The sequence below is a fragment of the Megachile rotundata genome, chromosome 15 (genome assembly GCF_050947335.1).
Source record: "Megachile rotundata isolate GNS110a chromosome 15, iyMegRotu1, whole genome shotgun sequence".
Lineage (NCBI taxonomy): Eukaryota > Metazoa > Arthropoda > Insecta > Hymenoptera > Megachilidae > Megachile > Megachile rotundata.
The window spans coordinates 11895433-12926312 of NC_134997.1; the positions used below are offsets into that span (position 1 = coordinate 11895433).

Below are 1030880 nucleotides of genomic sequence, written 5' to 3' on the forward strand. Positions count from 1 at the left end.
AGGAAAAAAACTGAATTATATATTAAATGCTAACACGTTTGTATTGACTGTCTTTATAAAATGACCTTATTTTCTTAACGTTAATGAGTCATTGCTAACACGTGCCAGATAAAGTTTGTTTTTTAAATAAAGTTGGAGTAAACAGGTCAAATGTTATGCACAAGTAGTAGATACGATTAAAGATATCGAAGAGAGATTGAGGGTGGAGGAAACGCGGTGAAATGAGTGATTGAAAAGGGTGGCGGTTAGCGTGACCGCAAAAATCGAAGCACGAAAAGATAATAAGTGGAAGCATTTGATAATAAGCGTGTCAGACATCATAGGTGAAAGGCTGATGTTATAGTTAATCATTTGATGGAGGCCAATTACGGCGATAAATTTGGAATTGGAGGTGGTGAAACTGGACGTGCCCTAAAAATATGGTACTTTGTTATTTATTGGTAGGTGGAGGCCTTGAGTTTGTGCTGTTTTGCTGTAGCAGGTTTCGAGGTTTTAAATTATTGAGTTATTAAGGTTTTATGTTATCGGGGTTTTAAGTTATCAAGGTTTTACGTTATCAAGGTTTCAAGTTATCAAGGTTTCAAGTTACCAAATTACCAAATTTTCAACTCTCTAAATCCCCGAATTCGGGGCTCTCCAAATTCTGAAATTTCCAACTCCTTAAATCCCCGAATTCGGGGCGCCCCAAATTCCCAAATTTCCAACTCCATACATTACCGAATTCGGGGCGCCCCAAATTTCCAAATTTCCAACTCCCTAAATCCCTAAATTCGGGGCGCCCCAAATTCCCAAATTTCCAACTCCCTAAATTCCCGAATTCGGGGCTTCCCAAATTCCCAAATTTCCAACTCCCCAATTCCCCGAATTCGGGGCATCCCAAATTCCCAAATTTCCAACTCCCTAAATCCTCGAATTCGGGGCGCCCCAAATTCCCAAGTTTCCAACTCCATAAATCCCCGAATTCGGGGCGCCCCAAATTCCCAAATTTCCAACTCCCTAAATCCCCGAATTCGGGGCGCCCCAAATTCCCAAATTTCCATCCCCCCATTCCCCGAATTCGGGCCTCCCCGAATTCCAAAACTTCCAACTCCCTAAATCCCCGAATTCGGTGCTCCCCAAATTTCCCAATTGAAACAAAATTGAAATACATTTTTCAAAACTAAAAATGTAAATTCAAATTAAATTTTTTAAAATTAAAATACATTTCATTATTCTTCCTGTATGTTGTGCATTATGATGTTTAACCACTATCAACTTAAAATAAATCAAATATAATTAAACAAAAAAATGTGACCTAAGTTCATAAAAATCCAAACAAACAAAAAGCTTCGAAGAAGTATCTGTAATTTCGATACATTGTAGCGAAAGATTTGTGGGTTGTGTAATTTCAGGGCGAAGAAACCTTGGAAGGGCAAGGGTGTGTTAAGTAGAAAGGTTAGCCCCAGGAGTCTCAGGGCAAGAAAGGCGGAGTGAAAGAGCGCAGGCCTCGACCTCCACCGCGTCGTTTCGAAGTTGCCGAGGGTGGTCGACTGTAGGAGTCACGCAAGGGCGAAACGAGACCCGAGTGGCCAGCTTGGGGAACCGATTGTTTCCTTGGCAAATCAGTCAGTCTGCAGAATGAAGTGTCCCGCGTGGCTGCTTTTCGCGTTGTTCCCGCTGTTGTTTGCCGGAATACCGGTGTCCAGCTCGCAGAGGACCCACGCGAGGCAGGGCCTGGGTCGTGAGCAACCCCTTGTCAAGATTTCTGATCAGGGAACTGTCGCTGGCAAGGAGGTGAGGCTTCCTTTTATTTACTAGCTTCCTTTTATTGACCAGCTTCTTTTTATTTACTAGCTTCTTTTGTTATTTACTGAGATTTCGATCAGAACTATTCGAATCAATTCATCATAGTTCACAATTCTTCATAGTTCACAATTTATTACAATTCATAATTCATCATACTTCACCGCAGTTACCATAGGCATCATATTTGTGATCATATGAGGGCCTTTAAATTACAGTATCGAACCCATAACCTTTCGTCAAACCCATAACAATGTTTGTCATTCAACACTCGACAATTCAAGTTTCAATTTATGTCACAAGGTGCAATAGGAATTTAATTGTGAGCTTATATAAATAATCGCATTGTCATAACCTTTCGTCAAACCCATAACAATGTTTGTCATTCAACACTCGACAATTCAGGTTTCAATTTATGTCACAAGGTGCAATAAGAATTTAATTGTGAGCTTATATAAATAATCGCATTGCATAAGCATGTTATGTGAACAGATCACTAGTTAAGATATGATTTTTATTCGTTTGATTGCATAACTGGAGATCTTGATTTTGTACGTACGTGGCAATAATTCTTCATGGTTTTCATAGTCACCGTTTCAAAGGGGTTGTTACCTGCCATCAGTGCGGTTGCTATGCAATTAAATAAAATGTTGCTTGACTCGTATTGGAGACTGTCTTCCAGAGGTCCTTCGATTCTTAAATTTACTGTTGTTTCGTTAAAATGGAGACGTTGTAGTGATGTCTTTGAACACTTTATTGTTGTAATATTCTCGGGTGATTAAATTTGCTTGGTGAGAGTAAAGCTTGATGAGATTGTGAAATAATAACGATAACAAGTGGGAAGGTAGTAGAATATTGTAGTTTAATAAAATAATGGAAAAGTCGAATAATAAAATAGTTAAAATTTTAAAATAATAGAGTAGAGTAGCAAACTTGTAGTGGAGTACTATAGTTGTATAAGAACAGTACAGTGAAAGAGTGAGATAATAATTTAATTTAATATCGCCGTGAAATCGCAGTAAAAAGAAACTCGGTAACCTACTGTCCCGTCAAAATTATATTCCTTTTAATACGCAAATCCTGACGCACATGACGCACGTGACGCACTAACTGTCGAAACCCAACAAATCTCCCATTTTCACCACGATTCAATTTCGCATTAAACTTGCATTTCTTCGAATGAAATTTGTTATAAAAACTATAATAAGAAAGTATAGTACCGTTGCACAAAGGTTTTACTGCGCGAGAACAAAATGTGCTTGAAATTTTACGTTTAATTCAACGCGTCGATTTTTGTACCGTGAAATCGCAGTAAAAGAAACTCGGTTCTGTAACCTACTGTCCCTTCAAAATTATATTGCTTTAATACGCAAATCCTTGCCTTACATCTGACGCACATGACGCACTAACTCTCGAAACCCAACAAATCTCCCCACGATTCAATTTCGCCTCCAAAATTAAACATTTCAACGACCCCTCAAAAGCAATTACAGTACAAAACTCTTAAGCACGAAGAACGTTATTCCCTTAATGTCACATTAGCATAAGCAGCAAGCCTCAGTAACCGAAACCTACATTTGCACCGAGAAGTAACAACGAAACGTAGAAAAGCTGCGCAAACATAATGTAATTCGACATTTTAACCGCACAGCCAACAATAACATGAAAGCACCGTAAGTTTCAATTGTACGAATTAAACGTATGCAGATAATATGCAACAGAGACGTAACTGGGCCGCCACTTATGAATTTTAATTTTATAGATTATTTTTTTACACCCTTTCGTTTCTGCTAATATTCGAACAACGATCAATTTCCGTCAGACCGAAATATGTTTTCATACTGTGGTATAATTCTCTACTTTGCATACATTTGCGTTTCACTTCTTTTTCAGCTAATCTTATTCTCCATTAGGTATACATTCTTGGAAAATGGCGATGTACGAAATAGGAATCGTAGAGCGAGGAAAGACGGAAGTGTTAACCTCTTGCTTTGAAGAGTCTCGCTCGACGCACTTACTGCTCGAATGTGAGGAACCTCACTCAAATTTTGGGTACTCTACTTGAAATTTGGGTCCAAGTTGCAGTATCAAGGATTCCTGAATATAAAATACTCGGAACATTTTTATTTTTTTTGTTCGTTTTAATGTTATAGTCCTGTTTAGTCTTGACTGACGCATCTGATAAATAAATTGCATAGAAAGAGGTTAAGTCGTCCTGACGCTGTATCAAGGATTCTTAAATATAAAATACTCAGAACATTTTAATATAATATTTAATGTAATATAATATAACGTGTTATAGTCCTAAATATTCTTTACTGACGTATCTAATAAATGGGAAGAAGCTAAAACAGTTTTAACCTAAGCAGCCCTTAAGTACCCTCAACATAAAAAATTAATAACCTATCATAATTTAAAAGTCGTTCAAACGAATAACGTCACCGAATAATTACCATACATTAAATCATATCATTTCAATATTTAAATGTCAATGGTTCGCGTGATCAATTAAACGGTAATGAACAAATTGCGAAAGCAATTAACGGAAGTTAAATTAAAACGCGTTTCAAATCGCGTTCCACATTTCGCGGGTTTTACGGCCGCGATAAGCCAATGTAGTTTAGATGAAATCACGAATTGCAAACTATGAGTAACGTAATTTAAATCGCTAGAAGTAAAGCGATTGTATTACGATGAACTCGAACCCGGGTTTAAGCTTAAACGCCTGAGAGATGATTGCAGGTCGTCGAGATTACGTGGCCACGATTTGTCACGTGTAATTTTCCAGTTCCCCTAGAAACCTCTTTCAGTTTACCTTTTCACCTAGAAAATCAGGTTCTAAACGTCCTCGCCCTTTCTCCACTTAACGTGCAAAGACTTGATATGTTTTGTACCCTTTATCGATGTTGCATATCGAATAGTTTATATCTTAACACCTTCGTTTCAGTCATTTTAATAGGCAGTATTTTAGTAGCATTTATTTAAGATATATTCACGTTATTATATGTGTTGGAGTTTTGAATTTACGCGCTTTTAGAAATTCGCGGTCCTTCGTTTTCTGTTTTTCGTTGCCGTGCAGCGTTTTGTGTTTTGAGAACCGTTAGTGACCACGTTTTACGATGCCCGGCGACTTTTATTCTGCGTGTTTTAATAAAAATAACTGTGTTCACGATTCACGTTATTTAAGATAATTCGTTGTTTCACAGGTGTTCCTAAGTCCGACGCAGAAAGTTGTACAGTATTTGGGAATACCGTACGCACAACCACCCGTCGGTAAACTACGCTTCTCCAACCCCGTTACCGATCCTCTTCCATCATGGAGCGGTGTACGAAACGCTACTCAGTTTGCACCGTCTTGCCAGCAATTGACGAATCGATTGAAACTTCACGAGCAACATTACAAAGGATTGCTACCACCTGATCAACCTGATCCTGGGGTCAGCGAGGACTGTCTTTATTTGAACATTTTCGCTCCGGATGGTAAGTCTTCGGGAGCCATTTTGTTTTTCAAATGTTGCCTTATATAGAATAATTCTGTCGAACATTGAAATTAACATTGAAATCATATCATGATTGAAATCATATCGAGACTGAAATTATATCACGATTGAAATAATATGATTGAAACCATGTCATGATACAATGAATATATCATCCCTTACAAAAAAGACAAAAGAGTAACTGAGCAGACAGAACGCGAATTAACAAAGAAAATGTATATGATTGAAATCATATCATGATTGAAACCATATCATGATTGAAACCATATCATGGTACAATGAACATATCATCCCTTACAAAAAAGACAAAAGAGTAATTGAACAGACAGAATGCGAATTGACAAAGAAAATGTATATGATTGAAATCATATCATGATTGAAATAATATTGTGATTGAAACCATATCATGGTACAATAAATATATCATCCCTTACAAAAAAGACAAAAGAGTAACTGAACAGACAGAATGCGAATTAACAAAGAAAATGTATATGATTGAAATCATATCATGACTGAAATTATATCATGATTGAAACCATATCATGGTACAATGAACATATCATCCCTTACAAAAAAGACAAAAGAGTAATTGAACAGACAGAACGCGAATTAACAAAGAAAATGTATATGATTGAAATCATATCATGATTGAAATTATATCATGATTGAAATAATATGATTGAAACCATGTCATGATACAATAAATATATCATCCCTTACAAAAGAAAGTCAAAAGAGTAACTGAACAGACAGAACGCGAATTAACAAAGAAAATGTATATGATTGAAATCCTATCATGATTGAAATAATATCATGATTGAAACCATATCATGATACAATAAATATATCATCCCTTACAAAAAAGACAAAAGATTAACCGAACAGACAGAACGCGAATTAAAGAAAATGTGCACCCATTGTGCAAACCATTGAATATACCCTCAGTTAACATCTACCTCACATAATAAAATTAAAGAACTCATCATTAATAATTAAAAAAGAGCTTAACAACGAGTTACCAGTGTACAATCTCACCGTGACCGATAACTCGATGTAATCCAAATAATCGACACGACAGCTTCAAATAACATTTGACTGGCAACACGCGAGTCACGCGAGTAATGATGATCATAGTCCCTCGTTTCTCCTTGGCGATATGTCACCTTAGTTCGATCGCTATCTTGTTGCTAAAGAAAAGCCTGTGATTATAATGTCGTCGCGTTGCTTCGAGAAAAGTTCCTAATCTTCGTCGAATGGCTCGCGTGGGAAACTTAATAACGTCTGAACTTTGCACGATAGTTCGATCGGAGATTAAAACATTGTAAATTGTATGGAATTACGGTGGTTAGATATTTATACTTAGTATTAGACTCGTGCATTTGTTAATAGTTTAAAGGTAGCGGTTATGTGTTGATTGTGCCTCGTATTTTTTGTTTGATGGGAAGGTTTTAGACTTCGAGGTTCTTAGAGCGTTCTTGGAGGGTTCTTGGAGGGTTCTTTTAAATTTGATAGTCTTAGGAAGTTTAAAATTTTGAAAATTAAAGGACTGGGAGGTTTAGAGATACTGGGAGACTCAGAGATTTAGACTTCGAGGTTCTTAGAGCGTTCTTGGAGGGTTCTTTCAAACTTGATAGTCTTAGGAAGTCTAAAATCTTGAAAATTAAAGGACTGGGAGGTTTAAAGATACTGGGAGACTTAGAGACACAAGGAGAAATATAAAGAAGGAACATAGTGGAAGATCTAGAGACGTGAGGAGATTTAGAAGAACTTTGGATGAGTTACTTAAAGAGTTACTTAGAGTTTGAGGAACCTGGGAACCATTGTGAAGTTTGAGGAACGTGGAGAATCTAAACATCCTAAGAACTCTATGATCATATTCCTACATCTTACAATTAGTAATCATCTATTAAATATTTCACTAAATTCATAAACCTTGAAGAACCAAAAGTCCTAGCTACCCCAAAACACCTGAAGAACCCACAGCCTTCGAAGTCCTCAGAAACTCATGAAACCTTGTGAACTTGAGGAACTTGGAGAACCTAAACGTCCTAAGAACTCTGTGATCATATGACTAGGACCTAGTAAATATCCATTAGACATTCCACTGAATCCAGAAACCTTGAGGAACTTAGAACCTAAACCTAGAACCTAGAAATCCTAGCTACCCCAACTCACCTAAAGAACCCACAGCCTCTAAAGTCCTCAGAAACTCACAAAACCTTGAAAGTCCCAAGAACCTAAAAATTGTAAGAACCTAAGAACCTCAACGAGAGATAAATTTTGTCTACTTATCGTATTAAATGATCAACCAGCACTGTAGTTCCGTAAAACCTTGTACTGCAGCTAATGCAAAATAGATGTGTTACAACAGTATTCGTGAAGCGTCATAAAGAAAGCCATAATTTTTATTATGATGATGACTCGAGCTATTTGCCGTTCCAATTTCTCGATTGACAATAAATGCGACTCCCTGCGTGCTGAACGTACGTTAATCTCGTTGTTTGAGGATGTCGGTTAAGGACTAAGCTAATAGCGGCATTACGAGCATCATTTCCAGCTAATTTCGGATGTCTCGTGAGCTCTCGAGCTCGTAAATCGAAAGAAAGCTTATGAAGGTTGCGATGAGAGTTTCTCAAATCGATACGCTAAAATGTGACGTTCTTGGGATCTTTGCTATCTCATTTTTGACTTCACAATATTTAAATTTTGCAATATTCATCTTTGAATAATTGTGGAGATGAGACGGTCTCGAATTCAAAATTTGAACTTCATATCCACATCTATTAGTACCAATCATACATTTGCAACTTGACCACTAATTTACCCTTATAAATTCTAAATTTACCTACTAATTTACCCTTCTAAATTCTAAATTTACCCACTAATTTACTCTTCTAAATTCTAAATTTACCCACTAATTTACCCTTCTAAATTCTAAATTTACCCACTAATTTACCCTTCTAAATTCTAAATTTACCTACTAATTTACTCTTCTAAATTCTAAATTTACCTACTAATTTACCTTTCTAAATTCTAAATTTACCCACTAATTTACCCTTCTAAATTCTAAATTTACCCACTAATTTACCCTTCTAAATTCTAAATTTACCTACTAATTTACCCTTCTAAATTCTAAATTTACCCACTAATTTACTCTTCTAAATTCTAAATTTACCCACTAATTTACCCTTCTAAATTCTAAATTTACCCACTAATTTACCCTTCTAAATTCTAAATTTACCCACTAATTTACCCTTCTAAATTCTAAATTTACCCACTAATTTACCCTTCTAAATTCTAAATTTACCTACTAATTTACCCTTCTAAATTCTAAATTTACCCACTAATTTACCCTTCTAAATTCTAAATTTACCCACTAATTTACCCTTCTAAATTCTAAATGTACCCACTAATTTGCCCTTCGAATTCTAACACTCCGCAAAAATAAATTACATCTCCAAAATTTGTATACAAAAATTTTTGCAAGAATTTCAAACAATCGTCAAGTATAATAATTGCAAGGAACAGACTTGATGTGACAAGCCAAATTTAGGTTCCTCCACGATACCAATGATTACCCACCATAGTACAGTTATTAATGATACACCTCGAATACGACTTTCTACGCGTACCTTGCACGCGTGTCACGGTGGAACAGGGACAAGAAGGGGTTAGAAAATAGGAAAGGGGACACGTGAATCTGGAAATCGTGCCGATCCCGCAACCCACCCTCGGTCGATATAGAAACAGCAAAAGGTAAGAGTAAGAGAGTAACTGGTGCACACCGTTGCACGCGATCTCTTTTAGGGTTGCTCGAGATGTTAAGATACCGAGGAGGTCACGAAACACCCCTTTCTCTTACTTTCTTTGTCGCTTTCAGATCATTTCGGAATCGTACCTGGAATCGACAGAATTTCATGTTCTTCTAGAATTTCATGTCATAGTTCTTCAGATTTCATACGGTTCGGAAGAGAAGAAAGGAAATTTTGGGTCAAACTTGCAGGGATGTTGGATCAAATGTTTCATAAATTTTTAAAATGGCAAATTGTACAATTTCACAGTTCTAAACTTTCAAATTAATGTACCTTCAGTGCCATTATGGGACATCATCCGCCATTTTGTGATGTCCCCAGGCAAATTTTGGATCAATCTTTGTAACAATGTTACATCAAACGTTCCACATTCACAAATTCTTAAAATCTCAAACTAACCAATTTTCACAGCCCTAAACTTCCAAATCAATGTACCTTTAGTTCCATTTTGTGACATTCTCCGCCATTTTGTTTTATCCCTATGCAAATTTTAAATGAACCTTTACAGCAATATTACATCAAACGTTCTACATCAACAAATTCTTAAAACCTCAAACTAACCAACTTTCACAGCCCTAAACTTCTAAATCACTGTACCTTTAGTTCCATTTTGAGACATCCTCCGCCATTTTGTTTTATCCCTATGCAAATTTTAAATGAACCTTTACAGCAATATTACATCAAACGTTCTACATCCACAAATTTTTAAAACCTCAAACTAACCAATTTTCACAGCCCTAAACTTCTAAATCACTGTACCTTTAGTTCCATTTTGAGACATCCTCCGCCATTTTGTTTTATCCCTATGCAAATTTTAAATCAACCTTTGCAGCAATATTACATCAAACGTTCTACATCCACAAATTCTTAAAACCTCAAACTAACCAACTTTCACAGCCCTAAACTTCCAAATCAATGTACCTTTAGTTCCATTTTGTGACATCCTCCGCCATTTTGTTTTATCCCCAGTCAAATTTTAAATCAACCTTTGCAGCAATATTACATCAAACGTTCTACATCCACAAATTCTTAAAACCTCAAACTACTCCATTTTCACAGCCCTAAACTTCCAAATCAATGTACCTTCAGTGCCATTTTGTGACATCCGCCATTTTGTGAATCCCCAAACACCAAAATCCTTCCCAAAAGTTATGAAGCCTTAAAACTTGATTTACCTCCACAAGTGGAGAATACGAAGATGGTTAGAATCAATTGGATAAGCCTCGAGATCGCGATAAGCGTCTAATGAATCCTCGTGACGGGGACTGATATCTCAGAGAAGAAGAGGCTATTCCTGGCCGCCACAGACCGATAACTATATCGTTTCTTCCATCGCGTTATCGTGAAATGTCCTACCGTGCAATGGCCTGAATTCCTGCGACCTTGGCACGCTTGAAAAAATTGACCGACACGCCGCGAGGAAATCGCCGAAATTAATTATTCAAACGGTCGGATAGGGTTCGTTTGGGTGGAAAGAATTCATGAAACTTTTAATGATTCACCATTCGACGGTTGTGTACTTGGAAATCTAGGTGTTCTAGGATTTTAAGGATACCTAGTATTTTACATAGTTTTTTGCAACGTATTGAACGTATTCACGTTGATAAGGTTTCAAAGAATTTTTTACGAGTTCCAAGGTCTACGACTCATCGATGCTATGCAAATTCTGTCACGATCGATTCACCGGTTTAACCGGAAACGTAGATGCATACCTGGGAGCACGCACGTCTTCCTCACGATCTCTGGAATTCGCCAAGTCTCGCTTAGCTCGTTAATTTGTCGAAACCGTCTGGCGAAACCTTAAGGAAATACAATAATTAAATAGAATGTATTGAAAAATGCCGGATGTATTTGAATAAAAAATGAGAAAGAAACAATTGAATTTTGAGCTACGAGAAATACAAAAGTTTACCTTTTAAAAACCGAAGTATATTACAACATAAATGTACAACAATAATTTGAAATACATGTAGGAAATAAACCGGACGAAGGATGGCCGGTGATGGTGTGGTTCCACGGCGGTGACTTCAACACCGGAACACCAGCGATCTGGGACGCGTCTATTTTCGTCAACAAACACAAAGTAAGTCGTCATTAATCTCTCTCTATATATATATTAAATTACAAACAATGTTACACCAAAAAATACAATCTTCACAAAATTCTAAAATAAATTCTTCCCACTGAGAACTACTTACAAACATATCTCGAATGTATCAAAGCTAAAAGTATCTGAATTTCAACGTTCTCGCTAAAACTATTACCATTGGCGTTTTGACCTTATAACCTATACACGTGTAACCCTGGAAAAGAATCCGATCGCGAATCAATCGGTTCGAACGTTAAAAATGGACAGAAAATCGAAGGAAATTAAGGTGTTGATTGCGTGCAACTTTCATCCTAGATAAATTCAACCTTTGGAATCGTAAGGTTCATCCATGATGCATGTATGCCTCAAGTTATCGCTGTAAATGCTAATTCGAAACATTCATGAGGAACAATCGTTGCTAGAAGATTATTAAACGTTATGGGAGTTATATTAATCGACTACGAAGAAAAAAAGATCGATTAAAATAAATTGAGGCAAAGATTACAATAGACTTTCGTCACCATCGTACGAGAATCTGTTGTAATTTTTCTCTTTAACACGTCGACTGCCAATAGAACTAAAGCTAAATTAGAAAAGTAGAGAAAGAATTCTTAATGCCCCTAAAATTCTAACGATACAAAATAGCGAATAGATTACCGTGTGCCTGTACTAGGCGTGTCTAATTATCTACTGTGCCAGTCACACGTGTTAAACGCGTTATTTGGAGAAACCGTTCGACGAGGTTAACGATCGTCGCAAATTTTTAACAATATACTGTATCATATACGAAGGGAAGGATCTCGTTCTCTAATTTCTTTTCTACGCGATCATCTAACGCTCTGTTCATTATTCGACAGGGTTTACAAAACAATGTAAAAACGCTTAAATTGCAATATCAATTAGTTTCGTAAACGTTCGTATTTAATTTAACGCTAGCGTACGAAATGATTAATTACGTGATAACTGTTGATTGAACGTTTCACATCTATTGGTTTGAGAACACTTATACATTCCTAAACTCGTGAACTCTGCCCTTACGTTCCTACAGGGTGATTATAAGAAGACGTTCAGAAATTTCTAGCCTTGTAATGTCTCTCCATTTTCTACTCATTGTTACTTCATAATTACTTTCTTATTCTGACAAGATTCTCTGTATGACAAAACTCTCATATGACAAAAAAAATAACTCCACAATGATTCTACACAAAACATTACAAGTCTATCAATTACTGAACCACCAACAACCGCGACAGAAAAATATTAACAAACTCTCCATTAAAAACCATTCTACTCCCCATTGAAATTAACACACGAAACGAGTCATTCTATCTTACAACGATACAACTCAGCCTAAATCTAACGCACGATTAATGGTAACAATGGTCTTCGTGTCCAGGTGATAGTAGTCACGGTGGCGTATCGTTTGAACATCCTCGGCTTCTTCACCACAACGGACGCGGAGGCGCCGGGTAATTACGGTATGTTCGATCAGATCGCATCCCTGGACTGGGTCCAGAAGAAGATCCATCACTTCGGTGGTACCTCCTCCAACGTGGTGATCTACGGCCACGACTCGGGCGCAATCAGCGTGGGTCTTCACCTGATCAGTCCTCTGAGCAAAGGCAAGTTCTCCAAAGCGATCGCGATGAGCGGCGACGCGTTGAGCTCCGTGGGTACTCTTCAAAGGGAGCTGTCCGTGGTGGACATAGTCGCCGAGAAGTTCGGCTGCTATCGTCGTCCAACGTCAGCGCTGATGGAGTGCCTTCGTCGGGTACCCGTGAAGCTTCTGGTCCACCAATCGTCGGACATAGAGTCCTGGGGTCCCATCACCGACTTCGAGACCAACAACTCCACCGAGCCGTTTCTTCCGGATCATGCCATAAACATGTTAGAGAGCGGCAACTTCTACTCCGTCCCTCTGCTAGCTGGCTACACGAACAACGAGTACGCGTTGACCTACATCGAAGGCCTGGATAAAGAGAACGCCGAGGGCAAGATGTCCTACGACACCTTCCAGATGATGATTACGGACTGGTTCTCGGCGCTGGTCCAGGGCCCAGAAGACAACAGCACCTGCGAGCTGAAGCCAGAGATGGTCGCAGAGGCGGTGCTGTTCTTCTACAAACCCCATCCGCCGACCAAGGACCAGGGCGCACTGCGTGACAGATACCTGGACCTGCAAATCGATAGGAATATCGCGGCTGGAATGACTCTGCTGGCTGGCAAGGTGGCCAAGGAGAAGCGGGCGTTCGTTTACAGGTTCGACTACCGACCCAAGACTCAGTCAGTCATCAAAGACGTACCGGAATGGGCCGGCGTGCCTCACATGTTCGAGTTACCCTTCGTCTGGGGGCTTCCTTTGCAGGCTGGCAGTCCTATCCAGTGGAACTTCAACGATAAGAAGATGGCCGAAGTGGTGATGGCGATGATAGCCGGGTTCGTGAAGACGGGCAATCCCTCGCTGAACAACGTCAAGTGGGAACCGTACACCGAAGACGAGCCTGGGATCCTCATCATCGACAGGAACATCGACATGGCTCAAGCTAACACCGTCGACTACAAAGCGCTCGCTTTCTGGAACGAATACTATCCGATGATTCTGGAAGAGGCCACCAATAACTGTTGTAACGTAACCGGTAGTGGCGCCGCGTGGAGACGAAGTTCTTACAACGTTGTTTTTAGCGGATTGTTTTGGGTAATGGTGACGTCTGGGTTCCTTGAACTGTAGTCCGTTTTGGGAGGTTGTTCTTTGGATCTGCTCAAAAAGTATGCTTGAATGTATCGGTGATCGAGAGACTTTTGGGTAGACTTCCTTTAGGTTCTGATCACGCAGTAGGCTAGCCACGTGTACAGAGTACAAACGAGCGTCTCTTATTTAAGTTGTCACTGGTCGCAGCCTCGTTAGATTTAGGACTCGGTTCTGATGTTTAGAAACGTGCACCAGAGTGGACCACCTTTTGACAACACACGTAATGTTTTGAAAGAGGTTTAAAAAACGTGTCGATGCACCGGCATCGTTCACGGCGTAGTCTATGTGGAAAAGAAAAGTAAGATATTCGATTAGTCGCGAAGATTGGAACGCTTAGAGAGATAATGAACATTGTAAGTCCAGGAAATTTGAATTAATTTCTAGATGTAAAGTATCTAAAGATGTTATCAAAGATAAAAGTAATTAATTCGCTTTGACAAAGTTCGATTTCGACTAGAACTTACATCGCTCGTTATCTTTCGGATCGAATCGAGAAAAGGGAGAAAAGTTGGGCGTCTAGGTGTGAGTGAATATCAAAGGAGGAGAACCAGAGCCTGGGCTTATTTTTTTCTTTGTTCATTTTTTCTTTTTTCTTAACATTCACTGAGAGATTTTTTATTATTTGCTTTAATACGGAGAGATATAGAAAAAACATATATTGTTCGAGAAACAAACGGCTGATATAACTTATGAATATTTTGATGCTTCGATAATAATTAATAATAATAATAATAGTAATTAATAATCATTCGTGTGTGTACGTGTGTCCTGTTCGTGTGTATTCGTGTACGAATGTGTGGATGTGGTGTACGTGTGTGTTTGTGTGTCTGTACGTGTACCGTCTATGTATAATTATTATATTATATATAAGAGAGAGGTGCGCGGCGGGCAATGCATGGGGGCTGGTGGCCTGCGCACGCGCACATCCAAACATTTTTTCTTTTTTCTTTTTCATCCTTTTCTCCTAATACATATACATATACATATAAATACATATATATATGTATATATATTTATATATTTATATATATTTATATACTATCATTAATTAATCATATTTTTTCTTCTTTCTCGTTTCTACCACCTCCTCTTCTCTGTTTCCTCTTTAATGCAAAACTCCTACTACAATGATAACTGACAGCCACGGGGTCTCTCGTTAACACTAAAAACTCCTCTTCAGCTTCGTCTTCGTCCTCTTTGTGCGCCTATATTTGCGCGTGCACACGAGCCACCCCGGGACCAACCTATGTACAACATTATTAGTGTTTTTTTCCTCGCTGTTTCTATCCCCCTTCCTCTCCCTTGCTCTCTCCCTTGTCTTCTCCGTACCCTCTCTCCGTCCCTTTCTCTCACATGTCCCTGAATATTTCTTTCATCGCGCCGTGTCTTCTTTCTCACCTTCTTCATGGTGTTCTACGACCTTGTGCACTTCTGCCCACTGTGTTTTTGCCTCTGTTTACTTGTGATTTCCCCTCAGCCCCCTCCTTTTGTCACTAGTAGGTTTATTCGCTTTGAACCCCTGTCCTCCACTGGTGTATCCGGATTTCTTGCTTTTTTTATGTATATTTATATATCCTTCCTTTTTTTGTTCTTTTTATTCACGCAGGAGAGCATGGGCTTCTGCTGGATCTAACTTACAGAAGTAGGCACAGCGATTTCTTTTTCTGTTTCATCTTCTTCTCTGGCGACTTTTTGTTGATTTGTCGCACCAGGTCGTAGAAAATCTGCAATCACACGTACCATATTAGTGATGCTGTTTGGATTATTCGTTTACTATTGAACACAATTTGCTGAAGACAATTTTATCCTTAAGACTAGCTCACATCACTCAATTATACTTTCTACTCTTTTCAAGGACATACTTAGTCATACATTCCACGTCTACTTAACTATTCTACTTACATTCTATTCTAACTGCATTATTTACAATATGAGACTAAGAATCCTAACAGCATAACTTCATACATGAAAGAATGAAAAGCAGGCACACGAATGCAGAATGGTATAATTGTTTTGTCTCCGTAACGCTTTATAATTAAAAAATAAATATCAAACATGGAGGTAGAATTTTCTTATCGCCGTTTTAGCTGTGATAGTAAAGGGTTAGACTTTCCACGAGTTTGTAAAGAAAAGTTAGAAATGTTTCTCGGTGAACAATCCTCTACCAAAGTTGATACATGAACGCAAATAAAATTTATTTCAAATAATCGCTTGTACGTTGTATACCCTGTCCCTAAAAAATCGATTCCACTCAATAGATGCATTTCAATTGCTTCAAATAATTGCTCTCTGATGTTTCGAACATCGCATTCAGAGATTCGCAGAAAAAACGTGCTCCAATTATGCAACTGAATTGTAATGGCGCACCGGCGAAATAACAAAAGTAATCAAACGCAGAAACGCCAGATGAATTCCCCGGAGAGGAGAAGTTATTCAGAACTGTCTGAAGTACGATTCACGGTAGAATCTTTAGAAACGTCTCGTCAGAGAGACAGCCTTTCACGGGAAAGCGAAGGGAAACATACTCGTGGAGAAAAACAATCATCGCTGTCACCGAATGTCGCTGTTCTCCGGGCTTTTACGGAGAAACAATAAAAAGAAAAGATGACAATAAGTTAATTTTCGAGATGAAAATTCGGCAGTTCTTTCAGTTACATGCATGGAGCTAAGTAAAATTAGCGTCATTTCATCATTGACGCAACTAGGATCTCTGCATAAAAGAGTGAAGTCTCTAGCTTTCTTTTACTTTCAGAAATTTTAAAATTAGGACACTGGTACTTTAAAGATTCGCAAACTTAGAAATGTACAACTTAAAATTTCTAAATTTCCATTACAACAATTCATCTTACATATATCTAAATTTCTTCGGTCCAAATTTGAGAGTTGTTAAGCCTACTTCAAACCTAGTCAATGAATTCATCTTACAACTTGTTTCAGTAGCCACAATTTGTCAACCGGAAATTTTACAAGATTAATTCTCAAATAAAGTTAGACTTTACTCTCAACGTGCCACGAAAATGAATCCGTGGGCAGGTTTATTTTTCTTACACAGAGAGATGTATGGATTGCAGACGGTAATTTAACGAGTTGCAAATTGCTGGCTGAGTGGTACAGTTATAATGTTGCGAGGGTCGCAAGTGGCGAATAGAGATGCGAGAGTCGCACTCCCACACTTGGCGATTGCATTCCCACATTTAAATTACAATATCTCAAAGCCTTCGTAACGGTCTTGAACTCCCACGCGTCGCACTAATTAAACAACAACAATGGTATCTTTGGATAACTACTGTTATTCTCTTACAATCGTTCGATGGGATATTCTTTCTTTCCTAATGCAGAGACAAACTTTTATTTGCGTTCAATTCGTGCTTCGAGTTAACTTCTACTGTGTTCTACGTACTTCTACTTCATTCACTTGTTCTATATTTTGTTTTACTCGGCTTAACTAGGTTTTACTTAGCTCAATTTGACTTTAGTCTTATATTCTACTTAATAGTTCTACTTCAGTTGGCACTATTGCATCTTACATTTAATTCTACTTATTTCTACTTGACTTAATTGTACAGGCATTCATATTATCTTATTCTAGTTCACATTACCAACAGAGTACACACAATCTCTCATTCATATTGTTACATAGTTTACATAAAATCGAGGTGACACGCTAACGCACGCTAACACACACTAACGCACGCTAACACACGCTAACGCACACTAACGTCAATAAGCGTACAATACAGCCGACAAAGTACAAAAGACAAAGGAAACGATGAAAGGGTCGCTACTACTCACATCGTAAACATTAATTTTGGCTTTGGCAGAGGTCTCCATGAAGGCGCAGTTAAATTGCCGGGCAAGGTTGACGCCCTGGTCTTTGCCCACTACCCTTTCGTCCTCCAGGTCGCACTTGTTACCCACGAGGACCATCGGCACGTCATCTGTGTCCTTTACCCGCAGGATTTGTTCCCTGAGGTCTTGCAGGTCGTTGAACGTTGACTGTGCCGTTATCGAGTATACTAACACGAATCCTTGTCCGTTCTTCATGTAAAGGTCCCTCATGGCTGTGAATTGTTCCTACAAAAGGAAACACGCTATAAATTTACACATTCCACAAAATTACCTACACAGTTATCCTCTTATTAAAAATTATTTCTCTTTTACAAACGAGGATCTGTTGCGTCAAAAGGTTAAAGAGAAAAAGAAACTCACCGTTCCGGCTGTGTCTAGGATTTCTAACATACATTGTTGACCGTCGACCTCGACCTGTTTGCGGTAGCTGTCCTCGATCGTTGGATCGTACTTCTCCACGAAGATACCCTGCACGAACTGGACAGTGAGGGCGGACTTGCCTACACCTCCACTGCCCAACACTACTATTTTATATTCACGCATTTCCTTGCCCTAATTCTCTGTGCGCCTGTGGTCACAGCCCAGGGGTCACCGAATCCGCCACGTTTTGCTCCTCTTTGCTTTCAGTTAGAACGGACCTGAACAAACAACCCATCAAACCTTTACTTTCCTTTTCTCGCATGTGTTGGGGTGGAAAATACTGGGAGTACAAATTTTAGGATCTGCAAATTTAAACTCAGTGGGCAAAATTTGAAAAATTTTAACTTTGACTATTTTCTTTGACTCAGTTGAACCCACAATTTTATATAATAAATTGTGAAACGAAAAGTGAAAGGAAATGTCCAACGAATTAAAATTAAACGGTACGCTAAATCCGCGAGGTATGGAATTACAGAAATTCATTTATGACGAACGATGTGCAGAGAGATAGAAGAGATTCGAGGATCTAGAGCAGTTTTTCCACTTTCCATTGTCTTCGCTTCGAAAAACTTTTCCCCGAACCTTTGTTTGTAAATGAAGGATCGCCTGCCCGGGGGTTCACCCACATTTTCAGGTCACTACGGAACAATATAACGCCGCATTTCCGGTTCTCTGGTTCGCCACATTCGTGATAATACTTATTTTAAATCATGTCGGATTAGTTCTCTTCGTGCAATTAATTACAACAATCAAGAATTACTGTTCCCCTTTCATTTTATATTTTTTCTCTCTGCGTTTTCAACATATTTTCTTTCGCAAACGTTGGGCTTTTTTTATTTACCGTGCCGTTTCCGATGGACCGGGCTCGTAAAAATACAGAGAACTTGTAAAAATAAATTTTACTAGCTTTTATTTCCCGCGGGAGCGGAGCAACTTGATTTTTCATGATAAAAAATATGGTCGACGGAAAAGCGGAACGTTAATAAATATTTGACGCGTGTCCACACGTCTTTTTCCCATGTTCGATATAAAATAAAGAAATGTAAAGTAATTGGAGTAAAAATAAAACAAAGGCAATGTAAAAACGTGTATATAGTTTTAATATACAATATCTTTTTCTGAATTATTCCATCAAGAAAATCGTGATCTAAAACAAAGGAGCAAACGGAAGATTTCGAGATAAAACAGTAAAGAGGGACAAATTCGTCGAAGAAACGCGAGAGAGAGAAACCGGAAGAAAAACAAAGAGTCAGAGAGAGCAAAATAGTAAAAGCAAAAGTTAGACAAAGAAGGAGCGAGAGGTTAGAGAACGCGTTAGAGAGAGACAGCTAGACATTGGCCACGAGTAGACGAACGTAGTGGAAAACGAAAGGGCTACGCGCATTGGCCAACGATGCCATCATGGCGACGAAACCCGACCAATCACAGGCCTCGAATTTCTTTCTACCAATCCGTCATTGATTTTAGGTTTATGAATGGGACCCGCTTACGCTACAGCGTCTCTTTCAAGATACTACGAGACGACGCGACGCGGAGAATCTCGTCTTAAAGAGAATCTTACGTTACGACATTCGCACCAATTCACACCCTTTTATGACCACCGATCAAACCGATAATTCTTCTTTTTTTTGAAGTAGTATACAATTTTATGTGACCAGTATTATTCGAGCATTTTAACGCGGTTATGACGTATTTTTTGTTGGGGAGAGTTCGCTTTACGAAGTTAATGAAAGTATAATTAAAGGAAGAATAATTGTAATTTGGGTTATTAGGTGTAATTTTGGTGTTTTATGGCCAAGTGTTGTATTATGGCGAGTTACATGTTGGGTCACAAGGAGTATGTTCCACATGTGATGTTCTACACGTGTTAAATTGCTACGCACGGTAGTCGCGTGATATCTTCCACGCGTTATATTACCACGCACAGTAATCGCGTTATATCGCCATGCATGATATTCTACACGTGTAATATTACTGTGTGTAGTAATCACCACGCGTTATAATTACCACGCACGGTAATTACCACGCTTGATATTTTCCATGCGTTATATCGCCACGCATTGTATTACCTCGCGTTATATCGCCGCGCAGGATATTTTCCACGCATTATTTTACTACGCACAGTAATCTCAATGTGTAATATTCTCCGTGCGTTATATTGCCACGAATTATGTTGCCTCGCGTTATATCGCCGCGCACGATATTTTCACGCATTATTTTACTACGCACAGTAAACTCCACGTGTGGTATCCTCCCATGCGTTATATCGCCACGAATTATATCGTCTCGCGTTATATCGCCGTGAATGATATTTCCTCGCGTTATATCGCCACGGGTGATATTTTTTACGTATTATTTTGCTACGGACGGTAATCTCAATGCGTAATATCCTCCATGCGTTATATCGCCACGAATTATATCTTCTCGCGTTATATCGCCATGAATTATATCTTCTCGCGTTATATTGCCACGCGTGACATTTTCTACGTATTATTTTACTACGCACAGTAATCTCAATGTGTAGTGTCCTCCACGCGTTATATCGCCACGAATTATGTTACCTCGCGTTATATCGCCACAAACTATATCTCCTCGCGTTATATCGCCACGTGTGATATTTTTCACGCATTATACTACTTCGTACAGTAATCTCTTCATGTAATATCCTCCACGCGTTATATCGCCATGCATTCTACCACCTCGCGTTATATCGCCACGCCTGATATTTTCCACGGATTATATTACTATGTACAGTAATTATCACGTGTAGTACCTTCCACGAGTTATATTATCATGCACAGTAACCTCGCGTTATATCACCGCATCCTCCATGCATTACATCGCGGTTACCCACTGACTGAAATGAGATTAATCCACAGCAAAGTTTCAGTATCGAAAGAAAGTGTGACTCGCGAGATTCTGACGAAATGAATCTTTGATATCAGAAGTGACACAGAGAGCACATCTCCCGATAAGCATTATATCGTTGACGGTATATGTTAACGCCACACGAAACAGGGTTAATTGCAGTCCGCGAGCTATCAAGTATACAGTCATGAAATTCTTGACCTGCATGCATAAAATCGCTTTGATCAGGAATTCGAAGAAGCTGGACATTCCGCTCGTTGATTACGAGCTTTCAACGTAGTTTCTCGAGCATGTCGCTCTTCGTCCCAAAGTTTCTAACCGATTGTTAGAATTAATCGTAATATCTTCCAACTATGCAATCGAATGTTTCTTAATTGATCAACTTCGCGGTGACTGACAAATCGATAAAATTTCATCCCCGTCTGATACCTTCCAAGTCAATTTAAATAAAAGATTGGAAGCATCAGTCGATGTAAAACGATTCGAAATAATATTCCAGCCGGCACGAAACGTTCGAATATTAAATTATCCGAATGGGTCTTTCCCGGTCGATTCTCGTTGTCACCCTACCAACCCTCATAGATCGCGTCCATGTGTTGGTGCGTGCAAATAGAATCGTTCAGCTCGTAGAGCGTCTTCCTTCCGGGAAAGGGAGCAACGATTCTAACACTCCAGCTTCAAACCCCAGCCGCGAGTCTCGAAACGCTTAATCCCTCTTCAGAGCTGCGTGTTTTCGCCGAGAGAGCTCGGGTTAAACTGTAAACAGATTATATTTTTCCCGGGCAAATTTTCCTCTTAGATCCCTTCAGGTCTAAATATTTTTACGTCCTTATAATTCATTTGTGAAATAAAATTGTCAGCGTTGGTGATACAACGAATGACACAACTCACAAATCCCAAAAGTTTGAATCAGAACGCGAATTTAGAAGTATCGATCGCAGGGGCTAATTGGATCGACATCGGTGTCGTGTATCAGCAACAAGTCCACCCGGTTTAGAGCTGGCGATCGAACCCGTTGGCCAACGTCCAAAAAACTTTTTACCACCGACTGGAAAAACATATCGGTATCCGCATACGTCCGCAGAGGGAGCGAGAGAGGAAATGTTCGACCGGTGACCCAGTTATCACGGCCATCCGCAACCCGATGCACCCCTTTCCTTCTCCCTGGCCGAATTTCTAGCCGCGACAATTAAAACGTCCCTGCCGACGTTTCTAGGCCTCCAAGATTCGGACCTTTCGAAACTCGATAAAGATTTTAGGTCCACATCTTAGTGACCTAACAGGTGTACCTCTGATATCACATTTGTAACCTTAATAAAAATAATGAACTGTAAAGAAACCTCGATAAACAAATACGGACGGTCATTTAACGAGTTGTAAACTGCCGGCTGAATGACCTAATTGATTGAGTTATCGGAGCGCAAGCCCTGGAGATTGTCCAAAAGTAAATCGAGAATATTGAATCTGTGGAAGAATCGGGGTGGAGTTTGTTGGGCAAACGTTAACCCACTTGCATCGAAAAGTAGAATATTTAGTGGCGGAGATAGTTCGATTTAAGGGAGTACAAGGTTTGATTCTTCGTCGAGATTTTTCTGAGAAATTTCTGGGGATAAATGTCATCGTGCAAGGTGAACCATTATTCAACGAGACGGGAACTCGCGTGGTCGCGCATTTAAAGGGCGCAATTGTCTCGAGCGGACATCTTGACACTGATGCGTTTAATTAAACGCGATGAAGGTTGATCAGGGTTCATCAGAGGCGGGTGACGAAGTACTCGCTCGAAGTGTGTCGAATCCACTTCCGGATACCGGAGAGGCGAAGATGGAATTATTAATTTATGTATAATTTATATTATGTACTGGTAATTTTACATAAATTGGTAAAATTGGTAATTTATGTAAAATTTTCGCATGGTATTTAAAAATACAACACTGAATTACAATCTTAAGTTACCACATCAGACTTCAATATTGAGACATCGAATCGCACGAAGTGCCAGAATTACTCGCGTTAAACCTTAACATTAAGGTAATTAGGTTTATAATGGTAAGTTAAGAACATATGCCTGTTCATCTTCGATTAAACATCGCCACCAAAAAACTGTCTTAAGAGAAACGTAATCACTCACGCGACGAGTACTCGTTAAGTATGCCAGGATTTTTTTCCGCGATAATAACCGCTCCAGAACAAGGGCGAAGCCGCAATTTTAACTTGATCGAGAGTATCGGCCAGCACTCGAAGCTTCATCGGATTTTCGATGCTCATAATACGTAGTTCCCGAACCAACGGCCCGTTAATTGGTTCCGCGAATAATACGAAGAAAAAGGCGGCCGTTAATTGCGCGGCGAGCTATTGTATTTTTTTTTCTTCCTCTCTCTCTCTCTCTCTCTCGAAAAACCTCACTAAAAACACCACAATATCGTGGCACACATTTCTTGGCACATTCATGGTGTTAATTACACGTGAAATTATGCAATCAAGATTTTTCAAGCTTTCCCTTTGTTGCATTAACGTTGCTCGAGTCAAGTACAAAATTGCATGCCAATTGACTTCTTTAATTAACGCAACCATAGCCATTGCGTATTCAGTGACGCACCCGGTGTGTCACTACGTTATATTGGAGGACGCACCAGGTGTGTCACACTGCTTTATATTGGAGGACGCACCAGGTGTGTCATACTACGTTATATTGGAGGACGCACCAGCTGTGTCATAAGGTGACACATTGAAGGACGCACCCGGTGTGTCACACTACGTTATATTGGAGGACGCACCAGGTGTGTCACACTACGTTATATTGGAGGACGCACCAGGTGTGTCACACTACATTATATTGGAGGACGCACCAGGTGTGTCATAAGGTGATACATTGAAGGACGCACCCGGTGTGTCATAAGATGACATACATTGGAAGACGCACCCGGTGTATCATAAGATGATCTACATTAAAGGACGCACACGATGTGTCATAGGATGGTGCACATTAGAAGACGCACCTCTTGCGTCATAATATGATACATACTAAAGGACGCACCTTGTGCGTCATAATAAGATAATACATATCGAAGGACATAAAGATGTGTCATCCTATATTTCTTTTAATAGTCAAATGATTCATCAGTGCATCACAGTTCAGGATGACTCCTGAGTAACTCAGATGAGTAACGCCTCGAATTAGGAAAGTTCTATCATCCAACAACCCAGAATAAGAAGGAGAATATTTAAAAAATTAAGAGTTCGTAAGAAAGAACTCGACATAGATGGGGAAACATTGGCGCGAAGACGAGGTGCATCAATAGCCCGAAGTTCGCAACAGGAAAGATTCCTCTCGCTGGAGGCGGTGGATCTCCTTTTCGTCGGGCACAAGTATTTCATGCACAACGATACCACGCAGAAATCATTCGGAGATGAAAAATGGACGGCGAGAGAGCTCTTCACTTTGCTCTTAGCTCGGCGAACACGGCGAGTCCCTGTGACACAGTTTCGCACAATAGAGAGCAGTCCAACCCGCTTTTACCTCGAGCTTCTCGCCGCCATTCTTTCTCGTTCTTAAAGCCGTCACCCCTCCCCCTTTTCTATCTACCCTTCGTTTTAATCGTTGCCCGCGAAACGATCTCATCGTCGATATCTGAACTCAGACATCGATCGAACACCTAATTGCAACCCGACTTTAGGCGAGTTTCCGGTCCTCGTGGATTTCGACGAAATTTACGGTCCCTCGTGTGAAATAATTTCAACCCGCAATTACGAGAAAAATGTATTTAAAATTAGATTAGATTATTTAACCAAAATTTGTTACGTCTCTGAATTAATTATTTGAGTTATTGCATGCCTATTTGCGAAATTATTTTTTATTAAAGCGATACAAAGTTCGACGAGAAAAATCACCGGGGTGAAAAAGGGTCTGTTAAAATCGTATAATCTTCAAAGTAATTTCTGTTACACCAAGGAAATCGAATTACCATCGCGTTACAGGCAGAGCGACTTTTATTCGCTTAACCGGGAGATCTAACATTTTCTTCTCTTTTTTTCTCCACTCGCGTCACTGAAATAAATTGCACTTACTAAGTGCTCGCGGAAGTAATCTTTGCGCGGCGATATTGCGCACCTTATCCACTTACAACTTTTTTTCATGAAACATCGAAACGTTGGTTTAATACAGGTTCTCGTAAAAATTGGTCAAAAAGTTTTCTCTTTATGAATGCATGGCGATATAACGCGAGGTGTCTTTCAAAATGTCCTCAATGTCTTTATCCTTCAGTCATGTGTAAATACATTTAATATTAGAATAAGTTTAAGACATTTCCGTAAGAAAAACAAGGAGCTAGGTTTAGAAGCAAGATAGGTTTTAATTGAAGTTGGCAGTCATTTAACAGGTGCGAACGGCTGTAACGCGTCTAGAGACGAGACAAGGTTTGTCCCCGGTGTAAAAGGATACGAAAGTTGCGAAAAGCCGATAGTTTCGTCGTTAATTCTGCTTCGTTAGGGGTTCGAGTACGCTTCACGCGTCTAACCGAGAGAACGAACTCGAATTAATTCTGTTCCGCGGGGAAGAGTGCTGCAGTGCAGCCAATTGCATCTTCGAGTGTCCCTGAACCGTGTTACGCCTTGTTCCATCCTTTGTAATTAACACGAAACAATGAAGGATGGGTTCGGCCAAGTACACAGTGACGCGACGAATTTACCTCGCACGAATTTCTTACGTGCCGCGGCAATGAAAGAACACAATTTCATGCCAATTGTGACTACCAAACAACTGTGTTTTAAGGTCTGTAACTTACCGTGATGAAATCCAAGTGAACGCAATCGATGATCCGTAAAATTTGAGCTGCTTCGCTCAACCTTGCACCCCTTTCTTTTCTCTGTTAATTCAAGCAACTGGAAGCAGAACAATAGGAACGTGTGAGAACAAAGCTACTACAAAGGAAATGGAATTATGGCACTCGATCATCTTGATATAACGAAGCTAAGACATTCGATACTCTTGGTTCTCATAATCAATAGTGTGGATGTACAGGGTGTCTCACAATTGTAATGGTGGGTAGCTGACGTGATTTTGAATGAAATTTTCCTTTGCGAAAGTGAGGTAGCAAGCTTCGTTTTTGAGCTATTAAGGAAAAACGGGGACTGATCAGAACGAGAGGATTGCGCATGCGCAGAACGCTGTTTGGAGCTCTTCTCGCGTCTGCGCATGCGTACTCAAGCTCGGGTTGGTCTGCGTTTTTGCTTAATAGTTCAGAAATGAAGCTTCAAATCACATTTTTGTGAAGGGAAATTTTATACAGAATTACGTCAGCTACCATTTCTGAGACATACAATAGTTGTAAGATACTCTTATTATATTATTAAATCAAGTTCCTATATCCCAAATTTTCATATGCCTAAATCTTGATATTTTCAAGTTCTTCTACCCTCAAATACTCATATCCCTATATTCCAAAATTCATGTGTCCCCAACTCCCTATATCCCCAACTTGCTATATCCCCCACTCGCTATATCCCCGACTCCCTATATCCCAACTCGCTAAATACCCAATTCGCTAAATTCCAACTCGCTAAATTCCAACTCTCTAAATCCCAAACTCTCTAAATTCCCAATTCTCTAAATCCCAAACTCTCTAAATTCCCAACTCTCTAAATCCCAAACTTGCTAAATCCCCAACTCTCTAAATTCCAAACTTGCTAAATCCCCATCTCGCAAAATCCCCAACTCTCTAAGTCCCCAATTCGCTAAATCCCCACCTCTCTAAATCCCCAACTCTCTAAGTCCCCAACTCGCTAAATCCCCAACTCGCTATATCCTAACTCGCTAAATCCCCAACTCTCTAAATTCCAAACTTGCTAAATCCCCATCTCGCTAAATCCCCAACTCTCTAAGTCCCCAATTCGCTAAATCCCCAACTCTCTAAATCCCCAACTCTCTAAGTCCCCAACTCGCTAAATCCCCAACTCGCTATATCCTAACTCGCTAAATCCCCAACTCGCTATATCCTAACTCGCTAAATCCCCAACTCGCTAAATCCCCAACTCGCTAAGTCCCTAACTGACTAAATCCCCAACTCGCTAAATCCCCATCACCCCGAATCGCAATTTCCACGTCTAAAAAAGTACAAAATCCCTCTTTTGTATACAACAATCTTTTCCTCCAACTAAATAAACAAGTTGAAATTCATCGCAACAGTAATTATATCAGAAAGTTTGTCGTGTGCAGTTTTACCAGAGCGTTCAAGGATTACCACGTATCTGAGGAACACGTTATTCTACGTAACGCAACGCGACGTCAGTAGTAAGCTGATTCTCCTGTCGCTTAATCATTACTGAATAAGCTGCGGATTCCATGTACAGTCGCTTGTATCCTTACAATTATTATACCGTGAGAATACCTCTGATATTCCATTTAACGCGTTACGTGTCGCGTTAAATTCAAGGTTCTCATTGAAATTACCGCCGTTTGCAGTATCAATACGTTGCACACCGTGTAAACGCCATTCAAAATTCTCTTAAACTTCTTGTTCAATTGCCGGTGTCGCAGGTGACCCCTATAAACCGACGTGTTAAGCTATCCAGGCCACCGACGAATATTCACTCCCTCTTAAGCCTAGTTTACATTAACGAGTAAATGATAGAGTGCCGCGGTAACTTTTCTACCCTACTGTCCTATTTTTGCTTTGGTACGACGTTTCTATCCCTCGAATATAGTTTCACTGGGTAGAGACTTTAGAACGTTTAGCAATGGACGTTACGTAGACTCAGGACGCTATAACTTAGACTTTGTTATCTGTACTCTAATATAAGGTGCTCTAATACGGAGTCTAAGCCTCTAATATAGGGTTGCTCTAACTCAGATTTTGGAATACAACTCGGACTACGTAGCACTGATCTAATCGAGTGGAGAACTTAGCACGTGATACTCTAACCAAAAGTGTGCCATAACAGATTTTGAAGCACATAGTCCGACTTTATGGCAGGTCTAAGGCTCTAACTCAGATTCTGGAGTGCATACTCCAACCTGGGCTACGGAACACGTACTGATCTAATCGAGTGAGGAGTACCATAACTTAGGAGCACTCCGGAGAAGATTTTGAAGCACACAGCATAACTTAGACTTTATGGCAGGTCTAAGACTGCTCTAACTTAGATGCTGGAGTGCATAATCCAACTTGGGCTACGTACTGATCTGAGAGTGCACTATAACTCAGATTCTGGAAGTAGAACTTAGGCTTCAGAGTCTAAGAGTCGAGGTGTAGTTAAATTTAGACTGTTACTCTATAGCATATATTCCAATTTAAAGTTTGAAGCATACAGTACTGACTTAGTGGAGATAGAAGAATGTGGACTACCATAACTCTGACTGCACATGTAGCTACTCTAACTCAGATTTTATGACACATGGTACTTTAACATAGGGTTTGAGGTACATAGTACTTCAAGCTAAGGTTTGAAGCACTTACTGTTCTAACAGAGAGTAGATGTGTTACCTCACTTAGATTTTATTACCCTAACTTAGATATAGAATGTTACTCCAACTTAGACTTTGCGTTTGTAGCACACATTCCAAGCTAAAGTTTGAAGCATACAGTACTGACTTAGTGGAGATAGAAGAATGTGGACTACCATAACTCTGACTGCACATGTAGCTACTCTAACTCAAATTTTATGGCACATGGTACATTAACATAGACTGTGGCGTGCATAATACTTCAAGTTAAAGTTTGAAGCACTTACTGTTCTAACAGAGAGTAGATGTGTTACCTCACTTAGATTTTATTACCCTAACTTGGATATAGAATGTTACTCTAACTTAGACTTTATGTTTGGAGCACATATTCCAGGCTGGTACCTCACTATCAATTTTGTGGTACTTAGCTTAACCTGAGCTAATTTAGACTTCGAAGTACACTGTTGTAACCACAATAATTAGCACCACACAGTAATTTGTAACTCCACCCCAAGATTTCGTCCACACCCATATTCTCCCAGTTACCAATCAAAGCTACCTTCCCGATTAGGTAATTTCGAAACGTTCATTTTGACGAAGCAGAAGATAGCGTAATCGGACGTTTCGTAGCCATTCCAGTGGAAGACCGGTTACTATTATTGACTTTTTCGTCTTGCCGGTAATTAAGAACGCTGTCACCGGGTCCATTAAAGCATTACGAGCCGCTTCAACGATGTTTAAGGGGCAAGTTTCAGGTTGGATCGCAGCCTCTAAAGCTTCCGAAGACTTTTAACAACCACGACAGGACCCCGTGTCTCGGCCATTCAGCCACGTTACAATGGATTATCAAGGGGGAACGAAGCTCACGGCTATGGAAAAATGCTCAAACGAGATATTAATTAAGCTCCGACTTTGTCGTCTTTCGTCGTTCAATGAACTTGTTGTGGGAAGCTGCCTACATTTGTTTCAATCACGCTGCTTTCTTTTCTATATTTTTGCCATTTATTTTTGTTCGACTTCTTCTTTTATTCACCTTGTGTTATAACGAGTTTATATAATTTTAGTGACGTGATATGAATTCATGTTATCGGATATTCCTGAGGTAATAAGATGTAATATAAATTTATGTTAAATTAAATAACATAAATATAAAGCCTATAAAATTTTAAATAATTCATTAAAAATACTGAAATAAAATTGAAATCATCCCATAAAATTTGCATGAGCAGAAATCAGAATGTAATAACTGGAAACCGCGCAGCAATAAAAATATTGATATGATGCTGATTTTAACCCGGTTTCTCTCGTCCATTTCGCGCAGTTATTTTGAGAAGATACGAATTAGATCGTGTCAGTTGTGTCTGCGCAAAATGTCCGTCCCGCGGAACCGAGACGAAAAACATTTTTCTAACACTTTTTGCTCTTGCAACGAATCACCGGAAAAAATAGTTTCGGTGGGTGGATATAAAAAATATGTTACACGAAATCGATTCGCGTAGACGCTCAGTTTTATTTTCAGTCCGAAGACGTCATCCTGTCTTTTCTAACTTACATTTGCATCGAATGAAAATATCGTGGAATCATGCTTCCTCTACAAAATATTTTATTTGCTAAGGAGGACGAAATTTGCAAACAATGCTCCAGATATGTGTTATAAAATTATCTTTCAGAAATTATAATTTTTAATTTGCGAGGTTCGCTTCAAAAATATTGTAGCTATTTTCAGAGAACTACCATTTGTGCAAAAATAAAATTTGTTAACATTTTTTAAGAAACTTTGTAAGAAAATTTATTAAGAAAATCTGTTATGGAAATTTGTTAAGAAAATTTGTTAAGAAAATTTATTAAGAAACTTTGTTAAGAAAATTTGTCAAGAAAATTTGTTAAGAAAATTTATTAAGAAAATTTATTAAGAAACTTTGTTAAGAAACTTTGTCAAGAAAATTTGTTAAGAAAATTTATTAAGAAACTTTGTTAAGAAAATTTGTTAAGAAAATATGTTAAGAAAATTTATTAAGAAACTTTGTTAAGAAAATTTCTTAAGAAAATTTGTAAGAAAATTTGTTAAGAAAATTTATTAAGAAACTATGTTAAAAAAATTTGTCAAGAAAATTTGTTAAGAAAATTTATTAAGAAAATTTGTTAAGAAAACTTGTTAAGAAAATTTCTTAAGAAACTTTGTTAAGAAAATTTGTCAAGAAAATTTATTAAAAAAATTTGTTAAACACTTCTATTAAGATCACAACCCATATATTACATCTATTATGAAATTACAAAACGATTCACAGTACAAACGATAAATTACAATTCCCAAATGATAAATTATAAAATGCCCTATAAAATGACAAATTACAAAATGATTAATTACCACAAGATAAATTATAAAATGATTATACAAAATTATGAGATGTGAAACATTCTGTGAATAGTTAGGTATAAAAGAGGAAATATGTCGAAGGTGTTAAGGAGAGGGTTAAACCGGGAAGACAAAAGGCAAGTATCCATAAAAGATAAGAGCGAAATGAAATAGGAGATTGAATTTTTCTAAGAGAGTTTTAAAGAACGCGTTAATCGTTGATGGACGTTCATTGCGGCTACTGAATAAGAAGGCATTCAAGCATTAATTGATCGGACCTGATTGCAGAGGAAGTGAGTCGCCTCCGTGAGGCCAGCCTCGCGCATCTAGGGCACACGCATTACACGTCCCTGTCGACGTGAACGATGATTTGAAAGCGCGTCCAACCACGGTTGTACAGCTCCTTTCAAAACTGATACACGGTCCAAAAATTAGTGTGCAATTTTACGTACATTTTTGGTACTTTCATACTTGGCGATTTTTGTATGATGTTTTTTTTGGGTTGATAATTGGAGATGTTGGGACTTTGGGGTTTTGGGACTTGGGAGTGTTGGGACTTGGGAGTGTTGGGACTTTGGAGTGTTGGGACTTTGGGAGTGTTGGGACTTTGGAGTGTTGGGACCTTGGAGTGTTGGAACTTGGGAGTGTTGGGACTTTGGAGTGTTGGGACTCTGGAGTGTTGAGATTCTGGAGTGTTGGGACTTTGGGGTTTTGGGACTTTGGAGTGTTGGGACTTGGGAGTGTTGGGACTTTGGAGTGTTGGGACCTTGGAGTGTTAGAATCTTGGAGTGTTGGGACTTTGGAGTGTTGGGACACTGGAGTGTTGGGATTTTGGAGTGTTGGGACCTTGGAGTGTTGGGACTCTGGAGTGTTGGAACCTTGGGGTGTTGGGACCTTGGAGTGTTGGGACTTTGGAGTGTTGGGACCTTGGAGTGTTGGAATCTTGGAGTGTTGGGACCTTGGAGAGCTGGAATCTTGGAGTGTTGGGACTTTGGAGTGTTGGGACACTGGAGTGTTGGGATTTTGGAGTGTTGAGACCTTGAAGTGTTGGAATCTTGGGGTGTTGGGACTCTGGAGTGTTGGAACCTTGGTGTGTTGGAACCTTGGAGTGTTGGAACCTTGGAGTGTTGGATTTTGAAGTGTTGGGACTTGAGGACCCCAAAACTGCATAAGTTTGAGTCCTCAAAACGTTCAAACCTTGCAATTTTTTAATTTTAAGAATTTTTAACTTAAGTTTTCTAGCTACATTTTGATTCCGTCCAAATGTTTATAGAACTTCGTTGAACAGTACTTTTGAACCACCCTATAGACACTGATTTTCTTTTCTCTTCTCGTAAAACACGTTCACGCTTGGCTAATTAACGCGGGAGAATTATCGAAGCAATCGAAACTGCACTGTAATTTCTTGGAAACATAATTGGAACTTTTAACGATTTTCTGAAATTTTCTTCGACTTTATACTTGCAACAAGGACACTACTTTTTCTTTTTATTCCGTGTTATAATTAAAATCCAATAAACAGGTGATTTCTAACTCATTGACCCGTGCAATTATCATCGATGTAATATGTAATTATCTGAAAGAAATTAATCCTCTAAAAATCTTCATAAGAATAAACGAGAGACGATAAAGCTTTCAGCAACGAAGGATACAGTGTCTATCAAACGTGTTTCCGCATAATTTAGAGTATTACGAGGAAAATGGAGATTTCTTGGGTGGATTCATATCTTAAGATGCCGTGCACTGTCCCCTGGGATAAGAACACTATTTACATAATGGATTTAAACCATTTCATCTAGTAGAACACTGCTGGTACGGTTTATGGCACTCCTGCTACTTTTTGGAACTGCAATCTCGGTTATGTTCATACTTATCCTATAAATGATTCTCGTCATTTTGTCGGCTGGGAAATGTACAATGTTGCAGGGAGTCATTAAGCTTTTTTGTCTAATTATTTACTGAGGAGACTGTTTGTGCATCTGTTAACATATCCACATATGTGATATTAATATGTACATTAATATGTGGATATATACATGCGTGTTTTAATATGTACATTAATATATGTATGTGTACATATGTGTATTAGTATGTACATTAATATATGTATGTATACATATGTGTATGAATATGTACATTAACATGTGTGTGTAATACATATGTGTTTTAACATGTATATTAATATATGTATGTACACATATGTGTATTAGTATGTACATTAATATATGTATGTATACATATGTGTATGAATATGTACATTAACATGTGTGTGTAATACATATGTGTTTTAACATGTATATTAATATATGTATGTACACATATGTGTATTAGTATGTACATTAATATATGTATGTATACATATGTGTATGAATATGTACATTAATATGTGTATGTAATACATATGTGTTTTAACATGTATATTAATATATGTATGTAGACATATGTGCATTAATATGTATATTAATATGTGGATGTATACATATGTGTACGAATATGTACATTAACATGTGTGTGTAATACATATGTGTTTTAACATGTATATTAATATATGTATGTAGACATATGTGTAGTAATATGTATATTAATATGTGGATGTATGCATATGTGTATTAATATTGGCATTAATATGTGTATGTATACGTATGTGTATTCATATGTACATGTATACATACGTATATTAATATGTACATGTATACATATGTGTATTAATATGTACATGTATACATATGTGTAATATTATGTACATGTATACATATGTATATTAATATGTTCATGTATACATGTGTATATTAATATGTTCATGTATACATATGTATATTAATATGTACATGTATACATACGTATATTAATATGTGCATACGTGATGTATAAACATATGTGACACAATATTTAGATCAAACATTATATTGACTTGAAAATATATAACAATTACATTGAATAATTAATTCGTCTCAAACCCCACGAATTGTCCTACAGTCAATAATTAATTAACAATTATTACTTGTGAATTATATAATAACCCAAATTCCGAATGGTATACCCACAAATTAATTCCGAGTCTTGAATTTCCCTACACTGTATCAACGAGTCAATTAACACCTAATTAACATTGCAATGTAATTGTTCAACCGTAGGCGGACCAGAATAATCTTAATTACAAATTCGGTGTACACAAACGACCGTATTCAATGAAAGGTAAATTATCAATATTTGCATTGGACGAAATATTTTGACGACAGAAGAAAAAGGGCGGGAATTGGAGATCATAAGGTGACACGTTCGATGGTCGATTAAAATTTTCTCTCTGTCAAGAGGCATGTTTAACCCCTAATAATTTCTAATTCAGCCAATCAAGCCAGCTGCAATATATTGGATCTAACGTCTACCAGAATATACGATACCAATATGCTGTTTGATTTATTGCAGCAAAATTGATGATTTATTCCTGGAGCAATCTTGCTTTGGATGTACTCTGTGCTCTTGCTGTTTTAGACTTCAAACGCTTTTATTAATAATGATTGTATCCAGTAAAAATTGTTACAAAAATTGTGATGTTTTTCCTTCGTTTTGATTATAAAATTAAAAATTTGTTTTTTAAGAAAGGACGTAATAATCAAATAAATAATTACTACAAAAATTATGAAGCTTTTCCTTCATTTTGGTTATAAAATTAAACATTCATTTTTTAACAATGAACGTAATAATCGAATAAATAATTATTACAAACATTGTGAAGCTTCTTCTTCATTTGAAATAACTTTTTTTAATAATGAACGCAACAATGAAATAAATAATTACTACAAAAATCACACATCTTTGTCTTTCATTTCAAAAATAAAATAAAAAAAAATTCTTCAACAATAAACATAGCAATCAAATAAATAATTATTACAAAACATAATTAATCTCCCTCACTCCCACAATAAAATTAAAGATAATTCTAACTATATTTTATACCTCTACTAAAATTATTATTTTTATATATAATCTTCAATAAAAATAATAGTACCGTTACTTCAGTATAATCGCGCACAACAAACTCCTCTTCCATACCGAAAGCAAAAAAGAACGCTTTTGGTATAATTCTCCTTTACGACTCGTAAAAGAACATAAAAGAATCTCGCTAGGATATCCTTCTTCAAGAACTTTATATTTCGCGAAGTTGAAAAAAGAGAAGCAACGAGTCTTCCTCTTCTAGCATTTCATTTCGTAACAAATGAGGTATAACGTAACTGGTATCCCGACACGAAGTCCAATATTTTGTTACATAAAACATCACTTATACCGATCCTTGTGATAATAACGTGAATTTTCCTTCGGTATTTTCTTTTGGTGATGATGCTTCAGTATACAACCTTGAAGTTTCATAAAATCCTTCTCTGCGATGGGTAAGAAAAGTACTTGGAGAAATGTAGAAACTTAAAATTGGGGAGTTGGTATTTTGGGAGGGTTGGGTTGTAGGGAATTGGGGTAGAGGAGTTGGGGATTTAGAGATATGGGATTTAGCGAGTTGGGGATTTAGAGAGTTGGGATATAGGGAGTTGGGAATTTAGAGAGCTGGGATATAGGGAGTTGGGAATTTAGAGAGTTGGGGATTTAGACAGTTGAGATATAGCGAGATGGGGATTTAGAGAGTTGGGATATAGCGAGATGGGGATTTAGAGAGTTGGAGATTTAGAGAGTTGGGGATTTAGAGAGTTGGGATATAGGGAATTGGGAATTTAGAGAGTTGGGATATAGGGAGTTGGGAATATAGAGAGTTGGGATATAGCGAGATGGGGATTTAGAGAGTTGGGATTTAGAGAGTTGGGGATTTAGAGAGTTGGGATTTAGAGAGTTGGGGATTTAGAGAGTTGGGATATAGGGAGTTGGGGATTTAGAGAGTTGGGGATTTAGCTAATTGGGATATAGCGGGATGGGGATTTAGAGAGTTGGGGATTTAGCGAATTGGGGACATAACAAGTTGGGAATATAGCAATTTGGGGACATAGGAATATAAAGACTAGTACCTATAGAAACTTCAGACATTAGAATTCTGACATACAGAAATCCAGGAACAGTGAAACCTAAAGACACACAGAAGTCAACCAACTTGAACTTACAAAGATTTATAAACAAACTTAAGAACACAGAAACACAGAAATAATAGGAACAAAGAAACTTAAAAATGCAGTAATATACCTAAGAGAAGCTTACATAGAATAAATGAAACTTATTCCACATTAACTTTTCTTCAATCCAACAATATGTTCTCCAGTATCTCCAAATTACATCGCATTGTTACTGAACCACACAGAATACGATAAAACATTCATTTACAAAGATCGATGTTATCGCCGCCGGTAATTAAGCCATTGTACCCGAGTGATTTCGTGTAATTAACAAAAGAAAAACGAAATACGAGGAAGAAGATCGAAACGAGATAATTAGATTAATGAAACGTGAGCTTGGTCGCATGATTGCTTTACGGCGATAGCTTCTGTGATACAAAATCGATAGGAACCACTACTAACCGCATTAAGCTTTGCATTATCAAAATTACCGTCCCTGTACTTCGCTTAATATTGTCATAGTACAACGAACAGCCATTCTCGATGATATACAGGGTGTCTGAAACTTCGCTGATTAATCTGTGACACCGTGAACGAGCCGAAGTTTAGGAAACGCTCGTTAGAGGAACGGAAATACACGATTTCCGTGATCGATCATTTTGATATACAGGATCCTATCTGTATCTGTCAAATTTTTTAAACTTGGTTTTAACAAATTATCAAATTGTGCACTGAAGTAGTTGTTTATTATTACCGCATATATTTCTATGTTTTCAAGTTTCTATATCCTCAAGTTTTGATAAATTTCCGTATTCCTAACTTCATATATCCCAACTCGATATGTCCCCAACTAGCTATATTCCCAACTCGCTAAGTCCCCAACTCGTTATGTCCCAAACTCGCTAAGTTCCTAACTTGCTAAGTAACCAACTCGCTAAGTTTCCAACTTGCTAAGTCCCCAACTCGCTAAATCCCAAATTCGCTAAGTAACCAACTCGCTAAGTTCCCAACTCGCTAAGTCCCCAACTCGTCAAGTAACCAACTCGCTAAGTTTCCAACTCGCTAAGTTCCCAACTTGCTAAGTCCCCAACTCGCTAAATCCCAAATTCGCTAAGTAACCAACTCGCTAAGTTCCCAACTCGCTAAGTCCCCAACTCGCCAAGTAACCAACTCGCTAAATTCCCAACTCGTTAAATCCCAAATTCGCTAAGTAACCAACTCGCTATATTCCCACCTCGCTATATTCCCAACTCGCTAAATCCCCAACTCGCTAAATCCCCAACTCTCTAAATCCCCAACTCTCTAAGTCCCCAACTCTCTAAGTCCCCAACTCTCTAAATCCCCAACTCCCTAAATCCCCAACTCTCTAAGTCCCCAACTCTCTAAGTCCCCAACTCGCTATATCCCATCTCCCTAAATCCCCAACTCCCTACATCCCCAACTTTGCACTAAAATTTCAACAAATCTTCCTCGAATTTTTAATCCAGTCTTCAACCATAATTTACTCATCAAGTCTTACACAAAACTGACTCACATCCTTCCTCCATTTTAATACCACATCTGAGTACTCAGTTCTGACGCACCGTACAAACAGGGCAAGGGTTAATGAATCCAATAAAAAGAACACACGACACAGGTAAAACGTGTGAAAACAAGTGAAAAATCATGAATGAGAAGCCATGAATGACGAGGCCCAGACAAATGTACGCGTCAAGAGGCTTCATAAATCAGTATATGGTCAACGATCACCTTACGCTTCGAAAAGGAAGAACGTTCAAGGCGAAACAACGAAGCGAACACGTTCGACGACAAAGTCGAAGGATGAGTTATCGAGAGAGGGTGTACACAGGAGCTCGCCATAAGGTTCACGAACCCCATGACTCATTTCGCGTCACGCAATGTAGCGTATGTAAGCCCCACAATTTTCTTGGTTGTAACGCATCGTACAACGGACACGATATCATTAGCTTTTCTCGACCAATGTTTTCCGTCTTCAAACGATAACCCCTCGATCTATAGTAACTCAATTTATTTTATCGTGCATCATTTTTTGTTGGGTGTACGAAAGTTTCCATGGACGAATATGTGAATAGTTTGATTAAAATTGTTTTTTAGGATTTGATTAATAGGCTGTTAATGGGTGGAAGGTTAACAGGTGTTTGCAAATGTAAGAATATCTCGTTAGATATCAATTTTATGGCAAGAATGGTGATTACAAGATTTGTAGCTTAGGAAATTCTCTACAAAAATGGTCGTATGAGTCTTTTTCGTTAGAGCGACCATTTTCAGATAAATAAGATTATAAGTCTTCATGCTCCTATTGAGTTTGCAACTTTACAAAGCTAAGAGACAGAATATCTCGTTAGATATCAATTTTATGGCAAAAATGGTAATTACAAAATTTGTAGCTTAGGAAATTCTCTACAAAAATGGTCTTATGAGTCTTTTTCGTAAAAGTAACCATTTTTAGGTAAATGGTTCATACCTGCTTCACACGAGTCTTCATGCTTCTGAGATTGCAACTTTACAGAGCTAAGAGACAGAATATCTCGTAACCTATCAATTTTATGACAAAAATAGTAATAACAAGATTTGTAGCTTAGGAAATTCTCTAAAAAAATGGTCCTATAAGTCCTTTTCGTAGGAGTAACCATTCCCAGCTACATAAGTTCGCAAGTTCATAATCACGTTCAACTTCACTCCTAACGAGTTTAAAACTTTGCAATGGTAAGAGAATATCTCATTATCCATCAATTTCACGACAAAAATACTAATTACAACATTTGTAGCTTAGAAAATTCTCTACAAAAACGATCCTACAAGTTTTTTTCGTAGAAGCAACCATTTCCATTGTTCGGCAATGAAAAGGTAAAATTGTCGATTAACTTTCTTTACACGTTAATCACCGGATCTCTCGATAACCTTGCGATGACTCACTATTTTCTCGGCGCTCGAACAGGAAACAGCCGGACGTAGCTTGTATATAAAAAAAATTCTGCAAGCAAAATTTTCTCACTGGTTTCGATCGACAAAACCGAGGACTCAATTACACGGTGTAATTAATAATTAACATAGCATTCCATAAAAATTCAATTGTTTGTTCCCTTGTGAATCGATCGGGTTATCCTTGATCTTTCCACGCCTTGGTCGAATTCTTTTCATGGAAAATGATGATGAATTTAGAGCGGTGACTGGGTTAAGAATCGCCATTGTATGTTCTACGGTCTTTCATACCTCTCTTTTAATGTACACTCATTACTATGGTATTTGAACGTTTCATTCACTGGTTCATTCATTTATTACGATACTACTGGGTTTACTATCTGCTGTTTACAAGTGTTTTGGTAGATGGACTGTTTAATTATTTTGGTGACGATTTTTATTGTTAAAATTTGTAGTGAGCTTGATTATTATAGATTACTACTGCTGCTCTTATAGCCATCACTACTTCACTGTGCTGTTATAGCCATCACTACCAGTACAAGTACTGTTACTGTCTTGATTCATTGACTGCTTAACTATTACCTTGATGATGATTTTTATTGCAAGAATTTTGATCTCAATTATTATAGATTGCTACTGCTGCTGCTCTTATAGCCATCACTACTTCACTGTGTTATTATAGCCATCACTACCGGTACAAGTACTGTTACTGTCTTGATTCATTGACTGCTTGACTATTACCTTGATGACGATTTTTATTGCAAGAATTGTGATCTCGATTATTATAGATTGCTACTGCTGCTGCTCTTATAGCCATCACTACTTTACTGTGCTGTTATAGCTATCACTACCAATACAGTTACTGTTACTGTCTTGATTGACTGTTTAACTACTAACTGATCCTCCTCACTGTTAAAAATGTTACTCTTAGTGATCTCGATAATTGCACACATGTTTTCACTGTCACACCAATATAATAATTATTGTCATTAATAATTACCCCTGTTATTGTGAATGCACTATCACAAACACGGTCATTGCCGTTATTAGCATAATCATTATTGTTATTTATAAAACATCATTACTAACTCCACCGCAAAAATTGTTTACAATATAATTGTTAATTTTATTGTAAACGTTACCGATATCACTATCGTTGCCATTGACATTGTTATTGTTATTGCTACTGCCACGGTCACTGTTATCATATCACTGCCGCCACCGCTATTATTACTACCGTCAGCAGTGACATCGGCGATATCGAACAAGATCGTCGCGTAATGCGATATCAGATTTCGTAGCCGCGACAAATCGATAGTCGCCGCATCAACCGGGAATCGTATATTATCCATTTTAACCCGTAGTCTGCGGTATACGTTTCAAAATCGTGCATATCGTTTACAAAATTACCTTGCAAAATCACTCGATTCTTTCCCGTGCTTCTAAACGCGTTAATCGTTGGAACAGTTCATGGATTACCAGGTTGAAGTCGAACAACGGCATAATCGAGCAGGTTAGTCGTAACTAGTAGGAAACTATCGATTACGGGAAGCACAACGCGTACATCTAGCATCAAACCCTTTTAGCAGTAAGCGACGATGTATCACGCTTTCAAATATATCCAGAACTGCTGCTGACAGATATATGCATATCCTGGCTTCCGTGACCGGCTTCGCCTCAATGGTGATACATCGACCATTCTTTCAGGGATTTCGACAGGTGTTTAATACGGGAACACGGTTCGGTTTTTTTAAAATTTTAGAGATTTGACTTTTCTTTCAATTTTTGGAATATTGGGACGAGTTAGGTTTCAATGATATTGCGTTTCAATGCAGAATTGCAGTGCGATGTGATTTGTATATGACTGAATTGCAGTACTGAATTTTGCAAACAGAGAAATTGTAATAAATCAAATTTAAGTGCACTCAGATTGCAAGCAGATTGGAATTGAATACTACTGAATTGCAGTGCACTGTAACTTGAATGCAACTGAATTGCAGTGCGCTGCAACTTGTACACGACTGAACTGCAGTGTTGAATTTTCCAACAAAAAAATTGCAATAAATCAAATTTAAGTGAATTCAGAGTGCAAGGAGTTAATTTTAGATGAACTCAAATTGCAATTGTATACGACTGAATTGCAGTACACTGCAACTTGAATGCAACTGAATTGCAGTGCGCTGCAACTTGTACAAGACTGAACTGCAGTGTTGAATTTTCCAACAAAGAAATTGCAGTGAGTCGAATTTAAGTGAATTCAGAGTGCAAGGAGTAAATTTTAGATGCACTCAAATTGCAATAGTATACGACTGAATTGCAGTGCACTGCAACTTGAATGCAACTGAATTGCAGTGCACTGTAACTTGTACACAACTGAACTGCAGTATTGAATTTTCCAACAAAGAAGTTCCAACGAGTCGAATTTAAGTGAATTCAGAGTGCAAGGAGTAAATTTTAGATGCACTCAAATTGCAATTGTATACGACTGAATTGCAGTGCACTGCAACTTGAATGCAACTGAATTGCAGTGCGCTGCAACTTGTACACGACTAAACTGCAGTGTTGAATTTTCCAACAAAGAAATTGCAGTGAGTCGAATTTAAGTGAATTCAGAGTGCAAGAAGTAAATTTTAGATGCACTAAGATTGCAATTGTATACGACTAAATTGTAGTACAGTGCAACTTGAATGCAACTGAATTGCAATACAGAATTTTACAACATAGAAACTGCAACAAGTTAAATTTAAATGCATGCAGAATGCAAGGAGTCAACTATGGATGCACTCAGATTGCAATACGTTGAACCAGAATTTGCATAATTGCAGTACATAAAGTTTGAGTGCTTAGTAAATGCATTTAAATGCACTCAAAATGTAATAAGACAAATTCACATATGCATAATTGCAGTGCATAAAATTTTAGTGCATAGTAGATGCTAGGAGCATTTGAATGCACTTGAAATGCAATTCGTCGAATTTGGGTGCATGCAAACTGCAAGGCGGCAGATTTGGGTGTGTAGGAATTGCAACGCGTAGCATGTGGGTGCATAGCAATTGTAGTACGTAGAATTTGGATGCATTGGAATTGTAATGCACTGAATTCGATATTACCCAAATTGCAATGCGTTAAATTGGAATGCACCGAAATTGCAGCGCATCGAATTCGAATGCACCCAAATTGCAACGCGTAGAATTCAAATGCACCCATATTGCAATGCATCGAATTTGAATGCACCCAAATTGCAACGCGTCGAATTCGAATGCACCCAAATTGCAACGCGTCGAATTCCATTTTACCCAAATTGCAACGCGTAGAATTCGAATGCACTGAAATTGCAGCGCGCCAAATTCCATTTTACCCAAATTGCAACGCGTCGAATTTGAATGCACCCAAATTGCAACGCGTCGAATTCGAATGCACCCAAATTGCAACGCGTCGAATTCGAATGCACCCAAATTGCAGTGCGCCAAATTCCATTTTACCCAAATTGCAACGCGTAGAATTCGAATGCACTGAAATTGCAGCGCGCCAAATTCCATTTTACCCAAATTGCAACGCGTCGAATTCCATTTTACCCAAATTGCAACGCGTCGAATTCGAATGCACCCAAATTGCAACGCGCCAAATTCCATTTTACCCAAATTGCAGCGCGCCAAATTCAATTTTACCCAAATTGCAACGCGTCAAATTCGAATGCACCGAAATTGCAGCGCGCCAAATTCAATTTTACCCAAATTGCCACGCGTCAAATTCGAATGCACCTAAATTGCAACGCGTCAAATTCAAATGCACCCATATTGCAATGCATCAAATTCTATTGCATCCAAATTGCAATGCGTCAATTTCGAATGCATCCAAATTGCAACGCATCGAATACGATACATGGGATCACAGCGCGCCAACTTTGAATTCACATGTAATAGAAAGATTCTCTACCAAAGTACTTTGGCAAGAATCTCGGTGTCAAGTATTTCTACTCCCCTCAAGAGATTTCTTTGTCGATCGGTACACTGATCTTCACGAGACAAAATAGCACTTATTCATAAACACACGTGACTTTGCTGTGCTATAAATGAATAACCAATAAGTTATAAATACACGATTGTGGAGAGGCGAATTGGAGGGAACGCTCCGGAGAAATCGCAAATATGTATTCCATAAAAATTTACGTACCTAAGCTTCCAAATCTATTTTGAACTACTTTATCGTTTGTATTTATTTGGAACTGTTTTATAATTAGTATATATAAAATACCTCAGTGTTTATAAGTCTGAGACAAATAGAGAATAGTCAGTTATAATTAATTATTAAATTATGTACTGAAAGTCTCAAATTTTTTGTTTTATAATAAAAAGTATTTAAAAGTATTATGGACCTAAAAACAATATTTAGCCTAATATTAAACAATATTTAACCTAAATTATAAGATACGAGATTTGTATCTTGGACCTAAACACAGTATTTAGGTGCATAGTGATTTTGAGTCTGCAATAAGAATAATTTAATAATAAGAGTAATTAAGTAAAAGAAATAACGCAACAAAGAATGCAATACACATAAGATGAAATCGACAAGAGCGAACACGATGAAATATAGAAAAATATCGTGGAGAACAACGCGGATATGACGCGATACGCTTTCGTTACGTCATTTCTCACACCGTGAGCGTTACAAATGATTGCATTAGATCGTGAGTCACTCTTGCCTCGCAAAGTGAACGTAATAGCAATTTTGCACGAAACTATCAGCATTGTGCCACCACTTTGAAACTGGGTCTATCCTACTTGCGCCTAAAATAGTTACCATCAAATCCACGAATCATTTGTCCGTGTCTTATTTAAAAATTTATTTCTGCACTGAAATATCGCGCAACTTCTGACTTCTTAATTCCTATCCATTGTTACTAAAAATCACCAAGTGATATATCGAATTATAATTGCAACTTGATAAGTTTTTGCAACAGAATTGAAAATATTACAATTTTCACGATCTCGAAAATATTAAATATCGGGAAATTTGACGAGCTTTTTAATCTTCCACCAGTTTCCATCTGGTGCGTTTTATCTTTTCGCGCAGTCAGCGATCTTGTCTAAGGACAATACGGTGTTTGAGTCGACGAGTTCCGCGTTCGCATAACGAGAGGCTTTTCGCGAAATAAAAACGACGGAGATGATTTCATCGTATGCTCACTGATCCAGATAAATATCGACCTTAGCCTCTATAAATACCGCGCTTTTACCTAGGCTGATTTTTTGCCAACATTTTCGGACTCCATTTTTAACGCTTTTCCTTCGATTTATTTAACTACTCATAAATTCGGCATAGAATTACTATACATCGTACAGCGAATACAAATTGCAACGTCGAATATGTATCTCCAGAAATAAGGCGCCAAACCCTCGGAAATTGCAGCGCGCCAAATTCAAATGCCCTTAGCGCGCCAAATTCAAATGCCCTCAACGCGTGAAATGCAGACGCATAGAAAACCCCGCCCAGCGAATTTGCATCGAGCGTCGAGTTTGAATTGTCGAAAATTGCAACGCGAGAAATCGAGGAATTTTTCATACTATCAAAAATAAATTCCGACATTCTCCACGATGTTTATAAAACAACGTCTGCTCCATTTTTCTGCGCACGTATACACGTAGATATGGTTACCGTTTTTTCACAAGATTCGTTGTTGAAATTTTTTCTCCCCCGTACAACGGTACTCGTTATCTCGTATCTGAACATTGCGTCACGTCTGAAGATATGCGTAAAATTTCCAACACTTCGAAAGTTAGTCGTGCCTGGATCGGAATTCGTTTTTTTTTATCGACACGAGAGAGAAAGAGAAAGAAGAGGAAAAAAACTATACCAATATCGTTCGAAGCGTCATCTTTATTCATGTTATAATTTAAAACGAACCACGCGCTCAATAAAACGTTACCTTTTTTGTGTTTCTTTTTTATTTATTTGTTCCTGTTCCTGTGAAGTTAATAAATTCGTGAACTGTTCTTTATACCGTTCGATTGATTTATCGTTCTATTGTGCGAAATTTGGTAAAAACAAAATTCGCTTTAAAAAATTTCTTTGATTAAAATTTACTGGAAATATATAGCGGTGGATGAAAACGTATTAATTTTGAAAAAATATTTTCACCGTTAATAACTTTCAAAAACTACGTGGTAATTTGTTTTAAGAGGATTAAATGTAACAGGGAATTAATATGATCTTTTATCGAAAAGTAACATGGAAACAAATATGGTTTTGATTTTTAACTGAAGGTAAAATAAAGTTAGTTAAAAATCAACATTAACATTGTTCGCACAGATTGACCTCGATATTTTACCGTCTATTTTCTCGGTGACTATATATTAACCTGTGTATCGAATTTAAAAAAAAGACAAGGACTGAAAATAAAGTACGTTAAATTAGCCACGCGACAGCTTTCAAACTTGTTATCTCCTTTGTTTCTGATAACTTGTCACCTTCACCATTCCCGTTTATATTGCTACAACAAGTTTCGTTGTTCCACGATTTTATTTCATTAACTTTTAAAATACGCTCCACTGGAATCAATATTTAACAGTCATAAATTACCCGTCAATGTTTCACTAATCTTAACACTTTAAATATCTCGATAATTGCCAACGTAATTTATTCAGACGATTAGCTTGAATCGCTATAAATCGATTTTTAGCGCCATCTTGAAAATTAACCCATCAAACAATTACACAAGTTTATTCGTTACAATTTTATTCATAAATTTTCGATAAAGTTTAATCGGAGTTGAGGTTAAGATATTTGACACATGTAAAACTATTCCATATCGACATGGCAAGAGGTTAACACTCGATCGATCGTAGCACTCGACTTTCGATCGTTCGAAATCACTGTGCAGCTATCAGAATACCACGAAAACAGAATTCACGGGTCACGTGACAGTACGCTGCATTCTACGCCGCACCGATTCAACGAAGCCAATAATTAGCCACGCTTCCAGCTCCGTCGTCGATCCGTGTCAACAATAACTTCGAATAGCAGAGATTATCCGAGCATTTCAACGACCGAGGAGGTCATATGCACACCCGTGACAAAAATCGTACAGGCTAAATGAATAAAGTAGAACGATAAAAAGATGACATGAACCTTCCGGCGACACGCGCGTGATACATTGTTTTCGTACGTCGTAAAATTCATTAGAACCGGTGCACGAGTTTGACTCGAGTTAATGTTCAATCTCGAACGAAGAATAGCAGTGAGTGTGACGAGGCCTCTATAAACACGAGGAACAAATGTTCGAGACACGAGCAGCGTTGTTGCACGTTGCCGGGTTTCTTTCTTCTCGAGTCACTTCCTGCGCCGCCAAGTGACTCACGTGAATCACCAAGCAGTCAAGAAGACGACGAACAGGCGAAAGTATTCGAGGAGGCTACACGCTTCGTCCTTGCCGGTATGTTCGAACGTTTCTACTTCCTTTCCGGTCAAACTTGAATGATAAAGTTTATCGCGAAACTGATAAATCGCGCGGTTTAGATGTGCTGATATCGAGAACGTTGTATCGATAATATCGTCGGAGCTAATGAGAGTAACCGAAATAGCATGTAACGTGCAATTTTATCATTCATATTTATTTAATATAACCTAGCGTAATATGATAGGCAAATTATTCTTGTTAAGATCTTTAGCATTCGTTTGGATATGACTGAAACGTGTGTGTACGTTATATTGAGATATCGAGGTTAGGTTAGTTTGAATGAAAGGTGGTTATATAGGGGTTGGGTTAGGTCGTGGATAAGTTAGGCTAATATATTCAATTGATAAGATTATGTGTCAAGTTGTCGATGTGTTAAGTATCAATAAATTTCGATAATCAATACACCATTAAAATAGTTACGATCGGAACGAGATAGATCGTCGCACCTACCCTACGCGAAAAACTTGGACTGGAAACAACAGACACTATTTGACACGAGAAAAACCGGCACGGACACGAGCGATCGTCACGGCGCGAACAACGCCAGCGATAATTAGATGACGTAGGATCGTGGAACGTGATACGCGAGAAAATGGACGGAACGTAAACGAGAATTGTGGAGATCTTTAAAAATCAACGAAAGATCGAGTATCGGACTAAGAAAACGCGCGAGCGGCCACCGCGTATGATTTCCGGCGGCGTTTGCCTAGCGTGCCACGCCACGACCTCACGGGGGGGTTGGACGCTGTTCTTTTTTTAGAAACTATGTATCCCTATAGAGACATCGGTTTTCCCCTTACCTTTGCGTCTTCGAAATATTCGTTGAATACACTTGGTACTGTGTACTGGTTGTACCCGTACCCCTCGAATCTAATGGCCCCTCTGTCGCACTCTATCCGTCCCTTTCTTTCTTTCTTCCTCGCACACTCCTTCGTTCACTGTCTCTTTCCCTCTCGTTCTCCGTCCTTGTTCACGGCCCACTATATCCCAATCTACAGAGATTCTCCGGCGATTACTCGTTTCCTACTACTCCTGTGCTCGGTTCGTCGTCCCGTCGGCGTAGCGGACACATCGAAGGCAAGGGGAGGATCCGTGGACTGGTGCCGGTACGACGAGGCCACGGAACAAAGTAAAAAAGAAACCGAACGTGTCACTGGCTCAGATATTCCGCACTGGTCGAAAGTCTCGCGCGGCGCGGGTGCACCAAAGCTCCTCGGGGCACGGTCCTCCTTTGCTCGCCTCTCAGAACCGAATACGCACTGACTCTCGACGCGGTCGTTCACGCACCACGAAAATAACCTCTGTCCAAACGACGATCTAGCCGATCGAGAACGGTTCCTACGATTCTCTCGGTTTTCAGCACTTTCGCGAGAAGCAGCACGACACCAGCCCACGATTCTACCGTTATCTAGGGCGATGCCTCTCTGCTGCTCGCTGCTTTGCCCTCTGCCTGCGACTATGTAATCACCAGCTGACAAGATGGCGTACTCGGTGCCACGAACGCGACACGCGCCTGCGTTACCGACCGACCAATCCACTACCGCCATATATCGGTAATTCTCGAAATTCGAATTTCAAAGTATAATAAAATTATAATTAATGTTCTTCAAGCTTTAAACAAACTTAATAACTGTGTATCTAGTCAGCAATATAATTCTTTCGTTTTGTTTTTTATCTACACGCGAAGTCACGATTTATCAATCCTGATATTTATTTTTGTATTTTTATTATTAATATCTTAGGCAAACGAACGTATCTATTTGCTATTTATTTTTCCCTACAATATCTAACGTTAATTTTTTGTACTCAAACCTGCTTTGAAAACTGCATTGGAAACTTGTTTTATAATTATCGTGTACGTCACGAGAACTGTTTTTCTTACAGCTATATGTGATGCAATTTTGGCGGCATACTTTGATCCTTATTAAAGATTTACATGTTTTTATATCAATTTTTTGTATTTACTGATAAGTCAATACTCACTGACTTGCTGTAATTGCAAGAGTACATAGTTGATAAAGCAGGAAAAATGTAACAACATCAGTTTTAATGTTTGAGGTTATGTTTGTATTACGATGAGTATATTTTTCTTATTAATATCTATTACGTTGCATTTTTAAACATGAATATTTTTGTTTATAATCGCGAGTTTACTTTTTGTTATTAATTTGCTGAAAAAAATTAGATGTTACATGTTGTGTCATAAAAATTAAGACGTTGTTTTAAATTTTAAAATCAAAATGGAAAGAAAGAAAAAATATCGACAATTAATGAGTGCGACTCAAGCTGAAATTTTACGGTCGCATCAGAGGGATGACGATTTCATCAAACATTTAAGAGACAAACTTGTAGATTTTTTACAAATATTTGGAAGACAAGGAAGTTTAGTACCCTTTATTCATTCTGATATTCCGTTCAAATTAATTTATTTCTTTTTTACAACTGGAATGGGCAATCAAACATTGGGAGAAGAATACACTGGAATTGTACAAGCAAATTTAAAAGTTTCTAAAGTTCCATCATTGTTTGTACGTATTCAAAGTATTATGGGATCTGTATGTTAAAATGATTCATTAATACAGTACATTCATGCACTTAGGCAAGGGTTTTGGCAGTGATTTTGGAATGTTTTGGAGAAAAAGGATTATTAAAATTATTGAAAAGATTAGAATTATCGATTAATCATCCTTCCTCACAATTAAGACCTAATGTTGTAATGTTTTTAAACTCTGTTATACCAAAACTATATAGCTTGATACCTATTTTTATTGTTGTACATAAAGGATTATTTTATTTATTTGGTCAATATTATAGTCTAGGTAAAAGAATAGCAGGTATAGATTATGCAAAGGTAATATTGGTGTGATGTATTTATTTTTTAATATCAATTAATGCAGTTTGTACGAGTTCATTTTTTAAATTTGAAGGTGTATGGTCGGCGACCAACTGATAGTATAAGTTGGGGATTAAGATTATTAGGAGTTGCTACCATTGCACAGTGCATATTAAAAATCTGGCAAAGTAGTAACAGTGCAAATGATGTTGACAGATATATAGCAACTGATGATAAACATAGTAACTCATTATGTCAATTGTGTCTTGAAAAAATACCAACAACTACTACACCATGTGGTCATTTGTTTTGTTGGTTTTGTCTTACCGATTGGTTGAATTCTAAACCCCAGTGTCCTCTGTGCAGAGAACATGTTGTACCTTCAAGAATTGTATATGTAATGAATTTGTAACTTTCTCAATGTTTAAAAACTATTAAATGAAGAAATTATAAAAAATACATGCAAATATTTGTTCTTCTTTTGAATAATCAGTGAGTTAAGGGTAAATGATCCACTAGAGTTATTGTATAAGTTTTAACACTCTATAATTTGTTTAAATACTACTATTCATCTGTGCTAATAATTTTATACAGATGGTAGTAATAAATACACATACATGTACGTGATAAATGTAAAGCAAACGAGTAGACACACACATATTTACATATATATATACATATAAATATTTATATATATATATATACAAAAATATCAAGTTTTTATTCATGTCACGCGTATACACGCAGTTCTCTTGTATAACAATGCGTTATTCACATAAACGATAATGTACAATTATTTTATTTTCATTGTATAGCGTTTTATAAAATTCTCAATCGAATCAAGGAATCAATAACAATAAACTCATAATTGTGGGAAGTTAATGACGTTATAGTCACAAGGATGTGCGTTGAACAGAAAGAATGCCTACTTTTTCGGCAAAATTACCGAGTAACTGGCCGAAGCCGCTCGACTCGGAATTGTCTTTCATTCGAAATCCAACAGTGTGACTATAAGCGTTATAAAATATTCTTCTTAAACATTGCAACTTTTCCTTGCGGGATCTAGAACAAATATAAAGGTACATAGAATTTGAAACTTTTACCTCGTTCGCTGCGCGTTTATTATGATACCTACTGCGCTAACGATGCACACGCTTCATCTTCAATGATCGTTGTGCTTGATTCTTGAGACGCGTGTCCAGTGCAAGTCTCACAAAGGGGTTTGCAAACTAAACTAGATGTTAACCCATCTGTGAGAGGAGCATTGGCAGTCGTAGAACCACGTAAACTTCCGGTTCCCGATATCATTTGCCAAGAACCTCCAGATGACGAGGACTCGTTTCGTTGTCGCAATCGTCCGGGTACAGGAACCGCGACAGGGGAAGTCCGGTTAGGAGGCAGAGGTGATCGTGATCCATGAGAAATACCTTCTTTATTCGGAGAAGGATAGAATGACCATGGTACAACGTTTCTAGAATATTCATTAAAATTATATACCGTGTGTCTGTTCCACGCAATTGTTACAATAAAAAATATATTTGATTGAAAGAAGTATATGTACCCATTGCTATGAGAGTCATCCTGACTCTCTGTGGAAGCACAGTGAAACACAGTCGGTGGATTATTATCTTGACTATCCCTACTATTTTGACTAACAGAACTACACCAACTATTCAGACTTAAGTTGGAGCTGACTGAACTCAACGTAACTACCGATTCGCTATCAAACATTACGTTATCTAATTGCGAGTCACTGTCATTCCGTAGAACTGTATGCCTAGATCTGTTATGACGTAGGTGGATGCTGAATTCTTCGTCGTGAATATGCTTCAGAAAATAAAAGCAGAAAAAAAATATTTCTTCTCCTTTGCTTAATCTGTCCTCCAAATCGTGTCCAAATAGCATCCAGTCATATGCTATGGTGTAGTAAAGGATTTGATAGGCATTTAATGAAGTATGAATTGCACCATCAGCCCATAAACTGATCCTCAATAATGAAATAAATAACGGTGTGCGATCCCAACCTGTAAATTATAATTAGTGCTAATTGTATCTATCAAATTAAAAATTATATTGCATGAAAAGAATAATACCTACCTGAGATACAATGTATTAATATCCCACTACTACTATCACTCAAATATCTCAATATGAGTTTTAAATAATTTTGAGTAAGTTTGACTAGATCCCAGACTTGATATTGATCCCAATTGATTCGTAATTGAGTAGAAATCGAGTCTTCTGGCACACCAATTTGTGCATCTACGTGAGTCTGAGACCAATCAAATACCAAACCTTTAGCTAGGTAGTCGTTTTCTCTAAACTCCCTAAAGAATTCACATCCAGGATATGGCAGTGAAATTAGGGTGAAGTCGGAGTACCTCTTCTCTTTGTCTACTTTCTCCGAGGATGTCACGCTGAGTACCGAACAAAAGAGCTCTGTTTAAGGTCCTCTAAAAGTGGATTCATAGAATAAAAAAAACTGATCATGCTATTAACTGCTATGAAATTTCACTGAATCTGTGAAGAATTGTTTTCATAGTTACTTATGGTTTAAATCCTTTTCCCACAGAATTACATATTTAAATAAATTAATAAAAATTCACAAAATAAAATACTGATATTGATTGTTTAAAAAATTTCAATAAATAAAATGAATAATATATAACTGCATGCTAGTTGTATATTTATTTCTATATTGTTCAATAGCACTTTCATTAATACAAGATGACTTTCAAAAATAATGGAAATGACACTCATTAGAACCACTCCTTTCTGCAAATGAAGCATGCATAAAAATTTGCTGTTTCAGTTTATTTACTTACTTCATTCCAAATTTGACCTTCTTCTTCTCAACCATAAAATCAATTATAGTTCCTACATTAAGCGTTTTCAGAAGCTTGATGTCTTGATGTCTAACTTTATCAAACAATTGCCAGTCACTAAGTACAGAATCACCCCCACGAGCTTCATCTACTTGTTGTATTGAAACTATTCCTTCGCTACCAGCAAATAAATAATCTAGCCCAGATCTACCATAAATTTCTGGTCCTCCAGATAGAGTGGCTGATCTGCACACATGTCTACCCTTATACAATATTACTGGCAGTGGAAATCTTGAACGACACCTAGCAAATCTAGCACTTTTGATCAATTCCTTCAATTTATTAGGGTCATACATGCTTTCATATATAGTCTCTGTTGTGCGTGGCAGTGGTGGTGGTGTATCACACATATTTGGATTTCTATACTTCTCATATTCTAAAATGATAAGATGGCTAGGATAGTGCGCGCTGAGATCACCTCCATTATTATTTATTATAGAGTGAGTATAATCTAAATCAGTGAGCAGCAGACATCTTTGCATGACTGCTTGACTCTAAAAAAAAAACATATTTTACAATTATAAAATCTGAAATTTGTACCATACATATGTGCATGTAAGAATATTACCGTGCTATCTGCATCCTTAGCTCGATAAGTATTTTTTGAGAAGTATATAAGAAGCTTCTGTAGATCTTGAATAGTGATTTCTGTCATGATCGGAGTAACTTTATCCAGAATTTTTCATACAAATTTTAACAAAAAGATGATTTGTTTTTTAAGGTGGTCCTAAATTTCTATAATTCTCATAAGGATGTTCGTGAAACATTAACTGTGGCCAGTGTCTTATACATGAAAGGAATGGCACAAGCACTATATTTAAAATACACCACATCACAATTTAACATTTGTTATGCTCTAATTGTCATGATTTCTTCTTAAGATTAAACTATATTACTTCTCATATAAACATAACATTATAAATTTATAAAAACATAACATTATTTGTCAAATACATACAGTTTTAAGTCTACAGGATATCAATGATTTTATTAATTGAATCTTTATAAAACAAATCCATGCTTAGAAAATAAAAATAATAATAATTAAAAATTACAGCAGAAAGTAAAAATTTCACTTCACTGTTTTAATTTCCAATACAATTTTTCAAAATAAATATATATGTATAATTATGTAAAATATTATTGAACAAATATTATACATTCATATATTACATTAATAGCACCATATGTGGAAGATTAAACTTATATTGCTTTTATTATTTAGAAAAAAAGTACTTCTCATTTTTGTCAATGTTTCACAATAAAATTTGTTTAAACTTATAAACTGGTGTTAAAAGTGTTGCAACTTCACAAAGTAAGTATTAACAAGCATTATTCTTCAAATATAAATAATAGTACTGGTGAAACAATCACTCGTGTCTTTAATATTTACATCCAAAAATTAACAGAATATATTTCATTTACTTTTTCCAGTTTCACAACGTGCAATAAATCGTTTGACTTGATTTTGCTTCTTCTTTATGTGCAGTCACAAATCAAATCCGAACGTCCTTCCTTGACAGTGTAAATTTTTTGTTTGACAATGCAGCCGAAGTAAGATGAACAATTGTTCGTTTACAATTTCCTTTTCCACAAATTTGAGCAACAATTTTGTCGTAACAATGTAGACAACGCGTTGTAGTAACTTAACCTGATTGAAGCCATGCACACCGCTTTCATCACAACGAACGTATTAATTAATGTTTAAAAAAGTTCACGAAAAGGTTCATTGAATAATAACCGAATGTGAAACTGGACAGTTTGTCACGGGAAATATCCATGGTATTTCATCGTGTTCCAATTTCGATGAACATCCGACGAGATAACCTAAACATCACTCGTAAAAGAATGCGTTGCACGTTACTCGCAATTATTTGAATTCGTCCCAAGCACAATGTCATCCTTTTTCTTTTTGTTTACAGTGAATCCCCTCGTATCTACACTAACAAATCTGTTTTCTTATCACGTTCACGCGTCGCATTTAAAGGTCGCTCTTATTAAAGGACAGTCGTGTTTCTCCTCTCCGCTGTCGATTTCGTATCACTAACACGGTACGTCGACCTTGATTTCTGTCCTTTCACCCACGCAGCAACAAACACGGAAAAATAATCTCGATTTACAACAAATAACGATATTTTTTTCCTCTCCGTTAATCCGCAAGCAAAGCAAAAACCAGTTGTCTGGCAGGATGAAAGTGTGAAGTGAAACGCGGCGTACGGAGATAACCTATTTCTGCAATGTGGAGAACGCGTGCTTTGCTCCGAAGGTGTCGCGAATTTTCGCAAATTTAATAAACACGTGTAATATTCTTTCGTAAAGAATGTAACGTAATTATAAAGGATTTCTTAAACTTGATTATTATAATTTTTCACTATTTCAGTAACATCAAAAAATTATCAACCTACTCAATGAATTATGTATTTCTATACATTCATTTATACAAATTAAACGATGCTAATTATATTTTATCCTTACTGCGATTACTTTTGAAAATATGATTACAGCGTTAAAAAATATCCATTTACTATTTTACCAATAATGAAATTATTATTTATATATTTATATACAGTTTCTTTTTATAGGGTTATAGCAGCGTATCGATAATTATAAATTACTGACTCAACAGGAAACGATGTTTCCAAGTTCGACGTAATTACGCATTTGTACATTTACGAATGTACTAATATGGATGCATTTTAAATTAATTAGGTTTCTAATTTCAAATAATACCGCGCTTTAAAACCATATCTGTAAGCGCCATTCATTAGTATCAACATTCCAACGCTAGATGACTACACCATTTCCATGTCCGATCTATTCAACTTTTTAAATTATCGATCTTAAAGTTTTGAGTGATCTGCAAAGTCATTGTACAGATTCAAGTGAAGTCGTATAATGATCTGCTGCACTAATTAAAGCGTAAGACCTATTTACATAACAAAAACAGGCAATTTTTTATTTTGTTAGTATCATGACTTATCGGTAGATGACACCAGTGTCGCCGTTTTTAAAGTTCAGATGTAAAATTGAAAATCATTTAAAAATAAAATTTGTATAATGCGTTTAGTTTGTCAAATTCGTTCTTTTTTATGTATAAGTCAAATTCTACTCCCTAGGTAACCTATATAGATATCGATGTGTACATCATTCGATATTCAAAATGATCAGTCGTTAGTATGGAATACGCAACAAAAGCATTGACAGAGTCAAGGTTCCGAGCAACATTTGTATTTCATATTGTGTGACACGAACTTTTATAAGATGGTTAATGTATTGTGTACTTTGTCCGCGATACGTGCAAACAAAACATTTGACTTTCATTCTACGAATTATTGACACAAGAAGAATTAAAACCTGACACGTTTTATCGTTTCAGTTCGAGATGGCGGGGTTCTGCGCAGCTAAAAGGCCACTCCAGTTCCAGCGCGGTGCGCATGCGCGAACGGTCGAGTGTATTTCTGGACAAACGATCCAGTGGAATTGGAACAGGAACGGTCGTGAATCAGGACTGGCACGAGCTAGAGGTGGCAATAAACGCAAGATGGCGGGTACGCGATGAAACGGTGTTACGCCGTGGATGGATCATTGTCAATTTTTCACGGACAGCGCGTCCGTTCTGTGTGATATTCGCGTTGGTATGGGGCCGGGGGCGTTTCTACATGTGCCGCGTGCTGATAAACGACGCGCGTGCCTTTCGTGATTCCGCGAATCGCTGAGGAGAAACATTCGCGAGCAAGCACCGAACGCGAGACAGGACGAAACGTGTGTGCGCGCTCAGTGAAAGTAAACAAACGGTATGAGTGCTGTACTGGGTAGTGTCGGTGACCCGGGCGGTCTCTTGGACCCCGACGTTGAGAGCATCCTCGAGGAGAAGAATCAATTGATCAGCCGGCAATATGCAGAGATCGAGCGGTTGCAACGTGAGCTCACGGAGGTCATCGGTGAACGGGACGCCCTGCTCTGCGAGGTGTCAAAATTCAAGTTTGAGCGCGAGATGACCGACCTGACGCGTCTACTCGATGACAGGTATTTGCAACTTTCTTTTATTTTCATTGTTCGATTTATCGATAATCGTTCGAACGGTTTCTACGCGTTTCGCTCGTCGCGATCGGAACAATGACACGAGTCTCGGCTGCGAAAAGACGTTGACGCCGGTTGTGTTGACGCGGTTACGTAGATACCTGGCATAGGTGAAGGTTTCGTTCCACGATTCGAGTAGGCGTTCGCAACTATGCGTATTAGCCAAACGTGGAAAGGCTGTATTAATAAGTAATCAGCGGCTTTTCATTCGTATCTTTCACTAGACACGCATGCATACCTCGATTCATTAATACAGTTGCCGCCACAATAGCCATACGTATTAAGGCACAAAACGATTTTATGATTTTAAGAGCAATCGTTTTCATTTCTTTATTATATAAATCATAGTACGATCTAACGCGTAGTTGTGCAATTTATAGCGATATAATGCGTGGCAATCTAAAGCTGGCCTCTTAGACAAAGATTAAAAATATTATCTACTAATATCTATACTTTATCATTTATTCACTCAAAATAACATCATCGATAAATAACAAGTTTCAGGCGATAATTCTTTCATAAAGATTCGCTTCGGCTTTTAATTATCTTTCGTGCAAAAATATGCATATATAAAAATGTATGAATAAGGTTTACATAAAAGAATGATTCGGTTTTGTTTATCAGCGATTCGACGAGTCTGCAGATTGCAAATGGAATTTTCCAAAGCCCCGAGCAAGTCAAAAGTTCATAATCGCGTACAAGTTGGTTAATTATTTTAATCGAATATCGTGCGTTATTTTCTTCCTCATTTTAGTAATACTGTATGCATCTGTGTACTTTGAACAAGATTAATGTTCAATATTATATGCATGGGAACATCAGGAAAGTTTGAAGGGAAAAAATTCCTTCATTGCACAACGTAATTGGTAAAAGTTCTCGTTATGCACCAGTTTGCTCGATGAATTTTGTCGTAACAATCATTACGTTAAGTAATTATTCATTTCCGAAGAATTCTGTCGTTCGTTAATTTCTGTTTCCATATTACGTAAACATTATAATGGTTCATATGGATGAATATTTCAATTAAATTGAAAATCCAGTTCTCCATAATTAACCCTAAATATTTTACGCCAAAAATTGTGCAATAAATTCATTGATAATAAAAAACATTGTTATTGCGACCTATGGCGGAAGTTAACAATAAACAGTACTATCTAAGCAGTCCGATGATAAAGAAAGAAAAAGAAAAAAAAAGATAACACCGTATTTTTGACGTCTAACGGTGACTAATAAGCAGACAATTAACCTTGATGCAGTCGGTCGTTTCTATCGATTATCGCGACATGAGAACATAGGAAACCTCTCTTCATACTACATTGTGTGTTGTTCGTCCAGAAATTGGGTCGATCATTAAATCGCGCGTTGCGTTATCTAAAATCGATGCGCCGTAATAACTTCAGTAAAACTAACTGTATCGTCGTCTTGCATTCAATCGATTTAATACGCGTGCGAAACTTTGTCCGAACCGTGATATGATCGTCTTGTAATTGTAAGCCGGCGTCTTCGATCTTCTTTCCAGACGGTCGCTCACTCCTCTAATATCACCTTATAACAACTTTTAATACAATATACTTGTCCAGACAGATTATTATAGATCTGGTATCTGGAACATTTTCTGTAATTTTTATATTAAATCAAATTCAATTTTCATGTTTAGGAATTTACCAGATGTTTCCGTGCATTTTACCCCTAGATGCTGCATCGCGCGTTTTATTACTCGCGCATTATATTATTCGTGCGTTTTATTGCCTACGTGCTGTATTACATGCGCGTTGTATCGCTGCGCGTTTTATCCATCACGCATTGTATTATCCACGCGTTTTATCACCGCGCGTTTTATTGCCTACGCCTTGTATTACCTATATATTACATTTACGTTATATTACAGCGCGTTTTATGCGTCACGCGTTGTATTACTACGCGTTGCAGTATCCACGAATTTATCACCTCGCGTTATATCGCCGACACGTTGTTTTATCTATATGATATATTACCTTCATGTTATATTGCAGCGCGTTTTATGCGAAATGCGTTGTATTATTACGCGTTGCAATATTCACGAATTTTATCACCTCGCGTTATATTGCCGATGCGTTATATTAGCTATACGATGCATTACCTTCACGTTGTGTCATTGCGTGTTATATCCACGATGCATTGAATTACTACGCGTTGCAATATTCACGAATTTTATCACCTCGCGTTATATTGCCGATGCGTTATATTAGCTATACGATGCATTACCTTCACGTTGTATCATTGCGCGTTTTATCCACAATGCATTGTATTACTACGCGTTGCAATATTCACGAATTTTATCACCTCGCGTTATATTGCCGACGCGTTATATCGCCACGTGTTATATTACCAATGCGTTCTGTTACCTACGCGTTTTATCCACAATGCATTGTATTACTACGCATTGCAATATCCACGCGTTTCATCACCTCGCGTTATATTGCCGATGCGTTATATCGCCACGCGTTATATTACCAATGCGTTCTGTTACCTACGTAATATATTACCCTTGCATTGTATCACTGTGTTTTATCCACCACGCGTTGCGTACCTCGCGTTATATCACCGCTTATGTACCTCGCGTTATATCACCACGCGTTACACAATTTGAATTAAATTCAGTGCAATCACATAGCAACTGAAACACGGTATCTTTACGATGCTCGTGTAATATAGTTAGCTTGAAAAATAAACATTTGTATATCTCGAACGAGTAGTTTGCAGAGCTAAGTGTATTAGTACTTCGTTTATTTTTCATGAGTTCCACTAGCCACTTACGCTGTAACCATCGGGTCATTAGCACCTTGCATTTATAGCGTATCTCAAGTTTTTCCATACCGTATCTTACGATTGCGAAATAGATAAAAACAGAAAAGCAAACAAGAGCATGAATAATAATGAAACGGTAAAAATAGAACGCATCTGGTTTACAAACAAATACGTAAATAAACAGATTGCCAGGTGATGGTATCTGGCTTGAAAAGAGCCTGGCACTTCCTAAATAAGGCCTGTTCGCAATTGTGCACGTTCGCGAGCGCGCACCGTGTTGGCGATTTCTCACAAAGCACAAAGCAGGCGTGGATACGCGAACCGGCAAGGTTAAGCCTGCTTCGGGCGTATCGTTCATCTCGAAAGAGAAAAATAGCAGAAGTAAATCGTTCCCACAGGTTGAGTCAGACGTAATTCGTGTCCCTACTTGTAACCGCTATTACGAAACTAATTAATCGTCTATCGTTGACCGTAAACATTCGTTCGGAGAACGAATCATTTCGACCCGAGCGAATTGAAAATTCTATGCAATTTTAATATGGTGTGATATGAGCTTTAATGGTTTTCAATGATTTACTAAGTCTCTAAATCCTTGAATTCGGAATCCCAAAATTTGCAAATTTTAAGTTTCCAAATCCCCGAATTCGGGGCTCTGAAATTCCCAAATTTCCAACTCCATAAATCCCCGAATTCGGGGCTCCCCAAATTCTCAAATTTCCAATTCCATAAATTCCCGAATTCGGGGCTTCCCAAATTCTGAAATTTCCAATTCCATAAATTCCCGAATTCGGGGCTCCCCAAATTCTCAAATTTCCAATTCCATAAATCCCCGAATTCGGGGCTTCCCAAATTCTCAAATTTCCAATTCCATAAATCCCCGAATTCGGGGCTTCCCAAATTCTGAAATTTCCAATTCCATAAATCCCCGAATTCGGGGCTCCCCAAATTCTCAAATTTCCAACTCCCTAAATCACCGAATTCGGGCGCCCCAAATTCCCAAATTTTCAACTCCCTAATTCCCCGAATTCGGTACTCCCCAAATTCCCAAACCTCCAACTCCCTAAATCCCCGAATTAGGGGCTCTGAAATTCCCAAATTTCCAACCCCCTAATTCCCCGAATTCGGGGCTCCTCAAATTCCCAAATTTCCAACTCCCTAAATCCCCAAATTCAGCGCTCCCAAATTTTCAAACTTCTAAAATTGTCCAATCTTACCATTGTAAACTCATAAAAAATTGACTCAAGAATAGTAAAATAATTATTATGGTTTTCAAAGAAAATTTCAATTTAAGTTCCCTGCAGGAGGATAAGAATTATAAGCGCGTAGATCGTAATGAAATTTCTGAAACAAAAGGAGGGTAGAAGTTAGATTGAAACTTATAGAAAATTGTCAAGCAATAGAACAGACAGGATGACAAAGTTAGGTCGAACGAAATTGGATACATACAAAGACCAGTAGCGTCTCGAGAATGAGTATCGATTTTAGCCCGGAGACTCGCACGTGGAAGGAAAGAATTGCACGCTTTTGGTCGCAATATTGTGCAAGTACGTCCGAGGTTAACCGGTCATGCCAAATATATCCAGCAGCTCGTAATTGGCCGACCGCTATTGGAAACTGTTGGAGAAATTTGACACAGATTCCCTTGTTTGCGTGCAGTTTTCCACCATTTTATTCTCTGATTTACGTTAGCCCTTCGTAACCTGAATTTACTTATAATATATTGATTAGAGGTCTGTTTTAATTCTGTAAGCGATTCTGTAAGGTTTTGGTGTGGTTGTTAGAAGAGTTGTAATATTTGTACAGAAGAGTCGTAAGCACGTTTGTAAGATAACTAAATTACGTGCAAACGGAAGTTTATCATGTTGCGTCAAAGAGACACAAATTCACTGAAGATAAACGACAAAGGGTTGCCAAAAGTTTGGATGCTGCATTGAATGCACGCATAGCCTAGTTCTTCGATGACCTTCCGAAGAAAGATGTACACTTCTAAGGTTTTGGAGCCCTGCCACATTGATCCTTCGATCGAGAAAGGTCACGGTACGAGGTCAACCTGTCTAAAGGGAAGGAATACACCTCTTTATCGTCTCTCATTTTACTCGTAAACATCTACATATAATGTAATACATCTGCATATAAATATCCAAAAATTTGCAATAACATTTTCAACAAAGAGGCACAAAAAGTATGTTACTTGTTTTCGAACATTTGGATAAAAGATTCATGGCTGTACAATTATTGTTTGCGTCTGTAAATTACTCGCGCTAAATGGCAATTCTGTTTAGCCATTCGTCGCAGTCACGCGAACTGACGAGGACATAACACACGACACATTCTCTCCAGATGTAGCTGCACACTTGTGGAAAATATGTAGGACACGGTGTCTACGAGTTCTTAGAACCGTAAATCTCTTTTTGGCCACGTGGGTCACGGGATATTGCTGCTTTGTTTCGGCGATTACCGCTTTCCTTTTCGAGAGGGAAACCGGAGGGTAGCCTACACGTGGTGTGCATTTTAGACCCTGAATTTTAGATGTTTGACTCGAATTTCAAATACATGTGTTGCAAAAATAGCATTTCAATGGGACGAATGTCACGGTTGAACACGAAGGTTACAATTGACTCAAATTTGTTACCAGATGATTTTCATGTGTTGCTAAAATAAAATTTCAATCGAACATGAATGTTACAGTTGAACACGAAAGTTGTAATTGACTCAAATTTGCAATCAGAAGACTTTCATGTGTTGTAAAAATAAAATTTCAGTCGGACATCAATGTTACAATTGAACACAAAAATTACAATTAACTCAAATTTGCAACCAGAAGACTTCCATGCATTCCAAAAATAAAATTTCAGTCCAAAGCTTGAGCACTAAATTTACAAACCTAATAGAAATATCAGTTCTTCGCAAAAATAGCAAAAATCGATAGAAACTTTCTAGAATTACAGAGATGTAAGATGAAATTCTGTAAGAAAGCACAGAGCCAGAAGCAGATCTCTCCCGTAAGCTCCTTTCGTAAGAGGAGCTAAGATCCAACGTTTGAAGCGGCTCCAAGCCGACGAAGCGTTTCGAAATTAATTAGAAACGACGTCTGAAGTAATTTTCGTTGCGGCATTCCTCTTTTTCATTTTCTTTCCTCGCGTTGTGGTCTCCGGTGGCCGGGGATAAAAATAGTTCGTTTCTCCGGTGGGCCACTGCAAAGAGAAGTTTGGATTTTTCAGCCGGAGTGCTCCTTCCGTTTCTCTGTTTCTTTTCTCTCTCGGCTTTGTGCTCTTTCCACTCTTCATCTTCTCGAACTCTTTCGATCTCTTCCCTGTTACACTCCTTCGTTTTTGGAATAATTTCTGTCGGATGTTTGTGGGATTTTTGCTTGTAGGATAATTTGCTTTTATGGGATGGTTCATTTATGGGATGCTTCATGATTTGTTTTTGTTTGTTGAGCTTTGTGAAGATTTTGGTGAAAAGATACGTGTAGGTTAATTCATCTATGTAGGACATTTAGAGAGTATCTTATTTTTTATTTTAGTGGGATAGTGAGATTGGAAATTTGGGAACTTGGGGAGCCCCGAATTCAGGGATTTATGGAGTTGGAAATTTGAGAATTTGGGGAGCCCCGAATTTGGGGATTTATGGAGTTGGAAATTTGAGAATTTGGAGATTTGGAAATTAGGGAATTTAGGGAGTTGGAAATTTGAGAATTTGGAGAGCCCCGAATTCGGAGAATTAAGGAGTTGGAAATTTGGGAATTTAGGGAGTTGGAAATTTGAGAATTTGGAGAGCCCCGAATTCGGAGAATTAAGGAGTTGGAAATTTGGGAATTTGGGGAGCCCCGAATTCGGGGATTTAGGGAGTTGGAAATTTCAGAATTTGGGGAGCCCCGGATTTGGGGAACAAAGGAGTTGGAAATTTGGGAATTTGGGGAGCCCCGAATTCGGGGAACTAAGGAGTTGGAAATTTGGGAATTTGGGGAGCTCCGAATTCAGGGATTTAGGGAGTTGGAAATTTGATAATTTGGGGACTCCCTAATTCGGGGAATTAGGGAGTTGGAAATTTAAGAATTTAGGGAATTATGGAGTTGGAAATTTGGGAATTAGGGGAGCTCCGAATTCGGGGAATTAAGGAGTTGAAAATTTCTAAATTTGAGAGTCCCGAATTCGGGGATTTATCGAGTCGAAAATTTGTAAATTTCTCAAACTATTATACTTAAACTTTATATTAAACTCCTTATTTTTCATAACAATTATGAACAATCATCGAGTCGATTAAAATTTGAAGAAGTACAACTGTTAAACATCTTTACTTTAAACTACCTATATTCAAAGGTGTTCATCTAGAATCAGAATTGCGCGTCACTGACTGATATACCACAGAACACGAACATACAATTATTGATCAGTCGACTCGGCAGATAACGATAAGATATATTTTTCCCCGATAACAGTGACGTTAAAGCGATTGAGATCGGTAGCTTCTAAGTAACCAGTCCGTGTTTCATCGATCAACATCGCGCAGCATTTTTATGACGGTCTGTCGAGTACAGTTCGTGGAAACTGCTTGATTGTTGAACGCTTTTGGGTCAGAGTGGCCCACTTGTTCGCTTCTAAAGTTAGATGGAAGATTAGACGGCAAGAAAAAGGATGTAAGGGTCGTGCTACCCAGTTTTCATGTTGACCCAAGTATAACCTGGGATCCCTCGAGGACATTCCTTGCTCTCTTAACGAGTACAATTTTTATTACATAGTACGTAACAAGCGGAGTAATCTTCAAGAACAACTCTATTATGAACATACAAGACTTTGAGTAAAAAAGTAACGCGTTATTCAGGTTATGTAACAGTTCATCATGAAGTCTCGTTCTAACGAATAAAAAAATAAATGAAAATTTATGTGTATGAAAATATTTAATGAAAATTCATTGCACATAAAATTTGTATTAATTATACAGTTTAATATACATTACGTTTTCATTTATATTCCACTGCGTTGATAATTATTGAGTACGTAAAGAATATTCTAAAAATTATTGCTAACAAGCAAATTTGCCTTTGACCATCTTTAAACGAATTACCATACAAAATGTGTATGTACTAATTTCACCCCAAACGAATTTCAAAGCGTCGTTAATTCGTTTGGGCATCAAAAAGCCCATTAACAGGCTTTCAGTCGATAAAGTGTTAACTAGCACAATAAGCCCCCTGGTAGAGTAACGCATGAAACCACCCTTAACGCCAGGTGTGCAAAGAAATCAGCTCGTTCGATCGAAAGAATAACGGAAACAGAGCGTAAATCGAGCGAAAAGTATTCAAGGGTCGACCCATTGACCGACAAAGTGTTAAATCAGGGCCAAGAATATCGATCGTCGTCGATGATTTCACCATCGGTAGCGTCATTATGCGTTCATTAACGAACGCGTGCGCGCACGAACACGTGGCGCAGGTGAAAGAGAGCTACAGCTTTAACGAGCGCCACGAGTGCACTCCGTTCTTTTTTTCACCGGGGGTCGCGACTAATCCTGAAACCGGATAATCCGTATAGGAATAATCAGATTGGTCAGGACGAGATTGCTCGGCCAACGGCGAGCCCTATTTACGAGCAATCTCTGGCTCTCGGGAAAAAAATATTCGATTAAACGGAAGAAACGAGGGTCTACATCGAACGGGCTTAATTTTTGATGCACACTTTAGTTTAGGCAGGTATTTGGAGAATGTGGAAATTCGAGGTTTGGGAATTGAGAGGTGGAAATTTGGGGATTTGGGAGCCCCGATTTCGGGGAATTAGAGAGTTGGAAATTTGAGGATTTGGAGATTTGGAAATTAGGGGATTTAGAGAGGTGGAAATTTGAGGATTTGGAGATTTGGAAATTAGGGTATTTAGGGAGGTGGGAATTTGAGAATTTTGGAGCCCCGAATTCGGGGAATTAGAGAGTTGGAAATTTTTGAGGATTTGGAGATTTGGAAATTAGGGTATTTAGAGAGGTGGAAATTTGAGGATTTGGAGATTTGGAAATTAGGGTATTTAGGGAGGTGGGAATTTGAGAATTTTGGAGCCCCGAATTCGGGGAATTAGAGAGTTAGAAATTTGAGGATTTAGAGACTTGGAAATTTGGAAATTTAGAGAGGTGGAAATTTGAGGATTTGGAGATTTGGAAATTAGGGTATTTAGGGAGGTGGGAATTTGAGAATTTGGAAGCCCCGAATTCGGGGAATTAGAGAGTTGGAAATTTGAGGATTTGGAGATTTGGAAATCAGGGAATTTAGAGAGTTGGAAATTTGAGGATTTGGAGATTTGGAAATTAGGGTATTTAGGGAGGTGGGAATTTGAGAATTTTGGAGCCCCGAATTCGGGGAATTAGAGAGTTAGAAATTTGAGGATTTAGAGACTTGGAAATTTGGAAATTTAGAGAGGTGGAAATTTGAGGATTTGGAGATTTGGAAATTAGGGTATTTAGGGAGGTGGGAATTTGAGAATTTGGAAGCCCCGAATTCGGGGAATTAGAGAGTTGGAAATTTGAGGATTTGGAGATTTGGAAATCAGGGAATTTAGAGAGTTGGAAATTTGAGGATTTGGAGATTTGGAAATTAGGGTATTTAGTGAGGTGGGAATTTGAGAATTTGGGAGCCCCGAATTCGGGGAATTAGAGAGTTGGAAATTTGAGGATTTGGAGATTTGGAAATCAGGGAATTTAGGGAGTAGGAAATTTGAGAATTTGGGAGCCCCGAATTCGGGGAATTAGAGAGTTGGAAATTTGAGGATTTGGAGATTTGGAAATCAGGGAATTTAGAGAGTTGGAAATTTGAGTACTTGGAGATTTGGAAATTAGGGGATTTAGAGAGGTGGAAATTAGAGAGTTCCCTAAATTCCCTAATTTCCAAATCTCCAAATCCTCAAATTTCCAACTCCCTAAATCCCCAAATTTCCAACTCCCTAAATCCCCAAATTTGCGGCTCCCAAATTTCCAACTCCCTAAATCCCCAAATTTCCAACTCCCTAAATCCCCAAATTTCCAACTCCCTAAATCCCCAAATTTCCAACTCCCTAAATCCCCAAATTTCCATCTCCCTAAATCCCCCAATTTCAACAGTTGTACTCTAAATTTTAATCAATGCAACAATTGTTCCCAAATTCCCCCAATTGTCTCCAAAATTAAGTCTACCATAAACATCAATTACAGTAAAAATTTTAATTGAACCACGAGGATCAAATTGTTGGTCAATACGCATTTTATGATTCGTCCAAGCAATCGAGCGAGAGGCACAATGAAAGCCGGCGTTTGCGATGGCGTTACAATAAATAAGAACAGAAAGAGAGGGCATAGAAAAAAAAAAGAAAAGGGGGTCGGTGACCCCGTCGACTCGCGTGCCCAAAGGCATTTAAGTGCACGCGTAATTACGTACCGCGACACAGGGTGCACTTCACTTTTCTCACGACCTTTCCCACCCCTTTGGACCTCGCACCCCAGCCGACAACCTTCGAATTCGTGGTTGAGTGCGTCACGTTCCTCGAACTCGACCGTGCAGTCTACCACCTGCGTGGGTAACACGGCACTCGCGTGTGCTACCCCCTGCTTCTTTCGATCGGAACATGCGAGGGCGGTAAAGTGAGTTCTGTGCATCGATCTAGAATATCTTGCATTTATGTCGTATTTTATTTCTACTATTTTCATTCTACGCGTTGTTAATTCCACGCGGTGTAATTCCACGCGTTATTAATTCTACGCGTTGTAATTCCATGCGTTGCTAATTCCACGCGTTGTACTTCCATGTGTTATTAATTCCACGCGTTGAGGCTCCACGCGTCGTAATTCCAAGCGCCATAATTCCATGCGTTGTAGTTCTACGCGTCGTAATTCCACGCATCGTAACTCCACGTGTCGTAATTCCACGCGTCGTCGTTCCATGCGTTATTAATTCCACGCGTCGTAGTTCCACGCGCCGTAATTCCATGCGCCGTAATTCCACGCGTTGTTAATTCCTCGCGGTGTAGTTCCACGCGTGGAATTAACAACGCGTGAAATTAACAACGCGTGGAATTACACCGCGTGGAATTAACAACGCGTAGAATTGAGACGCGTGGAATTAATAACGCGTAGAATTTCGACGCGTGGAATTACACCGCGTGGAATTAACAACGCACAGAATTGCGACGCGTGGAATTACACCGCGTGGAATTAACGACGCGTAGAATTGAGACGCATGGTATTACACCGCGTGGAATTAACAACGCGTAGAATTGCGACGCGTGGAATTACACCGCGTAGAATTAACAACGCGTAGAATTGCGACGCGTGGAAGTACACCGCGTGGAATTACGGCGCGTGGAATTACGAAACCCAACCCAAAAATCACCCATTTTGTATCGCCTTCAAGAATCAACAAAAAGACGATATCCCGAAAGCGCAATAAAGTAAAACACGTAAAGGGACCTCGAATTCCACGTCGAACTGTTATTATCACAGCCTTGCATAACAGATTCCGTGCAAAGTTCAGTGCAAAGTTGGCCTCGTTTGATCGAAAGGCAAGACGCGTATCTCTACGCTCGCACATTTGCTCTCCCTTGTTCGCGAAGCAATTCCCGCCGGAGCAATCGCAAATATTTACGCTGGCTCGTGTACACGTCGGCTTTAACCCTTTTATTCGAGTGCATCGGCTGAAAGGGTTCGACGCGTGCTCGATATTGGCCTGTGCCGCTCGTGTATGTTTCGAGATTGTTGAAAAAAAGAAAGATTTTCGAGAAGAACGACGTTAAAATCCCACGTGTGCCAGAGAGAAGCTTTTACTCTGCTCGTTCGTGAATCTTTGAAAATCCTCGTCTCTGTACTGTAAAGCTCTGCTCGTCGGATCAAAGCTAACGTGCCCGTGACTTTTTCATCTTTTAAATGTTTCAAGAGTCCTCTTCCTTAACCGGAGAACCAGCATTCAAGCTATTCGAAGTTTGTTGCAAACCTGAATGTTCTTCAGGGAAAACTGATTAACACCTCGTACCTCGAATTTTACGGTTTCTTTCGAAACTGGGTCATTTTGACCGGAGTTTTTCGAAACTTCGGTTTCCTTGTGGACGCTGAAACTTGCAGGTCTCTGAAGCTTGCATGTTTGTGACTCTCTTAAGCTAGACCAGAAGAATGATAAAGTAATCATAATAGCTGGTATGCTTAATATTGAGACTAGTGAAATTCTGATTCTTAGAAACAACATGACTGTTAACTATGGTCCGAAAAATGTGGTGCCCTAAAACAGTTTCTCGTGTCATCTGTTCTATAAACGGGGTCCTAATTCGATACCAACGCTACAGTGGCGTTAATGAGATCTCCATACGAGTTTCATTGGCGATGAGACTTATGCAGTGATCGAAGCAAGAACTGTACGAGCAAACCCAGAGAGTCCAGTCCATTGAAACTTCCTCTCGAACATAAAGACATCTGCCAACAATATAACCTCCGTATCCAGACAACGTAACAAGAACTTTTGGAGTAGTCCGCGGGAACCTTGGTCGTTCCAGATGGCGTGGAGGGCTACAAAGAGTTCGCGTTGAATTACAGTGGCAACGAAAAAGCTCTTCGTCGGCATTTTCCCGGGAGCGTCCCGGTTTCTCCAAGAGAAGTCTATGGAACAAAGGGAAAAGCGAGAGGAGAAACGATGCGTGGACGCCATGGACAGCCAGAAAAGGGGGAGAGAAATTCGTAGGGGACAAAGGGACGTCGCGACGGCGCAGACTCGGGGTATGGGCGTCGCGACGCTTCCTCGTCTCCCCTTCGTTGCAGCCAGTGCTGCTCTAACGATTCACGAGTCGCGCTTTTGCCATTCACGCGCACCGCGAAAAACTGGCATCTATATCTTACACTCTTCTTCTTCCTCTTCTCTCTCTTCTTCACACACACATACATGTACACGTGTGTCACACGTTGATCTACGAACTCCGAGGCACACCTGTGCATACACGGAGCACACCTGCAAAGCGTGTGCCGCTCACGAATGTGCACATGCAGCGTGGGCGTGTGTAGGCTGTTCTTCGGGCGAGATCCCTTGTCCCTGTTCTTCCCGGTAAGAATCTGTGTGTGTTCGGAACTGTGTCGAAATCCTTCTGTGTTTGTATCTTAGCTCGGAGCGTGTTTTGCCTGCAGGGCGAGCCGAACTCTCGGAACGCTCCGGGTTGTTCTGTGTTTGGTGTGAACGCACCTTTACGCTTTGCATGTTGTTGTCTCCGGAGCGTCTGGATGCACCCGTTCATTGATTCTACGGGCACGTTTTCACGTGACAGTAGATATTTAATGACGTGATTTCCTCGATGCGGAGTCCTCCTTGATGTTGTGAGTCTGTGTTTCGTTCTTGCCACGAAATGTCATGGGTTTCGTGTCACGATGTTGTAACTACTTTATATATACTTTAATAGTGTCATGATCAATTTATATGTATTGTAACAGTGTCACGATCAATTTATATGTATTGTAACGGTGTCATGATCAATTATAAATCAGACCAAAGTTATAAATAAATCAACAAGCTTAAAAATTCTGAAATTTGTCATCAGCTGACTCATTTTGATAAATGAAAGTGATGTTAAAATCTCGTTAACAAAATGATAAGCCTGTCCCAGTTAATTAAAGATAAATTAGTTGATTTGTGTAATTGAACGTAATATCAACACGGATTGAAAGAGAATCGAAGCGTCATTAGGTTTGTCATAGTAATGTTATATTTGTCAGCTACACCACGAAATATATAGAGGGACGTGGTTAAAAGCAAATTAGACTGCGCCTGTTTATTATTCCCAGAAAAAGCGTGGACAATGGCCGAACGATAGCTTTGTACAGAGACAGGATGCAGGAAATGAAGCGATCGATCATCGGGAACCAACAGCGTGTCCTGTGCCGAGGGAAAAATAATTGTTCTCATGAATTCAATGAAAGCGAGCCTTAAGAACATCCATGAAACCAAAGGACGCTGTAGTATTACGAAATGAAGCTTTTGAAACGTTTAATAAAGGATTTGCGAACAAAAAATGTGCAAGCGTCATCAGAAATATGCGTATAGAGTATTGTCGAATGATCGAACAGTCAGCAAATGGTAGTCGCGTTCTTTCGATCGCTGTGAAACCAGTGGCGTAACTGTCTGGGGATCGCTGGACGACTGGTTTCTCATAGAATTTATGTTTGGGTTGTTCGTTATTGGGATTTGTGCAAGTTTTATAAATCCACGCGGTGTAATTTCTCGCTCTGTAATTCCATGCGGTGTAATTTCGCGCTGCGTAATTCCACGCGTTGTTAATTCTACGCGTTGTTATTTCCATGAGTTATTAATTCCACGCGTCGTAATTCCAGGCGTTGTTAATTCCACGCGTTGTTAATTTCATGCGTTGCTAATTCCACGCGTTGCTAATTCTACGCGTTGTTAATTCCACGAGTTATTAATTCCACGCGTTGTTAACTCCATGCGTTGTTAACTCCACGCGTTATTAACTCCACGCGTTGTTAATTCCACGCGTTGTTAATTCCACGTGTTGTTAATTCCATGCGTTGTAGTTCCACGAGTTATTAATTCCACGCGTAGAAGTTCCACGCATTAATAATTCCACGCGTAGTAGTTCCACGCGTAGTAGTTCCACACGTTATTAATTCCACGCGTCGTAGTTCCACACATTAATAACTCCATGCGTCGTAGTTCCACGCGTAGTAGTTCCACACGTTATTAATTCCACGCGTCGTAGTTTCACGCTGTATTAATTCCACGCGCCGTAATTCCACGCGTAGTAGTTCCATACGTTGTTAATTCTACGCATCATAGTTCCACGCGTCGTAATTCCACGCGCCGTAATTCAACGTGCAGTATCTCCACGCGCCAGATTACCACGCGTCATAATTCTATGCGTTGTAAATGTTCGCGTAGTAGGTCCACACGTTGTAAATGTACGCGTAGTAGTTCCACACGTTGTAAATGTACGCGTAGTAGTCCGCACATTGTTAATTCTACGCATCATAGTTCCCCGCGTCGTAATTCCACGCGCCGTAATACTGCGCTCCATAATTCCACGCGCCGTAATTCAATGTGCAGTGTCTCCACGCGCCAGAATACCACGCGTCATAATTCCATGCGTTGTAAATGCACGCGCCATAATTCCACGCGCCGCAATATCATGCGCTGCAATACTACGCCTTACAATTCCACACGCTGTAATTCTGCGCGCCCTAATTCCAAGCTTGCAATTTCTTGCTCCCAACTTTTACGCGTCGTAATTCCATTCATCGAAACTGTTGAAATAAATCAGTGAAAAAATTCATGCCTAAAAATGGTAAGGTCCTGACCATTACTGTGGTTATATGTCCGGAAAAACGCAAGGTCAAACGTGCAGTTACATTTTACTGCTGTTCTGCTTAGAAAGTTTGTTTTCAGTCAGTTCGACAAGAATGTAAAGGCAGGACATACCTGGTCATAGACTGTTTCCTACATTTAGTATTAAAGTTTATACATTTTTTAAACTGTTTTTTTCTTTATAAATAGTCTCACTTTCGTCATAACCTCAACAGTACTCCACGCGCCGCAATTTCACGCGCCATAACTCTACGCTCAGTAATTCCCCGCACCGTCGCCAAGAATCCTCAGCAACGAAAAGCAAATGAAGATAGTAAAAAGTTACGCCAATGGAAAGCAGCGATCCTTTTACCTGTCGCAGCCACGTCCCACGGACAGATTAAATGGCAGTTGGTGTAATCACACGAATAAACTAGTTTCCCTATAGTGTTGGGTCGGCGTTCGTAGCGCGTGCCTAGATAGCGTGCTAATACGTGCCATTGGGATTAGAGAGGCAGTCTCGTCGATTAGGGAGCGAATGAAATTTAATTTGGTCGTGTTCGACAGATCCTATGGGATTTTACAGACACCGTTTACATGGATTTAATAACGTCCAATCAAGGAGACCGATTAACCCCTTCATTTTTGATCGTGGACGTGTTAGGGTTGCATCAACTCAATGTCACTGCTATTCGGGTCACGCACGAATTTGTACTTGAGCCACTTACCTAATTTATCAGCGTCACTGACAAATAATCCTACGGAATATCTGGAAATATATTTAGAAAATAAAATTGAATTATTATTTGTTATCGACTATTTATTTTTTGTCGACTCTCTCAAACACCGTCAGTAAATAATTTTATATCGATAAGATGTACAAAGTAGTCCAATGATCTACAAATTAATTTATCAGCAAGTATTGTAATGATACGCGACCGCAAAGTACACGAAAGCCACAGTTGGTTATACGATGATACTCTTTTTTATTGCTCACGGTACAAGTGGCGAAGCAGAAATAACGGGAAACAGTCGAGCTCTTTTTACCCGATACACATCCAAGGGAGAAACAAGCAGCAGCCATACCACACGCGTGCTTAGACACACGCGTTGCGGAGGCCTGTGGTTTTAGAATGACCGAAGAAGGCTCGTTCACGTGGGTTGAACCGTCACCCACTAACGCTCGAACGAGCACGTCGACTTCTTTGCTCGCGTGGTCGTTTCGCTTCGATCAAACAGCTTTACCAAGCTTCTACTCGTTTCGTTATTGGAACTTGCTACACCTGCCGCCGCGTTACACATTCATTGTAACAATTCGTAAAACACAGAATTCGGGGAGTTAGGGAGTTGGAAATTTGAGGATTCGGGAGCCCTGAATTTAGGGATTTAGGGAGTGGGAAATTTGGGGATTTGGGAGCTCTGAATTTGGGGATTTAGGGAGTGGGAAATTTGGGGATTTGGGAGCTCTGAATGGGGGGGGTTAGGGAGTTGGAAATTTGAGGATTCGGGAGCCCCGAATTTGGGGATTTAGGGAGTGGGAAATTTGGGGATTTGGGAGCTCTGAATTGGGGGAGTTAGGGAGTTGGGGATTTAGGGAGTGGGAAATTTGGGGATTTGGGAGCTCTGAATTTGGGGAGTTAGGGAGTTGGAAATTTGGGGATTTGGGGCGCCCCGAATTTGGGGATTTAGGGAGTTGGAAATTTAGGGATTTGGGGCGCCCCGAATTTGGGGATTTAGGGTGTGGGAAATTTGGGGATTTGGGAGCTCTGAATTGGGGGAGTTAGGGAGTTGGAAATTTGAGGATTCGGGAGCCCTGAATTTGGGGATTTAGGGAGTGAGAAATTTGAGAATTTGGGAGCTCTGAATTGGGGGAGTTAGGGAGTTGGAAATTTGAGAATTTGGGGCGCCCCGAATTTGGGGATTTAGGGAGTGGGAAATTTGAGAATTTGAGAGCTCTGAATTGGGGGAGTTAGGGAATTGGAAATTTGAGAATTTGGGACGCCCCAAATTCGGAAAATTAGGGAGTTGAAAATTTGAGAATTTGGGAGCCCCGAATTCAGGAAATTAGGGAGTTGAAAATTTGGGAATTTTGGACGCCCCAAATTCGGAAAATTAGGGAGTTGAAAATTTGAGAATTTAGGAGCCCCGAATTCAGGAAATTAGGAACCTAAGAACTCATAACTTCATTTGCAAACGTAAAAGTTATGAAAACTGACTCGAGAACGTCCAGTATACCAATAACCCGTGATTGACTCACACAGGACAAGGTTATCGCGTAGGCTTGCATCGAACCCACGCTTTATCAATCACGTGGCAGTGATATTTCAGGTATAACGATTCCCAGGTATTCAGAAGAAAAAAGCGCGGTGGATCAACTTCTGTCGTTCAAGTATGCAAAACACGAGACGGAGGTCCGAATTCCACGGTCGACCTTCCTTTTGAACCGGTGGAGCCAACACATAGGCCGTAACGATCACACGTGCGCAACCACTATTGATTGCCAGCGTTCTCTCGTATTGTCGTCAGCCCTTGTCGACCCTCTTCTTCGACTCGCTTACACTCGCTACAAGTTCACGAAAATAGCACGTTGCATGCCACGAAAATAGTACGAGCGGAGAAAACGATCTACGTGGCTGACGACGCAACCCTTGCAACGATCCTGACACGACCCTTTATGCTTGACTGTGAGTTAGGTATGCTGAGGAGAAAGTACCGTAGCCTCATTAGAATTTCGCAGCCTCTTGTTCTCCTATCTTTATTATATTTGACGGCTGCATATTAAATGTGTTTTGTAAGGTACTGATCCGATTACGTGTCAGCAGGTGGCATTTGTGATACGTGAATTTAAAGCTTGATAAAAATACGTAAGCACATCCATGTACTCGATATAAAACTGCTTACTATCTTAAATGATTACTGGTTTCATAATGTACAGCCTCTGCCTTGAAGTCATGACATAAGTGTCATGAAATGCCACATGTGGCACAGCGATTTAAAGTTTGAAGCTTCAGAAAAATGCTGTATGAACGCGTCATACATATTCTTCAAGAAGAGATTACGGCGCGTGGGATTGCAGCGCGGGAAATTACGGTGCGTGGAATTACGACACGTGGAATTACAACGCGTGGAATTGCGACGCGTAGAATTGCGAAGCGTGGAATTAATAACGCGAGGAATTACGAAGCGTGGAATTAATAACGCGAGGAATTACGAAGCGTGGAATTAATAACGCGAGGAATTACGAAGCGTGGAATTAATAACGCGAGGAATTACGAAGCGTGGAATTAATAACGCGAGGAATTACAAAGCATGTCATAACTAACAATTAAAAATGTAACGCAGTGTAAAGTTCTAAAAATACGACTCTACACATGACACACAAACAACCGTATCGTTAACAAAATTTAGTTCGAACGCAGAACTTACGTGACAACCCAACAATACATAGCTTTCGCAAGCTGGAAACAGAGACACGTTCGATTGTATCGTATTTCGAAGGGTGAAAAACGTGTGGAACGTGGCTGAATGAGCCCACGCGCATTCCGTTTCCCCAAGATATTGACATTGGCCCTTTTCCACCGGATCCAATTGTTTTATTATGCAGTGACGGAACTCGGTTTCGAGGATTGGCACAGTTTCAAGCATCGAGCCGACGTCTACGACGCTCTGGAGACGCTTGTCGACGGTTACAGACGCCTCAAGCCGCGACGATATCGAACCGTTCTAAATCACGTAAAATACGTCTCGGAAAAGTTCGCAAACTTTGTTGGAAATTTCTACGTTTATGAATTTTGTGGATTTCAAGAGTTTTAGAGTAGGGAATTTAGGTGGGGAGATTTGGAAATTGGGGGATTTAGAGAGTTGGAAATTTCAGAATTTGGGATTTTATTAATTTCACGCGTTGCTAATTCCACGTGGCGTAATTTCACGCGCTCTAATTCCACGCGTAGTAATTACACACGTTATCAATTCTACTCGTTGTAATTCCACGCGCTATAATTCCACGCGTTGTTAATTCTACGTGGCGTAACTCCACGCGTTGTTAGTTCCACGTGGCGTAATTTCACGCGCCGTAATTCCACGCGTTACAATACCCCACGCGTCGTAATCCCACGTGCTCTAATTCCAAGCTTGTAATTTCTTTTTTCACCTGTCTTTTACGCGTCATAATTCCACGCATCGGAATTTCACGCGCCATAATTCCACGCTCTGTAATTCCACACGTTATCAATTCTACTCGTTGTAATTCCATGCGCTATAATTCCACGCGTTGTTAATTCTACGTGGCGTAACTCCACGCGTTGTTAATTCCACGCGTTGTTAGTTCCACGCGTTGTTAATTTCACGCGCCGTAATTCCACGCGTAGTAATTCCACACGTTATCAATTCTACGCGCTGTAATTCCACGCGCCGTAATTCCACGCGTTACAATACTCCACGCGTCGTAATCCCACGCGCCCTAATTCCAAGCTTGTAATTTCTTTTTTCACCTGTCTTTTACGCGTCATAATTCCACGCATCGGAATTTCACGCGCCATAATTCCACGCTCTGTAATTCCACGTGCTGTATCACACACAAGAACCCGCAGTAACGGAAAATAATTGTAGATCCTAAAATGTTACGCTAATAGAATGAATTTTAACTACGTTATAGTTTGAATTTTTAACTAAAATTGTGAATATTAAAAAAAATTTCTTCTCAGTTACGAGGTAATGTTTCAAAAGCTTGTTAATTGGATCAGTTTCAGTTTTCAAATTCAACAGTATTCTACCTCGTTTAATTGTTCGATTACGTTATATTTGATGCGTGGTCACTGACGATACCCATGGTAATCAACGTGCTAAGCGGAAGAGACTGTTAAGTCCGCGAAAAATTAATGTAACAATTTAAAGCGTGAGAAATGTCGAAACTAAAATACAGTCTAGACAGTTTCAATTCTACTAGATATAGGGACAAAAACTTCTCTCTATTTATATGACAAATATCTAATAAACAAAGCGAGATTTCATTTAAGTTTCCTTGGCTTGAATAGTTACGATTTTCCCCGACTCCGCACTTTCAATGACACTTTTAAATAAATAAAACCGTCTCTAAAATACGAAAGAAACAGATATTTCAACGTTGTCTGAACGAGAATACGTATATAAAGAGAATATCGTAGCGTTTCACGATCGAGATGGTAGAAAACGTGCCGAGAGGTTTCAGGAATGGTACTATTGATTTTTGGCTGCTCCTTTTTCGACCCCATCCGTCTGCGATTCTGTCCCCTCGAATCATTCGCCATTACTTCCCGTGCACCCTTCTCGATACGTGCATTTTATATACCACCATGTGTTCCTTCGTCACGTTTGCCGAATGCTGGTGAAATAAGTGGCTTGGAAAGAACCATCGTATCTTTAATTACACTCTCTTCCTCCTCTCTGCTCGCCAGTTTTTAATCTGCTTCTTAATGCTCTACTGGCTTAAAAACTTTAATTAATTCAATTCAATTTCTATTCTCGTTACAGTCGTTGCATAGTAACAGTTTATGTATCGACTTTGAATGTCTTTTTTTCTCCTGCATGTTTGTTTCATTGCACGTTTTATAGAATGTTCGTAAAATATAGGATGTTACTTTTGTTTATAGAATGTATCGATGTCGACAACGTTGTTGAGGTTTTCAATTAAAAACGCGTTCGAAAACACAATCACTGTCGTGTCATTTTTCCGATACTTTCCGTGTTACGTTGAAATTGAAATTTCTACTCAAACTCACGGGTTAAAGTTTTAAATTTGCAAATGAAGTTATGAGGTTCTCAAGGTTTTCGTGGGTTTTTAATTTTGTAGGATGTTAAATTACTCAAATTCGCAAATTTTCAAGTTCCTAATTCCCTGAATTTGGGGCTCTCAGATTCTCAAATTTCTAACTTTCGAAATTCCCGAATTTCCAAATTTCCAACTCACTGAATCCCCGAATTCGGGGCTCTCCAATTTCCCAAATTTCTAACTCCATAAATTCCCGCATTCGGGGCTCCCCAAATTCCCAAATTTCCAATTCCATAAATCCCCGTATTCGGGGCTTCCCAAATTCTGAAATTTCCAATTCCATAAATCCCCGAATTCGGGGCTCTCCAAATTCTCAAATTTCCAATTCCATAAATCCCCGAATTCGGGGCTTCCCAAATTCTGAAATTTCCAATTCCATAAATCCCCGAATTCGGAGCTCCCCAATTTCCCAAATTTCCAATTCCATAAATCCCCGAATTCGGAGCTCCCCAATTTCCCAAATTTCCAATTCCCTAAATCCCCGAATTCGGGGCTCCCCAAATTCCCAAATTTCCCACTCTCTATATCCCCAAATTCGGGGCTCCCCAAATTCCCAAATTTCCAACTCCCTAACTCCCCAAATTCGGTGCTCTTAATTTCTCAAATTTCCAACTCCCTAAATCCCCGTATTCGGAGCTCCCCAAATTCCCAAATTTCCAACTCCCTAAATCCCCGAATTCGGGGCTCCCCAAATTCCCAAATTTCCAACTCCCTAACTCCCCAAATTCGGTGCTCTTAATTTCTCAAATTTCCAACTCCCTAACTCCCCGAATTCGGGGCTCCCCAAATTCCCAAATTTCCAACTCCCTAACTCCCCGAATTCCTGCGTTGAAAAGTCAAAAAATAATACAAGTTTTCCTTAATTAACATACTGTTAATAATTTGTCTAACGCTACTTGTATAATTTCTGTAACAAAACGTAGTATATAAAACGTAAGATATGAGATTGGGAGAAAAAGGCACCCAAGAGCATCATAAAGCGAACAGAGTTCATGGGAAACAAATCGACAGACGTACGAACACCATGGTGGCACATATTGATCGACGAAGGCTTTATAACGCGTGGCTACCACCCTCGCACCAGTGGGGTGCAACATATAATTTTCATGAGACTGCTACACAACGTGTTTCCTGTCAAACGCATAAAGTTATCTCGCCCTGCAGTTGTTGCTGCCTCTGTTGGTACTCGCCAATTATTCACGGCCATTGCTGTTTGCCATCCCTTACTTTCCAATTTCGATAATGTAACCGAAGGTTATTTGTATTAATTCTTTACTGACGGTTTCGACGGGAAACTTGAGATATTTATTCTACTTTTACCTCGCTTTGAATTTTCACGGTGGCTATTCTCGTCGATAATGCACTTCACGAAATATTCGGATGGTAATTTTCCTTTGGTACTTTTAGTAATTTTACTTTAAATTATTTACACTTTTTCTTTATGATTTTTTAGTAATTTTACTTTAGATCCTTTACACTTTTTCTTTATGATTTCTTTTTAATTCAGGCACTTTTTAGTGTCGAAGTTGAAAATGGTTTTTACATCAGAATTTTCTTCATAAGTTCGACAAATTTTAAATGGGATTTGGAATTTTATTTAATACAGCTCAATTAATTGATAAGATACAATAAATCGGTGTGAAAGTTTCCTGCACTTATCACTCCTCTTGAAAATTGAATAATGTACAGTAAAGTGATTGATATAGGTGGGCGTAATTACTTCGTTATCAGTAATAACATTACAAATGATTCAGAACAATCGTGGGTCAATGACGAACCGTAGGAGGCGTTCCGAATCGATTAGTTATCTAATTGTACATTAAAATTCTTTGAAATACGTCCAGCAGAAATAGCTACGGAATTACGTATCATACTTGGTAAATACAGAGTGGAATTTCACTGTCAAGAATAAATCTATATGCAATCTGCATTGTTATTCTTTATTATCATTCTACACACAATCCTGTTTATTTACCTGAGAGAAGATTTAAGTCATCTCTTAAATCGACACGATTCTTTTTTATTTAATAGTAGTTTGAATTTCGCGGTTAATGCGACTGTATTTACCGACTGTGATCGAACGCTTCCGATCGGGGACGATTCGGATCGAGGCTCGCCGATCGGGACCGATTCGAATCGAGTCTTACCGATTAGGACCGAGTCTCACCGAACCGACACGACTCGATTCGAACGTCCCCGAATAGTTTCAGCTATAATTTTCCCGAGCTAATGCAAATGAATTTAAATTTTCCCAATTGTTAAATAAAATTCTGACCCATGAAAGACCTATTTTTTCACCGAAAATTGATTTAAAAAAAAAAAAGAAAAGGGACGAAGTATTAGTTTCGTAGCGCGGAAGTAAAAGACGATTTTCCCAATAGAATTCGCCCGGCGAGGACAATATATATCGTCGCGATAGAGCAGATAAGATAATGGAGCGCGGTTTCTTTCTTTTCCTCCAATTTTTTTTATATTGTTTCCGAACACGCGTCGTTCTCGAGAGAGTGTGTAACGATCTTTGCGTCGCGACGTGGCGCGTCCCGCCGCTCCACATGTCGAGTTTCCGTTCCCAAGACGGATTTCCGTGTGCAGGCTGGCTTCTCGGTGTCATGTGCTTCCTGGACGTGTTCCAGAGGAAATGCAGCTACAGGTAAAACCGTCTCGCGCTTTTCTTTCGTACCCAGCTTTCTAAACAATGTTATCTTCATCCTTGAACGATCGCCTCTTTCTACGTTACTCTTTTTTCTCTTCCTGTCTTTCGAGATTAATTGCTGATAAACGGAATAGTTTGATACTCGTGCATATTAGGAAAAATACGATCGATTAAAAATACAACTAGGATTATATTTAATTATATTAGACTGCATGATAACAAATGATAAGTTACAATAAAAAATAAGTTTTGTATTTCTATGTTACAGGTAAGCCGACTCGCAGTAATATTTGAACAACGTGTAAAGTGAGTAAAGATCTGATTTCATCGAGTGTAACATTAATACTCGAGCTTGTTAATCGTCTCGCTAAACAACTGATTTATCACAACCTTCAAGTATTCGGTTGAGATATATCTCGATATGTACTCGATACTCAATTCCCGATATAGAATTATGCCGAGGAATGTTTATTTTTTAAATTCAATTACAAACTGCATACTTTCTATTTGTAGAAAGTTTTTAATACTTGAGACACTAACAAATTCAAGTACACGTTTCAACATTACAAGAATTCATTTAAAGAATGCAAAAAAAATTCATGAATGTGCATGGACTGCAATGCGCTGAATGACTATATGGGAATTGTGAAGCGCAATATTTAAATGTATTCAAACTGCAGTCCGTAAAAATTTGGGTGCGTAAAAATTGTATTAAATCAAAGTTTAATGAGTGTGGATTGCAAGGTTTCATGTTTGAGCGTCCTCGAATTGCGGCGCGGCAAATTTAAATGTGGAGAATTAGGATGAGTTACGTTCGGGAGTCCCGAATTGAGGCGCGCCAAATTCAAATTTGTAGAAATACAGTGCGTTGAATTCGAACGCTCCTGAATTGCGGCGCGCCAAATTTGAATCTTCCCCAACTTCCACGCGTCAAATTGAAATATATAGAATTACAGTGTGTGAAGTTTGAACGCTCCCGAATTGTTACGCGCCAAATTTGAATCTCCCCAACTTCAACGCGTTAAAGTGAAATATATGGAATTATAACGCGTTGAATTTGAATGTCCCCGAATTGCGACGCGCCAAATTTGAATCTTCCTCAACCTCCACGCGTCAAATTGAAATATATAGAATTGCAGTGCGTGAAATTCGAACGCTCCCGAATTGCTACGCGCCAAATTTGAATTTTCCCAAATCTCAACGCACCAAATTTGAATTTCCCCAAATCTCAACGCACCAAATTTGAATTTCCCGAAATCTCAACGCGCCAAATTTGAATTTCCCGAAATCTCAACGCGCCAAATTTGAATTTCCCCAAACCTCAACGCGCCAAATTGAAATTCAAAGAATACCAACTTACTAAAAAATTCTCCTCAATATTCCTCCCGAATTTCAGCTCCGATAGAAATAATTTTCCGCACCTGACCATGATGCTGGAACATAAGTAATCGTATCGGTGAATGGTTCAACTAGGTCACTCTTATAGTCGTTTTATTATAGACAAGGTCGCTTTATCAACTTCGTATTTATCTGCCTGTGATCCGTTTCTTTTCTCCCATCTACTCAAGTTTTTTTTCTAAACTCTTTTTCTATTTATCTATTATTTGTATTAGTAATTCTTAAACATCTCTTAACGTAGTTATATTTAATCATCTATAAAGAAAAGTATCGAGATGTGCTCTTATGATTGCCCCATGATTTTATGATCAATTACATCCCAGTTTTTCACGCTTGAAACTGATCACCGTTCACATCACGTCGCAAAGTATAAAAAGGTATAAAACGTGCAATTTTAATCTTTATGTGGAACAGGAAGTGAAAGTGCTTTTACGCTGTTACGTTTCACTAAATCCTCGAGATACTTGAGTACTTATGATTCTACTTGTCTTATGAAATAGTCGATCAAAAACGTACGATCATCGTGATTTAGCAGTAAATTATAAGCAGTTAAATCTTGATGTCAAATTATAAATTATACGCGGAGATCAAAATATTATTATGAGATTGTAGAGTATGGTTAAAAAATTACGGAGAGGAGTAACATTTTACTGGGGGCTGTAAATCTGGATTATGGGAATTTTTTGCGAGTGACCTGGTTAAATATTTAAATAAAATAAATAGGGGTATAAATCGTATAAAGTGAATCAGTCTTTTTTTACTGGAAGTCAAGTTAAGAAGATAAGTCGTAAATCCACGCTTCGTAATTCCACGCGTTGTAATTCCATGCGTCGTAGTTCCACTCACCGTAATTCCATGCGTTGCAATTCTATGTGTTCTTAATTCCACGCGCCGTAATTCCACGCATCGTAGTTCCACGCGCTGTAATTCCACGCAGCGTAATTCCATGCGCCGCAATACCCCACGCGCCGTAGTTACACGCGTAGTAATTCCACACATTATTAATTCTACGCGTTGTAATTCCACGCGCCGTAATTCCACGCGCCGCAATACCACGCGCCTTAATTCCACACGTTATTAATTCCACGCGTCGTAGTTCCACGCGTTAGTATTTCCATGCGCCGCAATACCACGCGCCTTAATTTCGCACGTTATTAATTCCACGCGTCGTAATTCCATGCGCTGCAATTCCACGCACTGTACTTCTACGCACCGTACTTCTACGCGCTGTAATTCCACGCGTCGTAGTTCCACGCGTCGTAAGTCCATGCGTCGTAATTCTACGCGTCATAATTCCACGCATCGTACTTCTATACGCTGCATTCCATATGTCGTAATTCGCCAGTCGACAATAAATCTAGATCACAAGAATTTTTTGCGAATAACCCCGTTAAAATTTAACGGGGTTAATATTTAATATGTAAATAAAATAGTGGTATAAACTCCATAAAATAAATCTGTCTTTTTTACCTGGAAGTAAAATTAAAAACGGGGTTAAAGTAGATAGCGATCCTCCACTAATTTTGATAGAAAATTTAGAAGAGAAGGATCACAACAGAGAAATTTCTGTTTATCGAAATCAATCGATTAGAATGATCGCGTTTCTCCATGTAATAAAAACTTAGCGCAACGAGAAATTTCGTCGCGTTTTTCATCGCTGTCGGCAGAAAGAGCGACCTACAAAGGGTCCAGTAAACAGATGTATTATGCATAACACGAAACGTTACTTCATTGCAATTTTTCTTTTCTTATCGGCGCGTGCGAGCGAATTCCCAGACACGAAAGTCTCAGCGAGATCGCGATTAGTATCTCGTTCGCATTCGCTGATGCAAATTGGATCCTCATGGATGGTCATTGTTGACGTGGAAGAGGGGACCGCTCTATTTTAATATGAAAAGAGAATATGGGAAGAAACCGTGGCTGGAACCGCGGCTAAAATTGTCGAAAGTTGACTGCGGGCCAAGTTTAACGAATACTTGCACAGTTTAGTGTTTCTGCTTGAAATTTCGATATCGAACTATTGTTGCATCTTCCAATATTTTTTACAAGCGAATATTACAATTTTTTTGCTGTTGGGTACAGAAAATTCGAGTCAAGAAGAGTAAATTTATTAGAAAGATAAAATAATAAACTATTGTTACATCTTTCACATTGTTTAGGGTCATTTTTTTATTCTTTGTGGGTAAAGAAAATTCTGAAATGAAGATCGAAGAGTAAAAAAGTGCAACACAAAGATAAAATGATAAATTAAAACAATACAGTGTAATAAAAAAAAATACATGTTAAAATAAGTTGAAAATACAGATTGTTGGTTATTTGCAGTCAGTGAAAGGCTATAAATAGAGTTGTATGTTTGAGAACACCGTTATTATAAATTGGGGGCGTTTCTAATAGGGAGAGACTTTCGTTGGGAAAACACTGGATCGTAGGAGGCCCGGAAATTGCGTCCATTATTGTCATTAGAGTTTTCCATGTTCGTCTAACTTTCACTCGTCGCACGTGACGTTGAAACAGTAGGTTTGCGTGTGATAACGATGCGTTTTCTTTGAACGGAGAAACAAACTCTTTTCGATCAGAAAAACAGATGATTTCTCCGCTACAAAACAACCCGTCTAATCCTGCATTTATTCAGATGTTTTATGCATGGTTTTAGACTATGTACTTCATTCGTATAGTATACATAGAATTATAAAATTAAATCATTATAAATTAATTCCTTGCTAGACTGCTTGGAAACATTGTCTAAAACATATGTATCAAATACGAGAAATTTATTGTTGGAGGCATAGAAGATTAACCGCTCGCTAATTCCCTGCTACAGGGGCTCTATAAGGACTTTACAATAATTGCAAAATTATCGAACAGTCCGTCTCTTCTTAAGAAATAGAATACACCTTATTATTAAAGGCACAGAAGCCTAATCACTCGTTAATTTCCTGCTACAGGGGCTCCACTGAGACTTCACAAGCTTTAGGAAATTATCTAACCGTCGCGTTTACTTGCGAAATAAAATATACATAACTCCATCAAATTACAATCTACATGCGTAACACGAAACGTACCATTATACAATATGAAAATATAATTATACATGATAGAGAACTAAATTGCAGTATAAATGCATACAAATTGCAGCGTTTCAAACCCAAATGCATAACAGTCGCAACAAGTTGAATTCGAATGCAGAGAAATTGCAATGCGTGAAATTTGCGGGCATAAAAATTGCAACACTAAATACGAGTGCATAGGAATTTTGTATAATAGTATATTAAACTTAGATGCATTCCAATTGCAGTAGGTTAAATTTGAGTGAGTGCGATTTATAATACGTCACCATATACGAAATTGCAATGAAGCGTTGAAATAGGATACATGATTATTGTGATGAGTAGCATTTGGTTGCATAGAAGTGCAATGCGTTGGATTCGGGTGCATTGGAGCTGCAACGCGTTGGATTTGGGTGCATAGGAGTTGCATAGCGCCGAAATCGAGTGTATAGAAATTGCAACGCGTCGAATTCGAGTGCATAGGAGTTCCATCGTGTCGAATTCGAGTGCATGGAAATTGCAACGCGTTGAATTCGAGTGCGTGGGAATGCAATGCGTTGAATTCGAGTGCATAGAAATTGCAATGAGTCGAATTCGAGTGCATAGAAATTGCAATGAGTCGAATTCGAGTGCATAGAAATTGCAATGCGTTGAATTCGAGTGCATAGAAATTGCAACCCGTCGAATTCGAGTGCATAGAAATTGCAACGCGTCGAATTCGAGTCCCTAGAAATTGCAACGCGCCTAATTCAAATGCATACAAATTCCAACGCGCCAAATTTGAATGCATCGGAATGCAACACGTATTATCATTCCTCAAAATCGAACATATTGCAACCCATTCAATCCCATCCCAATTTTTAAAGCGTTCTCCATAATATATTCACATGATACAACGGTTAAACATTGTAAAGATAAAATGGAAACAACAGCGAAATTGAACGTTTCAGCCCAGTTCGTGCCCAGATCGAAAGGATAGCATGGAGTTCCGTTTTCTGCCTCGATCCATTAACCTCCACGAATGCAAATGGTCGTCGAGCAAAGGCCAAGCTCTCCTGTTCTTCGAGACATTCTAATTCGAGGCGAAAGTCGACTCGTCGAGGTTTACCACGTGAATTACGCTTTATGAATCTTGCCCATTTATTCTTTCCTCTCTTTCAGAATTCCTACAGTCTTTTCTGATTTGTAGACTTATACCTGACCCAAAATCTTACACTTTCTAATTTGAACTCTTCTGAATTCCTTCGAAAGTCCTCAAAAAATTCTGTAATAATTAAACACTTTTAACTTTAAATTTAGTCAGCTTCATAATTTGCTTTGTGAACGTTCGAAACTTTTATCGTTGAAATTTTCCAGCAAGAAACTTCGATGATCTGCAAGCAAAGTTACCGAACTTCAAAGTACCTCCGTTCAATTTTACGATCAGTAGGCGAAACTTGACGAGAGATCAAATGCGTGTTCCTGGCTCCTTGATCTACTCTTTCTTGCTCCTTTTTACTCTCCTTATGGCTGGCATCCGCGAGCGTCCTCGAACGCAGTTTGCAAACCGTTCCTTGGCATTTCTTCTGCAACGACAGACCGTCTCCGCCTGGTACGAGCTAATCAGAACTCGTTACGTAAAGACACGCGGACACGGCCGACGGCATGCTTGATTTTCCATTCGCCGCAACAAACCTTTTCAGTCGAGTTTCGGTGACCGACTGCTAAATTATTATACCTCTTGAATTTCATTCACAAAATTACTGTCTTTCTATTTATTTATCACGCTGTATAATTATTTTTTTGTTAAACGCATACATGAATTTCAGTATCGTACAAATATAAAGTGTATCGTTAATAAAATTGCGAACTTTCTGCCAGCTGTGATAATACGATTAATAATTGTGAAACGAACAGATAATGAGGGATCAAAATAAGGCGATCGAAATGATCATGAGGTGATCAAAATAGGGTGATCAAAATGATCATAAGGTGATCAAAATGATTATGAGGTGATCATATCTTCTGTTCAAGTCTTCACATATACTCTTGCTTTTATGTCGTTTTGTGGAGTCGCTTCAAACACCCTTGAGATTGCAGCTGCTTGGACTTCTATTCCTACGAAGAGATTACGGAGCGTGGTATTACAACGCGGGGAATTATGGTGCCTGGAAGTAAGACGCGTGGAACTACGACACGTGGAATTAATAACGCGTGGAACTACAATGCGTAGACTTCCAGTGCGTAGGAGTACGGCGTGTACAAGTACGGCGTGTGGTATTGTAGCGCGGGGAATTACAACGCATGGAATTACGACGCGTGGAATCATTGACGTGTGGTACTACTACGCGTGGAATTAATAACGCGTAGAACTACAATGCGTAGAATTAACAACGCGTGGAACTATGATGCGTGGAATTACGATGCGTGGAATTAACAACGAGTAGAACTACAATGCGTGGGACTACGATGCGTGGAATTAACAACGCGTAGAACTACAATGCGTGGAGTTAACAACGCGTGGAGTTGCGGTGCGTGGAATTAACAACGCGTGGAACTACCTTGCGTGGAATTACGACGCGTGGAACTACAATGCGTGAAGTTACGGCGCGTGGAATTAACAACGCGTGGAACTACCTTGTGTGGAATTACGGCGCGTGGAATTACAGCGCATGGAATTAACAACGCGTGGAACTACCTTGTTTGGAATTACGGCGCGTGGAATTACAGCGCATGGAATTAATAACGCGTGGAATTACGACGCGTGGTGTCATAAAAAGTTCCTTCCATAATTAATCACAGACTTATTTTTTCACCAAAAATTCACGAACATTCAAAGTTCCATGCCGATCAAAGTCGCTCGAATAAAGTATCGCGCACTCGAATAAACGCGATATTATTAACCGGTACCCAGTACCAGCGCAATTTCACAGAATTGCGAGGCACGGGTGTAGAAATGATCGATGCTATCCAGGATCTGTTGCGAAACGCTTTTCAACGCACGATTGTCCGACGGAACGGTTGAATCGAGATCGAACGAGATGTCCACACAATGAATTCGGGCGTGAACCTAGTAACAATGAGTGAAAGTTGCACCCGGCGAAAGCAAATGGGAAACAAGTGGTGTCGTCGCTGTCTACACATCTAAATGCCAACATTTCGTGTGTACAATACTTATCTTCGATCGTGCCTTCCTATCACCCTCCACTTCCGTTTGCTTCGTGACAAACGCTATCTCCCGATCCACCGTTCACGCTTCCCCTTTCGGAGTCAATTCGTTTAGAATTCTTTCGACAAGCATAGAGCACAAAATGTACTCTGACACAATGGTTCTCAACCTTCTCACTGCGTACGAATTAAAGTATCATCGAGTTAAGTGCTCTTTCGACTATTGTAACTCGACTTCGATGCACTGAATTTACCTGTAACGTTTCAGTGCAAATCCAGACTGAAAATTGTAGTTCATTGAATTTGGTTGTGAAATTGCAATTTTAGGTTTGAGGTTGGATTGCATTGTACTGAGTCAAGATTGTGGAATTGGAACTCAGTCAAGTGTGTAGACATTGCAGTCTTAGAATTCGTATTGATACTTGTTAGATTTGATCGTTTGAATTCAAGTATAACGTGCTAATTCAAGTATAAATTCAAGTACAGAGTACTCAAGGTTCCTCCATTTCTAGTACAAGGTACTCATGCTTCCTCCATTTTGAGTACACAGTATACTTGCTTTTCCTGTTTCTAGTATAAAGTACTTAAGGTTGCCTCCTTTTGAGTACATACTATTCATGGTTCCTCTACTTTGAGTACACAGTATTAGTGCTTTCTCTAGTACCAGTACAGAGTACTCAAGGTTCCTCCACATCTAGTGCAAGATACTCATGCTTCTCCCATTTTGTGCACACAGTATACTTGCTTCTTCTATTTCTAGTATAAAGTACTCAAGGTTCCCTCATTTTGAGTACATAATATTCATGGTTCCTCTACTTTGAGTGCACAGTATTAGTGCTTTCTCTAGTACCAGTACAGAGTACTCAAGGTTCCTCCACATCTAGTGCAAGATACTCATGCTTCTCCCATTTTGAGTACACAGTATACTTGCTTTTCCTATTTCTAGTATAAAGTACTCAAGGTTCCCTCATTTTAAATACATAGTATTCATGGTTCCTCTACTTTGAGTACACAGTATTAGTGCTTTCTCTAGTACCAATACAGAGTACTCAAGGTTCCTCCACATCTAGTACAAGGTATCATGCTTCTCCCATTTTGTGCACACAGTATACTTGACTCTCCTATTTCTAGTATAAAGTACTCAAGGTTCCCTCCTTTTAAATACATAGTATTCATGGTTCCTCTACTTTGAGTACACAATAAACTTGCTCTTCCTATTCCTAGTACAAAGTACTCATGTTTCCCTCATCTTAACTACACATTCCTCCATTTCGACTGCAAAGTTCCATTTCAGTAACCAAAATTCCTCTTCAAATTCATCTTCGCCACAGTTCCGTTACTCGAATTCGGTCACAAGAAGAATCGGAGCAAATCCCCTCTAGACCCCATAAAATCAACCTTCTATCTTGAATTCCCCAGTACGATTCCATTAGCGGCTCATCTATCCGCGAAAACGGCATGATCGAAAGCAGAAGGCCGTATAATACTCGACTAGAGTCGGTAGAGCGGCGCGAGTCCACAAGTCCCACGTCACGTCGTGTCCATCGAGAAGAGGAGGTGGGGTTAGCCGTTCGTCGGTTTCGCAGCGAGTAATCCGAGCGAACGAGCGAGTCAGCCAGTCAACCTGAAACCGCGAACAACCGCGACACCGTGTGTTTCGTCCGTGCGCTGCCGATGGCGCCGGGCCTTTCTGTCACCTCGCAAACAAACACCAGCTTCGATTTCGACCGCGGACATCGAAGCGGATTTTACGCGGACTAGCGACCGACTTGCGGTATCACACCTGTCAGTGTCGCGGCTCGAGAAAGCAGGGAGTTGCGTTAGAGCGTAGGTGAGAATCGAAATCGGATCAACGAGTGGGTTCCTTCAAGGGAATTGCGGGGTACTTCGTTAACTTCCAAGCTTAGTTGGAAAGAGTCTGTCCGCACGCCTGTTCAAAGTAGTGGTACTTCCATAGGTACTTTTGTAGAAATCAGTGTTTTGAATCACAGTGTTGAGTTTATGTGGAGCTGCAAGGTTGCTGTGCAGAGTGCTGGAGTTTGCTTTGGGGTCCTCAGAATTTCGAGGGATTCAAGCGAGTGTCGAGCCTCACATGGATGTCCCACATCGAATTTGAGTGCGTATCGATTTCGAGTGGAAATTGGAACACGTCGGAATTACCGTACTTTCAGTCCGTACGATATGGAACTGCACATGAACTAGCAACACAAAGAAGTTGCAGCACAATATATTTGCAGCTTAAGAAAATTGTGGCACTCAACTTAAAGAACAACTGTCATTTGAACGTCCTCCAAATAAAGTTTGAGAACTTTCCAAAAGCAATCAGATCCAGATCGTCCCAAATTCTAAATAGCCTATCACTTCGATAAGAAGGCTACGGGTTCGATTTCCCGGGACTGCAGGAACCGTGGAAGCATAATCGCATCGTGACCGAAATCTCGCCTAAAATCCTCCAGAAACCGCTGAGTGGTGTTCTGGCTGGAAAGCGAGGCGTTGAAACCGCGACAGAGGGGATACGTTGGTCGAACGGTGAAATCGAAGATGCAGCGAGAGCTCGATACGAAGTTCAAAGGATATAGCCGTGTCTATTAAGCGTTTTGCTCTCGCGTTACGCCCGTGGAAAGTCAAACAGGAGAGGTGGAGAGAAGGGAACGTTGTTCACCGCGACTTTCACGTCGAGCCGTTTCTTGTCGATCGCGTTGCGAAAATCCAGCCTTACTCTGCCCGCGTTGACGAAAAGTTCCGTCTGTCGAACCCTAAACAATGGACACGCAGCTTGCAATCGTTAGATCAGAAAGTTTGGTGTAATTAAATCGTTCTCAGGGATCGGTGATTTTTTCAGTGAGAAGTGAGCAGAATTTTTTCAGTGAAATCGTCGCGTTTTTCGAGTCTGCTCTCGATTTTGAGAAAGCGATCGATGGACGAAGATTGTGCAACGAGATCGTTAGCTGAAAGTAATGGAACGAGCGCAAAACACGAGTGATACAAGAACGAGACAATGATCGGTGTAATTGCATGCTTATTATAGCAAGCAAAAACAAGATCGTTATGGTTTGGTAATAAAGCGAGCAAATGCCTGCAATTTAACGGCCTCGCTGGTTCGAGTGTTAACGAATTATCGAAAGGAAACGTTTGAAAGCGAGTCGAACGTTTGAAGACATCGATTATCGATGGGAATATAATTCCAAGATATTTCCTCGAGGTCTTTAGGTTCTGACAGCGAATTATTCATTGAAGTATATTCATTATACTACAACGAAATTGTGGACTGCAATTGTATATTTATAAGCTTTGGAACATCAAGTTTGGATAGAATACTTTGTATAATTATACTTTATACAATTTCAACGTGTTGAAGTTCAAAGGAACTGTGAAACATTAAATTCAAATGCACTGTAATGCATTTATAGAAATTGTCGAATTAAAATACTGAGTTTGCAAGAAACGAATTTACAAACTAAGTTTGAGTTCCCAAGAACTAGAATTTCAAATTAAATCGATAAGAAGACTACAACGTGTCAAATTTTATCGTCAGAACGCGTTAATTTGAATGTCGAAAGCGACCGAGTCCCAGCGCGCCAAATTTGAATTCCAAGAGCGCCCGCTCCCAGCGCGCCAAATTCGAATGCATAGAAATTGCAGTGCTTCAGTTCCAGCACTCTAAATTCGAGAATAAATAGTTTCTGACTGAATAGAACTCCATCGAAACTCGAAGAAACAACGCGAAATTTGAATTTCGAGAGCGCGGACTCCCAGCGCGCCAAATTTGAATTTCAACAACACCCAGCGCGTGAAATTCGAACGCACAGAAACCGCAGCTCCCAGCAGCAATTCTCATTGAATTAAACTCTCTGAAACTCGAAGAAACAGCACATCAAATTTGAATTTCAAGAGCGTCGGCTTCCAGCGCGCCAAATTTGAATTTCAACACCGAGCGCGCGAAATTCGAATGCACAGAAACCGCAGCTCCCAGCAGCAGTCTCATCGAATTAAACTTTCCGAAACTCGAAGAAGTCTTGCAGAATTGAAAAATTAGGCAAGTTGGACTTTTATTGGCCCTGGCAGCCATAAAGTTATGATAATGGCGCGCAATATGGTCATGGCTCGTGCGTCATAAGGCTTCGGCTGTCGGAACGGTGACATCAATTTAGAAAACTGTCGACCGCGGGTAAATCTAATTATTTAACGAGCGAGTGGGCGTAATGCGTCTCCGAGTGGCGACGCGAAATCGTGCGGAAGACCGACGTGTACCCTTCGTTTCCCTGAAAACGGATTCCCAGTTGTTTCGCTGGCGAACAAACGGGATTTTAGTGCGGACGGTGTGTCGTGCTGGTGTTCCGTGTTGTGTTTAACTTCAAGAAATAGCAAGGATTTTTGGAAGGTACAAGGAAACGAAATGTCCTGCATTTTTTTATCGATATTTCCTTTACTTCAATGATATATTCATTTTTTTTAATTCGATAATAGATTCATTTTTTTAGTTCGGGAGAAAGTTTTAAGTTAAAATTTAAATTTCAAAATTTGCATCGGGTAAATTTATATAAATCGAGAAAGCTGCAACCGGAGAAAGTTTTACATAATTTTGTAGAAAAATTCGAGTTTAAATTCTTCAGCTCTTTTAAGTACGTAAAATACATCGGTCTTTAGGTTTCAAATTTAATCAAAGAGGAGTACAAATGTCTATAAACTTGCGATTATAGGAACTAATTGGGGAGATACAATCGAGGAGAAATTCTAGATTTTAATCGACATTGAATGGAAATTTTATTCAGCGATATTGGGATTAATGTTTGGCTATATTTACCTTTTGAGATACTCATCATATCAGTACTTATTCCGAAGTTAATTGGCATGATCGATAGGATCACACTTTCAGAATGTCAGTTTCATCATTTGTTGACTTTTGGTCTCAAAATGTACCACAGTTACGTGCTGAACCATCGCTTTTTTCGTTGTTACGCAAATCTTTAACATTTCGCGTTGTCATCGCAGGCACGTAATTAAACTTTAATTGCAACACGAAACACAGACTATTTTCGTAATCATTCTCTGACATCCTAAAAATTCCCATGTCGTCTCTTTCTACATCGATTTGCAGGTTCGTGTCAGTCAATTCTATTCTAAAGTAATCACGATAAAAGTTCCGTTAGAAATCATTGCTCTAATAATCCTGTCACGTTCGAAATTTCGACAACCATTTTTGGTTCAATTTTAATACAAAGAAGTACTGTAAAAAGTAGTACAATTCTTCCACAATAATCGCGAACATTACGGTTTAACTTGGATCTTCAAGTTATAATCTATTCGGTGCTCATTAACCTTCTTTCTTATACCACTAATACGGTACCCGCGTTAAATTACTTCGAAATGAATTGCAAAAGAGTTGTCTTAAGTTTCTACACTGTATACTCTTCGTAAAATTTGCGGTGCTACTTCAAAGTTAAATTCGGTCTGAAAAGTGTTCTAATGGTGTATTTGGAGTGAAGTTGAACCTTGTTGCATAGCAATTGCAATGCGTCAAATTTGGTTTATAGTAACTGTAAGGAATTTTGTGCATAGTCGAATTTTGGTATATAGTCGAATTTTGGTGCATAGATATCAAATTTTAATCCATAAATATATAGAAATTAATTTCTATATATAGAAATTAATATAGAATTTAATATAGAATTTTAATATAGAATTTAAATATATAGAAATTGCAATGATCCACATTTGGTTGCATAGAAATTGCAGTGAGTTGAATTTGGTTGCATAGAAATTGCAGTGAGTTGAATTTGGTTGCATAGAAATTGCAGTGAGTTGAATTTGGTTGCATAGAAATTGCAGTGAGTTGAATTTGGTTGCATAGAAATTGCAACGCGTCAAATTCGGTTGCATAAAAATTTCAATGCGTCAAATTTATTTACATTGAAATTGTTGTGATCCGAATTCGATTGCATAGAAATTGCAACGCATTGAAAGCGAGTGCATAGGAGGGCAACGCGCGGAATTCGGGTGCATAGGAGTTCCATCGCGTCGAGTTCGAGTGCATAGAAATTGCAACGCGTCGAATTCGAGTGCATAGGAGTTCCATCGCGTCGAATTCGAGTGCACAGGAATTGCAACGCGTCGATTTCCAGTGCATAGAAATTGCAATGCGTTGAATTTGGGTGCATGGGAATTGCAACGCGTCGAATTCGAGTGCATAGAAATTGCAACGCGTCGAATTCGAGTGCATAGGAGTTCCATCGCGTCGAATTCGAGTGCACAGGAATTGCAACGCGTCGATTTCCAGTGCATAGAAATTGCAATGCATTGAATTTGGGTGCATAGGAGTTCCATCGCGTCGAATTCGAGTGCATAGAAGTTGCAACGCGTCGAATACGAGTGCATAGAAATTGCAACGCGCTGAATTCGAGTGCATAGGAATTGCATAGCATTAAACTTTATTGCATAGAAATTGCAACGCGTGAAATTTGATTGCATAGAAATTGCAGTGGGTTGAATTTGGTTGCATAGAAATTGCATCGCGTCAAACTTGTTCCTATAAAAATTGCAACACGTCAAATTTATTTATACAGAAATTGCAATGATCCAAATTTGCTTGCATAAAAATTGCAACGCGTCAAATTTTTACATAGAAGTCAAATTTTAATCCATTGAAGTTTCAGTGTCCCAAATTCACCTGCACAGCAATTACATCGTAATCAAACATGGTTGCATAGTAATTCCAATCCCGAATTTCAGTGCATAGAAATTGCAACGCCTCGAATTTCGGTATTATACACAGCAACTGTAACGCATTAAATTTACACAGTACAACATATCGTGATTGCACAGTAATTTCTATTCACATCAAATTTCAATCGATGAAAATTTCAATCAAATGAAATCTTATAGAACTTAAGGCAAATTAATTCTTGCATCAATTATAATTTAAACCTTTTCAACTAAACGCTACCCTAAACGTTATATCAAGAGCAATCCTGTAACCCATCTAATAGCGTTCCATCTAAGAAAAGAGAAAAGCAGAATATTTTGATGTACCTAGTGAAACCACGTATCAAGTAAATGCAGTACCGTGGTGTATCACACAAACGGTACTGTAACGAGATGCGTGCGTGTTAACGGTACCAGCAATGCTATCGGTACTACCACTACCACGTTTGTTCCCCACGTGTTCGATGCGTGAGTAGAACCGTCTGTTAACATAGTTATCGTGTTCGGTTATCGATAACGCGACGTCCTCGAGAGTCCGTGTTGGCCAGACGATCGGTTAACGAAGATATCGGAGGAACCGTGTTCGATATTTTTTACTCGACAACACTTTTCCAGGCGACCTGAACGTGTCGTATCGAGGGCAACCATTTCGGCAATTTCGCGCGTTGACGATCTCAGATGAGACTCCTCGGCAATTTTGGGAGATTACGTTCGCTTCGCTGTTTTTAGATCGATTTTCCGGAATTTCGACGGATACGCTATTTTAACTCGGTTTTAGAGAAGTGGAGTTCTGGGAAATTGTAGTTAAATTTTATTTTCAATTCGGGAAGGTTTGAATGACAATTTGATTTTTTATTAGATCTTTGAGTTCGTATTTTAATATTTTAATTCGTCGTGTTTTAATATTATTTTTAGTTCCAAGGAAATGTGATTCGTTACATTTTAAAGCACTAACACTGAGTTTCGATACATTGGAATTGCAATGTGTACTATTTGAATGTACAAGATTGCGCGCCAAATTTGAATGCATACAGTGCACCAAATTTAAATGCATCAAAATTGTAACTCTCTGAATTTGACTGCAAGCTATTGAATTTCAATAGAACCAGTCGTATATATTTAATAAATAGAAAGCTACTGAATTTCAATAGACTAATCATATATATTTAATAAATAGAAACACATCGTGTACATTTAACAAGAATTAAACTGAACAATAATCCTCTCACGCTTAAAATAAACTCACAAAATCCTCGACTACCAAACTGTTAATCCCTAAACGATTAACTCGGTAGACATCTATCAAATTGTACAGTAAATCCTCTTGTACTCTCATTTTAAACCTTCTGTAAACGATAACGAAAGCAGCCTCTCACTTTCCGAACAGCAGTCTAATAACATCTTGTCATCCTCCAATGCGAGTGACACGACTATCAATTTCAAACCGGGTCGATATAACCAGGTATAATCGATACCTACAGGTATAATTATTGAAAAGATGTCTAGAACAGAGACCTTTTTACAGCGCGTAGAATTAATAACGCGTAGGACTACGATGCGTGGAATTACGGTGCGTGGAGTTACAGTGCGTAGAAGTACGGCGCGTGGTATTGCAGCGCGGGAAATTATAACGCATGGAATTACAACGCGTGGAATTAATAACGCGTGAAAGTAGGACGAGTGGAATTACGACGCGTAGAATTGCGACGCGTGGAATCATTAACGCGTGGTACTACTACGCGTGGAATTACGACGCGTGAAATTAGGATGCGTGGAGTTAATAACGCGTAGAACGACAATGCGTGGAATTAACAACGCGTAGAACTATGATGCGTGGAATTAACAACGCGTGGAACTACGATGCGGGGAATTATTACGCGTGGAATTACGACGCGTGAAATTAGGATGCGTGGAGTTAATAACGCGTAGAACGACAATGCGTGGAATTAACAACGCGTAGAACTATGATGCGTGGAATTAACAACGCGTGGAACTACGATGCGGGGAATTATTACGCGTGGAATTACGACGCGTGAAATTAGGATGCGTGGAGTTAATAACGCGTAGAACGACAATGCGTGGAATTAACAACGCGTAGAACTATGATGCGTGGAATTAACAACGCGTGGAACTACGATGCGGGCAATTATTACGCGTGGAATTACGACGCGTGAAATTAGAATGCGTGGAGTTAATAACGCGTAGAACGACAATGCGTGGAATTAACAACGCGTAGAACTATGATGCGTGGAATTAACAACGCGTGGAACTACGATGCGGGGAATTATTACGCGTGGAATTACGACGCGTGGAATTAATAACGCATGGAAAAACGACGCGTGGAATTACGACGCATGGAATTACAAAACGTGGGATTAATAACGCGTAGGCCTTCGTAAAAATATCTCTGGAAAACAAAATTTCTTTCCGAAAAAGCTATTTCTAAAAATTTGTTTATATTTAAAGAAGCATACGAACAAAGCGGTACAGCAGTTGCGCATACGATGCTCGCATCGATGACGCGATCTCCACCTCCATTTTCCTTGAGAACAACCTCGGACACAATACACGACCGAACAATCGGGCTCGTACTTTCGTTTTAAACGTTATTGCGCACGAACGTTTACTACCAAAACTAAGACTCTACCTAAACCAATTACATCGCGTGTGAACCTCGGTGAAATTCACCTAAATCCGAAAGTTTTACTTGGACAACGCGGTAACACACAGTTTCGAATGGTCTATCGTTTTAGAATCTTGTTGCAGAAGCGTTTAAACTAATGAGCCGATGACTCATGCACACTTTCGCAACGCGATGGAAAACTGATGGGAAAGACAGGTTCAGACGCAGACGTTAAAATGCCTAAGCATCCTGCAATTAACGCGAGACGGTTGCGAGAAAATTTTTCTCTTGACGTATTGTTTTTTGTACTAGGTGATCGAATGAGTAATCAAAATTAGGTGATCAAAATGATCATGAGGGAATTAAAGTAAGGTGATCAAAAGTTCTGTTTAAATATTCACATCTACTCTTGCTGGAATTTGGATGTACACAGCATGTCGGAAAAATGACGGAACTTTTTAAATAAAATTTCACGACGCGTGGAATTATGGTGCGTGGAATTACAGCGCGTGGATGTAGGGCGCGTGGAATTACATGAAAGTACGGTGCGTGGTATTACAGCGCGGAGAATTACGGCGCACAGAATTATCACGCGTGGAATTACGACGCGTGGAACTACGGCGCATGGAACTACTGCGCGTGGAATTACGGTGCGTGGAATTATTACGCGTAGAATTAATAACGTGTGGAACTATGACACGTGGAATTACGACGCATGGAACTACGGCGCGTGGAACTCCGGTGCGTGGAGTTACAACGCGTGGAATTGCGGTGCGTGGAATTATTACGCGTGGAATTAATAACGTGTGGAACTACGACACGCGGAATTACGACGCATGGAACTACGGCGCGTGGAACTCCGGTGCGTGGAGTTACAACGCGTGGAATTGCGGTGCGTGGAATTATTACGCGTGGAATTAATAACGCATAGGATTAATAACGTGTGGAACTACGGCGCATGGAATTACGACGCGTGGAACTACGACGCGTTACATATAATTTTTCATAGACGACGCTAAATTTCCTTAAATTTAAAAAGTTCTGTACTTTTCCGACATACTGCATATGCAAAATTATCGACTTTGAAATAGCTATTAATGCAAATATCCATCACTATTGTTTCAGGATCATTAGTCATCAAAGTCGCTGCTCTTTTTCAATATTGAAACGCCTTTTCCTAAATACAGTATTCATCATTGTAATGCGATGGGTGACGATAGTAACCGCGTTAAAAGAGGTGCCGTCTCCTTTTTCTGCGGCTCGCTTTCCATGTATCTGGCACGTCGAACGGGAACGTATGTAGAAATTCTGAGTACCGCAGAAACATTCTTTTTCTGATACCAACGTTTCATTGCTCGAAAATGAAATCGATCGCTCGATGAGCAGACGTTACCTGCAAAACTTTCAGTTTTCTCACAGTCACAGTTCATCAAGTTTAACTATCACTTTTGTTATTTCCATTTAGAAATACTTAAATGACCATAATATTCTTTTGGAGCTATGTTGATTCACAAATCAATCAGACTCACAATAAGTACAACTATAAATTTACTTCAAAGTAAATCAAAGACTATCATCTTTGTGACATGACATTATAAATTTACTTCAAAGTAAATCAAAGACTCTATCAGCTTTGTGACACGACATTATTTGAAAATCGAGTCAAATGAAAAGAACGATGCAGCAATAAACTTGATTTACACCTCAAATGATCCGTAATCTACCTGATTATACCTCAGTTATTCGACTCGTAGTTTAGGTATATTAATTTTGAACAGTTTATACAGTTCGAAGTAATTCTAGAAATCGTGGGCGGTAACGATCGACCAAGTCGAAACGAGCAAAGAGAAAAAAGAAGAAAAGCCACGGAGCTAGGCTTTCTTGGTTCGCGTGTTGTTTTCTTGTTAGCCTACATCGAGGCGGCTTCGACTTCTTATTAGAGTGTGACGTATTCGAGTCCAAGTGAAGTTGAACGATCATTCATCGCCTCGAACGAGGCAGACGAACATCGAGAAGCGGCCCATTTTCATGGATTTCTTTTAATGTGAACTGCTCTGCTGCGAATTGAGGTTCTACACGAAACCTTTGCGCTGCAAATTCATTCTGAATAATATAATTATACTTGATTGATTTTTTGATGATTAATTACAATTTGACTGTTGTTGTTCATATTTGAAATGATGTTATTAACTCCACGTGTGATAATTCCACGCGTCGTAATTCCACGTGTCGTAATTCCACGCATTGTTAATTCTACGCATCGTAGTTCAATGCGTTATTAATTCTACGCGTCGTAGTTCAATGCGTTATTAATTTTACGCGTCGTAGTTCAATGCGTTATCAATTCCACGCATCGTAATTCCACGCGTCGTAATTCCACGCGTCGTAATTCCACGCATTGTTAATTCTACGCGTCGTAGTTCAATGCGTTATTAATTCTACGCGTCGTAGTTCAATGCGTTATTAATTCTACGCGTCGTAGTTCAATGCGTTATCAATTCCACGCATCGTAATTCCACGCGTCGTAATTCCATGCGTCGTAATTCCACGCGTCGTAATTCCACGCGTTATTATTTCTACGCGTCGTATTTCAATGCGTTATTAATTCTACGCGTCGTAGTTCAATGCGTTATTAATTTTACGCGTCGTAGTTCAATGCGTTATCAATTCCACGCATCGTAAATCCACGCGTCGTAATTCCACGCGTAGTAGTTCCACGCGTAATAATTCCACGCGCCGTACTTCCACGCACCGTAATTCCACGCGCCGTACTTCTACCCGCTGTAATTCCACGCGACATGGAACTTTATTTAAAAAGTTCCGTAATTTTCCGACATGCTGTGTATATTTGTAAGAAGGTACCAAACTTGTTCCTAAAAAACCTCGTTCCCAAGAAACCTTCCTAAAATGTTTCACATGTTTCCATGTTTCACATATAAAGCATCGAAACAAAGTGTTAAAAATATTCAAAAACACCGCACACAAATGCACTCAAGTTCAAGAGTAAGATATGATATCACCGTCACTCATAGAACGTTCAAAGTAGAATTTAATAGCCGTTTTAAAAGCACAAACGTCTGAGTCACTGTAAAACAATACACAGCTGGCTGAACAAACTACAGGGACACGGTGTGCACGTCATTTCCAGTTCTAGCGTAAAAGCAATCATGTACACGGAACATTATTCAAAAATAACTTGATTAGTTGACGTCTACCGTTCGTTACGGAACCTTGATTAATTGAAATTCGATAAATTTAAAGAGTATAGGGCATTGGTCGAGACTTTGTAGCCTATGAAAACTTCGTCGTTCTATAGGTAGATGAGGACTGACAAGTTTCTGAGGACTTTTAGAGGAATTTTGAGGTGGAATGAGATGGATGCATTTGGCGGAATAATTTTCGATTATTGAATTATGTTTGTGTATGTTCGTAATTGGATAATCGATATAGTGAGCTAATTCGTGGAGGTTCCAGTGGATTATTGTATGAAATATGTGGAGAGTGAATGTGGTGGACATTGGTAGGGGTTTTAGTTAGGATAGGTGGATTAAGTGGATGTTGCAGAGTTAGGGATTTGGAAGTTCACTGATTTGGAAATTTGCGGATTTGGGGATTTGGTGATTTGGGAATTTTGGAATTGCGGAATTTGGGAATTGGGGGGTTTGGAAATTGGGGGATTTAGAAATTGGGAGCTCCGAATTCGGGGATTTATGGAGTTGGAAATTTGGGAATTTGGGGAGTTCCGAATTTGGGGATTTATAGAATTGGAAATTTGGGAATTTGGGAGCGCCGAATTCGGGGATTTATGGAATTGGAAATTTCAGAATTTGGGGAGCCCCGAATTCGGGAATTTATGGAGTTGGAAATTTGGGAATTTGGGGAACCCCGAATTCGGGGATTTATGGAATTAGAAATTTGGGAATTTGGGGAGCCCCGAATTCGGGAATTTATGGAGTTGGAAATTTGGGAATTTGGGCGCCCCGAATTCGGGGATTTATGGAGTTGGAAATTTGGGAATTTGGGGAGCCCCGATTTCGGTCATTTAGGGAGTTAGAAATTTTGGAATTTGGGAGTCCCGAATTCGGGGATTTATGGAATTTGGAAGTTTGGAAATTTGAGAGCCCCTCAAATCAAGCCCCGAATTTGAATTCGGAGATTTATGGAGTTGGAAATTTGAGAATTTAAAGATCCTAAATTTAAGAATCTATAAACTTAAAATCTTGCCTACTAAAAATCCCCAACTTGTAATACGAGTTACCCATCCTACATTCCTATGGGTTGGGTCGATCCATATTTTGGGGGTGCCCCACCCCGATTTCTATCCAGTTACGCCAATGATCGCAATTACAATGACGAGGTTAATCGAGATGACCGTCTAAATATCACGGTGGGAACGTTCTGATGGCTTCTCTGATTGATTGTCTATAATTGGTATCATTACACTAAAGAGAAAGCATTATTAAATACTACGAACACTAAGTATCCTATAAAACGTAGTACATATTAAAAATATCCGAACGCGTTTGTTTGATGTCTCCTGACTTTTTTTAGACTCGTAGGCTGCCAGAATGACGTAGCAAGTTCTTTGTTAAATTTACATGACTGTTCAGAAGACTGAGGTGAAGCGTTTAAAACATCAGCTAAGTTTTGTTCACATTTTGCATGAAATTTGCAAGGTCTACTTCCTTTCCTTAACCTCTAGCTATCATCCCGTCGCAATTAGGATGTCTAGGTCGTAGCGAAACAAGAGGCTTTCTCCCAATGGCAGACTTTTACTTTTGCCATCGGCATATTGAACATCGGCTATCTGCAACGATCGTGCATCGCAGTATGTAATTCTGATGTACTCGAATTCGTGACTGCGCATTGAACTTAGCGTGACGCGTTTCTATGAACGATCAGAAACGCTGTTATTTCGGTGTCGACGGGTGAAATTTATCGAAGCCCTTTCGCGAAACTCCCTTATCACGGTGCATTAGCATACGTGAAAGTTTTCTAGCGACACCGGTTACTGGAACACGCTTATTTTTCTAGCCACAGTTCAGTTGCGATCGCGCTCGCCTGCGTACGTTCTCTGTCGAATTTTGTGCGCGAACCTTCGAAATTCTATCGATTATCACGAGTGAATTCGTAATTAAATCGTATGTAGATTAACTGTGATTCGAATTAGGTTACAGTACGGTTTCGACGCTTTTACAGTGAAATTTTGATGTAATTGCATTCACGTAGTTAGTTACATCACTCAGAATTTGATAGTAGTCGAATTATAACGTGATGATCAGGTTATTGGGGAATTATAATACCCTAATTTAATGGAAGTGCAATTTTAATACGCAAAAGTTGGGTATATATGCATTGCAATAGTCGAAAAAATTCGTATTCAAATTCCGGCGCGTCAAAGTCGGATGCGCAGAACCACTGCGCAGCGAGGTGCGGTGCGCAGACAGTGCGCGGAATTTAAATTCATAAAAGTTACAACTCTTTCAACATCTAGATTGGAACACATCGAATACATAATTATAATGAATTCTAATACAGATACGTAAGCTTCATATTCTATACTTGTAAACTTCAAATTACTGCGCGCGAAATTCAAATGCACCAAAACTTCTATATTGTGTTGAAGACTTGTAGAATTATGAAACTTTGAATTCGGTCGATATAATTTCTAGTCCATACTGTATAACTAATCTAGTCATATAATTAACTAAAATAATAATAATGCCAGTTATTATTTTAGTGAAAAGAGTTCTGGTATTTCCAAAGTAGAATTTTTAAAACGTTTCCGTGTAGGTGCAAATTGACCTCTATTCAGAAACGGTAGAACGCCGGTAGGAAGGCCGATACACGCGTTGAAATCTCCAAGCCGGTGGGAGGTGTACTGCTCCACCTTTCATTTGACTTTGACAGTTCCATTATGGTATCGAAGCTAACGGCAAACAGTACCGTACTTGACGCTAGTGAATCAACGTGTGCGCCGATATGTCGAGGTATATTCCTCGCTGTTTCCTTACCATGGATATCATCTCTATAAACGTCATTGAACTGTCAACGTTCGACAACTTTATGTTTCCTCGCGGATTTCTCTTTGATTCTCGTCGCTTGCTTTTAAGATACGGTGCAGTGTGCAGTGACAATTCTCAGCTTTAATACGTTTCGCTTAAAATCTTAAGGAACCAATGTGAAGTGTAAAAATTCTGGATTTGCAGTGTCTAGCGTAAAGAATTCTAACAAATTTTTCCACAGCCACTTTTTCATCCCTGAATTTTTAGTAATTAAATTAAATTCGCAAGAACCGGTTAGGATTTATGGGCAAAGGAATCCCCGAGAGCATTTGGACAATGCTTTTAGCGTAACATCGGTTGCACGCGAATCTGCAATCAGCCTAATGGCGAATGATTAATCGGACGAATTCCGACAAAAGGACGGGTTGAAGAACTCTGTCCTATGTCGCTCGGTTCGACCGGAAGGGAGATATTCAACGATCCTTAACAACTCGTTAAAGGTTTCGTCTAAATCGCGGTTTTCGAGATGCAACCTAATTCTTTTTCACCGACGAAATCGCGCAACCGTTTACTCGGTTGCCTTCGACGGTCAGCGCTCTTTAATGAGGACGCTTAATTATTTCGTAACGATTTCTGGTTCATGCCGCTCTCTTATGATATTTTTACTGGAACTCTTAATATTCCGAACGGGAATATGGAGATTTGGAGAATGGGGATTTGGAGATGTGATGATTTAGGTCATTTAAGAATATGGTGATGCAGGAGTATAGGGGTTGATGAGGACGGGTCCTTTTGTGATTCAGACATTATAGATAATAGTATTTAACTGTTCTAAGTTGTAGAAATTGTAATATAGTTATTTTGTCATCTGGAGATTCTGGAAGAGAAATTTTAGGACATCAAAATTTTAAGATGTGAAGACTTGTGAGATGTTATAAGACTTTATGATATTTAAGATATTTTAGGCTCTAAAGACTTTATGATATTTAAAAAGATATTGAGATAATATTTAAGGTATTTTAGATTTCAAAGACTTTATAATATTTAATAAAATATTAAGATGATATCTGAGGTATTTTAGGCTCCAAAGACTTTCTAATATTTAAAAAAATATTAAGATATCTGAGATATTTTAAGCTTCAAAGAATGTATGATATTTGAGAAGATATTGAGATAATATTTAAGATATTTTAGACTTCAAAGACTTATAATATTTAATAAAATATGAAGATGATATTTAAGATACTTTAGGCTCCAAAGACTTTATGATATTTAATAAAATATTAAAATAATATTTAAGATTTTTAAGCTTCAAAGAATTTATGATATTTAAGAAGATGTTAAGATGATATTTAAAATATAGTCTCCAAAGAATTTATAACATTTAAGAATTCGTTGATTCTAGTAACATATTTTTTCCTCATTAGATAGTCCTGAAAATATACATATTTTTTTCCTTATTTGTATAACATAATGAGACCTCTATCATTACAAAAATAATATATCTTCTAAATGAACATATATCGAACTTCCCCCCGATAATTGATATCCGATAATGACTTTTTAAAACACTTCGCCTTCTTAACTTTCCCGCAAGGTTCGTTATCTTCGTTAACGGATGCGCAAGTTTCTTCCAGCGGAAGACACTTCGCTAAACGAGAAGTGAATTTAGATAACACTTAAATGAAAGATAAGGGGAAATTGCAAGAATTAATTTAAACCAATACGTTTCTGAGTTTCTCCACAATTTCCCGTTTATGGAAAATAGAATTTTATCGCGTGTTTTTTAGTACTATCGAAAGAGTGAGAATCGTTCGCATGTAATTAGTCGATCGTGTAACTAGAACGTGTCAGTGGATACCGTTTGTTCTTGTTCGGTATATCGAGGCCTCACGTACGAAAAAAGGTGTTGAATAACGATGAGTGACGATACTAAAAATTTCTGAAGGATTTCATTCTGGTTTCTGCAAAAAAAAATGTTGGAAATTGTGTACAAGGAAATTTCGCAACGAAGAGTTAATTAAGAGGTTTCTAACCGGAAGAGTAACAGTATCTTGTCGAATCTTGCTCGAAATGATTCAAAGACAATCGGAATTTCATTTCCGATGATGTCGCACGTGTACGAGCTTCCTCCTCTGCATATTAATCGCGCGTCATTAGAAAGTCGTGATTGTCAATTAACCGGAAAGGAACGAGTGAAAACGTCATGATAACTTGTCCATATCAAACAGATCGGGGTTGAAAAATCCGAGCAATAAATCAGAGGTTGCTTATTTATCGGTGTAGGAATTAGAAATCTATAGGACTTACAGAAATTACATATAGGACTTATATATAACTTGTAGAGATTTATAGGACTTATATAAATTTATAGAACAATGCAAATTTTGACAATGAAAATTTTAGCAGCGCAAATTTAATTTTCACCTCTCTCGTCTTCACACGCCATTTTAACGCCTGTAATATAATTTATTTCATTCCTAAAAAAATCGCTGGACATTTCGTTTCCCCCTCCTAAAAATAGCAAACCCCATACCTCTAAAACCGAAACCTTCTCAGGTCTATTGGGTACCGCAATGTATCTTGGATAAGTAAGACGCTTCCGACATCGGCTGATAAACCAAAGAGCACTGTGATAGCAAACTAAAGATGAACCACGAAATTGTGAGTGAAAACAGTGAAACTACCGCATCGGTTCGACGTTGATCAGTGAAAACGATCATGTTCACGATGATCGAGCCGAGAAACGACAGGGTGTCCAACACCCAGACAAAACACCATTGTTACCAGGTGATAAGAACCACCAGGGTGCACCAGAGTTCAAGGAGCTCGAGGATGGTTACCGTTCAGGAGAAGGTCATCAGATCGCGGCTGCAGTTGGGATATTCGACTCCTACCAACTTCATTAATCGGTATTTATTATTATTTTGTTACAAGGGAAATTCGGAAACTTACTACATTTTTAATATTATGGATATATCTTGTTAGATACTGTAGATATATTGTTAGATGTATAGATATGTAATAGGAGCTTGTTAAATAATACTGTAGGTATATCTTGTTAAATAATACTGCAGATATATCTTGTTAAATAATACTGCAGATATATCTTGTTAAATAATACTACAGGGTCTCACAACTAGTGTAAGTCTCTATAATGGTAGCTGACGTGATTCTGAACAACTTTTCCCTTTGCAAAAATTGGATTCGAAGCTCCGTTTTTGAATTATTAAGGAAAAACCAATCAGAGCGATTACGCATGCGCAGACGAACCAATCAGAGCGACTACGCATGCGCAGACGCGAGAGCTTCGAACCTAGCGTCTGCGCATGTGCAGTTCTTGCGCTCCGAATGGTCCGCGTTTTTCCTTAATAATTCGAAAACGAAGCTTCATATCGCATTTTTGTAAAGGGAAATTTTGTTCAGAATCACGTCAACTACCATTAGAGAGGCCTACACTAGTTGTGAGACACCCTGTTACATACTGTGGGTCTTGTTAAATAGTACAATAGATATATCTTGTTAAATAATGCTACATATATACGTTATCATGTCAGGTAGATTTTGAAGTGTAAGTCTGACGTGATTTCATGACATAAAAGTATTACGAAATAACATGTAAAGCTTGAAACACTATTGAGACACTGTAAAATAACTATTGAAACATTTCGTTAACGTTGTTAATATAAAATAGACAAATACCGTAGTCAAGTACCACACTTGAACCCTCTCAAGTTGACTAAGGTCTCTCTTCCTGAAAGTATCTTAAAATAGCAGTCCTGAAGTACAAAAATAGTCCTAAAAATAGTACCTCAGCATACCCACAGTTTAAATTTCGATAAAACTGCCTCTGTAAACATTTCATTGCGGCATCGTCGAGAAAAAAAAAGAAAAGAATACTTTTCATTGGCAAACGAACCGCCCGATTTAACGTTTTGATATTTGGGTCGTTCTTTCATTTCTACCAGTCACAATGATCCTCCCCGGTGGAAAAGATAAAATTTCACGGAGTTTCGAGAGAAGATTTACACCGACAGCCGCGTGGGAATCGCGATCCGACTGCTCGAAAGATACTCTGCTCCCTTTTATGCATCTAATTAACGCGAATAACTTACACTCTAGCCGTTCTACGAGGGTTATACGGATTAAAAATTTCCATAAAATAGCCGGAAACCGTTTGCGCAACGCGAGCGGCATGCAGTGAGAGCTCGAAACACTGGCCATCATCCGGAAGCGAGCTACGAATTAGGACACGTTACAAGGCATGAAAGGTAATCACGAATTCGACGGTTCGTGTGTACGTTTTTATCTGTCGGTTTAACGCGAGATTCGGACTATTAGAATATTCATTTACCTGTTACTTGTCACGATCTAATAAGCTGCGCTCGAGATTCAGCAAATATTTGTTTTGATTTGAGTGCATTTATATTAGAATAATCTTTTCTATTCTTTAAACGTTTATCAGTGACCCAATCTCTAGTTTCTGGTTAAAAATAGTTTTAACTCTATTCATCACTTTTCGACACTTCTGCAATTAAATTTTGATGTACTGATTTAAATAATGTAACTAGAGGTTACAGAATTTGATAATAATCGAATTATAACGTGATAATCAGGTTACTGTGGAATTACTATACTCAGAATTTAATGAAAGCTAAATTTTAATAAGCAAGAGTTGAGTATACACAAATTATAGCACTCTGGAAACAGATTCGTATTCAAATTCCGGCGCGTCAAAGTAGGATGCGCAGAACCAGTGCACAGCGAGGTGCGGTGCGCAGACAGTGCGCGAAGTTTGAAGTCCTATCATTATCACCTTTGCAACATTTTAATAAAACATTCCTACAGTAATTTTTATTGAATCAAGCTTGCTATACGTTATTTTATAACACTTTTATGTCATGAAATAATGCCACGTTTTATATTACGAAATATTTCTATCAGTGCACTTAATCTTGCAAATCCTCTGTACTTATTATTTATACATTTGTATATGTTTTCATACATTTTCTATGATAATCCGTAAGTAGTTTTCGAGCACAAACGCGCTTGTTTATTCACACATCGATGTCGAAGGAAGGAACGGTGGTTCGTTGGCTTCTATCGGGCGGAAGAAGCCGCGCACGGTGTCTCGAATTCATTAAAGGAATTATTAAGGCGTGATGCATTACCGTGCGAGGCCGCTTCTCCGTCTCGACTAATTATCATCGACCAATTAACAACCGTTGATTGCCGTTAACGGCGCGTATGTGCTTCGCAGATTCGAAGCTCCGTGAAATAATTTCCTCCTGCAACGCCGACTATTGCTGTTATTCTTCCAACGACACCGAAAACTCTGCTACAAAACTCCTCAATAGGACAATTTTGACTTCACTAATTTTACAAGTGTTAATGTTAATACATCTAACATTATCTATAAATAATTAAGAATCAACTTCGATTTAATAAAAGATATTTCCTGACTTTACAATTGCAAAAGTACACGAGGAAAAAGATAACACATGTGGTCACGTTCAATGAAAACTTCACATGTACATACCACACATACAACCTTGAAGTCAACAGACACAATCGATAATTAATTGCAAACCAGTCGAAGGCCAATTTATAAAATTGTTCAAAGAAACAATACGAAAAAATCTCTCAGTCAAAAAAAGTAAAACCACTCTAAATAAAGATCAATGCGTATCTAAATAAAAATCAAGTTCAAAATAAATCCAACAACTGTCCATTAATAACAGCTTGAAGCAAGGTGTTCGCAAGCGAGAAAACTGGCTAGAAGCATGAAAGTAGGAAGGAAAAAAAAGTAGGAAACACAGTAGAGGCTTCTATGGCGCGTGTCCAAGTGGCAGCTGATGCTCTTCACCTGAAGCCTACGCGTCTGAGGGTTTTGTCTTGGTAGAAACGCACGAGTGGCCCCTGCTAGACTATCTCTTTCAACCCTCTTTCCTATCTTCATTGTCCTTCCCTCGTCGTGGACGTCCAAGTCAAACGGCGCTCTAAGACAATGGAAGTCTACGAGGATTTATCGAGGGCGCGAACTGCGAACTCGATGAAAGAGCATTTGTTTCCAGCAACTCTGGAGACGCGTCAGGTGGAGTTTTCATCTCGACAGTTCGCGTATCTTTTGCGTTTCTAGATTTGTGTAGAGTGGGAGGAAATATTTGGGGGGGTTTTAAGAATTTTGCAATTTGGAAGTTTGGAGATTTGGGGGTTTGAGGATTTGAGGGTTTGAGGGTTTGAGGATTTAGAGTTTTAGGACGCTAGGCAATTGGGGATGGAGGATTTGGGGATTTAGGAATTTGGAGACCTGAGAATTTGGCAAATTAGGGATTTGGGGACGTAGGAATTTGGAAATTTAGCTATTTGGGGGCGTGCAAATTTGGGGACGTAGGAATTTGGAAAATTAGCTATTTAGGGCGTTGCAAATTTCAAAGTGTAAGAATTTAGAGAACTGAGAATTTGGGAAATTAGGGATTTGGGGACTTAGGAATTTGGAAATTTAGCTATTTGGGGGCGTGCAAATTTGGGAACGTAGGAATTTGAAAAGTTAGCTATTTGGAGGCTTCTAAATTTCAAAGCTTAATTTAGGGACCTTCATCCAAATTTGCTAAATTGCAATGCGAATAATTCCACAGCACTAAATCAGCGATTCGCTCCATTCGGAGTTAATCAACGTCGACTGCCGCCACGTGGAACATGCATAATGAAATCGATATCCCGGCAATAAGCTGCAAGAGTAAGCATGATCGAGCGGCCCTCTGTCAGCGAGCACGTGAAATACCGTCGAACAATATCTTGGCTGAAGGTGGTATCCACGAGATACGGGAAATTCAAGGTGCACAAAGGGAGCACTCCAGCCTGTTCGAAATACGAACGCGTTAGAGGGCGGTCGATGATCCGCAGGAAGAGAAATAAATTGGAGGCAGGACGGCATTAAAGCCTCCCAAGAGGCGAAACATCTGCCTGTCGGCTGTTACGAGCTCGTGCCATGGTGCACGCGTGCTGTTGCCACATACACACTGTTAGAGTGTATGAAACTGCACCTGGCTTTGGCTTTTTATTTTAAACGTGGACGGACACTTATACTCTTTCAATTCTTACGAAGCTCTTTTACCAATTAACTTCTTGAGTAACTCAGTAATTCAGTAACTAAGTAATTCGACAACAGATCGCTTCATCTCTCCGCCATTTTGTATGAACAAAATTTACTGATCTTCTTCGTGTAAATCGATCACATTATTTTAACGGTGTTCAAGTACTTTTATCGCAAATGAAAGGCATAGGTAGCGATGAACCTTCTTGATTCATTGTTTTTGTACATCGATTCAGCCGATGAACTTTGGGAAAATACTTTCGAAGCTCTTTTACCAATTAACTTCCTAAATAAATCAGTAATTCAGTAACTAAGTAATTCGACAACAGATCGCTTCATCTCTCCGCCATTTTGTATGAACAAAATTTACTGATTTTCTTCGTGTAAATCAATCACATTATTTTAACGGGTTTCAAGTACTTTTATCGCAAATGAAAGGCATAGGTAGCGATGAACTTTCTTGATTCATTGTTTTTGTACATCGATGAACAGTTTCTCATTGAAATACAAAGACGCGGCTTTCTCAGGATTCGTGCACTTGGCAGGCGTGCGTTTTAAATACAATTCCGTTGCGGGAAACTTTTCCTGCAATTACGTTTCGTTTAAGACGATCGCGGGTGGAACGGCTGAAAAGAAAAATGTGATTCCGTCCGACGGGAAGAATAGTGTGAAAGTGACGCGGGAAGTATTTTTCTTTCTAAATAAATCTACGTTTCGGGTAAATTTAGTTGGTTGTGAAATTGAAAAATGTTAGAATGCTATGGGAGAGATTTTTGGGAATTTAGGGATGTGGAGGATTGAATGTGGAGGAGTTTGGTATTGGAGTTTGCGAACGTAAAGTTCTGAGGATGTAGATGTAGAGAATCTGTGGATTTGAAGATACAAGTTTGCAATATAGGGATTTAGAGATACAGAAATGTTAGGATGAGGATATAATCGTCTAAAGATAAAAAATGTGAAGACTCAATGTCTTGAGACATTGTTGTACAGATTTGTACAGAAAATTAACTTCACACAAAAATATAAAATTAATTAACTTTATAAGAAATGTCTCAATGTCTCGAATGTCTCAAAATCTCAATATCTTGAAACATTGTTGTGCAGATTTATGCAGAAATGGCATTTCAATGCCTTGAGACATTGTTGTGCAGATTTGTACAGAAAATTAGCTTCATACAGAAATATAAGGTTAATTAGCTTCATAAGAAATGTACTCCCATATTATGTATAAAAGTAGAACATGAAATAGTTCATTACGATCGTCATGAAAACTTGACCCACCACATTGAGTCTACTACAAATCCAATCAAGAGAACTTTTGAGGTCTCCGATCGCAAAGTACGCAAGCCGTAAACACACTCTCTTATCCGGTACATCTTGGACCCTTACGTAAGGACGCTTAATGGCCGAGAATTGCATAAGGTGTAGAAGGTTGAGTGTCACGGTCATCGTCGTCGATAGCCGCCATATACCTGCTGACACACATGTGAAAGCCGAGACACGTTTTCGAGGGCTGCTCGACAATCTGCCCCTTCCCTTTCCTCAAATAACGAACCACACCTGGATATATACACACCATTTATCTTCAAGTATCTCCTTAACCCAGTTCCAACCCTTTGAGAGGTAGACCAAATATGTCTAGGGTTCTGCGTAATACCTGAGGATATATTGGAGGAGCCTGAGGGGAATCTAAGAGGAACAACTATTGGAATAATCATGAAGTGTAGGTTTATAAGATTGTGGGGTATAAAACATCGTATAATATGAGAACTTGTAACCTGGGGGGACAAACAATCTGGTGGTTGTAGAACTTAAATGGTCGGAAACGTAGATATTATAGAAGACAGTTGATCAAAGAAGCTAGATACTTGTACAACCTAGGTGCTCAAGTAATTTAGGAGGACTTAAATGAACAGAAACGTAGATGATCAAAGAAGACAGTTGATCAAAGAAGTTAGATAAATGAACAATCTAGATGCTCAAGTAATTTAGGAGGACTTAAATGGTCAGATACGTAGGTGATCATAGAACTCAGTTGATCAAAGTACCTAGATACTTGTAGAACTTAGGTGGTCAAGCAATCTAGAGGCTCATATAATCTAAATGATGAGAAACATAGTTGATCATAGAACCTACTTGATGAAACTAACTAGGCACTCATCAAATCTAGTTGACTAAAGAACCTAGATACTGGTAGAACCTAGGTGGTCAAGTAATCTAGAGGCTCATAGAACATAAATGATAAAAAACCTAGGTAATCATAGAACCTAGTTGATCATACTACCTAGGTGTTCATTAAATCTAGATGACCAAAGAACCTAGATACTGGTAGAACCTAGGTGGTCAAGTAATCTAGAGGCTCATAGAACCTAAATGATCAGAAACCTAGATGATCATAGAACCCTCTTGACCAAACTACCTAAGTGCTCATTGACTCTAGTTGATCAAAGAACCTAGCTATATTCCTGTTATATTCTGAAGAACCTAATAAGTGGAACCTAAATGATCAGAATCCTAGATGATCATAGAACCCTTTTGATCAAGCTACCTAAGTGCTGATTAACTCTAGTTGATCAAAGAACCTAGCTATATCCCTGCTATATTCTGAAGCTACCTACTAGGTGGAACCCAAACGATCAGAAACCTAGCTGATCACAGAACTCCCTTAACCAAACTACCTAAGTGCCCATTAACTCTAGACACTCATTAAACCTAATTAACCAAAGAACCTAGCTACAGTCCCTATATTCCCTATATTCTAAAGAACCCGATAGAACCTAATCTAGAAAGAGCCAAAGCCTGAACCAAAGACATTGTCCGTTTATTCTACCATCGTTTTGAGGTCTAGGTCAGATGCAGTCGTGAAAAGAACGGTTGTACAGCGTCAGTGAAATTGTATCATGAAGAGAGGGATTAAATCGATCCTCGAGCAGAAGGTTGCTCACCACTGCCGAGGCCGGTGTGCACGTGCTCTTCTCGTACCCCTCGTCCCTCTAGCTGTCGTGTTCACTGATTTCCGATCCTCGTGTCGAGGACGAAGAATGCCTCTGGCTGCCAGCTGCTCGTGATCCTCCTCCTCCTTGATCTCCCAGTCTATCCTTGCGATCAGACTATCATGATCCTTCCTACCGTCCGCATCCAAAGCTTCCAACTACCTTGGAACTTCCCTCCAAATTTAGTTGTCCAACTTTCGTGGTGTTTGACTACTTTGTCTTAGACTTTGTCTACTTTGTCTTGAAGAAGTTTTGGAGTCTTCTGGTGAAGTCCTTCTGACAATCTTGAAGGGTTCTCAAGATTTGTAATTGAGTTTGTGGTGAAATTTAATACTTTATCCAAGACTTGCTTGGGACTTTTGAAGTCTTTGATGTTCATGGTGAAATAAAGTCCTTTTTACAATCTCGACAATCTTGAAGGGTTCTCAAGATTAGTAACTGAGTTTGTGATGAAATTTAATACTTTATCCTAGACTTGCTTGGGACTTTTGAAGTTTTTGGTGTTCACGGTGAAATAAAGTCCTTTTTACAATCTTGACAATCTTGAAGGGTTCTCAAGATTAGTAACTGAGTTTGTGGTGAAATATTTTAATCCAGGTCCTTGCTTAGAACCCTTTGGTGTTCATGGTGAAATAAAAATCCTTCATCCAACCTGACAATCTTAAAGATCTCTCAAGTTCAGTAACTGAGTTTGTGAAGCATCTAAATACTTAAGTTTGTGAATTTTCTAAATACTTAAGTTTGTGAAATATCTAAATATCCAAGTCCTCGAGATCTTTGAGTGACTGTGATTATTGAACGTGCAGAATGTGCTGTTAAGAGAAGAAGTTTATACAAAGTCGAAGTGAAATAGTTTGAACGAAACGACAAACATGGTGATCTGCGTCCTTGGCTTTCTCACGGGGTAAGTTGCTCTGCATTTGTAAGGGGGTGAATTTCGATGATTCATCGCATGATTCATAAACGTAAAACGATTCTACGAAATGGTAATTGCTGACAGCTGGCGCAGGGTGCTTACGATGCGTTATCGAGTTTACAATATTTCAGTTCTAATATTCTGGAATTCATTCCACAATTTTGCAGTTAAACAATTTCACACTTTTAATACGCAATGTAGACCTTCCCACCGTTATACAGTTTTATGGTTCGAAGGTTTATAACTCTGTTGTTCCACATTTTTGCAATTCTACGACTATTCTGCAATTCTATCGTTCGCGGTTCAATAGCTGACATTCTACCAACCCAGTTTCACCCCAATATTCTCTAAATACACATTTGACATTTCTAATTAAACAGTTCTGTAATTCCAAGATTCTACGAAAATGTAATTAACAGCAGTGACTAAATAGTTACTCGGCGTATAGAAGCTCGTTTCGGTGGAAACCGTGTGGGCCTATCTGTACGTACGATAAGTGAAATCTCCGGAAATCACGTTTGGCAATCACGTAGCGAGCGGATATTGAATAAACCAGCGACGGTACCCATATATGAATATATACGACGAAAAACAAGATCAGTCGATAAGATTAACTTGCAAATTGCGTGCGAGTTGAACTGCGATACTTTTTCACTCTTGTACCTAAGCAATTGAATTTTACGCGATTTTATAAGTTTTAAAAATAGTGCAAGGTGAAATTCGAGTGAAATTCTTTTGAATTTCAAGTGAAATTTTGACGAGAAACCTTATCGTGTATTCGAATAAGTTACGAATGCAGATATCACAGAATATATTTGTGTGAAACAATTGCAGTGCTGCGAATCTTTGTGGAATAAACGCTGAAGGATAACCACTTTTCATTCCCTTGAAAAAGTGATTAATCGCACCATGAAATTCGAGGGAAATACAAAATATTATTCTACGATATCATTACCGTATTCCTTCAAGGGGTATGTCTGTGTGCGTTCGAGTGTGCAGCTGCTGATACGTTCTTGCACCGAACGTAAGTTAATCAAGGTAGAATGTCATTACGCAATTATATCTTCTACCGTTTCTCCTTTTACCGTTCTTAACGGTATGTAGAATTTTACTCATGCATCCCTTTCGGCTCTGTAATTTCGATGCCCTGAAATTTTCATAATTCGCAGATTCTACTTTTGAAGTATCAGAAGACTGTAGAATTCTTAACTCTCAAGATTAAAAAATTGTAAAATCTCAGGGTTAAAAAATTGCAAAGTCTCAACCTTGAAAAATTGCAGTCTCAGGGTGAAAAAATTGCAAAGCCCCAACTTTGAAAAATTGCAAAGTCTCAGGGTGAAAAAATTACAAAGCCCCAACTTTGAAAAATTGCAAAGTCTCAGGGTGAAAAAATTGCAAAGTCTCAACCTTGAAAAATTGCAAAGTCTCAGGGTTAAAAAATTGCAAAGCCCCAACTTTGAAAAATTGCAAAGTCTCAGGGTGAAAAAATTGCAAAGCCCCAACTTTGAAAAATTGCAAAGTCTCAGGGTGAAAAAATTGCAGTCTCAACCTTGAAAAATTGCAGTCTCAGGGTTAAAAAATTGCAAAGCCCCAACTTTGAAAAATTGCAAAGTCTCAGGGTGAAAAAATTGCAAAGTCCCAACTTTGAAAAATTGCAGACTTAAGGTTAAAAAATTGCAAAGTCTCCACATTGAAAACTTGCAAAGTCTCAACAATAAAAAATTGTAAACTCTCACCATTAAAAAATTCTAAACTCTCAAAATTAAAAACTTGCAAACTCTCAACATTACAAAATTCTAAACTCTCCATTAAAAAATTATAAACACAAAATTAAAATATACCAAACTCTCACCATTAAAAAATAGTAAACTCTCACAACAAATAAATTTCAGAGCCTCCAAAAATTTCCACAGTGATTACATAATTCAATCGATGTACCCTCGTCCCGTTCCACATTCCATATGTCGGAACCTCCGCTCCAACTGGGGTATCGAATCCCCTATCTCTCCCAAAATATTCATGAATATCCCGTTTCTGTTGCAGCTTCCCTCAGAAAATGGAGAGGCCATCGCAGCATGCCGCGAACGTGAACCAGGTGCACAGCAGCGGCATGCACGGGGTGTACTCGTCCGGCAGCCAAACATCCCTGACGACGTCGTACATCACGGGCCAGTCATATGTTCAGAATCAGAATTACGCCCACGGTCCGTACAACTCGTCGTCCAATGTGCGGGTGTACGCTCATGCGGGGTACAATCAGCCCCAAAGCTACGGCACCATGGTGCAGGGCTACGGCGGTCAACCTCAGGCAACAGGGTATCAACAAAATCACCTTAAAAAAGGACCTGTACGTAACGGAGACGTGCTGAAGAGATGTCGCCTTCAGACTGCGTAAGACTTCGTTGTTTTAATTCTTGCTTTCACTTGTGAAACATCAAGACTTCGATCAGACTCAAATTTTTCTAAATGCCTTCGAATTTCATTCTTTTCAATATACTCTGACTACGAGGTGACTCTGTGTCCTCACAGTCTGAACTTGATTGCAAAGTAGAGAGCTTCAGAAAGTTTGCGCGTCTTCGTTGCCAGTTTAGTTTCCAAGCTTCGCCTGCTTGACATTGTCCTCCATCTTATGTCTTTCTTTGCAAAACAGGTACGAGCTGTCTCAGGACCTCCTAGACAAGCAGATCGAGATGTTAGAGCGAAAATACGGCGGTGTGAAGGCCAGGAACGCGGCGCTGACCATCCAACGCGCGTTCCGAAGATACACACTGCTGAAGAAGTTCGCGGCGATCACCGCGATGGCAAAGGCGGAGAAGAGGCTCAGCAGGAAGCTGCAGGAGACGGATCGAGCGACGGGCATGAACGAGCACGAGAAGATGGCCTACCACAGTCAGATTTATATCCAGCAGCCTCAGACCGCGAACAGACCCATGCCCATCAGGAGCATGTCCCTCAGAGAGAGGAGGCACGCGGAGAACTCGCAGTCGCCGATACCCAGAAGTCAGAGCGGCAGGTGCGAGGTTCAGGTCACGGGTCATCAGCACGCGAATCATAATATTCATCAGAGCGGCAGACACACGCCCTCCTTGGCGCCCAGTCCTTGCAACAGACATCAGCAGCTTCCTCCCAGTCCGTGCTGGGAGTCCAGCTCCCAGGAAAGCGGCTCTAGCATCCATTATTACAACCCACAGGTGATCTAGAGTTCCTTTAATAGGGTCAGTGATCTTGCAGAAGATGTTCGACCTTTTGTGTGAATGCTTGAATCTTTGATCTCCGAAAAACGAAAGCCCTTTAATTCCATTTGAAACGATCGTTTTAGGAAGCCCTTTGTGGCATCAGACAAGAGACACCTCCGCGGGACTTGCTTCGAACGCCGTGCACGTCGCCGTCGACGCCTCACAATCTCCAAACACCGATCCCTCAAAACTGGAGCAATACCAGTCATCTGGGCTCCGCCGGGCGAACGAGAGGATCCGCGAAAAAGGTCCCGCCGGAAGTGCCAAAAAGAACGTCTTCCATTACGTCCAGGTCCATGGAACCGCGTCACAATGGTTTGAGCAAGAGCGTCGAGAACGGTAGCCTGAGCTCGGTCCAGAGCTCTGGCAGCGATTCCACTAATTGCGAGAGCTCAGAGGGAGACGCTCAAAGAGGATCACCTGTGTGGAAGCATAAAGGAATCGTAAGTTCTGCCCGTTTTCCTTTGTGTCCCCTTTGCCTTTTGTCTTCATCGGCTTTCACACTTTAGGCTAGACTACATTCAACCTTGATGTCTGTTTTTTTGTTACTCGACTTCAAAGTAACTGTACCTTGCTGTTATTTGCGCAGCAAGAATTTCCATTGGCGTAAAGCGTCCGCGAAAATGTATCTGTGCATCACTGACCCTTTTAAACTGAAACTATATAAAATTTCAATTAAAATGTACTAAAGTAATTACGTGTTTTGCAGTCAAGCTCGCCGGAACATCAGGAATGCGCGAATCACGCGACAGACTCAGCCACCATGATGAACAGCGTAAAAGATATGGGTCATTCACACGCCAGCTCCGGTTACCAGCTTCCATTGATGGACCATCAAGAGAGTATACCACAAACGAGCTACAAAGTATCGGAGACCGTCAGAAAACGTCAATACAGAGTAGGCCTAAATCTGTTCAACAAGAAGCCCGAACGGGGAATCAGTTATCTGATCAGACGAGGATTCTTGGAGAACAGTCCGCAGGGTGTAGCCAGATTCTTGATCAGCAGAAAAGGATTGTCCAAGCAGATGATAGGAGAGTACCTTGGGAACTTGCAGAACCCCTTCAACATGGCTGTGCTTGAGTAAGTCTGATCGCTTGGAAAGGGAATTGAATAGTTAAAGGACGCAATGGTGCATTCGGTGAAAGTTTGATCGTTTATCACTGTGATCGGTGATCGACGTAGCGGAAACTAGTAGCTTCGTTCGCTATTATTTATTATAGAAAGTCGTTTTCACTTGTCGTTATCTTTTTCACAATGCGATTGTTTCGATCGAGTAGCTGTTTGGCATTGATACCGATTTCACAGTGAAAAAAGATCTATAAAAACATTTAGGTCAAGATTGTTATGGTCAAATGTAAAAGAGAAAAATACCTTGCGGTTATAGAGATCTATTCTGTAAAGTCTATAATGAGCAAATATTACGGAGTATGTCATCCATTCCAGATGCTTCTCCCACGAGCTGGATCTGTCTGGAATGCAAGTGGACGTAGCCCTAAGGAAATTCCAAGCATACTTCCGGATGCCTGGCGAAGCCCAGAAGATAGAACGACTGATGGAGATCTTCAGTCAACGTTATTGCCAATGCAATCCAGACGTGGTGTCCAGGCTACGTTCAGCAGACACCGTCTTCGTCTTGGCGTTTGCTATAATCATGCTGAACACAGATTTACATACTCCAAACCTGAAGCCGGAACGCAGGATGAGGTTGGAAGACTTCATCAAGAATCTCAGAGGCATAGACGACTGCGGGGATATTGACAGAGACATATTAATGGGCATCTACGAGAGAGTGAAGGAGAACGAATTTAAGCCTGGATCTGATCACGTTTCCCAAGTGATGAAGGTTCAAGCGACGATAGTGGGCAAGAAGCCTAACATGGCGTTGCCGCACAGAAGATTAGTCTGCTATTGCAGGCTGTACGAGATCCCAGATATACACAAAAAGGAGAGACCAGGTGTTCATCAACGAGAAGTGTTCCTCTTTAATGATCTTCTCGTTGTGACCAAGATCTTGAGCAAGAAGAAGAACAGTGTCACCTATACCTTCAGACAGAGCTTCCCACTTTGCGGAATGGTCGTCACCCTGTTTGAAGTTCCACGTAAGTTGTTAATAGTAATCTAATATACTTTATGCTTCTGCAAACTCGTGTTTAATATAAATTTTACCTCCATCCAGATTATCCGTACGGAATTAGACTCTCCCAACGCGTGGATGGAAAGGTTTTGGTCACATTCAACGCGAGGAACGCGCACGACAGGTGCAAGTTCGTGGAGGATCTCAGGGAATCTATCAGCGAAATGGACGAAATGGAGACCTTACGGATTGAGACAGAATTAGAACGACAGAAGAGCAGTAGAAGCGCCAGAGGAGGCGCAGAGAACCGGGATTCTGGAGTAGCGGATGTGGAGATATGTCCTTGCCCAGGTCCCTGCTCGGAGAGGTCAGAAACCACCGACACGGACACGCAATTGAAACGCTCTGCTCTTAGTAACTCGCTCCTGGATATACATGAGCAGTGTAAGTAGAATTACTTGACGGTATATAGCAAACCTTTTCATGAGTCCTTCGAGGACAGAGAAATAAATCTTCAAAGAAACTGCAAGCATATTACAATAGAAATAAAAGATGATAGTTTTAAGTTTGCGATAAACAATTGAGCATCCTCTAACACCAAACCAACCTACATGCAGAAGATCTGTCTTTGGCTTCCAGAGCCGCTCTTGGAAAGGTCTGCTTTATAGAGTCTATTTCTATCTTAAATATATATAAACTTAACATTTAACTTTGGTATCCTATTATACAGTTGCCGGTGAGAAACCACAACGACGTGGAAGCGTGGGCTCCCTAGATAGCGGTATGTCGATTTCTTTTCAATCTACATCTGCCAGCTCAATGAGCCAAGGCATTAAACATCCTGGACATCCTATACATCCAGGGGCTACGATCCCTGGTGGTGCTAAGGGACTGGCTCAGCAGCCATCTTTTTTAGGGGGTCTCTTCGCCAAACGGGAACGAAAGCTTTCGCAATCGGAGGAATCAGGCCCCTACAGTCGCACCACGGAAGTATAATATATCCTTCCGGTGCTATTTAACTGATAACAGACCAAATCGGATTCCTACAAGGGGACGAGCACTGATTAATTATCTATCGAACGCGTAACTCAGAACTTCTTGAAAAGTGTATACCATTGGCGTAGCTAAAGGCGGACCTGGCCTTCCATAGGTCCTCTTTCCAATCCCTAAATTCCCAAATTTAAAAATTGATCATAGTGGATATAAAGCGTTAATAATAGAGAACCCAAAGATCTCATTAACCCCGAGAATAGTCACGCCACTGACCTGTACTTGTACCATTCTTTATTTCAGACTTTGGTGTTATGGTATGAAAAAATTGATAGTAGTAGTTTGAAAAGTAGTAGTAAAATTTGAAGCCAATGGTTCGTGCAGTCCCTTTGTTGGATAAGACTCCTCTTGCTTTCCTCGACTTCTGAGAAAGCGAAGCACATTTAACATTGCACACGAACAGAAAGTACAACGCAGTTTGAAACTGGAAGGAAGAGCGAAAGTTACCCTAGGTTAAAAATGAAACATAGAAAGAAGTGCTTCGAGAAATGAGCGAAGAAAGTTGGAAGGTAACAAGATGTAAATTTATGAGATTGGGCAGGATCCAATCGCTATCAGTCCAAGAAGAGGATTTGGCAAGACCCTGCTGGCACATGTATAATATTTATTCATCCAAAAAAGAAGTCGGATACGTTTTCTTTCGTATGGTATTTATATATTATAATTTCTAATGGTGGGTCAAACTCGCGCCGATCTGCGTTGTGTATGTAGATAATAATCGTTTTGTTCGCCGCTAAGAATGAACCGGTTTTTAAGCAGGTTATGTTAAGAAAGGATATTCTTAACGTAACGTGAGACAAAAAAATGGATAAAGCGGTTCATGGAGAGTGGCTCTCGAGTAATGTCGTGTTTTTTGCAAGTGTCGTCGACGTAGTTATACTTGAACGATTGTACATAATAGGTATATAACGATAATTGTATGATTACAATAACTCTGTAACAAAACGTAGCCTAAGGAAACGATAAGCAATCCCTTTCAATGTTAGGTGCATGTTGATGTCTAACAAACTTTTTAGTATCACAGCAATGGAAATTTGAATGTAGCAGTCTTGTAAGTATTAACATTTCGAAGGAAAGAGGAAAAGAAAGAAATGTTTTTTTCATTGTTGCGGTACATTTGTAATCATCTGCAAGTTCTGGTAGTTCTGCTTGTGTGTTTGAAGTTGAACAGTTTCTTCATTTCCTGTTTCCAAAACAGCGTATTAAACGAAAAGTGATAGGAATTAGTTGGTTTCTCGTCTCGTAGCATGTAGACAACTTTCAAGATCACTTTAATAATGTTATAAGGATGAACGCGGGTGAACCGTAAGACAACTTGTATGCCTTATATACTGCCACAATTTTATCATTCGGGGATGAGAAACTAATTAATCACTTTGCGAATTAGATAGTAGAGAATTTTCAAACGCTGCGGAATTACATCGGAAAATTTGGATATCTTGTATATATCAGCGGTCGCAATACGAAGTAATAGTAATAAAAATATATATATATATATATACATATATATATATTCATTAATTTCAATTCAAAGTGACTAATCAACGGAGTTTCATACACTGTACATTACAATTCATTTCGGACCTTGGGAGTTTCTTTGTACCCTCATAACGTTTTATATAAACAAATTTATTTTCATAGTTCTTGAAATTCACTTTTTTGCACTGCTGTCGAGCACTCTAACATCTGTTTCCAAATTGTATTCTCTTAACCAATTATTTAACCCTTCGGCTGCTGTGAACAACTGCTTATTTAACAGAAGTCTTCAAAGAATACTCATTCTTAAAATAAATAGAATAGGGCAGCTAAGAATTTATACATTTTATCTTCCACGTTAACTCTTGGCTATTCGTTGTCCTATAAATGAAAAGTCACTGTGCGTAGAGTTCAATTGTTATAAAATTGTAAAAATATTTGATTGTATTCTTGAGGACAAATCTTGCAAGGACTACACATGTCTTTGGCAGCTGAGGGATAACTTGAATAACTGTTGGCAAAGTGTTTGCCATGGACGTACATATGCTCCCATTGATCCGTAACAATCTGTAGTCTTCAGCGTTATTAATTCTAGTCTTTCTCATCAGGAGAATTCTCCAGTATGCTGTAATATCGCGAAAGAAACAATTCCATAAAACGTCAGGACAAACCTTGATGTAGCTCGTAAGGATGTGGATACAATAAAGAATGTGAGATCAACCATAACTTAGGATCGCGTCAATTTGTGTGACGAATAAGTGAATTGCTCGTTCGGATTACCGGAATATATGTCAACTTATGGAAATGCTTCTGTGATAATCTTCTTACGAATGAAAAATAAGAAAAGACTGATTAAGAAGACCATGTTCTAAGTCGCCTGTTTACAGAGAAGTTCACGAGAAAGTAAAATCCATGTTCGTAGACACTCTCGCGACTCGTCCTTCCCTTCTGATTCCTATATCGTACATTCTATGAAGATTTTTATAAAAGTCGATCGGTTTCCAATTTTTGGACGAGGACGATAAGAAACACCAAACCCTTTTTAATCAAACACTCATGAATCCACGTTTTCCAAAATTGAACACACTTTTCTTACCCTTTAAATAAATTCAATCCTTAGAATTCCTTGCACTCTTATATATAATAAATAAAATTTTCATTGGATATTGCAAGAATATAAAATACATTTTATCAGTACAAAAATAGAGATGTAAATTCGACAATTATTCGAAAATAACGAGAAGAAGAACAGAAAAACTGATTGTACGACATCGAAGCAATACAACGTTGTGAAACATAATTACATACAGTTCGATTTGACGCGATCTTCGAAAATGAATTGCGACACGCGTACCAATCGTGTCGATAAAACTTGGCGCATTCGATAAAAATTTGATGAGAAAGTAAATCACTACGTTATTATTAAGAGATAACAATCGCTCCCCTTTGTTAATCTAACGAAAGCTGTATGCACATTGTGTTAATAAAGAACTATGAGTCTGAAACGAGTAAACTAATCAGTCTCTTTTAACTCTTAACATGTTACTAAAGGGAACATTGTTTTATATTAAGAACAATGGTTTTTATTTCACTTAGTTATTAACATTTAACTCAGCCCTAATTCCTATTCAAACACTAAACAATTAATGACCTTTTTAAGAACATTTATTTCTGAATAGAGCTTTAGTGAAATATATACAATAAATGTAAATAGCACACTATACAGTGTACAAAGGATTACATATAATTAAGTATGAAGATACATTCATACCCAGTTTCTTAATACATAATTCAAGCAACGTATGCTTGTGTAGAGAAAAAAATATCGGAATTTGTTCTAAAATAATAAGAACATTTAATCAAAGTTAATGTTTCCTTCGTTTGTCACGATCGTCTCTTCGCTGTTCATCCTTGCGTTTTGTGGTAGTGGTAGTCGAACTGCTGGCACGCTTAGCTTGTTTCAAGAACTGATCCAAACCGAAAGGATCCTCTTCATCTTTCTCGAACTGTACTGGTCCAGAACGTGTGGTTGATCTGTCAGTTCCACTAAATTCTTTGTCCGGAACAAATCTAATAGAACAGAAAACATCACTGAACTAATTTTGGGAAATCATAGAATATGAAACTGTTATACAATTAAAATAAATTGCAAGTTAAAAATTCAAAAAAAAAATTATACAGACCTATTTGTTTTAACAAGTTTCTCCAAATCGTCTCCGTAAGTGTCTTTATCGATATTTTTGCTAGGACGGTATATGTGAGAGCCAATGGAGTTGGAATCTTTCCATGGTTTGTCGTAAACGTTGTATTCGTCGTCGTGACCATAACCACTATCCATTCCTTTGCTGGTATTAAACAGACGCTGATCAAACTGTGCTTCTCCGGTGTTCGCAATACTTTTCGCTGGCAAACCAAGCGCTATTTGTTCACTAATGTCTCTTTCACGTTCGCGTTGTAATCTGGAACGTTTGTCGGGTGCAGCACGTGCCAAATTGCGTTCGCGAGCACGATCCTTGTGTCTTTCTTGTCTGAGTTGATCTCTTTCACGCGAATCCTCTGATTTTTCTATTACAAACATAATATTATTAAAACACATCTTAATAAATATGTATGCAATTTCTGTACGAACCTAATGCAGCAGACTTCAAACCAGCACGCTCCTCCCTGGCTTTCTGTGCAAGTTGTCTTAAATGGTCTTCCTTCTTTTCTTTTTCTTTTTGTGCTAATTTCTTTTCAAGCTGTGCTCGCATCTCTACCGCCTCACGAGCTTTTCTGTCGGCTATGTAAAGAGCTTCGGCTAATTTGGCGAAATTTTCGTTAATGTGAACTTGTTGCAATCCTCGGCCATCTGCGGCTAAACGTTTGTCGAGAGGAATCGTGTATCCCTAAAAACATTGTTCCCTCAGAATTTTATTCGTTTATGATTAGATTAAACAATACACATACCTTTGCATTTTTCCAGTTACTGATACATGGTGGTATTTTCCATTCTTTCTGTTCTTTGACCGTGACCTTTCTGGTAGGTGAATGCATAACCGGTGCTGGAGGTGAAGGAGGTCCTCTCGGTATTTTCTTATTAATTCTAAAATTAGAAATTACTATATTATTCACAGTGCAGTCAATATTTGTTAGAATACAGCTTGCTTTATTTTCTTTTAATAAATATCTTTCATCTTTATGAAACTTACTTGAATTTTGGTGGTTCTAATGGATCTACCTGTGCTTCTACCATTCTAATAACCCTTTGTTTAGCTCCAGAATTGAATGATTGTCCTTGCTGTGAAGGTGTATATCGAATATATTGTGCTGGTGCTTGTTTTTCAGCACATCTGACCGGCATGGCTGCAGCTATTTTTGATCTTGTAATTTTCTCTAAAGCTTTTCTCGTTTTTTCTGTAAGTTCATCAGTTTCTTCGCTTGATGGACGTTGCAAACTAGGATCCTCCTCACTTGTTATCTCTGAAGGTAATAAATCACTCAGTTTGCTATAAACAATCTGCAACACAACAAAACAAAAATATTCTGTGTAATAGATATTAATATTTATATTTATTAAAGTTTGTCAAATTACCTTATCCTTGGAGTGGCCTTGTCTAGCAATTACATCATATTTTACTTTTCCTTGAGCATCAAGTTGAACTGCCACAGCATTACTGGTAGACTCCTTTCCCTTCATTCCCATACCCAGTGGATATTGGGCCACATGGATTTCTGGAAATGCTCCACCATCTCCAAAATCCTAAATGCAATAATAAAATGAGATGATTGCGTGTATACTGGGTCAACTTCAAACTTTGTTTATTGAAATTTATTTACCTCTGGATTCCTGGGTACCCATCCTTTACGCTGTCCATATGGTGGTGCAGTAACAACAGCTTTAACCAATGCTGACACAGGTCTTTGCCGTAATTTCTGTTCTCGTGCCTCATCTTCTCTGTCCCACACCACTTGTGATGGTGCAGGCAACAAGCTATACAAAAAGTTACATAAATATTAGCTTAAAGCAATGTAGGAGAAACATGGAACAATTATTAAAGTAAATAATATATTTGTAAGTAAATTAACAGCCTAAATATTAGGATTAATGCATTGTTAAATTTTTGGTTTTGGTTAACAAGTACGCGTCAACTTTACGATATCAAATATAACGTATCCCATAAGGAAAAATAATGTTACATTATTGTTGTCGATAGTAGAAACAACATTTTGTAACATGAAAATGTAAAAACTCACAATTTTCTATACAACAAAAAGATAAATAACAAATAATTCTTATAAACACTAACCTTGTTAACGACATTTTGTTAATCTTCAAGCAGTGGTACCAATGATAGACATGCGTCAAAGATACATAAATCCCTAGTAAAGTTTGTAACTAGTCTCTTTGATTGAAGCGTTCCGCGCCTAACCTAACAATGTGAGTGAGCGAATAAATTTCACGCTAAAGTAAAAATAGTCAGCTGTGTCACTTTTATTATAAAAGAATGTTCAGTGATCCCTCAGCTACTTTCTCGTATCATATTTGTTCAGATTTTTAATGAAATTAATTAGATATTAACTAATAACCTAAGGCCAGTCACGGTGACAAGCAGTATATACGAGGTCATTTTGAATAATTAATTACATGTTTTGTGGATATATTTTGTGCACTTTTATGATTGAAGAGTGGTTAGCAATGCATTATTTACATGGTTCAATCATAAAAGTTCATAAATAATGTTCGGGTAATGAGTAATTAATTATTTTGTGTCAGCGTTCCGATACGTACATGAGCTGCCTATGGCAATTCTATTGCGCAAATAAAGTGCAATATTTTGGCACTTTGACGACGCAGTATGGTTCCTGAGGCATTTAGAAACAAATTTCTATTAGGGTTTAATGCGTTTTGATGCCTAATAAAGCCAGAAAATGAATTTTTGTCGAAATCGGTCCAAAACGGTACAGGTGGCGCCATCTAGCGGCGAGCGGCGGAACTACGAAAAACTAAAATTTCGATTTTCTCGAAAACTAGGGACTTTTCCGAAATTCTGAGATATACAAATTGTTCCTTGTCGCCTACGGAATCGAACGAATGTAATTACAGCCTGCTAGGACCATTATTAAGGAAAATAGAAAAATAGTCCATTTCATGGACTAAAAAATTGCCGTCCATCTAGCGGTGAAAGTTGGAACTACAAAAATAGAAAATCTCGATTTTCTCGAAAACTAGGGACTTTTCCGAAATTCTGAGATATACAAATTGTTCCTTGTCGCCTACGGAATCGAACGAATCTAATTATAGCCTGCTAGGACCATTATTAAAGAAAATAGAAAAATAGCCCATTTCATGGACTAAAAAATTGCCGTCCATCTAGCGGTGAAAGTTGGAACTACAAAAATAGAAAATCTCGATTTTCTCGAAAACTAGGGACTTTTCCGAAATTCTGAGATATACAAATTGTTCCTTGTCGCCTTCGGAATCGAACGAACCTAATTATAGCCTGCTAGGACCATTATTAAAGAAAATAGAAAAATAGCCCATTTCATGGACTAAAAAATTGCCGTCCATCTAGCGGTGAAAGTTGGAACTACAAAAATAGAAAATCTCGATTTTCTCGAAAACTAGGGACTTTTCCGAAATTCTGAGATATACAAATTGTTCCTTGTCGCCTACGGAATCGAACGAATCTAATTATAGCCAGCTAGGACCATTATTAAAGAAAATAGAAAAAATGTCATTTTATGGAGAAAATTTGTGGCGCCATCTAGCGGCGAAACTGCGAAATAAACTGAAAAAATGTATGTCCAAATACGCAGTAAAAGGGTAAAAAAAAATTGATTTTCTGGGCTTACTAGGTAAAAGAATGAATAGCCTATTAAACAAAAATTGCTTTAAAATATCTAAAGATACATACTAGGCCGTCAAAGTTGCGAAACATTGCGTTTTCTATTTTTTCTTAACGCCTGTTCGGACATATATTTTTTCAGTTTATTTCGCAGTTTCGCCGCTAGATGGCGCCACAAATTTTCTCCATAAAATGACATTTTTTCTATTTTCCTTAATAATGGTCCTAGCAGGCTGTAATTACATTCGTTCGATTCCGTAGGCGACAAGGAACAATTTGTATATCTCAGAATTTCGGAAAAGTCCCTAGTTTTCGAGAAAATCGAGATTTTCTATTTTTGTAGTTCCAACTTTCACCGCTAGATGGACGGCAATTTTTTAGTCCATGAAATGGGCTATTTTTCTATTTTCTTTAATAATGGTCCTAGCAGGCTATAATTACATTCGTTCGATTCCGTAGGCGACAAGGAACAATTTGTATATCTCAGAATTTCGGAAAAGTCCCTAGTTTTCGAGAAAATCGAGATTTTCTATTTTTGTAGTTCCAACTTTCACCGCTAGATGGACGGCAATTTTTTAGTCCATGAAATGGACTATTTTTCTATTTTCCTTAATAATGGTCCTAGCAGGCTGTAATTACATTCGTTCGATTCCGTAGGCGACAAGGAACAATTTGTATATCTCAGAATTTCGGAAAAGTCCCTAGTTTTCGAGAAAATCGAGATTTTCTATTTTTGTAGTTCCAACTTTCACCGCTAGATGGACGGCAATTTTTTAGTCCATGAAATGGGCTATTTTTCTATTTTCTTTAATAATGGTCCTAGCAGGCTATAATTAGATTCGTTCGATTCCGTAGGCGACAAGGAACAATTTGTATATCTCAGAATTTCGGAAAAGTCCCTAGTTTTCGAGAAAATCGAAATTTTTGTTTTTCGTAGTTCCGCCGCTCGCCGCTAGATGGCGTCACCTGTACCGTTTTGGACCGAATTCGACAAAAATTCATTTTCTGGCTTTATTAGGCATCAAAACGCATCAAACCCTAATAGAAATTTGTTTCTAAATGCCTCAGGAACCATACTGCGTCGTCAAAGTGCCGAAATATTCATTTTTTTATTTTCCTGATGTGCATATTCGGACCCTCATTTTTTAGGTTTAGTTCACCCGTTTTGCCGCCTGCACTATTTATATATGCAATACTTTGTAGTTTTATATCTTTTGTTATTCTGTCAATAGAATTTTATATTTGTGTTTAATAAAAACAACACATATAGGTCTAAAATTGACATTCAATATAGGAATAAAAGAGATATTCTGTGACATTTAATTAATTTATATCGTACGTATTTATTAATCAATTATTAAAGATTTATTTAACACTATTCAATATAATTTTTGCATTCTTAGAAACAGATTGTTAACAATTACTGGTCCTCTCTGACTTTTCATCAGAATGATTATTCATCATGCAAATTCTTGAAAGAACATCGCCACATCTACCTTCTATTTTAATGTCTGCAAAATCGTCTGCTCTAGTCTTGCCAATATTTACTATGGCTATAGGTAATCCAGCATTGTTAGCTTGCAATATTATTCGATAACCAGAAAATGTGGTTAATGAGGTTCCTAGCACCAGTAAGGAATCTGAATGCTCTACATTATATTTCACACTTTCTACTGTTGTACGTGGTACATTATCTCCAAAAAATACGATATCTGGTTTGAGAACCCCATTACAATTCTCACATGATGGAACAATAAATCCATCCACTTGTTCCTAATAAAATTTACATCTGATTGTTTTAAATTCAAGCAACTTTTTAAACTTAGTACATTTGTATATCACTTACTTGTGATAAATCTACATCTCCATCAGGTCTTATCATTTGAGCACTTGCTGTCATATTTGGATTTAGTCTATCTAAAATATCTTGTAAATGATATCTACATATTCTTTGATCGCATTTAAGACACATTACTTTGAATGCTGTTCCATGTAATTCAATGACTCTCCTACTACCTGCTTTTGTATGTAAATTATCCACATTTTGAGTAACAATGCACCTTATTTTTTTTCTATCTTCTAATTTTTTTAATATTTCATGAGTAACATTTGGTTTAACAGAAGAGAACCTATATTAACATTTTCAGAAATAATGATATTTGTAAATTTATAGTTATTTTTATGAAGGCAAATTACAACCTTGGCCACCCAACATAATTTCTAGCCCAATATCGTCGTCGAAGAACAGCACTATTACAAAAATCTTGATACAATATGGGTCTACGACTACTTCTTGCATAAAGTCCAACACCTTCAGATCTATAATCAGGAATTCCACTTTCTGTGGAAACTCCAGCCCCTGTTAAAATACATATCTCATTGTGGCTATCAATAAATTCTTTTAACTTTAATATATCTGAATCTTTCACTGTTTCACATTTTGGTACGAATGTAAGATCTGACAGTGATGACTTAGCTGTAAAATGATTTATTTACATTTTCAATATTACAATATAATACTATAAAAATAACAATTAATTACGCAGACTACTTACATAATAACGTTTTAATTTTATTTACAAATTTATGCTGCTTTGTACAAATAAAACTCATTTTTAAATTAAGTATAACATTATTCGCACTAATTAAAAAATTCTATGTATGAAAAATACATAAAATTTACAGTCAATTTATTATTAATTCTAAATTCTAAAATACCATATTGGGTTCATAATACTGAACAATATCAGTAACTAATATTAAAAACAATGCATATCAACATTTTGACATGGTACTTAGAGCCACCTTACCACAGAACGCAGAACTACAATTAAGTTATAAGGTAAGATCAAAGAAGTGCCAATCTATATTGGTATTCGCATAAGTTTTCGAACACGATAGGGTGAAAGAATTGGCTACAAAACATTCTGAAGTTAATTAGTCTTGCATATTGTTCTAATTTGATGCATATTATAGTAAATTAAGCCAAAAATGGGGTTTTTTCGAAAATGGAACAAGTGGTGCCATCTCTCCGGCGAACAGGGTGAACTACACACTTTTGAAACTGTACTTTAATTAGTTCACATTTTCTACACTAGAGGGGGTACACGTGCGCCCCCTAGCGTGGAAAATGAGAACTAATTAAAGTACTGTTTCAAAAGTGTGTAGTTCACCCCGTTCGCCGGAGAGATGGCGCCACTCATTAAATTTTAGTGGAAATAAAAAAAAATAACTAGAATGTGAACTTAGTCACTTCTAGACTAGTGATATATTTCTAGATCCTAGATTGTTCTAGAAATACAACAATATATCATTAGGAAAAATAAATTATTTATCACAAAGTATTCTATGTAACTAAATATCAAAGATCCTTTTATTTGTTTCATTTTATAAAAAGTACCTGTAGAATGGAAAATCCCTAGATTATTAAATGCGAACATCACCCATTCGATACTAGGCACTATTCAGCCCTATTGTAATTACCGAAAGAAAGCGACGGAAGGAAAATAATTTTGTGACATTTTGCGAATTGTGACAAGTACTTGATAAAATGGCTGCAATTAGTTTATTGAATCCAAAAGCTGAATTTGCCAGAGCTGCCCAGGCGTTAGCTATCAATATATCAGCTGCGAAAGGAATTCAAGATGTGATGAAGACAAATCTTGGTCCCAAAGGGACCATGAAAATGTACGTTCAATCATTTTCACGTGCTAAATTTTTTGAGGATTAATTTTGTTTTTTGAATAATATAAAATGAAATGAAATACACAGAACTATATAAAACGTTTTGCGTTATATATTTTCTGTTAGAGGAAATTAGATCACGTGTAAGATGTTGCTATTACTTTATTATCCTTATTAGGATATGATTGATACTTCGAGAAGTACCGGTAGCACGATGTGGAGAGGGAATTAATTTCATTGACTATTCAGTTTGATTTTTAAATTCAAAATTACATTTAATAGATCAGATATAGCATGCATAAATACGTATATTTATATTTTATATATATATAATTGCTAATCGTTTTATTATTTATTTTAAAGGTTAGTGTCTGGAGCAGGTGACATTAAAATCACAAAAGATGGAAACGTATTACTTCATGAAATGCAAATACAGCACCCAACAGCTTCTTTGATTGCTAGAGCATCCACTGCTCAAGATGACATTACTGGGGATGGTACAACTAGTACTATATTAGTCATTGGAGAATTTTTAAAACAAGCAGATATTTATATATCAGAAGGCCTTCACCCTAGAATGCTTACAGAAGGTTTTGATCTAGCTAGGGCCAAAACATTAGAAGTATTAGATTCAATGAAAATTCCACTTGATCCAGAGAAAGGGTTATTAGATGTTGCAAAAACCTCATTGAGAACTAAAATACATCCTACCATAGCTGATAAATTGGCTGAAATTTGTGTAGAGGCAGTTTTAGCTATCAGGCAAAAAGATCAAGAAATTGATTTGCATATGGTTGAACTGATGGAAATGCAACATAGAACTGCAGCAGACACTTCTTTGGTTCGTGGTATTGTAACAGATCATGGATCCAGACATCCAGACATGCCTAAAAGAGTAGAGAATGCTTATATATTAACTTGTAATGTTAGTTTGGAGTATGAAAAGAGTGAGGTAATTAAATTGAATTACAAACAATGCAAATATATTATTTTCTTATGTAAAATAAAACTATTTAATTATACAGGTAAATAGTGGTTTCTTCTATAAAACTGCAGAAGAGCGTGAAAAACTTGTAGCAGCTGAACGTGAATTTATTGATAATAGAGTAAAGAAAATAATTGAACTGAAAAAGAAATTGTGTGATGGAACAAATAAATCATTTGTTGTTGTAAATCAAAAAGGCATTGATCCCCAATCTTTAGACATGCTTGCCAAAGAAAACATTTTAGCTTTACGTAGAGCAAAACGCAGGAATATGGAACGTTTAGCATTAGCCTGTGGTGGAATGGCTATGAATTCAGTTGATGATTTGAAAGAAGAACATTTGGGATGGGCTGGTCTTGTATATGAACATGTATTGGTAAATATTTTGCAAATCATTTAAGTATCTAAATTATTTGCATATAAAATAATAAATATAAATATTATGCAATTACAGGGAGAAACAAAATACACATTTATAGAAGAATGCAAGAAACCAAATTCAGTCACGATTTTGTTAAAGGTAAGCTTTTGAATTAATGTGTTATTTTATAATCTCTAATATAAAAACTTATTTTAGGGGCCAAATAAATACACCTTGGAACAATTAAAAGACGCTGTAAGAGATGGCTTGAGAGCTATCAAGAATGCTATTGATGATGGTGCTGTAGTTCCTGGTGCTGGTGCTTTTGAAGTAGCTGCTAATCAAGCACTCCATCAATACAAAGAAAAAGTTAAAGGAAAACAGCGCCTTGGTGTACAAGCTTATGCAGAAGCTTTACTAATAATTCCAAAAATTCTTGGTAAGTAAGATACTCTAAATTGTTGTACCTTTGAAATTGTTATTCACGTCAGTATTATTTTTTATTTAGCTGTAAACAGTGGATTTGATGCGCAAGATACGATTGTAAAGTTATTAGAAGAAGCATCTTCATTGGGTGAACCTGTTGGGCTGGATATTTCAACGGGTGAAGCGTTAAAACCCGCAGATGCTGGAATTTTTGATAATTATAATGTAAAAAAGCAGATTATCAATTCGTCGTAAGTATTTATGAGGATTCAACCAGATATCGAGAATAAAATCTAAGTTGCACCGAGTTAAAATATGTTTGTATTTTTTTATTTCAGCACGATCATCGCAAGCAACCTACTTTTGGTTGATGAAATAATGAGAGCAGGAATGTCATCTTTGAAGGGTTAAATCATGAATGATAATTCCTTTAATTTTAAAAGTATTCAAAAAAAAAGAAGATTCTTTAACTTAACTTAAATAATTACATTTGTATGATTTCTTGAATGTTTTGCTTACTTTCTACATTTTTATAAAGCTTTCACTTAATAAAAAATACATGCACACAATAACAAATAAAATGCTACTTTTGAATTAAAAAGAAAAAGAAAATACAAGATGTTTGTTGTTCATTAATTTCCCATTCATGATTAATTAATAATTTAAATAAACTAAAATAATCGTTTGTACAGATGTCTCCTTTGATGAAATCAACGTAAAAAGAAGTTTGAAGTTTGATGTATCGTGTTATAAAAATTCAACTAGAAATGATAACCACTTTTATTATAAAAATCAAAAATATTTATGTGAAATTTTTATATTACACGATATTTACAATCATTTATAAACTAGATTATTACTTCACAGGACACTCAGTCTTTTCATACAATTCGTTCATCTACTATGTTAATTTCGATGTTAAACGGATCAATTTAAACATACACATAAGAATTGAAAAGAATACAACAAAGTATTAATTTTACACACGCGTACACTATTTCGGGGTAATATGTATTGTGTATAATATAATACGCAAAATTTATTTTCACTGATGCTCATAACTAAACGGTGATACTTGTACTCGTGTATTATTATTTTTAAAACTTAGTATTATCGATTCGGAATAAAACAACGCAATAATATCATTAATGTTAACAATAGTTAACATTTACAAGAACTGGATAATGCACATACACATTGTATGTATCTATACATCATCCTTAACAATTGATTATTGATAATTATATACGTCTTCAATTTTGTTAGACGTTTTGAAAGATTTCGTGTTAAAATTTGAAAACCAATGATCAATAAAATAAAAGTGCTGTATCATCAAACATTATATAGTAAAAAATAAATACCCCTAATATTTCTTTTCTCAAAACACATAGCTGATGAATATTGATATACTCAAGATAATTATGCTATAATACTGCATTTTGATTTTAAAAAATGTTTTCTCTCAGCATATAGCGTTGCATGGTAGGTTATCTGTTTTAACAATCTTAATCAAAATTCTTTATACGCTGGCAACATTTCATATACAACATTGACATTGTTGTATAACATACGATGTATAACCTTTAATAATAATGTACAATTATACATAAATCAGTGATACACTGTTAAAATATCAACGTGAAAACAAGAACTGTCCACTTTTTTATCCAATTAAAATAACTCCAATTTTCCAGTAAGTCAATACGTAAAAGGACAATGCAATTTTATGACAATTATAAATTACTTCTCTTTTGTATTTAAAAATTTCTAAATATACACTAGAAGAATATAGGCACAATGTACGATCATTGAACAATCAATTATGATGCCTTTTCTTATATGTACGCCTTGCATTACAATACAAAAAGAAACAATGAATTTTATAAAAATTCATTAATACGTCTTCTACATATAATGTTACAGAAAAGCACATAATACCACATATGCTTTGGTTAATGTGAACCATTATATCAGTGATTGTGTACAATAAATATTTATACATCATAATGTCAAATTAAATCCTAAGTGTAAATTATTTGCTTTCAACAGTAAATAACGTTTTCCTTCGCATCTCCAAAAACTATTTCAACTTTTTAATGGTTGCCATATTTTTGATATCATACTTAACATCTTGTAGTATTATTTTTGGGTTGATGTTGATTAACTGTGCCAGAGTAGTACAATTCACTTTCATCCGATGGCCTCCAACTACCATGTACGTATTTAACTTTGCTAAATTAACAGGTATTCTAGGAAGGCCATAATATGAAAATCCTTTACATTGTACCGACTGTTGCTGATCGTTCATTTTATTATTAAAAAGATATCTCGAATGTGGATTAGTCGATTTTCGAGCGACTGCCTTTATCTTGTACGATATAAGATTGGGTCGAATAGAATTTTTAGTCGTAGACTTTCTAGCCACCGCATGACTCTTCGCTGGTTCGATCGAAACTTCAACCTGATCTTGTGAACTCGATTTCTGCCATTTAACTTTAGCCATAATACTTTCCAACTGTGCCTCATAATTCTGTATACTTTCTATCTTTAATTCCATGTCTGGATGTTCCTCAGCATTATGCGAAGACACTTGAGAAGCAGAACTGAAGGTTTTATCACAATATTTACATTTCAGAAGATTGATATGCTTGGATACATGGCTTTTCATCACGTTTATAAACGTTGTCGTGAATGAGCACTCAGGACACGTGTATCCCTTAAGCATCCTAGTCCTATCTTGTTTTTTAAAGTTCAACGGCAAATGCGAATGGAACATACTGTGATGTGTTTTTATCTTAACTTCAGAATCGCACAGTTCGTTACACCACTGACAAATCCAACCGTCCTTCGTTCCCGACGCTTCTATTATTTGTACATCATCGTGCGATTGTTGCAAATACAGTTCATATGGAGTTTCCGTTTCCGTTTTAGAACACTGAGCTTTCACAATTGGCTTCTCTGATAACAAATGTATTTTTTTGTACCTAAATGGACAATTTGACTTCAATTTTAAACTGTCATTTTCTAATTTCGATTCACTGTGCACCAAAGTCCAGTGATTTTGAACCATATCCAAAGATCTGCTACGGAAGCTGCAATAGAAACAACAGTAGCCTATCTCATCGTCCGTTGAATCAGAAATCTGTTCCTCCTCTATGTCATCGTTATAGTCATCAGAGAAAGATTTATTATCCTCTTTAACATTTTCGGAATCTCCTAATGATTCAGAAGTCGGTATGTCCTCGGATTTGAACGGTGAAAACGGATGGTTTTGTTTCCAATGTTCCCAAAGATCTGTCTTTGTCGATGCAGCAAACGTGCAATACGAACACTTCAACGTGTTCTTTGGCGAGTGTATTCGCATGTGTGCTCTCAAACCTGTTAAATTCATCGCGGTAAAACTGCATATATTACATTTCTCCTGTGTCTCGGAATTGTTAGCCTGTTCTTGAGTCGCATCGTGATCGGGAACTTTCTCGTCACTTATTTTCCTCTTACGTTTTTTGGATCTTTTTGGAAACCCGTATTCGGTCTCGGATAGATTTTGAATCAGTTTCTCGGGACAGTTGCGGTGTTTCAGACGCATATGTTGCAGCATTAACTTTTCACACTTTGTGGTGCGATCACAGTAAGGACATTTGAATCCAAGTCGCTTTAAATGGGCGTATTGAACGTGTAAGTTATAGCCTTGCCACCGAGTGAATGTCATCTTACAGTATTTACAGACGTACGTTTTTTCTCGCTCGTCCTCTGCTCCAGCTACCATAAATATAATTAATTTTTATCATATTTTACTTTTTAGAAATTTGAAAATTACGTCAAAGGTTAGGAGTTACTTACCTTTATCGGATTCAGTTGTTTTTTCCGTTTTCTCTTTGTCGTCTCCCATATCGATGATGAGACTGTCGTTATCTTTAACATTATCATCTTGTACATTTAAATTGACTTCAACATTTTGAACTTTGCTGTCTTTTGTATTTGGAGATTTACCAGCAAGATTTGTGTTCTTTGAAGTTTTAGTTACAGTATTTTGAGTAATTTTATTGGGGGGTGATTTATTATCACTTCCAGAAGTGTTTACGACTACAGGTGTGTCTGTATTATTTGCATTTTGCTTAGATAAAAATTCTTTTATCATAAGTGTTTGTCTCTTCAATAGTGTGCCAACCTATGGGAAGAGAAATATTGACAAACACGTTTAAAAAAAATGAAAATTTGATTATTTATAAAATTACCCATTCTTCGATATCATCGTCCGGTGATAATGGCTCGTGATTAGGACGTTCTCCATTATGGTGTTTAGCAAAATGTTTAAACAACGCATTACGATTGACGGATAAATATCCACATTCTTGACAGTGCCACCTACAATATTGTTACAATGTTATATATCTAACCTAAATAAAAATTCTAGTAGACTATAAGAATATTTACCTCGCATAATTTAACTCCCTAAAAAGATGATCTCTCATATCATGTTTGTATTTGGATTTAAACTGCGTGCACAAAGTGCAAACGTACATGTTACCATCAGATTTTCCATAAGGGCCAAATCTACCAACATCCGAATCATTGGAGTCATTATCTTCAATCAATTTAGTTTTCGCTTCTTTATTTTTATCACTTGCTGCAGAAGTGTCTTTCACATTTTCTGCATCTGCCTTATCACCGAAAAGTGTCCGTTTACATTTGTCCTTCAATTGTTTCGAATCATCTAGGGAACTCGACTTTCCTGGTTTTATCTTAGCCGGCTTAACGGCTGCCAAATCTGAATCGCTCTTTCGTTTTCCTGCTTTTAACGAAGACTCCGTTGATCCTTCATCTTCCTCTTCCAAAAGAATTCCACGTATGTGTCTAATACGAGGCATGTCTCTTCTCCACAGAGGAGTAGTGTCAAACGGTTCATCTTGTCCACCTTGCTCAATGTTATCTGCACTTTTCTTATTAACACCTTTTATCCTCTGGTACATCAGAATATAGTCTACGTTCGCATCGTTAGGGTGTTTGCTATTGATATGTTGGTCGAACATAATTTTTCCACTGGTTTTAAATGAACACAAATTGCACTTGTACTGACATTTTTCATCATGCGTTACAGTAGCATGATTAACCATTTCTGCCTTGTAGACGCATTTATAGTCGCAGATATTACATTTCCAGTGATTTCCATCTGGATCAGGTGCTTGTTCTTCGACCTCTTCTTGCACAGACTGCTGATTATTCTCTGTGTTTTCCAACTCTCTGATTACCTTGACAAAGGGTCTTTTCTCAGGGTGCTTGTCAGAAAGATGTCTCTCCACAACGTGCCTGATAAATGATTTATTACTATTAGAAAGCATAGAAAATGATCTAGGAAGAATTTAAATTACTAAAAACATTTGATAAGCATACTTCATATTATCTGTTTGCAAAATTAAGATACAATAAAAATATTACAGATTAATTTTTTCTGCTTTTCAAATGTTTAGTAAATATATCAAGTTATTTGGAAATTAGTAATTTGCATGATTCATAGATCAATCAGTGCATCCTATCACTGTGTACCTATGATAATGGTGGTGATTGCAGTGAGAACATTTGTAAAGTCTTGTATCATGCATTTTCAAATGAACAGCCATTTTATCGATCGCTATGTTTAATCCTTCTTGACCTGGAGGAGGTTGCGGACAATGAGGACATCGAAAATATTGTTCTTCAGAGTGCAAAGCCTTTAAATGGCACCTTAACATCGCTTCATCGACCGTTAAATAATTACATTCAGCTACACCGCACACGTATCTATTATGAGTAAATATTATATCGTTATGTTTCTACATTTATTTTTAACACTTATCAAATTGGCAGAATAACATTCAAAACCTTTACATTGGCGTAACTAGGATTTTAGGGATTTGAAAATTTAGGAATATTACAATATTGGAAGATTAAGAGATTAGGGTCAACGTATTTAGTTATGCCAATGTACGTAGCAGAAGTCATTTACTTGCCTCTTATGTTCTGGTACAAATTTTGGAATGAATTCATCGTCGTTATCTTTAACAGGTTCCTTTGGTTTCCCTCCCATCCGGCCATTCTGATGAGAGCTACTTGCCAAATTCACCATTTTATCAAACATTCGTTCTTTCTTATCTAAACAAGGCACAGGATTAACAGGGCCGCTCTCTGGTACGCTTTCGTCTATCGCGTGCAATCGCAAATGTCTTATAATATTCGTCCGAACTTTTGTCGTGTATGGACATACGGCACATTGTACTGCACGAATGTATATGGCTTGCAGAGGTAGAGAGTCTATTTCGTCAGGACCGAAAGAAAATTTCTCCAGATCTGTAGATACCTTTTCACCTTCTTTGTCCGCAGACTTTGTACTTTTACGTTTCTTTCCCTTTCGTTCGCCACTTTGAAACTGTATAGAAATAGCAATCGTTAAAATATAATTAAATAGTAATTAGTGCTCCTTACAGTATAATTAAATAATATACACTTACAACGGGTTGTACAATAAAAAGACCATCTACAGATGGATTCTTTGGATCAGCTGGAACCAATTTACTGTAAGCATATTTATGTTTCATTTTCATGTGTGCTATCGCTTGGTAACCAACTGTGCATCTCATCTTACACAGTGAGCAACCAAATCGTTTCAACCCATGAGACTTCAAGTGCTCCAGTAGAAATCCAACTTTGATGAAACGTTTATTGCAGTGAACACAATTCAAGCATTTATTAGGACCGCGCGATGCGCATTCTTTTATATGCACCCTTAAAGTACTTGCAGTCTGTGCACCATAATCACATGATTCATAACCACATCTGTACAACTTTGTCCCTATGAAGCCAGTATCTTTGATATCTTCTAGTGTCATTGGCTTATCTGATTTTTTAACGGGGCTATTATTACTAGAATTTTTAGTAACATCGGTAGATGCGTTTACATTTTCAACGTTGCTGTCCAACTGCTCCTTCTTGTCATTTTCTTGTGGGTCTACCTTTGCTTTTTCCTCGAAGTTATCTATTTTCTTTAAATCAGATTTATCATCCTTCGTTAGAACTGTCCCTGCGTCATCAATATCTACAATTTCAATATCACTGTCTTCTGCTTTACTTTCATTTACAGTTGTGTTATTTGTAACATCGCTTGAACAACTATTAACGTTCTTGAGGAAATCGGGATTGTCAAGTAAATTGATATTCACGAACTCGTCAGTGGAGTCAAATGTTCCAGTCGAAGGTTCTAAAGGTTCGATAGCACTGTCAGAGACAATGCTAGCATCTTCGTTCTTATCTAACAAAATTTTATTTGCAGCGTCACTGTTAGAAACAGCCATTACTGACACGTCGACGTCGTCCAAGTTGCCAAATAACATTGTGCTTGCATTATCATTACAACTATCGCTTAAAGATAATTTTCCACTTTGAGAAACGTCGGAGTTGATGGAGTTATTCGAGTTGCTGCCCATTCCAAATAAATTATATATTGATTTATTCAGTATCTCGTTTTCATCTTTATTCACCATGTTTAGGTCTTTAGTCAAATTCAAAGAAGATTTAGGAGATGTCGGGGTGTTAACGATGTCTACTACAATTGGATCTTTAGTATCTTTTCCTTCGTTTTCTAAATCAATTACTTCTTCAGTAAATTTAATATTATCGTCGAACGTTCTTACCACTAGCTGATCTATTACATCTTTATTTCGTACTGGCTGAAATGTGTAATGTAAAATTACAATTACAATTCATACTATTTAGAAATCCAACTTAGAATATATTTCTTACCTGAGGAGGAAGAGATCTTTCAAGAATGTGTGGCAATCGATTGCAATGGAATATACTTAAATGATTGTGCATTTCATTAATGGTATCCGAACCGTTCAAACAATAAAGGCATTGATACTTGTAAAATCCATGCATCTTATAATGCTGAAATTTGCCATAAAAAAGTCAGTAAACCAAACATTTCAGAATTCAATCAAGTTATCAATAGAACTAACCATCATCAACTGTTCAACTTTTAGACACGTAACACGGCACACATGGCACTTAAATGTGGAGAGAACCGATGCATGCTTATTTTTTAAGTGCGCCATAAAAGACTCAGGAACATAAAAAAACTTGCTGCAATCTGTAAAAAATATTTCTATAAATTTAACTCCTTATTTCAAAGTGATACCAAAGTAATTAAGATAGCAATTATACCATGCTGGCACATATAAGGATGTATAAAGTCATGTCGATTGACCTCTTCTCTCGTTGGCAATTCCTTTAATAACTTGCCAAGTAAAATTCCATGTTTACCAGGATGAGCTGTTAACTATAAACGAAGGAATGTTATATACAAATTAAACAAAATATGTTGTGTTACAAAGTTTCTTTTCTTGTACCTGATGTACTTGCACGTAAGAAGGAACGATAGCTCGATAAAAACAAAAGCTACATTGGTAACGACAGTGAGCATGTTTGTCCTCCATATGCACTTTCATCTGATTCCAATTCTCCAGTACCATATAACAATAAGCACATTTCTGATAATCAGGTTGTGACCCCTTTTTCTTTTCAGCCTCATTAGTATGCTGAAGATAATGTTGTTGATATTGTGCCAACACATCAGTCGTAAAGCGACAATCACGTTCCATGCATTTGTATAACTGAGCTAATTTAGTCCTTTTCAACATTGCGTTATAAGCGTCTACGGATTTTAATTTAACTACGGTAGTACTTGAAACGGTGGACTCAGCCGATTTCAGTACCGTGGGTGTTCGAACTACTTTGACAATTTTATAGTTCAAATTCGGTGACTGTGGAGATCCTCCAACAGTCACAGTGCGCGTAGTAGTTGGCGTCATGACTGTGGTCTTATTTCCAGAGAGAGGGAAAGGTAACTTGTTGTTTACTGCAATGATTTTCTTTGTCTTTGGAGCAATAGGAATGAAAGTAGCACCACGATGAGCAGCTGTGACAGAAACCGGAGTCGGAGACAAACTTTTTACTGGAATTAATTTCACGGTTTCTGTTGTAGCAGGCATATTTAAAGGTTGTGTAATGGCTACTGCGTTAAGTCTCTTTAAAATAAAAGGTGAATTGGACTTTTTCAGTACAGATACACCTTGACTTTTTATTGGCGAGATTTCAACTGCTTTCCTTATATCATTTATCTGTAACAAAACAAAATAAACATCTACCTTTATGCCAGCTTAATTTATAAAAGAGATTTTTAAAAATATCTCAACTTACAATAGGATTTTCATCGTTATCAGCTCTTGGTGCAAGACTAACTACATTTTCAATTTTCAAAAATGAACACTCCTCTTCTTTCTCTGGATTTAATATACTTTCTGTAGTAACTGGAGTACTCGATTGACTTCCATCTATTACAAAAAATAATTGGTTTTTCGTTTGTCTTTTTTATATCATTACTTAAGTAACCATAATTTTTATACATACTGCTTTGTGAAGTAGACACATCTTCTTGGGTACCTGGAGACTGTGTAGGTATTGACAACATATCTCCACTCAAACGTCTCAATCTAATAAAGTTCTTAGGTTGATTGCTATCACCTTGCGTTTCTCGCGAAATTTCATGGAATTTATTTTCTAATTTTCCAACAAACTTTTTGATGCTAGCAATAGGCACCACATCTGGTGGTTTGGGAATAGAAACAATTGAAAATGCTCTTTTAGGTTCTTCAGATTGTGACTTCTCTTTGTTAGCATCAAGTGGTTTTGTAGCCTGTAGCTGAGCAGCAAGCCTCTGAATAGTTGTTAGCATTGGATCCTTGGAGGATGCACCAATGCTAGAAGTTTCTTTCAGGATCATATTTACATCTGTGGATGGTTCGCTGTCAGACTGTTCGCTGCTTGAGTCAGACTCATAAATAGGAGCTGAACTCCTGTTTTCATTATCACTGGTTTCTACATCACTTTCATCATTCTTTTTCTGACCTAATCCTGTTGAAGGATCTGTAGCTTTGGAATCAGTTTGTGCTGCTTCAGATGTGGGCTGAGAATCTTCAGTATTTGGTACACTTGTCTTCAAAACAGAATTCTCAGCCTGCACATCAGTGCAAGTTTCTTGAGGCACTGAATTTATTTCTGAATTCTCTGAGGAAGTTTCTAATATTTTGGAGGTAGGAAGCAATTCAGTGCTACTTTTTTCACACTGGATTGGTGAATTCAGAAAAGTGATAGGAGTTTTACTAGAAGATTCTGGACTTTCACTACTAACAATCTCATTATTTTCAGCTAGTAAATTAGTTTTCATTTTATCTTTCAATTTGTCTATAATGGAAAGACCTTTCTTGGATGCATCCTTCTGCAATTTGATACCAATATTCTGAATGATCTCCTGCATTTTCCTCTTCCGTTCCAATTGAATCTCCACTTCTTTCTTTTCCAACTCTGGTGGACAAACGAAAACGCTTAGATTTCCAGTTGATAAGCTTGAATCTGCATCTTCTTGAGTTGTTTTCTTCTTTTTACCATCATCAACTTCAGAGTTGTCTTCCTCCTTTTGTGATTTCATTTCTGCTTCATCCTTTTTCTTTTCTGCAGGAGCAGCTTTATCATCTTTCACTGTTTCTATCTTATTTGCAACGTCGTTTTCATCAACAGAAGATACAGGATCATTCACAGGCTCTTCCAACTTCTCCAAACTCGGTTGATGTACTTCTTCTTTTATTTTTCCAGCCGCTACGTCTATTTTACTACTAGGTTCTTCCTGAACTGTATCCAAAGACATGTTAATCATTATAATATCTACATATGGAACGTCTTTGTGCCAAAATTTGGCATGCTCCTCTACATTAAACCGTTTCAATTGAATGAAATTACACTTTGAACACAAGTAACCATAAATCCCATTCTTCTCAGGTATATCATCTTCAGTTATTGCTTCAGCGAACGTGTCCTTAAATCGTCGACACACCTTGTAGTAATGAGTTCTCATAGAAGACTTGGCTACTGCCTGATAAGGACAACTGTTGCAGCGAAATCTGTACTCTCCAGTGTGAGTAGTGCAGTGCTCATAAAATGCTTCCATAGCAACCTTTGCAGCACCTTCAGTTAAAAAAGAACAAATCCTGCAACGAAATTTGTAAATTTCTTCAGTCAAAGGTTTTGAGGACTTTGCCTCCATATTAGTATCTTTAGCTTCTTGAATGGCTACCCGAGCATCTGATGTTTGCAATCTAGAGATCAGAATTTCTTTCCCAGGATGACTCAACTTGTAATGATGAACTATATTCTTCCCAGTGAAAAAACAAAGCAAACATTTGTACCGTTCTTTCCCTGACCACGCATAATATATCAACTTATTCACATCTAAATCTAGAAGTGACCTATCCAACTCTTTAGCTTTCTCTTTCACATCTTTCTTTTCTGGTTCCTTCACATTGGTAGGTTTGAGAGCTTTCTTTTTCTCTGTTAAGTCCACTGATACAGGAGGCTGTTCCACTTTTTGATCTTTCACATCATCATCAGAAATCTGACTGGTATTCTCAAGCTTCTCAGAGTTACCCTGAGTATCATTCAACGAACTGACCTCACTAACCTTGTCTTCTGATGGTGAAGAAGCATCTGCTTTTATTGAACCTAACTCACTACTACTATTGAGATCAGTGTCAGCTTTGTTAGAAGCTGCAGGCGTCCTCTTCCTCTTTTTCTTCGACAAAATCCCCATCCGCCAATTGCATTTCTTTTTCTTCTTCTTCGCATAAACCTTCTTGGTAATCATATCAGGCGACAATCCAGCTGGCAAGTCATCAAGGTCTACGTCGCTTCCTTTGCTTGCCACGGATGTATCCTTATCCGTATCGCTCTTTGAAGGTACTAGCCCCACCAGAATATTACTCAGCAACTCCTCATTAGCGTTAGATTCTATCTGCGCTGCATCGTTCGCTTTCTTTCCTGAAGCCACACTGCTAGACATGGAAATATCAGAAACAATACTTTCCTCGTCACTAAACTGATCATCCACCTTGCTTTCAGTAACTGATTCATTTCCCTTCTTCTTTGCGGCCTTCTTAGACGCACTCTGATTAGATTTTTTCTTCTCAGTTGTCTCTGGCGTTTCCGACTCTACTTGTTTATCAGGATGAAGGGAGATGTCTACAGCTGCAGCTAACTCTGAAACATCTATGCCAAAACTCTCATCAGACGAGCTGTCGAACATTACTTTAGAGTTATCCAGCTTGGATATATCTGTTTTTTCGACGACCACGCGTGGTTCTTTAATCGTTTCCTTGTTAACAATTCGTTTACTTCTTCGCAACATGTCGGAGTCGTCGCTACGCGAGTCCTGGTTGGACAACATGTTCACATTTTGAATAAGTTCCGTTCTAAAAGCAAGTGGCTGATCCTCCTCGCTGTCCGAGCTCGGATACTGTTTGATACACTGTCGAGTGACTCTCTTCGTGTCTTTCTTAGATTTGCTCTTTGACTTATTTAATTCCTCCGACGTACGAGACTTCTTCTTTTGCTTGGACGCATCCAATGCTTCCTCAGTATCTGACTCTGCGTCCGGTTTACTTGACTCATCTTTCTTTGTGGTTGGCGTACTTGGACTGGAAGTGGATGGAACAGAGTTAGGCTGAGTTTGCTCTTTCTGCGTTCGACAGAGTCGATGACCGGTTGCAGCCACAACGCCATCGCAAATGAACATCTCCCTTATATCCTCCTGTAACATTTCCAGAGAATTTCTCCTCTTTGCTTTCGCTTTGGGTGTTTTGGGTCTATCTTTGTCCTCCAACGATTCATCTTTAACGGAGTCCTTAGTATCTAGTGTATCGTCCACTTTTTCTGCGCTTACCGTGTTCTCTTTGGTTTCGTCTTTCACTTGAACCTCATCTTTAACTACCGCCTGTTCCACGATTTCGCTTTTAGGCTGAACATCAGAGGATTCGGTAGATATTTTCTCAGGCTTTTTATCCACTTCCTCTTTCTGATCATCAACACTCTCATTCTCTTTACTCTTCGCCTTCAAGATATCCAATCTTTCAGCAAGGGACTCTTCGTCCGAGCTATCCGAAACGATCACTCGTCGTTTCTTCTTCGTCAACACCTTTTTCGTGTCAGGAGCATCGTCCTTGTCGGAACTACTACTCTCCGATTCGGACTCGATAATTTTTTTAATCTTCTTCAGCTTCTTCGCCTGCAGTACTTCTCCCAGTTTCTGCATGAACTTCGCTTGCTCCACGAACTTCTTTCCCTCGCCAAATTCGAAGGACTTTCTGATCAAAGCCTCGATCCATTCTTGCGTCACTTCATCCTTCGATTTCGGCCCCTCCGATTCCGCGTCCTCCTTCTTTTTCTCTGCGCTCTCAGCAGTTTTCGGACACGTTGTACTAATGGAATCTGACTCTGCGATATTTGAATCGCTCTTATCTTCCACGGTCGCAGAAGACTCCTCCTTTGGATCCTCCTTCTTGTCACTGATATCGCTACTGTCGTTCCAGTTCTCCGATTGTATGTTTCCATCGCTGCTGCTGCTCACTTCCGCCGTAGCGTCATCCTTATCCCTCTTGATCGCTTTGCTTTCTTTATCGCACTCGCTCTTCGCCTCTTCAGAAACATGACTCGACGTCGGCGACTCCAGCGACTCGTTACGTTTAATTTTCGGGATTTTGAAGTTCTGCAAACAGTAACCTTGCGCGGACTTCGCTTTCGTGTCGATAACTCCGTACAGGGTCTCCAAGGGCGACTGCATTTTCTCTTTACTCGATTTGTCCTGTTTTCCAGAATTCTCTGCATCCGTTCGCCTGTGGCCCTCGACCGGTTTCGGAGGGGACTTCAATTTCTCCTTCGATTTCCGGAACGAGGATGTCGGGAACACCGGCGCAGTCGGACGTTTCCGCGAGTTCCTTTCGTTAAAAGTACTGTCCTTATTCTTGGCTGGTGGGAAGTGTTTGTCCTTCGCCAATCGAGGGTCCCTCACCGAAGTAACATTGTCCCTCGGCTGGTTGGGGCTCTGGTTCATTGTATTGTGCTCCGCACGAACCCTTGGGTCGCGGTCGGATATATTTCTAGCGTCCCTACCGAAACGGTTACTATTATCCCACTCGTTGTGATTGTCCCTGGCCCACTCAGGCCTACGAGAATCGCGGTTAAAATTGTTCCTCGGTTCCGCTCTACTCCTATCGTTATAATAGTTGCGACCTCTGCCACCACCCCGGTCTCTGTCCCTGTTCCAGGGACACGGCGTACTGGGCCTCGGAAACGGTCCTGTAGGACCGTCCGTTGGGCCTATCACGTTACAAGGAACTTCGTTTTCCTGTCTATAGGGCACTTCGTTCGGTCGATTAGCTGGGGAGTCCCAGGACTGCCTCGGATGGCCTCTGTCGAAAGACGGGTCGTACGGTCTGTTTTCACCAGGGAAATTTCTATACTGCGGGCCAACGGGGAACCTCGTGGGTGATATTAAAGGCTGTATGTTTGGCACATTAGGTACGTCGACGGGGGGCAGATCTTCGGGTCGTGGAATGTGGTTCATATCCTGAGGACGAGTAGTCGGACTCATCAGTGGCCTAATTCCTGTGTTCATGTTGGAAGGAAACTGATTAGGCCTGAGTTGACCTTCGTTCATTTGGTGAGGATCTATGTGAATCGCGGCGCTGCCTGCGCCCACGTTCCACATCTCTTGATGCATTCCCATTGGGTGCTGGTACGACTGCGCGGGAGAGTTTGGCATACCGCTGAAGTTTGAGGTCTGGGGCCACTGGTTGTTGCAGAACTCGTTCGTGTTCACGGGAGGGTGCATGGGAGGCCAGTGGCCGGGGTTCGGTACTTGTCTGTTGAAGTACTCGGGACCTTCTGTCCTGAACTCCGTCTCTATCCTAGGCGGCACCATTTCGGGGCCAACGTTTCCCTGACGCCTTTGGTATAACAGACTGTTATCCGACTTGGCGGTGTTCGCGGGGTGTAATGGATTAGGTATATCGTCGTCGATCAGTCGACGAGGATGTCGTTCGTAATTGTCCGCGAAACGGGGCTCGACTTTAGATCCAGGCGACGAAGGCCGGTTTCTACTATCTAAGGATCCTGTGTTATGTCCTAAACTAACTGGCGATGGTCCCTTGATTTCGTTCAACTTTAAAGTCTCGCCTTTCGCCGGGACACCGGTGGATAGACATTTTCTACTAGTCAGTTTGACTATATGTTTATCGATCTCCTCCCAACGCCTCTCGCTCTCGCTATCGATATCCTCCTGCGATAACAGGAAAGGTTTCGACTGCTTTGAGTCCTTGTTTAAGGCATTTAATTCTGACTTGTCCTTTTTCAATTTGACCGCGTCTCCCTTTTTCTCTAACTTGTTATCGTCTTCCTCGTTCAACAACTCCGCCAAGTCTTCCATGGACAACGGAGGCTCCGTGGAAACCGGAGGCGGGGAGAGCAACAACGGTACCGAAGGCTTAGAAGGTCTTGCCTCCTTCAACCTTGGAGACGTGTTCTTACCGTGCTTCGAATACAAAATCTCCGAGTCTGGAGACTTGAGTCTAGTATCCGACACGCTCATCGGTGACTCTGGCCTCGACTCCGACTCCAAATTCCCTCCTGCTAACCTGGTCTTCTCCAGTATGGACGACAACCTTCTGGAACCACCCAAAGAAGGAACCGGTATCGTTGGTATGTGCCGAGTAGAATGCATCGATATCGGTACATGGGGTCTCCCGTCGCTACTCCCTAATTTCATCCCTGAAGCTACATCGTGGCCGGAAGTAACGATACCCTGCCAATTTTTAGTTCTCCCGATCTGACTTTCGTTCCCTTCGAGCATGTCCCATTCGACGAACGAAACGTCGTCCACATTTTTGCTCGAACGCTGGGAACTGGGGGAGAGGCTGAGATCGTTACTGGTCCGTTCGGTTGGTATGATAATCGGCGCTTTAGTTGGCAATGTCTCTATCGGGTCAGGGGAGGCAGGTTTGTCGAACTCCACCTTGCGCTCGGTGGGTATTATTATCGGCTCTACTTGAGAACCCGAGTCGGGGCTAACTGGGGGACTTGGGCTAGCAGGTGTCTCGTGGATCTCCTTGTCTTCCATTGTCTCCTCCACAGGCTGAGACTTTCCTTCCATTGCACTGAAAGGTGTTGAGGCGACATTTTACATGGGATATTTCTGAACTGTTTAACTGTATTAAGTCGCACTTTTCAAATTTCGGAGAACTAATCAAAGGTGCCCTGGATATAGGTCTATACATGTTAAGATAAATGTTATTGTTTAAAAGCAAAGGCACTTGCTTTTTGATAGTAACTTAACTGGGTCTAATACTTTTTAACTGATATCTTATCTGATTTAATCTTAAACATACTGTTATATAAGTCTTCTGAAGTAGGTAATAAGTCCAGAATTATTTTAAGCTAATGGACTTAATACCATACACAGTTCATAATCGCAGGGCTAAAGAGCTTCTACCATGTAGATAGTCTTTTTTCAAAATGAACTCAACGTGGAACTTTTTTTATAGGAATGCTGTTCAAGCAGAGTTTCTTTGCTTATGAGCTCTTGAACAGTATTGCTTTACAAAGTTGACTTATTTTAAAAATACAATGATGTATACAATAATTTTTTAAACGGATTCAGACGGGTGTACAGTAGTTCTTAAAAAAAAAAATCCGATCCACAAATACTCACGTTGAGGTCTGCGCTGAGTTCGCTTCATTTTTCTTATTCGGAAAATGTAATCCAGGTGTATTTCCCTGAAACTCGTGTCAGATTAGAATAATTAAAATTAAACAAAAAATACATGCACTACGAAAGCCTGAAAATATACAAAAATAAATAGAATGAAGAATAAGGAGAAAGGCTACTACGTCCATTTCAGAAAAAAAGAGAGGTAATTGTAACAGAAAATTTCATTTAACTACTGTGCTACAAACATTCACTTATTCTGAAATTATTTCAAAGAACATTAAGGTGCAAGTGTATTATACAAATGTATTGTGTAATTCCTTAGAAATAAAAGGTAAATGTAACAGCAATTTAAACCACCCCATAATATAAGGATGCAAGATATCTACAAAATAAAATATGAAGTAAATAATGCAATCTTTGCTCTATAAAAGCATGGTGGTGCCTCGTGAAACGATATAAAAGAGTTGGTACAAGTAGGATAAATGTTTAAATAATTTTCTTAATGAAATTTTATTATTTAAACACTCTCTCGTTTATATGTTTCGTTCACAGTGCGATCTAATGTGATACACCAAGAACATTTTAGTTCACTGAATTTATAAATTTAATATCTTGTTTATAAATTTATTATTTATAAAAAAAATTCAGTGAACTATAAATGTACAACGTAGAGCGTAAATCAGCATATGTAACTACCTTTTCTACTTTGTTGTGCAACTTCTGGAGTACATCTTCGCATCGCTGCAACGTCTCGATCTTCAGCCTATTTTACCGATAATATCGTGATTAAAAGTTCTTGCAACCTTTTGTACTGTATTTTTCTAATTATAAGCACTTCTTTGCGATAACATTTTCGGAAAAACTTGACAAAAATATGTTCTCTATTGAAAGTTTGAAAATTTAAGAATTCGACAAATTTTTGGCGCGAAAAAATTTTGAATTGTTATCGTCAAGCGGCGCGATAAAAAGTGTAGGATTGTTTGCATATCAATTTCGAAACGTACTTTCTCTTACTGTTCGACAGAATCCCGTGAAGGCTTTGCATTTTTTGCAGTTGTACTTCCCGCGATTTGTCCTTAACGTTTTTTAATCGTTCTATCATCGCTTCCAAAAACGGAATGTACTTTTGCATCTCAGCGAATTTCTTGTCGTACTCGTCCATCTTGTTCGTTGTATATCAAATACCTGGACCGGCAAAAGAAAATCTTTATATTTTCACGTTTCTCAATAAAAATATTTATAATTTACTGGACGGTCTTATTTCAGATTAAATAATAAAATAGTGTAGGGTACATGGAAATTGCCATTTTGTTTATGTTATAAAGCGATACAATAAAAATTTAACATCTAATATTTATTGTGCCGTGCATAGATAACACCCGTAGAATTTTATCGAAGTCGATAAGATACTTATCTAGCTAAAACAAAAAACAAGTCTTATGCGCCTGTCGAATAATTATCTCTAAGACCTTAAAAAAACACCAGTGACTCGAAACCCTTTAGGGAGTCTCTGGTTATTAAAACTTCTAACCGAAACAAAACAGATCCAGATATCACAAGTGTCGCAACATTCATATTTGTCACGATTCAATTTTTATTTCGTCCGTCATCTGTCACGGCATAAATTCAACACGAGTATTATAACAAAGTATTACATTCAATGTTTTAAAAGTAAACCGCCATCTTTTTTCCGTTCAATATTTCCATTTGTAATTTACCAATTCATAAACTCATTAAGATTCGTAAATTCATACGAGCAATCAATAACAGGAATAATAAATAGCACGGTTATATGCGAATATATAACGAGTATGGCAATTTATGTATATAGCCATTTTATTCTTATACATTACATACAATCGCACTGATTTTCCATTCATAATTCTATTAATAATTTCTGGGAGAAATATTAAATGGGTTTGGATATACCTTTGACAACGTTATAATACACGATGAAAGAGAATTAATTTGTATCACATCGATGCTTCATGGGCTTCACAGTTGCTGAACTCCTCTTGAAGTGTTCACAACTTCACTTGCGATCACTTTTTAAACTAAGAATCGCTGCAAACGCGCCTCTATTTTTCATTAATAAAAAAACATCTCTCAAAATATGACCGCGTGATCCAGACAGAAAATTGACGATTAATTAAAACGAACGTCAGTTATTAACTTTATAATGTTTCCACGTGTACAAACTGTAATGCGTATGCGCAGTGAACATCATCGATGAACTTACACGATCGAGTTACATTATTCAACCGAAAGAACCTTTTCTTTTATAACAATGTTCTTTTAAAGACACGATTCTCGGTAATAACGATAACATTCGAGCAATCGAAGGTTATTTAGCACTCTAATATACACTAACCGAGAAATAAGTCTAAGGTAAAAATCACAGGCGACAACACAGCCAACAAGTAAACATGTCCGCGATCTTTTAAGTCCACAGTTTCTCACTAAATTCGAGGTACGCAACGATATGAATGTACCGCACGTTGCAAGGATTCACAGTGAAATATCCAATTAACTCTCCTTGAACACGTGGTTCTTGCACCATTAAACTTGTTCAGTGCCCGTACATTCCGGATCCTATAAACGTGTTTCGCTAATTCCTGAACGCATTACTTGCGAACGGTTCAGTAGAATGGACAAGAAACGTCCTCAAAAGACATTTCTCTTGTCACATTTTACTGCGTGAACAACCGTACGTGGTTTCATGATTCCTAGGGAAAGGAAGTAGATGGCGCCACAAGCGTGATGCTCAAAATCATCGGCAGATAGCAGCACGTAATAAACATGGCGGCCGAATAATATTGCACAAAAATATCCGACGTAATTTTCGCTTTTGCATTTCGATAATCATGAATTTGTGAGTCGTATTATCTTTCAGAATGGAAAGATGCTCACATGATTAGGAAGCTAGTAACTTTTGTATGGTATATATCGGCTCTCTGTATCGGTAACTTAACATAACGTACACTGACAGAAATGACTTCCAGATGCACTGAATCATGATCCTAATTTTAACTATAATATTTAATTCTAATAAAATAATAGGATTGTTACTGTATGTTAATGTATCTGCAGTATTTGAATAAAGAAGTAATTACGTGATTAAGTGACCGAATATTATATGATCCTTAAGTTTCCGGTTTAGTTTGAGTTTACCGGAAATGAAGAATTACAGAATGTAGACGTCAAATATGTAATGATATATGTATGCAATAAGAATCAATTATGTCATTACATAATAAATGTAGAGACAGAATCTTAATTATTATATCATAAATAATGGCAAACATAAATAAAATTATAATGTATTAAAAGGACATGTCAAATTTTCAAAAACTGCTTTTATAATTTAACAAAATCCAAAGAAAAATTATATGTATAATTGCTACGCGCGTAAGAAGTAAAACTCATGTGTTATAATTTAAAATTTAAGATTTATTAACTTGAGAATTTTGTTTTTTTTAGAAATTTTGGGATTTAGAAATTTAAGAATTCATTTTCAATTTGCGCAACGCTCGAGTCTGACGATCAGCCATCACATCTCCATAGCAATTTCATTTTGATAAATCTATATGATTCTATAAAATATCACGTAATTCACATGAGATACTATTTAAAGTCCATATAGCATTTACATACTCAACAATGGACTATAATTTGCAAACAGCAATGTCCTTTCTCTTTTCTATTACTTCTCTATCTACGTACTTTACGTCTCCATATTTATTTTCCTCTCTCCTTCGTATTTCGTCGATATTGACTACGTGACAAACAATGCTCCGCTTCGGAGCGCAGTAAACGCTGTTTCATATCATTTTACTATATAGTTATTTTTTACTTTGCAACAATTATAATTTACAAAACTTAAAAATTCAAAATTAATGAACTTTTCGCACTAAAAAGTTTTATACCTTGTATAAAACATTTATTTTATCCACCCATTAATGATCATCGAGTAGCGGTCAAAAACGTGTAACGTCTATTATAACGAAAATAATAGATATATCACCGATTTCTTACCAAAGAACAGATTCTTTGTCTGCGACGGCACATCTGATAAAACATTACACAGCAGAATATAGCCGTAAGCATTGATCCCCTGTTGCCGTTCGCGTTCGATCCTGCGTTCCGTGACTTAAAACACAGTGGCCGGACAACGAAACTGCGATATGCCGTGTTTTCGTTGTCAATGCATGGCTACGAGTTCGCACTGCGTAGAAATCGCTCGACTTTCTCACAATGTCGCAGTTACGTCGGAACTGACACTTTTCTTTTTTTTTCTAAGTTTTGCAGCGCGCTCTATAATTCTGCATCACCGGCTACAGAACTAGACCCGTCGCAATGAGTATTTGAGCATCAAAAATACCGATTCTGCATTTTTCAGCACGGAACGTCACTTCCTACTACGCACGCACGACACAAGGTTTCAGTTCGTAACTGTTCAGCATCCTGTAAAGGTGTATCCAGATCAACTGGCGGAATCGTGTATACGGATAATTTGAAACGATGACACTCTCCTGACAGACGCCGTTTCGACAAATTTTGGTAGATTACGAAGTTCCTATATGTCCTTACTGTTGGTTTTCGCAGGCACACTGTGAGTCTACATGTTGGGATTAATTCGCTAGCACCGCACGTGTACACTGGCGAGCATGATAGATTTCCCTAGGGAAAATGGTGACATAGGGAAAAGAGGCCCCACCACTAGTTGGTTTTTGGTTGGTCCATTTTGAAATTTGTTAATGTCCGAAATGTGTATTTTAGAAATTTGGAGAGTTAAAAAGTAAAAATTTGCTAATCGGAAAATTTATTTACAAATTTTTAAATTCGGGTATTTTTAAATTTGATAATTTGGAAACTTAGAAATTTATATATTTCCTAAAGTCGAAGTTAAGTAATAAAAAACTCTTCGTCTTACAATTATTCTTATCCAAAAGAAGTCTACATTGTCAGTTTGATTTTTGTATCTTGATGCACTTGGAAGTCCTATAATCAAAACTTCGGATAGACACTAGTTTGGTCCACAATAATTCATTATGGTGGTGAATCGTTATTACTTTTCAACTATATTTGCACATTGTAAAGATGGATAGTTATATGATAGGATACGATGCGATACGTAAAATTACTTTCCTAGGTTCACAACTCAATCATACGAAAGAGAATCACTCTTGAATAGATCACGATATTTCCGATATAATACTTAAGAACAGATTACTTCTCTTAACAGGTACACCTTCTGTAAATACAATCGTACTACATATGAAATAACGAACGAAATGGCAACCCTGAAGGGCGTATGTTATTAATGGCTGCCATCAATGGCGCTAGGCTAAATAATTTCACGTGGATATCCCAATACACCTTCCACCATATGCTGCTTACCTGTTATTTTGTTGGTGCAACTATAAGATCACATTAAATAATATTTTTCTTATTAATTATTTATGCAGATGGAATAAATGATTGTTTTAATCGAGTAACAAATCAACTTTTATCGTCATGTCGATTCGATCTTGAATGAGTCCCAACACGAAAATATAAATACAAATTGTATTACAATGAGCTTTCTACATTGTAAGAGCCAATAAATAGAAGAATGTTGCACAAGAATACATATCATGAATCACTAATGAATGTTATGTAAATAATAAAATGAAGAAAAGTAAAAATGTACATACACAATATTTATTATAACAATATTGTTCCTAACGTAGGATTCGTGGAGTCAGGAATGCAGATGGTATTGTAATTCCAACAAAATTTAGGATCTGGTAATTATTGTAGTAATTCTTGTAGTTAGATTAATTATAACCAATATTTAACACTTTAAATATACTCGAAATCATTAGCTGATTCGAGTTTCATGTGTTTAAATACTGATTTACGTGAACGACAATATTACATTTTAAAATACGAGGAGTCCACCTTTCTTCAACTTACGCAGATCCGCCATTTGCAACTTCTGTTCTACACTTCTGTTCGGGAACTTGCGTAAACGAAAAACGAGTCTAAGCGGAAACACCCGAAGTACTGATCCATAAATATATACATATACTATACACTGTATACTATATATAGGATGCAAAACTAGAGTTTGAAAATATTGACAATAAAATTATTTTATAATTTTGAAAACTTCAGGCAATTATATTATCAATATTTTAGGATTTTTACAATCAATATATATATCGTCAACAAAATATTGTCAACAGATATTGACCTTGAAATATTGATAATATACATATGTATTATATTGATCAACTGAAGTATTCATTGTACAACACTAAACAAGAATAAAATGTAGTTTGATAACAAAATGTAATGAAGGTTTAAAATCAATTTGTAATAATTATGAAAATAGCAAAGACTAGCAAATATTTTTCTTAAGAGTCTAAAATAAAGATATCAATGGACTTATATTGTCGTTCGTCTTACTATTGAACAATCATAAAAATAAGATTTAAATAAATTAAATTGAACATATAGAAATTATATCACAATTTAACAAAGGTTCAAATTAATATTTTATAATGCGCAAGAAATATTGGTTTGTGATTATTACTATATTAACTTTAATTCGTTTCAGTAAATAAATGGAACAACTAAAGTTACAATTACAGTTCTTTGTATTTATTTGTGACGTTTCCCTCGATTTCACATAATGTAATATTTAGTAACTTTATTTACAAATTACTGGCTCAATACATGAACCAATAAACTTTAGTTTGCTTAGAATTTGAGTTATTTACAAAAATTTTTGAATTATGAAACAATCCTTGAAGTCCAGAAATTTACCGCAGACAGATCAATTTGCTGTCTACGATCAATTAAGCAGAAAACCACTGTTACCATCTTTTTATTCTTAAAAAAGTGAATTAAAATCTTTTTACAATTTTGTAAGAAACACTTTCCACCAAATATTGGTCAAGCATTACTATCCTTAAAAATGAGTCTAACGTAAATGCAATTTTCTTCGCGAAGAACATCATTTTGTTTATACCGTTTTCATTATATTTTACATAAATTTCAATCGTAATAGCCTCTTTTAAAGCAATAACGTTGTCTGAAAGTGATATTTGAGAACAAATATCACCGTTGTCTATTCTTTTGGTAATTAATAACACCGATACATTTGTTGTTGGCAGTGCTTTTAGTAATTACATTCTTGGCAAGTAACTTCCAACGTGTTTGTCTTTTACATAGCAGGATTTATACAATTATAGACGAATTGTAAACGTCTGAAGGTAAACAGAAACTTATTGGATAATCAAAACTATTATCTGAACATTACACCTTTGACGTGTCAAGAAATATTTGAACAATGAAAATGTTGAAACTGAGACTTCTAATTTTTATTATTAACTAAGTAGATGTTGTGTACCTGAATAACTTCCAAAACAATTTATCGCACTCCTCATTGATTACATTGAATCTGCAGCACGGCTGCAGTACTTCGTTTACTAGGCTTGAATTTGCTGTAACTTGAACTAATTTAATACAAAACTGTCGTTTGCATTGTACAAAGTTCGAGAATTTGTGATAATGAATACATAAGACATTTTGTACTTGCAATTTTTGTAATCAACACTTAATGTACAATTACATAAACTGCATAATAAATTTCAACGAATACATTTATGATATTTTTTAGAATGAAATAATCAACCTTTAGCAACAGAATCCAAGTGTCCATAATTTTAGAATATTTCATAGTAATTTTGCGCAAATCATAAATAAATTTTGGATAAGTAAAAATACGTGTCAAGTACTTCCGAATATGAAAATCAGTTTTATTAAATAGAGTATTATTGTAAAATAAGATGCAGATTTGACAATAGTCCATGAATTCCAAATTCAATAAAACTATTTAGGTGTCACTTCATACACATTAACAAAATACAAATATACAAAAATATGTGTTATCAATTTTCAATATTCTGTTAGATTTTTAAATGTTTAGTAAATATTAGGACGTATTAAATAATCTCATACTTTTTAAATTAGGAAAAAAATATAATTTGGTACAGTTGACGCGACACTTTAATATAGATCAATTATAAACCATGTAACGAATTAAAAAAAAGTGAAATAAAAGGAAAACGAGTATCTGTATTATTATTATTCGTGCTATAGATCGAATATAATTATTATGATTGTACGAAAAATGTAATCACAAAAATAACAAGTTAATTGTAAAGTAAACACATATTGACAGCAATGTTGACATTAAATTTGTTTCAATTTGTAAACGTGTTTTATTTTCCTTCGTCCCTCTATAATCGGTGGAATGTTCTTTCTTTCTTTCTTTCTTTCTTCCATGAATGATTTAGTCATTATACATTTCTTCCTTTTAATAAATTCTCCAAATGCTTTCTCTAACTATCTGCCAAGGTTGCATTGGAATTGTTTTACTCTAACTTTCAGTTTCGAACATGATAATAACACTGTACCCTCACATTTCTACAAAGTATATATTATATTTATTTTCTTAATATATGCAAGACTTGATGAGTACTCGCTTTCATTATTTCATTTCGTATGTCCATTTTTCTTCATGCGACTTGCATTATTCATAATAATATAAGTAGAATATAATATATGACATTTTTTTCTCTGTATATGCAACTGTACTCGTGGGTGCTGCAATTTGCAACTTTTTTGAAGGTTTTGACAATATTATTTACCTAAAGGACTTTGCAAGCTTTATAACATGACAAATAAACGGTCAGAAAACATTATCTAATTAATTAATTATATTACTATTTATTAATACATGGTAAGCTATATACTGAAAATTCAATAAATTTGAATAATTGTAATTATTGAAATAGAACCGTAAGGATACTGTAATTTATACATAAGAACTTGCTGTCCAGACTTAGGCAAATAATTTACGCTTTACTACCGTTTAGAAACTATGCATAGTAAAATAGTACTTTGCTTCCTCATAGTCAATAGTAAGAATCTTCACGTTCTTCAGTCTTATAAGCAATAATTTTTTTTAATAGAAAGCTGTTCGTTTCTTGTCGGTAAATGGCTCATTTTGTTGTAATTATTTTCAATCTTATACCATATTCCATATCCTCTGTACATTTATCGCTTTTAGTTAACATATCTTGTAAAATTTGTTACAAACAAGTCGTGAGAGATACTCAAAAATGATATTTCCACACAAAGGAAATACTACTCAACGGATCTATATTGTGTCCAAAAATGTTTCTGACCAAACTGAATGTTATTTCACTAAACCTTCCATCCGCTAAGGTTCATTACCTAAATGACTCGTTGCAAGCCGGATTTTTATGTTCTTTTAATCAGTAGTAGATCTTCATACCATTTAATATGAAAAGCCATCTAATTTAAAACGTATAGTTCGTTAGAGCAATAATTTCCAATGGGATCCTGTGCTTGCAATTGAACATATGAAAAGATATAATGTTAATCTAATTATGCACTGTAGTCGATGCATGTTGAAGTCTTTCTAATTCTTCCAACGATAATACATTTGTCTGGACAAGCTCAGGAAGCTTACCAGCCCGAGCCTGAGCGAGAAGTTCTGGACTAAACCATCGTGCTAACTGATTTGAAGTGTGTGAAAGATCTCCACCATTACGTGGAGGCGATGTTTGACGACCTATGGGCATGTTCAATTGCTGCGACCGCATTACTCGCCCATCTGTGAAAAACATTTATTACATTTATCTTTAATATTTATTGTATTGTAAGTAAATTCATCGCATAAATAAAAAATATAATGAGATGTTTTTATATAAAGAAATGTGTAGAAAAGAAACAGAATAGTAAGGAAACATAAATATTATTGAATAAAGAAATGTTATGGTATAGCCAAGTTATGTTATAAGGTGGAGCACAGCCTAAATGATTATTAACTCATTACTTTAAGTTCGATCCAAAGATAAATGCTGTTTAGACTTGGTTTAAATAAGAAGAACAGCTAAAATGTGAGATCTAATTATTCCAATTTCTGAACACCATTGCATGCGATTTGATTAGGCAAGAGGAAGACACCTGAAAATGTTTTAGAATAACAAAGTTAATGCAACAGTGTAATGAACATATTGTAATGTAATTATTACAACAAAAATTTGTTAATGCTCAAATTAATGCAATGTATACAAAAACATTAAATTAGTAATACTTTAATTTATAGATTACATACATGAAACCATTTTAAATGATGAAACAACATGAATTTAATAAAACAATTAATAAATGTTGTTTAAACACATGCAGAATATTATGCACTTAAAATGTGTTCAGAATTTAATATGATTTTATAATTTACAGCTTAAGTTGTCTTCATCTAGAAAACGTTTATCAATTAGTAAATTTTTAAGCAATTTGTCAAGTGGTTAATTTTCAGCAGAACACGTTTATCTTCTTTTTTATAGTATTTAAATATAATTACCTGCTCGACTGGAATTGTAGTTTTGATTCAAAACCATTTGCATTTGTGAATTAAGGGTCCGGTGTTGTTGTTGCTGTTGCGGTGGAGGTTGATGTTGCATATTAGCAAGATGAGACTGAGCCTGTTGTACCTTCATTTGGTTATTTATGGTATTTGACCTCTGATTTATCATAGGATTCTGAGCAACATTGTATTGCGGAACATTGTGATGCGATATAGAACTTGTCATAGTATGTTTGGAGCGTGCGGGGTTACCATACACGCTTGAAACTGTCCTGTGTTGTTGTTGTTGCTGCTGCTGCTGAGGTTGCTGCTGCTGGTAATCTGCATTTCCACTGTACTGAAAGTGATTACCGCCATTTCCGTCACCACCTTTTACTATTGGTCGTCCTGTAATAAATTATGTATACATATATTTTATTATATCTGTAGGAAGCAATACAGAAGATGTAACATATACCAAATATAAAATACCTGGATGTTGTTTAATAGTTGGATTTGACCATGTTGATTGAACGGACTGTGGCCGTAATGTATTATGTCGAGAAAGCACTGCTTGTGTTAATAATTGAACTGCAGATTGCATTTGTTGCATTTGTGATGACTGAGACTGAACTCCCATCTTTGATGGATCATTAGTATTACCTACATAAAAATAAAAAAGTCATTAAGTAAAATCACATAAACCATACATTTAACTTTCTATTTTTGGAAAACAGCACAATAATTCTGATATAGTACACAAATTTGATGTAAGCAAATATTTTAATTTGAATTTTTAACAAAGATATTCTATAAATCAAAAAAATATAATAGACTTTCTAATATTTTGTTTCTAATTCAATAAAACATAGAACATAAAACGACAAATTTAAATTGTTTCAATTTGTACATGTACCTATAACTTCAAAAACACAATAATAGTTGGTAGGAATACTATGTAATTTATAATACATGCAATTTATTTGTACACATCAAGCCATAAAAATAAAAGCTGCAAAGCACGTGCAACAAAATACAAATTGTACCAAAGCATTCCAACAAAGGAAAATGAAAATGTGTAAAGGTAAACTTAAAGTGTAAAATGTATTTATTAATCTTTCTTTTTTATTTTAAAAAACTGTTTTAACATATTGTTATTTTGTAATATGTTCATATATTAATTAATGTAGAAAATATAATTTATAATATAAGTTTTCAATGAGATCAGTATTTGCTTTTGGAAACCAAAAAACTTTTATTTCGATTTATCTAATTTGCCAAAATATAGACAAATTGATCTTGCAACATCTTAAAGGTGTCAAGCAAAGAAAAAAAGAAAAGAGAACAAAATTATCATTCCTCATTTTAATACAAAAATAAAAAATAATTTTACATTAGATAATAGTCACAAATTTACGAGTATTTTTATGCAGTTTGTGAAACATTTATAATATTTTAAATAACAACATCATTCTGCGAATTTAATATTTTATTTTCTTTTATCTTTTCTAATGTTTTATTATTATCGACTATTATCGTTTCAATTTCAAATTGTTCAGTTAATAGTTTGTCAAGAATAAGAGGACTATTATTATTATTAGTATCACTTATATTCAATACAGTTGATTCTTTATCTTTATCCTCGTTAGTAACTTTATTTTCCTCTGTCATATTCAAACTCAAATTATTATTTGAATCTGACTGCTGCTGAAAAGAAGAGAAATACTTGTCTTTCAACGCAGACTCTTCTACTTCTATGTTGCCGTTTTTATTTAATTCGTATGCACTGTCCGATGTGTTAATCTTCAACATACTAACATGCCGTTTAGCGTTATGATTAGTAAGCTGAATTGCACCGTCAGAAGAAGCAAATGTTTGTGTGTCAGTATTTTCTTTGTAATGAAATGTGTTGCGATATTTGTTACGATTATCATTGAGTATAGGTGAAAATAAGAAAGTCGAGTCTAATTGATGATTGGACTGATTCGCACCCTCAGGTTCCTTATCAGCAGTCATTTTACGCAACACCGATGTTGGGGTAAAAGCGAGCGGTGTTGGGCTCATGGTCTGCTTCGCCGGAGAGTTAACAGGGCTTGACGATCTTTGAGTTTGTTGTTGTTGCTGTTGCTGCTGCTGTTGATCCTGCCGCTTACGGAAATTCTCACGTTGCTCCTCCAATTTTTTCTTAATTAAAGCACTTTGCATTATAGATTGAGTATGCATAACAATCTCCCGCGGTGAGAGAACTCTATGCTGCATCACTGTTAAAACAGCAAAAGATCAAATATATTTTGCGTAGGTAATTATCATCATACAACTTCATTAAAATCTTCCTACAAATTTTATAAGATATAAAAACAGTAACTTTCAGTGCAAACTGTAATTATATATTGTTGTAATATTTAGCCAATACTCAATTAATAAGAATCGTAATTACTACTTATTTTATTGATTTAAATATATCTTTTATATTGTATTTAATTAATTAACTGATTTTATATACATTGTAATAATGCCACGCAGTAAAAGTATTATTATCTTGGGAATTCTACCTGGATGCTGTACTGTTAAAGTACTGGGACTAGCAGTCAAATTCGGAGATATTACTGAAGATGGACAATAAGCTGCATTCCAAACATCATATATACTTGAATCAGTATTCTTAAGAAAACTACTAAATGTTTAAAAACCAGAATAGTTCACAAGAGAGTACAAAATAGTTTGATGGTACTATATCAAAAATGAATTGAAAGAGAAAAAATATCAAGACTACATTGGCAGTAATAAAGCAAATATAAAAGCATGAAAAATAGATTTCTTTACTATACTTTCTATTGAATTCAATACCAACGATGCACTTACCATTATTCATAGGGGATGGAATTCTTTGTTGTAACTGCTGATACAACATCTGTTGCAAGATGTGATCTTGAGGAGTAGGTGCACTAGGATGCGGACTTACTGTACGAGAAGTAGTACCACCATACATCTTTAAAATATTTACTAGAACTTCCCTGTGACGGTGTTGCATTGCTGGATTCTGTGGCATACATTAATGTAAGGGCAAGTTATTAAAAGGGTGATATATTGGAAGAACTGAAGTAAACTAAGACTTTTTTTTAGTTAAATAAGCCAACCTGCAGCTGTTGTATAAGATGCTGTCTTGTTATTTCTCCTTGCTGAAGACCTTGAATAATGGCTTGAGCTTCAGGTCTTTGTAACAATTCTTGACTGGTAGGAGCATTGTTAAGCATCATTTGCATTTCTGGAGGTACAGGGCTCATTCCTAACATTCGCTGACCACTCATTATCATTGGTAACATATCAGAATGTTGCTGCTGTTGTTGGTGTCGTTGTTTCTGTTGTTGTTGTTGCTGCTGCTGTTGCTGCTGCTGCTGTTGTTGTTGCTGCTATGAGAGAAATGAAAATTGTTCATGCAATATATTATTTCTTTATCTTTTTACGAAACAACAATTTACCAACCTGTTGAATTTGTAACACTTTCATTAGATTTTCATGTTGCACTTGTGCTTGGTGCGGATGTTGAGTTGGTCCAAGAGAACCAATATGATTGAATGTCGTAGCATGCATTGGTTCTGGGACCGATTGCTGGGGGGCAATTGGTTGAGTTTTCAGTTGTGAATTAAGCAACTACAGAAAATTACATATTATCTTCTATAGAATAAAGTATCGTGCAATTTCGATTATTAACAAATTAAAAACAAAATGATACAATCACCCTACCTGTATTAATGTCACAGGTTGTTTTTGAGAAATAGGACCGTTTGCTGCTGGTATAGCTTGTCCTCCAGTTACTTGAGCAAGCTGCATCCAAAGCAATATTTTATTAGTAATATATTAATGTAAGACATACACAAATGTAACTATGTTTAAGATTACCAATTTCTTAAAAGCAGAGAGATCTTCTTCAGTCTTATTTACACGAGGTTGATCAGTCGAAGATGTGGGTAGGGGAGCACCACCTCGCATACGTGCTTCTAATTCTTCCAAACTATGCACAACCTTTCCACCAACTTCTATAAAAAATATTCAACATAATACAATACTCTATTCACATAACGTATAGATTGAAATATAAGTTATACAACTACAAAGTAACATAAATAGCTCAAGTTCTCACCCATATCCTTAATGGATGTATTCTTTATCAATGGTATGACAGTACTAGCAGCATCTCCTTGTCCATTTTGTGTTGATTTGTTTCCACGTTGCAGCATTTCCAACAGTTTTACTCCAGTAGTGGATGTAGTATTATTTGTTGTTGTTGTATTGGCAGGGGAAATAGGAGTAAAATAGGTATTGGACTCTGTCACTGATGGAATTTGAATATTTGGCTCAGTAATATCATTCAGAAGATTATTTAGTATATCATCTTGTATAGAAGTCCTGCGACTATCGAGTTGTTGAACTGGACTTTCTCTTTTAAACCATTGACTAAATCGAGAACAGGAACCACCATTTGAACCGACTCCATTCTACATAAATAAAACATACTTTAATACATGATTACATCATTGATTCTACGTGAATCAAAGATAATTTACTTCACTCACAGTTAAAAGCCCAGGAACACCAGGCAACGTATCTGATTTTAAGAACTCGTCAAGGTTGAAATCAGGATGACTGTCTTCTTGATTTTGATTAACAGTACTAGAGTTATCTATACCCGCGGTTTCGCAACTTTGTTCTGCTACAGTGCTTTCGCTGGAATCGTGATTCGCTTTCTGTGTAACTGAAGACGACTCGTGTTGTTCTGAAATGGGTGAATGTGGCGCAGCTACAACATTTATAGGTTGGTCCATCGTTGTCGGTGTGCTACGACCCTTCGGACCGGCTGAATTTTCGGTTTGCTTTTCATCCTTCTCTGACGAATTCTTCTTACCACGCTTTTTCTGGACTGCTGGTTGTTTTTTATTTTTGGTGCTACCATTGTTATTGTTTACTACTTTTTCCTCGGGAATATCTTCAAATCCTCTTAATTCGATGGTATCATGCTGAGACGTTGGTCCAGAAATAAACCATTCTGGTTCATCCGCATCGTTACGATTTTCGCTGTAAGTTCGCCTGCGATCATTACTAAATCTTCGCTCTCGTCCACGATCTTTATCACGGTCTGATCGATGATTACGATCATTACGTTCAACTCCTCTGTCCCGATCCCGTTCTCTTTCCCTATCTCTATAGTCGCGACCAAATGATCTCCGTTCAAAGCGTTCATTCCGATCATCCCGATCACGTAAGTTGTCGCGTTCACGATCTCTGTCCCTCACATTCTCTCGATCCTTTCCATCACGCGTATCTCTATTATCACGATCACGAATGGAGGCTCCACCACTGGGCCCAGATCGAAAAGCAGGTTCGAGCTTCTCATTTTCAGGTCTAAAGTCCCATATATCTCGAGTTAAAATTCTACCGCTTCCGATTCGTCGAACAGATTCTCTATGGCTGACCTATAACAATTAATGATAATCTACACATTGTGGTATTAAGAACATCAGAATTGATTCCACAAAATATATTGATGATACCTCCGTTTTTCCTATCGGACTTTCAGGACGTCTATTCGACGGTTGATTTACGTTAACAAAGCAACCTGAATTAAAACTTCTTCGCTGAGGGCTCAAAACTATACCATCTTGCTCTTTACGAATTCGTTCTCGAGGATCCCCATTCCGACGCTTAGTATGGTTTTCAGTAACTTGATCAGTACGGCCAGTTCTTTCATCTTTTGGAAGAGTGTCACTACGCTTCCTACCTGAATGCCAACGTTCAGGATCCCATACACCACGTGAGCTTAGTGCAAAGAAATTATTATAATTAATAAGCAGTAACCATAAATGTCTTCCAATATTATACCATAATAGAGTAAATATTTAATGTACAAAATATATAACATACTTATTATATGAGGTATCTAAGAAGTCAGGTCTCCGCTTAGATAATGGCAAACTCTTTATCACCATTAATTCTTCCTAAAATGAATTGATGCAGCATTATTTTGTTGCAGTAATTTCAAATAATGTCTGCTTATAAATATTTTACAAGAAATATTTTCTGAATGAACAATAAAGTTATAACAAATATTATACCCGGGAATATTGGAATTGAGGTCTTGAACGGCCCATTTCCATAATTGAAGTGTCGGTTACCTCCCCAGCCACCGACATAGATATAATTGCTTCATCTCCTACAAAGTAACAAGAACCAAAAATATAAATTTATAATCTGTTGCATTATTTTACAAAGACAGCTTTGTAGTAAATATAATACTGGGTAAAACTATTTTTCAATATTTTCTTAATCAGAATTATAAACTTGTACTAATTAATAAGTACAACAAGATCCTTGTTAAGAAAAGAATAACTCATATGTTCTGTTAATTGTGGACGCCCCAACGCTATCGCCGGCTTCACCGGCGACTTTTCTCTATTATTATGCACATGTACCTTCATATTAAAATTCTCGGTAAGAATAAATAATATAAGTATTAAGTGGACAAGTTTTCAAGAAAATTCAAATCTGCTGTTAAAAACATAGTTACTTCGCTTTGTGTACAAACTTTCGTAAGTGATAACGAACTCTCGATATCGGTACAGGATTCGACGAAGATTTGAATGCGTGGCTTGTATTGTTCTCTTCGAAATTAAGTACCGTATATTACGAATGTACTTACGAAAGGTCACTCGCTTTATCGCATTCATAGATTTATTTTTGCGAAACCATCGGCAAGCCTTGGTTTGCATAACCAAAGTTGCATCTAGAAAAGGAGATCCCGTGGGTCCTACCAGCGGACGTTTTCGTGGTCGCCGGTACCAATTTGAACCGGAGATGCTATGAGACTCTAATTTCATCTTAACAAAATTTCAATACTTTTACCGCGTGCTTTAACAAATGTTCGTTGTTTTTACGTTCAACTGCCCTAGACAGTCCAACAAATATTTATCATCGAAGGACAAGACGGACGAACCACCGTTCGAATTGGTTAATACAAATACAGCAACAAATAAAATACAATAAAATATGTCGAAATGTACAACTTAATAAAAAATATGTATATGTGATATCTCTTAAAGATTATTCACTTAATAGAAACTTAATATATTCGAAATAACGAACAGTATTTATATGCGTCGTAAACACATGTGATATTTGTACGAAATTATTTCGAAAATTTATGCAAAATGGAATTTCTTTGTCCATATAACGCGTCTATAAGAAATTGAATTCTTAATTATAATAGATACTACACGTTGTACAGCACGATACAAACTGACTAAATACCGGCGGTTTTTAGACGAACTGTTTGTCCACAATCCAATCAAGTGTGTCCCTGAGAACGTTATTGTCAACTTTATGTCTCATTGGTTCTCTTTGTAATACATTTGAACGAAATTTATAACTGATATCTCTCAAACGAATAAACGTTTATACATAATATCAAATAAATTATTTTTGTAATATAATTATTTACAAAAATCAAAATATTTGTTTTTAAGTGTGAAGATTTTTCGTGTAAAGTCTTCAACATGTAAACACTTAATCTTTACACCTTTAATATGTAAAGATTTTACTAAACTATTAAATGTATGCAGTTTAAAAAATGTATTTATTTCAATGTACATTGTAAATATTTTATTATATTATTGATTGACTTTTTCAAGAATATAAATCATAACAGAAAATGAAAATTTTAATTTGCTGTTCATTGGCAATGCAGACTATTATATAATTTTTGTAATGCTTACCATGTTATTTATTTAGACATGCAACTAATAAAAACATAAAAGATTATGAGCATTAGTAGTATAAAAATAGCTATGTGACTAATATAAATTTAAAGTTTGTATATAAATTTATTACTTGCCTTTCTTTTATTGTGAATGAATTTTCATTGGTAAACTTACATTTCAAGATAAATAAATAATAACTTAATGAGAATTTTGTTATCTCATATACATATGTTGTTAGTATTGTTATCTTATTTGTATCAAATTTAGTTAATACGTTTTATACAAATAAACTGAATACACTGATTGTGAATTTGGATGTTTTAAGTTATACTGTATAGCCTATATGATGATAGTGTTAAAGTCTGTACCTTTGTAGAATATGATATTCAATACTGTCTTTGTTACTGATACAATTTAACTCTAAAAATTAAGGAATATATACAATGCAATACCTCCAAGTAATAAATTTTGTATCATCCAAAGTAATAATGATTTTCATTATTCAAATATTAATATATTTATTAATACTTACATGTTAAAAATAATTTTATATCGTTTTGATACACAACATACATAAATATATAAATATATCAAATACAAAAAATGAATGATATGTATTACAGTATAGGTAAATATTATGACACAGATAACTTTATTATGCCTTGAGTCTTTTATATTTAATTTTTCATTAATGATTTGAATGTTTACAGCAAAATATTATTTTAACCCTTTAGGTACAAGAATCTCTTTAAATGGTAAAGATGTAGCAATGGATATAAAAACCAAAACTGGTGCTTATTGCGTTCCTCTGTCATCCATCATTAATTTTTTTCCTTCGCCTATGCTTTTTATTTAATATTTTTTGGATATTATTTTATTAACTAACTGCTTAAATAAAAGTAAAATTCTGCATCATACCTGAAGGGTTAATAAAGAAATAATCATTATGTTACAGCATGACAATCTATACAAACCTTTATGAAGCTACGAACAAGATAAATAATGCAGCTTATCTTAATGTATAAAAATAAACAATCTGAGTAAACTGAAATGAAATGTTGTATCAAAATTCAAAATGAAAGTATACTGACAGAATATTGTATATATAAATGATAGATCTAAATATAAAGGAAACTAGTGAATCTCCTACCTTCATCTTTTGGAGTTGGTAGTTGCTTGTCAATTGTCACAGATTCTTGAGACATTCTGCTCTCTATCACCTTTATTCTTCGAATAAGGTAAATTCACAGCACTCACTGTACAGACTTAATTTTTTTTCTAGATCTTTTATGTGATCTATCTACGTCTCATATGCCATACATACATATATCTAATTGTAGAGTTTATATCTAGCTATATACCTTAGTACTGTTTAGTATCACAGACTGGTTTTCCCTTCTATATTTTAGTTTATCTTTAAGCGAGGAAAAATTTCAATAGGACAAACGATCGTTTATTAACTGCCTGTAAAGTTCTAATATAGACAGCTCGGCCACTCTCACTCGTTGAAAAGAGAAATGAAGAAAAAGTGTTTACGTGCTACGAGTTTATAAGTTTACACACGGTAATACAGAAGACAAACGCAAACGAAAAAATTAATTGCACGAGTTTCGAAGCACGTGTTTCCCAAAATCATTTCATTACTTCAACACGTCCTCTTCCAATTACTATTAATCCATCGATTTATCACACAAAATGTACACACACAACACTAATTCACTGCTATGCAAAAATAGAAAATGGCGCACGATCCCCACTTCCGCCGTTGTTTCTCACTGCTTCCTCGATCTACAACGTACAGCGTTCTAAGCTTACTACGATCTTATAGATACCACTACGTCATCTGTCTGTACAAGCATTATTCTTTATTCCCCGAAAGAACCGTAATGTCGAATAACGAGTTTTCATTTGTGCTGCGCAGATCTTCTGTCGTTGTTTCGAATACAATTTGTAATGCGCATGTACTTTCACGATAGCTATTCTGATCATGAATATCCAGTGATCTCTTAATTAAGTATACCTGCATATATTATCATTTCTTTCCAATGAATCTACAAATATAGAGACACTATATATCTTTAAAAAAGAAGGAATGGTTGGCTGCTGTTTAGTACAATTATAAATTAAATACTTGAAATCTTTTAATTTCAGTTTTCTAAATCCTTTCTTTCGTCCATAAATTTTTGTTCACTGTATATATGATCATGGAGTAAGAAGGAAGCAGTAGATTGGCATCACGCTAATAATAAAATGTGTGTGAACTCAGCCAAGATGCGCGAACCACTACCTTTCTTTCCTGAAATAAAATACAATATGGCATCAGCATGTAAAAGCAATACTGTGAGCCAAAAAGTTCCTAAATTTAATGACTTTAGTTGGTACTTCTAGAAAGCTGATATTCAAAACAGTATACTCTAAATTATAATAGTTGGAAAAAATATAAAATCAACATCCAGTCCTTTCTTTTTATTGGATGTAATCAGCTGTAATATACAACAAAAAGTAAAAAAAAAGCGATGTGAATCTATGTATTATTGTTTTTTTACCAAATTCTTGGTACAGACAAAGAGTAGAGAACTCTGTGGTACAGTTTCTAAAAGGAAATCGATACGCATTGCGAGATATCGATTGTGACAACCATTGCACTATTCGAGTGCCATCTTAAAAATTTCTTACAAATGAGTACCGCCAAAATTTATAGCACTTATACAGTGATCTATAAAAAAAGTAGTTTGCAAAACGAAGGGTATATCAATTTTATTACAACAGTCAATCTTTAATACATACATTTATAATAAGGTAGAAAAAGAAAATCAATACTGGATTTTAATACAATATAACATGTTTTTAATTTTATGTAATAATGATAAGTATTAGTCAATTACAGTCATTAACAAAAATAACTATTTTTTTTCACAAATGTATCGTCTGCCTGTTAGACAACATAAATATGAATATTTGTATCCACTGTGCATAAATATATGTATGTATAAACGGTATACGTATACTTATACATACAAATTTTATACATATTATCATCAAACTAGATACATTAACTATGAAATACAAAATAATGTAGAATAAAAAATATCATACTTTTGTCAAACATTAAAAATACATAATTTTTAAATCAAAACTGCTCAAAAAGTAAAAAGAAATCATTGCTAATTAATATGAATGTAACTATTTATTAGAACTTGAAATAATTCAATATAAAAGTGAGCTTACTCATTTTTTTGTTATTTTTAAACATTTCGTGGATTTGACTATAAAGTACTCAACTAACAATCGTATGTTCATATAAATGTAATAAAATATTACAAGTAATGGTAATATTAATTTTAGAATGACAGTGTAAGTCAGTTTAATATATTATGTAATATTAAAAAATATATTTTATTGATAATGTTGTTTGTATTAAAAATATTGTAACAGTTCTTGAAAAATTAAATGAAACATAAACATAAGATACGTGTATTTTAATACAACATTGAAAAACACTGGCATTCTAGTGTTAAAAATGATTGAAACTTTTGAAGATTGATGGAATGCTCAATGTGGTTCACCTTACCCTAGTCATGTTCTCTTACCTGAAATTCAAGATAAATAAACTATTTTAATTGTATTAGACTAATAAATATTATGAAGTATTTTATAGGAAATACAAACAAATGTTTTTGAAATGGCAATTAAATGTTTAAAGAAACATGTTAAATCAAAATGGGACATTCACCATTAGTTTTCTTTTTCGTCTATTGATGTACTCATTGAATTATTTTCAGGTTCTTCATTTTTAATTGTAACAGTTTCATCTACATTTTTTGCTATTCCTGAAGTTTCTTCTTCCTCAGAACTTTGTTCTCTGTCATCATCTTCTAATGATTTTTGTACATTGTTATTGCTTACTAAAGTATCAGATGAATTTTCCTCTGCAGTGGAATTTTCTGAACTCTTTATTCCATTTTCGTTTTTTGCTGTTGTAGCTGCTTTCCTTCCTCGTCCTTTCCTTACAACTGGTTCTTTATTTGTCTTCTTTTGGGCATTCGTAACTGGCTTTGTTGTATCAACATCTTCTTCATTTACAGTATCATCATCTTTTTTTAAGGCAGCATTGCGACCAGCACCTTTACCTCTAGTTTTGTTAGTTCTCTTTTGTGGTTCAACTTGCTCTTTCTTTTTTGTATTTCTTCCTTTCTTTGATACTGGAACTGATTCTGTCTCTTCTGGATTATCATTCTGAGATTCTTGATTTTCATTATCACTAGTATTTAATGCTTCTGAAGATGATGATCCTTCATCATCTTGTGATGCATCTTCTACAACAGCATCATTTTTACGACCCCTTGTACTCCTGGTAACTGTTTTTGTAACTTTATCATCTTTTTTAGCTGCTTTTGCAGTAGTGTTTGATCCTTCTTTATTTTTAGTCTTACTAGTAACAGTGGTTTTAGTCTTACTCTTTGAATCAACATCTGCATTATTTTTCTTTTTTGTTGTTCTTGTTTTTGATTTTTCTTTTGTTTCTGAATCAGCATTTGCTGCCTTTGTGTTTTTTTTATTTGATACTTTCAAGCTCTCTGTAGTTTCACTGGCAGCAACTTTCTTAGACCTTCCTGTTGATTTTTCTTCAGCTATAATGAACAAATAATTATAATCAATATAATAAGTACTAATATCAACAAAATATTTTAATAATCTATAAAGTAGATATAACATATTTTTTACGATATTTTTGTGTTAAAAAAATAAGAGTCAATTTGATAGAATTTAAGATATCTTAAATCTTAAATTCTGAATGCACATGTTGACTGAGCAACAGAAAATTTTGTATTACGAAATTATAACGCTACAGTGAAATCAAATAATTAATAATCAGGAACTAGATTAATAATCCTATGATATTTATGCAATATTGTTCCTTTAAAATATATAATATTACTGATGTTTTGAAAAGAATCTCAAAGAACATACGCTCTACGACCACATCCGTTCCCGCCTTTTTTGCCGCAGGTTTCGTACGTGTCTTCTTCGTTTCTGTTTTTTCAGCATTCGTTTCACCATTTTTTAAATTTTCGTCACTTTTTTCTTCAGTTTCTTTATTTTTTTTCGCTGCAGATTTACTTTTCGAGTTTGCTTTTGGAGGTGCCGGAGCATTTTTAGCAGACACCGATATCTTATCCTTTGTTTTCGCGACTGAATCTATGACTTCGGTTTGTTCGTTTTTGGCCGACTTCGCAGCTCTTGGTAATCTAATTTGCTTTTCTTCATTTTCCCCATTTTTAACTGCACTTTTCACAACAGTTTTCTTTCTTTTTGGTGGTGATACATCGCCGATTTCCGCGGTTTGGGCAACTTCTGAACCGGGATGTTTCGCAGCTTTACGGGGTGCCATTTCGCTGTCCAACGTGTTGTACTTTCCGTTACGAGTGTTCGCACGTTACATGACTAACATAGCGGCAGATCGGCAGCTTCAGGTTTGAAATTGGTTTGATAATCGACATTCGATTTTTGGATCGAAAAATGGCGTCGAGATATTGGTTTATAAAATTATACGATAATTAAATTACTTTTCTTGAATTAATTATCTAAATTAACATTTATTAAATCCTTATATCACGATACGCCTAAAGTTTCGTAATTTTTGTACCTTTTATAATTAATTCGATTGTATTTCATTTTTGCGCCAAAGCGATTTCAACTTTTTATCGATACATTCCTTTTAACATATCGAATATATATTTCTTTAAATTGGTTATTTGTAAATGCTTCATTCATAAATATTTAGATATCCAATATTATAAATTATCGTTCAATCGTCTATTTTTTTATTTACTGACATATGTAAAAGAAAATGAAATGTTATATATATGTCATTTTTAATTAATATTAGTTTTACTAATTTAATTATTTTATACATTAAATTATACCTAATTATTATGAAAATTGTAAAATATATACTTTCTTAATGATTGCAAATACATATATTTAAATTTATATGTAGTAATTGTTTTTCGTGTAGTACAGTATATAATATTGAAAATAATATACTTAGAAAATATATAAATATATTGTTTACTGTTTAAATAAAAACACACACCCGACGCAGATGCGTATTTGACAGCCCCCCCACGGATCATTATCAGTCAGTATACATCAGTACGCGACGCTCTCTGAAAGAGTCGCTTGTTTATGTTGAATTACGAATATAAAAAAATGTTTATTACCAAATATTTTAGTTAGATACGATTGAAAATAAAACTGAGAAAGGTATTTTATTGTATTTTACAATTTGCTCTTACCAAATCCTGTTCTTCAAATACCATTCAACAAATATTAAAATTAATACAGTTATAACCTCAATATTTCTTTGTCATATTATTGTTTGTTCACAGGAAAATTTTGTTATTGAACAATGAATACTACTAAAAAAATTAACGTAAATTTTTCATCATTAGTGGGTTTAAAAACAGAGCTTTTAAGAAAGCAACATGAAGTGAATGAGGCAAAATTAAAATCAGAAATTAATCATGTTGACCTAAAACTAAAGAAAAAGCCTAAAAAGTTAAAAAAAGAGAGTACTAATAAAAATGAAGAAAAATCTGTATATATTGAAGATGTTAATACACATAAAAAATCAAAATTGATGCTAGAAGCAAAAGCAAGATTATATGAACGATTAAAAAAATCTAGAACTAATAATGATAATTTTCTTGTTGATTTCAAAAACAAATCAGATGAATCTGATGAAGAAGCATTGCAGAAAGATGAAGAACCTGAAAATGACACAATATATGAAAATGAAGATGATTGGGTAGAATATGAAGATTGCTTTGGTCGTACAAGAAAATGTTTACGTGAAGATCTACTTCTTATGCAAGAAAAAGATAAATTAATAAAACAACAAATTATAAGCGAAAAAGGCATTGATCCAAAAACTAAAAATACTGTTGAACAAAGTATTGTGGAAGATGAAAAAGAACCAGAAATAGAAATTATGAGAAGAAAATGGGAAGAACAAACAAAGAAATTGGCTGACAAACCAAACATACATTATCAAGATGTTTTATTCGATGAGGCTAGGACTCATGGTGTTGGTTACTATGCATTTTCACAAAGTGAAGAAGAAAGAATGAAACAACAAGAGAATTTATTCAAGTTAAGGAAGGAAACAGAACAGAAACAGAAGGAAATAAAAGAATTGAAAGAATTGCGGGAAAAAATTGAATATAACAGGTTAAAGGCAGCTAGAATTAGACAACGTATTAGAGCAGGGTTACCAATAGATACAATAGAAGAAGAATTTAAGCAGAAGAATGATGATGAATCCAGCCAAAATAAAGTAGAAAGTATATCCAATCAAGATGCTGTAAAAGAGAAGCCAAATGAGGTGAAAGATAATAATACAGAAGAAGACATAAAAGAAGAACAAAGTGAAGAAGATAGGGAAGATAAAATAAAAGCTCTAGGAGAACTGTTAGGTAAAAGAACTCATTGGTATGAAATGTCACAAGAAGAATGGGTTCATAAATGTAGAAAAATAAGAGATAATGAATTTGGGCCAGTGTATGATAATTTTAAGAGTGGTGGTTATTTAAATTCTAAAAATATTATTGAATCATCAACTAATCAAGAGCCTATAAACTCTGATTCAAATCAAATACACACTCAGAATAATGAAATTGATATAGATTCTTATGATATACCACTCCCTCCTCCATTAGTAACAAATGATTCTGATACTAAATGTGATCAAAATAATTTGATTGGAGAAAAACATAATGATAGTAATTTGTCTATAGTAACTGATACCACACAATATAAATCGAATAGTACAGTCCAAAAGCATATAAAGCCTACTCCAAACATAGATGAAGAGAGTATAGCAGCTGGTTTACGATATTTAAGAGAAAAATTTGAAGAAAGTCAGAACAGCTGAAGTATTATATAAAATGACTACACATTATTATGTATTTTATTGTATATATTTGTAAATATTAAAATATTAAAATTTATAATATTGTGAAATATTATATATTACATTTTTATTTTGTACTTCGTTTTTATTTATACCTTAATTTAACCTAAATCTTAATCTATTATGAATTATGAAATTAATACTTTAAGGTAGTAAACAAAATTATTATCAAATTATTCATCATCTGGAAGAACAATATTACAAGTAGGACATTTCATTGGGTTGTGTATCATAGCATATCTTTGTAAGCAAAATAAGTGTAGTAAACTCTCACAATTACCACACTTTTTCCCCTAGTTAACAAATATAAATATTACTTCCTAATGCAATTATATAATAAAACATTTTAATACAAACTTACATAAAAAATAACTTGTTTACAAAGGCAACAAGTACTTAAATTATCTTCATAAGTAGCTCTAAAATATGGCATTAATTCTGTTATACTTCTTGGACCTATAAAATAGAACCCATCCTGTAAATAATACAGAAAAATAATTTTACTAATACAATAAAATTTTACTCTCTATATTACAACTTTTTTTATATTATTACCCGTACCTTATAAACCAACCATTTTCTTGTAACTATGTCACCTAAAAATTCTTCAGCTTCTGTTTTTGATAATTTTACATCTGCAGAAGAACATAAGTTTAAACATACGGTACTTTGTATACATCTATTATTTGATGTTATAATTTCAGAAAACACATGTCTGAGTAATGCCAATTGTGCTTTTGAAAATTCAGTCTGGAATCTATAAAATATTGGTAATTTTAATATATATCATATTGATTATACAAATGTAATATTTTAAATTGATTACAATCATATACCTAGTTACTTCATCAAGCACAGTACTTATTACAACCCAATAAACTTGACTTGTAATTTCACATTGTACTTTTTTAATTAACATATTTAAAACCTGTAATTGTTCATTTATTTGATTTACTATTACCGACACATTATCATTACCTGAAAATATTAAATTCTTTGTAAAACATGACAAAAATATATAAAACAAATAATATGTATAAAAAATCAAATTGAAAGTTAAATAAAAATTTGTGTACCAAATAATTGAATAACCAAATCTTTTGCTTTATTTTCGTCTAAAAGACCTTCATGCATAAAAGTTTGAAGGAGTATCTTATGTTTTTGACCATAAACCATGTTGTCATTAAAAAATGAATGAATGTTATTGAAATACTGCAATTATACGTGTGTGGTATGTAAACAAGGAATGTGATGATTGCTTTCTGGTTTACGTAATTTCATAGAATTCAATTTAATATTCAAAAAGTGATCATTTCGTCAAGAAACTATGAAGTAAACACGTGTAAATCAAACACGCTGTAAAATACACTTAACCAATAAAAATTACAACCAAGTTTGAAAAGTATCTTTAATTTATTGTTTCCCAATTTATAAAAGCAAAAAATAACATGTATTTATAGCTGCTTTATGAAAAAGATTAATTGTTGTTTTGGTCATTACTTTTTATAAAACGAAGTAAAAAATTGCGAGTTATACTATAATTTCTAAATATATAACTTCAACTTGACAATACTGAAAATTGCTACCAGTGTACATTCTTTCTTTTTTATGATCGTGATACATGTAAAGGTGTGTTTGTAAATGAACACGAATATAAGCACGAAAAGAGCAAGAGCATTCGCTCGTGCTCGTGTAATGTAAACGACTCTCTACTCGATCACACATAGAATCGAATCGTTTCGATTTAAATCGCGTCGAATTGAATCACTTCAAATTGAAATGCGTCAAGTCTAATTACATCGAATTGAAATTCATCGAATCGAATCTAATCTCTCGAGTCAAATTGACTCGACGAGCGAGCATTCGTTCATGCTGTATTGAGCTTACAGCAGCTGAGCAACCAAAAAATGCTCGTTTATATCGGAATTTTGTTGAAGTGGGGGAAGAATTCGCATCGCTTGCCTAGTTTAAACACACCCTAATGAGCATTCAATAATTATATTATTGCAAAAAAGAAAAATAATATGCAAGAAATGGCAAATTAAAAATAAAAAATAGTAGCTTGCTTTAATTTCTTAAAATGCACTTATCACAAGGAATAGAAGAAAATATCGCAATACGATAAAGTGGGGTGGCTAGTGGGGCCTAGACATACGCATCGCAGCTATCTGCTGCATAGTACGAGCTGTATCGTGAGGGCGCGAGGCCGCGACCCTGAGCCCGATACGCGGAATAGAACGTTTCGGTAGCAGAATAGTGTGCGGAACGAATACGTGTCAAACTCTCGCGGTCCACGGATAAGCGCAAAGTGGAGCATCGTAGTGCACGGGTATCTGCTATCGTTTACGTGTAGAAAGGTCGAGAGTTCATGATCATTCACTGCTTTGAAACGATGATTTTACGAAGCGTTTGACGACGATCTTTTCTTTACTATCACTGCCGAATGATCAAAATCTGCGAACAATTTTCGTTTCTTTCACGGTTTTCTTTCCCGAACGTATAACCTGTTTAGAATCATTGTTCGCTATAAGTCAGAAATTTCAATTTTGAATTTAAAGAGTTCAATAACTGTGCGTGCCATTGCATCGTAATACGAGAACCCGAAGATGCCGCTCTTCGGTAAAAAAGATTCGAATAAGAAGATCAAAAAGGATGGGAAAGATGATAAATCACCGTCTGTCGAGGATAAATACGTCCTCAAGGAGTTACTTGGAACGTATGTATCATGCTTTGTTACAAAAGTAACGGAATGAATTCAGTTGAGATTTTTTTAATTCTCTTCCATTATGCATTTCAAATGAAATAAGTAAAAACTTTAAACAGATGATTAAAGTTAATACTTCTGTAATTATGATTATTTACTATTATTTATTTGTATTTTTATGTTCAAGATCATGGAAATAGCATTCCCTTTTAACTACCAGATACCAGTGGAAATTATATGACTGATTTATTTTTGTTGCTTATTGGCATCAATTTAATTATTTCTATATATACAATGACTTTTGAATAGATTTGCTTACACATATTATTAGAAAGTTTAAATTAAAAGCATTAATTATATGACATATAATTTATATCTCTTAAATTGCATGTGCATTGAAACATCCTTATTTTAGTCATTTCAATTATTCTCTTATGTAAAACAGAATGTTCAATATGTTGAGTATTGTATTGCTTTGTTAGAGAAATATAAAATACAATAAAGTCAATTACATATGGTTCATCATTATGTTGAAAGTCTGGAGTCTGAAGGACATGTTGCAATAATGAATATGAAAAGATGCACAAGTCTTAGAGTATTGTTATGTATATTACAATGATATATAACTAATAACTTTTTATCTGCTTACTTAGAAATGTATCTTTAACTTTGTATATTAAATATATGTTTGATTTATTTATATTCATATTTCTTTAGTGGTGCTTTCTCTGAAGTACGTTTAGCAGAAAGTAAAGAGAAGCCTGGACAAATGTTTGCTGTGAAAATCATTGATAAGAAAGCGTTAAAGGGAAAGGAAGACTCTTTAGAAAATGAAATTAGAGTATTACGAAGGTAAAAATGTCATAATTTATGCCTGATGTAATTTCTTTTTCAATTAGATAATATTACATAGTTTTTTACATATTAACAGTTTTATGGCCTAATCATAAATATTCTAATTATAGGTTAACGCATCCAAATATTGTTCAATTATTGGAAACATTTGAAGATAAACATAAGGTTTATTTAGTTATGGAGTTGTGAGTATTTGTGTTTATATGCAAATTACCATATAATGAGCATATATTGTGAGAGCTCAATTTTATCTTTTGTATTAGGGTTACTGGTGGAGAACTGTTTGATAGAATTGTAGAAAAAGGTTCTTACACAGAGAAAGATGCATCGGGTTTAATAAGACAGGTTCTTGAAGCTGTGGATTATATGCATGATCAGGGTGTCGTGCATAGGGATTTAAAACCTGAAAACCTTTTATATTATAGTCCTGATGAAGATAGTAAGATCATGATTAGTGATTTTGGTTTATCGAAAATGGAAGATTCTGGTATTATGGCAACTGCTTGTGGTACTCCTGGATACGTTGGTACATAATTTTATTAAGTTACATATACAAATTTATCTTTTGCATATATCTCAAAGCATATACTGTTTATGCATGCAGCACCGGAGGTGTTAGCACAAAAACCATATGGGAAAGCTGTTGATGTATGGAGCATAGGAGTTATTTCTTATATTTTGTTGTGTGGATATCCACCGTTTTATGATGAAAATGATGTTAACCTGTTTGCACAAATTTTGAAAGGTAATAAAATTATTCTTGGGTACATATTTTTGGCATTTGGAAGGACTATACTATCACTTCAATTTAGGTACTACGTTTAGGATCGACAAGCACATGCAGCTGTTCATTAACTTGAAATTTTCATTTTTAAGGTACTATTCTAGTTTTTGTATGCTGCTATGTACATGCTAGTGTAGTAAGTAAATGACATTTGTGTGCGTCCGCGTTTTTTGTGACAGTCATTAATTGTTAATTCTCAGAAACTAGCATTAAAAATCTAGTCATAGTATAATCATTCTGTAATACAAACCAGAAATTCTTGAAAGGGGTTTTATAATGAATTATGTGAAATGAATTCACAGTACAAAGTGTGAAATTAACAGTACTTCTTCCAAATAAAATACTTCATATAAATGATATAATTCATAATAAAATCGTCTACTCTATAGCAAGAAGCTAACCAGACTGTTATAGGTGAATTTGAATTTGATTCACCGTACTGGGACGATATCAGCGACTCTGCGAAGGATTTCATTCACAAGTTGATGTGCGTCAACGTTGAAGAGCGTTTCACTTGCAAACAGGCCCTTGCACATCCTTGGTAAGATCATTACTACACTCGAATATCGCATACCAATTATATTACTCGAAATTACATTGTTTTTATAACAATATATATTTAATGAGAAAATTACATTGAAAATTAGACGGTATTCGTGGGTTTACAACTTTTGAGAAATCGTATTTTAAAATTGAAGCAAAAAAAGGACAAAATGGCCTTTAATAATATGATAAATATGGAATAAGTAAGTAAAAGAATTATACATATCTCGTCATCCACTAATGTAACTTATGAAATTACTCGCAGCAAATTAAAAATTCTTAATAATTTTCATAAATAAATATTTCAATGTTCTAACACAATATGTATCACTAAATTTGTCATTGTCCAAATATTATTAATAAATGATCATAGGTGTTTCATTTATTCAGACATATTGCACTTCCAACATAGTATCGTGTACCTGATTTTTTTCCAGGATTTCCGGCAACGCAGCCAGCAATAAAAATATCCACGGTACTGTATCGGAACAACTTAGAAAGAACTTCGCCAAATCAAGGTGGAAGGTTAGTACGATCCAATGATTATTGAAGGTCTGATTGTATGTGTTTGCTCGCCAGGCTCCGTAGGAAAGTCTTCCTCTTCTCTCATGGTTGCAGCAAGCCTACCACGCAGCCACGGTCATACGTCAAATGCAACGACTGGCGCTCAGCAGCGGCCAGCAGCAGCAGGGCCCAGGATCAACAGGCCCCTCCAGCGGCAACCCTACGCCATACCCCGATCAATCGCAATCCAACCCCAGTCATCAACCCAGATCAGTGGAGCCTCAGATCAATCTCAATTGAAGCAAACATGCGAGCCACCAATGCCCGTGTCAAGCTTGGTGGCTTCAAATCCTCCTCCCATTCCGATCAGTCCAAATTCACCGTTATACTTACGCAACAAACGCTTCAAGCTGTGGGGTAGCACACACACTGCTCTGTCTACACTTTTTCAAACGAACGTATCGTATCTTAGAAAGCAAAGAAAGTATAAGAAAAGCTGAGTTGCGCCGCTAAACTTTCTTCTATGAAACGTATAAAGGGTTGCCGGGTTGCAACTATACCCTTGCCGAATATTATTTAACTTGACAAGGGTTTGTATAGATTCCAGGCTAATCTGTTCTGTTGTGGTTCCCTGTGACACGGTTACCACTGATTATGTACATTACCAACTTCGTATATGTATAAACAGCCCGCACGATATAAGGCGATTTTCCGAATTTTTTCGTTTATCGCCTCCCACCTTGTTTTGCAAGCTTTATTCGAACAAAGTTATAAATAGATCTTCACTGTGTTGGTACATATTCACGATAGAATCTAATCTGTAGTCGTTAATAGAAGTTTACGACGATGCGTTAACGATATTGATTTGATCAAGTAAGATGTAACTGAATTTATTGAAATTAAACAATTTCATTGTACGAGAAAAATCTTGCTGGATCAAATCTGTTAATGTGTAAAGAAAAAAAATGTGACCAGTACAACGACAAGTTTTTATCTTTTATAAAGTTTGGTGTAACGAATAGTGGTTGTTTAGATGATTCTTTTCTTTCGATGTAAAAAATCTGACTGTATTCTGAGAAATATGTTTCAAATTCCATAAATTGCTATACTACTATTTGCCCGGTACTTTTCAAAAATAATACAATGGACATTTTGAAGTAGTGTGTTTGGAAAAGTATAAAACAAAAGACAAACAAGCTTTTATAAAAGAGATTACTCTTGATAAGGAACAAAGATCTTGCCATGATGAATTTTGTTGTGAGACTGCTGCTCTTTACGTTCACCGTTAACTAAAATTTATTTTATTTTATAAAATAACTGAATGTAACATGTTTATAGCAAGTCATGTACAGTGCACTGTATTACAAAATGTACATTGTGTATACAGATACTCCTTCTGTTACATAGTGATATTAATACATTCTAAGAACTTCAAATCAGAATTCTACTGTCTAGATCTAATCGTATGTATACATATATATTACTCAGCAGATATTTTTATCAATATGTTGCATTGAAATTTTATGAAAAAGGTACATAATTTGTACACGGTTTTCCATTTGTCTGTTTGTAAGATGCAAATATGAAAAGCCACTTTCATAACATTTTTAAAGACAGCTATATCTGTTGCTCTTGTTTCAATATTGAATTTCAAATTTGTATAGACCTATCATGTATATTCATACACATGAATGTACAAATTGTTTTTATTAATTATGTTTTTTAATATAAGGTCTAATTAAGTACTATCAATTTGATACAAAGATGTTTGTATTTAATATTTTGTTGTAAGAAATGGCAATTATATATTGTTGTGTAAGTTGCAAGCAGTGGGAATAACTAAATAATACAGCTATTTGTATTTGTATCTTATAATATGAAGAAAAATGGTTAATTATATACAGTACTTAGTATTTGAATTGTAACAAATACTTCAACGAAAAGAATTCGAAAATACTTTTAGTACTCGGTGGTATTACTTTATTTTTTTACGAACGATTGCAAACAAGTGCAATAATACTATGATCTTGTGATAACGATATTACTGTGGTCTCTTACTCAATGATAAGTCGATATAACTATCACTAATGAATGTTAATTTTAAACTGGAAATAGAATTAAAAAAACACTTAATTGGATTGTATAAATAATTTTTTCACGATAATTATTTTTAGTGTTTTGGAATGTTTTACTTAAAATATCTGGTTTTATAGTGTAGGGTAAAAAACCATTGTGTAGCGATGCGCAAAATTGTATCAACAAAATTTGATGTTTTTCGTGTCTTTTTAAACGTGCTTTTAAATAAATCTAAATTACATTCAATGGATCTAAATATAATGTGTTATGTACTCAGATAGAGAAAATTATTGCTATTTATCGAGCGGGCACTCCTTTTATTATAAACTACTATCTTTCTCTTAAACTTTAAACATGATAATCACTTTGAACTATGACGTTAGACATCCGTCCGTGTACCGGGCACTATTCGTGTAGTAAATATGTATTGAACAAAAAGAAGACCATTAAGGGATTCATAGGATGTTACCTAATAATTTTTGAAATTGATAATAATTATATTAATTATAAGATAGATATTATTGTTCTTCAAAAAATAATTTAGAACAGAAGCACATACAAAGGATGCTACGATACTTGTAACGATCATTTATTTTTATTTAAACATTGTAGTATCAAAATTTAAATTGATCAAAGGTCTTTCATTGCGCAAAATAATATACCATTCTAAAGTGCCTCGGATGATACGATGATGGGATTATATAAGTATAAATATTTGCAAAAAGTTTTGTTTCCATAAGATTCACATAATTTTAAGTGTGCAAATATTAATTTTCTATGATCAATCATTATTTAGTATCATTTCTTTTTATTCGAAAAACAAGATTTATTTTTTTCTTGTATTTATATTGTTATATTGAAAGAATTCTACTAATATTTTACTGCCAACATCGTGTCATCTAATAAGGAGCGTTCGCTAAAAAAGCATTTTTTTATGCTAAATATTTGTGCGTTGTCGATGAGCTTGTAATTTAAAAGTTCTAGACTCTGGACAAAAGTAAAAGAAGCTTAGCTTGTACTTAGAAACGAAAGAAGATGAAAAAACAAAAAAACCGTGCCACATGAATAAACATATCGGCAGGAATATTACAAATGTGATTGTAAAAATAAGCTGATTTTAAAATAGCAATGAAAAGAACTTGTTACTGCAGTTTTATTGAAGAAAACAATATAACATCAGACTGATAGAGTGTGTATGGAATGAAAGCGAAGAAAGAGTGAAAGAAAGAAAGAAAGCTAGGAAGGGAGAATGCGCTGTTGATTAAAATATTTTAATTGTTGCCTACTAAACGTACTGCTCCTATATATTTATTAATCAATTACAAGAATAACTACTTCCTATTGTAATTTCCTCATTGCACAAACCGTGCTACTGCTATGCTTGAATTTGTGCATGTGGGGATTAAATATCAAGATATCTCGTTACTAAATTATATATCATGCGGCAAATCAGTGCTACTAGACGTTAACAATGAATTTATTACATTTATGCGGAAGGTCTTAGTGATGAGATTATATTGAACTAGTTTGAAGTGCCAATGTTATTCATAATATTCATTCCTTAAAAAGAAACAAATTGAAATTGCTTATTTCTTTGAAATATGATCAATATTTTGGAAAGTAGGAACAGTTCAATTTATAAGATGCATCGCTTCACAACAATTATTTTATTTAAGTGAACTGGCTTGTAATTAAGAGAAGTATAGCAAACAGATAGCTGAGAACTTTCTAATTTAATAGGTTTTTCAATTTCATGATTATGGTGCTAAACAACAAATGTTCGATATTACTATTTCATGGAATGTTAACGAATAAAAAGATATATATAGCTGATCCAACTTTTAAATTAATCGTATCGTAGTATAGTTACTTCTTATTAAAAACTTTAAAAATTAATTTCGGTTGAACGATCATTGAAAATAATAGAGGTATTAAATCGCTTATGCATATACAGTGTAAATGAAATAATAATTGTGCTTTAATTTGATATACGTTTAATGAAATTCCCTTTCAAACGTAAAAGGAAAAAACACTGATAATGAAAATTATAACAATAATAATGATTATGATAACATTTATAAAATTACGTTTGTGCTTAAAAGTAAGCTATTCTTTTATACAAATTATTTTAAATGCATTAACAATTATATGCCTTATTTTACAATTTGTTAACTAATAATACATAACAGTTTTAGTTTTCATACAATAGACTAAACAGAAAATTTACATAATTGTTATATTTTATATCAATGATTTATCAATAAACAGCGGCTGCCTTTGTAAATATTAAATTATGGATCAATAATATACAAATCATGTTAAATAATTTATCTTTGCGTATTAAACAAAAGTTACTCTGAAAAATTACATATGACAACTTCATAAGGACAATTTAGATTACATTGTATAAAAAATAACATACAATGTTTGCAATGATATATATATATATGTGTACATATATATTTTTTTTCTACCAATCTTTAAAATTTGTCTAAATTGTAGCTTATATCATAAAATTTTATTGATATATTTATATATAAATATAAATGATTGAATTTATATTCGTAATTAAAAAATCTCTATTAAATATAAATTACAAAATTATTTTTTATTTAAAAATGTAGCAGCCATAAATGATTGACATTAATATAGACATTCAATATATTACTATGCATTATTAATAATACAGTTTAGTCGATGTTATCTGGTTTTTGAAAGTTGCATTTCATTGTTATTTCATTTTGACCATAACTTTTTCTTGTTTGATTAACTGCTTCAATAATACATGATTGTATAATTTAAAAAATACATAAAATATTATAAATAGGAAGTGTAGTCATAGGAAATATATTCACATTTTTATGTATACGCATGATTCTAGGTAATATCTCAGAACAAATTATTGGCCCCATTTTATAACTCATATATACTTCTTCTGTGATTAACGCTTATTGTTATTAAAAACATAATACATCTGAAATTGTGTAATCGTATTTGTGATTTAAATACGAATACATACCATATAATTTTAATGCACAGATTCTTTCTATCGTTTCATATAGTTTATACATTTGAAACTAAACATCGCGTTTTAATATCATACTTTGCATTAAATGATACTGTAAATGAAGCATTTTTACATTACATTACACACAATTTTAGCTTTCATAAGCATTTAATGCTTCTCGCAATCTATCTACAATCTTTTGATAGAACATAATTTGCTCTGCAAGATGATTTTTCATGGCTTGAGTTAAATGAATTTCTTTTTCTGTTTGAAAATGCGTTTCTTCAGCAAGGACAGTCCGCGCTATTATATCTGTTCGATGAGAAAGGTCTCGTAATTGTTGCGGTTCCATTTTGTGTTCACTTACTAATCTTTCGCAATCTTTTCGTTTTTGCACAGCAGTCTAGATATATCAAAAATAAAATATTAAAAAATATTTTTACAAAATTACATCAACTAGAAACTAATTACAAACTGAAGTTGTCTAGCAATTACCTTGTGTATATTTATCACATCTGGGAAACTACTGATAATCCCTCTATAAATATGGAACTTATCAGAAAGAGGTTCCCAATCGAACTTAGGTTGCTCTTCATATAATCTACCTATATCATTATAAGCATCTCCTGTTACTTTTAGGGCATAAGTTAATTTCCCCCGACTACTATCGTCGCTTTCTAATGCGTGACTTAACGCACTAAAGCTCTGACCAATTTTTTGAAATTCCCTTTTATAGAGAACTTGATGTTTTTTCGTTTGGTCAACTGCCATAGCCATAAAATTCTTAACTACCGGGTCTAACCCACTTATGAATCTACTGAAAGCATCCGTCTGAATTTCTACTTTTATAACATCCAAATTTGTTTCAGGACATTGAACAGCATTAAAATAATTTACACCTAATAGTTCATCCTTTTCGGCTTGCCTTTTTCCAGCTTTCCATTTTTTCTCATCTGTACAAGTTATAAAATGTTCCCAGACGCGACTACGTGCTAGTATAGGATGCCTACAAACATAATCAACAAACTCTTGGAGTTGCGTACGTCGATGTTCAATAAATTGTTCTTCATATCTCCCTGATATTTGCTTATCTGGCAAAGGTGGAATAGGAATAAAGCAATATTTCTCTTCCAAACGTTCGTGTAACCAATCAAAATGTTTGTATCTTCTTGAAACTTGAATATTGTTAAACTGCAATAGAAAATTAATATTAATTTTACCTTCTATTAATATAAGCATAAAATAGGCAAACTAAGCAGTTCATAAATACCGTAGGTGTAAGTTGATAAACTGTGAAACTTTTAAGACCCTTTAGTTTGGATTCCTTTTTGGGAGACGTTACTGCACAATTATAAGATTCCCCTCTTGGAACCCATCTACAATGTCCTCCATCAATTTCCTCAATAAATATTTTTTCACTTTCAGGAACATTTGGTACCCTCATTCCTAATAAAAAGCTATCTTCACCAGACTTTATTAACGTAGAAAATTTATTATTTTTCTTTGGTATATTAGGTATAGGCCTTTCAGGTATCACGGAATGAATAATTTGTGAAGAAACTGTATCTCCATAATCAATACTATGTTGCTGAGATAGTTGTATCATGTGCGATTGTTGCTGTTGTTGTGGAGGAACATACGCCTGTGTCTGACCAACTTCAGAATCGTCATCCCAATCATCGTCCCAATAATCTCCAGAACTCTGTTGAGATGTTGTCATAGTATCTAGTGTTTATAAAAATATGAATGCCAGAATTATTTGAATCATTACAATTAATTAAAATTTATGTTTCTGTACATAATGAAGTACTCAATATACTTGAAGCTGTTGTTGCAGATTCATAAATCTGAACGTATGCTGCTGGAAATAACCCAGATTTTCCACTCTGATTAAAACCTTCACACCATCCATCACCCACATTATCTCTCATGACAGTTAATACTTCTCCTGCTGTAATAGACAACTCTGATGTTCCAGCCTCTCCTGTAAAGTCATACAGCGCTATTACCTGAAAAAAAATCAAACGTTAAATTACAAGAAATTTAATTGAAACATTGCAGAAGTATCAATAACTGCAACATAAAAGAATGAGTCATAACGTAAAGCTTAACGATAGTTAACAATGATACAACGATAGCATTTGTTTTTTCAGTTGTCTGCATACCTGGTGACCCTCCATTGTTATTATTCACTATAATAGTAATTTGAAATTTTGACTATTGGTAAGGCAGATTTTCGTTTCTACTTCAACTTGTTTGATTGCACCCGGTCACATACCTATACCGATTCGCCTTACCGAATGACTGACATTTACGTATTTGCTCTTTAACATGTGTGCGATTCTCTGCCACATAAATGTAAAATTCAAACTAATAATGGCTGCGAAACATAACACGCTTTCATGATTTCAGGAAAGTACATTTCCTATATGATAAGTATTTTAATATAAGAATTAAAATAGATGTGGTTCATACTTATAATACTATATTAAAATAACAACACTTTATAAAGAGAATTTAAAGACATTTTTATTAGTTTAAGGTTATACGGGAAGGACAGGGCACTTGAAGTTATGATCCGCACCTGAATTTTGAATCCGCCTCCATAAATTAACTTGTATTACTCGTTTAACGTTTATTCGAGAGTGTATGTACAATATTAACGAAATTAGCAATATCGCTTACATAATTTAAAAAGATACATATTGCAGTAAACGAAAATAAATTATTTTAAGTTATACATTAATTGTTACATACCTTGCAAAAAACAAATGATTTTTTCTTTTGAAAAATTATATTTTTATTACAATAAAAAAAATTACGGGTAAAATACAAATACAAAACATTTGATAAGATTTGGATTTTAATATTATTTTTCAGTTTTTAATATTACAAATATTAAAATTGAAATAAAATTATTTTAATGAGATGATTTTAATTCTTTTGCATTTTGGAGACTTTGTGTGATATATAGTTTTGCTAAACTTTGAGCACAGAATTGTGAAATATGTTCACTGTATGTATTAATTTGTCCAGCTACAATCATTGGATTCAACCTAGATGGAACTGGTAATGGCCTTATAAGTTTATTAATATCATCATCAGGTAGTGGAGGCTCATCCTTTGCAGCTCTGGCAGCATTTTCTTGAGCTCTCTTAGTTAGAAGTCTGTTCTTTTCTTGTTGTTGACGAACCACTAGCTGTTGATACCTATTAAACTTCATTGCTTCCTGATTCAATTCATCTACACGGTCCATCAAACAACGTAACTGATTTTCTAATACTGTAGCTGTTCCAAGGTCCAAATATTTGGTGCCTTCTTCCTCAGGAATCATTTCCTCAAGTTCAGACATCATTATATTAGTTAAATTACTATTTTTTATTACAACTGGAATCTCAATAAATAAAGTTTCATAACCAATCTTCAAAGTACGTAATGTTTCTGGTGTGAATTCACCTTCCTTGTACATCTGTATAGCTTGTGGGGTAAGTCTATAAGCTTTCAATGTAAGAAAACCTCTAGCTGATTTAGCTGTATCATATATCAGTACTACTGATTCTTCAATAGAAGTTTGATAATGATATTGTGATTCTAATAATGATACATTTAAGAAATTTCCAACATCTGCACTTTGATACCATCCAACATGGAAATGATCAACGTTAACCCTGCAAAAATATTGAAATATAATTATTTACATTGTTAAATTTAAAAGTAATTAGTATTTACCATCTAAGACGACGCATCATAGCAAGTTGATATTCTTCCTCATCCATGATTTCATCATTTTTAGGGAAAGGAAAACAGTTTGTAATTTCCAGACGGTTTTGAACGACTAAACCAAGAAGAGCACCTTGAGCAACATCCATATTACTCATAGATTCTTCATGACAATGTTTCACCATTTTCATAACTACTAGTCCATCGCATTGGACATAATCTATACGCGGTTCCGCTTCGGGAATTCTTCTTGTTTGAGTCCTTGAATTCATTTTTAATTAAAAGTCGATATTGATTTAAAACAACTTATTAACATATGCTCTTAGGCTCTTGTCACTCTGGCCTAGGTTAGAAAGAACCTCTTATACACAAGAAAGCATAGAATAGCCAAAGATATACAGATATGTTGAAGGGCTAAGTCTACCTTTATGACTCTATTGAAGTTTGCTGCGCTTCACGAACTGGGTATAATCTTCTATTCAAAAAATAGTGATCAAAATGCTTTAGATTTAAATATTGTTTCAATAGAAACTTTAGAAATAATTATTTTATAAATAAAATTTTGTATTGAAGCCCTAATAAATAAATAAAACACGATTTATTGTATTTTCATAGTAAGTACAATGCACAGTGATATACTCTTATTTTATGACATGTTTACAGCGCGTGAATGTGAAATGATCTATTTACGCTTTTCAAAAGAGCTTTATTGGGTATGTACATAATCCGTTAAAAAGTTAAATATTCCCCAAAAATGAATAATATAGAGGGAAAAATAAAAAGATGGATAGAATTAATTCAAAAAGAACAATTAAAAAGTGTAACAGAAGATATTCAGGTTAGTAATATGTTTGATATTAAATATGTATTTGTATTTATTCTACTTCAGTTTTAAAATCCATGGATGTTGCACTTATATATTAACTTTAGTAATTGTATTTAAATTTTTCAGGCTGTTGTTTGTACAAGTTTAAGTGAAAAAATAAACAAACATATTTTCAAACTTTTATTATATTTGTCACATACTGCAGACAAGTGTGATAAAGAAAATAAAGTTATAGGAAGAGAGCTTTATGAATTGACTTGTCTATTGTGTTCAATTTTAATTGAAGTACCAGATAGTAATAAGTATGTCTCTAGTTTGTTCCATATAATTAGGTGTTTACTGACTATGTATATGTTTAAAGAAGCATCTGATATATGTTTGTATTTAAAAGTGGAATGTTATTCCCATGATAGTATGAATGATGTATTGATAAAAATAGCTCATTTATGGTATAACTCTGTTAACAATACATTTTGTGCTCTACAAAAAAGTCCAACAGTCTCTAAACATTATTATGATTTAAAAAACATTATAAGGTATGAACTGGAAATGATACAAATAGCGCACAAAAATTTCACAAAATATTTGCTTATGAAGATAAGTTCATATTTGGATAAAATTTTAGCTATAAAAAGGGAGCCAAATGCATACTTTGTTGATTTTTATACATTTATAATTGAATATATGAATCAGATAGAACTGGTTTTAGATATGAATGAAAAATATATTATATGTCGTCATGTGTTTCATATAATAAGCAGAATTATATGTGAGAATATTAATGAAAAATGCTTAAAGTCTGTAACAAAACTTCTCAATACTATAAACAATAATTTTAAAACATTGTTAATGGAAGATGAAGAATGTCATCAATGTTTTCTACTATTTGAATCTATGTGCCTTATACTCCTCAGACCAGTTGAATATTTAAAAGAATGTACTGCTAAAAATGTTCAAGATTTCAGTGATAATTATATGACAATTGTTAAAAAATATGGATACCAAAGATCTATTAAATGGACCACATTTAGCATTGTTCAGATATTAGAAACACTTTTTATGTACTGGGAAAAATGTATAAAAACAGAGAAAAAGATGTTTCTTAAAAATGATATATTAGTGCAAATGATGAATCTGATTGCTTGCATAAGTGTATGTTTTACTGAACAAATATCAGAGAAGTGCAAGAGCTGTCAAAGTGAAAATTGCCTGATCAAGAGAGACATATATAATGCAGTAGTAATTAAAATACGATGCATTAATGTAATCAGCAAACTCTCAGCAAGCGATTTATCAAAAGATATCTGCATGTTTGTTCAAAGATTTTTAGAAGAGAATGTAGCAGCTATTTATGAAATGATGAAGAATAACTGTAAATGTTGGTCACAATTATGGAGCACATGTAGTGCTTTAATTTATAATTTAGGCATAATGTTTGACTGTTTTTATGAAGAAAGTGTATCATTATTTTCATTACTATGTTCTTCTATCATACGGTTTGAAGGCATACATTCAAAATCTCACTATATTAATCTTCAGAATCCTATATGCTTTACATTGCACAGATTAAGTTCTGTGCATTATAATCACGGCATGTATAGAGAAGCGATGACATCGACAGCATTAAATGCTTTATTGAGTTATGATGATCCAGATTCAAAAGCATTTCGTATGTGGGCAAATATAAAACATAAATCTATAACTTCCAAAGAAATAGTAGAAATGACTATAATAACTTGTTTAAAGAATGATAAAACGAAAATGGAAGAACTAGGATTATCCATTGAATTATCAAAATATGATCTTGTTGAAATATGTTTAAGAGAAGTAGGAGGTTTACAAGAAGCGAAAATTAATCTTTCATGTGCCATATATCAAGTTCTTAATGAAATGGAAGTATTAAAAGCAACTCCAATTCAGTATGCCCGTGCTGTGCAAATGTTAGCATATCATTTATTACATTTTGATCATAATGAGGATATTTCAGAATGTCTTGAACAAGTTATTTCAAGATTGAAACAAATTAAATCAAATACTTATGTTTTGAGTTTACTAGCTAATTTAGAATTTTATATTTTTATAACTCAATTGAACACTATGAACAAACAAACTCAAATAGAAATGGAAAATACAAAATTTGCATTATATGCTCCAAAAATGTCAGAAATTGGAGAAAACGAATCTCGGGATGTAGTACCAGTTTATACAAAGATAAATATTAGAGAGGATTCTAAACTCTTGTTGTATTTGCAAAAACCATTAAAAAAATGGAACAAATGTTTTCAGAAAAATATTGTAAGTTTAATGACTTGTTACTGATATAGTTTTCAATGCCTGTATGAGTAAATTATGTACTATATAATATTCTTTTATTAATAGAAAGAAATTGCAAGTAATTACGAATCAATGATAACACTGAAGACATTGATAATAGCTGGCGAATATGCCCGTTTACATCGATATCAAGAATGTGAAATAAACTTATGGAATCTTGCGTATGCATTAGCTTCTGAGCTAAAAAATAATTATGCAATTATTTATGGTATGAATACTGAAATATTATTACTTAAAATTTCTAGATAATCATTAAAGTAAAAACTAATTTTTATTGTTAGTTGTTGGGCGTAGTATATCAGTAAGGCACATTAATCAGGAATGGATTTCTATTGGTAAGAAACTTGCAAATGAATTGAAAGATTCCCAGGATGAAGATATAATTTATGCAGTAGCTATTTTTTGGATAAGTTTATCAGACTTTTACTTTGAATGTAACATGGTAAGTTTTTAATACGTATATTATTTTAATTTTTATGGAAATTTTATATAAATATGTTTTATTGTAGTATACTGAAGCCAGAACATTACTTAATGAATCTAGAAAACTTCCAGGAATTTCCTTCTTCCGTAACATAGCTGTATATTTGTACATTTTAGATAGAATTTTGTACAATTGTTATTTATACCAACAAAGTATTAAACATGAAGAATACACACGATATATTGTTGAAACTTTATATACTCTGGTCAATTTGAATGAGGAACTTTCTACAAAAAAATGTAATTTGCAACATACATATTGATGTAACTAAAATTTTTTAAATTTGATACCATGAAATATCTTTTACAGGGAGACATCAAGACAAACATTTATTCGGCTTTGACATATTATTATCTTCAACTATTAATTTATCTCTACGAATGAACAGTTTGCTGTCTTTTCGAGAGATCGGTGCACATTTAGTTCGACGATTGAAAACAGCACAAACTTTGGGCGCAATAGCTAGAGTTGCAGAAATATTAAAAGCACTTTGCTACATTGATTTATCACGTTCACAGTTAAGTGACTGCGAAGTTAAACTTCAAGGATTAGAACATATGTTAAATATTGAAACATTCAAAGTATCAATGAATACTAAATCTACGAAGATGGTGTCAGAAAATGTTTTGTTAACACCAGTTCAAGTGATAGATCCTATTAGAGACATTCCTCAAAATGATGCTTCGCCAATTCTTAGGAACAAAGTATTCGACTTACCTGAATTTATGCGCCATAAAGGGTGTGATTGTTACATTTGTAAAAACATATCCTATCAGTATTTAGTTTTTTCAAGCACGCACATTCGAGCTCAGTTGTATGCGTTACAAAAGAATACTACAGCATCATTACAACACTTTCACGGTGCGTTTAAAATAAAAGAGAATTTAATGAAGCTAGAGAAACGCACTTCAAAAAATGAAAACCAATACATCTCCTGGCAGGAACGCTTTTATAGCGTGGATTATGTACTTCTGCTAATCAATTTTACTTATTTTTTGAAAAATTATTTACACTCGAAACAAGAAAAAATATTAAATATTATCTCGATAGCGATTCAAATATGTGATATGTACAAACTGATAGGACATCCAATTTATATGACTGTTAAAGAACTATTGATTGATCATCGTTTCCTGCAATCAGTCAACAGCTCTGTCTCTTCAAGTAAGTATTGACAGTAGAAAGAAGAAATGATAATAATTATTTTTGTGAACTGTAAGTTCTATAATCTGCATTTTATTTATTACAGCATTCACTGTTCCTGATTTGGCTGATATTGATATAAGTGCATTTGTACACAAATCAACAAAGGAAGAGAATATTTGTGTCACGCCAATTAATAGTAATATTCGAATTAAAAAACCTATTACTCTTCAACGTAATCGAACTCCTCCACTTTTAAAATTAACTAAAGTCAGCATGAACTTTAGCGACGATGAAGATAATAATTCTTCACCACCGCCAACTGAATTAAGAAGAACAAGATCACGCAGTAAATTGATAAGAAGAAAAATTTTAGATGAGGAATATTTAGACCCTGCTGAGAATGCAAAAGAACCACAAAGTAATTTATCGTTAAAAGAACATAAGATCAATAACGTTTCTATACGAGATATCGTTATAAAAGTTACATCAGTAATACCAGATATTTCAGAATATTTACATAAAACAGTGAACGAGATGGATGAACCAGTAACAGAGAAAAGTATACAAAAATTAATTGACGTAATAGAAAATTATAAAATGAACATCATTTCACAAAGATGTACTAGAAGAGTGCGACATTCGAAGCAGTTAACTTCGAGCGATTATAATAAAATTAATCAAGCAATTGCGCTGTTTAAAGATTTAGCTATTAATGACAAACAAGATAATGTTAATTTGTCAAATAAGAATAATGTAACATCAGCATCTATTTCGTGCCAAAAGCAGTGCAGAATCACAGAAGAAAGCAGCACAGAAAAGTTCGGCCAATCTAATAAAATAGATAAAATAGATAATTTAAAAAAAGCACCAGTGAATGAAATTACGAGATTAAAAATTATAAGGAATTCAACAAAAAATAATATTAAAAATATGGAGATGCATACTATGAGAACCAGAAAGTCTAAAGAGACATGATAATATTATAACAAACATTGCTCACATTGTATATTAAAGATTTAAAAATTGTAGTATTTATATTTTACAAACTACCAGAATTAATTTATAATAAAAATAATGAAAGTTATTAAAAAGGCACTTTATTATTTTAATTGTAATACGAATATGTCATTAAACCTTAATAATACTGACAATATAAAATAAAAAAATAGTTTTACAGAAAAAACAAGGTAATTTTGTATTAAAAATCCAAGATCTCAAATTTTAGAAAATATTTATTAAAATATTTCACATATGTACACATCTAGTAAAAAATAGTAAGATTTAAAATCACTTAATGATATTACAAACGAAAATTTATATTTTTATTCTACCCATTTTCAGTTTTCTTTTTTTATAGCTATAACACAGTATAAATACATCTATATCCGTTCCAATTAAATAATTTACAAAATTCATTAAATGTTTTCGAAACAAAGTTTTCTCGAATCTTTTAAATTCCTAAATATCACACAATTTTTATCATTATCTAGTATGGCCGACAATAAATAAATTTTCACTTTTCCATCTCAAAGAAAAAAAAATTATTTCACAGTATGGAAAATAAGAACTATTAAGATTACATTGAAAAATGGCGTTTGTAAGCTGCAGAATTAACAGTTATTATGTGAAATTGTCTCAATTATATTTAATATGCGAGATGAATATTCAAAAATAAAACATAAGAAGAAAATAATACTTAAAACATTTGGCAAAAAGATAAATGAACTTATCAAATTTCTTACACATAAATTAATTCATGATCTATCGTATACAGATTTGAAATCAAAAGTATAAAATAAAATTTATATTGTAAATCAATACAATACTTTAAAACATTGACGTCACTAAACATGAAAGTGAAGATGCAGACAAAGATTTATATTACAAATATTATTTGTGTTGCTGCAAATATAAAGTACAATAAGTACATGTTTATTATTTTGTGGAATATGTTTCATAGAAACACAGATAATATTTATAACTTACACTGTACATATACACATAATGTTTGATTTTTTATATAAATTAATAATTTGCTATTTAATTTTGTCCCTTTCATCGGCTCAAAAAGTAAAATTCAAACAAATATACATAGAACAATACTACATGTTTATATTTTACGAGTTTGTTATACATTTGCAAATTCTTTTTGTTCGTATAAATAAAGAAAATACCTTCTTTGTATTAAACAATAATGAAAATAGAAAAGATAAGTTAAAACCAAAGCTCTTATCACTCTTAACATTCATAACAACAAAATTGTAATGTGCAGCATTAAAGCAAGATTCTAACAAATGATCATTGAAACAAATTGTAACATAATGATATGAACACGAAAATACAAAAAAGTGAGATTGTAAAATATAGGTATTACTTGATTATGTGATGAAAAAAAGCAAATATAATTTTAACCGACAAATGTTTTATGTGTATACAGATTCAAATATCAACTGCAGCATGGTAAGAAAATGCATTTTTACTTTTGTTCTTCTATTTCGCCATACAAAAATGGTACAAAACTACAGTAATTAACAATCACAGTCTATAAGTGGGTATAATTTAACTCAGAATTTAAAGGACATTCATCTTTATTCTGTTTGAGACTAAAACTCTTTCCTGCTTCTTCTTGATTTTTAGCTAATTCCATCAATGCTAAAGCACCTAACCACTTTTGACTATCTTCTGGAAGCGGTAACTTCATAGTGTTATTTTCTTGCTTAACAACAACCACTTTTAAACCGGATACAGAATCCATTGATGGTAATTTTGACGAGCTCTCTTTATTATTGTTGTTATTATTATTGTTATTGTTGTTATTATTATTAAAACTACCAGCTAACATCAGAACAGTTGGTCTTGTTACATTTTCGGTATGAGAATTTATAAATGTAGATTGTTTAGTTAATTCATTTTGAGCAAAGTCAATGATTTTTACATTAGTTTGATTTAGCAAAGGCTTAGATGTATCTTTTACTGAATTATTATTCCAATACCCATGACTTGGGTACTCAGTAGAATCAAATTTAGATGAGTGATTAATTCTATTTTTCATCCTGTATGCATGATTTGAAAAATCATTTGTATTATGCTGGGAAGCATCCCAGATATTATGAGATAATGTATTCGATGTCTCGAATGTATACTTTTGATCTTCATTCGTCGATGTTTCTAAACATTCGCTATCAGGAGGTGTATCCCAAGATAGCTGTGTAGACGAATAAGAAGAATCTAATTCTGGCTTTGCGAGTTCGATTACTTTACATTCATTTAAACACGACGTAGCTAATAAAACAGACGAATTATCGGTAGGTGGGCTCCACTGTATTTGATTACTATTAATTTTAAATGAAGTGGTTGTAGGTACATTAGTAGTTTTATTGTCCCAATTTAAAGGTTTAGCTAACTGCTGTTCTAAGCAAGCTTCGCGTAGCCACCTTTTCTTTGGTTGAAGTCTGTCCAGTGGTCTTCTCAGAGGAGTACTTGCCAATTTTGTTGATACTTCCTCATCTTCAGACGTTTGTAATGCAGTACATGTTTCCACTGGATCTTCATCCTGACTCTCTTCTTGGCTGTCTTGACTCTCTCCACAATACAACCGCTGATTGGTTGGTTTACAGTCTAAATTTTCTTGTTCTCCTGCCGCATCCATCATTAGACCTTTTCTCGATTTAACTCTTTTGTGATTCTCAGAACTACTTTTCCATGTTTTCTTCTTGCGTTCATTTTTCCCTGTTGGTGTCCTGTCTTCTCGTTCTCTTAACATTTTATAACGCTCTAACCACCTAGTAACATCGTGAGGTAACTCAGTATTTTCTGATACTGGTTTCAATACAAAGTCATCAGAACGTGTGAGAGTAGCATATGGATGATCTGGACAATGTCTGTTTGCATGTGTAAATCTCATTTCACAGCCAGGTTCAGTGCATAGAAAAGGTTTCTCTCCTGTATGCAATCTTTGATGAGTCTTTAATTGTCCTGATTGTGTGAAAGCTTTTGTGCATCCAGGATAATCACATGGGTATGGTCGTTCTCCTAAAATAATAATTAGTATATTAACAACAAATTCAATTTTTAACTGAAATCATTTTAATAACTATGAATTTATTGGAACATTGTATATTCATTTTTAGTGATTAGAAACAAAGTAACTTTAAAGATACAATGGCATTTTATATTAGATGAAATAAATATATTGTATATTGCATTTTATTATCTTATATATGTAATACAATGATAAGTATTAAGTTACAATATAAATAATCTATAAGATTACATTACATAAATATTTGGAGGCATACTATAAACAAAAGTATTAATTTTAACAAATTTGTAAAGTAGCAATAAATTTAATTTTTATGTGGCATGAAAAAACATAGAAGAGTCAATTATTGAATATGAAAATGTAAATTTTATAAAAAGTGGACAATATTTGTATAGTAAACCAGAAAAATATAGACCATAGACAATCAATATATATTGTTAATATTCCAGTTATTAAATCTCAAAATTAAAAAATTGCAGAATAAAATTTCTAAAATCAATTATTTAAATAAATAATCTTCATTTATTATAAATTACGATAAATAATACCATGAGTAAGTATATATAAAAGGTTTTGCGTCGTTCTTCTACAAACGTAATAACATATTACGCAAAAAAAACAATTTATTCCATTAAATAAATATTATTTGAATAACAATTCATTCAATGCAACAAGAAATTTAACGTCTACGTTTAATGATATAAGTTCTTTTTATTCACACAAAGGCATTGCCACAAAACAAGCCATTTAATTATTTAAAGCACGCATGATGGCGATTGGCGGGACGATGTGACTGCACGGAATAGAGCCGTTAAAATCATACGGCTCTACAAACTACAAATAAAACGTGCGTCAACTTTTCTCACAGAAACTTCTATTAAATTAATATGTTCATTACGTAGAAAGCATCAAATGTTGAAGTATCAACTTAAATAAAGCGTACCTGTATGAGTACGTAAGTGTGCTTGAAGGCTTTTTTCTCGAGGAAAGACACGACTGCAAAAAGTACATTTTATACTGCTTGGGGAAGTGCTTCCTTGCATCATAAGATTCGAAAGAGCATCTGCTCTTGGCCGTCCACGACGATGACTCTCAGAACCTCCAGAACGTGAACGAGATCCAGCTCGCGTGGCCACGCTATGATCCCTGTACTCTGGCGAGGAGCACGAACTTCCCGGGCTAAGATTTACGTTTCTCGTTTCTTCGCCCCAATTCCACGGGTAAAGCATACTATCGCACATTGGTGGACTACATGGCAACGACTCCGTCAAAGGACGCAATTCACGTTTTGGTGTATGCAATTCCATTTCACGTTTTTCACTTCACTTTGTACCTTGCCGGCAAGCTTAAAAACCGACGTTGGGTACTTACTAGCTCCGTCTGCCGCGTGCAACTAGTGAACCGCCAAAACGAGTGTACCCGGTACAATGTATATGTATGTGTATGAATATATGACGCGTTCAAACAATCTTCACGTAAAGTTATTTAAAATTGGTCTAGGTGAAAATAAACAATTATAAGATGAATTTTTATTTGTTGAAATGCGTGAAAAATAGAGTTGTTTGTCTTACGTCTCGTACCGTTAGCATCGTTTTACCGACTGTTTTTACACGCGGCTTGGGCTCGTGCGCGCGCATCCTTTTCTTTGTATTAACATAACCAATCAGAGATGTGCGAGGAGGGAAACGCGTAATTTGATTATTTTATAAAAAATAATGCAAGTAATAAAATGTAGAAATAAACTTATAGTATAATTCAAATAAATAATTATAATAGAAATCCTGTATTATAAATACGAATAAAAGCAAAGGTATACTCTGTTCCACTAGAGAATGGGGTAATTAGACTCGTTTTTTCTGCGCATCTTTACATTTTTTATTCTATGCATTTTATAATCTCTGCCAACGTGCATGCATTAATTTGATGATTGTAATGCCAAAAATCAGTGTATTTCTTTAATCATAGCTCATTGTCACACCATTACTGGTTCTTACTGTTCTTTTATTTTGCTCTACCGTGTATATAACCACGAAAGTAGAAGCAGACTATAGAGGATCAGTTTAGTCGTGTTTAAGTATTCCCCTAGGCTGGCGACCTGTGAGATTCTCCAATTTTATATTCTACATGAAAATGCCACATAATGATATTAAAAGGTCTATAATCAATTGAAAAGCTTCTGATTTTTAAATAGAAAAAATATGTTTTTAATGTTATGTTGAATGAATTTATTATTAATATATTAACAGCTTGAATATGTGATATATATACATTATACATATACATTAGTTATAAAAGAAGGTATTAGAAATCAGTAATTAAAAAGAAATTGATATAATTTTATGAGATTTAAAAATATTGTTTATTTACATTATACATATATATATGTATATATATAAAAGAAACGTGATACTTTTTATTCCGACGTATTACAATATACATATATATATGATATGATATAATATATACTGTAAATGAAATACAATAGCGGTAATTTTCATTTAAAATCAAAGAGCTATGAAATATGATATACGATAAAAATAGCGCAATCGCATATGAATATTATTACAAACCAATAAGATAAAACATATAAGATAAGAAAATCTCTTCGGTTAACGTTAAGTAATTCATGGAAATAATGCCGATTTCTTTGGGTACGACAACCGTGAATATGTGGTCCCTTTATCACGGTATATTTGTTATTTTAAAAATGCAACGTGATCAAAATTAAAAATTCGAATTTAGACGGCAATTTTCAGCTTGAAACTGTATAAAATTGGTCATATAAATAATATTGGTGGGGAGGTGGCGCGCTGGGTGCAAGACAATTATGCGGTCCCTCCCTGAGCACAGACCTCGTGGTGAACTATCTCCGACTCAGCCATATTGAAATATTGAATGTCTCTGTTACACAAGGGCTCAAGAGTAGCCGTGAAATTTTCGCGTGATCCTCGTCGAATAGAGGATAAGAGACATCATGGAAAATATGTACAGCATTACTGTCACCAACAAATTCTCGTTAGCATTGGGTGATGACGAAGATCCACTTGAGAAATTGAGAGAAGAGGAACTAAAGAAAGAAGCTAGGAAAAAGGAGAAGCTCTCGGAGAAGGAGAATAAGAGTAAGCAGCCGGATGCGCAAAAGGGAACCGGTAATAAAACACAAAAAACCCGCGTGATAAAAGATGCCCAGCAACAACCGTCTAAGGTGCAAGACTCGAAGAAAGATCAAGGTTAGTAATTTTTCGTTGCAATCTCGCCTCGTGCGCGGTATTATGGCCGTCGCTCTGTACTCCTCGTGGGTCCATGTGCTTTTGATATTTTGCCGCACGTTGAGCGAGTTTTCGCTTCAATCAATTATCATATCAACGAATTTATTTGTTTAAACGATGATATTTGTACAAAGTAAACTATTTATACAGAAATTATCGCTTTAATGGCCATATCTTTTTGTATTTTTTATCTTCGTTATTTTTTATGCTTATAGGTATTCTTTTCGTATTTTAAAAATAGAATTTATCGATGGTGGCCTGACGTGTCATTTAATAAGGAATCACAGTAAAATTTTACTTGATAATTCGCTAAAATTGTTTGTAATTATACATAAACTTAGTAATCATTCAGTAATGGAAAGATCCTACATTTTGTTTAATCATATATATACATACATATATACACACATATATCAACATTTTTATTTTATTTTTTATGGAAATAATCAACATGTTGCCTTAAAATTATGTTTATAATGAATATGTCTAATACATGTGTAAATAAAATTTAAAGTAAGTTAAGAACATAATATTTTTATGTTTCACTTACAATTATGTATTATATACTTACAGTACACAAAAAAATGTAATATATTATTTTTAAGTTAGCTGACATTAGCGATTTTTTCTCTGTTCTATTATAGCTGAGAAGAAGCCACCACAAGCGAGAACTGGAGGTGGAGATCGTAATGTGAAATTTTCTGCAGAAAGCAGAGAGGAACGTAACAACAGACGTAATCGTGAAGATGGTGAAAGAACACCTCGGGGTCAGGGAGAATTAAGACGAGGACCTCCTGGGTTTGTATAAAAAGATGTGCAAATTATTTAAGCTTTTATAATATGATTTTTTTCAATTTTGTAAAATGAGTATTTTTAAACTTTTATAATTATATAGTATCTAATTATACTAATAACAATAAACAAATATTTTTATATAGCATCAGTGGTACAATCATGTACCACTTTGCATAAACATCTGCAACTGTTTTATAAGTGAACAATATAATTTGCTGCAAATTTTAGCGAGGGACGTGAAACACGTGAATTTCGAAATTCTAATGACACTCAACGTGGAGAATATGGAGAACGCAGAAACCGTGGCGGAATGCGTGGAATGGCACGAACACGTGGAGGTCCACGTGGTCGCGGAGGATATGATTATCGCGGAAAACGTGAATTTGATCGGCAGTCTGGTTCAGATAAAACGTAGTTTTCAATTACCTAATTTGACTTGTAATTTTAATATGTTACGAATATACCCATTGTTAAACTTAACATTGTTTAAACAGCGGAATTAAACCCGTGGACAAAAAGGATGGTGCTGGTAGCCATAATTGGGGTACCCACAATGATGAAATTGAGTAAGTAGTTCTCACAATGAAAGTGGAATAACGGGGATCAATGAAAAGAACTAAAAAAATTAATATTTTAATCTATGTTTAGGGAGGGTCTGAATCAAGAGAATCAAGATTGGGCTACTGAGAAACCTGACGCAGATACTACTCAAACATCTACAGAAGCAAAGGAAGGTGAGACCACTGCAGATGCAACAGAAGAAAAGCCGGTTGAGGAAGAATCACGTGAAATAACATTAGACGAATGGAAAGCACTACGTAATAACAGAGTAAAGCCTCAATACAATTTACGCAAGGCCGGAGAAGGTGAAGATTTGTCTCGCTGGAAGAAAATGTACGCGCTTGAAAGAAAGAAAGAAGGAGCCGAAGAGGAGGAAGAAGAAGAGGAAGAATATGATGCTGCAGCAGAATATCCTCAGCGCGTTGGAAGGCAGAAACACGTAATAGGCATTGAGATTCAGTTCAGTGATTACCGGCGCGGTTCTGGTGGACGTGGTCGAGGACGAGGTCGTGGGGATCGTGCTAATGGACGTGGATTTGGAAATCGTGGTGCTCCTCGAGATGGAGACACACGTGGTCCGGTAAGCATTTATAAACTACAACGTGTTTGTAAATTCTTATGTTTGCATTTTTGTGGTACAATAAAATTAATTAATATATTTTTGAACTGCAGGCTATACAGTCTGAGCAAAGGTCACCCCGAGGACGCCAGAACGCTCCCAAAGTAGATGATGAAAACGACTTCCCTTCATTGGGATAGGTGATTTCGCTCATCGTCTACACAGTATCCCACCATTACCACCACAATCAGTACTGCTACCACAGATAAAATTACAATACTAAAAATATTACTATCGATATTTTTGCGTCAGTGACAACGTTATTAATGCATAATACAGTAAACCCTTGCAAAATGAGATACGTAATTTATCTAAGTAAATTGTAGCGCTCGCACGCGCTCCTACATCGGCACATTAATACACAGGATGTCTATGCTAAGTTGTTACAGTTCCGTTATTTCTTAAGAACCGAAGATACAAACAATTGTTTATATGAAAGCTGTATGGTAAAAAGGGGCAAATATATTGACGGAAACAAATTTTTTTATGTTGTTAGAACTATATATTTTTTCCAGTTCAAAGTGCTTGAAGATGAATTTAATCATGTATGATATATTGATACTGTGCTTACAAGTTTATTGATTTACAGCGGAAGAAGATCCGTACGAATAGAAAGTACCGATGGCGGTCAACGTTTGGGTCTGCCATTCCTGGCGCAGACTCATATTTGGTTGAAGAGACAATATATAACACATGGTACTTAGGTAAAAATAAGACCACCATTGATAATTTCAAAATAATAAACTTGTAAGTTTCAGGAACTATTTAAGAAAAAATATACCAAATGCTTGTCAAATATATATACATAATTCCATTTCAAAAAATGAATTTATTTTTAATATTTCATAAGATAAAGAATAGATATCTTTCGTGAATATATTTGCCTCATCACACATCTTCTATACGAATAATTATTTTGCATTTTTATTGCGTAAAAAATGACAAGACTGTAACAACTTAACGCGGACGCCCTATTAACATAAGAAATCGCATGGTATAAAAATGTAGATCATGGTCCTTTTTTGTACTTTTAATAACTCAGTTTGCCCGTAACTAGTTCATAAATTGACAGTAATAAGAACGATGCTGGATATTAATGGACTTGTTAAATAATTGTGAACTTTGATATAGAAAGTGGCTGACGTTAAGCGGACCAGCAGGAATGTAATATCAAAAATTCATTTAACACGAGGTAGTTCCAAGTTGAAATCTGAGTGATACACCCTTACGAATGGAAATAAAAATTCCACTTATGCAAAGAACAATGAAGAGGCTATTCGCCTCGATTTTAATTTTGATGTCGTATATTGAAGGCCTAAGGAGGCTGACCATAGCACCGACTCTTATAAACACACGTGTATAATAACTTGTTAGATGGTAAATTTTAAACATTCTTTCTGTTTTATAATTTTTATACGGTGTTTGGAGAAGCCTTCCTTGTAATCGACAAATTGTTGCCTGTCGAACATAAAACGTAAGAGACTTTTAAAAAAGCGTGTATTTCTATCCAAGAAAAAAATATCTCTGATATTATAAAGTGTCTACTTAGGAATGCTAAGTTTGGCTTATATAGAAGTACGTAGAGATTTTTCCTTTCAAAGATGTAACCGGTCTGTAAGAAGTTAACATTTAAGTGAATATTAGAAATATTGATATACAGCTTTACATATATATTGTATAACAAGTTTAAGAGAGCGATTGAGACACGTTGAGAGGGTAGATAGGATGATTCCAGTCTTGCGTAGTTACGTTGTACGTCGAGCATCATGTTCTTAATTATGACCCACTATATTACTTACCTATTGTATTTGTTACATGTAAAATGAAAGATACTTCAGCCAAAAATTCAAGCCCTCTCTATAAATATTAAAAGAAAAAAAAAACAAAAAAGAACGTTATAAAGCTGTTTTCAAACCTAGGTATATGTGTAAATAACATGATATTTACAATAATAAATTGTGACACATAAGAGTCACTTTGGACTTGACTACTTAACCAGTCGATTTGCAAAGAAATAATCAAGAAAGGGTTTTTATTTGTGCAGTATATAAAAAAAATGTGAGTACAAAAGAGAAGAAAAGAAAACAAAAATATGTACCATCTACATCGAAGCTTGTAAGGTGTAACGAGAATTAAGCGTCACTGAAAGCTATGAGAAGAAATGAAAAACGTCGGAGGTGCTGTACCCAATAAAGTTATGAGTCAAATTTCACTGTAAGCATCTTGTTATTATTAAAATAATACCAATCATATCAAAGTAAAACCTGTCGATTTGACGAGTGTGCATTTGTTCACATTTAATATTTGATATATTGAATAATTTCAAAGTTTCGAAACGAATCAGAATAAATGTTAGTTCGCTCAATCTATACCTAAATATATTGTTGCATATATATGTAAATACATATATATTGCATATATATGTACATATTTTCCTCTGTTCAAACTAAGCCATTTCAATAAGTTCCGAGTCCCAGCAGATACTTTCGCATTTTGCTATTGAAGAAGTATTAGTATTTAGCCGCAGGAGGACGCACCATTCGTGGTTTCTAAGTATATCTATATATCAGGGAGAAAGAAAAGGAAAGTTAGGAGGTAAGAGTGATAGAACTAGTCAAGGAGAGACACTGAACCGTGGGAAAAGTACGGTTGAGAGCAAGAGAGAGAAAAAGATAATGAACAAGCGGCGCATGCCGTAGCCACGGCCCCCAACTTGCTCTAAACTCGTGCAGCCTGTCGCTGTCGGTCGAATTTTAATGGCGGCTCATTCCGATTCCTCCTCGTTTAATGTTATTGTAAAGTGACGGACAGTATTTTCTATTCTTTACACGTTATCCAAGGGAACAATATCAAGCTTTAGCGAATCTCGAGCGTTGTATAGTTGAGTGTTCCATCGTCTGAAGACTGTATCGAAGCTCGTATCAAGGACATAGTGCATATATCCGCGATGTGTCGTAGCGACTCTCGCGTACGAACATTCCATCGTGAAGTCGTGTTTTATGCTTTGGCTCCTTTGTGAAAACAGCAATTGTAAGTGACAAATCAAAGTGTTCGTATTTTTATTTTAATTAAAAAATATGCAGCAACGTACATGAAAAAAGCGAAAGTTATACGAGTTGACTAATGATCATATTGGAACGAGTGAATCAAATACGAGTTTTTTCATCTCGAAAGATAATTCTTTCTCTTTTTAATTAATTGCCCGTAAATACGTTATCGCGAAGGGAGCATCTATGAATCGAGGAGTATTTTATGAAAACGATTTAAGTTATTGGTCGGACGTGTTTTGTTGAACAATTATTAGTAAGGAGTTAAATATCTTTGCCTTTGTACGAAGACTCAGATCGTAGCTGTCAAGTGCAGCTATGCTGCTCACACTAATGAAGGGCGGTGCGTGCAACGGCGTTACTCAAAAAGTGTGGAGCCATCTGCCCTAGCCTGACATCGTCGACGAGATGTTTTAGTAATGAAATCGGTCAGTGATACATTATTTACATTTTCACATTTTCCTCTAACACTGTTGAAACTGTTTATCTGTATTTAATTATTTGCGTTCTGTTTAATGAAAAAAAGCATGCGGTAGACAGCAGATGTATTTATATACTCATATAAATCATAAATAAGTATTAATAAATGCTGTTTATATTTGCCTACATACAATTCTGATAAAGTACATTGTGAGGCATAACTGCAGAACATTTTTCGTAAAAATATTTTTCATTACAGGTCTTGCATTTTGTTGTTTGAACTACTCATTTGCTAAAGTAATCAAGTCCATAAAACAAAACTGTTTTTCACATTGTTTTTTTACTGATATACTTGTTATCAAATACTTGACATTGACTTGACTTGACAAAGTATAAAAAGAATTGAAAAACACTAGTTAATCACTTTAGTCAGTGAATAGATATAGTTCCATAAATACTTCATTACATCAGCATGTAGATAAATAAAAACAGCATTTATTAATATTAAAAATTTTTACGGATATATGGTTACTTTTTTCTTTTGTTTCTTTTTATAATTTTTTATCTTATGATACAGTGGTACATTCTTCTAAATTAAATTGTTATACTTAAAAAATAACAAAAGTTCTATAGACAAAATAAAATTTAAGAAACTTTTGAATTTTTAAGTTTTAATCTTATAAGTGAAGTCATGTTTCTTATGCTTATGGTAAAACATTTTTTCTAAATCTGTATTTGTTTGAATATTTATTTATATGTTGTTTTTATATGTTTCAGAGGTACCAGACAATGAGCATCATGTCGGTGCCTGGATACACATATAGCTGGTAGTACTGTGTCAACACTAGCCTTCTACCAGTGGGATTCGTACCCTTATTATACTTTCTACGCTTCCTACCCTAGACTTACGCACGCACAAACGCGCACACATAGTGTGTGTGCATGTGCTTTGTCAACTATTGTCTACACATCATGAGATTCTTGGGACTATTATCATTTCCCACTTCACCTACTGTGTCATTTCCTAAACTGCTGCTACCACTCCATCAATTATCCTTTTCATCCATGTCTATTGCCACCTGGTTTCTGGTGGTACTAGTAACTGCAGCAATAGATACACCTGCTAGTACTACTCCACCTGTACAAGAGAACAAATCTCTGCACATTGTGACACAATTTCCTGCAGGAGATAGTCAACGATATGGATTTTATCCTTTAGATCCAAATACAACGAGAGAAGGTGCTCTCCGATTTAATCACCTTACCATAGATCCTGCCACAGGACGGTTGTATGCAGGTGCCATCAACAGACTTTTACAATTAGATTCCAATCTTAAACTGGAGGAATATGTTTCCACGGGTTAGTAATGTTTTATAAATTTACATTGTATTTCTTAAAAATCTTTTAAAAATAATTATTCATCATAATTTTAGGGCCAAGACTGGATAATCCTCAGTGTCATGCAACAGGCTGCCCTTCTAGAGAAATAACTACATCTTTAATGGATAATGTCAACAAATTGTTAATAGCTGATCTTGAATCACAAACGCTAATTGCATGTGGTTCTCTTCTTCAAGGTGCTTGTGAAAAGTACAAAATGTCAAACATATCTATTAAACCAGAATTCATTCCTCATAGTGTAGCAGCAAATGATGAAAATTCCTCTACATATGCTTTTATTGGACCTGAAAAATATAATGCATGGGGACAAACTAACATCCTTTATGTTGGTACTACATTTACTAATAGAGGAGACTATAGGCATGATGTGCCTGCCATTTCCAGTAGAAATCTTCACAATTTAGAGTTTGCAGAATATACTTTTAACAAACAACCAATTGTGTACATTGATGTTAAATACAGAGACCATTTTTTAGTTAAATATGTATATGGTTTTAATGCCAGTGATTATGCATATTTTGTATTGGTACAAAAACAATCTTATCTTCCTGAACAAGAGGAACTGGGTTATATCTCTAGATTGGCTCGAAGCTGCATAAGTGACGCAAATTATGATAGTTATACTGAAGTTACATTACAATGTACTGTTGACTTAGGTGATGGAAAAACACAGTTTTATAATTTGGTGCAAGATGCAAAAGTAGCACCAGCTGGTAGTGATTTGGCCATGCAACTGGGTATTTCTGTTGGTGATCCTGTATTTGTCTCTGTATTTTCACCAAGTAGAGGTATCACGAACGAACCAGCATCTCGTTCGGCACTTTGTGTATACAGTTTGCAAGAGATTGAAACGAAATTTAATGAAAATATCCATATGTGTTTTAATGGTAGTACCAAATATAGAAACATGGGTTATGTCAGTGGTCCTATACAAGATGGGAAATGTCCAACAGCAGGAGTAAGTATAAAAAGATTATTATTTTTTGTGATAATTTATATTTCTTATGATGTATTTCTTTAATTCTGTTCTTATTTTTAAATCAGACAACAGGCAATATTTTAAACTTCTGCGAAGTGGGTTTGAAAATCTCTGGAATGTCACCAATTGTTGGACAAGCAATTTTACATTTTCCTGACGAATTTGTTACTTCTGTAACAATAGCTAATACAGAAGGCCATACAGTAGCATTTTTGGGCACTAATGATGGAGTTCTTAAAAAAGTTTTACTTTCTGGAACTGAAGCATTTGTTTATGAAAGCATTGTAATTGATAAAGGAAATAAATTGATGCCTGACAGTTTAATTTCACCAGATGGAGAATATATTTATGTTTTGTCAACTTCTAAAATTTCAAAGGTTCAAGTTGAACATTGTAGCAGTTATACCAACTGTAGCAGTTGTCTTGATGCAAAAGATCCTTATTGTGGATGGTGTTCATTAGAGAAAAGGTAAATAAATATCTTGTATTTTTTTCAGTACATATAACTGTTAGAAATCATTTTTCATTTACAATTCAAATATGTATTTTCAGATGTACTGTTAGAGGAGATTGTCAGAAAGCAAGTCACAGTAGTCCACGATGGTTATCTTTAGGCACAGGACAACAGTGTATTGACTTTGAACAGGTGCTTCCTGATCGTATGCCTATCAACCAAATGACAACTGTTCATTTAACGATCAGAACTCTACCTGAATTACCAGCAGGTGCCAATTATAAATGCGTCTTTGGAAGTGCAGAACCTATAGACGCATTAATGACTGGATTTGGATTATCATGTCCTACACCCCCTGTTATTGAAAGACCAAGTATACCAGATGGGGCTGATCACGTTTTAGTACCACTATCTGTACGTTCCAGTGAAACAAACAAAGATTTCGTTTCGCGCAACTTTGCATTTTTTGATTGCTCCAGACATACTGTGTGCACAGAATGTGTTAAGTCACAATGGGCATGTAGTTGGTGTGTGTACGACAACAAATGTACACATAATGCAAGCTGTCAGGGTATTATTTCGGGAGAAAATGTAAGTGTTCTAATAATCTTAAGCTTGAAGCTTATGTTTGTAAATGTTAAACAAAATTTTTCAATTCACAGAATCAAGCAACTCTTGCTGCACACGGAGCACAATACTGTCCAAGATTCGTACAACGTAAGGAACCCCTGATGTTGCCCAATAGTGTACCTAAAGAAATAGTGCTTGAAGTTGAAAATCTGCCGCATCCACAAGTGGGACACAGTGGTTTTCAATGTATCGTTTCGATCGAGGGTGCAAATTTGAAAGTACAAGCTCGTGTCGACAGCAGTCGCTTCATAGTTTGTGATAAAACTGTTTATTCGTATGAAGCAATTACCGGTGAATACGAAGCAGAGGTAACGGTTGTGTGGAACATCAATCATCACGTAGATAAAACAACAATTATGCTTTACAAGTGCGAAGTACTAGGCTCACATCGTGAACACGCAGATTGTTCTCTTTGTGTGACAAGAGACGCCCGATTCGAATGTACTTGGTGTGGCAACAGTTGCGTATACCGACATTCTTGCTTGCATTCACCATTTACAGAATGTCCAAAACCAAGAATAGATATGATAAAACCTCTCAGTGGACCAATTGAAGGTGGTACATTGGTAACCATCGAAGGCAGTAACTTAGGCTTGAAGGAGAGCGACGTGGAAGGAAAGATACACATTGGTAACACTCCGTGCACTTTGGTAGACTACGAAGTATCTGTTCGCATAGTTTGTCGCACTGGGCGGCACGAGGCTACCGACACTGCCTCTGTCGTGGTTGGCAACGATGCTGGCTACACAGAAAGTGCTGTATTATTCAATTACAAAGACATACGACTGGCCGGTGTTTACCCGTCGGTTGGACCTCAAAGTGGTGGTACACAACTTGCTATTACTGGAATGTACTTGAACATTGGTAGTACCATCTCAGCTTATCTGGATGAATTGCCATGTCACGTAAATGCAACGCAAGCAAGCAGCACCAGACTGACCTGCGTGACCAGTAAATCCGATCGAGTGAGAAAAATCGAGAGACTGACTCTCAGCATTGACGGTGCAAACCGTACTTTAGAGGGTAATCCTTACAATTACACCCACGATCCTACCATTATGGAGATTAAACCACTAACAAGCTTCGCTTCTGGTGGCCGCATGATCACCGTCCATGGTACCAACTTAGACACCATTCAGAAACCTGAGATGGAAGTTTATTTTGATAACGAACCATTACCAGTAAATCGGACTGTTTGCACCGTATTGAATCCAACACAGATGGAATGTCCAAGTCCTAGCATCGCTAAACGTTTCATGACTCTTCGACGCAGCGAGCGTGCCATTGTTAGTGGTCAGACTAATTTGCCACAGTCATTGAAGTTAAAAGAATCCAAATTATCTTTAAAGATCGCGTTCATCATGGACAACGTGGAAAGCGTTCGAGACTTGGAGAAGCATTTTCAGAATCTTAGATACCGATTACTCTACGTCGAGGATCCAAAATTCTTTGCATTTCCACGAAACGTAAAATTGTATAAAGGTGATACTTTAGTTATCGAGGGAGAAAATTTGATTTTTGCCAGCGATGAGTCTGACGTCAACGTCACGGTCGGCGCGATGCCCTGTAACGTAACTTCTCTTGCTTCGACCCAGCTAGTTTGTATACCTCCGGATCAACAACCAGCTGATACGGATGAACTTGGAATCAAAACTGAGAATGGTTTGCCACTGGTAGTTGTTCGAGTAGGAAGAAGTTTAAGATTTCCCATTGGTTATTTGCGTTACGATGTGATTAAGTCTTATCCGATACCACCGGAAGCAATCGCTGGAATCGCCGCTGGAACATTTGGTCTGGTATTTCTGTTCGTTTTGGTATTAATAATATATAGAAGAAAAAGCACGCAAGCGGAAAGAGAGTACAAACGAATACAAATACAAATGGATACGCTTGAAAGCAACGTTAGGATGGAATGCAAACAGGCATTCGCCGAGTTACAGACTGACATGACTGATCTAACCGCGGATTTGGAATCGTCCGGTATTCCGACTCTCGACCACAAAAACTACATTATGAAAGTATTTTTTCCTGGTGTAACGCATCATCCGATATTAAACGATCCCAGATCGCGCAGTAACGTGTCTCGAACGAATTATGACGCAGCCATGATCCAGTTCGAACAACTTATTAACAATAAGTACTTCGTATTAACATTTATCGAAACTTTAGAGGCTCAAAAAGACTTTAACATTAGAGATAAAGTAAACGTTGCATCTTTACTCATGGTTGTTTTGATGGGTAAGATGGAATACGCGACTGATATACTCATGAACCTTTTACTCAGACTAATTGAAAAGGCGGTGAACACTAAACACCCTCAGCTGATGCTGAGGAGAACAGAGTCTGTAGTGGAAAAGATGTTAACAAATTGGATGGCACTTTGTATGTACAATTATCTGAAAGACTACGCAGGTTCCTCTCTGTTTTTATTGTTCAAGGCAATAAAGCATCAAATAGAAAAAGGCCCTGTGGACGTGATAACGCACGACGCGAGATACTCGTTGTCTGAGGAGAGACTGCTCCGAGAACAGATCGAACACAGTGTCGTCACTTTACACGTCGTCCAGGATGATCTTGACGAGAAGATACAATGCAAAGTGTTAGATTGTGATACTATTAATCAAGTCAAGTCCAAAATCTTGGACGCACTTTACAAAAATACTCCTTTCTCACTAAGGCCGTCCGTTCATGACGTAGACTTGGAATGGAGACACGGTAGAGGTGGTCACCTGACACTTCAAGATGAAGATCTCACAACCAAATGTAGCGGTGAATGGAAAAAAATCAATACTTTAGCGCATTATGGTGTTAAGGAATCAGCGGTGATGTCGTTGATTCCTAGACAGAACGATGGGTTCTCTGTCGCTTGTAAACCACCGTGTCACAACTGCAAGCCGTCACACTACCATCATCAGCAACAGTCAATTCATCATCATCCTCATCACCATCATTTGCATCGACACGCGAATCACTGTTCGTCCACGCATCTTCCATCCACGCCTAATCACAATCTAATAAGTCCTGTAATGTACAATCATCCTGTCAGTGGTTTGTATTTTGAATCTCAACACTCGCCACCGATTATAACAGCTAATGGTGACGTTGAGAGTGGCCATGGAGGTAATCAACGACTATATCATTTAGTAAGGCCTATAGAAGATAGCCATTACCCACCAGGAATGGGTTTCACTGGTAGCAAGCATCATCATCCAGAACGAACGCATAAAGCCATTCCTGAAATATTTTTGACAAGATTATTATCAACAAAGGGTACAGTTCAAAAGTTTGTTGATGATTTCTTGAACACGATATTAACTGCGAACGAAGCATTACCCAGTGCTGTAAAATGGTTATTCGATCTTCTTGACGATGCTGCCAAGCAACATGGCATCGTAGACCCTGAAGTGCCCCACGCCTGGAAGTCAAATAGTTTACCGCTTAGATTTTGGGTGAATTTTATTAAGAATCCGGACTTCATGTTTGATATTAATAAATCTACAACGGTTGATTCGAGTTTATCCGTGATAGCACAAACCTTTATGGACTCTTGTTCAATGACAGAGCATAGGCTAGGGAAAGATTCACCCTCTAACAAGTTACTGTTTGCCAAGGACATACCGCACTATCGGGAGAAAGTGGGTCGTTTTTACACGGATGTACAAAGACTGCCACAAATCACTGATCAAGAAATGTCTAGTGCCATGCAACAACTAAGTGCGTCGCACGCAAATGAGTTTGATGTGATCGCAGCACTAAAAGAACTTTACATCTATGTCAGCAAGTATTATGAACAAGTAAGTTTACAATATGAAAGTCATTTTTTATTGACAATTTTTTTCTCATAACGTTACAATTATTTCTTTTGGATAATAGGATAATGATGAGCAACTGCATTATACTTTCTAGGCTTTTTCCAATCCCAGATTTCCAAATTCCTAGATTCCTAAGTTTTTAAATTCTAAGCTCTAGACGTGCACGCCAGTACTCATGAGCTCTTTGGTGAGCTACCTATCACTAGTGAACTATATACAATGATTGGCACTTTAATCTATTTCATAGTCTCAATGAATGTTTTTAGTGAGTTTATTAATTGAGTTAATGAATATTTTCAGATCCTAGAGGCCTTGGAGACAGACGCAGGCTGTCGCAAATTACATCTAGCACATAGGCTAGAAAATGTAGCGTGCACGCTCGAAGGAGAAGAAACTAGTGCCTGCTGACACAACCTTCTCATTGCCATCCCAGGACCCGTCAATCTCTCCAGAAACACAGACTAGTGCCTCCATTTCATGCATCAGATACACCTCGTTACATATGTACAAATCTACACACCATGTGAATAATAATGCCGTAAATACGTGCGATTTCGTTAAGGCTAGTCAGGCGATAGTTTTTTCAGGATAAGTTAGTCCTGGTGTAGTTTTTTGCGTCTATATGTCATGGCCGTATCGAAATACGCTCGTGCACACGTACAGATATTAGCAAATTGATAAAATGCGACTCTAACCCTTAAACTTGATCTGTGTTTTCTTTTGGTAATATATTTCGTTCATTTTATGTATATATACGTATATACATTTAATGTGTACATATACGTATATATGTGTGGGGAATGAAATGTAAATTATAGTAAAATATAAGAAAAAGATAATAAGAATCTCATTGGTAGAATCTCGTCGACGAGTGATTATTTATTATTACAAAAGTTAAATATTTATCACATACATGTTTAAGGATTTGAGATGCAACGTTTATGCAAAATACTTACTACAAAAAAAATTTAACAATTTCATTTCTTTGTTGACCGAATGTCTATACGTGTATACGTAAATACGGAACACATATATAACACGAAAGAAATAATGTGTGTAAAATTTAAGTGAGAAGAAGCCATAGTGTCCATCAGACTGTCTGTACAAAAGAAAGTACGACAGCGAGTAGTCTGTGATCCGAGCACGAGTGGCTATGCCTACTATCTTCATTACGATATATAATTATTAATATGTTATATATTATATATATATATACATAAAAATATATAAAGCAAAGATCACACAACATACACCTCCACGGACTGTAGTGAGCTAGTTAGAGAGGGTCTGTATATGTAATATAAGTTGAGGGGTAGAAAAACCTTTCAGAGAGAGAGAGAGAGAGAGTTATAGCTAAAGCGCGTGTGTGTGCGTGTGTGTAAAAGCAAGAAAGAAAAAGATGATAATATTAAATTAAGGTAATTAAAATAAAAATGTTACAAAAGAAAAGAAATGAAGAATTAAAGATTACGAGAGCAGCTCGGACTACTCTAGGCCTATCTATGTATGTTCAGTACATAAAGAAAATTTCTTTTTTTCATATTTTTTCATTGAATTTTTTAGTCTGTTTCTATTTACACATTTATTCGTGTATAAGTATGACTGTTGCTATAATTTTTAAAGGCCACTACGTGAATCATATAATGATTTTACAACTATTTTACAAACTATATTATTGCTCTTATTATTGCTAAGTTGTATTATTGTCCATAGAGATATGATTATCAATTAATTGCTCGTTCAATAATAGTTATTATCGTATATTGTTAAGCATAAAACACACATGATAGATGCAAAAGTAACAAAGATCTTTTATATTATACATGGACAAAAAAAGGTTTTGGAAAATTGTCTTGATTGTTAGGAAAAGTGAATCGATAAAAACGTGTAAAAAGTTTTGTATGCATCTAAATAATATTTGGCGGAGGGTTTTGTCAATTGGTCAACACCATGGTTAAACGCATCGAAAGACATTTTGCAAGACACAACGACAAGCAGTATTTTCTTGGGATTACATTTTAGTTTGTGTAAGACTGTCTGATTTTTAAAGTTGCATTTTTACAAGAGCATTTACTTTTTTTTATACATACATTGTCCGGATTATGTGTTTAAACTGTTCAATTCACTGCCCACTGTACACTGCCAAGTTTTTTCATGTGCTTTAGCAAACTGTTATTACGTAACATTCAATTTGACGACAGAGAAAATTATTTAATAATTTTGTCGACGTATAAGTCTGGAAAGACTGGGGTCACGCTCACTCTTGTACTTAATTAACACTCTTGTGTATTTCAGCTACTTTACCATGTCCCCAGATTTCTTTTTTTATGATCAACAACCTATGTATCTTTCTATTATACATATATACATATTATATATTTATTTATATACCGACAAACAAATTATATATACGAAAGGTCGTACGTCAATCTGTTCTATGTGATTTAGCGCATTTTTCCCATATATGTTATATGAAAAATTGTGTGCATATTTATGTTTACTTTGTATACTACGTGCTTACAATTTTCCAGAAACATTATATTTTTTATTCAGTTTCCTGTCCACGTAGAACAAAGGAAAATGTAACGTTACATTTTCACAAACTAAATAATGATAGCTTAATTTTACACACACCACACCGTTCCAAAATGCAAAATGTTAGTTGTGAATATGGAACGAATGGCAACAGAATGAACAAGTGACTTCATTTAAGCATCCATGAGATCTGACTATTTTATATCTTTATTCTGTTGTCATTTTTTATTTTCTGAAATGTTCTAGACACTTATTTAATATGCGTTTACTATCTTGTACATTGAATTAAAACGTGCGTACTGTAAGTGACAGAAGATTATTTTGTCAAGTATTCTTATTTGTTGAATATTTTTATTTATCATAAAAATATAGGAATCATTTTGCTTTATAATTTAAGCGACATATGACAAAATTCTTAAAATAATTTTCTGAAAATTTCTACAGAAGATTAATACTTCACATTGAAACATGACATGCAAGATACTCATTGTTGTATAAAAACTGAATATAAAAATAGTAATCATATTTCCAATTATATTATATATTCTTCCTCTACTTTATATTGTAGAGTGCGATACAACTATTAGAAACAATTGTTTATGCAAGTAGTACATTTTCTTTTTTAAATAAATATATGAAGTAGAACATTCTTGTAGATAGTATTCACATTAAGCTTACATTCATTTTCATTGTATAGATGTAGTCTTCCAAAATGTAATTATAAAAATAATTTTGTATTCAAATCTTATTAATTGACATTATAACAAACCTACTTTTATAAGTCTGATACTTTGAATCTCATTTTGCACAAACATTCGTGTTATATTAAAGTAATTTAGTTGTAATGATATTAAACGTATTTTTATCAACTTCATCATTAAGTTACTGTCACGCTTTGTCGTCCGTAGAATATAATTAAAATAATTTATAGCAAAGCAAAGTGAAACGTTAAAAATATTGAACATTGTTACTGCTGCTACTAAAAGGGAACCATAACATTATTTTTCATGTATTCTTAAATTACATTTGTCGGTCATCAGTGTTAATACATAAATAAATAGTGAAGTAATAGTGCAATTTTTGTTAATTATAAATTGAAATTACTTTTATTTTTATATTTTGTCGAGTTAGCAATCAAAATAAAATAGATAAATGGTATATAAAAGTTTTACTTAAAAAGAAAATATTTTTTTATTTGTACACGTGCTACTTTTTTCCAGATATATTTTTAGATTGCTTTATATTGTATTATTGTATAAAATGTACAACAAAAATTTGGCGATAAAGAGCGATGGTTTTAATTGTAGCGAATTAGTTGTTAAAAATATATATGTGTGTATATTTGAACAGATATATACTGCAGGCCCTTAAATTATGGATGTTAATTGTATATACTCCATAAGATATTATTTATATTATATTAATTGAATATTAATATCCGTATTTTTGTATTATTGGAATGTATGGAAAATAGTGAAAACGTAGTTGATAACGAAGCTCTTGGAATTGCGAAATTAACTTGTATTTTTTATAAACAAACGTTTTTATTCGATAATTTGTCGCATAACAGACAAATGATAATCTCTTTATACAACGTCCATAATGTAAGAATTAATTTGTTGAAGGGCATACAAAACTTTTTAATTTATAATGTATATATAGCACAGATTGACGTATGCTAACATAGTTGCACACACAACATATATGAATATAACATATGTCTTGTCTCTATTGTCTGATGATAAATTCTTGATAAATATGTGGTACATCTTCGATAATCGTTTATTTTCAGAATTTCACGTAGAATATCTTATATGGTATGTAAGTGATACCATAATACGTTCGAGCACAATTCGATGGCATATGTGCACATACAAATTCCGACGGAATTCTGCTGTTTTCCTTACGTACTTATAAATTTTTGTACCAAAACATTTTAGGAAAAAAATATGTATCCTTGAATCAATTTATATTTAATTACGCCAATGATTAAAACTAAGTTTGTTTGTTGTATTTGTAATGTAATACAATAGGAAAAACATATTATTTATTATTTAAAATTATCAACAATGTTACCTAATTTGAATCTGAAATTTAAATATGTTGCAAAGGCAAAGTATGTTAAATTTTATGTATGGTATTAAGGAATATGCTACAGCGGAATTTCTCGATACTTTGTACGCTCGACAGTTGACTCCATCCATCTGAAATGCTTGTCAATTCTGCATTCAACGTATGTATTGTATTGTAATTAACTGAGGAATGTTTAACGGTTTACGAGTCGATTAGTAATGTCATGCTTCGTAGTATAGACAAATCCGAACATCATGTCGAATTAAGATTATTCTTTGTTAAGCTTCGGAAAAAAACGATGGGGGGATGATTGTTCCCTGCAAGAACATCTTGACTATAATACAATCTTGGGAACCCTGTATGAAAATGTCAAATGGGCTCATTTTCACTCCTAATGGATTTTGAATGTATCTTTTCTCGTTATATAGCTTACACGTAATATGTGTGTATGTAATAACGAATGAAAAGTGTGCGAAATGCTGCTTTACATGTGTTATTAGGGTGAGTGTGTATCTATCAACGTAAGCGTGTAGATGTAACCAAAAGCCCTGTGTAAATAGAATTCAACCCCCCATCTCGCATATAAGTAGATTTTAAGTAACACTTGAGAACGAAATGACTCTTGCCAAATTTTCAATGGGACGTAGGGACAAACAAATAAGCATTTGAAAAATTGCAAAAATATATTGGTATTATAAATGAACTGGATATTGCAATATTTGTTCCAAAAATCTATGATAGTCATGATCCTCTCATAATGATCTTCCTATTTTAGTTATATTTACATTCAATAAGTTATTTAGTTTTGAAATTTTTAAGAGAAATTTAATTATATATTTGTACAAATTAAAATTACAATATCAAATTACATCGCATATTTTTTATATCTCGTAACAAATTAAATTAAAAAATTGTTTGACTGTAATTAAATTACAGCAATGTAAAAAGTAAAAATATTAGATTTAAGGTAAATACTCAAAACTTTGTGAGGTATATAATTAAGATTGTTCGGAGATCATTCGTGTTAGCTTCAATTAAATATTGATTCTGCTAATAGAAGTTAATAACATTAATTGTGATTATATTTTTTAGGTGGATAATCTTTTTATGAAGTTAACGTCGTAAAATTTGTTCGAATCTTGTCTCTAGTATAAATGTAAGATAATATTTTGATATTTGTATAGATAAAACTTTCATTCTACACCTGATTTAATTTTGTACAGTAATGATTTTTCCTGAGATTTGGTTGAAGACAATGATGGTGAATTGGATGAAGAATTCTTTGCATTGGGGGTAGCATTTGTATTTCGTTTGTCTTGTTTAGCTTTCTTCATCATATCTTTTAATCTTCTGTCTGCACTTATAATATGAATATTTGGTGTCACTTTATTTCCCCCACCTGTATAAACATAATTATTTTAATCAGATTAGAAACAATTTATGTTTTAAATGTAGAGAACTTACCAGAGTTAGATTTCTTTTGTTCTTTGGATTTGCTTTCTATCACTGTTTTTGGTGAGCTCCTTTCTTTTGAGGCCTACAATTTTAATAATTAATAAAATATACCTATATTGAGTAACTTATATTTTTAAAAATTTTTTAATAAAACAAAAAACTAATGACATAAAATAATAAAATAAATTATGATGTGGGTGAATACACACACCTGAGATTTAGAACAATTTGAACAGTACCACACCAATCCTGGAATGTCTATTTGTGAATCTAAAATATGTGGCACATGACATTCTTGATGATACAAAGAATGACATTCTAAACATTCAACAAGTCTGTTTCTTGCTCCAACATCCATTCCTTTACATATTACACATGTAAGATCATCTTCTAATATTTCTAATGCTAGAGTATTATCGGTTTGTATAATATCAGGTGGTGTGTCACGTGTAGGCAAATTCACAGGTGAACTGTTTTTACTTGATTTACTCGAATGTTTGGAAGAAGAAGAGCTTTTACTTTTTTTACTACTACTGTTGCTGCTGTGATCGCTTAATACTGGTTCCTCCATCATATACTAAAAAACAGAAAATTCAAGAAATACAGGTTCAGAAATTGAGTAACAACAGTAGTGCATACAGAGAGGGATCAAGTACTGGACATTTTTTACGTGAATGAAATCTCCTATGCTTCATGAATGCCCTGATATCAGAACTAACTCTGTAAGTATAATATCTTAGTTAATATAAGGTCACTTGAACTCAAATGCTATTTCTTGGTTACCCTGTGTACTGTATTGAAATTAATCACAGTATGATTACCTTTTTTTGTAATACATTTGATAACATCTTTGATGGCCCATATTTCTGTTTAATTGCTTCATCTAAAAGTGCTCGTAGTTGTTCTGCAGAATCTTTATTAGTGGAATGCAAAAGGTGTAAACTTTGCGTAAATTGAGGATCTAACTCCAAGTGTGACATTTTTGTATATATTTATTTTAACCTGTAAGACATCAAATATATGTGCAATATATTTTTAATAATATAAATACCTTAGGTTATATTTTATTATACTGAGGAAGTTTATATAAAACGTGTATATTTAATAATTTATAAGTATATACGATCTGCCAAAAAATAGTATATCAATTCTGTTTACTACATTTCATTACCTTGAGTTATTTAAAAATATCAAAATTGATTATATTCATAAAAATTTTTGCAAGCCGTAAAGATTTTAAAAGCGCACAGTGCACTGCAATGCACATCCATAGGGTATGAAATTTTTAATAAACGTATAACGTACACCCTAGTGCAACGTAGGTAAACGTAGGCTTCCTTTAGTTAAGGACGATTGTAGGGGAAAGAACCTCCCACTACTTGTATTCGATTTTGGGAATCAAGTATGTGAACATCGCAATTTTCAAGTCTCTAAATTTCCAAAGCTCCAAGTTAAATTTTTAAATTTCTAAATCTCAAAATTTTCAAATTTCCAAGTTCCCAAATTTTCAAATCTTCAAATTTGTAACTCTCTCGAAATTTTCAAATTTTTAAAATTCCCAATTTCTAAATTCCAAAACTTTGAAAACATTCAAATTCTCAAATCTCTAAATTTATAATTTCTAAAGATGTAATATGAACATTTTTCAATTTCAAAAATCAACGAGTGGTGGGGCCTTATTCCCCTACAAAATCATTTTCCCTAGGAAAGTCTGCGATGCTCCTCTGAACACATATACGACGCATTTATATTTAATTTCTTCAAGATTCATCTATTTACGTAATTCGAATTTTTATATAAGAAGTTATATACGTTATTATTATCCCTGACGAACAATTATTTTCTCTGTAACATTATTTTATATTTTAAAGTACCGGTCGAAAAGTATATCCATATATGGGAATCGCAAATTATATACAGAAAAAGTAACGAAAGTCAAAGAACTCAGGCACTGTGATCATTTGATTCGTCCCTGATCTCGCGTATTCCAAATTTAATTTCACAGAGTTTTGATTCTGTGTTAAATAAATGAAGTCTCTTCGTCTAGGGAGATACCGCCGCGAATAAAAGTTCGCCTCACCGAAGGTATACAATACGCGAACGGATTATGAATACTCACGGCAAAAGCTGCGAAAAAAACAGTGAAAATATAAGTAAAGAAAGACCAAAATAGTAACCCTGCAGGCAATCGAGTGTGCAGGAACGAGTCAAGTACGGCTGGTGTCGCTCTTTCTGTCTTTTTCTATTTATCGGAAAATCATGAACGCTTCCTTTTCGAGGCGCGTTAAAACGATGTCTAACTTTCGACGGGCAGTTGGCAGCCATGCGTAAAAGAAATAAATAATCAAAGCGACCATGAAGTGACAAATAAAGTTGGAGAACAATGCTCGCGAATGGCAAGGAAATTTGAGTGCAGCGTGCATTGGCCCCCATTCTATGTTTTGGATACGTCTTACGCGGGTACAACGTGGTGTTCTGTACGACATTATTGCCGGAGGTACGCTATGCGTTCGCTGCAGAAACGAGGGTGACATTTAGATATTTTCTTCGTTCCGATACCGTCGTGTTGTCGGTCTCACTTTCATATTCTCGTATCAGTTGGCCGCTGACAACCGAGATTCCTCCATGCGTGGGAATCCGATTCCGCGGTTAGCTAATTAAATGACTGAAAACGTGTTGAATCGTCGGTCACCAGAGAACTTTTACCAACAGAAAAATAACAGATCTACGGACATGCCATCCCCAACAGTGCTGCTACACAACGTTTCTTAAGGACACATTTGTTCGGTACCGGTCAACGATATCTCGTTGTTAACCTCTACATGCATTGTTACTCCGCATTGTGCGGATGATAGTGGCCATGTGTTTGATTTTTATCCAGCTGACCAAGGTCTGACAGAATTATCACTCAAACATGAAAACAGAAAAGAAGCCTAGCGAACCAAGTTGCGTACCTACCACCGTTGTCAAAGAGGAGCCTGATACAGATCCAGTTAAGATCAAGGAAGAGGGTACTGGGGGTAATAACGATGATACGACCGGAGAAGACACAACGGAATGTTCTAGAGATCCTTGTTTGGATCCTTCGAATGGTGAGAGTACGATAGCAGGTGAAAATCAAAACAATAGTGCGAATCAACCAATTTTAAATTCAGTGAAACAAGAAGGTGATCATAATAATGCTACGGATGATATACCTGGTATGATTTCTTTGATATTGCAATATATAGTATTTATTGTTGTTTTTTGATGTTAATATTATTTATATACACATAGATTGTAGTGGCAATGTGATCACTGCGGATGGTATTCAACCACTGGTTAGTAATGTTCTTGGAAAACAGATGGGAACTAGTACAGGAAGTGGTGAAGCTCAATATATGCAACAACAAAGTCAAATTTTTGTATTTTCTACGACATTAGCAAATAAAGGTGCAGATGCAGTATTGCAAGGGCAATATCCATCGATAATTGCTTATCATTGTGCACAACCAGGCACTAAAAAATATTTAGAGGTATATATTAGATACCCATGAAAGTTACTTGATGTAAATATTTTGTAAAACTTGCATTAACATTTACTGATATAAACATGTGATATTTCAGAAACATCCGAATAAAGTTAATCAGTTTCGTCAGAATCCTGCACAATGGTTGAACAATCTTGCAATGATGAAACAGAAAGGTCATCAAGGAGCTGCAAATAATACTTTTCAAAATGAACAACCTCCTGACCTACCAGCTCTTGACCCTAATGCTCCCCCATTCTGGAATGAACAACCTAATTTAAGGAACCTGAATGGTGGTAATTCTGAACCATCACTGGATGATGCAAATATTGATGTGCCTTGTCTTGTACCAAATTCACCTGGAAATTCAGGTAATATATTTTATATATACGCTTGGATTTGTAGTTGAAAGTGTTTCTAATTCTTTTTGCAAACACGTTCTTTATACACTCTGTGCCACTAGAAGCATACCTTTCATTACAGCCAATCCACAACCTCCTAATAGTACTACGATGGGCCACAGTCCCAATTTACTAGGAGGTACTACAAGTCCAGGCCCAGGTAGTTTGCAACCATCGCTGCAAGGTGTTAAAGTTCCAGACGAAAATTTAACTCCGCAACAAAGACAACATCGAGAAGTTCAGTTAGAAACTATCAGAAAAATGCAAATGATGTTGTTTCCTGAACACAAAGAAGAATCTGCTAATGCATTAGATGCAACGCGAGGAACAGCAGTATCGTCGTGTCCTCCTACAAATGTTCCTCCGGTACCAACTCAGTGTCCTCCAACTATGGATTGGCATAAATTACAACATCAATTTCTTGATGGGAAAAATAAGGTAAGATGGTGTGAAATACAATGAAATGGTTAACCATTTTATTTTAAATTATAAGTTGTAATTATTATTTATAGGCCAGTGTTGGAAGTCCTGGAACCGGAGTTCCATTACGTGGTGCTAATATGGTAGGAGTTCCACGTAGCCAAGGACCACCGCCTCCATATCATCAAACAACCCGGTCTGCGAGCGTGCCAATTGCGATACAAAGTCCAAATCCTTCCTCACCTAATAATCCAACAAGCAACCTATCGTTACCGTCACCTCGCGCGAGCTCAGCTTTAAATTCGCCGGCAGATTGCAATAGACAGTTTCAACTTAGTAATCAAAGAACAAGCCATTTACCAGGACAAAGTCCCACCAGTCAAGATTCTCCAAATCCAACTGTTGGGAATTCAACAGCGGTATCAACGACGAGGCTTAATCACAGCAATCCAGGGACGCCCGTTTCTCATTCACATATTTCAACACTTAGTCCCAGTGGATCGACTGCTCAAAAAGATTCATCTCTAGACTTCCCGACCAGTCAACCTCCAAATGGTAAGACCTAAAATAAAATAATTATTTCATTAACATGATCGATTTGTATTTTTGTAATATTATTTCACACACTAAATAACATTTTGCACTAAATTGCATTCAAAGGATTCTAATAGAAGAACTAAGTAACGATAATCATACTAACATTATATGAAATATTTTAAAAGTTCACTGCTCAAATCCTACGCAGTGATTTGATCATGTTATGTGTTACAACATAGTGGATGGTATGTTTTGCCGCACGCTGCAATCCTTAGCCCAGCAAAAGCAACAACATGCTGGAGGAGTGAATACTGCAGGAGTCAAGGAGGCGAATCTAATGCCGGTTCCAAGCCCTCAACAAATTCAGTATCTTAATACTTTCGAAGGACAGGAATTAACTATACAGAAGCAACCGAACACAAGTCTAAAGGATGGAAATTTATCTACGTAAGTTGATTTAATAGCGGTTATTGCGTATTTTTAAATGGTAGGTATATAATTTTATTATTCTATGTTTTCAGAAACACGACTAGCAATACAGAGATGTCGAACAGGATTTTGCCGGGAAATCTAGACAACAGCAATCAGTTCCCTGCTAGATCAGAAGGCGCAAGTCCAGTTCAGATGGATAGTATGAATCGTGGCTTCACAGGTTCTTTACATAGTCCACACACACCACACACTCCACACACGCCTGGCAACGGTGCTCCGCATACTCCAGCTGATCCTGGAAAACCTGGAAACAAATCCAGTGCAAGTGCACAAAGTAGTCCAGCACACAACACAAACATAACCGACAGTATGGGTCCTCCCAGAACAGTACCAGCATCGCCTACTACGAAACCCGACACATCTCCGCCTTCGACAAAGGATAATTCACAGCAGCCAACACAGTCTCAGCAACAGCAACAGCAGTCACAACAACAACAACAACAGCAGCAGCCTCAACAACAATCACAGCAACAACAATCCACGGTTGCGAATCCAAGCAATTCTGCGAATACAACAGTGGTACCTCCATTAGGTGGTCCAACTGCTGCCTTCCCGTGTGGAAGACCGTCTATAAGCGTGAGTCAACCTTCAGACAATGTGCCTCTTAATCCAAACAATATCGGAGGGCGACTCGGCAACTTAACAGCTATGAGTACAAATCATTTCGACCCCATAACTTCCTTGGCGCAAATGAGTCAGCAACTAACGAATACGGCAACTAGTAATTCATTGGGTAACGAAGGTCCCATTCATTCAGGCAATACTGGAATGATGCAATTTGGCAATCCACACGGTATGCACATGATGCAAATGGGTAGCGAAATAAATGGAAGTTGTCACATGGGTGGTTCAACCAGTGAACCAGGTGAAGTAGGGGGAATGTGCATGGGTCTCGCAGGACCACCAACTAGTTATAGTCCAACAACTTCGCATACAGGGAGCCCAGGTGTACCCAGTAAAATGGGACATCCCATAATGGGCCACGGTATGATGAGTAGTCATTCGGGTAATACGGGTGGTGCTTACCCGGGTGGCGATCCCCACGCACCACCACCACGATTAATGACGGGGCACGTTACTGGTCCCAGTCCCTACAATGGAGCTAACGTTCAAGTGAAACCCAGCGCTCCAAACACGATACAGTACTTGCCAGCAAGGCCCAACGTTGGTCATACTCCCAGAGGGCCACCTAGTTTGGACTTCCTTCAACGATTCACAAATCCATTATCTAATTTAGAGTCGAAGATGGGTGCACCGTCTGTAAATCTTCAGTACTTCCCGAACGGTTGTGTACCGAACAGCATGGGTCCACATAGTGGCATGCCATCAACCATGAGCGGTGGACTTCCTGGCATGGGAGGATCTCCGAGGATGGATGGACAATCAATGAACACATCGGTTGGCGTACATCCTTCCATGCGACCCGTTGGAAATATGAGACCCCAGCCTAATTTGATGCGAATGCAACACATGGTTGGTGGAGGTGTCTTTCCAGGCGGTTCAATGGATCCAGATAAAGTCTTCCCACCTGACATGGTGTCCCAAGTTCCCAGTCAGCCTAACCCCGGCATGTACGTGTCGGGTAGCAAAGGTAGCCCCATGGGATTAGGACCTCCTCCCGACGCGACTCAGCCATTACCGCCAAGTATGGGTGGTGCTACTAGTAATTTTAAAAACAGCCCATTTGTTGGTAGTGGACCTAGTATGTCGGATCCAAATTATGCTCAACAATTTCATAACTTCCAACAACAGCTTTACGCGACTGGTACCAGGGGTAGCGGACCACCACATCCTAATTTACATCCGCCGCCGAACTCGCATTCACATCAGCAGTTTTTCATGCCCAAATAAAACTTGTCCGATCGGTATCGTAATAACGGTGATGATTACAATTGTGGTGGCCTTTCTGTGTCCTTTTTTTGACAAATTGCGTTTACCAGAGACAAGAACGAAAAGATGTTTCAGAGAAAATGTAAAAACTTTATAAATAACGCGATCATGTAAAGGACAAAGAAGTCAAATTTGTTAAGGTTCTAATGTTGATGTGATGATAATTATTGAAAGATGACCATTTTAGACGATGGTTGTCGCGACTGGCGTGTAACGAGATTCGCTCGTTCAATTCTTTATTTACGGTGTTGTTTATGTATGTGTTATAATCAATAAGCGTTTTATTCTTAAATCTCATGACATTGAAGAGAGCCTTTTTAATGTCTCGCGTCTTCACAAAATCTGTTCCATCGTCTTAGAGATATCGTTTTTTGTATCACACTTATCTCTGTAAATTGGAAACATATTATGAGAGTCGCGTAAATCTTACGCGACCGTGTAAATACTAATGTAAAATCTAATTTCTTTGTAGTAATCGTTATTTCGTCGATCGGAATATACGGTGATCGTTGCTAGAGACTTTCGTGGATCAGGAAAAAAGAAAAGGTCGAGTTGCGTCTCTTCTTCCTTCATTTGAACAATTGCTCGTGATAAAGTAATTGTGCGAGAATTAATGAAAAATATTCGGAGAAACGACAAGATATGCCGGTGAAATAATTCATCCTTCCTTCATCACTAAATACTTAAACGCAGTCAAGCAAGCTCAAATTCATAATTGTACATATATACGATATATATATATTATATATATACCTGTTGCAACATACTCCTTGCAGTATCGCCCGTCCCTTTATTCCCTTCACCGATCCCTCGTGACCAACACTGTGCATAATCATGACCCCACGTAGTTTAACGATATAAGAGAAAGAATAATTGACTAAGAACAATTATGTTGTTGATGAATGATTTTTATTATAAATGAAAAATAAAGATATTTACAAGAAGTCAGTATCTAGAATTGATCGACAAATGATTTTGTAGTTATCTCAGAGCGAGCGTCAGAGTTTTTTGATATTTTACTTTTTTTGGCCTGTCGATAAACGTACGGGCTTTAGACATAGTAACTTCATGTCATGATTTCAATTAAAGCAGGCTGCTTCCAGCTTACTCGGATCTGTGATAGTCAAAGCAAGAAAATGTATCCTTTTTCTCTTCATTCCGAAGACATCAATACATATCTATATTCATTAGGGAATGATTCTTTAATACTACATTTACGTTTATTTTAAATGTTAAGTGGTACGGATGAAAAGGAAGAGAAATAGTGAACGAGGTGAGGAAAAACTGTAAAAAAAAAAAGAGAATCTTTTCTGAAGCAGCAATATTTAAGTGAATCGTGACGTGGCTTCAAGAACGTCGGACGTTTTGTGATAACGTAACAGTACTTCTAAAAGTGTAACATGATAGAGAGCTTTCGCAAGATTTTATATTTTCAGTTAGAAATAAGATTCTTTTTACGAATTCGTAATTCAACTTTTACAACGAGTCGTGTAACGCGTTATTCATCGAATTACACATTTCATTCGTTTCTTTGTTTTCTTTTTACTAGCGAAATATTTTATCTATGCCAAGTGTTTTATGAATTTTCGCATTACTACGCAATATTATGACAAATATTGCGTGAACAAATAACCTACATTTCACTCTCCATCCATACAGCCAACAAAGCTATGAGTTCAGTCACAAAATGTAAAGCTTATCGTTAATCGATTCCCTTTGCAATAAGTCGTACATTGTTCATCACTTTATCCAAAGGTGCTCACTAAATCACTAAATTTGTTGCGTTGTGTATCTCTTAATTGTCGAGCAAATGTCGCTCTCGGGATTTTCTCTCACCTGTAAAAAGCCATTTATTTAACAAGCATTATATTGTAATTTCTTTAGATTTGCTTAACACTACATCTTCCTTTTTGACCATGTTATAATCTAACATCTACTAAACTATGATAGAATATGATAATACACTTTTTAAAGGGATACAGCGAAAAGTAACAACAATTTAAAATAATTAAAATCATATTTCACTGTCATAATCAATTTTATACCCGAAACCCAAGTCAAACCTTTCCTTCTGTGCAGATTCTCATTGACTGGATGTTCCCGAATCACGCCAGTCATCTCTGTCTCTGTAAAAATATTATAATTACATCAAAATATTTGTCAATTTTTCTCAAATCATTTAATAATAATCAAATTATTATTGATTATATTAATAAATTTTTCTGTGATAGTTTTTTCGTATCAGTTTATTATTACCTTGATTGTTGCTCTTCCGAAGAAGCAGTGCTCCCATTTGTACTGAAAATCAAGAAACTGTAATATTCTGGTCATAAACATCAATACTGTACAAACACTTACTTTTTTTTAACTGCAAAATCATCCCATTCACTAAGATCATATTTGGACAGATCACCGTCCTCTTCATCATCTTCTTCCTCTTCATCTTCATCCTATAATTAAAACCACATGTAATTAACAATATATGAATATATCGAATGTTATAAATGAAATATGTTAGTTACGTTTTCTTCATTTTGGTCTTCATCATTCTGTACTTCATTTCTTTCATCCTCATCTTTAGATTTGTTACGGGGTGGACTGCTATACCTAGAATCTTTGGAATCATCGTCTGAACGATTCTCAATCCTCCGTTTCTTCCTACGCCGTCCAAATTCGTCATATTCGTCATCGTCATCTCTTCTTTCTTTATATTCAACAACTCCTCGGTCATTATACCCCCCACCATACCCTGTACGTTCTTCAATTTCTCCAAATTTTGGTGCATTACACATGTTGCACTGCTGCCGTCGCGCCCAATTTACATTTCCACATTTACTGCATTGCCAATCATCAGCACTAAAACATTAATTGACATAAACATGAAAACAAAGTATGGGTTGCAATGAGAATGTAAAAAATATGTATTATATGTTGTACAATTTTGAACATTAAAATATTTACCTGAATAGCCCTCTACTTTTCTCAGCAGCTGCTTTCCCAATTTCTTGTCCCAACTTTTTTTTCTTTGGGCATTCTCCTCTGTCTGCATGAAAATATTTTTCATTAACAAATACATACAAGATACATACAAGATTATGTATCTTAACATTATTAAAGTAGCACTAAAATTATAATTGCAATTAACTATCAATAAAACAATATAATTAAGAAGATTATTAGAAAACTGTTTCATACATTACCATATTGAACATTATATACCTTTTCCGCATCGATTACAAGAATTTCGTCTTGCAAAATTTACATTGGCACATCTGAAATGTTCAATATCACTGGCTTCTTAACAAGTATACTTCAGTTTTCGAGATACAAGTAATCATGATTGTTTACTACTATTAGATATAGACTATAATAATGTTTTATTACGATATAATTGAAAATGAAAGTTATATTTGTTAAACAGATATCAGTAATGATACATAGTCTTCTTACAAATACAATACTATAATAATATTACTGTTATAGAACAAGTGTACTCTAGCAGATTTATTTAACAAGTGACACTGTTATAATGTAAATAAGATTTTGACATTCAATGATTTGTTGAAAACTCAATAACATTTGTGTTTAGTTATATTGCCAGTTATTATATCTAACCAGATTTTAATAAAGCTAACAATAAATGTCGTAATTGGGTAAAAAACTCGATTGACAGTTTAATTTGTGTAACATGTATCGTTTTTATAAAATTACGTACTGAGAATCAGGACAAATCCAATCTCCATCATTAATACTACGTTGATTTTCCTCATCCACTTTACTACTCTCCATTTTGCGTTAACTTTTATTACCTGCAAGTAAACTTGATAACTGTTTTATTGCACTTGCATTGAATTTTACCTCGACGGCACTTCTTCGATATATCTAACCTTTATAATACTCTTTTTGTTGTACCGTTAAAATCATACAAGAAAAGAATTATTTCTAAAAAATTTTTTTAATATGTGACTTATTGCAACACGTTCTACGTGCTACTAATTAATACATTGTATCACTGATACAAATTAATGTTTGGAACTATGAATAACTACTAACGGAATAATCGCGCTGCTTACAAAGTGATAAACTAACGTAGCAGATCGAAAGTATTAACTCTTCAAACACCTTTTAAAAGTGATTTAACAAAAATATGATTCTATTTGAAAGTAATGGGTACTAAATGTTAATGATTTTATTTTGTTCTAAATAATTGTAATAATAAATTCAACAGAATAATATTTAGTATTCATTATGTTAAAATATTTACTATATAAAAATGATGGTACCTTAGTTTATCATATAAAATAAATTTAAAAAATGTTTTGATTGAAAAGTGATTTAAACTATATACAGTGTATTATAAATATATATGCAAGGTGTGTGTGTAAATTGAATATATATTTAGATAAAAATGATATATGTGTTTCGTATGAAGGCGCATGTTATGAATTTCAAAATGTTGAAATAAATTGTACAATAATTAAAATTTTTCATATTTAATTTTTCAGTAACACCGTAATATTGTCTGTTCTTTAAAAGAATGTATAACTTTATATGCATTCATACAAGATGCAGTATATGAAATGAGCATTTCATAAATGTAACTGATAAGAAAATTTGTAGTAGTTTTATTAAGTAAAATATATATTAAAGTAATCACGTTTCCACATAAAGTTTATATAATTTTACTTTTTAATTAGAATATTATTAGATTTATAATAAAATAGATCATTTAAGTATGTCTTCCATTTACATAGTGCGTGCGCATAGATGCACTTTCCATTCTATACCATTCCACACCTGAACGTCCTGTATATGTCCAACTGTATAGATTATAATTGAGGTTAACTTTTCCTTCAGAGTGAGTCGTTCATTGACAACTCATATTTTTTGATAAAACAATATATACCAATTATGACGTACGTATTTTAGATATTACCATTTTTTTAAAATTAATAAAAACTGACATTTAAGTCAATACCTAATTTTAAATATGTATACATGTCAAACATATGTTTTAAGAATACTCAGTTGTTTGAAACTGCTATCTATAATAATGTTAATTTGTTGCAGGTCTAAAGTTACTTTTAAGATAACTCTTACTTCTGATCCAAAACTTCCATTTAAAGTGTAAGTATATTTATTAATGTATACAGGGCTGCATTAATCATTAGACAAAATAAGCATGTTGAAAGTCTTAATTCAGCCCTGAATATAAAGTATATTTTATCATTACATTTAAAAATTTTGTATACATATGTACTTTACAGTTAATACAGACATGTCAGAAGTAGATTTTCTTGAAATACAAAAAATGTTTGACACATTTTTAGTACTTTTAGAGAATCCAGCTGTCTATGAAGAAATAAGCATTCAGGATACTGTTAAAGCTTTTCAGTGTGCTCAATTTATTGAAACTACAATTGCTAAAGCACAAGAAGTAGGCAAAGAAGAAATTCTTGAGAATAATCTTCATAATTATTGGTCAAGCAAAGGCAGATTAAATTTGTATAAGTGTTCTGAACTGAAGAATGCCTGTGATAAATTGCTAGAAGTCTATTTAAAAGACAGCACTATTTCAGTTGATATTGTGGACGAATTTTTAAAATTATACATTGAATATTGTGGTATTAGTAGACTGAATGATACTCTTAAACACATATTAATTAATGGTGTATGTACAAATATAATTATTGAATCATTAATAGAATTAGGTGTATCTACCTGTAACATGCAGGATGAAGCTTTAGTTATGTCATGGGAATTATTAATCAGTAATAATAATGAGCATCAAGTTCTAGAATGTATTCATAAAATGTTTAATGATGGTCTATATTCAAAACTTACCGAATTTGCTGTTAATTTATATGATAATAGTAAAGTCAAACAAATAATAGTTCAACTATTATCAGACAAACTTATGCAGAATGATGTGAATGTTTGTCTAGCTCTTGCAAATATAAGCGATAAATCGCTTCGGAAATTAATGCAAAAAAATTTAGAACTTTATACAAATTTCCTTGATACTATATTTTATTTTGCACGCCATATGATACAAGATCAGAATCATTGGGTATCGGACTGTGAATTTAAGTATGATCATCTTGTCAAAGTAGTGAAAATATTGTTAAATGGTCCAGACGAAATTTCAAAAATAATATATAAAAGAGTGCAGTTAGTTAAAGCACAACCTAATGGAACAGTATGGTGTAAAATTGAAAAAGATATTGGATGGTAATAATATAATCTTTGTGTAATAAATATAAGGAGAAAGAGAGAGTTTATATAAGTTCAATTAGATTTATCATTATGTCACAGTTTATATTTATTTTTTGTTTGCTTTAATATTTGTATTTTATTTCTATATAAGCTCTCATTTTTTAAGTCTGTGATTCAAAATTAATTACATATTGCATGAAATTTCATGAGTAGTTATAGACATTATGAATTTGTAATTACAGACTCAGTGTACCAGATAACACACCTTTCACTGCTGTGCTAAAATTTGCTGCTGAAGAGTTCAAAGTATCACCATCTACATCTGCAATAATTACAGATGATGGAATAGGTATCAATCCACAGCAGACAGCAGGTGAGTCAGGCTACTGCTAATAGATTAAGAAATTTTTAAAGCAATTCATGTATAATTTGATTAATTTCAGGCAATGTATTCCTTAAACATGGTTCTGAACTCAGATTGATTCCTAGGGATCGAGTTGGATGCAGCAGATGATGTGTAAAAATTTTAATAAAAGTACATTTTAAGATGTTTCATGTATAAATTATTTTCTAAGGTGTTATAGTTCTCATTAATAACTGTATGAAACAACTACTTTTTTGTATAAAATTTGTTGCCTATACTAGGTAGTAAAATCAAATAAAACATTCCTAAAAATCTAATGTAAATTTTTATAAACAATGCTGTTTGTATACTAAAGAATGCTGTCATATAGCACGTTGTATTTTAATGAATATATGTGTAATAAATACATTAAAAAATTTCATATATATATAATAATTTATAATATATGATAAACTATAAATAAAATTATAAGTATGAAGTAAGCATAAATTATGGGAAAAATTATACAACTACACTGAATATGTCTTTGATAAAAAGATTTATAAGTGAAATACATGTAAAAGGTATAAGGGCGATACAAAGGTTTATTACTACATGATAAAGTTATTTAGCAATCAGTCATAGTGCAATATTGAACACTAAGAAACTTCTTGTTGCAATTAAAGTAATTCTTATGAATAAATTTTGTTAATTATACATTAATTATACATTATGAAAATAATTAGAAATCTATTGCTTTAATGTTTTGGAGTATTATGTTTTAAAATTAATTTTTTTTTTATTTTAAAATAAACTTTTGGATATTTAACCAATCTTACTATCATGTACTTTAATAAGAGATTAATAGAATAAACGAATCTTTTTCAATCTATAATTTTTGATAGTATTATTGCGAAAGTTGTGGGAAACTACAGAAATATACAATCTTCTCATAAGCAAAGACGAATAGCATATGCAACAATGATGTTTCTCAGTTGTAAAATATCCGACGGATGATTATTTAGACATACAAATGTGACTCATAGTACGGACGATTAAATGGCAGTAATATTTTCTTTTTATAGCGAAGTATTACCTTGTTCCTCTTTGTTTCAGTTCTTTACTCCTGATGTATATGTATAAAAGTTTTGTCATTACTTCTGTTCTATTAGAAACCTTATATTTCTAAAACATCATAAAAAAACTGTGATCAATATTGAGAAAAATATATAGCTTTATAAGTGTAAAGCTTTTAGATGTTAAGCCCATTGTATAAAAAAGTTTAATTTATGAACATCTCCATTTTATTCTTTAATTATCGTATGAAATTTTTGGCACCTCCTTAATCTCTTGTAGGATAAGATCTTATGTTCGTGACATAGCAAGATAGAAAAGTGGAATGTTACTTTAACTTGTTGAGTAAACTGAGCAATAATCATACATAATGTACTTTCATCAGTAACTATGGGGAATTAGGATCTGTCAAAAGAGTGATAGCACCATAAGATTCATTTTTACATATGATTAATTAATCGACATTTAAATATAAAAGTATAAAGTGTGCGTGATTTACAGATTAAAATGTAAATTCCATGTTTATTTATTATATGTTTTATACTAAAGTGAAAGGATTTGTGGTCGTATAAAATTGTGGTTAATCACACAAATAGGAACCTCAGCATATTCTGAGTTATTACAAAAACTATTATTACGAACAATATTTTACTGCATTCAAAAATGTTCTATCTAACGAGAGATTATATTTATATAAAATTGTAAATGAATATATTTTATAAAAACAATAAATTATTATATAAAATAGTAAACCATTTCTATGATATTAATCTTAACTTCTATTAGATTACTGAAAGTATAAATTTATTCTATGTTACAGCTTTCTATATGTAATCTGAAATGCTTCTCTTGTTTCTAAACAATCATTCCTTTCTTAGTCACTGATGAACGTGGAATTTACACTTTAACGTTTCAATGACACATGAATTAAGAAACTTGTTTTACATTTATAGTATAATCAATGGGTCTTTAGCTGTTCGTTTCTACAAATATTTTGGCGCAATTGGAAAAGTATGAAAATTGATTTATTCACTACACTTGAGACAATCGTTGCATTATCATTTAGGTTTCTGAAAAGCGTTGAACATGTGATAAGTTATGATCTGTATACTTCGCCGTACAATTTAATGCATGTAATTTTCATTTATCATTCGTCCCAGATAACATGTGCGTGTAAATATTATAATGAATCGTAAAAATTTCTATTCTTGATTCGTGAAAAAGGTATCGTTTACTAATATCACACGTATGATGATTACATTACAATGATGTATACGCTGAGATTATCATTGATAATGCTCTGTTAAATAAAGAATGTTATGTGGTTTCAATAGATACGTGTTGTAAAAATCACATATTTTGTCGAGACTAATATTTGTAGATTATAGATACTGTCACTGCAATAGAAAAGAGCAATGCTTGTTGAGCAATATTAACAACTATTAAATTCGTCTTTTTTTTTTAAATCAAAAAAATGAAAGGAAACTAGTACAAAAAATTGTAAACACACATATTCAAACAGTGCCCATTTCTAATAAACAACCTCATATTTTCTAATTATGAATGGTATACCTTAAAAATAAGGAGATAAAGTTGTTGAAGAAATTGGTGTTCATTCAGTATTAGAAACATATTTAAATAGCACGAATAATTTCAAAGTTACTTAGTGTAATCAAAACTATTGTCAAATTCTGATAGTTTGAGAATATTTGTAAATCTAAATCTCTACTACAGTTCTTACAATAATTATTCTACATAATTAATATCAACACCAAGTAAGTCATAAGATGGCAGCTAATAAAAATCATTTACGATGATATCTGCAATCATATCTTTTTTTACAAGAACATTATAAGAATTTTGTTATGAAATTTAAAGGTTTCGGTATTCACTCTTTGCTACATTTTCAGATTTAATTTGGTACGATAATGCGACTGATTACATCTATGTAAAAAAATTACCCACAATTTAAAAAATTACACGTATATTGTTAGCGTTTTTGAATTAAACATTTTTGGAAGTATTATTTCAATTATAAATATCTTTTACCACGTACACATTAATATCGAAATATTTTCGCTTATGATGTGGCCTTTAACTTAAAAATAAGTTACGTTTTGAACAACTACATTTAAATTTATTTTATCTTACCAGTTTATTTAAATGACCTACTAATGCTGCTCAATTTTCACTCATCCTGTAATTGAAATAACAACAATTATTTTATATCTTTATGTACAAATTACATTATTCGCAATAATACAACATTACCCACCCATTCGTGCTCTTCTACACCTTCCATGTGATCCTGTTCCAAGGAGCATTGTATTACATCTCCCACAAAGTTACTCATAGTTTTCTGGATCTAGCATACACGTTCACACATTAAATAATACATTCTTAAAAACTTAAACAAATACCTTTACCACAGTTTTTATATACAGAGAATTCATACTAAATTACGTTGCAATATCTACTCACCTCTTCTTGTTTAGCTTTTACATCAGAATTCCATCCAAGTCTGCTGAAAGGTGGCGCGGATCCAGAATATGGAGCTGTAGATTGTTGTTTCGCTGCAACGGGTGCGGTAACAACCCCTTGGCCCTGATTTTCAGTTACTATAAATGATACATAAACAATAAACGTCTGAACAAATGAATCGATCAATAATTTTTTTTCAGATGACAATACGATTCTTACAGTTATCCATGCCAGGTGGTTTTAGGCTTATTCTATATGCTTGCTTATTTGCACCACTAAACCATTCGGTGGCGGTCATAGTTGGCTTCCATGTAACTTTTGTCGGTGGAAATAGATCGTCTTGGAAAAGTTCACTCTAAAATAAATATCGTTAATTTTTTTTGTATGTACATACACGTATGCATAACTGCACCAGGCATACCTTTATACGTGGGACTGTAAAACTCAAAGGTTCAATCGTATTATTAGTTAATCTTAAAGCTGATGCGAATTCTACACTAGCAACGTCGCATTTGTTTTTGGGAAGAAATGATAAACCTTGATGTAAACTGCTACATCGGTGGTGACTGAGTGGGCAACAGTATGGTGGTTCTTCTGTTACCTCGAAAGCATATATCGTTGAGTCACCCTGAAAATATATTTTTTATAAAAACACGAAGCAACTTTCATTTATTCCATCTTAAATATCTGATGTAAAAAACATCTTACACGCCCTGTTAAAAATAAAGTTGAACTATCTTCGTCGTAATAAGGCATCAAAATTGCAGGTGACACATCTAACCCAACTGTAGTTAAAGGGTTATTAAGATTGTCCGTTTTAAATACGTATATCTGTCTCTCTGAAACTCTAAGAACATAAATGAAATGAGTTTTACACTCTGTCTTTAATACGTGGGTAATAATTAAGAAACACAACTATTATTCAATTTCACATACTTGTCGAAACCCATTACAACGAGAAATTGACCCTTCAATGCCCAAATAACTCGTGCACCTCTCGTACCAACGGGTCCTTTTCCTGACTTTATTGGTACATCACTGGATCTTGGTTTATAAATTCGTAATTTTCCATCTTTACATGTACTCGCCAGATACTGGCCACAAGGTGACCATGCTAGACTGAATATTTGATCAGTGTGTCCTGTCAACGTTATTTTTGGGACTACCAATTCGCAGGATGACAAAAGCGTTAGGTCCCAGATTTTTACGGTCATATCATAAGAGGCTGATGCCAGAACATCCGATGCCAAGGGATGGAATTTAATTAGATATATTTTATCCGTGTGAGCTTTTATAATGTGCTTTGGTTCATTCGTTGGTTCTGATAATCCAGATTCTGGTATTTCCCATAATCGAATCATTCCGTCGTCGCATGCTATTGATTGAGTATAATATAAATTTAGTATGTAGCATTAATGTCATATAAATTCGCTTACTTACCAACAGCTAATCGTTGATTATCGAATGGATTCCATTGGAAATCCATGACAGTCGCACCGTGCACTAATGCTGGCATTACACCGTCTGGTAGTCTTCCAGTCTTTTTCAATTCCAATACTGCTATTTTACCACCCGGTCCACTTAATGGTACAGCGACACGATCAGGATTAGCTGCAATTATGTTAATGAAATGAGCCAATTAAATTCAGTACTCGTACACATACTATACAACGCATATATTACCATGAAATCCGTCACATTCTCCAGATATTTGTCGACTGATATTCCGTATATTTTCAATATGCGTAGATTTATGACCAGGTGTTCCTTTCAAGTGTCGAAATTTTGATACTCTACCTGTATGCAATAAAGAATATTGTTAATATACTTTTTAGTTTAAAAATATTTTCTATAAATATTTCTTACCAAACACAGTCGATGTTCTTTTAGGCGTCGGTGTTACAGTGTTATCTACTTTTTCTAAACGTGGATCCATACTTTGTTGGCGCAGCATAGAGATTACTTTTTTCACCTCGTCTTCTTTAATCACCTCACTCTTTGTTTTGAACGAGTCTCTGCGTCTCAACATGGTTGGCGATCCCATCGCTTTTTCCGCCAAATTTCCATCGGTCACAGATACAGAACGGCTTTCGTAAAGTCGTCGTCTTTCAGCAATAGAATTTCTGTTCGCATTACCCCGCTCGAAATTACCAAGCTCTTCATTTTCTGGAGATTCGTCTTTAACTTTTATCTCAAAGACTTTACGTCTCTCTGCCGTGCTCGGCGTCTTTGGTTTGTAACCGGAGTCGCTGGAATTTGCATCCTCCTCCAATGAACTGGAATCGCTCTTTCCATTCTCCGCTTCTTTAATACGATCATTGTTGAAAGACGGTGATTTTTCAGGTTCTGTGTTATTTTCAATTTGATTGTTCAAATCATTTTGATAGCCGTTAGTGTCAGAGTTCGGCGCAATGGGGACAGAAAAGATTTTATCGAATGAAAAGTCCTGGCTTCCAGATTTTGCTTGAAACGGTTTTGGTCCCAACCGAGGCTAAAAGCAAGAGAGAAATTAAACTTTAGCTTTACTGAATAAAATTTAATTTTTTATAAAACAGAGATTCCCAAAGTGTGCACTTCCCGTAACATTTTGGGAAATCCTGCTTTAAATTATAATGGTTGATTTACTATCTATAATGATATATACAATTATGATTGAAATATGTAAAATGGAATATTGCTGCACACAATATCATCACGCATACAGAAGTAGAACATTTTTTTTAATAACGCTATTATTTTTTGATAATCAGATTACAACCTTATATCCCCCAACCGCATTAGGATTTACGGATGTAACTACAGAGCCCACGTTTGGTGAAGTACGAGGACGCGCAACTGGCTTTGGTTCATCCTCGGAAATACTATTGGTTCTTGACGTTCTTGGTAGAGGCTTCGGTGGAATTGTTTGTCCTCCATTTTGAACTTTATTCTTGTCTTCTTCAACATCTATCTTCTTCGGTTCGTCTATCTTCTCGAAGTCGTTTTCAGATACTGATTCTTTTTCGTTGACTTCTTGAGCCTTCGTGTAATTCTTTGGTGTAGCAATGGATATAGGTTTTTGCTGTTTTTGTTCCACCTTAATCTCTCGTTCGTTCTCTTTAAGCGTTGTTAAATTTCCCTTGTGTACCTAAAGGTACGGTAAACTCCTTAATGACGCAATTTAAACTAAACTATGAAGCCCAAATTTCACTCTCAAAAATCTTTTTCACGTAATTAAATCGATGCTTTATAATTTCTACAGGTTTTATACTTGTACGTACGCATTATTTTCACGTTTACACTTGAAGAAATCTAATGAAACAATGCAACTACACTATCGAAAACTTATTTTTACATAATCATAAGAACTCCAAAAATATGTACAAAAAAAGTATCAAAGCGCTTGCCTAGGAACATAAAAATAGCTATGTATCGCATTTCGTACTTTAAATTACTTACGCTGACAGAATAAGCTACAGAACATCAATTGCCATTTAAATTACACGTGCCAGGAATAACGCTTTGAATGGTGCTAATGTATAAACTATAAAACATACATTGGATATCTGAAACGTGAAAAAATATACACAAAACATAAAAAAAAAGAAACGAAATGAAATACTAGAAAATAAAATTTATCAATCAAAACAATTGTTGCAAAATGCATGAAACTCAAATAAATGAGATGTTTAAATAATGTTCTACTTCTATATTACTTTTTTATGTACACAATATCACACAGCCAGCAATATGCGAGAAAACATAAATAAATCTTTAAACGTATTGTTTGAAATTAATTTCTAATAAAAACTAATTATAAATATATGGTACAACATCACACAGCATATTTAAAATATATGGAAACTTATATTGAGACAAAAAAGTGAATACCAAAAATAATGAAATGAAATAATGATGGTGATAAGCATGCAATTACAAAAGACGCAAATTCATATTTAAAAAATAAAATTTTATCATAATACAGTTTGGGTTCTTATAAATACTATTATGTAATGTGAGTTGTAAAGCACAAAAAGGCAAACAACTATAGAACCATTTACTTACAGTGATGGGTTCTTCTCCTTTATTCCTTTTAGCAGGATCTAATGATATTTTAGGAACCGGCATATTATGCCCTTTAATCCATGCTGCTGCATTATTTTGGGCAATATAACCTACTGTATCAGGGTATATATCTGCGTGGAAATCTCTGTATGTCTATAATAAATATTACATTTTTATTTGGAATAATAGCAAGTAACTGAATAAATGAATATGTACAGTATGTTATAAACGGCATTTTGTATTATTATATGCTTACCTTTCTTGGTACTTGATACATAATAGGTATCACCATGTTGGAAGTAAGTTGCAGTAATCTATTAACTTCTGCTTGCATGACATTTAATGCCCGTTTCGGTACCAGACATACACCCTTTGTTTGTTCTCCGCTATGCCGAATCCCTTCCACTAAAAACGGATCCTTGTCCATAACTTCCATATACATAATAGTAGTGTCTCCTTTTCCAGCCAGGAAAAGCATATTTGTATCAGGATCAAAGAGAGGCATTAAAATTCTATGAAATACAATTTACAATTATAGTTATGATACAATGACCATAATAAATACTTTGTTAAGTGATTTTTACCCTGTGCTGCAATCTAATTCCAATGTTTTCACAGGTTCATTTAAGTGCCTCAAATCCCTAATGTAAATCTGCCGCAATCTTGCTGCATCAAATCCTGTTGTAAGTATCTTATCACTGTTATTTAACCAAACAATTCTGGAGTCTTTAATGCTTTGATGGCTTGAACAAGAATTAACAATACAAGTGGGAGCTCGAGGATCTATAATTCTCACTTGTTTATCTTTGCAAGATGTTGCTAAAAGCACACCATCTTGTTTCCAACTTAGAGACTGGATAACATCTGCATGTTCATTGTTAGCTATAATACAGAGAAATAAAATTGTAAATGTTATCAACAAATATATCATTTAGAAGAAGATATGTTATATCAATTACAAAATAATTCTTGTTGCGAAATCACATCCCACAAGGATAGGTTTGTATATGATACTGTTGTAAGGAGATGTTCAGCTGAAGGATGCCAACATACTACTTCCACTCTTCTTTGACGATGGGAAAATGTACATTCAGGATTACATAATGATTCTTCTAAACCACTTTCTGGAATATGCCATAATTTGACCTATAATAATAAACATTATAATTAACAAAAAAAAATGAATCAAAAGATACATAGGTATCAAGCATTCTTAGACAGTTTGTAGTTAGTAAAATAATTGTGATTTACAAGACAATCTTGTGAGCCAGTAGCTAATAATCCATCATGAAAGGGAGAAAAGTCCATGTCTGTGACTGTATCCGCATGAGCATGCAGTAATGGCATAGTTTTACTTTTTCTACCGTAATCTTCTAACGGTAATACTGCAAGACTAGAACCTAATAAAAATATATGAAAAGTAAAAGATGTGATCACAAATATATGACATATATATATATATACACATATATTAAGACAGAAATATACCATTATGGTCTACATTAAATGCCATAAATGCAGCAGATGCTGCTATGTTATTGCCATAAGTCTGATATGAACCAACTGAAATGTCTCGGATACAGGCCTCTGGTTTAGGAACAATGGGAGCTGCATTTTTATATTTGGACGCTTTAAAACGCCAAGCCATTCTGATGTCAGTGATACAGCTTCTAAATTGGCTTCTTTTTAAATCATGTAATCTAACAAAACAATGTATTTTTCATTTTCACTATTCACAACATTTTTAACAATCAAAATGTAAATTAAAATATATTCAATTAATTTGCAATTGTTAATAAAATTTCGGTGATAACGTAAGTTATTAACTAGATAAAGAATATAACGCTACCGGAAGATTTCGACACTAGCTCAAAGCTGTGTATGACTAATAATTTGGGGGGGTGAGAACCACCCCACCCTTAATCGTTCTACCTTCGCAAGGAATAACAATGACAACTCGATACAATTTTTTACAAAAGAAAAATTAGAAGGACCGATTGATTAACTTACGGGTCGCTTTATGGCGTGGCTTTGCACGCTTTGCAGAAAATATTAGTATACAATTAGATTGAACAGACAGCTATCTACTATAAACACAACGAGGATGGCAAGTAGGCGTCTCTGATCTCGACGGCTGACAGGCGGAAACAGGAAAGTCCCCCTCCAAGAAGCTTTTCTATCTCTGTCGATCATAGGTTGCATCATACAACGTGTTTCAAAGAGATAAGAAATTCTGCTATAATATAAAATAAAAAAAGTCAAGCTCAGCCTAAAAGTTTAGTAACGTAAAATCTTAAACATTTACTTTATTTGTCACTTCTTGTGATACTACAAACAATTAAAAAATAACAATTTCTAGATTCTGTACAACATTGAATAATTTTAATAAAGTGTTAATATTCAAAAATAAAAGATAGCATATGTTAAATCTAAAACGTATGGTGCAATAAAAAAAATTTATTTTAAATTATATCTTTAGATTTATTTATTTTCAAAAGAACCATTGTACTTGATTATAAAATACAAACATGATTACAAATTTTGCTATTTATAAAGATGATTATAGCTGTTGTAGAATATTTTTATTGGATAATGTTTTCCAGCGAACATTGTACATTCGTGTTTTTAAAACACCCTGTACATGTATGGTTGCGTTCCGAAATCAGCTGCAAGTTGGTCTTCCTTCTTAGTTATATGCGTAAAAAACTGTGATTAATTTAGCGTTTGAAATGTTTATAATGTTACTAATTGTATATCATTTTTAAATCAAACATCTTTTACCACTTTCACAAATTGCATTTGAGACTTTCACTGCAATCTATGAATCATAAAACGATTCACTAAAAAGTGGATTCAGTCAGAACAACCATAAACCGAACAATACCAGCCTTTTGAATTTAAACTTCAAAGGTATTTAATTACATTGCAGAACCACGTGGTAAATCTTGTTTTATAAAATTGAAAAATTTACTCTCTTAACAGAGCCAATTGTAATAGCGGTATAATTTTTAGGGAAGATAAATCTGCTAAGACCGCCTGAAAATATACAATATGTACAAGACAACAAATGATGTTTCTAAAGAATAAAATGTTACCTCCACGCTTTGTTGATTATTAACTTGCAATAAATTTTCTTTTCGGAAGCTTAGTATAGTAACTGCGAGTAGTGAGATAATTTCTAAAGAATCATAACCCAAAATTAAGTCCCAAAGGTACAACAATTGTTCGGGTGGCAAATGTCCACTGAAACCTCTCATAATCCACTTAAAAACAACTTTGACTCTGCAAGGGTTAAAATTCTATAATTTAATTAATCACAAGATTGAAAAGATAAAAAATAAAACTTACGGTTGTATATGAATGTTTCTGAAATGAAACCAGAGCTGAGGTTCGTGGCATTGCAACAATCGTTCGAAAAGCAAACACAATGCTACGATACCTTGTTCGTGACTGGATACGGTATGCAATCGAAACCAATATCTCAAATAAAAAGCACGAAATGTGTAATATGTCGCGCAAGAATCGTCGTATAGATAACAGAACGGGGTAGCTATAAATATTTCCATCGTATTATATTTGTTATGTCAAATTAATCGATGTGCAAGAATATTTGACAGTACCATACATGGTAAAACCGTGAAATGGAATTACACCACTTGGTGGAAATACGAGCGTATTTTCCAACGTAGCTGGTTTCCCTTGCAATACCGCATGAATTACTTGGCCGCCTGCACTTTTGTCAGTCGTAACTGGCGCTAATACTTCTGAGTCGCGAGAGAAGCATAACATTGTTTTATATAAGACGTCTTCGAATACAAAATATTGATCATCGTTTCGTGCCGTTAATTGTACATCCTAAAAGAAAAAGTGAGAATATATTGAAAGAAATTTCATAGTGTCTTAATACCTTTATTATTAATTTATCTATAACGATGTCATATTGCAGCACCATGTTCTTTAATTCCTCGTAATATTCCACGTCCTAAGAAGATACGAGGGAAATCAAATATCATTTGAATGAGGGAGAAAATAATATAAGTAAATAAATCATTACGTTCTCTTTTACTACAGTTCCCAAAACGAGAGACCAAAGACGTCCTCGGAGACCTCTAGGCGCTCCACGTTTCAAAAATTCTTGCGCGATCGGAGCATGATTGGTTTTTAATACTTTCTCACCGAGATGGATTCTCTCCTCCTCTAGATTTGCAAAATTTTCCGAACTTGGCATATCAGGATTGACTCCCAACAATGGCATTCCACTAGCCAGTTCTACATATAGCCGTCTCTGTTAAATAAAGAAATTAATAATAATTTTTGACCGTCTCCTATAAAAGAAAAGTTTGTACCAATTGAGTAAGCGTTTTCACACGGATTTGTATGTGACTGAATTCCCAATTCAATTCGTCTCTGTAACATTATTAATATTTATTGTTAATGTTAATAAAAAAAAATTATAAATAATTTTTTATACGGTTGTTTCTTGAAAGACGGATTCCTTATAGCAAGTAGAACATCCAAAAAGTCTTTTGGCGCATAAAGAGGTCTATATTGAGACAAATCTGAAAATTGTATATGCATCTTTTAATATTTATAGGTTTTTAAATTTTATTCCACCACTACATTGCAAGAAATTACCGATATCGTAAGTGCTTAATTCGTTCCATTTTTCAGTAAGTTCGTCTCGATCAATGCTGGGTCTTATACGCGCTAAAGGTACGTTTAATTCGTTGCACGTCGAATTTAATGATTTTTGTATTCTGCGCTCCCATTGTATTTGAGCTTTTTTCAGGTAACTCAAATCAACTTCCTCAGTAGATGGTACGGATGTAATTAAAGAACCCTGAACAAAATATTTTATTCAAAATTAATAAATGAATTTTATTATTTAATTATTCCATTTTAAAAAATCAGCGTATTACAGTATTCTTATATATCGCCACGTGCTATAGTGCCTACTCAAATTACGAACCTGTGATCTTGCCCAATGAAATACCGTATTCCTTATTTCCGTTTCCAAACTATTATTTTTTAACGCGTCTATCAATGTATTTTTGAAATCTTCTCGTTTTACTGCTGTTGAGGCGACGAGTTTCTAAAGAAGTGCAAAAATAATTTATTAATCGTGTTCTTTATTTTGTGAACACCCTATATTATTGGTTTCCAAAATAATGAATGTAAATCTTAACAATTTTACATAATTCTTCTACTTATCTCATTATGGCTTAATATTAATTACGCCATTTTTGTTCAAAATAAAAACTTTGTTTAAAATTCAGAAACCACTTTGCACTTGCCTGAATTTCACTATAAAGGTTTTTATAATTAACCATGTTTTGTATTTCCTCTGTTAACTTTTCTGCAGATTTTTTTAATTGTGATTCGTGAACTTCCTCTATATTGCCAGCCATCGTATTGTTTTAAAACTTTCTAGTTAGTTCAAAGCATTTTACAGCCAATTCTAAAAAATAGTCGCCATTTGTAAATAAATTCTTTCCCGCAGTCGCGGAGATGGAGCATTTCCGGTTGCGCGACAGATATTTAAACTTATTACAGCATTTAAACCTAATATTGTAATCTTCGTTTGCGCTCCGAAAAACTTTTACGAATTATATGTTTTGCAGCCTAAAAAACTTTAAGAATATATATTTTTGGAAAGGGATTGATAGAAGTTGTCATTCTTTACAAAATGTATTATTAACAATTTCGTGGTTTCTTTAAATTTATTTGTTTATTTAATATTTGAATATGTAGCGAACAGATTTTTCTTGACGCATATTCTTTCGAACGTCAGAAGGATTTTTCCCCCGAAATTTCAGGCCGGTGCAATCACATGAAAATGGCGGTGCGATAACCTGTGTTTTGAAACCTTATATTGAACGTAATTGTATTCAAGAACGTAATCATGATGGACATTTCGAGTATGCTTGAAGTCCAAGTGGACGAAGTAAAAGAAGTGGACATCAAAGAGAATGGTGTGATCGAAGAATTTCACAAGACAGTTTTATGTGAATCGTTGTAAGACACCGTGTCTAACCTACTTTGTATTTCAGTAACACCCAGAGAGATGCTTCCAAGCACCACAAATGTTCCATCACCTATTTCCCAGGAGGAATACAGTTTTTACAAGCTTATGTTCGGCAGCGGTGAGCTCCTCGCGTTTCATTAATTCGTTTTTATCATTCATTCTTCCTTGATGAGCCAGTTCTTAACATTTTCTGATATGCTGTGTGACACATTTCCTCTGTATCATTCTTTTGTCGCGAAAAAAAACTATGTGAGCTTGCAGAGCAACGAAAAAACAATAAAAAAGAAATTATACTATAGACTATATTTATGAAAATCTTGGATATATAAGAGATAAGTATTTATTGATCTAATCAGATGTGTTGCTTTTCAATCGATCATACAAATTTTGATTTTTTATCTTTTTACAACATTTTAATAGAGCTAAGGATATATATTATTTAATATTAACAAGTAGATTGTGCATGTTTATGCATTTATAATACATTAAAGTCTGTAAAATGTAGAGAAATGAGAAACTAACCAACATCTATACAGTTTTGAAATTGTTATCAATGAAATATGGAGTATTCTTTAAACTTATTTTTATACCAAATGAAAAAACTGCAGAAATATTGTAGTATATTTATTTGAGTTTTAGTAATTAGACAAGATAAGTTGTGGTAATATTAAAAATGTATTGGAGTTGTATTGCAGAACTTTATAAAAAGACTTATAGTAAACTCTTGTAATCAATAGATGTCACTACATTTTCTGCATATTATACATTTAAAAAGTTTGAATGTATTAGCATGTTTAAGTCAGTTATTTTAAAAATGTTGGTTGATTTTTATTTGCAGAGATGGGTCTAAGTTATATAATCTATGGACTGTTGATCTGTACATTTTGCAGACAAATGTATACTTAATAAACTGCGATATGTCATAAATGTATAAACATTTACAGTTTATTAGTAACTAATTCTTTAAATTCGCATATATTTCTCAGATGTATCAGCAGTACGGTTTAAAAGATTGCATTGCACAGCATGCGATGTTCATATTGGATCTGCACCATCAGAATCTTATAACATGTTTGAACATCCTATTTTGCACACATTATTGTGTGCTAAATGTAGAGACTTTTATGGAGATGGCACCTTTGAGCAAGGTACTCCAATTATTAAGATATATATAAAAAAAAGTGCTTTCACTACTTATGAAATATGATGTGTATTTTACAGGTGATGATGCCACAGACATGTTTTGTAGATGGTGTGCAAATGGTGGCAATTTATATTGCTGTTCATTTTGTAGTAATACTTTTTGTAACAAATGCATTAGAAGAAACTTTGATCCAATTTTAAGGAAAAAGATAGAGGCAGATGAAAAGTGGAGATGTTTTGTTTGTGATCCTAGAGATTTGTATACTGCCAGAGCAACTTGTTGGGCTCTGCTTCAGCATATTCAGACAATGAATAGGTAATCAATTGCTTTCAAAAATGAAAACTTACTGTTTTAATAAAGTTTATACCTAAACTTAATAATGTAACGTTTCAGGTTACTACAAAATAATTGCAACTTAACCCAGAACGAAATAGACGACAAAATGAATTTGGACGAATCAAAATGTTGTCCGCGTAAAAAGAAAAGAAAACGTCGAAGAACCATGTCTAATTCGGAGGAAGAGGACGAAACTTATATACCAAAAGTAATAGACTCGGCCATGATGTCAAAACGTAGGCGGAGGGGTCGCGGAAGAGGAAGACTTCCTAATGGCAGCAACGTATCGGTACCTGATAGGTCACATGGTACATCATCAGACGATAGTTATTTACATCACAGTGAAATACTACCGTCCTTACTTTCATGTGAACAAACATTGATTGAAGGCGATGATGCTACTACAGTTAACACAAGCAATTCAATTACCTCACATCAAACAACTGCATTGCTTCACAAAGTGAAGTCCACTATTGTTCAACATCCAACAATGTACAATGCAACTGTTATGAATGTTGTGGCAGCACCAAACTTTTTACATCCTACATCTTCGGTCGTACCTATTTCGCACGTCACTGGTCAGATAAATCAAATGAATCAGATGAATCAAATAAATCAAATTAATCAAATGAATCAGATAAATCAAATGAATCTGTATCAGGCAATGCCTTACACACCAGTCCCAATGGTTACCATACCTAATCAAAGTGTGAACATATTGAATCGATCACATTTCACCTTACCAGAGGTACAAACGTCGCTTTTAAAACCGAGACCCAGTGTTATAGAAATTGAAAGTGATCCAGAAGATGTAGCAGTCGTTGATCCAGCGCCACAGAATTCATCTGCTTCTCGAAATCAAGTTGAAAAAAATATTGTAGTACCCGTTGCTCTTGTGAGTTCGAAAGATGATCATAATATGAGAAAGCGACAGATCTCGGATAAGTTTAAAGAAAAAACATTAAATCAAAGAATACTTCCACATGGGCAAGAAGTTGATAATGTTTTAGCAAGTCTACAAACTGATCTTCAACATTTGTTTAAGGCGTCGAAACGAGAAGAATTTAAAAAGCATAAATTAATCGATGCTCGTACTATGATTAAACAATTTCATCGTAAAATATGTGATGCTGTTACTCAATTGGAATGTATAAATGATAGAATAGTGCGTGAGTATAGCAGGTGGAAAACGCATCATTTAAAAGCCTGTGCTGCTAAATCGGCAAATAGTAATACCTCTAATGAAAACAGACAAGAGGATAGATGCAAAGACTTACCTTTAGATATGACTTGTACTAATGAATCAGATTCAGATTCAGACACAGATACACAAGATGACACGAACCCGTCTGAATTCGTTAGCACAAATATAGTAAAAGAAATGCAGTTTTTTAAGAAAAAAGATACTGTAGAACGAGCTGTCGGTGACAATTCGATTTTATTATCAGACAAATCAATGCAAATATATGATGTTGAATTACAAGATTATGATAGATGTATAAGAAATTCTACATTGCGTAAAGTGGATGAAAAAAGGAATAGCAGTTCGAAGAAGCCATCCAGAAATTATGAAGAATACTTTATTCAATTTTTAGAACAGGAAAATACAGAGGAAGATGAAGATGTGCAGGATCCAAAAAACTTACCTGATCCAAATGAGACTCCGTTGAAGGATCTAATAGAGGCCAACTCTCCATTTATTTCTGAAATGCTAGAAACCATGGACAAATCAGACGTTCCAAGTACTAGTAATTTAGATTCTTCTACTATAAAGGATAGTAACACTGAATCTTCTGAAATTCGGCCAATGAATTCAATCACGTGCAAAGCAGTAGATGATCTTGTAAAAATGGTTAGTAGCATGAACGATAATTTAGATGGAACAAAGACTATTGAAAATAAACCTACACCCATTGGCGAATTTGAAAAACATTCTTCAGCTAGTGATGAAATTTCTGTGCTAAATATAACGGAAAACAACGAACGGAGTCCGAGTAAGACTAATAGCAGTTCAGTAGAAATTGAAAGCAGTAACGAAGATGATTGTACCATTCTTGAAGATTAATTAAATGATAGTTATTAAATAATTTTTTTAAGTTTAATTAGAGTTTTGATTTTTCGTTAACATTCGTATATCTTATTATATACTTTTAATCAGATATGCGAGTATTGGTTTAGAAATTTATTTAGGAAAGAAATTAACATCAGTAAATGTTGATTTTAATAATGTTTGGAATTCTCCATTGCATATGTTTCTGTTTGTATTTAGTCATAGGTTATAATATTATTCCATATTAAAAATTCTTTTTCTTGCATTTTTATATACATACGAGATGAATCTCCTGAAAATGAAGTTATTGTCGTACATGAATTCCTAATGATAGCATTGCCTACTGATGTCTCAAATTTACTGATGTAATTCTTATATAATTGATCATTCTAAAAAGATTCCTACCTAAATATTTAATATTTTTAAGTATCTAAAATAGATATACATTTCATAAAAATTGGAACGTATTTTGTTAACTTATTAAATATTACTTATTGGGAATAAATAAAACATATACACGTTTCGATAGCGATACGAAAAATATAGTTGAAAGTAACAATTATTTGATATATACAATGTATTGTATAACACAAGTTATGTACAAAGTTTTATTAGTTTCTTTAATAATATTTAATATTTCCGCGCTTGTTAGTGATCATTTATTGTAGAAATTTTCCATCTGACATTTATTTATAATGACATTTTATATTTCATTTGTCACTAATATTAATTTCTAAGACTGTGAACATAGAAGAAAACTTTTGTTCGAAAAAATTTTATCGCTATACTTATATGTAAACACGATTGACGTTTGCATAAATATGTTTTATAAAAAATACTTAATATTGTATCTACATTCATATAGATAATAGACGTATGATAGATGTGAATAAATAAACATTCAAAATTGATGAAAAAGAAAACCATAAAAAATGTTGATGGTTATTGTTTTATACGTCCCAAGTCTAATACTACAATTTTAAATCGAGGTAAATAAAAGTTTGTATGATAATTGTAAATTTATCTGATGATTGAACATAGTTTTAAGTCTAGAAAATAAATTTACTACAAATAGTTGAGTATCGTTATCTTTACGTAGATTCTGTAAAAGTGTCCAACTCTGTAATCCTTCTTAATTTTCAAGTAATCTGTCCTCTATATTTTTTCGTTAATATCATTGGAGAAATAAAGCTGCAAGAGAAAGGCACTTTTAGAATCATAGTTTTTTAAATATAAAAGTAATACCCAGTGTAAAATGAAATTTATTGATATGCTTTCTTGTTTATTTCAATTGGGATATTAAATTCAAAAATTCATATTTTTTTCAGTTTCATTTATTTTTTCTTTTCTTTGTATACACACACACTGACCCCAGAAATCAATATATTACTTCCTTTTATCTTTCAAGTAAAGTCTTATCCTACATAGAGAGACGAACATTTCTCAGTATTTAGATAGGTACAACAGGTCCGTAGAAATTTTCTTCTTAAAAACACACTTCAAACACGTAACACTTACGTGGTTGCAGTCGAGATATACAAAAGATCAAAAACAAAAGTTACGAAACGATTTCGTAGCTTTTCGCGACGTTATGAACCGCATACGTGTACTTGTAAAAAATACAAAGATTGTGAGAATAAAAAAGTATTATAAAATGTATTATAATTAGTAGCCGCTATAGTGACTGATTGGTATACATTATATTTTTAGGCAGAAGTACTCGGAATAAAATGTATAATACTAAAAAAAAAAACAATCTGATTTGGTTTCATTTAATTTATAAATATAATTGTAGAACTATTTACAATAATTAATGTTTTTATTCGATGACCATTGGCATAATTAAGTCCCCAAAATTCCAAATTCTAAATTTCTAAGAGCTCAAATTTACAAAGGGCACCTAACTTATCCCAATTAGTCACTGCTGATGAACTAAACACTTAAGTATAAAAAGAAAAAAGTACATAAAAAGTATGAGTTGATTTGAGTACTTCCATTTACTCAATTCTTCAATTTCCTTTCAGCACCAATAAATAGGAAAGCTAGTATCTAAAGTACACTTGAGTAAATTAATTTTTGAAAATTGTATAAAAGGAAATCAATGATAGTATCAAAGAGTGACAATTTTCCGATAAAATGGTGGAGAAACGCTAAAGCTGCACATTGGAGACGTACTTTCATACACGTGTCGCATAACAATGATGACTTTCTTTTTTTAATCGCAATAACAATGATAGTCTAATCACTAGCACCGTAACGTAACATTTATAGTGTCGTTAACACTTCCTTTTTTCCTAAATCTTCAATAACGAAATTGACCTTTTCTGCCCATGCCGTTGTGGTAGACCCTGAGCGGCGTGTAACTCCCATTTCCGTTCATTGCTGTGTGCAAAATCAAAAGTAACAGGTTATAAGATATTCAGGGAATAAGATCAAAGTTAACTTCATAATACAGAACTTTAAGAAATCATTCATACACTTGGTACTTACTCAATTCATATTCCTTAATGGCAGCTTGTATGATAAAATATTTATTATTCTCTTGTATTAATATATTAGCAAATTTATTTACCTTGTACAACAGTAGGCGGTTGTCGAGGGCCTTGTATGTTGTGTGCATGACACCGTGGTTTCAATAGGCCATGATACAAGATGAAGTACAGTGCAGAGACAGCAGCTGCTGCGGCTGCCATGCAACGATAAACGAATCTAAGCGAGGCAACGATATTAGAGTCATCGACATTGATGTAAGCACCAATCACAGCTCCAATGCATCGACCTGTATCAGATTCGAAGTACTTGCTATAATAATGTACAAACTTAACAGGGTGGACAATTGTATGAGAATGCGTACCAACGCAGAAATGTGCAATCACAGGTAGTGCTTGAGCAGTCACGGTTAAATGACGCGGGACAAGATGTCTAAGATACAGAATGGCAGTAATCCACATAATACCTAGAGTAAAAACCTCAAAGGCCTCCGAGATTAGAGACCACCAGGGTTCTGCGATCAGACTTAGACCAGTAAACCTGAAAATTTTAAATGAACTTTATTATGGTTCATAAAAAATCATGTTATATAACTAATTATTAGTGTAACCAGGTAGGAACCAGGGTATTCAAAGTAGGACCATCTAGGTAACCTGTCTCGTATATCCTAGTTACGCCAATGGGTACAATAATGTTATGCATAAAACTTACCTACCTAATAATGTACACGGTAAAGGCAGTGATAAGAAGATTACTATGACCACAATAATCAACGAGATGCTCAGACTTCCAGAGGAATAGGAATGCAGGTACTGCTCCTACGGTCATTGCTACTCCAATGGGCAGTTCGTCACCTCCTAATTTTTGCAAATGTCTGAAGGAAACAGTACATATGTAAACTCCACAAATACATAAAGAAACATAACCAAAAGAAAACATTCTTACAGAGGTAGATAACTGTCCATAGCACTCCAAAATGTTCCCATAACAATTAGCACTATCACCAGAGCGGCAGTCTCGCTACCGTATCTCTTAATAGCGCTCATGGGAAGCGCAAGCATGCCACTTCTAGTGTGCCACCACCATTCTGGTGGACTGAGAGGCATGCCGTTCGCGCAAAGTGCTACCACAGCAGTTAACAGCATCATTATAGCGTGCATACAGATCGGCAGATAGCAGAAAGAGGTCAAATTTTCGATCAAAGTGCTCAGGTAGCCGGTTAAGGAGCCGAAGATAGCAAAACCGAGGGAACCAAACGCCAACTGACGACCCACATCGCCGCGTCCACAAGATGTTTCTCTGGTAGCTATCACGACGGCAGCATCGATTAGAGCTACTGCTGTTGTTGGGAAAATGTCAGCCGTTGATCGAATGGCCAGATAGGTCCAGAACACTAACTGAGACCAATTCTCATTCTGTTGACACATGTACTCCACGAGAACGCTGTCTGAAAGTGAAATTATTAAATTATCTTATCTTGCATGATACCTAGTTAAGCAGACATTCTTTTTATATTACCTGGAAGAGTGTAAGGATCAACTAAGTCACATTCGATAGAACAACTCTGAGAGACCTCCGCCATTTTAACTTCCAAGTCCGGAGGTATACGGCAAGCAAAGTACTCAGCCAAGGGATAGGCACACCACCCTTGTTCGCCTTCGCTGCTGAGCGCTTGCTTCAGTGTCGCATTCAGAGCCAAATTACCTGAGTATTCGGTGTAAACGTGGCAAATAACGTTGCCAGCTTCTTTAAAGCACAAGTGAGGAGGCTCACTATCGAGTGTCACAAATCTCTTAATCTTTTTCAACTCTTCTTGTTCCTATAACACATTTTCTTTTCTAAGTTTGTACATTGTGAATTTAGTTTGTACACAATACAATTTTAAAGTCAGCATTCAGATATTCACCTGAGCGTACATTTCGCTTTCAAGAGGGATCACACTAGTGTCCCCGCTACCATCGAGAACTCCCAAAACGGAATCGGTGGTCCCATAAATGGACTCGTCGTTTTCGTCGGAGTACCATCGTTTCGATCCAATGGGATAACAAGCATAGTTACAGCTTTGAAGGAGCAACGGGCCAGTTCTGCTCTCGTCAGACCATCTATGACAAGTCTGATCTTTGCATCTTTTCTGAAGCACCAACGCCCCTTTTTGATCACAATTAAACTTCAACGCTGGTCTCTTCTCTCTTGATGGTTCGTTGAGATTCGCAGACGGTATGACCAGTAGAAAAACGTAGAAAATGCCAGACAGAATGCAGGCAATGGCGATCATCACTCTGAGATAACGACCGGTCGATGATTTATCGTTTCTTCCTTGATGACCGGCCAACTTGTCTGCAATTGGGGCGGCGATCAGAGGTCCCAGTATCGCTATCGCTGGAGAGATCATTGAAACCATTCGTATTTGCTCGATGCTCAGTCCCATTTCTGTCATGTGAAGAGGGAGAAAGGGGAAGAGGCAACCCATTCCTGGAACATACGTGAGCAGCGAGAATTAATCACTGTTTTGTAGGCAAAATACCAGGCTTAATCGGTAGATTAACTTTTAAACTAAGTGTTTTTCAAAGAAATTTCTAAACTTCTGACTTGCAAGAAAGGAATTCTAAGCTCTCGTGCAACATCTCTTGTTTGCGCGTTAAAGTCTTCGAGTGCTCAGATATTCGACTGCTTACTGATTCGTCGCTTGATCAAAACTTACCACCGAAAAAGAGGAATAGTAAAAGCTTCAGAGATAAAAGATTGATGTTGATGAACTTTTTTTTCGGAAGATCCTTCGTCGTGTCCATCCTCTCCGTGGACGCCGTTATCGTCATCGTGAATGTATTGTATTTCTCTCAGAATCAGGTACAAATGATTCAAAAACATTGGACAACTCCTGTGTCTATTACGCCGATGGATCTCCTGTTGCCTCCATTCTTTTACATATATCTAAACAGAATAAAAATAACTTCATTAATAAAATTTATATAGTCGATTTAAAAACATAAAATATAGTTAAAGCTTGTGAAGTCATAATTCTTCAGAGGAGTTCAAAAATATAAATTAATATTATTATCGTTATAGGCACTTAAACACGAAAAATGACAATGTGATCAAAGCTACTTCATTCCATTCACGCAGACCAATCATCCGGATTTCTCTTTTCAGACGGGAGCCGACAATAGTCGCTTATCATCAGTCGAACGAATTCGTATGCTCGCTGTTCCGGAAGCGTTCCCCGACTCGCAAATCACTACTCCTACCAAAGATGGTGATGGCCAGCGCTTGTTGTACATACAAATTTAACCCTATGATTTTACGTCGAATTATTCAGCAGTCTTTGCCGAAAAATAATTGTATTGTTCAAAAGTTTGAATGTTCTAAAACCTACATCGCATTTAAATCAATATCATTAACCACTCCTTAAGTGAAGTGAACAAGTTCTTCCCACCGCCAGTCATTAAAGAATCATCAACAATAGAGTCGAGTTAACATGTTGGTGTTAACAGGTGTGCTTTCAATCAAGTTCATTGACTCAAACTCTACGTGAGGTTCAAGACTATTACACAATTTCTAATGCTTCTGCAAAACTAATCTGTGTTACAAAACGTTAACCTACTTATCTCGTAATATATATCATTCGAGACTACGCGTCATCTAATCGCGACTTCCTCATTTTCATTTCAAGATCTTCGTGTTGATGTAGTCTTCTGTGTAACAAAAGCTCATGTACCGTTCAATATGTCGTGCAGATATTATGGGTTCATCACGTGAATGGAGGAATGTACATCTTCGCAACCGAGATCAATGCAACGCACTCCAGAGATATATTCGATGCAGCTGCACATCAATTTGTCATAGGGATCTGCGCAGGACGGTGTTACAATTGAGTTGATTTATTTACAGTACGCAATATATCGAGATACTTGTGGTTAGCCACTTTAAGGATGCAAGTGTGACTTCAAGGCTTTAGAATTTGGGACTTACGTGGGGCTTAAACTTTGATATTTTTGAAAACAGATCTCAGAGTATAAAAGTCTGTAAAGCTATCATGGTTCTGATGCTTCAAATTATCTTCTGGTCTAATCTGTTGCCTTCGGATCTTACAGCTGCAAATAAAAATCACTATAGTCAGCAAGTTGTTCACACAGGGCTCGTCTTTCTCCGTTCCGTTGAACTGATTACGTGACGACGTAATTGTCGCGAAGGAATCACGAGATGACGGCATTCTCGGTCACCTAGCTCACGCTTATTCCACTGCTCCTCCTACGCGGCTGTTCATAATTAAATGTCCGCCCGTTTCGTTCAATCGTCCTCCTCTGTCGCGGATGTAACGAGAGACCGGCAGCCGTCTTAATGCCTTCAAGAAGGAAACGTGAATTATCGTGATACTTGTACAAGCTTTAACGATTCGGTTCTCATTGCTACGACCCTTCACTACCCCTATAATTCTCTTCCCCTTCTTTGTAATCCAGAATCGAATCCAGCGAAGTTCAACTTCAGATACTTTCATTAATGATTCGAGTACGAGACATTTTTATAGTTTGTTTATTCAAGTTTGTCTACTGAAGTTTCGTAAAGTTCAGTGAATCTCAATGGAAACCAATAGATCTTTTTTGTGATAGTCTTCTTTCAATCCATAGAAATTTGAATGAAAACCGACACCATTGCTGACGCGACAGATAAAGGATTATTCATTGTAAAGCTTTAGAGATTTTTTCAAATCTAGTTCCTGGGATATTGATTTATAACGCCAGATTAGCTGACTCACCCCGTATGACCCAGAAAATCAGGAAGTTGGCCGATTAGTGAGCGTTTAATGCGTGTTAATCAATGCAAGCTTTCCAACGAATATTAATGTGTTAATCCAATCAATTCGATATCTTTTGGAACTTAAGACATCGTTGAGCGTGCAGTTCTATCGACAACGTTTGGATAGCAATAAATTCTCCAGTGGCCATTGATGAACAATAACAATGTTGTATTTCGGGAACCGAACACGTATCTATTTTTATGCGAATAGATGTGTGGTTTGCTTCAGATGCCAATCTGACGTCGAATTATATTTTTGAGTAGCGAAAAATTTATTCGATCTCAATCGATGGAATATCAAAAATTTATACTATAAAGAGTTCATAAGCTCGAGGACCACACTTCTGAGAGAATCCACATTGCATTTAACTCCAATCAGAAATCATTGACTATGATATTGCATCATGTCTCCTTCGTTCCAATTCGGTCCATTGCGATTCCATGAAGCAAAGTTGCTCTTCGATTATCTTGCAATCAGACTTCGAGTAAGGAATAAATGCGGTGGAGCCTGTAACGAGTGCGTGCACTAGAATGGCAAGACTAACTGGGTTAACGACGACAGGTCACGGGGAAGCCTCGAATGTTTTCACCAGAGTTAGGAGGATCTGCTACATACCAATCGTGTTCTTCTCTGGCTGTCAGAAAATGCGACATGAAATTCGCGGTACGACAAAATCCGATACACGAATAAATTGCTGCAGCTTTCGAAGGATATAAGATACTGATATCTTGTTAAAGAAAAGATACTTGTATAAATCTAGAAATGAAAAGAAAAAATTATTCATGCATCATGTAAAATTAAATAATTATTCATGTATGACATATCGTATGTATGAATAAACACAAGCCTTCACAGTCTGGTAATCATTTGTTCACTTTAACAAGCATTTAGAAAACAATTTGTAACAAGGGAAGAAAGAGGAGCGCAAGTTCAGCGAATCCGATAAGGAGTTTCTAGGGGAAAGCTTTATGGGGATCACAAAGGCTGTCGCACGTGCAAATTGTTCGCGCTGTAAATCGCACCGTGTTCTTTTCAATTGCAAATACATTCAGCCGACTATAAATAGTTACGTGCGAACATTGCCATTTTAGCAGACGAGATTCATTTAATGGTTTGTCAGGTCGCATTACCGGGAACGGAAGCGGTGATCGTGATTATGCAGCTATAATGAATATGGCCACAATTGAAATATCGTAGACCATAGAGTTCCTGTCCAGTTTTCAATTCGACAAACGTCCTGGGATACCATTCATAATTCCTTTCTGCTGTAATTCATCATTTTAGTCCAGCTACAAAAGTGTTCAATGTTAGTCCAGCTACAAAAGTGTTCAAAATGTTCGAACTTGATTAAATGGAGGAACGTGTAAAAATGCGAAAAAATAGAGTCGAAAGGATCACTATTTTTATCCGAAATGGATACAGAGATAAACATTTTTCTCCAGTTACGGTGTCTGGGTGTCCTCCGTCCAACTAGTTCCTTACGTCATCGAGAACAGGTTGTCGATTACGTCAACCTTCTCACCGTATACCTTGATATCTACCCGTTTTGATGATACCGCAATTAACGTGGCCGTATCTCGTGAGACCTTGTTACGAATACCTAAATAATTGCTTCTTTAATGAGTTCTGAGTGAATGTCTTCCGTCAGAAAGTATATTTAAATCTCACCATGTGATTTATGCTAACTTAAGACAATAACTGGGAATCATTACATCATTGCCACGTGTTATAACTCCTACGTGTTATATGACATTTCTCAGGATTAAAATTTGTACTAGTGAAATATCTGCAGACATTTGTTTTCCCTTCCAAACTCTTCAACGATGTTGTTTTGAACTTTTGAATGCAGTTCCCAAGTAAAATTTTGAACAATTGCAGAACGGACAATTATTGTTTCGGGGTAAGCTTCTCGCATTGTTTTCTTAATTGCGTCGGCCACGTCGCGTTTCTGGTGCTCTTTTAAAGCTTCTTTCCATGTCTGGAATTGATTAAATTTTGATGAATATTTTACGAACAAGAAATCTGTTTTTAACAAAAATTCATTGAAAGAATGAAAAATTCGATTCTTATTAATTTCTGACGATATTAAAAAGAAAGTACTTCCTGTGTGGAACAGGAAACCACCGTTTACTCGTGCTCTACGTTCGAACCATTATCCCTACAAGGTAGCACGCGATAGATATTCATATTCATCCGCGTCTGTCTCTTGTTCAATCTCGTAATGGCGTGTCTTAGCAGTATAAGAATACCAGCAAGGAAAATGACTTTTTCACTTGGAATATCGTGTCGAACTTGTAGGATTTTAATGGAACTCTGTTACTCTGTCTGCCTATGATAGAACAATATCACTAAAAGTAAGTGATACAACGCGTGGTAATCGCGTGCCGATACAGCACGTGAAAATACCAACACGTGACAAACGCGTGGAAATAATAGCACGTAACAATCTAACGTGTTGATAATTAGAATTTGTTTAACACGAAAATCCCTGGGGACAAACACGCGTGGAACTACTGGGTCTTCTTTTCCATGATTTCATTAACCCAATTCTAGAGACTGTTGTGTTAGAGCAATGCCTGGTAGGCACACGTGATATTTTTCACACGGGGGTTGTTGTCGCGTGCAGACACCCTCCACTTGCTTCGTAGTATTTAATTCACTTTTTTAGTTGATAACATCCACGTTTTGATGCCTGATAAAAATTATCTTCTCAAGGGTCCTAGTTTATAGCCTGAAATATTATCAAAGGTTGTAGAAACTTCAAAGTATAAATTTGAAAGAGAATAGTAATTATTTTGGATTGAAAATCTATTGTGCAAAGAATCTTAACACTGACTTTATCTGCAGCTAGCAATGTAGAATCCTTTATAATTATAGGTAACCTATAACTAAGGTTACTGATCGCAGAACAATTACTACTTTTCGTTAACCTGTTATTAACAATGTACGTTCAATGTGTCGGACGAACACGAAGCATAAGACCTCGAGATAACGAGAGAAGAAGCATGGAACTTGCTTCCACCGGAAATTCTAATGGTTTCACATTTTCTGTTCTCATCGAAGGGGAAGAAATGCAGCAGACGCGAATCATGAAACTCCAGTTTAAGCAGATGTTTTAAAATCCCGAGGTGTTAACTGTAGCCTGCAGAAGTGAATTGCAATTAAAAGTCTGCCACTTTTTATCGGTATTAAAATAAAGTTACCTATTTTTAAAAAATAACAATGCTTAAAATATCCGAAACTGCGTCATTCATGAACTTCAAATGATCTCAACTGATAAATATTGATTTAGAAGATTGAAATAACTGTTTGAGAAATGTTTTGAATCACCGACCACGTTCGTGCAGTTGCCTCAAACAACGGTTACGAGACCTGAAATTTGCCAGTATACAGTACACTGCAACCGCAAATGGCGCATATCTCTTTAACTGAAATAGTTAAACGCATATCCTTGAGGGCGTTTAGACTGAAACTCGTAGATGTTAGACGAAGAGCTGTATGGATTATCTGTCTATTCCAACAAGGGTCCAGAATGTATAGCAGCTTCCAAACTTTCTTGAATCGAACATTCTATAATGCAATATTATTCAAAGTCCACAAATCCCATATTTTAAAATTTCGAAGTTAGAGATTCAAAGACCGTCGTAAATTCCGAAGTCTCGAAGTTCCAAAAGTCCTAGTTTTCAAAGTTTCAAGGTCACTGGATTCTGAAGTTCCAATATCTTCAAGTTCTAAACCTCGCTTTGAGGACGTCTGATTTCTAACAAAGAGCGCATGCTCTCTTTTCAATTTGCACGGCTAGACCTACGCAGCGAAAGAAGCACAAAATCGAGACAGATTTCACGATCGATTCGAATTATTCCTTCGTGGCTTAACGTCTAATTCAACCCCATCAACCCTATCCCTCAACCCCTGGATTGATGGTTTTCTCTGCCCCTCGACGGTGTTGCACACCCCTCTCGACGGTGCAAGAAGCTGCGAGCGGGTTTTCGAGAGCATATTATGCAGATATGACTGAAATACAACGCGACTGCGACACCGTCTCCCCGTGTACACGGTGATTACACATTTGATGCTCCTAGTTTTTGACGCAGATGTTACGTGGTGGCTGGTTTTTCCAGGCTATATGTGTCTTAATTGTTCGAAAAATTCCCGTCGAGTTTCTGCTAGGTTATTTCTTAAATCCACGATGGTTTGGATGTCTCAAGGGGAGAACCTGTTCTGCAGACAAAATGTCTCCATATTACAAAATCAATAAATTTTTGGTTACATTTCATTTCGTCTTATTTTGTAAAATACTTGATACAACAGTCGGAAATGTTATGCTTGAAAACGTACTTCCGTTGTTCGCTGAACTTCGAGGGTCGTTATGAAACTACAGCAAACACCGCCTTTTTCGAATATGTGCATCAGCCACTCGATTGATTCCACGAACTTCTGCAATATAACCATCTACTTGAGACTTTTACAGTCTAACTAAAAATGAATAGATATTAAATGATTTCTTAGAAATCGGTTCAAATATAGAATACAAATAACCGATATTCTTTACACTTACGGGTCTACATTGTGAAACTGATACTAAGGTGTCATGTGACATCGAAAAAAAGTATCGAAACATTTATCTACCTGCGTCAAAAATATCAGTAACACCATTTTGTATTAAAAGTATCGAATTGTTTGACTATCACAATTGTTTCAATACGTATGAGTGTTTGTCGAATCACTATAATCCATTATCGAAAGTACTCCTCTTTTTGTTCCGCATCCTGAGTAAAAATCTTGAGCGCCATTCTAACCTGACATCAATCATCGATAAAGTGACAAGTATATACACAGTCGGTAAATAGCGCGGCAAAAGTTATACGGGATACTTCCAGGTAAAGTAGAGACAAAATCAAGCAGTATTTTCGAGAACACAGAGCATCAGATCGGTAACGTAAGTACATACTTCGCCATGTATATGTATAATATTGTTTATTTTCACCGGGAGCAAAACGTACAGGATGCGCGGCATGTATTTACCACGGATAACGGAACCATGCCGATGCTCGAGCGTTCCTTATTGCGCGCGCGAACGAGAAAACGGGACGGAGACACGCAACGTTGAAAAAAGAAACGAGGAAGAACTCGTACGGTATCGTCATCCGCTTGAACGAACTCTCAAAGAATTTCTGTGGGTCGAAGATTACGGCATCGACGGTAAAAGTAAAATCGCATTCGCTGACAGCATCGAATAATAACGAATTTTCGTTGTACTGTACCGGTCGATTGTTTTCGACGGGTAACGGTAATCGATAAGAAGCTACTCATTCGAGTTGATCTATCTGGAAAATTGCACCGTCGAGAGCCTGCACGATATCTCGATATCTCGAACGGTTTTGGAGGCAATCAGATCCGAGCCCTTTACTCGAGTCGTGTAATTAGCAAGGTTATGATACAATGCATTTTGTATTTCCTGTTTTCTTTTTTTTAAAGCTCTGTCTGAACGCTGTAATTGAATAATCAAAAGTTTGTTTTTGAATTTCCTGTCTGTTTCAGCGTAATTTAATGCGTGAAGTTTAAATTGAAGTTTTGAGATCGCCCTTCCGGAAGCGTGGACAAACAAGGAAGAAGTACAAAGAGGTTCAAAGAAACATTTAAAGTGTCCAACTATACGGCTCACGCTTTCAACGACTATGAAAGTTTTTTAAATTAAAAATTGTCTGGTACTTGGAATATGAACTGGTATAAACAAGTCTTCAAGTTTCAATGATTTAAAAATTGTTTATTAATCGCGTCAGAATATTTAAGGAAATATTTACATTTATTTTATGTAAAGGTCGACAGCCATGTTTCAAAATGAAAAGCAATATGTAAAAGAAGGAATCTCATTAAAACGTTAAGTATTAAGTGTTTGTAATATTTTCTTGTAATTCTACGCATTAATGTGACATATAATAATGTTTTGTAATAATTCAGTTGTTACAGATGAATATAACTGCGTTGCAACTTTTAACCGCGGACGCTTGTATAATTCATTCTTTCACATAAATCACAGCCTGTTTTCGAGCAATGTTACCGTAACTGCATACAAAACGATAACACAGTTACCTTCGCTCGCGTTTCAAGGTATAAAATTTCCATAAATTTAACCAGTCGCGATTTAACGCTGGCTAGCGAAACTTTAAAGTCCGTTGAGAAAGTATAAGGTTACCGCGAATTCAACGATATCCGTCTTCTTCATAGTGCGAAGGGGCAAGAATAGAATTGCAAACACCAGTCCGGTAATTAACGGCAAAAGTATTGACAAAAAAAGAAGGAAAGTTCAACGCCGTGAGTTAGATTTAATTAATAACCATCGAACGTAACCCGTCGTGGTAGTCTACCAGTCGTCGGGGAACTGCATTTTCTAAATTAATTTCCGCCCGACTCGAAACCATGTTTTCTGTCCTTGATATTTCCAACGATTTCCGGCGACGAGGAAACTTGATGACCCTTCATGCGCTCCTAAAGCGATTTTTATCGTTGGAACCGAATGGTACCGGGTCGATACGAAATCACAAAGGTCAGACGGAATTTCTAGACAAAGAGTGACACAAGTATACCTAGCAGTTTTTTAACTTTGTTTCAGATTTCAGCTGTTGATAAAAATGTATGTGCCAGTTTCAGAAAAGAACATTCCTTTAAACCGTCTATGACAAAGTTTTGCGAACACCTTTAAGCAGATACTTGGTGAAGACCCAAATTATTTTCATTTATATTTATTAATAATTAATACCACATATAGTAATGTGTCGTTCTTATACTGGTGCTATAATTTTTGCAGTGTCAGAATTCAATTAGAACGAGCAAAATCGATTCCGATATCATCTTTATAAAAAGAACGAAACCGGTTTCTGCAAATTCTGTTAGACGGTGCGTAGTGTATTTCGTGCTCACAATCACAGAAACAGTTTACACCCGTTGGTCGATTTGCACGGAAAGAGAATGATTCGAGTCAAAAGAAGGTATGGGTGACCACAAATGTACTTTCAAGGTTTTCTTACCGCCCTAATACTGTCATAAACCTTATTGATATCAAATGATGTTTACGACGTAATTCAGTTTTTATTAGGTTGAAAAATGTTCATGTTTATTATCAGCAGTTCACATCACCATAACTAAGGATCATTAAGCAAATGTGGAGGATGATGTATTCACAAGATCATTTGTATAGTCGTTGTATATTACGCATGACGCCACTTCACTTTCAATTGTATTTTTGCAAGTTAGAAACTGGTATACCAACTTTCCTCTTGACTACAGCATGTTCAATAATTGAATCATGAAATTAATTAAATTATACTTTATGCCACTTATAGGCGTAAAGTGATCATAATAAATTGTGGCATCCTCACGACGAAGCGTTACCATCATAGAAATTTCGATCGATGACAATCATCCATTCATAACCCATCTCTCGGGGACAGCAAGACGCTTGAGGGAGAAAGAGGAACAATTATAAACACGAGGAATGATGTGTTAGGCACGCTAATACAAATCGTCTTATAACCCAATTAAACTCATTCGTACGATTTCCCAGTACGTTTGTAACTGAGAATCACACTCAGATTCAATTAAGTTATAACGAATCGATTAGAGCTACATTGTAACAGGGGACAATATAATCGTGAATAATTAAACGCTAGCTTTCTAGGTGTACGCGCGTGAAACCAGGTTTCACGTAAATCATGGATCCCGCTTTCTGTCAATTAAAATGAAACCCGTTGCGCAATTAATCGAAAGAAGAGCACGCACAAAAAACCCTCCACCGTGGGCCACCGGTTGCGCAAAAAGTTCACTATGGAGGATGTCGTCCGTTAAAAACAATTGGCTATGATTTAAGACGAAAACGGGGTCACGTAGATCTGAGTGGAACGGGAGAATCGACGGTACATGGTACGCGTGTACCCAGATAGTTCGATCGGTGTATTGAAAGGGTTGCTGTCCAGGTCACTGCGATTTATGATTGATAATGAAAGGAAATATGACTGAAAACACTTACCCCAGGTTACTGGACTTCACCACGCTGCTTCTGGGCTGCCGTTTGTAACAGGTATCCCGGGTCGAAGTCACGAAATGTCACGGAGGCGCGAAACCATACCTCCTACGATCCTTCCAGCACAAAGTCTGGTGAGCGACTGTTGCGTCCCGGTTTGTTCACGACTCCCCTGCACGCCGGCTCGCGCTTCTCCGCGCGTAAACGTCAATGCGAGTGCTCTCTAGCATCAACCCATCTTTGCAACACCTTCGTGCACCTTTAATACCCCAGGCTATGTCGCTCTAGGTAGCATTCGTTTGTAAAGGAAGACGCTCCGCGGACGACGTTTTGCTACGGTCCCTGCTACGACAACTGTTCTTTTGTCACGAATATTTTGAACGGCAGATGATTTTGTGTGATAGAAAACTATTGTATTAAAAATTTTTTAATAGGAGGAAGTTCAGCTGATGAACGCACAACTATTTTAAAATATGATAAACCTTTTAGTGCTACTGTTACAGAATTCATTACAGAATTTGAACATCATTTGAACAACTGCTAGAATTCAGTAAAATTTTTCTAATTTGTACACCATTATCTGTTATAAACAAACTATGATCTAATTTAATTCTGACTTCCATAATAATATGATTATATATTTACTTTATGGTTACGTTAGGACAATAAAACAATAGTATGTCATATATATAATAATTTATTAAAGTATACATAATAAGATTATCATAAACGCGCCAAAATTTGCCGCTCATATTGCATTTCCTGTATCTCTTTTTTGCCACTTCCGGTTTGCTAACTATACTCGATGGAAGCGCTACGATAAATATTGTGAACCAATGGCGTTTCTGCGCAAGGCAACCTAAGATCGACGCGCCACGATAGTCGTAACAATTTCAGACAGTTTGTTCCTCGTTTTTACGCCATTATGGATTCTTTAGCGAATTACGCTAGTGACGGGGACAATAGTAATAATTCGGAAGATTCTAAGGTGGGTACGATGTTCGCTGCTCATTATTCAGATACTCAGAACCATCTTGCCAATGACCCATTTTCACTTTAGCAACCATGACGCCCGAGAAATATTTTAATGTACACATTCGACATGGCCACTGGGATAGATTTTTGTCATTGAATAGTTTTTCGTTCATTAATTATTTTGTATTAAGTACATTATCTTAGTAATTGATTGAATTATTTATAATTTTGAATGTCTACTAGGTACCAGACTTATATTAATTTATAAAACAAATGTACTTTTAATTAATACATAAATGTTATTATTTATTGTGTACTCGAATTTATAATTGATTTCTTAAAATTATCAACTTAATGCTAATCTTATATTTTAAATAACATTCTAAGTCGTAAGCAATTTAAACATTTAACATTTGTATCAGTGTAATATTAATAGCAAGTATTTAATGATAGTACTTTATTTATGAGAAATTGATGATTTAAAGTTTTATCCTCAAATTATATTTCAAAGGTACCGTATGGGATGCACAGTGACACCGACAAAAGGGCCAGCGATGCTAATTATGACCCAGTACAAATGGATATGAGTGAGGTACAGTGAAATTGAATGTTTGCAATTGCTTGTTTATAGCATTAAGTATGAAAGGTTACAACGATTACTAGGAAGATGTGGTGACTTTATGGGGGCTGTATGTACATGTAGGGTCACATATTTAATATGTAAAAGAAGATTTAATATTTGGTTTTTAGAGGTCATGTCCATATTGCATAAGTAAAATATAATTTCACAGTAGCACATTGATTGCACTTATTCCATATTCATTATTCAAATCTACAGGTTGTTAATGCATCCATATAACATAGTTGTAACATAATGTACATGAAACAATGATAATATAATTTTTAATGTATGCATTATTGTATTATTTATGTTACATCACTATGATGCAATACATTCCTGCTTTTTTTATTTTATATTTTAATACATTATTATAGTATTATCAAAATATGACATGACCCTAAAGCCTGAATTGTCGCGTGACAGAAGCAATGAGGGGTAGAGATTGAAATATTTAAAATTTAAATAATAAGTAAATGGGAATAGTGCCATTTCGTGAGAAAATATTAACACGTAGCTCTGTTGGTAATACATGATACAATATCTACGCACCTCGGCAAGGTCTATGCTGTGTGAGGGTCTTTCAAGACTACCCCAAGTCCTATTAAGAAGACAGAGGTGAGTAGAGGAAGCTGGAAGAAGGTAACACTAACAAAAAATCAACCATCCAAGAAACCACATGTACAAACATATTCCGGTAATATAACTAACTGCTAAAGCAGATAAATATGAAGGGCCCTCATATTTCTACTTCTCTTTAATTCTATTTATCTACTGGATATTAACTGGAAAAAAGATCTAGAACGAAATTTGCAGTGAATACAAATTTCTGCATTACAAACCTTTTGTATCAAGTACAACCAAGGATGTGAGAATACCAAGTTTATCTTTGTAAAAATTATTAGCATTAAGAATGTTCTTCTTATATATATCAAATATTAGGATTTAATCATTTTTATCTGGTAATTACAAATGTTGCAAAACTCAATTTCTACATACACTGAAATTTTATAAACCATTTTATTATAAACATTTTAATTTTAAAATGTACATACATTTATTATAATTAGAAGGTGCAAAATCACAGTGGGTGAAAAATTGATTTTTGCTAAATTGAGGGTACTAAAAAAGATATCTATAATTCATAATATAGTTCCAACAATTTAAATTAAGATTTATGTTTCATTTTATGAAACGTGTGTAAAGCCTGTAATAACGTGAACCGTTTTTCTTTCTTTAGGAAAGCAACAACAACAATTCATCCAGGGAATCCAGTAGTGAAAGAGCAAATAGTCCGACGACACAATCAAAAACAGATTCATCCCATGCATTACCTTCCCCCTCAGACCAGAGGTAAGCTGGTTTGTTTATAAGCTTACACTCCTTTGAAGTATAAACAACGTTCACTTTGTTCAGAATATTCTTTTTTCTCTGAATTTTATAAGAGAAACTTGTAACAATACTTACCAATAATATCTCCCTTACATGCAGAATAATAATACGAATCTGTGTGGTATATCCTGCAGAACGTAATCGTTTTACAGGCGATCTGATCATGAAAATCATACAGCAAACACAAAAGATGAACATAAACGAGGAGATAGATCTGACCGTAACAGACATACGAATGACAAGGGACGGCGATCATCGTACGATGATAGAAGGCAACGGGAAAGTAGTCATAGAGACAGAGATGTAAAAAGAAGTCGAGACGATGACAGGAAATCTCGCGATGACGATAAGAAGAAGGAAAAGAGTTCCCTAGGATCCAGCAGGGACGAGAAAAATGATGAGAAAGAAAAGAACGATAAAGACCATCATTATCGTGATGATAGGAGGGATCGTAATCGCGACAGAAACGACAGAGATAGGCGTAGAGACAGAGACCGAGACCGGGATCGAGATCGTCGACACTCTAGGGATGATAGATCGAAAGATCGATACCGTGATGACCGTTCCAGTTACCATAAAGAAAAAGATCGTACACGATCAAGATCGAGGTCTCGAGACCGTGCGTTACCGCCTTTCAGAACGATGAGTTACAGAGAAGAAAAAGGTAGAAATAAATTAGCTCAATTGGAAAAATTAGGAATCGAATTGAAAGCTCCAGAAGGAGATACCGCGACACCGAATGTTCAGAACGAACAAAATTATTACAATCCTTTGGCTACGGCTACACAAGGAAAGTACGCAGAACAAATACAAAAGAGAAAACTTCTGTGGGCAAACAAGGTAAGAACTTTTTTCATACTCATATAGTTAGATTTGTATAAATTGCGTTTATTATCAAATTCTTGTTCATAGTCAAAACAAGATGAAGGTAAAACATCCACGGCAGCTTCAACTGCAAATACGTGGGTGGGAACGACGTTCACCCATGACCAAGATGGAAAAGTAACGGCAAAATTTAAAAGATTAATGGGGATTAAAGACGATTTGCCCACTACTCCTACTGCAGGTGCGAAACCAGACATTTTAAAGAAGCAAGAAGAGATGTTTAATAATATGGAACAACAGTATGAAGTTGCACGTGCTACTACGCACACACAGCGTGGAGTTGGTCTTGGTTATGCAACTGGTGGTTACCAATTTCCACGATAAAATACTATGAGAATTATCGAAGAAGAATTTATGATTAATAATCGCCAGCACAGGCATAATACCATTTCTGTCCATTGTTTTTGTGATCTTGTCAGGTCGATCGCAAAACGGAGTTTTTGTTTCAAAGTCGTTATCAATAGTAACTAGAAGTTAATCGCTAAGCTTATGAATCGAGGGGATCCGAAAGATCTTGTTAAAGTTATGTAATTATATTGTAAACATTAAAAATAAATTTATTAAGACTATGGAAAAGGCTCTGTGCTTTCGGCTTGACGATGATTATCTTCGATCGATTTCTGTTCATGGAAAAAGTAAAGGAGACGAAGTATCTTTTTATGCTAAGAACATGCTTTACAAAGTATCATTTACAATAATAATTTCTTTGTATCTATACGTTGTATGTAAAAATACATAGAAGATACTCTCATACGAATGATATTTTTTTTTCTTAAATAAATGTTCTCAAACGAATTATAAAATATTTTTACCCCTTTCACGATAGAATTAACTTATTTTAAAAATGCTATGGATTTTTTTTTAAATATAAATAATTAAATATGAGTTTGATAGTCACAATGAACATCCGCTTTTCGTCCCGTATTGGTTATTCAATTAAATGTTTCCCGCGTTAATTTGAACTTATATCATATTTTATGATGCGTTAGACAGATGGATCAAATAAGTTTACAAAAATTGATTTCATTAACTGAGTCTTGAACTATTATTTCTAACAATATGTTAAGGTTTGTTTTATTACTTAAAAATATGATTTTTACGTCAGAAAGAAAAAAAACGCGGGCTGATAAACATCATCTGTGTTCCGGTGTTTGTTCCGGTATTTGGATTGGTCAAGCCAAGGCCGACTGCTCACGGAATGATCCGAACACTGAACTTTCAAACGTGTTTATCAATATGGCGTGCCGATGTTTGAATTTGATCGTTACTTGTTAGCACATTAGAAAAGTTTGAGAAACACTTGTAAAGTTTTATTATTTACAGACAAAATTGATTGCTACTGTTTCAAAGAAAATATTGACTAAGGTAGTTTTTACGACGTGTAGTTAATATGGAGAATTTCGTGAAGATTGAGAAGATCGGCGAAGGTGAATGATGTTGGATAATACTTTGCAAATTATATTTCTCTAATTAATATCCATTTGGTCATATTTTTTGCGATCAGTTGCTCGTAGTTCTAGAACCTTTTGATTCTATTTTAGTTAGGGTTGATCAGTTAATCTTTAACTTATGTTAGTTAATAGAAGAATTTAAATTTTTCTTTTTTTCAATGGAGGTTATTAGAAAAGTATTTCAGAAGTGGTAGATTGAAACTAAGCGCTTATGATTGTAAATGGAATTTTTCATTATGTTGAAAGATATCATTGTTAATATTGGTCTATGCATAATAACAAATGTAAAGGAATAGTATTATAGTTTGAAGTTTTCACAGGTACTTATGGAGTGGTGTATAAAGGAAAGCATAAGAAAACAGGAGAAATTGTAGCTATGAAAAAGATTCGTTTAGAAAGCGATGAAGAAGGTATGCCATCAACAGCAATTCGTGAGATTTCATTGCTTAAAGAACTACCACATCCAAATATTGTTAGGCTGATGGATGTATTAATGGAAGAAACTAGATTGTATCTTATTTTTGAGTATCTCACTATGGATTTAAAAAAATATATGGATAGTTTAGAGAGTGGCAAATTAATGGAACCAAAAATGGTTAAATCTTACTTATATCAGGTTTGGAAATATAATAATACATGTAATTACACTATGAAGGTTTATGTATTCATAATAATTTGCAGAGATTTATTATAAATTGCATTTGATTTAATTTTAGATCACAAGTGCTATTCTTTTCTGTCATAAACGAAGAATCTTGCATCGTGATTTGAAACCTCAAAATTTATTGATTGATAAATCAGGGGTGATAAAAGTAGCTGATTTTGGTCTTGGCAGAGCTTTTGGTATCCCAGTCAGGGTCTATACACATGAAGTAGTTACTTTGTGGTATAGAGCTCCAGAAATCCTTCTTGGTGCCAGTAGATATTCGTGCGCTATTGATATCTGGAGTATAGGTTGCATATTTGCAGAAATGGCAACAAAGAAACCACTATTTCAAGGAGATAGTGAAATTGATCAATTATTCAGAATATTTCGGTATGAACTGTACAATGTATTATTGTAGGAAAAATAAAAGTACATAGTGGTAATGAGTATGTATTGTAGGATACTAAGGACACCCACTGAAGAAATATGGCCTGGTGTGTCACAGTTATCTGATTATAAGGCCACCTTTCCAAATTGGATTACTAATAATTTGGAATCACAAGTTAAAACATTAGATACAGATGGGCTTGATCTTTTGCAAGCAATGCTTGTCTATGATCCAGTACACAGAATATCAGCACGAGCCGCTTTAAAACATCCTTATTTTAATGATTTAGATACCTCGAAATTACCGCCAGCATAAAGTGAAAAAACTACTGAAAATGGTAAATGTATGTTTCTCAGAAACTTGTGGCGTTTTAATTGTGTGAACATATAGAGAGTATGTCTTAGTGTGTATCAGAAAACTAATTTATTTATATGTAAGAACTCATTTAAGTTTCTCTTTTATGACATTACTCATTTCATGTTAGAAAGTTGCATATTGTAATGATATTTAATTTTGACATTACATATAAAGTTTGTTAACTGAACTATGTTATAAAACTTACACTAACATGTTTGAGCAAAAAATGTGCTGTAGTAGATGGATACTTCAGCAATTTATCTTTGCAACATAAAAAAAGCAAATTGATGAATAAGGTAGTATAACAATATTATGTACTCCTTAGTATTTAGTTTAACTTACTCTTTATGGTTATGATATACCAATTTAAATCAAAATGTGAAATTATAAATATCTTTAGTTGTCTTGCTACGGATGAAATAAAAAAAATTATATTTTTATTATTTATAATGTATTATTAGAGCTGCGTTTTTGACAAAGGCAGCATATTTGGAAATATTAATAATTCAGCTTTGGCTACACCGTTACTGCCATGTGTACATATCATTGAAAAATTCACACGCTTACTAAAATATATATATCTTTTGTATTTTTATTATCAAATAAACGATGATATCATTTAAAAGTTCAGTACTTTCACTAGGACTTTAATAACATTAGACAGTACACATTTGTACCGCTGTTTTTCCGCAGTGTGACGTCGTCTTTTATCTTGTAACGTGTAAATTAAGTTACATTACTACGGAGAAACGAAAAGAAACGAAACCGTACGTGGTATTACAGCGATTCTCAGAATGATCAACTTGATTCACTTATGGATGACTCATGTACAGCGATGTAACGACATTGTGTGGTACCCGCATCTTTCAAAAAAACACAAGAAATAGTTTTAGTGAAAATACTTGTACAAAATTTAGAAAATAATGCGTTTCACATACTGCACGGCTAACAAGGTATTATTAGAATAATTAAAAAATTCAGTATTGTAACATATCACGATATCACGGTTTATAATGTTTCATATTTTAATAAACAATATTCATAAAAAATGATGTTTATTTATTTGTTTTTATTTGTGTACAGAATGAAGTGCAATTATAATGGAAGAATAAAATTGGAGAACTTAAAATAAATTATCATTGTAACAAAAGAATCAATATTCTAATTATAGTGCAACACAGAAAATTATTTTGTACATAAGTAAAGAATTTCTTTTAATTTTTGAGGAGAACATGTTGGATCACCGCACGTAGTCCATTCAAAGCGTGCGTGACCTATAATTGGATTCAGAGTGGGGTATGTCTCATAAAATCCTTCTCCATTGAATCCACTGTTTACAGTACCAGTTAAGAGACTGACAACATCACTTCACGGTGAGTATGAAAATTGAATATCAAACTGGTTTTCTTCATCCAGTTTTACGTCGTCAATTATTCATTCCTCATTAACTGATAATTTTTTAACATAAAATTTTAGACCTAAGGACTTCAGAATGTTGAAATTATAGGATTTCAAACTTCAAGAGTGAAGAATTTCAAAACTTTGGAATTTCGGAATTCAAAATTATTCATTCATCAGCCTTTTTAAAGGTGATTTATGCAGCAAAATAATTCCCATATTCAGTGTAGAATATTTTAAAACGAATAGGATTAAACTACCTGCGTGAATAGATGTTAAGCTTATTTTTTCGTTAGCAGTTTATGAAAGAAACTTTTTAGTTCCGTGTGCGGGAGATCTCGACTAAACAAAGTCGAGCTCTCGGCTCATTATTTCGTTGCATAAATGTATCTTGCTTGTACATTCGAGCCTGAGTGGCTCTTTCTTCTTCCCCTGCGTTAATTAGCGGCTCAGAGACACAAAGTACACCGTTCGCTCGTTGTCCATGTTAAATACGAGAAATCTGAGTATTTCTCGATAAATCTGGCTACAGAGATCACCAAACTTGATCTTAATCTTGCATTAAAATGTCTCCGTTTCTTCTGAAGCTGAACAACGTTTTGTAAACGTACATAAAGGATTCTTTGTTTCAGACAAGGGTGATTCATGCTATTGATTAAACTACTTGTAAAAAAAATTTACTTTCAAGACATACTTTTTTACTATGCAAATATTACGTTGTTAACAGAAAAGCTATAAAACTGCTTCGTAAATCGCTATCTCCATTCATAATTTATAAACAGAAAGATAAAGAATTATAAATATAGAATTACTCATCTTAGTATTCTGTAGTTTGTCAGTTTACATTTGTCATTTCTAGGTAATTAGAATTTTATATTTTTCTAGTTGTAATGTAAATTGTATTTTTGTTTTAGATGAAGATGCTGTATTGTTTGGTGTTCCTAGCAGGATGCTTTATTTTTGCAAAAGCACACACTTATCACATGGGCGCTTGTCCCATTGTGGAACCAATGCAAGGCTTCCAAATGAACAAAGTGAGTACAACCAAATTTATCTGACTTGGTACATAATTTCACTTTTAATGAAATTTCATTGAAATTCCAGTTTTTAGGAATATGGTACGTGATCCAGAAGACGACGACTGCCAGCAAGTGCATCACTTACAATTACACTCGTGGCGAGGAGCCCGGCGAATATATTATAACGCAGGATTCTGATCATCCAGTATTGGGTAAAACATAAATTTCATGTACAGCATGAAAAATAATTAAAAGAAAGTCTATGGCCAGTATAAAATATAGGGCAGGTCCTTCAGTTTTATCTATGTCAAAATTTGAAAATGTTGGGTATTTGGAAGTCAGAGCTCTGTAATTATCTCAATAGAACTGTAACTATTCAGCAACATATCTTCAGTTAAAGAATTTGTGGAACACCCCGTACATATGGCGGTAGCTTTTGAATTAATGAAAGAGGGGAATGTTGGATCCCATCCGGGACTCATAAAAGCATGTCAATAGGATAACTGTCTGGCAAGTGGGATGAATTATCCATAATGAAGTGATGTCTCTATACGCAGGTCTAACGCCATTGAAGCACGAGTACCATTATACCGGCAAATTGACTGTTTTGGATCCGAGTACAGCCGCTCGAATGCAAGTACATTTTCCTCTTAGTAAGTATCCACCTACTATTTCTCATTTAAATAACTTTTGGGAATACTAATTGACTCATATATTTCATTCGCAGGTATAGCTGGATCTGCATCCCATGTAGTATTCCTGACGGACTATGAAAACTACGCGGGCATCTTCACTTGCCAGAAACTGGCGTTCGCCCATCGTCAAAGCGCTACGATCCTCTCCAGACGTCGTGAACTGGACAAGAGTTACGTAGACAAAATACGCGAGAGATTGAGCTACTACGGAGTGGATCCTTTCGACTTGAGCATTATCTCTCAAACCGGTTGTCCACGGGGCAATAACACGTTGGACATCAATATTGACCCCAATACATTTACCGCTGAGAATTTCGGCAACGCAGTTCGTAAAGCTGGCGAGAAACTGGGAGATGGTGTTCAATGGGTCGCCAGTGCGGGAAGCAAAGTATACCATAAACTAGCTGGAAGCGAGGAGAAAAGTACCACTAAGCCGGAAGAGAACACGAGAGCCGCCATTAACAAGGATTATGAGACGAACGAGGTCGAATGGATCCCTTAAACATTAAGATAAATGTTTTAGCTGATCTGGTACTGATGGACCATGTCCTATTGCAAATATTTTACCACCGAGAACATATTCCTTTTAGATAGTTATTTTAAGGTTGACGAATTTTTTAAATTAATTCACATTTGTATTCTGGATTATGATGATGATAATGAATTGTTAAGAAGGTGGAAATGAAAGAATATCTGATGAATAAAATGTATATTGTTAAGAGAGGCGACTGTTAGAACGAAATTAAAATTCTGAGAACTGTGTGAACTTCTTCTTTGACGTATATTAATAAATTAGAATTGTAATGGTAGGAAATGACTAGTCTTGGAACTGAATGGGAGAGAATCTCTTTGCAATGTTATATGTATACTGTAGAATTTATAAGAAAATATATGTAAATATAAGATAACAATAACAAAATTTGTTCTCTTTCTTTTCCTTCCTTTCAAAAAGTATAAAATAACTTAATTATTGAGCGAGCGAGCCGAAGGCGAGCGAAGCTCTTATACCTGACTTTGCAACTTCTTTGTCCGCGTTTTTCTTTTGCACCACTCAACCAATTCTCGTCAAATTTTGCATGCACATGCGTATGTACATCCAGATGGACATAGAAAAAAAAAATTTTAATCGGACTTGCCACGAACGAATAATCACCGAAAAAACTGATCCTAAAAAGTGAGGGTTCGAACACGAATATAAGGAAAATAAAAAAATGAATATTTCGGCACTTTGACGACGTAGTATGGTTCCTGAGGCATTTAGAAACAAATTTCTATTAGGGTTTGATGCGTTTTGATGCCTAATAAAGCCAGAAAATCAATTTTTGTCGAATTCGGTCCAAAACGGTACAGGTGGCGCCATCTAGCGGCGAGCGGCGGAACTACGAAAAACTAAAATTTCGATTTTCTCGAAAACTAGGGACTTTTCCGAAATTCTGAGATATACAAATTGTTCCTTGTCGCATACGGAATCGAACGAATCTAATTATAGCCTGCTAGGACCATTATTAAAGAAAATAGAAAAATAGCCCATTTCATGGACTAAAAAATTGCCGTCCATCTAGCGGTGAAAGTTGGAACTACAAAAATAGAAAATCTCGATTTTCTCGAAAACTAGGAACTTTTCCGAAATTCTGAGATATACAAATTGTTCCTTGTCACCTACGGAATCGAACGAATGTAATTATAGCCTGCTAAGACCATTATTAAAGAAAATAAAAAAAATGTCATTTTATGGAGAAAATTTGTGGCGCCATCTAGCGGCGAAACTGCGAATTAAACTGAAAAAACGTTTGTCCAAACACGCGTTAAGGAAAAATATAAAAAGTAATATTTCGCAACTTTGACGACGTAGCATGCTTCTTTAGACATTTTAAAGCAATTTTTGTTGAATAAGTTAATCATTTTTTTGCCTATTAAGCCCAGAAAATCAATTTTATTTGACTCCAATATTTTTGTAGTTCCAACTTTCACCGCTAGATGGACGGCAATTTTTTAGTCCATGAAATGGGCTATTTTTCTATTTTCTTTAATAATGGTCCTAGCAGGCTATAATTAGGTTCGTTCGATTCCGTAGGCGACAAGGAACAATTTGTATATCTCAGAATTTCGGAAAAGTCCCTAGTTTTCGAGAAAATCGAAATTTTCTATTATTGTAGTTCCAACTTTCACCGCTAGATGGACGCGAATTTTTTAGTCCATGAAATGGGCTATTTTTCTATTTTCTTTAATAATGGTCCTAGCAGGCTATAATTAGATTCGTTCGATTCCGTATGCGACAAGGAACAATTTGTATGTCTCAGAATTTCGGAAAAGTCCCTAGTTTTCGAGAAAATCGAGATTTTAGTTTTTCGTAGTTCCGCCGCTCGCCGCTAGATGGCGCCACCTGTACCGTTTTGGACCGAATTCGACAAAAATTGATTTTCTGGCTTTATTAGGCATCAAAACGCATCAAACCCTAATAGAAATTTGTTTCTAAATGCCTCAGGAACCATACTGCGTCGTCGAAGTGCCGAAATATTGCACTTTGCATGTGCAGTAGAATTGACATAGGCGGCTCATGTACCTATCGCAATGCTGACACAATATAATTAATTACTCATTACCTGAACATTATTTATGAACTTAAACCTCCTGATTTAGCGATTACCTCTTTGCTTTCCTGTGATCCTGCTACCAGGAGTAGTTCAAAAATGCCGTCCGCTAGATGGCGCTGATTAATCTTTAATTTTACCGACAGATTTTTCATGAATGAAAAGTTAATTTTAAAATATATATGTAGCATACGAGTAAATATTTCAGATTTTGGACTCTTGTCTCCCACATGCAGTTATTATATTGAGTCGGAAAATTAAGATTGATTTAAGAATTCTCCATTTTTGAATTGTATAGCTTTGCGCGTCGGTATTTCAGATTTTAGGACATGAATTTCCGTAAGGTGATTAGTCTATTCTATATCTTGTTTGTGGTGTCAGTATTGTAGTTGTGGAGTGTTGGGTGTTGTCTTTTATATTGATGATTCCGTAAAGCGTTTTAAAAATGTTATTCAAAAGTTTTATAAACGTGCTTCTAATATTCTTTAGTACATTATCTCACGTATATGGTATGCAAAATATTTCTGCGTTCATAATTATTATTAAGCGTTACATTACTTTTCTCATTGATAAATTTAAAAAATTTTAAAAATCATAACTTTCAATTTCTAAATAGTACTTAATGTGGTGATAATAATTATTAAAATTTATTTATAGGACAAAACTTCACACTTACATGGTGTACAATATCAGAAGCTGAGCAAGATAAATGCAATGCATTTTCCAGAGCAGTTGATCGCGAAATAGTTTTCTTTGAACGTAGTTATATTAAATTACAATGTAAACAAGCATCAACTAAAGAAGAATGTATGACTATGTTGGATCAAGAGATAGCTCAAATAACTACATTAGATGCAGGCGAAATTTTTATAGCTGGTCGATATCACAGTTTAATACCAATAATGCAAGAAATATATGAAAGCGGAGTGAATTATCAGTACGCAGTAGCTGTTATTAAAAAAGGCTCTTTACCAGATGTTCAGAGCTTACAAGATTTAAGAGGGAAAAAAGCTTGTTTTCCTGGTCTTGGAATGTTAGCTGGCTGGATTATTCCTATTTATACTGTACATATAACTTCCATTTATTATATCATTGAATTAATATATTTTACTAACTAATTATTTTACTTTATATTGTACATAGCTAATGAAACAAGGTGGACTAGAAATAATTGACTGCAATAATCATGTGAAATCTGCCATTAAATTCTTTGGACCTAGCTGTGCTGTAAACTCATTGATCGATAAATACAATCCATTAGGTATACTTGATATTTAATTTAATGTTACATGCATTGTGTAAATATTTGATAATAATAATGTTAATAATTTATAATTTAAGGTGATAATTCTGATCAATTATGTAAACTGTGTATCGGAAAAATACCTGGAGGAAGGTGTACCACTTCGGATCCTTATGCAGGATACGAAGGAGCATTTAGGTGTCTAGTAGAGGCAGGAGAAATTGCCTTTTTAGTACATACAACAGTGAATGAAATGACATTAACAAGTTTTGACTATAGTAAGTTCCCCAGTTCAACATTCCTCTGATGTTATATGCAGTAATAAAATACTAACAATTTTTCTTTCAATAGCCTCTGTAAAGAAAGAGCAATTTGAATTGCTCTGTCGCGATGGCACGCGCAAACCCATTGACGATTACAAACTTTGCAATTGGGGTACTGTTCCTTCACGTGCTGTAGTCACATCGTCTGCTACGCAACTCGAACACCGTCGAGCCTATCAACGATTTTTAGAAAGAGCAGTTAGAGTGTTGAGCAAACACAGCACAAGAAATTCGACTGATTTTTATGATAATCGCTTCGAAAATCGAGCAGGTTTGAACAATCGATTTGACGAAAATAATTTTACCAGAAATGGATTTGCTAATCCTAATGAATATAACACAGAAGATTCTGAAAATCGTAATGGATTCGAAAGAAATTTGAACGGGAATGAATTAAATCCATGGGATAAAACTGAAGCAACGAATGTACAGCCAATAGAAACATTCGATTTATTTGAATCCGCACCAAGATATGGAATGCATCACAACTTATTGTTCTCTGTAAGTGAAATATTACTGGAATATCATTGTTTTATAATCTTATATTTCCTATACGATTTTAGGATTCAGCACGGGACTTTGTCCAGTTGCCAGAAAAGATTCAGACATATAGTGGTTATTTGGGCAGATCCTTAGATCCAATTTTAGAAGTACGTCGTTGTACTGTTAACAGAATGACTTTGTGCGTCACATCCGATCCAGAAATGGAAAAGTGTATAAAGATGAAGGTAGAGACAAATATGTATTTAACTTACTATTGTTTCGCGAAACTTTGTGTTACATCTCATAAATTATAAGTTTATTAATATCAATCCTGTGCTATTTCAGATAGCATTAAAAGCGCAGTTACTGAAGCCAGAATTAAACTGTTATAAAGGTCACAGTCAAATTCATTGCATGCAGGCTATACAGAATGGGTAGGTATTAAATAATAAACTAAGAGTACAAATTTTACTGCAACATTGATTATTGTTTCAGAATCGCCGATGTAGCGGTGCTAGATACCAGCGATGTATACACCGCTGGCTTACGTTACGATTTGGTTCCGTTTATCTCTGAAATGTATAATTTGCCTACTCCAGAATACTACGTAGTCGCAGTGGCGAAAGAGGAGGATGATAATACCGACTTGACATACTTAAAAAATAAGTATACTTGTCACACGGGAATTAATACGGCTGCAGGTTGGGTGTATCCACTAGCATATCTTATTTCCAATACTTGGATTAGAGGCTACGGTTGCGACTCCGTTCGTGCAGCCGCAGAATACTTCAGTAAATCTTGCGTTCCGGGTGCGCTTAGCACCGAATATAATATTGGTAATCATCCGTTTGTCTCGGAATTGACAATTTTATTGGCAGCGACTGACGTTTTGTACATTACAGGTGTGCCTTACGATAACATGTGTGACTTGTGTCACGGTGCAAGCTTTCGCTACTGTCGCAGAGACGCATCCGAAGATTACTTTGGATACACCGGTGCTTTCAGATGTTTAGTCGAAGGAGGAGGAGACGTGGCCTTCGTGAAGCACACGACGGTCGCCGAAAATACAGACGGAAAACGAAGAGAGACATGGGCGCGTAATACCTTCACGAAAGATTTCGAATTGCTTTGTCCAGATGGCACTCGTCGACCAACTACCGACTACATGCACTGTAATTTGGGGAAGGTCGCAGCCAACGCTATAGTCACGCGCGGCGGCTATTACGGATACAACGAGACACAAATAAACGCATACATAAATTTATTTATATATGCCCAGCAATTTTATGGCAGAAAGGAACAGGACGAATTCAGTTTCAGCATGTTTTACAGTACACCGCCTTACAGCGATCTGATCTTTCAAGATGCCACACAACAACTGGTGGTAATACCGCCTGAAAAAAGGGAGTACAGTACCTATTTAGGTCCAGACTTTCTGAGAGCTAGGAGAATCGTGGACTGTAACGCTGGAGCATCAGCCATTGAACATTCGATACTAGCCACGATAGCTATGATTATACTTACTTGCATGTTTAGCAGATAAAATTTAGATCTCTTTTGCAACCAATGAATCTTAAACATGTACATTGAACAAAAATATTCGACGCTTATCGTACTAATCGTACACATTTAGATAGAATGACACACAGATTTTATAATCTTTGTATGAAATATCAAACACTGATTATAAATATTTTATATATTGATACATTACAAACAAATCTTTTTAAGATATTTGTATTAATTTGTAAATTCTAGACTTAAGCTTAACTCCGTCCGTTTTAAAGACTTTACAAGATCTGATAAGTTTTATTACACATACCGTCCATTAATATTTTTATATATACAGAATAAAGTTTTATAATAACTTTTTAATCTCGTAGACTTTATACTATTGTTACATCTTTTACCTTCATTTTTCCTGGAAAAATCCATGTTAATCATTCTTATATATTTTTGGAGTCTGTTAATTCCTTCAGCTTCTTTTGTACTGTTAAAAACAAATTACACATTGAATTAATTAGTTATTAATAGAAGTCAAAGTATAGAATAAGGACCTAAGGAGAATAATCGAAGACCTATTTTCTTCGGCAGTACGATAGGCAAAGACTTCTTTTTCTTCGATTTTATCATTAAATTTCTTGACACATTTTTCGTCGATTTCAGTTTCTTCGGCTTCAAAGTTTTGCGAGGAGAAATATTATTTGGAGACACTGTGACTTTATGTCTTGTAGGAAACCGAACCATTTTAATGTGCTAAAGTTGAAGTATTAATTATTTAAGCAGCTGATCTAACATAATATGTTTAAGAAATGACTTACATTGGAAGACTTGTGTTCTGACTGAGTTTTTGTCGATTTAGGCTGAGCTAAGATATCGATACGTTTTTTAACATTTTTCCTTAATTTCTTACGACGTTTCTATAAAATAAATAATGTATTATCTAATCAAAATTTTTTATCTTATGATTTTACTTTTTTTGGTTTTCCATCTAGTGTTATCATATTGTCAAACTTTATTACTTCGGCGGTGCTCTTTACTTTCCTAGGAGCACACCAATAATTTTTATTTTTAGTTTGCTTTTTTCTTGTAGGCTCCGGTGTAATTTGTTCGCTGCGCAAAAATTTATTTAATGAAAAATTGAGAAGTAGATCTACGAGAAATATTTACACTAACTTGATCATTTTGAAGACAAATAATTTTGTGATTAGAAATTAGAAATTTAGTGATTGAAGAACTTGAAATTTTACAATTGTAAAACTTGAAATTTTATGATTGAAAAACTTGAAATTTTATGATTGAAAAACTTGAAATTTTGTGATTGAAAAACTTGAAATTTTGTAAGAAATATTGATCGTCGAATGTATTGACAGAAACAAATTGAAGTTTCTAAACGATCCTCTGCGATCCTTAACTACCGTCGTTGTCAAACATCAAAATTTAACCCTACAGTAAACATCTCAAAATCCTCAGTTCAACTAAACTCACAATCCACAAACTCCGAAGACCATAAAAGAACCTACAGAAACTCGATTAAGGCATTAATAAACGATATGAACACTGATGCTATACCTGCAAACGTACCAAGATACGAAAAGTTATCAAAACCGAAGGAAAGAATCGATCGAACGAGTAATTACAATGCTTTTAATGTAAGTATCTCTCGGAAAGAAGAAGAAAACAGATTAACATAATTTGTTCTGTGTTTCAGGTAAAGCCAGAGGCATTATCTTATCAGATTACAGACTCCATAAACAAACTGGCTCAACCGAAACGAAAACAGGTCGCTAATATATCAAACGTAACCAACTTAAGAACCTCCGCAAATAATGGTACTTCTCATTTGTAAAACCTTGAATCATAATTGCAAATATGTTTAACTTTGCTTTCTGTTAGGGAAAGAACGCTACAAGTTGATAAACAGCAACGAGCAATCAAAGGACGCGCAAGAGTCGAAGAAGAAGAAATTTTTGCTGGACACGTATGCTCGCATAGTTGCAGCCAGAAATAAGCGATGCTCGAAACGTCTGCACGAACTTGCGAAGCCGAAGAATCCTGTTAGAAACGATGCGTACGATAATTATGATTACTTTCAAACGATGAAGAAGTACGATGCGAAACCTCCGGCGCTGAAGAAAAAATAAACAGAATAATAAGTGTAATGTGTAACGGAAATATAATTGAACTGCAAAATTGAATCTCGTTGCTTTTAATTATGAGACGGTGCTAGGCTTTAAATTAAACATATGTTATTGTCATATGAAGCATCGGGTATGAAAGAGAATGAAGGAGATCGCCAAATGTGACAGATAAAACAAACGAAGATCAAGGTCTGGGTTTCTTACCCGTATCCGATTATCTCAATCGGTGCACCAAAAATGGATAAATTTAAAATAATCATGACATGAATAAGTCTAATAAAATACCGGAACATGTCATCAATTTGTGCGGTGAAAGTCACCACTTTCTTCGCTACACTCAGAACACTAACCTAAGATGCAATCGAATTCCGAACATTTGATTTGAATTACTCATTAGAAACTCATTAGACAGTTACAATGGCCCCCAGAGTTAAACCCGCTGCCCGTAGAAGGGAGACGAAGAGTGAAAAGGAATTAAGCAGAAGGGATAAGCAAGGACGAGGTAAACCAGAACCACGTAAACCACCAGCAGCTAGACCTGGAAGGGGTAGAAGAAGAATAGACAGGAGGGGCAGAGGAAGGTACTTTGGAATAATTGTCTAATAAAATTAAGTTTGAGAATATATGAAGCTTGTTCTTTTAGATTGGGAAGAGGTGCACAGGAGAAGGTGAGAGGATGGCTGGCCACGCCGGCCGATTGGGCACGTTTCAATGCCTGGGCCAAAATCAATGCTCAACCGAAGAAGATACCGGAGCCAGAACCCATTGTTAGTTCAAAATTAAAGGATTGAGTAGTTGGTGTTAAGTTTTTGTTCAAGAGTTGTGCTGGTTGTTGTATTTTCATAGATAGTTAGTTTTGTAGATAGTTATCTTCATAGGTAGTTGTTTTGATAGATTGTTATCTTCATAGATAGTTATTTGCATAGATAGTTATCTTCATAGACAGTTATTTTGATAGATTGTTATCTTCATAAATAGTTATTTGCATAGATAGTTATTTTCACAGATAGTTATCTTCATAAACAGTTATTTTCATAGATAGTTATCTTCATAAACAGTTATTTTCATAGATAGTTATCTTCATAGGTAGTTATTTTGATAGATAGTTATCTTCATAGATAGTTATTTGCATAGATAGTTATCTTCATAAATAGTTGTCTTCATAGATAGTTATTTTTGCAGATAGTTATTTTCATAGATAGTTATCTTCATAAATAGTTGTCTTCATAGATAGTTATCTACATGGAGAGTTATTTTTATAGACAGTTATCTTCATAGATAGTTATCTTCATAAATAGTTGTCTTCATAGGTAGTTATCTTCATAAACAATTATTTTCATAGATAGTTATCTTCATAGACAGTTACCTTTATAGACAGTTATCTTCACAGACAGTTATCTTTGTAGACAGTTATCTTCATAGACAGTTCTTTTATTCCACTCAATACTAACTGCAAAATTTTCCAGGTCCGACCAGCAAAGCCACTATCAAAGCTAAGAAAAAGAATGAACCTCTTATCCGAACCACGAAAAGCAGTAGATCCCAGCATCCACTGCAAGCTGGACACAAGTGTCTCAAGAGCAGCCTTACAAGCGGTTGCATCAATGCGAACGAACCTACTCGCCCTGCCAAATATAAGATTGATGGACTACGGACGAGTTTTCTATCAAATCTCCCCGACAGCGTTGACCTACGAGGCATCGCCGAGGATACTCGCACTAAGTCAGCCCCGTAAAATCCTCCCCGAGGAATGTCAGCCTCCCGCAATAAGCGAGTGCCGTCCACCATTGGACCAAGATAGGTTGAAGGAGTTAGCTATGCAGAAGAAGTTGCTTCACTGTCCTGAACAGCTCACCAAGGAAGAAATGGAAGAACTGTTTACTCCGTTAGGGACACGGAGGACGGCGCTGAAGTATCGGGTAATATTCCTCCTCTCGTTTAGTAGGAGTTATGATTAAACTAGTCCTTCGTAACAGATTACGCCGTGGGTAGAGTTTCTGGCTTTGCCGTCGTACAAGACGATCAAGGAAAGGAAAGACGAACAGGCGAGAATCATGAAGAAAACGATAATCAAGGACGGAGAACAGAGAGCGAAGGAGGCTTGGGTGGAGTACAAAAAGAGAAGAGCAGAAGAGATAAAAGAAGAAAGAAGGATGAGACGGTTGAGAAAGAAATTGTGCGAAGAGGAGAAGAAGAAGGAGGAGCAAAGAAAGTTAGAGGAAGAAAGGAAGAAAAAGGGCGGTGAAGAACAGGAGTGTGACGATTTAGAGTATCTAGCAGAGGAGCCTGAAGAAAAGAAAGTGCGCGAAGAGAAATCGAAAGTTAAGAAAAGGGAGAGGTTGAAGAGGAAAAGACGGACTCGAGATCGCGGTGATGCGAAGGGAGAAGGTGAAGAGGGTGAATTGACGAAGGAAGAAGAAGAGAAAAGGAGAAAAGAAAAAGAGAGGAAAGAGAGACTGAGGAAGAAGAGAAAACACGCATGGAGATTTGCGCCGCTTCCTTGTAAAGAGGATCCGTTTGGCGGAGTTGATGAGTCGACTCTGAAGTATGAAGGTTTGTTGTGAAGTTAAATTACATTACTACATTACTACATTTAATGGATTAAAACATTAAAACATTACTACATTAATACATTTAATTCATTAAATGTAATGTAGTAATGTAATAATATATTAATGTAATAATGTATTAATGTATTAATGTAATAATGTATTAATGTATTAATGTAACAATGGATTAATGTATTAATGGATACATATGTTTTGTTCATTACAGCAACTCCTCGCATGACAGAACTCTCCAAACCGATAATCCGTAAAAACAGAGCTATTAAGACCCACCCTTTCGTCGTCAAAAAATCTGCCTTATCCGCGTCTGCCTCCGGCAGGGTGCAAGACTTAGCAAAACCACCAAGACCCCGAAGTCCCGTCGAAAGAAGACCACCTCGCGAGAAGGACGCCTATGGAAAACCAATATTCAAGCTACCTGTAAGACACTCTTTCAATCATCAAATTCTTATTGTACAGCTAATTTGTTGTTTCAGCCTTACGGAAAGAAATTGCCCAAAACGAAACCCTATAAAATGGGCGAGTGCCCGAAGGAGGACAAGGAAAAGAAAAAGAAAATCAGAAAGCGTCCGATTGATCCGATTGCCTACGAACCAACCGTCGATCCTTGTATATATCCAGACTTAGCGAAGAAACAGAAAAAAGAGAGGAAACGAGCCGCGAAGCTGCCTTCGGCGAAGAGGAAAAATAAGAGGAGGGGTAGGAGAAGAGAAGCGAGTCAGATGAAGGGACCTTCAAGAGTGACTATAGCCGAAGTTGAAGAAGAAGAAGAGGAGGAGGCGGCAGAGGAAGCGGAGGTGAAGATAGAGGAGGAATAAATACAAATGAAAATCAATATAATAGATATTAAGATTTTTAAGGGACAATAAAAAGAAACCTGTGACTTTGATCTTAAAAAGTTGTTCAACACCTTACACGTTTTGGAATGAGTAACTGTTTGCACGTGCAAATATATCAATGTTATCGTACGAATAGATAATAAGATTGCCTTATTCTGGATATTCTGCATATTGACAGTAATACGAACACGTGGCTCATATGTTTGATTTTCTAAGAATTTCCGCAGCGATTACATAAACCGGTGTAACAACGTGCATGTAAAAGACGCTTGAACGTAAACAAGGAAAATGCATTATAAATATCGTGTAATCTAGTTCAGGGAACAGATTACACTAATCATACCAATTTCCTAATCGCATCGCCTTTACAACGATAAAACACAATTACCAATTTTATCATTTGGAAATTCGACAGGAAATGAGGTCAATGTTAAGCGTAATATCGCGCAATAATCGACGCACGATCTACATTATAATTCCATCCGGAGCTTACAAATTGTACATTCTTGGTCAGGGTATAAAATACATCTTTGTGTTGATTGTCGTCTCAGTTCTGTTCAGACGGCGGTGAGTCAACGGTCTTAATCGAGGACTTTCCACATGTTTAAAATTCGAGACACGTAGAATTATCATCAAACATGAAGCTATTTGAAGTACTCTTGTTTCTCGTTATCGGTTATGCGCACTGTTGTGCACATCATCCGGAAGTGGGAGCACCAACCGGAAGAATTCGTGGCTCTATTTTGAATTCAAGGCTCGGGAAAAAGATTTATACCTTCCGTGGTGTGAGATACGCCGAGCCACCTACGGGAAATCGACGCTTTCAGGTAAATTCGTTTCTCAACAATTTTATTAATCCTGGAAACGTTCGTAAACGTTTGTCAAACTTATCCTTCAACCGTGAGAGAAGATTCTTTGTGTTTCCTTTTATTTATGGGTTACCAGAATAAGGCAATCTTTTGTAATTTTCTCACGTTGCAGATTGCCATTCCAGCAGCAGATTGGAATCATGTTTTCGATGCCACTGAAGAAGGTCCTTCATGCCCAAATTTGGACGTTAACATATCAATGTCGGAAGATTGCCTGCGTTTAAATGTCTACACTACAAAAGTATGATTCATCACTGTAACCTTGATATGGAATTACACAAAGTATAAAACATTATTGTTTAAATATTACAGTTATCTTCGGAGACTGAAAAAGTAGGAAGACCAGTATTAGTCTTCTTTCATCCGGGAGGATTTTACTCTTTCTCCGGACAGAGCTTTTACTTTGGTCCCCAATATCTGATGGACAAAGACATCGTTCTAGTCACCGTTAACTATCGACTGGGGACATTAGGTAATTTAATATATTGTTCATATATTGCTAACAAGAATAATTCGTTATCTAATCTTGTTCCTCCATTTCGCAGGTTTCTTAAGTACAGGTGACAGGTGGGCACCAGGAAATTTGGGACTAAAAGACCAGGTGATCGCGCTCCGTTGGGTCAGTAGAAACATCGGTGCCTTTGGAGGCGATCCAAATTCCGTGACAATCAGCGGTTGCAGCGTAGGAGGCCTCAGCACGGCCTTGCACCTGGTGTCCCCAATGTCAAAATATCTGTTTCACAGAGCGATCGTGATGAGTGGATCGCTCATGAACGCGGAACCTTATCCTACCGAGCAAAAAACCCTCGCAAAGAAACAAGCGGAGCTTCTGGGTTGTCCGTCTAACGACAGCGCGGCTATGTTAGCTTGTTTCAAGTCGAAGCCAGTTCAGAACTTCACGGATACTATGTCTAGCCTTTTCGTTAGTTTAATGACTCGTTACAGAATATTTAAGAATAAGAATGAATCTTATGAATTAAGTTTACATTTATGGATTGCTTTAGGAATGGTACGGAGATCCGATTCTGGTATGGAAACCGGTGGTAGAGCCAGGAGTCCCAGGCGTAGAACGCTTCCTCCCAGCGCAACCCTATGATCTGATCAGACAGAAAAAGTTTAAGCAAGTCCCTATCATGTTTGGAGTGACCAAAGACGAGTTTGGTGGAGTAGTTGTAGGTGCGTTGGGATTTAATAGAAATCTTGCGGAATGGGTTTTACCATTTTATTTTTAGCGTTCGAGAATTCAACCAAACAAGGCAATGATGTTTATCGCGAGATGAACGACAACTGGGACAGAATAGCGCCTATCAGTTTTATGTACGAACGTGACACACCGCGGTCGGCGAATATCACCAAAGAATTGCGGCGATTTTATTTCAATAACAAACCGATTGATTCAGCTAATAGAGACGGTTTAGCTCATGTACGTTATGAACAAGTTTTTCTCTGTTTTCTGATATGAAGATCATCACAAGATCATCTGATGGAAATTATATTAACAATTTATGGATTTGCAGATTTATGCGGACAGTGTAATTATATTTCCAATGTACCGCGGTGCAAAATGGATTGCTGAAAATTCTAGGGAACCCGTCTATTTTTATGAGTCTACGTATCAAGGACGTTATAGTTTTACTATGTGGAATGCCACTACGCCATACGGTAAATCAAGTATTTAATGTTTAATTTATCTCTCAATTAACTTTATGTTTCTATTCCAGGCGTCGTGCACCAAGACGATCTGCAGTACTTGTTCTTTATGAAGGCTCTTTTCCCATTTATCGATAAAACTGCACCCGAAGATCCGATAGTGGAATTATACACGACTCTATGGTCCAGTTTCGTTAAGAGCGGCGAGCCCGTTCCCAAGAGTGGCGCATTTAAGAAGATAAAGTGGGACAGGTTTGTTCCTAAACAAGATAACTACTTGGAAATTAACGCGAATCCTACCATGAAGACTGGTCTTTATCTTGATAGAATGCAGGAATGGGAAAGACTGTTCCCTTTACCCTCAACGGCGTAAATTGCGAAAAATGTTTTATGTAGAAATAAAATGAATAAAATATTCTAATCTACTTTCTTGACTTTCCTCGTTCCTTAGTTGTTAAAAATTAGAAGTGACTTGTATGTTTTGCATATATGTTTTGTATGTATTGTATGTATTGTGTGTATCAATATCGCTATCACCGGCTTATTAATTTTTACGTAATCAATCTTGAGGTCATAACACTTGCAATATAAATATATGATAATGGAAATAATACAAGTATTACCAAATACATTGACATATTACCATAATATTTCTCCGATAATCAATGTCCAGAATTTTTTTCGCGTAACCTTTAACCTTCCGATAAAATTATAATTGCAAGTATAACAAATTTGGAGGTCTTTACATAAGCGTTTATAAGATACCATTGTTCTGGCTGTGGTAATTGGATTTTCCCACTCGTTTTCCTCTTAGCGATCATATAAATTGTTCCGTTTTGCTCCTGACTTCTTCAGTACAGCACCGGTTACGCCGGTGCATTGAAACCAGTTGCCTCCAAGTTCATCTAGATCTTGTTCCCCTTCAACGGGAACATTTTTACGAAACGAGAACCAAGTTTTCAAGATGAAGGGTATTTTTATACTGTTTGGTATCTTTGTAGCTATCAACGCTCAACATACTAAGGGAATCTCGAAAGCCAATGAGAATCCCATAGTAGCGGCACCGATTGGAAAGATTCGGGGCTCGATTTTGACTTCAAGACTTGGGAAGCAGATTTATTCGTTTCGAGGTGTGAGGTATGGCGAACCACCCACTGGGCAGCAACGTTTTAAGGTAAACTTGGCAATTAAATAGCAGCAATTAATTTGCAATTAAATGCAATTTATAACAATTTGAATTTCAATGCGAGAATGAAAGATTCGATTATTTACTGTGGACGCGTGACAAAAGTAAATTACAGTCACTCGATCAGCGAGATTTTATGCTTTCACAAGTGGTGAATCATTGTTACAATGTCAATGTACAGATTATCATATTCGAGATAATATCGCAATCACGCAGAAAGAATTAAAGATTGTACTGAAAATTACAACAAATGTTTTTAGCCTCCAACCCCATCGGCAGACTGGAAGAATGTCTTCGACGCAACTGAAGAAGGACCCAGTTGTCCTCACCCGGACGGAAAAATACAATCTGAGGACTGCTTGCGACTAAACGTTTACACCACAAAAGTAAGCGACATTCAACAACAAACATTTGACACAAGCAACACTTGAAATTAAACTTCAAATGTAATTAAACTTCTATTTAAATTTCCCACTAATTTCAGCTACCATGTAAAAACGAAAATGTGAGCCGACCAGTTATGATATTCATACATCCAGGCGGCTTTTACGGATTTTCCGGACAAAGTGTAAACTTCGGACCGCAATATCTGCTCGATCACGACATCGTCTTAGTTACAATTAATTACCGTCTCGGAACGTTAGGTAATTTTGAAGAAAATTGTTAATGTAAGATTGCCAGTGTTATTGATTTTAATTTAAATGCAGGCTTCTTCAGCACGGGCGACAGTTTGGCACCAGGTAATATGGGCATGAAAGATCAGGTTGTAGCACTTCGTTGGGTTCAGAGGAATATCGCTGCTTTCGGCGGTAATCCAAATGATGTCACTTTGTGCGGCTACAGTGCCGGAAGTTTCAGTATTATGTTACACATGGTGTCCCCGCTGTCTCAGGGATTATTCCACAAAGCTATCTCGATGAGCTCTTCGGCCATAGGAAATGACGTCTACGGCTCTATTTCGCAGAATGGACAGAAAGAGCTCTCTAGAAAGCAAGCTAGATTGATGAATTGTTCTACTGAGACAACCGCTGCGATGTTGTCTTGTCTCAGAGAAAAACCGGTGGAAGACTTTCTGAGTACCTTTAACGACATGTTTGTGAGTAATTTTATACTGTTATGTAGACCAGCAAAAAATGTTCTTACGATCTAATAATCATTGTTTGTGATAGGACTGGCACGGTAATCCGATTTTGCTGTGGAAACCCGCCGTGGAACCCGAAGGTGTTCCAGACAGATTCTTAACTGCACAGCCGTACGATTTGATCAAGAAAGGAAAGTTCCAACAGGTCCCTTACATTCTTGGAGTAACAGAGGATGAATTTGGAGGAATAGCTTCCTGTAAGTGCTTCAACTATGACGTTGGTATCCACAGGCAGTCAATTTTACAATTATTTTTCAGTATACGAACACACTGATAATGGATCGTTCTATCGTATTCTGGACGAAAATTGGAACAGGCTTGCGCCTATTATATTCATGTACGAACGCGACACACCACGATCAAACTACATCAGCAGAGAGTTGAAGAAATTTTACTTCAAGGGTCAGCCACTTGGCTCGGCGACCTACGAGAACCTTAAACAGGTTCGTACGAAATTTATTAGACCGAACCTTGATGATCGTATTAATTATTAATAAATATCTTGCAGATATTAGGCGATGCTGTGCCTACATTCGCCATGTTCCGAGCAGGCAAGTTGTTTGCTTCGATGTCAAAGCAACCAGTGTACTTTTATAAATTTACCTTCCAAGGACGATATAGCTTCCGAATGTGGAACGAAACCACGCCATCTGGTAAAGTTTCTTGTATCTCTGTTATTTATTTAAAGGCGCTATATCCTTCTGAACTTATTCGAACTTTAATGTTAAAGGTGTGACTCATCATGACGATCTGATGTATCTCTTCTTCATGAAGCAATTCTTCCCGTACTTCGAAAGCGGCGACCCTGAAACGCCTATGGTGGACATTTATACAGCCATGTGGGCGAATTTCGTGAAAACTGGTGAACCCATTCCTAAAGACCACGATAAACTTAAGAACGTGAGGTGGACTACGTTCGATCCCCAACAGACCAATTTCTTGGATATCAATCTTCATCCGACCATGAGAACTGATTTCTTCCCTGAAAGAATGCGAGTGTGGGAAAGACTTTTCCCTGAACCATCGAGTGGAGTGAAACACTGAACGTATTATATTTTACAGTAGATCCTGTTCGATAAACCATTACCACAAACAGGAATTTCTTATCTGCTTCTTGTGTATTGAGCTTAAAATAAAATATTATAAATTTATAAAAATATTTATTACTGTCACAGTTGATATAGTCGGTATAAATTATAAAGAGCAAAAAGGATAACTAGGAATTAAATGGTCAATACTTGAATACTCAATAAAACATTTCTATATCTTTGGATCCGTCGGTTGAAGTTTCACCATGGCTTCGCTGAGCTCCCAAAACTTTTTACCTTTCGCTGCGTCCGTTACTTCACCAGAAAGTTCTTGTATCTGAAATTATCATCCACATTGTACCGAATTTCAACGAACAATTTTACAAATTGTATTTACAATGTTACAAACTTACGCGACAATCCGAAAAGTATTTGCCAGAAATTCCGTTCACTTCGTCCGAAACAGCAAGGTGCACAGAGGTCTGAGCGCCCTGTGCAGGCGTTCTGAAGAAAGTGTTCAGTATAAACCGCAATATCCACGATACTGGAGGCGGCACCTTACTCCAAATGCCAGTATTTATCAGTCCAGGATGAAGGCAATTAGCTGTGACCCCGGAACCTTCGAGACGTCTTGCCAGCTCGAACGTGAACACAATATTCGCGTACTTAGAGACGTAATACAAGTATGCAGGAAACGTTGTCGTTGGATTCATATTATCCAGATTTAACCGCGCCAGAAAGTACAGGCTCGATGCGACGACCACTATTCGGCTTGGTTTCGAACGTTTCAGCAAATCTGTTAAAAAGGAATACAAATGTTATGAACTGAAATTTTTTGTGTTGTTGTAAAACATTTATTTTACCGATCAAAAGATGTGTTAGCAAAAATGGTCCATAATGATTTGTCGCCATAGTTATTTCTAAGCCATCCTCTGACACCTTCTTCTCGAACACCTCTGCAGTTCCTGCGTTGTGAATTAACACGTCCAACCGGTCCTCCTCGCGATTTATTTGTTCCGCGAACTGTCTGATCGAAGAGAAGGATGACAGGTCGAGCTTTCGCACAACTATGTTTGTATTGCCGGTTTCCTTGACTAACTCCTCTGTGGAAAGAATTTATATTCTGATAACTATTTGAAAGAATTCTTAATACAAAAATTTAAAGTATATATTTGAAAAATAAACTTGAAGTTATAACGAAGCAATTAATCGTTCTAAAGACCTTTGAATTTTTCTGCAGTTTCCACATTTCGACAGGCCATAATTAATCTGGCGCCCCTCTTCGCGATATCTTTCGCAGTCTCCTTCCCGATTCCAGAAGTGCATCCAGTTATCAATACCGTCTTCCCGTCCATTTTGTTCTTGCTCGTGCACTTTCCTATCCTGTACTGTAAGTACATGTACAGAACTGATAGGAGTAGAAGCGCGCCGAATAACAGGACTGCGACTAAGTAACACAGCGTCGTGCACGATACGATCTTCAGTAACATGATCTAAATGAATGACGTATGACAGGTGACACTCTGCATTTTACGAGATGAAAGTATGTTAAGAAAGTGTCGTAGAGCGCGTGCATATTAATGAGTTAAGTAACAGTATGAAGATGAAGCCTGAAGTACTTTTCAATGAAATCTTTCGCCGCGCAGCAGGCGACCTTGAAGTTTCTCGTTTGCAGGAATGTTAGCCAAAGGTCGATGACCAACATGAATCGTTGGAGATGTCGGACACTGACGTTCTACTTGACAGAATAGCTAGTCGTACAAAGCGGATCTCCGATGCGAGTCACATTTTTATGAGACTTCCATATAAATCTATACTTTCAACAGCGTTCATTAATATTGATGTGTTAGGTGTATTTTGGATTTAGCTAGCTAATTATAGAAACTGCAATTGGACTCAAAACTGGATCCCTATGCACATTAATTTTTTTCACATTTGAATTGTAATGTTACGACTCGTAATTATAGGCGGAGGAATTAAATTGTCCGAATAAGAGATATTTGAATAATGATGCATTGTCTATTCCACGTGGTCTTAGATAATTAAAATGTACAGTAGCATTTCGTGGAACAAGTTTCATAATCTTTACCGAAATCAAGATAAACCGGTTTCTACCCGTAGTTTACGAGTTTGTTTCGATGTGATAATAAAAAAGAAACAAAAGAAACGTCTAAACATAGCAGTTGCGAATGACACAAAGATGCGATGAATACAATTATAATTTACGCTAATGAAATTGCAACGTTAATAATAATTTGATGCGATCAATGGTGCGTATAATTGAACTATTAACTCGTTAGCGAGTGTAGAAAGTCTTTCACAAGTCCAAACAATAGCGTTGCGACAGAATTTCGAAAGAAAGTAACAAGCAGGAAAAGCGAGTGTAGAAATAATATTAATTTAACGTTGAATTATACTCACATCGATCGTTACTAGATTCTCATTCAGACTGGCTCGAGAATTCAAGTATTACTTACACACCTTGCCTACCTGAGTCTTGTTTCTACACTGACATCGTGATTCGTAAAAGCGTACGCTCTTCAACCACCTCCCCACCTTTTCAGCTACAGAGCAACGAAAGAGTGGTTTTTAATGAACTTCCACGTCAAATTGTTCTATTTTATCCTGGAAAAAAGGTGTCCTTCAATACGCTGAACTTTTATACTGATATTTAAATGATTGGTCTGCAAACATTTTTTACTTACAAAGTTCACCTGATTCCGTTTCATAATTAATTACCTATTTTCGAATGCGCTATTAAAAATGAACGGATCATCTCATCACGTTCTAAAATCTCGTAACGAGGAAGTGGATTCTAATTAAGGCGATTATAATCGCTACGAGTAATTGGACCGTCCGACAAAGTTGCTGTCTAGTTTAATTATTTATATACTAATATACTTTTCTTAATGTCTATTGTTTCTCTCCAAGAAATAAAACAAAAAAGCAGCGACAATCGAGGATTTATTTAAGTTCACGGACATTATACTTCGATTTTCACTTTTTCCCGAATGATTTGTGATCGGAGCCGGGACTTGGCTTGCTGGTCGTTGCTCGCCTGCATTTTTCCGAGCTGCTCGAATTCCACGGCGTTTTGCAAGATTTGCGATGTCAGGTTGGATATACGCAGATCTTGAAGCTTCATTGCGCTCTCGAGGTATGCAAGTTTGTGATTTAAGGTGCAAATAACGTCATCCTTCTCGCGTAGTTCTTGTCTTAATTGCGCGCAAACTTGACGAGAAATAGTCTCTCTCCCGTCGTCGTTCGCTAATATTTTTTCAGGTTTAAATGACTCGACATTTTTATTTCCTTGAAAGATCGGGAAAAGAAACATTAATTTTGCATGTTCAAGGACGTATCTTACGCATACGAAATTTATTAGTCTTTGTATTCTCTTTTCTTTCACGTCACTTACTTGAACTTCGGAAATAAAATTTTAACGATGGAAGTTTGATTCTCGAAAAGTAATTCCAAACGAAGAACCAACCGATCAACCACCGCAGAATGACAAGAAATTTTTCCCTGACGCGAGCGAGTGTCGATTTTGTCGACTCGATATTTAAAGTTAATTGATCAGCACAACACGGTAATTTTTCTGACGTAATGATCTTTGCACTGTTCTCGTTTTTGCCTGAAGAAAATACGATTGTTTGTCATTATAATTTCACTTTTTATTATACGCTATTAAAGTACCTGCATCAGCTAGATCTTTTTCCTTATCATCGCCGGAAGTATTCGAAGAATTCTGATACTCGGAATTCTTCAACACCTTATTTCGTAATTCTAATAACACGTTTTCGATGGCTCCTGACTGACAATTTGCAATATGATGAATTGTATCTTTGTTTAATTTCATGTCAATTTTACTGAGTACTTTTCGGTTCAGTAAACTCCAATTTTCTTTCTTCGTGCTTAGACAGTTAGCTGGTGCGTAATTGTGAAGGTCAACGTAACGGGGATAATATACTTTGAGAATTTCCGCCATCATAACTAAAGAGTATATTTATTAGTCATTTTAATTACATGAATAAAAATATTGAAAGAAATTTACGAGGTACCGGCATCTGAAAAGTCTCTGTTTAAATTTTTTGCTGGCTTTGAAAATGGTATCGTTGAAATCCACGCATATAACTCTTCGTCTGCTTTTCTCCCGTTCTCGTCGGCCATTTCTCTTCTTCGATGGATTATCAAATCGTTTTATTAAACGTCACGAAGAAAGATTCCTGTTAAACGGATTTTTCCCGCATTATCGTACAAATTTTGCACCATGCGTTGATGCCAGGAAAAGTCTATTCATACGACGGAATCTACTTTCGAGTGGTTAGTCAAAATATTTAATCGCGAATCCGTCATTAGATTGACATTTTTGTTTTATCGGAAGTTGGACATTGCACTTGTCTAACGACGGTTAATGATCGTTAACCCTACACACGTTAATATCTAAAGTATTTGTACTCGTTTATTTCTACTAAACAAGTATTTTGATATTCTCAAATGTTCATATATAAAGCATGTTGCTTTCCTGCAAGATTTAGAAGCTTAGCCAATAATTGTACACAGTATTTTGAATAAACGATGATTTGAAAGTCACCACTATATAAAACCGAAATAAAAGTCCTAGTATCATTCAGCGCATTGTTCATTTTGCTTTCGTATGTTGTCTACCCTTGCAACACATATTCATAGTATTTAGTGTCGTGTATTGTTGCAAAGTAATTGTCATGGCTTCGGAACGTTATAGTTTTTCGTTAACTACTTTCAGGTAAATATTATTTTCCTATTAAAACTCCTAATTCGAAGAGATCAAATTTAATACATCATACTTTGTGTCATATAATTTCATGGAGCATTCAGTTTTCACTAACATAACCTAGCTTCGAGTTATCCGAATTTACAAACTTTATCGTTGAATTTACATTAAGAAAACGATAAGTCTTTCTCACACAATATTGTTAATTTAACATTAAACACTATATAATACTATTTATCATAATTTACTATATTACTTATGGAAAACACACAAGTTGAAAAGTAACACATAATGACTCGTCAAATATCTGTGTCACATTATTGTCAAACAATAAGCAATTTACTTTGTTATTTAGTCCATCTGGGAAACTAGTGCAGATAGAATATGCTCTAGCTGCTGTTGCTGCTGGAGCAGCAAGTGTCGGTATTAAAGCCTCCAATGGAGTCGTACTTGCGACAGAAAACAAACACAAGTCTATATTATATGATGAACATAGCGTTAAAAAGGTGGAAACGATTACAAAGCATATTGGAATGATATACAGTGGCATGGGTCCAGACTACAGATTGTTAGTAAAGCAAGCCCGTAAAATGGCACAGCAGTATCAACTTATTTATCAGGAACCAATACCAACTGCACAGTTGGTACAAAGAGTTGCAATGCTAATGCAGGAATACACGCAGTCAGGGTAGGTAACAACAATTATATTTTAATTCATCTAATGTTGAATATAACTAATTTATTGTACAATGAATGTTACAGAGGAGTTAGACCCTTTGGAGTGTCTCTGCTAATTTGTGGTTGGGACAATGGCAAACCGTGTCTGTACCAATGCGATCCTTCTGGTGCATATTTTGCATGGAAAGCTACAGCAATGGGCAAAAATTTTGTAAATGGCAAGGTGTTCCTTGAAAAGCGATACAGCGAAGATTTAGAACTGGACGACGCTGTTCACACTGCTATTTTAACTTTAAAAGAAGGATTTGAGGGTCAAATGACTGCAGATAACATAGAAGTCGGTATTTGCAATGCAAGTGGTTTCAGAAGATTGGACCCCTCCAATGTTAAGGACTACCTTGCCAATATTCCTTAATTTCTACTTATTTTTGTGATCTTCAAACGCTTTAAGGCAAGCAATCTAGATTCTTATAATAAAACATTTTGTTAAAAGTGAAAGCCGTTATTTATTTATCTGTTATATCCATAAAATAGAATTACGTATTGCTGCACTGTCTCGTCGCATGAGAACAAGAAAGGACGACGCATTTTCTATATTTTGTAATTATCACTACTAAATTAATAAATATAATATTTCTCTGTATATATATGATTGTAAATTCTTTGAACAAGATTAATTTTGTTATCAAATTTGAATTTTCGTGCGCAAAGTGTTTCGTATTAGTTCCGCTAGAGAGCAGCACGGACACTCGAGTCGGTTGGGCGCAATCGTGCGCGAACACGAACGAGTTTTCGTAGTTGGTGCGCGGCCGGCCGGCTGGTTTGTTTCGCGTGTTACGTTCAGCTGTCACTCTTTGGTGGTTATTAGCGTTGATAAAAATCAACGGGAACACGTGTTGGCCTCGTCGGGCTGTCTGTCAACGGATGTACGGAGGTAAGTGTAGTTGATAAATTTCCAAACGCATTTCTGTTTCGCAAATATTCTCCCGTCGATGCACACACCAAACTAACTCAACCGCGGTATCGATGCGTTGGTTTTCGGCGTTGTACTTGTTTTCGATGTCGAAACTAGTATCATCGAGATTCAATTCTTGCGTTTGTTATTGTTTATTCCCGTATTATTGCAGTTTGAATTCGTAACGAAACATTTTTCGAATAACAGCCGCCTGTTGAGTCCTTTATCTCGCGTTGCGTCGCGTCGCCGGTTGTTTGTTTATGTCCGCCATAAGTACTCGGTCAAAAAAGTATTTGTTTATCGAGTAAGTGTCCTCGAGGTCTCGATTACGTACTATTTCAAACAGATTCTACGCATTTTTCTAACGTTCACAATTATCCGAAAGATTTTGACAAAACAGCCAAGAGCAAATATAAACATACGTTATCGATAAAGTCGTAAGATTAATTTTGAGCGTTGCTGGGAAACATCGCGGCACTGTTAACAGTCGACCAAAATATTTCACGAATATTGGTTAATCTTCGATCATTTCTTGATGCGTATTCTCGTTTTTTTTTCCCTGTTTCCCCCGTTTCTCTCGCTTTCCCGACACGGCGTCGGGGAAACGACCGCATCGGGGACGAACAATGCTGGATTTTAATATGACGCATCCGCAACTGTAGCCACAGCCGTTTTCATGACTAACGCCGGTTTTCATTTACCGTTTCCACGTTGCTACTCGAAGATCCCCGGACAATCATAGCCGTCGAGGGTTTGAGGGAAAAGGGTTGGAGGGAAACAGAATCGCGAAGACGGAGGCTTCGACAAACCCGTTGCACGGTTTGCAATTTTAATGCCGGCATTACGAGAGGCCAGTCCTCCCCTTCCGGTCGACGAAAGCGCTGAATTTGCATTTCCGCTTTTTGCGGGGAATCGCGAGCGTGCCGGTGTCGCTTATTAAAAATTCTAAAAAGCTATCGGGGCTTCATGTACCAGAGTCGATTCTCTTTGTCGTTCTCTTGTTTCTTTTTGCTTCCATTTTGTTTTGTACCTTTGAGAGTACACACCACCGGATTTACTTTAGTCGTTTAACACGCTTGACCGCAACAATTAATTCGAAAGAAAAACACGCGAGTCAAACGAATCTGGAGACACGAAGACTAATGTGTTAACGACTCGCGTCTTGACATTTTGTCTCGTAGGACGCGACGCATCTGTCGACAGTCTAATTACAGGCGTACCCTTCGTTTTATTTCCTCTTTATCGCACCACCGGCTGGACTTTACGCGATCCAGGGTTAAATTACATGTTGGCTAATTGCGTGGTACGTGCTAACACCTTCGAATGCGAAACGTTTTTTTACTATGCGTCCTCGTTAGATTCAAAATATCTTACAACTTTCGTAGTTTTCGAAAGACGTTAAACTTTCTTTTAGTATAAACGTATCCATCTTGTAGAGCAAGTTCTTAAACTATGTCAATGCTGTTCGTGTCCGAGGAGCTTCGGCTTAAATGATCGTGCGGTTAGTTCGATAACGATCGTTCGAACTCCTCTCGTTACGGTACGCTTATAGTTCGATATCAGGTATTCGCTGTTTATTTGACACGCGGCTTGCATCGATATCGAATAAACGCACACGTAAGAGGTTAGTTACAACGCGAAATGGAACATAAGACCACCGTGACGAAGACATTCGTTTGATCGGTGTTCGAAATCGATAATCTTTACCTCGAAAATTAATTTCCTCTCCGGGACTCGTACTCGCTGTTGCAGTTGTGCGACTTCGGTTCGCTATATTTCGACACGGTTGTGAGATGGTTGATAATTTGATATAAATATTTTTTAACTGAGTATAATATTATATATGTAGTATTTTTTATAGTACTGTATATAGTATTTTATATAATAGTTTATACAGGGTGTCTCATAAGTAGCGCAGCTCCCCGAAATGGGACGTAGCTGGCGTGATGCGCGCGCAGCCAGCCGCCATGTTTGAAGCTGTCGCTCTCGCGTCTGCGCATGCGTAATCCTCGCGCTTTGATTTTCCTTAATAATTCAAAAACGAAGCTTCATATCCAATTTTTGCAAAGGGAAATTTTATTCAGAATCACGTCAGCTACCATTTCAGGGACCTACACTAATTGTGAGACACCCTGTATACTATATATGTATAGTATAGTATCTAATTCATATACAAATATGAACATAGTAAAGCAGACGATAACAGCAATTAATAATAGAGAAATAACTTCAAATAAATTCAGCAGAATAACTAAAAAATTTTAACATCGATATCAATGTTATCCTTGAAAAGGACTAATGATTTATTATTTCGCTAACAACGAACGAGTTATTATTCGCTGCGAAATTGTAATCAATTGTAAGAATGAAAGGGTAATTAAGCTTGAAGATAAAAAAATGTACGAGTGATTTAGCGAGAAAGTCGGAAGTTTTTCCGGCGTTAAACGAAAACGAAGGAGTTTTCAGTTCATCGACTCAATCTCGGGTTGCCTCCTATCTGCGGTCCCCTTAATCGTTTATCCCCGCAAAAAAGACGCAAAGTCACGGCAAGCCATCCGTTGGAAGGGTGACAGGAAAGGAAGGAAGGACATAAGACAAGCAATTTAGTCCGACTATTTCACTACGTCCGCAGACGTAAAATTCGATTGTTTCGCATCTGTAGTTTTTTGATAAATCATTCTATTTCGATAAATATATCATAGGAAAGGTCGTTTGGGTAATCTGCCGTAAAGATTAATCGTTACATGGCACTATGGCATTCTAAGCGTCAGCGATCCTTACAGCGGTTCGATTAGGTGGAACCGGTGGTCCATATATTTTCGCCGAAGCTGGAGCAAAATATAATAGATAGAAGATGTCCTTCTTGGTTGCAAGCGGTGGTCTTTGTCTCTGTTTGACGAGAAACGGCATCCGGCCGAGCGATCAAAGCTTCCAGAAGCCCGAGCCTCGAATGACGTCGATAGCTTCGGTTTCCCGTCGTCGCAAGCTCCGATGAACAGCTTTTTTCATCCCGTGCAGGCCACCCTGCAAAAGCTCGTTTTCCCTTTTCACCGTGTGGGAGCACCTCCCTCTCTGGCCACGGATAAAATTAGATCGTTGGCCGATCTATCTTCTCCCCGCATTTTTCTAGTTCCCTCGAATCTGCTGAAATGTAACTTAACTAATGTTGAGACGGGTCCGTTTTACAGTCAGTCCCTTTTCGAGACGTCTTTGTGCCTGTTCTGGGAAACATAACTCTGTCGGCGAATACAATGAGTGAGCATCGTGGAATGTAATTAAGCCAGAGTTACTGACGGAACAGGACTGATGTCAAATTATGGGCTAGTCCCGTCTTTCCCTCTCGGTTCGTCATACTGATTTATTTCCTGCCAACCAATAGCTTCCGTCGTTTTGCGGCCGGCATTCCGTTCGATATTCCAACGGAACAGGAATTCCAAAGATTCGTCATTTTTGTCGACTTCGAAATTCGAACGCTCATAAAACGAGATACAAGACTCCTAGGCCACGGAATTAGATTTCTCCGCTCGCGTTTAGACGGGTTAATACCGAAACCGTACCGTAACCGAGCTGCAATCGATACCGTCGAACGTTATTTCATAGCACGTTAATAGTCGAGATATTCTCGTCGTATCTTCGGGTCGAAATTGTCCCGAAGGAAAAGCGTCGAGTAAATCGTCCGGTTTTCGCGCGCCATCCGGCAGCAGCAATTTAGTCATTTTTCTCGTCGATCCCTTTCCGTTTTAAAAACGCATTACCGTCCACCGTCGAAGCTTTTTTAATTATGAAATAAAATTGCTCGATAATTCGAGCGTCGATGACGTGGGTTGATCCGATTTCCGTTCTACTCTATTATCCATAGAACCGTTATTCCCTCGTTCCCTTTGTTCTCCGCGAATTTTTCTTCGGCAAATCCTTCTCGATCCGAAATCTGTCGTTCTCCATAATGGAGCGAAATTCCCCTCGTTTCATCCACGGTCCAGGTTAGATGTAAACGCCGGCAAAAAGTCGTGCTTTTAATTGCACCCTCCCCGCCGTTTTCTGAATTATAGCAGTTTCGCTGGGGAAAGTTCTGAAACAACGTGCCGCTCGTTGGAGTATGTGTTCCCGGTGTTCATATATGAACGAACAGAGCCAGTTGCCGGATTTCGGCGGGGCGCGATTCAACCGACACGGGAGAGGACTATTGCCAAAGTTTTGAGATATAGGAATACTTGTTTTTGCAAAAGCGAGCCCGAATACGGCTTCGCCGTTGCTTCGGCAAAATTTCGAACAATGCGCTTGTAATTCGTGAATCCACTGTCTGATCGGTTAAATACACGATCCCGTGCGATTTTTACTTTCCGATTTCGCTCGACCGTCGTTTGCGTAACGTTTATCGAGAATTCTAACGAGGAAGTCGTAGCAGCACGGTGAAACGAGGTGAAACCAGGTAAAAGTCGATTTTGATACGTTTTAGCGTTAGGTAACGAGTAGAGCTGAAATTTGAGAAATTACGAGGAGGGAGTTTTTTCCCCAGTAATTCACCGCGAATCGATTTCTCCTAAAATATTACCTCAGGATGTCTCTTCCTAACTCCGTCTAATTGATAACGGACATAAAATTATCGATTGAGAGAGGGGACCTGCGCAGAGAATGGCACATTCCTGAAAATAGTGAGACAGAAACACCGATTCACGATTTTTGTCTCGGTACAAACGTATCGGATATTAAAAAGATTTGTTTACACAAAATACTCTTATATTCAAAGTTTCGCAGGGAAACAAGAATTTATACGACACGTATTGTAACGCAAAACGTACTGGCACTCTGGAAGTTGCAAACTATGAGTTACGGTACTTCCGCTCCGGGAAGACTTATGGCTGATAAATTTATTAAACTTCGAAATATAATTTGCAAAAAAGAAGAAAAAAGAAAATTCGGAATATTCACAGATAGACCCATAAAACCGTAGCTGCAAAGCCAGTAAATAAGGATCGTACGAAGCGAGTTTATCGGCAGATATCGATGATAGGCGAGTTTGTACGGGGTTTTACGGGGGATGTTGGGCTGCGGTTAGCCCCGTGCATCCTGCGGCGTCGGTCCATTATCTCCTTTCCTCCCTGTATGGCAACAGGCTCGCGTACCACCGATTAGTTTGCCACTTTATCGTTTAAAGCCGAACCGATCGCGAGCCGTCGCGATCAACGGGACGAAAGGCGAACCTTTCGGTAACCGGAGCCGTCGTTAGAACCACCGGTTGCCAGCTCTGGAGATCACTCGAATGCTTTGCTGCCTTTAATGCGACCCAACACCAAATATCCCGGTACCTTTACCCTCGGATACGTCGTACGTCGTGCCGCATTCTCGATTAAGCCAATTACCTGGCCCGGAGGGCTTCTATCGATTACCTTGCATTCCTATCTTTCTCTAAGGACGCACAGAATTCAATGTTTATATTCTTCAAAATATGTTTGTCTCTTGCGGTTAGGTTAGGTCTTTGTGTGGTTGCTGAACAGGTCACCTGAGTCTACAAGTTTATGAAGAGTGAGTCTCTTGGAGACTGGTGACCAAATATGGGCTTCATGAGACCCCTTTTACTATAGCATGTGGTTGTCATCTTGGTCAGACTTTCTTTGCAAGCCTCAGTGAGTTTCTTGAAGACTGGTGACCAGACTATGGGCTTCATGAGCCTCCTTTTACTATAGCATGTGGTTGTCATCTTGGTTAGACTTTCTTTGCAAGCCTTAGTGAGTTTCTTGAAGACTGGTCACCAGACTATGGGCTTCATGAGCCTCCTTTTACTATAGCTCCATGTGGTTGTCATTTTGGTCAGACTTTCTTTGCAAACCTAAGTGAGTCTCTTGAAGACTGGTCACCAGACTGTGAGCTTCATGAGCCTCCTTTTACTATAACTCCATGTGGTTGCCATCTTGGTCAGACTTTCTTTGCAAGCCTAAGTGAGTCTCTTGAAGACTGGTGACCAGACTATGGGCTTCATAAGCTTCATTTCTCTGTACCTCCATGTGGTTTCCATACTTGTCAGACTTTCTTTGCAAACCTAAGTGAGTCTCTTGAAGACTGGTGACCAGACTATGGGCTTCATGAGCCCCATTTTCCTATAGCTCCATGTGGTTCCCATCCTGGTCAGACTTTCTTTGCAAGCCTAAGTGAGTCTCTTGAAGACTATGGTCACCAGACTATGTCCTTCATAAGCCCCATTTCTGTACACCATCTCTCAACTTCATATTTCGTTTGAACCACAACCAGAAGATTCCACCCTCCGCCTTTGTTTACGATATTAAAACGAGACCTCTCGAGCGAGAAGTTTAACCAGGTTGCTAAGAGGCACCTTACGTGTTCGACGTAGCAAACGATCAGGTTCTAGACAACGGATCTCTGAATTCAGACTCGCGTCAGAAAGGGGTTTCAAGCTCGAATAAAACAATGGAGATCCGAGACGAAGACAATGCGGGCTGTTTCACTGGCGTATCAGGCAAGCTGCTCGTTCTGTTCATCTACGTGTATCTAAGATGGTTGTAGCCTTCTCTCGCGTTCCTCTCGTCTTATAATCGCGCACGAAACAACGTAGAACGGTTCTCTTCTAATTTATCCTTCGATTTAACAACGAGTCGGATATAGAAGAAAGCGACAGGGAAAAAGGTGACGAAGGGATTCAATCGGGGGATACAATTTGCAGGCGTGTCCGATCGTGACACTCACCGTTCGATCATTCTTTATGGGGTCGACCCTCGTAATTGACCAAAGTTCTACCTTCTTCACACCCGCACAAGATTAATACTTCGCCCTCGAGATTGGCGCTCTTTAATCGGCATCGATTCCTTTTTACAGAGATCACTGTTCAATATCTCTCGTATTGCGAGTTTGAGGAAATTGTGAGGGAGATTCACTGTTTAACACATTGACTGTTACTTTGAAGCAATTGAAAATTCTATCTAGTAGTGTTCTTGCTCTTAATAAATTTTACTAAATATTTTCACAGTGGGTTGTTATAATTATTTTCATATTTAATTATTATAATTATTTTCACAGTGGGCTGTTATAATTATTTTCATATTTAATTATTATAATAGATCCATCCAAGTGAACAAATGTTTAATGATACACATGTTAGATCAGTATATCTTAAGTGCCACATATGAGTGCCACATGTGTCATATACGAGCGATGGCTATCAACGTTTAAAGCCTTTCTAATCAGTCTCCCTCGATCCTCGATTTTTTACCTATCACTGCAAATTGCAACATGGCAACAAAACTTTTTCCCCGGAAATTAAGATTCGTTTTCTGCGTCCTGGTTCCGTGTGGGATCCGCCAAGATCGATACCGTATCCTCGCGTAATCGTGAGTTACGATTCTCGTATCGCGGGTGGAGTGTACTTCGGTCGTTATTTCGGTCCTCGAAACGAAAACATTCGCGGACACGTTCGCGGAAATAACGGCGGGTAACGGAACTTACAGCCCCGCCGAATAGAGACGGTGAATAGGAAACGTTAATTCGTTCTAGTGGGTTTTTAATTAAAGCTGGTCGTAATTGCTCGCCGCTTGAAGATATTCTGCGGAGACTTTGTGACCTTCCGAAACGGTCGAGAACGAAATGGAAATGAAATTTTAATAATCCTTCGTCGAATCGAGCAGGGGACACGGATTTTCTGACTGAACTACAAGCTGGATACGGTAATTCTCGCGAAACAACCGGATAAGTCTCCCACATTCTAGAGCCGCGGTGAATCATTCATGCCAGTGGGAAAAAAAAGTTTTCCACTTTGTATTCGTTTCGCGGACACTTTGTACACTTACCGGAATATTATGCGACTCGATTGTTTTCTCCGGGAGATGAAACGAAGTTTCCGGGAGCGTACCCAGGTGTGCCTCGGCTGCTCGCAGCAGTCTCTAAGCCTCGTAAATTACAAATTGCCAAGTTTTTTCGCCGATAACGTTCTTTCATTTTTAATTCGGTGAAAAATTAACCGTTCGCGAAGGTAATTCGTTTAAAAATTCAAGCATCGAAAGCGTTTAGGTGGAAAGTCGTTTGATTCGCGTTACGAAGTCGGCCCTGGCCCGAGTTGATTAGATCAACGATGGTAGTTTGAATAAACGCATCGTTGTTTAACGTTGTTAGTGGCCCTTGTACGCGGGCGCACGCAAAGACGCGTACGACGTTTGTTGGGACGCGAATTATGATCATATCGTGGTTAACGAGTGCCGGCACGCGTCCAAATAATCACATTATTTTCTATACAGTCGCTTAACTCGATTATTTTAACGCGACGGGACTCGTTGACGGTCAAAATACGCCTCTGACGAATCGATCGGGTTAAAAACCGTTTCGGTAATAAAACGTTGTACAGCGATTGCCTGTTACCGAATTATCGTGCAATTAATTTCGTTTTATTTCGTATAAAGCTTGGTTAATATTTTTAACCGTATTCGTTAATCGCTCGATCCGTGAAATTAATTTGATTTCATTTTCAGAGAAATATTCGAAGCGAAATTTTATCGTTGAAAATCTTGGGAAAAGATATTTTTCAATAACTGGCAGTGATTTTTTCTCTCTCGCGCGACGAATTGCCGATATTTTTCATCGGATTCGCGTTAAATGCCGTGACGCGATTAAAATTTGTTATCGTCGTATCTGAAACACTTTTAAAGAGCTTCTAAAGCTTTTAACGGAGGGGCGAGACCGTGTGCCGAAGGGCGGATATTTTATAATTAACGTAATAATTTATCGAGCTGCCGGGCACAAGAGCGCGACTTACTTTCATAAAAATTCCGGGGCCAATGGAAAAAAAATATAACTGAAAAAGAGGGAGCGAAAAATCGTGGGGAAAAAAATATGTTATTAAAAAGAGCGATACGTTCCACGCACGGTTTGTTTTCTCGTCAAGACACGGGATCGTGACTCGAACTCGAGGTATTTTCTACAAAAAACTCGGTATTCGGGTTGAGAGTAAATTCCTAGAGAAAATATTTAGAAAGACTTTGATTTTACAAATTTTTATTTAGGGAGCAACTGATAGCAATAAGTTATAAAGCATTGAGTTTAAAATCTACCTTTTGGATCTTTGATATAGGGATTATAATTAGAATTGAGGCAAAAGTTTTCTGTGAAAAAATGAGGTAGGTTTATAACATTACAAACGTAGTATGCGTCACAAGTGCGTCGTGAGTGCGTCATGAGATCAAGATGAAGAAAGTTGCAGTGTTATATAAATTTCGTATTATATAATCGTTAATTATGCATACAGAGTGTCTTACAACTAGTGTAAGTCTCTGAAATTATAGCTGACGTGATTCTGAATAAAATTTCCCTTTGCAAAAATTGGATACGAAGCTTCGTTTTAGAGTTATTAAGGAAAAACGTTGAGCAATCAGAGCGCGAGGACTGCGCATGCGCGAGAGCCTCGAACCTAGCGTCTGCGCATGCGCGACAGCGTCGAACCTAGCGTCCGCGCATGCGCAGTCCTCAAGGCAGTCGCTCTTGCGTCTGCGCATAATCACGCTCTGATTACCCCGCGTTTTTGCTTAATAATTCAAAAACGAAGCTTCGCACCGCATTTCTGCAAAGGGAAATTTTATTCAGAATCACGAACCCCATTTCAGGAACCCAGAGACACCCTGTATAAATACCTTGATGAACTTTTCTGCGGTAAACAAAGGGTCACCCATCGACATCCTAACATGGAAAACTTTCCCCCACTTGCAGAAGCAATTTCCACAAAGTATCGTGCAATTTTAATCCGCAAATGCGATAACGGAATATTGCATCACGGTGGCTTTGATAATTTTTAATCTCGATAGTCGGTCGTTGAAAAGGCGAAAAAAAACACGGCCGGCGTCGCTGTGAATCGAAAAACAATATTGATCGCGTTCGAGTGTCTTTAACGGTGACGCTCTCGACCAAGATGGTGGCATTTGTTTATACAATAGACTCTTCGTCGTTGGCAACGATGAAACAGCTAGTGAGGCAGGGATTTTTTCCTTGGAACTTACGAGCATTGTATTGATAAGGATAATAAAGCTGCGGGGCTTCTGCGGAGAATAGCCGGCTTTAATATTTCGGAATAATACGCCTATCCGAGTTCTATGACAAACGATTTCTGCGTGCGAAGTTTATCGCCGCCCTTTTCGTGTCCACCGTCTCGATGACAGAAAAACTAGCGGAAAGTGAATTTACGAGCCTCTCTCCTAAGATTTACCCTGTTTTACTTCGACGACGACGGTGACAATTAAGTCGATATTTGGAAAAACGTATGGCAACGTTGCAACAAATTGCTTCGGTTTAATTAACGTAAAGGATATCGGAAGAAGCTGTCGCGATGCTTGGTCGCAACGTCGAGGAGGATTTTCCTCGTTTCCCTTCGCTTTCTGAGGCTTCTGCAAGCCCGCTTGAAGTTTAGTAAATCCAAGATACAATAGGCTGTGCAGTTTAATCCAGCTCATGACTAATCCAGCCGGGAAACTTGGCTCCGCGGAAACTTCATCTTCTCCGCTCGGAAAGATGAATGAACGAATGGTTAGCGATCGCGTTTAAACTCCCGTCTGCATTCCTCCGCTTAATCGTTTCTCGCTCGATTTAAGGATATTATTTCGATGAATTGTAAAAAATTTCGGAGTAACTCGAGGTTAAACACGGCTGAGCCAGACAGAGAGGAAGACTCGAGGATGCATTTAATCGCGTCCTTTGTTATCCGCAGAATTTTTCCAGCCACTCCAGGTAATTTGAGCAATTATGTAATTGCTACTTTTAGTAATTGTGTCCCAAGGAAATTTCGAACTAAACTCGAGCTTCGACGGCTATTACGGTTTTATGAAATTCCTGCTCGCGTTCCATCGGAACATTTTTTACGGGATAACGCAAAAAAAGCGAGAAGGAAAACAGCGGTCTGTCAAATTACAATGCGACGAAACGAAGGAAAAATCACGACGATGAATTCGCCGGTGAGCTGACGCACACGTTCTTCCGTCCTTAAACGTTCAAGAGTCCTTCAGTTCCCGTGAAAATAACGCGATAGTGGCAGAAATGCTGAGCCCTAGTTCCTTTGAGTGCCAAGCGCATTTTAGGGGGTCTAAAGCACTCGAGGATCCGAAGGGTTCTTCCGCACCCTTGTCCTCCGCGTTTTCTACCACGGCTTCCGAAGAATGAAATCGTCACGGACAGATTGTCTCCGCAAGCCGCGGATAATGAAATCTGCTTCGTGCTCGACCAGAAAACACTCTAACGCGTTCAACGATACACTTGTTGCGACTCATCCTTTTTTATTCCGTAAAGGTGGATTCTTTCTCTAAAAGGTGGACAATAGCAAACGTGGAATATTGTAATTTATGTTGTGCTAAATGGGAAGCTTACGAAGCTTAATCAATCGTGTGGATTATAATTGCGATAGTCCGGTTTCAGGCTATTAAAGGAGCAATATACTCCCTTTGGTTTACAGAAATATAGGGTGTCTAATTAGTGTAATTCTTAGATAGGGTGATGGGGTTCGAGATTCTAAACAACTTTTCCCTTTGCGAAAATAAGGTGTGAAGCTTCGTTTTTGAATTATTTAGAAAAAACCACGGACCAATCAGAGCGTGATGCGCGCGCAGGCGCGAGAACAGCTTTAAAGCTAGCGACTGCGCGCGCATCGCGCCAGTACCTCCTTGGCCTTACAGGGACCTACACTGTTGCAACACCCTGTATATCGTTCTGAGTAGTTATAAAGTTACAAAAGTGCAGTAGCAAATATGTAAATATATTAAATTCTAAAAAATCTGCAAGAGATTGTCATAATTTTTATAAGGTAGCATTGTGTCCATTGGCCATAATGGCGAATAGGCATAATACGGCTAACTAAGGGAATTAAGTATCAATTATTCAAAACCGATACTCCAGCCATTTTGAATTATTGGTCGAAATTCAGGCTTCGCTCTCTGCACGTTAATTATTCGAGGCATCGGTCAGTCATGTTTGATGAAAAGAATCGCGACAGTAAAAATAAAAGAGTTAGAGATTTTTATAACGATTATCGGTTTCTTTCGTACGGTAACAAAGCCGAACAAATTTTACGGCTTCGTTGTTGTCGAGAGCTCACATCGTTGGCTTCTGCTTTCAACGACACGAACGTAACGATCGAACGTTCCTAATCATCGAGCACTTTGGTAAGCTCTCGAGTCGCTGAGTGCAAGCACTAGGCGATGCACTAGGCAAACCTTTGCATAGGACAGAGCAGGAAAGGGCTGGGAAAGAGAGGGAGATAAAGGGAGCAGCGGAGAGGAAGGTAAAGGGAGAAGGACCCGTACCAAATACGCTAGTATGCGTAAACTAGCATTCGATCAAACAATTCTGCACAATGGACGCAGACACTTGTCCTACGTATCTGACTCGTGCATAATTCCTTTGGCAGTCACCCCTGTTTGCTGACTTTGTCAGCCATTCCTTAAGCTGACTGCAGACTTTTCGATCCCTGGAATTCATTGGTCGTCCGTTTTCTGGAGTTCGAGCGCGATTTTAAGGGTCGAATTTAAAATGCTGCGATAACGACTCGGACAAAGTATTTTCTGCGCGAGCAACAAAGCGAAAGAAACATCGGAGTTTCAATTACAAGCGGAGGACTTTACGAGCAAGCTCGCTCGCACGGAATCTTAACGTCCGAAAGTTTAATGGACATCGTGTTTCCATAAAATTTAAGGGGACACGATCTCGTTGCCTCTCTTCCACGTCGCGCAGTTAATCAAGCTCCGGGTCACACAGCCCGCACGAAACGTACGTTGCTTTTGCATTCAACTTCGTGCGCTGTCTTTTCAGGGTTGAAATTTTCACAGAGAGCCGGAATCGGGGACAACTTCCTTTATACTGAACGTAACGCGTCGTGCAAAATGTTTTAAACGGTCGAGTATTAATTAAACATTTCTCGGAAAGAGGACGTTCCATTTACCGGCGCGTGCATCTTTAAACGCGCGAATCTTCTAGGAGCGAATTAATCCCTCGTCGCATCCGGCGTGCTCGATTATTTATCAACGAGCAGTCCGTAAATCGGAATATAATGCGACGGGTGTTTCGGCGCAAAGAAAACCGGCTATCTTTCCGCTCGAACGAGCCCGAGGAAAAGCTAAGGGACCGCCACTTAGGCTAACGAGAATATAATCGATGATATACTACCGCGTGGCTTAATCACGCGCGAAGATAAAACCGTCCTCTTTATCTCTGCTCCAAGTCTAACCCTCCCTTCTGCCTCTTCTTTTCCTCGCGAAAGGGAGAACGCTCATTATACGTCGGCGGACATGGAAGGATTTCATTACGTCGGCTCGGAAGACTTTTTCACGAGGCGCAGACAGATATTTTGCGCACGGAATTTTGAGAGGACTCCCAACTTGAATAGGTTCGTTACCCTGTTCTCAGACGCTCGAATTTTCCACCCAAGATCGAACTTTAATAATCTGTGTCTTGAAGATACCTCAAACCGCAGGTATACCTTTTATGAAAGTTCTTTTAACGCGTCATACTCGTAAAAATACAACGGTGTATCCGTGCATAAATTTCGCCATCGTAGACGATTTTTACGAGCGATTTTACGAAGGTTTTCAATACGAGATGCTTCCCTCGCCTTTCTTCTCGGTTTTCCTCATTGTCTGCGAGTAATACTTCCGGTGCAACGGTGCTTGTTTGCACTTCGTGAGCTTCGGGGGTAGTTTCTCGGCTTGTGCGCCTTCGCCCAAGATTAGGCACGACCTCACGTAACAAGGAGCTTTCGCTCAAGAAAACCGATACCGAAACGTTTCGATTAACATCTTTCCTCTTACAGCGTAGGCAGAATTATTCATTTTTTAATTACATGATTATTGTGTTTTATAGGAGAGGTTTTCAGATAACATTGTTTTGGATGGTGCTACTTTTACTTCAATTTTAAAAGTTACTTACTGTAAGAGTATGTCAAAGTTACTTACTGTAAGAGTATGTAAAAGTTACTAACTGTAAGAGTATGTAAAAGTTACATACTGTGTAGGATTGCTCCTTGAGTACTAGCGAGAAAGTCAAGTCTCCTGCGCCGTCTAGTGACGAGCGTACGAACCACAATTTTAATTCGTGTTAGAATAACATTCTGTAAATCTATTCATTCTTACAATAATGATTGTCGTGTTTTATAGGGGAGGTTTTCAGATAACATTGTTTTAGATGGTGCTACTTTTCCTTCAATTTATAAGTTACTTACTGTAAGAGTATGTCAAAGTTACTTACTGTGAGAGTGTGTAAAAGTTACTTAGTGTAAGAGTATGTAAAAGTTACTTAGTGTAAGAGTGTGACAAAGTTACTTACTGTAAGAGTATGTCAAAGTTACTTACTGTAAGAGTATGTCAAAGTTACTTACTGTAAGAGTATGTCAAAGTTACTTACTGTAAGAGTATATAAAAGTTACTTAGTGTAAGAGTATGCAAAAGTTACATACTGTAAGAGTGTGTAAAAGTTACTAACAGTAAGAGCATGTAAAAGTTACATACTGTGTAGCATTGCTCCTTGAGTACTAGCGAGAAAGTCAAGTCTCCTGCGCCGTCTAGTGACGAGCATACGAACCACAACTTTGATTAATGTTAGAGTACCGTTCTGTAAATTTATTCATTTTCACAATAACACTATTGTGTTTTATAATGAAGGTTCTCAGATAAAATATTGTTTCAACAGATTTTCCTTAAATTTGAAAAGTTCCGACATACAGTGTATAACTGGTTATCAACCAGACATCCAAGTAGGACTAAATTACCGGCCAGTTCTATCCGATTCACCCAGTTTTCGAAACACCGACTGACATGCACGCGTCTCTGCATACTCATTCTACCGGTAATTCACAGGCTATCTACTTGCTGCGGGATCTATTAGGTATTAGGTAGTCAAGTGGATATAGGCATCGCCTGATTATGGATTACCTTCCTGTCGGATGACATTCACTGGCAGAGATAACTGCAAGTAGATATGTGCTCATGTAATATCTATGGGGAAGTGGAGTGTAGTCGACGTTGTATGCCGCGATTGGTCGCTAGCGATAGCTTCGAACCGCTTCCGTGCACTCTCGATCGAACTCGTTACGACTTCACCGCCTTAATGTACCTTTCGAAAAAGCGTTACATTGGCAATTGTTCCGCGGTGATTAGCGATTCTAAGCGACTATGTGTACCGTGCTATCGGTAGCGTCATTTCGAAATTGATTAATCGATAGCGTAATTGTTAGAACGTAGTTAATGTTCGTGCCGAGCGAATTACAATGCAAAGGTTGTGCAAATACTTCGCTAATCAACATTATGCTCGACAGATTGGCTCTGATTTTGCACGTGACGCGTTAGCGATTGTTTCGCGCGATAATTGTATTGATATACCGGCTTCAATTCGTGTATCGATTATTTTGAAACAATGATATACGCGCTGCCGACACGATCAGCAAATATTCAGTTCGCGAAATTGTCTGTATCGGTATTAACGCTCGTATTAGAAAGAAACTATGCGACGTCGTAACGAGCGTTTCCCGGGAAATCATTTTCCGCTCAATTTGATAAAAAACTCGGAAAAGCTGGCCGAAAATGCGTCAAACCGTCCGAACGAGTTTAAAAACGCGTTCCCTCCTCGGCTCACGTTCTTAATTAAACCTGTGCGAGCGAAATCGATACGCGCTTAAAAAGACTTCCATGCTTTTTTTTCCTCGCGTTGAATAATCGCTGGCATTCTTTTTTAATTCAATTACATCGATCGCGTGCGCGATAACGAACCGTATTTTAAAAAAAAAAACACCAAGAAAGAACTCTGAATAATTCAGAACCGGCCTCGTTTGCGGAATTACGATTGATAACAAAATTTTATACACTTCTTCCGACATGTATAAAATAGAGGAAAAGTAGTTTTCGAAACATTAGCCAATTTGCGATTTTTAAACTTATGGAAGTCTTGAAACCTTTTCCCGATAAACGTTTTCTTAGAGTTTAGTGACACGAAAAGCCTCCCGTGATTCGGCAACGATTTCACTCGATACGTTCGGATATCGAGTTAATCATCCATGCGGCCTGGCCGTCTCGAACACTCATTTTTTTCTTGGCGAAGAAGAAAAGCCAAGAAGTATCGTGGAAGAAATCGCCGGTCTGCCGTTGACTTTTCGAATAGAAATACGGGTCAGCGGGTATTTCGTTCGGATGCTCGGTAAATTGCGCGAATTCAGCAGAAAATTAAGTTCATAAATACGTTGATCACCGGTTAATTCGATTAAACCGATAAGAACGTGGAAGTTATTTTTTGGAAAAGCTTAGTTACGGTCGCGTGAAAGCCGCAGGTGTTCGTTTCGACGAAATGGACCGTACTTCACGACTTATATCAAGTTCGCGAGCAAACCGTTCGCGAGTTCCGGCAACTTTTCGCTAGATTAATTTCAGAGGTTGGTCAACGTTCTTATCGATATTAGAATAGCGTAGAGCATTTTCGAAACAGAACTTTCTGCCGGTTCGATAAACCGAGAGACCCCGTGCTTCTTGGATTTTTTACGCCGAGGGAAACACGACTTTTTTTCCACGACGATGATTTTTCGTGGTAGGCGAATTACACGCCTGTCGGGCGCAGCTCTGACTCGCCAGAGACTCGTCGCTTAATACAGAAACGGCGAAATCGAGCGTAATAATCCGTTTGTATCATTCCGCCATAATTGAGCCACCCTTCCCTTGACACTCGTTCTTCTCACGAAGGAAATCGAATTTATAAAAATATTAACTGTAAAATTAACTAAATATTCACTAAAACATATTATAATTATAATAGAATGTAATTATATTTGTATTGTTAACTCTTTATTCGTAAAAATTTATTGTATATTCAAATTTATATGAACGAGCGCGAAAGGCAGCGGCGGAAATCGCCGAGCGTCCCCGAACCCTTCCGATCGACTCCATCTTCCTCACGAAGGAAATTGTTCTCGAATTTATAAAATATTAACTCTAAAGTTACCTAAATATTCACTAAAATAGTCTGTTATAATTATAATAGTATATAATTACATTTATATCTCTTTATTCGTAAAAATACGTCTTGTATATTCAAATTTATATGAACGAGCGCGTAGCGCGAAAGGCAGCGGCGGAAACCGCCGAGCGTCCCCGAACCCTTCCGATCGACGCCATCTTATGGTAGACGTGCAGTTCTAGCTTTCTTCTTTAACATAATTTGTTAACACATTATTTCACAATTTAATATTAATTTATAAAAAAGTAAAAGTCTGAAGGTTTCCACTTGAATTTCTAGAGTTGTCTGGCGATTAAGGGAGCATTTAAAGAATTTTTTCTTGGAGAAGTTCGAGGGGTGCATTGCGAGATTAAAGATGTCTAAAGACAATCTTTTAAGATATCGCATACGGTGCGGAAGAGCTGTCGGCTTTGGTAAAAATTGCAGAAATTGTAGTCGAAAAAAGCGAATAATTGTGGAGAATAAAAAACATTCTGTGTAAAAGTACGACAGAACTGCAACGGTGTCACGAGCAAAATTTGTTTCGTATATTTTTTCGAAAATGTTTGCATTCAGGTAGGAAGTAATGCGCAACGTTCGATTCCGATATTACGTTCCCATTGAAGGTAGATCGATGAAATACAAAAAGCTTCACGCGGTCTGGCGGTTATTACTTATGTCTGACGTTGCAGAATTTCTTCGATAATGAAAAATTTAATCGTTGGTCGTAATGAACCGCTTATCTCTTTTGTTCCAAAAATCGCTGAAGCCTCTCCAGCGAATCGACGTTGTATAATTATATCAATTTCGAAGGAATTTCGAAACAATTTTCGACTGAAATATTTTTATTTCCCCGGTTTTCAATTAAACGGGAGAGAAAAAACGAGCGGATAGATTACAGTGCGAATTTGGTTCTAAAAATTTCAACGCTAGCAGGAATGAAAAAAAAAAATATGAAACGAGCCCTTCGCAACGCAACCTATTTTTCGTAGCGACGTTGTGTCTTTCCTCTTCTTTGTCGAGCAGCTGGCTATTCAAAAAATCGAAATGGGAGCGAGGAGTAATTAAGTTCGTACTTGTATTGTGCCTCGCGTACGCGTGCTATGAGATGGAACAAAAATACTGCTGGGTAAATTTATTTTCGTTATTAATATTGAAATAGACTTCTAATGAACTAACCGGGTATCCATTATTCGCTGACCCAAATGAGGCTAAGTATTGTTTACAAGAGCTCGCGTTACTTCGATCATTTCTTCACCAAACTTGCACGCACGAAATTTAATTATCAGTCCGAAACGTTCGCTCGATTTTTAATACAATTGTTACAATTATTTTACGAAGCAGCCACTCGACGCTTTGTTCTTTTTGATACCACTATCCAGGCCGTAAACTGGTGGTGAACAGTACTTCAAAGAGCACCTGGCAACCACTTCGCTCAACGTAAGCTCTTTTTATGATGACGCAAACACCGCTTTGACCCATTGTAAACTATTTTGTAGCTTTCTGCTGCGGATTTTCTATACCTGCGATAAAGCAGACTCGCTATAACAAACCTTCCATATTTCACGATTAATACAAAATCTGCAGCGAGAAAATTTGTATAATCTTCAAAACTTTCTCCTTTATGACGGTGTTTTCGTCTGGATCCAGATGCATGTTTATTGCTGCATTACCGCCGGTAGGATTCGGTTGGTTTACTGGAGGATTTCCCGCAAAATATCCTTCCCGAAGGATCTGCTCTTTTCACATTACTGGAAACAGAAACTTCTTATGGTGATCTATCGCGAAGTAAAACATTTAATAATTTAACCCTTTGCACTCGAAGGTAATTTGTTTGCAGCTTTAAAACTTAGTTAAAAAGTTTAATGAATTTTTGTTAAGGTTATTATTTCTCTACTAATAATTTTTACTATTGTCTGTTTCATTATGTTTAGTGTCATATTACAGAATCAGTTAAAAAATGCATATTTCAAATTATTGACTGAGAGTCACCTCTCAAGGGTTAACTCGTTACATCTGTGTGGAGGTTAACTCTAAACCTACCGACATATGTGTACTCAATTTGAAATTAAAAATAAATAAACAAACCACGAAACAATTAGTACACACATTTATTCTTTACCTCGATGAAAATCAATACTGATTTCAAGGAATGTACCAAAATGTGTACCTTATAATAAGAAACTTGTGGAGCGGTCATTTGACCAGTTTGGTAGTGTTAAATAAATATCGAGACATCAACAGGGTTTTAGGCACAAAGACAACTCGTAGAAACGTACAAACAAAACGAGCTTCGACCACCGTGGGTATATTAATCCGTAATGGCGGAACGATTAGTCAGGCTTCCCCACGTACTCGCTGACACTCGCACGCGCAACCTGCACATGATTAATAATCATAGCTGACCGTCGTTATTGGCGCGGACGTTATCGTTATCTTCCGCCTATTTGCTCGCACTTTTGATAAAGGACCAGTTGTGACGAACGTCAGGAATTAATCTGTCCACAGAAAAATGATCATCGCGCTCGGACAGAAAATGGGACTGGTAGAGTTTGAGATAAATCTACTCAGGATCGAACTTGAGTCTTTCCTTATTTAAACAAGAGTGTTTGGCTTATCAGAGAGAGAGGTATTGTCTGTAGCGATGTGAAGGTTTAAAAAAAGCGTTTATATCGGGTGAAAGAATGACCACACGGTTGGAGGAGCATGTTTCGCGAGTCGACTGCAACACGCGGGTGATATTCAGTGCAGCGACGACATGTGCGACGCATTTCTGCCGAGGGCTCGGCAGAAAGGGATGAATTATTCGTTGTCTCCTGCACTCTGCACCCCCCGACACTGACACCGCGTTGTCCTGTCTGCCGACCCTCTGTCGCTGACACTGTCATCCATAACGTTCGCGAGCCTCCGACGTACAAGCACCGCTCTTTTTTCCCTGCCAAGGAAATATCAACGTTCTTGCCCTTTGTAAAAAAAGCACGCGCTAAACCCTTGCAAGCCGTTTTTGTCGAAAACTCTGAAAGCCTCTGCGAGAGAAAGCGTTAGACGCACTTTGCACACCGATGAAGTACGAGCTCGCTAAAAGGGTGGATTAAATGGTCCTGTGTTTTCAATTGAAACGGCAGAAACCCTTTAACTTTCGCGAAACGTGTCACGAACGGAAAAATTGCCGTGTTTTCCTTCGCCTGGAAAGTGAATTAAAACTTTATCGCGAAACGTTGCGTTTTTATTTCACTGATACGGAGAAGTTGGACAGATCCTTTCAGGGGTTAACGAGCAGAAGCCGAGGGTAAAGGGCGATTCCGAATATCCGTCGCTAATTAATCGGACCGTAAATTAGCGGGACAATGCTTCGAGCGTCGTGTAACCACGGCGAATCACGGAATTGCCGGCACGCGCGAACGTAAGAATACGCGTGATCTATGCGGTATTCTGACCACCCTCGTATTCCCTCGAACCCTCAGATTCTTCCCTATACGTGGACTCGATAATCTATTCCATGAAGATTGTAGCGTGCCGTCTCCGGTAATTTAGGGGAATAGTGGTTCTTGGAAGAACGCGATGTAGCTTTGTAGTAACATTGTAACATTCTTTGTCACAGGTCTTTCAGGGTTGTAAAACACAATTGTACCTTTCAGGAAAGCATTACGTAGTCCACAATTATTTAATTAGGGTTTGGGACCTGCACAGGTATTGTGTTTTGTACAGGGTGTCTCACAGCTAAGTTCCTGAGGCTACTCAGCCACTCGAAGCTGTCGCTCTCGCGTCTGCGCATGCGTCTGCGCATGTGTCTGCGCATCTGCGCACCCGCCATTTCAGGGACCTACACTAACTGTGAGACATCTTGTATTATTTAATACATTAGTACATTAAGTACATTGATTTATTTAATACATTACTACATTAAGCACATTAGGTTATTTAATACATTATTACATTAAGTACATGAATTTATTTAATACATTACTACATTAAGCATATTAGATTATTTAATACATTATTGCATTAAGTACATTAGTTCATTTAATACATTAGTACATTAAGTACATTAGTTCATTGAATACATTAGTACATTAAGTACATTAGTCTACTTAATACATTAGTACATACATAAATACATTAGTACATTAAGTACACAAGTTCATTTAATACAGTAGTACATACATAAATACATTAGTACATTAAGTACACAAGTTCATTTAATACATTAGTACATACATAAATACATCAGTACATTATTTTATTTCGCGCAACCCCTCGAACAACAATATTTCAAATAACATACCAAGGTAGAATCTCCCAAATATATTTTCCCAGAATTAAAAGATTAAATCCGTCGTTTCACCGTTCTAACCAGAATTTAGAAAAATCGCGAAAGGCAGGCATTTGTCGCGAAACCGAGAGAATTTCGCCGAAAGTTCGCCAGGAAATCGTAGTTAGAAATTAAATGAAAGGCGAATCGCAACAAAACGGGCAACTGTAAATAAACCGAGGAACCGGAGTAATTTTCCACTTCGCTTAGAGAATACATAGCCGAACATCCCCGAAAAATATACTTTGAAAAGAACAGACCGGGAAGAGTATACCCGTAGACACGCGCATCAACCGTGAGGAAAAAAGCGGGTATATGCTTTTCATAAGATCTTCCGTCGCAGTTTTCGGTCGTTTGCCGCCGCGTATCTATGTATACCTGCAGCCAGGTCGTAAAAGGTCGCGAATCGAGTGCACCTGTTGCGACTTCCTACGGACAGGCCACAATGCGAAACACCGAAACGTTGTTTAGACAGAAAACTTGCGAGATCTGTGCGTTTCATCTTGTGAAACGGGGGTTAAACATCCCCCGGCGACAAAAGGGTGATTTTTCGATTTATAAGTTCAGTCATCGAACAGCCAGATAAGCCTTTTAGCGCGGACAGAAGCGTGGAGGAGAAACGTTTTGTCAGGATTCAAAGCGTTATTGAGTGGAAGCGCGATAAGCGAGATGTCCTGGTTGCTCCGCATCGCGAAAATGTATCGGCGATAAAAACTTAATCGTGGTTAACCGGGAAATCGTAAATCGCCGGCCGGTGGTGAACGGAAGAAAAATATTGCCCAGCGAATTGCTCCATCGAGTTTGATTTCACAACCAAAATGGTGTCCATCGAACTTTGAAAAATCCTCGGGTTCGCTGTCTCGCGAGATTGTCAGAATGATATTGAAGACTGTATAGCAATTCTACAGGGTGTCTCACAACTAGTTGGTCTCTGAAATGATAGTTGATGTGATTCTGAATAAGATTTACTTTGCAGAAATGGGGTTTGAAGCTTCGTTTTTAAATTATAATTAATATAAATATATTTTAACAGTGTCTATAGTATTATACATGTAGTACTGTATATAGTATTGAATATAACATTGTATACAGGTTGTCTCACAACTAGTAGGTCCCTGAAGTGGGAGGTGACTGGCGCGATGCGCGCGCAGCCATGTCACGCCTGCGCAGCCATGTTGGCGTCTGCGCGCGCATCACTTTCTGATTACTCCGCCTTTCTCCTTAATAATTCAAAAACGAAGCTTCAAAACGCATTTCCGCAAAGGAAAATCTTATTCAAAATCACGTCAGCTATCTCCCACTGATCCTACATTAATGAGACACCCTGTATCTTCGAATATCCTTTCGATTTCATGTCTGAGCACAGTCTGGCCATTAGCGAGACTTCTCCTTTTTGCCGCCTCCGTTTTTGCGCGATTCGCTAACTCGAAAGCTCATTGGATTTCTTGCTCGTCGACGCAGCTAACGATTTCTGACGGATGCGCGATTCTTACGACGACCGAAATAATGGCTGGTCATCCATCGAACATTTTGTCGAAATCTTGGCTCGTGCCGATGTCGTTAGCTTTCTGGGAATGGGATCATTCTACGGAATTGAAAGCTACTTCGAATAGGAAATATTCGGTGTTCAAAAATCGCTATAAATCGTGGCGCGAAATTAGATTACGAGCGGAAAAATTGGCCCGAATTTCGGGGCAGATTCGATTCGAGGAGCGTGACAAATGACTTTCGACCGGGATGAGAATCGAAGAATTTTTTGATGGTTATCGATTAGTCCTTGATTTATTAATCCAATAGCGTTGTATAATCGCGATTTTCCGTCATTAATTTTTCTGTGTTTTCACCTTACTATAATTGAAAAGAATGATCTTGATAAACGAGAACATCGGCTTAGGCAACCGATTCGCGAAATATCTTTTAACGTTGAACGTTTATCGCATGCCAGATTCCTCTTAGCATATAGTGGTTTATTGATCGGTTATCGAATGTCAATAAGTAGACCGATTGGCACACGAGCGTGGAATAATATTTGCGATTGCGTTTGCATCGTTTCTGGCAAGATTAAATGGAAATACGCAACTTATTAGCTCGATCGATTAATTCAATTTCACGCTCGAACTTTCTGTCGACTTAAAGCGTTCGAATAAAAAGTTCCCTTTCGTGCTCGTTTATCGTCCGCGATTTCGCAAAACGTGAACTCGTAAGTTTTCCTCGTGGGTCTCCTTGTTTCTCCGTGAGATGTTCTGGAACTATAACGAATCAATACCAACGGAATGTTCCACCCACGTTCAAGCAGCGCGCGCTGGAATGCAATATCTCGCTGTTACGTTATATTAAATAAGTTAAATTGTACGCGTTAACGAGCCTATCTCGTCGATTAGCGTTCGGCCCGGAGCGCACGCTTTTTCGTTTTGTCTTCCATCGAGGACAACTTTTACAGAGTTTAATTTTGTAGGATTTCAAGTTTGTTGTTGTCAGGATAAAATTTATGTAAGATGAGATACGAGGAACAAGTTTTCCTCGGTCGACTTTCAGAAAGGAAAATTCCTCAGTTGAGGATGAGCTCAATGGAGGCTCCAGAGAGGTCACGCTAATAAAGTCATCAGGTCCCACCTCTTACAAGAGTTGTTAGACCCTAAATAAAATTGCCAGCAGGACCCACCTGCAATCACAAAGACAAAGACAAATTTTACTTTCACATGACTTGTCCATCTATTCACGAATCGACATCTCGAACTATTGCCTTCGTTTTCAATTACATTCGTTTAGAATTTCCAACCTTCTCCATTTCGTTTATGGAGTACAGTGTCTGTCGAAAAACTCAGCTGTGCCCGAAAACATTAACCGCCAGCGCATTATTCGCCGAGCAAAGACTGGTGTATCGACTTGCGGTATGGTTCGATTAACGTGACGGTGCATCCTTTCCATAAATACACATCGACGCGAGAATGGTTAGCGAGACGCCAATGCAGTCGCCTTAAATTTGTGGGTTAACGTTACCTTAAATTTCCCCGTCCCTAGGGAGCTTAAAGTGCTGTACTACGTCGTGTTTCTTGTTTATCGAGTGCTCTCGGTTGGTTGCGACGATTAATTCGTTTGGCTCGTGTCGCGGTTTTCTTCCCCGGCGTTGCCCGATTAATGGTACATCCCTTACACGGTTATCGAAATTTTGCGAAATTTTTCTTTGCGTAATCGATTCGCACGTATGACGCACTCGTGATGCATATATGACGCACTCGTGACTTACATATGACGCACCCATGACGCACTCGTGATTTAATTGTGAGTAAGGAGGGAATACATGTGACGCAATCATGACGCACTCGTGACTTATCTGTGAGTAAGGAGGGAAGACCCGTGACGCAATCATGACGCACTCGTGACTTACCTGTGACGCACTCGAAACTTACATATGACGCATCCATGACGCACTCGTGATTTAGTTGAGAGTGAGAGAGAAGACCCGCGACGCACCCATGACGCACTCGTGACTTACCTGTGACGCACTCGAGACTTACATATGACGCACCGATGACGCACTCGTGATTTAGTTGAGAGTGAGAGAGAAGACCCGTGACGCAATCATGACGCACTCGTGACTTACCTGTGACGCACTCGAGACTTACCTATAACGCACCCATGACGCACTCATTACACACAAGTGCAATAAGACTCGTATCATTAGATTCAATGCTCTAAGTCTTGATACTAAGTTTAAGATACTAAGATTCAATTCTGACTATGATCTGATCTTAATTATCATCGAGAGTCACTGAAAAAATGCTCAACATCTGAGCTTTCTTTAGTTGCCTCAATGTTGTAGCAATAATTAGCTAGCCATGATACACTCGTGATTTATCTATGACGCACTCGTGACGCACTCATGACACACAGATGCAATAAGACTCGTATCATTAGATTCAATGCTTTAAGTCTTGATACTAATTTTAAGAAACTAAGACTCAATTCTGACTATGATCTGATCTTAATTATCATCGAGAGTCACTGAAAAAATGCTCAACATCTGAGCTTTCTTTAGTTGCTTCAATGTTGTAGCAATAATTAGCTAGCTGTGATGCACTCTTGACTTACCTATGACGCACTCGTGACGCACTCATGACACACAGATGCAAGAAGACTCGTATTATTAAATTCAATGCTCTAAGTCTTGATACTAATTTTAAGAAACTAAGACTCAATTCTGACTATGATCTGACCTTAATTATCATTAAGAATCACTAAAAAAATGCGTAACATCTGAACTTCCTTCAGTCGCCTCAACGTTGTATCAATAATTACTTGTGACGCAACAGCCTAGAAAATTGTAGGTTAAGGGGAACATGTGTAGCTGCGATTAGTTCTGACGCACCTGACAAATCATAGTGCAAGGAGTTAGCTCGTAAGAACAGGATCCCGGTTTAATCGGAATCCGAGTTAATCCGCGTTACAGCGCGGCCGTGATCCACGGTAAACCCGAGTACAAGCGGTTAGAAGGGAGAAGAAAATCCGTCAATATCAGGTTCGACATATTTTTCCGCGGATGTTTATAACCCGAGGAAGTTGGCGTTAAAGAGGGTGGCTCGGTGCATCGTCCTCGAGGATGCGTGTCAGAAGCCGATGGTGCGAGCGTGACAAGGTGCATCGTCTGCGTAAATAGACGTCGAGGAGGCCATGCCAGGCCAGGCGAGGAGCCGGCTCGCCGGTGTCGGGCCGGTGCCACCGGTTGCCACTTTGCGGGCAAAAGCGTGCACACGCTCCCGTCGAACGCACGCGCACTCGCCTCGTGTCGCTTTATAGACACCGGAGAGAAGAGCACCCTCTCGCCCCCGTCTCTAGCGGAGTGGGGGCTTCTCCTCCACGGCCTACCCTCCGAGAGGATATCAAACTCAGTCGCCGAGCGTACGTTGTCGCGTGTGTTGGTTCGCGCGTACCCTCGCTCGCCGACACGAGTTTCACCGTTGCTCGCGTGACGATCACCCTCGATCGAGATCGCTCCACCTGTCGCTCGTTTTCTGCGTACCCGCCCACGACGATCGAACTCGTGACAGTGACTTGTTGAACGCACGCCGACACGAGGTGATTATCGAAGGACGGATCCCTCCGAGACCGATCTTCGGGCTTCGTCCTTCACCCGGAAAAGGAAATCGAAGACCATCGCGTGCCAGAATCAATAATTTCGCCGGCAGACGAAAACGAAACCGTCTCGCCAGATCGGAAGCCGCGAATCAACCGTCGCGCGTGTATCAGCCGACCCAAATCCCCGCAAATTAGTCCCCTCGGATATCGGAAGTCGCGAATCGTTCGAGCGAGTACCCGATCGATGAACCGACGCAACTCGGCCGAGGAAACTTTTCCTGCCGGGAAAAAAACCGATACGAGACGTTTCCCTACATGCTTTCTGCGCCTCCTTTACGCGATCGTTTAAAGTGGCCAAGTTTTCTCCAGTGGATTGCGTCAAATTAATTGAATCACGGAAACGTCGTTTATACCGATTAATCCATTTACGATTATTAATTCCATGTTAATCGCGTGCTACGGATTTTGCACACTTGGTATGTATCGAATAAAAATCTGCTTTATGTACCCGAATCGGAAGATTTATTAATTGGAAGACGGTTGAAAATCGCAGTAATCGTTACGTTAACGGAAACGAACAATTCGGCTTATGAAAAACGCGGTTATCGTTAACGACGTTATCCGATCGGCGCACGGCTGCACAGATTTTCGCGCGGTATCGTTGGTCTTCAATTTCTAGTTGTTTCCGCGTACCGTTTATCTGCTCGTTCTCCATTCTCCGTTGTTTCTGGCGCTCGTTCCGCGACAGAGAAAAAAACGCGAATTCCCGCGGAACAATGGGCGAATTTTATCTCCGAGCTGGACGAAAAGTTGGTTTTGTTTGCCTCCTTTCCCAGCCAGTAGCCGGTAATCCGGCCGGGTAATTTGCAATTATCGATTGCGCCGGTATTCGTCGAGATTCGAAAAGCTTGCAAAGCTTCACCGTACGAATCGGGGTCACATCCCCGAATCGTTTCATTCTCGATATTACAAAATGTCGTGAGAACGAGTGACTGTGGAACGTCGGAAAATTTGCGTGCAAATTCCCCAGGAATTTCCTTCACCCAGGATGAGCGCATTCGACGAGGGAAGCCTTGAACTTGGATCATCGAACACCGTAGACGTCTCGCGGTCTTAACGTCCTGCTGTAAGTTCATTCGGGTTTATAAATCTCCGGTTCGCTTTTTACTTCGGTCCCGTATGTTTTCGCTAACGTTTATTCCCGCGATTATTCACGGCAATTAATGCAGGCGCGTTTCGAAGATAAACGTTACGACCGTGCGAGAAGTTTGAAAAGCATGCGCGGGTATTGTGTTTTACTCGTCGCGTTATGATCCAATTAGAATTTACGAGGACGGACCTAAGCCGCGTGGCGGTTCAAACAGCTAAAGCAATTTGCCACGGTGAAATAGCGTTGCTCGCGCGTATGGCTTCGCCGCGACACGCTTCTACCTTTGTTCTGTTACGTAAACATTGGATCACGTTCATACCGTTTTAATACTGTATAGGGTGTCTTGCAATTTTTTCACCAAATGCAATACACCTCTCGTTAAACATCCACATATGACTTCTTTGGTGGTCCCATTGCTTCAATGTTATAAGGAAAGTTGAACCATCAATACTCAGTATGTAGGGGACCTTAACTATGCAAATTATAATTCATACTAAACTGCAAATCTTGTTGCAAATATGTTGTGTCATGACGCACATAATGTCACGAGTTTGACATGCATAAGTCAAAGATTTTTCCGCTATTTCATTTATAAGAAAAGATCAAATCTTGCTGTAAATTTGGTATGTTGTATTGTGACGCACACAGTGCGTCACGAGTATGACACATATGTCAATGATTTTTTCCACTGTTCGATTTATAAGAAAATCTCAAATCCTGCTGCAAATTTGATACGTTGTATCATGACGCACATAGTGTGTCACGAGTATGACACACATGTCAATGATTTTTTCCACTGTTCGATTTATAAGAAAATCTCAAATTCTGCTGCAAATTTGATATGTTACATCATGACGCACACAGTGCGTCACGAGTGTGACACGCGTGTCAAAGCTATTTTGTCTATTAATCAATTTATGAGAAAAATCTAAATCCTCCTGCAAATTTGATATCTTGTATCATGACGCACATAGTGTGTCACGAGTACGACACACATGTCAATGATTTTTTCCACTGTTCGATTTATAAGAAAATCTCAAATCCTGCTGCAAATTTGATATGTTACATCATGACGCACACAGTGCGTCACGAGTATGACACGCGTGTCAAAGCTATTTTGTCTATTAATCAATTTGTGAGAAAAGTCTAAATCCTGCTGCAAATTTGATATGTTGTATCATGACGCACATAGTGTGTCACGAGTGTGATACGTTTAAGTCAAAGCTATTTGTTCTGTCATTCGATTTACAAGAAAAGTCCAGAACCTACTGCAAGTTTGATATGTTGTGACGCACACAGTGTGTCAGGAGTGTGATGCATATAAGTCAGAGCTATTTGTTCTGTCATTCGATTCACAAGAAAAGTTCAGATCCTCTTGCAAATTTGATATGTTGTGACGCACATAGTGCGTCACGAGTGTGATGCATATAAGTCAAAGCAATTTTTCTGCTATTCGATTTTTGTGAGCAAAGTGCAAATCCTCCTACAAATTTGATATGTTATGACGCATATAGTGCGTCACGAGTGACATGCACGCCAAAGGTATTTCTGCTACGAGAAGCGTTTCGTGTAAGAATGTTTTTCAGCAGCGAAATATCGAGAAGTTATTTAGAAACCGATCGGGTCGTTGAGCGAACTAGAGACCGGTCCAGATGTTGGCTAAATCTGTAACTATTTGCCAACTTTGGCCGCGGCTCTTGTTCTCTAGGTTCTTCGTAAACGTCGTCTAGCGCCTTGTTCCCCGTTTAAACAGAACTTTATGCTCGGGTCTCGAGAGTACCTCGAGCGCAAATACGAAACGTCGACCGGTATCCCTTTATCGATATCGTTCGAGGAAATGAAGAGGGTTAAAAGAGAAAAAATATGACGGCGCACGAGATTTATTCGATCGCTCCGCCGTTTATTTCCGGCGTCATCTTAAACAGCCAAGCAATGATTCGATCAAGCGCGAACGAGCTTACCGCGCCAATCCGACGGTTTTATTGTCCTGGGGCGAAGGTGGCAGAACAAGAAACTTAATGGTTGCGCTGTTCTTGGCGGGATTCTCTTGCCAAGACTCGCGTTGATTAACGACCGGGTGCTGCCATAAACGCTGACAGATTCCTCGTTGCAAGCCTCGTTTCCGCGGAACCTTTACTAAGTTTCTCCAAGGTGTCACACCTTGTTGCGGGCCAAGATCAACCGTCGATTTCGTTGCACGATGGAGTTGATTTTTCCTCTTCAACGCGGCCGGGTCTTTTCCTAAAATGAGCATCACTCGCCACGCTATGTTTAGTATTATACATACCAGCTTCTAACCGCGTCATCTGGCTAAACTTGGAACTTACTTTCGTCTGGCCTGCGACTATTCTACCTTTCTTTAGTCTTCGTTTATATAATGCTTCATGTATTTTTAGCACGGTCCTTTATCGTTCACACTTTGTCAAGGTTCCTCGATTAGGTCCATCTACTTCTTCATCCTTCAGAACCTTCTGCTACTGTTCAAAAAATCTCTTCCAACACCTTTCACATATTCGTGGACAGAGCGTCTGCATTCGCTAAGCTATTCCTCTTCTGTTACATCCAGTATTTAGACTGTTGCACCCAGACTAGGTATTAACCCCTTAGCATACTTCAAATCTGACTCAAGATTCAAATGAGATAAAGTGTCTCATATTTTTATCAGTTCCACCTCGGTTAGCTGGTCCATCTGCTTCTTCATCAATCTTTAAAACCTGCTACCCTTCGAGAAATTCTTCAAACTCACGTATTCGTTGACAGACCGTCTGCATTCGCTAAGCTATTCCTCTTCTGTTGCATTCAGACTAGGTATTAACCCTTTAGGATACTTCAAATCTGACTCAAGGTTCAAATGAGATAAGGTGTCTCATATTTTTATCAGTTCCACCTCGGTTAACTGGTCCATCTGCTTCTTCATCAACCTTTAAAACCTGCTACCCTTCGAAAAATTCTTCAAATTCACGTATTCGTTGACAGACCGTCTGCATTCGCTAAGCTATTCTTCTGTTGCATCCAGACTAGGTATTAACCCTTTAGGACACTTCAAATCTGACTCAAGGTTCAAATGAGATAAAGTGTCCCTCATATTTTTATCAGTTCAATAGACGTCAAACCCAGAATTGACGCAACATTTCAGACATCTCATCTCAGCCGCTTAACAAAGGGTTACATCGAAGATAGATCAATCGTAGGCTAAAATTAGAGCGTCTTCGAGGCCATAGATATCCGAGATTAAAGAAAGGACAGTCTGCTGGAAGACTAGGATGAAGGACTCCGCTAGCAGCAGAGAGTTTTCGGCTGCGTAGCTTTCTCATTATTCCGATTGTTCCACGATGGGTACCGGTCGACAATGGACGACACAGTTTTTTCGTGGAAGGAAGAATCTACCGTCTCCCCTTTTATTTCCCCGTCTTTCTCTCCTTCTAGGTTCGTTTTGAGTTGCTACCTTTTCCATTGTGCACGTAGCTGAAACAGGCCTGCAGCGTCAATAGTAGGTCATCGGCTGCTACACGCGTTGATTCGACTTCCATGTATCTTTGTTTACGTTTATTTTACTCCGTCTCGGTCCAGCAACCTCGTTAACAACATTTCGACCACAGCTTCTGTCGCTGAGCTTTCGAACGCGGATTCATGAAAAATCTCTCGGATCTAGAATCTCAAATAAATTAATTTCATCGAGATATTTTTTGTTACGAAGGTTATTGAAGCGGACAGCGGAATAATTTGCAATTGTACAACTCGCGAGCGAACTCTTTTACAGCGGAACTTTTATATCTCGGAGAATTCGCCAGGATTCCAGCACGCGCGAGGAAACAGAAAAAGGAACATAATTTGGTGCGGGCGTGATAAAAGTACGACGTGTTCTCGACGGTGGGTCTCGACCTTCTCATTCTCATTTCGCTGGCTCAGCGATGCGAAGATCAACGTGGTTGTAATTGCGACTCGCGAAATTGCGACGGAATCGACGACTGTTTGAACGCCTCTACTAGGAAACGTTCCGCTTTCAAAAAAAAAAACTGTTCCGCGTTTTACCGGCTTTCGTTGCTCTAATCGGCGTAACCGATTACGTTCCCTTTACGTAAGAAACACTCTGTAATCTTGGTACGAGGTATATCACTCGGCGATGTTTTCATCTCGCGGAGCTTTTTTCACAGGCTGGCGTGCTTCCACTTTTCGATCTCCACCCTTTTCCGCGTCCTCGGCCGCAGCCTCGGTCGCATCCCCTTGAAGACAGCGAATGGCACACGGCGCATGCAACGCGATCTCTTTGTTGGCGAAGAATGAAAAAGTCTGGAGCGTGTATTGCTCCACTGAGCGGTCCGCGATTACGCAGGGTACATTAAAAGATTTTCATCGGGGATTTCTTCGCCGCCGTGCGCATCCGTCGGCAAAAAAGGGAGAATATCTGGATTCTTGTGTGCCGGCCTCATCAGCGCGGAAAAAAGCAAAGTAATTACATCTTCCGACGATCGAGATTTTTTCCGATCCATCTCCCTCGGTAAATAATTTCGCTCGTAATCGATTTCGTGGATGTTTGGCCAACGTTCAAATCGCTGGATCTAATTTGGCCTCGCGACATTTTCTTCCGTATTATTTACAAGTTCGATAAATTATCTGGAACTTCGCTCGGGGACTCGAAATCTCGCGAGCGAAAATCGATACGCTACTTTTCAAGCGATGGAATTCCGCGAGGAAAATCCGGAAGGAAATTCCTTCGTTTCGGGAAAAAATGGAAGGACTCGTTGACACGATTCAAAGACGTGCAGGAAATTAAGTGGCGCGGAGGCATTCCGTTGCTTGGATGTCGGGGTCAAGAGGTTAAAGCTCGCGTTACCCGAGTACGATGCGTGTTCGGCTAAGTCGCGACTAATTTAGATCCTCGCGTGTCACCGATCATGAAATTATAAACTTATCGATCTATCAATTCATAGCTTCGCAGCGTTTCATTTTACATACTGTTCGTATTTCTTACAATATTCAGCGTCGTGTCATTCACGGTCCTGCAACTTCGAGACAATGGAAAGACGTTAAAATGTGCTTCATACATTCAGCGGTCTCACTGCAGATTACAATGTTCGAACATTTTCTTTTACGAGTGTACTATTTGCCACGTGTGTCGGAATCGCAGCTATTAACTTCTTGACCTACAATTTTTTAGATAGTTCAGGCAATTGAGGAACGTTAGAGTATTAAGCAATCTTTTTTCAGCAGTCCTTGACTGTGCAGATTATAATTAGAGTCGAATCAAAATTGCAATTACAATGCAAGACTATCACATTTGGACTATAGTGTGCGTCATGAGTGCGTCATAAGTGTCATGGCTGCGTCATAATTGTGTCATGAGTGCGTCACGACTGCATCATGAGTGTGTCATGATTGCGTCACCAGTGCGTCATGATTATGTCTTGAGTGCCTTATTAGTGCGTCATGAATGCGTCATAAGTGTTGTGACTGCGTCATGAATGCATCACGAGTGCGTCATGATTGCGTCATGAATGCGTCATGATTGTGTTACAACTGCATCATGAGTGTGTCATGATTGTGTCACCAGTGCGTCATGATTGTGTCTTGAGTGCCTCATTAGTGCGTCATGAATGCGTCATAAGTGTCGTGACTGCGTCATGAATGCATTACGAGTGCGTCATGAGTGTGTCACGAATGAATCACGAGTGCGTCATGACTGCGTCGTGAATGTATCACGAGTGCGTCATGATTGCGTCATGAATGCGTCACAATTGTGTTACAACTGCATCATGAGCGTGTAATGATTGCGTCACCAGTGCGTCATGATTGTGTCATGAATGCCTCGTTAGTGTGTCATAAATGCGTCATGAATGCATCACGAGTGCGTCATAATTGTGTCATGAATGCATCACGAGTGCGTCATGATTGTGTCATGAGTGCGTCACGAGTAAGTCATGAGTGCATCACGAGTGCGTCACAAGTGCGTCACATCATTGTAGGACGAAAATGAATTTTTACTTCTACATACAAAAAACTATACGTAATCCAAACTATATCATCTGTATCAAACTGTATCACAATTAAACTATAACGTGCGTCATGAGTGCGTCACCTCATCGTAGAACAAAATCGAATTTTCAGTTCTACATACACAATAAATATAACGTAAAGTGTCAAGCATATTCGAAACTACGCTGATGTATTCGATTTCGACTTCTTTCCGTCTCGATACACCGTAGAGACCGAACAATCAACGTCCTGCACTAATTGTTCCCACGACGCATCGCTGATCGAGGACAGATCGATACACGATCGATGACTACGCGTACTCTCGTGACTTCCCGTGATTAGACTCGAATATATAATTAATCGTCTCGAGAGCGTTGTTCGACGACGTTGGACTTAATCTACGTGGAAACCCATCAATTTGCAGTTGTTGAGAACAGTCTGTTAAACATCGCAATTGCCACCAGTCGAAACGGGGACACGTAAAAGAGCAACAAATTGGCTGCGAAGTCCCCGACGTGGGCTACGTTTTTCGACACCGTTCGAAAACCGCGGTGTCTCGGGTAATTATCGGGTAGGAGAAGAGGATAAATGGACGTCGTAAAGAATTGCCAGCAACCAAGGCGTATCGAACACCGAAATAGCCGCATCGTCGTCCATAAAAGTCGACGTCGGCCTTCGATCCGACGGAATCACCGATAACGTTCTTAGCCTCGACGTAAACGCCACGTCAATTATCGGCGAGCGGATAATACATCCGACAAAAGTTAACCGGGACGTTATTCGTTCCCTGGCGTTTATCCGACATCGAGCTTTAATCGCTCGGTTTTAGCTCGTCATCGAAGATCGCCATCTCTCGAGCCCTTGTTTCAAGATACCGCGACAGGTTCGATTCTCTTGGAAACGTGAAAACACCGTTTGTAGAAAATTCATCGGGTTAGCTGAAGCGTTTTGCGGAACGAGACGGCTGGCGACGGCAATCGAGCAACCAAGCCCATTCTGGTTCGCCCACGTGTTCGTCTCGATTTTTCGAAAAAAATACGACCACGTACCGCCTCTGCTATGAATCGATGCATTACGCTTAACGAGTTTGTACCTGGCGCTTTTTAACCTAGAACGGTCCTATTTCCAGCGGAAGATGTCAAAGCGTTACGCGTACGTTGCATAAAACATCGAGTTGCGTCGTCTCGATACGGTGATGTAAACGGTAAAGGGGATTTACGACTTCCTAGTCTAGAAACGGATGGAGAAAGTGGACGCGATTCGCCTTTACCGTTTACGGTTCTCGTCGACCCCCTCCACCGCTTTTCCGACATCACGCTTTCGTTGCACAAATTGATTTCAACGGTTCTCGGAGAAAACGATTCTTCAAGTTGTCTATGGTCAACGTTTCAACGAGAAAATTAGCCGATGATGAGAAACTTCGAAATGAGACTAGTTTCGACCTAATCCCGAAAGTTGGCTTCCCGTTCGACACCGAGATTAGCAAGGCTATTTGAAACGCGCGTCTGTCGCCGTTCAAGGGCGCGTCTTACCGTTTTGTCTCGCGAAGGGGTGTTTCTGAAAATATTTGTAATCCTTTGAAAACACGGTTGGAAGCGCGCCAAGCATTCCGGGCAAAAGCGGATTGTTCGCGAACCCGCTCGATGAATATTCGATCGAGAGGGAAGAAATGCAAGTTTAATGAATGTCCTACGCACGTTGCCTTCCGTGGCAAACGATGCTCCTCGTTAAGGTTGCGTTTCGAGCACAACAAAATTGATCTGCCACAAAGGGGGAAAGAAAAACAGGCCACTCGACGATGTAACCCAGATTTCGAGTGGACCACGCGAACCGAAAGACGAGCACTCGCGAGATTCCAACGCGCGAATACGATCGCGAGATCCTTTCCGCCTTTTCTCACTCGCTTTTGACCTTTTTCCGTGGCCGCGCCATGGAGTCTCCGATGTTTCGCTGGACCGATAATTCAAACTCCTTTTTCTCTTGCTCCAAGGAGATTCGGAAAGACGCTCTTTCGAAACGCCATCGCAACCTCGTAACGATCGAACAGTTTCAGAGACTCCGCGGAGCCAGGAATCGTAAATTTCCTTTTTCAGTTTCGAAATTTCTGCAGCGCAAAGGAAAATAAGGACATTCTCTTTGCACTGTTTGTCAGAATCTGCTACAATATCAACCTGCAGTTTCTAGGTTGCGTCATTCGCAGCTAATTATTGCTACGTTAAGGCAGTTACAGAAAGTTCAAATGTTAAGCGCGTTCTGATATGCGGTTTATAATTAGAATTGAGACAAAGATTGCTGGTTTGTAACATTATAATTGCGTCACGAGTGCGTCATATATGCGTCGTGAGTGCGTCATGAGTGCGTCATGAAGGCAAGGTGTTGAAACAGATAAAGAAAATTGAAGTGTTATATTAATTTGGTACATTATGCAATGTTTAACTATACAAGGGTGTCTAACTAGTATAAGTATCGGACCAGAGTGATAGAGTTCGAGATTCTGAACAACTTTTCCCTTTGCAAAAATGCGATATGAAGCTTCGTTTTTGAGTTATTAAGAAAAAACACGGACCAATCAGCGCGAGGACTGCGCATGCGCGAGAACCGCTTCGAGCCTGGCTGCGCGCGCATTAGCCAGTCGCCTCCCACTCCAGGGACCTGCTAGATGTACAACCCTGTATATCGTTCCGAGTAATTATGTACGAAGCTACAGAAGTGCAAATTTTGTTAATAAATATGTGAAATATTTTTCTGAATCGTATCACTAATAATATACGTATTGAAATCAAGTTTCAACTGCAAGTGGACCTGTATATTTGAACTCCACATAAAGTATTGCGTCACAATATTCATCAAAATAGTGTAAAGGCTTTGGGAAACCAAGAGGTCATCGTAAAGAGACCGTTTCGTTAATCAACGTCTAGTATCTTTGAAAACAATAATCGTGAGAGCCTAAGGGACTCCCCGGAGAGCCACGGACTCGTTTCCTTTGTTTCGGTGAAAATGAAAAGCGACCAATAAAACGCAGAAATCCGAGGGTGTGATAAAAATTCATTCGGATGGAAGCAGCCTCTTGGAGCACGCTTTCGAATCGAGAAACTCGAGCGATAACGAAGAACCGTTGGATAAGCGTGGAAATGGAAATCGGCCACGGATTTTATTAATTCTTAGCTTTCCTAATTGGATTACTCTCGAATTAATTGGCGCGATTAAAGAGTCGCCGTCCGAGACTCGATTAAACGAAGTGCTATGCTTTCGGAAGAAATTTGCGCTTATGTCGAAACTTTCGCCGAAATCGCATATTTTATTTCGTTAAAGACGTGGACGTTGAGGATCGGCCAAGGGGCCGGAAGTTGTCTTGGATGCTTACCAAAAGGCGGGGAACGAGGGGAGAGACAGTCGTCGTGGCGCCCTGCGAAAAGAGAAAATAAAGGGCCATCGCGAATTTCCATCGTAAAAGATTTTTTCGCCTTTCGAACTGCTCCATTCTCTTCTCTTACAAGATCTACTTTGTTAAACTGTAAATAAAGGATAAGAGACGTCGCGTCGGTGTAGCATAAATAAGGCATTTTTCTAAAAGCGTAAGATCGATACGCTTTAATCGTCCCGGAGAGATCTACTTTTGTCACAGCTTCGTAAACAGATACCATGAATATTTATTCCAATCGGTGCAAACTCGATTATGTAAATATTAACCACTACGCGTTGTTAATCACGTTGACTTCCTTTTGAAATCGACAATTAAGAATTTCTAAGAGGAGGAAACTCGAGAAATTCGTTGAAATTTCTGTTAAACAGAACAGCCGATTATGGCAATCGATAGAAAATTTCAGTCAACTAGCTCGTCGAGCTGGCTCGTAAAGAGAGACGTATTATGCCTCCAACGACGTATCCAGTAACCGGTCTCTCTAAACGCACTACGCTTGAAAAATAATCGAACCGTTGCGTTGCAAAAATAAACCATCGCCTCGGTGAAAGGCTGCTGAACTGCCAGTGGAAATACCGGTAGAGTTACTGCAAAATCGCCGCGATATTCTTTCCTGCATCATTCAAAACAAACATCGCGAAATTTTTCTGTATTTTACGGTTATTTACGGATTATTCACTCTGTTCGCTAATATGGAGTTCTTCGAGATACTCTTTCAAGACCTTTTACTTATACAGAGTGTCACACAATTAGTAGCTTCAATGAGTAGGTAGTTGACGTGATTTTGAATAAAATTTCCCTTTGCGAAAATTGGATATGAAGCTCCGTTTCTGAATTATTGAGGAAAAACAGTCAGAGCGCGAGTACGCATGCGCAGCTTCGAACTTACCGACTGCGCAGACGCGTACGCTTCGAACCTAGCGGCTGCGCATGCGCAATCGCGCTCTGATTGGTCCGTGTTTTTGCTTAATAATTCGAAAACGGTGCTTCATATCCAATTTTTGTAAAGGGAAATTTTATTCAGAATCGCATTAGCTACCATTTTATGGACTTACATTAATTGTGAGACGCTCTGTAGAGGCAATCTACTTAGTTTGAAAGCAACACTGTAGTTCCTTGCACTATGATTCCGCATATGTATTAATCAGAACATAGCTGAAATATTACAACAGAAGAAAGAAACTTGAAATGTTATATGACTATAATATTATACAATCGACTCTACAAATTAAATTCCAAATTAAAACTAAATTGATCATAAATATAAAATTGACCACATCAGTCAAGCACGTCAAATCGGAAAACAATAAAATTCGTGCAAAATTAAGATTCCGCTATTTGAACACCCGAGAGTATCGATCGCCCCGTGTTTAGCTGAGTTACCGCGATTACCAGTCTAGGAAAATTGAACGGTGAAGATTGAAAACAAACAGCGGTCTCGAGTGGCTGGCGATATTCGTATAAAACACTCCTTGTTTCTAACGAGGCACAAATTGAAACAGTCTGGGTAGTTCGTCATGGGGGGGACTCTTGGTGAGACTCGATACGGGAATATTTGCTGGAGGTAATTGTCGGTCGGTTTAGAACGTTATCGATCAGGAAATAATTCGTAGTTCTTATCTAAAATTTGTTGGAGCCGGGAATCAAGAAATTTGTAAGTTTAAACACTTTCATTTAGCTATTTTCACCTCGGGATCTATTTCGAACTGGGCCGATCACGGATGCATCATTTGGCGAAGTGCCAGTTCCTCTACGCCGGTATGTCTATAATAAGAATGGGATTATCAAGATGTTGCGATACATTAATTTCCGAGATCGCGGGCCATTATTCCGTGCCATCTTTATGTAATTCGACCCATTTCGATCGTCGAGAGATTATCGACAGCGTGTTGGGCGAAAAACCGATAGTCCGAACGGTCGATGTTCCCCAATTAATTCCGGAAGTCGAATGGTCGCGTTTGAAAGCGATCGATGAATCGCGATGGGAACAAAGAATCTTTCGCCGTTTCAGCGAGCATGCTCCAAAGATAATGCCGCGAATCGCGAGTCGCGAATGCGGAATCCGGAATCGCAGCCCTTATCGGTGACGCGCGAACCGACAAACAATGGCGGCGGACAATGCCGGCGATCGATGACAACGGATTTCGGTGGCTGTCGCTTTCTCCGAGCAAACCAGTCTGCCCCGTTTCTCGCGTTCCCGGCGTTCCCCGATGTACCCGCTAATTAGCGCCATCCCGCACACCCTCCGCGACCGAATACACCTGAACGCGACTCTTTCCCGTGCGATTCGTTTGATCAGCGATCGATGCCCCTCCTTTAATCGTACGCGCGAAAATAACGAGCACTAGCATTGTGATTTCGCAGAAGCTACAGGAATAATTCCGCGATAACTGGGTCAGGGATCATCCCTCGAAGACGATGAAATTTCCCGGAGAAACTCGGCCCGTTTTCGCGGAATAATCCGGCAAATAATTTCCCCATTAGCCGGTTAATTCGGAGTCCGAGCGGAATTTGCATACTACCGCGATATCCGAGTTCCTTCGATCCGCGAATAACTACGTTGAAAAACAACGTATCTTCCGTCGGCAAAAACACGCTCGAAACGCCCGCGGGTTGTCTACCGTATCGATTCGCCAGCGATCATTGTCGTTTCGGAATGGAATTCCGTTACAGTTTTAACGCGATATCGTCCGAACGAGACAATGAACCGAGATCAGCCCCGGAGCGTTGCCTAGCGAGCAGTTCCTCCCGATAACGATTCCCGGTTTTTTCCACCGCTATCGATCTTTCGTTTTGCCTCTCTCGAAACTCGCTAACGATTTCTGTCTTTTCGTCGGCCCATTTTTCGACTAATCGAAGCTGGGAGTAACGAGCAGGTACGCAAAGGAAAAAGTTTACGCGCGTCGGCTAGCTGCGGACGAGTAGGATGAAAGGTACGCGGAGAAAAGAAGCGGGCTTGAAAGCGCGACGACCGGCCGGGGAAGAAGCGGGCGAAACGCGGCGGAAAGGAGAGATAGGGGGCAGAAAAGAACGATGCGGAAGAAAGAAAAGGGGGGACGGAGAGAGAGAAACAAACCGATAGGGAAGGGTAGAAACAGGGTGAAAGAGTCTGGGAGTCCATTAACGAGTGCCGTTTTCATACCTCTTCTATGCCACCCACCTCTCTTTCTCTTCCTTTTCTCGCTCTTCTCCCCGCGTCTCGCCGTTTGAAAGAGCACCTACCAGCACAATAGATCGTTCATTACCGATACACCGGCTGCCGTGGCCGTTGAGACGCGAACCGCGCCGAAAGTAGAAAGATAATAACGCGAGAAAGGAGCGTCGAGGTTTTTCCGCGCGAAAAACGTATCTCGCGACGATTCGGGTTACGGGGTTTTCGATAGTTTAACGGGGGCAATACATTATAACCTGATATTTCTGAATTTTTTTTGATAGGACATTTTCGAAATTTCAGGTATAATTTATTATGACTATTGCCTATTACAGAATATTTTACAGAAGATTCTAAAGGTATTGCCTCCCTTAAGTCACGCAAGATTATTACTGAACCATAGGTGCGTCATATGTGAACTGTAGGCGCGTCAAGTCTGAACTATAGATGCGTTACATATGCACCATAGGTGCGTCATGTGTGAACTATAGGTGCGTCAAGTCTGAACTATAGATGCGTCATATATGCAACATAGGTGCGTCACATATGAAATGGCAGTCCGTCACATATAAACCGTAGGTGCATCATATGTGAACTATAGGTGTGTCATATGTGAACTGTAAGTGCATTACGTCTCAACTATAGATACGTCACATATGAACCATAGGTGTGTCATATGTGAACTGTAAGTTCGTCCCGCCTGAACCATAGATGCGTCATATGTGAACTATAGGTGTGTCATGTGTGAACTGTAGGTGCGTCAAGTCTGAACTATAGATGCGTCATATATGCAACATAGGTGCGTCACATATGAAATGGCAGTCCGTCACATATTAACCGTAGGTGCATCATATGTGAATCATAGGTGTGTCATATGTGAACTGTAAGTGTATTACGTCTGAACCATAGGTGCGTCATATGTGAACCATAGGTGTGTCATGTGTGAACTGTAGGTACGTCAGGTTTGAACTATAGATACGTCACATATGAACCATAGGTGTGTCATATGTGAACTGTAAGTGCATTACGTCTGAACCATAGGTGCGTCATATGTGAACCACAGGTGTGTCATATGTGAACTGTAGGTACGTTAGGTTTGAACTATAGATACGTCACATATGAACCATAGGTGTGTCATATGTGAACTGTAAGTGCATTACGTCTGAACCATAGGTGCGTCATATGTGAACCATAGGTGTGTCATGTGTGAACTGTAGGTACGTCAGGTTTGAACTATAGATACGTCACATATGAACCATAGGTGTGTCATATGTGAACTGTAAGTGCATTACGTCTGAACCATAGGTGCGTCATATGTGAACCACAGGTGTGTCATATGTGAACTGTAGGTACGTTAGGTTTGAACTATAGATACGTCACATATGAACCATAGGTGTGTCATATGTGAACTGTAAGTGCATTACGTCTGAACCATAGGTGCGTCATATGTGAACCATAGGTGCGTCATATGTGAACTGTAGGTGCGTCAAGTCTGAACTATAGATACGTCACATATGAACCATAGGTGTGTCATATGTGAACTGTAAGTGCATTACGTCTGAACCATAGGTGCATCATATGTGAACCATAGGTGTGTCATATGTGAACTGTAGTTACGTCAGGTTTGAACTATAGATACGTCACATATGAACCATACGTGCGTCATATGTGCACCGTATCATATGTGAACTGTAGATATGTAATAATTAATTCAGATAAAAAACAATATTTTATCTGAAAACCTCCCCTATAAAACACGTCAATCATTACTGTGAGAACGAATGGATTTACAGAACGTTCTAACACCGATTAAAGTTGTGGTTCGTACGCTCGTCACTAGACGGCGCACGAGACTTGACTCTCTCGCTAGTACTCGAGGAGGAACTCTACACAATACGTAACTTTTGCATCCTCCTACAGTAACTTTTTAAATTTAAAGAAAACTAGCACCATCTATTAAAACAATGTTGTCTGCAAACCTCTCGAAACACGACAATCATTATTACGAGAAGGAATAGATTACTCTAACACTTTAAAATTTTGAGACAATATTTGTAAGATGTTACACTAACATTTTATAGAAGAAAGAATTGTGTAATTTGTTAAGATTCTAAAGGTATTGCCCCCGTTAACGACGCCTCTCGTTTCAGTGGCGCGTCACGGCTACGAAGAGTACCGGAAGTGACAGGATAGGACAAAGGCTGTCGTGACCATCATCGATGGCAGCCGCGAGCTTTCCTCCAAACTTTTCGAACGTCGGCATCCTGGAGAACTGGTAAGCGATCCTGTCGTAGCTTGTATCTGTCACGCCTTGGAATTAAGTATTACTAGAAGCCTCTTATAAAAGTCTCGACGGCGGTCGAGTGGCAGCCTAATGGAAATCCGTGCACTCGCCATGGTTCCAAAATCGCGAAAAACAACGAAGATCTACGGAAGCGTACGCCGCGTATTTCTACGTTAGCCAACGGTGATAGGGGAAGGGTAACGGTGACGGATAACCGAGGCGATTGCACGCTCCGACGTACGAGCGAACCCGTAGTCTCCCGTTGGAAGCTTCGTTCCGGATTGTTTAGAATCGAAACTCTAGATATATATATACGTACTCTCTCTCTACGTACGTAGTTGCATGCTGTCCGTGTGTACGTATCGCCAGAGAACGCAAATATCGCCCAAAGGAATCTCGATCCGCGGATTCGAAGTCGCCATTGTCGAGGCGAACGCTCGCGAACTTTCAATCCGTAAAGTCTCCTACGGAAAGGACGTCACCGTGCGAATAATGGCCCAAAGAAAGCGGCCACGAGGCATTGTTGCCTTCAAAGAAGACGAAATACGGTCGCACCGTAATTGGCGCCACGAATTTTGGCCCGCGAGTCTTTTATCCTGGATCCCGCGAAGATGCCGCCATTTATACACCATCGCTTCAAATACTCGAGAGTCTCGGACAACAGAATTTACAACCCGATGCGTATAAAATCTTGCGAGAAAAAGTAGGTCTCTAGGTTTTGATTAAAACACCCCTTTCAGGACGGTCGCAATTTTGCAAACACCGTGTCTTTTCTTTTATTTTTTTTCTGTTACGATCTTTGTTCGCGACTGCACATACCATGGATGCTTCGGAAGATGCTTTAGAAGATCTCGTGTATACCTATTAGGGAGAAATCACTATCGGTCTGATTCACACTAGTCTTCCTTTGGAAGATTTCGCGTATACACATTTGGATGAGGTCATATATGGGTCTTTAGAGTCACATATCCTCACACTAGTCCGGTAACGAAAAAGTTTGAGGAATTTGAGGAAATTAGGAAATTATGAAGTGGGAAATTGGGAAATTGGGAATTAGGGAGATTTGGAATTGGAGAAATTGGGAATTGGGGAGATTTGGAATTGGAGAAATTGGGAATTGGAGAAATTGGGAATTGGAGAAATTGGGAATTGGAGGAATTGGGAATTGGGGAATGTGGGAATTGGGGAATGTGGGAATTGGGGAATGTGGGAATTGGGGAATGTGGGAATTGGGGAATGTGGGAATTGGGGAATGTGGGAATTGGGGAATGAGGGAATTGGGGAAATTGAGAATTGGGGAAATTGGAAATTGGGGAAAGTGGAAATTGGGGAAATTGGAAATTGGGGAAATGTGGAATTGGGGAAATTGGGAATTGGGAAATTAGGAATTGGGAAAATTTGGAATTGGGGAAATTGGAAATTGGGGAAATTGGGAACTGGGGAAATTGGGAACTGGGGAAATTGGGAACTGGGGAAATGTGGAATTGGGGAAATTGGGAAGTGGGAAATTAGGAATTGGGAAAATTTGGAATTGGGGAAATTGGGAATTGGGGAAATTGGGAATTGGGGAAATTTGGAATTGGGGCAATTGGGAATTGGGGAAATTTGGAATTGGGGAAATTGGGAATTGGGAAATTAGGAATTGGGAAAATTTGGAATTGGGGAAATTGGAAATTGGGGAAATTGGGAATTGGGGAAATTGGGAATTGGGGAAATTTGGAATTGGGGCAATTGGGAATTGGGGAAATTTGGAATTGGGGAAATTGGGAATTGGGAAATTAGGAATTGGAAAAATTGTGAATTGGAAAAATTGTGAATTGGGAAAATTTGGAATTGGGGAAATTGTGAAACTGTTATTTCCCCAATTGTGTAACATTTTGGGGAAATTGTTAAATTCTGGAGCTATTCCGTAACAGAGAATCGCCGACATCGATTCCTAAGGGGCGACGGTAATTTATGGCGTTCGAGCCTGTGACTCGTAGCAGACTCCGCACAACGATACATCATCCACCCGGGTTTTCGGGGAAAGTATCGTCCCATATCGTGGATTACCTTTGCTAGACTTGGACATTCTCGGGTAAACAGTATGTCGAGCATCGATCATTCGAAAAGAGATAAGCAGTAATTCGATTGCGGCTACTCCGCTAAACGGATCCGATAATAGCCCAATTAGCCGTTGCTAAACGCGCGGTGGTCAACGACATCGATACTCGTCGTTTTACAAAGTTGGCACCTGTTTATGGGAGGTTCATTGAGGACAACAGGAAGACGGCTCGCCAAACTTGTTCGTACACCGTTAATCTATTTTATGAGAGAAACCGGCAGGTGCATCGCCCACGCGACTAAATTCGGACGCTGGAGTACGCGTGGGAGGTGCTTTGAATTAGATCATTTGAACCTGAATGACATTCTACGTTTACATTTTATTTCTTGCTTCTTTGCGTCGTCCTCTTTTTTCTACCGCGGAAAATCAATAGAATCGGAGTCGTAAAATTTACGCGTTCGTGGGAAGAAATTAAAGTTCATAACGTGGGATATTGCTTACTCTTTCAACCGAATTAGAGATAAAACTTTTACCTATTAACCCCTTGTGCTATTTCGCGCAAGAATTTTAGTCGATGTGATCGATTACTTCAATTTGGAGCTCTAGTATTTGTAGAGGAGACTGCTTTTTACTTTTCTTGTAAACGATTGTTTAGAACATTTTTTTGTTTTAATAGTTGAGGTGTGATTAGTTCTGACGCATGTGGGAAATGGTGGGCGGTTTGTCTATGTAGGAGGTTTATAGAGGGTTGCACCATAGAGTGCAACTATTTTAAGCAATAGATGTGAACAATAATTGTGATGAATAATTATGATCGTAAGACAATAATTGTGGTTAATAATTGTCATCATAAAGCAATAGTTGTGATCAATAATTGTGATCAATAATTCTGATCAATTATTATGATCATAAAGTAATAGTTGTCATCAATAATTGTCATCATACAGCAACAGTTGAGATCAATAATTGTGATCAATAATTCTGATCAATGATTATAATCATAAAGTAATAGTTGTCATCAATAATTGTCATCATACAGCAATAGTTGTGATCAATAATTATGATCAATAATTGTGATCAATAATTATGATCATAAAGTAATAGTTCTCATCAATAATTGTCATCATACAGCAATAGTTGAGATCAATAATTGTGATCAATAATTATAATCATAAAGTAATAGTTGTCATCAATAATTGTCATCATAAAGCAATAGTTGTGATCAATAATTGTGATCAATAATTCTGATCAATAATTATAATCATAAAGTAATAGTTGTCATCAATAATTGTCATCATAAAGCAACAGTTGAGATCAATAATTATGGTCAATAATTCTGATCAATAATTATGATCATAAAGTAATAGTTGTCATCAATAATTGTCATCATAAAGCAATAGTTGTGATCAATAATTATGATCAATAATTCTGATCAATAATTGTGATCAATAATTATAATCATAAAGTAATAGTTGTCATCAATAATTGTCATCATACAGCAATAGTTGAGATCAATATTTGAGATCAATAATTGTGATCAATAATTATAATCATAAAGTAATAGTTGTCATCAATAATTGTCATCATAAAGCAACAGTTGAGATCAATAATTATGATCAATAATTCTGATCAATAATTATGATCATAAAGTAATAGTTGTCATAAATAATTGTCATCATAAAGCAATAGTAGTTTTTCCTCCCACAACAATAAATGTCCCGTGATTTTAAAGATTTCAATCGATTAAAAGTCGTTCGAAGCCGGCGGAAAAACGACGTATGGAAGCTGCTCGAGTATTCTATTTGCACGCGATACGATCCATATACTCGGCAATGTTTCTACGTCACGTTGCCATTATCGTGAATATTGCACGGGAGGATGCGCGCGCGCGCGACCGTAATCCTTCGGAAGCGGCTCAACGTTCGCAAATCGAGCGAACGGTCGCTATAATGATAGGCTCTCGATGCTTTCGAAGATGTGGGACGCACCTTCTTTCCTCGACTTTGGTAAATACGGAATATAATGGCCGAAAAAGTCGCGTTTAAATATTTCAATCGCTACGAAACCGCATTTCGAACGATCGAATTACACTGCAAGTCATTTTCCTGTAAATACTATTATTTATACGAACACTTTACATAAATATCACCCGAATTTTGATCACGCTTCTGATAATTATTGTTTTAATTAAGAATTGAAGAACAGCTCTCCATCACCCTTTTCTCATAAGTAAACTAATAAAATAAATAAACTAATAGTGTTCGTTAATTAATAGCTCTGTGACAGAAAAGAAAGAGAGAAACTTACCTTTAATTACGAATTTCAAAACAGTAGATTTTTGCGAACAGTAAGAAATAAAATGGAAGGCGGAAACAGAGACCCGTTGACCTAAAATATGTGCCGATAGCGCGGTAAATGCGCCGAGAAGATTCCTCGATAAACCCCGTAACGCGTATCGAACTGTGTATTTCGTGTTACTTGTATCGTAACTAATACCGCATGGGGTTGGCTGCAAATTGCGAAAAATTCCTCCTTGTCTAACCGTGCTTTTTCCCGAAGACAACAATAGCGTATCCATTAAAATTTCTTGTAATTTTAATTAATAACAGAAAACCTGTGTCGTTTCAATTACGTTCGATGTAACGAAGCGCTTGCAACGAACGAGTGTTCGGAATATCGACGTTAATTACATCGTAATTGCGTCGATAATTAGCGCGGAGTCGATAACTTTTGCCGCGCGATAACCAAGCGTGGTTACGATTTACCAGTTTTATATTATTTATAAAAAACGTTGTGCAATTATTTAATTCCGTACAATTTATTTGTCAGATGCGTCAGAAATATTCACATTATACTTAACTAAACGTAGGTGTACACATTATACTTAATTATACGTAGGTGTAATATTTAAACAAACAATAAAAATTAAAATGTGACTATTTTATATTCAGCGATCTTCGATAATGAAAATTATAGTTGGACCTAAATTTTAAGAGTATTAACTCTTGAAAAGTATCAACTCTTGAAGAGTATTAACCCTTTGCACTCGAAGGTAATTTGTCTATTTGCAAACAGCAACTTTAAAACTTATTAGGTAAAAAGTTAAATGAATTCTTTCGAGGTTATTTCTCTACTAATAATTTCCACTATTTGTTTCACTATGTTTATACAGTATATCTCACAATTAGAGTAGGTCCCTGAAATAGGGGGTAGCTAACGCGATTCTGAACAACTTTTCCCTCTGCAAAAATGGGATTCGAAGCTCCGTTTCTGAATTATTAAGAAAAAACCAAACAGAGCGACTGCGCCTGCGCAGACGACAGCTTCGAACCTAGCGTCTACGCATGCGCGAGAGCGACAGCTTCGAACTTACCGTCCGCGCATGCGCAATCCTTGAGTCTGTCGCTCTCGCGTCTGCGCACGTCGCGCTCTGATTACTCCGTTTTTTCTTAATAATTCAGAAACGAAGCTTCGAACCCCATTTCTGCAAAGGAAAATCTCATTCAGAATCACGTCAGCCATTTCAGGGCACTGTTTGTGAGCTACCCTGTATACGCATGTAACCCAATGAAGGCGGGAATTCGTCGTAGCGAAATGGGCCACTGTTTACGAAACCATGATTCTTCCGGCCTCGAGGGAGTTGTAAAAGCAGTTCGTAGTCTCGTAAGAGCGGCTCTTCTCGTTCGTTGAAACGCGTTGCTTAGTACGCTGTGATTTCGCTCGAGTAAATAGGCGACGTTGAATTATAAAAGGCACCTGTCTCGTATGGTCGCCGTTCGATTCGAATATCCCCTAGAAAACCGTCCCGAAAATTACGTGCCGAAGTTGTTCGATCGATCTTCTCGGAAACAAACGGAAAATTTACGACGTCTCGTGAAATTAGGCAATTTGTCCGGCACGCGACGGGGTCGAAAGATGTTCGACCGCCTCGAATGTATAATACGTTCGAGCGAAAACAGCGTGAGGGGAAACTCAATTTCGCATAGTGAATTTTCCGCGAAAACCGCGGTTGAACTTTGTCAGCAACTGACGCAAAATCGAGGATGTAAAACCGGGTGTTTTTAACGGGGCGGAACGCGCGTCTTGCCGAACGCGCTAAAAATTTGGAAGGATAGAGGCGAAATTCAGTCGCTGGAATATTTCCTCAGACCTGGCGACACGCTCGAATTAACGTCTACACGGATGGCCTCCTTTCTCTGCGTGATCCTCGTTCCTCTCCGTTTGCCGCGGAAATGCGAGTTTAAAGAGTGCATTCGTCCCATCGAGTTGACTATAAATAGGCGGACGTTTCACCGATAATGCGTTCCCCTGGACGTCTTCGTCGAAACCGTAATACGTTCGCGAATAAATCGTCGGGAATTGAATCGTTGCTCGATCTAATCGATTTATTTATTCATTTAATCGTTTGACCACCTTTCGATTTTTTCGAGACTTCGAGACCTCGACTCCGATCGGAATGACCCCGAGGCTGTCGATACTGGTTCCGGTGTCCGATAAGGGTAACGAAGACCCGTACTTTTGTCGTGCGAGGAGAATGCTACCTTTTCTCTCTCTCTATCTCCTTTTCCTTTGCTCGGCCTATTCTTTCTTCTATGCCTATTTCCTCCCTTGCCCCGATAACCTGTCTCTCTCGAACCGTCTTTCGAACCCCCTTTTTCTCCACCCCCCGTTTCTACGTCTCTATGCCTTCTCGAATCGATACGGTATCAAGCTCGAAACGAGGCTGGAGTCGATGGTACGACAGGGTTTTGGTAACGATCTCGTCGCGCGATATACCTGCCAGGATATCCGGGGTCGACACCGCCTATCCGCCTTCTTACATCCACCTATGCGATTCTTCCGTCATTCGATCCCGGCTTATTTATGGAGACGAACCCCAACGACGTAAAAGCCAGAATATTAGGTGCGAATACCCAACGTTTAGCATCCAATGCCCCAGAGCGTATTTTCCGTTGAAATTTACGAGTTCAGGAGTCTGGATTTCGGGGATTTTTCGGATTTCTGCGGACTATGGAACGCGGAACGGATTTTGCGAGAATGCGAGACCGTGAGAGCACAATTAAGAGCAGATGCAGTTTGGCGAGGGCCTTTCAAGAATTTTTACATTTCGAGAACACTTGAGTTTGAGAGACAGTTTGAGATTCAGGAATTTAAACTGGTACGAATTTGACGTGTGATAGCTGCAGCTGGAGGGTTCACGTGACATGTGAACATATGTGGAGCTGTTAGTATCCACACATGTGATATCTGGAGCTGGAGGGTTCATATAACATGTGAACATATGTGGAGCTGTTAGTGTCCACACAACATTTGATATCTGGAGGGTTCACATAACATGTGAACATATGTGGAGCTGTTAGTATCCACACATGTGATATCTGGAGGGTTCACATAACATGTGAACATATGTGGAGCTGTTAGTGTCCACACAACATGTGATATCTGGAGGGTTCACATAACATGTGAACATATGTGGAGCTGTTAGTATCCACACATGTGATATCTGGAGGGTTCACATAACATGTGAACATATGTGGAGCTGTTAGTGTCCACACAACATGTGATATCTGGAGGGTTCACATAACATGTGAACATATGTGGAGCTGTTAGTGTCCACACATGTGATATCTGGAGCTGGAGGGTTCACATAACATGTGAACATATGTGGAGCTGTTAGTGTCCACACAATATGTGATATCTGAAGCTATTAATGTCCACACATGTGATATCTGAAGCTGTTAGTGCTCACACATGTGATGCCAGTTATTTATCCAACCTGATGAATTCTGATGATTGAACATAGCTGATTGCTCTGATCATTTAAAGTATAAGTATTAATTTTGCTGTCATAGTTGTTTTCATTTGACTATGTATGTTTGCACATGTGGAATTTCGTCCTGAATTAACATCAAATTTTGTTTAAATTACTCCTTCAAAAACTTTACCCCTGTTGCTATTTGATGACCATTAAAATTAACAATAAGTTTGAAGATTCAAAGACTTGTACATCCACAAATTTTTCTTCCTCAATGAACATACATTTTTTTTTAAATTAATTCAACAACTTTGCTGCTATTAAACTTGACAGTAAGTTTGAAGATCGAAAGACTTGTACAACCACAAATTTTTCTCCCTGAACAAACATAAAATTTTTTTTAAATTAATTCAAGAACTGCTGCTATTAAACTCAACATTAAGTTTGAAGATCCAAAGACTTGAACAAGCAAAAAATTACTAAAAATGAAATTTAGTAAGGTTAAAAACTTAAAAGCTTATCTAAAGTCTACGTTAGAGGGTAAATGGCGAAACGTGGAGATAGAAATCGTTTTCTCGCACGCATTCTCGTCACGACGTGCACCGGCTGGCACGGCGCGCCAGACACAAGCCGTACTTTACTACTTACGACCCAACCCTACGCTTCATCCACTTCCTTCGGCCTCATGCTTAACCCATTTATGCGTCGAATGCCGACGGAATCAAGACTTTCCGTTTTTCCCCTTTTTACGTTGTTCTCCCGCTGCAAATTATTCTCTCCGATACCGTTTTCTGCATTTCCGATTATTTCTTTTTGAATTTTGTTGTAATTTTACACTTACAATTCTAGGATTGATAACGGATTGATATGCAAAGACAAGGTTTTTGATTCCTTGAGGCAATGGTTTTTGTATTAGAATTAAATTCGTGACAGCAAATGCAAACAAAGTATTTCGGTTTCCTTTTTCTGACGCCTTCCGGCGATAACGCGGATTAAGTTGGGAGCGTAATTGCACTTTCCACGATTGTTACCGTTATGGGACTCGCGGAACGAACCTTGAGTTTACGGAAAATTCGCCTAATTTGATACAACTCTTGAAATTTTAAGATAACATGTTTCAGTCCTATAAGGGGTAGTAAAAGAAGAAATTCAAATTCTGGTTGTTTGATAATTTTTCCTATTTAATTTCGTTCAGAAATTTTGAAGCAAGCCCCACCATATATGAGAGAATTTTTCAGCAAAAAGAAAAACCTAATTTGATACAACTCTTGAAATTTTAAGATACCAGGTTTGAATCCTATGAGGGTAGTAAAAGAAGAAATTCAAATTCTGGTTCTTTGTCAATTTTCCTATTTAATTTCGTTCAGAAATTTTGAAGCAAGCTCCACCATGTATGAGAGAATTTTTCAGACTTTTTTATCGCAAAAAAGAACCTAATTTGATACAACTCTTGAAATTTTAAGATACCAGGTTTGAATCCTATGAGGGTAGTAAAAGAAGAAATTCAAATTCTGGTTCTTTGTCAATTTTGCTATTTAATTTCGTTCAGAAATTTTGAAGCAAGCTCCACCATGTATGAGAGAATTTTTCAGACTTTTTTATCGCAAAGAAAAACCAAATTTGATACAACTCTTGAAATTTTAAGATACCAGGTTTGAATCCTATAAGGGGTAGTAAAAGAAGAAATTCAAATTCTGGTTCTTTGTCAATTTTGCTATTTAATTTCGTTCAGAAATTTTGAAGCAAGCTCCACCATGTATGAGAGAATTTTTCAGCAAAAAAAAAACAAAATTGCAGCTTTTACTAGAGGGTTGAAATTTTTTTGCTATCCGCTCAAGGGCAGAGCCTTTGATAGCAGCACAAAAACGCGGCGTAATCGTATACGGTCTTTCTCGATATTTTTTCTCAAGATGCCTGGTGATTGTATCGCGCACAATGCCTTTTTCTTTCTATTCCCGGAGGTTTCGAGTCTAAAGCAGGTCTACGGTCCATCACGCGTCGAAAGTCGTACAAGATGCAACGCGATATTCTCCTTTTACGAGGTGGTCTCATAATCCTGTGTCGTGTTTCATGCGCGAGTTCCTAAGGAAATTGGGCCACCTTCGAACTAAAAAAACCTTTCATTCGACGTGTCCGCGCAATTTATAGCAGCGCACAATTTATAGCTTCAATTTCCGTGATATTTAAACGGGTCGCGCTTAGAATTCGCGAACGGTTAATCGTTTCGTTGCTCATTCGACCGAAGAAACTCCACGACTTTCTCGCTCTTTAAGTTCCGCCGTTAACTCTTTCGATAATTAAGATTTCTTTATTTTCACTGTCGTTTATCACAATAATGGGCTCCGCTCGGTTTTTCGCGCGATGTAACGACCGTCGAAAGGAAACAAGAAAAGAGAGGCGTTAATTGGCCGGAGTATCGACGCGACGATCTCGTTGTCGTAACGCGCCACTTCAAATTATAATATTCACGGTTTGCCTGGCACGTGCTGTTCCGGGTACGCTCGCCTGTCTATTAATGTCGTAAGGGAATATCGCCGGAGTTAATTAGCGAGCTTGAATTATTCATTCGCCGTGCCGTTCGATTAGGAGCGAGTCGATAGGGACAATCTTTCTTTTCTCCTTACATTTTCGGTTGAACTTCGAATTCGATTTAGAAAAATTCGGGGTTATTTATCGTCGACAAGTATACAGTCACCTCAAACATTTTTGCTTAAAGATGTCTTCAAATTGAATTTACAAAAATTCTCGTTTATTTATCGTTGTCAACTGTCCAGACATCTTATTCATTTTTTGTTAAAGACGTCTTTAAAATGAATTTGGATATGTCGCAAAAACTGTCGTTTATTTATCGTCGCGAACTATCCAGTCACCTTAACAATTTTTGCTTAAAGATGTCTTCAAATTGAATTTACAAAAATTCTCGTTTATTTATCGTTGTCAACTGTCCAGACATCTTATTCATTCTTGGTTAAAGACGTCTTTAAAATGAATTTGGATAGGTGGCAAAAAATTGTCGTTTATTTATCCTCGTCAACTCTTCAGTCACTTTAACAATTTTTGGTTTTAAACGTCTTCAAATTGAATTTACAAAAATTCATGTTTATTTATCGTCATGAACTGTCCAGACATCTTAACCAGTCTTGGTTAAAGACGTCTTCAAATTGAATTTGGATAGGTCGGAAAAAATTGTAGTTTATTTAACGTCGCCAACTCTCCAGTCACTTTAACCATTCTTGGTCAAAAAGGTCTTCAAATTGAATTTACAAAAATTCATGTTTATTTATCGTCATGAACTGTCCAGACATCTTAATCATTCTTGGTTAAAGACGTCTTCAAATTGAATTTGGATAGGTCGGAAAAAATTGTAGTTTATTTAATGTCGTCAACTGTCCAGTCACCTTAACAATTTTTAGTTAAAAACATCTTCAAATTGAATTTATAAAAATTCATGTTTATTTATCCTCGTCAACTCTTCAGTCATCTTAACAATTTTTGGTTAAAAACGTCTTTAAATTGAATTTATAAAAATTCATGTTTATTTATCCTCGTCAACTCTTCAGTCATCTTAACAATTTTTAGTTAAAAACATCTTCAAATTGAATTTACAAAAATTCTCGTTTATTTATCGTCATCAACTCTTCAATCACCTCAACAATTTTTCCTTAACTCTTTAACGTACTAGTTTTTCGCGCACGTCAGTCAGAGCTGTCTAATCATTACTGCAGTGTTATAATCAATAAAGAACATTGATGCATTAGGTACATCTTGTATTTAGCTATCTTTAATTATACAAACTAGTATCATACTCAAAACTCAATCTTCAAATAATTTAATTTTGTCACATTTGAACTGTGACACAAGTCTGACTCATAGTTGTAAACCAAGGGGTTAAAGACGTCTTCAAATTGAATTTAGATAGGTCGGAAAAATTGTTCATTTATCGTCGCGAACTGTCCAGTCACCTCAATAATTTTTCTTTTAAAATGTCTGTAAATTGAATTTGAATAGATCTGAAAAATTGTCATTTATTTATCGACAGGAGAGTTGGATCCTTCGGGTATTTGTTAGAGAGCGAATCGATTAGGGCACACCTCGTTACTTTGATTCGCGACGCCGTGTCCCGAAGGAGGTGCACGAAAACCGGGTGTACGAGTCGCGTCACGCAAACTCGATTTACGTAATAAAATCGTGCGTTCGAAGGGACGGAAAGAAACCGAAGGAGATAGGTTTCAAGCGGCGACGATAGAAGCACCACGAGTGTCGCTCACCCCATTCTTTCCCTACGAAGGTTCGTGTTACCCGGACGAGGAAGTCCCGGGAAGCACGTACTTCCTGCGTTTTATCCCTGACGATCCACCTGGAAATTGTTCGCTTCTGCTGCTATGACTTCTTTTTTTAATTTTTGTTAATTTAGGAAAATTGCTGCGGTCAGTTTGTAGGAAGACACTTTCTATTTTTTTAAATTGAGGAGGAGTCAGTCGACTGTGTAAGATATTCACTGTGTAATTATATAAAATATTCACTGTGTAATTATGAGAAATTTAACTGTGTAATTATGTAATGTGTTAACTACGTAATTATGTAATATGTTAACTGTGTAATTATATAAAATATTGACTGTGTAACTATGTAAGATGTAAGTATACAGGGTGTCTCGCGGGTGATGCGCGCGCAGCCAGTAGGTTGTCGCTCTCTGCGCATGCGCAATCTCGCGCTCTTATTAGTCCGCGTTTTTCCTTAATAACTCAAAAACGAAGCTTCATATCCCATTTTTGTAAAGGGAAATCTTATTCAGAATCACGTCAGCTACCATTTCAGAGACTTATACTAAATTTGAGACACCTTGTAGTCTTTTTAAAACCATTTAAAATTCGTAAAAGTATATCGAACTCCAGAATGAAATAGTCTTTGTCTACGGTCCGCGAAAGTTTATCAAACAGCTCAAGTAACCATGTAACTATGTAAAATACAACCTTGTAGAATATAACCATTTACTATAGTCTTTCTAAGACTACAATTCGTAAAAGTATATCGAGCTCAACGAATAAAATCTACCCACGATCCATAAAAGTTTGTCGAACTCGAAGCGCGTAAAGTATTACCGAACAAAAGAGTTGTTTAAGTAATTATACTAGTAGAAGTAAACGAGTCCGAATAGAAATGGCATCTACTTCGCGAGATTAAAGTCGCGACTCGCACCATTTAGATATTGCTTGGTTAGTACGCGTATTCGTAATACCCGGATTGTATCGATATTCGTAATATTCAGCCGGCTTCGATACTCGCGAATCAAATGAAAAATACCAACGACGCGAACAATACCCTCGTTCGATCTATCCGCACCGCGCGAGTACGGAGCTTCGAAATAATCTGGGTACGCGGTAACGCATTTCTATAGAATAATTACGTTCGACACAGTGGGAGGCTCCATATTCTTCGAACTTCTAATATCGTCCATCTTAAAACTTACAGGCTTTGTCATAAATAGGTGCTTTATAATTGTTGGTTTGGTGAAGACATTTCGTTGAAGACAGTTCGTTCTTTGTAGTTTGATGACGCACTATTCTGTGACGCACTTGTACTTTTCTGTGCCGATCTCTTGTACTACAAGGGTTTCTATGGCGATCTCTCGTCTTTTAGGACCTCCTGTACTTCCTATGCCTACTGGGCTGATCTCTGGTCCTCCAGGGCCTCCTATGCTGATCTCGCATTATTCTAATAGCTCCTGTGCCGATCTCTCGTTCTTCTAACACCTTCTGTGCCGATCTCTCGTCCTCCAGGGCCTCCTATGCCTTCTATGTCTTCTGAGCCGATCTCTCGTCCTCCTATACCTCCTGTGCCGATCTCTCGTCCTCCTATACCTCCTGTGCCGATCTCTCGTCCTCCTAATACCTTCTGTGCCGATCTCTCATCCTCCTAATACCTTCTGTGCCGATCTCTCATCCTCCTAATACCTTCTGTGCCGATCTCTCGTCCTCCAGAGAGTCTCCTGTGCCTCCTGTGCCTCCTATGCCTCCTGTGCCGATCTCTCGTTCTCCTATACCTCATGTGCCGATCTCTTGTACTCCTAATACCTTCTGTGCCGATCTCTCATCCTCCTAATACCTTCTGAGCCGATCTCTCGTCCTCCAGAGAGTCTCCTGTGCCTCCTGTGCCTCCTATGCCTCCTGTGCCGATCTCTCGTTCTCCTATACCTCATGTGCCGATCTCTTGTACTCCTAATACCTTCTGTGCCGATCTCTCATCCTCCTAATACCTTCTGAGCCGATCTCTCGTCGTCCAGGGCCTCCTGTGCCGATCTCTCATCGTCCAGGGCCTCCTGTGCCAATCTCTCGTCCTCCAGAGAGCCTCCTGTGCCTCCTATGCCTCCTGTGCCGATCTCTCGTCCTCTTATACCTCCTGTGCCGATCTCTCATGCTCCTAATACCTCCTGTGTCGATCTCTCATGCTCCTAATACCTCCTGTGCCGATCTCTCATCCTTCCATACCTCCTCTACCGATCTCTCATCCTTCCATACCTCCTGCACCGATCTCTCATCCTCCCATACCTCCTCTACCGATCTCTCATCCTTCCATACCTCCTCTACCATCCTCCCATCACCTCCCATCCTCCCAAACTCCCTCCACCTCTCCACAACTACCACAAATTCCACCATCTCTCCCATAACACTCAAACATTATACCCACCATGAATGATCATATCAAAACCCACCTTTTTGTTTCGATCCCAACGCACCGCTCGCCGACACATTTACCTTGGGTCGAGACACGCGCGTCCAGAATCTACCCAACGATTTGGAGGTCGGCCAGCTAGTCTCGATCCTGACCTGCCCTCCTGACGTTCCTCCGTGCAATTCTCGGCCGGCAACCGTGCGGTACGGGGGATTAGGACCCGGGAAAAATGCAACCGCAATTACACCGGCAATTTAGGTCCATTCCTGGTACGGCCTCCCTTTTGTCGCGAACGCGCTTAGCGAGAACTTCGGGTACATTTTACGCGGAACCTCCGCCCCTATATCTTGCCACCGACCTGGCTAATTCAATGGTCGCTTTTGAATTTAATTTACGGATCACAAATGGCAATGTACAAATAACCGTTACAATGCCTATGTACGGTGCTATTTGTACGCCCACGGGCTGTTGCATTATTTGTTAAATTGATTAACTGCGCTGTTTGCTGGCGATTTTTTGATTTGGGTGGTGATTTACCGTTTTTAGAAAGACCTGCTCGGATTATAACCGGGCTAGCTTCGCTGAGAATATTTAAACCTTATTTTGACGGTTAGTTAGGTTAAATTTGACGAGTTTAAATAATTCTGATAAATAGGGATTTTCATGTATTTACTAATGAGTGCAAAATTAGTTAGGGTAGGTTAGATCATATATACTACGAATAAATATATTTTGACGAGTTTAAATAATTCTGATAAATACGGATATATTTTCATTTATTTACAAATGAGTGTAAAATTAGTTAGGTTAGGTTAGGTCACTTTTCGACGATATTGCAATACATTTTGAGATTTATTCTGTACACTAACAATTTTGTATAGGATTATAGTATTATGTACAGGACTAAACCTACCATATGTGTATTTAGTTTGAAAATAAAAATTAAGTTAAAACAAAACAAGCGACAAAATAAATCTTCATCTCGATGAAAAATTAAGACAAGAGCAGTAGACTTCAAGAAGAGCCTTCTACCAAATTATGTAACTTATAATAAGAAACTTGTGTTCATAAATTTGGTAGTTGTTAATGATTTACAAGGACACAGATGTTTAAGAAGAGTTCATCAATTTTTTCATAAAATAGAGCGATTCCCACTGGAATCTCGGAGTCTAGAAAAACAGAGCGTCAATTAGATCCTTTCCGTAGAGGGTCCTCGAAGAGGTACAAGGGCTGTAAAGCGCGATTCTCAGGCACTTTTCGATTCGTCTTATCGATAGATAAGAATAGGAAGACCAGTGAGGCGTTACGCTGAGCACCACTGCAAAGACCGGACTACGAGGCGTGTTCGGTTTTAGCGAAGGGCAGCGGAATCGCGAACCGGCGCGTTGGTGGTGGCGTTAGCAGCAGACATTCTCCGTGTGCGTGCGCCTGTTTCGTAGTACGCGCCACGGCCGCGCTTGCATAGGGGTGCGCTCGCTTCTCCCTCCAGGTGTCCCAACCTAACCTACCCCTACTCGTATCCCTTGGCCAATCTGCTCTCCCCTCTGTCTCCGGTCCGGTTCTTCTCGGCGTTCCCCTCGTCCATCCCCTCTTAGACTCTTCCCCCACCGTTGACCGACGAGCGCACAGCTGCCACACCGCCAAGCGCGACGACTGGAGAGACGCGCAGCGACGCCGTTACCGTTCAGCCGGTTGTTTGGACTAACCTAGAAAAGTGTCGGGGAAAGAGCGAAAGGAAAACAGTGGGTGCGCGTATCTCGCGTTTTCTCCCGGTTCGCGGTTCCTCTCGTTCGGTGTCATAGAGCCGTATGCGGAGGATAATTTCGCTCGCCGAGGACCGGCCCTTTGTCCGGAACGCACCGATCTCGGCGATCGGTCCTTTTCGACAGGATACTCGACCTTGAACTTGTGTGACTGTGCGTGGTTCGTTTAACCTGTGACCTCGATCGAAGGTGAGACAAGGAGAAAGAAAAGCGGTCCTGGAAGCGAGAATGTTCCCATACACGACCTTCCCGGCAGTAGGGTAAGCGAGTCCCTTTTGTTTCGCGGTCGTTCGACGATTTCGGCTTTTTAGCGAATGTAACGTCCTGCATCTTCCTGTACGTCCTGCGTTAATCCGTGTTGGATCGTTTCTTTTCGATGTGCCTGTCATGCTCGAAAATCGCTTCGCTCGGGCTGCGTATTTGATTTTTGCTTTATTCGGCGTAGAAAACCGGTCGGGGGAAAAACGCGTGCAACTGACGCGCGCGTGTGCGAGTTGCGCGCATTTTACGATAAGAAAGAGACGGAACGCACGGTGTGCACGCCGAGCAACGGAAAGGGAAAGGGAAGAGAGGGACGCATGTTTCTACGGGATAGGTACGCCCGAACTTCGAACGCGTCGACGCTTTGTCCTTTTCCCCTTTGTCTCCTTCTCCCGTCGTCCCTTCCGTCTCTTTCGGTGCCCCGCCGCGTGCAAACGTGTAGGTACGCGCGTGTGTACCTACGAGGATCGCGCAGAGCCCTTGCTTGCGAGCGAGCTTGCTTGTTGGCTGGTTTCAGAGAAATCAATCGCGCGCAAACGAGAATGGCTGCCGATTTCGAAGTTGACGGAAAAGTTCGCGCTACGACGCCATGCTGTCTCCGCTGAAAATCGAGAATAGTTTCCCTTGTCAACGCGGTTGCTACGGGAAAAACAAACGACTGTTCCGAGATCGCGGAACCAACGACCTCCGAGTGCTTTCGAACTGTGTTTCTTTTATTTCGCGCGAAATGTAATTCCGCGAGGTTACTCTTTTATTTTACGACGTATTGTCGACACGATGATTTCGACGACGAAAATGTTGCTCGGTGCTTTGTGCCGCGGTGACGTCAACGGTGAATGCAATTGAATCTGTGCGTATCACGTGTTTCTGAACGGTGGCGGTTTTATCGGAGAAACGAGGATAATTTACGAACGCGGGTTTTAAGCGCACCGTAATTAAACCTCGATACAAACGATACTGCTTCGTTGGCTCGTTTGTTCACGACTATGTTGCCTGCAGATACTTGTTTCGTTAGGTTACAATTTTTTCTTGTTCGGTGTCGCCATTTTCTTCGTTGACCCGTTTTGATGAGGTTTTGGGATCGATTGGATTTCAATTTTAGGAGATTGTAATTTGGGGTTTGAGGCAAAGAGTTAAGTCTACTTGTATACTCAATTTATATACTCTACTTGTATTACTCAATTTATATACTCAACTTGTATTACTCAACTTATACTACTCAACTTGTATTACTCAACTTCTACTACTCAACTTGTACTATTCAACTGCTACTACTCAACTTGTACTACTCGTGCACTCAACTTGTTGTTTAGGTTCAATTTGTGTAGCCAATACTGGCTGAATATAAAATACTTGCCTTAATATTAAGCTTCATTTTGAAGTTTGAGTCAAATAGTCAAGTCAACTTGTATACTTTACTTCTACTACTCAACTTGTATTATTCAACTTCTAGTATTCAATTTGTACTACTCAACTTGTATTATTCGACTTCTAGTACTCAATTTGTACTACTCAACTTGTACTATTCAACTTGTACTACTCAACTTGTATACTGAACCTCTACTACTCAACTTGTACTACTCAACTTACATCCTCAACTTCTACTACTCAATTTGTATTACTCAACTTGTATACTCAACCTCTACTACTCAACTTATATTACTCAATTTGTACTATTTAACTGCTACTACTTAACTTGTATTACTCAACTTGTATATTCAACTTGTTTAGATTCAATTTGTGTAGCCATCACTGAATATAAAATACATCTTGTCTTAATATTAACCTTCATTTTAGAGTTCGAGTCAAATACTCAAGTCAGCTTGTTCTACTCAACAAGTATATTCAACCTGCATACTCTACTTGTAGTTTAGGTTCAGTTTGAGTAGTCAATAATCACTGAATATAAAATACTTCTTGTCTTAATATTAACTTTCATTTTGAAGTTTGAGTCAAATAGTCGAGTCAACTTGTATACTTTACTTGTACTACTCAACTTGTATTATTCAACTTCTAATACTCAATTTGTACTACTCAACTTGTACTATTCAACTTGTATACTCAACTTCTACTACTCAACTTTTACTACTCAATTTGTACTACTCAACTTGTATTACTCAACTTGTATATTCAACTTCTTTAGATTCAATTTGTGTAGCCATAGCTGAATATAAAATACTTCTTGTCTTAATATTAACCTTCCTTTCGAAGTTCGAGTCAAATACTCAAGTCAACTTGTTCTAGTCAACAAGTATACTCAACCTGCATACTCTACTTGTACTTCAGGCCCAATTTATATATTCAATAATTGCCACACATAAAATACTCCGTGTCTCAACATCAATTTCAATTTACATCCTCTTAATACTAAAACTGTGAACAGTTTAACAAACGTATCTAACAAATAAATTATAAGACAAGTCTTACTTTAGTTATGATTAGTTTTGACGCACCTGATGGGGTCGCGTTTCTTTCAACGGACCAAGACAATTGTCTCTATGTTCCAAGTATATAAATAAAAGGTTCTCGAAGATCAAGTCGCCTTAAAGAACTCGGTTTTATCGGTTTATTGAACCGTCCGAGTGAATAATTCGAAGTTAATAACCGTGCAAAGTACAGGTACATAAATTGTCGCGAAAAATTTCGCAGAGAAATGGTCGACTGATTGAAGGAAAGAATATCAGGGCGATTTTGTAACTCTACTGGTAACTCAGCGGCTGTATACCCTATAATTTGCATATTTAAGAATTGATATCAAGTTCACATTTCTTTGTTTTAATATTTTGCTTTGATATTCTGTGAAATTTTAGTTCTGACACACCTGACAATTGTACAAGGTGCAAATATAAATCATAGTGCAAGGATTTGAAATTCAGAAGGATTTAAAATTCAGAAGTCATAACACGTTAGAAGCAATAACACGTTAACTAAAACATCAAATAATTAATAGCAAGAATGTCCTACATATCACAAGTCTCATCACAAGTTAAAGCTCCCAACGATTACACTACAAGGTGTTAGTACAACATCCACTACAAAATCGTATTCGAAGGAAGCTCGACCGGAATCCAAATGCTCCTACTAGCCTCTCCCATTCTCGCGTACCGAGAACGCGTAAAACCGAGAGTTGGTCATTGTTCGTCCTTTCGATTCTAGTCGCGTTTCTCTTTTTCCCGCAAGACCGCAACGTAAAAATGAAGTTCGTGGAAATTTATCTCTCTTCTATCGTTCGATTCCTGTTTATTCCTTTCGCGAAACACCGGACGTTCAATAGTAGCGAATTTATTCGAGGACCACCCCGGCAGGTCGAAAACTTTTAATTCGCCCGAAAGAAACAGAAAGGAATCGAGCAGACCTTTGCTCAGACCAAACTTTTAATTGAAAGCCACGCTTTTTATCAAGTCACAACCATTCCTGCAAAAACACATGTAACGTTTCGATTCATATTAGCTTCATCGAGTCTAAACTACAGGTGCGTCACGACTGAACTGCAGATGCAACATATGTGAACCATAGGTGCGTCACATATGAACCATAGGTGCGTCAGGTCTGAACTATAGGTGCGTCATATGTGAACCATAGGTGCGTCACATATGAACCATAGGTGCGTCAGGTTTGAACTACAGGTGCGTCACATATCAACCATAAGTGCGTCATATGTGAACTGTAGGTGCGTCAAGTCTAAACTGCAGGTGCGTCATATGTGAACCATAGGTGCGTCATATGTGAACCATAGGTACGTCAGGTCTGAACTATAGATGCGTCACATATGAACCATAAGTGCGTCATGTGAACTATAGGTGCGTCAAGTTTGAACTATACATGCGTCATATGTGAACCATAGGTGCGTCACATATGAACCATAGGTGCGTCAGGTCTGAACTATAAGTGCGTCACATATGGACCATAGGTGCGTCATATGAGAACTATAGGTGCGTCAAGTCTAAACTGCAGGTGCGTCATATGTGAACCATAGGTGCGTCATATGTGAACTATAGGTGCGTCAAGTTTGAACTATACATGCGTCATATGTGAACCATGGGTGCGTCACATATGAACCATAGGTGCGTCAGGTCTGAACTACAGGTGCGTCACATATAAACTATAAGTGCGTCATATGCGAACTATAGGTGCGTCAAGTTTGAACTATACATGCGTCATATGTGAACCATAGGTGCGTCACATATGAACCATAGGTGCGTCAGGTATGAACTGTAGGTGCGTCATATGTGAACCATAGGTGCGTCGCATGTAAACCATAGGTGCGTCAGGTCTGAACTATAGATGCGTCATATGTGAACCATAGGTGCGTCACATATGAACCATAGGTGAGTCAGGTTTGAACTACAGGTGCGTCACATATGAACCATAAGTGCGTCATATGTGAACTATAGGTGCGTCAAGTCTAAACTGCAGGTGCGTCATATGTGAACCATAGGTGCGTCACATATGAACCATAGGTACGTCAGGTCTGAACTATAGATGCGTCACATATGAACCATAAGTGCGTCATATGTGAACTATAGGTGCGTCAAGTTTGAACTATACATGCGTCATATGTGAACCATGGGTGCGTCACATATGAACCATAGGTGCGTCAGGTCTGAACTATAAGTGCGTCACATATGAACCATAGGTGCGTCATATGAGAACTATAGGTGCGTCAAGTCTAAACTGCAGGTGCGTCATATGTGAACCATAGGTGCGTCATGTGTGAACTATAGGTGCGTCAAGTTTGAACTATACATGCGTCATATGTGAACCATGGGTGCGTCACATATGAACCATAGGTGCGTCAGGTCTGAACTACAGGTGCGTCACATATAAACTATAAGTGCGTCATATGCGAACTATAGATGCGTCAAGTTTGAACTATACATGCGTCATATGTGAACCATAGGTGCGTCACATATGAACCATAGGTGCGTCAGGTCTGAACTATAGATGCGTCATATGTGAACCATAGGTGCGTCACATATAAACCATAGGTGCGTCAGGTCTGAACTATAAGTGCGTCATATGTGAACCATAGGTGCGTCACATATGAACCATAGGTGCGTCAGGTTTGAACTACAGGTGCGTCACATATGAACCATAAGTGCGTCATATGTGAACTGTAGGTGCGTCAGGTATGAACTGTAGGTGCGTCAGATTTCAACTATGGGTGCGTCACATATAAACCATAGGTGCATCATATGTGAACTGTAGGTACGTCAGGTCTGAAGCATATGTGCATCACATATGAATAATAGGTGCGTCACATGTAAAGTATAGGTGCGTCATATGTAAACTGTAGGTACATCAGATCTGAACTATAGATATATGATACATGAACCATAGATACATCATATGTGAACTGTAGGTGCATCACACATGGTTGTCACATATGCTTGTCACATATGCATGTCTTTTGACTTGGTTTTCTATTCTTTGATTTAATCTCTCAACTTTTTGCGTTCAACTAGAGCTTGATAGATTCTGCTTCCAGAAAACAAGTACATTATACACGCAAGTCCCGAAAGATCCCAAGCAGAGCATTTTTAACTTCCCCGTTTTCGACCGATTTCGAACCGCGTGATAAACGCGCGGAACAACGAGCGAACGTTTGTTTCCCGGTGGATAGCAGGGCTCGTAATTAGTTTGGACGATGGATCGACCGGTCACCGAGAAGTACGAAATTGGTTTTGCTCTCCCGTAGAAGCGACATCGCCAGAGGATATCGAGCCACGTTTTCTTCGATCAGCGAATATGGCGGTAATCGGCACGGTGTTATCCAACGTTGCGTCGATAAACGTCGGTCATCGGCTTTTAGGTAAAACGGCTATCAACTGCTCGATTATTTGCCTGTGGAGGATCGAGCTGTCGAGGCGCTCGAGATGTCATTTGTTGTTCACTTCCACCCTCACGGTTCACCAGATAAATATCGGAAAATTCTTGCTTCGATTATTGCTCTTATGCCTTTTTTTTCGAGTTCTCTGGTGTCTTGCATTTGGAGATTCGCTAATCTTTGCGAGGCTTTTGGAGATCGAGTTCTTTCGAGTGTTCTAATGAAGGAGATTCGTGAGTCTACATTTAACACCTCCGGCTTGAATAAAATTCTGAACCTAGCTCATAGTCTTTTAGACACTTCACGAATGTTAAACAGTGCTTTTCCTACTGACTGAGTCAATAATCGAATATTTTCAAAATCTTGTGATTTCCTGAATTATTCTGTGGTTCATATGCGTTTCGAATCAAGTGCTTAGGATCCAGATCATAGATCGAGGCTTTCGAATACAGCGGCGCAAAAAGTAGCCAACGAACTCGGAGAAAATCGACCACCGTGGTATCCAGTGACAAAGACCTCGGTCGATGCACGTGGTGGAACTGTCAGGTTCTTTCTCTCTCGTCTGGCTTCTCTGCCAACCCCCTTCCCTCTGCCTCCCTTTTCTATCCTTCCGTCTGGTCCGCCGTCCTTTCTTTACTCCCGTAATTCTCTTCTGATCTACAACCTCCGACTCGGAACTTCCCTCTCTCCGCGACGGTACCCCCGCTCTACCGGGTGTGTCCACCATTTGGCACGATCGCAAAACGGTACATCAACGTCCGCTCCCTAGAATTTCCAGGGTGCAAACCTTTGCTCCCAGAAAATAACCCTTAACATTATTTCGGATACTGCGGTATTGCCACGTTTTAACTGCTGCAATTACTGCTTCTAAATATACTGACGCGAACTTTCAGAAACGCAGTTACATGAACCGGTTACAAAGTTCATGACTGTACTTTAGTTAAAATAAATTTGTATTTTCAAATTACGAATCGTTCAGTAAAATTGCTGAATTATTATTATTTTTACGTATTGCTCAGTAAAATTGTTGAATTATTATTATTTTTACGTATTGCTCAGTAAAATTGCTGAATTGTCAGTTTTAATGTAATGAATCTATATTTTCTCATTGGCATTGCTTTTAATTTTTTCAAAATAAATGAAGCATATTTTTAGTAGACTTAGCTGTTAGAACCACCTTAATGTACTATACATTGCTTTAATTAAAATAAATTTGTATTTTCAAATTACGAATTGTTCAGTAAAATTGCTGAATTATTATTATTTTTACGTATTGCTCAGTAAAATTGCTGAATTGTCAGTTTTAATACAATGAATCTATATTTTCTCATTGGCATTGCTTTTAATTTTTTCAAAATAAATTAACCATATTTTTAGTAGAGTTAGCTGTTGGAACCACCTTAATGTACTATACATTGCTTTAATTAAAATAAATTTGTATTTTCAAATTACGAATTGTTCAGTAAAATTGCTGAATTATTATTATTTTTACGTATTGCTCAGTAAAATTGCTGAATTGTCAGTTTTAATACAATGAATCTATATTTTCTCATTGGCATTGCTTTTAATTTTCTCAAAATAAATGAACCATATTTTTAGTAGAGTTAGCTGTTGGAACCACCTTAATGTACTATACATTGCTTTAGTTAAAATAAATTTGTATTTTCAAATTACGTATTGATCAGTAAAATTGCTGAATTGTCAGTTTTAATGTAATGAATCTATATTTTCTCATTGGCATTGCTTTTAATTTTTTCAAAATAAATGAACCATATTTTTAGTAGAGTTAGCTGTTGGAACCACCTTAATGTACTATACATTGCTTTAATTAAAATAAATTTGTATTTTCAAATTACGAATTGCTCAGTAAAATTGCTGAATTGTCAGTTTTAATACAATGAATCTATATTTTCTTATTGACATTGCTTTTAATTTTCTCAAAATAAATGAACCATATTTTTAGTAGACTTAGCTGTCAGAACCACCTTAATGTACTATACATTGCTTTAATTAAAATAAATTTGTATTTTCAAATTACGTATTGATCAGTAAAATTGCTGAATTGTCAGTTTTAATACAATGAATCTATATTTTCTCATTGGCATTGCTTTTAATTTTTTCAAAATAAATTAACCATATTTTTAGTAGAGTTAGTTGTTAGAACCACCTTAATGTACTATACATTGCTTTAATTAAAATAAATTTGTATTTTCAAATTACGAATCGTTCAGTAAAATTGCTGAATTATTATTATTTTTACATATTGCTCAGTAAAATTGCTGAATTGTCAGTTTTAATACAATGAATCTATATTTTCTCATTGGCATTGCTTTTAATTTTTTCAAAATAAATGAACCATATTTTTAGTAGACTTAGCTGTTAGAACCACCTTAATGTACTTTGATTATACTTGATATATGAGCCGTCAGTGCACACATTGATTAACTTCATTTTTTGAAACGTCTTAAATTTAAGTGTTAAAGCATTTGGTGTAGTCATAACTTTTTCTGTTTATAATAATTTAATATTTTTCAAAAAATGGAGTGCACTGAACGGCTCATATAGAGCAAATTTTTTGTTGTATCTGAGCTGTGTTTCATCCAAAGACGTAGCAGAGTAAAAAAGCACCCCAGTTTTCCCCGCAAAGGATCGATAAAACTTGGAATTATCCGCTCTCGCTCGTAATTCGCGCGTTATCGGGATTCGTAAATCGTAGGATCTAAACGGATGGATATCGGGAAATCGCGAATTGTGACGGATGGCGGTCTTTGTCTTCGTGGCCTCAGTCGTCCATTCGACCGAGACGACTTTTCTTTTTTACGGTCGAAGCACCGTTCTGTTCGATTTCTCCGATTCGTAGCTACAGAAAGTGGACATTTTTCTTAGGAATTACCGTTTGCTCTGTTTACGACGCGTTTGCGCCAAATTTTGAATCGAAAATAAAGCAACCTTGGTCGGAAATTAATTTCCCGACCTGAATTTAACCGCGCACGGCTTTGCGGTGAATAACGAGGATCGCGATTCCGTGAACCGCTGGGTCCGCTAACGATTTGATCGTGTCACGGCGCTTCTACGGTCAGCCTCATCGATTTCCTCGGTTTTTTGGCACCGGCCTGGCTTTTTCACGGTCTCGTTGGCAAAGATCGCGGCGAAAGTACCGATGTTGCCGTTTAGAACAGGAGTTACGATCAATTTCGTGGCTCTCCGCGCAATGATCGTGAAAGTAGTCCACCGGCAGAAAATAATCTTTGCTAAAGTTTGCGACTTTCCAAGAATTCTTTCGAGGAAATGAAAAGTTCTTACGGTGTTGCAACGTCAAGATTTATCTGCTCGATGTAAATGGCGTGTCGATGCGATTTAAGAACGCTGTCTCGGATATCTCCGTCGAATCGAACTCATCACTCAGGCTGACGCAACGCTGGTAACGTAGCTAGGTCCGAATTCTTTTCGAGAATTAACTGACTTGAAGCAGTTCGTAAAAGGAGTGCAAAGGAATTACTTCTTATTTTACAATCTTCTATAGTTGTGTCATACACAAATAATTATTGCTATCATGTGAAGAGTAATGAAACTTAAAAAGCTTCAGTTATAATGAAAGCACAAGACTGGTGCGTCATATGTGAACTGTAAATGCGTCAGGTCTGAACTATAGATGCATTACATATGGACCATAGGTGCGTCATATGTGAACTGCATGTGCGTCAGGTTTGAATTATAGATGCATTACATATGGACCATAGGTGCGTCATATGTGAACTGCATGTGCGTCAGGTCTGAATTATAGATGCATTACATATGGACCATAGGTGCGTCATATGTGAACTGTAGTTGCGTCATATGTGAACTGTAGCTGCGTCATATATGAGCCATAGATGCGTCACATATGAACCGTAGGTGCGTCAGGTCTGAATTATAGATGCATTACATATGGACCATAGGTGCGTCATATGTGAACTGCATGTGTGTCAGGTTTGAACTATAGATGTGTCATATGTGAACTATAGGTGCGTCATAAGTGAACTGTAGTTGCGTCATGTCTGAACTGTAGCTACGTCATATATGAACCATAGATGCGTCACATATGAACCGTAGGTGCGTCAGATCTGAACTGTGGTTGTGTCACATATGAACCGTAGGTGCGTCATATGTGAATTGTAACTGCGTCACATGTGAACCATAGGTGCGTCATATATGAACAGTCAGTGCATCACATAAAATCCGTAGGTCCATCATATGTGAATTGCATTTGCGTCATATACGAACCATAGGTGCGTCACATATGAACCATTGTTCTGTCATATGTGAACTGTAGTTGCGTCATATAAGAACCATAGATGTGTCGCGTATGAATCGTAGGTGCGTCATATGTGAACTATAGTTGCGTCACATATGAACCGCATGTGTAGCACATATGAACTGTCTATGCATCCTACACGAACTGTAAGTGCGTCACATGTGAACTATCAGTGCGTCCCACAAGAATCGTAAATGCGTCACTTATGAACCATAGATGCGTCATATGTGAACTGTAGTTGCGTCATATATGAACTGTCGGTGGGTCACATATGAATCGTAGGCGCGTCATATGTGAACTATAGTTGCGTCACATATGAACCGTATGTGTATCACATATGAACTGTCTATGCATCCCACACGAACCGTAAGTGCGTCACATATGAACTATCAGTGCGTCCCACACGAACCGTAATTGCGTCACATATGAACTATCAGTGCATCCCACACGAATCATAAGTGTGTCACACATGAACCGATAGGTGCGTCACATATGAACCATAAGTACATCACGAATGTGACCCAATATTATAAAGAGAATAGCATAACTTCGATTATTTTTGAAGAATAATTATCCGCGAATATTTTCACTCGAAAAGACATTCTATTATTGCCCAGCAGTTTCAACACCTTAATTCATAGTACCGTTGGAAATATTTCAAGTTACATTGAATGCAGTGGCGAGCGTGAGTCGCCTATATTAGAGGGTTAATTTATCGCCGATTATAACCACCAATTACCTCTCGATCCGAAACGATACGTATTATCCGCGGCTAAATCGCTCGCACGATCGATTATACGTAAGCGTCGCTCCCGACCGAGGTCTTCTTTCCGGTATCGACATTTCGATACGCGTCTTTTCATCGTCGAAAATCACGGTCACAAAAAGCGTCGACGTTTGATACGAGAGTCGTCGAAAAAGCCCACGCTTTTTGACTCGAAAAAACGCCAGCTATTTCATCGTGCTTGATGGATTTCGATGAAACTTCCTCGAAAGCTTAAAGTAATGCTTTTTAGAGCCTTTTTTTTTCCCGCCCTCTCTCTTTGTTAACCGTGTCACGACCATTTGCGTCTCTACCTGCAATCGAGCATCGAAACTGGGTGAACGCGAGACGCTTTTCGCGAAACCCTTTCTTTCAAAGCGAGAAGAGATTCACGCGATTCTGGCGCGACGTTCACCGACAATTTGGAACGCGAATTCGTCACGAATGTTATACACGCGTTACTCTCGCGTATCAAATTAGAGTAATGCACGTTGTTAAAGTAAACTCCTGGAAATTTCCTACTTCGATCTGTGTATCTTCACCTTAAACAAATTAGTACAAACTTCTACGAATAGCTGCATAACTTCTACATCTACCTGCCCATCAAATTAGGACCATTAATTCGCGTTGGAATTTCACTTTTATAACACGGAAAATTGTCTTAAGTCATGCAAAATTATTACTGAACCATAGGTACGTCAGGTCTGAACTATGAATGCGTCACATATGTACCATAGGTGCGTCATATGTGAACTGTAGGTACGTCGAGTCTAAACTGCAGGTGTGTCATATGTGAACCATAGGTGCGTCACATATGAACCATAGGTACGTCAGGTCTGAACTATAGGTGCGTCATATGTGAACCATAATTGCGTCACATATGAACCATAGGTGCGTCGGGTCTGAACTACAGGTGCGTCACATATGAACCATAGGTGCGTCATATGTGAACTATAAGTGCGTCGGGTCTGAACTATAGGTGCGTCACAGGTGCGTCATATATGAGCCACAGGTGCGTCAGGTCTGAACTATAAATGCGTCACATGTAAACTATTGGTGCATCATATGTGAACTGTAAGTACGTCAGGTCTGAACTATAGATGCGTCACGTATGCATCATAGGTGCGTCACATATGAACTGTCAGTGCGTTACATATGAACCGTAGGTGCATCATGTGTGAACCATAGGTGTGTCATATGTGAACTGTAAGTGCATCAGGTCTGAACTATAGATGCGTCACATATGCATCATAGGTGCGTCACATATGAACTGTCAGTGCGTCAAATATGAACCATAGGTGTGTCATATGTGAACTGTAGGTGCGTCGAGTCTGAACTATAGATACATTACATATGCACCATAAATGCGTCACATATGAACTGTCAGTGCGTCACATATGAATCGTAGGTGCATCATACGTGAATCATAGGTGCGTCATATGTGAACTGTAGGTGTGTCAGGTCTGAACTATAGATGCGTCACATATGCACCATAGGTGCGTCACATATGAACTATCAGCACGTCACATATGAACCGTAGGTGCACCATATGTGAACCATAGGTGTGTCATATGTGAACTGAAGGAGTGTCAGGTCTGAGCTATAGATGCGTCACATATGCACCATAGATGCGTCACATATGAACTGTCAGTGCGTCACATATGAACCGTAGGTGCATCATACGTGAATCATAGGTGCGTCATATGTGAACTGTAGGTGTGTCAGGTCTGAACTATAGCTACGTCACATATGTACCATAGGTGCGTCACACATGAACTATCAGTGCGTCACATATGAACCGTAGGTGCACCATATGTGAACCATAGGTGTGTCATATGTGAACTGTAAGTACGTCAGATCTGAACTATAGATGCGTCACATATGAACTGTCATTGCGTCACATATGAACCGTAGATGCATCATATGTGAACCATAGGTGCGTCATATGTGAACTGTAGATGCGTATGAATTATAGATGCGTCACATATGTATCATAGGTGCGTCACATATGAACTGTCAGCACGTCACATATGAACCGTAGGTGCATCATATGTGAACCATAAGTGTGTCATATGTGAACTGTAATTGTGTCAAGTCTGAATTATAGATGCGTCACATATGCACCATATAAATTATTATTACACACAAAATTATAAACGCAAGAGATACTGAAAATGGTCTTCGATAGACTTGATATTCGTACACGAAGCAACCGAAAGTTTCGCAAGGAGAAAAAGCGATGATCGAGCGTGAACATTTACTGAATTATGACGGCGAAGCGACGTTTAGAAAGCATCGGTTTACTCGGAGGCTTAGGTAATCGGTTTAATACGATTTCGTATAATCCGTGACCGCGAGTTGAAAAGCGTTTATCGTTAACTTTTCAGCGAGGTTGACCGTTCTTTCGGTTTAAACTCGTACCGTTTTGCTACGTTATCATACAAACGAAGCTCGTAAAAATGAAAATCCAATTCGTCGCTCCCGGTAAAAGCACTCTTTCACCTTGATAATTCGAAAAAGGAATTTCTTTATAACAATTTTACTTTTGTCGTTTCGAAAACCACCGTTTCCGCGTTTGCACCGCTCGATTTAAATTCATCGCGCAGTCGCTTGGGCGTTATTAAAGCTGTCAGAATAAATTTCAGCAGAATTGGCAGTAGAATCTAATAAACGTCAAACGGTTATCGGACCATCGAGATATTCGATCAAATTCTTTGCTTATACTCGCTCGCAATTAACGAACATCGAGATGACGCTCGATGCACAAATAGCTGATTTACAAAACCAGACACCGTTTCGTTCCATTAAAATATCACAAACTCTCTCACTTTTAGGGAGGTTCTTTTTCAAAAATTTAAACATTCAAAATGTGGAAGATTAACCTCTTCAAGGTACGATAAAGTGGATAGATATGGGGATGACGTGTGTACTTCTTCAAAATTTATTTATAGATGTATTAGAAGAAGACTATTATATAGGATACATAGTTTTTAAAGTTAGAAAAATTCTGCAAGAGTAAGAATTTTGAGATTCACAGATTGAGGCAATTTGAGACATGGAACATTTTATAGACTTGGGACAATGTAGCAATTTATGGACTTCGAAATTTGTTCCAAAAATTTGATATGGTGTATGAATTTAATTATGTAGAAATACTCCTTTGTTCCTGAAGGTTTGATTATCAAGTGTTTGTAAATTTAAAGTTATAAAAATTCTACAAGAAGTTAAGAATTTGTAGATTCAGAGATTGGAGACATTTTACAGACATGTGACATTGTAGCAATACATCACTGTAATAATACATCAATGTATCAATTTGTCTTCGAAATTTGTTCCAAGAATTTGTTCTAAAAACTTGTTCTATGGCGTATAAATTTGATTATGTAGAAATACTTCTCTGTTCCTGAAAGTTTGATGAACAAGTGTTTGTAAATTTAAGGTTATAAAAATTCTACAAGAATTTAAGAATTTATAGATTCAGTGAATGTGGACATTTTACAGACATGTGCCATTGTAGCAACATATCACTGTAATAATACATCAATGTATCAATTTGTCTTCGAAATTTGTTCCAAGAATTTGTTCTAAAAACTTGTTCTATGGTGTATAAATTTAATTATGCACAAATGCTCCTGGAAGTCTGATTATCAAATGTGTAATTATAAAAATTTGGAAATTGAAAAATGAAGAAGAGGCTATTCAATGCAACCGAGTACACTGGAGATCTCTGTCCCATTCGCGATTTCTTAGCCTTCTCATTGAGAGTCGAGCTAGAGTCTCGGACGAGGCAGCCAACAGGCACCAAGGTCGAGCATTCCTTCACCTCGCTCAATTTTTGCTCCTTTCTTTATTTCTTCTCGTCGCTCGACTCTCGCCGAGCGTGTTCCTCGCGTCTTTTCGCATCCTCTCTCCAACCTGCTATTCTCTGCTTTCCTACCGATATCGAAAAAGCGGTTTCGCGTGCCACCTTTCGTTTTCAACCCTCGAATGTTCGAGGCGTCTAGTTGCCAAAAATGCCAGGTGCACCATCGCAGCTGTTCACTGCATATCCACGAAATCCTATCGCCATTTTGTGCGATTCGTTGGCTCGTTTCGCGAACATTTAATTTCTCCATTAATCAACTTGTCGTTGATTTATTTTGTGAGCGCGATGTGGACTTAATCGCGGTTTTATGTTGTGAAGATCGACAAAAAGCGAATCGAATTTCGGATCGTGGGAGATCAGGGAACTCGAAGGAGGTCGATAGTTAGCGGTTGAACACCGATCTGCCTCGTTCACCAGCTGGCGACCGCCGCTTCCGGTCGTCCAGGAGCCGTTATTACGGAAAGTGCCTAATCGTGTCGTAGATACGATCTTATCGACGTTCCGTTACGGAATTTTCAAAAAATGATGTAGTCTTTCAGGTAGACAGAAAAGTAGAACTGCAACTCGGTTTATAGATAGTCTGAGACATGTTGCTGACGCCTGCCAAACCATAAACAAAAAACTGTGATCTGCTTGGTCATAGCAAGATAGCTTTGATTTTTTGTTAAGGAGTGGTTTTGAGAGAAATGAAACATTCCAGTTTGTTGAAGACAACAAAAAGCAGTTCTAACAGTCTAAAGTTATGATATTAACGCTAAACCTTCGTTAGCTTTTCAATAGTTTCACATAAAATATTTGTTCAAATCTTGCGTTAGTTTATACCCATCACTCACTCTCTCAAATACCTAATTTCCTAATAGTAGCACCCAAAAATATGAAAATTAGCGAATCTAGGAAGTTAATAAGTGAAACTAATTTGTCGAAGACACCATACAGCAGTTCTATTCTAAAATTTCCTTATGACCATCTTCCTTATGATTAAACCTTCATTAAACCATTTCGTTAGCTTTTCAATAGTTTCACATATTCGTTCATTGTCGTAAAATATTTGTTCGAATCTTGCGTTAGTTTATAGCCATCACTACTTCACTCGAATACCCGATTTCCTAATACCACCACCCAAAAATATGAAAATTAGCGAATCCAGAAAGTTAGAACCCTTTGTCCGTGTTAGTAGAGAATTCCGTGAAAGCCAGAGGCGTTGCCGAATCGAGAGAAGCCGCGAAACTATCTCCAGTTCGGAAAAGCTTTCCGCAAAGGAACCACAAATTTCGTGGTGAACGATTCCGAGGAAGATGCTTTATTTCCTCGGCCTTTTTTTCGCCCGCGTTTCATGCATCCTGAATACACGTGTATTCTCGGAGAATACGAAGAAACGCACCACACCCTTTCGAGTGGCCTGCCACTTCTTTTGCCAGACGCGATATAAACTCCCGGTTCTTTTTCTCCTTTTTCGAATGCGGGGAGAGATGCGCGCTGCGAAAGTTTCTTTGGAACAACGGGGAAAACGGGGAACGCGTCGTAATGGGCGCATCGACGACCGCCTTTGCAACGTTTCTCGAGAAAGGGAACCACCGATACAATAGCGAACGGAACGTTAAAACGTTTGTTTTCGAGATTGATCGCTCGGGTTCTCTCTGCAACTTTCAACCGAAGATTCACGTTTCACGTAAATTGTCAGACACAAAATTTGAGAAATCAACCCCTTGCACTGCTTTCTCATCATGCAATTTAATTTTGAATTAATTGTAGAGTTCTACTTGCTTATTATTAAATTCACGACACAACTTTCTTTCTTTCAATATTGCTGACACATGTCACTAATCATAGTGCAAGGTGTTAACATGTTACTTATTACTGTCACCGATGACATTGAATTTTCCTTTCAAGTTGTGTCAGTGGCTGACAAAATAAAATATATAATTAGAATTGTATCATTAATGCATTTAAATATTTCTTTTCATAAAACTCTATTGAATTGTATCTGATTGATATTTCCTCATAAATGTATAGCTAACGCGTTTCATTCGATAAATAAACTCAGCTGATCCGTTCGGTGAAGTTCGGTGAAGTTCGGTGACGCTCGGTGACGCTCGGTGAAGTTCGGCGATGATCGGTGAAGTTCGATGACGCTTGATGAAGCTCGAAGACGATCGGTGAAGCTCGGTGATGATCGGTGAAGCTCGGTGACGTTTGATGAAGCTCGATGACGATCGGTGAAGTTCGGTGACGATCGGTGAAGCTCGGTAACGATCGGTGAAGTTCGCTGACGAGCGATGAAGCTCTTTGACGAGCGATGAAGTTCGCTGACGATCGACAAAGTTCGCTGACGAGCGATGAAGCTCGCTGACAACCGGTAAAGTTCGGTAAAGATCGTTGAAGTTCGTAGACTCCGCGGTAAAATCAAGCAAAGTTTCAAAGAGCGTTCGTGGGCGAGGAAAGTTGCAGGCGATCCGCCGCGACCGTGAGAGCCCAGCCAAGATAAAAAAAGGAGAAAGAACGCGCAGCATGATCAGTTCGCTTTCTCGCTGTCTTTTCGCTCTCGTTTTCGAGCACCGTCATTTACGCCCAAAGAAAACCGAAGCAGCAAATTAGCGGCTAATGGCCTTTCGAAAGAGCCCTTTCTATTTTATTCACCGCGAAACTTTATCGGCTTTCGATTCTAACGCCGGAACTCGTTTACCGATTGAACTTTGTGTATTAAAATCCGGGGGAAAAGAAAGCGAATGCAACGTAATTCCTTTCTAGATTTACATCACGGTCAAGCGAACTAGCAGAAAATAGTTTCTGTCAAGAACTCGTTTATTTAAAAAGAATTTACGAAACGTAGAATTAAATTAACCGTCAGAATAAATTGCCTGACGTAAGCGTTTCTCGATCATTGCAAAGGCTTAATCCCCGTCCCGTTAATCGCAACGAATGGATTAAACGCTAGAACAGGCCGTACTAATTAACCGATGACCGATGCTCGTTGCGTTTAGCTCGCAGAAAAAAAGGTCTCGTGAAAGCACGATTCCAGCCAGAGCAACGCGTGCCTCGTAGCTGCCTATCCCCGGGGCCATTGTCCGTGGCTGAATGAGCTCTTTGTCCGGACACATGCTGCCCCGACGACGATGTCGAACCTGGTCCAGGTCTAAGCTCGAGGAACCTCGTTGAACATATCTCCGATGTACGGCTGATGCATGGTGGCGGGCAACAGCTGTCGCCTACCTATCTATTCATCTATCCCATCGGAGACCCGATTCTCCTAGTTCGATCTTTCGTTACGGACACATTTCGAAAATATCGAGAGCACTTGGCGAATACTCGATACTAGGGCTCTCCACGCTTCCTCGAATTCTCGTTTCGAATTCGTTAGGGCGGAATCGTGTCACGGTTCGAATGATCAGAATGCCACATATGAAGCTTATTCTTCGTATTAATTATTTGAAACTGATTAATGAATGTAGTTTTAACTTTATTGTGTTAGAATTTTTGGTAAGGTTTGTTGGGAAGAAAGATAGTATGTGATAGAATTTTTGTGTGGCAGTCAATGTGATATACAGTATGTCGGAAAAGGAACTTTTCAAATTTAAGGAGCTTTTCAAAAGGTTTATTAAAACAATATGTTATCTGAAAACAGTGTATCTTCCCTACAAAACACAGCAATTATTACTGTGAGATAGAACGAATAGATTTGCAGAATGTTACTCTAACAGCGATTAAAGTTGTGGTTCGTACGCTCGCCACTAGGCGGTGCATGAGACCTGACTTTCTCGCTAGTACTCAAACAGCTTTCCTACACAGTATGTCGGAAAAGTAGCGATTTTTTAAGTTTAAAGAAAACTAGCGATATCTATTATAACAATATGTTATCTGAACCCTTCCAAAAGACAATAATCAACGATAACATTTAACCACAATGATAATTTAACAAGTAAACTTATAGACAAGAGTTTGAATCTGCAAAACAACAAAAATATGTGTCTTAACGTTGTGTGAGCCCAGCAGTGTATTTTGAATAAAAAAGTGAATTCTAGCAAAGTAACTAATTCTTCCTATTTAAAAAGTTCTGTTATTTTTCCAACACACTGTGTAATTACCTTTTCGCGTGGAATAAAGTCGACCAAACCGCGTTGGAGTTTATCCAAATCGCGTGCTCGAGCAAACCGATCGACCGCTGGAGATTATCCAGAACTAATTCAGAGTTATCCGGTTTGGAGACGATTGTTTATCGCCGATCGCAAAATTACCTGGTTATTACGAGCGTTGTGTCCGCGCGATTTACCCTGTCCATATCGAAGATAGACGACCGCGTTGCGTAATTTCGATAGAAATCGCTGATTCCCCTCGAAATACCTAAATCCCGAAAAAGATACTTGTTGCAGCTCCTCCGCAGTCAATACTTTGAACCCAAAACTACGCGTTAATAGAAATTTCAGGAACGAAAAACGCCCGTGTACCACAAAGAGTTTTCATTGAACCGCTTCACGGTGCAGCTTTATAATCTCGTAGCGAAACGTGCAACAGCTGCCTACCTACTGTACCATCGGACATCAAAAGAGGGTTGTTTGCCACTCGTTTTATAGCGTCAACCAGCTGGCGTGGCAGACGTCTTCTCGCAACATTTTACTTCGCTGAAAAAGCTGGCCTACATCGAGAAAATTATTCCCTCGATCACTTAACGTCTGTTTCTTTTTCAAAGATCTAGAACAGCTTTTATTTTCTTTTAACGGTGATTCTCCTTCTCTGAACGGTGATTTTAAAGCTTTGTCGAAATGCGCGAGTTACAAGCGCTGGATGAGACCGTAGGGACTCTTTCGAATTTCCTTGTACGCCTCTTCCATGTCGGGAGCGTAGGCGCCGTCGTCGCCGATCTCGCTCGTCTCGTTTCCGTTCGCGTCCAACATCGGCTCGCCCCTCATCAGACGGTAACGGTTGTCCAAGTGGATCGCGGGTTGCAGGTTGCGATCCTTGATCAGCTGGAACAGGGAAATTTGGGTTAAGCACTTAGGTAAAATTAGGGAGTAATGGCTGACGTTCATATGTGGACTGTGGAGTTGGTATTGAGTGTTTTTATGGACGCTGGATAGGATACCAAGTAGAGTGGGTATCCTTGATCAGCTGAAAAGGGAAATTTGAGTTAAGTTTGCATTTAGGTAAAATTAGGGAGTAATGGCTGACGTTCACATATGTACATCCACATATGTAATCGGTACTGAGTGTTTTTATGGACGCTGGATAGAATACCAAGTAGAGTGGGTAACTTTGATCAGTAGGAGCAGGGAAATTTGAGTTAAGTTTGCACTTAAGTAAAATTAGGGAGTAATGGCTGACATCCACATATGTACGTCCACATATGTAATCGGTACTGAGTGTTTTTATAGACGCTGGATAGAATACCAAGTAGGGTGGGGGTAACTTTGATCAGCTGGAAAGGGAAATTTGAGTTAAGTTTGCACTCAGGTAAAATTAGGGAGTAATGCCCGACATCCACATATGTACGTCCACATGTGTAATCGGTACTGAGTGTTTTTATGGACGCTGGATAGAATACCAAGTAGGGTGGGTAACTTTGATCAGATAAAACAGGGAAATTTGGGTTAAGTTTGCACTTAGGTAAAATTAGGGAGTAATGTCTGACATCCACATATGTACATCCACATGTGTAATCGGTACTGATTGTGAGTATTTTTATGGACGCTGGATATCAAGTAGGGTACACTTTAATTCTTTGCACTCGAAGATATTTTTGCTGTAAGCATCTCAAATTTTCATATCAAATAATCAAGTAGGGTACACTTTAATTCTTTGCACTCGAAGATATTTTTGCTGTAAGCATCTCAAATTTTCATATCAAATAATCAAGTAGGGTACACTTTAGTTCTTTGCACTCGAAGATATTTTTGCTGTAAGCATCTCAAATTTTCGTATCAAATAATCAAGTAGGGTACACTTTAATTCTTTGCACTCGAAGATATTTTTGCTGTAAGCATCTCAAATTTTCATATCAAATAATCAAGTAGGGTACACTTTAATTCTTTGCATTAGAAGATATTTTTGCTGTAAGCATCTCAAATTTTCATATCAAATAATCAAGTAGGGTACACTTTAATTCTTTGCACTCGAAGATATTTTTGCTGTAAGCATCTCAAATTTTATAGTTCACCAGATTAACAAATTTCTTAGACATATTCTCCTATCATTAATTTTCACTGCGTTCACATATCATATAACGCAAGATTGATTCAGTGAAATATTTAAGTAAAATTGTTGTATTAAATCCTTGTACTATTCTGAGGAATTTTATTCATGACACTTGTGCTTCGGCTGTGATGAATTTTACTAAAATTTTAATAGACTTGAGTCTGGAGTTCAAGTCTGACTACAATGAGTGACTACAATGAGTGACTACAATAAGTGGCTACAAAAAGTACCTACTTCTCACTGATTGTATATTAGATTGCATACTAGATTGACATGACATTGCAACTTTGTCTGCCTCAATATTGTACCTATAATTAATTCTAAACACATGAGAAATACATAAGAACCGATATAAATCATGCAAGGCTTTAAATAATGACCTTCCAAATGCAAACCTAACCGCGACAAAGAGTTCTCTCAAGAACAGTTACTAGTGAAAAATGTCGAAGCAACAGCCTCGGTTATCCAAACATCCGAGTTCTTCCGTAAGTTGAAAGAAGCTTTGTGCCAACCTCTGTAAGATGCCTCGTCCAGTTGCTGAAAATCCCGGCACCGATAAGCTGCTTACCTGTAAACCCTTCACTCACGAATTTTTCACGGATCATCGTTTCGCGAGTGAACCAGTTTTCCATGAACTCTAATTCTACGAAACACTCGGTTTAATTATCCCGTAGGCTAGATGACAGTCGATTCACGGATCTAATGATCGTAGATCTCTCGAAACCGCTGGCATATAGCTGCAATTATAATTACGAGTGCGCCTCCCGAGTCTTAATTAATTTCACTCTTATCCTCGTTTCCCTAAAACCTAGATTCTCAACAGTCTGTCTGGATGGCGGGAGCTAGATAGACTTTTTACGGGATCGTTGTTCCGTAAACAGAGAGATCTTGTGGTAGGTTCTTTACAAATTTTAGTTCTCAAATTTTTGAAGAGGAGCAAGGATTACTTAGATAAAAGTGCAATTTTTGGTATCATTTATAGCAAATGTAATGTCGTCGATTTTGCTTCAATTCACCCTTCACCAGATGTATAAAAGAAATCATTGTTCTTTAGAGGGCGATCTTGTCTGAGGACTTCAAAAATTTTCTTTCTATCAAAGCTACTATTTTTGAAAAGTAAATGAGGAGCAATGGTTACCCAGATAAAAGTGCAATTTTTGGTATTATTTGTAGTAAATGTAACGTCGTCGATTTTGCTTCAATTCACCCTTCACCAGATGTAATAAGAATTCATTGTTCTTTAAAGAGGGCGATCTTGTCTGAGGACTTCAAAAATTTTCTTTCTATCAAAGCTACTATTTTTGAAAGGTAAATGAGGAGCAATGGTTACCCAGATAAGAATGCAATTTTTGGTATTATTTGTAGTAAATGTAACGTTGTCGATTTTGCTTCAATTCACCCTTCAGCAGACATAATACAAGATGTTCCATAAACAGGACAATCTTGTATTAGGACATCAAAATTTTCTTTCTATCAAAACTACTATTCTTGAAAGATAAATTAGTAATGATTGCCTAGACAACAATATAATTTTTGATATTATTTTAAATTCTAAAAGTAACGTTGTCGATTTTCTTTTTAATTCACCCTTCACCAGATATACTGCAAGATGTTCCATAAACAGTTCCATCTTGTTAGGACATCAAAATTTTCTTTCTATCAAAACTACTATTTTTGAAAGATAAATTAGTAATGATTGCCCAGACAGCAATATAATTTTTGATATTATTTTAAGTCCTAAGAGTAACATTATCAATTTTGTTTCAAGTCATTGTCCACCAAGATATAATACAAGGAATTCCATAAACAGTTCCATCTTGTTAGGACATCAAAAATTTTCTTTCTATCAAAATTACTATTTTTGAGAGATAAATTAGTAATGATTGCCCAGACAGCAATATAATTTTTGATATTATTTGAAGTCCTAAAAGTAACATTATCGAAATTTCATAAACAGTTCCATCTTGTAAGGACATCAAAAATGTCCTTTCTATCAAAATTGTCGGAAGAACAACGCTAACCCAGACAACAATTTTGGTATTATTTTAAGTCGTACACCGTTATCGATTTTCCTTCAATTCAGACGTCCGAAGCAAGCCCACTATCGCAGCTTAAGAAAGCAAACTGCAATTCGGTTTGATGGTTATATCCGTGCAAACGTTAAGCTGTTAGAGTTTGTACGAAAACGCGTAACAACCAAAGCGGAGATAGAAGAGCTTGTTCGGTGCGGTCTAGAAATCAAATTATCTCGTTAGAAGCCGCAAAGCAGACGCACCAAAGAGAAAGGAAACCTTTTGAAAGAACCCTCGTAAGCTAAATGCTTGACCCGAATTCAAGGGTCTTCTTTGCTCGTTTACCGATGGACTCCTCTTTTTCCTATGGTTTCTAAAACGCGTGATATCCCTAAATCAGCTGGGCCGAATTCGTCCGTAAACAAAGAAACCTTGTTTGCAGACACTGATCTCTTCACCTGCGAAATCTCGAAGGAAACAAATCTCTAGTGAGACAAATTTCTAACAAAATAAATCTCTAGCGAGACAAATTTCTAACAAAACAAATCTCTAGCGAGACAAATCTCTAACAAAACAAATCTCTAATAAATCTCCGGTAGCGAAAGAAATTTTGAGTATCAAAATCTCGCGTATCGAATGCACAAAATGTCGACACCGCATCTCGCGTCTCGATCGATAAACATCGTCGGAATTAAAATATGCCTCTTGGAAGCATTCTGCTCTTTCGTAGACGTTACTGTCTGCACGGCGTATTGATCTTAGGGGGGATGATTTTTAAGACGAGTTTCTCGACAGCTGGCACAGATGGCGTCACCTTACGGGGGTGGCATCCTTCGCAGAAAATGTTTTCGAGATCCGTTTACATCGATTCGATCGCGTTTATTTCTTGTCATCGGAGGGATAATTTTTCTCTGCTTTATTTGGGGGACAAAATCTCAGTTTCATCGCTATTTTGTAAAGCAATCTTGGACGAACTACTGTAAATTAGTGGAACACGTTAACGATCGACTCGTTCGATCAATAAGCAAGAATAGCAAGAGAATGGCTTCCATAAATGCGTGGCACCACGAAAACAAACTAAGACTACCACAAAGTCCATCAGCTTCCACTCGCAGAAAAGGGCGAATCAAAGCACCCTCGAATCTGCATCTCAAAGATCGAGTCCTCCTCAACACTCCTTTCCTTCGAACACCTTTCTTCCGAATTAATCGAATCCTAAGAACAGTAGAAGTTCGCGTGAGAAGGTGTCCGAAAGTGACAGAGGGTCAATAAATAGGGGCACGTGTGCCGTCGCAACACGCGTTGATTCGAATCGCGACGGTTGCCGATTATGCCAACACAGTGTACACGCTACGTACACTCGGCAAGTGCGCGTGTATACATATATATCGGAGAGTACACGGCACACAGAGGTTATTGACCAGGAAGATAGGTTCGTCGGGGGTGGCCAGGAAGGGGAAGTGTTGGCGGCAATGGCGGTGGAAGCGACGCTGCCTCGAACAGGGGAGTTTGCTGGCTGCTCTCAAGAGCAAGGGTGGGTGAAAGGAGAGTTTCGCTACGGATTTACGATAACCGAATGCAGTCCTTTCGCATACTGAGGCCTTAGCTTTTGTCTTACAAGGAATTAAGTATTGGTTAGGTTCGGATGCAACTTTTGGATGAAACAGGTAGATGAACATGTTTAGATGAGACAGTTAGATGAACCTCTTTAAATGAAACAGATAGATGAACCTGTTAGATGAACATGTTTAGATGAGACAGTTAGATGAACCTGTTTAAATGAAACAGTTAGATGAACATGTTTGGATGAAACATTTGGATGAACTTGTTTTGATGAAACAGTTAGATGAACTTGTTTATATGAAACATCTAGATGAACTTGTTTAGATGAGACTGTTAGATGAACTTGTTTGGATGAACTTCTTTAGATGAGACAGTTAGATGAACTTGTTTGGATGAACTTGTTTAGATGAGACAGTTAGATGAACTTGTTTATATGAAACATCTAGATGAACTTGTTTAGACGAGACAGTTAGATGAACTTGTTTGGATGAACTTGTTTAGATGAGACAGTTAGATGAACTTGTTTGGATGAACTTGTTTAGATGAGACAGTTAGATGAACTTGTTTGGATGAACTTCTTTAGATGAGACAGTTAGATGAACTTGTTTATATGAAACATCTAGATGAACTTGTTTAGATGAAACCTTTGGATGAACTTGTTTAGATGAGACAGTTAGATGAACTTGTTTGGATGAAGCATTTAGATGAACTTGTTCTTTGGATGAAGCATTTATATGAACATGTTTGGATGAAACAGTTAGATGAACTTGTTTGGATGAAACCTTTAGATGAACTTGTTTGGATGAAACCTTTGGATGAACTCGTTTAGATGAGACAGTTAAATGAACTTGTTGGGATGAAGCATTTAGATGAACTTGTTTAAATGAAACAGTTAGATGAACTTGTCCTTTAGATGAAGCATTTATATGAACATGTTTGGATGAAACATTTAGATGAACTTGTTTAAATGAAACAGTTAGATGAACTTGTCCTTTAGATGAAGCATTTATATGAACATGTTTGGATGAAACAGTTAGATGAACTTGTCCTTTAGATGAAGCATTTATATGAACATGTTTGGATGAAGCATTTATATGAACATGTTTGGATGAAACAGTTAGATGAACTTGTTTGAATGAACCAGTTAGATGAACTTGTCCTTTGGATGAAGCATTTATATGAACATGTTTGGACGAAGTATTTATATGAACATGTTTGGATGAAACATTTGAATGAACATGTCATTTATCAGAAACGTCGAATCCGAAAACGTGAGACGATGCGAGAGGCACGCCTAGATCGTATCCTCGTTTAGCGCAAGAAAGAAATCGACGCGATATGAAGTTGGCAGGTTCGAAACGGTGCTCATTAATTCGCAACGCGCGCTTACGGAGAGCTCGTTAAGACGATGCAACCGTCGCGCGATGCACGCTCGTTAGTTCGCGACAGAAGGAACGAGTTCCTTTTTCTCTCTCCCCCTTTTTTTTCTCCCGTTTCTTGGTAGTCGAGTCACGGGGCAGACCGCGTGGTTTTCAGCATTTCTTCGCGATCAGCAATTAGCTTGGTTCGCCTTCGCAAAGATTCCCTTGCGATTAATTGGTCCTTCACTCGATTAATTCGTTCTATTATCTCGCACCTTGCGATTTCGTCTTCTTATGACTTCTTGTTCTTACGATTTACTTGTTCTTGCAACTTTGTGGACTTATGACTTCTTGTTCTTACAATTTACTTGTTCTTGCAACTTTGTGTTCTTACAACTTTGTGGTCTTATGACTTCTTGTTCTTACAATTTACTTGTTCTTATAACTTTGTGTTCTTACAACTTTGTGTTCTTATAGCTTCGTGTTCTTACAATTTCGTGTTCTTACAACTTTGTGTTCTTACAACTTTGTGTTCTTATAGTTTCGTGTTCTTACAATTTCGTGTTCTTACAACTTTGTGTTCTTACAACTTTGTGGTCTTATGACTTTTTATTCTTACAACTTCACGTTCCTATAATTTCGTGTTCCTACAATGTTGAGTCCTTACAACTTCATCTTCTATTATTCTCAAAAATATTTCACCCTCTCAAAATATCTGAACATCTTCCTAACTCTACAAAAACGATATCCTCGATTTTAGTACTTTGATTTAATCAGTCAAAACTTGACATAACATCGACTGATCTCCACGAGTTGCATCTGCACCCACGAATTCATGTAGGCCGAGAACTTCGGTTCTACAGAGTACTTCGTTTCTATCCACGCAGAGAAAGGGTCAAGAGAATAATTCGTTTAACCTTGAAGTTTTCTGTTTTACGCACACACGGTACGATCGACGACACCTTTGAGCAAGTGGCACGTCACCCTTAATCCGCCTTAACGTCGCTTCTTTTTTACGTCTCCGATCTTTCGTGTACACGTACACGGAAGACGGTTTTCAAGAGACATCACTCGTGCCTTTCTAGCAACCCTCAACCTTGGAGCAACAGGGTTATTCAGTCTCTCGTTTTCCACTTTTCCTCGCTTTTTCGACCTTCTAACCCTCGTACGGTAAATCGGAGTCAGACGAAAATCGACTAATTATCGTCAGGGAATTTGGGATGCTTCTCCTAAGGGATGAAATCTTTGGAATCGTGGAATTTTTGAAATCATGAAATCTTTGAAATCGTGGAATCTTTGAAATCATGAAAATCGTTGAAACCATGAAAATCATTGAAATGATGAAAACATTGCAATCATGAAGTCTGTGAAATTAAGAAATCTTTGAAATCATGAAATCTTTGAAATTAAGAAATCTTTGAAATTAAGAAATCTTCGAAATCTTGAAATCCCTGAAATCACGAAATCTTTGAAATTAAGAAATCTTTGAAATCATGAAATCCTTGAAATCATGAAATGTTTGAAATCCTGAAATCTTTGAAATCATGAAATCTTTGGAATCATGAAATCCTTAAAATCACGAAATCCTTGAAATCACAAAATCCTTGAAATCACGAAATCTTTGAAATCACGAAATCTTTAAAATCCTGAAATCCTTGAAATCACGAAATCCTTGAAATCACGAAATCCTTAAAATCACGAAATCCTTGAAATCACGAAATCCTTGAAATCACGAAATCCTTGAAATCACAAAATCCTTAAAATCACGAAATCCTTGAAATCACAAAATCTTTAAAATCCTGAAATCCTTGAAATCACGAAATCCTTGAAATCCCGAAATCCTTGAAATCACAAAATACTTGAAATCGCGAAATCCTTGAAATCACGAAATCTTTGAAATCACAAAATCCTTGAAATCACGAAATCCTTGAAATCACAAAATCCTTGAAATCACAAAATCCTTGAAATCACGAAATCTTTGAAACGATGAGATTGTATAGAATAAGTAAGAGTTTAGTGGAAGCTGGCCGTTGTAAATATTCGATCAAAGCGATCGATTAGCAGAAGAGCGTTTGTTTTGTATGGCAATAGCGACCCAAGCGACGCGACGACGCGTCACGATTTATAAATCGTTCGTAGACGATGCGTAACACACAGACACGCATACACACACACACGCCCGCACACACACACGACACATCTAAATATCGCTTGTAGTTGAAATATTCGTTCTGATCTTTGCGAGTCTTTATTGGTAATTTAGTGTGACGAACACCGTGTTTGGTAGTGTGGCAAATATATCATAGAGAATATTCTGTCGCTTCTATTTTATATCTATTCGTAGAATACGTGTATTCGATATTTATACATCTATGTTTATCATAAATCACATAAATTAGATATATATATTTTTTTTTTCAATTTTATCCAGCGTCGTATCAAGTAGTGTTTTAGTATTTACCTATCTATATTATACATATATACATATTCTTGTTATTGTTATTAACGTTATTGGTCTTAGATATTGTCCACCACTTTGTAACACCGCTCCACCAAAGGAATGTTTGTCTTATAATTTGTATTGCCGTGCTACCGTTTACTCGTAGTCGATCAAAAATCTGATCGCTTTTCCTGATCAAAAATCTGATCGACCCAATTCCTTCGTTAGAAGCATACTTTTAGCGGTCGAACGATCTTTTCCAACGGTTCGAGAGAGAAATCCAATCGAGAGACCTTTATCACCGCGCGTTAAAGTTTCCCTTAGCACAGACCCTTCTCTCGAGCCCTCTTTTTTCTGCCTTATTTTTTGTTGTTGTTGTTGTTGTTTCTTTCGGAACGAAAACACAAGCATCGACGATTTTCACAGGCTTAACACGAGTTTTCTCGACGAAGAGGAGCGGAGGGAAATGAATTAGAGAGAGACCGCAGGTGGACCGAGGGATACCGTTCTCGGCCGAGAACCCCGGTGTTCTCTGTCTCTTTGTTTTTCTCAACGATGCAGGTACGAATCCTGGTTGCCGCTGGCCCTGGTGAACCGACGCTGCTGGACCACCACCAGCTGCTGCGAGCACAAACGATGGAGCAACGGTGACCGGGGCACGGTGGTGTCTATTGTCTCTCGTGAGTCCTTCAAATCATTGCGCCCTTCGAGGAGCCATAGAGAGAAAGGCATCGGAAAGGAACCTCTTCGATGGATGTCGTTTTCAAAAACCTTGTCGTGGATCTTCTTCAAACCAGGACCACGTTAACACTAAAACTACCAAACCAATGACTTACACAAGATCCTTATTATAAATTACATTATTTGTTCAACTGATTCTTCTGATATCTGCATTGACCATCAAGATGAAGAGTTAATGTGTGCACAAACTTATGTTCTGTCATTTGCTTATTTATTTTTTCACTTCATTTTTTATCTCAAATTAAGTACACACACGTCTTATTATAAATTACATAATTTATTCAACTGATTCTTCTCATATCTGCATCAAGATGAAGAATTAACGTGTACACAAGTATATATTTTCTCACTTGCCTATTTATTTTTTGACTTCATTTTTTATCTCAAATTAAGTACACACACGTCTTATTATAAATTACATAATTTGTTGAACTGATTCTTCTGAGAACTTCATTGACGATCAAGATGAAGAGTGCATGCACAAATTTATGTTTTGTCATTTGCTTATTTATTTTTTATCTCAATTTAAGTACACATTATACGCCTTATTATAAATTACATAATTTGTTCAACTGATTCTTCTCATATCTGCATTGACCATCAAGATGAATTTAGGGAGGCATACCTTTAGAATCTTAAAAAAATTTCTTTTTTCTATGAAACGTTAGTGTAACATCTAAAAATTTTCAAGCGAAATACGAAGCCCTTTTGAAGTTGTGACCGATTAACCCCGCGGGTATTCACAGTGGGTGACAAATTTATGTTTTCTCATTTGCTGATTTATTTTTTCACTTCATTTCTTATCTCAAATTATACGGTAGGTTTAGTGTTAACCCTTCCACGACAATCGAGTCTGTTTCAGTCCCTCTTTCTTTGCCTTTCTCTCCTCGTTAATTCTCTTCGCCCGAAAAGTAGCTTTAGAACTAAAGGCAGAGCGAAAAATGAAAATATCCTTGCGACTAGGCTCCTTTCTACCATTTCCACGCCCACTGCACACTAAACAAAACAAAACTTCCGATTGCTCCGAGAGAAAACTCGAGGCCGACTGGCACGAGCGATAGAAGCGGAATTAAGACTAAATCGGCCGAACAACCGGTAAGCTTGTCTGATAGAACCGGTCTGCTTATCGCGATCGACGGACGATTAGTGTACAGCGTTCTAATTTCTTTCAATTAAGGTCAACTACGATCACGAAAAATCTCGCGAAATACTTTCCCAGAATTTTGTGTTTGAATTTTTATAAGTTATTAATTTTGATGGGTTAAGTTGTGAATTTTGATGGGTTAAGTTGTGAATTTTGATGCGTTGTGCAACGGAGAAATATCGTTGCAGCGGAATCTAATTACCGTTCGAGGTTTTCGATCGAGGGTGGTTTTTAATAGGGAGTCTACGCGACTTTCGTGTCGATTAGCGAGGGTGCGTTTTTATCGCGAACGCCAATTAACGTGGGGCATTGTGTGTGATCTTTTGTCTTCTAACACTTTTAACGCTAAAATGCAACTTGGACTTGTTTATTAAATTTTTGTAAAAATGTTAACATTGTTGGGAATTTAACCCTTTGCGCTCAAGAAGTGACTATCACTCACCATTTTATTTAATACAATAATTTGAAATAAGCATTTTTAACTGACTCTATAATATGACACGTGTGATGTATAAACACAGTGAAACAAATAATAGTGGAAATTATTAGTAGAGAAATAATAACCTCGAAAGAATTCATTTAACTTTAAAAATTAATTAAAAAGTTGCTGTTTGCAAACAGTCAAATTACCTTCGAGTGCAAAGTGTTAAACTTGATTACCAAATTTTTGTGAAGGTGTTAACATTGCTGGCTATTTAAACTTGATCACTAAATTTTCATAAAAATGTTATCATTGCTAGCAATTTATTTTTGATACACTAAACTTTGTATAAATTTTGACACTGCTAACAATTTACTCTTGATTACTAAATTTTTGTATAAATTATAACATTGCTGGCAATTTAGACTTGATCACTAAATTTTCATAAAAATATTAACATTGCCAGCAATTTATTTTTGATACACTAAACTTTGTATAAATTTTAACACTGCTGACAATTTACTCTTAATTACTAAATTTTTATGTAAATTTTAACATATTTCTAGCAATTTAAATGTGATCACTAAATTTTCATAAAAATGTTAACATTGCCAGCAATTTATTTTTGATACACTAAATTTCTGCATAAATTTTAACACTGCTAACAATTTACTCTTGATTACTAAATTTTTGTATAAATTATAACATTGCTGGCAATTTAAACTTGATTACTAAATTTTCGTAAATGTAAAAATGTTAACATTGACGATTTTTGGAAGGCTAATTCGAGAGCCTCCTCTCAGAAGATTCGTAGGACCGTACCTTAAACGCGTGGAATTTGCAGGGTGAAAAGGGGATGAATTCGAAGGGAGATCGAGGCGATAGAACCGCGTGGTACGTGATCGAGAGCCGGTTTAGCTCGAGATTCACGATCGAGCAGCGTCGAAAGCAAATCCTTTTTCCGATCTGCGTGAGATAACGAGCGAAATCCTGTGGCGTTACGCGGTCCAGTTTATGCAGACTCTTGTACATAGAGAAATGCGTGAAAACCGCAATAGAAAGTTGGTGGAATGATAAGAACATTTTATGTGTCAAATACTTTCGAGAGAATTATTTTAATTAGCTCTCTTGAAATTATTGATATTGGTACGTTCTTGAAATTATTAAAATTATTATGTTTTTGAAATTATTAAAATTGGTACATTGTTGAAATTATTAAAATTATTATGTTTTTGAAATTATTAGAATTGGTACATTGTTGAAATTATTAAAATTAGTACTTTCTTGAAATTATTAAAATTATTATGTTTTTGAAATTATTCAAATTAGTACGTTGTTGAAATTATTAAAATTAGTACATTTTTGAAATTATTAAAATTATTATGTTTTTGAAATTATTAAAATTAGTACGTTTTTGAAATTATTAAAATTATTACATTTTTGAAATTATTAAAATCTGCAACATTCTTGAAATTATTCAAATTTGCTACATTCTTGAAATTATTAAAATTTACTACATTCTTGAAATTATTAAAATTTGCTACATTCTTGAAATAATTAAAATCTACTACATTCTTGAAATTATTAAAATTTGCTACATTCTTGAAATAATTAAAATCTACTACATTCTTGAAATTATTAAAATCTGCTACATTCTTGAAATTATTAAAATTTGCTACATTCTTGAAATTATTAAAATATGCTACATTCTTGAAATTATTAAAATTTGCTACATTCTTGAAATTATTAAAATCTGCTACATTCTTGAAATTATTAAAATTAGCCACATTCTTGAAATTATTAAAATCTGCTACATTCTAGAAATTATTAAAATTACTACATCCTTGAAATTATTAAAATTGCTATACAATTTGAATTTCATTTAAGACTCTTGCTATTCAATCTGCATTTGATACAAAAATTTTCTAGACAAAAAATATATTTCTTTCAAAAGAAAAGACTTGAAGACTCTTTTCAAGTTAAACATAGTTAAACATTGTTAAACATTGTACAATTAAATAAACTTAAAATTGTACGATTAAATGCAGTCAAAATTTTGCAATGAAACATAGTCAGAATCATACAATTAAATATAACTAGTATTCACAATGAATTTAGTTCGTATTACACCTTCTTTGAAGAACCTACCCTTACGCGCTGCGGAGCAAAGTTGAAACTACTCGCGTTTCGCGCCACAGCCAGCACAGTCGGTAACACAGATCCTCGGCACCGTAGGAACTCAACTTACCGGCCATTAGCAAATCTCTCTTTCCGGTTTACCGTTCGCCACGCATTTACCGATTACCCAAAATCGATTTCCCATTTTCTCTCGCAAACTTGCTATTTAATTCCCGAGCCACATGTTCCACTAACTTTATACTTTACATCAGTTACAAACTACAGAGTACTGTTGTACATTTTTAATTACACAACTATAGCTCGAACTATAAAATTTTTACTAAAAATTTTCTCCCATAGAATTTTCTCAACTTCAATATTTTGTCTCAGTTTCGAAATTTGATATTTTCGCAAGGAACCTCTGTTTACTTCCACGTAAATGATTTACAAGTAGACATTCCATTACAAAGCGATAATTTGAACCACCCTCAGACCACAGGTTCACCGATGAGAAAGAAAACAAGAGTTTTCGCGACACGGTGCCAGGGTGATTAATTAAATGCAAACACGACCACGCCCGTTTGAAAGAGAAACGCGATAGCGTGACTACAGAAGGGTCGAGTTCGCTCCTTTCTTCCTGTTTCTTCCGTGCCACGTTTTACCGATATCGCCGTCAATAACTTTCGAAATTACACGTTGCTCCATAATCGAGTAACCCGATTTCAAATTAAATTCGTCACGAGATTCCGAAAAACTCGAGCGAGCTTTGTTACTCTTTGTTGTACTCTTTGTTACCTAGACAAAGCGAACCGAATAACGAGATTACGGGTCACAAAATTTATCGTCCGTAGTGAAAAATCGGTTTAATTGAACAATTTTAATTCGAGAGGTTTCTCTTTGAGTCGCGGAAGCCCCTCGTTAACCAAAACCGATACGGCCTACAAACTTCCTTATTTTCGACGAAATTATTTGTCTACAATTAGAAAAAGATTGCTTGTAGATTTTGTGATCGAAAGAATTTGAAAGGTGGAAGATAGTTGCGGTTAACGTGGGAGGGTATGATGTTTTCCATAGACCATCTGTCGAGGCACCCCCCGTGGATTAATTGGGACCCCGTGTATTGATCCAATAACATGGGCGCTGAATACGCAAACCGAGGGAGAGAAAACTCCCCGGTGAGGGATATCAGAAACCAAAGAAAAAGCGCAGAATTAACGACTTCTCTAAACTCCGGTTTCCCAAAATACAACATTCGAAAGCGACCTACTGGTGCACGAGATTCGATTGCAACTTCCCGGCGTTAATTGTACGTCTTAATTAAAACTAATCCCGTCGAAATGAAAATAAATTGAGGTAGCGAAGAAAAAAGAAACGCGTCTTGAAACCGGGGGGTTCCGTGACGCGTGACGTTTAATCCCTTCGATCGCGGCACCGGTGTAATTATTTTAATGGACGTTTACGCGTGTAGCTCGCAAATGAGTCACCGTGGCTTCTGCTCCGACGAACTTTAACTTCGTAACTTACCCTCGTTACTTTCGAGGAAATTAAACGCGCTGGACGATTCAAAGGGGACGATCTCTCTTTTGGATCGGGAAGGCAACGAAGGTAGATCGATTCATCATTTCTCAATTTATTGAAAGCCGATATTGCGATATTTACATACTGAGAAGTTTTTGTCGCATTTTGCAATTTTTCCGAAGTGAGATTAGGTCTACGTGTGCATCTATGATACGCAATGGGCAGTGCTTAACATATATAAAATTATGACCTATGCATGCAGTTACTTTGGCGCGTACAGATCTTCCATATCGCTTATAGTACCCTTTCGTAAAAAAACATATAAATATACACATAGTATATCTAAGGCGAAGTCTAATCTATAACATTGTTCTACACAACAACGACATCTGCGCGCGACGGTGTGTACTCTAAGCTCTACACATCTATGGGGTTCTCTTGTCTAAGGTGTCTCACGATGAACATGGCGGAGTTTTTCGTTTCTTCCCGCTGGTCCTCGTGCTGGTTCGGTAATCCGCATGTGGTTTTAGAAAACCGGGTATCGGGATAGTCCTTTACGGGGACTTCCCCTCTTTCATCCCTTCTCTTCCCGTTGCGAACGCCACCTGGCGGCCGTACCCTCTACCAGCCGACAGGAAGGTTAGACAACCCACCCCATCCACCCGGCACAACCATCATCACCGTCATCACCATCACCGGCACCAACACTAGCATCAACCACCACCTCCACGTGCACCTACGAGACCACCGTCTTCTCCACCTACGCCCGCTACTAACCCAGACCCATGAAATCCGAGCTTCGATTCGTGCCGCGCCCGTTAATCCAACGGCTAATCAATTTTCATCTAACCCTCTTTTTCCTGCTCTTCCTTTCGAAACAAGAATTTCTTGATTATTAATAGAGGGTAACTCCGGAGTGTCGCGTGTCGGTAATTAGAGATTCGTGTCTTCCCGCCCTTTTGCCCCTAATCTTTCATCCCCGGATCGCGAAGCAACGTGTTCGATTATCGGCTCGAAAGGGATCGCGAACGCATGGCCGCGGTACGTCATTCGGACACGCCGATCGAACTCCGCTGCTAGAAACTCTGATCGAAACTGGGGAAAGCAGGCAAGCTAGAGGGGAGTCGACTCGAGGAAAAGGGGGAGAGGCGGTCGGAGAGAAAGAGACGGAAGGCCCACGATCGACCTAAACCCGGCGTTAACCTTTTCATCGACCCCGTTCGAGTTCTCCGCTAGCCCGTCGTGGCGCCGCTCTAATTCGGTACACCGAGTCGCGCACGGAAACAAGGCTGATTCATTATTCAGTAAACGACCGTAGATATTTCGGGGTTGAAACGACGGAAAGGAAGTTTGCTCGGAATTGGGCCACGCGACTTCCTTTCGTCGTTCGATCGCCCCGGCTAATCCTGTTCGATCGGGCAGTTCGACCGCGAAACCGATCGAAACACCGAGAATAACGAGATCGAACGGATGCTACGGCCATCTTGCGAATCAGCATTCCGTTCAGAATCCGTGATCCAGCGTTACCAACCGCGGCCTTTCTCCTCAAACTTCCGGCGAGCCAGGGATTAATCGAACGGGACCGAAAAGGAAAACTCGGAACGGCCGCACCTTCCGGAAGCTGCCTTATCGACCGGAAACGCTCGTGGCATCCACGTTGGCGAGAATCGAGAGGCACCTCGTCGAGGGCTTTCACCTCGTGGCCATCTTTCCGGTCTGAACGTATCGCGGAAACGGGATCTCGGTGCAACCTTCGAGTTTGACCAGCTAGACATCCGATAAGCGCTCCCTCCCCTTCAACTCCGGCGTGTTTTGTTTCGTCGAGCTATTGACCGAAGCGTCACGAGGCACGAAACAACACTGTGTCCCTCAGTTTCTTCCACTTTGCCAGTTACCGAGAACACACTGAAAGCGGTCCGGCTTCGAGGAGAGCCACGAGACGAGGACAATGTCCCATCACACCAGTAACTCTTTAAAGGCGTACTGCTGTGACAGGACAATATCCCCGGCAAGCAGACTTTGCGTTGTTGGCGGAACTTCGTGGGGCACTTATCGCGCTACACCTTCGCCGTTGGTCCGTTTAATAGTTCGCGGCGCGAAATCGCAGGGCAGAGCCAAGGGCGACGATGACAGCCTCGCCGCCGCTGGCGGCGTCGAGCTGACTCCTGCGGAGGCGGTATCGTTCGGTCGAACGTCCCGACGGCACTGCGTCGCTCGCTGGCGACGGCGCCTCCGCACCCTGTCTCTCCCCCACCCGGGGGTGCTTCTCCTCCAGCCGAGAGCCCCACCAGCCTCGAAAACGCACCCTCTCCTCGTCGATCCCTCGATGGCCCGCCGAGGGTGGAACGATAGAGGGTGGTTGGTGCGCGTGTCCGCTCGCGCATATTCCGCGTGCGAACGAGCACGGGCTCGGGGGAGAGACTCCGCGTAGAGACGAAGCCGGAGAGGGTGCGCGGCCAGCCCGTAGAAGGGCGGCAGAGAATGGGAGAAAAGTAACCCTCGACGTTGCCGAGGGTCACGAGGGAACTACGCTAGCACACAGGATGTCTACCGATACTGGAAACACTAGAGTTCTTCTCGCGCGTATCAAACCCTCTTTCTTGCTTTCCTTTCGTCGTCCGGTTTCGATCGCTTATCGATCGGAAGTCTCTCACCGAAAATTAATTCCGAAGGGTCACGGTTAAGCTGATCCATCACGCGATCGCGGAATAAAAACGGAGCAGTCGCGCGTCGAAAGTCCATTGCCCCTGTTACCAAATTATCGACGTTTAATTCGGTCGCGAATGCCTTATTGTGGTTCGAATAGAATAGGGAGAAGTAATTACGCAACGTTGATATAATCGGATCGTTTCACAACATCCAGAGAATCGAGGGAAGTTTAACGTAGCTGAAATACGTTCCGTGGAAAGAGGCAAATTTATCCGGCGATTCGAATCGATCAGAGCTTCTCTCTCGGAGTTTCTTGCCCGATCGTTTCCGCAATTTCTCTTTCGCCCTACCGGAAAGATTAGCACAGTTCCGAAAATCCGAAATTTCGAAAGATCCGCGGCTACGCAGGATCGTCGCGGAGGAAATGAGCGTAGAAAGAGGCGGAAGAAAAGTCAGCTAACGGTGAATGGCAACGAGAGAGGCGAGTTTACGTGGAAATTAGGCGACGAAAGAGAAAAAGAGCGACGCATTTCGATAGACGTTCCGCCAGGGGTGGTTGCAAAAGGGAGCGCGACAACTCGAAGAGGGAAGAACGGAGGGGAGTATTGATCCACCAGCTGCGCGTTCTCTCACCCTCCACCCCCGCTGTTCACCCTCTCGCCCCTTATCCCAGCCACCACCTCCCACATCCCACTGGACGACTCCCTCGAATGGCTCGCCCTGTTTCGCTTTACTTCGTTCCTTCTCTCCTTCTCTGCAACCCTCCCTCTTCACCCTCGTTCTCTCTGACCCGTCGTAGCAATGGAAGCGATGCTTTCGCGAGCACCGATATTCTGTTTTATGTTGCCTTCCGCTCGTTACGAACGTCCAAAGTATTCCTGCATCTCCAGACTGCGAGTTTCCCTTTCGGATCCGTTTTTCGCGGAAACGAGTCGGACCCATCGCTAGCGTCCTCGTTTCCTCCTTTGATCCTTCGTCTTGTCGCACACGCGTTAAAGCATTACGAGGCCTCTCTTTCTCTCCCGGCTTACGTCTCTCTCTCCCTCGAGGGTACGCGCGCACGCGAACACCCTTTCTTCCCCTCTGCGAAATCCCCTCCGAGAGACTCACTCCAGGCTGCGTCACGCTCCCTCGACCTCTGCACCTCCGACATCATCCTCCGCGGCTATACGGAGTAACGTGCACCGCTTTTACTCTCCCGTCCTTCGACCTCCGACTCCCTTTCTTTTTGGTGAACTCGAGGATCCCGGGAAACGCTTTCCGATCGATTCGTTCATTGATCGACGCGGATCCAACAAGAGTGTTTGTCTGAATAGAAAGGTTTTGCGGAGATAACGAGGATCCCGTGATGGACGCGGAAGATGGACGGATACATCGAGTTCGATCCCCGCGGGACTATCGATGTCGTTGTAACTCTCGCGGAGACGGCGAGCGTAGATGGCGGTTAAGGGTAACGAAGGGTGACAGCGGAGAGAAAATAAAATATCGCTCGCCGACTCACCCCCATCGATTCGCCATAGCGTACTCTCCGGAAGCCCCCGTTTTTCTTCGCGTTTCAGGGCCGATCGCGTCACCGACGACTTTATCGTGCCACGCGGAAACGGCGTTATCTTTTCCAATTATTCGCCGGTGATCGGTGGAACGGTGGCGGAGCACGAACGCGTTCTTATCGGTTCGATGAAATCTTACGGAAGACAGAGAAAAATAGCGGTCGAAGGGCGTCCGTTTCGTGCTCGAAATAATTTGCTTATTCGAAAACGATACCTTCGGATCACCGAAACTTTTAAACTCACCTTCAGAGAACGAGGATTCCGCAGATCGAAGAACCGGGGAACGGACGGAATCTCGAAGCGATGATACCCGCAGACTCTGCGAAACGTTCGATTACATATCTGCGATACGAGATTTTATTAAGTTACTCACTGAACGTCGATCGTCGTGAGAAAGAAACGGTGAGCGGTTATGATAGGCAGGCTGAGTAACACCAGACCCTTGACGATGACCAGCGGCACCATCTGAAAAAGAGATGAAAGTAGATTAATAAAATTGCGCGGAAAAGAGAGATTCGACTTCCGACGCGCTTCAAGTATTCAAAGGGTTGGTTAACATAAACAACGTGGAAACGAGAGAGGCCCGGACAATAAATTGCCGGTGAAAACACCCTCTGGCTGGGAAAACATTTTTCCGTTACTCGGCCAGACGGTAATTAAAATGTAGTCTATCGTTAATTATACAGCGATACGAAAACCAACCGCGGTTCTTATCGATTCGTTAAAACGAAGAGTCACTATTCGATAAATTTTGCGAATGGTACCGAGGCGCTGCGGATCCGGCTATTTATGCAGTCCGTTCGATCGGTTAGTCTATTTGTATTATACAACGATCGTCAAAATGTCTGGAATTGTCATAGAATCACCGGAAAATATTTTTCTATGTTTTCTATAAAAGCCCGAATGAAAACGCTGACTCACTTTGCACCGAAGAAAGATATTTCGATACGATTGACCCTAATTCGGAAACACCGGATGTTGCGTAAGATTGTACCGAAACTCTTTGTCTCGGTTGTACTGAGATGCTTTGTTCTGTATTTTTCCATGAGTCATGCGACGTTCTTTTGGGCTGGGAATTTTCCCAAAAACCGTTACGCCAGGATGTGCAGTTTTATAGGGGTGCGTGGCATTCGGGATTGCGTCTCCTTAGCGAACACACGTGCAGTAAAGAACTACTATCAATAAATTGTTGAACTGTTAACAAAGCTTTATTTCACTCCACTAAAAGATCTTCGGCTAAAATTTGATTAGACTAATAAATTAGCGTATTTGTACGAGATATAGATGCAGTCCGAGAGGTTAATGTTGAGTTTGTGTGTTTCAGCGCCGGCATGGAGGCAGCAAATGGCACGATCGAGCACGATTTTCACAATGCCCTGGTGCCCATAAACGGTAGCCATTCCGGCAGCTCCGGCAGGAGTACACCGAATGGCGGCGACCCCGCACCGGGGAAATTGTTCGTCGGTGGTTTGTCCTGGCAGACGAGCAGCGAAAAACTCAGGGAGTACTTTGGCATGTTCGGCACCGTCACCGACGTCCTCATCATGAAGGATCCGGTCACACAGGTTGGTGCGATGGAAGCTCTCGTGGCTTATCCATTCTAACCGGTAGCCTGCCTCGAGCTTGTTCCAAAGATCTCGATTTTAACCTTAAACGCGTTTTGGATTTCTAGTAGTTTCTCGATCGAGATCTGTTTCGGAAGAAACTCGCGGGCTATCGAGACGGGAGAATATTTTCGGTTAATTTCCTCCTCGATAGGTCAAATCGTTCGGGGCCAAAAGGGGTGGTTTAGGGCGAGAGAGGGTGAATCGGGGGAACAAGAGAAAAGATCGAAACGCGATTCGTCTCGAGGAGATTCGATGCACCAGTTTCTTCCTTCCACTTTTGCACGAGATTTCACACAGTAGACCGTAGAAGAGAAGTTGTACTAATCGATGTAACTAATTTGCTGAGACAGTGTAAAGGAAGTAGAAACGTATCTTTTGGTATCTTTACTGTATCAAAACTTGTATTTAAAACGTAAAAGGTGGAAAAGAGGCAGAGGCTCGTTTCTAAAGATGCGTTCGCACACGGGATAAACGGATGACAACGTAATAGTAATCACGTACGAGGACTGTGGGCATATAGATTATCGTAATTCGGTAGCGATGCAATTAACGATCGTAACTTCATTTGAGTCTTATATCATTTATTCGAAGTCCTTGTCTCTCACGTAATCCTAGAATGTTTGTCTTACATTGGCTTGGACAGTCTTGCATGTATACGGTAGTTTGGTAGTATTTAGTTTAATTGTACATAAGAGAAGATATCGTGGTACCTTTTTTTACATACAGTGTACGATAGAGAAACCTTTTCGACGAACGCGAAAAGTTCGGATTCGTAACCGCGAGATTTAGGCGTCGATTGATCCGCCGGGAAAATCGGATAGGCGAATGCGGCCAGCGGAGAAAAGCATCGCGACAGTGGCTCGTCGAAGAGCCAAGGGACACGGAGATAGGCGTGCGAAAGCGAGATAGTACGCGGGCTATTATAGGGCGAGGAAAGCGAGAAAAAGAGAACGAACGAGTGAGAGAGAGAGAGAGAGAGAGAAAGAAACGGAAATATAAAGAAAAAAAAAAAATAAATGAAAGGGACAAAGAGAAGGAAGGGACAGAAAGAAAAGAGGATAAAAGAGACGGTCGTTGTGCATCGTGGCCGTTCTGGCTTGTTCGGTTACAGCGTAGTCGCGGCTTCGGTTTCATCACGTTCGCGGAGCCGGGTAGCGTGGACAAGGTGCTGAAGTGTCCGATTCATACGTTGGACGGGAAGAAGATCGACCCGAAACACGCGACGCCAAAGAATCGCGCGAAACAGGCGAACCGCACGAAGAAGATCTTCGTTGGCGGCGTGAGTCAGGACACGAGCAGCGAGGAAGTGAAGGCCTACTTCAACCAGTTCGGCAAAGTCGAGGAGACGGTGATGCTGATGGACCAACAGACGAAACGGCACCGTGGCTTCGGTTTCGTTACGTTCGAGAACGAGGACGTGGTGGATCGCGTGTGCGAGATTCACTTTCACACGATCAAGAACAAGAAAGTGGAGTGCAAGAAGGCTCAGCCGAAGGAGGCGGTTCAACAGGGCGCGTTGGCCCTCGGCAAGAGGGTGGTGTTGGGCGCCCTGGGCGTCAGGCTGGCGCCCCAACCGCCCTTACCGGTCGCCGCGGCGTCCCAGATCGTCGCCGCACAGGCGCAGGCGCAAGTACAAGCGGCCGCGGCCGCGGCTGCGGCTGCTCAAGTTCAAAACGCCGTCGCCGGCTACGGCAAACTGTTCGCCAGCAGTTATCCGGCCCTCTCCGCCTACCGATACGCGCCGTATCCGATCCCTGCAGCGGCGGTGGCCGCGGCCGCGGCTGCGGCTGCACCGACCCCGGCCCCGGCCCCGCCATCCGCGGCCGCAGCCGCGGCAGCAGCGGCCGCCGCGACGCCAGCCGCCGCAGCCGCGGCCGCGCCCGCCAATCCCTACCAGGGATACTCGCTCACCAACGTCGACATGTCCAGCTTCCAGGGCGTCGATTGGGGCTCCATGTACGGTATGGGAATGTACGTCTAAGCAGGCTTTTTTCTATTCGCGCGTTCGCGGATTCACCGATCGAACCGGACACTCTTCTCTTCGATTCACGCCGCTCGCACTCTTCCCGTCCGCTCCTCTTCGACGCGCTTCCGTCTCCCGTCTTCCTTCCCTGCCCCTTCCGGGGCGTTCTTTCCAACCGTAGAACAGAGTAGTAGTCTTCCTCGGATAAGTCTTCTGCTGTTCACCTTTTCTCCGAAACTATGCCTAACCGAGCGGAAGGAGAAGAACGGGATCTCGAAAGCAGCGAGGAGAGAAGAGGAACGAGAGGATCTTGGCGGGCGAAAAAGCGCGTCGGAGTCGGAGCAGCGCGTCCTCGAGCAGGACACGAGGACTTTCCTGGCCGGAAATCGTTCTTCTCGCGTTTACTGTCGTTATCGATTAATTTATTAGCGCGAGCGAGCGATTAGAGAGGGATCGAAGACAAGAAGAAGAAAATGAAACGAAAATGAGAAAAAAAAAAGCGAGAAAAAGAGGGAGAGAGTGCGTGCGTGCCTGGACGAGAACGAAAGAGAGAGAGAGAGAGCGAACGAACGAAATTGCTGTATCTTTTTAACCTTGGCCTGCGCGAGGCTCGTTCGTGTTCTTTTTGTCCACGCGATTATTCCACGCATTTTGTGTTTGCGCCACACTCGTTAGGTTCCTAGTTAGATCATAGCATGCTCCTAAACGCGAGGCGCGGCGCGGCGTCGCGCCGTCGTCGTCCGCGTTGTTTCCCGGCTTCCCGTCGCGCCCAACCGTACGATAACTAACTAATTACTTAATTACTTAATCGATTAAGCGATATATATCGGCGGCCGTGAACGGCCGCCCCACTCTCAAGGATCTCGACCACGAAGCAATAAAACAGGGGAGGTAGAGAGAGAACGGAAGAGCAAACTTTGGACGTTGTGAACGAGCTTTCGAACCAAACCGCGGAACGAGCTCTCTTCCGTTTCGAGAATTCCCGAGGACCGAGCACTCGGACGAAGCGGAAGCACGCGGATAAACGGGGCGTTTATTTCTTTTCTTCCATTCCAGAGAACGTTCTCTCCTGGTTGTCGCGCGACGCTCAGCCTCGATCAAAGTGCCAAAAGCCTCGTCGACGTTCTTTCGAGCAATCATCCTCGATACTCTTAATACTCTGTCAAGTTCCGTGGGTAACGCGCGATCCTTTCCTCGATCGTTTCGCCGCGTGCTTCCGTTCGAGTCGTCCGCAGGAGACGAAGGTACGCGTACGCGGAGGAAAACGAATCGGGCGTACACGTACAAGGAACGCGTCTACGTAGAATAACGGATAGGTATACATATATTTTTCTTCGAGTAATGGAAGACAATATTTCTCCATCGCGCGAACCGAAGTGGCGACCACGCGATTTTCGAGCGCGCGAAACGGGAGACGCGTTTCGAGGGAACTCGCGTTCCCGGGTATAACTAATTGTAAGATTCGCGAACGAGCGACTTTTTGCTAACGGCAAACCGAGATTGAGATTAGCTCAGTGTAAGTTAAGCGACCCTAACTCGTAAGTTTCAACTAGGTTAAGCTTAGACACTTAAGGCGTTCGTAAACGAGTCGATACTTAATTTATATACGTATCTGCCTACGCGTGCCGCGCCCTTCTCGCTCGCGACCGTTCGATCGAGACGGCTGCACCCCGCGACACTCGATCTACCGCCGCTTTCGATCTTTCCAACGATTCCGAAAAACTTCTAAAAACAATCCATTCGCTTATTTATTTATTTATCGAGCCTTTTGGCTGCTAATTTCCGAAAGCGACAGATCGACGACGCAGTCGTACGCGCAGTCGTCGCGATTCGACGCCGGAAAAAAAAGGGACGAGAAAAGAAATGAAAATAGTCGAGGGCGAGAAAAGCGCGACGCGTCGAAACGCGTGTGACAACTTTCGAGCAATAAGCGATTGACACTTTGAGTATCGTTTGAACGATAACCGTTGGTTCGCCAGCGTAGGAGGTAGGGACAAGAACGTAGAAAAAGAAAAAAAAAGGAAGGAGCAAAAGGAAGTTCGAGGGTCCTCCTCGAACGACGAATAATATTCTATAGTGATATACACACCTTAACATATACTTAACATGTACCGTAATATTAACGACGACAAAGCTCGCGAGTGATATTTATTACTTATAAGATGCTTAGAACGATAAGCAGATAAGCGAGTTAAAACGGACGCGTGCGTTATAAGCGAGAGTCGAGAGAACGAATCACGCCTTACGAAATCGCGAAAAGCAAATATACGCGCGCGTAATCAACGAGAGAACATATTTTATTTTACATTTTTTTTTTTTTTCGTTAGTTTTTGTTATCCAGGGTCTACGCGTATTTCGTCGATTCGCCGTTTCGAGAACATGGGTGCGTACTTAAACTCGAGGACACCCTTCTCTCTTTCTTTTGGTAGAGTCGTAAAGGGAGAAGAGTCGATTAAATTTCAATTTCGGGGTGTCCTCTTTTTTCCCCGTGTCGCATTTTTTCTGTTTTTTTTTTTTTATTAATGAAAAAGTCGATGCAGAAATTCGAATCGAATTTTGATTCGGGATGCATCGACGCCATCCATCGTTGACAGCTAGCCTGCCCTCTCCTTCGCGAACGCTTCCTTTTTTTCCTACGGCCCTTTTTCAACCCCTTTGATAACACCTGCCGGTGATATCATGTATTGTACATGCTAACATCTCGCGCATACACACACACACGCTCACACGTACATTTTTTACTTGATTTCACGCATACACAACGTATAGACAGACACGGTTACACGTATTGCGAATGTCGAAAGTAATTTTTAGCGTAGTTAGTATTTTGATGAAAGCTAACCACCCATTAGTTGAGAATGATTAGTAGGTAAAGCATGCTGGTTGAAAAATATCTTTAGATTTCTGGATCCTGTTGTTCCTTCACCGCCCTCGTCGTGACGTACGTTTTTTTAATGCCGACGATCGCGAGCGAGCGCCAACGTCTAAATCTAATCAATTTTTCCTTGTTTATTTTCCGTTTCGTTCACTGTTTTTCCTTTCTTTTCTTTTCGATCGCGTTTCTTTTGTTTTTCGAGCTCTAAAAAGGCACCCATCGACGAACGCGTTGCTCATCAACTTTCGAGTACTCTAAGATAAGCTGTAATCGAAACATTGCCTACTGAATGTCAATCGTTAGGGACACGTCCCTTAAACTCTCGGTGAGTCAACTCGATTTTTTATCATTTTTTGCAATAAATTTTTCTCGTGTTTTCTATAGCAACGACTAGATCGGGCAACGAAAGACCTTCCCAATCCTCTCCGAATACCTCGGCGATGTGCCTCCACTATTGTTATCGTCGTTGTTGTCATTCACAGTTGCGATGATCGTTGCGCATCGCCGTTGATCGTCGCCGTCGAAAGATTCTCGAAGCGCGCTCGAGATTCGTTGCCGATCTTCGTCTTCATTTCGTTTTTGTGCCATAAACACGGAGCGACCGTGCAACGAGACGCGAGCGCGTAACATCCAAACGAAGTCCGAGGCTGATCCGTCGAACCGAAGGAAAAATTTCATTTTCTTTCGGATCAGCCTTATTCCCGATCGCGAAACGAGACGGCAGAGAGAGAGAAAGAGAGAGAGTGAGAGCGAAAGAGAGCACGTAGGGCGGCGAACGCGAAGAACAACAAAAACGACGGATTATTTAGTTTAGTTCGATGCCTAGATGAGTTGCCAATAAAGTAGTTCGTTTCAAACTTGTAGCTAACCTGTATTGTGTGTACCCTACCCTTCCTATTTTCTGTTCCTTAATCGACCTTTAATCTTTCATCTGTTTTTTTTTTGGTGCTGTGTAATACCTTTCGCATACTCACGTTCGTGTCTCTTTGTGTAATTTAACCCTGAACTAGCGTCTATCCACGTTTATTTGTCCCGATTTCCCTTCGATCGGACTCCCGGTGGCGTCGAAACCGTCGACGTGCCGGAGGCGTAGAGCGCATCGCTAATTGGCTAATTAATATTAAGCCGTAACTAGCCTCGTTAACCCCGCTGGGCGCTCGTTTCGCGGCGCTCTCTGGTTGGTCGGAACGCAACGGGGAGAAAACGCGTTCTTTCTCCGTAATCGAAGCATTCGAACAAATTTTCGAGTCGTTTATGACAAAGCCTCCGGTACCGAGACAACGACGTTGCTTCCCTCCTCGTGTTGCTTACGCTGTTCGAGACAGCCGGCGAAATTGTTGTAGCGCATGCATTTTAGCTAGATCATCCTTGGCGCTCTAACCAACAAGTAAGAGTAAATAAAACCGCGAGGTTCTCCGGCGATCTCGCATCGACGGAGAACCGTCTCTCCCTCAGTTTCCGTTTTCATCGCAGCTCTTTGCGTTTCGACTCAAAGAGTTAATCGAGAAGTTTTGCCGCTGGAAGCCTTGGAAAGTGAGAGATCCATCCCGATCCCACGTACGCTCGATCAAACGTTTCAATTCGATTTTACTCTAAATTTTCTGGTCCTTTGCTCGAGCGTACCTCCGACACCCCCGGCACGGAGAAAGTCCCGGTGGGAACCTGGTCGTTGAAACGATATCTGTACATATCGTCGAGTTAGTTTAGTACGAACGTTAGATCGTAGTTCGTTTTATACGTACATGCTGTGATTTCTCGCGAGAGCGGACTTCCCGAACGAGACACCCCGAATTCCGATCGATCTTTCAAACGCACCGTTTGTACCGAATGGACCAATTCGAACCGTGTTCCCGGTGTTTCGACTTCGTGCGAGGCGCGTTACATATCGACGCACGCGACATATCATTTTACTCGACAATTCGGCCGTAATTCCTTAGTCGAAGCTAGATTTGAAGACTACCGTTCCCTTTCTCCGTGCACTCGTCGATCGTTCTTCCCCTTGTTTTACGATCGTCGATGGAACCCTTCGAGTGCCTTAACCCCACGATCTCTCTGTAAACTCGAACAAAAACGAAGATATATGTGTGTATATATATAGAGAGAGAAAGGGAGAGAGAGAATGTAAGGTGACGAAACAAGAGAGACGGAGAGAAGAACCAGGAACGATTTAGACGCATATTAATTCCCATAGGCAGAGTAGAATTGAGTGATCGCTAGAGAGAGAACCACTTCCATGGATTCGGATTCGAGAGGCGACCACGGCGGCTGAATAAACCAGGTAAGACTTTCCCCTCTTTTTTCTATTTTCGACTCCCGTTGGCTCGCACTACGAGCATCCTTTCTAGCGTAGACATAGTGCGAAGTGTAGCGAGTATTTATCGTCGATAATAAAGACTAAATCCCTTTAGCGAGCTAGCGTAACATAAATGTTGGTAGAGTAACGGTTGACGTCGTGCATAATTCGAACGTCTTCTTTCCTTTTTGTGCGATTCGTTCCGCAGAATTGAACTTCGAGAATTGCCCGATTATCGAACAAAGTGGGAAAGATCACGGTCGCCGATGAATTTTCTACGTGGAAACGTTTCGATATACCCGCCGAGTTTTTCCAAACTTTTCTCGTTAACTCGCCGACGTGACTCCTTTACAGAACCTTTTCGATTCGTTTCCACTAGCATCGAAGCAAAGAGTGTTTCGTGCATGCGTTTGTACATAACGTCTCGTAGGAATGAGACGACGAGGGCAAAATCGAAGCCTCAGCATGATTCGAGGTGACGAGCTCCTCGGTTTTAGAGACCATTTTCGGAAAACTGTACCGAGGAACTCCGTCGCTCGTGCTTCGTAACGCGTGGTCACAAAATTCACGCGTTACGGAACACTCTACACCGGTTCACTGCTGCCATAATCCAACCCCGTCATCTCCTACCGCCATCGCCTTCATCGACAAGAGAAATATACGAGTCTAAAGACGCGCGGTGCACTCGAAAGTCCACTTTTACGACCAAGCTAATAAATTCTTAAACACGATAATAAATTAATTTGGAGCTTGGTGCGATAAAAGGAGACGCTCGATGTAACATCGAGTTGCTCGTCGCGATCGGAACTCGTATAGAAATAGGCGAGTCAATAATGGCTGGCCTTTTTCCTTCGTTTTCGAGGCACTCTTTCGAAATGGGACCCGCGCGTTTTTCGTAGCGCTCTTTTGAAGCCGGCAAAACTGTTTGGCGTCTTGTTCTTCCAGTATATGTATACATTCGTACATATTACGCGTACGAGATTAATAAATAAATTATATATATATACATACAGATAGATTATATATATGTACAAACATGCGTATATACGACGATAGGACGAGGAAATTTTTTGCAAACGTTCGTCGGATTCGAGTCAAATTTGCCTTCGCGAAAAGTGATCGATATAAGACTTTTTCACTCGCGTTTCTGAAGAAATTTCATTCAAACGGTGTCCAACTTTCGGTACCGGTTGTCTAAAAAATTTTCAAACTATTATTTCTCCGGTCTGTAAATATTCGTTGAATCAAACTTTGTACATAAACACAGGGTTTTCACGAACTGTATTTAACGAACTATTGTTCGAAGTCTCTGGGCTTGAAACCCGGAGGAGCAAAAGAGAAGCGTTAACGAGAGGATCTTTTAATTTGCCCGCGATTTCTTTTCACACACCCCGTGTATCGACAAAGGCGAGGAAGATCGTTTTTGCAAGGCGTAACGTTATTATCGACTCGAAAAGTAGACCAGACTTTCTCTCTATGTTCAGCGAGCGCGTTTGATATTGCTAGCGAATATCGTTTCCACGGGTCGCTATACACCGTGCGACAAAAGTAACGGCAGGACTCGAGTCGACGCGGAAAGGCGTCGACATTCGAGCGGTGACAATTAGGGGAAACTTTCTCGAGGATGTTGAAAAAGTACAAACCGGGATAAACGCGTAGCCGGCTCGATCGTAGCCCAGAAGGGACAGATCGATACGTGCTCGCGTGACTGAGCAGAAAATCGAGAACGAGCCTCGTTTTCGCGGCTCCTCGATCGGCGAGATTCAAAGGCTGACGAGAACGGGTAGAGATATTCTTCGAGGACATTTTTCCTGGTCGACGGCAGCCGCCGATCCGAGGCTTTTCTCTTATTTAGAGCGTAATCAGTAGCAATATATCTCGCGTGATAATTGCAGGTATTCAATATCATTAGAAGTATCATTATCATCGTTATCCTTTTAGTAGTCTCGATATGTTTTGTCCAACGTGCCATTTTGTCGTCATCGTTTCCACTTTGTTATCCTCGCTCGATTATTCGAAATCATTGTTTCGGCTGAGCGGAAAATAGAGGCATTGACGCGGTGATCGATGCTACGAATTTGGTCGAAAATAACATTCGTTACATCCTTGATTATAATTAGAATTAAGGCAGAAAGTTGCTGTGGAAATACGAGTCTTATATTACAACCGTAGTGTGCGTCACGAGTGTATTGAAACAGATAAAGTTGAAATGTTGCATCAATTTGGTGTTACTCATTCGTTAACGCATACAGAATGTCTCAAAATTAATGTAAGTCCACTAGGAGGTAGCTGACTTGATTCTGAACAAAATTTTCCTTTGCAAAAATTGGATTTGAAGCTTCGTTTTTGAATTATTAAGAAAAAACACGGAGCAGTCAGAACGCGATGCGCGCGCAGATATAGGAGCGCCATCTTTGAACGTCTGCGCATGCGCAACCCTCGCGGTCTGATTACCCCGCGTTTTTCCTTAATAATTCAAAAACGAAGCTTCAAACTTTATTCTTGCAAAGGGAAATTTTATTCAGAATCACGTCAGCTACCAACTTAGTGTCATAGATTGTTGAATTTTAATTTTTGTAACATACAAAAGTATTTAACTTGCTCTACAATTCGATGCGGTCAATCAAAACTACTTGTTTATAAGTATAATATAAACAAGTTCGTTCTATTAAAATAGAACGAATATGTATTTTATATTCAACGATATATTATCGAATCTTTATTATAATTGAACCTTAAAAATTATAATCCTAAATTTTTGCCTAAGCTTGAAGTATAGAAAATTTGAGTGTGAATTAAATTCGTAGCGTCGATGAAATCCCCGTAGCATCGAAAGGAAAAGTTTTTAAATAATCCTTTGAATTCCACTAAAAAGTCGCCCCAAATAAGTTATTCCTTAGAGAGTTGACGTGTATACGATTCTTAAGATATTTTTCCGTGTGTTCTGTGGACGAAGCTTCGACGTAGCGCAATTTCTCACCCCGCAAGCATTCCCGGCGGGCGACGATCCACTGACTTTCCAATAAGAGCATCGAATTACCTTCGATTCAAATTTCGTTTTATTCCATCTTTCTTTTCTCCTGTGTCGGTTCGTCACGAGACTCGCTTCTCGGAACAATAATCCGAGATCAATGCATATAGAACACGCGATCCAGTTTATTGGAAAGATCACGAAATCGTAGCCAGTAGGTTAACCCGAAATCCGTAACGTAACTAGTATAGTCAGCTAGCTAGACAGCCGAATAGTTAACACGATGTGTAGCGAACTTATATAATTAATTACTTACTCCGTTTAATGGGTAAGAGGCAAAAAGACAGTAATAAGGATTTGGTAGTCGGGTACGAAGACAAAAGAAAGGAACTGCGAGAGAACGCGTGCGTGGGTTGGGTGCGTGTCTGGTGTACATGTGAGTGGCTGCGAGAACGAAAGGATGCGCGTGAAAGAAACGGAAAGAATTACCAACGTACTTACTGCAGGTAGACTGGTTACTGTACCTGTTGTTGTTGAAAACATTAAAAACACTCTTATTCCATGCTAATATGGCTTAGTGATATCTCTTATTTTTCACCCCTATCCATCGGGTTCTTAAAATATGAAAAACTTGTCCCGAGGTAGAAAAACTGCCCTGAGTTTCGATCTACGAGGGGTGAAATACCTCGAATATTTATCGGCAAGAATTTTTTTTTCGAGGAAGAAATCTTCGAGATGCGGACCTGATCCACCGAACTAAACATTTCCACCGTATTTACAGTGTAAATGAAGCGCCGTATCGATTGCGGCGCGTGTGTATGTACATATTTATAAATATTAGTATTTCCAGTAGCTAATTGATCCCTTTACGCTATTGGCCGTTTGTCAACGTTTTCGAATTTCCCCGACGGCTGATAGCGTACCCTCGTAGCTCCCTTGGTTCCTTTATTTCCCGAGAGCTCCGCGACTTTGTAATTAACAGAGCATGAGTGCGTGTAATTGACTTTCGATCATAGGGGTGAGCGATAGAATATTTGCGTTTACGCAAAACGAACGGATTGAGACTACAGGTGAGTGACAATAAAGGGGGATTATTTTTGCACGCGTTTAGTGAAAATTACTCATCCCTCGGTCTAGCGTTTAAAAGAAGAACCGAAGATTCGCGCGATCCTGTATTCGTCGACTTTCGAAATATAACGAAGTTCTGTGAACTACCCTCTCCGTTTGTATTCAACGTCTCCCTTTGTGTTTAACATAAACGAGTAGTTTGTTGAAGTATGCAAAGAAAGTAGGTTTCACTTCCCGAACCGACAAGAGCGAAGCGTTTCTTTGGGCTGACTTGTTTAATGGTTGATGCAAGAGTAGTGAGATTTTTTGTTCATGGTTTTTGTACGATCAACGATTCCCGTTGATTAGACGAACTTTTTTATGTGAGATCATAGAAGGAAACGCGTGTGCATGGAGCAACCTCCATGGACGCGCGAACGAACGAACGGTTGATTTCACCTCCTTGAATGATTTTGCAACATCGTAGACAAGTAGCATCCTTTAATAATTGAATCGACACATTTAGTCAATAGTTGCAGCTGATGTATTGGAATAATTAGAGTTTATCGTAGAGCGACATGTATTTTCGTCGAAGGTATCGACGGTCGATCTGTAGCCAATAAAACGACAAAAAGGGAGAGAGGCGTATTTTCACCCGTAAACGTTATTGCAACGAATTTCCAAGAAGCGTTATTCTCTGTCGATAACACGGAAACAAAGTGTACGAATCAGTTTCCGTAGGTCGACGACGATGTGGCCTAACTCGAGCGAGGGGTTAATTAGCGCCAACAAGTACGCTCGCTTTCTCGATTTCTAGAATCTTTCGGATTTATTTTGCGGAATCATTCCACTTATGTGATACAAGCGTTTTCCAATTCTTTCAACGAGGGAAGGAACAAAAGGCTGTCATGGATAACCAACTTCTTATGTTAGCGCAACGTTTTATCATTCCATCGAGCGCTTTATTTCGAGTACAAACGCTGTATATATTACGAGTGTATTTTTATTATACGAGCGTCAAATTAGAATTGTTACATCGCCAAAAACGTCGAGCACGGTATGGAGCTTGGTCTTGAACTTAAAATATATCTACGTTGTAACATGCTCCACGTTTTCGACGATTTCGAAACTAGTCTGTCTAGTCACGAAAGCGCGATACCGGCATAGAGGGACTCCCGAAGGAAGGAACGAAGAAATCGAGGGAAGAGCGGCAAGAAGATGTCCCGCGGGAGAAAGGCGGAATTACTATTAATTTATGAACCGTAAGACTTATTTGTATCGTTGCGATTTATTTTTGTCACTACCTTAGTTAATACGATTATCATTATCATTATCATTATTACACGTGACTTTTTGTCCATATAAAAGTTTCCACTCTTATATCTCCCAAAGATGGATCATTCGAAGAAAAGATGCATTCTTTCCCTGAATTCCTTGCCTTTCGAAAAAATAGGTTGCGAAGAAAAGGAGCAGATACAGGTAGGTATTACGCTAGAGGCCAGACGGAAATCGATATTGGACCCCCAAGGGCACGCGTTATGTACGTCCCTGTCGGCTAAATTGCGGTCGCCATGGGAAAAAAGCACGGAAATTTCACCGTACCTTTTTCTCCCTTCGAGAAATATTAGCTCGTATTCCTGCGGTGTCTCAAATATATTTCTTGGGATTGATTTTCGTAAGCGGTTTCATCGATTAGTTTCTGCGTTTACGGTATTTTGGACGCAACAGGTTTAAAACTTTCGCTTTACTTCAGGTAATTTCTGTGACTTTTGATTAAACAAATGTTAAAATGTTCATTGACCTTAATGTCTACTGCACGTTGAAAATGTTGCAAACTTGACTCACATTTTAAAGTTGATACAAGTTTATAATTTTTAGTTAAACATATGTTAAATTGTACATTGACCTTAGTGTCCCTGTTCCTCATTGCAAATGTTGCAAACTTGACTGACATTTTAAAATTGATACACGTTTGTAATTTTTAGTTAAACATATGTTAAATTGTACATTGACCTTAATGTCTCTGTTGCACATTGCAAATGTTGCAAACTTGACTACAATATTAAAGTTTGTCCCAAAACTTGCTTTATTCCTAAACTTTGCATAGCCTTGCTGAATATAAAATATCTTAATTTTCTTCAATTTTAAGTTATGAACATATGACAAATAGTACAGCAAGTTAATTGAGAAAAGAAGAAAAGAATAAACAAATATTAAATTGTCTATTGACCTTAATGTCTCTGTTGCACATTGCAAATGTTGCAAACTTGAGTACAATATTAAAGTTTGTCCCAAAACTTGCTTTATTCCTAAACTTTGCATAGCCTTGCTGAATATAAAATATCTTAATTTTCTTCAATTTTAAGCTATGAACATGTGACAAATAGTACAGCAAGTTAATTGAGAAAAGAAGAAAAGAATAAACAAATATTAAATTGTCTATTGACCTTAATGTCTCTGTTGCTCATTACAAATGTTGCAAACTTGACTACAATTTTAAACTTTCCTCCAAAACTTGCTTTATTCCAAACTTTGCATAGTCTTGCTGAATATAAAATATCTTAATTTTCTTCAATTCTAAGCTATGAACATATAACAAATAGTACAGCAAGTTAATTGAGAAAAGAAGAAAAGAATAAACAAATATTAAATTGTTTATTGACCTTAATGTCTCTGTTGCACATTGCAGATGTTGCAAACTTGACTACAATATTAAAGTTTGCCCTAAAACTTGCTTTATTCCTAAACTTTGCATAGCCTAGCTAAACATAAAATATTTTAATATCCTTAAATTTTAACAGACATCAAATTCTAGTTAATAGACAAAGAAAGAAAAATATCGAAGCAAGTAAAGGCAGACGAAGTCTAATACACGTGACAGAAAAACGATGACCGTAATTCGATAGCATAAGTTCGTGCCACGCGTTTATATTCTCCCCTTTTATATCCTCCAGCGTAATATCGCAACAGCACGAAGCGACGCGATATATCCGGAACAGGCGGGCATATTTTCACCCTAAAGATGCGAGCGGAGCACATTTACACGCATCCACTCCCGAATGGATACCCTATCGATGTATCCGCCATCTTGGACGTCGATCGAAGAACGAGAAAACGGATCTATTACGAACAGGAAACTTTCCTCGTATTTCAGTTTTCATAATTGACTGGGGAAGGTATTAAGGTCACCGGGGTTGGAGAACCGAGAATACGGGAATAGCAAAAAATTCACGAGCGTAAATCGTCTGGGCTTTTCCCTTCTGTTTTTCCTTGTTTTCTGAGGGTGAATCGCGTCACGAAACGCGGTCACGCGATTCCACGATCATGGGCAATGATTTTTACTTATTTATCTTCTGTCCAGAAAATAGAACAGGTGAGTAATAGGAAAATTCAGACAATCCTTATCGAATTAATAGGGAAACGTTATTTTTATCCGAGACTTTAGCTAGGCAGAAAATTGCATTACAAATCAGTGGCCGTAAGTAGCCGTTCGAACGATATTAGCTTAAAGGGGAAATGGAGCATTTCATAAGGGTGGTTACCCACCCTTTGTACGATTTATCGCGTTTTATCGATCAAGAATCGTTAAACCCCATTTTTCCCCAATGAAAAATTGCGGAAGAGAATGAAATACGTTCAAATCCTTCTGAAACACGTCTATCTAATATTCCGTAAACGTCAGTCTAGGGAGCTTTTCGCGGATTTCTTTATCACTTTGCCGCGGAGTATTCAATATAACCAGCTGCATTATGTAGCGAGTTGAACGAGCTCCAAGGAAGCGTCTCGCATTTCAACTAGCATCGAGACCTTCCAAACCACATATCTATAATTAACAAAAATTTACCTCTTTACTAAATCAATTCAACTAGCACGTTTCAAAACACATATCTATAATTAACAAAAATTTACCTCTGCTAAATATTCCTCGTTTTTTACCTATTTCTAAAAATTTCCTGTATTCAACAGAGGACGTAGAGTCCTCGAGCTGTCGCTCCCCGTTCCTTGAATCACCCTTTTTAGGTGGAAGTAGCCGAAGTTCACGTAAACCGAGAAGTACCTGTCCTTGAAACATTCACGCGAGTACGTGAATCGAGAAAAAGCTGCTGCGGCGAAATGCACATTCGCGGTAACTCGTTTCAGACTGCTGATAAATAGTTTACCGTTTGGTAGAACCGAGACAATGGAGGGTAGGAGACATGTACGAGTGGGCGTGTAAGGGACGAATGACGGCTTTAAGAGATACGAAGCTTAAATCTTTGATGCCCTAGGCTCGGCTTGACCGGCTCTCTCTTCTTGCTTATTCTTCCTCGGTTCTACGTGAGACTACGCCTGTCGATTTATTCCACTATTGCTAAAACCAAAAATTAAAAATAAATACCACGTTCAAAATAAAAATAAAAGTATGAAGATAAAAATGTAATTACCAAAATGAAAATAAAAGTATCAAGATAAAAATGGTACCTGTCAAAATAAAAATAAAAGTATGAAGATAAAAGTGGTACCTGACAAAATAAAAATAAAAGTATCCAGATAAAAATGGTACCTGTCAAAATAAAAATAAAAGTATGAAGATAAAAATGTAATTACCAAAATAAAAATTAAAGCATGAAGATAAAAATGATACCTGACAAAATAAAAATAAAAGTATCCAGATAAAAATGGTACCTGTCAAAATAAAAATAAAAGTATTAAGATAAAAATGTAATTACCAAAATAAAAATAAAAGTATGAAGATAAAAATAGTACCTGTCAAAATAAAAATAAAAGTATCCAGATAAAAACGGTACCTGTCAAAATAAAAATAAAAGTATCAAGATAAAAATGTAATTACCAAAATAAAAATAAAAGTATGAAGATAAAAATGGTACCTGACAGAATAAAAATAAAAGTATCCAGATAAAAATGGTACCTGTCAAAATAAAAATAAAAGTATCAAGATAAAAATGTAATTACCAAAATAAAAATAAAAGTATGAAGATAAAAATGTAGCTACCAAGATAAAAATTGAAGAGAGATATTAAAGTTGTATTTAGTCAAAAGATGTCATCTTGCAGCCAATGACCTTGCGGTATCGATTGCGACTGATCGATTGCACCCTCTGTGACCAAAACGCTATAAAACAATAATGAAATCGAGCCCATTTTCTATCTGCCCCTTTTCGGCCATGTTATCGAATAAAGTTATTCCTGTGTACCATGTGCGCGGCCTTTGAGCCCCATTTACGTCGACCACCGATGACGCTAACCACCTGTTCGTAACTCGTCGCGACTCCAAGTGGAGAATCCGATTTTAATCAGGCCGAAACAGTAGCTAAGTTGCGTAACTGGTCAGGCTCGTTTTACATGGCGCTCACGAGCCTACGTTTAATATTTAAATCGATGCATGCCATATTTACGAGAGCTTTTAGTGACTTGCTGGGTAACCCACATAAAAGAGAAAAACGTTCCGGATACCCTGAAGCAGAAAGTATGAGCTATAAGAAAAGATAAATCGAAGAACTTTTTCGAATGACGTTAAGCGTCGTTTCTTTATTTCCTAAATAACGTATCGTCGAAATATTCCACCTTGATGTACAGTGTAACATTCATACGGTTCCTTTAATAATTTTTTAAATATATGTTCTAATATTACGAATTTCTTTTCACTCAGAATTTTACGAAGCGAATAAAATTAATATCCTTACCGAATATTCCTTCTTGACCGTCTTCAAGGAATAAAAATCCAACTTTCCTATACTGACTGTAAAAGGCTTCTTCACTAGACAGTGAGGTATTCTCAAATGACCGACCATCGTTCTCTAATCAAAAACATGTCTTAATATACTTGCAATACTGTAAAAATTAACCATAGAAAATAACCTATTACAAAATCTTAATTTTGTTGACACACCTCAAGAATATTTTATTTCTGTCCTCAAAGTTATTCTGCAATAAAGAGAAATGTTGATGAAAACGATTTTGTCTGTTTCAATTTCTTATACCTCTTCATCTGCTTCGATTATAACAGAAAAGCATCGATTTATGGAGTATACTGACACATTTCAGGAAGGATAAAAAAAACGAGGGAAAGAATCACGTGACCTCGACTTTGCCTCGAAAAAATTCGATATATCCTAAAAATAATTTCCGTATAACTTCATCACATAAATATCCGCCAAAAAGAATCAAGATCTTTTTTATTTTCAAGATAACTCAATAAAAAAAGAAAGGTTCATTATCTTACCGCAATGACAGTCTAGTCTCACGTGTTACTTCTCTATGACAATAAAAATAAATACATACATGTATATTTGTAAGGGCTAAAGGGTAGAATTGTCATATAAATAAGCGGTGACAGGCCGCGGAAAATTTTTGGCACTCCATTCGAATAAAAAAGCCGAAACTCGTGATTTGATAAAATTAATGCCGTGGTCGTGGGTTGACGAGAGAAGGGAGAAGCCGAGTTCGGGGAGAAGGTGAAAGTGAGAACCGTCTACGGACATAACCTAAAAATAAGCTGTATGCGCGGCTATCGCAGATTTCACGAAATCCACAGCGATACGATATCGCTTTTCGAAAACTGTTTGACATGATTGTGCCAAAGTGTTGTCTTCTTTATAAATGACTCATCGAAAACAGAGATAGAGACGGAAAAAATATGGAGACTTGTAACGAAAGGGGCGACCGGACCCTGACTGACACCACGGTAACGCAAAGATGTTGGTCCGAATTAAGAGGCGTTGTCAGTGATCTACGTAGAAAATTGTCTGGAGTATCTGTTGGTTCTGTACCTGGATCCATAACGTTTCGGTCTTTACCCGATGGAAGGTAGGGAATATTGAACTCGGAACATAACCCTTATCAGTGTAGCAATATTCTCTTCTATATCATCCAACATTTTCGAGCGAAATACATTTTTTATTTTTAGGACCAGAATATATTTTCTTAGTAGTCCGAGTAATGGATGGGAAACTACCTTATTGTACGTGGATATTGCTCATTCGGATCATGCTAATGGCTATCGACTTCACTGGCAACCTGTTATTGAAGCAAATTTTCAAACGTAATATTACTCTTCATCAGTAGATACCAATGGTTTTCTCTTGAGGCGCTATTAAAATAATCCATCTGTTTGCAGAGTATCGAGTACCAAAAGATTATCGAAGGAAGAACAGTTGTTATGGGAAAGAAAAAGATTAGCCACATGGGGTATCACTAGTTATGAAATTCATTTGGATAGTGGAAAATTAGTTTTTCCGGCTGCCAGTAGTCTATATCAATGTATAGACACAGGATTCATGGTACTAATTTTTATATTCTTTCACTTTCGTATACAGTTAAAATAACAAGACAGTAAAAATGTTTATATATTAGGCTGGACCTCTTTTTCCATCTGAAATTCGTATGTCAACATCAGGTGCAAAATTATGTCCACAAATTTGTCCTTGGAACAATGCATTAATTGCTCATACATGCTCAGGGGATTTGTATCTGTCCCACAGCATCACAGGTTCTTCTGTAAGACTAACTCACGCGAGAAAAGGTGGAAGAAGTTTAGCAGATGATCCTCTTACTGCTGGAACTCCTTCTTACGTAATGCAAGAAGAATTTACTAGGTAACATACTTTGTAACGTGATAACAGATGTTTGAACTGATGCATTCTGATAAAATGTTTGTGTTTACTTAGGTATACCGGTTATTGGTGGCAACCAAAATCTAGCGATGGCGTTTACAGAATAGTATACGAGGAAGTTGACGAAAGTGACGTAAAAATATTTTGTTTCCCATCGACGTCAAACTCTGATGAAATTGACGAATTTAGATTTCCCAGAGCTGGCACACCCAATGCCAGAAGTAATCTGAAGATGGTGCAATTTCGATTAACGGAAACGTTACAAATCGTTGATATCGATATACTGGAGCTCCAATATCCCCTACATATTATGTTTCCGTGGATGGAATATGTAGTGAGAGTGGGATGGACTCCGGATGCACAATAGTAAGTCAGAAACATTGTTTTTAACGAGTATATAATTTCTGTAATTAAAATGTTTTGTACGAATGTAGTGTCTGGGTCCAGCTGTTAGACAGGAAGCAGCAAAAGCTCGAATTAGTTTTATTATCCATAGATAATTTCTGTGAGCCACCACCGAACATTTACAATTCAGAGAATCACTTCACGCCTTCATCGGCGAGCGTACAAGTAATATATTCCGAAGAAAGTTCAATTTGGATAAACGTTAACGATCTCTTGTATTTTTTACCGTCCAACGATCCTACAGAAGTGAAATTCTTGTGGGGCAGCGAGGAATCTGATTTTAGACATCTGTATCTCATTACATCCAGTATAGCAGGTAAAATCCTAATAAGCATGTATCGCGAAAGTTCGTGAGACTCATGTATGTTTCTTTGCAGGTATGAACAATGAAGTGGAAGAACCGTTGGATAGAATGGATAGTATTTTCTTACAACCTCGAGTTACTTCTAAAGTTGCTTTAACTCAAGGAGAGTGGGAAGTATTAGGTAAAAAGTTGTGGGTAGACGAAGCCAACTCAATCGTTTATTTTTGCGGCTTGCGCGAAGGTCCGTTAGAACAACACGTTTATGCCGTGTCTCTTCGTCGCCCACTAGAAATAAGGTTACTCACGAGGCCAGGTTATAGTCACAACAGCATATATTTTAATAAGGAATGTACGATGCTAGTGACCGTTTACAGCTCCATCAAAACATTACCCACTTGTCAAGTACGATTCTCTTGTGACAGATAAATTTAGACGAAATTTTGTGACAACCAATGCTTCTTTCAGGTATTTAAAATATCGCAATCAGATTGGACGGTGGAAAGTATTTCTTTAACGCCTGTGGGCTATTTACTGGAACCGTCGGTTCCTGAATCCGAATTATTTGCGCCAGAAATTTATACTCACAAGATATCCTGTGGCGATACCATTTACTCCATGATTTTTAAACCGCATAATTTTCAAAGTGGCGTAAAGTATCCTACGATACTGAACGTTTATGGTGGTCCAGAAGTACAATTAGTATCGAATACATTTAAAGTAAGCATTCTAGAAGCTTAAATTGATATTTGTTTCTGCACAATGTACATTCATATATTTCAGGGAATGAGGCATTTGAGGATGCACATGTTAGCTGCTCAAGGGTACTGTGTAGTATTAATTGACTCGCGCGGTTCTCATCACAGAGGCTTAGTATTTGAGAGTCATTTGCAACACAGAATGGGAACAGTCGAGTTAAACGATCAAGTCGAAGTACTGAAATGGTTGGCGGAAAGTACTGGATACATAGATTTGAATCGCGTAGCCTTACACGGTTGGTCTTACGGAGGATATTTAAGTCTGATGGGCTTGATACAATACCCGGAAATATTTAAGGTATTTTCATGAGCGTGTAGAAGTTTGCGACAGACGCTTTCACGTTAATATTTTCAGTTGGCGATAGCGGGTGCACCAGTTACTTCTTGGAACTTTTACGACACTGGATACACTGAACGTTACATGGATTTACCTCAAAATAATCCCCATGGATATATGGCAGGATCGATTCTAACATACGTGGATAAATTCCCGGACGAAGAAAATAGATTGTTAATAATTCACGGACTTATAGATGAAAACGTGCACTTTTTTCATACGAGTCAACTGATTAATGCTCTTGTCAAATCTGGCAAACCGTATCAACTGCAAGTTTATCCGAACGAAAGACATAGTCTTAGAAGTTTGGATGCCAGTAAACATTATGAGACCACGCTACTGTCATTCTTACAAAACCATTTATAAATGCATTGTTTTTGTTCAGTTGATTATGACAAGATTTTAACAATTTGAGTGACTGCCATTACATTATGTACATAGATTAAAGAAATTAAAAGTTGTTTCTCGTGTCTTTATGTTCGCGATGGTGTTTAACACGAACCTTATATTTTGTATAAAGTCCGTAACTACTATTCAAACAGTATTATGATTTTACACTTAAAATTTACAATAAAAACAGCTGAAAATTCTACGTGTCTACGTATAAAGAGCATTTTCTCTGTTTCTAACAAAAAAAAAAAACAATAAATACAGCCATCGCGAAACAGGTAATGAAACTCGTAGCCGATTTAATGAACGATAAAAATTTATAAGCATAAAATTGTAGTGCTACTTTTTTAAGAAAAATTGACAATACTCGTAATTCGTTTGTACATATATACATATATACATAGATGGATATTACTAGATCTGCATAAATCTTTTTAGAATTTTTCCTTTGTTGTACTTACAAGATATTGTCTTCGTTGGAAGTGTATCTATAATCATTTTACGCTTAATTGTATATACATATACGCGATCACTCATGTTTTTACAATAAGCATCGATAACAAGTATTTAAACAGGAAAGTATTTACACTGTTTCACGCTTACATATAAATTGTTTATCCGATTAATAATAATTATTTGTCAACAAATAAATTCGTTGTTTTATATTTTGCTACAGTGTGTATACTCATTATTGTTATCCAAGGACTTTATGTTAAATAAAGAACAAACGTATTCAAGTTACCACAACATATATTTTACATATTTTTACAAGTATTTAAATGCATTACTGAGCGCTTCGATGAGTTCTAGTTTTACGGTTCAAGAATTTGTACAGGTATTTGATTCTCTTATTTAAATCCCTCCATCTACTTGGTCTGGCTATAGGGAATATACCGCGTTTCAACATCTTACGTTTCCTTAACAATACTTGATACTCGTTTCCACCAACACCTCTTAACCATGCTGGAACATTATACAAAATTTTTGTAGGATGAAGCTTATCTGAGCCTAGAATATCTATATAATCATTTTGTCCAAATAGAGCTCTCTTTTCGCTCCAAGCATCCTTTGGTCTGTACACTGGCAACTGTACTACTCTGTTATCTGTACGAGGTAAGAGTCCTCTCAAATTTTCAAGAGGATCAATGTAACCATAACGTCTTAACAGAGGACCTTTAGCTAGTTTATCCGCGTGATAACGAAATCGTACCGATGTCAGCTGTGGTACCCAAGCATTAACAGTTGTGTGTATTGTTTTCACGAACCACGACATGCTAAATATTCATAATTATATGATTAGTATACAATATCGTTTTATCTTAACGTGTAGAAACTCACCTTTTATTCAATATTTATATTACGTAGTAAAATATGAATAATCTCGTCTAAATCCTTTCAAATATTTCATCAATGAAATCAATTTATTTCATTTAGACTGAGAGAAAAATTTAGCACAACCTGAACATAACCTCATCTGTGGAAATCACTGCAGTAAGTTCGAAAATACGGTATTCGCTTCAGAGACAGATGACGTTTTAATAAGAATGTCTAAATCGGTAAATTTATACGATTGACGGTATATTAAAATTTCTATTATTCATTAAACCATAATTTCTGTTTCCGCACTACGTATCTAATAGTAAGAGTATAAGTGCACTACTTCACACAATACGTAGAAGGTAACCCACAAAAAAAAACTGACCACCTGTAAATGCAGTGCTGACGTTACAATTAATTTGATATTTGCTAAATTATTAACAAATTTACACTACTGTTAATTTCTGGAATATCGGATTTATGTTTATAAATATTGAAGTTCATTACTATTGCAATCTAGAACCCGTAGGTTAAATTTGCCGCAAAGTTAGAATTTGAACAGCGCCATCTAGCGGACGGCGCTTTTCGGCTGCTCCTGGTAGCAGGATCGCAGAAAAACGAGGAGGTATTCGCTAAAATAAGAGGTTTCCCGCGCAATTGCGCGCGTACGCAGTACAGTCGAGTGACGTCACTCCAAAATGGCGGTCAATAGTATTAGTGATTAAAAATAATTAATTACTCTTTTTTCAAGTACAATTTATAAACTTTTATGATCGGAAAATGATTTTCAATTTATTATCTATTTTCTGATATGACATTTGCTAAGATTTTAATTGCAGGTAATTAGTTGATATTTCTTTAAATATTTCGATGGTAGGTGCACTGTAAAAATATTTTCTACCTCATTCTCGATTAAAATCCTGATAAAATTTATATAGGGAGATTGCTAATAAATTGTATTAATTTATTCAATCATAAAAACTCGTAAATTAATCGTTGGTAATTAGTAATTATTTTTCAAAGCTGGTACTCGTATGAGTCGACGCCATGTTGAAGAGGTGGGGCTAGCGCCATTATGCATGCTACCGCGCATCCCACTGCGCATGCATATACCTCCTACCACGCATGGCGTCGTGCATGGCGGCGCGCATGCGCAGTAGCAGGATACCTCTTACTCCTGGTATACCTCTTATACTTTTCTGCGCTCCTGTTACTAATAGTCGCCGCGGAACCCCGTCCGCTAGATGGCGCTGCTCCCTTTTTCCAAAATTCCGTACTTTAGTATGAAGGGAAGCAATGCACACAATTTCTTAACGTTCATATAAATACATTTATTTACTGTTTACGACGAGATGTAAATCGACATTTCATGTATTGAATAAATTATATTTTTGTCAATTATTACAAATAGATATACAAACAAGGGAAGACGAGTTACTTTATCTTCCGAGTTCAAGTATTTACACGGAATGAATTTACTTTCATTCTAAGTACCCTCACTGCATTCGACAGGGGCAGCAATTTCGTTCATCACGAAATGAAAAATGACATTCATGTAAATAAAGTTTGTTCGTCTTAAATCAGTCTCTGCAGGAAGAACGAAAGTACCACACCGACTCCAGCGACCGCATACGAAGCTGAAACCAAGCAAAAGAGTAAAGAAGTCGTCCAAACAAAATAGCGACGAAACAATTAATTCTAATTAACCTCCGCTGCACCCAGGCTCGCCTTCCTTACAGACGCACGCTCCGTTCCTACACTGAAGGACGAATTCATTCTCGAAGTCGACACACTCGTAGTCCCCGCTGCACGCGTTGTACAAAACTGGAAACGCGTTTACCAATCAGCTATATCATCCTAATCATTACTTAACCCCTTCCCGTGCCATTTATTTAAGGGGGACGTCATTCTCATTTTTTCTGCGCACGCGTCTCCATTGAAGTAAATGGGAAAAAGATGGTCTCACATAAGGTACTTTTTCTAGAGAACCAGAGCACCTACGTGTACGCCCAAGGTACCAAATTAAAGCTAAGGAGATGGCCGACAATCCGAGTGAAGTGGATTTTTTTTGTAGGCCTTCAATTTTTTTTAAACTGGCCATAAGTGTGACCGTTGAGGTAAGTTGTCAGGCTTGAAGTGTTTACAAAAAAAAATGAAGGCTTACAAAAAAAATCCACTTCACTCACATTGTCGGCCATCTCCTTAGCTTTAATTTGGTACCTTGGACGTACATGCAGGTGCTCTGGTTCTCCAGAAAAGGTACCTCATGTGAGACCACCTTTTTCCCATTTACTTCAATAGAGACGCAGAAAAAATGAGAATGACGCCCTCTTAAGCTATAAGTGCGTCATGAGTGAGACTCGTCAAAGTACGGAAAGGAGTTAATCTCCGAAAATCATTACATCGTGTCTGCACGCATTTGCCGGTCTCGTTCGCGAAGTGATACGACGTGATGCATCGACAGCGTCCATTGATGCACATCGCTCTTCCCATCGCGTCCTGACAGTCGTCGTTCCGTTGACAAAGATCTTCCTCCTTCACGGGTCCTGCAAACCATACGTGTCATAACTATGTCATCGAATCTATCGGCTCGAGTCAATTACTTCTGATACAGTTCGACGAGTTCCGAATGTCCTGCATGAAGGAGTCCTTGCAGGCGCACGCTCCTTGCTTGCACTCCGCGTTCGTCATTGTTTCACACGCCTGGTCGTTGGCGCAATTCAATCCGGCGCCTGTTGGAATAAAAATTTGTTTCATTTGTTGTCGAACGATTGCTCGATTTATTGTACTGAAGAGGTGAATACCAGATTAAGGGCAATACCTTTAGACAGATGAAAATAAGCTGGTTTGTGAATTTTTTTGTATGGGACACCTTTGTTTTGCATTTTCGAAATTGCAGGTATAATTTGTTATAACTATTGCCTATTAATATTTTCTGTTTTGCAAAATATTTCAAAATGCCGGAACTATGACGATCCTGTGCCTCCGCACTGTATTTCGCTTGAAAATTTTGAGACTATTTTTAAGATACACTAACATTTTATACAAACAAAAATTTTGTAATTTTTTAAGATTCTAAAGGTATTGCCCTCCGTAATAATAAACCTGTCGGGTACTCACTAGCGATGCACATAGTCTTATCGAGCGTCGGTGAGTAATACGGGTCGCAGAGGCAAGTCATCTGCGCCCTGCAGTAAGCGTGCCTGATACAATTCCGGTCCCTCTCGCATCTCTCACCGATCCTCGTCGTCCCGTACTCTTCCAAGATCTCTACAAAACAGAAAGACACACTTTCACAAAGAATTTCTTGCACCAAAATGAGTCACTCACGTGTATAGCTCGCGACGCAACCGAAGATGGCGGTTAATAGTACCAACTGGTAAACACTCTTCATTTTTGTGCGAAACAGAGGAATAGCAAGAAAGTGACGCTCGAAACGCGAGCGGTTGTGAACGTACGTTTTCGAAAACTGAAACGCTGCGCAATGCACGCCTTACTATCGTACTCGTTATCTCACTTATCTCTGATAGGTATATCTAGCGTGGTGAATCAGAGGTGAGTTTAATATAAACAGTCTTACGATTATCGTTTATGATGGATTCAGTGCTCTTGGTCTTTACTGGTTTCTGGGTTGAACTGTACTTTTTTAATCAAGTTTTAGATGAAGTTATGTGATCAATTTCTTTTTTGAATTTTTTTATTGAAGCTTTGAATGAAGTTGTATGATCTATTTTTTTTATTCAAGTTTTGAATGAAGTTGTATGATCAATTTTTTTATTCAAGTTTAAAATGAAGTTACATGATCAATTTTTGTTTGAAATTTTTTTATTGAAGTTCTAAATGAAATTATATGATCAATTTAATTTTTCAATTTTTTTTGCTCAAGTTTTGAATGAAGTTGTATGATCAATTTTTTTATTCAAGTTTAAAATGAAGATACATGATCAATTTTTGTTTGAAATTTTTTTATTGAAGTTCTAAATGAAATTATATGATCAATTTATTTCTTCAATTTTTTTGTTCAAGTTTTAAATGAAGTTATATGATCAATTTTTTTGTTGAATTTTTATATTTAAGTTTTGAATGAAACTGCATGATCAATTTTTCTTTGAGATTTTTTGTATTCAAGATTTAAATGAAGTTGCATGATCAATTGTTTTTTTGAAATTTTTATATTCAAGTTTTAAATGAAGTTGCATGATCAATTTTTCTTTGAATTTCTTTTATAAAACTTTTAAATGAAATTGCATGACTAATTTTTCTTTGAAATTGTATGGTCAATTTCTTTTTTGAAATTTGAAAGATCAATTTCTTTTTTAAAACTTGAAAGGTCAATTTCTTTTTTGAAACTTGAATAGTCAATTTCTTTTTTGAAACTTGAGTGGTCAATTTCTTTTTTGAAACTTGAGTGGTCAATTTCTTTTTTGAAACTTGAAAGGTCAACTTTTTTTTTGAAACTTGAAAGGTCAATTTCTCTTTTGAAACTTGAACGGTCAACTTCTTTTTTGAAAACTTGAATAGTCAATTTCTCTTTTGAAACTTGAAAGGTCAGTTTCTTTTTTGAAACTTGAATAGTCAATTTCTTTTTTGAAACTTGAAAGGTCAATTTCTTTTTTGAAAACTTGAATAGTCAATTTCTCTTTTGAAACTTGAAAGGTCAGTTTCCTTTTTGAAACTTGAATAGTCAATTTCTTTTTTAAAACTTGAAAGGTCAATTTCTTTTTTAAAACTTGAATAGTTAGTTTCTTTTTTGAAACTTGAATAGTTAGTTTCTTTTTTGAAACTTGAATAGTCAATTTCTTTTTTGAAACTTGAATAGTCAATTTCTTTTTTGAAACTTGAATAGTCAATTTCTTTTTTGAAACCTGAAAGGTCAATTTCTTTTCTGAACCTTGAAAGGTCAACTTCTTTTCTGAAACTTGAATAGTCAATTTCTCTTTTAAAATTGTTTTACAGAAATAGTAAATGAAATTCTTTCAAAATAAACTTGTAAGGTCTCCCTAAAAATTTTTCTCCAGAAATTTGAATTCACAGTAAACGTTAATGCGCGAGTCCCAAGCGTCGGCTGTAGCCAACAAGAAAATCAGGATGGTAGGAGAATATGGTAAAGCACGGTTCGTGCTCAGCGTTCGTCAGTCGCGTGCTATCGACGCTCGATCGCGAACCGATATTTCGCAGTTTGCAACCGAATGCGCGAACACCGTGAGTTATTAACGATGATCGTCTCCGAGAATATAAGCAGGCCTCTGGCTTCTCTTGTTCTTTTCGCGGTCTTCTGTTACGCGCTCGACCAACGTTTCGGTAAGCTTCGAACATATGTGTAATCGATATCGAGTTAACAGACTATTATTAATCGACGCTGTTATTCTACGCTGAAATCGAAATTGTGTTGAAATGCGATTTCGTTCTTGTTTCGATTTCGTTGGCGTTTGATTAATTGCGACTCGTTTCGGTGATTCTGTACGCGCTTCATTCTCGTTTTTATTGGAGTTGGTTTGAAATTTATTGTGTTGGAATTCAAATTTATTGTGTTAGGATTCAAGTTTATTATATTAGGATACAAGTTTATTATAGTAGGATTCAAATTTATTATATTAGGATTCAAGTTTATTATTTTAGGATTCAAGTTTATTATATTAGGATTCAAGTTTATTATATTAGGATTCAAGTTCATTATTTCAGGATTCAAGTTTATTATATTAGGATTTAAATTTATTATATTAGGATTCAAGTTTATTATATTAGGATTCAAATTTATTATAGTAGGATTCAAGTTTATTATAGTAGGATTCAAGTTTATTATAGTAGGATTCAAGTTTATTATATTAGGATTCAAATTTATTATATTTGTAGTTGTTTCAAATGTTTGTCTGTGAATATTTCAATTTTTGGTACTTTTGGAAGGATTTTATATATTTTTGAACATTCATGTGTTTCATGAAAATTTATTATTTATGTTTGTTTCAGTGATTTTCACATATGAGTTTCGAAAGTTTTGAAATGATAGTATTTTCTGTGTATTTGAACATCATTTATGTGTTTCATTAAAATTAATCATTTATGTATATTTCAATAATTTTTATATATGAATTTCAGACATGTTCAAAATGATAGTATTTTATGTATATTTAAACATCATTAAATTATACATAAAGTACCACCATTTTGAACATCATTTAAAAATGCATAAAATATAATCATTTTGAACAGCATTAAAAAAAGGAACATAAAATACAATGATTTCGAACATCATTAAAAAAAAAAACATAAATTACAATCATTTTGAACATCATTAAAAAAAGAACATAAAATACAATGATTTCGAACATCATTAAAAAAAAAACATAAATTACAATCATTTTGAACATCATTAAAAAAAAAAACATAAAATAAACTTATTTCGAACATCATAGAAAAAAGCATAAAATAAAATCATTTCGAACATCATAGAAAAAAACATAAAATACATTCATTTCGAACATAATTAAAAAAGAACATAAAATACAATCATTTCGAACAGCATTCAAATGTACATAAAATACAATCACATCGAACATCATTAAAAAAGAAACATAAAATACATTCATTTCGAACATAATTAAAAAAGAACATAAAATACAATCATTTCGAACAGCATTCAAATGTACATAAAATACAATCACATCGAACATCATTAAAAAGAAACATAAAATACATTCATTTCGAACATAATTAAAAAAGAACATAAAATCCAATCATTTCGAACAGCATTCAAATGTACATAAAATACAATCATATCGAACATCATTAAAAAAGAAACATAAAATAAAATCATTTCGAATGGCATTGAAAAATGCATGAAATATCATCATCTCGAGCATCATGGAAATCTCCATAAAATACGAGGATTCGAAAGGTCGACGTATTACGTTCGTAACAAGCCTAATTACACTTATCGTTGCGAAGGCATGACTACAACAGATAGGCATTTCTCGTTTACGATTTCGCGAAACCACTGCTGTTCTTTCGAAACCATTTCCGTGTCGGATATATCCGAGTACATTAACGTCCGTATCTCCCGAAATGGTTAACCGAGAGCCGTTAAACGATTGATTTAATGTCAATTTAGAGATAATCGACGTATCGGCATAATTCCATTGCTTCCGTGGAACGTGGTATGTTTAGAAACGTTCCCGTTTAACAGAGTAGGATCGACATGCTTCGTTTCAAAATAAAGACGACCTTTCTTCTTGCTAGTATAAAAGAAGATACTGTTTATGTTGACAGGACACATATAGTTAGACACAAAAGTCGTCTTGTGTCTTATAAAGTTGTCTTATTATAAATAAAAATTCTTCTGAGAAATTTTAGAAACCTTTCATCATAGAATTTAATATTTAAATCCTTAAATACATTTTTTAAAAATGAAGAATAATAATGAATTTCTTAAAAGAATCGTCTTTTGGAAGATGATCAAATATTTTAGAACAAATCAAATCTCTTAGAAGAATCATAATAAATATCTTAGAAGGTTTATAATAAATAATGAGACTTGATAATATATTTTATTATTAATGATACAATTCAGACAAGTTCACATTTCACACATATGTAATAAAAATATAATTATGTCACAGTACTGCAACTTCATGCATGTCTATTTAGGATGAAATATTTTAAAACAGTAGTAAAAACATATGGGGTGTTGCACAATTACTGCAAGAGCCAAAGAGGAGTATATAGGGTGATTCTGAACAACTTTTTCCTCAGACAAAATATAGGTTGAGGCTCCATTTTTGAGTTATTAGCAAGAAACACTGTGGGACACCTTGTATAATAAAAATATAATTATGTCACAGTACTGCGACTTCACTCATGTCTATTTAGTATGAAATATTTTAAAACAGCAGTAAAAACATATGGGGTGTTGCACAATTACTGCAAGAGCCAAAAAGGAGTATATAGGGTGATTTTGAACAACTTTTTCCTCAGACAAAATATAGGTTGAGGCTCCATTTTTGAGTTATTAGCAAGAAACACTGTGGGACACCTTGTATAATAAAAATATACCTACATGTCACAGTACTGCGACTTCACTCATGTCTATTTAGTATAACACATTTTAAAACAGTAATAAAAATATACAGGGTGTTCCACAATTACTGCAAGAGCCAAAAAGCTATAAGTAGGGTGACTCTGAACAACTTTTTCCTGAGACAAAATATTGGTTGAGGCTCCATTTTCTTATGGAGCCTCCATTTTGTTATAGAGCCTCCATTTTCTTATGGAGCCCCCATTATGGAGTCACCATTTTGGCATAATTTTTATTACCGAACACTGCTAATAAAACACTGAGTGACACCTTGTATACTGAAAACATACATGCAATAGCGCAATACTATTATTTAAGAGTAAAACTTGTTAGACGTAATAAGACAGAAAATCGATGTCAGAAATTGTTACAAACTGTATTATGGCATGTTACGGTCTACAGCAAATGCGATGTACTTTCAGATCCGGCGATTCCTTGCAGCGATTCCCAAGGCTGCATTGTTTCGTACAACTCTATGAAAAACGCCTCGTGTAGAAATGGATTTTGCGTGTGTAATGATGGTACTACGATCAAGAACTGCTCTAGCGCGGAGCTGATGCATCAGACCAACCGGAGCGCGGGTAAAAATTCTTCATTTCTCTTTCATACAAATGATCTATGTATTTTTCGAATGAATGAAATTAAAAATGACTTAGAACCTTCGAAGATTAAACTAATAAAACTTCTTGCACTGAAGGAAAAATAATGGTTTGGGTAACGAGACTGGGTGTTGCGGATGAAATAACTTGAGTATTCATTTTGCAGTAGCGATTTATCAAACTTGCAAGGTGCAGCACGATTGCGCTTGGAATAATTCCTTCTGTAATACGACGGCGAGCCGGTGTGAGTGTCTGAAGGGTTATATTTTGTCCAGCAGCAAGAAATCGTGTCTTCAAAGTAAGTTTAAAGTTATTTGTATAATGTGATCTCAATATGATATTCATATGATTACAACATATTACATGTATGATCACATTAGTCTTGATATGATCTTGATACGACCATGTGATCTTCATATCCATGTGTCTTGATTTTGATGATATCTATGTGACTTGATCTTGATGATATCCATATGTCTTAATCTTGATATCCACATGTCTTGATCTTGATGATATCCATATGTCTTAATCTTGATATTCACATGTCTTGATCTTGATATTCATATGACTTGATCTTGACCTTCATATGTCTTGATCTTCATATCCACATGTCCTCGATCTTGACTTCCATATGACTTGATCTTGACCTCCATACATCCCAATCTTGACCTCCACATGTCCTAATCTTGACCTCCACATGTGTCAATCTCAACCTTCACATGTCCCAATCTTGACCTCCACACATCTCAATCTTGACCTCCATATGTCCTTAATCTTAACCTCCACATGTCCTTGATCTTGGCCTCCACATGTCCTTAATCTTGACCTCCACATGTCCTTGATCTTGACTTCCATATGACTTGATCTTGACCTCCACATGTCCTAATCTTGACCTACACATGTCCTAATCTGGACCTCCACATGTCCTAATCTTCACCTACACATGTCCTAATCTTGACCTCCACACATCTCAATCTTGACCTCCACACATCTCAATCTTGACCTCCACACATCTCAATCTTGACCTCCACACATCTCAATCTTGACCTCCACACATCTCAATCTTGACCTCCACATGCCCTTAATCTTGACCTCCACATGTCCTTGTTCTTGACTTCCATATGACTTGATCTTGACCTCCACCTGTCTTAACCCCCACATAACTCTCATTTTCCTAAATTTCAGAGGCCAAAGCAATCGACTACCCCTGCATCGACAACACGCAGTGCCTCTCATTCTCCCAGAACACCACCTGCCAATCTGGCCAATGTACCTGCCTAGTCGGATACCACTTCACGGAGAACGCTTGCTACAAGACGATAGGTAATTGAGAGAGACGATAGCTGCTCTAAGACTTCTTTACGAGAAGTCTTAAAGTCTCTTCAAAATCAAAATTGGTGAAATTTTTGCAGATCTCGAGGCAGCGTGCACGGTTGACGAAGAGTGCGCTCATGTGGAAGGTGCTGTGTGCAACGAAGACAAGATCTGTAACTGTCCGGCCGCTACTGTTCTTAGCGAGAGCAAGGAAAAGTGTCTACCTGTCGCTAGGGAAATTTTTCAGAACTGCACCGAGCATGTGCAATGCAATGAAACGTTTGTAGACTCGCTGTGCGTTGATGGGAAGTGTCGGTGTCGGGAGAAGTTCCATTTTGAGGTCGGGGTGCAACAGTGTTATGTCGATAAAGGTATTTGTGTTTTGTGAGGGAATACTTTTCTAGGGGTACACTTTTCTGAGGGAATAGTTTTCTTTTCTAAGGGTGCACTTTTGTAAGGGTGTGCTTTTCCAAGGGTACAGTTTTCTTTTCTAAAGGTACACTTTTCTGAAGGTACACTTTTTCAAGGGTGCAATTTTCTTTTCTAAGGGTGCACTTTTTTAAGGGTGTTCTTTTCCAAGGATACAGTTTTCTTTTCTGAAGGTACACTTTTCTGAGGGCACACTTTTCCAAGGGTGCAATTTTCTTTTCTAAGGGTGCACTTTTCTAAGGGTACTCTTCTAAGGGTATTTGTCTAAGGGTACTTTTCTAAGGGTGCACTTTTATTTTCGCTAACAAATTATTTTCCGACGAATCTGATTTGCAGGACTTGACGAAGTCTGCGGCAACACGTACGAGTGCTACCAAGCGAACGAAAGCGAAAACGCGACGAAAGCGGTGAGATGCTCGCACAACATTTGCACGTGCGCTGAAAATTTTTCGAGGGAAGGGGATAAATGCGTGAGCGAAGGTAAACGAGATTCTCACAACATCTATTTAATATTTATATTCTCATTTATGTTTTACCCTTTGCACTCCTTAATTTCTATATTATTATTATTCTGTATCATTACGTACCAGCTCTGGAATTTAAAGAAAAGATCAAGGAAGATGCTCTCATTAAAATAACACAGTTTGTAGTATGTGACAAACTTTTCATTTATTATAAATATTAAATAGTATTATATTTATTAATGTTTTAATAATGTTACAACAGAGTAGTAATTTTATTATAAACATTAAAATAATTCTAAACATATCATAATCATATACATATTCTAAATCAGTACTTGAATAAAATATATTCATCTATCTGAACTATTTATAAGATGCAAAGGAAAATAAAAATATAGGAATGCAAAGGATTAATATATTCTCCCTTAACAAGAAATTATGCATTTTTCAGGAACCCCAACGATGGAATCTCCAGCACTATTACTCCTCGCAGCCGCCATCTTGTTCTCCACCCGCTAAAGCATTAAACAAATTTCCACCGTCAGCTTCGACGCTGAAACACGACTCGAAAGCGAAAAAAATTGAACAGTAGCGTCGGGTGTCGTCGCGAGTGTACAGGATTACGCGCCGAGTGGCAACGTCGGCTGCATCGAAGCGTTTAAAGACTTCCTCCGACACGCACGCGATTACCGCGCTCGAAACGCGCTGCCAAGGCTCGCGAAAACTCTGTGCGAACAAGTACTTAAACTACGAGCGATCGGTTTGCAATTAAAGATCGTTGAGCGATCAAGTGCCAATTCAAGGTTGTAGTTTTACTTTTTGTAACTAGATTCGTAGATACTCGGAAGTATTGTTTCCCACGAATCTCCACTCTCAGGGTCGTATTTTTCTTTCTAGCGGATTCGATGATTTTCTTTTTTTCTTTTATGTCTTTAAGGATTTGTTCTATTGTTGTTTTTAATAAACTTTCTTCAAGTACTTGTCGTGTTTGTTCATCAAAATTTTCTTTTAATACTTGTCATATTTAATGAGAAGGGAAGATGTATGTAAATGTTTGTCGCTTAAAGTTTTTCATTTTTATTAATTTTTTTTTTGAGTACTTGTTATGTGAACGGTTTCTTGAATTCGAAAAGAAGGGAAGATGTATGTCAATGTTTATAGATGGTCAAACTTTTTAATTTTTAATAAACTATACATCTTCCAGTACTTGTCATATGAACGGTTTCTTAAATTTTAAAAAAATACAAGATGTATGTGAATGTTCGTAGATAGTCAAACTTTTTAATTTTTAATAAACTATACATCTTCAAGTACTTGTCATATGAACGATTTCTTAAATTTAAAAAAAATGCAAGATGTATGTGAATGTTTATAGATGCTCAAAATTTTTAATTTTTAATAAACTATGCATCTTCAAGTGCTTGTCATATTCTACGGTTTCTTAAATTTAAAAAAAATGCAAGATGTATGTCAATGTTCGAAGATGCTCAAAATTTTTAATTTTTAATAAACTACACATCTTCGAGTACTTGTCATATGAACGGTTTCTTAAATTTAAAAAAAATACAAGATGTATGTGAATGTTCGTAGACGCTCAAAATTTTTAATTTTTATTAAACTATGCATCTTCGAGGAACTCCTGTCAAATGCATGAACGGTTTCGTTTCTAAAATACGAAAAAATGCAAGATGTACAAGGATGCACATAAGTAGTCAGTCAAAGTTTTTAATTTCTAATAAACTACGCATCATCAACTTCTCCTACTCAGCGATCTCTAAACGCAAGAATACGAAAAGTATACCGAAAGCGAGAGTAAAGTTAAGAAGTAAAAAAGAACGCAAGAACATTGTACGTCAAAATTGGCGCCAAAAAGCACCTGAGGCCCGTCAGTTTTGTTCGCTAAATGACGTCCTTAAAATTCCCGGTGACACGCCTTTCGACACGCGAGTACGACGTGATTTCAGTGCCGATCGGGAGAACAAACGGTTCGTTGCACTGGCCGGTTATCAAGACTGATTAGATAAAGGCGGTTGAGAAACGTTAGGACAGTCGTAAACTAGGCGTGACACGAGGAAGATTCTTTGGTGAATTTAGTGCGAATCGTGAGAAAAATAGGCAAGGTAGAGGGAAGAAGGTAGGAAAAAACGGCGAAGATGGCGGGCTTGGTGGATCGTCTCCCGATGGGAGGTCTTGCGCTGTCGATCGGTCTCTGCCTCGTCGTTCGGAGTGCAGTCGTCGCCGCGCACGGACAGCACGAGCATCTGCTCCGTAGACGTGAGTCTCACGATCACTTCGTTTTTATTTTAAATCGTTATACGGTCTCTTTTATCGTTCTCAGTTTTAATTATATTACTGTTAGTTATGTTACTTGCTTGTCAATCCAAAAATTCACTGTGATGCCTCAGAGGTAGATGTGTTAGGTGTTTTAGTGTTGCCACGTGCGTTTTGAGCTACGATAAGAATCTTTAAGATAACAGATCTTTTAGATAGAAGGGTTTCCGTGAAACTAGACAGCAAGGTTCCTCGTCGAATTTTCGTGTAATATTTCGTTGTAGTCGCGGTAGATCGATAAAGCGTATTTCTAAGGAGTCTTCATGACCGAGTGATCCTTTCTTTCGTGGGGAAGCAGGCCGGATCTACGCTACTGGTTCTCACAGTTAGGTGAATGTCGGCGCGCATAATTAAAGAACAAGGGTTCGAGCTTCTATTTCGGTCGAACAAAGCGTGGCACTGGAGCTCTAAAGTCACACGCGCAAACAATGAACTTCAGATTCTAATTAAACGCGTTTCTCTAAGTCGAAGATAGCATTTGCATCGTTACGCAACGATGAACGAGTAAAATTTCGTTGACTCAGCGATTAAACGCGATAGCGGTCGTTTCACAAAATTACGGGCATTGAAATCTCTGGGTGCCGCGAGTTTTGAGCGACAATGGGAGTCCAACGCAATACGTAATGACAGCTTTTGCGTTGGTACGTGCCAGCTTCGTTGCGTAATAGCTCGAAACTATGGAAGCACGCTAATCTTGCCGATCGATCCGAAAACTCGTCACCTGCGAAACGAAGATTATGTTCGCTCGAGGATGCTAAACGTGCGTGTAATAACGGAGTTCGCGAGCTGGTTCTAATTGGATCTATTACTTTGCTAATTACACTCGAAGGTAACTGGGTCGTCACTGTTTTTTTTCTTTGTCAATACGACGATTTTTCTATGTCAATTTTTCTGTCAGCACGAAGGGTCATATCGATTTTGCCACGTTAGTTTCTTATCCAGATATGAAATTCACTGTCAAGCAATAAAATTTGTTTAATAAAGCAAATTGCAATGAGTAGCAATAAAAATGCATAGTCGGTCAATAACGATACGAAGTGTTCTAGCTATAATGTTACGTGCTCTAAGCATGTAAGATGATACATTAAGCGTCACACGATACTTAGACCATTCATCGTACATTAAATAATAATTTCAAATAAGTCAAGCTTCACATTTTATTACAAATGCAGAGACCTCCGTATCTGGATAAAAGTAGATACTATCTAATCTAACTGTGTGCACAGTTAGATGAATCAGCCTGTAACCGAACGGTTCGTCATCGGTTACGCATCCACATATCCGGGTAATTCAACAAAAACAATTAGCACAGATGATCTGCGTTAAAAAAGGTGGTCGGTTAACCGAGTTCGGTTACCAGGCTGAACTTGATCGATATTAGGGCGACCGCGTTTTAACCCAATTCGAACGCGATCGATAAACTCGGGTAACAACGGCAACGGAGTTTGTTTCACGCAGTAATCCGAAATAAAAAAAGAGGAAGGAAAAGAGGAATTAATCGGTCGAAGCGTTCGATAATCGCAAGTGGGTGCGACCGAGTGTAACAATGCCATCGAATCTGACGTGACGCCGATAGAGGCTGAACGTTGAAGATCGTAAAGCAGTGGACTAGCGGCAAGATCCTCGGGAATGACGAGCATCGGATTCGATCTCTCGATGGAACACCGAGAGGAAGACGTTCGAACCGCACGAGGATGACGCCGAGGACGGTGGTCGGGTTCTCGAGGCTGTTGGTCCTCGTGCCTGTCACCGTCTGCGCGACCATCTACGTCAACGATCCACCCTCCTCGTGGTTTCGATGCAGCGACCGAACACCGCCTCCTCGTACGTATTCGCGATGCGTACAAACTAGATAGGTAGAATTAGGCCGATAGATTCGATAGAATAGACGCTAGTAAGAGTGGTAAACGCTAGAAACGAGGAAATGAAAATTCGCCAGGTACAAAGCAAAATACGGATTTTACAGAGACCTTGGCAAAGTGCCGATACGACGACGATTGCATGAGGAACGCTTATTGCTGGAACCAGCAAGCCTGTTTGTGCAAAGAGGATTATATCGTCTTCAGGAATCGCACGCACGTGGAGTGCCTCAAAGGTAATTCGTCTTTAAAAAGATTACGATATAAAAATAGTCGCTCTTAACAGTAAACCTACCGGCACATAATGTATACTTAATTTGATGTTAAAAGATAAATAAGCAAATGACAAAACATTTTGTGTACACATTAATTCTTCATTTTGATGGAGGTCAATGCAGATATTAGAAGAAACCGTTCTATAAATTATATAATTTATAAGAAGGCGTATAATGTGTACTTAAAATGAAGTTAAAAGATAAATAGTAAATGACAAAACATTTTGTCTACACATTAATTCTTCATTTTAATGGGGGTCAATGTAGATATCAGAAGAACCCGTTCTATAAATTATATAATTTATAAGAAGGCGTATAATGTGTACTTAAAATGAAGTTAAAAGATAAATAGCAAATGACAAAACATTTTGTGTACACATTAATTCTTCATTTTAATGGAGGTCAATGTAGATATCAGAAAAATCAGTTCTATAAATTATATAATTTATAAGAAGGCGTATAATGTGTACTTAAAATGAAATTAAAAGACAAATAAGCAAACGATAAAACATAAATTTGTGTACACATTAATTCTTCATTTTAATGGAGGTCAATGCACATATCAGAAGAATCAGTTCAACAAATTATATAATTTATAATAATAATTTATAATGTGTACTTAAAATGAAGTTAAAAGATAAATAAGCAAACGAAACATGAATTAGTACACACATTTATTTTTTATCTTCATGAAAATCAAGAAATATACTTCAACAAAACTGTAACAAGAAACTTGTAGAGCGGTCATTCGGTAGTTTTAGTGTCAAGGCTATCTCTCCACACGAATCGACCGATTACCAAAATTTCCGAGCAGTAATTTTCTCGTTAACACCCTCAAGCTCGTTGAACGAGCTCGTGCTCCAGAAAGGCCCCGATTAATCATCGTAGAGTTAGAATCGGTCGGCGACCTCGGAAACGTGATTCCGCGATCTTCCTCGTCCCTTTCTCACGGTCTCCCGTCTCCTGGAGCGTGTCGCTCGAGCACGAAAATCCTCCGTATTTCCCACGCGAAAAATTTGAAATTTGCAGTGGCGAGCGCTATCGGGGATCCCTGCGAGGTGGACGTCCAGTGTCAGGTCACCTTTGCGCCGTATTCCGAGTGTCGGCAAAATATCTGCCAGTGCTCCGACGGCTCCCACTACGAGGAGGGGAGGTGTTACGAGTCCGTGGGTGAGTGTTTCATCCTTGTAATCGAGACGGGCTGGTTTAACGCTTCCGTTTCTTAGGTCTGGGTAAGGTCTGCCAGTCGCATCACAACTGCTACATCAAGAACAGTTACTGCGTGACTGGGTTTTGTGTCTGCACTTTGAATTACCATCCGAACCCGCGTAATGACGGATGCATACCCAGTGCAGGTAAATACTGCTCTCTAGCTGCAATGATTATAGCAGTCGAGGGCCAAACGACAAAATAAATCAATCAGTTAATCTAGCTGCCTCCAAATCAATCTTTAACCAAATAAGTCTTTAACCAAATAAACTTGTTTCTAGAGCTGGGTGACAAATGCTCGAACGACTACGAGTGCGTGACGGAGAATTCGAGATGCATCGAGAAGTGCTTGTGCAAAGTGGACCACGTGATGTCGAGCGACGGTAAGCGGTGTCTGAAAGCCGCGGACTCTGTGGGCGAACCGTGTCAAGAGGACTCGCAGTGCGTGCTATTCCTGGACAACACCAAGTGCGGACCCGATGGCAAATGCAGATGCGTGGAGAACTGGCATCAACGCGGATCCATCTGTCTGAACGACATCGGTGAGCGACCTCCAGTAATATCCCTCGAATTCGATTAACGAATATCGTTTGCAGGACTGAACCAGCGGTGTTTGACGCACACGGAATGCGTCACGGAGACGTACAGGGACTCCAGTTCGAACGAAGTGATGAACGTCGATTGCGTGAACGGTAAATTGTGAAAAATTGTGAGAGGCAATGTTTGATTTGCATGTTTTTGTAGGTTACTGTGCGTGCGCCAAGGATTACACGATGACGGCGAATTTGCGCGATTGTATTCGTTACAGTGAAAACGGTAGTGCATTGTTGTTCTTTAGTTTCCCCGGAACTGTCGTTCCAGATCTTAACGTTGACATTCATTTGCAGCGGCTTCCATGGCTTGGCAAGGGATCCGGATACTGGTTGTTGTGACGAGTGTAGCGACACTTGCAAGTATAGTGATATAAATAGGACTATGATAGGTTAAATCACGCTTCATTACGTATTTATTTAAGAAGGATCCGTTGTAAATACGTTTCACGCGCTACCAAAGATCCACTCTTAGATCAGACTTAGTCCATATTTATTATGTTCATTTGTAACCTGCCGCGTCAGTGGACTATTTGTACTAAAATATACGTATCGACTTGAAAGCTGTCTTCTCTCGAGCATCCACGATTCTTGAATGACTTTTGAATATCTACTCTTGTAGTCTACGAACGTGTATCAAATATCTACACTTGTTTCTACGAACATGTATCAAATATCTACACTTGTAGTCTACGAACATGTATCAAATATCTACACTTGTAGTCTACGAACATATATCAAATATCTACACTTGTAGTCTACAAACATGTATCAAATATCTACACTTACAAGTATATTCTACGAACATCTATCGAATATCTACACACTCATCTTCTACGAACAACTATCAAATACACTTACAAGTACATTCAACGAACATGTACCAAATATCTACACACTTATATTCTACAAACATCTATCAAATAACTACACTTGTTGCCTTGCAACATCTATCAAATATGAACACTTATATTCTAAAAACATCTATCAAATAACTACACTTGTTGTCTTGGAACATCTATCAGATATGAACACTTATATTCTAAAAACATCTATCGCATAACTACACTTGTCGCCTACGAACATCTATCAAGTATCAACACTTATATTCTACAAACATCCACACTGTACACTAAAAAAACGAGTTGCGTGAAAGAAGTCTCCAGTCCTCCTTAATCAAATCCGCAGCCTTTTCAGCGATCATATAAACAGGCGCGTTCGTGTGACCGGTTACTATGGTCGGCATTACGCTAGCGTCGACGACCCTCAGACCATTGATCCCGTGCACTCGTAACCTGTGGTCCACCACGCCCGACTTCTCCCTGGGAGCCATCTTGCACGTGCCAGCGAAGTGACCCAGGGTCGTGGACACGTGGCGGGCAACGCAGGCCCAATAGGGATCGCTGGCGAACGGAACATCCTTGCATCCTGGGAAGGCTACTGGCAGCAGGGTCGCGTTGTATCGTTTGAAGGCTTTGGTAGATACGACTCGTAGAGCCTGCAACGATTACTTCATTTGGTTGGACTGTTTGTTCATTTAGTTGGCGGACTTTGGACGGGTGTCAAGACAGTTGCTTCACGATTAGCTAATTGTTGGTATAATGTTAGAGAAAGTTAATGTGTTAAGCACCTTGATGACGTGTTCCTTGATGATCATAATAGAGGTCAGAATTAAAATTCAGTCAAGAATTCAGTTGCTGTGAAAGTAGGAGTCTTATCAGATTGCACATGTGCGTCACGAGTGCGTCACGATAGAGCATGGGGTTAAAACGTACAAAAATATATTGTGTCAATTTAGTATCAATCGTTGTGCTATTAGATTTGAACCCCTGGAATGTATTGATTCGAGTAAAATTTATGACGTGGTGTGCGTCATGAGTGCGTCATGAGTGCGTCACGATAGGACAGGGGGTTAAAACATACAAAGAAAATATTGTGTCAATTTAGTAGCAATCGTTGTGCTATTAGACTTGAACCCCTGAAATGTATTAATTCAAGTAAAATTTATGACGTGGTGTGCGTCATGAGTGCGTCATGAGTGCGTCACGATAGGACAGAGGGTTAAAACATACAAAGAAAATATTGTGTCAATTTAGTAGCAATCGTTGTGCTATTAGACTTGAACCCCTGAAATGTATTAATTCAAGTAAAATTTATGACGTGGTGTGCGTCATGAGTGCGTCATGAGTGAGTCACGACAGGACAATAAGGTTCAAACAGACAAACAAAAATTTAGTCAATTTAGTATCAACTGTTATGCTATTGAACTTGAACTCCTAAAGCATAATAATTCGAATAAAATTAATAACGTAGTGTGCGTCATGAGTGCGTCACGCCAAGGCAGTGGAGTTAAAACAGACAAACAAAAATTTAGTCAATTTAGTATCAATTGTTATGCTATTGAACTTGAACTCCTGAGGCGTATTAATTTGAATAAAATTAATGACGCAGTGTGCGTCATGAGTGCGTCACGCCAAGGCAGTGGAGTTAAAACAGATAAGCAAAAGTTTACTTAATTTAGTATCAATCATTATGCTATAAGACTAGAACTCCTAAAGCTTATTATTTCGAATAAATTAATAACATAGTGTGCGTCATGAGTGCGTCATGAGTGCGTCACGACAAGGCAGTGAAGTTAAAACAGATAAGCAAAAGTTTACTTAATTTAGTATCAATCATTATGCAATTAGACTAGAACTCCCAAAGCTTATTAATTCGAATAAAATCGATGACATAATGTGCGTCTCAAGTGCGTCCCAAGTCCAAACAGTTCAAGGTGTCATGGACCAAAAAATAGACTGTGTACATTCGAAAATACCTGTTTAATGCCTCGAACCATGGTTCTGAGGTCGTCCTCCTGATCGTAGTAATTTATCTCGAAGCTAGGCTGGTCGAGTGGGTCGGAAGATCTCAAGGTGATTCTTCCCCTACTTTTCGGTTGTAAAAGTATGGGGACAACGGAGAAGGCGTCGAATCCTTCGTAAGCACCGAACACCTCTTTGTAGAATTCATCTGTCAGACCGAGGAGTCCTCTGTAACTGCCCGATATATCTCCAGTTAGGGCGCTTATTCCCAGAACCAACTCGATATCGGGTGCACTCCCTTTCGAGTTGTTCAAATAATCCGGAAGTACTATGGATGTGATATTTGGCGCTGGAAGGACAGATGATACAGTCAACGATAGTTGCTTCAAATGTGACGGACATCATTTTATGATTACACAGTCAAACGTCGCCGGGGGCAATGTCTCCGAAGAATTAATTTAAGGAAACTTTGTGCTAAGTCACGGAATATTTCGACATAGACGAACGAATGAAAACAACGGATTTAATTCATGGCCGCTCGTTTACATAGTCAAATGTCATCAGGAGCAATGTTTTAGAAGTTTCTAATTTAAAGGAACTTTAAATCCAAACGAAAACTACAGTGACATTTAAGCAAACGTGACAGCCAATTTAATATTTTTCCTCCGCGTTAATTATGAAAGTATCTAATCGATCAACACACAAAGAGTGTAGGCCAAAAACCAGTAGCCTCACATGTGGACACTAACAGGTCCAGCAATCATGTCCAACCTTAAACATGTCCAACATCAAAGTGTTAATTCGACAAACGCACCTTCTTGTCGCCTTTTCCAAGTCCGCTTCCGTCTAACCTTTGGATCCCGTGTGGTATCCATGAAGGCGACACATTCGGCGCCACCGGGCACCGTCAGAGGTCCCGTTCCTTTCACGAAGTAATCGAAGGTGTTCGCCAAATTGGAAGCCAAGCGCGGCTCCACAATAGTGACGCTCTCGTTCACGAGGAACGTCAACGCCGACATGCTGACGTGATCTTGAAGATTGTATCCGACCGGAAGATCCTCGATCGCCTCGATGCCCACGGACTTCAAATGCGCCTGGGGCCCTATTCCGGAGAGCATCAACAGCTGCGGCGACTGCAGCGTGCCTGAATAAACATGAACGTATTCATACATTCGAAATGACGTATAATCATCTTGATTAGAGGCGCATCACCTGCCGAGAGAACGACTTCTTTCCTCGCAGCGACGAACCATCTTCTGTTATTTTTAATAAACTCAACACCCACGGCGGTCTTTGTTTCCCTGTCGATCACGATCCTCGTAGCTCTGGACAGTTTCGACAGATGGAAATTCGGGCGGTCGCGAATGGGTCGTAAGAAAGCCTTGTTGGCACTGAACCTGTGACCGTTCCGTTGGTGGACCTGCACGGTCGAGAAGCCGATCGGCTGGCCCGAGTTGTAATCGGTTACGTCATATCCCAGCTCTTCGCCCGCTCGGAGAAAACATTCTCTCAGAGGAGAGCTGTACGGGGCGGTGGTGACGTCCAGATATCCTCCGTGACCATGAAATCTGACAGTATTAAGTTGCTTTCTCGGTTAGCTCACATCGTCAATTTTGAACAAAACTGTTTACCTAGCGTCCAGATCCAGTAGACAGTTCTCGGACTTCTTGAAGTAGGGCAGCACGTCGCGATAGCTCCACCCTGGATTGCCCTGCGCGACCCAGCCGTCGTAGTCGCTGGGCGATCCCCTGGAATAGATCATGAAGTTCACCACCGAGGTGCCTCCGACCGCTTTGCCCGCCGCCATGTTGCAACGACCGTCATTCATTGACAAACAATAACCGTCTTTCTTCGGTTCGCTCTTGTATAATCGGACGTAATCGGTGATGTGCAGTATGGGAGCCAGCAAGGGTATGTCCGTGAGAAAAATCTCGTCCTTGCCCTCTTCCAGTAACAGCACCTTCCATTCCGAGTTCTCCGTTAGTCGGTTCGTCAGCACGGAGCCCGCGGAGCCGGCTCCTATCACGATAAAATCGTACTCCTTGTCCGGGGTCTCGTCGGACACCAGGTCGTAGGACGCCGTCCAGAACGGGGAAACGAACTGGTATATCGTGTCTAGGATCGCGGGAGTGAAGATGCACTGCACCTGGGACACCAACAGAATCGTCGTTAGAGATCTCAGCATGATTCCACTTGAAAGAAACGAGTGAAAAATGCAAAAGATAACTCGACGCGAAAAATCACATGTCGCGGATTCACTTGGCGGCTTCTGACTCGAATCTGACCAAACGCTTGCGGGAGCCGCCTCCCATCGTCTGTGGCCTCTGTGATTCGAGATCGACGCGATCGGTGGCGATAGAGGCACCTGGAATTCTTGATACGGCCAAGGTTGTGACGCAGCCGAATGAAGCCTGGAGGCGAATATCAATTATGCGATCGATAGGTGTCGATGAAAGTTTTATGGGTTCACGAATTTTTATCGTAGATTCAGTGTCAATGTCAATGACGGGTGTTTTAGTTAATGAACTCTTTGAATGTTTAGTCAGATCATATGTGGAATGTTTTACAATTAGTTAGATCATATGAAGAATGTTTTAGTCAGATCACATATGAGGAATATAGTTAGATCATATATGAAGAATGTTTTAGTCAGATCACATATGTAGAATGTTTTAGTTAGATCATATGAAGAATGTTTTAGTCAGATCATATATGAAGAATGTTTTAATCAGATCACATATGAGGAATGTTTTAGTTAGATCACATATGTGGAATGTTTTAGTTAGATCATATATGAAGAATGTTTTAGTCAGATCACATATGTGGAATGTTTTAGTCAGATCACATATGAGGAATGTTTCAGTCAGATCATATATGAAGAATGTTTTAGTCAGATCACATATGAGGAATGTTTTAGTTAGATCACATATGTGGAATGTTTTAATCAAATCATATATGTAGAATGTTTTAGTCAGATCAAAAATGAAGAATATTTTAGTCAGATCACATATGTGGAATGTTTTAGTCAGATCATATATGAAGAATGTTTTAATCAGATCATATATGAAGAATGTTTTAGTCAGATCACATATGTGGAATGTTTTAGTTAGATCATATATGAAGAATGTTTTAATCAGATCACATATGAGGAATGTTTTAGTTAGATCACATATGTGGAATGTTTTAGGCAAATCACATATGAGGAATGTTTTAATCAAATCACATATGAGGAATGTTTTAGTCAAATCACATATGAAGAATGTTTCAGTCAGATCATATATGAGGAATGTTTTAGTCAAATCACATATGAAGAATGTTTTAATCAGATCACATATGAGGAATGTTTTAATAAGATCACATATGAAGAATGTTTTAGTCAGATCACACATGAGGAATGTTTTAGTCAAACCACATGTAGAATGTTTCAGTCAGATCATACATGAGAAATGTTTTAATCAAACCATATGAAGAATGTTTTAGAACAGAAATAGCTCGAGATTTCCTTGTTACTCGGTTTTTATCTCCTCCGCCTGGAGAGTCGTTAGCGACCGTGAAAACTGCATCATCATCCTTGATAGCAGAAAAATTAATGAAGTTAAGCATATGTATCTGTGTCGGGAAGTATATTCTTGCGATGCACGAATATCGAAGTGAAAGGCGTAGTCGAAGTGACAATGGGTGTTCATTAACGAAACAATGTTAAACCGATTAACGCACTATTGGCAAATTGTAATCTGTCGTCACACTTATCATACCATGCAGATTTATGATTCTTTACAAAGTGTAATTCTTTACAGATTTGTATGGTTCTTGAATAAAGTTATTTTTAAATCAAGTGTACAAAGTTTCGAAGTGAAGATCGAAAATCTGCGGGTCATACCGAAGTTGCTGCATTAACAAAAGTAGGGCGTCGAATATTGCGTCAGTGGCCCGTGCAGGTAATTGCAAAATATTTACCGATGCGATGAAGCAGAAGGACGCATTTCTTTGCATACTCAAATGTCATCTATGCTTATGACTCTCTGTTAGAAAAATGAGAAATGATCTTGTAGATCTTTAGAGCTCTTTGAAAACGTATGCAAAGTTTAGTTCAGAGAGCTTGATTTTTTCTTGCGTCAATATTGTATGAAATTTTGTATACATCACTTTTCTTGAATAAAAACGGGGATTAGAACATTTAACAATTATTCAATGTAACGTATGAAACAAGATCTCTTCGTTCGAGACATGACGTTTAATTCAGACCTTCATTCTCCCTAGAGGCAAGTTTATAAAATAAGTCGTTTACTTTGTTACTAGTACTCTCAAACGTATACATAAATACTAAAAAATTCGTAAGGTCAGCAACTTGGACTTTTGTCTGTTCCTTGAGTTACTTTCATGTTTTTGTCGCTGGAAGTTGTCACCAATTATCAGGTATTTACACTAACTCTATCTCAATGAATTCATTCGATAAAACAATGTTTTTGTTACACAATGTACTTGTTTACGAGTCAATGCAAATTAAAATTGAATCAAATGTGCTCAGCATGGTAGTTCACTGCTTCATCGCTAGACGGCGGTTGCAGTCTAAATAACAAGGTTCCTTCAATCAGAAATGAAACAGAAAGAAATAAAAAGTTTCAAAACAACCTTTCTTTGATTGCATCGTTTTTATTTTACACGTTGAAATGAATTGTGGATTTATAATATATGCTTGATTAATGCACGCTCGATCGGTGAACGCTCGTTTACTGCACGGAACTTTCGTTCATGCACAAAATCGACTGCTATAAATTTTATTAATCAAAGCTTTTAATGACGCGTTGAGCAGACGTGAATTTATTAGACGTAAATTTGTTTATTTTACGAGAAAAATAATTTTCGAAGGCTGCCTCTGCCAGTCGTCACGAGATGACGCTGGCAGCTCCGATTTTAACGCGCAACAATACAAAATTAACAAACTCTGTAAAACGACCCTCGGACAACGTTTTTAGTTCGTTAAGTCAATTACCTCAGAAATACGTCCTCGCATCCCACGCAAATTTCAATTAAGAATGTAAACTCAGCTCGCAATCACCGGAATTTAATTATAGAACAGAAAAAGTAACGCGGGAATCTCGAAGGATCGAAATATTAATTTTACCAAAGAAAGAGAATATAAGCACTTCATCAGCGGTTGAAGAAAATTTGAAACGTTTCACTTAATTCTCAGTCATTAGCGGTGAGATTACGTCCATTTACGGTAGATAATATTACTGGAGCCCTATTCCGTGTACTTTACTACGAAAACATAAAAAAGTAATTCCCCGTTACAAGTTTCACAGGGAATCGCAAGAATCCAGGAAAGTAATTCAACCCCTCTCCGAGGAAGCTTTAGAAACTTCCGGCTCGAGTTCATCAGTGGGCAAACAATTTTGAAAATCTACTAAAAAAGTCGTTTTCTCGCAAACGACCAAAGTTGCCGAGAAGAATTACGGAGCTAAGCGGAAGACCTTTTAGCCGGTGCGCTAGGTCATGGTGAATAGCTTCCGACGGGGTGTTGCTCTCCTAGGATACGTCATTTCCGAGACGATTCACGGGGTCAAACGGTCATTCGAACACATAGGAGACGAAAGAGTAAATTCGCGAGAAAAGTAGCAGGTTCCCGTGGGAAAGTTCTTTGGGTAGAGTATCGAATGGGCATCGGGAAGTAGAGCGCATCGGCGGCGCCGGAGATAGCAGAGGCTGAAGCAGCGGCAACAGCAGCAGGGCAAGAGAGCAAATTCGGTCGCGCGCGCAGCCCTAGAAGGGCGGTATGGGGAGGCTGGCAGTTCGGAGGTCTTTCAGGGGTGGCCTGTCAGTTTACCGGATGACCGCGCGAGCGCGCTGCCGCGCAAGACCAACCCTCCATTCGCGCTGCATCCGGCGAACGTGACTGGTGGTCGCGTTTCATCCTCCACCGCCGCGAAACGTTCGGTTTTTCGTCTCTGCTGCTCCGCCTATCCTTTCCTTCTTTTCCATTTTTACGCCTCGATTCATCACGATCGACTCTTTTGAGCCGCTGTCCACGAACGTGCCGTAACAGACGACGTGGAAAGTCACCACCTATCGACCGCCGTCACTGACCGGTGGTCCCCGTCTTTCGCTTTTTTTCCCTTCCTAAGCCGCCTTCTTCTTTAAGCTTGTTCTGCACGAAATTTCATCCGCTCGCTTACCGCGAATCGGTGATAAACGTCCCGTGCGAGCACGCTAACGGGGATTTCTTTTCCCTCGCGGAGAAAGTGTACAGTGTATAGTGGATGCTATCGCGAGGATCGGTAGCTAGTTCGTGATGGGGGTGGCAACCAGTTTATCAGACGTTTTCGCTACGAGAAGTCCGCCGGGAAGATAATGCAGATAAATGCCTCCGGAGGGAAGAAACAGTAACAAAGGATTACATGTCAGGTACGTTCTTCCTTTTTTACTGCTACGAGTTTTTCTTTCTTAATTAAAACTTTTAACAAGTCTTCGATCAAAACTTGATCAACTTTCAACAGAAACAGTCTTGCCATTTTTCTATTTTGTTTACCCTCCCGATTCGCACGTCTACGTGACCTTTCGATCGCGTTTGGCCATAGTCAGAAGTCGCGCTTTTAACGAGACGCGCTAAAATTAACGTCGGAGCAACTGGAACAGAAAAAAAAGTTGCAAACATACGTTTCAAGGGAGTATCATTAATCGACCGATCTCGACCTCGACTGTAACCTCGATTCAAGGTTTCGCGTACGCGGCTAGGACTCCGCCGTTGTATTTACCTTCGCGTCTCTTCAGAAAGGTAAAAGTACGTAATGTTGCGCTGTACCGTGCTGTAAAGCACGAATTGTATTATTCAGAAGGTGCGGTACGTGGATGCGGTTAAGTATACCTTTATACCTTTATACCGGTGGAATGGTTCTGCCCGAGCACTCCACGAGAAGAGCGTGGTAACTCGAAACGTACATTGTACCACCGTGAAATGATGAGCTCAATAATTAATTACCGTTAACGGAAAGCTTTTGTTCCGTTCGCGGCGTCGGTTTTTCGTTCGTATCGTTTCACGATTTACAGTCGTTTAAAGGAGGAGATTTTGAAAATTATATTTCGAGAGAGACGCGCGAACGAGGGGATGAAATTACAAAGCACAGCTTGCGGACTGGCGCGGTATGTGCGGATACGAGGAACAGGATCCTGAATTCCTCGCGGCATATGTAAGATATCCTGCACGGAAGAACTAATACCGGATTCCGCCGAGCTGAAAATTTCAACGTAACTATAATTCCAAGATTAAATGTTTTTCGCGGCAACTTCTGAAAAGTTCCGCTTCTTAATTATTACGAAGACCATGCGCGTTCGAACAATTTGTAAACGCGTAATCGATACGGTAACGCGGTCGTCGAAGCGCGAAATTCTCCTTTATTTAACGGTAATTATCGAACGATTCGGTACTCGAGTCACGAAGACTGCTCTCTTTTTCCTGGGGACACTTTCTCCCGGTTTTTCCCTTTCGATAAAGGTTTTGATGTTTCGTAACCGAACGATACGAATCGGGGAATGGAAACGGGTATTTGAAAACGGAGGAAAGCTCGGTGTAGAACAACGTAATAGAAAATTTATTCAGAGCTTAATCACATCGCGACAAAGACAGCATTGTTCGAGCATGAACAATGGAGCGGTTCCGTGGGTTCGCGTAGCGGTGTCGGCGAACATTCGGTCTCCTGATTTGCAACGACTCTTTGCCTTTTTGATTTTCCCCCTTTCTTTTTACTCCGCGAGAATTCGGGTCGCCGTATCGACGCCACGTCTTCTGTCCTTATTCCTTCAATTTGCCAAATTTATTCAAGCGTTGTTTGTTCGTTGCGACGGTTTTCGCCGATCGTTCACCCGCGTTTCACCGCTCGCGGAAAAAAGAACTCGCCGCCGGAAATAAAGCTGTGTCGCGAATCAGTTTTTTTCCGCGTTTGTTTCGTAGGTTCGCCGGGAAACAAGCTCGAAAACCTTTCGTTAGTTTCGATTCAGCGAGCCGTGACAAAAGAAAAGTTGCATCGTCTGATTACGTTTGGAAACGTCAGCTGTCATCGCGGCTGAATGGAAAACCGCGGGCAAACAGTTTGCCCGGAGCTTTTTGTTTACGAATCGTCACCTCGACGTCAACTTGACAGCGCGCCACTTTCCAATTTTCTGCGTCGAATGCCGCGATCTTTTTAACAAGCCGTTATTCGAGAAACGCTTACCGATCGAATTTCTGTTCTTGTTAATTTACCTTCTCTTCGATGTTAATTTTCCAGTTACCGGGGAACAATTATTTTCAGATTTGTTAACGAGCGCGCTAATTGATGCTTAGTCGAAAGAGTAGCAACGTTGTTTATCGGGTCGAGAGGGAGAGAAAATTAAAACTCGGATCGGGCACGTTTCCTATCGGAATCGAATTTCTCTGGGATTCCGAGCACGAACTTTATATTTTTCTCGGTCGAATGAAAATTAATTGACGCAATCTATACCGAATTCCTGCGGATTCCTACTAGGGAAAGAGGTCGCGAGGGTAGTGGTCCTGACAAAGACCGTTAATGGCGTAGTCGAGCATTCTCTTCCACAACGAAACTACACGCTCGAGTAACGCGATACGCCACGCGTTCTTCGCGCGAGGACTCCCTTCATTCGACACCTCCTCCATACCAATTCGAATCGTTCACGAAATCTTAATCAAATTCTGCGAATTTTTACAATTCGAAATATTAAGGATACTGTATATTCAAAATTTCTTTGATCTATTAAAAATCGAAGGACTTTTTTTTAACAACAGAACAATTGCCTTCACGCTGCCAAAAGGCATTAGAAAATTATTTTGTTGATCAGCATTCAAGATTTCTTTAATAAATAACTGTTTTTCGTTAGCAAAGTTTTGATTACTTTAAAAATTCGGTCTCCCTAATACTCTCCCTTATAATTAGGGTATAATTCAGATACTTCGAAAATAACACATTTACGAAAAAAATGTGTAGAACCTTTTTTGTAGAGCCTTTTATGCCCCCCATTTTTTGTCTAAAACTTTTTTCTGTAAAACAAATATTTTCGGAAATATTCAACTGTTAAAACTTCGCAAACACGAGGCTTTGTCGTCAAAAATCCTTTCAGGGATTTTCTTCTGTAAGAACAGACAAATTGCAGCAAAATCAGAGGTCGCTTCCGGAAGTTTAACTGAAGTTTGTGTAAATGTAAGCCACGGACCATGTGCGTTTTGTCATGATGGCCACAAGCTTAAAATAAAGTGAATGCTTTTCACTTTATTTTAATTATGCTGCAAAAAGATGCTCTTATATTTTTCCTAATACGAAAACTGCTCGAATTTGAAGAATTTGTTCTACAAAGATCAAATAGTGAAGAATGGTAACAAAGTTTTACCAAAGACATTTCAGAATAAACTCAGTCCAGAATTAACTGTATCCAGAATAAGCAAAGTGTCTGAAGGAGTTAATTTTGTGTATTCATCAATGTTGTGTTCGAGAAAATGGAGGACAAATCGAAGAAATTGCGGGGACAACAAAGAGAGAAGATGAAGGAATCTGGAGATGGAACTAGGGCGAGAGTTGTGACGAGTTTACTCCCTTTATCGAAAGCAAAGGAAACGTTTCATTCTGTCCGAAAGTGCCAACAACAAACACGCGTCGGACACGAACTAACCAAGGAAGCTCTCTAATTCGAACGGAAACTTTGAACGTTGCCGGGACAACCGTATCTTTTTTGGAGCGCTAGGAAATTATGCTCTGGACAGGCGTTTTCGCGGCTTAAGGGCTTAAGCGCAGCCCGCGACGCGAGAAAACAACGAACGCCATAAACGTTGCGCATCGAGCACCGGTGAAGTGGCTTTTTTTCGTGTGAGTCGCGCCGCGAGGCTTCCCGGAAGAAAAGCCTCTTCGAAAACGGCACGAGTGAAACACTTTAGCGAAGAAAAGTGAAACGTTATAAGGTTCCGACGGTAGGGAAATTTATTACGAATTCCGGCTTTTATGTGAATGTACACGGAACGAGCAATTTTGCTAACGAACAATGTTTAACCGGGGAACAACGATTTCGAAAGCGAATGGAATCGATACGCACCGTGTCGGCACGTTGGTGTTTTTCGTGAAATAATAGCCGAGCTGATACGAGTTCGATGTAACGTTCGTCATTTATTTCGACTAGAAAACTTTCATTCGGAACTGGTATTTCGAAAATAATGAAATTTAATTAATGCTCTCCTGCGGGTCCCGGATACGAGTTCGCAACTTTTGTCAGCTCGAACCCTCGAGGAAACGTAACTTTGCAGATAAGTCACTTCGTTTCCATTCTGGTAAGGGATCATTTACATTACGTTATCTAGCATTGCTACGTCTTTTTACTGGGTCGGAACATTTTCTCTTTTTTATGAAATTGACGTTTAAATTTATAGAACAGAAGTTTGTTCTTATAAAATAAGAACCTGCTTCTTCATGTTGAAATTCAACCTAAACTTGAATAACTTAACCTCGTTTAAACTAACCTAACTTCACTTGCAATAACATTGTGGTGCTCCAAAAATGTTATTCTACTTGAACAGCTTAACATAATTTAATCTAACCTAACTTCACTTGCAATAACATTGTGATGTCCCAAAAATGTTATTCTACTTGAACAGCTTAACATAATTTAATCTAACCTAACCTCACTTGCAATAACATTGTGATGTCCTAAAAATGTTATTCTACTTGAACAGCTTAACATAACTTAACCTAACTTAACTTCATTTGGAATAACATTGTGATGTCCCAAAAATGTTATTCTACTCGAACAGCTTAACATAATTTAATCTAACCTAACTTCATTTGGAATAACATTGTGATGTCCCAAAAATGTTATTCTACTCGAACAGCTTAACATAACTTAACCTAACCCAACTTCACTTGCAATAACATTGTCGTGTCCCAAAAATGTTATTCTACCTGAACAGCTTAACACAACTTAACCTAACCTAACTTCATTTGGAATAACGTTGTGATGTCCCAGAAATGTTATTCAACCTGAACAGCTTAACACAACTTAACCTAACCCAACTTCACTTACAATAGCATTGTGATGTCCCAAAAATGTTATTCTACCTGAACAGCTTAACATAACTTAACCTAACCTAACTTCACATGCAATGACATTGTCGTGTCCCAAAAATGTTATTCTACCTGAACAGCTTAACACAACTTAACCTAACCTAACTTCACTTGCAATAACATTATGATGTCCCAGAAATGTTATTCTACCTGAACAGCTTAACATAACTTAACCTAACCTAACTTCACTTACGATAACATTGTGATGTCTCAAAATTAATATCTCAAAAACGAAGCGTCATACCACATTTTTGTAAAGGGAAATTTTATTCAGAATCGCGTCAGCTATTATTTCAAGGCCCTACACTAGTTGTGACACGTATCATTCTGAGTTATGAAGTTACAGAAGTGCATAGCCATACATATGTGACATATGTACTCTTCTGAATTGTATAATTCCTAATAAAATACGTATTGAAATGAAGTTTCTTAAAAAATTTAAGAGTTAAAGAACAGTGTAGCTATTCGACTATGCAGTGAATTAACTCGTTCGAAAATCTGCGGATCGAAGATAAATCAATTTCCCAGTTTTATTAATATGCACTGTATATTTCGACAGAACAATGGTCGATCGAACGCGTTTCAATCTCGAAGACGGAAGCGGAGATTCGATTATCGGATCCAGCACAAGAACTATGGCGGGCAAGAAGAATAATCAAGATCTAGGTTAAAAATAATTTTATGCATAGACTTTGCCGGATTACAGTTCTATAACGCCGCGCGGAAGAGCTCGAACGACGAAACAATAAAAGTTGAGCCGCTCGTACAATGTCTCGCACTCGACGGCTTAAAAATGCCACGGCGACGCGGGCAAATTGTGTCAACGGGAATCAACGCGATACCCGACTGTCTCTTTACGAACACCCCTGCAGTTCGTCGAACGTAAATTATCGCGAAACTTTGTCGTTTTCATCGCGTCCGTGTTTTAAATCGTCAAAAGCCGTGTTGCGGAAAACCAGTCCGGGTCCTAATATTTCAACCAAAAATTCTGCTTCGATACAAAATTCGTGTACCGCAAACAAAAGCTCGCAATCCGCGCGCGGGCTATCGGCGCCCTAATCTCGTCGACGTGCCACTTCGACGTTAACGAATACGTTCTCTCTTTCTGTTTTTCGATTCGATCGCGGGGATCTCGATGACGGCTAAATCCGGAAATTAGGCGTTCGATCAGCTATTCTTCGATCGATTGAAATTTGTTGGAAACGCGGAGGCAACATTTCGTGGAGGTTTTTTATCAGATTTTGGTCGGAAGGTGGAATTACATTTTTGGGACACTACAATTTTATTTTAGGTAAGGTTAGGTTATTTAGGGAAAATAACATTTTTGGAACATCATAATGTTATTGCAAGTGAGGTTAGATGGGGTTAAGTTAGATTTAGGAAGGAAAAACCAATCAGAGGGACTATGCATGCGTAGACGCGACAGCTTCCAACCTATCGTCTGCGCATGCGCAATCCTCGCGCTTTGACTGGTTCGTGTTTTTCCTTAATAATTCAAAAACGAAGCTTCAAATCCAATTTTTGCAAAGGGAAAAGTTGTTCAGAATTTCGAACTCCACCACCCAAGAGAGTTACACTAATTGTGAGACACCCTGTAGTTTGTGAACAGTTGCAAAGATATAAATACAGTAAAAATAAAGCTATGTACTTTACAACTTCATAACTACTCAGAATATACTTCACGAATAGTTATAAATATATTCATATATTTCTGTAACTTCACACGTCACAATAAACGTCACAGTAAACGTCACTTTAAATATATCGGAGCATAGGAGATTGAAATGTGTGCAATACTGCAACATTATGTATTTAAGGGTTAAATCGTTATCCGGAGACGAATGCGTCTCGTTAGCGTAGTCGAGGCGATAGGCGATTCTACTTTGCAAAAGTGCTCACGAATGCAACGATTCACTTCGTTACTCGTGACTCCGTGTTAAGTAGACGGTGACAAACGGCGACCGTGATTGTCGGAAGGTTCTTTCGAACGCGAAGAAAAATGGAGAAACGGATCGAGCGAAATTATAAAGGTCGAAATAACGAACGAACAATTTGTTCCAGAAATCTGTTCCTTGCAAAGGGGATTTTCTGTAACAAATATTTTTGGAAGTAACGAACGACGTCGTGAATTACTACGAAATTGTACTGGTCGAAATACAGGATGTCTCACAACTGGTGTTTGCTGGTTAATTCAACGAAACTGTAGAGGGAAGATTTTTTGCAGAGGAAAATGTTCATAATCTCTGGTACTCATTTCTGGGATCTACACTTGTGATACATCTAGTTATATTTACTATAGTTATGTCTACTATAGCCATGTCTAGTCGTATCTATTGTAGTCATGTCTACTATAGTCGTGTGTAGTCATATTTAGTGTAGTCATGTCTACTATAGCCATGTCTAGTCGTTCTATTGCAGTTATATCTACTATAGTCACATCGACTATAGCCATGTCTAGTCGTATCTATTGCAGTCATATCTACTATAGGCAGAAACACTATAGCCATGTCTAGTCGTATCTATTGCAGTCATATCTACTATAGGCAGATACACTATAGCCATGTCTAGTCGTATCTATTGCAGTCATATCTACTATGGTCACATCCACTATAGCCATGTCTAGTCGTATTTATTGCAGTCATATCTACTATAGTCACATCCACTATAGCCATGTCTAGTCGTATCTATTGCAGTCATATCAACTATAGTCACATCCACTATAGCCATGTCTAGTCGTATCTATTGCAGTCATATCTACTATAGGCAGATACACTATAGCCATGTCTAGTCGTATCTATTGCAGTCATATCAACTATAGTCACATCCACTATAGCCATGTCTAGTCGTATCTATTGCAGTCATATCTACTATAGGCAGATCCACTATAGCTATGTCTAGTCGTATCTATTATAGTCACATCCACTATAGCCATGTCTAGTCATGTCTATTAGAGTTTCATCTACTATAATCATGTCTAGTCATGTCTATTAGAGTCACATTTACTATAGTCATGTCTAGTCATGTCTATTAGAGTCACATATACTATAGTCATGTCTAGTCATGTCTAGTAGAGTCACATCTATTATAGTCATGTCTAGTCATGTCTATTAGAGTCACATCTACTATAATCATGTCTAATCATGTCTATTAGAGTCACATCTACTATAATCATGTCTAGTCATGTCTATTAGAGTTTCATCTACTATAATCATGTCTAGTCATGTCTATTAGAGTCACATTTACTATAGTCATGTCTAGTCATGTCTATTAGAGTCACATATACTATAGTCATGTCTAATCATGTCTATTAGAGTCACATCTACTATAATCATGTCTAGTCATGTTTATTACAGTCACATCTACTATAATCATGTGTAGTCATGTCTATTATAGTCACATCTACATACAGCAATGTTGACACGGAAGTTTATGGTGCACATAACACTCAGAATCGACTTACGACCGTAAAGTGTCCGTCGTTCAATCTTTTGTTTGCATTATTTACCCGCTGCTCAAAAGACGCTCTATTTGCCTCCTGGAAATGGTAGCAAACGAGCCTCGGTTTTGAAACTCCACGCACGCACAGCCGGGTTACGTGTGTAAGTCGGAAAACGCGTGCCAAAGGGAACTTGTGAATCGCTTTGAATTAGCAGATGCTCGCCTCGATAAACCGCAAGCTGGAAGAAACATCGTGCACGTTTCAGGCTTCTCATCTAGATCGACGTTACAACGTCTTGCCGTTTAAATTAAACGAGAACGATTCGCGGTCGCTATTCGTTTCAGCTTAAGACGAAACGTTTAACTCGAGTCGTCCGGGAGATAAAGGGTTAAACGTCCATATTTTTAATCATTTCAAACTCTTCAAACGCTTGCATATTCAGTAGAGTGTACCTTTTTTTAAGCATCGAATCGGATCTCCCCTTTATAAAATCGAAGGAGCTTTTTCGTTCACGAATTACCATACTTCCGCTTTAAAGGCCCGACGTCAAATATTTGAACCGAAAGTTCGAGAGCAACCCTTTAAGTGGCAATCGCTCGAAGAAACAACGATAAATGAAACGATATTCACCGTGTCTCGAAATTAGATCGATTAAACCCACGAAATTGTCCGGGTTAATTAATTCGTGTCCAATGAAATCGCTCCTTGCAGCGTTGCAGAATATTCGTAATTTGATCGTCCTCCATTTTTGGGCTTCCGATGTTCGAATTCGGTTCGTTAAATCAGGACGATTCGACGATAGTTGACGGGTTTTATTATTTGAAACGAGTCGTACGTTATTACCCCCGGTACGTGACACGATGAGCTCGCTTTCCCACGTGGCCTACAAGTAAGCCGCAAGATTCAATGCCTTCCCGGATTTCCAGCACGTTCGGCGATCTCCCGGAATTCTCCACATTTTTACGTTCGAATCGAAAGTTTCCGTTGCCTTATTATACGTCCTAACACCCGTATCGTAAACACTGATCCCCGTGTCCATTCACTAGTTTCCCCGGTAGGATTTTACAGGACACGTATTTAACGATGGTCCAAGATTTATGAACAAGCCGACGTCCATTAATCAAACGAGAAACTCTAGAATTGAATTTTTCCTTTGAATGCTCGAACGTAATTGGTTCTCTTACGAAAGAGATGCTCACAATCTCGTTTCGCCTCAAGGCAAAATTTCGTGTTGCCAGAAACGTTAATATTTGACGAAACTGATTTGAAATTAAAATCAGGCAAGGTGTAAAAAATGTATCGCGAGGTGGAGGGAAGTTTCGTGTCTCCAGTGTTCCAGTTCAAGGGGCGAGCGCTTTGTTTTCTGATAAACGTGACCTTCGCGGTGAACATCGTCATACAGACGTATGCATTATGTATATTTCGTCTAGGACGTATATTCGTGCACTTGATTATCGATCATCCACTCTTCGCGTGTGTCCGCGCCATACGTTACCGCGCTCTGTCAACATTTACGTAGCGGAGCGTTCGAATTTAGCACGCGAGTCTACCGACTCGCCATCATTTTGCTGCCATCGTTTTCGAGCCACTTTAATACTCGCCTGTTAATCGACATCCGAATATTTCGGGGCGAGAAGCCGATCTCGAAACGGTGATGCAATTTTTATTGGAACTCGACTGGGGTTTAAACCCATCACTACTTGTCGGATGCGTTGGATATCTTAATATTTCGGGGCGAGAAGGCAATTTGGAAACGGTGATTCGATTTCTTTTGGTACTTGACTGAGGTACGAACCCATCACTAGTTAGTTGGATGCGTTGGATATCTTAATATTTCGGGGCGGGAAGGCAATTTGGAAACGGTGATTCGATTTCTTTTGGTACTTGACTGAGGTTCGAACCCATCACTAGTTAGTTGGATGCGTTGGATATCTTAATATTTCGGGGCGAGAAGGCAATTTGGAAACGGTGATTCGATTTCATTTGGTACTTGACTGAGGTTCGAACCCATCACTAGTTAGTTGGATGCGTTGGATATCTTAATATTTCGGGGCAAGAAGGCAATTTGGAAACGGTGATTCTATTTCATTTGGTACTTGACTGGGGTTTGAACCCATCACCAGTTAGTCGAATGCGTCGGACATCTGAATATTTCGGGGCGAAAAGGCAATCTCGAAATGGTGGTCCAATTTCTTTTGGTACTTGACTGGGGTTGGAACCCATTACTACTTGTTAAGACGTGTGAGGCAATCCGAATATTTCGGAGCGAAAAGTCAATCTAAAAACCGTGATACAATTTCTTTGGGATCTCAACTGGGGTTCGAACCCATCACTACTTGGTCGAATGCGTTCGATATCTGAATATTTCGGAGCGAAAAGGCAATCTCGAAACGGTGGTCCACTTTCTTTTGGTACTTGACTGGGGTTCGAACCCATTACTACTTGTTAAGACGTGTGAGACATCCGAATATTTCGGAACGATAAATCAATCTAAAAACCGTGATACAATTTCTTTGGGATCTCAACTGGGGTTCGAACCCATCACTACTTGTTCAGAGTGTCAGATATCCGAATATTTCAGGGTGAGAAGCCAATCTAGAAACCACGATCAAATTTCTACCGGAACTTGACTGCGGTTCGAACCCATCACTACTTGTTCGTCAGATTACAATCTTAAAGAAAACAAAGCTATTTATTTCGTACTTGATCTTCGAATACTTAGGTGAATAAGCTTATATTTTATAAACTATGAAAAGTAATGAAAAGTAGAAGAAAATGTTTGAAGTAATCTGATAATCGAAGAAGACTAATAGCATTGTAGAGTTTAAAAGGACCTATCGATTCCGTGATTTCTGGGCATTCAGATAACGACAAACGTTAAATGATCCTTTGTACCAAAAACAGTCGTAGATCGTAAACGTTTGTTCGGGTTCAGGGGAGATTTTTTCGATAAAGAGCCTCGACGGATTCGTTAGAGAGAAGGTTAACGAAGTCAGAGACGTAGTTTCGGTATAACGCTCTACTACCGTCAGCGTAATCGATCCGTTGCTTTAAAAAGAACCGATAACTTTGACGATACATTTTTCCATCGTAATAAGAAAATGATCGATGCGTTCCCCTCGATATTCGTCGATATTTTGCATAGCCTGCGGCCGCTGCTGGAAAACTGAAAGTTCGTCGTTAATATCGGAAGATAGTACAAATTATCGGGGAGGAACGACTCGAAACTTCGAACGCAACTTTGTTATACGAACACTGGATGGCTAACGAACGGTAATTGTCTTTCAACGATCATTTTCGCAGGTTTGTCCGAAACATTTCTGTGCGAATTTTTCGCGTTAAGACGACAGTTTTGATTAGCACTCTTCGAACAGTGTCAAAGTGCTTTCCCAGCAACGAGTTTACGCTACGAAAAACCGTGCAAACACGGACTTTCCATTAAAGAATGCTCTCCACGTACACTCTTAGCGTTGTTGAACCTGTATCCCCCGGTTAGGGTCGAAATTGCTTCGCTTTAATTTCACGGATTGCTCGATCGAGAAAAGGCGAAACGTCGAGAAACACGTCGTATTCGGCGAATCAGGAAATTGCTGAAAAACGAACAGCCAGAATCTTGAACCCCGTTAACGTTTAAACGCTTAAACGTTTTCGATGTTTCGCTTGAATGTCGCGATTCAGCTTCACCGCAGGGTGGAAACAATGCGAACGAGTGGTCGCATTTTGAACGGAAAACAACTGCTTTCACCGGTTCTTGCGTCGTCGTTTCCCCACTCGAAAAGTAGAACGCCTAACCCCCGAGCAAGCTGATCCAGTTTCTCGCGACTCATCCGCAACGTCGATCAACCGGCTAAGCGTATGTACATTTGCGCCGATGACCCTTTAATTCGCCAGACATACTCCTGACGACTTTTTAAAATACGAGCATCATCTTCTACGTACCTTCTAGACCTAATCCAACCTCTCAACTTATATACTGTTCTGTATGATGAAGTTTGACATTGATGTTGACGAAGTTTTTGATAATTCAATTATAATATACTTTTTTAAAAATTCACAAACTATGTAACAATATCCAAATGATTCCTATAGAATGTGTTAGTACAGAGAGGTAGTCTGTCCATGCTGTCTGAACGATTTGACGTTACCTTTTATTTACATGTAGTGTACTTTTCATTTTTGAGTATTCTTATTAAACATGATGAAGGCAATGTCTAGACCTAAACATAAAATAATGATCATTCTAATGAAATGGGAAGTTTGTAGAGGAATTATAGCGTCGTCATTTATGAAGAGGTTCGTGGGAGCCACTATAGTGGTTGTGGAGGGACAAGGTTTTAGGGAGAGCCACTATAGTGGTTGTGGAGGGACAAGGTTTTAGGGAGAGCCACTGTAATGGTTGTGGAGAGGCAAGGTATTAGGGAGAGCCACTATAGTGATCCTAGAGAGACAAGGTATTAGGGAGAGTCACTATAGTGGTTGTGGTGAGACAAAGTAGTAGGGAGAGCCACTATAGTGGTTGTGGAGAGACAAAGTAGTAGGGAGAGCCACTATAGTGGTTGTGGAGAGACAAGGTATTAGGGAGAGCCACTATAGTGGTTGTGGAGAGACAAGGTTTTAGAGAGAATCACTATAGTGGTTGTGGAGAGGCAAGGTATTAGGGAGAGCCACCATAGTGATCCTATAGAGACAAGGTATTAGGGAGAGCCACTATAGTAGTTGTGGAGAGACAAGGTATCAGGGAGAGCCACTATAGTGGTTGTGGAGGGACAAGGTTTTAGGGAGAGCCACTATAGTGGTTGTGGAGAGGCAAGGTATTAGGGAGAGCCAATATAGTGGTTGTGGAGGGACAATGTATTAGGGAGAGTCACTATAGTGGTTGTGGAGAGGCAAGGTATTAGGAAGAGCCACTATAGTGATCCTAGAGAGACAAGGTATTAGGGAGAGCCACTATAGTAGTTGTGGAGAGTCAAGGTATTAGGGAGAGCCACTGTAGTGGTCATAGAACTTATAGAGTCACTAAAGCGTCATAATGTACTCAGAGATTTGCTCAACCCACTATAGCGGCCATAAAGAGAGAAGCTATTCACTAAAGCCACTATAGTGGTCCTAAACGAAGAAGCTATTCTTGAAATTCACTATAGTGGTCATAGACCTTGTAGAGTCCCTATACCTTCACAATCTACTCAGTGGTTCCCTCAAGCCAATATAGCGGCCATAAAGAGAGAAGCTATTCACTAAAGCCGCTATAGTGGTCCTAGACAAAGAAGCTATTCGCGAAATCCACTATAGTGGTCATAGACCTTGTAGAGTCCCAATACCTTCACAATCTACTCAGTGATTCCCTCAAGCCAATATAGCGGCCATAAAGAGAGAAGCTATTCACTAAAGCCACTATAGTGAACCTAAACGAAGAAGCTATTCGCGAAAGCCACTATAGTGGCCCTAGACCTTGTAGAGTCCCTATACCTTCACAATCTACTCACTGATTTGCAAAAGCCACCATAGTATCCATAAAAAGAGAAGTTATTCTTTAAAGCCAGTATAGTGGCGCGAGTAATAAGGCGCGAGGTGGACTCTCAGGTGGCGTTATCGGCACGCGAGTCTAAAGCCGTCCTAGCACTTTCGATGTTTCTTCGTGTTCCAGGGTAGTTTGCTCCATAAGGTGAAAGCGAACGACCTTCTCGACTCGAAAGTAAAGTCCATCGATCAAGCGATGAACCGAAGGAAACACGCTAGCGTCGCTATCAACTGCCGACGTCACCGGCGCACAACCGCCGATTATTCCAGGCCGAGACTCACGGTCACCAACGGCTAGCGTGTTACTAGCTACTAGCGCGATACAAGCAACCAGAATTATGTTACTATGCCAAGGCCCAACCTTGTCGCGACATGGCCACCAATGAATACTGTATGAGACTTTATTACTTCCACTGGCAGACTATTGCCTCTACGTTCCTTTCCCTTTTCCTTTTGCGGACACCCTTCGTCGAAAGTAAGAGTACGTTTCGTTTTCGTTTCTTTCGCGATGGCGTGACTCTTTCGACGTTACCGCCCAGGGACATTAACTACGAACGTTTACGCTGAGTTGGAGGAAGTCGAGTATTTGCCGCGTTTACTGATTCGCGTTTATTAACGGGTTAACAGATCCCACGGGTGTAGCACGGAAAAATCACGGAGAAGTTTAATTCGTTTCGATACTTTCTGCATTTCTTTTATCGAACTCGTAGCTACATAATCTCTCATAACATGTCGCTCATAACATCATAACTTGTGGCACTTCATGAGAGTTGTATTACCTTGATAACACTCGTATAATCTATAATCATACACATGTGTATGATTACACACATCTATTACTCGTATGTGATACACACATGTATATGATTACACATGTCTATCACTCCTATATGATATACACATGTGCATGATTACACACGTCTACCACTCGTACGTGATGTACACATGTATATGATTACACACATCTATCACTCGTATATGATATACACATGTATATGATTACACACATCACTCGTATGTGATATACATATATATATGATTACACACATCTACCACTCGTATGTGATATACACATGTATATGATTACACACATCACTCGTATGTGATATACACATGTGTATGATTACACACATCTATCACTCGAATATGATATACACATGTATATGATTACACACATCTATCACTCGTATGTGATATACACATGTATATGATTACACACATCTATCACTCGTATGTGATATACACATGTATATGATTACACACATCACTCGTATGTGATATACATATGTATATGATTACACACATCTATTACTCGTATGTGATACACACATGTATATGATTACACATGTCTATCACTCCTATATGATATACACATGTGCATGATTACACACGTCTACCACTCGTACGTGATGTACACATGTATATGATTACACACATCTATCACTCGTATATGATATACACATGTATATGATTACACACATCACTCGTATGTGATATACATATGTACATGATTACACACATCACTCGTATGTGATATACATATGTATACAATAACACACATGTATAGACATACTGAAACAATAGCAATTAAAAACAGAAATAATCCTAAACGAATTCAGCAAACTTTTCAACCAGAAAGGTTAATATCGAAAGGTTCGAACGTATAGTAAAAATACCGAGAACGTATCAGCAAATTCCATCGTGACACATTCTTCCTCTATGAAATACCGTTCGATCGAAAAAAGCTATTTTTCGACACTTTTTCGCGCAAAAGTATTCCGCGTTTGATGCTAACCGAATCAAAGTAAGAACGGAGAATTCCTGTGAAGTTACAGCTGGTTAACCCGATCAAGCTCGAACGTTAACCAATGCTACTACACTTGACAGACTGACACGGTCCATCAACCCGGAGTGTCTGACCGTTGGGTGTAAATCCTGAGCCCGCTCATCGATCCGCCTATCTCGACTTCCGGAAATTTTCACCGACTGCGTTTAAGAAACCGCAGGGAATTAACGTCGATTCGAATGTTCGAGGATTTGTGGGAAGAACACTCGAACGAGAAAAGCAAACGTGAAAAATTAGGTACGAAGAGCTACTTCGGCTGTGAAAGGAACGTCAAAATGTCTGCGCGAGATTCTCGAAGTCCGTCGCAGTGGAATCGATTAAATCAACGTCGCACCTCGTCGAGGCAAGTTTCTTAAAAAAGAGAGTCCGTTGAATACGAAACGTCTACTTTTCAACTTTGAATCCTTTGATTCGAACAAACTTGAGAATGTTCGCGGAAAGGCGAACGCGCGTGAAAAACGAGAGAGTCTGAGCGAGCAAACTCTGTGAAGGAAGAACAAGGGAATGGTCGCGAACGAGGAATCAAGAAGAAGCTTTTAAAGGAACGCGACCACGAAGACTACGGAAAAGCGGGATGAATTATTAAAGAAGCTATTAAAAAAGCAGAGAAACTGGGCAAAGGAGAGCTCGGTAGAGACGGAAAACAGGTAATTGGTCAGATAGGAAGAGACCCGCGAGAAAAGACCGAAACCTGGTGGGAAAGAGGAGGAAAAAGAAAAAGGGAAATTTCCGTGGCAAAACCAACGAAAATTCGTTCAACCGTCTCGCGTTCCGTGGATCGTTCGTTAATTACCTCTTTACGTAATTAACTCTGTAACAGTAGCTAATTACCTACGCTCCGTTTGACCATCGTAACCGCAAGAACTTACGCGACGGTTCGCATTCGGCCGCGCGCTAAATTAACGCGGTCATACGATAAGAAGCTATCGGCTACGATAACTGTTCGGAAGAAAGCGATTTGAACTTGGAATTTCCTAACAATTTGCTCGGAATTTGCATTGCAATTTGCGACAATTTGCTAATGCAGTATTTGCGTTAATTACGAGACTGATTTATGCTCGATCCATCAACATCGATCGAAACAAGCGTCTTCCGGAGGGAACAATGTCGTCCGCTGTAAGGAGAGCGTTATCGGCAGCTGGTGCTATTGTAATTGGGTACTTAAGGTTTAGAGGTTCCAGACACTTAACTTTACGATCATCCGAAGTTCATCGACTCGAGTGTCCCGGTCAAGTACGATCTTTCAGCAAACTGATCCAAAACTTCTCTATCTCGTCCCATTTCTCGGCTCTTGAACTCTTTTCGCCCTTCGGAAGGGATTCTAAACTTTATTAACTACCTGGATTAACTAGTCACGCTGATTTCTTGTTCGTTACTCGAGAAATCTCAGATACAGGGTGTCTCGTTAGTTTCCCTGAAATGAGATAGCTGATTCTGAATCTATGTAGTTGATTCTGATACTTTAGAGTACGTTATAAGAGTGATACGAACATAGTATCAGTGTAATAGTTGAATCAAGCAACAGTATAGTAGCAGAGTACATTAAGAATACATTATAAGAGTGATAAGAACACAGTATCAGTGTAATAGTTGAATCAAGCAACAGTGTTGTAGCAGAGTACATTAAGAGTACATTATAAGAGTGATACGAACATAGTATCAGTGTAATAGTTGAATCAAGCAACAGTGTAGTAGCAGAGTTCATTAAGAATACATTATAAGAGTGATAAGAACGTAGTATCAGTATAATAGTTGAATCAAGCAACAGTGTTGTAGCAGAGTACATTAAGAGTACATTATAAGAGTGATAAGAACGTAGTATCAGTGTAATAGTTGAATCAAGCAACGGTGTAGTAGCAGAGTACATTAAGAGTACATTATAAGAGTGATAAGAACGTAGTATCAGTGTAATAGTTGAATCAATCAACAGTGTTGTAGCAGAGTACATTAAGAATACATTATAAGAGTGATAAGAACATAGTATCAGTGTAATAGTTGAATCAATCAACAGTCTAGTATCAGTAACAGTAGAGTATAACACTATACAGGCTGTCTAACTATCCAGGATTGTGTGGTTTGAGATTCTGAACAACTTTTCCCTTTGCAAAAATGCGATCTGAAGCTTCGTTTTTTGAATTATTAAGGAAAAACAATCAGAGCGCAAGTACGCATGCGCAGACGCGAGAGCTTCGAACCAGCGCATGCGCAGACGCGAGAGCTTCGAATCAGCGCATGCGCAGACGCGAGAGCTCAAACCTAGCGACTGCGCAATCGCGCTCTGATTAGTTTTTTCTTAATAACTCAGAAACGAAGCTTCAAATCCAATTTTCGTAAAGGGAAAAATTGTTCAGAATCGCAAACTCCACCACCTCAGCGAATTACATTAGTTAAACACCTTGTATAACCCAGAGTATCGACGTCATAAAACAACCCTGAGACTCCGCAGCTTCCGAAAACTAGAAACTAGAAACTTTCGAAACTAGAAGAGTCCTAAATATTTGAATTACACTCAAAGCAGCATTGGTCACCTTTGCACACTCGTCAGGCAAGTTAGAAAGCGAACGTTCATCCGCATAAGCAAACTAACTCGTTAGCGGCTCGCGGTAAGTAGTATTACTCGATAACTGGTCGAACAGACGCGGTCGCGACGTACCGCGAGCACTTAGCTTTAATGAAAGAACTTCGTTAGAGTCATCGGCAAAAAACCTGTAAAATATCCCGCTGCAAGTTTCTTAATACCTTTGTCGGGCGTGAAAGTTACGATAAGAAAAAAAGGAGCTATGTTTTCTATTTTTTAATGAAGCGTTTACTAAATTTTTACTGTGAGACAAAACATTTTCGGACGAAACGAAATATTAGTTTCCTTTGATTTAAACGTCACCCGAAAAAATATGAAAGTATTTTGTGAGGGACTGATATTGGCAGAAATTGATATTTGAAGAACTAGATTGATTTTCTAAAGAAATTAACAGGAACTTCATTAATAAAATTCATCACTGGAAAACAATTCCCTCTTCAATCATTAAACAGTTAAATAAAACAGTTCTTGCAGCTGTTCCCTCTTACAATACGAATCGATCTCGAACAACGTTCCTCTCACGATTACTGCAAAACTAATCGCAAAATTGATGTCGACCTACTTTCGTGAGCATCGATCGCGTTACGCGGGACCACGCACTTTATGCGCGTTCTTTGCTCTCGCTGTATCAACGATATTTCTTTATTTCCGCTGTTTCGTGGACCTTGACGTCACCGTTACTTCCGACAACGTACCTTCCAGAATTTTTCCTCTCTATAAATAAAGAACCGTTACGCTAACACCGACAACTTTTGATTGCTTCTTCGAAAAATATTTGCTCGATATTTCGATCTCAAACAACACAGAAACGACTTTGTTGCTTTCGCTAACTTTTATACTGCCGATTGTTTCACTTACTGCTGTTACGTGCTACTGGAATTTGCATAATTTTTTAAGCAGATGCAACAGAACTGACATTAGATGAATCCTGTTTTGATGAATTCTTTTTAAATGAATTATTTTTGTGAATCATTTTTAAATGAATTATTTTTGTGAATCATTTTTAAATGAATTATTTTTGTGAATCATTTTTAAATGAATTATTTTTGTGAATACTTTCTAAATGAATTGCTTTCATGAATCCTTTCTGAATGAATTATTTTTATGAATTCTTTCTAAATGAATTGTTTTCATGAATCCTTTCTGAATGAATTATTTTTATGAATCCTTTCTAAATGAATTATTTTTATGAATCATTTTTAAATGAATTATTTTTGTGAATACTTTCTAAATGAATTATTTTTATGAATCCTTTCTGAATGAATTATTTTCATGAATTCTTTCTAAATGAATTATTTTCATGAGTCCTTTCTAAATGAATTATTTTCATGAATCCTTTCTAAATGAATTGTTTTCATGAATCCTTTCTGAATGAATTGTTTTCATGAATTCTTTGTAAATGAATTATTTTCATGAATCATTTCTAAATGAATTATTTTCATGAATCCTTTCTAAATGAATTATTTTTGTGAATCCTTTCTAAATGAATTATTTTTATGAATCCTTTCTAAATGAATTATTTACATGAGTCCTTTCTAAATGAATTATTTTGATGAATCCTTTCTAAATGAATTAACCTTTAGATGCATCATTTTTGTGACAGTAAGAAAAAGTAACAAGATGTGATTGCAGAATATGCTCATTGTCAGTGTAATATATTTTGAGCTGTTCTTATATGATTTCAGAATAGACTCCTTGTCAGTACAATATATTTTGAGCTGTTCTCATATGATTTCAGAATAGACTCATTGTCAGTGTAATATATTTTGAGCTGTTCTCATATAATTTCAGAATAGACTCATTGTCAGTACAATATATTTTGAGTCGTTCTCATCTAATGTCAAAATATATTCATTGTCAGTCCAATATATTTAATATACGTATAATATAACATTGTTTTCATTGAGCTACATAAAAGCATGTATGTTGCAGTACAAACACATCTGCACCACATGTGAAGGTTAAATAATTAATTGTAAATCAACGAATTCGTCGAATCTCGTTCAACCCATTCCCGAATTAATCCACGTAATTGGAGAACATCCAAATGAAATGATGGTTTTCTGTTTCAGGTGGAGGTTTGATTCGAAGCCCCTCAAAATCGATGATATCTAGCGAAGAGTTGAAACGTTGTTACGCTTTTCAGAGTTTAAGTTCCGTTGTCGAAGCTGTTTTGTTAGCAAGATCGGTAAGCCGTAGCCGATCGAACCGAGCCGATAAAGTCTGTCGGAGTTCATTGATAGGATGGAAACGAGGTTACGATCGTGCGAGGTAGAAGCGTCGAAGAAACGCGAACGCATGAAATACGTGGTTCGAACGATATTCGTCGGGAAGCGGTAATCCGATCGGACGATGTTGCAGAGTGACGCGTTAAAACGTTAGCCGAGGTTAGAATGAAATGGTTAATCGCACGTGCACGCTGGAAAAATCGATCGAGAAGCACGGTCGAAACGATACAGTCAATTAAATCTCGACTCTATTAAATTTAAGCAGCGTTCGATGCACGCCGGCACAATGAGATAGTACCGATGGCAAGATTACTAGCGAGTAATCGGAACCCCGGAATAATAAAGCCAATTAAAAGTGTCAATCGATAATCGATAGATCGTTTTCGGAGGGCACAGAGAGAGAAAGAGAGCGAACGATGGCGACGATACCGAGGAGACGTCGACAGCGATGCTGGCGTGGTCTGTTCGCGACCGCGTACCTCTGCGCTTTCCTCTTCTGTTTGAACGGAATCACCGCTCAGAAACCGATCAATCTCGGCGGTGTGAAGAGACGGGACGTCTACATCGCCGGCTTCTTTCCGTACGGCAGCCACGTGCCCGAGAGCCACATCGGCCGGGGCGTTATGCCCTCGGTGAAGCTCGCCGTCGATCACATTAACGAGGATCCCTCCGTGCTCAGGAACTATCGGCTGCACATGTGGTGGAACGACACTGAGGTGAGTACCTTACGAACCTCTTGCAACGACAACCCTCGACATCTGACATACTCTACGTCGCTTATCGAGAACTTCTAATTCGAAGAGTTCTAATTTATGGGGGTGCGTACCCCCACAGTCTACTATCACACTACTCTATGCTCGAAACAAAGATAAATCAGAGAGAGAGCTTGATATCGGAGATAAGTTAAAAAGCACGTGATTTTGGGGTAACAATTCCGGGCTAATAATTCGATTGATGCCGGCTGAATTGATACCGTTAAAATTGACCTCGGAACGTAACCTTACTCGTTTAATTTATTTTTGTTTTACATATTCATCAGATTCGTTCGCGGTGCACCGAGCATTACCGGAAAACGTATTATGCATGAATTCTCCGGTAAAATCAATTTATTCGTTATCGTGCTAGCCGCGACCGGTTTACACGTTGCATGCAAAAATATCAGCTCGAATAACGGACGCAATTTATTCTCGGTGTGTTTCGCCTAGACCACGCGATACCATCAACCGTGAAAAGCGACGCTCAAAATTACGCAAATGCCGTTGTCTTGTCGCGGAAAAATTCTTCCGAGAAATGGAAGATGAACAGCTGCTTGCTTTAGCTTGAAACCACGGCAATTTAACCCCGTGAAAATAATTTAACTTGAAAATACCGAATTAAAGAGAATTCATTTCTTCTTCCTGTGATTTTCGTGAATGCCTCGACATTCGATAGTAACGATTTTCGATTCCTGGTAGAATTGGCCCGAAATGAAGGTTTCTTCGATTGAAAGGTCGGTTCGGGTCTTAATATTCTACCGAGGCCAATATTCAGCTACGATCGTGGCAATCAATTTTTTAAATTTCACCCTCCCGATCGACGTATCGTCCATGCGAACTAAACGTCACACTTGACTTTTTAAGGATATGGGTCAGTAGGTCTCGAAGAACTGCTTCATAAAATAGTAGCGAAAGTAAGGGCGAATGCCGTTTCCCGCAAAAACATTGCCACGGTTTTTTTGTTCGATGACCAGGAGCTTTGGAATAAATTTCGGGATACGCGGAGGAGTCGTTGAAAAACAAGTCCGTAAATCTGTGTGATCTTTCGACAAATGTATGTCGGAAAAATAATGGTACTTTTTAAACAGGAAGAAAAAGAATTAACTACTTTGGACACTGTAGTTTATGATCACTGTAGTGGTTGTACAAGAAGGAGGCACTTTAGAGAGCCACTATAGTGATTGTACAAAAAGAAGATACTTTAGAGAGCCACTATAGTGGTTGTACAAGAAGGAGGCACTTTAGAGAGCCACTATAGTGATTGCAGAGAAAGGAGGCACTTTAGAGAGCCACTATAGTGATTGTACAAGAAGGAGGCACTTTAGAGAGCCACTATAGTGGTTGTACAAGAAGGAGGCACTTTAGAGAGCCACTATAGTGGTTGTACAAGAAGGAGGCATTTTAGAGAACCACTATAGTGATTGTAGAGAAAGGAGGTACTTTAGAGAGCCACTATAGTGGTTGTACAAGAAGGAGGCACTTTAGAGAGCCACTATAGTGATTGTAGAGAAAGGAGGTACTTTAGAGAGCCACTATAGTGGTTGTACAAGAAGGAGGCACTTTAGAGAGCCACTATAGTGATTGTAGAGAAAGGAGGTACTTTAGAGAGCCACTATAGTGGTTCTGGAGAGACAAGGTACTAGGGAGAGCCACTATAGTGGTTGTGGAGAGTCAAGGTATTAGGGAGAGCCACTATAGTGATTGTAGAGGGACAAGGTATTAGGGAGAGCCACTCTAGTGATCCTATAGAGACAAGGTATTAGGGAGAGCCTCTATAGTGATCCTATAGAGACAAGGTATTAGGGAGAGCCTCTATAGTGGTCCTAGAGAGACAAGGTATTAGGGAAAGCCTCTATGGTGGTCCTATAGAGACAAGGTATTAGGGAGAGCCACTATAGTGATCCTATAGAGACAAGGTATTAGGGAGAGCCTCTATAGTGGTCCTAGAGAGACAAGGTATTAGGGAGAGCCACTATAGTGATTGTAGAGGGACAAGGTATTAGGGAGAGCCACTATAGTGATCCTATAGAGACAAGGTATTAGGGAGAGCCACTATAGTGATCCTAGAGAGACAAGGTATTAGGGAGAGCCACTATAGTGATCCTATAGAGGCAAGGTATTAGGGAGAGCCACTATAGTGATGACGGTGGTCCTATAGAGACAAGGTATTAGGGAGAGCCACTATAGTGATGACAGTGGTCCTATAGAGACAAGGTACTAGGGAGAGCCACTATAGTGATCCTATAGTGGCTAGGTATTAGGGAGAGCCACTATAATGATGACAGTGGTCCTATAGAGCCAAGGTATTAGGGAGAGCCACTATAGTGATGACAGTGGTCCTATAGAGACAAGGTATTAGGGAGAGCCACTATAGTGATCCTAGAGAAAGAAAATATTAGGGAAAGCCACTATAGTGATCCCAGAGAAAGAAGATATTAGGGAAAGCCCCTATAGTGATCCTATAGAAACAAGCAAAATAATAAGTTATTCCTCCAAAATTAATTTGTACCACCTTAAAATCGAATGTAGCATAATTTCCATTAAGGGACCAAACTTCCTTTCTGCTCGTTGATCTCAATATTGTAAATATGGTTATCTCTACGGGACCTCTCGAGTAGCGGAACAAATTCAGCAGCAAATATGCTAATGAGCGGTGCTTAAACGAATCTCCCGGCAAATTTAAGCGATTTCGGATAGCAGAAGAGTTTATCGTCTTTCAGAAATGTTAGAAATGTTCGACCACTCGATAAACTTTCGTCTTCGATGAAAATAATTGACGCTTTCCGGGTAACGATGTTAATCGATATAAAAAGAGAGAGCACTCAACGCTTCGTGCCTCGTGGAGAGTTTACCGTGTCGTTTAAGTCGATGTTCCTCCGATAGGGCGTCGGTATAATTCGTTCGTTAATCGTTCGCTTCTCAAAACGTTTATATTCGGAACGTCGCTTCGTTTCAATATCAGGTTTTTATGTCGTGTGCACGTACGACGCGTTAATTAACTCGAAAACGTTCGTCCGAGTGGACAAAAGGGATGCTTTATTTCCGGGGGAAATAAATCAGTTCGAAAGGGAGAAAAACAGGAGATTTTGCAAGGTGGATCGATCGAGTTTCGTCCATTTTTGCAACAAGACCGGGAAAAAGTCTAATTTCGTCGTTATCGTGCTTCCATTTATTTTCGCTTCCGAGACAAGTTACTCGGCCAAAGAACACGTCCGTACATCCACCGATTTTCACCGTTTCGAATAAAAGAAAATCTGTTAAGAAGGAGAAAGCTTTCGCGACAACGTCAGAGGTTCAGAAGAGGCACGCTATAAATAACCCGTCTCGTATCTGAAATCAATGGCTTTACGCTAAAACGTAGTTGAACGTAATTGAAATAATACTTGATCCAGATTATTAGACCGGTCATCGATCGAGGATTCCCTGTCCAGAATATTCCAAAAATCGCCCGTAAATAGACATTAACGGATTGAAACGTTGAACGAGATAGATTATTGTCCGGGATGAATCAGCGCTTTCGTAGGAGCAGCATTTCCTGTTCGATCGAAGATAAGGGGTAAAAGAATGGTTCGCGAACGCTGATTCCCTCGGAGATACGAGAATTCTATTTGCGATCGATTTTTCTTTAAACTGTTTACATCATTCGACTGTTATTTATCAACGATTTAATTGCTTTCGTTTCCGCTCGAACAAGTTCTTGCGCAAAATGGCGACGAAACTTAACCTCTCGAAACGCGATACGGAAACAGTAAACTCCTCTGCATTTCTCGGAACAAACCTCGACTTTAGCATCAATCAGAGATAAATAATTACTGCGATGTTGCAAATAGAGAAATGTTAGGTTATGTTTAGAGTTTAGTCTTGCGTTAAATTAGTCTTCCGATCGTAGGAGGCCGCCATCTTGAATACAGGTGTTACACCTCCGGAAATTAATAATATATAACAATAAGAAAATTAGCACGTGCTAACAAATTAAAACACGTGTTAAAATGAGAAGATCTGATAATTTTCCCATTGTATTTTATTTATAATTATTTCTATTACAGTATTAGTAAATAATTTTGTAAGTAGAGGCCGCCATCTTGAATACAGATGCTGTAACACATTCGGTCGTCACAAAAAAATTAACTTGTTAACAAGTTAAAATTAACATACGTTAAAATGAGAAGATCTGATAATTTTCCCATTGTATTTTATTTATAATTATTTCTATTATAGTATTAATAAATAATTTTACAAGTAGAGGCCGCCATCTTGAATACAGGAGTTGTTACACCTCCGGAAATTAATAATATAACAATAAGAAAATTAGCACATACTAACAAATTAAAACACGTGTTAAAATGAGAAGATCTGATAATTTCTCCATTGTGTTTTATTTATAATTATTCCTATTATAGTATTAATAAATAATTTTATAAGTAGAGGCCGCCATCTTGAATACAGATGCTGTAACACATTCGGTCGTCACAAGAAAATTAACTCGTTAACAAGTTAAAATTAAAACTTTGTTAAAATGAGAAGATCTGATCATTTTTCCACTGTGTTTTATTTATAATTATTTCTATTACAGTATTATTAAATAATTTTATAAGTACCCTGATTAAACTAGTACAAAATTTGGTATGAAATATAATTTCTGATGTATCTACGATATTGCAAGCGAAAGGGTTATAAAACAATTACGAAGCAAACACGACGCTGAAAATGCGTTTGAATTATCGAGAGAATTACATTTGTTTTCGGCAGCGGATCAACGTTGACCCGGCAGGAAATTTATATCGCGAACCAGTTCCAGAGACGTAGAGAAGTGAAACGTTATCGAACGGCAGCGAACTTTTCGAGTGGAAGAGGTAAATGAATCGCGTCTCGTTCGCTGAGCATCCGTGCATAAACACCCTGTCTAATTTGGAATTTATCGAATCGCGCGATTTTCGTTCGACGTTTATGGAAATTTCCGAATAGAAATTCTCCGCTCTCTTTCTGTTTTTCTTCCGTGATGTCTGACACAGCGTACTTTGCGCCCCTTTACGTACAATTGGATCAACAAAACGAAATTCGTTGCGAGTTTGACACGAAACCGATATTCCATTAAGGTGAAATACCTCGGACTACAAAATCGATCTAGCCGGACTGTAATAGTACTTTAGCGCACGTGGCGCATTGAAAAACGTTTTCCCGTATTACCTTCGCGCTCCATTAATCCCGGAGAATAATGTAAGAGAATTACGTGAACGCGTGAAATTTGCGAGTACATTTTAACCCTTGCTATTTGTCTTATGTCAACTCTCATATAACAACAAAAATTTATACACAGCGATTAAAGTTACGATAGTTCCTGCGTTCGCCGCTAGGCGGCGCAGGAGACTTGACTTTCTCGCTTGCACTCAAGGTGCTCTCCTACACAGTCTGTCAGAAAAGTAATGAAACTTTTTAAATAAATAGATAAATTTAAATTTAAGGAAAACTAGCCATCTATTAAAATAGCCAGACATTACTGGAATCAATTGTAACTAGCGATGAGACTTGGCGCTGAATTAAAAATTCAAAATATCAGTCAGTCACATATCGATGTTAAATATTTCACGGCACGAAAGAGCAACCCGACCCCATTGTTCCGCGCATTTTGCATCGATGGAAGCTTTTATCGGAAGCCGGAATTCTTATAAATAATTTTTCACCGTTCGAGCGGCTTGACCAAATTACCTTTGAGAAAGTTTACGAAACGTCGAATTGCCCTTGGAGAATGTGCGAGGTTTGCGTGTCAGAAAGTTGGAAGACGTATCGAGGGTGGGCCTAAAAGCACGTGGAAAAGGGGAACCGAAAGCGCGGTGGAAGAAAAGGGGATCTCGGACGTGATCGATCCGCGGATAATCGCGACCTACAGTCGACCAATAACGGCGCATCTTTTCGTGAAGGAATCTGAATCTTTCTTTTACCTGTTAAGCTCGACGTTGATAAATTAGCCCATTTACAACGAATACTAATCAGAAACTTTGCACCTAAAGCGTCATGTCTCGAGGATTTGCTTCAGCTGTTTCAATAATTTCTCCGTTCATAAAATTATTTTATTGTTTAAGGATTTGCTTCAGCTTCAGTTTCAATAATTTCTCCGTTCGTGTAATGTTTAATGCGGTCCCTTTACGGGCCGAGGCGTTGAAAATCGTAATATGGAAATTAAAAATTCAGAACACAATTTCACGCAACCCTTCAACAATCTCTGCGGCGTTCTCGGAGGTATTCGAGAAGAGGAAACGGTTAGTTTGTCGCGTAGAGGGACCGAATTCAGTGTGCCGGTGAAAATGCGTTATATCTAAGTTGTGCTAGGAAGTATCCAAAGGGAGCCGGTGTAAGTCTGGTGTAATTAATTCGGAAAGAAAATTGATAAAGCGAATGAGCAGGATAAGCGTAATGGGATGAAGCAAAGACTGAAAGAGATGGAAGGAAGAGAAGGGTGAAGAGAGAAAGAGAGCTCACCTTGACTCAGTGGCTGTGCAGTATCGATCCGTCGGGTAAACTCGCTAATATAATTGTCTCTCTACCGCAAAAACTAGCAGCTAGCTGCGTCGAAACCTTCGTTAATTCATCGGCGTTGACATTCGTCCACGGTCAGATCGAGCGATTTTCTTCTCGGCTGAACTTTAATCGCTCGACAAACGACGGGCGCGAATTCGCGAACCCTGGCGTTTAATCGATCGCCCTAACTTTGCGACGAATGAAAATGACCGATTTACTCGCGATTAAAGAACGAACAAAGAGAGAAAACGAGAGAGGGTCGTTTAAACGTGGCGAAGTTTACCTTCGGTGAAAATCAGCGATTCCGCGAACTCGCCGGAGAGTAAAAAGAAAATTCACTTTACCGTTTTATAGTCGAAAGCTTAAAAAGTGTCCGGATTAAGTTAGAATTGGCTGGAGGGGGGAGAAGCGTAAACACCGAGCGCGCAGACACGAAACGGCACGAACTGTATAAAAGCGTGCGCTCTTCGGCGAAGAAAAAACGAGAAAATAGCGGAAACTCGTTGAAAGACCGATTCGGTGAAGCGACCCGTTTCGCCTTAATTCGATTACTCTGCTTCGATCGTTTAATATTTCACCGGTAAATCGCGATGGATTTTTCGAAAAGAGAAAAACAACTTTGATTCATGGGACACGGAAACTGAGGCGAAACGAGTACACAGGGTGTTTCACAACTAGTATAACTCTCTTAGGTGGTGGAGTTCGAGATTCTGAACAACTTTTCCCTTTGCAGAAATTGGATTTGAAGCTTCGTTTCTGAATTATTAAGGAAAAATCAGAGCGCGAGTACGCGTGCGCAGACGCGAGCGCTTCGACTAGCAGCCGCGCATGCGCAGACGCGAGAGCCTCGAACCTAGCGGCCGCGCACGCGCAGTCCTCGCGCTCTCACTATTTTTCTTAATAATTCAAAAACGAAGCTTCGAACCGCATTTCCGCAAAGGGAAAAGTTGTTCAGAATGTCCAACCCCAGCAAAAAATGCAGAGAGTTACATTTGCGAGACACCTTGTATACGTAATTACGCGTCGCGAACCGGTAGAACTCCGGACGCGCTTTACATGCATGCATGCACGCGCGTACATCGTCGGTCAAAAGTTCGAGGCCGACCAGGCTTTACCGAGCTTCCGTAAGATAAATTGCCTCGTGTTTAGATCTATCGTTCTTCCGACGTATATACCGACCAACGGACCGATTCCACCTATTTTACGAGCAAGCCGGAAACGAGAACGAGTTACCTTCTTGTCGTTGATAAATAAAACTCGGATACGCGTTACGCGTTTATTCCGCGATTCGCGACAAAATATTTACGGGATACCGGTTTTTCGCATATCGTTAATTATCTTCCACCCGCTCTTCCGAGCTTCGTTATCGTCGAAATCGATATGTAGCTGCAAAGTTTCGATAGGTCTGACAATAAGTTGGAAAAGTTCGAGCTTCGATATGACAGGGAATTTTTCATAGGAGGGAAAATTCTTTTCGACGAGCTGAAGGGTCATCTTACATAGAAAGATACACGCGTTCAATGGAAATTACGGTTACGTAAAGAGTCTTTGCAGACCTTTCAAACCGAAGGAATCGAAAAACTCAACGACCTACTCGAAAAGAGACCTCTCTGAAATTTGTTCCCGTAACACGGTTCTCATTAGCGACGGCGGATCGAATGCGTTTAATTATGAATTATTCGATTATTCCTTGGCCGAACGCGCTCGACTATTTATTCGGGCGGACTCGCGTTCTCCATTTGTAACGAGCCCTCTCGTAATATCGGTTATTGTTTACTGCTTCCGAATAAACAAGTACGTTGTGTTTATCGCGCTTTCATCGGTTACGAATCGATAATTAATTAATAAAATTGTTATCGTACAAATTTGACGAGAACGTATCGCGTTTCACCAACTGGCCATTTCGCCGTCCTCTCGGCTTTTCTCTACTTTATAGCTTTCCGCCGCTCTTTCCCTGGCTTTGTTTCTTTCCCTTTTTCCAACTTGTCCAATAACTTTTAGTTAACCCCGTTAGCAAGACGTCCCGTCCTCTTTGTTCCTGCACTTTAATCTCCACGCTTGAAACTCGTCGTCGGTATAAAACTCCGGCGATCTTTTTTCCCGGCGTTGAATTTCGTCCGTTTACTTTACCGGAACGCGTATTTCCCTTCGTTCCGACGGGTTAAAATTGACCAACGATCTTGCGTACCGATACAGTTCCACGATACGGGAAATGGAAAACTGCAGAACGTTTAACGTTTTCCGATCGTCGCTGCATCGAACCAGCACTCGTGAAATCGCTGTAACGAGTACCGAAACTATCGTCCTCGGAGTCCACGCTAATTGATGTTCGAACCCTGTTTTTCTCTCCCGACGCTATTTTCTTCGTCAATGTTGCCCTACCGGTGTTATATCCGTTAATGTATTTGCGATTAATTAAGTTGCAATCGATCGGCGTGTCGCTACGCCTGGGGACACCGGTTATCAGATAAAGAACGTTTCGAATCACGGTCATTACGCTAAGAAGATTTCTATATCTTGCCTCGGGACCTCCTCGTTTGTTCGCGTATCAATACCTAGCGATTATGAGCATTAACCTCACCATTTCCGCTCTTGGATAACTTCTGCTTCTCTCAAGATTATTTCATTTAGAGATACTGTTTGTGTGACTTGGTAATTGTTTTAGATGTTCTTTGAAGTGAATGAGAGTTGCAAGTAGTGTCTTCGTTGAAGAACGCATTGTGTTGGCATTATTTTTTGTCAGCCTTACCTGTCAATCTTTTCTGTCAATCTTTTATGTCAATCTTTTATGTCAATCTTTTCTGTCAATCTTTTATGTCAATCTTTTATGTCAATCTTTTATGTCAATCTTTTATGTCAATCTTTTATGTCAATCTTTTCTGTCAATCTTTTCTGTCAATCTTTTCTGTCAATCTTTTCTGTCAATCTTTTCTGTCAATCTTTTCTGTCAATCTTTTCTGTCAATCTTTTATGTCAATCTTTTCTGTCAATCTTTTCTGTCAATCTTTTCTGGCAATCTTTTCTGGCAATCTTTTCTGGCAATCTTTTATGTCAATCTTTTATGTCAATCTTTTCTGTCAATCTTTTCTGTCAATCTTTTCTGTCAATCTTTTCTGTCAATCTTTTATGTCAATCTTTTCTGTCAATCTTTTCTGGCAATCTTTTCTGGCAATCTTTTATGTCAATCTTTTATGTCAATCTTTTCTGTCAATCTTTTCTGTCAATCTTTTGTGTCAATCTTTTGTGTCAATCTTTTCTGTCAATCTTTTCTGTCAATCTTTTCTGTCAATCTTTTATGTCAATCTTTTATGTCAATCTTTTATGTCAATCTTTTATGTCAATCTTTTATGTCAATCTTTTATGTCAATCTTTTATGTCAACCCTTTCTGTCAACCCTTTCTGTCAACCCTTTCTGTCAATCTTAAGTGTCAGTCTTAAGTGTCAGTCTTAAGTGTCAGTCTTAAGTGTCAGTCTTAAGTGTCAGTCTTTTCTGTCAGTCTTTTCTGTCAGTCTTTTCTGTCAGTCTTTTCTGTCAGTCTTTTCTGTCAGTCTTTTCTGTCAGTCTTGAAATGATAGCACGTCTGAAATTTCTTTTATGATTACACGTATAATTACGCATTGTATATGTATTATGAATTGGATTATAGTGTACGATGTTTAGAGTGCAACGTCATAAAGAGCGTTCCATCGATAAGTTTGTACCTTTTATCAACGATCGCTTCATCCGATTTTAGGATGAGCCGGCGTTCAAAAGATCCGAGTTCAAATAAATTCTTAACCGGATCAAAATTCCTTTGACGGAATAAAGTTGCCGGCGGATCGATAGCTCGCTATAAAGTTTTTATTTGCAACACGTATCGCTTCCCAGGCTATCGGCGTTTCGAGACACGGTTCTTTCCGTACATTGTTCGTTTTCGACGCGTGGCAACGATGCGGCGATTATAGTATACCTACGGGCATGATTTACGACGTGAATCTTTGAGGATAACCTTCGTAGGCGACAGAAGTTGCATTCTTGCCCTTTTAAAGTTCGAGTTGGCCGATCAATTTGTCGTTGGAAGCTCGTTATGGAAGAGTACGGTTCAGCGACGATACTGGCAGACTAAGCAAGGCGATCGAGCAAAAACCTTTCGTATCGTTATTCCAAAGGATTCCCCGATGATTAACGATCGTCCGTGACTCGTTTGCCTAAGCGCGTTCTTGCCTTCTGTCGAAAAGCCGAGCTTCGATGGCCGCTATTAAGATTTAAGCAAATAGCTCTCGAGCGGAAGAAGCGGAGAGATTCGTACTCGACCGAAGACGATTCGAGTCGCTCTCGATCACGAAATAGAAACTTTCGAGACCTCGAGAACTCGGTACTCGGCGCGGGTACGCGGCCACTTAAACGCTCGCGCGAGCCGCGGCTTAAAAACCGTCTGAAAAATCTTGAAACTTTTTCGAGGGTTCTGAGACGCGAGAATTGTACACGGTAGATAAGCCGAAAAGGAACTCGCAAGAAAATAATTGCCAGAGTACAGAGTCCGCGGATCTTCCGCTAAGCCCTCGAATTTCAAATTCGACCGACGTTCGACGATTTATTCGAGCAGGTTACGTGACCGAATTGTTGGAAAAGTTGCGACAATGAGCATCGAATGCCCATCTGGTCGATATATACCTCGAACGATTATCCTTCTATCCCATCCTTTTACCCCGGTGCCGTGGCCACGCCGGTCCTTCCGTTCGCTCGGAGTGAGATGTTTGCGATAGAATTTGAAAGTTCAACCCCGTCGAGGGTTTCGGTCCTTTCCAACCTCTCATCCACTTCACCCTTCGCTGTTATGTGCCGCTTTAACTCCACTCGTCCGCCTAGTTCTCCACTTCTCTCTTCGCCGTTCGGAAGCTGGATTTAAAGGGATGCTCGAAAGGAATCCTCTCGTTCCTTTCTCTCAGATTCTCCCGGCTTTCCTCCTTTCTTTTTCCACCGTTCGAAATGTGCCGAATTTTCAACGAGCTGCGGAACGTTCAAATATCTCGGCAATTTGTTCTACTATATTGTGACGCATCCCTGACGCGATCCTGAGGCACCCATGACGCACCTATGACGCACCCGTAATCCACTCGTGACGCACTCTACGCGATCCGGAGGCACCGATGACGCACCTTTGACGCATCCGTAATTCACTCATGTCGCACTCTTGACGCACCCATGACGCGCCCCTGAGGTACCCATGACGCACCTATGACGCATCCATAATCCACTCATGACACACTTCTGACGCACCCGTGACCCGCCCCTGAGGCACCCATGACGCACCTATGACGCACCCGTAATCTACTCGTGACGCACTCGTGACGCACCCATGACGTACCTCTGAGGTACCCATGACGCACCTGTGACGCATCCGTAATCCACTCGTGACGCACTCCTGACGCACCCCTGAAGCATCCATGACGCATATATGACACACCCTTACTGCACTCATGACACACTCGTGACGCACTCCTGACACAACCCTGACGCACCTCTGACGCATCCGTGATGAATCCCCAAAGCACCCTTGACGCACCCCTGACGCGCATTACATTTCGAATACAGGACTCGTATTTTCACTGCAGTGTGAATTCGATCCTGATTATAATATGCATAATTGCGGCTCGTTGAATGTACAATAATGTTTCATCAGTTGCCTTCATGTTGGGAATAATTAGCTCGGAGAAGCCTTTCACGTTTAGGTCGAACTCCATTCATTCGTTTTTAAAGATACCTGTTTAATTTAAATAAACCACCCCATATTCCTCCAATAGCGTGTGAATTGTCCAGAAAATTGTTGGGAGGTTGAAACCGTTCGAATGGAACCATGATCGAAACTTGATATTCGCGCGATAAATTTTCGTGAAAAATCGAGCGCAGACAGTTCCGTCCGCGTATCCTCGATATTAAACGCACTCGGATTTACGACGTTCTAATTATACCATTGCTCGTTAGATAATACAAATCCCGGCTTTACGTCGGGGGACCAGCTTTCCATGCTACGTAATTATGGACGTTTTAATTGACGGGGAAATTCAATTATGCTCGCCGCGCTCGCGATACACAATACGTTTAGCGAAAGCATACCCGCGCGGTTTAGACCTCGAAACAGTTAAATGCTCTTTTGCTCTCGTAATCGGCGTATCAAGTATTCGCGAAGAACAAACAAAACGCGGTGTACGCAGAGAGCGCTTTAAAGCAAGAAAGAGGAGTATCGACGGGAAGCACACCTGCAGGATGAAACTTACAGGAGAATACGTATAGAGAACATTATCTGGAAGCGTTATACGTTAACGGTGACGTACTGCCTTTATCGCGGTAACGTGACTCTCGGACTAACCTTTTCGTCTTCGTCGAGTTCGACCTCGATATCTTTTGACTATAGAAAAATTTCGAAGCTTAGTTTTTTGAGTTGCTCGGTGGGATAATTCGGGACTGGTAGACGCCATTTTGTTGTAGGCACCTAATGACGCAGTCAGAGTAAAGAATCAAAGGCAAGACAAAGTATAGATACTACTAGATCTAACAGATACTATAGAAACATATTACTAGACAAGAAAGTAGATGTTACTATACAGGAACACATACTAAAAAGAAGCGAAGAACATAACTATTTTGTTGTAGTCACCTAATGTGAACAAACACTAGTGTAGTTAAAGTAAAGAGTCAAAGACAAGGCAAAGTATAAATACTACTAGATCTAACAGATAGTATAGAGACATATTACTAGACGAGAAAGTAGATGTTACTAAACAGGAACACATACTAAAAAGAAGCGAAGAACATAACTATTTTGTTGTAGTCACCTAATGTGAACAAACACTAGTGTAGTTAAAGTAAAGAGTCAAAGGCAAGACAAAGTATAAATACTACTAGATCTGACAGATACTATAGAGACGTATTACTAGACAAGAAAGTAGATGTTACTATACAGGAACACATCTAAAAAGAAGCGAAGAACATAACTATTTTGTTGTAGTCACCTAATGTGAACAAACACTAGTGTAGTTAAAGTAAAGAGTCAAAGACAAGGCAAAGTATAAATACTACTAGATCTAACAGATAGTATAGAGAAATATTACTAGACAAGAAAGTAGGTATTACTATACAAAAACACATTCTAAAAAGAAACAGAGAACATAACTAATTTATATGTACCTAAGGCAAATGAATCGAGTGTGAATATAAGATCTCGAGTATTGCGAACTGCGCATGCGCACAGTAAACAAAATGGCGGTCACAAATGAATAGTGTACCAGCAGCAATTTATTTGTAACTATTCCGTCATTGTAGCCTAAGAATACATTTTCTCAATACATTCAGCCTGAAAGTTTCGTCGAATCCAAGTGATTTGTAAAACGAAACTTGCTTAAAGTAGAAAAAGACTAGCGAAAGTTGTGAAGTACGCGGTTGTGCCGGCAATTACGAGCCTCTCGAAAACCGAGTCCCGAGATTGTTCGACTTCGGGGAAAGATCGTTCGCGAGATCTGTCTCGTCTCCGAAGTTTGATCAATTTCGAGAGTATTTTCGATCGACAGCTACGAGAGTAATCTCCGCTCGGTGTCAAGCGCGTAGAGGAGAATGGGCGAACCCTAAAACAAAAGTTTCCGGGATCGATCCGTATAACCGACTGGACCACGAATCGAAGCTCGTGGCCTTTTTAGTTCGAAACTTTCCAGCTTATTTTCTTGGCAACCCTCGGGTTTCGTTACTTACGTTCGGTCCATGTATTACTTATTTCTCGAAATAGTCCGATAAGGGCCGTATTCCCGGGCTTTTCGTTTCGATAACGACCGATATCGTTCCCATAAATATCCGCTCTTTTTCAGCCCGTTTACTTAATTTCGAACGTTTTGCCCGAGCATTTACCAGGGAAAGAACACGTACGAGGCACCAAAACAGAGAATAAAATACCGTCGACAGCGGGACGACAAAGTGCATTCGATGAATAAGGAATTAACCGCGCAACTAGCCGGATCCTTCGTTAGCGAATTCCCTTTCAGAGGCTGCCAGCTAATGACAAGCTTTGTCGACGCAAAGAGAAGTATTTAACGCGTTCTTACGTTTGTCGCGGTACCGTGCGTTTCGCCTCCGCTGTTGTCCTAAATGATCGACGTAATTTTTGAAACTCCCCGAGAGTGAAACGCGGCCATTCGCAGCAATGTGTGTTACTCGCGGTTTAAGGATCACGAAGATCGATGTTTCGAGGAGGCAAAGGAACGCAAAGGGCCGGATAGACGGGAACCGTATAAACGCGTACAAAGGCCGGCTGATTTCAATCGGTAACCACCGTTGCCGAGCGCATCAAGCACGAACTCGTTTCCGAGAGTTAATTATCGGAATGCATCACGCTCCGCGTCGCTGAGACCCGCTTCATTTTTCTCCCGAGAGTATACGAGTAATATAAACGCCTCCGCGGTTTCTCTTTGTTTTCTTTTGCATGTGGAAATACGGTTAACGAACGGGTCACCGCACGCTAAAACGATCGCCTCATCGACGACCTCTTCCTTTTCCTGCCCGTTCCATTTTCTTCCTCGACATCCAGAAAACCAGACTTTCCCGAGGAAATTCGATAAAGCTATGCATGCAACGGTCAGAACACCTTATCGTAGTTTTATAACCCGTTAAATCGATATTCCACCTTGCTATCGCGTACATTTTCGTTTAATTCGCAATCACGGTAGCGTTCTATGTCTCCGCTGGGAAATACGCGTAACGTGGATGGACCTCGTCCTGGTTACTCGTCGCTACTCTCGAGATATCCTGTGGTCTTTCGATTACAATCGTTTAAACTGTCGCGACACTAACAGAGTGTCTACACTCGTCACTAGATAAGCTCCAAGTTGTTGTCCGACTCGAGTGATTGAACGCTTTCATGGAGGTGTAGGGTTTCTTTATAAAGACCTGTATTAACCTCTACGAAAAGTCACTGCTAGTTTTTGTGCATTTTTTGACTGATTTTACATGTGCACCACTAATAATGAATCTACATGTGCTCTAGACACCTCACTTTTGATAAGTCGAAATACTTCATAGGTGTAGGGTTTCTGAATAAGGACTGGGTGTCAGGTTTAATCCTTTGCGAAAGATGGCTGGTTTTAGTGCATCAATTTTTAATTATTTTTTTAACTAACTCTACAGTGCTATACATGTGCACCACTAGTTTTAATGTAACAATTTTTAATTATTTTTTAACTGAACTATACATGTGCACCACTAGTTTTAATTTAACAATTTGAGATTTTTTAAATGAATCTACATGTGCTGCAGACACCTCACTTTTGACAAGTCAAAATACTTCATAGGTGTAAGGTTTTTGAATATAGACTGGATGCCAGGATTAATCCTTTAGAAAAGATGACTAGTTTTAATGTAACAATTTTTAATTATTTTTTAACTGAACTATACATGTGCACCACTAATTTTAATTTAACAATTTGAGATTTTTTAAATGAATCTACATGTGCTGCAGACACCTCACTTTTGACTAGTCAAAATACTTCATAGGTGTAGGATTTCTGAGAAAGGACTGAGTGTCAGGATTAATCCTTTGCGAAAGATGGCTGGTTTTAATGTAACAATTTTTAATTATTTTTTTAACTAACTCTACAGTGCTATACATGTGCAACCACTATTTTTAATATAACAATTTGAGATTTTTTAAATGTATCTACATGTGCTGTAGACACCTCACTTTTGACTAGTCAAAATACTTCATAGGTGTAGGATTTCTGAGAAAGGACTGAGTGTCAGGATTAATCCTTTGCGAAAGATGGCTGGTTTTAATGTAACAATTTTTAATTACTTTTTAACTGAATCTCCACTGCTATACATGTGCACCATTACTTTTAATGTAACAATTTTAAATTATTTTTTTAACTGAATCTCCACTGCTACACACATACCCATCACTACTTTTAATGTAACAATTTTTAATAATTTTTTTTAACTGCATCTACAGTGTACATGTGCTGTATACACCTTAATTTTGACAACTCTAAATGGTTCATAATACCAGAAATATTTTAACTTTCTCCGTCAGTTTTAATATTGTCCCCAAGATTAGTAGTGACAGTCACGAGAAAGCAGGGGCTAATACGATGGCACGGGCGGCAAAATTGGCACACCGCCGCGACACATCTTGTCGCTTTGTCAAACGCGTCTGGATGTTTCGATCGAGTTGGTAAATTGTCGCGAAACGTAACTCGTCCCATGCGGGGCCTAATTTAGCTAAATTGTACGATACGTCGAATCGCGTGCGTTAGAGCGACGGCTCTCTCGATAGCTCGTTACGTATTACGATGCTATCGATCCTTTCCGGTGATTACGCGTAAACATATAGACACGTTACACGTGCAACCAATGAGGCGCATACGTTACGCTCGTCATTAAACTGATAATATCAAATTTATCCGAAAAACCTAACTCCTTGTTTCGATCGGAGGAGTCGGAAAAAGAGAAACAACTCTCAGTGCACTTCCTGAGAGAAATTGTTTAACACTAAACACTAAACTGCTAAACACTAAACCCTTAACACTAAAACTGCTGACATTAAGTGCTCGTTTATCGAAGAATAAAAAATAAAACGAAAAGGGCAATAAATAAATACTACAGCAAGTAGCATACAGAACTAGTTTGACTTGAACAAAATATGACAGACATCTGCATGAAATCACGACAATAAAATTTTGTAATATCAAATGAAAAATCTGAAACCAGCCATTTTGATTAGTTGGTAGTTTTAGTGTTAAACGATCACGCTGAGTCCTGTGTCACCTTTTGCCAAGAGAAGATAAAATAGAGAGATCCTGAAATATTTTTAAACCACGAGATTCGTTCAGTAAACCGAAACTATTTGAGCCATCTCAAAAAAGAAATAATCGAATTAGCCGGAACATTGTTCTCCGTCGATCAAAGAATTCCGAGTGTCAAAGGAAGATCGCTTACGTTGTATCGGAATCCGCGATGCTTATCGAGAGATTTTGCCAATAAAGGAAATATCGGACGAAACAAAAGCTGTAAAGAAAACTGCTTGAGATGCGCCCGATACGTTCTCTAACAATAAACGTAATTGATTAACGATATCGACTTTATCACATTTTGAACTCCGTGGCGAAGATTCGTCGGAAATACGAAAAATCAACATCCGAGATACACGGCGCCAGACTAGACACTCGTGCGAGTCACTCACCCTCGCGTAAGTAGTTGTTCGTTAGTACTCGGAAGAAACGTAAGCGAGGAGAGTCTTGGTCGCGTTTAAAGTCGATGTCCACTTAACCCGGATTTCTTTGTCCGCTGTCCGTCAACTTGTCCACTCGTTCTTTTTCCCACGACAATTAAACGAGACACCTCGCGAGATGCTCGTTCAATTTTTCGATTGGTCCAAACTTTTGAACAATTTAATCGCCGGAGAGGACAGATGGTCATAAACCGCTAAGAGGCGCAAACGAAGAGCTCCGCGACGTTTGTTCTCCGCTCAAAGTGGATTTTAACTCTGGCCAGAGCAAAGGAAGCGGGTCCAACGCTTTCGTTAGCTTTTCATCGGTAACGTTTGCACAGGGTGCGCTTGCACGGAGGCCGCGAAAGTTTAATCTTTGTATGCTTTTTATCGATCGAAACAATAATTTCGAGGGACACTAATTATTACAGGAGGTCATGGTTTACGGGGTTTACAAGAGACGCAGCGTAAACACGTACTCCTTATCTACCTTGTCAGGGCGAACACGGAACATTTCTTTTTCGTGCTCTTCACGAGTTTACGAACAGAGGCGCAACGAACTGGCGAGTGCATCCAAACTGGAAGGGAGAGATACCGTTGCTAGCGTCGAGATCACGTTTCATCGTTATAGCCGCTACAAAACTGAGATCTTTAGCTTTCGATCGTGCTTAACCAGCTATCTTTGCGAGCCTCTACATATCCCAACTTACACGTCTTGCAACTTCGGCGTCTATGGTCTGCGCCGATCGGAAACTTTATCTGCTCCGTCGTTAATGGCGTAGGCGCCATTTTGTTCACGACCATCTTGATTACATTAGCATCTTACACCTTCGACTTCGTTAAACATGTGATATTTTTGCAAGTTTGAGATGTTAAATCAGACAAATGATAAAGTTTGCGATGTGCATTGAGTGCGTAGAGTCGCCATTTTGTTTGAGTACGGCCATCTTGATTACATTAACATCTTACACCTTCGACTTCATTAAACATGCAATATTTTTGCAAGTTTGAGATGTTAAAGCAGACAAATGATGGGCAAATTTGCAGATAAAGTTTGTGACGTGCATTGAGTGCGTACAGTTGCACGGCCATTTTGTTTGACTACGGCCATCTTGTTTATATTAACCTCTTACACCTTCCAAAATTCGACTTCATTAAACATGCAATATTTTTACAAGTTTGAGGTGTTAAACCACATAAGTGATGGACAAATTTGCAAATAAAGTTTGTGACGTCCATTGAGTGCATAGAGTTGCACGGCCATCTTGTTTGAGTACGGCCATCTTGATTACATTAGCATCTTACACCTTCAAAATTCGATTTCATTAAACATACAATATTTTTACAAGTTTGAGATATTAAACCAGACAAATGATAGACAAAGCAGATAAAATTTCCAACGTGCATTGAGTGCGTAGAGTCGCCATTTTGTTCATATACAGCCATCTTGTTTACATCATCATCTTAAACTTTCACCTTCAAACTTCAACTTCATTAAACACATGCATCATTAAACAATTATTTCTATAAATTCAAGCAGATGTTACTATTAACAAACAAGATGGCACGCATACAAAATGGCCGTAAACAAAATGGACGTAAACAAACAAAATGGTCGCAAGTGCGATTCTACTAACGACTAGGATTTAAACGAACGAAAATTCGACGCCCTTTGCGACGCGTTTAGATTTTTGCTTCGTCAAAGCCATTGGAAAGCGTGTCCCTTTGAATTGCTCGAATTGTTCGATCGAACGTACCGCATTAATTACGCGGCGCGTTTGGTAAACGTTGTCTACTCCGTTCCGTTTCCTGCGATCGTTCCGCGATCGTAATCGAAATGTTCGATTAAGCTTCAATTACTGTTCGTCGAAACTGCAACATTTTTCTTCGCCTCTGCAAAACTGGTTAATTAATATAACGGAAATTAATGAACATCGAAATGGCGCTCGAAAACATCGAACGGGATGATTTTATAAAAACTCGTACAGCGCAAATATTTGATACTTTGATTCGTAAATTGCGAATTGGAGAGCGTATCTTTTAGCCGAACGCTCGTGTCTATCGACGATCGCAGGCTAAAACACGGTCGTCCTATATACGTCCGGTGAGCATTAAGGACATTAAGGTTATAGCATAGGTAATTAGTCGCGACGTCGATTAATATCGAGCGGGTATATTTTGTCGCGACTCTCGCTTCTCCGTGAAAATCGCAACGCGATCGTCGAGGGGACAATTAAAAGATCCGACAATTTTCCCGGTGGAGAGCGGCTGGAAGAAGCCTAACGCGAGGCATACGTGGTTGAGCTTGCAGGATATAATCGATACGCGATTACATTATCGTTTTACCGGCAGGAAAGCAGTTGCTCTCACGATATAAGACGATTAAACGTCGAATTAATGGAGGACACGCAGGTAACGAGGGTTCGCCTTGAAATTAGACCGCCTAAAGGAGCACGAAATCCGCTTAACGTTATCGACTACGGTTTTACTCTTCGAGGAACACTGTCCGAAGACCGTGAAGCTAAACGAAAATCCGAAGTGTTTTTTTCGAAAGCTGGTACCGGTTGGCAGGGCCTCGATAGAAAAGCAATAACTGTAGCTCGTAGAAAATGACCGATAGGCAATCGACTATTGGATATCGAAGCGAGGATTCGGTGTGTAACTGCGCCGCTTGTCTCCTACTAGGTCGACTAGCCAGCTTCTGCCTTTGACTCTGTCGGTAGTAACTTCGTAGATGTAGGTTGATTGCTTGCCCGATAGGGACGCGTTCTTTTCCTTCTGCCTTGCTTTACGATCAGGCAAAACTTCATTTTCGCCGGCCGTCTCTCTTTTATTTCCGATCTTTTCGATCCGAATGTCGAGCCGTTTTCAACGGTATCTCTGTCCCCTACTCCACTGACACGATTGTTTCCTCCAATTCCACGTATCGCGGTCAACGACATCTCGTAGACAAGAACTCGTAAACTTAATTTAAGGTTGAGCAAGTTGTTTGGGCAGCTGAAAGCGGAGCTCCGCTTTAGAGCCAGCGCAGCGAGAAGAAAATGACCAAGTTGAATTGCAGCGCAGGATGAAATTCAGCGGCCGGGGGCGGTAGCAAACAGTCCGCTGAAAGAGCGGCGGAACCCGTTTAAACTTCCAGAGCCGAGACGACGCCTGAAATTGATCGCGCGTCATCTCGTACGGGACAGTCCGGCCAAAGGACGGACGCGGAATTTAATTTGTGACCCGCTTCGAGTTATCGACTAGGACTCTTCCCTTTATAGTCCGTTATCCTGCGGATCACGAAAACAACGTTTCTTTCCTCTAAGCCGATCCTTCGTTATCGCAGCCTCCTTTATTCTCTGCTCTCACAAGGGGTCGTATATTCGCTGACAGTTGCCCCACTTGTGACAAACAAACTTGTTTCGCAGCCTTCGTGTTTCCGAAGTTTGAGATGGTTGATCGAAGAGGATTCTAATGCACTGTGACGGTTTGGCTGGCTGGAAGGGCTAGGAAAAATGGAGGAGAGGGAGAGTGTTTCGTTCGCGACCTGTTAGTGTGGTATCTTACACCTAGCCCTTAGACGGGAGGATGTATGGAAACGATAGACAAGAACTATACAGAGTGTCCCACAATTAGAGAATCCAACAATTGTAAGAACCGAAAAGGGGTAGGTGAGGCGAAAGTTCTGTCGCATTAAATGCTACAAGTTTACTCGTTGATTCCATTAATGCTTATTGTGTTTTGTCAGGGAGGTTTGAAGATAATATATTGTTTTAATAGATGACTTAAATTTGAAAAGTTCCTTTTCCGACATAGTGTGTTGAAGAGACTCTTGAGTACTAGCGAGAAAGTCAAGTCTCATGCGCCATCTAGTGGCATAAGAGTGAAACCTCAGTCTTCAAAGAGGCACATATTGTTTTAATAGATGGCTTAATCGATGGCTATGATATATTATTTTAATAGATGACTTAAATTTAAAAATTTCCTTTTCCGACATAGTGTGTAGAAGAGCTCCTTGAGTACCAGCGAGAAAGTCAAGTCTCATACGCCATCTAGTGGCATAAGAGTGAAACCTCAGTCTTCAAAGAGGCACATATTGTTTTAATAGATGGCTATAACATATTGTTTTAATAGATGACTTAAATTTGAAAAGTTCCTTTTCCAACACACTGTGTAGAAGAGCTCCTCGAGTACTAACGAGAAAAATCAAGTCCCCTGCGCCACCTAGCGGCGTGAAAGCAAAACCGCAACTCTAATCGGTGTTAACGTACTCCTGTAAATCTATTCGAGCATCTCTCTCAAAGCCAGATCTATCCAATTAAAGATAACCGGTTGGCCGGGACACGCTCAATTGCGCCCTTTCAGAGATTTCTTTTAACGCGACTCGGTGTGGCTACTCTTGATCTCCGCTGTGAAGCATTGTTCGCCTTTCAAGGGATTCGCCTTTTCACTCGAAAGAAAGTTACCGGAGAGTGGCGCACCTACGGAATGTTGGACGAAATAATTCGTCCTGTTTTGATCGAAATAGAGTGGCCGAGGATTATGATTTCCATTCGAGATGACAATAATTTTCTGCGGTAGAGGATTAAATGGAATTCTCCTCGGTCCTTGATCGCGTTGACAGCGTTCGTTTACTCGACTTCCTCCACACGAGTCTTCGTGAACGCGTGGCCCACGAAATCGCTCGCAAACCGCTCGTAAATATTCATAACGCAACGCTCGTCACCGTTGAGAGATCTCTTTGATTCCTACGATACACGGTATAACTTTGCCTACGATTGACCGTTTCCTACGGTGATTCCCACGGGTGATACGTGGCCTCGTCTTCGATGGAAATCGCGAGAATTCGAAACGTTCACGCACTTGGAATAATCGAAACGTTAGAAAAGGTACAATGAAGGTTCGCGTTCCCTGGTCGGGAAGGTAGTTGCGGCGGATTTGATCAACCGAGAGTCCGTCCAACTCCTTTCCGTCTGGGAGGCGCGATTGTCTCATCTCCCTCGAAGATAGGTTAATTATCCTGAAGCTGCTTGTCAATTTTACCCGGTTGTAATTTTCAATAGATGGCTTAAATTTTCATTTTGAAAAGCAAGGACACATCTGTGTGGAGCCAGTGGGACTACAAGTCTTAACTCTATCTCCAGACTCAATAGACAGGTCCCTGTTAAGCGCCAATTAGACAAATACGTTGTCCAGCCTCATATTTCTCTTCAGAAAAAATTATTTTCATTTTAAGCTTGTATTTTCATTTTGAGAAGCGAAGATACATCTGTATTGAGCCAGTGGGACTACAAGTCTTAACTCCATCTCCAGACTCAATAGATAAATCCCTGTAAAGAGTCAATTGAATAAACACATTGTCCAGCCTCATATTTCTCTTCAGAAAAAGGCTGACAATTTTTCTGTGCGTTTAAGAAAAGTCTTCCGACCCTCCAATAAATTCATTTATTTTAAAAGACAGTCTGATATATTTAAATAAAAGTAAAGCTTTCCTTGTGTTTAGCTAAGATTTCCAGACGGTTAGTCCGTTAACGAATCGAAGCGTTAAAAATCGTGGTTGCCGATAAAACTGTCATTAAGAAGATGAAAAGGGGAATATAGGAGAAGGGGCTAGGGGAGGAAAGTTAATTTAGGAAGAGCCGAACAGGCAACGTCACGAACATTATCTCGTGGGAACACTCGCGAGGCATACGCGAACGCCCCAGCGTTGCGACGGCGCAGATACCGGCAAATATTAATTAGCCGCGAATAGATTCGACCTACGTTTAGACGATTAACGAACGTAATAAGCATCGTCCGATAACCTCGGAGAATACTCAGCCTCCTTTGCGCAACGTCTTCCAACTTTAATAACCGAGTTGAAATTGTTCCACGCCCATACGGCTGATGTAACGACCACGTTTTCTCTGGGTTATCTGCTTTTTTAAATTATAGGCGTGTTTACTCGGGTAATCGAAACGGCAGGGAAAATCAGTCGAATCGTTGAAATTCAGAAGGGATGGTTTCGAGCAGTACATCGGGGGAAAAATATGGAGAGTGGTTTTTCAGAATTGCTAATTCTCTGCGAGTTAACTCGAGCTTTCACTCTTACGCCACTAGGCGGCGCAGGGGACTTGACTTTCTCGCTAGTACTCACGGAGCACTTCTACACAGTGCATTGAATAACGTATTTGCCCAATTGTAATTAAGATAATTATCTCCAGACTCAATAGACAGGTCGATGTTAAGACTTGTAGTCCCAGTGACTCAACACAGATGTATCTTTGCTTCTCAAAATAAAAATACAAGCTTAACCTCTTGCACTAAGATATTCTTATCAAGTGCGTCTGCCAGAACTGTCTAATTTCAGCCATAACATGAAAACAGACCCAGAAACTTGAAACGTTACGTGAATTTTGTATCATGCAGTTTACTATGCAAATTATACTCGGACTCCAAATTGAAATGCATTCGAAACTCGAGTAAAATTGTCCATACCCAAAGTTACGAGTCACAAAATAGTGTAAGGGGTTAAAATAGTGAGTCGTCCTAATTTGTAGTAGTAAAAATTGAATCGAGCCGATTCGATGTAGGAAAAAGGTCGCGACAGACGTCGCGTTCGGCGTCTAGTGGAAACTTTATCGACAAAGTTTGCCTATAAATAAGTCGGTTAACGTAACTCTCACCCCCGCTTTGTTTTCATTTCCTCCGCACGTCGAGCTCCAAAAGTTTGCGTCGTATCCGCGAGTGCAAATTGGAGCGACGAATATCAAACCCGGTTGGCTCTGTTTCGCGATCGAAAACGGAACGCGTCGCTCGAAAAAATAAACGGGCGAATCGAGCCAAGAGTCGCGGCTTTTCATAATGTCTGCTTCTCTTCGAATTTAATGGAAGAACGAATTCGGGGTAAACCGAGGCAGACGCTCGCCGAGGCGAACAGGGTCGCTCGAATTTTTTCCGCGGAAATTAACCCGCTACTTTAATACGCCATCGGACAAAGCCGTTATCTCAGGAAAGAAGAAAAGGAAATCGCGATTAACCGAGCGGAGAATCGTCCAAACTCGATTAACAACATTTTTCTTCTTTCGCCGTCAAATTCCACGAGCCGTTCGCAAGACGCTATTGCGCGCAGAGCGTTACTGAACCGCGTGGAAAATCAATAGCAGCGAGGATGCTCGGTTTCGTCGATCGTCCTGCAACGTCTTGCGCTTTTCCTTACCGCGAATCTCTCGCTGTTCCTTTCGCCTCGTTTATTGATCTATCGACGATAGCTTGTCATTTCGCGTAACGATTCGAATTCGACGAAGTTCCGATTGCGAATGTAACGCCTCGACGCCTCGGATGTTTGGAGCGTCTGACTCGGCAAACACCCGAGATTATCGCCGCTACGCTCGATATGAACTCGGTCTAACATTAACACGCTGATTGTGATCGCTTCTCGCCAGTCATCGGAAGAAACTAATCTAGTCGCGCAACATCCAGACCGGTGATTCCCTGTTTATCGCGTGTTATCGCTCGAGGTCGTTCACTATTTCTGACAAGTCTCAAAAAACTTTTGCGTAATTTACCCGGGACTTTTTTAAGGTTTCAAGACACTTCGTGTGGCAACAAACAAAAAGAGTATAGATTCACCAGCCATCCGCGCAAATCGCTCACAAAGAGCCGTTGTCGCGTTTGAACATTATTTGCCCGATCGGTCGTATCCGAAAACCTCCGTTAAACGATCAGTTTCTCTGTTTTTCGTTGTAATTCTTCGGCGGCACGTTCGGGCTGAATAAAAATTCGACTCGTCGAACACGGGTTATTCGAGTGGGCGGCGAACCGGTCGAGCAGAGAAGAACGATCGGTGTAAGGACGCGACGCGACAGCTTCGGAACGAACCGCGAGAGTAGGCGCTTTAATGAAATTGAAACGGAATCGAAACGGAAACGGGATCGAAATTCACCGAGGCAATTTGTCGGGGGATTTTCAACGGCCCGATGAAATTACGCTCGAGGCTATTGGACTTTTAAGAAAACTTCCGCTCGGTTTCGTACTAGACTCTTTCTCTCGTAATTAGACTCTTCGATCAATTTTCGATGGAATAGTACAACTATGTGAGAACTATGGGATTTATGGGGACCATAGTCTTTGACAGTATTCATTATACTTTCGGGTTAGGTTAGATTAGGTTCGAGTAGGTTAGGCTTGAGTAGGTTAGGTACGATGGAGAGGTACTATGTAAGAGCTATGGGATTTATGGGGACCATAGTCTTTGACGGTACTCATTATACTTTCAGGTTAGGTTAGATTAGGTTCGAGTAGGTTAGGCTTGAGTAGGTTAGGTTCGAGTAGGCTAGGTTCGATGGAGAGGTACTATGTAAGAGCTATGGGATTTATGGGGACCATAGTCTTTGACGGTACTCATTATACTTTCAGGTTAGGTTAGATTAGGTTCGAGTAGGTTAGGCTTGAGTAGGTTAGGTTCGAGTAGGCTAGGTTCGATGGAGAGGTACTATGTAAGAGCTATGGGATTTATGGGGACCATAGTCTTTGACAGTACTCATTATATTTTCAGGTTAGGTTCGATTAAGTTAGGTTCGATGGAGTGGTATAACTGTGCAAGAGCTATAGGATTTATGGTCACCATAGTCTTCGACGGTACTCATTATACTCTTAGGTTAGGTTATCTTATTACTTATGGCCATTTTGTTTGTCGACGGCCATCTTCTTTACTTACAGCAATTTTCTTTGTGTACGGCCATTTTGTTACTTACGGCCATCTTGTTGCTCATGGCTATTTTGTTTGTCGACGGCCATCTTCTTTATTTACAGCAATTTTCTTTGTGTACCGCCATTTTGTTACTTACGGCCATCTTGTTGCTCATGGCTATTTTGTTTGTCGACGGCCATCTTCTTTATTTACAGCCATTTTCTTTGTGTACGGCCATTTTGTTACTTACGGCCATCTTGTTGCTCATGGCTATTTTGTTTGTCGACGGCCATCTTCTTTGTTTACAGCCATTTTCTTTGTGTACGGCCATCTTGTTACTTACGGCCATCTTGTTGCTCACGGCCATCTTGTTTATCTACGACCATCTTGTTTGTCTACGACCATCTTTATTGACGGCCATCTTGTTCACAGCTATCTTAATTACATTAGCATCTGTTTTAAACTTGCAGCTTCAAAAACTTGATTTTCTCAAACCTGCTATATTTATTGCTGTCCAAAAATACGTGGCTACTATATTAAAATCTACTGATAAATACTGCACTCGTAGAAGCTACATTCTGCAGTTGTTAAACCTCCTGGTCGAATTTATAAAATCAACCATGCACATCACATATGAGTGACAAGTTGACAAGATGGCGGTAAAGACTCTACGTTGTCAACCAAACCTAACCTAATTTTCTAGCTGGTTGTGTCATCACAACTAGCTACTAATTACTGCAACTGAAGAAAGTTACCAAATCCTTGATCGTACACATTATTACATGAAATTGAAAATTCAATTGCAATGAAAGAACGAGTCAACTGTTGTGTGCGTCACGAGTGACACGATATGAGGAGTTGAAAACGAAAATCTGAAAATCTACGTCAAATATCCGTCAAAGGTAGTCCGGTCTGTCGCTCACCGTCTTGTAAACGCTGAGACAAACGAGTGTGGAACAAAGACGAGCTTTGGCGACGTAATCACTCCGTTTCAACTGGAACGCCGATCGAGCAACTAGCGCGAGCGCGTAACGAGCGGGAGGAAAGGGAGCAGAAAAGCGGAAAGAAAGCGGTGTCGAGACCTCCGATTACGAAACAACTTGCCTTACGAATTACGCGCATTGTCCTCGCGCGAATAACTCGAGAAAAGTCTGCCTCTCGAGGAAAATGTATCTGGAACCGATCGAAGCGTCTAACTTAATAACGTTCGATCCGGAGGCGGAAATTGCGATCAGACAACGGACCTGCATCTTCGAACCGAGACAAAACCGACTCGTAATTAGCGACGGGGAAATATCGAAGCTCGAAAGCTAGCAGGAAATGTCGCGTGAACGAACGAAGGATTACGAGAATTCGGGTTAAGCCTCGACGTTGCGAATCCGTTAATCGACGGGTATTAACGTGCTTCGTTAATCGTAAATTCTTGCCGGATATGAACGCAAGCGGATTGCGCCGGAAGTTCCCAAAATACCTCGGAAACTTTGTGCAACATAATTTATTTCAGAACTGGAATATTAAAATAAAGTGTACGATAATTCCGAATTGAGTAAAATTGACGAGTGTTGTACCTTTTTATTCCCCATTCGGAAATTCGGATCGGGGTATAATAAAATTTCCTCCGTAATATTTCCACGAGGATCCGTAATCAAATAAATAGGTCGCGTCCTTTTGAGAGGAGCTTCGAGAGAATTAACGGTCATAAGCGCGCTCTCGCTTAATTTATCGCGGCCCGTGGGTTAGGCAATAATTAAATTCCTCGAGACGCGATAATTCGGGGAGTCTTACGGTGTACGTAACCTATTAATCTTCCCATCGAAAAAAATGCGTGAAATCCAGTTGTCGACCATTCGCAGAGATTCAGCGAACCGATTACGCGATAAAGACGAAACAAAGCGGATAATTGAGGCGCATCGCTATTACCCGGAAACAAATGGCGAAACGGGGAAATTAACCCCTGCGTTTAAAAGAATAACGGGGTAAATAGAAAACGGTCACGCAGAGTTTTATCCCATCCGATCGATACGGAAGCCACGCTTAATCCACGTCGCGTCGCTCGATGGCTGCGATTTAAACGGGAATTAAGGCACGCCGCTTCGTTACGGGTTCGACGCGAGAACGGAAAGAAAAATGCGAGAAGCCACGAAATAAAGAAAATAATAAATGGGCCGTTTAATTGGCTGGCGGTGTGTCGCGAGTACTCCGCGAACGTAAAGTTTCGTGTATCGGTTTTTCGCGACAATGAGTAATCTCGAGCGAAATCTCGAGTGGACGCGGAATGGAGAGAGCTGTTTTTGCTCCTATTCGCGTGTGTTTTCTCTCGAAAATTCTCCTCTCGCCTCTTGCCCTCTAAATAACTTTTAAACTACTTCTTTCGTTTCTACCGCCATTTTGGAACAAAGAGGTCCGGAGTATCGTTGTGACCAAGCTGAGCAGCTGTTGAGATCAGCTTATCGGAGGAGAAATTTTACCTCGTTATCGAGGGATGCGTCTTCGAAAGCAGTTGGCCGGAGATCGTTACGCAACGCTCGTGCAGCATCGGAATCGATTAAGGGGCGCAATAGACGGATGAAAATAAGCTGATATTTGTGAATTTTTTGTATAGCATTTTCGAAGTTTCAGGTATAATTAAACGCTAAAAGTTTATTCGTTAATTCCACTAATGCTTATTGTGTTTTGTCAATGAAGGAGGTCAGATAACATTGTTTTAATAGATGCAATAAATTCGTAAAGTTCCTTTGCCGACACACTGTGTAGAAGAGACTCTTGAGTACTAGCGAGAAAGTCAAGTCTCATGCGCCACCTAGCGGCGTAAAAGTGAAACCACAGCTTCAATCGGTGTTAGAGTAACGTTCCATCTCTCTAGCGAATTAAAGATAACCGGTTGGCCGAACCACGCTATTACCCCCCCCCCCCCCCCCCCCCTTAAAGTTCAACATGAGCCTTCTAGCTTGTATCGAGGATTTTCTTTCCGGTAAAAACGAGCCCCGAATCGAGATATTAGAAATTCTATAGCGGGGAAATTGACGAGCTTGGTTAATCACAAGCGATTCCCTTTGGTTACGCTTAATTACGCGATTCTATGGATCGTTACCAACCGTACGAGTGGTTTGCGCGCGTTTTATCCTGTTTAATCGGTGTCGCGTTAACGACCATCCAAGCTGATCAAAGTTTTTTCGCCGCCCTTTCAAACGTATCCCTCCCGGTCGCATCGATCGGACGTTTCGCGTTAGTCCGTTCGAATAACCGTGTCGATTTTCGAGGTCTGGTCAAAGGCAGAATCCGCTTCTTGGCAAGTTTAAACACAAAGGTATTCCGATAAAACATCGACTAAATTTACGACTTCAGCCATAATATAAAGCATTTAAATGCAAATGTAAAATGCATCGAGTTCGGAATAAATTGCTCGAGAAGTCGTTTTCCGATTACCGGAACGACGTTTTCACCCGTTTGACGAGGGCGTTCCATCTCGCCGGCAAGCCGTGCGAGAAACAGCCAATTAAAAATAAAACCTCGCGGATGTAATTTCACCGTCAGAAGAAACTATTCAAAATTACTCCGTTTTAATTAACCATTCGCAAATAGCACGCTTTCCTCGGAACTCTGTCGAATTTTTACTCTGTCGAAGGTTTGAAAAAACGTCGTTCTCGATCCCTTTTTCCTTCTCGTTACTCGTCGCGGAAGAGCACGCCTCTTTCATTTAGTTAATAGCAACGACGCTCCCCGAATGGGTCGCGTACAAATTTCTGCGTGTCGCTACGCGTGCACGCGCTCGATTATTCGCTCGGAAGCTAACTGTTATCCTGACAGCAATTATTTTATGTTACGAGACCGTTATTACGTTGCGAATCGTTATTAACGCCCCGCCGCACCGCATTGTCCGTTTCGATGCCAGCTGCTGTATCGACGCTTCGAATCTCGCTCGAGAATCGTTCATTCTTCCATCGTTTCGATATACAACGCTTTCGAATAATTTCTTCATTCGATCATCCGAATTTCACTCACTTCAAGCATGACTTTACTTATATTTTTCGTACATCTCTTTCAAGTTTAATTCAAGTTAACACTGAATTTTTTCTCCTTTCGATTAACCAGAATTTGATTCACAGTTCGAGTATGACTTTGGTTGTATTTTTCGTAAATTATTTTATAGTAAAACTGACTACTTCAAGAAAAATAACAGTCTGCTACAACTTGCAAATTGACCACCGATGTCAACGGTTCCTGAAGGGACCCATTCAATATTTCCGAAAATATTGATTTTAGAAAGAAAAGCCTCAAACAAAAAATAAAGCTCACAACAAGCTCTATAAAAAAGGTTCTACACATCTTTTACGTAAACCCATTAGTTTGCCTGTAATTCAATAGAACGTAGACTACCGATGTCAATGGTCCCTGGAGGGACCCATTCAATATTTCCGAAAATATTGATTTTAGAAAGAAAAGCCTCAAACAAAAAATAAAGCTCACAACAAGCTCTACAAAAAAGGTTCTACACATCTTTTACGTAAACCCATTAGTTTGCTTGTAATTCAGTAGAACGTAGACCACCGATGTCAATGGTCCCTGAAGGGACCCATTCAATATTTCCGAAAATATTGATTTTAGAAAGAAAAGCTTCAAACAAAAAATGAAGCTCACAACAAGCTCTACAAAAAAGGTTCTACACATCTTTTACATAAACCCATTAGTTTGCCTGTAATTCAGTAGAACGTAGACCACCGATGTCAAATACTTACATATTTCTCCCAATTGGCCCTTACATACACACTATGTCGGAAAAATAACTTTTTAAATAAAAAGAAGTGAATTAATTATTCTGTCAAAGTTAATACATACAGATAACATTGTTTTAATAGATGGTTTTCCTTAAACTTAAAAAGTTACGTTATTTTTTTACATACTGTGTAGGAGAGCTACTTGAGTACTAGCGAGAAAGGCAAGTTTCATGCGCCGCCTAGCGGCAAGCATGCGAAACACAACTGTGTTACAGTATCTAAAGATATCTACATACATCGAACAAACAGTGTATTTGCACAATAGTGTATAACATAATATAATTTGTATAATAGACTGTTTATACTCGATAAACGGATAGCCGGATTGACGGGTGAATAGCTGGCGATACAAAAGAGATAGATTTGTAGATCGATCCGTGAACGGACAGGGCAGATAAGTGTTCGAGTAGATGGGAAACGCGATAAAGAAACGGTTGAGTTGAAAAGCGATCTTTATCGTGCGCAACCTTTCTTCCTTCGATGCTCGAAATTAACCAGTTAGTTTCGCCCATTCTTCCCGGGAGATTTCGTCCGAGGCTTTTCGCGAAATTGACGGCCATCCGGATCAAAAGCGAACTCGTGGCGGAAAAAATTGCGTGCTCCGGGAAAGATGGAAACTCTCTCGCTGGCCAACGTAACAATAGCGATCGTGCTCGATGGAAAATGCACTTGGCGCTCGATCCTCTTTACGGTATTTCACGGTACTTTTCCTTCTGTGTTTTAAATTTTTCTTTCTCTGTTCCGCGTTTCATTCTTTGTCGAATAAAATGATCGGAGCTTGCAAATTTTTGGCAAAAAAATTCATGCATTTTCGAACTCCATTTTTGATCTACCGATAATTTCAGACTCCGAGTATATGGAACGATATTATTTTACGAATTAAAAGAGACGAGATAACGTACCCGACGTATAGATCGGAGATTATCGGGCTCCGGGGACTCGGTCACGGGAGACGGTTATACTAGGAATTTCTCGAGTCAAAGCTTATTTAATGATATTGCGCTTACGTAAGCAGTGACGCAATTTCAAGATCGAAAGTCATTAACGCCGTATCGCGACTCTTCCCGAACACAGTCGCGTTTTTCGAAGAGCACCGTAAAAAAGAGTTCGTTTGGTCACGGCGAACGTAACGTTTTAATAATCGACGAACCGAGAGGAAACTCCTTTGCCGCGACAGGAAAATTTCATCAATTTCCTCGCGGATCGATCGGCTCCGATTAACTCCGGATTAACAGGATATAGAGAAAGTTCTCCAATAAATAGGTACAAGTTTTCGAAAGGTCCGAGATAATAAAAAATAAGCGTGAATACTTAGTTTCAAAACTGACATAGTTTTTCGTGACTGCGTTTGAGGTTCATCGATAGCTTGACCTGGGATCTGTTTTATTAGTATTAGTATTAGAACGCGCACAGGGTAAATTTGATCGTGGCAAACAGAATTCGTTGACGCGTTATACGTATCATGAATAATCGAGACATCGCTATTTCTGGGGGAATGCGTCAACTGAAACTTTGCCTATAGCGGTGGAGTCGTTGAACCGAGCTTCGGAGTATTTTGTAAGGGTCTACAGTAACTACCCTTGCTACTGTAATATGTAGGGAAATTCAATTACTCGAAATTCAAATTCAGTAGAACGTAGACCACCGATGTCAATGGCCCCTGAAGGGACCCATTCAATATTTCCGAAAATATCGATTGTAGAAAAAAAAACTTAAAACAAAAAATGAAGCTTACAACAAACTCTACAAAAAAGGTTCTACACATCTTTTACGTAAACCCATTAGTTTGCTTGTAATTCAGTAGAACGTAGACCATCGATGTTAATGGTCCCTGAAGGGACCCATTCAATATTTCCGAAAATATTGATTTTAGAAAGAAAAGCTTCAAACAAAAAATGAAGCTTACAACAAGCTCTACAAAAAAGGTTCTACACATTTTTTACATAAAACCATTAGTTTGCCTGTAATTCAGTAGAACGTAGACCACCGATGTCAATGGTCCCTAAAAGGACCCATTCAATATTTCCGAAAATATTGATTTTAGAAAAAAAAGCTTCAAACAAAAAATGAAGCTCACAACAAGCTCTACAAAAAAGGTTCTATACATCTTTTACATAAACCCATTAGTTTGCCTGTTATAACCCAAAACATCTCAGGAGGATCAAGCTAACTTCTGTCCAGAAAGAGAATGTCTTTTTTCTTCACAACATCCAAAATGATAGGTCTACATGAAAAGTGTATAGAACATTTTTTGTGGGGCCGTGCGAGAGCTTTATTTTTTGTTCAACAACTTTTTCTGTACAATCAATACTTTATGAGATAATTAAGAAGAACGGTTTCACCTCTGAAGAGGGCTGCCAAACCCACACCAGAATTTGGTAATTCGGAAGATAAAAGCTATATACAAAATTTCGGAGGGTGAAAGAATAGTGGCAGTGAACCCTAACGTTTAACGTGTAGTCCTCTGCAAGGAGTATTATAAATTTAGTCTATCCACGGTAAGCGCGGTCCCTCGCAATCCTCTTACCAAACGGCAAATCCTAGAGGAACAATTTCCATGCTTTCGGAGGGAATGTCGGGTTGTTTGCCGTCCCTTCGTCTCTTTCCGAACAATCAATCCTATGACATCCGATAGCCGGCCCTTCGAACCCGGCTATCGTCGGGCATCTCGACCATTTCCCCCGTTGCTGGAGTTAGTCTAAATCCCAGACTTAAATCTGTCAAAGTCAAACGGTATTCGGGAATTCTGGCTTTCGATCTCGAAAACGTCGGTCACGATAACGATTCGGTGTCTTTCTGGAACAATAATCGGGAGTACATCAGTTTTAAAAACACGGAACGTAAGAATGGCCGGTTAAAGATACAAAGCGGTTAACGCGATTCGAGCGGATTTTCTTTGAAGTCTTTCCAAGTAGATCCAACGCAAAGGAGATTTAGCCGGGTGGAATGACATTAGGTGCCAAGCGCGTTAAAATTCTCCGCCACTACAAACTCCCAATTTTTTCGACTCGAACGAGCTTAATTTCTACCTGGAAGCGAGAAGAAGGGCTACGAGGTGACTACCCGTGTAAATGGTTGATTCTCGCATTGCGCGTAAATTTAACGACAGCCCGCAAGATCGAGTAGATGCAGTTGCAAACGCGAGCGCTCTCCTGCTAATTACGTCAGGATTACGATAGTTGAATGCGTTTCACAGGTAATGGAGGGTGCTCGACTGCTGTTGGATGCGGATTTGGCGCTAATTAATCGAATACCATCGTTGCTTCGATAATCATCAACGAAACGCGTCCTTCCCAATACGCTATCTTCCTCGATTTTCAAAAGTAGCTTTCTCTACGAATCGATTCCGATAACAGATCTGTTCAGGACAGAGATTTCCACATCCGTCGACGGTCTACCGAAATAGAAACGTCCGTCAACGCCACGACGTTTAAATTAGATTTGAATTTATCATCTTTCGGTGAAGAATGAAGGAATCAAACGGGAAACTCCCTGGGGAGAGCCGTGTTTAGATTCCGGATTTATTGCGTTACGGTGTCAAGAATTTTTCTCAACTTTGGACTGTTTCTTTTAATTTATGAGTGATGCGAGTGGGTCTACAATAAAACTGTCTGTCAAAGGGACAAGATCTTCAAGTCTAAGGACAAGTCTGTTTAAATCTAAGGGACAACTGAATAAATAGTTTGCTGACCAGACTGTTTCGAACTGATATCATTTTAATTTATAAACAAAATCTATGTTGAAACTCACTGGAGCTACAAATAAAACTTAACTCTATCTCCACAGTCAAGGGACAAGTCTGTGTTTAAATCTAAGAGCTAATTGTACAAATAAGTTGCTGACCAGACTGTTTCAAACTGATATCATTTTAATTTATAAACAAAATCTATGTTGAAACTCACTGGAGCTATAATAAAACTTAACTCTGTCTCCATAGTCAAGGGACAGGTCTGTGTTCAAAATCTAAAGGCTATTTGTGCAAACAAGTTGCACAGACTGTTTCGAACGGTTTAATTCCTATGCTCGCCGCTAGGCGGCGCATGAGGCTTGCCTTTCTCGCAAGTACTCAAGGAGCGATCCTACACAGTCTGCCAGAAAAGTAATAGACTTTTTAAATGAAAAGAAAAAATGTAAGGGCTAATTGGACAAACATCTGCAATGTATAATTTGCAAGTTGTAGACCCAGACTGTTATTTTTCTTAAGGAAGTCAATTTTATATGTACATGTATATATAAATACCATATGTTTTTCTTGAAAAAATCAGTTTTATTATATGTACATGTACATATAAGTACCATATGTTTTTCTTGAAGAAGTCATTTTACTATACATACATGCACATATAAATACCATATGTGTAGTACTATATGTACATACACTGTGTGACTAGAAGAGTCCCATTTAATCACATCCTTGAACCATACACACATCCAAGTCGCTTAAAAACAATTTTCAAACAGTACATGATTTATAAAGACAGTTTCCATTTTATTTAAACAAACGTGACGAATAGAAGTTACGATAGCATAATTAATTTAAGCAAGGAACCTCTTGAACGATTTCTACCCGCGCACGATGCACGAAGTTTCGTGGCAGCGTTTTACCTGGCGAACTGCATTTGACGTAATTCACGAAGTTTGACAGGAGACCGGATGCAAGGATTTACGCGTCCCTCGTTGAACGTAATCCCGATTCGGTTGCCGCGACCAACTTATTTCAATTACAATGGCTCGAAATACGCTCGATTCGATTGGAAACGCTTTCGCTACGAGTAATTTGGCAATACTCGTATTCGACCGCGTTAATCGACGAGAAGAATTCGTTGTCGGTGAAATAGCGTGATAAAGAGAAAGGGTTAGAAACGCGTCTCTATGCAGAGGCGCTTCAAAGCCGCTTTGTTTCTTTCGCACGCCGGCTTTTCTTCCCTGGAGAACAGGCCTCGTTCTGTAACCCGCGCCAGCCGCGGCTCGATTATTTTTCCATCGGAGAGTTTGGACGGCAAAGGAAAAGAGAAGACATGGACTTTGAAAAATTCATTTTATCTCCTTCGTTAAATCGATCTGGCTTTTTTTGCAACTCGGTATCGATTTTTCCCTTCGAGTTCTTGTAGACTAATTTATGAATAGTACCCTTAATTTTATTGGAGCCACTCGAATACTTGGTTCGAGGATCAAGAATGTATGTGACTAAATGTGACTTTTCAATATGGGACCTTGGAGATACACACCCTTATAGGATCACACTTTTATAATTTTCTAAACTGACTTTCATCCCTTGCAACATCTTAGTCGACGCTTTAGCTTCAATGGCCACACATGTGTATGTTATTATGTATGTACATGCAGTGTTCACAGAATGTCGAAAGTTAGTACACCCTTTGTGTGATGATCGAAGATTGCTTTAATAATTATTATAGCATATAATTGCATATGTTTGCACGTGTTGAATTGTTTCGTGCAGCCAAGTGTTAAACCACATCAAACTCCGCATTCAGAGCATATTACAGTAATAAACTATTGTACGTGCTACTAGCATCTATCTGAATATTTTCCGTCTATAAACTATTATGTATTTGCACTAGTGTTCGTATATACGCTTAATTTTCCAATATATATCCCGATTATTTCTCGTGGAGGCCCGTGAAACGACGCGGAATAAAATATCGACGGAGCGAAGGAAACGGAAATCGTGGAATCGAGACATTTTTGCACGGCTCGTTCCGCTCGATGTCCACGAGGGAAATGGATTTAAGTCCAGAGAGTCCGCGTATCAAATACCTGATATCGAATTCACGTCGTAGAAAAACTCTGCGATCCCAATTTCGCAGCTAGGGTTTCGTGGTTCGCATTTTTCTTTGTCTTCGTTGCGCGTTTTCGAAATGTCCATCACTCGTCTTTGCACGGAATCTCTTTCCTTTGTTCGCTTCGAGTGCAACGACGCGTTCTCTTTGTTCGCTTTCGGCGTTCGTTCCTTTCTCCCGGTTTCTGCCTACCCTTATTGTCCCCCGTTCGGTCTTCCTTCGACTTCGTTGTTCCGATTGTTCGTCTCGGTTTTTCCATTCCTTGTTCCGCGTGTATCGGTTTTTTTTAATTAACGAAAGAAGCGAATCGCGGGGTACGCGAAGAAAGCGAATCGAGTGCGATGAACCTACGGTTCGATAAAAGAGGGATGAAAGGGTGGAAAATGTTCGCGTAAAATACGCTCGACGTAATTGTAATTGATGCGGGTGTGAGTTAATTCGACGAAAACTCGCCGGTGTTTTGCGCGATATAGAACGAAATCCTCGGACGAAGTAAAATAAAAGTCGAGGCTCGTTCAGAATTTATGCGAAGAGAGAACCGTTCCATGAGTTGGAAATAGCTAACGGCTATTTAACCGACCAACTCTTGTCCGGCTACTTTACTCGTTTTTCTTATAACCCTTGTTTCCTTCCTTCCTTCCTTCCTTCCTTCTATTCCTTAACCACTTTGTAAAGCTACAAATATTTTCGAGGAAGCTCGTTAATTTTGTGTCGCAAAATTCATTTTCATTTTTACTCTTTGACTCTCACTTGCCATTTAATACAATATTGATGTAAACATTTGGCAACAAAATTTGAAGTAAACATTTTGCAACAAAATTTGAAGTAAACATTTTTTAGCTAATTCTATAATAATTTATATTCTATAATATTGTACATTAAGCAGCTGTGCGATTGTCTAGAAAATTACGTGTCAACAGATTAAATAATAATTTGATACTTGTATGTATATACTTGTACAATAATATTTGTTACATTCATTAATAAATATATGTACAATAATATTTACTTATATTATTGTACCTATACTGAATATTTTTATTGCCAATCTTTCGTTAATATCGAAAACATTCCTTCTCGCTGTAGCATCGTTCAAATTTCGCGGGCCTGCGCGCGCACGCACGCAGCATCCAACACGAAATTACTTTCGCTATCGCTTTCCGTGAAGTACTAATTTCCGTCCATTTTTATCAATGATCCAAAACAGGAAACTAAACAACAAATATCGCAATCATAACCTCGTAATCTGAAGATAACGTTCTGCCTACTCATCGAGGAAGTTGAATTATATAAAAGATTGTATCACTAATCGATAAGTGTTCTTGCTGAGATAATTGAAAACATAAACTCTTATCCCAAACGCTATAGAATAAATTGCAGTTACTCGAATTTATCACGGTGCATTTAAATATGCATAGCACAGAGCGCGCATACTCGCACACCTGCCCGCGACCTTTGACCTATCGGTAGATATAACCGGAACAATGTCAAAACCCACGCAAATTCGTTAATAATCCAGGATAGCAAGTTTCGTCGAGACCATAATGGGATTCCAAACGAAATTTTTCATTGTATAACCGCGTTTCGTTTGCCTCGTAGACGAATTCTTTGATTATCGAGTACTTTCGCGAATCATTTTCGACGAAAACAACGTCGACGAGTAGACTCGTCCAGTTTCGAGAAGCCGGAATAATTACCTCGACGTTCAGAGATTGTAGTTTTCAATTAGCTGATATAAAGTTGCTCCACTTTTAATTAAAAGTTTGCGGTTAGATATCGGATATCGGTACTCGTCGGCGATTAAAACGGACACCGGACGCAAAATTATTTTAATCGCGAATACCTCGAGATCCGTAAATAATCGTCGAAGCTCGGCAGACGTTCCGGTGTTCGACCAAGCGGATTCTTTCGTTCAACGACTTCGACGCGTTCTTTCCCTCTAAACGAGTCCGGCTACTTCGTTTCCCTTTGAATCGAATAAACGACAAATTTCTTGCTTTTTATTCCTCTCTGCTGAAACTTTTGTAATTCCTGATACCTTTTATCTCGCTGTTGCCGGCACGGAAAAAGAACCCAAAGTAATTGAATCCAAGTTTCCATCCAACAGAATAACCGAAAAATACCTTTCACGGAACAAACGATACGAGCTCGATACGAGTAATAACGAAAAAGCAAAATTTGTTGCCAACGCACGGTCTCGGATTTCAGATTTCCATTTCGTTAATTAGCTTCCATGGAGTTTATCTCTATTTCTCTGCGGAATCAAAGTTCGCTCTGGGACTTCACAACTTTTCCCACGTAAAACTTTTACGAGTCTCAGACAAAGCGATTCGAATTTCCCGCCATTTTGAAGCACCTCGATCTTCCTGGAAAACGCATACGCGAATTAGCTCGTGTTGGAATTCGTGCAGATTCGGTTACGTAAAATTATAGCGACGGGCGGCGATGAATCGACGGCGTTGCGGATCCTCCGAACGATACGAGGCATTTGAAACATCCTGGAACGTTGCACGCCAGTCCGAGTTTCTGTTCCAAGTTCCTTCGAACACGCGCCGAGGAATTATCTTCGCGAACGATCCGATAAAACTTTCCGCAAACTTTGTCATTGTCGCGCGAAACGGTTTCCGGCAACCGGAATTTGCATTTTTATTCGTTCCTTAAACCCACGTTATCCGTTGTACAATCGTACGCATCGAATCGGGATTAAAAGGAAGAAGAGAACTCGTCGTCACTTCCGATCGAACGCGGACGAAGCAATAGCGACCATTCCGATTATTATCGGATAGCTGCGGCACGCTGGCACGCGACACTGGTTTCGCTAAATTTACCGCTTTCCCAGATCCACGATACGAAGGACCCGCTCCTCCAGATGTACGCGCGTTCGTACAAATATTTGGGTCATGTTCGCGAAATTCGAGCAATCGAAGACGGGGAAAGTTTTCGCGCAAACATACCCCGTTGCCGCTCGAAAGAGTCTCCGGAAGGAGTCTGGAATTGGTCCTTTGCGCTCGGATCGTCGCTCGGCAAACAGACATTCAAGATATTATACTCGTCGCTTCCGTTTCGAGGAACTTTCGCAACTAAATGCATAGAGAACGTCGCTTCAATTTCTAGATCGAATTCCGGAGATAAACGGATCGTTTCTTCGGTAACTATCCTTTCGACGTTTCTAAAATTACGCCACCCTATTTGCACGTATCTTTTCAGGACGAAACAAGCCGTGCATTGATTTCCAACCTCTAATTTGATGAACTACGAAGAATTTCCTAAACGTTAACTCTTTGAGTACCGAATATAAATATAGTTTTAAAACAGCACTTTAGTTACGAAATATAAATGAAACAAAATAGAAATATTCACATAGAACCAATTTATTAAGGTATGAAACTCCATTGCATTCCCAATTTTTGCCAACGTCCATTAACACGTAGCTCACGTGATTCTGAATAAGATTTCCCTTTGCAGAAATAAGGTTTGAAGCTTCGTTTTCGAATTATTCAGGAAAAACGCGGACTGCGCATGCGCAGCCGCCATGTTCGAAGCTACCGCTCTTGCGGCTGCGCGCGCATAATCTTGCTCCGCGTTTTATCTTAATAATTCAAAAACGAAGCTTCGCACACCATTTCTGCAAAGGGAAATCTTATTCAGAATCACGTCAGCTACCATTTAAAGGACCTACACTAATTGTGAGACACCCTGTATATTTACCTCAATGCGTAGTCAGTATAGGAGGTAAAATAAAAAGCGAACAGTTATTGTAATTTTCTAATTATTATATTAATTCAAATTTTCTAATCATTATATTAATTTGAAAATTATAGTTAATATAATAATTCATTTTTTAATTATTGTGTTATAGAATCAGTTTAAAAATGCTTGTTTCAAATTGTTTGAAGATTTTTATGCCCATGGGACGGATTTAATTTGTTGCTATATGGATTAAAATGTAAAAGTAATACATTTTATATGGAATATATTTACATTGCTGATATAAATATATTTTTAAGACAGCATTTTAGGAAATATAAATAAGTATATAAATGAAACAAAATAGAAATATTTTCATAGAACAAGAACCAACTAGTCTAATGCTTAAATTCCAATGACGAGTCAGATGAATAACTTGGCCGTAACTTCCAAGTGAACAGATGACGAGTCTCACTCGTGAAATGCACCCAAAGGTTCAACGACGTCAAGCTTCGATTTCGAAAGAACTTGCTCGTCCGCGGAAAGTAGCTCTTTGACGAAATTAATAGCAGCGATCGCGATAAAAGAAAATAATGGAACAGACTCGGTTCTTAATCCTCTTGTCCAGTGGCGTGTGAGACTGCAGATAACACCGGGCAGATTTAGCGATCGACGTTACGGATCTACAAGTTTCGCTTGATATTTTTACGAGCCGAAATTCGTGGGAACATCGCGAAATATTCATCGGCTTACAGCATCCGTGTCGCGATTAAAGTTGAAGCAACGTTGCGACTAATAAATATGGGTAGTTACGAGCGAAAGATAATGGAATCTTTAACGAAGTTAACGCCAAGATGGCAAAGGCCGATATATCGAGCACGGATGGTAAACGACGGGCGTAAACGTTTAATTAATAACGGTGACTCGAGCTTAAATGCTTCGAAACGAGTTCACTGGGCCAACCCGTGCACTAGTGTACACGGTACACCGATCCACGAGGAGTTGCTAATTTCCCTTGCGCGCATACATCGGCGAGAGTTCGATATGCCGTTTGTGGTATCCAAAATGCAATATACTGGTGCGTCTGTCACGTGCACGCACCGTATCTTCCGCTTCCGTTTATCTATCGACTAACTTGGCAAATACGATTCGAACGAAGCTATTGTTCCAAGGGTAATCGTGAGACAGCCTATGCAAACGTACAAGGAACAATGGGAAACGTTTAAGCGGATTCTTTACGAGGAATTCGAAGTCTAAAATTCTTTCCCTCCGGAATCGAAATCGTTCGTAATTATAGACCGTAGACTATTCGAGGATGCGACATTTCGCCTGTGAAAATAAGACGTGTCCTACATTCTGACATTGGTACTTTTAGCGTACGATTAATCTTTCAACGCCTTGTGGTACGCGGGAAAAGTTTCCACGATACGTACCGATTGAAAAGGCAGCGATAAGCGCCAGCGAACGTTAACTCCTGTTCTCGTTTCCAACGGCTGTCAACCGTACGCGCTTGCTCGTCTTCGAGTATCCCTCAGAAACGGAAACATCGCTTTGACACGCGGGATTTGTTACCGAGCCGCTTCCTCGAGCGCCTCGTCGTAAAATATACTCGGGCACGCTCGTACCATGCAAATGCGGTATGCGCTACCGCGTAAATAAAAATGGGCTAGGTCGCGACAAATGGCAGCGTGGGAATCAAAAATCGTGCACTTTGCGCTTCTTTTTTTATCGAACACGACAGACAGAGAAACCTTCTGTTCCAGTGCAACACTGCCGTCGGAGTGAAGGCGTTCTTCGATATGATGCACAGCGGACCGCACAAGGTGATGCTGTTCGGAGCAGCCTGCACCCACGTCACCGATCCCATCGCGAAAGCGTCCAAGCACTGGCGTCTAACGCAGGTGAGTGGCAGAAAGCCAATTAATGAACCTTGCCAATACTCGAGTTTTCCGTTGCAGCTCAGCTACGCCGACACGCACCCGATGTTCACCAGCAACAGCTTCCCGAATTTCTTTAGGGTGGTACCCTCCGAGAACGCTTTCAACGCTCCTCGCGTAGCTCTTTTGATACACTTCAATTGGACCAGAGTCGGCACGATTTATCAAAACGAACCGAGATACGCCCTGGTGAGTATTCCTCCGACACCCTGTTGTCAACCTGTCGTTCACGTCGAGGCTTTTTTATAGGCGCACAATCGACTGGTCGCCGATTTGGACGACAACAAGATGGAGGTCGTGGAGACGCAGAGTTTCGCCACGGAGGTCACCACGGCCCTCGAGAAGCTCAAGGAGAAGGACGTTAGGATAATTTTAGGCAATTTTAACGAAGTCTGGGCTAGACGAATATTCTGCGAGGCCTACAAGTAAGTCGATGCGATGTCATTAAGTTACTTACATCGGTAAGCGATGATGGAACACAGAATCTTTGGACCGCGGTTTACAGATTCGGGATGTTCGGGAGAAAGTATCAGTGGGTGATCATGGGAACGTACGCGGAGGAGTGGTGGCTTCGATCCGGAGGCGGCTGCGACTCCGCGGAGCTCTCGGAGGCTCTGCACGGGGCCATCTTGACGGATTTGCTGCCGCTGACGACCGAGGAGCGGTACACCGTAGCTGGAATCGTGAGTAACAAAAGGGAATCGTCAATCGAAGCTTCTCGTATTCTGAACGCTCTCGATCGTCGCTTTTCAGACGCCGGATCAATATCGAGTCGAATACGATTCGAGACGAGGCACAGAATATTCGAGGTTTCACGGATACACGTATGACGGCATATGGGCGGTCGCATTGGCCATACAACACGTGGCGCGCAGAATAAGGCACTACCGTCGCAATCAGACTATATCGGATTTCAGATACAGGGATGCGCTGTGGGAGAAGCTTTTCCTCGAAGCGCTCAGAAACACCAGCTTCGAGGGTGTGACGGTCGGTAATATCGATAGATTCGATTAGCGAATCGTTAATTCCGCCGAAAGAAATTACGCGATGAACTGAGATACTGTTTCCAGGGTCCCGTGCGTTTCTACGATAACGAACGGAAAGCGTACATCCTGCTGAAGCAGTTTCAAAGTGAGTACTCGAAAGGAATTTCGTAGCCGTGAAATATTCGCACGCGTGTTATCGCAGGTGACAGCGAGGTAAAGGTAGGGGAGTACGACGGTGTGTCCGGTATCTTGGACCTGAGCAGAGGCGAGCCGCTGGTCTGGAGAGGAAGATCACCGCCGAAAGATCGAACCCTTCACATGATCGAGCACTCGACTGTAAATATTACCATCTACGCGGTGCTCGCGTCGGCGGCTAGCGTGGGTATCGTCATGGCGGCCATTTTTCTTGCCATCAATATTAAATATAGAAATCAAAGGTGACTATTCGAGAGACGGTTCCTTCGAATTTCCAGTTCTCACGCTTGTACGCTCTGCGTTTTACGTCGGTAACCGGACGACGATGGACATCGCGCTCCGAATAATTTCGAAGGATAAAACGATCGATCGCGTCTCCCTTTTACCCGTGTATTTCTCCTGTCTTTCTTCTCATGTCCGGTCATCTTCGACGTTTCAGATACATAAAAATGTCATCGCCGCATTTAAACAACCTCATTATCGTCGGATGCATGCTGACCTACAGCAGTGTAATTTTCCTTGGGTTAGATTCGCAGCTGTCCAGCGTAACGGCATTTCCCTACATTTGCACCGCCAGAGCATGGCTACTGATGGCTGGTTTCTCGTTGGCCTTTGGTTCCATGTTCTCGAAAACCTGGCGAGTACATTCCATCTTCACCGACGTTAAGCTCAACAAAAAGGTGAGTCGATCGTCGTCCATATATCTACTCTGCTACTAATCTACTCTACTATATTATAGGTCATAAAAGACTATCAGTTGTTCATGGTGGTCGGTGTATTGTTGGTTATCGATCTGGGGATTATGACCACGTGGCAAGTCGCCGATCCATTTTATAGAGAAACAAAGCAAATGGAACCCTATGTACGTTCTCTGCGGTATGAAACGACCGAATAAAGACTAGATCGAATAACGTCTCTCCCGCGTTTCTCTTCTTTTCAGCCTCATCCCTCCAGCGAAGACATCATCATTATACCCGAAAACGAATACTGTCAGAGTAATCGAATGACCGTGTATTTAGGGTGTATATACGCGTACAAAGGACTGTTAATGGTACGTAATCTGTAGGGGAATAATCGATCCGCGCCCTGATATTTCCTTCGGAACGTGACGAGCGGGAGTCACGAACTTTTTCCATGAAATTCGACGTGACGATAACGCGATTTCGCGCGTTTCAGATATTCGGCGCTTTCCTAGCATGGGAAACGAGGCACGTCAGTATCCCGGCGTTAAACGACAGCAAATACGTAGGCATGAGCGTGTACAACGTCGTGATCATGTGCGTAACCGGAGCAGCCATAAGCTTCGTGCTGGCCGACAAACAGGACGCCATGTTCATTATGTTGGCGGTGTTCATAATATTCTGCAGCACGGCTACCCTCTGCCTGGTTTTCGTACCGAAGGTAGCGCAAAACGCAGATTCTATGTCCTGTACCTCCGTACGCGCAAGCTAAGAGTGTTTTCCACGTCAGCTCATAGAACTACGAAGGAATCCTCAAGGCGCGATAGACAAACGTATCAGAGCCACTCTGCGACCGATGTCGAAGACGAGGCGGGACTCGAGCATCAGCGAGTTGGAAGAGCGTCTGAAAGAGGCTACGCTGGCGAATCAAAAATTTCGTACGCAACTTTTGGAGAAGGATTCGGAACTTCAGGTAAACCTCGCTGCTCAAGCGATACGAAAGAGTCTACATTGATTTTTCTACAGGCATTTCTAAGAAGGCTGGACGATCAAGCGGCGACGAACACGCAAGAGGCAATGGACAGGCTGACGGTCCCGCGGCAAGAGGGCACGACGATCAAGAAAGAAGGTAATCCAACGTGTATCCAACGTGTCATGCGACGGTTCTCCACGTTTTTATCGCCGCAGGTCTATCGGTCACCACCGAGACAACGGATATCTCAATGTCGATGTGCAGTCTCAACTCCACCACCATCTCCCAACCGGAAGGCGACTACGCGAACACGACCACGACCGCGACCACGACCGTGACCACGGCCACGGCCACGAGCACGGCCGACTCGCACGTCGCCAAGTACGTACCTTCATCGAGTTCGATATCGCAGCGATTGCAATCGTTCTTGTTTCTCAGAAAAAAGACGTCCTTCTCGAAAGTGCCGGCGATCGCCATCGACAGCGAACGGGTTCCGCTAGTTCCACGGACGGAAGGAGGAAAAGAGGAAGTCCCGGCACCTGCGCCTGTTCTCAAACACGCCGACGAATCGGGCCGCAGAAGGAGCCGTTCTGGAGGGTCCGGTAAGGAGAGCGAACCTTTGATCGAGAGAAGTCCGGACTCGCGACCCGACGGGAAAACGAACGTCGAGTTCGTGCCGGAAATCGTGGAAGAGGGCGACGCAGTCGTTCTCGAGGAAACCGAGATTCCCCGGCACGGCAAACCGATCAGATGCAAAGACGATCGCAGGTCCAGACTTCCGACACCTCCTCCGGCGAAGAACGTCTCCTTCGGCGAGCTCCACGAACAGAACTACCTCGAACAGGCGATCTTGCCGCCCCCGTTGCAGTTCGTGCACAAACATCGGCATTCCGGTGAGTTGCATCCGTAAGCCCGTCGAACTCGTCGGGTCATCTCTTTCTTCACACAGGTTCGGCGAACGTCTCTCATCAGTCGCTTAAGAGGAGGTCGTCCGTGAAGAACAACGGAATGGCTCACTCTCATCACGAACTGTTCCAAAGTCGGAGAACCAGCGTGCCGGTCAACTCGATTAGTTACATCTCCACGGAGAACGTCTCCAAGTCCGACGCGGCGGAGATCTCTCTCGGTTCGTTCGACAAGTCTTACGTGATCGGCGGTTGCGGTCACAGGCTGGCCTTGTTGACCGGCGCCGGTTATCGCTGCGAGAAACACGGCGGCCGAGGGCATTCGCACGCGATGTTCAACGGCTCGGCAGAGACGCCGCCGCCCTCGAGACGACAGAAGAAACGGTATGACTCTCAGAACGCCAGCTCGCCGAGCGTGCCGGCGATGGTCAACGCGAGCTGCTCGGACACCGGTAAGTATTCCATTCTTGAAGAGTCCGGCCCGGTTTTAAACCTTGAGTTTACAGAGAAGTACGAGGAGTCCATGTCGACGATCATCCAGCGATCCGTGTCGGAACGGTCGCGGGAGAAGTGTCTTCGTCTGCGGAGCGACGGACACCCCGTGATCGAGTGTCCTCATCGCGCCGCTCGGAGAATACGGGAGTGCAGGCACACCGAATCGAAGCTTCGGCAGCAGGCCCGGTTGGAGTACGTGCAGAGCACGCCGAACGTGGCCACCATTCACAACAGCAAATTCGCGAGCGCGAATCCGCGAGGCGGAGGCGGAGGCGTCGGAGGAAATGGAGGAGGAAATGCGAACGGATCCAGGGTCGGATCTGTTGCCACTAGCTCGGACGTGGTCGGTGGCTCGACGGTGAACGTCTCCAAGATGTACAGTGCCGTGTCGGACGGTGAACTGCTGGATCTGGCGATCTTGCCGATATTCCAGAAGCTGCTCACCGAAAGACACAAGAGCTCGAGGGGCGGATACGGCGCCAGCGTAGCCAGCTGTCCGAATATATCGATCAAATGCGACATCGTTGAATACCTTTAACGATCTTCCGGCAATTAGTTTTCAATTTCACGCGAATAAACGAACCGTTCTCTCTCTTTCTCTCTACCGGGCTCTAATCGTCTCTCGTGGAACGGACTCGACGGTTTACGATTATAACGGCGTACTTTCTTCTACTCCTCCCTCCTTTGTTCCCGATCTATCGATTATCGTAACCCCTCGATATTTCCTTCGTAAACCGCGATCGGTCGATTCGCCGTGTAATCTCCGACATCGTGGCTAAACGTTCCAACGAGATCTCGCGAGGATAAACAATTTTTTATACGATCGAACTTTTAATCCAACGCGTGCTCGTACGTACGAAAAGTTATACATACGAGACTGAACGAGGATGCCTCGTGCGATTACCCATCGAGAATTTTCGTGCACGAACACCGGTTGCTAGAAAAATCCCGACAAGGAACCGAATGCTATTCTTTGGCCATTTTTTTCTTGCTTTCTCCTCGCTCGATCCTCGCTCGACCGTCGACGTTTTATCGACGCATTGTTCCAACGCGGAACAATTGTTCTCTTTTTTCCCAACGAACGAGAAGGAAAACGCATCGATCAGGGATATCGAATCGAAACGTAGAGTATATAGCGTATGCATCCAATGTAACTCTCTGTCACTGTAAGCGTAATCCTTTCGAATGATTCGATAGTTTGCGAAATATCTAGCGGATGTCGTACGATACGAAGATCGAAGCGTTTTATAGAACATTTTTTACGTTCTGGTCTCGAGAGGGAAATGCGTCTCCTGTTGTCTGAAATCAGCTTTTTTCGTTGTAAGTCCTCTTCGTTGACCTTCGTAAATCTTCGTTGTCGTATGGATTTCGAAGTTGCGAAATTTTGAACGATCGAACGTTGCGATCCTTTTCGTTCCGTGCGCACTTTTTTTTCAACGACGATCGAGAAGCCTACGATTAGTATTACGAGATCGAACAGGCGTCCGGATGTTTAGAAAAGCGTACTACTTATCCGAGAGCCTAATGCTCGTTACAGGATCTTTATTGTGTGGTTACGCGAGTCTTGTACATAACTCTCGAAATAAATGTCATGTTTACAGGTAACAAAATAGGCGTTTGTCGTGTAAAAAATTATACCCGTTGTTTTCTCGTCAAACGATCGGACGGATCGTTCACGGCATGGCACTGATTCCCTTCGTTTTGTATTTCCGAAGCAATACTTGTCTTTGTATCCGTGTATCGTACACGTATGCGTGTTATCGATAGTTAGCCGTTCGCGAGACGCGACGCACGAAAAATTTGACACCTTGGCAAATTTCTATTATTTATAATAACTAAGGGTCGATACTAACAGGTCAATTATATTAAATTTTATCAATAAAGTTGGTTCATTCGTTTTACCATTTTGAACTTTTTACCATTTAACGGTCGTTACGTTCGACGAAACACCGGAAATGTTTCCTACAACAGCAGCATACCTATTCATCGAAATTATGTTCCGAAAATTCGAACGGATCTGAATTAACGAACAGTACACACGCTAGCATAAAGGGTACAAAGAGGTAACGTTGCATCCTCCAAACAATTACAAGACTATCGCAATTGTAATATTTAACGTTCGTTTTCCCGCGTTCAACGCGGTGCAACGCAATTTCCTGTTAATGTAAAGTGAATAGAGTTTAATAAACCAACGATTTGATACTAACGCTCAATTAACTTACCTCACTCGATTCTTACAATTTACTATTAATACCATCGAGACGTCGAAACTGCTCCTGTCAAATATTTCATAATGTAACGATTCCTCAACTGGTTTAAAATGGCGGGAAAATACTATTATTTCGTTCCAACTAACTTACCTCACTCGATTCTCGCTATTTACTATTAATATATCATCGAAACTCGAAAAGAAACTGCTCCTGTCAAACATTTCATAATGTAACGATTCCTCAACTGGTTTTAAATGGCGGGAGAATACTATTATTTCGTGTTAATTAACTTACCTCACTCCATTCTCACGATTTACTATCAATATACCATCGATACATTATCGAAAAGAAACTGCTCCTGTCGAACATTAGTCCTGTCAAATTTCATAATGTAACGATTCCTCAACTGATTTAAAATGGCGGGAGAATACTATTATTTCGTTTCTATTAACTTACCTCGCTCAATTCTCACGATCTACTATTAATATACGAGACGTTATCGAAACTGCTCCTGTCAAACGTTCGTCCTGTCAAATTTCATAATGTAACGATTCCTCAACTGGTTTAAAATGGCGGGAGAATACTATTATTTCGTTGCAATTAACTTACCTCGCTCAATTCTCACGATCTACTATCAATATATCATCGATACATTATCGAAAAGAAACTGCTCCTGTCAAACTTCATGATGTAACGATTCATCGATAACTGGTTTAAAATGGCGGGAGAATACTTTCGTTTCGTTAATCATAGCACAAGGTCAACGACTAACCGTAATATAATGCATAATTCGAAAACCGCATTTAAATTCGCACATAATAGCATCTTCAATTACATAACACATCTACAATAGGAATAACTACGACGTAACAGACGTATACATGTGTTGATCTCGTAGGGAACATGTCACTACACCGGTTCACTTTTATTTCTTCCAAACGAGTAACGTCAGAGCAATTCCCACGAGTATGAAACTCGAACGATTCGCCTTTCCCTACGCCCTACGTCTTCCTGTAGCGAGGGCCATCTATGCGCGTAGATGTACTCTTTCGTGTACAACATGATGCGACGATTTTGTCGTATTCCGAGACGAGATTAGTAATTGTGTTGCAACGTGTATCTCCTTTTCTTCAAAATTTTTATTTATAGCCGTATCAGCGTGTTCGAAAGGTTAAGACGCGTTCGTGTATCTCCACCGGCCATCTCGAACGATGCGTGCGCGTGAATTGACGCGCATGTGCACGTAGATTCGCCATCCCGTGGCGTGAATTGAGCCAAACTATGCGAGCAGTAACGTTACAGCTAACGTGCGCGACACACGTCAAAACTTAGTTCGTTAATACAGTAATTAAAGCCAACAATGTTGCGATTGTTAAGAACAATTCAATTACCACGGTGCTTCTCTACTGCCGCTAGAGTGGCACCCGAGAAAAATCCATCGATTATGTACACCGGAGTAAGTACACTACTGAAAAAATATTAGTTACCCCAATCAAATTGTTACTAAAATGTGTTAGCATTTCGAATAGTCCTATCTTACTAAACTATACTCTTGTTATATTTAGACTGTATTTTCTCGATGTACGACAGTTGAACAACGCAATTTTAATTCGTCGCATTGTTTCGAGCAACGTGCTTTTATCGACGATTACCGGTCGACACGAGTTTCATGCTAATCGAAGCTAAACATTTATATCACCGAATAGAATGTTTCCTTGTCAGAATTAATTTACACTTCATTCTTTTAATGAAAAGGGTGTTCGTTACTATTGTGTAATCATTTTTTCTACAAAATAATGACTAAAATAATATTTTATTATTCACAACCGATTGACAGATGAATTTATTAACCCCTGAGGCGTATTGCTTTTATACAAAAAGTGTATACAAGAATAATGTACTATGAGAATATTGCGAAATAATTTCTCTGCAGTATATTGTCCATATACTGTACAGAGTCATAAGGAAGAAATGTCAGTTAAAATTTCGTTGCACGTACGATTCAAACACGTCCTTAACATTCCTTTCATTGCTACTTGCCATTTCAGTCCTTACCAAAACATATAGTTTTTATCTATCGAAAAGGCTATCGTTCAACCTCCTGTTGTTATCAGCTCAATGTATATAGACATACGTTGTTTATTCTTTTACATAATACCGACCACAGATGTCCCACGAAATTCAATTTTTTTACAAGTGTTACGAAAACATTTCAGATTTTTATTGATAACGAATGGCACAAATCGAAATCAGGAAAAACGTTCGCCACCGTAAATCCAGCAACCGCCGAAACGATCGCGGAAGTACAAGAAGGCGACGCAGCGGACATCAACGCAGCTGTGCATGCAGCGCAAGAGGCTTTCAAATTGAATTCGCCATGGAGAACCATGGACGCTTCTGAGCGTGGTCGGCTTCTGCATAGATTGGCCGATTTAATAGAACGTGATCGTGCTTATCTCGCGGTAAGAACGCAGTCGTGTTTGTTTTACTCTCATGATAACACCGACTAATATTTCACGCGTTTCAGTCATTGGAAACGCTGGACAATGGAAAGCCTTATTCCGCGTCGTACGAGTTCGATGTACCTGCGAGTATAGCCACTTTACGATACTACGCTGGGTGGGCAGATAAGAATGGCGGGAAAGTGATCCCCGTAGACGGACAGTACTTTGCGTATACTCGTCACGAACCTGTTGGCGTGTGTGGACAAATTATACCATGGAATTTCCCTATACTGATGATGGCGTGGAAATTGGGACCCGCCTTAGCTACCGGTAGCAGTCTTTTTTTTTGACAAGTTCTGATATTTTGAGACCCGGATAACCTTATCTCTTATTTACGAGTAGGCAACGTTATCGTTTTGAAGCCAGCGGAGCAGACGCCGTTGACTGCGTTATACGTGGCTCAGTTAACCAAAGAAGCTGGGTTCCCTAGCGGAGTGGTGAACGTCGTCCCAGGTTTCGGCAAAGCTGGAGCAGCTCTGGTCGCTCACAATGGAGTCGACAAAATTGCGTTCACAGGATCGACCGAAGTCGGAAAGCTGATACAGCAGAATTCGGTCGGCAATTTAAAGAGAACCACGTTAGAACTTGGTGGGAAGTCTCCTAACATTATCTTTAAGGATGCTGATCTGGATCATGCCGTGGAAACCGCTCACTTCGCTCTCTTCTATAATATGGTAATGAAACCTCTCGAGTGTCTAGAGAAAGATGAATTATTATGTGATGTGCGTCTGACATTTAGTATTTCACATTTTTTAAATTAGGGTCAGTGCTGTTGCGCCGGCTCTAGAACCTTCGTCGAAGATTCCATCTATGATGAGTTTGTAGAAAGGAGCGCTGCACGTGCCAACTCCAGAGTTGTCGGCGATCCGTTCGACCCTAATGTAGAACAAGGTCCCCAGGTATTGTACTCACCGATGATAATTGCATCGAAAATCAAAATGAAACATTAATGTCGTAAATCTGAATCCAGATCGACGAGGAACAGGCGAACAGAATTATGTCTATGATCGAAAGCGGTAACAAAGAGGGAGCAAAATTAGTTTCGGGTGGTAAACGACTTGGCGATAAGGGATACTTTGTCGCGCCCACGGTATTCGCTGATGTGACCGATAATATGACCATTGCCAGAGAAGAGGTGAATATGATCCTCTAGAATTTAGAAACTTCCTACATCGTCTTAAACGTTGTATTATCGATTACAGATCTTTGGACCAGTTCAACAGATTCTCAAATTCAGTAGCTTGAACGAAGTTATCAATCGCGCCAACATTACCGATTACGGATTAGCGGCTGCTGTCTTCACAAAAGATATCGACAAGGCAAATTACGTGGTTCAAGGCCTTAAGGCTGGCACCGTATGGTATGGCAACTTTGACAAATTGATTGCTAACGATTCCCATTTATATTCTTATCATTCTGCAACGCGTTTTACAGGGTTAACACGTACAACGTTTTAACGCCTCAAGTGCCGTTTGGTGGTTACAAAATGTCTGGACTCGGAAGGGAACTTGGAGAATACGGTCTTAGAGCGTACACCGAAGTTAAGAGTGTCATAGTCAAAGTCAACAAGAAAAACAGTTAAACAGTATTTCTACTATCGATTCAGCCTGTGATAAGTGTCCATATGCCACAGCTTTGTACGTCTTTTATTCGTATCAACGAACGTTAGAGATTTGTATTTAAAGTACTACCACACCGTTCGATAATATTATATATTTTTGTATAATTTGTACTGCAAGAAGAAAAGAAAATGTGATACTTTAGAATTACAGAATTTACTCCATAAATTACAAAAATATAATTAATAAATAATTTAATCTTTTGATTTGGTAATTCTCGTTAAGTCTCATTTTACAATCCTTATGGAATACAAGCAAAACTTACAACGGTAGTACGTCATAGTCATCGGCATAAAATTTAAGTATATTCGCACATGTGACCGCAACCCGTGGGACACTGTCGGTTACAACTAAACCACTCGTTCATGTGAACGACGTGACCTCCATGCGTACATCCTTGACACCACACGTATATCCCTCGAACAACCTGCGTGCAAAGTGTGCGCGTTCGATAACCACAGGCGAAAACGATACGAAAAATAAACGTAAGTGTCTTACCTGATGACAAACAGAGCAGAGCGCATGATGGGACGAGTGACATCGATCACAGAACCATGCTGCCCTTTGCAATGGTTTTGTACAAGTTAAACAACAAGCGTGTATTATCGTTGACTGCTGATTCAACTGTGACACGGATGGAATCCAGACCGACTGAATTATCTATCGATACACAACGATACATATCTTTTATTAAGATGACTGAGGTAAATTCTCTTTGATTAAAGTTTTATCGCTAACCTGAGTAGCAACGTTCCACAGCTTAAACCTTGCAAGCATGTCTAAATATTCTAGTATCCAATGTTCTTGGACAGCAGTTTCAATATTTAAACCTTTCCGTTTCTCTCCTAACGCGATCAGAATCGATGCAGAAGTCTGTATATCTCTGAGCGCCGCATGATGTTTTAAAGCCTCTTCGATTAAGTTCGTAGGATCCCAGAATTGCGGTTTGGGTATATTGGAAACTATTAATTGACTTGGCTGATCCTCGATCATTAACGAAGCACAATCTTCGTTGATATCCGGTGGGTGATTAGGGAATTGCTCCGGCGGCGGAGATCTATCTTTTATCTCGTGCCGTAATGGAAAAGCTTCTTTGGACAACGTCCAATCGTTATCGTTCGTCATGATATTATGCATATAACTGGAAGTGTATTCCATTGTCACTGGCTCGAATTCGCTTTCTCCGAATAAAAAATCTCCCTTAGATGGTCCTTTGTGATCAACAAATGCTCGCTTGTAACTGGATATTTTTTACGAAAACAACAATGTCAATACCACAAAATACACATATTCAACGTGCTATATTGTTAAGTTATACCTAGGTAACATAGAACCTATTGAATGTTGATTTTCCGGCGTTTCATCAGTCTCGGTCTCATCGTCACCTCCGCTGGTTGCGCCAGTTATTTCTCCTTGTAAAGACTTCACATCATTTTCATGACCTTGAAAGATATTATGTATCGCATTAAACCGCTTTCTCACACGAAACTTCAAAAACACTTACCTGCACTCGATTGATCTATACCGGGTCCTATTGTAATCTGTGCTAAATTTAATGTATTCACTATATCTTCTTTGGAAGCAGTTGGAGGTGTTTTTAAAATAGATCCCATAGGATTGGCGTATAAAGTTTTTATGATGCTCCATACTGTACTTATCTAGTTAAAATAATATTTGTTATGAGTGGCAATCTGAACGCCCATGAACATCAAGTATAAAATGGAAAAGAATTATTTACATCATTTCTACCAGCATTTCTAGCAACAGTGGCATTATGATCACAAATATCGTTTAATCTTCCGGACAGCAAGTAACCTTCCGCGCAAGCTTTAAACCACTTTGGTTCTCGTGGCATATTCACGGAAAATCTATGCATAACACTAGATGCCATACAAAATGTATCATTTGTTGCAGGTGTTTTCCTATAAATAATCCTCAACTAAATTTCAATCTTTTAGTTTGATATTTCTTACGCAATTTTCCCTGTTTATATAGCAAGTTTATTAACCTCATTATGTTAGTCAATTGTTTCATTGTGGTTTGAACATTAACATTTACTTTACATGCATATGCAATATCTCCTTTTGGATTCAATGCAATACCTTGTGGATTCGCTTTACTTGCTGGTCTAGTAGCATCTTTGAACACATGATGATACAACGTGCAATCCTATATCAATAGTTCCTTATTAATGTTATACAATTGCTGGTACTTTATATCAAATATACTTGTTGCGCGATATTACCCTGCTAGTTGATAAAAACGATTGAGGATTGCCTCTCCATGCCACACCAGTTGGAACATCTTTGTGTTCATTAAAGCTTGCAAAAGGTATATATGGTCTACGGATATCCCAAACATTTATACTACAATCGACGACGAGAGCACAGCTCGATATATGGTATTTCCTTTGCGGTCTCCATTTTATTCGACCTACCGACGCTATCGTATGTATAACATAATCACAACTAGGTTTACCTAATAAATCCCAAACCTGTGTATTCAAAAAGCCTGATTTATTTAAAGTTTCTACTGTTCAACATTTTTTAAAATAAGAAATAATTCAACATAATTTAACATTATACATGAAATACCTTAATGGTTTTGTCCCTGGAAGCTGTTGCAAGCCAATTAGTTTCAGGGTGCCAATCACAAGCAAATATGGGACCACTGTGAGCAGTAAAATGTTGAAAGTAACGCTCTGGTTTACGTAAATCCCACTGTTGTACATGTCCATTTTCAGAAACAGCGGCAAAGGTATGTGGTGAATGGGGACAAAACTGTACATCGCGTACTGATTCTGTATTACTGAAATTGACAGACTTTACTAATCTGTTTTAATAATGAAACATTTGGTAACATAATTCAATATGTTTACCTATAAAAAGTTCTAGTAGCTTCTTTTATCCGTAAATCAAAACACTTCATAGTACCATCTTGTGAGCCAGATATTAGCCACATAGGTTCTGTCATATGAAAACTTACTTTATTTACTGTTCTTTTGTGATCGATAAAAACATGTTCTTGCTTGGATCTAGATGATTTGTTTAAGTTCCAAACTACTACTGCACCATTCGTAGCAGCTGATGCTAATATATGATCTGAAATTGATCAAAAGGTTGTTTTTATTCTTATTATTATTTGTTAATGTACATATTGTTATTGACTTACCATCAATCAAATTCCAAGCAATGTCATTACAAGAAAAATTTAAATTTAAATTCTTTCCTACCCGCAAGTTACAAGCTTCCTCAAATCTATCCTCTAATAACGTAAATATTTTGAAAACTGTAACCCAAAATAATAATTATTATACATGTACAAAAATTAATATTGTAGCAATCAAATAATTTACCATTACGTCCTGCTATAACAACTTGACTATTATCTTTGTTAAGTGCTAATGCATTTGCTGACCCTTCCTGTGTGATGCACACAGTTTTGGAAATCATTTTGAAATCTTTCAAAGCATAACAGGTTATGATAAAGTAATCCCAAGTTTATCAACTGTAACACACATGTACATGTGAAATTAATTACTCTCTATTTAGACACTGTTTTATAATTAGTACTATGTCGTAGATCGTAAAATAATTTATTTGTATATACAAAACAAACGTATTTAGAAGTTTATTAACAATGTCAGTTCAAGGTACATCTTCACTTAGGATGTACCACTAACTATTTTCGAAAATGCACGTATAAAAGGTACTTATAAAGGAAAAATATGATTAAATAAAAATTACACTGTATGAAAGAAGTCATTATACGGTGACAACAAACTGTTTTTAATTGAAGCCGCAAGCGCTTCACGATGGTTCTCTTTCAAATATATCGGCACGCATCACTGTATTTTCCTTTTCGTTACACATTTGCTTTTAAAATAATTAAAACGATTTACGTCTATCTTTTATAACACCGATAACAAAGGAAAATAGCTGCATATATACATAAATTAATAATTATTACGAGATATTCAAACAACAGTGAACATATCTGACTAAGGAATATATAATTTTTCTTTTTTCATCACGTTCTGTTTCTGAACCAATATTCATAAACTTTTCAATATTTTTATTCTAATGACAGCTAAATTATATGTAATGAACAAACACCGCCAATAAAACACATTGTTGTTGTTAATAATCGCAACGCCATCTACATTATGCAATTTACTCATGCACTTTATATATGTGTGTGTATATGGGCATCACATACACCATTACTGTACATGGCATCGATTTTTAATTCTTGATAAAAAGTTTATGAACTTTTATGATTAAAGAATGGTCAGCAATGCATTATTTACATGGTTCGATCATGAAAGTTCATAAATAATGTTCGGGTAATGAGTAATTAATTATTTTGTTGCAGTCTTGCGATACGTAAGTACATGAGCCGCCTATGTCAATTCTACTGCGAATGCAAAATGCAATATTTCGGCACTTTGACGACGCAGTATGGTCACTGAGGCATTTAGAAACAAATTTCTATTAGGGTTTGATGCGTTTTGATGCCTAATAAAGCCAGGAAATCAATTTTTGTCGAACTCGGTCCAAAACGGTACAGGTGGCGCCATCTAGCGGCGAGCGGCGGAACTACGAAAAACCAAAATTTCGATTTTCTCGAAAACTAGGAACTTTTCCGAAATTCTGAAATATACAAATTGTTCCTTGTCGTCTACGGAATCGAACGAATCTAATTATAGCCTGCTATGACCATTATTAAAGAAAATAGAAAAATAGCCCATTTCATGGACTAAAAAATTGGCGTCCATCTAGCGGTGAAAGTTGGAACTACAAAAATAGAAAATTTCGATTTTCTCGAAAACTAGGGACTTTTCCAAAATTCTGAGATATACAAATTGTTCCTTGTCGCCTACGGAATCGAACGAGTCTAATTATAGCCTGCTAGGACCATTATTAAAGAAAATTAAAAAAATGTCATTTTATGGAGAAAATTTGTGGCGCCATCTAGCGGCGAAACTGCGAACTAAACTGAAAAAACGTATGTCCGAACACGCGTTAAGGGGTCAAATAAAAATTGATTTTCTGAGCTTAATACGCAATAAAATGAATAACTTATTTAACAAAAATTGCTTTAAAATGTCTAAACAACCATACTGCGTCGTCAAAGTTGCGAAATATTACTTTTTATATTTTTCTTTAACGCGTGTTCGGACATACGTTTTTTCAGTTTAGTTCGCAGTTTCGCCGCTAGATGGCGCCACAAATTTTCTCCATAAAATGACATTTTTTTAATTTTCTTTAATAATGGTCCTAACAGGCTATAATTAGGTTCGTTCGATTCCGTAGGCGACAAGGAACAATTTGTATATCTCAGAATTTCGGAAAAGTCCCTAGTTTTCGAGAAAATCGAGATTTTCTATTTTTGTAGTTCCAACTTTCACCGCTAGATGGACGGCAATTTTTTAGTCCATGAAATGGGCTATTTTTCTATTTTCTTTAATAATGGTCCTAGCAGGCTATAATTGCATTCGTTCGATTCCGTAGGCGACAAGGAACAATTTGTATATCTCAGAATTTCGGAAAAGTTCCTAGTTTTCAAGAAAATCGAAATTTTAGTTTTTCGTAGTTCCGCCGCTCGCCGCTAGATGGCGCCACCTGTACCGTTTTGGACCGAGTTCGACAAAAATTGATTTCCTGGCTTTATTAGGCATCAAAACGCATCAAACCCTAATAGAAATTTGTTTCTAAATGCCTCAGCAACCATACTGCGTCGTCAAAGTGCCGAAATATTCATTTTTTTATTTTCCTTATATGCGTGTTCGGACTCTCACTTTTTAGGATCAGTTTTTTCGGTGATTATTCGTTCGTGGCAAGTCCGATTAAAATTTTTTTTTTCTATGTCCATCTGGATGTACATACGCATGTGCATGCAAAGTCTGACGAGAATTGGTTGAGTGGTGCAAAAGAAAAACGCGGACAAAGAAGTTGCAAAGTCAAGTATAAGAGCTTCGCTCGCCTTCGGCTCGCTCGCTCAATGAGTGAGTTAAATGTACTGAAAGATAATTAAAGCTTTTTAATATAGTAATTAGTACTTCGTAAATTATTTTATATGGAAAATTAAAGGTCTGTTTAAATCAGTCCTGTTATACCTGTCAAAATCAATAAATAGATTTATGTGGTGATATTTTTACACCTAACGTCAAAGAGTAATTTGTAATACATGCATAATTATTTAATTTATTGATCATATTAAAACACACATCATTATATTTAAAATAATTAAAATATAATATTTGAAATTGAATCGCGTTATACATTCAATTTGAAACACGAAGTATTCCAAACATTTTATTTCAAAAATATTTTTTATATTAATCAACTAACATTATTAATTGTACAATTTTAACCAAATTTTTCGAACAAATATTTACTAAAAGGTGCTAAAATCCTAATAATTGTATTACTTAAAAAAGTGAAAGTTAAAAGTAAAACATTTTGCTACAAGTACTTCAAGGTTATTTACCAAAGCTGAAACAATCTTCAGCAATGTAATTGTGCTCGTACAAATCAAACAAGTGATTCATAGATATCGTGATAATACATTTGGAACATCACCCGTAAGTAACATTAATTAAACATAAAAATGGGTGCAAATAACTGTAAAGGACTTCTCCCGGGAAGTTCTAAGATTACGCCAGGCAAATCGTTGAACGCAGGTGCGAATTACATTTTTTTTTTATATTTAAAATCGTATATCTATTATCGTATGTTATCTCGTAATATAAGTGCGTAATAAAAAGTATATGACGACTGCAAGTCTTATATAAAATATTGGATTAGAAAATAATAAAAGTACTAAAGATTTCTATATAATCTTATTTCTACAGTGTTTAATTGTATTTTTGTATTCAAATATTCATTTGTATATGTAAATGTGTTAGTATTACATTATTACATCAAACTGTATCGATCGATCTTTTTATGACATGATAGGTGTTCCACATATCGATCTTTACGTACTTTAATTGTAGAGAGACGAATCACGTGACATTACAGAAACCTAATTATCTTAATGTTATCGTTACATATTATCTACTAAAATCTGAATATTCATGTATCCAGAAAGAAACAGGAGTAAAATCCATAAGGAAATCTAACTTTCCTTTAGACTTATTCAAAATATCTTTACGCATGTACGTATACGTAACCTTTTAAATCTTTGTACACACAATATGGAAATACCAGCGCGATTATGAAAAAAATCTGATTACACTAACGAATAATTAGCACGATCTCATGATGAATAATTGTAGCAATTAAAAGTATAACAATATGTGTTTGTATTTTGTAAGACAATGTACTCGATACGCGTATAATACAATTACTAATATCCGTTTAAAGATATACGGCGGAGGAATGACAGAGTTAAAATCTGACAAGAAGATTCATATATGCAGTGAGTGCAACAAAACAAAGCAAGAAATTAGAAGAATATATAATAGTTCCGAATGTTGTTGTAGTTGTGAGTTAATAGCTTTTCAATTGCATACAGCAGTGGTCTCATTATCTACAAGATATCTTCATACAATTGTATACATAATTGTGTTTACATATATCAGAGTTGAAGGCATTTGTAGATCTAGTGATAGCAAGACACTTAGAGAATATAACAATGAAGTTGTTTAAATAAAATATCAGGATATAATTTGAACATTTTATATTTGTGCAGGTAAACCACAAAAATATGACTACGTTGAAGGTGTGGTATGTAAAGAAACGGATATCAAAGAAAATGAAATGAAAATATTACCACTTGGAGAAGATGGAGGAAAAGTATTATTAATTAAGCAAAAGGGAGAACTACATGCTATTGGTACAAAATGTACGCATTATGGAGCTTTACTCCATACAGGAGCTCTAGGAGATGGAAAAGTAAGGTGTCCTTGGCATGGTGCCTGCTTTAATATAAAAACTGGAGATATAGAAGAATATCCAGGATTAGATTCTTTGCCATGTTATCAGGTATTTTAGCCATAAGTTTAATATAAAATGGTACTTGTTATTCCATGCTTATATTTGTTTAATTAAATAGGTGAATGTAGATGACTCAGGCCTTGTACGTGTAAAAGCAAGGCGTAAAGATTTAGAACTCAGTAGGCGGGTAAAAGAGATGTCCAAACAAGATTCGAATAATCAGCAAACTGTTGTAATCGTTGGAGGTGGACCTGCAGGTGTAACTTGTGCTGAAACTTTACGACAAGAAAATTTTACTGGAAATATTATCATGGTTTGTAGGGAAAATGTAGTTCCATATGACAGAGTAAAAGTATCCAAAGCTCTTGACTTTGATGTTGAAAAAGCAGCTTTGAGACCACGGTCATTTTATAATGACCATGACATTCAACTAAAACTGGGTATTGAGGCTACAGGTAAGTACAAATTATTCCTCTTCAATTGAAATAAAGTCTTACCACTTAATTTATTACAGGACTAAACACAGAAGAAAGTACTGTTCAGTTAAGCAATAACGAGAAATTAACATATAATTATTTATTTCTTTGTACTGGATGTAAGCCTAGAATGCCAAATATACCTGGTTCTACATTATCCAACATTAATGTGCTGAGAGATTTCACTGACTCTCAGGCTGTATATTCTAAATTAGCACCCGATAAACATGTTGTAGTACTTGGCTTAGGCTTTATTGGTATGGAAGCTGCTGCATATTGTAACGATAAATGCGCATCTGTTACCGTTGTAGGAAGAGGTAAAATACCTTTTCAGGCAGTTCTTGGAGCAGAAATCGGTGCAAGAGTTAAAGAAGAATTTGAAAGGAAAGGTATTATTGAATTTATAAGACTTAGATTATAGTGAATGGATTAGAAAATAATACAATATTTTATCTAAGGTGTGAAGTTTATGTTTGATAACAGCATCGAACGATATATCGCAAAAGAAGACGCGGCAAATGCTGTAGGTTCAGTGGTACTTACTGATGGCAGCGTCCTTCCTGCCGATATAGTTATCATTGGAATTGGTTCTACATTTTACACAGATTGGATAAAAGGTTCTTCTATTGAGATGTTAGAAGATGGCACTCTAAGAGTAGATAAGGTATATTGGAGAAATAATTTGAGCGTTTAATTTAGAAAAATAACGATACGTCTAATTTCAGTACTTAAAAACAAACGTGGAAAACGTATATGCTGGCGGTGATATAGCATATGCACCAATATTTGGTTTAGACGATAAGTTTGCAGCAATAGGTCATTTTTCGTTAGCGCAATATCATGGAAAAGTAGCAGCGTTAAATATGTGCAATAAAACTACAGAATTAAATTCCATACCATTTTTCTGGACAAGCCTTTTCGGAAGAAGTTTCAGATACGCGGGTACGTTCTCTCTTTCCTTTACATCGATAATAAAAAAATATATATTCATTATAATTATCATGCATCTAGGATACGGATATCCAGATAAGATCAAAATTTATGGTAATTTGGAGAATTTGGAATTTTTCGCATATTACTTTAAGGATGGTCAGGTAATTGCGATGAGTAGCTCGGGAGCGGATCCCGTCGTAGCAGATTTTGCGAATCTGCTTCATGAAGGGCAATCCTTGACAGAAGCGGAAATTAATAAAAATCCATTTGGTTGGATAAGAAACAAACCAAAAGATTTCCAAACTCGATTTCAAACCAATTCTAACAACTGAATGAAACCAATGATATTGACAACATAATAAGTGGAAACTTGATGCAGAAAAAGTTTATTCCTAACCTATTTTTATTATTTTGATATGACAAAACTTAAGTATACTTATTTTTGGTATTTATATCACATTATATTTTCGTACAACATACTTTACATGTGCAATAAATATAAAGATTTTACTATAACATTAAAACACAGGATAACATAAATGATACTGGCAAATACAATTTCTTACTAATTTTTTTCGCACTTTGTGAGAGGGAACTTCTAAATACACGTGTTTTGAAAAAAACAAATTACTGCATCTATTTATAACTAAAACCTTAATCCCAAGCTTCTGTTACTATTAAATGGCTTAATCGATCTTTGATTGTAATCTCTCTGTTGAACTTCATATTCAATTCTTCGCGTTTACTATTCATAAAATTAACATTCTTGTCTTTTTTGAATTCAGTCATGTGACCGTAGGATTGTTCGCTAGTTAGATACGGATGTCTTAATATCAACATATTTTGTTCTTCTCTTTCAAGATCTCTTCTAAACTCTATTAAATCCTTTATTGTCGGTTCTTTAACTTTTCCATATTTCCTGTAACGAACACGACACATATTTTTATATAAATTAACAATCACATTGTTTTTAATTCTAGGAAGCTTTAGTTCGTGTAAATATTAATAAAAATTCTTAAAAACGAAAGTATGCAATGAAACATAACCACTAAACGAACAAACCTAACCTAATTTTAACAGAATAAGAAATTTTCGTACGTACCCTCGAAAACGATACGGAATATTGTGAACTTTGTAAAGTAATATATTTGTAATACGCATTTTTATTACAATTCTATTTCGTTTTTCTCATAGGAACACTGAAGTCGATATACAAAGATGTAACGTCTTTCGACCTACGTTTCCAAGATATAAGACAGGATACTGACATCTAGCATCAACCGGAAGTACCTAAATTTATTCATTTTAATTGGTTAAGTATTCTGGCATTATTATATAGAATTTGCATGAATTTATTCGGATCGTATTTATTAAAATCGCTTTAGTTAATTTAATAATCAGTTTAATATTCTTGATAAAACGGACAAAGATTATTGGATAATAACGGTTAAAGATTATTGGAATCTTAACGGGTTAAGGTTGAAAACGTTTATAAACTTCGTACAGTTCAAGCAGGATTTTCTGAGAGTTTTTAATTTAAAGGATCGGGCAAATTCATAAAGCCTTACTTCCATGAAAGAATTGATCTATTTGATAGCATTTCAAATTCAAGACAAAAAGAAAAGGTGATTCTTATAATTAATAACAAACATGTCGTCAACTCACGAAGAAAGTTCATACATTCAACTTTCGCGCTTAAACGCGAGCCTTTCGGTTTTTGCCGCCATTTTTCTTTTGGTCGTCCGTCTCTCCCTCTCCTCTCTCTCTCTCTCTCTCTCCTCCTTCTCTCTCTCTCTCTTATGTCTACGAAACGCCGATAGCCTCTTGTTCGCGCTCTTTTCTTTCAAATAGCCAATCGATAAATAATGAGCTTGTTCGAATTATCGTTCGGTTAAAGCAACGTATAAAAATAATAAAAGGATACAGGTAGATTCACGAAGAGGACAGACAGACAGACAGGTAGACGGACAGACAGACAGGTAGACTGACTGACTAACTGACTGACTGATCGATAGACAGATTGGCAAACAGACAAACAGACAGACAGACAGACAGACAGACAGACAGATAGGCGAGCAGATAAACTACATGGACAAATGGTGGACTACGCTATCCAATAACTGTGGTTTTTCTTTGAATGTCACGATCTACGCGCAATAAAATCTTCTTTCGCTTCCGTTTGCTTTACATATAAATCGAATTTGAAATCCGTTCTGCTCCGACACCCTTGATCGACCCCAACCCCCAAAAAACGCAGTCGCCTCCGCGCATCGACTACCCTTACCCCTAAGTTTTTCTTCACTTCCACTTTTTTTCTTCTTACAAACGGCGATACGTTTATTTTCCTTTTCGTTTAACATTTGAACACTTTTTTTTTTGTTTTCGGGGGGAAGCTGGGTGCCAGACTCGCCATTCTTTCCGCTAAGGATTATCATACAAAATAATTAGAAAAATGTACAAAAATTCATAAAAATAGTAATAGTTACACAGTACAAATTACATCTGGGTAATTAGAGTAGTGTGATCAAGAAACGAGCATGAAAAATTACGGTTTCCTACTAATGTTACATTTTGTTTCTCGTGTGTACGTGTATCTGCGTTTCCCATTATTTTTTTTTTGTGTCGTCACCGTTCCGTAACGTTTTCCTTTTTTTTTTACATTCACTTTTTTTTCTTTTTTTTGTTCTTAATCGCCGTTCCAACGAGATACGTCGTGCTCCTCCTTGGCCGCGGAAAGAACGCCTCGCGGAATAATTTTTAGGCGCGCTAATTATTCGTTACTCTAATGACGTTGTTGCACGCGTACAAAACGCTTGATCCTTGTCCTGTTTCTCCTTCGTTCGATTCCTCCTCGCGCAACATACGTACATATATCAGCGCAAAGCGAGATTGTGCTGCACCCCCATTGTCGTCGTAAACGGAACCAAAGGAAACTTGCAAGCTGTCGAATTCCTGCTACTTTTGATTTTGCCGGACAGGGGTAAAGCTCGGGCACGATGATAATGCGAGTACAGCAGAGCGAACATTTCTTACGTGGCAGCGCACGCGTATCGGTTTCGTTCCCTAAACACGATCTTAATTTTATTAATGCCACGATACTTAACCACCGCACCGCGTTGTTTCCTTTGCGACGCGGACATAGCGTACAGTCCTGATCCTTATAAACTACACGATAAATAACGAGGGTGAACCAGAGGACATCCTCTCTCAGAAAGGCTCGAAGGGAAAAGGAAATGTGAAGGATCGCTTCTGGTTCCCCCGTCCTGCCCTGACGCGCGATTAGATTTTTGCTATTTTTTAAAAAAAGATTCTAAAAACTTGCCCTCTAAGTGGTTGTTAAAAGAACGTTCGTGTAGTCGAGTCGAGGGTAATCGTTCGTGAAACGTAAAAAGCGAACGATAATAAAAGAGATCGCGCGAGACGAATATCAACCAGTGCTAGTTCGCTCGATCGGTTATCGTAATTCGACTAGAAACGATCCAAATAACGATCCTTCGATCGTTGACTAGCAAGAATCGACTAGCACTGGCTTACGCGTTTCTTGGATCTCGACGCGTTCCTCGACGATTCTATGCACGATCACGGGATTCGAACGTATACGCGATACGCGCATCGAGGAGCACTCGCGGCGATTTTCTCACAGCGAATCGAATCGACTCTCGTACGCCTCTTTCCAGTTTCGCACGCGACACGGTTAAATATACCTATAACAGTATTCTGCGACCAAAAAAATAAACTCTATCGTGTACGTACGTTATTGGCTAGTTAAGCTACGTGATCGTCGATCGTTTATACCGATCGAGCGATCGCAAAGATCTCTCTCTCACTCTCTCTTTCGCCCTCACCAATCTCCGTTTGAATATTAACCCGTTCGATGCGTCGCATTTCATCTTTGCTATATTTGGACGAGAGCCGATCGTGCTTAGAAGAATTCGAAAGTAGCGAATCTCGAGAGCGTCGATAATTCGCGATCTAGAGACCGATCTTCTTCGCAGAATTGTCTAATTTGGCTTTCGGAGCCGATCACAGCGTAAAGTAATCGCGACGTTAATCTTTTTCGGGATTTCTTGCCTTCCTGAACACGAGCGTTTCGAGACACGTTTCCGATCGCGCGAACATCGTTCGTCGTTAAAAACGCTCTCTCGCTTCCTTCGATGAATGTCGTCGTTGAAATTCTCTTCTCGTAGATTACAATTCCAAAGCTCGTCCGTTTCAATGAAATCGTTTAAAAAATCGCGATTGCCCGGAGAAAATCGAGCAACGTACAAAATAGAAAAATTTGATTGTCCCGGCTTTGAAATTCTATTCTCTCTGCCTTCCTTCGAATCGGTACAAATGTTCAACGACGTTGCTGTCGATTTTCAGCGAACATGTCTTCCTATTGGAGCGCTATGTTACAGGGTGTCTCACAATTAATGTAAAACGTGATTCTGAACAACTTTTCCCTTTGCAGAAATTCGCTATGAAGCTTCGTTCTTGAGTTATTAAGAAAAAACCAATCGGAGCAGCCACGCATGCGCAGGCGCGAGAGCTTCGAACCTAGCGTTGTCTCACAATCAATGCAGAACGTAATTCTGAACAAGATTTCCCTTTGCAGAAATTCGCTCTGATGCTTCGTTTTTGAATTACTAAAGAGAAACCAGTTGGACCAACCACGCATGCGCAGACGCGAGAGCTTTGAACCTAGCGTTGTCTCACAATCAATGCAGAACGTAATTCTGAACAAGATTTCCCTTTGCAGAAATTCGCTATGAAGCTTCGTTCTTGAGTTATTAAGAGAAAACCAATCGGAGCAACCACGCATGCGCAGACGCTAGGTTCCAAGCTCTCGCGTCCGCGCATGCGTAGTCGCTCCAACTGGTTTTTCTTTAATAACTCAAAAACGAAGCTTCATAGCGAATTTCTGCAAAGGAAAAAGTTGTTCAGAATGTCAAACCCCACCGCACAAGAGATTCAGACACCCTGTATAGGGAAAAGTGTGCGTGAAATCATAAAATGAAGTGGACTCCTTTGGAAGTTAAAACGCTTTCGTGGATTTGAAGTGAAACGCAGTAAAAAATAAGGTTAATATAAAAATAAAATTGCGCTACGTCGTATAAAATGGTACCTTAACTACTCGAATGAAGTCGTTAGTTATGCTAGTACACGAAAGACGATCGCGCGATTTCAACGAACGATTTCCCCAGAACGAAACGGTTTTCAAAGTTTAGTTCGCACTTCGGAACAATCGAACAAAGGGTAATGATACCAAGTACTTTCGAATTGACCGACGTCCCCCTTATACGGCACAGCAAAACTAGTACTCGATAAAAGGAAAGTAGGAAAATCGTCGACGTTGCATCGAGTTCTGAACGACCATCTTTGCGTGATTGTTCTTGACTTTCGACGAAACGTAAAATGTTCGACGCGTTCGAATCGAAGCCGGTCGCAAGAAACGCGTAGTATTGCTTTGACGTGCTTAAACGCTAATCTATTCGAAAGAGTCGGTTATTCGTACGCTTCGTATAATTTTAATCGGAGATAAAGAGAAGAAGATTCGTTTAAAAATTCTACGCTATTCGAACGTCTTTCTACGTTTCGGCATAGAAACCGTTGCTTTCGCTCGGCTAACGACCTAGTTGGTTCTGCGCTTTGCATTTTAAAATAATCGTCCGAGGACGATTTAACGATCGTTGAAACTCTGTTCCGAGAATCGTCGTCCGGTCGCTGGATCTCGTGCAAGAAATCGCGAATCGCTGTTCGACGCTTCGAGTTCGCGTTACTTTTGCGGGAGGACGCGTAGCGAACGAACGCGATCGGACTTTGACCAACTGTTTCCAACAACGATCGTCGTTTGTCTTTTTTATTTTTTATTCTCTGAGCACAGAGTATTCCTTAAACCTCTCTAACAGGTTATTATTTAGAAAAAAAGAACGATACAAAAGGGACTGGTAAGAGCGAATTGGCTTAGCAACGCGACCAACATGGCCGGCTGCTTCGTCGATCGAGTGCCCTATCGATACTTTGTCGCTATACGCTAGACGCTATTAAGGATATTTAATCGATCGGTTTCATTCGTTCCTCTCTCTCTTTCACACGCACCGGTTCTTCCTGTCTCTCTCTATCGCGCGACTTCGTCGTTAAAAGTTTATCGAAAAAATACGAGCGAGACGCCGTTGTCCATCGATTCGCCGGAATCCGTTTGATCGAAAATGGCGTCAGACAACCACGAATCGATGTCGCCCTCTGAACAATCGTTGATCGGTTTTAAAAAACACTTCGATGGAAAATGATCAGAAAGACGAACGAAATACAAGATTTCGCTGGCTACCGATTTTACGGTAGGTGAAGAAAGACGAATCGCGGCGCAATCGTGAAAATTAGGTGTCGGCTTCGCTTAAGCGTACTTACTTACTTAAAAGTTATGTTAAGCGTAATACGTGCGATATTCTACGTTTCGCCGTTTCCTCTTTGATCACGCCGTTTCCGTCCAGGTCACGATCGGTTTACTTCGACGAATCACGACGGTAAAACGATTACTTTCATCTGAAACGGACGTAAAGGAAAAACAGGAAACCGAGACGAATGGAGTCTGCTCGACTCGATTCGCCAACGTATCGCGTGTCTAAACGGAACTAGCCCCCGAAGAAGCTCTTCGGAGCGTTCTTCGAAGGATAAGGGAAAAGGAAAAAAGAAAACACACGGAGAAACGAAAAAGTCAATGAATATATCTATGCATAATTTGCATTTAACTAGAGTACGAAAAAGAAACTTGTTAACAAAACAGAAGAATACGAAATAAAGGAAACCAAGTCAACGTTGTCTACATCTGAATACAATAATAATGATAATAATAATAATGATAATAATAGTAATAATAGTAATAAAGTACTTAACGTTCTCTCAAATACAAGCGAGCTATAGAGTACTCTTAACATTATCAACGGTAATAAAAATGAATTTAAAAATAAGGATCACGGTACAACGATACTCGTTATTCTCTACGATATAACGCAACGTTAAATTACAGGTGAACCTAGAAATAACGTACAAAAAGGATCCATCGAATCGTGTAAATAGTTTCTAAATCAGTAGGACTTTTAAATCGTGTTAATACCTATTGGGTTCTTATCAAAATTCAAGGATCGAGATATAAACCAAGTCTTTTATGAATCGAAAGTAAAAACGTTCTCTCTCGTTCGTTTCGTAACTTCCGTGCAACTTTCGTGAATCGAGGATTGACTAGTAATGTACTTGCTTTACGCGCTTTCTTCCCTTTTCTTCCTTCGCTTCTTTCTATTTTTTTCACTTACGTATTACGGTTTTTTTTGTTTCGGTTATTTTTTTTGCTAAGAAAGCTTCCGTCGATATTCAAGACGCGATTTCAGACGGATTTATTTACAAAACGGGACAAAGATTTATTGCGATGCTCGTGCCGTATTCCATTCGCGACGAAATATGAAAGAGCACACGTTATTAAAAATAGAAATGCAATATAAAAAAGGGGTAAAATCGTGTCTTGCATCGCGACGGTGTCTCCGTTCGTTTTCATTATTTTTTTTTTCTTCGTTACCCAGAGGTGGGCAGGATACTACCACTGGTATAAAAAAATAAGGATGATCGTTAAACGAGCTCCGCAAAAAGTTGCTTTAATAAAAAATTATATCCTTCGAGTACGAAACCTCGCGCGTGGTTTGGTAACTTTGAGTTAAGACTTAAGTTGCACTTGTAAGATTTTCTCTAATTTTATCGTCGTTACCGTCCAAACGTCGTCCCGTTCGTCGTCGTCCGCGTCCGCCTGGTCCTCGTCGATTATATTACAAACTCATAGAAATTTGCCTTCGCAATTACACGCTAGGACAAAAAGTGGCTATCTTAAGTAAATAGTATTAGTAACAACAGACTTCTACGATAACTTACGAATACAGACGGCGAAATTTTTACAATAAAAACAAACGTTCACGTATAAATGTACATAAAAAGATACGTAGAAACCCGAAACGACATTTTTAAAAAAGTTCACTTTCATCTCTCGCTTCGTTCTTCCCTCTTTTCCTTTCCTTTTTTTTGCATTTTTTTTCTTTCTATACATCTAAAAAGGACTTTTACTATTCTCCATAAAAACTTCCACAAAACAAAAGCAGTCAGACTTTCTATTACTACGTAAAAAACGCATGCACTGTGCCCGCCTCTGGGATGCACTTAGCTTCGTATATTACTATTCTCCGCGCTTCGTTTTATTATTTGTTCATTCATGCGCAAACACACACGACACACGCACTCTTTCTCCCCTAGCCCTCGTTCCCCTCCCCCTCGATTTCTGCGTAAAGTATTTTGTTAATTTTTTTCAGGGTCTTGTTAAAAAAATAAAAAAATATCTTCTTCCCTCGGTTCGTCATTCAGAAATTTCCAACTTGGCCATCCCCTTTCTTCCGCTCTCAGCCCTTCCACTCGCACCCTTTCGCTCGTCGCTATTACGCTTCCTTTCGCCCGGTAAGAACATTGCACGGCTCCCAGCTCCAGTTTTATACTGTCTTATAGCCTTATCACGGTTTACGCTCTAAGTGTCTCGGTAAAACATATACGCGAACATACGTTAAGTTTACGGCTGTATCCCACATTTACATTTAAACGTATCTAAAGCGTTAGCATAGTCGCGCGACCAGTACCGCGGGCGCAGTGGATTCACCTCGCTCGATCCACCAATTACGACCGATCGATTCGAAAGGTGCCTACCCCGTAGACGTCTCGATCGGCGTTCTACCGATTCCCGAAACTCCTTCGTCGCCGTGAAATTTCCGATGCTCTTCGATTCTCGGCTTTCTCAGTTTCGCTTCGAAAATTCGTGCTTCAACGAACGAGAACACGAAAATTTCAGCAAAAGCGTAAAAAAAATGACGAACGTGCAAGTTAATCGTTAACTATACCGCGTCCAAATGAACTTTATACGCATATATATTTTCTAGCAGTGCCTAACTTGCACGTGCCCATGTATACATCAAATGTACAAGTACGTTTGACTGTTTCTTTGGTACATGGAGATACATGTGTACATGTATAATAGTAGACTATAATAGTAGTAACCGTAACTGCGTGAGTTTCAGTAACTATAGCAAAATAATAATAGTAATAATGCTAATAATAATAGTAATTAATAATAATAATAATTGAATAGCATATTGATAATCGTAACAGTGTTAATCGCGTTAAAGCACTATGAACTAATAGTAATCGTCATAGCGAAAATATAAAAATTTGTAGAAAGAAAAACAGAAAGGTATTACAAAAATAGGAAAACGTTCCACGCGATAGAAAAGCCTGTACAACGGTGTATCGGAAAACCGTGCGTGCCTACGAAATCGGTACAAAAGTTGTAAAAATCGACTCTGCTTACGAGGTAAACGAGAAGCAAGAATGACAAAGATAAAAGACGGATACAGAAAACAAAACGGGGAGAATCTTAACGAAACTTATGTCGTCTAGAATAATACGTATCCGACAATAAAAAAAAAAAAAACAAGGAAAAATGTCGGTGGTTGAGCAACCATAATTACGATCGGAGAGCTACGTAGGTAGGCGTCGCTGCGAAAATGGCGCTCTTGATCGACCGCGATCTCAACCTCGAGTTCCTGAACAAGTTACACGGGGCAACAACAAAAATACTCTATATTCTAGTCTGGTAAATGAGGATCAGCGTCGAAGTCGAATCGTGTTCGTCTCACGAACGGCCGAATCGATCGGATCGCAACGACGAGCAACGCGCGTTCGAGACTTATCCGGCGTGTAAACGAAAGGAAATTCGGTGAAAAGTATCGTATTTCGATTCGTTCGTTCGCGACGCGTTCTCTCAAACTTACTCTCATTCTCTCGTCCATTCTCGCGTACGCGGTCACGCGCTACAACGTTATCAAATGCACTTAATCGCATGGGCCTCGTCTCACACATTTTCTCCGAACTAAGATATTTAGATAAGAATATAACAGCAGTATAAAAAACTTTTCAACACTGAAAAATACAAATCTATCGTAAATGACTACCATTGTTACTCGTTCCCTCCGATCATTTCGTTTACCTTTCGAACGACGGCAATTTTGCCACTTCGTGTCGCGCTTTCCAATTATACTCTTTTCGAATCCGTCATAATATATTAGATATTTCGATCGTTATTATCAATTATATATTAGTATCTCGTATATAAATATAAATATATAAATACACGTATATATTTATATTTATATTTATCGTTATATTATATATTATGCTTTATCACACATATTACAAAGGAGGTGAAGAATCATACCTAATATATTATTTATTATTTCTCTTACGAGTCATCGTTAATTATCGTCGTTTCAGCTGAAATCGCGACGTTGATAAACGCGTTTATATCGTCTCGCGGCCTTCTCCGCGTGCTCTTTCCCTCGCGCGTTTCCTCTTTCCGGATTTCGGGCGTCATTCGAAATTACGAGTGATATGTCCGCGTCGAGCGATCAAGGAGCGCCAACGCGAAATAAATCCAGCGTCGGAATCGCGATCAAATTTCCTAATTTTCTTTGCCTAAATCCCCCGGAAACCGAGTCTCCGATCGATTCGCTCGCCGCGACGCGCGTTTCGAAAGCGACGAAACTCCTACGTATGCGCACGCGGCCTCTCGAACGATTCCACAAATCATTCGCGTACGTTCTAAAACACGCGGTCCAATGCGAGAAAGAGAATTATTCTAACGCGTCTACCGACAGAAAAGAGCAATCTTCGAACGTGCGTACCAAGATTCCGGCAGAACTCTGCGCTCTTTAATATATTAGAAAAATTTGTCTAGAAAAATCTCGATTCCCGTCCAAATACCTGATGCTCTCAAGTATTGGCATTATGCTACCCTTTCTCTCTCTCTCTTTCTCCCTTTCGTTCTCGAAATACATATCTATGTTTTTTTATATATTTATATATATATATATATACTTTTTTTTAAATTATCAATTGATTTAGGTGAATTGGTACCTAGTTCAGTTTTACTAGAATCATATCGAATGGGGAGAGCTCCATCTCCGTGCACGAACGAGATCGCGCGAGTACGTATCGGTTTCGTACGAGTGCGTGACCACGCGCGAAAGCGTTTCGGACATCGTCAATTTTCGCCTAGTGTACGAATCGCGAGACGGCCTCCTGCTGACTCGATGGAATTACGGTTAGAATTTTGTATCACCGATTTCTCGAGGCGCGTGCATCGCGAGACGTATTATAACTTAGTTTCGCTTTCCTCGTTCACAATATCGACCGTCGAAAAATTACGCTAACTAACGCTCTTCTTTCGTTCTCTCGATTCTCATTCTCGCTCGCAGACCTCGCCCTTACGTTCATAAATTCGCTAACCGATAAAACATTAAATAGAGAATTAAACTAGCTCTCAGAGAGAACCGAACGAACGAAAGAATCGCTCCGAAACGTTGACATCGATACGAATTCGTACGAACGAAGGGACGGAGGATCGTCGTTAACCAATCTCTCCCGAGTGCTTCCGATCCGCTTCTTTCTCACTCATTCGCTCGCTTTCTCCCCCGCGTGCATCCTTCTCTCTCTCTTGCGTACATCCGTACCCCGTGCGGTGCCTAGATGTCACCTTACCTACGGTGACGAGTATATACAAAAAGAGTACCAAAAAAATAAATATATATATGTATATATATGTGTGTGTATATATATGTGTCTATACGTATATAATTGTGTACAAACGCGTAATACATACATAATTATATACGTACATTCGTGTGTATTCAACGTTCTTCGTTACAAGATGTACGCAACGTATCGATTCGTTATCACCTTCTACCGATTTCGTTATCGAACGACTAAAAGATTGCGGTACGATAGATGCGTGTGTACGAGTGTATGTATGTTGTACGTGGTACGTGATACGCGCACGTCACGCGTACACGCGAGAGCGCGTCGTCAAAGAGACTCGTGGTGCGAGGTTAATCTACGAGCTTACGGTTTTCGAATGACGATGAGATGCTGCTACGAATAGAACGATCATCTAGTAAGCGGAACACGCAACGTTACGTACGAGTGGCTCTTCGCGTCGTCTTCGAAATATCGACTCGTCGAAAAGGACGCTTGAATCGCCACCGAGAACACCCTTCGTTGCTCTCTCGAAGAATAGAATCCGCGATAACGCGCCTCTCTCGAGACGAGATTTCATTTGAACTACGTCGATTGCATCGCTGCACTTGATTATATACATCGAGCGAAGAAATTCGTTAGGATTAAGAAAACGCGCACCGCCGTTTAACGCGGCCCGTTATCGAGAGGAAACGATATATACAAGAAGAGGGATCCGCGCGATTTACTATACCGATCTAGTTTCGCGCGAAACCGCGCGTGTTTTATTCGTGATTCTTCTACCGGACGTATAAAGAGTAATTATCCTACGATCTCGACTGCGGTTTCTTCCGGGACGATCTCCTCGTCGCGGAAGAGCGTCGAGTACACTTGCGCGAGGGAACGCGGAGGTTCAGGTTCCAATCGTTCTCCGATATCGCGGGAAAAAATTTTGCGATCCGTTCTTCTTCTAAGGAAAACGAATTATTCGGCCTGAAAAGGACCGCGTTCCGACTAACTTTTTTCTCTAAACCTCCTCTATTCCTTCGCCCTACTTTCTTGCGCACCTTCCCTCTTCTCTTTCTCTCGCGCGCATTCTCACTATTACGTACGCTCTCTTTCTTTCTCGTTTTCACTCTCCCCCCGTCCCCTAAATTTTTGCTACGTTTTGCACTCGAATAAGTTAATTAGTAAAAAATCGTTTGCATCATCCAAACATTCTTTCTAAGAGCGTGATCGCGCTGTTTACGCGAAAAACGCACGACTATAATATAATATAATATATATATATATATATATATAAATGTATGTATGTATGTATGTATATATAACGCACCTATGTAACATATTCAATAAGTTCTTAATAGCTAAAGACCGTGATACAGAGAATTATCTAATACACAGCGATTCGAAGCGTGGATGTTTTTCATTATCTATTCAACGTTCGATACGAATGGTACGCCTCCCAGTTTCGCGTCTCTATTTATTTTTTTCTATCACTCTCGGCCGCGTTTCTACCAGCGTTTGCCTCGACGATTCTTCCTCTTCCCACCCTCTCTTCGCGCTCGTTTCCCCGTCCGTCGCCCCATCACTCGTATTTTCGTCCATTCGTTCGACCTTTCGTCGTACTTTCGCGCCCTGTCAGGTACTCGGTATATATTTTTCTTACCGTTTCTATTCGCGTTCGCGCTCGCCTCTTTCGCCCGCCGAAGCCACCGTCCATCGACGAAGAGCCGACCGTAGCTTCGAGGCGCGACGAATCGGGGTTTCGATTCTCTCTCGATCTTTGCCTTCGAGCGGACAAGAGGATCACAGGAAAGGAATCTGCCTCGGATACGGTGTCCCTCTCGTTCTTCGATTTCCCTTCTTCTTACCCCTAGCCCGTTCGAACAGAAGACAAACGATCAGGAGGAAGAAGAACACGAGTCCGTTCTCCGTCGACGAGTAAGTCGTCTTTTGATAGATTCGCTCCAACGAAACGAAGACACGAAGAGACCAGAAGAAGTGAAGAAACAGGGTAGAGAGAGAGAGAGAAAGAGAGAGAGAGGAAGAGTCGGAGAGAAAACGAAGAACGATCTCCCGCGACGAAAGCACGTTCTTCGATCGACGCGAGAAGCTCTGCCACCCCAGAGCGCCGAGAGAAAAGAAACGAGCGTCCCGGGAAGAGCGACTCGCGCTTCGTCGGATTCGAAAGAGGCGACCGCGGGCGAGTCTCGATTTGAAACTCTCCACTGAAATTCGTAATATTCGGTAACTAACGCGTGTTCGATATCGGTAAGAGACACGATACGTTGACGAACGATGGTTCGACGACAACGCGAGTTCCTCTTCTCGACGAGAGTCTCGGTGATTTCTTCTCGTCGATTCCTCGGTTTCTTCCATCGTTCGGCGAGCTGCTGGCAGAAAACGACGACTGGTTCGTTCGCCGAGTATCCGGTAAACGCGTCCAAGTAGCAGTGGATAGCGGAGTAGAGAAGTAGCTCGTAGTAGAATAGTAATGGCGTGGTAGTAGCGATAGAACGGTAATAGTAGAGTAGCGATAATAACGATGGTGGTGGCGGTAATAGAATAGCGGTGGTAGGAAGGGTCGAATAGGTAGCGAGTAACGGCGGTGGTTTTCGGGATTGCACGTATCGGTAGTAGGTAAGCAAGCGACAAGGGCGGGAGGCGCGGACTGTCGGACGGGTCGAAGAGAGCGGATGAATGGATGGATGGGGCGAGTGGGTGGTCGGGTGACGAGCGGCGGGCGGTCGTTGGAGGGTCTCGTGGATAAAGGGGAGGTGGTTCGTAGAAGTGGTAGTTAATTAGCTAGGGTTGCGCGATAATTAAGGACAACGCGGCTGGGGTTAACACCAGCGGTAAGGCACGGCTCGAGGTCGATCCGCGCCCTCCTTCACCAACGGCTTGTGGAACTCCCGACCTGGCCGCGAGTGAATCGTCGCCCAACAGTGCTCGCAATAGTACTGCAAAAACAGCCCCAAATTAGTCTGTATTCATTCAAAGGATCGCTCGTATTGCGAGTAGTAATTTACCTGTAAGCAGGTAACGTTCGCGCAAAAGAACGGCGCGAATTTGCCTCCGCAACGTTGTCCCTGACACTCGTCGCACATCTGATCGTCCAGAACGTACGGCTTGACTTCGACCTGAGCAACGAATAAATTATGAGATCGTGCTAAGAAGGTAGTCGTGCTAATACAGGAATAAGAAAGTACTCACCCTCTTGTCTATGTCGCCGTGTTGTAACTGAACGAATCTAGCCGATATGGCAGCTATGTAGCTTTGCTGATTGCTGAAAGCGACCCTGCCGGCTCCTTTCGGATACTTCAGCTCTGGATCGGTATCAATGCCCGCGTAACACACGCCTCCGTAAAGCCGATCCATGATCATCGCCAACTCGACGGCTTTCAACGGCCGAGGCACACCGCCGACGAACACCGTTTTCCGCGGATCTAACGGCATCGACGCATCCAGAACAAAGTCCGCGTCGCTCAACCGCCACGGTCGAATCTGCACCGGCTTGTCCTTGGTCGTCGGCGAGCTCACGCACAGATACAGTTTCTCCTCGTCCTGAATGCACGCGTCGATCAACTGTTGCACCGAAGCTTCGTCCTGCGAACAGATAGCTCGATAAAGTTCTGCCGATCACGGGATCGTAAACACGCGATCGTTCGAATTTACCTGGAAAAGCAGGAAAGCGTAGCCCTTCGGTGGAAAGTAGGATTTACTCTCCGCTTTGTGTGGCCAATCGACGACCAGCGATCCAAAACGACGGAAACTGGCTTTGATTTCCTCTGTAAAATTGGGAAGATTTTTTAACTGAAGAAAAGAGAAGAGAAGAAAATGTGAAGAAAGAAAGGGGAGGTACCTTCGTCGATGTCCGGCGGTAGTCCACCGACGAACACTTTCCTCGAGAAACGTTCTCCGTTTTCGCTGCCCTGACTGTGAGGACTGCTCCGACTCGGCGAGGAGAGCGGCGCCGCTTGAGATCCTGTTATTCCGCTGCCGACTCCGACCCCGACACCGACGCCGACACCGACTCCGACGCCAACTCCGACGCCGACGCCGACACCGACGCTCACGCCGACACCGACGCCGTCCAACTGGCTTGGCGCGTTCGGGTCCTCCAGCAGGGTTCCGCTTTGATCCTCGAGACTCGGGAAGAACGGTGATTTACCTGCAACACGCGTCAACGGTTTCACTCCGATTTTTTGGGAATCTTCCTTCTTCGTCGGCCATTTTCCAAATGCACAACCGACATTTTACGAAATTGCATGAAATGGAGGAAACACAGAAACAGCAAAGTGGTTTCGATCGAGCATAGATCACCGATCGTGTAGTTTCTAATTCGCTCCGAAACTCACTGTATCTTCTTCGAATGGGGAATCTCGCTCTTCTGACGAACGCCGCCATTACCGGCGAATCTTCGGTTACGAGAGGCAAGATAACGCGAAATCACGCGAAGGATCGTTTGTTTCCCGGCGTCGTTAAGGGAACAAAACGAGCAAAACGCGTGCGAGCGTGATCGAGCTGTAACGGACACTGACGCGAAACAGTCGAGCACACCCACTCGTTCGTCTTCTTTTTCTCCGCCAGAAGTCTCGAATCGATGCGACGATCACCTAGAACGATTTTTCCCGTGTCGACAATGCGCTTCGAGCACGAAAATGGAACGCCACGGAGAAGGGACAGAGGGGGTCGCGAGAGGCTATAACGGGAATAAAGCCGTTCGCGCGAAACGGATTTGAAGCGAGCCATCGAAGATCGCCTCGAGAAGGCTAATCTACGATCGTTATTTCGATGTCGTGAAAACTCCGTCGAGTTTAATTTCATTACGCAACATCGGCAGTTTATCGCGACTCGATCGAGGCGAAATTAAAACGACCCTGTCGATAAATCGTCGATCGTGTACGAAGTAGAAAGCGACCGTATACAGCTTACATATTCTTCGCGATTCTTACGAAACCAATGTGACTTCCCGAAAATACCCTTCGAGAGATTTAATCCGTGGTATAAAATTTCATCGAGGCGGAGCATGACTGGCACGCATCGTGCTCTTATCGATCCGAACCCCGTTTCAGGCCCTAGGTCTTCCTTTATCCTAACCCCGGGCCTCGTTAATCATTCGCTAACCCCGATAGCGGATTCGATCGACGAGGGTAACCTCTCGTTTTTTCACAATTTTCCAACACTCCTACAACTCTGCTCTTTCACTATAACTTACGTTGCTTTTCCGGAGACTAACCTTAGGTACATAACCTTGATGAATCAAATACAGTGTGATACGCAGTACTGCAATATAGATTTTACTGTTTCTCTGCTGTTATACGGACTATTTCAAAATGTATGAGTAGTGGTATGGAGTTGCAGAAGTGTGGTATATGGTTGCAGAAGCATAGGTATATTTTTGGTATACAGAGAGGAGCTTGAAAGCACCTGAACTTGGCTGATATTGCTGATAGAATGTAGACAAGTTTGGTATTGATTCGATGTTACTAGTTTTTTAATAGTTAGTCGAGGAGATATGGTCATCTCTGTTAGCCAATCAAGTTATCCTGGTGGCCTCTGTATATATTAAATATGCTCTTTTCTGAATTGTATCATTACCTACAGATAACCTCATAGTCTCATTAATAGTATAATAGTCTCATCACTTCCCTTTTACAAAAATGATGCGTTTAAGAGTCAAATTATTCGTAGTGAACAGCTTGCGGAGTCCAGAAGTCTAATTCCTCGAGAAGGAAACTTCGATCAATCTGCCATCACCGTTATACGTAGCCCAACCACGATTAAAACTCGCTTAAGAAGTTCCCTTCAGCAATCTCGCTTCGAAAATAAATTTATCCGCGTCCTAGAAGTGCGCGTTTAGATACGATTTAAGGGATGGTGCTCGGGGTTGAAATTGGTCGAGTTTCGTGAGACACGAGCAAAGGGGATAGGGATAAACGCGATCCGATAGCGCACCCTCGAGACGGGGAAGCACCTCGAGGCTTAACCACGATTCGGTAACTTTAGCGACCCCTTCGTACCGGTTAAAACGGATAAGAACGATCGGTGGATCGAAATTATTTAACGCTCTCGAGCGTGAGTCATAACGCACGTAGGCGCCGTAAGAATAGATTTTTTCTCGGCTCGATGCAACGGTATCGTTCACGCGTCGATTAGCTTTTCTTAGGGAAAAACGAGCGGACGAAAGCGAGATGAGACGAGACGGAAGGAGACGCTCGGCGACAGATACGGGACATCTAACACGCGGCTTCAACGCTGCGAGGTTGTTCGGATCAATATTACAGGTAGCTCTGCCCCCTGTTCCGCCCTTCCTTCGTTGGATACGCCGCCATTCGCCCCTCGACACGCGTACGCACACCGAGGCGATACCTTGCACGTGACTTCGACGCGCGAACTGTCGAAAACTACCCTGGACATTTCAACATTTTAGATTGATACACTGTGCATCACGTTATTAACAGGTGTTGTCTTGTATCACCCTTTGATGACAGTCTTCTTTGTGGATGCATGTATGTTACTCAATCATGTAGCTCTTCATTATTTTTCCCAAATATCTGCTACTCTTTTCAAGTCAGATGATCACCACATCTTGTAGCACCCTTTACTGACAGTCTTCTTTGTGACTCTATGTATATTACTCAATCATGTAGCTCTTCATTATTTTTCCCAAATATCTGCTACTCTTTTCAAGTCAGATGATCACCACATCTTGTATCACCCTTTAGTGACAGTCTTCTTTGTGACTCTATGTATGTTGCTCGATCATGTATCTCTTCATTACTTTTCCCAAATATATGCAACTCTTTTCAAGTCAGATGTGGTTGGATAGTTGTAAACTAGTGTGTAGGCTCCATTTTCTATGGCATTTATCAAACTTCACCTGATGTGTTATTGGTAGTCAAGCCTAAATGAGTGCATGACTCTTAGTTGCTTTTTAACAAAATTTGATTATTGTCATAGTAAGAAATCAATTGCTATGTATATTGTCATCAGTGTACTCATTCAGCGTATTCATTAATTTTGCATGACATTAAGAATTTGCCATATGTGGTACATTGTCCACATGTCATAAAAGCTACATTATGTGGCCCTAATTCGACATCCAGTTAACATTCGACTATTCGTATGAACTGATATGTAACAGGATAGTTGACTAGATAACTGACTAGATAACTGACTAGATAACAGACTAGATAAATGCCTATAGTAACAAGTAGTAATAATCGAAGAAGCATAGATTTGCTAAAAAGTAACTCATCGAAAGAAACTAGTCCTCCAATGAACATTTACCGTGTAACGACCTTACTTTCGTTGCTTGACCATATCGAGGTTTACGAAACGACCCGCGTTGGAAAGAAACCCGCGTGGAAGCAGTCCGAGGTGAATGCCCTTTTCCAGCTACCACCACCATCGACATCACCACCACCGCCTCGTGCTTTACCCCCATTGCCTCGCGGCGACCCCCCTCGCGTCGTATTTTTCTGGCGTCCCGACGCCGATACATTCTAGTGTACCATTGAGTTTCTCTTCCTTCCTTCCGCTCCCTTACTTCCATTCTGTTTCTTGTCGGGATGCGTGCGACTGATTTTTTCACACATTCTTTTGTACGGAGAGACTGTAACTTGCACTGTGATTTGTCGGGTCACAGCTATTACAAGAGACAGATTATAATGCAAAATTCAATTCAATAATTTTTATGCTAAATCTATAATGTTGCACATGTGATGAATGTACTGGGACAATAGTGGTATTATTGGTAGAAATATAATTATCTTAAAAGAATTCACTTAACAGTGAATACGATGTCATCGGTAACTGACACTCAGTCTATGACTTCAGTAACTGACACTGTACTTAGCCTGCGACTTTAGTGACTGACTCTGAACTGAGCCTGTGACTTCAGTGACTGACTCTGAGCTCAGCTTGTGACTTCAGTGATTGACACTGTACTTAGCCTACGAATCTAGTGACTGACACTCAGCTTGCGACTTCAGTGACTGACTGAACTCAGCATGTGACTGCAGTGACTGACACTGAACTCCTGCGACTCCAGTGACTGACACTGTAAACTCAAACCTTAACCCTAACATCAATCCTAACGATCCTACACGACTTCCAACTTGAAGCATCCAAAATCCCCAAAGTCACCGATTCACCGTCAAATCTGCAATCCACAAATTATAGATCCAAACAAAACGATCTTCCTATGAATCGATCCGCGACAAAAGCATGACGACAGAAAAGCGCGGAATCTGATCCAATTTGCAGGGTAAAAAGCCGGTCACGTAGGAAGAGGGTTCGCAATAATCGACCATTGTAGAGAACGTAACGAACGTTGTCTCGTGTCGGCCATTCTTCTTTCATGACGTTCTTCCTGTCGCTCCCCAGTAATCCTCCGCTTACCCGATCTCGCTTCAAGATTCGATTTCAGACAAGATCGACAACAGTCAATTTTAGACAAGGTGAAGAGATGTTCAACAGCTGATTTATAAAAATTGTATGTGTTCTCGTCATGGAATGAATTTTTAGATATTTAACTAACTACGTTTCGAGGAGATACGACGTTCCCTTCTGACGTTATCTCTGTAGAAACCACGCGTTCACAACCTTTTCGTCGTTAACGATCGACCTTTCCGATAACTTTGCTCGAGTTTGGAAAAAACTGGCTATCTCGGATCTGTGTGGAGGAAACGAGGTTTTCCGCTTTGAGATAGTTTCAAGAATTTCGGTACCTAGCACACTTTTGCTTGAGAAAATTTATTTCTGATCGAACAAAACTGATTTTGAACAAGGCGAAAGGATCTGTGATCGACAATGTAATTTTATAACAACGGTATAGGTTTGCTTAACACGTTGACTGCCATGTCATCCACATGTGGCATTTCAATTACCATGTAGATCTACCATTCATTTAATTAAAAATATGTCCTCTTCATTGAAAATACTCGATCTTAGTTAGCAGTATTAACTGCTTGTAACTATGAAAAATAAATATAACAAGACACTGTAAAAATGTTTGTTAAGATTTGCAAAAATGAAAATACCTAATGCAATTTCCAGCAGTTTCAGAGTAGCAGTTCATGCGTTAAAGGTTAATTTGCAAAACCACCTCGAAATTCAGCGGTGCAGAAATAATAAATGTCAAAGTTTATTTGTCAATTAACCACCACGATCGAAACCCGACAGAAACAGGGGAGAAACATCGAAAGACGGAATTGCCCCGGTGAAGAAGAGGTGGAGCAATTAAAACGTTACCAGACACGACGCTTTACTTGTTTTTTTCCCACGTCTAGCCGCGACTTCGCCAACTTATAAAAATTCGTAATTATGGGCTTATTAACGACTTAGAAAATCCAGTAAATTAACGAGCACGCGTCTCAAGAGGCAGAGCGTCTACGACAGCCCTTCCGCGTCCTCGTTCCGTCGACGAGTCGACTCTCTCGCCTCTCTTCACCCTCTTCGTCACCCTTTTCCCGCGATATTCACCTAACCCCTTAGACTACGATCTAACCAGGAAAAAGCGCGGTCGAAAATGTCGGGGTCGAATTTAACGAAAGAATCCGAAGCGGTTCTCCACTTTCTCCGACGCGTCTTCGCTTTTCTGTTTTTGCGACGTCGAACGCGAAAGTGCTCCCGATACGAGTTAAGGCAGGTCTTGAAAACAGGTCTACCCGGTCCTCTTTTTCTTCTCGCTCGCGTGCAAGCTTGAGAGCTTCGATAAAACCTTAGTATTCTTCTGTGGTGACGAGCTTCTTCTATAGTCTTCTGAAATAATTGGAGGACTGTAATGGACACGTGTGATATTAACCCCTTTGACAAGTCTCGTGCAGTCACACATGTGACAAACCTTGCTAAAATTTTTAATACTTCAATTTGAAATTTTGGTTCAACTATGTGGACCATTTAGGTGTAATTATGTGGACCATTTGGGTTTAACTGTGTGGACTATTTAGGTTTAACTAAGTGGACCATTTAGGTTCATCAAGGATCACATAGTCAAGGATCGCTGAATATAAAATACTCACAAGTGAATTATTTTTTACTAACACATCTGACAAGTAAATTATACAAGCTTGTAGCAAGACTCCTATATTTGGCTCCAGAGTTTTTTGAAGAATTTTTATTTTTTCAATTTCAAGCCCCAAGATGTTTGAACACAGCAAGATTCCTATATTTGGCTCCAAAGTTTTATGAAGAATTTTTATTTTTTCAAGTAGAGTTCCAAAGGGGTTTGAACACAGCAAGATACTTATATTTGACTCCGAAGTTTTGTGAAGAATTTTTATTTTTTCAAGTAGAGTTCCAAAGGGGTTTGAACACAGCAAGATTCCTATATTTGGCTCCGAAGTTTTGTGAAGAATTTTTATTTTTTCAAGTAGAGTTCCAAAAGGGTTTGAACACAGCAAGATTCCTATATTTGACTCCGAAGTTTTGTGAAGAATTTTTATTTTTTCAACTTCAAGCCCCAAGGGGTTTAAACACAAAAGTGTACATATTAATTTGAGCTAACCTTCGAAACGTCAGGGATCCATTTTACCGATCGAGCCAGAAGAAGGTAAAAGTATTCTCTTTGCGAATAAAATCGTTAATTACCTTTAATCGAGCTCCCGTGACAATCTTTGCCACGAGCATTGCTTTTAATTGGTCGCATCGTCCTTGGAGAAACTGGTTAGTTTCGATCGACTACCTTTTAAAGCCGCTGCAGCTTTGATTCTATTCTTTCGACTTTCTAATAAGGAATACGTTTGTACTTTCCGTAAAACCCGCGATTTTAGCTTTGCCCAACTCGAGGGCGATCGAAGCGTTTATCCTACAGCGGCGCGAAACTTTGCCAAGGATGCGAGGAATGTGGGACAAGGAAAATCTTGCCTCGACGCGTTTCGCAACGTCTAACGTTTCACCGGCAAAAATATACGGAGAAGAGAATATGATCATCCCTGAAATTCTCTTCCGGTCTGAGGGGAAATGTTTTCGAGTGTTTTTGTCGATAAGGCAAATATTTTTAGCGGGATCGATGCGCGATGACTGCGTCGTACTTGCAATGGCGGTCACGAATTAACCCTTATTTAATTTACAAGATAAGAAATCTTAATATTGCAGGAGTAATGGGAGGAAATTGCAAGAGTTATTTATAAGATCCAAGAGAAGTGTGACACTCAGTCACATATGAACTTGCTATAAACTGCAAGAAGTTAACTGGCTGTGTACTTAATTTGAAATTAAAAATGAAGTTTAAAAAAAAAATAAACAAAACGAAACATAAATTTGTACACTCATTTATTCTTTATCTTCATGAAAATCAATTCTGATTCCAAAGAATGTACTTTGTACTTTGCTTTGTTCTTTTAACAAAATGTGTACCTTATAATAAGAAACTTATGGAGCGGTCATTTAACTGGCTTGGTATTTTTACTGTTAAAGAAAGCTATAAATCAAGAACCGACAGAAGAAGGTTTCGATGTTTAAAGAAAATTCATGGACCGAACCCCAGGTTAATTATTTCACTAGTTTCTCCATAATCTCTACATCCGCTAAGTATGCCTCGTCGAAAAATGCAGCGAAGAAAATACGAAACGCGAGGCCGCTAAACGAGATTAATCCGGCTAGCTCGAATACCGTAACTCCAGAGATCAATTGCCACGGGAAATTAAGCTCGTTTCCAATCTCGAGATTACGCCGCGCTACTTTACCACCCACGAGGTACCGTTACCTCCACGCGATTTATGCATGTTGACGCTAGTACGCAAAACTTGAAATTAGCGAGTGGTAGCAAGGTTTATGGAGCGGTAGAAGATACACGTTCGTATGACATTTAGACGTAACTTAGCAAGATGTGTTTCTGTTATAAAATAATATAATTCTTCTTCTTGTATTCTTCTTGTGTACTTCGTATGTACTTCTACTCTACGTTTTAGTCTAGCTACGTGGTTTCAAAGCTACGTATTTTTAAACGAAAGGTACAGCCTTATTTTATCAAGACACGAACGAAAAAGCTATTTTTGAGGTTAACATTACAATTTATTAAGGTATGAAATTCCATTGCATTTCCAATTTTTTCGAACATCCATTAATATGTAGCTAACGTGATTCTGAATAAAATTTCCCTTTGCAGAAATAAGGTTTGAAGCATCGTTTTCGAATTATTCAAGAAAAACGCGGTCTGATCAGAGCGCGAGGACTGCGCATGCGCAGACGCCAGGTTCGAAGCTGCCGCTCTTGCGGCTGCGCGCGCATAATCTTGCTCCGCGTTTTTTCTTAATAATTCAAAAACGAAGCTTCACACACCATTTCTGCAAAGGGAAATCTTATTCAGAATCACGTTAGCTACCATTTAAGGGACCTACACTAATTGTGAGACACCCTATATATTTACTTCACTGCATAATCAGTATAGGAGGTAAAATAAAAATGCAAACAGTCATTGTAATTTTCTAATTATTATATTAATTCAAATTTTCTAATCATTATACTAATTTGAAAATTATAATTCATATAATAATTCATTTTTTAAGTATTATATTATAGAATCAGTTTAAAAATTCTTGTTTCAAATTATTGCATTAAATAAAACGGTGACTGACTAATTTTTTAATTATTATATTATAGAATCAGTTAAAAAATTCTTGTTCAAATTATTGTATTAAATAAAATGGCGACTGAGAGCGCAGAGGGTAAGCTACACGTCTCCGTAACTTAGTAAGAGCGAATCCAGTAATTTTCACTCACCGTGTAGTTGCGCGAGCGATTGCAGCGTGCTGGCATTGCAGTTCATGTACCCTGAAACAGAAAAGGTGAAAACGCTTCGATTAAAAGGCCGCCAGTGTTTCGAAATTCTTCTAAGCGATGCTGCGAAAGCGAATAATCGTCGCGATCGAAACCGATCTCCGCGGATCGAGATTTGGACGCGAGGCATCCACGCGCGGTAACGTTAGACGGCCGAGATTATATACGCCCAACGGTATTACCGTATCGCAAGGGTGTAAAGGAAAAGAGAGGAGAAAAAACGAACCGGTCGCGTGCTGTTCTCGAAGATCGGGTTGCGCGGTGTCGCAAGTAGCGACTGAAAAAAGTAAACCGAAATAACCTGTCGAAACTACCGCCATGAAAACAGCGAATTCAAAGACGTCGGGCTAATCGATACCGTTCGAAGGGAAATCGATTGTTGGCGCAAGCGATACCGTTACGGTACCCGCGATTTTACCGGGTCTTATTATGAAACTCGTTAGTACATCGAGACGCGTAAAGGATAGCCTTTTCGATCACGAAACCGCGCCGTTGCTCAACGATACGTTTTGAGCCTCGATCGACTTACGGGTTTAGAAAGTTCCTTCTTATCGTTTCAATTTTTTCGGTTGCTTCTCTCGTCGACGGATAAATCGACGAATCGTTGATTTCGCGAAACGCTTTCTTCGCTCGTTTACACTCGGCTACGCTCGAACGTGCCGAAGCAACGGACCGCGCCTCGCTGATTTGACCCGTCGACTTTCCTAGACTCCATCTCTTCATACCTGTTTCGAACCGCGAAACCGCGACGCCGTTTTTTGCCCAACTTGTCCACAGTTTCGATAAAATTTCCAAACGCTTTCTCCTTACTGGTTTTCTCTACTGTACCTTCGCTTTGTCAAACGTTAAGGTCGATTTTTCTTATCGTCGATAATCGTGGAAGGCTACTTTTGAAAGAACGTTTATCTTGCAGACATATGATCGATCGGCGATCAACAGTTTCGTGGGAATACCCGGTAGAGTTTGGCCTATTCGATTAAGCTGGCATCGGTGACATAACGCGAGCCACAATACGGATGTGCATATTAACCTATTTAGCTCCGTTACGCACGGACAATGCACGACCTGTGTCGTGCACGATGGTTTCGTTGTAACGCGGTCGGAGATACGCTGCGGAATTGTCCACCGATAGCTTTTCTTGTTAGGAAACGCTTGGTAGTGTCTGAGACGCAAACCGGTGTTTGAGGACATCAATAGAATATTGTTACTGTGACAAGTTCATAAGTTCACGCTTGGAGTCTTAGAACTTTAGATGGAAGATCTTTGGTCTTAGACTTTCGCTGATCGTTGCTATAAACGATGTCATGATAGATATGCACTGTACTATGCATTGTAATAGTAATTTTATACTAATACTGACTGATGAGAGTCATGGTAGGTACTCTGCACTATCTAACCCTTTGCACTCGAAGATAATTTTATTATTTGCAAGTAGCAACTTTAAAATATTAACTAAAATGTTAAATGAGTTCTAGTAATAATTTCCACTATTGTGAATTTTGCTATGTTTATATATCACATGAGGACTATTACGGAATTAGCTAAATAATGCTTATTTCAAATTATTGTATTAAATCGAATGGTGCCTGAGAGGCGCCTCTCGAGCGCAAAGGACTAATACTACGCTTTCTTTCCAACCGTGTAACAACGATACGAGTAATCGAACGTTATCCAATTTGGAGTAATCTTTCGATAACCTATGGACGTTTCAGTCAAAGTTTCCGACGAAAGTAGCTGCGAAGAAGAAAAGAAAGGCGGAGTTAAATCGTCGATTTACGTGACAAAAGCGTCCACGGTCGCGTTCGGAGGGCGACCAAGATGGTCGCCCGGAACGTTACGCGGAGAAACAAGAAAATAACTTTGGTATACTATTCTTGGTTAAAAATAGTCCCGTGCTAGAGACGATCGAACCACAGTTCGAACTGTGTAGCGTGCATTCTCATTATCTTCTTTCTTGAATGTTGCATTCTGTAGGAAAAGAGCTCGAATTTTCGACGCTGTTGCTTTTATCTGGGTATGAAGGTACCGTTAGGGGTAAACGCTTGACGGTTAGCGACTTCGAAACCGTTGCATATTCTACTGACAGGACGTTTGCTGTACACCCACAGGGAGACTGAATTCAAGAGACAACTGAAGAGAGACCAGAGTTCAAGAGGCAGCTTCTGAGGAGAGACTACAATTCAGAGATACAATTTAGGAGAAGCGACACAGGAAAAATTCCTTAGGAGACAACTTAAAAGATGCAACTCAGAAAGACAATTCCTTAGGAGACAACTTATAAGATGCAACTCAGAAAGACAATTCCTCAGGAGACAACTTAAAAGAAGCAACTTAGAAAGACAATTCCTCAGGAGACAACTTAAAAGATGCAACTCAGAAAGACAATTCTTTAGAAGACAAATCAGAAAGACAGTTCCTCAAAAGGCAACTTAGAAGACAATTCAGGAAGACAGTTCTTCAGAAGACAACTCAGAAAGACAGTTCTTCAGAAGACAACTTAAAAGATGCAACTCAGGAAGACAATTCCTCAGGAGGCAACTGAGAAGACAACTCAGAAAGACAATTCCTCAGGAGAGACCACAATTCAGCCACACACCTCTTCAAAACAGAACATCATTTGGGAGGACATCTCAGGAGAGACCAGAATGCAAGAGACAACTCCTGAGGAGAGACCACAATTCAAGAGACAGCTCCTGAGGAGAGACTACAACCAGGAAAGACAATTCAAGAAAGACAATTTAGGAGAGACAACTGAGGAAAGACAATTCAAGAAAGACAAAGTAGGAAGAACAACTAAAGAAAGAGAACTTAAGAGAGACAATTCAAGAAAGACAACTTAGAAGAGACAACTGAAGAAAGACAACTTAGGAGAAACAATTCAAGAAAGACAACTTAAGAGAGACAATTCAAGAAAGACATCTTAGGAGAGACAATTCAAGATAGACAACTTAAGAGAGACAATTCAAGATAGACAACTTAAGAGAGACAATTCAAGAAAGACAACTTAAGAGAGACAATTCAAGAAAGACAACTTAAGAGAGACAATTCAAGAAAGACAACTTAAGAGAAACAATTCAAGAAAGACAACTAAAGAAAGACAATTCAAGAAAGACAACTTAGGAGAGACAACTAAAGAAAGACAACTTAGCAGAGACAATTCAAGATAGACAACTTAAGAGAGACAATTCAAGAAAGACAACTAAAGAAAGACAATTCAAGAAAGACAACTTAGGAGAGACAACTAAAGAAAGACAACTTAGCAGAGACAATTCAAGATAGACAACTTAAGAGAGACAATTCAAGAAAGACAACTTAGGAGAGACAATTAAAGAAAGACAACTTAGGAGAAACAATTCAAGAAGGACAACTTAAGAAAGACAATTAAAGAAAGACAATTGAAGGAAGACAATTTATGATACACAGCTCAGGAAAGACATTTGGTAGACTCATGTAGAACGGTTTCAGCTTGACCCGAGTGTTTTACGGGACTGCAGGTTCGCCTAACGGTGGTCGGTAGATTAGGGGTCGGCAGAAGCGATCGTTACTCGGCAACCACGACCTTTACGGCAAGCAACGAAAAGCGAGAGATGCGGGCAATTCGGGGAGCCGGGCTAAATTTAAATGGCCCGGTACTCGTGCGCGTGGTTAACGAGAGGAACGAGGCGCTGCACACCCGTCCCCACGCTCGGCTCCGAGCGGACGTAGCTACGTACGTGCCGCGTACACGTGCGTCGCGACCGATCAGCTGGCCCGCATACGACCCTCTCCAGCTTCCCCTCTACCTCGTTCTCTCCTCGTCTTTCCATCTGCTCTTCCTGCTCGTTTCCGACGTGGATCCAACGGGACACCGCGAAACGTCTCGCGGAATCGAACGCAGTTTTCTCGAGCACCCAGAGCTTCAGCGGTCGATCCAGCTGAATTATCGACGGATTCGGAAAGGAAATTGCGGCGAAACACGAAACGGTCAGGAAAAGTTACCCTAAGAAAGAGCGAGGGGAAAACGTGGCGGAGAAAGGTTGAATCCGGGTAGAGGGTGGCTGAAACTATGCGATCGATAGTTGAATGCCCTCTAGTTGACATGCGTAGCCCATACCTGCTCGCCTACGGCTCGCTTCCGATAACTCTTTCCTTTCTGTACGACCCGTTATCTCTTTCCAAAAAATCGCTCAATAACGTCTCATATTTTAAATTTCCTTCTTTGTTTTTGAACTTCAGATGCGTCCCCCTGTGAATCAAATCCAATTAGCCGCACGAGTTGGCATTGATCCGCGAAACGGTTCGATAACGCATTCCCGCATTAATTATCGTCACAGTTCCGAGCTATAATTATCCGTGTATCGCGCGAACAAACTGCGCGAGGAAGGAAATCGTTAGCCCGTAGAAAATATACTTCCAACCAACGAGCATTCGTCGAGCCGATCGTTAATCCGCCCCGATCCGTGTCTAATTTTAATCGTCGCAAACGGTACGTCGTAAAAACCCAAACCTTCGCTCTCGTGAAGGGGACCGATCAAATATAAATTATTGGCTCGATCGAATCGGAAAGGTGGGCGTTACTGCTGCGGAATCGATATCTTATCGGTGCTTCGCGATAACCAATCGGCCTTGCGACGTGTTTTACGTTCCGGTGGAAATTACGCAACCTTTTCTTTTCGGAAACGAAACATTCGACTCGGGGCCACTTTCGAATGTGTTTCGATTTCCATATTTTTTATATTCTCTGCATTTTTACTTTCTATACATTTTTAAACGCATTGATGGAGCTAGATAGGTCTACAATGTCATATGTGACCATATGTTCATATGTGACGAGACACACATTTTCAATGTTCTTTAGGGTGCAATTCTAGCTATAATCTTCATAATTGTATATTTTTACATTTTTTACGTTTTTGCACATCGATGGAGTTAGCTAGGTCTACAATATCATATGTGACATATGTTCATATGTGACGAGACACACATTTTCAATGTTCTTTAGGGTGCAATTCTAGCTATAATCTTCATGATTCTCTACATTTTTACATGCTCTACATTTGTACCCATAATTGATGGAGTTAGCTAGGCCTACAATATCATATGTGACATATGTTCATATGTGACGAGACCCACATTTTCAATGTTCTTTTGGGTGCAATTCTAGCTATAATCTTCATGATTCTCTACATTTTTACATTCTCTACATTTGTACCCATAATTGATGGAGGTAGTTAGGTCTGCAATATCATATGTGACATATGTTCATATGTGACAAGACCTTCATTTTCAATGTTCTTCATTTGAATACAATTCTATATATAATCTTCATAATCAAGTGTTGTTCAATACAGTCTAATTTTTCAGTTTTTTATATCCCCACAGCCCCAATCATTTTATCCCCCTCAATACTATAAATGACCAACCCAGAAGATTTAAGTCACAGTATGTTTCAAAGACGTGAAATAAAAACGCGAAGGTCTCCAAACGAATTGAGTAACAGAAGAGGAGGAGGTGTTTTGCGAAGAGTTTAGTTTTCCTGAAACGATTCCCGCGAAACGTTTTACGCAACGTCCAGCGAATCATGGTCGACGATTTCGCGCGCTGTCTTCGCGCGCGTTAAAACGTACACGCGTTATATAATTGCTCATTGTTGCTTACGTAACGCGGCTGCTGGTTAAGCGAAGGAAGCACGCGCGATAACGGACACAGTAGGCGTTCGACGACGAGCGGAGAGGAATTTTTCGAAGCGGATCGATCAGCGAAAACGTTGTATACCGTTTACCGTAGCGTGTACGCTGGGAGCAAATGGCCAGTCGAAAAAGACTCGAGGCGCGGTTCACGCCGATCGATACGAGCGACCGTGTGCACGTAAATTCGGCATAACCGTTTCGGGACCAACATCGCGACATGTGCATTATCGAAGACGGTCTCTGTGGACCTTTTATACGATTATTCGGTTTGACAATTCGGTTTGACAAAACCCTCGAGGACCGGGATTTTTTTAGCTCACTCGTGACCCACAGTTTTGAGATCAATCGTTACAATTTGACTCTAAACATACGTACATGTATGTAAACGTACAAACATACGTACATGTGTACTTAAGTTGAAATTAAAAATGAAGTTAAAAAATGAAGTTCAAAAATGACATTCAAAAATGTAGATCAAAAATGAGGTTAAAAAATCAAAGAAATTAGTACACATATTTATTGTTTGTTTTGATGAACATCAATGGTGATTTCAAGGAATGTAATTTAACAAAACTTGTTCATCAAAACAAACAATAAATACGTGTACTAATTTCATCGATTTTTTAACTTTATTTTTAATTTCAACATCAATGGTGATTTCAAGGAATGTAACTTAACAAAACTTGATTCTTTTATAATAAGAAATTTGTGGATGTATTAGGAAGAGCCACTATAGTGGTCATATAGTGAGAAGACCTTCATGAAAGCCACTATAGTGGTCATATAGTGAGAAAACCTTCATGAAAGCCACTATAGTGGTCATATAGTGAGAAGACCTTCATGAAAGCCACTATAGTGGCCATATAGTGAGAAGACCTTCATGACAGCCACTATAGTGGTCATATACTGAGAGGACCTACACAAAAACTACTATAGTGGTCATACAGTGAGAAGACCTTCATGAAAGCCACTATAGTGATCATATAGTGAGAAAACCTTCATGAAAGCCACTATAGTGGCCATATAGTGAGAAGACCTTCATGAAAGCCACTATAGTGGTCATATACTGAGAGGACCTTCATGAAAGCCACTATAGTGGTCATATACTGAGAGGACCTTAACAAAAACTACTATAGTGGTCATACAGTAAAAAGATCTTCATGAAAGCCACTAAGTGGCCATATAGTGAGAACATATTCAGAAGAGCCACCATAGTGAACCACCACCCATTCAGTACTTTTATCATTAAATCCAAAGCAAGTCTAACATTGTTTTATTTTAAAACGACAGTGATTTCTCAGCTGTAAAAAGTCATACATCGAAACGAAAAATCCGCAAACTTTCGTATCGACATTTGTGAAACGTAATTAAGAGAATCAGCTACCAGGTGTTGCGCCGTTAATCGGACAACAGCCTCTAAAGTTCGCGAGCTTCCGATCGTCGTGGCTAACCGAAACGTTGCAAAGAACAGTCTCGGCGTATCGTTTTCGAAAGTCGGTCGAGGCTGTTGCGACAAGGGCCCGGTCGTTGAGAAACGACGCAAACGAAGAAGGGGTATTTCGTGCGCGTAACGGAGACGAACCAGCAACGAACCGTTTTGATATTCTTGGTCAGCTTCTCACGTTGGTCAACGTCGCTTCTCACGTTGGTTCATCTACCGTGGCGATCGATTTAACCGGACGATCACCGTGTGATTCCCTGTTTTTTCCATCGGGAGATAATGTGACGGACATCCCTGGTATTTCCCCGGTTTAGTTTCATCCCGGTCGGTTTCCCGCGCGTTCGATAAACGATCGGACTCCGTTTCGGATCAACGTCCTACCGCGGCGGAGGTATTTGCCGAAGCCGCTCGGGCAGCGGAGGAGCAAAAGGGACGGAAAATGGAAAACGAAAGAGAAGAGAAAAGGTAGCGGAGCGACGCGTTTACGGGCCCGATAGGCGGATGGAGGAACGGATAGAGGAGGGATAAGTAACCCGGAACGAAACGCGTTTCAGCACGGTGCGTATACGAGCAGGGAGAGAAGCTTTTTCCCGCGGGGTAGGGTGGAACGTTGCGCAGGTCAGGCCAGGTCAAGGCACTCTAGCGGCGAACGAAATACAGGGTGGCCTCGAAATCGCGATAGAATCGAGATTCCTCGATAGTAAAAGGAAATCAATGCCGCGTCGTTGCGAAACGAGGCAGAAGCAACCTTGAAACTCCTTAGTACAAGTGTATCGACGCGGATTCGGTAAGAATCGAGCGGAACGCCACCGGGTAGGTCCGGGCCGTTCGAGCGTGGAACAGGTGCACGGCACCTGACCGGACCTTTTAAATTTTAAAGGGCCCTCGCAACATTTAATGACCGAAGATACCGAAATTTTCCTACAGAAGGTTAGGTTGCATCGAAAGAAAATACGGGCGATCACGTGGCGGGACACGCGTCGACGAACTCTCGAGTCGAGCCGAAAACGGCGAGGCTGCGAGTGGTTGCGTCATCGCGCCGCGGTCGCCCCGCGGCCCCGCGAAATTCGAGAAAAGCGAACGGCAGAAGACAGCACCTTTATCGAGGAACGTGTTATTGGTCCATGGATAGATGTCGGCGCTCGAAGGTGTCTCGGCCGGCGCAGAACCGTACGCGCGAAACATCTTCCCAGCGGGCTGCTCTCCTCTTCTGGCTACGCGAGGCCGGTCACTCGAACTCGTTGAATCTCGGCGAATCTCGGTGAACTCGGCCGCGATGCTTCGCTCACCGGTTGTCCCGCGAACCCCTTTCCCTCCGTGTTCGCGAAATCCTTCCTTCCTTCCTTGCCTTCTTCGAGCGCCGCTCGGCTCGATCGCCGTAATCGCGCACTTTGAACCTCACCTCGGCGATCGACTCCCGATACGTTCGGCGCTCCACGAAGAACGCGGAGCGACTGCGCGCAACCAGCCACGATCAGAGCATCGGAAGTTCCGTGTTTATGCACAACACACATACGGACAGAAACGGCACGCTCGTGGGCGCGAGCCAGGCGGACCGGATTACCGTAGCACCGTAACACCGTAGCACCGTAGCACCGGGATACCGTTCGACTCCGGGACCAAAACTCGTCGCAGGTTTTCCTTTCGATCGGCCGGCAAGCGTTGCTCCGCTACCAAGGGACGCGAACGGATAGGTGGCCGCGCTACGTCCAAACAGATCGTTCCGTACTCGGTCGCTTCCTCGATTTCCGGTAAGCGCACACGCTCGACCGTTTGTTTTCGGGAAAAGGCGTGGTTACGGTTTACGGTTACGGTCACTGTTACGAGTGCGGTTGCGCGACGCGCGGACACGATACGCGCTACTCGAGGCTCGCCAAAGGAATGGCTGCCCCGCGATGGTCCCCGGCCCCCAGGCGTGGGAGGAAGCTGGTAGAGAGTCGTGGCGCGGCGCGGCGTGCTGCGACGAAGCGAACCGAGACGGTACGGGACGGAACGGGACGAGACGAGGGGAAACGAGCGTGGTGGGGCGAAACGAAGCGAGACGCGGCGGAGAGCGGCGAAGAGAGGCGAAGCGAGGCGAAGTCCATCGCGGAACATGCATGACGCGGCCTGCACACCGACCGAGCGTCACGCGTGTGCGTAAGCGCTCCGCCAACGGACGCGACAAAGTAGGAAAGCACGCGCGCGAGAGGGATCGATGGCGCCGACGAAGCCGCTCGAAATCGCTCGTCGGCCGGATCGAGAACGGGAACAAGCGCGAGAGTACGACGAAGACGCGATACCTATCCACGCGCGAACAAGCGACACACGTACGTAAGTACTACCCACCCGTAGTTACGTATGCGCGCGGGAACGAAACAGAAGGATGAGAGAGAGAGACGGAGCCAAGACGAGTCGCAGGGGCGAGGAACGCGAACAGGGACGTCACGAACATATACTGTGCCCCACGCCTCCTTCAAATTTTATTCTTCCCGCGCTTACACTCGTGATCATTCACCATAATGGTAACTGTCATCGATAACCAAATCTACGTCGAGAGGGAATTTTCTTGTACAACGGTGAAGTGATTATGATAGGAGAGTTGCGGTAATTGTGATCAGTGTATCTTAACTCAAGCATTCTGTGCAACTTTGACTACTTTCCTGACTAGTTAATTGTTACTAATTTGTGGATAGTCCATCGATTCTTGCTTTAAGAGTTAATTAAATAACCTTTCGTCTAACATTTTCGATGCGAAGTCGACTTTATCGACTAACCAATGAAAAAGCGCGCGAAAAACGAAATGGTACCGGTGGTTCGGGTACTACGAATCTTGACTTATGAGTTTCTCAAGTCAGAGCCGATTGTTGATACACTATTAACCTCTCGTACAATTTATTTGCCAGATGCGTCAGTCAAAACTATTTTATCTATAATGTTAAAACAAATAAAGAAAATTAAAATGTATTTTATATTCAGCGATTAATTATGCAAATTATTGTCGGACCTAAATTTCAAGTTGAGTATTAAAAATTTGAGGAAGCATTTGATTTCTAAATGCGTCAGGGGTTAAAGCAAATAGTTGAAATGTTAAGTACACTTATTGTACCTGACTGTGCGTCACAATACAAGTAAGGGTTAAGTGGAGCGCGAAGGTAGTCAAAACTTGAAGAAAAGAACTCGGCACGTGCGTGCGAAGCCGTACGAGATACAACTAAAAATGGGAATCCAGTACATGTACGAAGTCAGTGTGTGAACGCATGCTGTGCACGCGCGTGGACTCGCGTTACCTCCTTCGGTTCAGCATAAAAACGCGTGCATTCGTGCATGCTGACGAAAATTACTTTTCGCACGAACCCGCGTTGCAGGAAAATTCAGGAATAAAAATATTCTAACGTTCGAATCCGTGTAACGACACCGACGCGCAGGAACTCGATAATACACTCAAGGTTGTCTGCTCGCGAGCGTGCCGCTTATGCGCGCGTTTCTACGTACACGTGACATCGCGCAATACGAACGCCATTCCGGTTCGCTCGATCGCTTCGGTCAAACTCGAATCGCGCAAAAATTCGGAAGCCGATCATTTCTTATGTTTAAACCATCAGAAGAATTCATACCTAACCTAACTTGATGCACAGATACGAAAGAAAATTATTCCGTGCAATAAGCTAGCAGGGCCGTAAAGATAACGTTACGAGTAATTACGTAACGTTGCACGCGTTCCGAAGCTACGAGGAAAAGAAGCTACATTATCCATGACAACGAAACATCGCAGAAGCTGTCGGTGCAAGAATTTTGGCGACTTCCGTCGGATCCAATTTCGCTGCCTCCACGATTACTGATCGACGTAGTCTTTCGCGTAAACAGTAAACGCTTCTGCGCGTTATCCACGCGGTTAAGATATACGGTGCTTATCGTACGCCGCGTTACGCGCCGCTACGAGGTGTACCGATACGAAGGATCGTTTGATCGACGCTCAAGGTTACGAGACACAATTACTAGCGAGTTGGAAACGTATCGATGCTCGTGCGTTTTATGACACCCGTTACATAACCATCGAGTGTCGAACCGTGCACCGACTTACATGTCCTGCTGGCTACCTATGATCCCTCCACTCCTTCCGGCTAACGAAATAGGCTCGGAAATTTAAGTATACTTCGAACTTAAATTTCGAAATGACTTCTACCGAAATGATTTTTTGAGACATGGCGGAATGACCACCTTTGGTGGAACTTTTAAACTGCATAGGTTTTATTGCATAAGTAGTCTTGCATAGTTAGTCTTATGTAAATGAATTATTTTCTTCTGTTATACTTTTTAATTCCATACAAAACTGACGTGGATTTCCTGAAATCCTATGCGACAGCGTAATCGATAAAACCGAACGAAAGTGAGTCAACGTTCCTTCTTCAAAAAACTGTACACGGTTCTACCTTCGGCTGCTAAACACTAAAACTTAATCTTGCTTTGACGAGTCTCACTCGTCACACATTCATAGTTTAAATGTGACAAAACCTGCTCAAATTAATCCTTTGTACTCGAAGGTAATTTGACTGTTTGCAAACAGCAACTTTAAAACTTAGTTAAAAAGTTAAATGAATTCTTTTGAGGTTTCATTATTTCTACTGTTGTTTGTTTCACTATGTTTATACGTCACACGTGTCATATTATAGAATCAGTTAAAAAATGCTCATTTCAAATTATTGTATTAAACAAAATGGCGACTGAGAGGCACCTCTTGAGCCCAAAGGGTTACTCAAGTTTAGGTCCATAATTTTTACAGTCAAGGATGCTCATCATTAGATGCAATAATATAAAATGCTCACATTTTTTAATAGTATAACTATGAATAGTTTTGACTGACAAATAAATTGTACAAAAGGTTAAAAAGCTATATGATGAATTTTTTATTAGCAGAATAGTTTTGACTGGCAAATAAATTGTACAAGAGGTTAAAAAGCCATACGATGATGAACATAAAATGCTCACATTTTAATCCCCTCTTTTTTAGTAGTATAACTATGAATAGTTTTGACTGGCAAATAAATTGTACAGGAGGTTAAAAATCCATACGATGATGAACATAAAATGCTCACATTTCAATTCCCTTTTTTTTTAACAGTAAAACTATGAATAGTTTTGACTGGCAAATAAATTGTACAAGAGGTTAAAAATCCATACAATGATGAACATAAAATACTCACATTTTAATTTTTTTTTTAACAGTAAAACTATGAATAGTTTTGACTGGCTAATAAATTGTACAAGAGGTTAAAAATCCATACAATGATGAACATAAAATGCTCACATTTTAATTCCCTTTTTTTAACAGTAAAACTATGAACAGTTTTGCCTGGCAAATAAATTGAACAAGAGGTTAAAAAGCTATATAGTGATTTTTCTCCGACAAGGTTCGTAGTCAGCGTCGACCTACTAACTCGGTCGATCGATTCGTTAATGAAAAGTTTAAACGTCGAAACATTAGGTTGGAATTCGCGACGGTGAACGAAATCGGATTCCCGAAAGCGGTTTCGAAACGCTTTGGAGCGATGGCGGAAATCGTGGAGCATTTCCGCGAGTCGGAGACATCGAGAACCGGAAAGGGAGAGGAAAGAGGGAGTCGCGCGTTTCTCGGCCGAAACGATTGCCCCCTTAGCTAAAATAAGCGGAAGTAAGCAACGCGAGCGAGCGTTTCTAAATTTAGACGTCGGCGTGTGCTCATCCTTCGGCTTCTCAGCCGTTACGGCCAGCAGCTTCGTCGTTGCGTATCCGTCTCACGGTTCGCCCCGTTCTTTGCCCGCTCCGACTTTGATTTCAACCCCGCATCTTAAGCGCCATGCATAATGGATATCGGAGATCCCGCATCGCGGAAAACTGGTCCTATTTGCATTTCGATGTCTCGTTCCTTCCGTCTCGACTTTTCGACGAACGAATAATCGTTCTTTTTCTTCGACGAAGAAATCACGCGAGTATTCGTAAGCCAGCTGACTGCCAAAACAGCTGTAGATGACTCCGATCGCGAGATTGCGAGCTGAAAAGCGGTAAAATTTTCCGTGCAGCGAAAGAAGTAACGAAAAGGGGGCAGCGTACGGGTATCGCAACGTCTGTTATCGTCGGTGAAGAAACCGGTACGGCGATAACCGTAAGCCTTAGGGTAAAAACACAGCGAGCAGGTTTAGGTCGCGGTAGCTATTCAACTATCAGGTTAAGCCCGGTTGGGTCTAGAATTTCATTCGTTCCTATTTAAATGGTCCTTACGCTTTGCATTTCAAGTAGGCGTTGTCTAATCGACTTTTCCTACCGATTCTTTACCCGAATCACATAACTGCTGACGAAACCGCTATGTCACGTTTTACTTTATCGCGGTCTGCCACGATATGCAACTTCGATAACGACTTTTAAAAGAGGTCTTTGGAAAAGTATTCGAGTATTCTATCTCGGGAACGAACTTATTTTTGGCCCTGTTACGTAACGGATGCGTCGCGTCGGTCGACGACCGAAACGACCAACGCGTTAATCGTTCGTTTCGAATCGATCGCTTCGATTTTCGCCTCTCGACAAAAATACGACTCGAATTTGGCTCGAGTTTCATTTTCCAAAGCGAAAGTTCCGTTACCTAATCCTTTTTCCCTTCGAACTCCCTCGGAAATGTCCTAACGAATCTCTAATAATATAAGTCGACGCAACGCCGTCTGCCGTGTTACGAACGACAGGCGATTACGCCACGTACGTAACGATTTCAATGAAATACCGTATCGTAACGAATAGGATAGCCAATGCTGCGCATGGTATCCTTGAATTTATGTAACGCTCGTTCTTCCATTATTCGTCGGGCTTCTTTAGTTATACGCTCTCTCTCTCTCGCTCGCTCTTTCTCTCCGAAGGCTGCGCGATAGAACGGTTGCGTAAGAATTTTTGTCGTTTGCGTTTTCGCTCTTGCAAACAACGTTCGTTGAACGTTTTCGCGCGGAGCGTAATCGGGAAAAGTCGAGGAAAATTGCGGGCGTTCGAGGACACGGGGGAAAATAGCGTCGTAGGTTCGTTCACGGTAAGCGTCGCTTCGAAGCGCAATTTTACGCCGAGTTAGGCGCATCGATCGTGCTCCGACGAACGCGATCTCCTACGGGCGTGTTTATTCCAAATGACTAGGAATTTTTCATCCTTTTGCGGTCAAATTTCGATCGGAACGAAAGAAAACGAGAGAAGATAAATGTAAGTGTAGCACTTCTTTTAATTAATTAAAACATTTAAATATTTAATTAATCTTTGAAGAAATTACACACACGTCTACAGTTCGAGGATAACATAAGGCTGGCTATAAATGAAGTGAACATTCACGGCATTCATGCGTTTTTTGACGAACACGCGTCGCCACTTGCAACCCTCATTCACTCCATTCACACTTCAAGGGATAATTATAAACATTAACGGGTCATACAATTAATAAATGCGTACATAAGATTGATCGATTGATTGTATAAGGACCTCGACTGCTATGATCACCGACCCAATTGTAAGATGAAGAAGAATAAATAAAAGAGAAGATAATTCTACAAAGTTTGTTTCTTTTCTGAATCAGACCTTTTCCTCAAGATTCCTTCCGAATAAAACTATAAGCTCAGCGATAGAACCTTCGATGCAAGATTTCTTTTCCTCAAATTCTCAGCCCTTTTCCCGAATCCTATTTTCCTTCCTCGACCGATTAATCAAGCGTAAAACCTTTCAGAACGCATCGCGTTTTAATTTTGGTCAGAAGCCAAGAAAAAATCGAAGCGTAGTCCCTAATTTCTGTGGAGACGCACGAACTGCCCTAGCAATCGGAGGGTAGCAATTTTTACGAGCGTTATCCCTTTTAGACACGGGTCCCCACGCCAGTGTTTCTCAAACTCTTCACAGGAGAATAGAATTCGAACCCGGAAGGTTTCGGAAAGCGGAGACAAAAAGGAACGATGTTAAAAGCGTGGTCAAATAGACGCGACGGTTTGAGAGACGCTGGCTCAAAGTAACAACGGGGAAAGTAACGGCAGAAGGGGGTCGTTGCACTCGGCCAGGACCCACCCCCTAGACACGCGCAAATGACGTCGATGGATAGCTAGCGAGCTGGAAGAGGTTGATCGATGAAATCGGCCCACCAAATCGTTTCCTCCTCTATCCGAATTTCTCTTCTTTCTGCTATCGGTGCACGACGCGTGTGCGTTGCGAAACCGTGAACTTTCTCCTTGGACATTTTTCGACCTCGCAAAGATCGGAGAAACGAATGGAAACATAATTAAAAGCCTGAAAAACGATTCCAGGTGGAAACGGTGAAAAAGGGGGCGGAAAAAGTGGAGCCTCGCGTTCCAGACGAGCGGACAGAAACGAAAAAAGAGGAGAGGAAACGGGATCGTTCGGCCTTACAATCGAGACAGAAATAGCGGAGGATTTTTCTATCTGCACAAGAAACGTTTGCAGATATAAAACGCATCGTGTCGGCGAGAATTCTGCAGGCTCCTTCTTGCGCTCTCAACGGGTCGAGAAGAAATGGAAAAACTGAAACCGTGGTTCCAGCGAATAGATTCCGTGGAACATAAAATATTTAGGTGCGTGAAAATGAAACGAGACGTAAGATCGAAAACGACGACCTTGATAGGTTTCAGGTGCAAGGGCAAGAAAAGGGGTTCCGCGATGTCCAGGCGTTAGTCGCGTCGTCGAGCGCGTCGCGTCGTTCGTCCGCCTAACGCTTTCATCCACTCTCGCTCTTTCACCCTTTCTCTCTTTTTTTTTCTACCCTTTTCATTCTTTGACGCAAGCCTTTTGTCCCCCTAGGATATTTGCGGAGCTTTGTTTCGTCGACGGGCTGTATAGCGGCTTAAATATACGTCGCTAATGGCACGGGACCGAGGATACAAAGGGTTGCCTGCCCGCTGGATGCCGACGAACGTTTATTTATAATTTGACCGTGGTCAAGGAAACGATCGAATCGCAAAGTCTCGAATCTTTTCGATCGTTCGAACATTGCGGGTCACTGCAATGCGTCTGACCGTGGCAGTTGGTCAATAGGCAAGCGGCCAATTCCGATCGAATTTAAATAAGCCCTTGTACCATTTTGCACGGTCACAGATTTCCCGCCGAATCGACGAGGCGGCGGGAAATTCGAAAGCGGGCGGCAGCGCCATATCGCGGTTCCTTCTAGGGACGACCTAGAGATGGCGACGCGTATCTTTCCTAGCCATTCGGAGGATACTCGGTCGGTACAGCTTTTCGACGTTCGACCGCCTCTTCCCTTTTCGCATTATAAAACGCGCCACCGTTTTATGAGCATCCGTTTCTGCGTGTTACGAATATCCTTTGATCGCAGAACCGTACGTTTTCACCAGCAATTGCTTCTGCGACGTAAGAGGATTATTTCCTCGGCCGCTTCTTGGCTGGAAATCTATTTTTATTCCGATCGTACCTTATCGCTTTACTGCTTTTATCATTTGCACCGTTACCTCGTTATCGGACGTTACCTTCATTTTTCGGATTATTATCTGTAATTCACCGTTATCGCTGTTTCCTTCTATGTCTTTAACTGTTTTTAACTCGTCGCCGCTTTATTTGTACGGTGCGTCGAAAATTCGATAACGAAAAATTACCGAACGACACGTGTGGAGAACAAGGCACTTCGAGGTTCAGAAAGAACGTCGAATCAGTCAATTTTTCGATCAACGCAAGGGAGATCAACTGTAGTTACAACGAATTTCGGAAGACGTTTCGCAAATTGATGTTCTGAACAAACTTCTCAGGAATTGTCAGACTTATTCTTGTTTTCCAATGCACTTGACAGGAAGACAGCGTGTTTGAATTAACCCCTAGCACCATTTTGACGAGACTGACTCGTGACTCGTACCTCGGCCGTGATTTTACTCAAATTTTTAATACGCTCAATTTGGAGTTCAAGTCCAATAATTTGCATAGTCAACAATTGAATAACATATTGAAATAACATTTCAATTTTTTTGTCTATCTTAATCCCTTCTCGTGCTTTGACGAGTCTCACTCGTGACGCACATACAGTTCAAACGTGACAAACCTTACTCAAATTTTGAATACTCTTCAACTTGAAATTTAAGTCCAGCTATAAGTTACATTATCAAGGATCTGAATATAAAATAGTTACAACATTTTAATTTTCTTTGTTCGTTTTAATGTTACAACCCTGCACAGTTAGTCTTGACTGACGCATCTGTTAAATAAATGGCACGGGAAGGAGTTAATATTATAGCTTAATTACGCAGTTCTGTCTGACGCACCCGACAAATAAGTCATAGCGTTAAGCGTTTCGATGCGTTTCCGCAGGAGGTTCACCTTTTCAATGACACGTATTACCGGCTAAAGCATGGGGAGGGAGGAACGAAGAGAAGCAATGAAACCCTAGATAGAGCGGCGAGTTAAAACCACCCCTTCTATCCTTTGGTCGGATTAGCCAGCGTATATAGGTCAGAAAATGCGACTGTAAAATTGCCTCGAATCCGTCGTCGAAGGACGCGGAGTTGGCTGGCTGACCGTTGCTAGAAAACGTCGCTGCACCGCGGTTAGATCGATCGTTGGACAGCTTCGCTGAAGTTTTCGTTGCACGACCTCGTGCCAATCGAGCGAAAGGCAACAACGCCCGCGAGTTCCAACGGTGGCGAGCGAACGACAAACGACAGCCGCTGTTCGCGTCGTTTATACCGGCGATATCGCGAAAACGCGACACGCGAACGCGAAATCGATTCGCTTATTTTTCAAAGGATCTTATCGATGCGAAACACGCGATCGTTACGAGCTATAGCGTGGCCGCGATATCGATCGGTTGAAAACGCGTTACACGACAATGCGCACCGGGCTCGTTCGCCCCCCCGAAAATATTCGATTCTCCCGGTTTTTTACGAGCTCGAGTACACTCGGATTTTCCAAGGGTTGACCTACTAGTGCAGTTTAAAGTGCCGTGCTGACACTTTCAAAGATGGCGTCGTGAAGGAGCACGCCCACTCAACGGAACCTTACAATGCCTCGAGAGAGAAGTTTTTGTTCTAGAATAAAGACTCGCACGCTCCCATCCTACCCTCGTTTCTCCTTTTCCAGCCGAAGAACTCTTTCGATCGAACCGATCCGAGATCTTCTACGAGAACCGTCGTAACGAATTCTCGGCCATCGTTAACTGCGATTCGATCGCGGCTGGATTTTAATTGCAAGGATAAGGGTCTGCGAAAAAAGAAACAACCTCGGCGGACATCCCCCGACGGTCTTTGGTCTTTAAGGGAAACGATAATTACGCGATACAATGAAGTCGCCGGTTTGCGGAGATGTCACCTGCTCCCGGCGCCTCTTTTGCATTCTTCTCGATCGCCTCTCCCTCCGTCCGCTTTCTGCCTCCCGAGGAGCCATTACGAACGAATAACGAGCAAGTTGCATAACGAAACCTTCGACGAAAACTTGGCCGATACGTTTTTAACGTTTGTGTTTATATTCCAGCAAAATCTGGTTCGCTTTACCGCGTCGTACGGTTTCGAGGAAGACGAGAGGCACCACCCTTGCCCTTGACTGCAGGCGCGAGAACGCTTGTCCGAGGGTTGCGAGAGCTCGCAGACAGGGTGGCTAGACTGGCGAAAAAGAAAGCGACGGACCAAGGGAAAACCGGGAAAAAAGAGAGTGTAGAAGTCTGCTCCTTCTTCGTCCACTTTTGTCTCCGCGTTGGCTCGCGGTCGCGTCAAATTCACGCGCTGTCGGATAGAACGAGCGGAGCGAACAGCGTCGAGTGGAGGGTGGCAGAGCCGCCGTGCGTCGAGTGCTCGGCTGCTTGGCAATTTCGTTGATCTTGTTGGACGAACAAGACTGCTTCCGCTTAACCGACCACGTATCCGTCGATCACGATTATTTCCAGCGAAAAAACGGAAGTTCGCTCGGACGATAAATCGAAAGGATTCCTTGCATTTTCCGTTCGAACGATGCTTACGCTTAATTGACACGCTCCAAAATCGGCTTACCTTTTACGTGCTCCGGTGTGTCGGCCGCACCGGCTCGCATGATGTCGCTCAAGTAATGCTCCAACGTCCTCATGCTGTCCAACGGCGAATTTCCATTAGCCGTCATACGATCCTGTAACATCCAAACAATTTAGATTTAATTCCTCTTCGTTAAATTATCTATCTTTCCCTATGGACTAATGTTTTCAATGTAATTTCTCGAAGAGAGGGAGAAATAAGAGGAATTCGAAAACACGCGCTACAAACACCGTTGGGCCCCCGTAGTCCGTGCATAGTCGGGTGATCGATCGTCCGACCACGCGTCGTCCTTTACTACTTGACGCGTTCCACGAGAAAGCGACGCGACGCTTCGTCGCCTCGAAGGTACTCGTAAACTCTTCGTTAAACTTCCAAACGTTAAATCGCATAACTTATCGACGAATCCATCGATTTAATTCCGCAAGAATCGAAGGGAGATAAATAGAAGGAGGGGTGGAAAAACAGAGAGCCAAAAAACCAAGAGCGGGAAAGCGCGCGTGACGGATAATCTCCTCTCCATCTTTCGGAGGTGCAAAAGGTAGCTCCACCTTCGCGTCTCCTTCGTGCTAGCCGCAACCCCGAGGCGTACTCTTTCCACCCTCTTGCATGGAACCCCCACTATCCGCTTCCCCTTTTCCGGCTTTTACGGGTGCACCGTGCACGCGCAAACGTGGCTCACGCGTCGCAAACCGACGTATAAACGCTCTAGCAGCCAATGTTCGCGTTCGTTAGAGTATCCGTGTACGAAGCACGAGCACGAAACGCGAGCACGAGCACGGCGCTGTGCGGCGCAGCGTGTTTCTCTCCCTCGCGCCGCGTCGCGCGTCGCTCCGTTTCCGTCTAGCTACGGCCACGCTAGAAAATCAATATAGGGAAACCAGGAAGCAGCGGCAGGGCGTCGACGGCAACCTTTGTGCAGGCTCCGTTACGATATCGCTCCTGCTCAACCTACTCCTCCGCATCTTGCCTATCTCCCTAACTTTTCTATTCTCCCTTGCTTCACAAACGTTTCGATGTTTCTTCGACCGCCGTCGGTCAATCGTACAGCGGAAATACGAAGACGCAAATTGGATGAAACAGTCGATCGGAATCGATCGACTCGAGGCCGTCGGTGCCGGCGTTTTCTACCTTCGCGAGACATCGATCCGTTTATACCGAGTTAAAACGAGTAGACGTAATTCCAATTCCTGCAGGTCATGCAGTTGAAACGTTTTGTCAGGCATTCGAAGGAAAAAATATTTGCAGGCGAGTCAAAATTCTATGCTATAATGTCGCGAGGTAGTTCATAAACTTTGTAAGAAACAGTGGCCATCGGTTATTCTTGCCGAAAGTCACGAGATGATCGATCGAAGCGAGAACGAGACAGCGTACGGAAAGAGCCGCGAAAAAGGGGGATCGTTAGCGAATTTACGAGCGGCGTATTCGCGCGTGCACGCTCATCGCCTTCTCCGTTTCCGCTCGTCCCGTCGGTCTAGACGCGGTTCTCGCGCTAGCACCCGTTGTTCTAACACGCCGTTTCTCCTTCCGCCTCTCTTCTTTCTTCCTTTTTTGCATTCGTCACGCCAGACACGCGCAACAATCCGACACCTTCTGGTCCCTCCGACGAGCTCCCCGTCTTTACCAACAAACTCCCCATTCTTTACAGGAGACAACTCATCCATTGGGCTCGCGAAAAGTAATTGTCGGTGGACGCGAGGGAGCTCGACAAAAGCGAGAGGAGCAGAATGTCCCCGGTCGGGAAATCGGAGCATCGATTTCGACCGATTCGAGCGATCGTTGCCAGCTACCTAGGCTGCGGAAAGGTTCGTGCGGACCGGGACGCAGCGCGGTGCGGAGCGGCGTAACCCGGTTCCCGAGGTGTGCGCGGAAGGAACGATTCCAGTCGGCTAGCGCGAACTGGGTCACCGTTCGCCGGGTGGGGAAGCGAGGCGCTTGCAAACAGGAGAGAAGAAAGGGAGGGTGAAACGCGGAGGGTGGGTGCAGGATAGCGGGCGAGGGCGGAAGGGCGGATAACGCGGAGCGCTGTCGTCGCTGATGGTCCTCGGATGATTCTTCTCGTGGACCCTACAGATATTTCCTAACGAGATCTGATCCCATATGGATCCAGGACAAAGCGGCTAACCGCGTTGTCTATCTCTGAAAGGGTTTCTAACGATGTCCTTGCTAGAAGCGTCTGGTGCGCTGGTGCGTTGGAGCGCTGGCACGCTGCTAACAGACGCGGCGACGTCAGCGTTCGATAGTGGGTGGTCGCGCGCATGCCGTCCTTCCTCTCCCCTCTCGTGCCTCTCTCTCTCTCCGTCAGCGGTAGTAGCTTCGTTACAGGGTCGTCGCGCGTTGCAGTTTACCGTATTTTATTACATAAGTTGCGAGCTTCTCCGATGCACCGAATCGATACGAACTTGGTTCGTTGTCGAGTTTCAGCCGCACGAAAAATGCTTACTCGTAACAGCTGCTCGAGAAATCCTCGATCGGATTAGTCGAGTAAATCATTTATCCGATTAGGAATTCGTAAAGAATCGCGGCCGGATTCGCGTAGACTCGCAGAAGCGCTTCGGAAGCCCGGTTATGACCCGGTGCATCGATTTCGAGATCGAGAAGGACAACACGATTTCGAGAGGAGCGTACGACGTCGGAGCTCCTCGCGAAAAATCTATATCGCGCGAAAGCGGAGTGACCTATAAACCTCGTAGCGGGTCGGGTCAGTCCGCACCGGCGCGGTGGCGCGGCAGCGCGGCGGCGCAGTCCCGAATTCGAATTGAAGGGATCTTAAATTGGGTTAACGTCCAGATATTCGACGTAACGTCGGAATTAGTTGAAAAACTTTGCTCGCTATTCCTCGGACTAATACGGAACTTAGTCGACGCGTGCCACGTCAGAAGCTGGTATTTCGATCCACGACGATTATCCGACCTTTATTTTTCACGCCTACTTTTACTGCTGCTATCGACCGATTTGGCTAATCGCCGTTTATCAATTTTCCAGCACGCTATACCAGATGCCACGTGTCTCCGCCTACGTTCTTCGATACGCCATACGCGTACGCCTAGGTACACGCGCGCATACGGAACGATTCCCCGCGACACCACGCGTTTTCCGATATTCGAGATCGTTCCGCTACGAGCGGTTCTCTGGCACGCGCGACCAGCCTTTTCGTTTCGTCAGAATCGCACGAGTTTCGTAACGAAATACCTCGACGGCGCTGCGTAACGTCGCTGCGTCAAGGTAACGTCAATAAAAATCTTTATCCTCGCGCGCCTCCGATGTTTTTCGAACCGTCTTCGAACGAGGTTACCGTAACCTCGCGAGCGATCCATCGTAAAAATCGAAACGCTACCGCGTCTCGTAAATCGAGCGATAACGAAAGTCTGCGATAAAACGCGTGATCGAGCGCTCGCAACGGGACGCGCGATCGGTTCGTCGCGAACTAACTACGCATGCTCCGATTCCAAGGTAATCGACGATCGAATTATATATCGCGGCCCAGTGCCAATCATTTTCTCCCGCCAATTTCTCGCTCTCGATCGATCGTTCTTCCCGGGATGCGTTAATTTCATGGTAATTTGTGGCTGCAACGTAGGTATTTTTACCTACAAAGCTCGATATTTTCCTTCTACCAATTTCGAACGATTTATGAGAATAACCTCGAAACCTTGGTACTCGTTTAGCCGCGTTTCTTCGCGCACGCGCACGCGCTTCATCGACGTTATCGTTCCGCGTACACTTACGCGTGTACTTTTCGATGGAAAATTGCTAGACAAAATTGCGCGACGTTTCGTCGCATTTACTTTGTTTCTTCAAACGAACCGATAATTTTTTATATACGAGAGGTAAATGGGTTTGGAGCGAGTCGCATAAACGAGGTGCGAGAATCCGCCATTTCTCTCGGATAGTATGCTGGTCTATTTTTGACGAGCGGTTAAAATAGCCGAGCTTAAAGTTCTGCTAGACACTGTTAGCTCCTGAAGCTGCCACCGCGTACGAAAGGAATTGGGTCAGGCGTCGAAACAAGCGTATCGGAAAAGGTTTCCTAGTTTCGATCGAATCGCGATATTCGATCTGCACCGATACCGATACTCCGAGGCCCGCGCCTTACTCCGCGTATTCGCTGGAAATTCGATCGGTAAAAGCAGGGGATTCGGAAAAGCTTTCGCTGAGCAACGACGCCGAAACGACCGTTGTACGTCTAAATTTAAACTTACGAAAGTCTCGTACGATTGCATAACCTGGCGCGCGTGTACCGAGACCGCGGAAGTCTCTTCGATCTCGGAGGATATCGGTAAACACGGAAATTCCGCGAGAACAAAGTTAAAATCGAAGTCTTCCGATGATTTCGGTCCGATCGAGAAACTCGTTCGCCTACGTGGCAACGAAGGTCGATTCGACGGATCGAATTCTCGCGTTGTGGCGTTAATAAGCGTCGAGGATAAGCTTACCTGCTGAAACGGTGGCAATTGGAGCAAGTCCCTCTCTTCGGCGGCGGTAACTTCGAAGGTAGGCGCGGGCTGGGGCGGGTACATGTTGCCCTTTCCGGGATAGGAGGTACTCCTCCGAAACTTGACCGGACTGATGCAAGACGGATGAGCCGCCTGGCCCGGGTGACCGGGAAACGTCGGACTCGGTTTCCTTCCTTGAAGTCCAGCGGCAGCCGCGACCGCGGCAGCGGCGTGCAGGGACGAATGCAACGGGGGTAGATTCGGCACCGATCTGCCCCGGCTCCACGGCGAAAGCCCGGGGCTCGCGACCGCGCCAGCCTGCGGTCCGGCTCCCCATTGTTGAGGCGCTTGCGGTCCACCGGACCAAGCCGCGTAACCTTTCGCGGGAAGGTAAACGCCGGGATGCGTGTTGGCTGTTGGTTGTTGTTGATGCTGCTGCTGTTGTTGTTGCTGCTGCTGCTGTTGCTGCTGCTGCTGTTGTTGATGCTGCTGCTGCTGTTGCTGCTGTTGTTGCTGCTGTTGTTGCTGCTGCTGCTGTTGCTGTTGCGTCGAGGAGACTTGGAGACCGTGCCTGGCCGCGGGAGCGGTCGCGGTACCGTGTTGTTGAGGGAAATTGTGACTAGCGGTGATCGCTCGACGCGCGCCCGCCGACACGGTAGCTTGGGAACCGGCGAACAAACCGGCTGGACCACCGGACGGGAAGTTTTGGAAGGCCCCGATCGAACCGTTGACGGGCAACGCGTGGAGACCGGTGTCGTCCGGGGCGGACCAGAGGCTAGGTACTCGGGCCGTATCCGAGAAACCCTGGAGCGTCGAGCTGGTGCTGCACGCGATCTCTTTCTCGCCGGAGGAGGGCGTCGTCGTCGCCGCGATAGCGATACTTTCGACCTCGACCGCGTCCTTCGTCTTCTCTTGTCCAGCCACGGTATCCAAGCCGGTGCTCGGCGACAACGGCGCAGTTTTGCCACCGGCCTGTTTCTCGATCAAGAGGTCGTCCTGCATCGTTGACGTCGTTATGGTTACGGCGGTGTTGGCGCTGCTACCGATCGACGACTTGCTCGTGCCGGACAGGCTGTTCGAGAAGAGACTGCTCGCGTTAAAGTCCCCCATAAATCACGGGGGATTCCAAGTGTCGCGTAATCGTCGCGCGATCCTCCGCGTTTCGTTCGAGGCTCGAGACTCGAGACTCGAGACTCGAGGCTCGAGGCTCGAGATTTTTCCGATTCCGGTTGCCACTCGAACGAATCGAATCGTATCGAATCGTTTCTATCGGTGGGAACGTCGTCGACCACGGCGGCTCCGTCGACCAGAGCTCGCGAGACAACTATCGATCCACCGCGTACTCGTAAAAACACCCACGAGCCCCGGAAGCTGTGCGAACTACGCCAATCTCTCTTTCGATTCCCTTCTTCTCCTCGTTTTCGCTCGATTTCCTCGTTTCTCCCTCGACCTTTTTCCTTCCCTTGAACGCGCTTCGATCGTACCCCGTCTTTCCTGACCTGACGCGTGCTCTCCTTTTTTCTCTTTCTTTCTTCTCCACCTTCACCACCTCCTCCTCCCTCCGCCTCCTCCACGTTCTCCTCCACCTCTTCCTCCTTCTCTTCTTCCTCCACCTCCTCCTCCTCCTCCTCACCCCTCTCTTTCTCTCGCTTACTCTCCGTCTCTCGTTCTAGTGTTACCTCTAACTCTAGCCGTGGCCGTAGTCGTAGCTCTGGCTCTAGCCTGCGCTCCGACTCTCTCGCCGATGGCTCTACCTCTTTATCTGGACACGGCGATCCACTAATAATAACGTTCGACCCGATTAGATTACGTTAACGACCAGTCGCTTCCATACAATTCGGTAGCGACTTTGCTTCCGTAGCATTCTACACTCGTTATCGAGCGATCGTTCGCTCGACGAGCATCGTCATCGTCCGCGATGAAACTGTTGCCCGAGGACCTTTGACCGTCGATCGAAGGTCGAGCGAGAACGTTTCCGGTATTCACTCGCCCCCAGCGAACATAATCGTTTCCCTCGACGAGCGCTGAGCCACTTGGAATGCTCCCAAATGCGGCCGATGCAACGCGACCTTCCCTCTTCCACTGCAACCAACACGCGCGTGGAATACCACGATGGAAAAAAAGCCACACGCACAACCACACGCACAAGCACACGCACGCGTCGCGGCGCGCGCGCGAGCCAGCTAGCAACCGAAAAACACTCGCGCACTTGGCGAACAACTGGGAACGAGCGAGGGATCCTTGGTCCTTGCCGCGCGCGCGACGCTACCGATACGTCACTGAACACAGCGAGCCGACCAAACGGTTCCGACCAAGCGATTCCTTTCGACCGACATCGGATCGCTACTGCCGTTCGGCGCACTCGCGATCGACTGAACGATCGATCCTCTTTCGGCCCGACGATACGCGTCGCCGAGAACGCGCACGGACGTTCCTCGACGCTCGTCTACGCGAGACGACGCCAAACGACGCGAGACGACGCGACCCCTCCGTGTGTCGCGGCTTTGGCTTTTCGTGTCCTATGGGCGTTCGCCGAGCTCACCACCTTGTCTCGTCTTGGTTCGATCTAGCGCCTCTTCCCATTGGCAGCGAGCGTACTTTGCCCACTCGCGCTGCTACCGCTCTCGATCGTTCTAGCTCTCTTTCTCTCTCTCTCCGTCTCTTTCTAATGCTCCCTCTCTCTCTCACTAGCTCTCTCTCTCTCTCTCTCTCTCTCTTCCTATCTCGTGCTCGCTCCTTCAAAACGATAGATGCGGTGCAGCGATTCCTCCGCAGAGCCGCCTCGAGTTTCCAGTGACTCGGCAAACGTAGACTAGCTCGATCGCTGATCGGGCAGCCGGTTGCCTGGCTGCCTGCTCGCGTTCCCTGGCTGCACTCGATCGAGGCCAGGAGACCGCGATTCGACGACGCAGCTTCGCGTCGCGCGTGATACGATTCGTCCGCGGTGCCGACTTTTGGAACACTGTGGCCGTGCCGCGGCCCACACCATACCAGCCGTAGTCTCTCCGCGTAGCCGTGCGCTCGGCGATCTTCGGCCGCCGCTTCGTCCTCGTCCTCGTCGACGTCGTCGTCGCTACGTCGCTGCTGCGTCGCGCGGCGACGTCGGTCACGCACGCGCGTTCGCGTTTCACCCGCCACCGCCAACGATATCACCGCTACCGATAATCGGAGAAAACCTCCATAGCCGTCGTCACCGCCGTCCTTCTCTTTGACCGACTCTACTATCTTCCCTTCTCCGGTTCCAATTACGCGCCCGATGCGACCGCCTCGACGTTTCCCTCTTCCGTTCAACGATCAAACTAAATTGCCTCTTCGATCACCTATCAACCGAAGCGAAATGCAAAAAATCGACCTTTAGCGTACGACGATATCACCTTTCGGGAACCTGCAATGTTTAATAATAAAGTTAAACAGTACTCGAGGATGTTCTACGTGATGTACATGCATAATTATACGTTCCACTTACTTGCGACTGTTGGTTTATGATATTTTGTGAATTGGGTCACTGTGTTTGCGGAAATATTTACTCGTTCTTTATGCGCTTCTAAGACGATCTAATTGTCTTGCGGATTTACGTGTTTTGGAATTCTTACATATGGCTCCATCGAGTGGCGAATATCGTGAGCGATGGAACAAAAAATGTTTCTAAAGGCGGATTCTTGCATAAACTTCCTGCTTAAAATGTTAAAATCATGCTGTAAAATTACTGCAGTCGCTACAATGCATGAGTGAAACGACCTACCGTCAATTGGTTATAACAATTCGAAATCAGTTGCGGTGTATTGATTACCATATTTTACGATTCTCATTAACCGCAGTGGCATTATTTGCGTAACTAATCCTTGCACTGGTAGATCTTAATTGCTCGTATAAAAAATTAATTACGCATTTTCCGGTAAAACTTCGGGGAACCTTCATACTTCTACCTTGAACAAATTCTACAAGTAGGCTTTTTTTCTGGAAAGGAAGATACCTGTGAGAATGCTTTTTGGTACTTCGAAAGGAAATTTTTGGGCATTCTGGTCATTCCCTATATCATCGACCATATGCTATTCAGTGTACACATTGTTCTGAACTCATAATCCGCATATTTGGACCTGCAGAATGTCAAGAAAGCAGCATAGAATCAATATTAATAAATATATAATAAATATATAGCATATTAATCAATAAAATCGATAATAATTGAATTTAAAAAAAAAATTGAACTAGTGGCGCCATCTCTCCGGCGAACGGGGTGAACTACACACTTTTGAAACACCAGCTTCGTTAGTTCCGGCGTTCTGCCGCTAGATGGCGCCACGTGCATCGTTTTAGATTTAATTCAATCGATGTACTTGATTTATATCGAGCTGAAGGTCTTAAATAAATACATACATATCATTTTAGCTCGCAGGTTTCTTTCCAAAAAAGGAGCTTGGTTTGCCAAAATTGGAACATGACACTATTCCGAAGTTTCCCGCTTTTTTTCGTTTCAGTAGCATTTCAGTCATCAAGTAAAAAAGGCGGGACCGTTCTCGAACTTTCCATCTAACGATCTTGATTCCATAACATTTTCGTTTCGTTGAAATGACTAGTACTCAATAATACATCTACCTACAAATTACCAAGTTATATCATACGTACATATTAGTTTAAGATTTGTATACGTACATGGTGTACATGTCCTTCCTCAACGATAGATGGAGCAGTCACCAATGAATCAGTCCGTTTGACGTTTCCAGCGAGAACGAGTTACGAGTAAAGAATAAGTAAAGTATTTTACATTTTTACAATACCTTTCGCACAACAAAATGAATAGACTCTTCGGCCGAGCCAAACCTAAGGAACCCGCACCGAGCATCACCGACTGCATCGCTGGGGTAAGTCATTACGTTTCTCCATAGCATTAAGGTTATGTTACTGTCCTCTCGATTAAAACGTAATTGTTTATGTTTTTTTAAGGTTGACAGTAGGGCAGACTCTGCGGAGAAAAAGATAGCTAAATTAGATGCGGAGTTAAAGAAGTATAAGGATCAAATGGTTAAAATGAGAGAAGGCCCTGCGAAGAACGCGGTGAAGGCTAAAGCCTTACGCGTTTTGAAGCAGCGAAAAATGTACGAAGCACAAGTAGATAACTTGCGTCAACAAGCATTTAATATGGAACAAGCTAATTATGCTACTCAGACGTTAAAAGATACTCAGACAACCGTGGTTGCTATGAAGGAGGGTGTTAAACAGATGCAGAAAGAATTTAAGAATATTAATATAGATAAGATAGAGGTGTTTCTTAAAATTTTCCTTTCAGACATTTCGTGTTTCGGTGGTAAACTCATTCAAAGTATTACAGGATCTTCAAGATGATTTGGCCGACATGCTGGAACAAGCCGACGAAGTCCAAGAAGCGATGGGTCGCAGTTACGGCATGCCAGAAATCGACGAGGATGAATTAGCTGCCGAGTTAGAAGCTCTCGGCGATGATTTAGCCATTGACGAAGATACGAGTTACTTGGATGATGCTATCAAAGCTCCGAACGCCCCTGATAAAGAACCTGGCGCTAGCTCGGTTAGAAATAAGGTTCGTCTTCATATCTACGATCTATTAAAGTTCTATTTCTTGATATATTTCGATGACGACGCAAATTTGTTATCGTGATCATTATCATTGATTTCTTCTTTTCAGGATGGTGTCTTAGTCGACGAATTTGGCTTGCCGCAAATACCAGCTAGTTAAAACATCCATGAAGAGAAACGACCGTGTTTGTGGATATATAAATACCCAAAGAAGTTCGGTCCACGAGACTTTGCAAAGCTTTTCGAAATGCTATGTTCGTAGATACTTTTCGAAGCAACCAACAAAATTTTTCAAACCAGTCATATATTTATGCAAATTGCGGGTCTCTCAATGGCTAATGCAATAATTCATTGTTGCCGATAGATGTACTATTTTTATTCCGTTTTGTTTAAGTTGTTAATGTATATATCGGATTAATAAATAAATTTGTATAATTTAGAGTTTACTAACAATCGCGAGGTTAAATAATTTGTAATCGTGAGATTTTCGGTCCTATCTGATTCTGCAATTCTGTATATTGAGCAATTAAGTTTAACACGATCTCTTGGCTATCGACAAAATGTGCTTCTTCGAAACCACGTACTTGCGTGTAGTGATATACGTGTGCCTGCAAAATAATCATACCGTTCAAATAAATATTATGATATACATATTTACACGCAATGTATCCAACGTGTCTTACGAATACCTTTCTTTTGTATAATGTAACAAATTGTTTTATTACATTTTTAAATAACAAATGCATCGAGGTAGAGTTTAAAAGGCACAACAACGAGGTTGAATGTCCAGCAGGAGGTACTGAGCACAAACCTATTTTCATAGCTTCTCTGCTCCATTCCGTGCACGTAATTTTTCGTTGAAACCTAACAGTTGTGACGGAATATTAATATTAACGCTATTATAATTTATGCAGACTTGCTACCTTTCGACGTTTCGTTTTAAATCGCTTATAAAACAGTTTCCTCTGGCAATATGTGCACCACTCAATATCTTAGAACCGAGTTGTAGCGGATCTACTTTGATCAACTGATTGCTTCGTGACCAGGCATTACTAAATAATTCATCCAGTAGTCTAATAAACAAAAAACGATAAAAATCATTTCATAAAAAAAAGTTCAAAGTAAATTAAGAACATATACTTTGCTCCTTTCAGAGTGCACATTGTTGAAGCGGTTAGTGTTGCCGGACTAACGCTGCTAAATATGTAATGTAATTTCGGATAGGCTACGAGATTTGTTGCTATCTCATTCATATCCATATTTAAGCTACCAGGAAATCTGGACCCACTGAAATAGCACTTTCGTTTTTAGTCTTCTGTCGACGTTTATTACTCATGTTAATTATATCGAGTTACCTAGTTAAATGAAGAAGCATATTTACAATGATACTGTTCATGTCTTGGAAGGGCTTACACGAAATATTGTAGTTTATCTGATCTATGTTCTCTTTCTTTTTCAACTGTGCATCGCATATATCCAACAGGGATGTGTTTTCAATAGGAAACACACATGTTGCATATTCTATAAGCTCTTGCGTGGCTAACAATGCATTATAAGGTGCTGTTACAACATCTTGCATGACTGTTGGATATATACAAGATACTAATCTGTAAAATCAACTATTAACATTGTACAAATAAACATTTCTGACTAATTAAAATGTCTTTAAAGAGGACATAGTCTTCATGAAGGAATACCTATCTATCACAGGATAGTTATCAGCTAGTAATTTTAAAATGGCTGTTCCTAAGCCAGAACCAGTACCACCTCCAACTGAATGCATAAGTAGAAAACCATGTAGCCTTGAACATTTTTCTACTGACAGTCGTATGGTATCTTCTAATCTTTCATAATACTCATTACCATAAGTATAATGACCCATGGCCCTAAAAGTAATAGTGCCTTTCACTTAGAAAATATGTTAAGTGAAACAATCAATTACCAGTTATTTGCAGAGCCTGGGTAATTAGTCACTATGCATTTTTGATCAAACAAATCACGCAAGGGACCTTTTCTTTGTGATCCTATTACACTATCTTCCATATCTATCATTATTGCCTAAATAGTAAAAAGTTGATTGTTAGCTTACTAAGACAGTGTCTTAAGGAAGAAGTCAACATACCCTAGCTTTGACTTTAGCTCTCCTCAGATCATTCACAGTTTTGAAACAAAAATCATGAGAATTATCTGGTATAACAAAGAAGCTATGAAACGCATCTGACAGATCATCTATATTTTTAACGTAGTTTCGCTGTATTTTAAGTAAGTTCACGCCAGTATTTGCAGTTTCTATACCATACTCGTGCAATGCTAGGGGCCAAAATGCCGAACCGATTTGATTTCCACATTGTCCGACTGAAATCGACGTAGAAGAATGCATTGAAAAATATTTACGAATTTTTCTTAAGGAAATAAATTGATTATAACAATGTAATATCGCATAAATATACCTTGAATCGTGATAAACTGGCTCATTAAGGTTTTACAATTATTGCTATCTTCTGCATCCGTTTCATACCGGTACTCAAAGCGTGGAAGGTTAAAAACCGTGTTTTCAAATCAGAATACATTCGCGCTACTTCTCTATTTCTGAGATCAGGTTTACAATAATCAAGGAGGAATATTTCCCTTAGGAACAAAGAAGACAGGAAAATGGCTGTCTCTCTCATACTTTCGTTATAAGAGCAATGTAAACCGGGCCGATTACAAATTTTACTGTACGAAGTTAGAAACAACACGTTCGATATCTCTCTCGACATTTTCAACTCTCAGGTTTCGAATTTCAAATGATCGGATACTAACTTCACGATGTTACTATGCACAGCGCTTCGTGGATTCAGTTAATAAGAAACATTCATTTTTATACGACAAGCGAAATGGCTCTGAAAATAATTTATCCAAGTACAGTTGGCCTTTTACTTCTTTTTTGTCTGCACTTATCTCACATAGCTTCTGCATTGAACATGGAATCAAGTAAGTTAAATTAACCTATGAATCATTTTTAAATTTGCCGGATTTTGTATTATTTCAAAAAATACGAAATGATTCGTAAGATAACAATGATAATAGGTAACAATATGTTTGCCCAGTCTTGTGTCACTTGTAAAATTTATCAATAAACTTAAATTCTATGTGCAGAGAAAAATATGGTACATGTGTTTCCATGATGAAAGTATGACAGTAACTCATCAATAATATAATGTGTTTACTAATTAATTTTTATAATTTTCAGCACATTTTCTAAAACCTGAAGATTTATATGAAAATAATAAGCCTGGGTTACAAATATTCTGTCACAATGCCAACACAAAATATTTGATACACATATGGAGAAGTTTAAGCGTAAGAGAATAACATTTCGAATAATCTGTATTGATCTATATCATGTCAACATATGCAATCAAATTACAGATGCATTTAAATACAAATATAGATAACTATGACATTTATGATGGAAAAACAGCACAAGAAGTGATACAGAAGCACGATGATAATCAGAGATCTTGGAATCTGAATTTATTTGGTACAAAGAAGCAAAAGAAATTTAAAATCAATCCATTTGAGGATGTCTGCATTGGCATATACGTATATCCTTCAAACCTACACAAATACACAATGAGTATGACGCAAACAAGTGAGTAATATGAGCAGACAGATGATTAGATAATGTTCAAGAGTCATTCAAATATTTTCCATTTTCAGATATCGATGCTTCCAACCTAATACAAATGTTATTGGGTGCTTTATTATATTGGAGTGCCCGCAAATTAAGTGGAAATCCTTTATTTTATTACTTATGTGGTATCACACTTGGGATTACTACTTCGATCATTATTTTAGTATACTTTGTTAGCAAATTGTTACCAAGGGTAATTGATCCCTTATACTTATTGTTTAATACATTGAAACATCAGTTTTTACAAGTCATATATAATTTAAGGGTAAAGTTATGTACTTGATGGTAGCCACTGGTTGGACAATGAGTTTTTATTTGATACAAGCGTTATGGGAAAATGCTCGACTGATTGCGGTCCAGTACAGGGAATGGGTCACATGGTACATACTATTAACATCTCTAATTAGTTTTGTAATTTGCTACCGTTTTGGCCCTGTTACGAATGCTAGAACGAAAAAGATCATCGAATGGTTCTTGCAGGTTTGTATTTCAATAACCTTGAAATTAGCAACAAACTTAATCTAATATTTTAATTTTGTTTGTACAGATAGTAGGATTAGCTATGATGTACTCCAGCAGTTACTTCCGCGAAGCATCATTGTTTTGTTGCGTCATACTTATTCTTGTTTGTAATTTCCCAGTTGTACTGATTCGAAGAGGGAGAAATTATTGGTAAGTTCCATTACCCGAAACGTTAATCTTCTTTTACAAGTTAACCCATGTTATTTTTTCATTGAACGCATGTCGCGTACCGGTATTTTATATTTTGTTACGTTTTGTATAATTACCAATAAATAATGATTGCATTCTTTATTGAAACTTTATTTTATTTCGATAGAAATATAATAAAACATTATAATATAATTAAAACCTGTTTTGTATCGTTTTATATTTTCGTCCGAACAATTTTACGGACCCTTAATTTTTAATAAAATGCTAATTGTAATAGTATCGATAGTATTATAGTTAAAGTTTAGTTAAGATAGTTAAAGTTTACAAAGGAAAGTATGTTACATGTCTACGATTAGGAAGAGTATGTTTCCTGAGAGAAGAAAATTATTAACCGACGATGAATATCGTAAGGAAGCAATAAGAGAAACAAATAAAGCGTTAAACGAACTGAAAGGCTACTGTTCCAGTCCCGAGTGTAATCCATGGAGGACAATTCTAAAATTAAAAGATCCGATCAGGTTGTTACCCGAACGAATAAAAAAAGGAATCAGCAGCCGGCAATTTAAACAACTTAATTTTTTAGGTTCGCCAAATTTATGGAAGGTGAATCGCATTTGTCGGAAGACGAATCGCGAGAGTACGACGCTGAAATTACGAGAATCGTAGAAGAATGCGAGTACACAGACGAAGATGATTTTTAATGAAATTTAAGGTACCTGACTTTTCCTATTTACGGTACTAAAGTACAAAGTGATATAAACAGGGGATTTTAGCAAACTTCGTGTGACTTTCGTTTACGTTTGTTTGATGAAATATGTATAGATATTATTATTAGAAACGTTTTATGTAAAATACCGTTTTCGAATAAAATCGTCGTGTCTGGCTTAGCCGGAGCTAAAGAAATATCCAGCTAATGCCAGATCCGATTTACCAACAGTTTCATCATGGTCGTATTTTATCCGATTAATCGGCGATTCGCGCGACAACAGTTTCAGCAGATAAGTGGAAAGCGGTACGTAGAAGCGCGAACTAGTCGTTAAGATTCGTGTCGTGACTTCTTAAAATTTGTCATATGCCTTCACGATCGTATTCTTATCTTGTTCGCGTGACTGCAATTGACCGCATTCGTTACCCCGTGCACCCCCATTTGTTCCAGTTATATTTCCACGAATACGATTTCATACTTTGCGAAAATGATATGTTCCAATTAATTTCCATTTTATCGAGAACACGGCAAAGAACCAGCGCCATGATTTATTCCCCGAAACGCGTATTCGTGCTTTACGCCAACCACCGCGAGATAAACGAGAAAAAGCGAAAGCTTTGTTCAAGAAACAGAATATGGGTCAGTAATCATCGGAGTCTCCGCTTCTCTTTTTCTTTCGGTGTTTCCACACGTTGGACGCGCAAAATAAAAGCAGGACAGTGATCGTCCAAGCAGCCACCATTTGTTTGTTTCCCCGTTTCCTCCGGGCTTCCCGCTTTTCTCTTGTTTTCGGACTAGTTTTCGCGCTTACAACCCAGCATGCAAACTTAGTCCTGAGAATCGGGAACACGTGCATTTTCCGTTTTTATTCGCGGTTCGTTAACGCGATTTTAACACGGATTCAACGTGGCATTCCTGGCATTTCACCGATTGCCACGGCCTGCAATGGGCGGCAAATTGTCATCGGCACCGACAGGTGGTCGTCAATCGGACACCTTGCAAAAAGCTTCGACAGGGATGCGGCTTCGTTCGCTCGATTGATCATATTGGATTACAAATTGCCACAGAACGCCTATGCGTCGATCACGCAATACCATCGGCGATTTCAAATATTCTTAGATTCTATTTGCTGCGATATTTGCAGGAGACCGTCTCGGTAAAAAAGCGTAGAAAACGCTCGAGAACGCATTGTATCGAAAGGTAAATCGTGCATGGCCAAGCGGTCCAAGCCACGTGATCGGCAGGTGGGATTGGTGGCGGTCCAAAGGGCAGAAGCAGGATCAATAAGACAAAGACTGGTTTTCCGTGATGCATGGCGCACCTGCTCTCCGGAGCGACGCGAGGAGAGCGAATTCGATCCGTTTATCCTTTATCGAAAATCTCGAGGCAGAATTCGTTCTTCGAGTAGAGAAAGATTTTCATAGCAGCATCAAATTGGCTGAGCAAGTTTCGCAGGCGTTTCGAAACAGCGTACACGGGCGAACGAGCACGTTGCGGATCGCGGTGCATAGCCTTTCCGATCACGTTTCGTTAATCCGTGAACCATTGCAGCGAACATGAGATTCAATATAACAAATGAATCAACTTTTTCACAGATCGAGAGCCCACGACCTTCCCAGAAAGGAACGCTAGATCCTTGAGAGGGGCCTACGGAGGGTCCCGAAGGGACTGAGCGCGTGCCATCTGCCGGGACTAGTTCTTCGAGTACCGGTTGCCCTTTACCGAAACGTGCAACACGTAGCCAGCAGCCTTTTAAATCGACTACTTCGGCAATCACGGTCAGCTGCCTAGTCGGCGTCCTTTTCCTGGACGTCTTTCTCTCGTGCTTTCTCGGCCATTTCACCCTCTTTCTTCTTCCGAGAGAGACAAAGACTGGGAGGAAATTCGGGAACAAAGATCGATCTTCGAAACTGTATTGTACCTCGAGGAAAGACTCTCGAGTCTTAAGATACCTAGAGTTCAAGATTAACCCCTTGCACTATGGCTTATTTGTCAAGTGCGTCAGTCAGAACTGAATAATTACTGCTACAATATTAATACTCAAGTTTAGGTCCATAATTTGTACAGTCAAGGATGCTCATCATAAGATGCAATAATATAAAATGCTCACATTTTTTTAATAATATAACTATAAATAGTTTTGAATGACAAATTGTAAAAAAGGTTAAGAAGCTATGCTAACTTTCTTTATTAATAATTTCCACTACTGTTTCACTATGTTTATACATCACACGTGTCATGTTATAGAATCAGTTAAAAAATGCTCATTTAAAATTATTGTATTAAATATAATGGTGACTGTGAGTATATTATTATGCAATCGTTGACTATGCAAATTATAATTGAACTTGAACTTCAAATCGAAGCGTACAAATTTAAGTAAAATTGATCACAGTCGAGAGCGTCACGAGTCCGACTCGTCAAAATAGTGCAAGGGGTTAATACCAGTGCAATTTGTAATGCGAAAGAGACGAGTGAGAGATGATGTAAGGCGAGGATCAGACGGAGAGAAATCCGAGAGAGGTTAAAGGTTACCGATCTTGCAACCACTTCTCCGGCTGACCTTCGTACGCCGCACAATCGCTTCCTGTTCAAAGAAACATTCGATCGTGATCGCGGAATTATCGAGTCTCATGAAATATTGTATTGCAATGGTTTCAACGTTACACGTATTTCACTCGATTTTATGTTTCTTACAGTCAAATAATTCATGTAGGAAAGTGCAATTGTTTGCGCGTAAGGAGGGTATTGGACTACATACGGATAATACTTGACCGGGTAACGAACAACGTATACTTATAACGAGCTCGGTAACTTTATCGAATCACTTTTAACGAGTTAGTTTCGCTTTTGAAGTTTCAACTCTAAAGCCTTCACCTCGTGAATCTAATTTCGTGGGAGCGAAAAATGTGCTTTCATATTAAATTTTTCCGATCGCTGATGTTTCCAAGGATTAATCTTTAGAAAAATATACGAGGTGAAACGCGAGTTTGAAACGGGGGTGGTTTTCTGCCGGGGAAAATTCGTTCCGGACATTACGGACTACCGATAACAGGAAAACGGGGTGACGAAGCGAATTTCCCGGCTGTCGACAGGGTTAACGTTTTCGGGGTTGATCCTGATATTTTGCTAATTCGCAATTTACCGTTTCAAGTAATTTTCCGGTTATTGGAATTAAAGTGTCATCAACCTCGAGGTCATGTCGATGAATTTATCCCGTCGGTGATATTTGTAGATAAGAGACGAAAACGAAAGCACCGCTATTCCACCGTTTGCCCGGTCATTGTACACCGAACGATTCTTTTACGATTTCGCGACAAGTGGCGGCGGCACTTTAGTCCCGCCATCCGTAACTATTCGCGTCAGATCGCGGTGAACAACGACCGAGAGTAATCTCGGTGAAACGTTCGAGGTCGACGCATTTGGCGCGAACCGGGTCGCCGTTCTCAATGATAGCTTAAAACGACGACCGCGAACAATTGGACTTACTCGCGAGGTTGTTTCTATATGAACGTGCGAAATATCCGGGTTTATTCGCGCACACGTGGCACGCGTTTTCGCGCGCGTTCGACCAAAAACACCGCGTATTCGTTTCCCGATAGCTCGAAGCTCGTAAATTGGAAAAGTTTAACGATGCTTCGCGGCCGGCTGAGTAGTTGTTCGTCGAGCATTTACGTCCCTCTCGAATCAACTCGTCGACGAGGAACTAACTCGCTTTCTGTTTCAGCTGGAAAAAAAACTGGAGAATGGAGAGAAACGGGAGGAAAACAGTGGGAAAAAACGAAAGGAACCGGAAGCGAGGGAACAGGAAGATAGGCCGGGTGAGAAAGGAATAAGAGGGCTCGGAACACCGGAAGGATCAAGAAAGACGGCCGCACGGAAGAGGAAGAGAGACGCGGCAGGGGCGTAGAGAAATCGGGAAACGGCGAAAAGGCCGGGAAATAGGGGAAATGCGAGAGAAACGAAGAGCGGCGAGGATAAATGGGGGCGGTAGGGAGGCGAACCGAGATCGAGAAAACCTTCGGTTGGGGCGCGACGGAGAGAGGATGGGTGAGTCAGTGAAACGACGCCGAGAAACATTTTTCCATCGAACGATATAATCGAAATTATTTGGATTCGTTAAATTCGACTCTGCGTCGTTCCACTATGGATGCACCTACCGCTCGATAAACGCAAACAACCTAACGTACCGAGCTTGCGGTTTGCGAAAGCTTTTGCTGTACAAGCAGTTTCCTAACGTACGTTGTACAAAGCTTTAACCCTTCCGACTATTTTTCGTAATTACCTCGAACTGCTTAACGGCGCTGAATTTCGACACCGATGTTGCGCAAGTTTTATTATACCGAGCGAAATAAATGTGCATTATAATGTATACGGGGGTTAACGTTTAACGATCGTCCCGATACGGGCTGAACGAGGTCGAATCGATCGAGGCTTTGACGGGATCGCAGGATGCATCGAGTCCCGTGAGTCTCGTAAAATCGATACTCGTGTTTTTCAGCGTGGGTCACTGGTTTCGTAACTCGTCAGAACAGCTGCACGATACGTTCACTTTTCATAAGTTCCTTGGTTCGGAAGGATATTGTACCGGTGCGAACCGTGAAAGGTTACGCGATAGCGGTTGCGGCAATCGTGGCGATCGTTAATCGCGAGATTTGGAAATGTATACATCTCGAGTGACTGTACGATTACGCGGACGATCGACGGGAAACGAGTCCTCTCGATCGTCTGCGTGGTCTCGTAATCTCGATTGCGCGGTAATTAAGATACCGATAGGGATGCCGTTAGCCGTTTGGCACCGAGAGAGAAAGCGAGAGACGGGTAGGAAGTAATAAATCGAAAACAGCTTAGAGGCCGAGATCGTCGGGATTCTAAGCAATTCGATTACACGTAGATCCGCTTGTTATCCGCGAAATAAAAAAGTAAAGAAAGAAAAGAAGGTCGATAAAAGAGCGACAGAAGCGGTGCGGCGGTGGCGGAGGTTTCCGAGTCGCTTCGGAGAACCCCTGTAGCGCAATCGAGCAGCGAGCAGCGAGCAGCGAGCGGCGGGCGAACGGGGCACCGAGGGGAGCAAAGAGGCTCACCGAGCCAATCGGAGGCGCGAGTGCGCGGCGCAGATGCGCGCTAGATTCGAGCCGCCGCGCCGGGCTGCTCAGATCGAGCGTGGACGTTTACCGCGTCGTATCCTTTGGTCTTTTCGTTCGACCTCCGCTTCGGTCCTTTCTGTTCGCAACACGCTCGCGAGTCACTCCCGTTCTCGGTTCTCGTCTCCCGTCTTTCGTTTCGATTTCGATCTCGTCCGAGCCGCCAGTGCTTTCGCTCCGCCGGAGAAAGGACGACTGTCACGTGAATTTCGATCGGTAACACGCGAGTGTTCGCTAGGACTTCCGGGTAACCGCGATCCGAACCGGTGCCGACGGACACGCACGGTACCGAAAGATCGAACGATCGAGCAAAACCGAGCCGCTGCTCGTTCGCCGAATCGGACATGATAGGTCAGGACGACGCGTGTCAAGGACATAGAACCGGAGCCGCGTCGCGTTCGGACATCGGTGCTGGTGCGAACGTACGAGCGTGAGAGAATTCGAGCTATGGAAGCATCCGCGTTGTCTTCTGTTGGGTGTATTTTTTGACCGCACCGAATCGAATCGAATCCGGGGACAAGAATGTAAGGATCGCTGACGGGCAACCGCGAGTGTCAGTTTCCAGTGATTCCATGAATTTAACTCTGACCCAGGCATCCACGTTTGCTGGTGAATTCGCAGTCGGAGCAGAAAGGTCAGTGCACGTTTTATCGTGTTTCGTTTATCGATCGTGAGGGTACAGACGGATGAAAAGTATAAAAGCATCGTTAAAAGTATCGAATGCGAACGGTGCGTTTTGCGCAAGTTTTCTTGCGCGCGTTACCTCGATGACTCCGGTTTCTCGTCGTTTCGATCCGAATCGGATCACGCGCGAGTCGGATCGGCGATCGATGCCCACGAAATAGGCGTGTCGATGCGCGCTTAAAAAGCCGCGTACTTACATCGAGAGCGTAACGGATCGATTCGCGTACCTCGAGATCGGCGACCGCCAAAGAATAAAAAAATTCCATCGAGATAAGCATCTTTCGTCACGAACGAAACGAAACACCGTTTAAGGGGCTCTCGGGGCGTAATTAAGATCGATAGCTCGAGATTAGATTGGCTCGCGGAGGCGGAAACAACGACCACGGACAGACCGAGAATTCGAGGAGGATTCGAGGTCGGGAGAGGAAACGACAGTCGGAGCGTCGGCGTATCTATCGGCCCGAGTCGTCGCGTATCCGAAGCGAGTCGATGCACCAGGAATGCGCATATCCCGAGCTTTCTACGATCGAGATGATATAAAACGTGCTCGACACCTAATTAGTTGTCCTTCCTCGTCTCAATTTAGATTCGATGCCGTGCGATAGGAAGCGCGTACACAGCGTGAGCTCCGTTGCATGCGCTGTCTGAATTAGATTAAGCTACGTTGTAAGTTCTCTTCCTATAAACTGATTAGTCGATTACGAAAACCAAAAGTCTGTTTTGCGCGCCAATCGCTTCGCGCTCTTTCCGACGGATTTTTCTGGGTAACCGGTTGCACTCCCGGACCTTTACGGAACTCCTGCGTTCTTCCGACTGACCTTTGCTCGCGATCGATTCCCCTCGAATCGTACGTTCAACCGGTTCGCTTTGGACGTTAACGAACGACGCTACGCGCGCATCGAACGTTGATAATTATCGTTCGCTCTCGTGAAAGTCAACCTACCGTAAAGTTCTCGGTCGTTCATTCATCGTTAGCGCGTTGCGTAATAATTGCAACTGGCACGTGCCACGTACGTTACCGGTGACACCGATGCCTCGACGCGTCCACGATTCTCGATCGCGTTCATAATAGGCGGAAACAATGATAACTTTGTCTCGGTCGACGGACGGTTTCCGGCACGCTTCGGAAGAGGTCCCTTTATCCGGAGATACAGGAAAACGTTTATTTGTCCTGTCGAAGACTCTCGGAAGAAAGTCACTCTCTTTCGTTTCCTTTCTTTCGACTCCGTGATCGTTGACGGTTTGCATAAATTACCCACATCGGAAGGGAGCGTTAACGATATCGGTGCGACGTTGAAGATCATTCTTCGATGGAAACTCGTTATCGATAATTAATCTAGTTAGGAGGTTCCGTCGCACCTACATTAGCGCCTCTCCATCGATTCCCTCGAAATCGAACGCGGCAAAATCGACGTTGTACGACTCGCGGCTTTGTAATCTCGTTTGAGGATAATTACGAATCGGAGTTTCGTACTTCCTCCCGTTTCGATATCCGTTACCCGAGGCGTATCTGTGTCATACGAAAGTCGCGCGTGGACGATTAACGTATTTAACGAGCAAATTATCGAAAGCTGGCTGTAGACGACCTCGTGCGTGACGCGAAATCAAAGTAGGAAGCTTCGTTGACGCGTGTTACGACTTAATCCTTATCTGTTTCTTGCTCTTCGTTCATTTTTCCGCGCAATTTCGCACGGGAACGCAGTTTGAGCACGAGCCAACTCGTATTTCACTCTTACTCCCGTCATAAATTTTCTTTTCTATCAACGCGAACGGATAATCGCGAATATTGTCCAGACAGAAGGTAAGACTCGTCGTTAAACGCTAACGAATTCTTCCGTTGGGGTGGAGAACCGGGGTTATTTTTGTCTTTTCGTACACCCCCGTTGAACCGAGCCGGAAAGAGAGGAAGGGGACCCTATCTCGGATAAATTTATCGCTCTCGACTCGCGATCGAGCAATTCCCAGGAAGGCCAGACTTTCTCGAAGAACGGGCCCTTCGTAAATACTGCGATCTTCAATCGTTCCACTGAATAATTCCGATTACTTGTTGCGTTTTTACTCTGTCAGTAATTCGCCGCATTCGCAGATTAAAACGCGGTCATAGCGGGCATAGCGCCAAACTCCAGCCTCGACTCCCACGCCCGCAGCACCCGATTTTCTATCGGTAACCTCGAGGCGACCGTATATGTTCGAACGCGCGAACCGAGACGTGGACGCGAAGGAAGGGACGAAAAGCCGGTCTTCGACGGAACACCTGCTCTGCAGGTATGCGATCCTTTCCACTCTTCTTTCTTCGGGCTCTGCTTCGTTCGGATTTCTTGCCGCGCTTCCGTGCTTCGTTATCGTTTCTGTCCCCTCGACGCGTGCTCCCGGACAAAATTAAACCTTATTCTTATTTCTTCGCCCTGTTCTTTCGTTACTGCTCCTCCAGTTAATCGGTCGCTACCGAAAATCTGACTCCATAGCTTCGCCTTTCACGATACGACGAAATCGACCGAACACCTGCCTACCGCGGAACCGCGCTTCCTTTTCTACAGCACCTTTATGTTCGGTGCTTCTCGATTTTATTTTCAATGATTTTTATGAGTTAAACGCTAGTGTGATATCGAAGGAGGAGTGCGAGATTAAAATTGTCAGAACATGTTTGTAGACGAAATTTATTGTATGATGGCTTAGTATGTAGCTCTATGTATGATGGCTGAGTATGTAGCTTTATGTATGATAGCTTAGTATGTAGCTTTATGTATGATAGCTTAGTATGTACCTTTATGTATGATAGCTCAGTATGTAGCTTTATGTATGTCAGCTTAGTATGTAGCTTTATGTATGATGGCTTAGTATGTAGCTTTATGTATGATGACTTAGTATGTACCTTTATGTATGATAGCCCACTATGTAGCTTTATGTATGATAGCTTAGTATGTAGCTTTATGTATGATAGCTTAGTATGTACCTTTATGTATGATAGCTCAGTATGTAGCTTTATGTATGATAGCTTAGTATGTGGCTTTATGTATGATAGCTTAGTATGTAGCTTTATGTATGATAGCTTAGTATGTAGCTTTATATATGATGGTTTAGTATGTATCTTTATGTATAATGGCTGAGTATGTAGCTTTATGTATGATAGTCCAGTATGTAGCTTAGTATGTGGCTTTATGTATGATAGCTTAATATGTAGCTTCATGTATGATGGCTTAACATGTAGCTTTATGTATGATAGCTTAGTATGTAGCTTTATGTATGTCAGCTCAGTATGTAGCTTTATGTATGTTAGCTTAGTATGTAGCTTTATGTATGATAGCTTAGTATGTAGCTTTATGTATGATAGCTTAGCATGTACCTTTATATCAAAAGACGAGTGCAAGCTTAAAATTGTCAGAATATATTTGTAAGCGAAATTTGTTAACTAATCAGCTGCATGCACAGCGTACGATGGCTTAGCCCCTTGCAGTATGATTTTTTTGTCGAGTCAGTCAGAACTAACTAATAGCAGCTGTAATATTAAAACCGTCACAGACACTTGAAATGTTATGTCAGTTTTTTTATATCATGCAGTCGTTGATTATATAAATTATTGTTTGACTTGAACTCCAAATAGAAATGTATTCAAAATTCGAGTAAAATTGTAAAAAGTATGAGTGCGTCACGAGTCAGACTCATCAAAATAGTGTATAGAGTATGTAGCTTTATGATATGAAAAGACGAGCGCAAAAATTGTGAGAACATGTAAGCGAAATTTATCGACTAATCATCCGCATGCGCAGCGTAGATTAGTAGCTTCCTATTGTTACACGCGTATCGAAGCAGCTGCGATTTGATTCGTCCGAAATTTAGTTGGCTAACCATGGGATTTTGTTCTCGATCTGCAACCTTCTCCCTAGCGTCAGTGTGGTAACTCGATAGGCTGTACAGTTCGGAGCACGTTGCTCCGGCAAGCTCCATTGTTTCTGGGCAGTTTATCGTAACCCAACGCTTATTGTGCATTCCGCGCCACGCTGGTTTTGCTCTCTTCGTAGCCGGACAAACTGTGCGCTCGGCCGGTCTCTTGCTCGCATGCCTGCCCGTTTCTCGCCTTCTCGTCTTTCCGCTCTTACCTTCTCTCCGTAAGATCCTTTCGAGACACCGAGATTAACAATCCGCGATATCTGCTCGGGAAAGTTGAACGATCGATAACTGTTAACGCGAAAACTTGCGCGTTGACCCGCTCTCGGGCTATTTCTAACCGATCGATATAGTAAAAGCCCTACGTAGTCTATGCCGGGTGAAGAATAGGGAATCGTACCGATTCGTGTAGACGCAATTCGTAAATGATTGAGAACGGAGATCTTTGGGTAGGTAGTAGGTCAAGTAGGTTTTCTAGCATACTATGTTACAATTTTTGTGATCAATTGTGAATTGGGAGATTGTAGTATCAATTGTATTGCAAGGTTTACTATGAAATCTTCGTCAAATCTCTTATTCATCAGACCATGTGTCAGGTCATGTATTAGATCATGTATGAAACCATGTATCAAAACATGTATCAGACCATGTGTCAGACCATGTATCAAATCATGTATGAAACCATGTATCAGACCATGTCTTAGACCATGTATGAAACCATGTATGAAACCATGTATCAGACCACGTGTTAGACCATGTATTAGACCATGCATAAAACCATGTATCAAACCATGTATCAGACCATGTGTCAGACCATGTATGAAACCATGTATCAGACCATGTATCAAACCATGTATCAGACCATGTGTTAGACCATGTATTAGACCATGTATAAAACCATATATGAAACCATGTATCAGACCATATAGCAAACCATGTGTCAAACCATGTATCAGACCATATACTAAATCATGTGTCAAACCATCTATCAGACCATGTATCAAACCATGTGTCAAACCATATATCAGACCATATACTAAGCCATGTATCAAACCATATACCAAACCATATCAAACCATATAGCGAATGCATAGCGATTTCTCTCGTTCCCGAAACTAAATATAAACCAAGTAAGTAAAGGTATAAAGGAACTGCAGTTCCACGAACTACGCTACTATGACTGGGTGCACCGAGAACGCACGAACGTCCTCTCGAACGCAGCCACCGTCGCGACACCCGATCGTCCACGGTGCTATAATCGGCCCAGGAACTTGACAGTGACGTAAGAATGTAGGTCAAGGGGCGAGATACCCCCGATGTTTACCGTCGCCACGCTCAAAGGAACTAATTTTCTGCAAATTACGCGCCAATTCCCGTAGTCTCCTCGTTTGATCTCTCGGCTTAATCGTACGTCGCGCGATCTCTGCCCACCAAGGAACCTCGGAATTTCCATTATCAAATTTGCTACCCTGGCGTGAATTGATGTGGGCAGTGCTTTAACGCGGATTATGACTGACAGTTAATTGTTCAATTTCGTATTTGTGTATCGTGTTGAGGATACTTGGAAGGTTTTCTTTTTAAGGTTAAATAGTTTCTTGACTTGTAACATGTTAGACTATGACACATGTTAGACCATGACACATATTAGACCATGGCACATGTTACAAGTTCAAATTTAACAAATCTAAATTGTGTCACAGAGATCAAGTTTGGTACCGATTTGTATAATTGCAGATCATTAAAATATACGTAATAAAATGTACTTAATCTTTATCTGTCTTAACATATGTAGCTCTGTATTACGTATGTCTGTTGTATCTCACATATGTAGCTCTGTAGCTCTAGTAATGACTGACGCAGCTGAAGATCCTTAGGTTAATTGAATTTGTAACGCCAGTCAGACCATTACAGGCCAAAATCACGAAACAAAGAAATAGCTATCTCGTATCGAACGTGTCAAAATTGTAAAGCAACCGAAAGCATATACAGACGGTTCTCACCGGTATCGCTCCAGATTTCCAGTGATCCGCGCTTTGTACAGGGCCCACGTATTCGCTTACGCGTTTTACGCTCGATTTGCCGGCAACTCGATACGTTCCTATTTAACATCAGCCTGCGAGCGACGCGACCATCGACCGATTTCGTCGTTATCGTGTCACGGAAACCGGTGAGCGAATCTCGGAGCAGCTCGGTGAGACGTATCGATCGCTCACCGGCTGCTGCGAACAGAATCTCTTCGAACGATCGTTTCGTTACGATACACAATTTTAAAATCGAGTATGCCAACTATCTGCGACGCAGAAGTCTTCTCCGTAAGAATTTATCGAATGAAGCTGTCACACGAGCAGCTACTTGTTTGCCTAATGAGATTCACTGGTATCCAATTATCTAAAGTGCTTCGATCGAATACTATCAATCAAATTTCCGAACGGACGGTTCGCTTTGCGCGTTTAGTTTCGTTGATTAATTCATTTCGGCGGGGCAAAAAGGACTTTCGAATCATCGTACAAATGCAAACTCATCTATGCAACTTCCTATCATGATTATCCAAAAATCGTCAAATTCGTAAAAATCGTCAAACTCGCCAAAATCGTCAAAGTCGCAAAAATTGTCAAACTCCGAACGCCCTTGCATCTCGATCACATCCTGATCGATCAAAATTCTCCAAGAACGCAGAGCATGCGACGAGAAAGCGTCATATCTGTAACTGCGGGCGTGTCTCGGTAAACTGAGAAATATCGATGCAGTTTTCGGAGCGCGTTTCACGAAGCGTGACACGCTCCTAGTTTATCCGTGCGTCCACGATGGACCGGGCTAGACCAGATAAGATCGATGCGACCGCGGTGTCCGCGTTAATATTCAACGAACCTTTTCAACCGCTTCCTCATCGCGGCAGCGAGGCCGACGCCTGCTAAAGAGATCAATCTCCAGCGAAAATTAGCAATGGCGATTCGAAAGGAGAAAGAGGAACGTGTGGAGTTCCACATAGGTTCTCGCGTGTTCGTAATTAAATTCCGAAGCTGGTCGCGTGATAGGAAATGACGCGTGATCGAACGCGCCCTAGGAATTTTCTTTTGCCTCGGAACACGTGCTCGCGGAGGACTGTTAACTTCTCATATTTCCGGTGACCGGAAAAGCACCGCGGGCCAAGATAAACCTAAAAGTTAGCTCCCGACTAATCGAATTTTTCTCGTTATTCAGAGGATGCTCTCTTGTACCTCTAAATTCAATTTCGCCGATATTTTTCCTGCCGTCCCGAGCGAAACTCTTTCCGTAAACGCGTTCCTTTTTTCCGTCCTAGATGAAATTTACAATCCGAACAATTCACGATTACGTGCGTAATTGAATCGTTCCCCGATAACAACGGGCTCGTTCTTCGCTCTCGTTGAGCCGCCTATTCAACGACGATCGCGCACGGATTAGCATGTTTCTGGCGTTCGTCAACCGAGTAATTACTCGCTTTCGAGTAGCTCCTTTCCATTCCGCAAACAACAGCTCCAAACGAACAACGCGCATTCGGATGCTCGGAAGCCTTTGATCCAACACCTTCTGTTTCCCGCATTGACAGAGCTTTTCGAATTTCAGCTGGTTTAACTGGTTCACCGGGCCCACCGCCATTTTGATATTTCTCCGACGTGGATTCCCTATTGCTTTTCGACGCAGATTCGTAGACCGATTTTGACGTCTTCGTAGGAAGAAGGCTATTACTTTGGGATTTTATTCGAGTGGGAGGTTTCCATCGTGCCGGATTAAACGGAGACTTTCGGTAAGCAAATCTCCCTTTTTCGTCTGACGTGTGCTTAGAGGAAGTTCCATCAAAAATGACGCTGTCAAAGATATCGAGATTTTCTTCGGTTGGTTGGAGTTCTTCGAACGAGTTAGAGTTCTCATCTTCAAACGAGTTAGAGTTCTCGAAGGAGTTAGAGTTTGAACTTCACGAATTTATCGACGAGAATTTGTTGCTCAAAGAACTCAGTTCTCCAAGAACTTCTCCAGCTTCTTTTAAATTCGAGGAGTGCAAAAGTAGAGACTACGATACTAAATACCGATACAAATTGAACGATCGTACACGTCGGTCACATATCTTGCGGTGTTAACGCGTTACGACGCTCAGGGACTAGAAAGTCCTCTTACGTGACATCCGGACGTCCGGCGTCCGGACATCCGTCAAGAGCCACATGCAAAATGTGTCTCCTTTTCGATACCAATGATTAGTGGATGCTCTCGGTACTTGAAATATTAACGTTCACGGTGATCGATGGTCGATCGCGAAATTCCTGCGTCGGTCACCGAAATATGGCTTCCGTCGTTCGCCGTCTTTGGAACGTCGATGCTGTCGCATAAATCAGCGCTCCATAATCGTTTAACTCTTTGGTGCATCCTTTTACTTATTGTTAGCCTTTTGCTGGTATGTAACTCATCTTGAAAAACTAACGTTGTTATGGGAATAAATCTTTAAGTGGATAAATAACTGAAATGATTTTCTATTTGTTTATATTTTAAAAAAAAGTAGTGGGACCTGGCTTTTATTTTATTTAAAATAGTGTCTCCAAAAGTTAAAACGTGTCCTTGCTTCGCAAGAATGCAGCCCCTCAAAACTGAAATGATTTTCTATTTGTTTATATTTAAAAAAAGTAGTGTGACCTGAGTTTTATTTTATATAAAATCGTGTGTCTGCAAAAGTTAATACATTTTCTTGCCTCGCAAAAATTTACCCCTTTAAAACTAATTACCTTTGCAAACGCATCGAAATTAATCCATCGAGTCGGATTATCAGGGTTTGAACGTAATCTCTGCGTTATTTATCGGCTAGATCTTCTCCTCTCTTCGATCTTTCCAGGAAATCGCGATCTCCGAAAAGCACCGGTTAAAAGGGTTAAAAGCGTAATTACAGGGCGGTCGCTGCACGATTTGCATAATGCGGGTATTACGCGAACTTGCCGGGATTTGCCGCGACCGGGCGAATCGATGAACGGTTAAAACTCGCTGATCGATCGATCGCGGCAATAGACACCGGTCGACCTCGCGACGAGTCTTCCGTCTCTGACCCGAGGTCGCGAACTCTCTTAACGCGATTTGCTCTCGACACAAGTTCCAAGCTTCTAAATACTACCACCGGAAAGTTCTCTTTCTTCGATCGTTGTCTTTTCAATTATTCTCCGCAAGCTTCTAGCGGTATTTCCGCCGGCTAATTACCGCGAGCCTGTCAGATCCGATCGTGCACCAGACTGACGCGAAAACTGACATACTTCCCTCCCTTCGTTTGCCATTTTCCGTCTGACGAGTACCGCATCGATTTTTTGCGGTGGTATTGTAGCTTTTCTTCGTTTATAAGTGCATATCACCGATAATGGTGGAGCCTTTTGTTCCTTGTCATATTAATATTGGATATTTTGTTCTATAGACAGATTTCAATTTTTGTGTTCGTGTAGGATAGTTGGGACTTTGCTGTTAAAGAGGTGCAGCCATATTGTGTAGCAAGAATTAGTCTTAGGACTGTTACAACGTGGTGTCACAATGTTGCAATTGTCAACACGGTGTTGACTATGATGTTAAATTCGAATTACATATTAAACTTGCAACTTTAGTATCAAATTTTAAGTGCAAGTATATTGTCTTGCAAGAAGAAGTCTTACGACGTTGAGTCACAATGTTGCAATGCTAATAGAGGGTTCATCACAATGTTGCATTAGAATAACGTATTAAACTTGCAATTTTACTATCAAATTTTAAGTGCAAGTATTTTGTCTTGCAAGAAGAAGTCTTACGACGTTGAGTCACAATGTTGCAATGTTTATAGAGGGTTCACCACAATGTTGCATTAGAATAATATATTAAAGTTGTAACTTTACTGTCAAATTTTAAGTGCAACTATGTTGTCTAGCAAGAGTATTACATGGAGTTACAATGTTATGACGTAGAGTCACAATGTTGCAATGCCAACAGCGGATTGTCCACAATGTTGCATTAGAATAGCGTATTAAACTTGCAACTTTACTATCAAATTTTAAGTGCAAGTATTTTGTCTTGCAAGAAGAAGTCTTACGACGTTGAGTCACAATGTTGCAATGTGAATAGAGGGTTCACCACAATGTTGAATTAGAATAACATATTAAAGTTGCAACTTTACTGTCAAATTTTAAGTGCAACTGTATTGTCTAGCAAGACTACAACGTGGAGTCATAATGTTACGACGTTGAATCACAATGTAGCAACATCAACAAGGGGTTGTCCACAATGTTGAATTAGAATACCATATTAAACTTGCAACTTTACTGTCTAATTTTAAGTTCCTCCACATTGTCTCGCAAGAATAAATCCTACAACATGAGTCACAATGTAGCAACATCAAGAGCTTGTCCATCAAACCTACAGAATTTCAATTGTTCCATTAATCGTGATCCTCAAATATCACCGTTAAAATCCACGCGTCCCTCGACGCAACACGACTCCATTTCGAAAATAAATCGCGCATTATACGTTACAAGGCACGAAGGGGTTAAAACGGAAATACGAGCAGCTTGTTTGAAAGATTAGCTTGGCAACCTCGATCGAGAGAATCGTTTTTTTCCACGATTCGGGATGGCGTTATCTGGAAGCCTGTTCGATTTAAAGACCGATATTTTGGTACTCGGGGCTATCGGCACGGGCATCGGATATCGATCGAAGGGGATAACGCACGGGGCAAGAGAGGAGAAAGCGGAAGGGAGAGAAGCGAGGGTCGACGACTGTCGAAAGGGATTGCGATAAAAGCGGTCGACGAAGGAGGGTTGGACGAGGGTTTTGCTCGCTGCCCGCTAATAATCGTTGCACTGTCGAGAAACAGAGCCGATTCGCGCCAACTGTAAATCGTCCCGTCTAGGAACGTTCTTTATCTTCGATCTTTACAAACCTTCATTTCTGACGAGCCTTTTCTGACGAACCTCTTCTGATTCAATATCTCAACCAATCTTCATTCTCCAGCGTTGGACTGAAAATATCCAATGATAACTTCGTCCGTAATTACATCTCTCTGAATAATCATCACCGAGCGAAAATATTCAGTAGGAAATGAAATTTATGTGCGATCGACCTTCCGAGTGGTCCGGAGGGTGAATCTCGAGTGAGTCATCGCACCCTGCGAACTTTCCCAACTTTCTTGCGAGGATGTCTTAGGGGATGACTCATCGATGCCGATCGAAACAGCATTCTCGAGAGCGTCGCGATCCGGGATTGTCGGGTTTCCTCCGCTTATTTTGCCGACAGTTTCCCTCGTACAATGCTATCGTTCTCTTCGAGACCACGGTCTTATCGATTACCAGAAAACTCTGGCGAGAAAACCTTCCCAGACGTGGAAACACGTGCGCCAAATCACCTCCCAATTCATTTCCTGTTTCTTAGAACAGTCAAAAGGTATGGAGATGGTTATAGTCCCATCACTGAAAATGAAAGTTAGGAATCTTTTTCCCGAAAAAGATCATCACGAAATTATGATAGTTGACTTCGTACAAGGAGCGAACATATCTTGAATATTTATTGATACGTTTTGACTCGGTACAAGGAGTTGAACCAACATATTTAGAATATTTATCGAAGTTGTAGAAGGTATAAGTTGATTCAAGACCGAGTAAAGCCACGCGCGTTCCGCTTCCAAGAATATATCGGAGTAAAGAACGGGCTGATCGTGGTTTTGGTAAAACAACGATTCCATTGAACCGCGCTAAATTTAACCGTGTCTATAAAATATACTCCGCTTCCGTTCACGAGTTACTCCCCGTTGGTTTACCGTTTGATAGCTTTACGAGCCTTTTCTCGATAGATACCGGTGTAGGGACGCAGAAATCGCGACGTTTGTATCGGTAAACGACACGCAGGAAATCAAGTTTCCTAGAAACGCGGATGAAAACGTTCGCGGACAAGTTTCGATGGAAAATCGATTTCCGGGCAAAGCAGCACCGCGAGCGACACGCTCTGACTTTCGTTGTTCCTTTGTTCCCGGTGCGTTGCCAGCGAGAGATTGATGCTCGCGTCCGAACGCACAGCTGGACGTTTCCGCGGTAACTTTGTTCCGTTTCGCGCCCGTTTACGCCACTCGAAATTGATCGCAACGTCCGCTCGATGGAAATTCAATTCGAGAGTCGGTGATTTCGAAGTCGTGCGCGTAATTAAAAGTCGTCGAGACGAGCAATATCGCGAGCACCGTGATCGTCGGTTAATTAATACTCGTCCGAGCTGTCGGGGCACGTAGGAGAAACGCGGATATCGATTACCGACTCTGTTTTCCGTGCGCTTTCCTCCAGGCTGAACCGCGATTTTTCTTCGGACCTACCGATTTTCGATAATGAACGACCGTGTATCGCGAGATGGAGGCAACCAGAATTTACGGTCGCGCAATCACCTATAGGGATCGGGCTATTTCGGTGCGGACACGGACAAACCAAACGTAAAGCGAAAATGGAACAGCCTATGGGAATTAACGGTGCAGGCGATGCGTAACCCCGTCTACGCAAATAGCCGAGCAACTCGAGCGTCCCGGCGCGGTGGGACCTCGTCAAACTCTTTCGAACCCGTCAACCTTCCGCCTCAACCCTTTCCTCATGGTTCACCATCCGTACGCGCCTTTGAACGGCCAATTTTTTATCTTTGTCGATCTTTGGTTTGGCTGGGAAGGATAGCTAAATGAACGGGAGAGAGCGTTTACCGGTAGACTCGTCAAGATAGTCTAACCCGTGCATTCAGTGCGGGTTGCATGGTAGAAACCAAAGAGAGGAGTAGAAACCATACAGATTGTTGTGAAAGGTTTTTGGGAGGGAGTCTCCTTTTTACCGTCCGCTACAAGTAGTTGTAACAATAATAATACGAGTTAATTAACTGTGGCAGTAAATACAGTGATTTTCAATATAAGATCCATCACGTTCTGACAGAACGTAAGTGCACTATGTTGTCTCTACTTATTCCTACATATTGTTAAGGCCTTCTTTATGCATTTTTATACCTGCTCTTAACGGTATACCGTTCAGAAATAAAAATATATTAAAAAGAAATATGGTAGCAATCTACAAGAACTAGTTGTGGAAAGAAAGCTTGTTGAGTACTAGCGAGAAAGTTGGTTCTCCCGCGCCGCCTAGTGACGAGCGTAAGAAAACTGTGCTGTTACTATAAGTACTGTGATCTCCAATATAAGATGCATCACGTTCTGACAGAATGTAAGTGCACTTCGCTGTCATAGTATTGCACTGTGTTGTCCTCTACGTGCTCCTACATATTGTTACTTATAACAATATTATAATAATACTGTCTTTTGTATGTATTTTACATCTACTGTTAAGAGTACCATTCAGAAATAAAAATATACCAAAAAAAATATGGTAGCAATCTACAAGAACTAGTTGTGGAAAGAAAGCTTGTTGAGTACAAGCGAGAAAGTTGGTTCTCCCGCGCCGCCTAGTGACGAGCTAAAGAACTAAACCCCTTCCGTGTTTTTCGCGACCTCCAAGGGATTAAATCGAACAGAAGAGCGATTCACTCCGTTGCGCTTTTGTTCTCTTACGAAGAAACGTTGTTCGACCCCAATCATTTTCGTGGCCCGTTTCGCGCACGATTCGTAAGGGCAAACGTTGGCATTGGTCCAACCGGATTTTTCTCCGAACATCCACGATCGTTCGTGACTTTGTTCCGGGCCGATGCGGAATTGGGGAAGTAACGCGAGAAGGAGAAGGATCGATCGCTCGTCGATAATTGAGGCGTCGATGTCCAACTCGACGCGCGAATCGTGTATACATGCAGGCGCTAGCGGTGCGCTAGCCGCTGGCAATACGCCAGCCACTCGTCGACGTCGATGCCTTCGGTGTTGACCGACAAACAAAAGGGACCTCGATGCATTGTCCTCGAGCACCGAATGCAGGTCGAGGATCCATTCAGTGGCCACCTACCAATCGATATCGAACTGTCCGATCCTCGTTGCTTTTTCTTTACTTCCTATGGACACTTTTCACAAACGTGTGGGAAGCTAATCAACGCTGCTAATAGAAATTAGTTGAGTAATAAAAAACATGGTGTTTATTTCAAGTTTCGGGCCAAGATGTTGGCAGATGGTAACTCGGTATTCCAAACATTCTGTTCTGGTTTTCTTCAACTAAGCGTTTAAATCGTGAGGCGTGCCGGAAACGGAAATAACGGGCGACAACGATAGCGCTGGGCGCACGCGAGTCTCGAGATAAATCGACTTCTCCAAATTGCCGGCCGATGCAAATTAATTCGTCCGATTTACGCGTCACAACGGAAACCTCGCAATGACCAGTTAGTTCCGAAATTGCTTCTTAACGCATGTCTCTCATGATAACTCACATGTTCTAACCCTTGTATTTTCAAAACGCAACCCAATATGTAGCATTCATATGCACTGTTCATATTTTGATACTTGCAGCAAAGAAAAAAATGTTGCATGTTTATGAAAATGAAAAAATTGTATGTTAATTAACCCCTTGACTGAAAATCAATGTTAATTGACCTCTTGTTAATTAACTCCTCGACCCTTGTTCTTTGCCGAGTCTCACTCGAGTCGCACTCACAGTTGAAATATAACAAATCTTACTCAAAGTAATACTCTTCAACTTAAAATTTAAGTACAACTATAATTTGCATTATCAAGGATAATATTTTAATTTTCTTTTTCATTTTAGTTTTAATATTATAACTATGAACAGTTAGTCTTGACTGACGCACCTGACAATTAAATTGTGCACCAAGGGTTTAAAATTCATTCGAAATGTATCTCCTTTCGATATATTTGCATCAGAGAAAAAGAATATATGTCGCATGTTAATGAAAACGAACAAATAATACGTTAATTAAAATTGATTCAAAATCGATCAGCCTATCTCGTTCTCGTTATCTCCGAGCGTTTAAACCACCTTTCACCCTGCACATTCCAAGAGCGCATTCGCCGTAATGCCTTTCTTTCCCTTTATTCCCTCCACAATAGCGTACGCGTTTTCATAGCCACTACGCCCTCGTTCGCCCGACAGCATCTACGAGTTTGATCGTATCGCTGTTACCGTTTCGTAACGAGCCTCGATCGCGTTAAACGCTAAAAAATAGCTCGATCTCTCCTTCGTCCTTCGAATCTGACGCGTCTCGCAAATATCGGAGAACGTTAATTAACCGCTGTAGTCGATCGATAAACTAAAAGGCAAACCTTCCTTTGTTTCAGATTCCAACGGTGTTTAAAACGTATCTCCGGGTCGACGTCGACGTCGACGACGACGGCGGCGGCGACGACGACGACGACGACAGCGGGGACGACGGCGAACGTGGAGAGAAACGGGATAACGGTTACAGCGGCGGTCTTCCGTTCGGTGAGTCTCTAAACTGTTTTCAGGATTTTTTAATTCGATGGAACTGAGATAAAAATTTTTCGAGACCACCTATTATGGTAGAAACTAGTATACTATGGTAGTAACTAGTACACTATGGTAGTAACTAGTTCTAGTAGCATTGGTAGACGAATTTTGGATTTTCTAGCTTTTCTACCAGGTCTGAAGAAAAAATAGCTTCTTCCTCATCTTCTTCTTCTAACGACAGATTTCATACTAGATCTTCCCCTAATGTCATAGGCAAAGCTAGAGATGCAAGTTCGACTACTAGCAAGGCTACTAGCACCAATTACAGGTCTAGCCTAGATGGCCCCTAAGGGCCACGAAGTTACGCAGCATGGAGTTAAATGAGGTTTTCCTCTCGGACCGTGTCCCTCTCCGGTGGTGGCTAGTTGGGGTTCCATATACCTGATCAGGTTTCACAGTAACTAATTGCAACCATTTATTGGTTCTGTATCATTTATGTGACTCGTTATTCCTTGAAGTGTGAACGGAGTGAATGGAGTTTACAAGTGCTGTGAAAAATGCATCACTGAATCTTTTAATTTTCAGTCAGTCTTATCGTGTGTTCCTTTGAAAGTTTAATTAGATGTCTAAATATTGTTCTGCTAATAAATGTCCATTGAAAGTTTCTATATAACATTGTCTACATAAAGTTTTTACATAACATTGTCTACATAAAGTGTCTACATAACAAAAATAATAATATACAATAACTAATGTATATTATTATTGTTGCATTACTATGAATAGAGTTGAATCATCGATCGTAAAAATTGGAGCACCTTTCCCCCGAAACAAGCTAAGAACCGTAATTTGATCAGAATTCGTTTTATGCCCTGAAGACCCTTGTTCGCGAGCCAGATGGTTCCATTCCATCACGCCGGCCATTCGACCCACGCGTATTTCTTCGCTGTCCAAGCTGCGTCTTCGATTATTCCGTTCCAGGAGATTTGCTTTCGCGAGAGAGTGTATCCCGTCATTCTAGACGTCGCGATCAATTATTTACCGGGCTCGCAACAGCGTACAACGGTATCCAATTTAACCTTCGTCTCGTTCCATTATACACGATTTCCAGACGTTTATTGGCATCCAGATACAGGCAGACGGCCGATCGATCTCGCCCCGCGGTTTCGAGCAATGCTCGAATATCTCCCGCAGACAATAAGACTGCAAGTGGGTCATCCACCCAGAGATTACGTTTACGAGTTCCTTGAAAATAGACTCCCTTTCTCTCTCAATTTTCTTCTCGGTTTTCTTAGCGCGAGATCAAAGGGGAGGTTACATTTTCTTTGATTCGGGTCAGTTTCCTCGGCACAGTCCCCGTGGTACGGCTTCTTTAAAAAGAACCCTAGCCAGAAAAAATAGTCTCGAGTAATCTTCTGAAGAAAGCGGGCTCGCAGAGACTTAGTTCGATCGGAAATTGCAGGCTTTGTAAGACAAACGAAGAAAGGAAACTCGTTATTCGTCGACTGCTTCAAATTACTTTCGGCGAAATAACGCGCTCGATACCTGTGTACAGAACGCTCCTGCGGCATTTAATCCCGCTATGTTCATCGCGCGTGTCACGCGTGTCACGCGCTTCGAACCCCGCGCTCAGCCAATTCCCTCTCGAAGCGTTCGAGACTCTCGACAGAAGGGACTGCATTTTGCTCTTTTCGTGCCTTCGGCTATTCGATCTCCGCGATTCAACATCGATGCGTACGGAAAATACTTTCGGGTGTTATCGATGTCGATGATTATTTCGCTTGCAGCGGAAAAAGAATATACAGGGTGAGACGCTTATAATAGGCCTTAGAAATGAGACATTTATAATGGGACTTAATAATGAGACACTTATAGCATGTCTTAATAATGAGACACTTATAACAAGCTTTAAAAATGAGACACTTATAATAAGCTTTAAAAATGAGACACTTATAGCATGTCTTAATAATGAGACACTTATAATAAGCTTAAAAAATGAGACACTTATGATAGACCTTAATAATGAGACGCTTATGACAGGTCTTAATAATTAGACACATATAACAAACTTTAAAAATGAGACACTTATAATAAGCTTTAAAAATGAGACACTTATAGCATGTCTTAATAAAGAGACACTTATAATAAGCTTAAAAAATGATACACTTATGATAGACCTTAATAATGAGACACTTATAATAAGCTTAAAAAATGAGACACTTATAATAGACATTAATAATGAGACACTTATAACAAGTTTTAATAATGAGACACTTATAATAAACTTCAAAAATGAGACTATTATGATAGACTTTAATAATGAGACACTTATAATAGACATTAATAATGAGACACTTATAATAAACTTTAAAAATGAGACTATTATGATAGACTTTAATAATGAGACACTTAAAAAATGAGACACTTATAATAGACCTCAATAATGAAACACTTATAATAGGCCACAATAATAGGATACCTCAAATGGGATACCTGGTATGGTAATATCGTTCTAATGAAGTACCAAGAGTGAGGCCTCGGTAGGTGAGTGGGTAAGGCGTCGGATCCACGATCCCAGGGACCCCGGATCGAATCCCGCCTCGGGCGCCCGAAAACTTTTTCCGAAATTGTTACAATTGGCTTCGCTCTTACGTAGGGTTGCGGGAAATAGTTGTAAACGTCCTGAGCCCACGGGGGTGGGGGAAGAAGGAAAGAAATACGAAAAGTGTGGGGGAAGGGGATGAAAGAGAAAATACACTAGGATGGCGGAGGAAAGGGGGTCAAAGAGAAAATTCCCAATAGTGCGAGAAAGGTAGGAAATGGAAAACTGAGAAAATAAACGTTTTGAGTCTTTCTGCATGGTATATCGCTCTGTAATGAAGTTCAAGAATGGTGGGAGGAAGGGGGAAATGGCATCTCCACACAGTTAATAAATATTTTTGCTGGTTAGGTTATATAGTTAGGTAATTATGTTAGGTCAGGTAGATAATATATATGTACATATATGGATAAGTTGTAATAACTTGCAAAAACACGTCACCTTGATATACTTCTTCGACAGTAAAATTATAACCAGTCAAATTTTTTGAAACTGTCCTCATCTGTCTTACCACTGAATATATTTAATATATCTATCTGTGTAAAAATCGATACGTAAAGAACTGTAGAAGCTTGAACAGTGCTGTGAGTGAAAATGACACCGTATCGAATAACCGATCGCCCACGTAAGAAGCACCCTACCTTGTAGGAAAATAAAAGCGTTCGATCGCAAAAGATCGACCTGTTGGTCGCGATGCGCGAACTTGCGTTGTCCGTGAAAGAGTTAACGGTTAACCCGTACGAGGGGTTCTGAAGGACCTTGAGAGCGATGGGGAGCGACGAAGGGAAACAGAGAGAAGAGAGAGAGACGCTCGTAAAGGCACTAGAATTATCACGGTACGCTAGCCCTCTTCTGTTCCGGCTCTTTTGTATCGTTCTCTAGCGTGATCGTCGTAGCTTCGGGGGTGCCGGAGGAAAGGAACTCGAATCTTCTCTCGAACGATTTCACGCGTTCCGATGCTTCTCGCTTATCAACAGTTTTACCGTCGGAGAAAACTGAGAGAATAGCATGAATTTTGAGATGCATCGGAAAACGATGTTATTTAATTCGTTTAATATTCTGTTGCAGGCTGCGCTGTCACCGTCAAACATGCGAGAGCTTCGTACCGAGTGTGAACAGACTCCCTCGAATCAGTAATACGTTCGGAAGAGAAGCGGAATAATACTCGGTAAATTAGATTATGTCTTACGACGTCTAAACGCAGTCAAGTAACTTTATGAGAGTAAATGTTTCGCGTTGCTTTCGAGTTTGATCGACGCACAAATCCAGTCCCAGAACACAAGCTATCTTTAAGAATGCCGCGTTCAAAACGTCGAAGAGTACTACAGCATAGAAATTGCGTTTGAACCGAAGCGTTCACACGAATAAATTATTGACAGTAATGTTTCGCATCGCCTTCGACTTTGATCGCCGCACAAATCGAGTCCTATCTGCACTTGAGAACACCGCGAAACGTCGAAGGGTGTTTCTGACCGAAGGAACGCGTTTTAGAAGGGTGAAAACCCATCGAGCTTTGCTCAGCGTCGAAGGGGTGACTTAATCGCTCGTCACAGCCCAATTCAACCGATTCTATCGATGCACCGGTTTGCAAGCGAGATAATCGCGGATAAAGTCGCTGATATTATACAAAGTCGGCAAGAAGGAAGAGCACGAACATCTTTCAGCCCCGCGGGCAACGGTGTATAAACAGGGGAGGGGTATATCCGGCGGGAACAAGGAAAACGAGGAAAAGGGAACAAAGTGTCCCGAGTGGCTTGGGAGATATAAAACGCGGAACGACGTCGAGTCAGACAACGACTTTAACCGTGCGATCGAAATGGCGATTTAATAAATTCCTACCATAGAAACGTAAAGTCGTGATAGTCCTTACTGTCTTTATTACATTTCTAATAAAATATAAATATCAGAAAATATCCTTCGTCTTTCTGTAGGAGCAAGATGTCAATGACGGGAAGCTTGATGGGCTACGAAAACAACAACGAAGTGAACCAAGCGAAGTGCAAGAAACCGTTGAAGCCCCTTCCGGTGGTGTCCAGCATAAATTCCAGCGGCGTGTCGAGCACCGCGAAAGCGAGGAAGCCACGAAGGTCGACGAGGCAAAGTTCGTGCATTCGAGGCCACGTGAACAACCTGTGGTCCGTTTGGTACGGCATTCTAGCGGTCGCGTTTCAAGCTTACATCGGTCTGCGCTACGCCAAGCGTTTCGCCGGTGAGTCGATCATTCAGTTCGACTATTTCCTATAAAGAAAAGTTGCTTGGAGTTATCGTTGCAGCGTATCTGTCGTTGCCATGGCCAGCGGATGCTCCACCGCCGAAGGTGGAGTTGTACGCGTGTCTGGTGCTGGCCGGTACCGGGGTGGTGCTTCTGCCGGTTCTGCTCGGCGCGGCGTTCCTGAAGCTCGGCAACCTGGCCAACGACGGAGTCAAACTGGGCCGTCACTTGAGCGCGTGCTCCCGCGACCCACCCTCCTCGCTGCTCACCAACAATCTCGACCACGGTAAGTACCTTCTCGACCTTTTGTTCGGCTCGTTCGACGGACTCGCATAACCAGCGACCTCTTTGATCGTCTCTGTGATTCCGTAGGTTTGGCGAATAATTTATGGCGGCACGGAGGTCCCACCGCGGCCTTTCTACATCTTTGTACGGCCATGTGCTTCCTGCTACCCTCTCTGCTCATGGAGGCCAGACTGATCCACGCTGGATTTCTGCCAAAAGGTAATAACGCACGAAACTTACTGCTCCCCCGGTCGAATGCCGCTTCTCGAGCACGCTCGAAATCGACTGTCGGTCAAGCGTGTCCGATTAATCTCGGAGAATATAACCGAGGTTCAATGTTCTCGATACGTTTACGCAGAATCATGCGAACAGCGCGCTAAATTATTCTCGCGTTATCGCACCGAGATTGCTGGAACGATAAATACACCCTACGGACGAACGGTTTATTTCTAACAGGATAGTCATTCCTCGGGCAAAGTTTCTTGGTAATCCTACAACCAGTCACGCATCGGGGGTGAATTTCTCACTTTGCAATTTATTCTTTCCTCTCGGAAGGCTTCACCCTAAACGATTTTCCTTGAGAACAAGTTCTGTTTCTCCTTTCGTTTTGATTTTTAAATTAAGTTTGCACTCGAAGGTATTTTTGCATAATTGCCATTATTACCCACTATGTTTATGCACCGTGTGACTGTAGATTTAGCTACAAAATATTTATTTCATTTTCGTTGAGAACAATTTCTGTTTCTCCTTTCGTTTTGATTTTCAAATTAAACTTGCACTCGAAGGTACTTTTGCATAATTTCCATTATTATCCACTATGTTTATACACCGTATGACTGTAGATTTAGCTACAAAATATTTATTTCATTTTCCTTGAGAACAAGTTCTGTTTCGTTCTATTTCTCCTTCCTTTTTAATTTTCAAATTAAACTTGCACTCGAAGGTATTTTTGCATAATTGCCATTATTATCCGCTATTATACAATGTTTATGCACCATACGACTATAGATTTAGTAACAAAATATTTCTTTCAATCTTGCATTAAACTGCATGGAGAATGTGAGTCACTTTTCGAAAAGAATCCTTCAAGAACAATATTCGATAACCAACAACGACGTCCGACTAATAGTAAGTAGTACGAGTCAACGCTTGCAGCAAGTTCCTCCGGTCAGCCAAGGTAAATGTTTTCCGAAAACGAGATCGCGAAGGCGGTAAACGAGAAACTCGCGTAAAGTGCAAAGAAAACGTGGCTTTTTAGCGAGCACGTTTTGGGTCTCCTCTGCGACTTGTCGTAATTTCTTTGAAAACGGCAGCCTTTGAAAAATTTCTCCTAACGAGACGCAGAGAACGAGTAAAAAGGAAATATGGCTAAAGGCGTGGAGCATCTTTGTTGTAAATATTTTTTCGCTGGGAAATATTTGTCTGTGAACAACGTTGTTTTCTGGTACGAACTAGGTGGATAAACGAGGTGGTATCGGACGTCGTTCTTCCGTGAATGTTGCGCTCGTTAAAAAGAGAAAAGAAGCGGCAATAAGATAGAAACTGAGCGACAACGGCAACCGATCGACCTCGTTTCAGGTTCCGAACGCTATCGCCACGGGGTAGAGCGACTCGCGCACGTAGAAAGATGGGGGATGGGATAGGGAAGTAGGGGGAGCGCGGTCGGGATGTAACGGGGCAACTTCGTCCTGACTACGTCCTGGTTCGCGTATTGATCGGCCAGGTGTGTGCATACGGTTTGCCGCAGGATCGTCTCTAGAATCCTTCCAACCCGAATCGTCTAGCCAAGTCTCCTCCGAATTAGCGCGATCTGCCTTCGATCGATTCGTCCTTTTCTACGGAAATAGCCATTTTATTCTCGAAGGCCGCGTTATCGGGTTATCGAGTTATCGGGTCCGCAAGGTGATCCACTAAGGGGTTGATTTCGAAATAAACTATTCTCGTAACACCCGGTCCTATTTTACAGAGGCGATATGGCGTACGGATCTGGACTGGCTCGTGATTCACCGCGACCGCCTGGTCGTATCGAGCTTCATGAACCCGAACGTGAATCTTAGCATTCTGACCGGCTTCGTGACTCCTCAGCCTTTCGTTACCTTGACCCCCGACGACGAAGCGGATATAAATGACGTAGCTACCACTTTCTCGGACCTGGACGTCAGAACGGTCGAAACTCGAAGGGAGACTAACAAGTTCCTCGCATCGTTTCGACCTCCGAGTACCGGCCTTCCGCCACCCAACGCGCAAACTTCCACTAGTACAATTTCCGGTTCGAGCGCTATCGCCATCGATCCATCGACCACCACGTCGACCACGAGAAGCGTCGTCACAACCACGAGTACGACGAAAGCCACCGCGGAAATGGAACAATTGGAAACGACGATCGCGAGAACGACGCCGACGGTTCCAAAGACCACCACGGCCAAATACGGATACTCGGCCAGGCGATCGACCGTCAAGACAATCGTCAGGAACAATAATCTGAAGAACAGGTCCAAGACGAAAAACTTCGGCTTCGGAAGACCGTCGACGACCGTCAGACCTAGAGCGACCTCCGCAGGGAACATGACGGCGCAGAGCATGTCGCTCACGATGAACAGCCTGGCCGATTTGGATCACCCCGAAAAGTTGAACGTCGAATTTCAACCCGGTAAGTGATCAAGCAATTTGTCTTCTAACGAAAGAGATAACTGAGTTTCATCTTCAGCCGAATCTTACGGTCCCATTACCCTGGAATACCTGAACTACGCGATCGCCCTCGGCGTCTACTCCGTGAGGTACCCCGCGGTGTTCTGGTCCTGCAACAAAGCGCTGGGCACCATTTTCAGCTTCCAGTTGGTCATCAATTCCGCTCAGAGCCTGCTGGCGTACGTCGGAATGTCCGTTCTGTACAAGGTAAGTTTGAAACGGACCGTTCTTTAGGAGACAGTTTCACGGCTATCAAATTCAGGTGCAAGTGATGGGACCTCTGAAGGCGTTGCCCGTCCTCCGGCAGCAGTACCGCACTATCTCGACCACCAGCAGCATATCGACCATTTTCGGGGACTCTTACTTCCTTCTGAACCCTCATGTTACTCTGGTCCTGTTCGCCCTGTCCTCTCTGTTGGTGCTGTGCTCCAGCATGGTGATGTACTTCTACGCTTACGGCAGGTACGTAATCTAATCGTACGCAGAAACTAACCATCTGGAAACTTTTAACCCCTTGCACTATGACTTATTCGCGTCAGAACTGATTATGGCTACAATATTAGAACGGACAAAGAAAATTGAAATGTTATGTCAATGTGTTATTACTCGATATGCAAATTATAATTAGACTTGAACTCCAAATTGAAGCGTATTAAAAATTTGAGTAAAATTGATCACGGCCGAGGTACGAGTGCGTTACGAATAAAGATTGACCGAGTGTGCTTTTCAGGTTCACAGCGTTTTTGAATCAGGAACGCGAGCGCCGAGTGATCCTATCAAAGGAGAACCGAGACAAGAACGGCTGGGTGTACTTCATCCACTGCACGGCCCTCTGCGTTTTCCTGGCAATCGCGATATGCAGCGCACCGTTGCTCTACGACTACAGCGTCGTCTATCGGGGAAGTTTGGACGGGGTCATCTTGGCCTGCATCGTCGCCACGGTTCTGCATTTGTTTCTCTGGCTGGTGCTGTGGATCTTCCTGACGATCAAACAGCGTTGGACGTTCAAGTTGCGGGTGACGATCGGTCGGGCGACCGTCAGGTCGGCGAGGTCGGTGAAGCTCGTGACCGACGTGGATCTGTTGTCGGCAAGGGATGAGGAGGATGGCACCAGCGCGCCGTTGCTGGTCGTCGGTAACGGCAGAACCTACACCATTGCCGACGCGTCGCCCAAAAAGGCCATCATGAGCGTCATTCAGAAGGCGGCTATCGAGAGAAAAGCGCGCTCGCAAGGTAACGTGCGGTCGGAAAGAATGCAGGTGGAACTGATTGGGCGTAATAATTCGGAGGCTTGTTATTGTCCAAAATGATTGCTAACAGGATCGCGTGACGAGGGAGCGTTAAAAGAGGGCCACGTGCGTTCTTTCCAATTGCGACGTGTCAGCAGAACGTGATCTCAACGCGTTAATTTTGAATGTGTAGGTAACACCGACTCCGTCGACGGTGAATCGACAGTCGACGATGAACAGATCTATTGGTTGCGACCAAAGTTACGACCGTCGCCCACCAGGTCGCCCAGCGACGTGAACGGGGCGCCCAACACGGAAAAGGGTTGGCTGAACAAGAAATTCAAGCCCAAGGTCACCTTTAACGACCTGCCTAGTACGTCAGGCTCGCGGTAACTACCCTCCTCCCTCCTCTTGGTGTCTTTCGATGCGTCTCGCTGTCTGCCTGAGTTCCTCTCCGCTTCTCGTCTTTTCTCCTATTCTCTTTATTCGAAACGGGGATCCTTGTCTAATCGAGTTCCCTACGGAATTTCTCGCTTTCGCTACTGCGTACTTTTGCCAGGCTTATTACTGCTCTGCGGCGCTCGTGTTTGTAATCGTACATCTACCCTCGATACACTTTGTAAACTTTCTTTTTTCTTTTCTTTCACGCGTACTCGTATGTGAAGCATCGATCGCTTTTGAAGAAAAACTTTGAAACTCGTTAGCTCTTCGAGATTATGAACACGATTCTACTCGCGAATCGATCGATTAAATTGCCGAAAGAACCTCGAAGAGCTAAGTTGTTAGCACGCGTAATTTATTCGCTGTCGCTTATCTCTGTCTGTAATCTGCTTTGGATACGGATCGATCGAAAGATCTGGTAATCGCTCCCTCGATTCTCGCGCTCGAACAATTTCGGACGGTGTCTTTCTTTTCCGTTCTGTCTATCGCGCTACCCACCCTCCTCCTCCATTATCCGTTTACCCCCGTTTCTAACGTATGTCCCCGTAATTAACGACGGAATACGCTCGTCTATTCGCAACGAGTTCGTCTAACACGCTCCATGTGCGTTTCGATTGCAGCAATAAGGGAAAAATCAGACGAGGTACCGGTGACGGGGGTCCTGAAGACGACGGGGATTACGCCACGCTACGGGAACTTCCGCTGATGACGTCTCTGGATCCCGCCGACGATTCCACGTCCGAGGAGAACAAGGTATCGTTACACCGTTTTTTTGTTTCACTCGCAACGATCCTCGATCTTCTCCCTGGGTAATCGCGCTAAACGTCGTCCGCTTCCAACGTACGTCATCGCAACGTCTAACTTTTGGCTTTTAATCGAAGTTTCTTTTGCTTTGACAGTGGGGAAGATGGCTGATATCCCGTAGGGACGGTATACCTAAATTTCGAGACGTAAGACGCATCACAATGTGTTTCCCTTTTGTTTTATTTTCTCGTTTCATTTCAACGCATCGAATTAACGTTCGTGTGTGCGTGTATCTGTGTGCCTGACACTAACATTTAGCGTAGAGACATAGAGGTTTGGCTTTGAGGACATTTTTCGGACGATAAGCGTTTCTAAAACACCAGAACAATTTGACACGATACAACATCGCGTCGCACGCAACGTAGATTTGGTGTACTCGTTTCTTAGAAACGCTAGAGACGTGGAATAATAGTTGACTAGCTGCACGTGTCGTAAAACTCATCAACCTCGGTTCCTCATTCGTTCTTTTTCGTTTCTCCTTCATTTCCTCCTACGGTCCGTTTTCGTTGGATTTTCAACCGATTAGAGCGAAAGATCGCGAGAGAAATTCGAGTTACGAATCGAAATTAATTGCTGAAACGTTTCAACAGCTACTCGAATGCGTGAACGACGACCAGGTGACTTACTACGCGAGCGCAAATCGCGATCTACAACCTTCGGAAGGCGACCCCTCGCCACTGTTGACACCAGACCCTTTGCCCGATCCCACCTTGGAGTCACTTCCACTGCCACCTCCGACTCCAACTTCTGCACCGAGCACCGAAGTTGTTACGACGACGCTAACCACTAACACCCAGGTACTAACCCTCTTATGAATCTTTCGGGAATTTAATCTCGCGTTAACCCCCGTGCTTTCAAAACGTCGTATCAACGTTCCTAAACAAGCGTACAGAATAAAAATCACCGTGGTCGTTCGTTTCAGACAAACGGAGGACAAACGCCGCGCTGCCTGCGTCGAGCGGATTCGGGGATGCCTCACGAGGAGCTGACTCCCCGTTCCGATTCTTCCAACTCTCCTCCTTTGGATACGGGAGGCGGAACCGGCTCGGTAACGGGACACAGCAACACTAGCAGTCACAGCGAGACATCCTCGAGCGGAGTGCACAGCAACGCAAGCAACGCGAGCAACGCCAGCAACGGCAGCTGCCAACGACGCGCCACCAGCGTGGACGATCTCACCGGAGAGCAGCGCAACTGCGACGAGTCTCGAGAACAGTGGAGGAGCTGTTCCCTCCAGCGAGGGGTCCAGCCTCCCACCGCTTCCGGTACCAATTTCTCGACGCCGAGCAGCGGTCGAGCCGGCACCGGAACCAGCCAGGCGTTCGCCTCGCCGCAGTACGCAAACCACGTGCCGTTGTTCGTCAACTCGACCTCGAACGCGAACCTGAGCGGAAACGGGAGCGCCAGCTCGAACGCGAGCGTGAACATGAACGGAAACGCCAATCCTATCGAGGTCGCGAACGCGACCGGCGGTTGTCCGGCGGTCATCGTGGAGAATCCGAACGAAGCGACGGTGGTTATTCGCCGCAAGTTGTCGCGAACGAAGCTAACGGAGCCGCTGAACCCCAACGAGGAGCCGTTCGGCCGGTCGACTAACATGAGAATGACCTCCTTCACGGAGAGCAACGACGTCCGCGTGCACGCGTCCTCCGCCACTCTGCCGCATTACCCGACCCAGCCCGCGGTCACCTTCCCTCACTGCTCCACCATGCCGCTGCCACATGGTTCTCACGGCATGGCGGGCTCGCACATGGCCGGCACGAGCGGGAGCTGCGGCTCCGTGCCCAGACACGCTTTCGTCCCGCCCCAGGTCCACGCGACCGTCCCCGCGCACACCACCCTGCCCTCTCATCACAACGGCGTTAGACTGCTGCACCCGATCCCGCAGAGCAACCCCTTCGTTAAGAGGTTCCCCCCTGTACAGTTGCACGCGCAGCCCTGGGCGCTGCCCGGACACCACACGTTTCCCCAAGCGCCGCAGAATAATGGCAAGCTGACCACCGCCGCTCAGATCCGACAGACCGATCGGGACTCGGCTAACTTCTCCATGGCCAGCAGCGGCGATTCCGACACGTGTTTGCCTCATTGAACGAATCGGTGATCGCCGATCACGTATCTCCGCTTTTCGCTTCCCGTTTCCGGTCCCGCGAGTGCTTTTCGCGACACGACTTGCGCTTCGGAGGCTTTCGAAGACCGGAAAGGTTTCTCAAAGTCTCGACTCTCGTCTTTCGCGTTCTAGACGCACGGAATTTCGTATACTTTATCCAACGCCGCTACATATCATACCCCTCGCGATTCAAGCACCAAAGAGAACAACGTCTGACGCGTAACGTTTCTATTTTTAATACGAGCACCGTGCGACCGAATTCTCTACAGTTCTTCCATATCAAGCATCCGTGCGTTCGTCGGGTTTCTGCGTCGACGATCTATACTCTAACATATTATACATATTCGTATACGTATACTTGTAACCACGTATTTAAAAATCTACGGACTCGTCAAACATATCTTCCGCGAGTCGGCGATAACGGGGCTGTTCACGATTCGGCCAATAATACCGAGTCGACGGATCCGCGGAAACCTTTTCCATCTTCGAAGCTCACGTTTTCAACGGGTACCGGCAAAACGGAAACGAAGCGAAGTTACATTCTTACGTTGTAAATTTTGTTCGTCTATTTTCTGTTACAAGGGGACATTGGAAATTTTTCTTTCGAAATTTTTACGGACGATTCGTCCGTAACGAACTGTTCGACTATTCGCTATTTTCCAATTGTTTCTTTTAATTTAATTTATTTGTAATATTGTTTATTCCTCGTTTGGTTTTGTACATAGAACCGTAAGGTTGAAAAACACGGCGAAGAGTGAACGAAGGAATAAAGGATAGCGTAAGGATTGGTCGCAAAGCGACCGGTTAACTAGTATTAATCGGTAGGCATGTAAGCGCGACCTGCGAGTCGCGGGTCGTTAAAAATGCGTTCGAGGACGAACGGTTACTGCCATTGATCGCGAGGGTCTTCGGATCTCCATGATATTCGCTTATTTCGTCGACTGCCAGTCCCGTTCCGCGAGAATTCGAGCGTTCGAAAAGCACCCGCTTTGTTCTCTCGCGGTCGATTTGCACGATCTATCGAGATACCGCGTCAATTCGTTCCTCGCGATTCCCGAACGCGTTTTCGTTTTTGTTCGTGCGTCTCGAGAGTTTACTTGTCCCGTCGCACGCGAGACGTACCCAAACCTGGATAAAACGATCGATAGATGCGAACGAACGTTCGTAAAAACATCGGATATTTTGCTCCTTGCGAGTACGTAATATCGAAAACGACCGATCTTCCTTCCAAGATACAAGATAACGCGGACGGGGGTGTCCGCGAGTACAAAATGTTTCTAAATCGCGTCGGTGATCGCCGACGCGACGAGAGGCGATTCTTAACGAAAGTAAATGCACCGATTAGCGAAAATAACTTGGCACACTTTGATAGACAGCAATCTTTAGAGTTTCCGTTTCTTCTGATCTTCGCCCAGAATCTTTTAGCGATCGCCTCTCGACGATGCGTAGGCAAAAGCGTCTCGAACGCCGCTCAAATGCCAGAGAAACTATTTATTTATTTTTGACTATCAGTCAAGCCGGTGCGTACAAACCCGTAGTATTTCGCGAACACGGAATCGAGAGCGTAATTCGACGGACATCGAACAAACCAAACTTGTACAGGTGTCTTTTTATACGTGATTGTCCCCGTAGGGGTTTAAATCGTATTTTTTACGCACTTTTCCGCGATCAAAACGGAGTCGGAACCGAGAGACGCCGTTCATAAATTTGACGAGCAAAGAATTAGCGAAATATCTCGCGTGAATCTTTCAAAATGGCGGCGATCGATCGCGTTCCGGTGTCCGCGTAGCCTCGTTAGCAGAAGCTAGTTTCAGCGTCGCGAACGCGAACGCTTTTTCTATCCCTCGAAAGGATATCCTTCATAGATATTTTCTTATTTTTTCACGAACATTAGCCCTCGTGAAAGCGGTAGTACCGCGTGTAAGATATCGTCGCGAATAGTAGATCGAGCGTCGCTCGACAAAAGCAGCCGAACCTCGGAAATCTTTGTTTAGGCTTCTAAACGTTGCGAGTGATCCCTGAAACTTTTGATACTCCTCTCCGCGATAGGATCGATTAGTCGAATCTGCCCCGAGCATGTTCGAAAAGATTCCAATTTATTCTTCTAGGATCGAAAGCATCGAAACGAGTGCGGTGAAAGCGTTTCGAAACCACGATCGAACTGCTTTTGCTGTACTTGAAAATATTTTTTCACGCGCACACGTGCGTTCGTTAGACGCGCGATCTAAACGCCTTCTTCTTCGATATAGTAGAACGCGGAATTACGTGTCTCGGTTTCGTGCTTGCTTATCGTAAGAAAGTTAATCGTAAAGAGAACGACGATAGAAAAATAGTGTCATCGCTACGTTCTCATCGCATCGTCATCGTCATCGCCAATCATCGTCATCTGAAGAGTGCTAGAAGCGGAGAAAATATCAACAGCGATAGTAGCAACGAACAAAGTTTCGGAAAAATGAAGTTGGATCATATCGATGCTGCGTCTCGCAGAAATATTTTTTTACCTTTTATCGTCAGCGTATTTGCTGTTCTGTTCGTTTTAGGTCCGGCTAGGAGCGAATCGCGCGTACGGTCAGGTCAGGAAACCGATGAGAATCTCGGAGATTGCGGGAAAACCACGACGAAAAGGGTGAATCGAGAGTGCGTGTTGTTACGAGTGTGTCCCGTTGTCACGAATACTCCGAAGGTTGTAAATAATTGCCGAACGAAATTTCCGGCTAACGCGAGAGACAAAGAACGAGGATATACGATGGAAGGAAGCGACGAAAGGCGCGAAAAATTCAACGGATACGTACGAATAATTGTATAAAGACTGATTAGACTAACCTTGGTATTTATTCTAATTCGCAGTTAAACGCTATCGCTTTGCGCGCTCTCGAATGCTCACGGAGCCCGATACCAAAGGTATTCATTCCCGCGAACAGCTTCCATTTTTCTCTTGTTCTTTGACTCGAACATCCGTCGCGCCGCGTCGCGTCGCTCTTTGATTCGTTTCCCCCGTTCCACCGATATCGAACGCTTCTCCTTTCGGAGGATATCGAGTCGGTGGAACGTGGTCCTTCGTGATCGTTTTCTTCACCGCGTTATTCGTTAATAAATGCGAACCAATGAAACGGAGCGAACGGAGCAAAGAGAAAAAGAAAAATGGTATGCGCGATCATAACAGCGACATTATTATCGTCGCAACGTATCAATATTATTCGACGCAACGTATAAGCAAGTAAACTAGATGTAAACTTTGTATATTCATTTACCAAGAGAATAAAGATAAATTATTCGAAAGGAGTGAACTGTTCTCGACCCTCGATGCTAACGTTTTTTTATTGTTTCAACTTTTCCAATACATCGGAATATATTATGTACAACTACTTTTGCGCATTCTATAATCTCTGTTTAGCTTCGTCGAGCTAAATAACGCGAGCAATATAACCGCTCCTCGGATTTGCGGTTCGACGAGATCTCGACTTTGAAAATGATTAAATGAACGGCAATTTTGTTCCAACTTAACTTTTGATTTAAGTACATCGCTCGCTACTTCGTCGACCGCTTATTTACTTACTTGTATTAATATTAATATTTATATTTATTTATCTTCTTAGGACATTGGTAAAACAATTATTTACATAACGTTGTAATAATATACTATGATTAGACGTATTGACGCGTTAGGACTGGAAGTGTTTCTAACAACGAGAGAAACAACGTGAACGGAGGGAGGCTCGTTCGCGATTCCGCAGGAATTAATCTTGTCCGAGATCACCTCGCAATGGTCAATGGTTCGTTGTAAAAGCGTTCTCCGTCATTTTGTTCATCGTTGACGAGTCGTTGCAGTTGATCGTTTAATCTAATTCTACTTTTACAAGTACGATCGATCTCGATCGCTACTGATGTACGTGGTATAAAATGCTAGGCGATTCTACGCTTTCCGATCAGGATCGCTACTCGATCGAACAAGGAGTCAAAATTCGCCGTCGGTTTAATTCCTGTAGAACGCGATAACGGTGAAACGCGCGAAGCGCTCGAACATCGTGCGAGGTCTAAAAAAGGGGGAAAAAATGTCAACGAAACGTGTCTAGTCAAACGCGCAACGAACACCTAATTATTGACCCAAAGAATGGCGAACACTGGCAGATATTGCGCGGGAAGAACGACGCGAAGACCAACTAAACGTATACTTACATCTAACGCTTACGACGTACACGAATAATACGCAGGCGTATACGCGCGTACACGATATAAAATCTACGGTTACACGGTCAACGATTAAACTTGACCGATATCGAATAAACATTTCCGAACGTTCGAGAACTGGCGGACGATCAGCAGGTCCGAAGGACGGGTATACGAATTTCGACACAACGAAACGCAGGGGACGTTCGATCGTATCGCGCGTATTGACTTTGATTCGTACGAGCTACGCGTATTAAGGGCACCCAACAATTGATCGCAGTTGCGTTAAACCAGGGCTTTCGAAGCAATTACGGGGAACAAAAGTTTCCCGTACTGATCGAAACTTTCGAGCCCTGCGTTGAACGATATTTCTCGCGGTCTATCTAGCTAACGTGTATATATATTTGTATATAGATATATTCTACTAATTGATCGTGACAACTTTTAATAGCCTTTTCGTCGATTATCGTGCGCCAATTTCCGAACGGTCTAGCGATGGGTTCGATCCTGTACGCGATACAGTACGCGAATCTAGTGATGGGTTTCATCCAACGAAATCGTCGATCGACGAACGCGTACTCGCGCACTCGACCGCGTTACTGGAATCTTTCAATCGAAATCGGTCCTAGCACCTATTCGTCCGAAGCTACGGTAGCGAACAAACGCGTTCGACGATCATAAAAATTTAAGCTTCTTATATTATCCTACTTGTACGCATACGTTACGTGTGTACGCGTGTACACGTACATCGATAGGAGCGCACATAATACTTTACGCTAAAACGTCTGCGCGACCCTTGCGATCCTCGACGGATCCGACCCAGCCGTTCGTTCGTTCGAACTTGATGGACAGAAATATGTCGTTGGATACGAAGCATCGGATTGACTAGAGTAGGTAGCATGGATCGATCGACGGACAGATTTCGGAAACGATCTCAAGGATCGCGCAGCGTAACACCTTGTAGATACTTTCATCGAATAAGGCTGCGTTAATTATTGTCTCTTTTTGTCATCGCTCGTGCTCGTTGGAGATCTCGCGCATTCCTTTCGGGCTTCTTCCGTTTCGCGAACCGATCTACCGCGCTTCCGCGCGTTTCTTCGCGATCCCTCGAGCTGCCCTTGCTCCTTGGTCCGTTCGATCACCGCACCGGGGACGCGTGTCCTTGTCTTTCGCCGATGCGAGTACGATCGTTCGTTCGATGACCAACCAACGATCTTCGTTCACGTTTACGACGGTAGTTGCTTCAAAGTAAAAGGTGAGAACAAAACGCTGGTCAGACGGAAGGATCTAATTTTCTTCCAAACACTTTGTACCGTAGAAGAATAAATTTCGAACCTCGTGGAAACCGTCTGCCATTGAATATCTTTCGATGACGATCGATAAGGCGCTTTACGGGATTTCAGACTTACAATCGTTTCAGAGATCTTCGTGATTGGACTATCCTTCTAGATTAGGAAAACGAGGACAAGGAAGCGAGAAGGAACGAACGAACGAACGAACACGCGGACGGACAAACGATTGTACAAAATGCGAAAAGAATCGTCGTTGATCGAAAAACGTTGGAAAGGTTGTGCGTCCCTCGTATACTACCCATAACCGATCTATTCCTAAACGTGTCTATTCGCTACACGATAAGAGCAAAATGCTAGTCAACGCGTGTTCGTGCACAGAGGAAATTCTCTAAATCGCCAAAGAAACTATCGACGAAACCCGAACGAGACGTTGATAACTGGAAAAGTCCCCGATACGACACGACACAGAGAACAACGGGAAGAGTCGAACGAGCAAAAAGTATAAAAAAGTATAAAACGATGAAAGGAAGAAGAAAGTTTCTATACGCGCGTATAATATATATATATATGTATATGTATGTATATGTATGTGTATATATATATATATATCTCGTTTAAACTAGATTTAGGCGAACACAGCTACCCGTAACGTTTACGGCTACGGCTACGATCTAGGTTAATCGCGTTGGTCAACGAGAGTCGCGTCGATCGCGTGTTCGACGAGATCGAACCGCGCGATCGAGAAACCGATCCTCTCTGCATCCACGCTACATCGCCTAACGAACTTTCAACGTTCGATCGCTTCTCTTAATACTGTTAAATGTATTGTCCGTTTAAGCGATTCCAAAATTCCCGCGGCTTTACTTTCGGAAGAAGACGTTCTATCGCGCGGACGCAACCGACGAGATCGACTCGCCGCGAGTAGCTCGTTCCGAGGGATTCAAGTTCGAGCGAATCGCGCGCTTCTTCGCCGCGAACGGCAGAACGACGACGTCGACGCGTACACCAAGAAAGAGAACGTGCTTCGAAGACGCGCTTCAATTCCAAGGCAAAGCGAAGTAACCCTACCGCTTTCTTTCTCGCTTTAGCCGTTGCTTCTCGTTCTGTGTTTCTCCTCGGTACCGACTCGAGCAACGGCAGGATTTTCAAAGATAGAGAAAAGAGAAGAAGGACCGAGTGGGCGAGAGAGCAGAGCCGAGAAAAGAGAGAGAAAAGGATTGGAAGAAAAACGCGACGCAACGTCGCGCCGGTTTAAAACGCGCTCGGGCACACCGGAGGATTCATTTGGCCGAAGACGTTTAGCTCGTACAGCGAGGCAAACACGATAAACACCAGGTACCAGAGCATCAGTACCACTCCGTATCGTCGGTCCAGCTTCCAGCCGTTCAAGTGAGTCGCCAGCACCAAGAACACCACAGTCGACAGCAGGGACACCGTGGAATACGTCAAACCTACAAACATCAACAATTAGATATTCAAATATACTTCAATTTTATTTTATTCAAATGTATTTCTTCACTTTCTATTCATGTGGTTTTGATAATTAAACAAAGCTTCATCTTCCTATTATATAAACTTGCAAACATACTTGTAACTATCGCATGTCACATTTATCTATGAACCACCTGAACAGAAAGTTGCTTGAAATTGACATATCTGACGACTCACCCCGACTGGTGACGTTGACGTGCGAACCCGGCTGTATCATAGCCGTCTGTATGAACCAAGGAAGTCCAAGACAAACCAGTATATCGAACACGTTGCTTCCGACAGCGTTGCTCACCGCCATATCCCCGAGTCCTTCTTTGATCACCGCTAACGAGGAGAGAGCATCAGGTACGCTGACTCCGGCCGCGACGAACGTGAGACCCATCACCGTGTCCGGTATACCGAGGGTGCTGCCTGCGAATCGAATCGAACCGAGCCGAAACGGAGCGCAAAGAGATGAAAGAAAACGAGAGAAACGTGTGAAGAAACAATCGCTGATCGTTCAGATCTGCGGTCAGGCGTGTAGCTTACCTATAATCGTGATCATCCATACCATGATGTAACTGTAGAAACTGATCCAAACCATCGATACGCAAAAAGTGAAGGGATACCAGTTTCGGAACTTCTCTTGCCGGCAGTCGGGCATGGTGGCCCGACACAAGAAGTGAATCGGGTAAACCAAGCCCCAGGTGAACAGGGTCCACTGGGTGGCGTCGACGGGCCTCTCCAACGGCGATGCCTCGTTAGGGTCCGGCTCCTTCGCTTTGTAGTATTCCGGCTGTTTCGGGGGTGGCGGTTGCTCGCCCGTTTCCGAAGTGGGTCCGGTTGGTCCTGTTCCTACGGAAAAATAATTCATATAGAAATATTGCTAGCTTGCGAAATTTGATCGTCCTGTTACCTTCTGGTAGTTTGTCGAACTGATCCGTGACCGGCGAGCTGGGACCCGTGTAAGACAGCCGATCCTCCTGCAACGATCTGTAGCTTACGAGGGCGCTTTCTTCCGCAGGCTCGTCGTCCTTTGGTAGGAACGGTATGTCGTAAGACTTTGCCCAACGTTCCAGTCTCGCGTTGAAGGACAGCGCGACGCAGTACACGGCGTACATGATCAACATGAACAGGGACTCCGCCCTACGAGTGAACATTGTGTTATGTATAGTTGCAATTACTGAAGGATAGTCGGATCTCGCGGACCTTACCAAGATATCGATTCGTTGTAAATTGTACCGAGCATCACGAGGATGGAGACGGCGTAGAAGAAACAGTCTCGACAGAGGGGCCACCAGTTCAGCTTGGACACGGTCGTGGTACACAGTCCGCAGACGGAGATGACGAACATTATGTTGAACACTGCGCTACCGATAACTCCGCTCACCTATAATCGCATATGAATATTATTAATATTATAAATGAATATTATGAATATTAAATGAATATTATGAATATTATGAGTATTAAATGAATATTATGAATTTTAAATGAATATTATGGGTATTAAATGAATATTATGAATATTAAATGAATATTATTAAGATGAATGAATCATTATGCTCTGGCTAAAATGTTTCAATTTCGCTTACTCCAATGTCGTCCTTGGCGAAAAACACTCCTATGACCACAGTCGCCAACTCAGGCGCCGAAGAGCCGGCCGCCATGAAGGTCGCGCCGGCGACATCCGGAGACAGTCGTAGTTCTGAAAAGAAAATTGTTAACTATATCTCCTCAAAAATTTGCTACGAGTATTTACGAAAACAAGACGGAACTGTTGGCCCTCAGGCAAAATCGATCGGCAAGTCTGCTTACCTTCGCAGATTCTGTCTAAGCTGGAAACAAAGTAATCGTCGCAGACAATCGCTAGGCCGAGGAACGTGTAAATAGCGACGAGAATGTGTATGATCAGTCCGCCGTGTTTCCTAGCGTTTGGCCCCATCAGCGGTCGTGGAAACTGTTCGATGGCCGGCGGAGAGCAGTTTTCTCGCCGCGGTCTCCAAGTGGCGCGTTCGTATCTCATCGTGGTTGTCGTCGGAACCTAGAATCTCGAATAACGAATATCTCTTGTAGGCGCTACGGTCCAGTTTACCTCCGTCTCCACAAAAGAAAGAGAGATAAACGCAAAGTGTATCGTGTCGCGACCTCACCGTGGTCGTTCTCACAACGTTGTTAATCGGCAGATGCGTTCCCGTATCTTTGCGTCTTTCATCTCGCGATTGTCCGCGTATGTCCGATTTTTTTGGTAGCACGGTGGTTGTTTCTTGCGGTGGCGGCGTCGTTTTCTCTATGACGATCGTGGTGGACTCCACGGGGATCTTCGACGTCAAGTTTTCCTCGACCTCCGGGGCATAGGTGGAGGACAATTCTGTACTGTTCACGTTCTCCGAGGTGACGTACTGGACCAACACGTACACGAGGAACAGACCCAAACGCAACGGCCATCGCTTGCGTCGCGAATCGCGCAATCGGTACCTCATCGTTCCCGACTGAAACAGTATTTACCGATTTCAGCTATGATCGTTTTTCGTTCATAATCTCCGCGTGGTCCAATGCTACGTTACGTAAGTTTCGATGCGTCGATTGCGTTACCAGCGTCTCAATGCCAGATGGCTTTACGTAGGATCAAATATGGGGGAAGGATTAAAATATTTTCGGACCCGGTATCGATCATAATAAACGCTCGCGTACACCGTCAAACGTTATCGATGCAATTCGGTGGATAAAATGGAAAAAGGCAGCTCTCGCTTGATAGTATAATTACGTATTTAAAACCACGTGTTCAAACTATTCGACACGCGTCTAACGTGAGTGAACACTATGTAAACTCGAATTTGATCCACCAATATTTGACAAAGCGAAAGAATCGAGCAAACTCTTAGGGAAGGCAGAGACGAAAAGAAGCAGGCGCTCGATAAAATTCGATCGCATTACAGGAAGTGTCGATGCAGCTTATCGTAACGTACGTGTTTCGCGATAAAACACGCGACTAGTCGTTCAAAAAGAGAGCTTGTCACGCGATTGAATGATTAGGCAGCTCACGGTTCGATACTGAGCACGAAATAAATAAAATGACACGACGTAAAGCGCGTGCAAAACAAAGTGGCAGTGAAAGTGACCCAATTCGAGCGATCGTTAAACGCGAAACCACGTACGTGTAACACACGGTTCTCGACGGCTTACCCCTTTCTCGACGTTGCACATCGTTCGGCAGTGGGTCGTAGACGACACCGGTCGCCGAAACGCGAGCACGAGCAAAATCAGGCGACTCGAGTCCGCTGCGACCACCCGAGGTCGTCTTTGCAAGCGAACGCGTGCGTACGAAGCGTTCCGGAGCGACGGAAGACGACGGGTCACCGCCGATCTCGCGTCACTCTCCTCACCGACTCGATCTACGTTATTTGTACTGGGGATGTCGTAGCACACTGTCGCCGCGTCCTACTCGAATTATCGATTTGCATAAAAGCTGTGGGTTACGGGTGCGTTCGGCGTGTTCACGCCGCGTAGGCGTAGGCGGCGCCGTTTCACGCTGGTGGCGTCCTCGTTTTCTCGGTTAGGTAGGCGTCCTGCTTACCGAACCACCCTCAACCCCTGTCTACTTGCTCGACGTACCTAGCTTCCGGACATCCAGCGATATCCACACACCCTCTCTTCTTAACCCGGTTTTTTATTCTCAACCCTTTGCACGCGATTTTTTCACCAACACAGCTTTAACGATCGCTGGCCCCGTTCGTATCTTCGATCGACCGATACACCCTTTATCGTTTACGCGTTAGTCGTACCACCCTCGAACCACTGCCTCGGTCTCACCCTTCTCTTGCGCACCTACGTACACGCGCACACGCACGCGTACGTTTATTCGTTGTACCTTCTTTTCTTTCGTTCCTCTGACACACCGAATGTCACCGCCTGAATACGCGTGCGCCGCTGGAGGAACGATTTGTATCCAACGATTCAAAGTTCCGAGAGATGTGTGCACAGGGTAAACGTAATTAACACGGAAACTGTACGCGTCAGCAGGGGAAATTTATGTCGATGCGCAAGGCAGTTTATAAGTCAGAACTCCCATCAGCTGCTGTTTAATTTTAAAAATTTCTCCCTTTAAAACCTGGTAACTTCAGATATTTTGGGGATTCAGAAAATTTGTATAAAAAGTGTCAACTTGGAAACGTATGCGATTGACAGCGACAACCATTACCTTCTTCATTATTTCTGTTATTGTTTACAACGTAGTTGATCGACGGAAATATTGATCGAACACGTCCCGAGTGCCACGAACTTTCGATCGATGACAGTGTCGAGAAAGCTTCTCATTAATAACGTTTATAGTTTACATCACATTCCCGAAAACAACGAAATAGTATCTTTTCTTTGCCTCAAATTCTAAATTCTTCGTTATCTATCGTGTCCTACCATATCGGTCGAAAAATGGACGTTCCGACAAAGGATTCTGACAAGGATGGTTAAACGTGTTGATAGAAATTTTATTTAAAGCTAGAAGAAAACTGCAGAAACAAATACCTCAAGTACCTTCAAACCTCTACTTTTATAGGAGCTGATTCGCGAAGATTTCTCCTGCATTTTCTGAAAGTTTAACAGTCATTGAAGTTGTCTTGTAAGTAGAGGCGATGAAGTAACGAAAAGTTTCATTAGTGCGCGAATTAGAACGTTTTTCATGGAACGTCGAACAGCTTCGTTTCAATTTTATTACGCTTCACGAACAGCACACATTCGAATAGAATTAACATAAGTATTTATAAACATGTTCCATGACACGTTCAGTTCATCGCTTATGGAACATGTATCCCGATCGCGGTTACTTATTAACTATGATGTTGGTGGAACTTAACGGAATAACCACCGCTGTTTGGATCCTTTTGTAGTTCGAAATTGTTTGTAGAAAGTCCGAACGGTTTCAACACCATGTTTCCCAGGTCCTTTAACTTTCCGAGCATTTCGGCTTTTAGTTTCTCGTTCCTTTCTTGGATCAGTGGAGGTAACCTCTAAAAATGTGAAGTTTTTTAAGAGTTAATAGTGAGTTAATATTCTATAAAAGTTGATTAAAATAGAGAAATATTTTGTTATAGTTACTCGAACAGCATAATTTGATTCTGTATGTGCTGGATCGAACGTTAGAACCTTCTTATAATCCTCCAGAGCTTCGTCAAGCTTTTCTGTCTCTTCGTATAATTGGGCTCTTCTGACATAGGCTTTGACATAATCGGGATTCAATTCTATGGCCTTTGTGCAATCAGATATGGCAGGTTCCTTTTCCTGTGAATTGCAACAAATACAATCATACAGAATTTTATAATGAACCATGTTTAAATGTTTTGTCTCAATAGATTCATGTAAACTAATCTTTACCAAGAGTTTTGATTTTGCTGCAGCTCTATTAGCGTACAAAATGGATCTTTCTTTGTTGTAGGCCAGTGGACAGGTCTGCAGCCCTTGTGTGTACATGGATACCGCCTCTGTATAGTCTCCCTTTTTAAAAAAATCATTTCCCTGGTTTTTTAGTTTGTCCGCTTCCTCCTTCAGAGTCTAAAAACAGTACAAACCTTAGTCTTACAATTACACAAGCTTATAATTACATATGCCTATAATCTCACAATGAAATTTTAATTTGATCAACGAGATTAGAATGTTTGACAAATACCAACCTCTTTCTCGCTTTCGGAAAGAGTAAGTTCCCTGTCTTTCAACGACTCCTCGTCGATGAAATCTTTCGGAACGTTCGTATCTTGTTCAGTTTCATCGTCACCACTCTCTGTAACGACTTTACCATCACTGTCTTTTGAGTCACCACTATCCAACGTTGATTCAGCACCTTCGTTCGACGCGGACTTTTCGTCTACCTTGATACAAGAACTTTCGAGATCTTTTGTAAGCTCCTCGATGATCTGTTCGTTCGTTTTTAAACTTTCTTTACCGTCCATCGCGTCTTTTTATCTGGATGACTCGGCGCTTCGTACAAACAAATACCTCGTACTACGAATGCTTAATTAAGGTTATATTTGCTATGCCATTGTTCTGCTCAACATCATCGCACCCATACGCATCGAGCAGACGACTGAAATTATCCGTCAACCTTACGTCAACGACGCTGCTCGACGCGATTGTGAAGACATCTCGTTTGCGTTTCTTTGAGATTCGTTTGATTGTCGTTAGATTGCGCGCCATTCCAGTATCGATAAGTATGCAAATAGAGGCGATACCGACGAAAAATTTGACAGGTACAAAACGATACGATCAATTTCAGTGATTTGTGGATATATTTTGTACACTTTTATAATTGAAGAATGGTCAGCAATGCATTATTTATATGTTTTGATCATAATAGTTCATAAATAATGTTCGGGTGATGAGTAATTAATTATTTCGTGTCAGCATTCCGATACGTACATGAGCCGCCTATGTCAATTCTATTGCGCATGCAAAGTGTAATATTTCGGCACTTTGACGGCGTAGTATGGTACCTGAGGCATTTAGAAACAAATTTCTATTAGGGTTTGATGCGTTTTGATGCCTAATAAAGCCAGAAAATCAATTTTTGTCGAATTCGGTCCAAAACGGTACAGGTGGCGCCATCTAGCGGCGAGCGGCGGAACTACGAAAAAATTACATTTTTGATTTTCTCGAAAACTAGGAACTTTTTCGAAATTCTGAGATATACAAATTGTTCCTTTTCGCCTACGGAATCGAACGAGTCTAATTATAGCCTGCTAGGACCATTATTAAAGAAATTAGAAAAATAGCCCATTTCATGGACTAAAAAATTGGCGTCCATCTAGCGGTGAAAGTTGGAACTACAAAAATAGAAAATCTCGATTTTCTCGAAAACTAGGGACTTTTCCGAAATTCTGAGATACACAAATTGTTCCTTGTCGCCTACGGAATCGAACGAATCTAATTATAGCCTGCTAGGACCATTATTAAAGAAAATAGAAAAATAGCCCATTTCATGGACTAAAAAATTGGCGTCCATCTAGCGGCGAAAGTTGGAACTACAAAAATAGAAAATTTCGATTTTCTCCAAAACTAGGGACTTTTCCGAAATTCTGAGATATACAAATTGTTCCTTGTCGCCTACGGAATCGAACGAGTCTAATTATAGCCTGCTAAGACCATTATTAAAGAAAATAAAAAAAATGTCATTTTATGGAGAAAATTTGTGGCGCCATCTAGCGGCGAAACGGCGAACTAAACTGAAAAAACGTATGTCCGTCCACGCGTTAAGGGAAAATATAAAAAGTAATATTTCGCAACTTTGACTACGCAGTATGCTTCTTTAAACATTTTAAAGCAATTTTTGTTGAATAAGTTATTCATTTTTTTGCCTATTAAGCCCAGAAAATCAATTTTTATTTGACCCTTTTACTGCGTGTTCGGACACTCATTTTTTCACTTTAATTCGCAGTTTCGCCGCTAGATGGCGCCACAAATTTTCTCCATAAAATGACATTTTTTTTATTTTCTTTAATAATGGTCCTAGCAGGATATAATTAGATTCGTTCGATTCCGTAGGCGAAAAGGAACAATTTGTGTATCTCAGAATTTCGGAAAAGTTTCTAGTTTTCGAGAAAATCGAAATTTTCTATTTTTGTAGTTCCAACTTTCACCGCTAGATGGACGCCAATTTTTTAGTCCATGAAATGGGCTATTTTTCTATTTTCTTTAATAATGGTCCTAGCAGGCTATAATTAGGTTCGTTCGATTCCGTAGGCGACAAGGAACAATTTGTGTATCTCGGAATTTCGGAAAAGCTCCTAGTTTTCGAGAAAATCGAAATTTTAGTTTTTCGTAGTTCCAACTTTCACCGCTAGATGGCGCCACCTGTACCGTTTTGGACCGAATTCGACAAAAATTGATATTCTGGCTTTATTAGGCATCAAAATGCATCAAACCCTAATAGAAATTTGTTTCTAAATGCCTCAGGTACCATACTACGTCGTCAAAGTGCCGAAATATTCACTATTTTATTTTCCTTATATACTTGTTCGGATCCTCATTCTGTACGTTTAGTTCACCCGTTTCGCGGCTAGATGGACGCCAATTTTTTAGTCCATGTTTTGGACTATTTGTAACGTGAGGAAATTCAATTTTTACATTGAAATCTATGAGGATCAGTTTTTTCAGTGATTATTCCTCCATGGCAAGTCCGATTTAAAATTCTTTTTTCTATGTCCATCTGGATGTACATACGCATGTGCGTGTAAAATTTGATGAGAATTGGTTGAGTGGTGTAAAAGAAAAACACGGACAAAGAAGTTGCAAAGTCAAGATGAGCGATCCTGGAAATTTAACTTTGATAAATTTGATCAGAGGATGTGGATTCACTTCATTATAACCTCAATCAATGTCTTATAGACAATCGAAATATACTGCGTAGTTGGTACTTGAGATTACAACTGTCACGTGTCCACTACTGAGAGAGGATATCAGTCAAAACTTTTTATTTAATTATTTTAGTAGTGTTTACTGAAAAGTGTTCACTTCCAGGTAACAGTTTAATAAAAGTTTGCAAACTTTCAATAAATATTTGACTTAATATATCAGTTTAAGTTTGCGAACTTTCAATAAATATTTGACTTAATATATCAGTTTTACTGAGCTTGTTCATTAAATGACCGCCATTAATTCATCCTCCCGTAGGTCCACTTATCGGATAACCCGCATACTCGTACCTTTATCAAACCTAATCCCGCCAAAATACTTCCGTTACTGTCATCGATACAGTCGAAAATGTTCGTACAGTCTCGTAATAAAAATACTCATCAAGGTAGGTACAAAAGTAATATTCAATTTCGTTAATAGACTTCAGTTAAGTATTACTCGAGCATAATCTTATTCGATCACGTTTTGTTATGGTCGGGCGTAAATTATTCACGGAGGAGGGAAAGTTATCGTTCGTATGCGTATGAAATAGCAAAGCAGGACCAGACTGTATTATCAGGATAAACTTACAAGGATCGTACGTGTTCTAGTCTCATCAAGCACGCCTGTTTACTCGTGCTGCGTAAGGAAAAGCAAACTGCAACGTTTATCGAGCTGGGGCTTTTCTTGCTGTGCAATTCTTACAAAGGAACTTTCGGATTCAATGAGGAGAGGTAAGAAAACATGATTCGTAGGAAGAAAAAAAGTTTCACTCGTCTTTGATTGATTCTAGCGGTTTCCGTTGAGGAGAATTGTTTGCAACGTAAAATGAAGATCGCGACAAACGACGCGAAATCAAAGGCGCAAACAGGTTGATAGCTGCTTCGAGAATCGATGGGTTTACTTCCGTTTCGATGACGATAACAGGTGATAAGCTACTGTAGGAAATACGGATGCATCAGAATTAGAAACAACCCACGGATTTCCGAGTGCAATCAGTCGATGCTGTAATTTCGGAACCTCGAAAGCGTGAAGCGTCATCTACGCGCTGTGCCGGTTCAAGGTCGCGACCCTGATTTCGGACACTCCGTGTTTTTCTCCCAGAATTTTTCCTACTAACTCTTCGCATAAATCTCTGAGTATTTCTCGCGTGTCTCACGCTGCAACACTGTAACATTACACGGATATCACGCGAGCTTCTTTCCCCGTTTCTTTCGTACTTCTTTTACGCAACGGTAAATACAATTGTCGCATTTGATATATACGCTCGAAACGATGGAAAATCGAAATTATGCTGCGGGAGAGAATCGTGAAAAGCGCAAACGGTGGTCACAAGGGTGTATTTTTCTTGCTGGAGGTCGGTAACGGCGCACGACCACGGTAAATCGACCGTGTAACGAACGATAGTTTCTTCTCTTATGAACCGTCACATAGTGAACCTCAAGCTCCGCAAACGTATGTCGTACATTGTATACCATTTACTTCCCCTTCGCAAGTTTTCTTCTCTTTCTTTTCTTTTTAGATTCAAGGATTATTCGGATATCGAATCCTTGAAGAAATTCGTGGCGCATCTGGATGAACATCTCTTCGCATGCAGTGAACATGCACACATAATTGTGACGTCAAGGTACATTAATATTACTTCAGGTGAAATTCTACATTGTTATAAATTGTAAATTGCTATATGAAGATTTAATGCATCTATTAGGGGTTTCAGTAAGTAATTAAAATTTTATTTGCTGGCTAAAACCATTTATTTATTAAAGAAATCTTAAATGAACAAAATAATTTCCATCATTTTCTAACGTTTTTTACCAGCGTAAAGACAATTCCTTTTTTAAAAAAGCCCTTCCATTTTCCAGATAATAACTGTGGGGTCATCGAAGAACTTTCGAATACCTAATATTTATAATCAGCTGATTTTTCCACGATTCCGGGAAGAGGATTGATAAATTTTTCACGCAGAAGGGGTATTGACAGAGATTTTTAACTAAATGCTGGTTAAACGCTTTTATTTGCAGAGCATTAACGCGACACCTCTGTTCAATTTCGTCGGCGAAAGCATCTGTTTGCACGATTTCATCCATCCATCGAACAATATTTTCGTTTCACTCACCCTCGTTATCTCTCCTCGATAAAGAACGTAGGACGATCGAACCCCACATTCCGATTAGTTACACGATTACGCGGTCGAATTTGATTTCGCCGTTTCCATCGATTCGATTTTCGCATGTTCAATGTCAGGTACTTGGATAACATCTCTGAATATGGTAAACCGTCATGAATATTCATTAAAACTTGATATGGAGTTTGTTAATCGAGCGCATCGAATATACGCACCGAGTAATTCGATCGTTGTTCTTCCAGCGTTAACAAATTTATCATTTTGCAGTCCACGATTTGTACCCGAATTTCTTTATCGAAAGGGAGAATCATAATGAGCGAAAACAGGGGAAGAATAAGCGAGGGAGGGGATGAAAGCGGTGGAGGTAAGATGTAAAGATGCAAAGGGGGTGTCGACGGTCATCCGGATACAACGTACTCGAAATAGCTGGAAATTCCAGCGAGATACGTTACGACGGAAGGGGTACGGTTTGATTTCTGTTTCCAACGGTGGTGCAAGCTCCGTTCTCTCATTGGTCCCAGTGATCCGTGACGTCACTACGCCGGCCTATGTATAAGGTGAAGCACACGGAGCGTCAGTTCATCGTTGTCCGTCACGTCGACCGGGTCTCATCCTTTGAATCATCCTCTGCTTTCGAATACCACCGATCGAATCAACGGACACTTTTTTACATCGGACCAAAACGAAAAAAGGTAAGGATTTTAAACGCTCGTCGAAATTTCTGATCGACGATTTTTGCAACTTCTTTGCAATTCTTTGCAACGACGAGGAAAAAGTTTCAACAACTTTTTGTTCGCGACATGTCGCTTTTGTCGTTATTCTATTAAAGACTGCACTTTTCATCGGCAGAAACCGTCGCATTCGAATCGCTTGGAGCGTTTACTCGAACACAAAGAGCGCGCGTGTCAACTTTTAACATTCTGTCTCTCGGACGACGTTAACGTTTTATGTCTTTCGAAACCGCCCATTCTTTTCGCCGATATAAACGCGTCTTTTCATCGTACATGCGTGTACGGTGTATTTATGTCCGGCTATATTTTCTCGATATCCTACTTCGTGTATAAGGAGACGAGGATGGAAAAAAGTTGCGTTATTTCAAAGATCATAGGTAAATGCTGCGAAAATGGAACGGAAAATAGGGAGACGCGTGGACTCCGAGAGCAACAGGCTTCCGAAAAGAACGCGCGAGCGCGATCGATCGACAGCCAAATTTATGGATTTTTTGTTTAATCTTTTATCAACGTTTCTTTTACCACCTCTGGAATTTACAAGACCGGAATTTTTATCAAGAAAGGGGAATTAAATTTATTGGTATTTTTCTTTTACTACAAGATAATATAATTTATCTGAATTATTTATGAGAGTAGACAAAGGGTTAATATCCCCTATTTTCAACAGGGTTTTCCGTCGCTAATTGTCTCCGTATTTCGCAAACATTAAAAACCAGATCGACATATTTCTCGGAGGACCACGTTTAATTCTCCAGCGATCTTTCACCTAAAGATACAAGCTTCTCGGAAATATTCCTCAGAAAATAATAGGACCACACTGTTCGTGCAACATTGTTAACAATTTTTCCTCAGGGGCGAACACAGGAACCAATTAATTTCGATGTACTTTTCTGACGTTGGCTGATTCTCCAATTCACTGTAATCGTTACCACTGTATTTGTTGGTAATTTCAACCTGTTCAACGCGTTACAACCTTTTGAAATCGATCGTTTGATCCGAAATGGCATTCGACACTGCAACGAGATCATTTTACTTTTCGCAAAGGGATGCGAATTGACGTTTTGAATTTTAGCAATCGATATTTGAGTTGCTTTGGGATTAATTTTACTGACATTCAGTTTTGTTTGGAGTTGTATAGAGAAGTCCAATAGCCAAGACCAATAGTCAAATTCAATAGTCAAATCCAATAGTTTGATACTGAGTTGACATAACATTTCAATACACTTCTGTTTTAAGGTACTGTTCTTGCACAGGTGCAAGACTCGTTCACTGCAATTGAATTTTTGGTTCTAATTATAATTATAATTATACCAAATGTTATAATCAAGGATCTGGAGGCAATGCAGAACATTTTAACATTCTTCTGCCTGAAGCAATAATTAGCTGACGCTGTCCAGAAAATTGTGGGTTAAAGTAGCTCCAAATGAACTCGTGACACAACCTTCATTTGTGACATAACCATATATTTATTATAATTTATTATTTATTATAATTTTAACAAAAAGTGGAGGATAAAATCATTGCTATTATATTATGTATTTGAGTGATTGATTTTTACTGCTAATAATTTTAGCGATATTGCTTTCTCAACCCCTAGGATTATCCAGATGCGTCGGAACCAATCACAGCCACAATATTACAGAGCGATATTAATCCAATATTACTAAAGAAAGTTACAGATCAATAATCCAATATTACAAAGAACGTTAAAATATTTGGTATTCGACGTGAACAAATCCTATTGAAATTAATCAGTTCGTCAGAATAGTACAAGGCATTGATACGGGTACCTGAAATTCTACCAGAACCGTACAGCCGTATTACGACGTGAATGGTAGGTGTACTAACGATGAAAAAGCTGCGATCGAACGTCCACGCTGTGTGAATACGCGACATCCACCTTCTATTAGCATCTAGCGACAGTTTATTACGGTATTACGTAGCAACACGCAAGTTTCATGCATTTTGCCTGATTAATGTATCTGATTCAAGTGTCCCGCAGTGCATTTATAGACCCACGGATTTTCTTTCTCTGATCTTCGGGTTTTAAAACCGCCATCTTCCTGTTCTTCGAGTCTGACGCGCTTACAGCTCAAATGTGACAAACCTGTGACAAATGTGACTCAAATTTTGAATACTCAACTTTGAAAGTTAGGTCCAACTATAAGTTGCATTATCAAGGATCCTTGAATATAAAATACTCGGAACATTTTAATTTTCTTTGCTCGTTTTAATGTTACAGTTCTGAGTAGTCTTAACTGACGCATCTGATAAATAAATGGCACGGGAAGGGGTTAAGTATATGTACTGATCCAGGTATCTCTACAGATTACAATAAAATTTCCTTTCTATTCAACGAAGAAGACGTTCGCAAAAGTTTTCCAGTTTGAAAACTCAGCGAAGGCGTATACTCGATTATTACTCTTTTATCGCTCTGTTTCCTATGCCCGATGTTTCGTTTACGATCCGTATTCTCGTAAGACGGCGGCGACGGTTTAAAACCGTTCGTATTGTTGTTAATCACGACCCGGAAAGATGGGGCAGACATTTTTCTCGTTTACGAACCTCTCCTCGTTTGTGATTAAAAACGATTTGCCTGCGCATATCTGTACCGAAAGAAAATACCACATCTTCATCTTCTAAATCCCTCGGATATTCCCTTTCTTCCTTTGCATTTCTTTCACTTAGACTATCGCTTGAAATTGGAAATGTTCGTTTAAGGTTACCGCCCACTTAACAGCGCTGTACCGCAGGATCATCTTTCACTTAATTCAGAAATAACTATTATACTACCTGTACAAGCATCATATATTATTATATTATTATTTGCATACATGAAGTGACTTCATTCAGCTGCTGTTACAGTGGTTTTAAGATTGGAGATGCTCGTTTGATCTTAAGATTACCGCCTACTTATACTAGCTGCACTAGCATAATTCATTATATAATGTATTTTAATTATTTTATTATTTGTACACATGAAGTGATTTGACTCAGCTGCTGTTAAAATGGTCTTCACATTGTAGCTTGAAATTGGAGGTGCTTATGTAGCCTTAAGGTTACTGTCTACTTATACTAGCTGCATTAGCATAATTCATTATATACTGTATTATAATTATTTTATTATTTGTACACATGAAGTGATTTCATTCAGCTGCTGTTAAAACGGTCTTCCGATTGTTGCTTCAAAGTGGAGGTGTTCGTTTAGCCCGAAGGTTACCGCCCACTTAACAGCACTGCACCGCAGGATCTACTTCAGATCCTTTCTTGTAATTCATAAATAACAGCTATTATAGTAGCTGCACTAGCATAATTCATTATATAATGTATTTTAATTATTGTATTATTTGTACACATGAAGTGAATTGACTCAGCTGCTGTTAAAATGGTCTTCACATTGTAGCTTGAAATTGAAGGTGCTTATGTAGCCTTAAGGTTGTTGCCTACTTATGCTAGCTGCACTAGCATAATTCATTATATAATATATTATAATTATTGTATCATTTGTCCCCATGAAGTGATTTCATTCAGCTGCTGTTAAAATGGTCTTCAGATTGTAGCTTGAAAATAAAAATACTCGTTTAGCCCGAAGGTTACCGCCCACTTAACAGCACAGAACCACAGGTTCAACTTCAGATTCATTCATGTAATTCAGAAATAGCTATTAAATTACCTGTAGCATAATATAATTACAATATTCTACGTATCATACGTGTATCATTATTTGCATAACATGCATGAATCGATTCGACTCAGGTCTTCAAGCTTGTCGCCCATTTAACATAACCTCACATTTTAATGACACGTATTTTACAAATCACGGTATTACACTCGTACATGTAGATTTAACGCTGTCGTTAAGCGCCTCGTGTCAAGGAATAGGCATGTAACGCTGAAATTGCGTTTCAACTTCCGAGCATTACTTTTTGAACGAGATCGTTAGAGTTTTATCCAATTCGCAACTCGAAAGTATGAGAAACGTTGATAAATACGTGAACAGGTAACAGTAAAATACGGAATAAAGTCTGGAGAAAATGACCAGTTTAACGAACAAAGCCAGTAGGAGCTAATCACCGTGAAACCGAACCGGAATAAATCTAAAGATCAAGATTTAATTAAAACTTTTCGCTGGGTGCACAATGGCCGAACTTGTAAAATATTGATCGTAGCGTTGATTAATTATTACAGTGTTCATTTTACACATTTATTAGTTAATTTTCGTAGGTGCTTCGTGTGCGTTGCATACGTAGGTGGTCCTTTGATGGAAGCTGCGTCTGACCACTCGTCGACTCGAACTACTGTAAAATGTGTGTACGATAAGACAACTTTGTGACAAGCTTGTCGCGTTTCTCTATACGTGAATTGAAATGAGAAGCGATCTGTATGTTGCGAAAAGCATCGTCGTTACAGGGAGACTTCAACGCGGTAAACGACACGGCAACGTCTTAATAATTCAAGTGAATTACTAAAATTGTCAAAAATTACTGAATTATCTTCTCACAAAATTTGTACGTTACATTCACAATGAAACTAAAACACAATGAGAGTAGACTAATTTTTTAAAGAGTTAATCCTTTGCAAGGTATAATTCTTCAAAGGTGTACTGCTGTTGCCAGATGTCAGCCTTCAAACATTTTACTTAAAAAGTTTGCCCAATTCTTTCAAGATAATTATTTCTCTATCATTCATTGCTGCTATTCTGTTGCACTATATTCATACATCATGTGTATAATGTTATAGATTCAGTTAAAAAATATTTACTTCAAATTACTGTATTAAACTGACTGGTGAATGTGAGTCACCAAAGGGTTGAATGAAAGAAGTCTTCTTGCACATCGATTCTACAGTTTATTGCAACGTTATGGCAATTCAAGATCACTCTTTAACAATTACAAACCGAATAACCTTGTAGCATTTTTACAATAAATATCTGATAACAAGAATGATTATTCGTCAATGCAGAATGTTCTAAACAGTCAAGTGATGAAGTAGCTTTAGGAACCGTCAGATAAAAAGTTGACAACGGTTCGATAAAGACCTAACTGACAGGCCGAAGTACCTAAATGTAATTTCGAGGCTCTTAACTCGTGATCTCGCTAAACGGCGGGTTTTCTCATCGCGGTTTAGCAGGTTGCTAATCCGTCGGTAATTGGATGCTTCTTCGTTATCGCTTGTCCTCGATCGAGGTATCGTTAAGTTGGGCGATTTATTATGCAGGAAGAAGGAAAAAAGTATTAAACTTCGAGGTGAACTTGTAACATCGATGATTTAAGACTCTTCATGTTACTACCCTCTGCTCGTTTAATCTCTAACGTTTGCACTATCTCTTTTCAACGAAACCGCTTTCAACGTCTCATTCTTTGCTCGAATTTTGTCCGCGAAAGGAAATGTATGCAAGAGCGCCGGCATCTTACCTTTGAAAAATTAATGACGGCGTTAAAATATCTTTTAAAGCGGCTATTGAAGATCGCGGAGCAATTTGCAACTATAATGCTCGCAGAAAATTCTATTACGTATTCGTTTGAGACCTTAAAATTTTCATTTCGATCGTGGATCTATAATTTCGAAATGCCAGAAAAGAAATCTTTCCCCGACACTGAAGAAAAATTCTAGCGTGACACACGCTCGAAGAGAGTCGGCAAATTTATTCTTCTCGCGAACTGTCCGATAGGGGCGCCCCCTTGGCTGTTCAACCCCTACATTTGTACACGTCACATTCGCCGCAAGTCACGTCACGGTGCCCGCGAGTTTATCGATAAACGAATCAAAAGTCAAAAGTGAACTTTTTCTGTTCGTATCAGGCCAGAAAAATTCCTCTGAAGGATCGTGTACGTGCGAAGGTGAACATAGGGTGCTTGCCCGAAACACGCAGAGATTGGCCCGATAGTGCACGCCACCGAAATAAAATTTAGATCTCGATGTTCAATTTAACGACGCGTCGCTTTTCAAACTCTTCGGATTGTTAGAAACAATTTTATCGCTCCAACATCCCCAACTGTACCTTTGTTGCGAAATTCACCGTAACTTTGAGGTACTATTAATATCGTGTCTAGGACAAACACTTCGACGTCACAGTTTTTCGATAACTTAAGTCACCCGAATGTTTATTCAATATTTCAACATCAAAATGATTCGGTATTGAGATATCGATTCATGATTTGCAATGGCGCTTTGAAATTATAGAATGCGATATCCAAGCCGTTCCGCGTCAAACGTTACGATATGTGATACACGATACGACGTTCACGATTTACGGCATACCGAAAGCTAGTTAACGAAAACGATAATCATTTGTCCGCTCCGAAACTAATCTTACGGATAACAATCCAATGAAATTGAGATCGTAATAGGTCATAAAATGCGGTGCGCTGCTGATAGGTACCTGGTATAACGAACACATTGCATTTATTTCGGAGTAGATTGTTGATTAAGATGCTTCTAAACGTACTTTATGACGGTATTTTAAATTACAGAAGAGAGAAGAATTTACTTTTTGATTGTTTTGTAATGTTGAAGTGTTAAAATGTTTATCCTTGAACGAACTGGTATTCTTCGTATAACAAAGGTTATGTACGTTCAAAAATTTATTTTGAAGTATTTTATTAATTACGGAGGTTGTATCATAAGCGTACTTTAATAAGAACTGATAGAAAATAGAAGAATTTATTTTTTGATCATTTTGTAGTGAAGTATTGAAACGTACAACGAACAAGTCTTCATAACCAAAGTTTATGGGCGATTAAAAATTTATTTTGAAGTATTTTATTAATTACGGAGGTTGTATCATAAGCGTACTTTAATAAGAAATGATAGAAAACAGAAGAATTTACTTTTTGATCATTTTGTAGTGAAGTATTGAAACGTACAACGAAGTCTGCATATACCAAAGTTTATGTACGGTCAAAAGTTTATTTTGAAGTATTTTATTAATTAGGGAGGTTGTATTATAAACGTACTTTATTAAGAAACGATAGAAAATAGAAGAATTTGCTTTTTGATCATTTTGTAGTGAAGTATTGAAACGTACAACGAAGTCTTCGTATACCAAAGGTTATGTACGATCAAAAATTTATTTTGAAGTATTTTATTGATTACGGTGGTTGTATCATAGACGTACTTTAATAAGAAACGATAGAAAACAGAAGAATTTGCTTTTTGATTATTTTGTAGTGAAGTATTGAAACGTACAACGAACAAGTCTCCATATACCAAAGTTTATGTACAATCAAAATTGAACAAAATTTCTTTCCCCATATTTGCAAATGCAATTTTTGAACTTGCCTGTGATAATCACTTCAATTGGTTTCAATGTTGGACCGTGTTCGTAAACGTAAAAGACGCGCGACAATCCTCTATAATGAATAATTAATACCTGGAGTAATTACGAGAAAAGGGAGAATCGACGCAGCTCGTCAACGTCTGTGTACGATACGTCGACCCACCGTACGTTATATCTTCTGTTAGCCACCGTAATATCGTGGTTTCATCGAACGAATAAATATCAATGAACGATAACCGTAAAACTCCGGCGCGGTTATACGAAACTTCGATTGCTCTTCTCGATTTATAATCGAGTCTCCTGCGTTTCAAAATTAAACAGTGAAAATATAAGAGCTATAAGATCTGAAATAACAGTGAACATTTCTTTGTTGCCTCTTTTGAAAATCTTTTAGCGAATAAAATACATCACATGGAGCTGTCATTGTTTAACTTTTTGAAACGAAAGTCACAGAGTTTTACATGAATCAAAACGTGGTACGTCGACAGAAAAATTGAAAACGTAAAAACGTGGAAATGCAAACCGAAAGATTTTTTGAAGGTTCTGCATATCAGTCCCTTTTCCACGAAACAGTTATCGACACTTTTATCGAAAACGCTCAAGGAAGGTAAAGTCTTTACCGTGTCAGAAACTGCGTTTATCCAATTCGTGGTTATTCTTTAAAAGGTCTTAAATTGAGTGCACATATAACTACATAAAAGCAGTTATCTCCTCGATTGTGTTACGTACACTTCGAAATCCTATCATTTATCGAAATTTTGTCATTCTAAAAAGATATACCTTGGGACTCGAGAGAAACTAAACTCGAAAGTAATTACCCAGGTAATCGGCGGTTCGAGTCGCGAAGAAAACGAGAGGGAAGGTAATGGAGCAGTCGCTTAACACTAGAAGAAACACGATTCGACCAACTGCAACCCTGCTCGACGCGACTTGGTAATTTTCTCTGCAATTCGTCCGTTTATTCGATTAGTTCGGTGACTGTGACTAGTCGAACCCGTGATACTCTGAAATTGTAGTCCTTGCTGTGTCGCTTACAATTTTCACTCTGCATTCTAATGTACGTTCACTCTTATGGTAAAAAGTAGCAATTGTTAACTAGTCAAGTATTTTTGTGTCGCATTTTACACAGAATGGACAAACATCTTCACTTTCGATACAAAATTCTATGTTCTTTTTAATCTTTTTGAGGACAAGAATACTTCACATTCTTACACATTCTATTTCATTATTTCAGTTCATTCGTACACTGTTATTTTTGTTATAAATGCTATAATTTGTCAGGTGCGTCAGTGCGTCACTAATATTATACAGACAAAGATACGAATTGTAACAGAGATGAAATCGATCATCTCAAAAATAGTACAATTTAAAAAATCATTCGTACACTGTTATTTTTGTTAAAAACACTATAATTTGTCAGGTGCGTCAGTGCGTCACAAATATTAAAACAGACAAAGATACGAATTTCGACAGAGATGAAATCGATCATCTCAAAAGTAGTACAATTTAAAATATCATCATCACAAAAGTTGGTACCCAGGAAAATAAGCAGAAGAGAACTTCTGCACATAGGTAACATCATAACGAAATCCGACGTCCGCGTTTCCTCTTACGGCGCACCGGATGCTGGAGACATTTTTGTAGAGCGTCAACGGCGGTCCCTCCTCCCCGCAAGGAGGATAAACGAGAACTTTGCTCAGATTGATTCTCCCGTTCGGTTTCGCCAGCTTCACCCGATCGATCTTCGAGAACTCCGGGCGACATCGGTAACGACACCTCGAAAACTTGGACTCCGGACAGCAACAGGTTGTACTCGAATTTTTCCTCGATTCCTCATAGTTTCGGTGGCGGAACAAGGGCTTTTCGAGATGAGCATAATCCATCGCGTCGAATTGCAAATCTCTTGAATTCGATTCGAATGCGAAGCCCTCGGGAGAGACGTCAGCTTTGATTATTCTGCGACTCCGTTTTTCCTTTTCTTTAGTCGATATTGGGTTCGGAAACTGTGGTCTTGCGTTCGTTCGAAATTTTGCGATCGATTCAGAACGGTGGTTTGTGGACTTGAGACTGTCTTCTCCGCCCCCGGTTTTTCGGTTGGAGACGCCGGTGTTTATGGTCTCGCTGGACCGAACTTGTGAACAATACTCGGAACGAGCGAGCATATCGCTCGTGGGACAAAAGGAATCAGGAGCTCGCCATCTTCCTCTGCCTTTTCTGTCCTTTCGTCTTCTTCCCCTCGATTCTCTGTGTCCGCGCTCTGCCTCGTCCATCGCCTCCTCGCTCGTGTAGTTCGATCTGTATAACCTATTATTCTTCCGGAAAAAATTATCGACCCAACTAGTTTCTCCAAAATTTTCGTAATCAACATTCTCTTCACGTTGCGATTGATTTCTCGATCGATCCTCCTCTTGCAAATTGAACCTACTCCTACGGTTGTTCTCTCGTTTCAATAACTCTTCGCAGAGAAGGATCTCTGTACTGTTTAAATCATCCTTGATCGGAAAAAAACGAGGCATGTGTCCGATTTTTACGTTCGGATCCGACGCGAAATCGGAACCGGTACAAATAAGTCGTTTGCGTTTGGAGCAAAACGACGCTGCCGATAAAACAGCATCAATTCCCTGTGGTCGTATTTTTCCGTCGCATTTCGATTCGCCGACGCATCCTTCCGACCAGCTTTCCACGACACGTTGATTCTCTTTTACGGCGGCGTCGAAATGACCGACTACTTTCGAAGCGCTCGAATCTTCGGGGACGTTGGGAGCTTTGCGAGCTTCCTTGCGGGATTTACTCGATTCTTTCTCTTCCTTCTTTTCCATCTTTTAGTTTGAGATGGTCACAATTATTGAAATATAGTCGGCTGCTTAACAATGTTTAACCCCTTGCATTATTTAATTGCTAGGTCAGTCAGAAGTAGAGTCATAATATTGTTAAACCTTTGCTGTAAAATTTGTTGGATACGTTAGTCAAAACTCATAGCTAAATTAAAAAATTGATCAGGGTTGAAGGAGTGCGTCACGAGTGCGTCACGAGTGAGACTCGTCAAAGTACAAGGTTTAATGAAGCTTCAAAAGCTACAGAATACAACAGATAAAGAAAGCTGAAATGTATTAATTCAAGAAAAAATTGATCAGGGTTGAAGGGTGCGTCACGAGTGCGTCATGAGTGAGACTCGTCAAAGTACAAGAATTTAATGTAACTTCGAAAGCTACAGTATACAACAGATAAAGAAAGTTAAAATGTATTAATCCGAGAAAAATTGATCAGGGTTGAAGGGTGCGTCACGAGTGCGTCATGTGTAAGACTCCTCAAAATAGTGCAAAGTGTTTGTAACTTACTTTGCGTTGAAAGAGTAATTTACATTAAAAAATGCAGCAGAGAGGTTTTTTTAAATTATTTCACTTCGAAGCAGCCACGCTGGTATGGATGCAGTCCACATATGTACATACAACATAATCGACTATAATTGTGATAAATTCCTTGCTAATTTGATTTTGGGACCAAACTACTTGTCCCATCACTCAAATACATGCCTGGATAGTACAAGAGTTACTAATATTTAGGTTACATTTTTAACCTAACGTGAAATGTATGAAGTTCGATCCATATCGAAAGATTTGTTTTGTTCAAGAAAATAAAAGAAAGCACATTTCTTTTTCGAGGATTCTCATCTTGCATCCCCATTATAGTTATCATTCTCATCCCCATTATCGTTATCACTTTCATCCCCATCTTCACGTTTCACGATGCCAAATGCTAGTTCGAAAGACCCCACCGAAAGACTAAAGGCTTTCAAAGAAGACTTTCTAAGATTCGTCGAGACACGTCCCATCGAAATTGCAACGATCATACTCGTCTGCGGATTCCTTTACTGGATTCGACAATTCGTTCCTATGTAAACTTCAGTACGTACTTGTTCAGCGATAACAAATTTTTATGTGAAACTCTGTAATCGCAATTCTCTTCACGGCGTTTCGCCTTCCAGTACTCGATTCCAGTGACCGAAGAGATCAGGAAATGGTTGCTCCAACAAAAAACCGCGAACGTTCCTTTCGATGAAACCCATTCTCGATGCAAATCGAAGCCGGTGCGACACGCAGTCACGCGATCTTACACGGAATATGCAGATTTTGCAGCTGATTTTCACCGAATCCAGGTTACGACACAAGGTACTTGGATACGACGGTTTACTCATATGTACACTTAAACGTTTCATCACTTCTTCAAATTTATGAAGACTTTAATATTCTGGGAGCCTCAAAGACTTCTAAGCATTTTATTTTCTAAACATTCTGAATACTTAAATATTCAGGGAGCCTCAAACTAGACTTCTAAGCATTCTATCTCCCAAACATTCTAAATACTTAAATATTCAAGAAGCCTCAAACAAAGACATTCATAGTCCGCCACATTCTTAGCACTGCAAGCTTTGCACTTAAAATTAAAAGTAACGAAATATGTGACTGATATCAAACCTTAACTTTTTATCGCAGATTTCAAGCATCTGAAATTATGTTTATAGATCAAAACTTGTAGAGCACTCTTGATAATTAAAGTGCTAGATCCCCAAATTTCTATGATCCCAAACTTCTACATGTCCAAACTATGTTCCCAAACTACATATCCAAACTTCCGTCCCTAAATTTGACCCTCCCATCTTTTCAAAGCACCTCTCCAAATTCTTAACTCGTCAAGTACCACAGGGAATATAGATTTGTCCTCGAGTGCATCTCGCTTTCTGTTTGTAAATCGTTACGTCGTTGCGTACACACGAAATCGAATAAATATTCCAAAAGAACCCTGCGTCGCTGCAGAAAGGTCATCGTAAAAAAACCGACTTCGAAGGTTTAATTAGCAAGACCGCGGTAAACCGAATTATCGGCATATTTGGTGCACGGTGTCGCGTTGCTATACGCTCCCTATTGTTTGTTAACGCGAATCGAATTTTCACGCAACAAGCGAGCCTGTAATCCGTTTCTATACCGTTTGTATCTTCCGCAAATAAAATTATCTCTGATATTTCTAAAAAGAACCTTTTTCCTCTTGGTTCAAGATACCTCCGCATTTTTAACCGACTTCGTTGCTCATCGAAAGATGTTTTCCGTACAAGCAGAAGGTTCATTTTAAAACAAGGAGCAAAAGAAAGAAGGTATCCTTATCAGCGCGTATTTGCAAAACCAGGAATTTTTCTCCTGGAAAGAGATATTCTTGTTCGTTTAATGATACGCTTGCATACACGTGATCGTTCGCAGAGCAAAGTTAAGATAAAGTTAAAGGTAACTATAATGGCGATTGCAAAGGTTATCCTTTATTTCTTCTCGTGACGCAAACATCCGATACGCGGATTGATTATCGTTACGAGAAGAGCAACGATTCGGAACCGTTTCGGAGCGATTCTTTCCTTCATTCCTCCATCCCCATTCAACCCCGATGCTCGGCTGTAAATTGCAACCTTCCCATGCACCGGCTATTTTTGTTTTACCTTCGAGAGAAAAAAACATCATGCTGGTTTTGACAACGGCAACCGATGCTCTCGTGAGTTACCAATTACCTCCCGATCGAAAAATGTTTATCGATTCGATACGCAAACGAACGTAATCTCAAACAACGCAGGTAACTAGCGAGGAAAGGTGAAATTACCTTCGACCGGTTTCGTGGAAGGTTCGTTGAATACGGATCATCGATTTTAAGAGAAAATGCGGAGTGGAGGCTCGTTTCCAACGATTACACGAGCGACCGATCCGTGAAGAAAAGCTGGCTCACCGCAGAATCTATACGACACCACCTGGAGCACCCTGCTTTCCCTTCGATCTCCTCTCCTTTTCTCCCTCGACCCAATCCCTCCTTTTTTCTCTCCTGTCTCTTTATCGAGTCGAGAAATCCTCGCTCCGTTTATTCCGCGTCAACCGAATAACCTCGACTAACGTCAACTTTTCGATCGCCACTTTCTCCCCAATTTCATTTCGAAAAACCGGTTTTCTTTTAATTACATCGTTCTCTCGTTACCAGCTTAAGCTCTCAAGAACAAACTCTCAAGCTTTTCCAAACTTTTACCTTGTTCGCGTTCCACGCCAGCTGCATTCTCTTTAACGAGTTTCACCAAAGAAAATAAACACGAGCTCAAAAACGAAGTCCTGCAACAGTCTTGAACTATTCGACAAAAATTATCGGGGGGATCGATAACGCTTGCTCGCAAAGTCCGATTCGACAGCGATTAAATTATCCTCCAATGGGGAAATCGAATTCGATGGGAATATCGGAAGAGAAGGCCATGTCGACGTTACGAAATAAAATTTCCGATTTACGACCCTTTTTTCGAATTCCAACACTGACGGATTGCCATCACTGAGCCATGAAACTTGCATCAGTCCGACATTTTTGGACAGTAGTATCGTATGTTTGATGGAGAAGAATGGGTGCAGGAAGTAGACGCTGAAACAAGATGGCCGCCAAGGTCCAAGTGCTAGCAGCTTCATTTGCGATATGTCAATGTAGAAATGTGTTAGAAATTGTAAATATACGAAACATCATTATTCTTGATATCACTTTTTATTGTATAAAATCTTTTATACTTACCTCTCATATTTTTATAAAGTCTTTTTACTTATCCTCCTCCTTAAATCAAAGATGATAAGAAAAATGAGGAGATAAATAAAAAAATGTTGTATTGATAAACTTTGTTGAATGCTATTACTTTTTAATGTATAAATTCTTTTAACTTTTTACTCATCCTCTTGCTTAAACCAAAGTACAAGTTTACAAACTATTGTAAACTAAACTTGACTAAAGTTTTAAACAAAACTTGTGCTAAACGTCGATCGGAACTTGTTACAGAATGATCATCCGTTCGATCGCGTTGCTGATGGTATCACTAACGTTCGCGTGCGCCGAAGAGTCGGACATCCTCGAAAAACGCGTGTCCATGGGTTTCCAAGGAATGCGCGGCAAAAGGGAGTTCTTGAGCGACGAGCTATCGAAACGAGCGCCGATGGGCTTCCAGGTAAAACTGCAACCCCTCAGTCCATCTAAAGTTGTTCGTTTTCTGTAAACACTGCGTTACAGGGTATGCGCGGGAAGAAAAGCTTGGAGAGCGAGCTTGCGGAGGCCATCGACAAGCGTGCACCGATGGGATTCCAAGGCACGAGAGGGAAAAAAGATCCATTGGCTAGTTTGGAGTACTATGACTACGAAAAGAGGGCGCCGATGGGGTTCCAGGGTATGAGGGGTAAAAAGGAGGACTATCGCAAGCGTGCCCCTATGGGATTTCAAGGAATGAGAGGCAAAAAGTCTTTGGAACAGGTACTAGAAATTTTGAAACGAAAGTTGACATTCATGTAATGTTCCACCGATTTTCCATAGATTTTGGATGAACTTAAAGAGAGAAGGTTCCTGGATCCGCGAGAGAATTATATTAACTCCGATTATCCGGAAGAGAAGAGGTGGTATCAAGGTGTTTGCGACGAAAACGATGATCCGGCAGAATGGGAGAAAAGAGCGCCCATGGGATTCCAGGGAACCAGAGGGAAGAAGATTATTCTCGACGCGTTGGAGGAACTGGAGAAGCGAGACATGGATTTTCAGGTGAGCAAATTACTCGCTAACTTCCCTCTCGGTCGCGATACGCTTTATGTTGCTTTACAGGGATTGCGAGGTAAGAAGGATCCGTTCGACGATTACTTAGATTACTCGATCAGTCCGTCCGATTACGAGAAAAGGGCGATGGATCTGCGAGATAGCGAAGGTAGCGAATCCTTTAAAAGAGCCCGGATCGGCTTTCACGGGATGAGAGGTAAAAGAGACGCGGCGAAAATTTACGGATCCAATTCGAGCATCGCGAGAACGACGATGGGATATCGCCAGGGTAAACTCTAAAACAGACTGCGATTAAACGAGTAGAGACACAAATAACTCTGTAAACAGGTAGCGATCGTGAGAACGAGCTGGCCGCGTACGGAATCGACAAACGATCACCCTTCAGATATCTTGGCGCTCGAGGGAAGAAAAATCCACGCTGGGAATTCCGAGGGAAATTCGTCGGAGTGAGAGGCAAAAAATCCTCCTCGGGAACCGTGGAACGAGTCTTTTAATATACCCGATCACATCGAAAGGATGCGCATGGATGAAGATTCGTTGACGTCATTAGGTAATTTACTCGACTTTTTCTTGCGACTAGAAGGGTAAATTAAGGATTTCGGTTTCAGATGTTCGACGGTAGTATCGTTGTTCCCGTTGCTAACGTAGCAACAATAATCACCGTATAGCGTTAGTCTTCTTATCTGAACGCGTCAACGAACAACGGACGATACGCGTAACAACGGAGGATAACGTATCGATTTCATCGACTACCGTTACGTTTCCTTTTGTTTCATTGGCTTATTTACTCTTTATTTATTATACGTTGAAGATTCGCATCTACGCGTCGATCGACGTCCATGGCGACACATCCTTCGAGAACGGAACGTTAGATAATATCGAGATAGTTCTATTTTTCTCTGAATGTTAAATCGTTGAGAATCGGGATACATTCCGTGAGTTACCTGTGTATGTAAAGTTTATTTACGATCATAAGTGTACAGATTTTACGTTAGAAATGTTAGATAAAAGTGTACGAGAATGCAAACGGTACAACGATCGGTGTAACGCCATTCGGAGCCAACCTTGTTTCTTTCTCTTTTTTTTGTTGTACTTTTTACGTCGAACTAATTAATCTTCTGGTACCCGTTGGCCGCGTTCGTGACCGAAACGTCGTCGTAGATAATTTATAAAACGTATAATTATCGCTTTTTCGTCCCCTGTCCGGCCGGTATTCGTACACGCTCCTGATTCCTACGAAACGAGCGGCCCGAGGAAATATAATAAACGTTTCACGATTCACCCAGTTTACCCAGTTACATTTTTCAGCGGGCAAAGTTGCCGCGTGCGAAGAATTATGGGAAAGGAACGCGTATCGTGTACGCGATATACATACGTGTGATTATCGTTTGATAGATTAAACATGTTACGTGTCTATGTACCTACGTCTAATCAAATACATATCAATAAAGCAACGCATTATGTTAATCCTATGTCTGCAATTATCCCGATATATTTTAGTTTTCAACTTCCATATATATTTTTTATCGAGTACGTCTTTGAAAAATTTGCAGCTATTGTATTTGTTACGAGTTAAATAGTCGAATTGATAATATTCACATTTCATTCTTATATTTTATATATTTCAAAGATATACAATGGTCTACTGTAATAAAACACAGCAAATAATTAAAGAATTCCGAAAAAACACTTGTTACTGTATTTGAAGATTCAAATTTCCCGCGAAACGACTGAAGCGACAGTGGCGCCCCCTGTCCGTCAAACGGGGTGAACTACAGGCATCTGGAGCACCCGCTTCGTTAGTTCCTAAAACCGCCGCTTGACGGCGCCTCTTGCAACATTTTATAGCTAATTTGTAGGTAAAATCAATCCCTATTTTATATCTGTAGATAAATTTAGGTGCAAACAACTTGAAATTAATTGCCTTTGCACTAGAAATGTAATTTAATTCATATTGCAGTCAATAATAAAATCAATTTTATTGAATTGAATCGAAAACGATACACACGGCGCCATCTTGTGGCGAAATGTAGGAACTAATGAAACTACAGTTTCAAAAGTGTGTAGTTCACCTTGTTCGCCGGAGAGATGGCGCCACCAAAATTTTAAAATTAACTAATTAAAAATACCTTTTTTCGACTTCAAACGATATTTTTTATTTAAATGCGATCATTTTTATGTTCTTCTTTACAAGGAGAAATATATATGTAAATTAAAAAGAAAAAATATTATTATGTCAGAAGTCAAATAGAACAACCATGTCTAACTATGATAACAAAAAAAATATTTCTCAGGTATATATACATATATAAATAAATACAATCAATTCAGCACTGACAATTGTATATTTTATTCGTTAAAAAATTGTTTTCGTTCGGTTGGCTAGCATGTCGATTATCGACTAATGTCAGGGAGAGTCCCTAACCTCTAACGTCAAAAACTTTGCGATTCAGAAATCCTATTTGGTGAGTAGTTTTACCAAAAACAACGAAAGAAATAAACGCAATTGGCGCTCTAGTCGTATGTTTGTATGGAATTTTTTAATTAAAATAAACAGACATAGGTTAGATTGTTTTGCTAATTTCATATCGATTTATTTAAAAATGAAAAGGTTCGACAAAACGATATTCTGGATTATTTCGTTCCTTCGAAAGGAAAACAACATAATAAAGTCTTGCCCTTCTCAGTGTCTGCTGGGATCGCAACAGTGTTGTCGAAGCGAATGCCATTCAGTTTGATACTCCTTTTTCCGGCCCATGAAACGTATTCAGGTTTCTTACATATTTCGCGAAGATTCATTCTTTTTTCGACTATCGGCCTGCAACAAGAACAAAATAAGAAGATACACCTTCATAATAGATCGGGAACACCATAAAGTTACAAACATAATTCATAACAAAGTTACAAACCGTCCGTCAACGTCTGACGAATCATCTTGGTTGGTTTCGTTGTAAAGGTGACCCGAAATTCGATAGATGAAATTATTTTCTTTGTCATCGTTCTTTCCATTACTTTTTCCCTTGATGGTTTCATGCACTGGAAGAAATGGCCAAATATATACGAACAGTCAAACGCAAACAACTTCGCGTTCATTTGTTCATTTGAAGATGCCACATAACGTTTATGCAAAAGTCGGTATAACAACATTCATAAAGTAGAATTATATTTTTCCAGCACCTTTATTTTCTTCGTTATGATAACTTCGACCAAAGATAATGTCACCCATACATTTAATGCTTGAATCAACAGAGCTTTAATTCACAAAAACAATATTTCAACACTTAACTACAGTTTAATATTTTTGCCTTCACTTCCCGAAGTACAACTACCCCTAACATTATAATTATCATAAAACTCATCATTTTTAAATCAATTTCCCCGTAAATCGTCATATGACATCTTTATTTAGTGAAGTTCTTTAGTCGCAACCGACCTTTGTAAACGTCAAGTACAGGCGTGTACATGCGTTCTTTCAAATACGTTAGAAATTGTTGTCGATCGTTTTGCCGTTCCGATCTTTTTCCTCCCCAACTGTTAAACGGAAGCTTCCCTCTGTCTCGTTCGATATCCTCCGCCTTCTTTTTAACGCCGTTTCCATCCACGGAGAAGTCTCTACCGTATCGATCGAACAAATTGTCTTGCAATGCTGAAAAAGTCATCGGTCCTCGTTTACCGCCCCAACTATTGAATGGCAAGCGGAACATGCGAATACCGGAACCCATTCCGTCCGCGCTTCCTCTTCTTTTATTTCCCCATCGATAAATCCACGGAGTCGTTGTTGCAGTCGTTTTCTTCTTCTTCTTCCTTCTCCTTTGGGAAGATGGAAGGTTTCGAAGCTCCTGTGTATAAGGATTGTTAGATGGATAGTATGTACAATTATTACCCTTGCAATATTTTGGCGGGAAGAACTCGCGACGCACTGGTGACGCACTCATGTTGTACTCGTGACGCACTCGTGACGCACTGAAGGTGCATTTGTGACGCACTCGAGGCGCATTTGAGACGCATTCGTGACACAAGTGACACACCGGTGACGCACTCGTGACACACTTGAGACGCACTCGTGACACACAAGTGACGCACTGATGACGCACTCGTGATGCACTCTTTCAACAGTAAGACAATTTTACTCAAATTAAAATATTTCAACTTTCTTTGCGTTAATATTGTAACTTTCATCTGTCTTTTATTTTTGTAGTGATCAGCTGACGCACCTGACAAATAGTGCAAGGGTGGAACATAAGAGAACTTTTACGCACTTTACTTTTCGCAGCCAAAGCGAGCCACGAGTCCACATTATCTCTCCTGTTGGAAACGCCCCTTGAATCCGAATCGAAATCTATCCTCCGATCCTCGGGATGTCCCAGGTACACGTTTTTCTGTTCGTCTGAAAGGAAGCTCGTGTAATTCAAAAGAACAGCAGAGTGAATCGTGGCTCACCTGTTGCGTCTGTTTGGAGATCGATTCGCTCCTCTTCCCCCATCACGAGGGGTTCCTTCCACGTTTTGGAGTCGTCCGATAGTCGATCTTCGATCGACGCGTCTGTTTCGCCTTCTGACAGGGTGACGATTTCGCAACCCGCGAGGATCACTCCGATCAAAAGAGTTACCGCCGGAAGAAATCCCCACATCTGAATCGATTTGAGAACTCAGGAGATTAAGGAAATAATAATCAAAGTAATGAGATAATCCTATAAACGAATTTTAATAAGTGGCGACAGGAAGAATTATTTCTTCATTCTAGAAATGAGAAAAATGCGGGAAGGTAAAAGGAAAAAGAATGATTCTTTTGCTGGAAATGAATACGTGTACTACTACGAATAACACTGACGTAGAGGTATTAACTATTAAGTCTTGATGGAAATGCAGCGTAAACACTCTGCAATCTTCTTTATAAAAATACTCTGCTAATTGTTCCTTTCTATTAACGTCGAAACATTGTTTTCGAAGCCTCATTTTTTGCGATATCGCTAAAGGTTATTACTCTGGTATTAACATTTATGTTATAACAAAAGTTAGGAAGAAATCATTACGATGAATGAGGTATCGTATAATGATGATGATGAAACTTGCGTGTGACTTCTTTCGCTTTTACGATGATAATCGAACGCACGGGGGAGGAAGGAAAAGTGCATTTTCGTCAGCGACGGCGTAAAATGGTTAGCGAACGCTTTCAAACCTGTCATCGCGGCACTCGTTCGTCTTCACAAACTATTTGTGTTCAACGTTTGTTTTTTCAAATTTTTCCGTGGAAACATTTTCTTCTCGAGCTCTTTTCTTTTCAAGAAGACAGTTATCAATAGTTTAATCACATCATTAATAGTTTCGTTAAATCATTTTGGAAAAACATCCAATCAGAAGCGTTGATTTCTATTTTAATAAACTCTATGTGATTTATCTCGGTAATTAGACATTGCGGTTAAAAAATATAGACATGCTAGCGTTAAAAAATATAGGTTTGTATCGTTCTAAACAATTTTTACATTTAGCTCGAATCTACACAAATATATTCATCGCATTTTGTCCCCTAACATTCACCAAACTCTTAGTTTAAAATTGCACCCCTAACATTCACTAAAAAGTCCTAGTTTAGTAAGTTTGAACTACTTACCGTTGGAAGTCCCTTCACACAAAACGCAATCGTGGAACAACAAAAAAAACTTCGATATTAATCCCGGAACAAGTTAGCGTAAATTGCAGTGACTTATACCTTGATTTTATCTCATTCACATGCAGCAGAACTTTGACACACGACACTTGCGAGCTCTGTTAATACGAACTATGCAGTGGCTAGTAGACGATACGCGCCGCTCTTCTTATACCATCTACGTGGTTCCGCGGCGCACTCTCGGATTGGTCCAAAAACTCACCCCGGCCTTTAACCGTCCGTTTCACCATTACCATCGTTACATCGTCACTCCATATTTTTCTCTTCATTTCTCTCTATTTCACACTTCTTGCTTTTCTTCCTTGATATTTACATGTTAGACTATGCAACATGTAACATAGGAAGACATCACATTCTCTAACATGTGAAGATCATAAAATTCTTGAAGATATTTTTATAAAAACTGGGCAGTTGATATTTAGTTGATGTATCCTATATTTTATTTATTTTTGTTGTTTTTTAAAAAAAGATTAGTCTTGCTTTTTATTGTTCTCTGAAAGGTAAACTTGAAATGGGGGTTGTGACTTTTTGATAAACCTATGAAGTAGTTACTTCTATAACTTATTACTTTTGAAACTTGTAGAAGTTTTTTTGTAGAAAATTTTCTCAACTATCAGTTTCATGATAATTATCCTATTTCATGACACAATTATCCTACAATTAATAACGAGATATTTTACCCTTCACCCAGTAAAACTTTTAGCAGCCTCCCTGAATTCTTGATTTCCCATTAGATCCTCAAAAATTTTTTAATGCTCCCTTCACGTGTTTCAGAGTTTGCTAACATTATCCCGATGAAAAACGAAGACAGTTTAGTCTAAACAAGGACAAATTGAACACACGAGAAAGGTATCGACTAAAAGTACGTCCTAAAAAATTATTCCCGCTCCTCCATCGTAAATTTCTGTCTCACGCTGACAAATATAAAAGTCATCATACCTTATCAATCACGAGAACGAGGAAATTTCAATTAAACAACATCTTCATTCCCATAAATTTATTTCGAATCGAAACAGTTCTTAGATCACCGGTTACATGTGTATCTCACGTAAATTTTGCAAATCGAGTCTTTGAAAATAATGAGCAGCCAAGTAAACGCTATTAATTCCAGTCGGTAGATTCATTTCGCTGCGTTTCTTCGCAACATTTAACATACTTGACGCTTTCGCGTCGCTTCCTTAACGTTCTTCGTAGGCGTCAAGATCATGTACAGTAATAGGAAAGATAGTACAGTCCAAATTTAGGCACAACTAAATTTCAAAGATCGTCGGTAACAGGAAAACGGGACACTCTTTTACCTCTGGCGACGTAGAAAGGATCGGACTTGGTCAACAGGTGCTCCAGTATTCCTCGGCCATCCGCCAGTCGCGTTCTCTTCATGGTTCTCGCAGAATCCGCGCATTGTATCGAGTCGCACTCTAAATTCTCTATCAATCTCTCCAGCACGTCCTTAGCGACAGATCTGCCGATCGCGTCCGAACTCGAAATTCGCTTGGACTTCGGTTTCTCGAATCGGTAGCCATTTTGTCTCTCGTCCATTTTGTCGGAGGTATAGCAAGGTTCGACCAGACATCGATTTACTCCGAACCTATTCCGTACGTCAAAAATATCAGCAAAATTTTTATCCTTCCAGTCAAAAAACAATACCCAATCATTTTCGTCAAGCATCGAATTTTCACCCGATCTCAAGGGATGAAATTTATTCGACCCTACTTCATTTTCCACACCATGTTTCAATTCGGAATTTTCAGTCATATTCGACTGTCTTTTACTCTCATCGTCGCCATCCACTTTTTCATTTTCAAATTTCAATTTTCTGTCAGCATAGATGTTTCCATTTTCTACTTCTCCGTGGACTTTTTTACCGCGCGATATGACGAAAGGATCGGTCACATCCAGACGGTGGATGGATCTAGTTTTCGATTGATCGTCGTCGATCTTGATCCAACTGGGCTCGTCAACGTAGAGCGGTTTCTGTATCTCCCAACCCTCACGGTAGCACTCCTTCCTCGAATCGCAGGACGTGAGATAGCTCTTGTCGGACTTCCAAAATTTTCCGAAATGAGGAATTGAGTTCGGGATTCGGTATCGGAGATATTCCTTCGCTTTCGACTTTCGGGGATCCTGCGATCTGTTCATGTCCAGGTACCTTGTTTCATTTTTTTAGAAAGACACTCTTTAGTGATCATATGTGTATATACCATATATGTATATATTTAATCTAACTATTATATCTTGATCTAGATATTTCAGTTACCTGATCAGTGTAGAGAGCGCTGAAGACTGCATCGACTCAGAAAAGGGAGAAAAGAAAATTTCGGACCCTTTCTCGTCCTTGCGCTTCCGTTTCCACCAAACCTGCCTCTCCACATCGCCTCCACTCTAAACATTAAATTCAGCATCAAAGGCGCAGTTGTCTCTATCGGGATGGTAACGCGACTCCAGGGGAACACAACCATTTACGCAATTATACTTCTTTCAACGTTGAAACTTTCGAGTTGCAAGTTTGAAGGTTCTTAGAATGCAACAGGGACGTTCAGAAAGAATTCTCTATTTTTCGAGATGAAACAATATACTTTACCAAAGTATCCTTTGCATCGATGCTCGTTGCGGATAAGAGGATCACCAGCAGCAGTTTCTTCATTTCTGCAAAGTATACATTCTGTAACTATGCGAACATTTGATAGTCCGTGTTGAACAGACCGTATTTTGAGAATCTTGACCACCTTCCACCCGGAGTCGGCAGCGACAAATGACTCCGGCCTGTTCCTTCCTTCGCTATTTATGGGGTTCCTTGGCGGGTCCATAGCTGACCTCGTTGCGGTCCAAAGATTACGGGAATTGCACGGGGAATTTACCTCGTCGGTAACCCACGCGTTTGTTTACCTGAACAGCAACCACGTTCGCCCCTCTGTCTCTGATCGAAAAGCGTGTCCGTCACTTTGTCACCTGGGAAATGTGTTACCCTTCTATTTCGTTCATGCAGTAACCTGTCATCGAACATTCCGATATTTTAACATTGTGATCCTTTAATAATTGGAATTCTCTGCGTAGCTGTGTCAAATAGAAATCAGTCTCTTCATCTTGCAGAGACGTGTGGATGTCGTTTTTGAAACGCTATTGCGTGGAAATTGTACTCGTGTACTGTTACGAAAGGGTTCTTCAGAATAAACCTTACTTTCTGAAATAATTTAGACCTTGCGAAGAAGTTAGCTGCATACAGTTAGAAAATAAATTTGCAGAATTTATAATAAATTATTAAAACACTTTGAGCAACCTTCTCATCAACTGTTCTCTGTTTCAGGAATTTATGCTTTGATTTGAAGAAGCTTAAAAATGGTAAGTTTAATCAACTCTATGTTTCTACGCTTTGACGATAATTTATTACGTGAAAATCATTTGTGTGTCTTATTTGTTCTGTTTGTCATAGAAATTCAGATTCTTGGGGGATGGGGATTGTCCTGATTGGCTGCTAGCAGAGATCAACACCTTATCGCGTATGGTACGAAAATGAATTTCTATATCTACCTAATTAGAAGACTGTCTGATTTAACCTGATTAATTTTTCTCATTTGCTTCTATTTCATAGACGTCGATTAAAATTAAGATACTAGGACAGGCGGTTGCAAAGTACCTCACAGAAGGGGAGCTCGATGTAAGTATAAAATCTTTATCAAGTATTTTTATACGTAAAGTACCTCCAAATTTTCAAGACATAATTTTATCTTCAGGAGGAGAAGGTAAAGAAAATCACTCAGGACGCTAAACTCGGTAAGAGTCTTATTTTCAATTTCAGTTTATTCTGACTCTACTGATTTGTAATTAATATATTTTGTTTGCAATGAACGTGCATCAAGAATTAAACGACGCAAAGGCTATGGTGGCCGCGCTGGAGTTGATGTTAACGTCGTCCGCTCGATATGGCGTTTCCGCCACGGATTTGAGCAGCGAATTGCAGCAACTTGGCCTTCCTCGTGAACACAGCGCGGCGATCGCTAGGCTGCACACGGATCATTGCCCTCAAATTACGGCTGCTCTTTCGTCGCAATCCTTGAGAGGTCCATTTAATTATCCGAGAGATTAGAGAGAACGGAGAATTTCAGAAAATCCGAGAGTATCATTTGATTAATAGACGCGCACCGAATTTTGCGCGCTGTCATGTACGCATGCGTGAGAATATCAAAGAAAAATAGAACACAAATTAGCGATATGTCAACGTCACATAACATATTTATATTATAAGGTTTATTATTGCTTTTTTCATATTCTGATTGGTAAATCAATTTGCAGTCAGTCGATTGTCGTCGATCCAGGTTGTGTCCCGTGACGACTCGTCGCCGTTCTCAACGGTGTCCCTGAAGGTAAAGAAACTGGATGGATGTGGTGAAAGCTCTACTATTGATATCTCGAAGGAAGACGTGCACATTCTGTTGGCGGGTAAAAATCTACTTCGAACGAACTTATTTATGTACTTATATACATTATGTATTTATGTATTTATTTATTAATTATTTTTCAAGAGCTACGCAGGGCGAAATCTTTGATGGAGAATCTGTAAACCTCGTACGTCATGTTCACCATTTATACTCTTCGTTGATACCATCTCAGATATTCGATAAGCGTAATTACGTGTAACAATATATATACATTCCACGGTACTTACTGCGTTTACATTTTATCTTCCTTACATCGTTGTTTGAGCAGAACTGAAAGTATAAATAAAGACAGCTGAAGACAGTAAAATATGATTTTTTATATCGTGAGAAAGAAAGGATAAGATGTAGGGTTGTACAAAGTAGAGTTAAGATATAATGTATATTTATTATATTATCATTTTCGTCATATAGCATAACATTGTTATTTCTATAATAATAATAATAATAATTATAATTATAATAATAATCATCATTTTATCGCCGTCATCGTCGTCATCGTCATTGTCATCGTCATAATAATAATAATAATGGTATTAATATTAAGAATAATATAATTATAATAATAATCACCATAATAATAGTAATAATAATATAATGATAATTGCCGTCATAATCATAATTATAATAATAATAACAATAATAATAATAATCATAGCACCATGAACACTCCATAGTAAGTTTTTAATTTGTTACTCGATAAATGCGACGCCCCGTTACGCTTGAAGGGGTGAGAACCGCGATTCGTACGATAAATATAGTCGTGAAAAATTTGAATCGCCTCTCGTCTGCCACGTAACGCCGTAATGGCAGAAGATCGACCGTGAAAATGACTAGATGATCGCGCGGCATTAGGAAACGAGACTGTCTGACTAGAACGTATCCGAAATCGTACGCGGGGTAAACGAACTCTATCGAACACCGCCTCTCTCTTGTTTCGCTCGTAATAAAATCTGATCTCCGGCGACACACGTACGTAATTTCTTAGTCACGTAAGTTATGTACGAAGCAGATATCTTTTGACACGTGATCGAAATCACTCCTTTTTTTTATTAAGCTGATAGTCGAACGAAACCGTATCACCGTTCTCACGCCCGTTAAGCACCTCGATCGATCTGGGAGTTCGTACACAGGTGTTGAGATTCATAATTCGTAATTCCTCGTTCTTCTTTACTCTCCTCTTCCCGTATAATTATGTTTCTTCCTATTTTTTTTCCTTTTGCCCATGTATTTATATTTTATATATTCGCGTGTTTGTCCGTATGTCTGTCTGTGTATGTATGCGTGTACGCGTGAGCGTATATGCGTGTACGTGTGTGTTTTATAATATATATATATTTTTTTTATTCTTTTCATCTTCATATTTATTCTAAACTGTTTTAATGAAAGCTCGTTCTTAACTTTTATATTCCTCTCCCTCTTTAACAGAAATTTCCCGTACAGAATTGCCGACAAGCTCAAGCCGTTCGCTTCGATCGACAATGCCCTCCGCTCACTCCTTCCCTCGCTTCTATTAAATTCAATTTCATAATTTTAATATCCTACCTAAACAGCTGGTCATTTATATTTGTCAATAAATAATACGTAAACACATAGGTGTATGCTTCGTCATTGCCCTTTTACCGTTTACGTTTTCTCGACGTTTCAGTCACGAACAAAGAAACGTTTCTGTGTCGTGATCAGCGATCGATGATGACAGTGACGATATTAATGATCGTATCGGTGCTGATGCGAAAAATTAACAACGACGGCGGCAGCAACAACAACAGTATAATAACAATAACAATAATAATAATGACCATAATAATAGCACGCGGTGATGGCAATAATGACGATGATAGAAATGAAGAAAAATTACAACGATTATGACAATATTAATTATGGTTGCAATGGTTACGATGATTACTCGAGTAACATTAGCGGTAGCGATGATACGTATAACAATCGTAAGAATAAAAAATACTAACAGCAATAATAATAAAATGGAAGTAAATCCAAAGATCAAATCTTTTCTAAAAAAATCATTTTTTTCCCACAAAATTAAGTTCACTATGTAAACGGTAAAAGGAACAAAAAGGTAAATAAATAACTAAATAAATAAATAAATAAATGTAATATGCACACGTATGAGAAACGACTGGCGACAATAAATGAACGATAAAAAACTTATATACTAATTAGAGCATTTATTAGGGCTAGTAGCCATAAGTCAATCAACGCAGCATTTTCTTCTCATCGTCGCTAGAACATCGTCGTCGTTAATTGAAAATTTGAAGCTCATAGAAGCATTGACGATATTTTTGATTCATTTTCCCTATAAAATAAATAAATAAATAAATAATCTATCCAAGCATGTATTGTCGATCTATCACGCTTAACGTACAAAACTTTCTTCGATTACGAGTATTATCAAACGCGTTACCGACTAACGTTACCGTAATCATCGTTTGACATCGTCGTTGTCGTCGTCGTCATTGTCATTATAACCACCACCGTCATCATCGTCGTTGGGGTATTACCGCTATCACCATCGACATCATCAACGTCATCGTCATACCAAACGTCATCGTCGTCGTCGTGATCGCGATGGTCGACCTCGTCACCGTCGTCGTTCGGCGACGTGAACCTGCGATCGTGGTCCGTTGAACGCAACGTATCGTCGCGTTACGGTGTAACGGAAAGTAAGTACGAAAAAAAGGTAAATCGTCGACTAGTTGACGGTGTCTGCTTCGGTAACGGCGCGGTGCGTCGACGCATCGGAAAGAAAAGTTTCGTTATCGTCGTTATTTCAAGGGCAAATGTCAGAATCATCAGAATCTATGAGATCTCGAGAAAGACCAGTATCCGTACATCGGATAATTATATCCCGTATAATCGTTATCGCTCGACGAGAATCAAGAATCACCGGCGCAATTATCGTTTGGTCAGATTTGAAAATGGCGCGCGCATTCGCATCGTGTTCGCTTCCCTCGCCTCTCGGGAGTAGTTACATTTCATTTGTTTCAAATGGAATATCGAGTTTCTACAAAATATCTACAAAGGAATTCGTTACGGGAGCGATCGTCTCTGTTCGCGACGGACTCCGAGACGCATCGTGAACAGAGATTCTCGCTCCGATAAAATTATCGAACGTGGACTTTGTCCGTTGGATGGATGTCGTATTACGAGTTTGTTCGCCCTCGCTACGCGACTCTGCGTCGCACGCTTCCCTCGCTAAAGCGTCGATCAATTGTCTGATCTATAAATTCGTCTATCGTCGCTACAGGATGTGACGTTCGAAACGGAACACGGTACACGGTACCGACGACGATCCTCTGTTGTTTCCGATTCATACCCGACTCGCTTCTCACCAATTTCTTTATTCTCTACGTTATAGGAATAGGACACAGATAATACCTATCTATAACACACCCGGAAATACATTAGTCGTTTATCTATACACGAATAGACACTTACAACGAGAAAGATCTTCAATTACCGTGAATCAGGCTAACAGTACTTCTAATTAATCTCTCGAATGAAATTTCAGGAATGCAGAATTCTCTGTCAATTTTTTAATTGCCTGATCATAGTCGATGCTGATCATTGAACGTTACTCGTCACACGATAGCATCGAAGCAACGATCGCGTCGACGTATAAAAAGTTTGTCCGGTACACGATATCAAGGAGAGGCCTCTCCGAAAACTCTTCCGAATTTACCCGAATTTACTCGAGTACCAACAGAACGAGTTTTCGGAATCTCGTGTAAGGAAAGGAACATTTCAAAGTTGAAATTTGAAAACAAAATTCTCAACCTCTCCTTGAGATATCGTGGAGTTTTGGGAGTCGATAGTCGGGAGTCGCGCTCACAATAGGCACGGGTAAAACGCGACCTGTTCTCGGTTATTTCGAGTCCATAAACGAAAAGCGACAGCGTTACGCCTCGGGCTCCGCTCAGAACTCGACAATCACGGCTGAGCAGGCTGCCAATCCCTAGAATTCGAGTCTATAGGCACTGCAGCTGGTCTCGTGGTCTTGGAGATTGATGGTGCAACGCGAAGCCGAAGGGGAGAGATCGATGCGATTCGCGGCGAGCGCCTCTTCGTTATCGGCCACCCAGTATCCCAAGGTGTCCGTGTCGTAAGTCGGTATCATCGTCACTTCTAAACAGTAAACACAAGATTAACAAATGCCTCAAAGTAACAAACTCAAGTTACAAAGTAAACGAAACTTACCGAGATCTTTGTCCTCCCAAGTTCGTTTAGCTTCCAGTAATGCATCATACACCTCCCGACTCGGTTCCGTGCCGCTGAACACGTAATATCTGGCGCGAACTCTCTTGAAGAAGTCCAACGAAGCGTAGTACGAGTTCCCGTGATGGGGAACGTAAGTCAGATCGACGTACACCGGCTGGATCTTGTTCTTAGAGTCTTTGATCTTCTTCTCGTTCTTCGCAGGACTCTCCGAGCGCTTCTTATTCTTTAAATTCTCGGATAATACTTTTCTAGCCTGCTTCTTCTCTTTTTTCGGAGTTCCCGGCGCGGCCTTGTTCGAAATTTCGTTGGTCACCGGCGCGGGAGAAGGTAAAGCTAGAGGTTCACCCCAGCCGGCGAGGACATCGACTGGTTCCTCGGTTCGGGGCTGATCGAAATTGCTGCTGGTACTCGCCACGTTTCTTAGATTAAACTTGTGGGGTGGTTTAGGCGACGGGAGACCTAGGGGTTTGCCCCAACCCTCCAGCGGATCTTTCTTCGAATCCTTACGCGTGTCACTGGATGTCTCAGAGGTCTCTCCTCGGACACTGCCGTTCGCGTATCTTCGTGACTCCTTCGTTTCCTCCCGCTCCATCGCCTTCTCAAAATCGAGATCTGCCTCGTCAACGTACTTCTTGCCTTCGTGTTTCTCCTCGTACGCCCCAGCGTACTCCTTCTCGACAGTAAAGCGCTTGAACGCGTACTCATCGGGTTTGGGTGGAACAACCGGTAGCTGGCCATACACGCTGCTGCTCATTTCAGCCGCAGTGAACTCGATCGGCGACCCTTCCTCGATCACGTCGCTCTTCTTCAGAAGCGAGTCGTCGGTCGGTGTCGTCGTCGGTGTGGCGGTCGTGGGCACCTCTGCTGGTTGCTCGACAGACTCCTTGCTGGGGATGTACTCGTCCACCTTCACGTCAACCTTCTCCGACAGGATGATCGTCTCGCCCTTCTCGTTGGTGGTTTCGGTGACCTCTCGGGTCGTCGTCACGATCTCGCCGTCGTCGGACACCGTCTTCGTCGTGGTGATAATCGTTCGGATCACCTCGCCGGATCGGAAGCCTTCGGGGGTGCCCGTGACGGAACCGCGGTCGGACTTCTTCTCGGGAGTCGATCTTTCAGAAACGTGGGCTCGAATGTCTTTCTTTTCTTCGGATTTCTTTGTCTCCTCTTTCTCTTCTTTGACGGTCTTTGTAATTCGCTTGATCTCGTCGTCGACGGAGACGGTTCCTTTATCTCCGATTTCTACCTTGACCGTCTCGCCGTCAGGTAATTCTTCGGTAACCACGATCTTCTTCGTCTTCGTGGTGATCGTCTCGATCGTCTGCGGAATCTCCACTCTAGTCACCTTCGTTTCTACTAACTCCTTCTTCAGATCGGTCATCTCATCTTCTGGTACAATTATTTCCCGTTCGATGATCTTTTTAATCACCACAGGTTCCTCATGTTCGACGATCTCTCGTCTGACGACCCTGCGAATCGTCTCCGGTTCCTGATCCGAGACCTCTCGTGTCACGGTCTTCCTGATCACCACGCACTCGTCTTCATCCTTGCCCTCAACCAGTCGCTCACTCTCCTTTGTCTTATCGGAAACTGTTTCTGTCTCTCCAATCTTGCTCTCCTTTAACACAGTAACCGTAGGCTTCATTTCCACCGTTGTCTTCTCCTTGTCCGAGTCTGGAGACTCGACCACAGACTTCCTCGCGTCGATCGTCTTATCGTCGACCTTCTCAACGGTGGAGGCGGTGGGCTCCGACGTGGAGTCCGGTGTTCCGTCTCGGGTCAAGTCAGGAGTGGATTTACCTGAGAGTGTAGTAATATGTGTGGTGCGTATCTCGGTCATTCCTCCGGCGAACGCCTTGTGGAACTGGCTCTCGTAACTGACCGGATGATCGACCTTGTAATCGTGGGTCTTTGCTTCTTCGACGCGTTCGAAGCGCGACTCCGAAGACTTATCGCGCCGGAAACCTTCGTCGTCTCTTTCGTAACCGGCAGCAGAGTCTACCTCCTCGTCGTCGGTTTCTCGACAGATCTCCACGTCGATCACAGCCTCGCGCGACAGCTTCCTCTTCCACACGATCTCCTCGATTATCTCGAAAATAATGTATCGGGGTAGTCTTGTTCGGATCATTATCTCCTCCAGAATCTCCTCGGTGATCTTCTTACCCTTCTTGACGTACTCCTCTTCGAGAAGCTTCTCCATTTCGGTTCTCTTTTCCTCAGATATCGAAATCTCTTCGTCGATGTGCGGCTCGGAACGAGTGGGACTGTCCTGAGTGGATTTGTCGGAAGCGATCTGTTCCGAACCGGGACTGACGCTTCTCGAACTCGTCTTGTCGTCCGCCATTTTACTCATCTTCTCTTCGGAGATGAGCTCTAAGAATTTGTCTCTGGACAGGAAGTCCTTCTCTTGAGTCACGCTGATGATGATGCTGATCGCCAGGGATCTTTGTATCAGGAATATTTCACAGACCTCCTCGATCACGGAGATTTGTATTAATTTGTTTTTGCTGATGTACTCCTCGAACAGGTATCTTTCTATCTCGTTTGTCAGTTTCGTTATGTCTTCCTTGTCTTTTAATTTCTCTTCTATCTTTTCTTTTTCTGTGGCATCCGTGAGTTTCGGGTCTTTGGATTCTGCTATGCTTGGAGATCTGGATTTTTCTTTCGACTCTGCTTCTTTTGTTACTTTCGCGTCTTCCGTTTTAACTTCTGTCTTTTCCAATTTTTGTGCAACTTCCTTAGTGATGGTCTCTTTTACGACATCAGTCGTCTTGGATTCCAGAGGACTCGTCGGTTTCGAACGATCCTTGGATTCCGTTGAAACAGTGGTTGTTACGCTGACAGAACTAGTCACTTCAGTAACTTTATCCGCCTCTTTCACAGTAGGTGATTTTACTTTCTCGACTTCTTTTGACTCGGCCGACGGGCTGGCGGATCCAGATTTGTCAGATGTCTTCGCGTCCTTCGGGCCAGACTCAGAGGCAACACTAGGTGATTTCGAACGGTCTACGTCCTTAGATTTCTCTGGGATACTAGTCACACTGGGAGACCTGGATTTCTCGATCGCCTTCGCGTCAAGATCCTTCGAGTCGATCGCCTCTGGGGAGATGCTAGGTGTTCTCGACTTGTCTTTCGAGTCAACAGCTTCACTCGGTGATTTCGAGTGATCTGCTTCCTTTGATTCACTGGGAGTCACGCTCGGGGATCTGGACTTTTCGGTTTTGACATCAAGGTCCTTTACTTCGGAGGGTTCAACACTTGGCGATTTTGAATCTTTGGACTCGATCGCAGTGCTGATTACACTTGGAGATCTGGATTTTTCTTCAGGTTTAATTTCAAGGTCCTTCAAATCAGTTGGTGACTTCGAATCCTTAGACTCGACCGCAGGTATACTTGGAGATCTGGATTTGTCAGAGGCTTTCGCATCGTCTGCAGAAATACTAGGTGATCTGGACTTCTCTTTCGCTGCGAGGTCCTTCAAGTCGGTTGGCTCTGCGCTTGGAGATTTAGAATCCTTCTCGGTCGCAGGAGCGCTTGCTATACTCGGTGATCTGGATTTTTCAGACTTAATATCGAGGTCCTTCAGATCTGTCGGTTCGCCAGCAATACTCGGCGATTTAGACTTCTCTGATTTAACTTCCACATCCTTCAGATCTGTCGGTTCGCCAGCGATACTCGGCGATTTAGACTTCTCTGATTTAACTTCCACATCCTTCAGATCTGTCGGTTCGCCAGCGATACTCGGCGATTTCGAATCTTTGATCTCAGCTGCAGTAACGCTGGGAGATCTAGATTTGTCAATTACCTTTGTATCTGCAGCCTCTCCAGAAATGCTAGGTGATTTCGAAAGGTCGGCAGGTTCCTTAGATTCCCCAGGAACACTTGTCACGCTGGGTGATCTAGATTTCTCGTCAACTTTAACTTCGAGGTCCTTCAAATCTGTTGGCTCTCCAGCAACACTTGGTGGCTTCGAATCTTTAGGTTCAACTGTACTTGCTATGCTGGGTGATCTAGACTTCTCAACTGCTTTGATATCAAGCTCTTTTAGGTCAATAGGTTCTCCAGCAACACTTGGTGGTTTCGAATCTTTAGGTTCGGCTGTGCTTGCTATGCTGGGAGATCTGGACTTTTCAAGGTCTTTTAGGTCGGTTGGTTCACCAGCGATACTTGGTGATTTCGAATCTTTGGGTTCGGCTGCTATGCTGGGTGATCTGGACTTCTCGTCAGTCTTAACATCGAGATCCTTCAGATCAGTTGGTTCTCCCGCAACACTCGGTGTTTTGGAGTCTTTAGATTCAGCTGCTATGCTGGGCGATCTGGACTTCTCGTCTGCCTTAACATCGACATCCTTCAGATCAGTTGGTTCTCCCGCAACACTTGGTGATTTAGAGTCTTTAGTCTCAGCTCCTATGCTGGGTGATCTGGACTTCTCGTCTGGCTTAACATCGAGATCCTTCAGATCAGCTGGTTCACCAGCAACACTAGGTGACTTCGAATCCTTAGGTTCAGCTGCTATACTAGGTGATCTGGACTTCTCATCAGTCTTAACATCGAGGTCCTTCAGATCAGCTGGTTCACTAGTAACACTCGGCGCCTTCGAGTCTTTAGTCTCAGCTCCTATGCTGGGTGATCTGGACTTCTCGTCTGCCTTAACATCGAGATCCTTCAGATCAGTCGGTTCTCCAGCAACACTAGGTGACTTCGAATCCTTAGTCTCAGCTGCTATACTCGGTGATCTGGACTTCTCATCTGCCTTAACATCGAGATCCTTCAGATCAGTCGGTTCACCAGCAACACTCGGCGCCTTCGAATCTTTAGATTCAGCTGTTATGCTCGGTGATCTAGACTTGTCTTCCACTTTACTTTCAACTTCCTTCAAGTCAGGTACTTCGCCAGCAACACTCGGCGACTTGGACTTCTCCGCCTTCATATCCACAGGTTCCCCTGCAATACTCGGCGACTTAGAATGCTCCTCCTTCGAGTCCGCAACGCTCGTCAAACTAGGAGATCTAGATTTCTCGTCAGCTTTAACATCAAGCTTCAAGTCTTTCGGTTCAACACTCGGTGATTTTGAATCTTTAGGCTCGGGAGCGCTTGCTACGCTCGGTGATCTGGATTTTTCGTCAGGTTTGTCGAGATCCTTCAAGTCAGCAGGTTCGCTAGCAACGCTCGGTGACTTGGAATCTTTGGACTCAACTGCGGCACTCGGTATACTCGGGGACCTAGACTTGTCCGCTTTCGTGTCAACTTCTGGAATACTTGGTGATTTTGCAAGTTCAGGCTCCTTTGAATCTACAGTGCTTGTTATACTGGGAGATCGTGACTTCTCTGATTTTTCAACTTCCTTCAAATCGGCAGGTTCACTAGCAACGCTGGGTGATTTCGACTTCTCGTCTTTGACTTCTACGTCCTTCAAATCAGTCGGTTCACCAGCGATGCTTGGCGACTTGTCCTTAGGCTCTGCTGCGGTGCTTACTACGCTCGGAGATCTCGACTTGTCTTCTGCTTTCGCTTCATCTCCCGCGATACTCGGGGATTTAGAACGATCCGCTTCCTTCGCATCTCCAAGAGTACTCGTCACACTCGGCGATCTGGATTTCTCGTCCGGTTTAATTTCTAGGTCCTTCAAGTCAGTTGGTTCACCGGCAACGCTCGGTCTTTTCGAATCTTTAGGCTCAGTAATACTGGGAGATCTAGATTTCTCCACCGCCTTCAAGTCAACAGACTCTCCCGAAATGCTAGGTGATTTCGAATGCTCCACCGCTTCTTTCGTTTCTCCGGTGACACTAGGAGACCTTGATTTTTCTGACTTAGCTTCGACATCTTTCAAGTCGGTTGGTTCACTCGTTACGCTAGGGGACTTCGAGTCTTTAGATTCTACCGCAGGAGCGCTTGCTATGCTGGGTGACCGAGATTTTTCCTCCGGTTTAATTTCGGGTTCCTTCAGATCTTCGCCAGGGGGGCTCGGTGATTTAGAACCCTTTGGCTCTGGAGGAGCACTCGTTATACTGGGCGATCTGGATTTTTCAATTGTTTTGATATCGAGGTCTTTTAGGTCAGTTGGTTCTCCAGCGATACTTGGAGATTTGGATTCTTTAGCTTCTGCGGGTCCGCTGGGTATGCTAGGTGATCTGGACTTCTCTCCTTCTTTTACTTCAACGTCCTTCAAGTCAGTTGGTTCTCCAGCGATACTTGGAGATTTGGATTCTTTAGCTTCTGCGGGTCCGCTGGGTATGCTAGGTGATCTTGACTTCTCACCTTCTTTTACTTCAACGTCTTTCAAGTCTATTGGTTCGCCAGCGACACTTGGAGATTTAGATTTAGCATCTGCAGGTCCACTGGGTATACTAGGTGATCTGGACTTCTCTCCTTCTTTCACGTCTACATCCTTCAAGTCTATTGGTTCTCCAGCAACACTCGGAGATTTGGATTCCTTTACCTCTGCAGGTGCACTGGGTATACTAGGTGATCTAGACTTCTCGCCTTCCTTAACCTCCACATCCTTCAAATCAGTTGGTTCGCCAGCTATACTCGGCGATTTAGATTCTTTAGCTTCTGCAGGTCCGCTAGGTACACTAGGTGATCTCGACTTCTCACCTTCTTTAACTTCCACATCCTTCAAGTCAATAGCTTCACCAGCGACACTCGGCGACTTAGATTCTTTAGCATCCGCAGGTCCGCTAGGTATACTAGGCGATCTCGACTTCTCACCTTTAGCTTCAACATCCTTCAAGTCAACTGGTTCCCCAGCAATACTTGGAGATTTGGATTCCTTCGTTTCTGCAGGTCCGCTGGGTATGCTAGGTGATCTCGACTTCTCGCCTTCTTTAACTTCAACATCTTTCAAGTCAATGGATTCACCAGCTACACTAGGTGACTTTGAATCTTTGGATTCGACCGCAGGAGCACTAGCTATGCTAGGTGATCTCGATTTTTCTACTTTGCTTTCGACATCCTTCAAGTCGATCGGTTCGCCAGCAACACTTGGCGATTTAGAATCTTTGGATTCGACTGCAGGAGCTATGCTGGGCGACCTGGATTTTTCATCTGGTTTTTCGACTTCCTTCAAATCGACTGGCTCGCCAGCGACACTCGGTGATTTAGACTTCTCTTCTGCCTTAACTTCAACGTCTTTCAAATCAATCGGTTCTCCAGCCACACTTGGTGACTTTGAATCTTTAGGTTCAGCTGCAGTTGTGCTCGCTATGCTCGGTGACCTCGATTTTTCGTCCACTTTAGCCTCAACGTCCTTCAAGTCAGCTGGTTCGACGCTCGGGGACTTTGAATCTTTAGCCTCCGCAGGGGCTATGCTTGGAGATCTGCTCTTCTCCTCTGGTTTAACTTCAACGTCCTTCAAATCTGTTAGTTCGCCAGCGATACTCGGTGATTTTTCTTTAACCTCAGATACTGGTGCACTCGGTATACTTGGAGATCTCGATTTGTCTTTCATTTCGACATCCTTCAAGTCGGTCGGTTCACCAGCGATGCTGGGCGACTTTGAATCTTTAGGCTCTGAGGGTGCAATGCTCGGCGATCTGGACTTCTCATCCGGTTTAATTTCAAGTTCCTTCAAGTCAGCTGGTTCTACACTCGGTGACTTCGAGTCTTTAGGTTCTGGAGCACTTGCCACGCTCGGTGATCTGGACTTCTCCTCGGGTTTAGCTTCAACGTCCTTCAGATCGATCGGTTCGATGCTTGGCAACTTCGATTCTTTAGGTTCGGGAACTGTACTTGCTATACTGGGCGATCTGGATTTTTCAACTGTTTTAATATCAAGATCAGTAGGTTCACTCGGGGATTTCGAGTCCTTGGGTTCTGTTATGCTCGGCGATCTGGATTTCTCTTCCGGTTTAATCGAAAGGTCCTTCAGATCTGCTGGTTCCACGCTCGGCGACTTTTCTTTTGCCTCCGTCGTTACACTCGATATACTTGGCGATCTCGACTTTTCTTCGGCTTTAGCTTCAACTTCCTTCAAGTCAGCTACTTCGCTAGCAACACTTGGCGACTTCTCTTTAGCCTCAACCGCAGGTATACTAGCAACGCTTGGCGATCTTGACTTGTCCTTCAGATCTACAGGTTCTTCTGCAATACTCGGCGACTTTGCATGCTCCTCCTTCGAGTCCGGAACGCTCGTCACACTGGGAGATCTCGATTTTTCCACCTTCATTTCAACGTCCTTCAAATCAGTCGGTTCAGCCGGTGACTTTGAATCTTTAGGTTCGGCAGCACTTGCTACGCTCGGTGATCTGGACTTCTCCGGTTTAACTTCAACATCTTTCAGATCGATCGGTTCGACACTCGGCGATTTCGATTCTTTAGGTTCAGGAGCGCCCGTCACGCTCGGCGATCTGGATTTGTCGATCTTTGCCTCAGCAAGATCTGAAATAGGCGACTTCTCAACTTTCGGCTCACTGACAATACTTGGGGACCTGGATTTTTCTTCCGGTTTAACTTCGACGTCTTTCAAATCAGTCGGCTCGCCGGCGATGCTCGGCGACTTCGAATCTTTAGGCTCGATCGCGGGTGCGCTCACTACGCTCGGCGATCTGGATTTCTGCGCCGCGTCTACAGTCTTCAAATCGACCGCCTCTCCCGCGACACTCGGAGATTTCGAACCGCTCTCTTCCTTCGGTTCTGTGGGAACGCTCGGCGATCTGGATTTATCAGAAACGACGTCTTTCGGTTCACTGGGTGACCTGGACTTCTCTGGTTCCGTTGGTTTCTTTTGATCTTTCGCGTCGATTTTTTCGGCTTCAATACTCGGAGAACCTTCTTTAGACTCTTTAGGTTCGCTCACGATACTCGGCGATCGAGACTTGTCTTTCAGTTCTTCGACCGCCACCTCTCCAGCAATACTTGGGGATTTCGAACGATCCACTTCCTTCGTTTCGCTGGGAACACTGGTTATGCTGGGAGACCTTGATTTTTCCTCCACCTTGTCTTTCATTTTATCGGCGTCATCGGTCGGTGACTTTGAACCTTCCTTCGCCAGACTCGGAGATCTGGATTTGTCTTCTTCAGGAATGCTCGGCGACTTCGAGCCTTCTTTAGCTTCTTTAGTTTCGACTTTGATGTCTTTCTCTTCCGTCGGGCTAGCGGATTTCGAACGATCCTTCTGTTCAGGAACACTCGGAGGCTTCTCCACCTTGTCTGGAACTTGCGACTCGATCGATTCAGTCGGCGATTTCGAGCCCTCTTTGGCAGGTTCTGTTATAGCAGGCTGATCAGTTACCTTTTCACTGGTAGGCTCTTCTGGAACACTCGGCGATTTCGAACGATCCGGCTCTTTCTCTCCGGGCACGCTCGTAACGCTGGAAGACCTAGATTTCTCCTCCATCTTGTCCAGCTCTTTCGCATCGATCGCTTCTCCCGCGATGCTCGGCGACTTCGCGTCTTTCAATTCGACCACGCTAGGGGATCTGGACTTGTCCGATACTTTCTCCTCTTCCGAAATACTCGGCGGTGATACGCCCTTTTCTTTCGGTTCTTCGGGACTACCTGTGGGAGACCTGGATTTTTCTTTGACGTCCTTCATGTCGATCGGCTCGCCTGCGATGCTCGGCGGTTTTGACTCTTTAGGCTCGGGAACGCTCGCTACGCTGGGCGATCTCGATTTGTCTACTTTCTCATCGACTTTCATCTCTTCTTCGGTGACGCTCGGTGATTTCGATACAACCTCCTTCGCTTCCGCAGGGATGCTCGCCACACTCGGAGTTCGGGATCTGTCTATTTTTGCGTCTGCCTCCTTAGATTCTATTTCTGTGGGGGCACTTACGCTGGGAGATCTCGACTTCTGTACATCCAGTTCCTTTGCGTCGATCGTCTCGCCAGCGATGCTGGGCGATCGATCCTTCTCTTTGGTGTCAACTTCGGGAGATGGCTCCTCTTTTGTTATACTCGGAGATCTTGATTTTTCGACAGCCTTCGCGTCTGCCTCTTTTGTTATACTGGGAGATCTGGATTTTTCGGTAGCTTTCGCGTCTGCTAATTCTTCCGAGATACTTGGCGATTTCGATTTCTCTGCAGCTTCTTTCTCGCTAACAGGTACTTCCGGTACTTTCGCTTCTTTCTCGCTAGCAGGTACTTTCGCTTCTTTCTGATCGATCGGTTCTGCAGGTAATTTTGTGTCGGGGATTTTAGAGTCATCGATCTTCTTCTCGTCCATCTTCTCAATGCTCGGAGATTTCGACGGTTCTTTCGCCTCCAGGCTGGGAGATCTCGATTTTTCTTTAACTTCTTCTGCTTCTCCTGAAATGGTAGGCGATTTCGAGCCTTCCTTCTCTGCAGTCACACTCGCAACACTGACCCTTCTGGATTCCTCTTTAATTTCTTCCTTCACATCCTTCGCCTCCGTTTCCACGCTCGGAGACTTCGAACGTTCTTTCGAGTCAGGTACACTCGTCACGCTGGGAGATCTAGACTTCTCTTCGAGTTCCTTCGCGTCAGCAATCTCGCTGGCGATGCTCGGAGAACGATCCTTCTCTTTCTCCGCCACACTGGGCGATTTCTCCTTCTGCTCCTGATCGAGCTTTCGATCTTTTGGCTCCTCTGGAAGACTGGGTTCCTTCTCCTGAACGTCTTTCAAGTCGGCCTTCTCCGTAGGCGATAGCGATCCTTTCGACTCGGCAGGGCTAATAGAGGCACGTGTCGCTTCAGGAGACACCGATTTCTCGGTCACTTCCTTCAAGTCCGCCTCGCTGGCGATGCTCGGAGACTTCGAACGATCTGTGGATATCGATCGTCTCGAGTCCTCGTCGCGGACGCTCGTTATACTCGCTGGACTTGATTTCTCGCTCGCTTCCTCTTTGAATGGCTCTCCTTCAATGACAGTGGTTGGTTTGCTAACTTCAGGTTCTTTAGCTGTCAAGATCGGAGATTTTTGGTCGACCGATTTCTTCCTTTCTATTTCGGTTACTTCGGGTTTGTCCTCCGCTTTCTTTGCTACATCTGCAACTTCAGTCTTCTTTTCTTTATCGAGTTCCACGGTGACTGGTCGCTCAGCAACCGACTCACGTCGCTCTTCCTTGATCTCTTCCGCTTTCTCTTCTTTCGAGATTTTATCTTCTGCCGAAACGGGAGAAGGCGACTTCTTGGCTTCGTCGACAGCTACATCTGCGACAGATAATTTACGGTCTACAGGTACTTCCTTCTCTTCTTTTTCTTCTTTTGTTATTTCTTTTTCTTTGGGAGATTCAGGACTCTTCTCACGTGGTGTAACCTTCTCTTCTTTCTCTTCAATTTTCACTTTTTCTTCAGGTGTTTTTACTTTCTCTTCAGGAGTCTTTTCTTTCTCTTCAGGAGTCTTTGCTTTTTCTTCGGGAGTTTTCACTTTTTCTTCAGGAGTCTTTGCTTTCTCTTCAGGAGATTTTGCTTTCTCTTCAGGAGATTTTGCTTTCTCTTCAGGAGTCTTTGCTTTTTCTTCAGGAGTCTTTGCTTTTTCAGCTTCTTCTTTGGAAAGAGGCTTCGGTGCCTCGACCTTAGCTTCTTCCTTCGCCGAAACAATGGCGTCCGCCGGTTCCATGTCTTTGATCGCGTCCAAAATCTGTATACTTTCCCGCTTCTCCGTCGGCGACTTCTCAAAGATGGTCTCCGCAGGCGAAACGTCTTCCGACCGAATCGATTCTGGTGACTTAGCCGCCGTAATATCCAGCGTCTTCTTCTCAGGATGCGCTTCAATTTGTTTTTCGATCGCCTCGATTACTTTTTCTTCGTCGATCTTCGCTTCCTTCTCTTCCGGCGTCTTAGACAATTTCTCAACAGAAATGCTTTCCTTTCGCTTCTCAGTCACCGCTTTCTCCAAACTGTCTTCAAGATCCTGCGAGCCGGAGTCGAGTCGGTCAACCGGCGACTTCTCGAGGCTATCCTCCGGCGTTACCTTCCCTACATCTTTCACTTCCGGCGATTTCTCGGAGATGCTGTCCTTCTCCGGGCTGCTTGTTCCCGAACGCAGAGAATCCTTGTCCGTGACTAGAGAGTCCTTGTCAGGTGTCGATTTTATCGACGTGTCTCTCAGAGAATCGTCCGGTGTGACGGATTTTATCGCGACAGCGTCGGTCGAGCAGATTTCAGTCTCTGCTCCGCCATCTTCGCTGCTGGCGGTCACCAGCATTCTTCGAACGAATCCAGAGTCTTCTTCAACCTTCTTCTCCTCTTCCTTAACTTCTTGCACCGGCGACTTCTTCAAGTCAGCTTCGATTTGTTCGGTCTTGTCAGGGACAGGTTCCTCTTTTTCTTCTTTCGGTTTGTGGTCAACTGGCTCGACCACTTTGTCTTTTGCATCGAGTGGTGACACTTTCTCTTCTTTTTCTTTCTCTGGTTCTTTTTGTATTGCGGGGAGCTGTTCGAGTGACAATTTCTTAATCGCTTCAGACGGCTCCTCCTTCGCAGGAGACACCTCCTTCTCTTTTTCCGGTTCTGGTTTTTTGTCGACTTTTAACTCTTCTTTTGGAGGAGATACCTCTCGCTCCTTTTCTTCTTTCGGTTCTGGTTTCTTGTCGACTTTTACCTCTTCCTTCGGAGGAGATATCTCTCGTTCCTTTTCTTTTTCTGGTTCCTTCTCCACTTTCTCTTCCTTCACAGGAGACACCTTTTCTTTTTCCGGTTCTTCCTTCTCCGCTTTCTCTTCCTTCACAGGGGACACCTTTTCTTTTTCCGGCTCTTCCTTCTCCACTTTCGCCTCTTCCTTCGCAGGAGACACCTCTCGCTCCTTCTCAACTTCCTTCTCAACCTTCACCTCTTCCGTCTTAGCTCCCTTTTCCACTTCTTTCACATCTTTCTCTTCCGCCACAGGTTTCACTTCCACCTTACTAACAGTTTCCTCCACCTTCTCTTTAGCCTCGTCCAAGTACTTCTCAACTGTGTCCAAACTCTCGCCTGCTTCCGTCACTTCCTCTTTCGCGACCTCCTCGCGTTCGATCTTTTCAAATGGCACATCCTTCTTCTCCTTCTCTTTCGTCTCGTGCACAAACTTCTCGTCAGCCTCGACCACATCGCTGCCAGCCTCCTCCGCTTCTTCCGCCTCCTCTCTGGGTTCCAACTTGTCTGACACGATCACGTCGCCGACTTTGTATTCCTGTTCGACGGCTTCGAAGTCGTCTTCTTTTTCTTGGTCCGCCTTCTTCTCGGCTGTTGGTTCGAGTTTCATTGCTTCTGATGGTTTCTCGGGTGGGGATATCTTGTCTTTGGATACTCTTCTACTTTCGATGCGGACGAAACCGTCTTCCTCTACTTCCGCCTCCACTTCTATTTCCTCCTCTTCTTCCTTCTCGGGTGCCTGTTCCTTAGCAGGTTCTTTTACAGGTTCTTTCGCAGGTTCTTTCACAGGTTCTTTCGCAGGTTCCTTCGCAGGTTCTGCCTTGGCTTCCACTTCCGATGACACTGATTCGTCCATGGTAATATCAATAGATTTGCTCACGATTATTTCTCTGATTATTCGAATGACGATGACTCGTGGAATCACCGTCTTCTTGCAGATCTCCTCGATAATTTCAATAGTGATCACGCGTCGTCCTTTCGACACGTACTGCTCAATAATATACTCCTCCAAATCGGTTCTCAACTCCGGCGATATCGACGTCTCGTCGATCTTCAACGCATCGACATCATCGACAACATCCTTTGCAGCCAATCCTTTTCTAGTAATAATCTCCTTGATCGCGTAAATAACGCGTTCTCGCGAAACGCGCTTGATTCTCGTCACATACTCAATGATCTCAATAGTGATTCGTTTCTTTGTGATAATTAACTCCTCGATAATTTCTATCACCGTGCGACCCGCTCGGTCAACAATCACCTTGATCTCCGCCGGTAACTGAATCGACAATCGACGAGTCGTGTCGTCCTTCTCCGGAATTTTATCGGTGACGAACTTCGGTGAAGTGGGAGTGGAACCAGCGGAAACTGTCACGATTTCCGCCTTCCCTGGGGAGATCTTCTGATCGAAACTGATCACCGCGTGCTCTTCTTCTATGTCCAAGGGAATTTGCTCCTTCTTGCACACGAGTTCTATCCCGGCATCCATCACGTCTATCTTTGAAGGCTCTTCTGTGACTGCCTTGCTCGGAAGCTTCAAGTCCATCTTCAAGGTTTCTTCGCAGATCTTCTTCAGGTCTTCTTCGTCCTTCTTTTCGGGGGGAGATACAAGCTTCTCTGGTTTTGTCAATTTTACGCAGGGCTCTTCTTGCGGTTCCATGGGCTCCATGAGTTTGCCTTCGACGAGCTCTTTGACTTCTTCTTGGGGACGAGGGAATTCTTCGGTGATGCCCACTTTTGTTGGCATACCGATCGCCGCGAGTTTCTTGTCTATTTCTTTTTCTTCTTCTTTCACTATCTTTTCTTCTACCTTTTCTTTCTCTTCTACCTTTTCTTCTTTCTTCGCTTTCTCATCTTCCGCTTCCTTCTCCTTTTCCTTCTCCTTCGGTGCCTCGAACAGCTTCTCGTCCGCCAGGAAGTCGTCCTCCTTCAACACCTGCGCAACCTTCTTCACGATCTCCATAACGTCCTTAGGTCTCTCCTCGATGTCGATACCCGCCGTTCCCGCGAGGACCTCTCCAACATCCCTCACCGCCTCCTTCACGTCCTTCAACGGGACTTCGGCAACATCAGTGTCTATAATTTCATGTTCCGCTTCAAATGCCTCGTCCTTGGCGATATCGAATTTCACCTTCTCCGGCTCCTTGCTCTCCGCCGGCACGCTTTCAATCTGTGGTTTGATGGCCTCCAGTTTCTCCACGACGCCCTCCAACGTGTCCTTAACGGTGTCCTTCACGGCTGGTGTTGGAGTTTCTTCAACCGCGATCTTCTCCTCCAGCGACTCCAGCGAGTCTCTCAAGCTGTCTTTCACTGTCTTGAATTTCTTTGAGGCTTCCTCTAACAGAGCTTGTATCTCCTCGGTGTCTTCTTCGACCTCTTCCTTGGGGATCTGTTCTTCGACCTTCTTTTCTGGCTCTTCCTTGACCTCTTCCTTCAATTTGTCTTTGACTTCCTTGACTGGCGAGGGTTCTTTCGGTTCGGGTACTTTTTCAGTTTCCAAAATAGGTTTACTTTCCCTGCGCTCGACTTTCTCCGTGACTTTCGGGACCGTCGCCTCCTCGACGATCGAAGGTTTCCTACGATCCTTCGCCTCTTCTTCGCGTTCGACCTTCTCGGCAGGCTTGCCCACTTTCGGGAACATTTTGTCCACGTCGACCTCCTCCAGCAGGGTCTTCTCCTGCACCTTCGCCTCCTTCGGTGAACTGGACTTCGAAGAAGACTTGTCGTCGACGTCCTTGTCTTGCTCCTTCTTCGACTTCTTCGTCAATTTATCGATACCCTTTTCAAATTTATCAGCGACTTTGCCGAAGAAGCTGAACATTCCTTTCTGCTCTTTGATCGGTGGAGTGGGAGGCTCTTTGACTTCCTGCATCGGTGGAGACACCTTCTCCTCCTTCTCCTTCTCGAAGTCCTCCATTCGGTACAGTTTGGGGTCGACTTCTTCATGAACTGGCAAGTCAGCCACCTCGTCGGGTGTCTTCACGATGTCGCGCTGCATCATCTGCGCGGTCTGTCGTACATCGAAACGTTGAACTTCCGGTTTGACGGCGACTGGCGGAACGGCGCGAGTGACGGCAGGGCCGACGGAGACCGGCGCCGTCGCGCTGGCTAAGGCAGCGTCTGTTGGAACAGCGCTAACAGCGCTCACCGCTGCGGCGATTTCCTCTTTCTTCGCCGGTGCGTCTTTCTCCTTCACGTCTTCTATGACGTGTTTCTCGTCAATGTCTTCTTTTATCTCGTCCAGAGGTATACGTTCGTCCTCCGGCAGGGTTGGCGCCGTCGTCGTGGCGCCGGATTCGACTGTGGAGATACGCTCTTGCGACTCCTCCAGCTTCTCCGGCATCTGCTCCTTTTGATCGGCCTCTGGTTTCATGTCGGTGTCGCTGGTCTTCTTCTCGAAGGAGTCCAGCTTGTCGGGGCTCAGACTGGACGGCTCTTTGGTGATGTCCTCGCTGTCCCTCTTGACGGAGTCCTCGGTGTCCTCGCGCCTACGTTGCGCCTCGGTCGCCAAAGCGGCGATCGCTTCTTTCTCTTCCTCCAAGCGTTCTCTGCGGTCGGGGGAGAGATCGATGGGTTCCGCTGTCTCTTCTTCTTCTCTTTCTTCCTCGCGCTCCTCCTCTTCCTCTTCTTCCTCTTCCTCCTCCTCTTCCTCTTCTTCTTCTTCCTCTTCCTCCTCTGCCTCTTCCTCCTCTTCTTCTTCTTCCTCCTCCTCCTCATCCTTTCTTGCTCTTACCGCTAATTTCTTTTCCACACTCTCGTCTTTCTCCTTCTCTTCGACTTCCTCTTCGGCACCCTTCTCTTTCGCCGTTTCTGTGTCCTTCATCAACTTCGCCTTCTCCGACTCTGCTTCATCTAACACGTGCTTCTGTTCACCGTCTCCGCTCTGAGCGGAGTCCTCCGTGTACACCTCCTCCTTCTCGACGATCAGATACTCGTCCTCCTCCGTCAGTTCCTGACTGCCTTTCCTCAAGCTGTCCTTCTTGGGAGCGTCCTCGATCTCGGCGGTCACGTCCTCTTCAGTAATGTCCTCCTCCTTTTTATCAGTTACCTCCGCGGTAATCTCGTCGTCTCCTTCGAAGCGGTCCTCCTTCCTCGCGCCCTCTTCAATGCGCTCCGCTTTCTGGAGAACCGCCTCGATCTCCTCAACAACCTCTCGTTCCTCCTTCAGATCGGCGAGCACCTTGCTCTCGATCGAGTCCAACGAGACGTCCTCCGAGCGTTCCATCAGGCTCTTATCGATCAGCCTGGTTCCGACTTCGGGTTCGATTCCAGAAGGCGTGGACACTGTCGAGGAATCCGTGGTGCCTCTGTCGCCCTTCACCTTCCGCACAACGCCGTCTTTATCAGACTTGACGGAAGCAGTAGGTGTACTGCGAGTCGATTTCGCTGGACTTCCAGGAACGCGAGCTTTGCTCGGACTAACCGGTTTCCCTCGACGGCTGATAGCCTTTCGGTCCATCGGTTTCGGCTTCGCGATCGGCGCCGCTTTCGCCGCGGTGACAGCTCCGGCGCTTATCGCGGACTTTTCTATGTTCTTCTGTTCCACCACCTTCCTGTTGTTCGCGTCCTTGGTGCTCTTAGCCGGCGGTGCGGTTACCGATTTGTAAGCCGGCGCTGGTTTTGCTTTCGCGACGCCTCGCATCTCCGTCTTCGTCGCGACTCCGTTCACCACCTTCTTAGGCGTCGTCGGTGACGACTTCACGGTTGGACCTGCAACCTCCTTTTTCTCAGGTTTCGCTCTCTTCTCCGCAGGCTTAGCCTTGGGAGCCTCGATCTTCGCAGGCTTTGTGGGAACCTTAGCGTCCTTTCTTCGAGTGTCCACCCTCGATGGCTTCGAGGGTTTCGGTTCCTTCGGAGCTTCCGGTTTTGCGACCTCAGCCTTTTTCACTGCATCCTTGTCGCGTTTCTCGGATCGTTCCACCTCCGCCTTCTCTTGCTGCTTCTCTTTCTTCACGGCCTCTTGTCTCTCCTTCGCCTCCTTCAGCTCCTTCTCCATCTTCTTGCTCTCCTTCGTCTCCTTCCCCTCCACCTCGAGTTTTCTGCTCTCCGGCGCCGCCTTCTTCATCTTCGCTTCGGCTTTAGCCTGCGCGGCCGCCGCCGCCGCCGCCACCGCCGCCATCGCGGCTTGAGGTTTCGTCGGTATAATCGGTGTCGGAGTCGATTTCGCTTCTAGCTCCTTCTTCTCTTTCTTCGCCTCCGCCGCCACCTTCTTCGCTGTCTCCTTCTCCGTCAGCGCCAGCTTCTGTCTCGCCGGCTTGTCGCGCAGCGTCGCCAACGACGCCGACGGCGAGAGACTCTTCGCCGAGCAGACTGGGTGCTTTAGGAACTCCAAGTGTTTCAATCGTTCGAAGCCCTCGAAGATCTTGTGTTGCGGTGTGCTTCCGGGGAACAGGATTCTGGTGATGGTGTCTTCTGGGTTAGCGGGCTGCCAAACCAGCAGCGCGCATATGGAGACCAGGTTCTGGATCGGGAACGTTATGTTGTTCGAGTCTTTTCGGTGAGACTCGGCGAACAGCTTCGAGTCCGCCGCGTGCCACTTGGCTAAAAATTCTCTGACTTTGCGACTGTCCTTGCTGGGGCTTAACACGTACATGTCCAGCGTGCCGTGGCCCACTTTGTGGTACAGATTAATCGGCTCCGGGTCCCTGTAGCACGGGTGCGCCTTCAGGTTGATGTGACGGAGGTCCACGACGATCTGCTGGCCGATGTCGGTGAGATTCAAGATCAACGGATCGATATCTTTGTCCCCGTCCGGCGAATTGGATTGTCTTCTCTCCTGTTACGTCAATCAATTGATATACTTTAAACACAGACTTTATTACGTAACGGCGAATTAGTAACTCTAATCCTTCCGCGTGTTCGAATCGAAAATTTCAGATACTTACAACTAGATTGCAGAAGAAGTGACCAATCTGAGGATAAACGTGCATCTCCTTCTTCTTCCGAAGAACGCTAGACATGCCTCCCACGTTGCCGTTGTTTATTCTGGTGAGTAGCACCGCGTCGAGGCGGTCCAAGTGTCTGGTGAAGTCCCAGAAACAGGCCTTCCGCGCGAAACCGCCGTCCACCAGCATGTTGAAACCGTTTATGCCGAAGAGAGCGGCATCGCCCTGGCCGCCGGGGAAGACGTACAATGTTGGATGACTGAATCTGATGTTTCCTACGACGTCGGACGGCTCCATCAACTGGTCCAACGTCTGGGCGACGAGGTACTGTCCAATGTAACTCGTGAAACTCGTAATGGCGGGCACTCCCGCTGTTAGGACGTCGTCGGGGTTCACCCGAACTCTGCAGGATCTACAGAAATTACCACGGTTAACTCTTTCTACTTTTATTTTGGAAGTTCACGAAATATACCTGGTGCAAGCTTCTTTCGAGAGTCGATTCGTCGTCCATTCACCGACACCGGCGCAATGAACGTCCACCGTGACGCTGTTTTCGTAGGCACGAAGAACTCTCTGCACCTCGTGCTCGCTGAAGGCGTCCAGAAAGTCTGCCAGACTGAAGGTTCCATCCTGAAACGATACGTCACCGATCAGAAACGTGGACCAACGTTAGAGTAAAGGTTAGGAGGAAGGATGAAGAGAAAGGAATTAAGTTCATACTTAAAGACTACTCGTTGTTCCGACGCTAACGTTCTACCGTAGAGTAACGCGTCCTTCGGCAAAATTACTAAAAGGTATGGCGACGTACTTGCAATATCCAGGAACCATTTCCACCGAAGGTGTAGCCGGCGTGTATAATGTGTCGATGTTTCGTGAAACTCGCAAGTAGATTACGAATGCACTGTAACAACGTGTTCGTTTGCGGATGAATGAGAACCTCCGTAACAAGGTTCTCGGTGGCGTATTGGATCAGTCGTTCGCCTAAAATTTTGTTCGTCACGTTAGCGGAAACAGTTCGCGGCTAATCATCGCGCGTGCCACGATTCGAAAGATTTTTAATAGCGGATGATTAGCGATATTCTTACACGATTATTTAATACAAATACCGTTTCTGGCTTCTTCTCCTTCGGGAGCTTGCGCTACCAGCGCCGATAACTCTTTTTCTAAATCTACGTGACAACTATCCTTATCCCACGACAGGAAACCTGGAACACACGAAACATTTTACGGTCAGAGAATCGTCACGCGCGTGCGCGCACGATAATCGGCATTTTTACCGATGTAGACTGTTTCGATGATCGAAGTTTTATGGGATACGTCGGTTTATCTCTTGTCGATCATCTCGTATCTGATACTACAATATTGGGTCATATGCGTAACGCTAAGGCTTCGCACAACATACTGTTCAGGGCCGAAGAATAAGGTAAGGTGAAGGTTAAGAAAGCGATTCTTTCTGCCATCAATTTGTCAAAATAGTCTGAGGTTGAACGTTGCGTTAATCCGATAAGCTAATTGGCTTTCTTGAAAAATGAAACGTATACGTTTTACTGCATCGAGGATTTAAAGTCGTAAAAACTGAAATGTCCAAAAATGGTCCTAATTGAAATACCACGAGCGAGACAGCGGAGTTGCGTGACGTCACGAATACCGCACCCCGTCACGTGGTTCCGTGCTAGTCAGCCAGCCAGCCAGCCGGCAATCGATCGACTCGACGCGACGTAACTACAGTATATCCTGCACCCACTCTCGACACCTTTTACCTATCGAACGAAAATTCATCTTCTTTCTCGTTTAATAACGTTTAGCCGATAAAAAAGAAGACTCCATAATGGAGATTCAAATGAAGGCTAAAATCGATAGAACTGCAGAATCTGTGCAGACATTTGCTTGAAACTCTTGCACGAGAAGAGAGCATATTCGTAAATCTTCTAAGAGTAATTTAGAGGATTTGTCGGGACGATTTCTTTAACTGGTATAAGAGCCGCAATCGTGGCCCTCGACTGAAATCGTCGAGTTGAACCTCGCCAGCAAATTCTCTATGTCAAATTGATCGGAAGCCCTAATGATGATACGGAGAGAAGCCGTGCGTCGCGGTCGGGGGTCGTACCTTTTTAATGCGCGACGCAACCCCTGCGCACCTTCTTTACCAAAGATACTTTACTGAACCCTTATTTCGTTACGCGTATCCGTTTAATCACCCTCTACGTTTCGCTTCGCGTCGACTATTCTTACGTATTTCTGAAAAAAGTGACACCCCATTACAAATCTTTGAAAAAAAATTCAAACCTGATGAAATGAGACCCAATTATGTATTTCGTTAGGTAATAATTTGAGAAAGTTATTATACAAACAATACGAGAAATGCATATTAATGTTGCATGTAACAATGGTGCACTTTTGCAACTTCATGTCAGTACATATTTTGAAGCAATTGTAATTATAATTCAGGAAAATGTTTATTATAGTAAAAATGCAACAATGTTGCACTTTTGCAACTTCATATGTTACTACATGTTTTAAAATGGCTGCAATTACAGTTCAGAAAAATGCATGTTTAATTAAAAGTTCAACAATGTTGCACTTTTGCAACTTCATATGTTACTACATATTTTTAAATGGTTGCAATTACAATTCAGAAAAATGCATGTTTAATTAAAAATACAATAATGTTGCACATCTGCAACTTCATATGTTACTACATGTTTTGAAATAGTTGCTATTACAATTCAGAAAAATGCATGTTTAATTAAAAATGCAACAATGTTGCATTTCTGTAACTTCATATGTCACTACATATTCGGAAACAATTAAAATTAAAATTCAGAGAAAAACATATTATACTGAAAATATAACAACGTTGCACATATGTAACTTCATATGTTACTACATGTTTTAAAATAGTTGCAATTACAATTTAGGGAAATGCATATTAATAATATTGCATACAACAATGTTGCACTTTTGTAGCTTCACGCCACAGCATATTTTAAAATAGTTGCAATTATAATTCAGAGAAAAACATATTATAATGAAAATATAACAATGTTGCACTTTTGAAACTTCATATGTGGCTACATATATTGAAACTGTTGCAATTACAATTCAGAGAAATGCATATTAATAATGTTGCATATAACAATGTTGCACTTTTGCAACTTCATATGTGACTACATATATTGAAACAGTTGCAATTAAAATTCATAGAAAAACATATTATACTGAAAATATAACAATGTTGCACACATTCAACCTCATACGTCATACCATAAAACAGTTGCAAAAGAAATATCGCAGTACTGCAATATAATTTAAGGGTAGATTTCTCACACCGTTCAAAAAGTCCTTTCACGTAAAAATTGAAGCCGGTAAATGGTGAAGCAAAGCCGTACTTAAAAACGGTATACTAGTAGAAGATACAGAGTTAAATATAGACAAAATCGTGGGTTTCTTCGTCGGAGCATTTACCCCTCTCGTAGCATCTTTTAGAAGCCGCATCGCGTTTCTCGATTTGCATCGACTTCCTTTCTCTTTTTTAATCCTTTTTTGCTTTCTTTCTAACTTCGAATACCCAGAACGTTAGGGACCCAACTATGTTTAGACCGTTTCTCGTTATCCTGCAACGCGACGTTCTCGAACCTCGAACACCGAATTTATAGAGTTTATCCGAAGGACATCTCTTAAGGTCGCAAAATGGCGTTCTGCGTGAAATATTCTAATGAATATGTCGTGGCACGCGACGTTATAAAATGTGAGACGCTTTTGTTGCCAAACAGGGTCAAAAAGTTTTCAACGAGTTTTCTTCGAACACTGCTGACAACGCTGTTCTCGATTGATCTCGCGAGAAAAGGAAACGTCGAACGAGGTCGATGACGAGCAGCGCTGTTTTAACCTCTCTTATAATCGCTAACTCGCTTTTCTTCTCTAAATCGAATATGTTTAAAACAGATTTTCGCTTGATAAAATTCAGATACTCGGTAAAATCGACCCGATTTAATAAATTAGAAAGGAATGCACGTTTAAGGAACATGAACGATATTCGAACACGCTCGTCGCGATGTAGATCGACTTATACGCGGCTATTTATACTTTTAAGAGACAAGGGCGAAGACCCGATCCAAGGATTCGTCAAACGTGATTCAAATTGATTCACGAAACATTATTAACGCATTCGATCGATCGGACTATAGACGTTCTCTAATCTTCCAACTCGAAATAGAATTTGTTAATTTTCATTTGTCAAAGACAGCTGTCCTTAATCTTTCTGCACTTCAAAAAAATCAGTTATAGAATTATCTTATGCATTGTCATAATAGTAGAAAAAGTAGAACGGAAAGTGTAGAACCGGCAGAAAGAGGAAGGAGAAATCAATACCAAAAGGTGTTCTTACTTCGTATACAGTTTCAAGATTACATGGTATTAAAATGTACGGTACGATAGAAGGGTCAGGTTCAAGAACGAACTATAATCGAGAAACGGGGTTTCACGACTCGAAGAGCAGAAGAGCGCGATGCACGAGAGAGCGATCACTGGCGAATGTCGTGATAAAATTAGATACGCTATATTCGGTTGAACGTGCATACAATGAAATTGTAACGGTCATGTTCACGAATTTCGACCCGATCTGCGGATTATTTCCTCGTTAGTTCCCTGTACCATAAGTAGGTAAACGCGATACGAATTTTGATTTCCTTTCGCCTTTCATATCCGATGTTCCGTTATCGGTTCCGCTTGAAAAACCTATACCCGGTAGCTTTATTTGAATCAAAAATTTCTTCCATACTTCACAGACTCAAAACGATATAACCCTTCCGGATATTACAGGCATCGAATAACTTCAACTTTCTCGATGCTCCCCACGTCCTCTCAATCATGATTCATACCGACAACTATGTCTTCCTATCTTGCCTATGTATGCGAGGATCACCTCTGTCTGTAAATACGCGCTTACACTACGCACCTTCATAAACGTTATTACATCAATCTTTTTCCAACCATTACCTTACCATGAATATTTATCTACGCGAATAACCTAACACTAATCACCACTTTGGTGAAAAAATTCTATGTCAGGTGGATTTATTTTTTAAGTCATTCGTCAGATGCATTTATTTTTTAAGTCATTCAGATGGACTTATTGAATATTTATCTACGACAATGTTAACCTAACTTGCCACTTATCACGATTTTACTGAAGAAATTCTATGTCAAATATTTCAGGTGTATTTATTTTTTAAGTAATTCATGAGATGTATTTATTTTTTAAGTAACTCATTAGATGTATTTATTTTTAAGTAATTCATCAGATGTATTTATTTTTTAAGTCATTCTTCAGATGTATTTATTTTTAAATAATTCATCAGATGTATTTATTTTTAAAGTAAATCATCAGATGTATTATTTTTTAAGTAACTCGTTAGATGTATTTATTTTTAAGTAAATCAGATGTATTTATTTTTTAAGTAATTCATCAGATGTATTTATTTTTAAGTAATTCATCAGATGTATTTATTTTTTAAGTAACTCGTTAGATGTATTATTTTTTAAGTAACGCGTTAGATGTATTTATTTTTAAGTAACTCGTTAGATGTATTTATTTTTAAGTAATTCATCAGATGTATTTATTTTTAAGTAAATCGTCAGATGTATTATTTTTTAAGTAACTCGTTAAGTATATATATTTTTTTCTTTTTCATACGTTTTATCTTTTACGAGCCTCTCTGTCAAACATACTTTAAGACAGTTCAACAATAATTTATCAAATTGATTCATTATAACTGACTACTACAGATACTGATACAGAAATACACTAAATATAAGACACAAGTTTTACCAAGAATTATGTAAAATGCTGCAGAGACCACCTTACATGTCTTCAAGTTGACTTGTACTCACATGAGTGTAGCTAAACATGCTCATATGTTTTCACGTTGTACGTTGCATGCGCCATGTCAGAAATAATTGCTAGATTATCGCATTTTAATTCGGAATAAGTATGCGAATGAATTCTCTTCTTTCCGCTCTGCCAAACCGTGATACGTGAGCGTGAGTCACGTGAAACTCACACGTTTACGCTCCTCGCATACAAAATTGACTCGGATCCATTACTCGAGCGAAACCAATATCCCCTAAAAGCCATGAAAGAAATTTCACCGCGACGCGTGCAACGAACCGATGATCGATAAGAGACGGAAACACTAATTCCGTAATTTCGCGATTAAAAATTGATTGTTCGGTTTATTCTGAGCCATCCCTAGCAACCCTTCGCCTGACTAGTGTTTCGCGTGCACGCGCTTCGTTCAATTTTAAGCAACCCCGTTCCCTTGGTTTCCTCGGTATGCCCGCGTATAAATATACACAAGCGTTGTTCATTCAACCCGAAACGTACAAAACGTACGAAACGGATGACGAAATAATATCGTCATTGTACCGTAGCGACAGTTTTCGCTAGATACCGTAGACGGATTATTGATCGGAGTTCTGGGGACTGCGGGGATGTGGCTGTAGGCCGGTCTAACATGCGCAAGCCGCACCGACTTACAGCTTTTTCCTTTTTCCACGCATTTATCTCCCTCCTGTTTCTTCGTTTGTGCTCAATTTTCTTCCCTCGCCCTTATTTCTTTAATTCGCCCAGCGAATTACGTAACCTGCACGTGCACGCGCCTCTGTACCTTCCCAAAGAGACAACCTCTTTCAAAAGGAACGAAAATTCGAAATGAAACACTAGCTTGCCCTGAGTAGCAGTAAGACATTTTAATTAATCTTCATAATCACTCAATGCTAACATGTCCTTATACTATTGTAACGTACTATATTATACATTAAACACTATTATATTTAACGAACTATAAACCTGCCAACAAATATCAAACGCAGGCAACAATATTCCCGTATGCATATCGGTTTCATCAAAGCGTAACACCGAATATTTTAAACAATCTCAATAAATCCTTGTTAAACGCTGATCCACACCGACTATCCGATTGAAAAATTACAGTGTTCCAAAACCCGTGTTTCTGTCCCCAATTAATGAATAAATGATCGAAACAACCGGTTACTCGCTAACGAGTTCAAACTCCGCCTAGCAACAAAGCAGCGAGATCGCCGGGTGAATTGATTCGATAAATCGCAAGAAGCAGAGAGAGACGAAGTACTTACCTTTTGCGAGGCGATTCAAAATGAGATCCGTGTGTTGCGCTGTATGAGGTTCTGGAAGCACGACGAGAAGGTAACAACCGCTCAGCGGTGACGGTGGTGGATGCTGCTGTTGAGAACCCGGTGGTACCGTCGTACCGCCGATTACCGGTGTAACCGGAGATGCATTTTGTTCAACGTTTGTCGGCGATGCGGTAGTTGTCTCCCCTCCCCCTCCACCCCCGCCCCCGCCTCCGCCCTCGCCGGTAGGGTCCGTAGTGCTCATGGCTGCGAAAATACAAGGAAAAGCTGTATTAACGTTTATGCACGAAATGTGAACGATCGATCATCGAATCTGCCGGAACGGTTTACAGTAGTTTGCACTATCGGTCACCGATCGCGCGTCTGACATATGACATCCCGCTCTACTAGCTTCCAATAACGTTGCGGTTTTGTTTATTTTAACTTACTGAACCGTTCCGTGCTAAATTTTTGCAGCGAGCTCGTCACGGGTCACGTAAGATTCATAACGTCAAAGGAACAGTTTGGATAAACGATTTTTCCAATAAAACCGAATTGTATTAAAAATCGTCGAATCGTTTACATCTTGCAGTGATTTTCGCGGGTACCGATCCTCGCACGATCTGATTAACCGACTTGCATATAAATTGTTGAAATGTGGATATAGAATGTGTGATGAATGTGTGAAAATATGTGGTAATGTTACGTAACGAATGAAATATCGAAGAGATTTTGCGAAGATTTGAAATCTTACCAAAGCAACGAACCTTCGAAGAAAATCTTCTATGAGAAAGTCACCGGGTTGTCTCACCGCGATTTCATGCGGACAATGTTGGCGTTGGGTATTGCGCAGGATTTGCACGTCCCTTTCTCCGAAAGGCGGTAGGGCTATATCCTACCGTCCAATTGCGCAGGACCCGGCCTCTCTGCACGGCCTTAGATCATTGATCCAAATTCTGGCTAGCCAACTAGAAAACAGGACGTAAAACGCTTATTCTCGGTTATCGATTTCGATACGACTAATCGCGCGCTTATGGATCGAAGCTAGAGGCTATAGATCAAAGACACCAGAGAGGAACGTCCTGCGATCTCTCGTAAAATGAAAATAAGAGAATAAAACTTGATCGCAAGGACGGTACGAACGGTCAAAGGTTCGAAATGAAAATAAGCGACGGCACCCCACTGTGCGTCGGCACTGCGGTCTACCCCCTAGTAACAACCCCCTCCTGCAGACCACCCGAATACGCATATACGATCGATAGGAAAATCCATACGCTCGAATTTTCACATTTTCGCGGGCTGTAAAGGTGTCTCTTACCTCTTCACGCGGTACGTTCACTCGCGGCTTCTATCCTATTTCGCGCTCCGGAAACTGTAATCCTTCAGAGAAAACTGTGTTGAGGAAAGTAAAGATCTAAACCGGCGATCGCTTCCCGTACGTGGCGGGCACGTACAGAGAAGAGAAAAGAGGAAGCAAAGCAAGCACCGAAAAAAATGACAGCGACGGGAGACCGTGTCGGGTACAGTGACAGCAAAGATCCGAATGAGTAATTTGGAGAGGCACTGAATGAACGCGGCTCGAACAAACGTGTCTGTTAGACGAACGACCACGGTGTCCCGTGTCGTAACTAGTTTCTTTTCTTCTCTTACAATTAGAATGGCTTTTCTCCCTAATGTTACGACGGCAACACTCGACTCGGCAGCAACACTCGCGTTGCGGGCTGCCGGCTCTCTGACCAACTTTGCGATATCCTGCGTCGCTGCCACGCAAGCCACCCCTTCTCTTATCTACTTCCACTATCCCCACTAGCGATGCGCGCCGACTCGATTTTACTTGCACTCGCGCACTTTAAACTCTTTCCTACCACCGCACCGTTTCGTCGATCTGCCATCTATACGCGCGCACGCGCCTATACACTCGCGTGTCACTATACGTAGCGGTGCACCTGCTACACCGATGAGAACGTACACTTTACTGAAAGTGTGGTTTTTTTTTTCAAATTTTTGGGTCTTCGGATTTTGGGTATGGAGATAATGGATGTGAGAATTGAGGGATTTGGGGGTTTTTAATTTTGGGGGGTTTGTGGGAGTTTGAGGATTTATGGGAAAGGGAATTTGGGAATTTGGGAAGTTGAGAAATTAGGGGTTGGGGATTTAGGGGTTGGGGAATTAGGGATTGGGGAATTAGGGATTGGGGAATTAGGGATTGGGGAATTAGGGATTGGGGATTTAGGGATTGGGGAATTAGGGATTGAGGAATTAGGGATTGGGGATTTAGGAAATTGGGGAATTAGGAATTCGGGAAATAGGAAATTGGGAAATTAGGCAATTTGGGAATTAGGAAATTTGGGAATTAGGAAATTTGGGAATTAGGAAATTTGGGAATTAGGAAATTTGGAAATTAGGAAATTTGGGAATTAGGAAATTTGGGAATTAGAAAATTTGGGAATTAGGAAATTGGGAAATTAGGCAATTTGGGAATTAGGAAATTTGGGAATTAGGAAATTTGGGAATTAGGAAATTTGGGAATTAGGAAATTTGGGAATTAGGAAATTAAGGAATTAGGAATTGGTGAATTAGGAAATAAGGAAATTAGAAAATTTGGGAATTAGGAAATTCGGGAATTAGAAATTGGGGAATTAGGAATTGGGGAATTAGCGATTGGGGATTTAGGGATTGAGGAATTAGAAAACTGGTGAATTAGGAAATTAAGGATTTAGGGATTAGGGCATTAGGAATTGGGGAAATAGGAAATTGGGAAATTAGGAAATTAAGGAATTAGGAATTGGTGAATTAGGAAATTGGGGATTTAGGGATTGGAGAATTAGGAAATTGGGGAATTAGGAAATTGAGGACTTAGGAATTCGGGAATTAGGAATTCGGGAAATAGGAAATTGGGAAATTGGGAAATTAGGAAATTTGGGAATTAGGAAATTAAGGAATTAGGAATTGGTGAATTAGGAAATTGGGGAATTAGGAAATAAGGAAATTAGAAAATTTGGGAATTAGGAAATTCAGGAATTAGAAATTGGGGAATTAGGAATTGGTGAATTAGGAAATTGGGGTATTAGGAAATAAGGAAATTAGAAAATATGGGAATTAGGAAATTTGGGAATTAGAAATTGGAGAATTAGAAAATTAGGAACTTTGGAATTGGGGAATTAAGCATTGGGGACTTAGGAATTGGGGAATTAAGCATTGTAGAATTATAAATTATGAGTTCGACTCCAATAAACTTGCATCTATGCAATCAAAATTAAAAATTCTCCTCCCAAAGAACCCAAATTCCCACCCCCAAAAATTGTTACCTACAAACATCACCAAAGTCAACATTCCCAAATAAATATAGTCAGATATAAATATAGGGGAGGGGGTAAAGTAGGTGTACATTGCATCGAAGTGTACATCGAGTAGCACCATACACGTACAGAAGCGTAATCAGATGAGAGCGTGCGCGTGCGCTCGGTCACATCGCCGCGTCATCGAAAAGTCGCAACGTAGATCCCATTTACCTCCACACGCGCTTCTTCGACAACGCGTAAAGCGTTGTGCACGTACGTGAGAAGGTGCATACGCGTGTACTTGTACATATATAGATGCGACTGACTGACTGACTAACACGGACAGCAAGCCGGCCGGTACGACGTCAGAAAACGCCGGTTAGGTATCGGAAAAAAGGACTTGCACCGGAAACGAGGGAAAACGAGAATCGAGACACGACAATAGTCGCTCTGCGGTATACGGGTGCAGCAGACATTTAGGAGAAAATGTTACGAGGTGAAATAATGACCGACTGAAGAGCACGCGATCTATGACACATGCCGGCCGGCTGATCTCAAATTAAACGATCTCACTAAATTCTTCCCTGATAATACTTAACACCCTTGTGGATCCTAATCGTTGCTTTCAAGAAAAGCTTCCTTGCAGGAAAATCGATGGAAAAGAAAAGACAATGGCCTCGAGAATTATCGGCACTTAACAAACGTATACTCATCCTAGTATTGGCACGGGCATAGAATATTAAATAAACCGAAGGATGTTCGTAATTTAATTTCCTTTCGAAATGGACTTTCTTACAATCCGTATAAATAAACTGATAAAAATTTTATTTCACCGTGAATTGTAAAGGAGCGATGTATTTTATAGTTCACGCTGATGGGGGTACAAACAGGGTACAATGCACCGATGAGTGCTCGTCATATAAATTTGTCGCAATGCGGAAGGTAAGAATCTGTTCTCGCGATTCCGCGCGTTCGATTTAGCCGAGATAATTCCGTCCTCCTAATCTTTTTAATCTTTCCACTAATTTATTCGACGACGTAAAATCGTCGATCGAAAAATTCGTCAAACATTCAGACATTCTTGAGTTAGATGTTTGTTTTCGTTTTAACGCATTCGAAATGGAAGAAGGAAAAACGTAGAAACGATCGTGCCGTCGCGTCGGTCGGGATCAATAAACTCTTCCGTGATACAGGATTTTCTGATACTTCCGTCTGCTGCAACTTTTACAATTTAAAAATCTACATTAAACGTTTAACGAAAGAATGAAGTCTGAAGTTCTCACGCGTAAAAAGGATCTCGAAAAATAATGAATTTAGAGATGTTACGTCGCAAGGCTTAAAGCCATACCTAAAAGCTGAGTCTCATAAATTCCGGATTAACTCTTTATGTACACTTTAATTTATACTGTTCTTTTAAAATTATCATGTAAGGTAAAGTCGATTTATCGATTCGTCAATTTTTCGATTACCGCATTGCATCGCAAGATCCAGTCCTGTAGCTACGGCATCCCCTTTAGAATTTTTCAAAAGTGCCCCACGTTTCGTGAATATTGCACGTCCAACTTTTCCAATCCCCTTCGATACCCTCCTGAAACTTTTAGCAGTCTCCCCCCTCGTGGATCACCTTGATTCGATAAATTTTCTGGGGGTGCACGATTTTTGAGGAAAGGGGGTTGCAAAAATGTTACGTAATTTTTTGGAGGAAGATTAGTGTATCAGTTTTATTAGCCTCCCCTTTGTGGATCAACTTGATTCGATAAATTTTTGGGGGGTGCACGATTTTTGAGGAAAGGGGGTTGAAAAAAATGTTAGTTAATTTTTGGGAGGAAGATAAGTTTGTATCAGTAGTCTTATTGACAGTCTTCCTCTTTGTGGATCACTTTGATTCCATAAATTTTTAGAGGGAGCACAATTTTTTGGGAAAACGGGGTTGAAAAAAAATATTAATTAATTTTCAGGAGGAAGATTATTGTATCAACAGTCTTCTCCTTCGTGGATCACCTTGATTCCATAAATTTTTAGAGGAAGCACAATTTTTGGGGAAAACGGGGTTGAAAAAAAATATTAATTAATTTTCAGGAGGAAGATTATTGTATCAACAGTCTTCTCCTTCGTGGATCACCTTGATTCCATAAATTTTTGGGGAGCACAATTTGTAGGGAAAACGGTCTTGAAAAAAAATGTTAATTACATAATTTTTGAGAGCAAGATAACTTTATATCAGCAGCCCTATTAGCTTCCCCCTCGTGGATCGCCTTGGTTCGATAAATTTTCAAGAAAGCACGATTTTTGGGGAAAACGGAGTTAAGAAAAAATGTTAGTTAATTTTTGGGAGGAAGATAAGATTGTACCGTTGATACTTTCACGTATTCTGGTATTTTAAATGCATCGGGGTACAAGGTGGAATTTTCACGGTACTGGCCATAGTGCGCGGCGCTAGTATTGACCGGTGCCCCTTACTAACCGTGTCGAGAATATCAGAAACCAAAATATATCTCGATTCTGATACTACCTGTTTCTCGTCATCGTAATGACAATCCGATGTGCCTGTGACGTGGGGAAATGTGTGCACGCGAGACGTCGCGTCGCGCCGCTGCGACGCATGACGTTTTGCTGCACCGTGCACGTGTTTAGTGTCAGTGAACCTTCGAATTTTTATTAAATACGATCAAAATATTCTCTACGTGTTCAGAAAAATTCGCAGCATAGAAGCGAAATTCTCGAGAACGAAAATTCTCAAGTCCGAGTGAGTACATATGTACTGTAATTCTTAACGATTCATCTTAGCTCTGCATTCGTCTTGAAACTGTTCCACTTCACTGGCACGAGAAAAGTACTCGTACTTTTTGCAATGTAACTACATATATGTTTAATGAAATTTATACATAACTCTTTTATACATATTATGAAAGAATAATATTAACAAGATTAATAGAAAGCTTAATAGCGTTCGTTGTTATGAAAAAGCAGAAGCAGTGGAAGATTGAATAGCATTCATTACGAAGAATTAATTGCATCCGTTTAATTAAATGCAAAATCCGTAATATGCCTCGTGTCACATATTTAACGATACTTTTCAGTGTAAGGCCCGTGGCCTCCTTTTGCAGATTTCAAATTCCTCATCCGCGATAAAGCAGCTTCGACCGCGCTTCTTTTAACGTCTGAACGAGCGTTAACCAATTGTTCGGCCGCCTACTTTCTCCGGCCAATTTAAATTTAATCGAAACGCTCATTGCATTCTACCTCGATCGCAAAATTATGTACGAAATGATTTATCATGAACGAGCTTAAACTTGATTTATTGTAAACCGTTCTGATGCTTCTGTTGGTGTTTATTTTTGATGTTATGTAGACAAATCTTATGGTACCACATGAAATATATATATTAAGGAAAGTATGTGGGCCAAAAAGACGAAGTTTATCGAAAACGGCAGGGTTGGGCGTTTACGAGGCGCCACGACGACGGCATCTCATCGATCTGACTAGCCGAATACCGCAGCCACTTACAATATACACAGACTGTGTATAGCCGTGTCATAGAAAATCCACGTATCCGCAGAGAGAGCCAACCACTGCAAACAGCATACACGTCCTTAGCTCGTATATCTTCCTAGTACTTTTAATCACACGTGCGTTTTTGTAGCCAATATAGAAATACGTGCCATGCCAAATTATTTCCTGCGGAATCTTTTCTTTTGTCTTCATTGATCATTTCAGATACCAGCATTGATTCGGTAAATTAAATCCATAGCAATGTAAAAATAAAAATAAAATAGGAAATATATCTCTTTGGTAGTAAAATAAATTGTTGGGAAAATTAATTAATTTTATAAGGAACTTTGTATTGGGATTCACTTATACTCCCTCGTCAACCTTTGAGACAGTTCGCACGTGAGACTCGACGGATACAGTCGGGTACTCGTGATGACGGTAAACGATAGTGAAGACCGATAATTACGTCCTAATTTTTTACCCCAACGAAGTATCGAGTTGACATAAATCAATAACCGAACATCTCTTTTTCGTTTTACGTTTCGGGAGTCTTTAGAACCCTTTACCATTTCCCTGGTAACTGCCATACCTACTGGGACCGATCAGAGAAATACATCACTTTTGAGAGGAATTAAAATTTAAAAAAAATCGGCATGTGTTATCAATCAAATTTTGCTAATAAATTTTTTGTTAAGGATGTCAATATTTTTTCCGGGGAAAAGAAAAATTTTTGTCGTTCCCTATATCATCGACTAGGTGATTGCAAATTTTTCTAAACACTTAATCCACGTCTTTGGACCCACGAAATATATTACAAATAGCGTAAAAATCAATATTAATAAATATTTAATGAATACATAGCATATTAATCAATAAAATCAATATTAATTGGGGGTTCACAAAAATCGAACTTGTAGCGCCATCTCTCCGGCGAACAGGGTGAACTACACGCTTTTGAAACTGCGCTTTAATTAGTTCTAATTTTCTGCACTAGGGGGCGCTTTAGTGGCGCCATCTCTCCGGCGAACGGGGTGAACTACACGCTTTTGAAACAGCGCTTTAATTAGTTCTAATTTTCTATACCAGATGGCGCTTGTGGCGCGTGCAAGCGCCCCCTAGTGTCGAAAATAGGAACTAATTAAAGCGCAGTTTCAAAAGTGTGTAGTTCACCCCGTTCGCCGGAGAGATGGCGCCACTGGCTCCATTTTCGAGTTGCCCTATATATCGATATGTCTATATCGATACTATATCGATTTATGCGTCGAGATACCGCTCCAAAATGCCGAGCGAAGATACATTTTGTAAACAAATGCGAAAAGCGACAAGAGAGATTCATAGAATCAGTGACTCTTTAGTGAATGCAAAATTAGCAGTTGGTAAGAAAAATGTGTATGAGTTTGATCTCTCTAGCTTTCCTTATAATTTCATAACTTATAGGTTAATATTGAGACTTATGTTACTCTCAATTTTTTATCTTTACGTCATATTTCATTTAAGGAAGTATCTATCTTGTGAACAAGTATTTATCTTACTACATAATGTACACGATGAATCTTTTACACTTTTCATGAGACCAAATAGTGTAATTTTATAAGAATGATGTGTTAACATTAACACTGGTCTTGAACAGGTCTTTTTGATGATTCCGTGTGGGCAGATGGCCTGCTGATTTTTTATGAAATATTTCGATATTTGGAATCCGCTATGATTAGATGGAAGCATACCAATGTAGGATTATTTTTAATCGATGACCTATCTCGCACAAAAGCTTTTGAGAGTGATCTTGATTATTATTTAGGAAAAGATTGGAGAAAAGATTATACCCCTAGGTATGTTTCATGCATTGATATTTGTGTATAGATAGTTGTGAATATATTTGCTAGTAAATAGCCTATGAAATATAAAAGATACAGACATCTGAAAGTTGCTACTTGTTTATAAACTTTAGGGAGAGTGTTGCTAAATATCTGATGCACTTGCAACAAATAGAAAATGAGGACCCAACATTACTAATAGCATACATTTATCATCTGTATATGGGACTTCTGAGTGGTGGAATCATTTTACGTAAAAAAAGGCACCTTATGCAAAAGATTTTCCCACGAAAAGAATCTAAGACAGATGGTAATAATGTAACAGACTTTCCAAATAGTAATATATATGAACTAAAGCAACGCATGCGGGATACAATGAATAAAATTGCAGAAACCTTAGATGAAGATATGAAAAATAAACTTCTTGAAGAAAGTAAACAGGTCTTTGTTTTAAATAATGAAATTATTAAGAGTGTGAGAGGTGTAGGTAATTCTTTGTTAAAGAAAGCAATGTATTTTATTATTGCTGTTATGTTGATTCTTTTTGTTTATCTTATTATTTTCAAGTAATATACTAGATTTTTTACATCTGTTACCTAAAATAATATACATAAGTTCAGTAATTATACTATTTAGAAAATAAATTTCTATTTTACAACAAATAGATCAGGGTTTTAAACATTTTATGTACATATGATGCCATTAAAAGTTCAATTCGTTATGTTAAATATAGGTGCTTGTAAAATTAAGAGATGTATAAATTGTATGTTCCAATACTTTTTCATGTTAAAAACGGTTTTTTATAGCCATTTTTTGTAGCATATTTTGTAAATATAGAAACTGTTTAGTCCTTGTATATTCGGGATATGTGATAATAGTAATAATATAATAAATGAAAAAAAAAGAATGCATATTAATATTATTATTGTACCAGATAAAATCAGTTAAAAACAAAGTACAGTTCAATGAGAGACTATTGAGATCGCATGTAAATATTTAAAATTATATTTAATTCTAAATTTCCGTACGCGACACTTCACAAATGTATATATTATACAGAGATTTAGTACAGCTATGAGTATGAACTCATTGAGTATTACACTGTTCCTTCCCACGTTTCCACGTCCCTACTACGAATCATTTAAATAAAATTTTATAAACAATTAAGTATTGCCTGTTTATCAAACTTAAAATGTGCCCAAATCATTGAACAAAATTCCGTAGAACGGTGATTACATTCATCGGGAAGAAAATGCGACATCTTATGGTTCATTATCATCAATGGAGAAGGTATTGTTTTCAAATCTGCTTTGTTGAATTGTATTGTTGCTTTGTTAAACAACAAAGATTTTATATTTCCTTTTGAAAATTCTGTACTTTGAAGTTCATCCGATGATTGATCTAAGAAAAAAGTACAATACAATAAATATATTATGTTTGAAAAGAAAAGAATAATTATATTTTAAAATGTTCAACCTTTCACTTCCTTAGCCAAAGCTTGAGCTTTATAGCTAAAATCGTTGCATTTCACTGACTGAATAGCAGGATCCATTAAAAATGTGCAAGGTTGTTGACCTCGTGGACTATCCGTTAATTGTTTAGCAAGAACAGCTGATGGTTCATCTTCATTTTGTTCACCAAATAAATTACGTTTAATTGCTGCTTTTGATACGATATTTTTATTATCGTATGTACCGCGACGATTTCGCGCAGGTGATGTGTTAGATTGTCGAAAGTTTTTAACATCTTTAAAACTTGTAATATCATTCTGGATACAAATGCATAAATACTCATTAATGATATGTGTAAATATAATACCTCCAATAGTAAATTTTAAGTACCTGAACAGAATGAGAAAGTAATTGCTGTTGCCTCTTGTTCTTTGAGACAGTTTCAACATCTCCAAGAGATCTATGCCTGTGTCTTCTCACAGTGTTTACATTTTTCTCTCGCAAATGCTTTTCTTGTATCCAACGTCTCATTCTCCTACATAAAAACCATTGCATTTTAACGCTTGTTTCATTAATTTTTTTTCCATCTATTCAAACATTCTTTTATTCTTTTCAATTCTGTATCATCATGTATCTAATATAAGTGCTACAAACAAATTTGAGAACAAGCACATTAAAAGAAACTACATTTTACCTCACAAAGGGAATAACCATAAAAAATGCATTAGGACCAACTCCTGTCTTTACTTTTGGTGTCATGTCTTTCTTATTATTGGGTAAGTCAGCTAAAGAAAACCACTCTACATTTTTTATTTCTTTCCTTGTTTTTGGTTGAAACTTTGTATCTTTCTGAACACCACATATTATATATAATCTCACTAATTGTTCATTTATCACTGACTCTATATATTCATTTTCATCTATTAAATTTGAAATGTCAAAACCAGTTTCTTCTAAAACTTCTCGAACAGCACAATGAGATGGATCTTCATCCTCGTTGACTTTACCTTTGGGAAAGCTCCAACTACTCTTTGCCCAATAACTTTGAACTAATAATACTTTTGTTAAATCTTCATTTAATACAATTGCTCCAAATGTTGGAACATTCTGTTTATATTCTCGCCATTGCTCAAGAATATTATCTATGTTAGCTACATGTGGTTTTAAAAATGGTATATGATAAAAAATGTGTGTGGCAAATTCTCTCATGCTACATGGTCGTAACTTTGGATTTTCATCAGTACAATAAAAGTCCAAATAAAACCAGTGAGCTAATTCAATTTGAAAACATATCCTGACTAAATCTTTTCTTTCTTCTTCGGGCACGTTGATAATAAATCGACTGAAAACATTAGAAAGACGCTCCGTATAAAAAAAGGTTCGCAGTATCTCAAAATTAATGTTTGTAACATCAAACGCATAAACATCAATAACAAATACACGTTTTCAAAAAATAATTAATAAGAGCTAACCTGCTTAAATCATCTAGAATATCGGATGGTATCGTATGCTCCATCACTTCAACAATAAATCAAATAATTTAGCTATTTATTACACGCCACCACGACCTTTATAATATAATTTTTTATCAGATAACCCTGTGGTTATCAAGTAAATACCCAAACATTATGTGTAATATGTTATTGCATACAAAACAGTCAACTCCAACTTGTCTAGTTATTATACTAATGTCATTTGGTCTTTTTTTTTTAACTCTTGCCATCTGACGTTTGTTACAATTCAACGAGGTATTCCCCTAGATTACGAATGATCATGAATTTGGTCAAAAGTGATGAACATAGCTAATACGTAATTTTGATCTTGTATGGCGGTAAATGTTAATGTATTTATGTGTTCGATTTAATACAGAAATAAATGTACTCGTCTGAAAGATACAAAAATGAGTTTGTTTCAAAACAACACTGTTTAACGATATGTTGATTAACTGTCATTAAGATTTGTGCGCATTAAAAACTAATGAAAGGAATTTCGGCAAAATGTTTTGGAGCTAACAAACAGGTTAACGAAAACGCAGTGTATCTGCAAACAGACTAATTGTTTTCAAACAAAGAAGATGGAATCAAATAATATTTGTCAGTTTATATTAGAGCGTGTTAATAATCCGGCTACAGTTCTTCTTGATAAACCAGGACACACAGTACGTACATAATACTTCTTATCAAATCACTGATAATACTTTATTAATAAAAATAGTAATAGACTAAATGGTTCCGCTTTCAATTCTTGTAAAGTTGCATTATAAATAAGTGTAGTTAATTCATGTATATAAACCTGTTTTATATTACTTTGTTTTAGTACACTTGTGGCAGAGCCAAAGATAATCAAATAGTATGTCTTAGTTTGACAGTGTCTCGACATCATTGTATTTTTTTCCATGGCAAAAATGAATTATATGTTACGGATTTAAAGGTATGTTTGTGTTAAAAGCTACAGTAAAAATTAATATGAAATAAAAATACTTTTATTACTGAGTAACCTTTTCATTTTTAGAGTTCTAATGGTTTGTTCATAAATGGAATTGCACAAACACCATTTCAAACAACTAAATTACAATTAAATGATGTTATTGGTATTGGTTGTCCAGATGTTGCTGTTACAGACAATTCTATGTTTGCATACAAATTACGCATGGTCAATGTAAGATGTTATTTCAATACATTGGATACTAATTATTTCCTACCTACTTAATAAATTTCTATATTCTAGACACCACAAACATCTGAAAACAACCATAATAACACTCCCGTTTTAGAAACCATATCAGATTTTGCAAATACAGCTACTACAAAGACTGATGCTGTAATTAAACGTAAAAGGGATGAAAAAAACCATGACACAAAAGTTTTACCAAATAAAATCCCGAAATTGGAAAATGAAGTTTCTATTTTAGAAAAGAACTCTTTTAAAGGTAATTTCATTTTTATTTGTATTATTTGATATAGTAATAAATATGACTTAACTTGTCATACATAAATATTGTTCAAATTTTAGATAAGTGTAAAATAAGCGATGAAAATGATATTGAAGTAATTCATGTTTCATTAAATAACAGTACAGTAGATAAGAATAGCAGTCATCATGAGTCTTTAAAAAATAATGCATCAAATGATACACCAAATGTAAGTAAGCAAAATACAAAAGAGGTTGAATCATCCTCACATTGTGAGATGGAAAGCAATATGCAAGAAAAAGAGAATTCCGTTGCTATGTGTAAAGATAAGAAACAATTACATAAAAATGTACAGAATGCAGAAAATAATCATGTTCCTAGTACACACTTTAAAAGTGTTACAAAAGAAAATGACGAAAACGTTCAAACTAATTTGAAAGATGCGAATTCTAATGCGAATCAAACGTCCAAACAATGCAACAAAGCAAGTAATAATACAAACGAAAGCAAAACATCAGATAAGATTGAAAGTACAAATAGACTTAGTACTCAAAATAACGAATTTAAGAGTCCAACCACACTACCTCCAAATTTTATAACTAACGGAGATACTATAATTAAATTAGAAGATGAATTACAATTAACAGATACTGATGAAGAAGTTTATAATACTTTGTATCAAAATCAACTTCCAGCTGTATCTCCAATAAAACTGAAAAAGGTACAGCAAGAACCAAAAACACAATTTTCAGAAGTTGATGTTGTCAACTTAAGTGATAGCGAGGATGATATTTTTCCATGTTCCCAATTGTTTGATCTTAAATTTGGTATGAATACCTCAGTCAAAGATGAAGTTAAAGAAGAACCTACAGAAATAGAGAATGAAAGATTCAGTATTCTTGATGATGCAGAGTTAGTTATCTCATTAACAGATAGCGAAGATGAAGATAGTAATTGGTTACATAAATTATCTAGAAGTCAATTGCTCAATGAAGAAGATGAAATAGATCTAATAACTAAAGATCCTGATGTAAAGAAAGAAGATATGGATATAGAAATTATTGATAATTCAAACGAAATTGTAACAAACATTGTAACAGAACAAGAAACGGAATTAGAAAAATCTATAGACAAAGAAAAAGATACATCATTACAAGATACAGATAATGTACTTAAAATGCATGTACCAGATTTTACTGCAGAAAAAATGGATATTGACGTTGAAGATTTCAATAAAGAAACAGTAGAATCTTCAACTAGTACCGCAGAGACTAGTAGGAAAGAAGTTGCCGAATCTGCGAACAATCAGAATTTGCATCTAACTGAGAAAGAAACAGAAAGTCGTACAAATGCCTCGGGTCCCAGTGCAACAAAAATTACGCCTTTAAAAAGACAAAAGTCGCTTGAAAAGAAGGTGCCTCAAATTGAGCCACCTCATTTACCTACTGGTAGACGAAGCAGTAGTTCTAACACGCTGTTGGAAATTCCTGCAAAACCTATGAAACAAAAGTTGAGTGCTAAAGAGAAAAAAGAACAACAAGAAAAATTAAAGATAGAAGAACATTTGCGCATGAAAGAGGAAAAGAATCGTAAAATAATTCATAAATGGGCCAATTGTCTACCACCTACTAAAAAGAAAGCAAGTACTGCTACCAAAAAAGAAAATATAATAAGTACTCTTAGTAAAGAAGAAAAGAAAGCATTAGCAGATTCCAGAAAAATGAAACTAAAAAAGATTGCTATGGAGGAAAAGCGATCGTCGTTGGATGATAATCAAGATAAAAGACGTGTTGTTTCAAAACCAAAAGCTAAAGTAACAATGAAGTCACGAACTGACTTTTTGGTCGCAGAAACAATTTCTGCGTCTAAAGTAGAAGAAACAATAGAAAAACCTAAGACTTCAAGTTCAAAGACGAGTAAATCTTCAAAAAGTAAAAGTATTCCTAAAGAAATATCAACCCAGTTTCAACGTTCATTGACGATCAATGACATAGGTAGAATACCAAAAAAAAGTAGTGCAACTAAAGCAAAAGCAAATAATGCACCACAAGCAATACCACCAGAAGTTCAATTGGGAAACGACATAGAAATAATATTAGATACGAATCGAAAAGAAATAGAGTCAAGCGAGAAGCCAAGATCAGAGTCTACATCAGTACAAAAGGAATCTAATTTGGTTCGTAAGTCATGCATGAGAACATCACCTAAAAAACAAAAGAAACGAGTATCTTTTTCTGCAAACTTGAAGAGTGTACATGTATATCAAATAGATCAATCAAATGTTTTGAAAAAATTGGTAGGTAAAGATGCGCCTATACCCATTGAAAAAGTTTCAGTAAAAAAACCAACAGGCTCAACAGAATTTAATGCAAAATTAAATGAATTTTTATCCCGTATCTTCACATGGAATCCAATTTGGCTGGAGGAACAGCAGTATTTAAGTATTCCTGCGCCTGTTGTGAGAAACGAAGAGATTCATGTAATGTTGACGCATTATAAATCATACGATGACTACTATAATATTCTTGCACCGCTTCTGCTACTCGAAACGTGGCATTCGATAACTAAAGAATTTCAGAATATGGAACAGAATTATAGGCGACCGACATTAATGTGTTCTGTAGTTGAAAACTCCGTTCAAAGAAATGTTGTTTCAACAAATGTAGTTATGACAACTCTGATGCTAGAAGTGTTAGCTTCGAAAGACGATATACATAAACAAACTCAACCAGTTTTTGGGGATTTAGTATTTTTTGAATACGTTAAAAATCACGAGAAGGGACAAACGTTTCATAAAATATTTGCATACGTTACAAATGTACATGAAACAGTATTAACTCCCATGACTCGTTACAATAAGGATCTAAGGAATTATGTAAAAAACCCTCATTCGTTATTAACGTATACTATGAAGACAAAGCCGCTTGATAACAATATTCCAGTAAACCGAGTTCAACGATTAAGAACTGTAACTTATTTACGTCCTAGTTTAAGATTGGTACAAGCTTTACAGCATTTACCAAATTCGCCATTAGGTGATTTAATTTTAAATCCAAAAGTCGAGATGTATCAGCTACCAAACGTATCTGAGAAAGAGGCATTAATTACTGGAGATAAGTTAAATAAAAAACAGTGTGAAGCCGTTTACAAAGTAACTGAGGCCGTGGTACAAAAAGTTGCAAAGTTATGTTTCATTCAAGGACCACCAGGCACTGGCAAATCAAAAGTTATTGTAAATATTGTCACCCAGATATTATATGGAAACAATAGATATGTAAATAACAAAAGTTCATTGAGGATCTTAGTCTGCGCACCATCAAATGCTGCTATCGACGAAATTGTCCTGAGACTGTTAGAAATCAGATCCAATATAAAGAACAAAGGAAAAATGAAACCCTTTAAAATGGTTCGTATTGGCCGAGCAGAAATGATGCACGCAACTGTAAAGAATATTTCTGTTACTGAACTCGCAAAACGAGACATTGAAAAAAATATGACTTGTTCAAGTAGTATTACACCTGACAGTGTCGAAAATGAAAAACTACATCTTGAATCTAAAATGAATGCTCTGAAGAGTCAGCTTTCAACGTCTAATACCATATCTGAAGATTACAGGCAATACATTAAAATGAAACTCGGTGATATGGTTGTGAAATATGAATTATTGAAAAACTGTAGACCACTGAATAATAAGAACGAACGAGAATACATCAGATTACAGCGAGCTGCCGAAAATAGAATTCTTGAACATGCAGATATTATAACATGCACTCTTTCTTCATGTTATACTAATCAAATGGAATCTATCTTTGGTAGCAATAAAAAGAAAATATCCGTATGTATTGTCGACGAAGCTACTCAGAGTTGCGAGGCGGAAACTCTAATACCATTAATGCTAGGTGTAAATATATTGGTTCTAGTTGGTGATCCAAATCAATTACCTGCAACTGTATTAAGTCCGCAAGCAAAGAAATGTGGTCTAGATCAGTCTATATTTTCACGAGTTCAAAATGCTTTTGACTTCCAGCCAAACAATCCAATAATAATGTTAGATACACAGTATCGAATGCAACATGGTATTTCCTACTGGCCAAATAAATTCTTCTACGGTGGAGTTTTAAAAAGTGCAGTAGAAGTAAATCATAAATTTCCATTTTATCCATATCGAATTTTGAACCTTAACACGTATCAAAATGATGACAATTTTTCAAACAATGATGAAGCAAAATTTGTTGCTAATATGATTTTCTCAATGTTAACGTTTTCCAACTTAGACAGTTGGGAATCATGTATTTCGTATGGTATTCTTACACCATATAATAATCAGAAGTCTGTGATTATTGAAAAGATTAATGAAAAGTAAGTTGGAATGTTTGATTTCATTCTTGTACAGTAGTTATTGATATTGGAATTAATTTTGATGATTGTAGGGTATCTTCACTCCCAGAAAATATTAAAAGAAAAGTGAAGTTTGATGTAAATACGGTTGACGGTTTCCAAGGACAAGAGCGTGATGTGATAATTATGTCCTGCGTACGAAGCGAGAGGATTGGCTTTTTATCGGACCGACAAAGACTTTGCGTTGCTCTTACGAGAGCAAAACACAGTTTGATAATATGTGGAAACTTTAATGTCTTTATGGTAAGTGAGAATAACAAGAAAACAAAACGTGTGTGCTAATAAAAAATACTTCTATACAAAGGTTCAATTGCAGAGAGACTTAATGTGGAACTCGTTATTATTGGATGCCAAATCACGCAAGGTATATTTCAATGTTAATGCTAATTCAGGACCTCATGAAATAAAACCTTACATTATTAGGGGCAAAACAAAAAAATGATTGTTTGCACATTCATTGTTAATATCATTATTGTATATTTGTACATCGTAAATTATCATCCTCGTTCTCGTGTGGTTCAAATATGTACATGTATTGTAAATTTTCATTCATTTTTCTATATTTGTTTTATAAATAATAAATTTTTTAAAATAATAGTATTTTGGATGGAAAACGAGAAAAGTACCTATTTCAAGTTTATAGTAGTTTTCACTATGATTTGAAATTTAAGTTCGATATTTATTAAAATTTTTATTTAAAGTATTCTGCATAAGTTATGATGTTAAATGATGCTAATCGTCATTCTTAGTTAGGGTTAAGATTACGAGTTTAATTTAACTTTTTTTAATTATGTATAAAACTATCATAAATATCGATCCTTGTGGAATGATTCACATGTCAACCGTTCACATAGAGGGCTCAGACATCCTATGACAACAAAGTTTGAATTGGTGTCGTTTATTGCGCATCGATAAATTGCGTATTAAACATCACCTTTGGAGTCAGAAATTCGTGCAAAAATAGTGAGATTAACAACATTTAGATATTTATAACCTTATTTATTTTATTTTCGTAGTATTCAAAGGAATTACGAAAACATTCTAAATTCATTATCACTATGGTCCGTTATCGAACGATGACACCAGAGGAATATAAATCAAATTGCTCAAACTTTAAAATAATTTATGCTTTTCATTCAACGCCTTTTGGAAAATGCTTACTGGGCATAACTAATACTGATAAAGCTATAGTATATTTAGCATTTGTCGATAAAAGCAATGAAGAAGGACTAACGAAATTACAAGACAACTGGCCTCTATCCGAGTTGATAGAAGACACTAACAATGAAACTGATGAAACTATACAAAAGATATTTAATCATCGAGTATTTGTGGATGATTCAATCTTGGTTGTGTTGAAAGGTACAGAGTTTCAAATAAAAGTCTGGCAATCTTTAATGAATATTCCAGAGGGTACAACTACTACTTATGAGAAAGTTGCTGAAAGTATAGATAAACCAAAAGCTAGTCGAGCAGTTGGAAATGCTGTAATGAAGAACAGTATTGGATATCTTGTGCCATGTCATAGAGTGAAGGGGAAGTCTGGTAGTAGTAAATATGCATGGGGTCCAGAACGTAAAGAAAGTATTCTGATACATGAAAAAAAATACGTGAATACTTAAATTTGTTACGTTGATATCATCTATTATGCTACACTTATTTTATTTTTGTATTTACATGTAATCAACATTGTTCGTTTCAAAAAGAGTAAAATGTATGTATAAACAGTTATAACACATAATTTTTTATTATTTTTGTGTAGTATAATTACACCAATTGATGTACTGCAGACTTTGTATAATATTGTATAAAAAGAAAAATATATTTTTATAAAAAAAGGGCAAGTTATGTTTATACATCAAGTATTGAAATACTACACAGAAACATTAAAACATTTGTACGGAGTCTTATAAGTATAGAATATAACTTATAAGTATAGATGTGTATTGTGGCAGGAACACTATGATATTAGGATAAACTTTATACTGATATTGTAGTCCTATGAAATAGTAATATAAATTACACATTTGTAAAATTACATATTTTTATATTTGCTTCTGCATAATGATTGATGTAATAGGTTAATAAAATTTTTATATTTTACATTATTTTATAAAATCTTAAATGTTGCACAATTTAAAAATTTTAGTACATATTTTCATAATAAAACAACTTAAGTTATAAAAACAACGTACTAAAATCAGAAAAGCTAACAGGAGTGAAATTTGGCATCTGACTTGTAATAATTTTATTCACAGTATGACTAAAAAATCTATCTACATTACAAATATTACGTAATTGACATTATACATTACTAAATATGATATCAAGTTATAAATACATATGTATATACATTTATATATAAATATAAAAACAAGTTATAAAAGCATTTTATAAAAGTATCAGTTCACAGGATACTTCATAAAAAATCCTACTATAGTTCCAAGTGTAACACTTGTTGATATTAAGTTTCATGATTGTAGTATTATTATTTGCTATACCAATTTTTGCTCCTTTAAATAAATATCGTTATTATCGCAAAAATTTTGTATACAGTAAAATAGATTTTCTCATGATTTATTTTATGTTTATATATTTTAAAATCTATTATTAAATATTAATATGTATTTTAGTAGAAAATAGAATTTCTTAAGTACAATTTGAAAGCAATCCTAGATGCTTATTTTAAATAATTTGAGGTTTATGTTCCTTTAAAAGTAAGTGGATATATCTTTTAATAGATTACCAGAAACAAAATATTATTATCTACTTTACTATAAAAAGAGACAATTGCATATTCTACTAATGGTAGGCCACTTTATATGATGTACTTTATTCAATCAGTCTCATTGGTCAATTAGTAGTATTATTTATGTCTATCTAATTTACTCAATTTTTTCATGTTTGAATTTTGTTGCATATAGCAGAATTACTACTATTATAGTTAGTGTTACATCAGTAATTGCATTGCATATATTATTAATAATTTAATACAACATTGAAAACAAAAATAGAAAAGTTGCACTAAAGTTAGAAAATATTGGATACTGGTTTCTTTGGATTCTCCTAGCAAAATGCAGTTTCCAGTTTACTATTACTTGTATCTTACAAGGCAGTGTTTGGTGATAGTATAAAAAATACTAAAAATTTATCTACAAAAATATCGAGTGTAAGTATATTTAAAATATAAAATAGATCATAATACTCTTTACTAATATCAGATACAAGTAGTAATAGTCATATTGCTTTTTTTGATAGTCTCATTCTAAATGGATTCTCTATGTAAAATTTAGTTACACTTTGATATGATTTAAAATCAATTTTTTAGAACCTCTCACGAAGAAGTTTACTGTCATTCTTCTTTTGATCATACCATAATAATGGTATTTTGTCAATTCTATAGAAATATTCATTTGCTAGTTCATTATTTGTTGTTAACGACAGTATGGCTATTCAAATATACACGTAAATATTTCTAAGGGCTGTAATTGCCATTAGAAATATTACAAAACCATAGGACGCAGTTGCTCTGCTCGAAGCAAACGATGGAATGTTATTTCCTGATATACTGGGAGTACCTATGTAAACAAAAATGTATAATATTGGTACAAACAACAATGTCGCGGGTATTATTTCATTTTTACCTGATAACCTGGACCGTGGTGTGGTTGTAATTCTCATTATTGGATTATGAGAACTCGGTTTCATTGGAGTTGGTGCTGGACTTGGAGAATTTCCATAACATTGACCTTAAGTTAAATTAATTCATTGTACATTAAAGTTTCAATGTAAGTGGAATATATAATTTAAACAGTTACCTTTCTTATAAAGACGCATTCCTTCTTGTTTTGGATCAATATTTCGCATGCAATGATCTCCTGCTTCTTTGATATATATTTCTTCGTCGTTCACGATTAAACCAACAAAACATTCGTTAGTACTAGTATCGTTTCTCATAGTGTACGTATACATTACACCCTTCTCTTCCCATTGCCCTAAGCATAAGTATGTCCGTTCTGAAATATAAAAAATAATTGTAGAATTTAAGATGATACTTTTTATGCAGAATAATAGCGAATTAGACACTTTACCTTCATAAAGTTCACCAGACTCGCAATCGGTAACTTTGAAATACATTATTTCGCGAGTATTACAATTACTACTCAATTCAGCACACATTCCTGATAAGTCAGTTATCATGCCCATATATTGACCAGTAATTGGACAAGGGGATTCAACTACACGTTCAACTCCTGATTACACAGATACCATATGTATATAATTATTGTATTATTTAAATAATGCGTACAGAAATTGAGAAATACTTACGTGCTTGTGTCATCCAAACTGGTTTATCCAAATTAGGATCATCACACAAGTAAGTTTGGTAAACTGGACTTAATACCATTCCTACAAATATATATAATCTTACTAATCATGTTGTACATTATTTTACACAGTATTGAAATGTTAAATACCTATTCTGAATTCTAATACATTTTCACTTCTTTGTCTCATCATCAAACAGACATAAGCAGCTTGTTCACTGAAAAATACACAGACATTAAGAACTGTAAATATAAAAAGTTATTTTAAAACTTTGTTAATTCAAAGCTCTTACCATTGATCCTTAGAATAAACAATATAACGACCCGTTTCTTCATTCGAGTCTACTGTAATGAAGGTATAACTGTTGTAGCCATTAAGATCAGTAAAGGTCATAGTCCCATTGACTATGAGAGATTCTTCCCATAAACCTTGTGCCCATTTTGGAAATCTAAATTAATAGTAATTTACATTAAATTGGGACAAATAATTAATATTTTAAAAAGAAGAATGTACTAACGTTGCCACATGAGTCTGTACATAATTTGGCATTTTCTTTTGAGTCGGAATTTTACTAAGTATCAATGTTTCATATCCACTAGTTGAATTATCTAAATCTTGCGTGCAACTCGAGTCGCTGCTAAGTGCCATGTATGTCTTTCCTTTCTTGTTATCTACATGGAACAGCTGAAAAGGATACATATTGAAATAAAAACCAGGAACAAACTACACTATCTTTTTATCTTCAACCTACCCCACATCTGTATTGCGGTCTGCCCTCACTGACTGCATTATTATCCAAAAGAGCAAAGTAAGTGGATCCATTTGGACCAGGCCAGTTCCCCAAACAGTTGAATGTTAAATTTGCTAAAATTATAATGACAATATTTGGTAAATGTGCCTGGAATTTATTATACAAAATGAAAGAGATATTACTGTGAGACTCAAAGGTGCAGCGATTGAAATGCAGCCGCAAAACGGAACCATCAGGACAATTGTTGAAGGAGGATGAAAAGCTGTTGCATTCAATGACCCTTTCAGATCCGTTATTGACACTGTACTTGAAGTGATACTGTCCACTTATGGGACAATATTCGTTGCTGATGGAAACACTCCCAATTTCTTTGGTACCTGTATAAATAATTTATCAATTAAAATTGTTTCAACTAAATTATTTAAATCTGTTAGAAATAAGTAAAACTCACGATATAAAATGGACGTGGAATTTAATTTATCACAGGACGCCAGAGCCGTAGACTCCGAGGTATAACATTTATTCAGATTCTCCGAAAACACTTCTATAACGTTGCGTGATCTCCTGAGCAAACGGAAGCATCGGATGCAGTCGCCATCGCCGTATCTGAAACAAAATAAAGTTTTTATTCTTCGGTTAAATTATGCGCGTTCTTATTCTATTTTCTGTGCATTTCCACAATTATACGTTAGGTTGCAGAAAATATACACTGTCTGGAGTCTGGTCTATTTCTATCCCAGACTGCACACGGAACATCCCTTGAGGATGCGCTGAGTAAGCGAACTTGTTCGTAGAAATGATAATAATTCTAAAGTTCTGTCACTACCTATTTTAGATCAGTGGTTCTCAAGGCTCTCAAGGGATTTTTGGACAACAGTATCAGAAATTAGAATTCATAGTAGATGAATAGATTCGGTTTGATTATTTCCCACGATTGTTTTTACCAAGGTAGAAGCAACCTGATAATGACTAATTCCTAATGTTAATTTTACCTGTCCATTAGCAACACGTTATCGCCGACCCTCCTGTGACAATAACCCCACACAGGTATTGCGTTGAACGTGATGTTGATGGTGGAATATTGAATGGGCTCGCTGCTCGTGTCACCGGCTTCCTTTCCGCTCACCTGTGTCACGAATTCACCCTGAAATTCCGCGGGAAAGTAACAGCCGACCATGAACTGGGGGTCGTAGCCTTGAAGGCCGTCGCTCGTGATCACAGTCGCATCTGTAAATCAAATAACGCAGTCAGCTTCATCATCAGCACACCAACTGATTAATCTCATCAACCCAATTATAATTCTAATCATTTAATCTCTTCATAATTATCAATCTTCAGACTCTCACGTCGCAATACAGAACAATAATAAATTCTTGCAATTAACAGAAAAATTTTTGATTCCTCACTGTGTGCAACAGCGTTAACATCGATAATTTGAGCAGGCATCTACTTTCACAGGACTGATTGTTTCCGTGAAGATCAATAAAAGTGCGAAATGAATTCCCATGAGCCAGGGGTTATGTGAACGACCTTAAACATCCTTTACACGCGATGAAAGCCTCGATTAAATTGTATAACGTCAATGGCCTTTCAGGTAAAAGAAATCAGGCTGTTCAGAAATAAATAACCAGTTTCGATCACTTGATTAAGTATGATCCGATAATTTGCTCGGTTGTTATCGCCGGCAGGGGTGAAAGAGTATCGTCATCGGTAACATTAGCATAGAAAATAAATCGCATTCCAGCTTACTGCCCACATGTCGTGCGCCCAACGATCCATGAATGGTCATTAACGTTGGCATTAAGTGGTTACGAAGGCAGGTGCTACGCCGACAGGTGGACCACCAGGAAACTTTGCAACGTAACATAATACTATCGCTTCTTTGTGATGTATTCCGCTTGTTATCCACTACTTACGTGGCGCAAATCAATTTCCTTTAGTTCAAGCCCAAACTTGCGGATATTTAGATCCAAGTGCAACTCTCAGACAATAACATTCAAACTCAATATAAAATTAATATAATACGAATACAACGTTGGACCTAACTTGCAGAGATTTCAGAATGAACAAACTAGACAAGTTACAAGAAGGGTGTGAGAAGAATTCACGTCCGAATGTTGATAGTAGGACGTCGTTTAAGTGCACAGAACTCGGAGTGCCATTAAAGGTAACAGAATCCAGGAATGCATGATCTGGAAACTCGACACCGTGACGCAAGCACGAAAGAGCAGCTTAGTTCTCTCTGTCGAATATAATAAAAAGGAATCGTTGAATGACGACGGTCACGTTGGATTCTATTTAACTTGGAGAGGTTGTAGAAGAGGAAGGCGCGGCATGGGATCGACGGCGTTATGAGTTTGGTTCTCAGGAACCTGAGACCACCGAGTTTAGTCCGTATATAATGCACGAAGGAGAACGCGACAAGCACCGCGAGAAGGAATGCGAGGAACAAGCTGCTTTGCTAAGGCATTACGCCCTTTCTCCGCGTATACACGGTACACGTATTGTCTCTTTTCCTTTTATTTCCATCTACCGACACAATTCGTCTCTTTCCTGTTCGGTCACTGGATACATCTTTCTTTCTATTTGGCTTCCATCAGCTGTACACACTCTTCGTTTTAGGATCCATTTTCTCTACATGGTCAAATTTTAATTGGTTCTTAGTCCTTGTTAACATTCAGCGTGTATCGGGAAATTAATGTCAATCGGTTTGAAAGAGAAACATTTAATGGTGCATCTCGCGTGTCGTCGACGACCTTGCATCTAACCATGAATTATAAATCTTCGATCTCTCCCCTTCGTGAGGAATTTATTTTAGATGTTCGATACAGTTCGCGTGACACCACACGCAGATGCTACCTTCTGTCGTATAAATGGATCCTCGAGGGCGATAATGAGTGCAACAAGTGCGGCTGGAAAGCACTGTGCGCCATAAATTATATGTTTATTTATCCTCCTTGTTGCTGATTTTTCTGACAATACCTGCTTTGCACGGAAGAATACTAAATCGTCGTTTAATCTTCGAAACTGATACAAAATACTTTGTGTCATGTATTCAGTATTTGACATGCGGTGTTTAGGAATATGAACATTATAGGAACGGCAGAAAATATTGATAATTTTGATCAAGATGAAATATGCAATGTTTGACAAAATACAAGAATTGCATTTATGTTATATTTGCAACGCAAGTCCTGCAAAAGGGAGCTGATCAGCCGTAACTTAAAACCCCTAGAACTGATGTACCGCGGTTCAATCTTGATTAGGGCTTGGCTTTTACCTTTCAGGTAGGTACCTACATAACATCGTTACCACGCAGCTTACCATCGTAAACCGGAAACACGCTATTAGCCGGGACTCTTGTTTTACCGTGATCACGTGTTCTTTTATAATTGCTGCGATGCTTTTTGTGTTCATCAGCCTTTTTTCGCGGGGCGTGCATGTATTTGAGGGAAAAGGATTGCGAAAGAATAACAGGTTGTTTAATTGCTAATGCTCGTCAATGTGTAACGTTTCCGTCTGAACTTCTTTCCCGAATAATCAAACAAAGTGCTAAAACAAAGAAATTATTAAATTCATTCTTTAAATAAACGAAAGTTTCTTGCTAAATAATCGTCTCTTCTTCATCTATTGAATAACTAGACGATTGATTGCAACGAGGCATAACGCACGGCTTCACGCTTTCTGAAGCCGGTCTACGAGGTGAAAATCACGAAGAAGAACGAGGTCTTTCGTTTCCTTTTGAACAGCTTCTAAATTGTACCGTTACATTTTTCATGGAATAAATCCCAGACGTAACATTATATAACATTTCTTTACAAGCGCATTTTAACAAATAAAAATAAGCATCCACTGTTTTTACTGCAACACTTAGAAGAGATAAAAATTGAACATCCTGATGTACCAAGAAAATGGTCGACGCTCCACATCCGGTCCTCCGAGGTCAATGCGCCTGCAAAAAGTGACCTTGCTCCTGACGAGACCTCAGGATCTTCTTCGAGCAACATATGGTCTGACAAAGATGATTATAGTTGCTTCATCATCCTCGATACGAAACCGTGATCGATACCTAATTCGATATTGATGGTTTCCCTTTCTTATTAGCAAAAGTATAGCGAACGACGAGAATAGCCGACGAAGCGTGAAAAAAGAGGAAGAGGCTGCTTTGCAATGCCGATCCTCCACAAACTCAGAATTGTTATTCTACGTTCAGTCAACTCTTTTTCTAAATATAATCGGTCGGTTTCCGGTCGTGCCGCAGCCAGACAAGAAGTCGAAAACTATAAATACTTGTCCAAGTAACGTGTACAATCGTACAGGAAATGTACTCGTATAGGAATGTCTCTTCTGTCGATGAATAAACGATTCTTCTGACAAAAACTGAAGATTCACGAACGAAACAGTATTATTTCGATGTAACCAGGTTTATTAGCAGCAATCCCTTCGAGGCGTGAACTTTAACGCCTGTTTCTGTTCCGATCAAAGGGAATACCAGCATGAGAATAAGAACAGAAGCCCGTCTCGACGGGAAATGTCTAAATATAAACTTGGCGAATGGTGATGAAGGGTTCGTTGAACGTCGGAAAAAAGTCAAGAGAGACATATGGTTTGCCAATCTTGAACTATCACAATACCAAAAATAAGGTTCGAAATAAATTTCACGGACACACCTATCCACGAATTTCTTCGCAACACCCACAACCGTTTCTGAACTAGGAGACCATCTTCTTTTCTTTTTCGGTGCTGTCGTGTTCCCTCGTGAATAATCGTCCGTGCACAAAGGAATATCGCTTCGATACAATAGAATGCGACGCCCACGAGAAGCTGGCGAATATTCCATAAGCAGTATCTTCCTTACAGTGACAGAAGACTAGCTTCATCTGAAAAATAATTACCCTTAACGACCGAGCCACCATTTCGTGAAGAAATTGCTCCTCGAATGACCAAGGTGCACTACGGACCAGAGAAAGCGAGCTAGATTTCAGTCATTACGACGCAGCTGACACGCAAGGGCTTCGACGTTTCGATAGGCGGAACGTGCCCGAACATATGTCATACGTGGAACAACCGGATATTCCTTTGCGTCCTCCCGCATTTTCGATGCTTCTTTCCTTTTTGTCGCGATGGGCTTCGCGACGCTGGTCCTTGTGGAACCTTGTCCTCGCATGGCAGGCTGAGCAGGTGTGATCACGTGTCATTTGGGGACAGATGGACTCTAGCACGCTTCCTGCACTTTCTCGTTTTCGTGAACACGGAACGCAGGAAATACTTTTCAAGTCAGTGGATCGCGGGTGGACCGAGAATGGATCGGTGGATCGTGAGTGGGTCAAAAATGGATCAAATTATCTGATCAAACTAAAAGCAAACACTCGGTAAACTCAGATCAACGTTCAGTTTGCGGGATATTACAAATACGTGGCCTCCTTAAGATAGGTCTACTTAAGATTCAACTCGGAAAATGTAAGTTCAGATTAATGAGTTTGTCGAAGAAATCCGCGTCTGTAAATGAGATTCAACTAATTGGTAGTGTGTATAATGGCAAAGTAATTGCGACACGATACACATTAAATAAGACGGATCGCCCTGGAATTTTAATGGATATCTGTACGGCGTTTCCTGCATGTCAGCGACGACTTCCAAAGCGTTCTAGCGGAGCTCTTTTCTTTTAGTGCGCGCTTTAACGATGCAGTTCACGGCTGCGATTACTCAACCGGCGTTAGTTATATTTAAAGCCGTTAATTGGTCCCGTGAATCACGATAGACGCGATCGGATCGACGCAGTCAAAACGCGCAATTATTTTTGGGACGAAGCTCGGTTGAACGACCCTGTAGATCTCTTTATTTGTAGACAAGTTTATTCTTATAAAAATTTATTCTTATAAAAGTTTATTATTATAGAAGTTCATTATTGCAGAGTTTACTCAAATGTTTGTTTAGTAGAATATTATGTTTGCTTTGATTTTGCATAAAGATCTCTACAAAATTATAGAACGGAACACAATCTAAGAAATGTACACCATGACTGTTTCTCCCATAGAACATGTACCTTTTGTCTAACGACAGGGCTGTGAACCACGTTTATATACTACATAAACAGGGTGGATACTGTTCCATACGGCGCACACGAGGTATCTGAACCGAGAGGATCCAAACTTGACAAAACGTTAGCATTGTTTTGTTGGACCTTGTGCACTTCTGCAAATTTGCATCGATAACCTTCACGGTAATCAACCTGATAACTTGTTTTCGAACAATTGGAGCTGTTCGATTCGCTATCTTATCGAGGCAGATAACAGCCCACTTCGGAGAACGTTAAGATACTTCGTCTCGAAGTGACGTAATTATTAAATAGCTCGGGAGGTGTCGAACCTGCTTTGTGTCAATTCCTAGAAAAAATAGGTGAACATGGGTCTTTATCATTTTAAATTTGTGGAAAATTAAGAAAAACCTTCATCAGTGCTTGGAAAAAAGAATAGATATCGAGATAATCTTACGAAGATCGAGATCAGTAGATCGATGCAACGACCTCGAAATTATCAGGGCACCTCGTGAGATCGGGAATGTAAATGAAAGTGATCCTGTGAAAGAGGAAAAGAGCAAAGACACGCAGGTGCCGCGCCCTCGTTGGGTGAACTCCTTGAGTCAGGTTCTCAGCCGATTACTCAGACGTTTAAAAAAAGCCTAACAATCCAACGTGGCCTCGTTCCGAAGGAATTACGTTTTAGAACGTAATCGCGAAGCGAGGAAGAAGGTGTCTGAAGGAATGGATCGAGGTTGTCAGGTCGTCACACTCGCTGGCAATGCAACAATGACCATTGGAATGAGCGGAGAGCGAAGGAGGCAACCGGAAGTTTCTTATAATCCGCGGATGCCTACCTAGGCTACATACGTGTCCTGCCTCTGATATAAGATATTCTATGTATACACTTCTTTACAAATTACCTGCCTTCTAAACATAGATTCTCTTTGTCTTTCATTATTATTTTATTTACTACAATTGTCAAATAAATAATTTGTCAAGTTTCCCATCTGTGAGAGTAAACACAAGATAGGGACTGTGTCCCTATAAAAGGACCTGTACCGCGTAAAACGGGGGATGTGCGTGCACACCGCGAATTTAGTGCTCTTCAGCTTCCAAGCTTTTTGCTCTTTTCAACGAGCAAACGTATAATTTGCAACAGAATTGCACTCGACCCAAACATCTGGCATTTTTAAACGATGGAGGATCGCGTGTGAGGTCCGGGTCCAGGTTTTCAAATTCCTTGGAGCGTGATCGTTAGCTCGGCCGCGCCCTAACGGAAGTTCTAAGCCGAGTTTGTCATTCGAAGGGACAACTCGCGTGACCAAAAAAAGGTAGCATCCTTTTCTCTTTTGTTAAATTCTACGGCTACCTTTGGTGTTCTGGCGACCTATCATCAGAGGCAATTTTCGAATTCCTTCCACTGATAATGACACGAATTTTCGTTCCCTGGTGCTGGAGAATGGGTTCGGGCTTCATTGTTCTTTTGAACGTTTAATTCATCTAGCGTGAATCCAAAGTTTCGTAGATAATTCTGAAGGGTCTGTTGTTTTTTTTTAGTGAAATTTTTATGCCACGAACAGAAAAGAATGAACATGTGGTAGACCAGTAAGCCTCTAATCTAATCAATCTGTAACTTTCCAACCCTGAAACAAACTGAGTACACGGAAGACCTTTCGAGTTTCGAAGTTAGTGTATCATTTATTATAATATCTATCCGGTTACAGGTCACGGTTTTGGTCTGCTGGGGGTCTCCCGTTATTAAGGTTTCACATGGAGTCACCTTACCGTAACAGCACTAGCTGTGACATGTCTTCTATGCGCACTGCGTCGACATTCGTAGAAAATATTAATCATAAACCCCAATAACCAAATACTTCCCAAGTTTCAAATTTCCAGACTTGTCCTCAAATACCAAATTCCTAAAGTCCAGAACCTGAAGAACCCAAGTTCCGAAAGTCACTCTTGGGTGACTCATCTCGTATAAAAATCTTAGTTACGCCACCGATATGCAGCACACGAACGTGGGTCAAAAAAGCTCGAGACTGGCCAGGTGCCTTCTCGTGTCACGCGCCTTCGCTATCCCTTTCCTCCTTCAATGACCGAAAGGATTGAATATCGCAGGGGGTGCGGAAGAAAGGGGAGAAAAAGACGCGGAAGCGGTGGTGACCCTGGTGGCAGATGTTCCATCAGCGCAGAATTCCTTTGGTCCTTTCTTGATATCGCACACGCGCCATCATTGTTGTAAAAGAGGTCAGACAGTTCCTGCACAGCTTGCTTCTATTGTGCAACCCTTTTTCTTGGATAAAAACCTCGATAAAACTGTTGTTTTGAAAATGACTGATACGGAAACGTCCCATTACGCCGTGCACCCGTTTATCCCGTATTCCTTGTTTAATGATACGTGTATCACGCAAATGAACGCTGAAAGTTCGGCACGAGCTACGAGGAGAGACTGGTTTTTCATGGCTCACGATTCTGGACAATGCCATAAGTATACATGCGAACTTACGCACGAGATGCATTGTGAACATAAGTGGCCAGGTATTCGCAATCCTCCTTTGGGAACCTTTCAATGCGCCAGACACGGTTGCGTATTCTTTGCAACATTTCAAGTTTCTCCGTTAAACGAACAGGTGTAAATCCTATTCACGGCTCTTGAAATAACTAGCTGATTGTCGACGCATTGTGCTCGCTTTTTTCTTTCGTTTATAATAATTAATTGCTTCATTCGTATGATGTCTACACCTCGATGTAAATGCCTGGTTATTTATAGCAAACAATGACATCGGTGCTACGATTGTTAATCGTTGCATAAGATCTCTGATGCAATTTCGTGACATAAAAGTATCACAATATATCGATTTGGAGAGACAAACATGGCTGCGTATTTGATGCTGGTTGGAACAATGAATCTAACACTCTCTGCTTGCAAGTGTGTTTCTTTTTTGAAGGTTTCTATCGATTGGAGGGTCTCAATGAGGTGATTTACAGGACCCCATAGAATCCAAGGCATTGCCGGGGGATGAAACGTGTTCAAAGATTCAACTGGTCCCTCGGAAATAAATGTGTCTCGAGTGGCCACCCTTCGACCCTCCAATGAATTATTCAAATATTTTTTTTCTAGCTTCGCTAAAAATACTTCATGAAACATGGAGACCACTAAAAATACTTTTCACCAAAAACACGATTACAGTTTCTTACCGATGGCGTAAAAAACGTAGCGGGTTAATTGGTTCGGAGTTACACGAATTTCGAGCCGCTTTACAGCCGGAACAGGAAACAAGAAGCAATCTTTTCTTACTCCCGTTTCTTCAGCCTCGAATCTTCGTTCCCTTCGTATACGCCCAAATCGATTTCACGGCAAAAGAATCGAAAAAGAAAACAGATAACCGAGCTACCCCGAGTACACCTCGCGTCTTTGCGGTTTTCGAGGAACGCCTCTCTCGTCCTGGCTCCTCGAGACACAATATCATCGAACATGAACCGTGTTCGGTGCGCGCTTATTATTTTCCGACCGATCGAACATTTGCGCGGCAAACGGAACGGGGCAACTGTGGGAAACGTAACAGAGAGAGGCTTCGTCCATCGTTCATCGTACGATACGAAATGCCGAAGCCATTGAATCGCACAAGAGACAAAGAAACCTAGGCCGCACAGGACGGAACGAAACAATGAGCCGATCTTTGGAAATCGAGAGCCGGTATTGCACTCTGATACTTTTGTTACGATTCCATATTTAAAATTCTTGGATATGCACATTTTTGAACTTTTAATTTTCTTGCATTTTCAAAAATAGCAGCTTCAAATTCTTCTCTAAATTCCCTGAAGAAAAACCTTCTAAATTTCTGTTTCCTATAATCAAATATCTAAATTTTTAACTTCCTTGCATTTTTAGAGGTCGAAGCTTCAAATGCTTCTCTAAATTCTCTGAAGAAAGACCTTTCAAATTTCTGTGTTTCCAATAATCAAATATCTAAATTTTTAACTTTCTTGCATTTTCAGAGGTCGAAGCTCCAAATGTATTCCCATATTCTCCTAGATAGGACCTTGAATAATACAGAGTTCCATGACCCGTAATTTTTCAATGGTTAAATCGTGTTAACGTTTCAAAATGGCCGCACGTATTTAGAAATGGAACTTCTTCGTTGATCATATTAGCTCGTAACGTTACATCGTCAATGCTATCTAGCTTAAAAGACACATTTGCATATCAATTATTCGCAGCCTACACACTGGCCAACATTATGCTTCGATATTCAACGAACAATCCCGTACAAATATTATCCCTCTGACATCCACCCACCACGTCTCGTTATTACGGAATATAACGTGTTATACAAGATATTTCGGTTTCCGCTAATTTAACAGTGGAAAATTGTTTAGCAAGACTTGACTTGTTCTGACACTTTGACTTTAAACTATCGCATGAATTTATTTAAGGATAATAGTAATCGATTTATCGTGATTTGTTAATAGATTTGCAACATCGGCAAAGCGTTATGAATGGCGATGGAAGACCTCACGCACGGGGTCTTCAGGATTTCAAGGGCCATCTGTTTGAGAAAGATTCGTGATACGATCTGGAACCCTTCGCGAAAGAATGCTTGGATCCTTGAAGGGAGGGGATCCGGCCTCCCACGATGTTTCTAAATTCAATGTTCCCTGTGTAACCCTACATTTTAACCTGGAACAACCTCGATTCCTTGATACTCAATTCAACCGATATTAGCTAATGAACGTTACGTAAAACTCATTGCACGTGTATGGGCGTCCCGATTAAACCTTCATCTAAGAATCTCGTTCTGAAAGATAAGCTTAGTTTCATAATTACATACATTCGTTTCTCTAATTCTCTTCGCAGAAGTTACAAGAATAGAAATTAAAACATCCCACACTTTCGAACATATTACGTGCTTCTTTGCAGATGTTTCATGATGGAACAGTTTGGAAATATCAGCGTATCAGAGTCACGTTCAATCATCGATGAAGAATGTGCTCGTGGCACATCTGCCTTGGACTACCCTCGAAACAGGTAGATCGTTATCGGTGATGCCACTTTCGAACGTCTGCTAATCGTGTACCGAGTTTCCGGAAATGATTCCTTGCAAAGCTTACACGTGTTCCTCTCGATAGAACTTCACCTGATCTCCGTTTGTTCTCCATTTCATATTACAGAAAGAAAAGCGTGATGGTTTTGATAGCTCAGCCGTCGCCAAAGCAATGATAAATGACTTCCTCGTGAACACGGCGTGCAGGTAAAGCGGTCTGATTCAGAGACGATGAAACTCCGTATTTTTTCCGAAATGATTAATGAGCTTGATCTCGTGACGAAATCCTGGCTAATTGAGAAACAGGTGCGAACGAAATCACTTTTACCCTTCGAACCGCTAATTAACTTTGACGAATCTTTGTGAAAAACTTTCGTTATTTGGAATCTGTGCATACTTGAAATTTTGGGGATTGCAGTGGGATTTAGAAACTTGGAACAAAGGAAGCGTACAATGCTCTTTCCTACGTCTCCTTCCTCTCCTTCCTCTTCCGCAGAGAAGACTAGAACTCCAAGTGTGTAAAGATACACAGTGCATTCTGAACAAAAATAATTTAGATTAAATCTCAAATTTAGTCTCCGATATTTGAAACCCATTTCTTTAAATCTTGAATGTGGCAGAGTATTTTACTCGTCCAAGATCACAGTTTCTCCTTGACGTAATTACCGGCCTCCAAAGATCTCCATTTGTTTTTCCTCGGTTCCATCGACTGCCAAAAGAACGAGTCTCTCCGCTTCAACGTGCTTGATCTTTCCGCGGTACACTTTAAGATTAGAGGAGACGGAAATAAACAAAAATGGACCCGCTCCTGCGGTAAGAAACATTTTTGGCGGTCTACCATAATGGTTTCTTGAGTGCTCTTTTTCTTTCTCTTTTTACCGGAGGTGTAAATTAACCGCCGGACCTTGTTCTCGAAGGGACCTTGAAATCGATTTTTGTCAAACTTAAGTACTACCTTTGGTCAATTTTCGTAATAAGTATATTCGTAATAAGAAAATTGTAATGGTGGACGAATAGTGGAACATTGATGGATAATGGATGAATAGCGGGTGGACAATGGACGATGAAGCTTAAACATTTACTTCCAAATATTAATTCTTCAATGTTTCTAAAAATCTTTAAGAACCTTAATCTACCACAGTCATATTACAAACTGGAGTTAGTACACAAACTCCCAATAAACATCCCAAATCTGCCCATAGAAATTGAAGAAAGACCGAAACACAAATAGTTTCCTGTGCCTCACAAAGAACATCCTAATGATACAATACGTAAGAATAACCGAACAGAAGGCAAGAAAATGAGCCTAAAGGACACAGCTCAGAGTGGATCATCCCTCCGCGTATTTCTCGCGAAGGGGTTCAGGTAAATGGCTGTCGTGAATCCTAAAAGGCGGATTGACGGGTCAAAGGGAGGAAAAAAAGTGGAGACGTATTTTGGGCAGCTTTACTGTCGATTATCTCGAAAACCGATCTCCAGCAATGCTGAGAACCTGTGAGGGATTCATTAGGGCTAAAATTACGAGTCTCGTTTATTCGAGCAAAGAGAAATCGATTAAAGATTTATATCCGCGATTGGAGGCCTATTAGTAACGGCTGGAGATCAAAGTTTTCATCGGGTTTTTGTGCAAACCCTTGAATTAAAGTGAAAAGCGGAGCGTTATCGTTTATTCGATGTTGCTCATTAAACTCGAGATTCTCAAAATCGATCTTGTATTAAATGGAACTGAAATGGGACTACTTCAAAGATATCGACCGAAGACATCCGTTCAAGGAAGTTTGCTGATTTCAATGATATCGGGGATTTCCGAATTAAATATTCGTGGAAGCACGTCGATCAGCCTTCGGAATGACTAAGGATAAGTATGACCGTGGCTCTGGTCAGTATACCTGAAACATGAAGCTCGAATTCCATTGAGATGAGCGATGCCGTGTAAAACAATCAAAAATGTCATGTAAACAATTAGTCATGATAAAATTTGTCATAAAAAATCATGGTTATCATTGATAAAATTTCTGGAACGTAAATATATGCAATTGTTGAAAAATTATTACAACAGAAATATCCAACAAAAATATGTCGTCTATGAAAAAGTTTGATCGATGACCGGAAACGCGAGCGTACCACGAAAGAAAATTATTGGACACGAATATAAATCCACGAAAAATTCGAATTTTAAAATGTTTTATTATACAGAAATTTTTCTACTAAACTTCCTACTTTACCTGAAGAGACTTATATTAATAATTAGGATAAGTTTAATTGAAAATACTCACTCTGACCGTAGACAACACTGGCAATGACCAACAGCACGAGCGTTCCTCTCAGCCTCATATTCAAAACGCGTCCAGCTTCCTTCAACTTGAATACACCTCTTGAACTCACTCGCGTTTCGATATTAGATTTAACCGCGACGTATCGACTGTCGTTCAAAACGAAACTGTCCGCGCAATGTTCATCGAGTTACTGGCACGCGTCAAACGTTCGCGTTAATTGCTCGTGAACCCATGCATCTCATTCACCGAAGAAATATATGAATCGGCGTTAAATACGTCAACGAAAAGAGAGACCGTAAAAGCTCGGTCGTGAGCACGCCTTTCTTCGGCAAACGTGACTCTTCTCTTTCTTCCTCCCTTTTTTCCCTCTCACTTGTTCCGTCCCTCTGAATAGTGTACCGTGAACCGGAGCGTACAGCACTTTCCACGAGTTTAGCTGTAAAGGATCGCGATAGAATACCGTTTGCTACTATTCTTTCGCAGGAACTGTTTATTCCTGTCAAGGTAGAATTCGAGTCCGCGATTGACGCGAGAGAATTTCAGGGAAATTTTGTCAGCCTATTTTCCTCGACGTTTCGTGATTCTTGAAAAATATCTTGTTTGTCGAACGGTGAACGATTCAACGTTTCCGAGTCACTTCATTTGTGCCGTGTCAGTGGCTGAGACGCAATGACATCCAAAGGGGTTGAAATCGTAATCGGAAACGAGCACGAGATACGACCGCGAGCCGCACCGTGTTGCGGTTCGCAAACGAATGCCACTGAAGTTGCCGCTCTTCCGAATTCCGTGGGTTCATAGGTGTGCGTGCGCCTATCTCCCCACCACAACGATTTAACTACCCCCCCTCTCGGCTGTTTCTCGGTTGCGCGCACCATCTTCCTTCCCCCTTGCTACGAATACACCACCGTAGAGATGTGCAGCGTTCGATTAGCAATGGGTCCGATCTAATTTCAAGCTTTTTAAATTTATCTTCCGAAGATGAAAGTCGATACTTCTTGCCTTCGAAAAATAAAAGTGTTGGCGCTACAAACGCGTGTCTAATGAAACACGTCTTGGCATGTGTCGATAACACATTATTCGTTATCAATGAACTGCAGATGTTTAATGCATTTCTGAAACCTGCAAAGTATAAGCAAAGTAGACTCATAGTGTCAAGTAGAATCTCATAATGTTTTAAAGCTAGAAATACATTAGAAGTATTGTTTAAATCTTCACCGTATCATACGTTACCGTAGTTGCACACACGAGGCTAGTTTCATTCTGTCTCTACTTTTCGCCGGCCTCGAATCCGGTATATCCGTACTTCCTTTATCCCCACCGTGTCTAGCCAAACGCGTGTACGGTCAATGCGTCAATTACATCTGAATCCGAAGGCAACGCCTCATCGCTATTACGTTAAAAATATAAACCAATATTATTTACCATTTTTCGTTACTCAAGATAATCATTGTACAATGTATTTCGATAGAGATTCTCTTTTACCTCCTTGACTGTAATATTCGCGTAAAATACTTGGCTGAACGTTCCGGTCCGAATAATCGATAATTTTATGAAATATGAAATTCAGGAAGAAAGTAGTCTTTTACGTAACGCTTGTTAAATCTGAAAAATGAAACAAACAACGGTGATGTTACCGATAGTGTACATGGAAGTATCATCATTACATTATTTAAAATTATTCGGGAATATAATTTTCAATAAAAGAAGCAAATCTGTAAGATATACAGTTAACATACATCCCGCACATTGCGACTTGATTTCAAGAAACCAGATTACGGATGGTTATTTTTCACGTTCGTAATGTGGTCACGTAACTTTTCCGTTTAATGATGTAACTTACAACGTTTCGCACAGTTCGCTTGCAGCACGTCGCTTTTATCATTAGTCGTGAGGAACAAGCGTAGGACTCCACGATTTATGAATGATTCGGAAGAGTGAATGAACGAGGTTGACGCATGCGCACTGCCGTTCGAATTCCATTCCCATTCCGATCTCGCTTCTATTCTCACTGCTTTATCCTTTGGCCGCTGCCGCGTAGGTATACGCCATGAACAGCACAACAGCTGTAGAATTCATAAAAAGAATCCGCTGCGACTGGGGGCCTTATCGGGGCCTCGGAATAGACGTTGCAACGAAACGGAGGAGGAACGCGGCTTTCTTTCACCCGTTACAAAATATTTGCACAACACCGTTGGTCCCCGTCGAATTGGGGTGTCGGCTTTTATAATTCCTGGTTCGCCGCAAGCGTGATTTTCCCTCGAGCCAGATAAGGAAATCGCTATTACTTTTCCCACGTTTCGGTCCTAAACAATCAACTTTTCCCAAAGCGCTGAAACAATAGAAACATTTTTTTAGTTGCGTTTATTGTTTGAAAGATAAAATATTTGCTATTACTGCAAAGTTAGAAGATGAATATTTACATATACAAGTATGATTTTTTATGCTGTTCAAGTTTTCTGAACCAGTAGTAAAGAACTGCATCTTGACGTGGATCGAGATACGATCGCTTTTGAAAAGTCCAGCTTTGAAAGATCAGTATCTTTTCAACAGAGACCCTCTACAATTTCCCTGAAATACCTTTGAGAGTGTACAACGTTAGTATTCAAACAGGAATTACTCTCAATCTACTAATTTCATCTCTTGTTCGACAAGTAGCAGTAACAGGTTTTCCATCCTAGTTCAATACAATAATAGCGAGATTTTGAAGCGCTGCAATTGTGGAGATCGTACTGAAATTAACTAAACGAAATTCGTTCCAATTTTCATTTTCAATTAATCATGCACGTACATCTTGTAGTTAATATTCAAGGAACGTATAGCTCAGCATCGACGTCCAATATTAAATCTTGGTAAGGGGGGCCCAACGAGAAGAGGACACTTGTAATGTATATAACGGTCACAATAGCAGGTTACAACTTGTAGGTACAAGTCGTGAACGGTGGCTTTCCTTTTTAAAATTCGCAGCTGACAGTCAAAAGGCGACAATGCCACTGAATATTGAAGACATAGCTCCTTTAGAACACCATTCTTTGTAGTTGACCAACACAACAATTGTCGCGTTACGGTCTGCCTCATTTACGTAGATGCTTCTCGTGTATAAGAGTATCGTTTTCATCTTCCTCGGAAGCATTTAATTTCAATTTCTCGGCAATCCAGTGTGATTTAATAAATATAAGCTGTATAGGGCACTAAAAATCCAGATCTAAATAGTCCTTTCTGTTGGGCATTTCATTATTATAGAAATCGGTGTGAGAAATGCGTGAACTACGTGAGCATTCGACTGAGGTCCAGATTTCACGGATTTCTTTGTGGATCTTTGTGACCGAGAAGAGTTTCCAATGCTACGCGCTGAAAAAGAGATTGAAGTTTAATTTCTAATCCATTTTTTACTTAGAGGGAATTTTAGATTGTTTTAAAGCATGTTGTTGTCACACGATAATCCAATAAAAATGGCGGCATCTACCTGCCACTTTAGTTCATCCGTTTCTTCTTTTTTTACATCCTCGCTTCTTAGCTTCCATTAAACGCAGTTCTGCCTCCGCATAGCTGAATGAAAGGGCAAGTGTTTGCCGAACAATCCTGGTGGATAATGGTTAACCCAGAAACCCATAATTTCATCGATCGAATACTTCTTTCGCTTTCGAATAGTTTGAATATTTCCTTTTGCTTCTCTTCTTCTGAGACTATTGACAAAATATTTGAGATGTATTACTTCAAGTTGGTACTTCAATTTCTTATACAGGAAATGTTAATTTAATTTCAGACCTATTTCTTGTTTATAAAGATTTGCTTGTAACTTATAGCCATCTGCTTTGTCTGCAAAGTATTAATCAGGATCATATTTCTGCGTACTTAATTATACAGTCCATAACACAATAAATAGAGGGCTCCCTTTGGAACGCCCTGAAATTATAGAACATCTGTTACACTCGGCCTTATCTAAATTGTTTCAACGCCCCTTCAGAACTTATTACATTCGCAATGTTAAAGATTAAACGTTCCTAAATTAAAAGTTTAAAGTGATTTTGAAAAAATGCGCCATTTTGTAAAATTGTCAATGTCAATTCAAGAAAGAATGATTCTTTTCGCAGCTTCAATTTAACGAGCGAATAAAATAATACATGATTGTTGAAATTTTTTCAGAAAATTTGAATGTCAGACAAGCGGTCGCATTAATTAAGCTAATATGTATCTTAACGAGGGCGAGGTCAGGGTGAAGAACGCACCGTAACATAACTGTTCATTAACGCCCACGTTAATTGAAATGTTACTGACAAATTTGTTATCATTAGCATAAAATAATACTGAAGCATTCTAATTAGCCAGGCTCTCACGACAATTAAATGAAAAATGTTTGGGAACCTTGCTGGATTACATTGAACATGTATGATTTTATTTCACGAGGAAGAATCTTCTTATCGAGTGTTTCCAGTTACAAGATTAATAGAAATTAACATTTTTTTTTAACATTCTTTCATTCATTCCTACGAATATATGCAAACTACGATAGTTACTACATTATGAATTAAGAACTTCGTGTCTCAGTTTACTAACGCACTACCTAACCATTGCAAAAGACGGCAATATTAATACTTATATGAGAACATTACATCAAATTAATATATGGTATTAATTCAACATTATGTGGCATATAGTTTCCATGTAGGGTTTAAAATCTCCAAATGGACCCAATTTACAATTCAACGGGTTTGCACGTTTTGTGCTCGAGACAGATATCGTAACAACATTTTTCCCATTCGCTGCAATCCTCATCCGTGTGACAAAAAATCGGCGGCAAGTACAAATCGTATCTTCGTGGACAATGGGTTCTCACCGGTGGGCAATGTTTCTCGATTTCTTTCTCCTTTTCGACAAATATTTCCGGCCAGGGTGTATGGAACGAAGGGGGTTCATCGACGCTGATCCACAGCAAGGGGTAGAAAAAGTTATGCCAGGCATATTCCATCCAACTCTCAGTTTTTCCCGACGGACAGCAATAATATCGATTGTCCGGCGTTCTGCACCAGTATCTGCAAAATTGCCCGTGGCTTTTACCGCGTCCTCCAGTTAAGCAAACGGTCGTGACGAAGAACAACGTGACGATCAAAGTACGCATCCTGGAACACTATAATAATAACATAGCATGATAATCATATGGTAACTTAGTAACATAGTAGATTAATAATATAGTAGATTGATATATAACATAAGAACTTGGTAGCAAAGAAACTAAGTATTACAGATAGTTGATAACATAGGAAACTGTTATAAAAAATTAACAACTCAGTAGCAGAGGAAGTTGATAATGTCGAATCTTGATGACATAGGAATTATTTGTTGATAGAGATGTAGCACCATTGAATAATAATATATTCCTATAACTATAGAACAAGAATTACATTTCAATATAATATTATTAATATCAACATTATTTATAATTTTTCTTAAAAAATAATTAGGCATGAAGTACTCACCCGTCTCTTCGTTTCCGTCTACGACTGATACTGCAGCGGACATTCTTATAAGACGCGGAAGACTGCTCTTACTTGAAGCTCTGTCACAGAATGGTTGTAAATTATTCCTCTCCTCGGAAGAATTAATTGTTTTGCATGCTTTACAACTCGAAACTCTTCAAAGTTTCATTTTCGACGATTTGTTGAAGTGACAACTGCTGTGAAATAAGTGAAAAGAATATTTAGTGAGGATTCGAGAAAGCCGCTTTCTATTGAAAATACTACTGTCAAGATATGTTACTCTACATTGTATCCTATTTATGATGTTATGTAATATTTTGCATAAATAAAATTTTATGAAATTACTTGTTCGTTCTTTCTTCTTTTTTCTTCAATGCATCCAGCATATTCAATTTTAAATTGATAAGACGATCAGCTTCTATACAAGTTCAAAATAAGTACAATTTAAACTCGTATGTTTTTGAGATGCATCGGACTAATGCCAATTGTTGCCAAAAAGTTACTAGATTTACTTACTAAATTTCAATGAGTGTGCTATTATTTAAAAGTATTTTAAAACATAAACTACAACGAAAATATTTGAAGAAATATTTAGGAATTGTTGATCTTCCGGAACATTCGATCAGTTTCAGTAATTTGACATGGCCGAATGAATCGTTCATTCAGGGCTGGCTTAACAATAAAACGATAACAAAGAAAATCATTTTTTGGTACTATTTTCCTAATCTTTTAAGTGAAAGCAGAAAACACAAGTGAAGTAGGATAACCTTTATAAAATTTTACTCTACTTTCTAAGGTAGACAAATCCCGCAATTTTAAGTTTCAACATTTTTCCAACTTTCAGTCTCCTCTGGACTATCGCCTCTTTTCACCCGCATATTACGCCGTCCCTGAGTTTGTTCGATCGTCGTTTTCACTAAACGAGAACGAACGGATTCTCTCTCTATCTGTCGTCCATTCTAAACGCGCCCTAACAATGAACAGTTACGGCTGGTTACGAAGCGTCCTATCACACGGAGAGTTTCTCGGAAGCGAACGAATCAGAAATATCCGTGAATAGTAGGACGCATTTGCCACATAATTCCCGTATTGCGCAGCGATAGAATGCAAGCGTACGATTTTCAGAAATTTCTCGATAAAAGATGTGGATCAGTTAACAGTGGATAGTCAGTGTTGCATCGTTTCAGCCTCGTCTTCAGTGTTATTACACGAGTATGCGTGCACAGGCAGCCAGTGCAGTGCACTGAGCGCGATTGAAATCGTGTTCGTAGTCGAATCATCGAGTCGTGTACAGTGTTGTGCAGTGTCGTACGAAGGTCGTGAACTTTCGTGAGATTGTTCGAGAAGCTCGCGTCCGGAAGCACGTTACGAAAAGGTTAAAAGGAAAGGTGGACGATCCTCGGTGGAAAGCCTCGGTAAAATGGCGGTGATCGGTACTCCGATTGGCGCTAAGCGATAGAAGAGGATCGCGCTCTATTCACACTCGTCAAGTTTTGTTTTGATCTCGTTCGATAGTCCAGCCCCACGGAAACCGGTCGATTCTCGTCGCTTCCGATCATTCGGTTTTATTTTCTTTTTCATCCCGTGTGAAATCGCGATCTGCGTCTCATTGGCGAGAAAATACGATCGAATCGAGGACGATCAAGGTGGTAAGAACCACCGACGGAACGGTTTTCGACGGCCGTGATGCCGCATCGTTCCGACCTCGAATTTATCGAAAGGCCGTACGACAAGGACCATTTTATCGAATCCTTGTCAGCTTATCTCTAGGTGAGTTTTGCCACGAGTACCACTTTTCCGCTTTCACTACCTGTCTGCATTTTCTGCGCGCAAATTTTTTCCATAATAGTTTAATTCCTGCTCTTGTCACTTTTAAACTATATTCGTTATCTTGACATTTTTTTGTGCGCACATCGTCCCTTTGTTGTTGCTTCGTGCTCCTCGAATGGAGGCCTAGTTAGGTTAGGCCTTAGAAACCGATGACTCTGCATCTTAACGAGAATCCAGGTTGTTTTCGTTCCTATTGTCCTTCTAACGGTGCAATCTTCTAGAACATTGCAATATTTGTTGCAATTTTTTACATATTTTTTCAACATCTTCTTTGTTTATTTTGTTTTCTTTGTAATCGTTCGTGTATTTCTTTATTTAGGTTTTTCCTTCGAATAATCATCGATGACGTAGATTGTACGATTTGGTACAAATTGTCCGTGCTTTAGAGCTTTGTCGCGAGGTTTGTAACGTCATTGTTACTCATTTTATGAATGTCGTGTCTCAGATTATTCCGATTTTTTTTTAATCGATACAATTTTTTCTTACGACATACAACGTTGTTGATAAATTTTGTCATTAAAATCATCGATATACAAAGATTTATTTATTAATATGAATTGTTTTATTTTTAATTTTTTCGACCATATGGAAATTTCTTATAATTCGTTTAAAAATAATAAAATCTTTAATATTTAAGTATTATGTTAATTGTTACATTGTAATGTTGCACTTTAATATTGTTTAAAATATTTGTGTATTTAAAAGAAAAATTGAAATCCTCTAACCCATTAATGGCCAATATTTCATTTTAGGATACAACTTTATGTAAGAATTATACAAATTTTATTTAATGTAAGTGATTTTATTTGTGCATAAAATTGCATTTAAAAAATGGTATATTGACCCATTAACATGTTAATATATATATATGTATATCTTTAGAAATGTATTTTAGAAATTTGATCAGAAACTTTGTACTAGTGTTGAATTATTGAGTGTTTAAGGATCTTGTTGCTTTTGTTAACTAGTCAGATGACAACTTCTTTAAGTTGCTCGTGTGCAATCTATAAAATATTTAATAAAAGTTTTGTCTAATTGATACTGTGAATGTAGTAAAATGAGACCTGAGTCAATATTGCAGCAACTGAGTGATATAATTGCATGAACTTGTACATGTGAATCATTCCATCATATTTTGAAAGATATGAAAGATACCTGATAATTTTATGTGATTAGATAATATTATGCTATAAATTTAGCCTATTTAAAATTTGTGATTTTATTGAATCTTTTAATTTTAAAAGGCAATATGTATATACGTGTACATTTAAATATATATCCTTATCCATCTATATATAACATATCCTTTTAAAAAGATAACTTTTTGTAATTTGATCAATTGATAATAATGTTTCAGATTTTAAATTGACAAAGAAATTCTCTATCTGCCAAAATGAAAATTGATAGAAATAAATTGAGGAAGTACACTTCTGTACCAGTAAGTAACAATTTATAATGAAAATTAATGTTTCATATTAATGAATTAATACACAAGCTTTGTACTATAAATAAATAAATTTTTAGCCTGCAGAATGTCAGGCCCTTATAAGCAAACTGCGCTCATGCTCCCATGCAGAGTTGCTAGAAGAGCTAAAACAGATAGATGCCTGGACTTTTGGAAAATGTGAACTATTTCATTGGATTGATGTGTTAGATCTTAGCGATAGTATTTTGGAAGAGGCTGCGACAAAAAGTCCAGACAATCCATGGGAATTAGCCTGTGATCTCCCTCAAAATCGAGAGGTACAACTATCTTATACATTTGTTGTATAACTTTGATTAAAAGTAAAATAAATATTTTAACAAATCATTATTCTACTTTTTATAGGCAAAAGAACTTCTTCTTTGGGTTCTCCATCTCACAACACTTGTCATTGAACATTCATACTCGCGGCATTTGTACAACAGTATGGAACATCTTGTAACATTATTGTCAAGTTGTGACATGCATGTTGTACTTGGTGTACTAAACATTCTTTATATGTTTAGTAAACGTAGTAATTTTATTGCACGTTTGAACAATGACAAAAGACAAGCTTTATTAAGCAGACTTAATCTCCTGGCTGAGGTAAATTGAATATTATACTAATCTAAGTATGAAATAAATGACATGCCAAAAACTAAAAAAATTGTATGTAATTTTTAGAGTTGGGGCGGTAAAGAAAATGGATTTGGCTTAGCAGAGTGTTGTAAAGAATATCCAGATAAAGTAAGTAATTTTTTATAATGATATATTATTTGTCATAATATATTTCATATTGCAATATTCTAATGTTTTTTTTATTCTTTTAGCCACTACCTGCAAGTGCCACAACATTACATTTTGAATTTTATGCAGAAAATCCAACATCTGATGCATCAAATACCACATCAAATAGTGGTACAAAGAAATCTGGACAAACAAATCTTGTAACATGCATACATATAGAAAATGTAGACAAACTTGGCAAAACTCCAGCACAGATAATGAATGATTTATTAAAAGTCTATAATGTACCCCAAGATCGACAGATTGCGCTGTTCACACATATAAGGCTGGCACATAGTTTTTCCGATTATCGAAGACGTTTGCAGTGCGTACATGCTCGATTGCAAGCATTATCAGTACTTGTATATAATAGCGAACTGGAAGAAAATGCCCGTTGTTTACTGCATCCTGGACTTTTAGAAGAGTTAGTCGAATTGTTGGAACTTCCACACGCACATCTTGTTGAAATTCGTGCAGCAGCACTGCGAACTCTCACTAGTATTATTCATTTAGATCGTAATTCACACTTTCCAAAGTAAGCAAAATTTTTAAAATGCAATAATAAAAATCTTCTTTATATTACTAATGTATGACTAATACTAAATTTATTTATCAGAAAACCTGGCTCGAGATTAAACATGATTATCGACGTCACTGGAGCTAGTTCGTATCACGGATTTCTTCCTGTATTAATTCGCACTTGCATTACGTCATTGATTTCACCGCAATCTGATGGGCAGCCTTTTCCTTTGTCGCTCGTAACGGCGTTGTTTAGCTTTCTTTATCACCTAGCGAGTTACAAAGCCGGAGGTGAGGCTCTCGTCAGTTGCGGAATGATGGAAAGCTTATTAAAAATTATAAACTGGCCTGGAAGCGAACTGGAACACATAACGGTAAGATTTCTCTAGCCTTTTGTTGTTATATCACACATAAATTTCTTTAATGATTATTTTATATATACAATCGATTTTGTTACAGTTTGTAACGAGAGCAGTTCGTGTGATAGATTTAATAACGAATATAGACATGCAAGGATTCCAAGCACACGGTGGCCTAGCAAGCTTTATTAATCGCCTCGATATGGAAGTAAATATTTGCAGAAAGGAACAACCCTTTGAAATTGAACCGATGCATTATCAGGAAACTCCGCCGACAACTCGGGAACGATCGATAGATCGAGACGAGAATCCTGCAACTTCTCGTCGCATGAACGAAGCGTTCGATGAACGCGAAGAATCCTCTAATCCTATGGAGTTGTCGGAAGATGAAAATATGAGTTCCAAAGCGGATGAGAAGAACGAACAAATACCGGATTATTCGTCTTTAAAAACTGGGAAAACTTGTCTGCCTCAACGTGCTGCGGTTTTAAAATCAATGTTAAATTTTACAAAAAAGATTATTCAGGATCCAACTTTCTCTGATAGCATTAGACATGTTATGGAAGGCACTTTACCTTCCTCTTTAAAACATATTATTAGTAATTCAGAGTATTATGGCCCTTCTCTGTTCCTTCTTGCGACGGATGTTGTAACTGTGTACGTTTTTCAAGAACCTTCTTTGTTGTCGTCTCTGCAAGATAATGGATTGACTGACGTTGTGTTACACGCTTTACTCATTAAAGAAATCCCTGCTAGTAGAGAAGTTCTGGGATCACTGCCTAACGTGTTCAGTGCCCTGTGCTTAAATCAACGAGGTCTAGAGTCATTCGTAAAACGACGTCCGTTCGAACGCTTATTTAAAGTATTATTATCGCCAATGTATCTTCCTGCAATGAAACGGCGTCGAAGCACGGATCCGTTAGGTGACACAGCTTCGAATCTGGGCAATGCTATGGATGAACTAATGAGGCATCAACCGAGTTTGAAGGTTGACGCAATTGCTGCTGTTATAAAACTGCTAGAAGAGCTTTGTGTAATGGGTTGCGATCCCCGTTATATTTGCTTGCAAGCTGAGGATAAATTCGATAATTCTCAATCGAACTCGAATTCTGGAAATCGTCAATCTTCTGGACAGTCTGTTGGAGTTGGCGTTGGAGATTCCGGCGATGGAGGAGGTGGCGGAGGTGGAAGCAGTAGTGACGAAGAAGAAGATGATGAAGAGGAAGCCAGTACGAGTTCCCATCCTCAACGTGAAGAACAATCTTCATCATCCTCCGCACAACCTGGTCCACCACCTCAACCTAGAGAAAAAACTCCAATAGCTCTAATGGAATACATACAGAATGTAACAAAATTCGTTGACGCTATTCTCAGCAATAACTCAACGGAAGATCACTGCAGAGAATTCGTTGCCCAAAAAGGCCTTGTACCACTATTGTCAATTTTGGGGTTACCTAACCTACCCGTTGATTATTCAGTCACACAGACAGCTCAAGCTGTGGCTACAGTTTGTAAAAGTATTTTGGTGAGGCTTGTAATTTTTGTAAAAATGTTTGCAATGTCTGACATCCTACACAAATTTTAATCTTTCATACTTTTTTCTATTTTCAGAATCTTGCTCGCGAACCACTAGTTTTAAAAACCGGACTATCTCAGTTAAACGAGGTTTTAAACTTGTTGAAACCATTGTACAACTACATGGAAGCTCCAGGAGGTTCTGTTTTGTTACACGAGCTCGTTTCTGCTCCAAATTTGGAAACAGCCTTTACCAGCGACACTGCGACACCTCTGCTTCATGCTATGAACGCCGCTTACGGATATATAATAATGTTTGCTCAAGTGTGTCGCACTAGTCAGAGTGAGATCAGAAATTTAGCCATGAACCACTGGGGATCAGAACTAGGTCTCACTGTCTTGAAAGGTCTTTCAGAACTATACACAGCTCTGATTTGGGAAAGTACAGCATTACTGGCACTTACTACAGAAGATTTTATTCCGCCTGGTTGTGACTTTGGAAAAGAAGATATGGACAAACTAGTACCACCTGAATCAAAGACTGAGGGTGAGAGTTCTAGCTGGTCTGGTGCTGCATCCTCAGATATGGGAAGTAACGGAATGACAACAGCCATGGAAGCTTTAAGTACCGATCCACCACCAGTTCCCATGGAGGTGGACGAGAAACCAAATAATCCTAATACAGGAAGAGCATCTCCAAGTTCTCATCGATTCGCGTATCCGAAGCACTTACTAGGACTCACGTCCAAAATGGGCAGAGCATTAGCAGAACTTTTTGCTATACTCGTAAAACTTTGCATGGGTTCTCCAATCAGACAGCGCAGAGCACAGCAATTGTCAATACCAGCTCTTCCTCCGCAAGCAGCAAGAAGTGTAGCAACTGCTTTGAATTATGTACTAATTCGTGGATTATCATGGGACAAGTTACCTCCGTCAACGGTACCTAAACTTCAAGTGACTTTCTTAATGTGCACCTTGAGTTTCGTACCTCCCGCCCTGTTTGATGAAAAAGGTTATCCGTTTCATCAGATGCTCCAAAAATTCGTTAAGCTAGGTGGACAAAATGCATTCTTTGCGTAAGTATTTAGAACTCATCCAATACATATACTGCTTAGTTTTCAGGTGATTTAATTATATGCACATATTTTCAGTGCTTTCCATTGGGTATTATCTGGAGGAGGACAGTTTCCACTAGCTGAAGGATTAGAACATCCAAATTTACCTGATTGTACCGGAGAATTTTTGGACGGTTGGCTCATGATTTTAGAAAAGATGGTGAATCCTAAAACTCTACTGGATTCACCTTATGTTGATGTCGTAAAATGTACGGGAATGTATAAAGTATACGAAACATTCGATGCAATAAAATATTTGACTGATATTCACAAGGAAGCTTTTGAAGCAGTAATGCTAATGTGGGGAAAGAAACCATTGAAGAGCTATGGAGCACATATGACAGAATTAATTTTATCTATTTTGCGACACATTCTAAGAGGTGAACAAATGATTAAAGAACATTCTCAGAAAGAAGAAGACATCAGAGAAGCAATTTCTGGTATCACTAGCGGAACCAGCGGAATCGCAAGAGCTGGTGGAACAATATCCGATAGAGAGGAACTAGAACCAGACGTAAATCCAGAACATCTTAGACAACTAATGGATATGGGTTTCAGCAGAGCTCACTGCATAGAAGCTTTGCTTCATACGTTATCCGTTGAACAAGCCACAGATTACCTCCTGACTAATCCTGCTACTTTACGAAGATCAGATGTACCAGCAGGTGATGCGAGTGGACAAGATCTTGTTATGGATTTGGAATTAGTTGACGACGATCAGATAATGCACGCCATAGCAATGTCGCTTGGTGAAACGGAAACGCGAAAAGTTTTCGGCTCAGAAAAACAAACTCGTGAGACTACCATAACAGAAAGCATAGATGAATTCACACATAACGCGCTCAGTCAGTGCTTAAACTTACTGGACTTAATGCCTGATACTGTGTACAGAATCTGCGATTTGTTAGTCGCTATTGCTAAAAGAAATGGGGACGAATGGCGTGATAACATGCTACGACAACTCATGAAGGAAATTGGCAGTCTAATAGACTACCTGATAGGAATTGCCGAGAGTCAAGATCCAAATGCTGGTGCAAAGTTAGTAGAATGCGAAGAAGCTAACAAGGTCACTGGACGTATATATCTGTACACCATGTTTTTTGAGGGAACATTTCAGGAAATGCGAGTTCCATGTGCCCAGATCGTAGAAGAATATGCAATCTTGAACAAACTTGTACGTTTGTTGGTGTTAAGCGAGGGTCCACTTACAGCTAATAAAAATAAAATCGTTAAGGAAGGTAATAAAGATACACCCTCTGCGAAAACTCCTAAATGGCTGGCACCATTATTGCTGCTGATAGAACGTCTGGAAAAAGTAGCCATATTAAAGAAGCGAAAAGAATTCATGTACAAGATAACGAACAGATTGTGGAAGTGGTTCGACTTAAGTACAGGAAGATGGACTTTATACTCATCTGTAAATAATCGAATAATTAACGACGCATACTGGGCTGGCGAATCCAGCACCAGAGTAATGTGCAACAAACGAAGATACGTGATCAACTTTTCTACCATGACACAAGTCAACGAAGATAGCGATAATAGGAGACCCATCACAATGGGCTTTAAATTACACATGGGCAACGAAGATGGTGGATCTGGTTCTGACTCGAACATGGACACCGATGAGAACCGAATGGACGATAAAAGAAACACCGTTCTCCAAGGACTGGACCCTAGTATGGCACCAGGTATCATACGTGCTTGCGTAAAATTGATGGCCATTCCAGTAGATCGGGATGCTTTGCATGCCTCAATGAAGGTATGTTTGCGGTTCACGAGAGATTACGAGAATGCTGAGATATTTGTTCGAGAAGGAGGCGTGAAACTTCTTTTGGATATGGCTGAATCGAGTAGTTTCGCTGGTTGTATCAATCTCAGTACTCTTCTTATTCGCCACGCCTTGGAGGAACCGCGCACTCTTCGTCAAACTATGGAAAAAGTAATCCGTAGTCGTACCCAAGGTAATATACCACCAGCGTGCAAGGAGATTTTGTTCATGACTCGCCAAATCAACAGCGCTGTTTGTCGTAACCCGGAAGTCTATAGAGAAGTTTGTGCAAACATTTTGCGAGTAGACATCAGTTTATTAAGGAAAGAAGACGGTGACAACAGGTTGATCGTGAAGGCCCTGCCACCCAGCCACACATCAGCTTTACCTATGGTGGAAGAAGCGTCTATATCTGTAGTCAAGGACTTGCTGAATGCTCTGATAAAGCCTACACCAGTTACTTCTGACGAGAAATCCTCGACACCTACAAGAAGCCCTGAAAAGAAGGCGGCTTATCTAAATTCTACTGTGGAATGCTCAACATCTTCTCGACGGGATGTTCTAAGGAATAATGCAACTACAATGAATGATACTATTGATGACGAAGATCAAGTTTCCCAAATAATTCCTATGAAAATCTATCCAGATGTTAGCAGCAACAGCAAAGCTGAACCTGAAGAAGCGAAGAAACCTTTGCTGGCAAAATCTGCTATCTTGAAGATACTTGCTGAAGCAGTTCGTTCATACAGCGCGGTGGCAGGTTTAATTACAGAACACGTATACAGAGCAGGACAAAGTGAAATGGTGACAGAGGATACTTCTGCACTTGCCTTTCTCTTGGACAAACTCTTACCAATGTTACCAGAAAATTCCAACGATAAACAATATAACATGGCAAGGATGTTGATAGCTGCGATAGCTTCTTGCAATCATTCGCCTGATGCTCAGACAATTTTGGTTACTGAGGTGAAAGCAGCATTGACAAGAACCTTAGCCCTCCCTGAAAGCTCAGAAAAACACTCGCAATTGCAATTGCTGATCGGTTTGATTTCCACCATGATTGATAGCTGTCCACCAACTCCACATAATCAGTTGAGAGCTTCTCTGAAAGTTCAACAATGTAACAATGTCAATTACATTGTGAGAATTATGTTAAGGAAAGGAATAATAACTGATCTAGCAAAGATTCCACATAGTCTTGACCTTTCGAGTCCTAATATGGCTGGTACCATCAATGCTGCTTTGAAACCGCTTGAAACACTGTCTCGAATCATAAATCAACCAATGCCTGGTGCTGTTAACAATAAATACTCAAAACCAAAAAGTAGGACGGTTCAAGAAGAACCTATCGGAGAACAAACAGGAACTACTACGTCGGAAGCCACACACGCAGTTGGAGAGGAGACAAACGAGGATGCAGAAAATACTGAACATGACATATCTGTTACGGCTGAAAGCCTAGAACCTACTTCTGAAAGCCAAGTACACGAGGAAGCCGTCCTTGAAGATATCATGGATCAACTTCTTGAGAGGTAATCATAAATAATGTTATTTTTAAATAATGTACAGTGTGCCAGATTTAAGTGCATACGTCCAATAAAAATTTAATTTCAATCTTTTAACGAAGGAATGGTTTGGTTTATAATAATTATGGTACCACAAACTAAAGGCATTTCAATAGGGCATACTGTATGTTTGTCAAATTCATATTAAAAAACTTTATTTTAAAAATTATTATTTTAGGTTCATGTAAGCTGCTGTACTTATAATCAAGTAGTGTATTGTTTTCCAGGGACGGCTCTGGTGTGACGGAAGATCAGTCCTCGCGCCCTCACAGACCAATGGACATCGATGACGAGAGTCTCGCGATACGGGATGGCGAAGCTGACTTCGACCCAACACGGGACGCCACAATACGAGAAGATCTGCTGAGCTCTGATTCAGATTCCGACAGCAATCCTTCTGACGATAACGAGGACGAGGTGCAAGACGATGAGGATGAAGAGGAGGAGGAAGAAGATGACGGAGAAGAAAACGAGGAAGAGGAGGAAGAGGAGGAGGAGGAATCTTCGAATTATGAAGAGGATGGAATAGAGATTTACGAAGACGTCGGGGAAAGTGGCGTTTTCCGCATGTTCCCATCAGCAGAACGGGACGGTAGCAATGTCGTGATGATTCGACACAATATCGATACTCAGGATGATGTAAATACCTCTGCTACGGTAACACCGCGATCTAGTCTTCCGTGGAATACAACGTTTCCCTTACCTCTGGGCTTATTCGATGACCCTCCTTCAGTCTCTGAAAGTAGCGGTATAAATTCGCATCCGCTGTTAGCACCACAAGGTGGTCTGGATGCCAGTGGCACAAGGACTCAGAGAGCTATACGGCCGCGGAGGTTCCAATATCTCCAATTGCCAAATTCACGCAACCCGAATCCACCGGTAATACTGCAAAGACTCTTAGGACCAGCCGCACAAGCGCTTCCTTTATCCGCCAGTCAGGTGTTAGCTTCCAGTTTCCGGGATACACGGGTTGTTTTAATGGATAATGGTCTTGGAATATTAACAAACCAAGACGAAGAGCAAATAGACCTCGTGGATCAGTCTGGCTACCTTCTGGGACCTAGCCTAGCAGCCACATTAAATAGTACTCCGACCGCTCTACATTGGTGGATCGAGGAAAGTAAATTGTTGGACGGTGATTCCCAGACAGACTGTTGTATGGGTGTTGTATATAAACTGATCCCGGGACTGGAGAAGTACAGAAACGCCGAATTGGCAGAACGAAGGGAAAGACGCAAAAAGCAACACGCCTCTGAGAAGAAAAATGAAAAAGATGGTAAAGAAGGAAAGGATCATATGAATAACACGGAATCTGGTTCTTCCGCTGTGATACCCATACAAGAACAAATATCAGCGGCATCGACGTCGCAGAGAGAGGATATTGCCGACTTTGTCCCAAGATTTGAAACTTGCGTTGAAGCAAGTCGATCTGAACGCACACCTGACGAGGACATAATCGATGTAACAGGTGAGATGGACACGACAGTCCAAGAAGACGAGGAACGATCGCCTCCACCACCGCCAGAGGAACAGCCGTCAGAACCCAGGGATCCTCGAATCAGCAACCGAAATCCAACTTTAGAACTCGCCGAAAGTATAGTTGACTCTGTTCTTGGACCTTGTGCATCCGAAGCGAGCAGACTGAGACAATCTGAACGTATAGTCGAGGGATCCAACACTAACGATACGTCCAACCGTTCCAACACGTCTATAGTAGTCGATTTCAGTCAAGAAGCTAACGAAGTCTTGTTAAGAGAAATTGATTCGTCTGAATGGATTAGAATTTTCACCGACGACAGTCAGTCGAACGTTGAACGAAACGCCAATGTCGTAAATCAGGATCCTACTACTTCCACATCAGGAAACGTTAGTGCAGAGACATCGGAACAGCAACAACAGCAACAAGAACAGCCTCAACATCCGCGACAGGAACAACCACAACAATCACAGGAACAATCGCAACAGCAGCAACAACAGCAATCTCAGTCTCAAGACCAGCAACTGCCGGATGGCGTAGATCCATCGTTCCTAGCTGCCTTGCCAGAAGATATGCGAGACGAAGTCATAGCCGAACAGCTTAGACTTCAACGAATCAGGCAACGAGCACAGGCAACTGTAGTGGAGGAAGTGACAGGACCTGTCGAAGTCAATCCTGAATTTTTAGCTGCATTACCACCAGCGATTCAAGAAGAAGTCCTCGCTCAACAACGCTTGGAACAACAACGACATGCAGCTGCAAGCGCCAATCCTGAAGATCCAGTCGACGCGGCTGCATTCTTCCAGAATCTGCAGCCTGCCCTTCGGCAAGCGATTCTGACTGACATGGAAGAGTCACAGATCTCCGTTCTTCCTCCGGATTTGGCCCAGGAAGCTCAAAATCTTCGCAGAGAATGGGAGGCTCGAAATCGACACATCATGCAAGAAAGATTCCTTAGCCACGTTAGCCAAGGAAATACCACCTTATCAAGTATACTTAGGACTTCAGCTAGACGTACAGGTGGTGGTAATCGTTATGAAATCCACACCGTAGCACAAAGAGGTCAGTGGGACCCCTGGAGCACCCGCTTTGATTCTGGTATAACGCATCAAGTTTCTAGCTTACGACTCAGAGGCAGACAGTTATTGGATCATGAATCGATGGCTTGCGTACTCGTGTTGTTGTTCGTTGATGAGCCAAAAATTAACACGCTGAGGCTTCATAGAGTTATCAGGAATCTTTGCTATCATGGTAGCACAAGAGAATGGGTGGTTAGAGCCTTGCTAAGTATCATGGAAAGAAGTAACGACGAGAATAAAGATATCGCCATGGATTTCGGTGGGAAATTTAGAAGGAAAAGCTTGGTACCGATGATGCACCATGATTATTGGTAAGAAACTTTATTTTTTTTTAATTTACATGAGATTTAAATCAGTATTATAAGACGCTCTGTTTTTCCTCAGTGCTCCTAAAATTTTTGACCAAAGAAGTAGTGCGCAGTCATGGTTAAACATTAGCATTGATGCTGCACTAGGCTGCAGAGCAAATGTTTTCCATATTGTAAGACACGGTGGTAAAAAGTCAGAGAGGCAAGGTAGCAGTATCGCAATCCATCCTCAAGCAGCACCTACAGTTTGCAGGTAAATTAATTAATATAGTGATCTTGAAGTTTAGGAATACACATTGTTCTGAAATGCAATCATATATATTTTTTATAGACATACATTGGAACTCCTCATATCGTTGGCTAAAGGCTTCCCTGGATACTTTGTGCCAATCAAATCTAAAGACTCAGATGACAAAGAAGGTAACAAGGATAAAGATTCAAGTAACAAAGAAGAAGCTGGCTTAAAAAGCAAATCTACATCGAAACCAGGAAAAAGCGATCAACCAGATTTCTGGGACATGCTGTTGAAACTCGATTCGTGTGCCTCGAAGAAAGGAAAATCTGTCGCTAGGTCACATTCGAACTCGAATTTAGGAAATGATTCAGAACATAGCATGACCACTTTCGAGTCGTCTGCTTTCGGTCAATTAATTTCGATGCTGAATTGGTCGGTCATCAAACGCAGCAGCCAATTAACAGATAAACTTTTGAGACTGCTCTCTCTGATCTCGATTGGATTGACGGAAGTGAATCCTTATTGTAGACAGGAAGGAAATAAGAACAAGAGAATGGAAATGAACAAAGAGCAGTGTATCGCTGCGCCTGAAGAACATCTCAGGTTGGCTGTACAAGTTTTAACCAGCAAGAGTTGTTCAGAGGAGGGATTAGAAGATGCAACTGCCTTGTTGCTTAATTTGTCCCATTGTCCTGATCCTACTAGACAATTAATATTGAAATTATTGTTGGAAGGCGCTATGGAATTGGCTAACGTCGTTTGCGAACACATCAAAGATTTGATGATGGAGTTGAAAGTTTTGAACCGTGAATTGAGACGAAATTCTATGGAAGAGCAACCTTCGACTAGCAGTGGAGGTTCCCGAGGAATTCTTTTAGACAGGTTTACAAACGAGAGCGTTGTAGTCACTGCACCAAGTAAAGTTAAAGCTGGAAGTGATCTTCAGTTACCATCCATGGCTGCCCTTGTTAGCAAAACTTCTAGTCAGGCATTCTTTTTAAGAATACTTAAAGTGATCGTACAAATAAGGGAAGCTGTGCGCTTAGCGAATAGTAAGAAAACAGGTACGTTTGCAAAAGAAAATTTTGTAGTTAAGATTCACTTTTAAGAAGCAATCAATTACATGTGTTTTAATATTTATTTACAGCCAATCAAACTTCTGAAAGTTCTGTAGATACTGCAAACACTAACCAATCTTCAGAAGGAGGTAATTATTTTATAAAAAATAGGATCCCATTACTTAAATAAATTCAGAATAAAAAATACATAATCTAATTTTTTTTATAGCCGAAGAAAAGCTTCCATTATTAAGTGAAAGTTTAGTACTGGATCATTTGTGGGAAACACTTAGCGCCTGTTTATTGGAACTTGAATATACTCCTGATCATCATGCAGTCTTAGTTTTACAGCCCGCAGTAGAAGCATTTTTCTTGGTCCACTCATCATCGAGTATTTCTCGTGATCGCCAACTAAATACAAATGCAGATAACCGGGAAGTTATTCCCGATTTAGCACCAGTTTCACCTATATACTCAGACAACGAAGGTACATCCCAGTCCGAAACTACTATTAACACTTCATGGGATATGACACCTCCGCCACAGAAGACGCTACCACCGGATCAACTGAAGTTCCTCAAATTTGCTGGTATGAAATTTTCTTCGGGAATTATCTCTTTCGATTCTGTTAATGAATTCTTAAATATCATGAAGATTAGTAACTGTAGCAAATTTTTAATCCTTTGTATATTGATTACAGAAACGCACAGAACTGTCCTAAACCAAATTCTTCGCCAGACAACCACGCATTTAGCGGATGGACCATTTTCCGTGCTAGTGGATCATACTAGAGTTCTTGATTTCGACGTGAAAAGACGATACTTCCGTACAGAATTGGAACGAATGGATGAAAGCATCCGCAGGGAAGAATTAGCAGTACACGTTCGTAGAAGTCATGTCTTTGAAGATTCATTCCGGCAACTTCACAGGCGGAATGCGGACGAATGGAAAAATCGTTTTTACATCGTCTTTGAAGGTAAAAAAGAGGATAAATAGTATGACAAATTTTGCTTTTAAATTATATTTATGTTAACGATTATTCGTTCTAGGCGAGGAAGGTCAAGATGCTGGAGGATTGCTTAGAGAATGGTATGTCATCATTTCTAGAGAAATTTTCAATCCTATGTATGCCCTGTTCACTGTAAGTCCTGGCGACCGAGTGACTTACATGATAAATTCTTCTTCGCACTGTAATCCTAACCACTTATGTTACTACAAGTTTGTTGGTCGAGTTATTGGTAAGTTTTTCTTTCCTGATATAATCAATAGCTACATAATTATTATATGCTCAATTTCGAAAATATATTAGAAGAATATTATAATATATCCTATTCTTTAACTAACATTGACAAATATTATTACAGCCAAAGCAATTTACGACAACAAACTTCTAGAATGTTACTTTACACGTAGTTTTTATAAACATATTCTGGGAATACTAGTAAAACATACTGATATGGAAAGTGAAGATTATAGCTTTTACAAGGGTCTCGTATATCTCACTGAACACAATATCGCCGATCTTGGATACGAATTAACGTTTTCCACGGAGGTAACTTGAAATATGTTTGATTTACGTGTTAATATATCGACAAGTATTTAACTTATATATTATATTTTTAGGTTAATGAATTCGGCGTGAACGATGTTCGTGATTTAATACCAAACGGACGTAACATCGTCGTGACTGAAGAAACGAAGCTAGAATACATTCGGCTCGTGTGTCAAATGAAAATGACTGGAGCAATCCGTAAACAGTAAGTAAAGAGAAGCAATGAGCATTATATATAAATAACCTTATTGTTTTATAAATATACAGAATGTATTTGGAAGATACAAACCTTTTCTTGACTTGTTGTCTAGGTTGAACGCGTTCCTAGAAGGTTTTTATGATATTATTCCGAAACGACTGATCTCTATATTCAATGAGCAAGAACTTGAGTTGTTAATTAGTGGATTACCTAATGTAGATATCGAAGATCTTAAGGCCAATACTGAATATCATAAGTATAGCGCAAATTCTCTACAAGTATGTACTTCAATTTAAATGTTATGGAAAAATGTGTAAATCAGTATTACATATGCAATTTGTTCTTAATTTAGATCCAGTGGTTCTGGCGGGCATTACGTGGTTTCGATCAGGCAGATAGAGCTAAATTTTTACAGTTCGTCACTGGAACTTCGAAAGTACCGCTGCAAGGTTTCGCTGCTTTAGAAGGAATGAATGGTATACAGAAATTCCAAATTCACCGTGAAGATAGATCTACGGATAGACTTCCCTCGGCACATACATGGTAAATTTTGTATATCTATTTATATTTTATAATTTCTATGACTTCCTAAAAAATATAAGGTTGACTGCGGATAGTTCTATACTCATATTAAATTCAATTCCTACCGTTATGTAACTTTAACGACAAATTTTTGTTTCTTAGTTTCAATCAACTGGATCTGCCCGTTTATGAAACTTACGACAAGCTCCGCACGAATTTGTTAAAAGCGATCCACGAATGTAGCGAAGGATTTGGTTTCGCCTAAATTACTGCAAAGTTGAGCAAAGTTGCGTGATTTTGCATGAAAAAGTCTCTGAGCGAAGAGAAACACAAAAGATCAAGAACAGAGAAGAAACAGGATTAAAAACACAAAAATAGATTATAAAAGAGTATCGATAAGAATGTTTGATCTTCGCTCAAGATCTAGTATATAAATGTTTACTCCGCTATATACATATTAAAACTAAAAGCGTATGTATATACGTAAAATTAACGATGTAATTACCGATGATTACTGTCGCTAGAGTTTATTTTGTTGAATGATCATAAAAAAAAGAGGAAGACGCAGAGAGCTTAACGATAATTTCCGATGAAAGGGAAAGAAACTTAATCGGACACTTTAATGAAGGTCCTTAAACGATTAAGAAAATAACATAAAGATTCGATGTAATTCATCCTTAAGAGAGAACAGCAACGGGCTGAAATAAATGTAATATAAATGCGACTCGAAGCTGCTCTCCTCTTGAACAGATTCGATAAAAGGGAAAAACAAATTGTTGCCGAGGCGGAAAGGCAGATGGAAGTGTGCCTGTATTCCGAGTACGTGTTTATTTCCTTATTATTACGCGTGGAAGGAAACATCAAGCAAACTAGAATACATGAAAACCTGTGTACGCGTGTTAAAATATATTGTGCGTAAGCGTGTACGTGTTGTATGTATATGAGTGAATGAGAAAAAAGTAATATTATTCAAAAACCGATTAGACACGAGCCTAAATACAAGAAAAACATTTCACGATGTTTTATCCTTACGCCCGCAAGAAAAAAAAATAACGTATGGTTGTACACTATTAGTATTAATATATTATCTAATTCTTAATCGCTAGTAATAATCATTAATTAATATCTTTTTAATATTAATCATTTAAGAAATGTGATGTTAAAAAGGATGTCATGTAACATTTTTCCTTTTTTTCTTTTTTTCCTACAGATAGGTAACGCAAAGTCACGTCCAATTCGCCCCAACTCTTCGGCTCCGATATCCCTCAACTTCCTTTAACGATTTTAGTCCACTTTTGTTCCGGAAACGAAACGAAATTTTTAATCGAACGAATGTTAATTTTGTAAACACATCGAATGGGACAATATACGTTGAAAAAATCATAGATACACACCAATCTTTTTTCGCGGTATTGTTAGGAAATTATTGCTTAGAAATTCGCAGAATAAACTAAATGTTGTATTTCTTATAAAAAGAATTGCGTCTTTTTTTTAATTATACGAAGAGCAGCTTCTGTCTAAGATTTAGTATTTCTTGATCAATTATAGAAAAATTGAGATTTCAATTATAATCCGGAATAATGAAATTTATAAATATTTCTTGTTTAAACATTTCCTCATTTGTAACGAAACAATTGATATACATACAATACAAATGTAACTTTTACATCCGTTTTTCGTAATAGTTAATAATTAAACATTGATAAATGAATCTATTGGTTTTGAGGAAATAATTAATGTTTTAATGATTTTTAAATTATAATAACATAGTATTAATATAAAAAAATTTTGTTTTATTAATAATACAACGTAATGGTATTAATTTATTAAAATGTGATTGGATTTATATTTATTTCAAAAACCAAATAGATGAAGGATAGTTTTTGTATTAGTTTCGAGATGTAAAAGAATTTTTTACTAAAATTATTTTTTTACATTTTTACACGGACAAAAAAGGAATAAGACTCTTCTTGCATGTATATACTACTTTGTACAATAAGCTTGTGTGAAAAAGTGAAATATATACATAATGAAAATGTAAACTACAATTGTATTGTATATCAAAACTATTTACAATTTATTATAATGGTATAATGGCAGAAAATGTCTCGTGTAGCTAAAAGATAGGAAAATTATAATTTATCCATAAGAACAGTATAACCTGTAATTGTAATTATAAAATCTAGCATCTTGAAACACATCACAGAATTCAGAAACTCGTTAAGTTAATTAGTCGGTGCTCCTCTGATTTACGGTGAGGCTTTAGGTTTTAGTTCTTCAAAACATGGTCTAAGAAATATGGAATTTTTCTTTGCTGGATTATAATATTCATGACCCTGTAACATAAACATATTACTATTAATAATCTTCTTTCCTAGAAATGTTAAATATAGTTGATATCATTTTAAATAAACATTAATTTCAAACAACATTATGTATAGAAATTAAAGTAATTGAAGTTTAAAAAGTATTATGAATATTCATAACTTTCTATTTCCTTCAGTCCTCTATAAGATGCAAAATAATATCTTATATAATAACTTCATATTGAAGTTACATATGTAATAATCGTATAAAAAGAAATTACTTTTGACCAATCATAAGACACTGCATAAGCAAATATTTGTCCATTGTGATTAAAACAACAGCGAGTAATAGGCTGTTCCATAGGTTCTGAAGACTTTAGTTTAGTTCTTGCATCTTTATCCCAAAATCCAAATGTGCCATCTCCTCCAACAGTTGCAACAGTACCATGAACTGGATGAAAGGCAATATCATTGACCTAAACAAAGAACAGAATTCACATTAAATATGAAACAAACTTTGAAGAACAAAAGTATCTAAACTTAACCAACCGCGTAAATATCTTGATATCCATTAGGAGTTCCATTCGTTCTATGACACTTGAAGGTGAAATTTTCTTTTGAACTTAAATTTAAATGATGTATTGCTACACGACCTTCTGTACTACCAATTGCAAAACCAGTAGGAACCTTTTTCTTATCTCTAAAAATAGCAACACATCTATACTGGTATTTCAAACTTAATTCCACTGTTTTGTACTCCCTAGGACTGCCCTCTAATTGATAAACTATTAGTCCTCTGCCTGCAGTCCCTACTACAGCCATTGGATAATCCTATAGCAATTAAACGTTTTAGTTTTAACCATTATATATAGTTGAAACATTAATTATGTTCTAAAATGATAGCTGTATGTACTTACAACATCAGCACAGTAACATCTCTCGATTAAATTTATAGTCATTGCTGGCTTAGGACTTCGCAAATCCCAAAACTGTGAAGAATTTAATTATTAATATTTGAAGATTACAAAAAAGGATTGCAGTAAATGAATAAAAACCCACTCTTAATGTTTTGTCCCAGGAACCTGTCATAAGGCATGAATATGTACTTGCTTTGATCCAATGGCAAGTTTTAATAGGTGCATCATGAGCTGCTACTTGAATGCTCTGATTTGAAGCTAAGTCCCAACATTTTGCTGTTTTGTCACAAGATGCCATGAATACTTTTGTCCCATCCTATATTAGGCAAACGCATTATACATTTTTAAAAACTTATTGCAATAGTGTTATTCTTAGCAACGTTTGCTATAAAGAAAGTAAACTTACGTCGCTCCAACAAACATCAAGCACTGGAGCTGCCATAGATTGCATTGATTTAGGAACTGTTTTTCCAGATTGTTCAACTTCCCAACAGCGAACATTGCAATCCCACGAACCGGCGACAAGAAAATTTTGTGGAATAGATGCAGGACTAAATGCAAGACTAGAGATAGAATCATCCGGAGGAGAAACAACCTCAAAATCCTGCATTGGATTAGATGATGTCGAAGTACCAGTTCGTAGGCCTCCGCTTTGATTGAACATCGTTAATAGTTTTTTTATTAAGAGGTATTATTCAATGAAAAACACGTTGCTCTCAACGTAGATACGATACAATTATTTCAATTCGTGTATCACAAAACACTCAACGTTTTATACACGTGGTTTATTTGTGTGTCAAATAATATAAACTGACATAAGCGCTACTATCTAGAAAACGAATAGAACGAATACTGCGTATAAATTTTAAGATGGTAAGTTCTAGAGACCTATATATCTATATAAATAGATGGCGAAGCAAGCGCTTCTGCAGAGACATACAAAGTAGCGCCCATAATTTATATGTGTAGTGGTATTTCGAGTACAATATATTCTTCTCGCAATTAAAAGCAAATGTAGAAGAGAATTTTTAATTCAGAAGAACCTAGACAGAATCAAATATATGCCAAGAACCTAAGAAAGCTCTGGAAGATTCTAGGGAAACTCCAAAAAGAATCTAGTGAGAACCTAGTTGTCAAATTGCAGACAAAATATACCTGCTTGGGTGTATTCTGTACCTGGTCTGATGTACCTCCCTATTTGTGATTTCAATAAACCTATTATTTTTAATATGTAATTGCACATATGCATAATGTCCTCCTTACCATAACAGGATACAGACTCATTGAATATTCAATAGAACATTTGTTCCATCTATTACGTAGTTTCTTGTTTTATTACGCTTGATGAGTTAACGTAATTCGTGTGAATTTACACGTGTCATCTTTGTTAATCCTTTACTCGATATAATTATGGATAAGAGTTTGCAACAATGTTTAGAACTGTTAAAAGAAAATGAAGACGAGATACGAAATGGTGCCGAAAATGCGTTGTTAACCATCTGTCAAAATATTTTATCACATCCAAATGACAAACAGTATCGAAAGGTGTTGCTCGATGATCCTGTAGTTATTCAAAAATTGCTTCCAGCTACTGGTGCCATGGAATGTCTGTTTGACATTGGTTTTGTAGAGGTAATTATATTATATTTTAAGGCAACTGTACAGATTTTTATTTTACTTCATTTAACAGGCTACAGACTATCTCTTATTACCACAAGAGGTATCTCTCACAAAACTACAAACATTGGAAAGTTTCCTTGCAAAAAATGCTATCAAAATTAATCCTGCACGAGCACGTACTGTTAGGAATTCAGCAATTTATGACTTGTTACCTGCAACATGTAATAAAAAAGAGAAAGACTTTTTAATGGGAATTATAACAAATTTTCAACATGTCCTACGGTATGAAGATGAAGGACTTCAAGAAAAAGCTAGAAAAGTAATACCAATTATGGAGCTTGAAGTTGCAACCATGAAAAGAATTAGGGAATTGCAAAAGTAATTACATTTTGTATGATAATATGCTTGCAATATAATATATTTTACAATGTATTTTATGCATTGAATTTTTTACATAGGCATGCCAAAATAGCTCAAACAGAAAAGACTGCCAAAAAGCAATACACTGAGGATGACATAGAAGATGTAAAAGAGTTGTTTCTTATGGAACTTTTACATTGGTTTAAATATGAATTCTTTACATGGGTTGATGGCTTGAAATGTACTGCATGTTCCTCAGAATGTAAATATCTAGAGGTAATAAAATCTGATGACCCTACAATGTCAAGAATTGAAGTGCAAAGGTAATTAAATGTATTTCCATAATTGATTGAATTAATTAGAAAATTATTTTGAATAATAACAAATTCACCAAATGTACTTTAGATGTACCAACTGTGATACACTGGTTCAATTTCCACGTTATTGTGATCCAGAACAATTGTTAATCTCAAGACGTGGACGTTGTGGTGAATGGGCTAATGTATTCACACTGTTCTGTAGAACATTAGGATATGATGCAAGATATGTACATGATGAAACAGATCACGTTTGGACAGAGGTGTGTAATGACCACTGCCCTTATATTAATGAAAAGTATATTCAAAGGTACTCATTATCTCACTCATACAGAAATGAAATTACTTTTATAATCATTAACGATTATCATTGAAAAAAATCAAATCAACAACAGTATATTAATTTTTTAGGTATGGTCCATACGCGAACAACGATGGATTCACGTAGATCCGTGCGAAGATATTATGGATCGACCTCTAATGTATGAAAAAGGCTGGAAAAAGAAATTAACTTATGTAATTGCGTTTTCAAAGGATGAAGTACAAGATGTTACTTGGCGATACACGCGAGACCTATCAGGTGTATTAAAGAGAAGAAAACTTTGTTCTGAAACTAAATTATTACAATTTATTGAGTCGTTAAATAAGTATCGTCAGTCTTCCGCGAACTACAATGCCTCTCGTAAGCAGTATGTAACAAAACGAAAGCTAATGGAACTCGTTGAATTATTACATATGCCCAAAGGACAAAATTCTGACGATGATGATAATTATCAAGAAAGATCCACTGGTTCCTATGAATGGAAATTAGCTCGAGGAGAAATTTCTCAAGTATGATATTTATTTCTTAGATCTGTAAATCTTATCGCATAAATACATATCGTTTCGTATTTTCATATTTCAGGCAAGCCCAAAAGCAAACTATTCTTGGGATATTTCCAAGTATGGCGATACATTCCACTTACGTTATTCAATTGTTGAGGATAGGTATAAGCTAACAAATAATGATAGTAAAGTAATAGAAGAAATATCTGGGTGGCACAATGGAGTATATGAGTTACAAGGTGGAATATTCCGCAAAGTAGAACATGATTGGAAAATGGTATATTTAGTCCGTTCTCCAGGAACTAGTCGTGGCAAGATACAGTGGAACTTTGTAGTATCGAATCCAAATTTATGTATAAAGACCATTAGTTTAAAAGCTGCGGTAAAAACATTCTTCGAGGCTAATGTATCGTGGGAAGTAGAAGCGTTTTTTGATAAAGTGGACCAAAATAAATCGGCTGTTTTTCCTGTCGATGATTGTACCAACTATTATACAGATAAGTTGAAGGGATCGATAAAATTGATTCTTACGGCCACAGTTTCCGGTGGTCAAGGTGACTGTGCGTGGCAACATGCTCAACTATTTCGACAAAGTTTGAAAAGCGAAGGAGACCAATCGTTAGTACTTGATATTCAGTTGGAAAATCGGTAATTATAAAAATTAAGTTATTGGGAATTGTTGGTATGTAATACGAGCTTTCTTTATAATTGGCGTAACTAGGTAGGGACCAGGGTGTACCTACCCCTCTTCAAAGTACGGATTAACATTCCTATCCTTCTAATTTAGCGCGAAGAACGTAAGACCTAGGATATAGTATATTAAACACTTTGAGATTCTTAAATTCCTACATTTTTAATTTTCCATCTCCGAAATTCTCAAAATTTCTCAATTTCCAAAAGCCGCTTATGAGGATCGTTACCGTTATAAATGAAGTTAGAGAACCTGAACTACTCTAGGAAAAAATCCTAGTTACGTAAATGCTTATTATAGCAATATATATTAATATTATGAACGTAAATAATTATGATTATGATAAACATAATTTCAAAATAAATAAAAATATCATGTCTATGAATTGTTCCTTGAAAGAAGAATAATGTATTTAGTCGCAAATAAAGAGAAGTCTTCATGACTTTACAAGTTTGAAAATTTTTATTTCATGTACAAAATAAGCAGACTAGTGATGGCACTTTATAAAGGCATTCGAGTCCAAATAATGTTGTACAATTTTTAACAATAATCTCGCAAACACTAACACTATCTGAACACAACATTTTTATCTTTATATAAATTCTTGTTAAAAATTTATCAAATTATCGTATTATAAAGAATATGATCACTTAAATGTTTTTCAAAAACATTAATATTTTTTATTGAAATAATCTTGTTTATATTATGTATATATAATATGTCGTTGTGTTTCATTCGTTCACAATATAAGTTGCAGAGTTGTAAAATAGTAACATAAAATATCAGTGTGCTTTTCCTTGAGATAACTTGAAAGATTACAACTTACGATTGTATAACATACGAATCAGCAAAAACAGTGATGTACAAGTTGTTGATAAAGAAGTTACGTTAGATAAAGTTTATTACGTTTGTATGCAAGAACGCATAGAAAATAAACAAATATGATATCACAACGTATAAAGATACAGAATGGAAATTGTTACTAAAATACATTATTAACATACCTTGCAGAATGCAGTGTGGGCTAGATATATTTTTGCAATGCATTTGTTGAAGTAATCTCTCATCTACCGTGCAATATATATTTTCAATAAAGTACCGAAATACAATTCCGGCCTAATGTTTATTTATTTACATATTATTAGCGTATATCCCAGCACCAATAAAGTCTTCAATACCGTCGTAGTCTTATACGTACGTCTCATAACATATTTTATACATACAAAAAATATTTAATATCTACATTGTTACAGACCATTAATGACTATTTAAGTAATGATTTTGCGTGTCAGCCGTATTTAATGATTCTTTCAATTAATACTAAATAATATTGCTCGAAAATGATGTATAAAATAAAAGGTAGGCACTGGTATTCTGAGATTTTACGTGATTCACTGTAACTTCTGTGACTGTTTGGTCATCGTATTTGTACCATCTAGACAAACAATACATTTAATATCATTATCTTATTTTTGTTAATATTTAAAATGTGAATCTTGTTACAATTTAAAAGTAGGTTTCAGTCTTATTTACTTACTTGTTTTGAGCGGCATTCTTACAGAAAGCCGTATAATGACCACCTTCCATGGTTCCGTAATGATTCGACATTGCATATAAACTATAACTGTAATTACGAATATTTGGAATGGTATTACTGTCCAGTACCACGTATGGTTTCAAATTAAAACCTGTGAGAGGGAAATCGACTCCGGTATTTCTCTTTTCAAGCCATCCACCGCTTTCAGCGAAACGATTTAAATGTATCACTATAATAGGTGCTAACTTAACGAAATCAAATTTCTTCGTTGCTTCTCGAGACGTCTGACATTTTGGGCATTTCCAACCAATTACCTTCTGACCACTTACAAATTTCAAAATACAGTCCTGGAAATCGAATCAATCAGCTAATTGTAGGATTAACAAAATACATGCTGTAATATCTATACATATAACATACGGTTAGAAACTGAAGACTTACATTTAATGTACACCGGTTGGCATGAGGTAATGACATAGTCAAGCTATTAAAAGTTTCATATGTAGTACTACTTTGTTTACAAAAGCTACACGTAATAGTGGATCTTAGCTGTCCAAAGAACAAATCAGATATAATGGATTTTTGGGATTCCATAGCTTTGTCCCAAGCTTTTTCAGCGACCGTCAAGTCAGATGGTACTTTACAACTCTAAAAGTGTAAAATGAAAATAAGAAATCTAATCTAGCGGTCAAAAGTATTTTAATTGAATGAAACTGTACCTTCTTTAGATCATTGTGCATCCAATCCAAAAGGAAAGTCAGAAATTCATGAGAATCTTGTTGCTCGTAACTTTCAAATTGTAGTTTGTATTGTCCCACAACGATCTATCAATTATAATTCATAATTTAGTGCATAGAAATTCATTAAAGTACCCATGAAAATATCTACTGGATTACCTTAAGATCAAGAGGAGATATACTCTTATACTGTCCTCTCCAAAGTGCTTTAATTACTTGAGCTACCTCTTGAACAACCTGACCCTGAGTGGTATTGTCGTTGCTTGTATTAAGATCGTCGGTGTACAAATTGTCCATAAAATATTTCGCTAGGTGCGTAGTGTTACTTAAACACTGTATAATACTGTTCATATAACACGAATTGCCCAAATTTTTTAATCCTGTAATTCCTGGATGCTGTAATAGAAGTCAACATACTGAATGCTTTGTGTACTTTGATTAGGAAATTCAAGTACTTTAAGTACCATACATTAATCACATTAGTTGGTCACTGAACATATTATATGTGGAGCAACAATTTCTTTCTATGCAATGAAGTTTATAAAAATCTGTTTCTTCCCTGTATTCACAGATTACCTTTTTAAAATAGTACACTTTAAAATTTGGCCCAAATTTTCTAGACAAGTTAACCATCATTTGTTTACAACTTATTTAATCATAAAGCAGGAGAATCACATTCATCCACGTGTTTCAAAAGTACATAATCGATTGGTTGAGTATCACTGAACTTTCTACATTATGATGAATATTATTATTATTTATTAAACGTATTTACAGAGCTATTGATTTATGTAGTTAGCTTCCAATTAAAAAGTTACGTGAAGTAACGGCGGACGTCACACAACATTTGGTGACGATAGTCGGATAAATACTAATGCATATATCGCGATCCATTGTTCCGGAAAGGTTCGAATAAATTGGATTGAGAAGCCATAGACATACAAAACTTTCTTTCTTCATATATATATATCACGTAGAATTGATAAATAATGCGTGTTTAAATCTTGCTTATTTGGTACTTCCAAACATCCACGTGGATGCCAACGGTGATTAATATTTTATGCATAAAAGCTTATAATAGTGATACTTACAACACTTCCATGAACAGGTGTCATTCTTTCTTCGCGATTCGCCCAATTTAAATGAGACGTTTTATTGTCGGTATAAGTTCCATTTTGATTGTACGATGATACCTGCGGCTTTGAACTCCTGTCTATTTGCGGTGCTTTCCGATCTATCAACTAATTAATGAAAATAATGTTTTATAAATACATCTTTTGTAACGATAAGCTGCATAAATTGAAAGAAATGTACCTGTAATAAGTTGGGACTGGAATACGATCGTTCTAAACTACCACCTATTGAATTATTATTATTCATTTTTAAGGGTTCCTTGTGAATTGTACTTTCATTTTCCTTTGTGGACAAATCTTTATAATTATTCTTCGTAGCTTTCCTAAAAAATTAACGAATACGTTTATAGAATATAGATAAGAATAGTCATTTAAATTTGATGTAATACTTACTCTCGTACTTTCGTCCTTTCTGCAGATATATCTTTGATGCGGTGTTTTAACAAAGCAAGACTAAACTCTAAGTTACCCTTTTCATTTTCTTCTGTCGCATTTAATTTAATCGGTTCTTCTTTCATGTGGTATTTAGTAAGTTCATTTTCCAATTTTTTATAATCATTTTGCTATTATATAAAATGAAAATTACTTAGTACCATATATATTACACTCAAGGCATAAATTAACTTTTAGTATTTTTTACCTTCTCTTCTAACTTCATGTAGAGATTCTTCAAATTACCACGAATATATTCTTCTTCATTTGAACTTTTATATTTGGTGCCATCTTGCATGTATAAAGCACGTTCCTCTTCCAAAATGTCTTCTTCTAAACCTTGCTTACTCTTGGCAAGTTCGTTCAACTCTCTCATTAATTTCAGCACCGGTTTTGACTCAATCATAGTTGTATTCATAGAAACTGGTTTGTTACTTCTATCTACGGTTGGTTTCACAGATAGGTCATTCTTTTTTGTAATATTTAACGACCTTCTATGTTGTACTTTTAATGAATTATTATCGAACTGCCTTAAAATTGTACTAGCTTTAGGTATTTTGTCAGTATCAATAGAAGAATTCATCAAGTTGTTAGACTGCAAAGAAATGTTAGCACCTATCTCTGAATCTGTATGCTTATGCCACAATTCTTCATTTGAAACATTGACTTTTAATGTACTTTTCTCTTTATTTACAACCTTTAAATTCGTCGTTTTATGATCACGTAATTTAGAATTCTCTTCCTCTTCCAGATGTATCCATTCAGGATAGTCTATGTTATCTAATATCTCGTCTGGAACACTGTTCAAAGTAGGCTCTGCTATCTTAGGATTTGTTGTGAATGCTGGGTAACGTGTCAGCCATTCTGCATAGCCACCATTTAAGATAGTAATTTTCTTATATTTTATACCAGGATCCCAATCTTCAAAAATTTTTCTCAATTTATTTAAATGATTATCTGGTGTTAATGTTTTGCTTGACGTATTCCAATCAAGTAAAATTATGACATCCACATACTGAGCTCCCCTGTGTCTAAATAAATATAAAGCTTTCTTATCTTTATGGAGGTAATGTTCAAAATGCGTTGTTAATGCACTGAAATGAAAACATTGATGAAACTCAAACAGAGTTAAAGATATAACATTATTTTCTATGTATTTACCTACCCTATTTTTATTTCAGTATTCGGAATGTTAACAATTTTATCAGACATTATCCTTGAGGCCTCATATTGAGACTTGAGTCTAATATCAATGATCAAGTATCTACCATCACCATCTTTTTGCATCAACTGAAACAGCTGATCACAATTTATAATTTCTTCATTATCATCAACCAATGGATCTCTAGTTGGTGTTTCAGGCAATTTTATAGGTCCATCAACTGGAGACATATAAGCATCAATTCCTATTTCATTGTCTATGTCCATCTCCTCCACACTGTTACTTTTCTCCAATTTTGGCTTTGTCTGTTGTTTATATCTTGCATCTAATCTTCGGTTCAAGACTGCAAGTATTTTTCTTACTTCATTGATCTATAAGGAACATTTGTATATTTTATCTGTTCATATAAGCACTGAAGTAGAGCACTGAATATCAGCTTTAAAATAACACCTCAAAACTTCACATTTAGAATACCTTTATCTGTGAACGATAAGTTTAATAAAGCATACGCCACTTCCCACCTGATTGACATGCATATTCGATAAGGTGGACGCTTTGTCGTCTTTATATTCCTGTGTACTTTTCAACCATTCTATGCAATCTAGCCATCTCCTTAACATGATGAATTGTTTCTCCTCATCTCCAAGTCGCTTAGCATTTTCTGCCATATTATACATATCAGGCAATCTTTTGTAAATATCAGTTGGCTTTTTATGATAGAAATTAATTTTAGCCTTCAGCAACAGATCTTTCATGCAAGTGTAATGTAAAGGTACTTTATCAGACATGTTTATTGAGGTATTGCAATACTTCTTCAATGACAATCTCTAGAATACAAGACACTGCTCAGCTTCAACCTTTGAAATAAAAAGAAAGTCATTTAATTACTTGAATTCATGCTTATGCTAAGGTTATGAAGAAAATAAATAATCTATGATTAAGTTAATAGTTTAAAATCAGACATATATGTTTTTATAGAAATGTGTAGTTCATGTAATTGCAAATTTTAATCTGAATATATATTTTCACCAATTAGCATAGTTATAGGCAAACCACTGGATTTAACGGGGACTAACTCTTTTTCCACCCTTGCTGCTTCGTTATCAAGACAGTATCCGTGAATTTTGATATTAAAGCTTTTCACATTAATGTACAAAAACTAACATGAAGTGACATTTCTGCCGATGATCAGAAATGTTAAACTTTTGTAAACACTTAGCCGTCAATGAAATTTTTTGCTAGAAACGGTGTTCTACCGCTACATTATAGCAAAGTAACATGACGTTTATTACAGCAAAAGGCGCCCTCTAAGTCTTTTTGTATCAATAAAGAGACTATAATAATTTTTTCTACTGAGTCAGTTTGCTAGCGATGTAAAAATCAATGATATTACATACTCAGAGATTTTTTAAATATAGATATATACAAACAAATTGTTTTGTTTAAAAATGTTACACAATTTTAATATGTCGATAAGATAGTTTTCGTGTTATAGTTAACGCTCACTTTTCGAGATGGCGCTTATAGTGTATTATAGTATAGGGTTCTCTATGTATACAGATTTTAGTTTTTATTCAATTTAGGCCTACATAAATATAATTAATATTTTCTACAGTATTTCGTATATATTTTTACAAATATATAATAAAGATATAATAACCCGAAAGAGTCTTGGTTTTATATTGTTTAAAATCATTTAATAGTGTAGACACTTGATGTGTTTTAACAATGATAATTTGTATGATTTCATTCCGCATATGTACAGTTCAGTAACATTGTTTAGGTGGTCAATTGCTATCACTTCAGCTCGTACAATTCTCTTTATCCGTGTCCCTAGTACGTCTTGGACGGTGGTCAGTATAAATGGGTTTGCTGTCCACAGGAGTCCGATAATTTGGCAGTCGAGAGGGTTGTAAGAGGGCTTTGACCAGTTTGTCAGCCGCCAATGTACGTAAGAGAGGGTCCTCCGCTTCTCAAGCTCCGCTACGTCGATTTGTCTTCGACCACGATGGATAAACTCCCCACGATTTGTCACGCTGACGATTCTCTCATTGAAAATCAATTGACGATTACCTCTTCTGAATATTCTAATTTTTGTCCAGACATTAGTATCCTACTCGTTTGCTAATAGCGTTTAAATATTCAAAAGCAATCTCACCTTCAAGGATTCCTTCAAGATTCATAAAATTGTAAGAATTTAAAATGGAATCAAAGTGGTCCTAGGGTACTCTCTAATCTCTTCCTAAGACTTCCATATATTCTTCCTCAAAATTCATCTAGGACCTTTCTAGGCTTCCTCAATCGTAACAGAATTGGATATAGAATTTCCATTATCATGCAAAATCATGTACGCGATTCGCACGAGAAGAATGTTAATGTTAAAGAGGTTGCATCGTTTAAGCCAGTAACAATATGGCTGAACGAACAGAACGGAATGGAGTGAAACGTGCAAGGCTGTCGGGATGGAGTGAGTACGGTCGACAGTAGTTGGTGGGCTATAATAACGTATAAAGTAATTAAGGACATCGGGCGACAGCCAGGAAAAGGGTAGGGTAAGGAGGGTGGAGGGGTAGTGGGGAGGGTGGAAAACGGACAGTTTAGGGAATGCGACATTTACATAGTAATTAAATCGCGGGAGCAAGTGGGACCGTTGGGGAAGATACTGGTGCTCGAGCAATTACAGACGCATTAGATTGCGGTAAGCACTTGTTTATGGCCTTACCCGGCGTCGCTTCACTCTACTCGATTCTGTTCACTCGTTCACCTCACAGTTAGATTATGCGAAACCTTCCGCTCTTTTTTTTTCTTTCTTTTCTTCTACTATAGTGTTTCGATTGCAATGGTCAGCTAGTTAATCACCGATTATCTATTAAGATTTCCAAGCTGCAATTTATCATGCAGATGTTTCTGATTTGCAATATTATAGTAATTAAGTTGATTAAGTACATGTAGCTAATATAGCGTACTTAAAGATATTTAGGTATGCTAGAATACCTAGGTAGTCACTGAATTTCGTGCACGTTGTGTACTTAACTGGAATATATATTTATGTTATCATCCTTAAATCATCGCCGCCCACACACTTAATCTTGTTTCAATTTCATAAAGTAATTCTTGATGCAATAAAGATACATTCTCGAACAAACAAACTGGTCGATTAACGTTCTGGATGCACTATGCGCTTCATTCATTCCTTGTCGTCTCTCAATTAACTAATTGAAACGATTGCTGTACCTCGTTTCGATCGTAAACAAAACGACTAGTGCTCCGCTCGCGAACGTCGCTCTATGGAAATGAAATTTTACTTAAAAGCAGCAGCAGCATCGCGGCAAAATGAAAACGGGGCCATATAAGGGTGCGATATTCAATTAGCGAGCGGCGACAACGATGACACATAGTTGTCTTCGTCGGATGTTAAACGAAGTAGAACGGTCCCTTGGGGATGGCCAGCTGTTAGCATAACTAGTCGGCAAGTGCTGCGAGGTATATCGCAAACGAATGACTTGGCTTCTTCATCCGAAAACTATAAATTTTCTTTCTCCGTGTCGCTCTTGTTTTACACAAATTTATTTATTTATTTCCCGTTTCCTTTGTGCTGCGTTTGAAGAATTTGGTTACGTCAATACGTTTTATATTTCAGAGCAGGTTCCAAATCTGAAAAGAGCAATAAAAATCCAATTAATGCAAAATAACAATTTTAATTCATAGATTAATAACAATTATAAATTTGACAAAGGTAAATCAGATGTCATGTAACGATCGCAATTCGATACGTTTTAGTAAAGCTGTTTGAAATTTGCTCAAACTAGTTCCCATCTCACCGTGACTTTTCAAATAAATATTTCGATCTATTTGCACAAGGGGGAGGGAAGGACTGTACACGGTCAAAGGAAGGGAGACAAGCTTATTGTTAGTCTATTTTGTACCCTACTGGTTGCTGCCATTGGGATACGTTTCAACCAACAGACGAATTGGAGTCAATAAACGAAAGCATGCTAGTCGTTACAATCACAAAAGCTTCTAAATTCTGCACGTACGTTCAAAGGCTTCAGACGTGTAATTTGACTTTAATCACAGTTTCATGGAGGATCGTTGTACAATTATTTCAAATGCTCTTTTATAACTTTTGTCTATTCATCTTAATGCGAATAAAATGTGCTTGTAAAAAAACAGACAGACATATATCATTTTACGTAAAAAGGTTTTGGCGTAACTAAGAAGCTACATCTTATTGTCGAAAATTGTCCTTTTGAATTAGAAAGTTGTAGCAACAGGAATGACAAGTACAACACAGTATCATTTCACTTTCAACTCTACACCAAAATCCCGAATACCGATATTAAAACCATCATACAATTATGCATGTACGTCCGAGTAATTAATGACAGAACTCCAAATCCTCCTAATCCACAAAAAGATATCCCTAAAAAAACAGCAAGTTGTCTGCGGTCTACCCAAAAAAAGGAGTATCCGACTCGTAAAAGCGGGGGTGAAGAAGGATGGTGTTAAAAGTGTGTACCAAAAAGAGCATCCAAATCTCGACGAAGACAGCCAGATAACGAAACACCATGACACTGTAAAGGATAGAACACGATAGAGGAAAAAATAGTGGGGACGAATAGGTTCTCTATGCTTGGCTCGAATGACTTTGCAGGCAACAATTGAGGGAGAGAAAGGTAGACGCATAATGGTTGGAGATCAAGAACCATAATAGACCATAGGGTATACGCGACGGGGTACCAACTGACTGACTGACTGACTGACTTATTTGTATTATGGCATTATAGAAGGCAACCCTATATCCGGGGCCGTGAATCCGGTGGCCCCCGTTCAACGTCGGAGAATTCAGCCGACACGTCGGCGGCGAACAGGCGAAGGGACGCCCATCCAGTTGACCTGCACCGCCTAATTTGACGCTTTAACCTATTGTCGGTGCACGAAGGGCCTTTCAATCGAGGAGGGTATAAGGAGAATCGTGAAAAGCGCGTGGGTCGTTTGTCCTAGTCCGAAAAATGCGGACAGGATGCGGAGCCGGTGGCGGAACATCGCGTACAATGTACATGTCCATTTCCTTAGACGTTCTGAACATCAAAATTATTCGAGATATGTACTGGAGTGTCTGGCAATTTGTCGATCTTCAACTGAGAGTTACTTTCAGCCCTTTCGTGATTTATTCGGGACCCTATACTTTGTCGAACCCTTTTTGGGCAAATGATCCTTTAAGACCCTCTAAATCTTTATCATTTATGATAAGGTATTTCTACAACCTCTAAATTTCTCAACACCTGTGTAAGGTTACTTTGTAGTGTCAATGCTGGAATTCCTATGGCGTTCATCATCTATCCAGGATAAAATTCCTAGGGTTCATCATTTTCGCCATGTTAGAATTTCTTGTCCCTGGAACATACGATCTCGTATCAATAACAATTAATTTCAGGCTATTAAATTAATACAGATTATGTATATATGTAATTAATATGGATTATGTATGGTCTTATAATGAAACATTTTCAAATACTAAATGCAGTTTGAATTTCTGTCTTCGTTGAAACGTCAGTGAGGGTTTTATAACGCGTAATAAAAGAATAAATCGCGGCTTATCGTTCCATTTAAATGTGAAACAGAAAATCTATGTTATCTGCAATGCGTATTATCTCTAATAAACCGATACGCTCTACGTAAATATCGCAAATTGTATTCGCACCGGGAAAACGCTTTTCATGATCTCTGTTATTGCTCCCGATAGCGACACGCATATCTATAATCAAGAAATTACCTTTAAAATTATACTTCAATCAATTACTCTCGGTACAATTTTCGGTGATCGAACGGAACATGAATTTACAACTCGCGATTAACACGATCCCGATAAGGGCACTTATGCAGCTAATTATTTCGAATTACACCTTTATCCATCATTCATGAAGATCTAAAATTACCTCAAAATTATGTTCCGAGTCCTCTTTTGTTTCACACTCAATATTACACTCTAAGGGTAAAATATCCGAAGTTTGAACGTTCCCAGATTCGACCGATCTTGAGTCCCAAAATCGAACCCTGCAAAAAAGAAGAAAGAGAAAGAAAATAATCAATGACGCCACTTTGTTCCCAGGGCTGATTTGCGAGATAAAGCGATAGGGCCAGGATCGAGGTATCGTTAATACAAGAGAGATTATACGCATCTGCCGCGACTCGTAGCTCACGTCCGGGCACAATTGTTGCCGATCGAGAAAATATCTTGGCTGGATGTTACAAAACCCCTAACAACAATAATGATGTCGATTTTCTGCGTGCGTGGCCCGTACCATCCATCATCGACTGGTTATTATTTAAGCCGCAACTTGACGCCATAAATACGTCGTTAGAGGTAAAGTCCTCGCTCGTACCGGGAACAATGTTGTTCGCGATGACATTGATGCATTGGACCTCATCTTTAGGCCAGCGACGGCGTTACTTATTGCACCCGCTTAGGGAGGATCGTCGACGGACAATTAGGAGCAGTCCGCTTTCCAGATACGTTTTATTTCCACGAGCCTCGAACTGATTCGCTCTTGCGAAACCATTGCGCTACTAGAAAAAATTTGCCGGTTCCGGAGTATGAAAAGTTGTGAGAAATTAAACGGCTAAGTGACAGAGCATCTACCGATTTGAAAAGTCATAGTAAAATTTTGATTTCCAAATTATAGTTGGAAAAAATAACAGAACGATAGAGATGTGGAATTTTGAATAACTGAATAAGCGCTGTGATCTTCCTTTTATAACAGTAATTTGAAAGAATTAAATTTCTATAGCGAGCTAAGAAATTCAGCAAATTATGCGGGATTCAATGCGATATTCGGATCGATTTTCTGTCCGCAGGATGCGCCGTTTATGAAAACGAGCCCGACAAACGATCGGTCCTGAATCAATTTCGATTGAAGGATCGTGCAAACAATTACGTGGTGCTTTATTAACATTCACGCTAATATAGCAATAAATTCGTGCGAAGTAGCCGGCCACGTTCGGTACGTCGATCGATACGCGCTTTGTATATCGTTTCAAACCGGTTCTCGATAGTATATTATGCAAATATTTAGCTATTAATGTTTTCTTTATGACGGTGCGCAAGTAATTTGTTTCGTAATTAGTATTTAGCGTAAGAGTTATTCGTTTGGTAATTACGCGAGCGCGATACTCTTCCCGTCGATGAGAATCCGACAGTTTTGCATACAATTTTCATTAGTCCATCGTGGCGCATTAGAGGTTAATGTGATCGGTTAAATATTGGAATTTACACGTGCTAAACTCGCGACAGAAAAGTGCTGCGTTCCCGACCGACTAATATTCGCTCATCGTATTTGGAATGAAGCTCATAAAGCGCTTTTTATCTCTCTTTCTCGTTTAAAGTTTTTTGATACGGATAGTTAAATTATTAAGAACTATTTATCCGTATTAAAAAACTACCTGTACACAAAATTAAACGGCGTGAAACGGCGGAAAGATTAAAACGAGACAATTTCATTCGCGAGCGTACTTGGACGGAATATCAACAACGAATGCATTTTCTCGAGAAGATGTAGCGCTGTTGATGTTGTTTCAACGGAGAAAAAAGGAGTGTACGGCGCAAAATGAATGTAAAAATAAACGAGATCGAGAACGAAGTAAACATGGTCGTTCACGATAGTCTGACTGAAATATGCAAATGCTGGCGTGTGTAGTAACACGAGGGATAAAGAGGGTTGGCGGCGTGATTCCGGACAATTCAAATCTTTCGTTGTAGGCGTCGCGAGGGTGGCCCTTCTCGAATACGTGATTTACCATCAAATTTTACGGGAGAACGAGAAAAAGAGGGTTAAGGAGACTCTTCTACCGACATTCATTGAAATAAAGACATTTTTCGAGAAATATGGAGGCATTTTAAACCTTGCATCGAGTAAAAAATTAGTCTTTCGAATCAGACCCATCAGAATAATTTTCACATTAACTTTCTTACTGAGTGACAAAATTTCCAAAAGCTATCGCAAGCTGTAGTACAAGGCTGAACAAGATAGAGCAGCGGGAAAAACTGTGTTCCCTCCACGTTCGGTCAGAAACTTCCTTATTTTACGGATCGGTGATAAATGAATCTCTCTTCACTCGCGAGAAGTTCACCCGTCTATCACACGAAGACGAAGAAGAAGCTTGACAAATGATAAGCGCATGCAAAGCGAGGTAAAAGCAGATTTTGAGTAGAGTAAACGTCGCCACCGGGCACCAGATATCCACGGTGTGAATGGACCGACACATAATGTTCGAACCTGTAGTCTCCTCTCTCTTTTCCTCTCTCCTTACTATGCCGAATGACTGATAGTACGAAAGAGGATAGAAAGTTAAGCCTGTTTGTCGGGGTCCTACGAATCGAAGGCAGCTGTGCGTTTGGGCCACGAAGGCTCCTTTATGGGGGACCCAACAAAGCCGGCTGTCGTATTTGGACAGTATTAGCGTTAAATTTGGTCAATGAAATAGTTTCACAGGGACGTGAAGGGTGTGTAACACCGGGAACGCGGATTCCTCATCGATGATCGACCATGTTCGACTTTTTGACGTTCTAAGAGCACTGGCGTAACTAGGATTTTCCCCAAGGGTTTCTCTTCTAAATTATAATTGTAATAGTTTGCAAATTCAACAGTTCATAGATTTGAAGGTTTATAGATTTGAGAATTTGAAGATTTGGAAAATTAAAAATTTGCAGTTGATAACTGAGAGTTTATGGAAGTTCTCAGATTAGAGATCTGATTTGGACAACTGAGATTTAAAAGTTGTGAAATTTATAAATTTCATGAGATTTTATCTCAGACCCTGGTCCCCACCTAGTTACGCCACTGGTCTCGAGTCCTTCTAGCTTCTCCTAGTAGTCCTCTCGTCGGTGAACTTCTTTTGCGTCTTCGGACAGAGAAGAGCATCGTTATTAATCATCCATTCAACTCCCTCTGTTTCCGGCTTAACTCGGATCTGAGAATAGCAGGTAGCGGCTCTCGCGACGGTAATTATAATTAGCCTATTATCCAGCCGCCTGGAATTTTCCTTCATTTTTTTTCTCTGGTTTGGAGCAGTCTTTGTTGATCCTCCTCGGTGAACAACGAGTTTAAGAGTGGCTGGTCATCTGGGATCCCACGAACTGGCTCCTGTATACAGATTTTTAAACATCATCAATGAGTTCTTTTTGGCAAGCTGAATATTTTTATTTGTTTTTAAGACAATGGATGGAAGATGTTAAGAGAATATGATTAAACTGTTACATGCGGATAAAATAATCTGTTGGCCTTGTTTATTGATTTTCGAATTAGGTAACGACTCAATGGAGTTTTATTAATACTGTCCCCGAAAGATCATCGCATTACCGAGCTTCACAGTCGGGTCAACCGTTTCGTTACGCATCGGAATTTCTTTCGAAATGGTTCCATTAAATCCACCTCTGAAATGTCTCAATCTTCCATCCAGTATTAAATGTTTTTTCACAATGTTCAAATTTTAAAATGAATAGTTTTTCATTAACTTAAAGTTAAAGAGTTAACATCAATTAAACCTGATCTTATTCAAACTCGTATAAATAAAGATATTAAAAAGATGAACGCATGTGGACCACTAATATGCTAATCATTACCAAAGCTCACCTTCTGTTCAATTTAACCACCGATTGTCCCTCAAAGCGGAACCTGAACACGCATACGATTATACGATTTAAATACGATCAAATGCTTAGAAAGCGTGACGTAAAAAAAAGGACCGAGTCAAAAAGAGAAACGAACATAGTCCAAATTAGACGAGGGGGTTACAGGAGGAGGGAACGAGTGGCTAACTGTATGGTTATCCCATCATCTGCCGTGGAACACGATGACACGGATCAACAGTGGGCAAAAGGATCTCCGTTGCATGGCTAATATAATGCAATCATCGGCGTGTAATGATCGGGTCACAATGGCCGCCGGTTGGGTGCCCCTGTAAAACTGATTTCTCCGTCAGTCTGACACTTTTCGTTTGCTCTTTTTCCGTCGCGCGTACGACACTCTGTGGCCGTTAATAAAAGCCGATGATGCGTGAAATTAGCGAGCATTTATCACCGTACCCCCCATAAGCTGGCTCAATTATCGCTTTATGTCCCGTAAAACGAAACGAAAAGAGAAGAAAGGAAACACGGAAGTTGAGGAAAATTTAGCTTCTGGCAGACGTTTTGAAGAACAGTAGCTGGAAAATTTGGTAATCTACAATTTCATTTTTCTACACTTTTAAATTTCTGTCTTATTAAGAGTAAATGAAATTGTAAATAACTATGAGCTTTAATTCTCAAAACTATAACTTGTATACGCAAAACTGAAGCTTTATACGTGGTTCATTCTTCACGCCTGAATGGTCGAACATCGACTAAACGGATGTCCCGTCATCCAAATAGTCAGGTCTCCCTATTTGACTGCAATTCGTAGCTCGAATAACGTTGTTGAAACGCTTCGAAAGGCTATCGAGGGCTGCATGAAAAATTAGCCCCGAAATGCTGAACAGGGAGAGTAAACCGACGGTCGAAGACAGGGAATATCGAATATAACAGATGCGTCCAGCAACAACGGAATATTCAGAGGGAATATATCGAGAAATTTATATTCGACCCGCGATTACGAGTCTCATGATCACGTCGTAGGCATTCGAACTTTTTACGAAAACCTATAGTTGTAACTTGGTAGACTTCTTCTTCGTGACACTCTTATCCTTTACTATCGTTCCTTCAACTTCGAAACAAGTATTTCGATAAAGAAATAGAGGGTGACGATGTGTCTTGTGTATGGGGTTAGTTGGAAAGGGAGATCCTTTTGCGAATCAAGGGACAAACCTTTCCTATCGCCATTTTTAAGCCTTTGTAGAGTCTGATTTATCGTCGGCCTTGTTGCTATTTAACTGGAGGGGTTGTTTTCGGCATGTTCTTGTTACGTACGCCACTGGGTTTATTATTATTCATGCGATTTGGAATGTGCTTTGAATTGTAGTTGCAGTTTTGAATGTACATATCAATTAAGAGATCCTTTTCTAGTTACTCTCTTAGACCCAAAAAATGGAACTTACATTTTTCCTTGCAAACTCCTCAAGATCTTCAAAGTTTCCAAATTCATAAAAATCCTACAAATCACTCCATAAAATCTTAAAATCCTCAAACTCCTCAGTGTCTATCAACCTGTCAATAAATAAATAAAAATGTCAGCTAAAAATTATAGAGAATGGAACAATACATAGCTATTAACGTCCAATTTACAATTGAATTTGCTAATTCGTAATTCATTAATCGTTTCAATTGCTTCGGAAGACCTAATGCCTGCAGTCCATTAATCGAGTCGACGAGTTGGAGAGCTTTATTGCCGGCTGATCAACGCGACGATGTAATTTGCACGATTTTATTGAACGGCCCAACTCGCTGGTAATAATTTCACTGTAAACAGGAAGGACGATTGGCAATGGGGAGGAATACCATGGAACAGAGAGACGTAGGTGGCAGGCCCCACACGGATAGTATAATGACTTTCCATAGGAAGCAGATAAAAGCGAATGATGGGACTAGTTCTTAACGAGAAATTTATGCTCCACGTTGCCACCTCGTACGAGGATTACGCCGGCAGAAATGCGATTTTTTTCGAATTACAAAGGACATGGAACGGATGTTAGGTTACATACGTGCGTGAGTGAACAACGATCCGGCAAATGGATTTTAAATTGCGGCTCGAGCTTGGAATGAACTGTTTAAAGGGATGAGAAACTTCTGGTAAGATCTTGACGCCATTCGTTGCTCGTTATTCGATTCGAAATTTTGATGATTTCGAGTCCAGATGGCGGAGAGTGAAGAAGAAGGACGATCATTTGATTGCGAATTTATTCGCCTCTTTGTCCGACTATTTGTACCTATAATTAGAAATAAGATAAATATTATTTTTGCATGCTCGCCCTCCAAGTTTTTAAGCTCAAAGAAATTTGATGCTTTCGAATTTTTCCTACTTTTTACTGAATGAAAAAGTAGTTAACGCGAAAGTTCTAACTATAAAACTTCGGTAATGATTTTAGAGTCTTTCGTTTCAGAAGACTTCAATTTACGTTCCATAAGAAAGTGCAGAATTCTTATTCGGAAGAAAATGAGATTCTATATCGATTAGATTCCATGTACCGACGGATACTCTTCTTTTAATATATATGTTTCATTCCAATTTTTCAGCTTCCGTTCTTCAGACAATAATTTAACAACTTTGCATTAATTTTTCGTAGTTAAATAAACAATAATTACATGTCGACACAAATATTCTTAAAGTTGTCTTCCAGTACGTGCATTGAAACAGAAGAAGACAGTTAATATCCAAGTGTATCGATCGTTGTATAATAAAAGTCATCTTATTTAAACAGAGGATCAACAGATTATTTCCCGTAATTCAAACGGTGCTATCGAGGAGCATCGTAAAACCTGCCATATGCCGTGCCCTCATGAAGCATCAAGTCGCGCTTTTATCGCGTATCATTGTCTCTATATTATTATACCGCGCTGTATCATGGCCGTTTAATACGGATTATTACGATAACCGGACGCTGAAGAGGTTCTCATTGATTTCGAGTTCAATTTTCCGTTAAAATTCTCGATACATAATTGCAATAATATCTGCACCAAAATGTATGACTAAATTACTTACCAAATTTCCAAAAATTGGCTATGCTTGATGTAAGGACGTTGTAACTAATAGTCAAGTCAGAGGATCCACCCTAGTTACACCAAAATGACTGAAGGTACCTAAAAAATATATAAAATATCCATTAGTACCACATTAATCGTACTAGATATCTAGTAAAACTTAAACTGAAAACTGGAATGGTCACAAACAAGCTTTACCACGTACCCTTGGTACCCTTTCAACTGTGATATTCTACGTACCAAAAATGAACCCAAATGCAAACAATAATTTCCACATCCTTTATTCGTAACAAACTCCTGAAGTCTTGTCGTATAAAGGATTGTACTGATTTGAGGTACTCCTCACCCCGAAGTCATTCGTTGAATATCAAGCTGGATGAAAGAGGACACGGAAGGAGGAGAAGCTCGCGTAACCGGGCGAACGAGCGACTAAGAGTGGCATAAATTATTCATCTTCCAGTTGGAAAAGAGCGAAAGGTTTGGTCGATGGCGTGGCGATCATTAGATTGGTCGAAGTCTCGCCAGCCAGGCCAGCCTGCCAGAGCCAACCCCGTTAAGTTCATCCGACATTAGTTACGTCATCCTGAAAGCAATGGTTTAGCCGGATGAAGTAACCGAATTCTCGTTGACACGTGCATCGCCCATACGTAGAACGGCGAGGAACAAGCCAAATGGACCATCGGGAGCAAATAACTCGATTTGCTCGGGCTACGCGTACTTGACTGGTTGCGAGCTCGCCGGAGACGAGTGGCGAGGGTGGTGTGGGAGGTTAAAGTAAGAGAGAAAGAGGTACAACGGTGATGGAGAGGAAGGGTAAGGGGGTGAGAGCGCGTACGACAGTCAGGGTGGAAGGAAGCAAGGAAGCAAGGAAGTTATCGAGGCGGTAGTGTCACCATAGTCGTACAGAGGTGCCCAGTTGTCGAGCAAACTAGCGAGCCAGTCAGCCAAACAGCTCAGCCAGCCAGCCAGCCAGCCAGCTCGCTAGCCAACCAGCCAGCCAGCCAGTAAGCGAACCAGCGAGTTCTTGTTTTATTCAGTCGGGATCATAAATTACGAATTTAAACACACAATGAAAGACGCTTAACAAGAAGCTAACGCGAGATTGAGAGGCCCCGCCCGAAACACCTCTTCTTTCGGAGGAACAAGCCAAGCGAGCCAATCCGGGCGCAGAACCGCCCTTCGTCGCGAAGCCGACCCACCATTTCCACGCCAATCCACAGGCTCGTTCGGTAGACGGGCTAGGAGGCTCGACCTATCGGCGGTGGGTACTGCGCGAACCCGAACCCAAACCCGAACAACGGCTCACAGCCCGACCGAGCACGACCATGCCGAGAGAGTGAATCGCGAGGATAGCGAACAGACTCGTTGTTCCTCGATGCACCCCAGTCGCACACCACTTGGCGAGGCGAGTCACTCGGCAACCCCCTATTAGTTCTCTCCTCGTGCTTCCTCGTCGATTCTCGTTTACACGACACTGTCTCTGTTCGACGATCCTCGGAGTCCTTCGACTTTCCTTCCAGACCTCCTGGATCGATCGCTCTGGATTAGGCCTTCCAGGTGGCAGGGAGCCGAGATAAACGCGACGCGATGGATCGGCTGAACAGTGATCGGGGTTAACTGTGACACGGGCATCGTCGTCACCGGTCCCAGTGAGTGACAGCATGTCTGTTGTGTATCAGTGAAGGAAGTGGTGCGCCTAAATCCGGGCCAACTCGCGAGGACCTCCGCCAACATTTTCCACTCATTGCCGAACTATGCGTGGTGCGAGATGGTGTGTTCTTTGACCAACTACAACAACAACAGCGGCAAGAATTGCAACGATACCGGTGAGCCCTGCACGGACTTGGAGTCGCGGTCCAGCCCGGAAGTCGCGGGCCAGTTAAGTGAGAACATGTCCTCGCTGAGCGACGCTCACAGGAGGAACAGCCATTTGGAGGGCGATCGAAGTTCCTCGGCGGGTTCCTCGTTAGGTTCATGTTCACCGCCTCCGGCATCCAGCCACTCGCCGCCGCCGCCCAGGCCACCCTGGTTGCATGACTTCCACGCGGCTGCAGCTCCTCATGTTCTGCAGTTCCTTAACCTGAGTGCTGCCGGTGGCAGCATGTTGGCGAGCCAACCTTTGGCTGCTCTGCACTCCATGGCAGAGAGAAGCCACAGTCAGCAGCACCAACAGCATCAGCAGCAACAGCAACAGCAACAGCAGCAGACACATCATCAACAACAGCAGCAGTCAGGTCTGCAGTTGCCCAGGATCAGCGTGCCCTTGTCCACCATTACCCAAGGACAATCCTCGCCTACTGGAAGTGGTAAACACAGTCCAGCGACCTCCATCACGTCCGTCGGAAGCAATCCACATGGGATCGACACAATACTCTCGCGGCCGGCGGCCACGCATCCTCAGGCACCCGTCTCGGCGACCCACGCCGCGTTACAACCGACGCCGCATCCTCAGCACATGACTGCGCCACGGTACGGCATGCACGCGGGATTCACCGCTTCTTCGGGTTTGTATTTGTATTTTTATTCATTTATTTATCGACTGACGATGTGACCTGTAACGAGGTGTAATGTAGTTACATAGAAATTACTCCAGATTTCTTATTCAATTGTTTGTTGTACTTTATGTACAGGTATTGTATAACAGATGGAAGTGTTTGTATTTGAGTGGACATGTCTGATTATAGTTTCATTTTTAACATACTTATTTGATTCCCAAATTATGTAAACTCCACCTCAAAGATTCTTCTATTTCATTGTTTGTAAATTACAACTATACGCTGTTTAACAAAAGGTTGATTGTTGTACAATATTCCATGTGTATAAGAGCGAATGGACACGTTTGATTTCCAGTTCTATTTCTGAAATATCGACGGAGGAAGTTTGTGTTTGGTTGCTAGAGTATATATGTATATTTGCTGATGGATTAACTCTTCTTTTTTTATCTATAGATATTGTATTCTTTCTTTATATTCGAGAAAATATCATAAGTTAATTTTGACGAGAGTTGAAATCTGAAATTGAAAGTGTTTTAACGTTAAAATGTATAAATACTTACACAGATCGTTTATGTAAAATTTAATTCTTACCATTACATTACTTAAAGTACCTGACATTTTTACAAATCAATTATAATTAATACATGAAAAGGAATATCATTTTTTTATGGTAAAACATTTTATAGGAACACAAGTTTAAAATACTAAAAGCAAAATTAGCAATGAAATAAAATCGTTCTGAAAGACTGGTGAATTAATATTTATATTCGTGACAAAAATCTGATTGAATTCGTCTCAGCCATTTTTAAACTGATTTATACAAGTGCTACGCGAATGAACGTTAATTTATACGAATTAATTTCAATAAAATCAAAAGAGACGTGTTTTAGTTTTATAATTCCAGCAGACGATCGAAGAATAAAAATGATTGTTTCTGAAACGAATTCATACGATTATATCATAAATCCATATTCCAGATTTTTAAAAATATTTTACTTACAAATCTTGCTTTGAAAGCTGCTTCCAAACTTCCACATAAAATCGAACGTTGAACATTTAAATTTGTCGAGAAACAGAATTGCAAACTTCCATCTAATTATTCCGAAAGGAAATTAATTGTTGAGTAAATACAGGGCTGTTCTATGCACAAGTATAATCTGTAACTGTCGGGGGGCTCTATCTTGAACTTGATCCCAGATTACCTGTGCATTTAAAATGATTAAAGCGGCAATTATTTACGAACCCGTTCGTGTCGCTTCACTAATGAAACGAAAGTGAATTGCAAACAATTTCCCCTCGCCATTACAGATCGTAATTAATCGTGTATCGATTTTAATTATCATACATGAACGAACAAAATAATCAGCGCAATATAAAATGCATAAACAAAATAATTTAAATTTAACATCAATAAATTATAATTAATTTTTGGAAGAGCGCCATTTATCCAAGTGTTGATGCGTCGGGAATTTGTTTGAGTTGATTGAAAAGCAGGGACCGAAGGGTCGGAATCGATTCCGCATCGCAAACTCGCCTAACCGAATTAGATAAACGCGTAGAGTCTCGAAGTTAGCGTATTTTGGGTTAACCACCTGACGACGGTGGCCAACTTGCACGAGGGATGCTGATCCTTGTTCAAGCACACATTGAAACTGTGAGAGGGATCAGCTGTGTCCTGTTCCATTGTCTACCTGTAACATCAAAGATCGTAATGAGATACATTAAATTCCACAAATACTTTTGATAAACTTAATCTTAATATTCTTTACAATCTTTCGGAACCTTTGGAGTTTTTCAGTTTCTAAACTCTGGGTCTTTGTAATTCTTTCAACTATAAAACATTCATACACTACTCAAAAATTGTTAAAAGTGAAGCAATCGAATCTGACAAACATGTCTAATAAATCTTGCAAATGGCGTTAAATAAATGTTACACAAACATAAATGTTTGAATCGGAAGTTCCCTGCAGAGCGGAGCCTAAACGATACCAGTTCCGACGGTTACGATCGTGAACGGGTGAAATGAAGCCTGTTGCGAAAATCCGCTCCAAACTGTTCGTTTAGTCATTTCGACACATTTTATTGTGAAGTGTGAGAACCGAGGGTGTTCAATCTCATCGAACGGATTAAGCGTTTATTATTAATGATACGGTGGCACAGGAGAACGAATATAAATTTAGAAGCATGGCCATCAAGAGAGAGGCATAAAAATACTAAACACATTTTATGAACGAGGGAGGCACGTGACCGGGGTTCATGAGTTCATGAATTAGGCCCTTGATGACACTGGCAAGGTCACTGGGGGTCGGAGCTGATACAATTAATTTAAAACTACTTATTAAATTCTCTTTAACCTTCATCATTTTTAAATTATTGAATGTTTCGATAAATTATTTTACAAATGTATGATCATCGCTTAATTGAACTTAGCTTCACAATGTTCAAAATTTAAATTTGGTTAGCACAAAACCAATTTCGAATTTAATGTTTAGTTATAGAAAATCAATTTCATTTACTTTCTCGTTCACGCTCGTATTACAGAATCAATGCTATTATCACTGTTATCGTAACTTGTCTTATCAATGCTGTTATCAGTTTCAATATTTACACTCATTATTAAACTGCTCCTTGTGATATATGTATAATTAAAATGAAACCGATATCTTTAGATAAAATGAATGCCAAAATTTAATAAAAATGTGTCAATCAAATACATGTAACGTGACAGTATTATCGTTGAACTAATTTCAATATTTTTTGTGAGCTAAGCTCATGTATGACAGAAAGGAGAAATAATACAGGAAAAACGAATGTATGAAGGAAAACGAGAAAAACAACGGCAGAGTGAGATAGTAAGGAACGAGATCTTAAACAATGTTCGCTAAAGGAACGCGGCTCTTTTCAAACTATAGCTGGTTCCATTATTGCGAATTATGGCCACGATTTCTGAAGATATTTGAACGTCCACCACGGACAAAAGTAGCACGGCAGTCGGATATAAATCGCAAAAGATTCTTTCGAGAACCCCTTGGTAGCTTTTACGGGTGCCACGACGAAGATTTCTTCTTTTATTGGAAGGAAAACAATTTTATAGTGTCTACAGTGTTGCTCAACCATGAATCTTTTACAACTATCGCGGCTTCTGATGATCACTGATTAAGACATAATCACACTGAACTATGATCTTGAATAGATAAAGAATCGTGTAGAGATAAAATGCAACGCACTTCAACGCGTGATAATACGCTTGGTACCTTAATACCTGGTAATACAACTTATGCAAGTTTAACGCTTGGTAATTCAGCGCGTGATAATATCACAAATAGCAGTTCAATGCGTGGGAACACGACGCGTGATAATGTAATGTGTAGTAATACAACGCATGGTAATTCAATGCAGAGTCATGCAATACGTGCAAGTACAAGGCTTGACTATACAGTAGCAACCCTTGACTATACAATGCGTGGTATAATACTTGAATATGCAACGTGTAATTTCTATGCTCTACAATAATGAGGGAACACCAATACTGCACACCAAAGTCGATGCGGAATATAACATGAATTTACTGTATTAGCTTGACATGTCAGATGCATTAAATAAATATTTAATCCTTGTAAAAAAGAGACAAGATTTCTTTCCTTTCATTGTAAGTAAGTTGCAGTACCCTGTTCATGGTGCACGCTGTAGAAACGTGTATTCCGCCCCCGAAGTAAAATGGGCGAGCGATGCATGTCGCGCAATACGGAACGCGCAGGTTCGATACGCATCCGTGTGTTCATTCAGCCTCCTCTTGCTACCAGCCCTCGTTGCATCTGCTTTCGTGATAATTCACCGTCGCTTCTCCATAGTCAAAAGGAGTTTAACAACCCCTTTATTGTATACCGATACAAGAAATAACAAAACTATTAATTGCAAGTTTACGGTACAAATGTATAGCTACTGACTACACTGTTTTTTAAGAATGCAATTCATGAATAGAAATACTTAACTCCAGTCTCAGAAATTTATTAGTATTTTTCCTTAAAGTCTCGATTCATCTTCTTCACCACAATTCTGTCAACATGAAAACGCTCGATCTCCAGAAACTGAGATTTTCAACCCCCTTAACTCATCCCGGATTATATGTAGGGCGAGCACCATAAAAATCTCTGTTGGAGGTTCAATTAAAGTTGAAGGATCCTCGAGCGATCGTCAGCTCCGTAGCCATTGAAAGCGTCGCTGGATGATACCGAATATTTTTGTTGATGAGTATGCAGCCTTCAGTCGTTTATGATCCAATAAATTTTATTTGATTTCAACGTAACGGACAAAAGGAATAACGATCGGCCGATCGTTCCTGCTTCGAGCACACCGCTCGATAGGACACTAAAACAGGAAATAACGTTTTATATGTGGTGGGTTTTCAGGGAGTTGGGTTAGGCGGTGTGACAACGTGGTTAAAGAAAGGATCGTTCATAGTTTGCAACAATATTGTTGGTGGAGGATTTAGGTAGAGTAAGAATAGCTGGTTACTTTTTGTTGAAGGGGAAATTTCTGTTATGATTGGACTTGTTGGTGGCCACAAACGTCAAGTTGCGGCCATCCTACTGGCTATACGATCTCTTGAAAGATATAGTGAACTATAAAGGGTAATACAGGTTGCTTCCATTATATCCTCATTTACACAATGTTCGAACAATACTCCTTGGTATTTTTCAGTCTTAAAATATGTAACGTTTTATATTCAATTCATAAAAAAATACAAAGGAAAAAACGAGAAAAGAATAACTATTTGTGCATGCGCATACCATACTCTGTTCATGGTATATTTGCTTTGAATGCAGGTATCGGGCAATTTCAACAAAGAACGGAACCACGGCATCCTGCTGTCTATTGGCCAGGTCTTCAGGGATTAGTCAGCGATCCTCTGGCATGGCGAGCAAGACTACACACACGTAAGTTTCCTTTTGCAATATATGTACATCCACTGTTCTGTATTTGTACTTTGTACGTATCTGAACTTAGCAAGTTCTGCTCCTGTAAAAAATAATTCACTGTTAACTGCATTCTTTAAGTAACAATAACAAGATTAAAAATAGCAAACTAAATAATGGAATTAGGAAGTCACTCGCATCAATACTTCTTCAATTTCATTCAAGGAAAAATATTTAAATTCTCTCTTCATTAAAAATACACAAAAATTTTAAGATCGTCCTATACCATCTAATTCACACGTCACAGAAGATGGTATTACCATTACCAAACCTCATGGTCACGGAAATAGAGACCTAACGAAAAAAAGAAAAGAAACAAGGAAAAACGAGGACGTTGAAATGAAAAAGATTGGATTGAAAACATTGATCCATAGCAATGAGGGAGCCCTAGATATTTTTCTACCTTCGGGATATTTCGGTTCGTCCGATTTTATACAGATTTGACAGCTGCTCGTGTTTGCTTTTGCGACGAGGAAATCGGTTGACCGAAACGAAAAAACATGTGTCATTGAATCGCTAAACGCTGTTTCCGAGATCTAAGAAAACACCTTTTTTATGTGTACATGTTTCAACGGGAAATATCGATGACATCCAATTTCAATTTCATTTACTTGCATTTAATAATAATTGGTTAACGATATATATAGATAAAACAATATAGATAAAATAATTAATTAGATGTAACATCAATGAAAGCAACTGAATGGTATTCCTTCTACGTGTATCTAAAGAAAGACTACGTTACACATATTCTCTAAAATATACCCCATAAAAACAATCTAAAAAAAGAGGAGAAGAAGAACTTTCAACTTCAACATGTAACCACATCCTCAAACAATATCCGATACCCTGAGAAGGTATCCATCTACGGTCCATCGAAGTCGCGTCTTCAAAATCGAATTCTCGGCCAACCCTGCGAAGGTTCACTCTGAAAACTCTCATATCTTGTATAAAACTCGTGGTTAGACCTGAGGCGATTTGTAAAAGCGATTAAGGGTGCCGCAAAAGAAAAAAATCACAAACAAAGTGAAAGAACACGTGACGTCGAAGAAGAGAGCGAAGCATCCCCTTTCCGAGAGCATACATCAGCCCTGTTGTGGCACATGTGCCAACCCCGCACGCACACCAGCGTCCGACGACACGCTGTAGAAGGGATGATGGTTAGCGAGCAAGGAGGATAAACGAAGGGAAAAGAAGGGTGACGAAGATAGGATGTAAGTACGCGTGGAAGGGCGTGGACGAGCAAGCGTGTGTTGTTTCAGCGTCGTCGGGTACGAATGTCACTGCGGGACGAATAAGAGGGTAGCATAGCGGTAGTCCGCTGCGGCGGCGTCGGATCCGGAATATCATATTCAATATCAACCCTCGAGAAAGCATCCCCCGCCATACCACAGCCGGCCCCTGGCTTTCCACACTCACGCGAATAACTCTGGCAATATTTTAACTGTGGCATCGCACGAACGACGGCTCGCAGTGTAGACCCGGTTTCTAGCTTGCTCTCGTGCCTTTTCTACCACCATCCCTCGTAACCTGACTTACGACCTGGAATACACTGACACTGTTCGATGTATGCTTTATACACCGACTTGTAACGTCGATAGGCTTCCGCGTGAAGCGAGCGAGGAGTTCTAAAACGATCACCCTGGGACCTAACACTTAAGGTCCATTTGTACATTGACGGCCTAAATGTGGACCCAGCTTGGAAGCACTGCTGAAATAAACGTTGATCTTGGCTCTATTAACTTGTCTAAATAGTGTGGCATAGCATAATTCATATTGATAGAGTACTGCAGTACAGCGCTAACTTGCTCTCATACACTACTCACCTTTTTGTTCTTATTACTACTATTCTTGGTTACCATCCAATCGCCCCTGTAACAAAATAATTTTATAAACACAGATCGTTGATGGAGATGGTTTTTTAGTCTGAAAGTGATTGCTGTGGATAATCGTTCTTACTTGCATTTGGCTCTTTTTAACACGAATATTTATGGCAGCTTTAGATTACAAGTTTACTGTCTCTTCGAGAGCCAGTTACGAGCGATGAAATAGTGTTTCCGGGTTATTAAGGACTGCTGGATGGTGGATTGAGGTTGCGAGCGACAATGTGGGTGGTGATATCGAAGGACAGGAGAAAAGGAGAATTAAAGAATGTGGAGATAAAGATGTCAAATGGAATTGGGGACAAATGTTGGGTGGACTCTGGATAAATTGCAAGAAAATTGTAAAAATACAGATCTGTTTTTGGATCGCATTGAGTTTTTAAAAGATGTTGACACAGCAAATTCTCAATTGCTTGCATTCGGATATTTTATAAAATTTGGTAGAATAATTAAGAGGGGCAGAGAAGCTGCGTGGACGAGCGATAACACGCGGTCAAACGCGTTACCCGCGGCACATAGAGAAGGGATCCAAAAGGAACGAAAAGGGAAGAGAAGGGAAGGGAAGAGACGTAGGGTCGTCACAACAGTATGGGTTGTGGGACTTTAATTTAATAAAGCAATTTGTAACGGAATACGGAACGAGGCAATAATGGCCAGTTGGCGGGGAGGGTTCTAATGAGCTGCTTACCGCACTCCACCCTCTGCTTCGATGGAGGTACACGTTTCACGCGATATCCCCTATTCATCTACTTAGAAACTGCGTAAACTCGTGCAACTTTCTCTACGGTAATTCGATAAGTCCTCGCTTTTTTGCCCTCATTTAACCCTCGTCAATCTTCTGCTGAAATTCGTCACACAAATGTGTGAAGTCAATTATAAGTACAAATATATAAATTGCTTTTCTGAATATAGATTCTTTCATAAGTACTAATATTATACATTACATCTAAGAAACTGACGTCCAATCATAATGTCCTCTTATGATGTCTGATCTCCTCGATGTTCCAAGGTTGTGTATTCCAAATTTTATTCCCTGATTGAACAAAATATTAACACCAACGTATGACTGATTCTATAATGCAATTACAATACTATACCATGCAAGCAAGATGTTCAACCACAACATATCTTCTAATGAACTCTCCCTTCGCAATGTTCCATTGTTGTATATACACTCGATCTCCTGTTGATTAAAATACATTCATTACCTTTAATTTATATGCCACATTTTATGAAATTATTGCCATAAGTATGACTTACACGTTGCAACTAAGAAATTCATAGTCAATCCTAACACATCCTTCATGGACCCTAAAATTCTCAAAGTACCAATTACGCTTTGAATTTCATCCCCTGATCAATATAACAAACGAGCGAGATAAATTAGTAGATAATTTTATCACAATTTTCTGGACGATTGGTTAACTTTACGAGCAGAACGGACGGGGAGATCATGCTAATCGCGCCGGTTTTTCGCGTCACATCGCTCGTGAACATCTTCGCGCCGCGATAATGCCACCCCAATTTCACCCCTCTCGTCACGTGCCATCCTATCCGACGATAGTATCTATCCTGGGGATCGCGCATCGAACACGGGATTCAACAGCACCAATGGCAAGGATAACAAGGATAACAAAGTCCTCCCTATTTGCGGAACACTAAACTCACGTGGCTGGCACGTGCCGGCAGGCGTCGGGACGCCATGATTGTGGTCTATCGCACAAGTGTTTAACCCTTGAACGACGTGATCCTGTCAAATTAAACGACCATCTCCTCCCCCTCTTTTTATGGCTCCCTTCAGCAGAATATTCAGATATTTTTCATCTTTCAACTTTTAAATCACCAGGGTGAAATTTGAGCACCTCTTATTAAAATTAATAAAAACCTTGTGAGTTATTTTTGAAAGGGTTGAATTATGCGAAATGATCAAGAGGAATTCAGAAGATTTGACATGGAGGTTTTTCGCGCTTAACAAGCATTTGCAATATCGACTTTTAACGTTGATGAAGCGAACAGAGTTGCACGTCGAAGGAAACACCGCAAAAGGTTGCAATCAACCGGTTATCGTGGAATAATTGGATGGTTTTTAATAGATGTGTTCTACACAACATTTTCGGCGTGTAACGAGATGTAAATTTATGACGTAATTATCGATAGGGTATGTAAATCGTCGGGAACAAATACGAGAGCCGATAGCAAGAAGAATGACGCAAAATTGATGAAGATTAATTACTTGGTAAAAGGGATGCGTACCGTGCTTGCGATTTATTGAATAAGTTTCGCGATAATGTGACCGTTTAACGAGAAACTCGACACACGTTGCTGTTGCAAAATTATCCTGCTGCACAATTTCTTCCCTGCAACTTTTAATAGATATTTAATATGCATAAACTCGAAATATCCTACTATAGTTTATCTCTACCTCAATAAAAGCTTGTCTCTGCTCCTTAACATATACTACTTTACATTAGTAGAGTGTATACGAGTATCTCAGTTTACACTAGTAAAATAAATGACAGCTACTACACTCACTCTACTAATCGTAAACCAGGCTTTAACGATGAAACAAATGTTATTAAGGTGACGAGAGTATCTCTGAAAGATATTGATGTTACAGTGTCGCAACAGCTGGGTTGTCAGCAGACGATGACAGGCTCCGGCGGAACTGGGGAACACGAGGGTGGCAAGAAGAAACACACGAGGCCAACATTCAGTGGCCAGCAAATCTTCGCCCTCGAGAAAACGTTCGAACAAACTAAATACCTTGCGGGCCCAGAACGTGCCAAATTGGCGTACGCCCTCGGAATGTCCGAGTCCCAAGTCAAGGTAAGGAATTTCTGTCATCCCTTGGGGACGAGGGTGATTTTTTAGCGATTAGACTCCCTTAACCGTGACGAATCATTGTCGGGGTAAAAATTGGTTAACTATCAACCCTCCTGATTTACAATTATTCCACAACAAACGGGACGAGTCAAATGCTAACGCAAGAAGAACGTAGACTAATAAATCACAATTTGAAAAATTCAATAAGAATAATTTTACGGGATAGCAGCGTAAATAAAAGAGGGAAGAGACAGGAAGATTCGTTCGTCGCAAAATTAGATGACGATATTGCTAGAATGTGGCATTACATGCACGGTTTTAATAAAGTTTACGGTAATCTTCAATAAAAACGTCACGATGATTTAAGTGGAGACCCGGCTAATTATGAGTAACAGATGTAGATGGGTTAATAAAAATTCATAACAGTTAAGCGTTCGCAGGCTCCGATATTAATCCGTGAATGATGGAACGAACAGAAGCTGCGATAAAAAGTAAAATCAACGGTAGCTGCCTGTTTTTAACGCTCGCCATCGTTTTAATATTTCCTTGTCGGCTTAATTGTTTAAGCGGGGATTACAAGCTTGAAAAATCATCCTTTTTAATGACCCGGGATATAACATTTGTTACTTCGATTTCGATCTTCTAACAGAACAGTCGTACGAAATTATTAATCCATTCTTTTTCTCCTATTGGAACTATATTTGTCTATCCATTTCTATTCCAACATAAAGTTCGAATAGTTTTAATTCTCCATAGACAATTAACGTCATCAATATTTGTCATTCTCAACAAATGTTTCCAGCTTTTGTTGTTTCACAATCAAAACTGTTGCTTATGCTTTCAGAGATCAAAGTTCATAAAGCGTTTAAAAAATTGTATTAGGTCTAGTATTTCGACGGGAAGTCGTAAAGGCTAATCCATCGAAAAAGAAAAACCGTGTAACACATTGAGATTTAGCAGCTTTCATTACGATGTGCCAGTTTTCCGCGTGATCCGCAGCAACTCGAGGGGTAGGTAGCGTGATTTTAAAACGCATTTGTTCAACGGCGGCTTACTCCATCAACGCCGAGAGCAAGCTTCTAACGAGGCAGCCTGTAAAAAGTTCGAAGGATAAAAGAAGGTGACAAAACAGCCCGGAGACGTGTCAAGCTTTGCGGCACCTGCGTCATTCTCGGCGCCGCTCTCTCGCGAGAGCCCTCCATTCCCTCCTCCAACACACCCACCAGCTCCCCCTACCTTTTCGTGTTCGTCTCCGGCAATATTTTCAGCGGAACGAGAGGAACAGAGAAAGAGGAACAGCTTCCAGCCGGAGGTGACGACAGCCAACGTCACGGTAGCACTCTCACGTCCTTCTTCTCTTCGATCCCTCTCTCCTCTTTCTTTTTTTTCCTTTCATCCACGTCTCTGTCTATCCGCCTATTTCTCTCCATCTTTTCTCCTCTCTCCCTTTTCCTCCCCTACCCACTTCAAGTTCCTATTACCTATCTTCCCATATCCTCCCACCCCCGCGACCATCCAGCGATCTCTACCGGAGGCTTCCACCTCCTCCACTTTTACTCCCGCCTCTTCCAGCTACATCCGTGGAGTACTTCTGCTTGCAGCTTCAGCTCCGAGAGAACTCACCGCTCGAAGCCTCCTGTTCGTCCTCCTCCTTCGTTCGCCATCTTCGACCCTCGCAACCAGCTTCCCATTTCGAAGCCTCAACCCCTCTGCCTCGCTGTGTCTCTTCCTCGCCTGCTATCGTTCCTCTTTTTCTCTCGCGTCCTCCTGCTCTGTCTGTCCGTCTGTCGCGGGCCCCGGACCATCGATGTAGCGCTGTCATTGGCTCGTTCTACGCCGCCATATTTACATTTTTATTGAAAGCTACAAGTCTGTGTCGGTGAGTGATGGCAAGGGGATGAGCGCAGCGCCCCCTCCGCGTTCAGGGTTGCACGGGGTGGTGGACGAACAGAGAAAGAGAACCGGAGGAGGGTCGGAAGGGTGGCAAAAGGGAGGAGGGTTAGCATTCAATTACCTCGGATTTCCTCGGCAAGAGGCGATTCACCTCTGCGTATATGCCATCTTCGAGGGTGAGATTGCCCCTGGATCCAACGGTGGCAGCGCGTTTTCCGAAATATTACGACAATATATACCCGCACCCCGGGTCCGTGCGGGACAGAGTCGCTGATTCAGAGGCATCGATTCCTCCTCGTCGCTCGTTGTTTAGCCGACGACGACGATGCTGCGGCCAGATTTGCATTTACTCCGTGCTGCTAGACGTGGGAACCGATGCGGAGGGAGGAGCTGTAGGGCTGGAACATGAAATTGTTATTATTCCTGTATCAACCACTACCTGTTTGCAAAAATTAGTAAATGCTACCCCCACAAATAACTTTATTAACAATTAGTAAACTGAGATAATTTCCAATAAAAAATCATGTGAATATAAGTACTCATATTTAGATTGTAGGACTGTACAGGGGGAGAAGAAAATTAGAGCTTAGAAATTGCTGTTGAAAGAGAAATGAACTTTCGTGAATAATTTATTGTTCACCTGTTACTCTATCAAGTACCTTATGAGGGTTGAAGACGCTTAAAGGAAATGAAATTGCTGTATGAATTATTAAAATCTAGAACTTTGATGAAATTCTATCAATGCTAATTCGTACTATGAGTTCTCTATTATTCAGAAAATTTTTTGTGAGTTATTAAAAATATACAGCTATGGAGTTGTCGGAATAAAAGGAGACAAGACCGAAGTTTCGTAAGATTATTGTGAGAAAAATCAAGGTGTTGCTTGCTGCTTTGATACACTACCAGAAAGGCTTCTTCGCGAACTTTGCTCGTTTGCTAGCGTGTTACGATCATGTGCCGACTATTACGTTCCTACTTGGTGCTTTCCTTGATGTCAACTGGTACACATCAAGAATTTACTACTCTCTATCATCATGTAATATCATCGAAGTTTCATTAAATAATTAACAAAAGAAATCTCATCATCTGTTTCAATTATACAATGTTCTTATTTTAATTTTTACTCAATGAGTCCAACATGCGTAACATTACCGTGCGTTGAAATCTCTAGGAGGTTAAAAATGATCTTGTCAACACGACTGAATTTATTATTCATAAATGACTACGATTAAATGTATTATATCTATAAACATTGACACTATTTTATGCGAAATTATTTGCTTGATATATATACACATATATTGGCGTAAACATTTTGTTTGAAACATTGCGCGATAAGCTTAACCGGTTTGACGTAACGAGATATCAATCATTAACATTATTTACGAAAGGATTTTCGTTCAATCGATATTATATGTTTGAGATGAACGTGAATTTATGAAGTACATTTTGCAATGAGAATTTTCAATGGCAAATCTAATTAAATGAAAATTTCACTTTCAACATTTTTTAACAATTAATATGACACGTATGCCTATATTATTATATACATCTGCATATCGTAGAGTTAGGCATTATTCAAAACGTGATTTATACTAATCTAATAGTTTCTTCATTAATAAATGATATATAAAATTTAGAAAGTTTAATTGTAACATAAAAACATTGATTATTTTATGTAGTTGTTTAAAAACCATTAAACTACCCGTGCAAATATTTTGTTCATACAATTGACAGAGCAGCTTAAACGTTAAACTTCTTATGGAGCACTTACGGATCGTCCTGTATACAAAATCGATATCCTACGTTCGTGGTTTTACATCCGAGATTTATCATTTTTTCAGTATCGGAAAAGGATTAGTACGGCATATAGGGATTCGCTAGTTCCGCTCAACGAAGATATATGTGTTCTGTCATTCCACATTTCCAGATTTATCACTTTTTCGTTTCCGAAACGCGTATCCCGCCGATATGCGTTTCTGTTTTTCCTTTTTCTGTTTTTTCCCCTCGAAACCAAACACACGTAAAGCTTTTACACAACAACTGATCCCATAAAGCGTCAACATTAATACATCGTTATGACGCGAAGATTAATTAAACAAGATTTTCTGTCTATTCTGTTCTGCAAATAATGGTTAAAACATTACTCAATTGTTAGTAAAAGAACATTTGCGAATTTAGAAATCTGAAAATTTATAATATGAGGCATGAAGCTAATTTCAAAATTAAAATAAAAGTTGCAAAAAATTGCCTTGTCCCTATTTCCATCAGATTATCCATTTCCAAGAGCAGCATTGCCTTACCAGAAACATTGCGAATTGGTCTGACGCGACGGCAGAGAACTGGTCTTCGTATGACTCCGCTATTAAGACTATTACGCGGATCGTCGTTCAAATTGGCAACGTGATATCCGTCGTATGATTTAGTTATCTCGCTCGACGAAGCGTAGCAACAGCGCAAAGTGCAACGACAGGTCCAGGAACCGGAAGGGATGAGGGAGAGACCGGTAGCGATGGGGAGAATCCGGTAGCAATGGGGAGAGAACCTAGGGCATTCAAAGCACAGTTAAAATAATTGAACTATTTCTATTTAACTATTAAATCATAAATGTTCATTAGTCACAATTTAAAATGCGAATATCCAAACTATTCAAATGTATATCTCTAGTCGAAAAAACGCGGAGATTTCCACAAACGAATGATCAAGAGAACAGGATCATCCATCCCCCTATTAGAATCTAATACGGCAAAGTGAACGCGGAGAATTTGCGAGTTAAAGACCGTGACACCCCTGCTGTTCGTAGGCGTATCACTCCGTGTATCAGAGAGTGAAGTGAGAGAGGGTGGTTAGATAGAGGAGAGACCAGGAACAGTAGCAGCAGCAGCAGCCGACCCGAGTAGAGATGGGGTAACAAGTTGAAGTGTTCGCGATGGACCGGAACAGGCCAAGGGTGGGGTATGACGAGAGTTCTGTCGACCAATGGTGGGGGGTTACGAAGCGACAGGAGTAGGGTATCGAGCGCAAAAGGTGGGGAGGGATAGGGATAAATAGCGCGGAGGGTAGAATCACAAGCAGAGGGAAGGAAAGGGCTTAGATGGTGTTTACGCAACGGTGGTGGTAGTAAAGTGGCGGTGGTGGTTCCCCGTGACGGTAGAACGCGGACGATGGGGGGTGGGAGGACGGTGGTAGGCTGCTGCAAGAGGGGTGGAGTTGTTTACGGCGGAGTAATCTGCTCGTCGACGGATACCAATATCGATGACGTCAATTAGTACGAGCGAAAGCCTCCTACCCGCTTTTCCTCCACCATGTATCATCATGGTGGTGTATGTATGTACGGCGCGGCGGCATGGCATGCCGTGATAAATCACGGCAGCAGGCGGCGTTTCCCTTCATTCACCTCCCACAGCTCGTACCCTCGAAATTGGCCCACATGTACTTGACTCCATAATGCTACGCCACCTGTCTCTCTTTCTCTCTTTCATTCGTTACCTTTCTTCGTACGATGCCGACGCTTTATTTCGCGTCTAACAACCAACGGGTCCTTGACTTCCAGCCATGTATCGGGAGGGATATTATATCCAGTCCAGCCGCGACCTGTCCTTCCTATTACGTTTCATGCCCGGTGTAATTGCGCCAATCGACGACGATATTTCTTCCGGTGGACCACTTCCGTCTCTACTCACGCATTTGCGGCCAATGAACGCGACCCTGCGGTCAGGTGCCACGTGATCGAACGGTTTTCCAGCTACTTCGCTCGGGAAAGGCGACTGGGAATGGGGTGACTTTTGAACTTTGCTGCTCTGATGCTACTTGGATTGCTAGATCTTTGGTAAGATACTTCGTTTGATCAGGATGAGTGATGTTTGCATGAGCGGTAGAAGGAAGAATAAGATTTTACTGTCACAAACTGTATTGGACTTTGGACTTTGAGTGAGGTCTTTGGAAATGAGACTGATCAACTTTTGGGGGCAAATATTAACGATTACTAGCTTTTACTCGTAAATTTTATTAGGTTTTGAACTCTGAAGACTTAAAAACTATTCACCACAATTCATTCCTTGCACTATATTTTTTTATAACTTCTTATGATTTCCCGTTCCAAAATTTCCATGATCAATTACGTTGCAATATCTCCTGCGTTGAATCTGTAATTCGATTGCTGGTTATTATTTGATACAATCTTCCCACAGTCATAAATACTACAATTTTTCTTCGGAAAATAAAAAAGAGAAGCGAAACATTGTCGAGATATAGGGTAGAAGCTAAAAACCCGACTTTGATCAAAATCGGGCTTCTATGAAGGGGACGAACTAATCCTGTAACACCCTCGAGTGTTTCCTTGATCAAATTTGATGAATGTATCTGTATCACTGTACACACGTATTAATATTCCCCCTTCCCATAATTCATTCAGCCTGCAGAGATCAGTGCGGCGCTTAGGAAACAAAGGAGGACACGCATCGCAGATGTGATCAATAAGATTTGGACGCGTACTACTTCTCGACGAGCAGGGGATTATTTAATTGACTTTCAGCCCTTTTGACAGCAGTAAAAGGCGTTTTGGGTGAATCGAAAGACCCTCGTGTCACACAGTTCCGTTCCATTAACTTTGTTTTAACACCCGTATTCACTGATACATGGTGAAAATTACTTGAGTACCATTTGAGTACTTAGCAACAAGCACCAGCTATTGAAACTAATCAATTTTTCAAAATCAAAGATAAAACTTATTGAAATCTTCCTGATACATTATTCCTCAAACATGATCGATACTTTCAAACGCAAGCAAATAGCCTCAAACGATTAAAATCAAGCTACTTACTCGAATCTGATTTACGATAAGAGCTATGATTCTTGGTGGATCCTCACCGGGACCTGATCATAATTCTCTAAATCAATCGGTCCAAAGTAATTTCCCCGTAATATTACAAAGTGCTTGGAGCAGAATGTTTCTTCAAATAATAAGTAATGCGATCCGCGAGAATGGCAGAGGGTAGTTGGCTGTTGGCGATAATGCGCTCCTCTGTATTCCGTTCTCGTACCGCTTCCCCATATCGATATGTTTCCTCACCCTTCCCCGTTACCCTCCGACCAACCATTTGCCCTCACTCGAAGATCAAATGGCTTCACCGATTCGCGTTATCCCCAATATTCTATTTTTATTTCGGAATCAAATTTCGCGACCGGGCCAACCGAATTTTTACGAGTCTCTCTCTCTTTTTATCTGTTACAATCTAAGAAGAGAAAAAGGAAAATACACCCTTTGGAATTTCGTTTACTTAAATCTAGTACTTGTGTCACGATTTCACCCTACTTCAAATGAATATCGATAATGGCTCTTCAAATTTCTCTGTTTTATCTGAGATTTACTCACCTCACATTTTTTAGTAGACGTGTTGCGTAGAATTAACATTCTCCAAAATTATTGAGTGAAGTGAATCGGCGTTTCCTGTACCTAAAAAAATATTACTGTGAAATACTATTTAAAATATCACTCCTATATTAAGAGTAGTGCAGCATAAAAAGAAAGTACTATAGCTGTGGTACTTTAGCACAAAAAATATTATTATACAATTAAAAGAAAGAAAAGACTCACCTCATTTTAAGAATCGACCAAATATAAGTTTCCGGAAAGACGATTTTGAAACAGGATTTCTCGACAGGTCTTTGACTTCGTTTTCACGTACATAGCTCGATCGACCTTAAAAATTTATTGACGTGTCAATGAAACGGTACCATTTGAATGATAAGCGAGTTCAATGATGTAGAAAGTGTTCGAGTAAATGTCACACACGACTTTCCACGCATCATTAAACATCCCGCTCTCCGGTAGTCGCGACTGAATTTCATTTTTCTATGGTTACACATGTCTGTGGAATTCACGAATTTCTTTGGCGTTCGTTATAAAGTGTTTAGAACTTATAAACTGAACTGATATTGTACCGTCTACTATACTAATTTTATATCAATGTTTACCTATATATCATTATCTAAAATTGAAAACAGTAAAGCGTTAAATAGCTCATTTCGCAATAAATCGTGTGCAATTTCCCAAACGTTGCAGACTGACAAGGTCTGATCACCAGCTCAGCCAACCACGGTCGACCGCATTCGATATAAATACTCTCATTTGGTAATATATCTCATTAAGGCCTCATTGATCCACCGGTCAGATAAATTCATCCGCCAGTTCAGAGTTATGCGCAAACCAATCTCTCTCGTCTATCGCTTCACCGATAAAAAGCTACTGAAGCTGCAAGTTTATCATGTTGGATTAATTTATAGAAAAGTGAATCGAATAGAGGGGAAATATTTGGATACTCAATTTAGTTAACGGTTGTTTAACGTCGACGAAATATTAATACTGTAGTTGTTCACAAAATGCTGAAACATCCCTTGTACTAGATTATTATATCAATAAAAGTAGACTGAAATTCGCCTGGGTGGTTGTTAAAACTTCTTCGCCTTTGCACGGTTAATTTAACCTGCAGTCCAATTTCATAATTAGAAGTTAGCAATCTCCATTAAGACCCTAAATCCCAATTGTGCCTCGGGACAACGTTTCATTTCCATCGACAGAGGGAATAATAAGAGCTGGCGCAGCAAAGTGGAATAACAGGATACGAAAGCAGGGAGAAAGTAAAAGTTGAGTGCGGACCGAAGACAACATGAAAGTTGAGCTGGAATATGTGACAGGGTGGAAAATTTGAGGACGAGAGAGAAATCATGAAAGAGGGGTAACTTTTTGATCTAAGTGACCTATAAATATTATCGACAAACTTATACTGATAAAAAGTTTGATTTCTTTTTAAATTAAAATGGAAGGTACATAGATTATTAGGCTAAGAATAAAATTACCACTAGCTTATAATTTGTAACATACTGTATGAAAAAAGAATAATAATTAATACACTTATGTAACAGTAAACCATTTTCAACCTTTAAACAAAACATAATCTATTCCATTCTTGAATCAGACTCCTACTGTTTAAATTCCACACTCATCCCCGAAATCCATCCTATCCAAAGTAACGCGTGTTCATGCAAATTCTCTGTTGTTCGATTCGTGTATCAAGATCTGAGTCACGCCTATAATCTTTCGCATAGTAAATTATCCGCCAATATCAACGAGATTAGATACTGGCTGTTACATTATCTGTTACGAGGGGGGTTTGAAAGAGAGAAACAAAGCTATGGGGATGAACCAAACTAGAGAAAGAGGGTCGTAACTGAACAGATAGAAAGAGAGCGTCAAATAGAAAGAGAAAAAGCGAGGAGACACTTCAGCCAGGCTATAAGGGCTTTGCGCAGTTATAAATGCGGTTTTGTATCTAGCTTTACAGGACAAAGTAATGGGCTTAGATAATCCTGATTTAATAAATCGAACAGTTGCGAGGGACGCACCCAGCCTGAGCGTTTACAACGCGTGCGTGACTAACACGTTCAAAAACAAGATGAATGACACGCTGGAAGACCTGGTCGTGCATTTACATTTCACCACTATATTTCTTTTTTTCCTGGCTGGAAAAATCCCGAAAATACCGATCCAAGTCTGCCAGCATTAACCGCCAAGAGGGATTTGCCGATAGAGGGTTCGTCAACCGTTAGGGACAGGTGTTAACAACACGTATTTATGGTACATTAATCTGAAGTTTAAAGTTCGATGCAAGTGGCTATAAAAATCCATGAGTATTTTAAAAAATATGTATATAATATTCTCAAAATATTAATGATTAGATTTTCCAATCATTCGAATGAATTAACCAGAGTTATAATGTTAAACGTTCAATTTGAGGGCACAGTGCAGAGAGATTTTAATGGCTTATTATCGGTTACTTGCGTCACGTTTTGGCCCCATTACGGTCTATTAAATTAGAGGTAATTCCTGGTTAAACAGTGTACCGCTATAATGTTATCCGAAAATCAATTCTTACGATGTAGTGGGATGATTTTGTCCTGCTTGATTAGAGACGAATTGCTGTCGAGAAAAAAATTATAACGTTAAGAAAGGGAAATATAATGATAACAAAATGTGAAGAGGGAAAATTTACTCTGAGAAATTAGGGTGGTTTAATAAACATAGTTACCTGATTAGGAGGGGCAGGCGCAGATGAATTTTATGCCTGGAGGGAGGTCAATAACCTCTCCGTAAACCTTGACCTTTGCCCATGAAAATTATTCAGGGAGGTTTGCACTAGATGGCAGGGTCATCAGTTCTTTAAAAAGCACAAATTTTCCTGGAAAATTTGAATAGAAGTTTTCTTTTTAAATTGAATCTCTCTGTCCCTAAAATTATGCAAAACCCGCGTAGTGTAATTTAGAAGAAAGTATCAAAGTTGTTTATAAAATAAGATTCAAGACAAATTCGGCCAACCACATATGCGATTGAAAATCCTGTCTTTCACTTTTTATACCAATGTAATGATTTCTAGCTCTTTCAAAAAACTCGCTAAAAACTGAAAGATGAATTTAACAAAACTGGCAAAGAAGAAGGAGCCCCTATTTAAAGAGGAAATTGACATTTTATGTGTCGGCCAAGCGAAGAGGAGAAACAGTCAATCTCGCCCAGATTGTCTGGCTTCCTTTCTCTCCGTTATCTTAATTCCTCGAGTGTTTTAATTTTCATCGGAACAGCTATTAACTTTTACGGCTGGTCGTTTACTTTTTAATTCGTTTACCGCTTCTCGCGCCCGCGCTCACGCTTATATCTTTAATTTAAGCTCTCGACTTGGCGGCCATTGAACAAGCCTGCGGATTGGCGAGAAAAGAGGGGTGGCCAGGGGTGGAGTTTAGTGGGGTCACGCGGAGCTGGCATGGATAGAGAAGGGTGGTTTGTGGGTGCAATCGGTACGCTCAGAGTCCCGCTCGCTCCCCTGACGCCCGTTACGTTAATTAAATACATTGTTGTGGGGACACAGACTCCTGCTGCGTATTTCGAGCTTTATAGATGTACAAGGCCACCTCAAGTCGCCCTTGTTTCCTTTTTTCCTTCAGGTACGCTTTTGTCTTCTCCTTTATAGCTGCAAGTTTGTCCTTTTTTGTTTCAATTTTGATTCAACAATCCTCTGTATGGCGTGGGACTAATGGTGGCACATACTGAGCGGAACCGATTTCTTCACATTTTCCTAGTTATTTAAAAGGAACTTCTGCGAAAAAATATGTTAACTACATTCGCAAAATAGACCTTAATCTGAAAGTTAAATTGACGATGTATAAAGAGTATTCCATAACAACTTTAATGGTATATTCAACAAATATGAATAATTAAAAAGTTAATGTAGTTAAGATCACTACATTGGTTCATTTGGAAAAAACAGTAGTTCGAATGAAGCGGTTGGTTTGCTTGCAGGTCTGGTTCCAGAACAGACGGACAAAATGGCGGAAAAAGCACGCAGCGGAAATGGCGACGGCAAAAAGGAGGCAAGAAGAGGTCGAGGGTGTCGTTGCAGAGGGTGAGGATGGTTGCAGCGACACGGAAACCGATGGAAATAGCGAGACTGCTGCGAAGAGACTCAGAAGAGAGCTGGAACAACAATACAGGCATTAAATAATCTAAAAAACAGCACCGATTTTAATGATGAATAAAAGACATTCACTGGGTAACTTCCTGAGAAAGGATACTCATGAACAGGACAAGATTGATTCTATCGACCAGAGTATAGATAAATAAATTTTAAAATTTGGCCTTTCACTAATAATTCATTCACTTATATAAATCACTCGTTTCCGATTTCCTATGTCGATTTTTTAATTTTATACGAAAGGAAATTAATTCTCGTGGCCACATAAATTTAATTTTTAGCTCATTCTTTTTTATAAAATACCGTTTTCTTGGATATTATTTTGCAAAGTACAAAACAGTTTGAAAATTTGAACGAATTATTGACTCAATCTCGTAGTTCAAGGATTAAGATTTTAAATTTGGTTCATCTAATATTTCCTGTCGTTAATAGAAATCTACCGTCATTGTATATATTTGTACTAAGATACTCGTATACGCATCACGAGCAAAACGATCGTGCCATCTCTCTCGACGTACGTTAACAAAGTTACACGAGAAATTATTGTTAAGTCGCCAGACGAAAGTGGGTGAAATTATTTGCAGGTTGAACCTTAAAAAGAAAGAAAAATCTATGTAAATTTCGAGTGTCCCTTTATGATGATTTTAAGGCAAGAAATGATTCTTGTAAATGATAAAATTAAGTTTTTGTTAAGTTGATTGTAACTAGTCTAGTCAAACGTACGTTCACGCTTTCAGGTCTAATGACAAATTGCAGAGGGACGGTTGCATCTGCAACCCCAAGATCGAAAGTGTTAAATCCTTGCAAGTCGAAAGCTGATTCGAAAATTCCTTATGAACTAATTATTCTTTATTTAATATTGCAAGCTCAAAATCTCAAATGATATGGAAAGGAATTGTAAAAAGCGTGGTAAAATTTCTTGCAACTTGCCTTAAAATTACTTTCAACTGATCCTGCAAGTAATTAATTGAACGCTCGTATCCAATTAACAACACATGTATAGTAAAGATATGCTGAATATCGGACAAGCCATTACCACCACTATAAATATAAATATATAAATATAATAAATAACACGCAAATGAGAATGCAAGTAAAGTAAGAAGAAGGAAATAATTCCCCTTACAAATTGTCTATTTACGTCCCAGTGAGCCAAGCCAATGAAAAATAAGTGGATCGAAATGGATTTTGTATATTCTGTAGATACGGTAAACGTGAATGTGATATTTAATAAGAGTCTGATATAAAATACAGGTCGATTCTAAAGCTAGCCACCAGATTCTAAATGTATATTTATGTTTGTTATGTGAATGAAAAATAATCTTAAAGATTAACTGTGATACTGGATATTAAATCTTGACAAATAGAATGAGTTTTGAACGGTTAAGTTATAGCTACTGAAGGCTAGAATAATAGTTATAACCGACTCTAATCCAAAGCTAGAACAATCCACCCTCAGTTAGAGTAGTTACTCCAAAATTAGGGCAATAGTCTATTCTGAGTAGCAAATTACTCCAAAGTTAAGTAACAATTAGGTCAGAACAATAATCTATTTTTATTCAGAGTTATAATCTACTCTAATAAAAAATTAGAGCAATAACCTACTCTAGCAATCAAAGTACTAATCTACTTTCACTCAGGGTTAGAGTAATATGCAATTCAAACTTAATGACGCACTCTAATTAAGAGTAACAGTCTACTCAACATTTGAGTAATAATCTACTCAGGTTTAAGCCTATAGTAACAGTACTAACTTGAAATTAGAGTAACGTATTCAAGCACTTATTACAAAAAATAATAAATTGTAATACTTTTTTAACCTAGCTGAAAAATTTCAAACTATTGCTATTCCTTACAGGCTTGGACACTCTTTCCTTTGAATTGGTTCTAAATTCAGTACGAAATCTGCTTGCTCGCTTTAGAATCGTCCAGTGAATAGGTATCACCCGTAAAAAAATAAAATCGAGAAAAGGCAAGCAAAATAGAAACGTAGATATAAATATGTATAATCGCATGAAACGTGCGTCTAAAAGGACACGTAGATTATCAATAAATGACTGGAAGTCGCGTGCAGAAAAACATTCAAATCAACCCCGGTTTTCGCGGCGAACCGCCTTTCCATACACCAATCTGCGTCGTTCGGTTTAATCGATGTTTTCTGAATAAAAAAACAAAGTGGCATATAAAAAAAGGACGAAGTGGATGCCGTGGCACAATTAAGAGGAAGAGAAAATCTAGTGTACCACCGAGTTAATCGAGCATTCAGCGTTACTGTACAGTATATTTAGATAAATTGCTAAGCGAACGAGGTAGAGACAATCTGTATAAAGTATTGTATAAATTATACATACGTGTTATCTATCGCTTGTGTATTATATCTCCAATTTAATAAATGGAACACGTATTATGGTAATTATAAAACTACTCTGTGTACTTTTCATTGATTCTTCAATTTTCCAATATGCATCCTTTTCCCCTTTTTCTTGTATTTACTAAATCTGTTTCGATTTTAAAAAAACATTCAGTTAAAATTTAAAAGTTGAAATCAAATTTAATAATTAAACGGTCAACATTAAATATCTTAACACTGGTAATTGAGAGAGAAAAAATATGCAAATTGAGGGCGAAAATTACTAAGACCATTAGGACTGACAATGAAATGCAAGGGATCGTAATGAACTCATCAATCATAAGGGAAGACACTGGTGTCATTTTTAACACATTAATTATCAATCAAAGTTAGACAGTGTTCGCTAAAAAAAATTGTTAGGATTTGCATAATTTCAATAGATGACAACTTGAATGTTAACAAATTCCTTATACATTCTATAATAAAATAAACCTAAAAACATGAATTATTTAAAGAAACATATAATCGCTTCCGCAGATATACAAAGATCATATAAAAAATATATACAATATCATATAAATATCTCAATAAAGGCAACATTCATTGAACATCCTATAATTTATTCATTAGAATTTAGAAATTTACCTCATTAGAAATATTTTCTTTTATTCTTTTATTAATCTTCTATCTTGAATCACTGAAACTTTTGCTTTTACAAAATCTGAGGCTCATGGTGGAAAGTCGCCATCTCTACTGCTTATCCAAAATAAATTTCTTATTGTATAATAAAATTAATATTACCTGAAAAAATATAGAAACATTAGTTCATGAATTATCAAATCATCCCCCAATGTCGACAAGTCATTGGAAATCATCGCTCGCAAGCCTAATGAACCGGAAACGATGTTTCGCAGGGAAAGGCAACGGGACAACCGGTACGCAATAAACCGTGGAAAAAGTCTTGTTGGCTGGCGTTTTCGTAACTGGTATCGATTTCAAATACGTACGCGAAGGAGGACAATGGGGTGGTGATTAATGTTACGAGAGTTTTCGTGAGTCATAAAGTTAGCATTCGCAGAGAGGTGTTAGAGAGTGGTCCTTTACGCCTCTCCACCCTCGATCGGTCCGAGAACGGAGGAACCTCGTCCCGGGGCCATTGGCAGTGCAAATTTATCGTGGTGTTAAGCCGTTAATATTTGCTTTCGTACGGCTTTAAATCAATGAAAAATATTCTAATTGGAATATGAAAAAAGTTGGCACACGGTCCGCCTGTGACAGAGGGTGCTGTTTGCCGATGCCAATAGAGTGGCGAAGGGTGGCGGGAACTCTGGTAAGGTGGCCTGTCTGCCACGTTACAGAATAGAATATAAATTGTCTTAACGAGTTGCCGGTGCAAAGAAAAATGGCAAAAACTTTTCGACTCGAGACCATTCGCGCTCCAGCAACTCTCTCTGTATTGACCTATAGATTCCATCCGACCGTCACGATTCGCTAACTACAAAGCAAGTTTACTAATTTCCTGAATCGAAGCCCGTAACGTTCTGCTAACGCACCCAACCACCGCCGCCTTCCAACACCCTCTGTCACGACCCATTAATTCGCCAAGATCCATTAACATCTCGTGGATATCGTATCGGGCAACGTACGCTTAAACGTTGTCGCTAATTGGGTGGATTTAATTGATTTGGCATTTCGAATGGTATACGTGGTTCGCTCCAGAAGTAATCAGGCTGTTTGCTTTGTATTAAGTAAATTGCTCCAATCTGTGAACCTTTTGAAACATTCAAATTATTTTAATGCATACAAATATATCTTTCACTTCTTAATTATCTTCATAATGAAAGAATTAGTTAAAATCGCAAGTTAACACTGCAGTTTTGTTTCACAGTTTACCTGAAAGAGAACATGAGTAAGGTGGTTATCGTATAAGATTAAAATCAGAACCAAAAGCTTCCCACTAACCAAGTAGGAGCTGTAAACTAATTAACATTTCACTAGTCATCGAGATTAACCTGGGGATACAAGAAAAATTGGTAGTCATGGGAAACGATCGATTAGCAACGAAGAATTGGAAATGTCGGAATTAAGGGATGACGATCGGTTACACGAGGATTTTCAAGAACACGGCACGCGGCCGTAGATGAAAGCTATCACCCTATCCGTGCACGCGATGGGTCCTGGACTCGATTTCGAACGAGATCGACCCCGATCGCGATTCCAGCTGGCAATAATTCCTCTTCGGTAACCGGCTGACAGGAAATCCCAGGTTTTACTTCGAATACCGCATTGATTAACTTATCTAATCTAATTTAAATGCGAACCTGGTTGGGGAAACGGGCTTTCTCGCTTCCACTTTTCACCGTGGAGAGAAGAAGACCCATGGCCCATCGGTTAGACAGCAGGGGATGAAGGCGAACCCTTGTGGTGTAACCGATGCTGCACGGGGTAAGAAAGAGAGGGCGAAACGAGAAACTAGGAACATTAAGCGCGATAGTGAACGGCGGCCAAGAAACGAGACGAAGAGAAAAATGGGGATTTGGGAGAACGTGTAAGGGTGGATGTTCCGAATCGGACAGAGAAACAGAAAGGAGAAAAAGGTCCGACGAGCGAAAGGGAAGAAGACATTCGGGGGCAGAGAAGTGGTTGCACGAGATAATGAGAGAAGCGAGGGTGAAACAAAATGAAGCGATCTAGTATGGGCGGGTCGTAGGAGCAGTAATACGAACAGGGTTGTACCGTGTTGAGTAAGGCGAGTTAGGGCATACAAACCGCTGTGTAACGTATCAAATCGAGTGCTGAATCCGGGATTAAATCGGCGAGAAGCGAAACAAGAGAACTAGGGGCCGTGAACGACATCCATGGTACCGTCGAGAAGACGAGGCAAATCCACGTAGGTGCAATTTTGACTAACGTTAACGTCCGCGTGAATGGGCTAGCAAGTTGTATCGTTTACGTTAATTTTATTCGTCATCAACGACATACCGTGATCTTCTGTAAATTAAAGTACCTGTTAAGGAAGGAATATGGATTATGGATCAGTTCCAATAACTCTCCTTTAATAAAAAGTACTTTTTATTAAAATAAAAAATTGCAAATTACAACTATTACAATATTTTACAACTACATACTACTTACTATTAAAAATTATCTCTACGATTTCTATTTCTTAAGATCTATTTCTTAATAATTATTAACTATTACCCATTACTGTACTACACTACAACCATTAAACCATACTACATTACCATACCATGATTATTATACTTCAACCCTATGTTCAAGACTTGGTCAGGCTTGTATAGATAATATGTTCTTTTCACAAATTACTCGACGCGAATTGTTCGAACAATTTGAGATGATTATATTCCTCCTCTGTCGGGGAATAACGTATGATTGACAGTATAATAATAACGGCGATTACGACAATATTGAAGCAACGGCTGACTTTGTTACCGTATCTAACCAGGGGATTTTCCCCTTATCCTCGGACACCCTAACCGGTCTTAACTTACTGCATTAGTTTCGCAAATTGAAGAATTCCGGCTATATTTCCATTCTATCTTCAACTGTTTCTTCCTTCAATATTAAAAGCATGGTCTTATCATATGAATACGATATCAGAGATGAATTCTCAATAATCTTCTGTACAGATCTACATATAGATTGAAGCATTATTGATAATAATAGTAAATCATAAATTGAAAATATAGAAAAAGAGATTACCTACTTTGTCGGAACAATGTAACGTAACGAATAAAAGAATTGACAATATGGCGACACGAATTCAAATGTAACGGTTGCAAGTATCTTAAACAATGAAAATTCATTTGAATACATAGATGGTTAAATCGATGGAAAAAATAAGGAACATCGGAGGCTTACCTCCCCCATTCCAACCTACATCTTCTTCTTTTCGATCACCGTTTACTGTTCTTCCCTTCTCTATTTATCATCCGACTACTCATCTGCTGACTTGTTATTAAATTAATCCTTCGTTTAGTCAAATTGATGCATTGATATCATAGAGCACTCATAACTCACGGCACCCTTTCCGCCACGATTAGTACACGCGCAGCCGTTTTCACGCGCGACCCCTGATTCAACCAAGTGAGGGGGCTTTACTCTGCAATTCCCTATTTGCACCGATGCAGACTCCACTATTTATTAACATCATTACTTATCATTTCAACCACTCGTGCATCACGATGACGTCACTGAGATAAATGCATCTCGCGCTGGACCTGCGACAAGCTTTGTTTAATGGTTAACCATCGAATACTTCGATCAATGAGTAACGAGATCGATGCATCTCCTTTTTGATCAGCGCCACGTCGCGAAAGAACTGTGCAATAGCATTGACTTGAATATCGATTTGTTTCGAATCGTTCCATAGATCACCGCATGTTGGATTCCACGCGGTAGCAGATCTTTTTATAAAAACTAACAATAGAACAAAAATTTGAATGAGTCTAAGCGAGGAATGCAGAGCTAAAAGCGAACAGTTAAAATTAATGCAAAATTTTAAGTTAAATACATAAGTTAATAATAAACTTCGAAATAACAGGAACGCTCGGAAGATTTACCGCCAAAATGTTTGATTCGATCAATCACAGAAACGACAGAAAGCAAATACCGAAATCGATAAGACCGCGTATGTAATTAGTATACGCGATAGAGACGTTGATGGCCGGGGAAGTTTTATTTTCCGTTTCCTCCTCGGTACGTTTTCAATTTGAATACCGATTAATCTGGTCGAATAATCTTACCGTATATTTCGAGCGGTCCTCCGATATTCGTTTGAGAGCATTCCTTTTTTTTTTAAACTAAACGTTTCACTTTATCGGTGGTGCACAGCAATTAATAATAACACGCAATCGCGGCCGTATCTTTTATAACCTTTTGGAGTATAAATCGCGAAATTCTGGAATTATCAGGCAGCCGGGAATGAAAGGCTATTTCCGTCGCACGGAATCACGGGCAATATTTTACGTGGGATTGGGGTTGAACGCGGACACATCGACGTTTGATATTTTTATGCAGTGGCGCCACCGCGGAGAGATTTACGAGGCAGATATGCGATCACAAAATGTCCGACACTAAATCAAACATGTTGCATCGGAAAACATCAGAAATTATTATTGGGACTTTTATGGGATCGACGGGAGCGAAAGAAACGTACAATGTAACTCGACGCGCCGTTTCATTGTGAGTATCTTCCGAAGGATCTATCACGGAATAAATCGTGATATATTAGGCGATTTTTTTATAAGTATCTCAGAAAAAAACTTGATGACTACTTATGGAAGCTGCGTCACCATTGTGAGCGATAATTTTATGACGACATACATTACACTACATTGTCTATATTATTTGAACGTATGTTTTGTGTTGGCAAAATAAGATGAAGTTTATTACTGCATGACGTTAAATTTGCCTACTACGTTTAGCGTACAGTACTATAAATTTCATCATGACACTTTTTTCACGGAATAAAAACTATCATAAATCCGTGAATGTATCAATTCAACGATCGTTAATCATATTCAATTGGAAATAAAAGAAATAAATTTTGACACCAACAGTACGGCATAACTATAAATTTACAGTAAAAATGCCTTCTTATTAAACAATTCCCTCGTATATTAGTAAAGAAGAAACTATCGCATATTAAATGCATTACAATGCAACTAATGAAGGAACACAGGTTTTCCTTCCTTCTAAATCCCTCCCTCTTAGGCCCTTATACATTCTTTATCCTTAGAAGAAATAAAGGCACAGTCGTAACAGCGGAATGATTAATATCCGGCTGACAGTTTGTGAAACGGGCAGCCAATAAACGGGATAAAAATACTGGTGAAAAATAGCGCGCTCATTAGGGGTACAGTGACATCTGCGACTGCTGCGCCCGAAAGTCTTCGAAGAACGTAGAAAAGGTTCTTGGATGAAGGGAACAAAGAGGACAGGTTTATTAAAGTAATGGCGGATCATTTTAATATTGCAATGAAAGCGCACGCCATTTGCTATCTTCGAAACTTAATAACTTTTTATCAAGGGTATCCTATCCTTTTCTACTTAATTTGAAATCTTTTCCGTAATTTCCATTTCAATTATATGTAAATTATTTAAACTTTTAGTGTCACTATGAATACTAATATGATGTTATTAACTGGAATAAAGTTAAATTGTACATGTCATTTTTTTATTTATTTTTTTATATTTTTTAAGTATTTATTTTTTCGATATATTTATGTAAGATTAATGACTACACTTTTATATTTTCTAAATTAGTTACTTGCGATCATTCATATTTTTCTCTTTCCCAATATTTACATTGTATATGTATTCTTTTATTCATACGTGCAACTTCCTCATTCAAATTTCCCGCTATTTGGATTCAAATTTCCCGCCAATTCTATTCAAATTTCCCGCGTTTGATATAGATGACGCTAAACATCAATTTAAAAGATTTCAGTCATAATATGGCGCAGAATAGAGCAAGCCGGTTTGAAAATAATATGATATTGTTAATAGTAGATGTATAAGTAACATAAATTTGACGTAAAAATTAATATATCATTAACTTAGATAATTTATACAAAAATGTGTGACGGTAATCTATTTATATTTATATAAAAATATAACCTATTATAACATTTGAAACTGTTCAATTTTCAAGACCTAAATCTATTATTTTCAGAAGAGGTAATACGTCGGAGATTGCTCATAGATGGAGATGGTACTGGAGATGATAGAAGAATAAATATGCTTTTGAAATCATTTATTAAATGGGCAAATTCGTCAGATGTAGACAATACATTGCATGAAAGAATGTTGTCGCAATTGGCTCAGTGTGAATTTGCACAGAGAAAGTCTAGATTAGTCTCAAATATGAGCCAAGAAGAATTAAAAAATTATGAAAAATTATCTAAGGAAATTGAAGTACAGATAGAAGAAGCTAAAAAAGACATAGAAAAAACAAAAGCAGAATTACAGGAAGCAAAACGTGTAAGGAAAAATAGGATTGAATATGATGTATTAGCAAAAGTTATTAATGAACAACCGGACAGAGTGGAAACAAATTTAAAGCTTGCTACACTGCGTGAGGAATTAGGAAAATTAAAGGTAAAAATAATTTACATTGTAAAAAAGTACAACTTGTATTTGTGTGTACCACAAATATAATCTATGAATATTTTGGTACGTAGGAAAAGTCTGAACAATTAGAACACAAACTGGAAATGAGACGTAAACAGTTTCATGTTTTGATATCCTCCATACATTCTTTACAAGGAATGCTAGATGAGTGTGACGAAGAAATAATGGATGTAAGTTTAGAAAATTATGAAGATGTAGATACTTCAGTATCTATTAAAACTGAGGCATCTTGAAACAAGATGATAAATAAATTTTTATGTATTGTATAAAGATATTAGTAATTTTTATAAATATCACAAAGCTTAATTTTTTTATTATATTTTGTATGTACTGTACAACTCCTGAGTTCTTTTTAAGATATGAAAAAAGGTGTATATTAAAGACTGTGTAAAGTATACAAATATATTATCCAAATTTCAGTTTTAATTTACTAGTTTTAGGAACATGCCTAATAGTTAAAGACAATCTAACACCTCGCTTTAATATCTGCTCTTCTTTAAATTCTTCTCCACATATGCTTAAATTTTTTATAATTGATCCTGAAATAACATCGGTATCTTTTTCTGCAATGGAATGTAAATAATGATGATACAGATCTCCTTGCAGAATAAGCAAACTTCTGCGTTCTAATAGAAAGCTAAATTCTAAGTTTAGTTCATGTTGCTGAAAAAAAATCATTAGTTATTTATAATATTTAAATATGACAATGTAATAGTTATAATAAAGAGTAGAACCTGTGTGCTGTCAAGTCGTTTATAAAAGTCAAGAAGTGTATGAGATCCACAGCTAATAGTTGTTACAATAGGATGGAAGAGTGGACCATCTGAATGTGCCTAATAATTAATATTATATTAATATTATATTTTGTATTGACTGCTTTATAATTATACATAATCAGACATATACCATTATTCCCTGACCAGGTAAATATTCATTGATCAGAACATGATTAGGTAACTTTTCTTTCTCAAATATATTACAGGATGAAATTTTATTTACATATTTCATTAGCCACTGAAAATTAGAGATATATTTGTACTACTTTATATTAATATTATTTGAAATACACTATTATAAAAAACTTACACTTGGTATTTCTTCTGCTATCATACCTTTGGGATGTGGAATGCCACCCCAATTTTGTAATCTTCGATGACTTAGCTGTGTCCACTTTGGTAAAGGTGCATTATTAACACATCTTAATATTTCTTCTTCTTCCTCCGGTGTAATAAAATTTGGTACATACATAGCTAACTTGGGCACCTATAACAAATTGAATACTATAGTTTTTAACATAAAGATTAAACATAACCTTAGATAAAAATAATAATTGTATTAAAATAAACCTTAGGAATCACGTTGTTAGGAAAAACACAATTGTATTCTTCCATTTTGTGGTAAAACTAATAAAGATGTCACAAAGATAATAATAAAGAATGATTTTTTATTTATATAATAATAAATATTTCAGTACACTATTTTTACGCATGTTTTTATGAGCATGCATTCCTGAAAATGAAATTATAAATTAATCGAAAAGCTTTTGTTTCACTATTACATATTCAATGCAAGCGTCTATACCATTTTATGATAATTGTAAGTTTTCAAAAACTATTAAATTAATCTTCTCTCATATCACTATTTGTTGGACAATAAATTAGAAATTGCATTGTGCATAAGGTATTTCGTCTTTTTTCATACAATATTAGAAAGCGTTTTTTGTTAAACATGTAATTGCAAACGATTCGAATCGGTTAAAGTTATGTTTGCATAAAATCAATCAATTTATGGAAGGGAACATCCTTAGCGCGACTGTACGTAACACGCAAATATTTAAACACAGAATTATTTAAAGACAATATTTGATGTTGCTAGTGTTGTACAGTTATTTAAATTAATAAAGAAAGAGAATGGATAAGAGTCAGACAACAGATAAAATGGATAACAAGGAATTAAAACTTATTCATCAGGTATATTCTGAAAATTACTGTAATTATTATATTATAAATTTCCACAAAGTAATTGATATTTTAATTATTTAAAGAAAACATATATAGTTTCTTATAGATCACAATTTTGAAAATACTGCTGATGCATTAATGATAGAAGCTGCGATAAAAGGCCATAAAAATTTGGAAATTCAAAATGTGACTAATGCAGTCAATTTTGAAAATATGATGTTAAGTTATAAGACAGGAGATTGGAAAACATTTTTTAAAGTAATGTATAAGTACATGTTCACTTAGAAATAATATCATTTAAATACATCTGCTGTTTTTAGCTGTGGAATTCATTGATACCCGAAGATGTTAAACAGACAAGAGATTATAAAATTTTGATGTTGAATTTACACATATATTTTGCAATGTTACCTAAACGTATGTTGCTTTTACATTCTTATAAAGATAAAGGTAAGATAGCAGAATGTACTTTAAATAATTTTAAGAAGGACTATAATGTTTACTCTTTGTTTTTATCTAGATCAAAATTATCCAACTGATTCTATAATACCCTTGAATCAACAAGATTTTGAACAAAAAGAGGTAATTTCAATAATGTCAAATTAATTTTTTTTCATTTATTATATTTATTTTATTTTAAATTATGTATTTTATTAGAATTCTAAGTTTAATAACTGGAAAAAAGCAGCTATGACTGATTTGAAATTAATAACACACAGCATGTTATCACTGACATAGAGAAGAATATGAATGAGAGTATGGAACAGTTATGTTCATTTCTGAATACATCCGGTAAAGAGTTAGAAAATGATACCAAACTAAGGCCTTTCTTTGCATTACCATTTATCGAAGATCCATATGCAGAACCAATTATTTCTAAAATATTTGAGAAGAGCTGGACAGATGAATTGAGTGAAAATATACAACTATTTCTTGATAAATACAAAGTAGTAAGTGAAAGAAAATACATAAATACATGTATATAAAATAATTCATAAAAATTTATATCATTTTAAGAGTTTTAGTGGTACAAAATGCAATGATGATGGTTTGAATCAATTTCCTTCAGATCAAGAATATCTATCACAAGAATTGAAAAAAGATGTATCTCCAGACAAAGTAATTAGAAACAACAATGTACCAATCATCCCAAATGATAGAAACATTCCAATATTCTTAGAAGATGGTGAAATTGGAGAACAGTATAGCTTATGCAGTGATTCAAATTATAATTACAAGTCAAAGTAAAAAATATTGTCAATATTGTGATAATATAATATCCCGTCAGTCAAGTAAACCTAATAGCATTTAATGATTTTTTTCAGAAGCATACAAACTGCGTCTGTGAATTCCTCTTCAGAAGAAATGCATTCATCATTTAATAACAAAAGCAACAAAAAGTTAATGCAATATATTCAGGAATTAGCCATAACACGATCTCATTTATGTACCGTTCGTTCTAATTATGAAAAACTAAAGCTGAGATTTCATAAATTACACGCTGATTATCATAAATTGATGAGCATTGCAAGAGTATTAACAACTTCTTTAGAAAATTCGGTGAAAGGACAGTCAATTAATTTCCAAACCATGTTAGAGACATGTATACAAATTTTTCCAGATTTGTTTAATCAAAATATACGAGAAAGTTCACATGTAAGCAATAGGTTTTATGTATATGTAGAAGATTATGCTGGTTTAAATGATGATATTATAATACTTTTCATGTATATGTACAGTGTTCTTCAGAATTGTTGTTAGACAGATCTCGTTCTGACATCAAAATTAGTGAACATTCTATGTCGTACAGTATATCTGTTCCTCCAAAATTATTAGATTTCAAAAAGATCAAATTACATTTAATCAATGGAAGTATTAAAGTTAAATTATTTCTTCTGCAAGCATTGAGAAGGGTAAGCTAATAAATACTTGTGCATGTTGTTAAATTTATAAAGCTTTAGTACCGAAATATAAATTGTCTGCAGAAAATAACATTTGGTCAACCTGGAGAAAGGGATGAGACCTTACATGAGTACATAAGTAAAGATTTGTTGGGTCTTCATAGTCAAATTGCCAACTACAAAGGCAAATCAATTTTGCCACATTTATTAACGCCCGAAAATTTTATTATACCTCACCCCTTGCAGCAGTCAGTTACAAGATTATTAAATACTTTAGCTTCGTTCAGATGTGGAAGAGATTATTTGTCATTTGATTCCACTGTTGTTGATATGGTACTAATATTATTTTAGTAATTCATACAATCCCTAAGTTAGTTCTGCAATGTATAATATAATTAACATAATAAATGTTTTAGGTATATAAATGTCTAAATAATATCTGTGATAATAATATAGATACAGTGACTTGTAATATGATGATTGCAATGCTGCAGAAGTTATCATTACGGAAACAACAAAGATTATATATGATCGAAAATGGATTAGTAGAATGGTTGATTCATCATTTGCATAATCAATGCCGAATCATGGATTCTTATCGATTAGAGTATGCTACAGCTCTCTTAATGAACTTATCATTACATCAAGTAGCTCAAAGGCGGGCATCTGCAATGGCGTCTTTACTTATTTCAACGTTAATTTCTTTGCTATTAATGGATCATACATCGGCATTGCCTTATATTAATGGAGCATTAAATAATTTTCTGACAAACTATACAATTAATGAAGAAGCTAAAAGGATGAAATTTTCATCTATGTTAGAACAGTATAGTAAATATAAAACTGGAGAAATAAGGTAAAATAAATTATTTTGCACTAACTGTATAAAAATTCTCAAACTAAAAATGGTATATTAAAATGTGTAATAGGAAACATTTAGATCATATTTTAAAGATACATAAAGGTGAAATTACTATTGTAACAGAAGCTGAAGACATGGCGGATAACGATAATGTAGGTAATAATTTATAACATATGTTGCTCCTTATCGATAAAAAATTATTTATTCCTCAGGAAGAATTTGATGTACTAGATAGTCAAATAGAAGAAAATGATCCGGTAAAGAATAACTATGGAGAATTATGTGGGGAAGCGTTGCTTGCATCTTGTTACACGATAATACGGAAAGTAATTCAGCGAAAAGAAACGAATACGGAAGTATCGTCAGTTACAAAATTTAAGACTGACACAGATGAACCTATTTTACACACTAGTCAACAAGTTAAAAATTTATATTCTGAACATGAAACAGTATTACCGGAAGAAAATTGTCTAAGGTATTACTATGATGCTTTTATTGAAGTTTATTTCTTTACAGATTCATTTAAATCCATTTAATTTATAAATAGAAAACACGTGAGAAGCAAACATAATATTATGGTAGTACAAGATTTTAAAAGAACAGTATTATATCCAAATTTACAGTCGCATGAAACTAGGTTAATTTCTTCCTCGTCTAAGGTACTTAATGAGAAAATAATACGTCATTATTATAATAATATGCTATTGCTTAAATCACATTTTTAAGGAGCACGTTTCTAAGCAAATTACGACTAGAAAGTGGAAGGTTTCTTCTAATGCTTTAAGGAGTTCTAAATCATTAATTGAAAATTGTAGTCAAAGTGACTCAGAGATTCAATTTGAACCGAAATTGCAGAAGCATCATAAAAAAAATGCATTAAATGATCAAAATTCAGACGACGCGCAATTACGGATAATAAAAGATAACAGAGATTCTGTCAATGAATTATTTAATGGAAGTGCTGTATATTTGTTTGAAAATCAATGTTCGAAGTTCGTTATTGTTTTGTAAAAAATATTAGAAGATTATATTGTTTTAACATTACATTATTCTCGCAATTAACAGTAAAGTTAACACAAAGCTTTTGTACAGGCAAAACAGTAAAATGACTGTAACATCTTCTGTGTTCCTAGCAGTTGGAAGTGAAGCTGAATCAACAGGTAAGAATCAATGACATTGGTTTTTATGTTGCTCCTCTTTCATCAAAACAGGTACACAGTATCTAATTACTAGTTCAAATGATTATACGTCCAGATGTCTAAGCCTGTTTGACAAGTAAGGCATAGTTCAAGTACTGTGTAGTGAAAGCTCTATAACTTTCACCTAAACGCATGTTTTGTCGTGATCTTGGAAAAATTAGAGCAAGTGAATGAAAGTGATAGGGTCAAATAGAACTTGTAATGTCAAGTACGTGATTAATCTATTTAAAAAATTATTACTTTTTTCAGTCATGGGAAAGTTGAGCAGCATTGCATCATTGTGAGTCAAGATTTCAATGTTCAATTGCACTTTATGATTTTGTACATAGTTATGCACCACTGTCCATTTTATACTGGTATTAAAATCTTTTTATACTGTAAACTTTCAAATAAATTATATATTTTATTTGACTATTATTATACTATTCTTTCAAGCTAAATTATTACTCAGAATCATACATCTTTTTATAGGAACAGTAATGGAAATGAAACTAAAAATCATTCAAGGACACAAGAAACAGATCTCGATTCGGAAGAAGCATTCTTATCTAAGCCAAAACTTCCACGAACTCCACCGTGATTAAAATTAAGTCTTTGAGAGAAGAATAAATGCTTCATATGACTTTTAAATAATTTTATTTTAAATAACAATAATAACAATCGTGTCTTCAATTAATTTTAAATATTTCATACAATAAATATATACAAAACGTAACAAATGTCTCATCATCGCACTCATCTCACGTAAAATATTAATAATAACCAACATATGGGCTAGTATGTGCAGGTACTACATAGTTACTACTCCGGTACCTCCTTAACAAAGGACTATCAGCATAGCTACTACCACCTAAACTACTGTGTAAATTTGACATTGGAGAATAACCAGCAGGAGAGCCACTGGAGTAGCTCATAAAACTCGGTTTACTTTTATAATTTCCAATAATTTTACTGAGATACGAAGGTCCTGGAAGATACGCTTGACTACCGTAACTTGGTCTGGTTTCTTTAAACGGTACCAATTTCCCACCACCTTTACCATAATTGCCAAGCAGATAATCAACATCTGGCTCTTTGGAAAGATAATTTAAACTTCCACTAGGAGTGTATTCGCCCATATACTTATTGTATTTACTGTATTTTCCTGAACTATAAGGACCAGCGCTACCTCTCGTGAAGGGGCTACTTGGAGAGCTTGACAGATATACATGTGATCCCATGGCCCCATGGTTTCCTCTCACATATCGCGTTTCAGAGTGAAACGGATGCATATCATTCATGAACTTACTACCTCCGCCTATTCCGAACATACTATCCTTCTGTTTGCCATAGGGATAGTCAGTAGAACCACGGAATGAATTTGAAGGCTCTCTACTAAAGACTTGATCACCATCCATGTATTCTCTTTGCGATGTATGACCTCTGAAGGCATCGCCAGAGTACTCCTTAAAGGACGGAGCTTCAGCACCTAATTCAGAGTACGCTGCTGTACTAGAAGCACCGGAAAGATTATCACCGAATCTCATGTAGGCAGAAGTCTTTGGTTTACTGGCGAATTGAGCGTAGTCAGAACCCGCTTGATCGGTGCCCTGAGTGTAAGTCTCAAAAGTGGAATCACCGTTACCGCTGCTACTTGTATAAGTCTCGAAAGTGGACTGTGCCGGATTGCTCACGAGGTAGGGGCTGCTAGCAAGACTATCGCGCGCGTTACTCGAGTACTCTGAATAGCCAGCGTTATGGGAGCTTGGAGAAAATGCGTTGTAAGAACTGCTTCTTAAACTTTCTTCGAGATTTCCTTGGTTCCTGCTAGTGGTCAACGATTGTCCATTACTCCCCCCTGTGTAGTAGTCCACGTTTTCTCTGTGACCCTCTTTGCTTGCCATGTAGGCTCCATTGAGGAGGTTGCTGTTGTACTCGTACCCATTGTTGTCTGCATTAAGAGTATAGGCTGTAATAAGCACTCTTTTTAAAAAATGGCTAGATAAATTGTTGGTAAATACTTATAAATTACAGACATAAATTATAAACCTTATTAATAAAAACAAATTAATGCATCTTCACAATTTATCTTCTAATGATTTTCAGAAAAGAAATGCACTTAATATACATACTGGTGGCTGCAGGTTCCGCGCGTGCTAGTAGGATGCAGCCGAGGATTACTGCGCTCTAAAAGTAGAACAGTTTCACCATAAATTAACAATCGCGATGTAGATGATCTTTCCAATTAAATCACGGAACATTATCACGCTAATTACGAGTTAACTGAACCGTGACCTTAGTACAAAGCGTTAATAGCACAGTTTTAATATCCTGGGAAGAGACGAGGTTCTCATAGATGATCCAAATTTTTGTAAGCAAAAAAAAGACTAAATAATATCACATTACAAATATAATGGAAGTAAATTCAAGTTTCGAGGATGATAAAAGAAGAAACCTCTTTAATAATTAATTCTAATAATAGATATGGATGTATGAAATGTACTCAAATGTTGAAGAAATGTTAACTTCGTTACTCACGAGTGAAATGATTTTCCCCATGGCAAGGGTTGACCGGTTCTGTTTTGTTTAGCAACCCTGATGTCTCTCAATCAAATTGAAACTACACACATACTGGCACGTGAATCGGCTCCTTACTGTTTTATACTCCTAGGAATCCCTCCTCGCTCACAAAAAGGTAAAAGCGATCTTGATGTGCACATACTGATAGGACATTGGTTGGTATCCGACCATACAGAGCAGGGAGAAAGAGTCAACCTGATTTAACTCTTCACTTTTACGGGGAAAGCAATGGGTCAGTGTGACTGGCTATCCAGTGAACTATGAGTAGTATGACCTACCTAGCGTAATTAGACTTTTTAATATATATATTAGATTCAGAGAAAGGTCATATTTTATCAAGTGCCACCCTTGTTCCTATCGATTTACGCACATAGTAATAGTTAATAACAAAGTTTGTATTAAGTATAAAAGTATAGCGTCTTTGTTTGGGACATCCTGTATGAAAACTGTAATTTAATGGAATTAATCTTCCTGACACTAATACGAGTCATTACAAAACTGTATTGTATATTTCCATAATTATATATCATTTAGAAATCATCCATGAATGAAGTCTGAAGACTGCTTTTATTTTATTTTAATTAGCACGATGGAAGGATTTCAGTGTACCCGATGCAACGCAGGCTTTCGTAAAAATACTGTCCTGATTTCTATGCATTACCATTGCCAAGGTTAACATATATTTGTTACGGTGGATGGATAACTTTCCTTCGGTAAGGCTCGAGAGAGGAAAAAGAACAATGTTACGTCTGCGTTCAGACTATGAATACGATAATCAGAAACGATAATCTAATTGTAAGTGTGACGGGTTACAATTTCTTAAGATCTCATTGAATGATATGTATGCAGTTATTTTGCAGAAAGTGTCTCAGTAGATACGCAGCATTTCTTTTATCGCTGATAACAAATTCTTTAAATTATCGTACTACATTAAATTTATCTCGCTGATGAGTCACAAGCTAACTCATAAGTTGATGGAAAATAAGCGTTGAATATGTTAATACTCGAACAATATGTTCACATGTTCTGAGTACATGAATAAAACATCGCGTTAATAAATAGCATTTTAAATTCCGTTTAATACATGCGTTTAAAGTTAAATAATCGTTGCACAAGATCATTGTTCCAGCAACGGTTAACTGTATCCTGTATCAACGCAAGCACGCGATCTTTTTGCGATCGCAGGAATCTCGAGAAGAACCTACTTAAGGACGTGCTTTTATTTTAAAGTAGGAGCATAGAAAATGCTCACAAATACCTCTGTACCAGGATCGAAATGCTTAAACATCAAGAATACTTCGCTCGGTTTATATCCTGCATAAAATGCACGAGTTTCTTGAATACCAATTGCTTTCCTTCAAAAGAAAGTTTCTCGAAACTCCCTTAAGCATCTCGACGGTTCAGATTTAATCATAATGCTATTTATTGCCTTGTTAAAATGGATTTCATCTGTTCCATTTTCTTCTTAATACAGGTGGCCAAATATTGCTGACGTTATACCGCTAAGTATTACAAAGACGAAGTAGGTGTTCTCTCATCTTTCTATCGAATAAGCAATTAAGTGCATCATGAGATGGATTCTTCCTATATCGACAGTGCACAGAAACGATTACACGCTGCGTTGTGACACGAAAACCGGAATGACATTGCTGTATCCTTGTCATTATCTTCTGCAATGCTTTCTACTTTCCGCACACATATGAAGTGCAATTGCATTCATTGAAACGTACAACCGTGCACTTGAATCAGCTTGAATTTCCAATAGGTTAATAGCGAAATCTATATAAGATGCTTATCGCTCATTTCCGTTGTAAAACAACGTCTTAAAACGTGCACGATGTATCAACTACCTTAAAAGTATCATACATCATTTCCTCAAAATCAGTTCCGTGGTGAACACCGAGAATTAAAACGACGGAACTGCGTTGGAAACCTTGCGAAAAAGAAAGCAAAAGTAGTAGGCATCTTCTATAACGGTCACGATAACTCCACGAGTCCCTATTTGATCCTGTGTATTTCCGACAGACGTATTGTACATTATTTTCCTGAAATTAAGATGCAAATTGTACTTTTCTAACAGATAATTAAGCACGTGTCGTATGGTATATTCAATGCAAGGCATTAGTATACTACGAAGAAAGTAAAATGAAAATGGAAAGTAGACGTTAAACTAATGCCAAGTAGACGCTTCTTTGATGTTGCTGCATATCAAACATTTTGCGTTCTGTGAACGACACTAAACATGCGTGCGGTGTTCTGCATCATCAATAAACTTCTTCACCCAAGGTCAGCTCGTATTACGCATTCTAAGCTACGAGTAACAAACATAAAAATTAGTATTTTCGATACATTCATCATTATACAGTTATGAGGTTATAAATAATAAAATAGTTTCAGCTCAGTTCCTACACTTTCTTCAATAATCAGTGTGAACGGAAAGGAAGAAATGTCTATCGTGAAGTCCCTGAAAAGAAATGCTGCACGTTTAATAAAAAGGGATACGTAGGATTTCTGGCGCGAAAGTGGTCAAGATATGTAGTAATACTTGTTCTGTCACAAACAATTCTGCTGCACTGATATTTCTTTGACCTGAACGCTTTTAAAATGGCAATTCCAATCATATTCGATTTCTCAATAATGAAAGAGAATGGATTCGTAAAAGATTTTCTTCTTTCCGCGCCTCTAAAATGGAACCTGTGCCAACTGCGAAACGCAAGCGCATTGTATTCTGGTATTGCGCCAATTGAAGAAACATTCAATTCCATTTGTAAATTCAGTTTCTAAATTTCTGAATTTAAGTTTAAAGTTTCTAAATTTCTAACCTGTAAAATTTAAACACTTGTAAAATTGAAAATTGGAAGTCCGTAAATTTAGAATCTTTAGATTTTTCAATTAGTATGTGTGCATGAATAAGACAATCATATTTGGCCATTATCTACAATCTGTTATTTGGTACATTTTGTGTACATGTAATTGTTGCAAGATATGTCAAACGATGAGATCATATGTGCAATGAGAGACCATACTCAACTTACTGCACATTTTCATTCGTTTTGCGCATATCAATTTGAATTGGTTCGTAGATCATAGGCGTTTGCGACTTTTATGATGTCGTACGTATACACCTAGTGATCTGTTATTTCAGCATGACTTATTTCTGTATGTATGTACAAATTTGAGATTTATAAAATTGGTGATTTAAAAAGTTGAGAATTTAGAGATTCAACGATCTGATAAAAGTCGAATATAGCTGATGAGTCATTATGTTTATCCTACATCATAATCTCTTCTCTTTATTCACATATTTTTATCCGCCGTGTAAATGGTGAACAACGTAGGAAGCATATGAAGGTGGGGCAACAATAATTGGTGGGGAGCCTATTGAAGTTAGCTGTGTTGCGCAAATTGGGTATGATCTCTCGCTGAACGGAGTATAGGAAATATAACCTAAATTGTAAATTGAAAGATTCAAACCTCATCATATCTTTTACTCCCTTGTCGTTAATTACAGTTGTTTCTTACAAAAGTAATACGACCCAATAAAACCATCAACAATGTCTTTCAGTGAGTATATTAAATGTCAATATGTAAATTTTGTGTAATTTATTCTGACACATGCATACTATACATACATGTACACTTACACATCTTAACAGAGGTACACAAATATTTAACTATATAGAAGATGACATTTCTTTTATAATGATTTTATATTTAATGTGCATGAATCATCATTTGTATTATGAATCTACAAAATTCTTTAAAATGAAATAATGATTATATTTTAAGTTAAGCTCATTACTTCGGACACTTTGGAATATCGTTATTTTCCCATCACGAAATCCCGTTTCGATTTAAACATACAAGCTGCTCATGATGCAAGAATTTCTTTGCGTACCCATTTGGGTGACGATTCTAATGTATATGAGGTACAGTTCTGAAGTTTTAAGTTATTTATGATTTCCTCGCATTTAGAACTAGATATATTTTATTATTATAGATTATTATTGGAGGATGTGAAAACACAATATCAGCTATAAAAAGAAATAATGAAGAATCTGATGTTGCAGAAGCTGAAACAAGGAACATATTAAGTGATGAGCATATGTGTAATTTTTGGATACAGTAAGAACTAATTTTATATAATTCCAATGATGACCAATAGATTGATGATCTCATATTCAACAGGTGGTCATGTGATGGATTATTAAATGTTGGTAATGGAGATGGAGTGTTCCTAAGTTACAAAGACAAAAATCCATTTGTTATAAATTACATAGGAATCAGTACAGCATGTGGTGCTATTGGTGAATTCTTAATAGAAGGTATGCTTTCAAATGTTATGACATGGAAAAGCTTCAGTTACTTAGCTATCTCTTTCAGAATCAAGTTGCACATCTACAGTTATTAGACAACAGTTAATGGATACAGCCCATTTCTGGGTAGATTATAATGAATCAACTGGTCTTCCACCAAATGCTACAATAGCTTCTGAAGATGATTTGTATATAGGTCGTGCTCATCATAGAGATTCTGTTACACCTGGAGGTGTTAAAAATAATGTATGCACTATTGCATGGGGTGGAGCTGCTTATGACAAAAAGGAATTTCAAGTATTATGTTGTAAAGATGTAAGTTGGGTGAAGTCATGGTCAGGTAGTGTTCCATTACATGCACTTCCTGCTGGTGAAAGCGAAGATGGATATGCTCTTTTCATAGGCAGAGTTTTAGACGAAGGCATATATTATATAGGCAAGATCCAACCAAACCATCAAACATGTTACATACCTATTGATGGTGAAGAAGCAGGTTTCACGTCATATGAAACTCTGGTTGTTTGCGATTATTACGCTGCAGAACATATTGAGAGATAAAATGTTCTCGGAAAAAAGAGATATTTATTTTTCATATAAAAAATATTTTTTTATATCGCATATGTTTAAACCAATTCAGTAAAACGTGTACATTAAAATGAAGTCATGAATAGTATTACAATGATAGTTAAGTTATATTACGAGCGAGGTATAGAATAGACCAATCGTGATACAGAATGTGATATACTGACATCGCCCAAAACCTCGTCTGTGCCAGTACTTTTGTTACGCACTCTACGCTTAATGATTTGTACGTACAATGGATTATAATGAATTTAGAAACTGTATTGGATGAAATGGACAACGTTAATCAGGTAATTAATTTAGGAAATCGGTGTCACGAATGAGATTATACATGCAATATCATAGCTGTGCCGTCAATGTATTTTTTGATTCTAAAATATGAATGTTTTTACGATAGATCCATTAAAGAAACCTTTAATGACCTCATTTCCTGAAAATGATTTTTGGCGACTCGAACGAAAAATTTGTACCATACAATGTTGTTTTCTATATTACCGGCGAGACACAGTACAGTGTGCGAACTGTTCTGCATCTTCGGATTCACGGAATGTATTACAAACAGCATAAAATCAATATTAATAAACATGTATAGTGAATATATAGCATATTAATCAATAAAATCAATAATAATTAAGTTTAAAAAAAAAAAAATTGAACAAGTGGCGCCATCTCGCCGGCGAACAGGGTGAACTACACACTTTTGAAACTGTAGTTTCATTAGTTCCTATACACTCCCGCTATATGGCGCTACATGTATCGTTTTTTGGCCAGTTCCAAAAGTGTGTAATTCACCCCGTTCGCCGGAGAGATGGCGCCACTTGTTCCATTTTTGTAAAAACTATTGATTTTGAAAATATGCAAACTTTTAAAAATAAGCATTTATTTCAGAAAATTGCATTATTTATCGGTCTTGTAAATTAGGCACAGTGTGTGCCAATATTCAAAAGTATAGAGGATGGTGGGGTCCCTTTGCATCGGTCGCCATTTTCCCTAGGAAAGCAAAATTTGCACTTGAGTATACTGTTCCTTGCTTTAGAATAAAATATTTATATAATGTTCAGTGTCATAGCATATAAATGATCGTTGCAAGCTCTATGAAGCAACGGTAATCGTCGATGATGCATGAGTTACGTTTCCACGTGTGTTATAATTCTAAGTTTAATCGATCAGAAAATATGTGTGTTTGGTACAAAGAACATATCCTTATCGGTCCAGTGACCGATAAATACTTGGCAAGCAAACAGAAGTCTTGTTAAATAAAACTTATTCAAAAGATTATAATAAATAATCTTAAAAGCAATATGTGAATATGAAATTTTATATATCACAATGGTCTAATTTTTGTGTGTGATAATACAAACACTCGAACAGAATATTAAACGTATCGATGCAGCGGTAATTTTAAAATATGTAAAATGTAATAAGACTTGCATTAATTTTATTAATTAATCAATTGTAAATTAAATACAATAATGAAAAATATATAAATGTTTTACTCGTTTTCTTGAAGTAGGACAATGCTATTGCATTGTTAAATCTTTTTAAGATTGTTCAATGAAAAGTTTACATACTTTTAAACTTAATATATTCTACTTACATACCTATTATTAGGCATGGAAGTTGTTTGGAAGAGTATAAAATTTAAATATATATTTGCTTGCATTTTGATCACTTTTATTATTTCATGTTTGATAAGTATTGCACCTATAAGCATTGGTAAGGGTTTGTATTCTTTATTTGTTAACTGTTTCAAGATCAATGCTTTAAGATTTCATACTTTTAGATGAATGCAAATGTGAAATAACTACTCAGCCAAGTCATTATAATAATAAACAAGGAAATAGTGATGTTAAAACTTATAGAAAGTCAGAACATCGTTTGGCTGTACTTGTGCCATTTCGAGATCGTTTTGAAGAATTATTAATCTTTGCTCCACATATGAAAAAATTTTTAGATAAACAAACTATAGATTACCATATATTTATACTTAATCAGGTACTATTTTACTCTGATGTGATTATTAATCAATTTTAGAAAGTGAATAATATTTAATTATAATAATATCTCTGTTTTTATAGGTTGATAGGTTTAGATTCAACCGAGCCTCTCTTATAAATGTAGGCTTCCTTGAAATTAGCAAAGCTTTTGATTATATAGCTATACATGATGTAGACTTATTACCAGTCAACGATGAACTATCGTATTCTTTTCCTAACAAGGGTCCTCATCATGTATCTTCTCCAGAATTGCATCCTCGATATCATTACCCAACATTTATTGGAGGAATATTACTAATTAAAAGGTTCTTTAATAGTGTTGATGATACAAACTATCTAATGAATAATAGTAATAATAGCAATTAAAATTATTTTTATAGAGATCATTTTATACAAGTAAATGGAATGTCTAACAAATATTGGGGATGGGGTCTTGAAGATGACGAATTCTATGTTAGGTTGAAAGAAGCTGGATTAATAGTCTCAAGGCCACAAAATATATCTACTGGGACACATAATACATTCAAGTAAGATATATTATTTACGTATATTATAAATAAAAATTAAATACAAAATATGCATAATAATTATCAAGTAATGAGTTTATAATACTCATTTGATATAAGTAAATTAATTACATCAATTTCAGACATATACACGATAGAAATCATCGGAAACGGGATATGATCAAATGTTATAATCAACGTGAAGTTACTAGAAAGCGAGATCGCCAGACTGGTTTAAATAATGTATCTTATAAAATATTAGGTACAATTAAAATGACTATAGGGGACACTTCACTAACCGTCCTTAATATTTCTCTAATGTGTGATAAGTTGAATACACCTTGGTGTGAATGTGATAAAGTAGTTGGATCTAAGGATGGAAAGTCTAAGGAGAAAAAAAAGGTCAATAATAACAAATCTGCCACTGGATTGTAATTATGCAAACAAAAGTGTATTGAAAGATAAAAATATATGTATATATATATATATATATACACACACATATAAATTCTATCATATTTACTTCATAGTTTTCTTTACCTCTTTTGCTTTGCATATATTTAATGAAGCAAATAAAACAATTTTTGTAACTTAGTATACTTTTACTGGATTACGTATGTGTTAATAATCTGATTTGATATATTATAAATATTTTGAGTAATAGGTGCATTGAATAATTTCATTTATGCACAGAAGCATCATTACATTACTAATTTTTGATAATTGATTTCAACATAATCTATTTAATGGATGATTTCCGTATTTTAGTATTAAAATGTACATGTTATTTCATTAAGCAGAATTTCATATGGATATTTTAAATCAGGCATAGGCACAGAAATGCCGTTGAGCGGTTTCTACGTCAGACTTATTCGAGAGGTTCGATTCTACTCTACTAGCAGCCATTTATACGTGATGTCGGAGGTATTGAAGGTATGAACGGTATGAATGAGATGGAAGAATATTATTACAGAATACAACGGATATAAAGCATACAAAAATTAAACTATGTGACCTTACGAAATTTAGTGGGAAATAGCATCTTTGCTTGTGAAGTTTATGCAAGTTCGCCGCCAAGTTCCGGCCTGATATACTACTTGCTACCCATGCCTGTTTTAAACCATATAAAAGTGTTATATAAAAATCGTTAATGAAACATGATTTAATACTGTAACCGACTAATTAAAGTAATCGTTTACATTACACATATAATAACGTATATACATATATTTACAATTAAGCTGAAAACACGAGATACCATTGTACAATGTACATAATTGTTACTAGTATAATGGTAAATATTGTACAACGATGCAAGGAAATCTAAGTATTTATGATCTTTAATATTACATTTTCTAAATTGTAAAAAGCAATATCGTAAAAATACAAAATTATGGCTACATAACTGCATTAAGTTGCAAAATGAAATGTTCTCTCAGTTCGTTTGTACTAAAATCATCACCATCATTATTTTCATCGAAAATATCTTGTACAGTTCCTGTCACAGTTTCTGCACCTTCATACTCAGTTGTTTTAATTACTGAGTCAGGAAGTTCTATGTTCTTATCATCGATTTCGGATTCATTATTTATATCATGCGATTTTTCTATTTTTATACTAAATTTTGTTGTAGAATTTTGTGTTTCGTCTAAATCGCTTTTATTACGATCCGTGAAATCTTCATTTAGGACTTCTTTTCGTAAAGCAGGCAATGGTGGTAATGGAAAACCATAAGAAAGTAATTTATCATAACCATTTCTCCCACAAACTTTCCTAATATCAGCTGCCATGCTTAAGGCTTTTCCTGAAAATTCTTGTTTACAACTATCAATTAATATTTCGTTAAACTTACTCATTTTTTCATCTAAAAGCTTCCTCCTTCTCATAACAGTTTGCATATTTAACATTTTTCTTCTATATGTGTTTGTGTTCTTTTCTGCTCTTTCAAGATATTTGGAAGCTTTTTCTAGCTTCCAATTCAGTTCTTTTATTCGGTTGTCTTTTTGTTTAATTTGTCCCTCAAGTTTTCTCTTTTGTTGAGATTCTAGAGTTACTGTCCTCATTAATTTCTTATTCACTTCTTCAAAATAGTTTACCCTATTTGATAAATCTTCTATCAATCTCTGTTTCGATTCTAGATTCTTTTTACTAAGCACTGAAGACTGCATATTATTTGATCTTGTATTAATTCTAGAGGTTTCCGTTTCTTTACTTTGCAATTCTTGTCCAATATTTTTAGTTCTCATATTATTTTCTAATTCTTTATAGATAATCAACTGATCAGTTAATTTAGCAATCACATTTTCTTGAATCTGTATTCTCTCTAACAAATCCTCATAATCAGAAGGAGTGCAACCAACATTATTTTCTAAAAATGTTTGGGTATTATGTGTACAATTTTGTGGAGGAGAACTGATCTTTATTTGATTTTTTTCTTCCTCGTCAGAACAAATACGTTTGAAACATGAAGAATGACATGTTATAGTATTTGGAATAGAATTTAAATTTACAAGCTGTTTTCTCTCGCAAGAATAATGTTTGACGATCGATCCGTTTTTATCCGAAGATACATAATCATCTTTTGCTAATGGACTACTGAGATCACTATAAACAATTTCTTTAGGATTTTTAGGTGATAGTACTGTAATAACAGATGTGACAAATGTATCATTTTCTTCACTTTTATAAAGAGTGCTAAATTTTTGGGGTGCTTGAGTTCCTATTGTATTACATGATAATTCTTCAATAATCTCAGTTACATCATCAGGATCACCAGTTACTTTAATAACAAATTTAGCTGTTTCCATTTCTGTATCATTTGCTTTACTTACATCATTTATTCTGTCTGGAGACAAAGATAATATGTGTCTAACTTTCCTCTCTTGTTCTATATTGTCAGATAAGTCGCTATTACTTGAAGAATTAATATCTTGATCAGAAGTACTTCTAATTGATTTTTTTATTGATTTCATTATTTCTTCTCTAGTCTTTCTTTTACGTTTCATTGCCGCTCGTATGTTTGGTATTACATGTACTTCATCTTTAGTGAAATTTTCCTCTATATCTTCTTTAAAGACTTTTTCTTCATTTTGTACAGAATTTATATCATCTGTATCATTAATTATTTTACTAATTTTTGATGCCACTTGAGATACTGACAATTTTTCATCTCCACTTTCTACACCAAAAATGATTTCAACATTTTCTTTCTTATGTCCACTTTCACTTTTCAGTGAAAAGTCATGATTTGCATTAACAGGTGAAGAACTTTTACGTTCATCATTAATAAGTTCATTATTTTCATCTACCACTTCATTATTTTTATTCTCCTTATAATTCTTAACCATTTTCATCTTTTCTTTATTTTTATAGTTTTCATCTTCAGTAGATCCACCATCACATATTTGCTTTAATTTTTCCTCTATTTCATCGTAACTATCCTCAAACACTGTATGACTCATGACTTCTGGTTTACTTTCTTCCTTCTCAGCAATGCTTGGTATCTGAATAGTTTTTGAATTATTACTCATTAAGGACAATTCAATTTCTTTTTTATCTTTATTTAATTGCATTTCAAGATTATCTTGTCTTGCTAGGTTACTAGCATCAGCAAGATTATCCTCTGCAATCATTTTAATATTTTCTTCTTGAAAAACAATCTTAGTACTTTTTTCTCCCACTTGGTCTTCTCTTTCTATACACTTATTTATAGATTTCAGATTAGTTTCAACAGATTCCATAGATGGTTCTTCAATGCCTTGAAAATCCAAATTTGTTTCTTCTAAATGTTCTACAGAGGAATTTTCTGTATCATTTTCCATATGTTCTATATAATATTCACCTTGCTTTTCTTCTTTATTATTAAATATTTTAGTCCTCTTTTTAGGAGATTTTCTGGTAGATGTTACTGTAAATATAGAAGGAACTGCATTTTTTTTTAACCTAATTCTTCCGCTTTGGCTAATAGACCACTCTTGAGGTTTAAAATGTACATGGCAAAGAAATGAATTATTTGATGGCTCCCAATCAGCTCTAGCAACACGTTCTTGCCAAATTTTTCTAAGTTTTGGATCACGAGGAAAACATTTCATAATATAACCCTTCTCGCTACGATTATTGCAGCCAATTGCTGCACAGCCTGGCATATTTAAACATCCAGAAATTATTAAGTATTCTGCAACAATAAATTCATGATACACAGACAAAGTAAAATGATTAACTCAATCTTCTTATGATACATAATAAATCTAATAAATTATAAATTATTATTTAAAAATACAATTTTGAATAGACCGAACCTTTCCTTTGGTGCTGATATCCCTGTTCTTAAGTGAAATAGTGATTGATGTAATTCAACAGTAAACATGGTAAAAACCGTACTTTTAATTGATAGGTTACGTTATGTTTTATATCAAGGAATAAGTTATAAAACTTTTTAACGTATTTTTAAAACATTTCAATTTTGTTTCACACTGTTCATAGTTTTGTTATCGGCAGCGTACGCTGTGAAAGAATCCGAAACACGCTCACCTCGTTCACAAACTTTATTCGAAATCCATTATTATACACACAAGAAAATGTGTGACTTCATGCATAAATACGGTCCATTATTTTCACTTAATTACTAATCACATACATGCAAGAGCTTTAATAGAGAAAATTAAGGCTCAAAAACAATGTACTTTTGTTGCACTGCTATTAGCAAACTATTTGCAAGTGAATTTCAAGTTCTCTATGTAATCGAAATGTGTTAACATGGCCGTCTTCAAACGACGTACATGATATGTATGAATTAATTATTACTATTTGTTATCGGATTTAATTAAATTTGGTTATATTGTTGTTTAGCTCACATTATTTACTTTTATTACACATATTATCTAATCATAGATCTGAAGTTATTATCTGATACAATCTTCACCATAGAGATAGATACTTCCTCATAAAAGAAAAGAAAACAGTGCATACAAAGTATCCTAAAAAGTTTTACAAAAGAAACATAAATATTTATATTTTATAAATTAATTAAATGATTTATATACGCGCACTTGACTCTTTTATTCAATAATATGCGATGTTTTTTACTATAACATACTGTATAAAGAATTTAGCTGTTCCTTTTATGTTGTATTATTATTAGTTCGGTATTATAGTATTATAGTATTAAAAATATGGTACACTCAAGTGCAAATCTGACTTCTCTGGGGAAAATGATATCCCATGGGAACAGGTCCCACCCGCAGTAACATGCATTATGTCTAATTTACAATATGTATTTTAGGGATCGATAAATAATGAAATTATCATAAGTACACTTTAAAAAGCAAGCTGTTATACTCCGCTCAATGTCTGGAGTGATTGGGATCTGTTCTCCTTAATTGTCTTTCTCCATATGGAATGCAGGTTTGTATTTCGTACAAAGATTGCACGAATGTAACGAAAAGGAGAATATCTAAATAACGACTGTCGGTTTTGAAGATTTGCCTGATCCTTATGCTTCGTTCTTTTGTGAAACTAAAGCTTATTACCTGACGTTTGAATCACAAATAAATATGCTACTGAGCAGCATGTAGTTTCATATGTATAATGTGTCTGTCATAAATTTGGCCTACGTTATCAAAATGTAATTTGTTATAAATTTAATTTATAGAAAGTGAGGAACGATCTGTTAACAAATATTTTGGCAAAATGGCAACTTTAAATAACGTAATGAAAGCTATAGAAGCTTTGAAATCCACTCAAGAACCAGATAGTGTTCTGTCAGATTCAAATACAAGGTATATCAATAAAATTGCCCTTTTTATTCAATATTGATTGAACAAGTTGTAAGTTATATGATACAATATGGCAATAGTTCAATGATTTTTTTGTCCCACTACCAGGAAAGATAAATTAGCATGTTGCATGACGATAGCAGAAGGGATGTGTTCACCAAGCGGCAAACTAGCATCCAAATTTCCTCAGGTTCTTAGTCTTTCAATTAAAACATTATTAAATTTGTGTAATGATGATGAATCTGATGTCAGAATGGTAGCAGATGAAACCTTAAATAAGATTATAAGGGTAAAGATCTTATATTTCATGTATTAATTATAATATTATTTATATTACTTTGTTAACAGTTCACTCATTCATTAGGCAATGACTGACAGTAATATTGTAAAGGTACAAATAGAACTTTATAATGAAATAAAAAGAAATGGACCAGCAAGAACATTGAGAGCTGCTCTTTGGAGGTTTGGACTTCTTAGCCATATGATTCGTCCTACAAGAGGAAAAGCATATGTTTCTAATTTAATACCATGCATAATTTGTATTGCACGTCGTTCCGAAGAATCTGTAATTGAAACATTATCACAATCATTACTATTGATTATGAAAGCATTAGGGCCATTTATGACAGACAATGATGTGAAGGTAATTTATAACACTAAATGTTTTCAATAATATAGTTATAAGCTTATATTTGTATTCTTATAGACACTGTTGAAAGCATTTCTTGAGAATGTATCCTCTGTACAAGCAGCATTTCGTAGGGCTGCAGCAAATATGATTCTTGCGACATGTTTGAATTGTCGTAAGCCACAATTCTTTTTAAATTATGTATTGAAACATCTTTTAGGTACATATTTCTTAAATATCGTACAAGTACAGCTAGAGTACTTTTTCAATTAAATATTACCAAATCATAGGTGTTATAGTCCCTATAAGTGAAGATGAGGGTCGTGTAGCAGCTATAATCGGTACATTTGGATGCATAAGAATAATTTTACCACACATATGTAAACTGTCAGAAGTTGAAGACGATGAATCAGTGCAAACAGATAGCTTGTTACAAGTTTATGAACTATGTTTACATTATACAAAATGGCACGTTGATCATAATGTTATAAACGCTGTTTTAGAAACTTTAACTCAGCTTTTAAAGTCTCCTCCAAAAGCTCTGGTAGCCCAGTTGTTATCAAATAAAGGTATATCACATAGCAGGATAGTATTAAACGAAGATGAATCTGTATTATCATTAAGTCAAATGAGTACTTCAAGTACTACTATAGCTTGTGGTGAAAACCCCGAATTTAATTTACATTTGCTTGATTCTGATGTCCCTGAAATAAATCCAAAGATAGAAAAATGGATATTGGATTCCGAGAGTGTACCTCCAATGGTGCAAAATTCACAATCTCAAGAAACATGTACAAGTAATATTGTAGAAATGAAGGGAAAGGTCTTGGAAAATTACAGTGGTTTGAAGATCGGAGTTATCGACAGTAAGATAAAAGTATAAAGTGTAACGAATATTTTGATGAATATCGTTTATGGTTATTTCTATTTTAGATGAGGCCATTGAAGAAGGTAGCGATGTAGGAAGCGAAATAGAAAAATCGGATAAAACGTATTCCAGTTTACAAAATGAAACGAAGGAAGTGGATTGCTCAGAAGAAATTGCATCATCTATTGCTTCTCCTAAAAAACTTTCTCTCGATTTCTCGTTGCGAGAAATTGACGTTGGAAATTTTACAGATTCTGATATACCTCTGAAATTTTGTTGTCGTTATTTGGTGTCATCTTTTCTCTTAACTGGCTATGTTGGCCGTGTAATGCCAGATAAATATTTTCGTGTTAGTGTAAAATCTCTTGCTTTAAATTGCGTCGCTTATATTTTAAAACTTTGTCCAAACTTGTTTTTAATTCCTGTTGCTAAAGAATCGAAATCTATTGAAAATGAACAAATGATAACAGATATCTTATTGTTTGCAAATCATTCAGATCCTCAAATTAGGGGTAATATATCAATTATTATTGGTACATTTTTAAAATCCGTATATACACAGTATGGCGGATCTTTCAAAAATTTTGAAAGAGAAATCTCAAATAAGAAAGTAAATGAAATTATATCGTTAGAAAATTTAATCAAACTACTGTTAAAGGTAAGCTATTATATTGAGCCATGTAAAAATTTATGAACAATTTTTACTTATGTGTTTTCTTATAAATTAGGGATTAGAAGATGATTCTGCTACTACATGTCGACAAACGCTAACGGCATTTAGTTTATGTCTACCAGAGTTGTTAGAATCTGTCGACAATAAACACGGAATTACCGTATTAGCTGCATTACCTCAACTAGTAAAGAACCCATATTTTCTCGTAAAAGTTAAATTAGTAGAACTACTAAGTGAGATATCGTACGTTACTATAGAACATATAACTGGTGGATCAATGTTCCAAGAACATTTTATCGATGTTATTATAACGCTATTAGGTGACCAAGATCAGAGAATTAGACACGCAGCATCAGATGCTATTGTCAAGTAAGATTGTTCAAATTCATATCATTAGGACTCATTTCACTTAATTAATGCAATTCTTTTTTTAGGAGTGTTCCTTTATTGTATTTTCAACAGCCACAAGAAGATGTTATTACAAGGAAAGCTGTGCAATATACGGCACAATTTTTAAGTGCCGTGAACAAAAGTTCTATAGAATTATCTTCCTGTCAGGAGAAACAAAAGTTATTTCTAAATACTTCAATACAGCCATTTGTATCTTTGAATTCTCACAATGCAGTGGATTATCATCCGAACATAGAGTACTCTTTATCCGTTATAGTTAACATGTTAGCGGAGATACTTGGAGTACAATCATCAAAGTATTTAGTGTACGGTTGTTGCGAAGCTTTATTCCATTTGAGTAATGTATATACTACTACAGTGTACTTCAGAGGATGGGATTGTATTTCACCAAAGACGCTGTTAAAAAAATCTCACAAGAGAAGCGGTAGTCGACTAGATATCAGTGAATCAACTTTTGCAAACGATATGATACCATCAACCGTTAGCAATAGTCTGTTATCCTTAGCGTTACCCTTATTATCATCGTCCCCCATAAGCTTGGATTTGTCAACGCATAAACATTTGATTCTCCTGGCTGGGAATCTCGCGTCCGGTCTAGCTTTCTGCAATTTCAAACCTAATGACCCAACCAAAAATTGGGGTACGTTTAAGGATAAACAAATAGAATTGCTGCTAGTACACATTACAAGAGTATTAAACATATTTGTTCATATAATTGAGGATGTGCAGTTGACTCAAACCAGTACAAAAACAACATTGCCATCTTTGTCATCCACTCAAACGTTATCCCCGAAGAAGAAGATGACCATTTCCGAATCAAAGTCAAAAGAAAAAAGTGAGAAGATCGGAAGTTTAAAGTTTGGGAAAGAACAAATGGGGTCGTTCATGTCGATACCTCATTACACAAGAATGTACGAAATCCTTAAAGCAGCGCATTTAAATTATTTAGCCACTCTCGAGCCGCATGCCAGTGAAATGTATTTATCTCTATTGAACGCAGTCTTGGATGTTCTCTCGCAGATCCTTGAAATTATATCCCTCAACGAAGTGGCTCAAATCGCAGAAGAGATTTTGTATTATCTGCAAAGTACTATGATACTCTCGCCAACCGCGACGGTTCAGTGTGTGCAACAGTTGTTAAAGTGTCTGTTCAGTACCAACGTATATGCACAATGGAGCGAGTTAGACGTGCAGAAAAATGCAGATAAACTGATAGTGTTTCGAGATGACGCTAAAGGATTTTATAATCATTGCTTCCAAAATCCTGCGAGACAAATGGCAGACACGATCAAGTCTATGGGTAACAACTGCAGAGGTGAAAATGAACCAGAGACTGGGTGAGTTTATTACTCAGTGTAAAGAAACATAGTTTGTTACACCTTCTTTTTATTTCAGGTGGGTGGGACTGTTGCGTAGGAAGGGCGACAGAAAATTTTCTTCAGTTTTTAAAAATCTAACACGCTTATCCGATCAAAAGACTTCCGTAGCCTCCTTTATTCGTCTGTTCGAGCCAATGGTCATCAAATCCCTGAAGCAATATACTGTAACGAGTAGCGTGTCGTTGCAATGTCAAGTACTGATGTTGCTCAGTCAACTTGTCCAGTTACGAGTCAATTACTGCTTACTGGACTCTGACAGAATATTCATCGAATTTGTGTTGAAACAGTTTGAGTTCATCGAAGAGGGACACGTGCAACAAACGGAGGATCTTTTACCGAAGATCTTCAATTTCCTGGTGCATCTTTCGTACGAAAAGAATCATTCGAAAGCCATAATAGGAGTTCCAAAGATAATTCAACTGTGCGACGGCCTAATGGCAAGTGGACAGCCAGCGCTCACACACTGCATTCCAGCGTTAGCCCCAGTAGTCGAAGACGTATTCCTGATTCGAAACGCCAGCTCGAGTCCAATAGAGCAGAGGGAGTTAGAAACGACTAGGGAAGTCTTAATCTCGATGCTTTTGCGTCTCGTAGAGTATTATCAAATCATCGAATTGTTGGCATTATGCTTGACGGAGTCTAGATTTAGCGGTGATGGTAACGGCGAAGAGAAATGGCGGAGATGGTCCAGATCGACAATGGACTCCGTTCTGCCTATGTTAGCAGCCGGAAAAATTCGAATAGAGTCGGAGAAAGCTCACGTAGCTTTGGTGAAATTATTCGCAGCTATTTCCCCCACAGTTTTTAGGCCAGTCGATCCTCTTTTGAAAGTGCTTCTAGTTACACCGGAGTCCCTGGAAGTTTCAACGTTGAAGCTGAAGCGATGGCTGGGAATGGTTAACGTGGTTTTGTTATCGTTAATCGCGTGCGCGAAAGAGGAGGCAATGTTGGCCCGACTCTCCGACCTGAGTGTAAATATGACTGAATTATCGCAATCGTTTCTCCTCCCAGAATGCTCTGGGACCATGGACCCCCTGCACGTGTTAGGCTTTCAATCCATCGAAATTCCGCCCGAAAAGATACTAGCCAGATTCATATTCAAAGTCATCAGTTTAATAAGTTCGAAAGTGTATGATCTTCTTGGACTGATCGATCACAAACGTAGCGATCCATACGTTGGTTTCTCCGAGTCTACAGAGGACGATCATTATTTGGTCCACCAACTGGCATTCTTCCTTCAACTGTGCATTCACATGTTCGAGTCCGGAAGTCATTGCAAAGTTGCGAACGCGGCTATACAAATGATTCAAGGTCGCAATGTTCCCGAAACAGAAAAGCTACCAATTGCCGACTTAAACTACTCGATGCTGAATATCGGACACAGATGCCCCATGTTGACTTGTCAGTGGGCGTATCTAATGATTTTATTGGGATACAACGAGATGACCTTCTGGTCAAAAATATTGGGCACCCGTCGTCCGGACTATGCTGTGCATTGTTCTTCCCTGGACGAAAAGAACTGTTCCACCGAACAGGAAAGTAGTATTAACATTCAGATCATCAGGAAGGGTGGCATCATATTATTCTGCGATTACGTATGCGAAAATTTGAGCGACGCCGAGCCTCTAACGTGGTTGTTGGTGAACCACACAGAAGAAACCGTGAACAACGCCATCGAATCTCCCGTCAAAGATCTACTGACAGCTGCTATTCACAGAAATTCAGCAGCCAGTGGATTGTTGGTGCAAGCGATTGCTACGAAATGCACGGATCTATCTCAGCCCAGTTTCGTCAAACGACTCCTGCAGTGCATCGAAGGTGCTCATCACTCGCAAAGTGGAACGGTTCTGTTAACCTTGATACCAAGATTGCTGTCTACAAGATATCTCGCTCTGTCTAGAATGGCAGCTAAGATAGCCAGTAGAAGAGTAGAAATTCTGCTGACCACTTCCGTTGAAGACGTGACGAAGCAGCTGTCGAAGGAGGATTTCACGAAGATCATGGACATTTTGCAGTCGACTAAGCTAGCTAAGAAGCATGGAGGACTGGTCAGCCTGCTGAACAAATTAGGCGTACAATATTACGACCTGTCTCCTTTAGAACTTGATCAGTGCAGACCATTTAATCCATCCACAGTAAAAAGTATTCAACTGGACCGCAGTTGGTTTTTGTCTCAGGTAAAGTTGCGGTGTTGCAATCCGATTGCCAGCTACAACCCATCGGAGACGGCGCAGTTGCTGAAAGACCTGGACTTCGAAGACTGTCTCGGTATTCTCTCTTCCAAAGAATTCAACATAGCGATCTTGAAAGCGTGTATAATACTGGGCGTACGAACGAGCGTCGAAAAGTGCCAAAAATTAGAGTTCGGCGTGACGCAGAATGAAAAAGACTTCAACTTCGAAACTAGTCCTTTGTATAGTGCTGCGAAGCAACGTTTATTAGAACACGTTCGCTACGTCACCGAATTAATGCCAAAACCTCACCACGTTTACGATCCTGCACAATCCAGTGGTAGTTCGAAGGGGTTGAAGTACGCCATTCGACTCGACGAGCTGCTAAACGAGTCCATCTACTGGGACATACTGTACGTGTTGATCCCAGCTGTAAGAGTGTACGTGAGAACCCTGCCAAAACTGGCAAAATACAATTTGGCGAAGATAGACAGAAAGTCTGAAGAGGACCTCGCGAAATTTGCGGTTCTATGTTTAGAGTTGACGCACTGGACACTGTACTGTGACGAGAAAAATACGAGGAAGCTTAGACCTAAGGATATGGAGATCGCGTTGAGTTGTGCCTCGGAGATCATGAAGCATCCTGGTCCGGATAAAATCTTCTGGGACAACAGCAAGTATTCGTGGGTTTGTAGCGCTGCCGCTTCGTTGACGAGGACGGTGGAGCATCTGTTAACGACGATCGACACTTTGTCGGTTATAGACACGCGTGCTTTAGAGCCGGCACTCGAAGACGAGAGTACCAAAGACTTTGCCCGTGCCTGCTCCCGAATGGCAGCTCTGGTTGCGTGGTTAGAGCACTGCCAGAGCGAAGGGTCATCAAAGAACATTCCTCGCTACTTGTTCGACACGATACAGGATCTAATTGTAAGCATAAGTCGTCAGCCACTGATCAATTCTTACGTCTTAACGCCACCGCTGGTTTGGAAGCACAATTGGAACGTGGTAGGTTCTGGTACAACGAAGTGTTGCTTCCCGTTGTTGCCCTCCGAGTCGAATCTCTTGCAGGAAGTGGAGATCCTCGAGCAGTTCATTTTCAGGATAAATCTGCTGGGCTGGATATCCCGCTTGCAGTTCGAGGAAATATGGATGGCGCTGTTAGGGGTGCTGAACCTCTTGCAAAACGAAAGTCTGCAATCGGAGGAAATCCCTGCGTTGATTCAAGCGAGTAGTTTAGCCGTGCAAGCCATCACCAGGTTGCTCCTGCAGACCTTGCTCCTTCCTTACCCTGGAAACCCACGGGCCAGCACTTTGATTCATCATTCGAGGGACCCTCAGCTTTCGGTTCACAAAATTAGCTCGCAGAAGTTGTACGCGATTCAAGATCTACTCGCGTGGAAGTACGAATGCCTGAACGACTCGGAGACTACCGGTGCTCTGAGCATGGACCACATCTTCTGCCGAGGAAACGTGGAACGAGTTGCGAACTCGAGTAAATACGCGTACAGTCAACTGTCCGTTCCTTATCTCTGGTCGTCGTGCAATCTGTACGAAGACAAGCTGAACGCCTCTGTTCTTGACTTGAAAAATAGACGGAACGACGCGTTGATGTCTGCCTCGCTCGATCTAGATTCCTGTCTTCGTTTTTTGGTAGAGCTTTACACTTCTTGGATGTCGTCGCAGGCCAATACACCTATACAGTTGCTTACAGAAATCGTGAAATCTATTCTAGCGATTTCAGAACTGTTCGTCGAGAGAAGTCAGTATCAGTGGATGCTGGACACGTGCTTGGAGATGTCGAGGATTCATCCTACGGAAAATGTGATCTTACATCAGTACTTAGTGGTGTCCGTGTGCAAGGCTGCTGCTGTGCTAACGCCTTTGGTATGTAATTAAATTGAAAGATTTTTTGGACACATTTATACAACTTTTCTGTTACAGGACTTTGAGACGCTGGACAAAGTTAAACGCTTGGTGGACCTGAACTTGAAGTCAGGTTTCTTGCCAGCGAGAGTATCTGCTCTTCACGGTTCGCTGTATCTTTTGCAAAGCGCTGTGCTGGCTAATTGCGAGGAAACCATGAATATTATACATCCTTTGGCAATTGAGTACATACAGAAGCATCTCGATGCTCAGGACTCGAATGGGTAGGCTATCTAATACTAGTAATCTTTGTTTCTGTGTTAACAATTATTATTTGAATTAAGGGTGCTGAATCAAAGCGAAGAGCATCAGGGAGTGATGTGGGCTCTGGTATTCTTTCTACTGGAGCACGCAGAGGACACTCCACCGGACACGGAAGCTCCAGCTGTTCTTGAACTGGTCCTTACTTTACTTTCTTCCCAAAATATCTCCTCCAGTTTGCATCAAACGCTCTTACAGGTATCCGAAAGTATTTATTAAAAAAATAAACGTATAGATATTTTAACTTCTTTTGCCATCTATGTCTAATGTGTGCTATTAACACAGGGCCTTGAACGACTCGTGGCGACTAAGAGCGTAGTCGGAAAAGTAGCCGAGCAAATAGTTAAGGTTGCGATAGATCGTTTGAAACAACCCAGTCCCGTGTTGTCGATACCCGCCTTACAATTGTTGCTGACTTGCATGTACACGGAAGCAGCCGACAGATTGAACCAACCAGAGGTAGAGGAACCGCTACCAGACGCAGAACCGGAAGCACTGGTTCGGTCCATAGAAAGAACTTCCGCGATTTTCGACAAGATCAGACGGGGACACTTCATGGAGGTGGAACTCCTGTGCACAGTTCTGTCCGGTGTGCTTGGAGACTTTTTCCCGCCGTCTGAAATCTTGACTAAAGTCATAGGAGAATTTCTGTCTCCTCAACAGCCTCACCCACGGTTACTTTCTGCTGTAGTTTTTAAAGTTCGTATCTTGAGTATAGATTCGTATATGAATGTGGAACCATTAACGAACGACTGTTTTTAGGTTTGCGAAAGAGCGTGTACCTGCGCTCAGATGGAACTTCTTCAGGATTGGGTCGTGTTTAGTTTACCAAATTTTATTCAGAGTTTACCAGTGACGATGTCAACGTGGTGCCTGTCTTGTTTCTTTATTAGTACTTCTACGAACCACTGGCTGAGAGCCTTGTATCCTTATTCGTTTTAAATTATTTTCAATTATTTTATTCTTAAAGTTTCTTTAACACCTATTCAGATTCCCGTATGTTCAATCAAGAATTGGTAAATACGAGTACGAGGATAAAAAGATACTTTGCATCGCCGCTTCCGATTTTTATCGCAAGGTACAAGAACTTAGCGAAAAAAGAGCTAAGAATAAATTTCATAATGTTAATGTATATTTTATTTTAGCTGGCTAAGGAAACTCAAAGGAAAGCTTTCGTAGAAACTTTCGAAGCCGCGGCGAAAGAACCTGGGACTCCGTTCGGCGACATTTTAGCGTCCTTTTAGCTAGTTTTATCGATCGTCTCGATGCAAGGAAATTGAATCAAAACTAGAGATATTCATCGAAACGATACACGTAATTCTCTTTGTAAAATCGGTGTACAATCATAACACGGTGGTGACGTGTCGCGTGTACAGTGTATGTATGTGATGATATTTATTTTACGTCTTGTCCCGTCGAGAAGAACTTGTTTTGCAATAAACAATATTTTTTAAATACTTTTTTATCGTGCATTTCAAACGTTTCCTTGTACAATAGGTGGAGGTATTAAGGTAAAATCACCTTATCCTTTTTCTGTGCACTTTTCATTTGACCTACATAGCAACAAATGCGAAACGTAGCGTAATAAACGATTTCAACGAAAGATAACACGCTAGCTCCTAGAAACAACCCAGCGGCTCCTCCGACGCTAGCTGAAATAAATTATTCGTTTCGATAATATCTTAATTTTGTATAGCTATACTTACTCAAAAAGTCCGTAAATCCGTAGAACGGCACTCGATTATAAATTGCCTGAGGAAATTCGATTTCCAAAGACACAATGGACGTCTCTATCGGTCCTGAGATTCTGCAATAACCCAATTTTATTTATCTCGTATTTTACAATTCATTTTGATACTTTACCCTTCGCTCTTTTCGCTGTCTGTTATCTGATAGAAAACCGCCGTGCATTTCGGAAGGCAGCCACAAGAATGAGGTGCATATTCGTGCAGAAAAAGATGCTTCGTTATCCCGCCAATGCATCGAAGTTGCGTAGCGTTACAAGTTTTCGCACCTCCTGTAAAACGTTCTTCCTTCACGTTCTCAGAAATTGTAATAGTAAATCGAATACCGTAAGGTCTGGCGAAGTGCGGGCGACAGTGGCAATACTTCTCTATCATTTTCATCCTGCATTCGATTGTACACATGTTTGGCGTGTACACTGGCCACGTTTCTAAGCCACCATCAGCCTGGAATTTGCACTTCCGTTGATGGACGCTTAGATGAGTGAGATTTGTCTTTGTCTTGATCTCAAATATCGATAAAGTTGAGCGTTGCACTACTGTTCGCTGCAACAATTTTATCGGGGTGCCGTATGCCACCACCTCGAAAGGATCACAGAGGCTCCACTGGGCCGAACAAATTATTTAAAGTGATTAACAATGAAAATTCAAAAATTACAAAGTATACAGGACGATTTATCATATGTGAGTTATTCGTAAACGTACTATGGCTGCGCTATTTATTGCAAAAGACTGTTGGGTCCCATCAGCACTATAGTCGTAAGTGTCTACTACTATAGGTGGTATCTTAACGCTGCTGTCGTTAGACTTCCAAAAGCTTGTAATGCATAAATTCAGTTTTTATTGACTGCAAATCTCTTTTATCTTAAAGGAAGATACCAACTTCATGGTCGAGAAGTATCCATTGTAGCTTCTGGTAGCTAAACACAAGCCCCTTTCCGTTACAACCCACATCTCGTACCGGTCATTTTCCCTCAGTATATTAGGAGGAATGTCTTTTCGCAGGTCGTGAAGAATGCTTAACCATTTGTCCGGTGATACCTTGTCGAACAGAGGAGTCTCCAGCATGTTCTTGTAATCGACGTTCGCCAGAAAAGTGAAGAACTCCACCGCTTCCGCAGTGTTGTCGATTCCGTATCTATTACAGGTTTACAAAAGTAGAAGAAACTCTGAAATTATAATTACTTACTTTTGAAATACACTTGGTATCTTCGCTGGCTCTATGTTGGGTACTGGACAAATGACCAGAGATGGCTTAGGAATTGCGAACTGTTCAGGATTGTTATCTACCACGATCACCGTAGCATTGTTCTGGTACCGATCCCAGAAAATGGAGGACAGTAACATTAAACACATCAGAGCACCCAGGATGAAAAGTACAGCTAAAAATCTAATAAAAATATATATTTTAACAAATTATATATACATCTTAATATAAAATTTATGTACTTTTCCACAGGATGTCGATTTGGAGCAACCAAGTGATTTAATCCGTGTATCGTCGAGACACTCGCGAACTCCACGAAATACTTTCCAACGTTAGACTTCGGATTAATCGTCCGCATACCAACATGCTTCGGAACATCGGCTGGCACGGACTCTTTTTCCCTAAGTATGGCCTTTTGCCGAGCTTGAAAGTCTGCCAATATCTCATTGTCGTAAAAGTGTTTGCCTTCTTTCGCTGTCGTTTTGCTTCCGTTCACCGATATCTTTGGCATACCTGCTGTTCGAATAACTGCCTTCTTTTTATTGCATAAAACGCGGATCGTGAGGAAAATCACGGCACGCGATCATCGATTATGAGTAAGCTGGCAGGAATAGATAAGCAGTGGATAATTCGACACGAACAAAATAATTTATTTATACAAGATAGAATCTTTTAAAAGAAATAGAGTAGAATATTTGAAATGTCAGTGCCTGCTGCGACATTAATGAAAAAAAGTGAAAGCAGATTTAAGGTTTAGTTTCCGAACGTCTTTTCATCCTTTCCTCTTGATTCGATGGACGCGAAACTTCCAGATAACCGAATTTATTATGAACGAGCGTGAATTCGGCTTGAAAGAGTTCCGGGTCGTCCGGGATGAACAGTGCAATTACCACGGAAGAGTCTGAAGACACCGATTGCACGATGGCACGACACGAGTCAGAATTGGTTAAGTTCATCGTTAGACCTCTCTTCGTACTTTCGTTTCGATAACTGTAACCTTCCTCTTCTCGTGCAGGAAGCAGAAGGACGATATGGAACAAGGATATATCGAGGCTGTCGAAAACCGGAGGAGCGTCGATCATACCATGACGTTGTATCCAGCGAGTGTTGCTGCGAACAACTGCAGAGATGCGAGCTGCAGGAGATCGAAAGGAGGCCGAGAAGAAGAACGAAAAGTCAGGTGCGACGTCACGTGCTCTGTAATCACCCGCAAGAACCGTGGAACTTGATGGAAAGGGTCAAGTAATAAAATATGAACCTCATCGTTAAACGTGTAATTCGTGACGAACGATTTCAGTTGTCCCCAAAACGTGGATGCTACCTTAAACAAGTACCAACACCTCTTGAACCAAGAGACCAAGAAGTCGCAAGATTTGTGTTCACACAATCCTCATTTGAGAAAAAGGCAAATGAGCGTGCACCGACGTTTGCGCAAAGAACAGGATCAGATATCTGCAAGAAAATTCATCGACTTCGACCCGAATCCCAGAGTTTGCTGCGAGTACGAGCGGTCAATGAAGGACATACACGGCAGGGACAGCGAGATCGATGAGCAATCGGATGATAATTTTAAAAACCGTGAGGTATGTTAGGAGACTTATAGAATGGATGTATCAAGTTTCACTCGAATACGTTTGAATAGGTGATGAGAAGAATTTTAGAGGACTTAGATTATGACTTCAGCAAGCATTTACTGAAAAATTATATGCAGCAGAAGGAACGGATGTTAAGACCAGAAGCGTGTATGTTGAGGCAGCACGCTGAGAAGGTCAATAAATTAGAGGCGAAGAAGTTCAGCGACGACGACAATCGTGACCTGTCTCAAAGCAAGCTGAGGTTCGCTCTACCAGATTACGAGAACTCGAAGGAGATAGATCTGAAGAACATCGAGGAGGAAAATCAGACGAGGAAGAAGCCTAACGCGATACCGAATAAACCTTTCACGATGAAAAGCAACTTAAAAAGTAGTGGCTTGCCGATTTTGCCGAAGAACAAGATCGACGATATGGTACATGTTCATCTGCTCGTTTTTAAACATTGCACTAAGTATCTATTCTTGCAGTTTGGACAGAAGAATCTAGTCGATCGTTTGCAGGAAGAAGACGCGCGAAAAGAGACGGAGGATCGATCTGTGAATAAACGCAAACCGTCTATTGTTAGACAGAATTGTAAACCCATCGAGGAAGTTAGCAGGAAGGAAACTAGAGAAGAAACGCCGTACGATTTGATCATGAAGGACGAAGAGGAAGAGGAGAATTCGATCAGAAAGAACATCTACGGCGGTGGAGATCTTGAACTTCGCGCTACCAAAAGTCACATTCTTAGTTTAATCGATAGGGCCATCAGCAGCGAATTCGGCAAGTTGTCCGATCAGCAACAGGTTTATAGATGTTCAGAGATTACTTAGATTGTTTGCAGCTTGACGCGTGTCGTGTCGATTGTTTCTTCTGCTTTGTTCTAGAGCCCAGACTCGAGTCGGGGAATTACGGGGCAAGAAATTTGCATAGAGATAATGCGTCAATTGCACAGTAATTGTTGTCAGTCGCTCGCGGAGGATCTACTGAGTCATCAAGAACCGTCGGCTGATTGCATAAAGCTGCTAAAAATGCTTCGTTCGGATCACATGACTCACATTCAGGAAGAGTTTCGGAAACTCTGCAATCTGCAAAAATTTCTGGATACTTATTCGCCGAGACAATCGTCGCCCGCGTTTCAGTACCCGGCCGCGGGCGAACAACGGACTGAAGAGCGACAGCAACAACACGAAGAGAAACAAAATTCTGGAACGATTCCTTGAACAACGATAATAAATTTTCCTCGATAAAAATTTGTTAATTTTTTATTTTATATCGGAACGTATTTTTCTAATCGTGGAGGATTGGATAATAAAAGACTGCGCGCCGAACCTAACAATGTTGAGTGAGCGAGTAAATTTCACGCTAAAGCAAAAATAGTCAACAGTGTCATCCAATTGAATTGGTTGAGTGGTGCAAGAGAAAAAAGGTAATTATTCCTCCGTAGCATGTGCGGGCGGCGCGCAGGAGGAATATACACGATAATGAGTATGCAAAATCGTTAATTACTCACTTTCTGAGCACAGTCTACGAACTTTTATGATTAAAGAATGGTCAGCAACGCATTATTTACATGGTTAGATCATAAAAGTTCATAAATAATGTTCGGGTGATGAGTAATTAATTATTTTGTGTCAGCATTGCGATACGTACATGAGTCGCCTATGTCAATTCTACTGCGCATGCAAAGTGCAATATTTCGGCACTTTGACGACGTAGTATGGTTCCTGAGGCATTTAGAAACAAATTTCTATTAGGGTTTGATGCGATTTGATGCCTAATAAAGCCAGAAAATCAATTTTTGTCGAATTCGGTCCAAAACGGTACAGGTGGCGCCATCTAGCGGCGAGCGGCGGAACTACGAAAAACTAAAATTTCGACTTTCTCGAAAACCAGGAACTTTTCCGAAATTCCGAGATATACGAATTGTTCCTTGTCGCCTACGGAATCGAACAAATCTAATTATAGCCAGCTAGGACCATTATTAAAGAAACTAGAAAAATAGCCCATTTCATGGACTAAAAAATTGGCGTCCATCTAGCGGTGAAAGTTGGAACTACAAAAATAGAAAATCTCGATTTTCTCGAAAACTAAGGACTTTTCCGAAATTCTGAGATATACAAATTGTTCCTTGTCGCCTACGGAATCGAACGAATCTAATTATAGCCTGCTAGGACCATTATTAAAGAAAATAAAAAAAATGTCATTTTATGGAGAAAATTTGTGGCGCCATCTAGCGGCGAAACTGCGAACTAAACTGAAAAAATGTATGTCCGTACACGCGTTAACGAAAAATATAAAAAGTAATATTTCGCAACTTTGATGACGTAGTATGCTTCTTTAGACATTTTAAAGCAATTTTTGTACAATAAGTTTTTCATTTTTTTGCCTCTTAAGCCCAGAAAATCAATTTCTATTTGACTCTTTTACTGCGTATTCGGACATACATTTTTTTAGTTTAGTTCGCAGTTTCGCCGCTAGATGGCGCCACAAATTTTCTCCATAAAATGACATTTTTTTAATTTTCTTTAATAATGGCCCTAGCAGGCTATAATTATATTCGTTCGATTCCGTAGGCGACAAGGAACAATGTGTATATCTCAGAATTTCGGAAAAGTTCCTAGTTTTCGAGAAAATCGAAATTTTAGTTTCTCGTAGTTCCAACTTTCACCGCTAGATGGACGGCAATTTTTTAGTCCATGAAATGGGCTATTTTTCTATTTTCTTTAATAATGGTCCTAGCAGGCTATAATTAGGTTCGTTCGATTCCGTAGGCGACAAGGAACAATTCGTATATCTCGGAATTTCGGAAAAGTTCCTAGTTTTCGAGAAAATCGAAATTTTAGTTTTTCGTAGTTCCGCCGCTCACCGCTAGATGGCGCCACCTGTACCGTTTTGGACCAAATTCGACAAAAATTGATTTTCTGGCTTTATTAGGCATCAAAACGCATCAAACCCTAATAGAAATTTGTTTCTAAATGCCTCAGGAACCATACTACGTCGTCAAAGTGCCGAAATATTCATATTTTTATTTTCCTTATATATGTGTTCGGACCCTCATTCTTTAGGATCAGTTTTTTCGGTGATTATTCCTCCGTCGCAAGTCCGATTTAAAATTTGTTTTTCTATGTCCATCTGGATGTACATACGCATGTGCGTGCAAAATTTGATGAGAATTGGTTGAGTGGTGTAAAAGAAAAACGCAGACAAAGAAGTTGCAAAATCAAGTAAAATAAATATATATTTTCTTATACAATAAAATAAATACTACTCTCAGAGAGTTAAAATATTTGGACTCTGCCCTAAAGATTTTCAATCCCTACAAAAATAGTTGTAGTTTAAAATTATGGACGATTTATTGACAAATGCTTCCTGCGTTTTGTACGTGGTATTTCTTTGAAAGGTATCTACGACAGGAAAGATTATATTTTCGTTTCGCATAAAATGCATTTAAGTCGACGATTAAAATCTCGTGTTATCCGGCATTTTCACGAAATAAGCAACTTTGTCTTCCGCCACTCTGTAATTGTGAATCCATCTCGATCCTTTTCTGAGACTACCGTCGATTCCGTCCCTCCACACACCGGCAGGTAAATAAACTTCTCTCTGCCTGCTACCAGAATAGAGTACCGGCGCTACTATAAGTTCTTCACCGACGGAGAACTCGTCCACGACTACGTGACAGGCTGGATCAGCCGGATCGAGCATCCACAGCGGTCTGATTATCGGTAGACCAGTGTCCAAAGTTTCTTTCGCGTATTTCTTCAGCAACGGAGTCACGGTCTTCTGTCGAAGAGTAGTCAGCCTCTTGGCTATCTCTAACACGGACTCGTCCGAGTACTTGCTGGGCAGATGAGTGAAACGAATTACCGGCAGGAACGTGGACAGTTGTAGCCATCTGACATACAGTTCTTTATCCGGCAAGCTCACTTCGAAATCGTTGTCCGGATTATTGTCGGACATGGGTAAAGCCACGTCTCCGCCAACAGCACCTGGCATAATAAACGGATAGCCTATCATTCCATAAGTTAAAACGGTCGGAATAACGGTTTTGATCGCCTTCCAAGACGACGAGAACGGCGGAAGAGACACAAAGACTGGGGCTCTCGGTCTGGAGATCGCGCCGGAGACTCCGATCACTGGCACGGATCCCAAAATCGCTTTCGTGAATATCGTTTTGTAATGATCCGGATTAGTCAACGGTTGCTCGCATTTGTAATAGTGCGGCATGTCTTGAGCGGTGCCCAGATCAAGGTAGAACGAGTCTACGTGGTACTTCATAATCAAGCTTTCCAACTTGGACTGCAGCCAAGGCAAAGTTTTGTTGTTTGTGATGTCTACAACTCCGACGCTGTTACTCTGCTTGTATCTGGGAACAAAGTGATTTATCTCAATAGACGGTCGGAAGGAAATAACAGTACAGAAAATGAAGTTTACCTGGTCAATGCAGGGATTCTAGGGTCGCTTCCTCTTTCAGAGATCAACAGTCTGTTCGATACCGCGTCTTTGAAGTTTACGGACTCCGTGGATATGAACGGCTGTATGGTGAACACGATCCTAAATCCTCGACGGTGGATGATGTTAATGGTTTCCTCCATCGAGGGAAATCGTTCCTCGTCCAACACGAAATCGCCAGGACTAGGTTGCCACTCCTCGCTCAGAAGGACGTGACCCTGTCGCAGGAAACCTAAAGCTATCACGTCCTCGGTATAATTGTAAACCGCGGCTTCGTTGATCGGCGAAATTTGCCACACAGGCTCGGAGAGCAACGAGTGAACCGCGTGCAGCTCGTCCGGCTTTAGTCCGTCCCACAACGACTTCTCCGCCATGGAGGAGTGCAAGTTCTTCATGTTGTCCGTGGCGCAAATCGTGTAATTCAGTTGCGGCAATTGCGTCAAGTGATTGATGTAGGCGAACGCGTCGTGTTTGGCTTGCAAACAGAAGTCGTTGCTTCTGTTGGCGTTGATGGACACGTAAAGAGGCGTTTCCGGATCAACCAGTATCGTGGCCCCTTTGGAGTTCAAGAAGTATCTCTTTAGCACGTTGCCAAAAGGATGCTTGGTGATGTCACCGGTGATAAAAGGGCTCAAGTCAAGACGTCCGCGTTCCAGTGGATAAGGCATGTTCTGTATTTGGCCAGCACCGTACCAGTGTCCCCTTTTCGGAGACCAATCGAAGCAATCTTTGGGATTGTAGTAAGAATTGAGGCTCTTCCACGTTACGTGGTAACAGTTCATGTCCGAGTGTTTCGTGTGGGCGAGGTACAAACGAGCTTGTTGAAGCCACTCCAGACAAACGGAGTCCTGCTTTTGGTGATGAGGTAGGCACGGAAACACACCGGTGTCGGGGGGTATGCCTTCTCCTAGGCGTGCTGCGATCACTTCCGCACCGGTGTTACTGTACACGTGCATCACCCTGACGTTTTTGTTAAATCTAAAATGCATTGACATTAAACATCTGATCAACACTCAATGACCAATCTGTTTACCTGAATTTGTCAAAGTAGGCTCGCTGGAGGACATGTTGAGTGTAATAAATGTGGGCGAATCCCACGAGGAACACGACGCAGAGAAAGAGGATTCCAACGAAAGCTCGAAGTCTGCAAACAATTCAAATTGAGTCCACATTCGATGTTGATAGGGTCAACCTCGTTTACCTATAGTCAGCGTTCTGCCTCTTCTTGCTGCTTCGTAGAGCTTGAGGTATGGACAACTGAAGTTTCTCCTTGAGCAAGCTACTAATGCTATTAACGCTCGTTATCGTGGAATTTGCGCTCTGGCCGCCGGTGAGCTCCATCGGATCGTTTCCTAGCTTTTGATTCATCATTGGCGATATGGCTCTGCTTTTTCTTCGAGGTGGAGCTTGCAACGGTACTCTGCAAACATTTACACTCGTGATCCGAGAACATTTAATCCTCCGCTAAACCAGACACGCGTTAAACATGTGAAAAGATGACAAACATCGCTCTGTACCTCTGCAGCGATACTGCACTGCCAACGTCGTATCTCGGAATCATTCTGTTGCGTTGCACTTGACCAGCGTGATCGAACAAATCACGTGTCGTTAAAATGGAGCACGGCTTTTTTTGTTAGAGGAAAACATGAGCGGAACATGAAAATGGAAGATTCTCAGTGACTAAATATCGACTGACTGGCAAGACGATTTGGGAGCGTTTCGAGCGGAAAGCGATAACCCTGAAGCGATACAAGGAAGGTCGAAATCGAAGATGAGCGCAGAGTACTGGTTTCGACTGGTTAAATCGTGCGACGTTAGTGTGTTTGTACTCGCGTAATTGTTATTTTTTCGTGGAAAGTTCAAGATACGTACTTGGCCAACTCTTCGTCGTTCGCTTCTTCCTCGGTTTCGGAGCCGAGCGGACTTCCATTGGGCGTCGAACCGCTGTTGCTGAACGTCACGCTGCTGCTGTCGTCGCTCTCCGATCTGTTGAACTTCGAAGCGGTTCCCTGTGAAAGTTTTTTAATGAACTTCCGATAAAAAGACAAGACACACGCGTATCGTACGTGTACGCATGGCGGCTCAGAAAATATTCGCTGGCTTTAGTCAAATTTCACTTATCGAGCGGAGGGAACCTATCGCTCCGAGCGTTATTCGAGAACTACTCTCACGGAGGCGTAGAACAGCACGGTGAATGCACAGGTTGACGATGGTAAACATTACGTAATCACTGAGAAATCAGGCTTTTTCACGGACGAAAGAGTGATACGAACTCGACGTTCATCGATAAAGAGATGCTCTTCAGAAAAATTCAGACACGAATGATTATACATTCGTCTCAATTTTGCATAATTAACTAGTTCTATTTTAACTCGCATTTTGAAACAATTATTAAAATTGTTACACTTTGCATTCACATTAGAGGCATTAATATTTATTTGCTGTGAGTCACAAATGATAACGCGATTAGTATTCCAACGATGCAAATTGTGGCATTATGATCGATTGCAACGCTGAACCACAGATAAATAATTACATAATTATATAAACAAATTGTTACGCTTTAACGACCGATCATAACAGAACGAACCTCCTGTACTACATCCAACGTTTCTTTCCCGGCATGGAACGCTTTTTCCAGCGAATAGATCGAACTGTATTTATGATCCGCATCGTTGTTGGACAACAATGGATCCGTTTCGTCCGTGTTACTCATGGAGTGTCTGAATATCAGACTATACGTCGAATTCGAAGTATGAAACGCACTACCAACTACTTCCCGATCACCGTATCGACAGATTGGCGAAACGTTGTTTACGATTCCCTTATTATACACATACTGTCGATTATTCGGGATACGACGTTTAATTGACGAGGGGAGCAAACGTGTTTACAAAAGCTGGTGTCTTCCGTTCTCATAGTAATGTAAAGAAAAATTACCTTCGGCCTATCGATCCGTAGGGCCTCCATTTCGTCCAGATTTGTCGGCATCGAGATAGACGTTTTTCGTATGCGTGATGCACTGAGGCTCGTTTCTTTAGTTCCGTTGCTAATTTCCGTAATTTTGTCCCTCCGCGTAACAGGTATTCCGTTACGTTCCTTCGTGTCTGAAAGCACGTGGTTTCGTTTCTTTCTCGCTCGCGATGAAGCGTCATTATTGAAAATTTACGCTACTACTACGAACCACCTGTCTACAGCGTCGTTGCTTTGTTTCAATCGTCATTGTTCTAACCTCGATCGAATTGGAAGAACCCAGAGAAAATTGCATTTTTAAACAGAAATGTGCGATTGCACGGATAAAAAGGACGGTGACAAAGATGTGCCGGAAACGGTGACGCTATTCCGGAAATGTCTAACGCCGTATCACCCAGGGAAAGATATGACCAGGCCGTCGAGCTGCGATCTGACTTCCGATAAAAAGGATTGGATTCCAATCGATTCGTCGCAGTCCGATCTTGCACACACGATCTGCGATCAGATCAAGCTATCGAGCTCGAGTAGTTTCACAAGTTCTAGCAGAACGGTAATCTTGATAAATCCGGAACGATTCGAAGACCCCTAATCTTGTTTAACGTTAGTACAAGTTCGTCAGTCCTCGATCATGCGTGTGCTTTCGCGGAGAAGCCGACGAGGAGGAGCCGTGCTATCCGAGGGTCTCTTTCGAACCCTGCGTCGAGGAGGAAGAAGTCGAGGAAGAACCGGACATAGAGTGCACGCTGATGATCATAAAACCGGAAGCGGTGATCTACAGAAAGCAAATAGAACGTCGTATATACGAGGAAGGCTTCGAGATCTACCAAACGCGGTGGCTGCACCTCACACCGGAACAGGTGTCCGAATTCTATTCGGACAAGTATGGTCAGCTGAACTTCGCGCACCTGGTTGCCTACATGGCCTCCGAACCCATAATCGTCCACGTTCTGGCGAAACGCCATGCTGTGGAGGAATGGCGACTGATCATGGGACCGACGAAAGTGATTTGCAAATATTTTAAATTATTATGAACTTCGATAACGACAGAATTTATTCACCTCAAAATTTCAGGTTACAGAGGCTCGTTTGTATTATCCTGATAGTGTAAGGGCCAGGTTCGGCAGGAAAGGCGAGGATTTTCAGAACGCTGTGCATGGCAGCAATACTCGAGAGGAGGCTGAACGAGAGATTCACTTCTTCTTTCCTGAGAGTAAATATAATTATGTCCTTCATCTTGTAGACGTATTATTAATGATACAATAATTATAGCAATACTGGAGCCGCTACTGAAGAACGAGGCAGCTACGACTTACTTGTGGGAAATGCTGAATACTGTTCTCGTGGAAGCTTTGACCATGGTAAAACATATAATTTGTAGACGGACGTTCACTATTAATTAAGCGAGGTTTTCTACCGCAGTGTTGCAAATTGAAGCCTGCGGATCCCGTGTTGTGGCTCGCCAATTGGCTGATATCAAACAACCCTAACAAGCCCCGGTTGTCGCAGGATCTCGCGATGATCCCGACGTGATAACTTTCGTCGTAGCACGTAAATTTTCCGTCATATAAGCAAAATATCTTACCTACTGTGATCGTTTCTTCGCGAGATCTGCGTCGACGGCATGGCGTTTTTCTGCGTAATCTTTTTTTGGCGCAGGTAAGAACAGGGCTGTATCTTTGGAGAAGAAGATACGTTGCGTTAAATTATGAGCTTGCGTTCTTCTCGATATTCCTCCTATTAAACTGCGGTCGAACTCGTGAAATTTTATGCGGGTGTTTTATGTTATTAAACGAGTACCTTGACGTCACCAAATTTTGCACGACATTCACTAATTCTTTGTCCTCGAAGGATCTCGCGTCTTCGGTAATTTTGTAGCGCTTCTTCTCTTCTTCGTCATCGACCAGCCTCGCTTTTTCTGGCGGCGAACCGTTTTCAAAATAACTCACGCTCGGCAAAAGGCTCGATTTCGTCGCGTACAAATTACTTTTTCCCGTTATGTTTTCGTCGGGCGACGTCCAAGTGGAGCTCCTGTATTCAGAATGGTAAACGTTTCGGAAAACGAAATAATGCAAGTATTGAAGCTTGAAAAGATTCGAAGAATACCTCGGTCGATCTTCGTTCTCGAAACGCACTCTGGCAACTGTTCCAGCGTGCTCGTGATCGAAATTATTACGCGCGATTTCCGGCGTCACGACGATTAATCCATTGCCATCCGGAATGGTCTGGACGTTCCGGAGGCCACTCTGTTCACTCCCGTTTCTCGACTTCGTCCACGTTTCCGGTGAGCTGGATCGTGCTTCGATTGGCCTTCAAAATACGATAATTTTATTTAGAGTGAAAAGTTGCTTTCGAAACGGCGAAAATTTTTAGCGAGACAGAGATTTTAATCGTAGAATTTTACCTGTTGGAACAACGCCAAGGATCCACCCAAGCAGACTCGGAGGAGCTCTTCTTCACGGCGCCATTAGCGGGATCGAGCACGTTGCTGTATGTCGGTTTGTACCAGGGTGACGGTAACTTGACTATTCTACCTGGGTACAGTGTTTCCTTCACGGTGTTCCCGTTCAATTGCGATGGTAAGATCGACAAAGAAACGCCTCGTCGCTCGGCCAAGCTGATTGGATCGACACTGGCCACTCTGACGTCCCAGGGATCGACGATGGAGAGCAGTACTTTCTGCGCAAACAGAATAAAGATGGGTAGAGCGTAAGAGGGGACACGGTCAGAGAAGTACATCGCAGTTGACTAGTTAAAGTTCATTAAAGTACGGTCAGTCGAGCTGAAGTGGAACAGGGGAGACGATCTTGAGTCGCTTTTCAACCGGCCCGTGAATGAGAACTAGTCTTTCGCATCAATTTTCGTAAGAATCTGTGTTAAAAATGTGTAACACTGCATCAGACAATTGTACGTTGTTTAATAATTGACCCAGTGATTCCAAATCTGAGCCTGTCATTTTTTATGGGTGATGAATCATGTCCAACATAATCACCTCTCGAACACGCTCGTTAAAAAGGCATCATATTTAGTATTTACACATGATCGATCATTCGGAGTAGCATCGAGTAGACAGATTGACGTGTGCGGATCCATTCGAATTACGTAATGAAAGCCGATACTGTACTCGTGCGCTATCATTCGTACTTTTACGAATTCTAAATCATTGATTGATTTTAATGTTCCGGAGATAAGAACTCGCTGGATGGTCACGTTGGATCTCTCGATAATGGCGAACAATTGAGCAAGCGATCTACCTACATAAAAAGTGGAGATTGCATTTATTTACCGCGTCATACATGCTATTACACATTCGCGAATTGTACACTCGATAGAAGTAGTTATTATCGAAGGGGCCGTATCTTGTTTACGCTCGGCGGAGCAACGAACAGAACTTCAAACAAGTGGAACAATAAAGCGATTAAAGGAACTCGTGCAAAGAGAGTACGGTTTAAATATCGCGGTCAACAAACGAAATGTTTTCGTATGTGACGGTTTGTTGGTACTGCTCGTTGATACAGCGATTATCTGCGGGAAAATCGGATCGTATTTTATAGAAATGCACGGGAGCACGTGCGTCGGCGAATCTTTTCAGGTGTTTGTCAACCTTCGAACGAGAATAGCGCAATTTTGCAAATAACTGGTCATTATTTGAACAAACGCTTTGTTCTCACAAAAGCGTCGAAAACCGAGGGTTTTCAAAATTCCAAGTCTTTGGAATTCGAGAATTATCGAATGAGATGGACATAGGCACGAGATTTTCCGAAATTATTAATAGAATGACTTTCGACCTCGAAAGACGGGTTCTACTCCGTGCTGAAAAATTGCAAAAATCTTGCTGTAATTTTGTGACAGTTGGAATTTACGTAACTGCTTATCAAGCTCCTAGTTTTTACTTCGACTAATTTTAACAATCCGGCGATTTATCACGGCAAAACGTAGACACAAATGCATACAAGAACTTCTTTCGACTTTTTCTGTAATTGTCTTTTCCTCAGCGGTACTTTCCCGGTTTTCCTACAAATTCATCGATTACAAAGAGGATAACTGGAAAAGCGAATTCTTTGACGTCAATTTTAGACTGGCGGTAGGTAATTGAGAGATGATTAATGACAGAAGCCACTTCGAAAAAATTATACCTAATTTGTCTATTTTTAAGTCAATAAACATTAGGGACAAAAATACGATTTCGTGCTATATATTGTAAAACGAATTGAAAACACATAGCTGAAACGGTGTAAATCAACGCGTCAATTGTTGCACGGTGTGAAAATTGCGCAACGTTTTAGCTTGTCCGAGGGATTTTTACTGTATTTTTGTCACACTCGTCATAAAGCTTATATAAATCTACGTGAGCAGTTTTCCTGAAATAGAGTCTCGATTTGTAAGAACTCGTGATCAGAGAAGACTTCCAAAAAAAAGAAGAATTTTCCATGAAATATCAAATTCGTCTGAACTCTCTTATCGTTTCTCCGCAAAAAATTGACCGATCCGAAAGCGAATGATTAGAGAAACTCACCTTTTGGCCGTCGTTCCTCTTCCGTTTCCTCTTGAATTTGTCCATAGTGGAACCGCCAAAGCCGAGCTAATTTGCAAGATTTCAAAGTTCGAAGGCACAGGACTTAACCGAGAGAACCTCCACCTTCGAAGACAGGTGGTTTTAGACTGATCTTCCGTTCCTTATATCGGCAACCACTTAGCGATATCTTCTGAGACCGCGTTCAATGTATCGGTAACTCTTGCACACACACACACATACTCGGACACACATACTACAACAGATTTGCACGCCGATTCACTCTGACAACGAAACGGAGACCGCATACTTGTACATATGTACAAGATACGTCCCTCTTTCCGCCTACGGACGACCGATATCGATAAATCCCGCGAGTGACCAAATCGGAGCGCGTGACCAAGTATTTACCACGATCCAGATGATACTTTGCGATCTTGAAGGTTTGCGTTCAAAGTATTTCTGAATTCGAACGGATAACACTTGTTAGTTTCAGAAAAAAATCCCTTTTCCTCGATGAAAAACGTAGCAAAGAGGATTGAACTGAAGCTTGTACGATACGATTTGAGCAGGAAGTATATTGTTGCGGATACTCGTTACAATGCGCAAAATCACGAGACAATTTATTACATAAGTGACATTGTGTATCAACGCGAAATAAATAATTTGCTGGTTATCGAGTCGCGTGCATCGCAGAGAAAAATCCCCTTTTGAACGCAAGCATAACGAGCGTATTTTTGTTTGAGTAGGTGTGGGCTTGAGAGAGAAACAAATTACATTGTCCTCTGCATCTCTTTTATTTTCCCCGACTTTTTAATGATTCGAAAACAAATCGAACAATACCATCGCTAATCCGACATACCAGTTTTACAAGAAAAATCGCAAACTGATATCACGCGATAAATTGGAGCATTTGTTATTTACGGCCTACGATTACACATAATAGTTTTAATTAACGTCTAAAGGGAGAGAGTTAACTCGTAATGATATGGTCTTACTGTAACAATAATTAAATTATACTAGCTAATTTGTCATCCAATTCGACCGTCTTGTTAATGAAGTAATTAATAATTAATCGAACCTGTGTACCGCTTGCTCAGAACAGAACAAACTTCTCTTTTGATACAAAAATACTATTGGACGACAATCGCATAAATATATTAACGCATCGTTAAGAGTTAACATGGTACAATACGATTTAAATAAATACACGCCCGATAACATTTTCTGGAGGGGAAAAACTTTTCATCTCGGGATGCACCCTTATAAACGTTACAAACTGGTGCATCAGAGCGATACAACTTGGACGTATATATTCTTTTTCCTTAACGCTCTCTCTAATCGATATTTTCTACTTATAATAACGGTAATAACTTCGCCAAAGATATTGCCGCAAAACTCGGACCTACTTCGACAGACGCTCGGCATGACATCAGGATGTATTAATTATGTAATTACTTCATCGATTAATGGAATAATACATCACAAAAAGTCGTGAAAATCTTACAGCCGTCTCTGCCAATCGATGCGACCTTCGGCTAAAATCTACTTACGGTAATTTAATACTTGCTCGGTATTTCACGCGTTTAACCGCATGCAGAACTCCGCGTTCAAAACTTAGCCAAGCATTCGCGCGGCTAATTTCCTTTTAACCACCTATCGATGGAAGTGTATTGGCAAAGTTACGAATCGCTGTGAGTAAAGTATGCAATTTTTTACGATGCAGATCTACGGACGAAAAAGAAAAGGAACCGAAGGCCCACCTTCGTCGTTCATTAACGGTGCGAACTATTTCCTTTTTTTTTAACAATAATTTACAGACCGTTTTGCACAGTTCCCACGATAGAGAGATCGAACAAGAATCGTTACCGATCAGAATAGGTGTTCATTGCATCATAGACTGACGTAAAAACAATGAAAACTTCCGTGTCTGATACAAAATTTGAAACTTCGATTATTGAGAATTTGAAAACTGGTAGTTTATTGAAGAGTAACTTCTCAGACGTCCTTGTGTAATTTAAGCTCGTTCGACTCGAAGCCCTCATTATTTTTACAGTATTTTTTTAATGATACTCTGTAACTCTATCATCAACGTCATCGTTAACCGCTCTTACAATAAACCATTCGGCCTCTGCTCCCTCAAAAATCACGTACGATTCATTCTGAATAAAGTTTAAAAACATTAACGATAGTTATACATCTATCTCTATAATTATTATCTGCCGAGACTTCTCTCGCGTTTCTTTTAATGACCCCGCGAATCGTTTGGAACGAACATCACAAAATCATCGAGAAACTTAATCACGAGAAAAATAAGGGTTATAATAAATGCGGAAGAACTTCGTTCCAAAGAATTCGCTGTTCGACCGACGAGCAGGCCAGGATACTTTTTAAAAGTTTGTCAGTGCTCTCGCTGACATTAAAGACGCTAGAATTATTCATATATATATAATATAATATAATATATATATATATTTCTGTTTTATCTTCTTATTATCAGCATCTCTCTTAATAGTGTCACTGAGTATTATTCTTATTCCTCGTTATGGCGATCTAACTGGTGTTTTCTCATTAACGTTTTCATCTTAAGTCTTATAATTGGTAGGATTTTAACGCTCATCTCCGTTAAATCCCATTATCCTAAGTTATCCTTAAACGAGCGTTTACGAATGTTTACGAAGGTATTTCGTACGATGCAGGATAATGAAGTGTCTATTAAATTCAACGATTGGAAAGTAGCATTTCGACTAAGCACAGCTATGTTTTCTTTTAAGTTTAATCGCGATCTTACAACTCCCGTAACGCATTCACGACTCGTACGCTATCGAGAACAACTTAATCTTTACGTATCTCTGCCTCCGCGTAACAGTAAAAATATATATAGTTCTGGACACAAAATAATTGTCGCGTTATCCTCTGCTTCCGCGCGAATAACGCGAGCTGCTGTACTGCCAGGATTCCCTGGAGCGAAAATCGATGAGGCTGATAGGAGATACGGAAAAACGAGTGTACAGGGTGTCGAAGCAAAGGAAAAATCAACGACTTAAACGATAATACTTCTTTCTTAAGTTCATTCATTCGTACAGACTCAAAGAACAAAAATTTGCGGTATCTATTAGGCTAGTAAAGAGGAACGTTTGCTCTTGCACAAGATCCTCGATGCAGACTATGCGCAACGAACGATAGGCCAAAAGATAGACTAATCTAGGCTGGTGTTCAGCGTGATGCAGCAACGATATCGTAATCGAGATAACGATGCAGTGTCTTTTCAACTAAGGTATCGCATTATCAATGAAAATTACAACGTTTATTCTCGCTTAACGTATTTATCTATCGAATTAACTCGCGTATCTTTCGGAGACAAAAAGAACTTTACAACGATACAATTCGCGTACGACCAACGCTTAACGGTACATATCTGTAACGTCGATCAAGCAAGAGTCTGATATGAATTAGAGTGGTGTTTCCCGTATAATCGCATTAAGACAAAAAGAAGTAACAGTAATGAAAGATTTTCGGCTAGAAAAAATAAGTGAAACGTTCGATGAAACGATATCCTTTCTATTATGCACCAAACACGTTTTTAACGTCGGATGTTACGTCATTCTCCTGGATCGTCCCACTTCGCTTCCTCGGCTATTCGATCGAAACAATCCGACAGGAACGTGTACTGCGAATAGAACGTTAATCGTTCGAGTGTAAACTGTGAGTAAAAATGTTTTAACTAAACTTCTTCGACAGTGAATAAGAAAACAATTAAGTTACGTAACGATATTTAAAACGAGTCTTCTACAATAAGCGTATCATTAACGTCCATAAACGCGCGACAACACGCTATGCGAATTCGACTTAAACAAAAATCTCAGAAAAAGTTTATTAACCAATACGACATATTTTGTTTAGAAAACTGTGGAAAAAATGAAAAAAAAAAAGCAAGGTACTCACATATGGTGTGAAGACTTTGAGCCAACGCGGTGGACGGTTGTCTTGTCGCGTGTACTGGAAGCAAAACGCCATTCCCTCTTCGTCTACCTCCCATCGTGTAATGGTGTTCCATTGAAATTCAACGACTTGAGATTCAAGAGTGCCGTCTTCCTTAGCCGCGTGCAGTTTGAACGCCGCTGCTCCCACAGCCGCGACGACGTGTCCTTCCTTCCTCGAATCGCACGCGCAATGAGGGAACACGATGTCGCCGTAACCGCTTAATTCTTTCGCCAATTTTAGGTACTGCAAGCAAACACAGAAATAAATAAGTAGATCGTTTAAACTCCATAGCTAATACCGGCCTAGGAAGCAAATAAGCTACCTCGTGTTTTCTCGACGCATCTTGCAGAGCCTTCAGCTGGTAGAGTCGTTCGCCGGCTGTGATGTGACCCCTGTTGACCTCGTCAACGGTCTGCCAGAAGATCCAGGTTAACGCATGCTCGCTGAGCGGTCTATTTACATTGAAAAGCCACCTTCTTATCGCTAGACACGTTGCACTGGCGGTCGAGTAGTTCTGAATGTATAGAGTGTGAGGGTGCTCGTGGGGTTGCAACTTTCGTTCTGAAAAGCAAACAACGCTGCTGTTCTACCGACGCGTTTTAACCCTGGTAATCGCAACAAAACTTTGAGCTTAGTTTTTGATTGAATGCTCTTTACGCAGATCACGTACCGAAATTGTACTCCACGATCTCGAACAGATAAAAGTATTTGGCCGTTTCCGCGTCTAGGCCCACTCTGCTGCACACTGCATCGTATACATCCTTGACGGAAGCGGCTTTAGCGACGGTGACGGTAACCACTTCGCGATCCGGCAGGAGCACTTTCAAATCGACGGCTGGTCCTTGATCACCGTCCTCGTCCAGCCTATCGGTCAGGAATTCTTGCATGGCATCGCTTTCAGCGATTACTCGCACCGCGCAAACCTTTTCCAAGTACTGTTCCAGTCCTCGTCTTCTCGCGTCCAGTTGTTGCTCGCTCAATCTATGCAAATGCGATAGTTTCAGCTCTTGAGTGCACGTGTTAACAGGTTTTTCTCATCACTCTAACGACGGGACTTTTTACACCAATATATTTTACGTACAGTATAATAACGCATAAACTGCCGAACATAATTCAGTCGATAATCGATTTTTCGTCCCAGTAAAATACATGGCAGTAAGTGCTAATGTCGTTGCGTTTAACACCGTGGGTGTTAAGTGCAACTTCTTTCAAAGTTATAGTTCCGGTGACCGATAAGCGGTACGATAGCAGGCGCGTTAAGGAGCAATACGGATAGCATACTGGAATGGCCATTTTCCTGGAAGCTTAGGGAAGTTGAAGCCGATGAATTCCTTCTTCAGCGCCATATGTAGAGCTGCAAATTCCCGATAACGTCGCGAGCATAGGTGTCTGCCCGCCATGTGGACGTTGAACACCACATAACGTTCGTGCTTCCTTTCGCGAACATGATAATCCGGCACGCTGATAGGCAGAGACCGTTTTTCGCTGTAGTCCACCGACGCGTAACTAGGAGAAAGTGTATTCGGTCAACGCGGTTGCAAGCAACAATGTTCTAAGGACACTTGACTCGCTCAACCGTGAACGAAAATTTTTACGAATAATTTGTACCTGAGATCCTCGAACGGCTCGAGTCTTTCCGCTTCCTGCGGCGTGACGGAGATCACGGTGAGCGTCAAAACGTCGCCTCCGGACTTGATCAAGTCGACCACCTGTTTGTGAGTGGCTCCCTCGACGTTCACGTTGTTTCTGCAAACAGAAATCGGTTTTCGTTATCGCGAAAGAAATCCTCGGGAAATTCTTCCTTTACCCGCTGGCGATCGCTCTGAATCGCGAGTTGTTTAATTCGCGGCGACTTTCCAACCACTCGCATTGAACAGCAGTCACATAGCACGTTAACATCGCGACGGTTTACTTTAGGTGATAACCTGTAGGCAAAGTCCAATCGAGACTGAAACGGAAGAAAATATAGCGGGAGTCCTCTGCCCAGGCAAGTTCTCGCGACTGGTTTGAACTTTCACGAGACCACGGAAAAAAGAGACAGAAGGAAAACAGGCAAACAGCCTTGTACGAGCTTTGAATTCCGAACGGGTTAGGAGAAGCGTTATTGGCCACGGCACGGAGGCACGGCTCCGCTTCAATTCACGCAGTACACTCGCGAGTAAGCAACGCGACTCGCGTACTTTATACTTCTTCCTATCGCTTGCCGTCCCCCTCGACATTATTCCATTATCTTTGATTTCACCACTAACGAATTGACACAGATCGAATAGTTCTTAAAAAGATCTTTGATCTCTGCATCGTCCTTGAACGCCTTTTGGTAAAGGACAATCGGAACATGTTCGACAAACTTTCTTTCTTCGCAACTTTCTCGCCTATTCCAGATATTTTTATCACGATTTACTATTTTTACGACGAACCCCTTTCACAGGTTGCCCCGGTTGTTCATCGATGCAACGAAATCGGTTCTGTACCATAAATCGTAATGAAATCAAGCGAAACCGCGGCGATTATTGATCGAAAACAGAAATAGAATGACCAAAAGCTAATCAAGGTTCCGTGAACCGCGATTTCACGGACACTGATATCGTTAGGATTATGAAATTAAGGAGTTGCTGATATACGAAGTGCAGAAGAGGAAGAGCTACTCACTGTTTATCTGAAGACAAAAATCAATTCGTAAAAGTCTGGTGAATTCGTAGAGATTTCTGACAATTCGCAGATTCTTATCAGTTTCGCAAAATTATCTCAAAATGTACAGCTCTGAGAGATAAATTTGTGGGCTTGCAAAGTCTCGATTCTCTTCACGTTTTCCTCGAAACGTTAGATCCTTAATCAGCAAAGTCGAGAACGTAATTGAGGAGAAAGCTGAGCGAGCAGATATAAGCTCACCGAATACGTTAACGTCTCGAAACTGCTCAGAATCGATCGAGAGTTGTCAACCGTCGTGATTCCTTTTTAAAGACGGGTAATCATCTTATCGTATTTTCACAGAATCCTTCGAGAATACAGAAGCGATAATAGCACGCGCGGCACAGAAAAGAGGTCACGTTTGTCCAAATGGGCATATTTACACTTATCGATAGTGTATCGATAAGATAGCATTGAAACGAGAGCGAAATAATCTACTTTCACCGTGAAAGGCCATCTGTTAACAAATTATTGATTTGTCTCGTTCGAAATCTGGCGAATTTTCTGGCCGTAAGCGCGTTGTCGATAAAACACCAGTTTCTAATTTAATATCGTGCCCTTGGTAGCTGAAAAATCCATCGAGATCGTGTCTACGTGTAACCACTTGTTAGAAGCCGCACAAGAGACAAACCTTTTAGAAACGTCGATGCTTGGTGTAACTGGCATACCGTAAACGAGAATGGGTCTAAGTCGTCTTTGTTTCAATTTCACGTAATTGCGGTATTGTGAAGAGCGGAGGCACGTATAGTTTATGCAACTGAATTTTACGAAATGGACAGAATTCGTCCCTTCCCATTTATTTATCACTCAAGACTATTCAGAAGTGTAACATTAACGACCAAAAAAAATTAAAATGTATATTTAGGGATTCTTGATAATACAACTTATAATTAGACCTAAATTTCAAGTTGAGTATTTGAGTAAAGTTTGTCACATTTAAGTGCGTCAAAGCACGGTGAGAGATTCTTGAAGAAATTCTACTTCAGAACGTATTATTCCGATCGTTACTCATCGCGATAATTGCAGCAGTAAAAAAATCATCGAGTAATTAACGCTCGATTAACTCAGAGCGGTCTCAGCGAGTACGGTGACCTATTCGGGGCAATTCCTAAAACGTTTCTTTGCAATTTTCTAATTCCACGAATCGAGCTACCGAAACTCGGCCCACAAACGTTTTACATAATTCGTGTTCTAGAAACTTGACGAAATTGAAATCCTCTATAAACGAGTCGATAAATACTGAATCGTGGTGTCACGCGAGTCTTTTCGTGCTAATGATTGAGTTTTCTGAATGCTTTTCTCCCGTTTGCCTTTCGACGAGAGCAACATTAGCAACCCGAACGAGCCTACGGTACCGTTACACCTCGAACAGAATCATCGGAACGCCCGTCTCTTACCACGCTTTCGTACCGTTAATTACGGATTAATTTAAAAAACGTTTGAGAACAGTTTTTTCATTCAAAAACGCTCGACCTTGAGAGAATAATTTCGCTTATGTCTGAAATGAACGTAGTGTTCGAATAAATCGAACGAATAATTACTTTTTAATTCGCGACACGAATTATCCATTCTCGCTGAGTAATCGCAACAGCTGTGTCTGTAATTGTTTCGTATGCATAATCTATGCGACTGCTGCGAATCTCTTCTCCCGGAGGAATTCGAAAAAATGTTGGACAATTGGAAAAGGCCTTGAGATTTCAAGGCCATCAGAAATAGTAAAACTATTTCAAAGAAAATATAATTCTTAAAAAATTTTAATTGAAAAATACCTGTTTATTCGAGTTACCTGCACGAGTTAAAAGGAAGAAATGCGGTCACTTTCATTGACTCCTTTTCTCTCTTATTGCCGAAGGTGATTATATTCCCATTCATCAATTATTAATACGGAGTATCTGTATGTGTGCCTAGGGACTGTTTGGATGAAAGAAAATCAACTTGACAGCTCCGATTTAACATCCATAAACACCAGCGTCGCGACGTTTGATCAAGCGATCTCGTGAATGTCGAAAGATCGACGGCGATATTTTTCAACTTCAGATACAACAGGAAAACAATTATTCATGTCGACAGTAGAGCGTTTGAAGCTAAATGAAAACGGACTATCGCATATTATGATATTAGATGCTATCTAAATTGCAATCTGAGTCGCTGAAAATAGTTGTGGTATTTTTCCATAATATCGTTGAGAAATTATAAATTGATCTCTGTCGCGAATTATATAAAATATGCAAGTACGAAATTGTGACTAATATATTTCGTATTATTTCGTACTGAAATATTGTTTAAGTAGTAAGTACTTACACGACTCGTTTCGTAATTAAAAAAAGTGATTGATATGTATGTAATATCACCCTCATAAAAAATTGTTGTCAATGTGTTATATAATCTCGATTAAAGTGATTAATATTCCATCGCAAATTTTTGTCGCATTCATAACATCGTACGTCTGTTATTAACGTACTAATTAGCCGAGAGTAAAATCGAGATCAAATGCACTTCGTCATTTAAATAATTCGAAACTCGGATATCGTTATCGATACGATTCGATTCGAGTTCATTACGTCAACTAAGTTGGTGTAACGGTTTGATTACAATCCATGAATAAACGGGGTCTGCTAGAAATTCTGCAAACATCGATAACTAAAACACCCTGTTCGATATCGTCAATTAATTGACATAGTTTTCTGGGAAACGTCAAATGTTAGTTCCGTGATCGCGAGTGAAGCACGTATCGCGATACGAGGCGCTACCGACACATTGATTCGTACATTAGGCATGAAGAAAGCTGTCAAAGATATAAAATAAGAACACGAAATGGAAAAATGTTGTCTATGAACGAAGAAGGTACAGGTAGAACATAAACTGTGTCAAGAAACGAAACCGTTTCTTGTACGTTAAACGGTATTACGTCTACCCGGCAGAATCGATTAAAACGAGCATCACGCTATCGCAGTGATATCGATAAAGCTCTAAGAACTCGATGGGAAGAATGGGAAAAAGACGGTAACACGTTGATCTTCGAACGCACAGTAATAACTTTAACCACGCTACGCGTTAGATTTCGCAAACAAGGTAGAATGGATTTGTTGTATGCATCATTATTACTCAACCTTCACCGCGTCGAGAGATTTTCTCTAATGGAGTAAGAGTCCGGTACCCGTTTGACAGGTAGACGCACATTGGTCGGACTGAAAAGGAACGCGGACCAAGGATCAAGCTTCGATTAAAACGAAAAAAAGAAGAGAACAAAACGCAAAGACAACAAAAGACTACTCACACTTCGAGTATACGATCGCCTTTTCTTACACCGGCTTTCTCGGCAGCACCTCGGGGTAATACGGCGCTGACATGCTGAAGCGGTGCGTACAGTTCCCCGTTGATGCTTCTTAGTTGTCCACCCTCGCTGACCTGGCCGCGTACATTGAACCCAAAACCAGTCTCAGTTTTGTAAATGGTGACGCATCTGGGACCTTGTCCGATCGGATTCGTTTGGTTCACCGGATGCTGAGGCACACGTCCGTTGTTGATCATCGTCACGTTCGTGTTTCTCGTTACGTCTTCGTTGGCGGTTGGCAAACGCTGCACCTCCGACTCGCAGTCCGCCATCTTACTCTCTGACCACCCATTGATGTTCCTTTCGTACGGCAATCCACCACGAGACTGCGCCTGTGTAGTTGCAACGCTTTTCCTCTCTATTTTCTTTCTCTAGCTCTTGCGTTTGCCGCTAGAGGTCCATCTTCGAAGTCAGCTGTTAGCGCCAACTCAACGTTCCTTTACTTAATAACGCGTAAAAATTGTTAGTGATCGTGTTGTGAGTTGTGTAAAATAGAAAAACTGTTTTGTGAATAAAGTGATCAGGTTGTGCGTTGTTTAGAAGAATTTGAAACTTTGGACGTAAAGAATCTTGGACTTTTGGCGGAGTCTTGGTAGCAGTGGAGAACATGGACTTCGTAGAATCTTGTTTTATTAAAGAACAGAAGGATCTCTTAAATAAAGTACGTACTTATTATCTATCGTATACGACTTTGAAATATTGTTTAAGATTGTAAAGTATATGATTGATAACCTTTGATATGCTTCTGTTTTAAACTTCACAAATTATGGCGCGATAAATGAACGTAACTGCGCATGCGCAGTATTTTTAATCCCCTCGCAACGGGATATACGTTTCAAATTGTAAATGCGGAAATTCTTAATATATTTAAGGATTGGAGGATAATAAAATACACAGGAACAGTTGCCATTTATATCTGCAATATATTAAATAATTATTAGATACATTTATGTGCGGTAGTCATTTTAAAGTCACGTCACTCTTATGTACAATTTTTTTCCTTCCATCTTAATTTAAATCTGTTCTTTGTAATATCTCAGTACGTTTTGCTATCCAGTGTTATAGTCGATCAACTAAACGACGATGATCGCGTGCCTTTCATTTACCCAGAAAATATTATATTTTGATATTATTTTCTTCTTATGATTTCCACGTCTACCTCTTGTTCTTTCTTTCTCTCGTCATATAAAAAGTAAACGACTTTTAGGTATATTTCATTAACTGATCTAGTCGCTCGAAGAGACGCGTAACATCGATGAGATATTTTCTTTTTCTGTATTTAGTCAGCGATGACGATACTCGAAATAGCTTAAAGCTTACGGAAGGGAAAAAAACCTTGAGTTTCTTCTACACGGGAAAACTTTGCGAATGTAAAATCGTGAATAATGTAATACTGTTAAATCGGTTACTATCGCTCTCAGTAACGCGCAGGGGAAATTATGCTAAATGAGTCTAGAGTAGTACACGTTTTTCGTTCGATCGAATGTCTTACAAAAACTTTGGTACCTATTCCGGTGGTTTCTTTTCTTTTCTTCGTTTACGCATTTTTCTCCGTGTACCGATACACGCCTGAGAATATTATGAAATAGACACACACAAATTGCTATAAAATCACACGTTACATTCACGCTTAATCAAAGAGAATTTTTTCAAAGACAATCGGGGAGAAAGAGAGAAACTACGAAAACGTCGAATTGGATTTTTCTTACGCTTTAACGCGTTCAGTGTCATGGGGTCCTCATTACTGCGTAGTTGTTTCTGCGGTAATCAATGTACTTAAAACCCCGGTCACCAATGACCCACATGACAGTTAACGGGTTAAAGAGAATTTAAAGAACCGCGGTAAAACCTCCGTATTCGCAGACTATGCTATTTCTCAAATGAAAACGAAAAGTTATATTTAACTTTCCCGAGAAAGAAGTGCAGTTAGTAATTAGATGCAACTCTCTTCGAAGCCCTGAGAACATGGAGGTTCAAGTAAACTTTAAAATCTCGTGACAGTATGTGCGTATATATACATCGTATGAATACTTGAAGATAACTTTTTTTTAATAAATATATAGATAATATAAAAGGGCATTGTGGACTAATTACAAATGTTAGAGACATATAATATAATAATACGATGAGAAATATAATAATTGCGATGACGGTGATGATAATGATACTGATGTCAATGCCGATAATAATAATAATTATAATAGTAATATGAATAGTAATAAACATGATCGTACCGATAACATGCCCTTTATAAAGGTAACCCAAGAGTAGGAGGAACGTGCATACATTGAGAATTTTCAAAGTTATTTCAAATCTGACTAAGCATTTAGTACAGCAGTGCTTTCAGTTATATAAAATTCGAAGATACTTCTAACAAAAACAGTTCGCTATCGATAGACTTTGATCAAAAGTGAAACGCTAAATTCTGCGCGTAATATTACAAGACTGTACACAAAATACACGCGCGTAGGGTGTTTTTTTCTTCTTTTTTCTCATTTTTCTTCTTAAGGGAGAAGGGGGCGAAAGCTTCTCTCTACTTTAAACAGATCCTTCTTCCAATGAATTTCTTGGCATCGTGTAACGCGTTATGGCAAACGAAGCGGTTATTAAATTAAGTCGAACGGTAAATCTTAGGATTACGAACGCAATTAAATCGTAATTAAAACTTCACGCTATCATGGCAGCGTTCATACGAACATTACGGAAATCGAGCCGAGGAAATTCTAACGGCTATCACATATCAGACATCGCGATAATTCATTCGAAATGTCTCCGCTAACACCTTACCAGCCGGAAATTCATTAATAAACTTTCTGACATCGGTTATTACATGAACTGTTGTCTCTGATCATTAATAATTCATAACATATTGAATACAATAAAAACAGATGTGTCAATTGCAAGAAACCTTTGAAAATTTCGACATGTTCCAATTATTTGAATGGTAAGGTGTCAAGATTCGCGATTATACATTGACGACGCACGAAATACACAACATCGTTTTCGCAACAACAATTTAGTATTACTATTTCTTTGTAACTATTTAATATATATATTTATGTATATTTAACAAATAGACGTTTAGACAGCGATGATCAGAAATCGGACAATTTAGACACGGGTTCAACGACACCGATTGGACATCAAAAAGTAATTGTTCCGCGCAAAGAAATCTTGTGTCGAACTGAATCGTATGAAACAAAAAAAAATACACATCCCACGATACCCCAAATACGTTATCAACGCAATTGCTTTAGAGTTTAAAAGGATCGTTAGCTTTCTACGACGTCTAAATTATAAATTACAATCGTTCCTTCTCTTATTTTCATATAGTACACGAAGGCTTTCATGGAAGAGCATAAATTTGCAAATGTCTCTTTGCTAAAATTGAAAAATGGGAAACTATCTTCGCCGTAACGAAGCACGTTTGATTTTCGAGGTCAACTAGGAAGTTCTTCCGTTTAAAACTTTAACTCCGTTAGAATCTTTCTAATTTAATGCTTAATCGAATTGGAAGTAATTTTTAATCTATACGATGATCCCTGATTGAAAATCCCTGCGAGGGATGCGATGCGTCAGCCAATTTAATTGCAATGTGATGATTAGAAGATAATCTTTGGTTACCCAAAAATGCCTGTTCAATACAATTGTAGGTTACTTTAGTGTTTTGCATGACTGATGCCGTTGTCACGTGTTATATTCGCAGAACCTTAGATATCCGTGACTGATCCGTTGTTCAATCACACTTTTCATAGTTCCTGACTTCTCATATTTCATTAAATCTGTTAGATTTATTTATAGGTTTTCAAATTCGATAAAGTCAGCAATTTAACCCTCTCATATAAAGATTCTATAACAATATATTCTTACGAGTTTGTACTTAGTAATTTAAATTCGAGACAAACGTTCAAAGCATGAAAGACCTATCGCGGAGTAACGGTTCAGCGTTTTGCTTCCTCTAAAGCCGTTCGGTGCGAGTTCAATTAAAACAAGATTTTATCAAAATTAGAACAGCGATAAAATAAATATTCAGCGTAACGCAATAAATTAAGCATAGGATTAAGAAAACAAAATAGTACAAACAACAGAGACTATATTCTACGGTAGTAATGTAACAAATAATGTTCTTCAAACGATTACTTTAAAAGTTCACTTTGCTTTAATAAAATTGTATTCAACGATCGGAACGTTAAGCTTCGTAACTTCACCCCTTGTACGCGTAACATAGAATACAAGAAAAATCTTTTAAATCTATGACATAGGATAATTCGCACTTGTATACATACATACATACATACATATATATATTAATTTAATTGACATAGTATTTGTTTTTAAATGGAATGTTTATAAAGTAAGGCGATTTATAGTTTACGCGTTTTAAATAACATGTAGTTACTTTTCAGAATGTACAATAAAATTTACATATGAGAGGGTTAAAATAGAAGATCTAGACGACGCCCTTTTCATTCGGCATCGTTCTTTTAGCATCGAATTTCTTCGCGAAACAAAATATATATCGAGGAACAGAAACATCGAATTTCTGTCCGCGGATTTGGCCTTGAAAAAACTAGTTCTTCTTCCTTAGATATTCCCTAAACGTATAGCGTAACAGAAGAATAGAAACCTGAAATGTTACATCGATGGAGATGATAGCAAAAAATAACTTTCAGTTATTTAAGCTAGAAACAGGCTATGCGAGGAGACTATTATGCATACTTGGGAAGAACATCAATCTGGTACATGATAATAGAGTTTAATACTCTAATCAGAATCTTCTTCTATGGTCGGAGGTAACATAGCAAGATGTTGTGAACTAAGCATCCCTCTTGAAAGCGCGTACTCTGCCAAAGCTCGATGACAAAACACGTACTGATCTGGCATTTGAATACTGTAGGCCCTCTGTGCTCTAATTTTTTCCACCGTCCCACGAATGTCTACGGTCCCGGTGTCCTCTAGCCGCGATATGCAAATATCTAACGTACAAAACGTTCCTACAAAAAAAATCACATGAAACGCACTGATCGTTTTTGAGATACGTATTAAAGTGCACGTTGAATACCTGTCCTTCCTATGCCGGCGCTACAATGTACCACTATTGGAGGTCCTCGCGGATGTCCAGCCCATGTATCGCCTCTGCTCGCTAGTAACTTATTTTGTTGTTGTCTTACTAAGGCTAGAAATTGTAACAGAGCTCTGGCCGACTGTGGAACACCGTAATCCGGCCACGCCGTGTATAGCATATGGCAAACCTCTCTTGCCTCATCAGTCTGAAATATAAACGTGTCACGATACGCCTCCAACACTCAAACTTTACGGACGTAGAATGATTCGGTTTACGTTCTGTCTGAGGTTAAACTGTACCTTGTTGTTTGTAAGGAGGAGCATGGATATCGTATAATCGGGATTGGTATCGACTTCGAGAGTAGTTACTGTGAAACCACCCGCTTGTACCTCGTCACCCGGTTCCGGACCCCAATACTGTGCACATTTCGTGCGTCCCCGTTCTACCACTCTGAAATACATAAAAGATCATCGTTGTCTTCAACTATATCTTCGTTAAATTTTTATGGAACATCACGACAAAGAGCGTTTTGGTGTACCTAGTAGTCATAACAACGACGAGCGTTTGCTGTTCCCAAATCATCCTCCAGAAATCACCGCAAGTTTTCGGAAGAGGACCCTGAGTGCTAATAAACGCATTCTTCTGTTTATAACCATCAACAAAATTAGCATTTATATAATCGGACGTGGCGTCTCCGTCTACTTGCGACAGGCACACTCTACTGTGGTCGTAGCAAAGTACGTCGGTGTACCGATTCTTCGGTTGATTAGACCTCAATCTGGAAGGGGTATTTCAATTAGTTGATGCATCGACGACACGAACGATGTTCTACGTACTTCGCGTTATTGAAGGAACCTTCGGGAGGTCTTTGCCTAATTTCCGCATACTCTGCTATGAGCCCTGCGCGTCCTCTCGAATGGATCTCCTCGATAAGTTGCTCCATGGTGACAGCTTGGAGACCAAGATCACCATGAAGGCTGTCGTCGTCGCTAAAACCCGAACTAGCCGAGGACGGAGGCTGAACTGGAGATGGTGCTTCGTCGGTTCCCATCCAGACATCACCATTCGTGATCTCGATATCCCCGATATTCGAGATACCATTTTTCGCTTTACTCTTATCGATTATAGGACTAGTCGAGCTACTAACTGTTGTTCCATTCGGATTCTGATGAACGGTATGATTCTTCGATGTGGGCGAAAGAGGAGTACCCACTCTGGGGGTAACCTGAAACGGAAAAATTTCATATTACGAACAGAAGAGATGGAATTTCAATTACTTTCACGGGACAAACCTCGCAAAGTTCACCCCCGCCCCTGTTTGTCATGGATTTAAGACAGTGGAGCAGCCATGCCTCATGCTGTACCTCCAACGTGCCACCCAAACGATGCGGTAATGATTCTCGTGGGATATGTAACGTTAATTGAGGAATGGATACGGTGAATACTCTGTCCCTCAATTTTTCACGAACGAATAATCGAAGGATTTTAAACGGCGCCTTGAACCATAACGGAGCAGTCACTATCAGAACTTTCTTCAATTTTGCCGGGTAACCACCCTGAAACAGTAGAATTTTTTTTACTGAAACATTCATCTATTCAACGAGTGAATATAGTGGAGCTAATCTTTATTTCTGATCAGGTGAATAGGTGATTCGTTGTTGAACTATTCGACTGGATTTAATTTGCGACACCGGGTATCGGTAATCTTTACGACAAAGTACCATGTAACGTACATAGGCTGCAGGACGATCACGTGCGCTTATTACTAAGCCAAACAAACATGAGGCATTGTAAACAAAAAGAAAGAGAGAGAGGAAATAATCGATACTTGCACGATATCGTGTATTTTTATAAATCAAGGTTACATAAGAGACATAAAGTATAGATATAGATCTCGTTGCAGAAATATATTCTTTAGGACAATGCCGTTTGTCCAGCACAAAAGAAAGGTTGTTAAAAAAGCGTTCGCGTCAGGTGACTGCATAATTTATTTTCGAAACGGAGCGACTTTCAAAATTGACCTCTGAAAGACGGTGCAATAATAGAACGGTCTATAAACTCGAAGCCAGTTTAGTGCCAACTGCAAGCAATTCTCAAATATATAGATACATGTGTTTAATATACGAACGGCTTATTCGTTTTAGAGGAAAATCACGGAATTATATGCATGGCGCAACTTTCGATCCAATTTAGCGGTGAAGCACCGTATTACACAGGCTACGCGTGTTAAGTTAATCTGAACAGTTGTAGAACTCGATAGAACTAGGACAAAAGTATCTCGTGGTACGTGCTCGATTATCATCGAAAATTTCAGGCGGTTAGAAGAGCGTTGTAACGAGTGAAAAATGTGTCTCGCTTTGAAGCATGTAAAATACAGGAAACACGGTAACTTAACCCTCTCTGTACCCTCTGTGGTGTGCATAGAGGGCGGAAGTACCGTAACGGCAACGACGTCAGCAGTACTACTACACCTTCGCGACGTTGAGCGCCCAAACCCTGCTGCATGGAAACCCCGCGAAATTGTCACGACAGAAGAATATTCATGCTTTCGATACGATTCTGAGCTACCGTCGATCGTAAAGGGTGAATCAAACCACATTAAAGATTCACAGGAACCGAAAAGGTTATCAGGGATTTTATTCGAAAATTCGAGTTATCAATCGATAAATTAAAATTTTCGTTTACCGTAAGCCGTGAAGAGGTGCACCGTAAGCAAATTCTTTGTCGGACATCGATGACACGAGCTCGTTGAACGATCAAACTATACACCGTAGATCGACCGAATATAATTCAGATTTTATCTGGGTAAACGATAAGAATGAAGCACTTTTGATACTTATAATCGGACGTATCTGGCATCGGGTCGAGATGGAAGTGAAATCAGTGCCGGCACTCGGTCAGTCAATCGATAACGCGAAATTAGTATAACCGTTTTCGCACGGTTGACACGGATCGAACCGAACTTCGAGGCTGGTTGAACTTGAGTTCTGTTTTACACGGGCTACGTCATCGCGTGTTCGTAAAAGGTGCGCGAACGGACGAACGTCAACGATTCGACGAGAATATATGCACTAGTCCGACGGCGGAATCAGGTTGTAACTTCTTCCGATCCGTGTACGATAATGCCGCAAAGGGGTCACGATGATTACTGACCGCGAGCGTCGCGACGTTATCCCGCTAACACGCGCATGCGCGCCAACGACCCCTTCCTTCTTTTTACCACCGCTGCCTGCTCCAACATCCCCTACGCGAATTTCTTCTTCCCCTGACAAAGGTGCAATCGTACGTGCAGTGACGTATTACTACAGTGTTTCTCAACTGAGACCGACAAACGCGTGCCGCGCGCCACTGCCGGCTGAAAATTAATCGGGATTCTCTTTGTTGAATGCGACCGTAACGCGGGAAACTTACGTTACGCCGGAAGGTTATCAACCCGTAATAAGTCGTTACAAATAAAAGTAGAACGGTGAAAGAGTATTTTTAACCGGTAACCACTAATCTGGGAATGTAAACAAAAATATTGCTCATCGCATTCGTATCTCGAGAGCTTTCTTTTTATTTCAGTTACGACGCATGAAGAGCGCGAGGAATTCGAGCGTGAAGAGCATCATCGTGTACATAACTTATCGCGATTCAAGTTTCGGTCTATCGAGAGATAGTTGGATGAACGGATCAAGTTTATCGTTGCGTACTATAAATACGTACAATAGAAAGAAAGCTGAACGAGCATTTTCCTCTTTTTTTTCTTTTCCGCGCTTTTTACGCGATCCAGAATAGAATTACAATTTTATCCCCGTTTCCTGGTAAACAATCGACCACACGTTTATTTTCATCTCGTATTCGATGACGTTGAAATCTTGTTATATATGTGTAGTTTTCTATATATCCTATAATTGCGTCATTCCGGATGAAACCTTTGAAATTCCCTTGTTCTAGTCGTAGCCTTGCGGTTCACTGGGCAATTGCGGACGGGTTTTCGTCGAGCGTTAACCACCCCTTAAGCTTTCCGGTTCTTTGAGATGCATCCCTCTATGTAGTAGACGTTTCCAAGTTACGCGCATACACGCTTTCCTACGTGCTCTATAATCGAAATCATAAACGTCGTACCGTCGCCGGACAAAGTAATTTTCTTGAAAATATCTTCGTGCATATTTACGCATCTACGCGTATCGTGATAATCCTGTCGTACATCGACAATGTGCGTTACAAGGTTTGATTTCGCTTGTGGCAAGGATAAAAGACAAAGGTGTTGATTAAATTTCCTGTGTAAAGATAATGACCCGTATTTGGAGCGATAAAATGGTACCAACAAAGACTCTTTGTTTCTCGGATCACTGTCAAATACAGATGTAAATCCATGGAAACAGATAACGAACAAAGGTGAATCTAAACCGGTGGATATTCCGAATCTTGGTGATGTAAATTTCCCGCTAATAACGCTTTTATTTATTCTAGCTTTAAGAGCAATTTATAAAATGCTACCTTTCCTTAATTAAAAAAAAATGTGTATAATACAAAGATAAAACTTACCTTCAGGAGAGTGAGAATTTTTTGAGAAAGATCATAGTCGAAATTTTGATATTTGCTGTCCGACATGTCATAAATGAAAACTAGACCATGTTTTTGAGTGTCTACACTTTCTAGAGCTGCATCCAATTGATACACAACACCCTGCAATGTAATAAAGAAAGCTGTATTATTAGAAATCTCTACTTGTAAATGATTAAGTAAATATTGCATAGTTTCTTATTATACGACACTGAATCACATGGTTTTTAATACAATCGTGTATGAATCATTGCATCCACTGCTGAGCACGAAGCGTAACATTGCATTGCACTTATAAAGATACATCAACTAGCATACACACCTGTAGAGTTGTTTGATGTGTTGTATTCTGTGGAAGATGCAAATGCGCTGTAAAAATAGCTATGGCTGCCCCTGTAGCATCCCTTGAAGGCTGAAACATTTTTGCCAATATATATGATTTAAGAAATACAATTAAAACAATTTAAGGAGAAAAGAGGGGTCATGGTAGTTTCTGTTAGTTCAATTAAGACACTTACTAAAACTGTGAACTTTCCTGTGCGTAATTCACTGAGCAAAGGTTCCTGAGTCGGATATAAAAGTGCCAGACCTTCTCTTCTTCTGGTTGCTTCGTGCTGTTCATACAGAGCTAATGCTCTTGCTACTTCAAATTTCCTTGCTGTCAGAAATTTCACTGCTGTACTCCACGATACTGGACCAGCTCTTCTGCCAGCCCTACACTTGTTAACAGCTTCTATAAATTCTTTTGTGGCCTGTAATCAAAGCGGTAATTGTCAACTATATCGGCGACGTTAAAATTTCAATCTGTAATTGAAGCGGTTGAAAAATACGTAGAAAATATAAAAGTGAAGATGAAGTACGAAAGTAGATCCGATCGTAATTAACGAATAAAATATTAAATTATTTTTTCTGCTCTACCGGTGTACGCGTATCTCGCGTGCAATTACCATTATGTGTATTACAAGATGAAAAGAATAATTAATTGAACGGAAAGCCATTCGCAACGTTTAAAATAATCGAATAGTCTCGCACCGTTTGTAGACTTTCGAAACGCGTAAGAGTCATTCGTCAATGATTTGTGTACATGCCCTGAGTACCGATATAACTTCCGGTGTCCGACTACCTCCCCACCGGCAACTTCCGCCATAGTACGCTCGCCGGGGTCCGGCACGGTAAATGGATAGGTTTGTTCCAGGGTCAAGAAATTTAATATCGCGAATCGATACTTTCATAAAACTTCTCGTGAACGGTAGTTTCGAGTTCGCTTCATCGACGTTTCATCGCGTTTACGAGAAGCTTGCACGAGTATTGCACAAATCGATTTCGTTTCATTGTTAATGCGCGACTTTGAAACTGCAGAATAGCTAACTTTTCCTTCTTTTGTATCTCAGCCTATTTATGGATCGAAGACGTTTTTATTTATCAAACACGTATTATTTAATTTATTACATTATTATATTATTGTTAAATAAAGCGTACGAAAATCATGAACCATTTTCAACGTATAAAATCACGCGCCATTTAGGAGCGATGTTCGACAAAAGAATCGGAATGTTATTCTCTCGATGACAGTGTCTAACAAACATCGACTATTAAAGTTTAGAATACACGCGCAAACCTATCGCGCTCGTTTAGCCGATGCATCGTCGAATAAAGTAATCGTCCCTGAGGCTGCTCGAGTCGGCTTTCGTAAATGCCCGTTAAATAATGCACGTTCCTCTTTATCTTGCGGTTTCCGTTGAAATTCATCGAGAAAAAATTCAAAGGATCCAAAGACGAGTAAGAGCGATCGAACAATGTTTATATTACGCGCTAGTAAGCACGTTCCCGGTACAGCAGAGATCGTGGAAGAAAAAAGAGAACAACGAACGATTGTTTCGCAAAGCCCGCGAGATAATCAAAAAACGATTCTGCGATAGATATTAGAAGACGAACGAAATGACTGATAAACCCCTTACCTGCTCTTGCTCGACAGTTAACGTGGCTGCCATTTTGACTTAACACACTGACATAACCGAAGAATCAGCACTGATACGTACTTATTTCCGATTCTAGCCTAACCATCCTCTGTCTATGATCACACATTTTGTTCGACCACCTAGCACACCACACGATCCCTACGATTGACTTATCCGAATCACGTCGAAAACAAGTAGATCGATCCGGCACTCGTTCATTGTCCGACGCTCAACACGGCTATAGCAGACCCGTTCTGACTCGTGCGGACGCTCGATCGTCTTTCTCTCCGCAGGTTGAGCGCCATCTTGGGAGCGTGACTGTGTAAGCGACACTTTGACCATACTATACATTGTACGCTATACATTATACACGTTAGCTACAGATTTGTACCATAGTTTATCGCTCGTCTGTCCTTTTCACGCCGGATATGCTATCATTGACCGAGTATAACCGTCTAAAGGCTGCGCGAATCCTCGGGTCTTATGGGATTTCGCGCGAATTAAATGCCGGAAACGGGGTAGGTTTTGAAATCAAAAGCAGAGTGCATTAATCTAGGCACGTATCGGTACGTGTTTCAATGCGTTCGAATATCGGGATCGGAATTGCTACAATTTTAAAATTCACGTTGAGTTACTTTCGAGGGCATGGTTAATCGAAGCGAACTAATGGAACACTTAGGAGAGATATCGACGAGGTTCGTTTTGACTAAATTACTGCCTTCTAAGGATAATCGTGTTCATTAATTGGAACGAGTGTAGCGTATGTAGGTTGGAGATGTTACGATCTCTCGTCTTAGCGAAAGTATCACACGAGAAAAGTCGTTGAATCTTTGCCAACGAGCAACAAGTTAACGTTTCGTCTGGAAGCAACAAGTATAATAATTGAAAATAGCGCACGCACAGCGGGAAACGTACCGATAAGAAGCTTTATGGGATAGGTCACGAATGAAGCACAATATCTTTTTTGTAATATAAACATTTTTCTTATTCAAACGTATGTTCTTACATTTACACAGTACAAAAAATTATACTCAGACCTGCCGGCCCGCGGTTCATAATTGCTATGACTGGGGGCGGCTGGTGGTGGGGTAGTGCGGGACTTTATGGGGGTGGATATTTTTCGTTCATAGGAGTTTAAGGGCTGTACAATTGTCTCATCCATTCCACTCCGCCCCCAATACACGGCCCCTTGTTCTCACGCTCATCCTTGCGGATTTTCGGCATTTTCGCTCAGAAAAAAACAACATACACACACCGTGCGCTCACGCAAATACACACGCAACACGTAACACGCGACAAGCAATCTTTCGAAACGCTTTCATTTATACAGTTAGACACGCTCGTTTAATCGTGCTTTTTCTCGCCGCGTATTCAGCAACATTTAAATATCGGTATTTCTCGTAATAATTAAATCGTAGTAATAATAATTATTAATAATAATTAATAATAATTAATAATGGTATAATAAACTATCTACCTACGCAAGTGTAAAGTGTATTTTTTTTGTCCATGTTCGTGGAGCGTGTGTTGTCCCTTATAAACCTAAGCTTCATCGTATTTATATATGTATAATAATGTTATTTACATACACGTTTAGCGGGAGAACAAATAATAATAGCTTCGTCTGCAGCAATAATACACACAGAGTATGCGCGGTTTTTCTGTATTTTTTTCTTCTATATAATTTTATATACATCGTTCCGTTAATCATCGATTATTCAACGCGTGTCGTTCGTGTGAATAATAAGGGTACTTCCTCTTTTTTTGCCATTTTGTTTACTGCCTTAATAATTTCCGTAGCGTTAAACCTTACTTCTTATCTAATAAGATATTTAAAAAATTTACTCGTTAAATATTTATTTTAATCAAGTCGTTGTATGCTAGACGAACGTTGAGATCAAAGAAATTGCGGTTTCCAGGATTCCAATGAAAGATTTGTTTTCTTCATTTTTTTTTCTTTTCACCCGTACACGGATCGGTCTCGAGATACCAGCCGTAGAGAACACCGTCCGACGATCGATAAGTGCGCGAACGGAGCGAGACGCTAAACTACGTATGTGTACGCGCGCGTGTTTCTATGTGTCTGTGGGTGTGTACGCGTGTCCATTGTCCTCGAAAGTCGTTGCCTTCCTCTCTTCTTCTTTTCATCGGAAACTTTGATCGAAATCGCGAACTCTGAGGCAACTGGCACCGGTTGGCCAACTAGCGAGAGTAACAAACGTAAATCGTGAAAATACAAAGGCGATCGAGGCCGGCCGCGAGTTTCGAGGAGATCCGGACGCGGGCGTCGCGCAACGCATCGCGATTAGCAACGGTTCTGTTTGATTGCGAGAAAAGTTGAATGATAGGAACTCGACCTCTCTCTCCATTACCCTCTCATCTGATCCGTGAATTCTGCACGACCGATCTGCTCTCCGTTTCCTCTTTTCATTAATCATTTTTCCTCGCGTCTACTTACTCTTACGCCGTACGGAACGCAACGCGCGAACAACACGCGAGGGTGTTCCACGTCGTTTGAAACAACATTGGCACTTCGAAAGTCAATTACAGCTTTACTTCGCGTTAAATAATGTTACCATAGTTATTAATTATTAATTACAATACAATTAGAATATCGCTGCTCTATCGGATAGACGGTTTTGCGTGATTTGACAAAAATAACAGGATTTTCATTTTACTTTGTTTCATTTTTTTTTTTTTGTTTTCTCGTTTTCTTTTCGCCCTTATTACTGGGTCATCATCACTGGGCCACAACGTCAATTCAATCTATCATAAAAAACATTAAATTCGATAAAGTCTATTCTCAAATCGATCTTGCATCCCGTACAATATGCAGATGTAATAACGTCGAAAGATTTCATTTAGCCTTTCTCATTGCTTTATTCGTATTCTCTTTCTGTTCCGATGCCTTCATTTTAAAACGACACGATCATACGAACCTTCGAACAGACTTTGCTCGCTAATAGCCGATACATGTTTCGAAGGAAAAAGACGAACGGAAATATACTCTCGAGAAAGCTGAATTGCAATTATATATTACAACGAACTAGACGCGTAAAAATCAAGTCGTTCGATCCGTTTCACCGGACCGACGCCGCGAACAAACAGGCAGTGTTATCCTCTCGTGTCCTTTGTCGCGCTGAACACAAGAATCTGATAAAAGAAATATATATCGGCCATTTGGCAAAGTCGGATTTGTTTGTTTGCTCGTCTCTTTCTCTTTGCTCTATAGATCAAAAGCACCAGATCACGAGAGCACGTAACGCGGATCGACAATTATCACTGATCCAGCTAACAATTTAAATCGACATCTAATTGCACAAAGGTACCTCTAGACAATCCTCTCGTAGTTGCTAGTAAGAATTCGTTACACGGTAATCCATTATCTACATTTATATAATATAGACAGTATGTACTGAATACAGGCACGATATAAGTAATTACAGATAACGTATGATCCAAAGTCCTCCCTTCTGGTATCACAATGGTAATGGACGTGGTGCGTTCGCGATGGCACCGACGACTCCATCGTATTTCTCGATCGAAGAGAAAAAAAAAAGTAGAAAAAAAAGACTCGCGGACTTCATGTCCGCCAGCAGCACGTTGCTCGATAAAGGAAACAATATGTATATATCGAACAAAAAAAGGAAATATTCAAATGAAACAACGAATAATCTCCATTGGCTCAGCCAATACCGAAAAATCAAACTTTTGAGTTACTCGTCAAATATCACAACAAATTCTTGCACCTCGGTACAGGTTTCCGAGCATCCTAGATTAAAATCCTCCATTCGTCCCGGTCCGATTAGCCGGTTCATCATTCGGGAGAGCGAACGAAGGGCGGCAACAGGTTTTTCACTCGCCTGTAGACGGCGAGATTTTTAATCGAACAATGATCATCAACGGTTCTTGCGACCGCGACAGGGGGCCTAGGGCTACGTCTCTTCCTTCTTTATCTCGTTATTGGTCTTCAGTTTGGCAAGAGTCTCGTCCTTGATGTTTGACAGAACCGTCAAGGAATCCTTTACAGCGTGATAAATTATGTTCTTGATTTGTAATTTGTCCTCGTGATTGGTGTGCGTGTCCGATAACGCTCGGAATTCTTGGGTCAGATGGAAGCAGTGGGATACGTTCTCCGGAGATACAAAATCCTCGGCTACTTTGATACAGTTGTGAAGATTTCGAACCTGATGCGGAGCACCGGCTGGCACGAATACAGCGTCTCCCAGACACTGTACGATGGCGTATCTGTAAAAAGCACGGAACAAACAAATAACACCTTACGCTCGTTTTCGCGTATCGCGAAAGAATGAATAAGTCGGTGCTTACCCTTCGACGCCGTATTCGCGATACAATCGTTCCCGCAGAGGTCCATCGAGATAGCAGCTCTGATCGTGAATCGGGTCGTGATGCGGTTCCAAACGAGCTCCACGTTCCAGCGCGACAGCGTTTAACAGGTCGCGAATTTTGTCGGCATCTCTAGCCGCGTAAATGTGCCACAACGCACCAGGTGCTTCTCCGCGTTCGCGAACGCGTCGCCGAGTCAAGATATCACAGCCGGCTTCGTCTATCGCCCTCAGTGCTTCTGCAAACATCAACAAGTTCCCTATTTATTAATCCCCCCAATGTATCATCTCGTGCTCGATAAATCGAAACAGCGAGCAACGATACGTACCTTTGACGTGTTCGTCGTTGTCGGCGTCCTTAGGGATGCCCACGTAAACCATGACGTTCACTGCGTCGGATATATCCAGATGAAGGTTGGTCGTGCCCTTGTTGGGATGCAGAGCCGAACCGTAAGCGTTGTACATCTTAGGTCCCAAGTCTGGTCGGACGAAGCAGTCCGGTAAACGACTGGCCAAATTTAATCGTCCGTTTCTATGCGTGTACTCCGATAACGGCAAAACTTTCATCAGATCGGCGAATCTCGATGGCAACAGCTCCGCGAAATCTTCGCCAGGCGGCCAATCCTTGAGCTTCAGCAGCATAGGATTTCCGCGCTCGTCCTTCAAACGTTTCGAGAAGTGTTCGAATCCTTCCCAGAACTTGCGCATCGGTTGATTCGGCACCAGATTCCCGGTCATGCAATTGATCAGATCGTTCTTTTCATCACCAAAGTCCCTGGCGAAGGAGTCTGGATGCCAGAGGTTCATGTCTAAAGATTTCGCAACGTCGGACACGATGACCGGTTGTCCGCGTTTCCACTGATCTTGAAATATTCTATAGTTGTTAGGGTTGTTGGGATCGTTTAACCTGAGCAATTTCCCGTCGCAGAGCCAAGAGTGCGGCACGTCAGGGTACAGACTCTTGCTTTCAGTCAACGTCATGATTCGAATGGGCAGTGGTTCCCTTCCTTTCTGTGTCCATTTGTATCTTCTGACAAAATGCTTTAATTCCCTCGGCTTCTCGTCGTCCAGTCCAGCTTCCCTCTCCTTCTTCACGCTGTGCTCGATCACGCTGGATATCACCTCGTCCAACGTATCCATCTTCGACTTCTTTCCGGACTTCGACACGTTGTTCTGCGCGTTGTTTCCTGCAGTGACGTTCGCGTTGCTGCTGTTGTTCGTCGGCGAGTTCGATCTAGACCCGCTGCCGTTCGACTTGTGAGACGGCCGGATAAGCAGTTCTCTCAACGTGGAGTAATTACCGTCGCGATCCTCGTCGGAGTCCGAACTAGAGGCGCTCTCGTTTTTATCCTGATTCTGTAACGCCACATCTGCCAACCAATTCAACGGAGAATTCTTGTCTTCTCCGTTCGTCTTGCTCTCTGACGATCCGTTCGACTCGTTCACCTTCTTCTCCTCCTTCACCTCTTGCTTGACGTTACCGTTCAGAACCGGTACCGAATCGCCCTTTATCAGGTTTCGAAGGTAGTCGTTGGCAGCAGTTTGTACGACCAGCGAACATCCGCAGTGCTGAGGTATCCCCCATTCTGCCCTGCACTCGTGCAATCGTTGTCCAAGGTGTATCAAGCTATCGCCGGCGATAATTTGCGTTAACATGAGTCGCTCCGGTTCGTGTACTTGTCTGTTCGTGCACAACAGCCAGGAAAAGTCGTCTCTGTCCTTTCCGCTTTCTCCCCAAATCTTGATCGTTCCATTCTTGCGTCCCTAATGATCATTACATTTATTAGTAGGATATTCCGGCGTTGGGATTGTAATTATTTAAAAGATAGGGTGGTATCAGTGTTAAAAAGCTCGATTTCGTTTAAGTATATATCATGACGTTGTCAAATGATTTTAACTTTCATCATTGACTCGGATAGAGAAATTTGTAGGACGGGGAGAAACAAATCTTACCTTGTAACAATCGATGCAAACAACGAAACCGCATTTACCGCAAGCCCAGTGGTAATTGAATAGGGTCGTCTCGCAGACGTCGCACATCTCTCGAACGCCCTGGACCACTCTCTTCCACGCCACAGTTCCGTCTACAAGTCCCGAACTTGCTGTCAAGGTGAAGAAACAATCGATACGCAAAGCGTTAAATCATGCGAACAAAGGGAACTCGATAAAGCGTAATCTATCTACCATAAAACATGCACGAAAAGAAAAGATTGAACTGAAGCTCGAGGAGCAAAAATAAAGTGGACGAATTTTACTGCAAGGAGCAGCCTTACCCGGGTGTAACACTTTGACGAATACGTGAATTGCGGTATTATTTGGGGAAAAATTTATAGTCGAAAGATCTTTGCGGAGGTTCAAGCTAAAGTGTTAACGACGATGTTATCAGCATGCAAACGACGTGTAGAATGCGCGTTTAATGTTTCATAGCATTAAATTACCGACTTTATGCATAAGTACAAAGACTTACCTTCTGCCATGTGTTGCTGGAGAGCATCCTTTTCCTGATGCAACAGATCACAAAGCTGATCGCCAACTTGACAAAGCAATCTATGTGCCATTTCCAGATCTAAATCTTCTTTGTCTCCTTTCTCTTTATCGCTTTTATCGGATTTCTCGTCCTTCTTCGGGTCAGAAATGTCTTTTCCAGGCAACCACAAGCGAAGATCTACCTGTAATAGCAGAAGCAACGGTTCACTTTTGCTTCTATGATGAAGAATTCTAAAACATAAAATATAAAAGACGTACCTCGGACGCGTCTTTGTGCGGGTCGCTGAATCCGGCTATAGCCAACTGTCCGTTTTTTGTGTACCGTAATCTACGGAATGCATAGAATCTGCAGAAAATGTTTTGTGGAAGATTTTTGGAGCGTTGGTGCGGTGTCCATCTGCACTCACGACATTTCGCCAATTTCGGGGCGACCTCGAAACAAGCTCCGTCTTGTAACCAGCTATCGCCGGTTTTCTTCAGCTGCGATATCGAAGGTCGACGAAAGGGGTCACCCCTTCCGCCGCTTCCACCTGGCCCGTTGTTACCGCCGCTCGCACTGTCGTCTCTGCGTTCTTTCTTTTGGCGGGGCTGTTGATCTTCTCCGCCCAATTCGTTGCCACCCTTCGTAGTCTTTGGTCTTCTGCCTCGCTTCCTGGGTTCCTTGTTATTTCCTACCGAACAAACCATCTATTCGTAGGATATCGGCGAACATCGGACTTGCACGCGTTTACGGACGATCGATTCAGTGTTAAAAAGCTCGATATATTATCTTTCACGGATTAAACGTCAACTTTTATTTGTCATCATTATAAGAATGTTAGACACGCAAACAGGGTAAGTGTACAAGTTCACAAAAAGGTTACAGAGCTTGGCGAAGCTAAAGAGTATCAGGAATTCATCGAATGGTTACAGAAGATACTTGTTTTGCTAATAAAAGTTGCTAGTAGATTCCTGAACGTCTCGAGTTCTCGCACAGCTCTCTAAAGGGGATTAAACGTATTGACCATGGAACGCGGATCACTTACCCTGCAAGTGAATAGTTAGTTCACCTGACGGGAAGTCCATTTACAAGAAGCTACGTCAACTAACCGTTTCCCGAGGAATTGTTGGAATTGGCCGTGGTATGGCGAACCCTCGACGCCGGTTGAATGGAACCCAACTGTTCGCTAGTATCGCTAGCGGAACCAGCCTCGCTTTCGTTACTAGACTCGCTGCCTGCACCAGCTCCTCCTGCCGCTGCTCCTCCACCTCCTCTTTCTGCTCCTCCGCCTCCACCCCCGCCACCTCCGCCTCCTCCTCCTCCACCTCCTCCGGTTTGCTTATCTTCCTTTCGCCTCCGCTGATCTTCCGCGGTCGTTTGCTGCCTTCGTGCGGCGCCTTTCTTTCGTTTTACCTACCACAGGGCACAGATTATTAAGTAGTCAGGAAGTTCATGCTCTTGCCGAAACTACTGTCAAAAAAAGAACTACCAATTTGGCTTCTATTCTATCGTCCTACGACAACGCATTCTTATACACCAGCTCAGGTACGCTCGGGTCGTTCTTACGCGACTCGAATTCGATCCTCGACTTTACATGCATCGACGCGAGGTTTCCAGGACGTGTAAAAGTAATGGACGAAGAAGGCATACAAATAAGAGCAAGGGCAATCATCGAAACGAAACAAGCGTTCTTACGTTGCTCGATTGCAAAATAGTTCTGTGGGAGATCTTAATCGAACTGTTTTAAACGGTAAAATTTACATCGTTATAATACGGTAGAAAACGGAGGACGAATAGGAACATTATTGCGCACGTTCCATGACCAACGGCATTAGATATCAATTACCGACAGATAATTAAAAGCCGTAACTCGTAAATGATTCTGCGTATAATTAGGAGAGAAAAAACCGTGTAAACGAACAGCGTTAGAGGAGGGAACGCGTAGGAGCGGTAATGGTACATCGAGCGCACACACAAACGAGCTATTTACAGAAACCAATTACAGCCGATCAATCAACGATACGTAATCTATTTGCGCATGCATAAAAGAAACAACAATGCGTGCAACGGTGATCCAGTGTTTCGTGGACACAGAAAAAGCGCGACACCGAGAAATCATTAAAAAGAAGTATAGGTACGATCCATATAGATACCTTGGGTGGTTTTCTTTTGGGCGGCGACTTTCTCTCCGGGTCGCTGCTGGACGAGTCTTCTTGTAAATTTTTTGTGTCCGTGGCGTGTCCGTTGAGGGACTCTTTGTTGGTCGTTTTGCGACCGCTCTTGGCGGTCACCTTGCTCTTGTTGATGCTGTTCACCGCCATGCTACCGATATTGTGAATCGAGTTGACGGCGCTGGGTAAACAAGTGGTGGTCGCGTTACTGGTCACGTTGGACGAGGCGTCGCGTTCCTTGCTGTTCAACGGTTGAGAGGGCGCTTGTGAGATATTGAGGGGCAATGTGACGCAAGATCCGCTGCCCACGACGCCGGTGGTGTCCTCCGTGCCGTCTTCGCCGGAATGCCTCTGCAGCCAAGCCTTCTTCAGCTTGTGAACCGGGTAGCTGGTGCTGCTCGGTGGTCTCGGTGCCGGACTGTTGGACTTCTCGCTGTCGATCGTAGGATTGGGCTTGGCCGGGGTGCCCGGTGCGCTGGGCGCTGGACTCGGCGCCGTGGAGGGCGCCGGACTAGGTACGGGTGCCGGGCTGGGCGCGGCGCTAACCGTCGTCGGGTTCAAGGAACTGGCGCTACCCGCGCTCGCCGGTCGCACGGAACCGTCCCCGCTGGCGGTTCTGGGCGCAGGACTGACCGCGGTTGCAGTGCGTTCCTGTTGCGATTGACTGTTGGGTTGCGCGAGCAACGCCGCGGTGTTGACCACGGTGGTGATCGAGGTGGCGGCCGACGCGATCAGCGGACTCGGCTCGCTCACTCGAGAAAGAACCGGTGGACCGACGCATTGCAGGGACAGCGGTTGCGGCGGTTCCTCGGTCCTGCGTTTCTTGCAGACCTCCAGGGACACCGGTTGGCCGGGGTTCTCGGTCATCGAGGGAGTTGGCGCTTTCCTCTTCGGCGAGCCGGATCTCTCCACGCCGAGATTCAACGGTTGCGTCTGGAAGGTGGTGTTCTGCATCTGAGGTTGCGCGTGTTGCACCGTCTGCCCGGGAGGTTGCTGATGAGGGCTGGTGTGGTGAGCCGGATGCACGATGGGCCTGGAGAGCGGCGCCGAGGCGGCGGTCGGCGGCGAACCGTGAAGCGGCGGTGGCGGTAGTTTCGCGGCCGGCAACGAGCCGGGGTAACCTCTCGGGTCGTAGACGGATCTACTGTGAGCCGGTGGAGGCAAAGGTGGAGGCGGCGCCCCGTGATGGTGAGGCACTTGCTGGTAAGGCGAGCTGCCGGCTTTCGAGGTGAGAGGTATCGGCGCGGCGACCGCTGGTTCGGAAGCTCTGCATACCGGCGTGCCGGTCATGATGCCCGAATTCGGTTTCCCGTAGATGTGAGGCGGCGCCGGGCTGCTGACTTTCGGCTTGGAGCCCGCGGGCGCGGCGTAATGCGAGGTCGGCGAGGCCGTGGGCGGATGCGGATGCGGGTACGGATACGAGGACTTGGCAGTAGCGTAAGGTAGGCCAGGTTCCGGCCTGGTGAGATAACGCGGCTCGGGCGGCGACGGATGCGGTGGCTGATGAGGATGCTGAGCGTGCGGCGACTGTCGATTGTGCGAATGCGGTGGATGCCCGTGAGGGCTGGGTAACTGCGCGGTCGCGGTGGACCCGCTACCGCTTCTGTGGTGACCCTGAGGTATGCTCTTCGCCGCCTGTAAACCGTCCAGGTGGTGAAGGTGGTGAGGACTTTGCGTGGGGCTCCTGTACTCGTACGGTTTGTGTTGCGGCGGTACCGACTGCACGTTCAAATAAGGCATGATTTTCGGGCTCGGCGAGTGCTGTTGCGACGTCGGTACCTTCGGAAGTTCCCGACCCTCGTTCTTCACTATCACCGAGCTCTTGTGATCCGACAGCAACGTCGGAGGATTCTGTAGCACTTCCCTGCCGTGATGGTCCCTCTCGAGACCGCTGGCTAGGCCGCTTTTACTCGTCATAGACTTGTGCGGTTGTCCCACGTCGCTCTTCACCTTCATGTCGTGCATCGAGTACGAGGTCTGCGGTTGGTACGTCGAGTAACTGAACAGACCCACGTTCGGCTCGACCTTCGGCAGCGAACTGTGCGACGGACCCACCACCGACGACGGTTTCTCGTGGAGGCCACCGACCGGCAGCGACGACTTGGACGTTCTCGAGTGCGCCGGCGGAGGCGGATAGTCGACCTTACCGGGCACGCTCGACGGTCGAGACACCTGTGACGGACAGAACGGATCGTCAGCTCGTCGATCGAATCGATAAACTCTTAAGCCTCGCGACGATAAACGTACCTGTTGAGTCGGTGGAGCGGTGGCCGCGTAATAAGCGGCCCTCTGTTGAGCCGCGATGTGGTCCCTGGCTTCCGCCTGCCTGTGCAGTCTCTCGGCCGCCGCCAGGTGATGTTCCCTCATTCCCATGTTCTCCGTTTCTCGTTGCCTCTGCTCCCTGGCGTCTCGTTCTCTCGCTTCGCGTTCCCGTTCCCGCTCCCGTTCTCGCTCCCGTTCCCGTTCCTCTCGTTCCCGTTGCTGTTGCTGCGCGACCGTCACCGGATGCGCGCTCGTCGCGCCCGGCCCCGGATGATGGTGACCCACGTGCGCGGTCATGCCGGAATGCGGTGCGCCGTGAGGCCTACTTGCAGGCGGTGGCAACGGGATGAACGTGTTCCACGCCATCGAGGTCGACTGCATGTTCTTCTGTGGAGCATAAGGCACCTACTTCAATAAATACTGCCAATCGATTTGCCGAATCGTCACGCCCGTTTGCTGTTCTCCGTTCCGGTATTCGCTCGCGACTCGAAACGCGCGCTATTTTCGCGCCGCGTCGAGCAACGGGAGAAAGCAGCCGGTCGGTGCTGACGCGGGCATTTCGCGAGCAGTTCGATGGTAAAATATGTTTATTTTAAGCGCGTTTATTTTTAACCGTTCCGCAACGGACAGACCCGTCCTACCCGATGCAACGACTCGTTCGAAACGCCGTTGAACCGTGCGCTCGCCCGTTCATTCGGATTTTCGAAACTTTCGAAACGATTTTATCGAGGGATACCTATTTTCGCGTTGAAACGCGAGCCGTACCTGCGCGTTCGAGAGGGGATCGTGTCAAGGTCGAGAGAATCCGTCGACAGCGACAGAAGAATTAACGGCTCGACAGAGAGAAGAGGAGAGGGAAGGCTTTAAGCGGCCTGTCGAGAACGGACCACGAACCTAATTATAGTTTCGTCCGAGAAGGCTTACTATGCTAATCGAGCCGTGAGTAAATGTCAAGCAACGTGCTCTGTTTACCCGCGGCTCGCGTCATCGTTCGATACGTATACGCGTTTCTCTTTGTCGTCCGTATTCGTCGCAGCGATCTCCGCGTTTTTAAACTTTGAACGTTGCCTCGAGACAACGTCGCGTTGCCGAGAACGAGAGTGGAAAAATACGGAAAACCGTTTACCTTTCCCGACGCTATTCGAGATTCACGCTCGAGGAACTCGCTCTCTCGCCAGAGCGGAAAGAAAAGACGAGGTACGCGGACAGAATAGGACGAGAGGATAAACCGCGTCCCTGACGGTATTCCTTTAATCGTTGCAAGACTGTCTCCGTGCTCGGTGTACCAGCCGAGATTGCGCGCGTTTTGTCCGCGTACCGCATTATGTACGCGCGCGTTTTGTCCGCGTATTGCATTCCGGACAAAAGGTGCGGGACGGGGCGAGAGGAGGCCGGACAAAAGCTCGTAAAACGCTCGTTAAAAGCGCGAGAGACACGCGGCGCGAACCCGAATCCCCGAGCGAGCGATTGCGCGTAATAAAAGCCAGAACACGGTATTCAGACTCAATCAGGGACCACCGGCTTCCATTGGTTCGTTGACTTTCTCTTCCTGAACTCTTTAACCCGTGACGTTCGCTTAATCCGCTTTTTGTTCCCGAGCGTGGCGTTCGCGCGATTCTCCCTGTACCTCCTTTTCGTACGCGTTGCTGCTCCCCGTAATTGCACGCGTATAGCTGACTTTCGACGCGTAAATTACCTAGCCGATCTCGCCAATTATTTTTAACCGGTCGAGATATTTATTGCGACGCCCTCTTCTCCGTAACCTTCCTTGCGCGTCGATAATTGCACGGTTAAAAACGCCCGATAAATATTTGATCCGCATCGGTCGGCTATTTCTGTCGCTCGCACGAATGAAAAACGTGCTCGTTTTATCGATCACGGTGAGCGTCGTGGCGCGAGCGATGCCTACGCACGCTCGTCGGACTTGGCTCTCCGAGTCGTCACGCTTTTTAAACGTGCATCAATTTACTCGTATTTCGCAATCACTGCTGTTGTAGCCTGGGCCACTCCTAACGAGCGCAACAACGATTCACGGTGCACGAATCTAGCCGCACTGGTTTCGCGACGTTCGAAACAACCGTATTTGCCCACACTCTTCGATATACGCCAATTGTCCCGTGTTGTAAATAAATAATATCGCCGGAGAGATAACGACGTTAGCTCGAATCGACGTTTCGAATTCCACTAGCGCAGCGTAGACACAACAGTCGCTTCGAAACGTGACGAAGATCGGAGCGTTAAATATAATGGAAAGTGGAAGACCAACGTGGAATATTCCGCTTATAACCCGCGACCAAAATATCCGTAGGGTAAACGACGACGGAAGAAAGTTTTCGATCGTTCGTGAAGACGGCTGTTTCCAGTGGAGAACAACGAGAGAAAAAATAGCCACGATCTATAGATAAATCGAATCGATCGTCGATCGAACGACAACCATCTTAGCCGGTGTTTCCGCATTCGTGAAGGACAGAATGTTTAAAGGGATCACGAGCTTTCTTGTACCTGAAAATAATAAATCTATTACAGGATTAAGCCCAACCTGTCGTTTTCAGAAACCCTCGAGGCATTTCCCTCCGCACGGTTCTCGATTCAGTGTCTGGTCGCGCAATAATATTCGGCCATTCGTTATTTACCGAGCGACGTGAAAAGGGGACACATTAATGCGGGGGTGGTTGGAACAAAAGAAGGACTCTCCCGTTGTTCCCCGTGTACCAAAGTAAATCATCCCCTGTCCTGGCTCACCCTCTCTCGCTCCGATTAATCTATTCGTCGATTCCGCCCTTGCGAAAGGAACTCCCTCTTTTCCTCTTTCATGGTCTATTTAAATTTTAATGGCACGGATTCGGTGACTTTCCCTCGGAAAATTTTGCCCTGTTCGCGACCGCCACTATTTGCATACCTTCGTTAAACTTTCCAGCGTACGAATAATTTGCAGTCTCTCAATCGGTCATCGATTCCATCGGAAATATCGACGAAAACATTTATTGTTCGCGATAGTCCTCGCTTATCGAGGAACAAAAAATAAAACGAGTTATCGCGCTTGTTTATCTCAATTTACAGCGAACAGTCACGCCATCGAGGACAGAAGATGACTGCAACTTTAGAGACCTTATCGATTCGGTGACAAACTATTGCCTCGAGTTTCAACAGACTAGACACCCGATTCCCTGTTGTCCGAGTGCCACGCGTTCGTACGAACATAAATCGCGAACGAATCGGTTTTTCAAGCGAATGACGAGGCGTCACGTGACACCACGACTCGAAACATGTGGAGCTTTATGGCTCATCGGGGTCTGATCTCATCCGATGTAGTTTCGGAAAGAGCCACGACGAAAAAAGCTCACGAATCGGGGACAAACTGTTTTTCGAAATGAAGTCGAATTCGAAGTTACCTCGACTGTTTGCGAATAACATAAAGAGTCGTTATCTTATCTCGACAGACGGCGCAAGATAGATATTAATACTTCCAGCAAACAGATAGCTGGTGAGATAATAGGTGATAAGAAGAGAAGGAACCGGAGCCCGCGGATTTTTTTACACCCATATGCGTTCGCTTATCTTGTACGGCGCGATCGATTCGCATTGAACACGTACTCGATAACGATCACGTGATCGGCTAGATTCGATAAACGCTTTAGTCACTTTTGAGGGAACGAAATTTTCAATTCGAGTTCCTGGAAATTCTACGCGAGATCAAAGGATAGAATAAAACAGAAGACGCGTAAACAGTAAAGTGGTTGGCTCGTAATCGACGCGTCTAAATTCGAGCACAAAACGAAGTTTCTAAGCTAGGAGAAGGCAGATAGAGCGAAGTGGCGACGACGGCATGGCGCATTAAATTTCAGACGAGTTCCACGAGCCAAACGACTGTAAGAGAGCGACGATAGAAGTTGCTGACGACGCTGCGGAGAAACTACTCTCGAGGTTTCCTATGTACGTGCCCGGTCAGCACAGACGAGACGGGATACTTGCTGACTGTTCGCGTTTCTGTCCCTCCTCTTTCGACAGGACTCGGCCGTAACCGCGTTTCGCTCCGTCGAATTGAAAGGTAACGCTCGGAAAACAAAGTAGTCGGGGGAAACACGAGAACAGAGGAGACAGGCATTCTTCTTCCCGTAATTTCGAAATTCCTTCCTTTGCAGCAGTTTTGTCGCTGTCGGAATCGCAAATTGCATTCTTCTGAAAAAATGTAGGCGCAATAGAGAACCAATAAAATCATTGACGAAATTATTCGCAGGTGACTGTACCGGATAACGCATCCGCGCGTGTTTATCGTTTCATGAATTATTTATTCGAGGCCGTGCACGCGGCCCATTCTCCTCCGTTTCTCTGGCATTCCCCGCCGTTTCGTCTGTTATTACTTCCACGCCGGTTCGTGCGTGGTGTGCTTTTAGAAACGAGATCATTCCAGTTCGAATGCAACGCGTGTCCTGCCAGGATTTATTTCCCAATTATGAGGCAAGGGACCAGACACAAAAGGATGCTACCGAAAAGATAGTCCGCTAACCGCGGCTTTCGATCCTCGGTGCCATTATTTCGACCGGATGCGTCTTTTACAACACGAAACTTCGTTGAATCAACAGTTTTTTCCAGAAGATCATAGGAAAGGTACATTATAAAATTGCAACTTGTTTATTATGTGACTGACGGTCAGCACAAGTATGCCTCTTCGGCAAAACCTTTGCTGTAAAGACACAAATGTCACCGTAGATGACAACGTCACCCTTGACGATTATTCATAATCATTTAGAGTTATGAAATTTTCCCTTGGAACTAGGAAAACACTCTGACAAGACGTCATAGTCTACTCTCATATTGTTCCAAAATATTTGAACGTATAGCGAATCCATAGCTCCTGACGGTAATTCATAATCATTTAGACTCATGAAATTTTTCCTTGGAATTGGGAAAACACTCTGACAAAACGTCATAGTCTACTCTCATATTGTTCTAAAATATTTGAACGTATAGCGAATCCATAGTTCCTGACGGTAATTCATAATCATTTAGACTCATGAAATTTTCCCTTGCAATCAGGAAAGCAGTGACAAAACACATAGCCTACTCTCGCCCTTAGCATCCATATAATTTCTAAGATATTTGGACGTACAGCGAATTTTGCAAAGGCTTCGATGAAGGACATAGACAGAGTTCCAAACGCCGATAAATTGCTGGATGTACACGCCCGGTAAAGGCTCGGGAGTAACAGTACTCGAGCAAAGACTCGTAAAGGGATGCGTGTACGCGTAGACAGGCAGGATTTATGCTTGCACGAGGGAGAGAAAGGAATACCGTAGGAGTTTCCACGAGGCCAGGTAATTAACTTTGCACGGGATTAGAAGGCGTGGGTACAGAGCGAATTTACGAGCAAGGAAGCTCAGAGGGCGGGTCCATCTTAAACACTTGTTATTTTGTCAAGTATTGTCAATAATCCTGTGGCAATGAACGTTCTCGAGGAAGATGTCTTCGCTCTTGCACAAGAATAAGAGTTTCTCCTGATCCGGATAATCGTTCGTTTTTACTTTCACGCTTGATCAATGTGGAACACGCTTGAACGGATTAAACGGAGTCGACGAACCGCGTACGCTCGTTACGGTTTCTAACTTTACGTCGCTGAATGAACGTGAATCACTCGAACACGCCTCTGTTGCCGGCGGATAAAGCGTTCATTGACGAAAGAAAAAGAAAGTCGATCGTTTTCGGCGAAAAATTAATAAAAGCTTTTCCGTCGCCAGGTAGCGTGACGAACACGCGTAACCTCGTCTAATTACCTCCGCGATAACCCTGGCTAATTAGTCGGCGTAATTTACGAGGAAGCGCGTTCGAGTTTATCGTGCGTTTATAAATAATGCGTTCCAATTAGAAGTTTCGTATCTCGCGTTAAGCTAACGCCATAACGGGCTAAGATTACTGAACACGTCAACTTCGGGTTCTGAAGCGAATCGAGATTTTTAATTAATTCCTTGTTTACCGCAACTTTCGAAGCTTCTGAAACTTCCGAGAAACTTGGGGAAGGTTCGACGAACCGGAGTTTTCAAAAATTTGAAAAAATGTGAAAGAACGGGAGGAAAGTTTTTCCATCGCCTTTAATTCGCTTTAAGCCTATCGACGAGGAAACAAGGAACGAGACGAAACGAAACACCGTCGAGAGCTCTATTGTTGCGTACCATGAAGTGCATAATTAATGACCTTCGTGCCGGTCGAGTTTTGCATTGCAAATGCCAGCTGGAAACGGTCGCGCACACGCAGCCCTCGACACATAAATAAACGGGCGTGCATCGGGAACCCGTTGCCTGATAAACACCGTCGTTCGAATCGAATTCTGATTCCTCTGGAAATTGTAACGGATCTAAAATTTCTCCCTATGAATCTAAGAATCGAGCAAATCGTTACGCAACGGGCGATAAACGATCCCGGGAATTGTATCTCGAGTATCCTTCACGTAGGTGCTTCTTCATATTCGTAGGTGGTATTTATCCATTAACGAGATATAGGAAATCGAATTTCTGTCTAGACAGCGAGATACGATATCGATGGCAACTTATCATTCGTTACGCTAATAAAATACGTATTTCTCTAAAATCCAAAGTAGAAGTAAAACTCAAAAGTTTGAAAACAGAGAGAAGTAAACAGTCTTGAGAACCAATCGGGAAAAAGAAGAGGGAGCTATCGAAAATAAAGGCAGCTAAATTTGCAAGGAGAAAAAGAAGAATTTTCGAAGCTTCCACGAAACGGTGGCTCGCATAAAAGCCAGGTGGCGCGCATAAATCAGGCCAAGTTTTCCATCGTAGCCTTCGAAGCGCTCTAGAAACGTATTTCTTTTCTCTCCGTCCTTGCGAAACGCTCCGTAAAAAAGAATCGAGATTTCGAGAGGGGCGATGACGGAAAAAAGAATTTATCACTGCCCGTTGCTCCCTACGACATGCGATTGCCGTGACATTGTTATCAACCACGCCGGATAGACGTTATCGCGTTGCAAACATAACACCGTCATAGAGCTTCTCTGTCTCTTGCAAATTTTACAAGGTCATCGCGTCAACGTCGCACTCTTTGTTCCACTGCCTCAACCCTCAGGACTTGCATAAATAACATCCCTGATTAGGAAACGCATTGGTACTTGATTCAGACGGAGAACCTTGACGAGGGTTATTTTAGGTCTTCTTCGAGGATATTTTTTATTAAAATTCAGACACCAGAATACTCAGGAAGTTTCTTGGCTAGCAGCATATGTGGAAGAATAGCAAAGCAAAATTGTAACTGTCACCGAAGCAGAAATAACAGTATTCGAAGACAATGAAACTGACCTGCAAGATGTTCAGACGGTAATTCCAAAGTCCGGTTCGGCCATGTCTGAACCGTTCACTAATGGCACTCGAAAATGGAAACTCGTAGAAAATGGTGGCACGTCGGAGCTTTTCTCGAACACTGGATCGTCGAGACACTCGGTCACGCTTTATCTGAGCCACCAAATGGAAAACACTCGGCCCAATAAGCACGGTTATCAGAAATTATCTCGCGAGTTGTGCGATGACGAACAGAAATACGACTGACTGGGAGAAGTGGATTTTTAGGCTCATCCGGTCGGGACGAGAGCTCGAAAAGAACTGCGGGACACATTTTCGTAGGGTGGAAGGGCAGGTAGGACCGCGTGAAAGGATCCTTCCCTCTCTTTGCCTGGTTTATGCACCCATACGTGGTCGCAACGTGGTCACAGCGGTGCTCAACTTCCTGTGCTTACAAAAGAATTTATGAATTCTAATTTAATCCCTTCGTTTAAATACCCCGGGAACTCGAAAACACCGTTACAAGCGTTTTATAGCTTTGGGTCACTTCGAGGAACGTGTTCGTCGTTCGTTTTATGGGAACGTAAAAGAAATCGCTTAAATTCGAAGTCTATAAAAACGATCTCGATGAACAGATACGCCGAGATAAGATTCGTTTACAAAAGTTTTACCACTTGCGATTACCTGCCGTTGCGTAAGATTTTTGGTCACGCCACGAGACCGTTCGACAGCTGTTCGAAAAACAATCTCTCGTCATCGGACACCAATTATAGTAGTGCAAAAACCGGGGATTAAAAGGTGGGGAGAAAAAAGAAGGGGCAATAAAATGAGAAACGCTGAGGGCAGGCAGCAAAGTACGGGGCAGGTTTTGGGTGACTGTCAGGGCTGTAACACGCACAAAAGGCAGGTGCTGGAATGCATTGATTGCCTCTCTGTTCCCTTCCTCTCTCTGTCAGCATCCCGTGTCCCTTACCCGTATCTGTGCTCTGGGAACCCACCCTTCTCTCCCAGGGAAACGCGGAGAGCCTGAAAACCCCGGGAGAACAGGATCTCTCTTCCTTGCTCTCTCGGATTATCCCTGTTTTCTCGGTACGAGGGTGGTGGCCTCTCGGTCGATCGACCGCCACGGCAACCTCTGTGTTTTCTTCCCTCGACCGCTCCGTCTCTACTTTCCGTTCAAAATTATGCGTTTTCGAACGATTACATAGTTTTGCTAACACGACCAACTTTGTGCAATTAGGAATTTCAATCGAATTTCGCCAGGGGATAATAGCGGTCGAGGCTTGGCAAAATTTCCCGTTACCGAGTGGGACATGCTCGGTTGAAAGTTTCCGAGTAAAATTCCGGGAAAGGAAGTTTCGGTAACGGGACAATTTCGGATAGAAATATTGGACGGGAAACTACGTTCGTGGTTCTCGAAAGACGATCGAATATTAACTATGTCTCGACGTCACGTTTCTCTTGAATTTAATAGATTGGTTAGATATACATTTACTCAAGAATATATTTGTCTAATATACTACATATTGTTGTAATATGAAAAGCTGCTGGTGACTCTCAGTCGCCATTTGAATACACATATAATTTATAGACGTAGTGAAAGAGACAATAGTGCAAATTAGTAGAAAAATAACCTTGAAAGAATTCGTTTAACTTTTAAACTATTAAGGTTGCTAGTTAAACTGCTAGTTATCATGAAGAATGTATTTGTCATGTACTACGTATAGTTGCAATATGTTTTATTGAAAACCCGCTCGAGAGTCACCATTCGAATGCACGTGTGAACATATGTAGACACGTATGAAACAGATAATAATTAGTAGAAAAACAACCTCAACAGAATTCATGTAACTTTGTAACTAGTAAGATTTACAGTTGCTGTTTGCAGTAAAAATCAAGTGCAAACAAACTAACCCAGACCAAAATTGTTACAAGAACAAGAAAGTTGCATCGACACGTATCGACAAAATGGATGTTCCGCTATGAGGAGGATGGAGCACATCTCGTTCCGAGATTGTACTTGGAAATTCGCAACATCTTCCAAGGAATGCCGGTGCAAATAAGCGACAGCCGGTTCTGGGAATCGTCGGAGACGTCGCCCTTGGACCGATGCGGCTTGCATAATCCAACTGCATCGTTAAACGCGTTTCACGGCGATTCTTCGTTGGAACGCGATGAAAATATTTCTCCGTCGATGGATCGATACGAGCGGAATGACGCATCGTTGTCCTTGCCAAGAAAATCCCGACCCCGAAGCGATTGCGGACAATCGAGGAAGAGAATACAGGTAATTCGAGCGAGAGTTAAAGTATACAGATGTTCGCGTTATCGGGGCAAAGTAGGTCTGAATCTTCCTTGTCATGCAAAGGTTAAAAGACGACGCATAATGCTCGGTCGAGATTTCTTTTTTGTCGAGCATCTGTTCGACACGCTGCTCCAAGAAACGCGGACCAGAGGCCGGAGGTCATTAAAAACACGCGCAGCGAGGAGAAAAACAGGCAGTAAAGCAAAGGCTGACTAACCTTTTGTTGTGCCAGCCTGAAGGACTCCTCGAAATGCTTGTGAACCGCCTGTTCGGCCCTTTGCTTCTCGAGCCTCTCCCTTTCCATGTTGGCCTCGCGTTCACGCTTCTCCAGCCGGGCTTCCGCTTCTCTCCGCTCTCTGCAACAAGCGCACAAAAGTTTCAAGGTTACAAGCTCCCGAATCTCGTACTCGTTTTCGGGATAAAACTCTTAACCCCGGAGTTAATTACTTACGAGACCCTAACGTTTCCTTCATTATGCGAGTTTACTATAGGTGTCGTAAACCGACTTCGATGTAAAGAGGATTACCCAGGGAATCGTAGGTATTTGCGAGTAAAAACGCGGTGGTCGAAAAGGGGGCATAAAGCCTATGAATCACGACCCGTACCGAGCAAAGGTCAGGGTCGATCGTCGAACAAAATCAATTTCTAAAGAGGATGTTAACGGGTTGACCGTCGCGACGTAAATAGCCGATACCCTCGATGACAACGCGTTAAACCGTCGACGAACGAACGCGTGAACTGGAAATCCCGAACGCTCATAATTATTTTCCAGGCTCGCGAGCCTACTCGCTGGTATTAAAAGAGAGCGATAATAAAACGCCGACGGTAGCTGGCGTATATATCGTGACTTTTTTTAACGGGCTCAGCCAGATAAGCATTCATTAATGCTTGCGCAAGTTATTTATACTGTTACGTGCGCAACACGCGTGTTTATCTCGCTTCTCGCTCCGCGGACCTTACACGCGTTGGATCCCTCCGATAAATACGTTCGGCGAGTTTCGTTGCCGTTTTTAATTTCGAGAAAATTACGTCGGTCAGGTGGGAAACGTTTCTTTCGGTTATCTGGGCCTGTTTGCGAACAAGCCTAATCTCCCACGATTTGCTCGCGAGCAGAAAGATTAGCTTCCTCGAAAATGTTATTTCGAGTAACATCTGCTTTCGAAGGACACAGTCGAGCAGTGAACCCCGGCTCGTGGAAAAATTTCAACTGCAGCGAAAACGTGCAAAGTGGTCGCACCAGTTTCGATACAATGCTCGAGATTGTAAGGCAGACGTTCACGCAATACGTGATCTGAATGCAGTCCGTTGGAAAAAAGGATTTTCCATGAGAGGAGATTAATACCCGTTCCGAGAATCAACGCTTATTTGCACGCTTTAGAGACCGGAAAACCAGTTTCAGCGATTTGCATTTCTAAGACTTATTCGAGCATCGCTGCGTTAATCGACTCGCGTTCTCCTTCGTACGATAAGGAGAAGAATGCCTTTACTGTTTGACGAGACGAAGGTCAAAGGTAAATCGGTATCGGTTCGAGTAAACTTCAGAAATTAACTCGTAATCACGCATTCTAAATTACGAGATTCACTGGAGATAAGAGATTAATCGGAATTCTTTTTCTTTCTGTTCAGAAAATCGTGCAGCGTCGTCACCGTTGTCGTCGGTCGATAAACCAGTCCGGTATGGGAACAGGACAGGTTCGAGTTGCGGGCAACCTTTGAAAAATCCGGTCGCTCGACCGGACTGACCAGAGAGGAAGACCGGCTCCGAAGCAATACGCAACGCGAATATCGCCAAAAAAGGCCTTACGCATCCTTGCGGCCTCTTTTGTTTTGCTCGAGGCTCTGTTCTCGCGTGATTCTGTGTTCGTGTCGCCTTCTTCTTTCGCGAAAACCCACCGGGAGAAAGAAGGACCCTCTTATGCAACCAGATTCAAGGATATTAAGCTAACTTTAGGCAAACGTTCGACAAAGATTCTACGCGAATAGACAAGGATTCTATGTGTAGATCAGGAACCATAGGAGTCAAGTAAGGTGATTTAGAGGAAAGTGAGACACCTTTCGATGGTCCATCGTTGGCAAATATCCAAGAGAAAACGAGTCAGAGTAGAATGATTAACGAGGAAATTCGCGGGGAATTCAGAAACTGGTCCCACGTGGTACATTATGTCCCGACCTTCGCGCTTTCCCTGTCCTCGACCAAACAAAGGTAATTTATTTTCGTGGCGATATTTACCAAACACGTAACGTCACGGGAGTGGTTGATCCGTTGGAATTTCTTGGAAAAACAGAGACGAGAGAACGAAATTCCTGGGGAGAGCCATTGATCGACGCGGTTGTTTACGGATCGTGACCCGAGTCGTGTAACAGTGAGGTTTTGCCTCGAATTGGAAACGTACCCAAGGCCACTTACGCGTTCTCATCGATTCCTATGTTTTCGATTTGGGCAACGATCCACGTCGAAATTCGCCGATACCGTATCTCGATATTATCGAAAGTGTTTCGGCTAATGGTCGAATAAACACAATGAACGGGAGATAAGACGAGAGAACGCTGCGTTTCACTCTTATCCAGATAGAGGACGGCTCGAATTTTACGGCTCATGAATTTTGTAGGATGCGCTGAATACCGCTTTCTTCGTGCGCCTTATTCGACCTTAGTCAGCCTGACATTCTGAAGGCGCACGAGACGAGCAACATGGCTTCCAGACACCTGTCTGTTCACCTTCTTCCTCCCTTCCTTTTTACCTGAGCCGTGAGGAACGGCCTCTCTCCCTATCTCTGCTCACCGGCTAGAAACGCTGCGAGCCTATTTTTGCTTTCGTTTTACGTGACTCGACTCGAAGCGTCCACCGGGTTTGGACAGGGAGGATCTTTCAGAGGAGCGACGCACAACAGTTCCGTAGATAATACATTGAAATTCAGTGACCTTCTTTTCAAAGCATCGAGATAACCGTATGAAAACAGCGATGACGAAGCAACGCTCGTTGCATGAATAGCGATCCAAAGTCGAATGCAAATTCTTGCTAAATTTGTATAACGGCACGAAAGCGAATTCGCTTGCGTAATAACTTCTTCTTTCGGCCGATGATATCTAACGCGAATTACCTCCGATATTAATCGAATCCAAAACTCTTATTTTCTCGTAATTGGAGCGAGCCAAAGGTCAAATCGAGACGCTCTCGTAGAACCGTTTCGTTAGCAGAAAAAGAGAGAAGAGTCCGTATCGATCTCGTGTGCGTCGCAATGCGCGCTTTGTTCGCGGGGCAAATTAGCGCTCGCATTCCTACGCTTTCTGCACCCACCGTGTGATTACCATGATTTCTACGTGACGTAATTTCACCGCAGACAGAAACACGCCAGCGAATATAAGAGAGGAAACGCGCGCGCTCAAGAAAAACGAGAAAGAGACGCGAAACGAGTTTTCGTGCCGAGCACCAACACGCGCATCTTTGTTCGTGGCTCACGGACGCGATAATACGCGTTCGCACCGACCGATGTATCATTCGGACAGGTTGGGTTTGTCTACCACCGCCTCTCCACGTACGAGTTTTCGTATAACGGATACGCGATATCGGTATGCAATTTACACAATTTCTACTCCGGAGAACATACATAATTTTGCAGTACTGCAACAGACTTTTTTGAGTGCTAAATACTGAGTAGGGGACATCAAGGCCAACGGAAATGAAACAGTATTAATAAACTTGTTGTATTAGTCTTCAAAGTTAATTACATTCGCAAATCGTCTTATTTGTTCATAAGGAGTTCTTGTTAATAATTGAATGAGTAGTCGAATGGCTTAGGGCGTAGAGTCAAAGACTGATAATCTGTAGATTGCGCGATCGAATCCCGTTTCTGACATTAATTTTTTTTTTCCTATTTTTATGATGTATGTGATGTATATTTCTTGATGTATATGCATTATAAATATATGACATATGCATAAAGTAGTAGAAATGCATAGTTGTATTTTTAGTGCATATGTGAGAACTTCGAACGTTACTAATAAAATATGTATCAAAATCTAACGGTGCCCGAAACTCGATTAATCAGCGATATTTGAGTCGGTTCGAATCGTGAGACCTTGAAGTAATAGACGTTCTAATCTCTCCGGCATTAAAGTTTCACGAAGTATACGTCGATTCCACGAATATTTCTTGCACGCTATGCGGAAGACGTTAATCGACTCGATGGAAACTAATTACATATTTAAACCGTGTTTCCCATATCTGGCTTCTGGAAAATCGCGAGCTAAAAGAGAAACAAACACAACTTTAGGGAGTGATTCATTCCGACAATATATCTACTGTCGTTCAGAATTTAAATTTACACAAATCGGATTACAGTCATAAAATTAAGGATCGTCCGATAAAATCAAGGTTTTAAGATTAACCTGTTGCAAAAATTTCTTAACGTTTAAAAAGCGGTGCATTTGTTCGAAACAAGCAGCAGGTTTCATTTATCAAAGTCGCTATTATCTCCAGCAACCTTCAGGAACTTTTTGTCCGATGACGAATCAGTTGCGTCGACAATTCCTTAATTTTGTAATTAACGAAGAATCATGGCCACTCGGTAAATGACCTTGCGAGAGACAGGCTGCCATTACGTCGTTTACAGAGAACTCATTAGCGTGTTCGAAAGCAACGGGAAACGGTATCCTCCCTAATAACACGATACGGATTTACCTTTGCACGTTCGAGCGACAAAACTGCTGCTGAACTATGTTTTATCGAGCCAGTAATCGAGAGCGTTAACGTTCCGCGAAATTAACTCGTCATTCTTTTCCTTCCTTCATTCGAACCTGACTCGTTACTTTTAATAAGATCTCAAGGATGTAGACTTTCGTTAAGATTAAACCAATGTACACTTACCATATTGTACACAACCTATGTACACTTACTTTGAAATTAAAATTGAAGTTAAAGAACATACAAACGAAACATAAATTAGCACACACATCGTCTTTGACGAAAATCTTGAATCTTGTTGAAAATCAATGCTGATTTCAAGGAATGTACTTTAACAAAATATGTATTGGGTTATCCGGAAAGTTCGTGCCGATTTTGAAGGTAATTGAAACGCAGCTCATTTAAATTTGGTACACGTTTATTAAATTATATAGGTGCCATTCTGTTCTATAACCTTTCTCCATCTTTTATGCAACTTGAGAAGTCCTTCCAGAACGCCTCAGGCTTTTTGGTGAAAAATTATTCTAAATAAAATTTCATGCCGCCTACCAAAAATCGGCACGAACTTTTCGGACAACCCAATACCTTATAATATAAGAAACTTGTGAGAGACATTCGAGCAGTTCGCGTCGAAGAAAAATGTGAGAAGGCGCGAAATTTGAACCCGAAACGTTACGTAAGTCCGTATAAGGATTAAGAGCGTTCCAAAGTATCAGGATCAAGGGAAACTCGTGAATTAGTCGAGCGAAAGAGACAAACGCGGCTATAAACAAGTCACGATGCAGACGCCAAAGAACGCAACAATTATTTACGAGCGCGCCAACTCCGATACTTATAATTGCTAGCCCGTCGCTATCTTTAGAGATGAAACCCGAGTTTAAACACTCCGCACAATATTAGAGAAGCGACAACTGGCAATGGAACAGATTGAAATTGTTGTTGGCAATGCCGGTAACCCGGAATACGATTCACCGCTTAGGCTTTGACGAGTGGAAATTGGTTCCGTTGGTAAACGTGCCAAAATGTCTTACTATCGTCTATCTTTAGAGCCTGGTCGATTCTGCCCTATAAATCAACGGGCCGTTAAAAAAGAGAGACACGGAGAAAATTTGTTAAACGTCTTCGAACGTGGAAACTAGGCTTTTCCTTAACCTTAAGCTCGTTACCTCGTAACACCGATTTCACCGTTTAATCGTTCAAGTTTCCACGGTAACCGTTTCTTCCCTCTGATCGAAATTAAATCGATAGCATCGATTCCAGCTTCGGTATGCCAAAGAGAACGTACGCGTTCGGATTTTTACTGCTTTCACTTCGATGCAAATCACGGCGTAATGGTTTATGCATCAGGTTCATTACAATTTCATACCGGCTGCATCGACGTGCGTGCCTCGCGGTCGCCCGTTCGGAATAAATTGTTTTTTCTTTCTTTTCCTAGACCAGAGTTGCATAAACGAGACGTAGTAATCGATTATAAATACGCGTTTTACAGGGCACGTAATTGGCATTGGTTAATGACGTTTGAAACGGGCTGACTCAAGAGCCGTTAAATATTCATGCACGTGACACGCAACCGCGCTTCGAAATTTAAGTCCGTAGATTTTCGACAGAAACCGAAATTTGCCCAGCGTTTAAACGCCACGTGGAAAAACAGAGCGAAGGGGTAGCTCTCTCGACACGGATATTTCAGCGAAGGCTGAACGATCAATAAATCCAACGAAACCCGGCATAAAAGGTCGAACGGGCGAGGGTGGTTCCAAGGGTTGATACGGTTGATCGATCGGAGGGTGATTTCGCGCACAGGGAAATACGGAGGGGCTTGAATAGAGACTGGAAACGACGTAAAATCGAATAATGACGGGGTTCTAAGGGGGATGGTTTCCGACATCCATACGCTGGTAATCGTTCACGAGGGTCGATACAGGAAGAAAAGAGAAGAGATTCGACATATGCGCTTCACCCCTTTCCATCGACCGTTTCTCCTTTCCGTGTCAATGAACCCCCAGACCAAAAAATAATCCGACAAATCGAGTTTGTCTTCCCTCCGAGCGTCTTCCATCTCGGACAAATTTGACTTTGACGAGTCGCTTCTGATTTAAATACTTCTGCTGCCAATTTAATTAACTACACCGTAATAAACACTTTATCCGCTCCGTTAAAATTAACGGGGTTCGATAAAACTGTCTCGTTGTTAGAAATAGACTTCGATACGAATTAAGGACATTTAGGCTATTAACCGGAGAATCTTTCGAGACACGTTGCCATACGTCGAAGATGGCTCTTTTGTCTGGCCGCTTTCTCCCTGCATCGTAAATAGAATCCTCTCGATGAACTACAGACTCCTTATCGTGCCTCGAGATTTCCGTAAACATACGCTTGGCGGTCGGCCAACGGAATGAAATACACGATTCGAGAAAATGGCGAGTGCCAAGGGATAATCGAATTGTTTCTATAACTATTTTTCTACGAGATCGTTGGGAGTAATATTTTGAATCTGTAAACATTGCAACTTTTTTATGTTCAGGTCATAAAAGATATGGGTCCTAACCATTGGCTATAAAACCTCTGCTTTTCGTTAAGTAAGAGTAACTTACACTGAAGGGTGCTGCAGGTGCCTCCCTTGTTCTATAATTCATATTTCCAATAAGTTTCTTTTTCCTGCAGCCTAAATTTTATTTAAGTTGAAGATAATCAAGCTTAAGTTTAAGTTTATGATTTTCTGTGGAGAATGCCTTGTTCTTTAAATAATTCTCCGTGGGGGACAATCGCGTCCACACTATCGAAATCCAGAGAGATAACGTCTCGGCAGAAAACATCCGATTGACCCATTTAAAAGAGCAAACGGCATAATCGTACTTTCGATGCGCATGTAAGTGTGCGAAATATAAACGAGATCGTTTAACGACACTTGCGTAAGCACGCCGTTCGAAAATAGAGCGAGATATATTCGCGTGGAATAGCCCGAGGAAGGTCACCAGGTTGTTGAACGTGCTCAGCCGATCAACCAGTTCTATCGGTGCAGCACAGCCTTTGACCTTTCCACCAGAGAATATCCTATGAAACTTCGTTCTTGTTGTCGAGCTTTTACGAGCTGCTTCTCTATCTCTCTCTCTCCTTGTCCGGCAATCAAGCGCACCTCCGTAACCTCGGACTTTTATTACCGGGTATCACGAACACGTACAAACGACGCCGTCAGCTCCCATAAAATATACTCTCGAAGGTTTAACAAAAATCAAGGCGAGCCAGAAATCTCTTCTTTTTCTCTTTTAACTAGTTTTTAGGTGTGGGACCTCCTTGCAATATTTTCAGCTGCGAACTATTCTCGAATTTTTAATTTATTTTAATTTGAAGTTCAAGTCTAAATCGGTTTCTTTTTTTTCTCTCTTTTAACTACTTTTTAGAGTAGTCGAAAGGTGTTCTTCATATAGGGTCTTTAACTTGCACTATTTTAATAAAATTGACTCGAGACGTATATTTCAGCTGTGAACTATTCTCGAATTTTTAATTTATTTCAATTTGATGTTCAAGTCTAATTTGCATAGTCAACATGATACCTAGTTATAACATTTTAGCTTTCTGTCTGATTTAACAAGTTGACTGCCACGTTAATATATAACTGACACTTAAGTTTCTACACTGACTTAACATGTGTATTATTAAAAATTGATACACTTTATGGTAAATATATGTAATAAGACATTGTGGAAAATAAATGTAATAAGATATTGTGAAAAATAAATGTAATGAGACATTGTGAAAAATAAATGTAACAAGACATTGCAAAAAAATAAATGTAATACCTAAGACATTGTAAAAAATAAATGTAATAAAACATTGTGAAAAATAAATGTAATAAGACATTGTAAAAATATTTGTAATAAGATATTGTAAAAATATTTGTAATAAGACATTGTGAAAAATAAATGTAATAAGACATTGCAAAAAAATAAATGTAGTACCTAAGACATTGTAAAAAATAAATGTAATAAAACATTGTAAAAAATAAATGTAATAAAACATTGTGAAAAATAAATGTAATAAGACATTGTAAAAATATTTGTAATAAGACATTGTGGAAAAATTCAACACAACACGCAATAGAAAATTGCCTAGTGAACGTGTTAACATCACACCCATAATTACAGACAAATCCCCAGCACAAGATCGAAATTCGTCTCAGAAAATTCCGAATCCAGGATGACTGGCGATAAAACGACTGACCCGAATATCGAAAATAAGCGCGGAATTTACTGTTTCTCTTTCCTCCTCCGTGGATATTCCAAACGCGAAATCATTTCGCCCCCGCTTACAGCCAGCTGGGAATCGAGCCAACGAAGAGAAGCCACTTCCATCTTCTTCCTCGAATTCCACGCAATCCGATCGCTAACGAACTCGCTCGGATCGCGATTACACGCGTAACAGTCCTCTCAGACAGGCGAGAATAGATCTTTCGTTACTTTTTAACTCTTCGAACTATTTGCCGGTTTACAATAGTCTCGATATTATGGAAATTATCTCCAAGACAGTTTCTGCTTGAATTATAGAGCAAAAAACTTGCGAAACAAGCGCAATAACTTTTTCGTTCTGCATACTTCCCGGAAGTTTCTAAGCAATCTTGGTCCCAGTTCTCCTCTCTGAAATTTATGCTTCTTGCCGAGGAGAAGAAAGCGATGGAAACTTGTCCCCGTTTACGCGTCAAGGAAATATTCGCTAGAGACGATTTTTCCGCAGTTCGAAAGGGAAGAGGAAGAAAAATGTGAATTCCTGAAACTATCTCCAATTCAAATGTCACCTTGATAGATCTCGCGATTTACCTGTTTGCAAATTCGATTTTCCTCGACGGTACGGTTTTTATCTCGTCATCGAAAACTTTAACCCTTTGCACTTCAAAATAATTTCACTGCAAGCGACTTTAAAACTAATATAAAAGTTAAATGAATTCTTTTCAGGTTATTTCTCCACTATTTGTTTCGCTATATTTATAAATTCCACGTGTCATACAGAAAAAAATACTCCTTTCAAATTATTGTATTAAATAAAATGGTGAGTGACCTTTGTAGCGCAAAGGGTTTTTACCAAACCTGCATAGAACTATCAGGTTCAAGTTCTCGATCAACGGAATCAGGTCATAGTTATAATAGTTTGAGACGCAATTTGAACGTCGTATTTGCCAAAGGGCAAAAGTCGAAAGAATGTCGTAGCGTTTTTATTTTCGAGCAAACGCTACGGTACGTCGTGAATTTCATAACGTCGAGGTTTCGTAACGTCAAGAGCGAGTCGGCCATGCGTAAACAGGATGAATTCTCGCGAATACACTCGTATTATTACGTACGTTAACGCGCAGATAAAACTAGCCGAAAGTCGGGTAGAACGTCGTAGATAAAAGCGTCGAAGCGAGGCGCAATCGATAAGCGCCATCATGGAAAAACAACGTTGATCTCGGTTAAACCGAACACAGCGACACGTATCGTCTTGTTTTTCTCCTTTTTGCAATTCGACTCTGCTGAAAGGCGGTGTTTACACGCGGCCGATGTAAATTCTCGACGCTCTCGTGTAAACACGTTGACTCACGAGTCTAATAGATACCGCCAAGAAAATTTATCGAAATTTGATCGGACGATTGAAATGTGCTGGAGAGAGAGAAAATTCGGTGGGAGAGTATCTGACACCGATAACGCAACCTGCGCGTAACGGCGATAAGATACGACAATACCGATTTTTGTCCACGAGGATAAGGAAGAGCGACGAGAGACACGAACGCGATAGCGCCGGGCACCGAGTGTGCTCGAGATAGCACACACGCGTGTAAAAGGATTGAAATGCGATGGCGACCTTCGGACTCCTAAGGTTGACAATGCTCGAAGAAGCTCCCAGAGATACGGAAGCGAGAGATAACTTTAGCGACAGTTACGAAACGTGAGTTTATCGCGCACGACCGAAATCGCGTTAATTAGATCGATAATACTCGAAGCAGTTCTATTTCTCGCTTTATCGAAAGAATGCACTAATTCACCGCGTACGATAAATCGGTTTAAACTGCTTTACTGTTTTAACCTACCGACATATGTGTACTTAATTTGAAATTAAAAATGATGTTAAAAAAATATAACCAAACGACGAAACATAAATTTGTACACACTTATTCTTTACTTTGATGAAAATCAAGTTTGATTTCGAGGAATGTATTTTAACAAAGTGTACACATTTAACAAAATGTGCCTTGTACCTTGTACATGTCTGTTTTGCTGTCTTGACACTAAACCTACCGACATATAATGTCTTCTCAATTTGAAATTAAAAATGATGTTAAAAAATAAATAACCAAACGACACATTATCTTGATGAAAATCAAGTTTGATTTCGAGGAATGTACTTTAACAAAGTGTACACATTTAACAAAATTTACCTTGTACCTTATACATGTCTGTTTTACTGTCTTAACTAAACCTGCCGACATATGTCTACTCAATTTTAAATTAAAAATGATATCAAAAATAAATAATCAAACGACGAAACACAAATTAGTACACACACTTATTTTTTACCTTGACGAAAACCGACTCTGATTTCAAGGAATGTAACAAAATGTGTACCTCATAATAAGAAACTTGTGAAGTTTCTAAAACTCCAAAACTAAAACTCGTTTTAGCGTTAAACGAGAATCTATCCATCGGTAAAGGAAGCTACTTCTCGCGGAACGGATCTCAAGCATCGATATATCGACGCGTTCTTACGCGATCCTTAACGAGCCACGAAATTAGATTCGCTAAGATGTTCCAGAGAGATCGAGAGGTCTCTATTGACCTAGATCGTGGCCTCCGAGTGCAGATCGTAAAATGTATGGACTGACCGTGCTCGTTAACTATCCTATATAATCTGCCTCCCCTTCCTCTCTGTTCGAGCTTCTCTTTCGGCTCGGAGAAGGATATTTGCGGTCGTGATTCAGCCTGCGGAACAGCCGCAGAAGGGGACTGGCCAGAAAATCGAGAAAGAAAACCGACGACCGCAACGATCCGGCGGATACGCGTCGACGTAACCGTCGCGCGTTTCTACGTGAGAAAATACACAATTCAAGTTCGCTTTGTATTACTCGAATTTCGGCAAATTTACTTGGTTAAAATACGAGCGTCCCCGAAAGATTTTTTTTCCCGGGCAAAAATAAACTGGATACTTTTGTGCCACGGACGACGCTCAACGACGCGACGCGGTAATAATAATATCGAAGGGGCGGGCCAAAATTAGGCCAAAGTTAGCCGCGGTTCGAACCTCTATTCTCTCCGCGCGTGTTCTCTCCCTATGCGCAAATTGGCTCGAGGAGAAAATAAAATAGAAAGGGAACCTCTCTGTATTTTCATTCATCGAAGGTCGCGTGAACGTACTACGTTAAACTTGGCGGGCCAAAATTCCCGCGTACCTCTCGGCACCAATTCAACTATGCGATGAATGATTCGTCGAAAGCGCGATTACCGTTACCGTCGCCGGCTAAGAGACGTAACAGTCGACGAAACGTAATTAACAGGGGTCGCGATGCTGCGCAAAGGTTTCGCGATGTTACCCCGAGCAGTATCGATTACGGGACATCCTCTCGAAGCTCGTACGTTCGACCTCGAATGACCTCGAATAACCTCGAATGACCTCGAAGAATACGTATGCACGCATCGTCGTACAACCGTCTCCGAGCTCCTCCCTTCCTCGTGGACCGTGTTTCTCCTCTATCTCTCGTCCGATTTTTTTCCACGAAGCGTTACATTGTTCGCGAGCCTCGGCTCGGTCGAGAAGGGCAGGTAGAAACCCTCGGGATAACAAAAGGACCAGTCGTGCCTTTGTGTATTTCCATAGAATGCGGCAGCAGACTTTCGTGATTTCTCTCTCTCTTTACCTGTGTGTCTCTCCCCCTCCATCTGGTTCGCGTTAACAAAGGGAGAAATGCCTGGCGTCTCGAAATTTTTTCCCGTCTCCCTCGTCCAAGGCTAACCCCTCCATCGCCGCCCCCTTCGCTTCCTGCAGGTCCACGGGAAGGAGCCAGGCGCCCGATTAACCGCATTGTTACCTTTTTCCCAGAGCCCATTATAGCCAGTACAGTTTATAGCACCGTCTCTCTCTCTGCTCCCGATGCTTTCGCCCCGGGACAAACGGCCTTCGCGAAAATCCTCTAACTCAGACCGGAATTCCTTCTCCCGAAACCTCTTCGAGGTGTCGCCAATTTCGCGAAAGAGAAACGTAATTTCGATTAATCTGGATGGCGAGGCAGAGGCTTTCAAAGCCGTTCGATTATGCACGGAAGCTCGGAAAATTCGATAAACTCGTTTACGTGTAAGGAAAAAAGAAGGCTTTTGCGCCGCGTCAACTTAATAACTCGATGGCTCGAAAACGAAAGGCGGCTGTCTGGCTGGTTGGTTAATTAAGCGTGCCCGGCTGAACCAGTCCCGGTTTCGCTCGACTACTCGACCATCAAACGTTTTCTCCGTGTTCCGGATCAGGGTTGAGCCGATCGAGGGGCTCGTTCCGATCGATTACCGGCGAGATTCTTTCCGACAGGATTACGATCGCCGTGCCACGTCGTACGCCGAGAGCGGAAAAACGCCCGCGTTCACTTATCCAAATCTTTCGGGCGAAACTCCGCTTTTCGAACAACCACTAATTCGATTTCTAGCGAATTGTACGCGAACTTCTATTTCGTGACTCGAAGGTTGCTGGAATCGATAAAACGATCGTGGCTCACAAGAACGGATTTCGACGTAAGGTTCGCAAGAGGCGCGTCACGCGCCCACGACTCGATGGAACGAATTCCAATTAATTACGCGCAATGACGCGAATAGCATGGATTACGAATCAGCCTCAGGTTGTACCGGACATTACGCAACGTCGTCGACATTGCGAGCGAAACCAGTTTGCAAACATCTAGCCTCTCGTTGTTTAGACCTCGGTTCGCAGGATTTACGCGAGAGATCGAGAGATCGCTTCTTTAGAGCCAGAGGTACCGTTACTCGAACGCCAACAGCTGTGCGCGATCGCGATCGGCTGAATATTCAGCAAAAGTGAATAGACGCTCGATTTCTTTCAAATAATTTCTCGACCTTGAAGCGAGATATCGGGAGCAATCTTATCGATGTGTCTTGACGAGTTTAATAAACGTCCCGAGAATTCAACGATTTCGACGAACGTGACTGTGTCGGGTTCCGCGAACGCGTACACCGTTTCCTCGTTTATTTTATCGACGAACCAAGCTTCCTCGGAACGACGACTCATCGGATCACGTTTCGTTTAACGCAAAGTTTCGGCCGCGTGGTGGATCCTTAAAGACGTAACGGTGTTTCCGTAAACAGGCGGTCGGAGCATTTGTATTCGGAGCGCGACGCTTCGGAAGCTTTCGAAGCGCGTATAAAACCCGTAGATAAAATAGAAGCGGATCGTAATTCGCGCGAGACCATGCTCGAATACAAAGTTCCCTATTATCCTTGCGCGTCGATCGGCTCGGCGTCACGGGACACTGGGATTCGAGTTTTACTGGCCGATCGCGTTTTCCCAGGAGGTGTACTCTCCCGTCGAGCGTTCCATAGCCGGAGAGTGACCTACTCGGTGAACCTGAACGGCGATTGCACCTGTAACCGGTCGATACACCCTAACCGCAACCGAGTACTCTTTCCGTCGTGCCATTAACTTACGCTCTCTCGTGAAAATTTCAAAGAGCGCGTTTAAATCGCGGGGAGAAGGACGACGACTTACAGGGTAAGCGTGGTGGCGGCGTTACCGATATCTCCTGGCAAAAAGTTCGTTTGCTGGCTCGAGGGTTGATGATGATGGTGGTGATGTAGATGATGTTGCTGCTGCTGTTGTTGTTGTTGCTGCTGCTGTTGCTGCTGCTGCTGCGGCTGTTGATGATGATGATGATGATGATGCGGATGATGCTGGAAGGCGGTCTGGTGGGAGGGCGAGTTGCCCGCCGGCATCAAATTATACGGCTGATAGAGCAGCTGCGGCTGGGCCTGCGTGGCTACGCCAGCGGTCGCGAGTAAAACTTGCGTTTGTCCCTGGTGTACGTGATGATTGTGATGGTGGTGCGGGTTACCCTGCGTGGCCGTCTGCGGGCTTACCGGAAGGACCGCCATTGCCGCGCCTCCTAGCACCGGTGGCATGCTTGTACCTTCTTGGTCCTCGCTGCGTTCTCGATCACCGCACCCGTCCCCGTCGCGCCTCTCTTCATCGTACGAGCCGCGGCACTGTTCGTCGCGGCGCGGCTCATCTCTCGGGACGGCCGACGAGTCCGTCTCGCGAGACAGAGAACCGTGCCACTCGCGGAACGACGAAAGGAGCGGCCGATCTCTGTCCCTCTTTCTCTAGATTCTATTCCTCGCTCGTCACGCGCGCGTCGTCACTTGGGCGGACACCGATCTTCTTCACTTATCTATTCTCGGCGATAACACCCACCACCGCACCTCGATTCGGCCAGGATTCGATACGCTATCGAGCAGGACGATCACCGTTTCGATAAAAAAACAAGAAACACCACCAACTTCTTGGTACACACCGGCAGCACCCTGGCGTGCACTGCGTGCGACGACGAGAGAACCGTACCGAGCAACCACGGGATACGATCGGTTACGAAGCTTGCCGAACGGCCACGAAGCGCTCGCAACGGACGTTGATCGACCGACGAACAATGGGTAGCGATGTTCGTTTCTTTTCTCTTTTCTTACTTTCGCGCGGCATCGGTCGACGCGCTCGGTTTTTACCGCGGCACCATCTCCTCGAGCACGAGAGCCGTGGGGCTCGCTCGTAAAAACCAGTCGAAGAGAGAGCGAGCCTTTTCACGGGCCAGAAGACAAAAATCCTCGGGTATATCGCAACGGATACCGTGAGTCGCGCTTTCCTGCGAACCAGTTCGATACGCCGACGCTGCTGCTGCTCCTCTCGCGACGTCCGCGAACAATGGCGCGGCGACGCGATTCCTTCGGCCACGACGAATTCGTTTTTCACGCTACGCGAAAGAACGAACGGCCGCCGACCTCGTTCCTCCGATCACCATTTCGACACCGCGCACAACTCTGCCACGATAAATCCAACCAGGGAAGACGACTATCGTCTCGATCGGGTTAATCCTGTGCACCTACGGCCGATACAGCTCCTTGCTCCGATCACTCCTCTCCGAATTCGCACTCGCGAAGCAAGATAATGGCGACGGAACGGTAAAAGTAACTCGACGGAGAGAAAATGGCCTGCGTACGCGTTCACGCGCACACACTCACGCAACTAGACACACGCAAAGAGAACACGACGCGGACCAAGATCAGATCGCGTCGAAGGCCGCTACTCTACTGCGGCAGCGAGGAAAGCTCGCCCCCCACCACACCCTCGGCCAGACCAGACTTCCCCGACGTTTGCCCCACTGCGCGCGCGCTCGCTCGCAACCGCCGCCACGTCGCCCTGCTAGCCGACCAAACCCGGCTCTCCCCCTCGCTCGCCCTCTCCTCTCCGACCCCTACCCGTCGACACCCACGGTTCCACCTAACGCGCTTTCTTTCCTGCTCCCTCCCGTTCCTCTCGCTTCGTCGCGCCGTCTCCGTCTCGCGCCGACAACGTTTCTCTTTCTACGCGTGTGACCGAAGGCGACCGACCGAGCGCGGCCAACTCGAGCACGACTGCCTCTCCGCTCCGACTGCCGCAAAAAATATTCCGCGTGCATTCACGCACACGTGCTCGCGCGCGCTGCACTGCCCGCGCTCTCCTTCCTTTTTGCCCTTTTCTTTTCTCCTTTTTTCTTCTCCGACCGAGCGAAATGTTCGCTCGCGCAACGTCGAACCGTCTGTCGTTCCCTCCGAGCTTTTCGTCCTCCTTTTTCGCGGAACCTACTCCATTATTATGCAAAGTCCTCTTAACAGCGTGCAACGAGAAGCGAGCGGACGTCCTCGGACGCGGTGCCTTTCTCCGAGCGCGATTCCGCGCGTTTTATTCGCGGCAAAGACGAGCATTCGTGCCCGATGCACGCGTCGAGTTTACATTTACGTTTCCGCCTTCCTTCTCCCGTTTCGCTCGGGTATGCGTCGGTTACGTAAAGCGAAATTATTTTCCACGGACACGCGGTGTGCTTTAAACGAGTATCCGCGCGTTTGACGGTACACGGGGCGATTTTATCGGCAACGAAGAAACGTGGGAGTTACGTAGGTACGGTGAGTAATCGTGCGACTCGATCTTCCCATTCGGAATCGAGCGAAGCCGTGCGACGTTCCTCTTAACTCCGAGTCTCTCCGAGCGTTTCGACGTCTCTTCCGTTTTCGCCGATCCGCCGTTATCTTCGGTTTATATTCCGACTACGCGTATACGCGTCGAATCGTCAACGCTCGTAAAGATAACGTCCTCTTATCGGAGGCCAACGACTATATTTATGCGCCGTTTCGAACGGTACCCTCGCACGAAAAATCATAGACGCGGCCGTGGGTTCGCAACGTTTTTCGCGTACGGCGATTTATCACCGTGCACACCGGTACATGGCTCGCCGCGTTCCGAACGCAATTTGCGCCACCTTGCTCAATAAATATCCTCGATACGACGTAGCTGGAACGTTGTCATCCTATGACCACGCTGACGAGGCTCGATGACTAATCCGTCTGGAACCTTTTCTCGACCTTGTTTGCCCATCGACTCATGCCACAATATTTCGACTCTGCGTAAAAGTTCGACCGGATTGTCAGGAACACGAAGCTTCTGGTCCTTATTCGTATCATTAAATGGATGTATTCGAAATGGCGAGAGACCAGTAGCCGGCCAATGTAATCCGTGCAACGATTAGACGCTCGTTGGAGCGTGACGGCTCGCGTAAATCGAGATAGTTTCACTCGAAGCCGTTATCGGGCCGAAGGTCGCGTATTAATTAATCGGTAAGGCTCGACAAAGCGGAAAACGAGGAACGGGGAAGAATTATTCCGGCGTTAGTCGCGAATTAACTACGCGAATATCGTACGGGATAGCAGACCTATTTAATCGGAGGAACAAACAGGATCTCCCTGCCACCGGTAAATAATGGCACGCGGGAAACCGGCGGAATAGCTATGTTCCAGCGGGCTTTGTAGTAAGTAGCTCGGCAAAGAGAGACCGTGCGAGAGAGAACGAGGGAGAGACAGGAGGTTGCTGCTGGTTTATGTAACACGCCCGAAGGGGAACATTAACGTGCCCGTTTCGAGTGTCTGCTGTCTCTTGCATTCTCGGCAGCTGCCTGCGTTTCGCATGTGCACCCGCATGCGTTGCATCGTTCTGCCGCGTCACGCACACGCGTTCGCCTGCGAACGCACTCCGTTCAAGGACAAAGATTTGCACGAGTGCGCCCGCATTCTCTCTTTTTCGAACAATTTATTTATAAATTGGATACCGATTCCTCGCTTCGGGTCGATTCGAGACGCACGTTAATTTGTTCAGGGGTTGAAATAAAATAGACGCGTAGAGTATATCAGATCAATAATTAAATTAAACGGTGAAGAAACTATTGAAGAATTCGAGCGCACAGTTAGAACTAACTAAAAAAGAACTACGACAGTACTCGCAGGCCCCAGACCCTAATTAAACAATAACTTCGAAGGATGTGTTTTCTAAAAACGGTATAAACATGGTCAATGCTTTAACTCCGACATAATTAATAGCTCGTAACGATGCGGATATCGAATTACGCGAAACGAGGTATTAAATATCGCTGCAGATCGCGTTAGAAAAGAAGTCGAAAATATGCTCTCCCTTCATTCACTGGATAGGCACGATTGCTTATCGGGAGAATGTGCAACGCCGGCATTTTTATGCCGGCTGACCTTGTCGCTTCGGGTGTATCAGGCACGCACGCACCGACACACGTGCACGCATTCGCGATGTCATGCCGGTATTATGGCCAACAAACCGGGGATCGATAAACCGCTCGGGAATTTCTTGCCCGTATTCCCGAGCTTCGCTGCATATTTCTTGCGATAATTCGCCACCAATGGTGAAAAGATTCCCGGCGAATGACGGTAACCGCTGCTTAGGCTCGATACGGAAACGTACCCAATAATAACTGAAATTATGGGATAGATTACGGCTGCCACGGAGAAGATAAGGTGACAGACCCTCGTTTTTCATGGATTTGTATCGACTTTAACGGACTAACCCTCTGTCATGCTAGACATTCTCTTGGATCTTATAAATAATTCAGATGAGTAGGTTGAAGGTGTATATCATCATTTATTGCTTTGACAAAAGAATTTGTCGCGGACTCCGCACTGTTTTAATGCATTATTCCGAAGGCCCATTTTCAAAATCAAGTAGCTAAAAGAAATTAACCCCTTGCACTATTTTGACGAGTCGGACGCACTCGTACTTCGGTCGTGATTTTACTCGAATTTTTAGTACGCTTCAATTTGAAGTTCAAGTCCAATTATAATTTGCATAGTCAACGATTGCATAATAACATATTGACATAACATTTCACACTTTTTTGTCTGTATTAACACTAGATTTACGGACGTTTGATGGTCACCGTTATTTAAATTTACCTAAAGTAGAAAAATAAATAAATTGCAGATGACATGTGAACTGCCTAAAACATTGATTCTTTTGCTGAAAGGTGACATTTTTACAAAAATTTCTTAACAAATTTTGTCATCTAAAATAGACCTATTCGTCATTTTGACGGGTTCCTAGTGTTAATATTGTAGCTCTAATTAGTCAGTTCTGACTGACGCACCTGCCAAATAAGCCATAGTGCAAAGAATTAAGAGCTTGTATCTTCCATCTCTAGTACACGTCGATAGTTTTCTGCCATCGCATAAATAGCTGCTGAGCATCGGAAAGCAGATCAAAGTCGATCAAACGCTCTGTTCGCTCGAAGGCCAGAATCGAGCAGAACGGTCACGCGACACGGAAACGGACCGCGAGGAAGAATAAGTAAATTTCGAACAAGTTCGATTCCGTCGCAATAAAGGACAAATGGCCTTGATCGAGGTTGAGCCCTGATCACGCGTACAGGCCGGGTGTGAGTGTACGCGTGCGCACGGACAGTCGCACACTGATTCACGCTGTTCACGCGTTCCGAGCACAAAAGCTCTTTGTACGCGTTCAAACCGGTGACTATCGATTCGATCTACTGTCGGCTCTTCCGTGGGTGTACGCGACCGGCTAGGCATTTCACCCCGTTTCTGCTCCCCCTTTTTTCCCTCTCGTTTAATGCACTTTCTATCTCCGCGTTCTGCGAATTCGCCGGAGTTTCAGGCCACGAAAAGACATCCGAAGCGAAACGTTTCCGCGATTTATTCCGGATACGAGACTATAGGCGGAGGTTAACAATGACGTGTTCTAACGCGAATGGCTCGCGAGGAAATATCGCGATGACTCGACGCTACCCGTAGGATTAACTTCCATAACCTTCGACGGTAATTGCAAAGTTGACGAACGTCTCTCCGAGGAGTATTATCGACACGTATCGAGTTGCACGAGAATGCTACGTCGCGAACTTTCAGCGCGAGTTCGCCGAACTGTCCGCTTGTCGAAGTCCTAACGCGGCTTAAAACGAGCCGAGGTGTCAAAAATTAAAATCGCGTGCAGTCGGAAAGGAATCGAATTCTGTCGCGGGCCTCGTTAGCCTGGGTAGAAAGTTACGGAACTCGTTAAACGCGCTACCAATTTCCGCCACGAGTTTCTCGCCGATATCGCGAGATTCTTGGAAATTTCAGGGGCCTTGGATCTGACGACCTTGAAAAGCTCGATCCAAAGTTCCAGGAAAGTTGCGAGACAGCCACGACAAGCTCGATACTCGGTTATCCTCGGCAATCCTCCTTCCTCGAGATTATGTGTTTCGAGGGAGCGTAAAAAATCGTTAGGTTTTTGCAGCGATCTGAAAGCTCCGAATGCGTACCGTTGCACGGTGGTAGGGCAGATGCAGGGATCGTTATTTTCAAGATGGCCGGCACACTCGCCACGTGACCCCAATGCGTGTGTATCTCCTTGCACGCCACACACGAGCGGTTTCTGCGCGGCGTGCAAGTCTCGCTCGCCCCCCTCCCTTCACGAATTCTTTCTGTTCTTTGAAAGCTATGATCAATCGAAACGAGACAGTTGACCCTGCCGTACTCTATATTCTATCCCAGTTTCTATGTCGAAAACGTGCCAGCGAATCTAGCGGAGTTGACCGAACGAAAACGCGCGAAAAGTTTGGTCTAAAAGGGAAAAAATAAAAGCTCGTTTCGTGTCGGAGGAACGCGGTTCGCGTGTGCAGCCTCTCACGCACACGCTTCCTGCATCGTTACTTGGTATGGATCGCCGGCGAACGAGCCCCTTTTATTATTACCATTTGTTGTCGCGTACGTGTTTCCTGCTACGTCGCCAACACGCACGCACGCATGCACGCTCTCGAGCATAAAGCTAGGCTTCTCTCGTCTTTGTCTCTCGTCCTCTCTCACGGGCTCGCGTCTCCCTTTTTCTCGTTCCCCGTTCGTCTTCCTGCTTTTCACCGACGTATGCGCGGCGCCGTCCATACGAAATGACCCATATATGAACGTTACGGAAAAATAACGCGAAACAACGCGTTTTATTCGTCGAGGGAGATTTCGTTACACTCGAGGTTATCAAACTCGAAAAAACATCGTCCCCTATTTTTTTCTTCCTTTTCAGAACCGGTCGGTTTCTCGTGCATCCGTCTGGCCCGTGGAGAAAATCGATGCTTTACGCGACTTTTCCCCCTTCTCTCGTGCAAACGCCCTGTGGGAAAGCAACGACGTTTCAAAGGTCCGAAGGGGACGCGAACGGTACTGTTACGCTTTGCAGACAGGTTTTTGTGCAACGCGATCAATTAACTCCTTTTCCCCGTGCGTTTTTCTGGTTTCCGTGTGAATGCGCGTCCGGCGGCGCGCGCGTTCCAATCGATAAGCTCGTCGGAAGCGTGCGTTCTTGTACAGAGATTACGTAATAACTGACGGTGCAACGAATGACGGAACAAAAGAATTCTTCGCGGATTCGACGGAGGAAGGGAACCGAGGAAACGTCGTCGCTCGAACGTCCCCCCGTATTTACCGCGAGGAACGTTTCCTGGGAGCAACCGGTTGCGACAGGTTGCTCCTGATCGAAGACCGGTCTCTCCGCGTTCGTGTCGCTTTTCGAAACTCGAGAACCGCGTTTCAGGATACCTTCGCCAAAGTGGATGGATCTCGAGTTTCCAACGGAGGGTTCTTAACGGGCCAGTTCGGGGCTGCTAACGAGAGGTCGTCGTCTCGAATAGAATTCCGACGACGACCGCTCGAAATTGCACCTTTCCCCGAAAATCACCGGTCGAGCAGAACCATTATCGGGAACTTTTAACCCTTTGCACTCGAAGGTAATTTGACTGTCTACAAATAGCAATTTTAAAACTCATTCAATAAGTTAAATGAATTTTCCTGAGGTTATTATTTCTCTACTAATAATTTCCACTATTGTCTGTTTCACTATGTTTATACGTCACACGTGTTATATTATAGAATCAGTTAGAAAATGCTTGTTTCAAATTATTGTATTAAGTAAAATGGTGACTGAGAGTCACCTCTCGAGCGCAAATGGTTAACCCTTTACAAACAGCAACTTTAAAATATTAATTAAAATGTTAAATGAGTTATTTTGTGATTATTATTTCACTATGTTTGTGCTTCACATCAGCACTATTATAGAATTAAATAAATAATGCTTATTCCAAATTATTGTATTAAATCGAATGGTGCCTGTCGAGCGCAAGGGGTTAAAACGCCAGGCGAGAAGCGGTACAAGGTTATCGCGAATTTCGCCAGCTCGACAGACTTCGAAGAAAAGTTATCCGAGAGACAGGTCAGGCCGTATCGGAGATAAGATAGCTCGAGGAGAGATTACGGCAGGTGTGTAAGTCACGCGACGATAAAGCGGCGGTCGAAAATCGTGCAGAGGTCGGCGAACGCTCGGAAAACATTCCGATGCAAGGGACGAACGCATCGGAGAAAAGTACGGGTGGCCCGGCGAGCGAGGCGTCGCCGTCCGCGAGAAGAAAGCGCGGAGGCGTCTCGAAACGAGAGAGAAGAAGCGAGGAGGCACAGGAAGAGAAGGAGGCGAAGGTGAACGAAGAAGAGGTAGGAAAAAAAGCGGCTCGTTAAGGCATGACCTTTAGCGGTGGCGGGAACGTGGGAGGTTATAATACACTTAGCGCACGGTTTCGTTTATCGTCGAGAACAGTCGTGGAGGTTTTGTTGCGCGATGAATGCAGGTCGTAGCGGGCCGTGTTCGCTCGAGTCGACTCGACTAGACTCGACTCGAGGCGAGTCGAAGGAACGGAAGGGGAATGGCTGATGGCAGAGTCGTCCACGGGTGCGTGGCGAGAGAGGAGCGGAAACGAGACGGGTAGACGAGAGAGAGGATAGGGGAAGCCGCCGATGGAGGGGAACGTTTGCGCGTGTTCGTCGCTCGAGAGAAAAGAGAGGAACAGCGACGATGAACTACCGCGCGCACCGTGTAACACGACGGAGGAACCGGGGAAGAAGGGAGAGCAGGGAGGCCGAGAGAGACCGAGAGACACGGAGAAAGAGGCAGGAGAAACCGAGACGAGAATAGAGAGGGTGGACGAGCGAGCACGAGGGAGAAGCAGAGAGAAACGGGAGGTCAAAGGCCTCCGTGCAGCGCCAATGTGCCATGAGTAACCACCGGCTGAGCCGCTGCACGCTGCACCACCCGCTCGCCCCTCCAGATAACGTATGCCTTTGATACGAGCGCGTTGCACGCATCGGTAAACGAGAAACCGGTTAACGCGTATCTAGCCGCTCTCGGTACCGATTCTCGCAGAATTCCCCGACACTTTTCCGATCCGTCCTTCGCGCGAATCGGACATTTCGTAGCCTCGGTTCGGCAAGTCCGATCGCCGGAGATAACGATACGAAGGATCGCGACGTTTCGCAACGTCGAGGTTTTGTTCCCATCGGGGCTGCCAGAAAGAGAAGAGAGAACGGGAAGAGGGGAGAGACTTTGCGGGGATAGTGGCAACTCCTCGACTCGAGAGAGGAACACGCATGCGCGTTTGCACGCTCGAGAGCGCATTTAAGCGTCTCCCCGGGAGCGTGCAGCAGCGCGCGGCGGTCGGGGCACACGCACTTTTACGTCCCGCACGTACGTGTGCACACTGGCGCGTTCGCGAGAGCTCGTACGAGCACGACATCGAGCCGTGTGTCGCGATAGGAGCTCCGAGAGGGAGAAAATAATGCGTGTCTCGACCCAGCGAGCAAGAACGAAGGCAAGAGTGTTTTCCGTGGAAGGTCAACGGTATCGGGCACGAAAGAGACACGCATGCCGATGAATAATGGCGAGCGAAGGTCGGAGGCTAACTACGGCTCGACGCATCGACGAGATAACTCGCTTCTGAAGCTCGTCCAGTAGAACAGGGACTCGAAGAAGCATCGAATTCGGAGTAGAATCTTCCTTCTCGCGGACAGCGTCGATATTCAACCGGTTATCCGCGTTAGATAGCAATCGAATATCCTTTCCCTCGATACGCGTACGGCCGCCCCGTTCTCCCGAGGCTTCTCTCGGTACACGTACCGTTAGGATAACAGCCAACGACCCAGATCCTCCCGGAGGACCGGCGCCTTCGGGGTACGTTTTTCACCCGTCGATCGCAGCCTAGGTGAAAGCGTAATACGAGACTTGTCCAGAATTTTGCTTTCTTCGCCAAGAAATATTCAAGATCGTACAACGAAGATATTGTTCTAATGACCGGGCGAAACGGCGCCAATGAACGGCGACAACGCGGCGTCCTCGAGCCATTTAACGCCGTTTAATAACAGTTATCGATGGACTGTTCAAGATCGCGAGCTTCGTGCGCGATCCAGGCCGATGACGGAATATTACGAACTCGCGTGAAAACCGGCAAGACCTGTCAGCGACAGCGACGGGACGAGAAACAGGTTCTCGAGACCCGAACCGAAACCAGTTCCACTGGTTCGACGGCTGAAAAACGGCCTCGTGCTTTTTTCCATCGAACAGGTTCGATTTGAATATCGTGGACCGATTATCCCGAGGATGCTATCTCGTCTCGAGTTGCTGCGCCGCGAAAAAGGAAAAAAGAAAAGAGAGAGGGAGAGCCGGTAACTGTAACCGCTTGACAGAAACGTGTTCTCCTAGGATCGCGAGCGTGAATGAATCTCGATGAAGAGAGTCGTCTAGGAACGCCAAGGCGAGCGCATACGATAATGCCACGATTTATCGAGCCGTTAACAGAGTAATGTTTGCTGTTACGCACCCGTCAACTACTCGCGCGTATCGTTTAATTATACCGCGTTACGCAACCCACACAATTGCCTAATCGTCGTTAATAAAGTACGCCTTCTAGCGTTAATTACGAAACGATCGAGGAAAAATCGTAATAGACGTAAACGTTGCATTATCGAAAAGATCTTTTCGAGGTTAACGCTCGGTCAATCTTTCGATGCCACAAATCGGGTAACTGGACCTCGGCTTTATCTTTCGCGAATGGAAAACTGCGTTGACACGAAGTCTCCACACCAAAAATAAAACGGTAACCCCGTTGTAATCGCGGAAAGGTTATCGGTGCTATTTGTGAACCGGTCGATATCCGGTAATATCGGAACATGAAATATAACGGTTAAGAAACGAGAGATTACGGATCCTTGCTCGAAAAGTTTCATCGAAGTGCAAACTCTTCTAAAAATTCTCCGGAGACGATTCCGTGATTCGTTTATCGCCGACATACTTTTCGCGTTATCGACGCGTACGACCTTTGGCCCACATCCTGCCTTTAATCGGAGCCGCGAGAAAAAATTGTTTTCTCAGAAACGGCGATAACGAACATCGTACAGAAACATTAACGATGCTGGCGCCCGTATGAAGCTGACTTTGACCAACTTGCAATGCACCAATTCGATATCGTAAGAGCGGAAGAAAATCGCGGTTAGGGAAAAACCACTCCATTAAAGGTAAAAACGTTCGAGTACCGTTCGCGATCGTTTTCGACGAATAAAACAGGAAGCAATCGGAGAGAGTAGGACGGGCAACGTCCAGCTGTAAAGTTACGTTTTAAGGCCGGCTGTAAAGCCGGTGAGCGTGATTATCGGCGTCGCGTATATCGAGCGGCGTGACATTCCAAAGCGTACGATAACGGCAGCTGTTCCCGCGAACATCCACGATAAACCAACGAAAACGACAACCGTTACAAAAGCGAGCTGCCTATTCACCTCGCAACGCAAAGCGGAATCGCGGAGAAAACTCGCGATCTTCGTGTAACCGAAGGCTTCTTCTGCATCGAATGTTAGGTCGATGAAAGAATTAAATGTCCCCCTTGTACATATCGGAAACACGAGGCACCGTTCAAATTGGTCGGACCAGCTGTGCCGGCTGCGACGAGTGTGTGTGTACAATATGGGACGAAGGGTGGCACGAAACTCGCTGGTGCGAGGAGCAGGGGGTTTGGGCGCCCCAACGAGTTCGATGCGATGACGCGATACATTCCAGGGACCGAGGGTGGATCGCGTCCGTGAACGTTTCTCTTCGTTCTCTTTTTCACCAAATCCTTCCCTTCGCACCGCCTCGGGTTCCTACGATGACGGTCACGGCTACCTGCTACCCTCCAGATGCGTTTCTGGGAACAGGGACTCGATCTTAAGGGGAGAACATCCCATACAATCGTTTCGAGTGTACATCACTTTTATCGTTTGTTTTCTTTCACTACTTCTACTGTTTTCAGAAATACACACTGTTAACACCGAATTTTTGCTGTTGCTACTTTTCAATAGGAAACTTTGATAAATTTGAACGTTTTTCTATTATTAATTGTCGCTATTGTCTTCATGTTTATATATGACATTAGGTTTAGATAAACTAGTACTGTTTTCAAAATCACCACCGAAAGTATTTTTGCTGTTGCAACTTTTCAGCAGAAAACTTTGATAAACTCTTTTGAATATTTTTCTATTATTAATTGTTCTACAGTCTTCATGATTATGTATAACATTAAATTCAGATAAACTAGTACTGTTTTCAAAATCACCACCGAAAGTATTTTTGCTGTTGCAACTTTTCAGTAGAAAACTTTGATAAACTCTTTTGAACATCTTCCTATTATTAATTGTCCTACTGTCTTCATGTTTACATATAACATTGGGTTCAGATAAATACCTATTCCAAATTGTATTGAGAGTGAGTCACCTTTCAAAGGGTTCATTTTGTGCAGCTATACGATTACCAGCAGGAACGCAAATGTAGAGTAAATTATCGTTTAATCCTTCGTCTAATGTCGTGTCACACTGCTGACGCACCTTCATGCTTGATAAACCAGACTCATATTGCAATTGCATTTTGGGTTCCAATTATAATCTTCATGATCAAGAATTGTTTCAAAACCTGACTTTTTTAATTTTTCACATTGTAGCAATAGTTTGTGCATGTCGCAACTGCCTAGACAATTGTAAGTTAGGGGTTGATTCTACTCATAAAACACTTCGTTTAAATGATAGCAAAGTTTATTATTTTTGTCAGGCGTTGACAGCGGTGTTTGAAATTCTGTAGCACGAAATGCAACCAGAAAGAAATTCAAATGATTCGTCAGCGATAATAGATGAATAATAACAGTCTAAAAATACCCGTACATAAAAATTCGATAATTACGCTCGATTCCAAGGATGCCAGGAGAGGGTCGCGATAAAAAGGCAGGTACTGAGTCACCGAGGCTGCACACCGTGGCGAAGCAGAGACCGAGAGAAAGCTAACGATACGAGGGCAACGTAGATAGAAAGAGAGAGGAAGAGAAGATTGCCGTTCCGTCGTGGAACCAGCTTCGAACGCTGCTTGCGCAACTAACCACCATCCAGTCTGTCGACGAACCCTCTCTCCTTCGTGACCCTCCTCTCCGGTACACGAATCTCGTTTTATAACGCGTAAACCCGTTCCAGAAAGCCGGAACGATCGACTACGCTCGTAAAAACCTATTTGTCGACGATTCCCGGAAATTTTTTCTGCCAGCTGATCTTTTAATCGAAAGAAAAATAGAGAGAATTCTATGGGTGTTCGAATTTTTCGTAAGAGTTCGAAAGTTTCGACGGATTTCTTCGAGACCTTGAAACTCCGTAACCTGAAATCGACTAATTCGAGTTTCTACCTATCGCCAACTTCGTACCGAGGAACCTTGACACGGCCAACTAACTTTTTCTTCTTTTGCCGACTAGTTTTTATCGGGCTGCACCATATTTCGGTAGAACAAGGACGTCTAGACGATACGAAAACAAAGATGAACTTTTACTTTTCGCAAAAGCGGATCGAGGTTCTTCCGCGTTTCGAAAACGGCACACGCGCGACCGACAGAGAACACCTCGCCTTGTCTCGCTTCGCCACGTCGTGCCGTCGATCGTTCCATTTTCTCTAAACTCGGCCAAGGCAGGGTTGCGCGTACTTCTACGTTCGTCTACGACTAGTCATGCACGATGACGACCGCGCGATAACTCCCCTCGTCCTCTACTCGATGCAATTTGCATAGAATCTGCCCCCATTCTGCTTCGAAATCCTTCCCGTGCAAAAAGTTATCGGGGCAGGTGGACAGGGTGTCGAGGATCGCACAAAGAAGAGGAAACTCGAGTTTCGTGCGCTTTTAAGAGGGGATTCGAAAAACTGCGCTGGGAAAAGCTTGGTTAACAATCTACCTATTGTCATCGAATTGAGATTTGCTGATTTATTAATAAAGTAGTAGAAAGCTATCTGATAATTGAGAGAGGCGAAACGGTTTGCCTATCTTTCAAAGTAATAGTTTCGCTAGGTTTTCCGTACGTGTTTCTCTCCGTTAAGGGAGTATGACGCGACTATTTTTAGCGGTTAGTCAAGAATTTTTTTCAATAACCGATTAACACATTTCAGTCCTGAAACTTTTCTGGTTTATTTGTCTATGTTTAGGTATATAAAAAATAATTTTTTCGAAGTGAAGTTATGTACAGTTAGAGATCTTCTACAATGTAAGCTCGAGAAAAGCTACCCAACTAGTGACCGTTGAAGGCGGTCAAAGCCTGGCGATAATCGAACCCTAATTTCAGCCTGTCTACCGCGAACAAATTACAGGCGACGTCCTCGAAATTTCAGCAGACCACTCGTTGGGTTTCCGCAACCTGCCGATCAACAGCGGTCCGCGAAGCCTGGGGTCGGAAATCGATTACGAAAGAAACAGGGTAGATCGAGTTACTCGGAAAATGGAGAGAACGTCTCGCGGAGAGTTGGCGCTAGATTTGCAGGAGGGCGAAGCGCTGAAATGGAAGCGATCCTCGTAATCGTCGTACTAAATTTAAACCGGTTGCAACGGCAGGAGAAGCGAGCAGGCACCGATATCCATCGTGGGTAGAGGGTCTGATCGGCGATGCCGATGGTTTATCCTGAAGAGGCGGCACGGCATGGCACGGCACGGAAGAAGGTAGGGGAAAAACGTTCCAGGCAGGAGAACACGAAGACCAAAGAAGTAGGAGGTGGCGGAGGAGAAGGGAAGGTGAAACCGGTTCGACAGGTTCGACTCCCATTTACTCGACCATGTAGCGCCTACCTACGTTCGGACGTTATGTATTATGCAGCCTGGCTGTATGTGTAACGCATAACTACGCTGTGTATCCGGCGAGAGAGAAAAAGGAGGCGGCGGGAACCGGGAGAAAGGGAAGAAAAGGAAGAGGCCAGACCGCAAAGGTTCGTGCCGCACGATGAAAGCGGGCCGTACCTGACCTCCGGGCTGATCTTCACTCTCGTCCAGTTTACGCCGCGTACAGCGTCGTAATCGATCGTCGATAACCTGATTCGAAGCACCCTCGGACGGTAAATTAATACGGGAATCGAGTTAGAAACGCACCGGAGTTGAAATTAACCGGAAAAGTTCGCTACGAAAACTCGTCGAAATCGAAATCGTGAGCGGAGGCCTACTTTCGCGAGTAAAATCGTTTCCTCGGTGGATAGATGAAGCGAAGCGATAAAGCGCCGTTATGTTAATTGACCCGCAAGCTAGCCCGCGTCCCGAGATTAATTTACCCCAGAAAGATAGCATCGGCGCGCCAATTACCGTATCATCCAGTAGCACCGCGATTCGTTACGATTAGAAGCGTGCAATTTCAACTTGAGTCATCGATGACTCGCACCGTTCAACCGTTTCTTTCCTAGCTAATCTCTCGGAAATTGGATCGTTTCAATTACGCCTTTCCGCCGCGTTAAAGACGCGTTAAATTTGGTGGATCCTGGTGTCCCGATTTAAACGGCAACACAGGGAGCGACGGTCGAAGCGGAGTCGCGCCACTTGGTATTCCGCTCGGTGGAGCAAGAACGGCGCTCGCGCGCAGGCATTCCGCTGGAACGTGCTAGGCATCGGCCTCTGGCCCCGTGTCGGTCTTCGACGCTCGTGCGAACAAATTCTGGATTCTGAACGCGCGTCCCGTTGCGGCTTCTTGAAATAGGGGAAGGGATCGCGAGGACGACCGGATGAGGGAGGACTTCCGTCACTTTTGACAGACGCGGCGTACATTATACGCGAATTTCTTTTCTGCCACGCGACTAAACTTCATCCTTGGAATTTATATCCTCAGTCCAACCCTTTAGAAATGATCGTTTCAGTTCATTATTATTACACAATTTGTTCAAGCGAAGTCGATCTTCAACTAGTGTCAACTTATTATACAATTTTCCAGGTAAAATGCTACAACGTGAAGACAAATAAAGGAAATTGACAAGTTATGTCTTCGATTATGAACGCTAATTTAACCCTTTGCACTCGAGGGTAATTGCAAACATAACTTTAAAACTTAGCTAAAAAGTTAAATGAATTCTTCTGAGGTTATTGTTTTTCTTCTAATAATTTCCACTATTGTTTCACTGTATTTATACATCACATATTATAGAATCAGTTAACCCCTTGCCTTACAATTTATTTGCCAGATGCGTCAGTCAAAACTATTCATAGTTACAATATTAAAACAAAGAAAATTAAAATGTTTGGAGCATTTTCTATTCAGCGATCCTTGACTATACAAATTGTAGTTGGACCTAAATTTCAAGTTGAAGAGTATTCAAAATTTTGGGCAAGGTTATGTCACATTTGAATTGTGAGTTACGAGTGAGACTCGTCAAAGTATGGCAATGGAAAGAACTAATTTCAAATTACTGTTTGAAATAAAATGGTGACACCTCTGAAAGGGTTAATAGCGATGGGTCTAACTAAAAATTTACTCGTGTTACTAGAGTAAGAATTACGAGCGAAAGAAAACAGGGACGAACGAAAAACGAGCGACAAGTTTTAGCTGGAATAATTATGACGACGGACAGACGGATCTTACGACGACAGAGAAGTTTACGAAGCGAGCGGCCTGCATCTGTAACCTAGAATACTCGTCGAGATCCAGTCACGACGCGGTTGGAGCAAGAAGGGAGGGAGGAAAGTTCGCGGAGAGACGAGTCGTGGAGCAAGTCGAATAACTGGTTGTTCTAGTTTCTGGCGTTACGTTTAACTCCTTGCTCTCCTGCGGGACCGGGAACGACCGGTATTCGACTCGACGCGAAATATGTACTCCATCGTTGCTCGGTCTGACGGGAATAAAGACTGACGTCGGTCACAGCGAGTTCCGAATACCGTTAAAATTACGTTTGTGACGATTCGTCGGTTTCTTCTATCCGCGAAAGACAAACAATCGACGCGCGTCGTCGATCTCGAAACCGAGCTCTATTCCGTTGTTCTTTCCACGGTGCGGTTTAGCGACACCGTCACGACCGACTGAACCGCGGATCGATTCTAACTTTGTCGCACCGTCACGACTCGCAGTGTTTCCCCTATAATTTCAGCTCGTTTCTAGTCTCGACGTATAACGATTCCCGCTGAACCGTTTTAGCTCTTCCGCGTCGAGAAGTTTCTATAGCGAAGCTCGGAATGTGGAAATTGCTAATCTTCCGATCGCAGGTTTCCGACTTTATCGACGAGAATCGTCCTTGGTTGCGATTCTAGATTTACTCTGCGGTTTTTTCTCGTCTCGCCCTTCCACCGAATTCGTTTCCACCTACGCAACTCCACCTTCTTTTTCTTCCCTCTCGCCGTTTTTCCCTCGTGCCTTCGATCGGTCTCCTCCCGTCGCGACCTCGACGTCGGGTTACCGTGTATTTTTAGAGAGACGATGACGACGACGTTTACGTCCGCGGCGTTCTAGCGAAAATAAAAAAGAAGGGAAGAAGAAAGTTCGATCATCCTGCGATCCCGAGGCTGAAAGCAGGTTATGGTCAGAGCGTATGTGTGTCGCGTTCGTAAACGCGGCACGTATCGTCTGCAGGGACGAGGCTCGAATATGGGACACGAATTCTCCGATTCCTGAAATCGATCATTGCGGCGTTTTCCTCCGCAGCCGATTCGGAAACTGTTTGCTCGAAGATTCATCGAGTTTAATAGGCAGAGTAACGCGTGGTCGAGCGTGAAAATACGCACCGTTCGCACCGAGGAAAAATTCCAATGAGAAAAATTGCTGGCTCCCCGGGTCGTAAAGCGGACCGCCGTTAAACCGCGTTCCATTCCACGTAGCCGAACAACGATCGTTTCGTTAACTTTGTCCGGCTACAGACGGAGAAACGGATACTAGAGACGAGGAAGTTTGTTGCAAAGTTTACGCGATTTCGAGGCCGAAGAGAGATGGAACCACGCGGTTTTATGGGTCGTTTCGTTTTACTTTCCTCGTAAAAAATCCAACGCTGTTCGTCTTCGAGAAGCTCGACGGAAACTCTTCCGATTGAAAAGCAACTTTTCCTCTTCGGGAAATTATACCGAAATCGACGTCGAATTTTCGTGACCGATTACCGAACAATTTTTCCAACGACCATAAACTCCCGTGGATGAAACTACGAAACACAGCTTTCGAATCGCTTTGAGCACGAAGAGAAAAGGAGATAAAGAGAGAGGAGGTTCGCGTGGTTCTAGCTAGTGATTATTAACCCGCAGTGACTCACTAGGTTGAGGACCTTTATGATCCACGCTAATGGGCTCGCCACTTGAAGCGTACACGTATCGCAAGCAGCGTCACGCGTTTGATGGTTCTCGACCACGCAAATCTCGTTGCGTTCGTGAAAAGCTCTCCCTGTTTCTGGCGAAGAAAAAGGGTCGCTACACGCGTATCCGACCTCTCAGGCTTTTCTTCCTGGGAGACAGATTTCTTCGTTGCGTAACGATCGGAAACGCGTCGTGTCAGTTTTGAAGGCGACGCGACACACCGAAGCTTTCGATTAATTAATCAAGCAGCGAATTAAAATGTATCGGGTCAGACGCGGCGAGAATACTTAATCGCGTAACCGTCGTACGGTTCGGAAACACCGGAGGGTCGAGGCAACGTTTCAGGATCAAATATTTACGTCTGATCCGGCGCGTTCCTAACCAGAACGTCGCTTCAATTATAGCAGACGGGCTATATCTCGCGCGTTATTATACCCCGGGCTATTTGTGTACAGGATTTCGAGCCGAGAATACGATGTGCTCTCGGCTTCTGGATTCCGCTCGTTAAGTCAGTGACCCGAATAGAGCCCACGTAAGGAGGAAATAGGAAGTCATTGACGCAACGCTGATTTTTCAGAGAGGTTCAATGAAGCCGAACGAACCTTCGGAATCGGTTACACGCTGAATTTCCTCTTCCCTTCAACCTATTAACTCCATGACGAGTAGCCCCTTTTTTGCCGTGCTCGAAAATCTTGATCGACTTTGTATTCCTTCTCACCGATTCGTTTACAGATCGATAGGTAACGAGATTCGATGCTAACGCGAAAAAGAATGCAGAAGATGCAGCTTTCGATATGATCCTGTTTAGCAGATTCGGAACGGTCGGGTATCGGATAGGTAATTACGGGTCGGGAGAAAGGAGCGTGAGGGAGCAGAGTGGCAGACAGATTTTGCACGCGTGTGCGTGACCAGCGTGCAAACAGCGAACGCTGATGGACGTGTGCCACGTGAACCGCATAACGAGCGACGATCATTGGCTGCGTTTCGCCCACTCGGCCTTTGAACGCGTCCCCCGTGAGACGATAACGCGATGACCTCGAGATAAATTGCTCGTACTCGCTGTTCAATGGCATCCCTCGGCCTGCGAAGAAAGTCCGCGCCAGATGGATACCAATTGGTTGCGTAATGAACTCGTTCGAACTGTCAAAAGCTGAGCGAAAGAACTGCGTCTCTTTTCGAACTCCGCTTTCATTCGCCAGGGAGTAGAAAAAGCGGATCCTAAGTCTTGCAAAATTGAACGTACGTTTCGTTCGCCGGAGAAGCGCGAAGTCGTTTCGAGGAACAGCGTATTATCGTAGGAGCGAGAGAACAGAAAAGGAGGGCAGAAAGCAATTTAGGAAAAACTGCGAGCCGCCTGTGGCGAGACCATATTTCTATGCAGATGCGGTCCTTGACGAGGTTGTCGGTTCTCTACACAGAGGCTACACAGGGGAACGGCAATCTTTTCTTGCCACTCGAACGACTAACGTTTTTTTCTAGCTTCCTGCAAGAGCATTCCTAGCCATTCCCCGGTATCGGTCACGGAACGATCTTGGACGAGGTCCTCGAAGAAAAAGAGACTGACCTTGTACCCAAATGCCAGTTTCTGTTGCCGTCGTTATCTGTACGCGCGAAAAGGTCTACGAGGGAGCTTGCATAAGCGTTAAATCGTGCTCGTTACACGGACAGGCCACGTAATCGCTCGTATTTGGAGCAGAATAATAGCTGCGCGATTTCTTTCGAGGAACAAGCACGAAATTGCGGTCTTTAATCGATCGGGATACGCGCAGTTTGGCTCGACGATGCTTGGAACGGCTTCGAACGTCCGGTCGAGAAAACGGAAGCTCGTTACCGAAATCTTGCACGCGCCAACGAACGTTTACGCTCGTAAGCGGAACCGCGTATCGAACAAAAACGATAACACAAAGGACTCGAATTTGCTCGTAAATTGCGAGCTCGGTAATTTGATCCGCGCTCGAGAGAGAACCCCGAGATCTTTTGGAAAGAATCCAGCACGGATTCCTTGCGCGTTCCTAACCTTTGTCGTATAATAATCGCGACTATGTTCCCGTTGCACACACGATATCAGATTTCTGCGGGAACGACGAGTTAACGAGCTTCCGAATTTCAGCGTATCTGTTCGCTCGGTTCAGTCCCATTGTTCCCTTTGTTTCGTAAGTCATCTTGCCTTTTGACACGGAAATTCGTCGAGAGTCGACAACCGCGAATAAACGAAAATCTGACGTTTCGTAGACGCGTACGCACGTGTCCCTGTGATATCTCGAAATTGCCAGAACCTGCGAGCGACGCAATTTGCCCGCTGATACTCGTCGTTAAGTCAATGATAGTCGGCAAAAAGAGCGCGTAGGACGGTCGACACGATTTCCCTGATGAAACGAATTTACGCCGCGACAATTTCGTCTGCTCGTTTTACCGACCAGCTCTCTCGATCGTTTCGCGCTGCATTTCGGGGGGTTTTCGCGGGGCAAATAAACCGCAACCTCCTCGTACGAGACTCTGCGGTTTATTTTCGCCGCAGGCCCGTCGTTCGATATCGATGTCGCGAGAATAATCGTTGCGTTCGACGAATCTTCGGTGACTTCTGCTCCCGATAAAACGGTGATTCAGCGGTCGAAAATAACTGCGCGAATCAATGGACAGACTACTGGGAAAAAAGGCTTCGCGGAAATTGGCAGTGAATAACTTCGAGCACGAGACTCGAAAGGACACATACAGCGAAAAAATACTCTGTACAAGAAACTCTCGACTGAGAATAAAAAGGATCATGACAAGGACTCACCGAATCATCCTCTCCCTCTCGACCACCTCCTCGGGACTGGGCTGGGCGGGCGCGAGCAACGAATGGGGCAGCGGCGGGTACCTGGGCGACCTCCAGAGCATCTCGGAGGCGACGGCGGGATGATGGTGTCCAGGTGGTGCAGGACTCTGGTATCCGACCGGTGGCGCGGTGGCTGCAGCGGCTGCCGCGGCTGCGGCTGCTGCGGCGGCCGCGGAACTCGGTCCGGCGCTAGGCGGTGCCTGAGGATGAGCCATCAGTAAGGAGGTGTGCTGGACGCTCTGCACGTGCCAGACCCTGGCGGGCGTCGCGGCCGCGGTAGGCGTCGACGAGGTGGTGCTCTCGTCGACGCTGAGCGCCGAGCTCCTGCTGCCGCTCCTCTCGTCGCCGGAGCCGGCGCTCCTAAGCGAGCTTACCCCGCTGTCGGAGCCGCTGTCTCCATAGGTTCCAGTCGCGGCGCCGCTCCCGGCTCCGACCGCTCGGATGCCGACCGCCGACGGTACACCGGCGAGCACTCCGCTTCCAGGTATACCCGCCCCGGCCTCCACTTCCATGAGGCCGGCCTCATCGCCGCCCCTCGCTGAGTGAGACTGCTGTTGCACCTCGAGGAGGCTCGATGAGGCCAGCTGATGGTGGTGCTGCGCCTGGTGTTGCTGGTGCGGGCTGCTAGCTATCCGATGTTGCTGGTGGAGCTGCTGCTGTTGCTGCTGCTGCTGATGATGCTGTTGGAGTTGATGCTGCTGATGCTGCTGATGTTGGTGCTGTTGGTGCTGCTGATGAGACTGATGCTGAGGCTGGGAATGATGGTGTATCACCGGGCTGTCGGTCGAGTAGCGTTGTTGCTGATGATGGTGCGGCGGCAGCTGTTGATGGTGATGCTGATGGTACTGCTGAAGGTGTTGATGATGGTGACCAGCGACCGGCGGAGGCGGCTTGTTTAGTCTCTCGGCTAGGATGACGGGGCTCTCGTTGTGCCGATTTCGTTCCTGCTCCCGTTGCTGCTCCAGGAGCAGGCTCTGCCTGCCAGAGCCGCCGCCGCCGCTGCTACTAAGCGGACTCAGCCTCTCCAGCACGGAGCCTGAGTCCTGACTGCTCGACTCCAGCAGTTCGACGACCGATTCGACGCTCGCCGCCCTCGCGCCGCTTACGCTACCCACGCTATCCTCCGTGCCTAGCTCGGTGGTCAGCTCGCCGGTCTTCCGAGAGCTCCGCTGCTCCCCTTCCTCTTCCTTTTCCTCTTCCTCTCGGTCGGCCCGCTCGCCCTCCTTTTCCTTCCGTTTTCCTTCTTCCTCTCGCGCTTCCTCGATGCCTTCGACTCTCGACGCGATCGCGGCTTTCAGCGGCGTCGGCTCGGCATCGAGGAGGACGCTCGCTTCGTCGCCGACCGCCGAGGATGTCTCGACCAGCGATCCATTCGCGAACACCTGTTCCTCGCCGGTTCCTCGACTATCCTGCTCCTCCGCTTGCCGCCGCTCGGGAACCGCGTTGCCTCCGGGGTCTACTTTGTTCGGAGGCGGAGGTTCCGGTTCTCTGTCCCGTTCTCTCGATTGACTCTCCTCGTTCTCCTCGAGCTTCTCGACCTTCCCTTCTTCCGCGTTCTCTACCTTTCCGCCTTCCTCTTCCGTTTCCTCCGGATCCGCGCTCTTCTCGCCGCGTTTCCCCTTTTCTCTCGACTCGAGCCTTCTATCGACCGGACTCGTCCTCAGCCTCTTGATCAGAGGGTCGCAACGATCCTCCCGAGTCTCGTCCTCGTCCCGTTCCTCCTCCTCGGATCTGCCGCTCAGACGATCCTCCTTCTCCGGTGACTTCGCCTCGCTCGACGACCGTTCGAGATCCTCCGACTCTGTTTTCGTTTCCGGACCGGTTGGCCTGGGCCTCCGTCGCACCGGCCTCTGCGACTGACTCTCGACCGGACTCTTTACGGCCGTGCCCCGTTTCCGCAGCTTCGACGCGCTGCTCGAACCGCTGTTCGCCTCCTCCAACACGCTTCGCGGTATGCGATTGTTCGGCCTGCCCAAAGGTGGACCCTTGTTCTCCCGATCCTCTTGCCGCGTCGACAAATTTCTCTCGCCGTCTTTCTCTAACTTCTCGCGATTACCGCCCTCGCTAACGCGACTCCGTCGACTGTTGCGCGCGGTGTTCTTCTCTGAAACAACGATTAAAGATCGGGGTCAGGCACTCGAACGTTCCGGCTAAACTGGCTAATCGGCTAACTCTCGGAGGAACGAAATCGTTCGGCGAGGAGTAACCTTGGATCTCCGCATTTACGAACAACGCGTCTATCGAAGGGCTCGATATCTTCGATGATCGATTCGATAACGATGACGGGGAAAGAGGACGGGTTGCAAGGTTACGCGTCAGCGTAAATGCGGAGAAACGCATCGGGACGAGCGGACTAGACGAGGCCAGAATGTGGGCGCGCGCGGAGAGAAGAGGAGAGAAGAGCACGTAGGTACGGACAGGTGGAGGAGGCAGAGGCCGAGAGGTTGAGAGACGGCGCAACAGGGGCCGCGGAGGGCAGAAGGGAGGGATTTATTACTCAGGATTTACTGTTATTACCCGGAGGGGGAGATGCACTCGAGCGGGCAACGGCGTTGCATACGTGGGGTGCGTTTATCCGATATGCGCAGAGCGCCTCGTGTGCTTCTATAGAGCGGAGAGTAGGCGCGCGTAACGCGGATGGCTACGTTCGCAAACTCGACACCGCACCTCTCCGCTTCGCGTTTCCTAGCGACTGCTGCGGTCGTCCTCCCGTCTCGCTTCTGCATGCGTTACACGCTCGCGCGTAATTGAACAGCGCCAACGTACTTTGCTTTACATTTTAATTCGCCTCGCCGTTATTCTCGTGACACGGCTGCGATCGTTGTTCGGAAACTAGTACGCCTTCGATTATCGTTCCGGGAGAAATAATCCAAGAATTAGCCCGATTTTATAAAAACTTCCTGCTCGAATTTCCCAGCGTTTTTCACGCGGGCAAAAAAGGTAACTAACGGGAAGAACGACGTTTTATCGCGACGGATTTCATTTTCAACGTTTGACCGACGATTAAACGGGCGTGTATACCGCGTCGCGGTCGCTAAACGATTCGATGGAAATGGAAACTGTCGGTGACGCTACCGTATTTTGATTTAACGCCCCCGGTCTTCCTTCCTCCAACGAAATTTAAAAAGTATCGTTATTCGCGAAGCAACGTGACCTCGTTCGGCTACCTTCGAGCAACTGGCCTTTTGAGAAGGGTACAGTTCAGAACAAACAACAACAACAACAACCTCGACTCTTTGTCAGAGCGAACAAAGCAGCCCCTGTAGCAGGCAGGATGAATATCGACTCGTCCCTAGCCAGCTTTCGCCCAGATGAAATTAGACACGGCTGACCGAGTCTGCCGGCCATTTAAACGCTTTGTTAAAATCTAAAGTTCGAGCAGGTAGTCCGTCTGCCTAGCCTCGACGATTCGCTTATCGATCGTCTCTACCCTTGCAGTCCCTCTAATCGGAATATCGTTCGTCCGAGATTCGATTACCCTTAACCAGGGGTGGCTCGTTTCGTGCCGAGCGATTATCCGATCCGTTGTAAATCTTCGCGACAGCTTTACGAATCTATCCAACGAAATAACCGTTCGACGGATTTAGGGAACTGGATTTCTCCACGGCAACGAAAGAGATCGGAAAACGTTCGGGAGTCTCCACCCGAGCGCTTATTTTAGAGCCGCTCTATTTCTGCCGGCACTCCCTGCAACGAGGATCTCCCGCGCGCGTTTGTTGATAAACTTATTTCGATCGAGAAGAAAAAGACGAACAAGCGATTCTCGCGCGAAAGCGAGAGAAAATGGCGATCAGGGGTGAAGACGAGAACGACACCGGGGACCGGTATAAAAATAAAAGCGTTGGCCACTCGCCAAAGACCTCCTTCCATCTTTTCTTATTCTTCTTCCGAGACTCGTAGGCCCCATGCCAAGCCGAGCACCGACTACCTAATTTACTCGTAAAACGACCAGCCGAGGCTCGACCGATTTATCGACGTTGTCGCGATCGATTCCAACTTTAAACCCTCGAGGAGCTAACCGATAAACAAACGCCCGATATTACCACTTTTCGAAAAGGTGAATACTCTCGTCGTCGTATCGGATTACTCGCATTTTATCGACCGTAGCTTCTTACCTACGCTTTCTCTCCTCGTGCCAAATTCTACCCGGGCGTGGTACTGACCTCTCGTCGAATAAATCTGACGAATAAACAGGCAAAATTTGGACGCTGCCGAAATGTCAACTCGAGGCTACGAAACGATGCTGTGAAAAGCACCGTAGCAACTGAACATTAATACGTTTTTTCGAGGAACGAGAGTAAAAATAAAGCTCGATGGATACAGCTCGAATTAAAGCGGAACGTCTTTTATAGAGGGATCTAGGTCAATTCTTCCCTGCGTCTTACTGGTTGAAAAAAGATCGGTATCGATGACATTGAAAAGGAGATTCTTTGGGAGCAAAATCGGGAAGATTGAGAACCGCTGGTTCGACACGGCGTCGGAAAGTTACGAGGTCCTCGAAAAGAAAAACAAGAAGCGATTCCGTATGGCCAACACGTGACGAATTCCAAGCAATTCCAAGCGGGGAGATCTTGTCTCTTTTTCCAGGCGGGCTACTTTTTTCCCTCTTTTGTTTCCCCCGAAAGAGGGAGAGAGAAACCGGGACACGCAACGTTGAACTTCGGGCCGGGAAAAGCGGATTAACGAACCACGGTCAGCGTGGAAATACCGGGAACATTCAATTATATCATCGTCCACGGTTCGTCGAAAACTTTCCTTCCTACGCGGCTTATCTGTTAGTAACGCAACCCGCGTTACGAAACAGAGTTGGGTAACGTTTGACACGCCGCGAATCGATCGCTATTATCGAATCCACGCGGATTCTCGCGTCCTTAACTTAAAATGTCACGGATTTATCCGTGCAGTACCCACTTTAACTCGTAGAAAACCTTGAACTTGCCAGAGAGCCGGAAAGCGGCAGTTAATTCTCATTCAGTAATTCCGATGTACGAGAGGGTTAACGGCCACGGTGAGGCGAGACGAGACGAGGCGGGGCGAAGCGAGCCGCTCTCGTTGGCTTTTCAACGAAGGCGAGAGATGTCCCCATTGTTTCTGAATTATTTATTAGCCGTAGCTCGGATCGCAACGATTGAATGGTCAGTGACCGGATGTGACGTGCCTACGGGCCAAGATGGCCGGCTACGATAATTACTCGCGTGTTTACGACCGATAAAGCCCCACCTCCTACACGGGCCACGGAGTTCACCTATGTGGCCGAACCTGCGAATACACGGAGAAAGCGAGAGAGTACAAAATGTCACCAGCACTACCCTCGACATGGATGCTACGCTCGATGGCTTTGACGGTTATTGTCCGATTTTCTACTCAGAAGTTTTCACATCTACATCTATTCAGAAGTTGTACTTTCGACTTTGATCGTGATGCAATTTTTCATTGACGCTGTTCGATTTCGGACTGTTAATTTGCTGTATGATTAGTGAGTCAATCAGAAGTAACTATTAACTACAATAGTATTAAGATTAACTGTTTGCACTCCTATGTTGAGTGTGGCTCGACATTTCTCTTGGATCTTATAAATAATTCAGATAAATTGGTTGAATATGTCTGTATCTGAGATAAAGACGTCTTATATATATTTTTATTTATTCACTGTTTATAATAAATTAAAAATGTATTTGTCATATACTCCTTATGCAAGGCATTTTACTGAGAACCCCTTTCTTGATATATTTTTTGTAAATTAAGGAGTCGATAGGTAACTGAAATTGAGGAGTGCAAAGGGTTAAAGAAAGTCAAAATGTTAGTATTTTGTATTAGACAGATAAAATTATAATTAAACTTGAAGTTCAATTTGAAATGTGTTAAATATCCAAGCAAGATTTGAACCGTCTGGCTCGTCAAAATACTGCAAGGGGTTAAAGAGAGTCAAAATGTGACTATTTTGTGTTCAACAAAATTATAATTAGACTTGAACTTCAATTTGAAATGAATTAAATATCCAAGCAAAATTTGTTGAATCGTAAGAGCGTCTCATCAAAATACCGCAAGGGGTTAAAGAAAGTCAAAATGTGACTATTTTGTGTTCACCAAAATTATAATTAGACTTGAACTTCAATTTGAAATGAATTAAATATCCAAGCAAAATTTGTTGAATCGTAAGAGCGTCTCATCAAAATACCGCAAGGGATTAAAGAAAGTCAAAATGCGACTATTTTGTGCTCAACAAAATTATAATCAGACTTGAACTTCAATTTGAAATGTATTAAATATCCAAGCAAGATTTGAACCGTCCGGCTCGTCAAAGTACCGCAAGTTGTTAAAAGAAATTGAGTGCAGAGTTGCAGCAATTAGTTCTGCACTTCAGCAACTTCATACAAGTATATTTAGAAGCAGTCGCAGAACGAAACTGTTGCAACACAATATATTTAAGGGTAAAGATTTCGGCCTTGATCGACATAATCGACAGCTTTTTGCATCGAAAAACGCCTCTCACTGTCGATCCGCTGACAAATGCGCTTTCAGCGGTAAATCGAGCTCCGCGTCACCGAAACGCGATTCGCGAGCAACATTCTATTAATAAATCATCGCCGGTCTTTCTTGTCGCTGCACCGAGCGATATATCTCGAAGGATAATCGGTCGGTTGCGACAGCGCGATAAATATCTGGTCTGAAAGGCGCGCGAGCAAAAATTGCAACCGCGTTTCCATTCGGAAAGTTCGAAGCGTCGGTTCGGCAGCTTCGAAAACCGTAGAGTCGTTTAATTGCTCGTGCCGTGGAGAGAATCGCAAACGTTCCATCGTCGGTCATTATTAGCTCTCGGCTTTATGGGAGGTCGTAAACGCGAGAAGCACCGAGCGGGCGCATCGGCTTCCAGCCACGTACCTGCGAGCTGACCTAACCCCTGCGAACAGCTCTCTCCGGGGCTCGGATCGATCTACGGGGTGTCCCCGACTTTATCGTTTCCTGCTACCTACCTACGCGTTTGCTCTAATAGCCCGGCGATCGATAATCCCTGCTCGACCATTTTAATCGCGTAAAACTTTCGAAGAAGGTTGGTAAAACTCGTGGAATACGATTTCTTGAATTCGCCTCCTAATCGAACGATTCATTGACGAAGGAAAAAAGACGCATGACAGCACAAAGAGAATCGCAGTGATATAACCGTTCCGCGAAGCATGGTTATCGGACAACGATCGTGTACGCCTCGCCGTCATGCTAATTACACAGGCGTTGCAGTCGGATCAGCGTTTCCAAGAACCAGCCTATCCATCTCGTCAGACCAGGACAAATACAGCTGTTTGCTCTCGGAGGGGCATTAACGTACGCGTCAAATATTCTTCCATCGTGCGAGACCTTGAAATTCAAGACCTTTAATCCCGAGACGTACAGGGAAGAGAATTCGCCTGGCGAAGAAAATTGCGAAGAAAGCAATTAAATTGTCGCGAATCGGTCAACGTTCCAGTTCCCGAGTGCTCCTAGATTCCAGACGCGTTCCAATTCTCTGGTCGCCGGAGGATCGAGCAGAAGGAACGGAAGAAGCGGAGGGAAAGAAGTCGAAGAAGGCGGAGGAGGGTCTAAACGGCGTCTTGTTCGGGTCACGAACCGGTCGCGTGTTTTGCTTAGCCTGCCTCGGCCATTATATTTTATTGTGTTGTGCCGGTGACGTCACGACCAATTGACCTCCCCTGAGGCCACACTCTGCGAGTTTAACGCCAGCCAATGGCTTCGGGGGTCGTGCATGTACGCGGCGGTCGTTATTCCTGGACGAGACAGTTTCTGACGCGTTCGCTCTCGCTCGGTCTCTCGACACAGAAACAGAGCAAAAGAGAAGGCGAGGGAGAGAGAGACGCAACGGAGAGGAAACGAGAAGCGTAGAGCAGAGTCATGGGCCACTTTAATGTCGCGTCTCGACGCCGGAAAGTCTCCCTTGTTTTTTCTGGAACTGCGCCGACGTGACTTCGTCGACCGGGAGAGGAGAGGAGAGGAACGACAGCGTCGTTAGGTTCAAAGGCTTCTCGGTATCGGACGAGCAAAGTGTAGCTTTTGGCAGGGACCCTGGTGCGTGGAAATAGGGATTCAAGAGAGCGTAATACGTTTTTTACGACCACTTCTCCTCGCTCGGATTCGTTTTTCCATCTACTGTATCGGTTATGCCAATGAGATTCGAAGGAAAGGCAATTTCGCGAGTTTCCACGGTGAAGCGCGAATATTCTCGCGTTGCATGACCCATTTCAACGGCAGTCGCCAATCTGGCTGCCTCTGTATTTGCGCAACACCCGTGTGCCTAACGATACGACACGATAGGGGTGTTATCGTATCGGTTACCGCTTAAATAAATAAAAACGTTTATCGCGAACACACCCACATGTATCTCCAACCGATTAATCCAAAAATCCCGGGCTCGATCGCGTTCAATCCGATTGCGTTCGTTCGTTTACAACTCTAACAATTTCTGTCTTTTTCCAGAAACCTCTCTGTACGCAATGGTCGAGGAATGCTTTCTGGCTCGCCAGGAAGGATGACTCACCGAACCATCGTTTCTGGGTGAGTCGCGAACGCGTAGGTCGTAGAAATCGGTTCAGGATCGCGAAAGACGGCAGCTAATTAATTCGGTTAATAAACACGCGGATTCGAGAACAGGTGGCAGACGCTGTATCCACAAAAATAATTGCGTTACGTTCCGCGAGGAGCCCAGCACCACCGCCGTCATTACTCGCGCGCTTCATTCGCCGGGCAGAAAGTTGGTCCTATTAAAAACAGTCATTACGTGGGCGGCCGCGCTCGTTTACTCATTAACGGAGGAAAATAACGTTTGCCAATCTTTCTGGCTGAGCCAGCAATTAGAGCAAACAGCGAGATGAAAGTTTCCAACCGATAATATTGTATGCACGGCCGCTTTCGAATATGCCCTCCACGCGTAAAACAACGCGGCGTCGTTGAGAAATATTTTGCGAACGCTCGCAGTCACCGGATAACGACGCACTCAATTACGGGATACAACCGATAATTAGCGATCCGCCGATGCGCGATTAAACCGGGGCGCGGAAAGGATTAATTAAAAATCTATCGACATCTCCTTAAATATTAAATAAATATCGGCCACGTTGACCTCGATGGTGTCAAAATTTCTTCGGACACTCCGAGACACCTAAAAGAGTACCAGAAAAGTCTCTTTCGTGGAAGAGGTAGAAAGGGAGGTTTCTATCGAACAGGGGCGGTGTATAATATTCGTGTAGTCGGTTAAGGGGCTAGATCCGCGGATGCACGCGTGAACGCGCGACAAGGTTACACGCGGGCGGGCAGACGAGCGCAGGAGTCACTGCGATCCGTGTCCGAGATACGCAGAGAGGAGGGAGAGGAACAGAGAGGTCGATATCTGTTCCGCCTTGCTCTCCGGGATCTCTGAGCGAACCGGAGGAGGAGAACTAGCCGAACCGGTTTGACGGACCTCGACTGGTTTCATTAAACCCCGGTTGTAACCCTCTCCTCCGGCACCTCCTGGCTCTTTCGTCCCGCTGAAAAGCCGTTCCGTGGCTCGTTTCGTTCCCGACTCGACTTCGTCTATTCTCCTCTGCCAGACGGAGAGCCAGCGGAAAGAGGCAAGGTGCAAAAGGAAAGTCCCGGGATAATTGCCGCGGTCCCGTAATGCCCACACACCGCTGCAGTCTCGCCATTCCTCTGCGCGACCGTCTCGTGACGCGACTTCGCTCTTCTTTCTCTTTACGGGATACTAGGAAAATATCTTTCTGTACAACAAAAATTAGTATGTTCTGTAGAATAAGGAGCTACCTATGTCGATTGGTACTAGTAGACTGATCAGCCAGTCGGATCAATATCGAGTAATTGTAACGGCTATGTAAGATGTTCTGTAGAATAAGGAGCTGTCACTTATGTCAACTGATGCTAGTAGCAGTAGCCTTTCTATACAACAAAAATTAATATGACGTTCTGTAGAATAAGGAGCTGGCACCTATGTCGATTGCTACTAGTAGACTGATCAGCCAGTCAGATCAATATCGAGGCTATGTAAGATGTCCTGTAGAATAAGGAGCTGTCACCTATGTCAACTGATGCTAGTAGCAGTAGTCTTTCTATGCAACAAAAATTAATATGACGTTCTGTAGAATAAGGAGCTGGCACCTATGTCAAGTGATGCTAGTAGTCTATATCGAACTCCTATATCGAACCTCTTTCTCTTATGAAAACTTGCGTTTACCTCCGTTTTCTTCCCCTTCTGCAATGCTCATTCCCGAGTCCTTTGGCTTTCGATAGCGAAGTTAACGCGTTCCAAGCGATTCCCTTTAAGCTTTTGCTTAATGAAAGAAAGGCAGCGATCGTTTCCGAGAAAAAACCGGTATCCAACGAGTTTTTCGCGATATCGGTTACTAGCAAAAAAGCGAGACGAAGACAAAAAACGATTCGACCTCGTCTAGTAGCACAGTTCCGGGAAGGAGTAAAAAAACAATGGGTCTGGTTGAACGTCTAACGTAGTTCGGATATGCTCTTTATCTGATTCGTTTTTTTGCAGTCTTTGTTTACGAGAGAAGGACCGCGAATTTAGGTTACGGGAGGGAGAGGAGAAAGAGCGAGGAAAAAACGAAGATGCGTACGATGCAGACGCGTATAAATAGAAGCGATGGAAGACGGAAAATCTTGGCCGTTGGCCAGACGTCGCGGGATAAATAATTGATCAGCTTCGCGTAAACGCGACGGAGCCAGCTGGTGGAGTCGCGAGACTACTTATTCGTCATTGTCCACTTTCTCTCCTTTCCTCTCAAAATCTACTCATACTCATGTACTGATGAACTGAATTTCGTTAACCCTCAAACTTACTATAAATTGTATTTTCATTAACCCTTTACTCTCGAGACTCTCAGTCAACATTTTATTTAATACAATAATTTGAAATGAGCATTTTTTTACTGATTCTGTAATATGACACACGTGACGTATAATAGTAAAACAATAAAGGAAATTATTAGTAGAAATAATAACTTGAAAAGAATTCATTTAACTTTTGTAGTAGCAAGTTCTAAAGTCGCTGTTTGCAGTCAAATTATCTTCGAGTGCAAAAGGTTAATTTTTACACTCTGACTGTTTGACGAAGGCTCAGGTCATGAAAGCCATAGCTGACCATCACTATAACTACAAATATTACACAGTGTAAGAAGTGATTGTGTCAATCTTCATTCATTAATTTAAAGATCCTCAGTACGACTATTTCTGTGTCATCTTCGAAACAGTATTTCTGTTTTAGCTTCGAAAGATATCGTTTGCATCCCAGGATTTCGTAAACGATCCCCGCATTAGATCGCGTAAAAGCGTCGATTAAATTCCGGAGCTAATGGAATCGGCTGTAAAAAAATTCGCAGCTAAGCATCGATTGGTGCCCTCTATTATCGTTCGGGAAAATCTGGGTTAAGTGTCTCGTTACGTACGCGTAACGTGGCTCGAGTCAATATTGACTCAGCTTTCGTGGAACTGCTTGGGTATTTGGAGGCGAGAAACAAAGGAGGAAGGAGCCGGTGTAGCGCACACACGCGTCCCTCCAGGACTCGATAATTAAAACGTCTCATCGCGATCTCGCGTCGCAGATAAGCGCGATATTAAAATGGAAATAGCTGCGGCAGATTTATCGCGCGGATAATCCTGTTATTTAAATTCAACACCACTCGGAGGATCTGTTCGAGATTAAACGCTGCGTCCCTGAACGCGATATTTCCATATGGACGCGATGGATACGGAGAACGTTAGAAACCGTTGCAATATCGAGTGGTATTCAAAGTATCGAACGTGCCTTTTGTTACGGAGAAAGGAACAGTCGATACTATTGGCACTTTTGCCCTCGATCGAATTCGAAAATTTTGCGACCCAGATCCCTTGTTTGACGCTAGGCTTTTATCAACAGCGATAACGGAGAATTATTACTGCAATTCCGATCGTAATTAAGATTTCGGCCCGAAACGAGTTTCCGAATTCGGTTAAATAATCAGAGTATTGAAACTCGGTGATTAGCCTCCTAGCTAGAACCAAACCAATTAAATAACCGCTCCACAAGTTTCTTATTATAAGACACACATTTTGTTAAAGTAATCCTTGAGATCAGAATTGATTTTCATCAACATAAAGAATAAATGTGTGTACTAAATGTTTCATTTGTTTAACTTCGTTTCTAATTTCAAATTCAGTACACGTCGGTAGGTTTAGTGTTAAAAGGTATAAAACTTTAACAAACCTATCTATTTTTCGTTAAAGTGGCGAAGAAGGTGGAGGAAATTTCGAGGTGCAACTAACAGGATTTCCCTAGAAACGCGTGACAACGAGGCAGCGAGAAAAGGTGCACGAAATCGCGTTTAATCTTTCGCTTACGAAGAGAAGCCGTTATCGCGGAACGTGGCGCGTTATCGCGTTTCAGCGTGATAACCGAAACTGTTATCGCGTTCTTCTATGCTTCCTGGACGTCCAAGCCTTATCGAAGCGATTTTTGCCAGGGAAAAGAGAAAGGAGGAGGAGGGAAGAACGATGGCAGCATCTATACGGTTTCGCTTTACACGGACTTTGCACGGGTAATCGGATAGGCTTGCACTTCACAGAAATTCAAGGTGTCTCCGTTAAAGCAAAACGTCGCGCAAAAATAGAGCCTAGAATCTTTAGACTTACTGGGACCTAGCTCCGATCCGTGCTTACCTGCAACAAGGAAAGAATCGTTATCTTTCGGAGTTTCGTTTTCGAAATTTGTAAGGAGAGTTCTAATCCCGCTAATGACTTAACTTACTCTCGAAACGCGGTGAGAGCGACGAATTCGTTATAAAAGGGAAATTTATTAGAATCGGTAAGTATTCGATACGTGGAAGAGAGACTAAAGGGAACAAGAGGGAGGGAAAGAACATCGACGGTAACAGAGAGCCGCCACAGAAAGCCATTAACAAGTTCGACGCGAAAGTCAGAAAGTTAGGAACTACCACGAATCGATCGTCGGTGTTGGTGTACAGTCAGTTTATAGCGCAAGTTTCGCGTGCTACTGTCACGTTATATGTATACACGGACCGGCCACGCTGGCAAACTTTGCGAAAACTCCCCCGACTACTGCTCGACGGAGAAACTTTTTAATTGATTTTATTTAGTCATCCCTCCCTTTCATCTTTCTATGCATTTTCACCGTCACAGAAATTACAGGGAATCCATCTTGCGCCCTCTTCGATTACCGTCTACTAAATTTTACACCTTTCCCTGTCAACATTTTTATGATTTCCTTCGACAAAAACGTCGAGGTTGATCAAATTTATTTTGAGCAACATGGTTTTTATTTTTAAACAACGATTTTTGTCAAAACTTGGAACAACACGGTTTTTATTTTCGAACAACGAATTTTATTTTTGTGATTTCCTTAATGATTTCCTTCGACAAAAACCTCGAAGTTGATCAAATTTATTTTGAGCAACATGGTTTTTATTTTTGAACAACGATTTTTGTCAAAACTTGGAACAACACGGTTTTTATTTTCGAACAACGATTTTTATTTTTATGATTTCCTTAATGATTTCTTTCGACAAAAACGTCGAAGTTGATCAAATTTATTTTGAGCAACACGGTTTTTATTTTTGAACAACGATTTTTGTCAAAACTTGGAACAACACGGTTTTTATTTTTGAACAACGATTTTTATTTTTATGATTACTTTCGACAAAAACGTCGAAGTTGATCAAATTTATTTTGAGCAACATGGTTTTTATTTTTGAACAGCGATTTTTGTCAAAACTTGGAGCAACACGGTTTTTATTTTTGAACAACCAAGACTGCTATCATGGGTTCTGATACGAGTCATAAAGGAGTTTCGAGATCGAGCGTATCGCACGGTTTTTCCCGAGGAAATTGCGAGAGTCGATCGCGAGATAACGCGCAACACGTACCACCACGCAACGCGTCGAATACCTACTCACACAGGAGGTCAACCGATGATATCATACGTGTAATTGAACGGGATACACGTCGTGAATTTTATCGTCGAACATCGTCTGAGTTTTAAAGTTGATTTTACGTAAGACGTAAGAGAATGAAAAATGAACAGGGATTTCCTCAGGAAATTCGAACCCTGACCTTTCGGGCAGACCCTCCGTTTGCTGGGGGAGCTTAGAAATTGCTCAAGAACTTTTTCAGGCATATTTGATCAACTTAATCTGCCTCGATCGGCTGATTCGATGTAACGCAGTGCTCTTGGAGATTTGTTTCTCTTGCGTCTATTTGCTGTGTGATGACCTCGTTCGACGCTTGGTTTTACTACTCGAGTGCTAAGTGAGATACTACTTTTAAACGTTATGAGTACGTAAATGCTGTGTAAAGAGGAAGACGTCTGGGTTGCGAACTGCAACTTTTTAATAATAATTCTCCAGAGAAAGTTTAACTTGCCCTACAATTTGTTCGATGCGTCAGAAATTCAGAGCTGTATTAAAACAAAGAAAGTTATGTTCGATCCTTCGCTACACAAATTGGACCTAAACTGCAAGTATTTAAAATTTAAGCGAGACTCGTCACGTGCGTCACGCTGTTATAAGCCAGCGGATTAAACTTGGAAAAAATAACGGGTATCCGAATTTCGACTCGACGTGACCAATCTCAAGTTGCGACAGCAAACTTTAGAGCGCGTCGAGTTTGCAGGAAACTGGCACACAACTTCACGGAACAGTCTGCTCGTGTTTCGAGCGGCGAAAAACACGTTCGCCATCCTGTAATCGGGCGAAACTGCGACGACTAGGTATTCAGCCGCGTTGTTGGACGAGTTAACGTCAGTTTATCCGTGAACTTCAAAGTTGCTCGAGTTCTTTGAAATTCCGCCTAGCTCCCCAAACCGTGAACTTTGCGTTTCAGCGAAAGCCGCAACTTGCCAACACGGGCGACACGCGTCGGCAGATCCGTCCTTTAATTCGCGCTATTAACGTCTCCACATGAAATTCGATACAAGTTTCTAAAACTACAAATTATCACTATATTTTCCGCCAGATTTTCTTCTCAAACTACGATCTTCTTAACCCCTATTATTTCTTAGCTGTGTCAGACAGAAGCTACGATATTACAGACAAAGATAGTTGAAGTATGTCACTTTGGTATCAATTGATTATGCAAATAGTTGGACTTGAGTTCCAAATTCGAGTAAAATTAATCTTAGCTGAAGGAGTACGTCACGAGTGCGTCAAGAGTGCGTCATGAGTGTCACAAGTGCGTCGTGAGTGCGTCATGAATGCGTCACGAGTGTCACCAGTGCGTCATGAGTGCGTCACGAGTGCCACCAGTGCGTCGCGAGTGTCACCGGTGCGTCAGGAGTGCCACCAGTGCGTCACGAGTGTCACAAGTGCGTCATGAGTGCGAAACTCAACATTACGTTCATATTCTAATCGTTTAACTCTTTGACATATAATGTCACAACTGAGTTTGGAGTCTAAAGGAGAGATCATCAAGGATCAAAAATACACCTGACATATTCCTAATTTGCCTTAACTTTGCAATAATTAATTAGCTCGAAAGAAATCAAAAGTGGTTAATTTATAATAGGTGGCAAAATGCATACGATCGAGGAACCACAAGAAAAGTAAGAGCGCAGGGTCAGCGACATTAGAGAGGAACCGGTCAAAACGTCCTCGTTAGCGTAATTAAGCAAACTCTTTTTCTCTCTGCGGGCAGAGGTAGCACAATGGTACAAATACGCGTTGCATCGGCTCCGTTCTTAACTCGACGGTTAATTTACGAGTCGGCCGAACGTGTAACAAAAACTCGCTGGAATTATAATTGGCGAATGAACGGGTAGCGCGAAGAGAATCTACGGATTCCAGGATCGCTGCATTAAAATCGCGAGAATACTTTTCACGGGCGTTGAATGGAGCTAGCCGAAACCCGTAGCGAACTTTCGACGAAAGTTTTCCGCAGACTCTCGACTTTATTACCTTTCGAAGAATTCGTTTATGTAACAGCGGTTAATGGGGGAGAGTAAGCATCTCGTAGGAAATTCGTGTGGCATGATCTCCGGTCTCGGGAAGGGGAGAATCACGCTGGTAGATTCAGAGTCGGGGCCAGAAGCCGGGTTCAGCTTGCGACTACTTCGTGAATAATGCATGCCAGCCGCGAAGCCCACGCCACCACGCTATATACGAAGATGCCAGACACGCTACTCGGAACTGGGCTTGTATAGACGCATAGAATCGGGGAGGGGCTGCTCCTACAGGGTGTTCCTTTCGAATCGGACTTTACAAAGTCGAGGACCTCTTGGTTACAAAGTTTCACATCATTATTAATTGCCACTTCTGTAATTATAGACTTGCTTACAAAATATTTATTTTAACTTCTTGTATTAAACTGTCTGTGAGTCATGTTAAAACAAGATTGACGGGTATACAATCGAAACTCGACTTTCCATCACGATAATTGCTCTTCACATTGCTCCGAAAGCTCTGATAACTCTGAAAGTCGGTGCAGCCGATAATTGTTCCCCGTAATATCGAACTCTTGCATTACACGAATACGTGTTGAACATATACATATGTACTGTGAAATGTACGTGTTAAACGTTCATACTTTACGTCCACATCGTTTCAGACAAAAGTATAGAGAACCGTGTAGAATGAATGATTCGATATCGAGGTGTGACTTATGCGGGACACGGAGTATAGTGGTTATGCACACGCACACGTATGTATCCGTTACACGCGTTGAACCGGCTCACCGCTCTCTCGACTATTTGCGTGTCGAGGCTCGCCGAAGCGTACACGCTCTGCGAGAGGAAAGCGGGTAAAACGAAGAAAGAGAGAGGAGAGTAAGTGCCGGTGGGATTCACCGGCATTGTCCCTTTGCTGGGACACGTGCACGAAGCTATCTACGTCCCTGTCCACGTTGTTTCGGCTTTATACGGGATTGCGAAGGAAAATGCACGACGCGTGCTAGTTTCCGCGTCGGACAATGATCGTGCGCCTCGGCGATATCGAGCAGCCTTCTTTTGTTCGCGATTCATGCTACTGGAATAGTGGTCCATCTTCCTGCCATGCGTTATTGCTTCTCGGGACTTTTATTCGCGACAGAGATTCAACAAAATTTTATTTATGGATTAAGTTTTAAACCAGTTTTGATGTCTCGGGGCCTTGAATCTCTTGGACCTGCTGAAAATTTGCAATATTTTAACGAGTCTTGTGACGTACTAGTGACGCACTCATGACGCACATGTGACGCTCCTGACGCACATGTGAGTTGTCCCAGTTCGCGCACCGAGCATTATATTTACGATACAAAAACGACGAAGCGATGAAAAATTGAAATCCTTTCGCAGAAACGGGAAACGTTTCTCGTTACTTGGAAACAAGTCCGCTCGTTCGATCCGTCCGGAGTCATAAAAACCGATATAAAACGAAAAGGAAACGCGGTCGTAAAATTCGAATGCTGCATCGTGGTCAATTCGATTCGCCCATTCGTCTATACGTGATTCTATTGTTGCGCCATTACGGAAAATACACGCCCACGGTCAGTTATTTAGTGTCGCAACTAATAATACGCTTTCACCTTGATTCGTGGGCTACGTTTAGCGTACGTGGATCGCAATTAAGGGTTATTACGTCGAACTTGCACCGCCGTTATTTACGGGACGTATTCTGTAATTTCTCGTGTTTCTTCGACGCACGCTATTCAATCTCGATCGATGGCGTTTGCAACGACAAGGCGCAAGTTTGTCGCGAAATTAGGGAGAAGGATTAATTATCATTAATTCGAAACGCGTTAGAAGTTTTTCGATGAACTGTATATCGTGGAAAAAAACTGTGGTTTTTGAAACGGAGAGAAAAACGCGTCGTTAAAGCGCGGACTACAATCGGAAACGTAAGAGCGTACAAAAGCTCCGATACCGCGCTATTTATAACGCACAAACTATCGTTCGATGATTAACGAGTCGAACGTGGAGGTCGAAGTTTTATCGAATGACTCGATGAAAAGCGAAGAATGAAAATTGCGATAAGGATATCTGTTTCGCGAGACGTCCGATTTTTCCTCGAACGACAAAGAAGCGTACGTTAAAGGATTAATAATTGAGCCGATACGATACCGACGTTTTCACCTCGGACGGTTTCAGACTCGTTATCGTACACTCGTTACGCGATGTGTCATCGCAATTGAAACACGTGAATGGAAAATTACGTTGCGACGCGATATTCGTTAATGAACGAGCAATAACGTTATCGAAGCCGCCAACGATCGACCGGCAGTCGTATCTTATCGCGACGAGTCAATATTTTCGTTCGATAACGGAACAAACTATTTTATATCTTCCCTTTCTTCGTCTTCCCGTATTTGCACAGTTGCTGCACGCTTTACCTCTAACCGTAAACTTTCTCGGAAATCGCCTCTCTATCGACTTGTAAATTGAAAGAAAAACGACCGCGTCGAATCGTTACGTAAGCCTCTATCTCTCTATTTATCCGCTTCGCGGCCTCGTATAATCGCTTCAGTTCCTACGAGCATAAAGCATGCTCCGTTTTCTCGACGGCGAAAAAAGTCTGCTATGCCAAATACGGATTTACCGAGCTCGTCGATAGTTCCTCGGCGTTAATGTACCGGGGACGTAATTCGGTCGGAAACCGTTGGACTCCATCCAACGCGGATTTCTCGGATTCCGAGCGTGTACGAGGCGGACGTCGGCGCCATATCGAATCTCCGGAGGCACGACCTTGCGCAAAGCTCGCGATTCTTATTCGGCGATTACGCGTCCAACTTTCAACGAGATGCAAAGATTCTTGCAGCGACAAGTTTTCCAGAGAGGAAGAAAGTCTCGTTCGATTACGCAAGGAGAAAGTCGCGACGAAACGCGAGTCTTTTTGCGAGTCTCGCCATCTTCTCGCGTTCGACCCAGAATCGAGACGGAGAGAAAGGAGAAGCATCTGGAGAAGAGGAAGAAGAAAAAAGGAGAACCGGTTCTGCGAAGCCCGTGGCGTGTCTAATCACGGCGCTACACGAGCGTTACACGCTTTGGCCGCGCATGAAAACACGCAGTTGCGTGCACGTAGCGGCTCGTGCATCTGCTGGACACGCGTATAAAATCCGCGAGTAACGTCGATCTTATCGTACCGTGACCGGAATCGTCTTTTCCTCGCTCTCTTACCTCTTCGCTCGTTTCCGTAACGCGACGCGTCTACCTACGGTCACGAGTGTGGCCCAATTGTTAAGCAGGCAATTTTCGCCGACTTTCGTGACGAGAATTTCATTAGCTCACGCTTTGGAAAAGCGAGAGATGCATATCTGCGCTGCTTTACTTTCCACGCGATAAGCGTCATTCGTTCGGAAACAGACAACCTAGTTTCGTTAATAAGAAACACGAGACCTGCAAAAATTTTACGTCTATTTGTTCTTTTAACTCTTTGCGCTATGTCGAACGTGTCGCGATGTCTCTTGGATCTCATAAATAATTCAGATAAATAGATTGACTGAATATATGGAGCGTTCATTTTGAAAGTTCATTTTCATTTATTTTGAGAAAATTAAAGGTTAGTATATATTTCAAGACTGGCAATTATGTCAAGACAATTTAGCAATTTTTTTACCCATTGATTATACAGATTTGTTATAGACGATTTAACTAAAATAATGCATATTGACGCAAATGAACTTAAACTTTCAAAATAAACGGTTCATTGTCTTATGTTTACTTGTAACGAATGAAAAATGCTGCACACTGTTGCAATACATTTTATTGACAACTCTTAAACTCTTAATCTCTTTCTGCATCGTCGATGTCAGGTCCTCTGCGCGCACTCGAAAGCACCAAAGTGGTAGGATTTCATTTAATTAGGAAAGATAAACATTTACCACGGGCTTACCCGTCATTGTTATTTCTCCCATCTCGGCTTTCTGGATCGACCGTGAAACCGTTTCGCTCTCCGAGAGCCCGTGTTTGCAAAATGTCCGAGCCTGCAGTTGCAGCGTCACCCTCCAAATCCCTAACTCGTTGAGAAGAAACTAATTCGCTGGAGCTTAACACCGATTCTCCTGGACTTACAGAACTTTTCGACGATGATCTCGCGAGATGATTGTCGAATTAGATGACAAGATTTCGTCCGAGAAAAGACTCTAATTCTTCGAGGATATTTTTGTTCTACCGAGTTGCACCAGAGTGCGTAATTTTGATAACGTTAGTTTGACGTGATTTCTTGAATACACGGATTTTAACGCTGTCCTAAAAGACCATGTTCTACCTATCTGCTACCTAGATAGTTCCTCTATGTACCTATCAGGTACCGTGAATTTTCGAGCGAATGTCCACAACTTGTCACATATTCGCATTGAGGTAGTATGTTATAGTAAAGTTTAAATGGCCCGATGTTTTCGTTCCCAGCCACGTTGCACAAAGGGACACGTGCACGCGAGAACAGAAGGTTCGTTGTTGCGTGTATCTGACCGATACGTACACGTCCTTCGGAGCAGACGAGTCCAAGGTTCCGTCGCGACAGACGATCCGTGCAACTCCTCTTGGTTTCGTGTTTCACGGGTTGAACATTTCGGAGCAGTTGAACAACTTTGGAGCCCAGATGTCGAAAGAGCGCTCGAAAAGGGGAGCAGTTTCGTGGAAATTCAAGATTTCCGAACGAGAAAGTTATGTTGCGAGTCGTTGCACGGGCAAAATAAACGAATAAATTTTTCCCGGAGAACGAAAAAAGAAACACGGAGACGGAGACTAGAATTCTGCGAGACTAAAAAACAGGCGGTCTAAGTTGGATCGCTTCCAAACTTTTTCTCGTCGCTACGCTTTTAAACGCCGAAGGTTTCGGAATCGAATAAAAATTGAATAATTCTATATCGGCGGGTGAAAATGGTTCGGGAAAACGTTTATCAGGTATCGATCAGAAGGCGCCAGTCTAACGGCCATAACCGAAGTTTCCTCCGGCTCTTCCTTTAGAGCGTCCACTATCCTTTCCAGCGGACCGAACGCCGCATAAGGATTCAGGCCAGGTCTGGCCATAAATCGAGGATAACGACTGCACGGTGTACGCGCGGCGAATACCGTCATTAAATGGCAAGAGAGCTGGCTCGTGTTCCGCAATTATTTCGTCGAAGGACGACCGCTTCTGGGTTCCCCGAGGGTCCTCTCGTTCCCCGCGTGTTTTTGTTCGTGCACCCGCGTCTTTTCTGACGCGACCACGCAACCCCTCGGGTTTCTAAGGGGGAATTCCGAACGCGCCTACCCGTTTCGGCGGAGTTAATGTCTTCATAAGAAAACGGTGCTCGGATAATTGCTTTCGATCGAACTCGGTTAATTGACTCGAGGAATCCTCGATTTATACGTACGTGGACGAAATAACCGACGCCTCGGGATAAAATGGAATTCGAGGTTGGACAAACTGGCAGACGCGTTCGGCGTTTGAAATTTCGACTCCGTCTTTGGAATTCGAGCAGGGCCACTCGAAACCGCGTTTAAATTCCGAACACCACCTGCTGCTTTTCTCGTTTCTTTGCACGCGTTAGAGCGGAGCGGGGCTCGTATCCCCAGGGATTGTTTTCGTTTCGTGCTCCGTCGAGCACGCGCTTTAATTCGTGGTCTTTGCCGAGTAATTCGGTTACCATCGAATTGGCGATCGAAACGCGTTGGAGACACGGTTTTCGATTGAAAGCAACAACAGGTAGAGATCGGAGCTTCACAGAAATTCATAATCACGATCGAAATCAGAGATCAAGGAAAACGATCGTACGCGTTTTTGAGCGACACAGCGCCTTGTCACTTGTCTCGTATAGCTGGTGTCGCTTCAAAGGCTTCGCTGACTTTAATCGGATCGAACGGTATTAAGAGTTTGTGCAGCACATTACCCGAGAATCCAGACTAGGTTTTCAGTCGAAGGTAATCCCTCTTAGCTGCAGTGATCATCGCGTCACAAAATACGGTTGTTTCCACTTAGCGCGATCCCGATTCATTTTTGAGGATCGAGAGTCGACTTAAATATCACCGGAGGAACCCGGGCGAAAACTAGAGCATTCGAGCGCTATCGAACACGCTTTCGAATTCGTATATTTTATCGAGTTCGTAAATTGTTTTTTAACGCGATATTTCATCGCTCCGTTTACGCTTTGCGTCTGCCTTTTGTCGGTACCTCTCCCTTCCGACTTTACGTTCTACTAAAATACCACCGTGTCCAAACAATCAAAAGAATGTTTCATTGTAGCCAAAGCAAAACCATCGAGCCGGAGATTAACGCCGTGTAGCGAATAACAAAGTGATTAACGTATTCGCCAAACGCGAAATTTCGACGGTACGTCACGTTCGAGTTCAGAATCGTTCGAGAAACGGATCAGCTGGCGAGACTGTAAAGTTCGAGGTGAACGATCGCCTCGATAAGGAAAGATGCTCGGTGAAACGTTTTCTTCTGCATAACGTACACTATGGGCAATTGCGAACCTCTGATTGATTGATCGCTAGCTTGTCCTTTTTTCGGTTCGCAAGATTAATCTTTGCTGCAGTTGCAATAAGTCGAAAATGACCGGAACACGTCTCTTTTTTCTTGAACCCTTAATACTCCGACCCGTTGTGCGACGATTGAATTTTACCTCTCGTTACAATTGCACCTCTGTTTCGACGACAATCGTGTAAGATTAACCGTTCAGGAAACCGTAGAGTAAAAATAACCTCTTTTTCGTACGGAAATCGAAGGACATCGACTGTTTAAAATGCAGTTAATTCAATCGACAAGTACGAGGTCTCTTCACCGTACCCTCGCGTAAAAATTGCTCGATAAAACTCCAAGAAAATCATTTGCAATTCTATCCGAGTCGTTAATTGCGCTCGACGGTTCCCGTTTGAGGCGGAAGGTCGACAACGTATTATCGATCAGATACGTTGTATCGGACTCGACGAGGAAAACTGATAAAGACTTTTACGCAAATTTACCGTCTATGCCTGGTAGTCGAATTTTTGAAGGCAAATTTTCTCTTTACAACCCCTTGAACGGGGTTGTTCGAGACGGATGTTTGTGAATAAGAGGTACGATTTGCGATGGGAGGTACTATTCCTCTCCGCCGAAACGATAAGTCGCGAGCAAATCGCAGGACTAACAGGTCCGCCGTAATTGCTGTCCTAATTGAACTATGCTGGTCTCGCGATAACCGACGCATCGGACGCCTTGTAACGCTGTAACTCTGTAACGGCGAGCCGATACCGTAAGCTTTACGAGCCACGAGATACGGTCGTTTACGCGGGTGCTTGTCGGATAAGGAGGTATCCGTTATCGCGCTTTTTACGGATTAAACTTTACGTCAAGTCGATCTTGCGTTAAAGCACCGAATTTCGGTTCCTACACCGTAGGTAAAGATCCTTGAAATTCTTTTTCGAGCAGCAAAATCGAGCGAACGTAAATTACCGTTCGCGGAGGCGTTCTCGCGAGTATGGTAATAATTTTGGGGGATTAGCGTGGGCGGAGCGTGCAACGATCTCGCAGTCGTATATTAACGGTATCAAAGGATCGCCAAGGTGTACTCTCGAAATACACGCTGCGCGTAAAAGAGTCGTTGGCCTTAGAACAACTTCGTCCGAGAGTTTACGGTCGAATCGGGCAATCTTCGATAACAACTCCGACAGTCGCGACGAAGAGACGCATATTTCACCGAGTTATGCAACTAGAATTAACCTCGTTTCGACGCGAACCGAGAAAAAGAAGAAGCAAAGTCTCCATCGTTCGCGTTAACGACTCGTAATGGTCGGTACGGTACAGCCCGATCAATTTCTTTTTTTCCAACCTGCACGCTTCGTGACTGGACATCACGGATGCGTTTGTTTTGCTCTCTCCCGCGGTCGTGTACCTGCCGCGAGCGTTCTTCTCCCGCGAGAAGCGTCCTCGTGTTTCAGCCGCGCGTACAAACCGGTTTTTTTACCGCTGCCGCTGCATCCTGGCAGACCCGTTTTCGCCGAATCTCGACGCCGTTGCACCGTGTTTCTCCCTCGGACCGCCCACGATCCGATCGATCGTGATTCCGCGAGTGGGCTGCGAAGCAACCCATAGGGGAGCACAGGACTCGAGACACGGTGCCTCGCGTTCCTACGGTCAGCCGTTCTCTCCTCTCGAGGGAGCTTTAACAACCGTGGCCCGAATCGACCTTGTTCCCTCTCTCTGTTATTTTCATCGCCGACAACGAGATATTCTCTCACGTACTCCAGGGGCCGAGGAAACTGCTCGGCCTGGAATTAGGAACTTTTTTCTTGCCGAGGTTTGCGGCGACGCCGCTAGACGGCGCAGGACGTCGAGACTTTCTCGCTGGTACTCAAACCCCGATGGATCACACATACTTCTATTTATCCCATCTCTGCATCTAAAGACCTACTACCTAATCTAACCTGTAGGTAAACTAGAGAAGAAAATACAATGAACCAAAATTCTACCTTGTCGAGCAGAAATAAAATTTGTAGAGTACAAGTTTTCATACAACAAAAGAGCGGATGAAACCTAGCAAGCTATGTTCATCATAAAGGTTAGTTCGTAATTCGTGAAGAAGCGTGACCGAGTGGAAACGGAACGGGAAAGATTCCGTGGAGGAAGAGGATAAAAGACGAGTTCTCGCGACGTTCCGACCGATCGTAATCTTCCGACAGAAATTGTAACGACGCCCTTTAACGTCGAAGAATCGACTCGCTTCCAAGTAGGGTCCGAGGATAAAGGAGAAGCAGCGCGGACCAGAAAGGGAAGAAAAGGGGATCCGGATACGTCCCTAGGGAGGAGAAGCTCCGTGCAGCGGTGTCCCCGCCCTCCGACGACCGTCGGAAAGAGAAGAGGTAATTCTAAACCCTCCTCGGTCAGTGGAGTCGGCATACCTCTTCAAGGTTAACTCCCGTTCCGTCTTGAAATTCCATCCACGGCAAAATAGGTCCGACGAGCGGTCGAGCCGGGGAAACGGAAAGAGAAAGAAAGACAACGGCAAGGAGGAGAAAAGAAGGCGAGGAAGGGGAAAGAGGAGACGGAGTTCTTCCTACGTCCTCGTGCCCCAGGAATTCTGGGTTAATGGCACCGCATTACGATCGCGTGACTTTAGTCAGATATCCGTGCCCGCGATCTGGATAGCAGTCTCGTTTTGTCGAGGGTCGGAGAAAAATGACCGAGCGATCGATCCTCGAACACGGCAAATTTTCCGCGCGTAAAACGAGTCGAAAGGTTCGCGGTCCGATAATCGGGTTGGTATCGGCGCTTGTTCGCGACGGCTCAATTTCTGCTCGACGGCTTTTTATCCCGCGCGATCGATCCCCGGTATTAAATGCAAGCACGGTGCTTCCGTGTCGTCGCATCAACGATCGTGTCGCGAAAGAATTCGAGGGGAAAACAGCGTAGGGGACGTCTGGTACACACGTGCGAGAAACGCAATCCCCGGCTCGAATGTCCTTCCTCGTGTAAAGGGAGCGAGGGCAATAATCTTGAATATCCCCTGCAAAGTCACCGGAACGTGGAGCGCATTAAAATGCAGCGACAGTCGAGGATGCGCGAGACGGACGACGCACGCTCTTATTATCTCTTCGCTACGCGTACGCGCGTGTGTTCACCGACTATTTCGGTTCGCTTTAATACCGTATCACGATGCACGAACACGACGTTCCTAGGAATCTCGGGGTATTCGAAGTTTCGAAGAATCGACGCGTTTCGAGCACGCTTCTTGGATAATAAAACCGATTAACCTCTCTTTACGCCGCTACTTATTTTTAACCCCTTGCAGTATTTTGACAATATTTTACTTCGAAGTTCAAGTATAAAGTTCAAGTTCTGTATAATCAAAGACCACTGAATATAACATAGTTAATATTTGGACTTTCTTTAATAATTTTAATACTATTGTAGTTAATGGTTCTTGATAAATAATCAAGATAGGAGAAAATCAAAATAAATGACACACTTTTAATTACACACTTGAACAATACACATTTTAACTTTAAGATTAACTAATAATTCAGGGATCGTATACCAATTACGAACGTTTGCATTTTATGAACAACACGAAGTGCATTTTTCAATTATTTTTGTTTCTAACATCGTACATTTCTAGCACTGTAAGATGACAATAAGCTAAATTTATTAATAATTTAACACTTCTGATTGATAAACTAATCATACAACGAGGGGTAAAGCAGTACCGGAGGCACGTCGACTTGAAAAGAAAATCGCTCTCGAAGCTTTTACGAGCAATTCTTGTCTCTGAATAGGAGGTTCATCGGTCGAAGCGTTTTCGAACGAGCCTCCTAATCGAATGGAGCACGAGAGCACCCGGAGAGCACCCGGAGAGAAGGACAACGGCACCGGCTCATCCTTTTGCATAGCTTTAATGGCCTAGCCAGCCGGTTACACATCGACCAGAAATCCTGCGGTATTCCACCGGTTCGACCGGAGGGAAATAATTACGGCGCCCATTTAAAAACCGGTTTTCTCTCCCCGCGTCTCGACCTTCGCCTTTTTCGTCCTTTGACGAGAGCCGACCGACGCCACTCCACGAGAGAACGAAAAGGGCGAAAAGGACGGAGAATTCGAGCAAAGCTACTCCTAGGAATTCGGAGGTTCTCTATAAACGATAACTGTGAAAGATGTAATCGCTTCCTTAATGATCCGTCGCTATTAATCCTTTCTAACGCGAACTATTTACGGATTATCCGGGAAATGAAAGGGACGAAGGTGGATCGTTTCCTCGACGACGCGACGTCGAGCAGAAATAATCCCGTCGAGTCGTTCTTCAGAAGAGGCCGGGCATCCGCTCGTTACAAAACTCTCGTCTCGTTCCACGGATTTTCCGTGCTTTTTCCGCTCGGCGTGCAGCACGAGGCGACGGGTTAGGAAGAAGACGGTTTGAAAGGCGGAGAGGGGTCGTTTGACTTGCAAATCGCTTCGCGTTCCCCTCCGCGCACGGTTTCTCGTTCGCCTGTTTTCCTCGTTCGCCCACGTTCTTCTACGCGGAATGCAATTACCCTAATTGCCGCCACTCGAAGCTCCGCGCGTTGCGTAAGGGTGGTCGTTATCGGCCACCGCGAATTACATCGTTAAGCAGCCGAGCGGATCGAGACTCTTCGTTTCTATCTTCGAGGTTCGATCGAGGTTTTTCGTTGCGTCCATAAGGGTTAATATCGAGGCGAGCACTCAAGGTCGTCAACTCGTCGAGCCTCATCGGGCCAAGGCGATAAAAACGAGCTGTTTACGAGAGGGCTCCGCGACGAGAATTAACGCACGGACTGGACAGAGTATAGAGAACCGAGGCCGTTAAAAGAAACGGAAAGGGAGAAGAGCGGGAGAGAAGCATTAGTCGCAGACGTATTACGAGCAGGCTGGCGAGCTGCCAGCCATTTAAGAGGCCCGAAACCTGTTTCCGGCTGCATCGTGAACGAGCCGCTCGCTCTTCTTTTTTCGCGAGCCAACCAACGAACGCTTTCTTTCTAGCGGGACCGAAGAAAGGATCCTCTCCGAGAGCCAAACACGCCGGTTGAATACAATTATCGAAATTGCTCCGGCTTCTTGCGGTCGTTCGACGTTTACCCTTCTCGCGATTCCAACTTCGACCCGATTCGTATTTACAGAACCGGTAATTTAAAAACGGCTAACGGAAGTGTCGATCGATAACGCCTGTTTATTTAACCGACGATTTTTCTTCCTCTATCTGCCGCGTCTTTCGACTTGGAAATAACAGCGTGCCGAGGGACCAGGCTACTTATCTCCTTTACCGATTCGTTTCATTGAAAACAATTTTAATCGCGGCTCCAGTGACCCGAACGGAGCAACGTACGAGCAGCTGCGATATACCAATTTACTTTCCGTTATTTACGCGTTTCCTCCGATAGATTTTCGATTCGAAAGTGGGTAGACGCGCGCGAGAAGCAGGTTGCCCGACGCTAAAAATCGGACGGTTGAACGAATCGCTTGGAAGAAGGAAAACTTGATTCGGTACCTGTTACGGAGAACAGGTTCCTCTGTGCATTGACCTCTCCCCGCGTCTACCCGAGGGAATAAAGGGCTCCCGATGGAGAATCGACGATCGAGGGCTTTTGCTTCGTCAACGTCGAAACCCGTCCCGGACCTGCCTTCATCGGGGCTCTTCCGAAATCTCGTCCGACAACTCGCAACCCCGAGGGATACAATCTCCGAACATTTTCTCCGATTTCGTTGCTCTCGATATTTGTTTATCGTGTTTGCCACGCGCAGCGAATTTTAGTACGTCCGTGCGAAGACCCTTCGAAGGAAGCGAATTGTTTGCACGAATTGTTCGCGAGCCATGCATATTCGCTTGGCCGATGTAATTGAAACGCAAGGTTATACGAGACACGGAATAATGGAATATTTATGAGGTTCCGAGCTATTTACTTATTTGTTTAGTTTAAACGAGTACGGTTTTCGATCGGGCAAAAATTCTACTCGACTTAGGAGCGAGGTAATTAATTAGCGTAGGTGAAAGTCGGAACAGGAAACGATTAAATGGGGAGAAAAAATGTTGACCGATAAAATCAGATTCTCAACTTTTCTGTATTTTACAGGGAGTCTTGATAATGCAACTTATAGTTGGAAATTTCAAGTTGAGTCTCAAAATTTGAGTAAGGTTCGTCATATTCGAGCTGTAAGTGCGTTAGGAGACTCGTCAAAGCATGGGAAGAGTTTAACCCTTTGCACTCGAAGATAATTTTACTGTTTGCAAACAGCAACTTTAAAATATTAATTAAAATGTTAAATGACTTCTTTTGAAGTTATTATTTCTCTACTAATACTTTCCACGATTGTCTATTTCATGTTTATACATCACATAAGCACTATTATAGAATTAATTAAATAATGCTTCTTTTAAATTATTGTATTAAATCGAATGCCGCCTAAGAGGCGCCTCTCGAGCGCAAAGGGTTAAAGCATTGACAGTGTCTGTATCTTTTTTGGAAAAGTCTACATGCTTTACAATTATTTAATTAGAGTTTGAGGCCTGTACTTCAGGTATCGATGAACAGTCTAGTTCTAATTGCGCGTCCATATACCAAGTTTTAATAGGTTTTTATACATCATTTACTCTAATTTGTTCGACGCGCTTTTGCTCCATATAACCCGTTCGCGAAATACGGTTTTTGCAAAGCGATCGTCGAGTCGGTGATCGCGTTACCCGGAAACTAGCGATTTCGTTGCAGGCTCGGTGAAACCGATAACCCCGAGGACTCGAGCTATTTACGGGGAGAAAGGCAGGGTTATCTCGACGATACGTTCGGTTCATCGCACCCCAGAACCTTGTCGAGAGCGAGAAAAAAAATTACGCAATTTTTGCCGGTTTGACAATAACTGATTCGACGAGGTGAAATATTTTCAGCTTTCATCCGATGTTGCTTTTCCGGACGTAATCCTTTAACACTAGCGGTGATTCGAGATGTCGATACATCGCAAATACCATAAAATATTCGCACAGGTACCAAGCGGTTTACTCTTTGTTTAAAGCTTAACGCTCGGTCGAAAGTTCTGCTTTAAAATAAACGTCGTTTTATTGTGTCTATGGACGATACGCGTTTATCGGCTGTGGACTTTGGACGGATAGTACTCCGTGCTTTCTACGTTTTACGAGACCGTCGATGAAACGAGGACGTTCGTAACGTGACGCGATCGTTGGATTTTATGAATCGTCGCGGCGATAAGATTGAAAGTAACGACGTCGATAAACCTTATAACGCTTCGGAACGATTAATCGATGCACGGTAAAAATAATTTATCGATTTCAGCAGAAATCTAGCTTATTCGTAAATTCTGTGAGAACTTTGCAACTCGACTTACCGAGAAAATTGGCCCTTAAGGACTCTGCATATTTACCTGAAACGAGAAGACGTTAAGGTTATTGGATTAAGTCGGGGTGAAATTCGCGTACTGACCTGGGTCACGAATTAACTCGTTTCAAATAAGTTAATTAGCGAGATCGCGATATAAAAGATTCAGAGCTTCGAGCCAGGTGTTCAAGGCCCCAAGAAATCGAAATAGTTATCTTTGTTACCGGATAATCGACACGATCTTCGAAGAGGAGCAATTAGGAGGATCGATACGAGGCATTCTTATCGTGCGGCAATTACTCGCGGCTAGCGTTACGCAAAGAATAATTTGCTCAAGGTGGAACGCGTGAGTCACGCGATTCATACGTGTTTCACCTGCTCGGGAAAGCTCCGGTATCACAAGACCCTAATTTGCCGACTCTACGTTTCTTTGGACCGTTTACGCCGCCGAAACTCTCGATGTAAATTCAGATTAGAAGCCTGCAAGCTGCGCCTTATCCCAGAGACATAAATCGCGCGGTAGAAATCGATGGACAAAATGAAAAACAGCGGAGAGAATATGGAATGAGCTTGCTCGAAGGCGGTCAAGGATTCGAGGGTACTCGAATGCCAGGAATACCTCGATAAGTAAAAGTTTCAGATTATAAACGGTGCGCTACGGAGCTCCAGATGTTCAAACACCTGCCGTGCTATTTTTACACGCCGTTCGAAATTCGGGCGTTACAAAGGTTCCTTAAAATCACCGGTAAATTTAATCGAAGGCTATTATCGATAGACAATTCGAAGACCTTGACGACGCTTTGACCAATTCGCTGGCAATTTACGCTTTACGTTTCACACGCGTTACGTAATTCGCAAAAGGAAGATTTTCGACCGGTTGACCTTTCGAGAAGGAAATAGTTTGGAAAAAAAGCATACGCGAGGTCCAGGTGGTCGGCTGGCATTACGAATCGTTGAAAGGGTTAACGGTCATGGCGCGATGCATCGAACAGCAAAGAAGTCTGTTTTTTGCTGGCTCGAAGCAGCCCGACAGCGCCAGCATTCTCGAGGCTATCTCGTTTACTCGCTCAACGCGTCATTATCAAACCGGTTGCTGTCGCAGCTGCGATATCGTGCCGCGGTTCTCTCACGCTCTCCTCGCTCTCCTTTCCACGTCTCATTCAACCCAGCTTCGGAAACCGATTCCCCGACGATTAAAAACGAGCACGAATTATCCCTACACCGAGGAAGATTGGAGTAGTTGACGACGATAACGATGGTACAAGTTATGTAGCGATGTCCATCGAGCAATTAGACAGAACGGAAGCGAACAAGGTCATTATGGGAACATATTCCTCGTGAATTCAAGGTTAAAAAAGTGCTTCTCGTTTGCGAATGTTCATATGCGAAATCAGACCATTAAATGCTCGGTCAATAGCTGGGAAAAGAAGGTTCGAAAGGTCAAAGGACGTTAGGAAATTTCTCAGCTTCCTGTCCCAAATGCTAAAGTCCAGCTGTGTGTCTTGAAGCGTTCCAAACAAGGCCAAGGAGAGAACTTCAACATGGTAATCCAAGAAGAGCCGCATAAATCAGCCGTCACGGTTTTTCTCCGCTGACAAAGAGGAAAAAAGGAGGGAGCGAGAGAAACGGCCCGGAGAAAAAGAGGCATAAAAGTCAAGGGGAATGGCAACTCCGAGACTCTCGAAAAATAAACGCGTTATCAACTCCATCGGTTTTCCTGCGAAATAATATTTCATCGATAAACGCGTGCTTCGAAATTGTTAAAGCAATAAACCTAGGAAAATTCGAAGCGTCGGAATCGTTTCGATATGAGAAAAAAAACTCGACCTCGTTAACGGATTCTTTTCTCGAGAAGGATCGGGAACAAGCGGAAAACGTGGCGAATCGTTGACGCGAGGGAAAACACGGAAGGAAAGGCAAGGGAAAACACGAATCGGTTGAAACGTTCGGCGACAAATGTTTGTCGAGCGTGCCGCACCGATATTCACGGAGATTCCTTGCCACTTTGCCCCTTTTTATCGATGACGCGATTGTTGCCGCTACCGAAATCCTTGCCTTTTATTTAGCGCCACGAAAATGCAAAGGTATCGCGACATTATCATAGCTCGTTCTAGAATTCGATAAATTTTCCTGTGGAAGGTAAGGAATGTTATAAGTAGTCATCTTGTGCTCTAACGGGGTGAAAGAAAAGAACAAGGAATGTCTTCTATGGTTTCAATTTTACACCGAATCGAAATGGCACGAAATTTGTTTTTCGTCGCAATCAGAGCATCGTTCAAAGGGAAGTTGATTACGCGCGACGAGAGGAGCGAAAGATCTAAACTCGATTTGCGGTAGAGTAAGTCGGGACTGTCAGAGAATTTCGAGCTCGAGAAGCGAAGCGAGATTGGCGGTGAACCGCGGACGCTGAACCGGCGACTTCGATAATTCGCCGTTTACGGCGTAATTTCGACTGGCCCGATCGAGCCACGAATTCCGCGTGTTCCAACAGTTTTCCTTCTATCGGGGCTTTCCGGAAGTTCCTAGGAAAGAGGAGGCAATCTACCTCGTTCAAATAGTTACGGTCCACTTTGAAGCGGGATAGGTGTACTTTGAACATCGTGGTCGAATTCGGGGAGAAAAAGGTGCACGCTGCGATAATATATTTGCCGTACGTCGGAAACAAGTACGGAGGAAGGAACGTGTCTCGTCCGTTTGGGGATGTTTGCAGGCTCGCGAGCAACCCCTTTCGATAAACACGGCGCCCACTCTGAATGAGCATCCCCCTCCGGTCCCTTCTCTCTCTCGTTCTCCTTTGTAGGCTCGCGTGGCAAGGCTGTGGCGGTAGTTACAATGCACGAGGGGTTGCCGGAAGGGGGTTGTTTCGAGACGGCGTTATCGACCCGTTTTCCCAACCCCGCGGCTGCCTTAAAGAGGATCCCTCGTAAATACGACTCGGCGCCTTTAATAGTCCTACAAAACTCTCTTCTGGTACTCGTTCCACCCGTTCCTAATTTATTCCTTTTCTGACTCTACACTCTGACTTCTGGAGCGGAAAACAAGAACGTTAGACGTTCGATAACGAGCGACGTAAATCGAGACACGGTTAAAGCGCGGCTCCGAAATTACGACCCGGAAGGGGTCCGCTAATTGAAATCTGAAATGCGTTATCTCGTTGGAGCATCAGGTATCCGACATCGATGAACAAAACTATTACAAACGGCTCATTGTTCGCGGAGGAAGAGCAAAGAACGATACCGCGATAGGTGCCAAGAGACGGTTGTGCAACGGGTGTCGTTCGCACACACAATTTCACCTCGACACCCGAGTTAAATATGCATTTATCGCCCGCCGCCGCCGCCCCTTGGGAAGAATAAATAATTTCTTCGCTGCAACAATACGAATTGTTCCATTGTGCGCGGTTTTCATTTATAAATTACAGAGCGCCGTTTCGAATTTTTCTCTTTCCGTGCCCCGGAATCGAATGAAACGAGGGAGAGCGCGAGCCGAGCAAATTAATTAACTAATAACAGGACGGCACACATTGTTAGAAAATCAAAGAGTATTTCTGCCTCGAGTTTAAAATTAAAATCTCGTAATTTATGCCGGGATTGTATCGTCGTTATTAATTGGTTACGCTGTCAAGCTCGCTTTTCGTGGAAACGAACACGGTGAAAACATTTTGTTGCGTACTTTCTTTCTCCGCGTTATCCATTATGTGCTAATACGAGTCCACCTACGCGTTCCGAAATAAGAGCTATTTCGTCCTTACCGAACAGATGCCTTTCCATATTTCTAACGATCCGAGAATATTAAACCGTGTAGGTGATCGACACCCACGGCACGCGTTAAACCGTTCAAGTTTCCTGCCTCTTTCCTCGGAATAAAAAGTCTCTGTAGCTTGTCTGGAGTCTCCGAGGAACAATCCGCGTAACAATAGGCTGACTCACGTCGATCTTGGCAATTAGGACAGCCTTTCCTGTGTCTCGGGGCTTTCCTATCCCGATAAGTGTCGCGTTGCCGTGTGGGTGAGCGGCCCACACGATGCAATTTTGCATTCCATGTTTTCCCTCCGTTCGATTACTCTCGAAACTGACATTGATACTCTTCTTGTTTTCGTTAGAAACGTTATCTCGAAAGAAGGTTACAACGGGAATCGAAGAAGAGAGAAGCCGTGGGACGAATTAAGCGAGAGGCAAAATAATGCAACTCGCGTTAAATTATCGCGAGAATATCGAATTAATTGCGGCGTTGTTTACGCCAGCAGGATTTCCGCCGCTCCGTAACCGTAATCTCGAAAACGAGCAAGTTTCGAAGACTCGAATATCGCGGAGGCTTCTTTCAAACAATTTCCGAACGGAAAAGAATTGCTAAAAATTTTCCATTTTATCGGACTTCCCGTTCCATTAAGGATCAATCGTTTTTTCGCGCATTCGTTTACCTCGCTGTTCGCCGACGGTCGTACCGAGTATTTCCTCGTTCTTGTTTTTTTTATTTTTCGCGCAGACAGGGAAGGGGTAAAACGCAATTTTGTCCGACTATCTAACCCGGCCCGGGTGGGATAAACGAGAGATATTTTTTTCTAGCCGTCAGAGGTAGAATTCCGATGGACAGACGGAAATGAAACGGACATCCGTGAAACCGAATCAAAACGAAGACGCGAAATAAAAAAGCTTAATTAACCAGTCGACGCATTGCCTCGGTTTTTAACCGATCGCAACTTTCAGGATCGTCGCTAAACGGTGAAGAGTCGAGAACGGATAAAAGTCGATCCCAGGTAGAGAGAGCCGGCTGAAAACGGTGGGCGTGCCCGGCTCGCATCGTCGCCCGGCAACGCGTGCATGCATAATGCACGCGAAAGCGTGCGCAGCTGCAAGACGCGTGCAGATGCACTTAGCTCTTTAACGAGCTACGATCGCGAGCTGCTCGATCGATTTTCATCGATCGACCTTTCGTCGAAAGCGGAACGTGCACGACGGGTTTGACCAGTTTGTTCGCCTCGAAACTCGATTATTCGATCGATAACGCGTTGTCACGTTTACAGAAACGTAACTTTCGTCAATGAAGCGGCTTCTCGCGTAGGCGGCTGCTTACGTACGAAAGGTGACCGCTGCATTCGAGGCTTGTGACGATGCTTTGCATTTCTTTCACCTATCTGAGGGGTTCTAAAGTGTATTGCAGCAGGGTGGAGTGTATGACAAATACAGTTTTCATTTATTATAAAGGGTTGAAGAACTGGGTACAGACAAGAAGAAACGATTATGAGAAATACATTTTTAATTTATTATAAAGGGTTGAAAAACTGGATGCACACAAGAAGAAATGATTATGACAAATACATTTTTAGTTTATTATAAAGGGTTGAAGAACTGGATACAGACAAGAAGAAACGATTATAACAAATGCACTTTTAGTTTATTATAAAGGGTTGAAGAACTGGATACAGACAAGAAGAAACAATTATAACGAATACATTTTTAATTTATTATAAAGGGTTGAAGAACTGGATACAGACGAGAAGAAACAATTATGACAAATACACTTTTCATTTATTATAAAGGGTTGAAAAACTGGATGCACACAAGAAGAAACGATTATAACAAATGCACTTTTAATTTATTATAAAGGGTTGAAGAACTGGATATAGACAAGAAGAAACGATTATGACAAATACATTTTTGATTTATTATAAAGGGTTGAAAAACTGGATGCACACAAGAAGAAACGATTATAACAAATGCACTTTTAATATATTATAAAGGGTTGAAGAACTGGATACAGACAAGATTACCAAAATCCAGGACGACTTGAATCCGTAATTCGAAGAATTTATGACCGTAACTAAATCCGCAGGTTCAAAAGGCAAGAAAAGGAAAGGCAGAAACTTGTCGAATCCCTTTCGGTTGCATTCCCGAAACGCGTTGTCTATTTCGAGAAAATACTGAGAAAGATGCTAAAGTCAGGGATGCCTGATGACTCGAGTAACCAGTTATTCGGCGATTCGCGTTCCCAAGAAAGGGGCAGAGTCGAAAAGGAAAAGGGAAACCGGGTACACGAGCAAAACACGAGAACCTTACGTTCTCGTCGTTTAACGACCCCTTTCCATCTCTCTCTCCGTTTGCTCTCGTTCGGCCTAGCTCTCCGCGAGTTCTCCGTTCGCCGACCTCGTAAAATATTCTCGCTGTTCGCGGCGCCGAAAGTAATTGCTGCCGGCGTGAGTTTAACCTCGCGCGTGATTTTACGAGCGGCACGCTTTCGCCTCTGGGGACGATTTTACTCTCGGAACGCTGACCCCTCCGGCGATACCTGGCCGCAATTTTGCCAGCCTCGAGGTCTTCGCGAAAACCATTAGGCTCTTTCGAACTACTGCCTGGGGCTGTCGTTTCGCGACAACCACGGCCAAGTATAATGGAGCGTCTAAGGACAAAAGATCGGTCCAATTACCAAAGCGTGGAAAAAAGAGCGATAAATTCGGAGCGAAAGACCATCTATAAGAATGATGCGACAGCGAGCAGAGAGAGGGTTTCGGTCCGATATATCCGTCGGAGCAGGACCCGGATGTACGGGAATAGCGGGTCGCGCGAAATCCGGACCGTGTCTGCGCGCGTGCATGCGTGCGCGAGCCCAATAAAACCGGGAGCAGCGAGCACGGGAGAAGTTGGCGGCCTGCCAGCCGGAACGAAGCTAATCTCACTTTCGGTTTTGCCCGACGCAAACCGAGCCCACGGCACCCACACTCCTCTGCCCACCTGTGCAAATTGGAATCCGATCCTGACCCGTATCGATTTTCTCCACCGGCGCTCTCGCCTTTTTGTCCGTCGTCATCGATGAAATTCAGCCCCGAAACGCCTCGGACAGAGGATTTAACGAGACCACCACGCGGTCAGCGAGAATAAACAAAACAGAGACACGATGGCTGATCGGGAGAAACGGAGGAAAGCCCGAAGGCAATCTCGCGACTCGACGAGAAATCGGTGTAGATCCCTGGAGGAGCACTCGCATCGGTATCTGCCATGCACCACCTGCTCCGCGACCATCGTTGCACCTGCGCAACCCCTGGCAACGCGACCGCGACGGAAGGTGCACGTCCGCTAGAATTCAACGACGAACAGCTGCTCTCGGGGACCGCCTTTGGCTCGTTCGAGCGATTATGCAACCACCGCACCGCTGGGAATCGAGGGGGACAGGGGGAGCGAACCTGCACAGAGACGCCGTTTAAAGGGAGCCGATGCGTTGTACCTATCGTTATCGCGCGCCTCGATTATGCCGCGAAAATTACACTACCCCGATACTCCATTATGGACACCAATTTTAAGTGTTTGCCGCGATAGCGGTAATATTGGCTCAGCTAAATTCGATGAGCACAGCTTTCGTCGGTTCGGGTGTCCTTAACGAGGCGAATCAGTTTTGCTGTGCTATTACGCTCAATGGCTTTATAATTCCCTTCATTTACTGATTTGCTCAGAAATGCAATTTTTGCTGCAACATCTGCTTTCTCGATAGTGATGCGGAGAATGCTGTCGAAGTTAAAGCATTGACCATGTTTATCCGTTTTTAGAAAACCCTACATCTTTCCAAGTTATTGTTTAATTAAGGTCTGGAGCCTGCAAGTACTCCATAAATGCATGTACTGTCGTAGCAGTTCTTTTTAGTTAGTTCTAACTGTACGTTCGTCTTGTAACCACCAAATTCTTCAATAGTTTCTTCACCGTTTAATTTAACCCTTAAATGCATGATTTTCTAATTTTACCAAAAGTTATCAACTAACAAAATACCTTGAAAGCGGTTGATTCAAATTAAAACGAACAGATGACGCTATTGTGTATTTGATTGGTACGTGGCATATCTGCAACACTACTCATTGCAGGTTTCCTACATTTTGTATATAATTTATAAGATTAAAACTTCTACGCGTCTATTTTATTTCACATAACCCCTGAACAGTTACGTTTTTGGAAAATGTCACCCATCACCGGCATTAAATAAGCAACCCTCCGAGTAACAATTCGACCGATCGAAACAAAGGGGAAAACTAAACGGGAGGAGCAATCGAAACCACGAGTCGAGCATTCGAAAGTTTGTTCGGTTGATATCGGAGCGGCAATCGCGTCTACGGAGTTCTTAATGCGCAAACTTCCGACAAGTGGGCGGAGACAGACAAAATAAACTATGCGCTTCTCGAGGAGCTTCTCGAGAAAGGAACACATTTGGCGACGATAGCTTCGGAAACGATGTTTTCATAGTCCGTAAGGGACCTACACTAGTGCTACTATCTTTGCTAGCGTGTAGTCAAATTTTTGTCTTTCTACGTATGAGGGTTGGCAGAAAAAGAAGGCAAGGAAAGAAATTTTTTGACTATCTATTAGTAATGCTACTAGCACCAGTCTGACATAATGTATGTGGGAGTGTAGTGTATTTTATGTTTGGTTTGATGTAAAGTGTATAGTTTGGCAACCACTGTGTGTATGATCTGCAGTGAATGATGATTAATGAAAGAATCAGTGTGAAATGTTGTGTGGAAGTGGTTGCCAGCGTTTTGAAAAAGTAATGTTGTTCTGTCAGCTTAGAAATAAGAACGATTTTACTATGTTTAATAGTTCAATACGTTATTGTGTTCTCATTGTGAGTTAACTGTTGTTGATTGATTGATTGATTCTTGTTGCGGGCGTCGACTACTATGGTCATTAGCCCGGTTAACTGTTGTGTTCTCTTAAATAAAAGGATAGTTATTAAAGCTTAAGGATAAAACTCTATTTCTACATATATTACTCTATCAGAAACTTTGAGTTACACAGCGTAAATTTAATCGTCTCCAAACAGTGATGTAAACTTTCAGTTTCGTAGCGCTTTAATTTCGTAGCACGATCGGTAGAATTGGAGGACCGCGGCAGACAACGAGAAGAATGTTTCATAAGAGGCGAAGGAAAGTTTGCGAAACGCATTCCGGGATCTCCAGACGGAGAAGAAACTACTCGAGCAAAGTTTCCCGTAAAGTTTGTACGTGCAAGGAACGAGCAGAGACGTGCCCCGGGGATCGAGAAGTCGCCACGTAGCGGATTCCAACAGACTTTGCTCGAAATCGCTTTTCTTTTCGTCCGCGGACGAGTTCCGCGACATCCGATATAAATTAAACGATTTAACGCCCGCGATATCGACGTCGAGTTATAAAACGCGGAACTTTCCGGTGAATAGTCGGCGATACGTTTCGAGAAACTCGTCGAGTTCATACGGAGGATGTTTCTTACTGTCATCGATATTCCTAACGCGAAACTACGGCGATAAAATCCGGAAAGCTGGACCGTCGGGATAGGGGCTCATCCCTTAAAAGCGGATCTTTCTTCGAAGATCAAAGGATCTGGCTCGTAAAATCCGCATCGATCTCCATCGAGGTGAAACCGTTTGCGATTTAGTTAAATTTGTAGAAGAATGATCATTAGGGTAATGTTGCTTAAGTCGTACCTGTTCTACAATTTAAAGTGTTACGGCTGCTACAGCTACATTAGAATTAATTTATATGACAACACAAAGATTGTTCAGAGTTGTCCTAATAAATAAAAACAATATTTACAATAGAATCGAATAGCAAATATAGTTTTTACATATTTGCTAAATACTCATTGTTTTTTCTTAGGGGGTACGATTTGAGCAACCTTACCCTACAATCTGGATAAAATTCAAGCGAGAAAAATCGTAATGCTTGAATTTGTTTTTGTAGAAGTAGATGGCGATCCCTAGATAATTAGGGGGCTATATGCGTTCCGGTTTAAGCTTGGCGCGCTCGTTTTGCCCACTAGTCGCAGAACTCTGATAATTATTGTTGCAAACTAACTTTCAGTTTGCTCGATTCCGTCTCGTGCTCCCGTCAGCAACCCACCCGTTTCCCTCGTATTTGCTCAAAATTCCCTTTACCGCTACCTGGAATTCTGTAAATTCGTCTGTCGCGCGAAACGTCGAACCGTAAAGCTCGCTCTCGAATTCCGTTCGGCTTTGGCATCGGTTTCCCGTGCTCGGCTGAAAAGTTGGGACGAACGTTTCTTGGACGAAACACGGTTGATAAACCGAATAACATTTTTTCTCGACAATCCTTGGGAAAAGTTCGCATCGATTTTCGTTGACCCGAATAGATTTTGGCTGAGCTCGCATTTCCACGCTGACTGAATCAAAAGTCCGAATGTAATGACGCGGCCGAGTATTGATTCGAACGGTGAGCACACACGACGCTGTTTACACGCGTCATTCGCGTCCTTCCATCTCGTTTTTCTCGCCCGACGACGCGAGCCAGATTAATCCATCGATCGAATGGAAATTCTTTTCCCTCGCGCGATTTTATTAACCGAGACGCGAAAGAAATTTCTCGCCGGATTCCGACTGTCGGACAAGATCGATCGAGCGACTTGCCGATCTCCGGGATTCGTTCAAAAGTCGCGGCGTGCATTTACGGCGTCGCGATCGTTCGAGCCAACGGATGGAAAACTTCGACCCCCTTTTCCCTGCAGTTGCATGCCGTCTGGCCACTGTATTGCGCAACTGCGCATACGTGAACGCGTATGCCAACACGGCCCATATCGATCTTCGAAATTGTGTATTCGTCGGACGTTTCCTACGAGCGAGCCTTAGCTCCACGATTTTCCAGCGCATCCGTGAATCGAAACACGACTCCTCGTTTTTCATCGTCCGAGACTTTCAGATATTTCACGTGTAGGACGCGTCCTGCATTCTACCTAGGTTCACCGATTATCGAATAATTGGAAAAGTAACGGTACATAGTTTTCGAACAAATATACGTAAATCCCTTCGACCCACGCGTTCATTGAAAAGTTGGCTGGCAGATGCGTAGACGCGTGGCATATCTAATGCATGCATTACACTCGAATCGGACAAACGAGACGTTTTAATCCAAGATGCCAGTCAACGTTTCGCGATTGCGTCACAGAGATCGAACCGATCGTCTCGAAACGAGAGCAACTCCATTAAACGGACCGCGAATCAGATCGGAACGATCGTCACGGATCGAAAAGCTCCACTTTTCCATGCTCGACGGGACTGCACCTCGAGGGATCTTAACGAACACGGTGAGCCACCTTTCGCCGAGATTTCCAATAAATCTTTCGATTTACCGTTTCCCGCGAGTGCCTCCCGGTTCTCACGGTTCGAACGCTGACGGCAGGTACGCACCGAGCCTTTCGTCTCGTCTGAAACGAGCACGACTACTCGACTTTGAAAAGTTGCCAGCTGGGAGGCAAGAGGGAACACGAGTGTCGACGACTCGCGAGCAGGATTGGTAGTCTGCCAAGCAAACCCGTGCACACGACCAGCAACCGCTATCAATCTCGTTTCCCGAACGATCTCCCTTTCCTATCGCTCTTTCTCTACCATCGTTTTTCCCTGCTATTTAGATCGCTGCACTTGCACCCATTTCTCTCTTTCGCATCATCGTGTACACTCGTGTTTTGCGACAATGTTCCAATGATTCTGTTTATTACCCTTGCGTAACCGATGATGGATCTGCGAAACGGCCGCGACACCGAGTCAAAATAAATGGAAATAGCACTTTTTCCCTCAAACATGTGCTTTGCACTATTTGTTTGATGTGTCAGAACTACAGTATCAATGTAAAAAAAGTTCATGTCGATGCTATTGACTGTGCAAACTGTACAGCTTCGACGTGTATCAATTTCAGTAAAATTGATCACGAATGTGTCTCATGAAAATAGTGCAAGTAAAAATGTTCATGTGACTGTGAAAATTATAGAACTCCGACGTGTATCAATTTTAATAAAATTGATCACGAATGTGTCTCGCGAAAATCATACAATTAAAGAAAGTTCATGCTGAGGCTATTGACTGTGCAAACTGTACAACTCCCAAGTGTATCAATTTCAGTAAAATTGATCACGAATGTGTCTCATGAAAATAATGCAATTAAAAATGTTCATGTTGATGCTATTGTCTGTGCAAATTATAGAACTCCACAGCGTATCAGTTCCAGTAAAATTGATCACGAATGAATTGTCATGAAAATTATGCAAGTAAAGAAAATTCATATCGATGCTATTGACTGTGAAATTATAGAACTCCACAGTGTATCAATTCCAGTAAAACTGATCACGAATGTGTCTCATGAAAATAGTGCAAGTAAAGAGAATTCATATCGATGCTATTGACTGTGAAATTATAGAACTCCACAGTGTATCAATTCCAGTAAAACTGATCACGAATGTGTCTCATGAAAATAATGCAAGTAAAGAAAATTCATATCGATGCTTTGACTGTGAAAACTATAGAACTCCACAGCGTATCAATTCCAGTAAAACTGATCACGAATGTGTCTCATGAAAATAATGCAAGTAAAGAAAGTTTAAGTCGATGCTATTGACTGTAAATTATAGAACTCCGAACTTCTAGTAAAATTGAGCAGCATTTCTCATGAAAATTAAAAGTTCGGAACTGAATTTTGGCCACGTCAATTTGCCGGTTTCGTCATTCGATATTCACGCAATTACGAAGCACGCAACTCGTCGTTTAATTAGCAACGGCCGCGAGAAAAAACTACGAACGCGTTTCCCTAATTAACGTTTAGTACTTTCAACGAGCGTCCATTTAATTCTCCCTCAACAGGGTTCTTTCTGTCTGAAATATTCACGCAACGAGGGGTTTTCCCTCGAACAGAAAAGAATTCTTCTCCGCCGCTGGTTTCCCGTGTTTCCATCGTAATTACTAGGAAATATCGTTGGCCAAGGGAGAGGACACGTTAACGGTCCGGTTGTATTTTCAGCAACGTGTCATCCGGTTCGCGTTTATTTTCGGAGGGAAAACGGAGGGCGAAAAAGAGGAAGAAAAGAGAAGAAAGCAGAGACGAAGCGAGGAATTACAGCGACGCAGGCCCACTTCAAAGGAGGCCTCGTTACTTTATTAGCGCGTGGCTGCCTGCCTCGTCGCGGAAAGAAAGATCGTGTCTTTGAATGTTTGATCGCGAAAGAGTGGACAGATTTCCCAGAACGAGGGTATAAATTTCTTCGCTTTCCACGCGAGCATCGGATTCTCCTTTAGCTTCCCGGAGGGATTCTCCGAATATCTCCGAATAGAGACGTTGGATGACCAAGCGATTTCTATCGCCCGCTATCGATCCGCTCGTAAATGCGCTGCCGAAGAAATCTCTCGGATTTGTCCGACTTAGCTCCGAATTCACGAGTCGCGCGAATAAAAAGAAAGTAAATTAAGAGACGATCGATGCTTACGCTTCCGAGAGGTGGCCAAGTACTCTAGAGGTTGGAGTGGACGCGAAGGAAACGAGGATGAAGAAATAGAGGAGCAATCGTGCCGGTTATATTTGCTCGGTGACGTAAGGGGACTTTTGCGATGCACTCGCTTCTCTCTCGACTTCCTGCTGCTTGTTTCTCCGCGCGGAAAGGGGGGAAAAAGTCACGGTTTCTAACTCGGACAGACCGCGTTTAACGAGCTCGAGTCGGAAAAATTTCGCGGTGATTCTCCCACATCCGAAGTTACAAATAGACCCAAAGGCCTCAGCCGAAAATAGCGTACTTTGTCAGCGACTTCGACAAATCGGGAACAAATGATTTGATACAGAAATTTACGGAGGAATCGTTAAAATTATCCGAAACGAGGAAGCTGACAGAAATGTCTGACGGACGGATAATCGAGACAGATAAGGAAATACACCGGGACAAAGGTTCGATGCCGTTTATATATTTAAGAATATCTCCAATTAGCGATTAAATTAGTTCTGCCAATTAACTTCACCGATTCAAAGGCTATCGGAAGAGAAGCTAGCTGGAAATAGTTTTCCAATGGTAGCTCTATTTGAGTGCACGCCGAGAACGATCTGCTCGTGTCGGGTCACGTGGTTGTCTTTCATTAAATTCACCGAGCGAATACTATTGTGGCAGCAAACTTCCATCGGAGAAGACTATATACCCTGATTCCGTAATTGGAGCTGCTTCGTCGTGTCGCCAAGAAAATCGAATTACGTTGAAATTTCGTCCTCGTGTCACTTGTTCGCTTAAATTCGACGTTTCGTACGCGCGACGTTGTTTCCGTTTCCAAACCGTTTTACTCCGATCGCGCTTGCCAATTTAGATCAACATGACGGATACCTTTTAAAAATTTAACAAGGTCGTCGATCTCTTCCATCGATTCATAGCGAGGGAGAAATCGCGACAAACCGAGTGAAAGAAAAACAAAAAAGGAGCAACAGAAAACGCTGGTACACGCGGGATTAAGAAACGTTCCGGACACAAAGACTTCAGAATCCCGGAGTTCGTTCCATCAACATCAGCACCCTCTTTCCCTCGGTTCGGAGTCAGCACTTCCTTCCTGTCTGAAATCGCTCCTACGGATTCTTTTCTTCTCCTCGAACCTTCCCCCTCTCTCCTTAGACCCGAGATTCAGCCAGACCTGGCAACGAGTCTTTTGTTTGTGGACCGGTCCTACTCGCTTCTTCGAATCATTTATTCCCCTCGGTACGCCTCTCCTTCTATCCCACCCTGACGAGCTTTCTTTGCCCTTTTCTCTCTCTCCGTCTTTCCCTCTTCTTTTTATACTCTCTGTCCCTAGAGGCGATGCATTTTAAGGCGGCCCTAATTCCACACGGTCCCTCGGATCGGCTTAATCAATGAACGAGCTCCCCTGCCGTCCTAAAACCTCTTTGTCTGACCTTCGAGTAGATCGGTCGATCGTGGCCTCGCCTCGACTCGATTCGACGACGACAAACCCTACTTGACCTCGCTTCGTCAACCATGCGGAAGACTTTGATATAGAACGGCGTTTGGCAAACGGAATCTACCTTTTCCTTTTGCCCGACTACCTTCTCGATTAATTGCGAAACGATCGAAAGGCTACAGGAAACCAGGTCAAAGCATCGATTGGATTTTTAGATTCGAGCTTTGATGACTCTAGGCACGCGAGTAAGATTGCTTCTGCAACTTCTATTTACTAATTTGCAAGGATAACAAATTTTGTCAGGAATTTTAGAATTAACGGATTCTCGTAGAAAATTGTAATTTGCAAGGATAATCGTATCTCGCACGGTCATTACGCGTTTGTATCGGTATGATAATTTGTCCGTAACAATTACGTGACGTTCTCGCCTTATTAGTTTCTCGGACTAAATGAAATTCACGGAACCGGTCATCGTTAACCTCGTGGCATATACAAAATGAACTACGTTTCAAGGTGCCAGTCGCCTTGAAAAGACGTATCGTTCGCGTCACCGTTGTTTTCTACTGAACCAGAAATGACGCGCATAATACGCCTGGTTATCTGATCGATACGATAATTTGTTCGATCAACGTATTAGATCGTATCGATATTCGTGGAAAAACGATTGAAACGCGCGGTTTTAAACGAGAAATTAATTCGAGGAGGCCGACTATAAATATCCGGGGCGAGCGTTTAAACATTCACAAAAGTCGTACCTTTTTCGAGCTGCTGCGAAATGGGACTCTGTATCCTGGGCGTAGTCGGTAACTGCGCGGCGTTTCCAGGACGTCCTCGGGGCCTCCTTCCAGGTCGCGGCTGAAATACCAAAAAGAATCGTTTATTTAGCGATCCGCTCCAAAAATACCGCGATTCGCAACCGCGTTTCGAGCAGCTGCTTTCGCTAGTAAAAAAACATGAGATCAATTTTGCTCTTTCGACTTTCATCGTTTCCGGAGGTTGAAGTTCTTTGTACGCTAAGTTCGTGAAGTCACGGTACGCAGAGAAGCAAGGTTCGCGGTTCAACATTTATTACCGTAGGTAAACGACATCGGGAGGTAAACGCCGGTGGTCAGGAACTACCGCGAAACTTTTGATAGGAAAATCGAGGAAAAGGCGAGTTCCACGACGGTGTAATTTTAGCGGTGCTCCCTTTATTCGAACGCGTCCTGTGATACGGCTGAAAAGGCGCTAGTCCGGGTCACGACCTCCTCCTGGCCGTAGTGCCAGAAAAGAAGACTCCAGCCTGTTTTATTGCGAATCGAGGTTAAAGTCTCTGGCACGGGACCAGGCATTTCACCTAGGCCGTCGCATTCCGCCGGATGCACATGGCCACGCACATTATGTGGCCCTTATGTAGCCTCGTGTGCCTTCCTCGCATACCGACCGCTTCCCCTTATGTAGCCGCGGTCGCTGATGTACGACTCGTGTACACACAGGCGAGCATTAAAAGGGGAGGCCGTCTACGAGGGAAGCCCATGAAATAAATAGTTGCCCTCTCTACTTGTCTCTTTCGTTCGATGCTCGACAACTCCGCCGATGTTGCCGAAATAACTAGACTTTCAGGAGTAAGGTCGCCAAAGGACCGTCTCATCCTATAATAACGAGTCGTTGCCACTAGATACCTTTTTCCGGCAGATGATAATCTAATTAATCGCGACGCGCTCGAACGCGTGTGCGCGCGACAAGAAACTTTGATTAATCGATTAGCGCGGCTGGAAAAGATCAACGAGCAAATGGGTTTTTTCTAGGAAATTCGGAGAAAGGCGACACGCGAACGCGGTCGCGGCCAAACTTTTGATCGATAGCGAGCACGAAGGGTGGTAAAGTTGGCCAACTCGCTTGTTCAGCGATTTTTACCACCTACCTTTGCGGCAAACCGGTATACCGGTTCTCCTCGGATACCGGTTGCTCTTTCCTGCCTATGAACTGGTCCACCCATGCACGAGACCCCCGCACCCCGCCACCCGTGTATCTTCGCCATTTTACCCTGGCCAGAAACCTTGGCGAATATCTTGCAGCCTTACCCACGCGTTTCTCCCTTTTTCTTCCACTCGAATCTAATCGCTTTATCGTCGGTGCATAAGCGAGAATTGATAATTCGCTAGAAGTAAACTTCCATAGTAGGATCTAGGTTTGATAGTAGGATAGTAGCGCCGAAATATGCAGGAAAAACAATTGTATTCAAGGCATTCGAACGAATTCGCGTAACTGGCGTATCGTTAGCGCTTCTGATACGCGACAACGGTCGACGTGACTCGTTTTATCTATGCGCATACTTGACTCGCATACAAGTCAAGTATCTCGGCGAGGTATTGACAGTCAAGAGGGATCCGTCTGTACATACCTTGACGAGCGATAAGCGACGACCGATAACGGCGCGTTTATTCACGCTCGTTAACGCGTTCGAACCTATTCTCCGGAGAATTCCGGTTGTTTCGAGTTAAGCTTTTGAATAATAAACTGCTGTTTAATTTACGCTCTGTCCATTTCTATCCTCGCGATTTGTCACGCGACGTATCCTCGCGTGCCTCTATTATCGAGTATACGCGTCAGGTCGGAAGTTTTGCATATTCCGAATTAGAAAATTGAGTGAACGGGGAAAGAACTCGAGAGGGAAAAAATAATTCAGCAAAGAGGTAAAAGTTTCGTTTCCGTGCTTCCTTGGAAAAAGAAGAAAAAAGGTAGTGGCTAAATCGAGCCACCCCGTATACGCATTCATGCATAGTACATGCGTTCCCGTCGTTCGCAAAGAGTCGCAGACGCGTTTATGTACACATCCGTACATACGTATGTACATACATACGTATGCCCGAGTGGCACATGGCCGATGTTCTATATATAAGCGGCGTTTCTATGTAAGCGGAGCGTGTAACGCCAACAGACCGGCAGATATTCCGATCGATCGTACCCGGGTTATCTGACTGCCAACGAGAATTCATTTTCCCTACCATTCGTCCTTCTCTTTCTCTTCCCTCCGTCTTTCTCGCTTATTCGTTGCGCACCCATGCACCCACCCACCTAACCCATCCACCCTTTTGCTCCTTCCGTTCTATACCCTATCGCTCCGTCTCGCTCGAGCTCCCTTCTCCGACGAGTTCGCGTTTCCTCTTTCCTCCTCTTTCGCTCGCTCCGTTTCGCTCTCCTTCCTATCACGCGTGTATAATGGATTCATGCTATGACTGCGAAGTTTCAACGCCACGCACACTGGCCCAGAATCCCGAGAAACAACTTTTCAACTTAGGGATCCTTTTCTTACGATTCGTGTTTCTTCGATCGAGGTCAACGCGTATTTTAACGACGTTCGTTTTCGTATATTTTTCCAACGAGTAATTAACGTTAAATAAATCATACGCGTTTTTTCTTTGTTCCACGCGAGGAATTCTAGCAACGTTATCTCGAACGCGGAAGCGGTACGAACACCGGTTCTCTCGAGTTATAGCAGCTTTTGCATATTTATCCGGGTAAACTCTACTCGAGCACCTTTTAAAAGCGGTTTTTCTGCCGAGGAACGTCGTCGAAGGTTTTCGATCGGAATGAAATAATCGTTTACGTAAAACGGCGGTGAAATCGTGTTTAAGGAACGTTTTAATATCGAGTAACGGATGCGATCGAACGAATCGAGGTCATTCGATCGATCGAGTCGAAGAATTTCTCAAAGTTCAAAGCCGCCAACGCGAGTTACGTCTGGCTGGATTTTTTACTTCGGTAAATAGACGAGCGGGTAATTAAGCCTTCCCATTGTTCGAGAAACCCGAGGCGATCGCGTACGATTCCTAACGAGGCATCGTGACCGAACGAAGCGTATTTTAATACCGGTGCGGTAATTGACGCCGAGCAGATAACTATCGCGCGATAATTACGCGGCGAACGAAAAATATCGAGGGGAAAAAAGCGAGCGAGGTCGAAAAGAACGTTTTCCGATCGAGTCTACGAGGTAATCGCGTTAAATCCGCCATTATAGGCGGAGGTGGCAATCAGAGTGGAATCTTTGAAACGAGTGGAACGATGAAACACTTACGTCTCGTGGCGCTGGAGCTGGTGGGATCGAAACCAGTTCGAGCCGGTCACCGTGGTGCACGTTTATCCATGAAAAATATGGCGGTCCGTCGCGCTTGACTTTCACTTACTTGACACAGCACACAACCATTTGCCGAGCACCGGCTTAAATTAATATTCGCGCCACGAGAAACCGATACGAACAGATGTCTTCCACGATTACTCTCACGGTTAACGAAATCCGTCGGATTTTATTATCTTCCTGAGACGATCTCCCTTCACTCCTTCACTGCAACAATCATCTTCGTTGTCCACTGACCTCTCTCGAAGAGGACCCCATCGATCGAACGATTCTCGCGACGATCGCGGTCGCGACACCCTCGATACTCGCCGTGATTCGGCCGGAAGAAACGATCGACTATCCGCGAACGATATCGTGGCGGATAATTTGTCTCGGACACGCTCGGTCGGGAACGCGGCGCGTTTTCGGGAGCACTGCGTTCGGGAAGGTTGCCAATTCGAAGGGCATTTCACTCGCGACTCGTATCCATCGCGCGAATCACAATTTCTTTCACGCGCGTATCGATAAACGCTCCGAAAAACGTCGAATCGCGATTCGAGAGCACACGGCGGACGCGAGTCGATCGACCTCCGACTTACTTCGCTCCGGCGAGATCGCACGCGTCAAATATGGCTGGCTCGCTGCACGGCTTCGACGCGAAATCGAAAAAAAACGCGCGAAAGAGAACCGGCGAGTCGAGTCGAACGGAGACGCTCGAGCAAAAGCCGAGGCTTTAACGCCTCGGTCCCCGCCCAACACCGTCAAACGAACCGGTTAATTTCGAGAACAAACCGTCGACTATGTTCGCGCGGAAGCGACGCGCAGCGAACTTCGGAGCGAACGGCCGCGATCGCCGCATCGCGAATCGTCGATCCTTTCGTGGTCCAGCTCCGGTTTTACACAAAATCACCTTCTTCCTCCGCCTCGGCTCCCTCTCTCTTTCTCTCTCTCTCCTTTTCCCGAGCTCGTTCGCTTTTGCACCCTTCTCTGTTCCTCGACGCACGGCACTCGATAAGCAAGCTCGTTTCTCGAAAAACCGAGCGGAAAAAACCACGGAACCGAGCGAACGGATAAAACGCCGGCACGAAGCGTCACTGCTCGTACGCGCCGATACGACGCGACGCGACGCGACGCGGCACGGCACGGTGGCAACGATAGACGAATCTTCGAGGTGGGGTGAGTCGCGAGGGTGGGGGCACCTTCACCCTCGAGACGACGACGACGGTGAGTCGACGAGTGCAAAGACAAGAGCGCGCAGACGATCGGACGCGAACTGCGATACGCGCGGCCCGCAGTGCTGCCGTCTACTGGTGCTCGTCGAGCTTCGTCCGATCCTTTCCCCCACCACTCGACTCTTCCCCCACCACCGACTCCCTGCCATAGCCTGTCTCCCCGCCCGCGCTCCGCGTCGACCGTCGCCCCGCCCGGCCCCTCGCACCCTCGACTATCCACCCGATATACTCTACCCCTTACCCCCTCCCGCTCATCCGTTACCACGACCCCCATCTCGAGACCCTAGGCAACGAGCAGCCGCCTTCGAAAACCGGGAGCGTCACGCGAGCGACGATAATATTGCAAACGTGGCTCGTTGATGCATACCCGATAAACTGTCGGGACCGACTCTCTCTCTCTCTCTCGCCCTCCTTTCGCCCTCTTGCTTTCTCTTTTCGCCAACCTTGTTTGGTCGCGATCTTCGCCCTACGATGCTCCATCGTCGAATCTTGGACTTATCGCCGTTTAACTCTTTCGCAGCCAAAAATTTACCCGGTCAAATTTTACGGATCTCCTAGTCATGGAATCATTCGCTTAACACCAAAAGGAAGCTTTCGACTGTGCCTCGTGAAATCGTTGTCAGTAAAGCGGTCGATGACCTCGATTATCTCCTGTATCGAGGATTAGACATAATCACGAGTAAACGCGCATAAAAATTCGATTCGACGTCGCTCGTTCGGACTCGCAATTGCCGAGTATCGGCGTACCTTGTGTTTATGCGCGCCAGGATACCTTCGCTTCCTCCGGTATCTCGAGTCGTTGACCCTCGCTTCTCGAATTCTTCGGATTCTAAGCTTCAAATTTCTCGCGTTCGAAAAACCGAGTGGACTCGGAATACCGTTACTCGATAAGGAACATTTCGACGCTCGGTTTTCTCCCTGTTGGCTCTCGAAAATTTCACCCAAATTCACGGTGGATAGAGGAATCCATCAGATTTCTCGGGGATAAATAAAACGGCAAACTGGTTAGGCAGTCGTGCGCGAGGAGAGCGAGACGGAGAGTCCGTTATGCATGGACGATGAAACGCGGAAGGTAGGGCGAACGAGTCGCGAGCGTGCCGGCTTTATTTATGCGGCTTACAAAGTATCGATCCGGCACGTCATTCGGGAGTAGTTTGGCCAGTCGGGAACTTTGTTGTTGGGAACTGAAAGTTTCCAAGCGGGGAAACTCCGGCACAAACAGGTGGAACGGGCGATGAAGGCCTTCTGGCGCCAGCCAATGCTACGTGCTTACTCTCGCGAGCGTGTGCGCGCGCGTGTGTACACGCGTCCTGCACAGAGCTAGGCGGACCGCTGCACGAGAGCACGAGAGCGCACCGACGACGAACGTACACGTGCAATTCCGACCCTCCGCGCGCGTCAACGATATCGAGAGAGTCGGCGCGAGGGAGGGGCCACAAACAACCCTCCGTCACCAGAGATTCAAGGAGAAATTGCCAGGGTCAACCCCGTCTATCGTGAGATGCCACGGAATAAATGATCCTACCTCCGGTGTTGCGAGTTCCAGCGAAATAACGTTGCATCGCCGAAATAGGCTACGATCGGCCACGACCGAGTTCGCTCGCGATCGAATCGTTAATACGCGCGAAACGGAATTAAGTCGAGACGAAATTCTAGAGACGATATTACACTGGAACAAGCTTCTCTCCTCTCAAATACTGATTTGAAAATTCTCTACTCGTTAGAATAAAGCGTCTTCGATCGTTTAGTTTGGAAGAACTGTTCTCGAAACTTGTAGGCGAACGCCAAGTTTTGCAGCGAGTTGGCTGCCGTTAATTAAGGCCGCTCGGAAAACGACGATCGTTTCGAAACGCAAATATAATCGGTGGAAAGTTGCCGGGGCACGGAAACGAAATTCTCCGGGGCATTTTGGTTCGAATAATTTATTCGCGAACGCGTGCGGGGCCGAGGTTGCGGAAGCTCGAGCAGTATCGCGATTAATGCCATTTCCTAGCGAGCTTTTCCACCGGATGCTTCTTTGGTTTGTTCTTCTTTTTCTCTCGCTTTTTTTCACCCTTTGTATCGACGAATTTTAACGAATTACTTCTTCTCGAGCGTAATAGTCGGACGTTAGTAAAGGCCGGCGGCTCCCGGGACCGTCGTCGCGATTAAACTTTCATGAAACTTTCGATGCAAATTTAATTACCGCGAAATTGAGTCGCGTACAAAGGAACGGAAGCATCGTCGGTAGTTCGATGGATTCGAGGAATTCCAGGCCAAATTCCAGCTCGATTCAATGTTCGAGAAGGGGTAATCGATGTTTAGAAATGTCGAACGGCCACGCGATCGCCAGATTTCGATGTGGTTCTCAAAAATTTCTACCGTTTAGCAGCGATCACGTCTAATTTTAGACGATCGCTAACGAACGCCAATGCGAACGAATGCGTAATAAATGATAAACTTACTGGTTCCTGGCTGGTCTAATCAATGATTCATGGTCGCCAGTTGGCGGATATAGGCGTACCTTTCAACCAGAATCGTACCACGATCGTCTCGCTGTAAACGGAATAAAACGTTGCAGAGGAAGTACCGTGGACCGGCAATTCGAGCATGCAGCGTGCGTCCGTAGGGGTAGGAGCGCGCTCGCGAGCGTCAAAGGATGCAGGCTTCGGCGTAGACAGGCGAAACGAAACTTGCCGGAATTTCGGATAGTTCGGGAACGAAATTAACCAATTTACAGGCTGATGTTTTGCGTTAGCTCTGGCCGGGCAGGGATGTGTTTCGCGCCAACCACCAGCTAACCCCCACTGTCGACAACACCCCCACCAACGTGACCTGCCCGAGAATCAATACAGCTACCGACCGCCGCCCCAACCCCATCCAGCCAGCCAGCCAGCCACCCACCCCTGCCCCACCTACTTTCCACGCTACGCACCCCCTTTTGCCATTCTCGAGTGCCGATTCCCATTCTGGGTTCGCAGCTTCAACCCGTCTCTTTCTCTTTCTTTCTGTCTCTCTCTCTCTCCTCGTCCACCGAGCTGCCGTTTCTCCTCTACGCGTTTCTCTTTCTGCCACTCTAACCCCCAGGCCTGCATTCTCCCCTCCCGTCGTCACCCCCTTCCGTTTCATTCTGTTCCATCCACGAGGATCTTTCTCTTTCGGCCGTGTCTCGATCGTTCTCGCTCTCGCGGACCAACCCCTGCCAGCTCGTCCTCCCACGTGCCACGAGGCTCGATCCTTTTCTTCGAGAGCTGCCGGCTCGCCGTACACTCGGCCAACCACCCCTATTGGCTGAACGACCCTTGGAAGCGGCTAGATTTCCAGGAGAGTATAAAGATGAGACGGGACCGATGAAAATGGCAGCGAACAACGGGGCAAGGGGCGTGCAGATAGAAACAAGAGGAAGTTTACGAGCCGGACATTCCAGGTGAACTTGAGCGAGTCCGACAGAGATATTGGCAACCGGCCAAATCCTCTCCGATGGGACGCGTTTGCCCGATATTTACGTTCCGATCGATCGACGCTGTTTCGTGTTTTTCGACCGGGTTTTGATCGTTAACCTTTCGAACGTCAGTCTCCGTCTGACAACCGAAACTCCGTGTCAGATTTTCGACATATTCCTGTGACCTTGCCTTTCTCACCCGAACGAATTCCCGATTAGGAAAACTCCACGGGGTTTCCCTCCGCTGGTTCGCGTTTAATTGACGGCACGACTCGAGGCCTCTTTTTAAAGAAGCTGTCGGTGAATTTAATGAGAAACACGATGTGCCGCTAGGGGAACGATCCTTCTTATCCCCCTATTCTCGCGCGAAGGGAACGCGAGTGTTTCCGTACACAGTTCCCTCGCGGAACTCGATGTTGTCGAGGGATCGGAGGGCGGAAATGCAACGGAAGATCGTATTGTACCGACGCGATAGAGGAAGAACGCGAAAACTTCATCGACTCCGAGCCAGTGTTTAATTATGACTAAGCTGCAACGATTTCTTATCCGAGCAATTTTTAGGCTCCACCGCAGATAACGACGCGACGGTTACGCAACCTTCGAGAAGTGTCCGCGATAAAACTTAATCGCGTGGCACATTTTTATTTCTTCTTCCAAAGAAATAGAATACTTCGGGAAATTAATCGAACCGATAAAACGGCGTCTTCTTCGGATAAATTCTATAAATTCCTCCGCTTATCTCGCAGATTGTAGCAGATACGAACCTTTTTAATTATCATGAGAGTCAGAAGAACGATCTTATCGAGATTTTTTAAAGCGAAGACACGCGTGAAACGGTCGTTAAAGGTTTACGATCGAGCGGTCGAACAACGCGAGCCAAGTTTCTTGAATTTTCAGGATCCCGGTGGTATCCTGGCGAGTTGGCTGTCGGAAGTTGGCCCGAAGAGTGCGTGGAAAGTTGGCGGAATTCGTGACAGCCATAAGTCGACAAGTTCTCGAGCTAGCTTATAGGAGTTCGAAAACTCGCCGAAAGGGATTAAGCCAGCGACTGCTCGCTCGTAATGGAACTTGCTCTCTCCAGTTTCGAGACGCTTCTTCGAAACGCCCATTAGAGCCACTTTAAACACCATGCTACGAGCTCGACTTTCTCGGTCGCTTCTTTCCGACGATCGGACATCTTCGTCAAAATCGCGAAAACGACCAAGTTTACGGACGTTTATCCACTCGGGAGTTAACGTTCGATATAATCGGAAGCTCGGGTTTTGCGGGAAAGAAAATGATTTACGAACGACGGGGTTTCTCTCGCGTTAACGAGATTGTAAGGTCGACGGAGAGAATTCGGGAAGTTCCTCGCGAAACTTTCTTCCCGGGACACGAAGAAATTTCAAAGAAGGAATAACTGTTCGTGCAGACGCTGGCAACGTCGGATTCGAAACTTTCAGAGAATTACTTCGCTAACGATAGAAAGTTTTGAGTTGTCGAAACGGCAAAGGGACGGGGCAACCGGGGTTAACGCTTGCGACCGAGGCTGAACTTACTTCGAATACTGACTTCTGATTACCATTTCCAAAGCTTTCGTTCAATCGCCGATTCCGCTGCTGCAATTAACGCGATTGCACACCCTATTTTTTTATCTCTTGAATTAAATCTTTGGGCTCAACATCCACAATGTGGAAGCTCTATCGATATCTACTCGATTCGAAGTTTATAAGTATCCAGAATTAATATCTGATTTCGTATCGACGTAAGTGCTGATTACGATACAAAGATAAAGAATATCGTATCCGAGAAAACACAAATTCACGGGTGACAAAGATCGTTTGCGAGAAGCAGTTGTCCGGCGTATTCGATTACCGTCTGGCCAGGAAATCGAGCGAAGAGGACACGAAGAAGGTGGAGCAATCGTGTTCGTGTCGAGCGGAAGTCGGCCGCAAAGGTAGCAACGGACTCTATTCCTGATTCCTGAAAGCTCGAGAGAGCCGCAAACACGATTTTATTGATTTCCCGCGTTAAAGGGAAGCAGTCGATTCGCCTGCACCCGTGTCACTGGCTCAACTTTTTCGCGGTGTAATTGTAACCGATCTCGAATAGAACTCGAAGAACAAGAATACGAGTTGACGGGTAACGATAAGGTGATAAGTCCGGTCCGTCGAAAGTTACCCTGTTCGTTATCTTATAGGTGCGAAACCGTCCAAGGACTTTTTCGAAGCTCGTAAACTCAACGATAAACTTTTATTCTCCTGCAGAATTAAACCGTGCTTATATCATTGGCTAAAAATAAAACGTTCAAAGGCTACGAGCAAGTTTTTGTCCTTGGGATAAGACGTAGCTAAAAGGTGGTCGCAAGAAGAAAGTTATCTTTACGTTCTCGCGAGGTTATCGCACCGTTTGACTCGAAAACAGGTATTAACCTCGATAAGCGTGAAATTAATTCGTTGATCGATCAGAAACTAATTCGTCGAAAAGCTCATACCGCGGCTAGACGCGATCGAACTTCGAATTCCTGCGGTATCGCGGTCAATAGATTTCGATCGAAAATAGGGTGACGCGAAGAAAAGGAAAATATGACACACTGTTCGAATCGTTTATCGTAAACTACATAGCCATTTAATAATAGAACAGAATTGCATTTCACTCACCACAACAAGCGCGTGCGTCAGAGCAGTCGATGACCTCGACCTCCTCGGTGTCATGCCGACGACCTCGCCTCTCATGATGCTCTCCACGACTGCGAAAAAGGAGAAAAAGGATTGAGTTGACACCGTTATTCGAACTTCTTACGTTTTCTTCATTTTTTGTGAAAAGTTATTCGAATTTTTCTCGCTTCTCTAATTTTTCCCAGATTTAAATTATGTAAATCGAGTCGATATCACGAGTTTAAATTTTAATTGGAACTGGTTTTCAGAATCAAGAGACGTCGAGAATTTTTAATACAATTTTCCTATATTTCGAAAATACCCGCAGGCAAATTTAAGCTCCGGAATAGTTAAAGTCTGTCGAAACGAGCTATTCTTCGAGGAATATCGGGACAGAAGAATTATTCAATTTGTCGCGGAGAGAGCGATTCTGCGTCAATATTCGTCGCGAAGGTCATTCGTGACTCACCTCCGTCGCCAATCAGCCGCATTTGTACTAAACTGGGGTCCTCGTTGTGATCCTCGAGAACTGTGTCGTCGGTGACAGTCAGGTCCTGAAATTGCATCGCAGCCAGCGTGAATAAGCAATCAAACGCGTGGTTTCAACGATTCCGCGATATCGAGGCCACGCTTCGAAATTAATTAACTCGTGTATCAGATAGCAATTGATTCGTAAGAGTTTGCTAACGTTAAAGAACCGCAATTTCTCGTAGAACGAGACGTCCACCAGGGAAACGTTAACGGAAAAAGCATCCCTCGACCCGAATACTCGAGGGCGATCAATCGAAACATCGAGCCACTTCCGAACGACGATAAATCTTTTTCACGAGCAATTTATAGATCGGGCAGATGGTTCGCCTCCAACGAACCTGGCAATCTCTGTCGCGGCGTATCTGCCAATTTAAGGGTTAAAAGGTCGTCCAGCCGATGGATCGCTCGTTAAGACGCCTCACGATCGCAGCCTTCTCCGTCAACGTCTTTGACCGATCGACTCGTTCGTTAATCGTTCTGTCGACTCCTTTCGTCGCAAGTGAAAGTATCCTACTCTACAGCTTCTATTTTTACCGCGCGTTCTATATTTATTTCATTACCATTACGTAAAAGTATCGTCCACGATATTTAAATTTTTTTAAGTGGAAACTGAAGCCGTCGCGAGATCGCAAAGACGTTGTAATAAAAGGAATTTAGATCTCACCTTGGTGGACTCGTTGTAGCCGACGATGACGGCAGTGTACCATTGCGTGGTGCCTTCGGCGCGATAAACCTCGACCCTGAAGCCCACCAGGACGCTCGGCGTGGTCAGCAGGATCCTCTGTCCATCCTGCATCTCTGCCCATCGTCTGACCGCGCTCGCCCAAGGCACCGAGCCCTTCGTCAGCTCCCATTCCTGCTGCAAAACGAACACCCGGTTGATGCCTCGTTATCGATCAAACGAGAGATACGATCAAAGACAATTAAAAGAGCTCTCGACGTTTTATTAACACGAGCAATTTATTTGGAAATAATCGCGAATTTTCAGCGACACGAATTCTATTCTTGATACGGAATATAATAACGATAGCTATCGTTCTTGATCGATAAATTGCTCGGGGCGATATTTCGCATCCTAATTGGACGATTAATTCTCGTTCGGCAGCGGTTCGTTACAGTCGTACGTTTCGTCGACGAATCTCTTCGAGTGTTCTCTTTTTCGATCGATCGAATTTGACGACAAAGCTTCGCCGAAATAATTGACGGATTAATTTTAATACCGAGGCAATCGAGTAACTTTCGACGCGGTCATGGAACAGTAGAGGAGTGGTTCGGTAATCGATAAAATCGTAGCGATCGCATTGTTCCATTGACTTCGTTCTCGGCAATTTTCCACGAGAACGCGAAGTACAATACACGCGAGGAAACGTTGCGTCAATGTTTCCCTTACGTCAGGATCGCGTCGTTACGTCAGACGCGTTGTGCAATCACGATGCGAGGCATGACGACGGTGATGCACGATAATGGCAGTCATATAACGGCAATTATAACGCTATTACCGAAGACGTCGCCAGCACTTAACGGCCTCGGAGACGATCGTCGACGATTTGCTCGACGTTTCGTGCACGATATTCTCGACGTTCTTTCCCTACTTCTTCGATAAAATCTTATATCTCTAAATTCCGGTTCTCGATTCTACAGCAATCGAACGACGTTATATACTTAAATCAAGCTACAATCGTAGACGCACGGCCATTTTCACCGTAACAGCGCGTTAAACGCCACAGTGAAATCGTGGTACGATCATCCAGAATCCATTTACGAATGTACACCGTTCTACGAAATTATTTAGATCGAGTTGAGGAGTTCGAGGTCCACGAATCAGATTCTCCGGTAATCGGTCTAATTCGACGGAGAAAAAGGCGAGAAGAAAGACGAGAAAGACCGGTGTCTCGCGAGGTTTGCCAAGGACCGTTAGGCAGAACGGGAATATGTTGGCGCCTCGCGTTGGCCGTTCTCCAACGTTCGCGAATGTTGGTGCACCGGTGAGTCGTCGACAAACCGGCAGCTGGCCAGCCTGAAACAAGAGCAAAGCGCGCGAAGAAACGACCAGGCTCCGGTAGGAATCGCGAACGAATCCACGTGTTCTTTCTCGTGGCGTATACTCGTGTGTCGGCGCGACGCGTCTACGCGCCTCCTTCGGCATGCGAGTAGATCGCTATGCGCCCCGAAACAGCCGGCAGAAAGAACCCGTTGCATTTATAGTTCAGGGTCAGCAGACTCGTCGCTCTTTTGCGCCTCGACCAATTTCGACCCGTCACTCCTACCAACTTTCTTTCTCTCTTTATTTTTCTAACGCGATGTCTCTCTTCCGCGCAACACCTTTCAGCCGTTCTCCTTTTACTTCTTTCATACGTTTATCCGTTTCTTTCCTGTGGCTCTTCTTTTACCGAGCCTTTCATATTCTTTTTCAGCCATTGTTACCTCGCCGAGTTGCACCGGTTGCTTCTTTTTCCTCTTTACGAAGCGGTTCTACGTCTTCTTTCGCTCCCTCCATTTGCATATGTACGTCTTTTTGCTCTCTCTCGCTCCCCTCTTTCTCCCGTCAATTCTTTGCAGCGGAGGGAAAGTGCAGCTGCGGTTATCAGGAAATCGATGATCGAACGCGTGACGAGCGGTGACCGTGCACCGATCATCTCCGGTGACCCCGATTCTACTCGTATTCGTACACGAGCGTTTTATCGATTTATCGAAAATATGCCTCCTTCCGCGTTCTTCGTAATCCCTTCGAATTATTCTCCTCGTCCGTAAACGGCTCGTTAAAGAATCGATAGTAGCCGTTCGTGGAACAACGAGTGACACCGAAAGAGTTAATACGTAACAAGGTGACCACCGTGTTCGCGAAACTTGTATAGCTCGAACGACTTACAATCCCCGCCAACCAGGAAAACTTTTAACGGTAAAAGTTCCGCTAGTTTAATTACTTGGAAACAATTCCCCGCATCCTCGCCCACCCGCTCGAACGTAAAAACTTTTTCTAGCACGGTGAATCGTTCCTGCCGACGAACAGCCATTCGCTGATCGATCGTATCGTTTTTCGTGCTACCTCCTCCACGACCGTGCAGCTTTTTCGCGGCAAAATCGATCGAGAAAGCGTATCGAGCCATTATAAATGCAATCTTGGAAGTTTTGTAACGAGCAACGGAGCTCGCGAGAATAATAAATGAATAAATCATCGGAGGGAATAGACTTTTGGGTGACCTATACACGAAGAGTTTCCCTACCGTGTCCTTCGAGCACGGTTGCTCGCGGACGGGGCAACGATTCCCCGAGGGCTGTCGGATAGGTCAACGGCCTCGAAACTTGCTCCCGAGTTTCCTTCGTGCTCTAACGAAGTAAGTTTCTAGTTGTCGAGTGGCTTTGGGAGAGTCCGGGGGAGAGAACTCGCGTGCCACTTAATCGGCTAACTATCCTATCGCGTCTTATCGATTAGACCAGTCAACGAAAGAGAAGTTGAACCCGTTCGAAAATCGCGCTACGTTTCTTCGCTCGAATGATACTCACGGTGAACGGCTTCAGTCTCGAATAATCGACAAAGTCCAACCTTCTATCTTGCATGAATTCGAGAGGCATCGCGTCTTCTGGCAATTCTGCACGCGCCACCAGCGGATAAAATGTCTGCAAGCATATCACAGCAATGACTCTCTGTTTCGTATTTCGGGCGATTGTTTTCACACCGGAACGGTTACACGGATAAATCAAAACTATTTTCTACATATTGAATAAACTTCGAAAGCGCCAAAGGCCGGTCGTCTAAAATTAAACGTTACGAGGACCAACGGCTGATCCAAAAATAAGAAGCCGTTCATTCAAGTCTACACGCGTATAGCTAGTTTCGATATCTTTCGCGTGGTGAAAACATGATTTAACTTACGAGAGCAGGCCAGGCGACGGTGTTTGCGACTGCGGTGGCACCCCTCAGGGGTTTCCCGTTGATACGATGATGATGATGGTGATGATGGTGATGGTGATTGTTATTCGCGTGATTGTGGTGATCTATGGCGATGAGACTGGCATGCCTGGGGTCAGGTCGCTCGGCCCAATACAGACCCTTTTCCACCAGGAAGAAGGAGAACACCGCGTCCCTGTACGGCGACAACCATTCTCTCCTTTGCCACTCTACGTCGTCGTACTCGACGAGGATCTGTAACAAACAGTTCGATGACTTCACTTTTTAAATTCGCGAGAATTCACCTTGTTTTTGTATCCACATTGAGCGACCTACATTCGAACGTCACCTACGTTTCTACCTATTTGTAGTGCAAGTTTTCCTCCACAAAGTGGAAGATTAACCCCTTAACCCACAAATTTTTCTCGGAGCCACTTAATTATTACTGCGGCGTCAAATAAAGAACGTTCAAATGTTAGATATATTTCAGATCTTCAATTATGCAATTGGTGTCGAAATTCGATCTAGGTTTGCTGCATTTGTAACGTGCGTCACGACTCGTTGTTATAAGCCAAGGGGTTAACAACGTCCATTATTCGTAAATCAGTAACAGTGTCGAAAGGACAGTGGAAGGGTGGATTCTCACGGTCGGTTTACTCCGGGGCTTCGTTAACGCGATAAATTCGCCGCCAGGGAGCCGAGCGCGACCGCGAGCGATCGCTAATTGAAGGTCGACCTGGTGCGTCGCCCTAATAAACGCGAACGTGTCGATCGCTCTCGATCGTTTTCACCGATTTTCTACGTTTTCCTTCCATCAAGTTCACTTCATTCGTATATACCTTATTTTCTGAAATAAAATTCTGTCCAAGCCCACGGCTCTAATAAAAACTTCCAACGAAGTGTCCGATAACTTCTGACGAAGTTAACTTCTTACAAAGTTATCAGTCTTCTAGACGATACATTAAAATTATTCCAGCGATCTCTCGAAATTCAAAGCGTTTAACTCGATAGCGCATCGCTAGATAAAAGTGCGGGGAAAACGAGATCCGTAATAGTTTCGGAGCGGACCGGCAGGCGGCGATACTTGTCAGAGTGGGGAACAGCGATGGCCGCCATGCTGGAAAAGCCCCGCCTCCAAGTGACTCGCTAGCACCGCCCGCCCGGTTGCCATGGTGACGCGCTATCGGCCATTTTGGTACCGCGACCTACCACAACCTTCTCCTACTATCTAACCTCCCTACCACCACCTCCGGCTTCGACCACGATTTTAACCCCCGCCTCCGCCGCCTCTCGCACGCCACCTACTGTTGTCACGCGCCGTCCTCGTTCGCTCCGTTTCTCTCGTTCCTCTCGTTCATGAACCACGGAACGATACACGCGTGTTCGTCTTTCCCTCCAACGAAACAATAACTTCTGACTACATAACACGAGGGGAACGCACGACCTTCGGAACCCAGATTAGCTCCAAACTTTGCGTAATTGTAATTCTTTCGGGATTTATTTTTGTAACTATTTATTTATTCGTTTTGTTAATTATAGATTTAATTGGCAAGGTTCATTTGATTTTTCATATGAAACTTTCATTCACTCTACATTTTTAATTACTGTGAAATATAATTTATATTTAAAAAATAATATTAGTTTTTATTTTGACAATTCACAATGAATTATAACAAAGTGGTATTCTATAACAAAGTTGTCTTTTTTATTTTTAAACGGTCGATGTAAATTTTAGAATAGAGCGTATAGAATATTAAAATACTTGGGGCGTTCTATTTTTTCTTGCAGAGCTATCGTTCCAGCGTCCCCGTAATTGCGCAAAATTTGGGACAAATATCCAGATCGAGCACACGTTCTACACTGAATTGTTCGTTGGTTTTTTTTAAAGGACAACCGAACGGCTGTTCGGAAAGATATTTCAATAAATTTGCATGTTACTCGAGCTGCCGGTCGGTTCGAATGCACCGCAGCTTTGCATCGAATACCCATTCTTCCGAGGGGAGTTTAAAGCGAGCCCAAAATAGAGGTCATTGACCGGATGTTCCTTCGAACCTTCCGTGACTCGAACCGTTATCATATCCACGCTCTAGCCGCGTAACAATGCCCGGAGGCGTGGAAAAAGGTCGTTATCGAATTCTAAATCCTAACGATCGCGTTTCTTCTACGGAAACCTGAATATTTTACTTATGGCTATGACGTAAAATCCGATAGTACGAAAAAACGAGAACAGGTATTAAAAAAGAAGGGAGGAAAAATCTTTCGAACGAATTTCGTATGGAGGCTTCTACAACGAGCGTGGGCGTTACAGAGGCATTTCAAGGTTACCGCCAACATTTTTAACCCGCGCATCATATATCTTTTTTACCCAGGATTTCGGCTCCGGGGAAGAACGATGACCTGGTGGTAATATTTTCAAGGTTATTCAAGGTCATTCTATAAACAGATAGGTGAAATTTTTTCTCTGTCTCTCCTTCGATACGCGTAAGATCGAGTAAAAATTCGTTTGCGACATCTCGCGTTAATCTTTCCCAACGATACGTAACTAATTTCGAATCACCCGGCTAAAAAATTTTCTGGCAAAAACGTTGTAATACCTACAAGTTTTTCCATCGCGTATAAATCGTTTTTAATACACCGCATAGGAAACACGTAGTGCAGTGTGTGTTCCAGTTCAGTGGTGCACGTTCGAACGCACGAAAGAACGATGACGCGTTTCGTCACGGTCCACCAACTGATAATCGCGACGATTTTGCGCCAGCGGAGCGCAAAGGTGCGAAGAATTTCGTGGCGAGGGGGGAGGAAAAAATTCCTCGGCGGAATTGAAATCGAATGAAATCAAATTGATCGTTCCTCGACGCCTCGTTGCGTAAGGGACCATTAAGGATTACGTTAGAGCCTGTTCGCCACGTTTCGCTTTTGCGACGCCCTTACGTCTTTCACGTTTTCTCTCGGAGATTGATAGTTCGAACATGCTCGCGATTTAAGGTGTCGTTAGACTTCCACCAAGTAAAAGTATATGGATCAATTGCAGAGAGCACATGGTTCTACAAACGCGTTACAGACGCTGTTTAAACCCTTGCTGCAACACAAATTAAAATGTGAATACTTTATAGTCATCGATTTTCTACATTTTAAGTTGAAGAGTATTAACCCTTTGCACTCGAAGATAATGTGACTGTTTGCAAACAGCAACTTTGAAATATTAATTAAAATGTTAAATGACTTCTTTTGAAGTTATTATTTCTCTACTTTCTCTAATTGAAGTTTAGAATTTCAATTACAAAGTATAAATCATAGGTTATGCTTGAAGAGATTTTCGAAAAGTTTGACGAATTGATCTTGAAAATGGCGGTATACAATAAAAATAGTATAATTAATTATCAAGGAAAGTGAAAGATTTCCTTCGGCGATAAAAGTAAGCTCCCCATCGGAATGTTCGATCGCGAACAAAGTTTTCGAAGAGTTGGAAGTTTGGGTGTGGGGAAAATGGGGCGAAAGAGGGGAAGAATGAAGAGGCGTTCACCGGAAAATAGGGACAGGGGAAAAGTTGGCTACCACCGACAAACAGGCTGCTAGGCATTCCACTTGCGTGAAAAGCACTTTGAAAGGGTGGCTTGCGTCATCGCGCGACGTCTGTCGATCGAATATCGGATCGACTCGTGTCAAACAGTGGAAACGGGAGCACACCGACAACGGGAAACTGGTTCGATCGTGTGCGCGATTTCAGCCCGCGCGAATGCTTCGATTTTCCTCCTGCTGACGCCAATCGAGCTCAACTAGTAAAAATGCTTTTATTTTCGGCCGGAAAGGGAAAGTGAAACAAGCCTTATGCTTTGAAAATTTCGAAATTTCCATGATATCGATTTTTTAGCGAAGCGTTCGTTATTTCATGATCCTGTCCGAGGAACAAAAAGCAACTGATGAAAAAACACCGAACGAAAGAAAGAATACGTCTCGTATTGTTTCAACCCTTAACAACGTCCCCCGCGAATACGAGCAGACAAGAGGAGGAGGTAAGAGAAAAGTCACGGTCCATTCTCATCCACGGTCCCCGGGCTTTATTTCGTGCCGTTGCTGTCCCGAATCCCTCAGTGTGTCATTAGTTTTGCCATTATTCGTCGCACGTGCTCGCGGCTGCGTTCCATGCAGTCGCACAATGCTGGAAAACGCGTTGGAAATGCGAGGCTTTGCTCGTCCCGAAGAATGGAAGATGCACGCGCGTACAATGCGTTCAAATCTCTCGTTGCATTTCGATGTATTGCTGGACCCGATGACTTTTTGCTCTTTCGAATTCCTGCAGCGTGACAGAAACTCGTTCAATTTCGCGCGACGAAAGGTGAAAAGTTTAGCGGTAAAAATAGGTTACACGATATTCTACTTTCAGAAAAGATAATTGTGCCGATAATTCGAAGCGGCGATAACGCTTAAAATTTCTTCGATGTAAGCAGTATAATTAGGGCAAACGTAAGCGAGGCGAGCGTAATTGGAGCGACCAGTTTCAAGGCTTCTTTCGAAGTAAAATTTCGCTAGAAAATACAGCGTGACGAAGGAGGAATTTTTCTTCGACCTCCGCTTCGATTTCGGTGCAACTTCGTATTCAATTTTTTCCCCGATACCTGGATAGAAACTCTTGCGAGAGAGAAAAGTGTCTCGCTTGGGTGGCTCTAAAATTATTTGCTTCCTACGTTGCCGTGTCATTACTGTTATTTAACTCTAATAGAAATCCAACAGCGTAACGAACACCGTTCTCGCGATACCTTTTTACTCGCCCGACGTACGATTAAGGAAAGAGAAAAAAAGAAACAACATCTTTGTTTTTCCCGTTCGATTCGCCCGACCGCGAAACGAGAGCATTTAGAACCATCCGTGTTAAATTTCAGCTTTGAAATTTCCTTCGAAACTGTAGAAATTTCCAAAGAATCTCGGGGACGAAAAAATGAACGCGCGAGGGATCGTCATCGACCGAGTTTCAGGGTAAATTCGAGGAAACAGAATGACGGCGGAGGGACGAAGAAGAGGCGAAAGCGACGAAAGGGAGCGAAGAGAGGGCAGAGGGTAAAGGGTAGAAGAGTGCGCAGTAATACGCACGGCAGAAACGAGATATGTGCGCGGACGAGCTCTCGTCGAAACGTGAACCCTATTTCCCCGGGAATTACGAGTGGGTCCGGGGGTGGTTGGAGGGTGTGTATACGTGTGCGGGATGGTTACACGAGGGGGAGGCGCGCACTTCTCGACAAAAGATCTTTTTTCCATTCCTCGTGGCGCGGTCGTTAGGTATCAGCTTCTCTTTCCAACAGGCTGGCTCGCATCGACCCCTCGTGCACCTTTCTTCCCTCTTCGCCCACCTCATCCTCATCCAGCCTATGTTTCTCGTTCCTCTTTGTCCCTGTTTCGCTGCAGCGGCCGCTTTTCATGCGGCGCTCCGTGTATTTTCGCGAAAATAGGCCGCGTGAAGAGGAACGGCTGGACGAAGAGAGCGAACGAGCGAGAAGAAGGGAAAAAGAGTGGCGGCTCCGCTTGCGGTGACCTCTTTCCGGCTACCTAGCGTTGGCTGGCTAGATGGCTGGCTGGTTGGTTGGTTGGTCGATCGAACCAAGCCAGAGACGCCTGGCAGGTGTTACAAAGGGCTACTTCTTTCTACCCTCGCTTTCTCTCTTCATCGAGAGAACCATTGAAACCAAAGAAATCGATCCCGGTTTTATAGGGAATCATTATCATTGCCAATGCGCGGCAACGTTTTAAATATACGCCGTGGAAAGTCCATTTCGATTGCGCGAGACTGACCTTTATACGTCGCGAATAATTACACTTTGTTTGTTCGGAATTAAATATATCGAAGCTTTAGCTGGGGGTCGATCGTTAAACAACGATCTAACATGACAGGACTAACAGGTGCAACGACCAGCTGCGTTCCTTCCGACGAAAAAGAACAACTGTTGCTCCGGGTAAATCCTTGATCGCAAAAATAGAAATCCATCGATCTAAAGAACGCCCCTAATAAAAAGAAGCTAATAATCGTGAGAACTGGAAACCGAATCGAGCGCGAGGAAAAGCTAGTTCTTGGACGGAGAAAGTGAAACGTTCATCGAGCGAAAAGAGGTAAGCTCAAGATAAAGAGAGCTGGTTGGAAGGCCAAAGAACGAAGAGAATGGTCGAGACTTTAAAGAAAAGAAGAGGAGGAGAAGCTGAAACAGGAGGAGGAGGATCGAGGAGAAAGACAAGGGAGGTGTGGGTGTTGCGAAGAAGAAACGGAGGGGAAGGGGAATACCCCCCTTTTATACTGCGTACGTACCTCGTGTCTATGTGTGGGAATACCACCACCGGAAGTTGGAGGCCACCGCCTGACCTTGCAGCGGTCGGTCGGTTCCAACTCCGACTAGCAGCCCCGTTCAACACTCGATTATATATACTGGGTGTCTCATGAATTTGGATGAACCGTTTCACAGCCGATTCAATCGCGTTACGACTCTCGGCGGAAACAATACTACTCTGCGTCAAAGGTTAACCAATTTTAAATCGACTAAGTTCCTTTGGGCACGCGCATTCTTTTAAAATTTTCCGTACATTCGATACGAAAATGCACGAAATTTTTCACACGATTAAATTAACATTGCAAGAATTGATATGTCTTAATAATTGAAGTAAATTTACGACGGTAATTCCTTGCAAGTATCGACTGTTCGTGCAATAATTCATCTACGAACTATCAAGGTTACCGCAAACTTCGCCGAAGATAGTTCTCGTCGTATTAAATACCATTTTGAGGAATAAATACTTGATTTTGGAATTAGTGAGCCGATAAGAGATAAGATTCACCGTATGGCGAAAGAAGATTCGATACCGTCAATATTTCGCCGAACGATGAAACGGGGACAAAATATTGGCAGCCTTCGTAGATCGGATATGGACCCCTTTAACAGGCTGAATACCGTGTAATATGGGCCATTCAAGCCGATGGTACGATATTTCTTCGGTGTTCGAACGATTAAAAACACGGGAAACAATATTTATAAAGGTCGACGATTGAACATTCGGAAGAAGTCAGCGAAAACACGACGCAAACAAGAATATAAAACGTTCGACGAAAACAATTTTCGATCGACCCTCGAATAATCGTCGACGATGAGGAATTTGCGACGGAATTAAATTACTATATCTTTATTACATCTCTTCTAATCTTATCGCGTTATTCTACACAAGTATTATCTCGTATACGATTCTTGTTAAAATCTCGCGGTTCCAAGGAAGCTTCAAACTACTGTTTCTCGATTTCGTTCAACTCGATACGATTTTCAACTTAATCGTAAATCACGATAAGCTCGTATACGTATTTTAATCCTGAATCACGTTTATCGATAAAACTTGTAGTCTTATACTATCTGATCCATAGAATAGAACAGGCAAAAATAAATATGTGTCCTCAAAGAAAATGTCATAAAATTAATTAAACGTTGTAACATGTTTTCTATTTTTTTTTAGGCTTTTGGGGTGCAGTTAGAAGGAGCTAACGTGCCTAATGTGTTTTCCAATGACGTATCTTTAATAAATTACCCCCTGTACAGTGTTTCCTGTGACAGAGGTCGTCACGGTGGTGCGGCAAGAGTGAATGGACGATCCGGTATTTGCGGGGGATGGAGACCGGCCTTAAAGGGGATGCAACGGAATTCCTCCATCGAAAACACGAATTGTTCGCCTCCCATTCTCTCCACTTTTACCTCAATTTCTCGCTTGTTTAGAATTTTCGTCTAAATCTTCTTACCTCATCTTCCATTGAATATTATCGTTAAAGGTATTTGCAGCGTTAAGTCCCTTTAATTTAATTAAACTTTGCCAATTAAAATTCCGAATAGTAATATAATAGTATACAATCCAAATTCCATCCTGCGAAGTAGGCCATCTGTCGATACAATTTCCCCAGCAATTTTAACAGAAGCCGATTCCCTTTAACCCGATAAATTGATTCGTTTCTTTCGACGAACACGAATTTTTTGCCGATAGCAAATTAGATAGGAGCGGACAGAAAAAACTTGGTGACAAAAGTGGAAATCGTAAGAGACAGAATACGTAAAAACAGGACACATTTTTTCGTAGCGACATCGTGGCTCTGTCCACCCCAAAACGGGGAGGGTGGTCGGGTACGAGGGGTTTGATTAAAACGAATCCAGCCGCCTTTGGCCGGAGCACACCCCTTTCCAGCACACCCATGGTTACTCGGCACCCTTGAAATCCACCCCCTCCGCACCCCTTTTCTCATCGAGTCCACCTCCAGGACAAGCTTTACCGGGCAACGCCCAGATAGGGCTCGAAACATCGAATCTCCACCCCCGCTGCTGTGTCATCCACCCCTACGGAGCCTACGCTGTCGCTATTTTTACATTTCTATATTTTCATCTTCCGCTGACTTTAAACGGATGATTTATGCGATTAATGCAGGGGATGAACCGCGGGAGCGCCGTTCCGGGAAACTATGAGACAGAGGTTGTTCTCGAGACGAAAGATTTGTGCGCGAGGCGTACGGAGTATAAATAGAAGATTCGCGCAGGAGTGTTTTTCAGAAAAATCTCACAAGTTGGCAAGAGCTTTTCGTTATCGCGGGAAGTGCAAGATAAATTCCAGAGCGACTGGTTTGCCGCGAACGGTGGCAAAACCTCCGTTATTGGACCTCGTTCACCGGGCCACGTGGAAAAAAGGAACAGGGTCGCGGCGTTGTAAACAAGCCGTTAGTCATGAGCATCGGTCCCAGACTGCGAGTGACTCAATTGGGCATTGCTATTCAACGGCTGTAGGCTTGCGGTCGACGTTTTTTCGGTCGTGGCCGAAAAGTCAAGGCTATGCTTCTGCGAAAGGAGCGTTCCGAGAAAAAGATGATCGACCGGTGCGTCAAACGGGACATGCTGACTTATTCCCAACCGGAAGAATCACCTGTATGTTGCCCGATATTCCTCGTCAACTTTAATTACTGTTTTAACCATTCTTTTTAGCTAAATATAAATTCGACTTTCCTTCTTGTAATTTTATTCATTCCTGCAGCGAGTATCACCCCTGTCGTATTCGACGTATTACAAATCCTTATTTTTATCGAAATTTTATTCGACTACCGAGAAAAATACCGCGTTGAAAATGAGCGAAAGACAAAACCATCGCGAATCGAGCAAACGAAATTTTTCGTTGCAGCGAGCGGACGAGAATAGTCGAGAAAGTAGAGGCAAAGTTGGGACGCAGGGGTTGACACACGTGTCCAGCTCTATTTTTATGTACAACTTTTTGGCCCTCCGCGAGCTACGTGGGAGTCCCTGCACTTTTTTCAGGTCCAGAAAAATAGCTCGCGACTGGATGAAAAATCTTGAGCCTTTTCCACGTCGAGCCATTCTAATATCCTCTAACGAGACTCGAGAGCGTTTCGAGGTAGATTTCTCGGTGCAAGCTCACGGTGACCCGCTTTCGTTTGATCGTTCGCCGCTTTCGATCGAATTCAATCGACGCGCGACGAGCAAAGTTGTAATTGAATTTCGCGTCTGAAACATCTGCTCCACTCGTTCGCTCCTCGTAGAGTTCAATTACACGAAGGTGAACGAGTTTAGAGCAGGACACTAGTCAATTTTCTGGGAAACTCTTGGCACTCCGATTCTCTAAAAGAGCTCGATCGATAGAAATTCCTCTGAGATATCTGCAAAGTTCGAGTCCGAAATTCCATCTCCCTCGAACAACCTTTTTTAGGGATCTTTCAATTTCAAAAATGGTTTCCGCTCCAGCGGCAGTTTGGAGGACAGAAACGGTTCGCGAAGACTATCGGAGGTCGGTGTAGAACCTATTTTCCGGTTGGTGGTAACTTCTGTGTTACAAAGTCGACGGTAAAAGGGGACTTCATCCCTTCGTGTCTGATCGGCGCCTTTGATGGTCACCATGGCAACTAGTCTTGCTTCCTGGCTCCCTTCATCTTCTCCTTTTTCGCGCGTTCTTTACGCTGTTCTTTGGTTACTCCCTTTTCTCTTTGTCGGACTCCAATCTTCTCCGGTCTAACCGGTGTCCGCCGAATGCTCTGTACGCTGCTCGTAAATTTTTACGACCGCTCCGAGACACTGCGATTGACCTAGGTCTCTTTTCTACCAGACTAGTTCTTGGAAAACTCTCTAATCTCTATAGTTTTCCTCTTCACATATCGAAACTTTCAAGTTGTTCAAAATTTGCTCATCAATTTATGTTGACGTAAGCACTTAATATTTTTATAGCAATCTTTAAAGGCCACTTGTCGACAACAGGTTTCGATGTATCGACTCGGGGGATCACACGGAAGGCAGCGTTAAATCGAGACTATCGGAGCGAGGGAACCACGTGCGTGATTGTTGGTCGAAGAACGGTGAAAGCGAATCGTAGTCAGCTGAGCGAGAATTAAACGAAAGAAGTTCTGGCGAGGAAACTTTTCTGCCGTGTGTTACGGCTAGCCTAGTTGCCCGTGGAAGAAAGCGAAGTCGGACAAAGAGACAAGGGCACGACGAAGACGCTGTATCCTCTTCGAATAAAATTCGAATTAATTCCGATCGTTAATCTTGGAAAAATCTTCAGCCGAGAGCAGGAAAATTTTGGAGCCGCGCCAGTGTTCCGACGCGCGAATTCCGCGCGGTATGTACAATTGCCGGAATACGGGTTTTCAAGATCAAGTCGAAAAGAGCAAGTGTCAGATAGCAAGAGCAAGCAGAAGAGAAGTGGAATTTTATTGATCACGCCGGAGCCCTTTGGCCTACATAGGAAACTGTATCTCCCTCGTTTCGTTCCTCGTTCTCTTTCTTCCCGGACTTTTTGTCCGTGTACACATCTTCTCTCGGCCTCCTTTTCTCTGTCGTCGTTCTTGCATGCATCACGAGGCCCGGTTCTCCGTCATTCTCGCGAGCTATTATCTCGTCGCGAAGCTTTTTATGCTTCCATAACGATCTCCTCTCTGTTCTTCCTCCAAGCTTTCTTTCCTGGCCCGCTTTCTGCTCTTCTTCCTCGCAGCCGCCTCCTTTTGTTCGACTTCTATTCACCTGGAGAACGACGTCGTCGGAGCTGGAACTGTTTCGCCAAAGAAACCCTTCGTAATTTCGTCTAATATTTACGGCCACTGTTTCCAGTCTTCGCGCGATCTCGTTCAATTCAGAAATTGCTAACGCGGCGTTTCTGTCGGTTCGTATGTAATTCCGAGTAACAAGCATTCTGAACTCCCGAGATATTCGCGGAATTCGAACTGGAATCGGACGGTCTCGAGAAACTCGGTGGCTTAAAACTACCGGGATCGAGGAAAAATCAGCTGTCGCGTAGCGTGGCTCGTTCTGACACTTTCATCAACACCTTCGACCGTTCGAATAAGCGAAAGTGACTAGCACGTTACAGGTTTCTACGCCGGTTTAATATTAAGCCGACGTTACGTAACGAGCGCCTGCTGCCAACGATTAATGACAGTCGAACGATATCGTTATAATAATAGATCGCAGGGTAGCCGATTAATAATCGAGAAAGAAACGCTTCGATCAACTCCATTATTCCCATCCCGGTCATCTGTCAGGGAAGACAACCATGGTTGCCTACTGCATTTCCTCGACTAAATTGAATTTCTAGCACCGTGGTTCCAGTTTCGATTCCAGTCGACGTATCGACCAAAGAAGCAGCAATTCCGCGAAAAGAGAGCTCGATCGAGCGTGCATCGAGAGTCTCTGAATTGCAAATGATCGCAAAAGCGAGCAACTAATGAGCATACGAGGTGCATGCTCGAATGTCCTCCGGCTGGTTGCTCTCGTTCGATCGTTGCGATCTCACGAGCGCTGGAAACGAGCCATTCGTCCGGTTTTCCTTCGACTCGGATTTATCGACATTTTTCGCCTCTTTAATTCGCTACCGACGATTAATATTTTTGCGGTACCCTCGAAAACGTAAAGTGAACCCACTGGGTCAAAAGAACGATACTTAACTCACATATGAGACTCCGAACGCGTTAATCTCTCAAGCACCGAAACTATTTCATAAATAAATCGCATTTCATAACGCAGATAGCGCAGAAACTCTTCATACTTTAAAAAAACATCGATTGTTGATTTTAATTAGTAGGCGAACGGTATTGCATGCAAATGCGGCGATAGTCGATTTTTAGAAACGGAACGAATAAAAGCAAACACGATTGGAAAAGCGAAGCGAACGCGGAGCAGAATTTTTCTCGCTCCGGTTTGTTTAAAATAAATATTGAATTTTTTTGCTTTTAAGGAAAAGGAGAGTATCGTAAGAGGTGTTTTTTTTTGAAATACGTACGAGGCCTGGTTTCTCGGTGAAACGTTCGAAAGCCGTGTAAAAAAGCGCGAAAGAAACTGGAGCGTGCACTTTTAACACGCGGCCACTTTAGATATTCCGTTTTTGTTCGCGCGGAGGAAGCTGTTCGTCGACTTTTCAAAGGGTACTGCTCCGTTTGCGGTGCCCGATGCCAGTTGCAAACACCGAATTCACCGTATTAGCTAGAACAAACTTTACGAATGTTTTCCACCGATCGATTCTGCTACGAATCTTTCACTACGAAATTCTCGATACTCTGCACTAAAATTCATCCACAATTTTCTGAACAGCTAATTATTACTACAACATTAAACCTACTGGAATATGAGTACTTAATTTGGAATTAAAAATGAAGTTAAAAAATAAATAAACGAGGAAACATAAATTAGTACACATATTTATTCTTTATCTTGATGAAAATCAATTCTGATTTCAAGGAATACTTTAACAAAATGTGTACCTTATAATAAGAAACTTGTGGGGCGATCATTTGTCTGGTTTGATAATTTTAGTGTTAAGGTGAAGAAAATTTAAATGTTACCTTATGTGCAAAATTCAATTGCACAGGCTAGTTTATCACAAATGCAAAGTTATTTTGGAAGAAATTCAATGTTCCTTTAACGACAGAAGATTCGAACCTTAATCTCGATAATTTTTGATAGCCGTCGAAATCGATCCACTCTGGCAAGCTTAATATATTAAGCTCGTTAAAAGTATTTCCCGGTTTTATTCGCGTAAATGGGATAAAGAGAAAAAGAAGGTACTAAATGTGAGAAACGAATGTTACTGGCAAATTACGTTCCCCATGCTTCTCAAATTATTATCTCTTTTCAGCCGACTATCAAGCGGAATTTTCCGCCGCAGGTAACTCTTCTTTTTTCCGAGAAAGAATTTAATTACAAAATATTCTGTTATCGTACTATATGGTCGATACTACCGTAAAAGAAAAAGCGAATATTCCTTTCGCGCTTAAAAACCCACGTCTGAATTTAACTTCGTGTCGAATGCATTAATTACGATCCTCGACACCGATCGAATGTTAGCAAAAATAGATTCCTTCCCTTAGAATTGCTGACCGGAAGTGCTATTATGCGGTCGAGGCACGTTAAAGAATTGCGGTAACTTTGCAAGGTTCGCGAAATTAAGATATTGACAAACAGTATCAAGGATAAAGTCATTTTGCAACCATTTCCGTAGAAATGCCTCGTGTGAAACAAACGCGTGGAGTAAATATACAAACACGAACGTAACTATTGAAATTCGGGGCATACGGGCGCAATTAAACCTAACGTGCCACGCTATACCTAGCCTACCTCTCCAAATCAAAGCAGGTCCCCCAATTAAATAACCCTAATAAGTATAATAACCCTAATAACCCTAAGTAAGCTTTTCCAAAAAGAAGTCAACGGGCATAATAGCAGTATGCAGATAAAACTGAGAGATGGCCGAGTTTGAATTTTTGTCGACCGGTGGCAGCGTATGGAAATTCGAGGGTCGTCGGCACGTTCCGTGCACACGTCAGGGTCAGTGACCTCGATCCACTCGCACGAGCGCGCGTTCACACACGATCGGTTATCGTGTGACATAACGCGGTGCACACGTGCACGCATGCACGCGCGAAGGGCCGTCATGTCCCTTTAAATGCACCCTTGCACGCGAACCACGCGACAAAAAGATAAGGAGGCTGGCCGCGAGTTTGCGTCCAAGACTTTTTGCGTCACGACGTGCCTCGTGTGTGCGCCGGCTTTTCAGCCGGAATAAAAAGGCCAGAAACTTTGGGAAGGTGGCTATTGAATCGTCCAGCCAGGCTTCATAGTAAATGGCCAACGAAAGCTGAATTTTGAACGCTTCGTGGGAAAGCCGGGTGAATTGTGAACCTCCCGAGTTTCAAGAATACGGTTTTAACCAGTGTCGCTTATTTTGTACTATTACTCTGCCCTGTCGAGTGCTAATTGCCGTCTGAATTGCATTTAGCGATCGAAAATAAGTCAGAGAGCCCTATCGTTTGATTCAAAGCAAACGAGACTGACAAGGAGAATAAGCGTTTCTCTGACAAGGAATAAGGCCGTGTTCCTGTTTCCTCCAAACGCTTCGATGCATCAGAGAAAACCGTAGACTGGTAATTTAGAAGCTGGAGAATCGCGAGTGACAGACAACGAAGACAGCCAGCCATTTAAGTGGCCTGCGACTGTATATTTCGCGCGACAATAAAATTACAGACCGTGCAGTCCGGCACGTGACTTGGAATGCACCGAGAACTGCATTCTTTCACCGTATACCTCTGGTTCTCGCTTCTTTTCCCCCGTTCCCCTCTCGGATCCCCTCGTTCTACCTTTCTTCCGCTTCGTCGGTGGTCAACGAGCACACTGGCCCCATGGCGCAAGCCAATAAATACCGCGCGTCGGCGTGACGTTTTTATTTTTTAACGTTATCCAGACAAGGTCGACTAACTGTATATCCTGGATATCTTCAGGTGTTTCTACGCGCGTGTTAGGCACCGCTGCACCGAGTTAAACCTACATATTCCACCGCGACTTCTCGTATTTCGGTCTTCGTCAAATTTTAAATCTTTTAATCAGAAAATTTATAACTATAATTCGATATAACCTTACAAAGAAACCTTCTAATTTACTGGTAGACCAGTAAACCTTCTAATTTACAAAGGGAATGAGTGGCAACTTTTTATTTAACGGTTTCTCAAACTTTCGTTACGAAACGCTTGAGATACCTAAAGAGTACCGCTAGCTGTAATTCCGTTTTCGGGAGGCCACAATCTTTTCGCGAACAGAAGCGACGAGGGCAAAAAGGTCGTCGAGATAAGTTAAGCAATCGACGATAAGTCGCCGTTATCGCGGCAGGTCGGTGCGGTATTTGGCACGCGTACAGATAAAGAAACAAACGAAATCGTGAAACTCTCCTTTCCGAGGAAGAATCAAGAGAGATCTGGAGACACGCGCTAACGCCTGTACCGCGTTAATTCCAGGCGTGAAAACGGTACACTCCGATAACGAGTAACATCGCTTCAAAACCAATAAAACAGAGTAGATAAAGAAAGTGTGTCGCTCGAGTGGATTCACGGTTTCCCGGTTACCTTCGGAGATATTTCTGTTAAGTAAACGATACCTGTTGGTCAATTTTACTCTACGATTTCGGAAAAGGAGTATCTTTCCGATAAAGGGTCAACGAACGAAAGAATTCGAGTCGAAGAATTGGAAGACAGTTTCGGGGGCAGCATCGCGAAAAGTTTTCTAACGTCGAGAAGGTCGCACGGATCCGTGTCGTTTGCTCGCGAGAATATCACGCTATAATTAGAAGGGCAATAAATCTATACCGGAGGCCGCGAGTGCAGCGCATGCACCGCACAATGGACGTGATGCAATTACGGTAGCATCCCCGTTCACGCCGCTTCGTTCGTGCACGCGTGTTACCCTCGAGAGAGAGCGAGTTCAGGTCGTGGACGATAGTAAAGGTCCCGAGCCGCGGCCAAATGTCACGACACAATCGATCAAACGTCATTCATGGACGGTAGAAATCGTGCATCGTTTCTCGTGGATCTACTTAATCCTCCCAGCCAAATCTTCGCCCCTTTACAATTATATTTTCGAAATATTTGGCAGAGTCTTATCAGGCTTTCGTCTTTAAGGTATGCTTATCGTGGCCGCTAAACGAGAGGAAATTCAACGCGAGTGAAAATAGAAGACGACGGATTCAACCTTGAAGAGATTCTCCGCAAACACGATCTTCCACGTTTCTCGCTTTGTCAAGTACGTTAATACGTGCCGACTGATCAATGCTCGCACGCGATCGTATTTGCAATTCAGAAAAATTGGATCAAAGTTACGTAAAGGAGATTTACAGATCCAACGTAGAAACTCTAAAACAATTACTTAGCAAACGTTGAACGAACGTCGATGAAAAAGAAGCCGCTACAACAAAGGAATTCCAAAATTAGTCACGGGTAGGAGCGCATTAGTCGCATGCGACTCGCGAGACAGAAGACCCCGAACGGTGACTTTGACCCGGTGCATCGGAACGTTCCCAAGGGGAGAGAAGCACAGACGAGAAGAAGCAGAAAAGAAGAGAGACCCGAGAATGTTTGGTTGTTTGTAGAATCTGGGTGAGTGACCTGGGTCTCTGGCGGTTAGTCGCCCGGTCTGCCAGGAACCTGTTCTCTTGACCGTTTCTCCTCTTTTCTTCTTCCATCCTCCTCTCCGTTCTTCTTCGTGGCCGAGGAATACGCTCCAAAACCGGGCAACTCGGCCGACGAGCTTTTCGCGCGAGGCATTGTCTCGCGAGGATCTCGTACGTTTCGCATTTGGATCGCGGGTGAAAAGAGGAGCCGTTAGAGGGACACGATCATCCGGGTCGCGATGATCCGGGTGAAAGTGGTGCGCTAACGGGAACGGCCGCGACTGCTTCCTTGCCAGACGATAGAACCGCCAAGGAATCGCCAACCGTGGCGCTTCTTTCCTCGCGAGAACTCTTTCACCTAGATTGCCTGACGTCATTCGAGGAAACTCGAGGTACATTTTCTCGGCAACTACTCGAAGGATTTCGCCTAAATCACCAGCGATGAAAGTACGTTCAGAAGGGTTAGAGGTAAACGAAGCTCGGCACGATCGATGAAATAAGAATCACGGGGTCCGTGGATGGGTAACGCTCACGCAATGTGGGTGTTCTGTACAGGTGTAAGACCCGTCTGGAGTCGTGAGGTCGGCACACGAACGGACGAATGCAGCCAGTATCGTGCATATGTATGTATACACCGCTCGTTCGGATTATGCAAGCGAGTCCGCTTTCTACGTGGGCTTAGAATCTGGGTCGGACACGAAGTCATTGTTTACAACGAGTCGGCGTTGAATAGGTGGGCTGATGCTATGTGACGGAGCGGTGAGTCTATCGAGACTTCCAGTCCGAATGAATGACGATACCTTCGAATCCCTTCTTCCGTTTGTTTATCTATTTTCACCGGGAGAAGCAACCGTTCATACATTTTAGACCCCGTTTCCTATGAAATTTTCGAAAGACGAATTCCATCTTCGTTTAAAAGTTAAAGCTGGATTGTCCGGCAGCGCTTTTGTCCGGGGGAGACAAAGTACCGTCGAAACTGCGAGCACCGAAAACGAGCAGAATGTAACACGACTCGCATTGTCCGCGCGCGTTACAGTTCACCGGTCGAAAGAGCCCCTATTTTTCATCGTGGAATTTTCGTCTGACCGCGAACAGGAAATCCGGCGTGGTCGTGTTCGAAGTCCGCGAGCTCCATATTTTAACCCTGCCCCTAGGAAAGGCGTACCGGATGATTATCGGTCGAAAACTGGTCGTATCGGCGATCCACGAGCGTTTCTTCGAACACGTTTCTCCGGAATCTGTCAGGGAGAGCGTGAGTCAGTGGTAAGGAACCGCAGCTGCGGTTTTCGCGCGGTAGAAAGTCGCGCGAGCGAGCGTGTCCGGTCGCGTGGGTGCTGGAGCTTGCATAACGCGACATCGACGAGCAAACAGGACCGAAATTTTTTCTCCACCGGAATACGTGGGCATAGTTGATGCTCAATTCGAATAATAAAAACCGTCCCTTTACGTGACCTTGTTTCCTCGTTATAGTCATTTCTTCCACATATTCGTTTGTCAAACGTCTTCGTTTATAAACAACGACGTATAGCCTTGCCTATTATGCAAATATTGTCGTTCCAAACTGGCGGACCAACTTATTAAAAACTGGGGAACAGATAGGGGGAACGTTTACAGGAACATGTTTCATCGTTTACGAATTCGTATTATGGCTCGAGAATGGCCCTGCGAGGATCATCCATTGCAGCCGGATTATAATACTAGAATATTACAGAGAATAATGACAGGACCGTCGAAATAACGTTCTTTCTCGCGTCCGACCGTCAATTATTATCGGCCAGGGATGTTTGCACAACGAAATTGATACTCCGCTCGCGAAACGTGACGCGGGATTTCACGCGGTTTCGACGCTCGATCGAGGGGTCGTTGAACCGATGCGTTTCCGATTCGTCGATTCGTTCGTTGTCGCGTCGAACAATTCACGAGTTTGAAACATTACCCCCGAACTAATATTCTTACGACAAAGATCGTCCGAATAACGTACGACTCTGTTTTCCGCAAATTTATGGAACACTGTCTGTCTCGACGCTATGTACAAATGTTTCGTTACGTGTCAGGAAAATTGAATTTATCCCCGCTAACATCCTATTCCCACATCGATTGGTTCTATCGCCGAGATCTTCGTGAACCACGACTCCTGAGCCACAATGAATTGGCCAACTCGTCGGATTAGGCCGATGTCAGGGATGCTTAATCGATCCGTTGATATCCCGAGCGTGCTTCTCGCCGATAATCAAATTAGAGGAGAAAGTTTTGGAGCTACGACGTGCCTGACCCTGTAACGCCAGCGAGAAAAGCGACCTTGCGAAATTCGAACCGAAGAAAATTACTCCGGAGAAATAATGTCGTTGATCATCGTAGAAAGTGTATGAAAATAGAACGGTCCGTTGAAAAACCTTAGAGATAAAAGCGTAACACGGGAAGAAGAAAGAGCCTTCTGCTTACCAAATAAAGCTCGTTAACTCGACTCGACCGAACGGTTAGTCGACTTAACGAGCTAAGCGAGTCACATTACCGCGTCTACGACAGTTCCTTTCCTGCACAGAGTTTTGGAATAGTCGATCATCTGATCAGTGGAGCGCAAGGGACAAGGATTACCGTAACAAGTACGAACCCTAAATTTAACGACGGGAATTTTTTGAAGTAGGATGCATTTTAAAAAGAGTGTGTTTACTTTTACTCCATACGAGTGGATCAGCGTCGCGGCGCTCTACTTTACGCGACGTTCGACCACTGTTCTCCGTTTTATCTCGGCTTAAGGTGAATGGAATTCGCCCATATAGAAGCTGAATAGAAAAGAGTGGCGAATATGTAGAGATAGCGGTAGGGGTCGAATAAGGACGAAGGAAATCCACGGCCAGGATTCTCTTGGCTTTCCTTCGGATTCCTCTTAGCAAATGGAGCATAAATTACGAAAGACCTCGGCCTCTGCTTCTTTTTCCAAGGAGGACGTAATCGCGCGGGTGACGTTGCACTTCGACCGTGCGTCGCGTATTTCGTATCGGCTTCGCTATCGAATCATACGCTATTTCAGGCTGAACACTTTTATCTATTCTCGTCGAAATTGATTGTCATTTCGAAGTTTTCCCTTTGATAAAAGACTGACTCAACCAACGTCAGAAATTCGATATCAGATTTCATTTGTATCGCGTTTGTGCATATTAGTTTTGTACGAAGGTTCCGATCAGCACGGTCAAGGATGCAGTAATAAACAATTAGCAAGGCAAAACTAATTAAAGATTCCAAGTGTCTTTCAACAAAACTGAAGCTTTCAGCGAAACTTTGCGGATATCCATCAATGAGACGAAACGACGAAAGTTCGTTTCTCGTGACAGACTCGAAGGGGAGCACCTTTTTCGTGCACCTGCCAGCCACGTTCATGGGGAAGCACCGTTATGCAGCACGTACGAGGTGCATCGACGTGCCCATGGATCCTCGAGAAAACGTGCCTGGCGAACACGAAGGAGGAAGAAGCCGAAGGGGGGCCAACCGGCACGATAGCCCCTTGCTCGAAATGATTGGCAACTATGGACCCCGAAATTTGCGGTCGAGAAGTTACGTACACGCCTTGAACCTAACACTTTCGCGTAATTTCCTACCGTTTGGACCTTTCGTTCCCGTAAATTATCCATGAGAACACGGGCCGACTTTGCGCTAAGTCTTCCAGATTGTACGCTCGTGGGAAGCGATTTCGTGCCCCTTCGATGATGTAACTTTTCAGGAACTTTTTCTTGCAAATCGATGACGAAACAAAAATTGAAAACGGTACCAGTATCAAAGAGCTCGTATTCAAATTATAGCAATCACGATTCCTGGAGTACTAAGAATAGCTTGGCCAGTCTAGAGTACGTGCAATATTTAGAACACCTATAGCATCTAGAATACCTACTCCATCGCGCCGATGCCTGAAACATTTAGGGTAGTTATTGCGACAGCGGAGTAAAAGTAATTATACCAGGAAACACGATACGTTATTTAGCACCGATAGCAGTGCAATTAACACCGCGACAACGTACATTAACGTACGATATCTAATACTCGGATGCAACGTGCACACTCTGTACTTATACTCGAATTATATTTAAATGCCTCGAACTGAATGGCAGAAGAAAATTATTGTCGCTTTTCCATCGAAACAAAACAATTTTATCGGTCGCATAATTTCCGTTGCTGCGTACATGACTTGCCTCGCACTCCAAATGGAATATTAATGTCCGCGTTATATTGTCATAAATATTAATATTAACGTCGAAATTTCGTTTCAAATATACTGAATATTTATTTTAGGAGAACCACGGCTACAAATTTTTAACCTTTCCGACGTCTCGTCTGAAATAATTACAGCCGATTCAATTGAAATTCGCTGCATAATTTATTTCTATTATTCGATATTAAATTCGGTACGCAATTTCCGTCGTTAATAAGCTATCGTTTTAGAACGGAAAATTGCAGCAGAAGAAATTGGCGACGTTCAAACGATTTCTAGCGACGAGTAACGTGCAAGTGAAAGGATTAAAAAGAATCACAAACAGAGACTCTGTCCGACAGTGATATTTAGAGTGACACAATCGTGGCCTTTGGCCACGCTTAAGTATAATTGACAAATATCAGCCGCGTAATGCGAGCTACTTGCGACGCGTGTACACACGTATGCACGTGTTCGCGCGCACCGGGAACGTCCTCGAAAACTGAAATAGTTATGACTTGATGTCGCGATAAAGCAAAAAAAAAAAAAAGAGAGAGAGAGGATTTCTCAGGTAAGCGGCTCCCGCGCGATTGCTTACGTAATCTAACAAGAGCTACGATGTTTAACGCTAGCTTCTCGGAACTCTACGTTCTGCTCTGCTTTGGCCCACTTTGCGTTTTGGCAACAACTTCGGCCGTTTAACCTTGCTTATCGTCGATCAAGTTCGACCAACCTGCTTCTCAATGAATCCACGCACGATAATATCGCTCTACTTACGATGCCTCTGTAAATGGAGACGCTTCTACCTCGATAAATGACAAAAGTCGCTGTTACTCAGAAATATACATTACAGTATATTTTTACGAGTACAAATGGAAACTCGTACCTCTTTATCAACACGATAATGATATTGAGCAGTAATTTCCATCGTGTAGCACTTTGCTTACCTTCGATAAAAGCATGAAATCTTACAACGAAGCTTGAAAAATTGGGGAGAGGTAATTTATGTCATGTTAAAATGCTTGCTGTCATACTTGTATAACGAGCATTAGCAAATTGGAATAAATGATTTGTACATACGATTGCATAGTTTATGCAGCAGATATTTCGGAACGGTACTTTGGTATCTTCGTAAGCAACAACAGTAACATCCTTAAAATATCAGAATCAACAAGTGCCGTTACAAGACTACCATTTACCACGAATAATCCCGTTACTTTTGAATGGGAGGAATGCATCGAAATAAAAGTTGGTAGATAGAATTTAACAATTGAACAATTTTTCTATTTTTACGAAGACGCATATTAACATACAAAAACCCTCTATTATCGAGCACGACCCATTAACCTTGCCTTGATCGTGTATCAACTTCGAGCACGTACAGAAGAGTCTTGCAGTAATTCTGACGCCACCTATCGAACGGTTTTTAACGATAATCGGTCTTGTCAAATATTTATCGAGTCTGCAGAAACACGTACACACGGATTCGTAAAAAGTTCAAAATGACTCGGCTCTTTTTCGGACGTAAACAAATTATTTCCACTTTACGAATCGGAACCGTCACGTGGCTGCTCGATCGAAAAGTATTCTGATCGAGTTCGATCTTTGACTCGACAGATACGTATTCGTTCGATAAAAAAACGACAGGCCAAGTTCCAACGTGGAATATGCTGTTGCTTTAACCTGACTGTTCCGATATAGCCATCTTGACAAAAAAAAATGATTTCGCGATGAGTCAAAGCGAATTGAAAATTCAACACTTAACATGGAAATAATAGGATACCAGAATTTTTGTCCAAAATTTGAATACATCATAACCAGAGTGAGTATTAATATTAATGTCGGTAAAAACGGGTCTATGCATATTAAGCGTAACCATACATTTGGAGCGTATATGAATACGACGAAAATATACGATGTTTACGTAATAGTCTGAATTCGAAATTTGAATTACCTAACCGACAAAAATCTCCGAACGCTATCGTCGAATAATTAATAATTACCATTGCGATGTTGAATTACGCCTTACTTATAAATTGCCTAAAATAATTTACGTATCCGCTGTAAGTCGCAGTATGACCAACGTCCAATTACCGAATTAAGAGAACTAAGAGTAATAGGTCGAATTTTCGTATGGAAAAAATGTCGAGCAGAATACGCGGTCGAGGTTCGAAGGAAAGGGACTTCTTGAATCGAAACGGAGTAGACGCGAGGTAGAAGGCGAGATTCGAATATTTGAAAGGTCGGTCGCTAATGTAAACACAAACGGCGTGTCGCGCGCGCGATGCCAGATAGGCAGCATGCATCGAACCGAGGTTATTCTATGCGTAGACTCGACGTGTCGCGAACGATTCGACATCGAGTCGGTTGAAAAATAACGAAATAATTTCTGGTCTGTTGGTTAACTCACCTGAAGATCGTGACAGCTGTTATCCCTGTGACTGGCAGCACGAATCACCCCTGCACGCCACCCCCACTCACTGATTTTATTCACCTTTAGCTTGGTGAAACCACTCACCGAGAGAAACCTCTTTCCCACGATCTCTTCGCGAAACTTGTACGCCATATTATGGATCGGCAACCGCGGCGTGTCGAATCCGCGAATTCGGATCGCCAGCCGGGTCTTCCAATCACCCTTTCTCCACCTCCTTCTCCTATCCGTCTATTTCTTCTCTTTTTCGTTCCTTCTAGTCTTCTCCCTCTATCTCCCTCCTTTTCTTTTCCTCGATCCCGATCCTCCGGCGAGCGTGCCTCTCCCCCAAAAAAGAAAAACCACACGTATAGCACTGAATTGCGTCGAAGAACAACCGAGCACCGATCACCACTTCGTTATTTTTCCACCAAAACACCAAGCACAGTCACTCGGACCTTTCCCTCTCTCGCTCTCTCTCTCTCTTTCTCCCTCTTTCTCCTCGCGATCACGACGGACCAACAAACAACAGGGCCATGAGGCGCGCACGATCCTCCTTCTTTCTCTCTTCTTTCTTTCCTCTTCTCTTCTCTTCTTTGGACGATCGGCCACCGACAGCAGCCACTCCTTACTCGTACGGATACGTACGTATGGACACAGGACGAGAAGACACCGAAAATACTGAACGATGTTTCGATGCACCTCGCCCTCCCCACCCCCCCCCTGGTTGACGTTTCGTTGTTTTTTCCTTTTCCTCCGTCGCGCTCCACGCAGCCGATCTTTCCCTTTTACAGTACGCTCCACCTGCGCGCCCGTCGTCCCTCTGTCGATGATGCCCGCACCAACAGGATTTCGCCAGCTCTCGCCACGTCCAGGACACGGAACGAGAGACACTTTAAACTTCCGGCCGCACACCGTGTATACTGGGCACACACTGCTCGGTTGACGGTAACAGCGGCGGCAGCGCGGTAACCAAGCACACCGAACGGTACCAGTGTAAACGTGAGAGTGACGCACACATGACCGGCCAGTGATATCGCGTAGCGCGCACTGCGGGCGGACGGCAGGGAGGCACGGCTCCTTCCCGCGGCTCGTGCCCCCTCCCACGCCTCCTGCTGCACCTCCTCTCCCCTTCGTCCTCCGCCACGGCCACCTCTTCCACACCCCACCTCACCCCAACCAACCGAACCAAGTAAGCCGCGCCGCCACCAATACTCTACCCCCCTCCCCACCCCACCCACTATTACTCTCCCTTCTAGCCACACATCTCACCCTTCCCTCTCGGCGCCTTCCACTCGTCTCTTCTTCTCTTCTTCGCTTCTCTCCTATCATCGTGTTTTCGCTTCTTCTCTTCTCTTCTCTTCTCTTCTCTCTTCGCCTCGGCGCCTGTTCTCGAGCATTGCTGCCACCCATCGCACGACCAGCGTGGGGTGAGAAACTCTAGGGCCGCAGTGCCGACCGCGAGCGAGACGCGCGCGATTCTACGCGGAGTGGGGCCAAGTGTCGACGCGAGGATCGGGTTATGGGGGCGGACTCCGAGGGATCAGCCGTCTTTTCTCGTTGCCGCTGGCGAAAGCTAGCCGAGTCGTCCTTTTTTCGAGTTCTTAAAACCCCCCGACTATTGTTTCATCGCAAAAAACCATCGGGGATATATCCTTGAAAGAGCAGTGATCCATGGTGTATTAGAATTTCTGAGCACGTTGATCGACCACCGGTTTAAATCAACGTACAATTTCGTTCGAATCAAAATCGTCTTCCCGCGAAACTGTTCTGATAACGCACCGAATTTTAACACGTTGATAATGTAAGAAATGAACGATAATATGGTTACAGTTTCGTGACATCGTCCTTCTTAAAGAAATCTACGTAAAATGAAGTTTGGAAGCATGTGTTTTTCAACTTTCGCTTTGATTTCTAAGCGAAAGTACTTTTGATCGTTTGAATTTCGCGCTCGAAAACATCTGATATTCTACGGCCCTGTAGTCACGTGACGAAAACACGATGTGACGTCACACGCGCAGCAGCAGCCAACTGCCAGTCCAACATGGTTGACCTGTGAGCATCGGTGCTACGAACGGCCGTCCGCATTAATTGTTCGTTTCTTTCGATCGTGCGCGCTTCGTTAACGTCGAAAACCGTTAATATGATATCTTCGATCGTCTCGCGTCTTGTCATGTGAGTATTTCGATCCTATGTTACCGAGAACCACGAAGTATAGTACGAACGAAACGTTAACTGCGTCTGGGATTTTCGCCATCGTTAATCCAGGGTTGTTCGATTATATTTATCAATTTACGTCTCGATTTATTCCATTCCTCGCTCTCGTGCGTTATCTTATTTTCCAGGAACGGATTTTTCTTGTTCGTTTCGTTTCAAACAAGGTCGTACAGTCGACGAATCGTTCGGCAGTTACTGCCCCTTTTTTGTTTCGACCGTATTCGACGAAGGAAAGACAAAGCGTGTCATCGAGTCGGTGTGCTTGTGTAATAATTCGTATCGGATCGAAGGTGCAGTGTTCACAGTGAAAAAAGTAAAACGATCGGATTCACGAATCTGTTTCGTCGTGAAGAAATTATGTCATCGCGTCGTCGCAGCGCGATTCGAAGAAAGATTTCCATGTTTGGTTACAAGTTCCACAGCGACGTCTAACCAATTGCGATTACGTTTGAAAATAGTCACGGTTGCCCGAATCGAGTATCGATTTATCGACGAAACTAAAATCCACCACGAAACGTTTAATTGCTTCTGCGTCGAGGCATTTCGAAATCTCGATGAACAAAGGTAAGAGAAAATCTGTACATTCCCATATTAGGAAAGCGAACGGTAAACAAAGATTTACGAGTTTAACAAGGACACGACGCGTTACGTAGTCGGCAAACTTTTGATAGAACAAATGTTCCACCTCCGTGCGTTCGCATAAGTGCGTATCATTGATGCAACAGCGATTTTCATATGCCGGTGAAAGTGCATTTTCCTCGAGCAATATATTTTCTCGCCTAACCTAACCTAACCGAACCGCTGGCTTTCGGATCTCAACACCAGGCGCCTACCCCACCATTGCGGACGTACACTCGCGTTACGACATCTCGCGCATAATCCGTCGCTTTTACTACCAGTTCGGAATTATAATCGAACGTATAAATTTTCCTTATACGCAAATTTAAATATTTCCTTATACGTTCAACGAATAATACTGCAAATCCTTTTTATCTCCTATTCAATCGTATTTCGATTTTCCTTTTTAATATTCGAAGGCCACCATCTTTTACGTAATGCGAAAAATTTTATTTCTTGTACCATGTACTAGTGATGGAACTCAAATGTTGGACAGGTTCCATAGTCTGGGTCCGCACATGTACCCCTTTATTCTTCGTTCTCATTTTCTATACGGACGGTTTAAAAGTAGTCACGTTCCCTTCGAACAGGAATCATGCGAGACATTCGTGGCCATTGTTCCTCGATGACCGTTGACATCGTCAGCTGATCGTATGGATATGAAAGTCGACAAAGAACGTGTTATCTTATCGACGAAGAATGTTTAGTCACTTCTGTTTGTACCGAGAATTCGATTGTCAGCGACGTAGTTCGATGACGGATTTAAATGAGGGCAGCCATTAAGCAACTTGAACTTCATTGTTACTTAAGAAGCACAGAGAGCTTACTTGAAAAATTATTGAAACGATAATTATTATTGGAGAGATTGAGTTTTAATTTGTAATCTGGTAGATGAAACGATCGATTAGTTCGTTAGTACTGCGTCGTTGGGTATCAGCTGATCGGGACTTTTACGTCACAATGGTGGAAAAGTGGCGTCGCGCGTTCTCTTAGGCAGCACGCTTTGTTGGCGTTGGCAAACTCACAATCGGCGATAACAACACGCGTGCAGAGTGCAGGCTAGTGACTCATGTCGGTCGCACTTGAAAACAAACTGGAACGAGGCGGAGAAACGCTGATTCCAAATCGGACATAACGGGAGCCTCTGAAAAGCTTGCTGATCCAACTAGTTACCGTGCCAAGTACGAACGAGTCGATAATTGGAGCTTAGGATAGATCAGTTCGAGGTCAACCTGAACGTTGTTCAACCGTTTCGTTTTTACCTCGAGCAACCTCGTAATTAGTCTACAAAGTTTTCGTCTCGCAACCATATTGCAGAACCACAAATAGAATCGAATCGTATTCTTTTATGGGATACACGTGGACTACGAAACGGAAGAGAAAAACGGGTCATCCTTTCAATAATGCCGCGTTATCTCGTTCTTACCATATTGTTTAAGTGCCAATGAGTCACGTGCGTTCGACACGGTCTTTGTACGCCGCCTGGCATTGTCTGCTCAAGATACACAAGTCCATTTTCCTTTCACTTCGTCAGTATGACCACGTGTAAACGTTCGAAAGCTATCGCTAGGAAATTTTCAAGAGAATTTTTCATCCATTGATCGTTGAAATTTTCGTGCAAATAATCCAGCGCCATTTAGTTCTCGAAGAGGGAAACAGACCATACCGAAGGGGATTTCTTGGATACACCAGAGGAACGTGGTCGTTGGATCGATGCCCGGTTGGCAATAAGAGGGTGGTTCGGCAAGGACGCACACCCTTCTCTTTCGACCCTTTCTTCTGTTCTGCTTCTCCCGTTACAGCTGTAAGGGTGGCATGCTTCTCTGACGGTTCGCCATGAATCGATATTTCGCTCCAAAAGAGATCTCGAGCTCTTCAATGTTCCGCCAGCTGTGCTGGCTGTTGCTTCTTGGCCCTCCTATTCAAAACGACATTACATTCTTCAGCATTCTCTTAATTAATTCTCATAGTATTTAAACCTTCAGAAGAAACATTGAATCACACAAAATTGAACTATTTAGCTACATGAAATTTGCACGTATCTTTCGACGTCTTTCTGTACCATTCGGAAACGTGTTCGTTCTCCGAGCAACCCTCGGTGAAGGGTGGAACAACGATTAATTTTGTAAATGCCACGTCAACCGGGTCGAGATAAAACCTATCGACTCTGTTTTTTTCTTTATCCCTTCGTGCAACACCCACGTGTAGCTCGATCTATTTACCTAGCTTCTCTGTTTCGCTTCGTGACCTATATTACCGATATCACTGAAAGGTATCTCGTTTTCTATGGACACGTTGTGGTGACTGATTTGAGACCGCATTCCCAGATACAGAATCACGTTTAAAAATGTTGAAAAATTTGTCTGGAAACAGGGCCAGGGAGAGACGTAACTTGTGACGCTTTTATTTTGGGCGTACGAAGCGACGAAAGTTATTTCTGGATCAATTTACTTTGGTGTAGGTGTAAAAAATTAATGAAAAACGGAATTGTAATGTTGGGTAGTAGCGTTAAGAAAGGGTCACTCAGACATTTTGCGTTGATCACGAACGACGGAACTGTCGGATGAAAAAGTACGAGCCGCATCGTAATTAGCGAACGGCATTCTTAATTATTCTAATGAGGGCAATGACGTCACGGGGTCGAGGATCCTAAGTACTCGAGCATATTACCGCAACACCGACGCAACTTCTCTCTCTCCATACCCTCTATGACGCTTTTCTTTCGTTCTCTTTCTCTCGTTCGCTTTTTTCCTTTTCCAGTCGCCCCTTTTGAAACGCTCGAGGTCTCTTTGCGCGGATTTCTCCTCGTCGAGGCTCCGCGTGTCGTACGCTCGACCGAACGCGACGTAATAACACGATAGAACTCGCTGCCGGTCAAATATCGAGGGAATCGATAGCCTCGAATCCTGAGCGATCGTGACGCGGATCGTTAAGCGTTATCGTGTCCATTTATCGAGCGAATTACCGCGATGGCAAATCGGTACATGCGAAATCGTGAACGTCCTCGCTCTGGTTCGTGTTTATTCTAAATAGAGAATTAAAAATCTTATCGCCGATCCCCCGGAGATAACTGCCGATCTCTGGTAGAGTTTCTCTTCTCCGAAAGCGCGTGCAAGAGGAGAGCCGTTTTGATTTACACCCTCCTTTTTCCCGCCCTCGTATATAATTACGCCATTTTCTCGCAGGCCAGCCCATATTTCTTCGTCCCTGGAGACGCGCCAGGGAGCAAAAGTGCACGTCACGAGGGTGTGGTAAAGAGCACGAGGAGGGTTGGCGGCGACCAGAACCCGAGGCATCGTGAGGTTCGTCGGGGTGATGACCCTTTGGGCGTACCTCGAGACCTTTATGCTCCTGGTATCGCCGCGATGTATCCCTCCTCTCCTATCTCTCCTCCCTCTATGAATACCCTTTTCTTACCTCTCTCGCGTTTCTCTTTTTCACCTTCCCCTTTTTATCCCTTTTGCGGGCGAGCCAGCGATGACCCAGTGGAAAGAGGATTCGAAGGAGCTTTTCTTTGCTCCCTTTGTTCTCGAGCTACAGAATTTGCAACCCGAATTTGTAGCAACTCTTTCTCGACTGAAAACATTTCCCAGTCGAACTTCATCGAACCTTCCTCTTTTTCTAGCGATTCAAAATAATAATCGCAAATCGTTTGGCAATTCGAGGAACCCTTTTCAATAAATCTCGAAGCAGAGTCGCATTAATTTTAATCTTTCCACAGGATTTGGCCTCGCTCGAGAAAGTTGAACCGCGTGGGAGGTCCGCGATTCGCCATCGGTGTTTCGAGGGTCTTTTATAGCACGGATTTCCCAACATTCCTCAGAACACGCGTGTGCTTTCTTCCTCCGCTTCCAGTGCTGGGCTTGATCAACTTTCGAGCGTTAGAAATAACCTTCCCGAATTAAACTGGACTTAATTCGTCGCATAAATTTTCAATCGCAAACGTAAAACATTTTCGTGCATCGTCGGTATATCTTTGTCTCGGATGTTTTCGCTGCGAAATTTTTCTCCGGTTTCATTTTTTTGTTTGTTCGCTCCCTTCGGATTTTCGGCTCCTTTCGTCAGCGTTCTTTTTCGCTGCGAAAGAACGGCGCGTCGACGTCGTCCGCTGCTCCGCTGTTTAAATATAAACCGAAGCGCAGAAGTGGCCAGCTTCCAGTTCGGGCGCGACGCTCGTGGAACACCCGAAAGACCAGCTAGAAAAGTCTCCTAGTGCTCGTCGTGAGTTTTCAACACGCCGAATCGATACTCGTAAAATCGAGGAGAAAAGAAGCAGCGAATGGTGCAAGACAATCGAAACCCCCGAGTCGAGAGAGTTTAATTGGGATATCAAACATTTTTGAGAGCTGGAAATTTTCAATCGGAACTCGCCCAAAAGTTTGGAACCTGAAGCAGGTAAAAATCGCCGGTTTCGAACGTGTAGCGAAACAGCAAGTTTTTGCAGCTCGGGGAAGTCGCTTTGATTTTTATCGCTGGTTAAGAATAGAAAGGTGTTTGGTGCGTGAAGATGTCTTCCAACGTAGAACAAAGATATCGCATCACGATTTTCTTCAGTGACCGAGTGGTCGTGGTTTACATCTGATTTCGTTATTCGAAGAGACAAAGTTTATTCCCAAAAAGAAGAGAAAGTTTCGCGAGAACATCCGTCGAGGGATCCCGCGGGATCGAAGAAAAATAGAAGAGACAACTAACCGCTCCTTCGAGCCACATAAACGTTAGTTGAATCGCTTAACCGGTCGTTGCACCGTCGCCGTGACAATCAGGAGAGACCGGTCGACGTGCGAGCTTAGAATCGGAAAAAACGTATCGACCCGGTCGAGAGAAAGCGATTCAAAGCTGGGTCAAAGGACTGTATTGCGAGATTCTGGCAGTACCAGCTTGCAAGGTTCCAGTGTTCGATAATTTTCGAAGTTGGCATGTGAGATTTGCAACACTACGTCTTTGGTACAGACTGATCTACGATCGATTAAGGAGTTGATACAAGACGTTCGAATCGTTAAAACAAAGAGAGAAGTGTAAAATCGAGTTACTTATCGCGAGGGACACGCAATTTGCCTCATTATCGTAGTGATTACCAAACTCTTTCTTGAGAAGTTTAAGTACCGACCTAGTAGAAAGTTTGCGCAATATTCGATAAGACTAGTACAGTTACAGCATCAGTTTTTAAAACTGAAAAGGTCAGACATGACTTGTCCTCTGAAACGAGCCACACCAGTGGCCGTACCCGCGGTGGCGAGTTACTACTCGCGAAATATTCATTTGCCAATTTTTAAGCGCGTTTCCATAGTCAGCACCGTGTCCGTTGTGTTCCTGCCGTCTCCTCTAAAAATCGCGACCGGGTGAAAAGAACTAATTAAAACTTTCCCTTAATTATTTTCTCAGCAGTCAAACTTATTACTGCAGTGTTAAATAAAAAAAATGTCAAGTATATTTTAGTGAATTATAATTAGTATTAAACTCCAAGTTCACTGACGGTGGAACACGATTTAGATTTGTCGTATCTGAACCGTTGTGCGTCACGAGTGTGACATATTTTGATCAGACGCAATCAAACTACTATAATTGACAATATTGACTTACTTTCGTATCCATTTGTCCCGAGGAAAGGCAAAACGGAGGCGGTACACGCGTTGCTTGTAATTTTAGAAGATTTCATTGCGTAAGAATCGTGACTCACAATCAGTGTGTTAGCGTGGCTGTAAAACTGTCAAGATTGATCGTTTCGGGGCGGTTTCTCGTTGCTAAAGATACGTAACCTTTGTTAATCAGCTAGGCTCGTTAGAATGTAACAACGAATCTTGTATCCGTCGTTGCATTGCAATTTTGCTCATTCGTAAATTTGAACAATCTTATATCCTTCGATAGATCGCAATTTTGTCCACGATTCGTAAATTTTAAGTGCTGAAAAAAAATGTTCGCTCTCAGTTGCACAAGACGCATTCGAGATACGCCAAATACTTGCGACACCGATCTAAAGTGGGTAAAGATTATACAACATCGTAGATATTGCCAAACGGAGCTCGAAACTTTAAACACGTGTTTCGCGAAAATTTCTGTGTAAAAATAATGAAGATGGCGTTACAACTCAGTCATATTTGTATATCTATACATGGCGATATTAGGGATGTAAATTGGGTAAACGTGTACGCTCGATAATCAATGTACAATCGGATTATTACGCGGATACCGAGCACATACCGAATTGTTGATACTCCGTAATGTATCGCTAAAGTAACATACACTGCCAGAATTTTTCCATCGTATTATACGAGCGTTTACTGTATCGACAAGAACAATAAATCGATCAAAAAGGTAAACGAAAAGACGGAGTTTTATTTTTGAACCTCCTTTCCTCTCCCTTCGAAAGATAATACTCGTTCCAAGTCCCCGAGTCCTTCGACGTCGATTTCATCGCGTCAACGTTATGGATTACCCGCATGACTCCTTGTCGTGTCCATTAATCTTCGTAATTAAGCGACCGTTTACATGCGACGTGGCATTATCTCGTGTGTATACATAAATCATCGCCACGAAGGTGAAAGTTATTAAGTGTTTTTAATATGGGCAGTAACGCAAGATCCAGCCAATTTTCGAGATTAGAATAAAAGTTTTACGACTCGTCTTAAATTTCTACCCCGTTCAACTACTCGGTAATAAGAGGTCAGAAACAAAGAGCCGAACCGGTGTCTTCCCTCGCTCCGATGATGAGCTGGCATCGTTCACGGTGTTTCGCTGCAATTTCGAAGTTGCTCGACACTTGGCGATTTTGGAAAAGTTCCAAAGGCTCGTAACAGAACGAAGGGTTGCGATAAAGTCGGGGGAAAAAACGAGATCCTCGGATAAGACGCATTTACGAGTCTTTCGGAATCCCAGAAAATACCGAAGCCACAAGCTACGGATTAACGTCGATCTAAAAATATTAGGTGGTGTCTCACCCTGTGACGTTGCTCGAAGGCTGTCTACTCGAATCCGCGGTTTAATGCTCGTTGTTTAACGAATACCTATCTGTTAGATCAGGTTGATGCTCCTTGTCCTCGTCTCGAAATAACACGCCCTCGTTACGATGTTTTCGGTCCCCTTGCTCATTACCGCCCCAAATGAATCGGTTTGCCAGCTACGCCCGTGAAATGTTTACGTAAACCCGATAACGATATTCGAATACGTTCGAACGTGTCAAGGAAAAAAAACGTTAATCGTGATCCTATCCGTTGGAGTTTTAATTAATGGAGAAGAGATAATAAAGGGGGACTCGAGGGAAATCGTGGCTCCGAAGAAGGGCCACGATTAAAATAGAAAACTGGGTCGACCCTGAAGCCCGATGAAAAGTTGCTGCCTCTTGCCGCAAGTATCGAACACGTATTCCCGTTATTGAACCCTGTTTTCGAACGAAACTCGTCGCATCTTTGCTTCTTTTTGGGGAGGATGCTTTAATTAGAAAAGTGCATGCGGATCGCACCAGAATAGACGCATTTTTTTCGCGAACGAAGACCAAGTTTTCTCTATCGACCGACAGGGATTCCGGAAAAGTTCGTTGAAACGAAAGTAATCATTTCGAATGGGGCTTTTTTCATATTTCTGCACCGAGTGTTTTAAAAATAGAACGGGAAATAATTGCGTTTCCCAGAGA

At 40.2% G+C, this 1030880-nt stretch overlaps 91 protein-coding genes, 10 long non-coding RNA genes and 1 other non-coding gene across 272 annotated transcripts; 52 read left to right on the forward strand and 50 right to left on the reverse strand.

Annotated features, from left to right (window-relative positions):
- The first annotated feature begins 213 nt into the window (after positions 1-213).
- On the forward strand, positions 214-16139 carry LOC100877846 (fatty acyl-CoA hydrolase precursor, medium chain). 3 transcript variants are annotated; one of them, XM_076540681.1, is made up of 5 exons: positions 214-440; positions 1392-1773; positions 4989-5262; positions 11068-11177; positions 12580-16139. In XM_076540681.1, the coding sequence occupies exons 2-5, from the start codon at positions 1618-1620 to the stop codon at positions 13909-13911; spliced, it is 1872 nt and encodes a 623-aa protein (XP_076396796.1). In that variant the 5' UTR covers positions 214-440; positions 1392-1617; the 3' UTR covers positions 13912-16139. The 3 variants fall into 3 exon arrangements, with proteins under 3 accessions (XP_076396796.1, XP_076396797.1, XP_003703679.2); XM_076540682.1 differs by having other exon boundaries at positions 214-422; XM_003703631.3 differs by lacking the exon at positions 214-440 and having other exon boundaries at positions 1308-1773.
- Positions 14574-47739, reverse strand: Rap1 (RAS oncogene family member Rap1). Of its 2 annotated transcripts, XM_012286019.2 has the most exons (5): positions 47117-47739; positions 25851-25947; positions 18142-18419; positions 17725-18006; positions 14574-15656 (listed from the first exon to the last, which is right to left on the reverse strand). In XM_012286019.2, the coding sequence occupies exons 3-5, from the start codon at positions 18322-18324 to the stop codon at positions 15567-15569; spliced, it is 555 nt and encodes a 184-aa protein (XP_012141409.1). In that variant the 5' UTR covers positions 18325-18419; positions 25851-25947; positions 47117-47739; the 3' UTR covers positions 14574-15566. The 2 variants fall into 2 exon arrangements, with proteins under 2 accessions (XP_012141409.1, XP_003703532.1); XM_003703484.3 differs by lacking the exon at positions 25851-25947.
- A 209-nt stretch (positions 47740-47948) lies between these two features.
- Positions 47949-49608, forward strand: Pex10 (peroxisomal biogenesis factor 10). Its single transcript, XM_003703483.3, has 3 exons — positions 47949-48844; positions 48916-49167; positions 49244-49608. The coding sequence occupies exons 1-3, from the start codon at positions 48557-48559 to the stop codon at positions 49559-49561; spliced, it is 858 nt and encodes a 285-aa protein (XP_003703531.1). The 5' UTR covers positions 47949-48556; the 3' UTR covers positions 49562-49608.
- Positions 48916-54450, reverse strand: EDTP (Egg-derived tyrosine phosphatase). Its single transcript, XM_003703482.3, has 6 exons — positions 52603-54450; positions 51975-52528; positions 51247-51566; positions 50711-51173; positions 50285-50620; positions 48916-50211 (listed from the first exon to the last, which is right to left on the reverse strand). The coding sequence occupies exons 1-6, from the start codon at positions 52687-52689 to the stop codon at positions 50043-50045; spliced, it is 1929 nt and encodes a 642-aa protein (XP_003703530.1). The 5' UTR covers positions 52690-54450; the 3' UTR covers positions 48916-50042.
- Positions 54451-55432: 982 nt separating this feature from the next.
- Positions 55433-122911, forward strand: siz (Brefeldin-resistant Arf-GEF family protein schizo). 9 transcript variants are annotated; one of them, XM_003703480.3, is made up of 9 exons: positions 55435-56060; positions 115611-115958; positions 116218-116758; positions 116887-117246; positions 117513-117886; positions 118250-118905; positions 118983-119324; positions 119611-119661; positions 119797-122911. In XM_003703480.3, the coding sequence occupies exons 1-9, from the start codon at positions 55831-55833 to the stop codon at positions 119874-119876; spliced, it is 2982 nt and encodes a 993-aa protein (XP_003703528.2). In that variant the 5' UTR covers positions 55435-55830; the 3' UTR covers positions 119877-122911. The 9 variants fall into 9 exon arrangements, with proteins under 9 accessions (XP_076396782.1, XP_012141416.1, XP_003703528.2 ...); XM_003703481.3 differs by lacking the exon at positions 55435-56060 and adding exons at positions 88832-91613; positions 105122-105474 and having other exon boundaries at positions 119611-122911; XM_012286023.2 differs by lacking the exon at positions 55435-56060 and adding exons at positions 88832-89063; positions 105122-105474 and having other exon boundaries at positions 119611-122911.
- Positions 122912-123053: 142 nt separating this feature from the next.
- Positions 123054-125834, reverse strand: Bx42 (Puff-specific protein Bx42). The gene is made up of 8 exons (XM_003703479.3): positions 125693-125834; positions 125223-125376; positions 124978-125145; positions 124595-124902; positions 124353-124488; positions 124036-124291; positions 123590-123971; positions 123054-123476 (listed from the first exon to the last, which is right to left on the reverse strand). The coding sequence occupies exons 1-8, from the start codon at positions 125704-125706 to the stop codon at positions 123272-123274; spliced, it is 1623 nt and encodes a 540-aa protein (XP_003703527.1). The 5' UTR covers positions 125707-125834; the 3' UTR covers positions 123054-123271.
- Positions 125835-128573: 2739 nt separating this feature from the next.
- Positions 128574-130050, reverse strand: LOC100877735 (NAD-dependent protein deacylase Sirt4). 2 transcript variants are annotated; one of them, XM_076540686.1, is made up of 4 exons: positions 129787-130050; positions 129431-129590; positions 129078-129360; positions 128574-129004 (listed from the first exon to the last, which is right to left on the reverse strand). In XM_076540686.1, exons 1-4 carry the CDS (start codon positions 129842-129844, stop codon positions 128645-128647), a joined length of 861 nt encoding a protein of 286 aa, XP_076396801.1. In that variant the 5' UTR covers positions 129845-130050; the 3' UTR covers positions 128574-128644. The 2 variants fall into 2 exon arrangements, with proteins under 2 accessions (XP_076396801.1, XP_003703678.2); XM_003703630.3 differs by having other exon boundaries at positions 129431-129707; positions 129787-130047.
- A 731-nt stretch (positions 130051-130781) lies between these two features.
- On the forward strand, positions 130782-133304 carry CCT6 (chaperonin containing TCP1 subunit 6). The gene is made up of 7 exons (XM_003703477.3): positions 130782-130918; positions 131279-131867; positions 131941-132276; positions 132355-132420; positions 132478-132700; positions 132770-132938; positions 133026-133304. Exons 1-7 carry the CDS (start codon positions 130782-130784, stop codon positions 133096-133098), a joined length of 1593 nt encoding a protein of 530 aa, XP_003703525.1. The 3' UTR covers positions 133099-133304.
- Positions 133002-155133, reverse strand: LOC100877621 (uncharacterized). 5 transcript variants are annotated; one of them, XM_076540655.1, is made up of 18 exons: positions 153344-154116; positions 151238-151900; positions 150313-150493; positions 150005-150071; positions 149309-149379; positions 142126-148754; positions 141916-142049; positions 141066-141836; positions 140881-140995; positions 140676-140806; positions 140461-140604; positions 139173-140387; positions 138675-139090; positions 138232-138465; positions 137122-137994; positions 136923-137052; positions 136528-136855; positions 133002-136446 (listed from the first exon to the last, which is right to left on the reverse strand). In XM_076540655.1, exons 3-18 carry the CDS (start codon positions 150468-150470, stop codon positions 134768-134770), a joined length of 13095 nt encoding a protein of 4364 aa, XP_076396770.1. In that variant the 5' UTR covers positions 150471-150493; positions 151238-151900; positions 153344-154116; the 3' UTR covers positions 133002-134767. The 5 variants fall into 5 exon arrangements, with proteins under 5 accessions (XP_076396770.1, XP_012141393.2, XP_076396771.1 ...); XM_012286003.2 differs by lacking the exons at positions 151238-151900; positions 153344-154116 and adding an exon at positions 155005-155133; XM_076540656.1 differs by lacking the exons at positions 151238-151900; positions 153344-154116 and adding an exon at positions 154242-155047.
- On the forward strand, positions 154826-155743 carry LOC143265947 (uncharacterized). Its single transcript, XR_013040721.1, has 2 exons — positions 154826-154966; positions 155041-155743. It is a non-coding gene; the product is annotated as an uncharacterized LOC143265947 (long non-coding RNA).
- A 191-nt stretch (positions 155744-155934) lies between these two features.
- Positions 155935-169416, reverse strand: LOC100877511 (uncharacterized). 10 transcript variants are annotated; one of them, XR_013040718.1, is made up of 16 exons: positions 166432-167030; positions 165848-165945; positions 165657-165730; positions 165287-165551; positions 164312-165208; positions 163879-164233; positions 163638-163774; positions 163482-163562; positions 163221-163388; positions 162875-163147; positions 162600-162777; positions 161729-161998; positions 160230-160400; positions 159756-160145; positions 159225-159355; positions 158863-159002 (listed from the first exon to the last, which is right to left on the reverse strand). XR_013040718.1 is itself a non-coding variant. In XM_012285995.2 (15 exons), exons 1-15 carry the CDS (start codon positions 168691-168693, stop codon positions 158770-158772), a joined length of 3645 nt encoding a protein of 1214 aa, XP_012141385.2. In that variant the 5' UTR covers positions 168694-169416; the 3' UTR covers positions 155935-158769. The 10 variants fall into 10 exon arrangements, 9 of the variants coding, with proteins under 9 accessions (XP_012141385.2, XP_076396779.1, XP_076396776.1 ...); XM_012285995.2 differs by lacking the exons at positions 159225-159355; positions 166432-167030 and adding an exon at positions 168639-169416 and having other exon boundaries at positions 155935-159002; XM_076540664.1 differs by lacking the exons at positions 159225-159355; positions 166432-167030 and adding an exon at positions 167040-167063 and having other exon boundaries at positions 155935-159002.
- An 803-nt stretch (positions 169417-170219) lies between these two features.
- On the reverse strand, positions 170220-172880 carry LOC100877285 (uncharacterized). The gene is made up of 3 exons (XM_012285990.2): positions 172460-172880; positions 171222-172119; positions 170220-171078 (listed from the first exon to the last, which is right to left on the reverse strand). Exons 1-2 carry the CDS (start codon positions 172878-172880, stop codon positions 171224-171226), a joined length of 1317 nt encoding a protein of 438 aa, XP_012141380.2. The 3' UTR covers positions 170220-171078; positions 171222-171223.
- On the forward strand, positions 172851-175759 carry LOC105662560 (coiled-coil domain-containing protein 174). 2 transcript variants are annotated; one of them, XM_076540683.1, is made up of 2 exons: positions 172851-172962; positions 173881-175759. In XM_076540683.1, exon 2 carries the CDS (start codon positions 173901-173903, stop codon positions 175422-175424), a length of 1524 nt encoding a protein of 507 aa, XP_076396798.1. In that variant the 5' UTR covers positions 172851-172962; positions 173881-173900; the 3' UTR covers positions 175425-175759. The 2 variants fall into 2 exon arrangements, with proteins under 2 accessions (XP_076396798.1, XP_012141379.2); XM_012285989.2 differs by lacking the exon at positions 172851-172962 and adding an exon at positions 173510-173755.
- Nse1 (SMC5-SMC6 complex component Non-SMC element 1) lies at positions 175514-176948 on the reverse strand. The gene is made up of 5 exons (XM_003703474.3): positions 176540-176948; positions 176300-176441; positions 176025-176220; positions 175825-175938; positions 175514-175756 (listed from the first exon to the last, which is right to left on the reverse strand). The coding sequence occupies exons 1-5, from the start codon at positions 176637-176639 to the stop codon at positions 175637-175639; spliced, it is 672 nt and encodes a 223-aa protein (XP_003703522.1). The 5' UTR covers positions 176640-176948; the 3' UTR covers positions 175514-175636.
- A 316-nt stretch (positions 176949-177264) lies between these two features.
- CaMKI (Calcium/calmodulin-dependent protein kinase I) lies at positions 177265-183190 on the forward strand. Of its 3 annotated transcripts, none has more exons than XM_012285987.2 (8): positions 177272-178179; positions 178885-179019; positions 179133-179207; positions 179286-179548; positions 179627-179767; positions 180221-180347; positions 180787-180824; positions 180929-183190. In XM_012285987.2, the coding sequence occupies exons 1-8, from the start codon at positions 178070-178072 to the stop codon at positions 181351-181353; spliced, it is 1314 nt and encodes a 437-aa protein (XP_012141377.1). In that variant the 5' UTR covers positions 177272-178069; the 3' UTR covers positions 181354-183190. The 3 variants fall into 3 exon arrangements, with proteins under 3 accessions (XP_076396800.1, XP_012141377.1, XP_003703673.1); XM_003703625.3 differs by having other exon boundaries at positions 177289-178179; positions 180787-180874; positions 180968-181302; XM_076540685.1 differs by lacking the exons at positions 180787-180824; positions 180929-183190 and adding an exon at positions 179835-179898 and having other exon boundaries at positions 177265-178179.
- A 2328-nt stretch (positions 183191-185518) lies between these two features.
- SH3PX1 (sorting nexin 33-like protein SH3PX1) lies at positions 185519-188288 on the reverse strand. Its single transcript, XM_003703624.3, has 5 exons — positions 188102-188288; positions 187756-187945; positions 187207-187661; positions 186432-187127; positions 185519-186339 (listed from the first exon to the last, which is right to left on the reverse strand). The coding sequence occupies exons 1-5, from the start codon at positions 188114-188116 to the stop codon at positions 186088-186090; spliced, it is 1608 nt and encodes a 535-aa protein (XP_003703672.1). The 5' UTR covers positions 188117-188288; the 3' UTR covers positions 185519-186087.
- A 493-nt stretch (positions 188289-188781) lies between these two features.
- On the reverse strand, positions 188782-190074 carry eIF3h (eukaryotic translation initiation factor 3 subunit h). The gene is made up of 2 exons (XM_003703473.3): positions 189666-190074; positions 188782-189604 (listed from the first exon to the last, which is right to left on the reverse strand). The coding sequence occupies exons 1-2, from the start codon at positions 189926-189928 to the stop codon at positions 188857-188859; spliced, it is 1011 nt and encodes a 336-aa protein (XP_003703521.1). The 5' UTR covers positions 189929-190074; the 3' UTR covers positions 188782-188856.
- Positions 190075-190318: 244 nt separating this feature from the next.
- On the forward strand, positions 190319-195555 carry LOC100876946 (uncharacterized). Its single transcript, XM_012285986.2, has 7 exons — positions 190319-190494; positions 190609-192777; positions 192862-193024; positions 193098-193258; positions 193326-193539; positions 193610-194464; positions 194550-195555. The coding sequence occupies exons 1-7, from the start codon at positions 190411-190413 to the stop codon at positions 195419-195421; spliced, it is 4518 nt and encodes a 1505-aa protein (XP_012141376.2). The 5' UTR covers positions 190319-190410; the 3' UTR covers positions 195422-195555.
- Positions 195556-195660: 105 nt separating this feature from the next.
- Positions 195661-200122, reverse strand: LOC100878522 (uncharacterized). The gene is made up of 2 exons (XM_003703472.3): positions 199432-200122; positions 195661-198478 (listed from the first exon to the last, which is right to left on the reverse strand). The coding sequence occupies exons 1-2, from the start codon at positions 199793-199795 to the stop codon at positions 196989-196991; spliced, it is 1854 nt and encodes a 617-aa protein (XP_003703520.1). The 5' UTR covers positions 199796-200122; the 3' UTR covers positions 195661-196988.
- Positions 200123-201321: 1199 nt separating this feature from the next.
- On the forward strand, positions 201322-205950 carry LOC100878412 (uncharacterized). The gene is made up of 6 exons (XM_003703471.3): positions 201322-201718; positions 202402-202555; positions 202781-202963; positions 203047-203118; positions 203201-203693; positions 203786-205950. Exons 1-6 carry the CDS (start codon positions 201463-201465, stop codon positions 203870-203872), a joined length of 1245 nt encoding a protein of 414 aa, XP_003703519.1. The 5' UTR covers positions 201322-201462; the 3' UTR covers positions 203873-205950.
- LOC143265854 (uncharacterized) lies at positions 205355-207071 on the reverse strand. Its single transcript, XR_013040613.1, has 2 exons — positions 206824-207071; positions 205355-206743 (listed from the first exon to the last, which is right to left on the reverse strand). It is a non-coding gene; the product is annotated as an uncharacterized LOC143265854 (long non-coding RNA).
- On the forward strand, positions 207070-215941 carry PlexB (plexin B). Of its 2 annotated transcripts, none has more exons than XM_003703469.3 (7): positions 207070-207207; positions 207977-208559; positions 208634-209559; positions 209646-210049; positions 210133-210625; positions 210697-214458; positions 214777-215941. In XM_003703469.3, the coding sequence occupies exons 2-7, from the start codon at positions 208142-208144 to the stop codon at positions 214882-214884; spliced, it is 6111 nt and encodes a 2036-aa protein (XP_003703517.1). In that variant the 5' UTR covers positions 207070-207207; positions 207977-208141; the 3' UTR covers positions 214885-215941. The 2 variants fall into 2 exon arrangements, with proteins under 2 accessions (XP_003703517.1, XP_012141375.1); XM_012285985.2 differs by lacking the exon at positions 207070-207207 and adding an exon at positions 207889-207908.
- Positions 215942-219757: 3816 nt separating this feature from the next.
- On the reverse strand, positions 219758-222792 carry LOC100878072 (integrator complex subunit 12). Of its 3 annotated transcripts, none has more exons than XM_012285973.2 (5): positions 222659-222792; positions 221361-221541; positions 220751-221116; positions 220549-220621; positions 219758-220483 (listed from the first exon to the last, which is right to left on the reverse strand). In XM_012285973.2, the coding sequence occupies exons 2-5, from the start codon at positions 221517-221519 to the stop codon at positions 220278-220280; spliced, it is 804 nt and encodes a 267-aa protein (XP_012141363.1). In that variant the 5' UTR covers positions 221520-221541; positions 222659-222792; the 3' UTR covers positions 219758-220277. The 3 variants fall into 3 exon arrangements, with proteins under 3 accessions (XP_012141363.1, XP_003703516.1, XP_012141365.1); XM_003703468.3 differs by lacking the exon at positions 222659-222792 and adding an exon at positions 221711-222379; XM_012285975.2 differs by lacking the exon at positions 222659-222792 and adding an exon at positions 221196-221259 and having other exon boundaries at positions 221361-221501.
- A 661-nt stretch (positions 222793-223453) lies between these two features.
- lgs (BCL9 domain-containing protein legless) lies at positions 223454-228732 on the forward strand. 2 transcript variants are annotated; one of them, XM_003703467.3, is made up of 7 exons: positions 223454-223739; positions 223816-224054; positions 224146-224419; positions 224532-224887; positions 224962-225424; positions 225646-225853; positions 225928-228732. In XM_003703467.3, exons 1-7 carry the CDS (start codon positions 223454-223456, stop codon positions 227747-227749), a joined length of 3648 nt encoding a protein of 1215 aa, XP_003703515.2. In that variant the 3' UTR covers positions 227750-228732. The 2 variants fall into 2 exon arrangements, with proteins under 2 accessions (XP_003703515.2, XP_012141366.2); XM_012285976.2 differs by having other exon boundaries at positions 225682-225853.
- On the reverse strand, positions 228676-231953 carry LOC100877845 (uncharacterized). 2 transcript variants are annotated; one of them, XM_012285979.2, is made up of 8 exons: positions 231504-231953; positions 231008-231060; positions 230750-230831; positions 230311-230644; positions 230147-230238; positions 230045-230086; positions 229852-229914; positions 228676-229624 (listed from the first exon to the last, which is right to left on the reverse strand). In XM_012285979.2, the coding sequence occupies exons 1-7, from the start codon at positions 231575-231577 to the stop codon at positions 229872-229874; spliced, it is 720 nt and encodes a 239-aa protein (XP_012141369.1). In that variant the 5' UTR covers positions 231578-231953; the 3' UTR covers positions 228676-229624; positions 229852-229871. The 2 variants fall into 2 exon arrangements, with proteins under 2 accessions (XP_012141369.1, XP_012141368.1); XM_012285978.2 differs by having other exon boundaries at positions 228676-229914; positions 231504-231952.
- A 324-nt stretch (positions 231954-232277) lies between these two features.
- Ufm1 (Ubiquitin-fold modifier 1) lies at positions 232278-234554 on the forward strand. 2 transcript variants are annotated; one of them, XM_012285980.2, is made up of 4 exons: positions 232278-232704; positions 232859-232915; positions 233056-234019; positions 234247-234381. In XM_012285980.2, coding segments are annotated over exons 3-4 (954 nt in total). In that variant the 5' UTR covers positions 232278-232704; positions 232859-232915; positions 233056-233066; the 3' UTR covers positions 234248-234381. The 2 variants fall into 2 exon arrangements, with proteins under 2 accessions (XP_012141370.2, XP_003703670.1); XM_003703622.3 differs by lacking the exon at positions 233056-234019 and adding an exon at positions 234448-234554 and having other exon boundaries at positions 232527-232704; positions 234247-234377.
- A 333-nt stretch (positions 234555-234887) lies between these two features.
- On the reverse strand, positions 234888-244116 carry pod1 (coronin). Of its 3 annotated transcripts, XM_012285981.2 has the most exons (19): positions 243957-244116; positions 243435-243646; positions 243198-243346; positions 242906-243092; positions 242531-242828; positions 242203-242458; positions 241947-242099; positions 240661-241029; positions 239769-240393; positions 239586-239699; positions 239343-239513; positions 238839-239277; positions 238611-238749; positions 238324-238530; positions 238122-238257; positions 237903-238039; positions 237697-237786; positions 237573-237618; positions 234888-235532 (listed from the first exon to the last, which is right to left on the reverse strand). In XM_012285981.2, exons 2-18 carry the CDS (start codon positions 243592-243594, stop codon positions 237610-237612), a joined length of 3639 nt encoding a protein of 1212 aa, XP_012141371.1. In that variant the 5' UTR covers positions 243595-243646; positions 243957-244116; the 3' UTR covers positions 234888-235532; positions 237573-237609. The 3 variants fall into 3 exon arrangements, with proteins under 3 accessions (XP_012141371.1, XP_003703669.1, XP_012141372.1); XM_003703621.3 differs by lacking the exon at positions 234888-235532 and having other exon boundaries at positions 236425-237618; XM_012285982.2 differs by lacking the exons at positions 234888-235532; positions 240661-241029 and having other exon boundaries at positions 236425-237618.
- A 296-nt stretch (positions 244117-244412) lies between these two features.
- On the reverse strand, positions 244413-247491 carry LOC100876617 (TBC1 domain family member 19). 4 transcript variants are annotated; one of them, XM_003703620.3, is made up of 11 exons: positions 247241-247491; positions 246916-247038; positions 246582-246786; positions 246418-246505; positions 246293-246353; positions 246001-246231; positions 245854-245928; positions 245567-245801; positions 245295-245496; positions 245042-245228; positions 244422-244982 (listed from the first exon to the last, which is right to left on the reverse strand). In XM_003703620.3, exons 1-11 carry the CDS (start codon positions 247352-247354, stop codon positions 244914-244916), a joined length of 1590 nt encoding a protein of 529 aa, XP_003703668.2. In that variant the 5' UTR covers positions 247355-247491; the 3' UTR covers positions 244422-244913. The 4 variants fall into 4 exon arrangements, 3 of the variants coding, with proteins under 3 accessions (XP_076396280.1, XP_012141355.2, XP_003703668.2); XR_013040612.1 differs by having other exon boundaries at positions 244515-244631; positions 245572-245801; positions 247241-247410; XM_076540165.1 differs by lacking the exon at positions 245042-245228 and having other exon boundaries at positions 244413-244631; positions 245572-245801; positions 247241-247410.
- A 285-nt stretch (positions 247492-247776) lies between these two features.
- LOC100877734 (ADD domain-containing protein 1) lies at positions 247777-251553 on the forward strand. The gene is made up of 5 exons (XM_003703465.3): positions 247777-247918; positions 247997-248089; positions 248958-249119; positions 249193-249430; positions 249509-251553. The coding sequence occupies exons 1-5, from the start codon at positions 247849-247851 to the stop codon at positions 251514-251516; spliced, it is 2571 nt and encodes an 856-aa protein (XP_003703513.3). The 5' UTR covers positions 247777-247848; the 3' UTR covers positions 251517-251553.
- A 1264-nt stretch (positions 251554-252817) lies between these two features.
- LOC100877436 (uncharacterized) lies at positions 252818-267167 on the reverse strand. 5 transcript variants are annotated; one of them, XM_076540163.1, is made up of 11 exons: positions 266813-267167; positions 263125-263223; positions 256693-256922; positions 255898-256463; positions 255510-255810; positions 254937-255438; positions 254707-254865; positions 254356-254531; positions 254074-254280; positions 253992-254015; positions 252818-253883 (listed from the first exon to the last, which is right to left on the reverse strand). In XM_076540163.1, the coding sequence occupies exons 3-11, from the start codon at positions 256805-256807 to the stop codon at positions 253804-253806; spliced, it is 2130 nt and encodes a 709-aa protein (XP_076396278.1). In that variant the 5' UTR covers positions 256808-256922; positions 263125-263223; positions 266813-267167; the 3' UTR covers positions 252818-253803. The 5 variants fall into 5 exon arrangements, with proteins under 5 accessions (XP_076396278.1, XP_076396277.1, XP_076396276.1 ...); XM_076540162.1 differs by lacking the exon at positions 266813-267167 and adding an exon at positions 263345-263634; XM_076540161.1 differs by lacking the exons at positions 263125-263223; positions 266813-267167 and adding exons at positions 257707-257838; positions 257961-258082.
- On the forward strand, positions 263768-267246 carry LOC105662559 (uncharacterized). 3 transcript variants are annotated; one of them, XM_076540171.1, is made up of 10 exons: positions 263768-264217; positions 264328-264513; positions 264608-264666; positions 264748-264897; positions 265015-265101; positions 265400-265500; positions 265595-265775; positions 265911-266046; positions 266130-266349; positions 266465-267246. In XM_076540171.1, exons 2-6 carry the CDS (start codon positions 264506-264508, stop codon positions 265411-265413), a joined length of 318 nt encoding a protein of 105 aa, XP_076396286.1. In that variant the 5' UTR covers positions 263768-264217; positions 264328-264505; the 3' UTR covers positions 265414-265500; positions 265595-265775; positions 265911-266046; positions 266130-266349; positions 266465-267246. The 3 variants fall into 3 exon arrangements, with proteins under 3 accessions (XP_076396286.1, XP_076396288.1, XP_076396285.1); XM_076540170.1 differs by having other exon boundaries at positions 263770-264217; positions 265015-265333; XM_076540173.1 differs by lacking the exon at positions 265015-265101.
- Positions 267247-267607: 361 nt separating this feature from the next.
- Positions 267608-271430, forward strand: LOC100877322 (uncharacterized). 2 transcript variants are annotated; one of them, XM_003703461.3, is made up of 5 exons: positions 267608-267794; positions 268293-268373; positions 269641-269753; positions 269945-270632; positions 270705-271430. In XM_003703461.3, exons 1-5 carry the CDS (start codon positions 267732-267734, stop codon positions 270999-271001), a joined length of 1242 nt encoding a protein of 413 aa, XP_003703509.1. In that variant the 5' UTR covers positions 267608-267731; the 3' UTR covers positions 271002-271430. The 2 variants fall into 2 exon arrangements, with proteins under 2 accessions (XP_003703509.1, XP_076396281.1); XM_076540166.1 differs by lacking the exon at positions 267608-267794 and adding an exon at positions 267832-268024.
- A 447-nt stretch (positions 271431-271877) lies between these two features.
- Positions 271878-274431, forward strand: Cdk1 (Cyclin-dependent kinase 1). Its single transcript, XM_076540167.1, has 5 exons — positions 271878-272104; positions 272449-272744; positions 272845-273164; positions 273234-273499; positions 274213-274431. Exons 1-4 carry the CDS (start codon positions 272068-272070, stop codon positions 273475-273477), a joined length of 897 nt encoding a protein of 298 aa, XP_076396282.1. The 5' UTR covers positions 271878-272067; the 3' UTR covers positions 273478-273499; positions 274213-274431.
- Positions 274432-274745: 314 nt separating this feature from the next.
- Positions 274746-277550, forward strand: LOC100877208 (Cyclin-dependent kinase 1). Of its 2 annotated transcripts, XM_076540169.1 has the most exons (6): positions 274783-274892; positions 274996-275108; positions 275832-275951; positions 276022-276148; positions 276494-276589; positions 276664-277550. In XM_076540169.1, the coding sequence occupies exons 3-6, from the start codon at positions 275832-275834 to the stop codon at positions 277131-277133; spliced, it is 813 nt and encodes a 270-aa protein (XP_076396284.1). In that variant the 5' UTR covers positions 274783-274892; positions 274996-275108; the 3' UTR covers positions 277134-277550. The 2 variants fall into 2 exon arrangements, with proteins under 2 accessions (XP_003703508.2, XP_076396284.1); XM_003703460.3 differs by lacking the exon at positions 274996-275108 and having other exon boundaries at positions 274746-274892.
- A 1889-nt stretch (positions 277551-279439) lies between these two features.
- On the forward strand, positions 279440-283146 carry Tsf2 (transferrin 2). Of its 3 annotated transcripts, XM_076540275.1 has the most exons (10): positions 279575-279731; positions 279880-280286; positions 280366-280483; positions 280564-280743; positions 280817-281059; positions 281132-281289; positions 281352-281516; positions 281617-281705; positions 281767-282107; positions 282174-283146. In XM_076540275.1, exons 1-10 carry the CDS (start codon positions 279668-279670, stop codon positions 282812-282814), a joined length of 2406 nt encoding a protein of 801 aa, XP_076396390.1. In that variant the 5' UTR covers positions 279575-279667; the 3' UTR covers positions 282815-283146. The 3 variants fall into 3 exon arrangements, with proteins under 3 accessions (XP_012141348.2, XP_076396390.1, XP_003703507.2); XM_012285958.2 differs by lacking the exon at positions 279575-279731 and adding an exon at positions 279440-279566 and having other exon boundaries at positions 280817-281289; XM_003703459.3 differs by having other exon boundaries at positions 280817-281289.
- On the reverse strand, positions 282993-284098 carry LOC143265870 (uncharacterized). 3 transcript variants are annotated; one of them, XM_076540305.1, is made up of 5 exons: positions 283948-284098; positions 283794-283884; positions 283593-283691; positions 283329-283527; positions 282993-283261 (listed from the first exon to the last, which is right to left on the reverse strand). In XM_076540305.1, exons 1-5 carry the CDS (start codon positions 283953-283955, stop codon positions 283218-283220), a joined length of 441 nt encoding a protein of 146 aa, XP_076396420.1. In that variant the 5' UTR covers positions 283956-284098; the 3' UTR covers positions 282993-283217. The 3 variants fall into 3 exon arrangements, with proteins under 3 accessions (XP_076396420.1, XP_076396419.1, XP_076396418.1); XM_076540304.1 differs by having other exon boundaries at positions 283350-283527; positions 283746-283884; XM_076540303.1 differs by having other exon boundaries at positions 283746-283884.
- Positions 284099-284180: 82 nt separating this feature from the next.
- Positions 284181-284969, forward strand: LOC100876397 (uncharacterized). The gene is made up of 3 exons (XM_012285956.2): positions 284181-284423; positions 284483-284603; positions 284668-284969. Exons 1-3 carry the CDS (start codon positions 284325-284327, stop codon positions 284913-284915), a joined length of 468 nt encoding a protein of 155 aa, XP_012141346.1. The 5' UTR covers positions 284181-284324; the 3' UTR covers positions 284916-284969.
- Positions 284970-285077: 108 nt separating this feature from the next.
- LOC100876280 (uncharacterized) lies at positions 285078-288478 on the forward strand. The gene is made up of 6 exons (XM_012285957.2): positions 285078-285493; positions 285556-285679; positions 286379-286831; positions 286889-287465; positions 287688-287899; positions 287956-288478. The coding sequence occupies exons 1-6, from the start codon at positions 285330-285332 to the stop codon at positions 288295-288297; spliced, it is 1872 nt and encodes a 623-aa protein (XP_012141347.1). The 5' UTR covers positions 285078-285329; the 3' UTR covers positions 288298-288478.
- Positions 288479-288664: 186 nt separating this feature from the next.
- On the forward strand, positions 288665-294323 carry LOC100876166 (uncharacterized). Its single transcript, XM_076540635.1, has 16 exons — positions 288665-289145; positions 289300-289428; positions 289500-289659; positions 289733-290109; positions 290192-290363; positions 290420-290610; positions 290705-290849; positions 290909-291208; positions 291722-292011; positions 292284-292409; positions 292508-292667; positions 292731-293119; positions 293193-293361; positions 293423-293607; positions 293673-293817; positions 293895-294323. Exons 1-16 carry the CDS (start codon positions 288957-288959, stop codon positions 294206-294208), a joined length of 3441 nt encoding a protein of 1146 aa, XP_076396750.1. The 5' UTR covers positions 288665-288956; the 3' UTR covers positions 294209-294323.
- On the reverse strand, positions 294305-297041 carry LOC100876984 (retinol dehydrogenase 14). Of its 10 annotated transcripts, none has more exons than XM_076540301.1 (6): positions 296898-297041; positions 296683-296817; positions 295415-295580; positions 295056-295295; positions 294606-294988; positions 294305-294529 (listed from the first exon to the last, which is right to left on the reverse strand). In XM_076540301.1, exons 3-6 carry the CDS (start codon positions 295545-295547, stop codon positions 294425-294427), a joined length of 861 nt encoding a protein of 286 aa, XP_076396416.1. In that variant the 5' UTR covers positions 295548-295580; positions 296683-296817; positions 296898-297041; the 3' UTR covers positions 294305-294424. The 10 variants fall into 10 exon arrangements, with proteins under 10 accessions (XP_076396416.1, XP_076396414.1, XP_076396411.1 ...); XM_076540299.1 differs by having other exon boundaries at positions 295415-295639; XM_076540296.1 differs by having other exon boundaries at positions 295415-295685.
- Positions 297042-297138: 97 nt separating this feature from the next.
- LOC100875939 (uncharacterized) lies at positions 297139-298732 on the reverse strand. Its single transcript, XM_003703614.3, has 4 exons — positions 298251-298732; positions 297886-298182; positions 297608-297823; positions 297139-297501 (listed from the first exon to the last, which is right to left on the reverse strand). Exons 1-4 carry the CDS (start codon positions 298357-298359, stop codon positions 297176-297178), a joined length of 948 nt encoding a protein of 315 aa, XP_003703662.2. The 5' UTR covers positions 298360-298732; the 3' UTR covers positions 297139-297175.
- Positions 298733-298805: 73 nt separating this feature from the next.
- Prosalpha2 (proteasome alpha2 subunit) lies at positions 298806-300263 on the forward strand. Of its 2 annotated transcripts, XM_003703457.3 has the most exons (4): positions 298806-298954; positions 299298-299630; positions 299705-300071; positions 300155-300263. In XM_003703457.3, the coding sequence occupies exons 1-3, from the start codon at positions 298914-298916 to the stop codon at positions 300033-300035; spliced, it is 705 nt and encodes a 234-aa protein (XP_003703505.1). In that variant the 5' UTR covers positions 298806-298913; the 3' UTR covers positions 300036-300071; positions 300155-300263. The 2 variants fall into 2 exon arrangements, with proteins under 2 accessions (XP_003703505.1, XP_076396417.1); XM_076540302.1 differs by lacking the exon at positions 300155-300263 and having other exon boundaries at positions 299705-300118.
- Positions 300264-300397: 134 nt separating this feature from the next.
- msi (RNA-binding protein musashi) lies at positions 300398-411931 on the forward strand. 7 transcript variants are annotated; one of them, XM_076540293.1, is made up of 6 exons: positions 326710-326907; positions 327955-328033; positions 342753-342877; positions 388119-388372; positions 399158-399398; positions 400552-411931. In XM_076540293.1, the coding sequence occupies exons 5-6, from the start codon at positions 399165-399167 to the stop codon at positions 401419-401421; spliced, it is 1104 nt and encodes a 367-aa protein (XP_076396408.1). In that variant the 5' UTR covers positions 326710-326907; positions 327955-328033; positions 342753-342877; positions 388119-388372; positions 399158-399164; the 3' UTR covers positions 401422-411931. The 7 variants fall into 7 exon arrangements, with proteins under 7 accessions (XP_076396403.1, XP_076396408.1, XP_076396405.1 ...); XM_076540290.1 differs by lacking the exon at positions 388119-388372 and having other exon boundaries at positions 327938-328033; XM_076540289.1 differs by lacking the exon at positions 388119-388372.
- On the reverse strand, positions 377259-416905 carry LOC105662556 (uncharacterized). 7 transcript variants are annotated; one of them, XM_076540306.1, is made up of 6 exons: positions 416812-416905; positions 416479-416701; positions 416273-416386; positions 398207-398298; positions 398077-398152; positions 377259-379091 (listed from the first exon to the last, which is right to left on the reverse strand). In XM_076540306.1, exons 3-6 carry the CDS (start codon positions 416378-416380, stop codon positions 378897-378899), a joined length of 471 nt encoding a protein of 156 aa, XP_076396421.1. In that variant the 5' UTR covers positions 416381-416386; positions 416479-416701; positions 416812-416905; the 3' UTR covers positions 377259-378896. The 7 variants fall into 7 exon arrangements, 3 of the variants coding, with proteins under 3 accessions (XP_076396421.1, XP_076396422.1, XP_076396424.1); XM_076540307.1 differs by lacking the exon at positions 416812-416905 and having other exon boundaries at positions 416479-416513; positions 416570-416660; XM_076540309.1 differs by lacking the exons at positions 416479-416701; positions 416812-416905 and having other exon boundaries at positions 416273-416441.
- Positions 416906-416908: 3 nt separating this feature from the next.
- LOC100876761 (dipeptidyl peptidase 9) lies at positions 416909-420647 on the forward strand. Its single transcript, XM_003703456.3, has 10 exons — positions 416909-417395; positions 417496-417630; positions 417706-417868; positions 417942-418183; positions 418256-418567; positions 418636-418922; positions 418984-419312; positions 419376-419627; positions 419691-419963; positions 420021-420647. Exons 1-10 carry the CDS (start codon positions 417226-417228, stop codon positions 420366-420368), a joined length of 2511 nt encoding a protein of 836 aa, XP_003703504.1. The 5' UTR covers positions 416909-417225; the 3' UTR covers positions 420369-420647.
- A 477-nt stretch (positions 420648-421124) lies between these two features.
- On the reverse strand, positions 421125-425252 carry LOC100875713 (prion-like-(Q/N-rich) domain-bearing protein 25). The gene is made up of 8 exons (XM_003703612.3): positions 425040-425252; positions 424830-424979; positions 424313-424441; positions 424112-424255; positions 423417-423533; positions 421731-423346; positions 421603-421666; positions 421125-421355 (listed from the first exon to the last, which is right to left on the reverse strand). The coding sequence occupies exons 1-6, from the start codon at positions 425101-425103 to the stop codon at positions 423285-423287; spliced, it is 666 nt and encodes a 221-aa protein (XP_003703660.1). The 5' UTR covers positions 425104-425252; the 3' UTR covers positions 421125-421355; positions 421603-421666; positions 421731-423284.
- mRpL51 (mitochondrial ribosomal protein L51) lies at positions 421177-421665 on the reverse strand. Its single transcript, XM_076540636.1, has one exon. The coding sequence runs from the start codon at positions 421663-421665 to the stop codon at positions 421177-421179; it is 489 nt and encodes a 162-aa protein (XP_076396751.1).
- Positions 425253-426826: 1574 nt separating the features above from the next.
- LOC100875601 (uncharacterized) lies at positions 426827-433564 on the forward strand. The gene is made up of 7 exons (XM_012285936.2): positions 426827-427010; positions 430203-430361; positions 430546-430677; positions 431565-431702; positions 431792-432064; positions 432459-432602; positions 433038-433564. Exons 1-7 carry the CDS (start codon positions 426899-426901, stop codon positions 433103-433105), a joined length of 1026 nt encoding a protein of 341 aa, XP_012141326.2. The 5' UTR covers positions 426827-426898; the 3' UTR covers positions 433106-433564.
- Positions 433565-435065: 1501 nt separating this feature from the next.
- On the forward strand, positions 435066-439413 carry LOC100875487 (uncharacterized). Its single transcript, XM_012285938.2, has 8 exons — positions 435066-436741; positions 436884-437012; positions 438081-438221; positions 438278-438406; positions 438542-438802; positions 438857-438952; positions 439005-439076; positions 439148-439413. The coding sequence occupies exons 1-8, from the start codon at positions 436612-436614 to the stop codon at positions 439225-439227; spliced, it is 1038 nt and encodes a 345-aa protein (XP_012141328.2). The 5' UTR covers positions 435066-436611; the 3' UTR covers positions 439228-439413.
- LOC100875377 (glucose dehydrogenase [FAD, quinone]) lies at positions 437711-446957 on the reverse strand. 4 transcript variants are annotated; one of them, XM_076540279.1, is made up of 7 exons: positions 445900-446957; positions 445535-445804; positions 443286-444065; positions 442867-443222; positions 442469-442798; positions 441669-442003; positions 437711-440348 (listed from the first exon to the last, which is right to left on the reverse strand). In XM_076540279.1, exons 2-7 carry the CDS (start codon positions 445645-445647, stop codon positions 439983-439985), a joined length of 2280 nt encoding a protein of 759 aa, XP_076396394.1. In that variant the 5' UTR covers positions 445648-445804; positions 445900-446957; the 3' UTR covers positions 437711-439982. The 4 variants fall into 4 exon arrangements, with proteins under 4 accessions (XP_076396394.1, XP_076396395.1, XP_076396396.1 ...); XM_076540280.1 differs by having other exon boundaries at positions 443286-443800; positions 443882-444065; positions 445535-446957; XM_076540281.1 differs by having other exon boundaries at positions 443286-443800; positions 445612-446957.
- Positions 446958-447921: 964 nt separating this feature from the next.
- Positions 447922-519069, forward strand: GABA-B-R2 (gamma-aminobutyric acid type B receptor subunit 2). The gene is made up of 19 exons (XM_076540267.1): positions 447922-448059; positions 468203-469074; positions 511537-511674; positions 511732-511899; positions 511960-512135; positions 512216-512393; positions 512464-512697; positions 512781-512841; positions 512899-513133; positions 513331-513571; positions 513631-513753; positions 513832-513942; positions 514068-514292; positions 514362-514544; positions 514598-514700; positions 514760-514925; positions 514983-515437; positions 515494-515901; positions 515956-519069. Exons 2-19 carry the CDS (start codon positions 468775-468777, stop codon positions 516480-516482), a joined length of 4032 nt encoding a protein of 1343 aa, XP_076396382.1. The 5' UTR covers positions 447922-448059; positions 468203-468774; the 3' UTR covers positions 516483-519069.
- Positions 519070-519302: 233 nt separating this feature from the next.
- Aldh (Aldehyde dehydrogenase) lies at positions 519303-522491 on the forward strand. The gene is made up of 8 exons (XM_003703454.3): positions 519303-519610; positions 520371-520616; positions 520682-520928; positions 521001-521332; positions 521420-521557; positions 521629-521793; positions 521861-522018; positions 522093-522491. Exons 1-8 carry the CDS (start codon positions 519515-519517, stop codon positions 522238-522240), a joined length of 1530 nt encoding a protein of 509 aa, XP_003703502.2. The 5' UTR covers positions 519303-519514; the 3' UTR covers positions 522241-522491.
- On the reverse strand, positions 522415-526441 carry Wdr24 (WD repeat domain 24). Its single transcript, XM_003703453.3, has 13 exons — positions 526024-526441; positions 525633-525784; positions 525449-525565; positions 525156-525378; positions 524872-525085; positions 524523-524771; positions 524286-524446; positions 524016-524199; positions 523782-523935; positions 523596-523719; positions 523016-523517; positions 522776-522937; positions 522415-522704 (listed from the first exon to the last, which is right to left on the reverse strand). Exons 2-13 carry the CDS (start codon positions 525727-525729, stop codon positions 522576-522578), a joined length of 2316 nt encoding a protein of 771 aa, XP_003703501.1. The 5' UTR covers positions 525730-525784; positions 526024-526441; the 3' UTR covers positions 522415-522575.
- Positions 526442-528265: 1824 nt separating this feature from the next.
- LOC100875043 (apoptosis-inducing factor 3) lies at positions 528266-532256 on the forward strand. 10 transcript variants are annotated; one of them, XM_012285926.2, is made up of 8 exons: positions 528731-528863; positions 529648-529768; positions 529976-530268; positions 530339-530675; positions 530735-531085; positions 531155-531360; positions 531422-531638; positions 531708-532256. In XM_012285926.2, the coding sequence occupies exons 2-8, from the start codon at positions 529663-529665 to the stop codon at positions 531959-531961; spliced, it is 1764 nt and encodes a 587-aa protein (XP_012141316.2). In that variant the 5' UTR covers positions 528731-528863; positions 529648-529662; the 3' UTR covers positions 531962-532256. The 10 variants fall into 10 exon arrangements, with proteins under 10 accessions (XP_076396398.1, XP_003703654.2, XP_012141325.2 ...); XM_012285924.2 differs by lacking the exon at positions 528731-528863 and adding an exon at positions 529065-529439; XM_012285929.2 differs by lacking the exon at positions 528731-528863 and adding an exon at positions 529070-529439 and having other exon boundaries at positions 529648-529702.
- On the reverse strand, positions 532000-532872 carry LOC100874932 (uncharacterized). The gene is made up of 2 exons (XM_003703605.3): positions 532732-532872; positions 532000-532548 (listed from the first exon to the last, which is right to left on the reverse strand). Exons 1-2 carry the CDS (start codon positions 532788-532790, stop codon positions 532284-532286), a joined length of 324 nt encoding a protein of 107 aa, XP_003703653.1. The 5' UTR covers positions 532791-532872; the 3' UTR covers positions 532000-532283.
- A 325-nt stretch (positions 532873-533197) lies between these two features.
- On the reverse strand, positions 533198-581066 carry orb2 (cytoplasmic polyadenylation element-binding protein orb2). Of its 2 annotated transcripts, XM_076540276.1 has the most exons (8): positions 579520-581008; positions 575069-575180; positions 555936-555986; positions 547069-547377; positions 546882-546994; positions 546420-546812; positions 546236-546346; positions 533198-546166 (listed from the first exon to the last, which is right to left on the reverse strand). In XM_076540276.1, exons 1-8 carry the CDS (start codon positions 580627-580629, stop codon positions 546050-546052), a joined length of 2316 nt encoding a protein of 771 aa, XP_076396391.1. In that variant the 5' UTR covers positions 580630-581008; the 3' UTR covers positions 533198-546049. The 2 variants fall into 2 exon arrangements, with proteins under 2 accessions (XP_076396391.1, XP_076396392.1); XM_076540277.1 differs by lacking the exon at positions 555936-555986 and having other exon boundaries at positions 579520-581066.
- On the forward strand, positions 561178-570638 carry LOC105662554 (uncharacterized). 2 transcript variants are annotated; one of them, XR_013040640.1, is made up of 3 exons: positions 562197-568247; positions 568352-570293; positions 570375-570638. It is a non-coding gene; the product is annotated as an uncharacterized LOC105662554 (long non-coding RNA). The 2 variants fall into 2 exon arrangements; XR_013040639.1 differs by having other exon boundaries at positions 561178-570293.
- A 3175-nt stretch (positions 581067-584241) lies between the features above and the next one.
- Positions 584242-585729, forward strand: Vps60 (vacuolar protein sorting 60). The gene is made up of 4 exons (XM_003703451.3): positions 584242-584381; positions 584464-584781; positions 584849-585076; positions 585182-585729. Exons 1-4 carry the CDS (start codon positions 584313-584315, stop codon positions 585230-585232), a joined length of 666 nt encoding a protein of 221 aa, XP_003703499.1. The 5' UTR covers positions 584242-584312; the 3' UTR covers positions 585233-585729.
- Positions 585229-587695, reverse strand: LOC100875970 (tubulin epsilon chain). The gene is made up of 9 exons (XM_003703450.3): positions 587523-587695; positions 587195-587427; positions 587015-587130; positions 586770-586958; positions 586428-586679; positions 586213-586359; positions 585996-586145; positions 585762-585936; positions 585229-585680 (listed from the first exon to the last, which is right to left on the reverse strand). Exons 1-9 carry the CDS (start codon positions 587545-587547, stop codon positions 585534-585536), a joined length of 1434 nt encoding a protein of 477 aa, XP_003703498.1. The 5' UTR covers positions 587548-587695; the 3' UTR covers positions 585229-585533.
- Positions 587696-587776: 81 nt separating this feature from the next.
- Positions 587777-590362, forward strand: Nemp (Nuclear envelope integral membrane protein). The gene is made up of 8 exons (XM_003703604.3): positions 587777-588045; positions 588305-588414; positions 588484-588706; positions 588775-588941; positions 589013-589228; positions 589296-589420; positions 589777-589938; positions 590004-590362. Exons 1-8 carry the CDS (start codon positions 587889-587891, stop codon positions 590119-590121), a joined length of 1278 nt encoding a protein of 425 aa, XP_003703652.2. The 5' UTR covers positions 587777-587888; the 3' UTR covers positions 590122-590362.
- A 1353-nt stretch (positions 590363-591715) lies between these two features.
- On the forward strand, positions 591716-626804 carry tinc (transmembrane protein tincar). 7 transcript variants are annotated; one of them, XM_076540269.1, is made up of 16 exons: positions 591716-591904; positions 593854-595904; positions 611031-611175; positions 614828-614927; positions 615691-615968; positions 616033-616257; positions 616344-616475; positions 618223-618906; positions 618964-619151; positions 619207-619406; positions 619675-620177; positions 620367-620562; positions 621235-621367; positions 621514-621564; positions 622009-622215; positions 622341-626804. In XM_076540269.1, exons 5-16 carry the CDS (start codon positions 615698-615700, stop codon positions 623505-623507), a joined length of 3957 nt encoding a protein of 1318 aa, XP_076396384.1. In that variant the 5' UTR covers positions 591716-591904; positions 593854-595904; positions 611031-611175; positions 614828-614927; positions 615691-615697; the 3' UTR covers positions 623508-626804. The 7 variants fall into 7 exon arrangements, with proteins under 7 accessions (XP_076396384.1, XP_076396385.1, XP_076396383.1 ...); XM_076540270.1 differs by lacking the exon at positions 591716-591904 and adding an exon at positions 603425-603605 and having other exon boundaries at positions 592363-595904; XM_076540268.1 differs by lacking the exon at positions 591716-591904 and having other exon boundaries at positions 592363-595904.
- Positions 626805-626824: 20 nt separating this feature from the next.
- LOC100883998 (putative sodium/potassium/calcium exchanger CG1090) lies at positions 626825-634773 on the reverse strand. Of its 5 annotated transcripts, none has more exons than XM_076540286.1 (9): positions 634326-634773; positions 632608-632946; positions 632273-632498; positions 632050-632162; positions 631669-631844; positions 631371-631600; positions 631004-631309; positions 630653-630886; positions 626825-630435 (listed from the first exon to the last, which is right to left on the reverse strand). In XM_076540286.1, the coding sequence occupies exons 2-9, from the start codon at positions 632935-632937 to the stop codon at positions 630236-630238; spliced, it is 1815 nt and encodes a 604-aa protein (XP_076396401.1). In that variant the 5' UTR covers positions 632938-632946; positions 634326-634773; the 3' UTR covers positions 626825-630235. The 5 variants fall into 5 exon arrangements, with proteins under 5 accessions (XP_076396401.1, XP_076396400.1, XP_076396399.1 ...); XM_076540285.1 differs by lacking the exon at positions 634326-634773 and adding an exon at positions 634070-634319; XM_076540284.1 differs by lacking the exon at positions 634326-634773 and adding an exon at positions 633641-634319 and having other exon boundaries at positions 631004-631303.
- A 147-nt stretch (positions 634774-634920) lies between these two features.
- On the reverse strand, positions 634921-636567 carry Ttc1 (Tetratricopeptide repeat domain 1). The gene is made up of 4 exons (XM_003703447.3): positions 636121-636567; positions 635825-636001; positions 635549-635731; positions 634921-635460 (listed from the first exon to the last, which is right to left on the reverse strand). Exons 1-4 carry the CDS (start codon positions 636394-636396, stop codon positions 635281-635283), a joined length of 816 nt encoding a protein of 271 aa, XP_003703495.1. The 5' UTR covers positions 636397-636567; the 3' UTR covers positions 634921-635280.
- Positions 636568-638526: 1959 nt separating this feature from the next.
- On the forward strand, positions 638527-658028 carry Tk (tachykinin). 4 transcript variants are annotated; one of them, XM_076539999.1, is made up of 11 exons: positions 638527-638959; positions 639113-639239; positions 639445-639567; positions 639627-639760; positions 640356-640460; positions 640696-641650; positions 655803-655968; positions 656031-656267; positions 656328-656829; positions 656889-657111; positions 657170-658028. In XM_076539999.1, exons 7-10 carry the CDS (start codon positions 655804-655806, stop codon positions 657053-657055), a joined length of 1071 nt encoding a protein of 356 aa, XP_076396114.1. In that variant the 5' UTR covers positions 638527-638959; positions 639113-639239; positions 639445-639567; positions 639627-639760; positions 640356-640460; positions 640696-641650; position 655803; the 3' UTR covers positions 657056-657111; positions 657170-658028. The 4 variants fall into 4 exon arrangements, with proteins under 4 accessions (XP_076396114.1, XP_076396113.1, XP_076396116.1 ...); XM_076540001.1 differs by having other exon boundaries at positions 638540-638959; positions 639627-640460; positions 656328-656549; positions 656610-656829; XM_076539998.1 differs by having other exon boundaries at positions 639627-640460.
- Positions 648884-652560, reverse strand: LOC143265819 (uncharacterized). 3 transcript variants are annotated; one of them, XM_076539997.1, is made up of 2 exons: positions 652307-652560; positions 648884-651787 (listed from the first exon to the last, which is right to left on the reverse strand). In XM_076539997.1, the coding sequence occupies exon 2, from the start codon at positions 651785-651787 to the stop codon at positions 650489-650491; it is 1299 nt and encodes a 432-aa protein (XP_076396112.1). In that variant the 5' UTR covers positions 652307-652560; the 3' UTR covers positions 648884-650488. The 3 variants fall into 3 exon arrangements, with proteins under 3 accessions (XP_076396112.1, XP_076396110.1, XP_076396111.1); XM_076539995.1 differs by having other exon boundaries at positions 648884-651909; XM_076539996.1 differs by having other exon boundaries at positions 652330-652559.
- Positions 658029-658905: 877 nt separating the features above from the next.
- On the forward strand, positions 658906-666886 carry LOC100883891 (COMM domain-containing protein 4). Of its 5 annotated transcripts, none has more exons than XM_012285901.2 (9): positions 658927-659026; positions 663003-663090; positions 665533-665567; positions 665659-665730; positions 665818-665883; positions 665960-665999; positions 666086-666286; positions 666519-666665; positions 666749-666886. In XM_012285901.2, the coding sequence occupies exons 3-9, from the start codon at positions 665565-665567 to the stop codon at positions 666784-666786; spliced, it is 567 nt and encodes a 188-aa protein (XP_012141291.2). In that variant the 5' UTR covers positions 658927-659026; positions 663003-663090; positions 665533-665564; the 3' UTR covers positions 666787-666886. The 5 variants fall into 5 exon arrangements, with proteins under 5 accessions (XP_012141288.2, XP_012141291.2, XP_012141290.2 ...); XM_012285900.2 differs by having other exon boundaries at positions 663003-663077; XM_012285898.2 differs by lacking the exon at positions 663003-663090 and having other exon boundaries at positions 658906-659026.
- On the reverse strand, positions 659131-662425 carry LOC105662552 (uncharacterized). 4 transcript variants are annotated; one of them, XM_076540704.1, is made up of 8 exons: positions 662271-662405; positions 662172-662183; positions 661002-661191; positions 660821-660948; positions 660274-660400; positions 659995-660207; positions 659471-659597; positions 659131-659379 (listed from the first exon to the last, which is right to left on the reverse strand). In XM_076540704.1, the coding sequence occupies exons 3-8, from the start codon at positions 661189-661191 to the stop codon at positions 659196-659198; spliced, it is 969 nt and encodes a 322-aa protein (XP_076396819.1). In that variant the 5' UTR covers positions 662172-662183; positions 662271-662405; the 3' UTR covers positions 659131-659195. The 4 variants fall into 4 exon arrangements, with proteins under 4 accessions (XP_076396819.1, XP_012141286.2, XP_076396818.1 ...); XM_012285896.2 differs by having other exon boundaries at positions 659995-660400; positions 662271-662402; XM_012285897.2 differs by having other exon boundaries at positions 659240-659379; positions 659447-659597; positions 659995-660400; positions 662271-662425.
- Positions 663097-664979, reverse strand: LOC143265948 (uncharacterized). Its single transcript, XM_076540702.1, has 4 exons — positions 664932-664979; positions 664810-664874; positions 664486-664610; positions 663097-664377 (listed from the first exon to the last, which is right to left on the reverse strand). The coding sequence occupies exons 2-4, from the start codon at positions 664870-664872 to the stop codon at positions 663486-663488; spliced, it is 1080 nt and encodes a 359-aa protein (XP_076396817.1). The 5' UTR covers positions 664873-664874; positions 664932-664979; the 3' UTR covers positions 663097-663485.
- A 143-nt stretch (positions 666887-667029) lies between the features above and the next one.
- LOC100883777 (uncharacterized) lies at positions 667030-698241 on the reverse strand. Of its 4 annotated transcripts, none has more exons than XM_076540699.1 (10): positions 698116-698241; positions 697784-697845; positions 697220-697433; positions 696469-696732; positions 690420-690518; positions 690122-690294; positions 689786-689943; positions 689314-689725; positions 670877-689204; positions 667030-670804 (listed from the first exon to the last, which is right to left on the reverse strand). In XM_076540699.1, exons 4-10 carry the CDS (start codon positions 696728-696730, stop codon positions 670635-670637), a joined length of 19602 nt encoding a protein of 6533 aa, XP_076396814.1. In that variant the 5' UTR covers positions 696731-696732; positions 697220-697433; positions 697784-697845; positions 698116-698241; the 3' UTR covers positions 667030-670634. The 4 variants fall into 4 exon arrangements, with proteins under 4 accessions (XP_076396814.1, XP_076396815.1, XP_076396816.1 ...); XM_076540700.1 differs by having other exon boundaries at positions 697952-698204; XM_076540701.1 differs by lacking the exon at positions 697784-697845 and having other exon boundaries at positions 698116-698220.
- A 6217-nt stretch (positions 698242-704458) lies between these two features.
- Ho (heme oxygenase) lies at positions 704459-705716 on the forward strand. The gene is made up of 3 exons (XM_003703598.3): positions 704459-704614; positions 704869-705067; positions 705187-705716. The coding sequence occupies exons 1-3, from the start codon at positions 704518-704520 to the stop codon at positions 705620-705622; spliced, it is 732 nt and encodes a 243-aa protein (XP_003703646.2). The 5' UTR covers positions 704459-704517; the 3' UTR covers positions 705623-705716.
- Positions 705717-705959: 243 nt separating this feature from the next.
- Positions 705960-708182, reverse strand: DCP2 (decapping mRNA 2). Its single transcript, XM_003703445.3, has 5 exons — positions 707976-708182; positions 707198-707845; positions 706894-707038; positions 706529-706820; positions 705960-706453 (listed from the first exon to the last, which is right to left on the reverse strand). The coding sequence occupies exons 1-5, from the start codon at positions 708017-708019 to the stop codon at positions 706206-706208; spliced, it is 1377 nt and encodes a 458-aa protein (XP_003703493.1). The 5' UTR covers positions 708020-708182; the 3' UTR covers positions 705960-706205.
- Positions 708183-708311: 129 nt separating this feature from the next.
- Setx (probable helicase senataxin) lies at positions 708312-714412 on the forward strand. 2 transcript variants are annotated; one of them, XM_012285894.2, is made up of 7 exons: positions 708312-708661; positions 708820-708933; positions 709015-709161; positions 709231-709432; positions 709516-713773; positions 713845-714055; positions 714117-714412. In XM_012285894.2, exons 1-7 carry the CDS (start codon positions 708578-708580, stop codon positions 714252-714254), a joined length of 5154 nt encoding a protein of 1717 aa, XP_012141284.2. In that variant the 5' UTR covers positions 708312-708577; the 3' UTR covers positions 714255-714412. The 2 variants fall into 2 exon arrangements, with proteins under 2 accessions (XP_012141284.2, XP_012141285.2); XM_012285895.2 differs by having other exon boundaries at positions 714129-714412.
- Positions 714413-714553: 141 nt separating this feature from the next.
- Positions 714554-715915, forward strand: agt (O-6-alkylguanine-DNA alkyltransferase). The gene has a single exon (XM_012285892.2). The coding sequence runs from the start codon at positions 714871-714873 to the stop codon at positions 715432-715434; it is 564 nt and encodes a 187-aa protein (XP_012141282.2). The 5' UTR covers positions 714554-714870; the 3' UTR covers positions 715435-715915.
- Positions 715916-717004: 1089 nt separating this feature from the next.
- LOC100883440 (uncharacterized) lies at positions 717005-737182 on the reverse strand. 4 transcript variants are annotated; one of them, XM_076540010.1, is made up of 20 exons: positions 737073-737182; positions 736004-736054; positions 735702-735921; positions 735027-735586; positions 734659-734947; positions 734079-734567; positions 733721-733840; positions 733469-733625; positions 732239-733357; positions 719885-720119; positions 719344-719498; positions 718893-719269; positions 718659-718825; positions 718434-718589; positions 718291-718358; positions 718142-718222; positions 717904-718065; positions 717631-717828; positions 717457-717561; positions 717005-717390 (listed from the first exon to the last, which is right to left on the reverse strand). In XM_076540010.1, the coding sequence occupies exons 9-20, from the start codon at positions 732294-732296 to the stop codon at positions 717266-717268; spliced, it is 1887 nt and encodes a 628-aa protein (XP_076396125.1). In that variant the 5' UTR covers positions 732297-733357; positions 733469-733625; positions 733721-733840; positions 734079-734567; positions 734659-734947; positions 735027-735586; positions 735702-735921; positions 736004-736054; positions 737073-737182; the 3' UTR covers positions 717005-717265. The 4 variants fall into 4 exon arrangements, with proteins under 4 accessions (XP_076396125.1, XP_076396128.1, XP_076396126.1 ...); XM_076540013.1 differs by having other exon boundaries at positions 718893-719005; positions 719075-719269; positions 734659-735586; positions 737073-737179; XM_076540011.1 differs by having other exon boundaries at positions 733454-733625; positions 734659-735586.
- On the forward strand, positions 717509-719533 carry LOC143265826 (uncharacterized). Its single transcript, XR_013040573.1, has 2 exons — positions 717509-717600; positions 717879-719533. It is a non-coding gene; the product is annotated as an uncharacterized LOC143265826 (long non-coding RNA).
- A 2-nt stretch (positions 737183-737184) lies between the features above and the next one.
- LOC143265827 (uncharacterized) lies at positions 737185-738056 on the forward strand. Its single transcript, XR_013040574.1, has 2 exons — positions 737185-737346; positions 737698-738056. It is a non-coding gene; the product is annotated as an uncharacterized LOC143265827 (long non-coding RNA).
- Positions 737384-738473, reverse strand: LOC143265824 (uncharacterized). 2 transcript variants are annotated; one of them, XR_013040571.1, is made up of 4 exons: positions 738229-738473; positions 738058-738130; positions 737713-737909; positions 737384-737619 (listed from the first exon to the last, which is right to left on the reverse strand). It is a non-coding gene; the product is annotated as an uncharacterized LOC143265824 (long non-coding RNA). The 2 variants fall into 2 exon arrangements; XR_013040570.1 differs by having other exon boundaries at positions 737385-737619; positions 738058-738473.
- A 188-nt stretch (positions 738474-738661) lies between these two features.
- Positions 738662-756542, forward strand: HUWE1 (HECT, UBA and WWE domain containing E3 ubiquitin protein ligase 1). Of its 3 annotated transcripts, XM_076540006.1 has the most exons (23): positions 738662-739482; positions 739862-739942; positions 740900-740980; positions 741067-741285; positions 741371-741610; positions 741689-741751; positions 741835-742325; positions 742407-742683; positions 742769-744193; positions 744280-745259; positions 745335-748601; positions 748847-751501; positions 751575-751751; positions 751830-752797; positions 752881-752940; positions 753021-753380; positions 753492-753767; positions 753841-754029; positions 754156-754343; positions 754415-754548; positions 754655-754820; positions 754895-755085; positions 755227-756542. In XM_076540006.1, exons 3-23 carry the CDS (start codon positions 740936-740938, stop codon positions 755327-755329), a joined length of 12474 nt encoding a protein of 4157 aa, XP_076396121.1. In that variant the 5' UTR covers positions 738662-739482; positions 739862-739942; positions 740900-740935; the 3' UTR covers positions 755330-756542. The 3 variants fall into 3 exon arrangements, with proteins under 3 accessions (XP_076396121.1, XP_012141275.2, XP_076396122.1); XM_012285885.2 differs by lacking the exon at positions 739862-739942; XM_076540007.1 differs by lacking the exon at positions 739862-739942 and having other exon boundaries at positions 748862-751501.
- A 552-nt stretch (positions 756543-757094) lies between these two features.
- Rae1 (ribonucleic acid export 1) lies at positions 757095-759106 on the reverse strand. The gene is made up of 6 exons (XM_003703442.3): positions 758694-759106; positions 758430-758603; positions 758288-758359; positions 757920-758201; positions 757652-757846; positions 757095-757400 (listed from the first exon to the last, which is right to left on the reverse strand). Exons 1-6 carry the CDS (start codon positions 758949-758951, stop codon positions 757314-757316), a joined length of 1068 nt encoding a protein of 355 aa, XP_003703490.1. The 5' UTR covers positions 758952-759106; the 3' UTR covers positions 757095-757313.
- Positions 759107-759262: 156 nt separating this feature from the next.
- Pngl (N-glycanase Pngl) lies at positions 759263-763209 on the forward strand. The gene is made up of 6 exons (XM_003703595.3): positions 759263-759919; positions 759978-760285; positions 760366-760590; positions 760673-760847; positions 760996-761415; positions 761489-763209. Exons 1-6 carry the CDS (start codon positions 759698-759700, stop codon positions 762059-762061), a joined length of 1923 nt encoding a protein of 640 aa, XP_003703643.2. The 5' UTR covers positions 759263-759697; the 3' UTR covers positions 762062-763209.
- On the reverse strand, positions 762540-768389 carry LOC100874846 (uncharacterized). Of its 6 annotated transcripts, none has more exons than XM_012285882.2 (12): positions 768266-768389; positions 767623-767958; positions 767105-767472; positions 766148-767033; positions 765901-766070; positions 765689-765830; positions 765466-765615; positions 764534-764770; positions 764357-764461; positions 764079-764285; positions 763638-763984; positions 762540-763535 (listed from the first exon to the last, which is right to left on the reverse strand). In XM_012285882.2, exons 2-12 carry the CDS (start codon positions 767887-767889, stop codon positions 763421-763423), a joined length of 2994 nt encoding a protein of 997 aa, XP_012141272.2. In that variant the 5' UTR covers positions 767890-767958; positions 768266-768389; the 3' UTR covers positions 762540-763420. The 6 variants fall into 6 exon arrangements, with proteins under 6 accessions (XP_012141272.2, XP_012141273.2, XP_003703489.2 ...); XM_012285883.2 differs by having other exon boundaries at positions 766148-766970; positions 768178-768361; XM_003703441.3 differs by having other exon boundaries at positions 768178-768361.
- Positions 768390-781539: 13150 nt separating this feature from the next.
- Positions 781540-805156, forward strand: HGTX (HGTX homeodomain transcription factor). The gene is made up of 4 exons (XM_012285877.2): positions 781540-782275; positions 787093-787203; positions 791743-791951; positions 803191-805156. The coding sequence occupies exons 1-4, from the start codon at positions 781540-781542 to the stop codon at positions 803386-803388; spliced, it is 1254 nt and encodes a 417-aa protein (XP_012141267.1). The 3' UTR covers positions 803389-805156.
- LOC143265822 (uncharacterized) lies at positions 787158-794232 on the reverse strand. Its single transcript, XM_076540025.1, has 7 exons — positions 793963-794232; positions 793572-793779; positions 790223-790308; positions 790070-790158; positions 789814-789963; positions 789069-789114; positions 787158-787285 (listed from the first exon to the last, which is right to left on the reverse strand). The coding sequence occupies exons 2-4, from the start codon at positions 793768-793770 to the stop codon at positions 790072-790074; spliced, it is 372 nt and encodes a 123-aa protein (XP_076396140.1). The 5' UTR covers positions 793771-793779; positions 793963-794232; the 3' UTR covers positions 787158-787285; positions 789069-789114; positions 789814-789963; positions 790070-790071.
- LOC143265825 (uncharacterized) lies at positions 797845-799573 on the reverse strand. Its single transcript, XR_013040572.1, has 3 exons — positions 799438-799573; positions 799216-799296; positions 797845-797986 (listed from the first exon to the last, which is right to left on the reverse strand). It is a non-coding gene; the product is annotated as an uncharacterized LOC143265825 (long non-coding RNA).
- Positions 805157-808759: 3603 nt separating the features above from the next.
- Positions 808760-810672, reverse strand: LOC143265823 (uncharacterized). Of its 2 annotated transcripts, none has more exons than XR_013040569.1 (4): positions 810479-810672; positions 809595-809953; positions 809440-809519; positions 808760-809364 (listed from the first exon to the last, which is right to left on the reverse strand). It is a non-coding gene; the product is annotated as an uncharacterized LOC143265823 (long non-coding RNA). The 2 variants fall into 2 exon arrangements; XR_013040568.1 differs by having other exon boundaries at positions 808762-809364; positions 809595-810152.
- Positions 810673-812169: 1497 nt separating this feature from the next.
- On the reverse strand, positions 812170-814588 carry LOC105662547 (putative RNA/DNA demethylase ALKBH6). Its single transcript, XM_012285870.2, has 6 exons — positions 814449-814588; positions 814214-814376; positions 813954-814130; positions 813774-813881; positions 813602-813700; positions 812170-813530 (listed from the first exon to the last, which is right to left on the reverse strand). The coding sequence occupies exons 2-6, from the start codon at positions 814256-814258 to the stop codon at positions 813273-813275; spliced, it is 687 nt and encodes a 228-aa protein (XP_012141260.1). The 5' UTR covers positions 814259-814376; positions 814449-814588; the 3' UTR covers positions 812170-813272.
- On the forward strand, positions 812184-813952 carry thoc7 (THO complex subunit 7). The gene is made up of 3 exons (XM_012285875.2): positions 812184-812322; positions 812410-812834; positions 812918-813952. Exons 1-3 carry the CDS (start codon positions 812313-812315, stop codon positions 813098-813100), a joined length of 618 nt encoding a protein of 205 aa, XP_012141265.1. The 5' UTR covers positions 812184-812312; the 3' UTR covers positions 813101-813952.
- A 112-nt stretch (positions 814589-814700) lies between the features above and the next one.
- Positions 814701-819423, forward strand: LOC100883106 (lisH domain-containing protein ARMC9). 6 transcript variants are annotated; one of them, XR_001096057.2, is made up of 17 exons: positions 814701-814837; positions 814925-815086; positions 815149-815278; positions 815349-815410; positions 815548-815778; positions 815846-816072; positions 816154-816484; positions 816568-816741; positions 816814-817062; positions 817146-817585; positions 817659-817743; positions 817804-818066; positions 818139-818250; positions 818318-818583; positions 818684-818751; positions 819040-819146; positions 819262-819423. XR_001096057.2 is itself a non-coding variant. In XM_012285871.2 (17 exons), exons 1-17 carry the CDS (start codon positions 814778-814780, stop codon positions 819368-819370), a joined length of 3000 nt encoding a protein of 999 aa, XP_012141261.1. In that variant the 5' UTR covers positions 814701-814777; the 3' UTR covers positions 819371-819423. The 6 variants fall into 6 exon arrangements, 4 of the variants coding, with proteins under 4 accessions (XP_012141261.1, XP_012141263.1, XP_012141262.1 ...); XM_012285871.2 differs by having other exon boundaries at positions 819040-819070; XM_012285872.2 differs by having other exon boundaries at positions 814707-814837; positions 814935-815086; positions 819040-819070.
- On the reverse strand, positions 819410-824059 carry LOC105662546 (uncharacterized). Of its 7 annotated transcripts, none has more exons than XM_076540021.1 (5): positions 823895-824054; positions 823759-823813; positions 822779-823655; positions 820902-820956; positions 819410-820738 (listed from the first exon to the last, which is right to left on the reverse strand). In XM_076540021.1, exon 5 carries the CDS (start codon positions 820671-820673, stop codon positions 819543-819545), a length of 1131 nt encoding a protein of 376 aa, XP_076396136.1. In that variant the 5' UTR covers positions 820674-820738; positions 820902-820956; positions 822779-823655; positions 823759-823813; positions 823895-824054; the 3' UTR covers positions 819410-819542. The 7 variants fall into 7 exon arrangements, with proteins under 7 accessions (XP_076396136.1, XP_076396135.1, XP_076396133.1 ...); XM_076540020.1 differs by having other exon boundaries at positions 822779-823660; XM_076540018.1 differs by having other exon boundaries at positions 822779-823098; positions 823200-824055.
- A 535-nt stretch (positions 824060-824594) lies between these two features.
- LOC100874621 (uncharacterized) lies at positions 824595-826843 on the forward strand. The gene is made up of 5 exons (XM_003703439.3): positions 824595-824913; positions 825139-825278; positions 825350-825474; positions 825538-825674; positions 825733-826843. Exons 1-5 carry the CDS (start codon positions 824904-824906, stop codon positions 826221-826223), a joined length of 903 nt encoding a protein of 300 aa, XP_003703487.1. The 5' UTR covers positions 824595-824903; the 3' UTR covers positions 826224-826843.
- Positions 826844-827044: 201 nt separating this feature from the next.
- On the forward strand, positions 827045-830178 carry beta4GalT7 (beta-1,4-galactosyltransferase 7). 3 transcript variants are annotated; one of them, XR_013040567.1, is made up of 7 exons: positions 827045-827963; positions 828031-828242; positions 828326-828549; positions 828625-828771; positions 828894-829152; positions 829577-829683; positions 829780-830178. XR_013040567.1 is itself a non-coding variant. In XM_012285853.2 (6 exons), the coding sequence occupies exons 1-6, from the start codon at positions 827861-827863 to the stop codon at positions 829580-829582; spliced, it is 951 nt and encodes a 316-aa protein (XP_012141243.1). In that variant the 5' UTR covers positions 827045-827860; the 3' UTR covers positions 829583-830178. The 3 variants fall into 3 exon arrangements, 2 of the variants coding, with proteins under 2 accessions (XP_012141243.1, XP_003703486.1); XM_012285853.2 differs by having other exon boundaries at positions 829577-830178; XM_003703438.3 differs by having other exon boundaries at positions 827047-827963; positions 828894-830178.
- Positions 830065-832895, reverse strand: LOC100883918 (uncharacterized). The gene has a single exon (XM_003703437.3). It carries the CDS (start codon positions 832893-832895, stop codon positions 830148-830150), a length of 2748 nt encoding a protein of 915 aa, XP_003703485.1. The 3' UTR covers positions 830065-830147.
- Positions 832896-834047: 1152 nt separating this feature from the next.
- Positions 834048-844295, forward strand: htt (huntingtin). Of its 2 annotated transcripts, XM_012285857.2 has the most exons (16): positions 834048-834153; positions 834401-834527; positions 834633-834813; positions 834889-835167; positions 835231-835372; positions 835443-836018; positions 836086-836678; positions 836749-837062; positions 837128-838441; positions 838500-842538; positions 842596-842801; positions 842862-843036; positions 843124-843537; positions 843601-843761; positions 843829-843916; positions 843984-844295. In XM_012285857.2, exons 2-16 carry the CDS (start codon positions 834439-834441, stop codon positions 844080-844082), a joined length of 8670 nt encoding a protein of 2889 aa, XP_012141247.1. In that variant the 5' UTR covers positions 834048-834153; positions 834401-834438; the 3' UTR covers positions 844083-844295. The 2 variants fall into 2 exon arrangements, with proteins under 2 accessions (XP_012141247.1, XP_012141248.1); XM_012285858.1 differs by lacking the exons at positions 834048-834153; positions 834401-834527 and having other exon boundaries at positions 834627-834714; positions 834873-835167.
- LOC100882998 (sodium channel protein Nach) lies at positions 844294-849125 on the reverse strand. 2 transcript variants are annotated; one of them, XM_076540017.1, is made up of 9 exons: positions 849015-849125; positions 846030-846303; positions 845770-845970; positions 845464-845718; positions 845286-845397; positions 844910-845186; positions 844702-844855; positions 844545-844645; positions 844294-844490 (listed from the first exon to the last, which is right to left on the reverse strand). In XM_076540017.1, exons 1-9 carry the CDS (start codon positions 849043-849045, stop codon positions 844345-844347), a joined length of 1551 nt encoding a protein of 516 aa, XP_076396132.1. In that variant the 5' UTR covers positions 849046-849125; the 3' UTR covers positions 844294-844344. The 2 variants fall into 2 exon arrangements, with proteins under 2 accessions (XP_076396132.1, XP_012141251.2); XM_012285861.2 differs by having other exon boundaries at positions 844702-845186.
- On the forward strand, positions 846061-848614 carry LOC100882885 (uncharacterized). 5 transcript variants are annotated; one of them, XM_012285862.2, is made up of 6 exons: positions 846061-846192; positions 846600-846732; positions 846803-847029; positions 847085-847370; positions 847430-848167; positions 848249-848614. In XM_012285862.2, exons 2-6 carry the CDS (start codon positions 846661-846663, stop codon positions 848582-848584), a joined length of 1659 nt encoding a protein of 552 aa, XP_012141252.1. In that variant the 5' UTR covers positions 846061-846192; positions 846600-846660; the 3' UTR covers positions 848585-848614. The 5 variants fall into 5 exon arrangements, with proteins under 5 accessions (XP_012141252.1, XP_076396129.1, XP_076396131.1 ...); XM_076540014.1 differs by lacking the exon at positions 846061-846192 and having other exon boundaries at positions 846297-846732; positions 847430-847795; positions 847850-848167; XM_076540016.1 differs by lacking the exon at positions 846061-846192 and having other exon boundaries at positions 846297-846732; positions 847430-847795; positions 847883-848167.
- A 1459-nt stretch (positions 849126-850584) lies between the features above and the next one.
- Positions 850585-869642, reverse strand: LOC100882776 (sorting nexin 27). 8 transcript variants are annotated; one of them, XM_012285845.2, is made up of 16 exons: positions 869249-869641; positions 864892-865029; positions 864565-864789; positions 863954-864264; positions 863606-863844; positions 863245-863526; positions 857191-857465; positions 856893-857096; positions 856587-856817; positions 856372-856463; positions 854757-854923; positions 853689-853825; positions 853018-853236; positions 852850-852960; positions 851799-852794; positions 850585-851730 (listed from the first exon to the last, which is right to left on the reverse strand). In XM_012285845.2, exons 1-16 carry the CDS (start codon positions 869575-869577, stop codon positions 850824-850826), a joined length of 4863 nt encoding a protein of 1620 aa, XP_012141235.1. In that variant the 5' UTR covers positions 869578-869641; the 3' UTR covers positions 850585-850823. The 8 variants fall into 8 exon arrangements, with proteins under 8 accessions (XP_012141235.1, XP_012141238.1, XP_012141239.1 ...); XM_012285848.2 differs by lacking the exon at positions 869249-869641 and adding an exon at positions 865091-865825; XM_012285849.2 differs by lacking the exons at positions 863245-863526; positions 863606-863844; positions 863954-864264; ... (1 more) ...; positions 864892-865029; positions 869249-869641 and adding an exon at positions 859303-859574.
- On the forward strand, positions 855097-859565 carry LOC143265857 (nucleoside diphosphate kinase homolog 5). Its single transcript, XM_076540219.1, has 5 exons — positions 855097-855339; positions 855395-855790; positions 855861-855999; positions 856059-856147; positions 856209-859565. The coding sequence occupies exons 1-5, from the start codon at positions 855097-855099 to the stop codon at positions 856317-856319; spliced, it is 978 nt and encodes a 325-aa protein (XP_076396334.1). The 3' UTR covers positions 856320-859565.
- Positions 869643-870208: 566 nt separating the features above from the next.
- On the reverse strand, positions 870209-881186 carry Ptpmeg2 (Protein tyrosine phosphatase Meg2). Of its 3 annotated transcripts, none has more exons than XM_003703434.3 (10): positions 880877-881186; positions 879437-879670; positions 879241-879330; positions 878901-879041; positions 875663-875926; positions 875207-875595; positions 874909-875148; positions 874670-874820; positions 874368-874575; positions 870209-874299 (listed from the first exon to the last, which is right to left on the reverse strand). In XM_003703434.3, exons 1-10 carry the CDS (start codon positions 880907-880909, stop codon positions 874070-874072), a joined length of 1980 nt encoding a protein of 659 aa, XP_003703482.1. In that variant the 5' UTR covers positions 880910-881186; the 3' UTR covers positions 870209-874069. The 3 variants fall into 3 exon arrangements, with proteins under 3 accessions (XP_003703482.1, XP_076396330.1, XP_076396331.1); XM_076540215.1 differs by lacking the exon at positions 880877-881186 and having other exon boundaries at positions 870209-873932; positions 874025-874299; XM_076540216.1 differs by lacking the exons at positions 875663-875926; positions 880877-881186.
- Positions 876531-882978, forward strand: LOC143265860 (uncharacterized). Its single transcript, XR_013040619.1, has 2 exons — positions 876531-878750; positions 878826-882978. It is a non-coding gene; the product is annotated as an uncharacterized LOC143265860 (long non-coding RNA).
- Positions 882979-884254: 1276 nt separating this feature from the next.
- On the reverse strand, positions 884255-1021487 carry Kdm3 (Lysine demethylase 3). Of its 18 annotated transcripts, XM_076540182.1 has the most exons (20): positions 1020419-1021485; positions 997386-997655; positions 997016-997129; positions 994176-994370; positions 993450-993534; positions 992984-993072; positions 982351-982450; positions 966948-966983; positions 937566-939295; positions 937153-937391; positions 901928-902066; positions 892108-892527; positions 889843-892032; positions 888799-889102; positions 887968-888380; positions 887690-887891; positions 887176-887324; positions 885552-886986; positions 885206-885482; positions 884255-885124 (listed from the first exon to the last, which is right to left on the reverse strand). In XM_076540182.1, the coding sequence occupies exons 1-20, from the start codon at positions 1020572-1020574 to the stop codon at positions 884812-884814; spliced, it is 8856 nt and encodes a 2951-aa protein (XP_076396297.1). In that variant the 5' UTR covers positions 1020575-1021485; the 3' UTR covers positions 884255-884811. The 18 variants fall into 18 exon arrangements, with proteins under 18 accessions (XP_076396297.1, XP_076396292.1, XP_076396290.1 ...); XM_076540177.1 differs by having other exon boundaries at positions 887176-887306; positions 937153-939295; positions 1020419-1021487; XM_076540175.1 differs by having other exon boundaries at positions 937153-939295; positions 994176-994367; positions 1020419-1021486.
- Positions 888447-888521, reverse strand: LOC143265953 (small nucleolar RNA SNORD36). The gene has a single exon (XR_013040730.1). It is a non-coding gene; the product is annotated as a small nucleolar RNA SNORD36 (small nucleolar RNA).
- LOC143265862 (uncharacterized) lies at positions 902081-909600 on the forward strand. The gene is made up of 2 exons (XR_013040621.1): positions 902081-903221; positions 903337-909600. It is a non-coding gene; the product is annotated as an uncharacterized LOC143265862 (long non-coding RNA).
- Positions 1021488-1030880: the final 9393 nt, after the last annotated feature.

Bases quoted from the DNA above. Each gene is read 5' to 3' on its own strand.
- LOC105662546 (XM_012285868.2), bottom strand. From the start codon at position 821,328: ATGGGGAAAATCATTTCACTC. The intron at 820,957-821,307 runs GTGAGTAACGAA...TTCTACTTTTAG, and splicing joins TGGGGAAAATCATTTCACTC to AGCGCAGTAATCCTCGGCTG. The intron at 820,739-820,901 runs GTATGTATATTA...TGCTTATTACAG, and splicing joins CGCGGAACCTGCAGCCACCA to CCTATACTCTTAATGCAGAC.
- LOC143265857 (XM_076540219.1), top strand. From the start codon at position 855,097: ATGTGCGATTGCACGGATAAAAAGGACGGTGACAAAGATGTGCCGGAA. The intron at 856,000-856,058 runs GTAAATATAATT...CAATAATTATAG, and splicing joins TCACTTCTTCTTTCCTGAGA to CAATACTGGAGCCGCTACTG. The intron at 856,148-856,208 runs GTAAAACATATA...TTTCTACCGCAG, and splicing joins TCGTGGAAGCTTTGACCATG to TGTTGCAAATTGAAGCCTGC.
- LOC100875043 (XM_012285922.2), top strand. From the start codon at position 529,579: ATGTGTTTGTATTTTGTAAGACAATGTACTCGATACGCGTATAATACA. The intron at 530,269-530,338 runs GTATTTTAGCCA...TTAATTAAATAG, and splicing joins ATTCTTTGCCATGTTATCAG to GTGAATGTAGATGACTCAGG. The intron at 531,639-531,707 runs GTACGTTCTCTC...TCATGCATCTAG, and splicing joins AAGAAGTTTCAGATACGCGG to GATACGGATATCCAGATAAG.
- LOC143265870 (XM_076540303.1), bottom strand. The intron at 283,692-283,745 runs GTAAAATCATAA...TTTATTTTATAG, and splicing joins TAGATGGAAAACCAAAAAAA to AAACGTCGTAAGAAATTAAG. The intron at 283,262-283,328 runs GTCCTTATTCTA...TGTTTTTAACAG, and splicing joins TCTTCGATTATTCTCCTTAG to TACAAAAGAAGCTGAAGGAA.
- DCP2 (XM_003703445.3), bottom strand. From the start codon at position 708,019: ATGGAGCATACGATACCATCCGATATTCTAGATGATTTAAGCAG. The intron at 707,846-707,975 runs GTTAGCTCTTAT...TAATGTTTTCAG, and splicing joins ATTCTAGATGATTTAAGCAG to TCGATTTATTATCAACGTGC. The intron at 706,454-706,528 runs GTTGAACATTTT...CTTTTTTCTTAG, and splicing joins TTTGGCTAAGGAAGTGAAAG to ATCAATCATCGGATGAACTT.
- LOC100883106 (XM_012285871.2), top strand. From the start codon at position 814,778: ATGGATAAGAGTCAGACAACAGATAAAATGGATAACAAGGAATTAAAA. The intron at 815,279-815,348 runs GTAAGATAGCAG...GTTTTTATCTAG, and splicing joins ACATTCTTATAAAGATAAAG to ATCAAAATTATCCAACTGAT. The intron at 818,067-818,138 runs GTATTACTATGA...ATTTATAAATAG, and splicing joins CCGGAAGAAAATTGTCTAAG to AAAACACGTGAGAAGCAAAC.
- Vps60 (XM_003703451.3), top strand. From the start codon at position 584,313: ATGAATAGACTCTTCGGCCGAGCCAAACCTAAGGAACCCGCACCGAGC. The intron at 584,782-584,848 runs GTGTTTCTTAAA...AAAGTATTACAG, and splicing joins TTAATATAGATAAGATAGAG to GATCTTCAAGATGATTTGGC. The intron at 585,077-585,181 runs GTTCGTCTTCAT...TCTTCTTTTCAG, and splicing joins CTAGCTCGGTTAGAAATAAG to GATGGTGTCTTAGTCGACGA.
- lgs (XM_003703467.3), top strand. From the start codon at position 223,454: ATGAAAACAGAAAAGAAGCCTAGCGAACCAAGTTGCGTACCTACCACC. The intron at 224,420-224,531 runs GTAATATATTTT...CTTTCATTACAG, and splicing joins AAATTCACCTGGAAATTCAG to CCAATCCACAACCTCCTAAT. The intron at 224,888-224,961 runs GTAAGATGGTGT...TATTATTTATAG, and splicing joins TTCTTGATGGGAAAAATAAG to GCCAGTGTTGGAAGTCCTGG.
- CaMKI (XM_012285987.2), top strand. From the start codon at position 178,070: ATGCCGCTCTTCGGTAAAAAAGATTCGAATAAGAAGATCAAAAAGGAT. The intron at 179,549-179,626 runs GTACATAATTTT...TTATGCATGCAG, and splicing joins TGGTACTCCTGGATACGTTG to CACCGGAGGTGTTAGCACAA. The intron at 180,825-180,928 runs GTACTGTATCGG...TTTGCTCGCCAG, and splicing joins CAGCAATAAAAATATCCACG to GCTCCGTAGGAAAGTCTTCC.
- HGTX (XM_012285877.2), top strand. From the start codon at position 781,540: ATGGTGTGTTCTTTGACCAACTACAACAACAACAGCGGCAAGAATTGC. The intron at 782,276-787,092 runs GTTTGTATTTGT...CTTTGAATGCAG, and splicing joins GGGATTCACCGCTTCTTCGG to GTATCGGGCAATTTCAACAA. The intron at 791,952-803,190 runs GTAAGGAATTTC...GTTTGCTTGCAG, and splicing joins TGTCCGAGTCCCAAGTCAAG to GTCTGGTTCCAGAACAGACG.
- LOC100877845 (XM_012285979.2), bottom strand. From the start codon at position 231,577: ATGGAGAGTAGTAAAGTGGATGAGGAAAATCAACGTAGTATTAATGAT. The intron at 230,832-231,007 runs GTATATAATGTT...ATTTTCATGCAG, and splicing joins TTGTAATCGATGCGGAAAAG to ACAGAGGAGAATGCCCAAAG. The intron at 230,239-230,310 runs GTAACTAACATA...TTTTAATTATAG, and splicing joins AAGACCAAAATGAAGAAAAC to GATGAAGATGAAGAGGAAGA.
- LOC105662552 (XM_076540703.1), bottom strand. From the start codon at position 661,191: ATGTGGGGATTTCTTCCGGCGGTAACTCTTTTGATCGGAGTGATCCTC. The intron at 660,949-661,001 runs GTGAGCCACGAT...GCTTCCTTTCAG, and splicing joins TCTCCAAACAGACGCAACAG to ACGAACAGAAAAACGTGTAC. The intron at 659,380-659,470 runs GTTTGTAACTTT...TTCTTGTTGCAG, and splicing joins TCGTCAGACGTTGACGGACG to GCCGATAGTCGAAAAAAGAA.
- LOC100883998 (XM_012286186.2), bottom strand. From the start codon at position 633,661: ATGTGCAACGTCGAGAAAGGG. The intron at 632,947-633,640 runs GTAAGCCGTCGA...ATACTGTTTCAG, and splicing joins TGTGCAACGTCGAGAAAGGG to TCGGGAACGATGAGGTACCG. The intron at 631,845-632,049 runs GTAAGCGAAATT...ATGCGATTATAG, and splicing joins TCGCCAAGGACGACATTGGA to GTGAGCGGAGTTATCGGTAG.
- LOC100875487 (XM_012285938.2), top strand. From the start codon at position 436,612: ATGACGCCGAGGACGGTGGTCGGGTTCTCGAGGCTGTTGGTCCTCGTG. The intron at 438,803-438,856 runs GTGAGCGACCTC...TATCGTTTGCAG, and splicing joins CATCTGTCTGAACGACATCG to GACTGAACCAGCGGTGTTTG. The intron at 438,953-439,004 runs GTAAATTGTGAA...ATGTTTTTGTAG, and splicing joins GAACGTCGATTGCGTGAACG to GTTACTGTGCGTGCGCCAAG.
- LOC105662556 (XM_076540306.1), bottom strand. From the start codon at position 416,380: ATGGTCGGTCATTTGAGAATACCTCACTGTCTAGTGAAGAAGCCTTTT. The intron at 398,299-416,272 runs GTAAGGATATTA...TCTCTTTTTCAG, and splicing joins CGGTCAAGAAGGAATATTCG to ATGGTGCCGCTGGTCATCGT. The intron at 398,153-398,206 runs GTGAGTAACTTA...AACGTTTCGCAG, and splicing joins CTCACGACGATCGACGTTCA to AGTCTGCGGGTATCATCGCT.
- Ho (XM_003703598.3), top strand. From the start codon at position 704,518: ATGCCGAGCGAAGATACATTTTGTAAACAAATGCGAAAAGCGACAAGA. The intron at 704,615-704,868 runs GTAAGAAAAATG...GGTCTTGAACAG, and splicing joins GAATGCAAAATTAGCAGTTG to GTCTTTTTGATGATTCCGTG. The intron at 705,068-705,186 runs GTATGTTTCATG...TATAAACTTTAG, and splicing joins AGAAAAGATTATACCCCTAG to GGAGAGTGTTGCTAAATATC.
- PlexB (XM_003703469.3), top strand. From the start codon at position 208,142: ATGTGCTTTGTCAACTATTGTCTACACATCATGAGATTCTTGGGACTA. The intron at 210,050-210,132 runs GTAAATAAATAT...ATGTATTTTCAG, and splicing joins TGGTGTTCATTAGAGAAAAG to ATGTACTGTTAGAGGAGATT. The intron at 210,626-210,696 runs GTAAGTGTTCTA...TTCAATTCACAG, and splicing joins GTATTATTTCGGGAGAAAAT to AATCAAGCAACTCTTGCTGC.
- LOC100875713 (XM_003703612.3), bottom strand. From the start codon at position 425,103: ATGAAGAGTGTTTACCAGTTGGTACTATTAACCGCCATCTTCGGTTGC. The intron at 424,442-424,829 runs GTGAGTACCCGA...TTATTCCAACAG, and splicing joins TAAGACTATGTGCATCGCTA to GCGCCGGATTGAATTGCGCC. The intron at 424,256-424,312 runs GTAATTGACTCG...TATGGTTTGCAG, and splicing joins CTCGTCGAACTGTATCAGAA to GACCCGTGAAGGAGGAAGAT.
- LOC100876617 (XM_003703620.3), bottom strand. From the start codon at position 247,354: ATGGCTGGCAATATAGAGGAAGTTCACGAATCACAATTAAAAAAATCT. The intron at 246,787-246,915 runs GTTCGTAATTTG...TATTTTGTTCAG, and splicing joins TTCATTGGGCAAGATCACAG to GGTTCTTTAATTACATCCGT. The intron at 245,229-245,294 runs GTAAGTTTTATT...TAACCCTTGCAG, and splicing joins AGAAACATTCATATACAACC to AGTCAAAGTTGTTTTTAAGT.
- LOC105662547 (XM_012285870.2), bottom strand. From the start codon at position 814,258: ATGGAAGAATACAATTGTGTTTTTCCTAACAACGTGATTCCTAAG. The intron at 814,131-814,213 runs GTTTATTTTAAT...AATTTGTTATAG, and splicing joins CTAACAACGTGATTCCTAAG to GTGCCCAAGTTAGCTATGTA. The intron at 813,882-813,953 runs GTAAGTTTTTTA...TCTAATTTTCAG, and splicing joins TAGCAGAAGAAATACCAAGT to TGGCTAATGAAATATGTAAA.
- LOC100876946 (XM_012285986.2), top strand. From the start codon at position 190,411: ATGAATAATATAGAGGGAAAAATAAAAAGATGGATAGAATTAATTCAA. The intron at 193,025-193,097 runs GTATGAATACTG...TTTTATTGTTAG, and splicing joins TAATTATGCAATTATTTATG to TTGTTGGGCGTAGTATATCA. The intron at 193,259-193,325 runs GTAAGTTTTTAA...GTTTTATTGTAG, and splicing joins TTTACTTTGAATGTAACATG to TATACTGAAGCCAGAACATT.
- LOC100878412 (XM_003703471.3), top strand. From the start codon at position 201,463: ATGGAAAATATGTACAGCATTACTGTCACCAACAAATTCTCGTTAGCA. The intron at 201,719-202,401 runs GTTAGTAATTTT...GTTCTATTATAG, and splicing joins AGACTCGAAGAAAGATCAAG to CTGAGAAGAAGCCACCACAA. The intron at 203,694-203,785 runs GTAAGCATTTAT...TTTGAACTGCAG, and splicing joins ATGGAGACACACGTGGTCCG to GCTATACAGTCTGAGCAAAG.
- LOC100882776 (XM_012285845.2), bottom strand. From the start codon at position 869,577: ATGGCGGACTGCGAGTCGGAGGTGCAGCGTTTGCCAACCGCCAACGAA. The intron at 863,845-863,953 runs GTACGTGATCTG...TTTGCTTTTCAG, and splicing joins GATCGTGGAGTACAATTTCG to AACGAAAGTTGCAACCCCAC. The intron at 857,097-857,190 runs GTAAAATTCTAC...CGTATTTTGAAG, and splicing joins CCTTGGCGTTGTTCCAACAG to GCCAATCGAAGCACGATCCA.
- Kdm3 (XM_076540174.1), bottom strand. From the start codon at position 1,020,574: ATGGCGTACAAGTTTCGCGAAGAGATCGTGGGAAAGAGGTTTCTCTCG. The intron at 993,535-994,175 runs GTGAGATCTAAA...ATGCAATTTCAG, and splicing joins GCTACAACGAGTCCACCAAG to GACCTGACTGTCACCGACGA. The intron at 889,103-889,842 runs GTATCTATATGG...GCCCTGTGGTAG, and splicing joins CCAAAAGAAAACCACCCAAG to GTAAAACGAAAGAAAGGCGC.
- agt (XM_012285892.2), top strand. From the start codon at position 714,871: ATGGTCCGTTATCGAACGATGACACCAGAGGAATATAAATCAAATTGC.
- Wdr24 (XM_003703453.3), bottom strand. From the start codon at position 525,729: ATGATTTCCAAAACTGTGTGCATCACACAGGAAGGGTCAGCAAATGCA. The intron at 525,379-525,448 runs GTAAGTCAATAA...GATCAATTTCAG, and splicing joins TGCTTGGAATTTGATTGATG to ATCATATATTAGCATCAGCT. The intron at 524,200-524,285 runs GTTAATAAACTT...GATTATTTATAG, and splicing joins CAATTGACTAACATAATGAG to GAAAACACCTGCAACAAATG.
- LOC100877621 (XM_012286003.2), bottom strand. From the start codon at position 150,470: ATGGACGAGTACGACAAGAAATTCGCTGAGATGCAAAAGTACATTCCG. The intron at 139,091-139,172 runs GTAAGTGTATAT...ATTTCTATACAG, and splicing joins TTTTTATTGTACAACCCGTT to TTTCAAAGTGGCGAACGAAA. The intron at 137,995-138,231 runs GTACACAGTGAT...ATCATTTATCAG, and splicing joins AATCACCACCATTATCATAG to GCACGTTGTGGAGAGACATC.
- LOC100876166 (XM_076540635.1), top strand. From the start codon at position 288,957: ATGAAGCTATTTGAAGTACTCTTGTTTCTCGTTATCGGTTATGCGCAC. The intron at 289,660-289,732 runs GTAATTTAATAT...TCCATTTCGCAG, and splicing joins CTATCGACTGGGGACATTAG to GTTTCTTAAGTACAGGTGAC. The intron at 290,611-290,704 runs GTACGTTATGAA...ATGGATTTGCAG, and splicing joins ATAGAGACGGTTTAGCTCAT to ATTTATGCGGACAGTGTAAT.
- LOC100877208 (XM_003703460.3), top strand. From the start codon at position 275,832: ATGAAGATGCTGTATTGTTTGGTGTTCCTAGCAGGATGCTTTATTTTT. The intron at 275,952-276,021 runs GTGAGTACAACC...TTGAAATTCCAG, and splicing joins AAGGCTTCCAAATGAACAAA to TTTTTAGGAATATGGTACGT. The intron at 276,590-276,663 runs GTAAGTATCCAC...TTTCATTCGCAG, and splicing joins GCAAGTACATTTTCCTCTTA to GTATAGCTGGATCTGCATCC.
- LOC100882998 (XM_012285861.2), bottom strand. From the start codon at position 849,045: ATGCGCAGTAGAATTGACATAGGCGACTCAT. The intron at 845,719-845,769 runs GTAAGTAATTAT...AACCTGTAATAG, and splicing joins ATACCAAGTGTATTTCAAAA to ATACGGAATCGACAACACTG. The intron at 845,398-845,463 runs GTTGGTATCTTC...ATGCATTACAAG, and splicing joins GGATACTTCTCGACCATGAA to CTTTTGGAAGTCTAACGACA.
- EDTP (XM_003703482.3), bottom strand. From the start codon at position 52,689: ATGACAGAAATCACTATTCAAGATCTACAGAAGCTTCTTATATACTTC. The intron at 52,529-52,602 runs GTAATATTCTTA...TTTTTTTTTTAG, and splicing joins CTAAGGATGCAGATAGCACG to AGTCAAGCAGTCATGCAAAG. The intron at 51,567-51,974 runs GTAAGTAAATAA...TTCGGTACTCAG, and splicing joins AAGGTCAAATTTGGAATGAA to CGTGACATCCTCGGAGAAAG.
- Cdk1 (XM_076540167.1), top strand. From the start codon at position 272,068: ATGGAGAATTTCGTGAAGATTGAGAAGATCGGCGAAG. The intron at 272,105-272,448 runs GTGAATGATGTT...AAGTTTTCACAG, and splicing joins GATTGAGAAGATCGGCGAAG to GTACTTATGGAGTGGTGTAT. The intron at 273,165-273,233 runs GTATGAACTGTA...TATGTATTGTAG, and splicing joins CAATTATTCAGAATATTTCG to GATACTAAGGACACCCACTG.
- LOC100877734 (XM_003703465.3), top strand. From the start codon at position 247,849: ATGATGGACATTTCGAGTATGCTTGAAGTCCAAGTGGACGAAGTAAAA. The intron at 248,090-248,957 runs GTGAGCTCCTCG...TATATTTCTCAG, and splicing joins CAAGCTTATGTTCGGCAGCG to ATGTATCAGCAGTACGGTTT. The intron at 249,431-249,508 runs GTAATCAATTGC...GTAACGTTTCAG, and splicing joins CATATTCAGACAATGAATAG to GTTACTACAAAATAATTGCA.
- LOC143265819 (XM_076539997.1), bottom strand. From the start codon at position 651,787: ATGGAAAAGAAGGAAGAGAAAGAATCGAGTAAATCCCGCAAGGAAGCT.
- Nemp (XM_003703604.3), top strand. From the start codon at position 587,889: ATGCACAGCGCTTCGTGGATTCAGTTAATAAGAAACATTCATTTTTAT. The intron at 588,046-588,304 runs GTAAGTTAAATT...TATAATTTTCAG, and splicing joins TGCATTGAACATGGAATCAA to CACATTTTCTAAAACCTGAA. The intron at 588,942-589,012 runs GTAATTGATCCC...ATATAATTTAAG, and splicing joins TTAGCAAATTGTTACCAAGG to GGTAAAGTTATGTACTTGAT.
- LOC100877846 (XM_076540681.1), top strand. From the start codon at position 1,618: ATGAAGTGTCCCGCGTGGCTGCTTTTCGCGTTGTTCCCGCTGTTGTTT. The intron at 1,774-4,988 runs GTGAGGCTTCCT...GTTGTTTCACAG, and splicing joins GAACTGTCGCTGGCAAGGAG to GTGTTCCTAAGTCCGACGCA. The intron at 5,263-11,067 runs GTAAGTCTTCGG...AAATACATGTAG, and splicing joins GAACATTTTCGCTCCGGATG to GAAATAAACCGGACGAAGGA.
- Bx42 (XM_003703479.3), bottom strand. The intron at 124,903-124,977 runs GTAATTTGACAA...GTTGTGTTGCAG, and splicing joins AAGGCCACTCCAAGGATAAG to ATTGTTTATAGCAAACTGAG. The intron at 124,489-124,594 runs GTAAGTTTCATA...TTCTAATTTTAG, and splicing joins TTAGAACCACCAAAATTCAA to AATTAATAAGAAAATACCGA.
- Rap1 (XM_003703484.3), bottom strand. From the start codon at position 18,324: ATGCGTGAATATAAAATAGTAGTGTTGGGCAGTGGAGGTGTAGGCAAG. The intron at 18,007-18,141 runs GTGAGTTTCTTT...TTCCTTTTGTAG, and splicing joins TCCTAGACACAGCCGGAACG to GAACAATTCACAGCCATGAG. The intron at 15,657-17,724 runs GTGAGTAGTAGC...GTGTGATTGCAG, and splicing joins CCAAAATTAATGTTTACGAT to ATTTTCTACGACCTGGTGCG.
- orb2 (XM_076540276.1), bottom strand. From the start codon at position 580,629: ATGGGGGACTTTAACGCGAGCAGTCTCTTCTCGAACAGCCTGTCCGGC. The intron at 546,995-547,068 runs GTACCTCCCCTT...CCAATTTTACAG, and splicing joins ACCGCCGGACATCGACGAAG to AGGAAATCAAAGCCAGTTTC. The intron at 546,167-546,235 runs GTAAATTACTAC...CTGTTTTTGCAG, and splicing joins CGAACGTTACCTGCTTACAG to TACTATTGCGAGCACTGTTG.
- LOC100878072 (XM_012285973.2), bottom strand. From the start codon at position 221,519: ATGTCACACTTGGAGTTAGATCCTCAATTTACGCAAAGTTTACACCTT. The intron at 221,117-221,360 runs GTAATCATACTG...TCTGTTTTTTAG, and splicing joins CAAATGTATTACAAAAAAAG to TATATGATGGAGGAACCAGT. The intron at 220,484-220,548 runs GTAAGTTCTCTA...ATGTTTATACAG, and splicing joins ACAAAAGAAATCTAACTCTG to GTGGGGGAAATAAAGTGACA.
- Tsf2 (XM_003703459.3), top strand. From the start codon at position 279,668: ATGTTATTCAAAAGTTTTATAAACGTGCTTCTAATATTCTTTAGTACA. The intron at 280,484-280,563 runs GTATACTTGATA...TTATAATTTAAG, and splicing joins CGATAAATACAATCCATTAG to GTGATAATTCTGATCAATTA. The intron at 280,744-280,816 runs GTAAGTTCCCCA...TTCTTTCAATAG, and splicing joins ATTAACAAGTTTTGACTATA to CCTCTGTAAAGAAAGAGCAA.
- LOC100876397 (XM_012285956.2), top strand. From the start codon at position 284,325: ATGAACACTGATGCTATACCTGCAAACGTACCAAGATACGAAAAGTTA. The intron at 284,424-284,482 runs GTAAGTATCTCT...TCTGTGTTTCAG, and splicing joins GTAATTACAATGCTTTTAAT to GTAAAGCCAGAGGCATTATC. The intron at 284,604-284,667 runs GTACTTCTCATT...GCTTTCTGTTAG, and splicing joins AAGAACCTCCGCAAATAATG to GGAAAGAACGCTACAAGTTG.
- Setx (XM_012285894.2), top strand. From the start codon at position 708,578: ATGGAATCAAATAATATTTGTCAGTTTATATTAGAGCGTGTTAATAAT. The intron at 708,934-709,014 runs GTATGTTTGTGT...TTTCATTTTTAG, and splicing joins TATATGTTACGGATTTAAAG to AGTTCTAATGGTTTGTTCAT. The intron at 709,433-709,515 runs GTAATTTCATTT...TTCAAATTTTAG, and splicing joins AGAAAAGAACTCTTTTAAAG to ATAAGTGTAAAATAAGCGAT.
- LOC100877322 (XM_003703461.3), top strand. From the start codon at position 267,732: ATGGATTCTTTAGCGAATTACGCTAGTGACGGGGACAATAGTAATAAT. The intron at 268,374-269,640 runs GTACAGTGAAAT...TTCTTTCTTTAG, and splicing joins TACAAATGGATATGAGTGAG to GAAAGCAACAACAACAATTC. The intron at 269,754-269,944 runs GTAAGCTGGTTT...ATCGTTTTACAG, and splicing joins CCTTCCCCCTCAGACCAGAG to GCGATCTGATCATGAAAATC.
- mRpL51 (XM_076540636.1), bottom strand. From the start codon at position 421,665: ATGTCGTGGTTCGTGAAAACAATACACACAACTGTTAATGCTTGGGTA.
- htt (XM_012285857.2), top strand. From the start codon at position 834,439: ATGGCAACTTTAAATAACGTAATGAAAGCTATAGAAGCTTTGAAATCC. The intron at 837,063-837,127 runs GTAAGATTGTTC...TTCTTTTTTTAG, and splicing joins GCATCAGATGCTATTGTCAA to GAGTGTTCCTTTATTGTATT. The intron at 838,442-838,499 runs GTGAGTTTATTA...TTTTTATTTCAG, and splicing joins GAAAATGAACCAGAGACTGG to GTGGGTGGGACTGTTGCGTA.
- LOC100877436 (XM_076540163.1), bottom strand. From the start codon at position 256,807: ATGACGATAACGGCGTCCACGGAGAGGATGGACACGACGAAGGATCTT. The intron at 255,811-255,897 runs GTGAATATCTGA...AATGTGTTATAG, and splicing joins AAAGCGAAATGTACGCTCAG to GAACAAGAAGAGTTGAAAAA. The intron at 254,866-254,936 runs GTAAGAATGTTT...TGTTTCCTTCAG, and splicing joins ATGGACAGTTATCTACCTCT to ACATTTGCAAAAATTAGGAG.
- LOC100877735 (XM_003703630.3), bottom strand. From the start codon at position 129,844: ATGAGTTTTATTTGTACAAAGCAGCATAAATTTGTAAATAAAATTAAA. The intron at 129,708-129,786 runs GTAAGTAGTCTG...ATCATTTTACAG, and splicing joins TAAAATTAAAACGTTATTAT to CTAAGTCATCACTGTCAGAT. The intron at 129,005-129,077 runs GTAAGTGATATA...AAATTTTATTAG, and splicing joins GAGATGTAGATTTATCACAA to GAACAAGTGGATGGATTTAT.
- pod1 (XM_012285981.2), bottom strand. From the start codon at position 243,594: ATGGCTTGGCGTTTTAAAGCGTCCAAATATAAAAATGCAGCTCCCATT. The intron at 241,030-241,946 runs GTAAGTAAATGG...CCGTACCTTTAG, and splicing joins AAGGAGAAGAACCCATCACT to GTACACAAGGGAAATTTAAC. The intron at 237,787-237,902 runs GTGAGTAGATAT...CGTGTATGCTAG, and splicing joins TAAAAGCTAAACAAGAAGAG to ATCCAGAAAACTATGAGTAA.
- LOC143265948 (XM_076540702.1), bottom strand. From the start codon at position 664,872: ATGAAGAAACTGCTGCTGGTGATCCTCTTATCCGCAACGAGCATCGAT. The intron at 664,611-664,809 runs GTAAAGTATATT...TTTAATGTTTAG, and splicing joins TCGATGCAAAGGATACTTTG to AGTGGAGGCGATGTGGAGAG. The intron at 664,378-664,485 runs GTAACTGAAATA...AAATGAAACAAG, and splicing joins GCGCTCTCTACACTGATCAG to GTACCTGGACATGAACAGAT.
- Ttc1 (XM_003703447.3), bottom strand. From the start codon at position 636,396: ATGGACGGTAAAGAAAGTTTAAAAACGAACGAACAGATCATCGAGGAG. The intron at 636,002-636,120 runs GTTGGTATTTGT...TACTGTTTTTAG, and splicing joins TTTCCGAAAGCGAGAAAGAG to ACTCTGAAGGAGGAAGCGGA. The intron at 635,461-635,548 runs GTAACTATAACA...TCACATTTTTAG, and splicing joins AATCAAATTATGCTGTTCGA to AGGTTACCTCCACTGATCCA.
- beta4GalT7 (XM_003703438.3), top strand. From the start codon at position 827,861: ATGGAAGTTGTTTGGAAGAGTATAAAATTTAAATATATATTTGCTTGC. The intron at 827,964-828,030 runs GTAAGGGTTTGT...TCATACTTTTAG, and splicing joins TATTGCACCTATAAGCATTG to ATGAATGCAAATGTGAAATA. The intron at 828,772-828,893 runs GTAAGATATATT...CATCAATTTCAG, and splicing joins GGGACACATAATACATTCAA to ACATATACACGATAGAAATC.
- HUWE1 (XM_076540006.1), top strand. From the start codon at position 740,936: ATGAAAATTGATAGAAATAAATTGAGGAAGTACACTTCTGTACCA. The intron at 742,326-742,406 runs GTAAGCAAAATT...TTTATTTATCAG, and splicing joins CGTAATTCACACTTTCCAAA to AAAACCTGGCTCGAGATTAA. The intron at 748,602-748,846 runs GTAATCATAAAT...ATAATCAAGTAG, and splicing joins ATGGATCAACTTCTTGAGAG to TGTATTGTTTTCCAGGGACG.
- LOC100874621 (XM_003703439.3), top strand. The intron at 825,279-825,349 runs GTACAGTTCTGA...TTATTATTATAG, and splicing joins ACGATTCTAATGTATATGAG to ATTATTATTGGAGGATGTGA. The intron at 825,475-825,537 runs GTAAGAACTAAT...CATATTCAACAG, and splicing joins ATGTGTAATTTTTGGATACA to GTGGTCATGTGATGGATTAT.
- LOC100874846 (XM_012285882.2), bottom strand. From the start codon at position 767,889: ATGTCTGATAAAGTACCTTTACATTACACTTGCATGAAAGATCTGTTG. The intron at 767,473-767,622 runs GTGGGAAGTGGC...TGTTCCTTATAG, and splicing joins CGAATATGCATGTCAATCAG to ATCAATGAAGTAAGAAAAAT. The intron at 767,034-767,104 runs GTAGGTAAATAC...TTTTCATTTCAG, and splicing joins AATACTGAAATAAAAATAGG to TGCATTAACAACGCATTTTG.
- Nse1 (XM_003703474.3), bottom strand. From the start codon at position 176,639: ATGGTTTATGGTCAAAAACATAAGATACTCCTTCAAACTTTTATGCAT. The intron at 176,442-176,539 runs GTACACAAATTT...TAATATTTTCAG, and splicing joins TTTGGTTATTCAATTATTTG to GTAATGATAATGTGTCGGTA. The intron at 175,757-175,824 runs GTAAGTTTGTAT...TTTGTTAACTAG, and splicing joins GTAAACAAGTTATTTTTTAT to GGGAAAAAGTGTGGTAATTG.
- LOC100875939 (XM_003703614.3), bottom strand. From the start codon at position 298,359: ATGGCCGACGAGAACGGGAGAAAAGCAGACGAAGAGTTATATGCGTGG. The intron at 298,183-298,250 runs GTACCTCGTAAA...TATACTCTTTAG, and splicing joins CAGAGACTTTTCAGATGCCG to TTATGATGGCGGAAATTCTC. The intron at 297,502-297,607 runs GTAAGTGACGTG...CGATCTTTCAAG, and splicing joins ATTTTATTTCCGAAGTTCAA to GAAATAAAAATGTCGAGTCA.
- Pex10 (XM_003703483.3), top strand. From the start codon at position 48,557: ATGGAAAGAAAGAAAAAATATCGACAATTAATGAGTGCGACTCAAGCT. The intron at 48,845-48,915 runs GTACGTATTCAA...TCATGCACTTAG, and splicing joins CTAAAGTTCCATCATTGTTT to GCAAGGGTTTTGGCAGTGAT. The intron at 49,168-49,243 runs GTAATATTGGTG...TTAAATTTGAAG, and splicing joins CAGGTATAGATTATGCAAAG to GTGTATGGTCGGCGACCAAC.
- LOC100882885 (XM_012285862.2), top strand. From the start codon at position 846,661: ATGAACAGTGCAATTACCACGGAAGAGTCTGAAGACACCGATTGCACG. The intron at 846,733-846,802 runs GTTAAGTTCATC...CTTCTCGTGCAG, and splicing joins CACGACACGAGTCAGAATTG to GAAGCAGAAGGACGATATGG. The intron at 847,030-847,084 runs GTAATAAAATAT...GAACGATTTCAG, and splicing joins AACTTGATGGAAAGGGTCAA to TTGTCCCCAAAACGTGGATG.
- LOC100877511 (XM_012285992.2), bottom strand. From the start codon at position 166,609: ATGAAATTAGAGTCTCATAGCATCTCCGGTTCAAATTGGTACCGGCGA. The intron at 165,209-165,286 runs GTATCATCAATA...TAATTGTTATAG, and splicing joins GTCCGATAGGAAAAACGGAG to GTCAGCCATAGAGAATCTGT. The intron at 163,563-163,637 runs GTAATCTTAAAC...CTTTGGATGCAG, and splicing joins TCTCTGCTTTTAAGAAATTG to CTTGCTCAAGTAACTGGAGG.
- Prosalpha2 (XM_003703457.3), top strand. From the start codon at position 298,914: ATGGCTTCGGAACGTTATAGTTTTTCGTTAACTACTTTCAG. The intron at 298,955-299,297 runs GTAAATATTATT...TTTGTTATTTAG, and splicing joins TTTTCGTTAACTACTTTCAG to TCCATCTGGGAAACTAGTGC. The intron at 299,631-299,704 runs GTAGGTAACAAC...TGAATGTTACAG, and splicing joins CAGGAATACACGCAGTCAGG to AGGAGTTAGACCCTTTGGAG.
- tinc (XM_076540269.1), top strand. From the start codon at position 615,698: ATGTCAATGACGGGAAGCTTGATGGGCTACGAAAACAACAACGAAGTG. The intron at 615,969-616,032 runs GTGAGTCGATCA...TTATCGTTGCAG, and splicing joins CTACGCCAAGCGTTTCGCCG to CGTATCTGTCGTTGCCATGG. The intron at 620,563-621,234 runs GTAACTACCCTC...TTTCGATTGCAG, and splicing joins CCTAGTACGTCAGGCTCGCG to CAATAAGGGAAAAATCAGAC.
- LOC105662559 (XM_076540170.1), top strand. The intron at 264,667-264,747 runs GTTAAGTATTAA...GTAATAATTCAG, and splicing joins AGAAGGAATCTCATTAAAAC to TTGTTACAGATGAATATAAC. The intron at 264,898-265,014 runs GTATAAAATTTC...TCTTCTTCATAG, and splicing joins ACCTTCGCTCGCGTTTCAAG to TGCGAAGGGGCAAGAATAGA.
- CCT6 (XM_003703477.3), top strand. From the start codon at position 130,782: ATGGCTGCAATTAGTTTATTGAATCCAAAAGCTGAATTTGCCAGAGCT. The intron at 131,868-131,940 runs GTAATTAAATTG...TTAATTATACAG, and splicing joins TGGAGTATGAAAAGAGTGAG to GTAAATAGTGGTTTCTTCTA. The intron at 132,701-132,769 runs GTAAGTAAGATA...TTTTTTATTTAG, and splicing joins AATAATTCCAAAAATTCTTG to CTGTAAACAGTGGATTTGAT.
- LOC100877285 (XM_012285990.2), bottom strand. From the start codon at position 172,880: ATGGCACCCCGTAAAGCTGCGAAACATCCCGGTTCAGAAGTTGCCCAA. The intron at 172,120-172,459 runs GTATGTTCTTTG...TGTTCATTATAG, and splicing joins AACGGATGTGGTCGTAGAGC to CTGAAGAAAAATCAACAGGA.
- Ptpmeg2 (XM_003703434.3), bottom strand. From the start codon at position 880,909: ATGGCAGCCACGTTAACTGTCGAGCAAGAGCAG. The intron at 879,042-879,240 runs GTGTGTATGCTA...ATTACATTGCAG, and splicing joins CACATCAAACAACTCTACAG to GGTGTTGTGTATCAATTGGA. The intron at 875,596-875,662 runs GTTTGTCCCGTG...TTTCCGTTTCAG, and splicing joins GCGGGGGTGAACTTTGCGAG to GTTACCCCCAGAGTGGGTAC.
- LOC100876984 (XM_076540296.1), bottom strand. From the start codon at position 295,682: ATGTTACTGAAGATCGTATCGTGCACGACGCTGTGTTACTTAGTCGCA. The intron at 295,296-295,414 runs GTCTTTAGAACG...TTCTTTCCACAG, and splicing joins AACTGCAGAAAAATTCAAAG to AGGAGTTAGTCAAGGAAACC. The intron at 294,989-295,055 runs GTAAAATAAATG...CCTTTTTAACAG, and splicing joins GCTAACACATCTTTTGATCG to ATTTGCTGAAACGTTCGAAA.
- LOC100876761 (XM_003703456.3), top strand. From the start codon at position 417,226: ATGGAGACTTGTAACGAAAGGGGCGACCGGACCCTGACTGACACCACG. The intron at 418,184-418,255 runs GTAACATACTTT...GTGTTTACTTAG, and splicing joins ATGCAAGAAGAATTTACTAG to GTATACCGGTTATTGGTGGC. The intron at 419,313-419,375 runs GTACGATTCTCT...TGCTTCTTTCAG, and splicing joins AAACATTACCCACTTGTCAA to GTATTTAAAATATCGCAATC.
- msi (XM_076540288.1), top strand. From the start codon at position 342,822: ATGGCAGCCGCGAGCTTTCCTCCAAACTTTTCGAACGTCGGCATCCTG. The intron at 342,878-399,157 runs GTAAGCGATCCT...TGTGTGTTTCAG, and splicing joins GTCGGCATCCTGGAGAACTG to CGCCGGCATGGAGGCAGCAA. The intron at 399,399-400,551 runs GTTGGTGCGATG...GTTCGGTTACAG, and splicing joins TGAAGGATCCGGTCACACAG to CGTAGTCGCGGCTTCGGTTT.
- LOC100874932 (XM_003703605.3), bottom strand. From the start codon at position 532,790: ATGCGTATTACAAATATATTACTTTACAAAGTTCACAATATTCCGTAT. The intron at 532,549-532,731 runs GTACGTACGAAA...TGTTCGTTACAG, and splicing joins ATTCCGTATCGTTTTCGAGG to GAAATATGGAAAAGTTAAAG.
- LOC100878522 (XM_003703472.3), bottom strand. From the start codon at position 199,795: ATGGAATTGCATACACCAAAACGTGAATTGCGTCCTTTGACGGAGTCG. The intron at 198,479-199,431 runs GTACGCTTTATT...TTATTATTTTAG, and splicing joins ACACTTACGTACTCATACAG to GAGAACGACCATACCCATGT.
- LOC100875970 (XM_003703450.3), bottom strand. From the start codon at position 587,547: ATGAGCCAGTTTATCACGATTCAAG. The intron at 586,146-586,212 runs GTATATGTTCTT...TTTGTTTATTAG, and splicing joins TGCACTCTGAAAGGAGCAAA to ACTACTGGATGAATTATTTA. The intron at 585,681-585,761 runs GTATTCGTAAGA...ATTATTTTGCAG, and splicing joins TTACATTATACAAAAGAAAG to GCACACGTATATCACTACAC.
- eIF3h (XM_003703473.3), bottom strand. From the start codon at position 189,928: ATGAATTCAAGGACTCAAACAAGAAGAATTCCCGAAGCGGAACCGCGT. The intron at 189,605-189,665 runs GTAAATACTAAT...ATATTTTTGCAG, and splicing joins ATGATGCGTCGTCTTAGATG to GGTTAACGTTGATCATTTCC.
- LOC100883918 (XM_003703437.3), bottom strand. From the start codon at position 832,895: ATGCCAGGCTGTGCAGCAATTGGCTGCAATAATCGTAGCGAGAAGGGT.
- LOC100876280 (XM_012285957.2), top strand. From the start codon at position 285,330: ATGGCCCCCAGAGTTAAACCCGCTGCCCGTAGAAGGGAGACGAAGAGT. The intron at 287,466-287,687 runs GTTTGTTGTGAA...TGTTCATTACAG, and splicing joins GTCGACTCTGAAGTATGAAG to CAACTCCTCGCATGACAGAA. The intron at 287,900-287,955 runs GTAAGACACTCT...TTGTTGTTTCAG, and splicing joins AACCAATATTCAAGCTACCT to CCTTACGGAAAGAAATTGCC.
- LOC100875377 (XM_076540279.1), bottom strand. From the start codon at position 445,647: ATGCAAAGAAATGCGTCCTTCTGCTTCATCGCATCGGTAAATATTTTG. The intron at 443,223-443,285 runs GTAAACAGTTTT...TAATACTGTCAG, and splicing joins CTACTGGATCTGGACGCTAG to ATTTCATGGTCACGGAGGAT. The intron at 442,799-442,866 runs GTGATGCGCCTC...ATGTTTATTCAG, and splicing joins AGAAGTCGTTCTCTCGGCAG to GCACGCTGCAGTCGCCGCAG.
- Rae1 (XM_003703442.3), bottom strand. From the start codon at position 758,951: ATGTTCAATCAAAGCGGAGGCCTACGAACTGGTACTTCGACATCATCT. The intron at 758,604-758,693 runs GTAAGTTTACTT...TGCCTAATATAG, and splicing joins TTGATGTTTGTTGGAGCGAC to GATGGGACAAAAGTATTCAT. The intron at 758,360-758,429 runs GTGGGTTTTTAT...AATTCTTCACAG, and splicing joins CCTGGGACAAAACATTAAGA to TTTTGGGATTTGCGAAGTCC.
- LOC100883777 (XM_076540699.1), bottom strand. From the start codon at position 696,730: ATGAGCACTACGGACCCTACCGGCGAGGGCGGAGGCGGGGGCGGGGGT. The intron at 690,519-696,468 runs GTAAGTACTTCG...CGTGTGTTCCAG, and splicing joins TTTGAATCGCCTCGCAAAAG to GTTTCCTGTCGTGGGATAAG. The intron at 689,944-690,121 runs GTACGTCGCCAT...GTATCGTTTCAG, and splicing joins ATGGTTCCTGGATATTGCAA to GATGGAACCTTCAGTCTGGC.
- GABA-B-R2 (XM_076540267.1), top strand. From the start codon at position 468,775: ATGGCGACGATACCGAGGAGACGTCGACAGCGATGCTGGCGTGGTCTG. The intron at 513,134-513,330 runs GTGACTATTCGA...TCGACGTTTCAG, and splicing joins ATTAAATATAGAAATCAAAG to ATACATAAAAATGTCATCGC. The intron at 513,943-514,067 runs GTACGTAATCTG...CGCGCGTTTCAG, and splicing joins CGTACAAAGGACTGTTAATG to ATATTCGGCGCTTTCCTAGC.
- siz (XM_076540667.1), top strand. From the start codon at position 55,831: ATGAGTGCTGTACTGGGTAGTGTCGGTGACCCGGGCGGTCTCTTGGAC. The intron at 116,759-116,886 runs GTGATCTAGAGT...CGATCGTTTTAG, and splicing joins TCCATTATTACAACCCACAG to GAAGCCCTTTGTGGCATCAG. The intron at 117,247-117,512 runs GTAAGTTCTGCC...CGTGTTTTGCAG, and splicing joins TGTGGAAGCATAAAGGAATC to TCAAGCTCGCCGGAACATCA.
- Aldh (XM_003703454.3), top strand. From the start codon at position 519,515: ATGTTGCGATTGTTAAGAACAATTCAATTACCACGGTGCTTCTCTACT. The intron at 521,333-521,419 runs GTAATGAAACCT...TTTTTAAATTAG, and splicing joins TCGCTCTCTTCTATAATATG to GGTCAGTGCTGTTGCGCCGG. The intron at 521,558-521,628 runs GTATTGTACTCA...ATCTGAATCCAG, and splicing joins ATGTAGAACAAGGTCCCCAG to ATCGACGAGGAACAGGCGAA.
- LOC100883891 (XM_012285898.2), top strand. The intron at 665,884-665,959 runs GTAAGTATAAAA...TTTTATCTTCAG, and splicing joins TCACAGAAGGGGAGCTCGAT to GAGGAGAAGGTAAAGAAAAT. The intron at 666,287-666,518 runs GTCCATTTAATT...ATCAATTTGCAG, and splicing joins TTCGTCGCAATCCTTGAGAG to TCAGTCGATTGTCGTCGATC.
- LOC105662560 (XM_076540683.1), top strand. From the start codon at position 173,901: ATGAATACTACTAAAAAAATTAACGTAAATTTTTCATCATTAGTGGGT.
- LOC100883440 (XM_076540010.1), bottom strand. From the start codon at position 732,296: ATGAGGCTGAGAGGAACGCTCGTGCTGTTGGTCATTGCCAGTGTTGTC. The intron at 719,499-719,884 runs GTAAAATTAACA...ATTTTGTTTCAG, and splicing joins AACGTGTTGCTAATGGACAG to ATACGGCGATGGCGACTGCA. The intron at 717,562-717,630 runs GTAACTGTTTAA...ATTTAACTTAAG, and splicing joins AATGCGTCTTTATAAGAAAG to GTCAATGTTATGGAAATTCT.
- Ufm1 (XM_012285980.2), top strand. From the start codon at position 233,067: ATGTCAGAAGTAGATTTTCTTGAAATACAAAAAATGTTTGACACATTT.
- thoc7 (XM_012285875.2), top strand. The intron at 812,835-812,917 runs GTAAAAATAATT...TTTGGTACGTAG, and splicing joins AGGAATTAGGAAAATTAAAG to GAAAAGTCTGAACAATTAGA.
- Pngl (XM_003703595.3), top strand. From the start codon at position 759,698: ATGGATAAGAGTTTGCAACAATGTTTAGAACTGTTAAAAGAAAATGAA. The intron at 759,920-759,977 runs GTAATTATATTA...TTCATTTAACAG, and splicing joins TTGACATTGGTTTTGTAGAG to GCTACAGACTATCTCTTATT. The intron at 760,286-760,365 runs GTAATTACATTT...TTTTTTACATAG, and splicing joins AGAATTAGGGAATTGCAAAA to GCATGCCAAAATAGCTCAAA.
- LOC100875601 (XM_012285936.2), top strand. From the start codon at position 426,899: ATGCGCGAACACCGTGAGTTATTAACGATGATCGTCTCCGAGAATATA. The intron at 427,011-430,202 runs GTAAGCTTCGAA...ATGTACTTTCAG, and splicing joins CGCGCTCGACCAACGTTTCG to ATCCGGCGATTCCTTGCAGC. The intron at 430,678-431,564 runs GTAAGTTTAAAG...CCTAAATTTCAG, and splicing joins CAAGAAATCGTGTCTTCAAA to AGGCCAAAGCAATCGACTAC.
- Tk (XM_076539998.1), top strand. From the start codon at position 655,804: ATGATCATCCGTTCGATCGCGTTGCTGATGGTATCACTAACGTTCGCG. The intron at 655,969-656,030 runs GTAAAACTGCAA...ACTGCGTTACAG, and splicing joins GAGCGCCGATGGGCTTCCAG to GGTATGCGCGGGAAGAAAAG. The intron at 656,830-656,888 runs GTAAACTCTAAA...CTCTGTAAACAG, and splicing joins GACGATGGGATATCGCCAGG to GTAGCGATCGTGAGAACGAG.
- SH3PX1 (XM_003703624.3), bottom strand. The intron at 187,662-187,755 runs GTATATTGAGTA...TATAAACACTAG, and splicing joins ATCTGCAACAACAGCTTCAA to ATACTATGACAACATCTCAA. The intron at 186,340-186,431 runs GTAATTGCTAGA...TGATATATCTAG, and splicing joins ATGTGATAAATATACACAAG to ACTGCTGTGCAAAAACGAAA.
- LOC143265822 (XM_076540025.1), bottom strand. From the start codon at position 793,770: ATGACAGCGCTACATCGATGGTCCGGGGCCCGCGACAGACGGACAGAC. The intron at 790,309-793,571 runs GTGAGTTCTCTC...TTTAATCAACAG, and splicing joins CGAACAGGAGGCTTCGAGCG to GAGATCGAGTGTATATACAA. The intron at 790,159-790,222 runs GTATAGTATTGT...TTGTTCAATCAG, and splicing joins TTGAACATCTTGCTTGCATG to GGAATAAAATTTGGAATACA.